Source organism: Symphalangus syndactylus, chromosome 4 (genome assembly GCF_028878055.3).
Source record: "Symphalangus syndactylus isolate Jambi chromosome 4, NHGRI_mSymSyn1-v2.1_pri, whole genome shotgun sequence".
NCBI lineage: Eukaryota > Metazoa > Chordata > Mammalia > Primates > Hylobatidae > Symphalangus > Symphalangus syndactylus.
Window position 1 is genome coordinate 87,393,152 of NC_072426.2, and position 1,086,947 is coordinate 88,480,098.

The following is a 1,086,947-nucleotide window of genomic DNA, read 5'->3' on the forward strand; positions in this document are numbered from 1 at the left end:
GTAGCTCAAACTGTAATTTTCATTCATTCTTCCCATCCCACCAGTCCCAAAAGTCTTAATTTGGTCCAGCAACAACTGTAAAGTCTAAAGTCCAAAGTTTTGTTTTTTTTTTTGAGACAGAGTCTCGCTGTTGCCCAGACTGGAGTGCAGTGGCGCAATTTCGGCTCACTGCAGGCTCCGCCCTGCGGGGTTCACACCATTCTCCTGCCTCAGCCTCCCGAGTAGCTGGGACTACAGGCGCCCGCCACCTCGCCTGGCTAATTTTTTGTATTGTTAGTAGAGATGGGGTTTCACCGTGTTAGCCAGGATGGTCTCAATCTCCTGACCTCGTGATCCGTCTGCCTTGGCCTTCCAAAGTGCTGGGATTACAGGCATGAGCCACTGCGCCCGGTCTAAAGTCCAAAGTTTCATCTAGACTAGTATGGGTGAGACTTGAGGTGCACTTTATCCTGAGGCAAAATTCCTCTCCAGTGTTCAACCTGTGAAACCAGACAAATACAATGATGGAAAAGGCATAGGATAAACATTACAACTTCCAAAAGGAAGAAATAGGAGGCTAGGTGCAGTGGCTCATGCCTGGAATCCCAGCACTTTGGGAGGCCAAGGCAGGTGGCTCACCTGAGGTCAGGAGTTCAAGACCAGCCTGGTCAACATGGTGAAACCCTGTCTCTACTGAAAATACAAAATTAGCTGGGCATGGTGGCACATGCTTGTAATCTCAGCTACTAGGGAGGCTGAGTCAGGAGAATTGCTTGAACCCGGGAGGTGGAGGTTGCAGTGAGCCGAGATTGTGCCATTGCACTCCAGCACAAGAGCGAAACTCCGTCTCAAAAAAAAAAAAAAAGAAAGAAATAGGAAAGAAGGACAGGGTGATGCGTCCTAAGCAAGTCCAAAACTTAGCAAGGTGTGTTCCATTTGATCTTAGGTCTGAGAATAATCCTCTTTGGTTTGATGCTCTGCTGTGTAGACCCACTGGGGTGTTGATCCACCTTCAGGGCTCACTGGGACAGTGGTCTTGCCTCTGCAGCTCTGCCAGGCAGGGTGTGACCTCCAAGGCTCTGGGCAGCCTAGTCTGAAGGCTTTGCATGATGATTCCACCCCCAAGACTTTAAGTGGTGGCCATCCGGCCATTTGAAATTGAGGCAGGTCTCTGAATCGCCATTGGGGTTCTCAAGGTCATTTTTCCAACTTTTTGAAGAAAAACACACATTTTGCAGCCAAATAGCTCCATTGTCCTGTCTTACAGAATCTAAGAAGTCCCACAGTTTTTCTTCATTTCATCCCATATCTGTCCCCTTTTATTCAAACTGGCAAAGTGATAGTCTGGTCACACCCTTAGTGTTCCTTCAGAACAAGCTTTCTAATTTTTTGCAATACAAACAGGCTGAGGATCATCCAAATTTTCAAGTTCTGGTGTTTTTTGCTTAACAATTCCTTTTTCAATTCATCTCTCTCTTCTCACACTTTACCGTAAGCAATGAGGAGGAACCAAGCCACTCCTTCAACACTTTGCTTAGAAATATCCTCAGCTAAATATCCAATTTTATCACCCACAAGTTCTATCTTCCACAAAACACAGGAACATTGAAATTCAGCCAAGTTCTTTGCCATTTTATTATGAGGATCATCATTCCTTCAGTTTCCAATAACACGTTCCTTATTTCTGCCTGTGACTTCAACAGGATTTCCCTTAATGTCCATATTTCTAATACTTACCTCAAAACTCTTGCAGCCTCTCCCCACTGTCCAGTTCCAAAGGTGCCTCCATATGTTTAGGTATTTGTTACAGCAACACCCCACTTCTTTTTTTTTTTTTTTTTTGAGACGGAGTCTTGCTCTGTCTCCCAGGCGGGAGTGCAATGGTGTGATCTCGGCTCACTGCAAGCTCCGCCTCCCGGGTTCATGCCATTCTCCTGCCTCAGCCTCCCGAGTAGCTGGGACTACAGGCGCCTGCCAACACGTCCGGCTAATTTTTTGTATTTTTAGTAGAGATGGGGTTTCACTGTGTTAGCCAGGATGGTCTCGATCTCCTGACCTCGTGATCCGCCCGCCTCGGCCTCCCAAAGTGCTGGGATTACAGGCTTGAGCCACCACGCCCGGCCAACACCCCACTTCTTAGTACCAAAATCTGTATTAATGTGGGTTCCCCAAGTAAAAAGAACCATAAATAAATATATATACATATATGTATATATGATGTGTGTTTACATAGCATATATGCGTATATATACATATATAAATACATATACATATATACATTTATATATGTACATATATATACATTTGTGTGTACACACACACAGAGATTTATTTGAGACAATATCTGGCTCTATCACTCAGTCTGGAGTGCAGTGGTGCAATCTAAGCTTACTACAACCTCTGCCTTCTGAGCTCAAGCCATCCTCCCACCCTCAGCCTCCCTAGTAGCTGGGACTACAGGCACACACCACCATGCCCTGCTAATTTTTGTATTTTTTGTAGGGAGGGGGTTTCACTGTTTAGCTCAGGATGCTCATGAACTCAAGCGATCTGCCCATGTCAGCCTCCCGAAGTGCTGGGATTACAGGTGTGAGCTATCATGCCCAGCAAGAGATTTATTAAAAGGAATTTGCTCACATGAGTATAGAGGCTGAGAAGTCCCAAGACCTGCAGTTGGCAAGCTGGAGCCCCAGGAAAGTTAATGGTGTGAGTTCTAGTTCATGACTCAGTCCAAAGACAGGAGAAGACTGATGTCCCAGGTCACAGACAGTCAAGTAGAAACAGTAAAGTTTATGGATGAGTTCCACTCACATTGGAGAGGGCCATCTGCTTTACTAAGTCTACTGGTTCAAATGCTAATCTCATCCGGAAACACTCTCACAGACATACCCAGAATAATGTTTTTTGTTTGTTTGTTTGTTTTTGTTTTGTTTTGTTTTGTTTTTTTGAGATGGAGTCTTGCTCTGTTGCCCAGGTCAGAGTGCAGTGGCATGATCTCGGCTTACCACAACTTCTGTCTCCTGGGTTCAAGCGATTCTCCTGCCTCAGTCTCCCAGGTAGCTGGGACTACAGGTGTGCACCACCATGCCTGGCTAATTTTTGTATTTTTAGTACAGATGGGGTTTCACTATGTTGGCCAGGCTCATCTCAAACTCCTGACCTCCTGATCCGCCTGTCTTGGTCTCCCAAAGTGCTGGGATTACAGGTGTGAGCCACCATGCCAGGTCCCCAGAATAATGTTTAACTAAATATCTAGGCAACCCATGGCTTAGTCAAGTTGACACATAGAATTAACCACTACAGCCCTACAAGTTTTTTCCAGATTAACTGTGCAGTGGAGGAAAAAAATAATTTTATCTGAGATTATGGGACACTATAATGAGCTCTAACTCTATTTTCTGGGGATCCAGAACACCTCTTTGATCCACTGGTAGAAGTTGAGTTCATGGTGATCAGGCGACGAATGGTGTTTTAGCTTGATTCTGAGGCACTATAGGCTTTCCCCATCCCAGTGACATCAGGCCTGGAGATACGCCAGATATCAGAGACCAGAAAGGCCAATTGTGATATCATGTGTTACTGTCCTGTGGAAAAACCACACATCCATCCTCCATAGAGGGCAGACTTACTTTGGTCAATGTAGTGTGAGCATTAGTGACATGTCACTTCTGAGCAGAAGGTTTAAGGCAGTGTGTATTTTGCCATCTCTGTTTTTCCTCTGGCAACATCTAGATTGGGCCTACTGTCAGCCTGGGTACCCAAATAAAGATGGCCTGAAGCAGAGCTGAAGTTACTCCAAGATGGACATACAATATGAGAAAGAAAAATTTTCATTGTAAGCCTCTGACATTTGGGTCATTTGTTACTTCAGTATAACTTAGCCTAAGCTGACTGATACATGCTGAAAACTGTTCTGGAGTTATTCCCACTTTCCTGAATAGCCATATATAGCCATTGTGAGAATCACCACAATAACCCCCTTAGTTCATGCAATGAAGACATCCAAGTGGAAACCCCGGAGCTAATTATCTGTGCCAAAATTGTAAATCAAAATCAATACTGAATTGCTGGGAGAATCACGAAGATGCATGGTGGTGATTTGCGTCACAACCCATTCTATTCATCTGTTTGATCATTGTCAATATAGGCTGAGCACAGTAGCTCAAGCCTGTAATCCCAGCACTTTGGGAGGCCGAGGCGGGAGGATCGCCTGAGGTCAGGATTTCAAAACCAGCCTGGCCAACATGGTGAAACCCTGCCTCTACCAAAAATACAAAAATTAGCTGGACATGGTGGCACGTGCCTGTAGTCCCAGCTATTCGGGAGGCTGAGGCAGGATAATCACTTGAACATGGGAGATGCAGGTTGCAGTGAAATGAGATCATACCATTGCACTCCAGCCTGGATGACAAGAGTGAAACTCCATATCAAAATAAATAAATAAATAATTGTCAATATATGTATGTCTCATTTCCCTAACTGTATTATTTTGTTCACTATTCCATATATATTTTGGAGTAGGAATTACGCATCAGGTGCTGTGCAAGGTCCTGAGGGTCACAGAAAGAATAAAGCCAGATTATCCCGCCCTTGAGTAACTCAATCGAGGTAGCACTTGACTGGATGTGTATTGTATAGTGAGCTAGATGTATATTGTTTATATAGTGAGCAGTGTTTAAATAAAATTAGAATTAGTTGGCAACATTTAAAAATCAAGAGACTTCACATGAAAAGCTAGATTAATCATTTCTTTTGAAATATGGAAAGATCTGGCAGTTCTGGGTCCTCTCTGTCCCACGGCTATTGTCAGCTGGAGGGGAGCATCTGTCATCCCTTTTGGCAGGGCCTGAGTTTGCCCAGTTCCCTGCAGGCCCCACCACCCCCTCCACCACAGAGAGAGAAGGCACAGCTTGGCACAGGACCAGTTCCTGCCCTTCCAAACCACATGGGTGGCTTTGCCTTTACATGGTTGCTGCAAACAAAACAAACAGTCCTAACTGCCAGTCATTTAAAAAGGAATAGTATTCCTCGCCAGATTATTAGGGGGGCATGGTGGCAGGCGCCTGTAATGCCAGCTACTCAGGAGGCTGAGGCATAAGAATCACTTGAACCCAGGAGGCAGAGATTGCAGTAAGCCGAGATCGCACCACTGCACTCCAGCCTGGGCAACACAGTGAGACCCTGTCTGGAAAAAAAAAAAAAGGATAATATTTCTCTTTCTATGGCAGGAATACTGGATACACTAACAGAGGTGGATGCTCTGAGGCTCTGAGGCTTCAGTCTGCAGGACCTCCCCTCAGCCCATCTTCTTGCCAGGTACTAGGTAGTTCATATTAAAACAGATGTAGCTTTTAGGCTAAGTGTGGTGGCTCACGCCTGTAATCCCAACATTTTGGGAGGATGAGGTGAGTGGATTGCTTGAGTCCAGGAGTTTGATACCAGCCTGGGCAACATAGTGAGACCCCTGTCTCTACAGAAAACAGAAAAAAATAGCCAGCCAGCCTGGGCAACACAGTGAGACCCACCTCTATAAAAAAAATAAAAAAAATTAGCTGGGCATGGTGGTGCATGCCTGTAGTCCCTGCTACTTGGGAGGCTGAGGCAGGAGGATCAATTGAGCCCAGGTGGTGAAGGCTACAGTAAGCCATGATTGTGCAACTACACTCCAGCCTAGGTGACAGAGCAAGACTCTGTCTCAAAAAAACAAACCCAAACAATGTAATTTTTAAAATAATAGACTTAATTAGCCGGGTGTGGTGGCACGTGCCTATAGTCCCAGCTACTCGGGAGGTTGAGGCAAGAGAATCGCTTGAACCCGGGAGGCGGAGGTTGCAGTGAGCCGAGATTGTGCCACTGCACTCCAGCCTGGGTGACAGAGTGAGACTCTGTCTCTAAATAAATAAATAAATAAATAAATAAATAGACTGACTTTATTTTTAGAACCGTTTTAGATTTACAGAAAAATTGGCTGGGCACGGTGACTCACGCCTGTAATCCCAGCACTCTGGGAGGCCGAGGCAGGCAGATCACTTGAGATCAGGAGTTTGAGACCAGCCTGGCCAACATGGCGAAACCTCGTTTTTACTAAAAATACAAAAATTAGCTCGGCATTGTGGTGGGCGCCTGTAATCCCAGATACTCGGGAGGCGGAGGTTGCAGTGAGCTGGGAGCTGAGATCACGCCACTGCACTCCAGCCTGGGGGACAGAGCGAGACTCCATCTAAAAAAAAAAAAAAAAAAAAGATTTACAGAAAAATTGACAAAATAGTACAGAAAATTTCCGTATACCTTACATCCAGTTTCCCCTATTATTAATATCTTACATTAGTATGGTATACCTGTTAAAATTAATGAACAAATATGGATATAATATCACTAACTAAAGTCCATACTTTATTCAGTTTTTCTTAATTTTTACCTAATAGCCTTCTCATGTTGCAGGAGCCCATCCAGGATACCATATTACATTTACTTGTCACGTCCCCTTAAGCTGCTCTTAGCTGGGATAGTTTGTCTGACTTTCCTTATTTTAATGACTATGACAATTTTTTTTTGAGACAGCGTCTGGCTCTGTCATCCAGACTGGTATACAGTGGCCTGATCTTGGCCCATTGCAACCTCCACCTCCCAGGCTCAAGCCATCCTCCCACCTCAGCCTCCTAAGTAGCTGGGACTACATGTGTGCACCACTACACTGGCTAATTTTTTTGTATTTTTTGTAGAGATGGGGTTTCACCATGTTCCCCAGGCTGGTCTTGAACTTCTGAGCTCAAACTATCCACCTGCCTCAGCCTCCCACAGTGCTGGAATTACAGGTATGACCCCACTGCACCTGGCTGACCATGACAATTTTAAGGGGTACTTTAAGTTCAGTGTTTTTGTTGTTGTTGTTGTGTTGTGTTTTGTTTTTTTTCTTTTTTTAGACAGAGTCTTGCTCTGTCACCCAGGCTGGAGTGCAGTGGCATGATCTCAGCTCACTACAACCTCCGCCTCCCAGGTTCAGGTGATTCTCCTGCCTCAGCCTCCATAGTAGCTGGCATTACAGGTGCCCACTGCCGCCCCCGGGTAATTTTTGTATTTTAGGGTATATACTCTCAAAATGACCTATCAACATGACATATCAATGACTTGATCACTTGGCTGAGGTAGTATTTGTCAGGTTTCTCCATGTAGTTTTTTTTCTCTTTTTCTACATGTACTCTTTGGAAGGAAGTCACTAAGTACAACCTACACTGAAGGAGTGTGGAGTAATGTTCCCTTCCCTGAGGGCACAGTAGCCATATTAATTATTTGGTATTCTTCTGCACGGGAGATTTATCTGTAATTCTCCTTTTATCTATCCAATCATGTATTTATATTGGTACAGACTCACAGATATTTATTTTAAACTTTGGTTCATAATCCAATATTTTATTGAATTTGTTTCTTAAATTGTTCCTGCTTTGGCCACTGGGAGCTCTTTTCCATTTGTCTTTGTTGTTGTTGTTTTTGAGACTGGGTCTCATTCTGTTGCCAAGGCTGGAGTGCAGGCGTGCGATCTTGGTTCATTGCAGCCTCAACCTCCTGGACTGAAGTGATCCTTCTACTTTAGCCTCCTGAGTAATAGTGACTACAGATAGGCACCACAGACATGTGCCACTATGCCTGGCTAATTTTTGTAGTTTTTGTAGAAATGAGGTTTTACCATGTTGCCCAAGTTGGTCTTGAATTCCTGAGCTCAGGCAATCCACCCGCCTCAGCCTCCCAAAGGTGCTGGGATTACAGGCATGTGCTATTGCGTCTGGCTCATTTGCTTTTTTGACATAGCGTCAGCATTGGATTTTTCGGTTTTTGTTTTTTAGTACTCCCTTACTTTCTGACACTACAAGGTACTCCAGGACCATCTTATGTATTTCCTACCCTCAGTCCTAGAATCAGCCGTTTCTCCTAGGGGCCCTAGTTCCTTTTATTAGAGAATGGTATTAGAACGAAGATCTGAGAACTAGCTAGGTATAATTTTTATTTTTTATATGTTGCTACACTAAAGAACAAAAATGATCATTAAAAATTATTATTACTATTATTATTTTGAGACGGAGTCTTGCACTGTCACCCAGGCTGGAGTGTAGTGGCGCCATCTCTGCTCACTGCAACCTCCGCCTTCCGGGTTCAAGCAATTCTCCTGCCTCAGCCACTCCAGTAGCTGAGATTACAGGTGCCTGCCACCACACTTGGCTAATTTTTTGTATTTTTTTAGTAGAGGTGGGGTTTCACTATGTTGGTCAGGCTGATCTTGAACTCCTGACCTCGTGATCTGCCCACTTCGGCCTCCTAAAGTGTTGGGATTACAGGCATGAGCCACTGTGCCTTGCCTATTTTTCTTTTTTTTAATTTAAAAACTGTCGAAGGCCGGGCACGGTGGCTCACGCCTGTAATTCCAGCACCTTGGGAGGTCGAGGCAGGTGGATCACTCGAGGCCAGGAGTTTGAGACCAGCCTGGCCAACATGGTGAAAGACCGTTTCTACCAAAAATACAAAAAAAAAAAAGCTAGGCATGGTGGCACATGCCTGTAATCCCAGCTACTTGGGAGGCTGAGGCAGGAGAATCACTTGAACCCAGAGGTGGAGGTTGCAGTGAGCCGAGATGGTGCCGCTGCACTCCAGCCTGGGTGACAGAGCAAGACTCCATCTCAGACGAACAAACAAACAAACAAACAAACAAACTGTTGAGGGCCAGGCGTGGTGGTTCATGCCTGTAATCCCAGCACTTTGGGAGGCCGAGTTGGGAGGATCACGAGGTCAGGAGTTCGAGACCAGTCTGACCAATATGTTGAAACCCTGTCTCTACTAAAGATACAAAAATAAGCTGGGTGTGGTGGCGTGCCTGTAATCCCAGCTACTTAGGAGGCTGAGGCAGGAGAATCTCTTGAACCCGGGAGGCGGAGGTTTCAGTGAGCTGAGATAGCGCCATTGCAGTCCAACCTGGGCGACAGAGCGCGACTCTGTCTCAAAAAACAACAACAACAACAACAACAAAACTGTTGCATCCCCAGGGCCAAGCACCTCAGATTGGCCTGTGTCCAACCTCAGAATCCCTGTCCTGCCTTTCCTTTGGCAGTCAGGCTTAGATGCTGTTTGGCAGCCTTCCTTCAGGTGGGTACCAGCCTGGCTCAGGTGGGTACCAGCCTGGCTCAGGTGGGCACTGATGAAACAAGTGCACAAAGGAAGGAGAAGCTAATATTGTGGGAGGGGCCGAAAGAAATCTTAAACCTTTAGAGCGGCTCAGGAAGAGCAGGAAGTGCTTCTGAAAAACAGACACTGTGGCTGCCGGCTGTTTTAGATTCCCCAGCCCCAACTTGCTCTGGAGACCTCCAGCCCCCAACCTGCTGCCTGGTACATGAAAGGCCTCCATCAGCATCTGCTGAGCATCTCACTCCATTGCTGTGGAGCAACCCACAGGATATAAGCAGAGCCCTTAACGTGGGAAGCCCCAAAGTAGTTCTCCAGCCTTACCACTCATTTTATGTGGAAGAATCCTGCAAGGTTTTTGAGTCCTAGGATTTATTATGCATGCCTTCCAATGTCTGGAGATTTCTTGGTGGCATCTCCAGTCAAAAGAACATTTGGCGAATTACCTTGGAAGTGAAGTCATCGCAGGTGTCCTGGAGCACTGCCCAGTCAGCAAGGTAATGCTATGAATTGTGAGAATCCACTGGCCTAACAGGGTAGAGGGAAGGATATAAAGTGAAGTCAAGGCCCTGCCCCAGGAGTGTGTCAGCCATGGGGACGGAGACAACCCCTAGGCAGTGGGCGCCACATCAGAAGGCTCACCAAGTTGCTGGTGAGGCTGGGAGGTGAGGACCCCTGGCTGCCACGGAGGAAGGGTGAAAGGAAATAATTTGGGTCGGGGTGGGTGTAGAGAAAGGGGATACTCCCATAGCCAAGCTCACTGCTAGTAAGAAACTAGCTGTACAGCCCAAGCTGCCTGCTGGGGAACAGCAAGTGGGCCAGCAAGGGGCATAAGCAGGGAAGTGGGTATTGGGAAGGTGCTGAACAAGATTCCTAAACCTGGGGTTGGGCAAACTTCATGGGGGAGCCTGAAACAAGGTGCACACAAAACCAGAAGGACATGCACATTTTTCAGGTGACAGAAACTTAACAAAACATGTCCTGACTGGGCGCAGTGGCTCACACCTGTAATCCCAGCACTCTGGAAGGCCGAGGTGGGCGGATCACGAGATCAGGAGTTCAAGACCAGCTTGGCCAACATGGTGAAACCCCGTCTCTACTAAAAATACAAAAATTAGCCAGGTATGGTGGCGCATGCCTGTAATCCCAGCTACTCCAGAGACTGAGGCAGGAGAATTGCTTAAACCTGGGTGGGGGCGGAGGTTGTAGTGAGCCGAGATCGCGCCACTGCACTCCAGCCTAGGCGACAGAGCAAGATTCCGTCTTGTTAAAAAAATAATAAAATAAAATAAACATATCTGTTTCTCAAAGGTTGAGGCTGTTAGCACCACGGAATGTAGGCACCAAAGTCTGTAAGTGGTGGCAAATCCTTGCCTCCTCAGAAGAAAGCATTCCACCAAGTGGCATAAGATGGGGAGGGAGAGAGGCAAGTTTTAGAGCAGAAGTGAAAGTTTTATTAAAGTTTTAGAGCAGGAATCAAAGTAAAAGCACATGGCCGGGTGCGGTGGCTCACACCTGTAATCCCAGTGAGAAGTGAAGCCAGCTGGACTTGCTGGGTCGAGTGAGGATTTGGGGAACTTTCCTGTCTTACAAGAGGATTGTAAAACGCACCAATCAGCACTCTGTAAAACGCACCAATCAGCAGGATTCTAAAAGTAGCCAATCTGCGGGGAGGATTGAAAAAAGGACACTCTGATAGGACAGAAACAGAACATGGAGGGGGGTGGGAGTGGGGCTGGGGGTGGGGATGGGGTTGGGGGAGTGGGGACAATAAGGGAATAAAAGCTGGCCACCCCCCAGCCAGCAGTGGCAACCCGCTCGGGTCTCCTTCCACGCTGTGGCAGCTTTGTCCTTTTGCTCTTCACAAGAAACCTTGCTACTACTCACTCTTTGGGTCCATGCCATCTTCAGGAGCGGTAACACTCACCTCCCAAGGTCCCCGGCTGCATTCTTGAAGTCAGCGAGACCACCAACCAACTCTGGACACACCAGCACTTTGGGAGGCCGAGGCAGGTGGATTATCTGAGGTCAGGAGTTCAAGACCAGCCTGGCCAAAGTGGTGAAACCCCATGGCTACTAAAAATACAAAAATTAGCTGGGCGCGGTGGTGCACGCCTGTAATCCCAGCTACTTGGGAGGCTGAGGCAGGGGAATCGCTTGAACCTGGGAGGTGGCAGTTGCAGTGAGTGGAGGTCGCACCACTGCACTGCAGCTTGGGTGATAAAGATTCTCACACAAAAAATAATTAAAATAAAAAGTTTTAGGCCGGGCGCGGTGGCTCACGCTTGTAATCCCAGCACTTTGGGAGGCCGAGGCACGCGGATCACGAGGTCAGGAGATCGAGACCACGGTGAAACCCCGTCTCTACTAAAAATACAAAAAATTAGCCGGGCGTGGTGGCGGGAGCCTGTAGTCCCAGCTACTCGGAGAGGCTGAGGCAGGAGAATGGCGTGAACCCGGGATGCGGAGCTTGCAGTGAGCCGAGATCGCGCCACTGCACTCCAGCCTGGGCGACAGAGCGAGACTCTGTCTCAAAAAAAAAAAACAAAAAAAGTTTTAGAGTAGGAACAAAATTAAAAGTACACTTGGAAGAGGGCCAAGTGGGCGACTTGAGAGATTCAAGTGCACGGTTTGGCCTTCGACTTGGAATCTTATAAGTTGGCATGCTTGGTGGGTGTGTGGGGTGGTTGCATCCCTTCTCCCCTGATTCTTCCCTTGGGGTGGCCTGCCAGTACTTGGGAGGGGCCCCTGGCACAGTGTGTTTACTGAAGTGGTGTGCATGCTCACCAGGTGTTTTTCTCTTACCCGTTGAGTGTTCCCAGAGATAACTCATATGCCAGTTAAACTCCACCATTTTGTTTCTCAGTTCATATGCTTGAGCCTACTCGCCCAACTCCTGAGATCTAATTGGGAAGCTGATCACCAGTTTTGGGTTTTTCTATCTATTGGGGAGACTGCCTTTCTCTGGCGCTGGGTGAGATCAATTACTATTTTAGACAGCTTAACAGCCTCCTGACGATCACCTGATGGTCTTCTGATATTCCTAGGGTTGGAGGTGGGGCTCTCCTGCCCTGCTTATGTCTGCTGCTACCCACTGTAACAACACTGCCACGCAGGCTCTGCATCAGGAGACCCACTGTGGCTTCTGGACAACACGAGATGAAACCCAGATTGCCCAGGACCTTCTGCTTGTCAACTGACCAGGAGTCCTGTGGCTATCTCACTTGTGCCTCCTAAATCCCTTTCTGGGAAGGGGAGGTGGAGGGGTACTGGTATTGTCCTCATTTTACCAAACCTCACGCCTAGTTCCCTTTCCACCATCCCTGGGGCCTTCCAGAAGAATCTCTGTGCTTGGAGAAAGGAGTACACAGCCTGAGGTTGGGTCCGGCATGCAAACAGCCATTCATTCAGCTATTTCTTGGGAAGTGGGGCTGCGCGGGACAGGGATACCCGGGACACTGTCCTAACGGAAGCCAAGACCTGGGGAAGCCCAAGTTGGACGCAGTTAATTATAATTGCAATTATAACTTCGTATTCGAGTGCTTTCAAGGGTTGCCGAGGAGGCGAGGAGGGAAGGAAGGGGCCACAGGTCGGTGGCTGTCGGGTTTGCTGTGCCAGTTTCTGCCGGATGGAGGCCGCGAGCATGGGAGAAAGGGCGCAGCGAGGATGGCAGGAACCGTGTAGCCGGCGGGCCTTGCTCCCCACCTCGGGTTTGCGCCCACACCCTCTTCCTGGGGCTGCGCAGGCCTCACCTCGAAGGTACTTCTCGGGGGAGGCTCAGAAGTGCGGATGTTCACGTCGTTGGGGCTGCCATGGCTGCGGTTGCTAAGCCCTTTTGGACTCACAAGTCTCAGATAAGGAGATCAAAGCCCAGGTTGGGGCGGGCGGCCTAATCCGCCGCGGCTCCCGGGTCCTGGGAGGCCCCAGCACCGCGCGGACGACGACTGACAGCGGAGCCGATGAGATCTTGAGCGGGCCCTGGCTCAGCGCCCCCGCGCCCGCTTTCGGAGCCAGGACTGTCCCGCAGAGCAGCCTGGCCACTGGCCCGGCCGGGAAGGTCACCTGCGCAACAAAGGCAGCCCAGACAGCCCCAGGGTAATGCCCGGGGTGACCCCAGTGCAAAGGGGAGTCCTGGGGGAGAAGCAGCCTGAGGCACCCGCCCCCAAATCCAGGGGCATTTATTTGAAATGTTAACGTTTTGGCCGGACGCGGTGGCTCACGCCTGTAATCCCAGCACTTTGGGAGGCCGAGGCGGGCGGATCACGAGGTCAGGAGATCGAGACTATCCTAACACAGTGAAACCCTGTCTCTACTAAAAATACAAAAAATTAGCCGGGCGTGGTGGCGGGCGCCTGTAGTCCCAGCTACTCGGGGGAGCTGAGGCAGGAGAATGGCGTGAACCCAGGAGGCAGAGCTTGTAGTGAGCCGAGATCGCGCCACTGCACTCCAGCCTGGGCGACAGAGCGAGACTACGTCTCAAAAAAAATTAAAAAAAAGAAAGAAATGTTAATGTTTTGAAGCCTTCCCTCGGCCCAGGTCCGTCTCCTAGAAAACGGGCAGAAGCCTCTGTGGAATTACTAAACAAACCGCCTCTGGCTCGGGTGCGAACCCAGTAAACGTGTTGGTGTAAGCTAGAAAGGCCGGTGTACAGGGACGAACCGGGTAAATGATTACACAGCCCCGACCCCTCGCCTTAAAGTATGCTTGGTGCACCGATTCCAGGAGTTGAAGTTTTCCCGGGCCACAGACCTTTATTTGCGCGTGTCCTTTACATCCTCCACCCCCTCGCAGGAACCGCGGAATCCAGGTCACAGGTGGGGGCGGGGAGGCCCGGGCGGGGCGGCTGCGGCGCAGCTCGGGCAGAGCCCAACCCTGGCCCCGCCCAGGCCACAGGCCTCGCCCAGGTCCTGCTGGGCCGCAGCCCGGCCTGCACTCAGCCGCCAAAGTCTCCGCCACGCCTCGGGACGTCCTTGGGTAGCCCGGACCACGCGGGGTCGGGTGTCCCTGGCCGGGAGGCCGCCGCGCCCGGGGAGGACACAGAGGGTGTCACAGCGGGAGCTTTTTAGAAACCTTGGCATGCGTTTCCGTGTCCACATTCGATAGTTGTCGAGTTATTGCCAAAATTATCTAGTCAGATCCTTTTCCCAGCTCAGCTGCTGGCAATGGTAATCATACCCGCACACACTCTGGGTGCGCTGAGATTGCTGGGCGCTGTTCCAAGCTCTTCTCACGGATTAACCTGTGATGAGGCGACCAAAGTCAGTCATCTGGCTTCTTTCGAGAACTGGCAAGTCACCTGCCCTCCACTCACCTGGTGGGGTGAGAGTAAATTGGGGCATGCTCCCCTTTTGGATATGGGGTCCAAGCTGCGCAGACATCTTTGCCAAGGGCCCGGGGCTCCTGTGTGCTGGAGAGGGGCTAGGTAGGGCATCAGGCACCGTCTTGATTCTGGAACCTTTTTTAGGCCCTGCTACAGTTCTCCAACTTCAGCATTCTCTAATCCACGAAATCCTCCAAGCTGCCTGAGCTTCCAAAAGCTTTCGCCTCAAGCTGGGAGAACCCAATAGAGTGATCATTTTTCAGCCAAGGGAGTCAACACTCATACATAATGAAGCGAGTTACACAAAGGCCAGAATTCTTTCCCACTCTCCTGGGAGAAGCCCCTCAGCTCAGGGAATCTGCAGGGCTGCCCAAACAACCCAAACTATGGGCCAGGCTAGTGGCGCATCAGAGGAATGGGGGCAAGCCGGAGAGCTCCTCTGCCCACTCAGAGGCTGGAGTTCCTCACATGAAGAAACCCCCACCAGGTTATTCCTGAGCACTTCTCAGAAAGCACAGTTCCTCCCTTTTCTTTGCCCCAAGAGCCAGTTGCAGAGCCCATGGCCCAACCGTGGGATGCTGTGAAGGGAGGAAGAGCCGCTTACGGTGGAGGAGCTCCCTCCAGGCCCCAGCAATACATCTGGATGCTGTGAAGAACCAAGTGGGCAGGGCAAGAAGAGACATGGCCTGGTTAAGACAAGGCATTGTGACCTTGACTTCAACAACCTGGCCTGGTAGATGTCTGTCTGCCACCCTACCTTTGCTGCTCACAAATACCTACTCTCTCCCCAGGCCAAAGCATCTCCACCTACCGTTCCTCACTCCTCCTTGAACTTGGCTTCTTCCTCTAAACAGCTTTGAGTTCTCAATCTTGATCCTCACTCCTCCAGGCTTGAGCCTCTAGCTTGAAATGACAACAGAAGGATGGGGTTCCTCTACCTAGCTTGATATTCAGGGCCCAGGACAGCACATGCTTCATGCCCAGAACCTTTGGAGAAAGATAGTTTTGGTTTAAAACCCTGGCTCTGTCACATTAATAAGCTGGGTAACTTTAGGCAAGTCATTTACCATTGTACAGTATTCCTTAAGATTGCTATCAGAGAAGTGGTAGGATAATGCAGCTTTGTTAAGGAGATGAGACATCAATGACAATGTAAATAACAATGTAAATTACAATGCAGGGAAATCTGCACTGTGGCTGGCAAATAGGGCTCAGTAAATGGTAGCCTTCTCCCTAGGTAAGAATAGAGCAACTCAGCACCTAGGAGGCTGCTTGCCTTCATTCTTTTATTAATTTTTTTTTTTTAGAGACAGGGCCTTGCTCTGTAACTCAGGTGGGAGTGCAGTGGCATGATCATAGCTCACTGTAACCTTGAACTCGTGGGCTCACGAGATCCTCCTGCCTCAGCCTTCTGAGTAGCTGGAGCTTGCCTTTGTTCTCACACTCTCTCCTGAGGCTCCACAGTATGGAGGTAGAGACCGTGACATCGCTAATGTTGCTGCCACCTCCACCTCCACTCAGTCATGCCCTGGAAGTTAAATACCTGAAACTGTATGGCCATGGCATCCTTGCTTGGGCAAGCAGCATTCAGAGGCAGATTGGCTTTCAGAGCAGGTGACACCCCAGAGGCTTCTCTCCTGACGTCATTGTGGGGAAGCAGTCAGTGAGCAGGGCCTCACTGCTGGGATCTTGTTCTTAACTGGGTGTCCTGCTGCCTCTCGCCTAGGAGGTGAGCCCAAGCAGATTTTCCATGACATTCAATAATAGCCTTGTTCTGCTTCCACTGTTTCCATCTCAAGGTTATTAATTCTTTGCCCACTCATGGCTATCAGAATTCTTTTTCAACATTTCCAAGATTAATATATAGAATATATAGACCCCCTTTTTTTTTCTTTCTTTGTTTTTTTTGAGATAGAATTTCACTCCTGTTGCCTAGACTGGAGTATAGTGAAGTCATCTCTGCTCACTGCAACCTCTGCCTCCCAGGTTCAAGCGATTCTCCTGCCTCAGCCTCCCGAGTATCTGGAATTACAGGCGCCAGCCACCACACTCAGCTAATTTTTGTATTTTTAGTAGAGACAAGGTTTCGCCATTTGGCCAGGCTGGTCTCAAACTCCTGACCTCAGGTGATCTGCCCGTCTTGGCCTCCCAAAGTGCTGGGATTACAGGTGTGAGCCACTGTGCCTGGCCCATATCCATCTTCTAAATTCTTACTAGAAAGAAGCACAAAAATGACCAAAACATACGTCTGCTTTGCTGTATCTTTTTATTTTTTTAAACCTTTTTTGAGATAGATAGGGTCTAGCTCTGTTGCCGAGGCTGGAGTGCAGTGGCACAATCATAGCTCACTGTAACCTTGAACTCCTGGGCTCAAGTGATCTCCCACTTCAGCGTCCCAAGTAGCTGGTGTTAACAGAAATATGTTAGCAGTGGAGGGTGTCCATGTTCTTGGTGTCTTGAACAAAGAATTAGACAAAACGCACAAACAAAGCAAGGAAGGAATGAAGGGATTTATTGAAAATCGAAGTACACTCCACAGTGTGGGAGTCAGCCAGAGCATGAGGCTCAAAGACCCCATTACAGAATTTCTGGGAGTTTAAATACCCCCTAGAGGATTCCATTGGTTGCTTCGGGTACACCCTATGTAAATGGAGAGGATGAAGTAAAGTTACAGAGTCATTTATGGCATATGCCCTATGGAGAGGATATTTCCTGTTATAGCTAAAGGGAATTGGCCTTCCGTTCACTGCCTCCAGACCCTATTTTCCTGCCTCACTGGGACTACAGGAACATGCCACCACACCTGGCTAATTTTTTTGTTTTGTTTTTTTTTGAGATGGAGTCTCACTCTGTTGCCCAGGCTGAAGAGCAGTGCCACGATCTCAGCTCATTGCAACCTCTGTCTGCAGGGTTCAAGCGATTCTCCTGCCTCAGCCTTCTAAGTAGCTAGGACTATAGGCGCGCACTACCATACCTGGCTAATTTTTTTGCATTTTTGTAGAGATGGGGTTTTACCATGTTGGTCAGTCTGGTCTTGAACTCCTGACCTCAAATGATCCACCTACTTCAGCCTCCCAAAGTGTGGGATTACAGGCACGAGCCACTGCACCTGGCCTAATTTTTTTTTTTGAGACGGATCCTCACTCTGTCGCCCAGGCTGGAGTGCAGTGGCGCAATCTCGGCTCACTGCAAGCTCCGCCTCCCGGGTTCATGCCATTATCCTGCCTCAGCCTCCCGAGTAGCTGGGACTACAGGCGCCCACCACCACACCCAGCTAATTTTGTTTGTGTATTTTTAGTAGAGATGGGGTTTCGCCGTGTTAGCTAGGATGGTCTCGATCTCCTGACCTTGTGATCCGCCCTCCTTGGCTTCCCAAAGTGCTGGGATTACAGGTGTAAGCCACCAGGCCTGGCTCTAATTTTTAAATTTTTAGTAGAGACAGGGTCTCACTATGTTGACCAGGCTGGTTTGGAACTCCTGGCCTTAAGTGATCCTCCCAATTTGGCCTCCCAAAGTGCTGGGTTATAGGCTGAGCCATGGCACCTGGCCCGTATCTTCTTTTAACATAGAACTGGTGAAACCAAGGATTAGAGGATGACTGATTCATTTACGGGAGAGTGTATGACTCCGTGTGAGGCTCCACAAGTGCAGAGGGAGAAGGAAGTTCTAGACAGAGGGGACTGCATGAGCTGGGCACGGAGTCAAGTAGTCTGGCCCAGCTAGTCAGGAGAGGAGGGAAAGAGAGGTATGTCAGGGTGGAACATAACCATAAATGCCAGTGCAAATTACTCATGCCTATGGGATATGAACTTATTTCCCACAGATGATGGGGAGCAAAATTTTTTTTTTTTTTTTAGGAGAGAGAAGTGATTTCTCAAATGTATGTTTTAGAAATATCATTCTGGGGGCTGTGCAAGAAGAGTACATTCATTTTTTAAAAATAGACTTTTTTAGAACAATTTTACGTTCATAGAAAAACTGTGCACATAGTACAGAGTTCTCATATACCTCCCTCCCCAACCCCCTTCCCCAGTTTCCTCTATTATTTATTTTTTTTGAGACGGACTCTTGCATTGTCACCCAGGTTGGAGTGCAGTGGCACTATCTTGGTTCACTGCAACCTCCGCCTCCTAGGTTCAAGCAATTCTCCCGCCTCAACCTCCCAAGTAGCTGGGACCAGAGCCACACGCTACCACGCCCAGCTAATTTTTTGCATTTTTAGTAGAGATGGGATTTTGCCATGTTGGCCAGGCTGGTCTCGAACTCCTGACCTCAGGTGATCCGCCCGCCTTAGGCTCCCAAAGTGGTGGGATTACAGGTGTGAGCCACCATGCTCAGCCAGTTTCCTCTATTATTAAAGTCTTGCATTAGTGTGGTATATTTGTTAAAATACTGATACATCATTAACTTAATTTACATCAGAATTCATTCTTTGTGTTGTATAGTTCTATGGGTTTTGACAAATTTATAATGCCATATATCCACTGATACAGTATTACAGCTTTTTTTTTTTTTTTTTTTTTTTTGAGATAGTCTCACTCTGTTGCCCAGGCTGGAATGCAGTAGTGTGATCTCAGCTAACTGCAACCTCCAACTCCCAGATTCAAGCAATTCTCCTGCCTCAGCCTCCCAAGTAGCTGGGATTACAGGTATGCACCACCATGCCTAATTTTTGTATTTTTAGTAGAGACGGAGTTTCACTATGTTGGCCAGGCTGGTCTTGAACTCCTGACCTCAGGTGATCCGCCCACTTTGGCTTCTCAAAGTGCTGGGATTACAGGCATGAGCCAGTGTGCCTAGAGTATTACAGAATTCTTTCACCACTCCACAAGTCCCCTGTGCTTCAGGTATCCATCTCTCTTCTCCCCTCCTCCTGAACCCCTAGCAACCACTGATCTTTTTACTCTCTCCATCGTTTTGCCTTTTCCAGACATCATATACAGTAGTTAGAATCATATAGTATGTAATCTTTTTAGACTGGCTTTTTTCACTCAGCAATATACATTTAAGTTTCCATATCTTTTCATAGCCTGACAGCTCATTTCTTTTGGTAAATTCATTTTTAATATTTTTCTTTAACAAATATTTACTCAGCTTTTTTTTTTTTTTTTTTTTTTGAGACAGGGGCTTGCTCTGTCACCTGGGCTAGAATGCAGTGGCACAATCACGGCTCATTGTGGCCTCAATCTCCCAGGCTCAAGCGACCTTCCCACCTCAGCCTCCTGAGTAGCTGAGACTACAGGCATGTGCCAACACACCTGGCTAATTTTTGTAGTTTTTACAGAGACAGGGTCTCACCATGTTGCCCAGGCTGGTCTTGAACTCATGGGCTCAAGCCATCCACCCTGCCTCAGACTCCCAAAGTGCTGGGATTACAGGCATAAGCCACTGCGCCTAGCTCTTGAGCTTTTATATCGTGCTGCCAATATAAATATAATGCAAGCCACAAAGGTAACTTAATTTTTTCTAGTAACCACATTAAATAAAGGTAAAAAGAAACAGGTGATATTAACTTTAATAACATATTCTATTTAACTTGATATAAAAAAATCATTTCAACATTTAATCAGTGTAAAAAGTATCAAGATATTTTATTTTCTTTTTTTGTAGGAAGCCTTTGAAATCCAGTGTGTGTTCTACATTGTCAGCACTTCTTAACTTGGACTAGCTATATTTCAAGTGCTCAGTGAACACACAGCTCATGGCTACCACACTGGACTGTGCAGCCTGTTCTGGGTGCTGAGCATACAGCAGAGAGCAGAACGGACAAGGTCTCTGCCTTTACACAGTTGACATTCTAACATGGAAGACAGATAATAAAGAACTAGGCCGGGCGCAGTGGCTCACGCCTGTAATCCCAGCACTTTGGGGGACCGAGGTGGTGGATCATTTGAAGTCAGGAGTTCAAGACCAGCCTGGCCAACATGGTGAAACCGTCTCTACTAAAAATAGGAAAATTAGCCAGGTGGTAGTGGCACATGCCTGTAATCCCAGCTACTCAGGAGACTGAGGCAGGAGAATCACTTGAGCCTGGGAAGCAGAGGTTGCGGTGAGCCGAGATTGTGCCACTGCACTCCAGTCTGGGCGACAGAGTGAGACCCTGTCTCAAAAACAAACAAACAAAAGTAGGCAAGCTGAGTGTGGTGGCTCACAACTGCAATTCCAGCACTTTGGGAGGCCCAGGTGAGAGGACTGCTTGAGGCCAGGAGTTCAAGACCAGCCTGGGAAATGTAGTGAGACCCCATCTCTAAAAAAAAAAATTAACATTCATTTTTTGAATGTTTCCCTGGGCGTCACTCTTGCCTGTAGTCCCAGTTACTCAGGAGGCTGAGCCTGGGAGGGCAAGGCTGCAGTGAGCCATGTGTGTGTGCACCACTGCACTCCAGCCTAGGTGACAGAAGGAGACCTTATCTGAAAAAAAAAAAAAAAAAAAAGATAATTTGGGAGACTGGTGTTAATAATACACCAGTGTTATGATAGAGACTGGGAAGCTGCTTCAGATTGCCTAGGTAGTCAGGAAAGCCTTTTGGAGCTGAGACCCCAAAAAAGGAGGCATTATTATCAATGGGAAAATCACTAGTTGTTATCAATTATCTATTGTCACAATGCTGTATAACAAACCACTCTAAAATTCAGAAGCTTAACATAATAAGTAGCTATTATTACCCATAGGCCTACAGGTCATCAGGACCGTTCTAGTCCCAGGTGAGCTCACATCTACATCTTTGGGTGGCTGCAGGTCAGGTGGGTGGCCATGCTGCTCCTGGCTGGGCTTACATGTTTGGGGTCTGCTGGCTATTCACAGGTCAGGGAAGACTTCAGCTCTTTTCTATGTGGCTTCTCATCTTCCATCAAACTAGCCCAGCCCTGTTCTCATGGCAGAAGCAGGGATCCCAAAGAGAATGTGGAAGCGTTTAAGGTTTCTTAAGGCTCAGGCTCAGGACTTTATCACTTCTGTCATTTTCTTTAGGTCAAGGTGAGTTAAAATCCAGCTGAGATTCTGGGAGGAGCTGCCAAGTCACATTGCAAAAGGTGTGGCTACAGGGAGGAGTGAGTGGAAAATTCAGGCAATTTTTGCAATTTATCTCCCATATTACTTTAAAAGCTTTCAATTCTACCAGGAAGAGATAGCAATTCTAACTTGTACAGTATGTGCCCAATAAAATAGCCTCAAAATGCAGAAAGAAAAATAGAACTACAGGGAGAAATGAAAAAGATTACTCTTATGGTGGGAGGTTTTCATGCATGTTTTGCCATTATAGGTCAAGCAGACAAAAGAAATTATTAAAGATATAGAAGAGTGGAACACAATTTATTATTATTTTTGAGAAAAAGTTTTGCTCTTTTTGCCCAAGCTGGAGTGCAATGGTGTGATCTTGGCTCACTGCAACCTCCACCTCCCGGGTTCAAGTGATCCTCCTGCCTCAGCCTCCCAAGTAGCTGGAATTATAGGTGCCTGCCACCCGCCTGGCTAATTTTTGTATTTTTAGTAGAGATGGGGTTTCCTCATGTTGGCCAGGCTGGTCTCGAACTCCTGACCTCAGATGATCCACCCACTTTGGCCTCCCAAAGCGCTGAGATTACAGGTGTAAACTGAACATAATTTTTTTTTTTTTTTGAGACGGAGTCTCGCTCTGTTGCCCAGGCTGGCGTCCAGTGGCACGATCTCGGCTCACTGCAAGCTCCGCCTCCTGGGTTCATGCCATACTCTTGCCTCAGCCTCCTGAGTTGGCGGGACTACAGGTGCCCGCCACCACGCCCGGATAATTTTTTTTGTATTTTTAGTAGAGACGGGGTTTCGCTGTGTTAGCCAGGATGGTCTCGATCTCCTAACCTCGTGATCCGCCGGCCTCGGCCTCTCAAAGTGCTGGGATTACAGGCGTAAGCCACTGTGCCTGGCCGCTGAACACAATTTAAAGCTTCAATTAATGCAGGTATTCAGTCAACAAATATTTATAGCACAGTTTCTGTGTGTGAGGCACTATTCTAGGTGTGCTTGGCATATAAAATGAACAAAAGTCAGCCATCCTCGTCCTCATGGAGTTTATATTCTCATGAAAGGAAATAGACAATAAACACGTTCACACACCAAGCAAACGTAATGACTATGTTATGGAGAAAAGCAGCAGGGAAAAGGAGATACAGGGTGCTGGTTGACCTTAAATAGTATGGCCAAGGAAAACACTACTGAGAAAGAGACACTTGAGCAAAGACCTGAAAGCATGCAGGGAATGAGTCATGTGTGTCTCCTGAGGACTATCAGAGGGAACAAGTACGAAGAGGGCCCGCAGGCAGGAGCTGGCTTGGCATGTTCTAGTAGTAGACAGAGGCAGGCCCGGCAAGGTGGGAAGGGATAGGAGTACTCAGGGGCCAGATCATGCAGGGCCTTTTCGCCGTAAGAACTTTGGATTTTAGTATTACAGGAGGACCCTTCAGGGTGTTTGACTAGGGGGGTATCATACAGTATTAGGGGTGAGGATCCTGAATAAAAAAGGGCTGTTTCCAGGACAAGGGTCAGGAAGCCAGACTTCTTCGAGGTTGCTCGTATCGGTCCTTGTCAGGCAATGTGCTCCTAGAGAATTTTCTTTGCTTTCTGTTTCGTCTACCTAGACAGCAGTGTATTCCCCAGAGGATGTCACTATCTCCAGAGAACATATTCCAATTATCCTGGGAAATATGATAATTGGGATTATAAGAGTACTCATTTTCTCAATTCTCAGAGTGAAAACCTATCCAAGGCAAGAACAAAAAGTCTCCAGAAAGCACTCCCCTCCCCATTGTGAAAACCCAGTTAACACTTTATTAGAGCTACCAGGTTATGTGAAACTGTTGATAGTTTTATCACTGTCCTTTCAAGATACAGGCAGGGGCAGTGGCTCATGCCTGTAATTCCAGCACTTTGGGAGGCCAAGGTAGGTGGATGGCTTGAGCCCAGAAGTTCAAGACCAGCCTGGGCAACAAGGTGAAACCCTATCTCTATCAATCAAAAATACAAAAATTAGTGGGGCATGGTAGCATGGACATGTAGTCCCAGCTACTTGGGAGGCTGAGGTGGGAGGATGGCTTGAACCCTGGAGGTGGAGGTTGCAGTGATTGGAGATCGTGCCACTATACTCCAGCCTGGGCGACAGAGCGAGACTCTGTCACCAAAAAAAAAAAAAATGTGGCCAGGCATGGTAGCTCACATCTGTAATTCCAGCACTTTGGGAGGCTGAGCCGGGCGGATCACAAGGTCAGGAGATCGAAACCATCCTGGCCAACATGTGAAACACCATCTCTACTAAAATACAAAAAATGAGCTGGGTGTGGTGGTGTGTGCCTGTAGTCCCAGCTACTGGGGAGGCTGAGGCAGGGGAATCGCTCGAACCCGGGAGGCAGAGATTGCAGTGAGCCGAGATTGCGCCACTGCACTCCAGCCTGGTGACAGAGTGAGACTCCATAAAAAAAAAAAAATATATATATATATATATATATATATATATATATATAATTTTACAGGAAAGAAGGAAATAAATGGGTGCTTTTATTCAACAAACATTTATTGAGCACCTACTCTTGTGCCAGGCAGTCTTCTAGGTGCTAGGGTTGTAGCAGAAAACAAGACAGGCAGAGATCCCTGCCCTCAGAGGGAGCACAACATTTAAGATAAACATGCAAAACGCCTGACATGTTAGATGGCAAGATAAATGCCCTTAAGGAAAGTAAAGCAGGGACAGTGACATTTAGGAGTGAGGATGTTGCAACAATTTAAAATAGGTTGGTCAGGGGAGATTCATTGAAAAGTCCCATCTGAGTGAAAACCTAGAGGAGAGAATTGAAGCAGGCTGGTATCTGGGGGAGTTGTGGGCAGAAGGAATAGGAAATACAAAGGCCCTAAGGTGGGGAAACAGCAAGGAGCCAGGTGTGGGCAGAGCAGAAAGTTGGGGCTGCATGAGCAAAGGGCAGGGCCTGGCCCACATCTTGTAGAGCTTTGTAATATAACCACAACATGCAAGTGTACAATTTAACATTTTATTCCGTATCCGATGGCAAAGAAAAATTGACTGCTACCAATATGGTAGTTTCTGACCTCTAGTTCCCTAAATAGAATTCTATAAGTTGTAATACACTTTACTACACATTATCAGAAAAAGACTAAAAGTTCTATTTAGTAACTCCAATTCTGACAGTTCTCATGTCTGGGCTAGAACAAGGGCATGGCAATGGTCGAACAGATGTCTTCTATTTTCTTTGCAGGATTTTCTTTTTTCAGAGGAAAGTACAGGCATGGGCCCACTCAAGTGGAGCTCCAGGTTAGGGGGTTCTGTCCTCACCCAGGCAACACACAGGAGGGCAGAGGCCCCTCCTAAGGCTACTACAAACTTGGCTTCGATCCATGATTTCAGTTTCTGACAAACACAACATTCAGTGGGGGAAAGAAAATCAGGTGTCTGAGAGCTTGCACACAGGCATTCTAGCAAAACCAAAAGCACCTACTGGCTACTTGATGTTAGTGTGAAGATTCTCATGAAATGGAGACAACCATTCTAGGGGTTGAGGGTGGCCACGGGGATGGGCAGAGGGTGGAGCCTGAGCTGAGAGAACTAAGAAAACAAAAACAATACAACAAAAAGCTGTTCAGCCATGTGTTACCCAAACTGGAGTCCTGTTTGCTCATTCTGGTGTGTAACCCAGGGCCCTGGTCAGGGAATGAGGGGACTTCAGGGCATTTGTCTGCCTCCGTGGAAGCAGGGAGGTAAGGGGTTAAGGTGGTGGTATAGCCTGCAGGGCCAGGAGTCTGAATTCCCTCCAGGAGGGGCCGGAGGAGTGTCTTTAGTGTGAGCCACACAAGGGTACACAGCCCAGAAGAGCTCTGCTTAATATTCATATACTAAGCTTCCACAGACTACACACACACACACACACACACACACACACACACACACACTTGTTTACTTCTCAAATCATGTACCACTTTCTACCAGATTCAAGAACACCAACAAGTACTAACGGGTATCCAACTGTTAAGAAAAAGTTTGACTCCCTCACTAGTTGTAACACACGTCTTCCCCTTTCCTTACTTGTAAGATAGGGTAACAGACCCGGAAGCAGACAAGGCCCCTGAACAGCCTAGCATCTTACCTGATGCATAGGAGGTTCTTAATCATCTCCCTTCCTCTCCCTCATCCTAACAAAAAATACTAGATTGCTGTCAAATGCTATGGGTATACTTTAATCAGTGCTTGTCAAACTTTAATGAGCGGCCCAATGAGCTGGGGGAATCGTGTTAAAATGCAGGTTCTGATTCAGCGGAGCTGGGGTGAGGATAGGAATTATGCGTTCCTTAGAGGCTTCCAGGTGATGCTACACTGCTGATTGGGGATCATTCTTTGAGTGGCAAGAATTTGACACTACTAAGTTCCATTATTTAACACAACCATCACATAAAAGCCCTCAAAAGGCACCAGTCTAAACAATGAGCCCTTCCACTTCGGCTTCATGCAGGCACTGACCCTGCCAAGTGTCCAGCACTAGAGAGGCCAGGCATAATAGATATATCCTTTGATCTTGGGAGGATCACAACACCCTCCTACAGGAAGATCTTGCAATTGTCTCCTCACCTCTTCTGGCTTTTTGATCTTACCTTTTGCCTCTGATGATAATTACCCTTTAATTACCACCCACCACCTTGTCATCTAAATAATTATAGTAAGTGCAGCCTGCACCTCCGCCAGAAGATCTTTAAACAAAATGATAAAAACAAGTTCCTAAACTGCCAATTAAAAAAAAGAGACAAAACTGACCCAAATGAAACAGTCATGTGCATCCCACCCACAGTGGAAGACATGGACTTGTTATTTGTATAAACTACAGAAGTTGATTTATTTTGAAACAAGAAAAAATACTGATTCAGTATTTAGGAAATTGTAAATGTCAAAATATAAATACTGCAGTCAGGTAGGCAAAACAATCCAGCCACACTAAAATCCACCTTAAATTCCTCTTGGGAAGAGCTGCACGGTTTCTGAACTATTTTTCCTGTATTTGGAGTTTCCCCGATTATACCGGAGGGAGCTGGATAACTTCTGGGTGCATTAAAAGCAAATTATCCATTTGTGGAAGAAGGGCGGGCTTCTCACTGAAAGCAATTAGTAGTTTTCTAATTACCCAGGTGGGTCTCCATAAACCGCCTAACAAACACCAAGACTGTCCGAGTCCGACGAATCTGCACCTCTCTTAGGGGGAACTGGTTGTGCTACTCTTTAGAACGCTGTTTTCCCATGGTGGCCTTAAAAAAAACTTACCAATTTTCTGAATTAGGTAACACATTGAATGGGAAAAACCTAAGACAGCACAAAAAGGCGTACAGCGAAAAATTAAGAATCCTTCCTCCCGTCATCCGCCACCTCACTGTCCTCCCTAGAGGTAATCACTTGTTCACTTCTTTAAACTTTTTATTATGGAAAATTTCGGATACACAAGAGACTGTATGATGAGCGCATGTGCTCGCATCACGCAGCTTCAACGATGAAAAACGTCCTGCCAGCTTGTTTTATTCCTCTCCCCCAGTTTTCATAGGCGTATTTTACAGTCCTGACACCAGATCACTCTACCTGTCAACACATCAGTATGTCTTAAAACAAAACAAAACAAAACCATAACCACATTACCGTTACCACACCCAACAAAGTTAATGATAGTTGCTCAATACCATCCAATATTCTCGGGGCCACTTTCAATCGGTGAGGGGCAGACGGAGTTAGAGGAAGGACTGCAGGGCTGGAGGGGCGCGAAAATGCGAGGGGCGACGCTGTTCGCGGCCTCGGGTGTCCGGGGCCTCGCGGTCCCCGCCGTCGTCACCTACGCCGGGCCAGGACCGACCAAGCCAGGTCGAGGGCGGCTCTGGACCCCTCGCTCCCTGCCTCCCAACTCCCGGGCGGCGGACTCCGCAGGCCCGGCACGGCTGCACAGCCCGCGGTCCCCAGGCACCAGCTGGTCCCTGGAGGGGAAGCGATTGATACAGCTGCCTGCACTGCGCCACCCGCCCAGCTGCCCATCTCCGTGGCACCTGCGTCTCCCGGCTGGGCCGGGAGCTAGAAGTCACTGCCGAGATCCCGAGGGCCAGGCCAGCCGCCCGCTCCCTCTCCCGCTCCCGCGCCTGGTCCTCGGCCCGCGACCTCGCGGACCTGGACTACAACTCCCGTCGGGCTCCGCGGCCGGGCCAATGGCGGGCGCCGGAGCATGAGGGGCGCAGCGCCTGCGCGGCGGTTTGAGTAAGCGGCTGCGCGATTGGCCGCGGGGTTGGGCGGCCGCGCGGGGACTGTGGGAAGCGGAGTGACGGAGCGAGCGGCTGTTGGAGGAAGGAGGTGGGGGCCGGGAGCGCAAATGGCGTTGAGATGGTTCAGGGCCCTGTTCAAACTCCAGCGCTGACCATTCACCGGCGGAAGCGGCGGCGCAGGAGGCGGCGGCGGCCCAGCAGGGGCACGCAGCGGGCTCTGTTACCAGCTCCGGCGGTGGCGGCCAGCGAGAGCTAGGCCCGGGCCCGGCCGGCGGCGCTCGAGGCGGGGAGGGAAGTTGCGGGGCCGCCGCTACCCCCCCACCCCACCGGGCTTCCTATTTACCGAAAGCAGAGCCCCTCGCCTCTCTCGGCTCTCACCTGCCGGCCTTGCTCTCCCGCGCGAGGGTTCCGCGCCCGCCCGCGGGCCGTAGGGAGCGGGAGAGGCGGAGGCGGCCCGTGGCCAAAGCACCCGCCAGGCGCCGAGGGTAAGTGAGGTGTCGGGCGGCCGCCTAGGCCGGGAGGGAGCCGGGAGGGTGGGGGAGGCAGAGGCTGGGAGCGGGCGGTGGAAGTCTCACTGCCTCGCCCACCGGGCTGCTGAGGAAGTTGGGCAGGGGAATGACCTGAAGAACTCTCTTTTTCCCCTTTTATTTTCCTTTTTCGGAGTTCTTTTTCGGGCGACTGCTGATTGACTTAGCTCCCCAAACCCAGTCAAGTGTGTTGATTTCAGCCCCGAGTCATTTCGCGTGGTTTCATCCGCCCCTGGCCGCCGCTGGGGCCTTGCACTGCCTTAAGGATTCGGTGGCAGAGGCTTCCGGGGCGTCGAAAGTGACCTCCCTTTCCTGGGCGGCGCGGGTTGGGAGGAGAAAAGTTGCGTTGAGTGTCCAGTCCGAGGGGTCCATCGCGCCCACTGCCCGTGGCGCGCCGGCTGTCCCCAGGTGAGGATTTCTGGGTAGTCAGGTTTGTCCCGTCCGCTTTCCATCTTTAATGGAAGCCCTTAAAGCCTTTGGGGACCGGGAAGACGCTAGATTAGGGTGGGAGTGAAGTATAAAAGCTTTTTTTTTTTTTTTTTTTAAATCACAGCGCACTTCTCTCAAAATTCGACCTGATTTTGGGCTAGGGCAAAAGCCCAACGACCGAAAAGACTTAGTCGTCATTCTTTCATTTTTAGTTAGGATAGTCTTTGGAGTTTAAAGGTTGAGCAAGATTGTGTACTTGAAACACTTAAAATTTAACTTCAAAGACGTCTGCACAATTATTTTGGAATCTATAGTGCTTTACGCTTACATAATACCATTGCAACAGTCCGCAGACTTAAAGATATTTTATTGTGGGAAACGATAAAGGCAATCAGGAGGAGATATTATATAATGAACTCCTCTGTACCCATCGCTTGGATTCAGCAGTGACTATTAAACAAATTTATTTCATTTATACACTTCATATTCCTTAATGTTGGAAAATCGCTGACGTTATTTCATCAGTATTTCACTATGTATTTGTAAAAGACGTGGTCTTTTGGCACAAAATTATTATTATTATTATTATTATTTTGAGACGGAGTTTCGCCCTTGTTGCCCAGGCTGGAGTGCAGTGGCGCGATCTCAGCTCACCGCAACCTCCGCCTCCCAGGTTCATTTGATTCTCCTGCCCCAGCCTCCCGAGTAGCTGGGATTACAGGCATGCGCCACCACGCCCGGCTAATTTTCTATTTTTAGTAGAAGCGCGGTTTCTCCATGTTGGTCAGGCTGGTCTCGAACTCCTGGCCTCAGGTGATCTGCCCGTCTCGGCTTCCCAGAGTGCTGGAATTACAGGCGTGAGCTGCCGCGCCCAGCCAGCACAAAATTATTTTTTATCACATTAAGTAATTAAGTCCTTAGTGTCAGGTATTCATCTAAAGACTTTAAACTTTCAACAGTGAATGCTTTGTGGTTATAGAACCATTTTAACGGTTTTTCTGATGTTGGCATAAAGGAACTCAAGTCTAGATTTTTGGCCTTTGGTCAGTATTTTTAGATGATTAGCACATAAGTGAATCCAAAACATCCCATCTTTGTTGGTGTATATATGTACGTACACTTACAGACCTGCAGGATCTCAGCTTTACATTCTTGAAGGAACAGAGAATCGATTTTTATTTTGTTGTCCTTGGTAGTTGCCCAGTATCCCGTTTAGGCTGTACTTAACAAGAAAGACAGTAAGACTTGTGTTAGAGCTGCAGTAGGAGATGAAATACATCTCCTTCAGGAACATTATTTTCTCTTAACACAGATATGTATGATTACTAAATTATTACTTTGTCAAATTAAAATTGGGTTCTCACCAAACGTGGGGGGTTATCTACTACTGAATTTATATAAAACTCAGACAGTGACTGATTATAAGTTGTACTAATTTAAGTTAATCAAGGGAATACACAAGTGTAGATCAAAACATATACAAAAGTATAGGTCAAATATAATTTCAATTGTAGCTTTCAAAGTAATGAAGATTTTTTGTTCCTTAGGCCCTTGTTCACTTTTTAAAGTTATATTCGATGTATTCATGTTTGAACTGTAGAAAGGTCAAAGTGTTAGACAAACGGATACTGATTGATCATGTTTAAAAAGTACTGTAACTTTTTTTAATAGGCACAGAACCAATGCAAGTAACTTGTTTTAAAAAATGTTTGACTCTTGATTTACTGCCCTAAAGATTTTTTTTTGTCCTGTGAAGTGGATAAATCAGGTGAATCGATTTGCCATTTATAAATTGAAGAGGAAAATAAAAGTTATGTGTTTCTATGTCTGTATTAATCCATGAAACAGTGTAATATGCTGGAGCTCACTAGCCCCAGAAAATGTAACTCAGCAAATGAGCACAGCACTATCGGGACAAGGCAGGTAGGATAAGGATAGTTTCTTTCCCTTAGGGAGAAGACCATCTAAGGAACATTTTTAAAGTCACAGCCCAAATTACATTACACCAAGAAGCAGAATCTTCAAGATTGGGTTAAAAGCTGCAGGTTGTAAAACATGAGAAAAAGCACCATTTTGGGGACCTTTTTTCTCATGTGAATTAGTGCCATGAAATTTCAAAGAACTAAATTTAATCAAGTATTGGATATTTCTGAGGCTCTGAAAAAAATTAAACATTCTGTGCTTAAGATTTTATGTAAGTAATTACCCTATACAGATTATTATTATATCACTGCAACCTCCATCTCCTGAATTCAAGCGGTTCTCCTGCCCCAGCTTCTCAAGTAGCTGGGATTACAGGTGCGTGCCACCACTCCCAGCTAATTTTTGTATTTTTAGTAGAAATGGGGTTTCACCGTGTTGGCCAGGCCGGTCTCAAACTCCTGGCCTCAAGTGATCTGCCTGCCTCGGCCTCCCAGCCTCTATACAGATTATTTTTTAAGGTAAAAATGCTTATAAGAATAGTAAATTAATTCATTTGGAACTTAATATGCTTCATTTTAAGTTACGGATATCGTATTATAAGTTGGTTAATCATTAAGTTTTTTTACTTTGTAAGTAGCGTAGGAATATGTACTCATTGTGGAGGAAAATTGACATGGAAGCATGTAGGGTAGTAAATCAGCCTTTCTTTATACCTCTTCCTCATAATTGTTTATTTAAAAGTCTGGTGTCAAAAGTCATGAGGGAAGAATCGCTAGGTTTTTATTTTTATATGCACTGTTTAACACTTGTATTTGATGATTATATGTTTTCTTAAATTTTTTTTCACAGAGAATATGAAACTGGTGTCAAAATGACATCCAGATTTGGGAAAACGTACAGTAGGAAAGGTGGAAATGGCAGTTCAAAATTTGATGAAGTCTTTTCCAACAAACGGACCACCCTTAGCACAAAATGGGGAGAGACCACATTTATGGCTAAATTAGGGCAGAAGAGGCCCAATTTCAAACCAGATATCCAAGAAATTCCGAAGAAACCTAAAGTGGAAGAAGAAAGTACTGGAGATCCTTTTGGATTTGATAGTGATGATGAGTCTCTACCAGTTTCTTCAAAGAATTTAGCCCAGGGTAAGGGTTCCTCTTATTCAGAATCTAGTGAAGCTGCTCAGTTGGAAGAGGTCACTTCAGTACTTGAAGCTAATAGCAAAATTAGTCATGTGGTCGTTGAAGACACTGTTGTATCTGATAAATGCTTCCCTTTGGAGGACACTTTGCTTGGGAAAGAAAAGAGCACAAACCGAATTGTAGAAGATGATGCAAGCATAAGTAGCTGTAATAAATTAATAACTTCAGGTAAGTTTTGATTTTCTTTATTCTCAGCCAAGAGAGCTTTGTGTAAGCAATTTATTTAAATGATTTAAATTCTAAAATATATATTGTGTTTTCTTTCTGCACTTACGATACATGGGGACTATTGATAGTTTTGTAAAAGACATTTAAGAACTTTAAAGAAACCTGTTGGAGGTTGAAATAATAAAACAACTTGGATATTAACGCTTATAGACTGTTGCTCAGGGTACATTTTGGGAACAGTCATAAGTTTCTAGCCCCAATTCCAACAAGAAGTACCTCTTTTTGTTGTGTTAGGATCACAAAGTATCTTATTTCTATTACTGTGGAGGATTTGGATGGTTATTGATAATGAAAATGAGATGAGTATTTAAAATGAGGATTAGTTACCAATGGTAGACTCTGCCAAAACTAGTTCAGAAAGATTAAGGGGGTATTGAGTGGAGACATTTAAAGAATTGAACTTGATTCCAAATTGACATTAGTTTGGGGCCAGTAGCAGCTTGTATTGATAGATTTTTTTTTTTTTTCTTTTTTGAGACGGAGTCTTGCTGTCGCCCACGCTGGCTCCACCTCCCAGGTTCATGCCATTCTCCTGCCTCAGCCTCCCGAGTAGCTGGGACTACAGGCGCCCACCACCACGCCCAGCTAATTTTTGTATTTTTAGTAGAGACAGGGTTTCACTGTGTTAGCCAGGATGGTCTCCATCTCCTGACCTCGTGATCCACCCGCCTCACCTCCCAAAGTGCTGGGATTACAGGCAGAGCCACTGCGCTCGGCTGTATTGATAGATTTTAAATCACAAAACTGGTTGTATTTTAAAAATGTTAATTTGTAAGTACAGCATCTAGTATTCTCTCCTAAAATGATACATTTTGTTCTGTCTTCTGTAAGGGATTTGAGATTTATAATAAGTGAAAAAGGTGCAATTAACTAAAAGACTGAAGAGCTAATATTGAGGGTGGCAGGGAAGAGGTGGGGTAGAGAAGTGGGAGCACTCTATCAGCATTAGGATAAGGGTGGCAGTATACTGTAATTGAAAAGAAACTTTAGTTCTTGACGTCTTGGCAAAGTTTAGCAATAATGAAAGGTTATAAAAATCTCATATTTTGAAAGGAAATAAACACAGACAAAACTTTGCTATACTGAATTCTTAAGGGGAGTTTGTCCTTTGAAGGTTAAGGTACGTGAAACAGTACAATGTACTGGGCCTTGCATAGTTTTACTAAAAATGTTGAGCATTTTTTCTTTTTTCTCACTCTTGGATGAGATGATGAGCCAGCTGTTATTGTCATTCCCTTGATCCTCAGGGTTAATTCTAATTTGGCTGTCCTTCCTACTTTGCTCACATTTCTCCTCAGGCATTGTTGACAAGTTAAGTTTAGGTTAGATTTCCATTAAAAAAAACAGCATAAAGGACCTGTGCAGTGGCTGACGCCTGTAATCCCAGCACTTTGGGAGGCCAAGGAGGTTGGATCACCTGAGGTCAGGAGTTCAAGACCAGCCTGGCCATCATGGTGAAACCCTATCTCTATTAAAAATACAAAAAATTAGCTGGGCATGGTGGCGAGCGCCTCTAAATCCCACCTACTAGGGAGGTTGAGGCAGGAGAATCACTTGAACCTAGGAGACGGAGGTTGCAGTGAGCCGAGATCGCACCACTGCACTCCAGCCTGGGCAACAAAGCAAGATGCCATTTCAAAAAAATAAACAGCATAAACAGCATAAAAACTTTCCAGGTCAGCTCCTAAAAATTTATAAATGTATATTAAAATCATCAAACTTTTTTTTTTTTGAGACACTGTCTCGCTGTGTTGCTCAGGCTGGAGTACAATGACGCAGTCTTGCCTCACTGCAACCTCCGCCTCCCGGGTTCAAGTGATTCTCCCACCTCAGCCTCCCCAGTTGCTGGGATTATAGGCACCTGCCATCATGCCCAGGTAATTTTTGTATTTTTATAGAGACAGGTTTTCACCATGTTGGCCAGGCTAGTCTCAAACTCCTGACCTCAAGTGATCCGCCTACCTAGGCCTCCCAAAGTGCTGGGATTGCAAGTGTGAGCCATTGCGCCTGGCCCGTCAAACTTTTTTTGAACTAAAATGAATTTTAACTCAGCTCTCATTTTATATAAGAAGCTCAGAGGTTAAGTGACTGTCCAAGGTCAGCTAGTGGCAGAACTGGAATGAGATTCGTTTATTATCAACATATTGAGCACCTACTGTTTGTCAAACCACTGTACTAGGCTCTGCGAATGCTATTCTGCTTGTGTTTGTTGTTCCAACTGACATTTTTTTTTTTTTTTGAGATGAAGTCTCGCTCTTGTCCTCCAGGCTGGAGTGCAATGGTGCTATCTTGGCTCACTGCAACCTTCGCCTCTCAGGTTCAAGCAATTCTCCTGCCTCGGTCCCCCTGAGTAGCTGGGATTATAGGCATCTGCCACCATGCCCGGCCAATTTTTGTATTTTTAGTAGAGACGGGGTTTTGCCATGTTGGCCAGGCTGGTCTAGAACTCCTGACCTCATGTGATCCACCCGCCTCGACCTCTCCAAGTGCGGGGATTATAGACGTGAGCCACCGTGCCCTGCCTGACATTTCTTGATGTTTTCAGATAATCTACAGCGTGGGGTGGATGGGCTGGAGGAAGTAAGATGAAACTGCAAGTTTTGAAAGTGCTCAGGGCTGACTCCAGCTTCCTTAAGTGTATGGTCTTTTGAGGAATGGGGCGTCATTGGCAGGCAGGGGCCCTGATGGCAGAGCGTATTAATAAAGATGAACGTTTAGGTAAGGGGGAAAGGGAATGTGGAAGTTATTCATAAGTAATTGTTTCTGTAGCTTTGCGGACAATATATCTTTATGTTAAATCTGTTGTTGGAAGTTGGTTGGTGAGACCAACCAGCTAAGTGGGATAATTGCTTCCCAGTCTGTAGCTAAATTGTAGTTCTAATGCTGATACTGTGGACTGACTCTTGAGTCCAAACTCCATTTTAATTGGTTTGTGAGGGGAAAATACATACTAAAATACAGGTAAATAGATGTTCAGGAACATCTTGTCCATCTTCCTTCCTCCTTCACAAAGAGTCTCTTAGTGGTCAGGGAATGGTGTAGCACTGTGAATGTTTCTTTTTTTCTCATCTCCCTTGGTCATCCAGAGTTGCAGCAACCTTGGCAGCTCCCTGTACGATAAGAAGTGAATTTGAGGGAGTGCATTTAATTTTCATGGTAGTTTTATCCTGTCTCTAATGTGTGCAAGTTGTTCTTATAAACCATTTGTAAGTTTGTATGTTTGTAAGTTTGTTATAGTTATGGGGATGCTTTTGTACTTTGTGACTTTTCCTTTGTCTCTCCCCTCTAAACTGGTCATTTCTCTTGTGCCTAGACTGTTTTCTTGCATTATGTCTGTCAATTTTCATTGCCTTTACTCTCACTCAGAAAATCTTGTAATTTTAATTGAAATTTAGAAACCCAAACCTAAATTTTTGATAAAAGAGGCCTCTCTAAATCTCAAGTGGTTCCTAACCTTTTTTGCATTAGAGACCCTTCTGAGAATGATAAAGTTTTGAACTCTTTTCTCCAGATGCAAGTACTCATGTACCTACTTGGGTCTCAGAAATCTTAGCAGTCTTTTGCAGGTCATGGTTAGGCATTTTATTTAAGAACCTGTTGCAAATTTTAACAACTCGTTCAAAGTGCACAGGTGAAGTTCCGTCATATCTTTCCAGTGGAGTGTTGAGTGTCCCTGCTCGTTCATACTATTTTTTTGCTGTAGAGTTATATCACCTCAGTGTAAAGGGCTTATCCAGGCTCGGAATTATTATGTCATTTGTCCTGGCATTACGTTTTTAAGTGCATCTCTTTCTCCATAGGGGAGTATGTGGTTGATTTTTTTGACACTGTTGAAATTCTTCGTTTTAAGTACTTTTATAACGGATAGTACTTTTAAAAATTTTGTCGTGGGTGCGGCGGCTCATGCCTGTAATCCCAGCATTTTGGGGGAGGTCAGGAGTTCGAGACCAGCCTGACCAACATGGTGAAACCCCGTCTTTACTAAAAAAAAAAAAAAAATTAACCAGATGTGGTGGCACATGTCTGTAATCCCAGCTACTCAGGACACTGAGGCAGGAGAACTGCTTGAACCCGGGAGGCGGAGGTTGCAGTGAGCTGAGATTATGCCACTACACTCCAGCCTGGGTGACAGAGCAAGACTCCAGCTCAAAAAATAAATAAATAAATAAATAAATAAATAAATAAATAAATAAATGAATTGTGTTTCACTTGAAGAGGAAACTTAGGATGAGGTCACTATAAAACATATAGTGGCTGTAATCCAGCACTTTGGGAGGCCGAGGCGGGTGAATCACTTGAGGTCAGGAGTTCGAGACCAGCCTGGCCAACATGGTGAAACCCCATCTCTACTAAAAATACAAAAAAATTAGCCGGAAATTGCTTGAACCAGGGAGGTAGGGGTTGCAGTGAGCTGAGATGGTGCCACTGCACTCCAGCTTGGGCAACAGAGTGAGACTCCGTCTCAAAAAACCCCACAAAACCTATGATGGTTCCCATTTTCCAGACAGATGCTTGATGGGTAAGGGAAACCAGAAACAAGATTACAAACTGAATAGGTACTGCAGGGAAGGGTTGTGTTGCTAAAATGTCCTATTCCTTAAACAAGAAGAAAACATTTATTATGAAACTTTTCAGGCACACAAAAATAGAATGGTGAAAAAAAACTTCGTGTACTTGATTGTCCACCTCCAATAGTTGTTAGTATCTGGCAGATCTTGTTGCATCTGTTTTGCACGCTACTCTCTCCACTTCCCATCCTTTACTCCCTGGATTTTAAAGCTAATTTAAGATTTCTGTTTCTATCTGCAAATACTTCTGTATCTAATCTTTAATTTTGAAAACAAATTTCTGATTGCAGTTGCTATTAAAGCCAGTCGGTTCTCAGCCAGGTGTGCCAATTAAAAATGACTGTTAGCAGGAGCTAAAGGTGCGCCCTTCTAAGAGATCTCCAGGTATTCCTTAATGGTTTGAATCAGTGCTCTCTGTAGTAGAGGCAAAAAGAAGGCTTCTCTGCCTTTTATGCGAGGCTACTTCCATTTCTTTGTTCTTTCTGCTAGAGGTTTTTAATCTGGACTCTACAATAAAGTGTGCAAAGACTTATATTTCGGCTTGGCACCCTTTTCTTGCCAGCCAGCTGGGATTCAGTCTACATATCCTGCCAAATATTGAGATAACTACAGCATAGGCTCTTAATTTGCCTGACTGGTTTTGTAGCCAATAAATTTTTAAAATTTGCTTAAAGCTGTAATGAGTATTTGTGTAAGTTAGAGGGATGGTATTGTCAGGAGATTTTGAACTTAGATTTAGAACTAAAGGTGATTTTTTAGAAAGGGAAATGATTTATTACTGAAAGTTTAAAGTAGGACAGGAACTTGTGACCTGAGATGAGATTGTCATTGGATAAAGTACAGATGATTAATGAGGATTATTATTATTTTTTAAGTCCTGAAGGGATAGTATCAGCAAGAGTTACCTGCTTTTATTTATTGAATGTATTTGTTGTGTAGAATATATTTAAATCATACCTAAAATCAGCTGCTTTTTAAGAGAAGTGGATAAGACCTATTATTTCTTTTTTTATTTTTATTCTTTGGAGACAGGGTCTTACTCTGTCATCCAGGCTGGAGTGCATGGCTCATCACAGCTTCTACCTCCTGGGCTGAAGCCATCTTCCCTCCTCGGCCTCCCCAGTAGTTGGGAGTACAATGGTGCACCACCACACTGGGATAATTTCTAAATTTTTTGTAGAGACAGTGTCTCAGTATGTTGCCCAGCCTGGTCCTGAACTCCTGGGCTTGAGTGGTCCTCCCGCCTCCACCTCCCAAAGTGTTGGGATTACAGGCATGAGCCACTGTGCCCTGCCCTGTTATTTCTTAAATTCCTACTTTTACATATCAATTGATCCTTAATCACAACTGTATAAGGGAGGCTTTATTTCCATTATATTGAGGGTAAGACACAGTTCAGAGGTTGAATAACTTGAACTGTTAAGTGGAAGATCTGGGAAACATCCAAAGTGTTCTTTTCATACAGTGCTGTTGTATTCTGATGTGAATGAGATTAATTTTGTCATCTTCAAAGCTGTGTATTTAGAAGAGACTGTCACTGTAAGAACAGTTTTATCTTGATGTTGGAGATAAAGTTATTTTGCGAGGGGCAAATTATGGATTCCCTCTTGTCTCTGTTCAAGTAGTTTTCTGCTTTTTTTAATTTTCAAGATTTGATTTTTGTAAAGAGGTGGGATCTTGCTGTCTTGCCCTGGCTGGCCTCAAACTCCTGGACTCACGCAATGCTCCTGCCTCAGCCTTCTGAGAGGTTGGGATTACAGGCATGCCACCTGGCTTAAGTAATTTTCTTTTTAATAAGAATGATGGGCCAGGCATGGTGGCTCACACCTGTTAATACCAGCACTTGGGTAGGCCAAAGTGGGAGGATGGCGTGAGCCCAGGAGTTCAAAACCAGCCTGATCAACATAGTGACATCCCATTTCTTCAAAAGAAAAAAAATTAGCCTGATGTGTTGAGGTGCACCCGTAGTTCCAGGTACTTGGGAGACTGAGTTGAGGATCACTTGAGCCCAGCAGTTCAAGGCAGCAGCGAGCCATGATTGGGTCACAGCCTGGGTGACACAGTAAGATACCATCTCAAAAACAAAACGAGAATGATGACCAAACCATTTTTAATACTTACCGAATAAAGTTTTTGACTTGATTTTTATAGATATTTTCTACTACTTATTTTCATACGTGTGTATACAAATGGAAATTCGACATTATGTAAATTATGAAAGAGGCATTATAATTTTAAGTAAATTCATTTTGTTCTAAAGCAGAACTTTTGTTTCTTACTCAGATTTTCTGAGTATTATTCTCAAGGTTTGTATGTTAACAAAAGCATGGGAGACCACTAACAAGTTTCTTCTCAGATCCAGATTGAATACCAGCTATGGGGTAAAATACGAAATTTATAAACATAGCCTCTGTACTTTAGAGTTATTGACTTCTGCTGGTCATGATAAAGAACTAGCTTCTAACATGATGACAACACTTTTAAACAATACATTATGCTTTTCAGAGCATTTTCCCTAAGTATTTTATGCTTTTAGAACCTGAAGCCAGACAGCCGGGCGCGGTGGCTCACGCCTGTAATCCCAGCACTTTGGGAAGCAAGGCGGGTGGATCACGAGGCCAGGAGTTCGAAACCAGCCTGACCAACATGGTGAAATCCCGTCTCTACTCAAAATACAAAAAGTAGCCAGGCGTAGTGGCGTGTGCCTATAATCCCTGGTACTCAGGAGGCCAAGGCAGGAGAATCGCTTAAACCCCATAGGCAGAGGTTGCAGTGAGTCAAGATCACACCACTGCACTCCAGCCTGGGCAACAGAACGAGACCCTGTCTCAAAAAAAAAAAAAAAAAAAAAAGCCTGGTGGAGTGGCTGATGCCTGTAATCCCAGCACTTTGGGAGGCTGAGGTCAGCAGTTCGAGACCAGCCTGGCCAACATGGTGAAATCTGGTCTCTACTAAAAATAACAAAAATTAGCCAGGCATGGTGGCGGGTGCCTGTAGTCCCAGCTACTCTGGAGGCTGAGGCAGGAGAATCGCTTGAACCCGGAAGGTGGAGGTTGCAGTGAGCTGAGACTGTGCCATTGCACTCCAGCCTGGGTGACCGAGCGAGACTCTGTCTCAAAAAAAAAAAAAAAAACAAACAAAAACCCGAAGAACTTGGAGCCAGATGATACCTCATGAATTTTCCTTTTCCAGCACTTGTGCCTTTAGGAAGTAGTCCTCAACTTTCCTAGACCCCTGATGGTAGAGGAGGATGAGTTTGTTCATAGGAAGGTCTAGGGGGATGCCTTCTTCCAGCTATTATTTTAGTGTCCATGAACAAGATGGACTCACTTGCATTTCTCGCATTGTACTGGGGAAGATAGAATAAAGAATCACAAGTGTGCTGAAAAGGAAAAAATACATAGAGTGGTGTGGGAGTGTAGCACTCAATGGGCTTACTTGCTTGTTCTAGGGGTGCAGGTACGTAGGCAAGGCTGACATTTAACCTGGGATCTGTTGGTGCACTGAGAAAGGATAGAAGTGGCAGAGTTTGGTGACATGAGCGATGAGGAGGGAGGCATCAAGAATTATTCCCAGCTATGTAATGTGAGCAACTGAGCAGATGGTAGTGTCATTTACTGAGATAGGGAACGTTTTGACAGCAAGTTTGAGTTCAGTTTTGGGCACATTGGGTTTGAGATGTTTGTAAGATATGTTTCAATGGCAAATTTGCTGGAATGGAGCTGAGATAAGCCTTGATTAGAGAAAATTAATTTGAAATTCAGTATATAAATATTATCTGAAAAGAAAGGATTAGTTGAAGTCATTAAAGAGAGTGTAAGAGGAAAAAGTATTAAGACTGTGCTGTGAAGAACTTCCAATACTAATGGAGGGAGAGAAGAGGAAGAAACTAGAAAAGGAAATTCAGTAGGAGCAGCTAGAGCAGCTTAAGGGAAACCAGGGAAGTGATGTATTATAGAAGCCAACATAAAAGTATTTCAGAACGTATTGACTGACTCAGAATGCTGCTGCCATCAACTAAAGTGAGGACTGCAAGGCAGACGTTGGATTTGCAGCTTGGACTGGAGTGATCCAAGGGGTGAGGAAATGGGGGGTAACAAGTGTTTACAACTTGTTAAAGATGTTCGAAGGGGAGGAGAAGAAAAAGGGCAGCTAGAGGGATGTCAGGGATTCTGGATGGTTTAATGTGTGGGATCCAAAGCACAAGAGAGCCGTTTTGGAAGAAGGGGTGCTATGTTTGGTTGGAAGGAGGAAAGATGAGTTAAAAGATGAGCTTAGTGGGAGGACATAAGAGAAGGTGGTTTATAGCTAAAAGTGTGTTTTCCGTTACCCCATAAAATGACCAAAGAGGTTATTACTGAAAGGGACAAAGAAAGGCAGGGTAACTTGGGGGGAGTTTAGGGGAGCAGGAAAGAGTTCAGATAGATGTTACTTAAAGTGGGAGAGTGAGCTGTCTAGAGACAAAGTAGAATTTCTGGACATTATTGAGGCCTTAGTTGAAGTTGGTGTCACTAAAAACACATGGTCACTAATCTACCTAGTGTGTGAGTATGTTTTTTTCCTCCTCCTTTAGTAGGCCCCATTATCTGGAACCTGGACAGAACACAGAATATTGGATAGGATTATTAGAATTGTCCTCAATATGGCTCACGCTTGTAATCCCAGCACTTTGGGAGGCCGAGGCGGTCGGATCACGAGGTCAGGAGATCGAGACCACGGTGAAACCCTGTCTCTACTAAAAAAATACAAAAAAATTAGCCGGGCGTGGTGGCGGGTGCCTGTAGTCCCAGCTACTCGGAGAGGCTGAGGCAGGAGAATGGCGTGAACCTGGGAGGCGGAGCTTGCAGTGAGCCGAGATTGCGCCACTGCACTCCAGCCTGGGTGACAGAGCGAGACTCCGTCTCAAAAAAAAAAAAAAAAAAAAAAAAAAGAATTGTCCTCAATAGACATTTTGTCAGTCAGCTTGTGGAATGAAGAGATAGAGAAACAAGGGAATTTAGGGTATTACTGCCCAGAGAGTGATTGAGAAGATAGACTGTGGAATTTAAAATGCTAAGTGCCCGGACAGGGCTAATGAATAGGAGAAAGGGGAGAAAAGGGATAGTATACTGAGAATCTTCTTAAATAAAAATGAAGAATGGGAGTACTGGCACAAGCAAGTTGGATGGTTGGTAGGTTGTGATAAAAAAAAAAAAAGTGGGCTATCTGATTTTAATGTTTAAGAAGTGAAGCATTTTAGGATATACAGCAAGCTTCTGGATGAAACTGAAAACTGGTGGCCGAGATGGAATGCGGGAGATTGTTGATGATGAGATAATGTTAAAGAACTGGGAAGTCAGAGGGTTGGAATTTGGTGGAATTCAGTGTGATAGCAAAATTGGGATGGAGGAGTAGATTATAAATATGGTGTAAAATCCTTAAATACATGAACAGTGAATAAGAGGTTGAATAAGAGGTTGTTGGATGACAGGTGTTAGGAAGATTAGAGGGTAACTAGCACAAGCCTCAAAAGAAGGGGCTTTAATTTTTTTTTTTTTTTTTTTTTTTTGAGACAGAGTCTCACTGATGCCCAGGCTGGAGTGCAGTGGTGCATTCTTGGCTGACTGCAACCTCTGCCTCCCGGGTTCAAGCGATTCTCCTGCCTCATCCTCCCTAGTAGCTGGGATTACAGGTGCCTGTCACCACACCTGGCTAATTTTTGTATTTTTGGTGGAGACGGGGTTTTCACTATATTGGCCAGGGTGGTCTTGAACTCCTGACCTCAGGTGTTCTGCCCACCTCGGCCTCCCAAAGTGCTGGGATTACAGGTGTGAGCCACCATGCCCGACCACTACTTTTTAAAATAATCTTTCCTTATTTATTTTTGTTGTCTTTTTATTATTATTTGTTTAGTCTTACACAAGAAAATCAAAGAAGCCAAGAAGGGGCTCTTACATAACAGGGTGGAGGAGTAATCATCTTATAAAGAGGCTCTGGAGAGTCAACATATCAGTGTCCCCAAACTATCCTGCTCTAAAATAGTAGGGAGGGCTGCAGGAGAAGAGGCATCCGTAGTCCAGTGTAGGGCAAAGAAGTGGTAGAAAGAATGAATCCCAGGTATCCTTTTAATTTTTTTTAGAAACAAGGTCTTTCTCTGTTGCCCAGGCTGGAGTGCAGTGGTGTGATCATTGCTCACTGCAACCTTAAACTCCTGGGCTTAAGTGATCCTCCTGCCCCCACTTCCTGAGTAGCTAGGACTATAGGAATGTGCCACCACGCCTGGCTGATTTTCAAAATTTTTTTTGTGGAGAGAGTCTTGCTTTGTTGCCTAGGCTGATCTCTGACTCCTGGATGCAAGTGATCCCCCTGCTTTGGCCCACCCACCCCCCCCCCCAAGTGCTGGGATTACAGGTGTGAGCCACCACATGTGGCCAATATTGACATTTTAAAATATAACATGCAGTTTAGGTGTCATAGTGATTTCTTTTAACTTTTTTAAATTGTAAAATACAACACACAAAACCACACAAAAGGGGTCTAGCTTAATTAATTATTAGAAGAGGAACACTCCTATAACCATTACCTAAGTTAGGAAGTAGAATTGTGCCAGCCAGTCTAGAAGTTCTTTCATTCATCACTTCCTCCTTCCTCACCCTCAAAGTATTTTGTTTGTTTGTACAGTAATGCAGTCATGTTTCACTGCAGCCTCAATCTTCTGGGCACAGGTAATCCTCCTGCCTCAGCCTCCTGAGAAGCTGGGACCACGGGTGTGTACCATCATAGTCAGCTAATTTGATTTTAGTAGAGACGAGGTCTTGAACTCCCGAGCTCAAGTAGTCCTCACACCTTGGCCTCCCAAAGTGTTGGGATTACTGTCATGAACCAGTGCTTCTGGCGCATAATTATTTTCTTGCTCGCAAATGCCATAATTACTTGCTGTTCATTCTCTTTTTAAAATTTTTTCTTTAATAATTTTTCTTTCTTACAAGTCCCCATTATGCCCCAGAAACTGTTCACTTTCGTATGTTTAAAAAACTACAAGAACATGCTCTTCAATAGCCAGAATATAGTGTTCCTTGTTCTTTTTGAAATTGTATTTCTATCCTACTTCCCCTTCAGAATTGTATCCTAATGATTATAGTATTTATGTTTAGTCTTTTAGTGGTCATCCTTTTCATAATTCTTGGTATAAAAACATGTATATGCATTTAAATTCAAATTTTTAAGAGCTGAGGCTGGTACAAAAATATGTATATGCGTTTAAATTCAAATTTTTAAGGGCTGTGGCCGGGCGCGGTGGTTCATGCCTGTAATCCTAGCACTTTGGGAGGCTGAGGTAGGCAGATCACTTGAGGTCAGGAGTTTGAGACCAGCCTGGTCAACATGGTGAAACCCCATCTCTGCTAAAAATAAAATTAGCCGGGAATGGTGACTCGCGCATGTAGTCCCAGCTACTCAGGAGGTTGAGACAGGAGAATATCAGTTGAACGTGGGAAGTGGAGACTGCGCCACTGCCTCATTGACAGAGCAAGACTCTGTCTCCAAAAAAAAAAAAAAAAGAGTTGGGTGCTGTGGCTGAAGCCTGTAATCCCAGTACTTTGGGAGGCTGAGATGGGAGGATCGCCCGAGTCTAGGAGTTTGGGACCAGCCTGGGCAACATAGGGAGATCCTGTCTCTACAAAAAAAAAAAACTCTGCAGCTTTTAGGAATTTTATGTGACTGTAGTTCTCTAAACTGTTTTAAAAATGATTCTGTACTACATCATGATCACAGTTATCAGTGCTTTTATTTTTTTAATCAAATGCTCTCAGAATATTTGATCAAACTTGAATGCTATAATTGATCAAACTTGAATGCTGTAGATATTAAAGATAAAATTTATTGGAAATGTATCTTTTAAGAGATGAGTGGGCTTTTTTCAGTTAGTTTATACATACATGAATGAATATTATTGCTAAAGTATATAAAGGTTTTGGACAAAAAAGTTTTTTGGCATCAATTTTATTCCTATTTTTTGTTGTTTGTTGTTGTCGAGATGGAGCCTCGCTGTGTTGCTCAGGCTGGAGTGCGTGGCTACTCACAGGTGTGATCACAACAGCAGCCTCAAATGAACCGCTGGCCACAGTGCCCTGGGTAGCTCTAGGTGGGACTACAAGCGTGTACTACTATGTCCCTATTATTCCTATTTCTTTTTTTTTTTTCTTGAGACTGAGTCTGGCTCTGTCGCCGAGGCTCACTTCCACCTCTGCCACCCAGGTTCAAGCGATTCTCCTGCCTCGGCCTCCCTCAGCCTCCCAAGTAGCTTGGACTACAGGTGTGTCCTACTACGCCTGGCTAATTTTTTGTATTTTTTAGTAGAGACGAGGTTTCAGCGTGTTAGCCAGGCTGGTCTCGATCTCCTGACCTCGTGATCTGCCCACCTCTGCCTCCCAAAGTTCTGGGATTACAGGCGTGAGCCCCTGCACCCGACCTCCTATTTCAATTTTTTAATATGTGTAAATGTTGAGAAGCCATAAATTAACAAAATAAAGATAAGAATGGTAAGAGTTTTGCTATAGCAGTTTCTATTATTTGAATTCTTACATGCCACAAAGCACATGGTAATCATAGAAATTCATTGTAATAATGAGTCAGTTTGTTAGGTCTTTTCAATTCTGTGAAATGCAATTAATTTAGGAAACCACCTGACATGCAAAGGATTTGTTACCCACACATGAAAGTTTTACTTAATTATGAAGTACAGAAACCAACAATCTATCACATTATTTCTTTATAGGTCATGTCAAGAGTTGGAAAAATGTACCATATAAGATTAGGGATAGGTGAGCAATACACTGTTATTAATATTTATAATGTGGGAGAAGAGTGATTGGTTAATCCCATATGAGTTGGCAAATCAGTTTTTGGAACAGTATACACCTGGAGGTTGAGGATTTAGAAGTGAATTTCCTTAAAATGCAATTGTACCTATATTTGAAAAGCCTTTGTATACCTCCGGGGGTATGTGTCTCTAGTTTGAATAATTAATTGCCACCTCGAAGGGAGGCCCAAGGCTCGTTGGTTGAGGAGTGGCTGGGGTGTGGTGTGTTTGCTATTCTGCTGCAAGGGTAGGGCAGAGATGGGCAGCTTCAGCAGGAGGCCAGGGAGCAAACAAGCTCCTTGATGTGCAGATAAGCCGTGGCAGTTGGCAGTGAGGCTGTCCACAGGCTGTGTTGGTGGGAGTTAAGGGAAGGTTGCAATAAACCTGGACTGTTCTGTGTGGTGGGCCAAGCTGAATAGTACTTTTGAAATTGTTTTTAGTTCAGAGTTTTATCTTTAAAATTTCATGTCAATTTTGTATTTTATAGGATGCCTTATAAAATACAAAATGTTTTGGATTACCAATTGTAACTCGTAACCGTTTTTTTCCCCCCAAGGCGGAGTCTCACACTCGGTTGACCAGGCTGGAGTGCAGTGGCGGATCTTGGCTCACTGCATCCTCTGCCTCCTGGGTTGAAGTGATTCTCCTGCCTCAGCCTCCCGAGTAGCTGGGATTACAGGTGTGCAGCACCACTCATGGCAATTTTTTGTATTTTTAGTAGACACGGGGTTTCACCATGTTGGCCAGGCTGGTCTCAAACTACTGACCTCAAGTGATCTGCCCGCCTCAGCCTCCCTGTGCTGGGATTACAGGCGTGAGCCACAGTACCTGGCCTTAACTGTTTTAAAAAATAATTTTTACCTTTCAAATCTTTGAGTAAAGAATTTGCTCACTTAGGAAGATGTGCTGTGTTTTTCCTGTGGCCTTTCAGGTGCCTCTGGTGATCAGCCACATGACCTTATTAACAGTGAAAAGTGAGTTCCCTTCCACTGAAGCCAATGCTGTTAACAGTTTGTTACAGTGTTTAATAGGCACAGCATGTATGTCTGTATTTGTATTCTTAAAAACACACACGAATGGGAGCATAAGATGCATATATATATTTAGTGTATTATGCCTTTAAGAACACTTAATCTTTAAGATGTTTATTATTATAAGGCAGATCTATAAATATTAATAACATAATTATTAAAGTTAAAATCTTATTTTCATTATAATCTGATATGATTATTATAGATTTATAGATTTCTATAATGTTATTGACATTTATAGATCTGCCTTGGTTTTTTTAAAGCAGTTTCATAGTTTTCCATTGTATGGATGTACTATAATAACGGTCTCTTATGGATATTTTGGCTGTTTCTAGTCTTTTGCTATTACACATAAATGCTACATTGAATGTCTTTTTATTTATGTCTTTGACCATCATGTCACATGTCTGAATATAAGGGTGGGAGATGTTTCTTAAGTGGCATTGAAAGGGCTTATACATTTATCTATTTATTTAATTAATTTATTTATTTATTTTTTAGATGGAGTCTCACTCTGTTGCCTGGGCTGGAGTGCGCTGGCATGATCTCAGCTCACTGCAACATCTGCCTCCCAGGTTCAAGCAATTCTTATGCCTTAGGGATTACGGGCGTGAGCCACCACGCCCAGCCCCTGCCCTACTTTTATTTTTAAAACCGTTTATGGCTGAGCTCGGTTTCTCATGCCTGTAATCCCAGCACTTCGGGAGGCCGAGGTGGGTGGATTGCCTGAGGTCAGGAGTTCGAGACCAGCCTGGCCCACATGGTGAAACCCCATCTCTACTAAAAATACAAAAATTAGCTGGGCGTGGTAGAGGGTGCCTGTAATCCCAGCTACTCAGGAGACTGAGGCAGCTTGAACCTGGGAGGCAGAGGTTGCAGTGAGCAGAGATTGCGCCATTGCCCTCCAGCCTGGGAGACAGAGTGAGACTCCGTTGCAAAAAAAAAAAAAAAAAGAAAACCCAAAAAACACACAAAAATACCTTTTATTTGCACATGGTTCAATATAGTGTTGGTTAAAAGCTTCCCTCCTAGTACGTTTCCTTAGCCACCTCAGTTTTCTCAGGAATGACCATTGATTGTTGTTTGTTTGAACCTTTCTGGTATGTTCTGTGCACATGCAAGCAATACAGGCAGTTCCGCATATCTGTATGTACATGTGTGCCTGTGTATTTTAATCCACAAAATTAAAATCCACAAAATGATAATTTGCTGCTGCTTTGTACCTTATTCTTTCTCATGTAATATCTTGGGGATAATTCCATATCAGTTTTCTTTTTGGCCCTCTCCCTACCCTTTGAAAAAATACTGTTGCATGTTGTCAATTTCTGTATGTGCTATAAATTACTTATTAATGTCAGACTTTCAAGTTGCTTCCAATTTTTTTTAATAAGTTGCCTTATTTTTAAGAGAGTAAATACCACTTAATAGTCATATAATCAACAACTAGTAATTTAAGCCCACTGTCCTTTATCTGTGGAATGAGTTAGAGGGTCACATTTCCTTTTCTGAAACCGTTGGGGCCAGATGTGTCTTAGAATTTAGAATTATTTTGGATTTTGGAAAGTTTACATTAATGCCCCTATCAGGATCTGAGGTGGTGTTCTCTAATCAAAGATAGTGTTTCTTCAGAAAAGAAAATACCTTCCCTAAGTAGGGAAATACTATAAATAGCCTCCCTTCAGTTGGGGTTTTACTTCCAAGTGTGTTGTGAGAAAACTTTTTAGAGCTTTTTGGATGTTGGAATTGTGGGTAAGGGATTATGAACTTGGCAGTAGTACTTACCTGATGGTTGCTTTTTTTTTTTTTTTTTTTTTTGAGACGGAGTCTTGCTCTGTTGCCCAGGCGGAGTGCAGTGGTGCGATCTTGGCTCACTGCAAGCTCCCTCTCCCGGGTTCACGCCATTCTCCTGCCTCAGCCTCCCAAGTAGCTGGGACTACAGGCGCCTGCCACCACGTCCGGCTAATTTTTTGTATTTTTAGTAGAGACGGGGTTTCACTGTGTTAGCCAGGATGGTCTCGATCTCCTGACCTCCTGATCTGCCCACCTCGGCCTCCCAAAGTGCTGGGATTACAGGCGTGAGCCACTGTGCCTGGCCTGATGGTTGCTTTGAGATAAAATAAATTAATAGAAAGTATTTAGAATAGTACCAGGCACATACTGAGGGCTTATGTAAATATAGTTCAGCTTTGTTTTACTTTGAGTTTTAATTGTGAATGAAATTGAGTATCCTTCATAAGTTATTTAATTCATTTTATATATATATATATGTATATAAATGAATTGCTTCTGTGTGTTCCTGGCTTATTATTTATTTATTTATTTTTGAGGCAGAGTCTTGCTGTCTTGCCCAGGCTGGAGTGCAGTGGTGCTATCTCAGCTCCGTGCAACCTCTGCCTCCTGGGTTCAAACAATTCTTGTGCCTCAGCCTCCCAAGTAGCGAGGACGACTGGCATGTGCCACCACGCCTCGCCTGGCTGGGTTTTTTTGTCTTTTTAGTGGAGACAGGGTTTCACCATGTTGGCTACACTGGTCTCGAACTTCTGGCCTCAAGTGATCTGCCTGCCTCGGCCTCCCAAAGAGTTGGGATTATAGGCCTGAGCCATTGTGCCTGGCCCCTAGCCCCGTTTTCTGCTGGGACATTGGACTTACTGATGTGTAAGGATTCTTGGTATATTAAGGAATTTACCTTTTGTGTTTCCCTAGCAACTAATGATAAGCATCTTTCATGTGTGTATTCTTTTTTTTTTTTTGAGATGGAGTCTCGCTCTGTCACCCAGGCTGTAGTGCAGTGGTATGATCTTGGCTCACTGTAAGCTCTGCCTCCTGGGTTCACACCATTCTCCTGCCTCAGCCTCCCGGGTAGCTGGGACTACAGATGCCCACCACCACGCCTGGCTAATTTTTTTGTATTTTTAGTAGAGACGGAGTTTCACTGTGTTAGCCAGGATGGTCTCGATCTCCTGACCTGGTGATCCATCTGCTTTGGCCTCCCAAAGTGTTGGGATTACGGGCATGAGCCACCGCGCCCAGCGAAGTTTGTTTTCTTATCATGACAGCCGTTCAGATATTTAACGGCAGCTTTCATGTAATGGCAGTTTCCCCCCATCCCTGCACCAGTTAAACCTGTCTAGTTGCCTCAACTGTATTTCATGAGTTATGGTCTCCAAGCCACTTTGTATCATTTGTACAGATTTCTTTTTTTTTTTTTTTTTTTTGAGACGGAGTCACTCTGTGTCGCCCAGGCTGGAGTGCATGGCGCGATCTCCGCTCACTGCAAGCTCCGCCTCCCGGGTTCACGCCATTCTCTTGCCTCAGCCTCCCGAGTAGCTGGGACTACAGGCGCCCGCCGCCACACCCGGCTAATTTTTTGTATTATTAGTAGAGATGGGGTTTCACCATGTTAGCCAGGATGATCTCGATCTCCTGACCTGGTGATTCTCCCGCCTCGGCCTCCCAAAGTGCTGAGATTACAGGCGTGAGCCACCGCGCCCGGCCTGTACAGATTTCTTACAAGTTAAAGGCATTGTTTAAGGTTAGTCCTCAGCACATCGTGAGATAAACATTTGCTATTTCCACCTCAGCCTTCCAAAGTGCTGGGATTACAGGTGTGAGCCCCTGCGCCCAGCCAGTGCATTAGTTTTGTTGTTGTTGTTGTTGTTGTTGTTGTTTTAAATGGAGTCTCGCTCTTTTGCCCAGGCTGGAGTACCCTGATGGGATCTTGGCTCACTGCAACCTCTGCTTCCCAGATTCAAGCAGTTCTCCTGCCTCAGCCTCCTGAGTAGCTGGGACTACAGGCGCCCGCCACCACGCCCAGCTAATTTTTGTGTTTTTAGTAGAGATACCATGTTGGCCAGGCTGGCCTCGAACTCCTGACCTCATGATCTGCCTGCCTTGGCCTCCCAAACTGCTGGGATTACAGGCATGAGCCACCACGCCTGGCCTAGCATTTTGGTGTTTAGCAGCCACCACTAGTGGTAGTGTAATATAGTTTGGTATGGGTCTTTTTTATGAAGTCTCTTTTGGCTATTGATTTAACTGAGAACCTCTGCGGTCATTAGCCTCTCTGGGCCTCTTTTTCTCATCTGTGTAATGACGGGTTTGGTAAGAAATCAAAGGAAGTATCTTCATTTTCTTATAAGAGGGTAAAGGAAGTCTGTATGTATTTGTGTGTATAGACTAGTATACAGTTATACAGATGTACACATTTGTGTGTTTATGTCTACAAAAATAATTATATGTGTATTTATATCTCCATCTCCATTAAACAGTTCAGCTTTTTAATCTTCAACAATTCATTGCCAGTCTTGTTTCATTTTTATCCTCACCAAAGTAAATTCTAGATGTTGTATTTGATTCATAAATGTATTTTTTTTTAACAGATAAGGACTCCAAAAATATACAACTTTGGCATTTTTTATGTTTTGGCTTTTGAATAGACAACTTACATGCAGTATAAAATTCAAGAAGTACGAAAGTCTTTTCTTGTTCCTTATCCCTTAGTCATTCCCATCTCTAAGAGCATCCATATCTGTACATAATGTAGAGCTGCCTCATTCTTTTTAACAACTGCATAGTATTCAGGTGTGTTGTTATATGGTAATTTAATTCTTTATTAATTGGTATATTGTTTATGAAAGCAAAAACCAGGAAACAGTGTTGTATTGAGTTTCTTGTTACTTATGTAATTTTGTGTTCATGGAAAGTTATTTCTAAATACTTGTAAGTGAAACTGCTGGCTTCAGGAGTAAGTCCTTTCTTTCACATGTACATTTTTAGTTTTAAAAGATATTACCAAATCTTAACCTGTTAAATTACATTAAAACCCTTTGGAGGCTGGGCGTGGTGGCTCATGCCTGTGATTGTAGCACTTTGGGAGGCAGAGGCAGGATGTTTGCTTGAGCCCAGGAGTTCAAGACCAGCCTGGGCACCATAGTGTGACCCCGTGTGTTAAATAAAAAGGGAAGTTAGGCAGGCGTGGTGGTGCACACCTGTAGTTCCAGCTACTTGGGAGTGCTGCTCGGGAGGCTGAGGTGGGAGGATCACTTGAGGCCTGGAGGTCTCTGAAGCTGCAGTGAGCTGTGATCACACCACTGTATTCCAGTGTGGGTGACAGTGAGATCCTGTCTTGAGGGCAGGAAAACCTATTGGGTAGCATTAAAAATTATACAGTGAATCTATCCATGTAAAAAGCATCCCTCTCACCTGTATTTGATGATGCTAATTGAGATTTGTAAATAGCTTTTCTTAAATGTAGATGTATTTTGTAGAAGTAATTTTAGTGTTTGGCATAGGGTGTACATTTTGTCAGTGTTTTTCTACAAGTAAGTGTTGAGGGAATTAGTAATAATACCAGTTGGAATCATATTTGTATCTCATTTGGAAAGGTTATAAAAATGTTCTGATAGTAAAAATTGAAGGCAACAAAAATTCTCCACATACAAGATGAATAGGCAGGCTAAGGATTTATTACTGGCTGATATGCATAAATAGCCACTATTAGCCATTTAACTAACACACCAGAACTACCGCTAAAAATTCCTTGAGGTTATATGGCTTTTAGGATTAGAAGAAAGAACAGAAATAGCTAGAGAAACCTGATCCTGTAGACAGGTTTCTGGATAGAGCTAGCATACCTTATGGGCAGCCCTATCCTAGATAAATAAAAACACTGGTAGAAGGTTTTTATTAACTGTTCAGTTGGTTTAGGTTTTACTAAATGATTTTTAATTTAAACATCTTTATTTGAAAAGCCCATAATACCCCTAAGAAGATTTGGCTGAGTCATTTACATGTCATTCTGAATGGATTCTGAATGAGTTGCTTAACCCTGCTGAAATTTCTTGTGAGTTTACAATTTTAAGGGACTTGGTTGCCTGAGGAAAGGTCTGTAGAAGGCATGAGAGCTATATACTGAAAAGATAGGAGAGGAAATGTCTGATATGTAAATGTTAATTTCTTCACAACTTAAAATTATTTGCAGTTCTTCCAAGATTGATCATATACTATTGATTAACCACATATCTGTTATTTATTAACTTTTATATTGATACCACTCATGTTTTTATCCTTTGACTTATTTTTACAGATAAAGTGGAGAATTTTCATGAAGAACGTGAAAAGAATAGTCACCATATTCACAAAAATACTGACGACAGTACTAAGAAACTCAATGCAGAAACTACAGTGGCTTCTGAAATCAAGGAAACAAATGATACTTGGAACTCCCAGTTTGGGAAAAGGCCAGAATCACCATCAGAAATATCTCCAATCAAGGGATCTGTAAGAACTGGTTTGTATGAATGGGATAATGATTTTGAAGACATCAGATCAGAAGACTGTATTTTAAGTTTGGATAGTGATCCCCTTTTGGAGATGAAGGATGATGATTTTAAAAATCGATTGGAAAATCTGAATGAAGCCATTGAGGAAGATATTGTACAAAGTGTTCTTAGGCCAACCAACTGTAGGACGTACTGTAGGGCCAATAAAACTAAATCCTCCCAAGGAGCATCAAATTTTGACAAGCTGATGGACGGCACCAGTCAGGCCTTAGCCAAAGCAAACAGTGAATCGAGTAAAGATGGCCTGAATCAGGCAAAGAAAGGGGGTGTAAGTTGTGGGACCAGTTTTAGAGGGACAGTTGGACGGACTAGAGATTACACTGTTTTACATCCATCTTGCTTGTCAGTTTGTAATGTTACCATACAGGATACTATGGAACGCAGCATGGACGAGTTCACTGCATCCACTCCTGCAGATTTGGGAGAAGCTGGTCGTCTCAGAAAAAAGGCAGATATTGCAACTTCTAAGACCACTACTAGATTTCGACCTAGTAATACTAAATCCAAAAAGGATGTTAAACTTGAATTTTTTGGTTTTGAAGATCATGAGACAGGAGGTGATGAAGGAGGTTCTGGAAGTTCTAATTACAAAATTAAGTATTTTGGCTTTGATGATCTCAGTGAAAGCGAAGATGATGAAGATGATGACTGTCAAGTGGAAAGAAAGACAAGCAAAAAAAGAACTAAAACAGCTCTATCACCCTCCTTGCAACCTCCCCCAGAAAGCAATGATAATTCCCAGGACAGTCAGTCTGGTACTAACAATGCAGGTAAGAATTTTTAAAAAATGTATAATAAGTACAGTAGTCCCCCCTTACCTGCAGTTTCACTTTCTATGGTTTCAATTACCTAAGGTCAACCATATTCTGAAAAGAGGTGAGTACAGTATATTAAGATAAAGACCCCATTCACCTAACTTTTATTATATCATATTGTTAAAATCATTCTGTTGTATTCTTATTGCTGATCTCTTACTGTGCTTGATTTGTAAATTAAACTTTATCATAGGTATGTATATGAAGAAACATAGTATATACAGGTTTTAGTGTACTATCCCTGGTTTCAGGCATCCACTAGGAACTGGCATGTATCCCCTGTTGATGGCTGGGGGGGCTACTTTAAATGTGTTTTTCAGGCTTAAATCAACAGCTACATAGTTTCTTCTTAGATACTCAATTTTAGCTTGTTATATTTATTAAAAGTACCTATTAGAACCATAAATCACCTTATTTAAAGGTACAGCATTTTAAGTGTTAATGATCAGGTCCCAAGTTGTAAGGAACCAATTTGTAGATTGGAGAGTCTTCATATTTGGGTTTTAATTTAACCTTTAGCACTTGAGAATTTTAAAGCATATATGTATATGGCGCAGGGACACCAAACATTGTGATGTTTCCACTTGACAAATCCAAATGCAGTGAAGACATAGATTAGATTTTGGACCTTTGGAACTATACTGATAACAGGTGGTATAATGAGGGAAATACCAGAAGATTAGAATTTAAAAACTCTTTGTGGTTGGCTAAAAACTAATAAACATTCAAAACACTCTCAAACCCTCCTAAGTTGGTTTAATAAAATTGAAAAGTGCCAGGTAAGTATGCATTCCCTCTTAACTGTGGAAATTTAATTTGTGCTGAGATTGTAGACCCGGTAATGACTAAGGGTCCTCAAGGAGTTCAGTCTCCACTTTGAAAGACAAACAAAAGAAATAGGTTAGCTCTGCTATAATTAAGTCATTACTTGACAAGGGCTTTGTGAAGTGAATTGACTATCTAGTGAGGAAGAATTTGTGAAAGCTTCTGGGATACATGGTTTCTTAACCAAATATAGTTTTTCTGGATTGGTTTACGTATTAAATAAAGCTTTTTTCCTGGTAGGGCCACAGAAGTGTCATTATGGTAAATTAGAATTACAGTAGTATTTTAAAATACAGATTCTCTTGTAGAATATAAGTCATTCTTCAGATTACCTACCATTTTGCTTTATTTGGCCTAAAAATAGTTTTGCTTAATTTATTCTTCAAAACTAGACATACACAGGAGTACCCCTAGGGGCTCACCCCTGCCTCCTCCGAAAAAAAAAGAAAAAAGAAATACATCCATTGTTGTCTTTGAATCTTTTCTGGAGAATGGAAGTTTGCAGCAGCCTTACTATAGTCACTTAAGATCTGGCTGGGCAGAACAGCTAGGCATTTGTTTCCTCAGTAGAATGATAAATACTGCTATACAATACCAGCTCCCTTGTCCTTCTGTAGTTTACTTACAAGCTTTTATTCTAACCTGGATAGCAAGTTATCCCTTGCAATTGAGAATCTGTGGCTGAAATTTACATCTTGGGTAATACAACTTTTAAAGATTTAAAATGTGAAATTAGACTCCCTTTGAGAAACTAGAAGTAGATGCTGAATAACATTTGAAAATTAGAGGCCATTTGGTTATCTACCCCAAGTTGAAATTTGAGTCTTCATACCATATGTGAAACAGCAAAAAATTTTAAGCATTGGGATAGAGAAAAGTCTTCCTATTTTTCCTATTTTGTTTCGCTTAGAAAAAGATACATATTTTTAACCAGTTAGGAAATAAACCGACTCTTCGGTTAGTTGTGTTTGAAGACCGACAAGTCATTAAACTTTGTTGTATTAGATCGTTTTAAATCTCTTGCCAAGGATAACTGTCCTCCTTTTCTGGTGTTTCAAATGTGGCTTTTGTAGTTGCCAGCAGGCATTCTTTGAAGGCCAACATGATTTAGTGGATTTAAAGTTCTGAAAAATGTTACAGGTAGATACGCATGATGTTTTGTGTGTGTATAAACCATACCATTCCAGTGTCAGTATCCATAGATACCCAGCAGTTATGTGACCTCTCGGAAGTAAGAAAATTATTTTGGAAAAGATTTTATTTTTCTGTTCGACATAAAATAAGACTAGAACACATACACAGCAACCAGGTTTATGATTTCTCTTTCAGGAGGGACAAGCAGGAAGGGAGAATGGCAGAATGAAACTTCTTACTCTAGGGAGTATTTTGTCAGCTCTGTGGTGCTCTGATTTCCTTTATTATTTTCTTCCCATTTTCATTCATTCATGTATATATAATCTTGATAGGTTGTCTGGTAGGTAATTTGCAATATTAGTAAGCTAGATAGTTTTGATTACCATTTCAGAAAACTTGGATTTTACAGAGGACTTGCCTGGTGTGCCTGAAAGTGTGAAGAAGCCCATAAATAAACAAGGAGATAAATCAAAGGAAAATACCAGAAAGATTTTTAGTGGCCCCAAACGGGTAAGTAAAACACTACCAGTGATTTTTATTATTTATTTGTTATTGGAGGGCTCAACTCTTAATTTTTTATTTGAAAGTTACTAATAAACATCATAGCAACTGTCTTTCAAAGGATATATGTAAGTCATTTTTTCAGATGTAACCATTTTTTAAAAATTGTAAAATATACATATTTTTTAAACCATTCTCAAATGTACAACTCAGTGGCATTACTTTCACGGTGTTATGTAACCATCACAATTATCTATACCCAAAACCTTTTTATCATATCCAACAAAAACTCTGTACCCATTAACCAATAACTTCCTCCCCCACCTCAAGCCTAGTCAATACTATTCCATTCTCTCTCTAGGAATGTGCTTTTTCTAAGTATCTTATATAAATAGAATCATACAATATTCGTCATAAACCAGTTGCAAAAGGACGAACATTGTATGAATCTGGTTTATTTCACTAAGCCTGATTTTTCTAAGGTACATCTGTCTTTTACTGTATGTCAAAATTTCATTCCTTTTTATGGCTGAATAAAATTCCATTGTATGTAAGATATATATGTGTGTATATATATATATATATATAAGAATATATATATATTCTTATTCATTCATTGTAAGATATATATGTGTGTATATATATATATATATATATATAAAAAAGAATATTCCATTGTGTGTGAGACAAACACACACCACCACACCTCCATGCCTTCCACATTTTGTTTACCCATTCATCTGTTGATGGACACTTGGATTGTTTTTACCTTTTGGCTACTGTGAATAATGCTGCTGTGAAGATTGGCATACAGATATATCTGTTTGAGTCTCTGCTTTCAGTTCTTTTGGATATATACCTAGGAGTGGATTTCCTGGGTCAGTATGGTAGGCCTATAACTTTCTGAGGAACTGCCAAACTGTCCCCTGTGGTGTCTGCACCATTTTACGTTGCTACCAGCAGTGTATGCTACCAGCAATGTATGAGGGCCCTAGTTTCTTCATATCCTTACCAGCACTTCTATTTTCTGTTTTTTGATAATAGCCTAATGGGTGTGAAGTGGTATCTCATTTTGGTTTGATTTGCACTTCACTAATGATTAGTGATGTTGAGCATTTTTTATGTGTTTACTGGCTATTTTTGTATCTTTGAAGAAATGTCTAAGTCCTTTGCCCAGTTTGTTTGTTTGTTTGTTTTAGATGGAGTTTCGCTCTTGTTGCCCAGGCTGGAGTGCAGTAGCACAATCTTGGCTCACTGCAGCCTCCGCCTCCTGGGTTCAAGGGATTCTCCTGCCTCAGCCTCCCAAGTAGCTGGGATTACAGGCATGTGACACCATGCTTGGCTAGTTTTGTATTTTTAGTAGAGATGGGGTTTCATCATGTTTGTCAGGCTGGTCCCTAACTCCTGACCTCAGGTGATCCACTTGCCTTGGTGTCCCAAAGTGCTGGGATTACAGGCATGAGCCACCGTGCCTGGCCCTTTGCCCATTTTTGAATTGAGTTTTTTTGTTTTTATTGAGTTGTAGTAGTATGTTAATCCTTAGCAGTAATATGGTTTACAAATATTTGGTGCTATTTCACTAGTTGTTTTTCACCGTATTGATATTGTCCTTTGATGCAAAAAAGTTTTTAATTTTGATGTTCAATTTGTCATTTTGTTGTCTGTGCTTTTGGTATCATATCCAATAAATTGTTGCCAGATCCAGTTTTCTGTACCTTTTTGTCTGTGTTTTTTTCCTATAGTTCATAGTTTTAGGTCGTTAACGTTTAGATCTTTGTTCTATTTTAAGTTAATTTTTGTATATGTTATAAGGTTAGGGCCAACTTTATTCCTCCTCCTCTTTTTTTTTTTTTTTGAGATGGTCTCACTCTCACCCAGGCTGGAATGCAGTGGTGTGATCCCAGCTCAGTGCAGCCTTGACGTCCTCGGGCTCAGGTGATCTCCCACCTCAGACTCCTAAATAGCTGGGACTACAGTCGTGCGTTATGATACCTGGCTGATTTTTGTATTTTTTGTAGAGATGTGGTTTCACTTTGTTGCCCATGCTGGTCTTGAACTCCTAGGCTCAGGCTATCTGCCTGCCTTGGCCTCCCAAAATGTAATATGGTCCAGCATAGGTATTGAGAATAATTTGACTTCGCCTTTTTTGTAAAAAAAAAAGCTTAAATAGCTTGTTACAGTATTTTGTTATTTAAAGTTAAAATTAGAGGTTGCCAGTACCTTTTATTCTTGTAGATTGAATTGCTTTTAAGTAACTAAAGAATGAGTGTGTTCAATTTTTATGGCCTTATTTTTCCTATTTTACCTGAAGAGCCCATTGGGGATCTTTTCAATGTAATTGTGCTATAGTTTTGCACTCTTAGGTGCTTAGGTGAGACTTTGAATTTCTAGAAAACCGTATGACTTCACAGTGATATGTAGTTGTATTTTAATAACCTTTTCAGGTAATTTTGGATATTCTTCTATAGTACTACCCCAAAACTCAAGAAATGGGAGTTTCTTAATGATTAGTTGCAACTTGGAATGTGAAACCATGCCAGTAACCTTTCATACATTGCATTAAAATCGGCTGCATTATCTTGCATTTTGAATGGGCATTTACCCATACATGCTTTGTAACATCATACACTGGTCACTTGCAAAATACTGGTTATGATGAATTATGCAAATCTTTCGAATGACACATTTCATTATACAGTATCAAAAAACCACATTAATACCACTGCCAAACTCAGAAAAGTTTGTAAGTACTGGGAACCTATCAAGTTCACAGTGGTAGATACAAGTTCCTTAAAATTTGTTTTTGCTTAAAAGTTCAATTTTTTTTTTTTTATTGGAAGCAAATACTTCAAGGAAAACAACTGATGGTAACAGATTTACTCTTTGTTTTCGAGAAAATGCCTGCCACACTCCCACGTTTGAATCAGCATAGTTTGTCAATCTTTCCAGTAAAGAATGATGTTTGAGAAAAAAGTAGCTAGTTTGGCTTGTAACTTAAACAGTGGTGGTTTTTTCTCCATATAACCACTGTACTTTGCATGCAGCAGAAGTGTTTTATGCATACTTGTTTTGTCACAGAGATTATTAATGTATTCAGGGATAGAGATTTAATAAAATTAACTTTTTATTCCTTCATTAAGGGCTTTAAGTGAAACTGGCATGTTACTTTTTGACTGCTACATAGTATGTAGCAGTTCAGAAGTCCTACCTTTATTCGTGCTAAGGCACCAGCAGTTGTACCCACCATTGCTTTTGCACCATCCATACAAATGTCAATGCAGTAAAAAAGCCAGATAACATCTTTATAAAATTTTTTTTGAGGCAGAGTCTTGCTCCGTTGCCCAGGTTGGAGTGCAGTGGCACAATCTCAGCTTACTGCAGCCTCTGCCTCCCAGGTGCAAGCGATTCTCCTGCCTTAGCCTCCTGAGTAGCTGGGACTACAGGCAAGCGCCACCATGCCTGGCTATTTTTTTGTATTTTTAGTAGAGGCGGGGTCTCATCATGTTGGCCAGGCTGGTCTCGAACTCCTGGCCTCAGGTGATCCACCTGCTTCCGCCTCCCAAAGTCCTGCGATTACAGGCGTGAGCCAATGCGCCTGGCCTCATCTCTTAAAAAAAAAATGTAGTTGGGCATGGTGGCTTGGTTGTAGTCCAAGCTACTTGGGAGGCTGAGACAGGAAGATCACTTGAACCCAGGAGTTCATGGCTGCAGTGAGCTATGATCACATCACTTCACTGGAGCCTGGACAACAGAGTGAGACCCTGTCTCTTAAAAAATAAATAAATTAAGGCCGGGCGCGGTGGCTGACGCTTGTAATCCCAGCACTTTGGGAGGCTGAGGCGGGCGGATCACGAGGTCAGGAGATCGAGACCACGGTGAAACCCTGTCTCTACTAAAAATACAAAAAATTAGCTGGGCGTGATGGCGGGTGCCTGTAGTCCCAGCTACTCGGAGAGGCTGAGGCAGGAGAATGGCGTGAACCCGGGAGGCGGAGTTTGCAGTGAGCCGAGATTGCGCCACTGCACTCCAGCCTGGGCGACAGAGCGAGACTCTGTCTCAAAAAAAAAAAAAAAAAAATTAATTAATTAATTAAATAGACGAAAATTTGAAATATACAGAAAATGTGAAAGAACAGTAAGATGAATACCCATATCCCTCTGCCTAGATTGCTTTCCAGTTAGCATTTAACCATAATTGTACATGGTCCCTTTCCTTTCTCCCTCTCTATAATATGTATTTACTGTATAATACTTATATTAAGTATATGTACAGTCTTATTTGAAAGTTTATTATATTAAATATATATATGGTCTTATTTGAAAGTAAGTTGCCTGCATTTCTTAAGAAAAAGGTCTCATACCTGTGGTTATATAACACTTAAGTCAATTCCTAGTAATTCTCTGATATAATCTGATAATCACTGTATTCAGTTTTCCCCATCTTCAAAATGTCTTTTCATATTTTTTTTCCCAAACCATAATCGTTTAGTTATGTCTCTTTTAGTTTTGAACAGTACCCCCCTTTGAAAAAAATTCCCCTTGGCCCTGAATTTTTTTTTTTTTTTTTTGAGACGGAATCTCACTGTAGCCCAGGCTCCATTGTAGTGGCGCCATCTCTGCTCACTGCAAGCTCCGCCTCCTGGATTCACGCCATTGTCCCGCCTCAGCCTCCCGAGTAGGTGGGACTACAGGCGCCCACCACCACACTCGGCTAATTTTGTTTTTGTATTTTTAGTAGAGACGGGGTTTCACTGAGTTAGCCAGGATGGTCTCTATCTCCTGACATCGTGATCTGCCCGCCTCGGCTTCCCAAAGTGCTGGGATTACAGGCGTGAGCCACCGCGCCCGGCTGGCCCTGATGGTTTTTTAAGAGCCCAGGATATTTGTCTTACAGAAACTTCTACATTCAAAATTTATCTGATTGTTTCCTACTGATGTCATTTAACTTGTTGCTTCACTGCATTAAAGTACCAGAATTTAAGTCTGGAAGTTTGATTAAATTCAGGTTAGACTTTTTGGTGGGGGGGAGACTATTTCACCGGTTGCATTGTGTATGATGCTTTACATCAGAAGTCTCATGATACCTGGTTACTCCACTCTTAGCATTGTTTGACCACCTAGTTAAGGTTGTGATCACCAGCTCTCAACAAAATAAAAGTACATATCTCATTTTATAATTCAGTTAGGAAACTTAAGAGTGCTAGTCTAGTACCACGTGCATGCCGTATTCCCCATTATTGTCTTACCTCATCATTTTCGTGTCCATTGTTGAGCTTTGTCTACATCATTTATTGCTCGAGTTACAGAATGATGAGTTTTCTAATTGTTATTTCTTACACATTTAATAGCTGGAATTTTGTAAAGAGGAACCTTCATCTCTCTTCCTTCTCCTTCCCCTCTCCCTCCAACTGTCTCCATCACTATAGATTCAGTAATTTTTGCTTATTGGATAACATTTTTACGTACTGACATTATGCTAAGTTAACTAACTCAGACACAAAGAATATTAAAAACGGCATGATCTCACTTACGTGTCAAACTAAAAATAGTTGAATATGTAGAAACAGAATTGAATGGTGGATACCAGGGATGAGGAGTGGGAGGAAATAGGGCAGTGTTGGTCAGACAGTACATATTTGCAGTTACATAGGATGAATAAATGTAGCTATCTGATGTACAGTAGGAGACCTGTAGTTAATAATATAGGAAATTTGCTAAGAGAGTAGATCGTAGGTGCTCTTAACACACACACAGGGTAACTGGAAAGTGATGGATGCTTGTAGTAATCACTGTGTATATTAAAACATCTTGCATGTTAAATATATGCAATAAAAATAAATACTATTTACTAAATGTTTTATAGTTGATTTTGCTTTTTTTTGTTTTTTAAAGTTGAAGTTGTTTTAGATTTGGCCAGTGTGAACCATTTCAAGCTGTCTCTTGTATGCTTTTGAAATAACCTGTCATCTTTGAGCACTTCCTTTGCCTTCTGTACAATAAGATGGCTCAGGCTCATCTTGTAGATTTCCTGTTTAAGTCATGGAATCATGTGTTTTTCTAGGAACCTTGGTTCTTTTTGTGGACATTAGTACTTAGAAACCAAGATCTGAGTGCTGAGCGTGTTCATCGCGTCAAGGGCCTTTCTTCAGACAGAGTTAGGAGATAATGTAGAAAAATGAACCATGCTGGGCGCAGTGGCTCATGCCTGTAATCCTAGCACTTTGGGAGGCCGAGGCGGGTGGATCACGAGATCAGGAGATTGAGACCATCCTGGCTAACACGGTGAAACCCTGTTTCTACTAAAAACACGAAAAACTAGCCGGGTGTGGTGGCGGGAGCCTGTGGTCCCAGCTACTCAGGAGGCTGAGGCAGAAGAATGGCGCAAACCCGCGAGGCAGAGTTTGCAGTGAGTGGAGATGGCGCCACTGTACTCTAGCCTGGACGACAGAGCAAGACTCTGTCTCAAAAAAAAAAAAAAAAAAAAAATGAACCATCAGTTTATGTTATTGATAGTTTCTTTTTCAAATTTATTTATTTATTTATTTGAGACAGAGTCTTGCTCTGTCACCAGGCTGGAGTGCAGTGGCATGATCTCGGCTCACTGCAACCTCTGCCTCCCGGGTTCAAGTGCTTCTGCCTCAGCCTTCCGAGTAGCTGGGATTACAGGCATGCGCCACCATGCCCAGCTAATTTTTGTATTTTTAGTAGAGATGGGGTTTCTCCATGTTGGTCAGGCTGGTCTCGAACTCCTGACCTTAGGTGATCCACCCGCCTTGCCCTCCCAAAGTGCTGGAATTACAGGTGTGAGCCACCACTCCCGGCCTTCAAATTTAACATCACAGAATTGTATACTTATTTGCTTATCCTACAGCATACATATATATCAAAATTATAATTCCAATAATATGAGCAATAAATACACTGAGTGAATTTTAATCTCTTTGCAATTCGTTTTTTCCTTATAGTTTACTTAGGATGAACAGTTACGGTACTGTGTTAAAATTTGTTGAAATGATTTTTATACTGTCTGCTTACGTTAATTCTATATTCAGTTGAGGTCATTTGTACCTATTTGTGTTCTGTTTTTTTTAACTTAGTTTTGAACTTAATGTTGGAGTAATTTATTTGCTACTAACATAGCTTAGAAGGCAGCAGTGTACATGTACTTGACCTGATTACGAAGGAATCTATCTGGCCTAAAGTAAATCAGGTCATGGCAACTTGAGTCAGCAGCAGACCTATTTACTGTTTATGGATGCAACGTGATAGTGTCAGAAAATTAAGAAAATTATTGCTAATTTATAAAACAAAAAGAGCTATGGGACTGAGCTTATTTGAAAAATATAATATGAGTAAAACTGTGTGTGTGTGTGTGTGTGTGTGTGTGTGTGTGTATGTGTTTTTTTTTTTTTTGAGATGGAGTCTCACTCTGTACCCCAGGCTGGAGTGTGGTGGCGCGATCTCGGCTCACTGCAACCTCTGCCTCCTAGGTACAAGCAATTCTCCTGCCTCGGCCTCCCAGGTAGCTGGGATTACAGACGTGCACCACCATGCCCGGCTAATTTTTGTATTTCTAGTAAATATGGGGTTTCACCTGTTCACCAGCAGATCTTGAACTGCTGACCTCAAGCGATCCGCCCACCTTGGCCTCCCAAAGTACCATCATCCGCCCACCTTGGCCTCCCAAAGTACCAAAGTGGGCCTCCCACCGCACCAAGCCAAAACTGTGTCTTAAGCTGTGTCTTAACATAGTAGCCCCCCCTTTTTTTTTTTTTTTTGGCAGGGCAAAACCTTTATTCATTTTAATGTTACACAAGTGTAAGGAACATCTAATCTGGATTTATTAACTGTAGGTAACAGTAATTTAAAAGAGAAAGATCTCATTATGGAAATTTAAAAATCGACTACAATAAATGGTGAAGAAAACTAGCAATAGAACAGGACAATGTTCAAATAGCTCATACAATTAACAAATGAGGCCAAAAGATCAACGTATATCCCACCATATCTTTCATGCAATGTCTCAGCTTTTTTTCCCCCAAACATAAAGGCCAATTAATTCAAATTAGCCCTATTAAGAATGTTAGTTTGTTTCCTTCTGAAATTAATATTTGAATGGAAAATGTATTAACTCATGGTTTCTTACTGAAGTTTAAGATTCCACCAGATGATGCTCAGATTTAGACAGTGCTAGAATAAGATGCTACTGGGTGATTATTTCGAAGTATGAACTACAGGTAAAATCTAAAAGGACGTACATACTAAACAATATTTTCTAATTTAAAAGACATAAATATAAATGAATTAACTCACATAACCTACTTACAAACAAAACTAGAATAAACACAGCTTTTAGGAGCCAACTCCAGTTGATTTCATGACTTAACAGGAGCAAGATCTTAGGTGTAGCCCTAACATTTTATTCCCAGAAGAGCCTTACTTAAGTAAATGCCATAGATTTATGTATGAGAAATTAGGATTTATGGAAAGCTCAGTTCTCCAAGGAAGTTTTACATAAGTTACCTCACATGTACCGGGAGAAAAAAAAGAGGGCGAGATAGGTGGGTATAGGAAATGTTCTCAGCAGTCATTCCAGTCTCTGTTTTGTTGTTGTTGTTGTTGTTGTTGTTATCTGAGACATGGTCTCGCTTTGTTACCTAGGCTGGAATTGCAGTGGCATGATCATGGCTCATTGCAGCCTCGGCCTTTGGAGGGTAGCTAGTGCCTGTAGCTGTGACTACAGGCACGCGACACCACACTTGCTAATTTCTGTATTTTTTGTACAGATGGGGTCTCATTATGTTGCCCAGGCTGGTCTTGAACTCCTGGGCTCAAGTGATCCGCTCTCTTTGGCCTCCTAAAGTGCTGGAATCACAGGCATGAGCCGCTGAGCCTGGCCCATTCTCTATTATAATGGAAACACCCTTGTGTAGTTGGTAGGCCAGTGAGAGTATCTAGATTTTCTGGCTCTCTAATCTGATTAGATTTAAGAATTCCAGTGGCCCCATTTCCAGGTGGGAAAGAGGTAGTCTATGACTTGTAGTGGCAGGAGTTTTCCTCCTGCTCTATCACAGTTTTTCAGCCTGAGCACTAGTGGTATTTTGGACTGAATGATTCTTGGTTTGGAGGCTGGCCCTGTACACTGGAGGATATTCAGCAACATCCCTAGCCTCTATCCACTAGTTGTCAGTAGCATGCCCCTCTTGCCTTGTTGTTACAACCCAAAATGTCTTTGGACATTGCCAAATGTTTCCTGGGAGTGAAATGCACCCTCCTCCCATTGCTGTATATGTATGTGTGTGTGACTTGATAGTAAATTCAGATATGATGCCCATTACTCCTAAATACCTAGTTTGTACTTTCTAAAAACAAGAGCACTTTACTATACTGCCACAGACCCATCAAAACCAGAGTTAACATTGATGTAATCCATTGTCTAATCCACAGATCTCATTCAAATTTCAGCAATTGTCCCAGTAATGTTCTTTATAGCAAAACAACTAAACTACACCCCCATGTCTCCTAAACAAAGAACCCATGATCTAATCCAGAATCACGTTAGTTTAGTTGTCACAAGTCTCTACTCTCCTTCAGTTGGCCATGGGATCTGTGTTTCCTGGTCTTTTCATGGTTTTTACATCTCTGGGGGAGTTAAGGCCAGTTATTTTGTCGAATGTCCCTCAGTTTGTGTTTGATACTTTCTCATGATTAGACTCAGGTTAGACAGTTTTGATGGCAACACAGAGGAGATGCCATTTTCTTGCTGCATCACATCAGGTAGTACTTAATGTCAGTTTGTACCATTACTACTGATGTTAACTGATCACTTGGTTAAGATGGTATTTTTCAGGTTCGTCACCTTTCCTCATTAGACTTTCACCCCGTAGTTTATTATTGATTGTTGCCTGAGTCAGTTTTTACAACATTGGTTGCCAAATGTGATTTCCTAATTCAGCATTTGTTCTACAGTTACTAGTATTTGGCCTTGTAGTGTAAGGTAGATATTTTCTTCCCCTCCATGTAGGTTAGAGTGTATGCATGTATTTTTATATGTATTCATTTAGTTATTACAGTATGAAGATGGATTTCTACTTTATTCAGTCATTTGTTACTGTATTTATTTAAATCAGTTCTGTCATTAGTTTGATCTTCTTAGATTTGGTTGGTGGATGTTCCTGCAAGCTGGCTTTGACGTGTCCCACTATTTTGCATTTCCTTACTTAACATTCTATTTTCTTTAATTTTAATGCTCTACGAATTTGTCTGTCATCCTTGTGCAGGGGTCATGCTAGTCTTCTTGGTATCGTTGCAGTTTTTGTATATGTGCTGCTGAAGCGAGCACCTTACTGACATTCTAAGATGTTCCAGGCTCATCCTATACTTTCCCAGTCCTGGAGTCAGCCATTTCTTCAAGGATTCCTGTTTGCAGTTCATGGAGAATGGTATTTAGAAATAAATATTTGTTCACTAGGTATGGTTATTTCTTCTGAAGTGTCATTGCTTCTAGGCCCTCTCTGAGTAGACAGCTAGGAAACATGTAAAAATATGCATATACTCTTTCATATACAGACACATGCCTATTTCATGGTCATTCTATGTATGTTTAGAACCATGAGTTCACACTAATATTTCCGATACCACGTTTTATTCTAGACTTCTCATTTTCCATATTTTAATTCCCTTCACCGAGAGAAATCTGGTTTCCATTATCCTTCACGTGTGTTCTTATTTTCACAGTCATCATGTATGTAACTAGTTTCTTGACTATGCTGACCATCTTCCTCACCTCAGTTCTGCTGACATAGTCTGGCCAAGAGGTCCCCCTTCCCTCTACCCTGTGTTAGAAAGCATTAACTCTTTTGTTTGTTTGTTTGTTTATTTGTTTTGAGACAGAGTCTTGCTCTGCTGCCCAGGCTGGAGTGCAGTGGTGCGAGCTCATGTCACTGTAAGCTCTGCCTCCCGGGTTTACTCCATTGTCCTGCCTCAGCCTCCCAAGTAGCTGGGACCACAGGTGCCCGCCACCACGCCCGGCTAATTTTTTTTGGTATTATTTAGTAGTTGTGGTGTTTCACCATGCTAGCCAGGATGGTCTCGATCTCCTGACCTCGTGATCCATGAGTCGGCCTTCTAAAGTGCTGGGATTACAGGCGTGAGCCACCACGCCTGGCCCAGAAAGCATTAACTCTTAAGCATACGTGTCTGTGAGAATTTCCTTTAATGTCTCCCAGGAATATAGAGGAGTTCTTAATATCAGGATTGAGGGCTGACTCAGAAGATGAGGAGGGTGAAGAAAACTTGTAGTAAGAACATGGTTGAAATGATGATTCAGAAAAGTTGTCACTTGCTGGTGAGAAAAGGAAAGATAGGATTTGATAGATAGGGTTGAAACATACCTGGATTTAACCACCTATTGTTTCTAGGTAAGGTTTTGATCATTGAGCAGTTCTTGGTACTTTCGTTCATGAAATGTCATCCAGTTTCTGATTTCTGGCTACAGCTTCCCTACGTGCCATTATTCGTAGCTGTCATATGTGTGCTGATATACTTAGATTATTTCTTCTGCTTGCCCTGCTTGTGGTTTGACTTCTACCTTTTCATTCAGCTGCTGCCTGTCATCCCTGCTTATAAGCATTCGTTGTCTGTATAGTCAGCCTGACTGTACAGGTTTTCAGTGCCTGCGGGGTTGGTTATGTTTTACCTGGGAAGTTGGCCATCTTGTTTTGCAGTTAAGACTGCTGCTGGGTCATTGATGAAACTAACCATAATGTCAATCTCAGTTTCAATTCTCCAATATTTATACCTTTACGTTCTTTTTTGTTGTTGAGACAGGGTTTCACTCCAGTTGCTCAGGCTAGAGTGCAATGGTGTGATCATGTCTCACTGCAGCCTCGACTTCCTGGGCTCAAGTGATTCCTCTGCTTCAGCCTCTAGGGTAGCTGGGACTGTAGGCACACGCCACTGCGTCCAGCTGATTGTTTGTATTTTTTGTAGAGGTGGGGTTTCACCATTTTTCCCAGGCTAGTCTCGGGCTCCTGAGTCTAGCCGTCTGCCGGTCTTGGCCTCCCAAAGTGGTGGGATTACAGGCATAAGCCATCATGCCCAGCCTATACCTTTACTTTCATCATTCCCCTGTGGTTTAAAGCTAGGCCCTTCTGGCACTATCTTTTGTCTAACTCTTTAAGGAACATTCTGGACTTAATTTTTTCTTCCCATCTGTCCTTCAATATGACACTGGATAGTGGGCTTCTGGGCAATTAAAATTTATCAGTATAAATCATGGTTACGTATTTAGTTGTTTTAGAATGTTGTAATTACATAAACCTGGAGTTTTAAAGTTGAATATAGCTTTATACTTTGATAAACTTCATTTTTTGTTTTATAAAATGAGTTTATACAGGTTGTCAACTTACTAGCAAAGTCTTACAATTGAAGAGACTTTAAAGGACAAGTACTCCCACATCTCACCCAAGAACAAATGTTCCTTCCACACAGTATCTTCCTTTAGCAGTTAGAACCCACTCTCATGAAATAGCATATTTTTCTGTCAGAACAGTTTTACCCAGTGTTACCTTTGTTATATGTATGGGGACTCACTGACTATCTTGAGATCCAGTCATCATGTGGTATTGTGAGATCCACTATATTCTCAAGTACTAGAAACCTGAGATATTAATTGATATGAAGCCTGAAAAAAAGAGTGACTATAGCAATTGGATTGGTGATGAGGGAAACTGGCAAAAGTGTGGAAGTTAATAGCTGCTGCCATTCATTTACAGCTGCTGGGTAGGTGATCCAAAGAGTTGTTGAAGCTGAGCAGGTTCTGGCTGGGCCTAGGTATGGAAGAGAGGGAGTCAGTTTTAGTTGGCTTTTTTTCATCATTGTTTTTGTTTAGTGTTTACTACATGACTTTCACTGTGCTAGGGATACAAAAAGGAATAAGAAGAGTATCTTAAAAGGGCAGAATTGTTTTTTCCTACTGGAATTTTAAGCAGTCTTAGTATTTCCTCAGTGTGTTTGTTCCAAACCAGAAGCATTATTGCTTCCTTTTATATAGGTAGTATTTAACTTAAATATTAAACCAGATAATTAAAATCATTGATCTATATAAGTCAAAAAGGCTTAGGAGAATGTAAATTATTTTCTCTCTGTGATCCAATTCTTGTGCTTTTTTTTCCTTTAATACTTTATTCTGGATTTTAATAAGGAATGAAAGTACTGTTAATCTTTTTTTTTTTTTTGGATATGGAGTCTCGCTTTGTTGCCCAGGCTGAAGTGCAGTGGCACAATCTCAGCTCACTGCAATCTCTGCCTCTTGGGTTCAAGTGATTCAACTGCCTTAGCCTCGGGTAGCTGGGACTACAGGCGGGTGTCACCATGTCCTAGGGCTAAATTTTGTATTTTTAGTAGAGACAGGGTTTTACCATGTTGTTCTTGAACTCCTGATCTCAAGTGATCCGCCTCCCTCTGCCTCCCAAAGTGCTGGGATTATAGATGTGAGCTACCGTGCCCTGCCAAATCGTATTTTCTTTAGTATAGGTGCCTTTAAAGTTTGAAAGTTCAAAGTATTTTACTCTTATTTCCCAGGAAATGAGGCTTGAATTGAGAACATGTGGCCAGGGGTTATCAGGAGCTAGAAAGCACTGACATCCATTTGATAGTTATAGATGGGAAGAAGGGGGGTAGGGATTGGGGGGGTGAGTGGGGGGAGATAGGAGGGACGGGGGAGGGGAGAGAGAGCGCGAGTGAGCGCACGCACACGCGTATGTGCCTGTGTGTATGTTAGGGTGTTTATAGTTTGGAATTTCACTTGTTTTTCCATTTTGTACTACAGTCACGCATTACTTAATGACAGGGATACATTCTGAGAAATGCATCATTAGGCGATTTCATTGTGCAAACAACACAAAGCTAGATGGGATAGTCTACCACACACCTAGGCTATATGGTGTAGCCTGTTGCTCTTGATATGTTGCCGTACTGAATAGTGTAGGCAGTTGTAACACAATGGTAAATATTTGTATATCTTAACATAGAAAAGGTACAGTAAAAATACATATAAAAATGGTATACCTATATAGGACACTTAACCATTAATGGAGATTGCAGGATTGCAAGTTTCTTTGGGGAGTCAGTGAGTGAATGTGAAAGCTTAGGACACTACTGTAGACTTTATAAACACTGTACACATATGCTGCACTAAAGTTATAAGATAATTCTTCAGTGATAAATTAACCTTAGCTTACTGTAATGGCTTGTTTTGTTCTTTTTGCCTTTTGTTTTGAGACAATCTCCCTCTGTCACCTAGGTTGGAGTGCAGTGGTGTGAACACCGTTCATTGCAGCCTTGACCTCCCGGGCTCAATTGATCCTCCCACCTCTGCCTCCCTAGTAGCTGGGACTACAGGTGGACATCACCACACCCTGGTGATCTTGTATTTTTTGTAGAGGTGGGGTTTCACCATGTTGTTGAGGCTGGTCTTGAACTCCTGGGCTCAAGCAATCCTCCCCGCTTGGCCTCCCAAAGTGCTGGGATTACAGACGTGAGCCACTGTGGCCAGCCAGCTTACTGTAACTAAACGTTTTAATTTGTTTAAAACTTTTTGGCTATTGTTAATAACACTTAGCTTAAAACAAACACACTGTACTACAGTACAAAAATATTTTCATTCTTTATATCTTTATTCTGTAAGCTTTTTTCTATTTTTAAAATTATTTTTAATTTTAAAAACTTTTGTTGCCTGGGTGTGGTGGCTCACGCCTGTAATCCTGGCACTTGGGGAAGTTGAGGCAGGTGGGTCACCTGAGGTCAGGAGTTTGAGGCCAGTCTGGCCAACATGGTGAAACCCCATCTCTACTAAAAATACAATTATCCAGGCATAGTGGCGGGAGCCGAGATCGCGCCACTCTACTCCAGCCTGGGCAACAGAGCGAGACTACCTCAAAAAAAAAAAAAAAACTAAGATACACTAGCCTAGGCCTATCCAGAGTGAAGATCATCATTTTCACAGTCTTCCACCTCCACATCTTGTGCCACTGGAAGTTCTTCAAGGGCACTAACATACATGGAGTTATCATCTCCTATGATGCCAGCCTTCTTCTGGAATAACTCCTGAAGGACCTGTCTGAAGCGGTTTTACAATGAACTTTTTTTTGTTTTACAAGTAGGAGTATATTCTAAAATGGTTAAAAGTATAGTAAATACATAAACCAGTAACTATGTTATTGTTAATAGTCATTCATTGTCACGTGTTAATGTATCTAATTGTATGTGCTATACTCTTTTTTTTTTTTTTGAGATGGAGTTTTTGCTCTTGTTGCCCAGGCTGGAGTGCAGTGGTGCGATCTCAGCTCACTGCAACCTCTGCCTCCCAGGTTCAAGTGATTCTCCTGCCTCAGCTTCCTGAGTAACTGGGATTACAGGCATGCACCTCCACGCCCAGCCAATTTTGTATTTTTAGTAGAGGCAGGGTTTTTCCATGTTGGTCAGGCTGGTCTCAAACTCCCGACCTCAGGTGATCCACTTTTGCCTCAGCCTCCCAAAATGCTAGGATTACAGGCGTGAGCCACCGCACCCGGCCTGTATGTACTGTACCCTTATAGGACTGGCAGCACAGTAGGTTTGTTTACAAAAGCATCACTACAAACACTCGCCTAATGCATTGTGCTAAGATGTCACTAAACGTTAGGAATTTTTCAGCTCCATTAAAATCTTACGAGACCACCGTTATATGTGCAGTTTGTAATTGACCGAAACTTTGTTATGTGGTACATGACTCTGTAAAGTACATTATTATTAACTGTAGTCACCATGCTATAAGTCAGATCTCCAGAACCTAATCATTTTATAATGGGAATTTTCTACCCTTTGACCAAAATCCCATTTCCCCTACCTGCCAGCCCCTGGCAACCACCTTTTCACTCTTTGTTCCTATGAATTTGACTTCTTTAGTGAATCCCTACTTTTTCCCCAATGGTTTATAATCTATTACTGTACTTAATTATTTGGGGCCTAAATTTGTCCTGATTTGGCTAGTAGAGCCTCATTAAGCTGGCTGTTTGATTCCTCTGCCATGTCCCCATCATTCTATGAAAACTTCCTTTTTCCTGGTGTAACACGGTATTGTAGGTTCATCTTGTACCTGGTCAGCTGTAGCCTTGGGATCAGGTCCATTCTCTGAGGAGTAATGATTCTCTTCAGTGGAGAATGGTATTAGAGACTATGATAATGGGCCCTAGGTGTGTCCTTTGCTTCTTGGCCCTTTTAGCAAACGGGCATAGGAAACATGCACGTATACATGTATTACATACATACATATATATTCACATACATTCACATACAAATATACCTTCACATATATATGTGGATTCATGCCTGTGTACATAAGTGATCTAGAAATCATGAATTCACACTGATGATCTTCAGTATCAATGCATTTTCACAGGATTATTTCTTGCCTTTTGTCTTTTTCACAGTGAGAGCCCAGGGTTCTTTCTGGCCTTATGTCTTTTTCACAGTGAACAACAGCAGCAGCACATTTACTCAACTTATAATATATCTAAATAGGTACAGAATTGCTTTGCCCATTCCACTACAGTAAGTACATTTACAAAAATTTTCAGGAATTGTTTGGCAATTCTGCACTTGCCCTACTCCATCCTGCCCAAGATTGAGGGTATAAAGTCAAATAATATGTTCACAAATTACTTGGGATTATTTCTGCTTGCCTGCCTCTTGGTTGGTCAGTGCATTGGGTGGTTTGTCTGGCTTCTCTTCACAGTATTTGCTGTCCATGTGAAATATGAGTAGGTTTCTTTGTTCTGGTTTGCTTTAAGTGTTGGGGTTTTCCGTTTCCATTCTTACTGTTTTTTTTTTTATATGTACAACATTATAAAAGTCAAAACTATATAAAAAGGTGAGTTTAATGAGGTCACTTCATCTGAGATCTGTTCCAGTCTGTCACCCAACCTTGTAGGGAACCAGTTTTATTGTTTTCTGCTTTTTCTTTTCTGTGTTTCTTTTTTATATAAAAATAAACAGACTAAAATTTTTCAGCCAGGTGCGGTGGTTCACGCCTGTAATCCCAGCTCTTTGGAAGGCCAAAGCAGGCGGATCACCTGAGGTCGAGAGTTCGAGAGCAGCCTGATCAACATGGATAAACCCCGTCTCTACTAAAAATACAAAATTAGCTGGGCGTTGTAGCACATGCCTGTAATCCCAGCTACTCGGGAGGCTGAGGCAGGAGAATTGCATGAATCCAGGAGGCGGAGGTTGCAGTGAGCCAAGATCGCGCCATTGCATTCCAGCCTGGGCAACAAGAGCGAAACGCCGTCTCAAAAAAAAATTTTTTTTCTTACATAAAAAGTAATATCTATATGTGCTGTTTCGCACTGTCTCTCCTTTAAAATTTAGTAATATTTCTTGGAAATCACTATCAGTTCATGTAGATCTTCCCCAGTATATATTTTTATAATTCTAAAGATTGGTTTTAGATTTTATTTTTTTCTTTAGTTTCTGTCTTCCTCCATTCTCTTACATGTTGACTTTTATATCTTTTAAATTGTTTCTTTTTAATGTTGTATGCGCATAGTTTACCCACATCCAGTATTGGCAAAATTTTATACTTTCAGCATGTCCTGTTACTATTTGTTTCTGAATTTACTGTTGTTCAAAGGTGGCTTCTTAGGATTTGGTTCAGATGTTGTAAAAGAAATCCCCTAAATTAGTTATTAATAGAGAGCTTATTTTTCTCTGGCTTACCAGTCTCTGGTTGTTTATCTCTGGACAATTTTCAAATTGCTGCAGTGTAGGGGACCCAGGCTTCCCTTGTGTAGTGGTATTCTACCATTTCTAGACTATTGATTAAGATAGAAGGAACTAGAAGGGAAGGCAATGAACCATCCCTAGAAGCCAGGACCCAGAAGGTGTACCTCACTTCTCTTCACACTTCGTTGGCAAGAGCTTAGTCACATGCCCATGCAAGCATCAAGATGTTGAGAAATCTGTGTGAGCATGTGTCCAGCTAAATGTTCTTAAAGGAAAATGAAGGGGAGAATGGATATTCTCTAATCACAGGTGGTGGTGTCTCAGGATATTTATAGCTTCCGGTTTTTTTATTTCTAAATTTGATAATCATCTTTTTAATACAACTTGTCATCAATATTTAATGGTATTTTTAGTTGTGAGAACTGTTATTTTAGCTGATTTTGGTCATGGCTCTCATACTAGTGTCTTTTAATTATTGAATTATAGGCTAAGTTATGTTCTCACAAAATGCCAACTACTGAATTTTACGTTTTTTTGCATGGACTTTTTAGAACTTATGACCAAGCTATGCTATTTCCTGGTGATATTCCGAAGTGGCAGTTACCTACTTTTAATAAAACCGTGGCTACCAATTACGCTTTTGAAGTTCTACTCACAGTAGTGGTGTGCATTGTTCTTCATGAAGATAGGAATTGACAATTTCTTCATAAAAATGGCAGCTGTCTTTTTAAAAGTCATTACTACCTGTTGTACACAGTTGATTCAGGCAGAGAAGAAAGACTTTGCAGCTTTATTTCTTCTCGTTAGCTGTGGATTAGATTCTCTACACAGTGTTTCATATTGCATATTACAATTTCTAGTTCTTGATAGTACAGATGCTGTTGGTTTTAATTTAGGAGTTTCTGTAGTCTTCCTTCAAATAATTCAATACTTTGGATATTTAACATGTGTTTTTTTTTTATAGTTTAAGACCATTTGAGATTGTATGATTATGCTTAAAAGGAAGTTGTAAAGAGCTCAAAGATTCTTTGTAAGACTTTTCTTCTCCTGCTTCTGATTCCAATTGTCTTTTTTAAAGGATTTTTATAAATCCTTTAAAGAAATTTTTGACAATCCAGATCCAAATTGTTTTTTTCTACTTCCCCCTTTTGAATTGCCACTAGAGTACTGTGCACACATACACCCATAGTTATGCATTGCAGTACTTCTTCAGAGTTCATTTAGTTGTACTTCATGCTGATTGATTGAATTACTGGTGACATCCTTGTGTGGTTAAGGCTGGATGAATTCTAATCAGCTTACTATTTTGTCTTCATATAGCACATAGTTTTTAAAACGTATAAATAAATTTGTTCTTCTTGTTTATAAAGTATTTATGGCTTAAAAACATTCCTTTTTTTTGGCTGTGCGCTGTGGCTCACGCCAGTAATCCCAGCACTTTGGGAGGCCAAGGCAGGTGGATCACCTGAGGTCTGGAGTTCAAGACCAGCCTGGCCAACATGGCGAAACCCCATCTCTACTAAAAATACAAAAATTAGCCAGGCATGGTGGCGGGCGCTTGTAATCCCAGCTACTTGGGAGGCTGAGGCAGGAGAATCGCTTGAACCTGAGCTGAAATCACACCATTGCACTCCAGCCTGGGCAGTAAGAGCGAGAAACTTTGTCTCAAAAACAAAACAAAACAACAACAAAAGAAACCCATTCCTTTTTTTCCTCACTTTTATGAGCCAGCCCAGTGGGGGATAACATAATGTCACTTCCTCTTAGATTTTCAAGAAGGAATGCTTTCTTTCCTCTGTTTTTTTTTTTTGTTGTTGTTGTTGTTTTGTTTTTTTGTTTGTTTTTGTTTTTTTTTGAGATGGAATGTCACTCTGTCACCCAGGCTGGAGTGCAGTGGTGCAGTCTTGACTCACTGCAACCTCCATCTCCCAAGGCTCAAGTGATTCTCCTTCCTTAGTCTCCCGGGGTAGCTGGGATTACAGACGTGTGCCACCACACCCGGCTAATTTTTTTGTGTTTTTAGTGGAGATGGGGTTTCACTCTGTTGGACAGCCTGGTCTCAAACTCCTGACCTCAAGTGGTCTGCCCACCTCGGCCTCCCAAAGTGCTGGGATTACAGACGTGAGCCACCATGCCCGGCCTTTACCTCTGGTTTATAGTTGTGATTCAGTAATCCAATCTGTTAACAACAACCTTTGTGGTGTTATTGTAAAAACCAATTTTTATCCATTGTTTTTGTAGAAACTATATTATCTCTCATGAAGAAATGCCCCATCAGTTTGTCAGTGGAATATTTTTTCCTTAGCTTTAATGGAATGTCACATTTGACGTTTTTCTTGCTTATGCCCCTGGAGCACTGAATACGAAAAAATAATATGTTTAAGATTACTAGTATTGAAATATGCTAAAATGGTTCTGAATATTTAGAATGTTAGATTATTATTATGAACTTTTTGCTTGTTTTGTTCTGAGTATTTTTCTCATTAATTTACCTAGCAAACAGAATCCATCCTTTTTTTTGGAGACAGGATCTCACTCTGTCATCCAGGCTGGAGTGCAGTGGTGTGATCTTGGCTCATTGCAGCCTCCACTTCTGTACTCAGGAGGTGATCCTCTAACCTCAGCATCTCAAGTAGCTGGGACCACAGGAACCTGCCACCATTCCCAGCTAATTTTTGTATTTTTTGTAGAGACTGAGTTTTCACCATGGTGCACAGGCTGTCTCAAACTCCTGGGCTCAAGACATCTGTCTCCCTTGGCCTCCCAGCTTGCTGGGATTATGGGGGAGAGCTACCATGCTTAGCCACAACTTTTTTTTCTTTAACACAGAAAAACGTTTAGGAATCTGGTTTATATGCTGTATCTGCTTTTCTTTTTTTTTTTTACTTTTTTTTCCGAGACAGAGTTTCGCTCTTATTGCTCAGGGTGGAGTGCAATGGCACAATCTCAGTTCACTGCAACCTCTGCCTCCCGGGTTCAAGCAATTCTCCTGCCTTAGTCTCCTGAGTAGCGGGGATTACAGGCACCTACCACCATGCAAGATGGGGTTTCACCATGTTGGCCAGGCTGGTTTCAAACTCCTGACCTCAAGTGATCCGCTCGCCTCAGCCTCCCAAAGTGCAAGGATTACAGGCGTGAGCCACTGCACCCGGCCTGTATCTGCTTTTCTGTTGCCCAGGCTGGAGTGCAATGGCACAATCTTGGCTCACTGCAGCCTCTACCTTCTGGGTTCAAGTGATTCTCCTGCCTCTGCCTCCCAAGTAGCTGGGACTACAGTGCCTGCCACCATACCCGTCTAATTTTTTGTATTTAGTAGAGACGGGGTTTCACCATGTTGGTCAGGCCAGTCTCGAACTCCTGACCTCAGATCCACCTGCCTCGGCCTCCCAAAAGGTCTCGAACTCCTGACCTCAGGTGATCCACCTGTCTCGGCCTCCCAAAATGCTGGGATTACAGGCATGAGTCACTGTGCCTGGCCCTGTATCTGCTTTTCGAACAAGAATAAAATTAAGAAGATTAAAGACAAGCCTGGTGGTGCAATCAGAATGACTCTGTTAACATTTAGCTAGGTTGCTAAATGGTAAGGGTGATTTTTGATTTTCCATGGAAAGTTGATTGCTATATGGTATTTTTACATATATTGTACACACACAATCACTTTCATTGAGTGAAATTAGCATGTGACATACCACTATTTTGTGCTTTACATACACAATTCACTTAGGAGCATGTGGAATTACTGTACTGTTTTAGAATGATGTAAAGAGCTCAGTCAATGTTCCCTTTTCTCCCTTACCCTGTTTCTTCCTCTCCCTGCCGTGTGTATGTTAGCCATATACAGATATTACTTATTTCAATTTTTAGTTAGATGTGTCTTCAATATCCCTTCTCCCATAATAAACCCTATATTAATCTTGTAAGACTTTGAAATAAAAGTCAAGAAAAAGTTCTAATTGGACTACTTCCCTTTAGATTGCTTATTAGTATTAAAATGGTAAAACATCATCAAAAGCTTTAAAACTAATAGTGTTACTAAATTGCCTTGTTCAACAGCATAACCAAAAGTTCCTTTAATATGACCTTTTAATATAAATTATTCAATTATTCTGTATGCTGTTATGCTTCAAGGACTTTTGAGATGAATAGACACATCAGTTATTCCATTCGTTTATCATATTCTTTATTAGGTAGGCTATATATTTCTATTTTCTTACGAATGTGTTAGACTTAAACTGAGCAGCACATCATCACATAACAATTATTAATAATATTTAATACTTACAAAGCACTTTTTTTTTTTTTTTTTTTTTAAACGACAGAGTCTCGCTTTGTTGCCCATGCTGGAGTGCAGTGGCACAATCTCAGCTCACTGCAACCTCCACCTCCCGGATTCAACTGATTCTCCTGCCTCAGCCTCCTGAGTATCTGGTACTACAGGTACTCACCACCACGCCCGGCTAATTTTTGTATTTTTAGTAGAGACAGGGTTTCATCCTGTTGGCCAGGCTGGTTTCAAACTCCTGACCTCAGTTGATCCGCCTGCGTTGGCCTCCCAAAATGCTGGGATTACAGGCGTGAACCACCGCACCCGACAGCACATACTCTTTCAGGCACTCTTACAGTGTTTTAATTTAAAACTGTGAGCCACCCTAGTATTTTGTTAGCTGTGGAACTAGGTAACTAGATTATTACTTGTAGTCAGTGCTTTTTTTTTTTTTTTTGAGACGGAGTCTCACTCTGTCGCCCAGGCTGGAGTGCAGTGGCACGAACTCGGCCCAGTGCAAGCTCTGCCTCCCGGGTTCACGCTGTTCTTCTGCATCAGCCTCCTGAGTAGCTAGGACTACAGGCGTCCACCACCGTGCCTGGCTAATTTTTTGTATTTTTAGTAGAGACGGGGTTTCACCGTGTTAGCCAGGATGGTCTCGATCTCCTGACCTCGTGATCCGCCTGCCTCGGTCTCCCAAAATGCTGGGATTACAGGCGTGAGCCACCGCCCCTGGCCTAGTCAGTGCTTTTTAAAAAGTAATTTCTCTTTTTGCTTCTTTAATTTCTTTAATTTTATTTTTTGTAGAGACAGGGTCTTGCTTTCTTGCCCAGGCTGTTGTTGAACTCCTGGCTTCAAGTGATCTTCCTGCCTCGGCCTAGAGGCGTGCTGTAATTACCGGCATGAGCCACTGTGCCTAGCCCAGTCAGTGCTTTTTAAAAAGAAGTAAAATGCTTGAGCTTTGAGGCACTCATTCTTGCCAAAAGGCTGTTGTTAGCAAAGCCTGGGCTCGGAGTATGCTTGAGGTACTAAAGGTAGTTCAAATTAGGGATCCATAACTAGCAGACACACAAGTTATATAGCTGGTCTTTGAAAAGAATGGAAGGAATAGAGAGGTAGGTTTTAAAATTTATGTTCGGTCCACGTTATGTGTTGTGTCTCAGGAAGCCAGATCAAGTCATTGCATGAGTGCATAAATTGTTTCAGCTTGCTAATGCATCACCATGTTATGCACACCTGGCATTTATGAATGATGGGTTTGTATACACAATACAAATGAGAGTTTTTCTACTTTATTAAAGATAATATATAAAAAGCTAACCATTAGTTCACACTAATGCTTAATGCTAATTATGTTGCTTCAGTGCAGCTAGTAAGGGGATGTAGTTAAGTTTTTTAATGTAGATTTTTTGACAGTCTTGAAGTATGATTTTCCACTTATCTTATTTTTGTTGTACTGAAAATAAGATTTGTTTCATGAGAGAAAATCTCTAATTTGACCAAACCATTCATTTGAAGTTCAAAACATAATTTAATGTCACTTTCGTAGAGGATAGAGAGAATGAGGTGTTACCTTTCTATCTTGTCTTTGTAATTACGCAGTTTTCTCTTGAAAGTGAGGGTTTTGTTCTTGATTTGATTTGGTAGGTTTACTGTCATTTATTCTCAATTCTGAAATTCAGTGTTAAAACTGAAAATCCCCCCTATAAGTTTAAGTAAATTGATAGGGCAGCACAATAATCTCAATTGATGTGAGGGACTTTACATCTTTGTCCTGCTTAGTGTGACATTTTGCTGCAGAAATCACGTATGTTATTACATGGTACTTTTTTGGATCGTACTGTGTCTTGGAATATGTGGTATATGTGTTATATTTACCTCGATAAAATTTGAGAACTCTTGAGTAGTGGCACACATCTGGCTGCAGTGGTTTGCTTTAAACGAGCGCATTATCTGTCATAAACTGCTGGATTCCCGTTGTTGGAAGATTGTGAGGCATGAATTGGTAGTAGGAAGAATAAAGTTTTGCCGAAGAACACGTCGAACTATTATTATTATCATCATTACTGTTTTTTAAATTTTTTTGAGACGGAGTCTTGCTTTGTCACCCAGGTTGGTCTTGAACTCCTGGGCTCACCCAGGTTGGTCTTGAACTCCTGGGCTCAAGTGATCCTCCTTCCTCACTCTCCCAAAGTGCTGAGATTGCAGGCATGAGCCATCATGCCCAGCCCATGTTGAGTTAAATGTGTTGATTACTTAGTAAGCCTAGCAAGAGGTTTACCTTTTTTTTTTTTTTTGAGACGGAGTCTCACTCTGTCACCCAGGCTGGAGTGCAGTGGTGCAGTCTCAGCTCATTGCAACCTCTGCCTCCGGGTTCAGGTGATTCTCCTGCCTCAGCCTCCCAAGTAGCTGGGATTACAGATGCCTGCCACCATGCCCAGCTAATTTTTTTTATTTTTAGTAGAGACGGGGTTTCACTATGTTGGCTAGGCTCGTCTCAAACTCCTGACCTCAAGTGATCCACCTTCCTTGGCCTCCCAAAGTGCTGGGATTACAGGCGTGAGCCACCGCGTCTGGCCTAGGTTTACTTTCAAGTGCCATCTTTTCTTGGTTAGTCATAGTTGCACAGAGCACTAATTACTGATTTTGTGACCTAGTACTACAGTGATTATATTTGCCATAGACATGAGAATGGGAATTATGGTGGGACTATTCCCAGATAGTATCCATCCTGCTGTTTCTAGGACACGTTTATGCATATAAATTATTCTTTATGATTTTTAGTTGAGAGTCTTTTGTAAGGATGGCAGCGGTTGATCTTTCTCTCATTTCTCTAGTCACCCACAAAAGCTGTATATAATGCCAGACATTGGAATCATCCAGATTCAGAAGAACTGCCTGGGCCACCAGTAGTAAAACCTCAGAGTGTCACAGTAAGTGAACTGTACTTATTTATTTTGTGTTTTTTAATAAGCTATAAATTAAGCAGTTACTGTATTCATACTTCGTAAATCTTTGACTTTTCTATTTAACAGTTTATTTTGGCTTTCTTTACTGAAACTTAGTAGTTTCAGTTTAATTCATTGGAAAACAGGATTGTCAGTAAGATAGCAGAAATTCTAGTGCTGCTAGATTAAACAAGGAAAGCCATAAAAATAAGGCTCTTGTTACTCATGACCCACATTTCATGGAATTTATAGTATTTAGTGTTTAAGAGCAAGATTATCCATATTTGATGTTTGTATAAGAGCTGTACTGTATATTACATCCTATATATATTTCTAAGTGGCTTTCAGTGCTTAATTTGCTTTTCAGAGGCAAATCTCTTCCTGTATTCTAGTAATACTTTTCAATCCAAAACATTAGGAAAAAGATTCTTAGCAACTTATTTTCTCCAGAATGACTGGTAATATCATACATAATTTCTAGGTTAACAGTAAAGCTTCAGTTATCTGGAGTTATCAAGTAAATTAGTTCTTTATAACAATAAGAAATTTGGGGATAGAAGTCCTTCTAAAGTATAATGTACAGTTCCCTGTCTTCTTAAACTGATTAGACTCCTTTTGATATTATAAAGAAATCATTTTGTATATTAGTAGTAATATAGCATGCTCCTGTTACAGCTATTTATTTCTACCCTAAACTACTTCACACTCTTGTGCTATTAAAATTCTTTTGACTCTGTCTAGTTTTTCTGTCCTGTCCCTTTCTGCTTATGAAAGCTATTTTTTGCATGCAGTTGTGGTTCTTTAGTCTTTCTAATAGTACTAGAGACAAATGACAAATTGTGTGAAATAAAAAGTTTAAAAAAGACTAGAAGGAATCCTTGAGTGGTTCTTCTGTGTGCAGACATACATATGTCTTACCTGTTAGTGCATGGAATTCAAAGTATTTCTAAAGACCTTTGAGAGGCCTCCCTGCTCCCTGCTTTTTAAAGAGCTTTATTTACTTTTTTTTGAAGCTGAATTTGCCAGATAGATGAGATGTTCCTATTTTTATATATTTATTTAGAACAACTAATTTAATACCTTTATTAATAGGTGAGGCTGTCTTCAAAGGAACCAAATCAAAAAGATGATGGAGTTTTTAAGGCTCCTGCACCACCATCCAAAGTGATAAAAACTGTGACAATACCTACTCAGCCCTACCAAGATATAGTTACTGCACTGAAATGCAGACGAGAAGACAAAGAAGTAAGCAGCCGTATACAGTGTTTACTGCATGTTGATAGATTTTTGTATGTAACATTTAGCCTTTTAATATCTTCAACAAATATCAGTATACTGATACTCAGTTTTGAACCACAAACTTCTTTTGTCCTACCATCATCATTGTTCTAAAAATATTTTTGTTGCCATCTAACGAACTATTTTATGTACTTATGTAAAGTACAGTGAGCCCATAGATTTAAATATGCTAGTTCCTAGTTAAAAAGGGGTGAACTTTTTTTTTCTTGGCAGTTATATACTGTTGTTCAGCACGTGAAGCACTTCAACGATGTCGTAGAATTTGGTGAAAATCAAGAGTTCACTGATGACATTGAGTACTTGTTAAGTGGCTTAAAGAGCACTCAGCCTCTAAACACACGTTGCCTTAGGTAAGATCTTATTTTTGTATTTTACAATTATGTGCATGCTGTATTAAATTTTTTCAACTAGGTGTTGTCCAAAAAGCCAAACATTTTTTATTTTGTTATGATGGGGTAGTATGTATAGTCAGTGATATGTTAAAATGCTATCCATTTCTTTATAAATAATTTGATTCTACATGATAAGAGGGAAAGCTGGATGATGAGAGCCTTTTTAGTATAGCATAGGCTTCAGTTTTCAAGTGCTTAAAAAAAAAAAATTATGCTAAAGCATCTTTTTGCCCTGTATGGTGGCTCATACCTATAATCCCAGCATTTTGGGAAGCCAAGTTGGGAGGATCATGTGTGTCCAAGAGTTCGAGACCACTTTGGGCAACATAGTGAGACCCCATGTCTACAAAAAATAAAAAATTAACGAGTCATGGTGGCATATGCCTGTAGTTCCAGCTACTTGGGAGGCTGAGGTGGCAGGATGGCTTGAGCCCGTGATCATGCCACTGCACTCCAGCCTGGATGATAGAGTGAGGTGAGGCCCTGTCTCCAAAAACAAGAAAGAAAAAATTACCAGAAAGAAATAAATAATTAAAAAATCTTTTAAGTTCTTTTTACCTCTGATGTTCAAGTAATAAATTAGATTTATTTAAGCATATTGTGATCTGGATGCTTACATTTGCACCCAAATGCTCAAAAAGATGATCTTTTGTATTTCCTAATGGATTGTTTGAATACTATAATTTCAATTGAATTTTTCAGTCACTTGGAGTGTATCCAATCAAATATAATTATAATTTTTATCAAGTATTATGAAAGGCAGCTCAGATTTAAAGCTTTTAATGGTAGTAGTAATGTAAGGAATGCACTAAAGACAGTTAGGTTATTTTTTTAAAATACAGTGTACCTAATCATGCACCAGGCATCAGTATATTTTTAATAATGTGTTTTGCCTGTGGTTTTTATATTGTGATCATGTATGGGCAATGCTTTGACCCTTTTACCCCCTTCCTATTTGCTGGTTTTGGTATTACACAAACTAAAAACTAATGTACTAGCTGTTTCCAGCCCCCCTAACGTACTTTATTTTCTTGTAGTGTTATTAGCTTGGCTACTAAATGTGCCATGCCCAGTTTTCGAATGCACCTGAGAGCACATGGGATGGTAGCAATGGTCTTTAAAACCTTGGATGATTCCCAGCACCATCAGGTATTTTTTAAGTTTCTGAGATTGAGAAGCCTTATGTTGAAAACTACTAGTCTATTTGGCTATCAAAAAATATCTTCACTGAATATTCTATAAATATATCCTAATTATAGATTGAGTTCATTTTATTTGCTAAATTTTTAGTGCTTACGGCCAGAAGTTTTTGCTTAATATTTATTTTCTCATGAAAACACTTTTTCTTAATATGTCATTTTATACTATTAAAATTGTATTTTGTTATCTTAGCTAATGTAGTATATTGGTACTGAATTCTGTAAGTATAATTTTCTCTATAATCAGAAAGCACTGAGAAGAATCTTTTAATATTATTTGATACTAATGAGTGGAAAAAAACTGGTTTGGAAATGCAGCCCTAATTTTTTAGAAACGTTTTTGTCTAGTGTTGAATCTGGAACATGGCCTCATTGTGATAAGGAATAAATTCTTCATTTTCCTTGCCTTTGATGCTTTTGCTTAATAATAAACATAGCAAAAGTTATTAGGTTTAACATTTTCCAAAATTAGAAGAAAGTAACCATCATTGCTAATTATTAGCATTAGTAGTATTTTGAGATGGCCTTACTATATTTTTGTTAAAGAAATTATGTTCTAAATACAGATTAGGTGATAATTTAATACTGCATCTTCTGGGCCGGGCGCGGTGGCTCATGCCTGTAATCCCAGCACTTTGGGAGGCCAGAGTGGGCGGATCACCTCAGGTCAGGAGTTTGAGATCAGCCTGGCCAACTTGGTAAAACCCTGACTCTACTAAAAATACAAAAAATCAGCCGGGTGTGGTGGCAGGCACCTGTAATCCCAGCTAGTAGGGAGGCTGAGGCAGGAGAATTGCTTGAACCCGGGAGGTGGAGGTTGCAGTGATCCGAGGTTGTGCCACTGCACTCCAGCCTGTGCATTTGTAAGTCCTAGCTCCTTTGGAGACTAAGGGAGGATCTCTTGAACTCAGGAGTTCAGATCCATTTTGGGAAACCTAGTGAGACCTCATCTCTTAAAAACAAACAAGAGAATTCGTTTGCTTTATTATGCAGTTAACAGTGAACTTAGACATTACAGTATGATTTTTAAGGGCAGTGGATCCCCCATGGCCTTTACTATGGCATCCTAATTTCCAAAAATAATTTGCTGTATAAACATTTAATCAGACACCTGGTCTGATGCTTCTCTACTTCTGGGGGCTCAAAGTTTAAATCTTTAGTTGGTTGTGTTTTCTGTATATTGAAATAGGTGTAAGTACAGAATATCTCAAGTGTTGGAATATACCAAATGTAAGACTTTTTTTATATTCACATTTATCTAAAATATTTCACCTTCAGTATTTAGATTGTATGAGTAGAGTGTCCTGGCCAGGTGCGGTGGCTCACGCCTATAATCCTAGCACTTTGGGAGGCTGAGGTGGGCAGACTGCCTGAGCTTAGGAGTTCAAGAACAGCCTGGGCAACATGGTGAAACCCCATCTCTACTAAAAATACAAAAAATTACCCGGGTGTGGTGGTGCATGCCTGTAATCCCAGCTTCTCAGGAGGCTGAGGCACAAGAATTGCTGGAACCTGGGAGGCAGAGGTTGCAGTGATCCGAGATGGTGCCACTGCACTCCAGCCTGGGCAACAGAGCGAGACTCCCTCTCAAAAAAAAAAAAAAAAAGAGTGTGCTGACTTAACTACCTGATCTGAGTGACTTTGAGACATTTTATTAATGATTTAAAAAATTACTTGGTTCAACCAGACTTGACTGTTTTATTTTATTTTTTTAAGCAATCCTCACAACTCACCCTCCCAAGTAACTGGGACTACAGGCTGCTGCCACTACGCCAGGCTAATTTTTGTATTTTATTTTATTTATTTTGAGACAGTCTTGCTCTGTCGCCCAGGCTGGAGTGCAGTGACACAATCTTGGCTCACTGCAGCCTCCGCCTCCCAGGTTCAAGCCATTTGTCCTGCCTCAGCCTCCTGAGTAGCTGGGATTACAGACAAGCGTCACCATGCCCAGCTAATTTTTTTGTATTTTTAGTAGAGACGGGGTTTCATCATGTTGGCCAGGCTGGTCTCAAACTCCCGACCTTAGGTGATCCACCTGCCTCAGCCTCCCAAAGTGCTGGGATTACAGACGTGAGCCACTGCGCCCGGCCTAATTTTTGTATTTTTAATAGAGATGGGGTTTCACCATGTTGTCGGGTTGGTCTCGATCACCTTACCTCAGGTGATCTGCCCACCTTGGCCTCCCAAAGTGCTGGGATTACAGGTGTGAGCCACCATGCCTGGCGATTGGTTTATTTTAAAGAAATCCAAATATGTATATTTCAGCATCCTGGGTTTATATACAGATGTAAACACAGCTGTGTTTTCCAAGGGAAAAAATGTGTTAAGGGTATGATATAGATTTAAAATTATTATTTAAATTATTGATTTTAAACTGAAATATGACTTGTCTATCATAAAGAATAGGCTGGGCGTGGTGGCTCACGCCTGTAACCTTAGCATTTTGAGAGGCCAAGGTGGGTGGATCACTTGACCTCAGGTGTTCAGGACCAGCCTCGGCAACATGGTGAAACCCCATCCACAAAAAATACAAAAATATCAGCTGGGCATGGTGGCGCCTGCCGGTTGTCCCAACTACTTGGGAGGCTGAGGTGGGGAGGATTGCTTGAGTCCAGACAGTCAAGGCTACAGTGAGCTGATATGGTGCCATTGCAATCCAGCCTGGATGACAAAGTGAAACCCTGTCTCAAAAAGAAAAAAATGAAGTATATCATAATAAGGTTTATATAGATACATACTCACACACACATATCTAAAAATGTTTTATAAACTCTTAGCACAGTATAGCCAAAGAAATATGTAACTCAGCATATATTCTTACAGCTATCAGGCATTCATGTATGGAGGATCCATTGAAACGTAAATTTTAAGCAACAGCATTTTATTTTTTAAACATGTTTCTTCAGAATATTTTTAGAGGGGGGCCGGGCGTGGTGGCTCACACCTGTTATCCCAGCATTTTGGGAGGCCAAGGTGGGCGGATCACGAGGTCAGGAGATTGAGACCATCCTGGCTAACACCGTGAAGCCCTGTCTCTACTAAAAAAAAAAAAATACAAAAAATAAGCTGGGCATGGTGGCACATGCCTGTAGTCCCAGCTACTCGGGAGGCTTAGGCAGGAGAATCGCTTGAACCCGGGAGGTGGAAGCTGCAGTGAGCCGAGATTGCGCCACTGCACTCCAGCCTGGGTGACAGAGTGAGACTCCGTCTCAAAAAAAAAAAAAAAAAAAAAAAAAAAAAAAAAAAGAATATTTTTAGAGGGACCGCTGAATAAAACATTTTTGAAGTTTCCAACATGGTTAGTAGTAAAAGTTTTCAGCATTTTAACTTGTAAACAAAAGGCATTAACAGTCTTATTTCCTGAGATGTCAGGAGTTGCTTACATGAACTTTTTTTTCTTTTCTTTTTTTGGCCTGTTGAAGAATCTGTCCCTCTGTACAGCTGCCCTCATGTATATACTGAGTAGAGATCGTTTGAACATGGATCTTGATAGAGCTAGCTTAGATCTAATGATTCGACTTTTGGAACTGGAACAAGATGCTTCGTCAGCCAAGCTACTGAATGAAAAAGACATGAACAAAATTAAAGAAAAAATCCGAAGGCTCTGTGAAACTGTACACAACAAGCATCTTGATCTAGAAAATATAACGGTGGGTTCCTTCTTCCTTCCTTCTAAGATGATAATTACTTTCAGAAAGTCTTTGGTTAGTTGCAGTAGCTGTCTGACTGTGGGCAAATTATTTTAATTCCAACCTTGGTTTACAGTTTGGCAAATTTCTTACGTTTAGATCTGAGCATAATTTCATTCCTTGTCTGAACTTCCTAAACTAGTTTATCTGCATTTAGGCTTTTTGCCCAGTAAATAGTTGCACATTTTGTGTTGCATTTTGCCTAATCCTTTTCTCTTTATTTTGTAAGAAAAAAAGGGGCCGGGCACAGTGGCTCATGCCTATAATACCAGCATTTTGAGAGGCCAAGGCAGGTGGATTGCTTGAACCTGGGAGTTTGGGTCCGGCTTGGGTGACATGGTGAAACCCCAGCTCTGCAGAAAATACAAAAAAATTAGCCAGTTATGGTGGTCTGCACCTGTAGTCCCAGCTAGTCTGCAGGCTTAGGTTGGAGAAATATCCTGAGCCCAGGGAGTTTGAGCGTACAGTGAGCCGAGGTTGTGCCCCTGCACTCCAGCCTGGGTGACAGAGTGAGATCGTCTCAAAAAAAAAAAAAGGGTAGAAACTACATTTAGGCTATTAGGAATTTGAATTCTTATTCTCCATGGATTTCAGGAATAAACATATCAGAGGATTTACATCTGCCATTTTCTTTTTTAATTTTTATTTTATAATAATAGTAATAATTATTATTTTTTGAGACAGGGTCTTGCTCTGTTGCCCAGGCTGGAGTGCAGTGGTGCAGTCATAGCTCACTGCAGCCTCAAACCCCTGGGCTCAAGTGATCCTCCCACCTCAGCCCCCCAAGTAGCTGGGACTACAGGTGTATGCCACCATATCTGGCTAACTTTTGTATTTTAAGTAGAGATGGGGTTTTTGCCATATTGCCCAGGCTGGTTTTGAACTCCTAAGCCCAAGCGATCTTCCTCAGCCTCTCAAAGTGTTGAGATTACAGGCGTGAGCCACCACCCCCGCCACAACTGCCTTTTCAGTGAGCAACCATCTGTTTATCCCAGAGTACCTCAGGGTGTCTAACTGCTTCATGGGACTTGAAGAACCCTGAAGACACCACAAGGAAGATTCCTAGGCACCTCACCTCCCCTGAGGTGGTGTTCCTTATAATACAGTCATGGCCAGTAGCTGCTCTTAATGCTCATCACAATGCCCCATCTATGAGATGGCTATTCCATTTTTGCTTTAGTTCAGTTTTGCTTTCTTCTGGCTTTTTACTTGTAGAATCAATATGTTCCATTCACATATTGGTGATTCCATCCACTTCTAGGCCAGTGGAAGATAATTGGCCTGTGGTTTTGAAAAAAAAAGGAAAAAAGTGTTTATTATATAATAACCTGGTTTTCAGACATTTCCAACATCAAAACTATATAAACATTTGTTTTTGTCTACTGGTTCACAATGGACAAGTCTATGCAAACGTACCCCTAAAGTCCAAGGAAGCTGAGAGGCCAAAGAGTCTGATAAATCCAGTTTTTTAGAAAGAAACATTTAATAGGGACTTACGAACAAAAGCCGTATCTGTGTTTTGGGATCTCCATGCCATTACACCCCACATCCAGGGTTTATATGCTATATGGAAAGTGTAATTCAGAATGGATGTGTAGGGCTATTGAAGTACATCAAGGTTGTTTGACGTAAGGGCAGGATATACAGTAAGTACCTGATTTTACACAAGAAACAATGGGTAAACTGGAAATTTTAGAGGCTTTCCCAGAACAGATGTTAATTAATCAGAAGCCAGGCTGGGCGGTCTGGCTCACGCCTATAATCCCAGCACTTTCGGAGTCCGAGGTGGGTGGATCACCTGAGACCAGGATTTCGAGACCAGTCTGGCCAATGTAGTGAAACCCTGTCTCTACTAAAAATACAAAAATTAGCTGTGCGTGGTGGTGGGTGCCTGTATTCCCAGCTACTTGGAAGTCTGAGGCATGAGAATCGCCTGAACCTGGAACCTAGGAGGCGAGGTGGAGGTTTCAGTGAGCCGAGATTGGTGCCACTGCACTCTATCCTGGGCAACAGAGCAAGACTACGTCTCCAAAAAAAAAAAAAAAACAAACAAAAAGACAAAAAAACAAAAGCCAGTGTCTCCACACCTACTTAACTGAAGACCGCAGCATTTGCCACAAAAATTTGTAGGATGCTTTGTGCTAGCCAGGTGTGACTTAGGCTCTTGCTCTATCCTCTATTTTAATTAAGGTAGAGGTGGTAATAGATTCTGGTTACGGTGGAGAATGGGAGAGCAATTTAACTTTAAACAGCAAGATACAAAACTGACATGTATTCAGTACTTTTCACTTTATAAGATTGTGGAGAGAGGTGTTGTGCCCAGATGGCAAATCAGTGATCCTCCATGTCATCATATCATCTGTATGCTACATGTAAAACTTTTTTTTGTTTGTGTTTTTTTGAGATGAAGTCTTGCCCTTGTCACCCAGGCCGGGGTGCAGTGGTGTGATCTCGGCTCACTGCAGCCTTTACCTCCCAGGTTCAAGTGATTCTAGTGCGTCAGCCTCTTGAATAGCTGGGATTATAGGTGTGTGCCATCATGCCCAGCTAATTTTCTTGTATTTTTAGTAGAGACGGGGTTTTGCTGTGTTGGCTAAGCTGGTCTGGAACTGCTGAACTCAGGTGATCTGCCCTCCTCGGCCTTCCTGGGATTACAGACATAAGCCACTGTGCCTGTCCAAAACATTTGGAATTTTTTTTTTTTTTTTTTTTTTTTTTTGAGACGGAGTCTCGCTCTGTCGCCCAGGCTGGAGTGCAGTGGCGCAATGTCGGCTCACTGCAAGCTTCGCCTCCCGGGTTCACGCCATTCTCCTGCCTCAGCCTCTCCGAGTAGCTGGGACTACAGGCGCCCGCCACCACGCCCGGCTAATTTTTTGTATTTTTTAGTAGAGACGGGGTTTCACCGTGGTCTCGATCTCCTGACCTCGTGATCCGCCCGCCTCGGCCTCCCAAAGTGCTGGGATTACAAGCGTGAGCCACCGCGCCCGGCAACATTTGGAATTTTTATTTACTTCTATATTTTTACAGTGTCTACTGATTTTTTCATGCTATAAAAGAATAAATTTGAGCCTATAATGTTTATTTGCCTGCATAGTTGGATAATGTGACTTTATTTTTTTGTCTTCTATATTCAACATTTAGATTCATTTCAGGTATGCTGTTAAATAACATGATAAACTTGATAATTGAATTTGTCTTATGTTTTGTTGAATTTATTAGGATGATAAATACCAGAATAAAAACTTTCCTACACTCTATTAAATAGTTTACTCATATGATTAAGCCAGAGCACAGTTGTCAGTTTTAGGATTCCTCTTTTTCCCCACTAATGTTAGCTATTCTTGAATATTTTTGTTTTAAATTGTACAGTAGATTTACTGTGTTGTTTTGTACAATGAATATCCTTTACACTTTAGTTTTGTTACTAGTTGCTTAATTTCTTTAATATATTGGTATTGCTGATGTGCTATGAAAAGATAATTTAAAATAGTAATATAGTCATGCTTTGCTTCATGACAGATATCTAAAAATGCATCGTTAGGTGATTTTGTTGCTGGGTGAACATCAAAGTGTACTTACACAGACCTAGAAGTTATAACCTACCACACATCTAGACTATGTGGTACAGCCTGTTGCTTTTAGGGTGCAAACCTGTATAGCATGTTACTGTATTGAACACTGAAGGCAGTTAGAACACAATGGTGGTAAAATTTGTGCATCTAAACATAAAAAAGGTAAAGGAAAAATATGGTATAAAAGATTTAAAAAGATATACCTATATGGACACTTAACCATGAGTAGAGCTTGCAGGACTGGAAGTTGCTCTGTGTAAGTCAGTGAGTGAGTGATGAGTGAATGTGAAGGCCTAGGACATGATTGCACACTACTGTAGACTTGATAAACACCATACACTCTGGCTCCCCAAGTTTAACTCTTGACTCTTTTTTAATAACACTTAGCTTAAAACACAAATTGTATAGCTCTACAAAAATATTCTGTGAGCTTTTTTCTGCTTTTAAAATTATTATTTTTTAACTTTTAAAACTTTTTCTGTTAAAAATGAAGGCGACACACACACGTTAACCAAGGCCCACACAGGGTCAAGATTATCAATATGACTGTCTTCCACCTCCACATCTTGTCCCATTGGAAGGTTTTAGGGGCAGTAAAACAGGCATGGAGGTCTCATCTCCCTTGATAACAATGCCTTGTCCTGGAATACCTCCTGAAGGACCTGCCTCGGGGATCCCCCCCTCCACTGCCTTGAAACTCTCTGGCTCTGTCAACCTGGCTGGAGTGCAGTAGCACGATCTCAGCTCACTTCAACCTCCGCTTCCTGGGTTCAAGTGATACTTGTGTCTCAGCCTCCCAAAGTGCTAGGATTACAGGTGTGAGCCACCTCGCGGCCTGTTCCTCTTGTTTTCTGATTAGTGATCTGGCTGTGCTTTAATTCTGAGTACTATTCCAGTTTTCAAATAAAATGCTTGAATAGTAGTAGGCTGTTTTTAAATGCTAGCTTATAGTATACTGAATATAGCCTAAAATATCAAAGAATCCTTTTTATGCCAGTAGAAACAAAAACAAAACTTCCTAAAAAGGCTTGAGTTTTAATTATTAATATCAAATTACCATCACCTTTCTTCTAAACAAAGAATACCTCATTAGGCTTCAGCTTTGCCCGTATGACTCATGAATTAACACACACGAACCAATCTAAATTACTCTTTGAGGGACAGAATGAAAAACGGGCACAGTTGAATCTTTGGATTCTAGTTTTGTATTTGTCACCTTGGAGAACAACTCTTTTTTGAGACGGGATCTCTCTCTGTCGCCCAGGTTGGAGTGCAGTGGCACAAATCTTGGCTCGCTGCAACCCCCACCTCCTGGGTTCAAGCAATTCTTCCTGCCTCAGCCTCCTGAGTAGCTGGGATTACAGGTGTCCACCACCACGCCCAGCTAATTTTTGCATTTTTAGTAGAGATGGGGTTTTACCATTTTGCCCAGGCTGGTCTTGATCTCCTGACCTCAGGTGATCAGCCCACCTCGGCCTCCCAAAGTGCTGGGATTACAGGTGTGAGCCACCGCACCTGGCCGAGAACAACTTTTTTGAAAGAAGTAGATTAAAATCTTCTAGATCTCTTCTAAATGTGCAATCCTAAGGTTTTCACTGGTGATATCTGTTATTTGTATTTCTAAATATCCAATTTATGTGCATTTTTTCAGATAGACCTGAAGGACTTAAAAACTATCATCTTTTGAAGGGGAGAAACTTAGGGAGAAAAACCAGATCTTGTCAGTCTTTGCTAGTTAAAGCATTTCTTTTGTTATGCCGAAGTTCTTTATTACAGCAGGAACCATATTGCTCTTTGTTGGGAAGTGGCTGTCTGCTTTAAAAAGAAAAACGACAGCCAAAGTGAAATAAAGAGCAATAAAAACTTTACTCGGGTTGTGAGTGTGGGTCTTAGCTTTTGTACTCTTCTGGTGGTGGTCCTAAAGCATTATTTGTATAGTTTTGTCATCATGGCCACATGATGAATATCTGAGCTGCTAAGGCTGCAGTATGCCCTTTAAAACTAGTCAGTCTGCAACATTAAAGTAAACAAAGGATTTGTATGCAGAATAGACAAAATACACCAAATAATAAGAAAAGACAATCAGTCTTGCAGGAAAATACGGAAAGAATAAGGAACAGGAGTCTCATGGTAGAATTAATATGTGAAAAACTGTTCAAGGTTACTGTCATTGTAAAAATACAGACAAAAGCAGTATGTTACCATTTTGTACCCTCAGACAAAAATGTTAAGTGACAACTTGTGCTTTTGAAGATTCAAGGCAACTGGCACTCCCACACTTTCCTCCTGAGAGTGTTACTTGTTAAATCCATTGTGGTAAATTAATCCAATATTGATTTACAGTTAAAAAATACATGTACCCTTTGACTTAGCAGTTCCACACTTGACCTGTATACTGTAGAAATAAGAATACCTATATATATGTATAATATTAAACTGACAAATGACAGACTAATAGCACATTTTCTCTATGAAAAGCTGGTTAAAAAACTTTGTTCAATGTATACTATTCTGGTAAAATTGAAAATTAGTTCAATTTTATGTATAAAAGTAGTGTTAAAAAACTACATGTAGCATGCAGTACATTTTCGTAAAGAGAAACAATTTCTAGAGTTATTGCTAAAAGTTAATATTCATTAATGGTGCTTCTGGTTTTTAGACTGGGCATTTAGCTATGGAGACATTATTATCCCTTACTTCTAAACGAGCAGGAGACTGGTTTAAAGAAGAACTCCGGCTTTTGGGTGGTCTGGATCATATTGTAGATAAAGGTATGATATTTACATTTAGAATGTTTTTATATATTATTTAAAGCCTGAAGAAAATACTCCGTTGACATACTTCAAAAAATAATTGTGTCAGTTTGGAATGTCTATTATTATTATTATTATTTTTTTAGTTGCATCCAGCAAATTTCTAACATTTAAAGAAGAGGCCGGCCGGGCGTGGTGGCTCATGCCTGTAATCCCAGCACTTTGGGAGGCCAAGGCGGGCGGATCACCTGAGGTCGGGAGTTCGACACCAGCGTGACCAACATGGAGAAACCCCGTCTCTACTAAAAATACAAAACTAGACAGGCGTGGTGGTGCATGCTTGTAATCCCAGCTACTTGGGAGGCTGAGGCAGGAGAATTGCTTAAATGTGGGAGGTGGAGGTTGCAGTGAGCCGAGATTGTGCCATTGCACTCCAGCCTGGGCAACAAGAGCGAAACTCCACCTCAAAAAAAAAAAAAAAAAAGAAGAGGCCATTAACATTTTGATATTGGGGGATTATGGAAACAAAATAATTACAGAGTATGCATTTCAAAATCTTACAGTATGAAACCTAGAATAAAAAATGTTCAGAGAGGTTCCAGCATGTTCATAGCATGTGTACAGATAGCTTCTAATGTTAACTGAAAGTATTCTGTTGGTAAGTATTGATGATAAATACTAACTTATGTTTGTTTCTTTTCACCTAGTAAAAGAATGTGTGGATCATTTAAGTAGAGATGAGGATGAAGAGAAACTGGTAGCCTCACTATGGGGAGCAGAGAGATGTTTACGAGTTTTAGAAAGTGTAAGTATGTATGACTATTTGGCAAAAATTATTCAGTCTTAATTGTGATTGTGTATGTAAGAGACAGACTGCCAAATATTTTATATACCCCTAGAGGTTCACTTCTGTTAATCCAGATAGAAATAGCAGTACATTTTTTGAGCAACCAGTTGTTAATAAACAAGCTAAATGAGTAGTTTTATATTTTAAGAGTACCTGTATTATTGCTAAAAATGAGATGTTAGGCTTGTTTGTTTATATATGCCAATCTTTTTTAAAGATTTTATTGTTTTTATTATTATTTTTTGAGCCAGAGTCTGTCTCTGTCACCCAGGCTAGAGTGCAGTGACATGATCTTAGCTCACTGCAACCTCTGCTTCCCGGGTTCAAGCAATTTCATGCCTCAGCCTCTTGAGTAGCTGGGATTATAGGCATGTGCCATCATGCCCTACTGATTTTTGTATTTTTAGTAGAATCAGGGTTTCTCCATGTTGGCCAGGCTGGTCTCAAACTCCTAGTTTCAAGTGGTCTGCCGGCTTCAGCCTCCCAAAGTGTTGGGATTACAGGCATTACACCTTGCTGGGCCCCTCCAATCTTTATTGTTTTTTCCTTAATGTGAATTTCTACTTGACTACATCGTTTGTAGATAACAATAGTGAAATGCAATCAGGTTTTATTTTTAAGTTATTATTAGCATTTTGTTTATTTGACTTTTGAGTCAGATTGTTTATAGGCATGGCCTGTCATAATATTTGGCTTTGGAGAATGATACTGTTGAACTGCAGTAAGTATATTTTGTTCTTTGACTCTTACGAAGGACTTAACCCAGTTCTGTATAGATTAGAATTTATACTGCCAGCTAATTTCAGGGTGCATAGGTTTGTTCACCAGGTTATTTTAAAAATGGTGTAGTATAAATTAAAAGCTCCTGGCATAGATTAAATTGTAATGTTCCATGTGTCTTCTAGAGTACTTTGGGTACAGTAGATAACAGATATTTCTTTGTAAAAATGTATTCTAAATGAATACTTACGAACTTCACGTTATTTGTAAGTTGAGGACTGCTCTATTCTGACATTCAGTGTGTTTGGCAATTTGTTACAGTGAATATATAGTGTAGAATATGTTAATTATGAATGAATAATTATAACAGTGATGTCTTAATTTTTTCATAAAGCATTAGCTTTCTTATTTTACATCTGGAACCTGTAGTTAGTGAAATTATTCCCTTAGGTAACAAGGGCTGTTTCTTCCTCATCTTTGTATCTTTTACGCACCAGGCAGAATGTGGTGTTATATGAATGAATGAAAGTTTTGGATTGCCACAATTATTTCATATTCTTCCCTTTTAGGTAACTGTGCATAATCCCGAAAATCAAAGCTACTTGATAGCATATAAAGATTCCCAACTGATTGTTTCATCAGCTAAGTAAGTTTTTTGTTTATTAATTAACAACTAACATTGTTACTTATTTTAAACATTTGGATTGACCATAAATGAAAGAAATTTGGATTAGCTTCCTCCATGAAATGCTCTGTTGAGTTCTGTGAATCGGATCACATTGTGTAACAAAAGTTTTAAGAGTACAGATTTTGGACACAAAATGACGGTGTGGATTCCAGCTTGATAATTTCAGCTGTATAACTTTTGTAATATACAAATCAAGCTCTTTACAAGGGGGATAATAATAGTGGCTAACCCACCTAGGATTTTTATTACAATAAAATGAGTTAATTTGTATGTTCGTAAGAAATCTATACATAGTAGATATTTAAAAATATGTGTATATTAAAAATACATATAAAATTTTTAAAATTTAAATGATTTTTAAAGTATCTTTTGTATCTTATTTGTGATACATATTAATGAGTTAAATTAGTTAATATGCAAAGCCTGGAACAGTACTTGGCATATAGTAAATACTAAGCATTTTTCCTCATTCTTGTTTTAAATGGACTTTTCTAGCCCTCTTCTTCTGCACTTTATTTAGACCTGTTTTTCTATATCTGTATGTAGCTTCTTCCATTCCACATTTCTTTCTTCCCACATTTCATCACAATTAGGCTAATGCTGTCACCTCCGTGCAGGCAAAATTCCCAAGTATGTCTCCAGTCCTGGTTCTATCTTATTAGAGCAGCCTCTTCCTGATATCTCTGTCCTAGTTCTTGATATCTGCCCTAGTTCTCTGGCCTGTAGCCTATCCAGAACAATACCACATGGAGTTAACTTTCTCCAAATCACTGCTTTGAAAAAATAATTTTAATTTCTCAAATCTCTGATTCCTTGTTGTCTTTGGATATATGTACAACTTTCTTACTGAAGTCAGCCTTATCAAAGGCCCATTGCAGTCTTACTCTAGTTTATCTGTTTTTTAACCTCTTAGTTTGGAGGAATTCAAATATAAATAATGTAATAAACTGTAACGTACACATTATCAATCATGGCCAGTCTGGTTTCCATCTGTAACCTCATCCATTCCCTCTCCTGTATTATTTGAAACAGATCCAGATATTATTTCATCCATAAATACTTAAGTACATAATGCCTAGAAGAAAAGGACTGTTTTAAAAAATATAACCCCAATGCCATTTTCATACCACACATTAATAGTTGCCTAATATTTTATGTTTAGTCAATATTCTAATTTTCAGTAGTCTCAAATTTCTGGTCTCAGTAGATTTTCTTAATCTGTAGGTTTTAAAAATCTCCTTTTTTTGGTCTTGGATTTGTACATTTTTTATCTTGCATTTGTATATTTTATTTTTCTTTATTTTATTTTATTTTATTTTATTTTATTTTATTTATTTATTTTTTTTTTTCTGAGCCCAGGCTGGAGTACAGTGGCATGATCTCGGCTTACTGCAACCTCTGCCTTCAGGATTCACATGATTCTCCTGCCTCAGCCTTCTGAATAGCTGGGACAACAGGTGTGCGCCACCACACCCGGCTAATTTTTGTATTTTTAGCAGAGACGGGGTTTCACCATGTTGACCAGGCTAGTCTCGAACTCCTTGGTCTCAAACTTCTGACCTCAGGTGATCCACCCGCCTTGGCCTCCCAAAGTGTTGGGATTACAGACATGAGCCACTGTGCCTGGCCTATTTTATATATATTTAGCACTCTTTTTTTTTTTTTTTTTTTTTTTTTTTTAAAATAGATACAGGGTCTTGCTATGTTGTCCCGGCTGGTCTCAAACTCGTGGACTCAAGTGATTCTCCTGCCTTGACCTCCCAAAGTGTTGGGATTACAGGCATAAGCCAATGTGCATCGCCTATATTTAGTGCTCTTACTGCATGCATTCTGGGTTTGCTACCATGTTTTTACCCTTCCTTACCAAAGATTATTGAAGTTAAATGTTTCTGATTTTTGTTTTTTAAATTAACAAGAAAAATTGTATATGTTGTTTCTGATTTAAAAATACCTCTTTTGTATACTTCATAACCTCTGACAACTACCTTGTAAGAGGAAGTATTTGATATGACAGATGCTCTTTTGTTGTGATTAGGAAATTCAGGCCAAATGCTTGGAAGTGCAGTAGAGGTCAGAATTGAGTGTTTGTAAAAGAGCACTTATCTCTAGGTTTTTAAGCTTTTCAGCAGAAACCATGATCAATTTGGAGATAGCGTACAGAAAGATTAAATAACATATGCTGAACCTCCTTTTATCTCCAAAGCCCCAGTTTAGCCCAGTCTAAAAACAGTTGAGTTACCAATGACAGTATGGTAATCCTGACCAGCATTCAATACCAGAAGAACAAATTATTTTAGGTTAGACATGAGGAACACCTTCCTGACCAAAGGGTTGTAAAATATTAAGAACTTCTACAGAATTTCCTCAGTATGTTTTAAAGGGCAACTAGGCATAGATTAGATACGGTTTCTTTAAGAATTTTGTGTGATATATAATGCATGAAGAATCGAGCCATCATAATGCCACTGCACCCCAGCCTGGGTGACAGAGTGAGACAACTGACAGAGCGAGCTTACTTGATTTGTATTAAAAATCATGGACTTGGTGATTTAAATAGTGTCTTTAGAAATACTAGACCCATTTAGGGATTATATTTCCTTGTTATTTTGGGTAGTATCTTGAGAATCTTTAGATGTAGCTCATCCCCTTGGATAACTGTCAAGGAGACATGTCAATTTGAATGAACTTAAATTAAAAAATAATGATTTATACTGTCACGTTGGTAGTGAAGATAATAAAAATAATGATCTACTCTAATGCCTATGAAATATTTAATACTTGTCTTTACATTCACATTTGTTATGTAGTAATAACATTTACTACCTCAGAAGTGTCCAACATTAGCTGTTAACCATTTGCCCTGTTTGAGAAAGGGTTGTGGTCCATCTCTTACAGTGGAGAGATTGATAACATGTGAGACAATTTGGAAATAAAGAGATTACTAGTGGTAAATGTAGATAGTACAGATATAAGCTTCTGCCATGAGTTTTTAATTTTAACATTCCTTGAATAAATTTTTTAAGGTATCAGGTTTTTCCAAAATAAAGTGAAATTTCATCCGATAGCCTTTAGGTTCAAGTAAATAGAAATTTGCTGTGTACCTATTATTATTTACTATAATAGTCTATATTTGATTTCCTTTTAAGAGCATTACAGCATTGTGAAGAACTGATTCAGCAGTACAACCGCGCTGAGGACAGCATATGCTTAGCTGACAGTAAGCCTCTGCCTCACCAGAATGTAACTAACCATGTAGGCAAAGCAGTGGAGGACTGCATGAGGGCCATCATTGGGGTGTTGCTCAATTTAACAAATGATAATGGTAAGATTTTTTTCCATTTTTTTCTCATTGAAAGATGTATATTGCATGTGAAAACAAGTTATTTTTCTTTGTTTCTCCTTTTCTTGGGGTAGTGATTTTTTTATTTGTCATAATGTACTTGACTTACTCATATGTAGGTTTAAATTGCTTTTAAGAGTTGATATTTTTAGAAGCCTAGCAGCTTGACCCGGAAGTATCAATAGTATGTTTCAATAGAGGAATGACTGTACAATTCTAAGTTAATATCCATGTTAATAAATCTCAATTATTAGTGTTCTAAGGAAGAATCAGTAACCATTTTCCTGTATCCGTTTCTTATTTCAGAGTGGGGCAGCACCAAAACAGGAGAGCAGGACGGTCTCATAGGCACAGCGCTGAACTGTGTGCTTCAGGTTCCAAAGTACCTACCTCAGGAGCAGAGATTTGATATTCGAGTGCTGGTAAGTTGAAATGACTTTTTCAGAAATGAGTATCATATCTAATAAGGTGTGTAAAATGTTAACCTTAGTTTGGGTTTAAGAACCAACCCTTTAATATATTGTGGGTTTTTTTCATGAATTTCCTTATGAACATATTGTTTTTGTTTTTTTTGGAGACGGAGTCTACAGTGGCAACATCTTGGCTCACTGCAACCTCCGCCTCGCTGGTTCAAACAGTTCTCCTGCCTCATCCTTCCAGGTGCTGGGACTATAGGCATGTGCCACCACGCCTGGCTAATTTTTGTATTTTTAGTAGAGACGGGGTTTTGCCATGTTGCCCAGGCTGGTCTCAAACTCCTGGCCTCAAGTGATCTGCCCGCCTCAGCCTCCCAAAGTGGTGGGATTACAGGTATGAGCCACTGCGTCTGGCTGAACGTACTTCTTATTGTGCCACAGAAAGCCGTGAGAGACCCTATGTAAAAATAAAAAGTACGAAAGCTGAAAGTGGCAATTAAAAATTAAAGGAATGATTCTTTAGGAAAATCGGTGGTTTTTTTGTTTTGTTTTGTTTTTTGTTTTTTTGGTTTTTTTTGTTTGTTTGTTTTTGAGATGGAGTCTCACTCACTCTCTTGCCCAGGCTGGAGTGCAGTGGCACAATCTCGGCTCACTGCAACCTCCATCTCCTGGGTTCAAGCACTTCTCCTGCCTCAGCCTCCCAAATAGGTGGGATTACAGGCATCTGACAACACACCTGGCTTATTTTTGTATTTTTAGTAGAGATGGGGTTTCCCCATGTTTGTCAGGTTGGTCTCGAGCTCCTGGCCTCAAGTGATCCACCCACCTTGGCCTCCCAGAGTGTGGGATTACAGGCATGAGCCCTGTGCCTGGCCTTTTTTCTTTTTTTTTTCCTGCTTTTTTTTTTCTTTTTTTCTTTTTGGCCTTTCATACTTACTGGTTTTTAGCCATTCTGTAGATGGTAGAACACTGATACTCAGCTTTTTAGTTGCCAATAAAAATTGTGTATATTGTGTTCATTTGTTTTAAGTACTCATCTTTGATAATATGTGTCTTTTAAAATTTTTGAAGGGCTTAGGTCTGCTGATAAATCTAGTGGAGTATAGTGCTCGGAATCGGCACTGTCTTGTCAACATGGAAACATCGTGTTCTTTTGATTCTTCCATCTGTAGTGGAGAAGGGGGTGATAGTTTAAGGATTGCTGGACAAGTTCATGCTGTCCAGGCTTTAGTGCAGGTAAGCAACCACTTTAAAAACAAATTCATAACTGCAGTTTGTTGGATTTGTCCAATTTCTTTTATCAGTTGCACCTTTTACCTCCTTTTCTTGCCCATCCACTGCTGGCCCTCTCTGCCCCTCCCCCGGCCTTTTTAGTTAGAACTCCTGAAGCATGTCTCTGCTGGGGTAGAAAGGGACTGTTTTACACCTGACCAATTTTTAAATATTCACGGCGTCTAGGGTGAAAGCTTATTTTAAACCAGAATTTGCAACCAATTAAAAATGTGGTATAGGCTGGGCGCGGTGGCTTACGCCTATAATCCTAACACTTTGGGAGGCTGAGGCAGGTGGATCACTTGAGGTCAGGAGTTCAAGACCAGCCTGACCAATATGGTGAAACTTCATCTCTACTAAAAATACAAAAATTAGCCAGGCATGGTGGCATGCACCTGTAATCCCAGCTACTCAGGAGGCTGAGAGGCAGGAGAATCGCTTGAACTGAGGAGGTGGAAGTTGCAGTGAGCCGAGGTGGCATGTCACTGCACTCTAGCCTGGACAACAGAGCAAGACTCTGTCTCAAAAAAAAAAAAAAAAAAAAAAAAAAAAGTGGTATAATTTCTCTGTAGTTCAGTAAGGGGTGTACTGCTTAGAATGCATTCTTACTTTATTTTACTGATTTTTTTTTCAATTGTTATAATCACTCCGTAAGCATTGTTACCAAAAAGCAGAGACAAAGGCACATTTGTTTTATTAATGAAATTGGGTGCAGTGGCTCACACTTGTAATCTCAGCACTTTGGGAGACTGAGGCGGGGAGGATCACTTGAGTCCGGGAGTTCAAGACCAGCTGGGCAACATAGTGAGTTCCCATCTCTATTTAAAAAAAAAAAAAAAAAGTCAAGAATCCAGGCCCATCTCATCCACTTCGTGTCCTCTAGTATTTATTTACTCATCTGATCTGTGTCCAGAACTTTGACCTTATGGACCACAGAAAACTGGAAGTCCTTTGTCACCTGTTGCCTTACCCAGTCTGGAAAGTGGCAAAGTAGCCGAGCATGGGAAATCGTGAATGAGAATATTTCTTTGAGCCATTTAAAGTCATTTTTTCATTATCCTCTTTTGTTCTTCTCTATTATGTGTGATTGAATGTTGACTATAGATAAGAGGTAGTTAATCCCTAGGCTTTTCTTCTTAGACTCAGAATACTTGGTCTTGACTAGCCTTTTTATTTAAAATACAAAATTAAATGTGAAACTAGTGACAGATTATCATTACTTATCAATAACAGTAATAGTAAATGGTAGTAGTAATTTACTAACAATAATTGGTAATAGACTACTTTAGTCTCCAGATACCATTTAGAGATTTCATTTAATGCAAAAAACATTTAAAAATATTTGGCACCTACCGCTTTGATCCCATTGACAACATTTGTTTTTCTGCTAAATGAAGCATTTCTTGGCCAGGCAAGGTAGCTCACACCTATATTCCCAGCACTTGGGGAGGCCAAGGTGGGTGGATTGTTTGAGCTCAGGAGTTTGAGACTAGCATGGGCAACATAGTGAGATCCTGTCTGTACAAAAAATAAAACAGTTGGTCGAGTGTGGTGGTGCATGCTCATAGTACCAGCTACTCGGGAGGCTGAAGTGAGAGGATTGCTTGCGCCCAGGAGTTTGAAGTTGCTGTGAGCCGTGATTACAGTACTTGCTCCAGCCCGGGCAACAGAGTGAGACCCTGTCTCAAAAATGTTTAAAAAAAGTATTTTTTTTTTCTGTACAGTAGACTTGTTTTTAAACTTTTTATTTCAAAATAGTTATAGACTCACAGGAAGTTACAAAAATAGTACAAAGAATCCCTCCCATTTACTCTTTACCTAACTTCCTCAAATGGTGACATCTTATATAACTGTAGTACTATAGCAAAACCAAGAAATTGACATTAGTACATTACTGTTAACTGCACTTTAGACCTTATTCAGTTTCACCATTTTCATCTGCATTCATTTATGTTTGTGTGTAACATATGTACCTCTGTTCAGTTTTATTACGTGTATAGATTCATGTACTCAACCACTACATTGAGGTATAGAACCGTCACCATAGAAGAGTTCCCTTGTGCTGCTCACTGTACAGCCTACCTGCCCTCCCTGTCTTCTAGCTACCACCAACCTGTTTTCTATCTTTTTCCATCTCTTGTTTTATTTTTTTCTATCATTCTAGTCTCTTTCTTTTAAAAATTGACTTTTCTTCAAATGGAACCTAGAAATGAATAAAAACTTACCATCAGTCACCTCAGGAGCTGTGTTTGAAGGCACTGATGATAGATCTGCATTATTCACATAATAGGGGTTCATTTGCAGAAGCCACCCCTACACCCTCGGAGACCCCTGTTTGTGAGTTGTTTCAGGGATAGTCTCAAATTTTCCTGTGGTGTCTAATTGACCTGGGAGTATCACTCCAGTATTCCTCTTTTGCACTTAGTGTTATAGAAGCCTCTTGTCCTTCAGGGTATCATCATATATCTTCTCTGGCTTTCTTTTATCTGCTATGGTTTATGGTTTGTCATTTTTAAATCAGTTTAAAGTTTTTGTTTTTCAATTGTAATACCTTTTGGGTGATGGGTTCTGTTAACTCATTTTAGAAAATTGTGCCGCCTTGTACTCACATCAGTTATCTTAAAGTGTCAAGAAATGGCTCTTAATTCTTTTATTCAAAGATAGAGTGGAAAAATCCGTGTTCAGATTTATATCCTTTATGCTACTGATAACGTTGGCCTGAATCCAGTAATTTTCAAATTACGTATCTTTTCGATAATGTTGTATAAATGGAATCTTACAGGTAGTTCTGATTACTGACATGAACTTTCCTCTTTCTAGCTGTTCTTTTCTTACCTATTTATAGATCTGTTTATTTTTTAAAAACCAAACATAATTCACATTCATAGTGGGGGAAAAAAAAGTCAGATCCAGAAAGGTTTAAACTCCACAAATCTGTTTCCTAAAACATTACCATTTGTAATAGTTTTGTGTTTGTCCTGAGAAATTAGTGTTTATGCATATATCAAAATAAATGTGCAGGCCAGACATGGTGGCTCATGCCTGTAAACTGTAATCCCAACACTTGGGGAGGCTGAGGCAGGCAGATTGCTTGAGCCCAGGAGTTTGAGCCTGGCCTGGGCAACATGGCAAAATTATGTCTCTACTAAAAATTTAAAAATCAGCCAGGTGTGGTGGCATGTGCCTGTAGTCCCAGCTATTTGGGAGGCTGAGGTGGGAGAATCACTTGAGCCCAGGAAGTCGAGGCTGCAGTGAGCCATGATCCTGCCACTGCACTCCAGCCTGGGCAATGGGAATGAGACCCTGTCTGAAAAGTAAATAAAAAAATGTGCAATATGTTTCATATAAATGGACTCTTACTGTACATAGTGTTTAGTCTATACCAGCTCTTTGCTTAATGTGTCTTCCTGAGCTCTTCATGTCAACACGTAGGTTCATCACATTCTTTGTAATGACTGCAAACTAGTAGCTTTTTGATTTGTACATACATACGTACATACATACAGGGTCTCACTCTTTTGCCCAGGCTGAAGATTCTCCTGCCTCAGCCTCCCAAGTAGCTGGGGTTACAAGCATGCGCCACCACGCCCGGCTAATTATTGTATTTTTAGTAGAGGTGGTTTCACTGTGTTGGCCGGGCTGGTCGCGAACTCCTGACCTAAAGTGATCTGCCTGCCTCGGCCTCCCAAAGTGCTAGGATTTACAGGCATGAGCCACCCCGCGTGGCCATACTTTTCAAAGTATGTCTGTGGGCATAATTTTCTGGTTTAGGAATTTTTGTGTCATAATATATTGTACTGTATTTAAAGTTGATATGCCTAACTCCTCCCACCCTCATCACCAAACACATACTTCCTGTGCCCTCAATTTATACTTCCCCCTAAAACTTTTTATAAGAGTCCCCATTCCTTCATACTTTTGCCAAGATTTTTGCCAGTCTAACAGGTTCCTAGATATTTTTGGTATTTCCTTAAATGGCATTTTGTATATGTCCAGAAACAGTAGTGGTTCATTCTTTTTATTTTTCCAAAGCCCTTGCTGTGTTTAGCTTCCTTTTTTGGCCTTTTCAAAAGCAGTAATCCTTGAAGTTGTGTCTTCAGAGTAACCCGTAACCCACAACAACTCAGTTCTTTCTGGAGTCATAAGTAGGAGTCCATCATTCTCTTCTAATACATTTTTATCTCAGGGCTTGAAAATTATTGGGAAATCCAAAGAGCTTTTGTTGTTTATATGTGCTTTATCTATCCGTATTTACTGAATTAGAAATTCAAACTGGGAGACATTACATTAGCTGTTAGAGCAGTGACATAATCACATGACATGTAGATTCCAAAACTCCACTGTACACTCAGTGAAAGAAGAAACAAGTCAGCAGACCCCTTAGTATTATTGTGAGCGTAATTTTGACCTCCTTTACTCCCTGATAGGGTCTTAAGGACCCACAGGGATTCTTAGACCAATTTTGAGAATTGCTGTTCTATAAAGGTTAATTTTTATTTTCTGAAAGATATTATTTTATATAATCTCTCTTTGAAGTTTGTATACCACTCTTCTGTATACTCAACAAATCTTTGGGGTCTACTTGGCATTTGATTTTCAGGCAATTCTTTCTAGTAACTTGGAGCATTTCCTAAATTATGTCAGTGTTTTCTATGTCAGTATTATACCAGCATAGGGAAAATAAAGTAAGTGAAGGCAAGGAATTTAGCATATTCCCTTTTGACTTAAGAATTTTCCAATTTTGTATTTTGTTGCTTGAATTTCTTGTATTATGCAAATTAAGGGAAATTATTGAGACTCATTCTTGCAAGAAATCTGCATCATTAGTAGACGACTTCATTGAATCTTAGCAGCATTTATACTTTTGGCTTTCAGTAGGATGTAGAGCAAAAGCTTTTACTTATACTCACCTCTTTTTATCACATAACCATCTTAGAGTTAGTGATAGATTTAAAAGCAGCTATAACTTTATATTTGCATATGTGCATATTGATTGGCGATCTCTTTTTAATGATCTTCAAAATAATTTTTATCAGCTATTCCTTGAGCGAGAGCGGGCAGCTCAGCTAGCAGAAAGTAAAACAGATGAGTTGATCAAAGATGCTCCCACCACTCAGCATGATAAGAGTGGAGAGTGGCAAGAAACAAGTGGAGAAATACAGTGGGTGTCAACTGAAAAGACTGATGGTACAGAAGAGAAACATAAGAAGGAGGAGGAGGATGAAGAACTTGACCTCAATAAAGGTATATTTACTTTGAATGGTGTATTTAAATTGAAGATAGTGGTTTGGTTTTGTTTTTTTCTTCAAACTATTTAATTCATAGATGTCTTAATCTGGCTATTGCTTGAGGACCTCTCTAGTTCAATCCAGACAAGCTTTGATACTTAAGTGCTTGTGGTAGTTCTCCCACAATGAGGAAGTTGCATGCCAGTGGTAGGCATGCTAGTGATGGAAAAGATCCAGTTAAGTCACTCTTCCTTCCGGGGCCCTCCTTTCCTTTACTCATCTGTGAAGAGACACATAGGAGACATAATAGGATTTTTTCAGTTTTCAGTTTTTGAGATTGTTTTTTTCAGCTTCACTTTAAACTTGAAGATCTATTGTCAGATTACAGTAGTAGTTCTCAAAGTGTAAGTACTAGATGGTAAACACAGTAAGAAATATACTGTAGGCTGGTGGCTGTGAGCCCAGCACTTTGGGAGGCTGAAGCAGGAGGATTACTTGAGGCTAGGAGTTTGAGACAACAATCTAGCAATACCCCATCCCTACAAAAAATATAAAAAATTAGCTTGGCGTGGTGGCACAAGCCTGTAGTCCTAGGTGCTTGGGAGGCTGAGGTGGGAGGATTGCTTGAGCCGAGGAATTCAAAGTTACAGTGAGCTATGATTACGCCACTGCACTCCACCCTGAGTGACAGAGTGAGACCCTTTCTCATTTAAAAAAAAAAAAAAAGATACTAGAGGTAATATCTTCACCAATCATACATTATTGAGTATCTACTGTTGTCAGAATTTGTGATACAACTTTTGCCATTTATACAAGTTCTGCAAAATAGCCATTTGTAACTTCGTATCATTAAGGTTATGAATTTAAGTTCAGTCCGCCCTCCATACATGTGGGTTCCACATCCACAGAGTCAGCCAACCACAAATCAAAAATGTTTGAGGAAGAAAAAATAATACAGGTTAATAATATAGTATAACAGCTATTTATCTAACATTTACATTTTATTAGGTATCATAAGTAATCTAGAAATGATTTACAGTATGCCAGAGGATGTGTGTGACTTATATGCAAATACTGCACCCTTTCCTGTCAGAGATTTGAGCCTCCTCCAGTTTTGGTACTGGAGGGTGCTGGCATCCTGGAACCAATCCCCCCTCGGATGCAGAGGGACGACCATAGTATGTTCAGCTTCACATCAGTAGGAAGCAAGCCGCAGCAACGTCTCATTCTGAGCCTTTTCTCCTGTTACTCCCACTCCTCCCCAAATCTGATAACCATTAGTTTTAATATTGTAATACTTTTCTTTTCCTTTTTCTCAGTTACTAGGTTTTGATGCTTTTCTTTTTTTTTCTTTTTTTTGGCGTAATAACATTTTTGTTTTTTTAGCAGTCTTTTAAAAAGTTACAGCTTTATTGAGATAGAATTCACAGACTGTACAATTCATCCTTTAAAAGTAATTCAGTAGTTTTTCATGTATTCACAAGGTTGTGCTGCCATCACCACTAATTCCAAATATTGTTTTTATCACCGCTAAAAGAACCCCATACCCATTAGCAGCCATCACCCCTATTTTTCCCTCCTCCCTGGGCACTGGCAACCACTAATCTACTTTCTGTGTCTATGGATTTGCCTGTTTTGCACATTCCATTTAAAAAGGAGTCATACAGTATGTGGCCTTTTATGACTGGCTTCTTTCAGCCAGCAGAATGTTTTCAAAGTTCATCCGTGATACAGTATTTGTTAATACTGTATTCCTTAGACAAATAATATTCCATAATATTGTTATACCATACTTTATTTGTTTACTGATGGACATTTGAGTGGTTTCTGCTTTTTAGCTTTTTGAACAGTTATCTACAAGTTTTTTTGTAGACATACATTTTCATTTCTTTTGGATTTATACCTAGGAGTTGGAATTGTTGGATTGTATGTAACTGTGTGTTTTAACATTCTAAGAAAATGCCAAATTGTTTTCCAGTGTGCTGCACTATTTTACATTCCCATCAGCAATGTATGAAGGTTCCAAGTTACTTGTATTGTAAAAGAAAATTTTTAGTCGTCCTAGTGGGCGTGACATGATATCTCATTGTGGTTTGATTTGCAGTTCCCTGGTGATTAATGATGCTGACCATCTTTTTATGTGCTCATTGGCCATTTGTGTATCTTGTTTGAAGAAATCTCTAAGTCTTCTGACCAGTTTTGTGGGTTGTTTTTGTTGTTTTTGAGACAGAGTCTTGCTCTGTCACCCAGGCTGGAGAGCAGTGGCACGATCAGGGCTTAGTGCAGCCTTGACTTCCCAGGCTGAAGCGATCCTCCCACCTCAGCCTTGCAAGTAGCTGGGAGCTACAGGCGTGCACCACCACACCCATGTAAGGTTTTTGAATTTTAGTGGAGAGGAGGTCTCACTGTGTTGCCCAGGCTGGTCTCAAACTTCTGAGCTCAAGTGATCCTTCCACCTCAGCCTTGCAAAGTGCTAGAATTATAGGTGTGAGCCACCACGCCTGGCCCTTTGCCCAGTTTTAATTGGGTTGTTTTTGTTGTTGAGTTGTAAGACTGTTTTATGTTTTTTATATGTTCTGGATACTTGACCCTTATCAAGTTCATTATTTGCAAATATATTCTCTCATTCTGTGGATTATCTTTTCAGTTTGCTAATTGTGTCCTTTGCAACACAAAAATTTTAACTAAAGGTTTTATGGTTTCAGCTCTTCTTTTGGATCCCTATTTCATTTTGATTTAATTTTTGTTAATCTGTGGATATCCAGTTGTCCTAACATCATTTGTTGATTTGTAGCAGTTTTGAAGTAAAGATAACTAACAGAATGGTTGGTTTTGTGAGGTTTGTGTTAATTAATATACTGTTACAATTCTTCACTTCAACTCTCTCAGCCCTTCAGCATGCCGGCAAACACATGGAGGATTGCATTGTGGCCTCCTACACAGCACTACTTCTTGGGTGTCTCTGCCAGGAAAGTCCAGTAAGTACATAGTTCTGTGATGTTTTATGTATCTTTGAAAGATTCCAATGTAACAACTTCATAGCTTTACATGTTTCACTTATTTATTTCTTCAATGTTTCCCCCTTAATGTCCAACTTACTCCACAAAGGCTATTGGCTGATTATAGGGTTGTTTAAACTGTTTGTTTCCTATGGAGGAAAAATGGCAAGAAAATGTGTTAACATTTCCAGTAGTTTTTTTTTTTTTTTTTGAAGTGGAGTCTTGCTCTGTCACCCAGGCTGGAGTGCAGTGGCGCGATCTCTGCGTACTGCAAGCTCCGCCTCCTGGGTTCCCGCCATTCTCCTGTCTCAGTCTCCCGAGTAGCTGGGACTACAGGCGCCCGCCACCGCCCCGGACTAACTTTTTTTTGTATTTTTTGGTGGAGACAGGGTTTCATCGTGTTAGCCAGGATGGTCTCCATCTCCTGACCTCGTGATCCGCCTGCCTTGGCCTCCCAAAGTGCTGGGATTACAGGCGTGAGCCACCGCGCCCGGCCATTTCCAGTAGTTTTATTTAAATTACCTAAATAGTTTTGAAGTAAAAACTTTAGTACAATCTGTATTGGAAAGGGAATGTGTAGCATTTTTTACATGCTAATCCTTTCCAATATAGGTTTTACTAAGTAAGGCCTGGAGTGGAGTAAATTAAATTGATTTTCACTTTTTAAAAAGTGAAATAAAGTTGATCTTTATGGCTTTGTTAGAAAGGAAGTGCCTGTCAGAGTTAGGCTTTTAAAGATGTAAGAAAAAGCAGTTCTGGAAAACAAGCTAGTCAGTGCTTTAATCTCATGAAAAAGGAAGAATTACATACATGAAATAAAATTAAAAATCAAAATAGTATATAATATTAAAAACTTTAAAATACTTGTTGAGCTTTTTAAGGTACATCCCAAAGGTCAGAATACTAATGAAAAAGCTCTTGTGGCCGGCCATGGTGGCTCATGCCTGTAATCTCAGCACTTTGGGAGGCCGAGATGGGCAGATTACTTGAGGTTAGGAGTTCGAGACCAGCCTTGCCAACATGGCAAAACCATGTCTCTACTAAAAATATAAAAATTTGCTGGGCATGGTGGCGCATGCCTCTAATCTCAGCTTCTCAGGAGGCTGAGGCACAAGAATCGAATCGCTTGAATCCTGGAGGCGGAGTTTGCAGTGAGCCAAGATCGTGTCTGGGCTTCAGAGTGAGACTGTTTCAAAAAAAAAAAAGAAGAAAAGAAAAAGCTCTTGTTTGATGGATGAATCTGTTCACATGCCTTTGGTTGGAGTAAAAGAAGGGATAGTGTGAAACCTGTGCTCATCTGGCTTAAGATGGCAGAGTCTAATTTGGGTGATATCAGTGCCTCACTGAGGTCATCAGAGACTCAGATTATTTGTCTTTATTATTTTTCTGTATTTTTTTGTAGAGACAGGGTTCACCATGTTGTCCTGGCTGGTCTCGAACTTGGCTCAAGTGATCCTCCTGCCTCAACCTCTCAAAGTGCTGGCATTATAGGTGTGAGCCACAGTGCCCACCCCATTTCTCTCTTTAAACTTCTGTCCTCCACATGTTGTCCTCTGCTAGCCTTCATGGTCCCATGCTGACTACAGCTAGGTGTCTCATCAAGTTAAATAATGCCTCGCGGTAATAGGGCCTCTTCCTCTATGGTTTTTTTTTTTTTTTTTTTTCCCATAGGTACATTGGCTGGAAATACATATCTTTTTAAGACAACTGTTTATTTCCCCTGTGGGACCCCATGCCACTCTCACCCCTCACCAGGTAGACTTCTCATCTTGGCCAGCATTGGGTCACAATGCTTTTGTCTAAACCAGTCACTGGCCGGGAACATGGGATTACTGTGAGTGGATTAGATCATCAGGATTCACTTAGGAGAAATACGAATGAGAAATCTAGACAATCAGGCTGAGTCAGCCTGAAAGTGGAAGGTCATGACTATGGGGATAGTCTGCTGCCTTGGGAAAAACAAATATGAGGGGTAAAACTGTTGAAGAAGGAGACGGCAGAATCATTGTGAGTGTTCTCTTTCAGATGGGGGGTTGGGCATAGGTGGATTATTTTTAAGTGTAAAGTCCATTTGTAAAGCCAGATTTTGAAATGGAAGGCAGATTGTTTTCTAGGAGCAAGGGCATTGAGGGAACAAGAAAGAGTGGAGACCTATAGGAGGGGGGCGTTGGTTTCAGTAGGAAGCAGGGGCCATCTCTTTTTGAAGCTGGAGGGCTGGAAGAACAGAGTTAATGATAAATGAATGGCTTCATTTGAGCAGGAACTCATGCTGGCTCCTTGTACTTGGGCCCGTCTACCCACCTACGTTTCCTTACTTTTGCCATCTAATTCTTTGTATTGCCTTTTTTTTTTTTTTAACTTTCTGTATCTAAGTCCTGTGTGTTTTTCTGAATCCATCTTGTCCATCTCTTCCATACTTACATTTTAACTAACCTAAATACACCAGCCCACTCTGTGTGGCCCCTCTGGGTACCACCGACTTCAGGATCAAGACCAAAGTTCTCATCGTGGCTCTAGAGGGCCCGCAAGATCTTTATATCCCTTTTTCTTATTTCCAGTGACAAGATTTTAAGAGCAAATCAGAAACCCATCACACACAGGAAAGGAGGAAGAGGCAGGCCTCAAAAGCAATGAAAAAAGGCCGGGTGCGGTGGCTCACACCTGTAATCCCAGCACTTTGGGAGGCCAAGGTGGGCGGATCACAAGGTCAGGAGATCAAGACCATCCTGGCTAACACGGTGAAACGGTGAAACCCCGTCTCTACTAAAAATACAAAAAAAAATTAACCAGGCGTGGTGGCGGGCACCTGTAGTCCCAGCTACTCGGGAGGCTGAGGCAGCAGAATGGTGTGAACTTGGGAGGCAGAGCTTGCAGTGAGTGGAGATCGCACCACTGCACTCCAGCCTGGGCAACAGAGCAAGACTCTGTCTCAGAAAAAAAAAAAGCAATGAAAATAATATTTAAATTTAAAGATTTTTAGATACTCTGTTTTGTACACATTATAGGTTTAGTCATATTTCAGTCATTTTCTTTCTTACATAATCGTTCTTGAAATTGTGTTATTACCACATATGATTTACCTTGGGCCATCTTTCCCATGCTAATTCCTATTTGTGTTTGCCTGTATCTATCTTTTCTCTAAAAAGAGAATGTTCTTAAGTTGTGGGCAATGTTGTGAATTCATAGAGCCCCAGATTTATTTGTTGCCTTGGAGATTATTATGATTAACACCAAAAAGCTAGCTGATACCACAAAATGTAAAGGAAGTTTGGTTTGCCTAATGCGTAAGTGAAAGAGATAGACGAGAAAGCATGTGGTTGTTGGCAGTAAATGCTGCTTTGTGGTCTGATCCCGTTTTCACTTGCCCTCCATGACTTCTTACTTTGCAGCTGGTGCATTGCAGTGGTCAGTCTCCTCACTGCTCTTCCTGCTTTCTTGCCCCTCTGTTCCTGGGACCTTGCACATTGCCACTGGAGCTAACTTACTTTAGAGCACTTGCTGATCACGTAGCTCCTTGCCAAGTCTTCCTTGGCTCACAGCCAGTAAGGGGACTAATGACTGTTTGGTGTTGCAAGAGCCTGGACTTAAGACTACTTCTCCAATTTCCAAACGTACTGGACACTTTTAAAATTTTTCAAATAGGCCATGCTGTATCATGCCTTTTCTTTTTGTTCCTGCTATATTCTGTTAAAAAATGCTGTCACTGTCCCTCCCATTGCCTCAGAAATGCTGTATGTCATACTCTGTAGTGTGTTGATAGAGAAGGATTTGATTTGGATTAATGAGGGGCTTTCATCCAAAATATAGGAGCTAATCATATATTCTGTATTATAGAGGTGTACTTTTCTACTGAGCAGTTCTCCAGGGACACCTTAGCCACTACTCTGCCTACCACTGTGATAGCTTTTGGTGGGAGGATCAGTTTGAATGTGTGTAACTGATACCTTCAGCACATGAGTACTTCAGCAGTGTTTTGATTAGATCTTTTCTGAAGCTGTATTCATCTCATTATTTTGCTGCTTTCTAATTTTTCGAGTACTCTGGCATGGGATTAGGAAAAAGGGGGTGGGTAGTGGCAAATTTCTGAAGAGAAATATGTCATCTCTCCTTTTTTGACCCCGCTAACAAAAGTCAAATTGGGAGCTTTTTTGTGTTTTATTGTTTTTTGGTTGGTTTTGTTTAACCCTTTACCTTGTGTCCTCAAACTTGGGACAGTATACTTTCTTTTGCCCCTTACTACAGGTGAACCTTCCTAAAAGATTTTTTCTTTTTATTCTCCCTAAAACATTTAAAGCATTCTTTAATGTAATGAAATAGTTTTTTAAGCAGGTTGTGTAATGTTTTCCATATAACAGATTGGTTTATATATAGTTTGGCTGCTTCTTGCTAATAATGAAGGCTATTGTCTGAGAATCTATCATAGATGAGGTTAGATTGCCTTTGGAAAGATGCTTCTGGTTAATTCCTGTCCTATATAATTAGTTGAATTCATCTATGAAGGATGTGAATTTTTCTTTGATCTTTTTATTTCATGAGCAGCTTTGTGAGTACATTCTCAAGTCTAAAGTCCTCACCCTCTTCTCCTATTCCCCCAGGGCCCCCAATGAAACACATATATATTAAACAGTGCAGTTTGTTATTTCAGGCCTTTTTCTTTGCATTTATGAAAGTAGGTCGGCATGCTGCCTCACACCTGTAATTCCAGCACTTTGGGAGGCCAAGGTGCGTGGATTACTTGAGCCCAGGAGCTCAAGACCAGCCTGGCCAACATAATGAAACGACGTCTCTACTAAAAATAAAAAATTACCCAGGCATGGTGGCACGTGCCTATAATCCCAGCTACCCGGGAGGCTGAGGCATGGGCATCGCTTGAACCCAGGAGGTGGAGGTTGCAGTGAGCTGAGATTGCACCACTGCACTCCAGCCTGGTGACAGAGTGACTGTTTCATTAAAAAAAAAAAAAAAAAAAAAAACAACTAAGTAAATATGTACACAAATATTTCTTTGTAGCTTTTGCCAACTTTACCTTTCTCCTTTCTTTCTGAGGGTGAGGTAGGAAATCACATGCAGAGTGAGTGTGGAAAGAGAATAAATAAGCACGTGTTCCAAGGGATCTTAAAAATTTGCACCAAGATGTGTATTAAAACCAACAACATTGTACGAGGCGCAATCTCATGTTTTCTGCCAGCTGACCAATATTTCTTGCTCTGTTTCCTCAGATCAATGTAACCACTGTGCGGGAATATTTGCCAGAAGGAGACTTTTCAATAATGACAGAGATGCTCAAAAAATTTTTGAGCTTTATGAATCTCACTGTAAGTAGCTTTTATTACAGCTTATATGATTTTAAATTTAAGTATAATACATTGACAGTAGACATAAAAATACTATGGCCATAGTAAGTGGGAGCAAAAAGGGATTTTCTTTAAATTTTAATAATTATGTTGTATTTCTTCAAGGTAATTATTGCATGTTATGTCAAATAACTTTATCAAACCCAAATTTAATCTCAGTGTACTTTGATTTGTAGTGTTCAGTTTAGTAAATCTAGAGGTAAACTTTTATTTATACTTCTTAAAATCTGTTAAATGTTAACTGTTACTTCCTTTCCCCTTCACCCTGCTTTCAGTGTGCTGTTGGAACAACTGGCCAGAAATCTATCTCTAGAGTGATTGAATATTTGGAACATTGCTAGCTGCTTTACCTTTGCTTCAGGTGCTCAGTAATGCTGGAGCTATCTTTAGACAAAGAAAAGTCAAGTCATGAAAGAAGTCCTTGAAGATATACCAAGAACATTCATCAGTATCATTCGTGTTTGGATTTTTAAGGCCACCTGATTTCTTCGTCATGCATTCGGCATTTGCTAAATGACAGTTACTACATCAATCTGCAACTATCAAAAATGAGGGAAAAGGTTCAGGCTGTTAACAATTCCATGCAGTATTTAAACACATTTACTTTGGCAGAGTTTATACCCTCCCCTTGTTTTCTTGCTTTATTCTGGGCAAGTTTGAAGGGGAAAATTTGTGCTGCTGTTAGTGCAACTGCTGTGTATGTTGAGCCACTGTTGTCATGCCAGCCAGGTGCAAAGGCAGCTTAGCTACTGAGGTAGCGAATGTTCTGAGGACATTCTAGACAACAGCTTAGTTCCTTTTTCAGGCTCATTTGCTTTTGCTTTTTTGTTGAATGATTCCAATCGTAAATAAAGCTTTTAATAATTTTGTGAATTTTTTGGTTATTGTTCCCTGAACTACTGTCTATATTTAAAATTAGATGGAATCCAAAGATACACGGGATTAATAGTATATTTTTTTATTCTTGATTAGGTTTGGGTTATTGAACTATTTTTTACTTTTGAGACCACAACCATATTCAATATCATACCATAATGTGTCATAGCTATAGACACAAGAAAAACAACAGTTTGAGGGAATATTATATAAGATGATGTGCCCTGTTAAAGGAGGAGGCAAAATAGTCAAACCCAGGGTAGTTTACACTTAATGCTAGGGAGGCTCTTGAAACATTATTAGATTTTGAGGAAAGACTCTCTAGATATATTTTCTAATGTTCAGTACAATAAATATAAGGAAGCTAAAACACCAATGTGGAATTCATGTTTCCAGATAACATGTATATTCTTCTATAGAGTGACAGGATCAATTGCATAAGCGCAAAGCCTTAAATTGCTGGTTTAGAGAAGACCCTTTTTTCATTCAGATTCTTTGTTCGTAGAGCAGTTATTTGAAAAACAGTTATGGAACACAAAACATTTTATAGATTTAATATCATAACATTGCAAATTTTTCTTGTATTATTGTTCAGACCACTGGTTATACTTTTTTTCCCCTTTTTTATTGATTGGGCCTAAATACAGGCTTTCTAGAGATCTTTTTCATTAATACTTTTAAATACCTTTCAGGTAGTTACATCATGTTTCTTCATTGGGTTTGTAAAACTTGAAGCCATAAAAATATTAGTTTGGTGTGTATTGGGGAAAATAGCTAAAAGTCTAATTTTTACCCATTTAGACTTTGTTATTTCCTTGTATAAAGTGACAAATCGGGGCTCTTGTATCAGTGCCAGCTGTAATGTTTTTAAATGCAGTGGCTGCCTTCTATTGTCTTCCTATTTTTGATAATGCAGATTGTTGGGAAATCTATAAGGAAGTAACTGATTCCAGGCAAATTGTTTTCTTCCTTCTACCCACCCCAACCCCTACCCATCACCTTTTAAGAACATAGTACGCCAGTGTAACGTGGGAACCATTGAGATTGTATTTGCCCTGAGTATTAAAGCTAGCTTAGCAAAATACTTTTTAAAAACATATTGGTAAATGATACCCATAAAATTAAATTAGTTATATTTTATTTTAAAATGCAAAATACATTGATATTTATTAATCATTGGATTTAGGGAAAGGGACAGATTTTTTGCGAACCTGACTTGTGGCAGATGGTAAGGAATATTATAAAACATTTGGATGAGAACAATCAGGGCGAACTACATTTTTCTGTTACACTGGTAATCATTTGAAAATTGATTTACCTCAGTGTTTAACAGTTTTTTGTTTTGTTTTGTTTTTTAAATAATAACTAATTGTCAAGCACTGATAGAGATGCAGATTTTGATGGGGGGAGGTGGTGGGGGAGATAATCACTTCACCAACTGCAGTGCATTTGTGTGTTTTTAACCCTCAGAGAACTCTGCATTTTAGGGTACTTGAGGCTGACTTGCAAATTAACAAAGTTTTAAAGTAACCTTTTTTCCATTGTAAATATTTCTGTAAATACTACCAATTGGAAATTAGAACAGTAGAGTACTTTTCTGAATCCAATCCTATTTTTATTTTATACAGTATTTCTCAGCTGTGATCTTTGGAGCAAAAGCCAACGGCAGGAAAAAATAGTTTGTACCAGTTTCATGAAGTATGTCTTTGGGTTTTTGTAAATAATTTTAACTCAAATAAAATTGCTACTTTCAATACACATGTTGTCTTTAACATAAGTCTATTGGAGGACAGAAGTGTCACAAACTTTATATATAGCTGACTCTAATGGGAAATACACTATCACTTAACACATTTAACCAGTTTTTGTTAAATATTTTATTATTTCTCCATGTTTTTAATAATACTCCCATCTGAATATAATGTGAACTCAACAACTCAGGCAAGTTAGGGACTGGATTTTCAGTTAGGCCCTTGGCATACTTAGTGTTTTGATTTAGGTATTTTTTGCTCCTATGAGTATGATCCAAAACTTCGTTGCTTCTGAGGTTTTACACTGCTTTTTAGTTTTTCAGTTTTCTTCTTAATTGTCAGTCCTTAGGCATCCTGTATTTACAAGTAGATTCCTCAACCTCTCCTTACTGCCCTTAGCCACAAAACTAGATTGAAGGATCTCTCCTGGGAGTTTCCATTACTCTCCCCACTTAAACATGAGTATGTAAGAGTGGCTTCAGAATGCAGGCTATGGATATAGAAAGACAAATCACACAGAAAATTTGAATCCTTTTTCTGATACATGTTTATTGAGTTTGAGTAAATTCTTGAACCATTAAGCCCATTTCCTCAAAACAGGAAAAACAGGGATAGTACCTACCTCATGGTTCTGAAAATTAAGTAAGTACATGTGAAGCATTAGCACAATATTCTAAACTTAGGATGGCCAGGCACAGTGGCTCACACCTGTAATCCCAGCACTTTGGGAGGCTGAGGCGGGCAGATCACTTGAGATGAGGAGTTCAAGACCAGCCTGGCCAGCATGGTGAAACCGGTCTCTAATAAAAATACAAAAATTGGCCAGGTGTAGTGACACACACTTGTAATCCCAGCTACTTGAGAGGCTGAGGCAGGAGAATTGCTTGAACTCAGGAGGCGGAGGTTGCACTGAGCTGAGATCGTGTCACTGCACTCCAACCTGGGAAACAACAAGATGCCATCTGAAAAAATAAATAAATAAAAATAAGTAACTTTAACTTGGCAATGGTAGCTTTTATCGTTTCACTATTTTCTATCAGGAAGGTGAAATATTCTAAATAATGGAGTAGCATATTATTATATTACTGAGGTCAGTGGGGCTTGGGTTACTTTAACAGTAACTCTACAATTGCTGTTTTCAAATTGATCTTGTTAATATCTTATTAATGACTAATAAACGAGGGAATTGAACAAACTTCAGTAATCATGAAAGTATTTTAAGCATGGGGGTGGGGCGCTTTGGCTCATGCCTGTAATCCCAGCACTTTGGGAGGCCGAGGTGGGCGGATCACGAGGTCAAGAGATGGAGACCATCCTGGCCAACATGGTGGAAACCGTGTCTACTAAAAATACAAAAATCATCTGGGCCTGGTGGTGCGCACCTGTAGTCTCAGCTGCTTGGGAGGCTGAGGCAGGAGAATCGCTTGAACCTGGGAGGCAGAGATTGCAGTGAGCCAAGATCGTGCCACTGCACTCCAGTCTGGGCAACAGAGCGAGACTCCGTCTCAAAAAAAAAGTATTTTAAGTATGTCCTTCAGGTTTTTTCTTGGATATAGAAGTGTTGAAAGAGGCTTGCACAATTCACTATCATAGTCTCCTGACATTGGATGTGTAGATGAATAACTTTATGGATAATGTCTTTGAACAAAGAATTTGAATAAATACTGAGTGTTTTGGTCAAACCTCTTTCCCTGTTTAACCTTTGTGTGCAGTTTGAATACTCCAAATGCCATGTACTGGCTTAATGAGCTAGCTGAGTTTATAAAACTATATACTGCCTAATATAGTTTATAAAACTATATACTGCCTAGTTGTTAGTTATAAGAACCTGTCTTGCCATCTAGAATTGTATTATAGCGAATGTAGGTAAATGAAACTATCCTCTTGCAATAATTGTTAAGTAGACTGTCATAAATTAAAGAAGCCTATCATAACCCCTAGAGTAACGAGTAAAAAATAATGCAGACACATATAGCTAGAGCTGCCAGAGGAAATTAAAAGGAACACTGGAAAATATTTGATTAATCAAAGGAAGGCAGGGAAGGAGTAACTAACAAAAACAAGAAAAGTAGAAAACAAGAAGCAGGACAAATAGAAATAAGCAAAAAACACTTTCCCTGTAAGGAACAAGCCAAAGATGTCCACTAAGCCTAATGATATGAATAATTATGTTAAATGTAAATACACTAAACAAAGGCAGAGATTGTCAAACTGAACAGCCAAAAGACACTAAATACAAATATACAAATGATATGGAAGTAAAAGGATAGGAAAAGATGTACCATGCAAATACTAATCACAAAATTGGAGTGGCTATATTATCGGACAAGATGGACTTTAAGACATGGGAATATTACCAGATCTATTAAGGGGAAAGGGTCTCTAACAGGAAGAAATAACAATTCTGCCTGTGCATCTAATACCTGATAGACCTTTTATACTACATGCAGTTAAAAATTTAAAGGAGAAATAGACAAAGTCACATCATAGTTTGATATTTCACTCTTTGGAATTAATAGGATACATATATATGATATATATTAGTAAGGATAGAGAAGCTCTGAATGACAGTATCAACTATCTTGATGTAATTGACAGTTATAAAACATTACACGGAGCATATTTTTCAACTGCACAAAAAATTCACAGACCATCTGATGGGTCATAAAACAAGTCTCAATGAATTTAAGATGATCGAAATCTTAAAGGGGATATATCTTCACCCCAAGGAATTAAATCAGATGTCAATGCAATATCTAGAAAACTTTGAAAAATAATACACTTCCTAGTAGTCTTTGGAGGGGAATTAGAAAGTTTAATGATCTGAATGACAAAATACAACATATCAAAATTTGTGGAATACACTTAAAGCAGTGCTTACAGGAAAATTAAGAAGGCTTAAATTATCCTAATTTCTATGTGACGCTAGATGAACAATTAAACCTAAAGTAAGTTGAAGGAAAAAAATATGAGCAGAAATTAATATAATAAAAGGCAAGTAATGGAAAAATTTTACCAAAGCCAAAAGATGATTCTTTGAAGTTAATAAAACTGAAATCCTTAGCAAGACTAATCAAGAAAGAAAAAAACACAAATTATCAATGTCAGAAAAGATGGAATACAGATGCTGTAGGCATAAAAGGATAAATAATTTTAAAATTTTTGTAATTAAAAGATTTTTATTACTTAATAGAGACAAGGTCTTACTTTGTTGCTCAGGCTGGTCTTGAACTACTGAGCTCTGATCCTCCCGCCTTGGTTTCCTAAAATGCAAGCATTACAGACGTGAGCCACCACACCCGGTCAGATAAAGAATTTTATGAATAACAAGCCAGTAAATTTTACAAATTAAATGAACGAATTCCTTGCAAAACAAACTTACCAAAACTGACTCAAGAAACAGAAAGCCTCATTAGCCCTATATTCAAAACAATTTAATTTGTACTTTAAAATCTACAAATAAGTCCTGTCCCAGAAGACTTCATTGATGCATTACATGAAACACAAGGAAGAATTAATATCCATCTTACACAGAAAGTAGAGAAGAGAATACTCATCAAATCAGTGTAGAAGGCTTACCTATGTATCTCCAATACAAAACGCAAAGATATTGCAAGGAAAAAAGTAGCAACATTTTATAGATGCAAAATATTTAACAAAGTATTACAAAATCAAATCCATTACTATATAAAAAGTATAATACATCGCAACAAGGTATTTATCAAAGGAGTGTAAAATTAGTTTATTATCCTTTAGATACAGAAAAACCATTTTCCAAAATGCAACACCTATTCATGGTTAAGAAACAAAAAAGCAACAACGCAGTGGCTCATGCCTGTAATCCCAGCACTTTGGGAGGCCAAGGCAGGTAGATTGCTTGAGCCCAGGAGTTTGAGACCAGCCTAGGCAAATGGCGAAACCCTGTCTCTATAAAAAATACAAAATTAGCCAGGTGTGGTAGTGGGCGCCTGTGGTCCCAGCTACTTGGCAGGAGAATCGCATGAGCACAGGAGGTGGAGGCTGCAGTGAGGAGTGATTGCACCACTGCCCTACAGCCTGGGTAACAGAATGAGACCCTGTCTCAAAAAAAGAGAAAGAAATAGGAACTAATCTTGATCCCCCCCTCAGAAGAGAGCATGTATGAAAAGTGTACAATAATTAAACTTGATGAGTCACAGAATACTTTCCTCTGAAGATCAAAAACAAGGCAGAAGTTTTCCAATATCAACACTTCTACTTTGTTTAAAAGTAGAATTGACAAGCTGATTCTAAAATTCACATGGAAATGCAAAGGACATAAAATAGTAAAAATAATCTTGAAGAATAACAAAGCTGGAGGACATACACTATTGACCTTCCAGTTTCACAATAAAACCACAATGGTCAAGACCGTGTATTGGCATGAGGACAAGATCAATACAATGAAGGCAGAGCCTAGAAATAGGTCAACAGATACAAGGTCAACTGATTTTTGACGGAGTCACCAGAGCAATTTGATATAGAAATTAAAATATTTTTAACAAATGGTTATGAAACAAGTGAATATCCATATTTTAAAAAAAAATCTTGACCCTTAACCTTATGCTAAACATAAAAATTAATTCCAGATGGATCATAGATCTCAATGTAAAAGCTAAAACTATAAAGCTACTGTAAGAACAAGGCCAGGCGTAGTGGCTCAGGCCTGTAATCCCAGCACTTTGGGAGGCTGAGGCGGGCAGATTGCTTGAGCTCAGGTGTTCGAGACCAGCCTAGGCAACATGATGAAACCCCGTCTCTACTAAAACACAAAAAATTAGCCGAGCGTGACAGCCTGCGCCTGTAGTCCCAGCTACTCGGAGGCTAAGGTGGAAGGATCACCTGAGCCCAGGAGATGGAGGCTGCAGTGAGTGGAGATCATACCACTGTCCTCCAGCCTGGGAGATAGAGGCAGACCTCGTCTCAAAAATAAAATAAAAATTGGCCGGGCGCGGTGGCTCACGCCTGTAATCCCAGCACTTTGGGAGGTCGAGGCGGGTGGATCACGAGGTCAGGAGTTCAAGGACCAGCCTGACCAACATGGTGAAACCCCATCTCTACTAAAAATACAAAAATTCTTTGGGCGTGATGGCAGATGCCTGTAATCCCAGCTACTCAGGAAGCTGAGGCAGGAGAATCGCTGGAACCCAGGAGGCAGAGGTTGCAGTGAGCCGAGATCGTGCCATTGCACTCCAGGCTGGGTGACAGAGCGAGACTCCCAACTCAAAAATAAATAAATAAATAAATAAAATAAAAATTAAGTGGCCAGGTGCGGTGGCTCATGCCTGTAATCCTAGCACTTTGGGAGGCCGAGGCAGGTGGATCACGAGGTCAGGAGACTGAGATCATCCTGGCCAACATGGTGAAACCCTGTCTCTACTAAAAATACAAAAATCAGCTGGGTGTGGGGGTGTGTGCCTGTAATCCCAGCTACTGGGGAGGCTGAGACAGGAGAACTGCTTGAACCTGGGAGGCAGATTGCAGTGAGCAGAGATCTTGCCACTGCACTCCAGCCTGGCGACAGAGTGAGACTCCATCTCAAAAAAAAAAAAAAAAAAAAAAAGATTAAAATAAACCTATGAATTACAATGAGATGCTATTGTATATTCAGTAGAATGGCCAATTCAAAAGATGACAGCACCAAATTGTGGCACATGAACAACTGGAACTTTTTTTTTAATGCTGTTGGGAATGTAAAATCATAATACCACTTTGGACGAGTTTTGTCAATTCCTTGTGAGATTAAAGTTATACCTGTCTGGGCTGAGTGCACTGGCTCATGCCTGCAATCTTAGCACTTTGGGAGGCCATGCCAGGAGGATCACTTGAGGCCAAGAGTTCAAAACCAGCCTGGGTAATGTGGTGAGACCTCGTCTCTGCCAATAGATAGATAGATAGATGATAGATAGATAGATAGATAGATGATAGATAGATAGATGATTGATAGATAGATAGATGATAGATAGATAGATACATACATACATACATACGTACGTACATACATACATACATACATACCTACAAGCTGGGCATGGTGGCACATGCCTGTAGTCCTAGCTGAGGCAGGAGGATTGCTTGAGCCCAGGAGGTTGAAGCTACAGTAAGCTATGATTGTACCACTGCACTCCAGCCTGGGCCACAGCTAATATATATATATATATATCTCTCCTTCAACCTAACAGTTTCACTTTATCCGGAAGAAATGAAAATATTCAACAGAAAAAGTTGTGGAAAACGTTCATAGTCATTTTATCAACAAATAGCCAAACACTGGAAACAACTCAAATGTCCATCCACAGATAATAAACAAATTGATAGATTCATGCAATAATATACTACTTAGTAATAAAGAGGAATGAATTACTTTTTAAATCCACAACATGAAGAAATTTCACATTCATAACGCTCAGTGGAAGAAGTTGAATTTTCAAAATACATATAATACAGCCATGTGCAGTGGCTTCCACCTGTAATCCCAGTGCTTTGGGAGGCTAAGATGGGAGGATTGCTTGAGACCACGAGTTTGAGACTTATGCATCAATTTATACAAAATTGTAGAACAGGCAATATTATCTAAGGTGAAAACATTCAGAACAATTTATTTAAAAGACAGTAATAAGCAGTTAAATGAAAACCTCTATATGCTTAGAAATGTAAAAAACACAACCTGATAACGCATGGGTTAAATCAATTATAATTTTTTTTTTTTTTTTTTTTTGAGATGGAGTCTTGCTCAGTCACCCAGACTGGAGAGCAGTGGTGCAATCTTGGCTCACTGCAACCTCCAACTCCTGGGTTCAAGTGATTCTCCTGCCTCACCCTCCCGAGTAGCTGGGATTACAGGTGCACGCCATCATGCCCAGTTAAGTTTTGTATTGTTAATAGAGACAGGGTTTCACAGGTTGCCCAGGCTGGTCTCGAACTCCTGACCTCAAGTGATCCACCTGCCCCAGCCTCCCAAAGTGCTGGGATTACTGGTGTGAGCCACCGCACCTGGCCATAATTTTTTTTTTTTTTTTTTTTTAGTTGGAACTAAGCTGGCGACAGTGGGTCACACCTGTAATCTCAGCACTTTTAGGAGGCTGAGGCGGGTGGATCACCTCAGCCCAAGAGTTCAAGACCATCCCAGGGAACATGGCGAAACCCCATCTCTATGAAAAATACAAAATTAGCCAGGTGTGGTGGCACACGCCTGTAATCCCAGCTACTTGATAGGCTGAGCAGGGAGGATCACTTGAACCCAGGAGGCACAGATTGCAGTGAGCCCTGATTGAGCCACTGCACTCCAGCCTAGGTGAAAGAGTGAGACCCTGTCTCAAAAAAATAAAAATTTTAATTTAAAAAATAAATTAGAACTGGATGATAATGAAAATAAAATATATCAAAAGTCATGGTGCAGGGCGCGGTGGCTCACGCCTGTAATCCCAGCACTTTGGGAGGCCGAGGCGGGCAGATCACTTGAGGTCAGGAGTTCAAGACCAGCCTGGTCAACACAATGAAACCCTGTCTCTACTAAAAATACAAAATTAGCCGGGCATGGTGGCACATGCCTGTAATCCCAGCTACTTGGGAGGCTGAGGCAGGAGAATCGCTTGAACCCTGGAGGCGGAGGTTGCAGTGAGCCAAGATCGTGCCATTGCACTTCAGTTTGGGCAACAAGAACAAAACTGCGTTTCAAAAAACAAAAAAAAAGTCACGGGATGCAGCAAAATTTTTATCTTTAAATGCTTATATTTGAAAGACAGAATGACTAAAATTGTAAAGTACATATTATTCATCTTTTTTTTTTTTTTTTTTTTGAGACGGAGTCTTGCTCTGTCGCCCAGGCTGGAGCGCAGTGGCACAATCTCCACTCACTGTAAGCTCCGCCTCCCGGGTTCACGCCATTCTCCTGCCTCAGCCTCCCGCGTAGCTGGGACTACAGGCGCCCGCCATAACGCCCGGCTAATTTTTTGTATTTTTAGTAGAGACGGGGTTTCACCATGTTAGCCAGGATGGTCTCGATCTCCTGACCCTGTGGTCCGCCTGCCTCGGCCTCCCAAAGTGCTGGGATTACAGGCTTGAGCCACCGCGCCCGGCCTTATTCATCTTAATGACAGAGTAAGAGCAATAGAATAAACTCTTAATAAGTAGAAGGAAGAAGATAATGGCAAATTTTTAAAAATTGGTGAAAAATGGATTCTTTGAAAAGTCTAAATTTTGAGTACACTGACCAAGAAGGAGGGAATAAAATACAAATTACAAAAGTAAGTATAAAAATCAATACATGTGGGCCAGGCGTGGTGGCTCAAGCCTGTGATCCCAGCACTTTGGGTGGCTGAGGCGGGCAGATAATAAAGTCGGGAGTTTGAGACCAGCCTGGCTAACATGGTGAAACACTGTTTCTACTAAAACTACAAAAAATTAGCCAGGCATCGTGGTGCGTGCCTGTAATCCCAGCTACTTTGGAGGCTGAGTCAGGAGAATTGCTTGAACCCAGGAGGCAGAGGTTGCAGTGAGCCGAGATCGCGCCATTGCTCTCCAGCTTGGGCAACAAGAGCGAAACTCCATTTCAAAAGAAAAAAAAAATCAATATATGCTATCCTGTATGAAATAAATAAATAAATAAATAAATATTAAAAAGCCAATATATGAGTACAGAAACACTACAGATTAAAGAAGTTTTAACTACTCTGAATAAATGCATGCTAATGAATTTATGACTTAAATGAAGTGGGCAAATTCCTAGAATAATATAGCAAAAAAGAAAAACCTGGCCAGATGTGGTGGCTCATGCCTGTAATCCCAGCACTTTGGGAGGCTGAGGTGGGTGAATCACATGAGGTCAGGAGTTCGAGACCAGCCTGGGCAACGTGGTGAAACTCTGTCTCTACTAAAAATACAAAAATTAGCCTCACGTGGTGGCATGCGCCTGTAATCCCAGCTATCTGGGAGGTTGAGGCACAAGAATCCCTTGAACCTGGGATGTAGAGTCTGCAGTGAGCCAAGATCATGCCACAGCACTCCAGCCTGGGTAACAGAGCAAGACTGTCTCAAAAAAGAAAAAAAAAAAAAACCTGACACAAAAAGGGATAGAGTTTTACAATTTCTAAAGAAATTGAATCAGCATTATTGAAAGATTTCAAAACACACATGACACAAAGTCCATGGTTTTGAAAGTTATTTCCACTAAATTATCAAGAAATAATTTCAATCTTATACAAATTCTTCTGGAGCATTGAAAAAGACGGAACTCAGAAACTCCCCTAAATATTCAATGAAGGCTATATAACGATAAAAATAAGAAAAAGACAAGAAGAGAAAGAAAAATTTCAGGGTAACCTCCTTAATAACCATAGATAATAAATTCCTTTACAATATGTTAGAAAATTAAGTCCAGAAATATACAAAAAGCTAATACAATGTCCAAGTTGAATTTATCACAGAATGCAATGGTGAGTTAACATTAGAATAATCAACAAATGCAACTTATCACATAAATGAGGAAAATCATGAGGCCTTCTCAGTGAATGCACAAAAAGCATTTAATTGGCCAGGCGCGGTGGCTCACGCCTGTAATCCCAGCACTTTGGGAGGCTGAGGCGGGTGGATCACCTGAGGTCAGGAGTTGGAGACCAGCCTGGCCAACCTGGTGAAACTCCGTCTCTACTAAAAATACAAAAATTAGCCGGGCATGGTGGTGCACGCCTGTAATCCCAGCTATTTGGGAGGCTGAGGCAGGAGTATCGCTTGGACCCGGGAGGTGGAGGTTGCGGTGAACTGAGATTGTGCCACTGCACTCCAGCCTGGGCAACAGAGTAAGACTCCAGTTCAAAAAAAAAAAAAAAGTAGGCAAAAGATTTCAACAGGTACTTCACAAAAGAAAATATAAGCAAGATAAATAAGTGCAAGAAAAAATCCTAAACATCATTAGTCTTTAGGGAAATAAAGATTAAAACCATAATAGTGTATAACTCATACATATTAGAAGGTCTAAAATTAGAAGACTGACCACACCAAGTGTTGGCAAAAAGGTGAAGCAACTGGAACTTTCTCTTTTTAATTTTTAATTTTCATGGATACATAATAGTTTTACATATTTATGGGGTACGTGTGATATTTTGATACAAGCGTACACTGTGTGATGACCAAATCAAAGTAATTAGAATATCCATCAACTCAAACATTTAGCATTGCTTTGTGCTGGGAACATTCCAAATCTACTCTTGTAGTTATTTTGAAATGTACAATAAATTATTGTTAATGATAGTTGCACTATTGTGCTACCAAACACTCAATCTTATTCCTACAATCTAACTATATTTTTTGCAGCACTAATCACATGCTTTAGTTCCATCACCCATTAACCAGCTTCTTTTTATCCTCCCCCAGTGCTATGCTTCCCAGCCTCTAGTAGCCATCATTCTACTATCTACCTCCATGAGATCAATTTTCTTAGCTCCCCCATCAGTGAGAACATGAGATACTTGTCTTTCTGTGCCTGGCTTACTTCACTTAACATAATGTTCTCTAGTTCCATCCATCTTGTTGCAAGGGACAGGATTTTATTTATTTTTTTATTGTTATTTTTTCGAGACAGAGTCTTGCTCTGTTGCCAAGGCTGGAGTTCAGTGATGTGATCACAGCTCACTGCAGCCTTGACCTCCCAGGCTCAAGCTATCCTCCTGCCTCATTCTCCCAAAGTATTGGGATTACAGGTGTGAACCACCTTACCTGGCAATGTTATTCTTTTCTATGGCTGAATAATATTCCACTGTGTATCTATACCACATTTTCTTTTTCTTTTCTTTTTTCTTTTTTTTTTTGAGATGGAGTCTCACTCCGTCACCCAGGCTGAGTGCAGTGGCATGATCTCAGCTCACTGCAACCTCTGCCTCCCAGGTTCAAGCGAGTCTCCTGCCTCAGCCTCCCCAGTAGCTGGGATTACAGGTGCATGCCACCACACCAGGCTAATTTTTGTATTTTTAGTAGAGATGGGGTTTCTCCGTGTTGGCCAGGCTGGTCTTGAACCCCTGACCTCAAGTGATCCGCCCGCCTTGGCCCTTGAAAGTGCTGGGATTACGGGCGTGAGCCACTGTACCTGGCCACCACATTTTCTTTATCCATTTATCCATTGGTAGACACAGTGGAATTGTTGATTCCATATCTTCGCTATTGTGAACAGTGCTGCAATAAACATGAGAGTGCAGATATATCTTCAGTATGATGATTTCCTTTCTTTTGGGTAGATACCCAACCGTGGGATTGAAACCGTTAACAGGTTTGTTACCTGATGTACCTAGCAAGTTAATACCCTGAGAATGTTAATATTCTCTGGGTTGCAGCAGATAAAGAGGTTTCATTATAGGGTCACCGAACAAGGAGATGGGAAGAAAGTTCAAATGCATTTCTCTGAGGAGTTTGGGCTAAGGTATTTAAGGGCTCTGGAGTGAGCTGAAGTGTGGAGATCATTGATTGGTCCAGGAGGGAAGGGTGAAGTCATAGGATAGGATGAAGAAATGATTCTCATGTTGATTCTATTCCTCTGTGGGGGTCTTTGAACTGGTCGGCATCAGCTGTTTTGGTGGAATTGGGGATCTGAAAAACATCTTGAGCAATTCTTAAACAATAGCCTCATGGTTTTAGCAACAGTTCTGTCTCTACAGGAACAATGGGGATGCAAATAGTCAGACAATGGTGCTACAGGGACTTCCGGTTACAAGGATGTGGACCAAAGTGCAGCCTGATTATAACTCCATTTCTTTCCAGAATTATTCTTAACCCTGTGAGGATGACTTCAGGACTCCTGGATCATGTGGTAGTTCTATATTTAGTTTTTTCAAGGAACCTGTTTTCCATAGTGGCTGTACTAGTTTATATTCCCATCAGCAGTGTATGCATTCTCCGAGATAGCCTCGCCGGCATCGTCAGTTTTGGCTTTTTGATAATGACCATTTAAACCGGGGTGAGATGATCTCTCATTGTGGTTTTGATTTGTGTTTCTCCGATGATGCTGAGCATTTTTTTTTTCTTTCTTTTTTTTTTATAGAGGCAGGATTTCACCATGTTGCCCAGGCTGGTCTTGAACTCCTGGGCTCAAGAGATCCTCCTGCCTCAGCCTCCCAAAGTGCTGGGATTACAAGCGTGAGCTACTGCACCTGACCTAAATTTTTTTAAAATAGAAATGGGGGGCATTTTTTCATATACCTGTTTGCCGTTTGTATGTCTTCTTTTGAAAAATGTGTAATCAGGTCTACTCCCATTTAAAAACCTGATTCTTTGTATTTTTTCTATTGGGTTGTTTAGATTCCTTATGTATTCTGGTTATTTTAGTCCCTTGTCAGTTGAATAGTTTGCAAATATTTTCTCTTATTCTGTAGCTTGTCTCTCCCCTTTGTTGATTGTTTCCTTTGCTGTGCAGAAGTGTTTTAGCTTCACGTGATCCAGTTTACCCATTTTTGCTTTGATTGCCATGATTTTGAGGTCTTACTCAAGAAATCTTTGTCCAGACCAATGTCCTGAAGCATTTCCTCAAAGTCTTTTCCTAGTAGTTTTAGAGTTTCGGGTCTTACATTTAAATCATTAATCGATTTTGATTTAATTTTTGTATATGGCGAGATATAGGGGTCCAGTTTTGTTCTTGTGCATATGGATATCTGGTTTACCAGGCACCATTTGTTGAAAAGACTGTCCTTTCTCCAATGTATGTTCCTGGCACCTTGTTGAAAATGAGTTGATTGTAAATGCATGGATTTATTGGAATTTTATACTCTGCTGGTGGAGAATGTGAAGTGGAAGAACCACTTCAGAAAACTCTTTGCCAGTTTCTTTTTTTTACTTTCTTTTCTGCTTTCTTCTTTCTTTCTTTTTCTTTTCTTTTTTCTTTTTTTGCAGAAAGGGTCTTGCTCTGCAACCCAGGCTGGAGTACAGTGACATGATCTTGGCTCACTGCAGCCTCAACCTCCCAGGCTCGAGCGATTCTCTCACCTCAGCCTCTCAAGTAGCTGGGACTACAGGCGCATATCATGACGTCTGGTTAATTTTTTGTATTTTTTTGTAGGGACAGGGTTTCACCATTTTGCCCAGGCTGCTTTCGAACTCCTGAGCTCGAGCAATCCACCTGCCTTGGCCTCCTAAAGTGTTGGGATTACAGGTGTGAGCCACTGCCCTGGCCTGTTTGTCAGTTTCTTAAACACACACTTTCTATATCACCCATACATTTCACTGCTAGGTATTTACTGAAGACAAACAAAAGCACATTGTCATACAAAGACTTGCTGGTGCCGGATGTTAATCATGGGGGAGGCTGTGCATGTTGCGGGCACGGGGGTACCTAGGAAATCTCTGCACCTTCCACTCAATTTTCCTGTAAAACTAAAACTACTCTAAAAAATTAAGTCTAATTATTTTTTTTTGAGATGGAGTCTCGCTCTGTGGCCCAGGCTGGAGTGCAATGGCTTGATCTCAGCTCACTGTAACCTCTGCCTCCTGGGTTCAAGTGATTCTCCTGCCTCAGCCTTCTGAGTAGCTGGGATTACAGGTGCATGCCACCATGCCCAGCTGATTTTTGTAGTTTTAGTAGAGACAAGGTTTTACCATGTTGGCCAGGCTGGTCTTGAACTTGTGACGTTGTGATCTGCCCACCTCAGCCTCCCAAAGTGCTGGGATTACAGGCATGAGCCATCACAGCCAGCCATAATTTTTTTTTTTTTTTTAATTAGAACTAGGCTGAGCATGGTGGCTCACACCTCTAATATCAGCATTTTTGGGAGGCCGAGGAGGGTGGATCACTTTATCCCAGGAGTTCGAGATCATCTTGGGCAACATGGTGAAACCCCATCTTTATGAAATATACAAAATTAGTCGGGTATGGTGGCATGCACCTGTAGTCCCAGCTACTTGAGAGGCTGACGGGGGAGGATCAGTTGAACCCAGGAGGTGGAAGTTGCAGTGAGCCCTGATTGAGCCACTGCACTCCAGCCTAGGTGAAAGAGTGAGATCCTGTCTCAAAAAAAAAAAAAATTAATTAAAAAAAATTAGAACTGGATAATGAAAATAAAATATATGAAAAGTCATGGTGCCGGGCACAGTGGCTCACGCCTGTAATCTCAGCACTTTGGGAAGCCGGGGTGGGTGGATCACTTGACTCCAGGAGTTCACAACCAGCCTGGGCAACACAGTGAAGCCCTGCCTCTACAAAACACACCAAAAAATTAGCTGGGGTAGTGGCACGTGTCTGTAGTTCTAACTGCTTGGGAAGCTGAGATGAGAGGATTGTTTGAGCCTGGGGAGGTCAAGGCTGCAATAAGCCATGGTCACGCCAATGCCCTCTAGCCTGGGAGACAGAGTGAGACCTTGTCTCATTAAAAAAAATTACATTGACTGGGTGCCTACTATGTGTCAGGCCCTGTTCTGGGCACTGGAATTTAGCAGTAATGAAAGACGCAAAGCTCTTGCCTTCATGAAGCTTACATGCTAGCAGATACATAATAAAAATATGCTATCTGGCAGTGAGAAGAGGCGGTGAGAGGTAGTCAGATTCTGGGCATAATTTGAAATGGAAATGAGGGGTAATACATGAATTATATAAAGGGAGGTGGTGTTAAAATTGTTCCATGTTTGGTGCCTAGGAGCTCAGTGAAGGGAACTGAGCTATGAAAGGCTCATGGGTTACATACAGATTGTTTGGGAGGGTCTCAGAGTATAGTTTCGACATATGAGGTAGGAGATGCCTGTAAGACAGCCAAGGGGAAAGGGTGGATGGGTGCCTGGATGTGTATGGTTAGGAAAATGTTAAGATTGAAGCTACAAATTTGGGAGTCATCAACACATAGGTGACGTTCCAAGTCATGAGTCTTGGTGGTCTTATGGGTTATTTCAGTGTTGGAGGTGGGCTTAGTTGGGAGTGTTTGGGTCACCCTCATGAATGGCTTGGTGCCCTCTCCGTGGTAATGAGTGAGTTCTCATTGCATTAGTTCATGTGAGATCTGGTTGTTGAAAAGAGCCTGGTGCCTCCCTCCCTATTCTCTTGCTCCCTCTCTCACCGTGTGACATCCCTGCTCCATCTCTGACTTTTGCTTTGATTGGAAACTTCCTGAGCCTTCACCAGAAGGAGATGCTGGCACCGTGCTTCTGGTACAGCCTGCCAAACTGTGAGCCATAGAAACCTCTTTTCTTGATTACCCACCCTCAGGTACTCCTTTATAGCAATGCAAAACAGATGAATGCACCTTCCTATAAACAAAACACTTGGCCCATTTACTTTTACTGGTGAGTTTTCCAACATTTGAAGAAAAAGGTAACAACGGTGTTATACAAAGCTCTTTAAGGAAATAGAAAAAGAGGAAATACTTTTCCAACCCATTTTATGAGACCCATTTGTCCCTGACACCAAACCCTGATGTGGACATTGTAAGAAAGAAAGATTGTACTATAGTCCAGTCTTTCGTGGCTTGGATGCGAAATGGTAATAAAAAGTTAGCCAGTAAATTACAGCAATATATAAAAATGTGGCTGGGCATGATGGCTGACACCTGTAATCCCAGCACTTTGGGAGGCCAAGGCGGGTAGATCACCTGAGGTCAGGAGTTCAAGACCAGCCTGGTGAAACCCTGTCTCTACTAAAAATACAAAAATTAGCCGGGTGTGGTGGCATGTACCTGTGATCCCAGCTACTTGGGAGGCCGAGGCAGGAGAATTGCTTAAATCTGAGAGGTGGAGGTTGCAGTGAGCTGAGATCACGTGACTGCACTCTAATCTGGGTGACAGAGTGAGACTCCGTCTCAAAAAAGAAAAAAAAAAGTGAATACCTCACAACCAAGTTGCCTTTATATTAGGAAAACAACCCATTATCTGTGTGCAAAATAGCTTCTGCACACCCCTGATCTCAGCCTGTGGCCTCTTCTTTTCCCTCCCTCACTTCTTGGTGGTCTTAATGGCTTGGAATAACCCATAAGACCACCAAGACTCACGACTTGGAACACCACCTATGTGTTGATGACTCCCAAATTTGTAGCTTCAATCCTAACATTTTCCTAACCGTACACATCCAGGCGCCCATCCACCCTTTCCCCTTGGCTGTCTTACAGGCATCTCCTACCTCATATGTCGAAACTATACTCTGAGACCCTCCCAAACAATCTGTATGTAACCCATGAGCCTTTCATAGCTCAGTTGCCTTCACTGAGCTCCTAGGCACCAAACATGGAACAATTTTAACACCACCTCCCTTTATATAATTCATGTATTACCCCTCATTTCCATTTCAAATTATGCCCAGAATCTGACTACCTCTCACCGCCTCTTCTCACTGCCAGATAGCATATTTTTATTATGTATCTGCTAGCATGTAAGCTTCATGAAGGCAAGAGCTTTGCGTCTTTCATTACTGCTAAATTCCAGTGCCCAGAACAGGGCCTGACACATAGTAGGCACCCAGTCAATGTAATTTTTTTTAATGAGACAGGGTCTCACTCTGTCTCTCAGGCTGGAGTTCAGGGTAGTGATCACGGCTCATTGCAGCCTTGACCTCCCCAGGCTCAAACAATCCTCTCATCTCAGCCTCCCAAGCAGTTAGAACTACAGACACGTGCCACCACCCCAGCTAATTTTTTGGTGTGTTTTGTAGAAACAGTATTTGCTATATTGCCCAGGCTGCTCATGAACTCCTGGAGTCAAGTGATCCACCCACCCCCGTCTCCCAAAGTGCTGGGATTACAGGCGTGAGCCACTGTACCCAGCTCCCCATCAATATTTTTACAAATAATGACCTATAATGTTTTTAAATACATCACACATCTTAAAAGATTGATACCATCTCCTTTGTAAGGATGTGGAGCCACAGGTACACATTCATAAACTGTGTGTGTTAGTGTAAATTGTTACAGCTTTTTAAAAAATAGACTTTATTCTGGGCATGGTGGCTCATGCCTGTAATCCCAGCACTTTGGGAGGCCAAGGTGGGTGGATCACGAGGTCACAAGTTCAAGACCAGCCTGGCCAACATGGTGAAACAAAAATTAGCTGGGCATGCTGGCTCACACCTGTAATCCCAGCTACTCAGGAAGCTGAGGCAGGAGAATCGCTTGAACCAGGGAGGTGAAGGTTGCAGTGAGCTGAGTTCAAGCCATTGCACTCCAGCCTGGGCAACAGGGCAAGGCTTGGACTCAAAAAAAAAAAAAAAAAAAGAAGACTTTATTTTTTAGAGTAGTTTTAGTTTTATAGCAAAATTGAGTGGAAGGTGCAGAGATTTCCCAGGTACCCCTGTGCCTGCAACATGTACAGCCTCCCCCATTATCAACATCCTGCACCAGTGTCGTGCATTTGCTACAATCAGTAAACATGACACATCATTGTCAATCAGAGTCCAAGTTTACATCAGGCTCACTCATGGCTTTCTATGTTCTGTGGGTTTGAACAAATGTACAATGACAACTATCTACCATGTTAGTGGCATACAGAGTACTTTCACTGCCCTAAAAATGTTTTGTACTTCACCTATTTATCCACCTTCAATGTGACAGCCTTTTTAGAGGTCAATTTGAGGGTATCTATTGAAATTTTAAAGATGTATATCTTTTGACCCAGAAATTTTATTTCTTGTAATCCATTGGAGAAAACACTTGCATTCTACACAAAGAATAAATATGAATATGTTCTCTGCAACATCAAAATAGTGAAAAAGGAAAACTCCTTGAATGCCCCTGAGTAAGGAGATTGCTGCTGAACAAAGTGTGGTCCTTCTTTGCATGGAATATCACACAGCAGTAAAAAGAAAGAGCTCGTTCTTGTGCTGACAAGGAAAGAGAAAGTCATACTTTTAAGAGGGAAATTTAAGTGGCATAGTCATATGTACAGTGTATTCTATCAGTTAAAATATATGTACATAATTTCTATACATGCTTGTGAGTGCATAGATGGAAAAATTCTGAAAGGTTAAATATCAGACTCATAGTTACTATTTCTGGGGCATGAGATGAAGGGAGATACAAGGCAAATTGTGTTTATTCTGTATTGATTTGAATTTCTTTATTTCTCTCTCCCCCATCTTTCTCTCTCCTCCTCCTTTCTTTCTCTTTCTTTCTTCCTTCCTTCTTTCCTTCCCTCCCTCCTTTCTTTCTCTTTCTTTCTTTCTTTCTTTCTTCTTTTTTCTTTCCTTTCTTTCCTTTCTTTTTCTTTCTTTTTCTTCTTTCTTTCTTTCTTTTTCTTTCTTTCGTCTTTCTTTCTTCCCCTCCCTCTCTCTCTCTCTTTCTTTCTTTCTCTTCTTTCTTTTTTTCTTCTTTTCTTCTTCTTTTTTTTTTTTTGTGGAGACAGGGTCTCACTCTGTTGTCCAGGCTGGAGTGCAGTGGTGCTATCATAGCTCACTGCAGCCTAGAACTCCTGGACTCAAGTGATTTTCCCACCTATAGGAAGTATAGGCATGCACCTGGAACTACAGGCATATGCACCGCTACACCCAGCTAATTTTTTTTTATTTTTGTAGGGACAGGGTCTCACTCTGTTGCCCAGGCTGGTCTTGAATTTCTGAGCTCAAGTGATCCTCCCACCTTGGCCTCCCAAAGTGCTGGGATTACAGGTGTGAGCCACCACACCCAGCCTGAACTTCTTTTAAATGAGAATATACCTATTCATTTCCTATGTATTAAAAATAAGTTGAAAAAGGCAGGAAAACAAATGAACAGACAAAAAGTTGGTATCACTAGCATTGTTATTTAGAAGGGGTCGGCAGACGGTGCTGAATATTGAGTCATATCTAAATGATGACCTGCTTATGTTCAAGAGCAGCTAGAAATCCACACTTAGGTCAGTTAGAATAGTCCTGATAGCTCAGTGGAAACCTGACCTCTGTGAAGCAGATTAGTATTCTTTATTGCCAGAGGCAGTGGGTATAATAACCATGTTATCTATAGCTAACAGTTCCTGTGTGGTTTACAGGTAATGTATATTTCAACAAGCATCATGTGAATGGGTTAATGCTAAAATGAGCCCACTCCTTCATTCTTTAGAAATATGAGCAAAATTAAGAATGGTTCTTGGATCTGTTTACTGAATGTCTTGATTCTCTAAAACAATCCTCAGCCGGTCACAGTGGCTCATGCCTGTAATCTCAGCACTTTGGGAGACTAAGGCAGGGGGATCGCTTGAACTCAGGAGATCGAGACCAGCCTGGGCAACATAGCAAGACCTTGTCTCTACTAAAAATAAAATAAAAAAAAATTAGCTAGGCATGGTGGTGCTCCTGTAGTCTCAGCTACTTGAGACGCTGTGGTGTGAGGATCTCTTGAGCCCAGGAGGTAGAGACTGCAGTGAGCCAAGATTATGCCACTGCATTGCAGGATGGGCAACAGAGCAAGACTGTTTCAAAATTAAGTAAATACATGGCTGGGCATGGTGGCTCACACCTGTAATCCCAGCACTTTGGGAGGCCCAGGTGGGTGGATCACCTGAGGTCAGGAGTTCGAGACCAGCCTGGCCAACATGGTGAAACCCCATCTCTACTAAAAATACAAAAAATTAGATGGGCATGGTGGCACGTGCCTGTAATCCCAGCTACTCAGGAGGCTGAGGCAAGAGAATCGCTTGAACCCGGGAGGCAGAGGTTGCAATGAGCCGAGATTGTGCCACTGCACTCGAGCCTGGGTGACAGAGCAAGACTCCATTTCAAAAATAATTAAATAAATACATAATAAAATGATCCTAGAAAAGAGTGGCTAATAATGAAAATAGTCAATATCCAAATTAGTCTGTTCAGGGTATTTAAAGTGTTTAAAGACACCTGGAACAGGGGAGTAACTCAAACCGCGCAAAGATGTTGTGAGAATGTGGCCATTGTCCACTGATTAACAACCAAGATTTAGGAAGCAGCAGGTGAGACAGTCCAAGCCCACCTCTAAAGAAGATCGGTGTGCTTTGAAAACGGTCCCTTTAGCTGTCCAATAACACTAACTGATTGCCTGATTGAAAACCCAACTTCTCTGAGAATAGAAAACAACAGAATTTTTACTGTGGGTTTTTCTCACAACCACCCCGAGGAATTTCTGATTTGCAAAACTGGAGAGTTGAGCTCTGACATGGGGATGTACTGAAATGAAGTTATCACTTTCCAGTGAGATTGAACTTTTTACTTTCCTAGTCACAAGCCTTTGAATGTGCTTAAAAAGGCCGGGAGCGGTGGCTCACGCCTGTAATCCCAGCACTTTGGGAGACTGAGGTGGGTGGATCACCTGGGAGGCAGAGGTTGGAGTTCCTGAGGTCAGGAGGTCCAGACCAGCCTAACCAATATGGTGAAACCCCATCTCTACTAAAATACAAAAATTAGCGGGCATGGTGGTGCACGCCTGTAATCCCAGCTACTCAGGAAGCTGAAGCAGGAGAATCGCTTGAACCTGGGAGGCGGAGGTTGCAGCGAGCTGAGATCATGCCACTGCACTCCAGCCTGGGCAACAGAGTGAGGGCAACAGCCTGGGCAACAGAGTGGGTGACAGATATGACTCAATATTCAGCACCGTCTGCCGACCCCTTCTAAATAACAATGCTAATGACACCAACAGAAAAAAGTGCTTAAAAAAAAAAAGTTAAGGTGATTTTGGGGAGGACAATTGCAATATGAAATGAAAAATCAGCACAAATCCTAAAGTATGTGGCTCTTGGGGTTTTATTTGAGGAGTTTTTTCCTGGACTCAACTGTCGAGATTGGGAGGGCATGACCACATCAAGGGTCTGGCATGTGCTGAGTGCTTTCACGTAACTCTTCTGATATAATGTCTCCAACATCCTAGGAGGATGGGTGGGTGGTATCTGTGTTTTACAGAGAAATAAATCCTGTGTTGTGAGTCTGGATTAGTCACCTGAGGTCACATGTGGGCAGGATCAGAATTTGAACCCAGGTCTGCTTGATTCCCACAGCAGCCGGGGGTCCCGAGACCCCATGCTGCCCTTCCTGGGTGGCCCACTCCTGTAGCCCCTGCGTACGAATTCCTGAATTTTTCTGTTTCATGGTTTTCCCTGTTCAGATAAAGTTTGTTGAGGGCAGGAAGTCGGTTTTATTCATGTTTGAATACTCAGTGTCCTACTGAAACTATCTCAAAATAACTTTTTATTTTTATCTCAACCAATTGCTAAAATAAATTCTGATTCCTCATAGCAAGGATGAAACCACTTAAAGTTCTAAGAAAGAGAGAAATTAGAAGCAGGAGAATTTCAGGAGAGACATAGTAAAGAAAAATGTATTAAGAGAATGGACCTCACGGATTTGAGTGTTCTAGGAATCAATTCATGAGTCAGTTGGCACCTTGTGATGAAGGGAAGATAAATACTTAGAGAAATAAGCAAATTATTAACCTAGAGGAAACAAAGTTTCATGAGAAAATAAATGCAATCACAGTACAGTATAAATGGCTCACTGGGTAGTATTTACACAGTTGTAATCATGAATGTTATACTGAGTATTGATCTCACCAAAACTTGTGATAGAGCTTTATTGGGGAGATATGCGTGGAGCATAGGAGAGGGAAATTCTAGTCTTCCAGGGCAGTCAATGGAAAAGTCAAGAAAGAGCAGTATAAGCATATTGTTTAAAAATATGGAGTTGGCCGGGCGCGGTGGCTCAGGCCCGTAATCCCAGCACTTTGGGAGGCCATGGTGGTCGGATCACCAGTTCAGGAAATTAAGACCATCCTGGCTAACACGGTGAAACCTCGTCTCTACTAAAAATACAAAAAATTAGCCGGGCGTGGTGGCAGGCGCCTGTAGTCCCAGCTACTCGGGAGGCTGAGGCAGGAGAATGGTGTGAACCCGGGAGGTGGAGCTTGCAGTGAGCCGAGATCATGCCACTGCACTCCAGCCTGGGCGACAGAGTGAGACTCTGTCTCAAAAAAAAAAAAAAAAAAAAAAAAGGAGTTAAGGCCGGGCACAGTGGCTCATGACTGTAATCCTAGCACTTTGGGAGGCCAAGGCAGGTGGGTCACGAGGTCAGGAGTTCGAGAGCAGCCTGACCAATATGGTGAAACCCCGTCTCTACTAAAAATACAAAAATTAGCCAGGTGTGGTGGTGGGCGCCTGTAATCCCAGCTACTCAGTTGGCTGAGGCAGGAGAATCACTTGAACCCAAGAGGCAGAGGTTGCAGTAAGCTAAGATCACACCACTGCATTCCAGCCTGGGTAACAGAGCGAGACTCTGTCTCAAAAAATAAAATAAAATAAAATAATAAAAATATGGAGTTAAATCAACTGGCAGAAAAAAAGCAGGTGCCAGGGCTGGAAGTGGGTGCTTCCCGGGAACAGAGGTCAATGGTGAACTGAGAGCTAGGGGACCATTATTTTTAATTGTAAGCATTTTCACTGTAAAACGTTTGATTTTTAAAGATATGCACACTTATTACTTCGACAGAGATAAAACTCAAGCCATAAAAGGAAAGTGATGGGCCAGGCACAGTGGCTTGTGTCTGAAATCCCAGAGACTAGGGTGGCTGAGGCAGGAGGAGCACTTGAGGCCAAGAGTTTGAGACAAGCCTGGGTAGGATAGCAAGATCCTGTCTCTTCAAAAAATAATTTTAAAAAGATTTAATCAGGCATGGTGGCATGAGCCTGTAGTCCCAACTTCTTTGAAGGCTGAGGAAGGAGGATTGCTTGAGCCCAGGAGGTTGAGGTTGCAGTGAGCCATGATTGTGCCACTGCACTCCAGCCTGGGTGACAGAACGAGACCCCAGCTACTTTTCTTTTTTTTTTTTTTGAGACGGGATCTCGCTGCGATGCCCAGGCTGGAGTGCAATGGCTCCATCTTGGCTCACTGCAACCTCCACCTCCCGGGATCAAGCAATTCTCCTGCATCAGCCTCCCGAGTAGCTGGGATTACAGGCACATGTCATCATGCCTGGCTAATTTTTGTATTTTTAGTAGAAACAGGGTTTCAACATGTTGGCCAGTCTCGAACTCCTTACCTTGGGTGATCTGCCCACCTCGGCCTCCCAAAATGCTGGGATTACAGGTGTGAGCCACTGCACCCAGCTGAGACCCCAACTCTTAAAAAAAAAAAAAAGTAAAGTGAGTGGCAGCTGGGGCTGGCTTTGGGGTGAAAACCACATCCTGAGTTGAACCTTTAGACCATGGAAAAGTTTCTGAGGCACTTAAGCATGAATTTTTGCATGATTGGCCATGTGATACATCAAATAATTTTTGGTAACTAAACTGAAATAATAAAAAATAAATTTGCAGGGTTTCAGTACTGTAGTTGTCAGAACTGTACTTACATAGCACCCCATGGAAAATAAAACAAGATAAACCAAATATTACATAAGCTCATATTGCTACTCTAACTTCTTCTGTTTTATGTTACTGTCATCCAAGGAGGAAATTTAAGCACAGCTTTCATAAAAATAGCTCGCCTGCACTGAACATGCGCTATATATATGCCAGAGTCTGCAGAAACCACATCCTGCATTTAACCTTTGGATCACTGAACAGTTTCTGAAATGGTAAGCATGAATTACTGCACAATCCACCATGCCCAGACAGAAATAGTTTAAGTGGACTAATATTAAATATAGCATTTATTTTTAGGGTTGTAAGAGTGACACAGAGAACCCATACACAAGAGAAACTAAAATGGAGTAAAGCAAACCATCTTACTTCAGCACCTGTTACTGTTCCAATGACTGCCTGATCGTGCCTCTCCAGCCCAGGATGATGTTCTGAGGAATGTTTTTAATTTTAATTGTGAACATTTACTGAGCACTTAGAATGTGCCTGGCAGTCTTCAATTTTTTCTTTATTTATTTAGAGATGGAGTCTAGCTTTGTCGCCCAGGCTGGAGTGCAGTGGTGTGATCTTGGTTCACTGCAACCTCTGCTTCCCGGGTTCAAGCAATTATCATGCTTCAGCCTCTTGAGTAGCTGGGATTACAGGTGCCCGCAACCAAGCCTGGCTGATTTTTGTATTTCTAGTAGAGACGGGGTTTCTCCATGTTGGTCAGGCTGGTCTTGAACTCCTGACCTCAAGTGATCCACCTGCCTCTGCCTCCCAAAGTGCTGGGATTACAGTTTGTGAGCCACCGTGCCTGGCCTGTCTTCAATTTTTAGATACTTACGGAAGAGTTTATGTTTCAATTTTGGGTTTTCAGGTCTATGCATCAAGAGTTCATAATGTGTGAACAGACAAACTCTTACCTAATTTTCAAGGCAGTGTGAAGTTAAAGAAACAACAGGTTTACTTTGGGCACTGCCTGGAAGTGTATGAATTGTTTATAGTGGAGCATGTAGGTGTCTCATACACAGCAAATTAACATGATGGCATTTTAATCAAATCTTCTTCTACCTGGTCAAATGATGAGTATGGTGATATAATGTACTAAGGGTGAGCCACAGGTGTGTACAGCCTGGCATGGGAAAAAAAAGAACAACCTCTTTACAAGGAACAGTGCCAGGTGCAGACAGCCCACAAAGGCCTGATTTCCTTTTTTTTTTTTAGACAGAGTCTTGCTCTGTCACCCAGGCTGGGGTGCAGTGGTGTGATCATAGCTCACTGCAGCCTCAACCTCCCTGGGCTCAAGCAATCCTCCTACCTCAGCCTCCTGAGTAGCTGAAATTACACGCATGCACCACCAAGCCTGACTAACATTGTACTTTTTGTACATATGGGGTCTCACTATGTCACCCAGGCTGGTCTTAGACTCCTGGGCTCAAGTGATCCTCCTGCTTTGGGCTCCCAAAGTGTTGGGATTACAGGTGTGAGCCACGATGCCCGGCCAGGCCTGGTTTCATGACAGTTGATGAAGTGGATGGACAGGGCCAACTTTCTGCAGGGCTGGGTTGCACCATGCTCCAAGTGGGAGCCAATGTCTATTGAATACCTACTAGGTGGTTTATGTGCACTGTCTCATTCATTGTCACTCCTCTTTTACAGCTGTGGGAACTGTGGCCTACAGAAGTCAAGGATCACAGCTAGCAGATAAGGGCCTAATCCATGCTTTACCTCAATTCTTCTAGTCTGGGCTGTAACAGCAATGCTCCCTGCATCTGCGAGCTCACAGCTCTGAAGTGCACAGAATTTCCTGTCTGAGAACTGTGGGTGTTTCCTGAAATAATCTGCTGGGTCAGAGGCTGATGCATGCTGTCTGTGCAGTCTTTGACATTTATTTCTGTTTTGCTCCACCTCCCTTTGCACGGAGGCTTTGGATTTATGAAGATTTAGCCGGAATGAGAAATCCAGGAAGAAGCCGGGTGGAGTGGGAAAGTGTCAAGAGAAGCGACCTGATTTATTTATCTAACCTGGGGTTACCCAAGATAGGTTTTTTTTTCTCTTTCTTAACAATGACAATAAAATATTTTTAGCTCAGGTTTAGTCTCTTAGACTGCACACAATCCCCATGCATTTCCTGAAGCCTGGTTCTTAGAAACACAGAGGACTTCTCATGCTGGTGTGGAACTCAGCATCCTGGTTTTAGTACCTGTTTGTGTTCGTTATAGGGACAGTGGTAGCCACTATCTGAAAGTTTTACAAGAGCTCAATGGGAAAGGAGACGATGTGTCCAGGCAATTCTTAATGAGTTGCTGAGAAGAGGGCAGAGAGTCAGAGAGAACTGGTAGATAACAGCTATTTCAAGGTCCACACAGGGAGGGAGGTGTGTTGGATCCTCCAGCCCTAGTTGAACCACCCAAAGACACCACGTGGAGAAGGATAAGCTATGCCCACCGAGCCCTGCCAAACTCCACAGAATCATAAGTGACAAATGCTGTTTTGAGCAACCAAGTTTGGGTGTACTTTGTTACACAGCTATAGCTGACGGAGACAGATATTTATTAGGAAGAACCAAAACGAAGGGTTCACAGATTCACAGGCCATGGTCAAATTCAAGTCAGCGAAACTCATGAGATGGAAAAGGTCCACAGAAGAAAGGGCGAGAGGCTAAGGCAGGAGCAGAGATAAACTGAGTCAACATGAAGGGGAAGATAAAGCCAGTTCTGTTTCCGAGGGATCAGTCAGATGGCCTGATCCTTAGAGGAGAAATTGGCATGATGTCTGCATGTGGCCAAAGTTCAAATAGTATTTGTGGAATAAATAAATGAATTCATGAGGCAGTCAGCTTTCCTGTTCTACTTATCTTCATTTCTTCAGCAAAATACATTCCTCTCAACTGTGTTACCTGGTTTCTTGTTTATCCTGTGAACCTTTTTTTTTTTTTTTGAAATGGAGTTTTGCTCTTGTTGCCCAGGCTGGAGTGCAGTGGCGTTATCTCGCCTCACTGCAACCTTTGCCTCCCGGCTTCAAGCAATTCTCTTGCCTTAGCCTCCCGAGTAGCTGGGATTACAGACATGTGCCACCACGTCTGGCTAATTTTGTATTTTTAGTAGAGACGGGGTTTCACCATATTGTCCAGGCTGGTCTTGAACTCCTGACCTCAAGTGATCCACCCGCCTCGGCCTCCCAAAGTGCTGGGATTACAGGCGTGAGCCACTGCGCCTGGCCCTGTGAGTCATTTTATGCTCCTAATAATACTGCCTTTGCTATATTTGTTCACTGTGATTCAAGTGGCTTTCCTTAGGCCAAATGTCAAGAAGTCCAAAATTCTTATACAGGGAATGCTGGGGAGGGGAAATTGGCTTGAAAGAGAGAACTAGTGGACTTAAAAAAAAAAAACAAACAATACATAGTAGAATATGCAAATCTTAACTGTACAATTTGATAAAAATTTTCATATATATACACAATGTAACCACCACTCAGATCAATATCTAGAACATTTCCATCATCCCAGAAGTTTCCCTCGTTTCTTCTCAGGCAAGACCTTTACCCACTAAAAGGCAACCACTATTGCAACTTCTACCATCATCGATTGATTCACCTGCTCTAGAACATCATATATATAGAACCATACAGCATGTATGTGTCTGACTTTTTTAGATCTACATAATGTTGGAGATTCATGCACATCACTGTATCAGTAGTTTGTTCTTTTTAATTGTGTGATATACCACAATTTATTTCCCTTGTTGGTAAACATTTAGTTTGTTTCCAAATTTTGGGGCTATTCTGAATAAAGCTATCATGAAGAGTTTCGTGTATGTCTTTTATAGATATATGTTCTAGATTGTTTCTAGTGTGGGGCTATTATGAATAAAGCTTTCATAAACAGTTGCATGCATGTCTTTTATAGCTATATGCACTAATTTCTTTTGGGTAAATAGGAGTGAAATTCTCGGTCATGGAGTCGGGCATATGTTTAACTTCAGTAGATATTGTCCAACTGTTTACTGAAATAGAAACATGGATTACTCTCCCTTGGACAATTAATGATAATTTCCAGCTGCTCCATAGCCTTGCTAGCACTTAATATTGTCAGACTTTTACCTTTCAGCCGTCCTGTCTGGTATGTGGTGGCATCTCACTGTGGTTTTCATGTATATTTCTCCCATGAGTGATGAGGTTGAACACTTTTTCATGCACTTATTGGTCATTTGGATATCTTCTTTATGAAGTGTTTGTTCAAGCCATTTGCCTATTTTCTAATTGAATTGTTTTTTAATTGCTATATAGGTGTTTTAAAATATATTTTGCATATGAATATTTTGTCAGATATGTGTGTTGACAACATGTTCTCCCAGTCACTGGCTTGCGTAATAATGATGTTTTTTGCTTAATGTTAAGTACTTAATTTTAACGAATCAAGATTTACCTTTAAAAAAAATATAGGCCGGGCGTGGTGGCTCATGCCTGTAATCCTAGCACTTTGGGAGGCTGAGGTGGGTGGATCACCTGAGGTCAGGAGTTCAAGACCAGCCTGGCCAACATGGTGAAACCCGTCTCTACTAAAAACACGAAAATTAGCTGGGTGTAGTGACATGTGCCTGTAATCCCAGCTACCTGGGAGACTGAGGCGAGAGACTTGCTGGAACCTGGGAGAGAGAAGCTGCACTGAGCCGAGCTGAGATCACACCACTGCACTCCAGCCTGGGTGACAAGAGTGAGACTCTGCCTCAAAAAAAAAAAATTATAACTTACATATAACATATGTAAGTTATAATGATAATATAGTGAATATGGCAAGCGTGCCCCAAACTTCAGCTCTTGAATGTGACCATTTGGAGCAGCGTGCTTCTCCCTTATGCCAACCCCTGCCTCCCTCTCTACTCTTCAGAGGTAACTACTACCTTAAATTTTGTGTTTATCATTTACATGCTTTTAAAAATAGTGTTAGCTAACATGACTATATCTCTGCTATGGTCTAAATGTGTCCCCCAAAATATGTGAGGTGGGGCCTAATGGGAGGTGTTTAGGTCATTCAGCCTCTGACCTCATGATTGGATTAATGCTGCTATAAAAAGGGCTAGCATACCAGGCGCTGTGGCTTATGACTGTAATCCCAGCACTTTGGGAGGCTGAGGGGGGTGGATCACCTGAGGTCAGGAGTTCCATACCAGCCTGACCAATATGGTGAAACTCTGTCTCTAATAAAAATACAAAAATTAGCTGAGTGTGGTGGTGTGCGCTTGTAGTCCCAGCTACTCGGGAGGCTGAGACAAGAGAATCACTTGAACCTGGGAGGTGGATATTGCAGTGAGCCAAGATTGCAGCACTGCATGCCAGCCTGGGTGACACAGGAAGACTCATCTCAAAAAAAAAAAGGGGGGGGGCTAGCATGAGTGGGTTTGTCCTCTTCCACCTTCTGCCATGTGAGGATGCAGCGTCCCTCCTCTCTGGAAGACACAGCAAGGTGCCATCTTGGAGCCAGAAACCAAACCAGCTGGTGCCTTGATCTTGGATTTCCCAGCCTCTAGAACTGTGAGAAAGAAGTTCTTGTTCTTTATAAATAATCCAGCCTCAGATATTCTGTTACAGCAGCACAAAATGGACTAACATGATCTGTAAACAACATGTTGCTCGGTTTTGCCTGTTTTTGAGATGCATAAAAATAGTACATTATGATGTGCTATCTTCTGAAGGATTTCTTTTTTTTCCCCACTCACTTTTATGTTTCTGAGATTTATCTTTATTGCGACATGTAGCTATAGGTCATCCATCTCCACAGCTGGATAATATTTCATTACATGAAATTTCCACAGTTTATCTATGCAGTAGCCCATCCATGGAAATACGGAATGTTCTCAGAATTTTTTTTTAAATTATTATTATTATTATTTTTGAGACAGTCTTACTCTGTTGCCCAGGCTGGAGTGCAGTTGTATGATCTCGCCTTACTGCCACCTCCACATCCCAGGTTCAAGCGATTCTCGTGCCTCAGCCTTCCAAGTAGCTGGGACTACGGGCGTCCACCACCATGCCTGGCTAATTTTTGTATTTTTAATAGAGATGGCGTTTCATCATATTGGCCAGGCTTGTCTCAAACTCCTGACCTCAAGTGATCTGCCCACCTCGGCCTCCCAAAGTGCTGCGATTACAGGTGTGAGCCACTGTGCCTGGCCCTCCGAAGATTTTTAATTTCAAAGAATTCTGTTATGATCTGTTTTGTAAATATCTCCTCATGCATATGTAGAAAAGTTTCTCTAGATAGATACCTAACAGTGAAATACCTAGCTATAGGATGTGTGCATATTCAGTTTAAAGTACTGTCAACTTGTTTTCCAAAGTGACTGTGCCAATTTATATGCCTATGTGCAGCTAAAGGCGTCCCTACTGCTCTATCTTTCCACCAACACTTTGAACAATCAGATTTGAAATCTTTTGCCAATTTGGTGGACATAAAATAGCATCTCAAGTGTCATCTTTGTTTCCATTTTCCTGATTATTGATGAGGTTTAGCATATTTACAGACCACTGGTCTTTTGTCCATTTTTCTATTGAGTTGTTTATCTTTTTCTTATTGATTTTTTTTTTTTTTTGAGACAGAGTCTCACTTTGTTGCCCAGGCTGGAATGCAATAGCATGATCTTGGCTTACTGCAACTTTCATCTCCCAGGTTTAAGAGATTCTCGTGTCTCAGCCTCCTGGGTAGCTGGGGCTACAGGCACCTGACACCATGCCCAGCTAATTTTTGTATTTTTAGTACAGACAGAGTTTCCCCATGTTGGCCAGGCTGGTCTTGAACTCCTGACCTCAAGTGATCTGCCTGCCTCGGCTTCCCAAAGTGCTGGGGTTACAGGCATGAGCCACCACACCTGGCCTCTTATTGATTTTTATACTTACGTATTCTGAATATGATTTCCTTGTTGATTATATATGTTGTGAATATATTCTTCCAGTTTGTGGCTTGACTTTTCACTTTCTGTACAGTGTTTTTTACAAAATAGAACTTCTAAATTTTAATGCAGTTGCATTTATTAATCTTTTCTTTTCTTCTTATTCTTTTTTTGTTTTAAAATGACGATGAAATGTGCCTTCATGTTCTGGAAGGTTTTTTTTTTTTCCAGGCTAAAGTGCAGTGCTGTGATCTTGGCTTACTGTGACCTCTGTTTCCCAGGCTCAAGCAATCCTCCCACCTTAGCCTCCTGAGTAGTTGGAACTACCAGTGTGCTGGTGTGCATCAACATGCCTGGCTAATGTTTTTGTGTTTTTGTAGAGATGAGGTTTCGCCATGTTGCCCTGGCTGATAATGAATTCCAGGGCTCAAGTGATCCACCTGCCTCGGCCTCCCAAAGTGCTAGGATTATATAGGTGTGAGCCATCGTACCCGGCCCAATCTTTTATGATTCCAATTTTTAATATATTATTTAATAAATCCTTCTCTACTGAAGTTGTTAAAACATTCTCCTATATTAGTTTCAAAAAGTATTAAACTTTGATTTTCACATTTAAGTGATCTTTTTGAAATTATTTTTTGTATTACAAATATCAATTTTGGTTTTTTTCCATATGAAAACCAATTGTCCCAGCACCATTTCTGTCCTTTCCCTGTTGGTCTTTGTGGTAGGCTGAACAATGGCTCTCCATAGATATCCACATACTAATCTCTGTAACTGTGAATGTGTTACTTTTTAAGGAGAAAAGGAATCTGCAGGTATGATTGTTAAGGATCTTGAGAAGGGGAGATTATCTTGGATTACATAGTGATCCCAGTATAATCAGAAGGTCCTCATTGGAGGGAGGCAGAGAAGTTAGAATCAGAGAGATGTAAAGACAGAAGTAGCTCAGGGGTTGAAGTGATGCACGTTAAAAATGGAGGAAGGGGTCACAAGCCAAGGAATGTAGAGTGGCTCTAGAAGCTGGAAAAGAATTCTTCCTTTGAACCTCCAAAAGGAACCCAGCCCTGCAGACACATTAGAATTCTGGCCTCCAGAACTGCCTGATAGATAATAAATGTATATTGCTTTAAGTAACTAAATTGGTGGTAATTTGTTGCAGTAGCAATAGGGAACTAATAAAGTATTCAAAATCACCTTTGTTGGATGTCAAATTTTCATATTCTTCTGAGGCTGCTTCTAGGTTCTCTATCCTGTTCCATTAGTCTATTATGTATCCTTCTGCTGACACCACACTCTTAGTTATAGTAGCTTCATTATAAATATTGACCTAGTAAATCAGGTCCTTTATCCTCCTCTTCGTACCTGTATCGTGGCTACTTGACTCTTCTTGGGCCTTTGCTTTTCTAGATAAATTTCTTTCTTTCTTTCTTTTTTTTTTTTTTTTTTTTGAGATGGAGTTTTGCTGTGTTTCCCAGGCTAGAGTGCAGTGGCACAATCTTGGCTCACTGCAAGTTTTGCCTCCCAGGTTCAAGCGATTCTCCTGCCTCGGCCTCCCTCCCAAGTAGCTGGGATATATGCCATCATGACTGGCTAATTTTTGTATTTTTAGTAGAGACGGGGTTTCACCATGTTGGCCAGACTTGTCTCGAACTCCTGACCTTGAGTGATTTGCCCCCCTCAGCCTCCCAAAGTGCTGGGATTACAGGCGTGAGCCACTGCGCCCAGCCTCCAGATAAATTTCAGCATCTGCTTATCAAGCTCCTCAAATATGACCATTGGGGTTTTTGTTTAGAATTACACAGATTCTAGAAATCAATTTGGGAAAAACTGACCTCATTCGGTATTGAGTTTTCTAAAAACACATTATACTCTTGTATTTATTTATGTCCTTCATATATTATAATAAAGTCTTTAAATTTTTTCTTACACATCTTTTGTAAGACTTTTTTCCTAGACACCTTGTATTTTTTTGTTACTAATGGAAATAGTATTATTTTAAAAATTATACATAACATCTAAAAGATTATGCCTTCTAACTGCTGTTGTATAAAAATGCAATTGATTTTTATATAAGCTCTTAGTATAATAAATTATCTACAGATTTATTTGGTTTTCTATTAGATATGAATATCACCTGCATAATGAGTTCTATTTCTGCCTTTCCACTTTTTTATATGTCCATTTTCTTTTTCTTCTCTTACTGTGCTGGCTAGGATTGCCAGTATAATACTGAATAGAGACAGTGATAGAGGTCATCCTATATATACTTCTGATTTAAAAATAATTTTGACATTTCTCATTGAGAATAATGTGTGATTTTTTTTTTTTTTTTTTTTTTTTTTGCCCAGGTTGGAGTACAGTGGTGCTATGTGGGTCACTGCAACCTTCGCCTCCCAGGTTCAAGCAATTCTCCTGCCTCAGCTTCCCAAGTAGCTGGGGCTACAAGCGCCCACCACCACGCCCAGCTTACTTTTGTATTTTTGCTAGAGATGGGGTTTCACTATGTTGGCCAGGCTGGTCTTGAACTCCTGGCCTCAGGTGATCCACCTGTCTCGGCCTCCCAAAGTGCTGAGATTACAGGCATGAGTAACCACACCTGGCCATGGGATGTTGATTTTTAAAAAATTCTTGGCCAGGCATGGTGGCTCATGCCTGTAATCCCAGCACTTTGGGAGGCCAAGGTGGGTGAATCACCTGAGGTCAGGAGTTCGAGACCAGCCTAGCCAACATGGTGAAACCCTGTCTTTACTAAAAATACAAAAATCAGCTGGGTGTGGTGGCGGGCGCCTGTAGTCCCAGCTACTCGAGAGGCTGAGGTAGGAGAATTGCTTGAATCCAGGAGATGGAGGTTGCAGTGAGCCAAGATTGAGCCACTGCACTCCAGCCTGGGTGACACAGCCAGACTCCGTCTCAACAACAACAACAACAACAACAACAACAACAACACCTGGTGTTGAAGTTTACCAAATGCCCAAGTTCATGCTTTTGTTTCAGCGAAGTGCACCAGTGTTTTCCAGTAAGAATGAGTTGTCCCTACTGTTGTCTTTGTTTCTCTTTGGCATCTCTACCAGACCTGTCAGTCAACTTCTGAACTAATCTGCTTTGCCATAGCTCAGGAAGGGGCAGCCTTGGGTGACCTCACCCAAGAGTGGACACATGATCCAGTGTATACATGGCCCAATGCCGGCCAGTTATTTCAATGTCAAGATCCTTAACTGTGAGCAGAAGTGTGGAACACAGGAGCTTCCAGGTCACAGAGATGAGAGGTCAGAATTGGCTCCAGGGCAACGGAAGACCAGTGCACGATGAAGTCACAGCGCACAGAAACCGGAGCCACAGAGGACAGGTAGAATCATAGAAAGAAGAGACACACATACATGGAAAGAGAAGCTTTCTCCAATCTTAATGATTCCCAGCTCTCAGCCTCATTTCTGTAAGACCTGGCTCGGCTTCATCTCTGCCCTTAAGGAAACTCCCCCTTCCTCCAGGCAGACTGAGTGGGCTTCTCCACGTGATTAAAGGAGCCACACCCATATCCCCTGGCACTGGCTTGCATAGCACCTGTCCCATTGACCTCTGCTTTTCCATCCCCATCACCACATTCAGGTCCTTCTTGTGCAGCAGGAGGCCTCTCCTGCTCTTGCCAAATCAGTCTCTGGCTTGCCTTTAGGAAAATCACCTTCTCCAGCCACAAATGTGGCTTTCTGTAGCCCAGCTCCAAAACAGCCCCTGCCTTTTGGATCACCGCGCCTCAGCTGCCAGCGCCCCTCGGAAGTCTGACCATCTCATCCTGGCATTCAAGGACCCACGTGATTCAGTCTCACTGCCTCTCAGAGTTATGTCTCCTCTTGGCTACAGGCGACCCAGCCTGCAAGCAAACTGTCCTGCTTTGGGCCCTGCTGTGTCGCTCTCCGCACCAGCCTTTGCCTCTGCACTTCGCTCTATGAAGTCCTCTCAGGCTGCACGGAAGGACGACCTTCTCAGGTCCCTTAGGGATGGAGACTCAGGGACATCACAACACATCTCAGCGGTGGTGACTAGCCCTCGGATTTCCTGCCACGGTGCTGCCATTCCCACCGCCCGTGCCCTCTGCCTAGGCTGTTCCTGCTGCACCGAACGCCTCCTCCTGCCACCGCCCTCCCTCCTTCCTTTAGAAGCCCCTGCCAGCACCCGAGCTCTCTGCTGATTGCTGTTCCTCCCAGTCTGTGGAAGCTTTGCCCATATGCTTTCCTTAAAAGGGCCCTGGGCAGGGCAGGCGCCCCCATTTCTCAGGGATCCCCTCCAGGACAACACCTTTTCCTTGTGTCTTCAGCTCTCCTTATCAGATATCTATATATTTGTATATATTCAGTTTCACCAACAATGCATCAAGGACTTTTTTTTTTTTAAGTAAAGATAAGAACCTCAGTCATTGAACTGGAGTCCCATTGATTCCCTCTCCCTCGCCGCCCCAAATCTGGCACCTGCCCAAGGTATCCTCAGAACCATTTGGGGTTTCCTTTGGCATTGGATAATAGAAATAAAATTTTACCTCTTTCTACCATAAATTGTACCACGTTTTATGTATTGCTGACCCCCTTCATCTGATTTATTGTTGTTTATTTTAGAATATTTTCTCTTTGAAATTTTTTTTCAGTAAAAAGATATGACACCGAGCACAGTACTCCGAAGGCGGAGGCGGATGAGCGCGGGAGGGCTTCCTTCATCTCCGCAGGCGACGCCCTCCCACCCCTTCCCTTGCTCTCACGGCACTCCTCGCTACTGGCAAAGGTAGGCGCGCCAGTTTCTGCTGCTCCTCCACGGAATGGAAGCCCCAGAGGGCAGGGACCTAGTCTGTCACGTCCCAGGCCTCACCCCAGCTCCTCTGAGGCCCCGGTGCTGGGTCTGGGCATCTGCGGGGCTGCGTGGGTGGCGGGGGAGGGAGAGCCCTGGAGGGCTGCCCCAGTCCTGGGAGGAAGAGGTGTCCTTCCAGGAAAGGGACAGAAGAAAGTTGAGGACAGAGGTCCAAGGGGAAGAAAGAGGGAAAGGATCGGCGTGAGGAGGACGTCCGGGCGAGGTGGGGAGGGCCCTGCGCGGGGTCGGGCCCACGGGCTTTCTAGGGCGCGTTGCCGCCCAGGGCCACTGGCGTGCTCTCCGCTTCCGTCGAGCCGCCAGGACGCTGTAGCTTCCTCCGAGGCTGGCCCTTCTGCCTCAAGACAAGCTCGGACCCGGCACGGAGCAGTGGGAAGGGCGGGAGATTGCCCCTAGTGGACTCCAAGTCCAGTCCCAGTCCCTGGGCGCGTCTAGACACTGGTTGGATCGCGGAGGAAACCGGGTCTCGGACCCCAGCCAGCACTGGCGCCGGCCTCGGCTTCGCTCCCTTTACCCAGCGGTGGCCTCGGAAGCCCGGGTAGGGCGCACCGCTCACCTGGAGAGGAGGCTGGGGGTCGGGGGACGCGCGCGCCCTTAGGCCCCACTCCTGTCTTCTGCCCTTTTTATTCTCCCCTGCACCCTGGGGCGGGCGGCGCGGGGCCAGGGTTTGCGAGTGTCACCTACTTGGTAAGTAGGTGGGCGAGTGACGCATCGCGGCGTGGGCGCCACCTTCCAGGCGCTCTCTCTGCCTCCAGAGACGCCGGCATGGCGGGGCCCCAGTCATGCCCTCGGCCTCAGTCTCCCAACCCGAAAAGTGGGTGGGCGAAGGAAAGCTCGGCCGGGCTGCGTCTCCAACTCCCTCCTCTTCCCTAGGGGAGCCCACCAGCTCCAATCGCGACCTCTTCTGTCCCCAAACCACAGACCCTAGCCCGCCTCGGGGACCCGGATATGGAAGGGGCGGTGGATCGCCCTGGCCTTGATCCTCCCTGGGCCGGTCGGGCGTTCGGGCGGCTGTGGGGCTGCAGCCCTTCTGGAAGGTGCGAGTGTGGGAGGAGCGAGAGGCGGCGAGGCAGACCCAAGTCCCGCGCGACTAGCGGCTGAGCCCAGAGCCAGGCTAGGAGCGCGCTCAAGCGAGCTCGGGGGAAGGCCGAGAAGACCTGGAGACAAACGGGGCGGGGTGACGAGGCGGGCCCCACTCCAGGAGCGCGGGGCCACATGGACACTGGCTGGAGGTCTCCCCAGGGATGCGCGGGGATTGCAGGCCTCCAGCTGCCCCGCCGGCCGCCTCTGCCCTCCCGCGCCCGAGCTGCCAGTCCAGCGGGTACTGCCGGTCCTCGGCAGTGCGTCTGGGGTCTGGATCCCCGACTCCGCTTGCCGCGAGCGCGCGTGTCAGCCGACTCGCCCTGGACCGCATGATGCAGCTCCCGCAGGGCCGCAGCCGCAGGTCGTCGCTGATTGCCAGCTCGGCGCCCACTGCACCGCTGCGCGGCCGCCTAGGGCTCATCGCGCGGAAGTCGGCCCGGTCCCTCCCCTGGGCTGGATGGGCCAGCTCCTCCCGAGGGGTCGCGCTCTGAGTTGGATGCGAGAGAGGCTTCTGGGCGCGTCGCGGGCTGGGTCCTGGAGCTGTGGTCCTCTCCGAGGTCTCAGTGTGCCCGCAGCGCCCCCTGCAGTGCGTCCCCTGCAAGGGGCCCGGAACACATTCCTGTCCCCGCCAGGCCTGCAGGCCAGAGCGCCTGCCTTTCATCCACTCTGCTCAGCCGCCTCTGCGGTCGGCTGCCTTGGGCGCTGGCCTTAGCAGTTCTGAGTTTGAATTCAATCGCCAATACACAGAAAGCCACACAAATGTGAAGCTTTGTGAATTATTATCAAATGAACACCTTTGTAACAGCTACCCAAGCCAGGAAATAGTACTTTCCCCCAGAATACCTTACCCGTGCCCCTTCCCGATTTCACTCGACTCCCTTCTTCCCAAAGTAGCCACTATCCTGCCTTTCATAGTAATTACTTACCCTAGTTTTTAAAAAATTGTTGTCACCCAAGTTCGCCTCTCTACAGGCTATAAATTAGACTTGCTCATTTTGTTAATATCTTTTAAGTCTCTTTAATTCGTAGTTTCTTTCTCCATCACTTTCTTTTCCTTGCAATGTATCCTTGGAAGAATCTGAAGAGATTTCTAGTCTGGATTTCACCGATTGCATTCTCCTGGTGCAGTTCAACACATCTCCCTGTTTTCTGCATTTCCTGCAAATTGACAGCTGGATCCAAAGGCTCGATCAGACTCAGGTTCAGGATTTTTGGTGAGACTCCAGGTGGTGGAGTGTTGTTTTGTCAGGAAGCACATAATGTCTGGTTGTCTCTCTTTTTTGAGATCTGAGGAGAGATGATGTCCAATGCTTACATTCATTAATTCACTGGGGGATGAAAATGGTGATATACTAATTATATAATTTATTTTTCATTTATCATCTGAGTTGATTTTATAAAGGGACTCTCCTCCTCATCTGCTATTTGGTTATCCAGTGGAACTGTTCACAGAGGAAAGGAGGGTACAGGCTTGTTTCTTTGCATTTATTTATCCGTTTTCAAGATAACGAATTGCTACGCTGTCATCCTCCCAAAATGAAGGATTAGTTAAAAAAATATACCATCAGGCCAGGCGCAGTGGCTCACGCCTGTAATCCCAGCACTTTGGGAGGCCGAGGTGGGCGGATCACCTGAGGTTGGGAGTTCGAGACCAGCCTGACTAACATGGAGAAACCTCATCTCTACTAAAAATACAAAATTAGCCAGGCGTGGTGGTGCATGCCTGTTATCCCAGCTTCTCGGGGGGCTGAGGCAGGAGAATCGCTTGAACCCGGGAGGCAGAGGTTGCGGCGAGCCGAGATCGTGCCATTGCACTCCAGCCTGGGCAACAAGAGCAAAACTCCGTCTCAAAAAAAAAAAAAAAAAAAAATATATATATATATATATATATATATATATATACCATCATGATGCCAAGGATTTAAATGTGCTACATGGATTTCAATACATTGCAGTTACTGTCAGTACTGACATACAAATGATCCCATCTTTGGGCAGCAATTCAGGTTAACTCTTGAGTCCTTTAGATGTGACCCTAGCAGTCTTTGAACACTTCCTTGTTATCTGTAATGACAAGACATCTTATCAGTTTGGGATGCTAGGAATCCTCTTCACTTCTTGGTTGATCTTTGTTTCTAGGTCTTTTCAGTGGAGGAGCTATAAATTACATATATGATAAAATACACTGGGAATTTATACTGATGTAACTAAGTTAAATGGAGGACTTCTTGATTACACCTGTATTTCTTTTCTTCCACACTGGGAATTCTGGTTCTTAAGGACACCGGGAATAACCGAACTAGAATCCAATTAGTCATTTGTTTTATTTCAATTTATATACTTACAGGTTCAGAATAACAATATCAGTACCATAACTAGCTATAATTTCTGAAAACACCTAAAACTTTTTCTTTCTGCATATGTTATTTCTATCCCCCCCATTTTTTTTTTCTTTAATGGAGTCTTGCTCTGTTGTCCAGGCTGGAGTGCAGTGGCAAGATCTTGGCTCACTGCAACCTCTGCCTCCTGGGTTCAAGCGATTCTCCTGCCTCAGTCTCCCGAGTAGCTGGGATTACAGGCGTGAGCCACTGTACCCAGCCTCCCCCCTATTTTTGTTTGTATTCTACATTCTCAGAGTGTAAAGCCATTAGATAGTATAATCTCTCTTTTTAAACCCTCATTTAGTCTTCACAAACAACTATACATTTGTTAATCATCACTAATCATTAATGTGATGTTTCTCTAGTTATTTTGGTCTCTGCGGCTGGTGCTTTAGTAGATCCTCAAGAAGGGCTATGGACCATGTTACTGTATCACTATAATAAAGACAGGATCAGCATCATTGATTATTCCTTTGGCCTCAGGCTCCAGTATGGTTCAGTACAAGACTATTAAGGACCTTTCTTTATTTAAAAGTTTGATATTTTGTTCATCATGGATTTTTTGGCATTGAATTTGGTTTAAAAATTATTGCATTAAAATCTCATTTTCTGCATCCCTGAACTGTTCAGTGTGCTCTGAAATTCTTTGCTGCAGGCCAGGACCTTTCTCTGCTCACCTGCCTCACCCTGGTTGGAGATGAGTTGGAGGTCCTCTTTCCCTGCTGTTTATTTTTCTTATCCTGTTCAAAAAAAAAAAAAAATCGGTAGGCGAGTTTAAAGAGACTGGGTCTCACTATGTTGCCAAGAGTGGTCTCAAAATCCTGGCCTCAAGCAATCCTCCCACCTTGGCCTCCCAAATTGCTGGGATTACAGGCGTGAGCCACCACGCCTGGCCTCTGCTTAATTTTGATTCAATTTCCAGCAGTTGCTGTCCATTGTGGGGTGCAGTCTGGAAGGGAGCCCTGACAGGTCAGTGAGATAATTCACAGACCTTCAGATCTTACCGCAGATCTGGTAAGATCTGGAGTGAGCCAAACCTGCTGGTTCTCACCCGGCCCCTGCACTGTGCATGAACAGGGCCCTCAGGTGCCCAGGTAATCTGTTGCTTCCCTCGGCTTTCCCCTAACACATGCTGATACTGTGTAGGTGTCATGGCTGTTGTCCACCGACTTGCATTTTGTGGTGCAGGATACCCTGTCACTTAGTTTTGTTGCAATATTGTCCACAGGTTTTGGTTTTAATGTCTTGTTGTTCTGACTGTAATTATGTGGGGATTCAGAAAGCACAAAGTTATGTTTCCACCACCACTGCCATTTTTCAGATTAAATTTAATTTATTTTAGAAAGGACACTTTTATTGATATATGATGGTTGTATATATTTTGAGAGTATACCCAATAGTTTGATACATGTATACAATGTGTAATGATCAAATTCAGGTAATTGGGATATCTATCACCTCAAACATTTTTCTTTGTGTTGGAAACATACCAATTCTTCTCTTCTAGCTATTTTGGAAAATATAATCAATTATTGTTAACTATAGTTACCTTACTGTACTATCAAACACTACAGCTTATTTCTTCTAACTGTATATTTGTACTCACTAACCAACTTTTCATTATCTCTTCTCCCTTCTACCCTTCTCAGGCCCTGGTAAGCACCATTCTACTCCCTGCCTCCATAAGATCCACTTTTTTAGCTCCCACATTTGAGTGAGAACATGTGATATTTGTATTTTTGTACCTGGTTTATTTCACTCAACATAATGAACTCCAGCTCCATCCATGTTGCTACAAATGAAAGGATATTATTCTGTTTTATGGCCAAATAATGTTTCTTTGTGTGTATATACCACATTTTCCTCATCCATTCATTAACTGGTGGATACTTGGGTTGATTTCACTTCTTGACTAATATGAACAGTGCTGTAATAAACATGGGAGTGCAGATACTTCTCAGGTTTACTGATTTCCTGTATTTTGGATATATATCCAGCAGTGGGATTGCTGGATCATATGGTAGTTCTACTTTTAGTTTTTTGAAGCGCCTCCATACTGTTGTTCATAGTGGCTGTCCTAGTTTATATTCCCACTAACAGTGTATGAGTGTTCCCCTTTCTCCGAATCCTTGCCAACATCCGTTATTTTTTGTCTTTTTGATAATAGTCATTCTAACTGGGGTGAGATGGTATCTCATCATGGTTTTGATTTGCATTTCCCTGATGATTAGTGATATTGAACATTTTTTCATATACCTGCTGACCGTTTGCATGCCTTTTTTTGAGAAATGTCTATGCAGGTCTTTTGTTCATTTTAAAAATGAAGTTATTTGTTTAAAAAGGATATTTTGAAGCCAGTCACAGTGGCTCACACCTGTAATCTCAGCACTGGGAGGCTGAGGCGGGCGGATCACTTGAGGTCAGGAGTTCAAGACCAGCCTGGCCAACTTGGGGAAACCCTGTCTCTACTAAAAATACAAAAATTAGCTGGGTGTGGTGGTGGGCGCCTGTAATCCCAGCTACATGGGAGGCTGAGGCAGGAGAATCTCTTGAACCCAGGAGGTGGAGGTTGCAGTGAGCTGAGATCATACCACTGCACTCCAGCCTGGGTGGCAGAAAGAAACTCCATCTCAAATAAATAAATAAAATATAGGCTGGGTGTGGTGGCTCATGCTGTAATCCCAGCACTTTGGGAGGCTGAGGTGGGCAGATTGCTTGAGCCCAGGAATTTGAGACCAGCCTGAGCAACGTGGCAAAATCCCATCTCTGCAAAAATAATAATAAAAAAAATTAGCTGGGCATGGTGGCATGCACCTGTAGTCAGTGCCAGCTACTCCAGAGGCTGAGGTGGGAGGCTCACTTGAGCCTGCAAGGTAGAGGCTGCAGTGAACCATGATTGTGCCACTTCTCTCCAGCCTGGCTGACAGAGAGAGACTTTCTCTCAACAACAACAACAAAATATATATGTAGGCTGGGTGCTATGGTGCATGCCTGTAATCCAAACATTTTGGGAGGCCGAGGTAGGAGGATCACTTGAGTCCAGGAGTTTGAGACCAGCCTGGGCAACATAGTGAGACTTCATCTACTAAAAATACAAAAAACTAGCTGAGTGTGGTGGGGTGTGCGTATGGTCCCAGCTACTTGGGAGGCTTAGGTGGGAGAATCACTTGAGCCTGGGAGATGGAGGCTGAAGTGGGCTATGATCTTACCCCTGCACTCCAGCCTGGATGACAGTGAGACTGTCTAAAAAAAAAAAAAAAAAACCAAAATAACAACAACAGCAACAATAATAAAAAAAAAAAAGGCTAAATTTCTCCCTGCCTTAAAAGAAGAAAAAGAAAAAGAAACCTTTACTTCTGTACACCCATAAGATTTGCACAACTTAAAAAGTCTGATGTCACCTTTTTTTTTGAGACGGAGTGTCGCTCTGTTGCCCAGGTTGGAGTGCAGTGGTATGATTTTGGCTCACTGCAACCTCTGCCTCCTGGGTTCAAGTGGTTCTCCTGCTTCAGCCTCCTGAGTAGCTGGGATTACACAGGCTCGTGCCACCACACCCAGCTAATTTTTTATATTTTTGGCAGAGATGGGGTTTCACCATGTTGGCCAGGCTGGTCTTGAACTCCGGACCTAAAGTGATCCACCCACCTTGGCCTCCCAAAGTGTTGGGATTACAGGCGTGAGCCACTGTGCCCAGCCCTGATGATACATTTCATTTTAAACTATCATTCAGGAGTAAGGGTAAACAAGATTTTCAGGGAGGGAACCATAGGGAAGCTGGCGAGACTGGCAGAAACAGGAAATTGTGTATTCCGTTGGTTGGAATCTGAATCAGCCGGCTATGTGGAGAGCACTTTGGTAATCCTACTTAGATATCTGCATACTTTCTGGTAGAGACATTTGTAAGTATCTGCTCTAGGTAGAGACATTTGTAAGTATCTGCTCTAGGGAAACCTGTTCCTATGTTCGCAAGGGCGTAAGTACCAAGATATTCACTGTGGCACTGTCGGCCATTCTAAAGAAGTGGAAAAAAACTGACTCTGCCCTGGTAGAGGAACAGGACAGTGAGATGCAGCATTGTCTATCTTCGAATACTCCAAAGCAGCAAAGCCAGAGAGTATGAAACTCCATCTGCCAACGCATCTAAACATCAAAAACATGATGCAAGATAAAAGCAAGCTGCAACACGATATATACAGTATTATCATAATTTATGTAAAAGACACTGAAGTTATAATATACATCATTAATGGAAATATACACATATATCAAAGTGTAGAAAAGTCAATTAGACCTTACAGCTGACTACCTAACACAATAACCAATACTACATGTCGACAGCTGTGCTGCTGGGGCAGGAGGAGAGGAGGGGAGGGATGAGCCTCAGCTCTCTCTATAGTGGTTTATTTCTAGTAGATAGAGAAAGAGCTCCAAAGCAAAGGGATTTCATGGGTTATTTCTGCATGGCCAGTAAGGGTGTCTGTTACATCATTATTTCTCTGTATGTTTAAAAATTTATAATGAAAATTTATTATCTCTGCACAAGCACTTTTTATTTCCCCTGTGAAGTAATCAGAAGAGTTGGAAAATAAATAAGAAGGAAATAACTTTATCATTCTGCAGTTGAGTATAATTTGAAGTTTAATTCCTGTCTATCACCCCCCACCCTACCAGTGCTGGAGAACGCCTGGGAGGAGGTGTGAGAGGCCGGGCGGAGCCCAGTGGGTGTTTGCCCTGGTGCTCCTCTTGCTTCTTGTGCCCACGACACTGCACCTTGATGTCCTGCTCTACGGCAATGCCCGCCCCACCCTTGCTGCCACAGCCCCACCCCTGGCCTCCGTGTCTTCCATTGCACATTCTTGCTTCATATTCCAAGCAGTGCTGCACATATGCTGTGATGTCATTGTGCATCTCACTGTCAGAATACAATAACAAAATGAGTGTTTTAAAAAGAAGAATTGGGCCAGGTGCAGTGGCTCACACCTGTAATCCCAGCACTCTGGGAGGCCGAGGCAGGCCGATCACCCGAGATCAGGAGTTTGAGACCAGCCTGGCCAACATGGCGAAACCCCATCTCTACTAAAAATACAAAAATTAGCTGGTGTGGTGGCATGTGCCTGCCAGCTACTTGGGAGTAATCCCAGCTACTCAGGAGGCTGAGGCTGGAGAATCGCTTGAACCCAGGAGGCAAAGGCTGCAGTGAGCTGAGATCATGCCACTGCACTCCAGCCTGGGTCACAGAGTGAGACTCTGTACCCCTACCCCCAACCAAAAAAAAAAAAAAAAAAAGGAAAAGAAAAATTAGCATTTCCCCTCCCCTCTGATAGTTGGGTCCACCTTCCTGGCCCCACATCTTAGTGTTGGATGGGGCCGTGCTTGCTGACCACGTGTCACTTGCACACTTTCCCCAGCTTCAGTCAGCCAGGATAGGGTGACAGTACGGGGCCCAGGACTCAGAGGGAGGAGAACAGCAGAGGCAGGCGGGATCAGGACTTGACCTTCCTCTTTCAATAACTCTAAATTAGTTCTTGCTGCTTTCACTCATTCAGGTCGACAGACTCCCTGAGACATGCACACGTGACTTCCTAAGCATCATTCGTGCATCCATCCCAGCCCTGCCCGGCCATGTCTGACCTGGGCTCAGGATGGCACTGGCACCCAGGGGTGATTTAGGGGTCAGGTTTCAGTGGGTTCTACCTGAGGTGGGCTCAGGTCAGAGAGCACAGCCAGGAAGGAGAACCAAGCTCTTCTAGGAGTGTATGGAAAGAGTTCGGAAGAGCTGCCTGGTTGGGCCTATAGTTGGCCAGGTAATGGGGGAGGTGGGCTGCAGTGCTGCGGCCAACCTCAGTGATGACACTTCCCAGGTCACAGCCTTCTCCTCTACTCCCACCCTGCCCCTTGCAGCCCCTCCACTTACCCCACCTCTAGCCTCCCCTTGCTCCCCTCCCCTTTCAGGGCACTCTCAAGGACTCTAGCCCCCAAGCTCCCCACATCCACACTCTTCTCTGAGCATCCCACCCTGATGCTTTGATAGACATGCGCTGGCCTAGGCCCCGCCCCCTCTTCAGTCTTCTCCAGTGTGGGGATGCCATTTCCTCTCCTGTTATCAGCAACCCCGGGCCTGGAGACGTGGAGTCTGTCCTTAGAGACAGGTCTCTAAGGTCTGTCCCCCGCTTAGAGCATTTCTCCTTTCCTTCCAGCAGTTCCCTCTCTCTAAACCCCTGACTCTGGTCTTGGGAGGACCATGGAGCCTGTCTCACAGCTGTGAGTCCACTCTCTGGCTGGCACCTTCCTCTTCCCTCCGCCCTCAGAAGTGGCCCCTCCGGGCTCTGGTGCATCTTCTCTCTCCTCAGGGACCTGTTCCCATACCTCCTCCTTCCCTCCTCTCCCTCTCCTGGGGGCTTCACCAGCCTCCCAACAGGCCCAGGAGGCCCTAAAAAGAAAACAAACCAAACTTCCCTTGATTCCACAACTCCCTCCAGCTACTATCTCTTCTCCTTCCCCTGTTTATATCTACAGGTGTTTTCTAATCTTAGTTGGTGACTCTACTTTCCATTTTAGCTTTTAGCTTCACCCAGCATCCCATCTGCTAAGGTCACCACGGACCTCCTGGGCCACATGGAATCACCACATCTCAGTCCTTGACTTCTGCAGTCCCTTGCTCTGCCTCTTCCCTTGTTTCAAGCTCCAGTCTCTTCAGTTTGCTAGTTTGCTCCTGGATTCACTCCCGCACCAGGGCTGCATGGTCTCAGTCTCCTTGCTCACTCCTCCTCCTCAGCATGGCCTCTAAAATTGCACCCTACCCTCCCCTGCCCCTGCTCAGCTGCTCAGTTGCTCAGCTCCTGCCTTTCTCTCTCCACCTGACCTCCCTAGACCTGAGGTTCTATCTTAGCTTTGCACGAGAATCATCAGGGAGTTCTGCGAAATGCTGATGCCCAGGCTGATTGCGTCCAGGGGAGGGCCAGGGTCACTGGTATTTTTCCAGCACTCTCAGGTGATGTAAGTGCTCTGTGGGGGTTCAGAAGCCCCACCCAGGGTGGTGCCTCCACTATCAAGGCACCAGCATCGTGTCCTACACAGGTGCCTTCCAGCCTGACCCCTCCTCTGAGCACCACCTGCCAGTGTGACAGCTCCATCTGGCATGGGAAGCAAAAAAAATGTTACTTAAAAATCCAATGAGCTTATTAAGGAATCTGTGGCTGCACTCCGAGCTGGTCCCCACAGGCTCGTGGTTCTTCTTAATCAAGTAGTAAATCCTTTATAAGCTGGTGAGTGTCTCACCACAATCATATGACCTAGATGTTATTATTCCCACTTTACAGATGAGGAAACAGGCACAGAAACTTGCCCAAGGCCATGCAGGTAGCAGGAGGTGGAGCTGGGATTACAAACCCAGACAGTTTTGGCTCAACAGACCAGGGTCATAACCACAGTCCAGCTGCAGTGAGTCCTGCTGCCTTCACAGGGGACAGCAGCCGGCAGAGTTGGCTCCTTGGACTGGGCACACAGGGCCACAGGGACAGGCAGGCAGACAATGGGCCTGCCATCACCACATACACGTGACAATCTCCTTTGCTGCTGCCTTTATGTTCCCATCCTTAAATACCTCTCCCTAGGATCAAGGCTGGCTGCAGCATTTATCCAGGCCCAAACCCAACATAGACAGAGTCCAGCCCCATCAGGCATGGTAGCATTTTTTGTGATCTGGAGTAAGACCCTCTACTGGCAACTTCACTGGAAATTCCCTGGTAAGCGGTTTCTCCCAGTGATTTAAGTATTGGAACAGATTTGCTCTAATCTCATGAGTGTCAAAGGTTTAATGGCCCCAAACTGCCTTCTGGAACGACCTCTCCCCCTTCCTGAAGTGGCAGCTCCTCTCTGCAGCTGCTTAAGCCAGAACCCTGGAGTCTGTGTTGGCTGTTTTTTTTTTTTAATCAACCCCACGTGCAATTAACTCATCCTCAGGTCCCATCGATTCTAACTCCAAAATCTATCCCTCTCTACACCTGCCTCCACTACCTGGTCCAGGCCGGCTCTGGCCCTGTTCCTGAATCACGCTTTTCACTTCCATTTCTCTCTCCCTCCCATCCAAGTCAGAGGCGTTTACAAGACAAATTTGATCCTGTTTCTCTGGTGACAAACAATTAAAAGTATCAGTGGCACTTTGAGGAAAAGCCCAAATCCTCATTGGGGCTTCAACCCCCTCCTCCTCCCAGCAGCCCTCCTGGCGAGTCCAGCCACACTGGCCTTCTGTCTGCTCCTTCAAGGAACAACCCACGCCTCAGCTTCAGACGCCCCAGGCCCAGCCACCTCCTCGCTCTTTGCCTGGATATTAACCCATTCTTCATCTCGCCCCTAAGATTCCTGCACCCTGAGCCCGCAGCTCCTCCCTGACGGCTCGCCGCGGGTCTCGGGCGCTGTCAGCCGGGTGGGCCGCAGTGGTGGGTCAGACCAGGAAGGGGTGCGAGGCCAGGGTGGGAGGTGACCTGAGGCCGGGACCCCCGGCTCCGCAGCCGTCAGCACCCAGGTGCGCCCAGCTGGCTCTGTCGCCTCCCAGCGGCAGCGGCGACCCTGGCCCTCTGTCTCTCCAGCGGACCCGGCGAGGCCCAGCGCTTCCCGGACCTGGGAAAAGGGGCCCAGCCGCGCTCCCCGAGTCCTGCGGTCAGCCGGCGTTGCTCCGGGATTGAGAGAATCCTAAAGCCCAGACCTGGGAGCACAGGATCCGGGGGCGGGGCGGGGCTTCCCAGCACTGGCCCCGCCCACCTTGGGCCATGTCCCCTCCAGTTTCCGGGTCGTAGTCAGCTAGGTCTTCGCAGGCTCGGTGGTAAGAGCCGCCTGGTGCAAGTTCTCTGCCGCTTTACTATGCGGCGTGTGCAAGTTACCTTCATTCCTTTAATTAACATTGACCCTCTTCCACGTGCCAGGCACTGTTACAGGCACTGAGCATACCGCCTGGAGCTTACAGTCTATTGTAGGCAGATAGATAACAAGCAAATAGGTTTTTGTTTTGTTTTGTTTTAAGATGGGTCTCGCTCTATGGCCCAGGCTGGAGTGCAGAGGCACAATCTTGGCTCACTGCAACCTCTGCTTCCTGGGTTCAAGCGATTCTGCTACCTCAGCCTCCTGAGTAGCTGGGAATACAGGCGCACGCCACCACGCCCAGCGTGTATTTTTAGTAGAGAGGGGGTTGCACCATATTGGCCAGGCTGGTCTCGAACTCCTGACCTCAAGTGATCCGCCCGACTTGTCCTCCTAAAGTGCTGGGATTACAGGCGTGAGCCACCGCGCCTGGCCACAAATAGGTTTTTAAAAAACATAGACTGTTAGGTGGTGATATTCCTTGGGGAGAAATATAGCAGGAACGGGGATAGGGACCGCAGGAAAGAGGACATGCAGTTTTAAGTAGGATGGTCTGGGAGGCTTCCCTGAGAAGGGCAAGTGAGTGAAAACTTGAATGCAGGTATCTGTCTGGGGGAGGAGCTTCCCAGGTAGAGTAATCGGTAGGTGCAAAGGTGTGTTCCAGGGGCACAAATACATAGGCCACTGTGCTGAGGCAGAGGTGAGAGGTCGGGGGCTGAGGATAGAGAGGAAACCCTCCTGTGGAGGGAGCTTTTCCTCTGAGGGAGGCGGGAGGCCGAAGGTTCTCAGCAGAGGAATGACAGGACGCGACACACTGTGTAACTGAGTCAGTCTGGCTGCTGTTGCTGCAAACACGCGCAGGGGGCACGGGTGGATCCCAGGACCAATTAGGAGCTCTTGCAATGAGGCAGGAGGCCTCGGGGGTGGTCGCGGAGGGGTGAGAAGGGGCTAGATTCTGGATCTTTATCGAAGCCAGAGCAGACAGGATTTGTTGCTGGCTTGGATGTGGGGTGGAAGGAGGGAAACAGAAAGTCAGGGATGACTCTCAGGTTTTTGGCCTGAGCTTCAGAAAGGATGGGAGTTGCCGGGATGGGGAAGGCGGCAGGAGAAGCCGGTTTGGGGGTGGGGAGATGTGGAGCTTACTTTTGGACACCTCCCATTGAAGATGAATATTCCACCTTTAAGTGGAGATGCTGGTTAGATGCTGGCTGTGTCAGTGAGGCAGGACTTCACGGGGGGACAGTTGGGGGTGGTGGGCTGGAAATCAAGATTTGGGAGTCATAAACGTAGAGATGGCATTTTAAAGCATTGGAACTGGATGAGATCATCCAAAGAGTGACCGAGAAAAGGTGGGTAGGGGAGATAGGAGAAGGAGGGACTGGAGGAGACTGAGCTGGAGCAGCCAGGAAGGCTGGAGGAAAAACAGGAGGGTGGGAGGAGGCCCCTAAAGCCAAGTGAAAAGAGTGTTTAAGAGGAGGGCTGCTGAGCAGTGTCATGTTTGTGAATAGCATTCATGTTTTCTATAGTTTTAGCTTGTTCATTTTCATGGCTGCATAGGGGTCCATTGTAGAAACATATTGCAATAATCTATTTACTTACTCCACTAAGATGGAAGTTTGGGTTGTTTGCAGATTCTGCCTTTCACAAACAGTGCTGCTGTGAATGTTCGTAGGTCTGTCACGCGTGCCCTTGTGCAGGAGTCTCCCTAGGGTAGAGTGGAAATGCTGGGTCAGAGGGCATGTGTATCTGCAGCTTGAATAGGTGATGCTAAACTCTTTCCAAAGTGGATACATAATTTTACACTCCTATATTTTGATGGATGTGTAATGGCATCTCATTCTAGTTTTAATTTGCATTTCTCTAATCACAAATGAATTTTATCTTTTGAAAAGTGCCTGTTCAAACGTTTGTCCATTTTTCTATTAGGTTGTTATTCTGGTTATGTACTGCTACATAACCAACCACCCCAAAATTTTGTGACTGGAAAAAGCAGCACTAATTCCTTTTGCTCATGGGTCTTCAGCTTGAGCAGGACTTGTCCTCAGCTGTGATGACTCAATGGCTGGGAGCAGGGCTAGCTGGGGAATGGCTTCTTCACAGTGGGGCAGTCTCAGGTGTGCCCCAGAACAAGCATTGCAAGCATTGGGTGGAAGTGCAGGACTTCTTCTGACTTAGTGTTGAATGTCCCAGATGTGTTTTTTCAGTCAAGCAAGTCACTAAGGCCAGCCCAGATTCAAGGAATGGGAAATTGGATTCCACCTTTCAATGAGAGGAATAGCAAAGAATTTGTAGTCAACTTTCATCTCCCTTGGTTGTAGCTTTTTTTCTTATTGATTTGTAGTTCTTTATATATTCCCTCTATTTAGAATTATTTATTCTGGAGAATTATTTTTTTATTCATACCTTCTCCCATCATGGCTTTGTTTTGCTGTCTTTATAGCTTTTCCCCCCTTTGTGGCTAATGCTTTTTAAGTCTTGTTTAAGTTTTCCCCTCCCTCAAAGTCATAAGAGCTGTCTAACTTTCTAATCATCTAAAGTTTTCTGAATTTGTCTTTCTATCTAGGTCATTAATCAACCTGGAATTTACGTTAATGTATGGTGTGAAGTAGGGAATCAATTTAACTTTTTCCTCATATGGATATCTAAGTGTCATTTATTAAGAAGAACGTCCTTTCCTATCTGCTCTGCAGCGTCACTTTGGCCAGATAGCAAATGTTTGTGTATGCAAGAGTCCTTTCTGGGCCCTCTATTCTGTTCCATTCTAATCTTCTGTCTTTGAGTCAATACCACACTGTCTGAATTTCCATTTATAATAGGTCTTGACATCTAGCAGAGTATGTTCTCCCATCTTGCTTTTCTTTAAAAGTGTCTTGGCCATCTTGTTTTTTTATACTTCCCAATACATTTTAGACTCACTTTACAAGTTCCACAAAACATCTTTTGAATTTTTGATTTAAACTGACATCTGTATCATATTTGTTCTTCCAATATTTATTTGTAGTGTATCCCTTCATCTATGTAGGTGTTCTTAAAGCTTCTCACTACACCTTTTTTTGTTCCATGGAATCCACAGGTTTTCATATATTTTTCCTCCTTCAATCCTTTACAATGTGGTGAATATCACTGATTTTTTAAAATGTTAAACCAATTTTCATTACTAGAATACATAAAATTTGGTCACGATGGATTATATATTTATAATATATTTATATTTTATTTATATATCTCTTGATTTGGTTGGCTAATGTTTGATTTAGAATTTTTGCATTTACTTTCATGAAAGTGAGTGGCTTGTGATTTTCATTTCTCTAATGTCTTTGTCAGGTTTTAATATTAAGGCTCTGCTGGCATCATAAAGAAGTTGGGATGGTTCCTCTTTTTCTTTTCTTTTCTTTTCTTTTTTTTTGTTTTTTGAGACAGAGTTTCGCTCTTGTTGTCCAGGCTGGAGTGCAATGGCGCGATCTTGGCTCACTGCAACCTCCGCCTCCCGGTTCAAGCGATTTTCCTGCCTCAGCCTCCCAAGTAGCTGGGATTACAGGTATGTGCCATCACGCCTGGCTAATTTTGTATTTTTAGTAGAGATGGGGTTTCTCCATGTTGATCAGGCTGGTCTCCAACTCCTGACCTCAGGTGATCTGCTTGCCTCAGCTTCCCAAAGTGCTGGGATTACAGGCGTTAGCCACCGCGCCCTGCGTGGTTCCTCTTTTTCTGATCTATGGAAAAGTTTGTGTAACAGTGACATTGTTTCTTCCTTGTTTGGTAGAATTCACCAATGAAACCATCTGGGCTTCAAGGATTTACATTTCTTTAATAATTGTAAGACTGCCCAAGTTATCCATTTCCTCTGGTATAAATTTTGGTAAATTGTATTTTAGAGAGAAATTAATCCATTTCATTTGAATTTTCAAATATATGTTCATACTATTTTCTAATTTTTTGATGTCTGTAGGATCTTTGGTTAACTTCTCTTTTTCTTACTCTTGCTTAGTTATTTTCATTCTCTTTCTCTCTTCCATTTTGACCAGTCTTGCCAGGATTTTTTAACTTTGTTAATAGTTTCAAAGAAATGAGTTTTGACTTTTAAATTTTATTTTGATTTCTCTATTGCATGTATTATGTTTCATATTTTATTAATTTATACTCTCACCTTTTTTATTCTACCTTTTTGGGTTATTTTACATTTCTTTTCTAATGTCTGAAATGGACAGTTTTTCATTAATTTTCTGCCTTCCTTCAAGACTGTAAATCTTCCAAGTGCATAAAAGGCTACTTAGAGAGAAGCACAAGTTTTGATATGTGACATTTTTGTTATTCTTCTGTTGTAAATATTTTTTTCTTTTCTTTTTTTATATATGCTTTTATTTTTCCGTGATTACAAACATAACTGAATATCAAATGAACAAAGTAAGAATTATACGGGGAAAAAAATCAGATATGTTCATATATATATCACCTTTTCAAGGCTATTTCCATCCAGAATAACCTTGGTTTGCCAGGGCCAGTAGAAAGAAGTCACAAAATCGCCTTTAGTCAAATTTGTGTGTTTGCTTTCTTCTATAATTCCAATACCTCCACCATCAATGACTTGAGATAGCTGCCAAGGTGTTATATAATCAGTGCCAGTGTCTTCATTCATTCTACAGCGAATGCTGTCATTTCACACTTGGAAGGTTGCACAGCGGCCAGGCAGAGGCGCTCCTCACTTCCCAGACGGGGCGGCCGGGCAGAGACTCTCCTCACTTCCCAGACGGGGCGGCGGAACAGAGGCCCTCCTCACTTCCCAGACGATGGGCGGCCAGGCAGAGGCGCTCCTCACATCCCAGACGATGGGCGGCCGCGCAGAGGTGCTCCTCACTTCCCAGACGGGGCGGCCGGGCAGAGGCGCTCCTCACTTCCCAGACGGGGTGGCAGCCGGGCAGAGGCTGTAATCTTAGCACTTTGGGAGGCCAAGGCAGGCGGCTGGGAGGTGGAGGTTGTAGCGAGCCGAGATCACGCCACTGCACTCCAGCCTGGGCAACTTTGAGCATTGAGTGAGCGAGACTCCGTCTGTAATCCCAGCACTTCGGGAGGCCGAGGCAGGCAGATCACTTGAGGTCAGGAGCTGGAGACCAGCCTGGCCAACACGGCGAAACCCCGTCTCCACCAAAAATACAAAAACCAGCCAGGCGTGGTGGTGTGCGCCTGCAATCCCAGGTACTCGGCAGGCCGAGGCAGGAGAATCACCGGAGCCCGAGGCAGGAAGGTTGCAGTGAGCCGAGGTTATGCCGCTGCACTCCAGCCTGGGCAACAGAGGGAGACGGTCTCGAAAGAAAGAGGAAGGAAGGAAGGAAGGAGGGAGGGAGGGAGGGAGGGAGGGAAGGAGGGAGGGAGGGAGGGAAGGAAGGAAGGAAGGAAGGAATTTTTTTTTTTATTTTTATGAGACGGAGTCTGGCTCTGCCGCCCAGGCTGGAGTGCAGTGGCAGGATCTCGGCTCACTGCAGGCTCCGCCCCTCGGGGTTCACTCCATTCTCCTGCTTCAGCCTCCCCAGTAGCCGGGACTACAGGCACCCACCACCTCGACCGGCTAATTTTTTGTATTTTTAGTAGAGACGGGGTTTCACCGTGTTAGCCAGGATGATCTGGATCTTCTGACCTCATGATCCGCCTGCCTCGGCCTCCCAAAATGCTGGGATTACAGGCCTGTTGTAAATATTTTCTAATTTTCATTTATCATTTTCTTTCTGTATACTGAGTTGCTTAGGAATGTATTTCTTAGTTTTATTTTTAATATTAATTACCAAGTTAATTACATTGTTGTCAGAAATCACGTTTAATGGCCGGGCGCAGTGGCTCACCTCACGCCTGTAATCCCAGCACTTTGGGAGGCCAAGGCGGGTGGATCACCTGAGGTCAGGAGTTTGAGATCAGCCTGGGCAACACGGTGAAACCCCGTCTCTACTAAAAATACAAAATTAGCCGGGCATGGTGACACATGCCTGTTATCCCAGCTACTCGGGAGGCTGAGGCAGGAGAATCGCTTGAACCTGGGAGGTGGAGAATGCGGTGAGCTGAGATCGTGCCATTACACTCCAGCCTGGGCAACAAAAGTAAATCTCCACCTCACCAAAAAAAAAAAAAAAAAAAGAAAAGAAATCATGTTTAATACTATTTTAATCAAACATTATCTTCTTCTTTTTTTTTTGAGGTAGAGTCTTGCTCTTTTGCCCAGGCTGGAGTGCAGTGGTGTGATCTTGGCTCACTGCAACCTCGGCCTCCTGGTTCCAAGTGATTTTCTTGCTTCAGCCTCCTAAGTAGCTGAGATTACAGGCATGCACCACCATGGTGGGCTAATTTTTGTATTTTTAGTAGAGATGGGGTTTCGCCATATTGGCCAGGCTAGTCTTGAATTCCTGACCTCAGGTAATCAGCCTGTCTCGGCCTCCTAAAGTGTTGGGATTAAAAGCATGGGCCACCGCGCCCGGCCTAAACATTATCTTTTTGTAAATGTTCATGTATGCTTGAAAAGAAACTGTAGTCTGCTCTTGTTGAGTGCAGCATTCTATATGTGTCCACTAGATCAAATATGTTAATAATATTTTACAGACGGTTTATTTCTTCCCTGAATTGTGACGGCTTTTTACTGCTTTTCTTGTCTATACTGAGAGACTTGTGCTAAATTCTCTCACTATGATGTTGGATTTGTCTTTCTTTTTGTAGACATATAATTTTGGACTTTATATATTTTGTGACTATGTTGTTAAATGCAAACAAATATAACATTTTTATATCTCCCTTGTAAATGGCATATTTTATCATCACATAATAATCCTCTTTATCTCTAATAATAGTTTTTTGCTTTAAAATCTATTTTGTCTGATATTACTATAGCCACAGTAGCTCTTTTTTGGTTAACGCTCACATGGCACATTATCCTTGTTCCTTTTACTCTCAATATTTCTTTATTTTTATATCCTAAATGTGACTTTTGTCACATCTAGATATTCACAAAAAATCCAATTTACTAACATTTGCCATTTGACTAAAGCATTCAATTCTCTTACATTAATATACTTATTAATGTATTTTTGTTTTTAAAATATCACTTTATTTTGGGCTATTTGTCTTTCTGTTCTGTTTCTCTTTCTTGCTTTCTTGGGCTCAAGTGTGTTTTCTTGGGCTTCACTGTACTTTATCATACCATTTTCCATCCGAAGTTATTGTCTCCTTTTGTGTGTATGTGCTTTCCTTCAAAATTAAAATCTGCATACTTAATTTACCAAAGTTTACAGTTAATGAATACTTTTGCCATATTCCCCAGGCAGTCCCTGTATTGTGTTATATTTTAGTTCTTATTTTTTTGTATGCCATAGGCATCACTGTTCTAGACAGTGTTCATTTATATTCGCCCATGCATTTAAATGCTCATTGCTTTTCACTCTCTCCTGTGCATAGGTCCTTCCATCTGGGATTACTTTCCTTCTGCCTGAAATAGCTCCTTGAGCATTTCCTTTAGTGAACGTCTGCTTCTAATTGAACTCTCAGAGTTTTTGTTTGCCTGAAAAATCTTTATTTCATCCTAATTCTTGAAAGACATTTTTTTCCTTAGTGTGGAGTTCTAGGGTAGAAATGTTCTTTCAGCTCATTGAAGCTACCACTCCACTATCTTCCGCCTTGTTATGTGTGTACTGTTATTGAGAAGTCAGCTGTCAGTTTAAGAAATCTGTTTTTTTCTTCTCTAGCTGCTTTTACAATTTTTCTCTGTATCTTTGGTTTTCTGCTGTTTCACTATGATGGATCCAGGTGTGAATTTCCTATTGACCAGGAGTTCTAAAGTCACATGGATGGGTTTCAGCAGTTGGGGAGGGCTGGGAGGTAGGATCAGACAAGGAGATGCCTACAGCTTGTAGGGGATTGATCTGGGATGCCACATCATTAAGCCTCAGTTGTGTGCTCGCTCTGTAAAAGAGTGTTGATGATATTTACTTTGCATCTCCGTCTTCATTCAGTAAGCATTGATTGAGAACCCACTAGGTGCTAGACCCTTTCCTGGGTAATGGGAACACAAGATGAGTCTCAGCTTTTGAGACTCTTCCAGCAAGAAGGGGAGCAGGTGTGAGAACAGACATATATGATGGTGGGTGCTGCAGCCACAGGTGGCCCAAGGATGGGTCACTTCCACATGGGGTTGGGGGTGTAGGTAATAAAGACTTCCTGGTTCGTGGAGCTTCAACCTCATCTTAAAAGCCACATACATTTCTAGTGGACCATCCATGAAAGAAGGCATTCCTAGGAGAGGGAACAGCAAGGGCTGGGAGGTGGGAAACAGTGTGGCTCATTAGTGTTACCGAATTGTTTCACACTTTGGGGTTGGGAGCCCTTTGGAGGGCTTCTGTTCTAGCCAGTAATCTTTTGGTTGCCAGTGACCATAACACATGGCAGAAACTCACACTGCAAAGGCAGAGAGGGCAGGGGAACAGCCACCACCTCTTGCCCGTGCTTCTCTGGTTCCTTCCACCCATCAGGGATCATGTCTGCCCACCTAGCCTGACTTCACATCTTACATTCCCATCACCTAGAGGGCCGGATTCTCTTTATTCTAGTTAAAGCATTCTGGAGGAGGGTGCTGATTGGCTAGTTTGGAGTAGGTGGCCGTCTTCAGACCAATCAGACATAGTCAGGGCCTGGGTCTTCTTCAACCTTGGTCATTCCTGCTACAGCCCTATGTTGTTTTGATAGCGCAGCTCTCAGGGCAGGGGGCATTGCCTGGGGCCAGTCCTGCAGAAATTCACTACAGCATAAGTGCTGTGGAACTTGACTATTGTTCTGCAGACAGAGGGCCCAGCAAAGGGTTTGTTTGATTTTATATTATTTTTATTTTTAATTGTGATAAAATACACATAATATAGCACTTATCATCTTAACCATTTTTAGGCGTACAGTTCAGTGGCATTAGGTACATTCACATTGTTGTGCAACCCTCACCACCATCCATCTCCAGAACTTTTTCATCTTCCCAAACTGAAACTCTGTCCCCATTAAGCAACTCCCCATTCTCATCTACCCTCGGACCCTGGCAACCACCATTCTACTTTCTGTCTCTGTGAATTTGACTACTCTAGGTACCTCCTATGAGTGAATCATACAGTATTTGTCTTTTCTTCTTTTTAGATGATGTCTCACTCTGTTACCTGGGTTGGAGTGCAGTGGTATGATCTTGGCTCACGGCAATCTCTGCCTTCAAGGCTCAAGCCATCCTCCTGTCTCAGCCTCCCAAGAAGCTGGGACCACAGGTGTGTGTAACCATGCTCGGCTAATTTTTTGTATTTTTTGTTGAGTTGGGGTTTTGCCATGTTGCCCAGGTTAGTCTCAAACTCCTGAGCTCAGACAATCCACTTGCCTTGGCCTCCCAAAGTGCTGGGATACAGGCATGAGCCACTGAGCCTGGCCAGTATTTGTCTTTTTGTGATGCACTTATTTCATTTAGCATAATGTCCTCAAGGTTCGTCTATGTTGGAACATGTGTCAAAATGTCCTTCCTTTTTAAGGATGAATAATATTCCATTGCATGGATGGACCACAGTTTATCCATCATTTGTTGATGAACACCTGGGTTTCTTCCACACTTTAGCTATTGTGAATAACATTGCTATAAATATGGGTGTACAAATATCTCTTTGAGGACCTGTTTTCAATTCTTTTGGATATATACCCATAGTGGAATTTCTGGATCATGTAAAAGAAAATAAAATTTCAAGATCCTCTAAATTTATTATACCAAGGGGAAGGCTCATTCATGTAACTTGTTTGCAATTCTGCTTCTTAGATTATAGATTAAGGCCGGGCATGGTGGAGCACGCCTGTAATCCCAGCACTTTGAAAGGCCGAGGTGGGTGGATCACTTGAGTTCAGGAGTTCGAGACCAGCCTGGCCAACATAGTGAAACCCCGTCTCTACTAAAAATACAAAAAGTAGCTGGGTGTGGTGGTGGGTGCCTGTAATCCCAGCTACTTGGGAGGCTGAGACAAGAGAATTGCTTGAACCCAGGAGGCAGTGGTTGCAGTGAGCTGAGATCACACCACTGCACTCCAGTCTGGGCGACAAAGCGAGACTCTCTCAAAAAAAAAGAAAAAAAAAAAAAGAAAAAAAAGAGATAAACTCTCTTACTCATTGCTCTTGTTTTGTAAATGACTAGGGGAGACCAGAGACCATAACTCTCCCCTTCCAATCACTGATCTTTGTTATAAATTAACTGCCTTTTTTATTGTCCTGTACCTAACTTAGACCAGATAGCAGCCGAGACCCCATGACAGTTATATCTTCAGTGTGGAATGTTAAGTGTACATTTCCCAGAAGAAAAAGACCATCTTGACTAATCAGATCGTTGTAACTATGTATTAAGCCTTACATAAAACGATGGTAAATGTTCTGTTAAGCTTCCCTAAACTTTGTCTGTATGCACGATCCTAAACTTCTACACTTTGGATCTACACTGACTTCCATCCTTTGGAATCTTTGCTTCCTGGACCACTTGTCCTTGAACTTTGCACTTAATAAACTCTTTAAGTGAGATTCTGACCCTTTCGGTTAAGTTGAAAATCACATGTTAGTTCTATTTTCAATTTTTTGAGAAATGGCCTACTGTTTTCCATAGCAGCTGCACCCTCTTACTTTCCTACCAACAGTTCACAAGGGTTCCAATTTCTCCACATCCTTGCTTGATTTATTGATTGTGATTAGTGTGTAATGGATGTGAGGTGGTATCTCATTGTGGTTTCTATTGCATTTCCCTAATGACTAGTGATGTTGAGCATCTTTTCATGTGCTTATTGGTCATTTATATTTCATTTTTGGAGATATGTCTATTCATGTCCTTTGCCTGATTTTTTAATCAGGTTGGTTTTGTTGTTAAGTTGTAGTAAAGAGCTTTAAGTAGGACTGTCACAATTTGACTTATGGTTTTGACAGAGCTGAGCCTGAAACTTTGGCAGGAATCAGGGTGAGGGGGAAGCGGCAGGAACTTGGGGCTGCCAGGACAGACACTGCACACAGTGGGCTCTTCACAAAAGCTGAGCTCACCCAGGCCCTCTTCCTGCTCCGGATCTTGGATGGCCTGAGGAGGAGGACACAAGGGTCACCTCCCTCTTTGGATCCTGGCCTTTTAAGGATCTCAGGGAAGGCTCAGGCAGTCTCCAACAGACCCCGGGGAAATCCAGGGTCCCAGTCCCTCCATGTGTGGTCCAGACGGAGAATGGTTAATGATCCACGCTATAGGACGCCTGCCTGCTATTTGCAGCAGGGGCTGACCATGGGGGTTGGGCTCTAGAAATCCGCAGGAATTTACACAGCGGTGCTGGGCTGTGTAAAGTGGATCCCCCACTGGCTTTTCTGACTGGTAGACAGTTCAAAGACGTGAGCTGGGGAGCCAGAATGCCTGGGTTCAAATCCTATTTTGCCACATACCAGCTGGGCATGTTACATAACTCTCTTGTGCCTCCATTTACTGCTCTGTAAAATGGGAATAATAAGAGCGCCTCCCTTGTGAAGGATTGGGTGAGGATTACATGAGTTAATGTATGCAAAGCGTTAAAATAGTGCCTGTCTCGTAGTAAACGCTATGTAAATGTGGGCTCTTGCTGTTATTTTCACTGAGACCAGGCCCTGTTAGGCTTCCCACCGCGCAGCAGCCTGCAGGCCTTCCGAACCACGTAGAGGTGCGGTTATCCTTGGGACAGGTCCTGCCTCCTGGGGCTGCTCGCGCGGCAGTGCCTGGGGCCCGTTCCCACGGTTGCCGGCAGGGGGCAGCATTGCACCGCGGTTGCTCCTGGGCGGCGCCGGCGGTTGGGCTTGGGAACCGCGCCTCGCGGGGGCCTGAGCCCTCGCTGCGTCCCTCGCGCTGTCACCTGCGGCATCGGCGGGCCAGCCCGTGTAGCCGTCTGCCCAGTAGGGCGGGCACGGGGGCCGGAGACCGCTCTCTCTGTTCAGCCCGGGGTCTCTTGGGACAGGGCGCCCCACCGCCTCTTCCATGAGGCTCTCCAGCCCTCAAGCCCCCTGCGCGCGTGGCTCTTTCTCGGCCCTTCGTGGGGCCTGGAGGCCCTTGACCATCCTTGGTCCGTGCACAATCCCCCCATCTGTGAAATGTGGGCAATTGCGCGGTGGCTCAGGGCGCGGCCCAGGTCAGGCACAGAGTGAGGGTCGGGAGATGTTGGGACAACCCCCACCTCGGCCTTCATTAGGTCGCAGACGGGCTGGGCCTGAGCGGGGCATGCGGGCGCGCGTGGCCTCTGGGGAGGGAGTGTGGCGGAGAGGATGCGCGGGCCATGTGGTCCTGATCTGGGCTTGAGCCCACCCCATGCTTGAATCTGCTCTGGGCCTTTGCTTGTGCTCAGCCTGCTTCCTGGATAGATCCCCTTTCCTCCTTATTCAACCCCCTCGGGCATCTCAGAGTCCGTAAGAGCCTTCCAGGTCTCAGGGCCTGGCATTAGCTTCCCTTCCCTGCCAGTCCCCAAAAACGTCCGGTCCTCGCCTGGGCCTACCCAAGTTTTCCCCTCACCCCCCACCACCAGGCTCTGGGTCCACATTAGGACTTGTGTCTGTCCTGCCCACCATGACCCTTGGCAGGGGATCACGGGGATGGCCCGGCCTCCTGTGAAGGAAGGTCAGCTCCATGATTCCAGATGATTCCAGTCTGGAAATCTCGTGGACTCCAGAAGTTTAGCCTTTGGCTACTCTTCCCCACATTTCCTGGAGAGGCTTGACCACTGGCCCATAGGCCAAGGGGACCCTCCCTTCTATGGTCACAGACCTTCAACAGATGATGGTAGATGCAGGCCGCTACCCTCAGGTGACCCCACAAAGAGCCACACACTGGTGAAAGAACAGTCAGTGTTCCCAGTGAGTAGGAAATACACCCTAAAACAACTTAGAGATGCAATTTTTCATTTATCAAGAATGAAACAAAGAATAACGCTTAGTGTTGCTGAAGGTGCAGAGAAGCAGACACTTTCATGAATTGCCCATGGAAACGTAGACTGGTTTTAAAAACAGCTTTAGAGGGCAATTTTGGAACCATGTATTAGAGACTTAAATGACCCATAACCTTTGACCCAGCAATTCCACTGCTAGGTATTTATTCTACTAAGAAAATAATTGCATAAAAGCTAAAAATGCATGTATAAGTATTTTTTACCGAAGCACTGTTTATAATGGTAAAAATTGGGGAGAATGTTCAATAGCAAATGAATGATTAAATAATGTATGATAGCTCCATGGAATAGAACTGTAATCAGCCATAAAAAAATCACATTTTTGGAAGAGAATTTCATAGCAGAGAGAAATGCTCACATTAAAATGTTCATTCATTCACTAATTAATTGATTAACATTTATTGAATATCTTTGAGACATGCCAGGTATTCTTTTAGGCACTGAGAATACAACTGTAAATAAGATAAATACTATCGCCCTCCTTATTGGGCTTTCCTTCTATAGGCGGAGACAGGCCAGAAAGAAGTGAAAAATAATTTTAGGTAGTAATACTTTTGTCTGTTTCTCTTTCAAAATTATACTTCAATAGAAAAAAGGATGGGAAGAAGAGCATCACAATGTCAACGACGGTTATTTCTGGTTGGTGGTATCAGGTAGGATTTGTGTCAAGTTACGAATAACTGAGAAATTCACTGCAGAAGCTTATAAAGACCAGGGTCTGATTGGCTCCTGTGTCCTGGGCTGATAAAGCAGCCCCCCTCTGCCCTCCTGGAACGCAGGCTGTACATGCCCTGCTTGGCTTCTCAAGGTCACAGGACGGCAGGCTTTCCTCTGGGTCTCCTGTCTACCTTCCAGCAGGAAGAAGAGGGAAGGCAGAGGAACAAAGTCTTTCTCCTCCAGAGGCTCTGCCTTTTATTTTGCGTGAACAGAGCTTCAGCCAAGGTCTCATTGGTCAGAATGGGCCACTTGGGAAGAACATGGAGGCAGTATCATGGGTTATCATCATTTTCTTCTTCACATTTTCTGGCATTTTCTAAATCAAACAAGACATTAAAACAAGCTTCTGTGTATAATAAAGGACTTTTTGTGTTTTAAGAAACAAGGTTAGGGTGGATTGCTATGTGGGAATGGAGGGCAGAGGGCAGGCAGTTGTAGCCAGGCTCAGACACAGCTGCTATAGGTGCTGTGGTCCTGGAGGACTCTCCCACTAATTTCCATCTCCCTGGGTCCTGTAGGCCCCTGCAGGCTGGTGCAGTCCTCAGAGGACACGGTGGAGTGCAGGACCACGGCTGTCCCTGGGAGGGCCTTACCTGTCTGCTGGCCACCTTGCTGGCTGCCCTAACTCTCTCTGTTTGCTGGTCTCCAGGAGGGCTGTGTGGCTGCTGGGGTGAGTGTGCGCAGCCTGGGCTCATGCTGGGCTGGCTGGACTCACTGGCCCTGGGGCCTTTCTCCCAAAAGGAGCTGGGGTTTGTCCTGATGCGCAGGGCTGGTGGGCCATGTCAGGCTAATCTCGGTCTGAGTCCCGGCCTCTTCATTGTGTTCATTTCCTGCGGCTGCTGTATGAAATTTCAGCTTCTGGTGGCTGCCTGCATTCCTTGGCAGGGGGCCGCACCCCTCCAATCCCTGTCTCTGTGATCACATGGTCTTCTCTGTGTCGTCCTTCTCTGAGTCGTTCTTAGGTGGACATTCATGATGGCATTTAGGGCCCACTTGGACAATCCAGGACCATCTCCGCATCTGCAGATGCTTGACTTAATCAAATCTGCAAATGCTGTCTCCAAATAAGGTCCCATCTACAAATTCTGGGGATTAGAATGTGGACATCTGTTGGGGGCTATTTTTCATTAACTGTCCAGTGACTACTGCTCTGAGACTTGATGATCTCATCTGTAGAGTGGGGATAGGAGTCCCATTCTCACAAAGTCTTGAGTCAATCACCAACAGGCCGTGAGCAGGCACTCGGCAGGCAACAGTGAATGTCCCTCAGTGGTTGAGCCCTGCCCCTCCCCTCTGACCGCTGAGGCTGCTCCTCCCTCCCTTTCCCTTGGTGGTTGATCTGCCCTGGTCCTGGAGACAGTGGGAAGACCTGGGTGGCAGGCCTGCCAATGGCCTCTAATCCGCAGGCCCTTTTTCCCCATTTCCATCTCCTTCTCCTTCCACTGCCTGTCCCCACAGTGAGGCGTGTGTGCTGCCGTGGGGCACAGGCCTTGTGCTTGGCAAGGGTTAAGCATATGCAGGTTCCCCTCCTTCCCTGGGAGCCTCCCCTGGGGGCTTCTGCTTCCTCCCACTCCCTCTTCTGTTCTCTCATATCAAAGCTCCCACCAGGCTCCATGGCTCAGGCCTGTAATCCTAGCACTTTGGGAGGCTGAGGCAGTTGGATCACTTGAGGTCAGGAGTTCGAGACCAGCCTGGCCAACCTGGTGAAACCCCTTTTCTACTAAAAATACAAAAATTAGCCAGGCGTAGTGACACGCGCCTGCAATCCCAGCTACTTGGGAGGCTGAGGCAGGAGAATCACTTGAACGTGAGAAGTGGAGGTTGCAGTGAGCTGAGATCATGTCACTGCACTCCAGCCTGGGCAACAGAGCAAGACTGTCTCAAAAAAAAAAAAAAACAAAACAAAAAACAAAAACAACAACAAAAAAAACAAAACCCAAAAACAAAAGACATCTCTGGGTCCCTTTCTATTTTCCAGACAGATCTCTGGCAAGTCAGGGACTTTGCCCAAGGTTGCCTAGCATATTGGCAGTGGATTCAGGGCCTTTGCCTGTCCCTGCCTCATATGAAGGAGTGCCAGGCAGCCCTTGCTCCAAGCCAAGTCTCCAGGAGACTCCTGGGAGGTAGTACCTCCCCCCTTTAGGTTTATAGGGTGCTAAATGCACTATGGTGCCCAGATAGGAAAAATCAATCACAATTTCACTTCATTGCCGGATGGAAGAAGAGATTTACAGGCCAGATAACCCGCTCTTGGAAATGGGTGTGTCCATATATAGGGTGCCCAGATTCATTAGGGGCTGCCTTTAGCTGGAGGGCTGGGTCTGGGGAAGGGGCTTTCTGTTGGATGAGCAAGGGCTTCAGGTGGATGCAGCTCCCCCTATCCCTGCTCCCTTGGGAGAGTCGGGGACTCAGCTCTGAAAGGCTGCGGGCTGGTGGGAGCCCCTGTGCTGCACCCAACTTAGGATGGGATGGGGAGGGGTGTGGTGGGGTGGAACTTTCACATCCATTGAACAAAATGTCTGTGCAGCTCCTGGCCTGCTGTGCAGGCTGTCATTTAGGTACCTCATCTTAAACAAGGAGCAGGGGGCGACTGGTGAGCAACAAGGCCCCACTCTATGTGTGGACACCTGCAGCCTCATTCCTGGGGAGGACAGAGGACATATGACTGGCATAGAGCATTGTGTGTAGAACCAGGGTGGGACAGTCTCCCATGAGTTCCCTGGTAGCCAGGGGGACAAAGGCCTCTCACTCCACTGTTTAAGTTCCCTTTTGTGGATTGGTGGCTTTCTTGCCCAGGATGTCCACTGAAGACACGATGGTTGACAGGTCTCTGGCTGCCATGCTGCCACCCCAGGCCCACTCTGTAGAGACGTGTTTGGGAAGGAGCATGTCTGGCTTTAGCATCTCCCACCAGGACCATTCTGTCAACTTCTACCCTGGTCCCTCTGCTGCCTCCTTCTTCCCACCTTGCTGCTCTCCCCACAGCCTTCCCTTACTTGCTTCCACCTCCATACCTTTCCTCTTGCTGTTCCCTTCACCTGCAATGTACACTCCCTTCCTTAACTCAGCTCAAGGTCTCAGCTAAACCTGTGTGGAGCCCTGGAACCCAAAGCAGGAGATGACAGGGGCAGGAGGAGCCCTGGGCAGTGGTGGGAGGGGCTGGAGCCTCTGTGGTGCTTCATGTTCTGGGACAGTCAGGCAGTGACTGTTGAGGGTACAGGAGCCTGAGTTCAGCTCTGGGGTCAGACAGGCCAGGATTCAGGACCCTGCCACTTAGTCCTTCCAGCCACCTGTGGAATAGGGTGATCCCCAAAGTGCAAAAATAGCAGAGTTGCAGAGCCCAGGTGTTGGGGAGAGAGGAGAGGAGCCACCCCAGGAAGGCGTTAGGGCTGGGAAGCAGGGAGCCCAGTGGGTCTCCTGGGAGGGCCTGCACCAGCCTGTGGGCTCTGGGACAGGCTTTTCAGGACTGTAGTTTTACATGTGTGAGCTGCAGCAGCAGAAGCCCATTCTCCACACGCCAGTGGACTCAAGAGGGCCCATGTGCAAGGCCGGCTATGGACATGGAGTGGGGTCCTCAGAAGCCCCGAGCTTCCTCTGAAGAGCCTCTTAGATCCAGGCTTTGGGGCACACACTTGGAGAATCTCTGCTTTAGCAGGAGGTAAGACACAGCCTGCCCCCAGGGGCCTGGGACTGAGATGACAGCTCGTGGGGGTCATTCCTGGGACCTGAGCCTTCCTTCTCCTTTGCTCTCCCTTGACATTTGGAGATGCCTTTGTGCACACTCCAGCTTGCCTTATCTGACCTTTGCAGGGTTCTAAGGAAGGGATGAACCTTGTTGGACTCCAAGGGGTCAAGGGGAATCCTGGATGTCAGCATGAGAGCCCCAGATGAGCCTGAGCTGCTGTTCAGTCCTGCCACCCACCCTGCCTGGAGAGCCTGGGTCCAGGAAAGAGTTCCTTGCTTTTGCAAAGGAAGCAACTTTTCACACAGGTAACTTTTTGGACTAGTTGATTCTAAGCAGACTTAAGACCCAGTCCCGAGTCCCAGTTTCCTGACTGTATAATGGGGGTAAAGAGGTCCTTATCCTAGAAAGATGAGGCATTCCTATCTAGGGTGGACACACGGTGTGTGATTTCCTTTCTCCTCATTGGCCCATGGGGCATGGCTCTGGCCCACAGAAGCCCTCCCTCACCTGGGCTGCCCACCATGGGTGTCTGCACCATGCCATGGGAAGGGTGCAAAGGGGCACAACAGTGGGTCTTGCCCTGGTGGCTGAGGCAAGCTGGTGCTGGAATTTTCCCTCTCCCTAACCTCGGGAAAACCAAGGAATGAATCAATAGAAGTCTCGAATTAATAGAATGAGCAATGCAAAAGATTGCTGGCCTGGGAAACTTAAAGTAACAACCCATGAGGCTTCTAAGAGTAAAAGTAAACTAAAAAATACAGTAATATAAAAGAAGATCACATAAAATAAATACAAGCTGAGAAACAGTAAAAATAAGATGAAAGAGGTTGGCAAGAAAGGGTAGTAAGGAAGACAAAAGTAGAGACAGACAATTCACATTCAACTGAGGAGCCAAAGCAGCACTGGGAGAACAGATGAAATAGGCAATAAACAAGGGTGTTTAAAAAAAAACCAAAAAACAAAGCTGGCATGGTGGCTCACACCTGTAATCTCAGCACTTTGGGGGGCTGAGGCAGGAGGATTGCTTGAGTCCAGGAGTTCAAGACAGCCTGGGAAACATGGTGAAACCCCATCTCTACAAAAAATGAAAAAAATTAGCTAGGCATGTTAACATGCGCCTGTGGTCTCAGCTACTCAGGAGGCTGAGGTGGGAGGATTGCTTAAGCCCAGGAGGTCTAGGCTACAGTGAGACATGATCATATCAGTGTCCTCTGGCTTGGGTGACAGAGCAAGACCCTGTGTCCAAGAAAAAAAAAAAAAGGAAAAACCCAATAGGTTAAGAGAGGAAGGCAGCAGTGAGATTTTCTGAGCTTGGATCTTGGCAGAAAGTGGGTTCCCTGGAGCCTGTAGTGACAGATGAGGCTGGCAGCAAGACTCCTTCCCAGATGCCTACAGACTCTTTCCTGGGAGCTTGACCTTAAGACCTGGGTTGGCCTCCACCCTGTGTACACGAGACAGCTGGGTTCCATGCCAAAGCCTGCAGAGAATTCCCCAGGCTTGGACTTGATCTTTCTTTGCCGGCAGGGCCTGGGCTGAATCATCTTCCATATCACTGGTGGGTTCTGTGCTGAGGAGGGAATGAAGAAGACAAGAGTTTTTGGGCCCTCCCTGGAGACGCATGATTCAGGAGGGGCACTTCTGCAGGGGTTGGGCACTGGTGGTTCCGCATCAGGCAGGCAGCTCCTCAGGATTGTGCCCAGGAGGCAGGTCACTTGGAGGGCCAGGACTCCAGCTGGCCTTTCCTTAGTCCGGCTCTTGGATGGGGTGAGAAAGAAGGCAATGGAGAAAGGAAAGGTCTGCATTTCTGGAATGACAAAAGCTTTAAGTCACAATGATTGTAGCTTCCAAGTAGACCACTGAGGCCTCTCTCTGCCTTGACATTTCACCTACAGCTTCTGTGGCCAACTACTAGCGTCCAGTGTTGTTTCATTTGAGATTCTTGATGAGCCCAGTTTTATCTTTTTGCACCCTCCTTCAATTTCCTTGTGTGTAAAATGGGATGACCATCTCCTCGGTAAGATGTCAGGTGGTGAGCACAGTGCCTGCATGTGGTAAGTGCTAAAGAAAAGTAATTAGAATCAGTAAAACTGAAGAACTCTTTAGAAAAAGCAGTCACCTGTGCTGGCTGAGCTTGTGTAAAAGAAAGAGTTACTGACTCAGTTTTAACTTCTGTGAATACACCTTTGTGTAGTGAGGAGCAAAGCAAGAGGACTGAGCCTTGGGCCTGCCAGAAACTCACCTGATGCCTTTCTCTGGGCCTCAGTTTTTCTCTCTCTGAAGTGGATGTGTGTCATATGACCCAGAGATTTCTAATCTATCTTCTCCAGCTAGATTCCTGCAGTAGGGGTGAACTTGTTCATTGAGTAGAGTTGCTTCCCCTGGTTTTGGAGAGGCAGCATTTGCAGCCCCAGAGGCTATCAGGAATAAGGGTGTTGGGTCAAGAATAGCTGGGCCAGGAGCAATAAACTGTTAAGGGCTAGATGAGTCTGAGCAACTGATCAATAACAGCCAATGCCCCTGGAACCTGGCAACTCCAACTTTAGGTAGCAGAGGATTAAACACATTTTGCCTCAAAGTGAGTCTGTACAGGTCCCCAGTGGTCTCTGGGCCTGCCTCCCAGCTCTGTGAGGAATAGGAGCTGAGCAAGTGCCTACAGTCACCATGCAAAAGGTGTCCAGGGGATTCTAGCCTGGATAGGAAAACTGGCTTGGCTAAGTGGACTGTCCCAGGGTGAACATCTGGGAATGAGCACATGGGGATGGCAGACTATCACACACCCTGGAAGCTGGAGGGGAAGGAGGCACCCGGGACAGAAGGTGAGGTTGCCTCAGGTCAACAACTTCCAGATGAGATCCACCTTGAGTCATGATCCTCAGATGCCAAGCCACAGGAACCTCATCACCCACCTCATCATCCAAACTGGAACTTGATGGAAATCATTCCAAAACTATGTGTTGGTGGGTCGTCTTCTTAATACTTGGAAGGAGGTCTTAATACTTATCCCACTGAAATCATGCTACCTACACCTAGCAAAACATACATCAAAGAAAAACTTCTAACTGGGTATATCACATGCCCACTGTACTAACACACTAGAGAACCCCCAACAACAGGAGGCCCCGGGAGTGTCCCCGACCCACAGGGACTTCAGGTCAAGACCACACCCACCACCCTTTCAAGGTGGAGACAGTTCCCATAGGAACCAAACTGATGTATAATAAAACTCATCATTTATTTCTCTTCTCCCTACAGCATTTCAGCCAGTGAATGGTGGAATTTTGCAGGAATGAGAATTAGAGGCATAGAGGGTTTTGAAATGCGGGGTGGGTCAGGTTTCACTACTCAAGGACCCTAAGACAGGTTTTTGGAAGAAGTGTGTGTGTGTGTGTGTAGGACCACACTCAGCCACTCCCATGGGCAAGTATGACCACTCCTCTCTTCTTGCCCCCTGGCCTCCTTAACCTGGAAGTCACCTTGCTGGCTCATGGGATTCCTTGATACTTCTGCAATCCAGTTTCTCCGCTCCAACAGGCTGTCCCTGCCCAGCTGAGCTGGCCCACTCAGGGTTCTCTCACAGTGCTATGGGCCTCCACTGGCCCCCTCTGCACAGCCCATCCTCTCCAATCTTTCTTTCCAAAGTGAAATCTACCAGTGCTGTCTTTGGCTGGCCACATGAGAGACAGACAGACATACAGACACACACTTCTTTCTTTTTGCCTTGGCTCACCACTGTTCAATGCCTGGAAGCCTTATTTTCTCCCTTGGGAATCTCCACTCAGTCTTTACAACTGTCATCTCCTCCAGGAAGCCATCCCTGCTCTTCTTCCCAGGCTGGGTCAGAGCCCAGGCATCTAAGCATACACAGCTCATTCATAGTTCCCCCCAACATTTAAAAGATGATGTGGTTAGGTGTCTGCCTCGCCCGCTGCGCTGGGAGCTCTGGGCAAGGGCTGTGGTGGGAGCCTCTCCGCCTGGTGCGCGGTGGGAGTCCTGGGGCCCCTCCGCGGACAACAGGGCCCGGGGACGTTCCCAGGCTTGCTGGAGGAGCAGCTTTCGAACGAGGCTCTGCCAGGTCCCAGACCCCAGGAAGCTCAGCTGTCTCCTCGAAATCTTGGGGGTGCCACATGGAGCCCAGTTCCTTTCAGGCACGAGCCCACAACAGCTTAACGCTCTCTTTGGTGGTGGCCGGCCCGAGGCAGGCACCGGAGGCGGAGGGAGCCCTGTTCCTCTGTGGCCGCGAGGAGCGGGCTCTTCGCCCGGGCTCGCACATGAAAGCTCCATGCAGGGTCGGAGTCTGAGCCCGCCGGCCGCTTGGAAGGCTCCTCACGTCCAGGCGCCGCAGTCACGGCTGCGCCGGTTTCCGGCCATGAATTGGGCTTCAGAGTCCGAGCCTCCTGCCCGACTCCCGGCTGAGCGCGCTGCCCATGGAGCGGGGGATGGGCGCCCGCCGAGGTCCGCGCGGCCAGCCAGGGTTCGAGCCCGCGGCCCGGGCTCTGCTCCGAGATGCTCGCGGCGGCCGGCCCCCTTTGGCTCCCCAGGTGTCCTGGGGCCTGGCCCGGCGCCCCGCCCTGGTTTCTCTTCTGGCTCCCCAGGTCCCACTCCACGAGGAACGGTCTTTTTCGGCCGGGGACATGACCCGAGACGCGCGGCTGTTGAGGTCGCCAGGGCGCTTCGGGAGCTACTCGAGGGCAGTTAACGGCCGGCCCTCCTCCGTTCTCCCGCCCCTGGCGAACCGGAGAAGGAGGCCCGGACCGCCAGGGCTCGGCGCGCCGCAGCCCAGGCCGGTCCCCGCCGCTGTGCCGGTCTCCGAGCGTCCCCCGGGCCGGGAGCGTGGAGCACCCGGCGCCCCCTCCGAGCCGAGAGCGGGAGAGCGCCGCGCGGCGAGGCTGAGGCGCCGCAGTCACGTGGTAGAGAGGAGGGCGGAGGGGAGGGAGGCGGGCAGGGAGGGGAGGGGGAGCGGAGCCGAGGGGGAGGGGGAGGGGAGGGGGCGTCCTCCGCAGTTCGCTCCTCGCCGGGGCTCAGACACACAGCCAGCCCAGAGCCGCCACGCCGGCCCGGCCGCCGCCGCCACCGCCTCAACCTCCCCCGAAGCCGCTCTAGCCGCGGGAAGCGCCGCTGCCACCGCCGCGGGCCGCCCCCGCCGCGCCGGCCTGGGCTCAAGCTGCCAGCACCGCCGCAGCCGCCACCGGAGCCGGAGCGGGAGCCCGACCGCGTTGGGCTGGGCTGGGCTGGGCTGGGGCGGGCGCAGGGCGCAGGGGCGGGCGCGCGGGGGAAGACGCACGGGCGGGCTCGGCTCTCCCGGGGAGCGGCCCGGGACTGCACCGGGACCAGCGCCTCCCCGCTTCGCGCTGCCCTCGGCCTCGCCCCGGGCCCGGGCGGATGAGCCGCGCGCCCGGGGGACATGGAAGCGCTGACGCTGTGGCTTCTCCCCTGGATATGCCAGTGCGTGTCGGTGCGGGCCGACTCCATCATCCACATCGGTGAGCGCGGCTGGCGGCCGGGCCGAGGCTGGGCGGGGGCCCCAACGGGGCAGGGGGTGCGCGGCGTCCAAACTTGGCGTTTCACTGGGCCGAGGGGCTCGGCGGGCGGTGCTTCCCCGAAGGGCCGCGCCGCGCCGCCCGGCGGAGGAGCTGTGCACGGGCCGCGCCGCGCTCCCGCGGGCTGCTTGCCGCTCCCTGGAGCTCCGATCTCCGCGCGGGGCCCCGCGGCCTCTGCCGACACTTAGGGCCGACGCTTCGGGGAACACCGGGATGGACGCGCGTCGAGACCCGCGCCCTTAGCGGGGCCGTCGGCGGGTCGGGAGGGCCCTTCTGCGCAGCTCAGAGCAGCGGGGGGCAGGGGGAGGCACGGCGGGGGGCTCGCCAAGTTGGCAGGGCAAGATCAAAGAGGCCGGACCGGAACCGTGTGTGAATGTGTGTGGGTGCGTGTTGTCAGCGTGTGTCGCTGTGTGCGCCTGGCACGGTGTCGGTGTTACTGTGAGAGGGTGTTGGGGTGTGTGGGGCCATCTGAGCGTGTGTTGGTGCGTGCACGACTGTCTGTCAGCCTGTTAGAGTGGACACAGTGTCTGCCTGCTTCTCCGGTGTGTGTCTGTGTAGCCTTCGGTGTATGTGTGAGTGCGTGTGTATCTGGTGTGGCGACTGCAGCCCCATCCTGGACAGTCCCAGAGTTTTGCGTGGTCCAAGTCTTGGGGGCCCAGACGGTCTGGGTGGTGGGAGCCGAGGGAAGAAGCGTGGGCAGCAGGGGGTAGGGGGATGCTGAGCGGGAAAAGATGGTTAGAGAGAGAGAACCGGGAGAGAAGATGAGAGCGCAGAGGAGGAGGGGGCGCGCCGAGGGGGAGTGGGTGGGAGTTGGGAGCAACACGGGAGGAATCTCTGGAAGTTGGGCCGAGTTGGGGGGCTGACAGCGGTCGCTTTGGGGGAGTCCCTCCGCAGTCGTCTTTCCGGAAGTTGGGAAAGACCAGCGAGCACAGGGAAACTGGGGGTTGGGAGGTGTTGAAGGCGAGGAGGACAGGATAGGCGGGGAGGGGTGGTGGTGGAGTGGGGTGGTGAGGACTAGGCCTGGGCTCGGAGAACTACGATTCCCCTCAGGGGCCCGTGACCAAACCTGCTTCCCGCCCTGGAGGGGTGCGGGTCTCGCGGTCAGCATTGCGGTGCCGGCTCCGGGTGTAGTGAGGAATTCGGGCCTCCCTCCTCCTACGCAGCCCCCAGCTCGAGGGATCACTGGGCCTAGCTCCGGGACCTCAGGGACCCTCGGGGCTTGGTGAGGCGGGATGTGGGTGGCTGACTCCAGAGCTGTCCAGGTTGCAGGACTAGGCTCAGGCTGGTCGGACTGATTTCGGCTGGAAGCGCAGGGTCCGCCGAAGCTGTGCTAGGCGCACAAAGCGCCAGCCGGAGGGCGCCCTGGAGGAGCTGTCCGCGGTTCTAGAAAGCCCTTCAAGAGCAGCTCCTTCTGGGACCCCCCGGCTCCGCTAGATCTGAACGTGGAGGCGCCTAGGACACAGTCCCCTTCCCCCACTCCCCTCGACAGACATACAGGAAATGGGAGTGGGGAAGGATGGAGAGTAGGAGGCTGAGCTCAGGGCGCCAGGCAGGGCAGCGTCACAGTCATCCAAGCTGCAGGCCATCCGAAGCCCCTGCCTAAGGAAGACCCCTCTGCGCAGGAAAGCCAACTGTAGACCTGCTTCGTTCAGCTCCACTCAGCAGGGGACGTGCATGGAGAAAGGACCCATCATTCTGTCCTGGGATTTGGGTGGGGGACACTACCCTCCCGGGGAACTTCCTGGCTCCTGGGATGGGATTTATGGAACTATGTCAAGGCATTTGGGTGCTGCCTGGGGCCACCCCAGCTTGGCTTAGTCCCTTGTGTGGGGCATGGCTAGGACATGTGGTGCCTTGGTTGTGATACACGTGTGTGACCTGGTGGCAGCCTGTGGGATGTGCATGTGTAACTCAGGTCAACTGTGTGCACGTGTGCGCTGAGGGCTGGTGGGGGGAGGGGAACATATTCCTGTGCGGGTGGAGATGGGAGAGCCTTAATCTACCCCGTCAAGCTGAAATTCCAGCTCAGACTTCCCACCACCTGGCAATCATCGGTCTGCGAGTGCCTTGACCCTCGGGCCAAGGGAAGCGGGGAGAGGGTTCTTGTCCAGGTCCGGTCTTGATCCCTCTTCTCCTCCAGGTGCCATCTTTGAGGAGAACGCGGCCAAGGACGACAGGGTGTTCCAGTTGGCGGTATCCGACCTGAGCCTCAACGATGACATCCTGCAGAGCGAGAAGATCACCTACTCCATCAAGGTCATCGAGGCCAACAACCCGTTCCAGGCTGTGCAGGAAGGTGAGTGACCGCTGTGCCCAGGGCCCACTGAGACACGGCCTGCGAGGCGTCGCAGCAGTGGGCACCAGCGGGGTTGGGACGAGCTGGGCTGCGCGGGGCCCCCTCTGTTCCTGGGCAGCCGCGGTGCCACGCGCGGTGGCGCGCCTTCCCCGGCCCACCTAGGCAGCGGCGCCGGGACTGCTCTGCGCTGCGGGCCGGCACGGAGAGCCTGCGAGCGCGGGGAGCTGGGCTTCTTGCGGGTTGCGTGGCGCCTTTCGGGCTGTGTGGGCGCGGGTGTGCGCCCAGCACGGGCTGCGCAGGCGTGCGCGGCTAGGGGCCGTCTTTGTTTCTCGGTGTTTGGGGGTGGGCGTGTCTGCGTGCCGGGTACCTGTGTCGGGCGCACTTCCCCTGATCTCAGTGGGCCGGTGTTTTCCTCGCTTCGAGGTGAGGAGCGCCCAGCGACTGGAGCCCGACCTGTCTCCTTCTCCCGAGCATAACCTGGTAGGCGCGGCGTTTCGCGCCCCGCGGCCCCCAGAGCCTTAGCCCGGCGCTTCTCTGCCGCACTCCTCCACCAGGTTTGGAGGAGCCGGTTTCTCTCTGGCTGTCCGCGCCGCGGGCAGAGGCGCCGCCGCCTGGGCCGGAGGTGGGCGCTGTTCGCCCAGGAAAGGAGCGGAGCTGGGCCGGTCCGGCTGCGGGGAAATCGTAGCCTGTGCCGGGGCTGCCCATGTCCACAGCCACTGCCTCCGGTTGGGCCCCGCGGCAGGCGCCACAGGTGCGAGGCGAGGGCGTTCGCGACAGCAACCCCCTCTGTTTTCCCTCCTCTCTGCTAGTCCCTCTTCTTCAACCTTTCAGCTCGGGAACCCCGGTTCCTTCTCCAAGCCTCCAGATTCCTGGTTAAGGCCTAAGGCTCCGCCTCTGACACTTACCCAGCTTAAGTCCCTTCTCTTTCCCTCTGCCTTGCTCCCCACAACCATGGGGACTCTGGGGCCAGCGCCCGTCAGTGATGAGGCAAGTTAGTGGCGCAGGATGCAGGGATTCCTTGCTGGAGGAACTGGTAGAGAAGTGTAGAGGGGGCAGTGGGTGTAGTGGGAGGTGGGCTGGCTAAGAGCTCCTGGCCGGTGCTTTCTCCTCAAGCCCGTTGAGCCCAGAGTCCTCCTGATGCTTTGGTACACATGGGTTGCTAGTCTACCCGGTGCCTGCAAGGACAGGATGCCTCGATGATGGCTCTGGCCTGGGTCTGGGGGGTCAGAGCTGGTGTTGGGGAGATCGTTGTGTTGGAAGGAGGAATTCTGGGGGTCTCCTAATCTTGGGTGCAGCAGAGGAAGGAAAGGGGCCAGCTCTGGGGGCAGGGACCGGGGACTACTTCTGGGGACTGAAGGTCCAAGGATTTCTTGAGGTGGTTTTACAAACAGGGAGCCCTAAGTGTTTTCTTTTAGGGGGGATGAGGCTAACACTGCCTATTATGGGAGCTGCTGCTTCCAGCTGTGACAGATATCCATTGTCAGATGTCTGTTGAGGTACAGGGAAGAGGAATTCCTGCCCTTCTTTGGTGTCTGGTCATGTCCCACCAGCAGTCTCTGTCTCCAGACGCCCCCTGCCTCTGGACTTCTTTTCAGTGTGCCCTTATCACAGCTCCTTGCAGGTGCTTGGGGTGGGCTCTAGCCAGGGGAGGGCAGGGCCTTCTTAGCGGAAGGAACCCTAAATGGGGGGGGACCTGGGGTGATAAGCTACAACTTTCACAGTGCCACCTGTTCCCTTGACACTGGCTCCACAAACCCCATCTCTGTTGATATTCATTCTTTGTGCTTGGGAGCTGAAGCCACAGTTTGGAAGCACATATTTCCTGGACCCAGGAGCTCACAGTGTGGTGGGGACCCTGCCTTTGTTCCATGTCTGGTGACATGCCTCTGTTGACTCCCCTCTGCAGTGTTGAGTATCCAAGCTGATTCATTTTGCCCCTGAATGATGCCCGTCCACTCCCATCAGCAGTTCCCCGGGGACTAAACATGATGCTCTTGCACAAGGTTGCCACCTCATGCAGGTAACACACAAGGATGAACTGGGCAGCTGGTTCCTGTGGCACCTGGAGTACAGGGTCTGAAGAGGTCATCTCCATTAAAAGGAGAAGCTGTCACACAGCTTTAACAGATTTTGCCATTGGGCGTGAAAATCCTACTGTTGTAGATGTGCTGATTTTTTTTTAAGAGGAGCCCCAAATCTGGACCTTAATGTAAATTTTGATTTAAAGCTATTGCCAACTAATAAAACAATGTAAATAACACAGTACAAGCCAAACAAAACATAGCTATGGGTGATTCAACCTGTAAGCGCCCCAAAGCAACTTTGTCCTGGGGACAAAGGTTCCACCCAGGGGCCTTTTCTGGGTCTTGGGTTCTCTGTTTGTATAACTGGAAAAATGTGTCAGGCTCCAAGGATGGCAGACTGACATGGTCTCTGTGGGGTGTGAGAGTGAGTGTTTCTGCATGTCTGGAACTAGGGAGTTAGATTCTTGGTTGACAGTTGTCTAGGGAGAGAGACACTGGCCAGGTATTGTTGGTGGGCTGCCTGCTGCCCAGAGAGTTTGTGCTGGTGAAAGCTGGCATGTACTTTCATTTTATGAGTCTGGTGGACTGAAATCCATTGTTATCTTGTGACCTTGCATAGCCCTTGGATGCCTACATGGGATGGGAGGAGCCTGCCCTGGAATGCCTCTGGGAGGAGCAGAGCAGTGCTCAGCAGCCTCCTTTTCCCTTGCCTGGGGCTCTGCTGCAGGTGCTCAGCTCTCTGGATGTTCTTCCTTGGATGTACTCTGTGGGGTGCTTTTCCATCACTGGGCTTGATCCCTGCTTGATGAATGCCTTATATCTCACTGCTGGGCCTGGACATCCATTGCAGCAGGACATGGGCTGTTGATACAGGTTGAGTAGGAAAGAAAAAGACTTTTAGTAGGGGAGTGGTCAGGGATGGACAGCAAAGGCAGATGGGGGCTTGATCTCCATCATTGACTGGACAAGCCCACAGTGACCTCTCAGTGGAGTGGTGCTGTCGCTATTTTGTTCTGAGAGGCAGTGCCATGCAGTGATAAGAGCTTGGTGGAGCCTAAAGCATTTCAGTTTCCATCTTGCTTGTCTTCACTCGCCGTGTGACCCTGGAGCCCTGCTCTGAGCTTCTGTTTCCAGATCTGTTCAAAGAGAGTAATCATAGGATTTGCCTCATGGGATTGTGAGGATTAAATGAGATGAGACATGTGTAAATCATCTACATAAGGCCTGCGGTGGGTGTTCTGTAAACAGTAATTCCCTTTCCATTCCTTGACCCAACTGTGAATCCATCTCAGCTTCTCTTGAGGCCGTTGATATTTTCAGCTACATCATTTTTTTAAGCTAGTGAATTCCTTGAGAGAGGACCTAAACTGACCTTTTCATTTTTAGCTCTTACTTTTTTCCCTGATTATAAAAGAAATACATTGCTGCAATGAGCATGTATTAATATAAAAATATAAAAAAGAAAAAGGGCAATGTGTGCTTATTATATAAAATGTGGAAGGTACAGGAAAGCGTCAAGAGGCAGAACAAAATCGCTCTGAATTGCACTAGTGTTATTTCCTTCTAGTCTTCCCCCCACCACTGTATTTTATAAATTTTGAGACCTCCCATTCTGTTCAGTTTTATATCCTGTTTTTTTTTTCCCATTTAACATCATTGGCCTTTTCTGAAATCACTATGACCTATTTGTAAACATTACTTTTAGTAACTGCATACATTTCTCAATATTCAAAACTTTTTTTTAAAAAAGGGAACTATTTATGCTGAGATATGCAGAATCAAATATTCCTGAACAAGACAAGAAACTCGGCCTGGATATGTTGGTCCTAAGATTTATACTTACAATTTCTTCAGGATGACTTTTAACAAGCTCCTTACAAGCACTGCCTTTTAGGATATTTGGTCAATTTATGGAAAAGAATGGATCACACAATAAAATATCCATTTGATAAGGATTGAAAGTTAGCAAATAACACAGAAAGGACATTTAAATCTCTAAAATGTTGCCTCTTAGATTTAGCTGGCAAAGTCCATATTAACAAATAGTGTGAAAATTTGTCTTCTAGATACTAAAAGAGATCCTAATTTGTTAAATAAAAAAAAATTTCAGATTGTTGTAAAGTGCTTGCTCAAGTAGGAGGTTATATAAATGCATATAATTTATATAAAAAACTGGCTGAGCACGAGTCTTCTCATTTCCCAGCATTACTTTTTACTGTGAGTAAAAGACGTGAGTTATTGGATATGCTGTAGATATACCTGTCGCATCATGGAAGGATAACAGTTTAGGAAAGAGGCAGAAAAAAGGAATGCATGCAAGTGAAGCAATATTCCTTTTAGTTATCATAAGCATAAAAGGATTCTAGGAAGACATAAAAATTACCAAGAATAGCTTGTGGTTCACAGAATGAAACAATGAAATAAAATAAAAATGAAACACAGAGAGCTTGTTAGTGCCCATCTGGAGGCCTTGCTCAGTTTATATCCGTTACCTCCTAGGTGGTCACCCTGCCCCTCACTGGCTACACTGGTATCTAGACATTCTGCTAGAGGCTCCCCATCCCTAGCTCTGATGGCTTCCAGCATCTTCCTTGGCTTCCATTCAGAATTATAGAGAATTGTAGGTCCCATCAAGGCCACGCTCTTGCAGTCCTGCTGGCAGCCTCACCAGACACCGTCAGAGGCTCTCTGAGTGTGATGTCCGTGTCTTCCTAAAGATGCCTATAGACCCCTTATTCCCATCCTCTCAGCTGTGTTAGTTTTCTTGTGGTGCTGAAACAAATTTTACCCCAAATTTAGTTGGTTAGATCAACACACACTTATTCTCTTGCAGTTCTGCAGGTCAGAAGCCTAACATGGGTCTCACTGGGCTAAAATCTGGGTCTGTCTGGAGGCTGGAGGAGAGAATTGTTTCCTGGCCTTCTCCAGCTTCCAAAGACTGCTGGGTTCCTCAGCCCCTGGCCCTTTCCTCCATTTTCAAGACCAGCAATGGCGGGTCAAGGCCTTCTCACATCCTCTCATGCTGACCTGGCTTCTGTCATCACATCTCCTTCTCTGACTCTTCTACCCCCCTTTTCCACTTGGCTCCCTCTTTCAAGGACTTTGTGGTTATATTGGGCCCATCTGGATAATCCCAGATAATCTCCCTATTATTTATTTATTTATTTTTGAGACGGAGTCTCCTCTGTCGCCCAGGCTGGAGTGCAGTGGTGTGATCTCGGCTCACTGCAAGCTCTGCCTCCCGGATTCACGCTATTCTCCTGCCTCAGCCTCCTGAGTAGCTGGGACTACAAGCGTCCACCACCATGCCTGGCTAATTTTTTGTATTTTTAGTAGAGACGGGGTTTCATTGTGTTAGCCAGGATGGTCTCGATCTCCTGACCTCGTGATCCGCCCGCCTTGGCCTCCCAAAGTGTTGGGATTACAGGCGTGAGCCACCGCGCCCGGCCCTCCCTATTTTAAGGATAGCTGGTTTGCAAGCTTAATGCTGTCTGCAACCTGTGCCATGTAGCCTAACGTATTCACAGATCTGGGGATTAGGATGTAGACATCTTTGAGGGCCATTATTCTGCTACCACGTTGGCACACCTGTCTGTGCCCAATTTGCATTGTCCACCTCCACTTTCCTTCCACCCTGATAATCTTCTGCATGCTTGACGGCACTCTTGCTTACTGGGGGGCATCCTTTTGTCTTCGCTGGGCCTGCTACAGTCACTTGGGATGGATGGCTATGTTTCCTTTCTGTTTCTACAAAGCTCACCCTGGAAGCATCACACTGTAAGTCTGTGGAGCCTCCACAGACTTGCCTGTGTTCTCCAATGACATGTCGGCTTCTTTTCCTGGGCTTGGCTGCTGCTTGTGCATAAGGAAGTTCCTGGAGGAAACTGCTGTTTGAATAGTCAGACTGTAAGTTGGTGCTGCCGCTTGGACCCAGGGCCTCTTTTCTGCCTGGGCAGGTTGTTCTTCAGAACCTCACCATCTAGGCCCATGCCTACCTACAGCCCAAGGGAGGGCCCTCGTTGAAGTCAGTCTTGCTTTGCTGCCTGGGGTCCCACAGATAGCTGCTGTTCCTGGTCCCCTCAAGGGCTACTGCCAGTGATAACAGCTGTGGATGAGGCTGCAAGCATTGATAGTCTGGAGTTAGGCATTGGGTCCCCTCTCTGGATTCCCCACAAGCCCGTGCTGAACTCATGGTGTCAGGGTGCTGAACTCACAGGCATCAGGGTTCTCCTTCATTCTGGAGTCACTCCCATGCAGGTGCACACATACGCATGTGCAACACACACACATGCATGCACATACTCAGGCACACACACATCCACCTGTACTCAAGAGCACACACTCATGCACATATGCACGAGGACACACACACTTTCTCATTTTATAGACTACACTCCAGCACCACCCACTTCCTCAAATTTTGGGTTCAAGAGGCTCCCTTCATTCCTTATTGCCATGGCTCAGCCCTCTAGATTGGGAGGTTGGACTTAACTGGCAGTGAGCAGATGGACACTTCATGCCAGGTGTGTGGGAGAGGCCACGGGTCATACTGCCTCTGAGCTGCTGCTGTTCCTCATCCTGGGCTGGCCTGTGACAGCCCCTTCCTCTGGGATGCTGCCCTCTCTGACAGGCATTGGGCCCAGGAAGGCAGCTGGGTCTGTGTCCAACATCTCAGCTAGGCTCTCTGAGCCCTTCCTCCCAGCCCGGAAACAGCCAGTTTCCTGGCCAATGGCCATGGTTGAGAAAGAAGAACCCAGAGCTCCCCCTTCTGGACCTGAGGTGTGGGCAGGGTGGACTGGAGGGGATGAGGTGGCCCCTTCTGTTTCTAGGTCTAGGACATGAGTACTTTGACAATTTTCCTGCTCTGGCCATTTCTCCAGGTTTCTCTTGGGGGCCAGCTAAGGCTGTCCCTCAGCACTCACAGTCATCTCTTGTAATGGCAGACAGACTCTCTTTCCCAATTCTTGTAGCTGCCAGGTTGAAATCCTCTAGCTTTGTCCTCACAGCAGCTGTCTTCCCTCTTCACTGAGCCTTCTACTGCCCAGGAAATGCTGTCGCCTAACAACTCAGAGCATCCCATCTGCCCTGCCTCTTCCCAGATCATTTCTAACCCATTCCATTTCTGGATGTGATTCTTTTTACATTTGGTTACCCATGGCCGTGCCTGTGGGTCTCCACCCTTTGGTTTTGTTCTGTGTTTCCTGTTGTATGAGTCAGGGGAGACTAAGTTATGCTGCAGTAACAAACAATCCAAACCTCCCAGCAGCTTGCATGACACAGTATTTCCTGCTCCTGCTGTGTGTCCATTGCTGGTCAGTGGGGAGCTTGGCCCTTCATGGTCACTTCACTTGGTTGTTGCCAGTTGCTGTGCCAGAGGGAAAGAGAGCTCTGGGGGGGCTCAGCCTGGATGTGCTCACATCACTTCTGCTTATCACTCGTTGGCCGCAACTAGCCATGTGGCCACAGCCAGTCACAAAGGATCCAGGAAGCATAGCCCTACTATGTGCCTGGAAGCAGAGAGAACTGGAAACAACTGGTGAGCAACAGAAGTGCCGCTTTCCCATTCATGTCTAAACAGCCCTCCTATTTCCTTGGCGATTCATTAAAATAATAGCAAAAAACAATTTTAGGTATGGGATGCTGGTTGGGCAGGATCTGTGGCTCCCATTGATTCCCCACTGTGTACTCTGTGACTTGTCCCTCCTCTGCAGACCTCTGGGCAGCCCTTCCATGTGCTGGGAAGTCAAGAAAGCCTGGGTCCCCAGTCCAGACTGGGGTTGCACCTCTGCTTTTCTCCACGTCTGCCAATCTTGTGCTCTGTAAACTAGCGTCTGGACAAGCCCAGCTTTCAGGACCATTGAGCTAGTCATGAGGTAAAGATTGGGTTCTCGGCCCAGCCACCGACAGGACCAGTACCCATGACCACCCCCTGTCCCCGTAGCTGGACTTTGGCAAGTCTGCACTTTCCACGGCTTCAACCCTGTGGCCCTGTCCCTCATATAGACTCCCACGCCTTGTCCCTGCTGCCCCACGAAGTGGCAGCCCTCTCCTGCTAATGGCAGTGGGCTGGGGCAGAGACCATGCATCTCTCTGCCATTGCTGGCCTGTGACAGCCCCTTTCTCTGGGGTGCTGCCCTCTCTGACAGGCATTGGGCCCAGGAAGGCAGCTGGGTCTGTGTCCAACAACTCAGCTAGACTCTCTAAGCTGTTCCTCCCAGCCTGTAAACAGCCAGTTTCCTGGCAGATGGCCACGGTTGAAGAAAGGAGAACCCAGAGTTCCCCTTTCTGGGCCTGAGGTGTGGGCAGGGTGGTCCGGAGGGTATGAGATGCCCCTTCTGTTTCTAGGTCCAAGCTGTGGGCAGTGTGGGTTACCAGTGGGTGAGGTGGGGGGTGTTAGCTGGGGGCCTAGGGTGGTCCTGAGCCCAGGCTGCCCCTCCTCCTCCACCCAGGTGTGGGACATGTGGCCCTGATGGCCCCATCTTTCCAGTTTTCCCTCACACTCGTCCCTTGACAGACCCTAGGTGAGGCAGCCAGGCTCTGAGACTGCATCTCCACCTGGCCCACCCCCGTCCCCCACTGTGCTCAGCCTGGCCCTTCCCCATGCCTCCACTGGAGCATCTGTGGGGTGTCCAGGAGCTGAAGGGGCGGGAGTGTGGTGGCTGTCTCACACAGACTGGGGCTCCCACCCCTGCTCTGCTTTCTGACTCTGGATGGGCAACCTCGGTTTCCCTGACTGTAAAATGGAATAGAGGACAGCTGAGAGGATCAGTTGAGGAAATGCACTAGAATAGCCCAGTCCAGGGTGAGCACAGGGCAGTGGCTAGGTGAAGAGGTGGAGGTGGCTGTGATCTTACTAGCCTGAGTGGTCTGTGGTGGAGACTTGTCCTCCTCTCACTTCCTGCTCTGGGCTAGGCAGTGTGAGCAGGTTCCCACAGCCTTGGCACCACTTAGGGCGGGGGAGATGTGCGGCTTGGAGTTGAGCCCCAGCCATTCTGCGTGTCTCAGGAGAGCAGGGAAGGAGGTTAGTGTTGACGACATGGCTCATATGGAGGCTGCTCGGAGCCATCTGTATAGGCTGGGACTCTGGGAACCTGTGGCCTGTCACGGCATGGTATTTCCATCTTGCTGTGGCCTTGTCTGCTCTGAGTGCATGGAGTGGCCAGAATCCCACTGGCCTGCCCCTGCCTCCCCAGGACCTGGCATAGGGCAGGCCTACCTTGCTCTATTTGGTGGAAAGGGGTCAGGCAGGTGTGGGTTCAGTTCCCAAATCTGACTGATTAGCTGTGTGGTCTTGAACAGATAGATCACTTTCCCTCTCTGACCCTCAGTCTGGACATCTGCGAAATGGGGCTGCCTTGGGTTTGTGGTGGTGGATCTAGAGCAGGAGGGAGGCTGTGGTGAGCAACAGTCCACCATGGCTCCCGAGAGAGGGGTGCTTGGCGCCTTGGGGCTCATTCTTGCGTTGAGGGCGTGGGTGCCGGCACATAGTATGCTCAGCAGGCATTCGTTCTTGTTGTGTCCTGGCCACCATGTTTTGCATCCTCCTGGGACTCTGCCAAGGTACACGACACCTCTTGGTCTCTGGGTCCTGTTTGGGTGCTAGCAACCCCAGGTCAGGGCTGAGACACAGGCTTTGCTGCCTGGAGCTCTGGGCCCAGCCTACCCATGGTCTGGCTCTGCTGTGGCCTGTGCCCCTATAAACTGGGTCCTGGCCTGGCCTGGAAGGCCATCTCCTTGCTCTCTGTCCCCCATGGCACTCTTCCTTCTCAGTCCAAGGTGGAGACTTGAGGTCCTGCTATGGCTCCGCTCCTGGCCTGGGGCCATGGGCCTTCTTCTGCCTTTTCATCTGAGTGCCCAGAGGTGTGGTGAGCAATGGAGTGGCCCCACTCTGGTCTCTGATCTGTGCTCTGGGCTCAAAGCTCTGAGACCTGACCTGAGCTCTGGGCTGAGCCCCCCTCCCAACAGTGCCCCATCTCCAGTGGCCAGTGTCAGATGCTGAGGTGGCCTTGATTCGGCTGGGCTTTAAGGCTCCTGACAGCTTCCCTGCCATGGCTGTAACATCCAATGCTGTCCTCCTCTGTCCCAGGAGGCTCCCAGGGTACCTGCCCTCACTCACCTCTCCCACAGGGCTCTGGTAACTAAAACAACACCGTGGGCCGCCCCCAAGTCCTGCAGTTTGCCAGCCTGGGCCTGGAGAGCTGAGGGTGGGTCTCTCCTTATCACAGAACCCCAACTGGAGCTGGCCCAAGGCTTGCTACTGGGGCCCAGCTCTGCGCGGGGACCTGAGCCTCAGCTCAGGGCATCTACTGTGCACCTGATAAAGGCTTTGGAGGGCTGAGCCATCACACTGCTGGAATGGGTTCCTCCTGTTCCAGGAGGAACATGGCCATAGGTGCCCTGCTCAGCCCTCCAAAGGGCTTCTGGGGGCTCTGGTGTGGTGGGCAGTGCTGAGCAGGTATGTATGTACACACACGCATGCACACACAAGGAGACTGTTGCAGACACCCATGCTGCCTGGGCATGTTTAGCAGAAGGAGCCAAGACTTCCAGCTGCTGCTCGGAGCTCTGCTAGCCCCCTCACACTCCTCCTGGACTCACGTGAGGTCCCAGTTGGGAGGTGACATCCTCAGGATGCATCCCAGCACCCACAGGAGACTGGCCTGATCATGTGCTCCCGTTGCCTTGTGTTTCCTTTGACTTGTTGGTGATGTCTCCTGGAGGTTGTGGGCTGTGGGGAGGGAGGGACTCGGTCGCTTTTGTTCCCTGTGGTATCCTGAGCTCTAAGGGCAGTTTGTAGTGCACACTCAATAAATACATTTTCCTTTCCCTCCTGGGGCACATTCCTGGCCTCAGATGTGTAAGCCTGACCCCATGGCCCTCAGAGATCATCCAATGGGATGGTCATTGCAGTGGTGGTCACTTAACTTGGCCAAGGTCAGGAGGAGGCTGTGGACAGCACCTTAGGTGCTTTTTCATTGTCAATGTCCCCTGTGGCATCTCAGCATCATGCTAGTGGGATGAGAGGGAGCCAGTCTGTCTGCCCACTCCAGGGAGTGGCCTTCTTGGGGTCTCAGCTATACAGGTCAGCAGATGCCAGAGTTCTTGTGTCCAGAGCTGAGGGGGCCATGCAAAGCCAAGGCCAGACTGGGGGAAGGTCTAGAAGTGTTATGGACTGAATGTTTGTTTTCCCTAATATTATGTCAAAGCCCTAACCCCCAATGTGATGGCATTGCAGGCAGGGCCTTGAGAGGTAATTAGGTTTGGATGGGGTCATGAGGGTGGGGCCCTCATGATGGGATTAGTGGCCTTATAAGAAGAGACACCAGAGAGCTTGCTGTGTCTCTCTGCTGTGTGAGGATGCAGCAAGAAGGCAGCCATCTGCAAGCCAGGAAGACAGCCCTCACCAGGAACCAACCATGCTGGCACCCTGATCTTGGACTTTCAGCTTCCAGAACTGTCTGTTGTAATCCACCTGTCTATGGTGTTTTGTTTTAGCAGCCAGAGCAGACTAAGATAGGAGGGGAAGGGCTGTGAGCAAACCCTAGCCTGGGGCTAGACCTGGCCAGGCGCCGACTGCCTGAGGGAGCGTGGGCCAGCCCTGCCTTCTTAGGGCTACAGTGCTTAAATTTCTCAAATCCGGCCTTGGACCACATGAGCTGAAGATCCATGTACCTCTGAGGATGGGTGACTCTCATCTCGGATCAGTCTTTGTGCTGAGCTGTATTTTTAGTAGAGACGGGGTTTCACCATGTTGGTCAGGCTGGTCTTGAACTCCTCACCTTGTGATCCATTCGCCTCGGCCTCCTAAAGTGCTGGGATTACAGGCGTGAGCCACCGCGCCTGGCCCCTTTTGTCACTGCCCCTCTTAACACACAGGGCCCATGGTGTACCTAAACAAGGGACATAACTCACAGAGCCTCAGCGTTCCTTCCTGTACACTTGGGATACTGGTGCCCCCACTTAATGGGCTGTCTTTGGGAACAAATGAAGTAATGACTACAGAGGACTTAGCATGTGCCTGGCACCAAGGAGGTGCTCAGTAAAGAGCAGCTACAGTTATTGTCCTCACGATGTCACCTGGCCAGTGCAGAGGGATGGGGATGGTCACTGCTTGTTCTGGATGCTCTGCTGATGTTGATGAAGCCCAAGAGGACACTGGCTTCCCAAATCACTGCCTGCTGTGGCTCTGGGTAAGCCTCTGATCCTCAGGCTCTGGGATCTTCTCCCGAGAAAAGGGGGTGCATCAGACACCCCTGCCAATGCTCATGCAGCTGGCTATTTGACTCCAAATGCGGACTGTACACTGACTCCTTTAGTCCAGTGTCCTCAGAGCTCTGCAAATCTCACACCTACTTTCTAGAGGGCTGGCTGTCTTTCCCAGCCCCAGCCACCTTGTAGGGGAGCCTGTGCTGCCCTCATCGACCTCAGAAATGTCCAGCAGGCTGGACCCACTGATCCCTCAGCCCACCTTCCCAGCCTGCCCTGTGGTTTGACCCTGGGTCACAGACCAGCTCCTACGTGTGCTACAAGAATCCCAGAAATCCCATTAGCCTGTGTGTGTCTGCACCTGACTCAGTCCTGCACACTTTTTCTATCCACATACACCGTCTTGTGCATGTTTCATGGAGCCACAGGATGCCGGAGTCGGCCGGGGTCCTGGAGCCATTTCAGTTGATCCTCCTTTCACTGTAGAAGCCTCATGGACAGTCACCTGAGTGGTGCTTGCAGCCGGCCCAGAAATCTCACTGGGAAAAGGAATGCAGTGAGCTTGGTAGCCTCTGCCGTACTGCAGGCTCCTGGTGATTGCCTGTTCAAAAGCAGAGGCATCTGCATGTTCTCACTCATATGGGAGCTAAACACATTGAACTCATAGAAGTAGAGAGTAGAATACAGGTTACTAGAGCCTGGGGAGGGCAGGGGGAGGGAGGATAGGGAGAAGATGGTTAGGGCATACAAAGTTACAGCTGGTTGGGAGGCATAAGTTCTAGTGGTCTAGAGCACTGCAGGGTGACTATAATTAACAATAATTTATTGTATATTTTCAAACAACTAGAAGAGAGGAATTTGGATGTTCTCAACACAAAGAAATGATGAATGTTTGAGGTGATGGATATGCTAATTACTTGATGTGATCATTACACAGTATACGCATGTATTGAAATACCACTCTGTACCCCATAAATATGTACAATTACTATACATCAATTTTAAAAAAGGCAGAGGTGTCTACCAATACATTACAAACTGCCCAGGGCTGTCTGGGCATCGTCTCAGGACAATCCTGGGCAGTACAGGGAATGACACAGAAAGCAAAGTGAAGCAGGGATTGCTTAGGGAATGTGAAGGACTGGCAGCCGAGCCGGTGCTCTCCTTGTACCTGCTGGGCCTCCCACTATGCGCCTGGCTTTTGTCTGGTTCTCTCCACCTCCAGTGCCATCTCCCCAGCCCCAGCCTGGACACTTGAGGTCACTTCCCTGTGGCCCGCTGCCTCTGCCTTCCCTTCCAGGCCATTGTCCATATAGCAGCCAGAGTTATCTGAAAAATCAATCTAACCACCTCCCTCTCCTGCTGAAACCCTTCAATGGCTCCCCATTGCACTAAGAATCAAATCTAGATCCCTCGCCGGGGCCGCAAGTCCCTAAGGACCCCGACAAAAGCTGATCTTACCTGTGTCTCAGCCGCCACTTCTCTTGACCTCACTGCTCTGGCCACATTGGCCTTTTCCCCATCTCTTCAACAAGCCAAGCATGCATCTACCCTGGGGCCTTTGCACCTGCTGTTCCTACTATCTGGAAGGCTTTTTGCATGCTGGGCCGCTTCTCGGCCTTTGGCTATGCCTCTGATCTTATCTCCTCAGAGAAGCTCCCCTTGGCTCCAAGTAGGGCCCCTATTACTCTACCAAAATGACCTTTTCCTTCTTTGCAGGCTTCCTCATTGCCAATGATGTTATTAATTTATTTGTGAGGGCCATCAGGTTTGTGAGGGCATAAAAGTGTCTATCTTGTTTACTGCCAAGTCCCCAGAGCGAAGCCTGGTATGTGGCTGGTTGGAGGTGTTCAGTAAAAGTCCTTGGATGGGCGATGGGATGGAGGGACTCATGGGACCTCTGCTCTCCGTAACCTCTGCATGCTGCTGCTCCTTGTCCCATGTTCTTTCTCAGGATCACTTGGGGTCGCACAGCTGCATGTATAGCAGCCCTGTCCTGCCCCCTGTGGGTCTGCCTGTGCCAGCCCTTCCCTCCTGGTCAGCTTCTGCACTGAAGATCTTTCTGGCAAGAAAAGATGGGAGCTAATGGCACTGCCTATCCCTGGTAATGGCTATTTATATGAGGGCTTCCAAGGCCATGTGCAAAGGGGAGAACCATGCTGGAGATGTTTCCAACACTCACTGGCTGGAGTGGGAAAGTTCTGGAGGCCCCATGTCTCTGTATGCCTGAGGTGTGCCTGTGTGGGTGGGAGAGGGTAGTTGGGGGTGAGTGGAGAAGTCGTGCAGAAGAAATAGAAGCTCACCCGGGCTCCTGGTGCCGGTGGTGTGAGCTTGTGCACCAGAACCTGGGTTTCTCTTCTCTTCTCCCACCTGGGAATTTTCTGGTGGGCTTAGGAGGCCCTCTTCCCCCAGCAGCCTCCATGGGTGAAATGGGGCTGACATGGTCCTGGCCACTGCCTCTTTCTGGCCAGGGCAGGGGAAGGGTCCCTGGGCGGGAAGGGGAGAAGCTGTTGCAGGTCTGGGCAGCGAGCCTCACAGCTGTGAGCTTGGCAGGGAGGTATTGCCCACCGGCTCCCACCAGTGCCTCCCTCCGCACTCCAGGAGCTGCTGACCATTGCCTGTCTGTGAGGACATAGCCAGCAGCCACTGCTGCCACCACGTTGGCCTCTGAGGAAGCAGGAGCTGGACCCTTCCTGGTGAGCAGGGGCTAGAAGGGCTTTGAAGCTCTGTGGTTGTTCATGCTCAAGCTTTCTCGGGAGAAGCCTGCATGAGTGCAGCCAGGATGGGGTCCACTGCTTTAGGCTGCTTAGCTCCTGCCAAGAAAATTAACGTTGTTAAAGGCAAGACAGCGAGGTCTGTGATGAGTCTCAGCATGCACTGATCGGCACTGGTCAGTGCTCCTGGGAGCTCCTGGATGTCAGGTGCAGCCAGCAGGGGCATGCATGCGGCTCTGCCTTGGCCTTGCCCTGGGACGCTGTCACATGGACGTGCTACATGCATGGACGTGCCAGGGCTCTTGCGTGCCAGCCCAGGCACAGCACATGGCAGATGGGCCCCCACTCAGCCTTGCCCCTCAGAGCTCCCCAGGGCATCTTCCTGACACCAGGCCCCTGTGGCTGCTGGCCTGCAGGGTCACACCTGTGCTCAGCATTCAAGTCCTCGTGGTCTGGCCTCTGGCCTGGCATCCCGTCTGCTCTCTCCTGGTTGCCTCCACCCATGCACCCTGTGCGGCAGAGCCCCGTCTCATCCCAGTCTCAGTTCTGTACGCTCTTCAGGAGGCCTTTCCTGGCCACTCTGCTTCCTCTGCCCGGGCCAGGGCTGCCTCATTGCTGCCATGCCATTCATTGTGTCTTTGGTGTCTGGCTTCTACATGCGCCTTTGAAGTCTGTGAGCACCAGCACCATGAACTCCTCATCTTGGGACTCCCAGGCCTGTACCGGCCTAGGCACATGCAGGGGTGGAGCAAATGTTTGTTGAGTGGCTGCCTGACTGGACCTCTGACAAGTACACATGAGGACCTGCACACACATACCGCATGCACACTTGTGTGTCCCAGAGAGCTCACAGTGCACACCTGCTGTTGGACTGAGATCCCAGTGATAGGTGGTCCAGGGGTCATCTTCCCAGAGACCCCCTTCCTGGGGGATCCTGTCTAGATGTGCTGGAAGGTCCCCACTGGGACCACGGGGAAGGTGGCCGAGCCTCGCACCCCGTGGCACGTAGGGGTTTCTGCCTCTCATGGCCTGTGGTGAAATTGTGGCCCATGTGTGTGTTTGTCAGAACGCTAAAGCGGACCATCTGAGACTATCGCCTCCAGGTAAACCTGCTGTGGGTCTGAAATCACCCTCCATGTTAGTCATATTAATCTTGCTGGTGTCAGAAACTCTCATTTGGGCCTAAGCAAAACGGATCATTATTAGGCCATGTAATAGAAAAGGCCAGAGGCTGCATCACTTCAGGCATGGCTAGATCCAAGGCCCAAATGGTATCCACAGGACACTGCCTCTGTCTCCACACCCCTTGTCCCTGCTCTCTCCTGGGTGGTTTCCTTCCTGGGCAGCCTCCTGTCTGTTGCAGGCTGATGTCTAATGAGCCCAGCCCCCTGGCCACTTGCCCCTGGAAGAGGGGGATTATTTAACAAGAGTCTCATAGGAGTCCCAGGACTGCAGCTCACTGGGCTGGTATGGGGCTGAATCACTTCCTCCCCGAATCAATCCTGGTGCCTAAGGAGTAGAACACCCTGATTGTCAGGCTGGTGGGGGCTGCCCAGTCCCTGCACTGAGAGTGAAAGAGGCATGGTAGATGGGGGTGGGGTCACCTGGAGAGGAAGAGAAAGGATGCCGAGACTGCAGCAGTGTCCAGCCGGGGGCTTCTCTGCCACAGGCACTTGGAATGTGGCCTGTCACGTTAAGTGGGGATTGGACTGGGAGCCTCAGGGCAACACCTGGTGACAGTTGTTCTGGCGAGCTCCAGGAGACCCAAATAGTGCTGGCTGGAAACCTCTCTGGGGACAGAAGAGTAAGGAGGGGAAGGGCCAGGCTTTGAGCTCTGTGGTGTGTCCATGGGTGTGTGGGGCAGGGTGGGGGGTGGGGGGGCTGGGCAGTTAGGGTAGGCTTTCTGGGGTAAGGGATGTGCCAGCCCGCAGGATGACACCTGTGCTCGGTGTTCATGCAGGGTCCGGGGCCTGGGCCTCTCACACATAGCCCTCACTATGTAGCTGCCATGTGTGCTCTTGTTCCTGGTTTCAGTCTTCCCCAGCCAGGAGGCCTCTCCTTACCCCATGCATACATTGTGGGTGGGGAATCTCTGCTTTATTCCTCCCAATGGGCACATTTGTGGGGAACCCTGAGAGCTCCCTCCAGATTCCAAGGGACAAGGAGCAGTCCTGGGCCAGCAGCCTTGCCCTATCCTCCTGGCCAGCCTCTGTTTATCCTTCTGCCTAGTGGGGCAAATGCCTGGGGCTGCTGTGGACTTCAGGAAGCTGGGCTGCTGCTGGGAGGTGGCTGCCTTATCAGCAAGGGCCTGGCTCCTGCCTCCTGGGCAGCGCCTGCTCCGCTCTGAACGACTAATTGAATAGAAATCCTCGCACTGTGAGGCAGAGCTAGGGCCCTGCCTAATCTCATTAAGAAGTCCCCTGACAGTCTCATTAGGCAGCTGGCTGCTCAGAGAGGTTTATCTCTGCCACAGGATGGTCAGGCCCTGGGGTGGTGGACCTGGGGCCAGGCCCCACCCAGCTGCCCTCCTGGGCAGAGACGAGGCTATAGCAGCTCTGCCGGCCAGCGCCAGTCACTACTTAATCGGTTAGGGTTTGCTGGACTTAATTACTTTAAAATTATTAACTTCAGCTGGAGAAAGCAGGTGGTGGTGGTCCAAGAAGAAACGTGAGCCTTCTTAAGGGGTGTAAGGTGGGCTGGGGCGGAGAGGGTGTTTTCCAGCTGGCAGAGCCCACGGGCTGGAGTTGCCCTGGCAGGCCACACCCAGCAGCGGGTCTGGACATTCCGCATACTATGGCCACTAGCTGGGTGTGGCAAGGACAGACGAGTGGCCTAAGAATGTGAAGCATGCTACAAGAGAATGAAGCCTGCCCAGGGGTGTGGGAGCGCAGGGGTGGTGCCTAACCTAGCCTGGGCTTGGGGTTAACCAGGGGAAGCTTTCTGGAAGAAGTGACTTCTGAGCTGAGTCTTAAGTGTGGAACAGGGGTTGGTCAGGTGAAGAAAGGGAGGCAGGCACTCCAGGCGGTGGCATAGCTGGAGCTAGCGCTCAGAGGTGAGCTGTCCAGGGTCCCTGGGCATAGACGGAGGAGGGTGCTGACATCCTGGCAAAGTCTGCAGGGGCCTTAGGGCTTCCCTCTGGTACAGGCAGAAGTGGCTCAGGACTGAACCCCTGAGCATCAAAGGATCTAGGATGTGGGCCACTGGAGGGGACATCGCTGGGGCTCAGAGCCATGAGCCTCCATCTAGGCCCTTAAGCTGTGAGGAGAAAGGCCTGTGGGGATGGCAGAATTGCACAGGCCAGTCAACTCCCCCAACCCCTGTCTCTGCAGGCATCTGTGCTCTGGACTCAGGGCCACTCCCTGAGGATCCCAGGTGCAGAGCATACCATTCTTGGAGGTTTCAGGACTTCTACATGGCTGAAGCCCATCCCTAAGCCTGGCTTCTGCCTCGCATGGCCACAGATGCCTGGTCCGCCATAGAGAGGGGAGAGGAGGAGCAGGCTTCTAGGCTAGCTGGCTTCTCCCTGGATGGTGAGCAGGGCTCAGAGCCCCAAATTTACCCAAGGCCTGGTGGTAGGTCTGGTAGCCCCAGGCCTCTCTCTTCTCCACCCCAGGGGCCCTTGTTCCTGTCCACCCAAGCTGCGCCACTGTGAGTGACTTTATTACATACTGTTGAGATGGTGCTGGCTTATGACAAGGGTACCTGCATTTCATAAGATATTGCAGCCCGAGGCCCCTCCATGCAGACATGAAGATGAAGATGTTTCATATCTGACATCTCAGATGAAGGCTCATGCACCAGCAGTGGACTTTGGAACATGTGCCAAGGGAAGAGGAAGTATGAATCAGGGCGGGAGGGAAGGCCAGTCTGATTGGTCACTGCCATGGGCCACTGGGGCTCGTTCCTGCTGGGGCCCTCCAGGGAACCACAAAAAATGCATCTGGATTGTCCATCTGGGCAGGGAAAGTGGGAGCATTTATCCATCAGCCCAGTCCTCACTGGTCGGAGGGACCTGGTGCTGCTCCCTTCCGAGCTATTCCAGGTTTGTGCAGCAGCTTGGCTGGGCAGTTCCCGCCTGGTGCCAGCAGAGAGCCCCCTCCTGAGCAGAGGTGAGGGCTGCCCAGGGATGCCTGTATGCAGCCAGTCACCACAGCAACAGGTGGAGAGGTGGCTGAGAGGATGTGACGTGGGCCACAAGAGTTGTCTAGAGACCTGAATTCTGCCAGACTTCTTAGAATGACCTAATGGTAAAATTCAGGTGTCAAGACAGGGCTTTCCTGGTGTGTGGAAATTATATCCTGCAAGTGTACTTTGACCCCAAAAGAGGCTGGTGTAGGAGGGGCTGTGCCCCATTTCTCCCCAGCACCTGGTGGCATTGCTAGACTACTACAGCCTCAGAGGCAGCACCTGGCTCCTGCTGGTCCCTGCTCCTCCCCTAGCTTCTGGTCCAGTGTGGGGCACATGTGGGCCAGTCTTGGCTGGGGGAAGGCAGGTGGGATAGGGCGAAGTCTCTGAATCATCTTTGACACTGGATAGTGCTGTGGCTGGGCCGAATCCCTCTTCTGCCTCTTATTGGCTGTGCGAGTCAGTGCATGTTCCTCTACATATCTGAGCCTCAGTTTCCTCATCTGTACGATGGGGATACTCACATCTACCTTGAAGAACTGTTTTGAGAGTCTGAAGACATGGTGTGCATACAGTGGGTGCCCATTTGTTCCCTGCCTACACGTCTTCTGAGGGTTGACCCAGTGCCAGCCACTGTAGGCACAGCAGACCCAGGCCCCAGGAATTCAGACAAGTGTCAATGCCCAGGCTCCACCCCAGAGAGCCTGATTTCATAAGCCCGGCAAGAGCCCAGGCACTGGTATTCTCTAAGAGCTTCCTGGGTGGTGCCAAGGGGCAGCCAGGGCCAGCCAATGAACGGTGGCCCTTCATGATGCAGAGATGGAATGCCAAGGGCCAGGCATGGCCATGTGCTTTCCCGCCCCAGCTCCCAGCAGGTGCTTGGCTAGTGGGGGTGCTCTCACTGTTGATTTCCTTCATCACAGCTCTGGACATGCTCCCCAAGTTCAGACTGAAATACACACTTCGGCTGGACAAGGCGGGGTCCCTAGCTGGGCCATGACTGTCATTCTGTCCATCCCCCTGCATGACAGCGATTCTCCCTCATTAGACACAGGGTGCCATGGTTCACTAGGGAGGTGTGGGGAATCACGCCTCATTAACTTCAAGGCTGGGATCTCCAGAAAGGATACCCTCTCACACTGGCTGACTTTCCCACCTTGGGTCCCTCAGCCACCAGATGCTGTGTATGCCCAGCAGAGCTCTGAGCCAACAATGGCTTATGTTCTCTGCAAGGAATATTTCATCTAATTTTATCAGTAATACAGAGCAGTGGAGCGGTGGTACATACGTGTTCTAATTCATAATTTTACAGTAATTTTAGAAAACTCAAGATATTGGTTTTCTTTCCATTAGTGAGATGGTGGCAGGCAGTAAAGCCCACTGTCTTCTTATAATCGGATTTAAATTGTTTTAATTATACAGCCCATATTCTCCCAGTAACACACCATCTCTGTGAGTTAATGGGCTTTGAAATCTTCTTTTGTTCCATACACTGTAGATACAGATTTTTTTGTTAAATGATTTATTTTTTATATAGAAATCCAGAAAATTAGCTGTGAGGTAGCTTAAGATGAGAACTAAGAGGTTCTGTTCTGTTAGAAGAAGGTGAATAGCCCTCTGCAGAAAACCCAACCCTAATTCCTGGATGGAATTCTGAACATCTCGTCTCCAAAACAAGGTTTTAAGAGCAAAAGTGATGGAGAGTGCTATCAGCAGAGAGAACATTCGCGTGGCTGAAAGGCTGCTGCATAAAGTCCTCTGTTGATCCTTCAGTGGGGATAGTATAAAGGAAATGTCCATTCATTTGTTCATTTATTTCCTGAGTGCCTACTGTGGACTGGCCCTGGCCTTGGGCATATACAGCAAGGAACACCAGGATCTTTATCTTTAAAGAGCCTGTGCTTTTCACAGGAACAAACGTTTGTATTTATGACAAATAAGACCTTTCAATGGTCAGCCCTTCCCTGGAATGGGCTGCCGGGCCGGGGCTCACAGTGCACAGGATTTGCCCACTGCTGGGGCTCCCTCAATGCTGAGGGATATGCTGCCATGGAGGGGGTAGATCGCTACCCAACTCAGGCTGCTCCTGGGCAGGGAAGCAGCGTGGGCTCCCTAGGGCTTCCTGGAGGATGGGCCCGGCTGGGCCAAACTTCCTGTTCTTTGGATGTCCCTCAGGCCTGCCCTCCCCACTCTGTCCTGGGGGCATGGCCAGCCTGTGGGTCTCAGTCCCCCTTGGGTACCTAACAGGGCCCAGCCAGCCCCTTAACTGGGTTGGGCTATCCCAGTTAGGCCAGCCAAGTTGCCCAAAAGACTTCTGAGGCTTCACAGACCTTGGGTGAGGATACAGTGGGGTGTGTGTATACTGGGAAAGGAGCTGGGGTTCATCTTGATTTCCACCCCACTTCCTTCTTGGTTCTCTGGACCTGGGGTAGAGGCATCACTGAGACCGGGACTTGGACCTGCTGGCTGGCCCAGCAGTGCTGGTGGCCTTTGGGAGCTACAGCCCTCTCTGGTTTCTGACACTGGCTGTATGCAGCAGTGCCTGCAGCATGAGGGCTGTGTGACCTGCCTATTTCAGTACTCCCCTCTCGTCCCTGCTCCTGGACACACGGGGCACTTGGTTTGGAGCCCCCATTGACTGAGGGTCCTTGAACAGTGTGGGAAGTCTCTGCAAAAACTCGGCAGTAAGCAGAGGTGGATAAGGCCCACAAGGTCACACCAGCCCCTCAGTTGGAGGGGCCCAGGGTCACAAGGGGCCCAGGGTGACTCTTCTTTAAAAGCTCCCAGATGAGAACCTTAAGCTCAGGACTCGCTCCCTATCTCATGATAGAACTTCTAGAATTAGTGCCCTAAAATCCCGATTCCTGGGCTGGGCTTGGAAACTCTGGCACAGAATCCAAGGCAAAGATGCTCCCTGGAAAGTCCCTGAGGCCAGATCCCTAAATTGGGGCTGTACAGTCTAAGAACTGTAGGTGCACAGCTCTTGAGCCTGGAAACCCCATTTGGAAGCCACTCGGCCCATGCCCTTTGAGCCCAGGGCCCCTCTCTGGGCAGACAGGGCTGGGAAGAGGGGCAGGGCTGTGTGTCTACCCCACTGCCCGAGGCACCAAGTCTGCAGATGTAAATGCTAGGCTCATGGCAAGAGACTACGTGTTGTGAAATGTGGCCGTGGTTTTGTGACATGTTCTCTCAGTGTGTCTGTTATTTACAGCTGGTGAGGAAGGCCTACCTCTGGGAGCTGCAGGAGAGGGAGTGCTCAGGCTGAGGGAAAGCCATAGCCGGGAGCCCTGTGGGGGAGGATGCTCACCCTCACTGGCTGCCGAAAAGCCACCTTTAAGGTCCTTGGTTAAGGTTAAGCATTTCCCTGAGCAGGCCCTTCTGGAAACGTGTGAGGGAAGGGCACCCATGTGAGCACCCAGGGTCCCACCAGGACCTCATCCCAGCCCCATCTTCTCCTCCATCCTCCGGGACTGTTCAGTGGGCAGTGCAGGCTCTGGGGCATCCAGAGCTGTGTCGGTGGTAGGATTTTCTTACTATCTCTAGAAGCACTCTGCTCCCTTTGTTTTTGTGTTTTAGGGGACTAAGTTGAAAGGATGGACCTGGGGGATCAGGGATAGTCCCTGGAGCAGGGGGTTTCTTAAATGAAACCTGAACAATAAGGAGGAGGGAGGATACACAGCATATGCAAACGCCAGAGGCCAAAGGACAAGTGCCCAGGAGGAGGTAAAGACAGAAGGGCGAGGTGGGGTCGGGGAAGGCAGGGCTCCCTCTGAGAGTCAGGGGATTGCAGTAGCTGGCCTGGATCTGTCTGCTGTAGGGACTGGACAGAGAGGCCCAGCGTCAAAGGGGACGGGGTTGGGGGCTGCCTGTGGTCCTTGGCTAGGAGGAGGCCTGAGCTGGAGTAGGCTCCTGAGAGGCAGAGTGAAGGCCTTTCTCTTCCTCCCTTGACACCCTCCAGGTGTTTGTCCAGTGCCACCGCCTCCAGGCAGCTTCCCGCTCCAGTCCTCATCCAGTTGCTCTGCTCCCTCTTTGTAGGCCCTGGCTGCCGTGGGGAGTTAAGCAGGCAGGGCCATCTCACCTTTTTCCTTCTTCCCTCCTCCCCTTCTAGTTTTTGGTTTTATCAAAGTTATTCATGCAGATAGTTTCAAGAGCCTGTGACTTCTGTAAGGTGTAGAGAAACAGCGACTCATCTCCCCTGCCTTCCCCCCGCCCCCCCCTCGCGGAGTCCGCTGTGCCCCTGGAGTATTCACCTTCAGAGTTCCCAAGTGCATGCTTGGCCCCACCCCTTGATATTCCCCTTGTGGACGTCTGTACTGGCTTCTTGCCTCAGAGGAGGGGAATCGCGGGCTCTCTCTCCCTCTGTGCCCTGCATCCTGCCGTCTGGGTGGCGGGTCATGATTTGCAGTCTGGTCAGATCCGTGGTGCACGTTTTCTGCATTAGGCCTGTGTCAACACACAGCACAGCCCAGTTAGGGAAGCGTTGCCTTAGCCTTTCCTATCCCACATTTTGCTTCCTCTGGAGTTGTTGACTGACTTTTTGGTGGTTCGGGGCTTTGCTTGCTATGCATCTCTCGTCATTTCATCCCCACGCTCTCAACTGGGTGTCTGAGTGCCCCCTTGCTCTGATCCTTGCTCAGCAACTCCTGGGGTTTCCATTCCGCGGCTTGGCTGCTTGACCTTTTCCCCTGGAGCCTCCCAACTGCTGCAGGGGGCACTCTCCCTCATCTGTGAGGCTCACTCTCCCCTCCTCCAGTCCCTGCTGTCTCCGCCTCTGTGAGTTCTTCCCTGGGATCCATGCAGAATTTCACCCTGCTCCCCACCCCACTGCCGCCCCTCCCGCCCTCCTGGCGCTGCCTGTCTTTCTCCATAGTTCTCATCTCCTTCTAATAGGCCACTTGGCTGGACGATGAGTTAACCTTGTTGTTGCTGGTTCACCTCGATCCCAAGTGGAAGCTTTAGGAGGGCAGGGATTGCTGTCTTTTGGGTCCTCATCTCTAGCGCCGTGCCTTGCATACAGCAGGTGTTCCATCAATGCAGGTTGCATGGAGGACTAAATACCTCTGAGCTGGCTGCCAGACCCCAGACCTTGACACCTCCTCCTGAGGTCACTTTGGTCTGCTGACTCCCAGCCTCCCCACTCTGCTCGTTCCCTCCTTTGCTGTCGTGGGTTCTTCAGAAAGGTGCAGCTGGCCTCCTCACTGCCTGTGAGGCTGCTCACATGGCCATGCCTGAGGACCAGCTCTAGGTTCTCCTCCCCAGCGGGAGGCAAAGGCCTGAGCTTTGTTCCTTGGTGTGCATCCTGCAGTGTGGTTCTGCCTGCCTAGCCCAGCCACAGGGTGCAGTGGGAACTACCACACCCCTGGGAGCTGCAAGTTAATTAGTGTAGGTGGAGCCAGCACTGGGTAATCACCAAATCCACTACCCATGGGCAGGCCTGTGCCAATCCTCAGACTTCCCGCATGGGGCTTTGAGGTGCCCTGGCCTGGCCTCTGCCAGTCTTGGCGGCTTCTCTCACCCCATGCCTCCTCCTCCTCCTCTCCTGCCTTCCCCTGCAGCTCAGATGTTTCTCGGAAGTGCAGGATTCCTGGGAGGCTCCTAGAAGATGTCCAGGTGTGGCCGGGCAGAGAGCATTTGTTCACTTCACAGATGTTCACTGGTGTCTTGTCTGGGCCAGGCACCAGGCACTGTGTTGGGTGCTGGGGTTCAGGGTGGACATGGCACCTGGAGCTTGCCTTTGAATTGAGAGAGGAGGTGAGAGACAGCACTTTGGAGGCAGACCAGCTGGATCTGAACCCCAGCTCTGTCACCGACTAGTTTTTGACCTTGAGTAACTTACTGAAGCTCTCTGAGCTTCACTTTCCTCATCTATAAAATGGGGATAAGCATAGGCCCTGCCACCCAGGGTATTTGTGTGAATTAAATACCCAGGGTATTTGTGTGAATTAAAATGGGAGCCAGGCATGGTGGCTCACACCTGTAATCCTAGCACTTTGGGAGGCCGAGGCAGGCGGATCACTTGAGGTCAGGAGTTCAAGATCAGCCTGACCAACATGGCGGAACCCTGTCTCTACTAAAAACACAAAAATTATCTGGGTGTGGTGGTGTGCACCTGTAATTTCAGCTACTCGGGAGGCTGAGGCAGGAGAATTGTTTGAGCCCGGGAGGCGGAGGTTGCAGTGAGCCGAGATTGCGCCACTGAACTCCAGCCTGGGGGATACAGCGAGACTCCCCCCTCCCCGGGGGGCTGGTACTGTGGACTCTCAGGTGGGAGGGACGAGCAAGTTTCCCAAATGAATTCCAGCTGTGGTTTCTTCGGTTGTACAGGACAAAGATCCAACTCACCCTGGCCTTTGTCAAAAGGGGATTCAGGGCAGGCTGGATTTGGGGCTGTGGAGTATCTCTTTGTGGCTCTGCTTGGCTTCATTTTGTGCAGGTTCCTTCCACGTCATCCACTCTTCCTGCTTAGCAAAAATGGCAGAGAAAAGACCACATTCCGTTTCCACTCGAGGGGAAGTGGTCTTCAGAGGACTCTGATTGGCCCACCCTGGTTCATGTGCTTATCCGTGAACCAATCAGTGCAACAAGGGACAGGGATATCCTGATTGGCCCAGCCTGGGTCATGTGCCTATCCGTGAACCAATGAGTGCTACCAGGGATGGGAGTATACTGACTGGCCCAGCCTGGGTCATGTGCCTATCCATGAACCAATGAGTGCTACCAGGGATGGGAGTATCCTGACTGGCCCAGCCTGGGTCATGTGCCCATCCAAGAGCCAATCAGTGTTAATCAGGGAGGAGTATTTTCATTGGCCAGCCTGAGCCATGTGCCTCACTTCTTTCCAAAACAAGGTGGAATTAGAAGGAAGTTTTTGGCCGGGCACGGTGGCTCATGCTTGTAATCCCAGCACTTTGGGAGGCCGAGGCAGATGGATCACCTGAGGTCAGGGGTTTGAGACCAGCCTGGCCAACATGGTGAAACCCCGTCTCTACTAGTAATACAAAAATTAGCCGGGTGTGGTGGCGGGCGCCTGTAATCCCAGCTACTCGGGAGGCTGAGGCAGGAGAATCGCTTGAACCTGGGAGACCAAGGTTGTAGTGAGACGAGATCATGTCACTGCACTCCAGCCTGGAGGACAGAGCGAGACTCCATCTCAAAAAAAAAAAAAGTTCCCAAAGGGAAGAGAGAGGCTGTTAGCAGGATAAGGTGAGCAAATAAACTGTGCTGGACATTCAGAAATGTAACTTCCAGGTCACCACCAGGGGCAGTTCTTCCTTGGTGGCTGTAGACATTGACCTCTGGGGTTCCCCCTTGCGGTTTTCAGGCTGTCTAGGCCACCCCTACTGATGGGAGTTCCCTGATTTCAGGACGTGGGAGGGTCTAGACTCGGGTCAGTGTCTCCCTGAGTGCTGGCTTTCTGTGGTGTTGTAGCTAGGACCCAGTGTGGTTGGAAGCTATCTGTCCCTTACAGGATGGTGTCCCTGTGGGAAGGCCCTGGCTACAGACTCCTGAGTGCACAAGGTCAAGGATCAGAGCCTCCCAGCTCCTGCCTGGGACGGCACAGCCACACTCCCAGGGAGCCTTTGGTCCTGTCCTGCCCACATGCAGGTTGGAGTGGCCGGTGGGCTCATGGGGGGCCTCCCTAATAGGAGGTGGGCTGCGTTCCTGCTGGCTGGCTTGTGGTTAGTGTTGGTCGATGAGTCAGTCAGATAGAGAGTGGGCCAGGCTGGCCGGGCACAGTGGCTCATGCCTGTAATCCCAGCACTTTGGGAGGCCGAGACAGGCGGATCACGAGGTCAGGAGATCGAGACCATCCTGGCTAACACGGTGAAACCCCGTCTCTACTAAAAAAAAACTACAAAAAATTAGCCGTCCTGGTGGCGGGCGCCTGTAGTCCCAGCTACTCGGGAGGCTGAGGCAGGAGAATGGCGTGAACCCAGGAGACAGAGCTTGCAGTGAGCCGAGATCGCGCCACCACACTCTAGCCTGGGTGACAGAGTGAGACTCCGTCTCAAAAAAAAAAAAAAAAAAAAGAGTGGGCCAAGCAGTCAGCAGGCCAGGCAGTCAGCAGGGCTGTGTGTCAGGGTCTTTCTGGAAATGCCTACAGATGAGTGGGCAATGCTTACATGAAATAACACAACTGTCAGAAACAATTTATAGCCATGTTCCCATGGAGCCAGGTCTGGTTATGACTCTGCGTGTTGCCTTCTGGCAAATGAGGTTTGTCACCTAATCATTGCGCTTTAGTACCTGATATGAAAACTAGCCCTGGAGCCTACTGGGTAAGGACACCATGGGGTTCCAGGCACCCAGAGGATGGCAGGGGTATGGGGAGGTGTGGACCTGGTGATGGTGGGAAACAGCATTAGTTGTCACCATGGAGGAGGCCGGGTTGTGGACATACACTTGTATTTCTTCTTCGGCTGCCTGCTTGGGCTCTAGAGGAGACCTGGAGCCCAGGCTGCCACTGCTGCAAGGGGCATTGACATTCTTGGAGGCCCCCACTCCCAGCCTTCTGTTTCCTGGATGTCACAGTTCTTCCATTCCATCATGAAATCCTGTCCAATTCCTAAGCGTGTGCTTGGCCAGGGGCTGGGGGTTACAGTGATCAGCCTTTAGCCTCTGCCTCTGCCGTTGTGCACCCCGTTAGTGTTTCTGTGTGTTATTGTGTACATTTTATTGCAAACACTGTGAAACAATCTCTTTCTTAGACACAACACTGGACAAGTAAGTCCAGTGATCAAACTCCTAGGAGAGCAACCTAGAGTTGTCTGTGATAGACACAGCCTTCAGAAAGGTGGAGTGGAGCAGCACCTGCTGCCCTTCTGTCTTCAATGTTTGGGATCAACAGGTGTGATGTTCATGTGACTCCTGGATTCCTGCCCCTTCACTGGCTGGTTAGGCCCCATGGAAACCATGCTCAGCTGGACTAGGGTGAGAGGGCCCCTCTAAGGGTTTACCCTGTGTTGGGACCAGGCCAGGTGCCTGCATACCCAGTCCCTTCACAGTCTACCTGGTTGTGGGGCAAGTTAGAGAGGGGTTCTTTCATGAGCTTTAGATAAGTGGCCATGGGAAGCGTGAGGAGTTTGAAAGAGTCAGATACTTTCAGAGTGTTGTCCCAGCTCTCCCCTCCATGGCCATTGGCTGGGCAGCTCTTCATATAGCTCTCAACTGTTTGTCAAGGGTCTGCAGTGTGGAGGTCTCCATGCTGGATGCAGGGGATATACCAGTGAATGAGAGAGACCTCATGAGTGTGTTTCTTCATGTCTAAAATAGGGACAGCAATGGCCACTTTCCAGGCTGGGGAAAACTAGAACAGTATGTCCCAGATTGAATTCTGTACAACTGATTTTACTGAATATTGTGGGAGAAAACAGGCTCTGTGGCCAAATACATATGACCCAACTAGATGCTTCTCTTGAGGACATCACCACCTACGTCAGCATATTTAAGGCTCTGAGAAGTCCTGCAGTAAAGAAGCCCGTTAACTTTTGTGAACTCCACGTTTGCAGGCTCAGTTGAACATGGAACTTTATTTGGCAGAGCACCTATTAACATCCTGTGTAATTAGTGCTTTGCAAAGCCCATTTTGGAAATGCCAAGGCAGCATATGTAAAATACCCCACAGAGTGCCCAGCACCTGGGAGGTACTCAATAACTGTGAGTCTTTCCCCCACTTCGCATCCTGGAGGAGGCAGAGGGATAAGGCAGCCCTGGCTGGCTGCAAATCAGCTTGGAGGAGACGACAGTAGCTAACACTCTGGTTTTAATGGTTATAGCAATGAAAGTCTAAGTGAGTTTAATTTTAAAAGGCAAGGAGTGATTTCCCCTATGCTCTGCCAAAATGGGACTTCATAAATATTACAGCAGGATGTGCTAGGTGGTGGGCACATCTCCTGATTGAGCAAAATCTCTGCAAAGCACCATGCAGCAGCAAATGGCTCCTCCCAAACCACACTCCTATTCTTGTTTAGCAGGACGTGCCACTTGACAGATTTACCTGCCAGCACCGCCGGCTGGCCAGGAGATGGCAGTGGATTTAACAGGCCTGTGTTCTGGAAGTGGGGAGGGACTGAGGCTGTGGGAGGGCTCTGCAGACCCAGCCACATCCTCAGCCTCCCAACCATGGTCCATTATCAGGGAGCCTCAGTTTCCTCCTCTGCAACATGGGGATGATTATGCCCAGCATTGTGTGTGCCTTGAAGTAGGGACTGCATCTTTCTCCCCTATGTCCCCAGAACCCAGCACAGATGAAAGTCAGAATTGGGTTTTGAAGGTTGAGTAGGAGTTTCTTATGCATTCAGTAGAAGGGCATTTAGACAGATAGCCCTAAAATGCCTTTCTTGTACTTCACGTATAAAGGTGTGGAGGCCTGAAAAAGTCTGACATGTGACACGAACCATAACCAGGCAAGGAGTGTTAGTCATAATTCAGCAAGTGACAGAAAACCCTTTTCACTTGGGTTGCTTAGGGCAACCTTGGGGATCTGCTTTCTGTGCCAGAAGAGACACCTGGAAGGAAAGCATGGTGCATGCGGAGACAAAAGCGATCCCCACCCCCATCCACTCTGGGAACTGCTTCACTTCATCTAGACAGCCAGCAGCAGCAGTAAATGAGGGAGATGGAACGTGTTATTTTAATTATATACTCTCACCACCTAATTATAATTTTAATTGATATGTGAGCAGGTGCTATGCTCTTCAAAGCAGTTTAAGGCGGGCATATTCCCCGGAAATGGAACACAGGTTGTTCTATTCATTAGTCAAGCAGATGGATAGGCCAGGGGACTAGGGGGCCAGGTGGGAGGAGGCAGCCTTTGCCCTGAGTGATGTAGGAGGTGAGGGGCTTCCCCTGGCCAGACAGAGCACAGCTTGAGGGAAGAGGAGAGAAGGGAGGGAGTGGCGGCTGGCATCCAGTGCTAGTGGGTTGATTCATTTATTCATTCAGCTATGCAGTTGACCCTTAAACAACATTGGTTTGAACTGTGTAGGTCCATTTACACAAGAATTTTCTTTCTCCTCTCCCAACCCTGAGATAGCATAACCAGCCCCTCTTATTCCTCCCCCTCAGCCTACTCAATGTGAAGACAACAAGAATGATGATCTTTATGATGATCCACTTCCACTTAATAGTGGAATAGTAAATATACTTTCCCTCTTCCTTATGATTCTTTTCTCTAGTTTATTGTAAGAATACAGTATATAATACATTCAACATGCACAAGTATGTGTTAATAGACTGTTTATGGTATCAGTAAGGCTTCCGGTCAACAGTGCATTATTAGTGGTTAAGTTTTTAGGGAGTCAAAAGTTGTACTCAAATTTTTGACTGCATGAGGGGTCAGTGCCCCAACCTCTCATTGTTCAAGGGTCAACTGTACTTTCAACAAACATTTGTTCACAGCTTGCTGCAAGGCAGGCTCTCTGCTAAATGCAGGGGATTCCAGGATGGCTCCAGCACAACTCCTTTCCTCAAAATGTTCCCAGTCTAGTGGGGAAAGTGTAGATGTGGAAACAAATATTTATGGTTCATGGAATGAATGGGAAATTATCCTAGAAGCAGCATAGACTGGCGGGAAAGTTTTGCTGTCTAGTGAAGTTAGGGAAGGCTTCCTGAAAGACACTTTAGTTGGGGTTTTGAAATGTGGATAGGAGTTGACCAGGTTGCCTGAGATGAGGGATAAGAGATGGTGGTGGGAGATGGCATTCTAAGCAGAGATGAGAAACCTCCATCTGTGGGGTGTGCAGGGAGTGCCTGGAGGTTTGCTGGAGCACTGGCCTGATGGGAGATCTGGTGGGAGATGAGGCTGGAGGTTTGAGTGGTAGGTGGGTCTCCCAGGAGCAGGAGCTGGACCCCGTACTGACTGACAGCAGAGAGGAGCTGGGAAGGATTTGAAGCTGGGAGTGATGTGATGGGTTTGTGTTTCTGGGAGGCCACCCTGATGGAAAGTGGGCTGGACAGGCTGATGGTGCAGCCAGGTGGAGAAGCGAGGAGGGGCTGTGTGAAGGTCAGAGCAGGAGCTTGGAGGTTGGCTTCTGGGTATTGGAGTGAGGGAAGGGGAAGATCAGGGTGAAGGTCACGTCCATGCTTGGGCCTCAGGGAGGCCATCTTTGAGATAAGGAGTCAGGGAGGAGCAGGGGAAGATGTGAGGTCAGTGTAGACCATGGAGTTTGGGGTACTTGGGGGACCTGGGTGAAGCCTCAGGAGGAGAGGGGTGTGCTGGAGGCATCACTTCGAGAGTCACTGTGGGAAGGCAGGGAAGGAAGCCCCAGAGGGGATGAGGCAGAGGCCTGGGACACAGTGTCAGTTCCAGGGAGCTGAGTCCAAGTGGGAGTTTGGCTTTTAGGAGGCTTATTGGGGGTGACATTGGGATCTTCACGTGGGGAAGGCAGGGAAAGGAGTCAGGCCAGGCAGGACACAGGCCAAGGGGTGAGAGGCCTTCCCAGGGGAAGCCCCAGCAGACCCCTGGGAGCTCTGAGGCTGAGTGGCCCTTCAGAGGCGTTCTGAGCTGCAGGGAGAGGGTTGGACCCTTCATACTTCATGCCGCTGAATCCTAGGGGGTCCATCTAGAATTCTCCTTCAGGAATGCATCTTCTTCCTCTCCAGGGGCTGTTCTTGCCCTCCCTTCACCGTCCTGGGGTAGCCCCCTCCTCCAGCAGGAAGTTGGCCTGGATTCTGGAGGGATCAGGGAGGGGCTGTTAGGAAGCCAATCCAGCCATGGAGGTGAGGAGGCCAGGGATGGCCCCTCTGGGCCCCACCCTGCCACTGGCCAGCTGCATGACCTCGGGGAAGTCACCCCTGGCCTGGACTCCGGGTTTCCCATCTCTGAAACAAATGGTCTTGCATTGGCAGGTGCTGTGGTGTTGCAGGTGTGCCCTGAGCCCTGCAGCCTCCGTCTGGTCTGTCCTGACTGTCAGTTTCTGCTTTCTGTGTCATTCCTGTCCAACAGGATGGCCAGTGTCTCAGGCAGTAGGCCCATGTCTGATGCATCTCTGCACACCATACAGTGCCCAGTCTGACCTGGCAGAGACAGCGGCTGGATGCCCATCGCTGGAGAATAGGCAGTGGCTTTGCTTTTACTGAGCGCTTGTTCTGTGCCAGACCAGTTACTAGCAGTAGGTGTATGTTTCTCACGGCAACTTGTGTGCAGATCAGGAAATGGAAACTCAGGCACTTGGTACCTGCCCCAGGGACCAGAACTGGGATAGAAGTGACTGCTGAGCTGGGGACCCAGGCTTGGTGACTCCAAAGTCTGAACTCTTTCTGTTCCCCCTGCTCCTGCGGTCCCAAGGCAGTGTTTTGGGGAGGCTAGGAGTCTCTGTCTCTCCAGCCCTGTGCAGTGGAGGGCACTGGTGGAATGTCTGGTGCTGTGTTGACTCCAGCCCTCCAGCTTCCAATGGGGTTGTGGGCACTTTGTACACCTTGTGGGGAGGGTGGGGGCATCACCATCGCTACCAAGCCCACATACTGCTCTGGGCCACCACCTTGGCTGCACATGGAGCTGCTCAGGCTCAGCAGGTAGTGGCCTCCCTGGGTAGTTGGGGGAGGAGGGCTCTGCAGGCTGGGAGGCCCTGTCAAGACGGCTCTGTGTGCCCCCTGCCCCAGCCAGGGCTGTCTAGCATGGGAGTCCAAGGCTGGAATGCCCAGTGAGAACCTAGGAGCCACTTAAAGAGGCCATGGTACTCTGGGCGGCTGGCAGAGAGGTGAGGGGTGGGGGAAAGGTGGAATTAGCAACACATCCCGTGAGCCAGGCCAAGCCAGCTGCTCTAGATGGGTGACTGTGATCAGCGATGGGCTTCCACATGCCTCCTGCATGTGCCAGCCCTGCCACAGCCTCCCCGGATTGTTTATGGTGGGACCCTAGCGGCCCTTCTCTCATGGTGTTCCTGGGGAGGCCTGGGGCATGCAACCTGCCCTTCCTGTTCCTTCCTTGCTCACTAGTCCTGGCCTCCAGGCCCTCCTGCCCCTTGGCTGTGGGAACTTGCCGTGGTCCCCCAGTTCTCTGAGGCTAAGCTCCTGCAAGGTGACATCAGTGAGGTGAGCCATCACCCACCAGGGCAGTTGTACCAGGTCTGTGGTGTGCCCATGTGCAGCGGGCTTCCTGGACGTGCTGCTCCTGTCTTATGTGGCTTGTATTTGCCAGGAAACCTACTTCCCTCTGCATCTGCCCTCACCTGAGATTTGCTGTGAGCTGCACCAGGATTAATTTCTAGCTTCTCTTCTTCCTGGCTACATGGCCTCACACAAAGTATGAAGCTGGTCTTGGCCTCTACTTGCTACTCGGCCCTGTGGGGACGGACCCTGATGGCAGCCTGTGGTTGGGGCAAGAACGGGGTGAGATGCTATTCCCAATGCTTGGTTAGGGCTTGGAAATGGGCGCAGCCACCATCAATGTGACTGTGCAGTCTCCAGGGGTCTGCTCCTGGCCATCTGTCCTGAGCCCTGGGCTGTGGGTGGGCTTGCTGGAGGGGAACTGAAAGAGGGAAACGTGTCCAGCCCTGGTAGCATTGCCGGCCTGCTGGACCCAGGTCCAAACTTGTGGGGTGGCCAGGACCTCCTGCCTTCTGCAGAGGCCTCCTTTGCCTGCCTGAGGAGCTTGAGGGGAGAGGAGCCCCAAGGAAGGCTGGTAAGAGGGTAGGGAGGAAGGGAAATTGGCACACTGCAAGAGGGAAGGATATGAACCACCCCCGAGGTGGGAATGGTGAGCCTGGGGTCAGCAGGAAGGGCTGAGCCCCTCCCCAGGGCTGGGGATGCAGAGGAAACAGAGATGCGGTCCTGCCCTGGGGGAGTCACGGTCTCATCCATGATACAGGCCCTGATGCCTGACTCTACTGGGATGGGGGAGGGGAAGGACTTCATGGGGAGGCAGCACGGGCGGAGGAAAGTCCTGCTGGCCAGCTCAGCATGCAGGGAGGGAGCCCATCCTCGAGATCAGAGCTTGGGAAGTGGCGCAGGAGCTGAGGAGAGGGCCGTGCTGGTCAGTATGTGGGGTGGGTCATGCTTGGCCTCACAGGCTGGCCTGGAAGGGCACCAGTGATGCCAAACCGTGATGTGGCCTGGTTTGCTTCAAGGGAGGTAGCCACCTCCAACTTCGTAAGGAAGATCCAGGCTCTGGGTCCTTGGGGTTGGATTCTGAGTTGTCCAGAGTGTGAGCAGGGGTAGACTGGCAGGCCAATTTGAGCAGAGACCCCCAGCAGGGCCCCTCTGCTGAGACTTTGTGTCTGGGACCTCTGGGTTCTGCCATTTGGCTGGTTGGGGGTCAGGGGTCAGTCAGTGAGTGTGGACCAGGGGATGGTCACAGAAGGTAGCATATATGTTCAGAAAGGTCATTTGGGTCATTCTCTATTGCCAGATGAGGGAGTCTGCACACTCGGCCCACCCCTATCCTTTGACCAGTAGGCAGGGGGCTCCTTGCCAAAGCCCTTCCCAGGGCAGAACCACAGGCTCTGGTCCATGGACATCAGCGGTCCCCCTTCCTCCTGGCTTCCATGGAGGCATATTGGGGTATTCACCCAGTAACCACATGGGCTGTAGACACCTGGCTAGTTGGGGTTGGCGATTGTTTGTAACCACAGCATGTTCACTTGCCTTGGAGGGCCCTAGAGGAGGGCCCATGGTGTGACAGCTGGGGAGAGGTGGCCTGTCCAAGGCAACCTGGTGGACCCTGCAAGCAGGCAGCATGCATGTCTGTGGTCAGCGGGGCTGGCCAGGGCAAGGGAACCAGACAGCCGCTTTATCACTTTACACTGGAGGGCTCGGGAGAGATGCCCTGAAGCTGTCCCTGCATGTGGGAGGCGATGCTGGCGGATATTTGTCTCACACCCCTGCTTCATTCTCTGAGCCAGGGCTTTGCTTTCCTCCTGGCCTTCTTGGATATGGTCACCCAGCCCATAGTGACAGGGCTTCTGGGCTTGAAAGACACTCAGTCCTTATAGCCTTGGGTGTCCCCAGTTCAGCCCTCAAAATCCCAGGTCTTGGACTTACTCTCTTGTCAAGTGCTATACAGGGAGGTAGAGGCTGGGGATGGGGTGACTCGGGGGTCCTGGGAGGGCCTTAGAGCTAAAGGGCCTCATGCAGAGTCCCCAAGTCCTGGGAGTCTCACAGCTTACAGGAAAGGTGAGTCTGAGCATGTTGGTAGGGGTTGGGGGGCGGGGAACGGGGGTCTTGCCAAGCACACATAGAGTTCCAGGGCTCACCCTTGACCTGTGAATCAATTCTGGGGATGTGAGATAATCTATATGGATTAATGGAGAGTGCGGCACCAGCCAGCTGCACATAAAAATGCTTCCTGAATTTTTCTGATTGTAGAAGCAATATGCGAGTATCACGGAAAAATGAGGACATGCAGAAAAGCTCATGAAAGTGCTTTCGGTACCTGGCAAGATAAATGCTGCCAGGAACCCAGCCATGCAGAGCACCACTGCTCACGGCTTCCAGCCTCTCCTCTTGCAGGCTTCTTCACATGGCTGAGCGCATACCATTCACTCAATTTTGTCTTCAGCCTTCAACCTTAACACTTTTATTTCTTTAAATGTCACAAATAATACACAAACACGTCTCATTATGAAAGACTGAAGAAATAATTAAAAGAAACAAAAGGCCCATTTCCTGCCTCAGAGGGAAAACTGAAATTAGCTTGCTCTGTATTCCTGCAGAACTTTCCCTCGGTGTTTACATTTAGAGAAATGTAACCTACACACAAAACAGAATAAAGAGTTTTGCTTTCTTTTTGTGTGTTTTGTATATATAAATAATGCTGACTACACATATTTATTGCACTTGCTTGTTTTCATGCACCAATGTCTTGGTGGGCTTGCTGTGCTATTTCATATAAATCCACCACATTTCAAACAGAGTTTCATGACATACATGAAACCGTTAATACATATTTAACAGATTCCCCCTCTTAATAGACAGGTTGTTTTTAATTTGCACAATAACAAACCATAGTGTCATGGAAATCCTTATATATGCCTGTGTATCTAGGTAGACTCTAAGATGTGGAATTGCTTGTCTGAATAACATGCATATTTAATTTAAAAATAGCTTCTGCCAAATTGTCTTCCAGAAAGTGGAATTAATTTGCACACCCAGCGACAGGGTAAGAAGAGCACCCACTTTTTCACATTCTTGCCAACACTTGATATTATCAGTCTTAATTTTTGTCAATCCAATGGCTAAGAGGCGGTACCTCATTGTTATTTTCTTTTCCATTTCCCTAATTACTGTGAGCCTTCTCTTCTACCTAACACATGCACTTCTAGCAGATCTTGTTAACAGAAATATCATCTTGTTTAATTTATTTGTCCTAAGAGTTCACTGCAAACACAATTAACAATAGCATTCTTCTCCAGTAAGATACAGCATTTAATGAGCTCAGTGATAAAACTTCTGAAAGAGCAGTATGTAGGTGTCCATGACTCAATATTGGCATTGATTGATTGTGAGTGCTATTGTTCTCATGTGGGTTTGCTCTGCTTTTTGACTGCTTGTGGGAATTCTTTAAGATGCTGTTGTCCAAGGGTGGGGTCTCTGGCAGTGGGCAGGGTAAAGTCTGCCATCCTGATGAGGGCATGCTAGGTAGAGATAACTAACATATAACCAGTGTTACAGCAAGACCCTTGGATCCTCTAAGCAGTGGGATTTTAGGCTCCATATCTAACTCAAAATAACAACAGCAGTAAACTATAGCATAAATGTAAGGATGTCCAACAAAGGTGTTCATTTTCACAGATGACTTACTTTGAAATCAAATTCTTTTTGTTGTTGTTGTTGTTTTTGAGATGGAGTGTTGCTCCGTCGCCCAGGCTGGAATGCAGTGGTGCAGTCTCCTCTCACTGCAACCTCTGCCTCCCGGGTTCCAGTGATTCTCCTGCCTCACCCTCCCAAGTAGCTGGAATTACAGTCGCTGCCACCATGTCTGGCTAATTTTTGTTTTTTTAAGTAAACACAGGGTTTCACCATGTTGGCCAGGCTGGTCTCGAACTCCTGACCTCAGGTCATCCACCCGCCTTGGCCTCCCGAAGTACTGGGATTACAGGTGTGAACCATTGCGCCCGGCCAAAATAAAATTCTTTTAAAAATGTGTTCTTGTTTTAGGGCCCCACTTGGCTGGTTTCCTCCTGGGTAACCTGGCACCTGCTCCACTCTCATCTCCAATTTACCGTGTGATGTGCCCACAGCTGTGGCCCACGCCTCTGATGTTATGTGCATCCGTGGGACTTCAGCTCCCTGATTATTGAAACCTGGCACCATTTGCTTGGTCCAACAGTACTCCATTGCTTCTCTTCTAATGGCAGATTGTTCTTCTCTTTATTTGATGCTCTTTGGTCTCTCTGTGGCTCTAAATTTTAATTTTGGTCTTATGGACGATTTGAGCTGCCTTCTACTTTTTCATTAAAGTTTCCCTCCGATTTTTCAGAATTTGTTCATGTGGTTCAGACCGTTTTACCCTTCTTCAAACTTTCATACATTTGATTAGGTAAATAAGTGCCCAGTAAATGCATGCAATTCTTGTGAATAGACACTAGCTACCTGTCATCCACTACTGTTGGCAGTTATACATGAAAATGTGTGTCTGTCAGTGGGTGCTTTGAATACATAGATAAGGCAGGAGCTCCCATCTTCACAATAGGAACAGTTACCAACCCGGGGCATAGTGTGTCTCCCCATTTATTTTGGGTCTCTTTAATGCTTTTAGTAAAGTTTTATGTTTTTCTTTGTGTAGGTCCCGCACATTTCTTACTAGGTTTATCCCCAGGGATTTTATTGATTTTATTTCTAATACAAATGAGCTTTCTTTTAGATTACATTTTCTAATTGGGAGTGCTCCCATACACGAAAGCTATTGATTTTTGCATATTGATTTTATATCCCTGAGTTTTGCTAAACTCTTGTATGAGTTCCAATAGTTTATTAGTTAATTCTCTTGGAGTTCATAGGTAGATACCTATATTTGCTACAAATTATGTCAATTTTTTTCTGTCCTTTTTCAACACTTGTCCATATTTCTTTTTCAGGTGCTGTCACGTTGTCTGGGACAATGCTAAATATTTTTAGTGGTAGAACATTCTACAGTTTCACAGTTAAGTGTGATGCTTGTTGTAGGTTTCTAGGAGATGTCCTTTATCGGGTTAGGGTTGTTACTTTTGATCCCTAGTTTACCAAGAATTTTACAAAGAGTATGATTTTAGCCACATTCCAATAGGTGCTCAATTCAAATTAATTTGTGAATAGTTTGAAAGTTCTCTTGTTATGTTCATTTAAGCCAGCAGGTATAAAAAAGAATGTTTTAAGTGTTCTAAGTAGATAGATTGGGAAGGAGGTTTCTTTTATTGTTAATTCCTAGTCTTATTGCATTGGACTTCATTAATGCACAATGAATTTTTGAATACCTTTTTCTTAAGGATTTTACTGAGATTTATACCATGGGAAGTTGGGTATACATGGAAGACTGTGCTGTCTCTTTTGGGTCTCAAGAGAGGGAGCATAAGTGGAGGTTGAGTGTACGGGCTTTGAGGCCAGTTCCTGACTTGAACCCCAGCCCTGCCTCCTGCTGGCCGCAGGGTGGTGAGTTGCTGGAAATCAGTTTCATCATGTACAATGCGTGGGATAGTAGTGCCTACTTCATGGCACTGTGTAAGGACGATATTAGTTAATATATGCAGAACTTTAAACCAGAACTTAGAATAGAAGTATTTAATACAATATTGTTAGATAAATGTATACAAGTGAGATGTGCAAATCTTTCATATTATTTTGTCTTTTGTCTTTTTTTTTTTTTTTCTTTTTTGGGAGAACGGGGTCTCGCTATATTGCCCAGGCAGGTCTCGAACTCCTGGGCTCAAGCTATCCTCCTGCCTCTTGCCTCCCTGAGAGCTGGGATTACAGGCGTGAGCCACCGTGCCTGGCCTCTTTCATATTATTTTTTGCTCACTGAATCTGAAAGAAAAATGTTAAAATCATCTTTAAGATTGTGGATTGGTTGGTTTCCCCTTCAATTATTGTTAATTTTGCCTTATCTATTTTGAAGCTGTGTTGCAAGGTTCATATAGTGTCATGACTGTTATATTTTTGGTGTAGGTGGTGTCTTTTATCAAAATGAACTCTCTCTCCCTGTTCCTTTGAGTGCTTCCACCTTGAATTCTGTTTTGTCTGATAAACATCCCCTTTTTCTGGTTATTTTTTGCTAGGTGTTGTTTTTCTCATCCTATTATCTTGAACCTTCCTGGGTGTTTGTTTTGTATCTTTTGTAAAAAGTTATGTCAAAAGAAAAAGTTATGTCATGATGAAAAAAAATCTCATCTGTTTATTGAAGGTTTTATTAGCATAATTTAATCTATTTACTTTTATTGAGATGGTTGATATGCCTGGACTTTTCCTTGCCATTTTATTTTGTGTTTCTTGTTTGCTATGCTTTCTTGTGCTACTTTTGCCCTTTCCTGCCTTTTATTGAATCAATTGTGTTTTCTTTGTTCAGGTTTTTGTTGCTTAAAGCAGTTTTCTCAACAGCGGCCCTGTGTCCTTTGGGTGGGACTGTTCCTTGGGCTGTGGGAGCCTTTACTGCACCACAGGGCGTTTGGCATCCCTCACCCTGGACACTAAGCTACAGCAGACTCCAACAATCTTGTGACAACCAAAAAGTCCCCTCCCCCTTTCTCCCAGTGGAGAGCCATCCACTAAGTGTTCAATAATACATTACATGTTTGTTTTTCTAGTGACTGCTTATATGTTAAAGATACCTTTATGTTTACACGTGTCTCTCAACATATAATCAGTGTCTCCTGGAACAAATTGAGACCTTTCTATGCCTCAGTGTCCTTCTGCCCTGAGCTGTATCACTGCCTAACATGAGGCCAGCTGGGATTTTAGTTCCAAATTTTAATACTTAATAAAAGCCATTTTTTTTTTTTGAGACGAGTCTCACTCTGTCACCAAGGCTGGAGTGCAGTGGCACAATTTCGGCTCACTGCAATCTCTGCCTCCTGGGTTCAAGCGATTCTCCTGCCTAAGCCTCCTGAGTAGCTGGGACCACAGGTGTGCACCACCATGCCCAGCTGATTTTTGTAATATTAGTAGAGATGGGGTTTCACCATGTTGGCTGGGCTGGTCTCAAACTCCTGACCTCAAGTGACTCGCCCACCTTGGCCTCCCAAAGTGGTGGAATTACAGGTGTGAGCCACCATGCTGGGCCTCAATAAAGTTTTAATGATAAGTTTTAATTTTTTCTCACTACTGCTTTTGCATTCCACATTATGTTCTTTGATTCATTTTTTTAAATTGTGGTAAAATGCATGTCACATGATTTTAACCATTTTAAACTATACATTTCAGTGACTTCCAGTACATTCCAGTGTTGTGCAACCATTGCCACCACCTAATTCCAGAACATTTTCATTATCCTGAGCAGAAACCCTGTACCCATTGAGCAGTCAGTCCAATTTCCACTCCCCCGGCCCCTGGCAGCCACTCACTTCTCTGCTCTCTGGATTCATTTTTGTGGTTGCTGGAGCACACCGTTTGGTAATTCTTTCCAAGAGGGTTTGTGGTGGTGAACTTTCTGTATCTTCACATTTCTGAAAATGCCTGTTTCCTTCCTAAAAGCTGAGTAGAGAATTTAAGGTTTATGCCATTTCTCTCCTAAGCTCTTTGGAGATATTGTTTCATTGACTTGTATGCATCCATGTCCTCAGGAACAGTGACTGCTAAGTCAAATACAGTGTGTGCTCTGCCCCAGCGCTTTATACATAGTAAGTCATTTAATTCTGCTGACAACTCTGTGAGGTCAGGGCTGCTCCCCACATAACAGGCAGAGAAAGTGAGGCTGAGTGAAGAGAAGCCCCACATGCCCTCAGCTAGGAAAGAGGCCACCCCGGCTCTCGAGAAGTTGCCATCTACCAGTTCAGCTTCTGCTCCTCTGTAGGCAGGCTGTGTTGTTTTCTGGGATAATTTGGCATTTTTCCTTTCTCCCTTTGATTTTTATTTTTTCTTTTTCATATAGAGCTTGCTCTGTAACTCAGGTTGGAGTGCAGTGGTGCAATCTCAGCTCACTGCAACTCCTGCACCTCCTGGGTTCAAGTGATTCTCCTGCCTCGGCATCCCGAGGAGCTGGGATTACAGGTGTGCGGCACCACATCTAGCTTTTTTTTTTTTTTTTTTTTTTAAATATATTTTTAGTAGAGACAGGGTTTCATCATGTTGGCCAGGCTGGTCTTGAACTCCTGGCCTGAAGTGATCTGCCTGCCTTGGCCTCCCAAAGTGCTGGGATTAAAGGCATGAGCCACCGTGCCTGGCTGTCCCTTGGATTTTGAAATTTCACCACTCTGTGCCAAATATTTATTTTTATTATTTATTTATTTATTTATCTTTATTAAAAAAAATAATTCAAGGCCGGGCATGGTGGCTCACACCTGTAATCCCATCACTTTGGGAGGCCAAGGCGGGTGGATCACCTGAGGTCAAGAGTTTGAGACCAGCCTGGCCAACTTGGTGAAACCCCATATCTACTTAAAATACAAAAATTAGCTGGGCATGGTGACGTGTGCCTCTAGGCCCAGCTACTTGGGAGGCTGAGGCGGGAGAATTGCTTGAACCAGGAGGTGGAGGTTGCAGTGACCCGAGATCATGCCACTGCACTCCAGCCTGGGCAACAGAACAAGAATCTGTCACAACAACAACAACAACAACAACAACAACAACAACAACAAAACAATTCTACTTTGCATGTGGTAGGTTCTGTCAATTTGAGGACTTGTGTGTTTCTGCATTTTCTTTTCTAATTTCCCATATTCTCTCAGGTCTCTTTTTGGAATTCCTTTTAGGTGGTGGTTGGAGCTTATATCCTTCATGTCTTTTAATTTACTTTTATCCTTTCCATCTCTGGGTTTTTATGCCATCTGGGAGAGTTCCTATCTCAGCCCTCTAGGTGACTAATTTGATCTTCATCTGTTCCATGCTGCTATTCAGCCCCTTTTTAAACTTTAATGATGAAATGTTTGGTTCCCAGATCTAGTTCATTCGTTTTAAATGGATGTGATGGCCTCTCCCCTCTCTCTCTGTTTTCTCATTCAAAGTGTCGTTCTGCTTGTCCTAGTACCCAAGTCCTCAGGGGTGTGTTTGTTTAGCAGATGAGTTTGGTGTGCCTCTTTCGATGTGTAATCTTCTTAATAAGGTGGGTGATTCTGGGTTGCCTGCTTGTCTTTGTGTTTGAAGGTTTCTCTTGTCCTATCTGTGAGGCTGAACTCACATACTGGATGGGGAGAGCTCTGCACTGTGGTGCCAGCTGGAGCAGATCCCAGTCTTTGGCTGTGGGCTCCACTGACCTCCTGTGTGTTGGTGCCACTCGAGGGCTGTCTCCCCTACTCCCTGCTTCTGCCTGCGGGCAGCTGCTTTTGCAGGTCACTGCCTGGCATCATGGCCCTGACAGCCACCCTCACATTTGATTTGGGGCTTCTTCTGGGTCCTCATTTGCTGGGCTTCCCAGATTGGAGCTGCCAGCTTCGTGGCAGCCCTCTCCTAGGTATGCTTTGCCCTGTGGTGCCATTTCCAATCCGAACCCATCAACCTTCTGCCTTGCAAGCGTTCTTCATGATTTCTGCCCTAGTAAGAACCTCATTCTTCTTCTTTTTTAAAAAATCCAGCTCCTGCAGGAAAGAACCCCATTCTGGTTTTTCAGCACTGCTATGGATTTTTAAAAAAGTGTTTATGTTACTTTTAGGGTTTTGTATTGGGAAGAGGCAGAATGTGACCCTAGGCCACCATTTTGGCCCAATCTCTATTCATTTTTACTGGATGACCTTGTTGCAGAAGAGATTTATAATGTGGCCCATCATTTCATATAATTACCATGCTATGGCAATTATTTCCTGGGTCATTAAAATTTCTTCATAATCACTATTTTAATTACTGCATAATATTTCTTCTGGTGGGTATATCTGAATTGACTTAGCTGTTTCCTTTTTCTTCCCAACATTTGTTTTTTTGCTTTTTTTTTTTTTTGAGACGGAGTCTCACTCTGTCATCCAGGCTGGAGTGCAGTGGCGCGATCTCGGCTCACTGCAAGCTCTGCCTCCCAGGTTCACGCCATTCTCCTGCCTCAGCCTGCCGAGCAGCTGGGACCACAGGAGCCCACCACCACGCCCAGCCAATTTTTTGTATTTTTTAGTAGAGACGGGGTTTCACCGTGTTGCCAGGATGGTCTCGATCTCCTGACCTCGTGATCCACCCACCTCAGCCTCCCAAAGTGCTGGGATTACAGGCGTGAGCCACCGCGCCCGGCTCTTCCCAACATTTTACTATAATAAAAAAACGTGCCACAATGAACATCTTGTGCTTGAAATGTTGTCCATGTTTGGAACATTTTCCTGAGGTACAGTCCTAAGGATGTGTGTGTGTTTGTTAAAATGTACATAACATTTACCATTTTAGCCATTTTAAGTGTACAGTTCAATAGCATTAATTCACATTCTGTGCAACCATCACCACCATCCATCTCCAGAACTTTTTCATTTTCCCAAACAGAAACACTATAGCCCTTAAACAGTGACTCCCCATTCCTTCTTCCACCAGCCCCGCAAAACCACCATTCTTTCTGTCCTTCTGGCTTTGACTACTCCAGATATTTCATACAAGTGGAATCATATAGTACTTTTGTGACGTGCTTACTTCAGTTAGCATGAGGTTTTCAAGGTTCATCCATCGTGCAAGTGTGTGTTTGAAATGCCCATTCTGTCGCCCCTACCTCCTGGCTGCCCTCCCTGAGATCCACCCACTACAATGTTTGGGAATGCACAATAATCTTTCAGGAGGTGGCCTGGGTATCTCTCTTCATCCCTGTGCAGAAGGGTTCTTCCCGGAGACTCTGCCGTCTTCATTCGCTTAGTGATTCATCTCAGAGCTAGAGCCGAATGAAATGGATTTCGTTCCCAGCAGGGCTAGTTTGAAAGTTTGTGCTCATAAACTTGCTTTACTGTAATCTATAAATTGAGTTTTTGCACTCTGCCGGCTCTATTTCTCCCACCTCTGCCAGACGTATTGCCACATTGGGCCGCTGGGCCCAGGCACGAGGGGAGGCCCCAGGATGCTCTGTGTCTATGGAAGTGCAGCAGGGATTGGTGATGGTGAGGGGGTGTGGTTTAAACATGTAATTGCATTTCATTACTTGGTTACTGCTGCTGCTGTCACCGAGGGAGCTAGGGAGCTCCTAGTACAGGTGCTTGTCACTGCAGTTCGTGTTCTAATATCTGATCTTAGGAGGGAATTTGATAGAGTAGAAGGAGGAGAGGAGGAGGGGCAGCCCCTGGGCACCCTGGACTGCAGATCCTCCTGAAAGCCATCAGCAGTGCCTTCACCACGCTCCCTGTCCTCATCAGCAACTTCTGCTGACACCAGGATTGCCCACCTCCCAGATTGTCTCATGGAAGCCTCTGAGGCAGCTGCTACTATTTATTGGAACCTCTTTGCCTAAAGTCATAGCTGGAGTGTGCTCCCCGTGGCGGGATGGGTGCTTTACCCACAGGAGTGAGGGAAGAGGGGAGGGTAGCTGGAGTTTTCCCGGGGCCTGGGGCAGGGGGAGGGGATCCCACCCCTTTTTCCCAGGCCAGGCAGAAAAGGGTGGAGGCAACAGCTGGAGACCTGGATTGCAGTCCTGGCTCTGCAATCCTGGCTGAGTGACCTGGGATGAGCTGCTTAACCTCTCTGACCTTGTCCCTCTCACTGTAACACCCCTAGGCTGTGGCCAGGTTGGGTGAAGCTAGCACTTCAGGCTGGTCTCCATACTTCTATTCCCAACACAGTTGTCAGAGTGAGCCTTTGAAAATAAAGGGAGGCTGTGACTCTTCTGCTTACAACCCACCATGGCTCCCCATTTCCCTCAGAGTCGAAGCCCAAGAGACCCTCATGATCCTGTCTCGTTTTGGCCTCATCTACTCCCTTTCTCCCTGAGTGCCTCCCCTTCAGCCACAGTGGCCTAGTCCTTGCTCCTGCAGCACCCAAGGTGTGGTCCAGCCTCAGGACCTCAGAGTCTTTGCACTCCCAGTTCCCCCCACCCTGAATGCCCTTTCTGGGACATTCATATGTCTTCCCTTCTACCTTCACCGTCTCCGTGAGACCTACCTTAAGCCCCATCTTAAAATCCATGACAAGCCCCATTTTCCTATTTCCTGATCTGTTTTTCCATAGAGCTTCTCACCCGGCACTCATGATGTGTATGTATTTACTTGTTTAGTTTTTAGTGCTTTCTCTCCTGCTAGAACGGAGCTCCATGAGAGCAGGTTCTAAATCTGGTTCTCAGATGAATCCGAAGCGCTTGGTGACCAGTAGGTGCTTAGTTGAATGAATGAATGAATGAGTGAATGAATGAATGAATGAGTGAATGAATGAATGAGGGAGTGAATGAGTGAATGACTATCTAGCAGATTGCCCTGCCTATGGTAGGGTCTCAGCAAGAGTGGGTTCCTCTTCCCTGCTGTCCCTCACCCTGCCATGTCCTCAGGCTCAACTTCTGGCTCCAGGGACGGACAAGGAGGATGCCAGGCCTAGCCTGTGTGGGTTCTCTTGTCCTCAGGCCCTGGGGCATCCCCAGGACATCAGAAGTGGGCTTTTCATAGCAGGAGGGGGCCGTAATCTGAGCTTTACTCCCAACCTGTCAGCCTGTGTGGACCCCTGGTGTGGGCTGGCCCTGGCAGGCAGAGGGCAGGACATTCGGAGTAGCCACTGCAGCAGAGCACAGAGCTTGACTGGTGACAGAAGGTGTTTTCCAGCTCTGGCATGGCTTCTGTGTGGCAGCAGTGGCCATGACTAGGTCTGATTTACATGCAACGTGCAGAATTAAAGCCAAGGTGGGGCCATGACTTCTGGGGTCCACTGTGTTCCAGCAGCTGCAGCAGGTAAGACAGCCACCCCGGCACCAGCACTGAGGTACTGAGTCATTGCCTTTTCTTGCCTGCCTGGAGGGGGCCTTGGCCTTTCTCATGCCTCTGAAGAGAAGGCAGACAGTGGGGTGAGGCTCCCCAAGCACCTGGGCCTTTTTTCCTGCTTGGGGAGCCCAGCCCAGCCCTTCAGTCTGTATGAGTCAAAGGATGCAGGTCAGGGACAGTGGCTTGTGCCTGTAATCCTAGTGCTTTGGGAGACCAAGATGAGAGGATCGCTTGAGGCCAGGAGTTCAAGACCAGGCTGGGCAATGGCAATACCCTGTCTTTACAAAAAAAATTAAAAAATTATCTGGGCATAGTGGCTCTTGCTGGTGGTCCCAGCTACTCAGGAGGCTGGGGTGGGAGGATTGCTTGAACCCAGGAGGTCAAGGCTGCAGTGAGCTATGATTGTTCCACTTCACTCCAGCCTGGATGACAGAGCGCGACCATGTCTAAAAATAAAAATAAAAATAAAAATTAAAAAATGACACAGTTTTGGGGAGGATCCCTTGACCTCCTGCTCTTTAAGTCAGTCAGGAATGGGGACCCTCTTGCTTTCATGGCCCAGCCAGAAGGACTGGCTGAGAGAATTGAGTGTAGAGTCCCTGCTGCCCAAGGCCTGCCCACCTCTTCCTGCCATCCCAGCAGAAGTGGGGTGCAAGGATGCCAGATGTGTGTTCCCAAGAAATGTGGCAGTATGGAGAATCCACACTTTCAGCAGGTGAGATGTAATTGTGGGTAATTGAAAAACACCATCAAAGCTATTTGTCATAATTTTTACAAATGCTTTCTTCGTGGGTCATTCATAACACTTCTAGAAACTCACAGGTCCACAGAACACCCACTCACATGCTTTCCTTTACTCTGCAGGAGTCTGTCTTGTTCAGAGTGGGGAAGGGAGCTTGTGGATGAGCCAGCCAGGCCTGGAGTGCAGCCTCCCCCCTCCCAGGAGGGAGCTGCAAGCCAAGTATCTAGAATCAGGGTATGAGGAGGTCAGGACAAAGGGGTGGCTATGCAGACTTGGGATGAGCCCTGAAGCTCTGAGCAGATGTCCAGGGTGGGATGGTCCATGGGGGAGTTCTGCCTTCTGCAGAGAGAGCAGATGCCCAGGGTGGGCTGGTCCGTGGGGGAGTTCTGCCTTCTGCAGAGAGGCAAGGGGTGGGGAGCTAGGCAACTCTCTTCTGAGGGGATTCAGATGTGTGTTGTTCTGTACTGAGTGGTTCTGGGGCCGCGTGGATCAGAATTGCCAAGGCCGTACTTTTATACAGATTCCTGTCCCAACACCCCCACCAGCTGGACTGAATCTCTTGGAGAAGGGCCTGAGGATATGCATTTTAGTGGGGGTGATTCTTGTGATTCTTGTGCACACTCACAGTGAGAAGCACTGGCTTGTAATAATGTGCTTCTGAATGCCAGCCTGTCCATGTCTCATGGAAAATCGTATAAAAGCAAGACAGCCATCTCATCTGGCAGCTGAATAGGAGGCTGAACAGGTCAGTTGGGGTTTGTGGGTCCGGTGAGCAGCGCCCAGGAGTGACCTCAGAGGATGCAAGGCTGGTGCTCAGGAGCCCTGGGGCTTTAAATTCACAGTGCTGGCTTACTCTAGGCTAGGTACCCCTTGCTGTCTCGGGAACTGGCTCCATCTCCATCCTGTGTCCCATCTTCCACTGGGGCTCTGCCCTCCCGAGCCTGGAGGCTTTGCCTGGGCTGTTCCACCTAGGCTGGGGCAGCTTTGAGGGGCCTCTGGGTCCAGCACTGGAGAAAGGCTCTTCCATCTGGTTTCAGGCATGTGCAGAGCTTCAGGGGCCAGGCTGTGCCTGATGGGGGGGATTGTTGTATCTCTGGAGACTCTGGAGAACACTGGCTTAGACTGGGTTCCCTTGCAAGTCAGGGCTGCAAAGCCCCTGACATGAAGGAGCTGTCAGTCCTGGCTGTGGGGGTGTGTGAGAGAGTGGACAGTGAGCGTGATGTGATCTCTGCCTTAGTGGCCAAATGTGCAGAATGTATTGGCAGCACAAAGTCTGCCTGAGGGATTCTGGGGCACACCTGGTGGCCCATCCCAGAGTGCAGCACCTGAAGGTCATGGGGAGTATTGGTCGAGTGGAGGTCCCCAGTGTGGATCAGAGTGGTTGCTGTGGCTGTCTGTGAACAGTTCTAGCTCCCTGGCTATCTAGTCTTATATTTCGTGATGCTGTTGCTCCATCTCATCAAAGTGGGGGGATGGGTGTGTAGGTAGGTGAATAGGTGATGGATGGGTGCATGTGTAGATGGATAGATGGATGAGTGGATGGGTTGACAGGAGTTAGAAAATGAGTAGATGGATGGATGGATAGATGAAAACCTGGCTGAGTTTATAGCTGCCTGGGTGGGTGGATGGCCAGTGGGAGGATGTGTAGATGGATGGATTGATGGGGATTGGAGCTGGATAGGTGGCTGGATGAATTGGAGGTTGGGGATGGTTGGATAGATGGTTGGGTTGATAGAGTGTGAGTGGGAGTAGATAGATGGGTGGGTGGATGGTTGGAGGCAGATGTATATGGGTGGCTGAAGGAAAATATGGGGGCATATGAATGGATGGGTGGGAGGATGGATGGATGAAGGGGAGGGTGAGTGCATGGATGGGTTAATGTGGCTTGAAGGAGACACTGTGGGCCAGGAAGCAGATCAGGTGGGTGACCAGGTTTACTGATACAAAATTAAACTGTGGCCAGATATGCAAAAATCCAGTTCCTTGTGTGACTCAGAGGCTGTAGTAGTTCTGAGAGGAGTTCCCCAGCCCTGGACTCATTAGAGGAAGCAGCCCCAGCCCCCTTCCTGGGCCACATAGACCATGTTCCTGCCCTGGGCATTTCTCTGCTCCATGTGCTGATGCCTCAGCCCTCCTTGCCTGGGGTCCAGGAGTGCTGGCTGGCGTGTGGCTATGCCTAGCCAGGGTGACAAATTGCAAGAACCTTGCAGTGGCTATTGGGGGCGGGGGCTGGAGGACAAAGGTTGAGGAAAATTGGCCTTTGCATTATGGGGTCTCCACAAGGCAATGTGCTAAGTGCTTTCAGCATGTTGCTGTTTCATGTTTGTGACAGCTGGGGAGGTATGGGCCCCACAGATGAGGAGTCTGAAGGTGACTTGCTCAAGGTCATGCTGTTTGACAGAGGCAGAGCCTGGAAGCTTGATGGAAGCAGGGCGGCTCTGAACTAGGTGTGGCACAACAGGATCCGATGCCAGCAGCGGGCGGGGGCAGAAGGTCAGTCCTGGGAAGGACAGGTTGCATGGAGGTCCTGACTGCAGGCCCAAGCAGGGGAGGGCTTCAGGGAGGGTTCCCATGGGATGGACTAACACAAGGGCTTGGTGGCTCTGTGATGGATCCTGGGGGCTCTGGCTCTGCACCATGTGGCCTTTCTGATGCTCCTGCAGTAGGTCTCAGGGCACTGGGCAGAGCTCCGAATGGCAGCCTCAGATTCTGGGCTCCGCCTAGAGGGCTAGGACAGCTGGCACACATCTGAGGAGTGCTGGGAAAGGGGACTGTTGGCCCAAGAGCCGAGGTTGACTTCATAAGAGGTGCCACCTTCAGAGAGCAGCCTCCTCAGGGGGTCTTGTTCTGGTGAGCAGCAGGTGCCTCTTGCAGCCCACTGACCCTGTCCTTCTAAGGGCACCTGTGCCACCATTTCCCAGGCCTGGCAGGAAACACCCCCAGAACACATGAAGCTTCCTTGCCTATGTCTGAGCTAGGCCAGGGATTCCTCTGATATTTCCCCAGGCCAGGCTCTGTAAGCACAGCTGATCCCACCCTGAGGGCTCAGGGAGGCAGATGGCCACTGATCACCAGAGCCCAAGGAGTGGGAGGAGCCCTCGTCTCAGGGAACTGAGCCACCTTTATGCCACCTACCATCATCTGGAGTTTCTGACTTCATGGTTGGGACAACCCTTGGGACCTGTCCCATCCATGCTCATGTGGGGCTCATTCTATGGTGGGTTGCAGGCGGGAGTCAGCCCTCAGCAGCTCAGGCCCTGAGCACCAGCTGAAAGCAGCCAGTTCCACCTCTTGGCTACAGTATCTGAGGGGCAAGGAAGTGTGGAGCCTCAGGAGTGAAGAGCTGGAAGCCACTCATGTTCAGGAGGAAGGAGAGAGGAAGATGGACCTGATCTGTCCTTAACAAAGAAAGATAAAGCAGGAAAAACCGAAAAGTAATTTTAGTGCATTAGGCTAGAGATGGGAGAGTGTTTACGGATCATTTAGTTTACAGATGGTGATAGGTTAGTGGTTAGATTAGCAGGAAGCCAGTCAGCTTGAATGGAGGGAATTAATTTATGAGATTGCAAAGGGGAAAATTGTTTGCAAGAAATACAGGGGTTTTGTTGTAATAGCATGGAGTTTAGCAGAAACAACAAGCGCCGACAGGCCCAGCTGTCCCTCAGGGAGCCAGCCACCAGGAGCGCCAGTCTGGGGGCTGGGGATGCGTGGGAAGAGTGGGACGCCCCAGCGCAGGGTGCAGCCCAGCTCTCACCTGCTCCCCAGCTGGGGAGAAGGCTGTTCCTCTCCCACGAATTTCCTGGGATTTGGCATTGAGGTTTTGGATTGGGAGAGGGTTTGGTGATAGGCGGGCAAGTTCCCGGACATCATTACATCTTGTGCCAAGGACCTACTGAACTGAGCCTAAAGGGGAGACTTCCCGGCCACAGAGACTCCCCTGGTGGCTCTTCCTGCCCCTGTGCCACACTTCAAGTTCTGGGGAGTGGGGATCTGAGGAGGGGAGCTCAGAGGCCTGGAGAGTCCTCTGTTCATTACACTAACATTTCCCATGCGTGACAGAGCCAAAGGGACTGGGTTCCAATTCCAGACCCGTAAATTAGTGGCTGAGTGATTTGGGCAAGTTGTTGAGCCTCTAGGAACCTCTGTATCCTTATCTGTCAACATCTCAGGGTTGTTGTGAAGATGACCTGAGAAGATATGTGTGAGGAGCTTGGCCTGGTGCCTGGCACATGGTTAGTGCTGGGTAATGATCGCTGTTAGTATTTTCACGGTTATTTTAATGGCAGAGGAATTAAACAGAGCTTGCCAAGTTCCAGCTTCTGATCCCCCTTTCCCCACTGCACGGTCTCAACCCCAGTTCCCTCCACAGGACTTTCCTCTTGCCCAGGCTCCTCCCCCAGCCCTGACTGGCGGCTCTGTCCAACCCACCTGGCCTCTCTCAGCCCTAGAGCCTGTGCTAGCTGAGCTGTGGCTAAAGGCTTGGGACCTCCTGACACTGCCTGTGCTCTGCCCTGTTGTTTCGTTGCCACAGCTCTGCAAGATGCTAGGCATCCTTGAGGCATGCCTGAGTTTGGGATCCTCTGTCCTGGTTTCCTGTGCTGCAGAGCCTCTTGGGTGTCCTGTTGCTCCTCCCTCAGTGGGTGGGCCACCGCTAATGTTGCCAATGGGGTTGTCCACTGACAGCCCCCTACTGCAGGAGACACACTCCAGGCTCTGTTCACTGCAGTCTATGTGGATGGCATTCCCTGGGGTGGTGCAGGTGACAGCCCTGATAGCTTCTAATAGTTTATAAAAGGCTCAGTCTCCCAAGTCACCTTGTGAGATGTGATCGACAGTGATTTCAAGAAAGGTGGAACATCTTGCCCAAATTGCAGGACTAGTGAGTGTTGGAACCAAGATTGGAACCTTCCTTCCATGGCACCCACTGCTTCCTATTTCACTGGCCCTTGGGGTCTAAGATGGGCCTCTCCATGGACTTTGGGGAGGCAGAACCAAGGCTTTTGAATCCACTGCCAGAGGCAGATGGGAAGGAATCCTTTTGGAGGAGCAGATTGAAAGGAAAGCAGTCCCCTCCTTTTGCTGACTAATGAAGGGTGAGCTTGCTCCTTGGGAGGCAATGAGTGAGTGCTCTTGTCATTAGCTCCAGCAAAGAAAGGGATGGTGTGTTTAGGGTGGGGTGGGAGACCAAAGAGTGCATTTCCTCCAGCTACTTCTTGGCACCACTGTGGAAAGTCATTTTTCCAGCATGGGGGAATTTGTTTTGAAAGTGAAATGACTCTGATGTCATTTGGGCTCAAAGGAGCTAAGCCATCTGGAAACATTTGGAGATAGGTTTGCCTTGTTTTCACCCACATTTAACTTCACAGTAGCCGAGGCAGCCTGAACTTTACAGAAGTGCCCTGTCAGCAGAAAGAGCCTGTGCGGTGGCAGTCAGCCACAAGGCACTTTGCACAAATTACAAGTGCTGGGAAACAAAGGCCAGCCCCCAAGGCAGAAGTGGGCTCCCCAGTTCTGTTTACACTGGTGGATACCCTGGTTTGAATAATCTGTGAGAATCTCAGACCTGTAGATAAAGGGTTTCAAAACCAGCTAATTCAAACAGATTGTGAGGCTGCCAATTTGTCTTTTCTTTTAAGACAAGGTCTCACTCTGTTTCCCAGGCTGGAGTTCAGTGGTTCAGTTACATAGCTCACTGCAGCCTAGAACTTCTGGGCTCAAGTGATCCTCCCACGTCAGCCTCCCAAAGTGCTGGGATTACAGGCGTGAGCCACCATGCCCAAACTGCCAGTAGTTTTTTGACTTAAGTTTTGAACTCTCAGGTTGGATGGATGGAAGGGCAGAGAGAGAGAGCAAGAGAAAGAGAGAGGCAGCAGTGTACTTTTTTTATTTTTTTTTTCACTCTGGCAGCCCAGTATTCTCAGGAGCCCCTGCACCTCTCTAGGCATTTGTCATACAAGTGTGGTCTAGGCATTTGCCCTGCCTGGCTAGAGAGGCCCAAATGGGAACCAGTAACTTCCTCAGGCTTTGGTGGAGGCAAGTTTTGTTGTGGAGCCACACCCCATGATACAGCAAAGCATTATGGGAGCAAGTATATGGGTGACACCCATCTGCTGTCCTGACTGGGTCTCCCAGCTACCCCAGGATGTCCTCCTCCTGCCTGCTGAAGCTGCACCGTGCAGTGGAAAGAGCATGGCCTTTCACGTCTGACAGTCTGAGTCTGCACTTGCTGGCTATGTGATTTAAGGACATTTCTTAATATCTCTGAGCCCTCCTTTTGTCAATGGTAATGAGGGAATAACTCCGGCTCGTAGGCTCTTGGAGGATTGAACAAGGTACCAGTATATGGTGTCTTAGTTCTGTGGCTGGCACAGAGGAGAGTCTCAGAAAATATCAGTCTACCTTTCCTCCCTCTCTCCTTCCTCCTTGTCCTCACTGCCCCTCCTCTTCCTCCTGCCCATGTCCTCCTCACGCTGCTCCTCCTCCATCTTGACCCACGAGGCTCTTTCAGGATGGATTGCCTGGAAATCTGTCATGCTCACCTTCCTGTACCCTCTGCTGTCTGGGATGGAGAGATCTGAGCTCAGAGATAACAGGCTATTACTGAACAGACTGCTGCACGGTGTTACCAAAGACAGCCAAGTTGTAAATTCCTCTGACTTTGGCTTTTTGGATGCTCCAAAAATAAATGTGGGGGCATTTCAGTCTCCAGCAGACTGGGGTGCTCTAGCAGATGTGGAGTCTCTGGGCTGAGGTGACAGAGGGGCAGCAGGCGTCTGTCTAGGTTTGAGAGCCATCAGCTGCCTTTTCTGGAGTCTCCATCCTCTTTGCAGAAACCATGCGTGGCGCAGTGGGAAGCCTGGAGACTAGGTAGGTATATGCCTTTCCTCGACACTCAGGTACCTGCTCCTCAGCAAGGGCACTGGCTTGCTGATGCACCCAATTGTGATTGGGGTCCTGAGGGCTCAAGGCATATTGGTGGTGTCAGGCACAAATTGGAAGCTGATGGGGGCTTGCTGCCCACCCCTCTACCCCACACAGGGCTGACGACAGATGCTGGCCTGGTGAAAGTGCTGGGGATAGAGAAGCACAATGGCCAAGTATATAAAGAATCTCAGTATGGCTCTGTCCTGAGAAGCCCCTTGAGGTACAGTCCATTGAGAAGAGCATGATGGAGAAATCTTTGGGGGCATTGGGCTATGTCTGTTCACCATGAGACCCACTAGTGGCTATTGGCCTGGTTAGAAGAATCTGGGCTTGGGGATGGGGCCAGGAAGGTATGAGGGCTGCCTCAAAATTTCTCAGGGTCAGGTCAGAGCCAGCAGGAGAGCCAGGTGAGGGTGAGGGCACTGCCCTGTGCACAGGATTCTGGCTCAGCAAACAGCAGAAGTGATTCAAGCAGTGCTGAATCCTCAGTGGAGCTGAGGCTGCTGACCCTAGCAGGTGGCCTCAGGCCAGCCAGCTTGGACCTAAGGGGGTGGTGGTGGGCTTGAAGCTGTGAGTTCTGGAAAGGTGGTGAGGGAGAGATGGAGAAGAGCCAGCTGTGTCCTGGCTGGAGGGCACACAGTTCAGAGGCTGAAATCATTGAGGCACTGGCATCCTCTCTTAGGATGTCTCTCCCAGCAGTGAGGCTTTGTAGGAGGAGGGACTTCAGTGCAACCTTTGTGTGCTAATTGGACAAATCACTTCAGAAGGAAGAACATTGAAGGCTATTGATCCCATTCTACTTATTGGACCTCCCTTAGATGGTTCTTTGATGGCAGTGACCGTGGAGGCCAGAGGCCACACTACTAGCAATTCAAGTCCCCCATAAAGATCACTGGGAGAACAAACGCTGCCATCTCCAGTTCAGAGTTCCTCCCACGTGGTGCTGCCAGGACAGGATGCTGCCAGGTAGAACAGAGAAGGCCATATGGACTTCTCCGATTCTTTACTGTGTTGAAACAATGCCTGTGGGAACCACAACAGCTGTGTACTGTGCCCAGGACAAATGAGCATGCAGGCATGATCCCTTTTATGTATGACCGCTTTCTTGGCCCACTATTCAACTCCCTGCAAACTATGCCAGTACTTCTCCCAGGGTAATTCTGACAAGACCCAACACTGCTTAGTTACTTTATCTACTATGGTTTTGTTAATTATTGTATCATTAGCATGAGGAGGGGGGCCCTTAATGGGTAACTGAGGATGCTGTCTGTAGGCTCTTGTCTCATCTGGACCCCATTTTTCACTTTGTCAAACTGTGTCTTTGGGACTCACCTTACCCTGTTGTCTTAAGAAAATTAATGCTCTGAAGCTTCCTAGCCCCTTATCTCTATTGTGACTTTATAAACCCCAAGTACTAAGACAAGTTTTCCTAAATTCACTAGTTTACTGTATTGTCCTCCTACTGACATAGAGTATAGGCTATATCCAAACATAAATTACTAGATAAATATATTTTTAGAAACCATCTGCTATGGTTTGAGTGTCCTCTCCAAAACGCATGTTGAAATTTAATTTCTATTATGATAGTGTTAAGAAGTGAGACCATTAAAAGGCGAGTAGGTCGTGAGGGCTCTGCTCTCATGAATGGATTAATGTTGTCATTGAGGGAGTGGGTTCATTATTGAGAGTGAGTTGTTACCGAGGTGAGATAGGCCCTCTTGTGCTCTCTTGTGCTCTCCTGCCCTTGTGCCTTCCGCCTTCTGCCATGAGATGATGTGGCAAGAAAGCCCTCAGCAGATGTGGGCCCTCAACCTTGGACTTCCCAGCCTCCAGAAGTGTAAGGAATAAATCTCTGTTTTTTTTTTTAATAAATTACCCAGTCTCGAGTGTTCTGTTACAGCAACATGAGATGGATTAAGAGATCCTCTAACCAAGTGTATTTAACATACTTCCCATTGGACCTAATACATTTCCTTCTGCAGCATAGTAGATTTCTCTTTTGAACAATACCACCCCATGGGAGAGTCTATGGCTTGTGAACAGTGACCCACAGTCACTCTGAGGCTGGGTGTTTGGTGTTTGTATTTCACCAGTTCCTTTGGGCATAGACTTCCTTGCCCCTCCGATCTGTCAGGATGTACAGAAGCAATGACCTGTTTCAACCAAATATCACAGATTCTGGAAGTGGCTCTGGGGCTGGGGTCAGGGGCTAGGGCCTCATCCCAATGTCTGGTGGGCCTTAGTTCAGGTTTGGAGGTAGAGGGACCCAGCTGGCCACTGAGAGGTGGGCTCAGTTTGCATGTCCATGAGAATAAAGAGGAACTGCTTCTGGAGGTGGGGCAGGCTGGAAAGTGAGTATCTAGGGTGGCACAGTCAAGATGGGCAGGATGGCAGGGAGTGAGAGCAGAACTCTGGACTGCAGAATTCACACTGAGGTGGAAGCCAAGAGTGGGGATGAAGAATGGTGGTCCTTGGGGGAGGTGATGTAGGGGGCTGTTGTTCAATGGGTATAAACCTACAGTTGTATGAGATGAGTAAGTTCCGGGGATCCTCTGCACAGCATGGTGCCTGTAGTTAAAAATAGGAAATTGTATATGTAGAAATTTGTTCAGAGCGTAGATCTCATGTTTAGTGCACAAACATATGCACAAAAACAACATCAACAAAAACAAATGAGCAAAGGACATTTTGTTTTTACTTGATTTTCCTCCAGCTTTATTAGATATAATGAACAATAAAAATATTTAAGGTGTACAACATGGTGTTTTGATATACATTGTAAAGTGATCACCAGAATCAGGCTAATGAACATATCATCACCTCATATAGTTAACATTTTTCTTTTTCGTGGTGAGAAAACTTAAGATCTACTCTCTTAGTAAATTTGAAGTATACAGTACATTATTATTAACTATAATCTTCATGCTGTGCATTAGATCTTTAGAACTTATTCATCTTGCAACTAAGTTTGTACCTTTTGGCCAAAATCTCCCCATTCCCACCCACCCCAGCTCCTGGCAACCACCTTTCTATGCTCTGCTTTTTTGAGCTCTACTTTTTTAGATTTCCACATATAAGTGAGATTGTGCAGTATTTGTCTTTATATGTCTGGCTTATAACAAAGCATAATGTTCTCTAGTTTCACCCATGTTATTGCAAATGGCAGGATTTAATTCTTTTTTAAGGCTGAATTCCATTGTGTATGTATACCACATTTTCTTTATCCATTCACTCATTGATGGCCACTTAGGCTGTTTGCATACCTTGGCTATTGTGGATTATGCTGCAATGGACATGGGAGTGCAGTATTTCTTTGAGATACTGCTTTCAATTCCTTTGGTTATATATCCGGAAGTGGGATTGCTGAATTATATGGTAGTTCTGTTTTTAATTTTTTATAGAACCACCAATACCCAGTACTGTTTTCCATAATGGCTATTACCAACTTATAATCTCACCAACAAGGTGCAAAGTTTCCATTTTCTCCACATCTTCACCAGTACTTGTTATCATCTGGGGACACAGGGTAATTTTTGGAGGTAATGGATATGTTTATTACCTGTACTGTGGTGAGGGCGACATAACTGTTTACACATGTCCAAACTAACCAAACTATAGATATTGATTATGTGCAGTGTTAGGTATACCAACTGTATCGCTACAAAGGTGGATCAGTACCTCGGACAGCGCCAGGAAGGCACAGTTATGCTAAGCTCTTGTGAGGCAGAATTGTCTGGCTCTCTGGAACTTTTAGCTGTTAGGGGACCTTAGTCAACATGGTCCTCAAGGACTTTGGATCTCTGTTTCTGGAGGACACCTTTTTTTTCTAGCCTGGGTGCTGGACCTCCTTCTTCCCCCTCTCTCTTTTTCCCTTCCTCCTTTCTTCGCTGCTCGGACTGCTGACCTCTGGAAGCCAGGTCATGGCAATCACAGGAGGGAGAGATTGGAGGGAACTGAGCCCAGTATAGGAGGCCTTCATCTTGAAGTCCCTTTGGTTTCTGAGCCCAGGTTACCACAGGTTTCTATTTGGAAATTTCTAGATAGTTTCCCCTGTCTGTCCCTAGGATTTGGAAGTCTCCTTGAATCAGATAAGGGAGTGCCAAATGTGACTAGGAGCTATTTTAAATCACTGAGAGGAAGCTATTGGGGAATGTTACCTGAACAAAGAGCTTTCTCCACTGGTTTTGCCTCAAGAGAGCCCTGTATAAGCCACCAGAGCCCATGAATACTCAGTCCTTGTGAGAGCCAGAGCTGTCGCAGGGGACCAACTGGGGCCTGGGGCTCCAGCATGAGGGACTCCCAAGCTGGGTCCCTAATCTCGGAGGAGGACTCTTTCTTTTAAAATCTGGAGAAGAGGCTAGTACCCACTTGTTTGCCCAAAGCCTTGACTAAAGGGTTTTAATGGAATGATCCCTGAAGGCTTTTCCTCCTCTTTGCATCCACAGATCAGGTGGAGTCATCTTTTCCATGGCTGAGAGACAGGAGGAAAAAGTGTTTCTAAATGTAGTCAGGGTAGATGTTGGGGCACTGATCACCCCCAAGTTATGGTGGGCGGAATAGGGCTGGAACATAGGAATGTGCATTTGTAAATGTCTTGTATCAAGGCCTTCAGAAAGAGAAGGCTTGTATCTTAACTCCTTGAGCCTCAAGTTCCTCAACTATAAAATGGAGACAATGTTATACAATTTTTGTGAAGATTGTAGACAAAGTGTAGAAAGTGCTGGGTGGGAGGCTCAGCCCCTCCTTTCTCCCCAGAGGGCCGATGGCATCATGTAATCCTCCTCTCTGAAATCCCAGGGGAGCCATCTGTTCTGGCCCCAGGGGAAGACCTTACTGGAATCCCCAGTTCCTGTTGTTCCTGAGAGATAATGCTGCCACTCCTTCTATTATGGTGTGGTGGGGGGCAAACTGAGAAATGTCTGTATGCAGAGGCCCTCACTCCTCCCCACTGGCTGCTGCCCCCACAGCCTTTGGGGCCTCAGATGTGATGTTAGACATTCTAGTGCTTCCCAGGCATGAGGGACCGAGGAGAAGGCAGTGAGGTCTGAGAATCACATGGTTATGCAGTAACAACTCTTTCTTTTGGGTTTTACACAATCCTAAAGCCAAGATCAATGCTCAGCCATGTCACTTCCAGTCAATTTGAGAGAAATAGAGATAGGCTTATGGGACACATCTCAGAGCAGGCACAGGCCCTGCCTCTCAGCACCTGTCATGTGCTCCTGACCAATGATGGGAAGTTGAGGGAGGGCTTCCCCCAGAAGATGGAATTAGCTTACACGAGTGTAGGCTCTGGCAAAATCCGAAATCTGCAGAGCAGGCTGGAGACCTGGGGAGAGTTGATGTTGCAGTCTTGAGTCTGAAGACAGTCTAGGGCAGAATTCTTTCTTCCTCAGGGGACATCAGTCTTTTTTTTTTTTTTTTCCTTAAGCCCTTCAGCTGATAAGACCCACCCACACTATAGAAGGTAATCTGCTTTACTCGGAGTCTACTGATTAAATGTTAATCACATCTGAAAAATACCTTCATAGGAACCTCTAGACTCATGTTTGACAAAATAACTGGCCCCCATAGCCTAGAAAAATTGGCGCATGAAATTAATCACCACAGACAGGGACAATGCCACTCAAGTGCTTTCAAGTGCTGCTGTAACCCAGATGTAGACCAAGATGTAACCCAGATGTAGACCAAGAGGCTCAGGGCTGAGAACACCCACACCTTGACCATGGAAAGAGTGTGGCTTTGAAGTTTGTCAGCCTGAGTTCTAACCCCTGCCTCCCTGCTTCTCTGACAAAGACAAGTTTCCTTGTCCCTCTTGAAGCCTTCATTTTTCCATCTGTAAAATGGAGATCGTAGCTCATATCTTACAGGAGTGTTAGAGATTGACAGAGATGATGGATATGGCAGGACTGAGCACAGTGCCAGGCCATGAGTCATACCTTACCAGTGTGTTAGCTTCCTCCCAGTTTCTCTTTCTGCCTTTGGGGGCCTCTGTCAGCAGCCCTGAAATCTGCCATGCCTTCTGTGCTCAAGATAGTGGACAGAGGCATAGTTCTGTGGGGCTTAGCAGGTGCCTACTGGGTCCTGCTCAGAGGTCCAGGAGCAGAAGTGTTCTTCTGTGGGACCCCAGCAGCAGAGCCAGGGGTGAGCAAGGGTCAGGATTCACAGGGAGCTGAGTGAGGCAGCTGAGGATGGGACACGTGGAGCATGTATCCAGGGGCAGGAAGAGGAGGAGTCCCCTCTGCCAGATGTCTTCCTCAGCGTAAGTATGTTGGGGCTCCTGCCTTCTCTTTGTCCTGGTGCATCTTAAACACACAGCTTCTGGGCTTCCCAGGAGACATCACACATTGAGCTGAGGGGCAGAATGCATTTTGAAGCAGGCTATTGAGGAGGCAGGACAGGTAGGAGGTGCAGAGAACTGCAATGGAGTGAGCTGGAGTAGGCCCTTGGGCCCCTCATGATGCCTCCTCTGAGTGGAGTAAGAGCAGACAGAGTCACTACCGGTGTTGGGGGCTCCACAGCCTGCAAGAGCCTCCAGCTGGAGGGGAAGGAAATGATGGAGATAGGAAAAACCACGGCAACAAGAAGTAATGACCAATGACCTGAGACTAAAAAGGGAAAACTGGTGTGTCTTTAAAAGGTCAGAGGCAGTGAGGTCAGTTAAGCCTAGAGATAACATGTGGAGGCAGATCTTAGAGGGAGTGCCCAGAAAAGCCCCAGGAGAGACAGGAATGGCTCAGGAAGAGCTCTGCTGGCGTCTCCTGCTGACATCTGAGTGCCCAGAAGAGATTCAGATGAGGCTTCTCAAATAGTTCCCTGTGCAACTGGGTGAGCTGCCGATGGATTGGAGAAAGCCCAGGGCTGTCAGTGAAATCCTGTCCACAACGCTTAATAACTGTGTGATGTGGGGCAACGCGATGTCCATTAGGTGGCTCAGTTTCCTCATCTGTAAAACGGGGCTAATGAGACCACCTCATGGAATGGCAGGAAGATCAATGAGGAAAATAAATATCCGCAGCTGTCATGCCTCTTAGATAGTGAGTGCTCGAGAGAGGCATGCTCTCCCCTTGCCTGCTTCTTCCCTGTGCCCCTCCTTCCTGCTGAGCACATTCTCTGCCATGCGGGGAGAGAACCTGTGCTGACATCCTCCTGGGCAGTGCTCCACTCTGTTTAGAAAAACTCTAATGAAGTAAGAGGTTCTTTCCTTATATTTCTAATTTTTTATAAAATATTTTTGTACATACAGAGAACTATAGACTAGTGTAATGGACATAGCCATCATCTGGATTTAAACATTGTTAACATTTGTCATATATCTGCTTCATCTATTTTTTGTTGTTGAAATATTTCAAAGTAAATTACAGACATCATGGCATTTTACTTCTAAACACTTAAGTATGCATCCCTAAAAATTGGAGGACATTTTCCTACATTTCATGCCTAGCAGAATAATTCTAATTTCTTAATATAGTCTAACACAATCCATATTCAAATTTCCCTAATTGCCCCCAAAATATCTCTTATACCTGATTGGTTCCAGCTGGGATTCAATCCAGGACAACACATGTGATTCATTATTTCACATAAATCTCTTCCTATTTAGACGAGTGTTTGTCAGACTTCTGTGTGTGCACACAGATCACCTGGAGATCTTGCTAAAATGCAGACTCTGCTTCTAGGTCCAGGGAGGGCCTGAGATTCTGCATTTCTAACAAGCTCTCAATTGGCGCTGCTGCTGGTGGTTCATGAAATACACCTTGAGTAACTAAGGTCTAGAACAACCCCCTTTCTTTCCTATGACATTGACTTGTATAGCATGGGCCAGCTGTCCTGTAGAATGTTTCAGCTACTGAATCTAGCCAGTTGCTTCCTAAGGGTGACATTTAACCTGTTCCTCTGCCCCCTGTACTGCCTGCAAGCTGGAAGTTGGGTCTGGAGGTGAGTGTGATCCAGGGAAGGCATTTGTGGTAAGCATACAGGATTGGTGGTGCTGTGTGTTTCATATGTCATCATATCAAGAAGCACATCCACAAACCTTTCACTGCGATTCATAGTTGAGCATCCTTGGCCATGTGAGGTTGTAGGCAGAGGCTCTGTGGATGCGAGCATAGACCTTGTGGGGAGGTGGGGAGAGGATTCATTGGTTGCATCAAATTCCCAAGGAGGTGTTAGAAGTTTTCATTCACAAAAAGTACCCCAGAGTGCTTCTCAAACCTCCGAGGCCCATCACTGCTGCCCCTGGTTCCCCTTTCTTTTCCTTTGCTGGGCGAGGACCACTGCCTCTTGCTGCAGATGTGTCTCCCAAGAAGGCGCAGTGGCCCCTGTGGAGTGAGTCTCAAGGAGGAGCTGCTGTTCGTGTCCAGGATCTGCCTGCCAGGCTGGGCCACATCCTGCAGAGACCTCACCTGGCTGTGACCTAGACCATGTGCCAGGGTGAGGGGGGAAGCTAAGGGTCAAAGAAATGGAGCTGTGTGAGCCAAGTGAGGCTTTTAGCACAGAAGTAAGTGGCGGGCCAGGAGCCAGGGAAGGCCAGAAGTAGAGTGCGGACCAGTCAGGTGGCCTGGGAGCCAGGCAGCAAACCATGGCTGTGTCTGAGCCCATTTTTGGGGGTGCAAATATAGCCTTGATGACTTAAGAGGGTCTTTCAGGTACAAAACCAATGAAGACACCTGAAATGTGTTTGATCTGTTGAATCAGAAAGCTGTTATCTGAGGGCTGTGAACATCTGCTCTTTTTAGTAGTACTGAGGCCTTAAGAAGGGTAAAGAAACTGATTGCAGAAGGGGTCCTTGGGGTCCGTTATCAGTGATGATTGTCCATCCTGGGACCAATGGTGACAATGGTTCAGGCAAACAATGCTCAGAGGCAGAGGGCTGGATGCACTGGCTTTCTCATTCTCAGGCCTCGGGGGTCCCTGCTCCCCCTTTCCTTGGGAAGGTGGGGATACAAGGTTGGAACAGTTTCTTGTGGCCGAGGTCCATCTGCTGGATGGTAGGCCCCTTGAAAATGGGTCTAGATCTGGGTGAGATGTGTGTCTGCTCCCCCTTTAAAGATTTGGCAGAGATGGAGAGAAAAGCACATGTGTGCAGGCTCAGGGGAAAGATAATGCTGCGTAATTTTATATCTTCTTTTATGCTGTGGCTTAGCCACACACCATTAGCACAACAGGAAGGAAAATGAATGGAAATGAAGGGTGTCAGTGGCAAAGGTAGATAGATGGAGCTGATTGATTTTTGATGTTTCTTCAGTGCAACCTGAAGCAGAAAATAGACAAGCTACTCAGAGCTAGAGTCCTCCAGGGCCCCCAGCAGCAGGTCCAAGGTGAGGTTCCTCCCAGCTGGTCTGTGGCCTGTGGCTTGGTCCTCGTGGTGAGCCGGCCTCACTGTCTCTTTTCTGCTCCCATGGGCAGGTGGGTGGGGGGCACCTGGAAGCTAAGCATTTATTCCCTTAGCCTTCCTTGGATGGCAGGGGACCCTCCGGGGCCTGTACATTTTGACCTAAACATATAGACTAGCAATAGAGAAGGTTCAGCAGCTTCTCCAAGACCGCCTAGCTGGTAAATGGTGGAGATGGAATTTGAATCCAGTCTTTCTGCTTCCAAAGCTCCCAATCTTTGCCCTTCCCATTCCCCAGGATGCTGTAGCTCTGTCTTCTCTTCTGTCTTTTCTTCCTAGCCCAGGCTTCCCGGACTGCACCCTGGACTCTAGGTGCATTCTCCAGGTGGGAGTGGGAAGTGGCTGGCTGCATCGGGGTGGAGCCGGCTGGAGCCCAGGGAAATGCTGTGCTTGGAGTCCCAGGCCAAGCTCAGGAGGGTTCTTTCCTCCTGCTCCAGTTACCATAGCTTCATTCATAAGTGTTGGATGGCTCAGGTGGGACCTAGAAGAAGCTGGTCTTTGCCATTCCCAGGCCAGGATCAGCCAGGGAGGGTGGAGGCTGCAGGGAACTCTATTTAAGGAAAAGCTCTTTCCAGGTATTTTGTTTTTTCCCTCCCTTCCCCCACTCCCCTCCCCTCCCCTCCCCTCCCCTCCCCTCCCTTCCCCTCCCCTGTCTTTCCTCCCTCCCTCCCTCCCTCCCTCCCCTGTTCCCTCTGGCTCTGTCACCCAGGTTGGAGTAAAGTGGTACAATCATAGCTGATGACAGTCCCAAACTTCTGGGCTCAAGCAATCCTCCTGCTTCAGCCTTCTGAGTAGCTGGGACCACCAGCTCGTGCCATCGAGCCCACTGTTTTAGTTTTCTAGGGCTACCATATCAAATTTCCACAAACTGGATGGCTTACAACAACAGAAATGTATTCTTCTCCCAGTTTGGGAGGAATTCTTCCTTGGCTCTTGTAGCTTCTGTGGCTTCTGGTGTGCCGTAGCTTTCTTTGGCTTGTAGATGCATCCCCCATTTTCTGCCACCATCCTCAAATGGGCTTCTTCTCTCTGTAATGTCTCTGTGTGTCTTCTCCTCTTCATATGAGGACACCAGGTGTTGGATGTAAGGCCCTCCCTAATCTAATATGACCTCATCTCAACTAATGACATCTGCAAACACACTATTTCTATATAAGGTCATATTCTGAGGTTGGGTTGGATGTGACTTTTTGGAGAACACTGTTTAGCCAAGTACATGTTCCACTGGGCCAGGTCCAGGCAGGGGATTGGAAAGTCCTCATGGAGGTTGTCAGCAGTGCCGAATTTCAGTGTCCCCAAGACTAACTCCAGCACATGGGTCTGTCCCATTTGCAGTTTGGTGGCCCAAGTGTCAGTGGGAAGCAGTGTCTTTGGGGTAGGGAGTGTGGTTCATGGGCCCTTGACTCTGCTTGGTGTTGCAGGGACAGGCACAAGCCCTGGATTTTCTGCTGGCTTTCTGCTAAGCCCTCACAATCCACATTGGCAAAGCGCTATTGAAATCTTATTGCCCACTTCCTGTGTCCGGGTGTTCTCATTATTCAGTTCCCTCCTATGAGTGAGAACGTGTGGTGTTTGGTTTTTTGTCCTTGTGATAGTTTGCTGAGAATGATGGTTTCCAGGAAGGGGAACCTCACATACTGGGGCCTGTTGTGAGGTGGGGGGAGGGGGGAGGGCCAGCATTAGGAGATATACCTAATGTAAATGACGAGTTAATGCGTGCAGCATACCAACATGGCACATGTATCCATATGTAACAAACCTGCACATTGTGCACATGTACCCTAGAACTTAAAGTATAATGATAAAAAAAAAAATAGAGAACAGGACATGGTTACCAGAGGCCAGGAAAGAAGGGAGAATGGGGAGATGCTGGTCAAAGGATATAAAGTTTATGTTATGTAGGATGAATAATGTAGACATTTATTATACAAAAAAAAAAAAGAAAAGAAATCTTATTGCCCACATGGAAAGCTAGTCCTTGTCCTGCAGTACCACATGGAACAGGCAGGCAGGATTGGTTGTATGTGATGTTACCTCTCTGAGCTTGTGAGGGCATCTATAAAGTAGAGGCGATGATAGCTCCCCTTATAGGGCCGGGTGGGGGTGGAATGGAATAGGACATGGAACTACCCCCAGTGCCTCAGATATGTGAGCTCCTTTCCTCTGCAGCTAGCCCGGGAGCTTCTGGAAGAAGGGATGCTGTCCACTCTTTCTTCACGTGCCACCCAGGCTTGGCATAAAATTGCAGGCCAGGGATCCGTGAGTGGTGAACAAACCATTACCAATGTCTGCCTTGTACCAGGCCAGAGCTCAGCACCGGGCCTCCAGCACAAACTGGATAGAACCACTGCCCTCAAGGAAACCCCAGGCCGGGAGCAGGGCACAGGACACTCTGGCAACTCTGTGTCTGGGAGAGTTGCAGCTGCCATAGGGGTTGAGTGGGATTGAGAAACAGAGAGGGAGGTGAGGAAGCCTCGGGGGCATGTTCAGCTCCAGGATGAGTCCTGAAGGAGAGGCCTTTCCAGGGAGGTGGGGAGGGCGTTTCAGCCACCCCAGGAGAAGCACAGTAGAAGCCTGGGTCTCCTGTGCAGCCAGGGCAGGCCAGGCCTGGGTCAGTCCTCACAAGAACGGCCAGGGCTGCCCATAGCCCCACACCCCCAGCACAGGGGTTCTGGAGTGCAGGGAGTGAACGTCAGGTGAGGCTGACCTCATAGCTAAAGAGACTCCTTTGTCTGAGTTTTTATGTAGTACACAAAAATGCTATTACATTAGAATGGAAATAATAGAGCCAGACTCCATGGTTCTATTTTCATTTTCTATATTCCCTTCCAGTCCTTGGTCCATAGACATATTTTTAATTATGGCACAACTACAGCTTTAGTTGCGACTTCTTTTATTATACTGTAAACATTTTTCACTGTTGCTACAGTTTTCATAATTATCATTTCAATGGTTGCATAAATTGGCCATTAAATTGATGTTCTTTAATTTATTTAAACATCACCTTTTGTTGGAGGTTTAGATTGTTTTCTGTTTCTGGTTATTATAAATCATGTTGAACCTCTTTTTGAAGCAGTCATTTCTTTCTAACGAATTATTTTCTCAGAAGAAGTGAGATTATTGGGTCAAAGAGTGTGGGCATTTTTATGGTACTTGCAATGGTAACGCCAAATTGGTTTCGAAAAGATCATTTCCTGTCAGTGTGCAAGAAGGTTGGTTTTATCACAACTCACCAAGCATTTGATGTGGCAATTAAACCTTTGTTTTTCATTTTCTGCTATTTTAATAGATGTGAAGTGACCTCCCATTGGATTCCCGGAGAGGTGGATTCTCCTGTGTTTGCTAACAGCACTTTCCCATGGGTGGACTTTCTGTCCAGCCCATTCATCTGCTGGCCTCTGGGAGTTTTGTTTTTTATAACGATTTGTGTGAACTCCTTATATTATAGTTATCAACGCTGCCTGACACACTGCTACAAATGTGTTTCATAGACTATTTTTAATTTTAGTTATCTTGTTTCTTTCCTACAAAGCTTTTGTACTTTTTATATTGTTGAATTATCTTTTTATTTGTACTTTCTTTTATCACTATGAAACTTGAGAAGTTATCACTCCCTCCAAGGAATAGATAAATTTTTCCTTCTATTTCCTGCTAGCTTTCTTTATTTGACTTCTCTAGTTGACTCCTTAATCTCTCCACCGTTTATTTTCTGATGTGTGAGGAAAGGTGTGTTTCTGAACTAATTACTTTTCCTCAAAACTATCAACGCAATTTACTAATCAAGAATTCCTTTCCCCATGGCTTGTTGATACCTGCTTTATAATGCATTAAATTCTTGTATGCAATTAGGTCTGTTTCTAGATTTTTAAATTCTGATCCATATTTCTATTTTTGTGCAAGTTCTACAGTACTTTAATTGTTATTGCTTTATAATAATTTTTATATCTAGTTTCCTCTCATTTCTTTTCATTTATTGAATTTTATTTATTTTTCTCATCTATTTTCAAAATGATTTTAGAATAACTTTATATAATTCCTTGGAGAAATCCTTTTGAGATTTTGATTGAGATTGAATTAAATGTATAAGTTAACTTTTGGGAAAGTAATATCTTTATAACATAAAGTCCCATCTGGGAACAGTTATTTTCTCTATTTATTCAAGCCATCTTTATAGCTCTCAATAAAGTTTGGTAGTTTTCTTTACACGGGTCACGCACATCTCTAGTGAAGTTTATTTCTAAATAGTTATACTCTTTGTTGCTTCTGTGAATGAGATCTTCTTGTTCATTTTTAAAAGTATTTTTGCCTGTGTAGAATACAGTAGAATAATCATTTTTATGTATGTATGTATGTATGTATGTATGTATGTATTTATATATTTATTTTTGAGATGGAGTCTCCCTCTGTTGCCCAGGCTGGAGTGCAATGGTGCAATCTTGGTTCACTGCAACCTCTGTCTCTTGGGTTTGAGCAATTCTTCTGCCTCAGCCTCCCAAGCAGCTGAGATTACAGGCACATGCCACCACACCCAGCTAATTTTTGTATTTTTAGTAGAGACGGGGTTTCACTATGTTGGCCAGGCTGGTCTTGAACTCCTGATCTCAAGTGATCTGCCTGCCTCAGGCTCCCAAAGTGCTAGGATTAAAGGTGTGAGCCATTGTATCCGGCCTAGTTTTTAAAATCATACTTTTAATTTATTGTATAATCAAGATGGCAACAGCATTGCAGAATTTAAAAAGAAAACAAAGGAGGAACCACCATCTCACCACCTAAACAAGCAAATGGTTTTAATTTTTCTGTGGTTCTTTCTAGAACTTGTCCTCAAACAGACAGACATTGGGCACAGCTATAACCACAGTGGTGATCTGTTTTGCCTCCTGTGGCTTCTTCTATAATACCATAGCATTTTCCTTCTTGTCACAGAATTTTGCTAATGGTCTCACTTAACAGTGAGCCACTGGGACTGAGCGTTGGTTCTTAGATGCCCTGAAGAGTGTCTGGGGACACTGGAGATGGGCTGTGGCTGCCAGCCATGGTGTGGGAGCCACTGTAGTTAACTCAGGGCTGGTGGGGCCAGTGCTATGGGGAAACTGGCCACTTTCCAGTAGCACTAGCTAGGGCCTAGCTGAGCTAAGCCCCTCAAACCTCTCTGGCAACAGGAGGAGCAAGAAGGTAGGGACATTGTCTGCAGGGGAGATGGATGAGGTGTTTGAGTCAGCTGAGGAACTGCCCCTCCACAGTCCAGGTGAGCAAGTGCTTTCTAGATCTTGTTGGTGCTGGTGCCAGGTGGGCGAAGTTTACCCATCATTGGTGTCTTCCTCCTGGTCCTTCTGTCTCTCACATACCTGTTGAGTGTCAGTAGAATGTTGTTAGGTGCTGGGGATATGGATGACCAAGCCAAGCTCAGGTATGAACTACAGTAGCACTGGGCAAAACCCCAAACTGCAGCTAAGGGTGGAAAAAAAAAGAACACACACGTGACCAGTCTTGGTCATCATATCGCGTTTCTCCAGGCCATTCTTTCTCCACTCCGTCTGACCTTCCCCTCTCTTTCCACATCTGCAACACCTCCTCTCTCCTCCATGCTGGCCACAGCCCTGAGCAGCAGAGTTTTGTTCCCTATATAGTTCACTGAGGAGAGAGAAGGTGGCAGTGGATGGTGATGCCCCATCCCCACATCTGCCTGCCCACCCATCCGTGTCCTGGACAACACTCAGGCTCCCTGCTGACCTGCCCATGTCCTGTCTGAGACGCCCTTTCCTTGGGCACTTCATCCCATCCATCCCCCTCCTTTGCTCCAGGCCATCACCCAGCAGTTTTCTCCCTCCTCTCCTTCATCATCCAGTTTCCTTCTCTAGTGGATTATTTCCATCCGCTCGTGAGGACACTGTGTTATCTCCTGCCCTAAAGATTCCTGCGCTTGGTCCACTTCCTCTGCAGCTACTGTCCTCTGCATCTCTTGTTAGCTCTGGATTCTCCATCCACTGCTTCTCCACTGGGATGACATAGGCTTCTTACACAAGCATGTACCCAAGCTGGGTGCTTCAGCCCACACCAGCCCCCGTGAGGCTTCTCCATCTGCCCTCTCTCCGGTGCTCAGGTCCAGTGCCTTGGGGTCCCCTGCACTCTCCCCTCTTCTCATCCTCAGGAGCCCACCCTTCTAGCTCAGCCCACTGACCACCCCCATGGCTAAGCCACCATCGTCTCTCCCCTGGATTCTTGGAATGGCTTCCTGACAGGTCTCCCTGCCTCCGCCCTGTCCCACTTGGTCTGTTCTCATCATGGTACCAGAATGATGCTGGTGCACACAGCTCACTCAGATCAAAACTCCCAACAGCTCCCATCTCGCTAGAGGAAAAGTCAGGGTCCACACAGGAGTCGCCAGGCGTTGTGCTGCCCATCTGCTCCCCCAGGCCTCAGCGCTCACTGCCCTGGGCCACCTTACACTGTTCTCCTTGCTTTCACCAGAACCAGTACACCTCTCTTAGAGACTCAACCCCAGAGCTTGCCCCAGGACTCCGTGAAGCCTCTACCCTCACTTCCTGGTGCTGACCAGGCCTGCCTAGCCTCCTCTCCATACTCCTCCAGCCTCTACCCTAGGCTCTCCTGATCCTCTGCCTCGATTTAGTTTTACCCGTAACAGTGGTCACCCATGAATATACTCAATAGAGTTATTGTCCACTCAGCCATATTTTTGAATTGACTTAAAATGTTTTATTGCATTAAAATTTTTATTTATTATCTTATTGTTATTTTTTATCCATCAGCCATTTTTAATTTTACTAGAGCCTTAGCTCCAAGAATACAGACATTTATGTCTGGTGCAGATGCACCCAGCACAGTGCCTGGACCAGAGACACTGCTAATGACGTTTGTGAGAGGAATGAGTGGTGAATGAATGAATGAATGAATGAATGCATTCCACCCCAGCTGCAGTGTCTCCTCCCCCATCCCTCCCTATTGTCTGAGTCTGTGTCTCTGTGCTAACAGGTTGGTGTGGATGCAGGTTGCCTGATGCTGCAGCTCTGAATCCAGGGCCTGGAGCTGGAAGCAGCAGATTGCTTTGTGGGGAATACAAAAGGGTCTTTGCTCTGAGGATTGGTTTGGGGTTTTTGTTTGAAATGTAATATGCAGAATAATAACAAAAAAAGTCTTTAACATGTAAATGGCTCTGCTTGGCAGAGCCAAGTAATCAAATCAAATGGCTCTTCTTCTATGCCTACCCCATCCCCAAGGCATTGCTGGCACTGAGGAGTTCCTCTGGGGCTTTGATAGTGAGCTTGTGGGGGTAGCCGCAGGGTCCTGAGCAGTGTGGGGGCCCTTCTCCTCAAGTCTCAGTGACTGGCACGCCTGGGCCAGGGAAAGACATGGGGAGGTAGGCGACGGCTCCTTCTCCCTCCCTGGCATTGGAGTGTGTAGCCCCCCAGCCATGGCAGCCCTGTATGGGCCACAGGGAAAGAAAGAAGAAGTGATAACAAAGCTGGGAAAGGTTGGAGCTCGAGGAAGACCCTGGGCTTCTTGAGACCCTCCCACAACAACCTGCAATGGCACATGCGTTGGGCGGAGGCAGCGCCGGCACAGCTGGGGCACAGGACACAGCTCTGGGCTGGGCATGGTGCCAGGCTCAGGAGTGAGAGGCTGTGTCTGCAGCAGGGCCTCTGGGAGTCTGAGGTCTGTGATTTTCCTAGAGCCCAGGCCCAGTTGGCTTTCTTTTCACAAGGGCCCATCCATCTGCCCCCATCCATCTCTTCACACGGACACCCTCACTCACACCCACACTCACACAGCTACCTTCCACACTCACATCTGCCACACTCACACATACAATCCCACACAAACTCACATGTTAACATCCACACTCACACCCACAGACGGCATCACACTCACACCCACTCCCACCGACACTCAACATCTGCCCACACTCGCACCCACCCACATCCACACTCACACTCACCCACACTTGCACACACACCCACACTCCTCACATTCACATGCACATACAGAAACGCCTTGGCCCTGAAGAGAGGGAGAAAGGCGGGGGTGAAGGGAGGCACAGGGGGACCCCTCCCCAGCCTCAGGGCAGCAGATTGCTGTTTGCTCCATGGGACCAGAGGAGGTGCCGGGGCGACGCTTATCCCTGAGCTCAACTCCAGTTTACCAACAATTGCTGTAGGAGCTGCTCTTCCTGAGAACTGAGCCTTTCTTCCCGGAATGGTGATGCTTCCCTAGGGCATGTGGCTGCAGGGCGAAAGGGGAATCCATTTTCCCAACAGGGAAATGTCACCCTGTGCATCTTGGCTGCCGTCAGTCCTGACAGTCTCCTGAAATGAAGCTTGCAGGTGAGCAAAGAAGAGCTTCCTGCAGCTCCGAGGCCTGTGGATGCGCCATCCTTCCCAAAGCAGGAAGCAGGGCTGGAGGCAGAGCTTAGAGGTGGCACCCTCGTGGCTTCTCCCCTTGGTCAGGTTCCCCTGAGTCTGTGCTAGGGGGTGGGCGCTTTTTCTTGCACAAGCCTGCAGCCTCTGTCGTGGGCCTGACCTGGAGGGTGTCTGTGGAGGGGCTTCCCTGACCCCGTGTGTGGGCCTCAGTGCCTCCTCTGCCCAGGTTTCCAGGGCTGGCAGCCCCAGACTCCAGGTGATGATGACAGTGAAGGAGAGGAATAGGCCCTGGCTTGAGAATCAGACTGGCCTGGGTTTGAGTCCTTCTCAAAGGGCCCTGGCTGGGTAACTTGCCCTTGATTTTCTCTGTCAGGTGGGCATGATAACCCCTTGATCAGGGCTGCATGTTGAATTGCTGCCGCCTGCCCCCGCCCCAGACCTTGCTGTGCTGTGTCCGTGTGTCTTGGGCTCAGGGCACGGTGCTAGCATTGATGGAATGGTTACTTTGCATCAGCCTTGGAGATGAACTGATGTGGTACTTATTCCCATGGAGCTCTCCGTTTGGTAGGGGAACCGAAACAGAAACAGAGACTCAGCGCTGTGTGATCTTGCACCAGCTGAGATGAACAGAGAGGGTGGTGTTGAGGACAGCAGCCCAGGGCAGCCCAACATCCAGGAGAAGGTTTCTGGAGGGCTTCCTGGAGGTGGATGGCCTGTGCTGAAGCCCAAAGACTGAGTGAGAGTCTTGTGCTGTGCCCCTGGCCTGAGGCAGGGCTGGTGCTGGGGAGGCTGCTGTGGGGTGAGCCTGGTACTGCCCGGGGTTGGGAAGTCCCTCTCACTCAGCCTGTGCCTTCCGTGGGAGTGACTCATTTCTGCTTTCCCTGGGCTCCTCAGCTTCCCTTCCTCTAGCCTGGTCCTAACATGGTCTCTGGGCCAAAGCCTAGGGCCAGACTAGGGCGAGGAGTCAGTGGGGATGGAGGTCAGCGGGGATGGAGAGTAGGGGTCTGGGTTCTCATCCCCTTCCTGCCTCTTGTTGTGTGCTCTGTGCACCGTGCTGTGGATCTAGAGGCCCTCTGGGCTCTGCTTCCCACCCCCCGCCACAGGTCCCCTTCTCTGCTTTGTCCCTGGGCCTTGTGCCTGTGGCCCATGGTGGCCACGCTCCCTGGGGGGTCAGAGCTGCTGGGAGCAGAGCAGCGCAGACTTCCAGGATCTTCACGAGCTGTCCTGGTCCTGAGAAGCTCTTGGGGCCTGGAGCTTTGCTGCTCCTCCCTTTGAGCCTTTCAGGGACTGGGACCTGGACTGTCAGGATCTCACTGCTGCCGTGGGCCGCTTCCTCTCCAGGACGGCTCTCTGTCCTGGGTTTCAGGGGTGCATTGTGGCCTGAGGAGGTGTTCTCTCTTGCTGGTCTATTAAACAAAGCCTAGGTTCATTAACAGAGGGAAAAGACCCTCACCTGTGATCCATGCTGACTCATTCTTGGCTTTCCACAACTGCCTCTTGCCTTATTGTTCATACTACTTCCTATTTCCCCCAAACACATCGTGGTCTTTCATGCTTTATCTTTGTGGCTCTCTTACCTGGAACATATTTTATTTTATTTTATTTTTGAGATAGAGTCTTGCTCTGTTGCCCAGGCTGGAGTGCAGTGTCATGATCTTGGCTCACTGAAACCTCTGCCTCCTGGGTTCAAGCAATTTTCCTGCCTCAGCCTCCCGAGTAGCTGGGAATATAGGTGTGCACAACCACACTTGGCTAATTTTTTTATTTTTATTTTTAGTAGAGATGGAGTTTTGCTATGTTGGCCAGGCTAGCCTCGAACTCCTGGCCTCAAATGATCTGCCTCCTTGACCTCCCAAAGTGCTGTAATTACAGGTATGAGCCACCGCACCTGGCCGGGAACATCTTTTAAATGATGGCTTTGATGTGTCCTCCCCAGGAGCACCCCAACGCTCTCAACCAGAATGAGGCACTGCCTCTTCAGTGCTCACAAGAGCAATTTGCAGTTCCTCTTAGTTTTATTAGGCTCCATGTTTTAGGAAAATTATTTGTTTATCTATAATTGAGTCCACTTATTTTTGCAGGCATGAGGAGATGTATTAATCAGTACTGTTTGTTGAAAGTGATAAAAATACCAGTTAAACTGGTTTAAGTAAAAAAGGGAATTATTTTTAGTTTATATGACAAAGTGGTCCAAGGATGGGCTAGCTTCAGGCATGGCTGGATCTAGCGTTACGCCTCCTGCTCTTGCTTTCTCTTTCTTGCTCCCTCTCGGTGTCTTGTTTCTCTTCTTCTTTCATTGGCTTGACTCTTAGGAATGTCCTTCCCACCCAGTGACAAAGAGAAACCACCACAACTCCAGCTTGTCTGGCCTTTGGTGTCCACAGTCTCAGCACAAGTAAGAGTCCCTGTTTGGAAAGCTCAGGCAAAGGCTTTAAGGATATAGTATTGGCCCAGCTGGGGTGGCTGCCCATCCCTGAACCAGTTAGGGTGAGTCGGACACTCTGGTTGGGGTGGGCTGCCACTGCAAATGGCCAGCCCACTAGAAGTCATGGACTAGGAGTAGAGGGAGGAGGCTCTGCAAAAGAAAATTGGGGTGGGAGGCTGGGCAGGATGGATGAGTGGCTGTCCCCTACAGGAGCCATTAGAGCTTGGTAAGCAGGAGCTAGGGAGATTAGAGCCATGTTTTAGAAAGATTAAGCCAACTATAGTTAGGAGAGTGGCACGGGGCGGTTGGGGGTGGTTGGGGGCAGGGGGGCTGGGCCACCGAGAGGCAGCATCCTGGGTTCCCTGGAAGCAGGGGTGGAAGAGGCTGAGGTAGCAGAGCTTGGCTTGGCCTGTGCTGAATCACCAAGGGCAACCGAGGGGTCTGAAGGGGTGATGACTGCTTCAGCTGGCCGATGTTCTGTTTCTCAGGGATTCAAAATTAGGATAATGACGCCAGGGATGACATTGCCAGCAGTGGTCTCCAGGCCCTTCCCCTCTTCCTTGCTCAGTTTCATGCTTCTTGGAGCCCTCTGTTTTTCATGGCTGGGGCTAATGTTCCTGGGCATTAATTGGTCTTCATTAGACAGTTTGAGAGTTGAGGATGCTTTGGGCCTCAATGTATCTCTCCCAACCAGCGTCGTGGGTCCATTGATCTGTCAACCTTCAGTGACAGGGATCTTCTGAGTCCATCTTTCAAGTGTGTAGCTCTAGTGACTGTGCTCTTGGGGCCCAGTGGGAGAAGAGGCATGGGAGGCAGAACAGTGATGTCTACACATATTTTTGTTCACATACAAGCCTGGACAGACATGGTGGGGTGAGCTGTGTCCAGGGCCATGTCCTATTGCTGAGCAGGAGGCCACTAAGTGCTGGGGAGTGGCGGGGCCTCTGTTCTCCTGCAGCCTTCACCCCATGCTTGTATGGGGTGTCTTGGTGCCTGCACTGCCTGCTGTGTTCATGAGGCTGGCATAGCCAGTCGGCCGTGCTCATAGAAGCGCTCTGGGCGTCTCTGCACACTGAAGAAGAGGTGACGGCCACTCACTGTCAGATTGACATTATCTGGCAATTTGAGTGCTGCCACTTTGAGGTTTGGGGTGATAATGGTGATGTTTGAGAGGGAACCCAGAGACCCAGGTGCTGCTTTGAGGAGGCTCCAACATAACTAAGCTACTTTTTCCCCACAACACAACCGAGAGGCCAGCATGGCTGTTCAGCAGGACTCCTGGGTTCTCAGAGTTCCACCTTGTTTCTGGTTTCTGAGTCAACTGAAGACCAAGTTGCTGAAGTGGATGTTGACCACATTCTAGAATAGCAGTGTGGTTGCTTCATAAAAGCCTTACTTGTAGGCATATTAAGCTGAATGAACATTGCCAGAGAGAACCCCCCTCCCTCAAAACTGTAACTGATCACACACTGTCCAAACAGCAGGTGCCGTTATTGTCTCTGGAGACTGGAGACTGTGGGCTTTCCCGGGCTCCCTGGGGACGTTCTTGGTCAGCCATGCCTGGCCGCTCCAGCTGAAGAGTTAGTGTTCAGGAGACATGAGGGACTCTTGGTGTTCGCTGCTGAACTCTGCTCTCGCAGGTGAACAGGTTCATGGCCAGTGAGATCCTGACTTGTGGGGAATGTGGCAGGTGGGCAGATGTGAATCTCTGCCCTCGCTTTGTGCCCATAGACTCAGCTTCTGCTGGGCAGCCTGGTATCTTCCTGCTGCCTTTTCCCCGGGAGGCAATGGTACAACTCTGCAACAAGCATCTTTGGTGGAGGCAGAGCATGGCAGGAGCTGGGCAGGCTTGGAGGGTGGTGCTAGGCCTGCATGGAGCATGTGGAGCTGGAGGAAGAGACCCTTAATGGCTAAGGAGCAATTTCCTAGAGTCTTGAGGGTACATCCTCTAGTGATCCTGATGCCAGCCACCTTCTGCCATCCTAGATGTGAATGTCCAGGAAACCACAGAAAATCTCTGGCAACAGGAACTTTGGGCTGAAACCATGTGGCTCAGAAGTTAGGCTGACCACTGAGAAACCATTTAAACTGGGAAACTTTTTAAAGTTAAATTAATAATTTCACTAAAGAACAGGTGCAACGGCTGTGCTGGGCAAACCAGGATGTGCGGTCACCTGTTCAGGGCAGGCTCTGTGGAGGGGCACAACCAGCCCTCTCCTGTGGACTCTGATGGTTGTGGTCAGGGCTGGGGCTAGGAAGTAACGACCCAACATGGCAGGTTGGCCTGAGTATTGAGATGTCAGGACTTGTCCTGGTGCACAAGCCCATTTGATCCAGGGTGCCAGCACAAGCACTGTGCGGTAGTTCATTTTCATTTTTTTTCTCTGTTGCAGAAGACACTTGGTAAAACAATAGCAGCAGCTGCTTTTAGTTAAGCGGTGCATTACTGGGACCAGGAATGGTGCCCAGGGCTCTCCCCTGATTATCTCTTGCTTTGAGGTAGGCACCCAACTTTTAGTTATGAGAGAATTGAGTCAATGTCCTGACTCAGAAGAACTTCCAGTCCCTCAGGGATACAGGAGGGAATTTGGGGACTGCAGTTTAGGCTTCTTATATGACAAGGTTGCTTTCTGTCTGGTCCTGTTTCTGCCCCAGCCTCACCTGCAGCTCCTTCCCTACGGGACCTCCTGTGCCCAGGCATTCCATCTACTTCCATGCTTTCAGAGCTGTCCTGTGCATCCTTTTGGACCTCACCTTCTCAGCCTTTAGGATCCTGCTCTGTTGTGCTCCTCAAGTCCCTACGGCACTGCCTGGAGTCACGTGTCTGCCTCCCCCACCAGCCTATAAGAGCATGGCTCATAGGAGAAACACCAGGTGGCCGTGTCTGTGGCCCAGGATCTTGCAGGTGCCCAGGCAGTGGTGGTCATACCACAGTGGGCTTTCTGCTGGGAGGGGTCCTGAGGACCCTGATTTCTGCTCCTCTGGTTTTCTGCATGGGTGCTGACTTCTTCCCACTCACAGTAGAAAGCTGTTAACCCTACATGCGCCCAGAGTGGAGAGCTGTCAGGCTCTGCCCCTGGGGTAGGTACCATTGTTGTCCCATTTTACAGATGAGAAAGTGAGGTGCAGAAGGCAGGTAACTCCCTCACGGTCACATGGCAGGGCAGGGCTACGATGGAATCCTGCCTCTATCTGACCTGATTCCAGGATCTTGACAATTTGCTGAGCCGCTGAGGTGTTTCCTGTCTGCCTCGCGATGCCATGGAGAAGCTGTTTGTGGAGCGCATCCTGTACTGCAAATTCCTGCCTGGCTTCTCGTGGCCTCACTCGTGGGAGGAAGCAGGGACTTCGTGGAGCCCATGGTGGTTCCCCCAAACCTAGTAAAAAGGCAGGGAAGGGAAAGATGCCCAAGTGTGGAATCTTTTGCTGACGATGGAGCCATGGAGACTGTCTCATCTCCACCCAGGGGGACACTGGCTGCTCCCTCAGGCGTCCTTCCTGGGTTCTCAATGAAGGCCCAGCACCCAGGTCAGTGCTGGGTTGGTCCAGGCTCACCGTCATGCTTGTTTGCTCATCTGTAAATATCTGTCCTTTTATAGGGTTGTGGTGAGGAACAAGATGATCCTATAACTATACATCTATACTTCTATATACCTATGCACCTGTATCTATGCCTCATCTATACCTCTCTCTACCTATACCTACAGGCTACCTCTAACCTCTACTTATACCTACACCTACAGCCTACATCTAATGTATACCTATCCCTATCCCTATCCCGACATCTAATTTAAATCTATATCTATATCTACATCTCGTCTATACTTATACCAATTTCTAGACCTAAACCCACATCTACAATAAGTTCTTGCTTAATGTTGTTGATAAATTATTGGAAACTTTAAGCAAAACAATGTACAGCAGGTTCTCAAGGTTTTGCTCAAACGTCTTTTCATTACAATGTTGATGAGAAAAAAATTTGGTTTCCATTATACATTGTTTCACTTAAAGTCCTATCAGTGATGTTAAGTAAGGACTCACCATATATGGAATCTATGCCTTGACTTACTTCTATTCCTATTCCTACATCTAATCTGTACCTATTCCTAGACCTACAGCCATGACAACAGCACCTACACCTGCGCCCTCATCTCCAGTACATATCTCAGAGCTGTGTCTGGCATCCTGGAAGCCCTGTGCAGGTGTGCTGACATATGGTTATTACTACCGCAGGCCAGGTGGTGGGCGCAGTGCTGGTCTCTTGGAGGTGGCACAGGGTTCCTGTGTTGTTGACCCAGTCAGCAGAGGCCCTGGGCTGGGGCATTTAAACAGCATGTTGATGAGAAGCTATGCCTTCTGTTTCTGTGACAGGCGGTGGCTGGAGTCTCCCTGGCTGCATCCTCTTTGTGGGTCATTAAGAATGTCACATTTGGTTTAGGCAAGCATGTCACCGCAGGGCTTCACCATGAGTGTCATGTGCAGGGCGATCCTCAGCATGCCATCCAGGAAGTCCCTGCTAGCAGCCTGAGACAGAGGTGGGAAAGGGTGTCTGGCTTCAGAGCCATCGCTGTCAACTGATGTTCACCTGGCTCAGGGGAAGCAGGGCCTCACAGACTGTGGAGTCTGACACTACTGTTGCTGGGGTGGTGTTTGCAGGGACACTCTGGATGCTTCCCTTGGGCTGAGGAGGGGTAGAGGCAAAGGTCCCTGGCCATGGGGGTTGGGTTGGAAGGCTCGCTCCTCTCCTTTTCCTGACTGCCTCACCATAGAGGAAAGACTGTCTACCTGTGGGCTGGAGAGGCATGGCATGGTCTCGTTGTACCTTCCAGCAACCCCATTACTGTTGTCCCCACGGTTTAGGTCTTGACACGGAGGCTCGAGAGGTGACAAGGCTGTCCTGAACCACTCTGCAGACCAGAGTAGAGCCAGACCTGAGTGGCCACAGCCCAGTTTTCTTCCCCATGCCACAGTGCCCACTGCCTACTCTGCCATCTCCCTCTGCTGTGACCCTATGCCCCGTCCTCAGACTCTGACTCAGGATGTTGGCTCCTGACAGTGGATGGCATTGTGGCCTTCCCCACAGCATCTGCGTTTACTGAGGGCGCTCTCTTAGCTTTTCTGCCTGCCTTCACTGCCACACTGAGAGCCTGTGGACTGGCGGGCCTACATTCGTTGCTTTGGAGTCTGCCCTGAGAGGCCTGGCTGTGTGATGGAGCGCAGCGGCTTTGTTGGCCGCCACCTGGGAGCTGGCAGAAGAAGAGCTAGTTCACCTCCGCAGTGGTAGGGCAGCCCCCAGCTCAGCAGTGGTGGAAGTGGGTGTGTCCTGCGAGCTGGTGCTCTGGTTTTGTTCACAGAGGAGCATTTGTAGTCTCCACGGCTTGGAGATGGAACCTCTAAGTTCCTGTGTGCTTCAGTGAATCAGAGCCTGATTAGGAGGTGGCTGAGCTGCTAGAGGAGCCTCCATTTGTAATTGAAAATGCAGCAATGACCAGACAAGGGTGGGCTGTGTGTGTGTAGGGGTGAATGTGTGTGCAAGTGCATGTGATGGCAGACGTGTTGTGTGCAGGTGTGTGTGTGAAGGCAGATTGAAGACAGGTGTATATATGCAGGTGTGTGTATGAGGGCAGGTGTGTATGTGTAGGTATGTGTGTGAGGGCAGATGTGTGTTTGCAGGTGTGTGCATAAGGGCAGGTGTGTATATGCAGGCATATGAGGGCAGGTGTGTATGTGCTGGTATGTGTGAGGGCAGGTATGTATATGCAGGTGTGGGTATGAGGGTGTGTATATGCAGGTGTATGTGAGGGCAGGTGTGTATGGGCTGGTGTGTGTGAGAGGGCAGGTGTGTATATGCATGTGTGTGTGTGAGGGCAGATGTGTATATGCAGATGTGTGTGAGAGGGCAGGTGTGTATATACAGGTGTTTGAGGGCAGGTGTATATGTGCAGATGTGTGTGAGAGGGCAGGTGTGTATATGCAGGTTTGTATGTGAGAGCAGATGTGTATATACAGGTGTGTGTATTGGGGCAGATGTGTGTATGCAGGTGTGTGTGCAAGGGCAGGTGTGTATATGCAGGTGTGTGTATGAGGGCAGGTGTGTATTTGCTGTTGTGTGTGAGGGCAGGTGTGTATATACAGATGTGTGTGTAAGGGCACGTTGTATGTGCAGGTGTGTGTGTGAGGGCAGGTATGTGTATGCAGGTGTGTGTGTGAGGGCAGGTGTGTTTGCATATGTGTATGTGTGTGTATGTAAGGGTAGGTGTGTGTGTGCATGTGTGTGTGAGGGCAGTGTGTGTACATGTGTGTGTCATGTGGGCAAGCTACCCAGCCACAACTCTTTCCAACCAAGTGCCTGATGCCAGGCCCTCCTTCTCTAGCAGGCCAGTTTCACTAAAATCTGCTTGGTCCTGCTGAATCCTTCCTTCCAGCCAGGCAAGTGGGCTAGACACTGGGGCCCCTCACCACATGTGGGGAGCTGAATGAGGTGAAAGGCCTGGGTGCTATCTTGAGGAGATCTGAGTCCTCCCTTCCCCCTCCCCAACCTTTGCAAATAGCACAGAGGAAGGGATAGTGTTGGGGCTGGGCTTTTCCAGAGGAGAGTCTCCTAACCCTACCTGGGGAGGAATCTCCAGGGAGGACTACCTGGAGGAGGTGGTGCCAAAGCAGAGCCTTGGAGGATGAGCTGGAGGAACTGGCCAGGCACACAGCAGGGCAGGGAGGGCATTCCAGGCCATGAGAGCACATGGACAGGCAGAGAGGCGCCTAGGGTAGGGGGCCAGTGTCTCAGAGGAAGTGGGAGCAGTCCAGAAGGTGTAGGGGATGCCAGGGGTAAGGCTGCACTGGTGGGCAGAGGCCTGTCCCTGACTGTGAAGGGTCCTTATGCCACTGGGGAGAGCTTGGCCTTGACTGTGAGCCAAGTGGGTTGCTGCTGAGTGGCTTCAGAGTGACATGTGGCAAGAGTGACATGGACAGACCTGACTCTTGGAGGGTTTCTCTGCTGAGGGTGGAGAATGGGTTGGAGGCAGGGCTGGTGTGGACATCTAGGAGGGAGATAATGGCTGATCTTGGGCCATGGCAGTGGGGGGCTCAGAGGACATGGGAGGGGAACCCCCAGGGAGGGGCCACAATCCCTGAATTTAGGGGGTGTCTAGTGATAGAGGCCAGCACTCTCTGTAACTCCCTGGGAAGAGCCCTCCGTGCCCACCTTGGGTACTGCCATGCTTAAATGGTCTTGCTGCTCATGGTCGCTCTTTACTTACACACAAACTTGCTCCAGTACAGCCTCTTTTCTTCGTGGGCTGATGGGGATTCAAGATTTTGCTAGGGAATTGCACTCTTTGAACTGTTCCCTGAGATGGACCACGGATCCCCTGTGAGGACAGGCTCAGCCAGCACCTGGACCCATGGAAGGGCTGTGCTCTGAAGACTCCCTGCCTCTGATTTCCCTGGTGGAGTGAAGAAAACAAAGGCTCGGTTCCTGCTGTGGTTTTCTCCATTTTACAGATGAGGCAACTGAGGCCCAGAGAGGTCCAATGATTTGCCTAAGTCACCCAGGGAGAGAGAGGGAAACCCAAGCCTCCTGCCTCTACCTTTAGAGGCTGGGATGGGAGCAGGAGGGCACTGCTTGAACATCTGCTGTATGCCAGGATTTGCAGGGGTTTCATGAATTCACTTTCCCATTTCATTCTTCCAGCAGCCATGCAAGCTGAGAATGGCCTTCCCAGTTTGCAGATGAGCAAACCAAGGTTCTAAGTGGTAGAATCACTTGTCCAAGGTGCCACTCTGTGGGATTGGGATGCAAACCCAGATGACTGGATGCCAGCGTCTGTCTGAACCTAACCACTGGGCTTGTGCTTTCCACTGAGGAGTATGGGAAGGAGTGGCATTTAAGCAGATCTTACAGAAGGAAGGAGGCCCCCTCCCTGAGCAGTGCTCTACCCCCATCCTAGAACAACTGTGGGCTGGAGGAAGGAGTCCTTCCCAGGCCAGGTTCTCAACCTGGCTGCCCAGCAGAATCATCTGGGGGAGCTTTTAAAGTGTGCTCAAGCTCTGATCAATTGAAATTGCATTTCTGGAGATGGGAGATGGGCATCTACGTTTTAAAAAACCTCCCCAGCTGATCCTGATGCCCAGTGAAGGCCTAGGACTACTGTCCTAGGCCTCAGGCCATGGGTCTGTGGGCAACGGGAACCCAGAGCTCCTGCTTCCTTTCTCTAACTGCTGGGCATGGCTCTCCTGAATTTGGAAGATCTCACGAACAACAAAGTTGCTTTTGGCCATAGTTCCCCATGCTGATTTTCAGATGAACTCCAAATAAGCCAAGGTTAGGCACAACCACCTGCCCAGTGGGTAGGAGAGAAGGGTAGATGAGGCAGCAGAAATGTTACAGTTTTCCTCTAGCCCAGGACAGCTCTGGTGAGAAATTCTCCCTGAAGATCCAGCCAACCTTGCTGTACCCCATAACCCCTCTGCAGCCACTGGCTGCAATAGGTGCAGCTCTGCTGTGCACCTCAACCTCCTCTGCAATCCCAGCAGCTCAGTGTCAGGCAGGAAGTAAATGAAAGATGCCCTCCCCTCACCACACCATTTCTTGCCTCTCTTTATCCAAGTGTTCCATTTCCTTCCTCTTTCCAGATGAAGCCACTTCATCCCCCCTCTTCCAACACTTACCAATGATTTCTTTTGCTGTGCCAGGCCCTGCAGGAGGTGCTTTGGGTTGTATAGATGAGCCAGATGTAGGCTCTGCTCCCTGCCTATTGCATTCTCAGTCAGTACAGGAATTAGACAAGGAACATGTCCCAAAGGGAAAATGCCCCTGGCTCCAGGCGAAGTTCAGAGTAAGGGTGATCCCCATGGTTGGTAGAGTCAGAGAGGGCTTGTTGGAAAAGGAGGTATTTTCAGCCTCTCTGTAAGGGCTGAGAAGGATTTGGATGTGAGCAGAAGGAAGAGTAATTGAGGCTGGAGAATGAGCTATAAAAGGAAAGAAGGAAGAAGGGAAAATAGGGGAGAGAAAATACATGGATATTTTATGCACTGACAAGGGAAACTATAGGGGAGGTATGGGGAGCAGTGAATCCATTTAGCTGGCAGAAAGGATCAGTGAAAGGAGGTTAGGGGAAAGAACATTGGAAAAGTAGGTAGGGGGCCAGGTCATGGCCTTGAAAGCTGTGCTGAAGAGTCTGGGCTTGATTCCATAGGGAAAGGCATGAAGAAAGCTTTTGTAAAATAAATGAAGGGAGGAGAGGTGGATGCTACTCAGCCCCTGCTACAATGACTTAGGAGGGCTTTGCTCCTCCTGCTTTCACAAGGGTTCTCACCATAATGAATGTCTCCATGTTAACTATTAAAACTTTCTTTGCAACTGATACCATTGCTATTCTGAATCTACTGGCCATACTAAGGAGCTTGTTGAGTTTGGCATTGACTGTGCTCCTGAAATGAAGAACAAGGAATCATTGAAGGAGCAGCAGGTAGAGGAGGGAGAAGATGAAGGATAAGTTGTCATGGTGGAAATTTGGTCAGACTAGTCCCTAAATACTCTATTTTTGATGCTATTGTGAATCATATTTTAAAAATTTTAAATTTGTAATATACAATTGAGTTTTATATATTGATCTTTAATTTTATTTGAATTTATTTTTAGAGACAGGGTCTTGCTCTGTTGCCCAGGCTGGAGTACAGTCATAGCTCACTGCAGCCTTGACCTCCTGGGCTCAAGCAATCTTCCCATCTCAGCCTCCTGGGTAGCTGAGAGTAAAGATGTGCACCACTATGCCTGGCTAATTTTTAAATTTGTAGTAGAGATGAGATCTTGTTATGTTGCCCAGGCTGGTCTCAAACTCCTGGCCTCAAGTGATCTCCTGTCTGTCGCTCCCAAATCACTGAGATTAGAGGCATGAGCCGCTGCATCCAGCCTGTATATTAATATCTAGCAGTGTTGCTAAACTTACTTATTGGTTTTAGTGCCTTTTTTTAAAGGGTAGGTTCCATCAAATTTTCTAAATAAATGATAATGTCACCTGTGAAGAAAGACAGTTTTGCTTTTTCCCAATTTGGATGACTTTTATTTCATTTTCTTACTTTATTGCAATGGCTGGAACTTCTTGTAAAATGTTAGAAGTGATGAGAGTGAACATCGTTTTTTCTGATCTTAGGAGGAAACCATCCTATTCAGTCTTTCAACACTAAATATGATGTTAGCTGTAGGTTTTTATAAATGTTCTTTATCAAATCAAGAAGTTCCTTTCTATGCCTAGTTTTTGAGAATTTTTATTAGGATTGATTTTGGAATAGTCAAATGCCTTTACCATTTTCAACGAGATGATGATATGTGTTTCTTTTTGGGCTCGTTAGTATGGTGATTTGATTGCAAATGTTAAGTTAAATGTTAAATCTTACTTAGTCATGATGTATTATCATTTTTATATATTGTTGGATTTGATTTGCTAAAGTTTTTGCATCTGAATTCATGAGGGATATTGGCAGGTTGTCTTCATTTATAAGGCTGCTATAACAAAGTACTGTAAACTGGAAGCTTATCAGTAACAGAAATGGATTTCTTACAGTTCTGGAGGCTGGAGGTCTGAGGGGGATACCAATATGGTCCAGCACTGATGAGGGCCCTCTTCTGAGCTGTAGACTGCTGACTTCTTGTGGTACCTTTTCATGGTGGAAAGAGGGCAAGAGAGCTCTCTAGGGTTCCTTTTATAAAGAATTCATAGCATTCATGAGAGCTCCACTCTCATGACCCAATTTCCTTCCAAAGATCCCACCTCTTGATACCATCACATTAGGTTTAGTACTTCAACATGTGAATTTTGGGAGAACACAAACATTCAGTCCATTACACATGTGGTTTATTATTATTATTTCTTGTAATGTCTTTGGTTTTGTTATGATGGTAGTTTTGTCCTAACAGAACAAATTGGGAAGTATTCATTCCTTTACAATTTTCTGGAGAAGCTATGTAGAATTGGTATCATTTCTTTCTTAAACATGTGGTAGAATTCATCAGTGAAGCCATCAGAGCCTAGAGTTTTCCATGTTGGATAGTTCTTAACTTCAAATTCCATTTCCTTCATAGATAATAAGGCTAGTCAGGTTATCTGTTTCTTCTTGAGTGAGCATTAGTAGTTTGTGTCTTTCAAGGAATTGGTCCATTCGATCTATGCTGATGAGTTTATTCTTATTCATAATATGTCCTTATTATCTTTTTAATATCTGTAGGATCTGTAGTAATGTCATCTCTTTTATTTCTTATATTGGTAGTTTGTCTTTTTGTTTTATCTTGATCAGTGTGGCTAGAGGTTTATTAATACTATTGATCTTTGAAAAAAAGCCAGCTTTTGGTTTCATTGATTTTCCTATTGTTTTTCTGTTTTCTATTTTATCATTTTTTTGCTTTGATATTTATTATTTCCTTTATTCTATTTACTTTGGGTTTAATTTGCTCTTCTTAAGACAAATTCTTAAAGTAGAAACCCAGGTCACTGGATTGACCCTTTAAAATTTATGTACAATGAAACTTTCTTTATCTCTTCTTGCAGTTTTGACTTACAGTCAATTTAAAAAGTAGTATTATAGCCACTCCACTTCTTTTTTGGTTACTATTTGTATGGAATATCTTTTTCCATCCTTTCACTTTTGGCCTACTTATGTCTTTGGATGTAAAATGAGTCATTTACCTTGAATCATGTTTTGTAAAATTTATTACTCCAGCCCCTGTCTTTGGTTGGAGAGTTTAACCCATTTACATTTAAAGTAATTATTGATAAGAATATTTTGCCACTTTACTATTTATAGTTTAACCCATTTATGTTTAAAGTTATTATTGATAAGAATATACTTACTTTGGCCATTTTACTGTTTATAGTTTAACCCATTTACATTTAAAGTAATTATTGATAAGAATATACTTCTACCATTTTACTATTTGTTTTCAGTATGTCTATTAATTACTTTTTTGTCCCCTCATTTTCTCTATTAATGGCTTCTTTTGTGTTTAGTTGATTTTTTTGGTAGTGAAACACTTTGATTCCCTTTTAATTTCCTTTTGTGTATATTCCTTGGATATTTTCTTTGTGGTTGCCCTCAGGATTACATTTAACATCCTAAATTTATAACAGTCTAATTAGAATTGATACCAACTTCAACAGCATACACAACTATGATCCTATATAGCTTTATTTCCTTGTTTATGTTATGACAAATCACATCTTTATCAATTATGTGCCAATTAAAATAGATTTATAATTAAAAATGCATGTGTTTTTTAAATTATATAAAAAATAAAAGTAGAGTTATAAACTAAAAATACAAGAATGACTTTTATGTTTGCCCATGTAGTTACCTTTGCATTTATTCCTTCATGCAGCTTTGAGTTAATGTGTAGTGTCCTTTCATTTCAATCTGAAGGGCTCCCTTTGGCATTTCTCACAGAGAAGATCTAGTGGTAAGAAATGCACTCAGCTTTTGTTTATCTAAGCGTATCTTAATTTCTCTTTTTAAAAGTTGTGGTAAAATTTATATAACCTAAACTCTACATTTTAAACTATTTTTAAGTGTATTGTTCAGTGCCCTTAAGTACATTCATATTGTTGTGCAGCCTTCACCACCCTCCATCTTGGGAACATTTTAATCTTCCCAAACTGAAACTCTGACCTGTTAAACAATAACTCTCCATTTTCCCCTCCCCCTGGCCCTTGGAAACCACCATCTCACTTTTTGTCTCTATGATTTTGATGACTTTAGGTATCTTAGATAAGCAGAATCATACAGTATTTGTCCTTGGTGACTGGTTTTTTTCATTTAACACAATGGCTCTCTCTTTTGGACAGTATTGCTGGATTTAGAACTCTTGAGTTTTTTAGTTTTTTTTTTTTTTTTGAGACGGAGTCTCGCTCTGTCACCCAGGCTGAAGTGCAGTGGTGCAATCTCGGCTCACTGCAAGCTCCGCCTCCCGGGTTCACGCCATTCTCCTGCCTCAGCCTCTCCGAGTAGCTGGGACTACAGGTGCCTGCCACCACGCCTGGCTAATTTTTTGTATTTTTAGTAGAGACAGGGTTTCATCGTGGTTTTGATCTCCTGACCTCGTGATCCGCCCACCTCGGCCTCCCAAAGTGCTGGGATTACAAGCGTGAACCACCGTGCCCGGCCTAGTTTTTTTTTTTCCAGCACTTGAAATATGTCATCCCACTGCTTTCTGACTGCCTTGATTTCTGATGACAAATTGGATGTTAAATCTTATTGACAGCTGGGTGCGGTGGCTCACGCCTGTAATCCCAGCACTTTGGGAGGTTGAGGCAGGTGGAACACTTGAGGTCAGGAGTTTGAGACCAGATTGGCCAATATGGCAAAACCCCGTCTCTACTAAAACTACAAAAATTCGCTAGGTGTGGTGGTGGGCACCTGTAATCCCAGCCACTCTAGAGGCTGAGGCATGAGAATCACTTGAACCCAAGAGGCAGAGGTTGCAGTGAGCTAAGATTGTACCACTGCACTCCAGCCTGGGTGACAAAGTGAGACCTCATCTCCAAAAAAAAAAAAAAAATCATATTGAGTATCATGTGTTGAATTGTGTCTCAAAAAATTCATATGTTGAAGTCCTGACACACAGTACTTCAGAATGTGAACTTATGAACTTATTTGGAGATAGAGTCATTGCTGATATAATTAGTTAAGATGAATTCATTAGGGTGGGCCCTAATCCAGTATGACTTGTGTCCCTGTAGAATGGGAAGATTTGGTCACTGAGATAAACATATATAGAGGGAAGATTGTGTGAAGAGACATAGGGAGAAGATGGCAATCTGTAAGCCAAAGAGATAGGCCTGTAACAGATCCTTCTCTCAAAGTCCTTACAAGGAACCAGCCTTACTGACACCTCCATTTCAGACTTCTATCCTCCAGATTGTGAGACAAATCATTTCTATTGCTCAAGCCACCCAGTTTGTGGTATTCTGTTATGACACTCCCAGTAAACCAATGCATTGGGAATCCTTTGTACATGACAAGTTCCTTCTTTCTTTATGCCTTTAAGATTCTTTCTTTCTTTTTTTTTTTTTTTTTTTGAGACGGAGTCTTGCTCTTTCTCCCAGGCCAGAGTGCAGTGGCGTGATCTCGGCTCACTGCCAGCTCCGCCTCCTGGGTTCACGCCATTCTCCTGCCTCAGCCTCCCGGTAGCTGGGACTACAGGCGCCCGCCACCGCGCCTGGCTAATTTTTTGTATTTTTAGTAGAGATGTGGTTTCACCGTGTTAGCCAGGATGGTCTCGATCTCCTGACCTCGTGATCCTCCCGCCTCGGCCTCCCAGAGTGCTGAGATTACAGGCATGAGCCACTGTGCCCAGCCCAAGATTCTTTCTTTGTCTTTGTCTTTCAGTAGTTTGATTATAAAGGGTCTCTGAGTTTATCTTACTTGGAGTTCACTGAACTCCTTGGATTTTAATTTCATGTCTTTCATCAAATTTGGGAAGTTTTTAGCCACTATTTCTTCAAATATTCTTCTTCCCCTTTATCTCTCTCTTCTCCTTCTGGAACACTCATAATGAGTATGTTAGTCTGCTTGATGGTATCTCATAGGTCATTTAGGTTCTGTTCACTTTTCATCTTTCTCTTTTCTTTCTGCTTCTCAGACTTGATAATTTCAGTTGTCCTATCTTCAAGTTCACTGTCTTCTGTCTGTTCAAATCTGCTCTTTAACCCCCTAATGAATTTTTCATTTTGTTATTGTACTTTTTAGCCCCAGAATTTGTTTGCTTCTTTTAAAAATTAATGTTAATGTTTTTATTGATTTTCTCATTTTGTTCATGTATAATTTCCCGATTATCTTTAGTTCTTTGTCCACGTCTTCCTTTACCACTTTCAGCATATTTAAGACAGTTGTTTTAAAGTTGTAATCTAGTAAGTCTGATGCCTGGGCTTCTTTAGGCATGGTTTGTGTAAATTTACTTTGTTCCTTTGAATGGGCCATGTTTTCTTGTTTCTTTGTGTCCTTTTTTAAAAAAGTACATCTGAATATTATAATGTGGTAACTCTGGAAAACTTATTGTCTTTCTTCCCCAGAGGCTGCTGTTTTTTTTTAATTGTTGAAGGGTGTATACTTCTTTGTTTAGTAACGTTCTCAAAGATTGTATTCATTGTCTTGTGTGATCACTGAAGTCTCTGATTCTTTAGCTTGTGTTTGGCTAATGTTTTGACAGATAATTCCTTGAATGCCATGAGCTAAAAACAAAACAACAACAACAAACAAATAAGAAAAACAAAAATACCCCAAACATCTCTCTCAGTCTTTGCAGATTTCTCTGTGCTGGGGAAATCCTTCAACACTTAGCCAGGCTGGCATTGTGCCTAGAGATTAGTGTGCCTAGAGAAAGCTTAGGGTCTTCTTATTTCTTTTCTTAGCATGCATCTTGCCCTATGCCTAATGTAGCTTTCTAAATTCCTCAGTATAAATAGGTACTTTTGAGTGCCCCAATTTGCCAAAGAATGTTCCAAGCTATTCCTCACAGGTCTTAGGCAGTCTATTGTATGTCTCAACTGTGTCTTTTGTCTCAAGTGTCTTTGAGTTGTTAGTTTGCTTTGCAATGTTGTGAGTAATGCCTGTCACTTTTTGGTCTAAGTTTCAAGTTAGGGGGAACATAGAAGAGTGCCTGTATCAATCCTTCAGGTATCCCTCAGACAGCCTATAACAGATAGTCACAATAATTTGTGAATAATATCTGCTCTGCTCCCTCTAGAACTAGAGATGAAGGTCTTATATTGGGAACATGGGATGGTACCACTTCAAGATGGCACCAGTTCAACATAACACCATGCTGGGGGAGGGATGGGGCATGAGCAAGTAAAAATTTCACAATACCTTCCTAAAGTTGCCTTTTTCTTGACTAAGTGTTCTCTTGGTTGCTGTAAACCTTTGACTGTTTTCCAGAGTTTTGACAAAGTTGGCTCTGGCAGTTTCTGCTTTTTTATTTGTTCATTTTTTGAATGTTTCTTTAGGAAGATTAGAACTTGGAGCTGTCTCCTCTGCCATTCTGCTCCACCATCATTTTTGAAAGATTTTTTTTTCATGGTACAAAAATTTAGGTTGATAGTTTTTCTCTCTTTCAATACTAAAGATGTTTCTCCATTGTCTTCTATTTGCATTGTTTCTGATAAGAAATTTACTGTCATCCTTATCCTTGTTCCTCTGAACATAATATATTTCTCTGGCTGCCTTTAAGGTTTTCTCTTTATCTTGATTTTGAGCATTTTGATTATATTGTGTCTTGATGTATTTTTCTTCATGTTTCTTGTGCTTGTGATTTCTTAAGATTTTTGCATCTGTGCATTTATGGTTTTTGTCAAATTTGAAATTTTTCATGAATTATTTCTATAAATATTTTTCTGTTTCCTCCCACTCTCTTCCCTCTGGGACTCCAGTTACATATATGTTAGACCACTTGAAGTTGTCCCATTGTTCACCAGTGTTACTTTCTTTCTTCTTTTCTCTTTTTTGATTATTTTTCTGTCTGTATTTAACTTTGGATAGTTTTCTTTTTCCATGTTTTTAAATTTGCTAATTTTTTCCTGCTGTATCAAATTTGACATTAATCCAATTCAGTTTATTTTTTAAATCTCACATATTGTACTTTTCATCTCTAGAAGCTTGATTTGCATCTTATTTTAAATCTTCCATGTCTCTACTTAACGTTTGAACATATGGCATGTAGTTATAATGACTGTTTTAATATCTTTGTCTTCTAATTCCAACATCTGTTTCAGTTGTGGTTTGATTTTGATCGATTGATTTTTTTCTTCACATGGGTAATTTTTTTCCTGCTTCTCTACATACCTAATCAGTTTTGATTGGATTCCAGACATTGTGATGGATATTTTTGCATTCCTAGAAATATCCTTGGGCTTTACTCTGGAATGCAGTTATGTGGAAATAGTCTGATCATTTTGGGTCTTGCTTTTACTATTTGCTAGGCAGGACAGAGCTACTACTACTGAGGCAGGACCTTTCTACATACTCTGTCCAATGTCCTGTGAATCATGAGGGTTTGAAAACAGTCACTTGTTCTTGAGAGTACCAGACACTATTCCCTCAAATCTTTTGGATGATTCTTCTCCTGGCTTTGGGGCGTTTGCTCACACTCTGCTGAACACTTGAGTGGGAGTTTCTGAAAGCTCGCCAGGTGTCTCTCTCTGTGCCCATCACTCTTCTCTGGTACTCTGTCCTGTGAACTCTGGCAGCCTTGGTCTCTAGACTCTGAGCTCCAAATCTGCAACTCAGGACATCTGCGAGACTCTGCCTTCTGTGTCACCCTGGGAAGAAAGACAGCTGAAGAAATTGTAGGACTTGCCTTGTTTGATCTTAGCCTCTGGAATCACTGTCCTTCATTGCCTTCTCTCCAATGTCTTGAAAAACCATTGCTCCATATATTTTGCTCATTTTTTTCTTTGGTTATTCCATGAATAAATTCTGATTGGCAAACTAGATTCCTCTTACTTTAGCTGGGTTAGAAGCAGAAGTAAAAATTATTATTATTATTATTATTTTTTTTTGAGACAGAGTCTCACTCTATTGCCCAGGCTGGAGTGCAGTGGCACAATCTCAGCTCACTGCAACCTCTGCCTCCTGGGTTCAAGCAGTTCTCCTACCTCAGCCTCCTGAGTAGCTGGGATTACAGGCATGCACCACTACACCTGGCTAATTTTTGTGTTTTTGCTAGAGACAGGGCTGCACCATGTTGGCCAGGGTGGTTTCGAACTGCTGACCTCAAGTGATTCACCCGCCTTGGTCTCCCAAAGTGCTGGGATTACAGGCATGAGCCACTGCGCCTGGACCAATTATTATTATTTTTTTAATAGTTGTATCTGAGCTCGTTTAATGATGGAGGGAATGGAGAGAATGAAGGGTGGGGGTGGTAGAGAGGAGGCAATTGTTGGAGTGAGGTGGATAGTGATTTAATGATTTAATCTGCTACTGATCACTGTTCTGGGCCAGGCTCCAGTGAATGGAACAATGCACAGCCCCTGCCCTCAAGGAGGCCACAGTCTGAAGGGGTGAGGGAAAGGGTTTATCATTGTTTTAATCGGACGATTCGGCTGCTCAGACAAAGCAGATGTTCCATGTTTCCAAACTATTAAGAATTAGATTCATTTAAAATGTTTTCATTGAATGCAATTATAAACGCTGTTCCAGGAAGACCTACAAATAAGGATAGATTTGTTTAGTATTAAGGGAAGGGGATGTTTAATTCTGTGAGGGAGGCTGTAGGGAGGAGCTTGGGTCAGAAGACTCATGTGTGAGCCCTGTAGACCCCTTCCCTACAGGGGGTCTTAGTGCCCATAGTACAGTGAAATGGGACCTTATATTACAGGCATCTTGCAGGGTTTCCATGGGGTACACCTAGGCGATGGTCAATAAATGTGGGTCCCATATCTTAGAGGGCTTAGAGGGACAGCAAAAAGCAAACAGGATGTGCCCCTACCTCCAAGAAGTTGCTGCCAATCTGCCTCAGAAGTGCAGCTTGGGAATTGAGACTAAAGGGGAGTGAAAGCAGCCCTAGATGGGGCCTGAGGAAAGGGCCAGCTGTGACCAGGGAGGATGAGAGGAAGGACTGAGAACCAGGAGAGGCACAAGGCCGAGGCCAAGAGAACTCCTAATTAGCAAGGGGTCAATGTTAGCCAGTGTGCAGAGCCAGAAATGGTGTCTCTCAGAAAGTGTGTGAGTGAAGAGGCAAGGGAGCTGGGTGCATAACTTGGAGCATTGGCTTGGTGACCTCAGTGAGGCCACACAGCAGGAGCTGGGGCCTCTGTGTGCCCTGTGTGAGTGAGTGTCATCTTAGATACAGCCTATTCTCAATTACCTGGCTGTGCTGGAGCCTGCCCAGGCCAGGGCTTGGGACTCAGGCCAGTTCATTCTGCCCCCACCCCTCCAGGCATCTTGGAGCTAATCAAAGGTTAGCCACCCTGAGCAATGGAAAATTCTCAATGTGCCAGACACTTTATGTGTGATGTCTGTGCTCCTGTTATTTTAAGAATGCCCTGGGAGGTAGGTTTTGTTGCACCTACTTTAGGATAAGGAAACCAAGGTTCACAGAGGTGAAGGGATTTGTCCAAGGTCACAGATGTGACTTAGCTTAGATTTGAACCCAAGTCTGCTTTCCAAACCCCAATCTTTCTTTTCATTTGTTTTTGAGACAGAGTCTCACTCTGTCACCCAGGCTGGAGTGCAGTGGCATGATCTCAGCTCACTGCAACCTCCTCCTCACAGGTCAAGCAAGCCTCCTGCCTCAGCCTCCCAAGTAGCTGGGACTACAGGCATGTGCCATCACACACAGCTCATTTTTGTATTTTTAGTAGAGATGGGGTTTCACCACGTTGACCAGGCTAGTCTCAAACTCCTGACCTTAAGTGATCAGCCCGCCTCGGCATCCCAGAGTGCTGGGATTATAGGTGTGAGCCACTGCACCCGGCTGCAAACCCCAGTCTTTCTAACATGCCTCACATGCCTCTTACTTTTTCAGATTTCATCATGTGGTTATCATAGGGACATATCTGGCACTAAGCCTATGTAGAAAGCCAGCAAGTGGTGTTGGTGGCCTCCCATTAGAGTCCCTGACCGTTGTGCTGGCCTGGATGCTGCAGGAAGCATGGTTCTCTCACGCCTTGCATGGGTTAGAATGGGCTAGCCCCTGTGGCGGTAACAAACAGCCTCCACACTTCAGTGACTGATTACCCGCTCAGGCTCCATGTCCATCATGGACGGTCGTGGGCTATGCTCCCTGCCATCCTCTTCCTCCAGGAAACAGGCTGACAAGCAGCCAGTATCCAAATGCTGTTGGTGATACTGGTAGAGAGGAACCGGGAAGCTGGAACCAGCTTGGAAACATCTGCCAGGAAGAAATGCTTACCACATGGCTTCCATTTCATTGGCCAGAGCAGGTCCCTGGCAGGCCTAGCTCTGAGGAGTTGGGGAGCATACAAGGTAGCAGTTAACTATGGATACCCTGAAAGTTCCCATCAGTGGTGACTTTCAGATGCCCTGTGTGTGTCTTTCTGTGCTGAAACTGGGGCTGCTTGGTGGAGAGGGGCCCCTCCAGAAGCTTACTGTCTAGGGAAGGGACGCCTCTGGGTAAGATGACTATGCATGACACAGGCGAGCACCGGGCTGTGGGTGCGCAGAGCAGTGACACATTCTTCACAGGGAGAACTGCAGAGGCTACAGTGTCTGAACCCCCAGTTTGAAGCTAAGAAATCCCTAGTGAGGCGCAAGAATGGAAGGGCCTCTGCAGTTTGAGGGACAGAGTGTGAAAAGGTGCAGGGATGAGAGAGTGCGGTGCTGGATGCAGGCTAGTGGCCTGTGTCTCTGGAGCTCTGGGGACCTATGGAAGTCTGTGGGCAGAGGAGGAGGCTGGAGAGCTGGGCAGGGCCAGGAGTAAGGCTTTCTTCACTGCGGGTGGGATGTCATGTCCCTTTTGCTGTCTTTCAGCTGAGCCATGGCCGTGGAGTTCTGGCTAGTGGGTGTGGTGGGCACTCGGAACTGCCTGCCCAGAAACTCCAGCAAAGGCCCCATCCCTGCATGCATCCATCCAGCCTGGGTGGCTCTAGGCTGCATTCACAGGTCTAGACCCTGCTGTTCACCCTGGGGGGATGAATCAGCTTCATTCTTCCCGAACAAAAGCTCCTGGGTTGCCAGGGAGATGTAGGGGCTGCCGCCTGCACTTCCTGGAGCTGCAGTTTGGTGTCAGGAAGAGATGGGCACTCAGCAGCCCCAGGGCGGGGCTGGGTTGAGCTGCCATCACCGCTGTTGTCCTTGTTGAATGGGACTCTATGTGGATCAGAGACAGCAGAGCCTCTGAGTTTGCAAAGATTTGGGTTTGAATGTGGCTCTGCCCATTGATGGCTACATGACTTTCAGCCGCAATCTGCCCTTTTGAAGCCTGTTTCCTCAAATTGAAGTTGGGATGACAATATCCAGCTTGCAGGGGCTGAGATATTTCATGAGGTAACAGTTGGAAGGCATTCCATCTATTCATTTATTTAATACATGTTTGTGGCTGTCTGCTGTGTGCCAAGCACTGTCCCGGGGTGGGAATCCATGCCGTGACGTGATGCTGACGTGGCCCTGTGCTGAGTGGTCATCCTGGCTGGCACCATGCTAGGCACACAGAGAGCCTCACTAAATGGTATTTACTGTTGTTCTTGGGGACAGAGGCTCTGTGGGCACAGGGGAAGAGTCCTCCTTGGCGTTTGCCTGGTCTTGGGCATTTTGGGGAAGTGGAGGGGTAGGGGAAGTCCCACTCCCCAATCCTATAGCCCGGCAGGAAGTAGTAGGCCTCATGAGAAAACCCTGGGGACTTAAGCTCCATGATGCCTGTGAATCCCAGGGTTCAGGGGACCAAGAGGGTTTCCTAAGCCTATGAAAGCTGCTGCAATTGGTGTTGAGGCCACCATGGAGCCACAGTCCAGGGGCCCAGTGGGCCTTTTCTTATCTCTCTTGCCAGGCCACAGAGTAGGTTCTGGAGAATTGAGCCTGGCGGCCCTGAGCTGGGCTGGCACCCATCACTGACCTGGGATCATGGGAGTTGGGCAGGAGGGCCCTCCCCTGGGAAAGAATCCTCTCATCTGACTGTGGTGTGTAAAAGATTGGGAAGCCTTGAACCAGATTAGGGCAGGGCTGGGGACAGGTGCAGAGCCTGGGGGCTCCTCAGCTGTGTAGAAGTGCTGGGAATGCATGAAGTGTATTTGGGGGTCAGATGTGGTGGTTTTGGGGTTATTGATGGAATTTGGGGGTAGGCAGGGATGCCATGTGTGAATGCTCTGGGAGGAGGTTTGGGGGAATTAGAGGGATTTGCTGGAGGAGCTTTCTGATGGCGTCATTGGTGCTGTGCACTGGGGGTTGGTGGCAGGTCCTAGAGTCATAGCTGGGGTCATAGGTGTGTTAGGGAGGCAGTGATGATGGGTTATTAGGAGGGGGAGGATCATTGATGAGCTGGGAGTTGGGAGCAGCTAGGATGGGATGGTACTGTTGGCAGGGGGTCCTCAGTGACTATCCCAGCAGGGTGGCTTCAGCTGTGAGCTCTGGTGTGTCTGTTTCTTGTCTCAGTGCTCCAAGGGGAAGTTTAGGCCTGAGCCTCTGAGAGGGGTCACTGGGCAGAGAGACCCCTGGATCTCGGAGGGCTGAAGGGGGAGGTGAATGGTGGGCATGGGTGGCAAGGGGCTGGGCCAGGGCAGTGGAGGAGTCAGGGGCGTGGGAGGCTGGGCTGCTGATCAGCGACTTTGCAGATCCTCAGGGTCATTACTTGCTGTTGTTGCTGCGGAAAGTTGCAAAATGAAAATTAACTGTCAGAGAAGATTGACTCGTTTGATGTCTAACCAGGAGCAGCCTTTTATTGCTGTAAAATGTTGATTTCCTCTTGCCTGCAATGACAGGTGAGTGTTAGTGGCACTGAAGGAAGACAGATCCCTGAACAGAACCTACAGAAACCATCCCCTGAGGGGCTCAGCCCTCTTCCCTCCATCCTCTATGGCTGCAGGAGCGAGAATGAGTGTCTGATTTTACTCACGGTGTGAGAACACATCTGTGGGTGTGCCAGCCACGTGGCAGGGCTGGTGGTAAGACCTGGGGCTCTGGATTCAGACACATCTGGGTTCAAATCCAGGCTGGGTCACTTAATAGCTCTGTGCCTGTGGGCAAGCCTCAGTGTCCTCATCTGTAAAATAGAAGGCTCATACCTAATTAAGTCTTAGATTTTAAAGCACTTGGCACAGTGCCTGGCACAGGTTATCAGGGCTGGGTCCAGTTGAAATGATCAAAAGCTGCTGAAATTCAGAACTCGGATCACTTTTGCAATAGCAACATTCGGTCAGGGGGCAAGGATGGGACCAAGGCAGGACAAGAGTCAAGAGAGGGAGCAGTCAGGGAAGTGGAGTGGGAGGTGAATCAGGACAATTTGTTATAATGGAACCATGCCTGAGGTGGGGGTATGGGAGCTCACACCTATGGGGGGCCGGGCAGGGTGGGCCACTCAGTCTGCAGGCCTGGGCCAGGCTAGCTGCTCGGAAAGGATGAGCAGCCCAGGTCTGCCCTGCCCAGTGTGTGGCCAGGGGAGCCTCTTCATGCCCATGCCACTTGTCTTGCTTAAGTGTGGCTAGGAAGGAAAAGGCTGGGCAAGTGCAGCTCCTGCTTGGCTGATCCAGGCCTTGATGGCAGATAGCTATGTTCAGAGGGTTTCCTGGGGGCCGGGGAGCAGCCCTTCTCCTCCAGGAGCCTCTGGTCAGCAAGGAGTGAATTTGGCTGCAGGTTGGAGGGCTTCCTCGTCTGCGGGGCCAACGAGGAAGGGGCGGCGGTGACACAGACGAGCGTGTGGGAGGTCTCTGTGTTGGGCGTCTGTCTGCCCGCATGCCTGCCTCTCTGTTGCTCTGAAGGAGGCAGGGGCTGGGCCTGCAGCTGCCTGGGCAGAGCGGCTCCTGCGTGGGACATGGCTCTTCTCTCTGGTTACAGACTCACCACTTCGCTCCCAACCTACCTCCACAGTCAGCGTGGGGTATCAGGCCGGGCCCTCCTGAGCCAGAGAAGATTGTGGAAACCTTGCTCTCCAGGTGGAGTGGCCAACCTCTGGGAGGTGTTCAGGAATGGGCCTCTAGAGAGTGTGGTGAGCTCAGGCTGGATCTGAGCTGGGCAAAACTGCTTCCAAGGGGGGCCCACAAACAAGGGACCGAGTGGTGGCGGGATTCCTCCCTCTGGGGTAGTCTCCAGCCTATGGGGCAGGGGTACAGGGTACAAGGGACAGACAAGATGTAGGGAGGACAGGCAGGAAGTTCCAGCAAGTTTCCAGGCCAAGGAAATGTTGTAGAGAACCAGAGGATGATAGGAAAGAACAAATGAAGGACAAATGAAAAGGCCTTGCCAGGCTCCGGAGTGGGGCGTGTTGAAGTCTGAGGGTCATGGGTGTCACCTGTTGGTGGGGCTGGGCTCTTAGCTCCAGTGTGGGGTGGTACTACAGCTGCTGGGATGGGAGAGGAGGGTGTCCAGCAGTACCTTCTGTGGGTCAGCGTGACTGGCAATGAAAATGAGGTGAATGGGCATCCCAGGAGCTCATGCTGCCAATAAAACACCTGACCCGGCAGGTGGGCAGCCTGGATTCGGCTCCCAGCTCCGCTGTGAACTTGCGGAGGCTCCTGGACAAGTCCCTTCCCCTCTCTGGCTTTCTGTTTGCTCCTCTGCAAAATGTGAGCCAAATATTTTCAAGCAGTGGCATTCTTTGTTCAAATGAAATATTCCATGAAACCCACTTTTCTTAACTAAGTGAAGTGGGTTAAGTTGGGGAAACCCAGTGGTCTAGCCCATCTCCAAAGCCTCCTTCCAAACATAAACAATTGTCCTAGATTTTAAAAATTAATATTTTAAAACCAACTCTTATTGAGCACTTGATATGTACCAGGCACTGTTCTAAGCACTTTATAAATAGTGATTCAATTCTCACAACCCGGGGGGGAGGGAGGTGGGGAAACAGGCATCAGAGGTGAGGTGACATCACCACACCTAGTGAGTGACACAGCAGGATTCCAGCCCAGGCAGTGGGGTCTAGGACGGCGCTGCACGCTGGAACCCCGAAGTCAGTGTCTGGGGAACTGTCCCGTTGGGCCTGGATTCCCACGAGCTGGGAGAGGCGGGATCCTCCCCGCTGCCCTCTCATTTCCCAGCTGGCCCACCGCGGCCCCTCCACTCTAAGGCCGGTTTACAATGGCAACGTTGCGCGCCGTGGCGCGTAGGGAATTGAATGCGGGAGCTTCTCCACCAGGCACACACTCTAACCACCAAATTTATTTAAGCAGATAAAATGCAGGGGGTGTAATGTTAGATTAATGGATAAATAACCGTTCTGGTTTTTGGCACGATGACGGGGAGCGGTAGTGAGAAGCCTCATTATGTGCGGCTCTGCCTCGAAGAACAAGCCTCGTGCTGCAACCCCAGCACCCGGGCCCGCGAACAGAGCATTAAATTGTTGGAAATGGCTCCCCTTCACTCGCAGAACAAAGATGTTTTCTCCAGAATAAATTGACTCCCTCCCAGGGCGCTGAGTCCTGGTTTCCCACAAACGCAGCCTATGCTCTCGGGAGAGGGAGGGCGGGCAATGCGGGCCTGGGAACGCCGCGCAGGGAGCTTCCTGCGGGGGCGGGCTCGGGACTTCTGGTTCCTGGGCTCTCTGTCGCCAAGCCTCCGTGGTAAAGGAGCAAACCTTTAGTTGTGTGGACAACGCGGAAGTCTGGCAGAATCGGGGTTGGAATTAGGGTGCGCTGAGAGGCAGTGTTCCTTGGTTAGGGCTTTGCGTTTTGTGTCCCTAGGTTTGCGTGTCGTTGGCCAGCTGGGCGATCTTCAGGCAAGTTACTTAACCTCTCTGAGCTCAGTTTGTTAACAGTGAAGTGGGGATGGGGCCCTTCCTAACAGGGCTGTGGTCCAGAGCATGTAATAAGAGAACGCTTGGGGGTGGAGCCACGTTCCCTTCCTCCAGAAGGCGCCCTCCGCCCTGGCCCTCTGCCAGCATCCATGCCCAAGATGGTGTGGTGGGGTGTGGGGACCCAGGAGGCTGCTGTCCGGCTGGGCCTAGACCCTGTGGCATGGACTAGGGGGCCGAACTGAAGGACGCAAGCTCTTCGAGGTGGGTGGGGGAATAAAGCCTCCCTTCCTGGGTGCCCAAGGTCTGGCCAGTGCCTAGTAAGCCCCTGGCTGGGTGGGATCAGAATCTCAGTGGAGAGCTTGGCTTTGCTCTGGGCCAAATTAAAAGACAGCCATGCCTCCCGGAGCCATTGTGCTTGGTTTCTGCCTGGCTTCCTGGGCTCAGTAGGAGCAGAGCTCTGAGAGGCTGCTGAGGGGCAGACTAACTGCTTTCAGATCAGCGCCTTTCTTCCCCTCCTTCCTCCTCCTTCTAGAAGGTGACTTGCACAGTGTAAAGAGCGCAGGCTTTGGGGCCAGATTCAGCACTGTCACCTCCTGGCTGTGTTACGCTGGACACACTGCTTCACCTATCCGAGCCTCAGTTTTCACCTGCGAATGCCAGAATAATGCTTTCACTTTGTAAGACTGGCATGAAGAGTGAAGCTCCTGGGCTGATGTCTGGCACACAGCTTTTTGGGTCCCAATGTTCTGTAACAAATGCTTATGGAGCACATACTTGGTGCCAGGCTCTGAGACACAATGGTAAGCAATGAAGCCTTGTGTGACCTCCAGGGGTTGACTGGGGAGCAGGATGACCTGGATGCTGGTGGCTGCCTGGATGTGTATGTGTGTGTGTGCCACCTCAATGCCCCTGCTCAGGTGAGAGTGGGTGACCTGGGGTTTTGCTGCATCCAGCAGGATCTGGCCTTTGGGATGGTGGGTTGCCTCTGTCTTGCGCTGCCTTTTCCTTGTCCTTTTGGCCTTGCTCCTTCTTACCTGCTCCACCCGAGTTTCTCACTGACCTAACCAAGAGGTTGGAAGAGGAAAACGCCCCTGGCTTGGGGCAGGAATATGGGTCCTAGCGGTTAGTGGAGCACCTCCTTCCCAGTGCATTGGGTGCTCTCCAGGCACTGGGGGCCCAGGTGAGCAAAGCAAATGAGGTCTCTGTCCTTGTGGTGCTTGCAGTCTTCTGAGTAATGACAGCTGCTGAGCATTTGCCCAGTACCAGGCTCTGTGCTAAGTGCTTTTCACATCCGATCCTCACTATGCAATGGATAGTCTGTGGCCAGCTTTGAATCCCACCCCTTTGCCATGCCGGCAGGTCCTGGGGGCCCTTTTTCTCCCCCAGGGGTCCTGCAGGCCCTGCCAGGATAGAGCTCTGGGCTCAGATAGGGGTAGCTTCAAACTTGGTTTTGTCCTGTTATTTTGCAAGTCACATAACTTGTGTAAGCCTCAGTTTCCTCATCCACAAAATTGGGGTAATCATGGTACCACCTCCCAGGGTTGTGGGGAGGAAGCACCAAGCATAGAACCTGGGTTGCTGCAGGGGCCCAAGCCCTTGTGGCTGGGTGTTTTGCTCCCTGTAGAGTGGGCACAGAGGCTTCTCTGGGCTTTGCAGCCCCCACCCGACTTTTTCTTCAGTTTGAGGAACGTGTGTTTAGGAGGCTAGGAGAAGGCTCTCCAGGCAGCACTCCTTCTTCCACCTGCTGGGTCTTTGTTTAGCTCTAAATTAAAGCTAAAGCAGAAAACACAAAACATTTCCTCCATCACAGGTGAAGGAACCGTCTGTCTTATCAGCTCTGGAGCCGAGTGGTTTGGCATGTGTGTGCTGGTAATTGTGGAGTCTGAATGAAGGGATCTCTCTGGGGACCATGCTTTCCATCACTGTCCGTGTCTGTTATCATGGTTATCTCATTCCCAGCCAGGCTCAGGGGAAGTGGGGCTGGGCGAGGATTTTCCATTTTCTGGAGGCTCACATCCCACCTCTGCCTTCTTACTCATTCCGATGGCCCAGCTCTTAACAGCCCTCCCTGGGCTCTGCCTTGAGCCTTCTAGGATGTCATCTGCTACTGGTGTCTATTCCAGTTGTGTCTGTCTGCGTCCCTATGAAGACCAGGAGCTCCTGAAGGTCCCATTAGAGTCCAGGGATTATTGATGAAGCTCCAACCAGGAAGACAGAGTGGGACACATGGTTGGGGTGGTGGGAGCATAGAAGTTCTTAGAGGCAGATCTGGCTTGTAAATCTAGCTTTGTCACTTGCTGTGTGACCTAGGGAAAGTTACCTAACTTCTCTGAGCCTGGCTTTCCTCATTTCTAAAATGAAGGTGTTACTGGTACGTGCTGTTTGTAAGGGTTGGTGTAAGTATTATCGTGAAGTAATATCCACAGTCTGTAGCTGAGTGCCTGGGATGGAATCAGTGCTTTCCAATGCTGGCCCCAAAGTGGCAGGAAGCCACGTGGGTGGTACTTAGATTTCCCTGTTGAAGGTAGAACAGAGAACAAGGTGCAGGAGAGGAAGGCTGGTTGTTGCCCTGACTCCTCCATACAGGTGTTCCATGGGGTGAGGGCAGGCTCACTGTTATCCCAGGACCAGCTAGAGACCAGTTCACACTAACCAAGCTCAGAAGAGACTGATTTTTGGCTGAGCACAAGCCAGCATATTAATTCACAAGGAGAAACCACTGCCTGGGCTCTCATGTGCTTCCCCAGTGAGAAATCCTAGTGAGCCAGGTGTAGGTGCTTCCCACTGAATGGAGGAACCTGCTGGTGGGTCTCAGGGGCTTCTTGATCACTATTTGGAGCCTGCTATGGAAGAGGTCAGAGTGTGGCCTCTATCTGGCCTCTTCCTCTCAGTTCACTTTCCTTACTGGACTCTCTTCTCTTTACCTTCTGCTGTCTTTCCTCCCCTGCCCCTGCCATTTGTGCAGACTTGCACATGCGTGTGCATGCACAAACATACACACACAGACATGTGTTATTAGGAATGCAACTGGACTCTGCACTTGATTGAATTTGAAATAATTGACTTAATGTCTGATTTGAAACTTAAAGATTCCCCACTCCCCTATGTTGGCAGTGCCTAAGTTTTTCCTTGACAATTTGTATTTTTAAATTAATATATATAACCTCATATGTAATGATATAGATGTATTTATATAATTTAATGATATTCTTTAATAATTCAGAGACATTCAACTTTCTGTACACATAGTTTACATGCACACAAGGGAGGAAAGTCATTAGTTGTCATCAATGAACATGGACAGGTACATATTAAGGAGAGAGGAGAGAGAGAGAGAGGTAGAGAGAGAGGTAAAGACTGCAGAGGTATGGAAAGAGAATCTTGTCTTTACATTTTTGGGTTAAACTATTAGGGCTGACAATTTGCAAAGAGGTCAGGCTAGGCCACCTGCCCTAGGGCAGGGGGCTGGGTTGTCAAAGGAAACAGCTTCATGTTCTTATAGCTCCTCCTGCAGCTTTAAGGGCACAGCTGGGCAGCACATGTTGGCCTGTGTCCAGCTATCAGCGCCCACCTTTGTGAGGCCACAGCTGCTCTGTTTTCCTCATCAGAGGTTCTCTCTTTTTCTTTGAAATTTAAGCATTGTTCAGTTACGAAACTTAGCATTAATTTCTGTGCATAAACTAAGACTGGTTGTGTCCTTTTGATTTCTAATCTCAGTTCTTCGTTCAGTTCCAGGAATTTTTCTATTGAGTTTATGATCAGCTACGATCAGTTTCTTATGTCTTCTTTGGAAATCGTGTCCCTGTAATTGGGTTCTCCCTGCATTTTCTCTTGTATGTGTCATCTTTCACATTACAGAAAGCCTCCACTTACTTAGTCTATTGTCTGGATATGTGGAGTAGATTGTTTCATTGTTCAAAATAATCACTGCTTCTCTCTGTGGGAGGATTTACAGGCTGCCCTGATGATATCATCCTTGGCCATGTGACTTGCCAGGGCCAATGAAGTGAGGGTGAAAGTGACAGAAGCCTCTTTTGAATAGAAGCTCTAAGAGCTGCCACATGGTTTGTTTTTCCCTCTGCCATGAGAGATGGGGGCTTCTCCCTCAAGCCTGGGTCTTGTAATAAAGATGCTGTGGGACAGAGCTGCAGCTAACCTACCATAAACAACCTACAAAAAAAGTGTGAGAGGAAAATCACTTTTTGCTGATTTAAGCCACTGAGATTTTGGGATTGCTTGTTACAATAGCATATCTTAGCTTAAACTGACAAATACATTTCTCAAATACGTTCTTTGTTTCACTGGTATGGTTTCTTGGCAATACCAATTTTGTTTTTACAGCTTCCAACAGTGGTTCTATTACAATCATACAGATATTAATTTTGTTTTGAATTACATCATTCAGCTGATTTATTTTTTTATCTTTGAAAATAATTGGTAGTATTTTTCTAAAATCTTACGCTCTATATGTGAATCTGTTTTAGGGTTGGCTATTCTCATGAAATTTCAAAACTGGACTGTAGGGATTTTTATTTCCTTTACCTATTTACTGCACTTTGAGTTTTCTCTGTTGTTTCTTCCTGTTTTGCTGAGGGGTTTAGAAGCCTCACTGGGGTAGAAAACTAAGTTGTGGGGCTGGAGGTGGGACACCATCCAGCACCCTGGTTGGTGGCAGGAAGCCTGCAGTTAGAGACTGGGCATGTGTTTTGCTCATTGCTGTTGGTGCTGCTGAGGAAGTCTGTTTCAGTGGATTGCAGACTGTTTTAACTGGATTAAAGGGGGAATGTCCCTGGCATTGCTCTCCTGTTCTTTATCTTCCTGGAGATAATCCTTTTAGGTGTCTGGAGTTGGCGCTCATGTCATCTTCACACTTATTCTGCCTTCTCCCAGGCCCTCTCTGGGTCCCTCAGCCATGCCCCATGATGAGTTCTGTGTCCTATACACCTGCCAGGCTGTTCCCTTCTAATTCTTCCCCATAGTATCACTGTCCCTACTGAATGTAGAGCCCAGAATGGATCTCAGGGCTCAGCTGACATCTGGACTGTTTGGAGGGGATCTCTCCCTCCTTATCCAGGGTATGATATCATGAATTCACACAGTGGTGGCCACATCAGTCTGTTGGCTCATATTAAGCTTAAAGGTGGTTGCACCCAGATCTTCTCCCACAAGCTCCTAGTTGAGTCTTTTCCACCTGTTCTTATGTCTGTGACTCTCAATCCATCTCTGTTGAGCTCTGTTTTGCTCATTATGGCCCACTGGTCCAGATGGCCAAGATCTTTTTGTATCCCAGACACTGTATTAACTCTCTCTCAAGTGGAATCAGTAGCAATCAATATCCTCTGCAGTCATTCATAAAACCGTTGAGCAGACAGGTCTGAGGACAGAGCCCTAAGGCCTATCACTAAAGACTCTGCCAGTTGTTATCTCTGAATGCACCTAATTGTACTAGCACCCAGCCCACCTCAGAGAGGACTGTGTGAATACCTCATTGAAATCCAAATTTGCGTCAAAGCCTAAGGTTGCTGACTCTTGAGGTGCCTTAGTCAGTGTTTGGGAAGAAACAGATCACGTATTCCAAAGGGGCACATTCAAACAGATTTGAATACAGAGGAACCCAGCAGGGACAGGGAAGCACTCAGAGGGTATCAGTGCTAGGGAGCTGCACTATCCCTGGGCCTGAAGGGACAGAGGCTGTGTTGCTGAGCCTGAGAGAAGGATGCAGCAGGCAGAGAGGGGCTGCCAGTGGGAACTGTGTCCTTCACTGGGGAACACAGCTACTGTAAACCCAGGCCCAACTCAGCCCTCTGATCTGCTGATGCCTCCCGGTGGCTAAAGCCAGGTAGAAGCCAAGGGGCAAGGGAGCCCAGGAGCTGAGTCCATAGAGGCCAGCCTTGCAGGGCACACAACAGAGTGGACGGGAGATGCCAGCAGAATAGGCAGCTGACCAGGTCAGGCTGTGATCTCATGTGCTTCTCTAATCCTCCGTGTTGTGCTGCACTAGGTTACTTGTTAATGTCCCAAAGAGTCTTGTGAATTATATATACATATATGAAGAGAGAGAGAGAGAGAGAAAGAGAGATCCCTCGGGATGGAGAAAGACAGAGAGCTTCTCTGTCAATCATCACTTTTGGACCCTCTTGCCAACAGGGTGAGTTTAATTGCAGTCATGGGGACATGGCGACATTTAATTAATTAATTAATTATTTAGAGACAGGGTCTCACTCTGTCATCCAGGGTGGAGTGCAGTGGGGCCATCATGGTTCACTGTAGCCTCAGACTCCTGGGCTCAAGTGATCCTCCCACCTCAGCCTCCTGAAATGCTGGGATTACAGGTGTGAACCACAGCACCCTGAGACATTGATATCATCTTAGCAAATTCAATGCCCATGGGAGCCAACTGGGCTGTTCCTTGTGGGAGCAGAGCCCCTGCCCTGGCCAGAGATGCAGCCTCAGGGTGACAATAGGGGAAAGAGGAGCAGTCAGAGTTCCTAGGAGTTGGAGCTATTGGGTGGGGGCCCATGGAGTCACCCTTCTGTCCAGGGCTGTCCTGAGCAAGACACACAGACAAAATTCACACAGACCCGCCTGTGCGGCTGGAAAAGCTGTGCTAACTGCTGCTGAGCTGGAAGATTTCTGTTTCATGCCTGTGTTTTAAGGAAAGGCAAGGGTTGTGATCCGAATGACCCTGGGATCCTCTCCAGGAGCCCTGGTTACTGGCTGTTGTGCACACCATGGGGAAGGCCGTGTAGTGGTTGGGGGTGCAGCAGCTTCAGAAGACAGGGAAGACTGTGTTGGACATGGGAGGTGAGATGTGATGTCTGTGGAGCTGGGCAGCCCAGGCGAGGCCCCTGGGGCTCCTGCTCAAGTGGTCTGTCCACCTGCCGACTCAGCCCGGCACAGGTGAGTGCACACAGCCATCTCTCTAGCTCTGACATTCTAGCTGATAGGACCAAACCAAATCCTTATGGGGACAGTGCTGGGGACACCCTAGGTCCCCAGGGGGCAGTGCACGTCCTCTCTGAGGTGATGACAGGTGTCAGTTTGCCAGTGCCACAAGGCTGGGCATCGGGCAAGAGAGCTTGTGACTGCAGGAGGAAAAGGGTGACCCGAGCCACGGGTGCACAGAGCCTAGCCAGATGTGCACACAGGCGGCAAGGGAGCTTAGCCACTGCATCCCGGGGGTGGTGAGCACAGGGAGGGCCTCCTGAGGGACTAGTATATGAGTGTCGGGGGACATTGACCTTGGCCTTAGTGCGCTTCTCTGAAAGTGCTACCCAGCCTCCAAGTTGTGCTGAACTCAATTACTTGTTAATGTCCCAAAGAGTCTTGTGAATTATATAGGCATTGATCCCTTGGGATGGAGAGACAGCTTCTCTGTCCAGCTTCTCTGGACAGTTTGTTTTAATTATTAATTTTAAAGTACAGATACAATATAGATGCATGACAGAATATTTGAAAAAGAAAAGAAAAACATGTTTGCATCTTGGCTTGCTTCTTTGCATGCCCTTCTTAAATACTTGTGATTCCCCAGGGAGTGGGGGACAAGGGTGTGGGGTGACATCCAGGTGGGTGGGGAGCCCATGGAGCAGGAGACACAGTGGGAAAGGATCAGGGAGAGTGGCTATGACCAAGGGCAGGCCTGGTCTTGGGGGTGTGGAGGCCAGGCTCAGGCTGGAGTTGTTTTCCCTGGGCTTCCTCATGTGGCTTGCTCCAGGGACTGGTCCTTATCTGGGCTTCCTGAGTCCCAGAGGCTTTCCCCTGCTTTAGTGAGGGTCTCTCAGGCAAGGCCAGCCTGCTTGGGGATCCCTGGCTGGGGCTGTGCAGCCGGCACTGGTTCAGCCAGGTCTGCTTGCATTAACTCTTGTCTCCTAGGCATTTCTGTGGTCCAGTGGGGAGCTGCTGGGCATCTGACAGGTGATGGGCAGCCCCAGGCTTCAGCGGCTCTGCTTTAGTGGCAGCACAGCTGGAAGCCTACTGGGCCCTGCCTGCCATTGTGGAGAAGCACACAGGGCCAGGGTGTGGCCCTAGCTGCATGAATCATCCAGGAGTGTGTGAACACTGACCCCAGGCTCCCACACCATGGGGCTGCAACGTGAGTATCAAGGTTTTTGAAAGCTACCCAGGTGATTCTAAAGAGCAGCTATGGTAGTTCTCAAATTTTGTGTGCATCAGTCAGCTGGATCTTGTCAAAAGACACAATTACAGAGCCCCACCTCAAAAGTTGCTGATTTGCTAGGTTTGTCTGAGAATTTGTAAGAAATTGAAATCTAACAAGTTTCCAGGAGATGCTGGTGCTGCTGGTCTGGGGACCCCACTTTGAGAACCTCTGGCCTAGATGAAGATGATGTGGGAAATTCTGGTTACCTCCAGAAGGCAAGGGCAGGCGTCAGCTCCCTCAGGTGGTGAGGGCAGGTGTCAGCACTCACAGGTGGTGAGGACAGGTGTTTGTTGTCTCATGGGGTTGTGAGGGAAGAGGCTGGCTGTCACAGGTGCTGAGGGAAAGTGTTGGTTGCTATCCAGTGCTAAGGAAAGGTGTTTGCTCTCATGCACATAGGTGGTGTAGGAGGGTGTTGCCTGGTATCAGTAATGAGGAAAGCTGTTGGCTGTAGGTCTGGGTGGCAAGGGAAGGGGGTGGCGGTGACAGGTGACAAATCAAGGTGTTAGTGTTGGTGGGTGGTAAGGAAAGCTGTTGGCTTTCTGTACAGGTGGTGAGGGCAGGTGCTGCCTGTCCCAGATGGAGCGGGAAGTAGCTGACAGTCACATACCTGAGGTGAGGGAAGGTATGGTTTTCTCATAGATGTGAGAGTCGGTGTCAAGTGTCACAGATGGTGAGGGAGTTGTTGCTGTGTCATGGATCATGAGGGAATGTGGTGACGGTTACAGGTGGAGAGGGAAGGGGCTGGCCCTTCTAGCTGGCTAACACGGACATCGGCCTATTTCCCACTGAGGCTGAAGGTGCCTCCAGCTCCCAAGTTCCCTCATGTGTCTATTCTGATCCCCTTTCCTGATGCCTTCCGGGCCTGGTCTTCTTGTCCTCCCATGCTGCAGTGTAGGCCAAGAAGGCGGTTGGAGCTCCAGGGCCTCGCTGGGTAGGTGTGTCTCTTGACCTGAGAGGGAGGAGTGTTCGGGTGGGCTGGGGAGCGGCAGTGTGGAGCTCTGTGCTGGGGAAGTGCTTTGCACAATTTCATGCTGGCCTTCAGTAATGCATCCGCCACAGAACGATGGCCCCAGGAAGCCTCACTCCCTGCACACATTCAGGAGGCACATTTCAATGCAGAAGCCACAGGAAGAGCATTCTCATCTCTGTCTTTTATCATCAGTTTCCAATCAAGAATCACAACAGCCTGTGAGGGGTGTCCTGGGGCTCCAGCCTGGTGCCTGTGGGGAAAACAGTTCTCCCAAGGGCAGGCCTCCGATGCAGAGATGCAGGATATGGAACCCGGGTTTTGGAGATGGCCACATGCAGATGAGCTGATCTTAGGGGAAAAGACAGAGCTGTCAGCCTGGCTGTGTCTGATGTCCCTGGTTTCTATAGCTACAGTAAATGTAATTACCAAAAAGTAACCCTTTTCGGATTTCATTGTAACCTCAGAGAGCTAATGACATTTACTGGGTTTCTAGCAATCTGGGACAAAATGCTCATTTTAAATTTAACATGAGTAATGCCATTTTCCATCTTAGTTAAGTACTTTGTGTCATAAAAGAGTTATCTGGCCGGGCGCGGTGGCTCACGCTTGTAATCCCAGCACTTTGGGAGGCCGAGGCGGGCGGATCACAAGGTCAGGAGATCAAGACCACGGTGAAACCCCGTCTCTACTAAAAATACAAAAAAATTAGCCGGGCGTGGTGGCGGGCGCCTGTAGTCCCAGCTACTCGGAGAGGCTGAGACAGGAGAATGGTGTGAACCCGGGAGGCGGAGCTTGCAGTGAGCCGAGACTGCGCCACTGCACTCCAGCCTGGGTGACAGAGCGAGACTCCGTCTCCAAAAAAAAAAAAAAAAAAAAAAGAGTTATCTGCCCAGAGTCCCTGGTTCTGTCAGTAAACATATTACAAATATTATCACCACTTATTTTCTGGATGAAAGATGTGGCAAAGGCCCAGAGAAACATTCTTCCTTTACATTTATGACTTTGCTTGGAGACTCAGCAAATTCAGCATGAAGTCATTGTGGAGGTAATTCAGACTGTGCACCAATATCTCACACTCAGCCAGAGGCCCCCAGAGACAGTAATGTTATCTCAGGGAGCACAAACTATGTAAATACATCCTTCCACCACCCGACCACAGTAGGTGTCAGGTGGTGTCACTTGGCTACCAACAAAGGTAACAGATGCTGAGTGTCTTTGGTGTAGAAAAATGGAAGTCATTGACTGCAGCTTGTTAGGGGGAAGATGAGTTTCTTCTCCATTCCTGGAGACATACAGAATTTGCACACCAAAGTAGAGATGGTGTCAAACCACATATTTATTTATTCATCTGTTTATTCATGCACTTTGTGGATCCATTCACACAGACCCGTAAGTAATCCTTACAGTGCAGCGTGATGGGTATTCTAAGGGAGGGATGTACTAGGCTTGCTGCAGTGGAGGAAGCACAGAGCAGGAGGCACATGAACTGCCTGGAGAGTCCCAGGAGACCCACAACAAAGGTGATGTTGGGCCAGGCCTGGATGGATGTGACTGAGTTGGACAGCCCGAGGCTGAAGGAAGACACTGCAGGCTGGGCGTGATATTAACACTCTTCTTGGGCCACGTCTGGGCCTCTGCTGGAGTGAGGACTGGCATTGCCCTGCCTCCCCTAGAATCCAGCACTGCTTCACAGGTCCAAGGCAGAGGGGAGAGCACCCGAGGGCCATGGGTCAGCTGGACCTGGGCTCTGTATTTGGCTCTGCTACTTAGTAGTGGAGCAACTTCAGGTAACGTCAGAGCCTCAGTTTCCTCATGTATGGAACGGGGACACCCATACCAACCTCTGCAAATGATAGTGAGGATGACATCTAACCATAGCCCAAGATGCAGGTGCCACTGCTGGTCTTGCTGCAGGTGACTCCTTTAGGCAATGAGAGTGCCTATCCCATGGGGGAGGTTTGTGCTCACAGGATATTCCTGTGGGAGGTTTGTGCTCACAGAGCGCTCTAAGACACCCAGCGCTGAGCTGCTCAGGGCCAGGCAAAAGTGTTTTTAGATATGAATGTCAGGCCATACAGGTGCTAGGCATCTGTGCCTCCTGACCCCTGGTGAAGTCCTGTTTCACTCTGGCTTATGCCTGGTCCTGGCTCTGACACTTGTCAGCAGTGATTGGCAGATTCTGAAGTGTGAGAACTTTGGAGGAGGAGATTCTGAGCTTCCCTTCCTGGGTCAGTGCCCAACCCTGACCCCAGATCCCCAGGCCACTCCTGTCAGGGGTCTGATGTTCTAGGGAGGCAAGCAGAGGGCTGTAAATCTAGGGTTTTCCAGGAAAAGCTGAGGTAGTAGCCCTGGAAGGCTTGAGGGACCAGCTTCTGCAGACATGAGGGACCTGAGCCTTGGGTGTGAGGACTGGCCATGGCCCCAATGCTGTCAGTAATTTGGCATAAATATGTCATATTGCATATAAAAATACATGAGATTTTTAAGCATTCCTTAGATTAGCCTGCTGAGTGCCCCACTGGGGAGCCAAAACACAGCACACTCACACAAGCTGCCCGCTGCTCACTGAGACCATTTCTCTTGGCTGATGAATACGCTGCAATGCTGAAACTGTCCTGAATGGCTCTTCTTCCAAGAAGGCCTGTGCATGGGGGATGGTAACTGTAGAAACAGAGGGGCTGCTCAAAGGCAGCAGGAGGGGAAAACTTAATGTTGAGGGGTTGCTGGAGAGGTACCTCGGCCAACCCTCTGCCTTTGCTTAGGGCCACCTTGAATGCCTGGAACAGAGGGAAACCTGCCCTTTTCCCAGTCTGGAGGAGACTGCATGGAGGAGATTTTGGCCACTGGAAGCAATGTCCCCACTGGCTTTTGCCTTTGCCTTTGCCTCTTCTTTATGTGACCTTCCTGTTGACTCATACATGCATGCATCCATCCACCTACTCACCCATCCATCTAGCCACCCACCCACCTACCCACCCACCCATCCATTCACCCATCCACCTTCCCACCCATTCATCCATCCTTCCACCCACCCATCCATCCATGCATCCATCCATCTATCCACCCACCCACCATTCACCTACTCACCTATCCATCCATCTACCCACCCATTCATCTACCCACCATCCATCCATTTATCAAACATTGATGAGGAGTTACTGTACCAGGAACTGGGGATTGGAAGGTTCTATTGTGGGGAGATAGACATAGAAGCACACATATATTAGAGGACCTGGAGGCCCAGTGATGGAGGTGGTGATTGGAGGCTTTCTCAAGGAGGGCCATCTGAGCATTAGCAAAGTGGTGGTTGAGGGAGAGGAGTTTCAGGCCGAAGGGACTGCCTGGGCAAAGGCATAGAGGCCTGAAACGGCTATCTTCCTGTGGGGTGGGGGGCTGGAGGGGGGTAGAAATGGAGGTGAGTCGAGGTGTGTGGAAGACAAGTGGAGGTGGAGTGTGGTAGGAGAGGAGCTTGGGTGGTAGTCAAGACCCTCAAAGGGGATGCCAGCTGTTGTGCGGCTGTCTGAGGGCCAAGCTAGGGGTACAATCAGGTCTGTGTTCAAGTAGATTTGTCTGATGTCAGAGACTGGAGAGGATGAGGTGTGGGATAGAAGGGTCCAAGGATGGATCTAGAGGAGGCTGTGACTCAAATCTAGAGAAGTCCTTGAAGGTAGGACTGATGGTGACCTTGGGACTCACTAGCCTGTGGGTGGCCAAATGCCAAGCCCTCCCTGATCTCCTAGGTCTAACCCCAGGGCATAGGTCCTGCTGCCAAGGGAGGGGCACCCTGGGATCCCCTATCCTCTAAGAAATAGGGAGGTCTCAGTATGGGACCCTCTCCCCACCTAATCATGGCTTTCCAGGCATCATGGCTGTCAGAAGGGGAAGGTATTTGGGAACAGGAGGGTTTTCTGGAAGCCCTTGTGGACTTCCCTGCACCAAAGTTAAGTGCTGATCTCGGCCCCTTGGCATCTTGGCTCCTCCAGTGAGGGAGGCAGCTATCAGACAGGCTGGCTCCTTCTCCTGGGGAAACTGAGGGTGGGGGTGGCCCTGTTTCCTAGGGCCTGCACGGCTTGAGTGTTGTGAGCTGATTTGCTTTTTCAGCTCCTTCAATCTTGATAGCAACTGAGAGGTAAGAATTGTCATGCCCAGGCTGGGCACCATATTCCTAACACTTTGGGAGGCCAAGGCAGGTGGATCACTGGAGCCCAGGAGTTCAAGACCAGCCTGAGCAACATAGCGAGACTCCATGTCTACAAAAAATACAAAAATTAGCTGGGTATGGTGATGCATGTTTGTAGTCCCAGCTACTCGGGAGGCTGAAGTGGGAGGATCTCTTGAGCCCAGGTGGTGGAGGTTGCAGTGAGTTGAGATTGTGCCGCTGCAGCCTGGGCAACAGAGTGAGACCTTGTCTCACAAAAAAAAAAAAAAAAAAAAAAAAAAGAATTGTCATGCCCAATTTACAGACAGGGAGCAGAGGTCTAGAGAGATTGGGATTTATCCAAGGTTTTGTATGACCAGTGCAGAAAGAAAACTTCTTTCAAGTCTGCTGATTCTAAAGCTCATAGTTATTTTTTGTTGATTCATAATATAATATTATTGTTTTAATCACTCCAGGTTGCAATCCCTCTGCCCTCCTCCTCCCAATTTCGTTCTGTAGATCTGTCTGAATATGGCCACCTACTGAGGTGGGGCCCAGCATGGCAGTGGGTGGTGCTGTGGGTGGGGCCTCAGTGCTCAGGCAGCCCCAGCCTGCTTTGGGGGTGAAGGTGAGTGAGGGTGACTCCTGCTGGCAGGAGCTGCCTCATGAGATGGTGCCTTTGCCATCTGAAGCCACTGTGTCTGCACTGTCTGCCTACTTTGTGGAAGTGGCTTTGGTTTATTGGGAAGGAATTTAATAAGCAAGCAGTGATTCTGTACATTCTGGGGGAAGTGGGAGGCAGTTTGAGGGGTGGGCAGCCCCCTCTGTTGGGCCCCTCAGGGACAGCTCTTGTTGATCCCCCATCTCTCTGGAGGTTGTGGGGGGATCTGGTTGTCAGGGTGGTCATAACCACATTCTGGGCCTGCTTGGTGGATCTGGAGACAACTACCAACACATGTTTGGTGTTCAGAGGGCTTGGTCTTGGGCTCAAGTTGGTCCCTTCAGACTCTGCCTGGGCTCTGTGCATATGCCAGGCCTCCTTGAAGGAGGAGTGCTGGGCCATCCCCTCTCTAGTTCATGGCTGGGTGCTCCCTGGGGTCTCAGGGGCCCAGCCAGTGCTAGTCTCTGCTGTGTCTAGTGTGCTTATTCTCACATTCGTTGGCACTTCCCCCTCTCAATCCCAGACTCTAGCTCCCACCTCTCTCATCTTAGTTTCCCAACTTTGAAAAAACTTTTAGGGGTAGTCATGGCCCCTTATTGGAAGACCCAGAGCCTTTCCTTCTAGCCTTCTGCCCTTGGAGACTGCTTAGCCAAACTTTCACTGTTATAGGGCTGGTTTGGTCTCTTTTTCAGTGACTAGTTTGAGAATGTATCTGTCTATCCATTCATCCATCTATCTGTCAATCCTTCTATCCCTCTTTCTACCCACCCATCCGACCGTCCATCCATTCATCCATCATCCATCCATCCATCTGTCCATCCCTCTGTCTTTCCATCTACCCACCCATCTATTCATCTACCCACCCATCCACTCATATATCCATCCATCCATCCATCCATCCATCCGTCCATCCCTCTGTCCTTCCATCTACCTACCTATCTATTCATCTACCCACCCATCCACTCATATATCCATCCATCCATCCATCCATCCATCCATCCATCCATCCATCCGTCCATCATCCACCCATCCATCCATCCACCTACTCACTTGCCCACTTGTCCATCTGTCCATCTGACCATCAGTCTATCCAGTCATTGAGCCAACATGCATTTACTGACACCTGCGGTGTTCCAGGCACGGTGTCAGCCAGCATGGACCCAAAAAGAGATGAGGCTCATTTCTAATTGGAGAAGCAATGTGCAGAGGAGACATCAGTCATTCTTATGGGGCCATATTTAGTGATCCAAGGATGCCACAGGGCTTGGTGAGCTGTCCAAGGGCTCTGAACAAACCAGTGAACTCATCACAGTGATTGTTACTGAAGGTGAGTGGGGAGGGGCATGTAGGAGCCAGCACTGGCTGGGGGAGGCCCTGTGTGGGGGTTGGCTTTGGAGAGGCGGCTGCTGTGAGAACACCAGGCCTAGAATAAGCTTTCAGGCCATGCCATTCCCTGTGGGTGGCAGGGTTGTCAGGAAGACAAGAGGGAGTTCTTGTGCAAGGTACATGGGGGTGGGACAGGGTTCTGGGCAGTGGAGGGAGGCTGGAGGGACCTGGAAGAGGAGGCAGGGGCTTTGAGGAGGCTCGGGGTTAATGGTAGGGAATGCCAGCAAGGGGAGATAGCTCAGTGGTCCCCATGTGGATGGGCAGATTCTCAGGCTCCTCCTCTTCCCTGTGAGCTGGCCCAGGTGCGGCCGGGTTGTGGTGGCCGAGACCTAGCTGGAGTCACTGTCAGGAGCTCCCTTGCTTGTTCCTTCTGTTGGTGGCTGGGGCTGGGCTCCTCTCAAGTACCAGACAGGCCAGGCTGTCCTCAGAGAGAGGCCACGGGAGAGTGAGAAGTGTCCACACAGGGCCCTCAGAGAGCCCAGGTGGGCCATGGCTTCACAAGGCCCTGTGGCTTTACCTGCCTGGTTGTGGTTAGTGGGGTCAGGGAGTGGCAGGGCCGGTGAGTGCAGCTGAGGGGAGAGCATCCTTTGCCCTCCAGGCTGGCTCTAAGTCAAGGCCAGAGAGGTTCTGGAGCAGCACAGGCCCTGGTTCCCAGATTCTGGTGGCACTGACCTTTCAGCCTCGTGGCTCCCTGAGAGAGCAGAGCTGGGAAGGACCCTTGTGTTTTTCCCTGACCGTGGGTCGTCTTGGACCCCAGGCACATGGGTGCCTGCCCCAGCTTTTGGTTCACCTCTCCCTTTTGCATGAGTTGTGGTGGGTTTGGGAGTATGTGTGCACACTCTTGACATCTGCCTTGGGGAGGCTGGCTGCTGCAGCTGGAATGCGGACCATGAGGGTTCCCTCTTCCTGCCTTCTCTGGCTTCTTGTGCTGCCCCAGCCTTCTTCTTCTGCTGACCTCTGGCCTGTGGCTTTGTGAGTGCCCAAGGCTGGCCAGCTGTGGCCAGCGGGAAGCGGGGGCTTCCTTTCTGCCCAAGCTTCTCATGGGAAAGTGGGGCTGGTGAGTGGTGGCTGCTCACTCATGTGGCTTCAAGGACCAACTGAGATGCCCACTCACCACTTGGGGACAGCACTGTCAGAGGCAGTTCCTTTGGGTGTGGCCTTCTCTGTTTTGCAGAGGCCACCAAGGAATGGAGTAAAGCGAATGGTAGAGGAGGAATGGAGTAAAACGAATGGTAGTAGGAGCTGCAGTGATGATGGTGATAGGCCGTGGGAATGGGTGACTGTCTGAGGGGTAGGTGCTAGGACATGAGCCCCAGCATGGGCAGTTTCCTGACTTCCCCAGGCCACCGGCCCACTTGCCCTAAGGGGTTTCTGTGCCAACTCTGGGTGAAGCAGGTGGGTAGTGTCCCCTGTTCCCTCCCCTGGCTTAATCCACTCCCCCAGAGCCCAGGAGAGGAGTTTCCAGGTAGTGGGAGCTGGACACAGGCCCATCGGTCTACAGGGAGCCCCAGGCTCTGTACCAGGCCAGGTTCTTAGTGCCTAAGGTCCCCCGCCATCGCCTCAGGAGGAGAAAGGAAAAAATGAAAACGTGGAATCAGTGCGACAGGGGTCTAATTACCCTGGGTAGCATCAAGCCTCCAATTTTGGGCCCTGGTGCTCCTTTTAATTTGGGGTGTTTAAATATTTACCTGCAATGGAGGGGAAAAAATCTTTTGGGCTGCAAGGCTATTCTGGCAGCAGTGCACTGAGAAATTCATTAAACCACAGTTAATTAGGGGATGAAAGATACATATATAGCTCATTAGCTCAACCCACATAATTTACATCTCTGAGGATATTCGAGGACTAGCTCAGCTTAGGCTCTCAGGAAACCTCTCACTTTGGCTATTTCTTTGGGCGTGTGGCATTAGGGAGGGGGCCATGGCTGCCCTCTGTCTGTCTGTCTGTCCATCCACGAGAGGGTGAAGGGGCCCAGGCCTTGTTGCCTCTTGTGTTCCCCACTGGAGCCAGAGGTGGGGCTGACTGGCTGTGCTCCTGCTGCCAGGGATGATTAATGAGGGGGCGGCAGCCTCCTTGCAGGCGCGCTGCTTAGCATAATGGTGCGGTGTCTGAGTGGGCTTTAAGCTGCATCGAATCCGGTTTCTAGATCAGAGACATTATCCCCGATTTAATCTGTAATAGTCAGAGAAATCAGGGCAGGAGCATCAGATCCACGTGTCTCTTACCAGACAATAGTTCCTGTTCTGGTGCCTGCCTGGGGCCTCTGAGGGGAATTAGGGAGGCCTTGGCTCTGCTGAATCTGTGGCCAGGCCTTGCACACACAGCAGGCCCCGCAACTCTGCCCCCTTGAAGGCTGCTCCTCTGTGCCACTGTCCCATCAACTTGGGGTTATGACAGGATTACTGACCTTGCTAAGAGTTTCTGCATAGTTGTCATCTTTTGGTGGATATTGGTAGGAAGTGCAGTTGGTTAAAAAAAAATTCCCTGGCCAGGTCCCACTATCAACCCTCACCCTGATTATGCCCCCAACTGAGGAAGAGAGATAAGGAGAGGAGCTGTGTTTGCATGCCCATGTATATGTGTATACAGGTGTGCACACATACATGTATACATGTATGTATATATGTGTATACACAGCGCACACGAGCACACATGTGTGCATGTATGTGCAGGTATGTATGCATGTGCTTGTGTGCACATGTGTGGCACGTGTGTGCAGAGATGGTGGCGAGGACTGGGGAAGGCTGGATTAAATGTCCTGAGGGATCGGCTTGGCCCCTGCTCGGCCCTGACATCTGCCCACGTTGTGCTGGAGGCTGCGGGTGAATGGAGGTTGGCCAGAATCAGACTGGAAGGTGTGAACCCCATGCTGTTAATGGGTGGCGCTGGCATTTTGGGCAAGCAACTTTCATCTCCAGGCCTTGATGTCCTCATCTGTTTACTGGCAGCAGCAATCTCTCACTCAGGCTATTTTTGAAAATTAAGGGAGATGATACAATTGACACTCTTTCTCCAGGGCCTGGCATAGAGGAACTGCTCCCTATGTGTTAGCTCTTTTCATTATTGTTTTTCGTTCTTTACCACTCTGAGCCTCAGCTTCCTCATCTGTTTAGTGGGGTTGCCTAGCTCACAGGGTGGTATGAGGAGCTGAGTTCCCACTGGCATCTGACACACAGGACCCAGACAGCTGAGTGGCTTTGGGCCATGTCAATGAATAAGGAAGGGTGGGCACAGCCTGACAGTGCTTGGCTCTCCAGGCCTGGTTAGGGCCCCGGAGTAACTGAGCCCCTAAAGACTCCATCTGAGGACGCCTGACCCCTATCCTGGCTTCCCCCAGTGGAGACCTACCCTATTGAGCACGGGTCTGCAGAGCCAGGCCTCTGGGCCTTGGTGGTACTGCCTACTGGCAGGTCCTCTTCCGCTTCTTTTGGGTTTGCACGTGTTCCTGATGGCACCCACACCTGCATCGGGTTCCTTGATATGAACCACCACCACTATCAGATAGCAGCAGCAACACCGAGAATTACAGTTGATATGCATTCTGCTGGAATTGACATCTTCACACCCATCCTGGGAAGTGGGCATTACTATAACTCTTGTTTTACAGGCGAGGAAGCTGAGACACAGGGAGCTTGAGCCTGGTCCCAGCATAGGCCTGCTGGAGGTGGGGAGTTTGGTGAGGCGGGTGGGGCTGGGTGAGGAGCTGATGGACAAGCAGTGTCCATCGGCTGTCAGTACCAGATCCCTGCCCTACTACTTGTTACTGTGACTGTGGGCATGTTGCCTCTCTGTGCCTGAGTTTCCTCATCTGTGGCCTGGATGTCATTACTCGGAGGATGGAGAAAGGTCACCATGCAAAGCACCAGTATCTGGCACATGGAGAGCTCTGATTCTTGGGAGTAGGATGTGAAGAGTGTACTCCTGGAGAAGCCCTTTTGGAGGAGGTGGCCTGGACAGGGGTTTTGGAGGTGGGCATGAGCAGGGGCTCCAGCTTGGCCATTCTTCCTATATGGCCTTAGCCCTTTGCACTCTCTAAGTCAGCTGCCTTACCTATATCCCTTTCAAAAGTTTCAAAAGTGCCCCCCGCCTCAGCCCAGGCTGAGCCAGGGCCTGTGAATGCCTGATGAGGGCATCCCTCCACCAGCAGGCAGCTCGGGATACTGTCAAGAGCCCTTGTCCTCTCTTGGATGTCCTGGGAGGGGAAGTGTGACAGCCCTCAGCCTAGCCCCCTGAGGCTCTCAGGGTCAGCGTCTGGGTCAAGAGGCAGTCACCCTGTTGCTCCATGCCCTCATCAGCAACTTGTAGGGCCTTTTGCTCCAAACACTCCGTGATCCAAAAGCTAGGAATGCCATTGTTCTCCTACGATCTTCATATGTGTTGTTCCTTCTGCCAGGAACACCTGACCTTATTCTTTCCTTGGTAAATCTTGCTCTGCCTTCAAAAGGCTCAGTTCATGATTTAGCAACCACATACTCCCTGCCAGGTGGGCTCATTGTTTCCATGAGGTTCCACTGTGTTGCCAGAACCTAGCATGGGGCTTGGCATATAGTAAATGTTCAACTAAAATCTGTGTAATTGAATTAGTGCACATTATTACAAGCTATCTGTTTCATGTCTCTGTTGCTTCTTCCATGTGAGCCATTGAGGCCAGGATTCCCCTGAGCGTGGGGTGAAGCTCGATCCTTGCATCCAGGGACCCAGCATAGGCATTGGCACACAAGAGGTGCTTCCTGAGGGTCTGTTGAGCTCAGCAAAATACCCGGGGCTCTGACCAGGCTGGGTCAGGTGGGGGTGTCTTCTGCTCCAACCAGGAAGTCTGGGCTCTTGCAGGTGATGGCCTCCCAGGGGCAGTGGTCGGGGGTCTGTCTCAGCAGGACTTTGAGTAGGAACTTGCACTCGATCACTCATAACTAATTAATTATATTGTGGAATTGAGGCTCATTCCTATTATTCACTGATGAGAAAATTAAAGATCTATTGATATTGCAATAATTAATTGAATAAAAATGTAGAAATAACTATGCAAACTCTGTCTAGGATTAGGTTAGTGATACTAATTCCCCGATGACCAGATAGCGGTGGGGGGGAGTTCTGCTTAAGGGTAGCATGGCCCAACTAAGGCCTGGAGGCCCTGCCTGAGGTAGTGTGGACTGATGGGCATTGCCCAGAGGGGCTCAGCCTTCAGTTGTAGGGGGCCCCCCTGTAAAGATGCCTCACTCTTAACTTGCCAGAGGTGGAGGGGTCCTGATGGCCAGGGCCAGCCAGAGGGTGGAGCCTTTCCCCTGAAGGGCTAGGACAGAGAGGGAGTTACGAAGAGGAGCCGAAGTCACTTCAGGGAATAGACAGCCTGGGTGAGGTGAGGAGATGGTCTGAGGGGCCAGGGCATGGGGGACTGAAGGGTCAGAGACTAGGCGAGAGTTCGTAGCCAAGGCTGAGGTGGTAAACAAGTGGGAGCTGGTGCATCTTGTGGGCAACAGGGCCTTGGACCCCTCACAGAGCATTGGGCAATGGCCACTGATTCCAAAGAATGGTGGCTTCTCCCCAGACCCTGTTGCCTAGACTTTAGCATCAGGCTGTGTCTCCTTGTGTGCTTGGGTAAAGAGGCAGTATCCATTCAGGCTTCATGTCCCCAGGGCCAGTGGGGCCTTCTCAGGGGCTCTGACCCAGCCTGGCAGGGATACCTTCCATGCCTTTCCACATTGGCTGCTCCTGCTGCTCTGTGCTTGGCTCCCCGAGGCTGGTCTGGGGCTCCCATGCTGCTATCTCTGGAGGATGGGGACCTGAGATGACCACCAGTGAGCCACTGCTTGGTGGCAGCATTGATGCCACGGCTGGAAAGCCACACGTTCTTATGTTCACCCTGATGCACCTAGTGGCTGCTCCGCTGCGTGCAGCTGCTGCTTGGACTCCTCATCTGGGCAGCACGTTCCATAGGGGAGCAGTTGGTCTCTTCTCTTCTGGAGCAAAAATCTGCTTTTCAAGGGTTCCAGCTCTGCCCTGCCCGCCCCCGCCGCACCCACCCAAGAGGGGGGCCCCTGGACATATCTTGCCCTCTTGCATACAATAGCCGCAGCTCTTTTTCAGAACCTGCTTCACTGACCTGCTGCCTTCCCTGCACCTTCCTCTGAGTGCCCCTGGCCCCCCAGCATGGGGCTCAGTGCAGAGGAGGCAGCACTCTACTCTCATTCTCCAGATGGTCCCAGAATGCCCCGTGAGCCAGGCACAATCCCAGGCCAGGTTCTAGCTCCCAGGAAGCTCATGTCCTAGTGATGTGTGTGCTGGAGTGATGGGGGGTGGAAAGGGTGGAGGCCCAGGGCCCTGAAACCAGACAGCCAGGCTTGCCTCTCCCCAGCCATGGGCCTCAGGTACAGTGTCCGCTTCGGAGCCACAATTTCCTTATCTGGAAATGTGATATTTGGTTTCCTGGGGCTTCCATAACAAAGTCCCTCAGGCTGGTGGGCTTCAAAAACAGGTATTTATTTTCTCACAGTTCTGGAGGCTGGAAGTATAAGATCAAGGTGTTGGCAGGATTGGTTTCTGCCGAGCCCCTCTCCTTAGATTGTAGATGGCTGTCTTCTCCCTGTGTCTTCACGTGGTCTTCCCTCTGTGTACCTGTGTCCTCATCTCCTCTTCTTGTAAAGACACCAGTCTTATAAAGGTGGAATAGGGCCCACCTTCCTGATTCATTTTAATTTAATCACTTCTATAAGGACCCTGCATTTGATCATTCTCACATTGTTATAAATAACTACCTGAAACTGGGTAATTTATAAAGAGGTTTAATTGGTTCTCTGGGCTATATAGGAGGCATGGCTAGGAGGCCTCAGGAAACTTACAATCGTGGTGGAAGGTGAAAGGGAAGCAGACATGTCTTACATAGCTGGAGAAGGGAGAGGAGAGCAAGGGCAGGTGCTACTTGCTTTTAAACAACCAGATTTTGTGAGAACTCACTCACTATTGCAAGAATAGCAAGAGGGAAATTTGCCCCATGATCCAGTCACCTCCCACCAGGCCCCTCCTCCAACACTGGGGATTACAATTTGATGTGAGATTTGGGTGGCAACACAAATCCAAACCATATTATTCTGTCCTTGGCCCCTCCCAAGTCTCATTTTTTATCACATTGCAAAATACAATCAACCCTTCTCAACAGTCCCCCAAGTCTTAACTAATTTTAGGATTAACTTAGAAGTCCACAGTCCAAAGTCTCATCTGAGACAAGGCAAGTACCTTCTGCCTATGAGCCTGTAAGCTCAAAACCAGTTAGTGACTTCCAAGATACAATGGGGGTGCAGGAATTGGCTAAATACACCCATTCCAAGAGGGAGAAATCAGCCAAAACAAAGGGGCTACAGGCCCCATGCAAGCCCAAAACCCAGTCACTAAATCTTAAAGCTTCAAAATAATCTCCTTTGACTGTATGTCTCATATCCAGGCAACACTGATACAAAGGGTGGGCTCGCAAGGCCTTGGGCAGCTCTGTCCCTGTGGGTCTGCAGGGCTCAGCCTCTACAGCTCTGGAGGATGGGGTGTTGAGTGCCTGTGGCTTTTCCAGACACATGTTGCAAGCTGTTGGTGGATCTACCATTCTGGGGTCTGGAGGATGGTGGCCCTCTTCTCACAGCTCCACTAGGCAGTGCCCCAGTGGAGACTCTGTGTGGGGGCTCCAACTCCACATTTTCTCTCCACACTGCCCTAGTAGTGGTTCTCCATGAAGGCTCTGCCCCTGCAGCAGACTTCTGCCTGGACATCCAGGTATTTCCATACATCCTTTGAAATCTAGGTGGAGGCTCCCAAGCCTCAACTCTCACACTTTGCACACCTGCAGGTTTAACACCTGTGGAAGCCAGCAAGGCTTATGGCTTGCACCCTGTGAAGCAATAGCCCAAGCTGTACCTTGCTTGCCCAAACCTTTTTTTTTTTTTTTGAGATGGAGTCTCGCTCTGTCACCAGGCTGGAGTGCAGTGGCACGATCTTGGCTTACTGCAATCTCTGCCTCCCAGGTTCAAGTGATTCTCCTGCCTCAGCCTCCCAAGTAGCTGGGACTATAGGCATGTGCCACCATGCCCAGTTAATTTTTGTATTTTTAGTAGAGATGGGGTTGTATTTTTAGTAGAGACGGGGGACAGGATGGTCTCAATCTCTTGACCTCATGATCTGCCTGCCTCAGACTCCCAAAGTGCTGGGATTACAGGCATGAGCCACCACCCCTGGCCACCTTGGCCCTTTTAGCCATGGCTGGAGCTGGAGTGCCTGTGATGCAGGGTGCCATGTCCCAAGGCTGCACAGAGCAGCGGGTCCTGGGCCTTGCCTACAAAACCATTCTTCCCTCCTAGGCCTCCAGGCCTGTGATGGGAGGGCTGCTGCAAAGGTCTCTGAAATGCCTTTGAGGCATTTTCCCCATTATCTTGGCTATCAACATTTGGCTCCTCTTTACATATGCAAATTTCTGCAGCCTGCTTGAATTCTTCCCCAGAAAATGGGTTTTTCTTTTCTACCACATGGCCAGGCTGCAAATTTTCCAAACTTTTATATTCAGCTTCCCTCATCTTCCTGTTTTCTTCTGAGCCCTCCAAACTGTTCTAACCTCTGGCAATTACCCAGTTCCAAAGTTGCTTCCACATTTTCAGGTATCTTTATACCAATGCTCCGCTTCTCAATACCAATTTGCTGTATTCGTCTGTTCTCAAATTGCTTTAAAGAACTCCCTGAGACTGGGTAATTTATAAAGAAAAGAGGTTTAATTGACTCACAGTTCCACAGGCTATACAGGAAGCATGACTAAGGTAGGCCTCAGGATCATGGTGGAAGGCGAAGGGGAAGCAGGCATGTCTTACATGGCAGGAGAGGGAGAAGGAGAGAAGGGGAAGGTGTTACATGCTTTTTTTTTTTTTTTTTTTTTTTTTTTGAGACAGAGTCTCACTCTGTTGCCCAGGCTGGAGTGCAGTGGCACAATCTTGGCTCACTGCAAGCTCTGCCTCCTGGGTTCATGCCATTCTCCTGCCTCAGCTTCCTGAGTAGCTGGGACTACAGGCGCCTGCCACCACGCCCGGCTAATTTTTTGCATTTTTAGTAGAGATGGGGTTTCACTGTGTTAGCCAGGGTGGTCTCGATCTCCTGACCTCATGATCCACCCGCCTTGGCCTCTGAAAGTGCTGGGATTACAGGTGTGAGCCACTGTGCCCGTCCAGGTGCTACATGCTTTTAAACAACCAGATCTTCTGAGAATTCACTCATTATTGTAAGAACAGCAAGAGGGAAATCCACCCTCATGATCTAGTCACCTCCCACCAGGCCCCCCACCAACACTGAGGGGATTACAGTTTGACATGAGATTTGGGCGGAGACACAAATCCAAACCATATCAGACCCTGTCTCCAAATAAGTTCACGTTCTGAGGTACTGGGGGTTAGGGCATTTTAAGGGGGACACAGTTCAGCCCTTAACATAGGAGGTAATGTCACCTCCTCCCAGGAGCATAGTGAGAAATGGCACAGTGTTCATGATGCAGATCCTGGCACAGAGGTCTCCCTGGCTCTCCTGGGCTGTGGGTCTCTGAGGGGAAGGAGTGTGGAAGCAGAAGCAGAGGACTGTGTCATGCCAGCACATGGAATTGGAATTAGAAGTTCTTCCTGAGTGTGTCTCACCACGTCTACCTCTCAGCAGCAGTGCTCAGGGGCCCCAGCACGGCCTGGCCCCCAGAGTGCCACTCTGCCTCCTGCTCTCTGCTCTCCTGCTAACCCTGAGAGCCAGGCCTGGCCACACTCACTGGGTCAGGCGTGTAGCCCTTCCCTGGCACCCAGGATGTGCCATGCATGTTTTCCTTCTCTGTTCTTCTGCTCCTGCTGACCCCTGTGCCAGGACATCTTGTCATCCTCCCCTTACTCACACCTGTTCCCTTTGAGACTGTGCTCCATTCTCAGTGCTCCCGTAATGGGTCCTGCCTGCTGATATTGCACTTTGCTGTGTGAAGACTGGAGCTGGTGCTATTGATGATGTATGCAGGCCCTGGAGGGAACATGCTGGGGATGCCGGAATGGCCTAGGGCTCAAGCTGTCCTGGGTCCTCATCTGTATTGCACTGGGTACTTCAAGTTGAAGGCCAAGACCATGCAGACCTTGATTCCAGGGATAAAGTGGGTACAGTGATGGTAGTGGTGGCTCCATTTTTCAATGGCCTATGTGCCAGGTCTGGCACTAGGCACTCATCATCCTTGTTCTTTACTACAACATGGTAAAGTGTTATGGCATGCTTCAACTTGCAGGTGAAGACATCAAGAGGTTGAAATATTGCCTAAGAGAAAAAACTTGCAAATCACATATTTTATAATGAATTTCTGTCCAGAACGTATAAATGAGTCTTCCAATTCAGTAAGACAAGCCACCCAATACAAAATGGGCAAAAGATTTGTGTAGATACTTTACCCAAAAAGATATACAGATTTCAAATAAACATGCAGAAAAGATGTTCAATAATGTTAGTCTTTAGGGATGTGCAAATCAAAACATAATCAGATACCACTTCACACCCACTAGGATGACTATAATAAAAAAGACAGTAACAAGTGTTTTGAGGATGTGGAGCAACTGGAACCCTCATACACTGCCAGCGGGAATGCAAAATGGTGCAGCTGCAGTGAAAACCAGTTTGACAACTTATTAAAAAGACAAACACATACTTCACCATATCATTTAGCAATTCCACTCCTAGGAATTTATGAAAGAGAAAAGGAAGCATATGTCTACACAAAGACTTATACATGAATGTTCATAGCAGCATTATGTATGATGGCCTCAAACTGGATACAGCACAAATGTCCGTCAACTGGTGAATAGATAAACAAAATTGGATATTTCTATTCAGTGGAATACTACTCAGAAATACAAAAGAATGAAACACTGATACATGCTTAACATGGATGAACCTCAAAACATTATTCTAAGTGAAAGAAGGCAGACACAGAAGACTACATGTTTTGTGATTCCATTTATGTGCAATTTCCAAAAAAGGCAAAACTATAGAGACAGAAACCAGATAAGTAGCTGGCTGGAGCTGGGGGTGGAAGCAGAGATTGACTGTAAACAGGCATGAGGGGACCTTTAGGGGGTATGGAAATATTGTTAAACTGGATAGTGGGGATGGTTGCACAATTGCATAAATTTGCTAAAACTCAAAACCATGCAATGGGTGAATTTCATAGTATGTAGTTTGTACCTTAATAAAGCTGTTTAAAATAATCTTGCTGAAGACCATAACTAGAAAATGGTCAAGGCAGAATTCAAAGCAAGACCAGCCTTCTCCAGGCCTGGGTCTCTGGTCCACACTGCCAGGTACAGAGAGGTCAGCCTCGGGCAGGAGTTGAGAGACCTCTGCCCTCTGCAATGTGGGAGCTGCAGGGGAGGTGACAGTTGAATTTGGTGTTGGGTGGGGGACTAGGAGGTTGGGACTGGGCCTTCTCCAGGGCCTGAATATTTGAGGAGGGTATATGTATGAGTGTGCAAGGCCCAAGGAGAGAGCTGGCAAGGCCCTGGCCTGGGGAGTAGCGAGGCCGAGAGGGCTGAACTGGGCAGCTGCATTTTCTTTGGGAAAAAGTATATCTGCATGCACGTCTGTGGAGCTTTCTCCCCTCCACTGCGCTTTCTCCTCTCCCCTGCACCTCCCTCCCTTTGAGGTTTCTCCACTTCTATTGATTTGGCTGGTGGTTCCACCATCAGTGTGCCTCCAGGTAGTGATTTTCCCCATGAACTGCATCTCAGCTCATTAAGGAAGCCGGTGGCTCCCTGTGTCACCAGTACGCCTGCTGTATTTTGCTGATGGGCCCAGAGCTGGATGGACCATGGAGGCTGCTTTCTCACCCTCCCATTCTCATCATTAGCATTCCAAAGTAGAAAACAAGCCTGATGCTTCCTGCCTAAATATTTATGGAATGCTGCTGGGGTCAGAGGATGAGAGCAGCAAGTGAAATTAAAGATTTATACCACAACACCAACCTGGGGGGGCTTGGGCCATGGCTTGCTTTTTGTGTTGCTTAGACAAAAAAGTTTTCTTTTTTCTCCTAGGAAACTTAGTTTTTGTAGGTATTTGAAGCAAAATGCATGAAATTTTAATCTCTTGCCTCACATTGGATCTTCCTAAGTTGTTAGTTACTAAGGAGCCGATGAGTGAGAGGTGCAGACCCTTCCCTGTGTCTGGACACACACAGGGATTCTGGAAAAACCAATGCCATTGTTTGGCTTTCATTCTTTTGGCTCCACTGGGGAGCAGGGCTCATTTCATAGTGTGGGAGTTGCTGCCTGTGTAGGGATTAACTGGGGGGCAGATGTGCCCGATGTTTGTGTCTCAATAACCCTGAAAGCTGCCCACTTCTCTCTTTCTAGGGTAGCTCTGATGAAACCTCCCATTTTATATTGGAGGAAGGAAAAGGGGGATGGAGCATTTCTCCCAGGCCAGCTAAGATCTGGTAGAAAACAGACCTTGAACAGAGTTTTCCTAGAAGTGTGGGCAAAGTTAGGGCACCAGCTGTGTTGAAGTGGCCTCAGGAGCTGTTCCTGTCACTAGTCCTGAAGGGGCACAGAGAGGGGACAGCAACTGGAGCAGGTAGTGCAGCCACGGTCAACCCAGCAAGGAGGCAGCCAGGGGAGAAGCACCCCCACCCTCATCCACTCTCCTCCCCACCCCCACCCCCTCTGCACCCTCTCATTTCCTGCCTTTGTCTCCCATTGGCCAAATCACCAAGGGACCTGAGGACAAGGGAGTCTTGGCCATGCTGTCCACAGCAGTCAGCCTTCCAGAGTCCCAGTAGTGGATCTGGAGGGCCCAATTGTCTCCTCCAGTCAGGTTCCCTAGAGGCAGAGCCTGGGACAGGGGTTGGGTGTCTGAGATTTATGGAGGGAAGCAGGTTAGAGAGGAAAAAGAGACAAGGAAGGATGTGGTATCATGTAAGTCTAGCCTGTCCTGATCAGGGACTCTGGAACATAGAGTTTTTCCCTCTGGAGGGAACGAGGGGTGACCTCCTCTACCGTCACCACTGTCTGACATTGACTGTGAGCTACCCTCGGGTGGGGAGTGGGCCATCCCCTCTGGCGGCTCCCCTGGGTGAGGGAAGTTTGCTGGAGAAGGGGCACCTGTGAGGCCCAGCTGCCTAACATTTAGAGCAAGATGGGATGGGAGTGTCCATCTGTAAAGGGGGCCTGGCTGGGACACTAATAGCATCTGCGACTCCATCAGGGAACAGCCTCCGCACCACAGCCTGGCTTTGTGGGAGGACTGATGTCAATTAGCAGATGCCTCTGGGTGATAGAAACTGGCCCCTTGCTCCCAGCCATCTCATCTGGGGAATTAATCTGAGTGCTAGTCTTCTGAGAAGCTGCACTGAACCTGGCTGAGGTGGTCACAACAGCGGCAGAGCCCCTTCTGCAGCTGATGGCTTTCCCTCTCTCGGTGGCCGAGGCTGGTCAGCTTTCCCTAAAACGCTCCAGCCGGCCACTTCAGTGGGTGTCACATCCTGTCCCCCAGCCTCTGCCGTAGACATCCCATTCTGCAAAGGCCTGGCTGAAGTAACTCTCTTTGGTTATCCTGAGAAATTATCCTGAAGGGTTCCTGCAAGTGAAGAATTTTAGATGAGGGTATTTATCAGAGCCGAGCATTAATAATAAATGATGCATGATTTTTTTATTAGAGGAGCCACGTAAATGTGGCCGCTTCAACTTTTTAACTCTTGGGAAAGCTTGAAGTTGCAGGCTACTCTGCTGTGGGAGAGTGCCAGCTAATCAGGTCCCATTCATATGCAAAGCACTTGCTAAGCTGAGTTCATCAAAATGCAGTCGTTTCTTAAAAAAAAATATTTATAGACTTTCCCTCCCTGCAAACGACTGCAAGGAAGATGGATAGTGAAAAATACAAATTGTTAATGCCCTGAAAAGGAAGCCTCATCCTGAGCCTTGCTAAAGCGTTCCCTATTCTTTGAGAAAAACTTAAAAATGGGCATTTGTACTCTAGAGTTCTCTACTTCCCTTTACTAAACTCTCTCCCTCCTCTTATTCCAGTCACTTCTCAGTATCTCTTTGGAGTCTAGTTTGATCTGTCCAGGTGGTGGTGGGAGTAAATTCAGGGTGGGCGGGAAATACAACAGGAGAGGCAGCTGGGCTGTATCGAGTCCTGCCTTGACTGTACCTGGCACAGTGCAGTCTTGGGTTTGTGAAACCTCATTGAGTCTTTGCATCACGATACTGGAAAACTGAGGTTCAGAGAGATGCCGAGTGACTGCCAGCCAGAGAACCTTCAGTGTATCAGTTCCTAAGGGAGCAGCATTCCAGAGCATGCAGGAACAGGGCTGCTCAGCTTGCATTTTCTCCTGGCTCCCTAATACAATGGCTGCGTTATTACCCTGGGGCCCTCCCTGGCCTCCCAATTTTCTTCCTCGTGGAATTGGGATGCTCTGTTCTCATTGCACTTAGGGATGAGAGAGGAGAAAACAGGGAAAGGGAAGCTGGGATTCAGGGCTTCCTGGCCCACTTCTCTACCCTTGTTTCTCCTCTCTTATCCCCAAGTGCAGTGAGAAGAGGGTACCCCAGTCTCTGGGAGGAAAAAAAAATGTCCATGCAGATACACGGGAGGGTTTGCAGTATAGGAGCAACCGTCACCCCATCCCTCACCCAATGAGCATTTGTTGAGTGTGTTCTGTGTGCCAGCCTCGGGGAATCATGGTCACATGGAGGTCCTGGACTGCTTGCTTCCTTGGGGAGACAGACAGTTAAATGCATGTTACTGTGAAGAGGTTTGCCGATGAGTAACTGAAGACACTGCGTCTCCAAATACAATAGGAGGCACAGACTAGGTGCTGATTGAGGTCAGCTGTCTAATGACTCCTGTGGTGGTTAATAATAGCTGCTCACTCTGCTTCCTTTTGTGGTAGCAAATACCCTTTGGAGACACACTTGGGCAGGTCATTCTTCCCATTTATCAAATGGGAAAGCTGAGGCCTACAGAGATAACATGACCCCAACTGTGCTCTTCTTCCAAAGCTTTTGCTGCCTCATTGCTTGGATACTTGTGGAGAGAGAGAATGGTTGACAGTAGGGCCATGGGCCTGCCTGGTTCAGCATGCCCTGGCTCAGGGCACAAGGGTCCACTTAGGGGGTCTGGAATAGGGTTACCGGTGGCCTGCTGGGTCAGGGGCCATCAGAGCCAGAGCCTCTGTCTTGAGTGCAGAATGACTTGGCCCTGCTTCCCAGGCAGATGGCTGTGCCCTGAGTGTGCAGAGATGGTGGGGGGTCAAGAGGGCATTTTTGATTTCCCAGGAACCAGCCCAGGCCCTCTGTCTCCCTCCTGGGAGACACTATCTTCAGATTTCCAGCAAACTAGCAGCAAACCAACCATTTCCGCTTGGAATTTGAAATTGATTGTGGACAATTTTCTGACATGCATGTCTCCTGCCATTTGCAAAATGTGTATCACAGGCCCCTTCTGGAAGCCTAGCTGGGCAGGCAGTTCTCCCTCCGTCCCCGGCCACCACCACAGATGTTTGGGTTTGCTGGAGCCAGAGTTGTGCTTAGAGACCTTGGAAACAGCCCAGTGCTGAGAGGCCTGGTCCTTGGGAAAGTCTCAGGGAACCAGGAATTGCAGCTTGGGCAGAAGTGTGACCACTTGGGCCTGTCACTGCCCACACTGCCGGGCACAGAGATGGGTGTGTATTACTCATGTCACCATCCATGGAGGGAGGCCATCTGCCAGCCCTGGGTGGGAGATGGATAGATGGGTTGGACATGATCCTGCCTGGAGGAGCCCACAGACCAGAGAGGGAGACAGCTCTGGGAACACAGAGAAATCTGGGAGAAATCAGGGGAGTCTTCGTGGAGGAGGTGACAACTGAGCAAACTCTTGGAGTAGGAATTTATAGTGGTCAGCGGAGACTTATGCACATAGAGGAAACAGGGTATGCAAAAGTACAAAATGTTGAAAGGTGACGTGTGTTCAGGGAACAGTGGGAAGTTCAGGTGTGGAGACAGAAAGAAATGCATGTTTCCTCGCTCCAGGCTCGATGCTCAGCCAGGTTTAGTGCTGATGATGGCCTATCCAGAGTTGATCAAGAGAAGCTGTTTGAGCTCTGTCTGCTGTCCTTTTGTTGTGCATTGTCACTGAGTGGCTTCTGGGAGGGGTGAGGCTTCCAGCTCCGAGGGAAGCCAAATGTGGCACAGGAGGTCCTGGTGGTGTTGTCCCCACTGGAGACTCATTTCCTCATCTGTGATAGAAACTCCCCCAGGCAACTGTGTGACCAGAGAAGTGGAGACCTGTGGTGGCCTCTCTCCTCCTTAGTTCTTGATATGATTGCCCAGTCTGGGGCGGGGTGGGGTGGGGTGGGTGGTGGTTCTGGGATGGGGCGGGACTGTAGGGTGAGGTCAGGCAGGGCCTGAAGCCAGGTTTAGGAGGCAGGGGCAAGTTGGGCTGGTGGTGGGCTGCTTGAGGCTGGCTGGTCATCGTAGGCAGGAGGGCTGAGGCCAGGAGGAGGAGCTGCTACCAGGAGCAGGATGCAGGGGCCGGGGATACCTGGCGGCTGTTACTCCTTCACTTACCAATGGTCCGGTGTTGAGTCAACAGGCACCCTCAGGGCCTGCTCTGGGCCAGGCTCTGGGGATCCCAAGGTGAGGCAGACAGGTGTGGCCATATGGTGAAGTGACTGCCTGAGGACAAGACTCTATGGGTGGGGGTGTCTTACAGAGGACATAGCCTAGCCTAGGGTTCAGGGCAGGTCATCTGAAGGAGAGGTGTCTGGGCAGGACTTAGTGAAGGGGGGGAGGTTGTGGAGGAGGCTACAGCAGATGCCAGGCATGGGTAGGAGGACTGGGCTGGCCCGCATGCCCAGCTATCTGCCCTGGCCACGCCATCAGAAGGGTTGAAGCCAGATGAGTTGAGCTCCAGGCAGTGCTGGGCTGTGACAAACCTGCTTAAGAATGAAGCTTCCGGGGTCCCTGGAATGACTGGGGCCTGCGTACTCCCAGAAGTGCACCCACTGCCACCCCCAGATCATAAGAATAGCTGAAACTCATAGAGGGTGCCCTGTGAGTCAGGCTTGGCTCTCAGCAATTTACACCATTTACTCACTCAGCCTGTGAGGTGGGGCTATTATTAGCCCGTTTTGCCAATGAGGAAATTAGGCACAGAGAAGTTAGGTGTCTTGCCCAAGGTCACAGAGTTAAGTGGCTTTAACCTTGGCAGCCTGGCTTCTTCATCCTTACTCTGAACCCTACACTCTGCTTGCAGTGCTGCCTGGTGTTTTGGCGGCCTCAGGCCCCAGCAGGTGCCTTAGCTGCTCCTCTGCCCTGGGAGGAGGGGGACTGGCTGTGCTGGCCCCAGGCACTTGCCAGAGAGTGGGGCAGCCTGGCTTAGGCTGAAGCACTGAGGTTCCCATGGGAGGCGCAGAGGGACATGGCTAGAGAGATTGAGGGAATGGGGCTGAGTCAGGTGTCACAAAGTAGAAGGCCCAAAGGAGATCATGTGGGGACCCTACCCCACTACAAGCAGTCCCTAATTTGAGGGCACGGAGCCGCACTCTGGACCAAGGCAGCCCCTCCCTACTGTGATTGCTCACTGACTCCACACCCACATCCTTGTTCGGGGTGCCTCTGGGCAAGTGGAGCATTTAGAGGGGTCACACTTCTCTCCCTCAGTCTCTGGTGTTGCCTCTTTGGTATTGAAGAGACCAATGTAAGATGCCCTTAGGAGTCCCTCCTGGGGTCCCAGCTCTTTAGAGCAATGAACTGGTTGCCAGGTGAGTATAAGAGGAGAGTGGCTGGGCCAGAAGGGAACCCACATATCCACTTCCTGAGGGGTGACCCAGATCCTTGAATGTGTGTGTGGGGGTGTCTCTTCGTGTCCCCAAGCTCTGCTGTGGGCTGGAGCTCCTGGGACACTGTTGTCCTCACTGGGTACTGGGGGGTCCAGGAGAGTGATTTTTCTGCTGGCCTTGGCTGAGCAGGCCCATCTCCTGGCATCCCTCATACGGGGCCAACACCTGGCCGCTCTGGGATGCCTGGCCAGGGTGTCAGGTGGAATTAACTGGCAGCAGGGCCAGGTGGGTGTTGATTGTGGCTGATTGCTGGAAGGCAGCGGGTGCAGGCTGCGCAGAGCTATTTCCAGCTGCTCCAATTGTATCAAGGAGGCTTAATCCTTCTAAGTGCCTTTGTGGTCAGGTGGTGTGGAGTGAGGATGGGGGCCCAAGGCTGGAGCAAGGTCAGACTTCCTCTGATTGTCTACGTTTCCTCTCCCATGCACCAAGCCACCCCCATTCACTCCCTCACCACACCGTCCTCTCCTCCACCCCTCCATTCACCCACGTACACATCCACCCAGCCACCTACTCACCCATCCACCTACACATCCATCCACCCACCTACTCACCCAACCACCTACATATTCATCCACCCACCTACTCACCCACTCACTTCACAGCCATCCACCCCAACCCGGTCCCTTATCCATCCATGCATCCAACCATCTTTCCTTCCATCCATCCAACTATCCTTCCATCCACCCATCTGTTGATCTATCCATTCACCCATCAATCTGCCCATCCATCCACCCACCCATCTGTCTATTCTTTTGTGGCCATCATTCACCATTTTCCTCAGTGTTTACTATGTGTCCACCATGTGTCAGGCACCATGCAGGGCCTGGGGCTAAGCACAGATGAGGCATGGCCTAGGTCCTGTAGTGGCTCACAGTTTAGTGGTGGGAACAGTGCATGGAGCACCCATGATGGAGGGAGGATGGCCGCCACAGGAGCTCGCCTTGGGAGGGGAGCCATGCTGAGGACCAAGCAAGGACTTCACAGGTGGGAGCTGGGCTGAGCATCCTCCAGGCAGAGGGCTGGCATGGGCTGGGGCTCAGAGGTGTGAGGAAAGACAGCAGAGTAAGGAATGGGGTGGGAGCAGGTATTGGGAAGGGACTGGGGAACTGGGCTGGGCTGAGCTCATGAGAGTCTTGGGGCTGGGTCTCTGGCTGCTGGTCCTGTGAGAACAGGAGTCTTTGAGAGTCTTAAGCAGGTGTGGGTTTTAGGAAGATTGCTCCTGTGAGCAGTGAGCCCAAGAGGCAAGGCTGGAGGCAGGAAAATGAAAAGACCAGGAGCTCCTGCCTTGGTGCTAGGGCTGCAGCCCCCCGCTACTATGAGTGAGCTCTTAGGGAGTACTATGAGATATCCACCGCCCCTGCCTTAATGCTGGGCTGGTGGGCCACCTCAGTGCCTATGGCCCACCATCCACCCCAGAAGGGACCCTTTGAGGGGAGGGGCGGCCCCAGTTGCCATTGTCTTTCATCTTCCTTTTCTCAACTCCACCCTTCCAGGCTTCTCCTTTCCCCAGGCTCAGTCCCTCCTCTCAAGCCTCTTCCCCACTGGGGCTCCCTTTCTTGACTCTGTGGCTTCGGAGGCTTCCCCTTTCCACCAGCTGCAGACGCATAGCTCAGGGTGGCTCCTCTGGTAGATGCTTGATAATGTAGAGAAGGATAAACTGCAGGACAGGAGGCCTGTGCCAGCAGGGCATGCAGCACCAAATCAGGAAAAGCGGCAAGGCTGAGGCCTGGTAATTCCCTGCAGTTGTCTCCAGGTGGCCTCTGGCAGTTCCACTTCCTAATTAGTGTGTGCAAGCTGGGTGAGCTCAGGGAGGAGTGCCAGCTGGTTCAGGGGGCTGCGGATGAGGGGAGGCCTGGCTGCCTCTCTGCTGGGATTGCTGCTTCTGGAGGGAGTGGGTGAGGAGGCCGGGCTGGGACATGGGGCTCCTGTACAAGGTGACTCCTGTTACTGCCAACACCCCCACTCCAATGGGAAAACTGAAGGTGGCAGGGTATGCTGGGGTGGGAGTGAGGGTGTGCCGGGGTGGGAGTGAGGGTGTGCTGGGGTGGGAGTGAGGGTGTGCTGGGGTTTGAGGGTGTGCTGGGGTCAGAGGGTGTGCTGGGGTGGGAGGGTATGCTGGGGTCGGAGGGTGTGCTGGGGTGGGAGGGTGTGCTGGGGTGGGAGGGTGTGCTGGAGTTGGAGGGTATGCTGGGGTTGGAGGGTGTGCTGGGATGGGAGGGTGTACTGGGGTGGGAGTGAGGGTGTGCTGGGGTGGGAGGGTGTGCTGGGGTGGGAAGGTGTGCTGGGGTGGGAGGGTATGCTGGGGTGGGAGTGAGGGTGTGCTGGGGTGGGAGGGTGTGCTGGGGTGGGAGTGAGGGTGTGCTGGGGTGGGAGGGTGTGCTGGGGTGGGAGTGAGGGTGTGCTGGGGTGGGAGGGTGTGCTGGAGGGGGAGGGTATGCTGGGGTGGGAGTGAGGGTGTGCTGGGGTGGGAGGGTGTGCTGGGGTGGGAGGGTATGCTGGGGTGGGAGGGTATACTGGGGTGGGAGGGTGTGCTGGGGTGGGAGTGAGGGTGTGCTGGGGTGGGAGTGAGGATGTGCTGGGGTGGGAGAGTGTGCTGAGGTGGGAGGGTGTGCTGGGGTGGGAGGGAGTGCTGGGGTGGGACGTTGTGCTGGAGTGGGAGTGAGGGTGTGCTGGGGTGGGAGTGTGTGCTGGGTTGGGAGGGTGTGCTGGGGTGGGCTCTGACCACTGCTTCATGGGGTGTCAGCTCAGGGAGGTGGCTTTTCAATAGCTTTGCATATATGAGTGAGGCATATAATGTGCAATGGCCAGGGGTGGGTGGGTAGGATCCCCAGTAGGTCTGTGCGGGAAACAAGCAGGTCCCCTGTCCAGAGGCGTGGCTCTGAGGTCTTCGGGGATGTCCTTCTTCCCTTTTATTCTTACCCTCTTCTTGCTTCTCATGCCTCTGCCCTTTGCCCCATCAGCCTACCTGTCCACCTGCAGGGTCTTGTCACCTTCATTAGGTGACTATTAATTGAATCAGGCCTGTAGAATTCTAAAGCCCCAATGAGTGGGTCCCAATGAGGCCCCCAGCTCTGTAGAAAGGGGTCAGGACCCCTTGAATGCCTGCAGCCTTGACAGTGACCTGATGCTCACACACTGCCGTGATGTCATGGTTGCTGTAATAACATGCAGGTTCATTTGCTGAGGGCACATTGGCTTGAGGTCACAATGAGTGCTCTCCAGCAGCAGGTACTAAAATATAGCTACCTCATGTAGGAGCCAGTTTTGAACTTTATAAAAGGGTCCTGTCACCCAAAGAGCTGGGGGACCTCTAAGTTTCTGGGCTGTTCCTTAGCAGATCTTTCTGCTCCTCTCCCCAACAACTTGGGGCCTATGGGCCTTCTTGGTTCCCCTCCAGGGCAGGGTGTCTGGCAGATGCTGTCTTTCATGCCTAGATGGGGCTGGAGTTGGGACGCTAGCAGCTTTCCTGTACCTTCTGGACCCTGCTGTCTCCAGGCCGACATCCAGCCACTGGGCCTTCCTCCCTGCAGAAATATATGCTTTGAGAAGAGTGCACATTGCAGTGAGCAATATATAGTCCTCATCTGAATATGATTATGCTTAAACGCTATAAATATTCGTAATTCTCAGCCTTGAGTACTGCTTCCCTTGGTGTTATATCCTCTTAAAAAACACTCAACCATTTAAGGCAAAAAAGTGCTGAGCTCATCCTGGGCAGTTTCCTTTGCTGGTGTCACGGCTCGAGAAATGCAAGTAGTGAATCATGACTCTTGGCTCTTAGTCTGTGGTTTACCTTGGGCTCCTGGACAAGTCACTGAGCTATTCAGCTCCCCACTGGCCTGGGAGCGGCTAGGAAATATCAGCCCCCACCTTCCTCCCTACCCCTCTGTCTTCACACCAGGGTTGTCTGCTGGAAAACTGGAGTCAGGGTTCTGTAGGGCAAAATCGATGCTTTCTGTGTGAAACTAGTCCTCTGCACCTGGGCTTGATCTAATGCAGTAGTTTCATTCACTCCTTCAGTAAACATTCCTCCAGCACCTGTGCCTTGGGGACCCTGAAGTGGCCTCGACACGGTCCCTAAATTCCAACAGCTCACAACCTGGTGGTGGAGGCAGAGGGTGATGATTCAGAGTGATAATGCCCTGGCTGAGCTGAGCTCTGGACGTTGCGAGGGTGGGAAAATCTTAGGGGCTTCCTGGGGGAAGGGGCACTTGAATTGAACTATGAAGGGTGAGGAGGAAGGGACAGAGAGCCATGGGTTTGGTGGTTGGTGTGACAATGACAATGGCTGTGCTTATTTTAGTGGCCAGTGCTCTGGATGGCTGCGTAGAGGGAGGTGAAACCTGGGTGCACTAAGGATAGCAGCTGGCTGTCTCTCCAGTTTATACCTTCCTCTAGCTTCCTAGAGCCTCTAGGGGTTGATGGAGGTGCAGGACAGGTGCCATCTGGGCTGGGGTCTTTGAGAGTAGAGTGCGTCTCCCCTATTTTTGTGCTCCCCACATCCCATCCTGCCCAGTCCCCATGAGAACCTGTCAGAGCAGAAGCAGCCATGGATCCAGCTGTGGCAGGGCAGTGGGTGGCATCATCCTCATGCCTAGGACTCCTTGCGTCCTCCTCTGGGGACTCCCAAGCCCAGGAGCCTTGAGTTGGTCTCTTTTCTCATGAGCTGAATGGAGTGTGGGCCACCTTTCAAGAAGGCACTGAGGGAGGAGGAGGCTTACCCCTCTCTGGTAAGGCTCTGCCTGGGTAGGTGTGGACGCTTGGGCTCACTCAGCCAGTCAGCACACTTTCCTTCAACCAATGCTATTGTGATTTAAGCAGATGCAGAAAATAGGTGTGTGCGTCTGTGTATGCTGGGAGTGTTGGGAGTGGGAGCTTGGGAGGGTGGGGATTCCGGGAGTTCAAGAGGTTGGAGGGGGTGAAGCTGGAGTACAGTTGGTGGGAACATGTGCCTGGCATCCCAGGAAGGTTTTCCTTCTTTGATGTGACTTGGAATATCAGTGTATCACCTGCTGGTCCTTGATCTATCACCTTCTGGTCTTTGGTTTATCACCTGCTGGTCCTTAACCTATCACCTGCTGGTCCTTGGTCTATCACCTGCTGGTCCTTGGTCCATCACTTGCCGGTCCCTGGTCTATCACCTGCTGGTCCCTGGTCTATCACCTGCTGTTCCTTGGTCTGTCACCTGCTGATTCTTGGTCTTCGCCTGCTGGTCCTTGGTATTTACCTATTGGTCCTTGGTCTATCACCTGGTGATCCTTGGTCTTCATCTGCTGGTCCTTGGTCTTCACCTGCTGGTCCTTAGTCTGTCACCTTCTGGTCCTTGGTCTGTCACTTGCTGGTCCCTGGTGTATGACCTGCTGGTTCTTGGTCTGTCACCTGCTGGTCCTTGGTCTATCACCTGCTGGTTCTTGGTCTGTCACCTGCTGTGGTTTTGATTCTCACCTGTGCCACTTGGGAGAGTGGGAAGAGAGTATGGGAAGTCAGACTTACTTGAGTTTGAACTCAGATTCCATTGCCTTCTTGTGTGACCTTGGGCACGTGACTCTGCCTCTCTGAGCCTCAGTGTCCTCATCTGAGAAATGGTAACAATACTTCTTACGTCAGAATTGTCAGGTGGATCAAATGAGATGAGGAAGGGAAGCTGCCAGGCACAGAGTGGTTTGCTCTGTGTTTGTAAGAGAGGTTCCTCCGTTGGCCTGTGCTCTGTGTGTCACTGTGTCCTTGGGTGAGACACAGCATGCAGTTGTCACTTGCTGTCCGTGCTACCTCAGTCACTTCTTGGAAAGCAGACCCAAGCTGGGCTAGGGGTTGCCCACTCCCATGGGCCTGAGGGAGGGAGTGCCCCTGCCTCAAAGCCTGAGCTGAGCTGCCCTTGTTGGAGACAGTGCAGAGGTAGGCCTCAGAGCCCCTCCCCATACCTCCAGAACTGCCTGGAATCATCCCTCCAAATCTCCTGAGAGGCTCAGTGGTCTTGGGTATGACTGGGACAGCTCCCCACACCATCATGGGAGCTCCTGCTCAGTGCAGAGCAGCCATGTGTGCATGTGCAGGGGTACATGTGCCTGTGGGTGGTGTGCCTGCATGCGTGCCAGGCTGGGCATTTGGAGGGGCCAAGCCCCCAGCCACAGCTCCGCAGCTTCCTGTTCCTTCTCTGGTGTGTGTCCTGGCAGCTGTGTCTTCCTGCCTGTCATCCCTTTGTCTCTTTCCAGGGAAGGTGTCTGGGCAGGGGGTGGAGAAAGGGAGCACTGTCTTCCATGCGCAGGGCAGGGCTGGAGCTGGGCACCAGAGCAACCTACTGTGCCCTCCGGACCTAGCCGTCCCGCACTCAGCCACTTTCCCAGCAGAAAAAGGTCCTTAGGGAATGCAGAGAGCAATGAGCAGTATGTGGTATTTTGGGGGGATTCTCAGAGCCCCTGTGCCTTGGTTTGGTATACCATAGTGCTCCCCAGAAGCAGGTCAGCGGCGTGGGAGCGTACATGCCCAGGCTCCTCTCCCAGCCAGCAGGAGCTTATAGTTCACAGTGGGGTGGGGACCCTATGACCCCAGCTGAGCTTGCTGTGGGGTGGGGGAAGCAGTCTCGCATGTCCCCCCAGGGGGTGACGGTGCTGTTTTGGGTGTACACCCGACACTCCTATCCCTTGCCTGACTGTGGCCCTAGTGCCCTTGTGGCTTGGTGTTGTGGTGGTGAGGAAGGGGGTGCCCTGCCCCCGTTAAGCTGGGCTCCAGGGAAGTGCTCGGGTTCTGTAACTTGTGTCCACTCCAACTTGGGGAATTGCATAGTGCAGTTTTGCCCATGCTTACACCCCTTCTTGCCTTCGGAGGTGTTGGATCTGATCCGTCCCAGTGGCTGGCCCTGGCACTTAGGGGCTCCTACAGCTCCACTGCCCTGAGTTGCTAGGCTGCCTCTCCTGGGGTGCATCTTTCAGAGGCCCCTCCATTTTTCAGTGAACAGGCCTGCTCCCCAGCTGCTGGGTGGCCCCTAAGCTCAGCCTGGCCTGCAACATGCATGGTCTCTATGGGGCTTCTTCAGGACAGAGTGGGGTGAAGGCCCCGCTTTTCCTCCCCACCTGACCCACTGCTCCCACCACCCCTTCCCTGGGCACTCAGATGGCACCGAGTCCCTCAAGCCTCTGAGGGCAGCTAAGGTGCTGACTGGAGGCTGAAGGGCTGACCACGCCCTCCCCCTGGGCTGGGAGGCACCTGGAAGCCCAGGCTTGGGGTGGGCAGAGTGTGCCTCTTGGAAGTCCTGAGTTCTTGGCCTAGCTCACTCCCCACTAGCCATGCAGTGGATCATACCTGGCAAGAGGGCTCACATTGCCAAGCTTCAGGTGCCCCCTCTGCAAATGGGTGGCCCCCCCCAGGCCTAGGAGGATGCCATGAGATGGCATGCAGGAGCCCCAGGGGCCACCGGGTGGTAGGTGCCCTCCCCTAGTCCTGCCAGCTTCGGGGTTCTTGGGGTTTGGTGTCTGTCCTTGGCCTGTCCCCTTTTCCCCCCATGCTTTAGCTGGCTCTGTCCCCTGTTTCTGTGATGGCCCTGATGCTGTTCCTGCTGCCTCCCACCCCCTGCCCTCCCTACCCCTGTTCCTGCCAGGTAAGGGCGGGGGGAGGGGGCTTCCACCTCCAGCCCTCTGGCTGCATCCTCCCTGCGGCCACCTTCCCAGAAGCAAGCAGTGAGCGGGTCCTGCCTCTGCTCCAAAACCCTTCAAGGCTCCCTGCTGCTCCTGGGATCAAAATAAAGCCCCTCAGCTGATCATCCAAAGACTTCTGGGGATTCCACCCTCCCTTTCCTCCTAACAGCCATTGCCCAACCTCTCACCGCAATGTGAGCGGGCCATTCCTGGAGGGTGCTGGGCCTTGGCTCACAGAAGCCACTGGCCTGGATTGTCCTCTTTCTCTGCCCCAGCATCAGCTGCTGTCCTCTGTGAAGCCCCCTTGACACCCCAGGCTACATGACTGTCCACCCCCCCTCCACCTGCCGGACCTCCACCACTCCCCAGCCCACAGCCTGGCTTCCTCTCCAGATAGCCTTTGCTGGGGCCTGTGCTGGGATCTGCCTCAGTTCTGTGTTCCCAGCACGGGGTGCTTGGGGAGATTTGTGGGGGGTTTCCAGGAGGCAATTTGATTACCTGCTGGGAGAACGTGGCTCCCAATCCATCTATTATGGCTAGAAATGTGCTGGTGGGAAGATGGAGCCTCACCATCTTTAGAGAAGACCAGGATTCTCTAAAGTTCCTCTCTGGTTTATGAGTTTTGTTGTATTATTTTTCAATTTTCTCCAAGCATCTGCTACTGTGAAAATTTTCATTATCACTGGCAAAGAGCCCCTGTCATCCCTGCTGGCTGCAGGAGATTTCTGATTTATCTCCCTGACTGCTCTGAAGCACCTGGGGGCTGAGATGGTAACGTCCCAGGGCCAGCTGGGCTTTCTCAGAAAATATTGGGAGCAGGGCCAGCCTGAATGGCCAGGGAGGTGCTGGCCATGGCTTGTGTCGTGATGGCTTTGCCTCCTCCTGGAGGCGCAGGGTTGGTCAAGCTGAGAAAGCTGGCTTTGGGGGCCAGCCAGCACCTGTATCCACTTTTCCATCTTGAGAGACCCTTGCCCCCAGGGTGGTCCCCTCAGATGCTGGTGCTGGGTGCATGGCACACCCCTGACACCTGGCTGACTCATTCTCCAAAACAGGCCTCATGTCAACAACTTCAGAGGCTGTGTGCTGTCATGCTGGCTGTTAGGACGACGATGAGGTGTTGGAAAACAAAGCCCATGCAAAACTTGGGGTGAATGAGAAGAGCTCCTGCAGTATGTGGGACCCAGGCGGGGTGTGGCACCCCTCACCCCTCACCTGCAGAATTGCACCTGGGCATCCTGCTCAGAGATGGCACCAATGAGCAGAGGACGGCCTTGGACATGCCCAGGCGTCTGACCATCAGCCCAGACCTCACTCTCCTAGCTTGGTTTTGAGTTTGAACCTGGCCAGGCTGCTTTCTTCTCACTCTTCTTGCAATGGGTGGTAAGTTACCTGCACTTACTGGTGCTGGTCAAAGCGCTTCCTCAGTACTAACTCTACTCTCATTATCGCTCCATGAGGTCAGGACTATCATAACTGCGTTTTCAGGGTAGGGCATGGAGCAGATGTGACTTGCCCACAGCAGTAAGGTGCAGAGCAGGGATTCAAGTCCGGGTAGTTTGGTGCCAGAACCTGTCCTCTTACTGCTGGGCCAGTCCTTCTCTCTGAGAGTCCTGGACAGCCTCGTTTCTCTTCTGTCATTGGGCGTCCTCTGCACTAATGTGGCTTTCAGTTTCAAAGGGGCCAAGGAGTGTGTTTAGCACTTGATTGGTAAGTGAATGAGTGAATGAGTGAATGAATGAATGAATGAATACTTCCCAAGGAGGAGGAATTAGCATTTTAGAACTTATTCAAGATCTATTTTGTGCCAGTGGCTATATTTTCACATCTGTGTGTGGTGCAGGTGCCATGATCTGTTCTTCTCTGCCCTCCCCCCATTTTACAAAATAAGGCATGAGGCATGACCAACCTAGGCTCCGGGATGCTGGGTGGTAGAGGTGGGCTGGGGCTTGGGCTTCGTGATTGCCAAGTCCATTCTCTTTGCACAGCCCAGGCTGCCTCCCAGGGGGAGCATTTGTGGACTGGCAGATGTTTGTAAGAGATGCCTTCGGCTTCTGTAGTGTCACTTTGCCTCTTCCTCATTCTGTCCCCTGGAGTTAGCATTTTGACCAGTAAATGTGGACAACAGTCCACTTGCACTTGGCCACATAAGAATCACAACAAGAAGGATATAAAGAACAGAAAGGACCTGGGATGGGGGCACCCGTTCCATCTACCCCCACCACCTCCCCAGCCTCCCCCAAGCTCTCTCCCTCCTGCCCTCACTCTTGGACGGGGGGCCACACATGACCAGGGCTGTAGGGGAGTAGTGTGCAGAGCAGGGAGAAGGGGAGCGGGGGGACTGCCCCTCATGGGTCATCTCCCTGGCCTTGGCTGCAAGGCATGCTGGGGGCTTGCTGGCAGCCAAGGTCGGTAAACAACTAGGCTGGGCAGAATGAGGGAGGGGCTGCGTCTATGGAGGGATGGCCCTTGAAGAAGGACCTGCAGCCCAAATACCTGGTTTAAGGGCCATTGGGCAGTTGGCAGCGTTGAACTTATGCTGGAGGGTGGGCACAGTCCCCTGGTAATGGAGTCAGGAAAGGTGGACGATGGATTGGGGGTTCTGGGTCAAGAGCCCAGCAGCTGGGCATGCAGGGGTGGCACCTTCCCCTTGAGGGAATGGGCTAGACCTGCCCATCGGCAGGCTTCAAGTCAGTGCTTCTGTCTTGGTCCCCACCAGGTGACAGGCCAGGGAGCGGCACAGAGGGCTGCATACACTCCCACCTGACCTGTCCAGGCAGTTGTGGAGGAGCGAGGTGGGTGTGGGCATCCCTGTGACTCTTACCCCAGAGACAGACCCATAGGGTGATGACTGGCTGCCATTGCCTATGGTTTGCCTGGTGAGCACAGATGTCTCGGGCTGTCCTGGCGATAGTGGGTGGAGCAGGGCCAGGCCAGGATGATGTACATCCCGCACTGTCCTGTTGCTGCCTACTGCTCCAAGGCATCCAGAGCTGGGGGTCCCACTCCATGCGGGGTGCTAGGGAGAGACAAGTCCTGAGGGTGCTCAGTGCAGGTGGTGACAGGGACCCAGGAGCAGTCAATGACACTGAGCTGCAATCACATATAAAGCAGAAAGTGACATCAGAGGAAGGGCCTGTGTTGTCCTGATTGTGGGTAAACAAGAAGGTCCCTGGAGAGGAGGAGGCACTTGTCTGGGTAGATGAGAAGGATTCACCAGGTAGATAGGGGCCAACAGGGGACAGTGAGCTTCTGGCAGGGGAACAGCAGGTGCAGAGATGAGGACACAGCATAGCCTCCAGACCGTGCGCTATATCCTGAAGCCTGGAGGTTGCCCTGGGAAGTCTGCTGGCCATGCTGCACGATTAGTGCAAGGCCTTGGAGCTGGGTAGGCTGGCAGGGTGGGCCACTCCAACCTTTCCTAGAAGGGCTGCTGGCCAAGGAGTGAGTTTTGCTCCTGCTGCATGAATCACCTGGGGTGGGAGAGACTAGACAGCTGAGGGCCTAGCAGGGGGCATCCTGGTCAGCTTCCAAATCCAAGGTGGAGATGAGAGCCTTGGCACAGACAGGAGCTCTGGAGCAGTCAGCCCTATCAGGGAGGCAGGACATAGGCTGCGGTGGGGGGGAGTAATTTCCACCCACACACCTGCATATACCTTTTCTGGTGCTTGCATGAACACACACACACACACACACACACACGCCCGCACAAGCACACACACACAGAACCGAGACTCAGAAAGTCAGAAGTAGTGATAAGGAGAATGAGTGAGCCAGAGAAAGCTAAAAACAAAAGTCAGACATAGGTTGAGATGAAGAGGCAGAGCCAGAAACCTCACAGAGCCTCAGTTCTCCATCTGGGAGGGATGCTGGGGCCTGCTGTCTGGATGTTCTTGTCTTTCAGGAGACAAATGCAGGTAGGGTAGGGGAGAATTGGACACAGGATCAGGCCTGGTGGCCCGGGGCTGCCAGGAGGGCTCAGGCAGGCTCTGTGGTGTGGCCTGTCCATAGGAGTCTAACTGCAGGCTCCAGTTCCTCAGACCTGGCCTTCATGGGCTTCTCAGTGGTCTGTTGCCAGAAGACCAGCTGGTGCAAAGGCCAGCAGGAGGAGAGACCACCGTGCAGTTCCCTCCCTGAGCCTGTTTTAGAGTGCAGTGGACATTCTCTGTTCCCATGGCCCAGTGACTTCTGGAGGGGTATTGCTTACGAGGTGTTGCTTACAGGAGCACCAAACCCGCAGGCATGTGGAATTTCTGGGAGGCTGCCTCTTCCCTAGGGCCAGGCTATGATTGGTGTCTGGCCAAGAGCTTTTCTGCTCAACAGTGCTGAGACTACCTCTCCCTGCCCAGACTGAAGGAAGGAATTGGCCCCAAGCTCCTCCACTCTCTACTTGGCTGAGTCTCTAAAAACAGGATCCCATATGAGAGGGCTGTGACTAACAACAGAAGTTGATCCTTTTTTGAACACTTACTATGTACCAAACATTATTCTAAACTTTTTACATGAATTAGTTTATTTAATCCTTGTGTCAGCCCTAGGAGGTAGGGACTGTTATATCCATTTACAGGTGAGGGATAGAGGCTCAGGGAGGTTAAGTGGCTTGCCTGAGGGCACACAGCTACCACAGTGGCCTGACTGTCTCCTGGGCTGGTCCCTTAACTTTGAGATCAGAGACAGCTCAGGGTTTGAACCCAGGCTCCCCTGTGATTTTAGGCAATGCTGTAACCTAGGATCTCTGCTCCTGTTCCTCCTGTCTAGAATGGGGTAGTAGTACCCACTTCCCAGGGAGGCCATGCAGTTCAGCGATCAGTTGAGAGGGCCCTGGCACGGCTCCCTTCCTCCTCTCCCACTTGTCTGCAGCAGAAGGCATGTCCTTGCCCCACCCTGAGCACTGCCATAACCTTATCCTCTTTTTCAGCCTTTTTCTAAACAGAGCTGGAAGCACCTCCTTGGTTACCCTAGGGATCCTTTTCTGGCCCCAGCCTTCCCTGGATGTGGCCACACCTGTCCCTTTCTTTCCCCCTTGGTCCATGTCCTGGGCATAGCTGAGCTTCTTGGAGAGCTCCCTGTGCTGCCCACGTCTCCACCCTCTCCGAGCCAGCTGTGCTTCATAGTCTTGGGACCTGAGTTGTCCTGTCGGGGGCCTCATGGAACCAAGGGTTCTCAGATCTGGCTGCTTGTCTCTCCCCCAGGACAGCACCGTTGCTTTCTCCCAAGCTTCTCATTGTCCTTTTCTGACCCTGAAACACTCCCTCCTTCTTGGGCAGAATTAGGTGAAGTGAATTGCTGAGGACTCCTTACTCATTCATGCAGGGACTGGATTGTGAACCAAGTCTAGGAGGCCCCACATTCCAAGATCTTTTCTCACTGTGCGCTGAAGGCTAACTCTAGTCTTGGACAAGACAGAATTTTCCATTGCCTCATTCCTAACATGAGTCCCATGCCATTGATTCTCTGACTTACTCGTTTACCTTGAAACACTGATATTTCAAATGATTTCCCTAGTATGGATGTTTCTGTGCTTTCACTCAGCTCATTCAGTCGTTCCATGTCTTCTGAATATCTCTGCATCAGGCCCTGAGCCTGAAGATACACAAAGTCATGAGCCTCAGCTCCTCTTCTTGTGACCTTAGGGATTAAGCATGAGATAATATGATATATATGCAATAGAAGTGTGCTAGGATAAAGTATTCCTGGACCTGCGGGAAAAGGAATGGTTAACTTTGCCTAGCAAGGGAAAAGTCAAATAATGCCAAAGAGCAAGAGGCATTTGAGGTGGGTTTTCGGGAATGAGTGGAAGTTTGAAAGGCAAGGTAGGGGAGAAAGAGCATTTCAGGAAAAGGAAATCAGCACATGCAAAGATAGAGATTAGAATGGGCATGTCTACATGTAGAGAGCATGGGGCACGTGAAGGATGGCAAGTAGACTGGTGCCATTGTGATGTGTGGAGCTGGGGAGCGGTGGAGGATCTCACAAACTGGACTTTGATCACTTGCAGTGGGGAGCATGGCTGATATTTCAAGGGCATTCTTGTTGCTGAACTTTGGTCTGTAGAGTGGGTTGGAGAAAGAAGGGCTGGGAGGCAGGGAGACCAGCTGGCTGATAAGGGAGGAATACAGACATTCAAAGGCAGAGTGAGGAGGTGACATCTTGTGGGCTGGCCCGGGGCTAAGGGGGAAACCAGGAGGAGCTGTCTGGGCTTGGGTTCCTGGGAGTGCTGCAGGAGGCCCCAGTACTCAACTGCTTTTGGGGTTCTCCAAGACGCTCCGTGCAGGCATGCCCAGGACTCATCACTGTCCTGATTTCACTTTCACAACGTAGGCTTCTGTGTGAATCCTGGCTGGGGAGCCTAACGTTTCATTGGCGGAGCAGTAAAAGTCATTAATGAGGAGCTGGAGAGCTATAAATAAGCGAGCATGATCCCACCCAGTGTTCCCTGTGTTTCCAATCTGCAGGAGCAGGGAATTGGTTTTGATTCATTAATTGTTAGAGGAATGAGGCCCCAGAGATCCCATGGTGCTGCCAGCTCTTCCCCACCCTCTTGGTCTGCTTTGTGCATCCTGACTGCATGAGCTGCCCACCTGCCCTGGATGACAGTCCGTCATTCCTCAGGACCATTCGGCCCTGCTCCCCTGGGCCTCCCTGGGCTAGGCTGAACTTGAGGCCAGAGACGCTGGGGCTCCCAGCCTGGTAGTGCTCCTGGTGAGATACTTGCACAGCTGCTGCTGCCTGAGCCAGGCCTCAGGCTCATACCTCTTTCCTCCCCACTGTCCCCTTGGTCCTCTGCAAACTCTCGGTGAACCCCTCCTTAGAAGGAGTGTTGGCTTTAAGGAACTGGCTCCCCTTCTCCAAATCATGGGATATGGCTTTGCCTTTTGGTGAACATGAGCACTGTGAGACCTTGGCAAGTTTGAAAACTTCGTCTCACCCACGAAATCTGGACTCCAGTTGTGCTTATTTTCCAGAGTTGTTAGGAGGATTATTTTCTTTTCTTTTCTGTTCGTTTTTTGATACAGAGTCTTGCTTTGTAGCCCAGGATGGAGTGCAGTGGCACTATCTTGGCTTACTGCAACCTCCACCTCCCAGGTTCAAGCAATTCCCATACCTTGGGCTTCCGAGTAGCTGGGATTACAGGCATGGGCCACCATGCCCAGTAAATTTTTTTGTATTTTTTTTAAGTAGAGACAGGATTTCACCATGTTGCCCAGGCTGGTCTCAAACTCCCAAGCTCAGGCAATCCACCCACCTTGGCCTCCCAAAGTGCTAGGATTACAGGCGTGAGCCACAGATTACATAATTTCTTGCTCTGCTGTGCTATGCTGGGTGCTGGGGGCCAGGGGGGCGGGTAAGCAGTGAAGGTGCTTCTGCTTATGGGCAGAATGAGACCACACAAAATAGTCCAACATGGCAAATGTTTGTTAGTGCCATGAAGGCAAACCATGGTGAGGGAAGATTGGGGACGGTGTGGAAGTTTCTCTAGAGGGAATGGTGGTTACCCACCCAGCACACAGGAGAAGGAGAATTAGCCAGACAGACGTAGCAGAAGTACTTTAGGCAGTGGGGGGAGTGTGGGAAGAGTCCTGCCAGTGAGCAAGAGCTTGGGACGCTTGAGTTGCTGCACAAAGGCCTGCTACCTGGAACGCAGGGCATAGGGTGTGGAGTATGCTGGGCCTGTGGGTCCCATTAGGGTGTGCATTTTGTTTTAAGGCCAGTGGGAAGCTCATGTGGTTTTAAGCAGGGACAGCATTATCTGGTTGGTGCTTTATAAAGGCCAGTCCATTAGTGTGTAGAATGGACAGTGTGTCCATCTGGGACAGGTGGGGAGGCTGGAGGTGTAAGGGTCCACTGGGGAGGTGACAGTGTTCTGGACACACACCCTAGGCAGCTCAGTGTTGATGCATCAAGTTTGAGCTGCCAAGGGACTCATTAAGTGGAGATCTCAGGCAGATGGGTGGGTGGGGATCAGGACCCCAAGGGGAGCCTTGTGGGCTTGAGCAATAACAGTAGAGCCCTCAATAGGGCTGGGCTTAGTGTTCAGTGGGGTGCAAGGAAGGTTGATGATTCCATAGAGAGAGGGTATAGATGATGGATCTGGGTGTGGGAAAAGGCCAGAGGAGGGAGGCATTGGAGCTTAGGAGCAGCGACTAGCCTTAGGAGAAACTTTTCTCTTCAGCTTTCAGCACAGACAGCGAGGTGTGGAGCTCTGGAGGCAGGAAGTCACACAAGATAGCTTGTGATGATGGCTTCTGATTCATGAAAAAGGATGTAAGTCATTCGTTGAACTTGGGGAATAAACCTGGGTGGTTCAAGAAGAACGGGGAGGGAGGTGGTAGAGATGTGTCAGCGTGGGGAGCCCTGCTGAGGTGGGTGACTGCCACGTGGCCAAGGTCACCAAGTTGCCAGGTGCGTGGCACTCTCTGTGGCCCTGCACTGCTTGCCGGCAGTGTGGAGAAGAGCGTGGGCAGGTTGATCCACCCTGAGTTGACTCCTAGTTGGGATTTCAGCAACCAGGCTACATAAGGAAAGAGGGATTCTGTAATACAGTGACCAGACAGGAGGAAAGCAGGCTCCAAGGCAGGAGGTGGGGTTGCTGCAGGTCTCTGGGAAGTTGGAGAGTGGGCAGAGAATCACTGAAACAGTCTGTGGGACAGGATGGATGCCTGTCAAGTGTGTTTCCTGTGCTCTGGAGGGAGGCGCCTTCTGCAGGAGGGGTGGGAGCGCCAGCTCACTCCAGGGCCCGAGCTCTAGCATTGGCCTCTTACAGCGCCACCACCCACCCCCACCTGCCCCATTTTATGGTTTTGGTTACCTTTTAAATGTCTTAATAAAAGATGAAACATATTTATTCTCCATAGATCAATAATTTACTATGAGTTATGACAATACTAAATTTGGTCAATTATTTATCAGCTCTAAAGTATTTATAAATGCTACCTTAATTTAAAGCATTAGCCATTGGAATTCAAATATTAATAAAGCTGTTTCCCATTTAAAGGAAGAAAGGAAGTGTACAGATAATGAGGGTGGCTGGGGGCAGGTGGGTGCTCGTGGAGGTTAAGACTATTGGAGGAACGAGGTGGCTCGTGGAGCAGCCTGGGGGGCGGCAGAGGTGCTGGACTCCCCTGGGGAGAGACCATTCCTTCTGGGCAGGCAGGGCTGAGCCCGGATTTGCCCAGAGCCTGGCTCTTTTTTCTGCTGCCTGTGGAGAGGAGCTGAGCCTTGCCAGGTTCCTCTGAGGTTAGGGCATCAGGTTGTTTCTCCCCAGGTGGAGGCTCTCTCTTGCCTCATCCATTTGGAAATGTCCTGCTGTTCTTTAAGTTGGCACCCAGAGGCCAGCTAACACAGGAGCTGCCGGTTGAGGGGGCTTGGGACCTCAGAGTTGCAGGGGCTGCATGGGCAGATCTTCTTCCTGGGTGAGCAAGCCTGGGGAGCGATGCCTCCAGGGCACCTGACAGAGGGAAAGGCTGAGCTGGCAGTGGCCAGTGTCGTGACTGGGGGTGGCGCCAGGAACCGTGGGTCTCTTCTAACACATGCCTTCTGGGGTATTGCCTCCCACAGCCTTGTTCTGAGAATGTTCCAGAAATCCCCATGGGGATGGAGAATAGTGGGCATGGATTAGCGATGGTGCCCAGAGTGACCTCAATGTCTGAGGGCACCTTTCTTACCTCCAGCACCCACCTGCAGGCACCCAGTGACTTGATGAGTCAAGGATCTGCTTTCAGGGGAGACAGGCCTTGTTCCTGCCTACCTACTCCTTCCCTGGGGCCTGCACTGAGCTGGGAGCTGCCCTGGGGATTTCTATCCAGGGACAGTTGGGTAGAGTCAGCCTGGAATCCTGGGTTCTGTCCCCTGCTGGCCGCTTTCTCTTTGCAGCAGTGGATGTAGAGGTGCCTGGTGGTCTGGTGTTCTCTTTGCTGTTTGCTCTCTGGCTGTGTGGCCCTGGCCCAGCAACTAGCACTCTCTGTGCTCTGATTTTTTTTTTTTTAACCAGGAAATCAGAAAGCTCACCTGGGGTGAGAGTTACTGAGAGTTTGTCCTGTGAAGTGGCCAGTACCTCACCTGACATGTCCCACCCCTGAGAGTCCGCTGTCTGGAAAAGCCTGGATGGGTGGGATGTGAACATCTTCTCCAGGGAAGCAGGTGGGAATGCGACTGTGGATTGTGGAGTTGTATGGGGAATGCTGGCTGGGCACCCACCCCCCACCGCTGAGCTCTGAGTAGCCCTTTCTTTTGTGGAGACCCTCCGCTTTCCCAGGACACAGGGTGCAGGTGAGGGGGCTGGAAGCTGCTCATTATAGTTTGTCTTTACTTACTTTCCCAGCTGACGGATGGGTCATTCTCAGGGGGCCCTTATCAGTCCGTCAAGCCTGTGTTGTAATCAAGAGAGACATCAGCTTTGTGACCATATAATGTGGAGGCAAAGAATTATAACAAAAGCTGTTATCCTCTAGAGAGCTGTACAAACATCTTTGAGCATCATCCTAGGTAGCGATGACTTCCGAGTTGCTACTGTGTGCCAGGCAGCATGAATGGCTGTCCACATAAAAAGACCTTTCATGGCACACATGGAGCAGCCTTGTGAAGAGGGAGCCATCATCTTTATTTGACCCCCCCCAAGAAGAAAGAAAGAAAGAAAGACAGAAAGAAATAAACAGAAAGCCAACCAGTAACCCAGAGAGGACCAGCCCTCACCCACAGTCCCAGCATATGACCAGGGCAGGCCCCGGACTCCGGCCAGGTGGCCAGTCCCGTTCCTGGGGTTCAGCATCTGTCACAACAACCAGGGCATGCATTGTGTAACATCCCATCACACACAACCTTGATTAAGCTAATAGCTGATTTGGCTTTGATCTGATGTATTTTGATCTTATTATTTTTATGTTAGAAGCCTCCAAATAACCATCATTTCAACAGTGCCCCAATTAGCAGGCCATTCACAGTGGATTGGAAATTGACTCACATCGGGCCTCTCCATTAGCGCCTGGGAGAGGCTTCAAGCCTTAATTACCCACCCTGTTTGTGGAGGCCTGACACTTAAAACGCTGCAGGTGGCTCCACGAGGGGTGGGCCGGCAGTGCCCACCTCCACGGGGAGGGCGAGATGGCTCTCGCCTGTGACTACTAATACTTAAGATCCTGGGCATGACTTTGATGGAGAGATGGGATGTCCAAGGAAGGGGCCGGAGGCTGACATCTGTTCAGCATCTTGTGCACTGTGAGGCATTGGCACTTGCTGTCCACGTCCTAAGTCAGTGCTCTCATAGCTCTGCTGGGTAGAGATTCTTATTCCTGTTTAATAGAAAATGGAGGCTGAGAAAGGGACATGCCCATGGCTGTGTGGCTACTGACCGGAGGAGCCAAAACTGGAACTTGGGTGAACGTGAGATCCGAATGCTCTTCCCACCACCCATGGTGAGGTGGTAGCTGGTGAGGGTTCAGCCCAGCTATATGTCGTCACTCTGCACGCACCTTGTGCTGCTCTCCTGAGACCCTGAAAGGTTCTAAGTCCCTTCCTTCCTTTGAGGCCCTGGTGCCAACCACAAATGAATTTACCCTCCTCTGTGTCCCAGGGAGCTTCCTTTCTCTTTCCTTCAGTTGAGTTGCAGAGTCTGTCTCCTCAGTGGATCCTAAGTTCCTCAAAGATGGGACCTGTGGTCATCCTGCTCTTCCCCCGACAGTGCTTAGGGCAGGGGCTGGCTTGTGGGGGGTGGGCAGGGATACCAAGTGTATGTATGAGACAAGGAGGGCAGGAGCCCTCCTTGGCATGCATGCCCTGATGGGGAAACTGAGGCTCAGAGAGGTTCTGCAATTTCAGAACCTGACATATATGGAGTGGGGACAGATGATGACCTGGGAGGGAGCCAGGCAGGTGGGGCAACAAGAGCCAAAAGTGACTGATGGCTGCAAGGAAGACTCTCCGTGGGAGTCCGGGGATGGGACAATTCCACAATCGAGCGTTGGAGTTCCTGGACAATTTACGTCCCAGGGATACACAGTTTATTTTATACAATTGCTGTTTAAGATTATAAATATGTTGTATTGGCATTAAAGAGAGCATGCACAAGAAAAAATATCCATGCATTGTCATAGAGCCTTAGCCTTCAGTGTTTTCTCTTGCCGTTTTCATGGGCATGCTTTCTGCCTAGCTGTAATCATAGTTAGCATATAATTTTGTGCCCTGGTATTTTCACGTGGCCACCTCTCAGAAGCATTTTCCCCATGTCTGTGGCAGTGTTCATTGTGTGGCCTCACATCTCATTATCTGGAAAATGGATGCAGTGATACCTACTCTACACAAATGTCCTGAGAATACTGTGAATTCACATATACAAAGGACACCAAGAGAATTTGGCACAGAGGCAATTCTCACACAATAGTCCTTCCTCCTATGTAGTTTTCCTGCTTATCCATTATCAGATGATTATTTTTCTTTTTAAAGGGAATTATCTGTTTATGTCACAAAACTTTGGCAAATATAGAAAAGAAAGAAAACCACTTTCAGGTTTCTTCTAAATTGCAGTCACTTTTAACATTTTGCAATATTTCCTTCTGGTTTTTCTTTCATGCATGTTGATGTTTTATTTAATTGATAAAATAAAATGCATACAATTTTGTATCACTTTCACCTACCTTTTTTATGACAGGCACTTTCCCATGTTATTGTAGTATCTTCTTGACTAGTTTAAAGGTTATATATACTTTCAGAAAATGGGGCACTTTCATAACCACTCACCTATTTGCATCTTTCAGATCATTAGCAATATTCCAAGAGCATGGATAGTGTCCTCTGAATGGTTTTGGATTGAGTGCTGTTCCTATGGTTTGGACAGGTACCCAGAGAGGAATTATTGACTGGGGCCATGGAAATTCTTGCATGGTGTTCTTGCACAAGTCTTTACTGCTATTGTGAACTGGGCTTAGCGTGTGTCTGGGAAAGGATGATGAACAGAGCAGGCATGACCCTTGTCCTCCTGGAGCCTGGGGTCAAGTTGGAGAGCCAGCCAGTAACACAGGCTCATGACAGGGAAGTGCAGTGAAGGGGGATCATGCCACAAGGGTCATGAGCCAGTCTGGGGATGCTGAGTCTGAGTTTTGAAGCAAGAGTGAGCATCAGGATTGAAGAGGTGAGTTTGAGGGTCCAGGTTGGGTAGTTGATTGGGATGTAGCAGAAAAGGGTATGGTGAAGAGCATGAGGCTGCAGGCATGGGAGCTTGCAAGACCACCCTTTCAGGAGTGGGCTTTTACTTTATCCCTAAGGCTCTTGGAGGGCACAGCAGCGCATGCAATGGATTTCTGTTTAGGAGAGAACTCAGCAGCCTGGAGCTGGGGTAGGAGGGGGCCAGGGCATCTGGGGGACTGTGAGATTCACAACACCTCATCATCTCTTGTTTAGCTACCCCCTGCCGGTGGCCTTGAAGAGGAGAGAACCATGGGATTTGGGTTCTCTTCCTGCTGGTGCTCATGCCAGTGCAAGGCGAGCGCCCTTGCATGGAGGGCAGCCGGCCTTTGCTGCTGGAGAGTGTGGGGGGACCCTCCCTTTCCCACATGTTCCCCTGCCTCCCATTGCCTTGCTCCCTGGGGTCAGTTCCCCCTTTTCTTCTCTCCCTCTCCCAGCCTTATCTGAGGCATTACATAAACCCAAGGGCTCTTGACCGAAAGAACTGCATTGTCAAAAGTTGTTCAAAGTCTGCTGTGTACAGCAGATAGCCTGCTGCCATTCACAGCCTGTGTTTTGAAACTGCATCTGCTTCTCCACATCCTTGTCATTGCATAAACCATTAGTAAGAGACGTTTGCTTCAAAACTGGTGCAGTGAGTTGTGGCGTTGGGAGGTCCATCTTTCTATCAATTGGTTGATGTCCCAAAAAAGTGTAGGCACGTGGCTACAAGGGGCGCCTCTTGCAGTTACAGGAGAACTTGGAAAGATGAGCCCCTGAGTGTGTCAGCCCTAGAAGTGGCTGCTGGAGCGTCTGTTGCGTTCCTCCTCCGCACCCGTGGTAACTGCCTGAGTGGCGGGAGCGTCTTTCTTTGTTATTGTCAAGTGGCTTTTGAATAATCCTTCTGGAACAACTGCTTCATCTGGGGTTTGGCCCAGTATTTTTATGATATGGATCAATTGGATTTGGCCAGAAGACCTAGGGTTTCTTTTCTTTTTTATTTTTTTCCTACATCTTGGGTCCTCTTGGGTAAGTGCCTCTCTGACTTTCGGAAGCCATTTAGTCCCTTCAGTCCCAATCAGTTCAGTTCAGTTCAGTCAACAGTTGTAGAGCACACAGTATATTCTCCGCCCACGGCTAGCCATGAGGATACACAGATCAACACAATGACGTTTTGGCTCTTAAAGGGCTTATAGTCCTAGGCGGGAAACAGGATGGCTAATTTGACAGCTCAGTTGGGGTGAATCAGGCAGATTTGGGATGGATCTGTGCTCTACCATCCTTCCCTGACTGGCCTAGGGCAAATGGTTTTGCCCCTTTTGACTTCTATTTTCTCATGTTAAATGGGTACAAGAATGTCTAGCTGGCATTTTCACCAAGGATGTCAGTGAGGCTGTGCTTATGAGAGCCACTGGCCTGGCCCAGGATGGTTCTTGGTCCTGGAGGGAGGCAGCCTCTCTTGGGAGTCCCAGGCATGAGCTGCCAGGCATGGGGCCTGCAGGTTGAAGCTGGTGCAGCATCGCCCTGATGCTGACCCCTTCCTCTCTCTCTTCTCTCTTTCTAGCCTGTGACCTCATGACCCAGGGGATTTTGGCCTTGGTCACGTCCACTGGCTGTGCATCTGCCAATGCCCTGCAGTCCCTCACGGATGCCATGCACATCCCACACCTCTTTGTCCAGCGCAACCCAGGAGGGTCGCCACGCACTGCCTGCCACCTGAACCCCAGCCCCGATGGTGAGGCCTACACACTGGCTTCGAGACCACCCGTCCGCCTCAACGATGTCATGCTCAGGCTGGTGACGGAGCTGCGCTGGCAGAAGTTCGTCATGTTCTACGACAGCGAGTATGGTGAGTTGTCAGGCAGGCGAGCCAGGGCTGCTCGGGAACAGGGGTGGCCAGATGCTGGGAGACCTGAGAGTGGGTGGGGCCCTGGACCAGTGGTGGGTGGTCTGTGCTGAGTGGGCCTCCAGGTGATAGGGTTAAACCTCGAGCTTCATGAGTCAGGAAGAGCTGCAACAACAGCTCCATAGATAGGTATAAAGTTGCCTAGCAACAACACCTTATCATGACGGCTGAAGTTTGAATCATCTTAGAGGTTTCAATAAAATATTAATAAACTGCTGGCAGGGATCCAAAGGGCTGTATGCTGGCACAGGTGGAGGCTGGCCAGCATGGTTCCTCCTGGGGGTCTCCTCTCCAAAGAGTGCCCTTCACACTAGACGATTGCCTGGCCTTCCTGGCTCCTTGCCTCCATCCATCGGAATCTGCCTTCAGTTTCAGGGTTCCAGGCTGGGGCAAAGGTCAGGGGGAGGAATGCCCTGTCATGGAGCCAGGCTGGGGTTGGTGGGTTGGGGACACTGGGTAGGGCTGGGCATGCCTTCTTTGAAGACCTCTCATATGAAAAAAAATCATAATTTGCTTGTTAGGAAACCACAAAAGTGGGCTTTGGAGAAACGGCTTCAGGTTTTCTTATGACTGTGCTGTAAAAACAGACTAGTCTTAATCCTGAGATAGAATGGTTTCCATGTTTAGTGTTTAAACAATTTTTTTTGAAAATTATGAGATAATTTAGATTTACATGCAATTATAAGGAGCAACCCAGAGAGATCCAGTGTGCCCTTCACCCAGGTTCCCCCACGGTAACATCCTGCATAGCTGTAGTACAATATTGAAACCAGGATTTGATACAGCCTGTAGGCCTTGTTCATATTTCAGTAGTGCACATATTCTTGCAGGTGTGGATTTACTGCTATGCATTTTAAAAATCACATGTGTAGATTCCTGTGACCACCAGTCAGGACACAGAGCAGTTCCTTCACAAGGATCCCTCTGCTACCTCTTTATAGCCCCAGCCACCCCCATAACATGTTAGAGGGTGTGGGAGACTGATGAGGGCTGGCAGCCCCACGGCTGGTGCCAGGATGGAATGGGCGGACCTTCGAAAGTCCCATTTTGTCTCTGGGTGATATAATTTCTTTGCCAAGAATGTAACTAAGAAAAGAAATCAGCATATGTTTGCATTTGCCTAAATACTCTTCTTCTCTAAGACTGGAATGTTGTCCTCAGCTCTTGAGCAAATATGCTGTTTGGAGTCTTCCAGGAAGAATTGAAAGAGCAAACAGTCACTGTGCTGAAATAAAGATGAGGTGGATGGGGACAAGGGCAGGACCTGAACTGGACTCAGTCCAGGACCTGGCCTCTCCCTCCCACCCTCCCACTCCTGCTTAGTCCCTGGCCCTTGGGGAGGAGTTGGAGACTTTGTAACAGCCCCGAGCTGCCTGCAGGCATCTCTCAGGGGCCAGGCCTTCCCCTGAGAACCCTTGGGGCTGGTGGCTCAACCCCAAAGTCCAGCCTGCTCTGAGGCTGAACCCCGTGGAGAGGCATGGACACTGCCAGGGATGGGGGTGCTGTGGTCCAGTGTGCCCAGGCCCTTCCCGCCCCACTTTCTCTGGGCACCATTGCTCCGTTTCCAGTCTGGCCTGCAGACACAGTTTTCCCCTAGAGCCTGGGAGGCGACCTTGATGGGAGCCTCAGCCGCTGGGAGGGCAGGTGATCAGCTCTCTAGCCTGCCTACCCGCCTGGGCTCCTGTGACTCCTGCAGACTGAACAAGGCCTGGTGGCACTTGCCCAAGTCCTGTTTTCTTATTACACTCCTTACCCTCACTCTGCTCAAGATGCAGGTCCTCAAAGAAAGATGTCCCTGAGCCCCACCTGTCCTACAGAGCTGGCAGCTTGGTTACATGCTCTCGCAGACATGCTCGTCCTGCCCTCAGCCTGCTCTTGGCTTGTCCTGACTCTCATGAGGGCTGGTCCTCCATGAGCGCTGGACTGCCTGGTGAGGCAGTGAAGTCCAGGAGAGTGGCTATGTGCTTCCCACCACCATGGCCCTGCTGCCTGCATGGTGCCTGGCATAGAGTAGCCCCTCGACACATTCATGGTTGGGGACATGGAGTTTTCAAGCCATTTTCACACAAGACAAAGGAGGAATGGGGAGAAAGACAAGGGTACTGGATGGTCTGACCTCTGAATATGAGGTGGCAGGGAAGGGGTGTAGGCTAGGAAACAGGTTTTATTCTACAGACACACTCCCCCGCCCCTCTTCTTTCCTCTACCCAGAATCTCCAATGGGACCAAAAGCTGTGTTCCTCTTTTCTGACATGGGCACCTTTGCTACCTTTGGTAGGGTTGAAGTTAGTTTCCAACCAGACTGCTCCTCATCAGTAATTCCATAAAGTCGCCAAGTGACCAGTAGCTTTCATCTGGAGGACCACTGCAGCTGGTTGGTTGAGGCTGCTTGGGAGCTGTGCTGGGAAGGATTCTGAGGCTGTGTGTGGGCTCAGCAGCAGAAAACACCATGATCGGTCTGTGAGGCTTTCATGGTGCAAGAGAGGGATTGGCAGAGACCTGTCATGTTTGCTGGTTCAGACCTGGAGGGTGGAGGTGAGCGGAGAACCACAGAGCTGGGGTTCTCAGTCAGAAGACAGCGTCAGAGCGGTGTGCCCATGGCGCTGTCCAGGGTGCTAGCCCTTCTGGCTCTCCACTTGCTGGAGGCCAGAGAACTCTTATTGGATTCTGGGCAGGACCTCCTGCTTTTTCCTGCCCTGGTCATCGGCCTCCTGATATGACAAGCATTGAGGCTTGGTTTCTGCCTCTACACATTTTCTGTAAAATTTTAACCCAGTGTCCAGTGCTCGTCCTGGCTTTCCCCTCATGCCCAGCCCAGCTGCTGCCCATTTCCAAAGTGCTTGTGTCAAGTGAGCCAAGGCACCTCAGCCTATCTGCTGTTTGATGCAGCACATCCAGCCCTCGGAGTGCGAGTGTGGCTGCTTCCTTGGCATGGCTGGCTGTGGCCTGTCCCAGTGTCACTCCTGGGTGGATACACATTGCTAATACAGCCAAGACAAACGGTGCCTCCAGAACACCTCAGGGCCCCTCCTCCCCCTGATTCACTGCAGCACTAGCTGCAGATGAGCACAATTCAAAAGCAAATTAAGTGTAAAGACTGTTCTGTTTTTCCAAAGTCAAACAGAAGTGGTTTGGGAATATAGCAACTTTTTTTCAGTGCTGATCTGCAAGTACCTTTATGTATTTTACTTCATTCTAGCCACCCAACATCCCTCTGAGGTCGAATTATAGCTACATTTTACAGATGAGGAAAACGGGGCTCAGAAAGTTCTTCCTGACTTTAGTACCCATGCATTTAGCCAAGGCATCATCCTATTTCTGTAATTTGGACTTACTGGGCTCTAGCTTCCTGCTCCTGTCCCCAGCCAGTCAGAGTTGATGCCAAGAAAGAGGGAGGTAGTTTGGAAGGACATGGCATGCTCTAGGCTGATGCAGTCACTTTAGTGAGCGTAATACATAGGCTCCCTCCTTTGTGGGGCAATGTCTGATTCTTCCTCATTTGCCCATCAGCCTCCCTTTAAACCCTGGAATGTCTTGCCCCAGGTAGAGCCTGAGGACTGGGCATTTGAGTCAGAAATTAGAGATCAGAGCAGGAAAAGCCATGGGCTCCAAGACGGAATTTGGCAGAAGGGTGAGAGAAGAGTTGGTATGTATATGGTTTACAAGATGTGCTGTTTGGTAAAATTCCACTGAAAATACTTGTATGCTTGTTGTGACAGTGAAAGGAAAAATAGAAGACATTTGAGAGAGAAAATTTGCAACATTAAAATACCAAAAGTTTGGATCAAAAAGAATGGAGAACTTTCTGAGTTGCCACTTCAAATGCTGGGATATTCATGTGTGTATGCATTGGCAGGGACTGGGGTGGGAGGGGGGTGCTAGTAGCTGTATCCACAATTTCCCTCTAGTGAATAAATTTGGATGAAGGTTGTAATTATGATGAGCTCTTAGATATCATTGACTCCTTCATTCAACAAATATTCACGGGATCCCTACCGCATGCCAGGTATTTTGCTAGGCACTCATTTTCAATGAAGACACAGATGGGTGGAGTAACTTGGCTAATGTTGCATGGGCTGGCATTGGAAGTTAGGGCCCAAGGGCCCAGGGGCATCTCCAGGGCACGGCAGTCCTTTCTTGGCCTCTGGGGTAGCTCGCAGACCTGGGATGGCTTGGGAGCTGGGACTCCACAGAAACAAAACATCAGTGCTCTGTATGAGTGGCCACTGTCTATTTGTACTAGTTTAAAAATTATTTTTTAATTGAAAGCTACACGTGGTTACAATGTATATGTTCAATTAAAAGATTAATAACCTGAAGACTCATGAACCCACAATCAGTTTAAAAAATATCAAGGAGCCCTTGTGTGCTTCACCTGACCATGTCTTCCCTACAGAAGGACTTAAACACTTTCCTGATTGTGTGCTAAGTCCCTCGCTTTCCTTGATAGTTTTTTTCTTTTTATGTGTCTGAAGTTTTGCCAAGTTGTATCTAAGCATGGAAATTTTAAATTTATGCCTCATATATTTAAAACACTGTACATGTATTTCACTGTTTTAGAGGATCCTAAGCCAATGTCTTTTTTTTTTAACTTTTATTTTAGGCTTAGTGGTACAAGTGCAAGTTTGTTACACAGGTAAACTCATGTCGTGGGAGTTTGTTGTATACATTATTTCATCACCAAGATGGTAAGCCTAGTACCCATTAGTTGTTTTTCTTGATCCTCTCCCTCCTCCCACCCTCCACTCTCCACCCTCCCATAGGCCCCAGTGTGTGTTGTTCCCCTCTGTGTGTCCATGGGTTCTCATCATTTAGTTCCCACTTATAAGTGAGAACATACCATATTTGGTTTTCTGTTCCTGTGTTAGCTGGCTCAGGATAGTGGCTTGCAGCTCCATTCCTTGATAGTTTTATCGTACAAGTATGGGGCCCATGGTTGGTTTGCGACTCATATATGTGGAATAACACTTCTGCATGCTTCTGGGATTGTTTTTTAATTTTCACTCAGCATTAGGTTTTTGAGATTCATCTGTTTGATGCAGGTGGATGTATTAATCATTTTTATTGCTGCACTGTATGCCCTGATTTATTTATCCACTTTATTGTCTGTGGGCATTTGTGTTGTTTCCAGGATTTTGTTATTACCAAAAATACTGATAGGAACATTCTCATATTTGTCTTTTTGTGTTTGTGTGCAAGAGCTTTTCAGGGTCTATTCTAAGGAGCAGAATTGCTGGACTCTTGGGTCAGTGCATATTTCATTTTATTAGATTAGACCAAACTGTTTTCCAAAGCATTCCTACCTGTTCACACTACCATGTGCAATATATGAGATTTACTCAAGTCCCCTAACCTCACCAACACTTGTCTTCCTGTTACTTTTAGGTTTCTAGTGCAAAATGTAATTTTATTTTGATTTTTATGTACATTTTCTTGATGATAGATGAGGTTGGGTATCTTTTCATATCTTTATGGGCTATTTTTATTTTCTCTTCTGTGAAACACCTGTTTGTAGTTGATTTTTTTTGCCTGTTTTTAAAATCGAGCCTTTTCTTTTTAAGTGTGGCAATATCTTCTTTAAGTTAATTGTTTGTCTTAGTGAACAGAAATTCTTTATTGTATTGTTGTCAAATGTAGTCATCTTTTTTTATGGCTAGCTCTCTTGCTTGTCTTGTTTAAGAAGTCTTTTCCTACCCGAATGTCAGAAAGAAATTATCCTTCTGAAACCTTCCTCTCTATATGGAGAGTAGATATTGTCCACCTGGCTAGGTGTCCACAGCTAGGGCCTGGCCAGGCTGCGCCTGCCCTCCCCTGCCCCTCTGCGAGCCTAGCAAGCCTACCTCTCCCAGCATCTGTGGGCTGATACTCCTTCCACCCTGACACTGTTCCACTTTGCCATGCCTTTGGGCCAGTCTTTTTCTTGGTGGCAACTGAAGAAAGCTCATGCAAATTCAGTGCAGCCTATGGCAAGGTGGTTAGGAAGAGCTTCCTGGAGGAGGTGACATTTAAGCAGGTGCTTAAATAGGAGTAGTTTTTATTTTTTATTAGGCAACAAAGGGCACTGGGGGCTGGAGGTGACATTTAAGCAGGTGCTTAAATAGGAGTAGTTTTTATTTTTTGTTAGGCAAGCAAAGGGCACTGAGGGCTACTGTAGGAAGAGTGTTCTAAGCAGAGGGAAGAACTTGCTTCCCTCTTTCCAGAGGAAAGGCCTGGGGGCAATGGTGAGGAGGAAAGATCATATGGCTGGAATATGGGAATTGGCTAGGGATAAGACTGGAGAGACAGTCAGAGGAGGCTTTAGATGCTCAGGATCCCCAGAAATCCCTGGGAGCCATATGTTGCTACCTCAGGTGGCAATCTTGGGTCCTGTTCTTTATACCCCGTCCAGAGATTTGAAGACAGACAAAGGCAAAGCCTTCATCTCTAGAAGGCTCTCATCCTTTCATTGCATCCTGTCTGAAGTCATTGTCTGCAAACAAAAGGGCAGAAACTGACACATTCTCAGGAATGATGATCTGAGTTAGGACAAACCACAGTCCCAGAGCCTAAGCTAGAGGTAGGGCCCGAATTTCCCAGATGACCCAGGCGTCATGCCAGGGGTTAACAGCTCCAGTCTCTCTAGCCCTTGCTTCATGCTGGGTGCCCTGAAAGAGCGTGGAGCTGCCCTTGCTCACATCATCCCAATGGCAACATGGTGGGTTCTGTACTCAGAGAAGTAAAGAGATTTGCTCTAGGACATATGGCTGGTGAGTGGGGGGGCTGGCCAGCTCTGGTTCCCAAAGGGTCCACAGCTCTGTTCACAGCCTCTTGGCAAAGCTGTGGGGAGCAAACACTGGGTAGAGTCTTTGCTTGATGTACAAAGATTTATTGTGGCATTTTTGGTGACATCAGAAATTAGCAACAACCTAAAGGTCCATCTTCAGCAAATTGGTTAAATATATTATGATATGTACATTTAATGGAAAACTCTAGTTCCTTATGTACTGAGTGGAAGTAGTTCCAAAATATGGTGCTGTTAGCTTACTATAGAGAAGTGAGAATGGTGACGTGGGTGTTGCTTTGTGGACAAGTGAGCTTCTATGTGTGTGCATCTGAGTGGACACACACGGTCACTCCAAGGAAATGCTGTTTAAGGGAAGGAAACACAGTGGGTTGGACTGGGATGGGAGATGAATTTTTCACTGCATAACTTCTTGTACTTTTTGAGTTTTGCATCAAGTGCAAAAAATAAATGAGTAAATAAAAAAGTAAGCATGGATGGCCATTCCTCTCTGCCTCCTGCTTCCTGTGCAAGGTGACTTCTCTGAGCTTCAGCCTCCTCATCTACAGGGTAATTTCTGAGCTGTAAGGGCAAAACACTAGTAGAGTGCCTGGCACATGGTAAGTGTTCTGTATGATCACAACAAACCATGCATGGGGACCAAGAGTGGCAGGAACCAGCATTCTTCCCTCGTGGCAGTGCGTATGGGCACTAGGCAACCCTGGTAGAATCTTGGTGCAAGAGATTTGGCTGTTTGCTCCTCCAGTCAGGCTCAGGATAACCCTTGCGTTTAATAGTTAGGGGCATGGGCTCCAGAGCAGACTTCTTGTTGAATCCCAGCTCTGCTGCCATATCTGTGTGACATTGGGCAAGTTACTCAGCCTCTCTGTGCAACAGTTTTTTCATTTGTAAAATTGCGATACAGTACTCATTTCTGCCTGATGGGGTTAACGTGTGGATTAAATGAGTCAATAGATGTCAGGGGCTTAGCTCAGTACCTGGCACGTGGTAACTGCTCAGTAACACTTACTACTCTGGAGCTGTACCCAGCGGTGGTCCCATTGCTGTCCATTCTTCCTTGGCTTCCCAAGGCAGACCTGGTGAATCCCAGTCCTGGCTTGTTCAGCAGCCCAGAACACAGCTGTATTTTGGTTGTATTCTTGGTGCTTGGGGAAACAGAGAGAGCTTGGGGGTCAGCTCTCTCACCTGCAGGTTACATACCTTGCCCTATGGAGGAGCTGAGCTGCCAAGGCTTCCCCAAGTTCTCCTTGCACAGTCACAGGTGGCTTGGAAGAGCCATCATGCCTTCTAAGCTGGACAGCTTAGCTGATTTTCATAGAAAATATCTGTCGGGATCTCACCCCCAGAGTCTTCCTGAAGTAAAATTCCCTAGAAGAAAGGGAATTATCTGGGCAAATGTTACTTTAATCAATGCCCGTTGCTGACGTCTCCTTTGCGGCCCCTGGCAAAGCAGGCCAGATGACTGAACTGCCATGCCCGATCTCATTAATAATACACATTGGATCATTATGGCATTAGTTTAAATTGAAGTAATACATACTTTTTCCAGACAAAATGAGTAAGTGGGTTTAATTGCTAGGAAACCTATGGAAGAAGTTTGACAATAACTTTACCTGGACGAGTGTTTTGGGTTTTGTTCTTTGATCTAATTACAAAGTAACTGTACTTTGGGGTGTGTTAATTGTAGCGTGCACTAGAAGATTAAAGTTTATTAACTCTGAAGTTCCCTCACCCCTCCATCAGATTCCAGAGTGTGTCTGGAGACATGAGGAGATGCCTGATGCAGGCGTGGATAAAGGACTGGAAAGTGAGGCTGTGCCGACTCCCACACATGCCCCAGTGTGCCGCTGGGTCCTGCCGGAGTTGAGGGAGCAAGAACTTGGCCAGATCGTCTCCCATTTCCTCTTCTCACCACACACCATTGTGCCCTTGCAGGCTCCTGTTGATATCCCCCTCCTGCCAGACCCACACTCCTCAGACCTCCTTTGCCCCACACATGAGAGGGAACAAGGGAGATGTTGTGTTGTTAAATACTAGAATTCCAGGAAGGGTACCAGCGACATGTGGCTGCAGACTTCTGGAAGGAACACTGGTCCAGATGGAACCTCCCCTCCTCCTGCTCCCTGTCTGCTCCTTTCCAGCTCCGGCTCCTTGCTGCTCTGTGAGCGTGCCCGGCACAACCTGCTGCAGAGACTTTGGGCTGGCTGTTTCCTCTGCCTGGGACACTCTTTCTGCACGTGCAGACGTCTGCAAGCTGTACCTTCGGGGCTTTGCTTCAATTTCATCTGTCCCATGGGGCCTTCCCTTTCCAATTTATTTAAAAATGGAACTCTATTTTCTCTTGGTACCTCTTTCTCTCTTTTACCATTGAATTTATTCCCATTTACTCAGCTTCTGATGTCTGTCTTTCCCCAACTAGTTCCACGCAGACAGGCAGTTTTGTTTGCTTGGATGAGTGATACTGGACCCACAGCGTTTAGAACAGCACCTAAAGCTTAGTAGGTGCTCATTAAATATTTGATGAGTGAGTGAATGAATTGATATTTTGGGGGTGTTTCATTGCCCATTTATTGGCCCAGGAGCATTTCTTTCTTTCCTTGAGTTTACCAATTACAGCAGTAATATATGCTTCCTATGGAGTCCGAGTATGTGCAAAGGCAAAGCCCCTCCCTCCTCCACTTTCAGTAGAGCACTGGCTTGTTCAGCCTGCTGTGTTTCTGTCTATACCTTCCTCCTTGTCAAGTGTGTAGACTGCCTGTGTATGCCAGGGGTCAGGACTGGATTGTAGTTTAGATGTGCCCAGCCCCTGAGAAAGTTCTTCCCATAGCTTCAAGGCAAGAATGACTACAAAATACATATGAATCACAGTGAGGTGGCAACGGTGCTGCTGAGGTCTGGTGGGTGAGCCTGGCTTGTGTTGGAAGACTTAGTTCTCTTCCTGGCTTTATCTTTTTCTAATGTGCTTCTGGGCACACTGACAACCCTTTCTGATCCTTTGTTTTCCCACTTTAGTAGTGGGGATAATAAAAATGCCTACCGTCGAGGGTTCCTGTGAGGCTGAAATGAAATGAAATGAAGTGATGGATTTGAGAGTGATTGCACTCCCTGAGGTCCCAGACCATTTCTCGTTTTTCTTATTCCTCCGCAGTACCCAGGACAACGCTGGGTACAAGGCCTGTGATTGAGCCAAGCGCTGAACAAACTGTGCTAGGAGCCCCGAAGTCTAGAGCCCCAACTCTGTCCCGGGAGGCAGTGGGTTTTGAATTACAGCTGGGAGCAAGAGGGCTTCTGCAGGTGGAGGAAACCTGTGACTAAAATGCCAGGGTATGAATGGCATGGCACATTTGAGAGGGAGGAGGGATGGAGGGTCAGCAGCTTATGGGAAAGGATGAAGGGGTCCATGGAAGGGAAGCTGCGCTGGCGGTCTCAGAGGCCAGGTCGTCCTGTCTGTTGTAGGGTATTCCTCTTTTGACGTGAGACATGTGCTATGACGTCAAGGCTTGTCCTCTGTGTGAACGTTCTCCTGTGTAGTAAGGATGCTCAAGAACGGAAGCCCGCCGTTTCTGGTTGCATTGCTCTGGAATGTTAAAAGGATGAAATTGCCTGTATCTTGTGTGGCTAGTTCTGGACTGCAGGAAGCCTAGTGGTTTTGATCCAGGTGGCAGCTGCCTGCCCCATATTTTCTACGGAAGGCTCTGGGAGTGGTGACAAGGCCACTTAGAACCAAAAGGTGGGGGTCACGCTCAGACACAGCCATGTGGGTAACATTATGTCTCCTCTCAGCCCTTCACGTACCCAGTTCCTTGCTGGAAGTTATCCTCTTACCCACCTGATGGCATGGTCGCCGCGGGGGCTTGTTTGCTGCCAACCCCCAGCCAGAGTAGGAGGCTGCACATGAACCTGGCACGCTGCCTCTGATTTTTGGTTTGATTTTTTCAGGTTGCATTGTCTGCCTGTTTGCTTATTTGTTTATTTCCTGCACACATCCAGAGAGAACTTGCAGAGGCTTCTAATGTCTTCTTAGAGAGACACTGAGGTGAAGAAAGCAACTGCATTAGAAAATCAAGAGGTGCCAAGGATCGCTGTGGTCATGCTGTTCTGGCAGCCACAAGTTACAGGGTGGGAGGAAGCAGAGGGACCAGGCCCCCCTCATCACTGCAAAGAATCCTCCCTGAGGGACCTGATCTCTACAGGAGACCATGAAGGACAGAATGGATGGCAATTCTGGCTCAACCTTTACAGCAAATGTAGAAGTGGGTTTTGCTTGGCTGTTACTCAGTCAAGCACAGTCCCTGACTGTGCAGTGTGGCCCTCTCATGGCTCAGCTGATCCCAAGCTGGAACTTACCATTCCTGGAAGAGGGTAGGGATAGGACTTGCCTCTGCCTAAGCTTCCTCTGGGTCAGACTTGAAGCGGGTCATAGCAAGGGTTGTGTGTTCTGGCACTCCTTGCTGCCCATGGAGTGAGGCTTCATGTGTCCATTCAGTTTAGTTCTGTTGGACAAATGTCCACCAAAGGCCTTTGCAGTCCCAGGTGCTGGGTGGGGCTCAGGAGGAGAGCAAGGCAGGCATGGTCCCTGCCCTGACAGGAACTGCTGTAAGTGGGACGGGGTGTGACGGGGGCTGTGCAGTGCTCACCATAGAGCCGTAGCAGAGCCGGGGTAGGCCTTCATGAGCATTGGTGGCCGAGTGCAGTCCTGTTGGGGTGAGGAGGGCTGAGCAGAGACCAGCCCAACGTGAGGGGTTTCAGCAGGGCAGAGGGGCTGCCTTGTGTTCTAAGGAGAGTGGGAAGACATGGAAAGGGAGACCACCCTGCTTTGGGATTTTTGCTTTGAAATTATTTGTATCATATAAGTAAGTCATACACAAAATGAATATACTCTTGTTGAAAAAAATTAAAACAGCATACACATTTAAAACACAAAGCAAGCATCTGTTAGGCACGTGTTCTCCCTCTCCCACCTATCTGTCTTCCTCTCTTGAGGTGAGTAAAGGCCTTGCCTGGACATGCCACATGTGCACACAGATACAGTGCTTTGCAGATGCAGAAGGGGGACCATGCCCCGGGCATTGTTTGGTGACGTGCTTTTACTTGATGGGCTTTGCAGCTTTTGCTCCATGTCGCCCACTTGGTTCTACCCCATTCTTTTTGCCTGTTGCACAACATTCTGCAGGGTGGGCTTTATTCCTCCATTTCTTGATTCAGGTGGCTTCCAGTTCTTGGCCGTCACACAGGGCTGCAGTGCGCAGCCGTGGATACATCCTCATGCATGTATCTCTAAGTACTTCTAGGGGTTGGATTGCTAGAAAGCAGAGCGGCTGGGCTGCAGGGGATTCTGTTTTCAAATTAGGAAGCTAGAATACAGTGATGAGATGCCAGTTACCAAAATAAGGCAGAGAAAGGAGAAGTGTTCTGGAGCAGAACAGACCTTGTTCTGGCCCCTGTTGTTTCCATTCTTGAGTGCCATCTTGCTGAGAAGTGTGATTGGGCAGAAAGTCAGGGACAAAATCCAAAATCAGAGAACCAGATAAAATGCAGCAAGGGCCCACTTAGGTCGGCAGCAGCTCTTGTGAGAAGCGATTTGAGGATTGAATTATCTGCAGCTTGGTGGGAGTGAGCGGTGGGAATGAGCAGTGGAAGGGAGGGAGGGAGGTGGTGAGGGCTGGGTGTTCCCTGTGGTGTGTCCTGCACCAAGGGACATGCCTCTCTGGTAGAATGGAGACAAACTGGCAGGAATTCAGAAAGGAGGGATTCTGAGGTCGCTGACAGGCCTGGAGCTGGGGGATGGGCTGATGTGAGCTGAGGGGCCCCAGGACTGGGACTAATGAAGAAATGCTGCAGAGAATAGGGTGCAGTATGTCAAAGAACTTTCCAGCTGTCAGAGTTGATCTGAGCTGGAAGGGACCCACCCTGGGTACTATGGCAGGAAGGTTCTTAGCTCTGGTGTGCCCACAAGCCCCTGGATGATTGGCCATCATGAGATAGAGGTTCTCCCTAGAGACCCTGGCATGGTTTCCCCAGGCCTAGAGGCCCACCAAAGGCCACGTGGTTGAGCTTTGCTAATGGATCATAAAGAGAATGACGTGCCTTGCATTGCTTCTCCCAAAGGAAGGGAATCAAACATTCACTGTGTAGTTACTCTGTGCCAGGCACACAACCACAGTTCCTGTCTTGGTCTTTATAGTAACTCAACAAGGTAGGCATCTGCTACCAGGTCACATAAGGAGCAGGCTGGGGGGACCCCAGCTGCAGGTGACGATTCAGATCTCAAGCCCTCACTCTCCTGACTGCACCCCAACCACCCTGAGCTACAGGTGAGTGCGTTCTGGATACCCTGGGAATGAGGAGAGAGTGGAGGGTGTAGGTAGGGTGAGCTCCTGAGGCCCCGAGTTAGGAGATGCTGAGGCTGGATGGCGCTAAGGGAACTGGGAGGCATTTTTTCATTGCCTCACCTTCTCTTCTGTTTTCCTTGCTTCCCATCCTCCCGGGCTCTCCTGAGACACATGCTCTGGCCTCTCACACATGTCATTTGCAGAGGGACCCACACACTGTGGAGCCTTAGGCCTGGGACTCGGGCTCTGGGAGGCTGCATTCTCACTGTGGGGCCTTTAAGGATTTTGTTGCTGGAGACCCTTGTGGTTCTGTGGAATCACCACATATATCGGTGCAAACATCACCTGTTGGCCCTGGTCCTGTGTGCTGGATTCTACCTGTGCTCTGGGAAGTTCCTACTTTACTTTCGTAGTTTTTTTTTATTGTGGAAAAATATATATACAACACAAAATTTACCATGTTAACCATTTTCATGCACAGTTCAGTGGTGTTAAGTACATTTGCATTGCAGTCACTACCATTCATCTCCAGAGGTTCTCATCTTCCCAAACCGAAACTCTGTACTCATTCAACAAAGACCCCCATTTCCCCCTCCCTTCAGCCCTCAGTACCCACTGTTCTCCTTCCTGTCTCTGTGACTTTGACTATTCTAGGGTCCTCATATAAGTGGACTCGTACTGTATTTGTTCCTTGAGACTGGCTTATTTCACTTGGCATAGCGCTTTCTACGTTCCTCCACACTGTGGCATGCATCAGAACGTCCTTCCTTTTTCAGGCCAAGTAATATTCCATTTTGTGGATAGACAGAATTTTATTGATCTATTCATCCATCGATGGATGCTTAAGGGTCGCTTCTACCTGTGGTCCACTTGGCTTTCTGAGGGTGTTGGAAGAGGAATGTCGTCTCTTTGAGCCTCCGTGTGTGTGTGTGCAGGTGTCTGTGGGTGTGTGTTGCTGCAACAGGATTGTATGTGTTTGTGTGTGGTGGGCATTTTCGTGCCACACTGTTTGGAAGACATCCATTCATCCTTCATTCTGCCACCAAAGTCACCTTCCTTAACTCATCTCCCTGCTTAGACCCCTGAATATCTCCCCCTCTCCTTAAGGATCAAGTTCAGATCCCTTCTCACAGTTCACAGGGCCTCCAAGTTCTGTCTCTCCCTGGCCTTTCTCTCATCACCCCCTCAAGACCTCTGTGTCCCAGCGACGCAGGATGGATCAGCAGGGGTGCCATCAGGAACACATGGCCCACTCCAGGTCATTCAGAGGAGGGGATTTAACATGAGGAACTACTGACAAGTGTTGGCAGAGTTGAGGACAGGTGGAGTGGAAGCAGCCCAGACTGACAACTGGGCAGAGCTGGAGGGACTCCCAGGGCTTGAGGGATGAATGGGAGAGATGGTCCTGGAGCCATGACTGCCCAGTGGGTACTGGGACCTCATAGAGGGGCCATCCTGAGGGAACGGGGAGCATATGGGAGACCCAGCCATGGCCAGAGACACTGGAGGCAGAGAGAGGGTGAAATACCTGGCTTCCTCTTCCTCCTGTCCCTGAGTCTCCTGACCATGCTTCTCAGTGGTCAGTGGTAACCAGCAGGGTAGGGAGTCTGGGAAGGGGAGGGGTGGGCACTCTAGAGGGAAGAACAGGGGAGGGTGGGGGATGGATGTGACTGCAATCTGCACTCCCCACCACAACAGGGACTCACCTTCCTGAATGTGTCCCAGTCACACCCCACCAACCCACATGGCTCCCCGACCTGGACCAGCCACCTCACTGCCTGAAAGCTATTCCTCCATCCTCAAGACTTATTTGAGCATCTCCTTGTTTTGGAAGCTTCCTCTGTTCTCCTTGTTCCCCTGCCAGGTGGGCTGTCCCTTCTCTGGGTTCCACAGATGCCCTCTGTGCATCTCACCCCAGGTTACTGAGCCATAATTACTGACTTCCTTTTCTCCCTCCCTCCGGACAGTAAGCTCCTCCAGGGTGAAAAGCCTGCTTTACCTGACTTCGAGTCTCTGGCATCAAATGTGTGTAACAGGCCTGAGCAGATGCTTATTGTGCGATTCAGCAACTAGGTTAGAGGTGACAGAAATAAAAAGCCCAGAGATCTGGAGCTCTCTCTCTCACACACACAATATGTGCACTTGTGTTCACACAGGCACATGCATTTGAGCACACACAGATGCATGTGTGCATGGATGTACACACTCATGCATGCGTGCACGACTATGCACACACGTGCACATAGACACGTGCATGTGAACACCCACACATCTGAAGTGCCTGTAGTCATTAAAGTCAGAGGTGCAGATGAATGTGGTCTGAGGCTAGCTATGAATCTTACTAACAGTCACCAAGAAAGATCAATAAATTTACCCTTTTCTTCTAAGTTGGCACAAGGTTTCCCCGGAAGGCCTCGGGCAGCTCAAGGTGAAATTCTTCCTGAGGCCTTCCTTCTAGCCTGGCCTGTGCAGGGAAGGGAGAGCCAGCTGAGCTCCAGGAGCCCTGCACACCTGCAGGGTGGGGATGGGCATGTCAGGGGTGCCTTTGGTCCATCTGGGACCTATCCAGGTCTTGGCTACTGCCACTGCAGTCAGAGGACCTGGCTACAGAGCCAGGCTGTAGCCATGGGGCACTGCCCAGCCCCTCCCTGACACCAGCACAGCCAGGCTTCGTGGGCCCCCACACCTGTTGTGGGGCCCAGGGGCAGCAAAGGGAGGAGGTATGTGGGGTGCCCTGGAGCCTGTGCACAGGGGCTCGTGTGAGCCACTGGGCCACCTCTTCCCAACTCTGTGTTTGGTCACAGCACTTCAGTGGCTAGAAATCAGTCCCGGTGGGAATATTTACTCCGTGGAGGCCAGTAAGTGCCACACGTCAGAGCTTCTTATTCTGGAGGGCTGGTTAGGATCACACCATGTGTCCCACTCACAGAGTGTTTGTGACCTGCTTGGGGGTGGGTGACCAGATGGTGACACAGAGGATATTCAAGGTAACAGTATGTTTTGAAGGGAAGGCAGGAGCCTGGGGCTGAGTCACGGAAGGCATGCTGTGGACTTGCACTGGGCTTTGGAAGGCAGGGAGGGCTTGGGCAGAGGGAGACAGAGGTGCCCAGGAGGTAACAGCCAGAGCGCAGAGAAGCACGACGGTCAGAGAGTGGGGCGTTAGCAAGGAGGATTAGGTGAGTTTTCAGGCAAAAGAGAGGGGCCTGGAAAGCCATATTAGGAGTTGGCCTTTGTCCTTGCAGGGCAGGGGTTCTTAGTGGGCACAAGAGCCTCCTCCCACCTCTGGCCCCGGGGACATTTGGCAATGTCTGGGGACATTTGTGTTTCTCTGTCATAACAGGGGATGGGGAGGAGTATTAGTGGCCTCAGTGGGTAGAGGCCAGGGATGTTGATAAACATCACACAGCACCCGCTTAAGACAGCCCCTGACAGTAAAGAACTTTCTGGCCTCAAATGTCAATAGTAGGTAACAGGGCATAGGTAATAGGGAGCTATTGCAGGTTCATGGTCAGGGATCTATAAGGTTGTGTTTTTAGTGCAGTTTGTGGAATAGAATGGAAATGCGTGCATGTGATGTGTGTGTGTGTGTGTGTAGAGGGTAGGGATGCTGGGGACAAGGAGACCACAGGCAGGGGCATAATGAGGAGGCTGTGTCAGGACTTCTGGGATGGTGATGAGGGCTTACTGGGGGTGGTAGCAGTGAGACCACAGCAGAGAAGACACATGGGGCCACTTTGTAGCAGGAAGTGACGGGAGTTGGAAGCAGACTCGTTAGGCTAGGTGGAGTGGGAAGGTTGACATCAGAAGTTCCCCAAAGGTCCCATCACTAGCCTAGGAGGCCAGGGGTTCCATCATCCCAAAGAACATGAGAGAGTTGAAAGGAATGACGCCGAGTCTGGTTTGAGTCCTGGATTCCAGGGTCACATAATGTCTGAGCTGCAGACATGACCCCCACTTTTAGGGAAGGGGAATAGAGCTTTGAAAGTGCCAGCAGGTGCCTGTGGGTGTTGAGATGCAGGAAACCAGAGGGAAGTGGCTTTGGAAGGTGGAAAATGGGTGTTTCACAAATCTGCCTGCTTCTTCACTGGTGTGGGTCAGGAGAGCCCTGGGCCTGGCGGAGTGGGGCTTCAGCCACAGATCTCCCTGTGTCAGACACTTGGTTCCCCCTGTGGCTCCTTGTGGTTAGAATTCCAGAACTGGGCTCAACTTGTGCTTGTCTAGTTGGACCACTCTGACCTTCTTTGCGTCTTCATCTATCAAACAGAGATAACACTGGCACCATTCCCATAGCTTAGATAGTGGATTAAATGGGATTACCGATGTGCCTAGCACATTTGGGGTTCTGTTTTGGTTATTCTTTAATAGAGGACGTTGGCAGTGGTGGGTGACGGATGATGAGAAGAGTAGATATGTGTCCTGTGGCCCCAGGGCAGCCCTGCCAACCTGCTCGGGCCCCGAGGGAGAGGGAGGTGCTGTAAATGCTTGTCCCCACCCCTTCCAGCCCTCTGGTATCCTTCCTGTATGCCTTGGGCACAGAGGCTTCTCTTTTCCTCAGGGAGTGGGTCTTGGCAAAGGAACCTGTTTCTAGGCTTAGACAGCGGGCTGGCAGGGGGATGGGGTAGCTTGGCAGAATGGAAGGTATGGACAGGCCAGGCCTAGCAGGGGCTGCTCTCCTGTTGGGCTGCAGCTCCCATTTTCCCTCTGGCCTGGTTTGTTGGGGAATGAGCTGGTCCCTGAAGGGAGCAGAACCTGAGCCCTTGTTCACATGGGGATGGCATCAGCATAGCCGAACGGGCATTCTAGCCATGCAGGAACTCAGCCTTGTGCTAGGGGAAAAGTGGGGTTTAGATCTATGCAGCTTTTCTACTTATTTTCTAGGCACCTTTGAATTAACTTATCTTTCCATCTGTGCAATGAAGAACTAGTGCCCAACTTGCTGCAGTCCATGTAGGAGCCATACACACTCACGCCTCTATTCACTTCACCATGTGTGTCACTCATCAGTAGTAACTGAGGATCTGCACTATAAAGGGCTGCAGAGGATAGACAGGGCAGGGCAGGGCAAAGGCCTGGAGTCCTCCTGGAGTCTTCACCCAGCCCTTCCATCACCCACCAATGGGCTTTTGGTGGGTCTCTTCCTTCAAGACTTATTTCCCTTCCACCAATTAGGACAGGGCTGGGGGTGGTCCCTGTGACTCTGACATCTCTAGTGATTTGTCTTATGTAGCAGCTGTGAAGTTAAAGCTCCTTAGGAGATGGGTGGTGGGAGCTTCTCCTTGAATTATTCCTCCCATGTAGCTGCCTTATGGAAATGAGCCAATAATGGCCAATTCCATGTGCAAATCAGCTCTGGGCTCAGCTCAGCCTGAGCAGGCGTGATGCCTCTTGCACTATAAATACCTCCCCTGGAACTAGGGTAGCCCCAGGAGTAGCCCCAGGGCTTCTCAGCATGCACAGATGCCAAGAACATCACCTGTTCTTCCTGGGGCTCCCCACCCTCTGGCTGCTCCTGGGAATCTCACATTTCCTGGTCTAGTTCAGTGCTGGGTCCCTTAGGTATATTCGTTAATTCTCATAAAACCCTGGGAGGATAGTGTAATTAGCAGCACTGGATGATGATTTAGCACTCAGACTCTGGTGCAGACTGTCTGAGTTCAAATCCTGCCTCCAGCCTTTCTAGGTAGCATGAACTTGGGTGAGATACTCAACGTCTCCATGTCTCAGGTTGCCTGTAGGCATCTACGTCATAGCCTTTTTGTAAGGTATAGAGAGGTGGCACCAGAATAACACTCATTGTCTGTCTCATAGAAAGTGCTTATCAGATGCTTGATATTACTATCAACCCCATTTTACCATTGAGGAAATGCAGACTCAGGGAGGTGAAGTAATTTTTCTGTGGTCGCAGAGACAGCAGCTGGCAAAAGAGGTCTGAGCCCTGCCCCGCCCCCAATGACCATACTTTTCCTACCACAACCCACCTGGATCTCTGTCCTCTGGGGATGGTCAAATGATAAGGTAAAAGCTAAAAGGGATTTGGGGCTGCCTTTCCTTGGCCCTTCTCTGGGATGTCCACCAAGGCATTGAGTGTCATAGAAAACCTGGTTTCCCAGCTTAAACCTCTAAAGCTAGTCCAGAGGAACAGTTGGTTCTGCCTGGGAGTTAGTCTCTGTACCTCAGTTTGCTTCTCTGTAAATGAATAGATCAGATCTGCTGGACTCTCTCGTGGCTGCATTGATCTCTGTGTTTTGTGGCTATGGTGTGCTTCTTATGTGCTCTGGGGTTGTCACCCAAAGAAGTGATGAAGTGATTGCTTGTCATGGGGACAGGAAAGAAGAAGCATTTGAGTAATCACTGCATGCCAGCATTGAGTTTAGTGTTTAAAAAACTGGCCCCATTGAGTTTTCATAACACCCCTGTAAGTTAGGTATTTTTGGCCCCATTTTCCAGATGGGAAAAGTGAGGTTCAGGCAGGCTATTCAACTTGATTAAGGTCACCCATCAAGAAAGACAGACACTGGTGGCTATGTGGCTTGAAGTCCCATTGTCCCTTAGAAAAGCAGAAAGTCCTCAAATTACCTGAGCTTCCACCTAGGAAGCTAGGAAAAAAGAGCAAATGAAATCCAACATAAGTAAAAGAAAGAATAAATGAAGATTAGAGTGGAAAATGGTGAAGTGAAATCAGAAAAACAAAAGAGAAAATAAATGAAACAAAAAGCTGGTTTTTCACGAAGATAAAATTGATAAACCTCTGAACAGACTGACTGGGAAAACACAAGAGAGAAGACACAAATTACTAACTTCAGAAATGAGGTGACACACTATAGATGCGAGAGACATTAAACAATCATAAGGGAATGTTTTGAAAAACCTTATGCCAACACATTTGACAACTAAGCTGAAATAGACAAATTCCTTGAAAGACACAAATTACTTTTTTTTATTATTATACTTTAGGTTTTAGGGTACATGTGCACAATGTGCAGGTTTGTTACATATGTATCCATGTGCCATGTTGTTTCGCTGCACCCATTAACTCGTCATTTAGCATTAGGTATATCTCCTAATGCTGTCCCTCCCCCCTCCCCCCACCCCACAACAGTCCCCGGAGTGTGATGTTCCCCTTCCTGGAAAGACACAAATTACTAAAGCATACTCTAGAAGAAATAGAAAGCCTGAATAGTCATATACTGATTAAAGAAATTGAATTTCTAGTTTAAAAACCTCAGAGAAAGAAAACTCCAGATGCAGATAGCTTCACTGTTAATTCTGCCAAATATTTAAGAGAAAATTATTACCAATCTATGCCAATTTATCCAGAAAACTGAAGAGAATACTTCCCAACTTATACTATTAGATCAGTGTTATCCTGGTACTAAAACTGACCAAAATGTGACAAGCAAATTAAACTGATGTCCTTCATAAGAACCTTAACAAAAGATTAGTAACAATATATAAACAGAATACTTCATTGTGAGCAAGCAGGGCCTAGTCCAGTAATACAAGGCTGATTTAACATTCAAAAATCAAGTGACGTAATTCACCATTGTTATAGACTTAAAAAGAAAACACGTATGATTGTTGTAGCATTTGATGAAATCCAACATCCAGTTATGTTAAAACTCTCAGCAAACTGGGGATATAAGGTAACTTCCTTAACTTCGTAAAGGGAATTTATAAACAATCCATGAGGAACATCATACTTAATAGTGAAAGACGATATGCTTGTCCCTTAAGATCAGGAGCAAGACAGGATGTTTACTCTCACTGTATCTATTCAGTGCTGTAGCTGAGGTTTTAGCCAGAAAATTAGGCAAGAAAAAGAAACAAAGATGCACAGATTGGAAAGAAAAAAATGAAAACTGTAAACTTACTGATTATATGATCATCCATGTGCAAAATTTAATGGGATCTACAGAAAAGTACTAGAATTAACAAGTGAGTTTGGCAACATTGCAGTCTAAAAAATATACAAAAATCCATTGTATCTACATACTAGCAATGAACAATTGAAATCAAAATAAAGAAGAATACTATTTACAATAGCATACAAAATGGGAATTATTTAGGGATCAATCTGACAAAAATCAGCAAGATTTGTACACTGAAGACTACAAAACACTGCTGAGAAAAATTGAAGAAGATCAAGATAAATGGAGAGACATACTGTGTTCATGGATTGGAAGACTCATTACTGTTAAAAATGTTAGTTCTCCCCAAATTAATCTATAGATTCAATGTAATTCCAACAGAAATCTCAGCATGCTTCTTCTTTTTGGTAGAAATTGCTAATTGTAAAATTTGTATGGAAATGTAAAGTACCTAGAACAGTCAAAACAACTTTGAAAAGGAGGAATAAACTTGGAGGACTAACACAACGTGACTTCAATTTCAATTTCACTAAATGACTACATGATTTCAATTGTCCATTGCTAGTTTATAGATACAATGGATTTTTGTATATTGATGTTTTTATACTGCAGTGTTGCTAAACTCACTTGTTAATGCTAGTAGCTTTTTTGTAGATTCCATTGAGTTTTGTACATAGATCATCATATGATCAGTAAACTAAAAGTTTTAGTTTTTCAAAGTTATAGCTTCAAAACATTAAAAAGCTACAATAATCAATACAGTGTGTTTTTGTGTGAACATAGAGAGATCATTGGAACAGGAGAGACAATCCAAAAATGGACCCCCACTTATATGGACAAATGATTTCAACAGGGTTGCAAAGGCAATTCAGTGAAGAAAGAATAAATAGTCTTCTAAACAAATGGTGCTGGAACAATTAACTTTCTGTGTGAAAAAAAAAAAGAAATATACTACAATCACCTTGCCTGTATGTAAAAATAAGTCAAAATGCTTTACAGACACAAGAATAAACCTTAAAAATATAAAACTACTAGGAGAAAACACAGTGGAAAATCATTGTGACCTTAGGTTAGGCAAAGATTTCTTAGATGTAACACTAAAAGCACAATCCATAAAATAAAAAAATTGATAAGCCAGATTTTATTAAAATTAAGAACTTGCACTTTTTGAAAGATTCTGTGAAGAGGATAAAAAGCCAAAACTGAGGAGAAATATTTATGAATCACATAGCTGATAAACAAATCATGTACAGAGTATAAAAACTCTTAAAACTCAGTAATAATAAACAGCACAGTGAGAACTGGGCAAAATATTTGAATAGACACTTTACCAAAGAGGATACGTGGATGACAAGCACATGGAGAAATGCTAATTATTGATTAGGAAAATGCAAGTTAAAGCCACAGAACATGCTATTTCATAGCAGTGATTAGAATGGCTAAAATTAAAGATGATTGACCATACCAAGCATCAGGAAGTTTATGGGGCAACTGGAATTCTCATTTACTGCTGGTGGGAATAATGTAAAATGCACTACCAGTTTGGCAAACTGTTTGGCGGTTTCTTAAAAAGCTAAACATACATCTATCATATCAGTCATTCTACTCCCAGGTATTTACCTGAGAGAAATGAAGGCACAAGTCCACATGAAGATTTCAGTAGCAGCTTAATTCATAATAGCCCCAAACTGAAAACAACCAAAATGTCCATTGGCAAGTGAATGAATTAAAACATTTTGGGCTGGGCGCGGTGGCTCATGCCTGTAATCCCAACAGTTTGGGAGGCTGAGGTGGGTGGATCACTTGAGGTCAGGAGTTCGAGACCAGCCTGACCAACATGGTGAAACCCTGTCTCTACTAAATAGACAAAATTAGCGGGGTGTGGTGGTGCATGCCTGTAATCCTAGCTACTTGGGAGGCTGAGGCAGATGAATCGCTTGAACCTGGGAGGCGGTGGTTGCAGTGAGCTGAGATCATGCCATTGCCCTTCGGCCTGGGCAACAAGAGTGAAACTCTGTCTCAATAAATAAATAAATACATACATACATACATACATACATACATACATACATAATTGTGGTACATTTATACGATGAAATACTACTCAGCAATAAAATGGAATCAATTACTGGTACAAGCAACAACATGGATGAATTTCAAAATAATTAGGCTGAGTGAAAAAAGACAAAAAGAGTACATACTGTGTGATTACATTTATACAAAACTAGAACATAGAAACTAATCTACAGTGACAGATTGCAGTTCAGTGGTTTCCTGGGGACTGGGGTGGGGGATAGGGAAAGAAAGACCGCAAAGAAGCACAAGAAAATTTGGGGAGTATGTTCAGTATCCTGATTGTGTGATGCATGTGTCAAAAATGCATTAAAAATTTACATTGTAATACGTGCAGTTTATTGTATGTTGCACATTATTACCTCAATAAAGCTGTTGAACAAATTCCATTGCCTTTTCCTGATACCATGCTGCCTGTCACAGGGGTTCTGTGTCCACGCTAAAGAAACCATCACTCCTGAATTCATTCAAATAATCGCATATCCCTTATGGTTTGCAAAGACTTGTTAGTTTGAGAATCCATCTGTGTAACATCTACCACATAAGCAAGCTGTGCTGACTTGCTGGAATTCCTGTCACACACGAGAGAGAAAGGGTGGAGCAGTCTGGATTATATTATAGCAGGGCCCCCAAATGCAATGAGCAATTTCAACTAATAGTCCTTGAAATGTATGACAAAGGAAGCTAAGTGCATTGTGATCTAGAAGCTGACATCACAGTTTTTATCTCCATGTTATAATTTTCTTCCTTTATCACCAGTCTGCATTAAGGTTTATTAGTACATCTCTGGCCTGCTCGGAAGCCATCAGATGGGGACAGATTAGCGTGTCGGTCATGGAACAGTGGTAGGCAGAAGCCGATCAGATGAACTCAGACAGCACGGTAATTAGCATGCCCGAGACACCAGGCTGCCGCACTGGGGCGGCCTTGGCCAGTCTCACTGTGGAGCAGTTTGTTCCTTTCCACAAAGAAATTCATTAGTGGCGATCAATGGCATGCAGTGTGGAGGCTCTCCCACTGATGCCTGGAGTCTCCATGGCCCAGAGTCGCCCCCTGCTTGGGACTGGGAGAGAGGTATCCATGCCAGCTCTCTGGCTGCTCACCAGGGCCACTGGGCAGCCCCTCAGGGTTAGGCTACGGGGAAGCACCCGCAGACCCTGGAATTCTGCATGCAGCCATGGTCTCACCCCATAGTCTCAATGGAAGAGCGAGCACACAGCTCTAAGGCTGTCTGCACCCATGGAGACTGATGTGGAATTGATGCAGGGGTCAAGTGCGGAGTCTGAAGTTATTAAGCTCTTAAAGAAGCCCACTTCACTTTTTGTTGTTTGCTCCATGCCAGCAAATTCTAAGTACTGCAACACTAAGTTATAAATTCATGTATTTGTCCAATGAGTATTTATTGTGTGCCTTTTGCATGCTAGGTTCTGGGGCTTCATGGAGAATGAGGGGGTCAAGGTTCCTGCCCTCATGGAGCTTATAGCCTGGCATAGGAGACAGAGAATAAATAAGAAAGCCAACAAGATAAGTACCACTGAGTAATTAAGAAAACTTGTTATTATGTAATGTCTTGGATACAACATGATTCTCTTAATCAGAGGTTCTTCCCCCTGGGCTCATAGACCCCATAAGCTCCTTGAAATAGTATGGAAAAGTATGTGTGTGTCTGTGTTTCTGTTTTTTTCTCTAGGGAAAGTCCATACTTTTCACCATATGCCTAAAGTGTCTATACTTCAAGGAAGGGTGAACAGATGACTCTAGTTCACCCCTCAGGTGTCCATGGGCACAGGCATTCTTTCCTAACCCTCTCCTGGACCCACTGTGACTGTTTCCTCCTTGTTTCTCTAAATCACTCCCAGAGAAGTCTGTTCCCATGTACTAGCAGGGCTGGGAGCTGTTTCTTCCCTCTGTGGGTTCATGTTAGTGTCCACCAGAAGAGGCGACCTACCTGCATTCAATCAGCATTGCTCTGCAGCTCTGAGAATAAGCACTCCATTTCCCAGGGGAGAGCCAGGTCCTGGGGGCCACAGCTTCAGGGGCAGCTGAATGGGAGACCATGCAGCCCTGCACCGCCAGCCTGATCTCCTGGATTTGTAAGGTGATGGTTGCAGTGGGAGGCCTTGGGTGGGTGCAGGTAACCAAGTTCACCTGTGGGGATAAGAGTGAAGGTTTGCAAGCAAATACCAGGGAACGTGCCCTCCTCCTGGCACCTGTACTGGGGGTTGCTCTGCACACCTGCATGGTTGGGGGTGTGTGTGGCTTGTACAGCCTCGTGGCTGTATCCTGCCCAAGCACTGTGTGTTTGGGGGAGGTTCAGCCTGGGCTTGGCTGTCCTCATGGCCAGCATCCAAGCGAGGACCCTCACTTGCCTGCCCTGGTCTTCAGCACCATCTCTGCCCCTCTAGGTTAGCCTTCCCTGAGCTCAGAGCTTGCCAGTTCCCTTACAGAGCCTTTGGCCTCTCTGGTCTGGCACTGGGCTCCCCAAGCCCTATCTCAGGAGGGGGCTACAGGGATCTTATTGCCATTTGTGTCACAGTCTCTGAGGATGTTCACAGCCCAGTTCCCGGGCCTGACCTCAGGTGGTGGAGCAGGCCGCCCCTCTGTCCAGCCCTGCTCCTGTGAGCTGCAGGCAGTTCCTTGTTCCTGCCTGCAGCTCACATGGAGAGGGAGCCTTTTGTGGAGCAGCTTTTGGCATACATTGGGAAGCCTAGGAAGTGGGTGCACTTGGGCTTTGTTCTTTAAAGCTCCTGGGTGCTCAGGCCTCTGCCCAGCCCAGCTTGGGACAGGGAGCACATGGAGCTGGCAACCTTGGTCCTTCAAAGCATCATTGCCCCTGACCTCAGGACCTGTCCTCTGCTCAGCAGGTCTGCTGAGAAGACCACCAGTTTTAATTATGGTTGGGACATGGTCAGTATGGGGCACTCTGAGGACAACCTCAGAGGTCCCAGAGTCACTTTTCTTACAGAGGATATAGGACTGTCACACCTGCCCAAGCATGGCCCTGGGCAGCCGTTCGATTACCCTGGGCCTCTGCCATTTGTCAGTAAAATGAGGGGCTCCTGCCTGTGGCATGGAGGAGAGAAGTTGCTGAGCCAATCACTGTGGGCCCCAGGCGTGGTGCCCACCCCTGGTGTTCGCTGGGTGTCCTTCTGGTGCACCAGCTGGAGCCTTCTGCTCACAGGCTAGCTGGCGGCCACCTCTCCTGCACCTCTCCACCACTCCACCACTGGGCTGGCCTCCCTTTGTCCAGCCTGCTCCTGCTCTGCCCTGCCCACTGGCTCTCAGACTCTTGACTTGGCCTCTGCCATAGGTTGATGGAGCTCTGGTTTCTTTGTGGTGCCTCAGTCCTCTGCAAGGGATTCAGACCCTTCTGCGTCTTTCTGGACTCATTCTTTGGCTCCCTCCTGCCCATGCACAGCATGGGATTCAGACTGAGGTGTGTGTGTAGTAAATGTGGGCCTCCTCTTCTCTCCACTTTTCTGGGGAAGATGGGCTTCCTCATGACCCTCTGGAGGATGCCCTGGGGAGGATCATGTGGTGGCGTTTCATTGTTAGACCTCGCTTGATTAAAGTGACTGAAATCCTAGCCGACGTTTATTTAGACATGATGCACTGGTTTGGGCCAGGAGAGTCATTGTGATTGATTGGCTGTGGCCCTGAGGTTCGTACAGATGTTCCCATAGAGGGAAGGACACTGTCCTGTGGCCAGTTGGAGCAGTGACCGGGGACCCAGGGAGCAGAAGGGGACTTGAGGCCCCACAAACTCTGTCAGAGAAAATGAAATGCAGTTCTCTTTGGCTCTCCACTTGCAAATTGTGTGACCTTGGACAAGTAAGTAGAACTGTCTGAGCCATAGTTTCCTCCCTTGAAAGCTGGGATGGAAGTGACTCCCTGCTGGGGTCGTGGAGGACCAGAGGAGGTCACCTCAGTGAAGCTGCCTGGCATGCCATCGGGGAGAGCCTCAGAGAAGTGTGAATGAGTAAATGTCTGGCTGATCCCAGGAAAGCAAGGAGAAAGATGGAGGGAGGGGAAGGGGGAGGAGGGCTGCAGTCCAGGGCTGGGGCATGGGTGGGGGCTGCTGTGAGACAAGCCTGGCCAGTCTGGCTTTGTGAGCTGGTGGCAGGAAGAGGAAGGTAGCTGGGCTTGCTTTGGGAATGTGTGTGTGTGGGCCCCAGTGGAGGCCCTGGAACTTAGCCCTAGGCGCTCATACTCAAACCTGTGTACTGTCTTGGGATTTCTGGCTTCTGGGTGAGAATTGGGTCTGGAGCCCGGAAACACCTTTGGTCTGATGACCTAAGCCCCAGGCATTCCATCCCATCCTTGGCTCAGGCTAGGCTGGGACCTGAGATGGCTCCAGTCCCAGCTCTCCTATTAGCCCCAGGGGTGTGCGGCTGGGGCAAGGCCTGAGGGTAAACCAGACCCTCCAGCCTCTGCAATGCCTACCCAAGGTCAAGGCTCTTGGCTCAAAGTGACAGAGAAAATTCTCCCCATCAGGAAACACTCTAAGGCTTCCCTGGACATGGCACTGGCTTTGAGGGTCTCTGGGCTAAATGGTCTCACTCCGAATCAAGCAGGCTGGGGAGAAACCATGGGTTCAGGGAGGGGAGTGAAATCAGAGCCTCTCAAAGGCAGAAAGGGCCAGGAGGCCTGGAGCTGGCTCCCAGGATCTGATGCATGGAAATGAGTAGTCGCTTAGTTTAAGGAGACCGTAGTTCTCTGTGTGTAGAACACCCCGGGGTGGATGCACGAGCCGCCTGCTGGTCATCTAGAGGTGGTGCATGGGCTCTCTTGTGCCTGTCCCCTGTGGCAGAGTCCCTTCCTGGGCCTGACATCCTCATGAAATGGCCTATAAGCTTGAACCTGGGCCTGAATGTCCTCACTAATAACCCAGCCCCCCGTTTGCCAAAAATCAGGCCAGGTTACCGCTGGAGAGCCTGTTAACTGAATGACTTGCTGTCACCCAGCCTTGCTTCTTCTCCCCCTTTCCCCCCTCCACTGCTCCCGCTTTTGTGTGCAAATAGGCAGGCAGGGGAAGGTTTGGGGCTGTGTCCAAAAGAAGGGCACGATGGATATAAAACGTAGAAAAAAATTCTCAGTAATTTGGTGATCTGGAAAATCAGCCAGAGGTCATTTGGGAGACAAGTGATTTTGTGACCTGGTTTCCGGTGAGTTGGCCACCAGGAGAACTGCTCACTTGAAGATTTTGTCACTTGGGGAACTGACTTTGGAGATTTGTTTTTTGTGGAGTGGAGCTGATTTCTGAAGTGAAATCTCAGCACAGAGGTATACAGGAAGCCAGAGTCCTCCTCACTTGAAAACTCACACCTCACCCCTAGTGCCCCTCAAGGCTGTGTCTCGGCTTTGTCCCCACGGAGGGGAGCATAGTATGTTCTTCACGGTGGTGGACTGGGATCTCTTTGTCTCACTCTCTGTCTCTTTTACACACATACTGGAGCCTTTGTTTCTGTCTCTTTCATGCACACACACACACACACACTGAAGTCTCTGTCTCTCTCATGCACACACGCATGCACACGCTAAAGTCTCTGTCTCTGTTTCTCTGTAATGCATGCACACACAGGCACACACACATGCACACACTGTCTTGCTCATGCACATATACACACACTGGAATCTCTCTCTGCATCTGTCTCTTTCTCTCATACACACAAAATGGATCTCTGTCTCTCTCACACACACATGCATACACATGCTAAAGTCTCTCTTTCTCTGTGTCATGCATGTGCACACACACACTGTCTCTGTCTCATGCACATACATACATACTGGAATCTGTCTCTTTTTCTCATGCATGCACACACACACCAAAGTCTCTGTCTCTCTCATGCACACATGCATGCGCACGCTAAAGCTTCTGTCTCTGTCTCTGTAATGCATGCACCCACCCCCACACACACAGTCTCTGTCTCTCATGCACATATGCACACACTGGGATCTCTCTCTGTCTCTCTCTCTGTCTCTCTGTCTCTCTCTTTCCTGCCTGAAGCCGCCAGAGAAGTTGGATGTTGAGCAGGGTTTTCCCACGGGGTGGCTCAGAAGCAGCCGTAATTGGAGGGAGTAGGGAAAAGACAATGCACTGTAATTGGTCTAAATAACCCTTTTCGCTGAGTGTTAAAGGCAAATAAGTTCTCAGGAGCAGACCTGGCTTTTTCCTCCCTAGGATTTTCTTGCTGTTTGGAAGTGCTCGTTCCTGGAGGATGTGTTCATCTCTCTCAGGGGAGGTGGGGATCCTGGGTGCTGCTGGGGTTCGCTACTGTCGGGGATGGGGCGAAGGGCACCAGACAGTGATGTGGTGGAAACCGTACTGTGCATGCCTGGGGCTGTCTCACAGATGCTGAGTCTGAACTCACCATTTCTCCTCCAGGTCTGGTCTCCTTTTGTCTTGGCTGGTGACATCACTGCCACTGGATGATGTTTCTTACTTTTGCCACAGCCACTGAGAAACCTGACACCTTTTCACAGCTTTCAGTGATTGAACACTGACCTTTTCAAGCATCCTTGCAGCTACTCCTCCATCTGCACCGTTACAGTCCCTCATCATTTCTTACCTAGACTGGCACAATAGCGACCTATCAAGGCTTTCTGTCACCAATGTCTTCTTTCTCTAATTCACTCCATTGGTCACCAGAGGGGACTTGGGAATATGAATCTGATTAGTCAGATCCAAGCTTGAAAACCTTCAGTGGCTCTTCATTGCCTCAGGGTTAAGTTCAAGCTTTGCAGCTTGACATCCAGGACCCTTTCCCACCTGACCCCTCCCTTCTTTTGCACTTTCATCTCCTTGTCTTCTCACTTATTTGCCTTTGGTCTCCGGCAATGCTGAACTGCTTTAGCTCTCAGAGCATGCCCAGGCTGCTCCTTGCTTATGCCTCCATTTTTTCAGGCCTCCGTGCCTTTGCACATGCTGATCTTCCTGCCTGGAAATGCCATCCTTTCACCTTGTGCCATGATGAATATAATAAGGCCAAGTTCCCTGTTCTTTTAGGTAAGATTAGATACACTCCCCTTGTGCTATTTCTGTTCTCTTTTTGATGACAACTATCATGCTCCAACACTGTGCTATTATTCATTTGTTTCCATATCCTACTCTCCTCCTCCTCCAGCCCCAGGACGTGGTGTTCAAAGGCAGGCAATAATGCTTTGTTCACCTCTGTATCCCCAGCATCTAGCCCAGAACTCAGCCCACCAGCTGGTCCTCAAAAATAGTGATCCTGTCTGGGCACAGCAGCTCACGCCTGTAATGCCAGCCCTTTGGGAGGCTGAGGCAGGCGGATCACAAGTTCAGGGGTTCGAGACCAGCCTGGCCAACATGGTGAAACCCCGTCTCTACTAAAAATACAAAAATTAGGCCGGGCATGGTGGCTCACGCCTGTAATTCCAGCACTTTGGGTGGCCGAGGCAGGCAGATCACCTGAAGTCGGGAGTTCGAGACCAGCCTGACCAACATGGAGAAATCCCGTCTCTACTAAAAATACAAAATTAACCAGGCATGGTGGTGCATGCCTGTAATCTCAGCTACTCGGGAGGTTGAGGCAGGAGAATTGCTTGAACCCAGGAGGCGGAGGTTGCAGTGTGCAGAGATTGCGCCATTGCATTCCAGCCTGGGCAACAAGAGTGAAACTCCGTCTCAAAAAAAAAAAAAAATAGTGATTCATTCCCCCTAAATGAATTCATTCCACAAACATTTACCAAACAATCCCCTGTGCCAGGCACAGCTCTGGGCACTGGGGGTGCATGGGTGTGAGTGTCAACCACCAGGTTAACAGCGGAAAGGTCCGTGGTGTCCTTGACAAGAGCCCTTGCAGTGGGGCAGTGGGCAGATGGGGTGGGTTCGAGAGATGGCAGGAAGAGAGGAAGTAGAGCCAGCTGGCTAGGTCATATGGAATTCTCTTTGTCAAAGGGTATGGAGGCATGGTGGCCATTGAAGGAGGGATCATGGTATCAAGAGGGAGATGTTTTTATAAAGACAGAGGGTAACTTAGGCCACCACTTTCTTGGAGTCTTTTTGTTTTTTTTTTTTGCTTTATTGAGGGCAAAGAGGTAGAGGAAATGGCCTTTTGGGAGTAAGTGAGTGAGAAAGGGGAGAGAGAAATACACAGAGAATAACCAGATCCACAAGTGGAGACAGTCTATCTGTGGCTACTCCCTGTACCCATCCCTATAGCTATTGCTGTATCTATATCTAAACATGTATACCTCCCCCAGCATGCATATTCACATGCATCTTTATAGAACTTTCAATGATTTCCAAAGGTCCTGTGGAATACTGGTGTGCTGCCTTGTGGGGAGAAAAGAAGACTGAGGAGGAAAGTTTAGACTAAAAGTGATTTAAGAGATGTATCAAACAATTGGCTATATGTATAGACTTTGTCAGGATTCTGATTTGAAAAAATTATAAAAAAAATTTTATGTGACCATGGAGAAATATGAATACTGGCTGGATATTGGAAGATAGTAAGGGTTTGTTTACTTTTTGTAGGTATGCTTATGGCATTGCATTTAGAAAAAATTCTTGTCAGGCCAGGTGCAGTGGCTTATGCCTGTCATCCCAGCACTTTGGAAGGCCGAGGCAGGAGGATCACTTGAGGCCAGGAGTTTGAGACCAGCCTGGGCAACATAGCAAGACCCTGTCTCTACAAAAAACGATACAAATTAACCAAGCATGGTGGCACACACCTGTAGTCCCAGCTACTTGGGAGGCTGAAGTGGGAGGATTGCTCGAGTCCAGGAGATCAAGGCTATAGTGAGACGTGATTGGGCCACTGCACTCCAGCCTGGGTGACAGATATTCTGTCTGTTAAAAACAAAATAAAAACAGGAAAAATCTTTGTCTTTTGGAGGTACAATTGAAATATATACATGTGAAAGATGTGATGCTGGAGATTTTCTTCAACTTAATTTGTGGGGGGTGGGTGAGGTGTAGGTGGTAACAGTTGAAGTTGGGTAAGAGATACACAAGGCCCACTACTCTTTTTTCCAATGTTTGAAATTTTTTTATAATAACAAGTAAAATAAAATCATATAATAGCATTTTTTTCCTAGTTATACAGGAATCTTGTTTGCTTTTTATTTTAGGTTTTATGGCCTTAACTTTTCTGGAATATTAGGTGCTGTTATCACTTGCCGGCTAGAGAGAGGAGCAGATGGCAGGATGGATGGATAAGTAATGAGCAAATATTAATGAGAACAGGAAACTATCAATCGAGTTTCCTGGACAGATTGCTTTTATCCTTGGATACTTCTGCAAAATTACATGCATATAATATAGTCATATTATTTTTTGCTAGAAAATGATTCATACCATGGGATTAAGTAGGGCAGTACTTTTCAGTGGGAGGGAGGTTTATAGAGGCTTAAGTGTGGGCTCTGGAGGCAGACTGCCTAGCTTTGCACTCAGTAATCCTCTGACCTGGGGCAGTAACTCCCCATCTGCAAAATGACGATAAAGTAGGTGTATGCATGAATATACACCTGATGTATACTCACACAATGGAGTATTATTTGGCCACAAAAAGTAATGAAGTACTGATGAGTGCTACGGTGGCGATGAACCTTGAAAACATTATGCCAAGTGAAAGAAGCTAGCCACTAAAGACCACATATTGTATGATTCCATTTATATGCAATGTCCAGGATAGCTGAATCCATAGACACAGAAAGTAGCTGCCAGGGGCTAGGGTGGGATGGGGGTAGGGGGGTGTAGAGAGTAATTGCTGATGGTCATGAAGTTCCTTTTTGAGTTGATGGGAAAGTTCTGAAATTAGATCGTAGTTGTGGTTGCAAGAGTCTGAATATAATAAGCCATTCAATTGTACACTTAAAACAGGTGAATTTTTTGGCATGTAAATTGTATCTCAATAAAGCTGCTTGAAAAAAATATACCACCCACATCACAGAGTTAAGGATTAAATGAAAAACTGTGTGTAATGTATTTCCTGGCATGCCACGTAGGGTTTCTAACTCCAGGTGCTTCGCTGAAATCATCAGGGAAGAGCATGTTCCTCCGGCGTTTGCTTTCTGAAATGCTTGATATGAATCATGCTATGAAGAGTCTGGAAGTGAGTGGTTTAGGTGGAATTACCATTTCAAGTTTCTAATGACCACATACTGGTCTGGAATTAAAAGCCTTCTAAATGGCCCTAAAGTAGATTATTCATATTGCTACAAATTTTTGGTCTTTAAAACCATCTCTCTTTGAAGCTTGGAAATCTTTTAGACAGTCTACAGTGTGGCATTTCCTTGCATAGCCCCCACCCTACCTGCCTCTGCAGACCCTCCTCTTTTCCCGTGGGACTTATGTGAATGCCTGAGCCCTGCTGATGTCTTCACCCTCTGGGTCCCCACCTCAGTTAATAGAGATAAAGCCAATTAGTAGCTACTCTAATGGACTCATGATGTCTTAGTTTATCTCTCTTTCTTCAATACCTCCTTAATTGCCTAAAATGTTGTAGGAGAGACACACAGCTAGCTGACCCACAGAACTGGTGGGGTTGGCCTTGGACTTGGGGATTTTCTTCCTTTCCCAACTTTCAGGCTTGCAGACCAAATCCCTGGGCTGGAGGCAGAAACGCTTCTGCTGCCCCAGGTCCCTTCCCTAGTGGTTCTCTTGAGCTTGAGAAGAATGAGAACCATCCCTTTAATTTAAGCTCTTGCTGCCCTGGCAGGTCCAAAGCATGCTTTTCATAGTGGCTGCACCTTGGGATCGCTTGGGAAGTTTAAAAATATACAGGTGCCTGAGTCCTGCCTCTAGACGCTCTGATGTAACTGGTATAGGGTAGAGAGTATTAAAACTTTCCAGGTGATTCTAGTATGCCTTGAAGTCTGAGAACCACTGCCTCAGAAAGAAGTCACACTGAACGGGCGGTGGCGGTCTGAAGGCAGGGAAAAGCAGAAGTGCTTAATGAGTTGAGGGAGGAAGCGTGGGGGGTAAACGTTTTTCTTGACTTGAGTGTAGAGGAGAACCTGTGAGTAAACATGCTATTTTAAATGGGTTGGGTTTGGCTGAAAATAGACAGGAAGCACGGATCCAGCAATCCATTCAGCTTTTAGAACGTGACCCCAAATAGCTTCACTCCTGCTCTGACACATCCCCAAGAAGGACTCTTCCTCCTTTGTCAGCCAAACATGTCAGCAGTTGTCTTCTGGCACTTGGAGTGCGTGTGTATGTGTGTGTGTATGTGTGTGGGTGTGTTTGTGTGTGTAGGAGAGAGAGAGAGACCATAGAAAGGTTGTGCATAGCCATGGCAGGCTCCCTGCACATGCTTCTTTGTGGTTCACTGGTCCCTTGGGGGAGCAAACTGGGGACCCTCCTAAAGATGGGCAGGCCCAGCAGGGAGAAGAGCAGGTCCATTCATTAAAGAACAGGGCATTGCCCTCTCCTGGGGGAGCTCACATTTGTGACGGGGCCCATGGAGGCAGGCACTGTGCTAGGGCCATTATCTCCTGTAGGCCTCAAACGACACTCCTATGAGAAGCTCCACTTTACTGGGGAGTCAACTGAGGCTTGTGGTGCATCCAGGGACATACAGATGGTGGGTGATAGGGCCCTGATTAGAATCGCTGTCCGCTGGACCATGCCATCCGCCTGCTGGCTCATCCGCTGCTGTGGAGCTGACACCCCCAGATGCTCTGGGAGGGCTGGTACAGAAACCCAGTCCTATGGGCCGGGCCAGAGCCACGCAGGCTCTAGGTGTCACCTTGGGCACTGTTGTGGTCCTCTTTGGCTCTGTGATTCCCTCAAGCCCCAGGCTTGCCTGGAGACCTTCTTGGGAGAGGTGGCTTGGGATAATGCTTTTCATTAAGGGTGGGCGGAAAGGCCTGTCTTCTGAGAGTCCTTGGCAGTGCTGATTCAGAACCCCAGGGCCAGGTGCCCGTGGCTTGCACAGGGCACTGTCCTGCCCCGCCTTGGCCTCTGTGAGCTCCAGCTGTGCTCTGAGCAGGACAAGGGAAGTGACTGTACCTTGAAGAAGAGGGATCCTCAGAAGACCCAGTGGAGCCACATGGGCTGCCGCTGGGCTGTTTCAGCGGTAAATCTCCCGGGATGGGACATCTTTGGGGAGTTCCTCCTGCAGGCCATGGCAGGGCTTTGCCTCTAGCAATGGGACATCTTCTGGGGACTCCTGAGTTGAACTGGCTGGTGGGGGTCTTCTGCCTGGGGATTGAAAGTGACCATATTTCAGAAATCCCAGGCTGGACTGCTGCTGGAAACAGCTAGAGGAATTTTGTGCTCTTCTGACTTGCTGACTCACTAGGCCTTATGGATTGCCCTGTCTGCTTTCCCTGAGGTTTCAGGCTTTGGTTCCCACCCTCATTTTCTCCTTGGCAGCATCCCTTCCACCACCCCCATGATGGAACTGGGCACATGTGGATACCCCTGTGCAGGGGCGTGCTGGAAGCTGGCATCCTAACTCCATGCTTAGTAATGTCACTTGGTAGCTTGAAATCTACCATGGTGGAAATATTTACATCAAGGAAGTTGGTAAACGCTACAAGTCAGGGGTTTATTTACTTCCAGAAAGCCAGTTAAACCTTTCCTAGCACACCACTGCCCCTGGGGCTACAGCGTGGCTTGACAAGCTCAACAGTACTTGCCTCATTCTCTATCTGTTTGGCCTAGGGTCATTGCCGGAAGGCACTTATCTATCTCAGGGCAGTGTTTCCAGAGGCCACTGTGGCCCTTTTGGTCTGCTGTGACCAAATCCCTAGGTCTGACACAAGGCCTTCTTGTTGCAGTCGGGCCTAGCTCTTGCCATGATCCTGGATTGGCCTAGACCAGTGCATTGAAGCATCTTTTACGTCAGACACACTGTCCTTCAGCCTTCCTGCACCAACATTGTGCACCCATGCAGGTGTGTGAGAGTGGGGGGCGAGGCCTGGCTGGAGCTGTGGGCTTGGGTCCCCTTTCTAGCTTCAATTTCTTTTATTATTATTATTATTATTATTATTATTATACTTTAAGTTTTAGGGTACATGTGCACAATGTGCAGGTTTGTTACAGATGTATCCATGTGCCATGTTGGTGTGCTGCACCCATTAACTCGTCATTTAGCATTAGGTATATCTCCTAATGCTGTCCCTCCCCCTCCCCCCACCCCACAACAGTCCCCGGAGTGTGATGTTCCCCTTCCTGTGTTCATGTGTTCTCATTGTTCAATTCCCACCTATGAGTGAGAACATGTGGTGTTTGGTTTTTTGTCCTTGCGATAGTTTACTGAGAATGGTGGTTTCCAGTTTCATCCATGTCCCTACAAAGGACATGAACTCATCATTTTTTATGGCTGCATAGTATTCCATGGTGTATATGTGCCACATTTTCTTAATCCAGTCTATCGTTGTTGGACATTTGGGTTGGTTCCAAGTCTTTGCTATTGTGAATAGTGCCGCAATAAACATACGTGTGTATGTGTCTTTATAGCAGCATGATTGATAGTCCTTTGGGTATATACCCAGTAATGGGATGGCTGGGTCAAATGATATTTCTAGTTCTAGATCCCTGAGGAATCGCCACACTGACTTCCACAATGGTTGAACTAGTTTACAGTCCCACCAACAGTGTAAAAGTGTTCCTATTTCTCCACATCCTCTCCAGCACCTGTTGTTTCCTGACTTTTTAATGATGGCCATTCTAACTGGTTTGAGATGGTATCTCATTGTGGTTTTGATTTGCATTTCTCTGATGGCCAGTGATGATGAGCGTTTTTTCATGTGTTTTTTGGCTGCATAAATGTCTTCTTTTGAGAAGTGTCTTCTTTTGAGAAGTGTCTGTTCATGTCCTTCGCCCACTTTTTGATGGGGTTGTCTGTTTTTTTCTTGTAAATTTGTTTGAGTTCATTGTAGATTCTGGATATTAGCCTTTTGTCAGATGAGTAGATTGTGAAAATTTCCTCTCATTTTGCAGGTTGCCTCTTCACTCTGATGGTAGTTTCTTTTGCTGTGCAGAAGCTCTTTAGTTTAATTAGATCCCATTTGTCAATTTTGGCTTTTGTTGCCATTGCTTTTGGTGTTTTAGACATGAAGTCTTTGCCCATGCCTATGTCCTGAATGGTATTGCCTAGGTTTTCTTCTTTTTTTTTTTTTTTTTTTTTTTTTTTTTTTTTTTTGAGACGGAGTCTCGCTCTGTCGCCCAGGCTGGAGTGCAGTGGCACAATCTTGGCTCACTGCAAGCTCCGCCTCCCGGGTTCACGCCATTCTCCTGCCTCAGCCTCTCCGAGTAGCTGGGACTACAGGCGCCCGCCACCACGCCCGGCTAATTTTTTTGTATTTTTTTTTTTTAGTAGAGACGGGGTTTCACCGTGGTCTCGATCTCCTGACCTCGTGATCCGCCCGCCTCGGCCTCCCAAAGTGCTGGGATTACAAGTGTGAGCCACCGCGCCCAGCCGCCTAGGTTTTCTTCTAGGGTTTTTATGGTTTTAGGTCTAACATGTAAGTCTTTAATCCATCTTGAATTAATTTTTGTATACGGTGTAAGGAAGGGATCCAGTTTCAGCTTTCTACATATGGCTAGCCAGTTTTCCCAGCACCATTTATTAAATAAGGAATCCTTTTCCCATTGCTTGTTTTTGTCAGGTTTGTCAAAGATCAGATAGTTGTAGATATGCGGCATTATTTCTGAGGGCTCTGTTCTGATCCATTGATCTATGTCTCTCAAACCAGTACCATGCTGTTTTAGTTACTGTAGCCTTGTAGTATAGTTTGAAGTCAGGTAGTGTGATGCCTCCAGCTTTGTTCTTTTGGCTTAGGATTGACTTGACGATGCGGGCTCTTTTTTGGTTCCGTATGAGCTTCATAAGTGAAGGAGAAATAAAATACTTTATAGACAAGCAAATGCTGAGTGATTTTGCCACCACCAGGCCTGCCCTAAAAGAGCTCCTGAAGGAAGCACTAAACACAGAAAGGAACAACTGGTACCAGCCACTGCAAAAACATGCCAAATTGTAAAGACCATTGAGGCTAGGAAGAAACTGCATCAACTAACGAGCAAAATAACCAGCTAACATCATAATGACAGGATCAAATTCATACATAACAATATTAACTTTAAATATAAGTGGGCTAAATGCTCCAATTAAAAGACACAGACTGACAAATTGGATAAGGAGTCAAGACCCATCAGTGTGCTGTATTCAGGAAACCCATCTCATGTGCAGAGACACACATAGACTCAAAATAAAGGGATGGAGGAAGATCTACCAAGCAAATGGAAAACAAAAAAAGGTAGGGGTTGCAATCCTAGTCTCTGATAAAATAGACTTTAAACCAACAAAGATCCAAAGAGACAAAGAAGGCCATTACATAATGGTAAAGGGATCAATTCAACAAGAAGAGCTAACTATCCTAAATATATATGCACCTAACACAGGAGCACCCAGATTCATAAAGCAAGTCCTGAGTGACCTACAAAGAGACTTAAACTCCCACACAATAATAATGGGAGATTTTAACACCCCACTGTCAACATTAGACAGATCAACGAGACAGAAAGTTAACAAGGATACCCAGGAATTGAACTCAGCTCTGCACCAAGCGGACCTAATAGACATCTACAGAACTCTCCACCCCAAATCAACAGAATATACATTTTTTTCAGCACCACACCACACCTATTCCAAAATTGACCACATAGTTGGAAGTAAAGCTCTCCTCAGCAAATGTAAAAGAACAGAAATTATAACAAACTGTCTCTCAGACCACAGTGCAATCAAACTAGAACTCAGGATCAAGAAACTCACTCAAAACCGCTTAACTACATGGAAACTGAACAACCTGCTCCTGAATGACTACTGGGTACATAACGAAATGAAGGCAGAAATGAAGATGTTCTTTGAAACCAACGAGAACAAAGACACAACATACCAGAATCTCTGGGACACATTCAAAGCAGTGTGTAGAGGGAAATTTATAGCACTAGATGCCCACAAGAGAAAGCAGGAAAGATCCAAAATTGACACCCTAATATCACAATTAAAAGAACTAGAAAAGCAAGAGCAAACACATTCAAAAGCTAGCAGAAGGCAAGAAATAACTAAAATCAGAGCAGAACTGAAGGAAATAGAGACACAAAAAACCCTTCAAAAAATCAATTAATCCAGGAGCTGGTTTTTTGAAAAGATCAACAAAATTGATAGACCACTGCAAGACTAAAAAGAAGAAAAGAGAGAAGAATCAAATAGATGCAATAAAGAATGATAAAGGGGATATCACCACTGATCCCACAGAAATACAATCTACCATCAGAGAATACTACAAACACCTCTACGCAAATAAACTAGAAAATCTAGAAGAAATGGATAAATTCCTCGACAAATACACCCTCCCAAGACTAAACCAGGAAGAAGTTGAATCTCTGAATAGACCAATAACAGGCTCTGAAATTGTGGCAATAATCAATAGCTTACCAACCAAAAAGATTCCAGGACCTGATGGATTCACAGCCGAATTCTACCAGAGGTACAAGGAGGAACTGGTACCATTCCTTCTGAAACTATTCCAATCGATAGAAAAAGAGGGAGTCCTCCCTAACACATTTTATGAGGCCAGCATCATCCTGATACCAAAGCCCGGCAGAGACACAACCAAAAAAGAGAATTTCAGACCAATATCTTTGATGAACATTGATGCAAAAATCCTCAATAAAATACTGGCAAACCGAATCCAGCAGCACATCAAAAAGCTTATCCACCATGATCAAGTGGGCTTCATCCCTGGGATGCAAGGCTGGTTCAACATATGCAAATCAATAAATGTAATCCAGCATATAAACAGAACCAAAGACAAAAACCACATGATTATCTCAATAGATGCAGAAAAGGCCTTTGACAAAATTCAACAACCCTTCATGCTAAAAACTCTCAATAAATTAGGTATCGATGGGACATATCTCAAAATCATAAGAGCTATCTATGACAAACCCACAGCCAATATCATACTGAATGGGCAAAAACTGGAAGCATTCCCTTTGAAAACTGGCACAAGACAGGGATGCCCTCTCTCACCACTCCTATTCAACATAGTGTTGGAAGTTCTGGCCAGGGCAATCAGGCAGGAGAAGGAAATAAAGGGTATTCAATTAGGAAAAGAGGAAGTCAAATTGTCCCTGTTTGCAGATAATATGGTTGTATATCTAGAAAACCCCATTGTCTCAGCCCAAAATCTCCTTAAGCTGATTAGCAACTTCAGCAAAGTCTCAGGATACAAAATCAATGTACAAAAATCACAAGCATTCTTGTACACCAATCACAGACAAACAGAGAGCCAAATCATGAGTGAACTCCCATTCACAATTGCTTCAAAGAGAATAAAATACCTAGGAACCCAACTTACAAGGGATGTGAAGGACCTCTTCAAGGAGAACTACAAACCACTGCTCAATGAAATAAAAGAGGATACAAACAAATGGAAGAACATTCCATGCTCTTGGGTTGGAAGAATCAATATCGTGAAAATGGCCATACTGCCCAAGGTAATTTATAGATTCAATGCCATCCCCATCAAGCTACCAATGACTTGCTTCAATTTCTTTCCCCACAGACCGAGCTGAACTCACAAGGTCCAGCTCATACTGTGTGCCCAGGGAGTCTCCCTGAATGGTGCTGCCACCTGTGCCCCTTGCCTGGGATGCACACCTGCCTTGGGTCTTTGCCCTGCCCTGTCCCCCAGGGTAAGTGGGTGAGTTAGAAGAAGGTCTTTCCAGAGGCAGGTATTTTGTGGGTCTTTGAATATGTGACTGGGTATTTCTATGTGTGTCTGTGTGGAAAGCTTGAGTGTGTTCTTTCCCTGCCAGCCTTACTCGCTGCTCTGCCCTGGGCTTGCTGACACTCCCTCAGGGCTGGGGTGTGTGAGGAAGGGCCGCTCCTCAGGGTGCAGTGGGCACTTGGCTCAGAATCCTTCCCACACCTGGCAGAGGGGATTCTGCATCTGCAGGTGTTGTGTGGACAGCAGGCTCTTGGGTTCTGGAGATTGTTGTGGGGTCCCAGTTTCTAAGGGCTTCCCAGGGCTCAGATGCGCCCTCAGTAAACACAGCCCACAGCTCGGGCAGGGCCTCCTATCTCAGTGCAGTGCATGAGGGCGGGCGAGGTTCACTTTTCCCAGCCTGGGGTATCGCCCCTTGCCTGCATTGTCTCCTCGGCTCCACACACAGCCTGGTGAGATTGTGTGCCTATTTTTCAGTAGAAACTGAGGCTCAAAGTGGTTAAGTCCCTGTTTACAGTCACACAGCCCATAAATGTCAGGAGAAAGATTTGCCTTAGACTCGAAGGTCCACGCTCTGTCTCACTGTCACCACACTGCCTCAGGCAGGGAATGGAGGTCCACTCATGCAGGCTTACCTTGCCCGGTAGTGCCTCTGGTGGAGTACAGATGTTTTTGGGCTACATTCATTTCAAATCACTGATGCCATGTCTGCTTCCATCAAGCAGCCTGCCTAACAGCTTCCCCTCTTCTTTGGTTTTCACCACACTCAGTGTGCTTAAGGCTGTGGGGGTCTATGGGGCTTCTTGTAGCTCCTTCTGTCCTGCAAGGACACTGTGAGCCTGTCCTGGTGCCTCCCTCAGTCACAACTGCTTGCCTCTGGGCCTCCTCTGCTGGAGCACAGCGTTTTCTTCTCACAGATGTCTCCTGAGAGGCTCAGGCAGGAATCCTAGGTGGTAGCTGCCCAAGCTGAGCCTGGTGCTTCTGTGAGAAAGGCAGAATCAATCCTACTTTGTGTCTAACATCAGAGTCTCTAGAACAGGCTGAGGAGGGCTGACTCTGCAGTGGTGGTGGGGCAGGAAGGCAGCAAAACCTCAGTTTCCTCATCTGTAAAACAGCTACAATGCTATGCACCCTGCCTCGCTGTGGGGAGGACCAGCTGAGATGGTGCACACCTAACACCTTGGCCAAAGTGTGAGGCTACTGCTGGAAAGCCCACCACTCCCTCAGGAACCACTGTTCCCACAGGACCTTGGCACCATTTGCCTGATCCTGAGGTCCTTGGGAACAGCCAGGGGCAGGGTGTCTGTGGCCTATGGGATCTGTCCTCTACTTCCTGGGGAGATGCTTGGTTCTCTTCCAGAGTGGGCAAGCACATATTCCGGGACCAGCTCGGTGGTTCCTTCTGGAAGGCAGGCACTCTTTCTTGGTGGGGCCTGCACTCAGGCCTTCAGGCTTCCTCTATGGCCCCTTCTCCCTGATGCTCATCCTCAGGAAGACAGCAGCAGGGAGGGTTTGGCCTCCTGACTGGATGGACACCCTCCCAGGGCCCAGGCCCCTCTGTCCAGCTTTATTGGAAGCTCCCTGGCCTCCCAATAGATCAGTGCTCTTGGGACTGTGGAAAAACCTCGAGTCTCCCTGATAAGATTGTGCTGGGGTTTGCAGGGAAGATGACAGAGCTGCAGGGAGGGAGTGGCCTTCCCCTTCTACCCTTGTTGGCTGGATCTTTTCTGGGCTGGATAGGGGGTGCTCCCCATTCAGCCTCTCTGCCAATAGGCCCCAGATTCCTTGCTGCAGAAGAAAGGTAGCAATGCCCGTAAGTTCCTGAATGCAAAGGCAGGAAGGTTTTGTGCTTGAGATTTGGGACTTTGGTCTTGGGGCCTGGTTCAGGCTTAACTGTTTGGGAGGTAAGGAGGTACTGGGGCCAGAGCAGCAACAAAGCCTGCCTCAAATAGTGTGGAAATAGAGATTGCCCAGCAAAAGCTTAGACATGGCTGTGAGGACTGAGGGGAACTGCATTCTGCTCACATAAAACCTCCTGATTTGAGAAAGCAGAGATGGAGTATTTGGTCCCACCTAAATTTTAAATGTCAGCCAGGCCAATTTATGCTGTGGGGCCAGGAACTGGGCTGTCGTGGCAGCAGGTCCTGCTTTGCCACTTCCCAGCTATGGGACTGTGCCAAGTTACTCATCCTCTCAGAACCTCATTGTGCTTATTTGCAAAATGGGATAGTAATATAGGCCTTGCAAGTTCTCCTGAGGACTAGGTGAGAAAACATCTGCAAAACACAGGTAAAGCTGCACCCCCGGCTCAGTAAATGCTGCTAAGATAGTGACAGTATCTGTTGGCTGCATTAATGTCTTTTTTTGAGAAGTGTCTGTTCATATCCTTTGCCCACTTTTTGATTGGGTTGTTTGATTTTTTTCTTGTAAATTTATTTAAGTTCTTTGTAGATTCTGGATATTAGCCCTTTGTCAGATGGGTAGATTGTAAAAATTTTCTCCCATTCTGTATGTTGCCTGTTCACTCTAATCATAGATATACCTAATATAAATGATGAGTTAACGGGTGCAGCACACCAACATGGCACATGTATACATATGTAACAAATCTGCACGTTGTGCACATGTACCTTAGAACTTAAAGTATAATAATAATAAAAAAAGATAGTGACAGTGATATAAAGAACTGCTGAGACCGACAGAACGCACGTGATGGAGGCCGATCCGTGGGTTTCATTTACTCCATAGTTAGCCAAGGCGTAATGAATGTGAAATGTTTCCCTGTGTCTTTAGCATTTTGGCATCTCCCTTTGCGCTAATGTCCAATCAACATGACCAGAGCCTCCTCCGATTGTGGTGAGAACTGTTGCTCTGCACAGGATTTCTGGGGGTGTGAATGAGGAGTGAGTCTTACCTCCTGAATCCCAGGCCCTGCTGAATGTTGGTTCCTGCCAGCCACTCGCAGCGCCGCCTTGCCCTAAACAGAAGCTGCCCTTGGTTTCCTCCCCTGAGCACCTCCTGGGAAGTGGTCAGTGGGACAGTTGGTCACTTAAAATTTGGGAAAACAGGGAGGGATGGCCACTCACCTTGATCTCAACTCCAAGAATTCTAACCCTTAGCCCCAGCCCCAGTCCCAGCCTCAATCTTTATAACCTTAAACCCAACCCAGAACTGGAAACGACTTACCACCCAATGTTGGATCTCCCTCTTTGTAGACTAGGCCAGCCACAGGCAGCCTCTTTGGCCCTGGGCTTCAGCAGGGATGGGCCCTCAGCCCTGGCTCAGCACCTCCCCTCTTCTCCCAGCCCTCTGTCTCCAGGAGGCCAGCAAGCAATGCTGCAGTTCTGCCCTGCAGGGCCCGTGTGCTTCCGTTTCCCTCTCTGCCTTGGTCTAGCCTGGGCCTGGTCCTTCACACAGAAGAAGGGCTATTCAGGCATTTTCCTCCAGAAACCTTGAGCACCGAGCAACACAACAACTTGCAGATTCTTTGACACAGCCATTTGTCTTGGCCTTGTCTCAGTTCTAGCTCTTCATCAGGGCTTTCTGCCCACTCTGCTCCTCCTCCTACCACCAGGATGTAATAAAGGAGCATGGGAAATGTGCACTGCGAGCAGCCCTCCAGGATCACAGATTTTTTTTCTTCTATTGGTCATAGCTGGGGTTGATCGAAACCCCCTGTGGCTGCCCCGTGGCTGTTCGTCCTGACAGGCACAGTCTGCCCTGGAGCACACAGCAGGGCAGCTGAAGGTACTTCTGCCATTGTTGGACTCCCCAAATTTCCTACCCCCCCACTGAACATTCGCTTCAGGCAGATGGAATAGCGTGAACAAATCTGCCTGAATGTTGTTCCCTCTCCTACCTCTCTGTACCCATTGCAAACTCCTCCATGCCTCGGCTTAAAGTCATTTTCTTGGGAAACTCTCCCTGAACCCCAACGAAGTTAGACTTTGTCCTTGTTTAACTGTAATTTAACTATTTGATTGTGCAATTATGGGCTTAATTACACTTCTGTTTCCTCCACTGTGCTGGGTGAGGGCAGGGACTGTCCCTCTAAAACTGTGCTCAGCAGGCTGCCTGGAACACAGTGTCACTTAGTAGATATTTATCCTATGCATGAATGAGTTAATGAATGAATGCTCCAGGCTGCGGGGTTCAGGGCTGGGCCTCAGCACTGAGCCCTTCTGTTCTCTGCTCCCTGGTGCTGCTGGGGGTGGGCCGCCCCAGTGCTGGCATCCTGGGAGTCTTGCTCACCTCCCTGGTTCTAAACCTCTCTTTCCTTCTGGTTCCTGGGCTGCTGTTCCAGGTTGCTGGGCTGGAGCCTCCCCCAGATTTTGTCCTTTAAAACTCATTGATTTTTGTGCTGACTTTTACAGTACAAATGTCATCGTTAGATAAAATAATTGAAGCGGGTAATCTATTCGCTGAGCTCACACAGCCGCTCCCACTCTGCCCAGCCTGGTGCACTGGCAAAAGCGCTGCCTGGGTTTGTTTTGACAACTCTTCCCCACCTGGGGTCCTAGGACTACGACCAGCTGGAGTGGGCCAGCTGGAGTGAGCAGCACCGGGTGGTGCAGGGGCCTCAGGCCTGAGACCCTTCCTTGCCTTGCCAGTAGCTTCTGAGATGGACAGGGTGATGTAAGCAGATGGGTGAGGCTGAGCAGGTGACCACATACCAGCGGGGGGTGCTGGGCCACTCTTCCTTCTCTCTGTTCTTCATCCTCTCAGCCATTTGGTGGGGATAATCATAGTTCTCTAGAAAGAAGATTAAGAGACCACAGATGGACTGCCCCCACCGTCCCTGCCACCGAGTGGGGACTCAACAAACATTGTCTGACCCAGGCCTCCCACACAGAGTCCCTGCTCGTGGCTCTGGACCAGAGGGGCAGCCAGAGGCCAACTTCAGGGGCAAGGCTCAAAGTCTCAGCCTCTGACCCCTTCTCTGCCTGCCTGGTCAGTGGCTGACGCTATCAGTCCAAAGTATCATGCTCACGGTCTTCATCACTGGCTTAACAGCTGACGTGTTAACAGAGGATCTTTAAGAAATGCGTCAAATTAACGGGTGCAGCACACCAACATGGCACATGTGTACATATGTAACAAACCTGCATGTTGTGCACATGTACCCTAGAACTTAAAGTATAATGAAAAAAAAAAAAGAAAAGAAAGAAAGAAAGGAGTCAAAAAGTGCTGCTCTGGGGCTTGTGCTCACAGGACAGCTATGCCCCACAGACCCTAGTTCTGCCTCTGCTATGGGCCTCAAGGAGAGGATGGGCCATGGAGCGCCTCGCCTGGGCCTGATGGAGACAGCTGGCAGTGCCATGGCCCAGGGCAGCCACAGGCTCAGACGCAAGTGCCAGGCCAGGCTGTGCTGCTCCCACTCCCGTTGTTCCAAGTGGCTCCAGCCTGCCCCATGACAGCCTGGGATGCATAAAGGGCACTGAGGGTACTGGCCCATTGGAGGTCCACAGAGTCACTCCCGCTCCCTGCCTCCACCTCTCCAGCATCCTGGCCCTCAGTTTCAGAATCTCAGCCCCTGTGTTTCCTCAGGTTCTTGTACCCTGATGTGCTACTTACTTAGTACAGGCCTCTCCAACTCAACAACCCCCTGACACTGGTTTTCAGAAGGCTCCTTCAGGCCCATGCCCATGATGGTGGATCAGATATATGCTCCCTGCCAGGCTGCCCACCTGGAGAGAAATCTGCAACCCCAGGACTCTGTTTACAGCAGCCCATCTCAGCCTTGTGCACAGGGCATGGCCCAGAAGGTTCTCTCTGGGTGTTGGGACAGATGCCCAAAGGCCATTCCCAAAGAATAGTAAAGCCAAGAGGAATGATGATTTCTTCATGCAGTGGGTCATGGACAACCCCACCCAACACCCTCACCTGTCCACCAGTGTGCACCCTGCTGGCTCCAGGTCCAGACAGACTTTATGCCTCTATACTTTTGAAAAGGTGGCCCCAAGACCTTTTTATGCACAGGACACCCCTGTTTTTAGGGTTGGATTTGCAGAACTGGGAATGGAAATTGAGTCTGAGCTACTACATGCCTTATCCATGGAAAGCTTCTGAAAACAAACAAGACTGGCTGCTCCTTGCTTTTAGGTGAGAGAACACACAGTTTGCAGTTAGCTGGCCCTAGTGGGCTTGGGAAAGGAAGAGCTGTTTGGCTGGGCTTTGGGTGGCTGGGATGGGGATGTATGGCTCTTCTTCCTGTTCCCTGCATGGGGTGAGGGTCCCTGGGCCTCAGCAGGGACACGGTGATGATGGCCCCATATTTGCCCTTTTTCCTGGGGCAGTTCCCTCCTTGTGATGGCTGCACCCTCTTCCCTTTTTCCTCCCTGGGCCTTGATGCCTGGGACACCACCCACCCAAAGCCCCAAAGGGTGTGGGGGTCCATCTGGATAAATTACTAACCCCAGGACACATTCATACATATTCATTTGTTTAATATTTAATTTTAATTAGAAGTGAAATGGCATTGCAAAAACACACTGCCACAGCCCTACCACTGGTTGGGTGTCTTGGTGTCCCTCCAGAGCAGGCCAGCTGCCAGGAACCCTTCCTGGGTGACCACTAGCATTTTCCTTCAGTAAACAGACAGTGACAATCAGAAATTTGTACAAAATACAACACACTTGTTTTTCTGCCTTCTCTATTGATTTGGTTTTAGCAGGGAGAAGCTGGATGTAATTTTTGTTTGATTTTCCTCTTGGTTTCTGAGTGGATTGAGATGTTGTTATCAATTCCTCCACCTCCGGGCATCTCAGTGATCTAGTTCCATTGTGACCACCACCACCTGCTTGCAAGCCTGTGGCTCAGGCAAGTCAGCCAGCAAGTTATCTCCATCTGCTTGCCAAAAACCCTGCCCACAACCAGGGTGATGTGGCTGAGATGTGCAGCATTTTTGGGAAGGCAGATTCTGACTGATGAGAGATAAGCCCTCCTGGAGACTCCCTCAAGCACTCATGGCCTACAGAGACCCTCAGTTCCCCAGTCTCAGCTACTAAGGTTACTTTTTGGCTTAGGGCACTCACTGAGCCTCACTGTTCTCATCTGTGTAATGGGGTTAGGGCATTTCTCATGGGAGAAGCAGGAGCGCTCGGTGGGGGTAGCACACATCAGCCTGCCCCAGAGCCTGGCACCAGGTGAGAGCTTTGTAAATGCTGTTCCCTTCCCGCAGCTGCCTGTCCTGACTCAGCTTCTCAGGCTGAGTCACTCCTCCAAGTGCCCTGTCTTCCCTCTTACACCACCCCCTACCCAGGCTTCAGAAACTTCTAGCTACCTGAATGTGCTAGGATGTCAGGCCCCGGATTTCCCTCCCGACACTCCTTGCTACCAGCTTATTTTCTCATGCTGTCTCTTATTCCTAAAAGCATGGCTCACACCTTAGTTCTTTGGGTCACCGGGGTTGGGCGGCCAGGGTGTGGGAGTTTCACATCATGTAGCCTGTCTGCTGTTGCTAGTGCTATCAGCTGAGAGGTGGGAGTCCTGGGACAATGCACAGCTTTCCTGAGAGCCAGCTGGGTAAACACTTTTTCACAAGAACACCCTCGTTCTTGAGTATTTAGGGGAGCACCCAAACAGATGTTGAGAGATCAAGGCAGGATTTTGGCCTCTAATAATAAGGATGCTTTGTTTCCAGCATGCTGAGCATGTGCTCGGACAGTGGGCTATACCATTTTAAGAGAACAGCTTTTGGGCTGGAGTCTCCTAGACTCCATTCCCTGCTTTACCGCTTATACCCTGTGTGACCCTGGGCAAGTCACTTCACCTTTTTGAGCCTTAGGCTACTGATCTATAAAAATGGGGTTATTATTCTCCCCTGGAAGGACTCTTGCAAGGGCTATATGAGGGAGCACATGGTTCCTGGCACATCATAGGCCCTCAGCACATGCTGCGGCCTTCTTCCTGTGGCACTGGGGGTTGCTGATGATGAGCTTCTTTCTGCTTAGCATGTCTGGGCAAGGCACCTGGGTCTGAAAATGGTGACCACCAGCAGGTTGCTGGCTTCTGGCCATTCAGCCTCCTGACCCTTTGTTGACCATGCCTCCTTCTTCCCCTCCACTCTGAATGCCAGAAAGTACATAGTGAACTTTCTTTTTGTTGGCATAATTGTGCAAACTCTTGATGTCATTGGTCCTAAAGAGTTACTCCAGAGTGGCGATGCTAGCTAGTTGGTCTGCAGGAGGCATGGCAGCTGGGAGGGGAGGGGCAGAATAGGTGATCTGAACTGAACTGGGAATTCTACATGGTTGAAATGAAATTTGTGCTTTGGTGAGTTGCATGCAGCAGGAGGGAGGACAGGCACACAGTGAGCATTTGCAGGATGCCTGAGGACTCAGCTGTGGCTTTGGCAAGACTAAGCATAGCATACATATCTATGGGTGGCTCGTTTGTATAGAAATCAGACTCATCCTGGCTTAATCCCCCAGTTGAGAGCTTGGTGTTCTGGAGGTATGGCATGGACAAGTGTGCTTTGGCTCACACGATGATGATGATGATAATGATGATGCTGGTGTTGATGGTGGTGATGTTGATGGTTATGATGATGGTGGTAGTGGAGGTGGTGATGATGGTGGTGATGATGAAGGTGATGGTGAAGGTGATGATAATGATGGTGGTGGTGATAGAGCTAGTTCAGCTCTTACCACATGCTAGGTACTATTCTACCTGCTTTGAATGTAGATTTAATTCTCATAAGAATCCTCTGAGGTTGGCTTTGTTATCATCTCCATTTTGCAGATGAGGAACAAAGGCAGAGAGAGGTTAAAATTGTTCATTGCCAAATGGTTGCTAAGGGGTGGAGTCCAGTGTTGAACCCTGGCTGACTTAGCCCTGTGCCCTCTGCCTCTGTCCCGTGAATGATGAGCAGGCATGCTGAGCGAAGCTGTGTCCTGTGGCACAGACAAGGCTCTGTCCCAGCTCTAACAGAAATATAGTTGTGCATTGCTTAATGAGAAGTGTGTCTTAGGTGGGCTCATTGTTGTACTTACTGTGTACTTACACAGACCTAGAGGGTACAGCCACCTATACACCTAGACTATATGGGATAGCCTATTGCTCCTAGGCTACAAACCTGCACAGCATGTTACTGTACTGAATACTGTAGGCAGCTGTAACACAGTGGCAAGTATTTGTGTATCTAAACAAATATAGAAAAGGTAATGATGTTACTGTGGCTATGATATCACCAGGCAATAGAAGTTTTTCAGCACCATTATAACCTTTGGGATTACCATGTTCATGGTTAACTGAAATGTCATTTTGTGGTGCATGACTGTATAGTGTGAACCACATATGTAATTTAAAATTTAAAAAGTAAAAAGAAAAAGGTGAAATTAATTTAGTATATTTCTTTTAGCCGATTATTGTCATTTCAACATATAATTAATATAAAAATAATTAATGGGAGGCTGAGGCAGGCGGATCACGAGGTCAGGAGATTGAGACCATCCTGGCTAACACGGTGAAACCCCGTCTCTACCAAAAATACAAAAAAATTAGCCGGGCATGGTCGCGGGCACCTGTGGTCCCAGCTACTCCGGAGGCTGAGGCAGGAGAATGGTGTGAACCCGGAAGGTGGAGCTTGCAGTGAGCCGAGATCGCGCCACTGCACTCCAGCCTGGGTGACAGAGTGAGACTGTCTCAAAAAAAAAAAAAAGAAAAAAAGATAATTAATGAAATATTTTGCATTCTTTGTTTTGTACTAAGGCTTTGAAATTCAACCTCGGCTTTACACTTACAGCCGATCTCAGTTGATTCCGCCTCGTTTCAAATGCTCAGAAGCCCCCTGTGGCTCGTGGCTGCCACATTGGATAGTGTGGGATCACCCAGACTCTGTCTCAAGGTGCACAGTCTGACTGGGGACGTCTGCTCATATTTTGCTTCCCACTGGTCACACAAACCTCTCAGCCATGTTTCAGCGTCTCCTGATTCGTCCCATGGCCTCCCAAATTGCCTCTTTGAATAATTTCCCATCTCTGTGGGACCTCTGTGACCTCACGCAGGTGCTTCTTTTGGTTTGGGAGCCCTTTCAAGTGGGGTTGGAGCTGAGTCCTACAGAGCAGAGAGAATTTGGAAAGGTCAGGAGTCAGGGTGCTGGTGAAAACCAGGACAGGCAGGGGGCACATCAGCTGCTTCCAGTGGTTTAGTAGGTGAGTGAGTAATTTCTGATGATGGTCATCGTAGCTGCAGTTCACTGGGCACCTCCACAAATACCTGACCTTTAATTCTCACAATAACCCTGTAATGGAGATACATTTCCCCTTTTAATTGTAATCAATGTTTTCATTGGTAGGGAGACGAAGGTGCAGAGAGGTGAGAGGCACCTTAGCTGATGGGTGGTGAAGCCAAGACTGGGGCCAGGGCTGTCTGACTCCCAGGGCCAGGCCCTTCCCCTCTGTCAGGGTGCTTAGTCTCAGGCCGATGAATGGTAATTCTTCCATGGACCCGGAGCCCTGGAGGCTTGTGGGCAGGACTGTGTCAGGGCAGAAGCACTGCGTTGCGGGGACAAGTCTGGCATGAAATGACACAGCAGAAAATCCTGAGAATTCATGCTGTTTATGAAAATCCTCTTGATTACTATCCAGGCTGTGCTGGTCCCATGCTCCAGGGGCCCAACATCCTTTCAGGGAGACCACAGCTCACCTGTTGGAGCAGCTGGAGCCAGAGCCCCGGCAGCCACGCTTATGGACAGTCCCGAGGAGGCTGCTATCTCCTATATTTTGGATAATGATGGAGAGGGTGCTGACAACACCTTCACTGACTATTGGCTGTCAACTTGCATTTATAATTTGGGAGGATTGTCCCTAGGGTAACCTCACTGTCACTCCCTGGACCTTCCATCTGCTTTCTTCCATGGGGCCCACAGAGGTGGCCTAAGAACTTAGGTTACTGGGAAATACTCCTAATTCCAAGCTGTCCATGGGAGGGGTCCTGCTGGTGAGCACCTGGAGGAGAGACGTGTTTAGGGAGACAAAAGGTTGAGCATGGCATACAAGCCCTTCTTTACATTTCTCCATTTGTCACTCCACTAGAAGTTCTCTGGGGGCCTCGCCGTCATGCATGACACAGGCAGCACCGTTTTGAGCTCATCACCCCTGAGCCCTCCGAGTACCCAGTGGTCTTGGCCACCCTGCTTACTGGAAATGCTGCCTTTTCCTGCTTGGGGGGCATTTGCCTTCTGGGTCTCATGCCATGTCCTTAGCCCTCATTCTGTCTTGCTCTGTATCTCTTCCTGGGCCAACATTCACATTGGTGGCTTCAGTTGTTCCTCTGTGGTGAGGACACAGCAAATTACATCTGTAGTCCTGATCATGTATGGACTCAAGTTTTCAAGCATCTGATTAAGATGTGCTTCAACACCTCACAGTAAACAAGCCCCCATCAGAACTCATAGCTTTCATCCTAAGCTTGTTCCTCCTTCTCTGTTTCATGGATTCACTATTGCCACCTTCATGCTTCCGGAGGTCCTGTTTGGAAGCCTCCAAGCCATCCTAGCCTCCCCTTTCTTCCCCTGTCTCCATCCAGACAGTCAGCTTGTTCACTCTTCCCCTGAGTGCCTCTTCTCCTTCATCCTCATTCACTCCTGATGCCCCTCCCCTTGGAGTCTGCCTGTCATCCTCTCTTGCCTGGTCTGTTGCCACACCTCCCACTCTTGTCCACTGTTCTTTCCAGACCACTTCTGTTGGCCCAGCCCTGTTTATGTCCTTCCACAACTTTAGGATTTCCCTCCTATCTGAGGGTACAGACCCATCATGCTGGCCTTTGAGACGTGAGATCACCTGGGCATGACTTGGTTCTAGATGTCTCTTCTGACATTCCCTTCCCCATCTGCTGCCACATAGCACCATTAATCACAAGTCACACATTTCTTGCTTCTGTGCTTTTGCTCTTGTGGTTCTCTTTTGGCAACGGGTGACAGAAACTCACCTTGAGCTACCTTAATTAAAGTGCTGGGGGCCGTCTGAGCCTCTGGCTTTGTCAAACCAGGGACTCAAATGTGGCCCTTTGGTTTCTTCACCTGTATATCGGTCAATTCCCTCACCCCAGCTTCCCCCATTGGACAAGAAACATGGCAGCTCTCACCTCCTGAGTCTCCTACCAGCTTTGTCTAGAGGGCCATCCCTCTTCTCTTAGTTACAGTTTGAAAAAAATCAGGGAAGGGCTCTGATAGGCTGGGCCTGAATCATGTGACCTCTTCTGGACTAATGAGCTATGGCCAGTGCCTGGGGGACAGGGTGCATGGATGGCAGCACCCACTAGAGCTATAAAATCAAATTGGAGCAGGATAAGGAGTCATTCCCCCAGACAAGAGCAGGGAGCTATTTCCAGAAGAAGAGGGATGTGCTGGGCAGGCAACAAGCTGTGCATGCATCTGCTGCCCCTCTCTTCTCCCCTTGCTCACACCTTCCCTAGAGGCCAGGCAATCTTTTGGGCTCTCCTACCATTTACATGTGGATGGAGTTACGATTTTTGCAGCTTGTTGCAGCTGTCTCTACATCTGACTCCTCCAGACTGCTTGCTGGACGGTGCTCAGCTAGGAAGGTCAGATTGCGGACTGGAACTTGCCTTAGATGTCTGGGGGCTTTGTCTTCCCCATCAGCAGGCATGGTGGCCTTGCATCCATCCTGTTTCTCAGAGGTTTCCCTGCCTTCCCATCCTCCTCAGGTCTGCATCCTGCCAGTGGATTTTCAGAGCTTCCTGGAGGCAAGCACACAGCCCAGCACCGGCTAGAGATTCATGACTTTCCTCCCTCCTGCCCTCCCTATTCCCCTACACCCACTAGAGAGTCCTAAGGACTATTAACCTGTCCCCTCATTTGGGGCTGATGTATATATTTAGTGAAAAAGGCAGGGGAGTGGAGACAAGAATGGGGGACCTCCACTAGAGCTTCTGACACCTCTGATTGGCCCAGGAACCTATGCTAACCAACAGACGACTGGATCTCCCCTTTATCCTGGTGACAGGGCTTGTGATGAACTGCTCATATTTTATTCCTCAGGAAGTTTTATTGCTATTCCAGAATGGTAGGATTAACTCTAAGTGCTTTCTGGGGTGTTCATTTCCCTCTAAACTGGAAATCACTATAATTGCAATGAAAACTCTGACTCAGAATCCGAATCTGCCTTTTCAGTTGCTCTTGCAAAGTTGGTTAAAAAAATAAAAAGGCAGCTGTGGGTTAGGAAAGAGCCCATTTGGTGTCCTGGGCAGAGGCTGTGTGGTTGACATCTTGAAGAATGGCAGGTTGGCCATCAACAGCCAGCCAAAGTGGTCACCCAGCTATTGGCTGCAGGCAGGGGCTGCACAGACCCAGGGCCACCAGAGGGCCTTCCCCAGCCTTCAGCAAACCATAAAGCCCATGGTGCTGGCCTGGGCAGAGGACATCTGGCGGAGTGTGGATTTATTTTTGATTATTGGATTTTCTGGAAGGAGAAGGGGGCTAACAATAATGAGGGGCTTCTGTATAGGAGGCATGTTCCTAAATATCAGAAAGACTCAGGGTAGGGGCTTTGGAGTCAGACTGACTTGGACTTGAATTGTGGCATTGGCACTCACCTCTCCAAGCCTCAATTTTGCTAACTGTAAAGTGGGGATAATAATCGACTTGCCCTCCTGGGGTTGCTGGGGTGAGTAAATGAGACGGGGAGTGCGTGGGGCTTGGTACAGTGCTGGGTGCACTGCCGGGGTGTCCCCTGGTTTTGCTCCTGGAGAGGTGGCAGCGAGCAGAGGTGTGTGCTCTTGCCCAGCTCACGATGGCAGCTCTGTCAGTTCCTCCTCTTCAGTTTGCACAGCCTAGCTCAGGTGTGGGCTTCTGCATCAACCCAATGGGCTCCTGTTGGATTCGAGCTTCTACTCCTGGAGGAGAAATTGCATTTCTGTAATTAATTTGAACATTTTTTCCATGTGACTTCTCTGAGCTGCTATTGCATGCCAGGCTCCATGCTTGGACCTGGGAGTATGCAGTGGTGAGAAAGATTCCCAGGATCTGCGGCCACTCTCTAGAGACACCCGCTCCTGCTGGGATGGACCCCCTTGGATATGGAGGTTGCTCAAGAAGCCGGGGGCCCTTCTGGAGACCAGGGTGTGGACTGTGGTCTCTGGGGCTCGACATTCTGTTGTATCACTCTCCTGAAGGCAGCAGAGCTGGACAGAATCAGACCTCCTGGCTCAGCCCTTGTTACTAGAGTGCCTGAAGCTCTCTAGGCCTCAGTTTTTTCCTCTGTAAAGCAGGAATGAAAATCCTGCTCTCGTAGGCTTGCTGTGAGGAGGAAATGAAGGGGAGAGTGTGGGACAGTGCAAAGAAGGGGCTTCATAAGCCATAAATGGGGGCTCACTTCCCTACTCCCCTGGCCCAGCGTTCCTGGCAGGAAGGACATCTACTCTTGGGAGGAGGAGAGGGGACAGTGTTGGTCTGGGCAGCCGTTTCCCATGGTTGCAGCCCCATCCCACTGGCATTGATCATACTATTAGTCCAGTTGTCTTCACCTTCCTCGGAGCCCAAGAGCAACTCTGGCATTTCCAGGGCCTTCCGGCGGCCTGTGATGGATGGCTCCACCGTCCAGTCCATGTTTGTGCTAGGCCTGGGTGGGTGTGGCATGTGATGGATCAGCCCGAGGATGGTATTTTGGAAGGAAAATTCAAATTATATTTTAAGATAACGCCCTGCCTCCCCAGCCCCCAGCCTACATCCCATTTGTAATCTGGCCCAAGAGGTTCTGGCAGGAGGTAACGAGTTTGTAGGCAGCCCCATTAGGCCTGCAGATCCTGCCTCTTAAATAATATAGATGTAGCTTTAATTTGGGAGCTTAGCAGGCATGTTTTGGTGGTGGGGCTCTGTGGGGTTGCAGAGGCCCTGGGCCACCTGTGTTGCTCCTAGCATGGCCTGGCTGCCTGGGTATCGGGTATCCAGCCGCGTCACCACGCTGTTCTTGCAGAGCTCCCGGCCTCTGCTGACCACCAGCCCCATCTTGAGCAGCATGATGTCCCTAGACATGGAATTGGGAAGCAATGACACCCATTATTTCTGGTGTTTCAGACAGGATAGACATTAATAGCCTCAAGAGTGCAGATAATAGTAAAATGCAGCAAAATAATTAGGGAATGATGAACTTTGTGTATTTATCAATTTTGTTTGTTAATATAATTTGTTTAATTATAGGTTTATATAATTTAATCCATACTGGCTGTGTTTAATAACTGGCTTGCAAATTGCTGAAAATTTAACAATAGGCTCTGGCAAGGTGGTAGGATGGGCTGCAGCCCACTGAGTGTGTGTGAGTGCAGGTGAGTGTGAACACTGGTGAGTCGGAATACCTGAGCGTGTGTGTGTGAGTGAATGTGTCAGTCAGGGAGGCCTTCCTTTGTACCCAGACTCAGGCCTGGGGTGGAGTCCCAGATGCCACCTGACCTGGCACCCACTGGGCTCAGGCACGGGAAGCTCTGTGGCACCCTGGAGCTCAGGCAGAGTGAGGTGCCTCTGCAGAAGTGGCATCAGGAGGCCCACAATGAGGGGTGTTGGCATCTGTGGGCCCCTTGCTGTGGCTTCACTTCTGGCTCTGGTTGCCACTGTCCCTTCAAAGACAGGTTCCCAAGGAAACAAATTAAACCCGAGTAAATATCAGAAAGTAATTATGTAAATTAAATACATAATTTAAGGAACACTTGTCATGAGGTCAGTGGAAAGCTGTGAAGGCAGAAGCCTCCCTGTCAGGACTGGCAAGGCACAGGCGGGTGAGGGGTGGCAGCTGCACTGGAGAGGATGGGCTGCTGTTCTGAGCAGCCTGCCCCTCACACGGGCTCCATCCCAGGTGCTTCATGTCTGTCCTTCTGTGTGTCCCTCACAGTGGTCCTACCCCTAGACAGCCTCACTCTGCCCAATTTAGAGGCAGTGGCTGAGGCTCAGGGAGCTTAAGAGCCATGCCCAGGCCAGAGATGGCTACCCATGAGTCCACCTCCCCTGTGACAGGCCCCAAAGCCCAGGCTGTTTCTCCCACAGGGGAGCCACAGCCCTGCCTTGAAGTGGCCTCTCTGAGAGCTAGGCAGCATCTGCTCCAGCTGTGGGGGCTCTCGGGCACAGAGCAGGGCTTCAGGGCTCACTCCAGTGCAGTGTCTCCATTGCTGTCATCCTTTCTCTGCCTCAGAGACAGGAGGCAGTGGGCAGGAGTGGTGGGCTTGGCATGGCTGGGCCCTAGGCCCTGGTCTCAGGGTTTCCTGGCATCCCTCCTGTCCAGAAATGCCACTGTGGCTATCCTTCTGTGGGCACACAAGGCCCCACACCCCTCATACCCAAACAGAACCACACACAGGTCTACAGCTGGGCTGTTGAGTTCCATGAGGCCTTTGATCCTGACATCCTCTCGGTCTGGAATACTCTCTTTCTTGTCCATGCAGAATATGCCTCTTTGTCCTGCAAGTTCCAACTCCCCACTGTCTGAAGGCTTTCTTGAGACCTTCCCTCTGTCTGGGGAAACAAACCCCTTCTCGTGCACTCCCTGCTGTTCCTAGTACATCCTCAAACACTGTTTTCTTGTCTGTCTCCTGTTGGGCTCCTTGAAGTTGGGGACAGGGTCTGATCCTTCTGTCTAGTACCCACGATAGGGCATGGCCTGGTTGGGCACCAGACATAGGCTTGGAGCTAGCCTGAGTGGGTGAGATAGTGTGGGGCAGTCCCATCACCCTGACACTGAGAGAGTGGGAATTGTGGGCAGTGACCAGGGCAGCCCCGCACACATTCCCCACCAGGGCAGATCCCGAGACACTGCTGGTCCTAGGGATCAGGAGGTCCCATTGGGTGGGTGGGAGACAGCCCCTGGGTGGCCCTCAGACAGGTCTGTAGAGGTGGAACCCAGCCCAGGTTGCTTCCAAGTTAACTCGGTTGGGGCTGCTCTTTCTAGTAGAATGGGCTTTACTCAGAGTGATAATTTACAGAACTAATGAAGATGCTACATTTCACTGTGTAATGTCACTTATTAATACTGATTGCAAATTAACGCTGGTAACGGCATGCATCATGTTTTCCTCTTGCCATTCTTAAATGCCAAACTCCAGCATTTGACCAGCCTGCTGCACAGTCTCTCTGGAGCTCTGTATGCCTGCAGTGGCCACTAGATAGGTCTGGGGTGGGGATGGAAGTTTCCATGTCTTGGTGCACAGAGAGCAGAGCCCCTTATAGTAGACAGATCCAGGGTTGGATCCAAGCTCTGTTCTGAGCCAGTGACTAACCTGTGAAATGGGCATACTCTGGTAATTCCCTACGGGTGCTAAGGCTCAGATGAAATGTGTGTGCCAGGCACCTACCTCAGTATCACAAACCAGACCATTGCAAACATGATGGGGTTTGCAAACCTGCCTCCTTCTCATCCCTTCCCAGGGGACTTCAGCTTTTTGGTGAATAAGGCTAAAGAGCTCTGGCTCTGGAGTCAGAGGCCCTGGATTTGAGCCCCTTCCTAGGCTGGATAAACTCAGGCAAGACATGAGGGTGTCATGGGGATTAAGTGAGACAGTATATGCAAATTACTTCACACAATGCCTGGCTAGAAGTCAGACCTGGGTAAGACGTGCTGTGTTCTAGTCAGCTTGGGCTGCATTAACAAGATGCCTCATGCTGGGGGGCTTAAACAACACACATTTAATTTTCACAGTCTGGAGGCTGAGAAGTCCAAGATCAAGGTGCTGGATCTGATGTCTCGTGAGGGCACTCTTCTTGGTTTGCAGTTGGCCATCTTCTCTCAGTGTGCACACCTGGTGGAGAGAAAAAGATCTCGAGTCTCTTTTTTTCTTATAAGGCCACTAATTCCAATCAGAAAGTCTCTGCCCTTATGACCCTAATTGCCTCCCAAGACCCCCTCTTCTACTACCATCATATTGAGGGTTAGGATTTTAACACATGAATTTTCGGGGAGCACATTCAGTCTGTAACATGCTGTTACGATTACGCCATCATTGGTTTGGCCATGCCATGGAGAGATGGTCATCTGGCTGTGGCATTAACAAATCCAAAGGCATCAGCTTTGGAGCCCCTAGAAATTCACATGTGGCTGTTTGGACAAACACTTGGAAATTACTTCTCTAGATTTGCTTCTCTACTTAAATGAAAGAGGAATCCAGAAAAATACCCAGAGCTCCTTCAAAGCAATGATGTGGGTCATTCCTCTGTGTTCTGAAGGAGGAGCTCAACTTCTCTGGCCTTCAGTTTTTTCATCTTTCATGGTATGGTTAGCCTTCCTCACAAGCCGCAGAGAGGGAGAAAAGAAACGAAGCACCAAGCACCCGAGGGCTGGAGGCGAGCCTCCCGCTGGGCGCCTTCGGCTGGGGTCTTGCTCCTGCCCCGAGGGGCCTGTTGATGCAGGAAAGAAGCTTGTGGGGAAATGCCATGTCAATTCCTCATCCTGAAAAAATGGCATCAAAGCAGCAGGACTCTGAAAACCATCCCTGCAAATCATAGAGGAAGAACTGCTAAAACCATTACCAAATACCTCATTAAGTGAAAGGTGACAGGAAAATCAAACTTTATTTGTGAAAATTCTAAAAATCATTAGCATGTTATGGATTCCTTAAAAATATGATCTCACTCAGTTGATGGAAGGGAATTGCAAATCAAAGGGACTATTTATTGCAGTGGGAATAAGGGACCTGCCAGATTAAAAGAAAATATTGAAGGAGCCAGAGATTTGAAACATGAAAGACAGTAGCAGATAAACACCGCGGAATTTTATCCAAATACTGGAACCCAACTTGGAACAGAAGTTGGTGAAGAATTATTTTATAAACCCATTTTCATCATAACATGTGTAAAATGCAAATCTTGATAATTATGTAAATTAGTTACTTGGCATAATTTACTTAATTCAAAGCACTTAATGCAGCGTGGTATGTTTTTTCCAAAGTGCCAGAGTAGACGTTTATTTTAAATTGTTTTTAATCTTGATCTTCCAGCCTGATTATTTAAAATGTTTTTCCCTGTGTTTGTTTTTTAAATGGAAAGGAGTAGAGCTTGGTGGGAAACTGGAACGTGGTTGGATCAGCCGAAGCCTTCCATTGTCAGTGCCCCAGGCAGGGGCTGTGGGTACTGTTCATTCAAGGTCCCTGTGTCTGAAACAGCACACGTGTGAACACACCATGTGAACGTGCCCATACGGAGTCATCCAGACCACCCATTCCCTTTCCTGAATCTGCCCTTATGTGGTTCTGTGGCTGGTTCTGAAACCTGTCTGAGCAGAAGGCTCCTGGGTACTATCAGCCCTTATTAGAGGCAGAAACTTGTTTCCTTTCTCAAAGAGTTTTCAATGACAGACCTTCCCCTTCAAGCCACTTTACACTTTGGAATTTCCATGATCACAGAAGGGAGAGATGACCTTTTTAGTTTTCTATTGTGTCACCCGATTGTCAGGATGGCACCTCCCTTCTTGATGAGACTCTAGAACAAGAGAGATGATTTGCTCATTTGGGAGCCCTTTTGGGGGCGTTCCCTGTGCTGATGAGAAGGTTGGAAAGGAGCTGACAGCCACTGAACATCTATTTTGCACTGTACCAGCTGTGATGTATGCCCCTTGCTGAAGGATCTAAGGCCTCCTAGGAGGAAGATGGGGTTGGCTCTGCTTTGCTGGTGAGGAAATGGGCTCAGAGAGGTGGTTGCCCAGGATCACCCAGATAGTGAACCCAGGCTTGTGCTTATTCTGTGCACCCCTGGGGGAGCAGGGCAATGGGGCTGCTTCTCTGTGCCTTTTCCTAATCTGTGAATCTCAGACCACCAAGGAAGATAGTGTTTTTCTTTTTTTTTTAACAAGTAAAAGTTGTATATGTTTTTATAATATACAACATGTTTTGATATATACATACATTGTGGAATGGCTAAATCAAGGTAATCAACATATGCATTATCTCACATGCTTATTTTTTTGTGGTGAGAACACTTAAAATCGAGTCTTTTATGAATTTTCAAATATGCAATATATTGTTATTAACCATAGTCAACATTTATACAATAGATCACTTGAACTTACTCCGCTTGTCTAATTGAAATTTCACCTCCTTTGACCAACATCTCCCCAGTCCCCTAACTCCCCAGCTTCTGGTAACCACCTTTCTATTCGCTATTTCTGAGTTAAACTTTTTCACATTCCACTTATAAGTGACATCATGCAGTATTTGTCTTTCTGGGTTTGGTTTATTTCACTTAGCATAATCTGCTCCAGGCTTATGCACATTGTTGCAAATGACAGGACTTCCTTCTTTTCAAAGGCTGAAGAGCATTGCATTGTGCATGTACACCATGTTTTCTTCATCCATCTGTCGGCTGGTGAACACCTAGGCTGATTCCCTGTCTTGGCTATTGCAGAGTGCTGCAAGGAGCACAGGAGTTTTAGTACAGGTTTTATTATGATTTAGATATAGCAAGGCCAATAGATTAGGAGATGACTACCATTGAAAAGATTGTTTGTCATACTTGCAGATTCCCAGAGAAGAGGGCCTGCCTTGCCAGCAGGTCCCATAGGGAAGCAGAAAGGGGGAGGGGGGAAACTGGGCAAGAGTTGGCTGTGCTTTCCATGGGGAGGAACAGGTGAGGCAGAGTAGGTGGGCTTAGGATTGGCTGGTTGGAGTAAGCCCAGTGGGCTCTGGGGCATAGAGATGTCCCCGGTTGTCTGGTACCTGGCTCTGGGGTGATTAGGACAAGTGTATAGTGGCCCTAAGTGTGAGATCCCAATATAAAATGTGGTCGGGCTTCTGGGCTCTGGATTGGTTGGTTTGCAGATAAACGGCTTGCTCTGGAGCAAGTTGTTTACTAACCCAGGGAGAGACAGGCCCTCCAGGGTAAGCAAGGCCCCAGATGTCAAAGCATCAAAAGGTAAAAGATGGAAGGGGTCCAGTTTTAGTCTTCTGCATATGGCTAGCCAGTTACCCCAGCCCCACTTAGTGAATAGGGAGTCCTTTCCCCATTGCTTGTTTTTGTCAACTTTGTTGAAGATCAGATGGTTGTATGTGTGCAGCTTTATTTCTGGGCCCTCTTTTCTGTTCCATTGGTTTATGTGTCTATTTTTGTACCAGCACCATGCTGTTTTGGTTACTGTGGCCTGATAGTATAGTTTGAAGTCAAGTATGTGATGCCTCCAGCTTTGTTCTTTTTGCTTAGGATTGTCTTGGCTCTTCGGGCTTTTTTGGTTCCATATGGTACACTCTGAAACTAAAATAAAAGTTAAATAAAATAAATAAGTGCGTATCTTTGGGAAAATGATATGGTTAATACAGCGGGTGGAGCTTTTTGGGATGAGGGATGGGATGTCACTCTGGAGGACCTCAGGGCCAGGCCTGCCATGACTGTTGTCTGGGGAGCTGGGATTGTGATGGGGACAGGGGAGGCCTCCCTCCCAGACAAGACTCTCTCAGATGAGACCTTGGGCAAGAAGACTTAGAGCAGTAGCCCTGTGCTGCTGAAGCTGGTGGGACTCCATCATTCTACTCACCTGAACGCAGCCCTTGCCTAGGCTCTGGGGGACCTTGTCACCTCACGATGGGGGAGGCCTGCTTCCAGTTTTACCAACAGCTGCTGGATGTGCCATACCTTTGCTGAATTGCCCCTGGGCCTGCTTGGTGCCCCACTGACTTCCACAGAGAGTCACCTACATGGATCGATTGCAGGGAATTCATTTATTTATGAAATACTGTCTGCAAATGGAACACATTCTGGTAATAGGAGGTGCTCAGTAAGTGGCAGAAGGGAGCCACTCCTTTCTTCAGGGTCAGCATCAGTCTTACCCTCAGGACCCAGAGCTCCTCCAGGACAGGGCTGTGAAGTTTTAAAATTCTGCTGCTCTGGAACCAAGCATAGGGCCTGGCCCAGGACAGTGCTCAGGAAATATATGAGGAAGGAAGGAAGAAGGTGGGAAGGGAGGAAGAGGAAATGCATAGCTGAGAAGCCAAGGTGTGAGGTGTGGGGAGGTGAGGCTCCAGATGGATTCCGGTGGGCAGAGGGCAAGGGTATCCCCTATGATTGTAGCCACAACAGGTAGTTCTTTGGGTTCTCTTGGAAATGGCAGACCCTGCTGCCATCACACCTGCTCCGCTTGCGACAACTATGGTGACATTAGGAGCTGGTGGTGGGAGGGGAATTTGCAATGAAAGAGGAGAGGAGGCTGGGCAGGGTTCTTAGAAATGAACTTGAATTATGGGTAAACTACATCTGGGAAGAAATTCAAAGCATATCTTTGGGGGCTCAGATAGGAAAGAAGTAAAAAAAAAAAGTCTATGGAATCAAAGTTGTGTCTCAGCCTTTGGAAAATTTGCCAATAATCCAAAAACACTTTTAACTGTGAACTTCTTCTGGGTGTGAGGTGGCAGCCTTCATATATATATATATATACATTACAGATGGTAAAATATTCTCTATAAGTACTCTCAGTGCCTGGGCCTTTCTCAGAAATTGAAAATAGTAGGGGAAGCAATTTGAAATGCCTTCTTTCGCTTCAATTACTTTTCAGAAAGAAGGTATTAAAAATACCCAGTGACTATATGATTTTTTTCAGAGGGAGTGGAGGGATAGTCACAGTTATAACCTTAGATTTTGAAAAAATTATTTTCCTAACATCAGTTCCTTACCAAGTAGGGCTTTGTCTCCACCGGATACGTGGTCATGGTGTGGCTGCTGAAGTCACGCCGGGCTTCAGGCAGGTTCCCGCTGTGGTTCAACTTGATTCTATAAACTTTTACTGTTTCTGACTCTGTTCTAGGCACCAAGCCTTGGGGTTTGATAAAGAACATAAATGAGGGAGGCCTATTTCATGTTACCCATATATTATGATTTAATGTTATCAATATTATTTAATATTATTAAATTTGAAGGAGGCATGAATTTCAACTTGAGGACCTGAGATGGCCTCAGAGGGGAAGTTTGAATTGGGTCTTGATGGAGGAGTAGGGCTCTGTAAATTTCAAATTGGGAGCACCCCAGTGGAGGGAGGGAGGGTGTGTGTGTGTGTGTGTGTGTGTGTGTGTGTATGAAGGATGTCTAGGAGTGGGCAAAGAGCTTCTTTTTCTGGAGCCCAAGGTACATGGTTTGAGGAGGTCATGGTGGAGGCAGGTGATGAATGTAAAAACAAATAGAAAATGCTGTTAGGCATGGTGAAACCCGTTCTCTACAAAAAATACAAAAATGAGCCAGGCATGGTGGCGGGCATCTGTAATCCCAGCTACTCTGGAGGCTGAGGCAGGAGAATCGCTTGAATATGGGAGGTGGAGGTTGCAGTGAGCTGAGATCATGCCACTGCATTCCAGCCTGGGCAACAAAAGCGAGACTCTGTCTCAAAAAAATGCTATTAGGACCACAGTCTTAACTTAGGTACCCAAAATGTCTGGAGTCTATTTTATGCACAATAATGAAGTCTCTAGAAGACTTTTTGTTTGCAACTTGATTGACTGTTGCTTTTGAGGATATTAATTTCTTGTCAACTGTTACATAAATTGTGTTATTTGTTGAAGGTTTAGAGGAGGGCTGTATTGTGAGCAGATATAATCTCAAGAGAGAAAATTCTTGTGGAATGTATTAGAGGGCAGATGCTAGGGTCAGGGGACCCTGCGGGACACTGTTGCATGAGTCCTAGGGAGGAGGTGATAGTGCTGAACCTGAGAAGGGAGAGGAACTCGGGAAATGTTTAGGAGAGAAGTTGAAAGGCCTCCGCTAGTCCAGGATGTGGGCTTCGTTAGCACATGTGTGGTGATGCTGTTCTCAGACACGTGAGAACAGACATGGCAGGTGGTACCGGGGGAAGCTTAGGACTAGTGGGAGTGTGACTGGGAGCATGTGAGGGAGGAGAAGGGGAGCGGGTGGGAGCAGAGGGGCATATCATTGTGCCTGCAAGCCCAGAGGGAGAGGGCATTAGGCAGGGCTGCAGGCTGGATGCTGGAGAACCGTGGAAGACAAAGACTGAGGAGGACCCCCGTTTGTTGATGACTTTGGCAGGAGCTTCAGAGCAGAGTCGTGGAGCCTGAGGCAGGGTGAGGGGGCGAGTGGCCAGGATGTGCTGGGCAAGCAGGGCCAGGTGTAAGAAAGCTGGTGTGGAGGCAGAGAGGGACCTGTGTCCTCTCCTCCCCATGGGTGGTCCCTGGTGCCCACTGACCCTCAGCTTCCTTTCCTGGCAGTTCCACAGTCCAGCCTTGTCATGGGGCGAGCAAGGATCTTCTTCATTTGATGTCAAAGATGCTTCATTCTGGAACTTTCTGTGTGTTGTTCCCCTCTCCTGGAATGTTCTTCCTAGGGGTTTCCAGAGCTGCTTCTCCTCACCAAGGCAGGGTCTTTCCTATCCCACCCTGAAGTCCCCTCCCATCCAGCATTTATTTTCTTTGGGGCTCTTCTCACTGTTGGAAATTATCTCCTTGTCTATCCTGCTATTGGTTTGTTCTGGCTTGTTCTCAGCCTCTGAAATGTTAAGTTCTGTGATACAAGAACCCCAGGGGTTCATTCAGTTTTGTTTTCTTGTACCCGGGGAGAGACAGACACAGAGTGCTCAGTGAGTACTGGGGGAAGTAGGAAAGGGTGGGTGCTGGCAGGACTCTGGCAGGCTTGGGTATTGGGAAGGCCTGGTGATGGGGCCCCTGAGAGCCCAAAGAGGGTGCAGCGAGGCTGGCAGGCAGAGAGGCGATGTCAAGGCCTGACCTGGGCACCGTCACCTTGCATACCTTGCATTCCTTGCAGGAGTGGACTGGCCCATGTTCCCCGAGCTGCCTCCTTTCTCTAAGGTGCAGGACTCCTCTCTAGGGAGCTCCTCCCTGTCCCTGCAGTGTCCAGTGGCCTTTTCCAGAGTCCATGCCTCTCCTGGGTGCCTGGAGAGCTGGTGGCTATTGCCTTTCTCATGCCCGTTCTGGATCAGGTTGATGTGAGGCCTGACAAGGCCTCAGTCAGCAACCTTCGCCAGGGGCGGGTGGAGGTGCGTGTGGTTGGTGGAAGCTGCATTGGTGATGGTGGATGGGGCTGGCCAGTGTGTACAGGGAGCTTGCTGGGGAGGCCCTGGGACAAAGTCCAGAGCTCTGTGGGAGCCAAAGGATTCTGGGGAAGGGGCGCTAACTGTGTGGCCCAGTGGGGGAAGCCCCAGCTCTGTTCATTGTCTACCTGCTTGGGGAGTTCTCTCTGTGTGAGCAGCAGCAGCAGCAGACATTCAGGTTTTTTGGGGGGATGGGGTAGGGTGGCATTACAAATTTGGTTTCTTGCAGGGAGAAAAGGACTTTGTGGGAGAAGTGGGCTTCTGTGGCCCCATTCCTGGAGAGTGGCAGGAGGGCTGCAGTACGGGCTTGGGCTCCCCACTGTTACTCTGCCTCCAGCCCCACTCCAGGTGCAGCTGGACAGAAGCTTCAGGGAAAGGAGGCTGAGAGTTGACCTTGTCAGCCAACTGGAGCAGGCGGTGGTAGCCAGGGGCTGCCGTCCCTCAGAAACACTGGCTTCAGCCAGCACCACTGATTTCAGGTGTGAGGAGCCACTGCTGGCAAGGAGCTTAAACTCTCTCTGATGGATCGTAAACCCTCAGTCCCATTAGGGGCTGCTGGAATAGAAGCCAGAAATGCAGCAGTGGGAGGTGCAGAGGAGCTCTGACGACTTATGTCCTCCCGTGTGCATGTTCTTGTGTACTCATGGGTGCCAAGACAGTTGCTACTTGCCCATGGCATCTCCTATTCCCTGAAGAAATAAAACAGTCCTGTGGGTTGAGATGGTTTTAGGTAGAGGGAGCTCAGGGAAGGGACTGAAGGAGACTTTTCCCCCAGCCTGAGAGGACTGGCCATGCTGGCATGAGGCATAAGGTCCCTGGGGCCACATGGGTGTCCCTACCATACTCATGGACTCATGCAAGCCTTCATGGTACACATGCTTATATAGGCGTGCAGAAAGGTATGCTCTGTAGACATGGCCAGTCTCTCCATTTTAAAGACTTGCAGTGGCCTTAGAAGGTGCTGGAAGGAGCAGAAGCTTGTAAATGACAGGTCTCAGGGTCCCACCTTCATGCCCATCCTGCAGCTGTGCTCGGATCTGTGTCACAGCCAAGACCATGGGCAGTGAGGACCACTGGTGTTCTAAGGAAGAGACAGGGCTGCAGAAGCCGCCTGTGGACATGTGTCTTTGCCCTGGGGCTGACTAGCACTCAGCCCCGTGTGGACAGTGCCACAGGTAAGCTGTGACAGGGCCGTTTTTTAAGGTAAAGGCGTTGCTCTTTCACTTAATGTTTTCATAAGCTGTACCAGATACAATGCATCCAATGACCTTGATCTATCAGTTTGTTACTGCTGGGAAACAAACCGTCCCAAAACTTAGTGGCTTAGAACAGTAGTCACTCATTATTTTTTATAAGTCTATAGGTCAACTGGGCAGTTCCGCTCTGGGCTTGCTTGTGCATCTGAGTTCAGCTGGCTTGCAGCTGGGGATGGCTGCCTGGGTGTCTGCCTGACTCTCCTCTGTGTGTCTCCACATTCCTCCAGCAGCTGGCCTGGAGATGTTCTCATGGTGGTGGCATGGTTAAGAGTGGAAATGGAAATGCACAAACACTTTTTCAAACCTCTGTTTGTGTCAAGTTTACTGCTGTCCCATAGTCAAAGCGGGTCACTTGGCCGAGGCCGGAGCTGGAGCTGGAGCTGGAGGAGTCTTCACAGTGAGAGAACAAAAAGCCTGGGATTAGGAGCCTTTGCCAGGGGCCTGAAGGCAACCAGTCTCCCATATTTAGGAATATCGTTTACACCACACTGGTTAAAGGTGGTTTCTCCAGGCAGTACCAGGCAATAGGACTTTCTGTGATGATCCATCTCATATGAGCTATAACTGTGTTGTCCAACATGGTAGCCACCAGCCAGATGTGGCTGTTGAGTACTTGAAATGTGGCTAGTGCACCTGAGGAGCTGAGCATGTAATTGTGTTTCTCTTCAATTAATTGAAGTTTTAATGGCCATATATGGCTAGAGGTTGTGTTATGTACAGCCCAGATCCGGGGGGAAACCCTCATTGGCACCCGTGGAAGGCTGTTATGTGTCCAGCACAGCTGCCCACTGCTGGTTTTGGTGTGGGTGGCCGCTGGGTGCTAGATGTCCTCCAGCTTATGATGGACAGATTTGCATTGTGCTATGCTCCAGAGAGGGCAGGACTGGGGCTGACACCAGCGCTGGTGTTTCTGGTTGGGGCTCCTGAGCCATCTCTGCACACTTGCCCTGCTACTCCCTCTGATTGGTGAAGAAGAGGTCTTTATCTTCTTCACCTTTTCTTTCAAGAAGCTTGGGAGCTACAGATCCCCATGGCCCTGAACAGACTGATGGAGACTGAGTTGCCTCTCTGGGAACCCCAAGGGTATTGACAGCCTGGGGCTTGTGTGTTGGGGGCCTGGAGCACTGGGCAGGTGTAAGGCACAATATTGTCCTCAGTTGGCTACCTTTCTTCACTTTGGGGGAGCCCTGTGCTGGCCACTTCATCTCCGCCCTGAGGCTGGCTCTCCTTCCTGTCTGACACAGTGGGCAGAGCTACACCAAGACCCTTGCGTTTTGTGAAGCCAGTGGGTTTGGGCACATGGCTGTGCTCCAGGGACCAGGCTGCTGATGGACAAGGGGCCGGCTGAGGTCATGGTTGGGTGATCATGCATTTGCCATCTCTAGAGGGCCCCCAGTTCTCATTTGTACGCTGCTGTACCCTCCCCATGCACCACCAGGAGGTGGGCTCCCTGTACTCCCAGGTGCAGGCTCCTGAGACACAAGCAGGTGGCCCGCACAGGAAGTGTGGTTCTTCAGAGTCCCAGGAAAATGGTAGTTGGCTATTTTCATCCCATTTTACAGAGAGCCCCTCAGGCTCAAAGGGGATAGTGATTTGCCTGAGGGCTTCATAGACTGTACTGAGTCCTAAGTGTCGGGGTTCCTGGCAGGTGCTGAGGCCCTAGTCTAGGGCTTTCCCTCTGTAGTGGTAAGGGGGGCCCTGTGCACAGCCCCCAGCACCCTCATTACGATGGCCGTGGTGCTCTGCTCTCCTCCCTCGCGCTGCTTGGTTCCCCATGATGGCTCCTGTCACACAGTCGAGCTGGGACTATGCTTAGTGGTGAGCCTGTCCTCTTGGCACAACAGGGAGCCTGGGGCTCCTGCAGCAGCTTGCATGGCACTTGGCATGAGTGTAGACCAGGAAGTTTGCAAAATGAGTACAGAGAGAGTTTTGGAGAGGGACAGGTTGGGAACAAAACCTGGTTGAACTTACACTGTTTATTTGGATTTTGATCTTGGTGACTGCATGGGACAGGTCGTGCCTGTGGGCATCCCAGGGCATGGGGACAGTGCAGCTTGTGGGTCTGGGCAGACCTAGAGTGTTCTTTGGAGGATGTGACTCAGGCACGGGTCTTGCTTATGGGAGGTGGAATGCAAGGATGGGCCAGATGCAAGAAACATCCCAGGCTGCGAAAAAATGGCCTGTGGATTGAGACTCTGGGCTGCACATGACCCACCTTAGGCAAGCAAAGGCATTCACTGGCTCATGGAACTGGAAAGTTCGGGAGAAACAGGCTTTAGCCTCACATGCACCCAGGGGCTGAAAATGACATCATCAGGACCATGTCTCACTCTCAGACCCGCCTGCCTCTGTTCCTGGGCATGTCTCTTTTTGGGAAAGCCAAATGGCTTCTATAAGGCTACTGCTAAGAGATGATTTTGGTACTGGTTGAAAAAACTTTAGCACCCTCAGGCCTCACAAGGATAGATTTGTAGCAGTGTGCAGTGCAACTATATTGGCTTCCAGGTCCCTTCTTGTTGAATCTTCCATCCCTGGGTGGTTTGTGCCGACAGGCCTCTCTCCCAGTGATCACCAACATGCCAGGATGGGCTCTCTCTGTACCTCCTTGAACCCCCTGCTCATCCCTGATCCAGTCAGGATGTGGGCTTCTGACTGGACTTGGAGTGAGAGTCACTCCAGCTGGAAACAGGCAGGAGGAATGTTTCATCAAGGAAAATCAGGTCCCTGAAGCCAGACGGGGTCCCACGCCTCAGGGCTGGGGTGCTGTGGTGCAGGCTGTGCATTGGCAGGATTGGTGCAGGGACTAAGGGCTTTCACTGCCTATCTGCTGAGGCCAGGCCCGCTCCAGTCAGGGGCCTCAACTGGCCATGGTTGGTCAAGGACCCTCATGTTGGGAGCAGAGGGAGGTGAAGGGGAATGGGGATGTTAGGGCCAGGGACCGCCAGCAAATGTGGCTGAAGGCCAGAATGGCTGTGATTGGGCCCATATAGAGAAAGAAAGAGAGCTTGTCATGAATCAATGGCACTTTCTGGCCATAGAACCTGTTGGATGGCATCTAACCTGTGGGGGGAGACAGTCAGCCAGGGCTGGACACTGGTGAGCGCTGCTGGGTCTACGCTGGGTCCTCCAACCTCTGTTTAGGGGAATCACTGAGGCCGACTTGGACCCTCATTTTTCGTGGTGGCCTGCAGGGGTGGAACGTGTTGGAGTTAGACACCCTCCCCAGTGCATTCCCACTTAAAGATGATTTTTCTCCTCCTCCTCTTCTTCTACTGCTCAGATATCCGTGGGCTTCAAAGCTTTCTGGACCAGGCCTCACGGCTGGGCCTTGACGTCTCTTTACAAAAGGTGGACAAGAACATTAGCCACGTATTCACCAGCCTCTTCACCACGATGAAGACGGAGGAGCTGAATCGCTACCGGGACACGCTTCGCCGCGCCATCCTGCTGCTCAGCCCACAGGGAGCCCACTCCTTCATCAACGAGGTAAGTCATGGGGGCCTGAGGCCTCAGGGGCCTGGTGCCCAGGGCTCTGCAGAAGATGGCTCAGGTGGGCTGCAGGGCACAGTCCTCTTACGCATGGCCTAAACGGACATGGAGACCTGTAGGTGCTCGGCCCACAGCACACAGCCTGTAAGGGGGGATTCTCTGAGCACTACTTGGCTCCTGATTATTCCCTGACAGGTGAGTCAAGGCCTGCCCAGCCTCTGAGAAGCTGTGGGGAGGCTAGTGGGAAGCCTGTTTACAAGTCACTGCCAGAGATTTCTGAGGCAAGACTCAGGCCTTTTTTTTTCTTTTTAATTTTCCTCTTTGTTGACGGGTGTAAGCCTCTAGGGATAAAATAAATTTCCAGCTTTCTGCAGAGGTGGGTAGGTCTGCCTTGGGATTTCTCAGCACCTGGAGGAGGTGTCTTTGCCTATTGTTGAAGGATACATTAGATGTTCTTATTTTTTTGGCACTTGGGCTAATAATCAGTGTGTATTTCTTTTAAAAACATCTTTGTTCAAGGTTGGAGCCTTCTAATGAAGACAGGGCCCATCAGTTTAAGAATCCATTAGTTAGTAAAGAATCCATTAATTTGTAAAGAATCCGTTAATTTGAGAACAAACTAGAAATAACCTATGAGTTGGCTGATTGGCACTGGCCCAGGTAGTCTAATGGCAGAGAGGTGATAGGCTGGAGTTGGCAGGTGTCCCTCTGGCCTGGGTTGGTTTTGGGGGGTGAGCTGGGGATGTGGTATGCCTGGGAGCAGAGGCAGATTGAACAGGTCACGGGGTGGCCAAGGGCTCCCTGCAGATTCTCCAGACAACCCCAGTCACCTTGTTGGTCCTCTCTGATTGAAAGTAAACTGAAGTGAAACATGGCATTATACTAATTCCATTTGATGTGCTTTGCTTGCTTATTCTGCTTTTCCTTCTAATTAATTATTACTCAGAATGCTACCTCATGCATCAGGAGCCAGCCCAAAGCCCACTGCTGGGGAACTTAAAATTTGGAATGCTTAATGTGGTACAATTGGCCAGCAGCCCTGATGCTCTCTGCTAATCAGGCCCCGAATCACGCCGGTGGTCCGCCAGGCTGTGATGTCCTGTCGGCTCCTGGCATTTTCACCAGAACATGTTGCCCTGTATGAAGTGATTCAGTCCAGTAATGGGCAGCCTGGGATTAGCCGCACTAACATGTCCATTCTTTCTCAGAATATACCCAGCTGTGCGTTTTTGCAAAAGTCTGCTCAGGGAATGGCTCTTCTTGCAGTATTTCCCCAGCTGGATTCTGTACTGGTGATGGTGTCGACTAATCTCGTCGCCGGCCCCCTCCCTTCTTGCTTCTCGCCAATTCCTTGCCCCTTCCCCTTGCTTCCTTTCCTCCTTGCTCTGCTGTGAAGCTTAGGGGTGGAAAGACTATTGGCTTTGGAGTTGAATGGATTTGGGGGCAAGTCCCAGCTCCCTGACTTATTATTTGTGTGACCTTGGGCCATTTGCATCACCGTCTTAGCCTCTATTTCTTCATCTGTTAAAAGGGATGAAGGAGACAGCTATGATAAAGCATTTAGCATATAGCTTTTTAAGAAGCATCTGTTTTCTTTTCACTGCACATATTCATGCATTTTCCTTCTAGAGGATTTTAGCCCCTTCCTGTTTCTACCCCTGTGAGGATTTAACACATAACTAAGACTGGCCTAAGGATGTTATTTCCAAGTGGTTAATTATGCAAACGTCTGCAGTGGTGGATTCGCTGGGCTTGCTTTGTCCTGCTTGCATTGCTGAGTGTGACGGGACTGGGGAAGGCTCTGGGGTGGCCACTGTTTTTTTTTGTCAGGCCATTGTTTTATTTTTAAATTTCAACTTTTATTTTAGATACAGGGGGTACTTGTGTAGATTTGTTACATGGGAATCTTGTGTGATGCTGAGGTTTGGAGTACGGATCCTGTCACCCAGGTGGTGAGAATAGTATCCAATAGGTCGTTTCTAAACCCCCCACCCTCCAATATTCTGCAGTTTGTTTTGCTGGACTCTTAACGTCAGCCAAGTCCCTGGGAGTGTTGGCGGGAGATTGAGGGGAACGATGGCATTTGGACTTTGGGCCAACAGCTCCGACCGTAGTCTTCAGTCTCCGCCGATGATAAGAGTCTTGATCCCTGTTCCCATGCGCCTGCCATTGGGAGGGAGGAAGCTGAGGTTTCTTGGGTGCCCACGATGGCTCTGGCCCTTTGTGCATTCTCTAATCCTCACACTTTGCAGACGGAGGAAATGGAAAAGCTAAAGATGTTAAATGACTTACTTAAGGTCACACAAACAGCCACTTAGGCACTGAACAGGATTAAAGTCCGGATTTTACTCCCTCCAGAGCCCCTCTCTTCCGTCTGTGATGATTCCAGGAACACAGCGTACAGCACTGCACTTGCTAGAGTGGGGAAATAGGGCATGCTGGCTTCATCGGGGAAGATATGGTTCCACTGTCTCTGGCCAGGGTTTGGCAGAGGTTCTCAGGCTGCTTATACGCAAAGCATTTTAACGTATCTCCTAAGTGTGGTGGGAAAGAAATGTGGATTCTGGAGTAAACATGAGCTATCTCACTGGCTAGCCCAGCAGGTCCCCTAGGAACACCTGGGAATGCTGTCCCTGTGCGAAGCCTTCCTCACCACCTGGAGGCATTGCATGGGCTTCTTGAGCAGACTGACCCAACCTCCTCTTTGTTGTGACAAGGACAAACAATGTTCACAAGGATGACACACTGCCAGAACATGTCCTGAATTTTATGAAGCCCAAAGCACAGTTAAGGAGGAGTAAATGTCCCCTCAGCACCCCCAACGCATCAACTGCATGTTAACGTTATGCTGCATCCGGGACGGCACAAATGAGCTAGAGCTGGGATGGTATGGATGAGCTAGAGTTGGCATGGGCTATGGGGCTTTCCTAGTTGTAAGTTCTCCTCTTCCCTACTGAAAAAGCCTAGCCAAATGGGAGTGAGTGAGGAAGACGGAGCTGCTTGAATCTTTTACATTTTGCAAAATGGCGTTCATTCACTGCAGGTGGCTGTTGGCCTGGGGTCACATGGCACTACCAGCCTCTCTGGGATTCTGCTTCATGAGGGGCTGTGCTGGCGGGGCCTGCAGGTTCTGTGAGCCTGGCCTTGGCAGTGAGTGGGTGAGTGGAAGAGTTGTGGCAGGCCAAGGTGCTGGGGCCTGCCTGGGGACCCTGTGGCCTATCAGGCCCCACCTAGAGACCCCTCACATCCCTCACTCAGTCTTTATTCCACATTCATCCTCTGAGGCCTCCTCATCACCGTCTTCGTAGCCACCACAACACTGCATCATCTTAAAAAGGTGTGGAGAGGCTCCCCTCAGGGAGGATGGGCCTGAGGGTGATAGAACTCAGGTCTCCGGGTCCCAGGCCTGGGGCCACTATGGGGCTGCTCTGGGTACCATGGGGACTGCCGAGGGTACAGGCCATGGAAGGTCCCTTCCTCCAGGGGGGCCTGTTCTGCCTTGAGCTTGACCTTGGAGCCCTCCATGTGAGTGTGGGTGGCTCTTTCCAGTCATACCCTAATTGGGGAGTGGATTGGACTCATTGGATCCTAGTTGGGCCTTGGTTCTTCTCCGGGCCACAGGTTGCTAAGTGGGACTTCAGTGCACAGTGACAACTACCTATGACGTTCTCCTCATGCAAGCCTATCAGCTTCCTCACCAGCTGGGGATCATGGCCCATAGAATTGCTGAAGTACCAAGGCAGCAGCTGCTGAGAGGGGCCTTGCTCTGGGAATCCTGCTGGTGGCTGCTGGAGCTTTCTCTCTTCTGCTCATGGCTCTTCCTGTCACTTCTCCAGCATTTACTGAGCTCCAGCCTGTGCCAAGTTCTATGTGGGCATGTAGGCTGTTGTCCCTGCTCTCACAGGGCTCCCAGCTTGGTGGCGAGGACCGAGGTGTGAACAGATGCCTTTACCTGTAATGGCAGAGGTGTGGCCAAGTCTTGTAAGAGCACGGAAGACAGAGTGATGTCCTCTGGCCAGGGAGAGATGGGGTCATCAGAGGGTCAACGGAAGCTTCCTGGACTAGGTGACTCTGGATCTGGGTCTGTAGGAATGAACTTGCACTAGCTCTGTGAACAAGGAAGGGCTGGAGAGAGGGGTCAGGGGATCCCTATTGTATTCAGGAACTTGTGTGTTGTGCAGTTGCAGTCATGGGTGTACAGGGGAGGTAGTGGCTGGAGCTGAGGCTGGGATGTCAGCAGGGAGGGCTCCCTAGCCTGGGGCAGGAAATCCAGACTTCAGGACTGGTGTGTTCTTGGGGTCCTTTTCGGGGTGTTAGAGGTTAACACCCTACAGTTTACATGTCTTATTGTTCTTGTTCTTCTCCAGGTTAGGCTTGATGAGGAGAACTCCAGTTCACAGTCATTTGGCCCTGGGCTTCATTCCAACTTCCTGGAGGGATTCTGTTCATCTATTCATCTGTCATCCATCTCTCTCTCCATTCGTCCAATCATCTGTCCATCTACTCATCCATCATCCAATCACCTACTCACCCAGCAAGTACCAATTGGGAGCCTCCTATGGATGAGGAACCCTATCAAATGCTGAGGGGCATGGAATTCAGAGGCAGTGCCTCCTCTTCTCCAAGATTGGCTATGATATGGAAAGTCATGGCCACACACCATGCCACTGCTGGGCATTCCAGTGGCTGGCAGAGCAGCTGTGCCCCAGCGCTGTCATCCACTAAGGCCTCTCTCAGTGTCCATGGGCATTTTGAGGACTCCAGGGCTTTGTCCTTTCACCTCTTATTTATTGGTTGTATGCCACTGTCTCTACAATACATAGGCCTCCCTCTTTCCTTTTGTTTCCTCTGTATTTCCTCCTCTCCCGTCTAGTCTTTTGTTCCACTGGAAAGAGTGGAAAAGTTAAATGATTTTAAACCATTTGTGTTCTTTATGGAGAAGAGTTGCTGCTCCTTCCTTCCAGTTCACAAGGAAGTGGGGCAGCCTGCCCAGCCCTGATGTCCAGGCACCTTCCGTTTCTGTATGTCCTGCAGATGTTGCATAATCTGTCCCTATAACTAGAACGTGCTGCCTGTAGGCCAGGGACTGTGTGATGTTCACCATTTTATTTCCTGAGAGCAGCATGGGACCTTGTCTACAGTAGTGTTGAAGGACTAAATGAATGGGAATTTAATATTTCTTACTTCCAATAGAAATGGGGTCAGCTGTTTTTGTGTGTGTGTACTTTGGTTGCCTGTTTGGCTGGTCAACAACTCCTAGGTCAGCACATCGGCAAGGGCTTTGGTCTGAAAACTTCGGCTACCTAGTGACAGTTGTAGCAGATGGCATTGACCTCTGCAGTTAGATACCAGTGATCTCTTTCTGTAGAGAGAAGAACAGGAGAAAGAACAGCAGAGAGAATAGCTGGTTAGTTGAACAGCTTTCCATTGCTCTGGTACAAGATGTCACTTTTCATCCAGGCTGGATGGAGTTAGGTTAAGGAAAATGGTGGAAGGGGCCACTCCCAACACCTCTCCCAGATTGGCTTCCCAGGCATGGAGTGTGCCTGGAGGTCAATTTAATCCTTCATAGAAGCCCAGCCTGGGTTTAGTCCTGTCTTCAAATGCATCGCTTCTCAGAGTTTGCTGCAGTGAGTGAAGCTCCCGCAATTTGAATATAAAGACTGTGCTTTTTAATACATTTATAGCAAAGGTAAATTAGCAATCTCAACGTTCTGTTGTCCCACATGATATATGCAAATATTTCTCACTCTAACAAGGTAAATCTTTAGCAGACGACTTTATCACTCAGAGCTAGGATAATTCTGTGCCATTTAAGTATCATTTACCAGAATATTTTAAATTACTAATTAATTATAGGAGATTAATTTTTGAATATGGCCCTGCATTTGCATTTAATTATATCCCACTGTTTACGGATTTTAAAGCCTTAGCACTTTAGCAAAAGTGCTTCCAGTCTGAGAAATTTATATTTTCTCTTAGAAATTCTTAGAAATAAGATCAAAAGAAAGAAATGTTTCTAGATTTTGTGCAGATGGGCTTGGAACTCAGTGGCTGCAAGTGGCAGCCAGAACACGGGGCCTGGCTGAGTTCGGGAAGGGAACAGAGAGCTGTCCTGTTAGGATCTGTGTTTGAGGCTCTACATGGCTCTGTCCCTTTCCTCCTCTGTCCCCACCCTCCTGCTCATCTTTCCAAAGTCCCTGACTGCTGGGGAAGCTGCTGTGAGCTCTGTCCAGGTGTCAACCAGCACTGGTCTTGCAGGCCTCTGGCATCCTAGCCCACTATCCCCTCTCCATGACAGCACCATCACATCCCTCAGAGCCTGCTGCCTCCTGAACACACCTCCATCGCCACCTCATTTCAGAGCTAGCCCTACACCCACTGCTTGTGCTGTGACCCTCTATTGCATCTCCCTCCTTGTGTGATCTGGGAATGCTAAGGGCAGGAACTGGGGCCTGTTAATCTTTCTTAATCACATTTTCAGGGGCCATGCATTATGGCTGGTAAACAGATGGATGGAGGGTGGGACCCCAGGAGCACCAATTTCTGTCCCCACACAAACATTGTCTAGAACTTCATTTCCCCACTGGGCAAATGAAACACATTCTTAACACTCCAGCCAAGCAGGGGTGCCAAGTAAAGCATTGTAAGAATTTAATGTTTGATTTTTGATATTTCAAAGGAGCATCTAAGCAATCATCAGGGAAAAAGGCCTGAGTGCTGCTGGACTTTCTGGTGTTTATTTTCTGGTTGGCTGTTGTTTCTATTATGAGTTCCATCTCAAATCATGCCATCCCATTCTTGGTGCTCAGGGGTGCTGAAAGCCTTACAGAGACTGTCTGGGAGGCCTGTCTGGGGTCAAAGAGGACTGTGAACCTGAAGCATGGGCCTGAAGACACCTGGTGGCCTTTCCTTCCTTTGTGGGTCATTAAATAGCAGAGCAGAGTGTCAGCTCCTCCCTGCAGAGTATCTGTGGCTTATTAGCAGGTAGCCCCTTTGGCCAAGGAGGCAGCAGACATGAGAAATAGGCATTTACAAAGGGAAACAGCCTGCAGCAGCTGAAATGGCTCAATTACCCTTTCTGTTCCCAGATCCCCAAGGGTGTTCAGCCTTGGGGGGGCCTCGCCCCTGAGCCTGAGGTGAGTCAGCCTGTTTGTTGACTGAAGAGCTGATTGGGGAGCTCAGCGGGGAAGCTGTAAGAAGACGTGGTGGGAGGCAGGGGGAGGGGGTGGGTCATGAGAGGCAGAAATGAGAGAGATTATCTAAATTGGTAAGAATTTATCTCAGAGAAGCTATCTGTGCCATGTAGCCCACATCTGGTGCCATTCTCTGCACATGGCATCCCTAAACAGAGCCCTCTCCTGGTGCTGGTGAGATAAGAGAGTTCCCTGACCCCACTTGCAGGATGTGTGATAGGGATGTGGCTCCTTTGTTCGGCTGCTTGCTCCTTACGGGAGAGGGGGCATGCAGACGGGCAGGTGCAGGAACTGGGGTGAGCGCTTTTGGGCTCTGGCTCCACGGTAGCACTAGGGGTGGGTGCCTGTGACTCCCAAAGCCCCAGTGGGCATGATACAGTGCTCTTTTAGCTCCTGCCATGTGCAGATGGCCTAAGCGTTAACCAGCTCAGTGCCCTCTTGGTACTCAGGTCCTTGTCTGGCATCCAGGAAGAATCGGGTCACACAGACAAGTTGAAGGATGGTAAATGCAGGGGATTTTATTGCCAGATGGAAGTGGCTCTCAGCAGGATGGATGGGGAGCTGGAAAGGGGATGGAGTGGGAAGATTATATTCCCCTGGAGTTCCACCATCCTGCTGCTGATCTTCTCTCTGACCGTCTCCAACCGAACACCTCTTGACGTTCAGATGCTCCTTCTCTCCTTTCCTTCTCTACTGTGTCACTCTTCTGTTCCTCTGCCCATTTCTGCTTATGGAGCCTGGGATTTGGCGTTTATATGGGTGCAGGATAGGGGGGCATGGCAGGCCAAAAGGCAACATTTGTGTGTGAAAACAGGAATGACTGTTCCCATTTAGGGCTGTGAGTTTCCAGGCTTGAGGGTGGAGCCTTTGCTGGGGAACTTCCCTCTTCTACCCAGTATTTCCAGGCCTCCTGTCTACATCACTGGTAGGAATCTGGCCTTGGTGGTCACCTGCCATCTGTGCTTGAGCTGCCAGTCCCCTTGGAGAGAAGAAGGGCTCTGCATCAGCTAGCTGTGTGCAGTGTAACAAACCATCCTAAAACTCAGTGTCATGCAACAGTAAGCATGTGTTGTTACTCATGAACCTCCTGGTCAGCAGACCTGGGTTAGATTCACTGGATCTCAGCTGGGCTGGCTCATGCATCTGGGCTAGCTGGTGAGGATGGCATTGTGACTTCTGCTGCAATCTCTTGGCCAGAGCAAGCCATGAAGTCAGCCCAACAGGCAGGGGAAAGAGACTCCTCCTCTGGATGGAAGACTGCTCTTGATGGGGGAACTGCAAAGTCACATTGCCAAGGGAGTGGCTGCCTTAAGGCATGGAAAGTTGGGACCATTTTGTTGTCCATCTAGCATAGGCCCTAGTGTGCAGATGAGCTTCCTGGGTGGAAGCAGATGGTGGCAGTTCTGCAGGTGACCTGGGGCCATGTGCCTCCTCACTCTTACTTTTCTTCAACATTGTTCAACTTTGGGGTGAACGTGGTAAAGAGGGGGTTGTGGAGCAGAGGGAGGGATAAAGGCAGCCTTTATTTATCAAGTTCACCATATTCAGACCCTGAAACTCACCGAATCTTCTCAACAATGCTGGAAGAGAAGGGCTAGGATGGAGCTTTGAGCCTGCAGGGATTTTGGGGTTTGCTCATGGTCCAAAAGATGAAAAATGACAGAGCTGGGCTATGAATGCTGAACACCCTGACTCAAAGCCCAGCTTTTTTCTACAATGTGCTATTGGGAGACGAGGCTTGTTGCCATTGACAGATCAAGGGAGAGCCCATTTTTCTCCTGGAGTGTGACACAGAGCAGACTAGGTGAACATTGCCACGGAGTAGCAGGTAGCATGAGGAGGGGGACTGGACACCTCTGAATGCTCATATGGGGATGGGGACAACCCCCAGTCCTCTCTCTGCCAACACATCTGCAGAGAGCTTGAGGGGATGGATGGGCTGCCTCTGCCTCTCCATGGACAACTAGAAGAGCAGTTTCCACAACCTCCCAGGCACCCGAGAGTCTGGGGACATTTTATATAGGCTTTCTGTCTACAGGGCAGGGAAGGGCAGAGTCCAGGCAGACCCAGCCCCTTTTCTGCCCTGCTTTCTCACCATGTGGCTTTCTGAGCTCTGGTTCCTCATCTGCTCAATGGAGTTAATACTTGATTCACAGCGTTCTTCTAAGTACAGGGTATTTTGGGGTGTAGGCTTTCCTTTTTCCTTTCTCACAGTGCTTGACATGGGTACGGGTACCCAGAACATGCCCAGTGACTGACGTGTGAGTGGGGAGATCGATGAGTCTCAGAAAGTGTAAAGATATGGGCATGAAGGGCATTGAGAAAAGTGAAAAAATCTTCTGTGACCCTGGGCAAGGTCAACATTCTGAAGTTTGGGATGTGCTAGTGCTTGACATCAGGGATTGGGCTGGTGACCTGCTGCTAGGTCGGTGGACCTAGGAGAGAAGTGGCAAGGTTGGTGGGCCGTTACCAGGTGTGTGTATACTTCACCTCCCTGTTGCCTGCTGTGCAGGGCGTGGTGTGGCCTCTCCCTTTCCCCAGTGCGTTACTCACATAACTGCACTATCACCAAGGTATGCTGTGAGCAGTGTCGGGGGAAAGCAATGTACAGGGTTGTGGTCCATGGTTCGAGTCATGGAGCCTGGGGGAAAGGAGCTGCTGTAGGAGACAAGTGTGAAAGTGTGGGAGAAAAGAACTGGAAGGAGGTAGATCGTCGCAGGAAAAGCATACATGAACTCTCCCAACCCCATCCAAGAAGCCCTGGGTACATGGGCACAGGGAGGGCAGGTGGAGGGTTTCCTACCCCAGGGAGATGCAGGACTTGAACCACTTCGATTTAAATGAGAAAAGGCAGGGCAGAGCACCCGAGGATATCCCCCTCCTCCCACACCTATTCTGCCCATTCTCCTCTTCACAGAGGAAACCTGAGGCTTTCAGATGCTCAGCTGGGGCCACAATGATGCTTTTCTTTCCAGGGTTGGGGCTGCTGGTGGGACAGATGAAGGAGCATTGTCCTTGGAGGAAATGGACACAGAATCAGAGCCCAACTCTATCAATGCCATCTTTTTGAGGCTATTTACTGGTCATAAGCTGGGGTATTAATACCTTCCCAGAGGTTGCCATGGGAATTAAATGAGGGAATGCTCTTGAGAGGGCCTGGTGCAGGGGTGGTGCTCTGCAAATCGTAGTTTCATTATTGTGCCTGTGGACGGTATTTGGCTGAGATTGTAGAACCAATCTGGGGCTGTTGGGGTCAAGCATTGGGAGGTGTCAGTGACTCAGAGATGGGGAGCTGTGGCCAGCCTGGGAGAAGGATAGCTCCCACTCACTCTGTGTCAGGAAGCATAGCTCACAGAGCCAAGTGAGGAAAGCCAGATGTGGGGTGCACCTCAGGTGGTAAGAGGAGGGGCTAGGAAAAAGTGACAAAGTGCTCACGATCTCCAGCCAGCCCAGCTGGGGTTGAGAACCGGCTTGCGGTCCAGCACTCAGCTGGAGAGGATGTTAGAGTCCAAGAGAGAGGGGGAGAAGAGGAGGGCTAAGTGCTGCCTGGGCTCCAGATGCTGGCTAGGCACTTTCGGATCTTGTTCAGGAGCAGGGTAAGAGTTCACAGGGCACCTCTCATCTGGGCTGTTATTGGAGCACATGTGCAAGAGCAGCTACTAGTGGCTTTTCAGGAGTGCTGGTTACTGGGCTGATAGAGGGAGGGACAGCCGCTGGTGCTTTCTGCCTGCAGAGTTACTCTTCAGATGAGAAGGCATCTCTTAGCAGCCTGTCGGTAGCCAGTCCACCACTAAGACAGAATGGGCTCCATCCCTGGACCTCTTACACTGGGTGCTTTGGGGGAGAAAGACATGATCTCTGCCCCTGAAGCACCGCCAGACTACACTAGAGAGAGAAGACATACACTCGGGAAGAACAGCGACTACTCGGTTGGAGACTGCCCTGTGCCTAGCGAAGCAGGGTGGGAAAGGGGCCGCATAGCTGCCGCTTCTCTCTGCCCCATGATGATCAAGTGGGACCATCCCATCCAGGCCACCATGTGAACTACTCTTGGATAATTCTGTAACTTGGAGCTTTTGAAGACAATCAAAGGGTCAGAGAAGAATGGCTAAAGCCACCCTTTGGCTTGACAGCCAGGTCATAAATCCAAATGCCTGTGGCATCCAGACAGGGATATTAAGGCAGACAGCAGATGGGCTGTAAGAACTGAGAGTATTGCAGCTGCAGGCACCTGCGGGAAACATCCTTCTCTGAAGAGGACTGTTAGGCTCTGCCAAGATTCCCCTGAGAAGGCCTGGTGTGGTCACTATTTCTTGTGTCTCAAGAGGAGCCAGAAATCTGGACTTTCTGTGAAATCTCTTAGTTTTTAAATGTTTGTAGCTAATTACAAAAATGCTGAACTCTTTGTTGGCCAACTCTGCCTGTGGCAAGGCTGATAAGGCTTGCAGGCTGCCAAGTGGTAATGTCTGATTTATTGCATATATACTATCAACTTAAGCTCATTAACTATGAGAATAGTGTGAAGCGAGCCCTGTTCCCCAGTCCTTTCTTGCTGAGGATAGGCAGTCATTCTTAGCACAGTGGTCCTAGGAGTTCTTATTTCTTATTTCTTTTTTTTTTTTTTTTTGAGACGGACTCTCACTGTGTCGCCCAGGCTGGAGAGCAGTGGTGTGATCTCAGCTCACTGCAACCTCCGCCCCTCCAGGTTTAAGCAATTCTCTGCCTCAGCCTCCGGAGTAGCTGGGATTACAGGCGCGTGCCACCACGCCTGGCTAATTTTTTGTATTTTTAGTAGAGGCGGGGTTTCACTATCTTGGCCAGGCTGATCTTGAACTGCCGACCTCGTGATCCACCGGCCTTGGCCTCCCAAAGTGCTGGGATTACAGGCATGAGCCACCATGCCCGGCCAAGTTCCTGTTTCTTTCCTTGGCTCCTCAAGGTACCAACCCTGTTTTCTGTGATTCCAACATCCTTCTTACTTTTGTTGGTGGGTGCTGACCTGCCTTAGGGGTCTCCCTCATGCAGTTGACCCTTGAACAATGCGGAGATTAGGGGAACCAACCCCCCATGCAGTCAAAAATCTGTGTATAACTTTTGACTCCCCCAAAACTTAACTCCTAAAGCTTACTGTTGGCCAGAAGCCTTACCGATAACATAAACATTTGATCAACACAAATTTTGTATGTTATAGGTATTATATACTATATTCTTATGGTAAAGTAGAGAAAATGGAATTAAGAAAATCATAAGAAGAGAAAATATATTTACTACTCATTAAGTGGAAGCAGCTCATCATAGAGGTCTTCGACCTTGTTATCTTCATGTTGAGTAGGCTGAGGAAGAGGCGGAAGGGTTGGTCTTGCTGTCTCATGGGTGGCAGAGGCGGGAGAGATGGAGGAGGGATAAGGGGAGGAAGGAGAGGCAGTCACATTCAGTGAAACATTGATTGAAAAAAATCCACAGGTAAGTGGAGCCTCACAGTTCGAATCTGTGTTGTTCGAGAGTCAACTGTAGTTGCCAGAAACTCTTGTTCTTCTTACCCACCATTGCTCAAATTCTACCCTAAATGTGAACTGAGCTCTTTAACCATTATAGGCACTTTTGGTCTTTCCTGTGTGAAGGCCAGCTCTTTAGATGGGTGGTGATCATCAGTATTGGTTTGCTCTACCTAGCAGTACTCCACAAGGCTGCTGCTGGTTGTTAACTATCCTGGGACTGGCAGCTTTCAGTTAATGGGTCTTATAGCTTTTTCCTTTCTGCATTTGGGGCACACTGACTCTGCCGGCTCACTCTCTGTGCTGAGGTGGGGAGGGTTTCGGCCTGCCTGACCGTTAGCATGAGAAGTAGCTTCCTATTTAGGGCCTGAGTGGCAAAGGCTTGCCCATTGGCAGCCACGTGGAAGCCATGGTGCTTTTATGTTCTACTGCCAGATTGTCTTCCTCCAGTCCCTGCTGTGGGTGCAGCATGTCCAGGCAGCCTGTCCAGGCCAGTGCTCAGGCATTACTGCATTGGGCCGTGGCCTCAACTGCCATGTTTTTCTAAAACCATATCTCACTTGCAGGGAGGGACCAACCTCACCTTACGATTGCTCCCTGAAGTGCATTGAAAGGGCTATGCAGAGTAGATGCTCAGCAAGTCACTGGCTGTATCAGCCAGGCCTGGAGGGAACTGCCCAGTTCCCCATATCACACCCAGGAGCTCTCCAGAGCCTGGGACTAAGGTTTCCACAAGCTCCCGACCTGGCTCTGTCCAGTTCCCTGTGTGACTATAGGGCACTGCCTTGCCTTTCTGGGTCTCATTTGCCTCTCTTGAAATGGATTCGATATTAATTGGGCAGTGAATATGGACCAGGCTCTGTTCTAGACCCTGAGAATATAAAGGGACTGAGACAGACAAGGTCCTTGTCTTCAAGAGCTGACATCTTAGTGGAGGTGGTGGTCAGACACTAAACAAATAAATGAGTAAACCAAAAGTCATGCGGGTAGTGATAACCTCCATGAAGAAAAATACAGTAAGGTAAGAAGAGAGAGAGTGGTTTGGTGGGGGCACCACTGTAGAGCAGTGGTTAGGGACAGTGATGCCAAGAAGGAGGTGTTTATTGAGAGACTGGAAGGATGTGGTAGAGCCCCCGAAACAAGATCTGCTGCAGAGAGATTGTGGCAGCTGGAATGTCGTGTGGTCGTGAGGCTGGAATGAGCTCAGCACATTGGAGCATCAGTGAGGAGGAGGATGTACCTGGTGCCAGGTGAGCCAGGGGGAGAGTGGTGGCAGGTGACATTGGGGAGGTGTCCAAGATCAAAGCACTGGGGGCTCTCAGGCCTTTGTCAGATTTTGGGTTTGGTGTCAGTTGAATAGGAGGTCACTGGAGGTTTGTGAGCAGGTGAGCAGCATGATCTGGACAGGGACCAGGGTTAAGGTGTTGTCTCTGCCACTCTCTGACTCCATGGGAAGCAGCTCAGGGACACAGAAATCCTAAAGGAATGGTACTCTATAGTTGTCAGCTGACAGCCTGGGAGCTGAGAATGGCTACTCTGGGGAGGTGCTCCCTCTGTCTCCCTGCTTGCCTGGGCCACAAGGCCTGGATGGGTAGCCCCCTGCCTGGCAGCCTCATTCTGGGCTCCCTGCACTCAGGCCGCCTGCATGGGCCCTTGGTGTGGGAAGCCAGGCTGACTCCTGCTTTGTGCCTCACAGAGCGAGTTCGCAGGGGTGAGCTCAGCCTCTTGGCAGCCACCATGGCGGCTTCCTGTGAGGAGCAAGCAATCAGCCTAAAGAGCTTTGCACATTATTAATGTGTGTGCACATGGGCCTGCCTTGCTGCTCCAAGGACTCTCCTTGTGGAAGGGCTGAGAGAGGACGTGCCCTTTTTCAGTGCATCTTTCCTCTTTCTTTCCGCAGGGAATTCGGGGAAGCAGCAAAAGCAACAGCAATAACAAACCCCAACCACACAAACCTTCCGTTCATCACCTAATGAGAATCAGGCAGGGCTGCTACCAAGCCCAGTGCAGGGCCTCACCTCCCCAGGGCTGCGATTTGTTTGCCCTTGTGCCAACAGGTAAACAAATCAGGGATGCCAGTGTGTAGACGTGTGGGTGTGGGGGTGGGTGCAGAGTTTGCATGTGTTCCACCTTTGCCTGCCTGTTTCCACACTGGCCTTTGAAACTGTGTGATGCCCCTACCTCCACCATAAAGGACTCACTGGCATTGTGGGGGATAGTGATATGGGACATCTCACACCACATCCCATTCTTTGTTGCTCCCAACTGCTTCCCCTCCACTCTCAGCATCACTGGTAGGTTCCAGGCTATGGCTCTAGGTTTGGATTGTAGCTTTGCCTTTAGGACAAGGTGGTCTTGAGTAGGTTCCCCTTCTCCTCCTGTGACCCAGTAGACTCCAATCCTCATCCCCACCATTCATTCCAGATCCCCCGGGCACTGGCAGTGTTGGGGTGGAGGAGTAGTCAGGCCTGGCATTGCGTGGAACCAAAACCATGACATGACTGGATTCAAAACTCAAGCAGTTGCCTGGTTCATCCTCAAAGCTGGGCACCTTTCAGAGCCTTTACAATGATGCGTGGGTCCCTGGGTTCTGCTGCTGTGGCTCTGAAGTCCTGTGTCCCTGGACTCTGGACGTGAGCACTGCCCAGGCCCACACGGCAGGGCACTAAGCTGCAGAAAGTGGGGCCCAACAGTTCCAACTGGGCTCCCCTGTTGTCTCCACCCCTCCCTCATGTGTGCCCACACCCCAGGGGTGGCCCTCAGGGTCAGTCCCATCAGAGGTAGCAGTTGTGGTCCAGGCATACTGGGAGACTTCAGAGGCCAATTAAAAGGTGAGGAAAAAATAAATTTATCTGTGAAATGGGGAACACTATTTGCACATTTAATTCAGTGACCAATTTAAAAAATCATGACTGTTTCTTTCTATGAGGGGCAGTGTCCTTTCAAATCTGGCTAGTTTTAGCTTCCAAAGGAAGATAGGTAAAGGGAAGTTGTATAAGCTATCCAGGCACCCAGTGGAGCTCCAGTGCCAGGGAGAGGCTGAGCAGGAATTCCAGCTCCAGGGCTGCTCATTTCTCTTCCAGCTGTTGGGTATTTCTTCCTATGCAGAAGGGGCCATGCCTAGGATGGCCGTCAGCCCCTGGAAATGCAAAGCAAGCACATCCCTGGCTCATTAATTGCTCTAAGTGAATGTGCAAGGAATGATCCTGCTTCTCTGACAGGGTCCCTGGCTCAGCATGTGGTACCTGTCCTCAGGGTAGGGAGCAGGGAACAGTTGGGGCCAGCAGAAAGAGCAGGGTTTTGGGAGTTACTCAGCTCTGCTTACTCTCTGAACCTGTGTCTACTGGTAAAATAAAGAAGCTAGTCCCTGCTCACCCCCAGGGCTGTGGTAAAGTTTAAAGGAGGTAATGTGTGGGGAAGTGCCTGGCTTGGAGTAGGTTAGTAAATGACTGCATTTGTCTCCCTTCTATGGCACAGGTTGCCCTTAGGTCTGTCACTCTGTCCACAGCCAGGCTGTTGTCACTGCTCCCATTTCTCAGATACAGAGACTGAGGCCCTGCAGGGTTGTATTTGGGGCCCTGGGGTATCCAGTGGAACGTTTCTAAAGCAATCAAGGTAAGGAGCAGGCTTGAGGGGAGAGATGTCAGAGCAGGTAAGAGCATATCTAGCCTTTGGAGTTGTTTGTTTGGTGTTAGAATCCAAGCACTGCCCTTATGGCTGGTGGCTGTGGGCAAGTTATAAAACTTCTCTAAACCTTTGTTTTCTTATATCTAAAGTAGGGATAGTGGCAGGACTACATCATAAGATGTGATGAGAGTTTAACAAGACAGTCATTTGAAGTGTTTAGGATAGTTCCTGGTACATAGTAAGTGCTCAGTAAATGTCCCTGGTATTATTGTGGTCATGGTGATAATGACGATTTTGATGGTGATGATGCTGTTGATGGTGATAATGATGGTGAGATGATGGTGATGGTGGTGATGTTGATGGTGATAATGATGGTGAGATGATGGTAATGGTGATGATGGTGGTGATAATGATAGTGAGATGATGGTGATAGTGTGATGATGATGGTGATAATGATGGTAGATGACGGTAATGGTGATGATGGTGGTGATGATGATGATGGTGATAATGATCATAAGATGATGGTGATGGTGGTGATGATAATGGTGATGATGGTAATGGTGATGGTGATGACGGTGATGGTGGTGATGATGATGATTGTGATGATAATTATGATGATGGTGATAATGATGGTGATGATGGTGATGGTGATAATGATGGTGAGATAATGGTGATGGTGATGATGGTAGTGATGATGATGGTGATGGTGGTGGTGATGATGATTATGGTAATCATGATGATAATGGTGATAATGATGGTGTTGATGATGATGATGGTGTTGATGATGGTGATGGAGATAAATGATGCTGAGATGGTGGTGTTGGTGGTGATGATGGTGGTGGTAGTGATGGTGATGATGGTGATGGTGGTGGTGATGATGATTATGGTAATCATGATGATAATGGTGATAATGATGGTGTTGATGATGATGATGGTGTTGATGATGGTGATGGAGATAAATGATGGTGAGATGGTGGTGTTGGTGGTGATGATGGTGGTGGTAGTGATGGTGATGATGTTGATGGTGGCGGTGATGATGATTATGGTAATCATGATGATAATGGTGATAATGATGGTGTTGATGATGATGATGGTGTTGATGATGGTGATGGAGATAAATGATGGTGAGATGGTGGTGTTGGTGGTGATGATGGTGGTGATAGTGATGGTGATGATGGTGATGGTGGTGGTGATGATGGTGATGGTGATAATTATGATTATGGTGCTGTTGATGATCGATGATGACAATGACAACAATGGTGATGACAATGACATTGATGGTGATGATAGGATTGATAATGATTATGGTGATTAAAGATGGTGATTATGAAGACAATGATGACAGTGATGATGATGATGAAGATGATGCAGCTTGTGCTTTCCATCAGAACCACTCTGCCTTTGGCATCACTTTGGCTTTCTCAGAAACACAAGTAACCCAGAGGTCTCAGCTCAATCATAGAATGCCCAAAGTCTATTTTTACTTTATTTGTGGGCTGGTGGGTTGGAGTGAGGTAGGAGTGAGAATTCCTTTCTGTGTGAGGTTAACTGGAGTCAGGATCCCAGGTTCTATGGTTGTGGGGCCTGAATGAATGTTTCAAGAAGACGTTTGAGCCAGAAGCACCAGCACATTGGAGAAGGGACAGAATAGCTTTCTCTGACAGTGGGACCAAGGCTGTGTGGGAAGCTGCAGTTTGCTGCTGGAAGAAGGATCTGAGAGCTGTTTGTTTACTGCAGTGGCTCTGATGTTGGACCTTTGCTCTGGTTATCTATTGCTGTGTAATAAACCACCTCAAAGTTTAGTGGCTTGAAACAACAATCGTTTTAATGTCATTCATATTTTCTTTGGGTTAAAACTTTGGTAAGGGTTAAGCTGGGTGCTTTGGACTCAGAATCTGTAATGTGGTTCAATCAGGACTTGGAGGAGTGAGGGGCTGGAGAAGCTGGAGACTGGCTGGGCAATCTTCCTCTTCATTTGGTCTCTCTGAATACATTAGTTTGGGCTTTGTCAAAGCATGGTGGCTTAATGCTGATAGGATTTCTTATATTCTATGCTAAAGCTCAGTGACTCAGTATGAGGGCTCCAGCAAGCCAGGAGGAAGCTTGGGCCTGTTCATTCCAGACTTCTGGCAGGATCCATGGTTGGAAAGAGGGCTTAACATGGAGGCACTGTGTCCTGTATGTGGCTTTTGCATTATGAACATTCATGATCCTGCCATGTGAGAGTAGCCTGAAAGAAACTGACCAGAGGTGAAATTTTTGTTAAGGTGCAGAATGAAATTGCAACTTTAGGAACAGAGCCAAAGCAGAGCTTGAGAGGTGGCTGGAGGAGAAGATGTGGTAGACAGGTGGAGGCCCAGGAGGAGCCTTCCTGGTCCACAGCAGCTCAGCTTCCCCTCCCTGACTTACGATGTTGTCTGCACCTTGTCATAATGCCTGAGTCTCTCTTGCTTCTTGTGGTTGCTCTTACTTCATGTTATGGAGGGAAATGGAGGCCATAAGGGGATATGCAACTTGAGGATCTCCCAAGAGACTTGAACAGATCCCTCCAGAAACTCACAGGGCCAAGTGTGGTGGTCTGCACTAGGGCATGTGAGAGACAGGTTGTGGCAGAGCCAGGTATGTCGGGAGCCCAGCCTCAAGCCAGGGAGGAGGCATTCTGCTTGGAGGACGGAGGCAGCTGGCAAACCACATGTCCCACTTGGTATCACTCCCCCCACAACAAAGACACTTCTCACCAAAAACTGGTATTTCTAATCCTTGCAATCACAGTCAGAAAATAGTTACATAGAAGGTGATATTTAATATTTATGTCCAAACTGGCAATACCTTGACATTAATTATCCTGTTATAATTAAATCTAGTAATCCATTACATTGCCATATAATGGATGTGGTTATATAGGACTCTAGTGAGGATAATGGAGGTCTGAAGAGCAGAATTTGTAATTTAAAACCCGGGAACAAAAGCCCTGGATTGTTGGCCATGATTTTTCACGCCACCCTTTTTTTTCCAAAGTCATTTACTCATCATTAAATAAACATTTATTGAAGGTTGACAATAGAGAGACATAGGTGAGAGCACTTGTCTGTCCTTAGGGAAAGTAAGCAATCAACGACAATACAGAATAGATATAAGTACAGGGATTGTGAGGGTGTCCTCCAAAGCCAATACATTTGTCCTGGGGCAAAATAAGGCTTTCTGTAGGAAGCACCATCTGAGCTGAGTCTTAAAGGATAGGCAAGGGCCAACCAGAGAAAACAGTGGGGCAGCAAGGGTAGGAGCATAGATGGTCAGAGCATGGGCACTAGAGGAAGTTTCTAGAGGAAAGAGCAATTGATATTTTAATATGGCAACATCAAAAGAGGCATGTGGAGGAACAGGAGGCCAGGCTGGGAAGGACTCCGTATGCCATGCTGGAGGCTGGAATCAGTCCTTAAAACAGTGGGAGCCAGCTGGGCGCAGTGGCTCACGCCTGTAATCCCAGCACTTTGGGAGGCCGAGGCGGGTGGATCATGAGGTCAGGAGATCGAGACCATCCTGGCTAACACGTTGAAACCCCTCTCTTCTAAAATATACCAAAATAAATAAATAAATAAATTAGCCAGGCGTGGTTGTGGGCATCTGTAGTCCCAGCTACTTGGGAGGCTGAGGCAGGAGAATGGCGTGAACCCAGGAGGCAGAGCTTGCAGTGAGCTGAGCTCGCGCCACTGCACTCCAGCCTGGGCGACAGAGTGAGACTCCGTCTCAAAAAAACCCAAAAAAACCAAAAGCAAAACAGTGGGAACCATTGCAGCATAGATGTGCCTCCTCACATCTGTGTTCTTAAAAGCTGTGAGTGGCTTCAGGAAACAGGATGCCCTAGATGGGATGCCTGTGGCCAGGAGGAAGGGCAATGCTAATATTTGGGTGAGCATCAACGTAACATCAAGCTAAGGAAGGGATAATTGGGGAGGAGGAAACATTTTAGAGGAGTATTTTAGAAGTGTGTCCTATAGAATTTAGGGTGAAATTCCAATTTTTTGAATAAACTTTAAATTTTAGGATCATTATGAAGATACTATAGAGAGTTCTCAGATACCCCACACCAAGTTTTCTCCACTTTTAGCTTCTTACATCAGTATAGAACATTTGTCATTATTAGGGACTCAATATTGATACATTATTAACTAAAGTCTATATTTCATTTATGTTTTCTTAGTTTTTGTTTTGTTTTGTTTTTGTGTTTGAGACAGGGTCTCATTCTGTCACCCAGGCTGGAGTGCAGTGGCGTGATCTCAGCTCACTGCAACCTCCGTCTCCAAGGCTCAAGCAATCCTCCCACTTCAGCCTTCCAAGTAGCTGGGACTACAGGTGCACACCACCATGCCCGGCTAACTTTTGTATTTTTTTTTTTTTGAGACGGAGTCTCGCTCTGTTGCCCAGGCTGGAGTGCAGTGGCACAATCTTGGCTCACTGCAAGCTCCGCCTCCCGGGTTCACGCCATTCTCCTGCCTCAGCCTCTCCGAGTAGCTGGGACTACAGGTGCCCGCCACCACGCCCGGTTAATTTTTTTTTTTGTATTTTTAGTAGAGACGGGGTTTCACCATGCTCTCGATCTCCTGACCTCGTGATCCGCCTGCCTTGGCCTCCCAAAGTGCTGGGATTATAAGCGTGAGCCACCGCGCCCGGCCAACTTTTGTATTTTTTGTAGAGACAGGGTTTTTCCATGTTGCCAAGGTTGCTCTTGAACTCCTGAGCTCAAGTGATCCACTGCTTTAGCCTCTGAAAGTGCTGGGATTACAGGCATGAGCTACTGTGCCCAGCCTGTATTTTCTTAGTTTTTACTGAATGTCCTTTTGTTTTGTTTGTCTTAGGATCCTATCCAGGATACCACATTTCATTAGTTGTCACGTCTCCTTAGGCACCTCTTGGATGTGATAGTTTCTCAGGCTTTTCTTGCCTTTTGATGACCTTGATGTTTTGAGCAGTGCTGGTCAAGTATTTTATAGACTTCCCCTCAACTGGGATTTATCTAATGTTTTTCTCATGATTAGATTTGGGTTACGGGTTTGGGAAGGAAGACCATGGAGGTAGTGCCATTCTCATCACACCATGTCAAGGGTACTTACTATTAACATGACTTATCACTGTTGGTGTTGACCTTGACCGCCTGGCTGAGGTAGTGTTTCTCCACTAAAAAATGACACTTTGTTCCCCCATGCTGCTCCTCTTTGGAAAGATCTCACTATTTGCAGCCCACACTTAAAGAGTGGAGAACTACACTCCATCCCTCAAGAGTGGAGTATCTACATCCATTGTTTTGAATTCTTCAGCATGGGATATTCTTTTTTCATTTTTTATTTTTTTAATTTTTATTTTTTTATTTCAATAGGTTCTTGGGGGAACAGGTGGTGTTTGGTTACATGAATAAATTCTTTAGTGGTGATTTCTGAGATTTTGGTGCACCCATCACCTGAGCAGTGTACATTGTACCCAATGTGTAGTCCTTTATTCCTTGCCACCCCCCACCCTTTCCCCCGAGTCTCCAAAGTCCAATATATCATTCTTATGGCTTTGCATCCTCATAACTTAGCTCCCATATATGAGTGAGAACATACGATGTTTGGTTTTTCATTCCTAAGTTACTTTACTTAGGACAACAGTCTCCAATTCCATCCAGGTTGCTGTGAATGCCATTATTTCATTCCATTTTATGGCTGAGTAGTATTTCATGGTGGTGGTGGTGTGTGTGTGTGTGTGTGTGTGTGTGTGTGTGTGTGTATCTATCTATCTGTCTCACATTTTCTTAATTCACTTGTTGATTGATGGGCATTTGGGCTGGTTCCATATTTTTGAAATTGCAAAGTATGCTGCTATAAACACGCATGTGCAAGTATCTTTTTTGTATAATGACTTCTTTTCCTTTGGGTAGATACTTAGTAGTGGGATTGCTGGATCAAACGTTTGATCTACTTTTAGTTCTTTAAGGTATCTCCACACTCTTTTCCACAGAGGTGGTACTCGTTTACATTCTCACCAATAGTGTAAAAGTGTCCCCTTTTCACTGCATTCAAGCCAACATCTATTATTTTTTGATTATGGCCATTCTTGCAGGAATGACGTGGTATCACATTGTGCTTTTGATTTGCATTTCCCTGATAATTAATGATGTTGAGCATCTTTCCATTCTGCTGGGATATTCTAATTCACTTTTTGAAGGTCAAATTAGTTGTGATCTGTGAGGTTAATGGTGGTGGTGGTGATAGTGGTGGTGATGATAATGATGGTAATGGTGATGGTGGTGATGGTGATAGTAGTGGTGATGGCAGTGGTGGTGATGATGGTAGTGGTGATAGTGATGGTAGTGGTGGTGGTGATAGTGATGATGATGGTGGTGATGGTGTTGTTATTGTTGGTGATGGGAATGGTGGTGGTGGTAGGATGGTGTTGGTATTGGTGGTGGTGGTAATAGTGATGGTGTTGGTGGTGATGTTGTTGGTGTTGGTCATGATGGTGATGGTGATTGTGGTAATGGTGGTAGTGGTGGTGGTAATGATGGTGGTGATGTGATTGCCGTGATGATGGTGGTGATGGTGGTGATGGTGTTGGTGTTAGTGTTGGTGGTGGTGATAGTGGTAGTGGTGATAGTGATAGTGATGGTAGTGGTGGTGGTGGTGATGATGATGGTAGTGATGGTGTTATTGGTGGTGCTGGTAATGGTGTTGGTGATGGTGGTGTTGGTGGTGATGGCAGTAGTATTGCTGATTGTGGTAATGGTGGTGGTGGTGATGGTGTTGTTATTGGTGGTGGTGGCAATGGTAGTGGTGATGGTGGTGATGGTTGTGATGGTGATGATGGTAGTATTGGTGATTGTGGTAATGATGGTGGTGATGGTGATGAAGGTTGTGATGGTGATGGTGATTGCAGTGATGGTGGTGGTATACAGGCTAGCAGGAGAGGACTCAAAATTTCCCTGAGAATCATTCTTTGGGCCACCTCTGCCTCTCTGGACCTGGCTCCAAGGGACAATTTATTTGGTGGTGGACTGAAGACTTGTGCTACATTCTGGGCTGGCAGGTGAATAAGGCTTGGGTTTCCTTTTGGTGAGCCTTAGCTCCTGGCCACATAGTCTGTCCTCAGGCTGCTGGTGCTCCTCTCCCCGTAAATGGTGGTGGTAGGGGGCATTTGATTTAACTTAATTAAATTCAAGTCAACCCCACAATCATTTTTTGCATGTTGCCTTTTGCTTGTGTGTCAGATCTAGGGCTCACCTCTGGAAATAGATGAGTCAGAGGTACTCTCAGCTCTAGAGAAGCCCACCACTTGTGGATGGCCATCTTTCTCCCACAAGCAGCCTCTGGCCCTTTGGCCTCTCTCTAAGACAAGTTGAACTTGGCCACCTGATCCTTCCAGCTGTTTGGGAAGGGCAGCTTCTCACCCTGGACTCCTCTCTGAGTGCTCATCTGGGGAGTTGCGGGAGAGAGCAGCCTTGTTGCTGTTTGAGTATCTGCCTGACAGATTCTAGGGGTAGAGGCATTGCAGATGTGCCTTGGCCTTAACACTCCAGGCTCAATGTTTTCCAGATAGCTGTTTTTCGTGTTATTCTATTGTTTGTGTGAAATAAAATTTTGTAAGCACTGACTACAGCCAAGAAAGTGACCACTGCACTCGGTTGATATTTCTGCTGTTTACTCTTGAGCTATTAGAAGACATACAGTCACGCATCACTTAACGATGGGGATACATCCTGAGAAATGCATTGTTAGGCGATTTCATCATTGTACGAACCCCATAGAGTGTACTTACACAAACCTAGACAGTACAGCCTACAACACACCTAGGCTTTATGGTACAGCCTATCGCTCCTATGCTACAAACCTGCATAGCATGTGACTGTGCCGAATGCAATGGTAACACGGTGGTATTTGTATATCTAATGGTATATGTATATCTAAACACACCTAAACAGAAAAGGTACAGTAAAAATTCAGCAATATAATCTTCTGAGACCACTGTCTTATATGCAGTCCATGGTTAACTGAAATGTTGTTAAGCAGTGCCTGATCGAACACATGTTTTGGCCTCCCAGGTAATAGCCCAGCAGGCTCCTTCTGCCAGGAGCAGCTGGGATGGGGATGGCCCTGTGTGCTGGGGTCGCTGGCTCTGTCGGTCCTTTTAGGCAAGTAGATCACCTCACGGGTTAGCAGAATGGCTAAGCAAATGGGTCAGGACCCAGGCTTGAGTTGGAATTCTGTCTAATCACCTCTTACTAACTGTAGAACCTTAGGTGAATGCCTCACTGTTTTCACCTGAAAAATGGGGGTAATGAGATTACCTACCTTGTAGGTGGCGGATTAAAGAAATTAGGACGTGTAGAGCACTTAAAGGTGTGCCTAGCACATTTACCTAGGGATGTTAGCTGCTATTGTGTTTAACATAGGCAGGAGAGACTTGGGACTTAGGGAACTGAAGAGTAGATTCCAAGTTTTCATTCATCTGTTCGTTCATTCATTCATTCATTCATTCATCTATTGTTTCATTCATTTGTAATCCAAATATAAGTAGTGGTGCCTCATGCAGCAGTGGTGCCCCAATGTCCATGTAGAGTCACATTAGAAAAAGAAAGTAGTGGCATGCAAAGCAATCCTTTAGTGGAGTTCTTTGAAGAATTTCAAAGAGGATCCTTTTCATAACTCACAGCCATGCTTCTTAGAATACTCCTGTTTCTGTCCCTTCTCCTTGTCTCTCACAAGCTGCTGTCTCCCCAAACTCTCCAGATATGTTACCTTTCATAGCCCCTGGGAGCGCTTGCTTCTCCTCCCTGCTCCTCTTTCTGTTCCTCTTTCCCCCCCACAAAACTCCAGGAAGCCTGAGGAAATGGGGAAGATACATGGGCCAATACTGGATCCCAGGAGCAGGCAGGGAGAGAGGTAGATTCTCACCTGCTGTCACTACATCCCTGCTGATTGCCTCCTGTGAGAGTACCTGTACTGGGTGATGGAAATGCAGATTTATGATGGAGCCATGCCCTGGAGGAGACCATGGCATCACAGCTCTGTGCCTGCTGACACTGGGAGGAGGGAGCTTGCCAATGCTCTGGTTCTACCAACTTCCCTCCGAATAGCTCTGTGTCAGATGACAGAGTGTGGAACTCAGTGGGGTTCCAGTTAGGGCTTGACCTAGGAGGTTTAAGGGGCTTCTTTTTCTCAGAAGACAGGGGAGAGGGAAAGACAGGAGGAGTTGAGAATGTTTCCAACTGGCAGGTCTGCAGTCTGAGGGGAGCTGCCTGGCCTTCGGGGGTCGAGCTGTCAAGAATGCAGGCTGTGGCATCAGTCAGATCTGAGCGCAACTCCCAGCATCTCCCAGACCCGCTGTAGGACTTGGACAAATAATGTGACCTTCCTGAGCCCTGAGTTTCTTATCTGTGGGGTGGAAGTCATGTTCTCCTTCACAGAGCTGTGGGAGCACTGGCAGAGGAACAGTTAGAGGGCAGTTTGTGGTGTTCCCTGACTGCCACCTCTCCACTGCCTTCCCTGTCCATTCCCCAGGCTTGTGTCCCTGGAAGAAAGCATAGATCACAAGCTTAGTTCCTCCAGGAAGGTGCCTGCCTCCACATGGGGGCCCCATGGATTTAGCCTGGCCTGGAGTCTCCAGTTTACCCCTTAACAGGAGCCAGGAACGTATACTGCACTCCATGTCTGGTGGACACCTGTGCTCCATCTGACATCCCCGCCCCACCCTGTGCAGAGAGTCCCTGCTGGGGAATGAGGCCCCACCCTCCCTCAGGGGGTTATGATCCCACCGAGATGGAGGAAACCAACATGAATGCCGTGGACTCAGGTGCTTAGAAGGATGCGCATCTTTCCACTACACAGGCTCCAGCAGTGGCCTCTGCTTACAAACCTCTGCACATGGGGAACTCACCATCGATTAAGGAAACCTATTTTGTTGTTGGGTAGCTTGAAGTGAGAAAATTACCTTATGTTAGGCAAAAGCTGTCCTGTGGCTTCTACCCATTAGGTCTGGATTGGTGTTCTTGGGCTACATGGCAATTTTACTTTCTTTTCCCGTCAGCCCCTCGGTTATCTGAAGATAAGTGGATGAACTTTGTGGTCTTCTTGGTAAGCCCAACCCCACCAGCTCACCCACGGGCCTGAGTTCATCAGTAGTTACTGAGCACCTCCTGTGTGTCAGATGCCCTGAAGCTCTGCAGGGTGTGGGGGTCTGGCAGGGGGTAAACGAGGCGAGGCCACCACACCTATGGAACTTGCATTTTATGTGAGAGAGGGAGAGGCAAAAAAGCAAAATAACATCATGTGGTGAAGAGTTCTGTAAGGAATTAGAACAGAACCATGTGATGAGACATGACTGGGGCTACTTTCGGCTATGTGACCACTCTGACTTTTCAGCTAACATCTGATTGCTGGAGTCAGGCCTGAGAAGGCCTTTGCTTTTGTAAGGGAGACCTTTGCCTTTGCAAGAGTCCCAAGATGGAATTAAAACTGGCCTGTTAGAGGAACAGAGAGAATGCCTGTGTGGCTTGAGCTTAATGAAAGGAGGGAGGCAGCAGCGTGGTGGGATCAGAGAGGTGGGTGAGAGAATGCCACCTGGGGTTATGTGGGCTAGACAAGGAGTTGGGGTTCTATTTTAAGTGTGATGGGAAGTCATTGGAGGGTTTGTATAGGGCAATGACATGACCCATTTCCTCTTTAGTGAATCCTCTGGCTGATCTGTGAAGAACCTTTAAGAAGGCAAGCATGAAGGCAGAACAAATATCATTGCATGCGTCACATGAGTAAGATCCTTAAAGCCTCACTTTAACAAGTATGGGACAAATCAGAGGCTAAAGGTCTAGTCTCTGGCAAAGGCTGGGGTCATTGAGGGCTTCTGAGTCTTGTTACTTTAAATACCCAACTTCTAGGGGTGTCTTCTACTCATAAACTTTGTGTGCACCTTTTCCCCCCTAATTCTGGGTAATCCTGGCCAATGTAAAACATGCATCCCTCAGCCAAAGCCCCCAGGCTGTGAGCGTGGCCAGGCTTACGGGGAGAAGAATGCTGCATGACACCACCTCATCAGCAGTCCCTGGAGGTGCCTTGGTTCTCATGATGTATCGTTAGAAAACATATCAGTGGAAATTGCTCTTTCATCTTCATCAGCATCACTTTTATGTTGTGGAGAAGGCCCGTCCTCATTAGGAGCTGAGGAGGAAGTGAGATTTGCAGCAGGAGCCCCCTGGCAGACACCACAATCATAACCCCCACCCCCACCCCTGCTTGGCCACAGTTGTCATTAATCTGTATTTCACTCTTGCTTTCATCCTTCACTTGCTGTTTGTCATTTTTGGAGAAGGATCCTCTCTGTTAGCACATTTGGAACCTATTTCATTGCTGAGGAGAAGGGAACAATACAGGTTTTCATCTCAGACTAATTATGCCTCCAGTACACTGATGCTAAATAAAACCAAGGGAAAGGTAATTGGAAATTCTTGACGTGACATTCACAGCTTTGAGAAAAACAGATGTTCACTTGAGGAGCTAGGAAGAGAATACATATCCCTGTGACTGGCCAATGAGATCATTTCCAGGAGGTTTTGAGACAGAGCCAGGCCACGCCTCATCCTGCAGATGTGGCGTGAAGAATCTCTGCTGAGCCTGCCTGCTCCTTGCAGGACCCTGGCTTGACCTGGGGTCCTAGGTCCCAGCACTGTGTCCCCTGTCCCTAGTCCTAGGGACGAGGTGATCTGTCCTCACCTGGGATGACTCGGACAACTCCTGTGTTGAGTCACCTAAGACACTTTGTGGCAACTCAGGTCTAACACCTGAAAGTGCCTACCTGCAGCCTTGCCTCAGCCACTCACTAGTGTGGGACTCTGGGCCTGGACTGTAGCCTCATGGTGGCCCATGTCTTTATTGTCGGTTGGAGACTACACCTCATTAGATTCCTGGAGGACTTGGACAAGACAATGTCTATAATATTCCCAGACCATGGAATGTCATCCAGAGGTTCTGTTTCTTTGCAAACAATGGCACTTTCCAGCAGGTTAAGGCTGCACCTAATCCTCAGTGCCTCTTCCTATCAGTTTGAGTTCTTTGACTTCCTTCAATGGCATGACTGATTGGACCAGCCAAACATTGGTATCTGTTAGCCTGGGAAGCTGTGAACACCAGATCCTCATCCTCTTTCATGTGAACACTTTCACCAGGTGCAAATAATAATGAAGGCAGTTGAGTGTAGCTTGGGTTAACCCCTTTATCCCTCCAAGTCCCTTATATTCCACCTGTTAAGTGGGTGACAGCTCTTGCCCAGTTTAATTTATAGGACAACATATATTAGGGAACAGGTGTCCTTCCCTGAGATACATACAGGTATCCTTCAGGCTAGAAAATACTCTGGATCCCAAATAACTTCAGTGATTGGGGCAAAATCATGTGTTGCAACTATTCCTGATGTGTTGCTTTCTCTGTCCAGGCCAGGAGGAGGTCTTTAAGGTCAGTGGCTGGGCATGGTCGATTGGATGGTTGCCCCAAGTTCTTCACACAGCCCTGCATCCACATGCTTGCTATGTTCTCATGGTGGGTGGATTTTAGTAGGGAACTAAAAACCCTGTGACTTGCTGTGGCCAAGGGCATGTAGGCAGAGATGACAACCTTCCAGTTCTGAGCCTGGGTAAAAAAAAGAGATATTGGATGTTTCCACCTGTCCTCTTGAGTTTCTGTCACCTTCATGTTCTTGAAAACCTGCTGGTCCAAGGCAGATGAGAAACATAAGGGGCTTACAGGAGCCACTGAGCTGAGCTACAAACTTGCAGTGAGGAGCAGATCTGCCCAACCAACCCACAAGTCTGTGTGAATAGATGATGCTTGTTTTAGCTACTGAGTTTTGAGCTGTTTGTTATGCAGCATTATTTTGGCAATTGCTAACTGATACACTGGTCTTCATTTGTGTCTGCATTCTCCACATCCAGCAAATCTGTGCCTGGCATAGAGGAGGCTCTTAGAATTGTTTACTGAATAAGCACATGAATGAATGAGTGAAGAATTTTATTTCGTTGTTAAATCTTATTGTGTTAATTCTTTCTTTACATTGACACACATGGACACTCTGAACCTGAGGGTCCTCTGGGGTGCCCACCTCATCTGATTAACTCTTTCCAAGTTTTGTTAGGATGAAAGCTATGGGCTAGCCTCTTTCCCAATGTTACAACTGGGAAAGAGAGGAAGAAGAGTGGTGCCTGAGAGCAGACATGGAATGCTAAGCCTGGTCTTGGGATGGCTGTCTCAGTGATGGCCTAAGGAGGGCAGTAGTGAGCCCCAGGCTTCTGGGTGGTAGAGGCTGGAAGTCCCCCTGATGCCCAGCTTTCCCCCTATTGCCTCTCCGCAATGGTGCCCTCCTTCTCAATAGGTGGCTGCTGTAGGGAGTTGTTCAAAGAGGCCTGTGGTAGGTGTTCTGCCCCAAGCCATCTTCCCCTCTTCCTGGGCCAGCCAGCACAGACATACCCAGGGCCAGCACAGACAGACCCAGGAGCCCTTTCCGTTTCTCTCTAAAAAGCAGAGCCACATGGTAGAGCAGGGAGAGAAGTGGACGTGGGATGGGTGACCCTGGGGGTGAATAAAGAATGGAAGGCCGGGTGCGGTGGCTCATGCCTGTAATCCCAACACTTTGGGAGGCCGAGACAGGTGGATCACCTGAGGTCAGGAGTTCGAGATCAGCCTGACCAATATGGTGAAACCCTGTCTCTACTAAAAATATAAAAAATTAGCTGGGCTTGGTGGCACGCACCTGTAATCCTAGCTACTCAGGAAGCTGAGACAGGAGAATTGCTTGAACCCGAGAGGCAGAGGTTGCAGTGTGCCAAGATCACTCCACTGCACTCCGGCCTGCGTGACAGAGCAAGACTCTGTCTCAAAAAAAAAAAAAAAAAAAAATAGAATGGCAGAGTTTAAGATTTATTGGATGCTTACTTTGTGCTAGGCCCTTGACATGCATTTTTTCTTTACCTGTGAGGACTGCTGTAGCTGAGGACACTGAAGCCTAGTGAGGCTGGACCACAGAAGCAGGATTTGGACCCCAGCCATCTTCCTCTAGAGTTCCAGCTCTCGAAAGCCCGTGGTCTCACCCTGGCCTGCACGTTAGAATCACCTGGAGAGCTTTCAGTTAGGATCAAGGCCCAGATCCCATCTAGACCAACTAAGTGAGATCCCTAGGGAGGAGGCCAGTCAATGAGATGCTTAGACATCTCCCCAGGTGATCTGATGACATAGGCCTTCTGTGACCCGACTATCATGCTATGTCCAATGGCAGGCCTGGCTTCTGGCTGGGGTGTGCCTGCAGTGGCAACCTGGCACAAAGCAATGTGTGTGGTTGTCCTGTGGAGTTGAGACATGAGAGGGAGCCAGCATGGGCTTGGGGAGAGCCCTGTTTGGCCACTGAGATGTTGAGGGAGGCCATTGTTCCTCAGCCTGATGACAGCAATTCCTAGAGCCCATTAACAAGGCCCCTTGTGTTGGGGGCCCAAGACCTGTGCTGAGTTTTGTAAGCCTTGTTCACCCTGGGCGGTGGCGGGAGCATATCATCATCTCAACACTCAGTGTTTCATTTTCTTTGCACATCAGATTTGCTCTTTCCTTCTGTTGTTCACCATGTCTTATTAGCTGCTAGGCTGAGGCCCTCGCTGGAGTTAAGGGAATGGTTGTTTTGTCTTACAGAGGAGGGAAACTACCTTGAAGCAAGACAAACAGGAGAGCAGATACGTGTTGTGAAACATACTCAATCTATAACCATGGCTGGAAGAACGTTTGCTTAAAAAAGGGTCAGGAGAACAGAAGAAAAGGTCGATGAAGGGAAGGTGGAACGAATGTTTGGGTTTCTTTAATGTGGGAGGTGTGCAGGCTGGGGTGCAGTGAGAACTCAGTGAAGGCAGCACACGCTAGGGATGGCAGGGGTTGGGGAGGGGCTCAGAGAGGGAAGCCGGCCAGGGTGGGCACTTATGAAAGCCAACCTCGGTGGGGTCTGCCCTAAGACAACTCAGGAAAACTGAGTGATCGAAACACAACTCCAGACTCACAGGCATTGGTGGGCCCTGAGGTGCCTGGGCCTTTTTCAAAACATGCTGGTGAAATTCTCAAAGTGATCAAAGACCTCTCTTGTTAAACATAGGACCTGCAAATCAAAGGAAGTGGGAAATCAGAAAGACTAGAAGGGAGGCAAATAAGGAAATGCAAACAACCCCAAGGAGAAAAGCAGAGCAGAGTCTGGTGCTGGGGATGGGGTGTGAGGGCTGGCGCTGCTCCATCCCAGGGATTCTGCTCTTTTGGGGAGATGGAGCTCCTTCTGGAATATTGCGTGTACATGTGTGTGTGCACATGTGTGGGTGTGCACGTGTATGTGCATGCATGTGTGAATACCTTCTCTCATGGAAGTTTCCAGTCCCAGAGGAGAAAAATAGGACAAAGCTCCATTCCAAGCAGGCAGAATAATAACAGCTAATACCTTTTGAGGCTTATCACTTTTCTGAGCACTTTTTGTGTTTATCTTGTCGAATCCCCTAAACTCCACAAGTTAGGGTTTTGTTAAAATCCCTATTTTATTTGGGGAAGCTGAGATGCAAAGAGGTTATATTGAAATGGGAAAAGTTCTCTTGTCCCCCTCGCAGGGTGTGTGATGGGGGTGTGGCTCACTTCTTCAGTGCCCCGCTGCTCAAACCTCTAGGGGAGCATACAGATGGGCAGGCTGTGGGGCTCTGACCCCATGGCGATGTCTAGGAGTGAATGTTTACAGCTCCTGAAACCCCAGTGGGCATGTGTTACAGGGTGCTCTCTTAGTTTGCTGTCTATAGGCAGCTTGTGTTAACCAGCTCAATTAGACCCTCTACCTTGTCGCAAGGACAGAGGGCTTTCTGTATCCTGGGTTCTTGCCTTGGTGTACTGGAAGAATTGGATCACACGTGGGCTTGGAGAATGAGTGCAAGGTTTTATTGAGTGGAAGCAGCTCTCAGCAGATGGGGGAGCAAGAAGGGAGATGGTTTTCCCCTGGAGTCAGGCTGTTTGGCAGCCTGGGTTCTCCTCTGAGTGCCCTGGCTAAATTCTGTGTTGTTCTGCTGGTCAGTGGCTGGCTGGCCTCCCGGTACCTGCTGAAGTGCTCCTCTAGACGTCCAGCCACCTGTGTGTTCCCCCGCTGATGTGCTCCTCTCAACATCCAGCTGCCTGTGTGTTTGCCTCTTAGGGTCTCAGCATTTTTATGGGCACAGGATAGGGGCATGGCAGGCCAGGGGAGGTCTTGGGAAATGCAACATTTGGGCAGGAAGACAAAAATGCCTGTCTTCACTTAGGTCCACGGGCACAGGCCGGGTAGTGGAGCCCTGGCCAGGGACCACGCCCTTCCCTTCCCTTCCCCCGTTCTGTATCATTTAAAGGGCCCATGCCCTTCCCTTTCCACCTCCTGTATCAATATAACTAGGCCAAGATTTGGGCCGCCCTGTGGAGTTTGCCACTGACACTTGTGAGGCTAGTACATTGTACCTGCCAAGGTACACCCTTCAGATCATGGTCCTCATGGCTGTGCATTGTTATCAGGGCACACCTCGAGCAGTCAAAGGTCTCCAGCAGAATAGCTGTTTGGGCCAGGGCAGGGCCACAGGGCTCCAGGTTCCCTCCCAGAGCAGCTATCGGGCAGTGAGAAGGCAGCACCTGGATAGGATGCAGGTGTGCCATGGTGCCACCTAAGGCAAAGCGCTAATACTCAGTGAGCTGTCACCAGGCCTAATGTCTGGGTTCCAGGCTGGGCTTTCCTACTGTGCCTGCACTGGGAAAGCTTCCTTTTCCTAGACTTGTTGTGCAGGATTTGTGTCACTTGGTGTTTTCCGTAGGCAGGTCTGGCCCTCACTCTCCACAGGAGTCTGGATTCTGTCACTACAAAGACCCATCTAGGCTTCTGATCTAGAAGTCCTCTTGTAAAACTTCACCTCTCTCCTCACCTCCTCCTTGTTGTCAATTCATTTTCCTCTTCACCCCTGGGCTCCTTCACCTCCCCAGCTCCATTCTCTATCCCATCTTAGCTGCCACCTCCAACGGCCTCATCCTGGAGCCTGCCCAGTCCCGGAACTCTCCACCAGCTGCCATGCAGTCCTGCCCTTCATTCCCTTGCTTCCATAGACATGCCCTTGCACCTCACCAAGACCCCTCTTCTCACTGCACATTCCTGATCATCTCTGATGATCAGGAATCAGAGAAGTGAATGACTTGGCCCAAGTGTGCAGCCCAGAAAGAAAAGTTTGACTTGAACTCAAGGCTCCCTCCTCCCATCCCCACACCTGGAGCTGGCCCCTCCCTCTATCCCTACACCTGAAGCTGGCACCTCCCTCTATCCCCACATCTGACGTCGGCCCCTCCTCCCATCTTCACACCTGAAGCTGGCCCTTCCCTCTATCCCCACGCCTAAAGCCAGCCCCTCTTCCTGTCCCCACACCTGAAGCAGGCCCCTCCCTCTATCCCCACACCTGAAGCCGGCCTCTCCCTCTATCCCCACACCTGAAGCCGGCTCCTCCCTCTATCCCCACACCTGAATCTGGTCCCTCCCTTCATCCCCACACCTGAAGCTGGCCCCTCCCTCTATTCCCACACAGCAAGCCTGCCCCTTACACTATCCCCACACCTGAAGCAGGCTCCTCCCCCAACCCCCACAACTGAAGGCAAGTTTCCTTCCATCCCCAACACCTATTTTGCTTATTTTAAAAGCATGTGACAATGTCAGGAAGAATTTTATAACCTTACTGCATAGCCTAGTCATTGTTTTTGTTTTTTGTATTCTTCTCTGAACATATGTACACTGATTTTATATAGAGATACTCATAATCTAGATGGATTTTGTGTTCTGCTTTTTTGACCTAACATCCTGGGATAAACATTTCCTGTGTGGTTGCAAAGCCTCTCTAATCATCATTTTTAATGATTGTATTGAGATGAAGAATTGTTGTTGCATACCCTACCTAATGTTTCCTGTTATTGGACATTGTGACTGTTTCCAATCTTCAATTTTTTTTGACAGTGTTCAGTGTAAACCTTCATGTGCAGTGTTTGATTTTTCTCATTTGGATTATTGCTGACAGGAAATTTCCTAGAGCAGGAGCAAAGGGTCAGGGAAGGACAGACACTTGGGGAGCTCTCAGACCCTGGAGCTCATGGTCCCCAAGACCGTGGTCTTGGCTGCCATGCTGAGCAGTGGATATTACCATCCTCCTTTGCAATTGGGAACACTGGCCTTTCCAACATCTTCTCTCACAAGGTGTCCTCTCCCTGAAGCAGCCCCCTTCCTTTTGTCCCCCTTGCATACCATGGTAACTCTACCATCATTTTCCTCTCCCCATCGCGGCTCCTCAGGGCAGCATTCCTGGGTGACCTGTGGTGCCCAGGCCGGTTAGACACATGCACAGTGCCTGTGCTTTTCCCTCAGGGTGCAGACTTCACTCTGCAATGATCTGTCTGTCACAGGCGTATTTCACTGGTGATAGTCTCTCCCCTAGATTCCAATCTTTGCTGGAGACGGGGGATGGCCATCTTTCTCTCCACAGTGCCAGCTCTGGTGCCTGGCGCACAGAAGAGGCTTCAGTGCTTGCTGAGTGGGGAATGAAGGCTCCTTGTGCCCCGGACACTGCTGGGGAGGGGCAGCTGGCCCCTAGGGCTCTGCTTTCATTGAAGAGCGTGTTCCCCACCCAATCTAGATGTATGCCTCAGAAGGCTAGGACTCAAGTGTGGGAATTGTGTGAGAGCCACAGGAGGCAAGAACAGCCAGTGCTGTGTGTTCTGAAGAGATAGCATGGTGCAGAATCAAACAGGGCATCTGTAACAGAGAGGCTCTGTGCTCCACAACTGTGAGACCTTGGCCAGAGTGCTACACCCTCTGGGCCTCAGTTTCCTGGTCTCTGTGATGGGCAGACTCCAGGCCTTAATGGACAGGCATAACCTTGCCCACCCTCACTGTCTTCTTGGGCAGACTGAAGCTATCCCAGTGCCTAGTTCATGCAGCTTTTTCCTCAGGTATTTGGGGTAACAGTTCTTGAGAAAACATGGCTCGTTAAATTGAAAAGTGCTTCTCCAACTTCCTGGGAAAGAGGATGGCACTAACCCGGTCCAGATCTTCAGAGCCACCGTAAATCACTTCCTTAAACATCCCAAACTTGGGTGTAATTATGTGAATATATAATGAAGTCAGAAGTGGGTAGGATTGATTTGTCAGGTGAATTAATCTCCACAGCAAGTAGAGGCACACGGGGGCATGAGGCTTGTCACAGCCTTGTCACCTGCTGCAGGCTTCACTGGCTTCCTGCTCTCAATGCTGCACCTTTTGCCCCCCTGTCCTCTGTCATACACCCCAGGCGCTTCATCAGCCATGCGTGAAGGTCCAGTGCACTGTCTCAGGCCGGGTCCTGGGAATAAGATATCAGGCTGAATTCAGCTGGACCTGACCATGGTGCATGCTAGGGTGTGGGTTTGTGTCCAACATTGAAGGGACAGAGGCAGAGCCCTGTGGTCTTGAGGGCCTGGGGGGTGGGGCAGCTGGGCCAGGCCCTATGGAACAAGGCAGGAATGACTCTGGGCATTCAGTCTGCCGAGGATTGCCCCTGATGTATGGCATGGAAATGTTCTCTGGCCGCAGAGGAGCTGGTGCTCCCTTTGTGTCATGCTGCCTGTCTGCTGCCAGCTAGGGCTGGGCCTTGTGAAGCACTGAGCATGGTGGGCATGCACCTGTCTGGGCCATCCTTGCAGCAGGGACCTTTGCCCTGGGAGGGAATCCTATGCCCTGGCTAAGCAAGTGGGTGTGAGTTGTGCCCCTTGCAGGTTGGAGGAAACAGGTGTGGGATGCCTGTGCCGGGCCTTCTCGTGGGTGTCTGGCCACCCCTGCATCTGCTGAGGCCTGGCTTCCAGAGTTGGAGGGAACTTCACAGATCAGGCGTGGTTGGGTCTGGGGTCCCAACTGCACCTGGGGCTCTGAGCTGGGCTGGCCAGCAGCTTTGTAAGAGGAACTAGCCCCTTCTACCTGCCAGGTTTGGATTTGAACCCTGGTCAATATGTCTCCAAGCCTGTTCTTGTTAAAGAACAGGGTGGGCAGAGAGTGGAGTGGTGCCTACCCTGTGGGATAAGGCACCCACCTCTCTGCCAGACTGGAACAAGCATGCACATGTGCACCCTTACACATGTGTGTAGCTGAAGAGAGTCTGAAGGCCACATTAGAGAGCCATGCTTATGAGGGAAGTGCGGCAGGTGGAGCTGTCCTCCTGAGGCCAGGAGGAAGAGTTGTGATGAATGAGATTGGGTGGCAACACCATGAGGGCTGTGCCCAGCATCCATCACTGGATGACTGATTGATTGCCCCATGTGCAGGGTTCAGCCCAACAGTGGTTAGTAATGATTCTCTCTCTCTTCAGTGACATGGTTGGGCCAGGGGAGGTGGGCAGTGTCCCAGGTTGGCCTTACCCTCTGTCCTTGCTACCCTTGAGGTACAAGGCACACACCTTTCCTAAGGGCCCCGCACTGTGGCAAACATTTAAGAGCCATGGCTGGAGCAGAATGTGAGATGCTATGGAATGAAGGGGAGCCTGTTCCTGTCCCCCAAGAAGGCATTGCATGAAGCAGCATCAGGAGTCCTCTTCCTCTGGGGCCTGTCTGCAGATTCACTGCTTGTCCACATGGGCTCCAGCTCCCATGGCTGACGCTTGCTCCGGGGAGCCTAGGCCTGTGGACTGGGGGTGCAATTGAGCCTCCTTACATGGCATAATGTGAATCTAGCCCTGGGCACTAAGCTGAGGCTGAGAGGGTGGCAGGGGACTGTGGGCCTCATCACAGGCTCACAGGGAATGACTGGGGGCCTCAGAATTCCCCACCTGGGCCCTATAGGGAATTGATGGCCAGCTCTGGCCTCTGGCCCCAGGAGGTTAGCCTCAGGTGACAGAGTGGCAGCTGACTCTGGTGCTGTCCTCTGTCCTGGCTCCACCTCTGTGATGCACACAGGGGCTTAGTGGGCTGACCAGTGAGGGGTGTGGCCCGAGCTGCCAGCCCCTTCTGCTTGCCTGTGCTGACTTTGTCCTCTTGCTTTCCTGCTGTATTAGTCCATTTCATACTGCTATGAAGAAACACCTGAGACTGGGTAATTTATAAAGAAAAAGAGGTTAAATGCATTCACAGTTCCACATGGCTAGGGAGGCCTCACAATCATGGCAGAAGGTGAAGGAGGAGCACAGGCATGTCTTACATGGCAGCAGGCAACAGAACGTGTGCAGGGGAACTGTTCTTCTATAAAACTGTGAGTTCTCATGAGACATATTCACTATCATGAGAACAACATGGGAAAAACCTGCCCTCATGATTCAATTACCTCCCACTGGGTGCCTCCCATGACATGTGGGGAATATGGGCACTACAGTTCAAGATGAGATGTGGGTGGGGACATAGCCAAACCATATCACCTGCCCTTCCATAGGCCTCGCAGTCTGGTTTTGAACAGAAAAAGAGGTTTAATGGATTCACGGTTCCACATGGCTGGGGAGGCCTGGCTCCCGTCCCCTGGGCCTCTTGGCACTGCTCCCAGGTAGGGCCTTTCCAGGACTGGGCACGTTTATGTTGTGGGGATCAGGCCTGCATTCCTCCTTAGAGGAAGAATGATTGTTCTCTGTTTAACATAAAGCAAATGGTGTGGCAGTGCCAGGCAGGGCTCTGGAACACCAGCCCCAGTTTTCCCTCTTAATGAGTAGGCATGGGGTAATGCCTTGTCACCACTAAGCCATCTCTGTGAAATGGGCCTGTGACCCTTTCTTCAGCTGCCTAGGCCCAACGTCTTGGTGCTGTCTTTGCTGCTTCTTCCTCACACCCCTCATAATTAGTCCATTAGCAGTTCTGGCACCATGTGTCTGGATTCTGATTACTTCTCACCACCCCAGTGGCTATGTCCCTGGTCTAAGCCATCGCTGGCATCAGCCTCCTGACCTGCCTTCCTGCTTCTCACCTTGCTCCATGCAGCTTGTCATTCTGAAGCAGCCAGAGTGGCTCTGTTAAAATTCCAGCTGATGACGTCATTACCCTGCTCAGAGTCTTCCTGTCTCACTGGGGTAATAGCTGTAGTCCCTGTGTGGACAAAGTAGGGCAAACACACTTCCTGGTCTATGAGGGATGGTCCCCACTTATGCCTTTTGTTCCAGAAGAAATATTCGTTCTCAAAATCATCCTGGTTTGCTCTTTGTGAATGCTTATAGCAGCTTTGTTGTAATAACCCCAAACTGGAAACCATCCCAATGTCCTTCAGCTGGTGAATGGATAGCAAACTGTGGTACAGCCGTACAATGAATATTATTCAACATTGAAAAGGGAGTTTGAGACCAGCCTGAGCCCCATAATGAGACTCTGTCTCTACAAAAAAATAAATAAATAAAATAAAATTAGCCAAGCCAAGCATAATGCATGCCATGTAGTCCCAGCTACTCAGAAGGCTGAGGTGGGAGGATCTCTTGAGCCAAGGAGATTGAGGCTGCAGTGAGCTATGATTGCATCACACTGCACTCTAGCCTGGGTAACAGAGCAGAGTGAGACTCTGTCTCAAAAAAAAAAAAAGGAATAATAAAAAAACAAACCAGGAACAAATTACTGATACACACAGCAACATGAGATGATTCTCAAAAGCATATGCTGAGTGAAAGAAGCTGCACTCAAGAGGCCTCATACTCCATAATTTCAACTATGTGATGTTCCTGAATAGGCAAAACTATAGGGGCAGAAAACTCATCGGTGTTTTCCAGGCCTAGGGATAGGAGGATTCATTACAAAGAGAGCCATAAGGAATTTCTGTGGGCAATGGAGCTGTTCTATATCTTGATTATGGTGTTGGTTACATTACTATCTAAGTTTATGAAAGTCATAAAATTATACATTAAAAATAATGCATTTTGCTGTGTAAATTACACTTTGATTTAAAAAGCAAGTCCTAGTTAGGGTGATAAATTATATGGTCACTCAACCTCTAACATCTTACCTGATTCATCCTCTCTTTGATGTCATCTCCTGCTGCTCCTCTGCTGGATCTCATTCCAGCCACCCAGGCCACCTTGCTGTCCCGTGAAGATGCCAGATGGACCCCTGCATGTGGATCTCTATACTTGTTCTCCTCTCTGCTTGGAAAAATCAACTTCCAGATAGTCATGAGCCCCTTCTCTCTCACTTCCTTAAAGTCTTTACCCAAAAGTCCCCCTATCAGTCACCAGTGACCACTTAATGGTGCATAACAAACAGCCTCAAGTCTCTTTGGCGTCCAGCATCTCATGCACCCTACAGGTTGGTGGAGGTGCCTCATCCAGGCTGGGCTTGGTGGGCTCTACTTCCAGCTGTGGATCTGCTTGCCAGCATCTCGGCAAGGCCAAGATTGGAGGAGCAGCAGCTACCCAAGAGACACTCTCTTTTGGCCATGGCACAAGCACAAGAAGACACGTCCTGCATGTGCACATTTCAAGCTTTTGCTTGTGCTGTGCCAGTTAACATCCTATTGGCTATAGCAAGTCGAGCTGTGCAGTATATGCCACCCATGGGGAGGGGAGTGGATACTACCAATAATCCAAACAATCCCCATCACCTTCCCAATGAGGGCTTCTCTGACCAACGTGCGAAAACTTTAGCCCCCAGCTTGCCGTTTTCTTTCCCTCCTCTCTACTTTATTGCTTTCCTAATGCTCCTGACTGTATAACTTATTATACATTTCATTGATTAATCTTGTTTAGTTTCTGTCTTCCTCTCACTGGAGTGTAAGTTTCACCAGCGCACAAGGACATTTATTGGTTTTTTTTTTTTTTTTTACTCTTATATCTCCAGCACCTAAGAAAAATGCTCAGTAAGTATTTGACTAAATGACTGAATAGGGTTATGCTAAGAATTTATTGAGATGATATATGAGACATGTTTAAAATACAGTCCTACACACGAGAAGTGCTCGGTAATTGGAGGCTGTTATATTCTACAGCTTGCATGCTGTTGGGAGAGTCAAGGCTCAGTTATGTGTGTGATTACAATACTTTGCACAATAAGCCTTTGAAGCCAGATCTGCTTCAAGTTTGGCTTCAGAGACAAGGCGTTGAGGCATGGAGAGGCTGTTACTTGCCCAGAGTCACTTGGTGAGGCAGGGTCTCTTTGCCCTGAAGCTCATGCACTTCTCCCCATGCTATGCTGCCCCCACACCTTCCTGCATGCTAGTTACCAGGCTCTGGCCTCCTTCCCTGCATCAGCATCCCTGAGGAGTCAAAATAACTGATGATATTAGAGCCCCAGCCCCATGAGGGTGCTGAAGTTGACCCCAGATACCCCTCCCAGTTATCTGGAAGCCAGTTGCAATGCAGGGCCTCTGGAACACTGAGGGCTGTCCTGCGTCACCCCCAGGCATCAGTGGCCCCTGTGCATGGAGACCCCAGAGAAGCTGCTCTCTGCAGACTCTGAAGCAGTCGGACCCTGAGGATGGACAGATGGCTGGGCCTCTGGTCGGAGGAGATCACAGACACACATGCTCAGGAAAAGCCTAGGCCCCTCCTGCCAGGGGAGAGTCACAGAGGGAGGGCTTGATGGATGGGATGTGGGGAAATTTCTGAGAGTCATTCCATTTTGTCTGTGACCCCTTATGGATGACATTGGGTTGGAGGAGCCAGACTGTGTTCCAATGTGAAACTTCAGAAAGATGAATTTGACCTTGAGTGGCAGATTCTACCCTGGTGAAGGGACAAGGGCCTGGGTCATGGCACTTCTCGGTGCCTTGTACACACGTCTGTGAGGGCCCTGCCATGATGATTGGCTTGTAGTGGTATGTTCGTCTGTTTTCTCTGCCAGACTCTGAACTCCTGGTCTGTGTATTTCCAATGCTCATCAGGATGCTTGGCCCCAACAGCATCTGCATGTGTTTGTGAAATGAAGGATTTATAGAGCAGTCACCATGGGCAGGCACTGTGCTCACCACCCCTGATCTGTGATTCATTTGACTCTTACTTGTTCCAGGAGGAAATTGCTGTTATCCCTGGGGATGGCAGAGCTGGGTTATAGATGTGGACTCAAAACCACTGTGCTACCTTGTCCCCTGAAATTGAAAGAAGTTCTGGTACCAACACTGGTGGTTAGTGGTTATGTGACCCTGGAAAAGCCAGTGTAATCACTTTGGACCTTTGCTTTCTGCTCTGTAAAATGGGGATTACGAATCCTATTAGTTCTACAAAGAAGAGGGTTGTGAAAATCAAACCAGAGTGTGCTTGTGTTGAGTGCTCTTTAGGTCTGAAATTTTATTACTAATGTTATTTCAAGTGGGCACTAATGGCAGTCAATAAATAGGGGAGTTGTAGCAGAAGTGTGGCAAAAGAGAGGGCGTAGAGAAGCTTAAGTATGACACCGATCATTTCCAGTAGGTAAATGTGCAAAGAACATGATCAAACAAATCACAAGAGGAAATGCAGCTTGTTAGCAAACATGGAAAACCACTAAAACTTCAATTGTAATCAAAGCACTGCAAATTAAAACAGGATGCCATTTTTCACCATTCAGTTAAAGAACATGCAGTGCTGGGAAGACTTTGGTAAAATGAACACTTGCCCGTAACTTGGTGGAGATGTTCTGGAAGATAAATTAGTGATGAGTGTCTGGAACTATAAAAATGTTTGTACCTTTTGACCCGGTAATTCAATTTCTAGGAATCTCTCCAGAGGGATTATTCTAAGGAAGCTTTCTGCATGAAGTTGTTCAAAACAGCTGAATAAAAAATGGATGATAATCTAAGGAGCCAATGTTAGGGGTGTGGTTAAGGCAATGACGGTATCCAAGTTATAGAGGATCCTGCAGGGACCCATGAGTGCTTGCCACATCGCATCAGAAGACTGTGTAGGCTCTAAGGGAAAAGCAAGACTCAAGAATGCACATATTTTATTACAACTATGTAAGATTCTGTAGGGATCTTTGCATAGAGCCAAATCTGGAAAGAGGTAAAACAAAAAATGTTAACAATGGTTGTGTGATGGTGGGATGAATATGGGTGATTTAAGATCATCCTTTTAATAGTAAGCATTAGTCCTTTCATATCAGAACCATAATATGGTAACTATATTGACTTGAGGATATAAAAGGAGGCCTGGATGCCACTGGAATAGAGGTGCCATGGTTAGCAAAACTGAGTCAAGAAACTACTTATCTTGTGTGGTACTTTTATCTAAAATCCACTTTGTGGAAAACAAAGGGATGATTTCTGAAGATAAGCCATGCTGGAAAATAACCACTCGATTGTATTTTCTTCATATCTGGAATTTTTTTTTGTTTCACATTCGGTTATTTATTACTGTCTCTTTTTCTCAAGAAGTGATTGGAATGCTTTTCTTCTGTTGAAAAACAAGAGAAAGTTATATTAACTTCAACCATGATAGATTCACATGCAGTTGAAAGAAAACCACTGTCAAGAGTTCAATATGTATCTGTCCACCTTTTCCCACATACATGGTGTCATATAGTTATTATTTATTCTTTTTTTAAAACAAAGACTGGGTTATAGTATGCATTTTCTTTTTTTTTCATTTAGCTATATATCTTGGGCATTTTTCTATTTGAGTTTGTATTAAAGTTCTCCAGATAAAGAAAACCAATAGGATATAGATAGATAGATGATAGATAGACAGATAGCTAGCTACATAGGTAGGTAGACAGATAGGTGGATAGACAGATGGATAGATAGGTGGTAGATAGATAGACGGTAGATAGATGATAGATAGATGAGAGGGAATAAAAGTGTTCCTTTTACCAGTCTCCCCAGCACTGCATGTTCTTTAACTGAGTGGTGAAAAATGGCATCCTGTTTTAATTTGCATTGCTTTGATTACAAATGAAGTTTTAGTGGTTTTTGATATATTTGTTAATCCCCTAATAAATCCTCTCTCATCTGTCTATCATCTATCATATATCTATCGTCTGGGATTGGCTCACATGATTATGGAGGCTGAGAAGTCCCATGACAGGCTGTCTTTAAGCCAGAGACGTTGGGATGCTGGTAGTGTGGCTCGGTCCAAGTCTGAAGGTCTTAGGACCAGGGAAGTGGATGGTGTCACTCACACTTTAAGGCCAAAGGCCTGAAGACCCAGGGGACCACTGGGGTAAGTACTGGAGTCCAAAGGCTGGGAAGCCTGGAGTTGTTGCCCAAGGACAGTCCCTTTGAAACTAAGACCTCTAGGCCAGCAGAGTGTAAAGTTGCGGTAACAGGCAGCAAAAATTTTGCTAGTGGGTCACTTGGGGTAATGGTAAGTGGTGCCACTCCCATTTCCACCCCTTGATTCCTGGACCCGTGAATCCTGGCTATGGAAGAAACAGTACCACATATTGGGTGCTGATTTAGAGCATATACAGCCTTCTGGAGAATGTTGTCCCAGCCCTGCAAGGTACCATTGCCTAGCTGGTGGTGTAACTAAGTATTTAGAAGACTATCCCTTCATTCTATCAAGCTGGCTGCTTCAAGATGATGGGTAACATGGTAAGACCAGTGAATTCCATTAGCATGAGCCCACTGCCACACTTCTTTGGCTGTGAAATGAGTTCCTTGGTCAGTAGCAATGCTGTGTGGAATACTGTGACAGAGGATAAGTCCACGGATGGTAGCTTTTGCAGAAGCATTGTGTGCAGGCATAGCAAATCCGTATCTGGACTAGGTGGCTCTTCCAGTAAGGGCAAAATGCTGCCACTTCTCTGATGGAAGTGGTCCAATATAATTAACTGGTTGAGCAAGATTGTGCCTTTAATGGAGATAAAACTATGGAAACATTTGTGGGGCTGGAACAGTCTGTGGTTGTGGGCAACTCCTTCAGCCATTATTTCTTTTTTTTCCATAAGTTATTGGGGTACAGGTGGTATTTGGTTACATGAATAAGTTCTTTCGTGGTGATTTGTGAGATTTTGGTGCACTCATCACCCATGTATACACTGCACCATATTTGTAGTCTTTTATTCCTTGCCCCCTCTCACTCTTCCCACCAAGTCCCCAAAGTCCATTGTATCATTCTTATGGCTTTGTGTCCTCATAGCTTAGCTCCCACATATCGGTGAGAACATATGACTTTTGGTTTTCCATTTCTGAATTACATCACTTAGAATAATAGTCTCCAGTCTCATCCAGGTCACTGCAAATGTTGTTAATTCATTCCTTTTTATGGCTGCATATATATACTACAGTTTCTTTTTTTTTTTGAGACGGAGTCCCGCTCTGTCGCCCAGGCTGGAGTGCAGTGGCACAATCACCGCTCACTGCAAGCTCCACCTCCCGGGTTCACGCCATTCTCCTGACTCAGCCTCTCCGAGTAGCTGGGACTACAGGCGCCCGCCACCACGCCCGGCTAATTTTTTGTATTTTTTAGTAGAGACGGGGTTTCACCGTGGTCTCGATCTCCTGACCTCGTGATCCGCCCGCCTTGGCCTCCCAAAGTGCTGGGATTACAAGCGTGAGCCACCGCGCCCGGCCTATACTACAGTTTCTTTATCCACTCGTTGATTGATTGGCATTTGGGTTGGTTCCATGATTTTGCAATTGTGAATTGTGCTGCTATAAACATGTGTGTGCAAGTACCTTTTTCGAGTAATGACTTCTTTTCTTCTGTGTAGAAATCCAGTAGTTCGATTGCTGGATCAAATGGTAGTTCTACTTTTAGTTCTTTAAGGAATCTCCACACTGTTTTCCATAGTGGCTGTACTAGTTTACATTCTCACCAGCAGTGTGGAAGTGTTCCCTGTTTACCACATCTGCGCCAACATCTACTTTTTTTTTTTATTTTTTTTTTATTATGGCCACTCTTGCAGGAGTAAGGTGGTATTGCATTGTGGTTTTGATTTGCATTTCCCTGATCATTAGTGATGTTGAGCATTTTTTTCATATGTTTGTTGGCCATTTGTGTCTTCTTTTGAGAATTGTTTATTCATGTCTTTAGCCCACTTTTTGATGGGATTGTTCATTTTTTTTTCTTACTGATTTGTTTGAGTTTGTTGTAGATTCTGGATATTAGTCCTTTGTCGGATGTATAGATTGTGAAGATTTTCTCCCACTCTGTGGGTTATCTGTTTATGCTGCTGACTGTTCCTTTTTCCGTGCAAAAGCTGTTTAGTTCAATTAATTCCCAGCTATTTATCTTTGTTTTTATTGCATTTGCTTTTTTGTTCTTGGTCATGAAATCCTTGCCTAAGCCAGTGTCTAGAAGAGTTTTTCCAATGTTATCTTGTAGAATTTTTATAGTTTCAGGTCTTAGGTTTAAGTCCTTAATCCATCTTGAGTTGATTTTTGTATAAGGTGATAGATGAGGATTCAGTTTCACTCTCCTCCTGTGGCTAGCCAATTATCCCAGCATCAATTGTTGAAAATGAATTAGGGAGGTTTTCTTTCCCCACTTTATTTTTTTATTTGCTTTGTCAAAGATCAGTTGGCTGTGAGTATTTGGGTTTATTTCTGGTTTCTCTAGTCTGTTCTATTGGTCTATGTGCCTATTTTTATATCAGTACCATGTTGTTTTGGTGGCTATGGCCTTATAGTATAGTTTGAAATCAGGTAATGTGATGCCTCCAGATTTGTTCCTTTTGCTTAGACTTGCTTTGGCTATGTGGACTCTTTTTTGGTTCCATATGAATTTTAGAATTGTTTTTTTTTTTCTAATTTGGTGAAGAATGATGGTGGTATTCTGATGGGGATTGCATTGAATTTGTAGATTTCTTTTGGCAGTATGGTCATTTTTACAATATTGATTCTACCCATCCATGAGCATGGGATGTTTTTCCATTTGTTTGTGTCATCTGTGATTTCTTTCAGCAGTGTTTTCCTTGTAGAGGTCTTTTGACTCCTTTGTTAGGTATTTTATTTATTTTTTGCAGCTATTGTAAAAGGGGTTGAGTTCTTGATTTGATTCTCTGATTGGTTGCTGTTGGTGTATAGAAGAGCTATTGATTTGTGCACATTAATCTTGTATCTGGAAACTTTGCTCAATTCTTTTATCAGTTCTAGGAGCTTTCTGGAGGAGTCCTTAGGGTTTTCAAGGTAAATGATCATATCGTCAGCAAACAGTGACAGTTTGACTTCCTCTTGACTGATTTGGATGCCCTTTATTTCTTTCTCTTGTCTGATTGCTCTGGCTAGGACTTCCAATACACTATGTTGAAAAGGAGTGGTGAGAGTGGACATCCTTGTCTTGTTCCAGTTCTCAGAGGGAATGCTTTCAACTTTTCCCCATTCAGTATTATGTTGGCTGTGGGTTTGTCATAGATGGCTTTTATTACATTAAGGTATGTCCCTTGTATGCTGATTTTGCTGAGAGTTTTAATCATAAAACGATGCTGGATTTTTGTCAAATGGTTTTTCTGCACCTATTGAGATGATTGTGTGATTTTTATATTTAATTCTGTTTATGTTGTGCATCACATTTATTGACTTGCATATATTAAACCATCCCTGCATCCCATTTATGAAACCCACTTGATCATGGTGGATTATCTTTTCGATATGTTGTTGGATTTGGTTAGCTAGTATTTCGTTAAGGATTTTAGCATCTATGTTCATCGAGGATATATCAGTCTGTAGTTTTCTTTTTTGGCTATGTCCTTTCCTGGTTTTGGTATTAGAGTGATGCTGGCTTCAAAGAATGAATTAGGGAGGGTTCCGTCTTTGTCTTTCTTGTGGAATACTGTCAAAAGGATTGGTACCAATTATTCTTTGATTTCTGGTAGAATTCTGCTGTGAATCCGTCTGGTCCTGGACTTTTTTTTGTTGGTAATTTTTACCATTTCAATCCCGCTGCTTGTTGTTGATCTGTTCAGGATATCTAATTCTTCCTGGTTTAAGCTAAGAGGGTTGTATTTTTCCAGGAATTTATCCATCTCTTTTAGGTTTTCTAGTTTATGTGCATAAAGGTGTTCATAGTAGCCTTGAATGATCTTTTGTATTTCAGTGGTATCAGTTGTAATATCTACTGTTTCGTTTCTTAGTGAGGTTATTTAGATTTTCTCTCTTCTTGGTTAATCTTGCTAATGGTCTATCAATTTTATTTATCTTTTCAAAGAACCAGCTTTTTGTTTCATTTGTCTTTTTTTTTTTTCAATTTCATTTAGTTCTGCTCTGATCTTGGTTATTTTCTTTCTGGGTTTGGTTTGTTCTTGTTTCTCTAGTTCCTTGAGGTGTGACCTTAGATTGTCTGTTTGTGTTCTGTCAGACTTTTTGATGTAGGCATTAAGGGCTATGAACTTTCCTCTTAGCACCACTGCCTTTGCTGTATCCCAGAGGTTTTGATAGGTTGTGTCATTATTGTCATTCAGTTTGAAGAATTTTTTAATTTCCATGTTGATTTTGTTTTCGACCCAATGCTCATTCAAGAGCAGGCTATTGAATTTCTGTGGATTTGCATGGTTTTGAAGGTTCCTTTTGGAGTTTATTTCCAGTTTTATTCCACTGTAGACTGGGAGAGTACTTGATATAATTTAAATTTTCTTAAATTTATTGAGACTCATTTTATGGCCTATCATATTGTCTATCTTGGAAAAAGTTCCATGCACTGTTGAATGTGTATTCTGTAGTTGCTGGATCGAATGTTCTGTATATATCTGTTAAGTCCATTTGTTCCAAGGTATAGTTTAAATCCATTGTTTCTTTGTTGACTTTCTGTCTTGATGACCTGTCTAGTGCTGTCAGTGGAGTATTGAAGTCCACCACTATTATTGTGTTGCTGTCTATCTCATTTCTTAGGTCTATTAGTAATTGTTTTATAAATTTGGGAGCTCCAGTGTTAGCTGCATGTATGTTTAGGATTGTGATATTTTCCCACTGGACAAGGCCTTTTACCATTATACACTGTCCCTCGTCTCTTTTAGTTGCTGTTGCTTTAAAGCTTGTTTTGTCTGATATAAGAATAACTACTCCTGCTCTCTTTTGGTGTCCATTTGCATGAAATGCCTTTTTCCACCCTTTAAGTTTATGTGAGTCTTTATGCACATAAAGGTTTGGTCGTTTAACATAATCCCAGACTTCTTGGCAGCTTTGTTCATATTTTCTTATTCTTCTATCTTTGTCTTTGTTGGATTGGGTTAATTCAAAGACCTTGTCTTCAAGCTCTGAATTTGTTTCTTCTACTTTTTCAGTTCTATTGCTGAGACTTCCCAGAGCATTTTGCATTTCTAAAAGTGTGTCCAAAGTTTCCTGAATTTTTTTTTTCTTTAAGCTAACTATTTCCATGAATAATTCTCCCTTCATTTCTTGTATCATTCTTTTGTATTTCCTTGCATTGGGCTTCACCTTTCTCTGGTCCTTCCCTGATTGGCTTAATAACTAACCTCCTGAATTCTTTTTCAGGTAAATCCAGGATTTCTTCTTGGTTTGGATCCATTGCTGGTGAACTAGTGTGTTTTTTTGGGGGTGTTGAAGAGCCTTGTTTTGTCATTTACCAGAGTCGGTCTTCTGGTTCCTTCTCATTTAGGTAGTCTCTGTCAGAGGGAAGGTCTAGGGCTTAAGGCTGTTGTTCGGATTCTTTTGTCCCATAGGGTGTTCCCTTGATGTAGTACTCTCCCCCTTTTCCTGTGGATATGGCTTCCTGTGAGCCAAACTGCAGTGATTATTGTCTCTTTTCTGGGTCTAGCTACCCAGCGAGTCTACCCGGCCCGGAGCTGGTATTGGGGGTTGTCTGCACAGAGTCCTGTGATGTGAACTGCCTATAGGTTTCTCAGCTATGGATACCAGCACCTGTTCTGGTGGAGGTGGCAGAGGGTGCAATGGACTCTGTGAGGGTCCTTAGCTTTGGTGGTTTGATGCTCTATTTTTGTGCTGGTTAGCCTCCTGCCAGGAGGTGATGCTTTCCAGAAAGCATCAGCTGTAGCACTGTGGAGAGGGACCGGTGCTGGGCGGGGCTGTAGAACTCCCAAGGTTATATGCCTTTTGTCTTCTGCTACCAGGGTAGGTAGGGAAGGACCATCAGGTGGGGGCGGGGCTAGGCGTGTCTGAGCTGACTCTCCTTGGGCCAGTCTTGCTGTGGCTGCTGTGGGGGATGGGGGTGAGATTCCCAGGTCACTGGAGTTGTGTACCTAGGAGGATTATGGCTGCCTCTGATGAGTCATGCAGGTTGTCAGGGAAGCAGGGGAAAGCCGGCAGTCACAGGCCTCACCCAACTCCCATGCAAACTGAAGGGCCGGTCTCACTCTCACGGTGCCCCCTACAAGAGCCCCGAGTCTGTTTCCACATAGAGCGCGAGATGGGCTTGAAAATTTGCCCAAGGCTATCTGCCTCCCACCTGGGAAAGAAAAGGGCTTGGTTCTTGCCCAGCCAGTGAAGTCTGCACACCAGATTTGCGCCCTTCCCCAAGTTCTGGCCAGGAGTCTTCTCACCCGGTTCAAATTTTTAAAAAGTTCAGCTAGAGAATTCCCTCTCCCTATGGAGTTTTACCCCCTGCTCCTCTGTCCGCCCTCCCGATGGATCCCTGTGGTGCCAGGAAGGAATGGGCTGCTAGGGGACCCAGTGAGCTCCCAGGGCCTTTCTGCTGCTTCCTCTACTCCTGTATTTCACTCGGCCCTCTAACTTGACTCAGCTCCAGGTAAAGGCGGAAACTTCTCCCAGAAACAGACCTTCAGCTTCTCCAGTGGGGGTGTGTTCAGGAGAGGAGGGTCTCCCTTTCCCACTTCCGGAGTTGGGATATTCACAGTATTTGGGGTGTCTCTTGGGTCCTGCAGAAGCAGTTTGCTTCCTTCAGAGGGTCTGTGGGTCCTCTTGGGATTGCTGGTTTGTTCTTGCAGTCAATCTGGAGCTAAAATTCACAATGCAAGCGTCTGTATTGCTCTGTCCAGAGCTGCAATCTTGACCTGCCTCCTGTCCGTCATGTTTCCCTGTAGCCATTATTTCTTCAAGTACTTTTTCAGCCCCATCTTCTTTCTCCTTTCCTTCCAGGACTCCAGTGACACAAATGTTAGATCTTTTTTTTTTTTTCATAGTCTCACAGGTTCCTGAGGCTGTGTTCATTTTTTAAAAATTTCAGTCTATTCTGTTTCTGTTGTTTAGACTGGGTAATGTATATTATTGTATCTTTTTATTTTTTATTTTTTAAGGCATAGTCTCACTCTGTTGCCCAGGTTGGAGTGCAGTGGTTAGAGCTCAGCTCACGGCAACCTCTGCCTCCCAGGTTCAAGCAGTTCTCCCAAGTAGCTGGGACTACAGGTGTGCACCACCATGCCTGGCTTTTTTTTTTTTTTGGCATTTTTAGTAGAGATGGGATTTCTCCACGTTGCCCAGGCTGGTCTTGATCTCTTGGCCTCAAGCGATTCCCCCACCTTGACCTCCCAAAGTGCTGGGATTATAGGCGTGAGCCACCACGCACGGCCATATCTTATAGGTCACTGATTCTTTCTTCTGTCTCATCTTTCAACTGAGCTTTATTTTTGGTTATTGTATTTTTTAGTTTTAAAATTTCCAGGCTGGGCACGGTGGCTCACGCCTGTAATCCCAGCACTTTGGGAGGCCAAGGCAGGTGGATCACCTGGGGTCAGGAGTTCAAGAGCAGCCTGGCCAACATGGCGAAACTCCATCTCTACTAAAAATACAAAAATTAGCCAGGTGTGGTGGTGTGTGCCTGCAGTCCCAGCTGCTTCGGAGGCTGAGGCAGGAGAATCACTTGAACCTGGGAGGTGGCGGTTGCAGTGAGCTGAGATCACGCCATTGCACTCCAGCCTGGGTGACAAGAATGAGACTCCGTCTAAAAAAAAAAAAATTTTTTTTGTTTGGTCCTTCTTTATATATTGTATTTCCTTGCTGAGATTTTCTTTTTTCATTTGGCTCAAATACATTTGCAATTGCCCATGGAAGCATTTTTATGCTAGCTGTTTAAAAATTTTTGTCAGATTGTTCTTTATGATTTCATCATCCCAGCACTGGAATCTATTGATTGATTCAGTTTGAGTTCTTCCTGGATCTTTGTGTGAATAGTGATCTTCATCTGAAACCTGGAAATTCTGGGGAATTACATTATGAGGCTCGTGGGTCTTCCTTATGCCTTCTGTTTTATCTGGTTTCTTCTGATACTACTCTGGCAAGGCGGTTGCTGCCTCATTATTGTCAAATGAGGGTGGAAGTCCAGGTTCTCTTCTTGGTTTCCGTTGAAACCTGAGGTGGAGGTTCTGTGTTACTGCTGGGAAGATGTGGAAGTTCTAGCTCCCTACTGAGGCCACCACTGACCCCTCCCTGGCTGGGAGAAGTAGGGATGCATCGTTACTGCAGATGGCCTCCACTGACACCATGTAGGGGGGCGGTGTGTTTGGGAACTCTTTATGGCAGTGGTGTAAGTTCTGACTCTACACTAAACCCTTTTGGACATGACCCAGCTGGGCAAATGGGGACTTCATTTCAGCCTGGTGAAGATGGGGAGTCTGGGGTCTGCACTCGGGCTTTGCTGGTGTGGGGGAGGTGAAACCACACTTCCTTTCTGGAGTGTTTGGCTGGAGTGTGGTGGCAATTATCTGAAAGTTTTCTGTCTTGGTAGCCTACCCCTTTCCTGGACCTTTGGCTAGAGAGAGCAGGACTTCTGTTGATAGCATTTTTTTTTTTGCCTGCATTTATTGATCTTTCTGGGTTGCTGAGTTTTCTGCTGCAAGTCTGCAAAATATGAGGCAAAAAGAAAACTCCAGACCTCAACATCATGTCATTCCTCAGGTCCTGAGGTCCTGAGCTGGTCTGCCTTCTTCTCTCCATTGAATAATCCCCAGATTCTTCTTATGTTTGTTTTCTGTACAATGTTTGGGCTTTTTAGTTATACTTAGTGGGGAGAGTAAGGAAAAAGTATGTCTACTCCATTTCCCTGGGAGCAGAAGTCCTCACTCTGGCCTGCCCTCAACCATGAACCCCCAAAGTTTTCAGCTGAAGTTCATCCCAGCAATCTCTAATTTGCCCTGGAGAAGCGGAGTCACTGTTTCAGAGCTGGGATCCCCATGCTCTCTGGGACGTGACAGCTGTTCTTTAAGCAGAGAGATACAAAATTACTGAAAGTACAGTTGCTCATTTTTCAAACATGTTTAATGACAGAATACATTTACATGCTAAACAAGTATATCTGGATTCTAAGAAAGTATTTAAGGAATCTCAAGTGGGGGATATTTATTTAGTTCTGAATTAACAGATGTGATCTCTCTCTCTCTCTCTATCCCTGTCTCTCTCTCTTTTCCTTCTTATTTGCCTTTTATCCCATTGTTATCTTTTAATTAAACAATTCCTTCACAGGATGTTCCTTCATTGAGAATTATTAAAGATTTAAGGCTTCCTTTATCAAACAGCGGGCTGTGTAATTATTATATAGACTTTACATTTGGCTCTGGGGAAACTTGAGAATTGCGTGAGAGAAGGTGCTTCATTAATTGGTTGAGCAAGATTGTGCCTTTAATGGATACAAAGCCACGGAAGCGTTTGTGGGGCTGGAACAGTCCGCGGTTGTTGGCGAGGACAGAGGCGGCCAGTGTTGGGGGCTCTGCAGACAGTTCCTGCTTCTGCACTGACTGTAGGACGTGCTCTGCATAAGCAGATAGAGGACAGAGGGGGTGGGGAGGAACTAGCACTGTAGGGGCCTGCCCCAGAGCTGGTGGCTGCACCACCATCCTGAGCAGATCCATGAAAACTTAGGCTGCCTTTGCACAGTGGGGTCTCAGTGGTCGCGGGCTGGGAGGGAGGTGGGCCAGCAGCCATGTGGTAGGGAATGGGAGCTTCTCTCTTGTGCTATCTGTGCTGGGCTGCATATCTCTGTGATACTGGGAGATTGTGTGGACAGGGACCCAAGGGTGTTCTGAGCTTTCCTTCTGTTAATGAACAAATTAGTTTGTTGTGCTTATTGGACACATAGGAGTGGCCAGTGAAGGAAAACAGAAAAAGCTGGCCTGGTCTCTGTCTTGTCAGTTTTCACTCTGGAGGGGAGGCAGAAAACACACACATACACAGACACACACACACACAGACACACACACACACTTGGATCTTCTTGTAGAGACACAGGTATAAACAGTCTTAGAAACAACCTATCACAACAGGTCTGTACATACACATACACAGACATCCCAGACTCACACACACAGACTCCATTATGCAGACACCCACAACACACACACACACACACACACACACAAACACACTCAAACCCACATGTACATTCATGCCATATACTGGCATACTAACATATTACACATAGACACGTAGATGCTCAGACACAAGAGCTCCCCCGACAGACACACACACACACACACACACACACACACGCATCCATCTTCTAATATAGAGGTGAGCATAGAGGCAGGATGGAGAAGACCCAGATGGGAAGTGTGTATAAGTGTGTATAGCCATTACAAAGGAATCAGAAGCTTGTATTGGTTCCATGCCCCATGCCTTCCATGTAAATAAATTCATTTTTTAACCCTAAACTACTGGTAATTTTGTCTCTAGAGACTCAGATGTGTTCAATCCTTTGACATACACAGGCAAGAAAGCAAAGGAACTTAAAGCAATGATAGTGCATGTATGTACAGCTCTTGAGTTTGCAATGAGTTCAGCCAACTTTTAGTGATGCTCAACTGCAGGCCCGGTGGAATGTCCTGGGCATACAGCTGTGAAAAAGATGAGCTCCTTCTGTTCCATGAGCTCCTGGACTTTCAAAGTGAAGTCATGTTCAGGAGCCTGGGGGCACTGACACACACACAAACACCAACACACACTGTGCACACACACATATCTGTGCACATATGCACACACGGACACTTGCACACAAGTGCACACCTGCACATGCCCATGCACACACATGGACACTTGTGCACACTCTTGCACATATACATGCACACACATGCTTGCACACACATACACACTTGCACACACAGGCACACTCAATTCTTTCATTTGCTTCTTATAACCCCCTGTGGACTCTGCAGAACCCTCAGACAGGTGTGGCTTTGAGTTCCAGCCCTGTCGCTGACTGTGTGATGGTGGCACTCAGTCTCCTAGGCTTGCTTTCCTCATCTGTAGGGTGGGAACAGTCATTCCTATTTAAAAGCAATCTCCTGATAGATCCAATAAAACAATGGGTGCAGAAGTGTTTGGCAGATCATCTTCATCTGTTCATCCATTCTACAAATATTTTTGACTCCTAAGTGCCTAGTGCTGAATCTGGGTGCCAGGCCAAAAATAACAGACAAGAGCAGACCCCAGCCCTCATGGAACCACAAAGTAGAAGGAGGAGAGATAGTAAATGAATAAACAGAGATGGTATAAGTGGAGCAGAGAGTTGTGGAGGGTGGTGAGTTCTGTGGCAGGAAGGAGCCAAGGGATGTGATGGAGAATAGCTAGGTGGTCAGGGAGGGCTTCTTGGGGGTGGTGATTTGAGCTGAGGCCTGAAGGAAGAGCATGGGTCAGCCGTGGGGACATGGGGAACAGCACTCTGATGGGAGGGGACAGTGAGTGCAAAGGACTAGAGGCTCCAAAGAGTTTGGTGAGCTTGAGGAGCAGAAAGTCCCGGCTGGGGTGTGGAGACCTGAGAAAAGAATGGGCTGAAACGAGGTCAGGATGCTGGGCAGTGCCCAGGCCAGGGGTCCCGATGGCAGTGGGAGAGCCTGGGTTCTGCTCTTGGGGCTCGGTGAGTATCAGAACTCTTCCTAATTCCCCAGCCTGTTCCTGGTTTGATGCCATGGGCTGTGGGATCAGCAGGGAGCTTCGGGCTGATGTCCCCTGCCTGCAAGTCCTGAAGACCCCTGGGATTCCCAGGGACATGGCAGCTCTCAGCTGCCACCTGCCTTCCTGGTGACCAGGAAATAAAGGAGACGTTCCCTGTGACTGTCCATTTCATTCTGTGAGAAGACTCAACTTTATTTACTTTGTTCCTGGGGGGTAGGCAGGAGGTTACCTTTGAGGGTATTCATCTTCCCCACCCAGGTCCCTGGAGCACCAGGACTCTTGGAGAGTACAATTGGGAGAGTACACATGTCTCATCTGGCCCAACCAGCTGTGCTCTCTTGACCTTTTCTGCTTTCATGCCTGGTTTCCACATTTTCTCACACTTGCCTGCATCTGCCAGTTCCACCCTAACTTCTTGCCCTTGGGTGCCTGCGCCGTCCTTCTGAGGCTGGCACTGGAGGTCCACGGAACGGCAGTGGCGGGGCAGAGCCCCTGTGGGCAGGCAGATGCTGGCTGAGCCCCGAAAGCCCAGGGAAACAAGCCAAGGACCCAAGGTTCCAGGCTGCCTCTCCAGCTATCCTGGAGGGGTTTTTCCTGCTCATCCCAAAGGTAGGTGTCTCTGCCCTCCCACGTCTGGGGCTCATCGAAGCAGCGAGAGAGAGGCTTATCACGGGGGTTTCTTCCTGAAATGCTCTTCCCTGGAAACTCTTCTTCTTTCTTTATTTGTTTAAATACACACTGCATGCGTATTGGTAAAATACATAACATAAAATTTACCACGTTAACCATTTTTAGGGCATTAGGTACATTTTCAGTGTTGTGCAACCATCACCACCATCCGTTTCCAGAACTTTTTTATTAGCCCAAACTGCAGCTTTGTACCCATGAAACAATAACTCCCCATTCCTCCCTCCCCTCAGTCCCTGGCAACCACCATTCTACTTTCTGTCTCTGTGAATTTGACTGCTCTGCATAACCCATGTAAGTGGGATCATACAGTATTCTGTTGTGAGCAGCTTACTGCACTTAGCTTAATGTTCTTAAGAGTCATTCATGTTGTAGCATATGTCAGAATTTCCTTCCTTTTTAAGGCTAAGTCATATTCATTGCATGGATAGACACCATTTTGTTTATCCATTAATTAATCCATCAATGGACACTTGAGTTGTTTTAGCTATTGTGAATAATGCTGCTGTGAAAATAGGTGTGCAAGTATCTCTTTGAGACCCTGCTTTCACTTCTTTTGCATATATGTTCAGTGTTGAATTGCTAGATCATAGGGTATTTCTATTTTTAGCTTTTTGAGGAATTGCCATACTGTTTTCTACAGCAGAATTTTTATTGATAGAAATTTTACATTTCTATCAATAGTGCACAAGGGTTCCAATTTCTTCACTTCCTCAGCAATATGTATTTTCTTTCTTTTTCTCCCTTCCTCTCTTCCTCTCTCCCTCCCCTCCTTCCTTCGTTTCTTTCTTTTGATAGTAGCCATCCTAATGAGTATAAGGCCTCCTCATTTTTTAAGACACATGTCAGTCATCACCTCTTCCAGGAAGTCTTCCCTGGCGCTTACAGCCTGGCTGGGCACTTAGGGCGCCTCCTTCAGTGCCCTAGGCTTCCCTCGGTTGCATTTGTGTGTATACCTACTACCCCGTCGCTGCTTTGTGAGTCCAGAGGGACACACCAGATATTCAGTGTGTGTCCTTCCTGCCATGCCAGGGCCTGATCACAGGAGGTACACAGGACCTCTTTGTGGAGTGGATGCACAACAACCAGACCGAGGCTGATGTCCAGCAGGGACTCCGGATGCAGTGAAAGAAGCCTGGCCCCTTCCCTTGGGACACCTGGAAAGCTCTTTGTGGGTGTGGGCACAACACTAGAAAGCAGCCTCCTGTTGCTGCAGTCTCATGGCTGAAAACACACAAGTACAACTTACGAACTGAACTGGAGTTTGGTGTGCACTGGATTGGGGTATTCAGGTGGAAAGCTGCCTGCAAGGTGCATGCTGAGTGGAGGTCATTGGCCGCGTTGGCCAAGGTGACCTGATTCCTGAAGCTGGCAGATTTATCATTCTTCTTCCTAGGGATGAAGATAACGACATAACTTATATTTCTTGTGATTTAATGACAGACCCTTCATTTCTCAGAATGGCCCAGAGACTTGGATCTGAAGATAGGATGGACTTTTACTATCACTTGAAAAAGGAATATAAGTTGTAGTTGTTCCCCATCGCTTCGTGCAACGTCTGCTTCTGAAACAAGATTTAAGGATCAGACTTCTTGACAACAGTTGTCTCATGACAGCGAGGAGGGAAATTCACTGGCTGCGGTTGAGACCAACTGTGTGTCACATTGTGCAAACCCACCATGCACTTCACTGCTGTTCTACAGCACCACAGGAGATAGCATGAGTGGCACCACGCTGGGCTTAGAAGATGGAAACGATGGCACGGAGCTCCCAGGTGGCCACACACTCAGGGACAAGTTCTCCCTGCCAGTCCTCAATCGCTACGACAGCCTTGGTGCCCTTCTCAGAAAGGGCATCTCCCAATAAGTGATGCTTTAGAAACAACTACATGAGAATATAATGTTCAAGGGGAGAAGAAAATGCTGCTTTGAATTCCAAGTTCAGATGGGAGCCAGGCCACGTGACATTTCAGTCCACCTGCACTCACCTGTTCACTCAGTCATTTCACAGACTTTACTGAGCCCCCACTATGTGTCTGGCTTTGTGCCAGGTATAGTGACAAAGATGAGCAATGTGACATCTTTCATCCTCCAGAAACTCTTGGTCTAGTGGAGTGAAAAGGCAGACAATTCCTTGCAGGAATAGAAACAGAGATCCAGAGCTGAGATCATCAGCTGCTTCCACCTGCTCTGTCCTTGCCTGCTGGGAACACACTACAAAGGAGGAAACATTTGAGCCACATTTCAGAGAATGGAAGCAAAGAAAGGGAGCAGGACGGTGCAAGCAGAGGGGACAATCTGTACACAGATGCAGAGTCAGGGTTTGGGCAGCACTGAGTGGTGGGGCAGAGGGAGGCGTAGGGTAGGGACTTGAGATTGGAGAGTCAGTTTTGGCCTGGGGGGCTAAAAGGTTCTTGTGAGTTGTGTGAAGGCGCCTGCACTTTCTCCTGCGGGAAACGGGGCACCTCCAGAACTTGGGAAGAGGGGCAGTGGCCCTGTTGGATGAGTTTTCTTTGAGGCTGTCTCTGGCAGAAACATGGGGATGGGCTGGAGTCTGGGGGACCAGTTAGAAGCTATTGCAATGGCTCAGGTGAGAGATGATGAGGACAGGGTGCAGGAGAATTCCCGAGGAGGCATGCTTGCCTAGAGCAACTCCAATTTTGCTTAAACCCAACTCCCTCTCTGCTCTGCACCTGCAGCTGCCCCTGGGCAATGGAATGCTGTTAGCAGAAAACACATAGCCAGGCTGCAACTGGCCTCTAGGAACTCCACCTGCCCTCAAATGGGTCCTTCATGCTGCAGGATTATTCTACTGCACTGCCCAGGGCTATTTATATCACATGTTCCCTCCCCTCAAACCTCTGAAACTGCTTCTTCTGTAGTTACGTCTTGCTATTATTTTTCCTTTTTTGAGAAAATTAAGGGCCTTTACTTTCTTAAGCAGTTTTGTATTTACAGAAAAATTGAGGAAAAAGTACAGTGAGATCCATGTAACCGCCTCACTTTCCCCCAATTTCCTCTATTATTGATATCTTGAATTAATGTGGTATAATTGTTACAACCAATAAGGCAATATCTGTACATTCTTATTAACCAAGTTCATAGTTCACATTAGGATTCACTCTTTGGTCCTGTAAATGTTACGGGTTTGGACAAATGTTTAATGACATAAATTCACCATTGTTAGTAGTATGCAGAATAATATCACTGCCCTGAAAATGCTCTGTGCTCTGCCTATTCCTAGGCAACCACTGATCCTTTTACTCTCTCTATAGTTTTGCCTTTTCCAGAATGTCATATGGTTGGAATCATATAGTATGTTGCCTTTTCAGATTGGCTTCTTTCACTTAGCAATATGCATTTAAGTTTCCTCTGTGCCTTGTCATGGCTTGGTAGCTCATTTCTTTTTAGTGCTGAATAATATTCCATTGTCTGGATGTGCCACAGCTTATTCATTCACTTACTGAAGGACATTTTAGTTACTTTCACATTTTGGCAATTGTGGACGAAGCTGCTATAAACACAATGACTTTGCTTTTTAATTTACTGAGAAAACGGGAATGATGAGGGCAGAGCCGATCTATGCATTCACTGCCATGTCTATCAGCTTCCATCGTCTGTGGCCATGAGCCTTCTCTGCTGTCTGATGTTGAGCAGAAACACTGTGTGCTCCTTCTAAAGGCAACCCCTTGGATACTAGAAATAATTCCCTGTCACCTACATAAGGGTGGAATTCTTGCATTGTCAGTTTCTCCTTTTCAAATGGATCACATCAGCCAGCTCTCAGGCACACTGTAATACCCACCATGTCTGCACAGCGCTCTTTGCATCCATTTTCATCCCCAGCCCCATTTCTCTGCTCCTCTTTGAGCAAAACTCTTCAAAATAGTTATCTTGTCTTGAACTCCTGGGCCAGCCTGGGTGACAGAATGAGACCATCACAAAATAATACTAATAATACTAATACTACTACTACTAATAATAATAATGAGATAGTTACCTTTACTTGCTGTTTCCACTGCAGCTCTTCCCATTCTCTCAGGAACCCCTCTGCAGCAGATGCTGGCAGTGACCACCGCCCATCCTCCGCCTCTCCCCTGTCAGTGGGGTCTGCAGCATCTGCCTCTCTGTGTCTGGGCTTTTTCTGGAACCATAAAGGCCATGTTTTGCTTGCACTCAGAGCAGGCTGGAAGTGAGGGAATTAGTCTACCTGGGAGCATTCTTCAATCAAAGATGGGTTGGAGTTGGTATGTGGATACCCTGTCCCCTGTCCCTCGGTGGTAAAATCTGGCGGTCCAAATTCTGCATTGTTTCCCTACTAGAGGAAGCTCCAGTCGTCTGTGTGGAGATTTCCTAGTGGGCTGCTTTTCCTCCCCATTTGCCTAATCCCCCCAGTTTTCCCTGCGCATCACAAATGAACCTCTTGCACTTGATTCCTTGTGTCAAGAGTTTGCTTCCGGGGACCCCCACTCAGACACTCCACTCTCCAATCAGGAGGATGCTGGGCGTCCTACAGATGTTGCTCCTGGGGGCCAAACCTAGTGGTGAAAAACCCTGGGCTTCATCTTACTCCGTTTCTTTCTTTTTTCCTTCCTTCCTTCCTTCTTTCTTTTCCCCTTTCCCCTTTCCCCTTTTTCCTTTTTCCTTTTTCCTTTCCTTTCCTTTCCTTTCCTTTTCTCTTTCTCTCTCTCTCTTTTTTTTTTCCCACATAGCCTTGCTCTGTTGCCCAGGCTGGAGTGCAGTGGCATGATCTTGGCTCACTGCAACCTCTGCCTCCCGGGTTCAAGCAATTCTCCTGCCTCAGCCTCCTGAGTAGCTGGGATTACAGGTGTGTGCCACCATGCCCGGCTAATTTTTATATTTTTAGTAGAGACGGGGTTTCACCATGTTGGCCAGGCTGGTCTTGAACTCCTGACCTCAGGTGGTCCACCTGCCTCAGCCTCCCAAAGTGCTGGGATTACAGGCGTGAGCCACCGTGCCAGGCCCTTACTTCATTTCTTAACAGCCTTCGGCCGTGGTGGTCACTTCCTTGCACCTGTCCTTTGGGACATGGTTCCCTTTTGGGTTTCCTCCTCTATCGATTGGTCCTTTCAGATTTCCCTGCTAGCTGCTTCTCACCTTCCTGCCCCTTGCACCCACTGCTAGGGAGGTTAACAAGAGTATTGTATACAGAAAGGAAATAACATCTACTTAAAGAAGAGTGGGAGTTAATTTACTCTATAACTGTTAGGTCAAAGAGGGAAGTGACCCCGTTTAAGTGTCTGACATGCTCTGGGCACTTTGCACCCGTTAACTCATTTGATCTTAAAAATAGCTGCATGATGGAGGTGCTTTTTATCACCATGAACAGAGGAGGACACGGAGGCCCAGAGAGGTTGCACGACTTGGTCAAGGGCACCCAGGGTTGGTGCTGGGATTTGGAGCCGGGTGTCTGTCACATTCCATTTCTTTTAAGGAGCTGCTGACTGAGACAGCTGTGTTCAAAGTGGACCCTGGTTTCTTTCCTGGCTTCTATTTCCCTCACTTCCTGGTCTGATGGATGTTTTATTCCCTCCAACCCAGTGCCCAAGGCCCTTGATTTGGCTAAGCCCTGGAGCCCTGGAGAGAAATGCATGATTAAATCGTCTATAGTGCGGAGCCCCAGTGACTCACAGGCAGCCCTTGCCCTCACCAGCCTAGAACGTTCAGCCTTTATCAGGGAGAACCAGGATGACTTCAGAAATTCCTTTTCGGAACTATGTTCAAAGGGTAATCAGCCCCCATCCAGGCCATTTGCTAAAACAGGGCTGAGTAATTCAGCAGGCTGCTCCAGGAGGCTGCTGTGACTCAGCTGGTGCTGTTGAGCTGTTAATGGGCTTCCTGGAAGTGTTGGGCCCCATGTCCCCACATTCACCTCTCTGAAACCTGTGCTGCTTCAGTTCAAGGTACTGGGTACAACAGGGAGTCTCTTTATGCTGTGTGTGGGGGATGAGCAGCTGCTGGGCTGTTACCCAGTTTCTGAGTGCTGTGCTGACGGGGGTAGCTCCATCCTAGAGGAGGTCTCCCTTGTGCCTGTTGAGCCCCCTTAAGGGTGGACCTGAGTCTACACAGCTCCTGACATAGAGCTAGGTCCAGGAAGACTACCTGTCAGGTTTGCACAAGAGAGGAAACCCTTGCTGGCTGCCCTCAGGGGCACCCATGCTGGGCTCTGGGGGAAGGCAAACATAGTCCCAGGGATTTAGCTTCAAGGCCAGGGGGCTGGGGGTCCTAGGTTCCATGGAGAAGGCTGGGGCTGGACACCTTCCTGTCTCTCCCGAGCCCTCATGCCTGGCTCCCATTGCCCAGCCAGCCCTAGGCCCCCAAGGGCTCTTTGAACAGTGGAAGGGTCCGGTGTTGAAGGCAGGGCTGTGTGTTCCCATTATTGATCTCATGTCTTATTCCTTGCTCAGGGAAGACAAGACATGAAGCAAGGCTTTCGAGAACATGAAGTCTTTTGAGAAAGAAGGTGTGAGTCCCAGGTTTACCTGACAGAGAGATGAGAGTGTGAGAGGAGGCAGGGCAGGGGGATGGCTTGTGGAGAAGCTGCTGCAGGCCGCGGAGCACCCGTTCCACCCAGTGTCTGTGCCCAGGGCAGCCAGCTGCTGACCGTCCCCAAGAGGACATTTCTAATTTACAGATTTCACACTTCGCAATGAAGAAGCAGCTGTGCATTTTAGCAGGAAACTGGAAGGAGGCAAAAAGCCCAGGCAGAAATGGATTGATTGTGTTGTCCATTAAAATCGTTCCAGGGCTTTGCTAAGCATATCCCTGGAGTTGTCGCTGTCTTGTGGCCTCTGGGAAAGATAAGCTGTATGATCACAGCCCTCTTCTAGCTTTGGAGATGAAAATCAATCTGTATGCATTTCCTTGGAGATGGCCCATGGATGGGCAGGTTAAGGCCTGCTAAGGGAGGCATGAGTGCTGGCCCTGGCACTGCCAGTTCCCTCTAAGCCCAGGTCCTGGAGAACCCTTGAGTCTCAAAGCGGCCAGGCTGGCCATGCGTCAGGCTGTTGGCTCCTGAAAGCCCCTTGGGCAGCCCAACAGGATCCTTCCCAGTGAGCTTTGGAGTCAAAGCTTCTTAGGCTTGCTTTGTAGGCCAGGCCAAGTGAGCCATTTTCCTGTCACTTACTGTCCCTTGAGTCACTTAATGTCCATGCTCTGGTTCATGCAGACTGTGCGTGGGGCTGACATTGAGGTTTTTTTCCATCCATGATTTGTCTGCTTTCGATCTATGTATTCCTCAGCTTCCCATCCTAATATCCAGCTCCCAGTATAGGTTCTCAGAGGGCTGCAAAGAGCTCTCAGTCTACAGATGGGGACAGTGGTCAAATTAGAGTAGGGACAGACTCTTTTTTCTTTCAATGCACATGAATCACTGGCCATAGCCACACAGTATGTGTTCGAATGGAGGTCTGTGCAAGATGTCTACACACATGGAGACGTAGCAAATAACATGATTCTGTCTGCAGGGAGCAGGGAATGCTTTGGAAGAGGAGCCCTAGTGCACTAGGTTTAGGTGGGACCAAGCTCAAAGGGGGAAGGGCACTCCAGGTTGGAATAATGGGGTGTGCAAAGGTGTGGCTGCTGCAGACTGCAGGGGGTATTCAGGCAGTGGGTGTGTTTTGGAATTCTTGAATCAGAAGGTTTGATGGAAGACTTGGTGGTGACCAGATCAGGAAGGGCTTTGGAGACTGTCCTGAGGAGTTGAGGCTTATTCTGTAGGTGAATTGGAGCAAGAAAGATGGTATCAGTGAAAAGCCATGGAATAGGGAATGCAAAGATCTGGCTTGTGGGTCAGTTTTAGAGAAGGAATTGGAGGGGTCAGGATGCCAGTTGGGAGGGCAGCAAGGAGTTTTGTGCAGGGCCCAGGTGAGTGAGCAGGCGAGGGCCAGTGGTTTTGCTATGGTTTGAATGTTTGTGTTTGCCCCAAATTCACATGGTAACCTAATCCTCATGTCATATTGTAACCTAATCCTCAATGTGATGCTATTAGGAAATGGAATCATTGAGAGGCAATTATGTCATGAGGATAGAGTCTACATGAATGGGATTATTCCCCTTATGAACGAGATCCCAAAGAGATCCCTTGCTCTTTCTACTGTGTGAGGGTGCAGCTAGAAGGCATCATCCTAGAACCAGGAAGTGAATCTTCACCAGACACTAAATTTGCCAGCACCTTGATCTTGGACTTCTCAGCCTCCAGAACTGTGAGAAATAAATTCTGTTATTTATAAGCCGCTCAGTCTATGGTATTTGGTTATGACAGGCAACGAATGAAGACAGAGCCCTTTTCCACTGCCATGTTGGCTACTATTCTGATTTAGCCTGAGATCTGGGGGAACCTTCATTCCTCTCTAGCAGGTCCCCTAACTTTTATTCCCAGGTGTGACAGTTAATTTTATGCCAATTTAGCTGGGCTCTGGTACCCATATATGTGGCCAAACATATTCTAGATGTTTCTGTGAGTGCATTTTTGATGAGATTAACAATTAAATAGATGGCCTCTGAGTAAAGCAGATTGCTCGCCTTGATGTGGGTGGGCCTCACCTAATCAGTTGAAGGCATGAATGGCCCAAAACGCTGACCTCCAACAAGCACAAGAGACTTTTGCCAGTAGACTGCCTTCGAACTTGAACTGCAACATGAGGTCATCTATGGGTCTCCGGTCTGACAGCCCCCCTCACAGATCGTGGACTTGCCAGCTTCCGTCATCACATGAGCCAATTCCTTAAAATAAGCCTCTTCCTCTCTCAACACACACACTTCTTACTGGTTATGTTTCTCTGGAGAAGCCTGACTAATACATTAGGTTTGGCCAGACTGTTGCTGAGAGCAGCAGCTGCCGAGCTTCAGGTACCCCAGACCAGCTGGCCTGAACTCCAGTGATTCATGACCGACTTCCACATTTTTATCATATCTTCATATCACCTGTTAATTACTTACTGTTTCTTTCTTTAAACTTACTGTTTTCGTTACTTAAATGTTGTCTCATCCTCAGTCATAATTTTCTTGAAATCATGGCTTGGATATACTAGCAGGGAATATGTACCCAATTATAATTAATTAAAATAGATAGATCACTATTAGAAATGTTTGCCCATATCCTACCCATGTTTAATCTGATAGAACTTGCGGCAGCTAATAACAAGTTAGAATAGGTGAGCCTTTCCCAGAAAATAGGAGCCATTTGATTTAGATTTCACAAGTCTTTCCTCCTTGCTTCGCTCTCTCCTTTAAAACTTTACTAAGCACCTACTAGGTGCCATGCCTAGGGCATAAGCTGGGGATACCAACATGAGTCTTGGCCCCAACTTGCTTGGTTCTGTGGGCAGAGTCAAGACACCAGCCATTCCTGTGCTGGGGAGGCCCAGTGGTAGGCCTATTTCTAGCTGCCCCGTGGTGCCCTTCACATCCCATTTCGTCTGAAGTTTCCTTACATTCCTGGCCAACCTCACTGTATGTGGTGTTTTCTGTTTGCCTGTGAGCAGAGGGTCCTCTGCGTGTTCTCTGAGGAAGTGCCATGTGCCTCGTGCTTGCCTCCCCTTGGACATCTCTTCCAATACAAGCCCTCCATCCTGTTGATTTGTGGTGGCCACGGGCAGTTGTCTGGGCATGGGAAGCACCTGGAGGAACCTTGCTGTGCCTGTGGGATAGTTTGCTAGGGCAGCTGTAACAAAGTACCACAAATGGGGTGGCTTATGCAACAGACATGTATCATCTCACAGTTCCGGAGGTTGGAAGTTCAAGATCAAGGTGTTGGCAGGATTGGTTCTTTCTGAGGGCTGTGAGGGGGATTTGTCCCCGTCTTTGTACTAGCCGCCGAGGGTTTGCTACACCTTTGGCCTTCCTCAGCTTGTGGCAGCATCACCCTGATCTCTGGCTTCTTCTTCCCGTGGCCTTCTCCCTGTGTCTGTCTCCCAATTTCTCCTTCTTATAAGGATGCCAGCCATGTTGGATTAGGGCTTACTCTAATGACCTCATTTTAATTTGATTATCTCTGTAAAAACCCTATTTCCAGATAAGGCCAAATTCGCAGGTACTGGCGGTTAGAACTCTGGCATATGAATTTTGGAAGGGGACACAATTCAACTCATACTGAGTCAAACTGGCAGGGTGGGACAGTGACAAGCGAGGAGCCTTCTGTGGGGACCGTGGTGGGTGAGTTGAGCTGGACTTTCCTCCCAGGCCTCTCTGTGGGGTGTCATGCTTAGTGAAGCTTGCTCGTTCCTTTTGTGCATTTGGTCATTCATTCAGCTGCACAGTGATACTCAGTGGCTCCTCATTCCCACACTGATTTGCCCATTCACACATTATGCGCTTCATTTGTTCATTCATTCAGCAACTACAATAATATTCAGTGACTTCCTCCTTCCCTCTATCATTCATACATCGACACTCATCTGATCATTCATTCATTTGAACACTTCTCAAGGGCAGATGGAGCCCCATCCTGCACCATCTCTGTGTAAAAGCTGAAGTCAAATTTTAATAACCCATTCCTTTCCATCAGAGTGCTCTTCAGGGCTCAGAAAGTGGGAGCACTGCTGAGTTCTATCCAAGGAAAAGGAATCATTATATCAAAGGGTTACTTGCACCCCTATGTTTACTGTGGCACTGTTCACAATAGCAAAGATGTGGAATCAACCTAAGTGTCCATCAATGGCTGAATGGGTAATGAAAATGTGGTATACTCAGTGGACTATTAATCAGCCATAAAAAGAATGAAATTATGTCATTTGCAAATTATGTCAATTTCATCGTCAATGACAATGAAATTATGTCATTGCCTAAATTAGGTCATTATCTTAAGTGAAATAAGATGGGCACAAAAAGGCAAATATCACATGTTCTCATTTATATGTGGGAATGAAAACGTGAACACGTGGCGGTAGCGAGTAGAATGATGGTTCTCAGAGACTGGGATGGAAGAGTGGGAGGGAGAGGGGAGGATGAAGAGAAGTGGATTACAGTGTACAAACATTTAGAAAGATAGAAGGAAAAAATTCAATGTTTGATGTCAGAGCAGGGTGACTGTACTTAACAAAAACATATTGTGCTTGGGTGATGGACACCATGGCTTGATCGCTACACGTAACATACATGTAACCAAATTCCTCACATACCCCATACATTTGCGCAAATAAGAAAATAATAAAAAAGAAAGTGGAGAGGGATTTATTTTTGTCTACTATTTGTTTTGAACAGATGGACTATTGAGCTATCTCCACTTCTTCAAAGTGGTGTGGTTTTCCAGGACTGGAGGACGATGGTGGTTTGGTGAGGAATGGATGTACGGGTTGGCTGTACACTTGATTTCTTGGCTACTTCTACTCAGAATAATGGGAATTTCCCCCACCCTCCCCCAAACTGGTCAGATGCAGAGCTCTGTCCTGGGTGCATTTGTTTAAAACCAGAGTGCCTGTCTGCTGTGGTCCTGATTGTCCACATCTCTGAGCAAGAGGAGAGAGAGCCCAGGTGCTCAGTCCTGTCAGCCAGGCAGGGCATGTGGGTCTCTTCTTTCTGACCCTCTGTTGTGTCCAGGTCCTTAATCTTGCTCTGAGGATTCCAGCCAAGTGATGATGTTTCATCACTGATCAGGGTGCCTTGGGCAGCTTCACACTGGCATCAAGTGGTGCCCACCTTGTGATCCGGAGCTCAATGGAGCTTGAGAGTGCCCTTAGCTATCCCTTGAAGACAGGTATGCATGCCAGCTTCCTGCCAGCAGGGCTGGGCCCAGCCTCCTTCTCCCCCTGGATCATCCCAGCAGGAGGCAAGAAAACATCATCACGAGCAAGCCCTGTTTCCAGGCTGCATAACCACACTCCCAGGGAACCCATCAGACAAAGTTATACTGTTGGGGTGCACAATGGAAAGCAAAACTGTCCCAGGAAGAAGGCAGTGGCTTCTGTGCTATGGCTACTCTCCCAGCACACAGATGAAGTCTGGCTTCACCCTACCCCAGTGTGTAACAGGGAATAAACACCAGTCCCCCTGCTGCACGGAGCTGGAGTGTAACTGAAAGGAGGTTGTGCTGAATAAATTGGTCCCTCCCTCAGGGGTACTCTGTTGGAGAGAAAGGCTGTGTGATGAGCATGGATTTGTCTGTTTAGATGTTTCTGGAGTCTCTGTTTGGCTAATCATTTTAATCAGAATTTATTTCACTTACTGCAATATCTGGGGGTGTTAATGCCTTCTCCTAAATCCCTTCAACAAACAAAGATTTTTTTAATTACTAACAACTTACAAACTGGAAACATGAGTGGAGGTTGTAGGTCTTTATTTATTCTTTATTCTCAGTACTCACAAAGCCACACATCTGGATGAGAATTTCTGGAAAAATTCCATCAGCTATCTTCATGTTTCCAAATATTGTGGCTTTGGCATTGGGTAGATGACATAATAGAATTAAAAAGCATTTCATCTCACCTCCGTGCTGTGTAGGCATTAGCATGTGCTGTACAGGCACCTGTGCCTTTCCTAGGCTACAGCAGTGTGCGTGCAGTGAGGACAAGTAAACCACTTGTTTTTGTACACTAGCAAAGGCCCTATACTATCTCCTTGGTGTAGAGTTAGGTCTGAGACCGTGGAAAGGGGTGGGGTAGGTGGATGAAAACCCATGAAGAAAAGCTGACGTTAAAAAGGAGAGATGTTCACTGTGCTGATCAGACCGAGCTACCTTGGGCTTCTGCGGGTAACTATTTTCTCCTTACTAATTTGGGAAGAATTCATCTTACTTTATTTCTATACTGCTATCTTTAATTACCTCTGCTACTGAAAACATATCTATATTTCCTGAGATGTGTTTATATTTCTTTACCCAATAAAATAAAAAAAAATGAAAGAGTAGTTATGGACTCCTCTGGGTAAGATGAGGAAATAACTTGTATTGTCTGAGAAAAAACATCGACTGACCTGAAAAATGGCTGGGCATTGCCTTTCCCATGAGTCTTCTTTTAGCTCCCTACCTGTTTCAAATTGCAGAAGCTTCTCCTGGCACCTGGCCCTTGGTTAGTGATAAATCTTAGTTTACCATTTTCATCCTTGTGTGAGCTGTGATAGATTTTTTTTGGAGGAAAGTTGGCTGACGTATGGATTGTTGCCAGACACTACCTTAAACTTGAACATCCGAAATATAAAACTTACCTTGTTCCTCTGCATAAAACATTTCCACACTTCCTGACGACCCCAGAATAATGTCCTGCTCCTTTAGCTCCCAGGAGGCCCTTAGAGACTAGGCTACCTTCCTTCATCACCCTCGCTTCCTCCCATCTTCCTCTCACCTGACAGTAACAGCAAATGACTCACAGTTTCTTCCTTGCACCAGCCCCTTCTCCCCTCTGTTGGCATCTGCTCATGCAGGTGTCTCTGCCTCCCACTCTCTTTGACTTCACTATTCCTTTCACCCTTCAACATTTACTCAGGTTCTGCCTCCTCCTCCAGGAAGCTGTTCCTGACCACCTCTCCCACTGGCTGGGGCAGCTCCTCTTGTGGTAGTCTGGGTTTCCCTCTCCTTTACCAGATCCCAAATTACATGCACCACAATATGGATCATTTATGCGTCTCCAAGTAGACCATGAGCTCTTCAAGGCTGCACCTGCCCCACCTCCCCACCACCTCCCTCAGCACACCTATAGCACAGAACCTGGCAGGTAATGAGTGCTCTGAAAATGTTTGTTATCATCTGTAAAAAGAAAGATGTCAATGTTGGCTTGCTCAAAAAGGAAGGCATATGAGTTTAATGGAGCAAGGGCAAAACTAGAAAAAGGCAATGGCTTGGATTTGCAGAAAAGTGTTGCTTTCAGAGGCTGTAATCTGAGTTATTATTTGCGGAGCATCTCATGCTATATCACATTGCACCTGTGAGAGTATTGTGGACGCAGTTTTGTGGATGATGGACCAGAGACCCAGAGGTTAAGGAACTTGCTGAGCTTCTGTAGCATGGCAGGCAGAGCCAGGACGCAAGTCATTGTGCTACCAGCCTGTTGCATTTGAGATCTGTGCAGTTATGCCAGGTGGGGTGGACATTCTGAGTGGCCCCAGGTCTGCTCTATCTTCCCAGGACAGTGAGCCCATTTCCCTGCTATCCCAGTGAGCTCTCTCAGCACAGGCTGGATATGGGTTGTCTGTACCTGTGTGTGCCTATTGTGAAGCGAGGGGATTCTCCAATTGAGTCTGTTCCTAAGCAGTTATTCTTGATGGAATTTTAAAATCGGCCAAAGCAATGAAAAACATTCACACAAGTTACCTCAGTAATGGAAGCAGATAAGCTGAGGGTTGCACACCCAGAGGCCACCTTTTTTCAAACTCGTCTGCAATGTGTCAGCTTGGGGTCAGGGTGAGGTGCAGAATTGGCCCCTGGGGATACATGTCACAGATGGATGCCTTTTCAGTGGCTTGCAGGGAGGGAGATGTGCATGCAGTGGTTCTCTTCCCAGATGCTTCCCTCTTTATTGGTTTCTCTCCATTAGCCCGAGAGCTCCTCCAGGGTAAGAGCAAGATGGGATTAATCCTGTTACTCTGTGTATCAGCTGGGCCTAGTTCAGTGCCTGGAATAGTCAATGAATGTTTGTTGAAAGACTACTTAATACACAGATGAGTGGGTGGATGTAGGCATATGTGCAGGGATGGATGGGGGGCCAGGAAGCAGTGTCTGGGTCATATCACAGAGATGCTTTCTTGTGGGCTTTCCTGAAGGTTCTGAGAAGGCTGATGGATAGTCCCCAGTGTCCACTGTGGAGAGAAAGGAGCTTGGCACCTTGCAGGATTCCCTTCACCAGCTCCTGTTCCAGACACTAATGGCAGGCAGGATGGATGTCAGGAAAAGGCATCTGGTGCCTGTGTCCATCCCAGCCTGGTCAGGGCAGCATTTAAGACAATTATCTTAATTTACACCAGGAAGAAATAGCCTCCCTATGGAAGGTTTGATTCTGGAAAGACACTCTGGTAGAGATGGGGCTGGGTAAGGGGTATGGACAACACAGTCTAACTCTGCTCCCATCAGGGGTGCATGCTTTGATTTCCACAACTGGCACAGACACTCCCAGTGCCCCAATGGCTTCTTCCAAGCCTGGATGGCTGTTACTCCTCTGGTTAGCCCAGCTCAGAGGAATTTAATTCTAGAAACCCTTCCAAGCTCTGAGGAGGAATAACAGGCCAATGGGGAGGTAAGCATGAGATGCAGGAAGCATAAATTATCGGTTTTCCGTTCCACATCACTTCTGAGAGATGATTTCTTGAACTCCAAAGAGCTGGCACAACCACAGCAACTCCCTACCCAGGCTCCCGGCTTTCCTTCTGCAAGCTCATTACCCTCTACAGGCACCATATCACGACCCACAATGACCCAGGAGTTTCCTCTTCGGCATCCCTGTCTTCCCATGGTCAAGAGTGAGTGGCCCCCCTCCCCTCACGCATGCACCACTCACTTGGGGCTTTCTGGGTCTTCTGCACCAGGAATGATTTTTATCTACACATCACACCCCAGCTGAGGCATAGAGGAGTGTTCTGGCTAACAGGAAATGAAGACACTGGCTGGACTAGCTTGGCTTATAACTTCCCGGACATCTTTTCCACTGAAAACAAGGTTCAGCGTGGTCTTACTGATGAAGCTTCTTGGCCGTTCAGGATGTCGGAGAGGGAGGCACTCTTTTATTTTTTGTTTGTTTATTTATTTAGAGATGGAGTCTCACTCTGTCGCCCAGGCTAGAGTGGAGTGGTGCGATCTCGGCTCACTGCCAGCTCCGCCTCCCAGGTTCATGCCATTCTCCCGCCTCAGCCTCCTGAGTAGCTGGAACTACAGGCACCCACCACCACATTGTGTCAATTTTTTGTATTTTTAGTATAGATGGGGTTTCACCGTGTTAGCCAGGATGGTCTCGATCTCCTGACCTCATGATCCACCCACCTCGGCCTCCCAAAGTGCTGGGATTACAGGCGTGAGCCACTGCGCCCGGCCGGGAAGCACTCTTGACTGCAGCCCTCCCAGGGCGAGGCTCTGTGGTCTGGAGCAGCTCCATCCCCTAGTCCCCAGCCCCTGAAAGCTGGGGCCTGCTTATAATTCTGCTCATATCACCTCTGAACCCCCTTGGCAACTGTCATGTCATTGTGTCTGCAGTGGCAGGTTTGCGGCAAACCTGGCCCAAGTGAGCAGAGCCCCCTCCTGCCAGCAGCTCTCATTAGGGAGCCTGAAGTACATAAACATCTTCACGCCCTGCCCTTCCCTGGCCCATCCTCAGTCCTCCCAACCTAACCTTCCCCAGCAGTCTGCATACACTCCCCCTTCCCACAGCTTCTCCAGGAAATTGTTGGGTCTAATCAGGCTGGAGACTAGGGGCCTGTGGAGCAGATTGGAGTTTCTGACTGTGGTAGGACTTGCTGGACACTGGGCAGGGGGTGAGTGGAGGCAGAATGGCAAGCCCGTGAGAAAGGAGCCTCTCTTTCCTCCCAACTCCTGATCACGCATGCTGCCTGCCAGCAGAGAGGGCACTTGGACAGTAATTAATACCTACATAGGGGTGGCACATTTCATTGTTGGTTTTGTTTTGATTGGAGTGAGGCTATCTGCCTTCTTAGGATGCCTGTGTCCTTGGGTGACATCATCTGAGCAAGTTGCCTCCCTAGACGCTCATCACAGAGCACATTTTAATTCAGCTGTAGCGTGTGTGACAGTATCTGAGGCACCGTCGCTGGCAGTAGGCTTCTTTACCTTTATTGAAGCTGTTAGCTCCTTTAGGCAGGAGCCCCACGTGGGAACATTTGCCTCAATCTATTGACCAGTGAAATATACATTCTAAATTAAAACGTAGGGTATGTTTTATAATTGGGAATCCGAGAGGTGGCAAGTGGTTAGTTTCTTGCCAAGCAATATGTGAAGGTCCCACTTGGGGATGGCGAGGAACACACAGAATGGTGATTTGAACTCCTCAGTGGGGGGAAGTTTTCTCTCTCCCTGCTCGTCTTTCAGCTTTCATCCTGGTGTATCTTTTCAGATCTTTTTAGAGCTCCATTCTCTCTTCTCCTGACTTCACATAGCCCATTGTAAACATGGGGAAGTAACATGGTGCCATGCAAATATGTTTGCATGGATTTCAGCATCAACCACACCTGGGTCACGTCTTGCCTTTGCCACTGAGGAGCCATGTGACCTTGGCCAAGTCACTGTCCCATTCCGAGCCTCAGTTTCCTTATCTGTAAATGGCGACATTTTCTCATACTCCACAAGTTTGCTGAGGAACGTTAGTGAAATAGTGAATGGAAAGTGTCTAACACAGAGCCGGGCACAAAACAGTGTTCCAAAAATCGTAGTTCTAATCCCCTCTCCTTTTCTCCCTGCTTAAGTCTGACTCCTTGGAAGCAGAGCCTGGCATTGCACAAGTGATTTATCCAGGGAGAGCTCTCTGGTAAAATCCTTAAGGATGTGGAGGTAGCAGGATGGGGCAGGGGAGGAAGCTTGGCACAGTGGATTCTCAGCTGAGTTCAGACCTTGGCCTGATCTTAAGGGGAGCTCTGACATAGGAATGGCACCATAGAGTCATCGTGGCTTGAGGCTAAAGGGCTGGAGTTTTGTGCCCCATAATGCTCACTCACTGACTTTGGGCCACCCCAGTTGGGGGGCATAGCCTTCCAGGCCTTTCTGTGTGAGGCAGAGGCCTTTGCAGTTCCTCAGGGGCCTGTGCCCTAGCCGCTGGGGATGGGCACACCCGGTGGTGGAGGGGATCTAGGTGGGGAACCACAGCACCTGTCACCTTCCCCTTGCCTATTTTAAAACCTTTTATCCCAAGAGTTTAAAAAAAATCAGCTGTTAAGTATAAGCATGCTCAAGAAAGTTTTAACTACATTCCCAAATACCTGATGCCTCCCAGTTTGTAGATTCTCTGGCTTTTTGGGGTGAGGTCTGTGAAACACTCTTTACTCACGCAGTCCCTTGGTGCGCAATATCCTGGACTAGCCACAGGGCAAGCCTGACCTGCCTCGTAACTCAAAAGTGGTGGAGATGCAGGCTGCTGCTGTCTCAGGATCAGTTCCAAATTGAGAAGCTCCCCAGCTTTAATTGGCCAACCCTCCAGTGTGCATGCAGAGTGCGGAGGCTCTGTACTGCTGGAGCCGCCTCTAATCAGCATTTGCTAAGGTTTATTAACACCTTATCAGTACTTGGGATGGCTCAGTGTATACTCCCTTGTCAGTGGCATTATCTCACTCTACGAAATCTGAAAACATTAGATGGCGAAGCCATCCTGCATGCCTCATTAGTTGTTCAAAGTGTGCATGGTTTGAGGACCATTGGGGGGATTCCATCAGCTCTACGCGCTATTAAGGAAGGGTGAGTTTGATAGGTGAGTCCTATCTGGAGGCTTTGTAGCTCCAAGGGCTTCATGACAGGTGTGACAGTGGCTCACGGAAAGCCCCAGGCCCCACCAGCACCTATGGGATGCTTGTGCCGGGGCAGCCCCTACCAAGCATTCTGGGCTGTGGCTCTTGGTGTTTGCCATCTAAGCCCATTGCCACTCTGCAGTGACATCTAGGCACATTTCCTTAAAGGGGAGGAGGTGGCCTGATGACAGGAAAGAGCACACAGAGCCTCCCAACTTAGGCAATGGCTTGAATTTGCAGAAGAGTGTTGCTTTCAGAGGCTGTTACCTGAGTTACCATTTGCTGAGCATATCACACTGTATCACATCACACCTGCAAGAGTATTGTGGACCCAAGTTTTGCAGATGATGGACAAGAGACTCAGAGGTTAAGGAACTTGCTGAGCTTCCATAGCGTGGGCAGAGGCAGGATACAAACTTGGGTTTGACCTCCCTCAGCTCTGCTACTCATAAGCTGCGTGAACTTGGGTACTTGGGTGCATTCTTCAGTCTCCTCATCTGGAAAATGGGGATGAGTGTCCTCTCTTAGGGCTAAAAATTGTAATAACCCTGGCACACAGCCCACTGGAAAGTTCTAGACACATATTAGCTGCTCAACTGTCAGTAACAGTTTTTATTATCACTCCTGAATTTCAACTCCCAGCTTGGGTTTGAGCTTGTGGGATGTGTGCAGTCCCTCTTGGCAGGTCCTTGGGTGAGAGCCACCGTGGAGCAACATCCCTGAATTCCTCTCTCTGGGAAGGGGCTGCCGGGCTGGGGGATGTGATAAATAACTTTTCTTCCGAATCGAGTCTTACATTTCAGTCAACTCAGCCTCCTGCTATGTGTGGGCAATTGCACCATCTTAATACTGCTCTTCTCCCTCTTTAATCTGTCTTTTCAGAATGTTCTGTCAATTAGAAAATGCTTGTCAGCTAAGTGACTACTCAGGAAAACAACCTACATGGCTTCTCCAGCACTTGAAAAATTTAAAATAATGTCAGAGGATTAACTCGCAGGGAAAGGCATTGTTAGGAAGGAGGGCTGTTATTCAGAACTGCCTCCCAGTCTGTACAGTTTCATTAATAACACCTTTCACTCTGTAGTCCCTCACATCTAGAAGGATCTTGAGTGATTAACAGATGCTTTGAATAGGAATTACTTCATCTTCTGCTGAAATATCGCTTCTCCTTGGAGCTGCAAGCATTTGATTCTCACCATCCTTGTCATGCCAGACATAGGAGGGCTGAGGCTGCCTCGTGGTCACTCTTGCTGCTCCAAATTAGGGGGGGTATAAATAATCACCAAGTGAATTAGTTTAATTCTGCAGAAGTTCCTGAATCCTGACTAAGGGCCTGGCTTTGTGCTAGGTGCTAGGAGGCAGGAATCAGAAATAGCTCCTGCCCCAAAAGATCCCACTGGCTAGGAAATAGACAGGTAAAGAGCACCTGGCCACAGGGCAGGGGAGTGCATGCAACAGAAGTTTAATGCATGTGGCTGGGAGCTGGCCCAGGACTCAGCTGTGCTGGGGCCAAGGCTGGAAGGATGGGGGTACGAGGTAGAGAAGGCTGGCAGAGGGCACAGATTGGCCTTGCTGCTTGGGCCAGAGTCCACAGGGCTACAGCAGAAGTTCTCAGAGGGGCACGTATCGTAATCCCCTGGAGGGCTTGCTATAGCACAGACTGCTGGGCTCTAGCCCTGGAGTTTCTCACTCAGTAGGTCTAGGACAGACCTGGGAATTTGCATTTCTAGCACATTTCCAGGCGATGCTGACGCTGCTGGTCCAGGAGCACACTTGGAGAACCACTGTGCCAGAGGATTGCCAGAGGGTTGCAATCTCAGATAGATGTCTATGGAGGCCAGTGAGGGAGGCCGGGTGGTGGCCCTAGTGGGGTGCTCAGCTAACTGGGAAGCATGCACCCCATGCAAAGAGAACAGCTGCTCCTGAGCCACAGCCTGTGGCTGCTACATGGTAATGTGGGATGAGTGTTACTAGATATTCTGCTCAGTCTGGAAAGAATGGGAATCTCAATTTTTAATATAAAATGTTATTTTTACAATGCCACATGGGTCTGAGGAAATGCATTTGCAGGCTTCATGTGGCCAGTGAGTTTTCAGTTTGTCTTCTTTCTTTTAAAGAATGAATAGGAATTTTCCAGGCAGCTGGGGAGGGAAAGGACTTTTATGCAAAGGAATCCACAGGTGCAAATGCCCAGAATAAGATGCTCTGAGTGGGAAAGTATGAGGCTTTCTGATTGGCTGGAGCATCGTGGTTGCTGGGTACTGGGGAGGGGAAAGGAGGAGTTGTCGGAGAGGTGAGAGGTAGCAGGGAAGGGCCCATGGAGCTTGGAGAAGGTTTAGATTTGATCTCTGACTGCAGCGTGGCCAGCTTTGCCCACCAACCTTGGTTCCTCTGTGTCCTGGGATAGAGGAAACATTTGATACCCATTGCAGCTGGCCCAGCACACTGAGGCAGGCACTGTGCCCTCAGGGAGCCATGCGGAGTTCTGATGCCTAGCGCCTCTGATAACTTGCATCCCTTCCAGGCCAGCTTCTGTGAGGAGGCGGTGCCTCCCTTCGGGGAGGGACCTCTTATCCCTGTCTCCCCAGAAGAGGAACCAGGAGGCCTTTTTTCATTACAGATGTTGTGCTCAGCATCTTGTCCTGAGAGGGTCTTTGGATCAGACAGACTCAGGCTGGGTCTCACATGTACTTTGGGCAAGTTGCTAGAACTTTCTCAATCTCTGTTCCTCAGCTATAAAATGGGAAAAATGTTTGTGAACATTGATAAAATTATTTTTAATGTAAGTAGGCCAATAGATTGTTTTTCTAAGCTATGTGCTTTTTAGGAGGTTATACGTTATCATGGCAGAGAAAACATAAATATATAAACAGCCATAAAGGAAAAAACCAAACAATTTAAAGTTACCCAAGTTCCCAGTACCTTGAAATAAACATCATTAATATCTTTGTATCTCTTCTTCTAGATCAGGGGTTGACACGCTCTTTTTTAAAGGGCCAGGTAGTAAATAGTGTTGGTTTGTAGCATATATGGTCTCTGCTGCAACTCTTCATCTCTATCCTTAGGCCTGACAGTAGCTACAGACAGTTCATGAACAAATGCATGTGGATGTGCTTTAATAAAACTTTATTTATAAAAACAGGCCCCTGAGTTGAGTTTGTTGACTCTCTTTCTAGACTTTCTACAAAGTTCCATGTATCCTTTATTTTATAAATATGGAAGTATTCCTACTTTTTCTTCTTTGGTCTGACTTTTCACATCACAGTATATCACGGAAGTCTTCCATATCAATATATATTCACTTACATTTTTATTTCTAAAAGCTGCAAAGTATATCTTACAATAGCAGATTGGTTAAGCACATTATGGTTCTATTCATAATTTATATAAGCATCTGGTACTGTTGGATGCTTTTCCAATTCATTTTTACTGAAACACGATGCTGAGGATAAGATGTATCTTACACTGTTGCACACTTGCCCAGTTTTGAAATAACCTTTTTGGAGTCTGGGCACTGTAGTTATTGGAGAAGTGCAGGTTGCTCTCTCTGGACCCTCTCAGGTTCCCATTCTGGCATTTCCCATCAGTGCATGTTCTCCATTGTCCAGTTCACCATGAGCTCCTTTATGCTTCCCAGCGGCTGGCGTATGTTTCTCTAGCGCCTGTGGGTTTTCCACTATTACTTTGTCAATTTTATGTACATCGTGTGTACTCACCATTTCCACCTGAGCACGAGCATATGGGCTTCAGGCTTTATTTCCTCCATGCTTTTGACAAGTGTGTTCCAGGGCAGTTGCCTCAGTTGTCCTGCCTCTGATAAGAAGGAGTGGCACTGTTGCCCTCAATAGTGAACACACATGGGTGCCAGGCGGGGTGGAGGTGGAGGCTCCATCCTGTCTCTCTTCCTGGGCTGGGGCTTGTGACAGCTTCCTGAACGGACACCTGTACTCATCCCAGGGTGGGTCCCTCCCAAGTTCTGGGTAGGACCCACCACGCTGAAGACCTTGGAGATGCTCAGGCAAGGGGAGAGGGGTCCTGTTGATCTGTCCCGAGTGAGTGATAGTGAGGGAAAGCTTTGGGCCCCAGTGAGAGGCTGCTGTTAGCCCTGGGCATGTGGTCAGCCATGGCCACAGGACCCACAACAGACCTGCCTGTGCCAGACGGGTGCTGGGCATGGGGTTCACACAGATGTGGAAGCCATGGTCTCCCCTTTCAAGGAGCTTATGGTCTGGAAGGGGAGGTGAGAACGCATGACTGGTGGGATATGAGCGAGGCTGGTGACTGGCATAGTGGCGATGGCTCTGGGAGCTCATAATCATGGTGGGGACTCTACCAGGTACTTTGTATTCATACACAGACTCCCCATGACAGTGCAACAAGGCAGGCATTTGTCTAGGGCAGGCTTCTTCTAAGCAGACCTTGAAATGAGGGTTCTGGTACAAGTCTTTCCTAAGAAGGTGCTCGCGAAGGAGCCTGGGAAGGGTGGGGAAAGCAGGACAGGGAAGGGCCGGAAGCAGGGGTGGAAGCGAAGCTGAGTGGGACCTCCAGAGAAGACCCCTAGGTGTCAGACTGAGCTCCAGGTGCTCTGGGGGGTGAGTCACACCCTGGAATGTCCCTGAGGCAAAGGGAGCTGGGCCGTCATACCCTCACCCTCATCTTAAGTGTGTGTGTGTGTGTGTGTGTGTGTGTGTGTGTGTATCAGATGCTCAGGCCCTTCCAGGCCTCTCTGCCTGCGGGCAACATGGCTCCAGGAGCCAGAAGGCCATTCTCTGAATAAGAGCCCCAGGTAGGTGCCGGGGGTAAGATGCAAAGCACAACAAAGTTTCGCCCTCATTTAACCAGAATGTTGCTATCCCCATTGCACAGATGGAGAAGCGAAGGCATAGAACAGATGGTGGGCTCATCTGCAGACTGTGGGAAAGCCAGGATTGTCGCTCAGCCTGTTGGGTGCTTTCTCTGATGTCCATAGGGGTGTCCAAGGGAGAGAATATAGTCATGGGCTCTTAGTTTCTATTTCTGGTTGGGCCAGTAAAGCTGCTTCCTCATCTCTTTTCTGTTTATCACTAGAGAAAGAAATTAAAAACTCCTGCTTCAGGCTGCTAAAAGCCCAAAGCAAAACCAAACAGAACAACAACAAAATAAGGAGGGTTGAACAGGCTCGTGACATAGAGAGGTGAGCATCTGGCCTTTGGGGAATGGGAGCACTCAAGACTGCAGGAGGAGTCTTGGTGAAGCCTGAGCATGCAGGGATGGCCCTCGGAGCACTGGCAGGAGGGACAGAAGCGGGCTGGGTCTGAGGGAGGCAGGTGAGTCCTGCATGATGGGGACCTCCAGAGGAGTCTAGGGGAGCAGCAGCCATCTGGAATCACAGTGCCAGGCTTTGCTTCACCTTGCTGAGTGGAGAGGGGTCTTGACTGCATCTCACTGGCTCTTCTTTGAGGAATATGAACCTGGCAGTGGTGAGCAGGACAGATTGGAGAGGGCGAGCCAGATGGCAGGGCTGCCATTTTGAAGCTGATGTCTACTGGGAGGTGGCTGCTTTCGCAATGGAAAGGGAGTCCTGGACAGACAGGATCCTGTCTGGATCCCTTCCTGGGAAGGGGCCAGGGAAGAGGGAAGAGTCAGAGGCCAGGCCAAGGTTTGTGGGATTTTTTGCAGTGCCCTGCAGAGGTGGAACTATAATGGGAGCTGGGACTTGTTATTTGGTTCTCTTGAGCTGCCTTTGGCAATTCAAGTGGTGGAGCTGCTCGGAGCTGCTGGAAGGTAATTGGATTGGAGGGTCCTGAGCTCTGCAGAGAAAGAGGCCAGTGCTGCAGATGTGAGTGGAAAGTGAAGCCTGTAGAGTACCCCCAGGAGGTGGGGGTGGGAGAAGGATAGTGGAGGCACCAGGAAGGGCCAGTGCCATGGGGGCCAAGGTGAGAGAGGCCACCAGAAGGATGGTGCAGGCAACTGGGGAGGCATAGGGAGTCCTGCGGGGTGGAGGCTGCTCTGCCTTCTCTTTGGAAAGGGGTGCATTGTAGAGTCAACTGATCTGCTAGTGCCTGTCAGCTCTGTTGGGAGGTGGATACCCAGAGGCATTGACATCTGTCAAGGAGGGAGGTACCTGTGGACAGGGGACCAGTCTATGGAGAGTACAAGGCATCCAAGGAGCTTGCTGGCCATGGTGCAGTAGCTGTGGCCTGGAGGCTGGAGTCTTGAGCCTGGACTAGGTGCCATGTCCTCTGGAGGGACTGAGTGAGACACAGCCTGAGGTTCTGTTCCCCACAAACTCAGGAGCACTGTTCATGTGCTGAAACCAGTCCAGGCCAGCGCCCTGCTGTGGTGGGGCATCTGATGCCTGGGGACACCTGACATGGTTAAGTGACCCGGGATTTAGAGCAGGGCAGATGGGGCTATAATCCTGGCTGTGACTTTTGTGCCTGTGCCCCTGAGCTGCTCAGCCTCCAAGGCCTCCCTGGATGTGATCCCTCACCAATATACTGGGGATATGCTTCCTCCAAAGTCTGGGTGCCCACATTGGGTGCTCTGGCTGGTAGGTTCAGATCTATCTTGTGGGTAGAATTGGGCAAGCTTCCCACTTCGCCCCTGTAGCTAGTTCCCATAAATGCTGGAATACAGAACATCTCCTAATAGAAAGTGCTTTATGCATTTTCCCAGTGGGGAAATCCTATATTTAGGGGAGGGGGTCAACTTGTAGTTGAACATAAAAACTCTTAGGGAAGCAGATGAAAGAGTTTATGTCTATTTGTAGCATTTGATTTATTAATTTAGTTACACATACATATTTAAATTCCCATGCCATGTAAAATAGTATTTAATTTAGAAATCTGCCTTTCTTCCCCTTCTGGCAGTTATGGAGCAATTTTATTCAAAGCCTTCCCAAGCCCCATGATTGCCAGAGCCACTGTGCGTAGCATTGAACACAGTTTTCCAGGGCACAGAATCTCCACGTCCATCATAGTTGTTTGAAACCCAACACTTTGTGGCTTTGTGTAAAATGCTGTCACTGGAGAATTTATCACAAGCTACCTATACTTGTTTGCATAATATTAGGAGAGTGTTTTTTTTCATTTTTTTCTTTAGGTACATATCTATGATCTTCATAGTATAACTACTTCTGATATTGCTTTTTAAAGTGATTTGTAAAAGACTTGTTTAGAACAACATCCCTAGCTTGTAATTCTAAGGTCAGACCCAGGAATAATTATTAAATAGGGCTTAAATATCTTTGCCTTCTCTTTTAACGATTCCATCAAGCAAACTTTTATGAGCATCCAAAACTAGTATTGATTGAGGTCATTTCAGGCTAATGTCTTTTCTCCAAATGGTACTTTATTGGTTAAAATAAAGTAAATGAGAGAACTGCCCTTTAACAGGAGAGTTTGTCAGGAATTTGAATATAAGTTCACTCACTCTTCTTATTGAAGGATGATTTTGGAAAAAAATTACCTTTGCCTTTTGCTTGGTCACAGAGAGTAGCAGTGGCTCCACAGGTAATTGTTGTTACATTGAATGAATGCACAAAGCTAAGGATTTCATAAATACCTGTGTATGGCAGAATACCTGGCACGTAGTAGGTGCGAACTGAAGACAGTTCTTTTCTCTTCCTGAGCCCCACTGTATCTTTACCATCTTTGCATTTAAGGAATGACCTGCAGGTTACTTTTGCCTACCCTCTCTCACTCATGATGTTATCAGGCCCCTGACAAGCAAGACCCCTTGATATCCACTCACACAGTGAGACTCAGGACGCTTGTGGACCAGCCGCACCTGCTCCCTTTGCCTGCCTTGTCTGAGACCACATGGGTCCTCATCCTCCATGGGTCCGCTTTGTCATGACTTATTCAAGGGCTTTGCACGTGCTGCTTCCTCTGCTGGAATGCTTTTCCCCTGCCTCCTCCTCCTGATGAGCTCATATCCATCTCTGGTGACTTCCTCTGGTCCCTAGATGAGATCAGTCATCCCTGCTCAAACTCCATCTGCTACCCAGTGTTACGTCCTCATAGGGCCCAGTACCTGTTCTTCCTAGAGTTTATCCAGCTGCAGTTTAGCAGGCATTTGGGTGATTATTTGATTAATGCATGTGTCCTCCCCTAAATTATAAGCTCCTCAAGGGCCAGGACCTGGTGTCCCTTCACAGCTGTGATCCCCATGCTGAGCACAGTGCCAGACACACAGCAGGTGCTCAAGAAAATATTCGCTGCGTGTTTGGCGGAGTTCATGGTGCCTGCAGATTAAGAAGTTTAATGGAAGATGAAGGGTGGCATCTTAACATCCTGACCTGCTTCTTGGGTCTTGAATCCCTTCCCGCAGGTCTCTGGCAGATGTCAGTTTCTGTCATTTTGCACAGATCTGATGGTCTCAGGAAATGAAAGTGCATGGATGCCCAGAACTTTGAGCTGTGGTCATTGTCTCTATACAACGTGCCACTTCTTTCTCTGGAGAGAATGAGTTGGACCTTTTAGTTTAATCAGCCAGTTTTGGTATTTCTGGGACTCAGGAGTGTGGGCTGAAAGTTATCTTAAAAGATCACTGTACTGGAGAAGCTGAAGTTGTGGGCTAATGGGGAACCAGTTGTAAAGAACATGGAGAGGTTGGACTTGATAGCTCTCATGTCAGCATGCCTGGAACCTGGGGCCAGAACCATCCAAACCAACCAGAAGGTCACACAGAAATGGGCTGAGTTCTACCTTGCTTCTACCCTGACCTGTTGTGCACACAGGTGTTCCATCCGGCCTCTTGCTTTCTATCTTCCTTTCCCTAGGAGGGCTGGGGGAGGAAGGGGGTCCCAGGGGTCTCATTTATGCATTCCAGCTTCCTCCCTTCCTCTCTCCCTTCCTTTCTCCCTTTCTTCCCCACTTCCCTATCAGATTTTCCTGGTTTTACTTCCCCAAAGCTGATTTCTACTCAAGTTTTGATCCCAAGATCTGCTTCTGGGGACACTGAACCTATGACACAATGGATCCTCCATTTCCCAAGGCAAAACTCCTAGTTAGAATTCCACGAACATTTCTGGAGTGCACACCACATGCCTGGCATAGTGTTAGATAATCAACACACATGCATAAGCCAAAGCAGGCACGGCTTCTACTCTCCTGGGGTTTACTGACTTGTGGGAAAGACAGACATTAACTAAACAGTTCCATGGCCAGGAGAATAAAGCCAAGATGCATTAGATTGTGGAGAAAGAAAGAGATGTGGTTCTGAGAGGGAGTAACTCTGAGGAAGTGGCCCCAAACTGGAGGGTCAGGGGAGACTTCCCTGAGGCAGTGGTCCTTGAGATGAGACCTGAGAGTGGGAAAACTGAACCAAGGCTCTGTGCTGAGGGATGTTAGTCAAGGAACTGAAGGAAATTGGGATGTTGGGAACCCAGCAAGGGAGGGCTACAGTGAACACTCAAGGGCCAATGGAGTAGGCAAAGGTTGAGACTGCAGGGTGTCGTCAAAGGTTATCATCTTTATTTAAGAACAGAGAAGAGCCATGGCTTGGTTGATGCAGTGTAGCTGCACTAAGCAGGATGGGGATACAGGCCATGTCTGGCCATTGCAGAAGAAGGTCATCCCAGACGCTGGGGAACTGGCACATCTGGGAGGTTGCTATGTGATACCACAGAAGGCAGAGTTCTCATCCACCTCATTCCTGACCTGAATCCTAGGTGACTCCTAGGAGAGAAGTGACTGCAGGAGTGATCTCCTTGAAGGCCCAAATATCCTGTTCTCTGAAAGGTTTCTTTAATGCTCCTTCTACTCTGTCTCTCTCTCCAAGCCAGGATTAGTTACGCTCTCTGTGGGTTCACAACCCTGTAGAAACCTCTGTAGAGTCCTCTCCACTCACTGGAGGGTCCTCGAGGGCCAGGACCATGTCTTGTTAGTTGGAGTGCAGCCTGAGCCCCAGGGACAGCAGCCCTTTATGGATGTGCTGAAGGAACTTCATCTTCTCTAAGAGTTCTACCACAGCCTGAAGCCAGGCGAGGGGCAGTGCTCCAGCTCTGCGGGAAGCACAAGGCATCTTCTGATGCTTCGTGGCATCTCAAATGAGGCTCTATCTTTGCTCCGCAGATGGGCCCGAGGCCCTAGGGGCTCCTGATTGCTATGTGGTTTGCGAGCCCTTGGAAGGGCCTGCCAGGCTGCCATATGTATGGGCAACAGCCAAATAGCCTCCTTAAGCTACAGTCTCTGCTACAAGATCCACCACGTGGCTTTGCAGAGGCTGTGCGTGTGACCTGGGGGCTCTGTCTGCTGCATGCAGGGAGCTGCTGCCTCAATGATGCTGGTGGGCGGAAGCAACTTCATTTCCTTGGCTGTAAAGGAGACACTCAGGTCCTACCATCTGTCTGTGCTATGTTAACTCTGTGGCTCGGCAGTCTGATTTGTGGGGAAGGGTTTGGGAATGGGGACAGGTGGGAGTAGGAATTCATAAGCAGATCCTAAGAGTTCTGGCTTCTGGAACTCAAGATTGGCACCCTTGGGACACTGGTTGGAAATGAGATGAGAATTCTTGAAGGACAATTCTTCCTTGTTCTTATTACACCTGGAAAAGCAGATCAGCCTGGTTTGGACAAATGAGCACTTCCTTGGGAGATCTTTGTTGCAGCATTTCCTTTGCCTTTCTATACAGTCTGACCTTGGCCAATTCATTTGAATCATCTGGTCTTCAGCATCATCATCTATAGAACCAGGAGGTTGGAGTTAATGCCCTCCAAGTCTGTTTCCAGCCTTGGAATTCCATGTGCCTAGAACATTTAGGATTCCAGGACACCTCAAGGCAGGAGGCAGCCCCAAGGGTGTGGCCGAAAAATTTGAAGGGGAATGGAGTCCACCTGCTCTGGTCACAGCCCTGAGGCTGGGCAGGAAGCTGTGAACTCCTTATTAAGCTTTGGAATCTAACTTTGTCACCTACCAGCTGTGAGACCTTGTCTGCTTAGTGTGCCATAACAGAATACCATAGCCTGGGTGGCTTAAACAACAGAAATTTGTTTTTCTCACATTTTTGGAGGCTGGGAAGTTCGATATCAGGGTATTAGCACTGTTGGTTTCTGGCAAGGGCTCTTTTTCTGGCTTGTAGACAGCTGCCTCTTTTCTGTGTCTTCACATGAGAGAGAGAGAGAGAGAGAGAAAGAGAGAGAGAATGAGAGCACAAGCTCTCTGGTTCTGGAGTTTCTTCTCCTTCTCCTTCTCCTTCTCCTTCTCCTTCTTGTTGTGAGATAGTCTCACTCTGTTGCCCAGGCTGGAGTGCAGTGGCACAATCTTGGCTCACTGCAACCTCCACCTCCTGGGTTCAAGCAATTCTCCTGTCTCAGCCTCCTGAGTAGCTGGGATTACAGGCATGCACCATCATGTCTGGCTAATTTTTGTATTTTTAGTAGAGACAGGGTTTCACCATGTTGGTCAGGCTGGTCTCAAACTCCTGACGTCAAGCGGTCCACCTGCCTTAGCCTCCCAAAGTGCTAGGATTATAGGGATCTCTTCTTAGAAGAGCACTAATCCCATCATGAAGTCCCTACCCTCATGACCTCATCTAATGCTAATTATCTCTCAGAGGCTACGTCTCCAAATACCATCACACTTCGTGGTTAAGGATTCAACATATGAATTCTGGGTGTCGGGACACAAACATTCAATCCATAACAGAAAAGTTTTTTTCTCAACTTGAGTTTAGCAGCAATAATGGTACTCACCTGTATCCAGTTATTTATTGCCATAATAATGCAGTGTAACTCTCCCCAAACTTGCAGTTTAAGGCAACAACCACGTTTTATTTCTCGTGATACTACAGGTCAGCTGGATAGGTTTGCTTTCCTGGATCAGGCTTGGCTTATCTTGGGTGAGGTCACTAATGTCTGTGGTCAGCTCAAGTTTTGGCTGGTTGAGGGTGGCCTTGGCTCATGTGGCTTTTCTCCACGTGATCTTCCATCCCCTGCAGGCTAGCCCAGGCTCATTCTCATGGAAATGGCAAGATTCCCAGAGAGTGAGTGGAAATGGGCAAGAGCTCTTGAGATCTAGGCTTAGAAGTGGCACGTCACTTCCGCCTCATTCTATTGGCCAAAGAAAGTCACAATATCTGCCCAAAGTCAAGGGAGGAAATGTAGACCCCACCCCCTAATGGGAGAAGCTGCAAAGTCACATGGCCAAGAGCAGGGATACAGAGAGGACTGGGAAGTGGGACCATTTTTACAGTGAGTCTTCTACACCACCTCATATCCTTGCTGTGAAGCTTAAATAAGATTGTGTTCTTATAGTGCTTGATAGTGAAAACACATTAAGAGATAGCTACTATTATGTTATTATTACACTTAAGAGTTTGCAGAGCTAGACACAGGGTCAGCCACTTTATGCAGCCAGGGGCCAAAATGAGAAGTCCCTCTGGCCTGAGCCTTTGCAGGGCACACTGCTCTCTCCTTCACACTCACAGGGAGGAAAACTGTGGATAAGTGAGGGGCCCTCACCCAGAAGGGGGTTGGCAGGACACTGCTTTTGATCTTCTTTTAGAGTTAGGGGAAGATCAGCTTAAATTTGTTGCCTAAATCCAGCAACAAGTCATCTTCGATGAGAGAAGAGGGTCAGCATATTCTCAAAGACCAACCACATCAGCTGGAGGGGGCTTGACTCCCTTCCAGGTATTTCTTTTGTCTCTGATGCCCACTCTGGTTTCACCTTGCCTGCTGGGTGCTACCCACCCCAACCCCCAGCCCCAACTCGAGTAGACAGAAAAGCCTGCTGTCTGCCTCCCTGTGAGTCCTGTGGTATCACACTCTGGGCCTTCAGAGTTGCTCTTTTGCCTGCCTGGGATGATGACACTTCTGGCTTACTATCTGAGTTCTGAGAAGCATTTTCAGGGGGTCATGAGAGTTAAGTGGCTTTTTGGAGCCTGGACTAGGCATAAGGACAGAACTTCATGGCATAGTATTTGTGTTTTTTTTCCATCTACAGACTCCTTTATTAAGGTTCCATTTTAGGCAGAAGACCTATTTACAAAACATGGGAAAGTGGAATTACTCTGGCTGTGTGTGTAAGAGAGCTTGCGTATGTATGTAAACATGTGTGTGCATGTGTGTACATGTGTGTGAGCATGTGCTTGTGCACACATATGAGCATGTGTGTGCCCGTGCGTGTGTAAGTGTGTGTGTGTCTGTGTAGGGATGGGGGCCAGCATGTGGAGCACAGCCTCAAATCCTGCATCTTTCCCCTTTCCCTGTCTCTCTTGCCCTCAGCAGCCCTTGAGGAAAGCCTCTGAGGAAAGCTTTTGGATTTCACCATGGCACAGTTTTAAAAATATTGCAGTAAAGGCCAGATATGGTGGCTCATGCCTGTAATCCCACACTTTGGGAGGCTGAGGCATGCAGATCACCTGAGGTCAGGAGTTCGAGACCAGCCTGGCCAACATGGCGAAACCCCATCTCTACTGAAAATACAAAAAAAATTAGCCAGGCATGGTGGCACATGCCTATAGTCCCAGCTACTCAAGGAGGCTGAGGCAGGAGAATTGCTTGAACCAGGGAGGCAGAGGTTGCAGTGAGCCAAAATTGCGCCACTGCACTCTAGTCTGGGTGACAGAGGGAGACTCCATCTCAAAAAAAAAAAAATAAAATAAAAATGGAGCAAAGAATCGAGACAAGTAGATGTCCGTGAGAGTAGCTATCTCAGATATCAATCAACAAAGCTCAGTTTTTTCTTTTTTTCTTTTTAAATAACTTTTATTGTTTTTTATTACACAAGGAATGTATATTAATTGTAGAAAAATTAGAAAATATTAATGTGCAAAAAGAATAAAAGTCATCCATTACCCCATTCCCTGGGATAACTGCAGTGAACATGTTAGTGTATACCTTTGCAGTGGAGGGTAAACATCTTTTGGTATCATTAAATATGCTGCAGCATAAATTTGGTGCCTTGGCATTCCATTGTATGGGAGGCCATGACTTACTAAATTAATCACCTGTTTCTGAGCATTTGTGTGTGAGGTACAGCCTTGTACCTGTCTTTGAGCACATTCTTAGTGATTTTCTTTAAAAAGATTTCTAGATGTACAATTGCTGGGGACAAAGGGCATTCATTGCCTATTGAAATGTTTTGAATTATGAAATCTGCATATATGCACACATACATATTAGTTTTATATAATGTATATGAATAGTTCAAACATGTTGTGGTGTATATTTGTATGCCTTATTCCTTCACAATCCCAATTATCTGCCACTAGCACTTTGCTTTAGTTCCACGGAGTTTGACTCCCTTTCCCATTCTTCTTCTCTTTGTTCTTTATCTCTGTAGTACCAGAGTTTCTTTTATTTTCGTGTTCTCTGTGATCTGTTACATTAACATTTAGTTATCTCATTTTTAAAAAACATATGTATCTATCTGTCTATTCATTTAAGAAGCCGACAGCACCTGGTATTCCCAGGCAGTCTCCCATTCAAGTACTAACCGGGCCTAACTCTGCTTAGCTTCCAAGATTAGAGGGGACAAGGCATGTTCAGGGTGGTAGGGCCACAGGCATCATCTGTCTTTGAAGAAATAACTTTAACATATTTATTTAATTTTTGAAAAGGTTCAAAAATTAACAGTGTAAAAAGGTATTGGGTAAAAATTCTCCCAAGCTTCACTCTATTTCATCCCTCCCCACTCCCTCAGATAAACATATTATTAATTTTTTAGAGGGAGATTTTCTAGATTTTTAAAAGAATTATGAGCAGATAAGAGTATAAATTCACATTCCTTCACTTCTGTATGCAAATACAGGCATGCTATATATACTTTTTCTTCACATTGATTTTTTTATTCCATAACATGTCTTAAGAGGTATTTCCTTATTAGAAAGGCTTGCCTATTTTTCTCAGCTGCACAGTAGTTTATTGTATAGACGTGCCATAACCTACTTAACCAGCTTCCTAATGATAACATTTAGATTCCACCCATTCTTGTGCTGCATAGAATAATCTTGCAATTAGGTCAGTTTGCATTTTTGCAAGTGTATCTATAAAGACAAATACATAAAAATGGAATTGCAGGGTGAAAGGATTTTTGCATTTGTAATTTTGGTAGATAGTGCAAAATTCTCTTCCAGAAGGGTTGTGCCAATTTATATTCCCACCAGCAGTGTATAAACGTGCCTGTTTTTCCATAGTTTTGTCAACAGAATGTGTTATCAAACTTTTGGATTTTTGCCAATCTGATGGATAAAAATAGTATGAGAGCACAGTTTTAATTTGCATTTCTCTTTTGAACAAGATTAAGCATCTTATCACATGCTCAGGAGTTATTTGTATTTCATTTTCTGTGAGACATGTGTTCATGTACTTTGCCTATTTTTCTACTGATTTTTGGGAAATCTTTATAGCAGGGATTTTATACCTTGATTTTTGGCATGTGTTGAAAATATTGAACCAGTTCATTGATTTTTTTTTGCCTTTTCCCTTCATGAAACATGTTTTGATTTATATATGGTAAAATCATTGGTTCCTTTTTCTTTTATGACTTCTGAATTTTAGTTCATAGGAAAACATTCCCTAGTACAAGGTTATAAAATATTTCCCTCATTTTTCTTACAAGTATTTTTATGGTTCCATTTTAAACATTTAAATCTGAGGTCCTGTTGAAGGTTTTTTTTTTTTTTTGGTGTATAGTTATCTAAATCCCGTTTATTGAAAGGTTATCTTTTCTTTATTGATTTTCATTGTTATTTTGTAGTATACTAAAATCTTGTGTATATGTGAGTCTATTTCTAGAAATGGTATTCTGTTTCATTGATCTTTCTGAGGTCTTTCACATGTCTGTACCACACTGTTTTAATTATTGTAGCTTTATTTTATATATTTTTAAATATAAATATATATATATATACATTTTTTTTTTGAGACAGAGTTTCACTCTGGTTGCCCAGGCTGGAGTGCAGTGGCACGATCTCGGCTCACTGCAACCTCTGCCCCCTGGGTTCAAGTGATTCTCCGGCCTCAGCCTCCCAATAATATATTTTAATACTTGGTATGATTAGGTCTCTATGCACCTCCAGCTATTCCTTTTTTTTTTTTTAACTTTTTTTCCTGGTCCTTGTGATTGTTTGTTTTTCCTTTAGAGTTTTAAAATCAGCTCATCTAGTGCCCAAAACACAGCCTATTGACATTCCATTGCAATTGCTTTACATTTATGTTATTACAGTTTAGGGAAAACCAATCTTTATGATACTGAGTTCTACCCAAGAACTTGGTATATCTTTCCATGTTTTTCACTCCTTTGCACTTTTTTGCTGCTATTTAAGAGACTGACTTCATATAGATTTATGCAGTCGAGGTCAGCTTATTCCTAGGTATTTTATCTTGCTATCTGGGTTTGTAAATTTTTCCCCTTCTTCTAAATCTTCAAATTCATCATTGTTTGACTATGAGAATTACTGACCTTTTAATATTGATTTTGTACTGCACTCTTGTTAAATTTTCTGTTTTTTGCTTACCAGAAGTGGATCAGCATTTCTTCATGTTTTTTTCAGAGTTCTTATACAAGTTCAGCCATGGGTACACATTTAAAAACTTATCCACACATTATTAAATAAATAAATGTTTAAAATGTGTAAAATTATTTATTAATTTAATACTAAACACTACGTATATACACACACATACTTCTTACAAATACTTTTGAGCATTGTCAATTCCAAATAGGTTTTGCCAATAGAGAAATTGTGTGCCTCCTTTTAAAATGCTTAAGTGGCTAAATATTAGAAACACAGACATTTCTTATAAAGTGTTACTGACGCCATATCTCCTTGGTCACCCCTCTTAAGTGTATTGACTTGATTTTCCAGTGATCCCTGTGAGCCATCTGTGGAATCATGCCTGGCTGAGTCTGGTAGGAACACACCTGGGTTTGTGTGTGTGCATGGATCCCATCATTTCTCCTTTGCCTGCCACACATTTTGACAAAGGTGGATGAGCAGAAAATCAGATTGGGCTCTCTGGTGGGTGTTTAACATATACACACATGTGTCCCTGTGAACGGAGGAGAGTCTCACCTTTGCAAACCAACTGTGGAAGGGGCAACGTAGACATTCTATTAAAGAAACACTGACAATAGCTTGCTGGGCTTAAATGATGACAAAAAGAAGAAGAAGAGGTGAGTTGCAGGCGGAGCCCAAATATGTCTCCAAGAGGAGGTTATGTATTTCTCAAAGGCTTGGACAAGTAAGAGTCATGGATGAATCTGGTCCCAGAGGTAGTCAAAGCCAAGCAATGCAGCCATACACACCAACAGGCCTGGTGCCCTGGAAAATTCATGTCATCTAGAGTCACCTTGATTCTGGCAGGGTCCCCATTGCTGGGTAATGGCTGGATTTTCTCAGTGCCAGTGAGAAGCAGCCTTTGCCTTATCCAGGGATTAAGCACGTTTCTTCCTGGTGTGGCATAGCCGGACTTGCTTTCTAGTTCAGTCCCCCAATCTCACAGTCAGGCCAGGCTTTTCCTGGGCCATATAGTAGCCCCATCTCCACCAGTTCTTCTTATTCAGGAAATAATATCTTTAAGAGGAAATTTTATGGGTCAAAAATATCTACACTGCTGGAAGGTTGGGGCAAGTCTAACAAGATAAAATTTGTTACGGATCAATACAATGTGTAAGAGATCCTCCCACACCATCCCACTCATCTAATCAAAATATGTTGGTGGGAGTAGAGGGGGATGAGGCTGTGGCTGCCACTTAAGAGGCTGCTGGGGGCCTGGTCAATTGCTCAGACACTCAGCATCATGTGATGGTGACAGGCTTGGGCCTGTTGTCAATACATGAGTTCACTTCTCAGCTCTGCCGTTTACTGGCTAATGACTTCAGTACCGAGTTGCTTAACTTCCCTGAGCCTCCTCTCCTCATCTGTGAAACAGGGCTACTGGTAGCTCCAGGCTCATGGAATGACAGAGAGCAAGACAACATAGGTAGGAACTTGGCACAAGGCTTGATGCATAGAAGGGCTCTTTCTGGTTTCAGTTCTTGCACTCATTCCGGGAGACAGGTGAATTACCATTTCCATTTTGTAGAGAAGGGACTGAGCTTCAGAAAGGGGAAGGAACCAAAGAGCCAAGGTCTGTAGGGCCTTTGAGCTTGCGAACCTCCCAGCATGTCCTCCAGTGTCCCATAATGTTATTATTATTACATGTTGACACTATAAATAAGGTAAATCTTCAGTGGGATGTGTCCTGAATAAAAGGTGAATGTGGCTTTAAGCCATGTGGATCTACCATTTTCAGCTTCCGCCCCTTCACATGGTATTTCCAAACACAAGCACTCACCCAGAACCCTGGCTCCAGAGGGGAGAGGCTTTTAGCATCAGCTAGGAGTGTTGCCATGAGCCTCATGTGCTGCGGCTTCAGCCCAGGCCCGTAGCCTAGATCTCCTTTTCCTTGAAATGGTTTTATTCCCAAATCTTTTGGCATGCCTCTGCTCCTGGGCCTGGAAGAGGCACTCTGGCCTCCCCTGACAAGTGCCTGTAACCTAGAATATTAAATTGCAGGAATTGGAGTTTTGGTGCCTCTTCTCTTAGAGGCCTCTGTAAGGTTTTGAAGGCTCCAAAGGAAGTGATTACGTAAATAGACTCACAATCCCAAGGCAGTGGCTGCCTCTCTGCCCTACTTTTACCTAAGATGGGCACTCAAGTGATCCTCTAGAGGTCAAAGAAGTCAATGTCTTCTATTCTCTATTAAAAATAGTATAGTACTCTGCTTCATATGCCTATGAACTTGAAACAAATGCAAATTAGAGCCCCTTCCTGGTGATCTCTGATCCTGGAACCTCAAAATACTTTGACTTCTTCACTGGGCATCTGGAATTTGCTTCCCAAAGTGAGGAAAATGAACACATGTTCATTTGTGTGCAAGGATGGTGAACTTGAGGTCAGGGCCAGGAGAGCAAAAAGCAGAAGCCGACAAAGGGAATGCAGTCACCGCATTGCCACATCGAGTGTTTCCAGTGAGGACAAAACAACCGTTATTTTCCTCCTGGGAAGTTTCAGTCGGCCAGAGAACAAAAATCCAAATGCCTTCATCAGCAGAGTTTACGCCTAAGTTCTTGCTAGCCTCTGAGAACAGGAGCTCAATATTACAGCGAGCTCCCTAGTTTGTGGTTTTGTGGTTGTTTCTATCTAATTAGACACGTAATTTCATTTCCCAGTCTTGATTAAAAGTCATTTTTTCCCCCTAGAAACCACGTCTCTGAGTGCTTCTGCTGCACCATGGAAGGCACTGAGGTGGCTCCTCCGAGATTACCCCAAAAATCATCTCCAGCATCATTGCTGGGTTCCAATTAACCCAGAGCTTCTTTGATCTCCTCAGTCCTTAATGTTTACTTCATAACAATTTGAAGGCAAGGAGAGGGCAGGGTTAGGAACTCTGTTTAGGCTAGGTAATGTAGCGGTGCTCCCCGCAAAAGTACTAATTAACCATGAAATTGTACACACCATCCTATTAGCAACAAGTCCCTTAACATCCCCATTCACTGGAAATAATTGCATCATTTCTCAGGGCTGCCTCTATGTCCCAGGAAAAAGCCAACTCTATTAATCACCTAAAGCAGAATAAGTGATTTTCAGCTTATGTTTTAATAATGTGTGCCCAGCTCCAGTCTGTGTAAGCAGGGGTTGGCTCTGCTCCACACTCGTGGATTACAGTTCTGCCTGTTGCCAGACTACCTTCTCCCACCAGGGCCCAGGTAGCTAAGGAGGCTGAGTCATTTAGATGAGTATGTTTCCTGCCGGGGGGCTGTCTTTGATGATGAACTCAAGTTTGGTATTTTCAGTCATTGAAGGTGAGACTTCAGTGAGCTTAACGAAGATTAATTAGTTTTGAGAATGAGCAGCTAATTAGTTTCAAGGCAATCATTTGTTCTGATGCTCAGAGAACATGGTACTGAGCCATGGAGAAGTCCTGCAACCTCTGGTGGGGCCACTGCCTGACTAGAGAGAGCTGGGGGAGCGCATGTGGCCTTTTTGCTGCCCTGCAGACCTAGGTGGTATCCCCACTTGACTGCTTGCTAACCATTTGATCTCTCTGAATCTCTGTGTCTTTTTTTTTTTTGAAATGGGCTTAAAAATTTGTGGCATTATTGTTGGGATTCAAAGCACTTACAGATGTAAAGAGACTGCACATAAGTGATCAAAAGTTGTGAGTTTTATAGGGATAATTGTCCAGAGATGAGCAACTGGCATTTCCTTTTTTGATAGTTTCACTTGTCAAGATAACAATCCCTTCTTCCTCTGGTGGGATGGGGAGATGAATCCAGATGTCAAGGTGAATCTAGGGTTAACTGTTATATCCAGTCTTTATTAGACCAACTCATGGGGGGCAATAAACTTTGGGAGGAGAATGAAGAGAGAAATTTGTAATTGTCTACCTGATGTGATCATGCTGACTATTAACCTGGAACTCAGCCACAGGCCACTAAGATCTAGGTGAAATTGATATGTGACAGGCAAGCCCCAAGTGGGGCTTAGCTCATGAAGGTTCCTGGATTTGCCCAGGAAAGAATTCAAGGGCGAGCTGGTGGTAGGATAGAAGAAAACAGCTTTATGGAAGCAGCAGTGTTGCAGCTCTGGTGGTGATGCAGCTCCGTGACTGCTTCTGCAAAGCAGGGTGCTCCACAGGCAGTGTGCTGAGATCAGCAGCTCAGAGCAGTTCAGGAGTCATATTTACACCTACTTTTAATTGCTTGTAGATGCGGGGGCGGTTTATGCAGAAATTTCTAGGGGAAGGGTAGTAACTTCTGGGTCTTCAGGTCATTGCCATGGAAAGGGGCAGTAACCCCTGGGTGTTGCCATGGCAATGGTAAACTGACATGGCAGAACGGTGGGTGTGTCTTATGAAAAGCTGCTTCTGCCCCATCCCTGTTTTAGCTAGTCCTCCATTTGGTCCAGTGTCTGAGCCCTGACTCCAGAGTTGAGTCCCACCTCCTACTTCAAAATCACCTGAAAATCCCCTGCTCAAGTCCATGGCCAGTGGAAGTCCAAAGCTCACTCAGAGATATCCCCAAGGGTTTATAAACCACTGGCATCCTTTCTCTCTAAACTATGGTTTCAGCCAGTGCAGCCTCTGTCTTGCACCATACCTTTCCCAATGTGAACCTTAGTCCTCCTCTGTTTCCGACCATAACAACAGCCTTCACACCAATGAGCAGTCATTATGACAATTGGTCATGAAGATTGATAGGTGTTCCTTAAGATTTGCTGGATGGAGTATCCAGAGACAGTCAACCACCACTCTGTGCCTCGCCTTTCTTCCACCATCTTGCTCTCTCACTCTCTCTCCCCACTCTCTCTCCATCTCTTTTGCTTATCTTCATCCTCCCAGAGGGTCTCAGGAGCCCCATATGCTTCTCTTGTATTATATAAGCCACATTCCCCTCCTCTGAAGCTTTGGAGCCAGGCTACCCTGAGGACTGACGTGACTCATCTGTTTTTGCCCTGAGCGTCTCTTCCTAAGGAAAATCCCAGTCTCACTTGTAAAAATAATTTCCCCTACCATATTACTCTGTTGATCGACATATTGTATGTCCATTTTGCTCTGCAGTACTGCTCCAGCATGTGTAGATGTGGTCACCCAGTGCTTCTAGACCTCGGTCCAAAAAGCCACTGCAGTGGTTGCAAGTGAAGATTTCCGAAGCTGAGTCAGAGTTTGAATTCCAAATCTGCCATTAATAGTCGCATAACCCTGGGCAAGTGACCTAACCTCCTCATGCCTCAGTTTCCTTATGTGAAACTGGAAGCAATAACAGAATCTACCACAACATGTTATTGTGTGGATTGAATGAGTTAATACAAATCAAGAGTATTGACTCTTGACAACACTTGCTACATACTCTTTGCATATGAACAATTTCCACTAAATTGCAGGCTGCACTGGAGCAAGGATTTGCGGTCCTTGCATCCCAGTGTCAAGAGGAGGGCCTGGTACATAGTAGTTGCCAATAAACATCTGAGGAATGAATATGTAATGAGTTTGTGTGATTCTGCCTGGCACTGACTCAGGGCCCTGGGATGCTCTTGCGCTCCACCAAGGCTCCTTGCTACAGCATCCAGTTCGGCAGTCTACACAGAATGTACTTTTGGCCTGTATGAGATAACCTGCAAAATGGGCCACCAAGTTCTACCCAAGAACAAAGGGTATTGCATCTCCTTTGGCAGAGAAGTGTGTGATTTCTGCGAGGTCCCCTGAAGCCTGGAAATCACTCATGTTACTCTTGTCCCCTGCCACATACCATGGTTGCACATCTCTAAGAGTTGGGGATTCCTTGGGGAACCCTGTAACGGCACCTCTGTGATATGATAAGTAGATTTGCCTCTTTTGAGTAAGGATTTTAGGGGAGGTGAGGTCTCGGGACCCTGGGAAAACCAGGTGGGTTATAATTCACCCTTGGTGGACATGCAGATGAGAGGGTAGCTTTTATGAATGCCTACTTCTTCTTTAATAAGCAAATCGGGTATCTTCTGTTGATCAGCAATGTCCCAGTTCTAGCACTGCAGAAAGACCAGCAAAAAGACCAGCAATTAAAATATAACCGAGGTAAAGTCACTCCCTAGCATGTCAAAAATCATTAAGCCAATGCTGGTTTATAAGTTTATGCGCTATGATTAGCAAGCAAGTAGGGAAACGAAGCAGGTCTTTACCTAGAATTTTAAAAATAAACAATGCAGTGAAATGCCATTATCCACTTCACTCCTTCGTTCAGCAAACATTTATATGGCACTTATTATGTGCTTGCCACTTGCTAGACTCTGGGGATGGAGTTTAACACAGTGTAGTTCACTTCCTGACCTTGAAAATCCCACTATCTTGAGCAGTGTTTCTGTGTGGGGGCTTGGTAAAATATCTGACATTTCTTTAGTGGACTATTGAAAACAGATGTAAAACTGGTATTATATAATAATATGTAACTTGCTTTCTTACTATTGAGCACATGTAGGTAATATTTATTAAGTCTTTCAGTGATCATGTTAAAAGAACTTCATTTTCATTTTCTATTGGCATGCATTAATCATCACTGAAATTTGAAATCTCATATGCTCATTTCACTTGGGGATAATTCACCTTGTAGGTAATTATCCAGTTATTTAAAGTACTAGAAAATGCAAGTTTTTGTAGGTTTGTGAGATTCAGTGTAAGGGCTGACATTTGGGAAACAGAAATGGAGGATGTGAGAAGGAACTGTATTTGTAAAAGTGTTCAAAAATCCTGTAGTTGGATTATTTATGATGCATTGTATAGTTCCAGAGGGGGTTTTATTGAATTCAATTGAGCTGTGCATTTGCCAGAGATCAGATTGAAGCTCTGGCTAGATGCAGAGTCAAGGTAGGTCACCTATAGCCTGCAGCCTGCCCACCTGTGCCCTTTCCTGCTCCTCTGGGCCCCAGCCTGCCAGTAATGAGGGCAAGGATCACCAGGCTGCCAGCAAGAGGCCCGCAGGAGAGCTGCAGGCTCAGGCCTGCAGGACGCACTCCCAGGGGAGGACTGCCTTGGGCTCCCCAGCTTCCTCCAGGTACAGCTCCATGCCCCAGGCTGTCAGGAAGGTCTTCCTTATGTTGATCTAATTCCATTGAGGTAAAGAGGGAGCTCTTTTCCAGTGTCTGGTCCCCAGATTCTTGATAGCCTTCTTCTGAGGGGTCTGGCAAGATGGAGGACAAGGGCTGATAGAGAGGAGAGAGTCCTGGAGAAAGTCCCTGGCTGGGTGCCTGTGATGAAGGGCTTGGGGCTGGGGAGAATGTTTCCCAGTTGAGGATTTCAGGTATATCTTTGTGTGTACGAAGGTATGTAACTCCACTCTCTGCTGTCTGATAAAATAGACATTTTCTTTTTTTTGGAAACACAGTCTTGCTGTGTCACCCAGGCTGGATTGCAGTGGAGTGATTGATCTCGGCTCGCTGCTGCCTTGACCTCACTGGCTCAAGGGATCCTTCCACCTCAGCCTCCCGAGTAGCTGGGAATACAGGCACACACCACTGTGCCCAGCTAATTTTTTACTTTTTTGTAGAGATGGGGTCTTACTATGTTACCCTGGCTGATCTTGAACTCCTGGGCTCAAGTGATGCTATTACCTCAGCCTCTGAAAGCACTAGGATTGCAAGTGTGAGCCACTGTGCCCAGGCTAGAATACACATCTTGATGGCTTCTCAGAAAGTTTTTTCTTTGTGTTGGCGTCTTGGGCTTTCTATGATGCTCAGAGATAAAGGTGAAGATGCTCTGAGCACGGCTTGGCCATTCAAGCAAGGGCAGGGCCACCACCTCCTCCTGGCAGGTCCCCTAGTTCCTGTGGAGTTCTTTGGTGTATGCTGTAGGTCTTGAGTTTGCTGTTAGCCTACAGTTTGGGTGTTACAATACCCCCTGCTATTTCCAGGCTCCCACGCTCTAGAAGCTTCTTGGACCACTGAGCTTCCAGTTGACGCCTGCAGAGCCCCTGCTCTCCCCTTGTTCCTGGAGCTCTGCTCAGGTGGGGCTGTATCTCTCCTGGTCAAGCCCCTCTTCCTGGTATCCCTTTCCTCCAGGTACTGTGGCCCACGCTGTGCACCCAGAGGCTTCTCTGACTCTCATGGAGCCTCCCAGTCTTCTTCAACATCCTCTTGGGCTGTGAACCTGGAGTCTGTGGGGCCAGAGGCCTGAGTATCAGGCCAGGCTGACTTCTCTCAGCTGAGGAGAGACTCCAAGGACACAGAAAAACCTCCTGTCTGTCCCAGGGGGGATTGAGAAAGCCATCTTTCTGGAAGGAAGATGGCTTTAAGGACTGGAAGAACTTCTTTAGAGAATTTGGCTGAAGCCCTCATAAGGCCCCTCTGGAGACCCTCCCAGTTTCCCCCTTGCATGGCAAGGGCTGTCTGAGGAGCCGGTGGACCTGTTTCTCTTTCAGCTTGGTGGTTGGGAAAGGGCTGCCACTAAGCAAGAGGGTTGGCTTTGATTGGTCCCCTTAAATAAGTCCCCAGGTTAAAGCCGGCAGCAAGAGAGGAAGGTTCACCTACCTAGGTGGGAGGCCTGACAGGGCCCTCAGTAGCAGGCAGCATGAGGCCAGATATCCATGGTAAGGGACATGTGAACATCCTGGGTGAAAAGTGGTGGAAATTGTCAGGGCTTCAGCAGCCAGCTCTACACTCACGCTCCTCCTTCCAGATGACAAAGCTGATAATCTTGGGGTTTACACAGTGAGTCTTGGGTCACAGACTTGATGTTAGTGTTCTGTCTCACACATTGTAATAGTTCTGAGTGACACAACAGATTTTACAGATTAGGAAACCGAGGCTTGATGGTCAGGGGACCTGTCCTGGGTTATCTAGCTAGAATGATAGGGGACTGGGATTTGAACCCAGGAAGAGTGACTCCCAGGCCTGTGCTCCTCAGGATACTCAGGCTGCTCCAGGTGCATCCCCTGACTGGCCCCACTATGGAAAGCAATCCATCAGCACCTGCAGGCCTCCTCTTTTCAGGTCTCTACCCAATACACAGCACTGGCCAGGGAGATTTCTAAATAAGGTCAGCTTTCTTGTGGATCATGAGACAGGGTGTGGCTAATGCACTTGCAGCTCAAACATGCTTGCATTTCTCCCTAAGCCCTTGGAGGCAGTAATGGTGCAAGCAGATGCACATTTTGCTCTGTTGTTGTGGTGTTTGCAAGACTTCAGGCCTTCCAGGAGGCCTCACTAGGGCTCAAGGGCCTTCCCAACCACTCACACCCTGGGTTGGTTTGCAGGAAACAAATGTCAGCAGACCTGCCTTAAAAATGGCTGGTCCAAGGAGCTCTGGGAGGTCTCTGTGTGGATGAATAGGTGGAGTGAAATGGTTAGCACCAACACCAATGGATAGCCACATCTTGCATGACACATGTAAGCAAGTGTGAGAGAGAGGCTGAGTGGGAAAGAGGACAAGTATCAGGAACTGCGCAGGAGAGGAGAGGCAGAAGGAGGCAGAGCCCAGAGAGAGCCGGGTTGTGCAGCTGCACCTGAATTCTACCGTTGTGGGGACAGCCCCACCTTGGGCTGCTGAGCACTTGGATCCTGTTGCCCAGAGACCAACTTTTAAAAAAAATTGACACATAATAATTGTACATATTTTGGGGGTACCATGTGATTTTTTTTTTTTTTTTGAGACGGAGTCTCGCTCTGTCGCCCAGGCTGGAGTGCAGTGGCGCGATCTCGGCTCACTGCAAGCTCCGCCTCCCCGGTTCACGCCATTCTCCTGTCTCAGCCTCTCCAAGTAGCTGGGACTACAGGCGCCCGCCACCACGCCCAGCTAATTTTTTTGTATTTTTAGTAGAGACGGGGTTTCACTGTGGTCTCGATCTCCTGACCTCGTGATCCACCCGCCTTGGCCTCCCAAAGTGCTGGGATTACAAGCATGAGCCACCGTGCCCGGCCCCATGTGATGTTTTAACACTTGCATTCATTGTGTAATTATCAGATCAGGGTAATTAGCATATCCATCACCTTAAACATTGGTCCTTTCTTTGTTGTGGGAACATTCAAAATTCTCTCTTTTAATTATTTGAAATATACAATGCACTATTGTTAGCTGTAGTCACCCTACTTTGCAATGGATCAGAAGAATTTATTCCTCCTATCTAACATAACAAACGTAACACTGTACTCATTGGCCAACCTCTCCCCATTTCTCCCTTGCCCTTTTCTCCTCAGTCTCTGGTAACCACAATTCTACTCTCAACTTCTATGAGATGAGCTTTTTTTTAATTTTAAGATGTGAGTGAGATCATGTAGTATTTGGCTTTCTGTGCCTGGCTAATTCCCTTAACGTAATGACTCACCCACGTTGTCACAAATGACAGATTTCATCATTTTTTATGGCTGAATAGTATTCTGTTTTATATATACCACATTTTCTTTATCTGTTCATCCATTGATGGGCACTAAGTTTATCTTGACTATTGTGAATAGCACTGCAATAAACATGGGAGTGCAGGCATCTCTTCAACATACTGATTTTACTTCCTTTGGATATATACCCAGTAGTTGGATTGCTGGGTCATACAGTAGATCTATTTTTAAGTTTTTGAGGAAACTGCATACTGTTTTTCATGACGACTATACTAATTTACATTCCCATCAACAGTGTATAAGGATTCCCATTTCCAGAGACCATCTTAACTCTGCTTTTTCAGGCCCCACAACAGTGGATGCCCTACCTGAAATGCGGCAGGCACTCAATGCTTCTCAGATTGCATCCCGTTCTGTGGAGAAAAGACTCAGCCCTCTCCTCCAGGGGCTTCTGATCCACAGGGGGAGAGTGACAAATTGACAGATAATTACCACTCCATGTCCTAGTCTTTTCCTGTCACACAAGTTCTGGCTTCCAAGGGCTAATTATTCATACCTGACTCTTCTGTGAGTTCTGCACTAATTCAGAAGCATACATACAAGTGAGATAGAGAGAAACGTCTCTATTTTATTGCTGGATTAAAGACCTGTTTTGGAGCTGAGATCAAAAATGGATTTTCCACTATTGCCCCACAAGTGCGTTGCCTAGGCCCTATGCGTTGAGACAGTTGGTCGGTAGATCTGGTCCTTGTTTGGTCAACTGCTGGGGGATCCCAGCCTGGGCCTCAGCTCGCCCTTCTACTCACTCTTGCTGGCCACCACTAGAGTTAGGTGAGCCAGTGGGTGTCAAACTCTTCCCTTCTCACCAAGCAGGTAAAACCTTTCTCTTCCCAAGGAGAGAAGCTTGTGAAAGGTGAAGGAAAGGACAACAGCTTTTTAAAAATACATTTAAGGGGTAATATTTCTTATTTAAAATCTGGGATAAAACATGGGGAAAGGGAGCAAGTGGTCCCTCATAATGATTCATTAACACGGGCTAGAAAAACTCAGAAAGGGATTTTGAAGGGTGAAGAGGAGCTGTTCCAGTTAGTCCAATAGGGACCAAAAGGGAATTTTAAGTGGAACTATTTATTCACAGAGTGGTGAAGTGACATGAGCTCTGTCATAAAATCCAGAACTGCCAAGGTTGAGGGTGGAGGAATAGGGGAAAATGACCATAGAGAGGTTAGGAGTGAGGAATGACAAGGTCCTATTTGCATTCTGATTCTCTTTCTAGTTGAGCATAGGAGGGAAGGAAGGGAAGCGGGGAGATGAAAGAAAAGTGGTTAGCTAGGAGACAATGGAATAGTCTTGGCAGATGTTCAAAACCTAAAGGAAAGAAGTGGTGGTAGGGATATAGCCTAGAGGTGGGAGAGAATAGGGGTGGATTTCTGACCTGTTTGGAAAGCAAAATTGGCTGGGCTTGCTTGTTGCTTGGTTTGCTCACCACAAGGATAACGTTGGCTTGGAATAGGGCTTGGGGTTACAGATTTAGCCTGTTGAAGAGAAGGGTAGGGGCTGTTGTGAGATGACTCCCCTACTTCAGGAACTAGGAAATCAGAAATAAGACCATGTTCTGCAAGTCATCACTTTAGCCAACACACAATAGATCCTCACAGACATGCATAAAGTTACGTTAAAGAGAAATGACATGATGGGATGTTTAGAAGGACTGAGAAGTGGAAGTAGAGGTTTGTCTGCCCAGAAGAAAAGACAAAGAGGAATTTTGGAGGCCAGTGTTGGCCTTGTGTGTCTGAACACAGTGCAAAGGGGCCTGGAGCTTGATCCCTGGACCTCCAGTGTATGGTTTCACTGGCAGTGCCATCACCTGTTTAGGGCACAGCACCTGAAAGCTAATGGGCTTTCAGGCCTATGAGCAAACATGGCAGCTCTGCACATGATTGTACATTTGGCTAAATCCCCTTGTCCCAGGGGATTCAGCAGCCCAGGAGCTGTACCTCCAAGAAAAGACTGTAGCATGTCCGGTGGATGCAAGATTTCAATGTGAGTCTCAGATTTAGCTGGTGTTTGTAATCGTACCTGGCTTGTATCTGTTCATGGGAGCCAATCATATGCATCTCTTCCAATGGTGTATCACTTGGAGACATTACATTGGTAGCTTGAAATTGGCCTCGGTGGGAGTATCAGTGTGCTGGGGCTACCATATCAAAGCACCACAGACCAGGAGGCTTAAACAGCAGAACTTACTGTCTCACAGTTCTGGAGGCTAGGAGTTCAAAATCCAGGTGTCGGCAGGATTGGTTTCTCCTGAGGCCTCTCTCCTTGGATTGTACATGTTATCTTCTCCCTATGTCTTCATGTGATCTTCCTTATGAGTGTCTGTGTCCTAATCTCCTTTTCTTATAAGGACACCAGTCATATTGGACTAAGGCCCACCCTAATGACCTCATTTTAACTTAACAACCTCTTTAAAGATCCTATCTCCATATACAGTTTCATTCCAAAGTACTGAGGATTAGGCCTTTAACGTATGAATTTTGGGGGGACACGTTCAACCCATACGATGGCAGTATTTATAGCATGGAAACCAGCAAATGCACAACTCAGGGCTTCCCACACCCACCCGAGAGCTGGATGTTAAACATTTACCAATACACCATTGACTATATAGCTCTCACTGCCACCGCACTCATTGTTTTTTTTTTTTGGTGTATGCATCCATTTCTTTGAACTTGGTTATTCCTCAAAGATAAACAGTTTCTGAGTTTCTGAACTAACAAGGCTAATACTAGGCCTGTCCCTGGGGAAAGGGATGTCTTTATAGTGCATCTAAGCCCCAACCTCAAGGCTTCCTAAGACAATAACCTCTTGAACCTTCAAAGGGAAGTGCATCTTAGAATAACAGTAGCAATTTTTATTGATTTCTTCCTATGGAACAGACCCTGGTCTAAACACTTTGCATAAAGTAGCACATCAGTCCTCACAGTAACTCTGCAAGATGGGTATTATTACTACTGTATCCTTTTCTGGATGCGAAACTTGCCTGACACCACACAGCTGCTAGATGGCAGTTAGGATTCCAGCCTTGCATGTTCTTGATCATCAGGCTCCATGCTTTTTGAGGCCTGGATGTTCCCTTACTTCACACCACCTCAAGTAGCAAAGTGTGATTAACTTTCCAAAGCCAGATCTTGGTCTTTGACGGCCTTGGTTCCCCTTTGTGGAAAAGAAGCACATTTTTGTAAGTACCTTTGTTGCTCAAAGCTTGGATGGCAGGTTTGATGATATTTCTAGCTACCTCGAGCCCCTTTTTCTGTTCCAGAAAGTGGTATCAAAAGGGCACCTTTAGAATTCACTCTGATTGCATAAGTACCTTGAGTAACACATCTGTAATTTGTGACACATATTCTCTAAGCAAAATATAGTGAGCCATGCTTCAGGGAACACACTGTGCTGTTGTACTAATTAATTTGTCAAGTTACGGCTAACTATAAAATGCACTGTTGCTTATTTTGATTTGTAATGTAGCCTACATTGTTTTAACCACTAATGGGAAGTGGCAGAGTGTGGGGGACTGGAGTGTTCCCTCCAGGCTGCAGAAGCCGTGGGCTGGCGTCTGGGTTACCTGGGTCACAAGTGTGTGTTTCAGTCGATCCTCATCTGCTCTGTAAGGCCGGAAGTCCCCGTCCACTCCTTTCTCACCAAGTGGGCAGTGGAGGGCCTTCCTGCTTGTCAGCTGGTGGACACTCTCACCGTGTTGCAGTGAGAAGGTCTCACAGGGTGGCACTGAAGCCTTTTGTTTCGGAGCCCTTCAGGGACAGGGAGGCAGGACAGGGCCACAGGAGGGTATCCTGGCCTCTGGAGGAATCAGTTCTGGACCTCTGGCTGGTCCTTCTTCGGGCTGGAGGTGACAGGCTCGAGGTGAACAGGGGAACAGGGATGTGGTCACAGTGCCTGCAGCTGCCTTCCAAAACTTCTCAGATGGCGGCATTCCTTGGGAAATCTGCCAAGGTGCAGGGTTGGGCATTTGGACTGATAGCCTCAAAGCTTGATTTTGTCAGTACATTTAGAAGGACTTCCTTTCCAGGGACAAACCCACAGCAACCAGCCAAGGAAACCCATGTGTGACCCAAGGCCAGAAATCCCAGGACAGCACCTGATGGCCTCATGGAGAGTCTGCCCAGCCCAAGGCGGACTGTCTTAGAGTGGTAATGTCCCTTGTTGTAGCCACCCATGACTGGTCTGCCCAGGGCTCAGCAGGCTAGAGCCTGGGATCCTACACACCTTTCCCCCGATTGCATTGCATGAGTTCTGTGACTTCTGTTTCTCTGGGCTTCCTTCTCCATATACCAGGCTGATCACCTCCCCTCCCTTTTTCCTAACTGATTGTAATGCATTTGGCGATGTGCCCTCACAGCCCTGCCTTTTGAAGACACACCCAGGTCCACTTGAGGTGGGCTGCAGGGGGCCCTCAAAAGCTTTGGCCTGAGCCTCCCATTCCAAGTGTCTGATGGTGCCAGTGTGCTGATATTTCCCCATATTTTACTACCCCTATTTTATTCTCTTAAAGCACCTGCTATTTTCACTGGACATGTGTATCTCACCTTATATCTATTTATTATTATTTATATATTTATGTTCCATATTGTTATATTATAAACATATTTATTTATTTACTTTAATGCTCATTGTCTGTCTCCCTCCTGGACCATGCTGTTTTGTTCACCAAAGCACACCTAGTGCCTAGCCCAAGGCCTGGCACCAGTGGTCACCAATAAAATATTTATTGAATGTACAAAAAGTCCTGCACTGAGAGGGGACTCTGGGAACCCTTCATAGACCTGCTCTGTGCTGCCAGCCTGCTTTGACTCTGGACACAGTGGATGGTGCTTGTGTGGCCAGTGCCTCCTCTGCTGGGACCTGTGAGCACCTGCCTGGAGCTGGATCCTGCACAGCACACTCTCTACCATCCATGTTTTCATAGTCAAGAGGGCACTTGATGAAATTAAAAGGCTGCAAATTTAAAATAGACACCCTTTTTTGGCAACATATTATTAATCAACCTTTGGAACTCAATCCTGCAGGATATCGTTGAGTCAAATAATTCAGCACGACTAAGGAGGGGATTAGAAAGCTCTATGAATAAGAATAACATCTGTTAGCATGGAGCTTCCCTTTCCAGAGAAATCCACCCCTGAACTGTTAGGTAAAATCTCAGCCCCAGGTATGATGAAGGGATAACAGGCCTATTAGAACTGATTAGGTAAAATCAAGGCTGCTAGTGAGAGGGTGCTTATAGACACTGACCAGGGAGAGAGATCTTGTCCCAAAGACAGCCCAGTCCCAAAAACCTTCTTTCCAAATGACTGTGCTCTCTGGAGCCTAGATCCTAGATTTAGTAAGTCCCCAGTGATTCCATGTACCTATATACTTATCCATCCACCCACCATCCATCTATCCAACCATCCATCCATCCATCCATCCATCCATCCATCCATCCATCCACCCATCCACCAACCCATTGATCTATCCATTCATCCATCCATCCACCAACTCATTGATCTATCCATTCATTGCATCCATTCATCAGTAGGTCCATCCATCCATCCATGCACTTGCCTGCCCATCTGTTCATATATCTGTTCATCCAGGCACAATCTGAGGAAAAGATAGACAAGGCCCTTATTTTCAGAAACTCTGACACTCCGATAAGGCAGGCCAAAGAGGAAACAGATCATTGTAATTGTAATCACATGATAAAATTATTACAGGGGACATCCTAGATGCCAGGGGAGCCTAGAGAAGGCCCTTTACCAGGAAGCAAAGCCTCAACTGGTTCCTGGGGACCAGTGTGGTATTGCGGAAAGAATGTTTGCTTTGGAACTAGTCAGAAATGGATTTGAATTCTTGCTCTATCACTTACAATCTGAGTGACTATGGGCAACTGCTTGGAGCCTTCATTTTCCTCCCCTCTAAAATGGAGACAGCTAAACCTACCAGGCTTCTGGAAAGATTCAGTGAGGTGATGTGTGTGCAGGGCCTGACAGAATGCCTGCCATTAGCAGCTGGTGGGCAAATTTTGGTGTCTTTCCCTCCATTTGCCTTCTTTCTTTGGTTACTTTTGAAAATGAAATACAGATCTTGCTTAAAAATATTTATATATTTGATATTCTGCACACACATGGAATTTAACACTCTCAATTCAGCATTAAATTTCTCCCTTTTTCTGGGCAACTCACAAGGACATCTGTTACCTCGATGCCATTAGCTGCGTTAGCACATCTGTAAGTACCTCATTAAAAAAATCAAATACTAACAACATAGCGGGAGCTGTAGGCTTTCCATTTGATTACTCTGAAGGGTAAGTTTACTTAAAATAAGCTAATTTATAATTCTGAAGTTGTAAATTCGAATAACACTGTCCCCTGAAGACTTTTTTCAATGAATCCTAGTGTAGACACAGAATCCTCAATTTCCATAGGGGCAGCCCCAGGGCCAATGGGGATGAGGTGACACAGGGTGACACCCTCTGATTGGCATCCTTCTTTTTCCTCAGCTCAGGGGGAATGCAGCCAGCATGTTTAACACTGGAGCTGGTTGGTGGGAATTGGGCACTTGTTGCTGTGGTAGGAGTGGTAGGAGTGGTTACCATTTCCATCTTGTTAGGACCCCTAGTGAGCCACTGGTTCTGTGGGTGTGATGGGAGAGAGAGCAGACATTCTTGCTGGCCTGGAACCCTGTCCAGTCTGGAGGCCCAGTGGCCAACTGAGAGGGCTCCGGGTGGCCCATCTGCCTGGGACTATGGGGAGGACACAGAGATTCCTTTCTGTCTAGATGTTCCTTGGGGCTGTCTTATAGTCCACACTTCTGCAGGCAAGACTGCTGCCCCCCTGCAAGGGCTTCAGGTGGTCTCCCTGCAGACTTTGATTGTGTTTTTGAAAGTGAAGTCCACTTCTTATCTCATCAACACCCAATTCCCAGCCTTCTCTAACTCTTGTTTTCTTCTCACCCCTTGGATGACCCAGAGACTGAAGCATCATTCATCCTCATGGGCTTCCATGACCTGCTGTTCTAGCTCCTCTCTCCCTCTGAGGAGCATGCCAAGCCGGGCAGCAAGTGCTCATGGGCCCTTAATAGAAATGTTTGATGATGATAATTAGATCATGGGCAATTTGTTATCATAACATTTACTTTTCACATTTTTATTGGAAATTACATATGTCTCCAGCTCTTCTGCTTGACTCAGGACAGTGATTTCAATTTTTGCAAAGAATGTGGCCCAAAGAGGCAATTCGTTATTGAAGAAAGAGCAAAGGCCACAGAGCTGGGTGGGCCAGGCTTCTACTCCAGCTTCTCTGTCTTCTAGCTGTTTGAATCTTGGAAAGCTTAAGTTTCTGGGCTTGAATTTTCACGTTTGCAAAATTTCTTCTCCCTCCCTCTCACAGATATTTAACACCTATTACATGCACCTATTACATGTCATTCAGAGAGAGATGGCCACAAGCCAGACTAAGCCCCCTTTGTCTTGGAGCCTACATTGCAGTGAAGTGGGACAGGTAACAACCAGATAACCACATAGATATAAATATGGTGAAGATGAGTAAGGGGAAAAGATAGGAGTGAGGGTCATATTACAGAAAGGTTGGGAGGGGAAGGAAGGCCCCTCTGACGTGGGGGCATTTGAGAGACCTGAAGGTGGTAACAGAATGAACCAATGGGACTTAGGGGAAGAACATCTAGGTAGAGGGAACAGCCAGTGCAAAGACTCTCAGCAGGGGTGTATTTGGCATATTCAAGAAACACCTTGGCAACAGGTCAGGTAGGGCTTTGTGGGACTTTGTAAAGAAATCACAAAAGTACAAAGAAATGTACTTTAAGATGGAAGCTGTTAGAGAGTTTTGAGCAGAGCTGCTGTGAAGAACAGACCATGGTGGGAGAAGGGAAAGGAAGGAGGCCTTTGAGAACACTGTGGAAACAACCCAGGCAAGAGGTGGTAGGGGCTTTGATGAGGGGGGCAGAGGTGGAAAACCTAAACAGTGGTCAGGTTCTGGATGCGTTTTGCTTTTTTGTTATTTTTGTTATTTTAGATTCAGAGGGTACATGTGCAGGTTTGTTATGTAGGTATATTGCATCATGTTGAGGTTTGGGCGTCTAATGATCCTGTCACCTAAGTAGTGAACATAGTACCCCATAGGTAGTTTTTCAACCCTTGACCTCCTCCTCCTGTCCCCCCTTTTGAAGTCCACAGTGTTTATTGTTCCCATCTTTATTTCCATGTGTACTCAACATTTAGTTCCCCCTTGTAAGTGAGAACGTGCCATATTTGGCTTTCTGTTTTTGCATCAATTTGCTTAGAATAATGGCCTCCAGTTGCATCTATGTTGCTGCAAAGGACATGATTTTGTGCTTTTAGTATGGCTGCACGCTATTACCTAGTGTGTATGTACCATATTTTCTTTATATTTGGGATTTCTTTATCATTTAGGAGTGGAAGTTTAATAGGCAGAAGAAAAGAGAAAGAGAAACAGCTCTCTCTATAGAAAGGAGGGTCTCCAAGTGGAAAGGACCAGCTGGTGGCAAATGTGCCAGATTTTATAGGCGGGTTTGAGGAGGCAGTGTCTGATTTACATAGGGCTCACAGATTGGTTTGATCAGGTATGATGTTTACATAGTGCACATGGAAGGCACCATCTTGTTTACTCCTTACTGTACTCATGGCTGGCAAAGAGAAGGAAGATGGAGCCACCATCTTGAACACATCTAGTCTGTAGTTCCTGCTGGCGTTCACCTGTGCAAGTTCCCAGCTTGCTTGTCTATGTCTGCAGCCTGACTTTACAGGCTCCTCTTTGTTAGAAAATGATTTGGAGCTGCCTTTCATTAAAAAGGAAAGCCTTACTGAGGACTCCCATACCCTTACTATCTGCCTAAGTGATTTCTTCTTAACTCCTATATCATTCTCCACTCTGGAGTGGTAACCTTAACTGCTGTTAGGGAGTGTTGGATGATGACTCTTTCTGGCTACTTATTGCTGAAAAGGGGCGTCATGTGCAGAATAGCAGCTAGGGCTCCTCCTGGGATTGATCTAAGGGTCCCTGGAAGAAGGCATGTCCATACATGGTTCTATCTGCAGCACCATTTGGAGTTTGATTGCTGTCAACCATTCTGATGGGTAGTAACACTGTTTTGCCTCCACCAGATGTAGCTGAAACAATATACAAGTAACATTCCTTTTAGGATAAATGGTATTGGATTTGGGTAGCTAGAGAAACTTTAGTGTTAACCTTTGCTGAATCTTTCCTGCAATTATTAATCCCTTCGTGACTTCCATAGACCATCTAAGACATGCTTAAGCCTTCTGTCTTGCCCTAAATATCCTTGTTTTAAACCAACTGTTCTCTTTAGGAAAAGTATTTACCATACAAGATCGTTTCTTATATAAACTCTCTTTCCTTTATAACCTTCTTTACATAGCCAGGGTGTGACATATTACCAAAACCAATAAGAAGTTCTAGTAGACTCAGTGATAGTAAAACTTTCATGCTTCCTTTTTGTTGGTAACTATTACCGCTTCTTTAAAGATAAGAATTAAGCAAAATTCTATAGCAATGGAAACTGTCCAATATTTCAGTTAGAAGGTGCTACCGTGTATAGCTCTACTGCAAATAGCAGAGTAAGTATAGCAATTCCTGCAAGGGTAACATAGTAGATTATTTCCATCTAAAATTTTACTTGCCAAGATATAGAATTTCCCTTTGGGGGTCTATGAAGTTCGTTGGTTTTATTTTCACAAACAAAGAAACCTCCGGGTTATGGACACCCTACTCACTTTCATTACCTGGCAGAATTTGCAGGTTAATTGCCCCGAACTAGCATATTGATCCAGATTTCTATGTTACCCATCCCTTTTTGTTTCTTTCAAGCTGCAGAAGATCACCACTAGATTCACAAGAATAAGCAAGGTTAGTCTAAATGTAGGCAAAAAGCTTAAAAATAATTAATGTGACTAGGATTTAATGACAAATGTATGATAAGCTTTGGAGTATAATTTCTCTCTCCAGTCCTCATTTTTGGTAAAAACAAATTATGATGGGATCGTGTTGTTCATAGAATAAACTTTAGTCTTACACTTGCATGATTATTTGCATAAAGTACAAGAATGATTATTAGGCCTTTTGGATTGGCTTTGATGGAACTCTGTTCCACAAAGAATCTCAGATAAGACCTCTTAAAGGTGAGCTCAGACATGGGTTCATATTCTCAAATACCTGTGAGTTGGGTGATCCTCTCCTAGATTTTGGATGTATTTTGAAGGCAGATTGACAGAATCTGCTTAGAGCTTGGATGTGAGTCTTCAGAGTAGCGTCAAGGACAGTGCCATCACTTTTGGCCTGAGTTATTAGAATGGTGAGACCATTTGCTACAAGGACAAGGAGGACAGAGGAGTGGGTTTTGGGGGGAAGTGGAAACCAGTGTGTTTTTGGAAATGTTAAATTTGAGAAATCCAATTAGAAGCTTGAAGGAGGCAGCTGGATCTACTATGCTGGAGATGAGAGGAGAGGCTGGAGCTGCAGGCACACCTGGGGACTCACCAGCACACAGAGACTGTGGATAGCCATAGTATAGCATTATAGGGATGCTTAAGGGAGGAGAAGGGATCTGGGGACTGGTATCAGAAGGGTTGCTGTAAGGGCTAAGTGGCGAGCAAAAAGCAATCAGCTTTCTTGCCTCCCACCCTTCAGAATTCATGGGACATTTCTTACCTTTAGGTTTTACAATTTGGAAGTCTACTGGAAGATCTGGGACTTTTTTTTAAGTATAAATATTTTGCTCATGATGACAGAATTTTTATTTAGTTACAAATCTGTCATTTGAGATGAAAATGGCCCTTTCCCAGAGTCCCTCCTACCAGGTGGCTTTTCAGAGAGAAGGGTGGATACTCCAGTGCCCTGGGCACTGGCTAAGAGGTATGCTGAGGGGAGCCCTGGCTGTCCTGAGCAAGTCATCTCTGGTAAAGACTGAGCATCACATGCTCCCCCCTTCTCTAGGTTTGAGCCCAGCTCTTCCATGTGAATCTGCACATGAATATTTAAAGATCCCAATATCTAAAGATAGTTCTCATCATTTCTAGAGCATTCCAGGGCAGATAACAGATACCTATTTTGTTGTAGGAAGACCAGGGCCAGTTCAGTTCGGTGGACTGACTCACCTGAAGTCAGACAGTAAATCAGTCCATACCAGTGACCCTGGCTTCTAATCCCATGGCCTGGGACCTTAATTCCATAGCCTTGATGAGTATATAAAATTCCATAACCTTCCCAGAATGAAAGGGGCAGAGTTGCCCCCAAACAGCATACAAAGATGGAAGTTTGATTACTTGCACAGGTGCTGTAGTGCACAGTTTGATGGGGCAGCACACATATGCAGTGGGAGCAGGCTAAGGTGGCTCCTTGCTCATAATTATTCATCAAGGAAGTATTGGGTGGAGATGCAGGAGGCAGCTTTAGAGCCACACACACCTGGTGGGTAAATGGCATCTCAGCATCTTGTGAGATGTGTAATTTGAGAAGAGTCCCCTCACCTCTTTGAGCCTGACTTTTCTCATCATGGGATATTAACTCTTACCTCTAAGAGTGGTTAGAAGGATTAGTCAGATGATGTACATAAAGGAGCCATCACAGAGCCTGGTACAAACCCGGTGTTCATCAATGTTTATTCTCTTGTCTATATACAGCCAATGAGAAATTCATGATGGTAATAGGTACAGGTTAATGATGAGCAGTTTCTGTAATAACTGTTGTGATAATGTGAGTGTTGATTTTATGCCAATAAATCAATTAGGAAACCTGAGCTGAGGAAACAAGATGTCTGATGTGTAGGCAAAACAAAGGCAAACAATGTATGTGACTGGAAGCTGTCAGCTGTGGCTTTTCCTGAAGGAAACTTGGTCTCAAATGGACCTTGGGAGAAGCAGCTCCAGACTCCCTAAGCAGGATATGATGATCTGAGTTCAGGAATATAACACCTGAAAAACTGGAACTAAAGCTGTCTCAGCCACTAAAATCAGATAAGGGTTTCATAGCAGCACTGTTCACAACAGCCAAAAAATGGAAGCAATTCAAATATTTGTCGACTGCTCAATGGATAAATAGAATGTGGCATATCCATACAATGAAATAGTATTTAGCCCTGAGAAGGAATGTGGTTCTGACACATGTTACAGCTTGGATAAAACTTGAGCACATTATTCTAAGTGAAAGAAACCAGGCAAAAAAGGACCACTATCCCATGACTGCATTAATATGAAATGTCCAGAACAGGCCAATCCATGGAGACAGAGAGCAATGAGTGGTTGCAGGGGCTAGGGAGAAAGGAAAATGGGGAGTGACTGCTAATGGATATAAGATTTTCCTTTGGGGGTGACAAAAATATTCCAGAACTAGACACTGTTGTATTAAATGCTATGGCATCTTATACTTTAAATGATTAAAATTGTGGATTTTATGTCATGTGTATTTTACCATAATTAGAAAATAATCAGATAGAGAAGTCAGGGATTTTACTCCAGGAGACCCTCAAGACAGACTGCTCCTTCTGAGTGAAGCTCTTTGTCCTGCCTCCCATGGCCCCACTGTGGGCCGGACTTAGCCCAGCATGCTTTAGACAGGTTGTTTCTTTGTCTCCACAGCAGCTGTGAGAGTGGTGCTCTCCTGCTTTACAGGCCAGGAACAGAGGCTGAGAGCATGTCATGCATTTTCTCCAGTCCCAGGCCAGCATGTGCTGAACTGGGATTCACACCCCACACGTCTCCACATGAGGGCTGGACCTGCCACCATAAGCACCAGTCACTGGTCATCCAGCGTAGCCACTGTTGTTTATTGAGCATTTACTATGTGCTGGCTCCAGGGTAGGTCTGGGCTGCTTCTCACCAGTTAGGTTCAATTCTGGGTCCCCTATGCTGAGTACAGTGTCTGGCAAAGAGTAGAAGCTGAGTGTGTGTTTGTTAAGTACATATTAGGTTTTTGTCACTGATGTAGTTGACTTGGTTGTAGATGGCAAACTGTATCGAAGGAATGGCTTTCTCTTTGACAGCCAGCACCAGTGGAGATTTCAACAAAAGTGAGCCTGACTCCTAGCTTCTCTGAAGTAAAGCTGCTTGAAACCCTCATCCTCTATTCCTCTGAAACTTGGCAGCCACAGCTTATCAAGCAGTTGAAAATAATTTATATGTTCAGAAATGGACAATTTAGTATTGTAAATTTTGAAAATTAACAAACTGTTAAAGGATCACTGTGCACTTGAAGTTGTGGCAGAAAGCAAGCATTTCTGTGCTTGTAAGAGCAATATGTATGTGTGTGTGTTTCAGATATTACTCATCAAATACAAGCATATGTTTATAACTCTCCATCTATATGCAAATAGTTTGTGGTATGGCACTTATATCCCACACAAATAGTGTGAAACGTATATAAATTATGCAATAATATAGATGTTGCACATATGTTAGTTGGAGCAAATTATCATAAAAACTCTGGGATTGGTTGGGTTTGTGTTGTGCATGTTAGCAATACCCCCTTGGGCCTTGAGGGCAGTGCTGGTGAAGATCTTGCTGTAGGAGCAAGCCAGAGGGTAGTGTGGCCTTGGAAGGTGGCTGCTCCCCTTCCCCAGGGCACAGAAGGACTATACCCTGAGGCACAGGGCTTAGAGGCAGGTTCCTCAGAACAGAGGTGTGTTTTTCAATTTTGCAGGCTCAAAATTCAATTTTACTGGAGTTCTAGGGGAGTGATTGGGCCAGAGGCATTATTCCAGGTCCCAAAACTGGGTTGATTATCTATTCACAGGGAGAAGTCCCACTGTCCAGGCTGAAGTCTCACTCTGGCTGAGCTGCATGATATCCGCTTGTATACACAATGCAGGGCACAGATATCAGGTTCTGCTCCAGGTTCAAAGTTCAGCCCTGCCACTTACTATATGTATGACACCTGAAGGAAACATCCACCCTCTCTGAGTCTGTTTTCTTATTTGTAAACCGAGGAGATAATGGCTCCTGTTCTGGGGTTGTGGTTGGGGTAGAAATGACAGCATTTGGAAAGCACGTGGTACATAGAATGTGCCCCCAATTGGTGGAACCCCTTGATTGTGACTACTGTCATAGGAAAGCTACAAGGGGGAAGCCAATTCTAATAAGGCTGCTTGCGATCATTAGGGAGTGAGGAGTCAAGTGAGTCAAGTCACTCTTGTTGGAATCACTCGTATTCAAGGCCTGGTCTCTGCACTTGAGCTGCATAGTTTTGATAGCAGGACAATGCTTCAGAAACGAGCAAACCACCATAACCACTACATTTACATGCATTATATTACCTAGTGCTCCCAAAAGGAAGACTTGGTACTGTTACTATTTGTGGTCTGCAGCTCAGCCAGGGGAAGCCATGTGTCCAGGTCGCAGAGCTGGTGAGAGGGGGCCAGGATTTGAGTCCAGCCTCTGTGGACTGACTTCTCCATCAGGGCTGCTTCCTTGCAAACTATTCTGGCCACATGGGGACATGTTGCTGCATTTTGAGCCTCTCTTTTTTTTTTTTTTTTTTTTTTTTTTTTTTTTTTTTTGAGACGGAGTCTCGCTCTGTCGCCCAGGCTGGAGTGCAGTGGCGCAATCTCGGCTCACTGCAAGCTCCGCCTCCCGGGTTCACGCCATTCTCCTGCCTCAGCCTCTCCGAGTAGCTGGGACTACAGGCGCCCGCCACCACGCCGGGCTAATTTTTTGTATTTTTTAGTAGAGACAGGGTTTCACTGTGGTCTCGATCTCCTGACCTCGTGATCCGCCCGCCTCGGCCTCCCAAAGTGCTGGGATTACAAGCGTGAGCCACCGCGCCCAGCCTGAGCCTCTCTTATCACATGATTCCTGTTTAAAGCAGTTTCAAACCATGTGTGTGGTTGGGAGACTAACATTGGGACTGACACTGCAAACTCCTCAGACTAGCTTTCCTGGAATTAGCCTGGTATAAAGACTCCTGGGGCCCAGATGACATCCTAGGATGACTGGCCTCATCTCATCTACTCTGTGGATGTTTTCCCTGTTTGGGTGTTTTCTTGGCAGATAGGGGTGGGAATACCCACCCACCGTTTCCCTGGGCCAGGGGCAGGCAGACCCTTGCATGCTGGACCAGAAGTGAGTGATGGGGCAGGAAACCACTAGGGGCAGGGAGGAGAGGCTCTGCCCAGCTGGCTAACTGTGAGGCTGCTGGGAAGCAGAGTTGTGGACAGTAGCAAGTCTGGGTTGCAGCCAGCCAGAGAGGTGGGGCTCAGAACAACGGAAACTAACTTTTGGGAGGAGCCCTCACCTGGCTCAGATCTGCTCATCTTATGGAGCCCCGGCACCATCCACGTCGTGGTGAGGCTCCTCGCAGTGACTTTGCATGGATCACTGTGTACCATTTAGATCATCTCACAAGCAAATTTAGCCAAGCTTATTTTAGGCCAATTGAAGTTGTAGGCATGCTGCCTGGGGAAAAAATAGACCTTTTCTCACTTGATGTGTGACAGATGAGAGCGACAGAGAGGCCCCTGCACTCTATCCTACACACCGTGATTGCTGCCTGGGGAACTGGGGGCTGGCTACCTTATTATCCTGCTTCTCATCATCACTTCTGAGGTGTTTAAATGGGTCGTTTGCACCAGACGGCTGAGGGATAGTGGAAGAAGAACGGGAAAGAGGAAATAAGCAAGTTATTTTGCAGATGCTAACCAGGTCTGGCTGTCTCTGCATACTCATTTGTAAACTGGGTGATCTCATCCCAGACTGCCCATTCCAGCCCTGGTCATGGCTCATGGGGCCCTTGACCAGGGAAATCTGACAGCTCTTATTCCATCCTCAGCATCTGGAGACATAAGTGGCTGGCCTTGGTTCAGAGGCACTGTAGAGGAGAGAATGAAGAGGAAGAAGAGAAAGGCATTAATTTAACATAATTAATGAGTACTCACTCATGTGCTAGGCATACAGACATGGCTGTGATGATGATTATTATTTTTGTATACTTGTCTGTTTATTTGCTGCAGCCTAAGTGAGAGATGGTGAGGCCCTTGTCATGTGTAGTGCTGGGACAGGAAGGGAACTTACTTGATTCATCTGAAGGGAATAGATGCAATTGAACTTACAGAGGTAGGAGACCAATGAGATATAAGACAGTCTGGGAGGAGGCCTGGGTTCTTGCGTGTGGCTGTGTAAATCACACATGATTCAGGGAGCATAAGAAGTCAGGAAGAAGAATGTGTTTGGTCATGGGGAGGTGGTGAGTCTGGCCTTGGGCATTCTGGGTGTGTAGTGTTGGTGCGGTTTATGTGTGCAGGTATTGTCAGCAAGCAGTGGGTAGTAAAGAAATGGTGTTCAAGACAGGGGTCTGGACAGGGACCTGGAGAAGCAGTGGGCGTGGAGCAGGTTGCTGAGAGAAGGTTTAGAGGGAAAACTGGACTGAGGGACTGAGCCAGTGGAGACGGGATGGGCAAAGACAGCAGGAGTTCAAGGGCACCCTTTGAAAGTGGGATCAGATTAGTACTTAACTTGTGGGGTTGTGAGAATTCAAGGAGGTAAGGGCTTACAGTGAAGCACAGGACACAGCGAGCCCCCAGGCTGTATTGGTTGCTGGTGTGGATTGCAGTGATGACTATTATTCTGCCTTGATTAGTTTTCTCAGTCTTTCTTGGGACATACATTTCCCCTTTGGACTAGGTCAGATCTTAGTGCGGAAAGGGGCAGGGTCTCTCTACTGCATCCCTCAGCAGGGCCTCTCTTTCTCCAAGCTGGGAGCCCCTGAGGACAGAGTGGGAGGTGGCAGCGTGAGGAGTTACAGGGACCTCCAAGCACCCTGGGCTGGGATATGGAGGCTGGGAGAGCTGCAGTCACTCTGCCCAGGAGGCAGTGATTACAATATCCTGTGGCACCCCAACATATGACCCTTGTTTGGGTGCTGGTCTCTCAATAATCTTGCAGGTCTTAAAAAAGGAATTTTTTAAATATTTTTTTTTTGAGACGGAGTCTTGCTCTGTCACCCAGGCTGGAGTGCAGTGGTGTGATCTCAGCTCACTGCAACCTCCGCCTCCTGGGTTCAAGCAATTCTTCGACCTCAGCCTCCAGAGTAGCTGGGATTACAGGCGCCTGCCACCATGCCTGGCTAATTTTTGTATTTTTAGTAGAGACGAGGTTTCACCATGTTGGCCAGGCTGGTCTCGAACTCCTGACCTTGGGTGATCTGCCTTCCTCGGCCTCCCAAAGTGCTGGGATTACAGGTGTGAGCCACTGCACCTGGCCAAAAAAGGAATTTTTGACGCCATCCATTCCCCAGTAGATTAGTGGCCATGAGCTAGCCTCTCACAGAGACCTTGGGGAAAAAAAAGAGCATCAGAACTGCCCTGCGTTTTTTTTTTTTCATCCTTTAACTGACTTTGGGGTTTGGGGCTAATGACCCTTATGGGCAGGAGGCAGCATAGCTGACCAGGGGACCTCCCTGGCCTCACCCTGTGGCCCTGCACTGTCCTACACAGGAGCCACCAGACACAGGTGGCCATTGAGGGCTTGAAATGGGGCCGGTGCTACTGAGCACCTAAATTTTAATAATATGGAATTGAAATTAGTTTAAATTTAACAACTGACACTTGATTCAAGTATTAGAAAAAATTTTAAGTATGTTTGGAACAACTTGATTATGTGAATCTTCTAAAGATACATTTTATAAAATATAAAATCAGATCAAGTATTTCTGATGAAAATTTAGCATTTAGATTAAGATGTGCTGTAAATGTACAATACATACTGGTTTAGAAGACTTCATATGAATGTAAAGTATCTTATTAATAGTTTTTATATTGATTACATGTTGAAATGGTAATATTTTAGACATATTGGGCTAAGTAAAATGTGGTATTAATTGGTTTCTTTTTACCCTTTTATAGTGGATGCTAGACAATTTTAAATTGAATATGCAGCTTGCATTCTACTTCTTTTGGAAGGGGCTGCTCTAAACAGCCTGGGACCCAGGCTGCAGCTCACCCTCAGCTGACTAAGAGCTAGTAAGCCCTTTGCAGACACACCTGAGGGTAAAGCTCACCAAATCTTCTGGAAAGGTCCAGCGCAGCCTGTGGTCTAAGAAGCCGATGGCTCCAGGGTTCACTTACAGAATATACTACTCAGGTGAATGGGACAATTTTGCAGGTTTAAACCAGACATCAACCTGAATATAAACTATGGACTTGGAGTGAAAATGATGTGTCAGTGTAGGCTCATCAGTTGTAACAAACACGGTACTGTGGCATGGGATGGTAATAATGTGGAGATCATGCATGTGTGGGGGCTGAGGGGATATAGAAATCTTTGTCTTTTCTGTTCAGTTTTGCTGTGGACCTAATACTGCTTTTAAAAATGAAGTCCTTTTAAAAAACAAAAAGCCTCAAGCAGAAGAAAAGAATAAGAAAAACAATTAATGAAACAAACAAAAACCCTAAACAGACATCTCAGGGTGTCATCAATGTCTTTTTCTGGGGGAAAGAAATCTGCTCAATTAATCCCTACTCATCAGGGGCAGTATCTGCTGATCAGACCAGATCACAGCATTGTTGAGCACATTATAGTATTATAATAAAAGGCTCAGCTGGAGGGAGGAGACACCTGTTTGCCAAGGAGTCTCTCCTGAGATTCTTACCAGGAAACCCAGAGAAGCCCAGATAGGGAGGGAATGCCTTTTAAAAATTTGCTTGGCTTTCATTTGGGAGATTAAGGCCTTAAATCACACCCGCAATTACAAGTGGATTCCTCCCAAGTTTTGATGGTGGTCTTTGCATTGCAGAGTGGCTCTCAGACACTTTTATCGTCCTCCCAGGCAGGCAGGCAGGTCAGGTTGAATTAACCACATATGAGAATCAGAAAAGACAAAAACACCTTGCAAAGTGGTCTCCAAGAGTTCTGGGGGGCTGCTAATATTCTGTTTTCTCATCTCTGTGTTCATTTATGAAAATTCACTAGTCTTAGGATTTTTGTACTTTTCTGTATGTCTATTATAACTTCAGTAAACATAGTTTAACAAAAGGCTCCAGAGTCAGCTGTCACTGTCATCAAACCCATAAGGAACCAGGAAGATGCTGCTCCCAGAAGGGCTTCCCTTCTCCCCAGGGAGGCCTCATCCTGTGGGGCCTGCCTGTCCTGTGGGCTTTGGATGCTGGAGGCCTGTAGTGCTGGCTGACCTCAGATGATGCTTTAGGATTTTGCAAATGGTGGAAATGGAGCTAATGATGAATTACAAGGCACTTTCTACTCTCCCCACTCCATCTGTTACTTCCTCTGACCCACAGTCACCTCCACACTCTTGACTCCATTTTAATAGGCAGGAAATTGAGGCTTAGAGAAGCCAAGGTCACTGAGCAAATAAGCAGTGAAGGTTGGAACTCAGTTCAGCCTGATTACCCTGAGCCCACAGGCTGTGCTGGGGCTGTGCCCATATGCACACAAGGGCCCACAGGCTGGAGCTGCATGGGCGAGTGTCGACTCCTGCACATCCAGCATGGATGGCTCAGTCGGTCAGCGCCAGGAACCATCCTGTCAGTCACACAGAATCTAGGCAGCCAGCTCTGCTTCTGCTCCTCTCCTGTGCCAGGCTCCGTCCTTGCTACTGCCTGGAGCTTTGCAAATGTGCGAGGGTCCCACTCTGCCATCTAAAGGAAACTGATTTTTCTCTCACATTGGACCAAGTTTGCTCATAAGTGGATGTGCACTGTCTCACCTTGGCCAGGGCACTGCCAGCCCTCTGAGGGGAGTGTGCAGAATGCTAAACGTGCTTGTTGACATTACACCTGAGACATGTTTGTGTTATAAATGGGTACAAATTGAATTTGGCTTAGGTGATATATGACGTCTGTCATGTTTTTCCCCATGGTAAGTCAGTTAGAGGAGAGCTAATTTATTTCAGGTTGGGCATTCCAAGCCTTCATTGTGCTTAGCATGGCCATATTTCCCTCTGCAATCACTAGGATGAAGCTGGCAATGTACCAGGGCTGCCAGTGAGCTGGCCGCTGCCATCAGTGTGCTCCTCGAACCACTCTGGCCCTGAGTATACATGCTGAGGATGCCTCGTGGCATTGGCCAAATAGATTTTTGCCTTCTTTTGGCCCATGAAGACCTGGCTTGGAGTCAGATCTCTGTTTGAATCCTGATCTGCCACTAATTAGCTATCACACTAGCTGTGTGGCTCAAAGCAAGTCACACACCTTCTCTGGACCTCAGCTTCTTAATCTGTGAAAGACAGAGATGCCAACTTCCACCCAGGGGAGTTCTGGGAGGATTAAATGGACAATCTGCAAAGGGCCTAGCATGCATGTGAATTGCTTTTCCTCATCTGTGAATTGAGAACACAGATTCCACCCGTGTACCTGGCTGGCCAGGGTGTGGTTGGAATGGAGCTGGGGTCATGGGCAGGAAAGGGGAAATGCCTCATGCCCTGAAGCCCTCCAGCCCCCAGGAGCCCTCTGGGGGCACTATGGACATCCTGATGAGAGCAGGTGGCTGAGGCATTAGGGGGTTTGTAGAGAGGTTCCCAGGGGAGCACCACCATACCAAGGGGGCACGTGCCTGTGCAGAGCACAGGGGAGTGGAGGGGGCAGCTGTGTGAGGACACGCATTGTCAGTGCTGGGGATGTGCAGGGGTCCATAGGCCCTTCTGTGGTGCAGATGTGAAACCTGGTCTGGATGTGTTTCTGAGTGGGCTTTGAGGCAGCTGCTAGGCCTCTGGTTCAAGCTACCCATCTCTTTTCCTCTGTACTTTTATAGGAGAGAGAAGGCTTCGCCTTGATCAAAGGCACCATCTTGTCCTATAAGAGCCACTGGGTCGTGGGTTGTACACACAGTCCAGAATCCAGTGTTAGGTGTCCTGACTGTGCCTTCTGATTTGGAGCTGCAAACTCCTCAGCCCACGTCGTCAGTATCTTTTGGAGAAGGCCCATCATGGATGGAATTTGCATCCTCTCTTGAAGTTACCCAAGTGCAGAAAAATATTTGGTTGCATCATGAGAAAAAAGAAGACAATATTGTGTGGGTGGTGTTAAAACCCTGAGTCTGTGGCTGGTAGAAACTGTTGAAACACATGGCAGCCTCCTGCCACACAGCCTTTGGCGGGGCAGGGAGATGGAGCTGGAAGGCGGGGCTGGTCCTCTCAACCACAGGCCAGAGCTCCCCGAGCAGCAAGTCTTTGTCTGTGGTCCCAGCATTCTGGCTGGCTGTTTAGGGCTGGTAGTCTCCAGAGGCACTCCCAGGAGGTTTGGAAGAAACAGCTCTGGAAGGCGTGGGCACCTGCAGTCACGTGCATGTAACAAAGCCAGCTGTTTGCTCTTGGCCTCGGAGCTGCAATCAAGAACCTAGGGCTTGTTGGAGTGAGAGACAGGTTGTCATGCTGTGTGAGAACACTGCATGTGTAACTCGAGTTCCCCCAGACATTTTGGCATGGGCTGCCGTCTGTCTTGTAGCATTTGCTACATAAGCCTGTCTTATCTCCCCTGACAGGGTTATGGGAGGCCAGAGAGCCAGTCTGCTTTCCTCACACCTGCTACAGGCGCTCATAGAATTCTGACCAAGCTGGGCAATTTTGATGTGTTTCAGGGAGAGGTTTCTGATGCCAGGGTTTGGTTGTGGCTCATGGCATGAAGGAGCTCATCGGAAGTCTGTGTGCCCAGGGCTGAGGTGCATGGCCCAGGGCCGGATTACCCCTCCACTGGAACAGAGGCAAGCAGACTGCCCTGTTGGATGTGAACTGTTGCTCCAAGTCGTTCTTTTTTTCCTAGAGCTATGGGACAAGTACAGCACCTTGCAGCTGGGAGTGAGGTGCCTGGGAGAGTCTGTGCGAGGAGGAGGGACGTGGCACAGGAAATCTGTGGTGAGGCAGCTGTAGCACTGAGTCTGGGCATGGTCTGTTGGGCTCAGAGATGGGGCAAGTGCCTCCATACATGTGAGCACTAAAGGATGTGCCAACCTCCTCTCTTTCCCTCCTTTGCAAGGCCCAGGCTGGACCTGCATCCTCTCCCAAATCTTCCTTCTCTTTCCTACTTGGAATCCCCACACCTGCTTTTCTACCTGCAACATGCTCAGAACTACCAATCCTTCACAATCATCAGGGATGGCTACTTTGATTCACACAAATGACTCAAGGGTGGAAGGACACTTGTGTTGTCAGCTGGATACTGTGGCCCTCTGGACTGAATGTCTGCCAGCCATACCTGCCCATTGTCCTGGAGACACCAGGGCCAATACAGCCAAATGGGCTATGACATTGAACCTTGACCCAGTTGTGCCTGCTCAAGGGTTTTGGGGAAGGTGGCTGGAGAACCCCTGCTTCTGCAAATAAGGCTGGAGCAATAGGCAGCCTGGTGCCTAGTTCTGTCTCTGCAGGCTGATGGCTGCAGTTCCGTAGCAAAAGTCAGCACTTACTAAAGTGGGGTCTAACATGAGACCCTGTAGTCCAGCCTTCTTTGACAATTCAAATTCTGAGCACTTGCTGTGTGCCTGGTCACACTGCCCAGAGAAGCAGAGAAAGAAGATGGAGAATAAGGGCAGGTTATACATGTCTCTTGATACTTACCCATGTGCCCGGAATTCTATTTTCAGTTGTTATTCCCATAGGTAAAATGAGGGAATTGAACCTTGGAGAGATTTGGGTTATTGTCTCAAACAAATGTTTTATCACACATAGCAAGTAAGTGGTCAGGGTCAAATTGGAAACCAGGAATACTTAGCAGCAAGTCCAATACTTTGTGTCTGTAACCTTTGATCTCTGTAGTTACATGTGTGTAACTTCTTCCTGGGATTTCAGACTATTTCTCCTTCAGGGCCTAGCAGATGATTGGCACGCAACAGCACTCAGTAAAAGTTCATTGAATGAATGACTTAGGCCGTGCTAGACTCAAGACCAATGCCTCCTCTCATCAGAGCACCCTCATTCTGTGGATGCTGAGTGTGAGAGATAATACCCCTGACTCTAAAGTCCAGGATCCCTCAACCACATGGTTCTGGCCATCCAGCTGCTCACCATTTGCGGGGAGATGGAATAATACACATAAAAGAGGGTGGTGGGTTTAGAAATGGGAGGCAGAGATCTGAGAGAGCAATTGCAGTATAAGGCTATTTTTCAGAGCCATTGAAAATAAAATATCACAGAAGCAGGAAAGATGTGAAATGGAGAAAGACTAAGTTCCTTCATTCATTGTATATTCCACTAATATTTGTGGAGGACTACTTTGTGCTACACGCTGTTCTTGGCAGAAGACAGAAAAAGTCTACCCAATTTAGAGAGAATTCATAGAAATAAACTCTTACTCATAACTCTCACTTACATGGTTACACATGAAGAAGACTTGCTTCACTTGATTCCTTAGCAAACATTTGCCGCCCTACACTCTAGGGATTCAGAAACAGAGATTGCTGCTACTCTTGTAAGAGATGGTGCTCTTACCATCCTGGCTAACACGGTGAAACCCCGTCTCTACTAAAAATACAAAAAATTAGCCGGCATGGTGGCGGGCACCTGTAGTCCCAGCTACTTGGGAGGCTGAGGCAGGAGAATGGCATGAACCCAGGAGGCAGAGCTTGCAGTGAGCCGAGATCACGCCACTGCACTCCAGCCTGGGCAACAGAGCAAGACTCCGTCTCAAAAAAAAAAAAAAAAAAAAAAAAAAAGATGGTGCTCTTTGGGGTCAGTCTGACTATTTAACTCAGCCTCTTGTTTACTTCCTACCACTCGTCTGAGACTTTGGTCCCTGGATAACTGTCTTCCTCACCAGCCCAAGTCCAGACATAATGCTCGGTAACTTCCCTGTCTATGTGGCATCCCCTCAACACATTTCCTTGACCTCCTGATTTCCAGTGACCCACTCCTCCACTGTCCCTCAGCTTCCTACTTCCACAGCCCCATCATGGTCCTTAGCATCATCTGAAATGACTCCAGCTTCTGCTTTCTGGCCACATCTGTAATAATATCTCTAATAATTTCCCCTGCCTCACCTTCTGTACTGTCAGATTCTGATTGCAATGATGAAGTCCGCTCCCACTAACTTAATCAGCTAAAATGATGGATTGTTAAGATACTAGGCAGGTCACAGAGTAAATGGGAAGTCCAGAGAACCAGATTAAGAAAATGAGCAGCAACCAAGGGAGTCTGGGCCCCAGAGCAGTTGGATCCCCTCGGCCACAGTGGGGCTGGGCAGTAGGGCTATTGCTGAATGTGGCTGCCACTTCCACTCGCCCTGCCACTTCCTCCACAGCTGGACATTGGCTTGCACTAGCATGGTGTTAATATTCTCTTAGAGTGCTTGCATTTTTGTATCAGTTTTCATCATACTTAGAAAGTTGGGTAAGATCATCCTGTTTCCACCTTTTGCCATAGCTGCCAAAGCATTGGGAGAGAAAATATCTCACCCCATTAAGCAACTTTGGTAGGAGGAATGAGCTTTTCTTCTATGAAGACTAAAGCTGTGGTTGAGTTTCTAACCAATTGAAAGGGAGTTTGGTGGCTGGAAAACCAAAGGAAAGCCAAATGTTCACGACACTCTTCCTTTTTGGCTGACTGACACCCGTGTGCATTTCTTCAACCCATATTTTTGAGCACCTGCTATGGAACTGGCACAGTTCTAGGGGCTGAGGCAGTGAACCAAATATAAAATTCTCTGCTCAGATGAGACTTTGAGGAGATGGACAATAAACAAGGATGAATAGGTATATGGTATGTTATGATAAGTGCCACACAAACATTACAGGAAAAGGAGCTGTAACATGTTGAGAGGGACTCAATGTTAAATATGGTGGTAAGAGGAAGCTTACTGGAAAGTGGGCATTTGAGCGAAAACCTTATAAAAGGTGAAGAAACAAACTATCTGAATAACTCAAGAAAGGGTGCTCCTGGCAGAGAGGACAGTAAACATAAAGACCTTAAGCGAGGGCTTGAGTGGATGTGGGGGCTTACATGGAAATGGGGCTCGAATAGAATGTCCTCCAATCAGATGAGAGGCCAGCGTGGCCAGAGTCACATGAACCAGAAGGAGAGTAGTAGGACATGAAGTCAGAGGGAATAGTGCCCAGCCTGAAAACTTGTTCCTTTTAAATCTATGACATTCTGGCTAGAAAGTGAGCCATTGACTGAGTGTAATTGTAGTGCTATGGCAGTGCACTTCTGGATGGCATCTACATACTTGCCAAGCGATCTTTGTGGTATGCCTAAATCTGCTTCTCCGATCCATGCTAAAGGCAGTCCTGATGTGGGCTGAGAGAGAGCCTGCTGCGTGGCCAGAATGTGCAGGCAAGGAGAAGCCTTCTGGTGGCTTTCTTGTGGCTCCAGGGCCTGACCAGGCATGACCATGTATATGCCTTTGTACTGGATGATGGAATGCTAATGTTTATCCTTAACTTTTTGACTCACTCAGTGAATCTGAAAACATCCAGTCTATGTTGGGTGGCTCAGCCTATGCATTAATATGGTTTCCATTTAATATGGTTTCCATTATTAGGCATTTCTTCTTTCCTAAGTCTGTTAGAAAGTCAGGAACTGCCCAATATGAAAAATGAGAATAGCTTCTTGCCAAGTAGGGCATAACTAGGCTCCCAAGCCCTATAAATGTCTGGCATGTTTCACTTGTGTGAGCTCCATACAGCATCCTCACTCAGTGGAGTCATGTTAAATCCTGACTTGTGGGAGCTGAGTGTCAGAGCCTCTGTCCTGTAGCCTGGAAAAAGTAGAGAGCTTACTCTTTATCTGGGCCCGATTAAAAGTTGTTAGAATTTCAACTTCTCCAGCGAGTGGATCAGAGCAGCACACCCAAATATGGCATCTGTTGCCTCCAAATCCAGAAAGGCTCATCTAGTGTTGTGCCTCTTTGTGAATAACATGGGATGCAGGGGACAGCATCTTGTTTTTTCTTCTGCAGAGTACATTCTGACAAACCATACCGCACTGAGCTTCCACAAAACTTAACTAAGTTTTGCAGGTTCATACAAGTTATTTTCTACCATATATACACGTATCTTATCAAGGCACTTTGTACCTGCTAACTTATACCCTCTATGTTTTATCAGCATGATGTCATCAATGTATTGGACTAGCATGATGTTCTTCTCTTAAATGGTCAGACGGTCAAATTCTTATGGACTGTGTGGCTCAGAGACAGAAAGTTGCTATGGACCTCAGGAAGGATAGTGAAGGTTTATTGCTATAGCTATCTGGAGAAAGTAAACTGCTTCTAGTACTTTTTGTTGTTGTTTGGGATAAAGGGAAAAACATACTGACAGGTCGATAACCATGTACAAGTTGCTAGGGTCTGTATTGATTTGATCCAGTAAGAGACCACATCAGAAACAGCAGATGCAGTTGGAGTCACCACTTGATTAAGTTTATTATGATCCACTGTCAATCTATATAACTCATTATTTTTTGTATCTGCCAACTTAGAAAGTTAATATAGGGATGTGATTGGAATCTTCTGCTTTGTACCTTTCAAATAGTTAATGAGGAAGCAAATTTATCTGATTTCTCTAGGGATGTAGTCATGTTTTTTTGTTGTTATTTTGGTAGGAAGAGGGAAATAGTTTACATTTTGCCCTTTTGGCCTTATTAGCCCTCACTTGATTTTCAGGGAGAGTCAGTTGGGAAGTTTATCTTATTGCTGAAGATATCTATTCCAAACAGACACTCGGGAAATTGGAAAACAGCTATTGAATAGGTCTGAGTTCCCACTGGACTGACTAAGGTTGAAACTCTATTTTTCATTTGACCTGCATTAGCCCCTACTCTGACCCATGGGTAGATCCAGATGTCCAGGAATTAGGATTAGTCAAGATCCAGCATTCAATGATACCCCAAAGATCGTGGTATTATTTCCTTTCCTCCAGTGCAAAGTTATCCTGATAAATAGTGTCTTAGATCATTCAGGCTGCTATAACAAAATACCATAAATGATTTCACTTATAAACAACAGTAATTTATTTCTCACAGTTCTGGAGACTGAAGTCCAAGATCAAAGTCCCAGGAGATTCAGTGTCTGGTGAGGGTCTGCTTCTTGGTTCATAGAAGGCATTTTGTCATGGAGTTGTCACATGGCAGAAGGTGTTAACAAAGCTCTCAGGAGCCTCTTTTAAAAGAGCGCCAGTCCTATTCTAGCGCTTCATGATCCAATTACCTCCCAAAGGCTCCATCTCTTAATACCATCGCCCTGGAGGTTAGGATTCCAACACCTGAATTTTGGGTGGGACACAAACAGTCAGCCCACAGCAAATAGTTTCAGGTCCCTTTAGGGAAGGCTAAGAAGTATTAAGTATTCATGATACTTAATTGTGATGCTTTATGTGAGTTGAGGTCTTCCTGCCTTGTAAAGGGTTCAGGGTCAGGGTCAATTAACCTCTTCCAGCTCTCTCCATGAGTTAGAACATTCTGGCGACCCCTCTGGCTCTGCCGATTCCCTAGGTGCTAGGTACACTTTACTCCTGGTGTTTGTTTGGGTGCTCTGCCCATCTCTGTTGAAATCAGGGCACTAGTTTCAACTGTAATTGATCAACACTTTATAGCCTGTGGAGACCAGGCACTAACATGTTTTTCCAAAATGCTAGCACTCCCCTCACCTTTGTATTTATCAACACTTGCCGAAGGGAGTGGCTTTTGGGAATGTGGTTATAGGTGAGTAGGGTGAGGTACATCTACTTTATTTTATTTATTTATGTATTTTTTGAGGCAGAGTCCCTCTCTGTTGCCCAGGCTGGTGTGTAGTGGTTCAAGCAATTCTCTTGCCTCAGCCTCTTAAGTAGCTGGGATTATAGGTGCCCACCACCACACCTGGCTAATTTTTGTATTTTTAGTAGAGACTGGGTTTCACCATGTTGGCCAGGCTGGTCTCGAACTCCTGACCTCAAGCAATCTGCTCGTTTCGGCCTCCCAAAGTGCTGGGATTATAGGCGTTAGCCCTCACGTCCGGCCGACATCCATCAACTTTAATATTTTTTTGGTCTTTGGACTGTTTCCTCTACATTATGTCAAAGAAGTTTGGCATCTCAACTTCATTTAGAGTTCATCACTGTTGAGTTTATATTTCTGTTAAATAGCTGAGCAAACAATTCAAACCACTCTCAGCTGCTTGTACTAGGACATTGAATTTAGAATTCTGGCAAGTGCCTCCATATCAGTGAATTTAGTCTGATCTGAAATTACGTTCTTTCCCCCTTGGAATAGTCCTCTCAGGGTCCAGTCCTTTATGTTCAGTTCATACATTGAGCCTCAGATTTAGAGATCTGAGACTTTTTTTTCCTCTTTCCTTCATTTATACAGAGCACTTAGAAGCTGCCATCCTAATCCATGCCATTGTCATTAATCTCTTCATGCTTTTCATAATATTCTTTGGGAGTCGAGCATTAGTGTCCCAAAATTTCGCTTTTAATTCATTTTATTCACTAAACAAATATTTAATGAGTATTTATTATTTGTTAGGCATTGTTCTAGGTGTTAGGTATAGCAGAGGAAAAAAAAAATGACAAAAATCTCTGCTCTCGTGGAGTTCCCAATCTAGCAGAAAGTTTATTTCAGATGATGACATTTGCTAATTTAGTGAGTTATTTCGTCGCTGCAAAAATTTGGCTTCCAGCTCCTCATTTCTGAATCCAAATTAGATTTTCATTATCTTTGCCCTCAGTGAGATTAGAATATCAGCCCCAGGTTTCTCTCCTTACTTCTTATTGCAATCGGCTATTAAGTAATCCTCACATTTTCATTTTGACCATCTCTATTCTTCATCCAGAGTGAGTTTTTTTCAAAACGCAAAATGTGAAAGTCATCTCCTGCACCTACCCTGTCCTTTAAAGATTCCTATCCCAAATTCCTTTAAAGGTTTCTATAGAGTTTAGGGCAAAGACCAGAATCTTGATTGTGGCCTTCATGATTCATCTGCTGCCTAATTTTGTGCACATTTCTTCTGCCTTATTTTTTTCTACACACACACACACACATACACACCTTCAACTCATTACTTTTTTTTTTTTTTTTTTTTTTTTGAAGACATAGTCTTGCTCTGTTGCCCAGGCTGGAGTACAGTGGCAAGATCTCGGCTCTCTGCAACCTCCTCCTCCCAGGTTCAAGCGATTCTCCTGCCTCTGCCTCTCGAGTAGCTGGGAACACCACACCTGGCTAATTTTTTTGTATTTTAGTAGAGATGGAGTTTCATCATTGCCCAGGACTGTCTCCAACTCCTGAGCTCAGGCAATCCATTCGCCTCGGCCTCCCAAAGTGCTAGGATTATAGGAATGAACCACCATACCCAGCCTCATTACTTCCTTTTCATATTCAGAAATCAATTTAAACTTTACTTTCTGGAATCCCAGTCCCACTCCTGCCAACATGGTCTGGTCCCTGGGCACCCTGCCTCCCCTTCATTGCCCTCCCTTTGATTTGTAATCAAACATACAGTATTATGGCCATCTGGTGAAGCAGTTTTCCCTTCCTATGAAGTAGGCCCCAAGAAAATGGGCACTGTGTTTGTGTTGACTCCTGTAGCCCCAATGCTCAGCACATTGTCTAGTACGAAGTAGTACTCAATGGATATTTGTCTAATGAATTAATAACATCATGATAGCCATTGTAATGATTGCTCATTCTTTAAGTGCCAAAATAGGAGTATATACTAAAACTGTTGTCAATTGCATAAGAAGCCCTTCAAGGATTCCAGGGACAGTCAAGGATGGCTTCCTGGAGGAGAAAGAGTTTGAGCTCAGAAGAGAACTGAGTTTGTCTTTTCACAGGTGTTTGAGAGTTGCCTGGGTATTTTTGCCCTGGTTCCTATTTTGTGTCTGATATGCAAACCTGGATGAGGTAACTGATGGTTTAAAGTCACTGTCTGGAGTCCAGGAAGTGGAGAGGTCTCATTTTGTACCAGTCCTTTGGAGATCACTGAGACATGGGTTTTCAGCCTGGTAACTTTCTTGTCTGTTTATCTGCTAATGATTGTGACCCATCTTTTTAGGTTAGTTCTCCTTTTTCTCCATTCTGGTGTCTGATGCAGAGAATTTAGGAAGTTTACAGACCTCTGCTTAGGTTGGGTTAGGAAAATTCCACATAACATGTTCATGTCCCTAGTTCTCCAAAGTTCTTGTAGGAGGGTGAGAAAGCCTTTGCAGGGAAAGAACATAAACAGTGTTGGGAAAACTGAAATCTAATAGGAGCTTTTTCTGCTGTTCCTGCTATAATTGCCTTCCTTCTTGGCAATGACTTTACCTCTTCTATCACTGCTGTTTCATTTGTCCAATAAACTCCCGATTATCCATCTTCAACAGCGTGGCCTGGCTTTATCTCAGGCAATTGGTTCCAGCAGACGGATTGATTAGAAGCCATTTCCTTCCCAAATTCTGTAGCTTGATGTTCCTGTTAACTTTTATCATCAGGGCTGTAGAATCCTCTCCTAGCTGCCTGAATTCATGCATAAATAAAACTGGTTGCAACTAAACCCCCAGCTTCTGCCATTTAAATCTCAATTTATCTCACTCTGGGATGCTTGGGTAGAAATTTCATTTGTGGTATTGGGTTGAAAAATGTCAAGAGGGGCTTGCTGTTAAAAAAAAAATTCTTCTGTAACAAACACTTATGCCTCTGCAAGGATGAGATCACAGCATTTGTCTGACCAGGGAAACGGGTGTCCTTTCAAAAAAAATTGTCCACTTTTTTTTTTCGGTTATATGTTGGACCTCAGAATTGGATTATTCATAATCCTTGGTTCGTGACACACTCTCATCATTGCTGTGCGTAGCCGGAGCTTATTAGCATTTTGAATGCTATATAATATTACGATGGGATGCTGTTGTGAATGGTGTCTCCTTTGTAATCCATTCTCCTGTTGATAGGCATTAGGCATGACATCAAGATTTTGCTATTGTGAACTGTGTTATTATGAACATTTTTGTGCTGCTTCCTGCTATACATGTGCAAGAATTTCTCTTGGAGTGGCGTTGGATCGCTGGGACATGAATATTTAAATTAAACCAAAAAACTCTCAAATTGATTGTATCAATTTATTCTTCTATCAGCAAAATATGGGAGATGTTCTTGATTTACATACTCTGAAACACATGGAGGTTTCTTTTTTTAAATTATACTTTAGGTTTTAGGGTACATGTGCACAATGTGCAGGTTTGTTACATATGTATCCATGTGCCATGTTGGTTTGCTGTACCCGTTAACTCATCATTTAGCATTAGGTATATCTCCTAATGCTGTCCCTCACCCTTTCCCTCACCCCACAACCATCCTCGGAGTGTGATGTTCCCTTTCCTGTGTCCATGAGTTCTCATCGTTCAATTCCCACCTATGAGTGAGAACATGCGGTGTTTGGTTTTTTGTCCTTGTGATAGTTTACTGAGAATGATGATTTCCAGTTTCATCCATGTCCCTACAAAGGACATGAACTCATCATTTTTTATGGCTGCATAGTATTCCATGGTGTATATGTGCCACATTTTCTTAATCCAGTCTATTGTTGTTGGACATTTGGGTTGGTTCCAAGTCTTTGCTATTGTGAATAGTGCCGCAGTAAACATACGTGTGCATGTGTCTTTATAGCAGCGTGATTTATAGTCCTTTGGGTATATACCCAGTAATGGGATGGCTGGGTCAAATGGTATTTCTAGTTCTAGATCCCTGAGGAATCGCCACACTGACTTCTACAATGGTTGAACTAGTTTACAGTCCCACCAACAGTGTAAAAGTGTTCCTATTTCTCCACATCCTCTCCAGCATCTGTTGTTTCCTGACTTTTTAATGATGGCCATTCTAACTGGTGTGAGATGGTATCTCATTGTGGTTTTGATTTGCATTTCTCTGATGGCCAGTGATGATGAGCATTTTTTCATGTGTTTTTTGGCTGCATAAATGTCTTCTTTTGAGAAGTGTCTGTTCATGTCCTTTGCCCACTTTTTGATGGGGTTGTTTGTTTTTTTCTTGTAAATTTGTTTGAGTTCATTGTAGATTCTGTATATTAGCCCTTTGTCAGATGAGTAGGTTGCGAAAATTTTCTCCCATTTTGTAGGTTGCCTGTTCACTCTGATGGTAGTTTCTTTTGCTGTGCAGAAGCTCTTTAGTTTAATTAGATCCCATTTTTTCGATCCCATTAATTAGATCCCATTTGTCAATTTTGGCTTTTGTTGCCATTGCTTTTGGTGTTTTAGACATGAAGTCCTTGCCCATGCCTATGTCCTGAATGGTATTGCCTAGGTTTTCTTCTAGGGTTTTTATGGTTTTAGGTCTAACATATAAGTCTTTAATCCATCTTGAATTAATTTTTATATAAGGTGTAAGGAAGGGATCCAGTTTCGGCTTTCTACATATGGCTAGCCAGTTTTCCCAGCACCATTTATTAAATAGGGATTCCTTTCCCCATTTCTTGTTTTTGTCAGGTTTGTCAAAGATCAGATAGTTGTAGATATGTGGCATTATTTCTGAGGGCTCTGTTCTGTTCCATTGATCTATGTCTCTGCTGTGGTACCAGTACCATGCTGTTTTAGTTACTGTAGCCTTGTAGTATAGTTTGAAGTCAGGTAGTGTGATGCCTCCAGCTTTGTTCTTTTGGCTTAGGATTGACTTGGTGATGCGGGCTCTTTTTTGGTTCCATATGAACTTTAAAGTAGTTTTTTCCAATTCTGTGAAGAAAGTCATTGGTAGCTTGATGGGGATGGCATTGAATCTATAAATTACCTTGGGCAGTATGGCCATTTGCACGATATTGATTCTTCCAACCCAAGAGCATGGAATGTTCTTCCATTTGTTTGTATCCTCTTTTATTTCATTGAGCAGTGGTTTGTAGTTCTCCTTGAAGAGGTCCTTCACATGCCTTGTAAGTTGGATTCCTAGGTATTTTATTCTCTTTGAAGCAATTGTGAATGGGAGTTCACTCATGATTTGGCTCTCTGTTTGTCTGTGATTGGTATACAAGAATGCTTGTGACTTTTGTACATTGATTTTGTATCCTGAGACTTTGCTGAAGTTGCTAATCAGCTTAAGGAGACTTTGGGCTGAGACAATGGGGTTTTCTAGATATACAATCATGTCATCTGCAAACAGGGACAATTTGACTTCCTCTTTTCCTAATTGAATACCCTTTATTTCCTTCTTCTGCCTGATTGCCCTGGCCAGAACTTCCAGCACTATGTTGAATAGGAGTGGTGAGAGAGGGCATCCCTGTCTTGTGCCAGTTTTCAAAGGGAATGCTTCCAGTTTTTGCCCATTCAGTATGATATTGGCTGTGGGTTTGTCATAGACAGCTCTTATGATTTTGAGATACGTCCCATCGATACCTAATTTATTGAGAGTTTTTAACATGAAGAGTTGTTGAATTTTGTCAAAGGCCTTTTCTGCATCCATTGAGATAATCACGTGGTTTTTGTCTTTGGTTCTGTTTATATGCTGGATTACATTTATTGATTTGCGTATGTTGAACCAGCCTTGCATCCCAGGGATGAAGCCCACTTGATCATGGTGGATAAGCTTTTTGATGTGCTGCTGGATTCGGTTTGCCAGTAGTTTATTGAGGATTTTTGCATCAATGTTCATCAAGGATATTGGTCTGAAATTCTCTTTTTTGGTTGTGTCTCTGCCAGGCTTTGGTATCAAGATGATGCTGGCCTCATAAAATGTGTTAGGGAGGATTCCCTCTTTTTCTATTGATTGGAATAGTTTCAGAAAGAATGGTACCAGTTCCTCTTTGTACCTCTGGTAGAATTCGGCTGTGAATCCATCAGGTCCTGAACTCTTTTTGGTTGGTAAGCTATTGATTATTGCCACAATTTCAGAGCCTGTTATTGGTCTATTCAGAGATTCAACTTCTTCCTGGTTTAGTCTTGAGAGGCTGTATTTGTCAAGGAATTTATCCATTTCTACTAGATTTTCTAGTTTATTTGCATAGAGGTGTTTGTAGTATTCTCTGATGGTAGATTGTATTTCTGTGGGATTGGTGGTGATATCCCCTTTATCATTTTTTATTGCATCTATTTTATTCTTCTGTCTTTTCTTCTTTATTAGTCTTGCTCGTGATCTATCCATTTTGTTGATCTTTTCAAAAAACCAGCTCCTGGATTCATTAATTTTTTGAAGGGTTTTTTGTGTCTCTATTACCTTCAGTTCTGCTCTGATTTTAGTTATTTCTAGCCTTCTGCCAGCTTTTGAATGTGTTTGCTCTTGCTTTTCTAGTTCTTTTAATTGTGATATTAGGGTGTCAATTTTGGATCTTTCCTGCTTTCTCTTGTGGGCATTTAGTGCTATCAATTTCCCTCTACACACTGCTTTGAATGTGTCCCAGAGGCTCTGGTATGTTGTGTCTTTGTTCTGGTTGGTTTCAAAGAACATCTTTATTTCTGCCTTCATTTCCTTATGTACCCAGTATTCATTCAGGAGCAGGTTGTTCAGTTTCCATGTAGTTGAGCGGTTTTGAGTGAGTTTCTTAATCCTGAGTTCTAGTTTGATTGCACTGTGGTCTGAGAGACAGTTTGTTATAATTTCTGTTCTTTTACATTTGCTGAGGAGAGCTTTACTTCCAACTATGTGGTCAATTTTGGAATAGGTGTGGTGTGGTGCTGAAAAAAATGTATATTTTGTTGATTTGGGGTGGAGAGTTCTGTAGATGTCTATTAGGTCCACTTTGTGCAGAGCTGAGTTCAATTCCTGGATATCCTTGTTAACTTTCTGTCTCGTTGATCTGTCTAATGTTGACAGTGGGGTGTGAAAATCTCCCATTATTATTGTGTGGGAGTTGAAGTCCCTTTGTAGATCACTCAGGACTTGCTTTATGAATCTGGGTGCTCCTGTGTTGGGTGCATATATATTTAGGATAGTTAGCTCTTCTTGTTGAATTGATCCCTTTACCATTATGTAATGGCCTTCTTTGTCTCTTTTGATCTTTGTTGGTTTAAAGTCTATTTTATCAGAGACTAGGATTGCAACCCCTGCCTTTTTTTGTTTTCCATTTGCTTGATAGATCTTCCTCCATCCCTTTATTTTGAGTCTATGTGTGTCTCTGCACATGAGATGGGTTTCCTGAATACAGCACACTGATGGGTCTTGACTCCTTATCCAATTTGCCAGTCTGTGTCTTTTAATTGGAGCATTTAGCCCATTTACATTTAAAGTTAATACTGTTATGTGTGAATTTGATCCTGTCATTATGATGTTAGTTGGTTATTTTGCTTGTTAGTTGATGCAGTTTCTTCCTAGCCTTGACGGTCTTTACAATTTGGCATGTTTTTGCAGTGGCTGGTACCGGTTGTTCCTTTCCATGTTTAGTGCTTCCTTCAGGAGCTCTTTTAGGACAGGCCTGGTGGTGACAATATCACTCAGCATTTGCTTGTCTGTAAAGTATTTTATTTCTCCTTCATTTATGAAGCTTAGTTTGGCTGGATATGAAATTCTAGGTTGAAAATTCTTTTCTTTAAGAATGTTGAATATCGGCCCCCACTCTCTTCTGGCTTGTAGAGTTTCTGCCGAGAGATCAGCTTTTAGTCTGATGGGCTTCCCTTTGTGGGTAACCCGACCTTTCTCTCTGGCTACCCTTAACATTTTTTCCTTCATTTCAACTTTGGTGAATCTGACAATTATGTGTCTTAGAGTTGCTCTTCTCGAGGACTACCTTTGTGGCGTTCTCTGTATTTCCTGAATCTGAATGTTGGCCTGCCTTGCTAGATTGAGGAAGTTCTCCTGGATAATATCTTGCAGAGTGTTTTCCAACTTGGTTCCATTCTCCCTGTCACTTTCAGGTACACCAATCAGACGTAGGTTTGGTCTTTTCACATAGTCCCATATTTCTTGGAGGCTTTGTTCGTTTCTTTTTATTCTTTTTTCTCTAAACTTCCCTTCTCTCTTCATTTCATTCATTTCATCTTCCATCACTGATACCCTTTCTTCCAGTTGATGGCATCGGCTACCTAGGCTTCTGCAATCTTCGTGTAGTTCTTGAAACTTGACTTTCAGCTCCATCAGCTCCTTTAAGCCCTTCTCTGCATTGGTTATTCTAGTTATCCATTCGTCTAATTTTTTTTCAAAGTTTTTAACTTCTTTGCTATTGTTTTGAATTTCCTCTCATAGCTCAGAGTAGTTTGATCGTCTGAAGCCTTCTTCTCTCAACTCGTCAAAGTCATTCTCCGTCCAGCTTTGTTCCGTTGCTGGTGAGGAACTGCGTTCATTTGGAGCAGGAGAGGTGCTCTGCTTTTTAGAGTTTCCAGTTTTTCTGCTCTGTTTTTTCCCCATCTTTGTGGTTTTATCTACTTTTGGTCTTTGATGATGGTGATGTACAGATGGGTTTTTGGTGTGGATGTCCTTTCTGTTTGTTAGTTTTCCTTCTACCAGACAGGACCCTCAGCTGCAGGTCTGTTGGAGTTTGCTAGAGGTCCACTCCAGACCCTGTTTGGCTGGGTGTCAGCAGCGGTGGCTGCAGAACAGCGGATTTTCATGAGACCACAAATTCAGCTGTCTGATAGTTCCTCTGGAAGTTTTGTCTCAGAGGAGTACTTGGCCGAATGAGGTGTCAGTCTGTCCCTACTGGGGGGTGCCTCCCAGTTAGGCTGCTTGGGGGTCAGGGACCCACTTTAGGAGGCAGTCTGCCCATTCTTAGATCTCCAGCTGCGTGCTGGGAGAACCACTACTCTCTTCAAAGCTGTCAGACAGGGACATTTAAGTCTGCAGAGGTTCCTTCTGAATTTTTGTTTGTCTGTGTCCTGCCCCCGAGGTGGAGCCTACAGAGGCAGGCAGGCCTCCTTGAGCTGTGGTGGGCTCCACCCAGTTGGAGCTTCCTGGCTGCTTTGTTTACCTAAGCAAGCCTGGGCAATGGTGGGTGCCCCTCCCCCAGCCTTGCTGCTGCCTTGCAGTTTGATCTCAGATTGCTGTGCTAGCAATCAGTGAGACTCCGTGGGCATAGGACCCTCCGAGCCAGGTGCGGGACACAATCTCCTGGTGTGCCATTTTCCAAGTCCATTGGAAAAGCGCAGTATTAGGGTGGGACTGACCTGATTTTCCAGGTGCCATCTGTTACTTCTTTCTTTGACTAGGAAAGGGAACTCCCTGACCCCTTGTGCTTCCCGAGTGAGGCAATGCCTCACCCTGCTTCAGCTCGCACACAGTGTGCTGCACCGTCTGTCCTGCACCCACTGTTTGGCACTCCTTAGTGAGATGAACCCGGTACCTCAAATGGAAATGCAGAAATCACTCGTCTTCGGTGTTGCTCACACTGGGAGCTGTAGACCAGAGCTGTTCCTATTCGGCCATCTTGGCTCCACCTCCACATGGAGGTTTCTTAATCTGTGTCCATAAAATGTGTATAAAATGGCATTTTATTGTGTTCTGGATTTGCATTTCTGTGATCACCAAGAAGACTAAAGATCTTACAGTTTTATTTTTCACAGGTGTTTCCTTTTCTGTGAAAAGACCATTTGTGTCTTTGCTCATTTTTCTATTGGGTAGAAGATCCTTTTCTTATTGATTTATAGAAGCTCTTTATATATTATTTATAAATTCACGGTCAATTATAACTGTTACAACTATTATTTTTCCATTTGTCTTTTTTACTTTCTTGAAGCTTTTCATTGATAAACAAAAGTTGTTAATTTGGATATTGTAAAATTTATCCACTATTTATTTTATACAGTTTTTTTTTTGGTTTGTTTAATAAATCCTGGGGCTTGATACTGGGTTGGTGGTCTTTGTCCAGAAATATTAAGGGATGAAGAGGGTTATAACCCTTCCTTCTGAGAGTTTCCAGGAGGAGTCTGAGGGTCTAGATTTTCTGGTGAACCCAGTTCCTGTTCCTGCCTTCTTTCCTAAGGCCCCGCTCACTCTGGCTTCCACCACAGTGCCAAGCCCCTCTGGTCTCCAGGGGAGGAATTGCTCTGTTACATAGCAGGATCAGGGGTAATCAGGCCAACAGGGGAGATGGTGGCAATTTTTCTTTTTTAATCTGTATTTATATGCAGTCTTATTTCTTTAAGCCCATACTCTGTCTCTTACCCTGTCTTCCTCTCAGGTGACAGTGTCAGTGAGTGCCATACAGAATTCTGTATTCACCAGCATCATGAAACGTTTGTGGTTTTTTGAGTTGATCTTGGCAGAGTAAAGGGACGTGTCCTGGAGCCATTCCTGAATCTCTCTCCCCTTCTTTGTGACAACTCCCTCCAACCAAAAGAAAAAGAAAAAGAAAAAACCACAAAAAACAAAAAAACAAAACTAAAGCACTTCACTTAGAAACTGGAGTCCTGCTTATAATCATGCATATAACTTTTACTTTGATGGATCTGGCCAGAGGGGTGTTGGAGCCACATACCAGACAAGCTCTTAGGGGAGCAGAAGAAAAGCAGGAAGAATTTAAATGTTTAATTTTTTTTTAAATTGACTTTTCTAGTTATTAAAAGTTGCTTGTTTCAGCAGTGATGTTGTATAAAGAACATCTTGTAAGATACTCCTGACATCTTGCTTTGGCACACGTACAGTACAGTTTCTATGATAATGTGTTTGCTCTAACTTCCTTGGCTTCTCGCTCCGCCCATCCACTCTCCTGCAGAGCAGTTGGGTTGGAGGCTCATTGAGGCAAGCAGCAATATTGGTTGGGGGGCGGGGCGGTGCTGAGTCTGCTGCCTCCCATGCCCGTTCTGACCTCAGACTTGGAACTCAAGAACCTGAAGATTCCAGTGGTCAGTGTTGGTGGGGGATGGGAGGAGAGAGCGGCAGAGAAGCTCTGAGAGCCCCTTCCCACAACAAATCTAGCTCTAGTTGTTATATTTAGGCAAAACTTTGTAGTCTTCTTTCCCTTTTATGATGGATTTTGATAAAATACAAAACAGGGTTCAATTTTCTTATCACCTTTGAATTTGGAAATTTTGAGCACCCAAGCTCTTCTGTACCTATTCAAATTAAAGTCCACCAAGGGGACTGCAGCTCCTAGAACATGAGAATCAAGCCTCTCAATATTAAACTGCGGACTGTGACCCCTGCTTTCCCCATCCTCCCGCCCAAGGACGGAGGGGATTGCTCCAGGGCTGCTGGGTAGTTTACCGTCCCTTCTATAGGCACGGAGTTGGCACTGACATTACAGCTTCATAACCCCACCACCGCCAGCTTCCCCTGCCTCCTACATCCAGTCTCTTCTTGTTCATAGTGAGAATCCTGTGTTCCCACTTCAATGACACCTGAATTGTTTTTTTTATTGTCTTCAAGAAGGAAGGGCCCCATTAAAGGGTGAACTTGTAATAAATTGGAATTTCAAATAAACCTTATGTACTTGTGTTTATAAAGAAAAAAAAAAGAAATCCTTTTCTACCCCTAGATCAGAAAGATATTCACCTATGTAAAAGTCCTAAAGTTAGCTTCTGTCATTTAAGTTCTTCTTTTTTTTTTTTTTTTTTAGACGGAGTCTCACTCCGTCGCCAGGCTGGAGTGCAATGGCGCAATCTCAGCTCACTGCACCCTCCGCCTCCCGGGTTCACGCAATTCTCCCACCTCAGCCTCCTGAGTAGCTGAGACTACAGGCGCCTGCCACCACGCTCAGCTAACTTTTGTACTTTTAGTACAGACAGGGTTTTACCATGTTGGCTAGAATGGTCTCTATCTCTTGACCTCATGATCCACTCACCTTGGCCTCCCAAAGTGCTGGGATTACAGGCATGAGCCACCATGCCCAGCCCTGTCATTTAAGTTCTTAATACAACTACAGCTAATTTTTGTGTTTGGAATGAGTTAGGTTTTGAAATTAACCTTTTTTCCCAAGTGGATAATCATATTTTCTTATCCTATTTATTGAATAGTCCTCATCTGTCTGATGACCTGATCTGCCACTTCGGACATCTAGAACATTTTTACTTACGAATAATATCTCTTTTAGGACTTTGTATTCTATTCTGCACTGGTACCACCATTGCTTAATTGCTATAGATTCATAATAATTTTTGATATTTGATAAAACAAACCTCTTCACTCTTCCTTCTCAGAAGTGTACTGGCTATTCTTCCATGTAAATTTTAGAATTACCTTATTAGGGTTCATGAAAATTCTGTCGGAATCTTGAATAGAATTGCATTAAATATACAGATAAGTATGGGAAGAATTTATGTCTACATAAGATTATATATCCTTATCCACAGGTATGATATATATCTTCATTTATTTGTTTCAGAGACCAGATAGGGCCTGTGTTTCAATAGTTCTCTTTCCTGCTGTCAGGCAAATTTTTGTTACTTACCCTTCCATATACTGTGAGCTATCCCCAAAAACATTATACATTCTTGTATCTTGTCTGAATTCTATGTCTGCTCTTACTCAAGATAATGGCGATGGTTGTCTGACATCAAGGAGTCTGGGTATGTGCTTTGGAGCTATCACTATGACCCCCATCAGAATTCGACCACAGTGTGGGATCCCTTATCTCATCCTGGTGGTTAATTTATCAGTGATTTTTATGAGTGCTTGCTTTCACTGTTTGGTAGTCCAGGTATCCTGTGCTTTGTTATTAGATATTCTAGTTTCACACCCTTGTTCACCTGCTACCTAATCTGCATGATTAACCAGTAGTCTCTCCAACAACATTTACCCTTGCCCATGATCTTTCTCCTTACTGTCTTAGGGGTAGCCTTTTATGAGAGGGCAATGAGCTTTGCCTTTTTTTTTTCAATTTATTTTACAAGTACTTATTGAATGGAGCTGTCCACTGGGAAGCATTACAAATGTATGCCCTGGGAGAGGGGGTATCACCCAGTACAAGATGGGAGCCATCGTGGTTGGCTGGCTGGAGCTATGGGTCAATCATAGAGTCTTCTGCAGGAGAACTTTTCCTTTCAGTGATCCTAGTACCAAAACTGACCAGCTGTCAGGATTCATGGCATCTGCCCACTTGTGTTTGATTGCTAGCAGAGCCAAGGCATGCCCACCATCCAGGTCCTTGTCATATTCTTTGGGAGAAAAGATTAGAATTTGAGCCTGAAAATATTTCATTGCTTGCCTGATGTGAGACATTGGTAAGTTATTCAGCTCCTCTAAGCCTCAGTTTTACTCCTTATAAAATGGAATCAATGATAGCTTCCTCAGAGTGTGATGTTACAGTAGTTTATGTCTCCTTTGTCCTTCTTTCAAGATTCCAGAAAGGAGAAAGTCGGAACAGTGCAATGAGGTCACTTTTCATCTGTCCATCAGCTGTTGCAATACTGGGCAAGCGCTGGAGGGAGGGGATGCTAGGGTTCTCCAGAGAAACAGAATCGTGTGTGTGTGTGTGTGTAGAAAGAGAGAGAGATAGAGAGATTTTAAGGAATCGGCTCACACAATTACAGAGACTGAAATCTGCAGAGTGAGCCAGCAGGTTGGAGACCCAGGAGAGGGCCAATAATGCAGATGAAGTTTGAAGGCCATCTGCTGCAAAATTCCCTCTTGTTGGGAGAGGCCAGCCTTCTGTTCTATTAATGCCTTCAACTGATTGGATGAGGCCCACCCACATCATGGAGGGCAATCTGCTTTACTCAAAGTCAGAGGATTTAAATATAACCTTATCCCAAAACCATCCATCTCACAGAAACAGCCAGAATGTTTGACCAAGTATCTGGACATTGTGGCCCATCTCGGAGGGACTCTGGGAAGCTCTTTTTGGCAGCATATCTATCTCTTCTTTGATAATTAGGACATTTTTCAAACATGTGTAAACCTCCAGGAGAATTGCAATATACCTCCATGTCCATTCTGCACATTTCTGCAGAGGCAGGATTACTGAATGGGTAAGATCACAGATGTGGGGTCAGGTGGCCTGGGTTGAACTCTGGCTCTGCCTAGTACGGAACTTAGGCAAGTTACTTACCCTGTCTGTTCCTCAGTTTCCCCATTGGGAAATGAGGGTAAATAGTATACCTCTCTCACAGGGTAGTAGTGCGGATTATCCGTTGATTGGATTCCTGTGCACAAACAGTTTCCTTCTTCCTGTTGCTCTGCTGCAAGACATTGGGGAGTTTCTAATGTTTTCCTGAAATGGGCAGTGTTGCAGTGAACAGCATCCTGTTGTTTTCCTTGTGCCCTATGTATGTGGCACAGAGCAGGCAAGTTGGCAGGTTTCTTAGCTATTGCCAAAGGGATCTCCAAGTTCGTTATACTTTATTGTTCACATCCTGGCAAATATTTGGTTGACATTGTTACACTTTAAAATCTCTGCCTGTAAGATGGGTATAAGTGGTGTCTCCTTATAATGTGCATTTCTCCATTTATAGATGTTTGAATGTCTTCTTAGGTACCCATTGGCCATTGGCTTCTAAACCCTTATGGAAAGACAGCTGCTCTCACATTTGGTGTCTGCCGATGGCAGCCTCCTCGCGTACTTGGGCTGGGTGAATATGGGAAGTACTCATGCACACCTGGGCTCCACGAGTGGCTGCCACATGGCCTGCTGGCTGCTGGTGGCCTTGGCAGCTCTCAGAAGCTGCCTGAGCTCTCAAGAATCTGGATTAGTTGGGCTTCCCTGATTAGTCACTGAAGTAATATTCTAAATGGGGCACAAGTGCCAGGGAATTAAAAATACTTCTTGTTTTTGAATAAGAAGCTGACATGTTCTTAGGACATCAGGGCTATATCTGGATGAACAGCTGTCAGCTGCCTCATGGGCTCTCCCATCCAGCTGATGTGCCAAGGGCTCCCCGTTCTCCTAGCTCCCTGACTTCTCAAGAGCAAGTCTCATTAGACAAAGTTCAGTGAGGGCAGCTGCCTCCTGGCTCTTCATCGTCACTCTATCCCCATGGCTTAACACAGTGCTTGACACATTGTAGGTATGCATTTTCATTTGTTAAATGAATGTGTCAAGTGTCTACAGATGCCCAGGAGGTTCTGGGTTAGTCTGGTTCTGGCCTGCATTGGGTTCAGGAGACAGAAGAAAGGGAAGCCCTTTTTTGCTCTTGTGGGTTTGCTGTTGACTTGTGCAATGAATCAAACTAGCTGGAGGACAGTCATCCCTTGCTCTGCAAGAGGAGTTAGGGCCAACCCTAAGATCTTGCTGTACCTTGAAAACATTTAAGACATTGAATTTTCATCAGTCTTTATGGCTTTCTTCTGTTTATCTTTGTATCCCCAGCACAATACATGAGGTGTGGACATAGTATGTGCACAGTGAATATTTACTGATGGAATAAACAAACCAATGGAGGAAGGCACAGTGATTCTCATTAACCATGGTTTTGAAATGCCACTTTTGTATCTGTATACTAAAAGGTTTAATTCCACAGTTTTTAAAAAATATGTGCATAGTCGAGGGTGGAGCCAAGATGGCCGAATAGGAACAGCTCCGGTCTCCAGCTCCCAGCCCCAGCGACACAGAAGACGGGTGATTTCTGCATTTCTGCTTGAGGTACCGGTTTCATCTCACTAGGGAGTGCCTAACAGTGGGTTCAGGACAGTCGGTGAAGCGCACTGTGCGTGAGCCGAAGCAGGGCGAGGCATTGCCTCACTCGGGAAGCGCAAGGGGTCAGGGAGTTCCCTTTCCTAGTCAAAGAAAGGGAAAACAGACGGCACCTGGAATATCGGGTCAGTCCCGTCCTAATACTGCGCTTTTCCAACGGGCCTGGAAAACGGCACACTAGGAGATTGTGTCCCGCACCTGGCTCGGAGGGTCCTATGCCCACAGAGTCTTGCTGATTGCTAGCACAGCAGTCTGAGATCACGCTGCAAGGCGGCAACGAGGCTGGGGGAGGGGCGCCCGCCATTGCCCAGGCTTGCTTAGGTAAACAAAGCAGCCAGGAAGCTCGAACTGGGTGGAGCCCACCACAGCTCAAGGAGGCCCGCCTGCCTCTGTAGGCTCCACCTCTGGGGACAGGGCACAGACAACCAAAAACTCAGCGAGAACCTTCACAGCCTTAAATGTCCCTGTCTGACTGACAGCTTTGAAGAGAGTAGTGGTTCTCCCAGCACACAGCTGGAGATCTGAGAACGGACAGACTGCCTCCTAAAGTGGGTCCCTCACCCCTGAGCAGCCTAACTGGGAGGCACCCCCCCAGTGGGACAGACTGACACCTCATTCAACCGGGTACTCCTCTGAGACAAAACGTTCAGAGGAACTATCAGACAGCTGAATTTGTGGTCTCACGAAAATCTGCTGTTCTGCAGCCACCGGTGCTGACACCCAGCCAAACAGGGTCTGGAGTGGACCTCTAGTAAACTCCAACAGACCTGCAGCTGAGGGTCTTGTCTGGTAGAAGGAAAATTAACAAACAGAAAGGACATCCACACCAAAAACCCATCTGTACATCACCATCATCGAAGACAAAAAGTAGACAAAACCACAAAGATGGGGAAAAAACAGACCAAAAAAACTGGAAACTCTAAAAAACAGAGCACCTCTCCTCCTCCAAAGGAATGCAGTTCCTCACCAGCAACGGAACAAAGCTGGATGGAGGATGACTTTGATGAGTTGAGAGAAGAAGGCTTCAGACGATCAAACTACTCTGAGCTACGAGAGGAAATTCAAAACAATAGCAAAGAAGTTAAAAACTTTGAAAAAAAATTAGAAGAATGGATAACTAGAATAACCAATGGAGAGAAGGGCTTAAAGGAGATGATGGAGCTGAAAGCCAAGTTTCGAGAACTACGCGAAGAATGCAGAAGCCTCAGTAGCAGATGCGATCAACTGGAAGAAAGGGTATCGCTGATAGAAGATGAAATGAATGAAATGAAGAGAGAAGGGAAGTTTAGAGAAAAAAGAATAAAAAGAAATGAACAAAGCCTCCAAGAAATTTGGGACTATGTGAAAAGACCAAACCTACGTCTGATTGGTGTACCTTAAAATGATGGGGAGAATGGAACCAAGTTGGAAAACACTCTGCAAGATATTATCCAGGAGAACTTCCCCAATCTAGCAAGGCAGGCCAGCATTCAGATTCAGGAAATACAGAGAACGCCACAAAGATACTCCTCGAGAAGGGCAACTCCAAGACACATAATTGTCAGATTCACCAAAGTGGAAATGAAGGAAAAAATGTTAAGGGCAGCCAGAGAGAAAGGTCGGGTTACCCACAAAGGGAAGCCCATCAGACTAACAGCTGATCTCTCAGCAGAAACTCTACAAGCCAGAAGAGAGTGGGGGCCGATATTCAACATTCTTAAAGAAAAGAATTTTCAACCCAGAATTTCCTATCCCGCCAAACTAAGCTTCATAAGTGAAGGAGAAATAAAATACTTTACAGACAAGCAAACGCTGAGTGATTTTGTCACCACCAGGCCTGCCCTAAAAGAGCTCCTGAAGGAAGCACTAAACATGGAAAGGAACAACCGGTACCAGCCCCTGCAAAAACATGCCAAATTGTAAAGACCATCGAGGCTAGGAAGAAACTATAGCAACTAACGAGCAAAATAACCAACTAACATCATAATGACAGGATCAGATTCACACATAACAATATTAACGTTAAATGTAAATGGGCTAAATGCTCCAATCAAAAGACACAGACTGGCAAACTGGATAAGGAGTCAGGACCCATCAGTGTGCTGTATTCAGGAAACCCATCTCACGTGCAGAGACACACATAGACTCAAAATAAAGGGATGGAGGAAGATCTATCAAGCAACTGGAAAACAAAAAAAGGCAGGGGTTGCAATCCTAGTCTCCGATAAAATAGACTTTAAACCAACAAAGATCAAAAGAGACAAAGAAGGCCATTACATAATGGTAAAGGGATCAATTCAACAAGAAGAGCTAACTATCCTAAATATATATGCACCCAACACAGGAGCACCCAGATTCATAAAGCAAGTCCTCAGTGACCTACAAAGGGACTTAAACTCCCACACAATAATAATGGGAGATTTTAACACCCCACTGTCAGCATTAGACAGATCAACGAGACAGAAAGTTAACAAGGATATCCAGGAATTGAACTCAGCTCTACATAAAGTGGACCTAATAGACATCTACAGAACTCTCCACCCCAAATCAACAGAATATACATTTTTTTCAGCACCACACCACACCTATTCCAAAATTGACCACATAGTTGGAAGTAAAGCTCTTCTCAGCAAATGTAAAGGAACAGAGATTATAACAAACTGTCTCTCAGACCACAGTGCAATCAAACTAGAACTCAGGAGTAAGAAACTCAGTCAAAACCGCTCAACTACATGGAAACTGAACAACCTGCTCCTGAATGACTATTGGGTACATAATGAAATGAAGGCAGAAATAAAGATGTTCTTTGAAACCAACGAGAACAAAGACACAACATACCAGAATCTCTGGGACACGTTCAAAGCAGTGTGTAGAGGGAAATTTATAGCACTAAATGCCCACAAGAGAAAGCAGGAAAGATCCAAAATTGACACCCTAACATCACAATTAAAAGAACTAGAAAAGCAAGAGCAAACACATTCAAAAGCTAGCAGAAGGCTAGAAATAACTAAAATCAGAGCAGAACTGAAGGAAATAGAGACACAAAAAACCCTTCAAAAAATTAATGAATCCAGGAGCTGGTTTTTTGAAAAGATCAACAAAATTGATGGACCGCTAGCAAGACTAATAAAGAAGAAAAGAGAGAAGAATCAAATAGATGCAATAAAAAACGAAAAAGGGGATATCACCACCGATCCCACAGAAATACAATCTACCATCAGAGAATACTACAAACACCTCTATGCAAATAAACTAGAAAATCTGTAAGAAATGGATAAATTCCTCGACAAATACACCCTCCCAAGACTAAACCAGGAAGAAGTTGAATCTCTGAATAGACCAATAACAGGTTCTGAAATTGTGGCAATAATCAATAGCTTACCAACCAAAAAGAGTCCAGGACCTGATGGGTTCACAGCTGAATTCTACCAGAGGTACAAGGAGGAACTGGTACCATTCCTTCTGAAACTATTCCAATCGATAGAAAAAGAGGGAATCCTCCCTAACACATTTTACAAAGCCAGCATCGTCCTGATACCAAAACCTGGCAGAGACATAACCAAAAAAGAGAATTTCAGACCAATATCCTTGATGAACATTGATGCAAAAATCCTCAATAAAATACTGGCAAACCGAATCCAGCAGCACATCAAAAAGCTTATCCACCATGATCAAGTGGGCTTCATCCCTGGGATGCAAGGCTGGTTCAACATACGCAAATCAATAAATGTAATCCAGCATATAAACAGAACCAAAGACAAAAACCACATGATTATCTCAATAGATGCAGAAAAAGCCTTTGACAAAATTCAACAACCCTTCATGCTAAAAACTCTCAATAAATTAGGTATTGATGGGACGTATCTCAAAATAATAAGAGCTATCTACAACAAACCCACAGCCAATATCATACTGAATGGGCAAAAACTGGAAGCATTCCCTCTGAAAACTGGCACAAGACAGGGATGCCCTCTCTCACCGCTACTATTCAACATAGTGCTGGAAGTTCTGGCCAGAGCAATCAGGCAGGAGAAGGAAATAAAGGGTATTCAATTAGGAAAAGAGGAAGTCAAATTGTCCCTGTTTGCAGATGACATGATTGTATATCTAGAAAACCCCATTGTCTCAGCCCAAAATCTCCTTAAGCTGATTAGCAACTTCAGCAAAGTCTCAGGATACAAAATTAATGTACAAAAATCACAAGCATTCTTGTATACCAATAACAGACAAACAGAGAGCCAAATCATGAGTGAACTCCCATTCACAATTGCTTCAAAGAGAATAAAATACCTAGGAATCCAACTTACCAGGGATGTGAAGGACCTCTTCAAGGAGAACTACAAACCACTGCTCAATGAAATAAAAGAGGATACAAACAAATGGAAGAACATTCCATGCTCATGGGTTGGAAGAATCAATATCGTGCAAATGGCCATACTGCCCAAGGTAATTTATAGATTCAATGCCATCCCCATCAAGCTACCAATGACTTTCTTCACAGAATTGGAAAAAACTACTTTAAAGTTCATATGGAACCAAAAAAGAGCCCGCATCGCCAAGTCAATCCTAAGCCAAAAGAACAAAGCTGGAGGCATCACGCTACCTGACTTTAACTATACTACAAGGCTACAGTAACCAAAACAGCATGGTACTGGTACCACAACAGAGACATAGATCAATGGAACAGAACAGAGCCCTCAGAAATGATGCCGCATAGCTACAACTATCTGATCTTTGACAAACCTGACAAAAACAAGAAATGGGGAAAGGATTCCCTATTTAATAAATGGTGCTGGGAAAACTGGCTAGCCATATGTAGAAAGCTGCAACTGGATCCCTTCCTTACACCTTATACAAAAATTAATTCAAGATGGATTAAAGACTTATATGTTAGACCTAAAACCATTAAAATCCTACAAGAAAACCTAGGCAATACCATTCAGGACATAGGCGTGGGCAAGGACTTCATGTCTAAAACACCAAAAGCAATGGCAACAAAAGCCAAAATCGACAAATGGGATCTCATTAAACTAAAGAGCTTCTGCACAGCAAAAGAAACTATCATCAGAGTGAACAGGCAACCTACAGAATGGGAGAAAATGTTTGCAACCTGCTCATCTGACAAAGGGCTAATATCCAGAATCTACAATGAACTCAAACAAATTTACAAGAAAAAAACAAACAACCCCATCAAAAAGTGGGCAGAGGACATGAACAGACACTTCTCAAAAGAAGACATTTATGCAGCCAAAAAACACATGAAGAAATGCTCATCATCACTGGCCATCAGAGAAATGCAAATCAAAACCACAGTGAGATACCATCTCACACCAGTTAGAATGGCCATCATTAAAAAATCAGGAAACAACAGGTGCTGGAGAGGATGTGGAGAAATAGGAACACTTTTACACTGTTGGTGGGACTGTAAACTAGTTCAACCATTGTGGAAGTCAGTGTGGCGATTCCTCAGGGATCTCGAACTAGAAATACCATTTGACCCAGCCATCCCATTACTGGGTATATACCCAAAGGACTATAAATCATGCTGCTATAAAGACACATGCACACGTATGTTTATTGCGGCACTATTCACAATAGCAAAGAGTTGGAACCAACCCAAATGTCCAACAACGATAGACTGGATTAAGAAAATGTGGCACATATACACCATGGAATACTATGCAGCCATAAAAAATGATGAGTTCGTGTCCTTTGTAGGGACATGGATGAAACTGGAAAACATCATTCTCAGTAAACTATCGCAAGGACAAAAAACCAAACACCGCATGTTCTCACTCATAGGTGGGAATTGAACAATGAGAACTCATGGACACAGGAAGGGGAACATCACGCTCCGGGGACTGTTGTGGGGTGGGGGGAGGGGGGAGGGACAGCATTAGGAGATACACCTAATGCTAAATGACGAATTAATGGGTGCAGGAAATCAACATGGCACATGGATACATATGTAACAAACCTGCACATTGTGCACATGTACCCTAAAACCCTAAAGTATAATAAAAAAAAAAAAAAAAAAAAATAATCTGTTTACAGTAAATCTGCCTAACAGTAGTTTCCAAAGTACTTTTGGTAAAAAAAAAAAAAAAAAAAAAAAAAAACACTAAATGTCTTAGATTGTCTATTGTTAAACAAAATGCAAAAACAATAGAGAATATTATGAATATGGAGTTAATATTTAACAAAATTATTTTATCCATGTTATAAGTAAATATATATATCCAAAAACCCTTGTTTTCTCTGAAAAAAAAAAAAAAAAAAAAATATGTGCATAGTTCAACACAGTCCCTTTAAAAAAAATAACACAGCAATCACTATGGCTCCTTTCTTTTGTAGGACATGTGGCTGAGTCTGGGGGGTTGTAAGTGGAGAGACATTTGTATATACTCCTCCCAGGCCCAGTAACCACCGTGATAATTTTGTGAAAAGGCTAGGAGGTTAAACAAGGATTTTGCTGAGACTTAGGAAATGGAGACACTGGAGAATGTAAGTGCAAAAAGGCATTAAGTTTTATGTCTGTGAGTGCTGGTTTGAAAACTTCATAAAGAGGTGCGGCCTGTATTATAGGAAAGCATACAACTCAGGGGCAGCTCTGTTTTCCCAAGCAATTAAAAAAATGCAATTCAGGATAAGGGGAGAAAGGACTGAATGCCAGTGAGCTTTAGAATCAGTTGCTATTAGTACATTAAACAAATGAATGCCAGCATTCTTGTTTTACCTGTGATTTTCTATTTTTTATGAAATGTCGGTATTTTAGGTTGAATTATATCACTTCATGGATGTGTTGAAGACTTAACCCCTGATAACTGTGAATGTGACCTTGTTTGGCAGTAGGGTCTTTGTAGATGCTGTGAGGTTAAAATGAGCTCATGAGGGTGATCCTAATCCAGTATGACTTGTGTTCTCATAAGAAGAGGAAAATTTGAAGACAGACATGCACAAAGAGGAAATGCATGCAATGACACGGACACAGAGAGAGGTGGCCATGTGAAGAGGGAGGCAGAGATTGGAGTTATACTGCCACAGGACAAGGAATGCCTGGGGCTACTAGAAGCTGGAAGAGGCAAGGAAGGACCCTTCCCTCCCTAGAGACTTTGAAGGGATCATGGCCTTGCTGGCACCTTGGCTTCAGACTTCTAGCCTCCAGAACTCTGAGAGAACACATTTCTTTTTTTTCAGCCACCCAGTTTGTGGTCCTTTGTTACAGCAGCCATAGCAAACTAATACACTCGATGCAGCTGTTCAGTTACAACAATCAAGTTAATTGTCAGGCATCTCCCACAAATGATAGGGAAACTTTCTGGATCATTGGATGCTAAACTTTGTAGCAGAATCACAGATGGCTCTGAAGCTGAACCTGCATTTGTAACAGGTGCCCTTTCTCTGCAAGGCCAAATTCCTTCAGGAAATCTTTCCTAAACTCTGACATACAAGAAACATTGAAGAACAGCATTCTAATGAGTCACCAAGGTCAGGGAAAGTGGCTGAACAGTGTGCTTCAGGCTCAGAAGGAGGAATTTGGACGTGAAGTCAAGTGGGTCCTCAAGGGTCCACCTCTGCCCTTTCAATGTCTCATCAATCTTCCTTCTGTGTCTTCTGAAAGACTGAGTGAGAATTGATGGGGTGTTTTGTGTGGTTTGCGCCATTGTTTTTTGTTTGCTTATTTTGTTGCTGTTTGCAGTTCTCTAAATTTTAACACATATAAAGATTCATGGAATCACCACCTCAATCAGGATACAGAATAGCTCCATCAAAAAATTTCCTTATACTATCCCTTTACAGTGACAGCATTTTCCTACCCTGAGCCTCTAGCAATCACTGATTTGTTCTCCATCATGACGGTTTTATCATTTTGAGACTGTAATATGAATAGAAGCAAGCAGTATGTAGCCTTTGAGACCAGCTTCTTTCACTGAGAATAATGCCTTTTAGATTCATCCACGTTGATATGTGTATCAATAGTTCATTTTTAAAAAAATTGCAGAGTAGTATTTCATTGGTGTGTCATAGTTGGCTTCTCCATTCACCTGCTGAAGAACAAGTGGGTTGTTTCTAGTTTTTGGTAATTATGAAGAGTGCCACTAAAAGCTTTTTCTTGTGTGAATTTTTTATTCTTGTTGAGTAACACCCAGGAGTGGGTTTGCTTAGTTGTATGGTTAAGTGTGTATTTAACTTTATTAAAACTATCAGACTTTTCCAGAATGACAATCAATTTTGAGTTAAATTTTGGGAAAGGTGTGGGCTTAATTTAATGTTCAATTTTTTTGATATATGGATTTCTAGTAGTTGTTCCTACACTATTTGTTAAGATGCTATCCTTTGTCCATTGAATTGCTTTTGCACTGTTGTTAAAATCAATTGGCTATATTTGTGTGGGTCTATTTTTGGACTCTTTATTCTATTCCACTGATACATTTGTCTATCCCTTCACCAATACCATGCTGTTTGATTACTATAGCTTATGGTAAGTCTGAAAATTGATTAGAGTGATTTCTTCAACTTATTTTTCAACAATGTTTAGCTGTTCTAATTCCTTTGCCTTTCCATATATATGTTAGAGATAGCTTGTCCATATTGTGAAAAATCCTCTTGGGATTTTGTTACCTATAGACCAATTTGGAGAGGATTGGCATCCTTGCTAAACTGAGTTTTCCAGTTTGTGAACACAATTTGTCTTTCCATTTACTTATGTCTTTGATTTCCTGCATCAGTGTTTTGTACAGATTCTGCATGATTTGTTAGTTTTATAACTTTTTTTCCAAGCTATTAGGAGTAGTATTGTCTTTAGATTTTGTTTTCCAATTCTACATTGCTAGTATATGGAAACACAACTGAGTTTTGTGTATGATCTTGTATCATACTACTTTGCTAAATTTCATTTTTGTTTCAAGAAATTGTTTTTTAAATTAATTGAGGTTTTCTATATAGACATTATTGTTGGTTGTGAATAGGGACAGTTTTACTTCTTTCTTTCCAATCTGTACACGCTTTGATTTCTTCTTCTTGCCTTATGGCACTGGCTAGGGCTCCCAGTAAGATGAGGAATAAGAATGGTGAGTGTGAACATCTTTACCTTTTTTTGTTCTTAGTGGGGGAAAGCTTTCAATCTTTCACTGTTAAGTATAATGTTAGACATAGGTTTTAGAAATAGATACCCTTTATCAAGTTGAGGAAGTTCTCTTTTAGTTTTGGTTTGCAAGGAATTTTTATCATGAATGAAAGGTGCATTTTTTTCTGCGTCATGTGCTTTTTTTCTGCGTCCATTGATGTAATCAAGTTGGTTTTCTTCTTTAGACTATTAATATAGTGTATTATATTGCTTGATTTTAAAATATTGAGTTAGTCATGCATTTCTTAGATAAATCCAACATGGCCATGATGTATTAATTTTTCAATATATTGCTAGATTCAATTTGCTACTATTTGACATTTTCTTAAAATTTTTTGTATCCATGTTCATGAGGAATATTCATCTGCAGTTTTCTGTTTTTTGTACTGTCTTTGGTTTTGGTAGCAGGGCAAATCTGGCCTCATAAAATGAGTGGGGAGTGTACCTCTCTCTTCTGTTTCTGGAAGAGATTATGTAGAATTGGTGCTATTACTTTTTTAAACGTTTGGTGGAATTTTTCAGTAAAATCATCTAGTACTGAAGATTTCTTTTATGGAAAGCTTTTAACTATGCATTACATTTATTTAATACTTACAGGAATACTCAGGTTATTGAGTTAATCTTGGGTAAATTTTGTTGTTTGCGTTTTTCTTTCTTTCTTTCTTTCTTTTTTGAAATAGAGTCTTGCTCTGTTGGCCAGGCTGGAGTGCAGTGGCACAATCTTGGCTCACTGCAACCTCTGCCTCCCAAGTTCAAGTGATTCTCGTGCCTCAGCCTCCCAAGTAGCTGGGTTATATATGTGCACCACCACATCCAGCTAGTTTTTGTATTTTTAGTAGAGATGGGGTTTCACCGTGTTGGCCAGACTGGTCTCGAACTCCCGACCTCAGGTGATCCACCCGCCTTGGCCTCCCAAAGCGCTGGGATTACAGGCGTGAGCCACTGTGCCTGGCCTTATTTTTGTTTTTCAATGAGTTGGTGTTCTATGTCATCTAAGCTGTTAGGTTTAAGTGTACAGAGTTGTTTGTAGTATTCCCTTCTTATCATTTTAATAGCTGTGGAGTCTGTTATGATGTTTTATCTTACTTTTCTAAAATTGGTTATTTGTGTCTTTTCTTTCTCTTTTCTTTGTTAGGTTTCCTAGAGCTTTATCAAATTTGCTGATGTTTTCAAAGAATCAGTTTTGGTTCTGTTGATTTTATCTGTTGTTTTTAGGTTTTTAATTTCTTTGATTTCTGATCTTTATTATTTTATTCCATCTGCCTGTTATGGAGTTAATAAAATGCTTTTATTTTTATAGTCTCTTAAGATGAAAGCTAAAAGCTTAAGTTAATTTTTTTGAAATCTTTCTTTTTTTTAGTATAAGTATTTTACTGCTATGCGTTTCCCTCTAAGCACTGGTTTACCTGTGTCTCACAAATTGTGCAATGTTGTGTTTTCCATTTTTATGTAATTCAAAATATTTTCTGATTTTTCTTTAGACTTTTTTTCACCCGTGGATTATTTATAAGTGTGCTTTCAAGTGTTCAGATATTTTCTTATTATCTTTCAAATAGCAAATTCTAATTTAATTCCATTATTGTCAGAAAACTTTTATATGATTCACTTATTTTACATTTGTTAGGATTTGTTTTATGACACAGGATATGGACTTCCTTGGGGAATGTTTCATGGGCTCTTGATAAAAAAGCATATTCTGCTGTTGTTGTGTGAAGTATTCTATAAATGTCAATAAGATCTAGTAGGTTAATGGATTTGTTTAGTTCATGTTTATCTTTGATAATTTTTTGTCTACTAAATCTATTGCTGAGAAAGTTGTTGGAGTCTGTAAAATTATGCATTTGTTTATTTGTTATTTTAGTTCCTCCAGTGTTTGCTTCATATAACCTTTATCATTAGATAATATTTCTCTATGCATTATAATCTTCTTTGCTCTGATATTTCATTTGTCTGATGTTAATTTAGCTACTCTGGCTTTTATTTGATGACTGTTTCCACAATATGTTTTTCCGTTCTTTTATGATTAATCTACCTATATCAGTATATTTGAAGTGAGTTTCTTGTAGGCAGCATATAATTGGTTTGCTTGTTTTTTTCAAAACATATTCTATCAATTTTTGATTGATATGTTTAGACCATTTACATTTAATGCATTTGTTAATTTCTTTAGATTTACATCTTCCATTTTCTTCTTTTCTGTTTCCTCTCTGTTTTTGTCTTTTGCTATTTTCTGCCTTCTTTTGGGTTATTAAAACATTTTTTACTATTCCTTTTGGTTTTATGTATTGTGATTTTTACTATATATCTTTGATTATTTTTATAATATTGCTTTGGAGATTACAATATGCATACTTACGTTTTTATAGTGTACTGAGAATCAATAATTTGCCACTTTAAGTGCAGTGTAGAAATCTTGCCACCATTTAGTTCCCTCTACGTTCATCAAAACCTTATCCAACTATGTTATGATTTTTTTTTTTTTGAGATGGAGTCTCACTCTGTTGCCCAGGCTGTAGTACAGTGGCGTGATCTTGGCTCACTGCAACCTCCACGTCCCAGGTTCAAGCAGTTCTCTGCCTCAGCCTCCCGAGTAGCTGGGATTACAGGTGCCCACTACCACACCCAGCTAATTTTTGTATTTTTAGTAGAGATGGGGTTTCACCATCTTGGCCAGGCTTCTCTTGAACTCCTGACTTTGTGATCAACCCTCTTTGGCCTTCCAAAGTGCTGGGATTACAGGCGTGAGCCACCGTTCCCAGCTTATGTTATGGTTTTTACTTTTAGCTATCACATGTTTTAGAGAACTCAAAAGGAGAAGAATTTATTATATATAGACTTTATTATTTTCAAGATTTTTTTCTTTGTCTCTAGTTTTTAGCAGTTTAATTGTGATTTGTCTGAACATGGGTTTCTTTAGTTTTATTCTGTTTGGGTTTGCAGAACTTCTTAAATCTATAGATTTTTGTCTTTCAACAAATTTGATAAGTTTTAAGCCATTATTTCTCAGTTTTTTCTTTTTCTTTTCTTTTCTTTCTTTCTTTCTTTCTTTTTTTTTGAGATAGAGTTTCGCTTTTGTCACCCAGGCTGAAGTGCAATAGCACGATCTCAGCTCACTGCAACCTCTACCTCCTGGGTTCAAGCAATTCTCCTGCCTCAGCCTTCTGCGTAGCTGGGATTACATGCACCCACCATCATGCCTGGCTAATTTTTGTATTTTTAGTAGAGGCAGGGTTTCACCATGTTGGCAAGACTGGTCGCTCTGATAACACAAATATTAGATCTTTTGTTTTTGTTTCATAGGTCCCTGATGCTCTGTTCGTTTTTAAAAATATATTTCTCTTGTTCCGATTGAATCATTACTATTGATGTGTCTTCAAGTTTATTGATTCTTTCCTCTGTCATCATCGTTCTTCATTGAGCCCATCCAATGAAATTTTTTGTTGTTGTTAAATTTTAGTTATTGTATACTTCAGCATAACATTCCTATTTGGCTTTTTAAAAGTCTCTTGTGTTTCTTTGCTGGGACTTTTTATTTTTCCATTTCTTTTAGGAGTGTTCACAATTGCTTGTTGGAACATTTTTATAATAGTTACTTTAAAGCCTTTGCCAGAAAATTACATCTACGTCATCTTTGGGTTGATGTTTGCTGATTATCTTTTCCCATGTGAGTTGAGATTTTGCTTGTTCTTATTCTGAGCAATTTTGGATTTTATCTTGGAAATTTTGAATATTATGAGACTCTTGGTTTCACTTACATTCTGTGAAAGGTGTTGATATTTTTGTTTTAGCAGGTTAAGTTCAGGCCACAAGCTCTAGCATGTTGTCTGTGGGCTGTTACCAATGTCAGCTCAGGTTTGAAAGCATTTGCAGTGCTCTTCTAATCATTCTGGTGTGTGAGCCACCCAGTGGCCAGTCTGGAACCTAATGGTAATCTGTCTTTTATCTTTTATTCAAAGCTTTTATATACTGATTAGAATCCTATCCATGTGTGAGCAGCTCAGGAGTGAGCCCAGGAGTTCATAAACCGCTTGTTAGAGTTGCTTTCCTGAGATTTTCCTTCTCTGTGACATCCTCACTCTTTTCCTATTCTGAGGGACTCTTTGATGGTTCTCCAATCAGCTGTGGCTTTGGAGTTCTTGCTCTGCTGCACACTTTTGTGGCTGCATCTGCCTCTAGGGCAAGGAGTCAAGAGGGTTAGAGGATGAAAGCTTGGTAAACTTATAGCCAGTTTTGGTGTTCTTTGAATTCTTGTTTCCTTCTCCTATCTGCCTGCTTATGTTTACTCATCAGACTCCTTGAATAACTGCCACATCCATTCTGTCCAGGTTTTATGACTATGTTCAGGGGAGAATCATGGTGGGTGCTCTTACTCCATTATACCTAGTCAGTGTTCCTTAATCAGACATGCACACCTAGTCAACTGGGGAACATTTTCCCCTTGCATAGTTTTTATGGAACCATGTGAGTGGGGGTCCAAAACTCTTCCTCACCGCCAAGGCTGGAGACCCTGAAAACTAAGGCAGAGCCAACGGATTGGGAGCAGAGGCATCTGGCTGCCTGCTAGTTGCGAACTTCCTCTCTTTCCAGGATTCTCTTAGGACATTGTTCTACCCAGAAATAAAATACAGGATTGTCGATAGGTGGTCATCCCATCAAAGTTCCACGACTAGTGATAGATTATTGGAAACCACTTTGTTCCTGAATAATGCCTTTAAGTTGAATTGTTATAAGAGAAACCTCTATTTTCTATGGTTATAGCATTATTTTCTACAGGTGCAGGGTTCCACTTCTGAAAAATAACTTTTAACATAAAAATCCACAAGTCTAACATGAAAATAAATGGAAAGAACGTAAAACTCAACTATGTGCCTTTAAAAACATTTATAGTAAGCATGTGAAGGCAAACAGTGTCTATGAAGGTTAATTTTACATTTGCAGTTGTTTCAGCCAGGTGGAAATGTTTAAAAATATAAGTCAAATGGCATTTTGAGTAAAGATTCTATCTTGCATTCTCAATAAATTTTATATATTAGGTGCTTTTGATTGCTTCAATAACCTTTAAACTGAATTCAAAAGCAGGGAATTCTGGTCCATAGTAGGCTGTCTCTGTAAAAGCACAGGCCATCTTACCTACTCTTGTCTGACAGCTGGAGATAAGGTTACAGCCATGGTTTCTGGACTACCAGGCGACCAACTGGGGCACCCCAGCATTCTGTCCACTGCCACAGCTGCATAATCACGTGCTGAGTATCTAACAGCTCACCAATAAGTGGCAGCGTGTGTGTATCCATATTTCAACCAGAATGGACCTCTATTTCTTCATCTCAGGGCCTCCCAGCATCCCTTGGGTTTGGCCAATTTTATGGTTATCACTGAAGTGGGCAGCTAGGGTTTGGTATGGTCCCCAGCATCTAATTCCAGGTGTGTGATTTAAGGGCAGAGATGTCGGGTGCTGAGATTGAGATTATTGGCTGTTATGGGCTGGATTTTAAACAATTTTAATCTCACGTTGGCCTGACGCCAGGTGAGCTTTGTCCTCTGGAAAGCACCCTGCCTTACCTCTGTCCACTCACAGATGCTGACACTGTGGGATCCTCACAGCAGCCCCAGCAGGTCAGGCTGCCATGCTGTGTGTCACTGCACAGCATCTGTAAACCCAGATGGAGGGTCTGTTTCTTGAGCTGGAAGAGCTATTTGGAGGCATTGGGTCAAGCCTCTTTCCAGGTCTGGTTTGCTCATTTTTCTTTCCTGTTGTTTGGTGTGTTTGAAAAATCAAAGCCGTTTGCAGCTCCTGGCCCAGGACATGTTTGATTAGCTGGTTCATCAGGGAAGATGGCTCAGCAGGGCAGGAGTCCAACGAGGTTAAAAGTTGCAACGTCCATCTCCGTGGCAGGGGCACCTGCTCCATATTTAAACTGGTTATTTGATGGGGCAGCTGCCTGACAGGGCTTGGACATGACTTCTGTGTCAGGCTTCCATGCAAGGAAACATCATCTACTGAACATCATCAGAGACGGAAAGGGGTCCCTGGCTTTGACTTTGGGCGAGTCTCATTACTCTCCTAGGCACAATTCCCCTGTCTATAAGATGGGTATATAATGTAATTTTACTTTACAGTTTTGTCATTAGGATAAAATAGGACAATTCACGTAAAAGCAATTAGCCATAGGCTCACATGAAGTAAAATGCTAAGTAAATTTAAATGGTGCTCTTCATCATTTTCTTCTCCTTCTTCTCTTATTACTAGTCATGGGCCCTGGCTGGGGTACCTAGTTTCTCTAAACCTTTTCCTTGTGTATAGAGTAGGGGCAGTAGTAGCTCCTTTGCAGACTTGTAGGAGGATTAAATGGGACAGTAGGAGGATTAAATGGTCCTAGGACCAGTGGGTTTCCAATACTAATTGCTTCCTTGTCCCCATTTGATTGATATAAATGTCCATGCTTTTAAAATATTTGCTAATATTTACACATACAAGTGACCCTTGCACTGTGGCTTGCCTATGTGAGGCAGTGTCCTGGGATGGCCCATACCATTGACCAGAGAATTAGAGGCCTGCTCCCCACTGCACATCTGCCGGCTCCCATCCTACTGCCTTGCTTACCTTGGCCAAAGCTGCCCCTGCACCTGCACAGATTCTGCCTGCTGTCCTCTCCCACATCCCTCCCCTTGTCCTCTGTACCTGCTGTTCTGAGGCCAGCAAACACCCTGGCCTCCTGCTCTTCTATTACCTTACTTACCTTAACTCAAACTGGTTGTCCTCTGGGGATAGCCTGTCAAGTTGAAGGTCTTATTCCCTTCACATTCCGTGTCCCTCAGGAGGTGTCCTTTTTATATTATCTTCTTTATCTCCTGCAAACCATTTCTTTCCCTTCCTGCAGCACTCTATCTTTTTCTAGCTCTTTTAAAAACTTTTAAAATTGTTATTTTTTAGAGACAAGGTCCCACTTGGTCACCCAGGCTGGAGTGCAGTGGTGCAATCATAGCTCACTGCAGCCTCAAGCTCCTGGGCTCAAGCAGTCCTACTGCGTCAGCCTCCCAAGTTGCTGAGACTACAGGTGCATGCCACCATGCCCTGCTCATTATTATTATTATTATTCTTAGAGACAGGGTCTCACTATGTTACCCAGGCTGGTCTTGAACTCCTGGGCTCGAGCAATCTTCCTGCCTCAGCTTCCCAAAGCACCAGAATTACAAACGTGAGCCACTGTGCCTGGCCTCTTTCTAGTTCTTTCTAGCTTCTTCTAGCTCTTACCATTTGTACCCCCCGCCACCTCTCCTCATCCTCACTGCCAGCTCTGTCCCCTATGTTATCATTCCCTGAACACTCTGGCTCACTCTTTCCTCCCACCTCCAATCTGGCACATGCCCAGTGACCTCCTAGTGAGACCTCCAACCCCACATGTTTTCACAAAACCCTTATCTTCATGTTTTCTTAGTGAAGCTTCAAGATACTGATCCCTAATAATCTCTCCCTTGCCTACCCAATTTTCCTATTCCCTTTTCTTTGTGATATTCACCAGGCAAAACTCCCACATGAGCTAAGCCTGGCCATCCTCTTTTGCATACTGTGCCTGAGTGCTGAGTGTTGCTGTAGAAAATGACAAAGCCAGGGTGCTGGTCTTCCTTGGTATTGCTCCTCACAAATCTCCATGGCTTGCACTGTACTTCCCTAAACCCCTTTTCCGTGATTTGTCTTCTCCTTTCAACCCCCCACCTCCCTCCTTATTTAGCCATCAGATGGGAGCCCCCTCATCTCCCATCTCCAAAGTCAAGCCCACCTGCACTTGCACCAGCTGGCTCATTGTCCCATCTTGTCACACCCAGGGAAGTAAGTGTTCTTGCAACAGCCACTTGCCCCCTGCCCTGAATCCATCCCAATTTCCCCTCTAGGATTTTGTCTTTTCTTTTCCACATTTCTCTTCTGCATTACCAGTCTCTTCCTATCCACTCCTGCATTGCTGCTCTGCCTAGAAACTTGTTTTAGAACATTTAATCTAAGAAAGCAACCCTCTTCCCACATTTTCCACATCCCCTTTCAGTGATTGCTCTGTTTCTCCTGATTCCGTTTTCTCTCCTTTTGTCTGATTTTCCACCTGCCACAATTTGGCTACTGATTTCACCCTCCTTCTCCTGAAATGACCTTTGTCAGGGCTAACCATCTTCCTGTTTTCCAATTTTCTGCTCATTCCCCTCTTCCTTGCCCCCTCAGTGACATTTGACACAGTGAAGCACTGCCTCCTGACACATTCGCTTCTTTGGTCTATGATATCAGCATCAGCCCAGAGCCCTCCTGACTTGGCAGCTTCCTTCGCAGGCTCCTCTTTCTTGCCCAAATTCCCACTGTCCACCTCCCCAGAGGGGCAGTCCTGCACCTCTTCTCTGTCTCTTCCCTCCTTTCTTGGTGGTCTCATCTCCACCAATGGCTTCAAGTACTTGCACATTAATCTACTCCAAATGTTAGTCTCTAGCCCAGGCTTTTCCTGTGAGCCTTGGCATCCACCTGGATGTTTCACAGGCTACTTGGCCTCAGCATATCCCAAAAGAATTCTCTACTTTGCTCCTCCCCTACTTTGCCCACCTCTCAAAATGACTCTACAGGCAGCCGGTTGCTTGAGTCCAAAATAGAAATCATCCTCATCTCCCCCTTTCCCTTGTATTCTACATTCAGTCAGTGGATCCACCAGCATCATAAGGAACTAGACCCAGCCAGAAGGAATCCAGGGACCTCACCTCATCCACAGACAATCAGGCAACTCTGGGCATCTCTCTACTCTTGCCCCCTTCCCTCATGGGTCAGAGGAGTGGAGGCTCCGAGGAGCAGGGAGGGTGCAAGAGGAATCTTGGTAGAAGATCGTGCTTCCTACCCCAGAACAAAGGTTACCCATGCCTTGGGGGACAGTGGAGGTAAGCATTAAATGGGGTAAAATGAACATGGACTTTTTAATGATTAAAAGTGACCTTAAAGTTATGGGTATCACTCTGGGACCAGGGATAATGACTGAAGGGAAAAAAAAGTCTTTATATTTTTATTCTCTATTGGTTTCCAATTGTCTAACAAACTAATTATAATAAACATGACCACATCACTCCCTGTTTCAGACTTCTCAAAGGTGTTCCATTCAACTTAAAATAAAACCCAAGCTCCTTTTAGAGGCCTCCATGCGTTCTACTGCCCACCTCTCTCCACTTGCAGGGGACCTCTCTTCCTTCCTTCCTCAGCACTCTGAGCTCTTTGAGCCCCATGGCCTTTGCAGATGATCTTCTGGTTTCCTGGAAAGGTTTTGGCTGCTTCCTTGTGGTTTTTCTTAAGGGCACCTCATTTGAAAGGCTGTCGTCTCTCATGATTTGCTTTCTATGTTTCTGTCTTAGCACCTATCACGTATTTGTTGAATTCCTTGTTTCACTGCATATTGTCTCCTTTAAGTGAGTCCTGTGAAGGCAGATCATTCCTGCCTTGATCACACTTATTCCCCCTGAGCCTCATACCAGCTCTGCATCTGTGAGGCCACTGATAAATACCTGTCGAGTGTAAGAATAAAATTCATTTACTGACTTACTGGTGTCACCGTGAAGGGCTGTTTCTTCTCTGCTGAACAGAGATGAGTGTATTGTGAAGCTAACGATGCCTAAGTTTCAGGGCCATTTGCTTGCCTGGGTTCCTTCTAAGGCAATGTGATCAACAAGGTCATGTTTTTGAATAATTCGCAAAGGTGTCTTGTTTGTTCGAACTGTCATAACAAAAATACCATAGACTTGGTGGCTCATAAACTACAGGAATTTAGTTCTCACAGTTTGGAGACTGGTCCTAGATCCAAGTGCAGACAGATTCAGAATCGGGCGAGGGCTTGCTTCCTGGTTCACAGGCAGCTGTCTTTTTGCTGTAATCTCACAGGGCTGAAGGGGCAAGGGAGCAACCTGGGGCTTCTTTTTATAAGGCACTCATTATGAGGGATACACTCTCTTGACCTAATCACCTCCCAAAGTTTCCATGTCCTGATACCATCGTCTTGGGTGTTAGGATTTCAACATGTAAATTTTGCAGAGATACAAACTGTCAGATCTAGCAGTTAGATGAAAATCATGCTTTCTTTTCCCTTCCTGTAGAACAGCGGTCTCCAGCTGTTTGGCACCGGGGACAGATTTTGTGGAAGACAATGTTTCCACGGACCAGTGGGGGTTAAAGGCTAGTTTCAGGATGAAACTGTTCCATTTCAGATCACCAGGCACTAGTTAGATTCTCATGAGTGCACAACCTAGATCTGTCGCATGCTTAATTCACAATAGGGTTTGTAGTCCTGTGAGAATCAAATGCCACTGCTGATTGAACAGGAGGTGGAGCTCAGGTGGTCCTGCTCACTGGCCTGATGCTTACCTCCTGCTGTGTGGCCCAGCTCCTAACTGGCTATGGACTGGTACCTCTATTGGGCTCAACAGAGGAAAATGCAGGTACCAGTCCGTGGCCAGTGGGTGGACCCCTGCTGTGGACCCCTCTGTATTAATCATGTTTTTGATTTCCCGGATTTTAGGATGCTTTGACATTTTGGGGCTTTACTGACCAGGGAAAGCCTTCCCCTCAGGGCAAGCTAATTCCTACAGACAGCAAATGACCCGCCTGTGACACACTTTTTGCATGCCAAACAATCAATCCAAAGCCCATGACTCCAACAACAGCCTTTGTGCCTTTGTGGAACTGTCACTGGCCAAGCCACTGTTCCCCTGCCCTGATCACCCCAGGGCCAGGTAGCAGGCGACTCTCGACAGTCCCTAACACCCAGAGCCTGCTAGAATTATTCACACCAGCCAATCCTAAACCTGCGTAATCCACCTCTCCTGTTTCTTCCCTCACAAACCGCACAAAAATCTCTTGTCCACATTTTCCTCCTGCTCCCTGTGACCTGACTCACCCTGGGGCTTCCCCATGTGGCCCCAAAAGATGTGTCCTTCCTCCTCTTTCTAGGGATCTGTGACTCTGTGACCACAACAGACTTCTTCCTTCATGAGAGTCATTTCTGTATCTGCGTATCTCACCATCCTTGATTAAAAGAAATCCTGGGGATATGTTAAAAATCCTCCCAAGTTGTATAAACAGATAGCATCCCTTGGTCAAAGTGGCTTTGGTTGTGAAGTCCCTACAGATTGCTGCACCCATACCCACATGCATCTAGAGGCCACACCACCAACCTGTGGCTCAGCCACCCCTGGGACAGAAACCCACAGCCAAGGCCCAGGAACTTCTCAGTGCTTGAGCTGTTCATCCCCTATGGGCAACAGTGACCTTGAGAGGATCACACTTTCTCTGCTTAAAGTCATTCCCTAGTCCACCTAGGCCCAGGGGTCTAGGAAGGCCCAGGTTGGGGAGCAGACTTTCAGGCAAGTGTGAAGATGTTACTTCTCTTCTTATAAATGATTCATTTGATCACAGAGCCTCTGCCAGTAGTTACAGAGCTTCTAGACTGAAGTGCCTGAAAAAAGCTTTCCTACATATTTACTTAATTCATCCTTATATTTCATTCATGCAACATTCACTGGACTTTTGCCAGACTCTGTGTGAAGGGTGGGGGACACAAAGTCCAATGAGGCCACCTCTGCCCCTGAGGATCACACAGATTAATCAATGATTGGGTCTCAGGGTGACACCTGCAACAATAGAAGAAAATGCAGCGTATTGGGAGAGTAGTGGGGAGTGGGGTGGGGTCACTTAAATCCGGCAGGAGGTGGAAGTCAGAAGAGGAGGCAACACTTGAGCTGAGTTGTGAGGGATGAGTAGGAATAAGATGACTAATTGGGGATGGAGGGGGCATGCCAGATATTCATTTCTATTCAGCAGGTCTTTTGTTTTTGAGCTGGAATTTAATGTGGGTCTCTGTGTTAGGTACAGGGGATTTGGTGATGACAAACCTGATGATTACCCACTTTCATGGAGTTTTCAGCTAGAGGGGAGGTAGACATTACACAAAAAATGGCTCAGTCACACCGAAGAGTCACAGATTATGATGTCTATGAAGAAAAAGGTGAGGATGTGAAGTTGTGAAATGGTGTTGCTGGGGGACCCCATTCAGATGCAAGGTATGGGAAGGCCCCTGAGGAAGCACTACTCAAACTTGGGGCTTAAGGTGAGAATGTGGGAAAAGGGCAGTGGCATGGGAGGAGCATCCTGGATTCCGGAAAGAAGGAAGTGGAAGTGCCAAGGACCAGAGGGACGAAGGGATATGTTGGAGTAGAGCAGGGTAAGGCTGCAGGGGAAGTAAGGGTAGGAGCAGGTAAGGCTGTAGGGGAGGTGAGGTTGGGGAGAGGTAAGGCTGGCAGGCAAAGGGGTGATTAGGTTGGGGGGAAGGTATAGCTAGGGGGAAGGTAAGGCTTGGGGGGGTGATTAGGTTAGGGGGAAGGTAAGGCTTGGGGAGAGGTAAGGCTGGGGGGCAGGTAAAGCTGGGGGGTGATTAGGTTGGGGGGAAGGTATAGCTGGGGGAAGGTAAGGCTTAGAGGAGGTAAGGCTGGGTGGGTGATTAAGTTGGCTGTGGGAAGAAGTGAGAGTGGGGGAGGGAGGTGAGACTGGGGGAGGGGAGGTAAGGCCTCTTGTGAGGGAGGCGTCTCAGCCAAGGTGAGGACCAGCCGGCTGATCCTGGCAGTCCAGGCTGTTCAAGGTGGGGACCGTGACTCAATCCAGGGTAGGCTTTGAAGACACTCCTGAGGCTGCTGGGCTGGATGGCTGGAGAGCTGGGGCAACTCTGAGTCCTGGGCATGGAGTGGCTGCCCTGGGGTCTGCTAGGTGCCCGTGGTGTCCCCTTCAGCCTTCAGTCTGGTCCTAGATGGGGAGGAGCTGGTTAGGGTGGGGCAGGAAAGTCCTGACTCATCTGCAGCTTAGGCTGGGATCCTCCCTTAGGAGTCAGTGCCTGAGGCTGGGAGCTGCAGTGGTTGTGATGGAGCTGCTGCTTCTGAGAGTGCTGAATGGGGCCATCTGTGGAATGAACAGAGCAGAACAGACTCTGGTTCTTTATCACACTCCACTTGGGTTTCATAAGAGAAGGAAGCTCTATCTGTGCTGTCCTTTGCAGTATCTTCAGTATCTAGAACCATTCTTTGGAACTAGAGCTCTGCAAACACTTGGTGAGTAAATGAATGTTGCACCTCTCTTAGACATAGGAGCAGATGCAGGCTGAGCTGACCAGGCAGCCAGGGCACATTTTGGAAGCCTGGCATCTCAGTCTCTTTCCTCGCCTCTGTGGGCCTGGCACAGACTTGCCCTTGCCTGCTCAGACCACTCCCTTCTCCAGTGTGGCTGGTGGGAGAGGCAGGTTGCAGGTGGGGTCTGGCGACATTGCAGGCTCCTTCCCGCTGCTGTATTTACCTGATGGTTATGTAATGCTCTTCCCAGCTGGCCTCCTATCAGGCCTGTCTCTGCAACTAACACAATTTCCCCGGCAGAATGCACAGACAAATGTCTCAGACAACAAACTGGATTATTATTATTTTCTTCCTCTTGGACTGACTGCTCCAGTGCCCACCAAGGGCTCTCCCAGGGCATCTCATTTGGAAACATTCTGGGCTTGCTATTTGCAGGTAGTTGCCTTTAAGACAAAGGCGGTCTGAGACAACTTCATTACCTTTCAGGTTTTTCTTGGTTAAATTTGGGCTGCTTCAAATATGGGAGACTGACTTACCGTGGAATTCTTAGCGTACATTTATGCATCCACCCAATCCATCCGTAAGTTACGAACACCTGGGAGGCATGCAGAACTTCCCTTCTCGTTGTGCTTAGTGCTTCAGAATTTTATTAAACATGATTTATTGAGCACCTTGAATGCAGTAGACATTGTGCCAGGCATTTAGCCTCCAACTTCTTGCTTTGTCTCTACCACATCCCCGTGGGGTGGGTATTAATATTTTTCTTCTTTGGAGGAGTGAATTCATGTTCTGAGAGATGAAACCACATATTCCGAATTTGTCAGGATTTGTACCAAGAGACCAGGCCTTGCATCTCTAACTTGACTTTGGGGAAACAACACAGCCAACAGCTGAGTTGTTCTTTTGCCTCTCCCTGTGGGCCAGGCAGCTAGATCCGGGAGATCCAATGGTGCCATGTCTGGAGATGGGACCCCCACCACCCCCAGGTGTTGGTTGAGGCCCGGTAGAAAAATGGCCTGACCAGAGGGGATCGCAGTGGAGACACACAGGGGAGACAGCTGCCCAACCAGGCGGTGACTGTGAGTGCAGGTAGCATTTCAGATGCTCCTTAGGCACTGAGCGGCCATCCTGGGAACCCAGATGTAGGTTCTTGCTGCATCTGGGGTTCCAGGATGGCTAGTGGCTCCTACAAGGAGAGCCTGCCCCGTGAGCTTCATGTACCATGTGGTAAACCCTGCTTCTGGCCTCTGAAGGTGACCGTCTAGTTAGATTCACAGGGGCTGCTCCTAATTTATCGATCAAATTCAGGTGTCACCTGCTAGCCTACAGTTGGGGGAGACTGAGGTGGGCAGCCACTTAGTGTTGATCTTTGCATCAGGAAACAGAGTTTTATGGCAGAAAATGCCCTGGACTTTCAATAAGAATGGCCTGGGCTCAAACACGAATATGGCTACTTGCTTAGTGACGTTGGGCAAGTCAATGAACCCTCTCCAAGTCTCAGTTTCCTCACTTGGCAACTTGAGTTAGAAACATCTATTACTGTTGTGAAGATTAAATGGTGTATGCCGGTGGTTCTAATTTGGGTGCAATTTTGTTCCTCAGACAACATTTGGCAATGTCTGGAGACATTTTTGGTTGTTACAGCTGGGGGGTTGGGATGCTACTGGCATCTAGTGGGTAGAGCCCAGAGATGCTGCTAAAAATCCTACAATGCAGACGTCAGCCCTCCACAACAAGGTATTATTCAGCCCAAAATGTAGTGCTAGGTTGAGAAACCCTGGTGTAAATGAGTAAGCATCACCTAGTGCTTGGCACCCAAGAGGGTGTTAATCAGGGCTAATTGAATTAAGAATCAGAGTGTTAAGAGGCAGAGGACTCTCAACACTGGGGCTCCTACCAGGTGCTCCAGTGCCCCATGGTTTGCTCCTGGGACTCAAGGTGGGGGCTATGAATGTACCTATGTGCTTTTGTCAAGGGACTAGGAGTCTTGATCAGTCGATTGTGAAGGACACTCCCTTCCCCTTCTTGAGCCTCTCTGCCTGCATCCTGCTGGTGTCTGACAGAGCTTCTGAGGGCCGTTTTGCTCTGATGTTTCTTTCCAGGTGCTGGGATATGCTGGGATTTGGCCAGGACCAAGGCTCCTTGCACTTCTAGTCACTAGCGTGAGTGTCCTGCCCACCCCTCCCAGCACCAGGTCCTAGACACAGGCCCATCCCACCTGCCTGCAGGTGCTGGGGAGCAGCACAGCCGTTGGGAGAAGGCTCTTCTGCCCAGACCTCTCAGGCTGCTTTCTTGACATAAGCAGCTCATGCCTTGGCCCCAGGTGGCCAGGTGGTAGATGGAGACTAGAATCCCCCACCCTGCCTGCTGGCTTGGGCTTGACCCTTGGGCTTAATCTGGGTGTGGAGAGTCTAGAGGAAGGAGAACTGTTATGTCTCTTTCTTGTTCCATGTTGAGTGGTTCCAGGTCTTTACTGAGGCCCCCAGGTTGGGGGCTCAGGGGCATAGGACACCTATTAGGAGCCTTGTGAGAAAGTAAGGGAGATGAGCAGGCAGGGATGAAGCCAGGGAGATGGGTTGGAGCCTCTCTCTGTGGTGCAGGGAGAGGTGAGGAGGCTGCTGGGAGGTCATGGAGGAGGGATGGAGAGGAGGGCTGGATTCAGATTACATTCCTGAAGTCCAGTGGCCAGGGTGGGGAGGAGACAGGCTGACACTCATGTGTCCAGAGGAGATGGAGGAGCAGGGAAGGAGCAGGTATGAGGAGGACCTCAGCTGGCCATGATGAGGGTGAGCGTCCCGTGGGCATGGGAGAGAACAATATTGTGAGGTGAAGCCTGAAAAGAAAGGGCCTCTTCTTTAGCAGCCCCCAAGCTCATGACCCCATGGTGAGTCTTGGTCCTCCCTCCCTTGACCAGGGCTTGGGGAGGGAGAGCCCCTGAGCAATGGAGTGCAGCTTTGAGGAGCATCTGGGGCCTGCCTTGGAGACTCCATGGGAGCTTTCTTGGCCTGGCCAGTTCCTGCTCCACCATCCACAGGGCCTGAGGCTCATTCAGCCCTGACAACCCTGGATGTGACACCCTGGCCTGGGAGAGGATGGGCAACTGGGACTTGTGGGTGGTCTCAGAAGGAGGTCCCTTCTGTTCCAGTCTCCAGGCCACATCCCCTGCCTGAACTTCAGTTCTCTCATCTTTAAGATGTGATAATCATTTCCACCCTGTTCATCTTAAAGGGCAGTTGCAAAAATTAACTGGGCTAATTTCTGGGATTGTGCAGCCCTGTGAACTGGGAAGTTACCACAGGGCCGGGTGGAGCCTGCTCAAGGCTGGGGTTCCGTGCAGTGGGCAGTGGACACGCAGCATAATCTCACCAGGTAAATCTGCACACGTGCCTCACTCCTTTCTTCCCCTCTGGGCCCTCTGTGAGTGGCTCCTCCAGCTTTTCTGGTTGGACCAGGTCTTACACCAGGTCTAGGGCCAACCAGCACGTGTGACAGAGACTCCATTTCCTTACGAACTCAACAGAGGCTGTCCAGTCATCCTCACTTCAGACAAGGTGGTGGGTGGGCTCAGGAGCAGGCTGCCCACCTGCTTCCCCCACAGAGACCTGTGTCCAGGCCATGGCTGGCTCTCCACTCAGGTAGCTCCCCACGCTCCAGTTTCCAGAAATTTGTGTGTTTCTGGGCCCCAAATGGGCTAATTGGATCAACAATAGAGAGTCTCGAGAGGAAATGCCACGTAGGTTTCTAAAGTGTCTTTAGGAAGCCATAAAAGTGCCAGGTTGTTTTTATTATGATGGTTTTTACCGTCTTGAATTAAGAGGTTCTTGGGTTTTCCTGTTTTTGCCTGTGGGTTGCCCTTGCTGAGAAACTCGCGCTGAGGGAGTTCCTTTTTCAGTGACAATAGCCACTTAGGGAAAAAATTCTTCCCAAAACATAGAGATGATAGTGGATAGGGAAAGAAAGTCACTTTTGCTGAGGTCCTGATATGAGTCAGGTGCAGGGCACAGCTTTTTGCATACATTATCTATTATGCTCCTACTGGATACCTATGTGATACTGGGATTGCTCTCACTGTATAGAGGAAGACACTGAGGCTCAGAGATGTCCCAACTCATCCCACATCACAGAGCTGCCAAGGGCTGGGCTCACCATGGGTCCCCTCCCCACCTCCTCCCCTACAATACTCCCCATTCACCCTTGGCTCTCACCTGATGGACAATGGCCACAGGCATCTTGGGATGGTTGCACTTCACCCTTGACCCCTTGAGTCAATTTTCCATATAGCACCTGGTCTAACCCTCTCAAGTATAAGTCAGATCATTGTTGCTTAAAATGCTTCCAGTGGTCTTTGTTTCACAAAATAAAATTCAAAGTTTTTTTTTTTTAAATAAAAAAGTACATATTTAAGGTGTACAACATGATGTTTTGCTATACATACAGATAGTGAAATGGCTACTGTATAGCCAAGCAAATTAACAGATTCATCATCTCACATAGTTTACCCAATTTTTTTTGTGGCAAGAGCCCTTTTCATCACTTTCAAGGCCCTCACTAAATGGCCATTTTTCCATCTGTCCTCATCTCCAACTTCATTCCCCAGACTCACCTGGAGCCTTATTTTTGGTTCTCAAACATGCCAAACAAGCGCTCACCTCAGGGCCTTTGCACTGGCTGTCCACTGTCATTGGATCACTCTCACTCTTTGCCCAGATTCCCACATGGCTGGTTTCCTTGCCTTCTTGGTGCTGCTGCATGATGCTGCCTCATCACAGAGGTCTTTCCTGACCACCCTGCCTGAAGTAGCACACTCCTCCTTCTCCCTGGTCCCTCTCCTGCCTGACTTCATCGTATTTGTCATGACCTGACATTGTTTCATATGTTAAGTGGGTTGTTGGCATTTGTAATAAAAGAGGCTATGTGTGTTTTGCTCCAGGTCTATTCTCCATGCCTGCAACAGCATCTGGCACATAGTAGGTGCCTGGAGCATCTAGTGAATGAATGACCCACTGAACTAACAAACACAGGAATCAAAGGGGCAGTGGGAATGGGGAAACACGGAGAGCAATGGTGAAGGAAAGGGAAGCTTTAGACAAAGTTTTCAGATGTGTGCATCTGAGGGTAAGGACATCAGCCTGCCAGACAGCCCGGGGCAAGAAGGCAGAGCTTGGATGAACATTGATGTACATCTGAAGGAGGCCGACATGAAGTCCTTTGCCAAGGTTCCTAGTGGCTGCTGGGCTCCCATCAAAAGCCAAGTAGGCATTGTAGCCCTTGTGAAGTTAGCATCCCTGGCAGCCAGCTGCTTCCAGATTCCCTTCTACAAAGGCTGATGATCTGCGAAGGCTTTTCCCTGGAGTGACTGCAGTTCATGTCCTTTGCCTGCATATTTCAAGGCATAAAATGAGCAAAACCAAACAGGTCTTGTCCTGGCAGCTTTTGTGTCAGACTGAAAGCCTGTGCCTGAAGAGGTGTGGGTTAGACCTGCTATGGCAAGGGGTCATATTCATTGCTGTTGGCTGCTGGTGGTGCATTTTTTCCAGGGCCTTGGTCAGAGCCTGGAGCCTGTTGGTCGGTTCCCAACTCTCTGTGCTCATGGGCCTCTGTCGGGCTGTGAGCTACCGAGGTGAATCCCCACATGCAACCTTGTCCTATGGCTTCATTGGGAGCTAGAGGCCCCACCACACTGAGGCTGTCCAAGCTATGGCTCACCTGGGAGGAAGGCAAGAGATAGCTGTCACTTCCTGGGTGCCCACAGTGACTGGCATCAATCTAGACATTTATGTATTCATAATTTCCCAAATCCTCACTGTGAAATGGGCTTCATTGTTCTCATGTATTACAGAGGAAGAAAGCAGGGCACAGAGAAGCCATGTGACTCTCATAAGTTCCTGTTTCTATTAAGAAGCAGATGCAGGACTTATCTTGAGGCTCCAAGTTTGGGGCTCAATTCATTACAATGCATGCAGGAGACACATCCCTGTTCCTGACCCCACTTGGGGACAGCCAGCACTCTTTGCTGTTTTCTTTATTACTCTCTTACCACCCCTTCACCCCAGGGCCTCATATGGGAACACGAGTGTGTTTTCCATGGTGAAGAAGGAGCAGGGAGGTTTCCTGCTGGCCAGGAAACATCCGGAGATGCTGCAGAAGGAGGACTTGGATCTGTCCCAGCCCCAACTTGGGGAACCAGAAGTTTGCGGTTGAGAGCTCAGCATCAGGAATCAAATGGCATTAGCTGTGCAACCTTGGACAAGTCATTTCTGTAGACAGACAGTTTCTCATCTATTATATGGAAACATAAGTTTCCTTGTATCTAAAACTCTTACTGCAGGATAAAGCGTCAGTGTCCCACTGTTTCTTCACTTAACAAACACTGAGCACTGGCCATATGCCAGGCACTGTCCTAGGAGTAGGGGCCCAGAGGTGAGCAAAATAGCCCTGACACTATCCAGCAGGGGCTGTGGGTGGCACAGGAGATGGGCATGGGGGAATCCTACCCTGGGGAGAAGCCCATCCAGCTGGGGTTTGACGGGTAAGAGAAATTCATTGTTATCAGGTCTAGGTAAGTCCCAGGTGGGGAAGGAGGAAGGGGAGAGCGTTCCAGGAACCAATCCAATATTTGGAAGGTAATGAGGATGGAATGGCTTTGTTCTCTCCCCTGAGAGTAATGGACCATCATTGAAGGCTTCTTTTTTTTTTTTTTTTATACTTTAGGTTTTAGGGTACACGTGCAGAATGTGCAGGTTTGTTACATATGTATCCATGTGCCATGTTGGTGTGCTGCACCCATTAACTCGTCATTTAGCATTAGGTATATCTCCTAATGCTGTCCCTCCCCCCTCCCCCCACCCCACAACAGTCCCAGGAGTGTGATGTTCCCCTTCCTGTGTCCATGAGTTCTCATTGTTCAATTCCCATCTATGAGTGAGAACACGCGGTGTTTGGTTTTTTGTCCTTGTGATAGTTTACTGAGAATGATGTTTTCCAGTTTCATCCATGTCCCTAGAAAGGACATGAACTCATCATTTTTTATGGCTGCATAGTATTCCATGGTGTATATGTGCCACATTTTCTTAATCCAGTCTATCATTGTTGGACATTTGGGTTGGTTCTAAGTCTTTGCTATGGTGAATAGTGCCACAATAAACATATGTGTGCATGTGTCTTTATAGCAGCATGATTTATAGTCCTTTGGGTATATACCCAGTAATGGGATGGCTGGGTCAAATGGTATTTCTAGTTCGAGATCCCTGAGGAATTGCCACACTGACTTCCACAATGGTTGACCTAGTTTACAGTCCCACCAACAGTGTAAAAGTGTTCCTATTTCTCCACATCCTCTCCAGCATCTGTTGTTTCCTGACTTTTTAATGATGGCCATTCTAACTGGTGTGAGATGGTATCTCATTGTGGTTTTGATTTGCATTTCTCTGATGGCCAGTGATGATGAGCATTTTTTCATGTGTTTTTTGGCTGCATAAATGTCTTCTTTTGAGAAGTGTCTGTTCATGTCCTTTGCCCACTTTTTGATGGGGTTGTTTGTTTTTTTCTTGTAAATTTGTTTGAGTTCATTGTAGATTCTGGATATGAGCCCTTTGTCAGATGAGTAGGTTGCAAAAATTTTCTCCCATTTTGTAGGTTGCCTGTTCACTCTGATGGTAGTTTCTTTTGCTGTGCAGAAGCTCTTTAGTTTAATTAGATCCCATTTGTCAATTTTGGCTTTTGTTGCCATTGCTTTTTGTGTTTTAGACATGAAGTCCTTGCCCACGCCTATGTCCTGAATGGTATTGCCTAGGTTTTCTTGTAGGGTTTTAATGGTTTTAAGTCTAACATTTAAGTCTTTAATCCATCTCGAGTTAATTTTTGTATAAGGTGTAAGGAAGGGATCCAGTTTCAGCTTTCTACATATGGCTAGCCAGTTTTCCCAGCACCATTTATTAAATAGGGAATCCTTTCCCCATTTCTTGTTTTTGTCAGGTTTGTCAAAGATCAGGTAGTTGTAGATATGCGGCATTATTTCTGAGGGCTCTGTTCTGTTCCATTGATCTATGTCTCTGTTGTGGTACCAGTACCATGCTGTCTTGGTTACTGTAGCCTTGTAGTATAGTTTGAAGTCAGGTAGCGTGATGCCTCCAGCTTTGTTCTTTTGGCTTAGGATTGACTTGGCAATGCGGGCTCTTTTTTGGTTCCATATGAACTTTAAAGTAGTTTTTTCCAATTCTGTGAAGAAAGTCATTGGTAGCTTGAGATTCAATAAAAAATGAAAAAGGGGATATCACCACTGATCCCACAGAAATACAATCTACCATCAGAGAATATTACAAACACCTCTATGCAAATAAACTAGAAAATCTAGTAGAAATGGATAAATTCCTCCACAAATACACCTTCACGAGACTAAACCAGGAAGAAGTTGAATCTCTGAATAGACCAATAACAGGCTCTGAAATTGTGGCAATAATCAATAGCCTACCAACCAAAAAGAGTCCAGGACCTGATGGATTCACAGCCGAATTCTACCAGAGGTACAAGGAGGAACTGGTACCATTCCTTCTGAAACTATTCCAATCAATAGAAAAAGAGGGAATCCTCCCTAACACATTTTATGAGGCCAGCATCGTCCTGATACCAAAGCCTGGCAGAGACATAACCAAAAAAGAGAATTTCACACCAATATCCTTGATGAACATTGATGTAAAAATCCTCAATAAAATACTGGCAAACCGAATCCAGCAGCACATCAAAAAGCTTATCCACCATGATCAAGTGGGCTTCATCCCTGGGATGCAAGGCTGGTTCAACATACGCAAATCAATAAATGTAATCCAGCATATAAACAGAACCAAAGACAAAAACCACATGATTATCTCAATAGACGCAGAAAAGGCCTTTGACAAAATTCAACAACCCTTCATGCTAAAAACTCTCAATAAATTAGGTATTGATGGGACGTATCTCAAAATCATAAGAGCTATCTATGACAAACCCACAGCCAATATCATACTGAATGGGCAAAAACTGGAAGCATTCCCTTTGAAAACTGGCACAAGACAGGGATGCCCTCTCTCACCACTCCTATTCAACATAGTGCTGGAGGTTCTGGCCAGGGCAATCAGGCAGGAGAAGGAAATAAAGGGTATTCAATTAGGAAAAGAGGAAGTCAAATTGTCCCTGTTTGCAGATGACATGATTGTATATCTAGAAAACCCCATTGTCTCAGCCCAAAATCTCCTTAAGCTGATTAGCAACTTCAGCAAAGTCTCAGGATACAAAATCAATGTACAAAAATCACAAGCATTCTTGTACACCAATCACAGACAAACAGAGAGCCAAATCATGAATGAACTCCCATTCACAATTGCTTCAAAGAGAATAAAATACCTAGGAATCCAACTTACAAGGGATGTGAAGGACCTCTTCAAGGAGAACTACAAACCACTGCTCAGTGAAATAAAAGAGGATACAAACAAATGGAAGAACATTCCATGCTCATGGGTTGGAAGAATCAATATCGTGCAAATGGCCATACTGCCCAAGGTAATTTATAGATTCAATGCCATCCCCATCAAGCTACCAATGACTTTCTTCACAGAATTGAAGGCTTCTAAGCAGTGACTGCTCTTATCAAATTTGTGTTTTGATTGAAAAGTTCATTCTGGCCGCTGTGTGGAGCCTGGATAGGAGGTAACAATTGTGCGTGAGTGAAGATCAGCTAGGAGGTTACTGAAATTGTTTTGGCAACAGATGAAGGGAGCTTGGAGTAGGCCACTGGATAGACCCGTTCTCTGACTGTCCTCTTGGTCTCTTCCTGAGCTCTGTGGACCAGTGTCTGCCTCCACCAAGGACAGCAGTGCTGCAGCCTTCTGTTATGGACTGAGTTATGTCCCATCCCAAAAAGATAAGCTGGAATCCTAACCCCAGTACCACAGCATGTGATCTTATTTGGAGGCAGGGTCTTTGCAGATGATCAAGTTAAAATGATGTTATAAGGGTGGACCCTAATCCAATATGACTATTTCCTTATGAAAAGAAGACATTTGTATTCAGGACATACACAGAAAGAGGGAAGATGATGTGAAGATACAGAGAGAAATGGCTATCTACAAGCCAGGAAGGGAGGCTTGGAAGCGATCCCTCCTTCCTGGTCCTCAGAGGAACCAGCCCTGCTGGCACCTTAATCTCAGACTTCCATCCTCCAGAACTGGGAAATAATACATTTCTGTTGTTTGATCTAGCCACCTTGTCTGTGATATTTTATTATGGCAGCCCTAACAAATGAACACACCCTCATCTCTTTATATAGAAAACTTGGGGACCTCCAAAACCTCACCACTCTTGGGTCCCACTGGTGGAGATGCACAGTTACAGCGTAGGTGGTGGTCAGGCCTGTCCAGATGATGCTGATGGGCACCGGAGGCCATGGGAGCGGGGCTGGAGGACACAGGTTTCATGCAGGGCCTTCCTCTGGGCACTGACACCCTTGGTCCTCAGCTCTGTGCAGCCAGACCTCCAGAAAGCTATGTCCTTGGCCTTTATTATGCTCACAGGCCCCTTTTAGAGCCCCCCCGCCAACCGCACACACAAAGTTCAGCTCTTGTCAAGGGTCCTACAAGAAGAAACAAGTCATGCAGAGTCAGAGAATGGGGCTGTCACTTACTGGTTTTGTGAACTGGGCAAGACACTTATGCTTTCTGAGCCCCAGTTTCTCTGTATATAAAATGGAACCATTGTCTCTGGAGGGTTACTGTAAGCGTTCCAGGAGGATGTGAGTAAACAGGGTTGCCACATGCAGCTGAGCAGGTTGCATCCTGCACCTGCATGGCTGGGAGATGAGTCTGGACTTCATCAGCACACTGCTTGCTGCTCAGCAGGCCTTCCCCACTGGGACATTTTCTTCTAATTTGAATAAGAGCTCATGCAGGCAGGGAGGACCCTGTATGGCATATGTCTCACAGTGTTTCTAGCATGTAGTAGACATTCAAGAAGTGTTAGCTTTTTTTTCTGTTAAAGTAATTGTCCATTACACAATTTGGAGGAATCTCTTTCAGAATTTAGGGAATGTCTGCTTCCTCCTTCCTGGTAATGTGATCAGTGTAACAATGTGTTTCCCTTTTTGCTCTTACTGTTGGGAAGGTCAAGTCCATTAATTCTTAGGTTTGTACAAATGTATTCACTTTTCCCTGGCTCTAATTTATTATGCTTTATTTATGTTGTAGCAGTTGATTAAATATGTTCTTTGTGGTAAGCTACCCAGTCCCTTTGGAGGAAATGCTTCTAAGTAAATGCAATATGTTTTTAGGCTTGGGCAACATATCATCTGGCTGCTTTAGGTCCTTTGGCCTGGTAGATAGTCAGAGGTGAATGGAATAGCCTTGGCATCTGCATGGTGTTGACCCTGAACCCCAAGGATGTGGCTTTGGGGGATTTTAAAAAATCACACGTTAGGTAGGGAAGACACTGCATGAACTGGAAAAATGTCCACTGTGGGACCACTTGTTGATGGCTTTGCGTCAACTTAAGCAAGAACTATAAGGATAACCCAGGGATGTGGGGATCCCTGGAAAGTTAGTAGTATGTTTTCAGAGAGCTGGATACATTCTCAGGCTCTTTTGGCCCTCTGGCCCAATTGACCCCGGCACTCTCATGTGGGCCCTGGAGTGGTGTCTGTGATCACAGCTGCCATCATGTCCATCCTTCAGGGCATCAGATAGACCAGACCTCTGCCAGGCTCCTGAGCATGGTTCATCAGGGCATGACTAGTGTTGGGCTTGGCATCATGCTTAAACAGCAGCTTAGGATTTCATTTTCACTGGCGGTGAGCGGGGGGGTCTTCAATTGGCTAGTGACTGCCACATAAGGACTGGCTGGGTATTTCTGGATGTGAAATAGGGACTTGTGATCTAATCCAGGGCAGTAAGGAAGACCAGCCCACTGCATTGTGTCTGGAGAGGGACAGCCTTGAGTGTGAGTGCAAGGGAGCACTCCTAGGCTGTGCAGGTGTGCATGGAGCCTTGCTCTAATCTAAACCTGGGGGGTTGATTGCTCACTTTATGTTGCTAGAAATGTTTCATAGCTATGAATATGCCCTTGTTTTTCATATTTTTCTCTTCTCCAGAGTTGAAGCTCACTGCCCACGGGCTGATTTCAGATCAGAGGTGTATTTGTGTGGCTGGCATGGTGTTTTCTACAACATCAGAGTCCCTTTAGGTGGGGTCTGCACCCTTGAGTCAGGCACAGTCTCATCTCTCCTCATGGGCTCATCCCTACCTGTTCCCCTTACTTCTCACTGTATTACCTGCCTGGGACAGATTCTGTGCGACCTCCAGCATTTAACTTTGGCCACAATAGGCTTTAGGATGGAAGGAAAGCTTCATTGAGCATCTACTACATGCCAGCCACTTTTCTAAGCATTTTTGGAACTCTAGTCTTCTTCAGACTTTGCATCAACCCTCTAATGTAGACACTAATCACATTTATAGCAGAAGGAGCTGAACTCCAAATCAAATGCATCAGGAGAGTATGTCCCAGGATTTAAGCAGCCCTGGCTCCTACGCAGGCTTCATGGGCTTCACCTCTCCCCTGAAACTGGGCCTTGTCAGAGGTAGAAGACTGTGCTGGAACCCACAGGCCAGCGCTTAGTCCTTCCTAACTGCCTTCCATTTGGAGCAGGAGAAGAAAAACCATCTCTGGTAGTTGCAGGCAAGTTCCCATTATGGTTGGAGTAAATCTGCACCCATGTGATATATTTTCCTGAGGCCTTGGAAACACAGCACTCCTGTCTTAGCCTGTCATGTGGGGCTTTTGAAGACCGTCAGGCCTGAAGGCAGAATTTTTCAAAGAGCATACACAGAGGGAAAGAGGTAAGCCAGTTCAGCTCTGCAGCCAAGAGCAGCAGCTGCTTCTCCTCAGGTTGCTGCAGGGGCACTGGGGAACTGGACGAGGGCTACATCTCCTGCATATCATCCTGGAATGTGAGGGACCCTCCTGGAGGCACGCACAGGTGGATGCCATGGTGGGGCAAGGGGCCAGGGAGCTAGTTGGGTAGGTCAGGTTTTCTAAGACAAGGAAGCGGTGGCTTGCCCCGTAGGTGAGTTCTTGCAGAAGCCAGAATCTGGAGCCTTCCTTCTACTCACCTGAAGGAGCTGGCATCCTCTGGAGAGAGCCAGACATGGGTCTGGTGAGCAGGAGCTCAGCCTGCCTTCACTCAGTCTGGAGGCATCCCCACTCCCTGGGGGCAGTGCCTTAAAATCACTTGACCTGAGGCCATGCTAATAATTGGGATGTATTGATGGAGCACCATCCAGAGTTGTGATTAACTTGGATCAAAGTGCTCAGCAGAACATAGCCTTGCAGATAGATTAATTGCTGCAGGAAATGATCACAGTTTGATCTCTGGTTATTTTGTTGTTATTTGAAAACAGAACAAAAAAACAATAATCAAATTAGAGAAAATAAATGCTTTTTATTAATGAAGGAAAAAGAGAAGAGAGTAGCACAAAGATGTTCAGATCATAAGAAAGACAAGGCACACATCGCAGAAGCATTGGCATCTATTAGACAACACTTGCCCACCCCATGATGAGCTGGTAAGGTGAACAGAGGCAGAGGGTGCCCGAGCCATAGGTGAGCTCTCCTGGGGCTTCCTGGTGTTCTCACAGATGGCACACTAGTTCTAAATGACAGGTTTTGGGAGAATAATAAGGAAAAACCACATAAATATGTTAATATTTTTCATATAGATGAAATATATTTTATAGGAAAGAAACCACTGTTGTCCTTTTTGGGTGCATGAATTAAGTTTTTGGGAAAGGTGGCCTCTGAGAGAGAGAGCTTGACCTTGAGGGTCGATTTTGTTGATCATCTGCTGGGCAGTCCCTGCCTCCTGGAGCTGAGTTGAAGGAGGGCAACTTGGAGACCCCTTGTCCACAGGCCTGGACCAAAAAGAGTCAGTCTCCAAAAGTTTGGGTTCTGGAGTAGCTTACTATAGACTGGACACTGCTCATTGTCCGCAGGGAGGCCATTCAGATTTTCTTGTTTGCAAACTCCAGTTGATCCCAACCACAGATGAGCCATCCACTAGATCTCATCAAGCATCTTATAGCTTTTTGATTTTATTTTGTTTCCTGTATGGTAGAGGATCCAATTAGGACAATCGCCCTCTTGGCCCTAAATGTGGATGGCCTGGAGGAGCCACTTGGTGAAGTAGAAGTGAGAGTAGCCTTATGATAGGCTGTCCCAATTGATGGCCCTTCAGTTCCCCACAGTCAGCCAGGAAAGGCTTCGCAAGCCCTGTCCACCCTGCACCTCAGCAAGGAGGATTTCAAAAAGTCCCGAGAAATCTCAGTGTTTTTGTCAAAATAAGGGAAGATGGCTTTTCGGGTTGTGCAGATTAGAAACCGAATGTGGGGAAGTAATTATGAATGTTCCTAATGGAGACAGAGAAGGTTTGGATAGACTAACAGAGCCACATGTAGAGATTTTGGACAAATTCATTTGGGCAAATGATGAGAATGGGAATGTCTAAGGTGGCATATTTAGATTTGTATGAGGCTCTGGATGAAACTCTTGTAGAGAACATGGAGAAACATAGAATTTTAAGCAGGGCAATTAGGTTGATGTGTAACTTTAAACACATATACCTAGAAGTTATTGATTCACTGATCAAAGTCAATCAAAGGAAGGCTTTAGGCCATGCTCATGGCCCACACCTATAATCCCAACACTTTGGGAGTCCAAGGTGGGAGGATGGCTTGGGGCCAGGAGTTTGAGACCAGCCTGGGCAACATAGTGATACCCTGTCACTGCAAAAAAAAAAAATTAGCCAGGCATAGTGGTGCATGCCTGTGGTCCCAGCTACTTGGGAAGCATTAGGTAGAGTTCAACATGTCCATCATCCATGAAAAGTGGTGGAGCACTGACTGGTTGCAGAAAGTCAAGAGGGTCACTATTTCATTAGTGCTGCATAACCTGCCAGGTAATATAGGGGAGCATATTTAGCATAGTGCTCTCATATTTAGTTGCTTGACAAATGAGGATCCCAAATATCTCCAATGACTGGCATAGTGTGTCAGAGATAACAAGATAAAATCTGATGTGGAAAAATTGAAAGTCTTCCACTTAGATTCAAAATGGCAGCATTTGGTCTATAATTAAAAACAATAATAGTACCTGACATTTCTTGTGTTCTTGCTACTTATCAGGCATAATGCCAAGTGGTTTTCAGACATTATCCCATTTAGTCCTCACACAGCCCCCCGAGAGAGGCAAGTGATAATCTCTGTTTTACAAAAAACAAAACAAAGCAAACAAACAAAAAACTTGAGGCTTGGGCTTTATGTGACTTTCCCTAGGTATTTCTTTCCTAAATATTGACTGATGAATTTATTTATGTGCACAATTGATACTGGATCTGGTCATGAGCTTGCTTTGGCCAATGGCCTGCTGGCAAAAGTGAGCATGCAAGTTCTGAGCATAGACTTTCCGTAGAAAGCATGCGTCTACCTACCCATCTACTCTGATAAAGACAATATGCCCCAGGTGTACACTACCCTCACACTGAGCCCAAGAATGGGACGTGTGGAGCTGGGCCATCCAGATGACTCCCCAGGCTGCGAATATGAGACATACACCCTCATATTGGGTGATAATGAGATTTTGTGGTTGTTTGCCACTTAGCAGCATGACTAATATACGTTGCCAGTTTGTAGCTGGGCTGGGATTCAAATCCACATAATCTGACTTCAGAGCCCATGCTCTTTGGCTCTTTACCATATTTCATTGAAAGAAATAAGAGATGAATAATCAAAGAGACTTAATATATTCTCTGCTGTAGTCTTTTGGCTAAATACTTAAAAAGTCTATTCCCAATTTATAATTGTAGCCTAATCCTCATCAAAATTTCCATCCAGTGTTTTATTAGATTTTTACAAAATGATTAGAAAATAAAACTGGAAAGGAAAAGCTACTTTATATAGAAATAGTTAGAAAATAGCAAATAATGAAGGGGGCCAGTATTAACAGATTTTAGAACATAGAAGCCCATGGTAATTAAATCTGAGAAACACTGGTACAGAACAGAGACTTCCAGCAACAAAAGACAAATCTGAAAGAGTTCCTTATACATAAAATAAGAGAAGATAAAGGAGGAATCAAATACCATGGAGAAAAGAAGGATTTGTAATGAAGGCTGTTGGAAGAATGTACTAGTTATTTGGAAACAAATAACTACAAATAGCAAAAAGTAGGCTACATGATTTTTCAGGTAACACTAAATTTTAAAGTGGTAAAAATATTTAAAAAGTAAATAGATCTAATGTACAAAAAGTAAAAACTTCTTTATAAAGACAAAAAATAAAGAAAAAAGTGAAGGGAAAGTTATTTGTTACAAATATGACAAAATGGGAGTATTTACCTTGCCTCATTCAAATTAATAGGCAAATTCAAACCTGGTTAACACTGGACAAAAGGTATGAACGAACAAGTGAGATCGGAAGGAATAAGGTTCAGTTCACCTGAAAAGTCACGTGGTGCCACCTTGCTCTGTGGCTGGCCCTATGTTAAATACCAAGACTTCAAAACAAACATAGCAAAATGAACATCTTCAGGAATAACCAATGAATTTCAAAATAAAATGAAATCCATGCAATCATCTTATATCTGTTATATCTATTATAAATGATTAAAAGTAGTAATGCTATCAAGGTTGTGATAAAACTGGTGTCTTTATACATTGCTGGTTGCTTTGTCAATGGGAAAAACCATTTGTAAAACATACCTAGAATCATCGATATGTTCCTTTGTTTGACCCAGTAATTTCACTTGTTAAAATTTATCCTAACCTTGTAATTTAAGTGAGAAATACATTAATATATAAGGATTGTATTGTAGTGCTATCTTCCATACTGAACAATTGGAAACAAGCTAAATGTTCAGTGTAGGGAATAGCTAAGTACATTATGGAATAGCCACACAATAGACTATTGTGTAGCCAATAAACATGTTAATTGCAAAGGCTCTGAGAAAGTATTTTTGATATGATCGTGAGTATTGAAATAGCAAAATTATACCTATGTAGTGATTATAAGTACATAAAAATTAAATATATAAATGACTAGGGACTAGAGGGCCCTGGAATCTGATGATTCATGGGATGGCTGGCCTGTGGGAAATTACGCTCTTCCCAATCGCCTTTGATTTCCATTAGGGTTGTTTCATTTTTCAGTAAACAAGTAATAATAACATTAGATTAAAAAATGTGCCGAAGGATGGAATGAGAACGAGTCATAGCTGTGCCCGGGGAAAAAGAGACTTAGCAATGTGAGTTGAATTCAAGCTCACTATGAGCCATCAAAATTATGGGTCAGTTAAAAAAAAAAAAAGAAAAATGGTCAGGAAAACCTTGAATGCTTTTGCTGAGACACAGCATGAGATCCACAGGAGATGTCTGGCTTCTGTCATGCAACATAATGTCTTTGACATTTTCCCATGTTGTTGTGTCTGTTAGGGGTTGATTCTCATTTGTTACCATGTAGACATGTAGAATTCCTTTGTAAGAATATATGGTCATTTATTTATTCTTTTGTTGATGGAAATTTGGGTTATTTCTAATTTTTGGCTATGATGAATAAAACTGTTATTGTTTTATTCTTGTTCTTGTCTTTTGGTGGGCATATGCACCCACTTATCTCGAGTATATACCTAGAAATGGAATTGCAGGATTATAAAGTAGACGTATGTTTAGCCTTAGAAGATGCTGCTGGCAAACATTATCCCAAAATGGTTGCAGGGATTTTTTCCCACCTGAACTGTATGAAAGTTTCAGATACTCTACATTCTCGACAACACTTAGTGTTGGTAGTCTTTTTAATTTCAGCTATTCCAAAGGCAGGAGTGAGTTTCACTGTGGTTTTAATTTCCATTTCCCTGATGACTGAAGATGTTGAGCATTTTTCACATTCTTACCAGCCATTTGGATATCCTCTTTTGTGAAAGGCTTGTTCAGAACTTTCTCTCACTTTACCTTTTCAATTGGGTTGTTTGACTTTTTCTTTTTGATTTATAGGATAATTTTTAAAACTAAAAATTCTGAATATGGGTCTTTTTGGGACATACGTATTATGAATATCTTGTCATTTGTATCATCTTTTTCACTGTCTAAATTTGGTGTCTTTTGGTGAGCAACAGTTACTACTTTTTAATAAAGTATGACTGATTATTTTTAAATGGTTACTGCCTTTTTGTCTTATTTTAGAAATCTTTGCCTACATTAAGTCAAGGAAGCTATCTTCCTATATTTTCTTTTAGAAGCTTATTTATTTTTATTTTACCTTTTGCATTTAGATCTGAAACTGAATGACTCCTGGGGAAAGGTTGTCACTGGGGAACCATCTAAGTGCATCTGTTTTCACTTAGATTTGTTATTTTTATTCCTAAATTTGATTTCCTTTTCATACTATTGTAAATGGAATTGTTTTATTTTATTTTTATTTTCATGCTAGTATATATATATATATATATAGAAATAGAATTGATTTTTATATATTGATCTTGTATCCTGCAACCTTGCAGAATTTATTTATTAGCCTTGATAGTTTTTTGTGTGAATATCTTAGGACTTTTAAAAAAATAAATGAGCTGTGTCATCTGCAAATATAGATAGTTTTACTTCTTCTTCCCTTTCTATTTCCTTCTAGATGTTTTAAAATTTCCTTTTCTTGCCTGATTTGCATGACTAGAATCTCCAGTACAATATTGAGTAGAAGTTGCAAAAGTGGATATCCTTGTCTTGTTCCTTGTCTTAGGGGAAAACATTGAGTCTTTCATCATTCAGTATGATGTTAGCTGCAGATGTTTCATAGACGTCCTTTATCAGGTTGAAGGAGTTTTCTTCTATTCCTAATTCGTTGAGTGTTGTTGTTGTTTTTAATCATGAAAAGCTTTGAATTTTGTCAAATGCTTTTTCTGCATCTGTAAAGATAATCATATGGTTTTTGTCCTTTATTCTGTTAACTGTGGCATATTACATTGATTGGTTTTTAGATGTTAAACAAATCCTGCATTCCTAGGATAAATCTCACTTGACGGTCATGTATAATTCTTGTTATATGCTGCTGGATTTATTTTGCTAGCATTTTGTTGAAATTTTTTGTGCCTATGTTCATAAAGGTTACTGGTCTGTAGTCCTCTTTTCTTGTGGTGTCTTTGTCTGATTTTAGTATCAGGGTAATAGTAGCCTCTTATAATGAGTTTGGAAGTGTTCCCTCCTATTCTATTTTTTGGAAGAGTGTGAAGGCATGGCATTAAATCTTCTTTAAATATTTGAAAGAATTCACCAGTGAAGACATCTGGACTTTGACTTTACTTTCTGGGAAGTTTTAAAATTACTAATTCAATTTATTAACTTGTTATAGGTATATTCAGGAATTCTGTTTCTTTTTGAGAGAGTTTCAGCAGTTTGTGTCTTTCTAGAAATATGTCTAGTGCACTTATTTATTTGTCACACAGCTATTTTTTTTTTAAGGTCAGTAGTGAAGTCCCCTCTTTTATTTCTGATTCTAGTAATTTGAATCTTCTCTAATTTTTAATTGGTAAATCTAGTTAAATTTTATTAATTTTGTCAATCTTGAAAAAAATCAACTCTTTGCTTATTGATTTTCTCTATTATTTTTCTATGCTCTATTTCATTTATTTCCATTCCAATCTTTATTATTTCCTTAATTTTCCTTATTTTGGTGTTAGTTTGCTCTTTATCTTTTTAATTTCTTAAGGGAGAAGGTTAAGTTACTGATTTGAGGCCTTCTTTCTCTTTCAACATAGGTGTTTACAGCCACAAATTTTCCTCTAGGCACTGCTTTTGTCACATCTTATAAATTTTGATATTCTGTATTTTTTCTCATTAATCTCAAAGTTTTAAAAAAAATTTCTTTGTAATTTCTTCTTTGACTCACTGATTATTGAAGAATTTCTTGTCTAATTTCCACATATTCATGAATTTTCAAAATTTCCTTCTATTATAGATTTTCCACTTTAATTCTATTTAGGTCAAATAACATACTTTGTATGATTTTAATCCTTTTACTTTTATTGAGGCATGTTTTATGGCATAGCACATAGTCTGTCCTATCCTGGGGAAATGTTCCATGTGTGCATGAGAAGAATTCTCTTGTTGAATGGAGTGTTCTATAGATATCTGTTAAATCTAGTTGGTTTATAGCATTTTTCAAGCTGTTTCCTTATTGAACCTCTGTCTAGTTGTTCTACCAATTCTGGAAAGTGAGATATTATAGTCTCCAACTATAATATTATCATTGAAGTATTTATGTCCGCCTTCAATCCTGTCATTTTTTGCCTCCTGTGTTTTTGGGGTGCTATTGTTAGATGAAGATAGGTTTATAAAACATACCTTCCTAATGGATGGACACTTTATCATAGTAAAATGTTCCTTTTGTGTTCAATAGCACTTTTGTCTTAAAGTCTATTTTGTCTGCTATTAGTACAGCCACTTCAGCTGTCTTGTGGTTACTGTTTGTATGGTACATATTTTCCCATTGTTTTACTTTCAACCTATTATATCTTTGAAACTAAAGTGTGTCTTTTGTAGATTACATCTGGTTGTATCTTTTAAAAAATTCACTCTGTCGTTCTGCCTTCTGATTGGAGTATTTAATTCATTTACATTTAATGTAATTACTGATAAAGTAGATTTGCACCTTCCATTTTGTTGTTTGCTTTCTACATGTCTTATGTGTTTGTTCCTTTTTCCATTACTGCTTTATTTTGCATTCAATATATATTTTCTAATGTAGCATTTTAATTCCCTTGTTTCTTTTTCTGTATATATTTTTTAGTTATTTTTGTAGTGGTTGCCCTGGGAATTACAATTAACATCTTACCTTAAAACAAACCAGAACAGATTAATGGTAGATTAATTTTAAATGTTAGGCAAAAACTTTGCTTTAGTGTAGCTGTTTCCTTCCTCTTCTTTATATTATTGTTGCTGTCGAAATTGCATATTTATACATTTGAAGCCTGTCAATAAAGATTTAAAAGTGTTATTATAGTCAGTTGTCTTTTTTTTTTTTTTTTGAGACAGAGTCTTGCTCTGTCACCCAGGCTGGAGTGCAGTGGCGTAATCCCGGCTCACAGCCAGCTCTGCCTCCTGGGTTCACACCATTCTCCTGCCTCAGCCTCCTGAGTAGCTGAGACTACAGATGCCCACCACCACGCCCAGCTAATTTTTTGTATTTTTAGTAGAGATGGGGTTTCACCGTGTTAGCCAGGATGGTCTCGATCTCCTGACCTCGTGATCCACCTGCCTCGGCCTTCCAAAGTGCTGGGATTACAGGCGTGAGCCACCGCACCCGGCAGGCAGTTGTCTTTTGATCAAATAGGAGGACAGAGTTACAAAAATACATTTATAACTTCATTTTTACTTATATTGTTACCTTTATCAGTGCTCTTTATTTTGTATGTTAATTCAGATTATTATCTATTGTCTTTTCATTTCAGACTAAAGTACTTCTAGTATCTCTTGTAAAGCCAATATAATAACAAATTTTATCCATTATCATTTATCTATCTGTGAATGTCTTAATTTCTCCTTCATTTTTGCTGGTTAGTTTTTGCCAGATATAAAATTTTTGACTGACGGTCTTTTACTTGCAGTACTTTGAACATGTCATCTTACTACCTCTGGCCACCATGGTCTCTGCTGAGAAGTCAGATGACAATCTTATTCCTCATCAGTGATGAGTCATTTCTTTCTTGTTACTTTCAAGAATCTCTCGCTTTGGTTTTATGATATATTTAGGCATGAGTCTCCCTGAGTTCTCCTTCTTAGTATTGATTGAGCTTCATTCAAGAATTTCATTTAGTTCTTTAAACATATAATTTCTGTCTATTGACATTCTCCATTTGGTGAGATACTATTGTTATAGTTTAATTTTTTTAGACACAATTTTCTCTAGTTCCTTGAAAATATTTTTAATAGCCGACTTAAAGTCTTAGGGTACTAATTTCAACAACTGTCCCCCATGGGACAATTTATATTGTATGCATTTTTTCCTATTTTTCTGAATGTCTCATATATTTTGTTGAAAACTGAACACTTTAGATAATATGATGTGGCAACTCTGGAAATAAGTCCCTTTTATCCTGGATTTGTTGCTTTTCTTTCTCTTTCTTTCTTTCTTTCTTTCTTTCTTTCTTTCTTTCGGTGGTGTTGCTGTTGCTATATACTTGTTTAGTAACTTTGATGGACTAGTTTTGTGATGTCTTTATTACATGTAGTGTGTATCTGTATTAGTTTGTTCTCATGCTGCAATAAAGACATACCTGGGACTGAGTAATTTATAAAGAAAAAGGTTTAATTAACTCACAGTTCCACATGGCTGGGGAGGTCTCACAATCATGGCAGAAAGCAAAAGGGAAGCAAGACATATCTTACATGGTGGCAGGTGAGAGAGCTTGTGCAGGAGAACTGCCATTTATAAAACCATCAGATCTTGTGAGACTTATTCACTACCGCGAGGGGGAAACTGCTCCCAGTAGTCAATTATCTCCATCTGTCCCTGCCCTTAAGGCATGGGGATTATTACAGTTCAAGGTGAGATTTGGGTGGGGACACAGCCAAACCATGTCAGTATCCATTTAAGTCTCTGCTCAGTTTTCTTAGTAGTCAGCTAATAATTGGTGGTCATATATTTCTTTCTGCTTTTTTTTTTTTTTGAGGTGGAGTCTCACTCTGTCACCCAGGCTGGAGTGCAGTGGCATGATCTTGGCTCACTGCAATCTCTGCCTCTCAGGTTCAAGTGATTCTCCTGCCTCAGCCTCCTGAGTAGCTGGGATTACAGCTACATGCCACCATGTCCAGCTAATTTTTATATTTTTAGTAGAGCTAGGGTTTTGTCTTGTTGGTCAGGCTGGTCTCAAACTCCTGACCTCAGGTAATCCACCCACCTCAGCCTCCCAAAGTCCTCGGATTACAGGTGTGAGCCACCGTATCTGGCCAGATGTCTCCTTAGATGCCTTTAGACAATATAATTTTTACCCTTTCCTGGGGGTTCTGTATGTATGATGGGGCATGCTTTAGATGCTCATGTAGGTACTTACAACTCTCTGTATCGTTTACTTTCTACTTGTATATGGTTTCAAGGCCAGCCAGAGGTAAGATATTGGAGCTTTCTGAGATCTTTTCCAGGTGCGTCCTTCTAAATATCCAGGAATAGATCAGAGATTTCCCAATGTCCCTATGGGCATCTTTCTCTCTATTTTCCTTTTAAGGTTTTGGCCAGGCTGTTGTTTTTTCTAACTGTTATTACAGACTCAGGTATTTGTGATGCTAAACAATTGCTTCTGATTGTTTTTAACAAGTGCTCTAAGGACAGAGCTTTTCCTACCTAGTAAGCTTTAAGCCAGGTCAAATAATGACAACACCTTGTGCGTAAGGATCTTCCAGGAAACATGTCAAATTGTGACAATGCCCTGGAGCATGGAACTTTTTAAGAAGCTCCAAACTCAGTTCCCACCCCATTTTGTAGCTGCAAGGAAGATCGTCTTCTTAACCACCTGGGTTGAGTGATTGCTGGTTTTTAAGGCTACTCTGGAGCTGGGGAGGAGGTGGTGGGAGTAGATCTAGTTAAAGTACCATAAATCCTGATGTTCTTACCAAGGATTAGCTGGGATTTTTTGAATAAACACTCCTTAGGTTGTTATATGGCTTTGGTTAATTTCTAGAGTTGTGAAAAAAATTTTTTTAAAATTTATTATATTTTAAGTTCTGGGATACATGTGCAGAACATGCAGGTTTGTTACATAGGTATACATGTGCCATTGTGGTTTGCTACACCCATTGATCCATCATCTACATTAGGTATTTCTCATAATGCTGTCCCTCCCCTAGCCTCCCACCACCTGACAGGCCCTGGTTGTGTGATGTTCCTCTCCCTGTGTCCATGTGTTCTCAGTGTTTAACTCCCACTTATGAGTGAGAACATGTGGTGTTTGGTTTTCTGTTCTTGTGTTAGATTGCTGAGAATGATGGTTTCCAGTGTCATCCATGTCCCTGCAAAGGACATGAGCTCATCTTTTTTCTGGCTGCATAGTATTCCATGATGTATATGTGCCACATTTTCTTTATCCAGGCTATCATTGATGGGCATTTGGATTGGTTCCAAGTCTTTACTATTGTGAACAGTGCCACAATAAACATACATGTGCATGTGTCTTCATAGTAGAATGATTTATAATTATTTGGGTATATACCCAGTAATGGGATGGCTGGGTCAAATGGTATTTCTAGTTCTAGATCCTTGAGGAATTGCCACACTGTCTTCCACAATGGTTGAACTAATTTATACTCCCACCAACAGTGTAAAGGCATTCCTTTTCTCTACATCCTCTCCAGCACCTGTTGTTTCCTGACTTTTCAATGATTGCCATTCTAACTGGCATGAGATGGTATCTCTTTGTGGTTTTGATTTGCATTTCTCTAATGATCAGTGATGATGAGCTTTTTTTCATATGTTTGTTGGCTGCATAAATGTCTTCTTTTGAGAAGTGTCTGTTCATATCCTTTGCCCACTTTTTGATGGGGTTGTTTTTTTCTTGTAATTTGTTTCAGCTCCTTGTAGATTCTGGATATTAGCCCTTTGCAGATGGATAGATTGCAAAATTTTTCTCCCATTCTGTAGGTTGCATGTTCACTCTGATGATAATTTCTTTTGCTGTGCAGAAGCTCTTTAGTTTAATGAGATCCTGTTTGTCAATTTTGGCTTTCGTTGCCATTGCTTTTGGTGTTTTAGACATGAAGTCTTTGTCCATGCCTATGTCCTGAATGGTATTGCCTAGGTATTCTTCTAGGATTTTTATGGTTTTAGGTCTAACATTTAAGTCTTTAATCCATCTGGAGTTAATTTTTGTATAAGGTGTAAGGAAGGGATCCAGTTTCAGCTTTTGGCATATGGCTAGCCACTTTTCGCAACACCATTTATTAAATAGTGAATCCTTTCCCCATTGCTTGTTTTTGCCAGGTTTGTCAAAGATTAGATGGTTGTAGATGTGTGGCATTATTTCTGAGGCCTCTATTCTGTTCCATTGGTTTATATATCTGTTTTGGTACCAGTACCATGCTGTTTTGATTACCGTAGCCTTGTGGTATAGTTTGAAGTCAGGTAGCGTGATGCCTCCAGCTTTGTTCTTTTCGCTTAGGATTGTCTTGGCTATATGGTCTCTTTTTTGGTTCCATATGAAATTTAAAGTATTTTTTCCCAATTCTGTGAAGAAAGTCAATGGTAGCTTGATGGGGATAGCATAGAATCCATAAATTACTTTGGGCAGTATGGCCATTTTAATGATATTGATTATTCTTATCCATGAGCATGGAATGTTTTTCCATTTGTTTGTGTCCTCTCTTATTTCCTTGAGCAGTGGTTTGTAGTTCTCCTTGAAGAGATCCTTCATATCCCTTTTAAGTTGTATTCCTAGGTATTTTATTCTCTTAGTAGCAATTGTGAATGGGAGTTCACTCATGGTTTGGCTCTCTGTTTGTCTGTTACTGCTGTATAGGGATGCTTGTGATTTTTTAATTCTTTTATGGAAGGGCTTATTTATGGAAGTCCTTACTCTGCCATGTATAAATCCTCTTTCAGTTAGATATGAGGACCTTTTAAGTAATTTCTGCATGCCCTATGTTAGGTGCTGCTGCTAGAATGAGAAATAAGATATAGGGCTTGCTTTCATCTCATAATGTGAAAAGGAGAGAGACAAGTTGCATACAAAAGCAACAAAATGTTACACACATAAACGGATGACCAGGGTGAAGTAATGGCTCAAGGAATGTAGTGGCTATATCCACCTTCGGGGCAAGGTGTGACCAGGAGAATCATGGTGAAGGAGTAGTCTTACACATATGGACATGAAATAACGCCATGCATTTGGGAAGCTGCTTTGGAATCAAGGTTGGGAGTGGTAAGAGTGGAGGATGGGAAGATCATCAGGGGCCTGGTGTCAGGAGGTTAGAGTGTTTTTGAAAAGCTATGAGAGCCTCAGCAGAGGTTTGAGCAAAAGTCTGACTTGTTCAGATGAAAGTGAGCAAAAGTCACACTGTCCACTGTGTGGGAGTGCATTGGAGGGTAAGTGGGAAAAGGGATGGGAGTCTTAGGAAAGAGGACTGGTTTCTTAACTTGGCAGAGAGGTGATGGTCAATACCTGGGAGTAAGGTAGTGGCAGTGGAGAAAGGAAGGAAGGGTCGGAGTGAAGAGGTAATTCAGTGGTGGAATCCATGGGACCTGAAACCCAATTGCATATGAAAGGAAAGGTCAGAAGAATTCTTTTTTGGCTGAAAGATATAGCTTGTTCCCATGAAGAAAGCCATGGGCCCTCTAAGTTTCAACTGCCCCCAGGAACGTGTTCTGGAATCCATGATACAGTTACAGCAAGGGAAGTAAATTAAGAAATAATCTCCAGTTCAGGCATCAGCAACACGGGTCATTCTTCCAGACTTCCCTGGCTGGGTTGGGCAGCTCTTCTTAGGCTCACACAGAACCTGCTTCTTATGCCCAGCAGAGCACTTAGCATATTTCTTTAAAATTATTCATTCATGGGCCTATCTTTCCCTGTAAACCATGAGTGGTTTAAGCGTAAGAACCAAGTCTCACTCAGCATTGCTTCCCTAGCTTGTCCCAGAGTAGGGATTAACAATTGTGTGTTGAATTAAGGATGGGTGTAGAAGGTTAGGAGGAAAGGATATCTGAAAGGGTAGTACTGAGTGGTTTCATAAATCTTTAAATTTCTCCCCAAACCCAGTACCTCCCAAACCTGGGCAGAGTGTTCAGTTGTCATAGCCCTGCTCAGTGCTTTAGACACTCAGCCTCCCTGGGGCAAGGGTGGCACGTTGATCAAGTTGGTTTCTCTTGAGCCACCATCTTGCATTCTAGGATCCCCACTGGGAGCTGTTAGTGTGCCTTGAGGCCAGGTTGTGCTGGACACATCTGTGTTGATGTTTTCTTCCCTCCGTCTCCATTTAGGAAGCTGACATGGCTCCAGGCAATGTAACTTCTGTGGGCATCATTTTCGAGTGGAGCTTTTGGACAGTTGTAACATTTGTCAGGTGCTTGGGAGGTCTATGCAGCTGAGCTGGAGCTTTTTCTGATTTTTAGGGACTGGGAGCTTCAGGTTGTCTCCTTAAGTAGAGAAGCAAGGTGGAAATTGGGAAAGAAGGCTGTAGGGGAAGATCACTTCCATCCGGTCACCAGATGCTAAGCAACTTTGTAGGGGAGAGCAATGAACCCGTGGATGCTGGAAAGGAATGCTGGGAAGGGAAGGAGGGAAGGGAAGAGTGGCAGACCCCTGTAGGAGCCCACCAGGGACCCTTGCACCATGAGCACAGTGAAACCCAGACCAGTGAGGAGGCCTGACCAAAGGAGAGCGAGTGGCCCAAGCCATAGACCTCAGGATCCACAGACCACCCTCTGTCCTCCCTCCCTCTGCCTTTCTTCCTTCATTCCCTTGCTCCTCCTTTCTTCCTTCCTTCTGCTCTTTTTGCTTCCTTATTTTCTTCTTTTCTTCCTTCCTTTCTTTCTTCTTCCCTTTCTTCCCTCCTTTGTTCTTTTCTTTCTTCTTTGCTTCCTTTCTTATTTCCCCTTTTCCTTCCCTCCTTCCCTCTGTCTCTCTTTTCTTCCTTCCATCCTTTTTGTCCTTAGGAAGGAAGGCAGGAAAGAGGAAGGGAGGGAAGGCTGAAGGAAGGGGAAAAGGAGAAGGAAAGAAGGAAGAAGGGAAGAGAGGGAGGAAGGAAAGATAGAAGGAGGATGGGAAGGAAGGAAGAAAGAAAGGAAGAAGGGAGGGAAAGAAGCAGGGAAGGAAAAAAGGAAGGAGGGAAGGAAGGTGAGAAGGAAGGAGGGAAAGAGAGAAAAACAGATGAAAGGCAGAAAAGGAAGGAAGGAAAGAGGGAGGGAGGGAAGGTAAAAAGGAAGGAAGGAAAGAAGGAAGGAGGAAAGGGAAGAAGGAAGGGAGGAAGGAAGAAAGGCAGAAGGGAGGGAGGACAGACGGTGGTGGGTGGGTCCTGAGGTCTTTGGCCACAAGCCACGTGCTTTCCTTTGCCTCAGGACCCAAGTGGCGGCAGGCCTTCTCACTGGTCTGGGCTTCACTGTGCTCATGATACCAGAGTCCCTGGCGGGCTCTACAGCGGGTCTGCTCATAGCTCCCAGGCTGACAGATGCAGGAGACTTGTTGGGCACAGCTAATGTGCCTGGTGGTGCCAGCTGTGAAGGGAGGCAGAGGCAGGCTCAGAGGAGAACCCAGTGCCGCATGATAATTGAGGCTTGCATTTGGGGAGCAATTTAGTGTTTTCAAAGCACTTTCATGTACATTATCTCATCCTATCCTCAGAGCGATACTGTGAATGTGTTATTATCACTGTGTTCTGTTCAGAGTAGAAATCTGGGCTTAGGATGTATTGCCATTCAACAAGTCAGGGCCCACTTCTGAAACTCCTGAGACTGGCCCTGGAGCCCTTCACTCCAGGCCTAGACAGCACACAGAGAGCTCCTTGCCAGCCTCCGCGTGACTCTACCACCGAGCCTCTCTGTCTGAGTCCTCAGGGTGAAGGCCAGGGTTAATAGCAGGGTCTGCAGAAGTCCCACCTCCCTCCTCAAGCCACCAGCAACAAGCGGGAAAGTTCTCAAGAGATCAAAAGAAATGTTTTCCGTGAGTGAGGTCAGTGCTCACAATGGTGCACCCATGGGTGGAATGCAGTGCTCCAATTCCAGCAAGGTTGGTGCGGCCGTGATAGAAGTCATTAAACCAGGCTCAATCCATTGATTCATTCATTTGGTTGTTCGCCAACATGTAGCAGCAATTGTTAATGCAAGGCAGGTGAGAGATTCTTGGGTGGGGGCAAGGGGAGAGACATACAGGTGAGTAGGGCGAGGTCCGGCCCTTGAGCCTTGGCTGGTGGAAATGTATAGTGCTCTTTCTACCTTAGCATGGCTGTGCTGTGTGGATATATGCTCTCATGCCCACAGCAAATGCAGAGGGGAGCTCAGTGTTGAAGGCTAGAGAAAGCTTAGAAAGCTTTAGCAAAGAGAGGGCTCTAGACCTGGCCAGGGAAGGCCTGCTGTACTATGATATGATCACAACCTTTTCCTGACTCTGTGTCCTGCAGGCAGCACCTGAACACTTCACCACCTGTCTGTGTGGGCAGAGTGATTTTAAAACTTTGCCAGCTTTGCTAGTGAAAATGGAAGATTGTGCAACTATTTCAGAGGACAGTTTGTCTGTTTCTTAGAAAGCTAAGCATAAAATTACCTTAGGACTTTGCTATTCTGCTCCTAAATATTGACCCAGAAGAGGCTGGGCATGGTGGCTCACACCTGTAATCCCAGCACTTCTGGAGGTTGAGGCAGGTGGATCACTTGAGGTCAGGAGTTTGAGACCAGCCTGTCCAACATGGTGAAACCCTGTCTCTACCAAAAAATACAAAAATTAGCCAGGAGTGGTGGCACATGCCTGTAGTCTCAGCTACTTAGGAGGCTGAGGCACAAGAATCGCTTGAACCCAGAAGGCGGAGGTTGCAATGAGCCGAGATTGTGCCACTGCACTCCAGCCTGGGTGACAGAATGAGATCCTGTCTCAAAAAAAAAAAAAAAAATTACCCAAAAGAAATGAAAAAAAATATATCCACACAATGACTTGGACATGAATGTTTAGCGCAGCTTTAATTGAAAGAGCAAAAACCTGAAAATGATGCAAATATTCATTGACAGGTGAATAGATAAACAAATAGTGATGTTCTCAGTAATAGAAATTAGACAGTAATTAAAACAATCTGGTGATACGCACAGTGACAAAGATGAATCTCAAAAACATGCTGAGCAAAAGAAGCCAGACCGGAAAAAGAGTACATTATGTATCATTTTATGTCTATGAAACCCTGGAAAAAGTGAATCTGATCTTGAGCTATAGAAAGCAGACCAGTGGTTGCCTCGGGCGGCGGCGGGTGGGAGACTGGCTGGCAGCGCACAGGGAACTCTCCCGGATGATGGAAATGTGCTCCATCAGGATCAGCGGTTGGGTGCACAGGTGGATGTCCTTGCCAACTCATTGCCCTGAACACCTCAAGGCAGATGCTGCCAAGGCACTGGTGCAACATTCTGGAGACCCTGCTGCATCTGGTCTTGTTCCCTTTATTTACCAGGTCACAGAGAGGGCCAAAGTTTCCCAGGGGAGGGTCCAGTTTGGCCAGCACAGGGCAGGAGTGTCGCTGAGAAGTGTTGCATCAGTCAGGGTTCTCCAGAGAAGCAGAATCAGTATGCATACACATAGAAGAAGAGACTCATGATAAGGAATTGGCTCAGGCACTTTTGGAGGCTGACAAATCCCAAGATGTGCAGTCAGGAAACAGGAGACCCAGGAGAGCCAGCAGTGTCAGTTCTAGTCTGAAAGATGTTTCAGTTCAAGTTTGAAGGTTGGAAAAGACCAATGTCCCAGCTCAACACAGTCAGGCAAAGTTCTCGCTTCCTCAGCTTCTTTTTCTTTTTTTCTTTTCTTTTTTCGAGACGGAGTTTCACTCTCATTGCTCAGGCTGGAATGCAATGGCGTGATCTTGGCTCACTGTGACCTCCGGCTCCCAGGTTCAAGTGATTCTCCTGCCTCAGCCTCCTGAGTAGCTGGGATTACAGGCAGGTGCCATCATGCCTGGCTAACTTTGTATTTTTAGTAGAGATGGGGTTTCTCCATGTTGGTCAGGCTGGTCTTGAACTCCCAACCTCAGGTAATCTGCCTCCCTCAGCCTCCCGAAGTGCTGGGATTACAGGCTGGAGCCACCCCGCCTGGACCCTCAGCTTCTTTTTGTTTTATTTAGGTCTTCAACTGATGGGATGAGGCCGACCTACATTAGTGGGGGTGACCTACCTTACTTAGTTACTGATTCAAATGCTAATCTCATCCAGAAACACCCTCACAGACACACCTAGATTAATATTCAGCCAAATGTCTGGACACCCTGTGGCCCAGTCAAATGGACACATAAGAATCACAGGTGTCACCAAGGGGCCTTGAGGCAACAGATGGGTATTGTATTGTTTAGTGTGTTCATATGGGTTCAGTGTAGCAGGGCACCTGTGGATGAGGGGCAGGTAGTTTGTGACTTACCGCTGGCATTCCTATCTTTGAGAAGATTATGGTGCCATGAGAGAGACTGTCATCAGTAAAAAGTTACTCATGGAAGTAAAATTTAAACTGCAGTAATATTTACAAAAGAGCATGTGGGGTCCAGGAGAGGCCCAGGTTGACCTGACCTGGCAGGGGTCAGAGGGGTTTCTAGAGGTTATTGGCCCTGGGCCTGTGAGGTTTGCCTTTGTTGTCCACTTGCTGGGTTTTGCCATCATGGCCCTGGGTAGCTGGCACATCTCCTGACTCCCTTATGGGGAGTTTCAGATGTTCCATTCTTGCTTTAGTTAAAAGTAGCTCAATTTGGGGAAGGTCCTTACTTGCAGGTTGTCTCACCTTGGTAGGTGACAGCCAGGTTTGCAGAGGCTGCCTTTCCATGTCACGTTCACCCTTAGGAGCCAGACCAGGCATATAGACGTCCCCAGCCTGGCTTTCCATTAACCTCTCCTCTCCCAAGCTTGGGGGAAGAGTTACTTGGGAATGGGTGGCTGCTGACCTTCAGCATGAGTGCAGGGAGAGCATGGCCTACAGTGCAGGCTTGGGGTCTTGCCGTACCAACACTGTCTGGGATTCAGGGTGTTCTAGATGGGCTGCAACCCTACCAAGTGGGCTCAGGGTGTCAAGACACTCTTTTCTGCATTTTCGCCGGGGAGAATATTCATCCTTTCCTCCTTTCTACTGCTCTCTGATTTCATTTTGGGGAGCTCCATCTTGCCCTTATGTGTAGTCTGGGGGGATTATCCTATTTACAGAAGCCAAAGGGGCCAGATATGTCTTCTTAACTGCCTAATACCACCAGGGGGAACACCAAGGCCTAACCTGGCCACTTAAATGCTTTCTCGTGGGGCTCTAAAAATTTGAGGACCAAAGACCTGGCTGGAAATCATTCATGGGGTGTGTGAGGCTGGAGGACACTCTGGCCACACCATTTCTACTCTCAAGTTATTTTTGTAGTTTGTTCTCCAAACCCCTGGAGCTGCCTCATATCCCAGATTCATTCTGTAGCTTTGGCAGTGTGATACGGTCTGGCTCTGTGTCCTCACCCAAATCTCATCTTGAATTGTAATCCGAATTGTAATCCCCACGTGTTGGGGGAGGGACCTCATGGGAGGTGATTAGATCATGGGGGCAGTTCCTCCATGCTGTTCTCATGATAGTGAGTGAGTTCTCAAGAGATCTGTTGGTTTTATAAGGGGCTTTTCCCTGCTTCGCTCAGCACTTCTCTCTCCTGCCACCATGTGAAGAAGGATGTGTTTGCTTCCCCTTCCACCATGATTGTTTCCTGAGGCCTTCCCAGCCATGCGGAACTGTGAGTCAATTAAACCTCTTTCCTTTATAAATTACCCAGTCTTCATAGCAACCTGAAAATGAACTGATACACAGTGATTCTGTGAGTTGCCAGATTCCTTCCAACAGTTCCCCAACTTTAATTAGAATCAATTTCTGTTGCTTGCACTAAAGAGCCCAGTGGTTCTTGCTGGATCCATTTCAAATTCACGCCTACCCTGTTCTGCACTCCTCAATGGGAGAAAGGGCATTTTCCATTAATCTCAATGAACCTTTTTTGATTAGCGTTTGCAAAGTGCTGGGATGTGAAGGGGCTTTCCTTGTGCTACCACTGAATGGGTAGCTTAGAGTAATCAGACCACATGCATGAGCCCAAACCAGGCCAAGATGGTCCCTTGGGGTCAAAACTGCACTTAATCCCCACCTGCCCCATTTGAAAAGAGAAATCCTGAGCATCTATTTTAAACTTTTTAAAGATATGACGTTTATGTAACTCACCTCTTTGAAGTTGGAAATATCCTCATAAACTTTGAAAGGAATGAGCATTGGCAGCTTATAAGTTTCCAGAAGAGAGTGCTGGGGAGGTTGGGCTAGCAGGAGCTTGCTGGAATGGGAAAGGTTGAGAAAGGGAGTTGGCACAGCCAATTAGAGATTCAAGTGGTCAGGGTGCCCAGGTGTAAGGAACTTACACCTGGAGTGCAGGACTTGCACAGCAGGTGCAAACCGTTTGACACCATGGCTTACAGTCTGACTCAGGAAATGATTTGGGTTAAAATTAAAATAAGAATAAATATTTGGGAAACGAGATATGAGTTTAATGAGTGCTGAAAGAAAGAGGCTGCCCAGTGAGGCTGCCCAGGGGCTTGGACATTGCATGCCCTGAGTAACCACATCAGGACTATGGCCATCCACTTTGAGGGCCTCGAATCAATTTTGCCAGGGAGCCTGGAGGTGACTTGAGTGGGTCAAGCTCACGAGAAATTACTATGAATGTCACATCTTAATTTCCTTATCAAACTGAGAAAGAGAAAGGGCTGAGGGGAGCACAATGGCCGCCAGCTCCCTTCTGGTGGAGGCTGAGCTGGAGAAGCCTCAGGGGTCAGAAGGGGAGGAGTCCCACTCTAGGACTGTGGGTACAGGTCAGCTGCACTGTCCACTGTGACTATGGCAGACAGGGGCAAAGTGTGGGCTTGTGGGAGCTCAGGAAAGGTGCTGACTGACTGTCTGATGACTAAATGAATCATGGAGAAAAGACAGCCTGGAGTCTCCACTTGCTCTGTCGAAAGGGACCTTTCTGACCCATTGAACCCTGTCAGTTGCTAGTTGTGTCTTATCCCAGGCACAGCTGGAGGCCTGGAAGCACTTTCCCTTCAACATGCCCTACATCTTTGAATAGGATAGTGCCCCTAATGAGGCTGAATTCATGTTCTCAGGTCCTGCTGTTTCTGCTTTGACTACAGAGACCCTCCTAGATAGGGGACCGGGCAGAGGCCAGCTGGACCCTCTACCACTGATTCCACCCATTTTACTCCCAGAGGAGGCCATCGCATCTAGGTTCTTGGCACTTCCATAAGTTGTCTCTCATGCTGGAGGCTGGCTATCCTGATGCAGGTTCTGAGGGGCCTCTTAGTGTCTCCATATGTTGTTTAATCATGGCTACAGGTTTGCCACCTTGATGCTGACCCTAAGAGCTGGGACTCTGGAGCAAGGGCAGAAAAGCTTCTTTGTCCCAGTTTCTACTGAGTAAGTTCTTCCCTGCACCGTCCAAGGAACAGGAAGATGGAGTCTTTCCTTCAGGCCCTGGAATCTCATTCCCAGAAGCTGGGAGTCACAGAAGGGGAATCCGGTGGTTCTCATAACTCCATGCTGTGCCTGCTCTGCCCAGCATTGGGAAGAGTCTTAGTCAATGGTATGTTTTTTGTATTTTTGTATTTTTTGTATACTTGTACCTGTAGACGCCAATCCTTTAGACCTATTTCAAAGTATGTACTAGAAAAGGAGAAAAAAACACAAGTTCAACAAGTGTCTGCAGTGGGTTTGACATTTTATATCCATGATCTCATTTAAATTTCACAACACCATGGGGAACTGAACTATGGCTCAGAGGGATTAAGTGACTTATTCTAGATCACAAGATTAGTAAATGTTTGAGTTCACATTACTTCAACACTTATTAGTGTAATTTACTGCCTTGATCTGTATTTTGGGGGTTTAGCACAGTTCTGCCAGTTTGGAAGGACCTGGGAGGCTTTATAAGGACAAGTATTGCCTGATTTTGCTATTTTCTGCTTATGCTAGAGTACACTGCTTATGAGGAACCACATGATACAGTAATGTTGTCAAATTTAGGGGCAGCTTCCTTACATATATCAAGGGCCATCTATCTTTGGCCCTTTTGTAATAATTCCTTTTATAATAAAGAAAGTATAAAGGCTTTTTTTGGTTGCCTGGAGTGCTGATAAAAGGACCATTAGTATTTCCTATATTTATGACTTAGGCTTTCACGTAGACTTAATTTCTGAAGATTTCCTATTGCTGCCAGTTACTCTCACTCCATTAAATAGTTAGGACATAGGATAAAGAGAGACAATGTTTAGAGTAACTTAGCATGCTTGCTGAATACAATAATTGGCAGTCATTGATTTATAGTGGAAGTGATGGTAAACCTCTTTCTGTTAGATTTCATATTTAATTGAACATCCTCTATTGCCATCCTCCTGTCCTGAGTGCTATCCAGTTATTATCTTCATTAATGGCATTTCATGATGTTGTTTTCTGGGACCAGAGCTTCCCACTGGCTCCCCTTCTTTCCACCATTTTATGTGTTTGTTAATTTCAAGGCAGTTTCAGACACTCCTGTAAATTGTTGAACAGTAATAGACTCCCCTCCTCTCATCTGACTTGATTATGAAGTGCCAAATTCCAAGTTCAGAAGGATTTGTTATTTGGAGATTATTTTGCCCTCTTTTGTAAATTGATTTCTTTTCCTGCTAAGACAGCCAAAGAACTGCAATGATTTTCTACCACAGAGAGGTAATGAGGCTTAGGGGAAAAAGCTTAATAGGAAAACATTGTCCCACACTGAGAATTAGGAACTCAGGGCGGAGAAGAAGAAGATGAACATTAAAACCAGACAGTGTGATATTTCTGTGTGAGGGTTTCTGTGAAAGTGTGCATGAATTGTTCTGGGAAGGAGTTATGGCTGTACCTTCATGCACATCAGAGACTACCTATACAGAGGGACTGTGAAATGGCTAAGCACTTAACCCCTCATAGGCTGAAGCAGGGGAGAGGGGTTTGCAATTGAGTGTGATGTTGGGAGGCCAGGAATATTATAGAGTCCACAGATTCTGCAAAGTGGAGAAGGCTTTTTTAGTTATACATAGTCTGGAAGTTTCTTCTCACAAAATATCCTAGCAATTACAGTTGACCTTTGAACAATGTTGAAGTTAGGGGTGCTGACTCCCTACATAGTCAAAAATTTACATATAACTTTTATTGTTCAGATTATTTCATCACTCAGGTATTAAGCCTAGTACCCATTAGTTATTTTTCCTGATCCTCTCCCTGCCCTACCCTCCACCCTCTAATAGGCCCCAGTATGTGTTGTTCCCTTCTATGTGTTCTCATTATTTAGCTCCCACTTATAAGTAAGAACATGCAGTATTTGGTTTTCTGTTCCTGCATCAGTTTGCTAAGAATAATGGACTCCAGCTCCATCCATGTCCCTGCAAAGGACATTATCTCATTCTTTTTAATGGCTGCATAGTATTCCATGGTGCATATGTACCACCATGGAATACTATGCAGACATATAACTTTTGACTTCCCCAAAATTTAACTATGAATAGGATACTGTTGATAAGAAACCTTACTGATAATATAAAAAATTAACACATACTGTGTTTGTTATACATATTATATACTATACTCTTACAACAAAGTAGAGAAAAGAAAATGCTATTAATAAAATCATAAGGAAGAAAAAATATAGTTACTATTCATTAAGTGGAAATAATCATCATAAGTGTTTTTACCCTTGTTGTCTTCACATTGAGTAGCTGAGGAAGAGGAAGAAGAAGAGGGGCTGGTCTCGCTGTCTAGGGGTGGAAGAGGCAGAAGAAAATCTGAGTGTAAATGAATTCATGCAGTTTAAACCCATGTGATTAAAGGATCAACTGTGTACAGTTCTCCCAAGATAATAGCCTAGATCATTGGTTTGGAGGGGGGATCATACCAGAGAGAACCCATGAAACAGAGATGTAGTTCAATTTGCAAGGCCCTGTTTTGTTTCTTTTTCTTTATTTTTTCTCTCTTTTCCTCTTGTGGCAGAAGGCTTTCTTTGGAGAGTGAGCCAAGCCTTGAATAAAAAAAAACGCAAACACAAAACACCTCCTTAAAAAATGGGTTTGTTGCAGATCCCACACTTAAACCTGAAGGCATTGCAGTAATATTGCAATTGATATCAAAGTGCCTGTTTCATCACAGATGAGTTGAGGAGTTTGGGAAACACTGAAGAGGGTTAATAAAAGAATAATTTCTAAAACATGGCATTGCTAATTTTTTCATGTCTAGCTTTTCCTCTGGATGGATCTTAAAAAACAAAACAAAACAAACAAAACCAGACTATTTTTGGTTGTTCTCTGAATTGTTTTGAAAATTTAGCCTGTTCTAGGAGTTTGCTTCCTCATGCTGTTTTCAGGTTGATGTCGTAACATGTGCCCCTCTTTGTTTACTGAAAATTATTAACTCCGTTCAATTGCTCTTTTGTGTCTTTATTCTTGCATTTCCTTCCTGTTTGTTTCTTAGAGGATGCTATTCCCATGTAGGCACCTTGCTACAAGAGACAGAAAGGAGAATTGACATAAGTCTTGTTTTTGAAAGGTTTGTTTGGGAAGATGGAATGTTTGGTGCTTTGGATAGTGTTCCTTAGAAGTAGGGCCTGACATGAAGATTCGTGAGCACTTTATTTATTGAGAAAGGGAGATGCTCATAAAGGAGTTAGGGAGATAGGATGGAGGACCGGATGGACCTACAAAGGCAAGGCGTCGGCCTCACCCCCAGGAACACAGGTGATGCTGTAGAGTGTCCTATGGGCTTTTGTTCTACAGCAGCATTGACCATGGGGTGGGAACAGGGCCCTGTGGGCACCTCTGGACTTTGATTGCTCCAGGGAAGGTTGTGAGCGTGAGCCTTTAGCCAGCACCTGTGGGCCCTGGGGCAGGGCCAGTGAAAGAGATCCTGGGGTGTGTCTGGGTGGGCACCAGCAATGTCTGCTGCAGTTGTGTACATAAATCGCCTTAGATAAAGGTAGAAAATAAGACATGTTACTAGAAGTTTGAGATAATGTGCGATGAAACTTCATAAGGCATAGAGGGTGACTTGACCTGGGAGCATCTGGGAAGATTGCATGGGAGAACCAGCATATGAAATGAACCTGGAGAGATTTGAGCTTTTTGATCATGGGTAGGGAAGTGTGTTTTGGTTGTATGTGACAGAAACCCCAACTAAACGTCTCCCACCTATACTCCAGGCCCAGCTAAAGCTAGTATAAGCAGAAATATAGAAATATAACATGTGGGCACACTTAATGGGGACGTCTGAGGGTACATGCTTAGCACTCTCTCTGCACACCGGTGCTGCTTGTCCTTTTATTTGCTCTGATTCCGTCCCATCACATTCAATTATTAATTCAACAAACTTGCATGCACTATATGCCAGACAAAAATCCCTTGCCCTCCTGGAGCCCAGAGTCTGGTTCTCCTCATGGTAGGCAGGATGGTAACTGCCAGCCCCAGCCCAAGGAAGACAGTGACCTGGTTTGGTCTTGCTTGAGATGTTTCCATCCTGTGGTCTGGTCACGGTGAACAGGAAGTTAGAAACATCCAATGACCGGGGATAGGAGTGGGATCTTGTGAGTGGTATCTAACAAGAGCCAGATGGAGTACTGCAGGGGCCATTTCCCAATGGAATGGGGATGCCAGACAGGCTTCTAACTCCAGACGTCTCCCGCATATACTCCGGGCCCGGGGTTCAAGTCAGATGATGGTACAGTATTACTTCTGGAAGGAGACTCTTGAATGATCAGTGACGGGGCTGTCAGAGTGCAGGGCATTTGGAGAGGAGTGGTGTAAATCCGGCTGGAACTTGATTTGAGAGGACTCTGAAGCTGCACCAGCACTGTAGCCTTTGTTCTGGGAGCCACAGAGGATGATGGGGCTTGGCATGCCAAACGGGGTGTAGGAAGATCACTCTGGCAGGAAGTTTGTACAGGGCATAATGTTTGCTGGATTTGAGAACTGGTTGAAATTAGAGGACGAATCAAAGGTGACTGCAAGGATGTGCTTCTGCTTTTAAATATTTTGTTATCTCACAGGCCTTTTGAGATGTTCTCCCCACTCTGCTCCTTGACAAGACCATTGATTACAGTCTGGTCAGGCTTGGATTCTCAGATCCTCCCTTATCTGTAGCTGTATCATTTTTAAAAGTCTTAGGACATGGAGTTACATCTTGCTTTTCTTTGGGCATTTCACAGTCTCTTTGGCTAGAGTCTGGGATACATTTGTGATTACACTGAGCTGTACCCTCTCTGCCTAGCACGTGCTATTAAAATGACAGGACCACTTTCTCTTAATGTTCTTGCCACTCCATTTCCGGAACCATGTCTCTTTAGCTCCAGAATAGCGGTGTTTCCTCCATCGCTTCTAAGTTGGCAAATTGTCACTTCAGGTGCACGGCTCTGGGCTTAATGGCTCTTCACGCAGATATTTTAGTTGAATGTAAACCTCCCATTGCTACTGTGTTTTGTCTGCTCCCTATTTCCATGAAAGGAAAAGGAAGGAATTTAAGTTCATTTAAGATCATTAATTTATAAAATTCTTCCATGCCGTGATGCTAGGCTTTGTCACCTACCAGGTATCTCTCTCTCTCTGTTATCTGTCTATCTATCTACCCATCCATTTATCATCCAGTTACCCATGTATCCATCCATCTACTCACCCATCCACCAACTACCCATCCATCCATCCATCCATCCATCCATCCATCCATCCATCCCTATAGTCCTCTCTCTCTCTTTATATGTATCTCTCTTTTCTCTGTCTCTCTCCCTATAGACACACACACAAGAAACACACAGATATCAGGGGAACAACTAGACATTTTTGTTAATTTTATTTTAGTCATTAATATAAGTGCATTTAATCCCAGCAATAATCTATAAAGTAGATATTATATCTCAGCGATTATTCACAGAGTTTCAGGCAGGTTAAATAATGTGTTAAAGGCTGGGCACGGTGGCTCACGCCTGTAATCCCAGCACTTTGGGAGGCTGAGGCGGGCGGATCACGAGGTCAGGAGATCGAGACCATCCTGGCTAACACAGTGAAACCCCGTCTCTACTAAAAGCACGAAAAATTAGCCGGGCGTGGTGGCGGGCGCCTGTAGTCCCAGCTACTCGGGAGGCTGGGGCAGGAGAATGGCGTGAACCCGGGAGGTGGAGCTTGCAGTGAGCCGAGATCGCGCCACTGCACTCCAGCCTGGGTGACAGAGCGAGACTCCATCTCAAAAAAAAAAAAAAAAAAAAAGTGTTAAAAAATATAGTTAGTCTTTGGAGATGCCAGGATGGAAGCCTAGAAGGTTTGATGTAAAGATTGTGCTCATCAGAGCACAAACAATGTGGCAGCACCATCCATAATAGCAAAAACCTGGAAACACTGTAAATGAAAATCAATAGGTGTTTGGATAAATAATTGAATATTTATCCATAAAAAGAAATACAATACCACTTCCCAAAAGAATGGATTAGGTCTACATACACAAAGAGTGAGAAAATGTTCATGATGTATTGTTTTATGACAAAAAGAAGCAAATTATACGATAGTATGTATAATATGATTTATTTCTGTTAAAGTTATACTTATATTTTTATATATGCATAGAAGGGTCTGGAAGGATGCCCAAAAATATGCAGTTACCAGTGATTACTTCTGGGAAATGAGATTGGGGAATAAAAAGGAATTTTCAATTAAAACTTTTTTGAAAATTTTGCAATTATTTTTATTTTAATAATAGTTATTGCTGTTATAAAAATGTAAAAACCGATACAACACCCTGGTACAAAAGGCTATCTGCTGCCCTTCCCCTCCCGCACCCCACACCTGTCAGAGTACCCTCCTGGGAGAAACACGTTTTCAGTTCCCATGGAAAGTGCTTCCTTTGTCCTCTCCACCCAAATTTAAGCATCATGTCCAGATGGTTTATCTCCTCTCCACTTTGTGTATTCCTGTGTGGGCTTAAAGTGTATTTTTCTGTTCATGTTCCTGATTATAAAGTTAATACTTAAAAACATCAATTCAGACAACAATGAAATATCATATTATGTTTCAGAATGGTCAAGATATTTTGGAAGCAGTTTACATATATTTATTTTTTCCTTAAAGCACGTGTTTTTATTAAAATTTGAAAAGACTGTATATACTTAGAAGCATTCAGAATGTCAAAAAAACAGCAGGATCTTTTTTCTTGCAATTATAAGCTGGTATTAAGTTCACAGAAGAGTTAATACAAGTTGCATCGAAAACAAAACTACTACTCCAAATATAGTTTGTGTTATATGTGACCTGCTTTAAATTTCTGTGTCAATTTACAGCCCCATACTGTAAGATACAAAGTTAGTGCCTATTGCAAATACCTCTAAAAGACAGGTTCATAATGTTTTAATCCTAATACTAGGCTTACTATACAAAAATTATCCTACACATCCTTATGATTTCAATTTTTAAAAAACCAAGTGAGATGTGTGTAGGGCAGTTAATTCCTTCAGAGAAGAGAACATCTTCTAAGTTGGGAAATTGTCACTCCAGGTGACAATGCAGCTTCCCAAAAGGACTACCTAATTCCTCAACTCCATCCTCAACCACTTCATCCTCACCTTCCTCTTCCTTGGACTTGCTGTTTTATCCTTGGCAAGTATCTCTGTTTTTTAAAAATAAACTTTTCATTTGGAATAATTTTAGATGAGTAAACAATGGACAGAGAGTTCTCATCTATCCCCTTACTCAGTTTCCCTTGATGTTGATTATCTCATCTAATCAAATCCTACATTGTCATGGTACATTTGTCAAAACAAAGACACTGACAATGGTACATTACTATTTAAACCCAAGACTTTATTTGAATTTCACTAGTGTTTCTACTGATGTCCCTTTTCTGCTCTCAGTTCTAGTCTAAGATACCATATTGCTTTTAGGACAACTTCTTTTTCTCCTGTGGTAGGCTTTAACCCAGCAAAGCAATACCATTTTCAAAAATTTCCTCAGCTTGGTAGGCTTATTGTAAGGTTGCTTATCACCTGCAGTGTTATTCAGCATTCTCCTAATTCTTTTGCAACATCTCCAAGATGCTCTCCTTTGATTTCTGGGGATAGACAGAACAAAATAAGAACAAGGTTGAAGGAGGCTATTGAGTGTATTGGGACTCCTGACCCTCTTTCTTTCCCCTTCAGAAGGAAATAAGGCTTTCATAGCGAGGCTTTATGCTTTTGCCATGTCTTCAGCATCCTCTCTTCTCAGCAGATTTGGTGGTCTTCTTTACTAAGCATTTTTTAGAAAATTCTGTGAAGTTGACTGAAGCATCAGGTGCTGCTTCTTGTATGCCTTTCTCTGGCACAGCGTTCTGCAAAGTCACGACACTCTCCATGGACATGCACTTGTGGGTCTGTGGTGACCACAATGCCCCTGGGACAATGACTGGGTCTTCTAGGGGAATCTGTAGCCATAGCTTCATTCCCCAAACTGGCTGCCTTGCTGATACATGCTCTACATACATATTTTTAAATTATATTTTATCTGAGTTACGAAAGTTATCAATGGCCATTATAACAAGAAAAACAGTTCAAAGATGTGTAAAGCAGTATTCTCCCCACCCCACACCACCTCCTTTCCCAGGCTCCCTGTTCACAGCCTGGAGTGTATCCTTGCACAGCTCTCTGTGGGTAACAAGGTACCAATGCATGTGGTGGGTACTTACCTCAAACCACAAATTCAGAAGTGGAAACAACACAGCCTTTTACGACTACAGCGGAACTTAATTTTCATCTTGCACTTCCCCTTCTGTGTGGGGGCAGAGAATGCAGCCACGGCCATGCTGTGTTTCCCCTGTCCCCTTCTCCTGGAGAAGCCTCTCTGATTTGGCAGTGAGAATAATGGTGCTGGTGGACAGTGCTGGTGGGGACTGCACTGGTTCATTGTCATCACTGTCGCGCCTCTTCTGAGCCATACACTGTTCCTTCTGGACTTGCTGTCGTCTCTCTTGCTGTGTTCGCCAAGTCATCCACATTTCCGCATTGTGAGCCATTGGAACTTATGACTGTGTGCTTCTCATACCCACCTACTATTGCCCTGTCCACGACTCTCAGGTCACCAGGCAGCTCCACAGGCCACACTGGGGAGTGTGGGTGGGGTTCTGGGAGGCCCCTTATGTCTACCTTCCTGGATGCCTGAGAACACTGGGCTTGTTGGCATCACAGTGCAAAATGAAGCTGAAGACGGTTTCTCAGAGCTGCCCAGGACTGACCTGGGGATTCTTCCCCCCACAATCCCCGGAGCTGGCCTTGGCCCTGGGAGCAGGGACAGCATCCCTTTCCAAGCTCCCACTGGACTCTGTTACTCAAGTCTCTCATGTCATCTCTTTTTGCCTGAGCATTTTTCTCTCTTCATGGCATCAAAAGTATTTTCCCAAATAAATTATTCAGAGCAGTGATTTCCAAAGTGGGTTACACAATTGATTCCTTGGTGTGTCAAAGAAAATTATTAGAACTTCTGTTTGTAATTTTTAAGTCAAAAAGGAAAGTAGTGAAGCTTCCTAATATTTAACACGAGTTGACACTTGGGTCAAATGGAGTGGACACTGAGCAGGGTTCAGAGCAGTGACCTTATCTGGCTGCTTGTCTTCTCAGGGCATTGAGCACAACCTATTTGATCTGCCATGAGATACCATTAGCTGATTACTTTTTAAAACACAAGACCTTTCAATGGCAGACTCTTTATAGTACCTTGTAATGAAATGGGGAGAAAATTTTGAAATCTTTTGTACTACCCAGAGCTTCACCGGTGATCTTTTGGCAAAGTGCTTAAAAGTCTGGGACTTGATGCTAAGACATTTTTCTCTCATTAAAAAACGAACTTTGAGGATTGCTGACCCTATTTGTAATAATGAGATAATGTCAATTGAATGCTACCTGGCAGATACTCTTCCAAAAATTAAACGTATTTTATCTGTCCCTTCAGTTTTTTAACAATGCATAAGAAAGTAATTGCTTTATGAAAGAAATTATTGGTTCAAGAGAGCATTTTGAAAATGAATGGTTGGAAATATTTCCAGTATTTTTAATTGTTGTTGCTGAAAACCATATGTGTCATTCATAAATAGTAATTTAAAGCCCTTATATCTGCTTACTAGAAAACAAACCTTGGAAACAGAATTTTCTAATCCGTATATAAAAAACTTCCACAGTGAAGCATCTCAGGATGTTTTGAAAGTGCTTATGAAAACTATGAAAATTTTACCATCCTAAAAACCTGGGAAACAGAATTTTCTAGCCCATGTGTAAGAACCTTCCAGAGTGAAGGGTTTCACTGTGCTTTGAAATGACTTCCTAAAAACATGAGATTTCAGTGTGTTTGAAGTATCTGGGAAGATGGAAATGTATTAGTCAACTTTTTGACAAATTCTTTGTTTGCTAAGATTGAGGAAGCAATACCCCAAAGAACTTCTTCAGTTTAGACATATGGAAATCTGACAGATACCTCTTTCAGCTACAGTACCCATTAAAATCAAGTATTGAAATAAATGGAAACTGGAAGCAGGCTTTGAATTATTGTATTACAAAGGGTTAAACCAAGATTTAAAAAAAAATTAAAGCATTTTCAATTACATTGCTGGACTTAAATTGTTTATAATGGAGCATATATGTTTTTAATTATACCCAAAAGATTTTTTACTATTAATCACATTAAATCGTAACTTATTAAAATCATTTATTTCTTCTTTTGGATCTCCTTTTAGTATTATATATTCTAATGTGTTTTATAATCTATAGTAATTCATGTGCATAATTTTTAAATACCTAAGTACACATATAATGGAGCACCTGCTTCAAAGGTTTTACTGATAGGTGTTCACGGTTAGGATGCTTGGCAGTCATAGTTTGGATGAGGACCTCAGCATTTGAAACTCAAAGCCATGAGTTAACCTTTATTTCTATAGTCTGCTGGGGTACCCATTATTTCCATGTCTTTAGGAGGGCCACTGGATAAAAGAAATTAGTAAAATGAAAACATGTCAGTATTATAATATTCTGCAAAAACACATATACCTATATCATCGTTTTTATTTTAGAAAAAATGGAATTGTACTATATCCATTACATTGTAACTTACTTTAAAAAAACTCAACAGTAAATCACATTCATCTTTCCAAATTAGTAAATGTAAGTCTCATTTACTCCTTTGGTATTTATCTAGTGACCCATAATATGCACATGCTACATTTTACTAAGCATTTTCCTACTGAGAGATATACATGTTTGCCCCAGGTTTTCTCTTCCATTCTTTTCTTTCTCACTACCTCCCTCCCTTCTTTTCTTTGATGATTCCTCCTCCCCCAATACAGCCAATACACCAATAAATATCCTTATGCATTTTTTACTGCTGTAAGATAAATTTCTCAAAGTCAAACTCTAGGGTCAAAGGCTATATGTATTTTCAGTTCTAATAGCTATTGTCACATTACTTTTCAGATATGTTTGCAGCAATTTGCACTCAGCAATGAAAAGAAATATTATTTCTTTCCATCCTTGCTGAACTGAAATATTATTTTTCTTCATTTTTGTCCATTTGAGGGGTTAAAAATAATACTGTGCTTAAATTTGCTGCTTGTGAGCTTGAGCACATTTTTATTTGTTTATTAGCTATTTTTGTTTGCTTTTGCTGCATAACAAATCACCCCAAACCTTAGTGGCCTAAAGCAACAACCATTTATTTTAGCTCATGATTCTGTGGGCCACCAGTTTGGGCTGGGCTCAACCAGGAAGTTCTGTTACTGGTCTTGGCTTAACTCCTTCACAGATCTGTGGTCAGCTACTGGTCAGTTAGGTGGCCCTGTGGTTGCCAGTTGAGTGGCTGTTGGCTAGGGCAGTGGAGGCCAGTGGGCCATGTGCGTCTCATAATCCACCAGGCTAGCCAGAGACTGTTCACAGGCTACTGTGGCAGGATTCCTCAGAGCAGCAAGATAGGACAAGCCCCAGTGCTGAGAACTTTTAAAGTCTGTGCTCAGGTTATGTTTGTTCATTTCCCATTGGCCAAAGAAGTCACACAGCCAATCCAGACTCCGGGCTTGGGGAAGTAGATATCTCTCCTGATGGGAGGGAGAATCGTGTGGCCATTGTTTGCGATCTATCACATTAGCCTTTTCAATTTCTTTTTCTCTGCATTGCTTTTGCAATCCTTTGCCCCATCCTCCTTTATTTTCTTATTAATTCTAAAGGAGCTGTTTATTTACTGATATTAACCAGTTGCTTGGCATGTATAGTTGACCCTTGAACAGTGTGAGTTTGAACTACATAGGTTGACTTTTCATGTAGGTGGGCTCTGCAGGGCCAGCTGTGATTTTAAGTGTGCCTGGATTTTGGTATAGGTGGGGGTAGATTCAATCCCCAAGTATAGCAAGGGACAGTACATTGTAAATATTTTCTCTAATCTTTCATTTATCTTTTTGCTTTATGGTATTTTTCACTATATTAAAAATGATCTGGCTTGAGAAATTCTTCCTAGTTCCATGGTGAGGTAATGCTTATGTTTCTGGTATTTTTTTCCCTCCCAGTATAGATATTTTGTTATTTCCATTTAGAGCTTTAATCTGTTTGGCATATAGTTTTAAAAAATATGACATATATTTTATATATCTTTGATTTATTCCAGCATTCTTTATTAAATTTCCTTATTAAATAATCATTTTCCCTCACAGAACTCAAATGTTATTTCTGTAAAGTTTCCATATATAATTTTTTGGTAGGGGGCTATTTTGCAATATCCTTTGACATAACAATTTTTCCTCTAGGAATTTATCTGCCAGAAATAGTTTATCAAGTGAGCAAGAGATATGCACAAGAATGTTCATTGAAGCATTAAATAGTGAAAAATTGGAAGCAACTCTATTTTTGAAACAAATGACTAGATATCAAAATGGAATAATAGTTTTCAACTATTGCAAAGAATTTATTAGCCCAATAACTCAAAGGCATATTGTTCAGTGGTGATAAGAATATTGTAGAAAGTATGTATGATATGCTTCTACTGTCATACTATTACTAAGCTATGTATCTTTATTTCACACAACCAAAGACATATGTAGAATTTAATATTTTTGAATATGAACAGCTGCTCTTTTCTCTTCTTTCTATGCCTCACTTCCTCTCATCACCCAGTCTTCAGGCAACACATAGGACCACAGGACAAAAGTTAATTTCAGCTTTGGAATTTCAAAATAGACTTTCATAATCTATAATAGAGACATTGATTTGAGGAGAAGGCTTGCATAGTCTCCATTCCCAGGCAGAGAGAAAGAACCCCTGGCATCAGGTTTATGTCTTAAACCTTGAACACGAACACCGAAGCTCACTGTCCACCAGGTCCATGCAAAACAGATAAAGATTACAGTAGCTGCAGGAAGGAGAGGAAGCTGGGTGGAACATCTGAGTATTCTCATTTAAGTTTTGGATGGGCATCTGTGAAGGGATCTTTAGGGTGGGGATCCCCCTAGGGTGGGGAAGGAAGGTCTGGATCACAGGCCCCAGATAGTTGGAGACATAAGAGTCAGAGACCCCTCTGAACTCTGTGAAGGTGGAGACCCCCACCAATATCCTCTGAACCAGATAGAGGCAGCATCAGAAGATTAGAAATTGGCAGGGTGGGGGTAGGAGGCAGGTCTAGACAGAGAAAGCCTGTGAGTGCCCCTCCCTGGGAAGCACGGGATAGCATCTGGAAGCTTTCCATGTGTCCCCTTGAGGGGGGCTTTGAGAAACTGAGGACCCAAGTCTCTTGGACCAGAAGAAGCCTCACAGCTGAGAAAGGGGTGCCCCAGTGTGTTTGGCATGGGTTGATCAGTACATTTGAGAAATTTGGATATCTAAGAGTCCATTAGTTGGGATAGATCCTGAAGACGGAGGGCAGGGGAAAAGTACATCTAGGTTCAAGCTAGCATGGAAAGATGACCCCTCCAGTGCCCCATTGCACACTTCAGCACCGTATAAGCTCCCTAGGATGAAGATGCAATTCCAGGGAGAAGTAGAAGACAGGAGGCAGTTAAAGCCACAGGGAAAACTCTTATTTGTCTGGGAGCATTCTTATTTGCCTGATCTCACTTTCCATTGCTTAAAATTACATTTCTGCAACTAAGTGGAATGGGGCTTGGGATAGAAATAAAATTCAATCACAAAAAACTAAAGATGCCCTCTTTTGCACACCTCCTGAATTTGTGACCTGTAAAATTCATGCCTTGTACATATATATTTAGATAGGCACAGAAAAACATCTGGAAGAATTCATAACAAGCTGTTCCCAGTGGTAACAAAGTTTAATTTCCTACACTGAACATGGATCACTTTTGCAATAAAAATGCAAATCTAGAAAAATATTTCAAAGTATGTCATGTTCATTGTAGGCAATTTGGAAAATATAAAAAGTACATTTAAGAATTAAATCATCTGAATTCCCACCATGTAGATATAACCATCGTTAATACTTTTATTTATTTTCTTTCATCTATGCATATATATTCACAGCATATAGATATGCATATATTGAACATGTATATATTCTTTTTACAGAACCAGAGTTATGTGGTTTTTGTGTGTCATCCTCTATTTTTTTCTTTTAATGCTGTTAATGAGCATTTTCCCATGCTATTAAATATTCTTCAAAAATGCACTTTAAAAGGTTCAGGCTCTGTGAGGTATAGACTATAATTTCTAAATAGATGAGAAAACGAGGGTCAGAAAGGTTAAATAACTTACCCAAGGACACCCAGCTGGCATGTAGTGCAGCCAGGATTTGAACCTATATCTTCCTGATTATGAAGACCAACCCTCCTAAGGTGGGAAGAATAAATGAATACACATCACAGGTTGATGAAAAGCACCTGACATATGTGGGTCCTTAATACATACAATTCTTCTCCAGTCTCCCCATCCCCTGATCTGGCCTTCCCCAAGCAGAATGGTTCTTATATTGGTAGTCAGTCTTGGTTTATAGCAACCCTTCTGAGGAAGCTTTTGGAGCTTGAGCGGCTGCTTTGGCACCCTGAGCCCCTGCCTCAGTCTCTTCTCCTCTCCGAGGTTCTGGCTGATGCTTTCTTCAGCCAGGGTCAAAGAAGCTCTGCCTGTTTGTGTTTCCCATGCCACCGCACCCAGTTGTCCCCATGGGTCAACAGTGCTTTTGTCCAGGCCATCCAGAAGTTTAGCAGAACCTCCACAGAAGACAAGATTTAAACAATGCAGGCAGTCAAAGTTCTCCCTGCACCCTTTAAATGTAAAGCAATCCATTGGATGAGTTATTGTGGAAGCAGTAACTGCGTTTCGGTTGGGAGAAGCCTAGCGTCTATAAAATTCAGATAAATCATTCCATAGATATATATCCAGAGCTGTAAGTCACCCAGACATCGATAGAAATGGATGTTTCTCCAGTTTCTTTTTCAGAAGCCACATCAGTGTGTGCACCCTGGAATCTGCATTTATTATTCATCCCAATAGCTTTGGAGAGGGCTGCCAGCAGCTCTGGGGGTCTGCATATGATATCGCTTTTCTCAGCTCAGCTTCCTAAGAGCAGAGCTGAAGCTAAGTGAGATGGGCCCTCCTTTGAAGATTCACTACACATGGGTTAGAAACTCAGATGCCTCTGTGGGCCAGGCAGAGAATGTAAATAAGAGCAGGGTGTTGGAAAAAATAAAAGAGAGTCTTGGGGACTGGACGAACTGGAGAGGCATGTCTCATCAAAAGGCATTCAAATTCAATTAAGAAACTACTATGATAATTCCTCTGACTGTTTGCTACTACATCTAAGAGTTGTGGCAGGCAGAACAATGCCCCTTGCCCACAGCTGTCTCTCTCTCTCTCTTTTTTTTTTTTTTTTTTTGAGAGGGAGTCTCACTCTGTCGCTCAGGCTGCAGTGCAGTGGTGCAGTCTCTGCTCACTGCAACCTCCACCTCCCAGGTTCAAGCGATTCTCCTGCTTCAGCCTCCCAAGTAGCCAGGATTACAGGTGTGCACCACCATGCCCAGCTAATTTTTTGTATTTTTAGTAGAGATGGGATTTCACCATGTTTGCCAGGCTGGTCTCGAACTCTTGACCTCAGGTGATTCTCCCACTTTGGCCTCCCAAAGTGCTGGGATGATAGGCATGAACCACCACACTCAGCCTGTCTCTGTCTTAACTCTTGGAACCTATGAATATGTTATGTTACAGGACGAAAGAAAATTAAGGTTGCAGATGGAATTACTGTTGCTAATCAGCTGACCTTAAACAGGGAACTTACTTGGGTTATCCAGGTGGGCCCAATGGAATCACAAGTGACTGTGGAAGTGGAAGAGGGAGACAAAGAGTCAGAGGAAGACATGACTCCCCAAGAAAGGCCCAGAAAGACGTGTTGCTGCTGATTGTGAAGATGGAGGAAGGGGCCAAGGAATGAGAGTGGCTTCCAGAAGTTGGAAAGGGCAAAGAAACGCACTCTATCCTAGAGCCTCTAGGCAGGAACGCAGCCCTGTCAACACCTTGATTTTAGCTTAGTGAGATATCTACTCTACCAAACTTTGTAGGTTTTTGCTAAATCACTAAACTTTGTGTGCTTAGTCACTAAACTTGTGGTAATTTATGGCAGCATCAATAAAGAGCTAATACAGGTTGTATCCTGTCTATAAGCTGATAAGAAAGCAATCTCTGTTGGATCATGGGGCCCAGTAAGACCTACTTGGGTAGGAAGAGGTGGGGAAGCATAGACTTTTTCTCTCAAAATAGAGGTAAGTAGACAAGGGCAAAGGGATCCTTATGCCAAAAAATATAGGCTAAAGGAAGCTCTTAACATGCCCTCTGCTCTGAGCTTCCCAGTAGGCAAGGCAACAAACAGAACTGGATAGAATGCATGACCCTCAATGCTTACTATAAGGAAGAATGCCAGTCCACTGGGCGTGAGGCTTCTATTTTTTATCTTTTTTTTTTTTTTTTTTTTTAGTTTGGTGCTTTTTTAGGGGCATTTATCGCATGAGTTTCTAGATAAGGGACATAGAACAACATAATGGATAGTGTCTTTGCTTGCAGTTTTACAAACAATGCAAATGTGATTCATGTGGCTGCCTCTTATATCAGCTCTGGCTGGAAGCCAAAGGCATAAACAGTGTGATATTCTAGTTCGGTGTGAATTTTTCCATGGAGAGCTGAAATGATATCATCCAGGCTTAGAGCTTCCCAGGGATTTGACTTGGCAGTAAGCAGAGCTTAAAAGCCTTAGAAGAATTAAAATTTGGTGTTTCTTAGGCTGTCTTTCTGGCTAACTTCCATTTAATTTTTAAGATGTAGTTCCAGCATCATCTGTTCCAAGAAACCTTCCCTGACTCCCTGAAGTTGTTAGGTATCCTAATATGTGGTCCCATAATATCCTGTGCACCCCACCCCTCCATAGAACCCCCACCCCATTGTACCTGTGTATGTGTCTGTGTAGCAGATGATGGACCCTGAAAGGTAGGCATGATATCAGTTATGTTTGTATTCCCAGCTCATACACTGGCTCTGGCATATAGTAGGTCCTCATAAATATTTATTAGGCATGCCAAAACTAGAGTAGTTCTTGGTATAAGGCAAGGTAGTGTGCAGAGAGGTTAGAGTCTTGGTTTTGGCACCAGATTGCCAGGTTGAAATTTAGGCCATTACCACTATCTAGCTCTGTTACCTTGGACAAGTGAAAGAATTACTTTGTGCCTCTGTTTACTCATCTGAAATACAGAGCTAACAACAGCACCTACCTCACAGAGTTGCTGAGGGGATTAAGGGAATTGACATATGAAGCATACTTAGTACAGTGCCTGGCATATAGAAATTGCTATGCAATTGGCTATGATGATTGGTGTTTTTGATGTCCCCATGGCTCTTTTGCCAGGGTGAATGTACAGAGGGGCCGAGCTGTGGTCCTGGCTGGGCCTGGCACACAGATACTTGTTATTCACTCGAAAGCAGCTCCCATGTCCCAGCTCTCAGGCATGTGGAGGGTCAGGCTGACACTCTGCGTGTATACTGGCCCTCCAGGCTGCCTCTGTCCGGAGGTTGGGCACCCTTATCCATGTTTCTCAGAGCTCCCTGTCCAGCCACACTGGGGTGGATTTTGGGAGGATATTTGTAATCTTTAGGTCAGAACTCCATCTCTGAGGCTTTCTACCTTCTTCAGGTGACCTCTCACCCTGCCTCGGTTTCCCTTGGGAGGCAATTGAGGGGTCTTTGGCCACAAGCAGATTTGGGATCCTCTTCTGGCTCAGCTTCTTCTGTGTGATCTTGGATGAGTAAGGAAACATCTCCAGCATCTGCTGTCTCATCTTTAATAATTGAGACAATAGTACCCCTGATGAAGTGGCTCCTGTAAGGATTCAGGGAAGTAATCTGTATAGAGCTGTTAGCTGAGACCCGTCATGGTCAGCATGTAATCCACATTAGATGCTTTTGCTCTTGACTTTGTGAAACTTACTTCTACGAAGTTTATACCTGGTCTTTTTCTTCATGACATGAACTTTCTTTAGAATTTATCTTTATGAAAATAACCAGAAAAGCTCTGGAGGCCTTAAAGTACTGAGGTGGATTTATCCCAACCAAAGTCTAAAGGACTTACTTGTGGGTGGGGATTAGTGCTTACTAACCTGCTCCTGAAGATGCAGGAGGTCCCTACTCAACTCCTCCCTCCTGGAGCTGCCTGGCACTCAAGCCACGCCTGGCAGTGGCCCCAGCCAGCATGACTGGTGTCCTGTCTGCTTGTGGCTTCTCCTTGCCCTTTTCATACTAACTTCATTTTCTGTTCTAAAAGACATAGATATTTCACAAAAAAAGGATTAGGAAGGAAGACAAATTAGGCACTTTTCATCATATTTGTACTGAAAGTGATGTGTAAAGTGGTTTTGTTGAGAACAACATATGATTTTTGTCCCAGAGCACTAAATGTGAATCTAGACTATTAGAATATAGCCCAGACTCTAGCTCCAATCCACAGCTAGCCTGGAGGTGTGTCATTTTGATGAGCTATTTATCTTTTCTCTCTCTCTCTGTGTGTGTGTCCAATCTCTGCAGCTTAGGGTTCTTCCATTCCATATTTTGGGGCATACTTTGGGCACACTGGACTCAGAGTAACTTTTCTTTATACTTACGTTATTTTTGAGGGCAAGGAGATGTTTTGCTCTTTCTTGACTTCACAGGATTTCAATGTCCTACTTCTTCCTTTAGGTCTAGCCAAACCTCTCACTCTTTCAGCCCAGTACCTCCATGAAGCCATTCCTACTATTCCAGCTTGCTGTCACTTCTCCCATCAGAGGTCCCTCCAGACAGCTTGCCCATCCACAGACTGCATGCACTATCTGTTCCTCCCTACATAACCCCACAGTGGAGCCCAATCTGATTGAGGAAAGAGACAGCATCAGTGGCTCCCTTCTTGCCTGCAAATTCACCCTCACTGAGGACAGGATACCTAGGAAACCCTCAGCCTATATTTATGTTGAAGGAGCTCAGATCTCCTGTTCTGTACATTTTTAAATCATTCATCCTTCTAGAAAGATGTGTTGATCAAAGCGAGCCAGTATGTTTGAACTATTTCTTTGAACAGACTATTATAAATCTCCAGCCCTCATGCACATCCTGTTGATACAATGTCAATCCCGAGGTTACTGATGGTTCCGCACCTCTTCTTTCTTTAGATTGCCTGATGTATGTTCATTTAAATGGGCTGTGGAATGAAGTTGTAGGATAAGCATCTGACATTCTTCCCTTCTAGAAGTGATAAATAGAGCCTGAGCCCAAAATGGACTTGTGGGCTTGATCAAGAATTCTCTATGAAGTTGTGTCTGTTCCACTGCTTGATTCCAAAGAACACACAGCCCCAAACAGCCTCCAGGGCCTGGAGATTGGAGCAGAGAATTCCTTCTCTTATCACAAAGTCTGGCCAGAAGGTCCACCTTTCCAAAGTGTATGAAAATAAGTTATGTCTTAGTCCATTTTGTGCTGCTATCACAGAATACCTGAGATTAGGTAGTATATTGAAAAACTACCTGTTGGGTACTATGTTTGTTACCTGGGTGATGAAATAATCTGTATACTCATCCCTCATAACATGCAATTTACTTATATAACAAGCCTGTGTATATACCCCTGAATCTAAAATAAGTTTTTTTTTTTTGTTTTTTTGTTTTTGTTTTTTTTTTTTTAAAGAACAGATATTTATTTCTTATAGTTCTAGAGGCTGGGAAGTCCAAAGTCGAGGAGACTGCATCATTTGGCAAGGTCCTTTGTGCTGTGCCATCCCATGTCAGAAAGCAGGAGGGCAAGAGAGGGTAAGAGAGAGCAAGCAGGAGAGCAAGAGGGGGTCAAACTCATCCTTTTGTAAGGAAACCACTCTTGCAATGCTGACATTAATCTATACATGAGGATGGTGCCCCATGACACAAACACCTTCTATTAGACCCTACTCTCAACTCTGTTGCATTGGGAATTAAGTTTCTAACACATGTTTTTTGGGGGATACATTCGAACCATAGCAAGTTCTATATAAGAAGTTTTGGAGTTTGGGTTTTCAGCTAGTTTTCCAGGCTTGGTGCAGAAAATCGGTATTCCTTTTATTTTGTTTTGCTGCTGATTTTCCCTCTTCTGTCAGCCCCTGCACAAGCCATGCTCATCCCTGCTGTGCCCTGGTCCAGCCACCTTGCATCAGTCAGTGTTCTTAGTCATCAACAACAGAAACCTGCTCTAGTTAGCTTAAGGAAAAGGAGAATTTATTGACTTCTGATGGACTTTGGATTTATTGACTTCTAATTGATTAGACAAGTCTGATTGGTTGTCCATGTTTATCCCTGCTCTCCCCTAAACTATTCTAAAATGATGGCAAAGGGTTAAAATGTTGTAAATCTACAAGAACAAAGAGTTCATAAGAGGAGACAACAGTGGATAGGTGCTTGGGGCCAGTTTTTGGAAAATAGAAAGTGGATGGAGGGCCAGGCATGGTGGCTCATATTAGCACTTTGAGAGGTTGAGGCAGGAGCATCCCTGAGTCCAGAAGTTCGAGACCAGCCTGGGCAACATAGTGAGACCCCATCTTTACAAAAAATTAAAAAGAAAATTAACCAGGCTTGGTAGCATGTGTCTGTAGTAACAGCTACTGAGGAGGCTGAGGTGGGAGGATCACTTGAGCCCAGGAGGTCAAGGCTGCATTGAGCCAGGATTGTGCCACTGCACTCAGCCTGGGTGATAGAGGGAGACCCTGTCTCAATTTTTAAAAAAGTGGATGGAAGAAGGGTAACTGATGTAGCAGATGCAAGGATGTTACAGTGTTAGCACTTGGTAATAAAGATACTATTGGGAGGTGAGCCTAGTTCTGCCGGCAAACCTCTGAGAGCCTCAGCACCCAGAAACTCCAGAAAGCCCAGGTTAGGCAGGTGGCACAAACCAGGAAAAATTAAGTGGAGATTGACATGTTCGATAGTAGGACCTTTGGCTGCTTCTTCTGACCTGCTCCCAGGATGCCAGCGGCTGGAGTGCTCTCTTCTGGCAGGATATAGTAGGAGTCTTATTTGGAGAAACTGAAGGACTCTGGAGAAAATACCTCCAAATGCTGACATTGGGGAATCTTCCAATGCAAAGGACAGGAAGTCCCCCTATCCACAAGTCACACCGATACCGTTCAGTGAGCTTCTTAATGCTTCATATTAAACATGAAAGGACAATTAAGGATCATTGTGCATTTGAGGAATGTCTTTTATATGAAACAGAGAGTACAACACAAAGGGATACCAAAGGGATCCAGGACAAACTAAATAATGTGAGGAAAAAGAGAAAACTTCAAAAATGCTATTATTAGTCTTAAAGAGATTAAAAAATATGACACTTTTAAGACATGAACAGGTTGCTATGAAAAAGAACGGAGAGCACAAAGCAGCAATTGAAGAGAAACATGATGACTGAAATTTTAAAAGTCCAATTGAAGTAAAGCAAAAAGGCAAAGAGGCATATAATGAGAGAGAAAAGTTGATAAAAATGCATAGCTCAATTTAGAAAGTTTAATATTCTAGTATAAATTCTAGAGCGAGAACAGAAAAAATAGAGAAAAGGCAAATATCAGAGAAATAAGTAACAAAATATTTCAGAGTTAAAGGACATGTGTCTCCAGATTAAAAAGTCCTCCCAACTATGTGGCTCTTACTCAAAGTAGATGAAAAGAACAACCACACCAAGGCACTGGGTAGAGGGGTAGGGCAGGGGGAGAAGGAAGGAAGGAGGAGGAAAAGGCGAAGGAGGGAAGGGGAGGAGGGAGATCAGGTGACATGGAAAGGACAGGAATCAAAATGGCATTAGGACGCTTAAGAGTAACACCAGGCCTGGTGGCTCATGCCTGTAGTCCCAGCACTTTGGGAGGCTAAGGCCTGCAGATCACATGAGCCCAGGAGTTTGAGACTAGGCTGGGCAACATGGCAAAACTCAGTTTCTACAAAAAAATGCAAAAATTAGGCCAGCATAGTGTTGTACACCTGTAATCTCAGCTACTTGGGAGACTGAGGTGAGAGATTGCTTGATCCCGGAGGTCAAGGCTGAAGTGAGTCGTGATCGCACCACTGCACTCCAGTCTGGATGACAGAGTGAAACTCTGTCTAAAAAAAGAAAATAAAAAAAGTAACATCCATACTAGAAGATACTGGAGAGGTGCTATTTCTGAGGAAGAATTAATATTCACATATTCTATATTAAGTGAAGCTATCAATCAATATGATAGCAAAGTTAAAAAATTCATACATGGAAATACTCAAAAACTTATACGCTGTGAATTTTTGCTTAAGAAGTTTCTGTGGTAGGATGGGCTTCAGAAAAAAAAAATAAAGTCAAAACACCAAAAAAAGATAAAAGTAGGCATAATAGCAGTTACAGAGAATCCAACCAGCAGAGCAGAAAGGAAATCTCATGACAGCCCTTGCTCATCCAACTGGAGACCAATTGGTCCACACAGGAGAAGGGAGACAGCTGGAATGGGCTGTCTCCAGGGCTTAAGGAAATGGAAAGCTTATTTTGTTGTGTTGAGCATTTGGAAAAGTACATTATAATATAAATATAATATAATATATAACTACAAATAAATAACTATAAATATAAATAAAACAATTTTGTAGTTATAAATAACTACAAGTTATTTGTAGTTATAAGTAACTACGAGTTATTTGTAGTTATAAGTAACTATGAGTTATTTGTAGTTATAAGTAACTACAAAAGTCAGAGCAATTGTTAATGCAAAAACGCAAAAGTTGTATAAGCAAGGAAATAATATAATCATAGTCTACTATTTGGCTTAGTAGTGAATAGTATCATAACCATAATGGAGTCAATACATTTGATTTAATTTACAAATTGTGATACAGATAGATTGGAAATACTGGGAAGGGAAATGAAAGGATGAGAGGATTAAGAGACCTAAGTCCTCTCTGCAGTATCAGGAAGATAATAGATAGTGCTAAAGTTGATCAACCAAGTATAGCAGTATGAACATGATTAAATATGATTAAGAAATGTGGAAGTAAATCCCAAAGAAACAGATGAAAGAGTTAGAAGTGTTTGCCTCTGGGGAGCAGGACTGGGAGTGGCATTAGGACCAGGGACTGCCATTTGTCAATAGAAGGCTTTTAATTCTGCCTTTTAAAAATTAAGATTTAGTATAGAATAATAGGCTTAGAAACTATTGTCTGTAATTGTAACATTGCGCTTTGAAATTACTCAGTTTATTCTCCCTTTTAAAACATTTGATTATACTCTTATACGGCACATGGCTCTTGCCAGTTTTTGATATTCAAATTTTAAAAATAAATATTATTTTCCCTATTGTTTGTACAAAGTTTTAGAATGGAGTTAATAAGAAATAAAAGTAATTTATTCAAATGACACTGGTCAACTCACAGAGGTGGGGTGAATGCTGGAGAATTAGGCCCAGAAAGCCATGGGAGGCTGGATGGAACAGATGTTGCTGAGGTTACCCTGGGTCAGTCTGGATAAGATACCTTCGGTGGACCCCAACACTGCTGTTCTCATGGGGAGTGAGTTAGACCTTTGAGTCACTATCTCAAGATTCAAGGGGGTCTGCTGTGCTAAGCCTAGGTCCTATGCTGGCCTTGCACACAATGGGCATCTCCACACACCAAAGACTCTCTAATATGGTGTAGACAAAATCCTACAACTGTTTCTCACACACCCCCATGTGGGATACCCTTTCCTTTTCTCCCAAACCACTGGATTCCTCAAACTATTGGGAACCTGCCCCCATAGCATTTTCGAACATATTGAGACCCAAGCATCAGTCTTGTCTATCTCCCAGACTTTGCAGATGAAAAAACAATGAAATCCAGGGAGTTTAAAAGCGAAAGAGTAAAAGCAAGAACTAGGTTTGGAGTCCTCTTCACATATATTTCCCTGGTTGATCAAACAGGGTGCTAGTCTGATAAAGTTTACCTTTGCTCACGATCTAAGGTGAAGAGGGTAATGTTGGAAGACAAGAAGAGGTTCCAAAGTATTCTGAATGGTTTGTGTAGAGCAGTGAACTGATTCCAGTAACATGACATTTACAAGGATAAAGATGAATGCTTCCAGTGAGGCCAGGGAACCCCCTGAACCAGTACAAGGAATGTAGGTGTATGTGTGTGTATAACTCCTTATTTTAGAAATACATCCCTGGGGCTTGAAAGTGGGGCAACTGGGTGTGAGCTGTGCTGTCCCCAGGAATATGAGGGCGCCACAATAGCAAATCAATCGTGGTGCAAGGGGGAAAGGGAGCTTCCTGTCGTGCCACTTTCGGACTGGCTCCCAGCCTTCACAGGTCACCAGTTCTGCAGCTGGAGTGACTTGGTGTCTGCAGCCCAAGCCTGCCAGTGCCGATTCCCACACTGGAGGACGGGGACTGTGCAGGCTGCCTTGCTGCTGCATAACCTGCCTTGTCCTTGCAGACCTTTCCCTTTTGCCTGAGCGAAGCCCTTGCCCTATCCCTGTCCGCTCCTGTGATTACTCATCTCTCCCAAACTTTATGTCTTTATGTAAGGGTTTTAGAGATGCAATCTTGCTATATTGCCCAGGCTGGTCTCAAGCTCCCAGCCCTAAACAATCCTCCGCCTTCTCCAGAGCAGCTGGATCACAGGTGTGAGCCACCACACCTGGTCTCTCCCAAACTGTTAAGATTGTCCTCTCCAACTTCCTGCTGCCTGAGGGAGTTTAGTGGGATGAATCATCATCTTCCTCATTGAGCCTATCCAGCGTCTGTCTTTATGCAGCTGCATCTGGAAGTCACATCAAGTTCCTTTTTCTCCTTGTACCTCACTCAGTTTTCAACCTATGACTCCATCCCATCAATGTTTTCTTTCTAAACGCTTTAAGCTCCATCCTTTTCTTCCTGGGCCAATGCCCCATACCCTGCTCTTGTCCTTATTGCCTCTTTTCTGGACTATTGTAACTACTTTTCAGCAGATTTTTTAAATGCTCTCGCTTGTGAAATTCACCTCCATATGGCCAGGCTGGCCTATCTGGAATCCAGATCTGACCATACTCTTCCATCCTAACTTCTTTCCATGCATGCCCAAGGCTGCATCTCCATTTACCTGATTCTGTTCCTGTTGTAACCTCAGTGTCCTGTGAAATATTAATGTGTTTCTTGAACAAAGAAAGTAAATATTCTGGGGAGGTTCGTTTGAAAAATAAACACCGGGTACAGCCAATTTTGACAAGTTTCTGTGAAAAGAAGACTTGTTTGTTTAGTATGCTTTGTCATTCTCAAGCTGGAGATATAAATGCAGTATATCTCCAACTTTCCCACGATTTTTTTTTTTTTTACAAGAAACTTTACATCGTCTCCTAAGACCCTCCCATCCCGTGGAACACAATCTGGAAACTCCCAGCTTATGGGGTAAAAGCCAGGCTCTGCTGCCTGGCAGAAGACCCTGTTGACTGGGACCTGGTAATGTTTCAGGTAATAATTCATGTCTCATGCCACTGATCCTCCCACCTCAGTATTAAGCTATGGGGTGGCCAACAGTGGAGATATATCATGTGCACATTTAACTCACAGTCCATTGGTTCTCAGGCCAGATGATGCCACATCTGCCTCAATAGGCAGTTGGCATAGTGAAGCCTGACATAGTTTGTGCCAGGACCTGCTGGGGAGAGTGCGTGCATGGTCTAGAGGGCTTCTCACGTGGTCAGCTTGCCCACACACTTCCTGTCCTAACTTGCAAGGCAGGAAGAGTTTCCAAAGTTGTCTGAGCATTGAATTAGAGCAGTGGCCTGAGAGAACAGGGCTAGGTAAGCAGGTGATGATTTAGTCAATACACTCAGGGAAGAAAATGAAGCTCTAATTGAGGACTGTAGAGAAATAGTGATTGATAAAGGTTAGGGGAACAGATACAGGGTTCTTTACACAAATGATGTTTTCTGTACCATTTCATATCCATGAATTAAGAAATCTTTATGGCTAATTTTGTCTAATTGATTTTCGCCTCATCTGGTAACTTTAGATTCAAATCCTCACTCACACGATATGAAGATGTGGCTCCACCACCGTCCCTACAAGTTGAATGCCCTTTCACACCTCCAGACTTCTGCACACTGTCTCCTTAGAAGCCCTGTATCACAGTTTTCTCTCTAAGCCAAGTCATTCTGTGGCTGGGGCCTTTTCAGGTGCTTTGTGCTGGCAATGGGGTGGGCGTTGGGCAGGTGGGCCACACCCCTGAGGACTAAGAGCAGGCATCTTTGGTTTCTGATTCTGTTTCTACCTTCTATAAGGGCCAAATGCAATTTTCTGGCTTCCTGTGAGGTCCCCAAGAGCTTTGGGGAAAAACTAAGCTCCTGGCCATTCCCAGGTCTGGGACCCAACTGCATGGGGGCTTTGTGCTTGGAGAGGGGCTATCTTAAAGTGAAGCAAAAATTACATTGTGGATGCTAAAAATAGGTTCCTTCTCCCCACACTCTCTTATTGCTGAATTTGCAATATCCTCTCTTCCTTACTCTCTAAGACCTCAGAGCCCCCCCATGGTCTCTCAGTCACTTTCTGTGGAGCCAGAGTCCCAAACTGAGTGCCGAGGTGGCCGAGGTAAGAGGTAAGCAACCGTTTATGCCCCAGCTGTCGCACCATCCACCTCTCCTCCTCCAGTGCACTGGCCACCTCCCCTAGTTTTCCCATGTCACAAATCCAGAGACTTGTTTCCTGACAGTTTCTGGGCCAGGAGTTCCTGCCTAGCACCATGAGGTAGAAGAAGCTTATGTCACCAGAACTAAAAAGCAGATATTTTTCTTTCTATTCCATTCTCCAAAAAGTCAGGCTCGTAAAAAAGAATACAAATTTTACTCAGCAGGTCTTATCAGCTCGTAAGGAATTGCTACTTTCAACTTTATTGCCTTAAAAAGAATTTACATGTTTCCATCTTTTAAAAATGATTTGGGTTGAGGGAAGGAATTCGATTCATGTGCAGAAGTGGCTTGCCTGAACATGGTTTGAAGGGGTCACGGCATTAACCTTGAATGCTAATGCTTTAATTGAGCAGCTGGGAAGATGTAGCTATTCTTCCAGCGGATGTCCCCGCTGTGGGTCAGGGGCTCTGAGACTGACAGCTGCACTGGGAGGGAGGGACTCTCCTGTCCAAAATGGCTCCACACCCTCCTTCAGCAGTATCTGATGCTATGGTGCCTGGAGTTGGTCTTTGGATGCAGGCAGCAGCTTCTCAAGCTCCAGTATGAACGTGAATGTTTTCTCCTCCCTCCCTCCAGCGGGAGGGAGGAGAAAACATTTCTAATCAGTTTTGGACTTTGCTTGTATTTGAAAATCACTTGAAGCTGGAGCTGAACAGCAGAGTGTTTGAGAAATGGCTCAGCACAGCCATCTGCCACCCCAGGGCCATGTCCCCTGCCCTCAGGGACCGAGTCATGAGATTGTTCACAGTGCACACTGCAGAGGCTGGTGGCTGCCCCCGCCTAACCAGGGTGGGCATAAAGAATCTCAGAAGTGATTTGTTCCACTGTACATCCAGGTCCTCAAAAGAAGTTGTGTGACAGCATCCATGTAGCCAAAGGCCTGAATGCCTTGCTCCTCTGTGAGACAAGATCGTATAGAAAAGCTGGGCTCCATTGCCTCCCATCAGGACATAGCCTGAATGCCTGTAAGAGCGAGAACATGGGGGGTCTTATTTGGTTTCTGTGCCCTCCAGGTGGCAGGGAAATTATGGACCATTGATTAAAATCCAAGTATCCATTGGCCAATACTCATTGGCGCTGCCTGGCTTCACTTCTCCAAGTTGATCTTATTAAACAGATCGTGCCTGTGAGCAGGCTCCATTTCATTTTTCTGCTGATATTAACGTTTCCTTATAAATTGTCCACATGTAGCATATTCTCACTTTTTATTATAGTAAATTGCACTCCCTGCACAGCCCTGGAAGCTGCCTCTATTTCATCTGAAGGATCCACAAATGATCTGTAATGAATCTTCATTCCCCCGGGGCTCTGAGCGGGCGCTTCTGCCATCCACACGAACAGAGAAGGCAGTTCAGACTGGCTGTCGAGCTCAGACTTAGTCAACAAGAAGGACTGAGGCCAGCGAGGTCTAATGATTTACTAGAAATTGTTCACGTCTATCAGAATTTTACATGAATTTAGTCAATTATGCTTTCTTTCTTTCTTGTTGTTCCATAGCAACATAATAGTTTTTCAGAGATCTGAGCCAATGTCAAAAAAGTCTAATGCTGAACACTCGCTCTTCCAGTGAACTCTCTTTCAGTAATATCTTTTTAAATGTCATTGATTGACCAAACTAGTCCAGAACTTACTGTGTTGTTAGGCATGATATATGGGAACTAGCATCAGGAGGATCAACACTCAGTACAAATGAAGAAACAATTGTATCCTGGAGGAAAAGCTCTAGAATTTGATCATGTTTCCATCAGCTCCTAAAGGTCACGGCATCTTGCATTCCTCTACTTTAAGTTCACTTTGTTTCTTTCTCAGATCCTCTCAGATTTGTAGAAAGGGGATGTTAATTGCAAATACAGGCAGCACTCACTTTGCATGGCACAACGTTAACCAAAAATCAAGTGTATAATCAAGTTCGTGCAAAGTGAGGACACTAGTTCCATATGCACGGGTTTTGCTTACCACAGTACCATGCACCATGCAAAGCAAAGGCCACCCGTACATTCATATTCTTTTTAACTGTAGTAAGGTTTCTATTTATGCTCCTGGCCTTCCTTCTACTCAGCCCTCGGAATGTGAATCACTCATTCATTCATTCTGTAGGCACATTTTGAAGTTCACTGTCTGCCAGGTGCTCTGTCCCACAAGTGGCTTCATGGTAATTAGACCAGGCTTTGGCCTCCAGGAGCTCACTTCCTAGTGAGGGACTAGAGGCTACTCCCCGTATGCAAAAAAATCCTTTGGCAACCAGAGGTGCACGTGATCCAAGAATTTTGAAAGGGGGTGACAGGAAACTCTGGAAACCAGGATCAGACTTTGCAGAAGGCCCTGTAGCTCTCCAGGCCCCCACTAACCAGTCACCACTATCACTGTCACCTGAATCACCTTCTGGCTTAGCTGTTGTTTTTGCACTAAACACCTATGAAAGGTGCAGAGATTGTGTTTTGTCTTTTCTTGGTGCCCAAGTCAGTGGAACATGGTAGAAACCATATGAGTTTTGCATTGGAAAGTCTTGGTTACACTGACTTTCTGGGAGACTTTGGGAAAATCACTTCATCCTTCTGAGTCTTGGTTTTTCCATTTGTAGGCTGCAGCTCAGTAGCCTCTTTCAGTAGGCCGTTGTGAGGGCTCAGGGAGGGATCGTGTGTAGAGGGCTTAGCTCAGGGTCTGGGCTGGATGAGCTGTTCTGTAAATGCCAGCGATTGCCCCCAGCCTACAACCAGCCTTCCATTCCAGCCTTTCCCAGCCAGTGCTTTCGCTGAACTCCTAAGTGGCAGGTTCAGCTTTTTCCCAGGAAAACAGCCCTCTCAGCCTCCCCTAGAGCTGTGGTTTAGTGCTTCACAGGGTAAATTCTGATACAGCTTTCTCAGATGGCTTTCCTAGAGCTGGGAGTGATTGCCTTGTCTCCACCATCCTTCAGTGACCTAAGCCCATGCACTCCCCCATGTTCAACTGCTTCTCCCTGTGCCCAGATGGGGTGTTTCCTGTTCCTGCCAAGGGTGGGGGCCTTGGACTTCAAGGATCCTCGAGCAAAGAGATGGGTGAGATGGGAACAGATGACCTTCAGGAGGGGCTGAGTCCTGGGAAATGCTTGGGAGAAAACACTGGAAAAGAGACCTTCTGGGATCCAAGATTCCCCAGTGGGATCTAAGAATAAGGATGGAGCCAGAATTAGGAGTCGTGGGAGATGAAGAGAACTTCAGGGCAGTTTTCTGGTGAACACAAAGACCAAAGAGGCTCCAGTGACAAGGCTGGGGCAAGGAGAAGCAGCTGAGCCAGCATCTTGGGACGTTTTTCCAAGCAGGCAGGCCCCCAGGAGACACAGGGTGGCTGAGAAAGTTCTGTGATAACCGCTCTTTAGGGATTTCCTTATGCTTCCCGGCATAACTTCTGAAACTCGGGCCTCCTGGTGTCTGCTTTGCTGATTTCCTTTTAAACGGGCTCTTCAAATAATCCATCCTCCCGCAGCTAGCTACACCCCTTCCTTGCAAATGGAGGGGCGTTGCGCTCCTGCATGCTTTGGAGGGGTGACATTGCACAGAGAGCATTGTTCCTAAATGACATGTTGTTGCAAAGGCAGCGGTGGGCCTTTAACGTGAGCTCAATATCTGTCCTTGGGAAAGTGCCAGGCCCTGGGCTCCACGGGGGGAATGTTCCCAAATGTTAGAGTTGGGGTTTTAAAAAGATGCTAATTGCTGACAAGCTTTCGTTATCTCAGGCTCCCAGTGTTGGGGGGCTGCCTAGATAAGTGGTCAACAATTAACACATACATAAATAATGGCTGGCATTTGCACTTTGTAAAATAAATCCTCAGCGATGTTGTTGGAAGGTTTCCATGTGGAGGTTTTTGCCACTCCATTTACTATTCCTTTAGGCCAAGATAAAGAGAAACAGTCTCACACTTAAGAAATGCAAGTGGAATAATGGTCTCAGGCTTACGAGAACAAGTTAACCTGGAGAAGGACAGCACCGTGGCTTGTAATGGTGTTTTCTCAGACATGAGAAAAAAGACCATTTTGTTCCCATTGTTACGGGGCCAGGTTCAGACCCAAAAGCTTTTTCAGACAGTTATCTGGGGCTTTCAGAGAGCAGCATGACCAAAGGAAAGAACACAGGCTTTGGAGACAGTTGGGCCGTAGTTCAAATCTAACCTCTGCTGAATACTGGCTAAGGGACCTTCTGCAAGATATGAATCTAGATCGAGGTCTCAGTTCCCCATCTGTGAAGCAGGGATAAGAACACTGCATGGCTTGTTAAGTTGTTGGGAGTAAATGAGGTGTGTGGGTTGTGAAGCAGAGGAGATGTTGTATTGAAGTATCTTGGGGGGTGGTTAATAAAAGCAAGCTCTCGTCGCCCTTGGAAATGGCTCCAATTTAGTCTTGAGTGAAAAGCCAAGGACACAGAGGAAGGGGACCCAGACTGGAGATGCCTCCTCCAGTGCGCTCAGCCTCACTGTCTTCTCTACTTCCTTCTAGGTTCTTGGATATTCGAACTGATCCTCACCACCATATGGTCCAGGGGCAGCTGTCAGCTCTCCCCAGCACCAGTCTAGGAGAGCCGCCTCCACCCTTGACATTCTTGTCAGTGCTCAGGGACTCCTTTCTGTGCAGAGTCGGTTTGGAAGCTGGGAGCCAGTGCTTGGCCCACATCTGTTTCCCTATGAAAATCGTGAGATCAGGGTGGCCAGAGCAGGACCCAAATGTCCTCTGGCCCTCAGTGGGCCTGCAGAATGGCCTGTTGGTGTCCTGTGTCACTTACAACTCAGCTCTCGGGTGTCACTGGGAAAAGGCACCTGAGGTTCAGATTGGGGCTGTTGCTCTTGAGCAGGGAGACACATTCCCTTCCACAGTCGGCTCCCCAGGCGTGGGAAGAACAGCCGCCTTCGGCCTTCTTTAGCTGGAGTTTGCCTATAACAGCATACTTTTTTTTTCCAGAGGGTGGAATGTGGGTGTCAAGATGTGGATGTACACATAAGTCAACACACGTGTGGACACTCAGCTGTGCCTTTTACCCCTGGCTGGCTGCACCCAGCCTCCCAGCTGTCTCATGCGCCAGTCACCACCATCAGCATCTGCTGTCTCCTCCATTCAAATGGGGCTAGAAGAGAAGTCAGCTGGATGCTTTGCAACTTCTTACATCCTTAACTCTCCTTCTGAAGTTCTGTATTTGCCAATGTATCATGGCCACAGGAGCCAGGCAGATGGGCCCAGTGGTTTGGCTAGGTCTCGTGGAATTCACAGCAACTTAGAGGGGTGCAGGCATCTGGCCACCACAGCAGTTCCTTTGGGCTTATTGGGTCCTAGTTCCCAGCTCCCACGGGGTTTGTGTCCCCCAGCCACAGTGTCTAGCTTCAGGAGGGAAGTCTAACTGCAGACTGCAGAGAACCAGCCACCCCACCTGCTGGGAGCCCACCCTGAGCAGGAGGCCAGCCCCCCTTCCATCCCTGCCCACAGGATACAGGGGCTGCCCTTTGCTTGTCTGACTGGGTCATCACTTCCGTGCTGATGCCCATAGCATTATGCAGCTCGATCCACACTGTGGCCAAGATGGGAGGGAAGCACCATGTCCTTCTGCCTTGAAGGGCAGCACATGGAGGTGGCGGTGCCCACCACTTTGCAAAGTTGTATTGATTGTTGGTCTTTTTGCCACTGGTGTCTCCATGATGGCAGAGATGAGGCTCCTGGTTCACTCCCCTACCCAGGAGAATTAGGATGGCCTGTTGGGGTTGGGTGGGCTCTGCTGTTGAATGAAGGAAGGAATGAATGAATGAGGGATTATGCACTTGTACACATTCAAGAGACCATCGAAGCAAGAGCAGGCTGGAGACTCCAGTAGAAGGAACGGGAGGAACTTTGTGCTGACTGATCATCTGTAATGAGTTCCTTCCTGGGCTGGAAGGATCACCTGTAATTTCATTTGACTCTCACAATAACCCTAAGTGGGAGGTGTTTGTCTCAAGTTGGCTTCGCAGAAGTAGACTTGGAGATGAATTTTTGTGTGTGACAATGATTTATTAAAAATTATGGGGAATTAAAAAAAGAAAGACAGCAGGGAAGTGGGGACTTGGAACAGGAACATAAAGGAAGCCAAACAAGGTGATTTTGGCTCCATCCTGAAACAGCTGAGATCACACTCTGGAGAAGTCCCCAGTAGGGAGCAAGGCAGCTGGGATTTGTTTTCATGGCACTCTGGGTCCCTGGTTAGGGGTGTGCATTCCAAGGCACCGTGAGTGCCAAGCAGGGTTCAGGCAGCCTGAATTGGGGGTGTTGGCTGTTGGGAGTGAACAAACATGCTGAGTCAGTGTAATAAAAAATGCTAACAGGATTCACAGGGACTGTGGGCAGAGCCCCCTGTAGCACTGTTGGTATTCAAATGCCTTATGGGTGTGGAAACTGCAGCTCAGAGAAGTGAAAAGGCTCACCCAGGAGCACTCAGCCAGGAAGTGGCAGAACTGGGATTCCAATGTACTCTGCCTGCCTGCTGGAACTCTCTATAGTGTTCTCACTCTGCAGACGAAAGGGAGGACTTGCCTCCACCTGCTGCAGATGTAGCTGGAGAGGAAAAGGGAAAGGGCAGCACTTAGAAGGGGAATTAGTGGTGCTGGGAGGGACATTGCCCACTGGGGTGTGAGCATTTAGGTCTCTTCCCACAGAGCTGGCAGCCCTCCAGTAATTGCTGGAGTGGCGCAGGGTGATGGGGGACAGGGGGAGGCAGGCAGTGTTCCTGCTAAATCTGCTGTAGCTTCTCCTTCTCTCCATCTATCTCAGCCTCTGTGCGAGTGGCACCCTCTGGAAAAGGCTGCAGAAAAGCACTGTTTATCTCCATGTGGGGAAAAGAGGCTTAACAAATTAGCTGATGCTTAATTGGTGAGGAAAAGTAGGACAGAAAAGTTGACCAGTTGTCCTGTGGGGTTTTCTGATCAATTGTCTCCACCAGTATCTTCCCTGCATGGGTCCGATACTAGGTGGAAGTACTTCTTAGGGTGGCCAAGGCTCCCACCTGCTCCCTGGGGTTTCCCAGCAACTGAGTCAGGTTGTCTGCAGTGCTGGCTTCTTCCAGGACAAGCAGAGAACCTCTCACTTGCACAGGTATACCCAGACCTTCCGATTCACAGAACTACATATTCTGAAGCAGGGTTCTCAGCCCCTGAAGCCAAGAGGAAGAGTCAGAGCTCTGAAACAGCACAGGACCTCAGACACAGCACAATTACCAGTGAATTAGGATCCCTAGCAGTGGGGCCTGGGGACCCTCTTTTTTAAAGCTCCCTAGGAGGTTTTTAAACACAGCCAGACTGGAGAATCATTGCTGAAGAATGTCAGTGCATGATAAAGCTTTACCTCTCACAAATGGTCAACCTTCTTAGAATACACGGCACTGTAAAGAGAGCACTGCTCACCTTCTGCTCAGGCACTTCCTGGGATGGGATGTCGCTACTCCTGAGGCACCCCATTTCATCTTGAATGACTTGGAAAGTCAGAAAGTTGTCTCCTATATTGAATTGATATCTGTCTCCTGATTATGGGAGCCATTGGCTCTAGGTCAACACTCAGAGGATGCACAGAGCAATTCCAATCTCTCTTGCACATGACAATTTAAAGACACCTGTACTGTCCCACTTGTAAGCATCCCTGATCACTTTAACTGTCCCTCTCCATGACTGGGCTATAGTGTGCATTGTCCTTCATCAAGTGGGGTGACCTGGTTAGGTCAACCCCTCAAGGGGTGGAACAAACTCCTCCCACACCCTCCTTTCAATGAGTTGAGCTAGAGCCCAGCAATGTGCTTTTACATACCTTGGGAGACGGTAAGGGGCAAGTGTTATCTACATTTTACAAAGGAACAGAGACCAGAGTGGTTAAGTGACAGCTGGGTGGAGGCAGTCTCCTTTGGTTTTTCCTCAAGAGTGTTGCTTTCAAACTTCATTTCCCCATTTGCCCTTCTGCTCCTGGAGACTGAGTGTAGGGCCTTGAGTTTGGCCTTGCTAAACCACAAGTCTTTAGATTCAGTTGTGTTCCAGCCACTGAGATGTTATGACATCCTCCAGATTTGCATCTGTGCACATTTGATAAGAGTATTGCCAGTGTCTTCCACATGAGTGTCAAGGAAATGTTGAATTGTTGGGAATCGAGGTGAGCTAGAGCCCAGCGATGCACTCAGAGCATTCTCAGCCCACCCTGTCTCCACTTCTCCCTCCACCTCTTCATCAGTGCTTCCAGGCTTTTGAAGACCTCCCTGAAAGTCTGCGTGTTGATAGGAGAGAGGCCCTGGACGGGGTGGCTGAGACTCCATGCTGAAGTATCCTCCTTTCTCTATCCTGACTGAAGGTTCCTTTGAGCTTTGGCTCTTTAGCCCTTGCAGCTTCTCTGGAGAGAGCCCGGTTGACTGAGTTTGTAGAAAGGGGAGGAAAGTGTCTTTAGGATATAGCCTTGTAGCATACCCAGGTACATGGCTTAGCATCCCTTGCAGCCTCTTTTCTTTCCAGTGCAAGAGAGGTGCACCCTGTGCATGACAGTTTGCAGGCTGCAGCACCATGCAGACCTAGGGTCATTGGTGGGGTCGTTGGCACAGGCCCTGACACCTCCAAGCCTCATTTGTTGGGAGTGAGTCAGATCTCTATGTACTGATGAGGAAAGATATTCGTGTTACATTGATAAATCAAAAACTAGAGTCTTAACTGGATGTGTGTTTCATAGTCTGATTTTAATGAAAACACTTGTCTGATATCTATTTGTAGCTATTTACTTGTGGAGGTAACTGTAAAATCTTCTAGAAGGTGACACCTCAAACAACATTTAGAGGGTAAATTTGGAGGGATAAAGGGGGAATTTTCACTACAGCAGCATAGTTTTTTTAATGGGATGGGATTATGGGATGTTGAGCATTTTTATTTTTCAGCATTTTTTTTGATAAAAGGAATAATAAAATTACATTACAAACAAAAAAACAGACTCCAATCTGATAGCTCTTGTCCAGGTTCATAGTCAGCCTGGCTCAGTGCCCAGGCTCAGCAAGCACTTGGCACCTGCTCACGGGATGTATTCATACGGGACATGCTTGGAAACCATCAGTCTCTTCCAATTCTTCCAATCTGTTGGCTTTCCAATTGAAGGAGAGGGAAAGCACTCATAAACACATACAGGAAACAAAATAATTAACTGAGTTCTGTCTGCCTCAGCCTTCCACTTCATTTGCATAATCAACAATGTTTACTGAATACCTGCTGTGTGCTGGTTACAGCTATTGGGACACAGCTGTGACCTAGGAGATGTGGCCTTTGACATAATGGCAGAGGAGATGGACAATAAGAAATATTCTAGCAGAGGAGACAGACAATAAGAAATAAGTAAACTGATAGCCATTCAAGCACAAAGATCGCAAGTGCCATGAAGAAACAGAACAAAACACTGTAATAGAGAGTTACGGGATGGGGCTACGGCCTAGGAGCTACAAAGAGCCTTGTTCTATGGATCCTAAAGAACTGAAGGAAGCTCGGAGCCCCAGAGCTGCTGTGAGCTGCTGTCTTCCTGAATGTCACTCAGTACAGCTGGACTAGACAAGCCCCCATAAATCCCTCGTTCCAGTTTCCTGATTCTGTAGCCTGGAGTAATCATAACACTCATCCCCTAAGCGCCCCTGCAGAAAGGTGTTTGCAGGCATTCCTAGGGAAGGGAGGCTGTGCCTGTGCCTGTGACCCTGTGCTGCCTGCAGGAACCCGAGCGTCTAATCTTGCTCTGGGCTGGTGCAGGAGAGCGTGGAGGGAGAGCAGGAAATCAGATGTCTGTGTTCAGATGAAGCTTCTTGCAGCTAAGGCAGCCAGAGCAGGCCCCAGGGGGATGGCATGTTTTGTGAGGAAAATATTCTCCAAGAACAATGTTTATAAAACTCTGTCTCGGCAATCATCCTGTGTCTGCCAGCTTCTGTCTTGCTTCCGTTCATGTTCGTTCTTTTTCTCTCTGCAGGCCGTGGAGACCAACCTGGCTTCCAAGGACAGCCACTGGGTCTTTGTGAATGAGGTAAGGGCTCTAGAAATGTGATGAGCATGGCCTGGACTGAGCCCCTAGCCCCTTGTAAAGCTCAGCGTGATCCTTTTCGGTTCCATTCTGACTTAGGGGGCTGTCGTGAATCCTGGGGCTCCACCTAGCCCAGGCAAGAACTCAAAGAGTTGAACTTGACCTAGCAGGGTGCTCACCTGGCAGGTGGGAACCAGAGAAAGAATCCTGACCTGGGTCCATGAGGAAGTCAAAAGTCAGAGGGCAGTGGTCGCAGGGATGAGGTGTGCTAGGTAAGGTGAGGCGGCCAGTGGGAGCCACGGGCCGGAGCAATTAGGGCAGGTCATGAATTGGGATGCAGAGGGGGTGGGGCAAAGGAATGAGTAGGAGAGGAAGGCTGAATTTCATGCAAGATGGTAAGGGTGTGCATGAGTGTGAGCAAGAGTGTGTATGCAGGGTGTGCACATGCATGCGAGAGTGTGAATCCAGGTGTGTGTGTATGTCTGTGTTTATGATGTGAGTGTGTATGTGTGTTTGTGTATGAGTTGTGTGGTGTGTAGGTGTGAGTGTGTGAACATGCATGTTTGTGGATGTGTCTGTGTGAAGGTGTGTGTATATATGTGTGTGGATGTGTTTGAGTGTGTGACAGGTATGTGCATGCATGTGCAAGTCTATGTGTGTGTATATGTGTGTCTGTGTGTGTGCATGTATAAATGTATGAGTGTGAATATGTGTGTGGTTGTGCATGTACAAATGTGTATGTGTCTTTGTGCGTGAATTGAATGTGTTGAGTGTATGTACAGGGGTGTGCATGTGCAAATTTTATGTGTGCATATGAGTGTGTATGTATGTATGAGTGTGTGTGCATGAGTGTGTATACGTGAGTTTGTGTATGTATATGTTTGGGTGTGTATGTATGAAAGTGCATATATCTGTATATGAGTTTGTGTGAATGCTGTGTGAGTTGTATGTGCATGTGTGTGTGTAAGTATGTTTGTGTGTGCAACCAGTACGTGTAGGGATAAGTGTACCCATGTAAAGGGAGTAAATAGAAAGTCTCTCCCATGACTGACCATCCCACCAGTTTGGCCCCAGGGAGGAATGGCAACACCAGGGATCATGGTGGCCTGGCCTGCTTTTCATTACTTGTACCCTGTCTGGCCCTGGCCTCCTCCACGCTGCAGGCATTGCATGAGAGTGGCCTGAAATCACACACCCTAGCTTTCCCAAAGAATCCCCTCTGCCCACATGTCCTTTCAGGGGCACTGACCGGGGTGGCCTGTGTGACCTCAGTGTGCTATATTCACTGAAAGCTGACTCAGAATGTGTTTCTGTTGCAAGCTTTCATCATGGCTATGGCCTTCAGCTGCTCCTAATCAGCTGATCAATTTCTAATGGCTTCATTCTGGAAGATGCAGGTTTATTATGTAGGTAATTCATTATTTTATGATGTCTGTTTCCTCATTAGTTCCTTGCTAATATGGCTGAAATAGTCTTGGGTGGCTTATATTAATAATTGTGCAGGTAGTATCAGATTGTAACTACTTGCAAAGTCCACTTTTAGTAGATTTTCCTCCATGAATTCACATCTTGTTAGCTCCATGTCCACAGAGGCCAGTTGGGGACGTGCAGTAACTGTCCATTTACCGTGGGGTGCAGGTGGTTGTGCTGGTAATTAGAAGGGACATGACTGCCGCCTCCTGTTTTCAGAGCCTGTGAGAGGCTGCCTTGATCCTTGAGAAGTTTGGATTCTCTGGGGTTTGCTGACTTCTCTGTGGCTCTTCACAGTCCAGTTTTCCTTTGTTCCAAAGAAACGATGCATTCCATGTGCCCCTGAAGTCAAATGTCTGATGCTGGTTTTACTTTTTTGATGAATCCTCCAAATTGGATAGCCAGTGTTTCTCTGTTGCCAGTCTTCAAAAGAATTGCTCTGCTTTTACATTCCTAACCTGTTTTCTTTTCTTTCTCCAAATCCCCACCCACCCTCAGGGGCCCCCTGTCTGTCCCTCTTGACTCAGTCTTCAGGGCTGGAGTTAACTTCAGACTAACCAGTGTGCGGTGCCCCTAGGGCATTCTATACTGGTAGGCACATTGGCATTACTGGGGCAGCTGGAACCCAGGGCTTAGTGTCATCAGGAGGAGTCAGGTATGGGGTATACCTGTTGGAGCCACACTGGAGCGGCTTCTACTGAGAGGATGGCAGTGTCTCACCATGGCCAGCAGCGTACCCTGCACCAGCCTGGCAGCGCATACGGATGGTGCGAGTATCTCTGAGCTGAGTGTGTCCTCCTCCAAATGTGAGGGGCCTCCAGGGAGCCCCAGCTTCCTCCTTTCTTGGCTTCCTTTTCTATGAGGCAAGGGACAACATCTAATATTTCTTTTTTTATTTTTTGAGACTGAAGTCTTGTTCTGTTGCCCAGGCTGGAGTGCAGTGATGCAATCTCAGCTCGCTGCAACTTCCGCCTCCCAGGCTCAAGCAATTCTCCTGCCTCAGCCTCCTGAGTAGCTGGGACTACAGGCGTGTGCCAGCTCGCCCAGCTAATTTTTGTATTTTTAGTATGGCAGGGTTTTACCATGTTGGCCAGGCTGGCTTCAAACTCCCGACCTCAAGTGATCTGCCCTCCTCAGCCTCCCAAAGTGCTGGGGTTACAGGCGTGAGCCACCATGCCCAGCCAGCTAATATTTCTTAATCACCTACTATGTGCCAGGCACTTGTCAGTGCATTTGTTACCTTCTTAGTCCTTATCAACAGCCCTGTGTGGCGGTTGTCATCATCCCCATTTTGCAGATGGGAAAACAGAGTCTCTAGAGGTTAAATCACTTGCCCAAGGTCATGCAGCTATTAATGGTGTATCTGGGATCCTATCTGAGGACTGTCTGGCTCCACAATTTTTCCATCAAACAGTAGCTTCACGCACATGGTCTTGGCAAAGATCCCTAACTCACGGTCAGTATGTGATTCAGTGAAGCCAGTCAGTGGGGGTCAGGTATGCATACTGACAGGGAATACTCTTGGGCTCCAGCTCAGGGACTTTTTTGAAGTCTTCTATCAGAAGGTAGGGCCTGTTGGAAAGCTTTCACCCAGGCACCCCAGGGTAGCCTCTGGTTAAGGACGGTGGTGTTTTCCAAATTACATGTAGGCTTATCCTTAGGATTCGGCTATACTCAGGACTACTGTTTCTGGTTTCAGCGTGGCCCCAATTGAACACAAAAGTCCTGTTATTCTTATTATAATGTGATATCATTTTAGGCTTTGCTCAATTTTTTTTTTTTTTTTTTTTTTTTTTGAGACAGAGTCTCGCTCTCGCCCAGGCTGGAGTGGAGTGGCATCATCTCGGCTCACTGCAAGCTCCGCCTCCCGAGTTCACGCCATGCTCCTGCCTCAGCCTCCTGCGTAGCTGGGACTACAGGCGCCGGCCACCTCGCCCGGCTAATTTTTTGTATTTTTAGTAGAGATGGGGTTTCACCATGTTAGCCAGGATGGTCTCGATCTCCTGACCTCGTGATCTGCCCGCCTTGGCCTCCCAAAGTGCTGGGGTTATAGGCGTGAGCCACTGCGCCCGGCCTTTGCTCAATTTTTAAGCTATCCAAGTATAGAGCCACAGACAAATGGTTTTCCAGCCACCTTCCTGTTTGTCTTATATGATCACTAGAGATAAAATAAGGGGAAAAGAAAGAAAAAAAGAGAGTCAGGGGCAGGCATTTACTGGCTCACTTTCCAACATGCTCCAGAATTCAGCTGCTTCACTGGATCCTTGTCTTCCCACTTCTTGAAACTGTTCCCCACTTCTCTGGAGGAAGTTCATTTCCTCAAACAAGCTCAGGTCTGTGCCTCCGCGATCACCGCAGGTGTCTTTGGGGCCTCCAGCATGGCCCTCCAGCTGTGCCCCCAACTCCCTCTCATTCCTTACAGGCTCTGCCTTTCAGTTTCCTCCTCTGTATTTGATTTGTTTTATGCATTTTCCTGGATTCAAAATAAACACTTGAGGGCACATGTTTTTATTTGCTTTCTTTACATCTACCCTCTTTTCTTTCTGGTGAGTATTGGTGCTACATATTACAGACCTGGTTTATTTGGAGAAGAAATAATTGGTTGCAGAGGAAGCTTTGTGAATGTCAGCCCTACCAACAGTTCCTATAGGTCTCTAGGCACCACTGTGGGGACACTGGAGAGCGGATGTGTTTTTAGATCTGCTAAAAGTATTTAAAGAATATTTTTATTGACTGATTAGGTTGCAGATTACCTTAGAGAGGGTAGGGGATTCAAAAGAACTTGTGGAAAACAAAATGAACCATTAGTCAAGTGGCCACTGAACTGTGAGTCCCTTGAGGGCATGGCCAGATTCAGCTCATCACTGAATCCTCAATGCCCTGAGCAAGGAATAGATTCTTCAAAGGTTTGTTTGAAGGCAGGTTGATGTACATAGTGTAGAGCAAATTGCATTGACAAGAATTTCCCTGTCTGCGTCAGAGAAAAGACAAAGGCAACAATTAAGTCCTGAGTTTCAGCGATGGAAAGGACCTCTCTGGGTCATTCATCAGATGTTGCCAAGTTCAAGCCCAGTCAGCCTTGACTCTGGATGAGGTGGGTGGCTTTTGGAGCCTCTGTAGCAGCTGAGGTAAAATGTTTCCTCTCCACGCATCCCCCAGCAGATGCCAGGACAGTCGGTGATCCCTGTGGGTCTGGCCTCTCGGGACCTTTTGCAGGGAATTCTCCTATAGGAAAATCAGTATGACTCTCCAGCCTCTTGAAGAGCCAAGATTGATGGGGACTTGAAGCACTCTGTTTGTTGCTGGGCAGCTTCCATTGTTACATGAATTCTTCCAGACATTGAACCAAACCACACACATACTTTGTTGGAAATGGTTTAAGATGCTTAACAGACGATGTGGGTATGCACACATAACCTTTGCACCTGGGTTTTCTCAGAGAGTGAGGCTCTAAGAGGTGATCTGTTGGTCAGCAGGGGCCAGGAGGAGGTGACTTCTAAAAAGGGAGGAGGTATAGTCAGCAGGCCCTTGCCATTTCTTCCCGATTGTCAGTGTATGTCGGTGACTCCACATCTCACGTCCATTCCAGACCTTGCTCTTGAGCTCCAGATCCAGAGATCCAGCTTGACTCAAGATCCTCTTGACTTGGCCACTTGGAAGCTCCATCACCACCTCGAACTCAGCGTGCCTCTTTACAAACTCACCAACCTCCCCAAGCCTGGTTCTCTCTTGGTGCTCCTGATCTCAGAGACCATTGTCCCCATCCTTCTGGTTGGCTCCTCAGACACAGAAAAAACAAAGGCATGATAAAAGAAAAAGGCTGTGATATGAATGCTGAATCACATAGCTTTAAGAAATCTGCCCACATCATCCAGCCCACTGTAGGCCTCTGCAGGATGACCCTGACCCCACATTTGTACCCTTATTTACTTCTTACTATTGTGTTCATATCTCATGGGTCATCCCTGCAAATGGGTGAGTGACTTCTTGTTTCTTGCATTTATTTTTCCCTCCTAGCTTTGGGGTTTTGGCAGGGTTTTTCTTTCCACCTGCCATGTCCTTCTGAATCTGTGATTGTCTAGGACTTCCCTTTCTTGCAGGGATCTGCTTAACATTGCCTCTACCAAAAGGACTTCTGTATTTCCCCAGTAGGGTGATTCTTTCACAGCCTCACCCCAGTTCTGCTGTGTTGGGGAACTGATGCACATGCCTGATTCCCTGGACAAGCTGATCTCCTTTCTCTGAGGTTCCCTAGAGTTCCTAGCATGAGGGGCTGACACACAGAAGAGCTCACTGGGTTAAACGATCTGACTGTATCCTAAGAGACCTCCCATCTGCCACCCAAAGGACAAGGTCATCCCAGTGTTGTGTGGTCTTCTTCAGCACCTTCTGCCTAGATGCTCTCCTGTTCTTGAGTCTCAGGCCCCAGCCCCCATCTTATCACTTACACTAGTTTGTCACCAACAAGTACTCAGTAAGGATCCTTAGGGGTCAGTCCTTGCCCTTAGAGTGGCCTCTGTCAACGGTCCAGGGACATCACTCGACTTTCAAATCTTCCCTATCCTAAAGCACACACCAAGGTAAAACAAATGAAAATAAGATTATGCACCATATATATAACGTGGGAGAGGAAGATGCTAATGCTCTAATTGAAGAAAACGAAGAAAAAGACCATGATATGAATGCTGAATCACATAGCTTCAAGAAATTTCTATTTGGGACCCAGAGAAAGAGAGGGAAGGAAAGGATTTTTTTCTTCCTTTTATTTTGAAGATTCCAATTCTGTTGGACTCTTCAATCCCTATACCATTTACCGTCTTCAAATTTAATTTAGTAACACTCAAAAACAATTATTTTGTCATAATCTTTTTACTTGTTTCTCTCCCAGCCTCATTGAGGAATCTTTGAGGACAGGGGGCACATCTTACTGCCTCTGTAGCCCCAGCTCAGAACTCTTGAATGAAGACCAGGAGTTGCCATTTATCAGACCTTAGATGGAGCCAGACATTGTTTTTGAGTATCACCTTCATTATGTTTTTTTAATTATTATTACTGAAAAAGTAACAGCTTTGTTGAGGTTTGACATACAATACATATAATACTTAAGTGTACAAGTTGTTAAATTTGGCATATGTATATACCCAGGAAACCATAACCACAATAGAGGCAGTGAACATATCCGTTACCCCAAAAGTGTCCTCATGGCCCTCAGGAATGCCACCCTCCTGGCCCACTTTCTCCCACTCTCTAGGCAACTACTGATCTGTTTCTGGCTCTACTGATTATTTGTATCTTTGCGTTTTATGTAAGTGGAATTATGGAGTGTGTACTCTTCTGCTTTTGGTATGGCTTATTTTACTCAATGAAATTATTTTGAGATTCATCTTATGTTGCAATGTGTAGCAATAGTTCTTTCCTTTTTATTGATGAGGAATATTTATTTGTACATGGATATACCACAATATGATTATCTGTTCCTCTGTTGATGGACATTTGGGTTGTTTTAGGTTTCTTGCTATTACAAATAAAGCTTCCATGAACATTTATGTATAAGTCTTTGTATGGACATATACTTTCCTTTTTCTGGGTCTCATACCTACAAGTGGAATTGCCAACCCCTATGGTGGATTTATGTTAATTTTTTAAGGAACTGCCAAGTTGCTGAGAGTTCCAGTTGCTTCATATCCTCTTCGGTACTTGGCATGGTCAGGCTTTTTGATTATAGTCACTCTGATGGGTGTGTAATGGTCCTCACTGTGATGTTGATTTTTCATTTCCCCCGTAACTGACAATACTTCCTAGCATCTTTTCTTGTGCTTATTTGCCATTTAGATCTAGGTATCTTCTTGGCAAAGTATCTGTCTAAACGACTTACCCATTTATAATGGATTTTTTGTTTTCTTATTATTGAGTTCTGAAAATTCTTTTTATATTGGGATAAAAGATTTTTTTTAAATCAGATATGTACTTTGTAAATATTTTCTCCCAGCCTGTGGCTTATCTTTTCAGTCGAGCACTGTCTTTTGAAGAACAGACATTTTAAATTTTTATAAAGTTTAACTTATCAATTTATTCTTTTAAGAATTATGTTTTTAGTGTAGTATCTGAAAACTGCCTGGACTCTTGATTCTATTCCGTTGATCTATTTTTTTTCTATCTTTATGCCAATCCGACATTCTTTTGATTACTATAGCTTTAGCTTTACGATACAATTTGAAATTACATTTTGTTAGGCTTCTGCCTTGTTCTTCATTTTCAAGATTGTTTTGGTTATCTTAGGTCCTTGAAATTTTTGTATACATTTAAAATCAGCTTGTCAGTTTCTAAAAAGAGCTGACTGGGATTTTATTTGGGATTGCAGTGAATCTGTACTCCATTTTTGGGAGAAATGATGTAAAAATAGTGAGTCTTCTCGCCCACAAACAAGACATATCTTCCTAATTATTTAGATTTTCTTTAATTTCTCTCAATGTTTTATCTTTTACAGCGTACAGATCTTTCACATATTTTTGTGAGATTTATCCCTTAGAATTTTATATTGTCAGTGCTACTGAAAATTATACTTTAAAACAAATTTTAATTTCCAATTGTTCATTGGTAGAATATACAAATGCAACTGATTTTTGCATATGGATCTTGTATCCTAGAACTTTGCTAAACCCACTTACTAAAACTAGTGGAGTTTTTCATAGATTCCATTAGATTTTCTTAGAGAAAATATTCTTGACTATCACGTCCTCTGGGAATATGACAGTTTTACCTCTTCCTTTCCATCTGGATACCTTTTATTTCTTTTTTCTGCCTGATTGCACTAATTAGTACCTCCAGTTCAATATTGAATATAAGTGGTGACAGGAGACATCATTTTCATATTCCTGATATTAGAGGGAACACACACAGTTTTTCATCATTAAGTATCAGGTTAGCTGTAAGTTGTTTATAGATGTTCTTTATCAGATTGGGGAAGTTCTCTTCCATTCCTAGACTGGTGAGAGTTTTCATCAGGAAGTGATAATGGATTTTATCTAATGCTTTTTCTGCATCTATTCAGATGATCATATGGTTTTTCTTTTTGAAGTTTATTAATATGCTGAATTACATTGACTGATTTTCTAACATTAAAGCAATCCAACATCTCTGAGATAAAACCTACTTTTCATATTATATTATCCTTTGTATATATTGTTCTATTTGATTTGTTAAATTTTTGATTAGAATTTTTCTCCTATGTTCACCAGGTATACTGGTATTTCATTTTTTTTCTTTTGATGTCTTTCTTTAGTTTTGGCATTGGCATAATGCTAGCCTCAAAAGTAAGTTGGGAAGTACTCTCTCTTTTACAGTTTCTGAAAGAGTTCATAAAGAATTATTATTTTTTCCCCTAAATGTTTGTTAGAATTTACCAATGAAGCCATCTGGGCATGGAGTTTTCTTTAGGGGAGTGTTTTAACTACAAATTAAATTTATGTGTTAGACATAGAGCTATCTATTTGTTCACAAGTAAGTTTGGTAATTTGTGTCTTTCCAGAAATTTTTCCATTTCATCTAAGTTGTCAAATTTATAGGTATGGGCCAGGCATGGTGGCTCACCCCTGTAATCCCAGCACTTTGGGAGGCCAAGGCAGGCAAATCACTTGAGGTTGGGTGTTCCAGACCAGCCTGGCCAACATGGCGAAACCCCATCTCTACTAGAAATGCAAAAATTAGCCAGGTGTGGTGGTACACCCCTGTAATCCCAGCTACTTTGGAGACTGAGACATGAGAATCACTTGAACCCGGGAGGTGGAGGTTGCAGTGAGCCGAGATTGTGCCATTGCACTCCAGCCTGGGCAACAGAGTGAGACTCTGTTTCAAAAAAACAAAACAAAACAAACAAACTTATAGGTATGAAGTTCATAATATCCCACTATTATCCTGTTAATATTTGTTGAATCTGTAGACATGTGATTTTTCTCATTTATAATATTCATTACTTGTCTCTTTTCTTTTTCTTGATCAGTCTGATTGGAGGTTTACTGATGTTATTCATTTCAAAGAACCAGTTTTCAATTTCATTGATTTTCTCTATTGTTTTTCAATTTCCATTTATATTAATTTATTGTTGTGTCTTCATTATTTTCTTTTTTCTGTTTACTTTGGCTTTAATTTGCTCTTTTTTCCCCTAGTTTCTAGGGAGCAAGCTGAGATCATTGATTTAAGACCTGTCTTTTTCTTTGCTATATTTCCCCTTAAGTGATTTAGTGACATCCCACAAATCTTGATATGTTGTGCTTTCATTATTTAGTTCAAAATACTTTCTATATTACTTTTGGATTCCTTCTTTGACCCATGGGTTTTAGAAGTATGTTTTTAGTTTCCAAATATTTGGGGATTTTAAAGAAATCTTTCTGCTATTGATTTCTAATTTAACTCCACTGTGGTTAGAGGATAGAGTTTCTATTATTTGGATCCTTTTAAAATTACTGAGACTGATTTGATAGCCAGTATATTGTCTTTCCTGTTAGATATTTCAAGTGTACTTGAAAAGGATCCATTACCTGTTGTTGTGTGGGATGTTTCATAAATGTGAATTAGGTCATTTTAGTTGAGTGTTGATTGTGCCTTCTGTATCCTTTATGATTATTTGGTCTACTTTTTCTATCAATTATTTAGAGAGGAGTATTAAAATATTCATCCTTAATTGTGAGTTTGTTTATTCTCCTTTCAGTTTTACCAGTTATTGCTTAATATATTTGGAAGCTTTATTTCAAGGGCCATAAATGCTTAGGATTTTTATGTTCTCTTGATTTATTAACCCTGTATCATTAGGGCTTAAATTAGGATTTATCCCTGGTATTTTTTTCTGCTCTGAAATATACTTCATCTGATATTACTATAGCCATTCTAGATTTATTTTGACTTGTGTTAGCATAATACCTTTTTTCACTGTCTTACTTTTAACATACCTGTTTCTTTATGTTTAAAGTATATTTTCTGGAGGCAGCACTTATTTAGGTCTTGCTATTTTATCCATTATAACAGTCTTCACCTTTTAACTGAGGAATTTTAGATAATTTATACTGAATGTAATCATCAATATTGTTAGGTTCAAGCCTGTCTTCTTGCCATTTTGTATTTGTTTCATTTCCGTTGATTCCTTTTTTCTCTTTTAAAACCTCTTATGGATGAATTGAGAATGTTTTATGATTCTATTTTAACTGTTTTATTGGCTTATAAGCTATAACTCTTTTAAAAAATTTTAGTAGTTGCTTTAGGATTTATAGTATACATCTTTAATTCACCACCATCTACTTTTAAGTGATATTATACTACACCACATATATTTCAGTGTAAGTGTCTTACAATAGTATCCCTCCATGTTACCCTCCCGGACTCGTTGTAATTGTTTTAATAAATGTTACTTTCATATGTGTTATATACACAAAAATACATAGTTATTATGTTTATTAAAACAGTCAGTTATCTTTTAAAGAGATTTAAGTAATAAGAAAATAATCTTAAACACTTTTCTCTGCTGTTATCATTTCAGGTGCTATTTATTTTTTTGATGCGAAGATCTGTAGTTTGATCTGGTATCATTTCTCTTATGCCTGAAAGACTTCCTTTGACATTTCTTATAATACAGTTCTGCTGGTGGTGAATGCTTGCCGCTTTTGTATGTCTGAAAATGACTTCATTTCACTTTCATTTTTGAAAGATATTTTTACTAGGTACAGAATTCTAGGTTAACAGTATTTCCTTTCAGTACTTAAAAAATGTTGCCTTACTGTCTTCCTCCTCATATTATTACTGATAAGCATCTGATATTTTCCTTCCTTTTGTTTTTCTGTGTATAGCATGCTCTTTATCTCTGGTTTCTTTTAATGTTTCTTCTCTTTCTCTGGTTTTGATAAATTTGATTATCATGTACCTTGGCATAGTTTTCTTCTTGTTTTTATTTTTGTGTGTGTGCCTGCACTTTGTTGAGCTTCTTGGACTTGTGTACTTATAATTTTCATCAAAACTTTAATCTAGTATTACTGCAAAATGTGAAAAAAATCTTTTATATTTTCTAATATTTTTCTCCCTCCATATCCTCTTACTTGAGATTTTGAGTTACGCAGATACTAGGTTTTTGTGAAGTGATCCCACGCATCACTGATGTTCTTTTCCCCTTATTTTTTCTATTTTATTTTGTGTAATTTTTATTGTTATGTGTTCAGACTCAGTGATATTTTGTTTGTTGATGTCTAATCTGCCAACTATTCTGTCCAGTGTTTTTTTTAATTTCATATATTGTAATTTTGATTTTTAGAAGTTTGAGTTGAGTCTTTTCTTTAAATCTTCAATGTCTCTACTTATATTTTGAATGTAAAAAAGTAGGTATAATAACTGTTTAAGGTAATTATCTGCTAATTCTAATTCTGTTTTAGTTCTGGGTCAGCACTCTGCTCAGTATTGTCATGGGGGACCCTCCGGAAGTGACCACATTTTCCTCTCTCTGTGCAGTTTTCTTCTCTCTAGTAGTCTTCCCTGCAAACTCTTGCTCTTCCAGTCTCTCGGGTCCATATCCTTAACACATGGAGTCCACTGGGTTCTGCATGCTTCCTCTCCCCACCTGCACTGTGGCATGGAAATTCTCTAAAGGCAGAGATTTAGTTCAGTCATAAAACTCAACTTGTTTCCTGTCTTGAAGGATCGCTATTCTTCATTGCCTATTTTCCAGTGTCTTGCAAACTATTTTTTCATAGGTTTTTCCTAGTCTTTTTGGTTATTTCAGGTCAGAGGGTAAATCCAACCCCTGTTACTCCATCTTGGTTAATTATAGGCATCATCTTTATTATCTTGTTTAATTCTCAGAAAACTCCTAGCATTGTGGAGCACATTTTGAATGGGGCTAGACAGATGACCAGATAATTATTACATTTATAATTTGATGAATTTGTTAGATTCTATGTAGAGTAATACAATCATGTAAGGCAAAAAGAGGGAGAAGGAATGGATTCTACTTTACATAGGATGCCCATGGGAAATCTATTTGATGAGGTAACATTTGAACAGGGGCTTGAAGAAGTGAGGAAGTGAGGATGCTGTGCATATATCTGGGGGAAGAGCATTCCAGTTGAAGGAGAGAACAGGTGTGAAGTCTCTGAGTGGGAGTCTGGGGGTAGGCTTTAGGAATGGCACAGAGGCCAGTGTGGCTGGAGCAGAGTGAGTGATGGAGAGAGTGGTGGGAGAGGGGTTAGAGACATGGCAGGAGGCCAGGTCATGCATAATTTTTCTGGCCTTTGCAAGATACGCTTCTTATTCTGAGTGAAGTTGGAAGCAAGGGGAGGGTTTTGAGCAAAAGATGGGCAATATATAATTTTTGTTTTGAAACTATACCCTGGTAGCTCCCGTAAGACTAAGTGAGGTGGCGAGGAGGGTAGGGATGAAATAAACTATTTATCAGGCTGTTGTGATTATCTAGGAAAGGAAGAGTGGTGGTTTGGACTATGGGGTAGAATGGAGGAGGTAAGAAGTAGTTGGATTCTGAATATATTTGGGGTGGGGAGCAGATAAGATTTGCTGTTGGATTGGATGTGGATTATGAGAAAAGAGAAACATCAAGTATGATTCTAGGGTTTTCATTTGTTTGTTTGTTTTTAGCTTCAGGAACTGAAAAGAGAAGACATTTTTTGAGATGAGGAGATTGAATATTTCAGGGGGTAAGATCAAGAATTTGGTTTGAATCTGTTAATTCTGAGGTACCTATTAGACCATTACACAGAGATGGTATGTAGACACTAGACATGTGGCTCTATGAGTCTGGAGTTCAGAGGGAGGGTAAAGCTGGTGATATGAATCTGGGAGCCATCTGCATATAGGGGATATTGAACCTCATGTGACTGGATGAGACCACAGAGGGGTTGCATTACTAAAAATGAGAAGAGGCCCAAACCCTGGCACCTCTGGGACATGCCAAGCCAGAGAAAGGAGGAGAAACTCACCATGGATGCTGACCAGGAGCAGCCTGAGGTGGAGGAGGAGGACAGGTAGGGGGTGGTCCCAGAAGCCAAGTGAAGAAACCATTTCAGAAGGAAGGAGAGGTCAACGATGTCAGGTGATGCTGCCAGGAGGGTGCGTGACCTAGAAGGGGAATGCTGGGAAAGGTGGGGGGACAGAACCCTCAAGAATTCCAACTTCTATTATACCATCCCACAGGTAAGAAAACAGTTTGATGTCACATAATTGGTAAGTGGCAGAATCAGGACTTGAGATCTGAGTGACTTCGAATTTAAGAACTCCATACCTGATGCCACACGGCTCCCCCCTTATCTTCCCTCTCACTCCCAGCACTGGTTGAATGCTGAATAAGTTATGGAATCCCAGCAATATCTGAATTTTTCATAACTTAGAAACAATAATATAGTTTGTATTATGGAAAGTCTTACTATGAAACTTTTGTTAATTTATTGCAGTTGTCCCTCCTTATCTGCAGTTTTACTTTTTATGGTTTCAGTCACCCACTGTCAACTGAGGTTCAAAAGTATTAAGTGGAAAATTCCATAAATAAATAATTTATACATTTTCAATTGCACACTGTTCTGCATAGTGTGATGAAACCTCTCGCTGTCCTGCTTTGTCCCACCCAGGATATGAATCATCCCTTTATCCAGGGTCTCCACACTGTATGCACCACCCACCCATTAGTCACCTACTACTAGGTTATCAGATAGAAAAAACTATAGTATATATAGGGTTTGGTACTATCTGCAGTTTCAGGCATCCACTGGGGATCTTGAAATGCATTCCCCGAGGATAAGAGGGGGCTGCTTGATTAGATTTCTACCCTTTATGTTATTTTGCACATTAGCGCCTTATTTTTAAAATCTGTTATGGCAAATGTGAAAGAACCTTGCAAAAGCCCACACAAACAAGCTTATGCATGTCCCATGAAGAATACCTGAAGGAAACAAACCCTATTTACTGGAAATGCACTTCTATATGTTAATCACAATAGATCTATTCTTCTTTCTTAGCCCTAAAGGAACCTATGAGATTTAACATTTATGGTTGCAGATATATGAGGTCATCGTTGTTCTGCAGTATCATTCTTTAGCCCTTTGAAAAGCCCTGTGGAGAGGGTGTTTGCAGCTGCACAGATGATGGGTTTTGGGAGCAGGACTGAGGAAGAAGTGACATACCATTGTGCTTTAGATCACAGTCTTTGGGAACACACCATGGATACGATTCTGGCTGCAATACTGACCACTCCTGTGACTGTTTTATTTCCTTCCTTGAGCCATATTTTCATCATTTACTCAGTAGACTTTGTGATAGTTACCTCCTAGGACAGTCATGAAGATTAAATGAGCTAACATACAGGAAGTGGCCTAGCACAGCATCAGGCAGACAGCAAGCACTCTTAAAAGATAGCTCTTCTTCTTTGGGAGGCTGAGGCAGGCAGATCACGAGGTCAGGAGATCAAGACCATCCTGGCTAACACTGTGAAACCGAGTGTCTACTAAAAATACAAAAACAATTAGCCAGGCGTGGTGGCGGGCACCTGTAGTCCCAGTTACTCGGGAGGCTGAGGCAGGAGAATGGCGTGAACCCAGGAGGCAGAGCTTGCAGTGAGCCGAGATCATGCCACTGCACTCCAGCCTGGGCAACAGAGTGAGACTCCATCTCAAAAAAATAAATAAATAAAATAAAATGAAATAAAATAAATAAATAAATAAAAGATAGCTCTTCTTTGTAACAAGTGACTCACATCCTGTGGGAAAGTTAGCCTTTGTACTTTATAAATAAAAACACACCGACTTGAGGAATTAATTCCTTTTGTTACTTGTTATGAATCCACATCACAGCATTTATAGTTCTGTTCTGGGTTTGCTGCGACCCTAGTTCTTCCCGAAGTCTCATGTGTCCTTTAAGACAGTTCAAATTACTGCCTCCTCCACTTTTTGCAATACTTATTAATGTCTTCCATGGCCTTTGCTTCTTTCCACACTGCATATAACTTACTCTGTGATTCTTCAGTGGTCCTTACCTTTTTCCTTCATGGCCTCTCTCCCTCCCATGATACATAACTCTTGACAAGCTATTGTTGATTCATCATACATGTACTGAACACCTGTGAAGCACCAGGGATGCTCATAAGAATTTGAAAGATGAGTCCCTCACCCTCAGAGAGCTTAGAGTGTCATGGATGAGAAACATGTGTCCATGGATCACTAAATTACAGCTTAGCCAAGGCTGTGGGAGCCACTCCAGATCCTCTACAGTTCAAGTTCCAACTCCTTGTAGACAAGACAACCTGCCATTGCTGTGGAATCAGACTCCATGTTTTTAGATATGAATCAATTGTTCCCAACAAGTGTATTGCCGTTTTGCAGAGTTTTGACAGAAAAATGCTTGGGAAAGGGAGTGCTGACACTTAGGGAGTTTTAAAAATAGCTTTAATTACCACATGCAGCAAATGTATTTGAAAACTAAAGGTTGGTATCTACCTTTCCGCATTCCTATCCATCTGTCTTCCAGCAAATGGATTCTGGTGGATTCAGATGAACTTGCTGCTTGTGCCAGAAAGGCCCTATTATCTGTGCCTTCTACCCTGTTATTACACCTCCTTCGCCAGGCTGGATAATCATTATGCACCACACAGAGGAGAAGCAAGCGTGCCTGCATGCACACGTACACACACACATTCACACGTGGCTGCTGCCTTCACACAGCATGGGAAATTACAGGCCCCTGGTGGAGCTCCCCAGGAAGGGTCCTTTCAAAGCTGGAACAGAGAAGCAGAGGCAGGAGATAGTTCAAACTACGAGAACCTCTTTCTGTGAAGTGTCTTAAGGGATGTTTGAGGGTTTACAGAGACCGTAGTCTCAGCTTTCATTCTCTTTCCTACTGCCTCAAACCAGGGGATGCTACATGCACTGAGGCAGCTGTCTCTTAGAGGTGGCTGGAGAATCCCAAATGAATGTTATGCAATTTTGGAAAGGAAAGTGAGGAGGCAGTTTAATTGCCAGTGATTGGAACTAGGATGCAGTTTCCAGCAGCCCTAGAGGCCAGCTTGTCTGCTGCTGAGGCAATGAGCGGCTGAACCTTCTGGGTACTTTCACGCCTGATACTCCTCTTACTCAAGAATTGCTGAAAAGCCCACTGTGTGAGGCCCATGGGGATCTGAACAAATGCCTCCCCATGTTCAGGTTTCTGCTTGCTGTGGGCATGGCAAGAATAGCAAGCTGAGGGGTTGCCCTCAGAAGCAAGGGAAGTCACATTGCTGAGTGCCTACTGTGTGCCAGGCCCTGCTTTGGATGCTTTATAGATATTATCTTGAAACAAATTAAATTTACCCAATTAAAGGGATGGCAAGAAACTTGATCTCTGTTATAATAGGATTGCTTCCTTTCTGCCCTCCTGAAGGATGTGCAAATGTTCCTGGGTTTTACACTAACAAGATCAATCATAGAAAGATGTCTGTAGGCTCAGCAGTCCCACTACTGGGTATACATCCACCAGAAATGAGATCAGTGTATTGAAGGAGTATCTGCACTCTCATGTGGATTGCAGCACTATTCACAATAGCAAGATATGGAATCAACCTAAGTGTCCAACAGTAGTTAAATGGATACAGAAAATGTGGTCTGTCTACACAAAGGAATTCTATTCAGCCTTAAAAAGGAAGGAAATCTTGTTATTGACAACATGGATGAGCCTGGAGAACACTTTGTTAAGTCAAATAAGCTAGGCAAAGAAAGACAAATATGGCATGACCTCACTTACATACTTATGTGTTACAGAATGATGCTTCTGCCAATCACGAACCCTATGTACAACAGCAGTCCCATAAGATTTTAGTGGAGCTGAGAAATTCCTATCACCTAATGACTTTGTAGCCATCCTAATGTCATAGTGCAGTACATTACTCCAATGTTCGTGGCGATGCTGGTATAAACAAACCTACTGTGCTGCCAGTCATGTAAAGTAGAGTACATACAATTAGGTGCAGTCCATAATACTTGAGAATAATAATAGGAGACTATACTATTGGTTTATGTATTTGCTATGGTATATTTTTTATTGTTATTTTAGAGTGTACCTCTTCTAGTTACAAAGAAGAAAGTTAACTGTAAAGCAGCCTGAGGCAGATCTTTCAGGAGATATTCCAGAATAAGGCATTGTCATCATAAAAGATGACAGCTCCATGCATGTTATTGCCCCTGAAGACCTTCCAGTGGGACAAGATGTGGAGGTGGAAGACAGCGATGTTGTTGATCCTGACCCTGTGTAGGCCTAAGTGTCTTAGTTTTTAACAAAAAAGTTTTAAAGAAATTTTGAAAATAGAAAAAAGCTTATAGAATAAGTATATAAAGAAAACAATATTTTGTATAGCTACACATTGTGTTTGTGTTGTAAACTAAGTGTTACTATAGGAGTCAAAAAGTTAAAATAGTTAAGTTTATAAAGTAAAAAAGTTACAATAAGTTAAAGTTAATTTATTTTTGAAGAAAGAAAAGTTTTAAAAATAAATTTTAGTGTAGCCTACGTGTAGTGTTCATAGCCTCTGTAGTAGTGTACAGTAATGTCCTGAGCCTTCACAGTTACTCACCACTCACCCACTAACTCACCCACAGCAACTTCCAGTTCTGCAAGCTCCATTCACGGTAAGTGTCCTATACAGTTGTACAATTTTTTATCTTTCATAGCATATTTTTACTATACCTTTTCTATGTCTAGCTGTGTTCAGATACACAAATACCATTGGGTTACAGTTGCCTGCAATAGTCAGTACGGTAACATGCTGTATAGGTTTGTAGCCTAAGAACAATAGGCTATACCATATAGCCTAGGTGCGCAGTTGGCTGTTCCATCTAGGTCTGTGTAAGTACCCTCTATGATGTTCTCACAATGACACAATCATCTAACAACACATTTCTCAGAACATATCCCTGTCATTAAGCAATGTGTGACTGCATGTGGAATCCAAAAAAGTTGAACTCAGAAGCAGAGAGAAGAAGAGTGAGATGCCCTGGGCCAGAGTGACAGTGGGGGTTGGGGATATGGTGGTCCAAGGAATCAAAATTTCAGTTAGAAAGAATTACTAGTTCAGGGGATCTATTGTACAGTATGGTTACGATAGCTGACAACAATGCATTGAATACTTGAAGAATGCTAAGAAAGATTTTAAATGTTCTCATCACAAAAAATTGATAATGGATCAATTAATTAGCTTGATTTAACCAATCCACAATGTATACATATATCAAAATATCATGTTTTACATCATAAATATATAACATTTTATTTGTCACCATCATCATCATCATAAAAAGAAAGACTTCTGTGGGCACTCAATAACATTAACTCCAAGCCACTTTGGGCCTCAGGCATGATGATATGTTTTCCGAGGATGAGAGACCCCATGCCTATGGCCAGGCCTTCCTGAGGGGCCAGTGTATTGGGGATGGGTTAATCCAAGGCTTCTCCTCTGACTCCCTCCCCATCTTCCCTGGAGGTTTCTTGGCTCAGGCCACTTTACCTGTCCCCATTCTCCAAGCCACAGAGAACTTCCCAGCCAACCATTATGACAGTTCGCCTATTTTTTGAAAGAAAATATCTTGGGAGAAAGAAGAACATAAACTTTCTAGGGCATAAAGTGCTGCTTACCACTGTGTGGGTGTGTCTGGGTGTGTGTATAATGAAGGGGGAGGGGCAGGGATAGAAGCAAAGCAGAGAAAAATTGCTCTAATCCCTTCTGCTCCTTCTATAATAATAAAATAAAATACAAATTAATACACCAATAAATTATCCTTTCAAACAGCCTTGTATACATCATTTATTTTGCCACATTGAGATTTTACTGTTATGTTCAGTTTTGTGTCTCACTGTTTTCAATTAATAATATATCATTAACAATTTATCATGTCAGTAAATAGCATTTGAAATAATATTTAATGACCTTGTAGTATTCTGTCATTGGAGGAATCATAATTTATGCAAATCTTCTCCTTTGTTGGAAACTTAGCTTGGTTAATGCTATTGCAAATTATACTGCAATCAACATCCTTATACCTAGATCTCTTGATGTCTCCTTCTGATGATAATATTACTATTTCAAAGTATGGAAACTCAAAGAGTCTGAACTGCTTTTGTCATAGTGCCTGTCTCATCTTACTCTTGCATCTTGTGACATGAATATAATAAATTGTTATTTGTTTTTACCAATATTTTAGATAAAAAGGTGCACTGCATTGTTTAATTTGTATTTCTTTGCTTATTAGCTAAGTCAAACACTTAACATTTCTTGATTGATCATCACGTCTACTTCTATTTTGTGACATGGTTGCCTATGTCCTTTGCACAGATGTGTTAGTATTATATAGCTTTATCCTTACAACAACCTTATAAGAGAGAGATTATTAAAAATCCAGTAGAGGTGATGAAGTTGAAGTTCAGAAAAGGTCTGAGGTATCACAACAATATAAAAACAAGCTGGAATTTTAAGCTCAGGTTGGTCTGATTTCAAACCCTGTGTTACCTTCATGCAGTACTGCCTTTGAACCAGCCCAGCTCTAACTTAATGGAAGATACATGTTGATTTTTGTCCTTTAAGGGTCAAAATTTCTGCATCAAGCCAAGTAAAACTTCTGATTATTATATTGGGGTAGATCATTTTAATAGCTGAATCAAAATTTGGCTTTGCAATGTAAAGTGACAGAACTTCCAATTAACTAGAAATAGACAGAAAAGCCACGAAACTTCATCCAACAGATGAAATTCTTATCCAATAGAAGAGAATGAATGAACAGATTCAAAGAGCCAGTGGAAGACAATGTAAAGTAGCTTTTATGATTTACTGCAAAGAATCCTGCTTGTTTAAAGTCCTGGCTGTCTTATGTTGAACTTTTCAATGGCCCCACCAAGAAGACTTGCAGTGAGGGACAGGCACTCTCCTCACCCTTGTGGGAGTGACAACATGTCCATGTTCTGTTTTTCCCCCAGAGAGATGTTTCTTACTAAATCCTCTTTCCCATAAGTTTGACTCTTGTGGCCCTTTTATATCCTCCTTGTGGCTGAGCATTTTTGGAGTCAAGAAACTGATTCTCATTTTCCTTGGATCATCTGCATCTGGGTCAGGCATTTCACTATGGAATTTCATATCATTAAGACTATGTGCCTCAAAGAAAATTTTCAATTTAGCTTAATGGTTCAGTTTAATATGAAAAGCCATTTCTTCCACCCAAATATTGGCTGAAGGAAGATGGGTTCTATTAACCATTAGGTTTTTGTCCCTCAGCTCACACCACACAGTACTGGGAGAGATGTGTACCCCAGATGAGAAGCAGTCACAGCCAGGAACCACAAGAACAGGGAAATATGGTGATGGCTTGTGGATGAAATGTGGGCAGACAGCTAATAATAGGGCAGTGGCTTAGAGTCCAAGGTGATAACATATGAGCATGGGTGGGAGGAGATTCTGTGGCATCTGCTCCCACAAGGACTTGGCTTCTCTTCTGATTGAGCTGAGGAGACACTAGAGCATTTTGTATTGAGAAATGATGTGATGTGAATTATGTTTTTGAAGGACCACCGTGACGTTAGTGTTGAAGATATATCATGGGGGTTGGGGTGAGAAGGGGTAGGAAAAAGGAAAAAAGGTGGGACCTTTATTAGAGATGGTGGGACGTGGACCAGGATGGTTCAAGTGGAGGTGGTGAGATGGATTCAGGCTCAGGAGTTTCAAAGGTGGGGCTAACAGGAGCTGCTGAGAGTTGATTAAACTGATGTCAGGGAGGACCAACAGTTAGTGCAAAAACAAGCACCTACAAGTAGCAAGTGTTCAAGGAGATGAAGGTTATAGGTTCTGTGTGGGGTGAGTTATATTTTTTATATATATATGTATATATTTTTTTTTTTTTAAGAAAGAGTCTTAGTTTGTTGCCCAGGCTGTGGTGCAGTGACACGATCTTGGTTCACTGCAACCTCCACCTCTCAGGTTCAAGCGATTCTCCTGCCTCAGCCTCCCAAATAGCTGGGATTACAGGTGCACACCACCATGCCGGGCTAATTTTTGTATTTTTAGTAGAGACGGGGTTTCACCATGCTGGCAAGGCTGGTGTTGAACTCTTGACCTCAAGTTATCTGCCTGTTTCAGCCTCCCGAAGTGCTGGGATTACAGGCGTGAGCCACTGCACCTGGCCAAGTTCTGTTTTATTTGGAGTGCTCTGGATCTGAGCAAAAGTAGTCTGATTCCAATGCCTACATTGCTGTTATTTTTCAAACTTTTAAAAGTACAATTGACACTTAAAAAACCTGCACAATCTGATAAGTACGACTTGGAGTTTTGAAATATGCATTTGTAAAACCATCACCACAATCATGATAATGCATCTTTGCATAACCCACAAAAATTTCCTCCTGCCCCATATAATTTCTCCCTCTACCTAATCTCAAGACAACTTCTGATCTGCTTTCTGTCACTGTAGATTACTTTACATTTCCTAGAATTTTATATCAATGGAATCATACCTGTATTACACTGTTTTTTGTGGAGCTTATTTTACCCAGCATATTGATTTTGAGACACACGCATGTTGTTGTGTATATTGGTGGTTAATCTTTGTATATGATATGAGGTAATGGTTAAGGTTAATCTTTATTTTATTTTTTTACATAGTTATTTAATTTTTCCAGCACCAACCATTGAAAATATCCTTTCTACCTTGGATCTTTTGTCAAAAATCAATTGCCCTTCAGTATGTGTATCTATTCTTGGACTTTCTCTTCTGTTCCATTGACCATTGACTGGTGGAAGGATTGTGTCCCAGCAGTGCCACACTATCTTAATAACTGTGGCATTATAGTTAACTTTGAAATCAAGAGGAGAAAGTTCTGTACCTTGTTCTGTTTTTGAAGCTTTGTTTTCACCTTTCTAGGTTCTTCACATTTTCACAGGTGTGGGACTAGGGTGAGACAAGTGAGGCACTCAGGACACAAAATTTAAGAGGAATTCACTCTGAAGTTTGTGATAGTGCCTTACCCTAGTTGAGGCCCTGCATTTCCATACGCATTTTAGAATTAACTTGTCAGTTTCTGGAAAAATCCTGCTAGGATTTTAATTTCAATTGTGTTGAATTGGCGTCTTAACAATATTGTCTTCTAATTCATGAACAAAGCATATCTTTTCATTTGTTTAGGTCTTTCTTAATTATTTTTAGCAATGTTTTACACTGTTAAGTGTACAGGTCTTGTTAAATTAATCTCCAAATATCTAATAAGTTTCATATAATTGTAAATGGTGTTTCTTTTTTCATTTAGATTTGCAATTGTTTGTTACTAGCATGTAGCAATACAACTGGTTTCTGGATATTGACCTTCTGTTCCTAATCTTGCTAAAGTCACTTCTTAGTTCTAGTAGGTTTTCGTCTTAGATTTCCTGGGATTTTTCTATATAGACTATCATGTCATCCATGAATATAGCAAACTATCCTGATTCCTTTCCAGTCTGGATTTCCCTCACTTATTTTTCTAGCCCTGGTGCCCTGACTAAGAACCTCCAGCACAATGTTGAGTGGAAGTAACAGTAGCGGGTATCTATGCCTTTTTCCTGCTCTTAGAGGAAAAAATTCAGCCTTTTATCATTAATGATGATGTTAGATGTAGGCCGATTGTTGATATCCTTTATCATGTCGAAGAAGTTTTCTTTTATTCCTAGTTTTCTGAGAGTTTTTAACATAATTGGATCTTGAATTTTGCCAAATATTTTTTGTGCATCTATTGAGATAATCACGTTTTGTCTTTTTTATTCCATTAGGGTGGAGAACTAAATTGATTCATTTTCAAGTGTAAAACCAACCTGCAGTCCTGGGATGAATATTTTTGTCTTTTTTCAAGAAAATGTTGGATTCAAAATTTAAATATTTTAGCTAAAGTATTGGCTAAGATATTTTAAAGAAATTTTAAATCTGTAAATTTTGTATCTATGCCCAGAGATACAAAAATTGGCTTCAGTTTCTTATCTTGTAAACCCTTTGTCTGGTTTTGTTATGAGGGTAGTGATGGCCTCCTGACATGAGTTGCAATATGTTTCCTCCTCTTCAATTTTCTGAAAGTATTTGTGTAAAATTGGTATTCTTTCTTCCATAAGTGCATGTAGAATTCACCAATGATGTTATCTGGGTCTGAAAACGTTCCTCTCAATACCCTTCATGGAAAGATTTTAAGAACACATTCTATTTTTTTAGTAGATCTAGGACTATCTAGGTTATCTTTTTTTTCTGAAGATTTTTTTTTTACCTTTTATTTTTCTAAAAACATCTTTCCTTTGCTTTAGTTTTGCATGTATAAAAATCTAGGAAAAACATAGTTTTTTTTTTCTTTTCATACTTAAAAGATGTATCACGGACTTCAGGCTTGCCTTGATGAGGACTCAGCTCTTAATCTTAGTTTTATTTCTCCCTGCATATCAGATCTTCTTCTTCTAGCTGCTTTTAGGATTTTTTCTTTGCCTCTCTTTGGTTATGTGCTTAATTATGTGTGCTCTTCATCAAACGTGGAAACTTTTTGGCAATTATTTTCTCAAGTACTTTTTTCTGTATCCCCTTCTCTCTTTTCTCCCTCATGGCCTTGAATGACTTGTATATTAGGCTGCTTGAAATTATTCCATTCTCACTAATGCTCTGTTGATTTTTTCCCGTTTTTTCTTTTTTCTTTTTATCTCCATGATTCATTTTTTTTTTCTTTTTATCTCCATGATTCATTTTGGGTATTTTCTGTTGCCATACTTTCAAGTTCATTGACTTTTCTTCTACAGTGTCTAATGTGCTGTTAATTTTATCCAGTGTATTTTTCATCTCAGGCATTACATATTCTATTTGTTAAATCCAATTTGTGCCTTTTATTTTTCTCCCTATCATGCATGTTTTGCTCTATCTTCTTGAACATATGGTATGTGTTTATAATATTTATAATATCTGTTTTAATGTCCTGTTTTCCTAATTACCATCTACCATCTGCATTATTTCTGGATGTGTTTCTATTGATTGATTGAGGATTGATTGAGGATATTGACATATCCTCATTATGGATTGTATTTTCCTGCTTCTTTACATGCCTGATAATTTTTGATTAGATGCCAGACATTGTGCTTTTACGTGGTTGGGTGCTTGATTCATTGTTAGTCCTTTAAAGACTTTCTCCCTCCTTGGGACACATCTGAGTTACTTTGAATATTTTGATTTTTCAAGACCTGCTTTGGAGCTTTGTTATGCAGATCTCTTTAGTCTGTTGCTAATTTGGCCTATTTCTAAGGATTGCTGCACCTGCTCCTTTCAGATGGTCCTTTCCCTGGATTTAGGGGGTTTAGTTATGTATGTCTAGTTATGCCTGTTATCCAGTGTCTGAAAACTTGTTGCATATATTTTGTTTGTTTTTAGTTATTTAAGATGACAGGTAAATTCGGCCATTATTAATCCACCATGGCCAGCATTTGCACTCTTAATTACCAAGCTATATTTCCTTCTGAATGTATGTTTTTTATCTTTACACTTGGGTCTACAAAATTGGATCTTGTTCAGATGTAAGGATTGGATATGTTAAATACAGGGCTATAAACTCCAGAATGATGACACTTAAGGGCTCTGGGCCATGCAATTTTATTTCTAAATCATCTTTGGAAAGTTTTTTGTGGTAATTTTTAGGATTTTAAATTATATATGCAATTAAAATTATAATTCTCTGTCAGCTCCTCAGGGATAAAAAAAAAATGAGGTGTTATTGTGAAACATAAGGTTTCATTTTCCTAGTGGTAGGGATAGTTGTGCACAAATAGAAGCGGATTTAAATATTCTCCTGAGATAAACAAATAGGTATTGCAAACAAAATAATTAAAGTGGTTTGCAACAGGCAAGCAAATGAGGACTGTGAAGGATCAGCTGCTATTATATTTATTTTTCTGTTTGAATATCTGCCTGGGGAGTAAACTGTGAATTAAAGGGCTCAGCCAGCTTTTAATAATTTAACAACACAATGAAAAGAATTGGCTTTGTTTTATGGAGATAGCTAATCAGGTCATAGTTTAAAATATTAAAAATTTTGAGGTTCACTTTTTGTGTATGTGTGTGTAATTCTAAATAACTCATTTTTTCCCTTCTCCCTTTTTCTTTCTCTCTTCCTTCTTCTCTCCCTTGCTCCTTTGCTCTTTCCTCCTTCCCTTCCCTTCTTCCTTCATGAGTACTTACCAGGCCTGGTGCACAACAGGAGACGTTTACCTCACCCTGGAAGAGCTGGTTCTGGTTCTAACTCCAGCATACATAGAGCAATGGATTATCACTTACAATTTCCTTTTGGTTTGGGAGGCACAGTGAGAATTTACAGTAGTCCTGAACTAAATGAAAATTGTGGGTATATACAGTGAATGACCAAAAGATCCTTATGAATTTTAGATCTGAGTTAATGGAGTTTCTTTATGCATTTCTTAAAACCCATTTTCTTTTTTTAAATTGACACAATAATTGTACATATTTATGGGGGGTACGATGTGATATTTTCATGCACATATATGTTGTATAATGATCAAATCAGGGTAATTAGCATATCCATCGTGTCATACGTTTATAATTTCCTTGTGGTGAAAACATTCAGAAGCCTCTCTTCTAGCTATTATGAAATATACAGTATATTATTGTTAACTATAGTTTGCCCGATGGTCAATAGATTACCAGAATTTATTTCTCGTAACATCAGTAATCATCAGAGAATTGCAAATCAAAACCACAATGACTCACTAGATAGAAGGAATAAGTTCTAGTGTCCTGCAGCACTGTAGGATGACTATAGCTAACGATAATATACTATATAGTTTCAGATAGCTAAGAGGAAGATATTGAGCATTCCCAAGACAAATAAATGATAAACTTTGAGGTGATGGCTATGCTAATCACCCTGATCTGATCACTATGGATTGTATGAATTGAAGCATCATTATGTACCCCCGAATATGTGCATTATGTGTCAATTTAAAAAATAGAACACAATGAGATGCCACCTCACTCATTATCAAAATGGCTATTATAAAAAAGATAAGAGATAAAAAGTATTGATGAGGATGTGGAGAAAAGGGAATCTTAACACACTGTTGGTGAGAATGTAAATTAGTACAATCATTATGGAAAACAGTATAGAGGTTTCTCAAAAAATTAAAATACAACTACCCTATGAACCAGCAATCCCACTTCTGGGTATCTATCCAAAAGAAAGGAAATCAACATCTCCAAAGTACCTGAACTCTCATGTTTATTGCAGCACTATTGACAATAGCCAAGCTATGGAAACAACCTAAGTGTCCATCAACAGATGAATGGATAAAGAAAATGTGGTATAAAACCAAAAGAGAATACTATTCAGCCATAAGAAAGAGTGAAATTCTGTCATTTGAGACAATATTTATGAACCTGGGAGACATTATGTTAAGTAAAATTAGCCAGGCACAGAAAGACCATTACTGCATAATCTCACTCAAGTGGAATCTAAAAAATATTGATCTCGTAGAAGTAGAGAGTAGAATAGTGGTTACCAGAATCTTGGGAGGAGAGGGGTAAGGGGAGATTGGAGAGAAGCTGGTGAATAGTTACAAAATTGCAACTCCTTTTCTGGGCCTATTTCCACATTGCTCTGTTGGGTGCAGGGGATTGCAGAAAGGGGCATGTCTCTGCCTGTGACTGCTGAAACCCATTACCTGGAAAATTCCCACTCAGCCTCTGCCTTGATTGTTAAACTGCAAACACTCTAGATTTGCTGCCCCTCCAAATGCCAGGCAAAGCTGTTTTTAACTTGTCCCAATAGTTATTTCAGTGCTTTTAAAATCCAGGTTTAGACCTGCAGAAGTTTACATTTCAGATGCAACTTAGAGCATATTTCAGGAATATCACATCTGAAAAAGTAAGAGTAAGGTTAGCAATTGATAAACCACTTTTGGGAATTGCTTTGACCTACCCTGAATGTTCTTAGTCCATTGGAATTAAAGGAAGTTGAATGAGCAGGGATGGGTGAAATGGAGTTTTGAGAATTTAGAATTTGCTAGGTAGAATTTTCTATGGCAGAAGCAGGAAGCTCAGAGAAGATGTAGGAAAAAGAGGGAAAAGAAAAAGAGAGAGGGAGGAAGAGTGAGAGACAAAGGAAATAGTAAAAACAAAAGGAAAGCAGAAAGTAACAGTAGGTGACAAGAAAAAAGGGATGAGGAGAAAACTGAGGAGAAGATGGATAAATCTCACAGGCAGCCCACCTAAACACGTCCATCACCTATAAATAACCAACCAACCAGAGGAGCTCCAGTCACTGTCCTCAGTGTAGGTCCCTAGTCTCATTGGCAGGGAGATGTCTACCTTGTGCTTATGGTTAAATATGATTGAACAAAGTAGAGTAAAATGTGAAGAAATACAAATTGGTTGATAAAATGGGGTAAGCTTCTCAAAATGTAAAGTTGTTAGGACTTTGGACTTCTCTGGCTGGTATAGCAGGTTCTCCTAGTAAACCAGTAGATCTGGGAAGGGTTTGCCAGAACTGAACAGAGAGCCTGTTCCTCCACATGCTAGTCTTTAGGGAGGGGAGACTGCTGCAGATTCTTGGCTCTGCTGACTGGGCCCATGCATGGGAATGGGCTGTGATGGAGGAGGTGGATGGGAGGCAGCTCTGCTAGCTGAAAGCTGGGCAGCCAGAGTATGAGGGCAGGCAGAGTGCTGGCTCTATGGTGAGCAGAAGCTATTGTGTCATTTATACAAACAAAGGAAGCTGAACTACTTTTCAAACAATGGCTCATTTTATTTAATAACAAAATTGTTGAGTCCTGTTTTGATGTCCTGGTAAGGGGTCAAGGGTACCTAAGATTTCTTGGAGGTGAGGAACAGTAAAGAGCTAATTGAAAATTGGGATGGTCTGCTATGGGCTTCCTTAAGGGTATAGAAGAGGCTGTAGGAGGAATGGGATGATGGGAAGGGCAGAAAAAGGGCTGCTCTGGCTTGCATGGAGGCCAGGTAGAGGCAGGTCTTTGATGGGTATCAAAGGTTGTAGAAAGAAGTTTAAGAAGTTTAGTTTTTAAGTTAGATGGATAAGGAAGACTCACGGCAAAATTTTGGGCTAGACACATTGTATCCTATTGAATTAAAGCCACTGAACTTTGTCAAAACCCTAGGAAGTACTATTATTCCATTTATAAATGATGCTCAAAGACATTAAGTGCCTTGTCCAAGTTACACCATCGGGAAGAGGAGAAGCTGGGGTTGGAACTCAAATCCATCTGATTTCAGACCCTACGCTCATCACTTCACTGCATAATATCTTAGACCAGGGCTTCTCAAACATTAGTGTGCCCATAAGTCACCTGGGGATCTTGTTAAAATGCAGATTCTGATGAGATAGGTCTAGGGTGGGGCCTGAGACTTTGCATCTCTGACAAGTTCTGAGATGATGCCGATACCGTTGGCCCATGGATCTCACTTTAGGAAACAAAAGAACCCTCTTTGGCAAGTTGCTGTGGCCTATGCAAACCAGGGAGACTCATGCATACCCCATAAGTTTTTAGGGGGCAGCTAATGAGATGATGTGCCTCTGGTCAGGATGACTACTCAGAAGATGCCCCCTCTTCCACCGTCCTCTGTCCTGGAGATGTAACCAGTGCCAAGCTTTGGCAATGTCTCCCACCCTCTCTTCCTACTCAGGATGTCCTGATCTCCATGGAGCCTTGGTCCACCTTGCCCTAGGTGGTCTATAGGGATCTGAATGCAACACACATTCTGAAAATCCTGTTGACTCCAGCAGGAGTTATTCTATCATCATGACTTTATTGAATTCTTTTATTTTCTCAACTTTTCTTAAGCTGGCCTTGTCTGAAGTTTCTCTACTGTCATCAACTTAGATTACTGACACCATGGTTTGGAGGAGGAAAATAAACTTTGTTATTTCTCCAGAGATGGAGTAATGCTGGTATCACACAGATGTTTGATAGATCTAGGTCTTCTTAAAGGAATGAAAGGAAATGACTAATAATGTGATTGCATAGCCCTATATAAGTTTAGAGATTTATATAAATGTTTAATAATATTTTTCTCTGATATCAGAACTTTCCAAAATTTTACTGAAGTTTTGCAGATCAGACAAAAACTTATTTGTGCATGAGTTTTGCACCTGGTTTGCCAAAATATATATTTAGAAAAAAGGAGAGCCTTACTATTTTAATTGTGGCTTTGAAAATTTCTCTTCATTATAAAAATTTATCCTCTTTGCCCCTCAACCTGGCTTGAAGTGAGATTTTTGCAGTTATTCTTTCTCTGTTTTCAATAAAATATTTCTAAGAAGCTTAAAAGATACAGAGAGTAATATAACAAACACCCACATGTCCATCATTGAAATTTTGCCATATTTGAGCTCTCATATTTGGAGAAATTGGCTGTTTTGGATACGGTGAAAATCTGCCCTGTACTCCATTTCAAGTCCCATTGAAGTGTGAATCAGTAAGGTTGTTTTGACTACAGTAACAGAAAAATATGAATCAAATTTCCTTGAATGGTCTAAAAATTTATTACTTCACTTTACAAATGGTTCAGAGACAGGTCATAAGGTTTCAAGGTAGGGCAATTCAGAGGCTAAGTGGCATCTTCAGGCCCCCTGATCTTTGCAGTGTGATGGGCTGGCCCTCAAGTGGACTCTGCTCAGGACTCAAACATCCAGAGGCAGAAAGGTGCTATCTATTCTAGGTCTTCTTCTTAGGATTCAGAAAACCATCTAAAAAATCCAGCATGGAGAACCCCCTTATGTCTCAACAACCAGAAATGGGGCCATGGCTGTCTCTTAAAACTGAGACAACCCAGGTGGTCTGGGACCAGGCAGGACACAGCTCTGATTCTGGGTATCCTGGAGGGGAGGGCCCTCTGGGGTTGCCCTAGCATGGAGGAAGTGGGCAAGAGTCTCAGGCAGGCACCAAATATACTGGTTAGTTCCATCTTTTCCCCCAGGGACAACTACTGTTCTGAAGCTGGGTGTGTCCTCATCTAAGTTTTTATTATACTATACATATATCTTTACTATAAATGTATTTATATATCACTCTATAACTTATTCCTCTTTTCCTTTCTTTTCTGCTTTCCTTAACTCTGTCATCCACATCTGTGCACGTGACGAAGTAACACTGCAGATGTATTCAGTCATCTTTCTAGCTGCATGGTAGTCCATCATATTAATTCAATTACTTCTTCTATTATTTCTTTTTCTGTTATTACATCAGAGGCCTGAATGGATGTGAGGAAGCAATAGCTGAATCTGACAGTTAGTGAAACTCTTGTTTCTCCAAATTATCCCATTGATATGATCATCATTTTTATTGTTCTCATAATTAGCAAAAAGGAGCACTTTAGAAACCATTACTAGCCTCCATATCAGTAATTCATCACCTTTTTGTTTTGATTAAAGGCTTCTTTGAAAATCCAATTTAGCCTAAGGGTTTTCTCCACAGGAAAATGCACATATACTTGTATACTTTACACTTTTTGGAATGGCAAGTCCTCCTGAAGCCAGCCATATACCCTGGCTGAATACACATGTTCCTCTGAACAGAGGAAATCACATCTTACCCCTCCCTTAGTGCACACTATAAAAAGGACAGTTTTGCTTCGAATCAGTGAATTAAGCGTGTGCCTTTTGGAAGAATGTGAGGATTGGCTTTTCTTTAGAATTCTAACTTTTCTTTGGTCTTAACACTTTGCAAGTGAAGTAGAGATTTGCAGAGGTTTCTTAATAATTTATTTGACTCAAAATGCAGATTTTCTAAGATTCAGTGTATTCTCAGTAGAGAATTAGAGACAGTGATTATTTTTATTATGTAGCGCGTGAAGCAATTTCTCACATTTTAGTGTATTCACAGAAATCTTTTATTATATATGGTATAAGGCAATAAAAGAGTCTTTTCTGATGACTGGTAAAAAGGATATGATGTTAACTTGAAACTCCATCCCTTATGTCTTCTCTACTTGTGTTGTTACAATATTCTGCTTATTAAATTGCAAATACTTCTCCCATTGAAAATGGAGCTAGATCTATCAGTATTTTGCCATCAATCAATTCCAATTTCATCAACAGTTAATGCTCCAAATTCTAAATTTTACCTAGTTCTAAAGATGACCATTTGCAGCCACCTTAGCTTAAGTTACCATCATCTCTCACAGGGCTGATATCTTTAATGAGCAGTACTGATGAAATAGGGTTTATAGGTGGAAGCTATTAGATTGTAGGAGAGGAAGTAACAGAAATTTAGGTATATATTTCTGGGGTAACAAACAAAATAAGGTGGAATCTGCAGAATGTTTACATTCTTTCAGTCACGATAGTGAGATGATTCAAGAATACAATTCGGATTTGGCCAAATGGAGGAGAGTGCACATGCTTCTCTTGGGCCCCTCAGAAATAGCCCTCTTTCTAATATTAATGACAAGAAACTTAAGAAAAGGCAGCCAAATGAAACAAATGTAAATTATAGCATAGTAACTGAGGTTTAGTCAGTCACAAAGTCAAAACATATAGGGAGCTATTTGGGAGGCAGGTTTGTGTCCCAGAAAAAGACCAGGGTCATGAGCTAAAGAATTTAAATTCCATACAAAAGGTTTAGTAGTATGTCTTCATGGAAGAATAATTAGCCTGAATGACACTCACAAAAGGAAAAATGACCAAAAAAGCCAGATATAATACATTTAAAAATACTCAAAAATAGAGTTCATCAAGAGTAACATCTATGAAGGCCAAATGTAAAGTGGTAATAGGAACTCTCAGCAATATGTAGGCTTCAAATTTAATTTTTGCCTTGCATGTATTTGCCCAACTGTGAAAACCCTAAGCTTTTTTCTTATGACTGTGCAAGGAATAGGACATATGAGATAAAGTCTAAGAACTAAACAAATGTGGAGCCTGATGAGAGATTTCTACATAAAGCTGGAAACTTCTATCTTCAGTGTAAGGATAATAAGAAATGAATACACTATGCAGAAGGAGATGGCAAGGAAAATGTTCAGTCTTGACTGGAGTTGCATGGAGCGGGGGAGTTTTCTTCAGAATTGATAACTCCCATGCAGGTTTGTGATCCAAGTTTCCACTATTTACGGTGTCTTTAAAAAGCTGAAAGGAAAACTTAATTTGTAGTAATTATAGATTTGTAGTGGTTATAGACAACTAGTGCTCCTAGTTAGGTGGTTGAAACAAGCATAAATAGTTTTTGAAGTAATGTGAATCAAAGGCTTCAAAAGGAAGTTTTAAGGAAAATGAGATTCCATACATGATGGAAAAAACAAGGAAGAAAGAGAAGGTGGGAGAGAGGGAGAGAAGAGGAGAGAGAGAGAGAGAGAGAAGGAAAAAGGAAAACAAGAATGAAAGAAAAAAGTCACCATTAGTGAAAACCAGGGAACAATAAAGTGCAGTTTAATCACAGCTGAAATGACTTTACATATTTAGAATTATCTGACATAGAATATTAAATAAGTGTGCTTAAGTATGTTTCAAAAATAAAGACTGGAAAATATGAGCAAGGAATAAAAGGCGTTTAAAAAGCAAAATGGAAAAGGAAATGAACAGAACGTCAGAAAATTAAGAATGTAACAATTGAAGTTAAAAATCTTAGAGGTTGAACACCAAAGTGGATACATATGCACAAAGAATTAGTAAACTGGAAAATATGAAGACATTATTTGGAATGAGGCCTAGAGAAACAAAGAGATAGAAAATATGAAGGGGAAGTTAAGATACGTGGAAGGTAGAATGAAAATGTCCTACATATTTTTGATTGGATTTCTAAAATGAAATATGAGATAATGGAGAAGAAAAAATAATAAACGATGTTATGGCTTCTAATTCTCTATAATTATTGAAAGAAATCAAACTCCATACTCAGGAATCCCAAGAATCAGAAACAGAATACAAATTAAAAGTCCATACCTGGGTACAGTATAACATGCTACTGCAGGACACCAAAGACAAGAAAAACCTAAAAAACATCCAGACAGAAAAGACATATCATCTACAAGGGAATGACAATTAAAATGATTCTTAATATCTGGATGCAGTGGGCTGAATAGTGGACTCCAAAGATATCCAAGGCCTAATCCCAGAACCTGTGAGTATTACCTTACATGGCAAAGGACATTTTGCAGATATGATGAAGTTAATGATCTTGAGATGGGACAATTATCTTGGGTTATCTGGACAGGTCTTAAATCCAATCCCAGCATCCTTATAAGGGTTTTGAAAGCAAAGGGAGGTTTGTACAAAAGAAGAGGAGGTAATGCAACCATAGAGGCAGAGCTTAGAATGATGCAGCTACAAGCCAGGGAATGCTGATGGCCACCAGAAGCTGGAAGAAGTGAGGAACATGTCTCCCCCAGGGTCTCCAAAAGAGGGCATCCTGGCCACCACCGAGATTTCAGCCCAGTGAAATGGATTTTGGTCTTATGGTCTCCAGAAATATGATAGAATAAAACTCTGTTATTCTGAAGCACTAAGTTTATGATAATTTGTTAATGCAGCTGTGGGAAACTTACATACTGGACAGCAGTGGAAGCTAGAAGGCAGTGCCATATTACTTTCCATGTCTAAAAGAAAATAGTAGTCAACTTAGAATTATATCTTTCAAGAGTGAGATAAAAATAAAGGCATTTCCCAGCAAACGAAAACTGAGTTTATCACCAACAAACCCAAATTAAAGGCAATTCTCAATAATATACTTCAGGAGGAGGAAGATGATCCCAGACGTAAGGTCTGAGGTTTCTAAAAGAATGCCTTACCAATAAACTAATGAATATTGGTTACATAGACAAATATTGGCTGTATCAAACAATAGAAATAATGTGTAATAGAAAAATATAAAGAAAGATTGAATTAAAATACTGGAGGTTTTTAATGTGTTAGTTGGGATAATGGTGATTGGAAGTAAATGTTAAAGAAGAGAGTAAAAATACTGATTAACTTCATACTTTGTTAGATATGCATATTAAAATACCTAGAATAACCAATAAAAGAAAACATAGAGAACATAACTGCTAAGGGAAGGTAAATAAGTGAAGATAGGAAACAAATCATTTTAAGGGGCAACAAACAAGGAAGAAAGAGAAAACACCAAAATATATAATATAAATAATATTATAGAAATCAATCCAAATATATAAATAATCATAATCAATATAAGCAGATTAAGGTTTCTACTAAAAATTCAAATATGGATGTAAAATATCTAGTATATTAGGTTTACAGGCATTCCAACTAAAATGTGAGACAGAGAAAGGCTGATGGCAAAGAGATGGAAAAAGTTAGAGTAGGCAGATGCTAATCAAATAAAACTCGTGTAGCTATATTAATATCAGACACAATAGACCATAAGGCAAGATGTATTACTAGAAATAACTAGGATATCTATATGATGGTAACATTTAATTCAGCAAGGTGCTATCTTTCTACATGGTGTGTAACTAATAAAAAAAAACCCCTTGGCCAGGCACGGTGGCTCACACCTGTAATCCCAGCACTTTGGGAGGCCGAGGTGAGTGGATCACTTAAGGTCAAGAGTTCAAGAACAGCCTGACCAACATGGTGAAACCCCATCTCTACTAAAAATACAAACAAAATAAAAATAAAAATAGCCAGGTGTGGTGGCATGCGACTGTAGTCCCAGCCACTCAGGAGGCTGAGACAGGAGAATTGTTTGAACCCAGGAGGCAGAGGTTGCAATGAGCCAAGATTGTGCCACTGCACTCCAGCCCGGGAGACAGAACAAGACTCTATCTCAAAATAAATAAATAAATACATAAAGTAAAATAACCCCCAAAATATATTAAAAATAGCCAATATTCAAAGAGAAATGCACAGATTTTTAATGGACCTAAAAATGGTCATTGACACCAACAAATGAACAGTGAATGCACATGAAACGTTCATGTAATACAAACTGACCACACGGTAAGCTACAAAGCCAGCCTCTCTACAAAGAACCAGAGTTAGATGGGTTTGTAGTCTGGTTCTAACAAACATTCCCAAACGTGGAGAAGATACCTGTAGCAGGTGACGAAGGCTTTGTATCTAGAATAAAAAAATACAGTCCCACAAATTAACATGCAAGAGAACCAACTCAGTGGAAATTAGACAAAAGCACAAATGCAGGAAAGGCAATACAAATGATTCATAAGTGTATAAAAGATATTCAACCTTATTAAGAATTAGGGAAGTGAAAATAAAATTTAATGATGCTCCAATGCATACTTACCAGACTGTCAAATATTAGGAAGTCATACAATATCAGGTGTAGGCAAGGATGTAGAGCAACAGAAACTCCCTTTACCACATATGATTATAAATTTGTAAAACCACTTTACAAAAAGGAAAAATGAAAAAATAGCAAAATATAGAATATACATAATATGACAGAAATCAATCCAAAAATATAAATTTATTTTACACTTTACATATTTGCTGTTACCTAGTAAATTTGAATATGTTTCTATTTTCTTTTTTTTTTTTTTTTTTTTTTGAGACGGAGTCTCGCTCTGTCGCCCAGGCTAGAGTGCAGTGGCGCGATCTCGGCTCACTGCAAGCTCCGCCTCCCGGGTTCACGCCATTCTCCTGCCTCAGCCTCTCCGAGTAGCTGGGACTACAGGCGCCCGCCACCGCGCCCGGCTAATTTTTTGTATTTTTAGTAGAGACGGGGTTTCACCGTGGTCTCGATCTCCTGACCTCGTGATCCGCCCGCCTCGGCCTCCCAAAGTGCTGGGATTACAAGCATGAGCCACCGCGCCCGGCCTATGTTTCTATTTTCTAATCAAGGAATTTTAATTCTAGATATATATCCTAAAGAAATTCTTACTCAAGCACACCAAGACACATGCACAAGACAATGTACATGGAAACTTTGTAATAGCAAACAAACAAAATAGTCAAATGGTAATCAACAATAGGGTGAATGAATTGTAATATAGTCATACAATGTGATTGTGCACAGCTTTGAAAATGAATAAACTAGAGCTGCACCTATCAGCCATGAATCAATCAGTAATGCTTAATGTTCAGCCAGCGGTTATTGGTGGTGAGTATTGGAATTGTCTGGAAAGCTCATGGGGTACCCAGAGACGTTGCTTGTTGAAGTGGGACAGGACTGGAACTTTGTAATTTTATTAAGTTCCCAAGTGATACTGATACACAACGAAGTTTGAGAAACAGCATGTTAGAACACAGTTGCAAGAGGCATGCACACTGTTTAGCTTACCCAAAGCTAAACAGAATAAATGAGACTAAGCTGTATGTTATTTGGGTTACACTACTCTAATCAGAGCATGACAAAGGCTGCTTCTGTGAGGAGGAAGGAGTAGGCATTTGAGAAGGAGGCATCCAACCAAGATGTGGGTAATATTTTATTTCTTAGCTTGATGAAAGGCACACTGAAATCATTTTATTATTCATATTTAATGTATATAATGTTTGTACATAAAATATATTTCATAATATAAACTTAAAAAGTAATAAAATACAAAAGGCTTACTTTGAGTGCATGCACTCAGTGAGCATCTGTGTATGATGTGTTACTTTTGTTTGTGCTGCTGACTTACTGACTTCTAATAGTGTTGTGTATACATTGTCTTGCTTCTTCTGCTCATTGGCTGCACTACTGGAGGAAATGTTTGCCCAGGACAAAGGGAAAGTGTGTTTTCCAAGAAGCCACCTGGATTGCCCTCTGCACACTTAAGAAGGTCCCGAGGTCAGGGTGTCTTATAGTAGTACAGAGACTGACCTGATGTGTGCAGCCAGGAAGTGCAGCCTGGTGTGTGCAGCCTGACATCAGTGAGCAGGGAGTGAGTGCATCCCTGTCTCACCTCCATGGCACTAAAGGGACCCAGGAGGACCAACAGGACAGGAGGAGGGCCTGGCATGAAACTGCTGGAACTGACTGATCACACAGGTTTGGGACTGAGACAAGGAGAAAAGTGACCTTTTTAATTGCCCCCAAGGAAGTGGGGAAGCTGCTTCTGTGGCTTCTTAGATTCTGATTGCAGATATCTCTGGATTGTACGGTAAGAATAGTCCCACAAGTGCAAGGAGGTGGGTGGGAGTACATTGGCAGCCAGCATACATGCTCTGACCCAGAGCACATGGATGAGAACTGGGTTAGAGGAAACAGGAAGTTCTGCAAGGTACCTGCAGACCCTCACTGTGAGGAAGGCATATGGCAGCTAATGGGTTGGAAAGGGAGCCTTCAAGAATTCCTGGGTGGGTAGAATGGAAAAGAAACAGTGCAGACTAGGGCAGCTGGGGACAGGGGCTGAGCCCACTTGATGTGGTGGCTGCCCTTGACCCACTTAGCCACTCACTCCAGGTGCTGCCCCAGGTTGCCAGGGCAAGTGATGGTTGTGTTTACAGAAAAGTACTATGCAACTTTGTAAGTCAGCTCCACTACAGATTTCCAGGGTCCTGCTTGGGGTGTAGTGGGGAGAGCTCAGTGCTGCTGATTCTCCCTCCAGAAAGTTGAGGAAGCAGGAGAAGTTTAATCAAAGGACTTCTAGGAAAATGGCCTGTTATTCCTACAGTGCCCTCTGCCATCAAGAGAATATGGGAAAAACGAAAGGCATGAGACACATCCAATTCCTCTTGGAGGTGTACTGGCTCTGATTCCCCCTTCTGGGCATAATTTAAATTAGGGTGTTCATGACCCCATGCTTTTTCTAGATAAAAATTCCCTCCCCAAGTCCTTTATATTCCATCTTTCAGGTAAAACTAACTAATCTACTCATTGCTTTTTCTTATATTCTTACTTCGTGTCAGATTAGAATGTGATTTCTCTTATTCTGTATCCTGTGTTCGGGGCAGGGCCTTGGTCACCAAGGCAGCTAAGAGCAGAGCTAAGCATGCACATCCAGGCTCAACTGTGCCCTCTGCTCCCCTCCCTGAAGCCCAGCTATGTTCTAGGCCCATTCCATCTGGTAGTCCTGAGATATGGACATTGTCAATTTCCCCACCTTTGACTGTCGGTTCCAATCTAATAAAATCATATTCCCTTGAACAGACTTTTGCCTGAAATACAGTTTAGTAGTTTAAGCCCAAATCCAATATGTAATAGCATTTTAGTTCTTTTGAAATCCCTGTAATTCAGTATGTTTAGGAAATATTAATTATCCTAAAAGGATACAATGCTTAATATTTTACTTTCTCCCAGATCCAGCACGCAGTTTCAACTGACCGGGCTTCACACACATATCAGCTTCTTAAGACAGTTCCTGAAATACATTGTTTACCATCTTACCCTTAAAAATGTTACGTTCTTGTTTAAATGATTTTGAAACCCTCGTCACCAATACCTGACCTCATTAGCTTCCTTTTTACCATCATATTGTCTCAAAGCTAGAATGTGTCACATGCAAGGAGAAAGATTTAAGACCTATTTCAAAATGTAGCTATTTGTAGTTAAAATTTTGTCTTATAATTTACCACTGACTTAGTCCCTTCTTAGAAAGAGTGAACCAGAGCTTTTCTTAACCTGGCTAGCCCTCTCTTCCATCACTGAAATTGCTGGCTTATACAGGCTGTTCCTGACTTAGAATGGTTTGACTTACAATTTTTTGACTTTACAATGGCATGAAAATGATACACATTCAGTAGAATACCCAGTTTAGTACCCATAAAACCTTTCTGTTTTTCACTGTCAGTATAGCATTCAAGAAATTCTGTGAGATATTCAACACTTTATTATAAAATAGGCTTTCTGTTGGGTGACTTTGCCCAACTGTAGGCTAACGTGAGCATTCTGAGCAAGGCTAAGCTGCGATGTTCGTCGGCTAGGGGGATTAAATGCATTTTTTATTTATGATATTTTCAACGTATGATGGGTTTGTCAGGATGTAAGCCCATCTTAAGCTGAGAGGCGTCTGTATGTGTTAGCTTCCATTTTTATTGTAGTTCCCATGTTGCTCCCAGCTACAGAGACGGGTGCTCTCTTCTCTGCTCTCTCCTCCTCCAGTTTTGTTCCTCTCTAATCCTCTCTCCCTACCGCAGTCAGAGGTTTTCAAAAATGTAAATCTATGGCTTGTTTGAGCCCACATCCTTTCAAGGGCTCCTTGTCTCCCTTAATATGAGCATTTTGTAGAGTGTACTGACCCTCTGTTCTCCCATCTGGCCCTGAATGGGGCTCTAGCCCTGCCACTGACCACTGTTCCTTCTGCCCCACAAGCATTCCCTGCATGGGGCCAGTCGCTCTGTCCCTCCCCAGGTCATCTAAGGCTTTAGCATTTCACACTCCCTGCCGCCTCTACCCTCTACCTGGAACAGGGAACTATTGGCAGCTCCCTCCACCTTCCTTCCACAGCACCACCAACTCCTCAACTGTAACCCTGCCCTGCCTACCACTGGCACTTTGGCTAGCAAGTTCCTCCTCCAGAACTTGTTAGCCAGAAACAAAATCTGTATTAGTCAGGGTTCTCTAGAGGGATAGGACTAATAGGATAGAAGTATATATGAAAGGGAGTTTATTAAGGAGTATTGGCTCACATGATCCCAAGATGAAGTTCCACAATAGGCTGTCTGCAAGCTGAGGAGCCAGTCTGAGTCCCAAAACCTCAAAAGTAGGGAAGCCACAGTGCAGCCTTCAGCCTGTGGCTGAAGTCCTGAGAGCCCCTGGAAAATCGCTGGTGTAAGTACAAGAGTCCAAAAGCTGGAGAACTTGGAGTCTGATGTTCACAGGCAGGAAGCGTCCAGCATGGGAGGAAGATGGAGGTTGGAAGACTCAGCAAGTCTGCTCTTTCCAGCTTCTTCTGCCTGCTTTATTCTAGCCATACTGGCAGCTGATTAGATGTTGCCCACTCAGATTGAGGGCGGGTCTGCCTCTCCCAGACCACTGACTCAAATGTTAAAATCCTTTGGCAACACCCTCACAGACACACCCAGGAACAGTACTTTGCATCCTTCAATCCAATCAAGTTGATACTCAATATTAACCATCACAAGTCCGCCCCTTGTCAGATTCCTCATGGAAGCCCTGTTCTGGAAAGAACGCCTGTGGTCTCCTCCCCTTGCTATTTCTATGCTCCACAGTGGATCATACCAGGATGGGATGTTGTGAGAACTAAATGAGCTAATGTGAGCAAAGGGCTTTGCATAGTCAATATGGACAGCATACAGATTTCCTTAGCCCTGGAACTTGGCATATTCTATCCTAGGATGCCCATGAGATTTATGGGACAGGATAGGGCCTGATTTGTTCCTGGCTGTATCCACAGTGCTTAGTACAGAACAAACTTCAGAGATGTAGGTAGATTTTGTGGAATGAATAGTGAATAAATGAATGGATATATTCTCAAAATTCATATGCAAATATTTTGTAAAATGAATGTAATTCTAGAAGAATTCAGGGAAACTCATTGTATTTTGATCAACTATGGTAGAGAAACCCAGCTTTCCCTGTCAGAATCGGGTAGGTGACTCCCAAAAGGAAAGCTAGCCTTTCTGCCTTGCTAATGTCTACCATGACCTTTTACAGCGTTGGTTCCTAAAAGCTTCACACCTGTGGAAACCAGGGCATCAGTGATTTAGCCTCAAACATCTTTTTCTAGCCTTCAGGGAAAATGTTGACTAATCTTGTTTGCCCCTAAGGGATAGCAAGTATTATTTGTGAATAAGCAACTAATGAACTGTGTGACGTGGGCCCAATCCCTTACCCTCTTTGGCATCAGCTTTTCAGGCTGCTGGCCTAGATACCTCCTGATAGGTCTCTTGCAGAGATAGTTCATGAGAGGATGGTAAGCATGGGCCTGGTTATTTTTCTAGGAAATCAGTGACCTGGAGATCCTGGATCTGGTCCATAGTGCCCTTGGAAGGATGACTGTGGTCCGGCAAATCTTTCCGTCTGCAAAAGACAATCAGAAATGCATGAGGAACAACCACCGCATCTCCTCCCTGCTCTGCGACCCCCAGGAAGGCTACCTCCAGATGTTGCAGGTCAGTGCTCAGCCTCTTCTCCCCAGTCCCCTCCACCAAGAGTCTCACCCACACCCTTGGCCAAGGGAGACATGTGGGGGCCTCCTATTGCCACCACCTTCAATTACTAGAGCTCTGTCATTTGCTGAAATTGAAACTGGTTGACTGGGCAGTGTCTCTGAGCAGCACTAGCAGGCAATTATGCCTGTTGTCAGCAGACAGGGCTTATTGGCTCACCAGGTGTCTCTGGTATTTAAAAGTCACATGCATAGATGGTAAAGAGATTCCTGTCTCTTATGTCTCTGTGATGACTGCTTTGTGGGAATGTGTTCATCTGGCAGGGCTGGGGATGGAGTCTTCTTTGGGAAGTGATCATTTTGAACCTGTTTTAGGTTCTTGTTAATACAGACGTGACCCTTGCAAAGCAAGATGGGACTATCCCAGCACATCAGCTGAGTGCTGAGGCTTGGGTCACCCAGGACACTATTGGATGCTCAGCTGAGCAGGGAGGGGCAGGACAGCAGGACCATGACATGGAACCCCTACCCGCATGGTTCCTTCCAAGGCCCAGAGGTACCAAGTGTTTCTGGTCAGTCCTTCAACCCTAAGTATGTGCATTCGGCACTAGCTTGTCTTGGGCCTTGGAATACGATGGAGAGCTATGTGCCTGGTGTAAGAGGTGGTTTCTCTCTGGGTGTTTGGGAGCAACAGGGAAATAGTGTGGAGAGTACCCACTGGCAGCCTCAAATCCACTTCTAGGTTAGGAATGTGGTGCCTCAGAAAACTTTCACTGATGCTTAGTGAGAGCCCCAGGACAGAAGGAAATTTCTTCCAGTTGGGTTTGTGGAAATTGCCCAGAAGTTTGTACATGTGATATGCTTGCCATTCAGCATTTGAAACTAGTTCCACCCATCTTTACCCAGCCAGGCATGAGGGTTAGAAATTGGGGTTGCAGAACAGAGACGGTGTATCTGCCATCTAAGTATCATCCCCACCCCATAACATTTTGTTCTCACCGTATTAGGGTCCTCACGTTTTGTGGAAGGGAATTGTTGGAATCTTGAGTAGGGTGTGGACATGTGTCAAATTTGCCAAAGGAATGAATCTACTCTATAATCTCATATGTGGGGAGAAAAAGGAAACATGCCTCAACGGATGGTAAACATGAGAAATGTGTTCTTGATTGAGGTGGAAACACAGCAGACATTGATTTTAGCTGGAATAATCCCCATTCCACCAGTGTCTGTGCTCCAGGGAGCCCACCAGAGTGTCTGGGGTCTTTCTAAGGTGGTGGAGGGGTGGCCAAGAGAGTGGACCCAAGGCCCCCGCAGCACTCATGGACTCAAGAGCCCTGGACACCCGAGTCAGAGTGAAAGGCCCTGGTGCAAGAGTTTACGTTGAGATGCTGCTGGTTTATTCTGCCTTCCTCTGTGTGGAGTCTGGAAGAAATGGTGAAGGCCAAGTAAGTTTCTCTCACTGTGCCTCTGTAGTCATGATTCCCAGCCTCCATGTGGATGGAAATGGCCTTAAACAATGGGGCTCAGGGAATGTGTGCCCATTCCCACCCAGTGCAGTGGGAGAGGGGAATCCCTTTGTTCTCTGTGGGGCCAGAGCCTGTAAGGGTCTCACTCCCTGCAGGGTCTTTCTAGCTTCTCTCTCCCTTGAAGGGCTTCCTCCCTCCCCAAATACATGGCACCCTTGCCTCATATGCCCTAAATCATTCTCTAGGTCTTAGTTAAACTGCACTGAGTCTCCTTGAAGAACAAAGATGGGGCCACTTTCCATGGCACAGAAGTGTCTGCAAAGGTTAGAGCAGGGGAAAGAAGAAAGTGCTTCTTGTTGAGGCCTGTGATGCCCCCTTTTGCTGTGGGTGAAAGGTGCAGGTGGGCCCTTTGGTTGCATATCAGACACATTGGATGCAAAAAGTCTTTTCACTGGAGGAGAGAGAAAGAAAGACTGAGGGGTTCAAAGGAGAATCTAGCTGAGGGCCTACTTAAATGACATGAGCCCATGGAGAGGAGAAACAAAGGTGCAGCTCCCAGATACGTGGCCGGACATCATCAAATGAGGTAAATGCAGTGTCAGACCCAGGAATCCTGGGACACTACACCTCCCTCTGTTCCTGCTGAGACCCAGGCATTGCATAAAGAGCAAAGCTGAAGTGCAACACTACAGGAATTTTACAGTAATAGCAGCAACAGTAAAAGAGGAATCAAGTCACCTCGGTTCAAATCCTGGTAACTGTAGTTACTAGCCAATTATTTCATTATTATTATTATTTGTTTATCATTCTGCGCCTCAGTTCCCTCCTCTCTAAATTGGGGGTTAGAATATTATCCTCCAGAGTCATAATTAAAATTAAATCGGAGAACATACGGAAAGTATTCAGTTCAGAGCTGAGCTATTAGCAGTACAGGTTGAGTATCTCTAATATGAAAATCCGAAATCTGAAGTACTCTGAAATCTGAAATTTTTGAGTGCCAAAATGGCACTAAAAAAAATGCTCATTGGGGCATTTCAGATTTTGCATTTTTGGATTAGGGATGCTCAACTGGAATTGGAATATAATGCAAATATTTCAAAATCTGAAAAAAAGAGCCCAAATAAAAACACTTCTTATCCTAAGCATTTCAGATACGGGATACTTAACCTATTGTCATCATTACTGAGGAGGTGGACAGGTACATTCAGGGTTTCCATGGAAAGGCTGAACATAGCCTTTTTTTTTTTTTTTTTTTTTTTTTTGGTGTGATTTAGTCTGCCTATCTCCAAACATGCTTTTTAAAGGCATCACTGCAGGTGGGAGGGCAGTTTCTATCTTTCCAGCCCCTTATCACAGGCTTTGTGTACCACTTACTGTCCACATCTCTCCCATGGGTACTCAATCATAACTTCCTTGCTTGGGAGATGAGAGGCTATGTATTTTAGACTCATGTAGCTCTTTATACAAGGCCACAAGACCCTGCTCATTGAAGACCCTCGATAAGGAATTAAAGGATGAATCTATTAAGAATGCAGGTCTCAGTACAAGTTAAACTGACTCTAGATGCCTCTGTCTCTCTCTCTCTCTATATATATATATATGTAAAACACTTTATTATGTATATATATACATACACATATATATATACATATATATATATGTAAAACACTTTATTAAAGGAATCTCTGTCTCCATTTGTTGCATCTGCTTCCTTGCAAGGCAGTATCATGAGAGGAAAATGTGGATTTATTTATTCATCCTGCCCAACAACTACTTGGGCAGCTTGTAGATTCATCTCATTTACAAGCCATTCCCTTCCAGTTTCCTCCATAGCTATTACCACTTCTTTCTTTCTTAATGACAGTGTAGAAGGCAAACTAATTTCTACTAGCCTCTAGCTGTGAGATTTATCGAGAAGACTCTAACATGTTTAGAACAACTCAAGGAAAAAAAAATTATGTCATGGATTATTAACTTTGTCTTGATGAAATTAGTAAAGATCCTTTTGGAAATGGAGCTCTCCAGTCCATCTTTAGTCCCCCCCGCCAAATGGCTGCTCGTGGGAAGATCATTGTGGTTTAGAAGTTCCTGGGAGGACAAAGAAGAACAGGGAAATTTTGCAAGAGCATCCATCCCTTGGCTTCTCTATTGAGCTGGCCTCAGAAACTGTCTCATCCTCTATGAGGCTTGTGGTCAGGGCTTTCTGTGCTCTAAAGCCAACCAAGAACTATTATAGCAAATCAATTTGGTTCCTATTTAGCAGAAAGAAAGTCCCTTGGAAGAAAAATACCTAAATATGTGACCCCTAGTGCTCCAAAAGCATTGCATTTGCCAGCATGCAGCACTGTTGTTTATTTTTCCCCACAAAGCACTGTCTTATTTGTGTATTTCTCATTCTTGTTTCCTTGACAAGTTAGTTTAGGACTTGTCTGACTCAGCCAGTAATAAAAGCGATAACCAGTCCCTCAGAACCCTGAGACTTTGCTAAGATTTCACAGACATCTTTGCTCAGAGGAGAATCTGTAACATACTCTGTCTCTGGAACTGTACTGCCCTGTGACATCAGGGCTGCAATTGAAGTAAGAGGCGTATTATCACATAGCCATCTCCCCATTTATATTCAAATGTGTTTCTAAGGGGTGACAGGCAAATGATATAAACTGTGTTGTGTGGTCACTGTGGAGCCGGATCCCTGAATTAAGCTTTGGGGGCTAATGTGGTATTACCATAAAATGCTCCCTCAGGTTGAAATTTCTCTTCTTTGTGCATTTTTAAATTGTCGAATGGCTTGATTGAATCGTTCCTCCTCCGTGCTGCACACACTCTATTAGAGGATTTCAATCCCTCCCCCTCTAACATCCCTATTTTTTAGGGTTTCCTGTACTCTTCCATGGCTAAAAGGTTTTTGTCAACCTGTTGGTAGAAGCCTGTCCTCTGGAGCTTCACCGAGCCTCCCCATACCAGCTACCTTGGATTTCATATCACTTTCAATGGTTTACTTAGCCCTAAAGGCCCATATGGGAGCATTTAACATGGAGAGTGGGGAAGGCTTTGTCGGAGACAATTGCACAGGTGTTTTCCTTGGGTGCAACTGGCTGCTGTTCTGGCTGCAGGTGGCCATGTGTGCATTTGGAGCCCAGGAAGCCTTGGGTGTGGACAGATAGCCCTCTTCACTCTTCACACTGTCCCCTCAGATTCAGCAGTGAGCAGAGCTCCCTGCCTCCCCTGTGCCCTCTGTTACCATCTGCTTCCTCCTGAGGCTTGGCTGTGGTGCCCTCTCCCAGGACAGCTGGACTGGCAACAGTTTGGCAGAGAGACTTCACCTGGCGTGGATTTCTCAAGCTGTGATATCTGGGTGTCAACTTGTCCTCCCCGCTGGACCCTCTGTCAGCTGCTTGTCTAACTTTGCTGGCCAACCACAACCTGTCTGAGGATTTGGTCAGAGGTCAGTTCCTGCTGTTTGCCTCTGTGATGTCTCCCTGAACAGTCCACTTTGCTTGATTAATGACAGAGGGAAGAGAAAACTGGGCTCTTTAGAAGCCTGGAGGAAATGCACCCTTTCTTAATGAAAACATTTCCCGCACTTCCAGCTTTGGTGTTGGGAGGATAATGGTCTGGTTCTGACCCTGGCCTGCGATTCATCTTCCTTCTCCTCCAAGGATGATTTTTACTTTGATAATGCGGATGCACAACAATTCCCTGGGCCCCACAGCATAACAGATGCTAGGCTGGAATACCCTAATAAAACGTGACTGAAGTCTCAGATTTACTACAGAGAAGGCATGTGCTGCTGCCAGGAAGGCAGACAGCCTGGCTACCCGGCAGGCACACCCTCCTGTCCTCCAGGGGCCTCTTCCCCACTGATGGGGGCAGAGATCTTAGCTGGATCGACGTGGGAGCCTGCAGCACTCCTGAGGGGCTCAACACACTTCATGGGGGGCTTATATGCTCATTATCTCTGGTCCTGATCCTGCTTCCAGGGACTCAATAACTGACCAGAACACCTGGGCTTCCAATGTGCCTGGCTTCACCCTGCCCAGTGCTTGCCCAGGTGGAAAGTCAGTGCCTTCCTGGTTTCAACAAGACAACAAATTCCTTTCTGCACAAGACATCCACTATCGTCTGAATGTTTGTATCCCTCCAAAATTTCTGTGTCGAAACCTAATCCCCAAGGTGACAGTATTAGGAGGTGGGACCTTTGGGAGGTGATGAGGGCGGAGCCCTCATAAATGGGATTCGTCCCCTTATAAGGAGCTGAAGAGACCAGAGTTCTCCTCTTCCACTCTGGCAGGACAAGATGAGAAGGCACCACCTATGAGCCAAAAAGCACGTCCTCACCAGACACAGAATCTGTAGGCACCTTGATCTTGTACTTGCCAGGCTTCAGAGCAGTGAGAAGTTAAGTTTCTGTTGCTTATAAGCCACCCAGACTATGTTTTTTTTTGTTACAGTGGCCTGAGTGGACTAGGGCAGCCTTCATGTCTCCTCAGGAGCCTCAGAGCTGGTGTTACACGCGGTGGGGAGTTGGGTGGGGCATTTGCATTGTAGCTGCTCAAGCAGGATTCAGCCTTCAAAGCCCCTCCCTGCTGGGGAACGTGCAGTATTTCTGAGCACTGCTCCCCTGCCCCCAGTGCTCCATTATCTCCTTGTCTTGCTGGCTTCCCTGCCCTCCCTCCATTTCCTCCCTCTGGGTCTTGATTCCTTATTTTCTCATGAAGATCAATTTAACAGTCTTGCTGGTGGCCTTTGCTCCTGCTGACACAAGGTATTTTCCTAAATAAAATATAGTTACTGATGTAATAGAAATTCTGGTAATAACTTTTTTTAAAAATCTATTTTTCCATCCCTGGTCCTCAGTCAACTTCTTGTGACTCATCTCTAATTATCCAGCAGCCGAGAGTGTCCATCTGGGTCTCTCAAGAGCTTCAAGCCCCTAACAAGAGCTCACGGCTGAGTTCTCTCCTGCTTCCCAGAGATGCCTGCTACCTTTCCCGTTATCTTTCTGAGGACCCACCTCCTGCATGGGTAACTGATGTTGGAACTTTACACCTTGCCAGGATCCTGCCATCTCAGGGAAATGCATAGCCTGGGATTCTGTTGGGAAATGGCCAGTTCCACATTTATTCACACAGAGCTCCCATCTCTGTCCCCAGCAGCCTCTATCCACCACCACTTGTCTTCTAAGAAGAGGCATTTTCTTTGCAAATGCCTTGACATCTCTTTAACTTTATGTTTCTAAGAACGTGTTTAGAACTGTTATTCAACTTTCAGTAATTCCATAAATGCCCATTTATGCATTTGTTATGCATTTCTTCTTATGTTAGACCTTTCGCAAATTCTTATAAACCTCTCAAAATTGGGAATTTTAATTTCCATGTTGTAGCATGTTCTGATTAGGTAAACTGGCATGTGCACAGGCCCAGAGGCCTAAGAGAGCAGGGGAAGAGTTCATTGTGCCTGGGGCAAGGGGTGAGAGGCAAGAAGTTGGGAAGTAACTTGGAGGGGACAACAGCGACTGGGGCTCTGCCCTTGGTGATGTGATGTGGAAGACTTGTATCTGAGAAAGGCAACTCTGTGCAGTGTGGAAAGGGGGGATCTGAGGCTGGAGACAGGTTAACCAGTGGTTACCATCTCCCTAGGGAAAAATAAGGGCACCTGAACTCCACCCCAAAAATGGGAGGTGACCATTGAGTGAGGCCATCTGGAGGCTTCCCCAGGACTGAAACCCCTGAGCTGGGAGAGGGTGGAGTGCAGAGCATGTGCCTTCCATGGATGCTGGACTGCAGCTGGCCTTTGTTCCAGCCATACCCTGCCTGCCTTCCCCACCTCCCCTGCACACCTCGCTGATCTCATTGCAGAATCCACTGTGCCAAAGGCTCCCGTGGCTGAGCCAGCCTTGCTATGTGAATGTCTGGCTTTTGACTGCAGCGGGCCACACTGTCTCCCTCTCAGGAGCCAGAGTCAGGGTATTATAAAGCTTCCCCCTCCACCCCCCCACCACGCAACACATACTCTCTGAGCCTTCCTGTATTGGTACCTTTTATGAAACATCCTAGGGGCAGAGAAGTGGCCTTTCCCTTAAAGGGCAGCCCTGCAACACCTCAGATCATGTAGCCCTGAAAGGTGCGGCTCAGACCCTGGGGGCTGTGGCAGCTGTGGCTGTGCTGCTGGGGCCTGGAGGAGGCCAAGGACATGTACACAGGTGAGCAGATTTCAGGTGGGACTGGGAATTAATATTCAGCGCTGATTCTTGCTTGATCTCTGACCCTCAAGCTACAGGAGTCAGACATGATCCCTTCGTGCCTTTGGAAGGCTTTAGGGACCAAGGGGCTTTGTGGGAGAGGATGAGTGGTGTTGGAGGATACAAATTCATTTTCTCAGTAGTCCTCATGTTCTGCATCCAGACTCGGGCTGACCCCAGCTTCTGGGGACATCCCTGGAGGAGCTCTCAGCTCATACATATTGAAATCAGGAAGCTGCATAGATATTTTATTTGCCTCTTCTATTCATTTCTGTCTCTCTCCCTCTAAAGATGAAGATGCATGCAAAGATCTTAGAATAGTACTTGGCACACAGGGGTATTACCATCTGCATTCCACAGGTGGGTAAATCAGGACTGCCACATTGCACCTCTCCAGGGGCCCAGATCACACTGTATTTTATTGTTATCAAGATAAGTCTCAGAGCGTTCAACAGCTTTTTCAACATCACTCAGCAAATGGACGCTAGTGGAGATCTACTTCACTCGTTCAATCAACACTTATTGAGTGCTTGCTGTATCCACACACTACTGTAGAGACCTGGGGTCCAGCAGTGAGCAAAGCTGGTCCAGGTTGGGATGAATCCAAAGCTGTTGCTGATCCTATTAGACCACTTGCCCAAGCTGCAACCCTAGTGTGAGAGTTGTACTATATGGTAATTAGTGAAAGAGGAACTTGTCATAAATCTCTGGGGTGGCTAAGTGAAACTATCCAGTCCCTCTTCCAGCTCTCTCCTCACTTATAATAGAGCCCACGAGCTCCCAGGAAAGCCTCAAACCCTTTTCCTGGCTTCTGTCTGGCCTTGACTTCACTCCCTCTAGCATCTCTGACCTGGTTCCAGGTATTGTGCTTTGCAGCCAGGTCTCTCCTCTGCCATGCCCGTGGCCTTGACACTTTGACCTCTCTTTTGCTTCTCAAATTTACTCTTACCTGGAATGCTTTTTTGGTTCCTGGAACTTTATGCTGCAGTGCTCCTAGGTCACCCAGAGCCCTGGGCTCCTGCTTGCATGGGGAGGAGGGCTTAAATAGTGACAGCATCTGCTTGCTTGCCTTACCTTTGCTAATGGACTCTGTGCTGTGCCTAACCTACAGTATGAGGGAGGGAGGCAAGGACTTCTTCAAGCCAGGCCTCATTCTCTGCACCTGTGGCCTGTGACTCCAGCCTAGGCTGCTGGCCCCTGGTGGTCAATGACGAGTGAGCATCCATGCATCTGGGAGCCTCCGTCCTTCCAGACTTCCTTCCCAGGGGCTTGGCATGACCAACCCTGACACTGGTATCCAGTCATCTTCCCTGAGGAAAGGCTTCTCTTATGTTTATCAGGCTCTGGAGAGGGCCCCAAGCATAAACTGCCTTTCTACCATCTACTTGTGATTTTTTTCATCCAAAAATCCCTTCTCTGAATAGGTTGTGAGATTAGGGCCTTTTCTACCCTCTGCATCCCCACTAGTGAACTGTCAGCTAAAGTCAGTTTGCACAAAGTAGGTTGTCTCAGTAAGGATGCTGAGGTTGGAGGGCAGATGGGGGAGCCACAGATTATTACTGCAGTGTTAGATTATGCCCAAGGCAGGGAGAGACAACATCTTACCCGGGAAGAGTTAGGAGTAAGTGGAGTAGATGGAAACAGCTCCAGGGAAAATCAAGAAGATGTTTTGAGGAGGTTTTAGACAAGAACAAATTGCTGTTTGAACAAAGGAGGCTCTCTCCAAAGTCTAAGTTGGAGGGATAAAATCTCTTTTATCTACTGCCCATTTTCTATAATTTCTCTTTTTTGTAAAACATGGTTAGTGTATGCCTTCTGAGAAGATCCATCCATCCATCCATCTATCACTTCATCCATCCATCCATCCATCTGTCACTTCATCCATCCATCCATCACTTCATCATCCCATCCATCCATCCGTCCATCCATCCATCCATCCATCCATCCATCCATCCATCACTTCATCACTTCATCCGTCCATCCATCTACCCATACATCTACACACTCATCTATCCTTCCATTTGTGCATACATGTGTCTACCATGTGTTCGGCCATGAAACATACATTAAGCACCAGCCATGCGCTTTGATTGGTGCTGAGTTCTAGAGATAGTACTTAAAGAGCTCAAAGTTGGCTGAGGTAAACACATTCATGAGCTGACAACATATATAATGGAAGAGGGTACATCTAGGGTGATATGTGGGCAGTGGGAAGGCCTGCCTATCTATGCCTGGAAAAGAGCATTGCTCAAGCCTGTTCCCGTGAACTGGGATGTATTCACCCTTCCAAGCAGACATACCTGTGGGAGGACTGAGGGCTTCCTTTGGCCTTTCTGAGTCATGTCCTGCTTTTTCCTCTTTGTTCAAGACCTCTCTGCATTCATACATTTGTTGAGTACCTTAATGCATTGTGAATAGAAGCGCTGAAGTGAACGGGAGATTCCACTGGGTTCTGGTCAGAGCCACAGATGAGCTGGTGCTGTGGACTCTGCCCTGATGTGTGAGTGTGTGAGTGGGTGGGGGTAGGGGTCAGAGAGACCTGGCTGGTTAAATAGCATCAGCTATGAGTGGGTGGCTGGTAGACCCATGAATGTCTTGAGAAGAGAAATCTTCCCATCATTAAGGATTCTCAGCTTCAAGTTATTCTCTTGGGAAAAGAAAAAAAAAAACAACAAAACAACAAACCAATTTTAAGTGGCTTATATTCCTTATAACAACATCTCCATCATGGGTTTGTTTTCCAGAGGGGAGGAAGACTTATCAACACATGCAGTGGTGGGGGCTCCTGAGGACTGGGGAGTTGACAGCAACAAAGAGTGAATTAGTCCTGCTCATTGAGGAAATGATCCCTTAGGCCTCAAGTGGCTGAGGGCACAGTTCTGTCATGGTATTCCCTGTGCAGTAGGGGGTGAGCTCCCGGTAGGTGGTGGTACTTAGTTTTCCCCCTGCTGTCAAGTAAGCTCTTGTGTGCTGCAGGCCCCTGAAGAGGGTCAGCCCAGGCACTGACCTAATGCTCCCCATCAGCTCAAGGCTCTTGTTTTAGCACACTGTTGACATCTCTGCAACATCTGGCCATCCTCCTCCTACCTGTCACACCTACAGCATGCAGAGGCCCTGGGCATGCAGCACACAGTGGTCAGAGCTGGGGGACAGGACAGTGGCAGACAGGACAGAGCTCTTTAGCAATGGTCTGTGCACAAGGATACCCACAGGGGAGGCAGTCAGCTCTGCCTGGATGTGACATGCTGGGAATGGCCCTTGAGGGCTGGACAGGCATGATGGGGCAAATGTTTGTGATGCTTTGCACCTCCTATTGTCTTATCTCAGACTTCAGCTTCAGTTGCTGGAGAGTTCGCGCCACTTAAGTTCTGATCTAAGGTTCTGCTTTTGGAGCACCTGGACTAAAAAACATGAGGAAGTAAATTGCAGGCAGAGAACAAGGCACAGAGCTGTTGTGGTACAGGGACATATTGAGGAGGGTGGGAGTGAGGCTGGGGGAGGAGGGGTTCTTTTTGCAGCCCAAGGAGCCTATTTGATCTTCCCAGGAGTCCTGCGAGGCTGACATGATATCCTATTTTTATCTGGTGATTTTGTTTTTCTAAAATATTTTTAGCAGACGACTTGCTGCTTAGGCGTTCAGAGAATGGTCCCCTTGACCCACTTTGGCTGAGGGTTGTTTGTGCAACAGTTATCAGTGGGAGACCACAAACCTGACTGAGGGTGGATGCTACCTCGCCCTCACCCCCTTCCCTTCTCCTCTTCCTGTCCTTTGTGCTCCAATGTCCCCATGGAGGGCTAGGGTGATGTGAAGGTCACATCCGAAAACAGGGCTGTCCTTCTCCCCTGGGAGGGCGGGTGCTATCTTCCAGTTCCTCCACATCCCGATCGGGGTCTGTAGCCACACTCAGGAGGCTGAGCCTGGCCTGCCCACCCTGGACCCCACACATGGGTTGGGCCCCGATGTTGTAGTGTCGTTCTTCACACTGCTACCCTAGATTCTCAGTCATGGCCTTACTCTCCAGAGCTCTGAGACAGGGATGTGTCTCCTCTACCAGTGAGCTCACATCAGTCAACTAAGCAGAAGGATAGTCCTCAGATGGGCACAGTTACAAATCCCAAATGTGTTCCCTGGGTGGCAGTGACTCCACTGCAGAGCAGGCACCAGAATCCTCATCTCTTGTTACCACCGTCCTCGCTGTTACCTCATCACTCAGGCCACCATTCACCCTAGGCCTGTCCAGTGACCAGAGTGGTCTTTCTGGGGCCCAGGTCTGATCTCCAGCTTCCTGTACACTGACCCAACAATGGCTTCCTTCTCCCTACAGTCACCTCTGTTGCTATTCCTCCTTAGTAAGTCCCTAAGTCTTTGCAGGGCTCAATCCCTGCTTCTCTCTTGATCCTGCTCCCTCTGTATTGTACCCATTGACACAGTCGTCTTGAACTGCTTTCAGTCCCTTTAACCCAAGGATCCACCAGCAGTGGCCCATAGAGCAAATCCAGTATATTGCCTGTTTTGGAAAATAATGTTTTATTGCATATGGCCGCATCCATATGTTTATATATTGTCTATGGCTGCTTTCAAGTTATAACAGTAGGGTTGAGCAGTTGCAAAAGAGACCACTAAGCCTAAAATCTTTATGAGCTGGTCCTTTACAAAAAACTCTGATGGACTGTGCTGTACCTGGCCCTGTCTCTTGACACCTTCATGCCCTTGCAAATGCTGTGCTCTCCCTTTATCCTACTAATCCTTCAACACTGAGCTTTCTGCTTATCCTTCCCTCCATCCTCCCTTACCTGAGTGAGTAACTTGCCTATGTGCACATCTCAATCAGCTACAGATCAGGGTTCTCCTTGTTGATGTACAGATGCACATCCCACTCTAATTCCTGAGGCAGGGCAAGGTCTTATTCCATTCAGTACTCTAGAAGCTGGCTGGGTTTTTGAAAGTACACCTAAAAGCCGAGGATCTTGGCATAGATACTGGGCACCACAGCTTAGTGTTGGCATCCTGCATTCCTCCTCCTTTCTGTGAGTTTCTCCAAAGCTCTCTAGAAATGCACCTGTGGAAAGGGTTTCACTGCCTCTGTCTTTGCAGATCTCCAACCTCTATCTGTATGACAGTGTTCTGATGCTGGCCAACGCCTTTCACAGGAAGCTGGAGGACCGGAAGTGGCATAGCATGGCGAGCCTCAACTGCATACGGAAGTCCACTAAGCCATGGAACGGTGGGAGGTCCATGCTGGATACCATCAAAAAGGTACATGTGAGGGGGCACCCCTAACCTGGCCAAAGACAGGCCCCTTCTTATATCTCCACTGTGTTCCCCTCTAGCAGCTGGCCTGAAGCTAGGCTCTGTGTGGCTGCCCCAGTAGGCCCCTCCCCATTCCTCTCTCCTTGTCATTCTTCCTGTCCCAGCATCTACACGCCAGGTGAGCTGTGGTCCATGAATACATACTATCATTACTGTCTTCAATTTAATATAAGAACTTCTGAGAGGTTAAGCAACTTGCCCTTGGCTGCAAGTAGGTATGAAATGGAGGCAGCTGCCTATCCCATGTCTGCAAGGTACCCCTCTATGCAGACCACCACTCCCCAAGAAAGGAGTGCACCTGTATGTGCGCTTGTGATATATCTTATGTGCTGAGGAGTGATACCAAATTAGAAAGCTGGATTTGAAGTGAACTGAGTAATCTATGGACGATTTGTTAGAGTGAATTCACTTTTAGAGGCTTCTAAAGAGCATTTAGGGAAATCCATAGCATTAGGAGTTTAGTCACAATGAGTTGCATGTGGTTTCAGTAGCAGGGAACATGCTCTAGTGTAGGTGAGAATCTACTACAGCCCAGGGCAGAGCCAGGGCCCCTTCTGGGCCAGGTGTTTCTGGGACTCTGTAGGCTCACAGGGACTATGAGAGATAAATCTTGATGAGAATCTCACTCTGGGCTTGGAGAGAGAAAGGGGCTCACCATGGCTCCCTCAGCCTCCTGCTGCCTCCTTCTCCTATGGAGCCCACTGAGCCAGTAGAGAGAGGCATGGAGACCACAGCCAGTCTATGCTGGAGGCTGTGCTTTGTACATATTTTCTCCTTTAGTCTTTGTGGGTTCTATGATGTGGAGCTAATTAACTTCAGGCCAAAGCTGGGAGATGGGCAATGTGCCCAAGGTGGCACAGGTGGCAAAGCCAGGATCCAAGCTCGGGACCTGGCTGTGCCCTCCAATGCACATGTTTGCTGCCCGGCAACTTACCATTATGTGTCTGATATGTCTCCTGTTGACCTTTGAATTTCGTCTTGGGTCAGGCTAAGGTGAACTCCTGGAAATGATTGCAAGGGAAGGACTAAGCTTCAAGAGGGCAGGAACAAAAGCTGCTACTGTTTAATCTCATGGCTAGCATGGTGCCTGGCACATAGCAGGGACTCTAAGCATATAGATGGTTTGAATGACAGGTGCAAGCCTTACGGATTTCTCCTATAAACAAATGTCCTAGAAAGTACTGATCCTGCTCTGAGGGCCTAGGACCACCAGCCCGTCTTGTCCTCATTACAGCCTGTCCATGGTCTCAAGACTCTGATTGCTTCCTCCTTGGTGACCACTTCCTTGCTCCTCTTAGCCTTTGGGACTCCATCCTTTACCTTAACCAGATTTTCCAATGGGTTTTTCTCCTCTTCTGCAGGGCCACATCACTGGCCTCACTGGGGTGATGGAGTTTCGGGAGGACAGTTCGAATCCCTATGTCCAGTTTGAAATCCTTGGCACTACCTATAGTGAGACTTTTGGCAAAGACATGCGCAAGGTAAGCCTCAGGCTCCTATCTTCCAATCTTCCTGCTATGGTGCCACCGAAGACAGCAACAGCTACAGGGTCCCTGGGCTGCCAGCAACTGTTAACCAGCACAAATATCCTCCCTCCTAGTCTCTCTCTGCTGATGCTACCATTGGCTGGTGTTTATAGGGCATGCTAGGGAGTAGGTGCAGAGAGGTTTCCAAACAGAAATTGCCACTAATGGAGTCTCTTTGAGTTGAGCAGGGGTACCTGGTAACACCTGGGTCCTACTGCTTGGATCAGGGGGCTGCATGGAGGCTACAAAGGACAATGTGTTTTCTCAGAGCAGTGAAATCAGCCTGACCACAGGGACAAGTGTGAATTGTGGTTGAGGCAGGAGGCAGAGATTACAGCCTGAGTGTCCTCCAGATCCAAGAGTGAGACAAGGCCACAAACAGAAAATGGAGCTGCAAGGAGGGTGGAAATTGGAAAATGCCAGAGGCCAGCAGAAAGATAAATGAGAGACAGACGAGTTGAACAACTCACACTGAGGTTTGGCTTTTTTATTTGGTGCTGGTGCTGGTGCAGGTGGCAGCCTGGGTCTTCCCAGTGATACTTTCCCTCTTCTTCCACCTCTTATGGATGATAGAGAACAGTTTTTCAGGATTGTGGATAGTGGAGAGTGGCCTTTTATCCAGGGTGGGGATCCCCAAAGTTAAGTGGACCGATGACACCAAGAGTCTAACAGGGCTAGGACAAAGAGGCCAACATGGCAAGTAAGGGCTTGGAACAATTATCCAAGTGAAGGACCTCGGATGTGGTCACTGTGAGCCAATGTGGAGCTGATGGTGGGTATCCTGGTGTGGTCAGTGGCTGGGTCTCCTGGGCCCGGCCAACTCCACTGGCTTGGATGCACTTCCAGAAATAGCCTGTACAGGAGACACCAGAGATGGGACTACTCATGGTGTAGATGGGCCACAGCGGCTTGGTCTTCTCCGGAAATAATGAAAGCATTGACTGATTGGCATGTACTCAGGCACAGCCTCACGTATTCACAGACACGCTCACACACACACACGTACACACTTCACACACTTTGAAAGAAGAGGCTCTACTAATGATGGTGCCTGGAGCATGAAGCACAGTCCTCGCAAGTAATGAGCTCTCAGCAGGGCCTGGATAAGCCTTCAGCAAAGAGCCCTCTAGCCTGATGTCAGCACTGGCTAGGAGCAGTGGAGGGGGAGGCAAGGGCTAAGTGATGTTGGGGTACTGAGAATCTGGGTGGGGGACTTCTTTGGTTTTGCTCCTGAGGGCCAGGGTAGAAAGATGCATGTGTGGACTGGTGGAGGGTGTGAGAGCTGGGGAACAGGGAGGGAGCAGTGTAGAGCTCATCAGTGACAGATGGGGCAGAAGACAAGCTCCCCAGGGAGAGACTGGGATGGCCTGGGTCCATGTGTGATGGGGGGTGGGGGATTTTTAGCCCACTCTGTGATGGAAGAGAGAGTCATGGATTGGTCATATAAATAATTGAAGTTTTGATAATTTGCTGTGACACAATGTCTGACATACATGGCTTGATGGCATTTTGGAGCTCAGAGGTTTGTTGATGGCATCCTAGAGGGAGTCGGCTAGCAACTATTCTGTGACTTCCCATGGAGGGCCAGGGTGTGACCTGAGATGTCCAGGAAGCCAGGGCTGGCCTATGATGTCTGTTTGGAATGCCTAAAGCTGTGAGACTTGGTAAGGGGATGGGGATGGGTGGTCAGCATTGGTCTGGGTCACGACCACAAGAGATATGGTCTTGCATTGGGACTCCCACCAGGTAAGGAGGGCTCTTTCAGTCACTCTGGTGTGAAAAAGCTTGCCAAGTGTAGCTGGCTGCTGGAATAACTGTTCACATCGACCACGGTCCTGGCGCACTTGCCTTCATCCCCAAGTCTTATTTTGAAGTTAGGTCCTGCCTGCCAGCTCCTTCCTTCTCCCACCTACTTCTTTTGGTGGGAATGCCGGCTGTGGAGGTCCCCGCCTTGTCGCAAGCAGCTGACCCTCCAGTCCTGTGCCTGGCGCCAGGCTGGCCACCTCAGGTGCCTGAGAGAGGGGAAGGCACTATGTCCTCCACTTCCTGTTTCAGGTGTCTGGGCCTTCCATGTTGCCAAGGCAACGCACCTCAAAAACCCTGAAGCCAGTGGGAGCTGGAATCTCTCAATATAAGGAGCTTTGAGCAGGAGGCCTGAATGTAATTGAGTTGGAAGGGAAGCTGATTTTCAAGTGGGCTTTATTTTTAAAATGTATCTTTTTGTCATTCTAAAATCTGCCCTTAATAACTGCATATCCTAGTTGTTATCTGTCTGCCTAGCAGCTTATCGCTGCTAAGGGGAAGTTATCTGGAAAGCAGGGAATGGGATTTATTGTAGCAAATGTTTGTGATTCAGGCCTAGGGTGCATTAAAGCAAGTCCGGGGGTTTCAGATGAACCAAGGAAAAGGGATTAGGACTGTATCATGGGGGTAGGGCAGCATTTGAAGGCAGAGCTGAGTGGTGGTTTCGGGTGGGAGGCGGGGCTGTGAAGGGTGGGGCTGGGAAATCGGGGTAACTTAAAAATAAAGGATATTCACATAAGGGAGAAAAAAATTGAGGATGGGTGGCAAATTTGAGGGTAGGGTCCTGAGCCACACCAAAACAGTGCCAAGATCAGTCATCTAAGGAGTGCCCAAGGTCAGAGTCCAAGGAGTCACAGCTCTCTTGGCCATGCAAGGTACACAGCTGCTACAGGAGCCGACTGGGCAGACTCCTAGATCCTTGGATGCTGGGCAGGGGCAGCATTCCCTGCAAAGATTATATATGTCATATATGAACAAAACCAGACACAGACTAAGCAGTTTCTTTAAGACTTAAACCAAGAGGAATCATTTAAATTAAGGAGCAAGATATTTTCTTAAATACCCTGGAGGGAAATCTCAGGGATGGTGAGTCACCCAGACATTTTAGATTAAGTGGCATCAAGAGACTGTAGATTACTCAGCCCCTTCATTGGAGGGAAGGAGTGGGTGATCGCCTTTCACTGCAGGGTGCTGGACAAATACTAATTCAATTATCTCATCCAGGAAGTGCGTTTTTAGTGAATGAGCTTTGTATGGAAAAATCAAAGGTCTATGTCATCAGCTTGCTGTGTAACTACAAGCAAAATATTAATTGTCTGTTTTGTACTTGGAGCTGTCTGGCATGGGTCTGCCACCAGGGGAAAGGTTTGCTGGAAACTCTTCCAGTTCTCACAGGCATTGGTCTGACATTTGTCTTGGGGGTGGGGGGTGGTATATGCTTCTTCTGTCCTATTGGAGGCATGTTTTTTTCAGGGCTCAGAACTGTAACAGGACCTCCACAAATTTCTACTTGGCTTTGTTTCTCTTTGTTCAGACAGGAATCTCCAAAAGAGGATTCCAGGAACATGTCCATGTAGATGTCCTTAGCTCATGATTGAGCTCTGACAGATCTGTCAGAGCCACCTGTAGTTAAGTTTCCAAAGGTGGGGGGTGTGGGAAGCTGCTGGGTGTAGGGAACGGGCAGAAACTGTTAAGCATCCACGGTATCCAAAGGTGCATTGTACGTATGTTGTCTCATTGACCCGGGCCTTTGCTTTGTTCCTGGCTCTGCCTCTCCTGAGTTTTTGCACAACTTCCCTTTTCTGAACCTTTGTTTCTTCAGAGGAAAGTTACAGGTAGTATGAGCCTACTTGTTGGATAGAAGCGTCAGTCAGTGTAATGACACTGTGCAGCACTTGGCAGTGAGAGTGTGCTCATATGGCACAGGGCATCAGCTTTGGGCAAATGGGACTGTGTGTTTTCTCTGAGCATATCTATCTCAGACTCCACAAGAGCAGAGAGGCACAGGAAGGCCTAAAACACAGCCTCCAGCCTGACAGTGCCCTAGACTATAGCTCAAAAGCCAAGGCCAGAGATGGGAGGCTCCCTCTTGCAGCCCTGAGCTGGTGCAGGTGGGATCACTCAGCTCTGTGTGCCAGGGCAGTGCCAAACTCCCCTTCTATGCCTGGCAGCAGATGTCCACTCCATATAAAGACCAAGGGCTGAGACGGATCTGTGGAACTTCACCTCTGATAAGATTTTATTTTCAGGGCTGTTTTGGTGTTGGTGTAATCATTGCAAGAAGAAAAACATGGTTGTCTTTTTTTCCCCCCACAAGCATGACTTGCCTGGATAGGAGCACTACTTATCGCCCAGAGGAAACATTTCTCCATGACCTGATTGCTGAAGCTGTTTGCCTTTCTCCATCCTAATGGCACTGGTGTAGGGAACTCATTCTCTTCCACTAACTCTGGGTCCCTTGTGCAGGAAAACCCTGGGAGAATTGCCAACTGCTCACAGGCCCTTTGAACTTCATTTTCCGTGGGTGGCATCCACCCAGTTCAGTGGCTCAGTGCAGGGCAGCGGGTGTCCTTGGGCAGGAGGGTGGGGGAAGTAGGCAGGAGCATCTGGACAGCCTGTGGCTTCGTTTTATGCCTTGCATCCTGGATGAGGGAGACCCTGATGTGGTGTGAGACAACACAGCTGTTTTCTTCTCCTTTCTAGAATCAAGTTAGGACCAAGAGAGGCTGAAGGAGTATTTTGTCCAGGGGGTCAAGCTTTTCTCTGGCCCTACAAAGTCTGGTCAAGCAGGATCTTGCTGGGACCCAAATGTATTAAATAGTCATAGAAGCACATGTGCTGGTTGCAACAGGTGGGGGATTGGGGTCTGAACAGCTAAGTTTGGGAAACAGAGGCCCAGAGACTGGGGAGATGCATAGCACCAGCAAGCATGATGCTGTGCTGGGCTTGGAAGGCAGATTTCCTGGGAGTGAGGGGGCTTGGCAGAGGACCCAGAACATCATTTCTGAACTTGAGGAGATGCAGTTCTGTGACTCCCTGTCTCCCCTTCAGCTCACTTTCTGCTCCAACCTTCCCCAGCCAGCATTAGGGCATCACAGTCCCTTCCTGTTGGCTGGGAGCCTGCTGAATTGAAATTTCCACCACTGCCCTTGGCTCAGCCTCCCTGTTCCAGCGATTTCCCAGGGAAATGGAAGGGCCTCATTCTCCTTTACTAGTTTAAGACGCTTCTTCTAACTTCTCTGTCAATTTTGATTCTTCATAAAAGCTGGCTTTGGATGGGAATCAAATGCCCCCCTTGATGTTGCGTCCCTGGGAGAGCCTTGTGTCTGCTGATAATTCACTGAGTAATAACTGCTCTTTGTGCAGGGATTGCCACGCCATAGGACCCCAGTCCTCCCTGAGCTTGAAAGTGCATCATTAACATTCTCGTGCAGATCTGCTACGCAGTGTTACAAATTGCCCCAAATTCTCGGGTTCAGAAGTTGTAAGAGGTGAAGCCAGGTTGAAAAGGCTAACTCGTAATGAAGTAGAAGCTGCCTTTACCTGGTGGCTCCAGCAGTTGGTGCTAGGAGCCTGGGAAGTGGGCACAGCAGTGAGGAGGGGGATATGGGTGGAGGTGGGGCTGGGAGGATCTAGTCTGAGGACTGTGCAGTGTCTCTATTAAGCTGCTCCCATAGAGACTCCTAGCTGTGCACAGTGAGTCGCAGAAGAGAAATAAACTTCATGGATTAACATTCTTCTAGTGTATTTTCAAAGTAAAATGTCAACCGTTCTGAACCCTTGTGCAGAACTATTTTTGACAGAGCCGAGAACTGAAACAAACACTGCTGCTTCATCCCAGTAAAGGAATAAGGAAAAGATGCAATCAAGTATTTCATTTTAGGTAGCGTTTTATCAATACATACCCATTAAGGGTAGAATGTTCAGAAAATACAGATAAATGAAAAGAAGAACATAAAAGTCAGCTACAATCTTTAAACCAAGAAATAAATACTGTTAATGTTTCTGTTGTATTTTCTTGTTTTTTTCTCCCTCCAAACATAGAGATCATGATATGCATATTTATCAAATTGCTCTTTATTATAATACATTTTATATCCTGACCTTCCTACTAAATGTTATATTGGGAATATCGCCTCATTTCTCTAACTATGCTTTACGACTATGATTTTTTCAGTGGAAATACATTACTCAACTTACAGGTAGCCATTATTTATTTCGTCTTCCTACCTGATGAATATTTAGGTATTTTCACCACATTATTATAGAATAGTGTTATCATGAACATCTAAAATACATACAATTTTAATTATATCTATATTTATTTTTAAGAAGTAGAATTACCAGAACAAGAATAATAATTCTTTTTTTTTTTTTTTTTTTTTTGAGACGGAGTCTTGCTCTGTCCCCCAGGCTGGAGTGCAGTGGGGTGATCTCGGCCCACTGCAAGCTCCGCCTCCTGGGTTCACGCCATTCTGCCTCAGCCTCCCGAGTAGCTGGGACTACAGGCGCCCGCCAACACGCCCGGCTAATTTTTCGTATTTTTAGTAGAGACGGGGTTTCACCATGTTAGCCAGGATGGTCTCCATCTCCTGACCTCGTGATCTGCCCGCCTCGGCCTCCCAAAGTGCTGGGATTACAGGCGTGAGCCACCGTGCCCGGCCAAGAATAATAATTCTTTTAGGCTCCTAATGTACATGATTCATATTTTCAGATTGATTATAGAAAGCCCTAATAACTTTCACATCCATGAGTAGTATATAAAGTCTATGTTATATCACATGCTAAAAAATATGGTTGATATATATTAAACATTTTTGCTAGTTTGGTAGCAAGATGAAAAAGTGATATACTAAATTTGTGTTTCTTGTGAGATTGTACATTTTAAAGTATAATTATTGCTCATTTGTATTTCACATTTTTGTAAATTATACCTCAGGTTCTTTGCACATTGTAAACTTATATAACCTCTCTTTCAGAAAGGAATTGATAGTTATTTGTGTTCAATATTTTGTTCCAGTAAATAGTTTGCCTTTGAATTTAAAAATATTTTCACATACAGACATTAAAAAATGTATGTGGTCAAATAATTAGATTATTCATTTGCATTTTTTTATATTTGTGTTTTTTAGAAACTTATACCCAATTCACAAAGTAGATACTGTTTACTCATACTTTCTTCCAGTTATTTTTGTGGCTTGATTTTTTTTTTTCGACAAAATCTACCATCTAACTGGGATGGATTTGGGATAAATTGTGACATGATGGCCTAGCTTTTACATGTTTTCACTAAATGGTCTCTACTACCATTTATACAGCAGACCTTCATTTCCCTATTGACTTGAATATCACATTTTATTATAAGCTATATAAATTTGCATATCTCATTGATTTCTAGAAATTATTAATCATTTTTCTTTTTTCTCTGAGCTTTAATTTAATTCACATTTGTACATTTTCAGAATATGGTGGCTTCAGCTAACAGAATGTCCACCTTAAGTGGATTACACAATAAGGAAGACTTCCTATCTCACATTAAAGAGGACTACAACTAGGAAGGCTTCAGGGTTGGCCACTTCAGACACTCACTGCTGAGCCCAAAGACCCGGGTCTTTTTCATATCTCAACCTGGCTGTTCTCAGGGCATAGTCTTAATTTTTCTCATAATTTCAGAATGACTATGGCAGTTCAAACTGTCATACCCAGAAAGATAGCAGTAAGTAGAAGAAGAGTACACTTTTCTGTGTGTCTTCATTCTGTAAGTGAAGAGCCCTTTCCTAGAAATTTGTCCTGGCTTACTGTGTTATTTTATATCATTTTGTTTTTTTGTTATAGCAGGTGAGGGTTTCCTGCTAGATGCATAGGTAACATTGGCAGAATTTCTCTCTCAGATGCTTGAGTTCAGCTTGTGTTAGGCTTGTGCTCTTTTCATAACATGGGAAAAAAATCGCTCATTCTTTTGTACTTGCAGAGGCAGAGCTCTTGAACGCTGGAAAGAATTTGACTGCACAATTTTCTGGGCTAGCTGCTGGTTTTGGAGATATTACTTTTGTATCTTGGAAACTTTCTTTCCTGGTTTCTACATTTCATTTAATCATTTTTAGCAATCTGCTTCCCTGAAAATCTTGCAGTTCACTGGAATTTTCAAATTCATTACTTACAGCTCTATATAGTACTTGTAAACAATTTAAAAAATACTGAGCTGTTGACATATGTCCCTCTTCATTCCTATTATTACATATTTGTGTTGTCTTGCTTTATGTTTTGATTAGACTTGACAACGGTTTTTTCCATTTTTTTTTTTTCAAAGAACTAGGTCTAATTTGTTTAATCATGTTTTGTATTTTTTTTCTGTCTTCCCGCTGCATAATAATTGTTTTATTCTTATTTATTTATTACTTTTTGAGACACAGTCTCACTCTGTTGCCCAGGCTGGAGTGCAGTGGCACAATCATGGCTCACTGCAACCTCCGCCTCCTGTGTTCAAGTGATTCTTGTGCCTCAGGCCCACGAGTAGCTGGGACTATAGGCACATGCCACTATGCCTGGCTGATTTTAGTAGAGATGGAGTTTCACCATCCTGGTTACGCTGATTTCAAGCTCCTAGCCTCAAGTGATCTGCCCCCTCAGTCTCCCAAAGTACTGGGATTATAGGTGTGAGCCACTGCACCTGGCCAGTTTTATTGCTATTTTAAAAAACTTTTTATATGAGGTGTTAGATAATTTATTTTTATTCTTTCTTGTTTTGGAATGCCTTGTTTTATTCTAAATATAGTTGTGACTGAACTTTTAGTGGTTTTACTAATATAAAGTGAAGTGTAACCCTTATACAGAAAAATGTCTTAATCTTACGTGAATCACAGTGAATTTTCAAAAGTGAACATGTACATACAGACAACACTCACATCAAGGAACATCACCAGCACCCTCAGAGCTCTCCCCTGTGCACCCCTTTAGTCACCACACCCACCAAATGGAATCGGTTTTGATATCTAATGCCCTTAATTAGGTTTTTCCTGTTTTTAACTCGATATCAGTGATATCAAATGTTCCATACTCTTTTGTATCTTACTTCTTTTGCTCAACATTATGTTAGTAAGATTCATTATTATTGTTGTATGTAGTTTTAGATAATTCATTATTGGGTTTTACAAGGAAAGTTTTATTATCATACAGGTATAGAGAGGCCAACATATCAGGAGACAACTGCCATTGAAAAGATAGGTTGTTACAGTTCCCCAGAGGGGCATGCGAAGCACACTAGACAGGGCCACAGGGTCAGTCAGGAGGTGGAGGAAAACCTGAGCAAGCTTCATACTTATTTTTCAAGACAGACTTGGTGATTCTTGACTCTTTGTATTTTCTTATACATTTTAAAATTAGATTTTTATTTTCCGCAAAAAAATTTGGGATTTTGACTGAGATTGCCTTGACTGTTGATCAATTTGGGGAGTGTTAATGTCTTACCAATATCGAGTAACCTAATTCCTGAATATAGTATACCCCTCAATTTATTTATGGCTTCTGCAATTTCTCTCAGTAAAGTTTTGTAGCTTTCACTGTAGAGATTTGAATAACTTTTGTTTGATTTATTCCTGGATATTGATTTATGATTATATGTAGTAAATTTCAAATTGATTTTTCTACTTGTTACTGTGTGTATATAGAAATAGAATTGGGTTTGTATATCAAACTTATTTCTAGTGAACTAACGGTATTTGCTAGTTTACCTTTAGATTATTTTAGGTTTTCTGTATACACAATCATGTCATCTATGACTAATAAAACTTCTATATTTGCATTTCTAATTGTTTTTTTTATTTCTTTCTCCTGTCTTGTTGCATTAGTTAGAGTCTTTAGTTCAAGTTAAATAGATGTAATAACAGTGGACATCTTTATTTTGTTCTTGATATCAGAAGATAATTTATAATAATTTATTCTTTAATATGTTTACTACATAATTTTGGTCGATGTTCTTTTTTCAGATTAAGAAAATTCCCTTGAATTCCTAGTCTACTAATAGTGTTATCAAGAATGAGTGTTACATTTATTTAAAGGCTATTTTGCATCTATCAAGATAATTATATAATTTTTATTCTTGCTCTTTCCTGTTAATATGATAAATTATGTTGATATATTCCTTTTTGTTGGTGCTCATTTCTCTTTATTGCACCAATACCATACCATGCTGTTATTATTATTTTATAGTATATTCCAATGTTTGCTAAGTTTGATACCATCTAATTTCTCTTCCTTTTCAGAATATTTTATAATTAAATTTTTATTTTGAGTTGGTATAGATTTACATGCAGTTTTAATAAATAGTATAGAGAGATCCAGCATACCCTTTATTCAGTTTCCCCAATGGTAACATCTTGCGATACTGTTATGCAATAATACAATAAGGATACTGACATTGATACAACCTATGGATCTCATTCAGATCCACATTTTCCCAGTTTCATTTGTGTGTGTGTGTGTGTGTGTGTATATTTAGCTGTATTCAGTATTTTCCTGTCTGAGCTGATATATCCACTACCACATCCAACACACAGAATAGTTGTTACCAAGAAGATTCCTTCCCCATTTGCTCTTTTATGACCACATGGACCTAACTCATACCTCCCTGCCCTTGTTCCTACCTCCTGATAACCATAATATTTTCTATTCTCCATTTCTAAAATGTTGTCATTTAAAAAATGTTGTATATGTTGAATCATATAGTATTATAACTTTATTGGCCTTTTCTCTCTCTAGAAAAAAATGGCATAATTTTCTAGAGGTTCCATCCAAGTTGTTGCATGTATCAAGAGTTTCTCCCTTTTATTGTTGAGTATTATTTCAAAGAATGAAATAATACTATTTGTTTAACCATTCGCCCACTGAAGAACATCTGAATTATTTGTAGTTAGGGCAATTATGAATAAAGCCACTATGAGCATTTGTGTACAGGTTTTCTGGGATAAATGCCCAAGAGTGCAATTGCTGTGTCATATGGTAATTACATGTGTAGTGTTAAAAAAATTACAGCCAAACTGTTTTCCAGAGTAGCTGTACCATTTTATACTTCAGCCATGAAATGCATAAGAAAATGCCTCTACATCCTCACCTGCATTTTGTGATATCACTATTTTTTATTTAATAATTGCACAGAGATACATTATTGTGGCTTTAATTTGCACTTCACTGATGGTCAGTAGTGTTGAATTTTTTTTATGTGCATGTTTGCCTATTTGCCATCTGGATATCCTCTTCAGTGAAATGTCTGTCCAGGTCTGTTGCCTGTTTTTCTAAGATGATTGCTTATATTGTACTGTTGAGTTTTGAGAATTCTTTATATATTCTAGATACTAGTCTTTTATTGGATATATAGTTTGCAGTCATTTTATTGCAATTTGTAATTGCCTTTTCCTTTTCTGTTGAGGATTTTTTGCAAAGCTAAAGTTTTACATTTTAATGAGGCTAAGTGTATCTATTTTTCCTTTTATATATCGTGATTTTGGTGTCAAGTCTAAGAATTCTTTGCCTATCCCTATATTCCAAAGATTTTTTCCTATTTTTTTTTTTTTTTTTTTTTTTTTGAGACGGAGTCTGGCTCTGTCGCCCAGGCTGGAGTGCAGTGGCGCAATCTCGACTCACTGCAAACTCTGCCTCCCGGATTCACGCCATTCTCCTGCCTCAGCCTCTCTGAGTAGCTGGGACTACAGGTGCCCGCCACCACGCCCGGCTAATTTTTTTTTGTATTTTAGTAGAGACGGGATTTCACCGGGGTCTCGATCTTCTGACCTCGTGATCCGCCCACCTTGGCCTCCCAAAGTGCTGGGATTACAAGCGTGAGCCACCACGCCCGGCCCCCTATTTTTTTAAAGTTTGATATTTTCATATTTTATATTTAAGTCTGTAATCCATTTTGAATTAATTATTTTAGACATTGTGAAGTTTAGGTTGAAGTTCATTTTTTTTGCCTATAGGTATCCAATTGCCTCATCACCATTTATTTAAAAGACAGTCCATCCTCCATTGAATTGCTTTTGGACCTTTGCCATAAATCATTTTGGCATATTTGTGTGGGTCTATTTCTGGGTTCTCTAGTCTATCCCACTGATCAATGTGCCTATCTTTATGACCCTGTCTTGATTACCAAAATGTTTTACACATTGTTGGATTGTATTTGCTAAGACATTATGGGGGATATTGCTATTCTGAGTTCATGAGAATATTGAGGTGTAGGGTTTTTTTTTTTTTTTTTTTTTTTTTGCTGTTGTACTATCATTATCTGCTTTAGGCATCAGGGTAGTATTAGCCTCATAAAATATGTAGGAAAACACTTGTTTTTCATCTTTTGGAAGAGATTATGTAGAATTTGGTTTTAATTCTTTAAATGTTTGATATAATCCTCCAGTAAAATCATTATAGCCTGGGGATTTCTTTTACAGGAGCTCTTAAATTACAAATTAAATTTCTCTAACGGTTATTGGGATATTCCGATTATCTATTTCATCATGGTTGACTTCTGGTAGTTTGTAGGAAATAATTGGTCATTTCTTCTAAGTTGTCAAATTTATGAGTGTAATGTTGTTTGTATTTTCTTTTATTGTTTAAATGGCTACAGCATCTGTAATAGTATCTCTTGTGTTATTCCTGACATTCGTGATTTGTCTTTTCTTTATTATTATTTTTGTTAGTCTTGTTAGAGGCTTATCAATTTTATTGATTTTTTTAAGTTCAGGGATATATGTTTAGGTTTGTTACATACGTAAATGTGTGTCATGGGTGTTTGTTGTACAGATTATCTCATCACCCAGGTATTAAGCCTAGTACCCATTAGATATTTTTCTGCTCTTCTCCCTCATCCCATCCTCCACTCTCCAATAGGCCTCAGTGTGTGTTTCCCTCTATGTGTCCATGTGTTCTCATCATTTGGCTGTCACTTATAAGTGAGAACATGCAGTATTTGATTTTCTGTTTCTGTTCTGCTAAGGATAATGGCCTCCAGCTCCAACCGTGTCCTTGCAAAGGACATGATCTTGTTCTTTTTTGTGGCTGCATAGTATTCTAGGGTATATATGTACCACATTTTCTTTATCCAGTCTAGCATTGGTGGGCATTTAGGTTAATTCCATGTCTTTGATATTGTGAATTGTGCTGTAGTGAACATACACATGCATGTGTTTTTACAATAGAACAATTTATACTCTTGGGGTATATACCCAGTAATGAGATTACTGGGTTGAATAGTATATCTTTCTTTAGGTCTTTGAGGAATTGCTACACTGTCTTCCACAATGGTTGAACTAATTTACACTCCCACTAACAGTACATAAGTGTTGCCTTTTCTCCACAACCTTGCCATCATCTGTTATTTTTGACTTTTTCATAATAGCCATTTTGACTGGTGTGAGATGGTATCTCATTGTGCTTTTAATTTGCATTTCTTTAATGATCAGTGATATTGATCTTTTTTTCATATTATCTTTGGCTACCTGTATGTCTTCTTTTGAAAAGCATCTGTTCATGTTCTTTGCCCACTTTTTAATGTTTTCTTTTTGATAAATTTGTTTAAGTTCCTTATAGATACTAAATATTAGACCTTTGTGAGATGCATAATTTGCAAAAATTTTATGTCATTCTGTAGGTTGTCAGTTTACCCTATTGGTAGTTTCTTTTGCTTTGCAGAAGCTCTTTAGTTTAATTAGATCCCATTTGTCGATTTTTGCTTTTGTTGCAATTGCTTTTGGCCTCTTTGTCATGAAATCTTTGTTCATACCTATGTCCTGAATGATATTGCCTAGGTTGTCTTAGAGAGTTTTTGTAGTTTTGGGCTTTACATATAAATTTTTAATCCATATTGAGTTAATTTTTGTATATGGTGAAAGGAAGGGGTCCAGTTTCAATCTGCATATGGCTAGCCAGTTATTCCAGCGCCATTTATTCTTCTTTCTTTTTTTTTTTGAGACGGAGTCTCGCTCTGTCGCCCAAGCTGGAGTGCAGTGGCGCAATCTCGGCTCATTGCAAGCTCCGCCTCCCGGGTTCACGCCATTCTCCTGCCTCAGCCTCCCAAGTAGCTGGGACTACAGGCTCCTGCCACTGCGCCCAGCTAATTTTTTGCATTTTTAGTAGAGATGGGGTTTCACCATGGTCTCGATCTCCTGACCTCGTGATCCGCCCGCCTTGGCCTCCCAAAGTGCTGGGATTACAGATGTGAGCCACCATGCCTGGCCACGCCATTTATTGAATAGGGAATTTTCCCTATTGCTTGTTTTTGTCAGGTTTGTTGAAGATCAGGTAGTTGTATGTGTGTGGACTTATTTGTGGGTTCTCTTTTCTGTTCTTTCGGTATAGATGTCTGTTTTTGTACCAGTACCATGCTGATTTGGTTACTGCAGCCGTATAGTATGGCTTGAAGTAGGGTACCCTGATGCATCCAGCTTTGTTCTTTTTGCTTAGGATTGCCTTGGCTATTCAGGCTGTTTTTTGGTTCCATGTGAATTTTAAAATGTTTTTTTTTTCTAGTTCTGTGAAGAATCTCAATGGTAGGTTAATAGGAATAACATTGAATCTATAAATTGCTTTGGGCAGTGTGACCATTTTACAATATTGATTCTTTCTATCCATGAGCATGAATGTTTTTTTTCATTTGTTAATGTCATCTCTGATTTCTGTGAGCAGTGTTTTGTAGTTCTCTTTGTAGAGATCTTTCACTTCCTTGGTTAGCTGTATTCCTTGGTATTTTATTATTTTTGTGGCAATTGTGAATGGGAGTATGTTCCTGATTTTGCTCTCTGCTTTACTGTGGTTGATGTATAGGAATGCTAGTGATTTTTGCACATTGATTTTTGTACCCTAAGACTTTGCTGAAGTTCTTTATCAGTTTAAGAAACTTTTGATCAGAGTCTATGTGGTTTTCTAAATATAGGATCATATCATCTACAAACAGGGATAGTTTGACTTCTTCTCCTCCTATTTGGATGCACTTTATTTCTTTCTCTTGTCTGATTGCCCTGGCCAAGGATTCCAATACTATGTTGAATAGAAGTGGTGAGAGAGGGCATCCTTGTCTTGTGCCAGTTTTCAAGGGGAATGCTTCCAGCCTTTGCCTATTCAGTATGATGATGGCTGTGGGTTTTTTATACATGGCTCTTATTATTTTGAGGTTCAAGGATATTGGTCTCAAATTTTCTTATTTGGTTGTATCTCTGCCAGGTTTTGGTATCAAGATGATGCTGGCCTCATAGAATGAGAGAGGGAGGAGTCCCTTCTCCTCCTCAATTTTTTAGAACAGTTTCAGTAGGAATAGTACTAGCTCTTCTTAGTACCTCTGGTAGAATTCAGCTGTGAATCTCTCTGGTCTTAGGCTTTTGGGGTCAGTAGGCTATTTATTATGGTCTCAATTTCAGAGCTCATTATTAGTCTGTTCAGGGTTTCAATTTCTTTGTGGTGCACTCTTGGGAGGGTGTATGTGACACGAATTTATCCATTTCTTCTAGATTTTCTAGCTTATGTGCATAGAAATGTTCATAATATTCTCTGATGGTTGTTTGTATCTCTGTGGAGTCAATGGTAATATGCTGCTTTTATTTCTGGCTGTGTTTATTTGAGTTTTCTCTGTTTTCTTCTTTATTTGTCTAACTGGCAATCTATCTATTTTATTTTATTTTTTTTCCACAAAACCAGCTCATGGATTCATTGATCTTTTGAACGGTTTTCCTTCAGTTTGGCTTTGATTTTGGTTATTTCTTTTATTCTGCTACCTTTGAGATCTGTTTGCTTTTGGTTCTCTAGTTCTTTTAGTTGTGATGTTAGGTTGTTAACTTGAGATCTTTCTAACCTTTTCATGTGGGCATTTAGTGCTATAAACTTCATGTTAACACTGCCTTAGTTGTGTCTCAGAGATTCTGGTACATTGTGTCTTTGTTTTATTAGTTTCAAATAACTTCTTGATTTCTGCTTTAATATTATTATTTACCAGAAAGTCATTCATACAGTCCATGTAATTGGATGCTTTGGAGTGAATTTCCTTGTCTTGATTCCTAATTTAATTACACTGTGGTATGAGAGACTGTTATAATTTTGGTTCTTTTGCATTTGCTGATGAGTGTTTTACTTTGGATTATGTGATCAATTGTAAAGTATGTGCCATGTGGCAATGAGAAGATGTTTATTCTGTTGTTTTTGGGTAGAGAGGTCTGTAGATATCTGTAAGTTCTGTTTGATCCACTGCTGAGTTCAGGTCCTGAATATCTTAATTTCCTCTCTCAGTGCTCTGTCTAATATTGTCAGTGGGGTGTTAAGTCTCCCACTATTATTGTGTGGGAGTCTGAGTCTCTTTGAATGTCTCTAAGACCTTGCTTTATGAATCTTGGTGATCCTGTGTTGGATGGATATATATTTAGGATAGTTAGATCTTCTCACTGAATTGAACACTTTACCATTATGCAATTGTACTTCTTTGTCTTTTTTTATCTTTATTGGTTTAAAGTCTGTTTTGTCAGAAACAAGGATTACAACCTTTGCTTTTTTCTGTTTTCCATTTGCTTGGTAAATTTTTTTCTTTTCTTTATTTTGAGCCTATGTGTGTCACTGCATGTGAGATGGGTCTCTTGAAGACAGCATAACAATGGGTCTTGGTGCTTTATCCAGCTTGCCACTTGTGCTTAATTGTGGGCATTTAGATCATTTATATTTAAGGTTATTATTGATATGTGTGGATTTGATCTTGTCATCATTATGTTAGCTGGTTATTATACAGACTTGTTTGTGTGGTTGCTTTATAGTGTCACTGGCTTGTGTACTTCAGTGTATTTTTGTAGTAGCTGGTAAGTCTGTTTTTCCATATTTAGTGCTTCCTTCAAGAGCTCTTGTAAGGCAGTTCTGGTGGTAACAAATTCCCTCAGCATTTTCTTATCTGAAAATGCTCCTTTGCTAATGAAGCTTAGTTTGGCTGGGTATGAAATTCTGGGTTGGAATTTCTTTCTTTAAGAATGTTGAATATCAGTGCCCAATTTCTTCTGGCTTGTAGGATTTCAGCTGAGAATTCTGTTGTTAGTCTGATGAGCTTCCCTTTATAGGTGACCTGGTCTGTTCCTCTAGCTACCTTTAACATTTTTTCTTTCATTTTAACCTTGGAGAACCTGATGATTATGTGTATTGGGGATGATCTTCTTGTGAACTATCTGACTGGGGTTCTCTACGTTTCCTGAATTTGAATGTTAACCTCTCTAGCTAGGTTGGGGAAGTTCTCATGGATGATATCCTGGAATATATTTACCAAGTTGGTTCTATTCTCTACATCTCTTTCAGGTACACAAGTCAGTCATAGGTTTGGTCTCTTTACATAATCCCATATTTCTTGATGGTTTTGTTCATTTCTTTTCATTCATTTTTCTCTGTTTTTGTCTGCCTGTCTTATTTCAGAAAGGCAGTCTTCAGGCTTTGAGATTCTTTCCACCTTTTGGTCTCTTCTGCTATTAATACTTGTGATTGCATTATGAAATTCTTATAGTGTTTTTTCAGCTCTATAAGGTCAGTTATGTTCTTCTCTAAACTGGCTATTTTGTCTGTCAGCTCCTGCAATGTATTATCATGATTTTTAGCTTCCTTGCTTCCTTACATTGGGTTTCAACCTATTCCTGTAGCTTCATGAGCTTTGTTCTTATCCATATTCTGAATTCTATTTCTGTCATTTCAGTCACCTCAGCCTCAGCCTGGTTCTGAACCCTTGCTGGAGAGATGATGTGGTCATTTGGAGGAAAGAAGACACTCTGGCTTTGAGTTTTCAGCATTCTTGTGCTGATTCTTTCTCATCTTTGTGGGCTTATCTACCTTCAATCTTTGAGGTTGCTGACCTCTGGATGGTTTTTTTTTTTCCTTTTGTCCTATTCGATGACCCTGAGGACTTGATTATGGTATAAGGTGGATTCACTAAATTGCTTTATTTCTGGGAGATTTTCAGGGGCCAGTGCTCAGCTCCCAACTCCTGGACTGCATGCTCTAACTCTGGAGAACTTGTATTGGGCCCCAACTTTGTTCTCTGACTCCTAGAGGTTTGGAATCCACTGTGCTGGGGATGCCAAGGTGCGACAGCTGCAACAGAGTGTTAGCATGTGCAGGGGTGCCTGCCTCACTGTGGGCATTCACCACAGTGGCAGAGGCAAGGCAGCTGGTAGTAGGAGGGGCCCTGATGGAGACTATGTGCACTGTTGTGCTGGAGGTGGAGTTGGTTTGGGACAAGGTGCTGGCTGGCATAGGTCTGGGTGCTTTCTCTGTGCCCCCATAAGCTAGTGATTGCTCAGGTTGTGGGAGGATCCCTTGTTCTCTGTGCAGCATTAGCACAAGTATGGGACACTAGTGGAGGCAGGGCTTGCTGGCTGTGTGCCATGAAGGCTCTGTCTGCAGTGACAGTCGGTGGTGGTGGGGGGACAAACTGCACTCCCACATGCTGGCAGGGCAAGTAAAGCAAAACCCACCTGTGCAGACACATGCTAACAATGTGATGTGTGGAGCTGCTGTGGGCTCAGGGGAAGCTGCAGTGTGGGGAGGTGGCATGTGGGCTGGTGTGCAGCCACAGGAGCCACCTCGCTGGAGCTCTCCACCTGTCAGGCTTGGTCCTCTGGTGCAGAAGCTATGGTGTGTGCTGCCAGGGCACCTGACACTGCCTTATAAGCAGGCGTGGTGATGCTGGGGCCCCAGGAGAGGTAAGCAGGCCAAGGAGTGCTCAGGTTGGACCAGTCCTGTTTGATGTGCAAGACCACCCTACAGAGATCAAGTCTGACAGTTCCCCTAAAGCTAGTCTTTTATTTAGGAGCAAGTTGAGCCTAGGGTGATAGCTGTACCTGGCCATGCTCCGCTACAGCTGCACCTATACCACACCGTCTATACTCTACATCAGCTGGCTGCTGCCCCACCACTTCTCTAATCAGCTATCCCTGCTATCTCAAGTGTCCGTGATGGTCAAGGGGTCCTCTCCTGCCTGGGATCCAGAGGCCTGTGGTGAGAGTGGGTTGCTCCTTGCCAGTTCAATTCATCCATTCCCCTAGAGCTGTTGTAGGTCAACAATGAATCCCAGTGCTCAGTAGCCCTTGTGGGGTTCACAGTTTTCTCCCTCTTCAATCTAGCTTCTGTGTCTTTCCTCCATCCACTCTCAGTGCCTTCCCTCTGAAGATCTGTAAAAAGCATGCCAGTCATTTCTGTCCCTCCATGGGAGCTATTCCACTTGTCTACATCTAGTTGGTCATCTTGTCCTCCTCTCCTTTATTGATTTTTTGAAGAACAATATTTTGTTTCATTTTAAAAATTATATTTCTATTTTCAATTTTAATAATTTCTGCTCATCTTTTTTTATTTCTGCTTGCTTTGAATTTATTTTGCTTTTTTTTACTCCTTGAAGTAGAACCTTAGATTATTTGAGACATTTACGTTTTTCTAATGTAAGCTTTTAGTGCTATAAATTTTCCTATTAGAACTATTTTGGCTGCATTTTACATAATTTAATATGTTGCATTTCATTTATATTCAGTTCTATATAGTTTCTAAAAATTTCCTTTGAAATTTACTATTTGATTTATGGCTTAGGTTAAAACTTTATTGTTACTTTCCACATGTTTAAGGATCATCCTTTTGTTTTTCTCTTACTGAATTCCAGTCTGATTCCATTATAATCAGATAACATACTCTGTATGATATCAGTTCTTTAAAATTTATTGAAGTCTCTTTATTGTTTAGGATATGATCTATCTTTGTGAATAATCAGTGGATACTTGAAAAGATGTATATTCTGCTGATATTGGGATAAATGTTCTGTATGTGTCAATTAGATATTATTGGTTGATTGTTGTTATTAGTCTGTTCTCACACTGCTGATAAAGACATACCCAAGACTGAGTAATTTTTAAAGGAAAGAGGTTTAATTGATTGACTCACAGTTCCACATGACTGGGTAGGCCTCACAATCATGGTGGAAGGCAAAGGAGGAGCAATATCACGTCTTACATGGCAGTCGGGAAGGGAGATTGTGCAGGGGAAGTCCCATTTATAAAATCATCAGATCTCATGAGACTTATTCACTACCATGAGAACAGTATGGGGGAAATTGCCCCCATGATTCAGTTATCTTCACCTGGCCCCACCCTTGGCCTGTGGGGATTATTACAATTCAAGGTGAGATTTCGGTGGGGACACAGCCAAACCATATCAATTGTGTTGTTCAGAGTTTCAATATCCTTGTTAATCTATTGGTTCTATCAGATGCCGAGATGGGGTTGTTGATGTCCCCAACTATAATTGTGGATTTGTCTATTTTTCTTCTCAGCTTTATCAGTTTTTTCCTCATGCATTTTGAAGATCTGTTGTTTGGAGCCTACACATTTAGGATCATTATGTCTTCCTGATGGATTTTTCCTTTTAAAATTTTGTAATGTCCCTCTTTATCTCTGTTGATTTTATTTACCTGATGTTAATATAGTCACCCCTACTTTTTAAAAATTAATGTTTGCATGGTATATTTTTGAATTTTTTGACATTAACCCCCCATGTTCTTGTCTTTGAAGTAACTTTTTTTTGCAAACAGCATTTAGTTGGATTTTTAAAAAATCTATTCTTCCCATTTTTGCTTTTAATTGGCATATTTACATCCTTAAGTATTGTTGTTTTAGCATTTAAGTAAGTGCTAAATCATAATTGTTTATTTCCTCTGTTTTTAATTTTTCTGTTTCTCTTTTCTTTCTTGTGGGCTACTTGCATGTTTTAACGATTCAATCTTGATTTATTTATAGTGTTCCTTAGTGTATATCTCTGTGTAGTTTTCTTAGTGGTTGCTCTGAGTATTACAATACACATATGTGACTTATCAGTTTATTGGTGTTAACATTTTGCCACTTTGAGTGAAGTGTAGAAATCTTACTTCCATTTAGGTACCTTTACCTTTCATACTTTTAAATGTCATTGTCTTGAGTATCAAATGGTGTTATAGTTTCTGTTTCAATTATCAAATAAATTTACAAAACTCAGAAGAAGAAGGATAGTATATGCTCATATTTCTGTTGTTTTTACTTACTTCCGAAAGCTCCAATAATGCTTTTATTTTCTTTTTGCTTAGTAAATGTTATTTATCCAGTGTCGAAGGATTGGTCTTCTAGGCACATATTCTTTTGGTCTTCCTTTATCTGAGAATGTCTTTATTTCCCCTTTATGTCAGAAAGACAGACATAGAATTTATGGTTGAGAGTTCTTTTCTTTCAGGAATTTAAATGTGTTATGCCATTTTCTACTGATTACCATAGTTTCATATTCTCAATTCACTGTAGTTTTGTATTCTTCTGGGTAGTTTCTTTCTAGGTGCTTTCAAGATTTCTTTTAAAAAATTTAGTTTTCAGAAGTTTTATTATGATATGTCTTGACATGGATTTATTTGGGCTTATCTTGTTTGAATTCTTCTTGAATTTCCAGGTTTACATCTTCCACGAAATTTGTCAAACTGCTAATCATTATTTATTTGAATAGTCTTTCAGCCTCAGTCTCTTTCTCTTCTCTTTCTGGAATTTCAGTGGAATTAATGTTGGCGTTGGATCTCTTGTTATTGTCCCATACACCCTTGAGGCTCTGTTCATTTCTTTATCAATCTGTTTTCTCCCTGTTTGTCACATTGGGTACATTTTATTCATCTGTTCTCCAGTTTGCTGACTCTATCCTCTATTATCTAAACACTATGATTGATTTCATCCAGTGAGTGTTTCATTTTAGTTATTCTATATTTCAGCTCCATAATTTCCATTTAGTTCTATTCTATACCTTCTTGTCCTTTGATGAGATTTTCTACCTTTTGTAGAAACATCAAGAGAATTTGTAATTCTTGTTGAAGCATTTTTATGATTATTTATTTAAAATTATAGTCAGATAATTAAAACATCTGATCCATCCTGATCTTAGCATCAGTTGATCATTTTTTCTTACTCAAGTTGTAGTTTTCCTAGTTCTTGATTATATCTTGAACATTGTGGTAATTGTCTTAGGAGGCTGTGTGTTCTGCTTAAATTTTTTTTTTTTTTTTGGGAGTTATATCCTGGTTAGTTTTAGCACACATGTCTGGCCTACTTTTATCTGCTGTGCTTTCAGTGACTACTTAATTTTAGGAGCTGGTGTTATTTTGTGGTACAGTTTTGGTCTACTTAGTTTATCTGGTACTGTTGGGGCTTCCACTGATCTTTCTTTGTGATTCCCAAGAAGTATGACAGGGATTTTCCAGGCTGGGCCACCTGGTTTCTATAGTTGAAGATTGGCCTGTGAGAATGAGGAACACTTCCCAGTCAGGGCACTTGTGACAAGACTATCCTGCCTCTGGGGAAAGGAGGGCACTTCCCTGGCTGGGGACTGCTTGTGGCAGGATCCCCCTTGCCAGTGCCACCTGCTTACTCTGGGTGGAGGAGAAAAGATTCCAGCCTATGGGGATGAAGAGTTTTTATGGACTAGGTGGAATCACCCTTGCTGGTCCTGCCCAGCTGCCTGAGTATCTCTCAGCGGGTGTGTGGAGTCTTGGACCCTCAATGACAGAGAGGATTCCTGGGCTGTGTCCAATAATGATGAGATCTCCTTGCCAGTGCTGCTTATGGTGCCTGGTTTCTCATGGTGGGTCAGGGGAGTCCCAGGTTGGTGTGGAGGGTAGTTGGTGTGGAAGGGTAGTGCTTCTAGGGCAGGGCCATTTCTTTTCAGCAGGACTTCTGATTGATTGTCCTTTTGGTATTGCTTGTCTGGTCTGGCTGGGAGAAGAATGAGCCTACCTGGACCATCTTCTGTTGCTCGGTTGGAGTTTAGAAAATTCTAGGTCTGTGTTTGTTGCATTTTTTATGTTGTTGGGGGCCATAAGACACCCCGTCACTATGTTTTTCCTCTAGTGCTGAGTTCCATTACTATTTTGTCTTCCTCTTCCCATCTTTCAGAATTCTTCTTTCATTGCCTTTTGTATTATTTCCAGGGTTTGTAGTTGTACATAGCAGAGAAGAGCAGGGAGAAATGAGTCTACATCATCTTCTTCAGAAACTCTCACATTGATGGGTTTTTGGAAGTTGAGCCATTTTTCATTGCTCAAATTATGCTTGGTCATAATTTATTATCCTTGTTGTGTATCACCACATTTGATTTTCTAACATTTTATTAATAATTTCTTTACGTTCATGGAGAATTTGTCTGAAATTTTCTTATGTGGCAATGTCCTTTTCAGTTTTAGTATTCAACAGTCTTAGTATAATGAGATAAAAAGTGTATATTTTTCTCTATTTCTGAACGAGTTTGTATGACGTTGCTGCAACTTCTTTCTTAAATGTTCAGAATAATTCACTAGTGAAGCAAACTGTCATTGAATATGTATATTTACACACACATGCTAGTATATACATTTAGATTTTATATTATTTCTTGAGTCAGTTTGTTAAGATGTGATTTTCAATAAGTATTTCCACTTCATCTAAATTGTCAAATATCATGGCACAAAAAAAATTGTTTTCTTACCCTGATTTTTGTTGTTTTCATCTCTTTATTCTTTTCAAAAAACAAATTTTGGCCTTATTACTTTGTTTTGTTTAAAATTTTTATTAATCTTTGTTCTTATTTATTTTATTTTCCAATATATTTTATTATGATTTGTTCTTTTTTTCTGGCTTCCTGGTATGTGTGGTTAGATAATTTATTTTTGTGTTTATTTTTCTTTCATTTAAAGCTATGAATTTACTTTTCAGTACTGTTTTAGCTGAATTCCGTATATTTTCACATATTTTACTTTCAATGTTATCCAGCTCAAACATTATTTCATTTACTAAAAAAATTGTTTTTGACCCAGGGTTTATTAGAGGCATATTGCTTATTTTCCAAGCATAGAAGGTTTTCTAGTCGTTTTTTTGGTTAGTCATTTAATAGTTTCTAACTTATTTTCACTGTGATCAGCAAATTTGTAAATGATTTTGGCTCTTTAAATATTATCTTGGCTTACTATATGACCACCATACAGTCATCTTACTATATAACCACCATAGAGGTAAATATTTCATGTGCCCTTGAAAAGACGGTGTCTCATTTTATTGTTTCATATTGTGGTTGTGGATTTACCTATTTTTTTCTTATTTTTATTTTATATCTTATAAAACTTACTTTAGCTTCAGGGGTATATATGCAGGTTTGTTATACAGGTAAGTTGCATGTCACAGGGATTTGGTCTACAGATTATTTCATCACCCAGGTAATTAGCATAGTACCTGATAGGTAGTTTTTCAATCCTCTCCCTCCCACCCTCCACCCTCATGTACTCAAGTGTCCATTTGTACTCCATGTTTAGCTTCTACTTATAAGTGAGAACACATTGTATTTTGTTTTCTGTTCTTGTGTTAATTTGCTTAGGAAAATGGCCCCCATCTCCATCTAATTTTCTGCAAAGGACATGATCTCATTTTTTTTATAGCTACATAGTATTCCATGGTGTATATGTACCACATTTACTTTATCCAGTTTACTGTTGATGGGCATTAATGTTGACTTCATGTCTGCCATTATAAATAGTTCAGCAATGAACCTACATGTGTATGTGTCTTTATAATAGAATGATTTATATTCCTTCGGATATATACCCAATAATGGAATTGCTGGGTCAAATAGTAATTTTGTTTTAATTTTTGAGAAGTTGCCACACTACTTTCCACAATGGCTGAGCTAATTTACATTACACCAGCAGTGTAGAAAAATTTGTTTTTCTCCACAACCTCACGAACGTCTGTTATTATTTTATTTTTTAATAATAGCTATTCTGACTGGTGTGAGGTGGTACATCATTATAGTTTTGATTTGCATTTTTAAATGATTAGTGATATGGAACACTTTTTCATATGCTTGTTAGCTATGTGCATATCATCTTTTGAAGTGTCTGTTCATGTCCTTTTCCCACTTTTTAATGGAGTTGTCTTTTGCTTGTAAATTTATTTAAGTTCCTTACAGATTCTGGATATTAGACCTTTATTGGATGCATAGTTTCCAAAATTTTTTTCCCACTCTGTAAGTTGTCTATTTACTCTGTTGATAGTTTCTTTTGCTGTGCAGAAGCTCCTTAGTTTACTGAGGTCTCCTTTGTCAATTTTTGTTTATATTGCAATTGCTTTTGGTGTCTTTTTTGTGAAATCTTTGCCAGGGTCTATGTCCAGAATTGTATTTCCTAGGTCGTTTTCCAGGGATTTTAGTTTTTGGTTTTACATTTAAGTCTTTAATTCATCTTGAGTTAATTTTTTAAATATGATGTAAGGAAGAGGTCCAGTTTCAGTCTTCTGCATATGGCTAGCCAGTTATCCCAGCACCATTTATTGAATAGGAAGGCCCTTCCCCATTGCTTGTTTTTGTTTACTTTGTCAAAGATCAGATAGTTGCAGGTGTATGGCTTTCTTTCTGGGCTCTTTATTCTGTTCCATTGGTCTATGTGTCTGTTTTTGTTTGAGTACCATGCTGTTCTGGCTACTGTAGCCTTGTAGTATAGTTTGAAGTCAGGTAATGTGATGCCTCCAGCTTTGTTCTTTTTGCTTAGGATTGCTTTGGCTATTTGGGCTCTTTTTTGGTTCCATATGAATTGTAAAATAGTTTTTTCCAATTCTGTGAAGAATGCCATTGGTAGTTCAATAGGGATAGCATTGCATCTGTAAATTGCACAACAGCATGGCATCAGTATGGCCATTTTAACAATATTGATTCTTCCTATCCATGAGTATAGGATATTTTTCTGTTTGTTTGTGTCATCTTGGATCTCTTTGGGTTGTGTTTTATAATTCTCATTGTAGAGATCTTTCACCTCTTTAGTTAGCTTTATTTCTAGGTATTTTATTCTTTTGGGGGATATTTTGAATGGAATTGTGTTCTTGATTTGGCTCTCCACTTGGACATTGTTATAGTATAGAAGTGCTACTGATTTTTGTGTATTGATTTTGTATCCTAAAACTTTGCGGAAATTGACCAGCAGATTAAGGAACATTTGGGAGAGACTATGGGGTTTTCTAGGAATAGAATTAATCATCCACAAACAGAGATAGTTTGACTTCCAATCTCTTGCTATTGGGATGCCCTTTGTTTCTTTCTCTTGCTGATTGCCCTGGCTAGGATTTCCAATACTGTGTTGAATAGGAGTCATGATAATGGGCATCCTTGTCTTGTTTTGGTTCTCAGCAGAATGCTTCCAGCTTTTGCCTGTTCAGTATGATGTTGGTTCTGGGTTTGTCATATATGACTTTTTTTTGAGGTATGTTATTTTAATGCCTAGTTTGTTGAGGGTTTTTAACATTAAGGGATGCTCCATTTTATCAAAACCTTTTCTACATTTATTGAGATAATCATGTGGCTTTTGTTTTTAGTTCTGTTTATGTGATGAATCACATTAATTTGTACATGCTTAACTAACTTGGCATCCCAGAGATAAAGCCTACCCATTTGTGGTGGATTCGCTTTTTGATATGTTGGTGGATTCAGTTTGCTAGTATTTTGTTGAGGATTTTTGCATCTATGTTCATCAATGATATTGGCCTGATGTTTTCTGTTTTGGTTGTGTCTCTGCTAGGTTTTGGTATTAGAATGATGCCAGCCTCATAGAATAAGTTAGGAAAGAGTCCCTCCTCTTCAATTTTTTGGAATAGTTTCAGTAGCAATATTACCAGCTCTTCTTTATACACCTGGTGGAATTCAGCTATGAATCCATCTAGTCCTGGGCTTTTTCTGGTTGGTAGGCTTTTTATTACTGATTCAATTTTGTAACTAATTTTTAGTCTGTTCAAGGATTCCATTACTTCCTGGTTCAATTTTGGGAGGCTGTATGTTTCCAGGAATTTATTCTTTTTTTTCCTAGGTTTTCTAGTTTGTGTGCATACAGGTGTTCAGAGTAGTCTCTAAGGGTTGTGGTCACTGGGTTTTTTTTTGCATTTCAGTTCAGTAGTAATGTTCTCTTTGTCATTTCTGACTGTGTTTATTTGGCTCTTCTCTCTTTTTTCCTTTATTAGACTAGATAGTGATCTACCAATCTTATTTATTCTTTCAAATAATGAACTCCTGGATTTGTTGATCTTCTGTATGGTTTTTCACATCTCGGTTTCATTCAATGCAGCTCTGATTTTGGTTATTTCTTGTCTTCTACTCCCTTTGGAGTTGTTTTGATCTCTTTTCTTTTCTCATTTCTCTAGGTATGATGTTAAGTTGTTCATTCAAGATCTTTCTAACTTTCTGATGTGGGATTCAGTGCTATAAATTTTCTTCTTAACACTGCTTTAGCTGTGTCCCAGAGATTCTGTCTGCTATGTTATATATTTATTTTCATTAGTTTCAAGTCATTTCTTGATTTGTTGCTTAATTTCATTGTTTACCCAAATGGCATTCAGGAGCAGGTTGTTTAAATTCCATGTAATTGTATGGTTTTTGAATGATTTTCTTAGTATTGATTTCTATTTTTATTGCACTGTGGTTGAATGTTGTGGTTGGTATGATTTCACTTTTTTAATTTGCTGAGAATTGTTTTATAGCTGATTGTGTAGTCAATTTCAGAGTATGTGCCATGTGCAAATGAGAAGAATGTATATTCTTTTGTTTTTGAATGGAGATTTCTGTAGATGTCTGTTAGGTCCATTTTGTCGAGTGCCAAGTTCAAGTCCTGAATGTCTTTGTTAATTTTCTGCCTTGACAATCTGTCGAATACTATAAGTGGGCTGTTGATCTATCCCATTATTATTATGTGATTATCTCAGTCTCTTATCAACGTCTTAGAAGACCTTGGCGCTTCTGGGTTTGATGCATATATATTTAGAATAGTTAGGTCTTCTTGTTGAATCGAACCCCTTACCATTATGTAATGCCATTCTTCATCTTTTTTTTTTTTTCCATTGTTGGCTAAAAGTCTGTTTGGTCTGAAGTTAAAATAGCAATCCCTGCATTTTTCTAGCAAGGTTAGATATCTTCATGGACAGTATCCTCCAATTCGCTTTCCAAGTTGCTTGATTTCTTCCTCTCTTTCAGTGACTCCAAGTCATAGATTTGGCCTATGAGTCACAGGTTTGGTCTCTTCACATTTTCTCATATTTCTCAGAGGTTTTGTTCATTCTTTTTAATTCTCTCTCTCTCTCTCTCTGTCTTTGTCTGACTGATTTAATTCAGAGAACTGTTTTTTTTTTCGAGCTCTGAGATTCTTTCCTCAACTTGGTCGATTCTGCTGTTGATACTTGTGATGGTATTATGAAATTCTCAAAGTGAGTTTTTTAGCTCTATCTGATGAATTTGGTTCTTTCTTAAAATGGCCACTTCATTTTTCAGCTCCTATATCATTCTGTTGTATTCCTTAGACTCCTTGAATTGGGTTTCAGCTTTCTTCTGAATCTCAATAATCTTCATTCCTATCCATATTCTGAATTCTATGTCTGTCATTTCAGCCATTACAGCCTCATTAAGAACGATTGCTGGCGAACCAGTGCAGCCATTTGGAGGTAAGGGGATACTCTGGCTTTTTGAGTTGCTAGAGTTCTTGCACTGGTTTTTTCTCATGTGTGTGGACTCATATTCCTTCAATCTTTGAAGTTGTCGTCCTTTGAATGAGATTTTTTGCTTTCATTTTCTTTGATGCCCTTGGGGGTTTGATTGTGGCATAACGTGGGTTCAGTCAACTAGCTTTATTTCTGGAAGATTTTAGGGGATCAAGCCTCAGCTCAGCACTCCTGGGCTGCCTGCTCTAACTCTTGAGGCTTGGTGCCAGACCCCCAGCTTTGTTCTCTAGCCCCTTGAAGTTAGGAACCTGCTGTGCTGGAAGAACTGAGGTGTTCCCAGTCTGTTGGCCCAATGCTGTGATGGGCGATGCTGGCCAGAGTGCTTCATTGAAATGGTGGCAGCAGGATCCTTGCTCACTTGTGCCTGCCAGTAGCCACAGCAGTGTGGCAGGGTGTAGGGTGCAGTGTGGCAGGGTGAATGTGGCAGGGTGCATGTGTTGTCAAGTGTGGGGCACTGGCACAAATGGAGTGACAGCATTCTGGCACATGCTCACGCCCGCAACATTGGCGGCACAACAGGGGTAGGGGATTGGGGAGGGTCACAGTTGCTGGCATCTATGAACATGTTCACGGGGATTTTCCCTTCTTTTTAGTCTGAAGTTATGTCATTGGGGATGCTAGTCATTTTATTGATTTTTAAAAATCAAATCTAATCTGACAATTCTAGACTTTTGCTCGGGTTTTGTTTTGTTTTGTTTTTGATGGAGTCTTGCTCTGTCGCCCAGGCTGGAGTGCAGTGGCGCGATCTCGGCTCACCGCAACCTTCGCCTCCAGGGTTCAAGCGATTCTCCTGCCTTAGCCTCCCGAGTAGCTGGGATTACAGGCATGTGCCACCACGCCCGGCTAATTTTGTATTTTTTTTTAGTAGAGACGGGGGTGGTTTCTCCATGTTAGTCAGGCTGTTCTGGAACACCCGACCTCAGGTGATCTACCCGCCTCAGCCTCCCAAAATGCTGGGATTACGGGTGTGAGCCACCGCGCCTAGCCTGCTTGGGGGTATTTTATCTACTTGCATTGAATATAGTGACTGATTTATTTGGGTTTATGGTTATCACTTTTCTCTTTTTTATTTGTTATTTTATCTTTTTTTCTTCTTTTTTACCTTAATTTATTGAAGAATATTATTCTGTTTTCTCTCTCCTAACTTAAATTTATATATATTTGAAAATATAAGTTATTGATAATCAGTTTGTGAATCAATATTCTTTGCATTACGCACATATTTTTTGTCCAGTTGTTTTTTACTATTTTTTCCATTCTCTTTTTGTGATTATGTTTTCTATTGCATTTCTCTCTTGCCATATTTTTGATTGATCATTTAAAAAATTAGTTCTTTTGCCCCCTCTATTAACTTGTTACCTTTTGCTATTCCTTTAGTGAATTCCCTAGAGATTAAATAATACATTTGACTCATTACAATCTAGCATAAATTTTTCTTTTACTTTTTCCACACTAACACTAGAAAGTTTCAGTATTAGCCTATTTTAACATAATTAAATTCAAATGCTTCTGCATAGCAAAAGAATCATCAGAGTAAACACATAAACCACAGAATGGGAGAAAATATTTGCAAACGATGCATCTGACAAATGACTAATATCCGGAATCTACAAGAAACTCAAATAAATCAGCAAGAAAAAAAAACAAACAATCCCATCAAAAAAATGGACAAATGACATGAATAGACACTTCTCAAAAGAAGATACACAAATGGCCAACAAACATGAAAAAATTCTCAACATCACTAATCATCAGAGAAATGCAAATTAAAACCACAGTGAAATATCACCTTACCCCAGCCAGAATGGCCATTATTAAAAAGTCAAAAGCAACAGATGTTGGCATGGATGTGGTGAAAAGGAAACACTTATACACTGCTGGTGGGAATGTAAATTAGTACAGCCTATATGGAAAACAGTATGGGCATTTCTCAAAAAACTAAAAGTAGACCTATCATTCAATCTAGCAATCCCATGTCTGGATTTTTTTCCAAAGGGAAAGAAGTCATCACATCAAGAAGACACCTTCACACATGTTTATTGCAACACAATTTGCAAAGATATGGAACCAACCTAAGTATCTATCAACTGATGAGTGGGTAAAGAAAATGTGGTATATATATATAGTGTGGAATACTACTGAGCCATAAAAAGAATAAAATTATGTCTTTTGCACAACTTCAGTGGATCTGGAGGCCATTATTCTAAGTGAAGTTAACTCAGAAATGGAAAACCAAATATACATTCTCAATTATAAGTGAGAGCTAAGCTATGTGTATGCAAAGGCATACAGAGAGGTTATAATAGATATTGGAGACTCACAAGACTGGAAGGTTGGTGGGGGGTGGGTGGTGAGGGATAAAAAACTATATATTGGGTACAATATACACTACTTGGGTAACAGATGCACTAAAATCTGAGATTTACCGCTATACAATTCATCCATGTAACCAGAAACCACTTGTACCTGAAAAGCTATTGCAATTTTCAAAAATGTGAAAAAATGAATTAAAAAACAACCAAAAAAGGCTGGGCATGGTGGCTCATGCCTGTAATGCCAGCACTTTGGGAGGCCAAGGGGGGCAGATCACTTAAGGCCAGGAATTCGAGACCAGCCTGGCCAACATGGTGAAACCCTGTCTCTACTAAAAATACAAAAATTAACCAGGTGTGGTGTTGTGAGCCTGTAGTCCCAGCTACATGGGAAGCTGAGGCAAGAGAATCACTTGAACCCGGGAGGTGGAGATTGCAGTGAGCCATGATGGCACCACTGCACTCCAGCCTCTTGCTGGATCGTACTCTTGTGACAAGGCAAGACTCCATCTCAAAAAACAAACAAACAAACAAAATCAACTCTTTTTAAGTCCTTTCCTCTTTTGCCTTATTGTTGTAATGTACTTTCATTGTGCATATTTTAAAACCCTTAATACATTGCTATTTTTTGAACAATGATCATTTAATCACTAGTTATACTTATTCACATACTTACTTTTTCAATTGTTCTTAGTCCTTTCTACTTTTCTCTGGGATCCTTTCCTACCCAAGGAACTTTCTTTAGTGTTTCTTTCAATGCAGGTTTACTGGTGACCAGTGGATTCTCTCAGTATTCTTTTGAAAATATATTTTTCCAGCACTCATTGATGACGGTTATTTTTACTGGGTGTGGAATTTTAAGCTAGTAGTTATTTTTCTTTTATAACTTTAAAAGGTATTATTCTACTTTCTTCTTGATTCCATCATTCCTGGGACTGTCAGTCTTATCATTTCTCATTTGAAAGTAAAATGGTAACATTTTTTCCCCTGACTGTTTTAAAGTTTTCAGTAGTCTTACTGTATTTAGATATAGTTTTTTTTGTTCATTTCTCAAGCTTGATATTCACAGAATTATTTATTTGCATTTAAATATATTATCAGTTTTGGCGATTCTCAGTTTGTATTTAATCTTATATTGCTTTTGTTGAATTCTCTCTCTTCTCTCTGAAATGCTAATTACACACATTAGAGCTTTTAAGCATGACCCACATGTTAATGTTTTACCCCCCTCTTTGGTTTTAGTCATTATGCATTTTTAATTTTCTGTTTATTTTTGTTTATATATATTTTAATTAGATTCTAATTATTTCTCAAATTATATTTTTCTCTTTTTTGTAATTTAAAAAAGTTTCTTGAACATATCATGGATTTTTCAATAACTTGACTGAGGCATATTTTACACATCATATAATGCACCCATTTCAAGTATATATTTTGGTGACTTTTAGCAACTTTACTGAGAGATGATTGAAGTAAAATAATTGAGAATATTGATAATGTACTTTTTTTCTTTTTTTATTATACTTCAAGTTCTAGGATACTTGTGCACAACGTGCAGGTTTGTTACATATGTGTACATGTGCCATGTTGGTGTGCTGCACCCATTAACTTGTCATTTACATTAGGTATATCTCCTAATGCTATCCCTCCCCCCTCCCCCCACCCCATGACAGGCCCTGGTGTGTGATGTTCCCCTTCCTGTGTCCAAGTGTTCTCATTGTTCAGTTCCCACCTACGAGTGAGAACATGTGGTGTTTGGTTTTTTGTCTTTGCGATAGTTTGCTGAGAATGATGGTTTCTAGCTTTATCCATGTCCCTACAAAGGACGTGAACTCATCCTTTTTTATGACTGCATAGTATTCCATGGTGTATATGTGCCACATTTTCTTAATCCAGTCTATCATTGATGGACATTTGGGTTGGTTGGTTCCAAGTCTCTGCTATTGTGAATAGTGCCTCAATAAACATATGTGTACATGTGTCTTTATAGCAGCATGATTTGTAATCCTTTGGGTATATACCCAGTAATGGGATGGCTGGGTCAAATGGTATTTCTAGTTCTAGATCCTTGAGGAATTGCCACACTGTCTTCCACAATGGTTGAACTAGTTTACAGTCCCACCAACAGTGTAAAAGTGTTCCTATTTCTCCACATCCTCTCCAGCACCTGTTGTTTCCTGACATTTTAATGATTGCCATTCTAACTGGTGTGAGATGGTATCTCATTGTGGTTTTGATTTGTGTTTCTCTGATGGCCAGTGATGATGAGCGTGTTTTCATGTGTCTGTTGGCTGCATAAATGTCTTCTTTTGAGAAGTGTCTGTTCATATCCTTTGCCCACTTGTTGATGGGGTTGTTTGTTTTTTTCTTGTAAATTTGTTTGAGTTCTTTGTAGATTCTGGATACTAGCCCTTTATCAGATGAGTAGATTGCAAAAATTTTCTCCGATTCTGTAGGTTGCCTGTTCACTCTGATGGTAGTTTCTTTTGCTGTGCAGAAGCTCTTTAGTTTAATGAGATCCCATTTGTCAATGTTGGCTTTTGTTGCCATTGCTTTTGGTGTTTTAGACATGAAGTCCTTGCCCATGCCTATGTCTTGAATGGTATTGCCTAGGTTTTCTTCTAGGGTTTTTATGGTTTTAGGTCTAACATTTAAGTCTTTGATCCATCTTGAATTAATTTTTGTATAAGGTGTAAGGAAGGGATCCAGTTTCACCTTTCTACATATGGCTAGCCAGTTTTCCCAGCACCATTTATTAAATAGGGAATCGTTTCCCCATTTCTTGTTTTTGTCAGGTTTGTCAAAGATCAGATGGTTGTAGATGTGTGGTATTATTTCTGAGGGCTCTGTTCTGTTCCATTGGTCTACATCTCTGTTTTGGTACCAGTACCGTGCTGTTTTGGTTACTGTAGCCTTGTAGTAAAGTTTGAAGTCAGGTAGTGTGATGCCTCCAGCTTTGTTCTTTTGGCTTAGGATTGACTTGGCACATTTTAATAATTTTCAGGATATGTACACATATACATATATATATGCATACAGACACCCAACTTTTTGTTACAATCAAGATAAACAATTATTTGGATCACCCTCAAATTTGCCTATACTTGTTTGCAATCCATGTCTCCCTCTAACACCACCCACAGTCAACTATTGATCTGTTTTCTTTTTTGTTTGTTTTTGTTTTTTTTTTTTTGAGATGAAATCTTGCTCTGTCACCCAGGCTGGAGTGCAGTGGCACAATCTCAGCTCACTGCAACCTCTGCCTCCTGGGTTCAAGTGATTCTCCTGCCTCAGCCTCCCGAGTAGCTGGGATTACAGGTGCCTGCCACCATGCCCAGTTAATTTTTGTATTTTTAGTAGAGACAGGGTTTCACCATGTTGGTCCGTTGGGCTCGAACTCCTGACCTCAAATGATCCACCCACTTCGGCCTCCCAAAGTGCTGGGATTACAGGCATGAGCCACCATGCCCAGCCTGATCTGTTTTCTGTTACAATGGTTTATTTGGTGTTTCCTATAATTTTATGTAAATATAATATATAATGTGCTTTTTTTTTTTTTTACTCTTTCTTCTAGAATGTGATTTTGAGACTAATCTACACTGTTAATGTTTGTTAAGAGTCTTTTCTTTTTATTGCTGAGTAATTTCATTATATGGGAAAACCATATTTCTTTATCTGCTCATCAGTTGTTGAGCATTTGCATTGTTTCTAGATTTTGGCTATTTTTAATAAAGCTGATACAAGCATTTGTGTAAAAAATGTCTTCATGTGGATGTATATTTATATTTCCCTTGAATGAATATCAAAGAGGCAGAAAGGTTGGGTCATATTGTTGATGCTTAATTTTTAAAGAAATGTCCATGCTGTTTTCCAAACTGCCTATTTGATTTTTAATTTCCTTCAGCAATGTATTAACATTTCAATTCTTCTACAGCCTTGCCTCCGTGTAGTACAGATAAGTTTAAAAATTTTTAGCCATTATAAATGGTATAATGGTATAATAGTGGTATCTCGTTGTGGCTTTTATAATTAAAAAAATAATTTTAGAATTTGAAAAGACAGCACAAACAATTATTTGATGTACTTCCCTCAGCTTCCTTTATTTTTAACATCTCATACAATAATTATAAATATATCAAATCTGGGAAATTAACCTTGGAATAATATATTAACCCATTTATTCCTGAGGTTGCAATTTTTTGAATTTGAAAAATCAGACCTTGGCGATGACCTTGAGCAGTAGGATATGAAGAACTCCCACATCCTTAGTGTTCCAATAGTGGAACACTAGGCATATGAAGTAAACTATGGACTTTATTATGATTTTGCCTGTTTTCCTACTAATGTTCTTTTCCTTTTTCAGGATCTTTTCCAGGAATCCACATAGCAGTTAGTCATTGTGGCTCTTTCCTCCTCCAATCTATAACAAATTGTTAGTTTCTTTCTTTTTTTAAAGACCTTGTCAATTTTGAAGAGTATTCATCAGGTATTTTGTAGAAAGTTCCTCATTTTGAGTGTATCAGAAGTTTTTCTTTTCTCTCTCTTTCTTTCTGTTTCTTCCTTTCTCCCTTTCTCCCTTCCTTCCTTCCTTCCTTCCTTCCTTCCTTCCTTCCTTCCTTCCTTCCTTCCTCTCTTTCTTTCTCTCCCTTCCTCCCTCCCTCTCTCTCGTCTCTCTTTCTTTCTTGACAGTTTTGCTCTTTTCGCCCAGGCTACAGTGCAATGGTGTGATCTCGGCTCACTGCAACCACCTCCCAGGTTCAAGTGATTCTCCTGCCTCAGCCTCTCGAGTAGCTGGGATTACAGGTGCCCACCACCATGGCTGGCTAATTTTTGTATTTTTAGTAGAGACAGGGTTTCACCATGTTGGCCAGGCTGGTCTCGAACTCTTGACCTCAAGTGATCCTCCTGCCTCTGCCTCCCAAAGTGCTGGGATTAGATTACATGCATGAACCACCGTGTCTGGCCAGAAGTTTTCTTATGATTAGGCAGAGGTTATGAATTTTGGGGAAGAACACCACCTGGTACCCTTCTCATTGTATCATATCAGGGGATACATGATATCCATAGGATGTTAACCTTGATTGCCTGTTTAAGGTGGTGTCTGTGAGGTTTCCCCAATGTAAAGTTACTAGTTTTTTTTTCATACAATATTCATTAGAAGCAAGTTACTAAGTCCAGATCATGTTGAGGAAAGGGGAGTTAAGATTCATCACTTGGTGTGGGGAGTAACAAAAAGTTTTGGGTACTTGTCAAAATCACAATAATTAATAAACTTCTGGGGGAATATTCTTTGAAACTGTGCAAATATCTTATTTCTCCTTTAATTTTTTCCCACTAATTTTAGCATTTATCAGCGAATCCTGCATGCAGCAATTGTTGCTGTTGTGCTTTTTGTGCTGATTTGATGTTTCCCTTGTTCCTCTTACTTTACTTGGAATTCTTACATAATGAGGATTTGACTCTTCCCCTCCCTCCCGTTTAGTTATTTGTTCAAACATGCATTATATCAGTATGAACTCATGGATTTTTTTATGCCAATCTTTGGGTTATAATCAAATACTATTGTGCAGGACATGGTGGCTCACTCCTGTAATCCCAGCACTTTGGGAGGCTGAGGCGGGTGGATCACTCAAGCTCAGGAGTTTGAGACCAGCCTGGTCAACATGGTGAACCCCTGTCTTTGCTAAAAAATACAAAAAAATTATCCAGGTGTGGTGGCATGCGCCTATAGTCCCAGCTACTCAGGAGGCTGAGGCACGAGACTCACTTGAACAGGGGAGGCAGAGGTTGCAGCGAGCCAAGATTGTGCCACTGCAATCCAGCCTGGGCGACAGAATGAGACTCTGTCCAAAAAAAAGTATTACTATTGCTACATTTTTCTGGCTTTGGTTACTGGGAACTGTGTCAAGTAGCCTCCTATCTCCTTTGGACATGCCTCCCTCATCCTTTTTGAGGACTTCTTTACTTTCTCATGCTATAAGATGCTCTGTTCCCATCTTGTATTTTCCTTGCCTCTGACCTAGAATTAGCCATTTCTCCAAGGAGCTCTGGCTTATTTTATTGGTATCTGGCTTATTTCAGTGGTATTTAGAAACTAAAATATAGGTGATTAATGTATCTGCTTTTACTGAGCTATCACTGCTTCTGGGACCTTTTAATGGACAAAGTGAGGAAGTATATGCATGTGTGTTAACTCATGTATACACACACATCTCTATTTCTCTCTGTCTGTCTATCTATCCATCCATCCATCCATGTGTGTGTGTAGATGTATATTTGTAGATACAAATAGATGGAAACATAGGTAGATATAAACACACATACATGTATGTATAAATAATCATGATTTCTAACTCATCCATCAGGAAGGATTCATTCTAGTCTTCTCTTTTTACTTATTTGTTACTTCACTCTTTGACAGTGAGAAAGTTGGCTTCCATTATCTACAAATTATTTACTTATTTGTCCAACCTTTGGATACATGGAGTATCAAAACTGCTAATCAGCATGCATGTGAGAACCAAATTTACCAACTAAAGAACAGCATTTAAATACAATTCTTTTGGTATTTAGCTTCAGAGTATCCAAGCAAATCACTGTTTCCGAAAGCTACTTAGGTCAACTCCCTTTCCCCCACTGCCTTCAGTGAGGTTATGCCTTTCATTTGTGCTACAATGAAATTCTTTTTTTTTTCTGAGACGGAGTCTTGTTTTGTCACTGAGGCTGGAGGGCAGTGGCAAGATCTCGGCTCACTGCAACCTCTGCCTCCTGGGTTCAAGCGATTCTCCTGCCTCAGCCTCCTAAGTAGCTGGGATTACAGACACATGCCATCATGCCTGGCTAATTTTTGTATTTTTAGTAGAGGTGGGGTTTCACCACGTTGGCCAGGCTGGTCTCGATCTCTTGACCTCGTGATCCATCTGCCTCGGCCTCCCAAAGTGCTGAGATTACAGGCATGAGCCACTGCGCCCGGCCTTCTGAAATTCATTTTTTATAGCCAACTTTCCGTCCTGGAATCTTTCGACATTCTGGCTATAATTTTTTTTAAAATGTTGTTATTATTGAGATAGAGTCTTGCTCTGTCGTCCAGGCTGGAGTGCAGTGGCACAAATATGGCCCACTGCAGCCTTGACCTCTTGGGCTGAGGCTATCCTCCTACCTCAGCCTCTTGAGTAGCTGGGACCATAGGGACATGCAACCATGCCGGGCTAATTTTGTATTTTTTGTAGAGATGGGTCTCACTGTGTTGCCCAGGCTGGTCTTGAACTCCTGGACCCAAGCAGTTCTCTCACTTTGGCCTCCCAAAGTGCTGGGATTACAGGCATAGAACTTAATACAGAATTACCATTTGACCCAGCAATCCCACTATTGGATATATACCCAAAGGAATATAAATTATTCTACCATAAAGAAACAGGCATGTGTGTGTTTGTTGCAGCACCATTCAAAATAGCAAAGACATGGAATCAACCTAAATACCCATCAATGGCAGACTGGATAAAGTAAATGTGGTACATATATACCATGAAATACTATCCAGCCATAAAAAATAATGAGATCAGGTCCTTTGCAGCAATATAGAGCTGGAAGCCATTATCCTAAGGAAACTAACACAGAAATAGAATATCAAATACTGCATGTTCTCAGTTATAAGTGGGAGCTAAACAGTGAGAACACATGGCTGCTAGGAGGGGAACAACAGATTCTGGGGCCTACTTGAGGGTGAAGAGTGGAAGGAGGGAGAGGATCAGAGAAAAATACCTATCAGGTACCATGCTTATTACCTGGATGATGAAATTATCTGAACACCAAATCCCTTTGACACACAGTTTACCTATATAACAAACCTGCACATGTACACCTGAACCTCAAATAAACGTTAAAATAATAATGATAACAAAAAGCATGAAAAAATTATACAATAAAGTTTACTTTTGTGGTGTGCGGTTTTATAGATTTTGACAAATGCGCAGTGTCATGTATCCACCAACATGGTAACATGTGGAATAGTTCCATCACCCTAAAAATTGTCTCGTGTGGCTTCTTTCTATTCAACCCCACATCCTTAAAAACCAGCCAGGCAACCAACCACTAGTCAAATTTTTGTCTCTATAGGTTGACTTTACAAGGATTTTATAAATGAGTTGCATTATATGTATGTAGCCTTTGGGGTCTGTCCTCTTTCACTTAGCAAAATCTAAGATTGATTTATGCTGTTCTGTAATTTGTTTTTTCATTTTCTTGCTAAATAGTATTCCATCGTTGGATGTACCAGGGTTTGTTTATCCATTCAACTCTTGAAGGACATCTTGATTATTTTCACTTTTTGGCAATTCTGAATAAGGGCATTATCAAAATTTTTGTAAAGATATTTATGTAAAAGTAAGTTTTAATTCATTTGGATGAATACCTTGAAGTAGAATTGATGGGTCATGTCATAAGTAGATATTTATTTTCATAAGAAACTGCCAAACTTTTTATCAAAGTGGCTGTATAATTTTGCATTTCCACCAACAATGAATTAATGTTCTTTTTGCTCCACATTTTTGTCAGCATTTGGTACTGTCAATTTATATCATAATATATTTTTTAAAAATTTAGCCATTCTAATAAATATATAGTAGTACCTAATTGTAGCATTAGTTTGCATTTAACTAATGACTAATGATGTAAACTTTTTTTTACAAAAAAGGAGTTGTTTTGCTTTATTGTTGAAGTATTAATTTTCTATAGATGTATTCTTATAGAAGGTGTTCATTAGGTAAGAGTTTTAAAGTATCTTTGCCCATCTGTAACTTTCCTTTTCATTACTTAATAGTGTATTTTTGCGGAACAATCAGTACTTAAATTTTGATAAATTTCAAATTACATTTTTTTGGTACAGTGTGATTTTGGTGTCATATGTAAACTTTCTAGAAACCTAAGTTCAAGAAGATTTTTCTCTTTATGTTTTATTCTAGAAGTTTTAAAGTTTTACATTTAAGTCTGTGGTCCAATTTGAGTTTGTATCTGGTGACCTTGTTAAACTTACTTATTAGTTTACTAACTTACTACTTACTAGTAGATTTTAATATAGTTGTTTAGTTTTTTCTACATAGAGAATCGTTTTGTCTGTGAATAGAGACAGTTCTATTTATTTCTTTCCAATCTATATTTCTTGTATTTCTTTTGTTTATTTTTATTGTCTTATTACATGCCTTCCAATATGATGGTGATTAGGAATTGTGAAATAAGGCATTCCTTCCTTGTTCCCACTCTTAGGGAGAAAGCATTCAGTGTCTTTCATTAAATGAGATATTATTGCAGGTTTTTAAAAAGATGTCTTTTATTAAGTCATGGAAGTTTCCTTCTGTTCTTAGTTCCTTGAGAGTTTTTATCATGAATAGATGTTGAATTTTGTTGAATGGTTCATTGAGATGATTACGATTTTTTTTCTCTCAGGTTTTCAGTGTGATCATATGGTGAATTCCAACGATTGATTTTTGTATGTGAAAGCAGTTTTGCATTTTGGGCATGAACATCACTTGGTCATGATGTATTATCTTTTTTATATGTGGCTCCTTTCAGTTTGCTGGTATTTTGTTGACAATTTTGCATCTATGTTCACATGATCTGTTGGTCTCCAGTTTTTCTGTGATGACCATTTGGTTTTGGTATGAGTATAATGCTGACCTCATAAAAAGAATTGGTAAATATTCTCTCCTCTTCTGTTTTCTAGAAGAAATTGTGCAGAATTGGTATTATTTCTTCCTGATCCATCAGTGAAACTATAGGGGCCTTTTGAAAGGTTTTTAACTACAAATTTAATATCTTTAATAGATATGAGGGTTATCTCATTATCTATTTCTTCTTGAGTAGATTATAGTAGTTTGTATGTTTCAAGGTATTGATTATTTTCATCAAAGTTGTTTAATTTATAGACATAGAATTATTAATGGTATTCCATTAATATCATTTAAAAGTATGTAGTAATATCCTATTTTAATTCCAGATTTTAGTAGTTTGTGTTATTTCCATTCATTACTTGGACAGTCTGACTAGAGGTTTATCAATCTTACCGATCTTTTCAAAGACATTATCTTTTGTTTTCGTTGATTTTTCTCTGTTGTTTTTCTGTTTTTAACTTCAATCATTTCTGCTTTTACCTTTATTATTTTCCTTCTATTGCTTGTTTTAGCTTTAATTTATTCTTTCTCTAATTACTTAAGTTAGAAACTTAGGTTATTTATTTTCATCTTTATTCTTTCTTTAACATAGCATTTAATTCTACACATTTCCCTCTAAGTCCCGCTTTGGCTACATTTCACAACATTACATAAGTTGCGTAATTATCCATCCATTTCTTTTTAATCTACCTGGCATTTATGTTTAAATTGTTACTTGTATATGCAGCCTATGGCAGGGTATTGCTTTTTGTCCACTCTATCAATATCTGCCTTTAAATTGGAGTGTTTGGAACACTGCATAATTTTGTGTAATTATTGATAGAGTTGGGTTTATGTCTACAATTTTCTTATTAATTTTTTGGTTGTTCAGTCTCCATATCCCTTTTCTTGCCTTTTTTGAATTATTTAAATTTTTAAAAATATTTAATTTTATTTATTTACTTTTTGGGTATATATTTTCTGTCAATATTTAAGGGATTTATGTAGCATTAATATTGCATCACTGTACATAAACTTTAGAAAATCTGTAGCATGTAGGTCCCTATAACTCTCCTCCCTTACCCCTGTGCTATTTTGCATTATAGATGTCATATATATCTGCATACGCTGAAAGCTCTAACAGATGATATAATTTTTTATTTCAAAATTCAGTTACACACATTTAAAAGTGCTTAAGATATAAGAAAACCACCTAGATGTTTTCTATTTATTTTATTCTTTTATTTCTGAAGATGCAAGTTTCCCTCTGGTATTGTTTTCCTTGAATTTTTTTTAAACATAGTTTTTTAAAAAATGTTTTAAAGCAAATTTTAGAAAACATTTTTAATATTGTAGGCCTGCTGTAAAACTTCTATTTGTTTTTCTTCTTTTGAGAATATTGTAAGTTTCATTTATTCTTGAGGGATATTTTATAGGATATAAAATTCTGGTTTGACAGTTCTTTTTTTTTTTTTTCAGCGTTTCACATTTTAAAGATGTTGTTCCACTTTATTCTGGCTTCCATATCCTCTGATGAGAAATCAATGGTGATTCCAATCCTGCTTCCCCTGTGTATAATGTGTTGTTTTCTTCTGGCTGCTTTCAGGATTTTTCCTTTTTATTTTGTTTTCAGCAATTTGATTAAGATGTATGTAGACATGGTTTTCTTTGCGCTTATACTTTTTGGAATTCACTGACTGTCTTGAATCCATAATTTCTATATATATATATATATATATTTTATCCAGTTTGGAATGTTTTCTATAATTGCTGCTTTAAATATTTTTGCATGAAAATGTTTTTCTCTTCTTCTGGGGCTCCAGTGGCACATCAATTAAGCCATTTAATGCAGAGTCCTAGAGGCTCTGATCTTTCTTTTTCAATCTTTTCCCCCTTCTTTTCTCTTCAGATTGAATTATTTCTATTGCTCTATTCAAGTTCACCAAATATAAAGCAATACATGAGTTTCCATGCTACCTTTAGGTACCAATGCTGTCATTACCACCATGCTGATACACAGCAAGAGCCCTCTTAAGTTGAAAGAGAGCAGGGGAATATATATATATACACATATGTGTGTGTGTGTGTGTGTGTGTGTGTGTGTATATATAATATACACACAGATATACACATATTAATACACATACATACACACACATATGTATATATAGACACACATAAATATATAGTGAAAGAGAGATGGGAGGAGAGAGAGAGAGAGAGAGAACTTCTGTTTGCTTCTTTAGTTTTGACTTTCTTTCACAATCTGCCTGCATTACCTCACACTTTAGAGTCCCCAGGTAATTATTCTCTGCATTTTTTTCCAGAAATTATAGCTCCACCTAGCAGAAGGGCTGGACTGTAATAGATTCCTATCGCCTAGCAGAATTGGAATTCCAGTTGTGTCTTTTAAGTAAATTAAGAGGATTAAAAAAATAATAAAATGCTAATCATTGCTATCTCCAAGAGGGCTTTTACAGCCACTGTACATCACTGCCATTATCACAACATATATGTCACCTTTGTACATACACTCTGATCATCATTTTTTGCAGCACATTTCCACAGGTTATCAAGTTCCAGGTATGTAATTTTCTTTATTTTAATACTTTATGTATGTAATCTTATTCTCATGTCAGTAAGGTTTGGTTTTTTTCTCTTTCTCCTTTGTGTATCTGTTCTAACTATGATTTTTGTAATTTTGTGTGTTTTCATGATGGTAGTTATCATCTTTTCACTTCCAGATGTAGGACTCCCTTAAGCATTTCTTTTAACACCAGTATAGTTGTGAATAATTCCTGTAGTTTTTGCTTATCTGGGAAAGACTTTATTTCTCCCTCCTTTCTAAATAACAGTTTTGCCTAGTTCTTGACTGGCAGTATGTTTTTCTTTCAGCACTTTCTATAAATTATTCCATTCTCTTCTGGCCTGTAAGATTTCTTCTGAGAAACCTACTGTTAGTCTAATTGGAATTCTCTTATACCTGACTTGCTGTTTTTCTCTTGCTGCTTTTAGAATGCTCTCTTTGTCTTTGATTGACGGTTAGCTCTGATGTACGTGGGAGAGGACGTGTTTGTGTTTAATCTATTTGGGGTCCTTTGAGCTTTCTGGACTTGGATGTCCATCTCTCTCTTTCTAGACTTGGGAATTTTTCTGCTATTATTTTATCAAAAATGTTTTCCTCACCTCTTCCCTTCTCTTCACCTTCTGATTGCTCATAATGCAAATCGTTATTCACTTAATGGTTTTCCATAAATTTTGTAGGCTTTCTTTATTTGTTCTTTCTCTTTTTTGTCTGCTTTTGTTATTTCAAAAGATCTGTCCTGAAGTTTAGAAATTCTTTCTTTTGCTTCATCTTGTCTGTTGTTGAAGCTCTTGATTGTATTTTTTATTCCATTCATTAAGTTTTTCAGGTCTAGAATTTTTGTTTGGTTCTTTTTAGAAATAATATCTATCTCTTTGTTGAATTTTTAATGCAGATGCTGTCAGCTTCCTAATTTAATTGAATTGTTTATTCATATTATCTTGTATCTCACTGGCATTTTGTATATTTCGTTTGATTTGGGGTCTATTACTGGAAAATTATTGTGTTACTTTGGATGTGTCATATTTCCTTGCTTTTTCATGTTTGCTGTGTCCTTACATTGATATTTATGCACCTGAGGGAATAGTAGCCTCTTCCAATTTTCTGGAGTAGGTTTTCATAGGAAAAGCCTTATTCCTATACATGGGTTTTTATATGTTGATTGGCTGGGGTATACTGACTTTGGTTCTTGGTAGATAAAGTAGTGCAGTTTCTTCAGATGTAATCCATGTTAGTGTTGTTTGATAGTGCCTCAGTGGCCTAGGTTGTGAGGATTTGTGGTGGTGATGACACAGCTTCTTCAGGGATGGGCTTGCTGAACTGTTTCTCAGGCTAGGGTGTATGCATGAACACAGTGGATCAGCCAGCTTGAGGGCTGGTTCACTAAGGTTTGTGCCACCAGGATGTTTTTTGGACTGTGGATGCAGGTGCTCAGGATGAGTCAGCTGGCTTGGGGACTGGCTCACTGGGGTCAGGGTCTCTGGGTTATTACTCCAACTGGAGACGTGAGTCGTGCCTGTTTGTCTGGCTTGGAGTGGGTCTGCCAGGGTTGGGTCTACTCAGCTCTTTCTGTGGTCAGGGTAATGGACGCATAGCCACTAAGCCAGTTCAGGCATACGTCTGCCTGGGGCAGGTACACTAGGCTGTTTTTCTGATGGGGAATATGATGATGCAGATGCTTGGTAGCTTAGGGGCATGTCTGCCAGGGGCAGGTTTGCCTGGCTTCATCTCCAGTTGGGAGTGAGGGTGCATGGTAGTTAGGTCAGCTCAAGGCCAGGTCTGCCTGGAATGGGTCTGCTGGAGTGTTTCTCTTAACAGAGACTCAGGCACACAGCTGCTCAGCTGTTTTGGGGCCTTCTCTGCTAGAGTCAGGTCTGCTAGACTGTTTCTCCAACTCTGGCCACAGCTGCTTAGCAGCTCAAGGGTGCATCTAGCCAGGGTCAGGTCTGCTGGACTGTTTATCTGGCCAGGGACATGGGTGCACAGCAGTTCAGCTGACTCAGGATGGCTTACCTGCAGTGTGGTAAGGGAGCAAGGGCCATTCCTGGGCCCAGGCTCTGAGCAGCTGGGGTCATGGTGTTACAGCCACCCATGTGGGTGGAAAGATGGTGGAATCCCACGGTTGGAGGCCCAAAGTTGCTACTGGCCCCCAGGGCAGAGCACACTCCAGTAGCAACTCTGGTTTTAAGATGGCACCACACCCCAGCAGCTTGGGTCATTGGATAATGGAAGTTCAAAACTTGTGCTCCTAATCTAGTGAAATGCAGCCATGTGAATTCCAGACAGCTCCCAGACTGAGCTGAGGAATTGTGAGGACTTGGATTCTTCTGTAGTAAAGACTAGAGGGTGGCTATAGTGGCAGTGAGGGCTGCTGCAGGTCCTCTGCTTTCCCTTTCCCACAGGAAGAAGTCCCTCTTAACTCTGAGCTGATCTCAATAAGAGAGATGGTTCAGCAGAGGCAGGGTGCCTTGCTCCCCTGTCTATGCTACCCTCTTGAGTCTCTGAACACCGAAATGACTTCACTACTCCTTTGTTACACTTCAGCACTTTCCCTCTGAAGTTTCAGTAAAAGTTTTAGCTGTTAATTCACTTCCTCGGTCCTTTTTTTTATAAGGAGAAATGTGTGGCAGGTCTTTCTAATTACCTATCTTGCTGATAGCACTCCTTTTGTCTAGCAGATTTTTGTTCTGAAAGTCATCCATCCTATTGCTGCTCCTTTTAAGGGAACATACTTTTTTGTCTAGCTACTTTTAAAATTTTCTCTGTATTTGAGTTTCGAGAGTATGTTTATAATGTGTTTAGGTAGGTATGGTTTTGGGAGTATGACTATAATGCGTTTAAGTAGGTGTGGCTTTTATTACTTTTATCCTACTGGAGTTATTGAGGGATTGGTTTGATGTGTTTTATTAAATTTAATAATTTAAGTTGTGATACTTTCTTTTCTTTTGAGACAACAATTAAACATTTATTAGACATTTTTAATAGGAACTTATATCTTTTATGCCCGGTTTTTTTCCTCATTTTATTTTTTTCTCTGTGAATCAGTTGAATATTGGGTATAAACATATTAATAGGTTAACGAGTCACATCTTCTGCTATGTCCAGTCCATTTTGTTCTGAGTTAGTGAATATTTGATTTTATATTTTATTTTACAATTCTTGACTGTATTTATAATTTTTTGTGGATTTAAATTATCTGTTCAAATTTTTTAACTTTTCATTCAGGTTGTCTCTCATTTCCTCTGTTTTCTTTGACATACAGGCATAATATAGACATAATATTTATTTTTATTTATTTATTTTTTTTGAGCTGTATTTTTTTTATTATTATACTTTAGGTTTTAGGGTACATGTGCACAATGTGCAGGTTTGTTACATATGTATCCATGTGCCATGTTGGTTTGCTGCACCCATTAACTCGTCATTTAGCATTAGGTATATCTCCTAATGCTGTCCCTCCCCCCTCCCCCCACCCCACAACAGTCCCCGGAGTGTGATGTTCCCCTTCCTGTGTCCATGAGTTCTCATTGTTCAATTCCCACCTATGAGTGAGAACACGTGGTGTTTGGTTTTTTGTCCCTGCGATAGTTTACTGAGGATGATGTTTTCCAGTTTCATCCATGTCCCTACAAAGGACATGAACTCATCATTGTTTATGGCTGCATAGTATTCCATGGTGTATATGTGCTACATTTTCTTAATCCAGTCTACCATTGTTGGACATTTGGGTTGGTTCCAACTCTTTGCTATTGTGAATAGTGCCGCAATAAACATACGTGTGCATGTGTCTTTATAGCAGCATGATTTATAGTCCTTTGGGTATATACCCAGTAATGGGATGGCTGGGTCAAATGATATTTCTAGTTCGAGATCCCTGAGGAATCGCCACACTGACTTCCACGATGGTTGAACTAGTTTACCGTCCCACCAACAGTGTAAAAATGTTCCTATTTCTCCACATCCTCTCCAGCACCTGTTGTTTCCTGACTTTTTAATGATGGCCATTCTAACTGGTGTGAGATGGTATCTCACTGTGGTTTTGATTTGCGTTTCTCCCATGGCCAGTAATGATGAGCATTTTTTCATGTGTTTTTTGGCTGCATAAATGTCTTCTTTTGAGAAGTGTCTGTTCATGTCCTTTGCCCACTTTTTGATGGGGTTGTTTTTTTTTCTTGTAAATTTGTTTGAGTTCATTGTAGATTCTGGATATTAGCCCTTTGTCAGATGAGTAGGTTGCAAAAATTTTCTCCCATTCTGTAGGTTGCCTGTTCACTCTGATGGTAGTTTCTTTTGCTGTGCAGAAGCTCTTTAGTTTAATTAGATCCCATTTGTCAATTTTGGCTTTTGTTGCCATTGCTTTTGATGTTTTAGACATGAAGTCCTTGCCCACGCCTATGTCCTGAATGGTATTGCCTAGGTTTTCTTGTAGGATTTCAATGGTTTTAGGTCTAAGATTTAAGTCTTTAATCCATCTTGAATTAATTTTTGTATAAGGTGTAAGGAAGGGATCCAGTTTCAGCTTTCTACATATGGCTAGCCAGTTTTCCCAGCACCATTTATTAAATAGGGAATCCTTTCCCCATTTCTTGTTTTTGTCAGGTTTGTCAAAGATCAGATAGTTGTAGATATGTAGCATTATTTCTGAGGGCTCTGTTCTGTTCCATTGATCTATGTCTCTGTTGTGGTACCAGTACCATGCTGTTTTGGTTACTGTAGCCTTGTGGTAGAGTTTGAAGTCAGGTAGCTTGATGCCTCCAGCTTTGTTCTTTTGGCTTAGGATTGACTTGGCGATGCGGGCTCTTTTTTGGTTCCATATGAACTTTAAAGTAGTTTTTTCCAATTCTGTGAAGAAAGTCATTGGTAGCTTGATGGGGATGGCATTGAATCTATAAATTACCTTGGGCAGTATGGCCATTTTCACGATATTGATTCTTCCAACCCATGAGCATGGAATGTTCTTCCATTTGTTTGTATCCTCTTTTATTTCATTGAGCAGTGGTTTGTAGTTATCCTTGAAGAGGTCCTTCACATCTCTTGTAAGTTAGATTCCTAGGTATTTTATTCTCTTTGAAGCAATTGTGAATGGGAGTTCACTCATGATTTGGCTCTCTGTTTGTCTGTGATTGGTGTACAAGAATGCTTGTGATTTTTGTACATTGATTTTGCATCCTGAGACTTTGCTGAAGTTGCTAATCAGCTTAAGGAGATTTTGGGCTGAGACGATGGGGTTTTCTAGATATACAATCATGTCATCTGCAAACAGGGACAATTTGACTTCCTCTTTTCCTAACTGAATACCCTGTTTCCTTCTCCTGCCTGATTGCCCTGGCCAGAACTTCCAGCACTATGTTGAATAGGAGTGGTGAGAGAGGGCATCCCTGCCTTGTGCCAGTTTTCAAAGGGAATGCTTCCAGTTTTTGCCCATTCAGTATGATATTGGCTGTGGGTTTGTCATAGATAGCTCTTATGATTTTGAGATACGTCCCATCGATACCTAATTTATTGAGAGTTTTTAGCATGAAGGGTTGTTGAATTTTGTCAAAGGCCTTTTCTGCGTCTATTGAGATAATCATGTGGTTTTTGTCTTTGGTTCTGTTTATATGCTGGATTACATTTATTGATTTGTGTATGTTGAACCAGCCTTGCATCCCAGGGATGAAGCCCACTTGATCATGGTATATAAGCTTTTTGATGTGCTGCTGGATTCAGTTTGCCAGTATTTTATTGAGGATTATTTTTGCATCAGTGTTCATCAAGGATATTGGTCTGAAATTCTCTTTTTTGGTTGTGTCTCTGCCAGGCTTTGGTATCAGGACGATGCTGGCTTCATAAAATATGTTAGGGAGGATTCCCTCTTTTTCTATCGATTGGAATAGTTTCAGAAGGAATGGTACCAGTTCCTCCTTGTACCTCTGGTAGAATTGGGCTGTGAATCCATCAGTTCCTGGACTCTTTTTGGTTGGTAAGCTATTGATTATTGCCACAATTTCAGAGCCTGTTATTGGTCTATTCAGAGATTCAACTTCTTCCTGATTTAGTCTTGGGAGGGTGTATTTGTCGAGGAATTTATCCATTTCTTCTAGATTTTCTAGTTTATTTGCATAGAGGTGTTTGTAGTATTCTCTGATGGTAGATTGTATTTCTGTGGGATCGGTGGTGATATCCCCTTTGTCATTTTTTATTGCATCTATTTGATTCTTCTCTCTTTTCTTCTTTATTAGTCTTGCTAGCGGTCTATCAATTTTGTTGATCTTTTCAAAAAACCAGCTCCTGGATTCATTAATTTTTTGAAGGGTTTTTTGTGTCTCTATTTCCTTCGGTTCTGCTCTGATTTTAGTTATTTCTAGCCTTCTGCCAGCTTTTGGATGTGTTTCCTCTTGCTTTTCTAGTTCTTTTAATTGTGATGTTAGGGTGTCAGTTTTGGATCTTTCCTGCTTTCTCTTGTGGGCATTTAGTGCTATAAATTTCCCTCTACACACTGCTTTGAATGTGTCCCAGAGATTCTGGTATGTTGTGTCTTTGTTCTCGCTGGTTTCAAAGAACATCTTTATTTCTGACTTCATTTCATTATGTACCCAATAGTCATTCAGGAGCAGGTTGTTCAGTTTGCATGTAGTTGAGCGGTTTTGAGTGAGTTTCTTAATCCTGAGTTCTAGTTTGATTGCACTGTGGTCTGAGAGACAGTTTTTTATGATTTCTGTTCTTTTACATTTGCTGAGGAGAGCTTTACTTCCAACTATGTGGTCAGTTTTGGAGTAGGTGTGGTGTGGTGCTGAAAAAAATGTATATTCTGTTGATTTGGGGTGGAGAGTTCTGTAGATGTCTATTAGGTCCACTTTGTGCAGAGCTGAGTTGAATTCCTGGGTATCCTTGTTAACTTTCTGTCTCGTTGATCTGTCTAATGTTGACAGTGGGGTGTTAAAATCTCCCATTATTATTGTGTGGGAGTTGAAGTCCCTTTGTAGGTCACTCAGGACTTGCTTTATGAATCTGGGTGCTCCTGTGTTGGGTGCATATATATTTAGGATAGTTAGCTCTTCTTGTTGAATTGATCCCTTTACCATAATGTAATGGCCTTCTTTGTCTCTTTTGATCTTTGTTGGTTTAAAGTCTATTTTATCAGAGACTAGGATTGCAACCCCTGCCTTTTTTTGTTTTCCATTTGCTTGATAGATCTTCCTCCATCCCTTTATTTTGAGTCTATGTGTGTCTCTGCACGTGAGCTGTGTTTCCTGAATACAGCACACTGATGGGTCTTGACTCCTTATCCAGTTTCCCAGTCTGTGTCTTTTAATTGGAGCATTTAGCCCATTTACATTTAAAGTTAATATTGTTATGTGTTAATCTGATCCTGTCATTATGATGTTAGTTGGTTATTTTGCTCGTTAGTTGATGCAGTTTCTTCCTAGCCTCGATGGTCTTTACAATTTGGCATGTTTTTGCAGGGGCTGGTACCGGTTGTTCCTTTCCATGTTTAGTGCTTCCTTCAGGAGCTCTTTTAGGGCAGGCCTGGTGGTGACAATATCACTCAGCATTTGCTTGTCTGTAAAGTATTTTATTTCTCCTTCATTTATGAAGCTTAGTTTGGCTAGATATGAAATTCTAGGTTGAAAATTCTTTTCTTTAAGAATGTTGAATATCGGCCCCCACTCTCTTCTGGCTTGTAGTTTCTGCCGAGAGATCAGCTGTTAGTCTGATGGGCTTCCCTTTGTGGGTAACCTGACCTTTCTCTCTGGCTGCCCTTAACATTTTTTCCTTCATTTCAACTTTGGTGAATCTGATAATTATGTGTCTTGGAGTTGCTCTTCTCAAGGAGTATCTTTGTGGCGTTCTCTGTATTTCCTGAATCTGAATGTTGGCCTGCCTTGCTAGATTGAGGAAGTTCTCCGGGATAATATCTTGCAGAGTGTTTTCCAACTTGGTTCCATTCTCCCCATCATTTTCAGGTACACCAATCAGACGTAGGTTTCGTCTTTTCACATAGTCCCAAATTTCTTGGAGGCTTTGTTGGTTTCTTTTTATTCTTTTTTCTCTAAACTTCCTTTCTGGCTTCATTTCATTCATTTCATGTTCCATCACTGATACCCTTTCTTCCAGTTGATCGCATTGGCTACCGAGGCTTCTGCAATCTTCGCATAGTTCTCGATACTTGGCTTTCAGCTCCATTAGCTCCTTTAAGCCCTTCTCTCCATTGGTTATTCTAGTTATCCATTCATCTAATTTTTTTTCAAAGTTTTTAACTTCTTTGCTATTGTTTTGAATTTCCTCCCGTAGCTCGTAGTAGTTTGATCGTCTGAAGCCTTCTTCTCTCAACTCGTGAAAGTCATTCTCTGTCCAGCTTTGTTCTGTTGCTGGTGAGAAACTGCATTCCTTTGGAGGAGGAGGGGTGCTCTGCTTTTTAGAGTTTCCAGTTTTTCTGCTCTGTTTTTTCCCCATCTTTGTGGTTTAATCTACTTTTGGTCTTTGATGATGGTGATGTACAGATGGGTTTTTGGTGTGGATGTCCTTTCTGTTTGTTAGTTTTCCTTCTACCAGACAGGAGCCTCAGCTGCAGGTCTGTTGGAGTTTGCTAGAGGTCCACTCCAGACCCTGTTTGGCTGGGTGTCAGCAGCGGTGGCTGCAGAACAGCGGATTTTCGTGAGACCACAAATTCAGCTGTCTGATAGTTCCTCTGGAAGTTTTGTCTCAGAGGATTACCTGGCCTGGTGAGGTGTCAGTCTGTCCCTACTGGGGGGTGCCTCCCCGTTAGGCTGCTCGGGGGTCAGGGGCCCACTTTAGGAGGCAGTCTGTCTGTTCTCAGATCTCCAGCTGCGTGCTGGGAGAACCACTACTCTCTTCAAAGCTGTCAGTCAGACAGGGACATTTAAGTCTGCAGAGGTTCCTGCTGAATTTTTGTTTGTCTGTGCCCTGCCCCCAGAGGTGGAGCCTACAAAGGCAGGCAGGCCTCCTTGAGCTGTGGTGGGCTCCACCCAGTTCGAGCTTCCTGGCTGCTTTGTTTACCTAAGCAAGCCTGGGCAGTGGCGGGTGCCCCTCCCCCAGCCTCGCTGCCGCCTTGCAGTTTGATCTCAGACTGCTGTGCTAGCAATCAGTGAGACTCCGTGGACATAGGACCCTCCGAGCCAGGTGCAGGACACAATCCTCTGGTGTGCCGTTTTCCAGGCCCATTGGAAAAGCGCAGTGTTAGGGTGGGACTGACCCGATATTCCAGGTGCCGTCTGTTACCCCTTTCTTTGACTAGGAAAGGGAACTCCCTGACCCCTTGCGCTTCCCGAGTGAGGCAATGCCTCGCCCTGCTTCGGCTAGCACACAGTGCGCTTCACCGACTGTCCTGCACCCACTGCTTGGCACTCCCTAGTGAGATGAACCCGGTACCTCAAATGGAAATGCAGAAATCACCCTTCTTCTGTGTCGCTCAGGCTGGGAGCTGTAGACCGGAGCTGTTCCTATTCGGCCATCTTGGCTCCACCCTCCATAATATTTATTTTTAAATGCTGGTCTGTTAGCTCAATATCTTCACCTTTTAAGGTCTTAATTCTATTGACTATTTCATCTCTTGATTATCAGTCATTTTCTGTTTTTTTGTATGTGTAATAGTACATTTTTATGTTATCCTGGACATTGTGGGAGATATGTTGTACCATCTTTAGTTTATGTTAGTTTTGTCTGATTATTGTAAAATGCTGTACTAAAAGTCATTTATGTTGCTAACAAATCGTCTTGGTCCTATTGAGGTATGATTTTCAGTTTGTTTTGGTGATTCCATTTTAGTCTTTTCCTCACTCTTTCTTAGATCATGCTTACACTGAAGGCATAACCTCCCTTATGTGTCACTTAAAAGTCATTGACATTCATTCATCGAGATGTTTATACTTTGCCTGGGCGTAAAGTTTAAAATATTTCCAGAACTTTGTGACCTCTGAAATAGGTGCTCATTTCTCCATTTTCCTAGTTGGTCAGTGACATCATCTTAGACTTTTTGCAAGCTAGATACGTGTCATAGGAGTCATCCAAGAGTTTGAATGCAATTTTTACAGAGATATTTTGGACTTATTTTTAATTTCAACTTGTTCCTTTCTCTTAACATACTTCACAAATTTTTCTCACCTTCTACCACAAACTCTTATTTCTATTCCCTTCACCTAGCGAGACTCTCATTCCATGCTTGTGTTTGATTTCCGTGCAAAACTGATTTAAAAATACCTGCAGGTAATAATGTCTGGTGTGAATATGGGCCTCCTGCCATGTTTTTCTTGTTATCTCAGAAGTAATCTTGTAACTGTTGACATCTAAGGCCTGAAATCAGTTATTTTATACATTTTGATAGATTTTATAATTATTTACTATGGGAACTTCCCTTACTTTTATGATTCTATTATATATTTATTCATGCCATTTCCCTGAAGTGTTGTTCAGTTTAAATAGTTTTGAACTTTCAAATAAGGGTATCTCCTGGGCTTTACTTTTAAACTCAACACTGTTATGTTAATAAAGTTTGTTATATGTGCAACTATGTTGTTTAATTTATATTACTGATGTAGAAGAGTTTCTCTTGACTATGCACAGAAATGGAATTCCTGAGTCTTGTGAATAATAAACTTAAAAAATCAACTTATGATATCTATTTGTTTTCCAATGTGGTTATATTAATTATACTTCCAGCAATGAATACAATATTCCACTGATCCTCATCTTCTTCACCCCTTACTATTTTTTAGACTTCTTATTTATGCCACTCAAGAGAATGTAAAATAGTATCACATTTTGATCATGTTTTGCATATCCCTGATCACTATGAAAACTGAGCAGCTTTTCGTATGTTAATTTCACATATGTTTTTTTCCAGTTAATATTCATTTCCATTGCTCATTTTTTCTACTGGAATATTTATCTCTTTCTAACTGATTAATGAGAGTTCTTCATGTGGCTTCTGAAGCTTCTAACTTTTTGATTTTAACTCACATGGTTATCTTTCATATATTTGTATCATTCTTCCCTCCATATTTTTAAGGTGTCTAAAATTACTAATTCTTAATTTAATAAATCAAGATCCTTTTTATTTTCTCTTCTTTCCATTTATTTATTTATTTATTTATTTATTTATTTATTTATTTATATTTTTTTTGTTGTTGTTTTTTGAGGAGATGGAGTCTTGCCCTGCCATCCAGGCCAGAGTGCAGTGGTGTGATCTCAGCTCACTGCAACCTCTGCCTCCTGGGTTCAAGTGATTCTCCTGCTTCAGCCCCCTGAGTAGCTGAGATTACAGGTGTGCGCCACCACACCTGGCTAATTTTTGTATTTTTAGTAGAGACGGTGTTTTGCCATGTTGGCCAGGCTGGTCTCAAACTCCTGACCTCAGGTGATCCACCCATCTCAGCCTCCCAGAGTGCTGGGATTACAAACGTGAGCCACCATGCCCAGCCTAAGATTATTTTTATTTACTTTTAATAAACCAATATTTTTTTTTTTTACTTTTAAAAGTAGTACTATTTGTCTGAATCCAAGGTAAAATATATATCCTTACATTCTGTAAAGTTTAAAAAAATCTGTTGAGATACAATTTACAAATTTTAAAGTGCACTCATTTTGATTGCACGATTAGATTAGTAATGATAAATATGTTCATACAGGTAACCACCACCCTATTTAAGTACTAGAACCTTTCCATGACACTAAAATGTTCTCCCATTCGCCTTTTGAATTGAATGCCCCCTTCATTGTAGGCAAATTCTGATTTGATTTCTGTCACTATAAATATTATCTATTCTAGAACATACAAATAAAGTACAAAGTCATCTTTTATATCAATTTTCTTTTAATTAGCCTAATGTTTTTGAGTTTTCCGTGTTGTTTTGTTTATTCCTTTTTATTGAATTGTTTGTTCCTTTTTATTTGAGTGACATTTCATTATATGAATATTATCACAATTTTATGAAAATTTGTTTATTTTTTTTCCAAATTTGGGTTATCATAAATCCAGCTTCTGAGAACATTCACATGCAATTATTTGTGTGGATGGGGACTTATGCTTTAATTTGTCTTAAGTAAATGTCTAGGGTTATGACAAATGTCTAGCCATAGTCTAAGAATACAGTCTAAGAAATTGCTGAACTATTTTCCAAATTGGCTATATCCTTTTGTGTTCTCACCAGAAATGTATGGAATTTCCAGTTGCTCCACTTTCTTACCAACACTTGGCATGACTGTTAATTTTTGTCATTCTGGTGGGTGTATAGTGGTATTTATGTTTTCAAATTCTTCTTCTATAATGACTAATAATATTGAGCATCATTTCATGTGCTTGTTGGCAACTCTTAATGTGTTCTTTTTTTATTTTATTATTATTATACATTAAGTTTTAGGGTACATGTGCACAACATGCAGGATTGTTACATATGTATACATGTGCCATGTTGGTGTGCTGCACCCATTAACTCGTCATTTAGCATTAGGTATATCTCCTAATGCTATCCCTCCCCCCTCCCCCCACCCCACAACAGTGCCTGATGTGTGATGTTCCCCTTCCTGTGTCCATGTGTTCTCATCGTTCAATTCCCACCTATGAGTGAGAACATGTGGTGCTTGGTTTTTTGTCCTTGCAATAGTTTGCTGAGAATGATGGTTTCCAGCTTCATCCATGTCCCTACAAAGGACATGAACTCATCATTTTTTATGGCTGCATAGTATTCCATGGTGTATGTGTGCCACATTTTCTTAATCCAGTCTTTTGAATAGACACTTCACAAAAGAACACATTATTGGACATTATGTGTTCATGTGTATTGGACATGTGTTATATGTCCAATAATGTGTTCTTTTATGAAGTGTCTATTCAAATCTTTTGCCCATTTAAAACATTGGATTGCTTGTCTTCTTTTATTGAGTTGTATGATTTCTTTAATATTCTGGATACCATTCATTAATTAGGTGTATGTATTGTGAATATTTTCTCCCAGACCATAGATTGCTTGTCTTTTCCTTAATGGACTTTTTTTTTTTAAAAAAAGCATGATAGTTATGGGGTCCAATTTAATCAATCTTTCTTTTATGGCTTTTTGTTTCCTATCAAAAAAAACTTTGTCCATCCCAAAGTCACAAATATTTTTCCCTATGTTTTTGTCTAAAATTTTATAGTTTTATGTTTTACTTTTCTGGCTATGATTGATTTTGAATTATTGCTTTGTATGTGTTGTGAAGGAGGTATTGAGGTATTTCTTTACCTACTTATTTATCATGTGATATCTAATTATTGGAGAGGCATTTCTTGCCCTAATTTATTACTTTGGGATCTTTGTTGAAAACCAATTCAGCATGTATATGGGGATCTTTTTCCAGACTCTCTAGTCTGTTTAGTTTTTAAAATACATTTATGTTTATGCTAATGCCACACCTTCTTCATTACTGAAGCTTTATAGTCACATGACATAAATTTTTCACATTTACTGCCTTGGTAAACATTATTTTGTCTATTCTTAGTCCTTTAAATTTTTAGAATCACATAATTTCTTAGAGTCAAATTGTCTGAAAACATCTGGGATTTTTTGGGGGGATTGTTAAATCTTTTGACCAATTTAGGGTTTATTGGACATCTTAACAATATTGAGTCTTTCACTCATGAACATGCCAAATCTTTTCATTTATTTAGGTTTTATTTTATTTTTCTCATCAATAGTTTTTAGTATACAGCCCTTGCATATATCTTATTAAATTTAGTATTATGTAGTTTATGTTTTGTACACTGTTTCAAAAGTTATTTTAAATTTCATTTTTCAGTGGCTAACTAATGGTGTGTAGACAGATACCAGGTTTTTGTATCCTGTGAACTTGTTAAATATGTATTAGATCTAGAAGTTTATTCCTATATTTTATTATGTTATTATTATATTCCTATATATTATATATAGTATGTCCCTATATTCTAGCATATTTTTCTTATCTTCTTTGCATTTTTCAGATATATGACCAAAAGGGCAGTCAACTTCTTCCTTCCTTTTCTCCCTTCTTCTCTCTCCTCCTACCCTCTTTTTTCCTTCATTTTCTTTTCTTTTCATTCTATGGTTTTTTCTTTTGTACCTTTGCTATAATGTTGAAAAGATGTAGTAAGAGCTGACATCCTTGTCCCCAAACTTAGTTAGAAAGTATTCAGGCTTTTATTATTAAGCATGTTGTGAAATGAAGGTTTTTTTGAACATGGGCTTTATCCAGTTTTTTTGTTGCTGAGGCATTTATCATAATTCAGCTTTGAATGTAATACAATTTTTATTGTGATTGTTATGGTAATTTGTTGCCTTATTCTGTTAATGAGGAGTGAATTATATTGATTGATTTTTTTTGAAAGGTAAAACAACCTTGCAATTCTAGGACAAATACGTACATAGTCATAATGCTGTATCTTTTTTATATATAAGTGAATTAGATTTATTATTGTGAAGGGTATTAATCTATGATTTTTTTCTTGTAATGTCTTTGATTTTGAATGAGTATAACACCAGTCATATAAAATGAGTTAGGAAGTACCCTTTCCCCTGTTCTGTCTGAAGTTGTTTGTGTGAAATTGGTATTGTTTGTTGCCATATGGTTGTGTAAAGCCATCTAGACCTGTATTTTCTTTGTATGAGGCTTTTGAATTATGAATTCAGTATCTTTAATTGTTACAGGTCTATTTAGAATTCTTATTTCTTCTAATCTCAGTTTTGGTTGTTCGGATCTCAAAACTTTTTTTTTCATTTTATTTTTCAAATTCATTGGCATATTATTTACAGCAGTCTTTTATTATCATTTTCATGTTCGTAGAATCAGTAGTGATACTCTGTCTTTTACTCCCTAGATGGGTAATTTATGCTTTTTTCATTTTTTTGCCTTGACTAGTCTATATAGGGTTTTATCAATTTTTATTGTTATTTTCAAGAATGAATTTTTGTCTTTATATATTTTCTGTTTTTTTTCAATTTCATTGATATCCCCTATTTAGTGTTTCATTAATTCTATTTATTTTGTGCTTAAATTTGTTCTTCTTAGCTCCTTAATTGAAAGCTTGGGTTAGTGACTGTATACCTCTCTCTTTTAAAAAAATATAAATATTCAGAACTGTAACTTTTTAAATAAGTACTGCTTTGGCTGTCTCCCATAAACTTTGCTATTTGGGTGTGCATTATTTTTCAGCTCAAAATATAACAAAAAGTATAAATGTGTGAGGTAATGGCTACCCCATTGACTCTGATGTGATTATTATGTATTGATGCCTGTATCAAAACATCTGATGTAACCCACAAATATATACACTTATCATGTACCCACAAAAATTAAAATCTAAAAATATATTTTCTAATTTTCATTACAGTTTTTTGACCAATTGGTTATTTTCACATATGTTGCTTAAATTTATTTATTTAGAGCTTTTTTGAAAATGCTTTTGTTATTAATTTATTAATTAATTTTGTTTTGGTCACAGAATATTTTCTGCATGATTTTAGTTTTTTTAAAGTTATTGAGACTTGTCTGATAGAAAAACAATAGTTAATCTAGGTGAGTAGTTCATTGGCACTGAAGTTGTTGGATGTGGTGTTCCATAAATGTCAGTTAGGTTAAGTTTGTATGTGGGGTTTTTAAAAATAAATTAATCGTATTTTTAGTGGCTACATAATAGGTGTATATGTTTATAGGATACATGAGATGTTTTGATACAGGCATGCACTGCGAAATAATTACATCGTGGGGAATGTATCCATCCTCTCAAGCATTTATCCTTTGTGTTACAAATCAATCCAATTATACTCTTTTAGTTATTTTTAAATATACAATTAAGTTATTATTGTCTATAGTCACACCGTTGTGCTATCAAATAGTAGGTCTTATTCATTCTTTTTAACTATATTTTTTGTACCCATTAACCATCCCCACCTTCCACTTACCCCCCAACTACCCTTCCCAGCCTCTGGTAACCACCCTTCTGGTAACCAACCTCTTGTCCAGTGTTGAAAAACAGCTTTTATTTATATTTATTCCTGTTTTTAAGTTATTTATGGTGGAAGTGCTAGTACCAATTACTCTCTGTCTCCATGAGTTCAATTGTTTTGATTTTTAGAGCCCGCAAATAAGCAATTTGATTTGAATGTTCCTTGTTGGGGTGTGTGTGTGTGTGTGTGTGTTTGTGTGTGTGTGTTTATTCTGCTTGGAGTTCTGGTGAGATTGCAGGACTCTCTTCATCTGTCTCTCTTCTCTTAACGGTCACAGTTCTGCTCTGCCTCTTGTCCAGTGTTTGAAAACAGTTTTTTTTTTTTGTATATTTATTTCTGTTTTTAAGGTATTTATTGGTGGAAGTGCTAGTACCAGTTCCTCTGTTATGACCAGGATTAGGAGTTCTTCCTATTAAAATTTGATTTTTTCCTTTTAAATGTAAGATCTGAATCTATGTGGAGATAAATTTTGTGCATAATATGAGTTGGCTTACAATTTCATTTTTAAAAGGTTACGAATAAGCATTTTACCACAGTTCTATTTATCCAGTAGTCCTTTGCCTAATGATTTATTATGCCTCCTGTTTTCTATAGGCAAATTTCCATATTCATATATATGTGGGTCTGCTTCTGGGTTCTCTATTTTATTATGATGGTCAGTTGATCTATCACTGTACCAATACTGAACTATCTTAATTTCTATGGCTTAATAATAAATCATGTAAATCATATTATCTGTTAAGTTGGGTTCTTTCTCCCAGTTCTTCTTCAGAAATGTCTTAGCTATTCTTAGCTCTTTATTCCCTCCAAGTTCCTTGTGAAATGTTGCTTTTTTGATTAGCATTTCTTTGGCTATATAGAACAATTTCAGAGACAGTTGATATCCTCACCATATTATGTCTTGTTTTCCTTGATCATGGGTTAACAGTTCATTTTAAAATTCTTTAATGACTTTCAGTAATTTTTATAACTTCCTCATACAGATGTTGCACATTTTTGTTAGATTTATTTGCTATTGTAAATGCTGTCCTTTAAAGATGTTTTCTCTAATTGTTTGGTGTGTAGAAAAACAAGTAACATTTATAGAGAGATTTTATATTCATTTATCTAGCTAAATTCATCTCTTATAGCTAATAGTTTTTCTCAAGATTATTTTTGTTTGTTTTATATATAAACATGTAATCTGAAAATAATATCTCTTAATTTCACATTTCTAATTCTTAGTTTTTTTCCTATAATTGTATATTCTAGAACATGTAGTATAATGTTGAATAGATTTGTTAATATTGAACATCATTTTATACTCTGATTTTAAAGCAGTTGCTTTACATTTTCCCACTTATGGTTATGTTTATTAAATGTACTTTGTAGATCCTTTTTGTCAAAATAAAGCACTTTCTTTCCATTCCTAATATATTATAATTTTATCATAAATAGACATTAAATATTATGGAAGGTTTTCTTTGTCTCTGTGAGGTGATGACATGGATTTTCTCCATTAATTTGTTTAATAAAATTCATAAATGCTGTTGTATTTAGTTATTAGAATTTGTTTTAAAGATTTTTATTTAACACTTTCATTTAGATATTTTACATTTATATTGATGAATAAAATGAATAGTCCTATAAAATTTTCTTCTTGAATAATTTTTATTTCTTTTCAGATCAAAATTATAGTGGATTTATAAGATGAGTTACAGTATGCTCCTTTAGCTTATATTTTTTAAAGCAACATACATCTTGTAAATTTAGTAAAAATTGCTTATGAAATTATCAAGAACTTCTTTGTGGGAAAACCTTTAATTCTTTTCTTTCAAAAGCTAGCAGAATTTTCATGTTTTATTTCTTATTGAATTATTTTACATTAACTTTAACAAACATAAATTTTCTAACTTCTAAAAGTTATTAGCATAAAGGAATTAATAATATTCTCTCATATTTTAGTTTTTACTCTGTTGTTAATTATGTCACTTTTTCAATCATAATATTGTTTGTTCTCACTCTTTATTTCCCTCTCCAAATCAATAATCCCAGAGGTTTGCCTATTTTGTTATTCTTTTTAAATAATTGACTTTTATCTCTATTGGAGTCTTTCTATTTTAACGAAACAGCTCAAACTCTGTAGCCAGATTCTGGCTCCAGCACTTACTAGCTGTGTGGTTCTGTGTTAATTACTTAAACTCTCTGTGCTTCCGTTTCTATCTCTGTAAAGTGGGAATTATATCCACCTCATAGGTTGTTATGATGATTAGAAGAGTTAAAAATTGCAAAGCACTCGTGTCGTCTGACACATAGAAAGTAATATATAAAGATTTAGTAAATAAATAATTGTGTTAATTTCTGTCATTATCTCCTTTCTTGTATATGTTTGGAATTAATGTTACTCTCTTTATAGATTCTTAGGTTTTGCTTCTCTTCCAATGTAAGAATTGGAGTTTAAATATTTTCCTCGAATTACCACTTTTTCTATATTCTATAAATTTAGCTATGTGGTTGTTGTTTTGGGGTTTTGTTGTTGTTATAGTTCTAGATGGTTTTGAACTATCCATTATGGATTTTTCTATGATCTTGGAGTTATTTACAAGTACTTTAAAATTTTTCTCTGTATAACAATATCTTATGTTTTTGTTTCTATCTTGTAATCTTTGGTTAAGAACATAGTTTGTTCTTGTTTAGTATGTAATCCAGTTTCGGGACTGTATTATAAATGTCTGAGAATGATATGTGTTTTTAAATTGTCTGATACGCAACTATATGTTCATTAAATTGTGTTGTTCACATCTTCTATAACTTTGGCCATTGGTTTGCTTGACCAATGAGAAAGTTCCTTAGAAATTACTCAGTAGGGTTTTAGAGGTTTTTTTTTTTTGTAATTCTATATGTGTATATCTTGTGACTAATTTATTAGGCACATACTTGTTTAGACATGCATGAATTAGATATGTATTTTTGATTCATTAAACCCTTGCAACATTCTGTAGTGATTTTCTATATTCCCTATACTTTTTGTTTAATTTTGTCTTTTAATTGACACATAATAATTGTGCATGTTTATGGGGTACAGTGTGATGTTTTGATACGTATATACATTGTATAATGATCAAATCAGTGTAATTAGCATATTAATTACCTCAAACATTCGTCATTTCTTTGTGATGAGAACATTCAAACTTCCCTCTTCTAGCTATTTTGAAATATGCAATACACTATCGTTAACTGTAGTCACCCTACTATGCAACTGAGCACCAGTCATTACTCCTCTTTAACTAATTTTGTACCCAATAAACAATCTCTGCCCTTCTCCCCCTCCCCACTACTCTCCCAGCCTTTGGTAACCACTGTTCTACTCTCTACTCCTATGAGACTGACTTTTTAAGATTCCATGAGTGAGACCATGTGAAATTTTTCCTGTGCTTGGCTTATTTTGCTTAACGTAATGTCCTCTAGGTTCATCCGTTTTGTTGAAAATGACAGGATTTAAGTCTTTTTTTATGGCTGAGTAATATTCTGTTGTGTATGTATAACACATTTTAAAAATCCATTCATACATTTGTAGGCACTTAGGTTGATTCTATACCTAGCTATTGTGAATAGTGTTGTAATAAGCAGAGACAAACATAGGAGTGCAGATATTCCTTCAACATAATCATTTTTCATAGATAGAAGAAAACAATTCTAAACTTTGTATGGAGCTACAAAAGATCCCAAATAGCAAAAGCAATCTTGAACAAAAAGAACAAAGCTGGAGGCATTACACTTTCTGACTTTGACGTATACCGCAAAGCAATAGTAACCAAACAGGTTGGTACCAATGTAGACATGGACATGTAGACCAATTAAACAAAAGAGAGAACCCAGAAATAAATACACACATTTACAGCCAACTGGTTTTCACAAAGGTGCCAAGAACGGACATTAGAAAAAGTACAGTCTTCTCAATAATGGTGCTGGAAAACCTGAATATCTACATGCAGAAGAATGAAAATAGACCCCTATCACTTATAAAACTCAAAATAGATTAAAGACTAAAATGTTAGACCCCCCCCAAACTATGAAACTACCAGAAAAAAATATGGGAGAAACACTTCATGACATTGGTCTAGGCAATAACTTTTTATGTAAGATCTCAAAAATACAGACAACAAATACAAAAATAGACTAATGAGATTAAATCAAACTAAAAAGCTGCACAGCAAAGGAAACAACAGTGAAGAGACAACCTACAGAATAGGAGAAAATAAATATTTGTAAACTATGCATCTGACAAGGGGTTAATATGCAGAATATACAAGAAGCTCAACAACTCAATAACAAAAAACAAACAATCTGATTTAAAAATGAACAAGAGATCTGAACAGGAATTTCTCAGAAGATATACAAAGAGACAGTATGTATATGAAAAATGCTCATCACTAATCACCAGGGAAATGCAAGTCAAAACCACATGAGATATCACCTCACTCCAGTTAGAATGGCTATTACAAAAAAATAATAATAACAAATGCTGGTGAGGATAAGTAGAAACTGAAATTATTTTACCCTGTTGGTGGAAAGGTAAATAGTACAGCCACTATGGAAAACGGCTTGGTGGTTCCTCAAAAAACTACAAATAGAACTACCATATAATCTGACAATTCCACTTCTGTCTATATATTCTCTATACTGTTTTGCCTTAATTTCTATATTGTCTGATAGTGACTTAGTTTTTCTTTTTATTAGAATTGCTTTGCATATCTCTTCTTATTACCTTCATTCTTAAAGCCTCAGCCTCCTTAAAGCAAAATTTGCAAAGAAGACGTAGCAGATATTTTTTCCAATCATTGCTTTCAAACTGACAATAATATTTATTGTGATTGTTAAGAACTTAAAATAGAGCTACCATTCAACTCAGTGATCCCATTGCTGGATATATACACAAAGGAAAATAGATCATTATACTCAAAAGACACGTACTTATATGGTCTTCACCATGTATTCACAATAGAAAAGACATGGAATCAAACAGGTACCCATCAATGGTGGATTGGATAAATGTGGTATATAATACTGTGGAATACTATGCAGCCACTAAAAAGTATTTCATTGGCCATGGAATGCTATGCAACCATAAAAAAGAATGAAATCATGTCATTTGCAACAATATGGATGAAGCTGGAGGCCATAATGCTAAGTGAACTAACACAGGAACAGAAAACAAAATACTGCATATTCTCATGTATAAGTGGGAGCTAAATATTGAGCACAGATGGAAAGAAACATGTGTTGTAATAGACACTGTGGGCTGGGCATGGTGGCTTACACTGTAATCCCAGCACTTTGAGAGGCCAAGGCAGGTGGATCACCTGAGGTTGGGAGTTCGAGACCAGCCTGACCAACATGGAGAAACCCCATCTCTACTAAAAGAGAAAAAAATACAAAATTAGCCCCCAGTGGGTGTGGTGCCATATGCCTGTAATCCCAGCTGCTTAGGAAACTGAGGCAGGAGAATCACTTGAACACAGGAGGTGGAGGTTGCAGTGAGCTGAGATCGCGCTATTGCACTCCAGCCTGGGCAATAAGAGCAAAACTTGGTCTCAAAAAAAAAAAATAAATAAAACAAAATAAAAATAAGTACAGAAATAAATAATAGACACTGTGGACTACTAGAGTTGGTAGGGGGTGAAGGAGATGTGAATTGAAAAACTAACAATTGTGTACTATACTCACTACCTGAGTAGTGAGCTCAATACCCATGTAACAAACCTGCACACATACCCCATATATCTAAAAATAAAAGTTGAAATTTAAAAAAAAGGAAATTTGAAATTTTGATTTAAATTATCCAGTGTTTTGAGGTTTTTTAAAAAATTCTTTTTCAATAATAAGAAATTTAACAGCTTCATACCACATCATCCTGCTATTTTCTTTCATTCTCATTTTGGTTTCTTATATATACACTTTATCCTTTCCATTTGGGAGTGCTCTGAGCCTTTTAAAAGACAAAAGAAAATTTTCCAGGTATTTTATCACTCCTACTTCATGTATGTCCTGCAGCATTTGTTAGGTTTGTTTCTTTTCTTATTTGGATACTTTATCACAAAGTCTTTCTAAAATGGGTCATTGTTAGACAAAACTAATGAAGCCTTCCTTGTATGTCTGAAAATATTTTTATGACATTTGAAAGGCAATTTGTCTGGATATAAAATTTCAGATTTAATGTTCTTTTACTTAAAATGCCTTAAAATACCTTACTCCATTGTCTTATTGAAACTAATGTTTCTGTTGCTGTTGAGAAGTCTGATGTCAAATTGTTCTGAAAGGTTATTTGCTCTTTTTTTTTTTTTTGAGTTAGAACATTTTAACTATGAGCTTAAATTATTTCAGTGTTCAAAGTCATTGCTTTTCTACCATGATTTGCCCATCTAGATCTCTTAATTTTCAGAGTGGCTAGATTATATATTTATACTGTTTTTCCAAGCAAGCCACTTTTGATTATTTCTGAGCCTTTTATATCTTGCAATGGGCTTCTTAATCTGGAATGCACTTCTTGTGGCACTACATAAGTTGGAGACATTTACTCCTTTCTGTTGTTGTTTCTAGGGTATAAAATGGAAGGTCTGAAATAAGGCAGATTTTTAGTTAATACCATTTTTTCTCTATAAGAATTTGTTATAGTATGTATTCTTTGTCCAATCAATATTTTAATCACAATATGTCTAGATTTATTTTAAGAACTTTATTTAGAGTGTGATAAGTCCCTTTGGCTTACAGTTGATTATTTTAAAATTCAAAAGTATTTCTCCAATGGTGTCTTCTTTGAGCCTGTCAAAGTTTTGTGGGTTTTCTGGTTTGTGCATTAGTTTTCCCAGAATCATCTGTGATTCCAGCTTTGATCTTTATTCTCTATTCTCTCCACATCATTCCCCTTGTCCCTTGTCATTGCTATCTCTGACCATTCCTTTCACATTGTCAGGAAGAGAAGGCTTCCCACAACCGATCCAGTCTTTTCTTCGTCAATTCCAGTGCTGGGATTAGAGGTTTGGTTTTGTTTGCAACCCTCCCTTAACTCACCAGCTCCCCTTTTAAGCTCAGCGTGTCATTTTTTCTTTCTCTTCCTGTGACTCTCCATCTCAGTCTGTTTTCTTCCTTCAGTTCTTCATAACAGTTTCATAATAAACTTGTCCTCTGAATCATTTGGAAGATGTTTACACTGTTATGTGCATTGTTCTACCCATGGTCACTTTCTCTGGATTGCTCAGCAAGCAACTGCAAGCCCTGCTGTAAGATGTTGAGATTCTTTCTAATCTGTCTCAGCCAAATATGCTTTGCGGGTGGGCATTACGGGTGCCAGGATTCGATGTGCCATTGCCTGTCTCCTTTCTCCTCCACTTCCTGTTTTCTGTCTTCCTGTTTCCTGGTAATTGTTTTCCCTAAATTAATTTAGAGCATTTTCTGAAAACATGTTTCAGGGAACACTAGTTCTTCAGGATGTGTATAGATAATAAATGAAAAATAAAAATGCCTTGCATTCAAGTGCATTTAAGAAATATTGAATTAAACAAAATAATTACAGGCTTGTTTACTAAATGGCTTCTGAGAGCTTTTGATGACTGTGGCTTCTTGAGATGGGACTAGATGAAGCTTTCTGAGGTGCGTCTTGTAAGACTGACATGCTGCAGAACACCTTTTAGTATCTTTTGCTCATATGTTTGGGGAGATGCAGAAAATGGTCTGGCTGCCCCAGGAACAGGAAGCACACAGTAGAGGAATTGCTATTCACTATTCAATTTGGCATAAACCTTGGGCCTCCAATTTCAAGAACAAGCAAAGGAGGAATGAATGATGTTAGAATATCCTTCTGTGGTGATTCAGAGTGGCGAGGCTGTCCTGTCTTTTGGACAAAAGCATAGTAGTCCGGTGATTATATTTCTCAATCCATATCCATCCTCCTATATTCAAGGGAAATTCCTAATATTTATAGTGGGATGACTGTTAGTATTGTCTTCATCTTTTTTTTCTGTATTTTCATCATTTCTATGTCTTTATAAATATTTAGTTAGAAGTTGGGGGAGAATGTGTCATCTGCCATTTTCAACTGGAGACCTATGTAAATAGTGCAAGAAGTTGGTAAGTAATCCACCTTGAATTTGCTGTGTCTTTCGGGCAGGAAAAGCAATCACTTGGCAGTATGTCAGCTTCACACTTCTCCATCAGTGTTTGACCTCAAGGGCATGGCTATACTGTCTTATGATTACAGGAGGCAAATGCAGGGTCTTATCTCCACATCAGCTGCCTTTACATCACTTAGGTCTATTAGCACCCAGTGGTAAATACTACTGGCTGCACCACAGGCACTGGCTTAGAAGTAAAACTTTGAACTTGCCATTGCCATTACTTAACCCCCATCAAAGGTAGATTGAGAGAAACAACACTTTTAGTAGATTACCTGAAAGCTATTCAATCCGTCAATCCTTTGGACACTAACGTTTATAATCAGCCAGATTCTTCTAGTGAGAATTGCTTTCCTCTGTGGAGATCCATTTCATCAAATGTTTTTGGTGTGATATCACTGGCTATCATTCAACAACATGATTAGAAACACACTTATAAAATTCATTATTGACTTTATTGTGAACATGATCCTGAAAACATTCACTGCCTGACACACGTTTTCTCTTTAGCACCGATGCTCTGAGATTCAATCTCAGGGATGGAAATAGCTGTGCTTGTTTTTGTCCTGTGTTAAAAATCATATAAATGATTAGGTTACTGATCATATTAAGCAGCTAAAATGATGGGTGACAGAGTTGATATTTAAATCATTATGGCAGGCTGGGTAGAGGCTAACCAAATAACCTCAGCAGTGGAAAACCTACAGCCTTCATTTGGGTAAAAACAATCCATTGAAACACCTGTTCTGACAGAGAGATTAATTCAGCATTTCCAAAAGTGTGCTCGGAGATGCAGTCCTTCAAGGAGATGCTTCTTGAAGGAATGGCCCCGGGGAGAGCTAAGTATGGGAAATGCTGCATGTTAAATCTATCTTATCATGATTCACAATACACATTAGCATATTAAAAGTCTGTAGTAAAGAAATCTGTTTAATTCTGTTGTCTCCAATTTTTCTTCCTAAGTTCATTTAACGCAGGGCTGTTGTTGTTGTTGTCATTCCTGGTAGGACCCAGGACTATCCCAGGAATGCTCTGCAGAGTTCATTTTAGAAAATGCCAGGTTAAATCATTCAACCTAAGACCAGTGAGTTTTCCTTCCCACTGTTGATTGACTCTCACTATAATAATGGTTTTATTTTTTCATATAGTTTTCATTACCTTTACCATGGTAGTAATAGCTATCATTTGTGGAGTATTTTGTATGTGCCATACCTTGTAAAAGTTACTATCAGTGAGCGTAGCAGAGATGCCAAATGGTGGAGCCCTGCAGAGACCATCAGACCCTGAAGAGGCTGGAAAACTCACATGATAGCTGTCGGCCCAAGGGCAGAACTGGATTCCTCCAGTCACGTCTTTCCTGACCTTCTTCCAGGCCTGGGCTGGGTTATGCAGATAAAGTTATGAATAAGAAATATGGTCGTTGTCTCCAAGAGCTTAAAATTTAGATCAGTGACAGACAATGCATGTAAGAGGAGCTGGGTAAGAGACTCCAGAAGAGAAAGTGATTGCTTAGATGGTTCAAGTGCAGCTTGATTGCGGAGAGCACACCTGTGCTGCTGGATGGACAGCAGCTGTCAGGTGGGGACAGGCTAAGGATCCAGCAGAAGATGCACCAGCAGAGTCCCTGCAGGATGCCACTCAAGGAGTGCATATGGAAGTGTCAAGAGTTGCTTCCGGTTGAGGCAGTGGGTTTCGCATGGCTGGATCATGGAACCCTTTGGGAGAGGTAGGTGGAAATTGGACCTGGAAAGGCTTCAAAGCCCATCGAGAGTGTTGAGCTCCAGACAGGAGGCATGCCTGCACCCTGAAGCTAATATGTGGCACTTGCCAGAAGTTGTATCATGAAAAAGCTACTTAGGGAGGGATGGGACAAGGGTGTGGCAGAGTCCTGAAGCAGGTACTGATGACATCGGAGTAGGCATCTGACTTAATCTGAAATGTTTCACACCCTCCTCACTGCCATCATTGTCATGGGCAAGTGCCCCTGCTGACCCTTCTCTGCTCTGCTGGCCCACCTTCACAGAGCCCTGTAGGTACTCTGACGGGAACTCAGAATAAGGGTCATTGTGGCCTCCTCCCTGCAGGACTCTGGGTGTCATTTCCATCATTCCACTGGGATACCAGGAGGAAGAGGCTTTGAGCTTGAGAGGAAGAACACAGCTTCCTGAGAGGTCTGGAGTGGCCCTGCCTTTGAACCTGCCCCATGGATCTGGGTGCTTGGACAGAGCTGCAGCAGTCACTTCATTTAGCCAGCATTGTGAGGAATGGAAAGAGAGAGACTTTCCACTCTTTCAAAAGAAAGAGGAGTGGAAAGAGGATCCTGAGGCCTTTGACACCTTTGAGCTCAGATCTCAAGCTGGATTCCTCCAGAGTCATAAACCCTGTATCCTGCCAGAGAACAAATCATTCCAGCAAGAAAGAGAATTCTGGCTTCCAGTGTCTGATGACTTATGAAGTGCAGCCAAGAGGGAAAATCATTTTAAAAATATTGAAAGGCACCTCGCCAGGGCTCCCTCCACTGGTGGAAATATCAATACAGGATTTATTCAAGGCCCCAAGTGCTGTGGCATCATCCAGAGATGGGGACAACACTGTCTGCATTTTAGAGCTGACAGCTACAACTTGTTTCTTCCTGCTGCTGTGGCTGTGACTGCTGCCACTGTCAGGAGCTTCGAGCGTCAAGGCGGATCTCTGGTGGCACTGGCAGTTGAGGCATAATCCTTCAATGGAGTAGATGATGGGTTTCAGGGAGGCTGAGGTCCCAGGCCTGTGGCAGGAGGATTTGGGGAAAGCCATGCCCTGTGGCTTGGCCAGCTTGGGTAGATAACTGAAGTTATGCACTAGCTCATGAATACACTTGGGCTTCCAGAACCTAAGGTGAGGACATTCTTTTGGGCTGGCTCCCTGGCCTCCTGCCTGGGGGCCCCAGGGACTCAGCTGCTTCTCTTACTCCTGATACTGCATCCTCCCCATTGGACCACAGCCCAGCCCTCTCCCTATGCCGCCTGCACAAAAGCCCAGGGTCCCCTGGCTTTGTCTCTTCCCTAAGCTGAACTATTTGCTTTTCATCTCTGTCTGTTGTTTTATAATCTCTTCTTTGAACTCTTGTATCTCTTCTTAGATTTCTTTTTCCTTCAAGAGACCATGTTCTCTGTAACTTTTTTGAGACTGGGGAGAATATTTGCCTGAACTATTAATCTTTTTTTCCCCTAAGAGATAATTCCTTGTGATAGATTTTTACATTTTCTTTATCTGCTTTTCTCCGCATGCTGGCTTCTCACTCCCTTACTCATGATTTAGGGACATTCTGTTCATATACATATTGTCGCTTTCTTTCTGATTATCATTCACCTTCAAAGAGAGCTGGCTCCCTGTTTCAGAAAGTGTAGGGAGGGACTGGGGACCGGGGTCAGAAGCTTGCTGGGGCCATCCTTGGCTTCTGTGAGAATTGGTGAGTTCTCTCTCTCCAAGTTTTTGATTCACTTTGTCCTGGATGTGTATCTCTCCATAATTTTCAGGATTCGAAATGGAAGGGAACTTTCAGAAAATTCTTCTAAGATCTGCATTGCCCAAGTCAGGGTTTTGGTCCTCTGCCTTCAGGTCCTGTGCTCCATCTTGCCGTGGGGCATCTTTCATGGCCTGCATGTGGCTGGCAACCACAACACAATTTCTGCCTTGTTTGGCCTCCTGTTGGATTTGGGGGCCAACCTGGACTCAGTCTCGTCGTCTGTGGGCTCCCTGAAATGCTCTTATCTGAGAACATCTGTGTTCTGATGGGACCTGAGCTGCCGGGTGGGTATCGATATTGGGTGTCACTGCCTGGCTGGTGTGCTTCTGTCACCATCGGTGGCCATCGCCGGGGGTGAAGTAACTCGTTGTCTCTGGGAAAGGCAGGATTAGAAGGGGAGTAGATAACCATGGGGGCAGTAGAGTGTGTTGCCCCCAGGCCCTCAAGAAGGCTAGAACCAAAGCCCAGCAAGTTTCTCTACTCTGCTCAGAGAGAGTGGGGCTGTGCCTGGTCTCTAAAGAGTGGAGGAGCTGGGAAGAGAGGGTCCTGTGCAGCCAGGACAAGGGCTTGGTCGAGGCACTTGAGAGGTTGTGAGGAGCGGGTGGTTGAGAAGCCGGGTGGCCCTGCACAGTCAGCCACTGCTGTTCTCTGTCTCAGATGCCCAATCATGGAGCAGGGGGGTGACCATTCTCCTATGCTCCTGACCCAGACTGAAGGCGGAGGGACCAAGGGCCTGGCTGCTCCCTGCCAGGAGGCTCCTGGTCTGACTCAGGACAGGGCCTGCCCCAAACCTAGTGATCCCAGCATCCCCTGCTGCCCCATGCTGACAGGGTCTGAACTCCACACCCCTTCTCCCACACCATCTGCCCAGACAGGACCTTCCTTTGATAGAAACATCCTTTTGCCCCACTCTGAATCTCCCTCATCATCTGCCTGTCCTGCAGTCTCCTCACAGATGCAGACCTTGTTTGTTTCTTTCCAGTTTCCCTTTCCCAAGGCCTGAAATGGCCTCTGGGTGTGGAGCCAGGTCCCCTGAGGACAATTGCCTAGTGACAAACTGCTGGGGTTTGGCAGCCTCTGTGTCATCTCATTTAATCATTCTCCTGTTCCATCTATATTTATTGAGTTCCTGGTATCTGCCAGTCATGGAGTTAGGTGCTGCGGAATGACAGGGGACAAAGGGAAACACAGCCTTGTCCTCCCACATCCAGGGCCGGCCCTCACCCGCTTTGGTGGACAGGCTCAGTCATGCTAGAGCACTGTGATAGGAGAGGTGGGTGGACCCGGGAACATGCAGCAGTGGTCCCAGCCTGGCTGGAGGAGGATGAATTGCCCACTGGGAAAAGCTTCCAGACAAAGTAAATCTAAGCTGAGGCCAGAGGCAGAGTCAGGAAAAGGGAGAGGGCTCTCCGGAGATGGAAGAGCAGGTGTGGACACCAAAAGCCATGAGGGTGGGTGCTGCCACCACAGAACTTGGGGCTCTTCAGGCTGGGGGAAGCCAGAGGGTCGCAGGGCCTGATCACTCAGACTTGCAAACTGCACTTGTGTTTGGACTGTAGGTTTGCATTGAATGAGATCACAGTGCCACAGTGTGGGGATGTTCAGGACCCACCCTCTGCTCTTGGCCTCTGCTACCCTGACTGTGAGGTCCCCAAATCTCCTGGGTTCCCGGGGGATTATACCATCCATGGGCAGTTCTGAAGCCATCCTGGTTCCTTCCTCTTAGCTGTGAAACCTGAAAGTGTTTGCTGCTTTAATTGTGGCAAAGGAATTCATAAAGCTACAGCTGAAAGGGCATCCTCTGAAGCCTGTCTTTGTCACCAGAGGGGTTGTTTAATAATAGGAATCATACTCGTATCTGGGCACTGCACAGGGAGCTTTGAGACCCATTTTCACCCTAAGAGGTGGTCTTTCTTCCAAGCTGCCATTTTCTATAAATTCAAGCTGAGACCCAGGGAGAGAGACACCTCTGTATTATCCATGATTCTCCTGGATCATGCTGCCCAGTCTGGAGTGCTCACACATCCTCTCCACTCTGTGGCTGCTCTGGCATCTTCCCCAGGGCCCTCTGGGTGGGCACCAGCCTGCACACGGACGGCGGCGCTCTGTGCAGTGTCAGCTTTGGCAGGTGTCTTGGCTCCAGAGCCAGCTCTGTGGTTCCTGCTTACACAGTCACAATCCTGAAATTTGAAAATAGATCATAAATAGACATGTAGATGACTTGAATCCAAGCAGAGGGGGCACCCTGGGGGAAGAAGACAAAGCTCATTTATTTATTTATATTTACTTATTTATATTCTGCCTCCTTCCCGAAAAGGATTTCTGACAGTTTACAGAAACACTTAATGTACAATGGGAGGTATCTTTTGTTTTTTTTTCCTCTTAATCAAGAAATGGGGAAATTAGGGCAAAGAGGAAATAAGGGCAGAGATGCAAGATGAAGCTGGTGGAAAGCTAAGTATACAAATGCATGTGCCCACCCTGCCTCCCCCTGACCCCGAGTTCTCTAGCCCAGTTTTATTTCGCAGCCAAGTCCTAACTTGGGCTGACATCTCCAAAGCAGCTGAAAGCCCTCCTGGCTGATGCAGTCTGGTGCTCAGCAACTCATCTGCGAAGGACTTGATTAGTTGCTAGAGGTCAGCTCCAGATACTCCATATGTGCCTGTGCACCTCCAACTAGCCATAGTGAGGAGGGAAACAGTTCCCATTTCACAGTGCCAGACTTTCCTAACGCAGGAATAAATCAGCGACCCAGAAGAGGACGAGGCTTCCCAGATACACAGGCCTGAAAAAGTCTGTGGGTAATAACTTATGTGTGGGAACAATTAGGGTTTGCCTTTCACTGGGGAGTAAATTCATGAGGTTGGCCAAGAAAACTTCACTGGCCCCACTATGGGCCAGCCACATTGGTTGATGTTACAGATAAAACTGTGGGCAGACAGACTCATCCCTGCTTTAATGGGGATCCCCATCTTTAGGGGAGACAAGACCATAAGAAAGAACACACCTAAACATAGTAATTAAATGCTAAGTAGGAATAGAGAGGCTCTGATAAAGATGGGGCTGCAGCAGTGCTGGTGGCAGGGATATATTATGTAAAGTCTTGATACACAAATTGAAACCCAAATGTTGAGAGAGAAAGACACATAAGGATCTAGTGAAACTGTGTTCTAGGCAGAGGAAAAAGAAAAGGCAAAGGTACAGAGGCATGACAAACCTTGGAGAGCTCTAGTGACCCATGGAAGTCTGTAGGACTGCGACGGTGTCTGCCCCAGGGCTCCAAGGGCCTCTTCCCAAGAGTCTGACTCTGAGACTAGCCCAGTGAGAGGCTCAACATTCTTGAGAGGCAGAGGCTGGGCAGGGAGGTCCATGGTCCTGCCCCCTAAAGCAGAGGAAGCTCATTAGGACCAGGCGGGCTCCAGGTTAGAGTGGCTCTATTTCAGTGGAAGGCTTCATCTTTTCCAGTCTAGATCAGACTCTTCTGATGAGAATCAGGGAAAGCTGAAATAGGAGCCTGCAGGCCTGAGGGAGCCCTCGAGGTGTTGGCAGACAAGGATTGGAACAGAGAACCAAGGGCGGGAAACCAGACATCCTCCAAGAGATGCCCTCAGACTCCAAGTGTTTCCTCTAAGAAGGGTCCATGGCTAGTAGTTTTTAACTTCTAGTCTTTCTGAGGATTGCATAGTAAATAACTGCATGCAGGGACCATCCAGCCATTGCCTCCACTTACTCACCAGTGGGAAACAGGAGTCCTCAAGACAGAGGAGCAGAGGCCAGATGCAATAGCGCATTTAGGACATGGAGGAAATTTACTTTGCCTGGCTCCTCTACCCATGAGATCTGACCATGGGCATTGCATGGTACAGAAGGAACCAGATATGACTTATTCTACTTCCATCTAATCAGATGTTGGCTTTGAGAGAGAACAATGGGGATAGAAGGAGGATGCAGAAGGCAAACAGAGAGGCTGCCTTTGGTGGGATCTGTCCCATGGGACATGGGGTCTCTAGATTCTCTGCCAAGTGGCCACCTTTCTGTGGCTTTATATTGCTGCAGATGGTCCCAGGTCAAGGTTGGTTGGATGTGTTGGGTATGTTAGCCTTCAGAGGCATGATGGTAGGGAACAGGGTTGGGGCTTGATTGCTGGGGTGAGGGGGCAGCACCGCTGATGCTTTCGGCTCATGGACACATCTGTGCTTTGATTCTCCATGCAGAGGGTGGAGCCAAGGGGAAAACCTTTGAGCTAGAAAACAAAAATGGGCCCAGCAGCAACTTGGAAATTTTCAGGAAAGCATTTAAGTTAGATTCAACTTTTCCTGGTGAATATCAGGAGCAGAGATAATAACCTAAAAACACAAGCTAGGCTGTGCAAGTTCCATGGCAAACCTTGGAGTTTGCATCTTTGCAGGAAGGGCTACCAGGTAGGAGATGAGGCCATATGGAATTTAAAATCTGCTAGTTTACTTACGTTGACTAAGTCTCTCCATGGGGTACAATAAGCCTGCCATAGCCTAGGGTTTCCTGTGCTTTCAGGCTCTGTTCGGATGTTTCATTTCCAGCTCAAGGGTCTCCCCAGAGAGAAAAGGAGGCCACCTTTGCAATCTGCCATGCTCTTCTTTCTTCTTGACTCACTGGGCCTGCTTAACACCGCCCTTAACATTCACTGTCTAGCATCGCAGTGAATGTCTGCCTCTTCTGGCCAGGCTCACTGTGCCTCCCTGCCCCGACCATATTTTATAAGAAAAGTTTCTCCCACAGAGAAAGAGCAAATCATGAAAGGAAAAGGCTGGCAAGCATCTAGGCAGTCAATAATTCCTGATTTTTTTTCCCCCTCATTCATCAGCTCTTAATTGGTGTCTGCTGTGTGTCAGACATTCTGCTAAGGGGTAATTAAAAGGCAAAATAACTTCTTTTTCTTTTTTTTTTAATGAAGTTTATAGTCTCCGGAGGGTGACCAATGAGTTAGCAGATCCTTGTGATGTGCTCAGTATTTTGCAGGGGTAACAGGAGACAAGAGCAAAGAGCGGAACCAGGGCCAGACCCTGGGGAGGGATTTGGAAATAGATTCTGTGAGCCACTGGGGACCTTCTCAGTCCCAGGAGCAGAAGCATTGGGAGTAGAAAGAAACCAGAGAGGGGGAGTGGCTGGTAGCGTGGGGGCCCCTGGCTGTCAGATGACAGCAGGGCACAGCAGCAGAGAGGGGCAAGGCGGGGTGGGCTTGGCAGCAGACCCACTCTTTTAGGCTGGCTGGGGGATGGTGGGGATGCAACTGGGCAGTGTGCTGAGCTGAGGATTTACCTGGCTCCACTGTGGTCCACACGAATGGGTGGTCCTGTGTGTCTCAGAAGCAGTGGATGTCACAGAGCTAGGCAGGCTCTTGGAAGGGAAATGGAGCTGGCTGGGCAGGAGATACCCACGACATCAGCCCCTTGTACCCTCCCAGGATTCAAAGCATAGCTCCAGTTCCTGTGGGAGGGATGAGTGAGAGGAATGAGGCCTACATTTTTCATATCCAGCAGGGAGGTGGGTGCCCAGCCCCAGGACATGGCAGGAGCTGCTAAGGCCACTAGCTTCACCCACAGGACCTCTTATGAACTGGGTCCAGGTGGACAGCAGACTCAGAGGAAAAAGCAGAGTGCATGGCCAAGATGGACCTGAGGACAGTGTTCAGATCCAGGCAATGAGGATGTCAGCACCAGTAGGCCCAGCTGGCTACCTGGGAGTGGCCAGGGCAGGGGCAGGCACATTTACCAAACCCTTCCAGGACTGTCCTGGATTCACTATGTCTCTGATCTCACCACCACATTGCATGAATGGGAATGGTCTCTTCAGCTACCAATGGGAACAAGGCTCAGAGAGTGTATAAGTAACTCGCTCAATGTCACAGTCATCTTCCATGGGTGCTATGCTCCAGCCAGGGCTGCAAGGCATTGATGGGAGATGGTGGATGGCAGCTGGGAGGCAGAGGGGGAGCCCTGGGGCAAGCCCCAGCTGTGGCTCTGCCCCCAGCTCTCACAGATGTGACCTCCAGGCAGGCTGGAGAGAGGCCCTGTTTCTTAATGGCTGGTTTATTTTCAGGTTGAAAGCTTCTCCCTCCCACCACCCCTCCTCCACGCCCTGCCCTTTGCAGCCTGGGCCCTGGGAGGCCATAGTGACATCCAACGCTCGCAGCAGGTTCATTGCCTTCTGTACAAATCTCCTTCGTATCAGCCGGGGCCTGGTGGGGGTTGGGGCATGCTAATCTAATCGGCCCTTTCCCATCTGTAATTACTGTAATCGATAATAATAATTACAGTCCATTTTATTTTAGTGCCACTTATCTAAATGTGGATGTGCACTGAGATTGCCAATAGAAATAAGCCCCGGGGTGAGGCAGCAGGGTGGGAGGGATGTCGGGGAGAAAGCTATGCCCTGCGGGCCCACATGGTTCCAATGTGCTCCTCTCCAGCCCTTTGCTGCCCTCCTGAGGCACCCTTCTGCCCTGTGGTGCCCGGCATGCCTGCAGGGGGTGGACCACTGAGCAACCAGGAAAGAGCAGGGGTTGTCACATCAATGCTAGAGTTTAGTGACTTCCCTTGGAACAGGTTATCTTGAATCCTAGAGCCAGCATGGCAGCTGCTACAAAGCCTTTTGGGAAAAGGGATCATGCCCTCAGCGCCCAGTTTCTCAGATGCCAAGTGCAGTGTCTGGTGTGTGGTTGGTGCCTAATGAGTGCTTGGTGAATAATGTAGAAATCACACTAAAATCATATCATGTCACTTAGGCTGGCTATTGATTCAGGCAGCTTTCCCTTCATGAATCAGGTCTCACTGCCTCTGTAATTTGGAAAGATAACTGCTTGGGGGAATATCATGAAAAAAAATTCATTTTATACAGCATGATGTAGCTGGGCTAGAGATTGTGTGTGCATATGTATGTATATGGTGTGTATGTGTCTGTGGTATGTGTATGTGTATGTATATAGTATGTGTACACGTGTGTGTGTAGTGTGTGGGTATGGTGTGTACACGTGTGTGTATGTGTGTGTGTGTGTGATGCGTGTGTGTCTGTGTAGTGTGTGTAGTGTGTGGGTGTGGGTATGTATGTGTGTGTGTGCATTTGTTTAATGCACTTTGGGCTGCTGTTGCCTGTTCTTCCGGTAGAGGAGAGCCAATCTGTCTTTGGTCTTATCCTGAGTCACATAAAGTTTGTGATTTCAGGTTTGGGAGTCTAGGGGTGGAGATGGCTGTGGTGGTAAAGTTGAGTGTAAACCATTTATTACCAGGGCTTCACCATAAAGTCCAATGAGGCTGCTTTACTGAATTTACTAGGTCCCTGGAACACCGAAAAAGGAAGTCAGTGCCCGTCCTTGGTGACTGGAGGAGACAGATATTTCAGTCTAGCCTAGAAGCCTTAGACTCCAGAAGTCATGATCCCTTCAATATTTAAAAACAGCTTGAGATTTCATCCAGCTTACGGAGGGGAACCCAAAGCCTGCCGCAGCAGAACTGTGGTCATTCTCAGGGAAGCCCCTTCCTAGTCCCCACTTTTCTTGTCTCTTTCTGCATCCATGGAATTCATCTCGTGATTATTTTGCTTCCTGCTGTGGGTATGTTTCCTCTGCTTTGCTCTGAACCGCTGTGGAACCAAGCTCTTTTCCTTTGATTTGCAAAGGAGCTTCTAACACAGGGCTGCTGCAACAGCAGAATTTCAGTGAAGGTTTGGGGTGTTCAGAGTCCAGCACAGTGAATTCCTTACCTGAATATTTATCCTGTAAGTTTAAAAGCATCTCCACCCCGTTCCAGTTTATTTCTCATTCGTGTAAAATCCAAGATGGGTGTTCCTGATGGCGAGGGTGCACAAGTGTGTGCATGTGCCTGCTCCCCTCAGTCAGGCCAGGCCCCAGATCAAATGACTGGTTCAGAAGCCATGCTGGGTGACATTATGCTGTCTACATACAAGGGAGAGCATCGGGGATCTCCTCTGCAATTGTGTAGCCAGACTTAGAAGTGTCACCTGTCACATCTCATTGAGCAGAACTCAGTCACATGGTCATGGGGACGGGAAAGTGAGGCTGAAAATGCAGTCCAATTGTGTGCTCAGAGAGAAAAAAAGAAATCTTGATAACCAGTGAAAACACTCTTCCAGAGTTAGCCCTTGTGTTTACCAAATGTTTCATTGATTTTCCCTCACATAGAGCTTGCACACCTCGTCCTTAAAGCAGACAACCTTCAAATCCCACTCAGCCTCTGGATCCATTCAAAAGCCCAGAACTTCTGGACTCCATCAGCTTAAGATGGGCTCCTTGCTGTACTATGACTCAGGAGCTTAAACAAGCAAACTGATGCTTACGGTTGTCTGCAGTCCTTGCTCCCAAAGCACACCAGACACGGTCCTAGAATTGGGACAGGATAAATGCAGTAAGCATCCCATTTGGTAGAAAGGGGAAAGGGAGATGCACGGCCATCATTCAGGGTGATGCTGAATTTCTGGGAAGCCCCATGAGCACGTTAGCCATGGCGGTGGACAGAGTGCCCTGGGCAGACTCTAGTTGTGTTCCCTGGGAAGAGCTCCCTTGACCCATTGTCCTCTGTGGCCTCTGATCCTCTGTCTAGAGGTCTGTACTACCCATTAGCCTCCTGGACACACCTGAGGTGCATGCTGTGGAGTGGGTATGCGTGTTTATGGGCTTGAGGATTGGTTTATGTAGTCACAGTCTCAGAGAGATGAACAAAGACCCCGCTATTGAGAGTAAAAGTTCTTTAATTTGCATATGGCATGCTTTTAACATCTTCAGCTAGACGATTCCTGTTTAGACAATTAACCCTCAAAATAATTCTTCCAAGAGAAGGTCTGTGTTTCAGTTTTCTTAATATTTACATTATTTCCTTTGCTAGATGTTCCCCAGCTCCTTTTTTATCTGTAGCAGATTTTGCTGAAGGTTTGACATATTGGAGAGTAGTTACATCACAGCCCCACCTAGGAAATCACAAAGAAGCTGAACATTACATGCTCTTGTTCTTAAAAGGCCCTGGGCCCCCTGATGCCAGCAACATCTCCCAACCTTCAACTAACCAATAACCCCCACATGACATGCGGCATCCTGGGAGTGGCCAGGCTATCTCAAAGATCGCTCTTCTCTGTGTGCTCTTGGGAGGTTTTATTTTGGCTCAAGTAAGCCTCTGGTGACAACAGCTTTATATATTTTTTTGGAGTAAAACAATTCTGGCCATGCTGGATGAGAGGGAGCTTTGGGCAGGTCTCCGATTGCCTATTTGTCTGTGCACTGAAGCGACTTGTGGCAGTTTTCTAAACTGATCCCTGTTCCCACCACTGGTAATCCTCAGCTCACCTCATGACACAAGGGCGAAGTATTTTTAGCAAGATCCTTGGCTCCTACAAAGGTATGTCATTTCCATTCTGGTTTATTTTCTGCGAAGCCTCAGAGGTTAGTCCTCCACTGGTGACCACAAGAGCTATATTCAGTGGGTTTCTGGGCAGTGTCAGGATAGTCCTGAGCTCACTGTCTCTCTTTCTGTCCATAAAATCAGATTCAAGGAACTCCATTCGGTGAGGATTACATGAAGGATGAGAGGGCTTGCCCTGCTTCTTGATATTATAAATCTGTGTGTGGTCAGTCTCTCTGTCAGAGGGTAGCGCCCTCAGATATCCAGCCCTCGCTGCATCCTTGGCAGAACTGGTTTGAGCACCTTGCACTTTACCTAAGAGACAGGATCTGGGAAGCTTCTCATCACATTCATTGTAAGGGTGCTGCTAGCGATGCTGTTGTCCACTTTGCTTCACAGAGTCTGGATATATGATCCCCCGGGAGACAGTCTTTTCTAATTACAATGCCAAAAACAGTTTTAATCCCTCAGATTGAGTTGTTGGCAATTATTCTCTGGGGATGGTGCATTTGGTGATGAATAGCATTTCCCTGTTTGTGCCGACTCTGACTCCTAGGAGGTTGAGAAGAAAAGTGAGGCCCAGCTGTTGGAGATGTGGAGAGATCATCTTTTTAGGCATTTCTAGTGCCGTTCTGGCTGTAGTTTATTTCCATCCTTATTCATTTTCTTTCTTCTTTTGATCCCATGTCAATGTGTATCTTTTATTGCAATTAACTTGGTCAGCTGCCCAAAATTCCTCCTAGAAGAAGACTTAGACATGCACGTACACTGATTTGTACTTGAATCTTTTCTAGAATAGTTTCTGAGGCCCATGTGACCCAGTCCCCTGTGACTTCCCTGGCTCCACAGCAGCTGCCCTGGCAGTATGGCACTCATTTTATGCCCACCAGGCATGAACCTACCTCAGGGCCCTTGCACTTGCTGCTCCCTCAGCCCAGAATGCCCTTCCCCTGATATTCATTTGGCTTACTGCCCCCAATCTTTCAAGGTTTTTACTCAAATAACTCTTCTTCAATGAGGCTCTTTTGTTCACTTAACATTTCAACTCTAACACTTCCCATTGCTCATCCCATATAACACCTGTATTAGTCTGCCTTCACTAAATTGTAGCATACAAGACAGCAGTGATTTTTACTTGTTTTTTTAATTGCTGAGTCCCCAAGGTTTAGAACAGGGCCTGGCATGCTCAATAAGCATTTGTTAAATGAATGAAGAAATTCTGTTTTCAAACTGTCAGTAGACAATGATACTGCCCGTCCTACAGAGATCTCATAAAAGGCATTGATTGTCAATTTTCCAAACATTTCCTTGCATGATGTTACAATGTGGATTCTGATTACTGTGTGTGTGAGTGTGTGTGTGTGTGTGCATGTGCACTCACATTTCTTGTCTGAGGGTCAGTTGTTAAGTGTCTTAATTGGTATTATTGCTGTTATTGTGATTTTGGGCTAATTGCAGTAGCTCCCAGACCTAGCTGGCTTTTTAAACATTTTTAAAATGTTATAAAATTATTATGAGAACATTAATTTGGATTTATTGTAATTAAACTTTTAATGTTTTGCCTTTAGGAAGATTAATTTTGAGAAAAAAGACTAACAAAAACAGGTCAAACCAATGTTAAACTATTGAGCATTCCTGGCCTCCTAAATAACCATTGAGGTCTGGAAGAGCTTGTCAGGGCCTAGTGATTAAGATGATGGATTCTAAGCCCAGACATTTCTGTGTATAAATCCAGGCCCAGCAAGTTACTGACTGTGTGATCTTGAACTAGTTTTTTTTTTTTTTCAAATGTACAATATATCTCTGTTTCTTCACTGGAAGTTGAAGACCATGATATTTACTTCACAGGCTTATATAACACTGTCCTCTGTATAAAATACCTAACATGAGGCCAGCCATGTAGTAGGTGTTCTTTAAATACAGATTTTACTCAGGAGGCTTGAGGGAATGAGTTAGCATTTCCTGAGTCACATGCTCTGGTCCGAAAGTTTGACCCTCAGTCACCCACTTGTTACCTATGCTCCAGCATCACACAGGCATTTTATCATCTCAACCACCACGTTTGCAACTGGCCAGCCACTGCTATACTGAAGCTCATGTAATCAATAATGTTGTATTTTACAAAAGTAGATTATTCATTTGTCAGAGACATACTACAAAAAAGTAACTGTATGGATTTCAGGGAACAAGGGATTAATTTCTGATGGAGCTAATCATGCTTATGTGGCATAGTGGGAGCATGCAGAGATGTCTCAATATTTGAAGGGAAATGTTCTTCTCCAAATGATATTATGACTCAGAAGTCCAGGGGAATTAGCTTTAGTCTCCTTCTAGCAGAGGAAAAATTATCCTTAATTTGATATTGATTTTTTAAAATTGGGTTCTGCTACTTTTACTTTCCATCTGTGAGCAGAGATTCAAATGCCAGCTTTTAATCCTAGAAGCACCTACTTCATTTCCCCTTCTGGTTCGGGAGATCAGGCAAGCCCTCCAAAACTCTGTAGAGATTGGAGGAAACTTCATGTGATAGAGAAAATCATTCCTTCTCAGGAGTGAGCTCTTGAGCCCAGTGGCTGCTTGGCCCTCCTTTGGAAACTGGGTTTCCAAGCACTCTGGTGTTCACCATGGACACACCCCTGGGCCAAGCAGGGCATTTTTTGGTCTCTCTTTACAAGACCACACATTCTATAAATTATAATAGCAACAACTATTTATAAAGCACTATGTGCCAGGAAGTTTTTGAATGACTTTGCATCAAATGCCTAATTTAATCCTCAGAACACCACTGTGACTTGACTTCCATGATGAAGCACTGATATTGGCCCCGTTTTACAGAAAGGAGGTATAACTCACCCAGGATCCCACAGCATGGCAGAGTGGAAATAGGGTCTGACCTGTACTATCTGCCTCCAGGCTGGGTGTTCAGGAAGCTGGCTCAGAAGTGCCATTGGCATAACTAACCTCGTATGAGGCCCACGGTGTGCCAGTCATTTCGAAAACATCGACTCAGTACTGGTAAGCAGCAGCCCCATAGGAGGGATTATCATCTACATCCTAGTGATGGGGGAGCTGAGGCTGAGTTAGGTTAAGTAATGTGCTCAAGGTCACAGAATAGTAATTAGCAGAAACAGGACTTTTGCCCAGTAGTGCAGGATGAGAAACAGGGCTGTCTGTAACACCAGATTATACCAGTTCTTCTTGCTCCAGTCCCACTTCCTCCTCTACCTCCTCCAGGTAGGCCTGGGCTTGTAGATCTGTGGGGCATGTGGTGGCCATTGCATCTGGGCATGTTCCAAATCCCAGCTGCTGGTGGCTGTGGCTCTGCTCTACCTGGACTGCAGTGCCCATGGCAGCAAGGCTCCGAGAGGACAGCGGCCTCGCAGATCCTCCTCTCCTCTCTGGTAAATTTGCTCTGAGGCTCTAGGGCTGGGATTAGACAAAGATCTCAAGATGTCCTCCCAATGCCAAGCATGGTGCGAGGTAGATCTGCTCTGCCCCTTTTGTTTCATCCAATCTTGACCTGGCACTGCTGAGCCTTAAGGGAGCACACAGCATAGGCTAGTGCCTGGAAAGAAGGTGGGATGGAGAATCTGCATGGTGCTACACCCGCCCTAGTCATTTACCCCTTCCCTTTTTCCAGCAGGCATCTTTCCATCATCCCACAGACTCTGCTAGCATGCAAAGCCAACCAGGTCCAAATGCAAAGGACTGCTTCCCTGCACATGGTGCCTGCGTAGAAACCACCCCCCATTTCCATGTGTAACTTTCCTTTTCCCTTTCCATCTTCATCTCCACAGGGCTGCATTGCCAGTGCCTGTTGTGTGAGATTTGGAGATATTAGTGACTGTTCATTCAGGGGCAAACTGATAGAACATGCCTGGAAGGAGCAGTTAGGACCTCTTTAGACGATGTAATTAACCTCGTCACATTTCTGCTTGTAGAGTGGATAATGCTGTCAAATGCTGTCCAATCTTTCCAGTATTCAACATATTTCGATTAAAACAGAAAAGCCCAGCCTGGGCCGGGAGATGATCAGTTGAGCTTGTCCTTTCTGATTTGCAAAGGAGTTTATCGTTCCCTTGGTCTCTGTCCTTCTGAAACATCTGGGAGTGGTGATGTCTGCTGGGAGCACAGGGCCTGGCATGCAGTAGCCAGTGGGTGCTCAGTGAGCATCTGATGCCTGTACCACATGGCAGGGATGAAACCCTGGCAGGAGAACTGAGAAGACTCCCATCGAGCTAGAGAGATTTCACTCTCCTAAGGCAGGTTTTGGATTTTTCCAATAGAGTGAAGCAGGGGAACAAAAATTGAGTCTTGTTTCCATTTGATGTGCTTTATGTGTTTGCCTGGAGGCCTTCGTAGAGTGAGAAACACCAGCAAATTTGACAAGGTCCTCCTGGACCGGGGCTTCTGAGCTACATTTTCCCTCCTTGAAAAGCAGCAGAGCTTTTTCACCCAACTTTTCTCCAACAGCAGCTTGGTTGCATGAACAGCAGGAAGAAAGAAAAGTATTTAACTTCACTGAAGACATTTTGAAAAATGACAACTTAAATCATTTCCAGAACTGTTTTTTGTTTAAAGGCTTGACTGCTTCTCAGACTTCATAGCTACTTTCTTCTCCTTCATCTTCCTCTAAAAATTATTATTTTCTGGAGATATTTTCTTTATTCCACACTCTTCCCAGCTATATCTGTCAGGTCTTCCATGATTAAGCACTGATATTGGCCCCATTTTACAGAAGGGAGGCGTAGCTCACCCAGGATCCCACAGCATGGCAGAGTGGAAATAGGGTCTGACCTGTACTATCTGCCTCCAGGCTGGGTGTTCAGGAAGCTGTTTCAGAAGCTTTGAAGGCTTTTCATATACTGTTTCTGTCTCAGAAGTTTTTCTAAAACACCTTGCTATGGTCTTTTTACTACTGGGAATTCTTGGTTTTCTGTTGAGTGTAAGTTAAAATCCAAATCATCAGCACAGCACACAGGTCAAACTTGTCCCCTTGCCCTGAAATTGTTTTTTCCTCTTCCCATGCACTAGAAAGTGAGTTTTCTGAGGTCAGGAACTGTATCTTTTTGCTTATCACACTATCCTGGGGCATTATAATGAGGAGCAGAAAAGGGAAGCACAATGAATATTTTTGGGGGGTGAATACCACATGGTTCCTGACAACCTAGCCCTGGAGTGGCATTTCATCTCCAGTGACACTTCATCCAATGCTGTCCCCACCTCACAACCCCTGCTCTGGCCTACCTCTTACCTTGCTGAGCCACCTGTTCCTCACCTTGTCACTGCATGGCCCTGATCCCCACCATAATTCCCACTGGAGTTTCTGCTTGTCTAGCAGATGTGCCGGACACAGGTTCATCTCATGCCCCTGAGCTCTCGCAGCTGCTCTGACACTTCCAGAGCCCCTCCAGGGCCAGTGCCAATGCTCCCTGTGTGTGCTCCTTAGAACCCCTTTTCTCATCCATGGTAGTCCTAATCCCATTGATTCCAGCTTCCATCTTTTCTTTATTTATCTCTTGAATTCCACAACAGGACATAGTGTCCTCTAACAGATACCATGGACAAGAGAACCTGATACCGAGATGCCCAAGAATTGGTTAAATTAATGAGTCTTGAGATGATAGACCATGTACAGAAATACATTTGGGATGTGGATTTATTCTTTCCTCAATATCATCCCCCTAGTTTTAATTAGGGCTAAATTTCTGCATACAAGAGTGTCTGATGATTGCTGAATGCCTGTCTATCACTGCTGAGTGATGTGGTGTCTTTGGCTGTGGTAACCAACATTCCTCATTTGCCCAGGACTAAGGCGTTTCCTGAGAGGTAAGACTTTCACTGCGAAAACTGGGAGAGCCCCATGGTCAGTTCATCCTCGTATCCTGAGCTATGACCAGTTGAGAAGTCTCTTTAGTAGGCAAAAAGCAAGTAAATTGGCCATTTCCTTTTATATGAAATCATGGCTGTTTTCTCCATTAGATTATAATTTCTATGGAGACACATGATGAGAACTTCAAAGAAACAAAACAAGACAACAATATAACATGGGTCTCCAGTCCTTGCTGTGTATTAGAATCATCCAGGAAGTCTTAAAAATCCCAGTGTCCAGGTCCTACCCCATCCCACTTACATCATAAGCCCAGGTATGGGAGCCAGGCATCAGTCTATTTTAAAATCTTCTAAGGATTCCAATGTTCAGCAAAGTTGACAGGCATTGTGGGGACTCCTAGCAGATATGAATGGATTTGTTGAGTGGACAGTAAGCTGGAGGTAGGCAAAGCACTCCTGGAAATATTGCAGGCTGGGAGAAAGGAGGACCCAGGGGAGAGAGTTGACCCCAGGTTTTTGTAGCATTGGCCTTTGCCCACTGCTAATTCTGGGAACATCCCCACCTCCCTGATTTAGATGCCCACTTATTAGGGCAGAGGGCATAGTTGGTAGGCCAGAGGAGAAGGTGTCCAGCTGTAATTATACATTAGGCTGGAGAATTGGAGAGGAAGGTGGAGGTTTGTGCTGATACAGGACCCTTTCCCATTACAGTGGGAAGGAATACATTTTATTGTCAAATTTGCTGTTTGTTTTTATCCAGATAACGATTTCAGCTGCCAATACCACAACTTGTTGTAGCTATAGGTAGCAAATGCATTTCTTTGCTAGCCTCTCACTGTGGTCTGCTTTCTGCCTCCCTGTGTCCCTAGAAAGCTTGGCTAGTGAGCAAGCCACAGAGGACTAGCAGACTTGAGATTCAGTTGACACAGCAGAGATTTGAGGACTATGCCAGAACATGGCTGTTAGCTTCATCCCTGCCTCTCCTTACTCAGTTCAGAGAGCCAGTGCCCTTGCAGGCCAACCTCCTCTGTGTTGGGAGAGGATATTAGGCACCTGGATCACAGGTAGCATTTGTTTGTTGACATAGAGGCTTGACAATCTGAGTTAGGGCTGCGGTTGCTGCTCTTGGTAGAGCCCTCCATTTTAGGGTGTGGTTTCCAAGCAGTGATCTCCCCTTCTGCTGCCTCCCGTCGGCTGCTGGCTATGTGGAGGCCTCAACACAGGCCACCCCAGTTCTTGCCACTTCCCTGGAGAGGTGGCCTCAGCTCTGCCCCAGCCAGGACCCTGGCACTGTCTTATGTTTCTGTTTTTCTCCTAAGTGGAGAAGGTGGGAGAGCATTTCATATTTAGTAACCTTTTATATTTTCTCTGCTATCAATTGTCTGCTCTATATTCTTTGTGTGGAAAGCATGAAATTGATCTGAGCCTCACTTCTGTCCCTTATGAAAAGGGTTGTTTTGAGGATTAATTTTATTTGACATTGTATAGGTGAAGTGCTTATTCTTGGGCCCATAACATCAAGAGCTGCTTGCTCATCTTTGTAGTCTTCTCTTGGAGCAGCAAAGGCCTTACACCAACCATTTCCTCCAGTAGGCAAGGGCATTGTGGTTAGGAATGTGAAGGTGTTGTGCCTAGGTTGGGACACAAACCAGAGTCTCTTCAGTGCATTGCTTCTAACTAGACCATCTAGCTAACTAATGAGACCACCAGTGCTTTTTTGATTATGTTTTTTTTTTTTCCTGATCTCAGTTACATATATTTAAAAAAATTCATTAGGTTAAATTTGTTTTGATTGTTAAACTATTTGATTATATTATATATTCATGTGGTGCAAAAATTTGAACAAAACTATTATATAGTGAAAGTTCTGCTCCCCATCCACAAAGAGAGTGACTCTTTTGTGTTTAGTCCTCACTTCCTCCCTGCCTGAAGAGATGCCTCATGTTGTTATTTTCTCATATACAGTTCTTTAAACCAAATAAATTGGAATACATATTTCTCAACCCCCTTTCAACAATATTCTTTTACAAAAAATTTAAAAATTTTAAATGTTTAAATGATTTCAACTATTATTTTAGATTCGGGGGATATATGTGCAGGTTTCTTACATGGTTATATTGTGTGATGCTGAAGTTTGGGCTACGGTGGATCTCATTACCTAGGTAGTGAGCATAGTACCCAATAGTTAGTTTTGCAACCCTTGTCCCTCTCCCCTCCCTTCCTCCTCTAGGAGTCCCCAGTGTCTATTGTTGCCATCTTTATATTCATGTGTACCCCACATTTAGCTCCCACTTATAAGTGAGAACATGCAGTATTTGGTTTTCTGTTCTGGTAGTAATTTGCTTAGGATAATGGCCTCCAGCTGCATCCATGTTGCTGCAAAGGACGTGATTGTATTCCTTTTTTATGGCTGCATAATATTCCATGGCTTTTCACCATTATTCTTGCAGTTATTTTCATATTAGTTCAGAAAGAACTTCTTGATTCTTTTTTTACAGGTATATTACTATAGTCTTTTTGTTTGTTTACAAGTACAATACTTTCCTTTGAGTGAATAGAGCATGATTTATTTTACCAACACCCAATTGATTGACATTTAAGCTATTTCCAATCTTCTGCTATTGAAAACAGTATTGAATAAATGACTTTGACCATATATTAATTCACATGTATGTGAGAATAACTTTAAGATAAATACCTAAAAATAGAATTACTGGTTAAAAGGATTTGTATATGTGTGTGTGTGACTTTGCTAAATATTGCCAAGTTACCTCCACAGGTGTTGGGTCAATTTCTTTATCTGTCAACAATGCCTTGGAGTTCCAATTTCCTCATAGCCTTGTTACTGCAGTGCTTTACCGAATTTTGGGATTTTTGACAACCTGTTAGGTGAAAAATGGTAACACAGAATAATTGAAAAATGTATTTTTCTTTATCCTGTATGAGGCTGTATATCTTTTCAAATGTTTTAGATACATTTGTTTTCCTTTTCTGTTAATGGCTAGTCTTATAATTTTTCCATGTTAAAAACTGAATTGTCGATCTGTGTCTTTCTTGTTTATTTATAGGAGTTTTATACATCAAAGAGATTACCCTTTGCATTGGACATTGCCAATATTTTCCTCAGAATAATGTTAGTCTTTTGGATTTTCTTTTTGTTATCATCATTTTTTTTTTTTTTTTTACCACGTGGAAGGTTTTCATGTAGTCCAATTACTATTTTTTTCTTTAATGCACTCTAAATTTTAAATACTTTTTCAATGTTACCTTCTAGAAATTTTATAGTTTCAATTTGATGTGTTTAAATCTTTGATTTTTTGGAATTCATCCTGGTGTATTGTGTGTTGTGTGAAAAATGGATTCCACTTAATATTTTTCCAGATGGTCACCCAGTTATTCCAACACCATTTATTGAATACTTCATATTTTCCACACTTCCTTAGGGGTTGGTCAAGGAAAACACATTCTCAGCTTTCATTTCCTTTTAATCGATTTTAGCCCGGGATTTCCTGGGAAGGTGATAAAACTTTCCACCAAAGACTCTGGAGTTTGCATTTCTTGTTCTGTTTGGGGATTATTATGCATCTCTTAACTCTGTCATTTTGCTTTCCAAGCTTTTGTGGTTTGCATCCCTTGTCAACAGGATTTTTTTCTGCAAACAGCAATGTAAAGGCTCAATGTGTCTAATGTGCCTATATAGTCACTATAGCTGTGACACCAGCCATAGCCTTTTGTGAGCAGAGAGCTCTTAACAAACATCTCATGCTTTTCAACTTCTGCCAGTTGATTCTGCATCAGGACAGGATGGGCGCAGCAGCCAAAAGAAATATCAAAGGTGGAATAGGAGCCACATTTGGGAAGTGTGTGCATGAAGCCAGAGGAAATTGCTAGCTGTCAAGCATATGAAAAGACAACTGAAGAAATGCCCACTGCTTTCCCTTGAATTCCTCCTTGCCCCTATTCCATCTCCCCAGCCCAGTGACTCTTGCCCATGGAATGATTATCGACAGGCCCAAAACTACAGCAAAATGAAAATGACTCAGAACTTTTAGGTCATATTTGTCTATTCATTTAACAAAGTTCTTTTTCCCATCATAAAAATAAGCGTGCTGGTATGCTATTTAAATTATTTGAATTTTTAATGAATATGATTCAGTAAAGAACTTGAGTCAGCTAACAAAACCAAAAATGGATCAGAAAAAATAACTGGTGGAATTGCAGCCTGGATAATGGAGGACAAGAAATTAATAAAGCTGGGGATAGGATTGGGGGTGATGGTGTGGGAGGGGGATAGGCTCATAGAAGTGTAACTTATATGAGTTTGTACAATTGCTACATTGTGCCAACTTGGCTCTACATTTCCTAGCGGTCAAAGTCAAAAGGGAAATATTAGTTACAACTTTCATAAGACAAATAGCTGCACCTGAGTGGCCCAGCTTCTCCTGATCTCGAGTTCTGGGAATAACTCTGCCAAATGCACTAATGTTCATTCCCAAGAAATAATAAACCTTATTGGAATTTGACAATGACAGACATGGATTTGACTACAGGAAACAAGAGGGGCATGGATATATTCTTGGCATATGCAGAGGAAGGCTGTTCCCCTCTAGTTACACACAGACAGGGCAGATCCAGGCTTTCTAAGACTTGAAGTGTATGCAATTTCAAAGGTTTTACTTTAAGGAAAAGAATATGAAATTGTGAATGTAAAATCAGGTATGAAAGTGAATAATGAGAAAAAATTATAATAAAATATACTAAAAAACACGAAAAACCTGACAGATACAACAAAATCATACACACACACACACACACACAAAATCATCTGCCTTGCACACAGTTCCATAATAATTTCTCCCCTGTCATTTTTGGCTACTCTTTGATCCTCTCCTCATGTGATAATCCTTTTGAATTTAATGTCCCATAGAGAGAAGAGCAAGATTATTTCATCTTTCCTTTGGTATGGTTGATTGAAAGATTTTTATTAGTAGTTGTTTAGAAAAGTTTTGTTTGGTTTCTTATCATTAGTAATGTGTTGTAAATTTAAAACTATTGTCATTTTTTTTTTTTTGAGACAAGGTCTCGCTCTATTGCCCAGAGTGCAGTGCTGTGGTATGAACACAGTTCATTGCAGCCTCAACCTCCTGGATTCAATTGATCCTCCCACTTCAGCCTCCTAAGTAACTGTGACAACAGGCACATGCCACCCCACCTGGCTAATTTTAAATTTTCAATAGAAATGGGGTTTCACCACATTGCCCAAGCTGGTCTCGAACTCTTGGGCTCATGCAATCCTCACGCCTCAGTCTCTCAAAATGCTGGGATTATTGGCGTGAGCCACTGTGCCCAGTCCCTATTGTCAAATTTAAGAAAACACTTCCAAGTTTCTTTTGTGAGGTGGAAGATTTGGAAGATTTTTCCATGGCTGGCTTCCTACTTGGTTTATTTCAAACCTTGTTTCTCCTCTACCACATACTTCTGATGCCAGGGCTGCAGCACATGTACTGCCATGACACAACCTCACCTGTGTACCTCTGTGGTATGAGACCAGTTGAGTCAGCACGACAGCAGTTAAAATCGTCCCCTTCTGGCAGCCAGCAATATGTTTTCTATGCATGGAAGTGAAACTAGACCATGGGAAAGTATTCCACTAAACTCAGACCCAAAACTTAGCTTCCTAAAATTTCTGACAGCGACTCCTACAGCAGCAGATACAAGACAAAGTGTGGCTAACGGGAAGTTGAGTGGATCAGTAGTCTGAATTGATTCCAGTTAAGTTCAGATTGAGTGTTCTTTATCTGAAATGCTTGGGACCAGAAGTGTTTTGGATTTCTGATTTTTTCTGATTTGGGAATATTTGCATATAAATAATATGATATCTTGGGGATGGGACCTAAGTCTAAACATGAGATTCATTTATGTTTCACATACACCTTATATGCATGGCCTGAAGGTAATTTTATAGAATATCATAAATAATTTTCTGCATGAAACAAAATTTTGACTGCATTTTGACAGCAATGTGTTACATGAGGTCAGGTATAGAATTTTCCACTTATGTCAATGCTCAAAATGTTTCAGATTTTGGAGCATTTTGGATTTTGCATTTTCAGATTAGAGGTGCTCAACTTGTATCCTATTTTTTCAAATATTACTAAACTGGAGACACATGGGAACACATTGCCAGGACCTTCCCTGATAATCAGCATTGCCAGAGCAACAGGAGGGTCTTGAGGCCTAAGCCAGCCCGTGTAGCTAAATCTCCCTCTGGATGCAGAGCTTTGTAAGGGTAATCATGATCACTTACACATGGAATTCAGAAGCAAATACCATGTCCTAGTTGAGCCATTTTCTTGCTGTGTGACCATGGACTAGTTATTCAACTTCTATAAGCCTCAGTTTCATCTACTTGAAAACTGAGATAATACAACATAATACAAAATTATGGGGTTGTTTTGAGGATTAAATGGGGTATATTCATCCATCAATTACTCTTTTCAGCACCTGCAACATCCTAAATTCTAAATAAACATCAGGTATAAAGAGGTACCAGAATCCTCAAAGAGACCATCTAACCACTTGCTTTGCCCTCTTTGGTGCAAAGAAAAATCCCTGCTGCATTTCTGTTATATAGTCTGATGACCCATTCTATTTTCAGACAAGTGGAATTTTAAATTAAGTGACCTTGAGTTTTGTTTTCAATTTTCCCATCCTCTTTTCCTTGAATTGTGTCTGGGACTGTACTATGGCTGACATGCATGCAATGTTAAGCACAATGCGAGCTAAGTGCAGAGTAAACTGTAGCTTCAGGAACAGCTGTTTTTTGAGAGTGACATGAAGGTACTAACTTAGTGGAGAGGAAGATAAACCTGAAGTCATGGGTTTACTAACTTAGACTCAGAAATAAAGCTCACATGTGTTTGTGAGGCTTTCGGACAACTCTTTAGAATATGTGCCTGTGTCTAACCATCATTTCCTGGGCCCTGTATTGTGCTGGACCCTGCGGGGCATGGGGTTCACCTGCAGCAGCCCAGGTGGCTGACTTCCCACATCAAGATGACTGGTTCTTAAAGGGACCAGGGGAACCTTGTCCATTCTGGGCTTACTCTCTCTGCCCGCTTTGGGCCTCACTGAGGACTTGTGAATGCTACCAAAAAGTGCTATGCGGGGCCATTCGAAGGCTCTGAATTTATCCTGAGGCCCTGTGGTGAGTTCATTTGCCAGATGTGCCCCTACTTAAAATTCCACTCCTCGGGGAATTCTGTGCTGCCCTTTGAAAACCATCACATTGCAGGGAAGTCAGTGCTTGGCAGCATAGAATGAAACTGGATCCCTCTGATTATTAAACACAGTTGCCCCTTGGCCTGGGAAGGATTTACTGAGCGTTTTGGTCACCTCCTGTCACCCTTTATGGAAAGATTCACCACTTCAGGGGCTCATCATCCTGTTCCTGAACAAACTGGAGTTTTACAGGCAGAAAACACATCTCTTTGGCTTTTATTAAGAACTAATATTGAAAAATCCAGCAGTCTCCAGAGGGCTCCTTCTCTGTGGCCTCATCTGTAATTTATCTATTATTTAATCTTTAAATGGAGTCTCTCAGAGACTTTGCTGGATTTTTTTCATCTGCCTCCCCACACAGAGATGAAATTATTTCCCAAGTGCCTTAGATCATGAATTGGTACCTTTTGGAAAGGAAAAGATAATACTGCTTATGTGCGAGTACAAGAGAATTACTTTACTTGTCTGTAGTAACACTGATTAAACTGAAATGTCAGAGCTAATGTTACAGTTAATAAATGTTATACATACTCAAATCTGTCTACTGATGATTCTAACAAATGCAGAGGACGCTGCTTAAAAATAGGAGTGATACCTGCATCACCATGTGAGTGCCATTTGTGCTGTCCATTTCCAGTGAGTAAGGTAAAAATGTGCATTATAAATGAGACCCATGTTGGTGATATCTGCAGGTCATGTTTTGTCACTTGAAGTTCTCCTAAAGAGATAAATTGTCACAGTTATGAGAAATCGACATAGGATTTGGAAAACATTTCCTGAGATAAGTTGCATTATGTAAATCAGAAGGTAGCGGGATACAGTATGATGAGAAAATGGAGTGTCAGACATCAGTGTGCCAGGGGCTTTGGTGAGAGGAAGAGCAAAAGGGTCCCCCTACATCCTGCCCTCTCACAGCCTCACAAAGGTTGATGGTATTGCTTGCTCTTCCTCCTAAGAGAAAATGTATCTGGGACCTGTTATCTCAGTGGGCATCCTTGGGCAAACGGGTGTGCCTTCCTTTATTCCAAGATGTAAAATACAGAGAGCACAACAAGTAGGAAAAGCAAGAAAACGAGATGAGGACTGCAAGGTGGGCAGCTGGCTTGGGGTCACTGGCAAAAAGACCAAGACTGTAGTCCACCTTGCCCATTCTCCCAGAAGTCAAGTCTCAGTTTCTGGAGAAGGATGTCACTCTTGCTCTGACCATAGGAGGACTTTGCCTGTTTGCTGTGTACCCCTCCATTCTCCCCAGATGCTGTGCTCTGCTGCAGTTTCCCAGTTGCCAGAAATAGTACGGGGTTTGTAGTCTTATACATATAGTTGCAAATCCTAGCTGTGACTTTGGACTAGGTTTTAACCCTGAGGCTACTGGGGGGCCTCCTGTCTGTCTCCTAGGATGATTCTGTTAAATCAGTGAGCAAATGTGTATCAGGCACCTGACAAGCCACCTGGCTCACAACAGGCACTCACTTCCTCCCACGCTCCAAACTGAGTTGATCACTTGTGCATTGTTGCGACTTCAAGACAGGGGGCTCTTCTTCTCTTCCCCATTGCCCTCTCTCTTCCTGGTTTCTCATGTCTGTCAAAGCCTCTGTCACTTTTTTGGTCAGCAGGTAGGGATAGGGAGCTGGCAGCCTTTTGCCCTCTCTCTGGCACATGCAACAGTCTAGGGCTTATCTGAAAGGAGGAAGCTGATTGAGGCACAGTTCCCACATTGGGGCAGATTGGGGAGCAACTCACACATTCAAGGTCCACAGTAGAATGTCTGGGACATCCCAGCTGGCACCCCCAGACAGGCAGCTCATCACCCTAGGAGAATTCTAATTCAGTTGGATTTACCATCAAATGACTGTAACAAAGAAAGGATATATTAAAATGTTCATTGGGGATCTTGGTTATTATAAATTACATTCTTTGAAATCTCATTTAGATCCAGAAATTTCCAGACTGCGTTTGGAAGCTCTGAGGATTAGTCCTTTTGGAACAATTGGAACAATGGAGTGTCAGTGATCATTTGGAAAAGTAATTATGTCAAATTTAATTATCATGCATATGCATTTCATTGACATCACCGTACACACCCAGGAGACAGTGGGGAAAGGACTGCTGCAGCATGAGCCCTTGATGGAGGAATGTGGTGCAAAATTGTACATGTTGTAATTGAGTGTCACTTAATCTGAGGCATAATGGATACAGCGACTGTGGGTGGAGCAAATGGAAGGGAGTATTTGGCCCACTCAGCAGATGTTTGAGATATTTGGGAAGGCTTTTCAATGTTTGCAACATATTGGAGAGGAGCAAGCTACATTTCAAGTAGGCTGATAACAATGTTTGCCTGTCTTAAGCATTCCTTTTGTTTTCTGTTCCTGTGGTAGCTTCACCTCTTCTGAATTGCAGAATGGTTTGGAATAATCAAGTAAACTGCCAAACGAGACTTTGAAAGTATGTGTGTGTTTTGGGGGGTGTCAGGGGAGCATGGCATAGGGACTATCTGGCAGACAGAGGAGCCACCATGGCAATTTGCACCCTAAAGTGTTCAGAGTGTGTTCTATTGGATGCTGACCAACTGGGGACCCGTAGTGGTTTTATCTGTCTCGGGGCTTCTATCCCAGCCTTCTCCCTTAAGCTGGCTAGCACACTTTAGAACTCCTTGTCATTGCCTCTTCTTTAGGGGCCTCCCCGATGACGCTGGGTTAGGTTGGCTGCCCTGCACTTACTTGCACAACACAACAGTGTAACTGCTAATTTGTATGCCTGTTACCTCTGCACACCGTGGGCACTGTGAGAGCAGTGACCTTGTCCTTGGCTTAGCATTGGCTCTCTAGTCCCCAGTGCAGCACCTGCATAGAAGGGGCTCAGTAAATACTTGTTTGAATGGGTGATCAGGAACTGGAAAGAACTCCAGGAGTCAATTTCTCCTCTCTACACATCCCTAATTGTGCTGAAGCCCAAACAAGCTGTTTTTAAAGCTGCTATCTTTGGTTTGGGGACGTGAGATAAAACCATTAGTATTTAACACATGACACTTGATGTATGACCAGGAGCTAACTGGTTAGCTTCTGTGGGGCTCATTGAGAATTATAAAACTGGCTGCAGGCACTATTGAGTGGAAAAACTGAAATAGTGCATGGCAGGTGCTTCCTTCTTCCTGGGATACCGGTAAAAAGTTACTTTTTAATTTGCTCAGCTGAGCCCGGAGCCTTTTTGTTTTTTGAAGAGCTGGCCAAGAATTCATCAAAGACTGAAAAACCGAAGCCTTTAACTTCAGGTTAGAGGTGCTGTTATTGGGTTCTCAGTGCATGGTGCTGAAGCCACAGCTCATGGGTGCGAGTGCAGATTTGTCCACTTTGAAGAAATGCCTTCTGACCTGTGTTATCATCTGAGAATCTTGGTGCTTTGGGTAAAGTTTGATGGCCCTGCTGATGCTCTTGCAACAACATTTTACCAAAGCCAGGGAACCTCAAATTGCTACAGTAGAGCAGAGTGGCTACTGAACAGGAAATCCAGGCATAATTCTCACTTTCTGGAGCCCTTAGGGAAGATAAAACAGGAAAATTGAGGAAATTGTGCTTGAGACACTATAGAATGTGTTGCAAATGTATACTTACTGTTGACATTGTTGACTTCTGTCTCACTGGCCAATACTGTGTGTGTGTGACCAGTCTCATACTGGTTTCAATGTTTTTCCAAGACACTGAAAGGCTTGATGATTAAAGGATGCAGGGCTCTTTGTGACTTCTGTTGAGTTGTTATAGTTTACCTGGCAGAAAATGAATGGTGGAAACCCAAAATGGGCAAAAAGAAGGAGCTAAATTGTTCTGAAACTGGCTTGTGTGCCAGGGGGAGTGACAAACACATTATCTTATCTACTTTAATCTAATTTTCCCAACAACCTGGAAAGTAGGCAGTAGTACTATTTCCACTTACAGTGAGTTGCACAAATCATGCCAGTGACCATAATAATAACACCTAAAATCTACTGAGCTCTTGCCATATGTCAGGCATCTAATAAAGCTGAACAATATAAAATTGCCATTTATACAGGTCAAAAACAATTGATGGTCAGCACTTTTCATGTATCTTATTCGTGCCTAAACAAACTTAAGTCAGCAGGGCTGTTTGACTGCAAGTTTCCTGTTATGACACCACCTCTCACTGAGGTAAAATAGGGTGCTACTAACAAAAATGGATGTCAGAATGCTGTCTTATATATTCATAATAACACAACTGTTACCATCAAGAGCCCCACTGAGAAGACTTAGGCCTGGAGACCTGAGAATGTGATGGTGATATGGGGCGAGAGAGAGCAAGTCCCCAGGCACCACACTTTGGGGATTCTCTTTCTTGCATTTATTCTTTACCTGGCATGGCAGGATGCCCTCAGAGGTGGAAGATACTTTTGCTGTATTAGGGTTAAAATGTCATCACTAATTAGCTAGGATTGCAGGTGGGGTCAATGCAGTATCAAGCCTGGGGACTTAACTTTATAGACATAGAATTGAAGGGAAAAATACGTTTTCCAAACTCATTTTAAAAATAGTTTCCCTTGGAAATTAAAACCATTAAATGTACATAATTATGCAGATCAGTATTCATGCTTTAAAGAAACATAATTTCGCCTTCACTTAATTTGTTTCTCCAAGACCTAATTATGGATTAGATATAAAAAAATGTTATTTTCTAATCACTGTGCAAATCGCCTTTTACCACCCAGGAGGACAGTTCTTTCTGGTTAGTGAGGGTCGTTTCCATGCACTGATCAGTCAGGGAAAAGTCAGAGAGATGTATTCCAAGAGGGAGTTGGTTGTTCATAAAGTCAAAGGAAGACAACAAGTGTGAGCCTTTTCAGTAAGACAGAGTGGTGGGGATCAGCTTGAGTGGGGCTCCAGGTCTTTTCCCAAGAGCAGCTGCATTCAGCACCTGACCAGACTCTAGGGTTGTAAGGGTGCAGTTGCCCAAGGGCTGGTCCAGGATCCAACAGTAAATGTCGATGGTCCGCCAGACTGGGATGCCTGGAAAGGAGCACCAGGGTTGCAGGGAGAGGGAAAGGCCCTCAGTGACCTCAAGGGGCAGCCAGGAACAAGGTGGAAGACAACGCCTCTGTAGTCATCACTTTGCTTCATGGGAAGTGTTGATGCCAGAGACTTGATTCATGACCAAGACTCAGAGACTGGAGTTGGCTCTGATTAGGATTATAATAATGGCAGGCATCTCCATCATGTTTACTATGTCCTAGGCATGGTTTTAAGCACTTTACAAATATCAACTTATTTAATCCTCACAACAATTCTACAAGACAAGTGCTATTATTATCTCTGTTTTATGTTAATAGATGAAGAATTCGAACCACATGGGTTAAGCAGCTTGTCCTCTAGTGAGCAGTGAGAATGGAGCAGCTTGTCTGGAGTCTGTTCCACTAGCTTATAGTGGGAAGCTCTCCACTGTGCTGCCTTTCAGTACTAGCAGGTGACTCACAACTTGACAAGTGCCATAGATGCTCTAGTATATTTAATCCTATCCATAGCCCTATGAGGAAGATAGGCTGTGGTGAGCTATTATTCTGATGGTCCCCATCAAATCATACCTCCCAGTACCCACACACTTTTGCAGTACCCTCCCCTTGAATTTGGGCGGGCCTATACCTGCTTTAATCCACAGGATATGGTAGAACTGATGGTGAGATGCTATGAGACAGTGCTTATGATCCCTGGCAGTCTGCGCTTTGCCCTGTGGAGAAACCCAGATGCCATGTAAAAAGTTTGAAAACCCTGAAGCTACCAGGCTCAACAATGAGGAGAAGCTACGTGGAGGAGAACTGAGGCCTCAACAGTTACCCTCTGATGAGCTCCTAAACCACAGCCCCACCAACTTGCCAGCCATGTGAGTGAAGTCAACTTGGAAAGAAATTGCCCACCCCTAGTGGTTTTCCCTGGCTGATGGCACGTGGAGCAGAGATGAGCTGTTGCCAAACTCTGTCCAAACTGCAAAAGAGTGAGCAAATAAATAAAACAATTGAAAGTGATTGTTGTTGTAAGCTACTAAGTTTTGCAATTATTTGATAATGCAGCAAAAGATAATTAAAATGGTTATAGATTTCACTTTACAGATGAAAAATCTGAAGTCCAAAGAGGCCATAAAACTTGCCTCAAATGCTATAGCTAGATAGTAACAGATGCAGAAATGGAATAAAGGAGCGTGACTGCAGAGGAGCACTCTAACCACCATGCTCTACTCCCTCTGTTGGTGCATCTGCAAAGACTGCCTCAATGTCCAAGGAAGGTCAGCCTGTGTGAGGCCGTGCCAGGAGTGTTATGATATAAAATTCCTGGCCCCTGCCTACCTGGCCTTTCTGTTCTGGTTGGAGCTTACACTTTCCTTAGAATACTTGCCAGTGTAGCAGCATGCTGCAATATTTACTGAACTCCAGGAATGTACCAGACCCTTTTTAGTTGGCTTATCATTGAATCTTATAGCAGGTAGGAATGACTGTCCCCACCTTGGAGTTGGGAAAGTAGGCTTGGAGATTTCAGTAAGATCCTTAGGTTCACACAGTGTGTTTGGATGGAGCTAGAATTTGACCTGGTTCGGCTTAACCACCATACATAGTACATGGACCAACTTCAGCTCCTGTTCCTAGTCTTTAGTGTCCCCCAGTAGGCTTTGTCACATTATTCAGGATGCTGCTGAACTCTGCTCAAAGTGAGCTTCTTCCCACTTTCCCTTAACAACAAGGTGAGTCACAATCCTGGGGATGCTTTGAATGTTTGTAAGACCACCCAGATTTAGTGGTCTCTTATTGTCTCCCTGATCAGAGATCATTATGTCTGTTTTCTTGTGCATGCGAACTCCCAGAGTGGACAGATGGGAGAATTTTCTGCCCTCACTCCACCCATGTGCAGATTGGGCATCAGATCCTCTCAGCATCCTGAAGACAGTTCTCATAACAGCAGTAGCAGTAGCCATGTAAGCATTCGGCTTGGGTTGGACCATAGGGAAAACTTTCCTTCTCATCCACAGATAACGAGCAGGAAGGTGTTCCTCAGTGAGAGGCTTGTTCTTCCAAGCGAGATTAGGTAGTAGAACCTTGAAGGGGAGTTGAAGACATTGAGGCTGTGCCTGAGCTCAGTAGAGGAGCATCTGCTGAGTGGGTGAACCCTGCCGCCCCAAGTTTGCCCCCTGTTGGCTTGGTTTGCTTCCCATGCCTTAGATCCTATGCTTAACTCAGGTACATTTTAGAAGGTAGATCCTTGGAGGGGCTATACAAAAGCAGCTGACAGACTATGAGAACATTTTGATCCAAAAGGCAGTCATTAACCCTTAAGCTATAAAACTACACTTTGCCTCAGTCTCCCCATTGTACGGGGAATCAGTAATGGTGCCTACCTCATTAGGTTGTCATGAGGATTAGAGGAGTTTATATTGGTACGGTGCTCAGAGCAACACCTGGCATAACCCATAAAATTGTTAGCTCAGTGTAAGTGGCAAATGGACAGAGGGGCAAATGCCTGTGTCTATACGGTAGTACTCCCTTATTTGTGGTTTCGGTTTTCATGGTTTCAGTTACCCACAGTCAACCAATAAACTATGGCCCCAAAATATTAAACGGTAAATTCCAGAAATAAGCAATTCATACGTTTTAGACTGCAGTGCTGTTTTAAGTAACGTGGTGGAGGCTCACTCCATCTGGCTCCATCCTACCTAGGACATGAATCATCCCTTTGTCCAGCGTATTCACAGTGTAGATAATACCTGCCAGTCGGTCACTTTGTACCTGTCTTGGTTATCAGATTGTCTGTCTTAGGATTTCAATGCCTGTGTTCAAGTAACCCTTATTTGACTTAATAATGGTCCCAAAGTACAAGATTAGTGATGCTGGCAATTCAGATATGCCACAGAGAGGCCATAAAGTGCTTCCTTTAAGTGAAAAGGTGAAAGCTCTAGACATAATAAGGAAAGAAAAAAGTTGTATGCTGAGGTTGCTAAGATCTATGGCAAGAACGAAACTTCTATCCATGAAATTGTGAAGAAGGAAAAAGAAATTTATTCTTCACAGTTCAAACTGCAAATTTACAGCCACAGTGCATGATAAGTGCTTAGTTAAGATGAAAAGGGGATTAAATCTATGGGAGAAGAACATGAACAGAAACGTGTTCCAGTGGATGGCAATTGGGTTCGGTACTATTTGTGGTTTCAGGCTCCCACTAGTGGGGATCTTGGAACATAATGTGTCCCCCTCAGATAAGGGAGGACTATTGCATGGGGGTGGGGGTTGAAGGAGAATGGGTGGTGAGGGTAGGAGAGAGATGACCACAGTGAGAGAAGGTTCCTGAGCTATTACCAGTGGCGTCCAGCCCATGGCAGGGTCTCAACATGTCTTTGGCCTGTGGGAAGGGCTCTGATAGGTATGAGTCCCACCTCCTTGTTTTAGGGATGAGATGAGGGAGGTTCAGGGGCCAGGGGAGAGACCTGTGTAATTCAAGTTTGTTCCAGACCTTTTCCATCTAGGTTGCCAGGAAATGGGGTTCTTGGACAAGGGTGTCAGGGCCCCAACATGTGTGCTTATGGCCCTGGCAGAGTGCCCAGGGGTGCCCGAGCGGAAGTGCCACTTCAAGGGCTGAGAAGTGAGAGTGGTACCAGCTGCCTCAGGTTTTCTCACGCTCTTATGCCAGCAGTAGGCTCCTCATCTCAGCATGTGCGCCCTCCTTGGCAATGTGAATTTGATGCTCTTACCTTTCAGTAGAGTCCTTTGCTTTACTCTGGGAATCCTGGCACTCCTGCGACTTGCTTCGACCACTAGAATGTGGCAGAAGGGACGTTGCAGAAGTTCTGGAGCCTCAGGAGACCATGCACCTTCTGTTTTGTTCCCTTGGACGCCATCCTGAACTGGGCAGGCACTGAAGAACCAAGGACGGAAACCATGTGGAGAGAAAGGCCAAGTCATCTCAGCTGGCTCAGCTGAACCCAGGACCTATTGATCTTCCAGCTGAATGAAATCCTAGGAGCAGGCTCCATTAGCTCATTGAACTGTTAGAAATAATACATTGTGGCTGCTTGAAGCCATTAGGTTTGGGGCTGGTTTGTTTTGCTTCAATAGGTAACTGAAATGCTTGTGCAAATTTGACCAGGCCTGGAGTCCTAGGACCCTTTCTAGCAGCCCCTCTACTAGCCTATGAAAAAGGGCCAGTCAAAAACAGGCTTCATAAGGAATAGTGGAGGGAACTAGTGAGAAGAAAAGACTAAAATCCCACAGGCTTATGATCGGGCTGCTTCATATTCCAAGAGGGCCATCCTGTACCAGAAAGACTAGGCTGATTCAAAAGCATCCCAATCTCTTTAAGAAAAATTATAACAATGATAAAAATAAATTTAGTACCTCCAATATGCCAGTCATTTTATATGCAGCCTACTCTTAATCCTATAAATAACTTTTTAAGGTAGGTAGGCATTAATTCCATTATTTTGTGGGTGAAGAAATAGAATCAGAGTTTCCTGCCCAAGGTCACTCAGTCTGCAAGGGGAGGAACTAGAATTTGAACCAGAGTTTGACTCGCAAACCCAACCTCTATTTATTATGCCTTGTTGTCTTTCTCTTGGCCCACTGGATGTAAGTCAAGGAAATGAGAAGTTTTTGGGGAAAAGAGTATTTCTGAGCATAGTATGCTCTCTTTTTACCACCATTGCTTTGCATATGCTCTTTCTTTGATCAGTAATGAGCTTTATGTAAGTCTCTGTTTGGGGAAATTCTATTCACTCTTTAACTTTAATCATATCTCACTCCCTTTGTCATACCTTTCCCTAGTCTCATATGCTCAGAGGATCACTCTTTTCTCTGTTTCTCCTCAGTGTATTCTACAAACCTTTTTCTCATATGTAACTCATGATTTTAATTACTTTCTTTTATTCTATCTTTCTCCCTTCTAGACCAGACATTTCTCTAGGACAGGATCTATACTTCATTTCTGTGACCTGTGCCTGTCAGTTTCTGGCATGTGGCAGCCTTCAATAAATGTTTGTTTAATTACTGAATATATTGATGCTTTGATAGAAGAAACAACTCTGTGAACTATTGCCCACATTTGAAAAATGACATTTCTGTTGGAAGTGAGTCCCCTCCCCCCATCTGCTGAGTGTCTGGGTAGTCATTTAGGCTGGTGGCATATGATTTCTGGCTTTGTATGAAGATTTCACAAGATCAGTGCTCTCATGAGTGAAATTGTCACATCACTGGGTGATGGAGGATAAAATTAGAAATTTCTTTTTAGTTTTTTTTTTCTTAAAACTTAAGAAAAGAATTTAAGCTTTACAATATTTGCTATGTGCATTAGCACTGGTGCTTATAGGGGAATGGCTTTGCCATGATTGCCTGACGACTTTGTATGTGTCCAGAAAGGCCGTACAAAGGCTTTAAACTACAGCTTATGAAAGTCTTGGTGTATCACCTTGCAATCCTTCTGGAACACGAGAAGAAGGGAGGCCTCTGAGGAGCTGCTATGAGGCCATCTCCCACTCCCCTTCCTATTCCCCGTGGGAGGCTGTCCTGAGACAGTTTTTCATTACTCTTCATGAGGTGCGAAGCTTTCTGACCTACACCTATCAGGACATAGCTGTAAGCTATAAAAGTGCTTAAGTGAAGTCTAGAATTGGCCCCTCAGCAATGGAGTATCCCACAACTGAAGTTATAGTCATTTGGACCAGATAAAGTCTAGAATTGGCTCCCCAGCAATGGGATATCTCACAGCTGGAGTTACAGTCAACAAGACCCTTTGGTTTTAGTGTCATCTTTTCTGGCATGTAGGAAGACACAGGGAGTGGGCACGTTTGGCTATTCTTCCTCTCTCTGTCCATATAAGTAATAAACTCTCTGAATCCTTAAGTGGCTTGTCATCTCTTTACCAGCCGAATCATTTAGGCCATGGTCCTAGCCTTGCCTGCTGTGTGCTTGACAGTGCCCTCACGGTCTACATGTCAATCTGCCCATGTGCCACATATGGCAGTGCTTCTCAACTATTTGCAGTAAAGGACCACTTATTTTTATTTTCAGTCTTCACCAACCCATATTTTTATAGAGTATAATAAAATGAATTTCTAAAACATTAAAGATGTACAGAATACAAGTCCCTCCCTCTTCTAGTTAAATCAGATGACATAGTGTAATCTGTGAAATTGCTAGATGTTTATAAACACTTTTGATTTCTCTACTTATCTGATTGAAGACTAGGAAGAGTTTGAAGGCTGGCACCGATCCGTGGATCACACTCTCAGCAGCACTGAAGTGTGGGACATGAGATACCCAAGGGAAAAGCAGGATTTCAGAACACAGATGGTTTGCCAGAATGCCCTAAGTTTTTATTTGATTTCTATAAGTTGTAATGTATTATAATTTGTATCCACCTGGTAGGGAATTTATGTATAATATTGATTTTTAACTAAAATAACCCTTAGAGGAATTTGAAAAAAAACTTAAAAGTTACATTTTAGTAATGGACAGATTGAAAATATTAATAAAGGCAAACATAGCTTACAATATGAAAATGGATGAGTGGACATCTCAACTCTCAGTCTCAGCTCCTTGTCAGCCATATTATGAGGTAGAAAAAATAATAGTATATTCTGGTATTACAGGAAATTGGTTAAAAATTCCAAGTTAGCAATAGAATATTTAAAATATCAAATTAAATTTATAGTGGTTAATAATGAACCTTGCCATAAGTATATATTGGGTCTTGAAATATTCATTAATTACAACATGATCTCTCAAGTCAGGCAAGACATTTAACAAAATTTATCTGTATCTCCACTTGTCAAAATTCCATTTTATATCTATTTTGTAATATACACAATATGTTAGTATATATGTGTATATCATTTGTAAATAAGCAGTCATATATTGGTGTGAGGCTTAGCAGTTTTTCACAGGGGTCATGTACAGGAAATGTTTTGACCTTGGCATGAGGTTACCTCCAAGGCCTTCCCAATCCCAAAGGTAGTCAGTCATGTCTCAAATTTTACCTTGTGAGTGCAGGTCATCATTTCTGGACTTTCTCCGGTTTGAGTGTGTCTCCAAGATTGTGAACTCAGGGCCAGCTCTGGGATGTGTTTCCCACCAATTCTAACTCATAAAGGGCCTGAGGGCTGGGATTGTATGTGCTTTGGTCTTGTACCAATTACAAGGCTCATAAAGATACAGTCAAGAGGGTCATCTACTCTTTCTACAGTTTGTCTATTCCAAGCTTCATTAAATAATGTGGATTAAAGAAAGGCCATTTGGGGAAGGCGGATGTGGCTCTATCCTGACTAGTCAGAGTAGGCTGACTAGCAGAAATGTGGGGATGGTTACTTTCAGCTAGTCATTGACTTGGCCATAGCAAGTTCACAACCCTGGGCTTGCATAAAATTATTTAAAATTTCACTTTATTTAAAATCATACTTTATTTTTCTCATTATAAAAGCAAGTCAAGCTCATTATGGAAAGTTTTTTAAATGCATTAAATTTTAAATAAATTTAACAATAACTTTTTTACTTAAAGAAATCATTAATTTTTGGATCTGTCTATTATATGTCCTCATGCCACATACCATACATATGTGTGTGTATACATGTATAATATTAAATGTGTATATGGTTGTAATAAGAATATATATTTTTCTTTTTTAAATAATACAGTTTTGATTCCCCGCCTTTTACCTATACGGGCCCCCAAAAGCCACTGGGGAGATTGAGCTCTACTAAGTTTTGGTCCTGAGGTTTCCTCTTCCATGTAACTAAAGGGACCAGACTGAACAAGGGAAGCCATGTGGACCCATTGATGTGATGAGGGCTATCTCAATGGGATTACAGAAGACCTGATTTTCTCAAGCTTTCAGCAGCAGTCTTTTCTTATCTTAGATGTGATGCTTTCTTTCTAATATCACCTTTGTCTCCTGCGCAAACCCTTCCCAAACTCTTCTTGAAATCTGCTCCCAAGGCAGAGCTTCTTAGAGCCAACCTGGCGCTACCCTAATATCTGCTCATTTCATTTGCATGTGACTTGTCTCATTTATAATAACACTACCAAGAGAAGGGGGCCTGTAACCAGGGCAACCAGAAGAGGTGCCTTCGAAATTCTGGCTCAGCCAGACTTTCTGCTCCGTTTAGTTAGATTCTTATACATTCATGGCTCTCTTTTCTCCTGAGATTGCAAGAATGTAAACACCTAGAATCTCCCTCATCTCATGTCCTTTTCTCCCAGGGCCCCCTCTGGGCCCACCTATCCAACACATTCTATTTCTATCAACCTGAACATTGCCTCAACTGTTACAAGATTCCTATTCAATTACTATCCAACATTATGGGTCATAATATTTTCTAATGTTAATACCATCTCTGTTCATTATTTTTAATCCTGCCTACTGTTATATCCAGGAGGTGGACCATAACTACTTTACAATTCTCATATAATTGGATTTTGGGTGGTTTCCTTTTTTGTTTTGGCCATTATGTTTAGTTCTCTGATGATCATCTTTGTGCATTACTTTTGTTTCTGTCATTAATCCATAGGAGTCCTTCCCTAGGATAGTTCCCTGGAATTTAAATTACTGATCAAGAGGTATATTTGTTAGGCTTTTGATGCATAGTGCTACGTTACCTTCCACAGAGTATCAGTTTACCCTGTATTATCGTTGTGCTCATTTCTAGGTATCATCATTGCTAGGTATTTCATTTTAAAAATATTTTATAAGCAAAAGTTGAAATAGAAATAGCAGAGCATGACAACTTGCTTTTTATGTTATTAGATTGGACACATTTCCATGCTTGTTAGTTAATTACTTATTCTCTTTGTGAAAGTATTTGCTCTGGTTTTCTTTCCTTTGAATTATTCACATTTTACATTGCAAGTTGTTCTGCCTATGAGGTTGGGCAGAAGCCTTCTTCTTAAAATAGGAGTAATCATATCTTTCAGCCAATCACAGCTAATGATCAGATGACCAAATTCTTCCCTGGTAATGTGTCAGAAGAGTTGTGTGCTTTTGAGCACAGCTGAATCTTCTCTGAATTTTGGTTGAGGGAGAGCGCTGTATGATCATGTATTTAGATTCTTCCAGATCTACACCCTAGTCACCTAAGAATAGATGCTCCTGTTGGAATTCAGCTAACTATAAAAATAGGTATGCATATCTTTATAATTTATGGTAATGATAGTAATAATCATTCATTTTTGTTGAGTGCCTGCTCTGTGCCAGGCATTTTCATAAGTGCTGAAGGACCTGCTGAAAATAGGTCAAACAATACTCTGTCCTCATGCAGCTTATATTCCAGTGACGGGAGATAGACAAGAAATCTGTAAAAGTTTAGAAACTAAATAATAAAATAAGTTGGATCATTTTATATAGTTATGAATACTATTGAAAACTAAAATAGGAATATAGGATAGAGAAGGACTTAGTAGGGGAGTCTACTTAGGATGGTAAGGAATCCATTTAGGGAAAATGATAACTGACTAATGCAAGAAGTCTATTAAGAGTAGTTCTGGGGTGAAAATGTTTCCAGAAGAAGAGCATCTACAAAGGCTCTAAACTGGGAATAGTTTTGGACTGTCTGAGGAACAGAAAGTGGGCCAGTGTGGCTGTTTTAGATTACTAGGAGGAAGTGATAGGATATTATTAGCTAGGCAGTGGTCAGATCGTATAGAATGTTGTAGGTTACGCTTGTGAATTTGGGTCTTATTTTAAATGGGTGCCAAGGGAACATTTTAAATGAAGGAGTAGTATAAAATGATTTATGTTTCTGAAATGTCACTCTGTATCCTATGTAGGGGATGTATTATGGTCAGGATAGGCTAGACTGTTATTTTTAGAGGCTTAATGCAATAGAGGTTTATTTCTTGTTCACAGAAAGCCTGATGTGGCCACGTGTTTCTCTAGGGAATGTCTTCTCCATGCAGCGACTCAGGAATCCAGGCAGCATCTATCCTGTTATTCTACCCCATCAACTTGTGAACTATATGGCTGCCACTAAAAAAGAGATGGAAGGATAAGCACACAGGCTCTTAAGTGCTCTGAGCCAGAAGCAAGAGACCCCATTGCTAACATTCCCATTTGTTAGAACTCAGGCACATGGCCCCAAACTCACTGGAATGAAGCTGAGAAATTTAGAAGAACATATTGATATTTGATGAATAGTAACTGCCTGTCACCTTGAGGCCCGAGTAAAAATAGGGATATCTGTTACAAAGCAGTTTCAGTGATCCAAATGATAATGGTGGCTGGGATTTGGGAGGTAGTAATAGATATGGTGCAGTTTCCGGATAGAGTTCTGAAGTAGAGTAAACATGGCTAGCAGATGGCTTTTGTGTGCAAGGTGAAATCAAGGATGACTCTGAAATCTTTGGCTTAAGTAATGAGGTAGATAATGGTGTTTGTAACTGAGATGAGGAATATTTGGAAAATAAAAGATTAATGTGTGATGTGTTTGAGGAGTTTTGGGATGGAAGGTTGTATATTTGAAATTTTTGACTCTGAGTTGTCTATTAGGTATTCAAGTGGAGATGTCAAGCTGCCTGGCCATTTCAGTCTGGAGCCCAGGGAAGAAACCTGATGTAGAAATATAAATTTCAAAGCGATTAGAGCATTGATGAAGATTGAAATTCACCAGGACCTGCTATCAATGTTAATATGTGTTCTAATTTAAGGAAACAAAACTTGAGGCTAAAAAGGGTTAATTAGCTTCCTTAAAGCCATAATTAGTATGTGATTGAGGTAGGATTCAAACTGAAGTCTGCCCAAATTCATTCTGCCAAAGATAATAATTATTTTAATATTGCTAATACAATATCAATTTTTGGTCAGTTTTATAGCTCTCAACCCTCTTTTACCCATATGATTTCACTGGTGAAGAGGTTAGATATTAAGAATTTCTGCTCTTGGTTTTCAGGGGATGACAGTGAAACATAGGATAGTCATATGAATTGACTAAGGTCACATGGTATTTCTCGGGCAATCTCACCCTTGATCCTCAGGTTTTTTAGTGGAAGCACATTACACTATACTGTACTGCTTCTCAATCAGTGTGGAATTATGTGAATGTTCTACTCCATTCCATTCCATTTCTTTCAGTTCAGTTGCAGATGTTCTTACTGAATGTTTGAATGTCTGAGCCCAGGGTCTTTGGAGGCCACATAGAGGCAGACGCTCTTGGCTGCCGACCTTGAGATGTACACAGTCACGGTGGGCAGGTGCACCTCACTCCTGTGACTCATTTCCCTTAACACAGCCTTCAAGCTCATCAGAAACAGAGTCCCCTCCAATCTTACAAAGTAATGTACTGATCATTTTCTCTCTTAACTGTTGTAGAAAGAAAGGTGATTTATCTGGTTGTCTTCATATCTGAGTTACATGTATAAACTAAAGAAGACTTACTGGTACTGAAAGCAAGTACTATTCACATTCTGATTATGGACTATGAAAGACAAAATTAGATATAGGACGACCCATCTTTCACCCCTTACACTGTCTTGGTAGCTAGATCATCTGGGCTCAAGGCTTCTGCTATCCCATAACAGAAAGTGCTTTCAAAATCTCTATCTCTTGGTTCCTATTGCCTAATATCACTCCCAGGTTACATAGACTAATCACTTTCTGGTGTAGGCTTTATTATTGTTATGCTTATATCCATTTTCTGGGTAAGAATAATTCTTTGACTCTGGTGCTGGGGGTGAATGAGAGTCATTTTCCTTCTGTGCAGTTGGAGAAACCTCTGTAGTATGGGGCTAAGAGGAAGGGGCAGGAGGAAGGAGGCCTGAGGCTTATGAGGTTTCTAGGTTGTGCGAGTGCAATGATCTGGCTCCCAGAATGTCAAATAAGATGTAAGGGGAATGGAAGCTTGCAAAATGCTGACCTCAGGATTGTGTCAAAGTTCTGGGCTTCATCAGCAGTCCCAGTCCAGATGAGATTTCATCATTGTGGAAGTTAACCGCACTTGGAACATTTTTCTCTTTTATTCCTTCTTCTCTCCTGCTTGCCTTTCCTTTATTTCTTCCTCCATTAAATAAGGAAATGCCTATACAGTCACTGCTATGTGCATAGGAAGCATATTGTGAGGAAAACCCCATGGGCTTTGATTCAGAAGTTCTGAGTTTACAGGCTCTCTGGATTATTTGATTGACACAAATCACCTAACCATTCTGAGCCTCAAGTCTCTCCACCAGCAAAATTGAGGATAAAAATTTCTGTTCTATTTAACTCACAAAGTGTTGGTGACACTCAAATGAGATTTTATGTGTGACAATACTTTGTAGAATGTAAACAAGTTCACCTACTGTATGGGAGGCAGCATTTTAGATGCTGTGGGAATACAGAGAGGAATAAACCAGCCCAGGGTTTTAAGATGAGCATAAAGGCAAATGCATGAGAAACTGTTACTATTGATGCATTAACAAATGACCCCAACATTTAACAGCTTAAGACAGCAATAATTTTATTATATTATTTTATATAATATTCATCATGTTTTATTTTATTATATATCAGATTCTGCAGGATTGGATGGGTGATTTCAACTGAGGTCACTTAGCTGTACTCAGGAGGGCTCAAGAGGGCTTCACTTGCATGCCTGGTACCTTGGTGGGAGTTACTGAAAGACTGAGATCATCTGGAACTATCTTCCAGGACATCTACATGTAGCCTCTTCAGCATGCTGATCTCAAGCTCTTGAATCTCTTATATGGTGGCTGGCTTGCCCCATTGCAAGGGTCATAAGTGGAAATTGAAGGCCATTTAGAATGTAGACTCAGAAGTCACAAAATGTTACTTCCACAACAATTAGAAATTACAAATAAAACCAATCAATATTGAAGGGAGAGGGATGAGGTTAGGCTTTGTATGTAAATGTGGAAGCAACAAGGTCACTTTCTAGAAGAGCATAGGATGATGTTATTGCTAGACTTGGAACATGCAACTGCTATCTTGCTTCTGATGGCTATAATGATTCACACCCCTCTCAAATGGAAAAAATACTCTCAACTCCCTCTCTAAAGGACCCCAAAGACTTGTACCATTTGGGGCATTGGCTCAAAGTCTAGGATCTTACCATCTAAGTCAGGTTGAGGTACAGATGAAGCTCTTTGAGTACAGATTCTTGGGTACATCTCCCCAAGTATAGTTTTCAACCTGAATACCTAAATCTAAAGAGACAAATGATATAACTCCCTTGCACTCAATATATGAAGGTAAGGCAGTGATAGGATAACTGCAATAAGGATTACCATTTGTAAGGATGGAGGAGTTGGAAAGCACATAGTGATCACTGGTCAATAGCAATTTTCATATCCAGCTGGGCTCATGTCGTTAACTCCTCAATTAAAACTTGTTACTGCTTCTTTGTTTCTTCACTCTACCCTTTGAGCTCTTGATTCTTCCCAAATCATCCTTACTTTTCCATAAAAATTGTAGATTCTTTTTGAAGCTGATTTCCTTCCCATATTTCAGGGATCTAAATGTCTCTCTTACTCTGCATTGTCTCTAACCCATTTTGTCTAACCTGGTCATGTTTGTGACACTACAATTACTTTAAAAATTATGTGGGTTTTACAGTTAAGTTTATTGGTTGTTGACCACATTAGATAAAAGCCACACTTGCAAATATTTTTGACAGTGTCTTCTTTAGCTTGAATTCCCAAACAGGCTCCTAGGGATTTTTAGAATTTCTATTGTCTAACAGAGAAGGTCTGTGAGGTACATCTTTAAGACTATAGAAACTCTTTTGTCTTTCTGAGAAGTCCTCAAGGCAGCATTTTAAATATGTATGAAGTCTTAAGAAAGGGTTTACAGTTATACCCTTCATTTCATGGGTCCGCATTTTCTGGCTAGTCTGCAGGAGTTGATCTTTGCATTGAGAACCTCTCTTATTTTGGAATTTTCTGCTAGAAAACATTGAGAATAAAAAATGTTTTGTATTTGAATCCAACAAATCTTGGCTTCTATCTTCTATATACTTTCTTTAAATTCTGCTTGAAAACAGAATCCCTTCTTTACTTAATCTATGAACTATCCATGCACCTATGCATGCATTATGACATGCAATTAAGAGAAACCAAAGGATCGTTCAAATTTCTGCCCGGACACCTCAGTAGTTGGATTCACCAGTTTATTAAATAGATTTTCTACTTTCTATATTACTGCATGTGAAAAATTTCTAAAATTTTCTGCCACTAGATATTAGGTTGGTGCAAAATTAATCGTGGCTTTTGCCATTACTTTAATGGCAAAAACCACAATTACTTTCTCATCAACCTAATAACAAAGGTAGCTTTTTTTTCAGCTTCCAGTATTTTCCCCTAAACTCCTACAGTAGTTTTCTTGAGTTTTGGTTCCACTAAAAGTCTCCTTAAGGTTCTCCTATCTTCCTTCCTAGACACAGTCTCAAAGCCAATTCCACATATTTTATATTTTTTTATAGTAACACTGCATTTCCAGTACCAACTTCTTTTCAAGTTACTATTACTGCATGATAACCCAACATTTTGTAAAATAATAATTAATTTGTAAATGTCTAATGGATTCTATATGTCAGAAGTTTGGTCAGGGCTTGTCTTGGGAATTCTTCTAATGTTAACTAAAGTCACTCAATGACACTCAGCTAGTTTATGCACCGCTCTTAAGGGTCTAAGATGGATTCACTCACATGTCTAGTGCTTTGGCAGAGGTGATTGGAAGGCTGGACACATATGGGATCCATGTGGGCACATGTGGTCTCTCCAGCATGGTGGTCTCAGGGTTACTATACATTCTGCAGGCAGCTGGATTCTCCTAGATAATTGGTTCTCAATGGGTGGTGGTGGTGGGGGTGTGCATAATTCTATCCTCCAAGGGTTTTTGGCAATGTCCAGAGATATTTTTGGTTGTCACACTGGTGGGGGGCTGGGGAGTCAGGGGAGAGGCACTACTGGCATCTAGTTGGCAGAGGTCAAGGATGCCACTAAACATCCTGCAATGCACAGAATAGCCCCCACACCCAACCCACAAATAATTATCTTGCCCCAAATGCCAATAGTGTCAGGTTGAAAAGCTTTGTCCTAGAGCAAGTATCTCAAGAGAACTAAGTAGACACTGTATAGCCCTTTCTGACCTAGTCCCAAAGACATACAGCATCAGATTCAGACTGGATTTAAAGGAAGAGTAATTAGACTTCTCTTCCTGATAGGAGGTGGAGAAGTCACATTACAGAAGAGCATGTGGGATGGGGAATATTGTCACAACCATCTTTAGAAAATACAATCTGCTGCAGGAACTGTCAGGGAAATATGAATGTGATCAGTGCCATGAAAAGTGGTAAGCATAATGCGTTAAAGATGCAGGAGGATCTGTCACTTCTAGTTGGAGAGATAAAATGGGGTTTCCTGAAAACAGGGCAATTAAACAATTTTTTTAAAGTGACAATTGAACCTTGAAAGAAAGGTAGAGCTTTTAAATATGTAATTGAAGCAAGAACATTCTAGGCAGTGGGAACAATATAATAAAGGTATCAACATTCAGGAATTAATGAACTATGGCCCTTGGGCCCAATGCAGCCTGCCACTTAATTTCTAAGTAAAGTCTACTGGAACCCAACTCCACTACTCAATGTGTGGAGTAGTTGACCACAGAGACCATATGGCCCAGAAAACTTAAAATATTTACTGTGTGGTCCTTTATGGAATAGTTAAAGAACTATCCATGGACTAGTTCTTTAATTCATTTCCTGCTTCAACAAATAATTTGTTAAGTGCATGCCATGTGCCAGAAAGTGTGTCAGATGTTTAGTGTATGCTGGTGAGCAAAACAGACATCCTCCCTATCATGGAAGGTACTTTTCACAGTTTCAATATTTGAGAAGTATGAAGAAATTAGCAAGGTCTTATGTTTAAAAATACTAAAATACTTAGGAAGATTGAACCTGAGAAGGCCTTTATCAAGATTAAAACTTATCAGGCAAGACCCACCAGATGAGAAAGAACCAACCATGAGATGCGAATGTCAGAGATAAGATTTATTGGGAACATGAAGGATATACACAAAGTTCCTAATCAGGAAGGACCTTAGCTTGAAAGAGAAAGTGAAAGGTGGCCAGTGTCGGTGGGGTGTAGTGAGCGAGGTAGAAAGTGTGATGGATGAGGTTAAAGGCAGACATGGATCAGGTCTTGGTGAGTCTTACAGGCCATGAAAAGGAGGACCCCACTGTAATTGAAAACCATTTGAGAATTTTGAGAAGAATGAAACAAAGCAATTTTCTTAAAGAAAAAGAAAGAAAACTGGAAGAAAGAAAAGGAAGATTGAGAGAGGCTTAGATAGGGAGTGCATAAGAAAGAAACTGAAGGATAGTTAAGGCAGCTTATAAAGGTACCAAGCAAAAAATTATGGTACCCTGATATAGAAACTGTTCTTCTCCAACTTTACTGTGCCTATGTTCTTCTGGGAATCTTGTCAAAATGCAGAAACTAATTCAGTAGATACGGGATGGAGCCATGCTGCAATGCTCCTGGTCCACTGACCACACACTAACAGGGGCCTAGTGGTAAAGACATATCAAGCGAGTTTTAAAAAAAATATATTTATTATTCGAATACTTTACCATGACCAGAAGTCTTAAAGTAAGTTTCCAACACAAAATCATGCAAAAGAGAAAATCCAACCCAGGAACTTTCAACCACTGTAAATAAATCAGCACTGAGTGAGAAAACCTTTTGCAGAGCTTCAAATATGAGGCATAATCTGGGACCTTGAGTCTAAGAAAAGAGTGAAATTCCAGCCAGTTAATGAGGAAGCACCCAGAGGATGATCAATATTATTAGTTTTTCGAACAAGATTTTATTGAGCAAATCAAAATGAAGAAGAGATGGTCTCTGCCTTAACAAAAAGTTATGTGGGCCAGCCGCAGTGGCTCACCTGTAATCCCAGCACTCTGGGAGGCTGAGGTGCCTGGATCACCTGGGGTCAGGAGTTTGAGAACAGCCTGGTTAACATGGTGAAACCCAGTCGCTACAAAAAATATACAAAAACTAGCCAGGTGTGGTGGCACACACCTGTAATCCCAGCTACTCGGGAGGCTGAGGCAGGAGAATTGCTTGAACTGGGGAGGCAAAGGTTGCAGTGAGGTAAGATCATGCCGTTGCACTCCAGCCTGGGTGACAGAGCGAGACTCCATTGCAAAAAAAAAAAAAAAAAAAAAAAAAAAATCAGTGTATTTGTGAACAGATAGATGTAAAATTTTAATATATTATGAAAGGCATTTCCACAGGGGTATGGTCAGGATATCATGGGCTCACCCAAGGGGGACAGCTACTTATAACTACCTTGTACTTCGTGGAGGTACAAGGAAAAATCTCTAGAATGATATTGAAAGGATGAGTAGGAGGCAGAGGACAAAGGAAGAGAAGGATGTTCCAGAGAGAGGAGCCAGTCCAGAGTTTGAGAGAGTGTAATGGGAGACACCTGCCACTTTTTTCTATGTAAGAACTCATAGAATTGACTGTCAGAAGTGTCTTGTCAGACTTCAGACTGAGGTATAGTGTACATAGGGTCATTAATTCGGGTCAATTAAAACCAACAAGAATCTCTTAATCTGTTAGTATGAGCCTGAGCATAATAGAGACTTAAGAGGAGAGATCATATTATTAAATAACAATAACTAATATCTGATGGAACTTGCAACACATGAAGACACTTGAGCCCAGAGAATGAATATGACCAGTTCATAACTTGCCAAAGGTCCCCAAGCTCATCTGTGGAAGAAACAGAATTCCAGCCTGTCTTGTCCCACTATAGAGAATGCCTTTGCTGAAACTTGCAGTTTATTTAGAGAAAAAAACCAATACACCTGAAACAATTAAAGAGAGGTACGAAATCAACATTACAGTCATAAGCTAGATTGCACTGCAGTTTCAAAATGAAAATTGCTTTATCATTTTTCTTCTGATAAAAACAATGCTTCCTCTAGGTAAAACAATTCAAACCTTATAGGACTGTGTAGTGCAAGAGATGAACATTCCCTATAATCCCATTGCTCTACCCAGTGCCGGAAACAGCTACTTATAACTACCTTTAAGCTTAAGCTTATATGTGCACCATATCACAAAAAGAAATAAGCTTTTAAAAAGTTGGATCTTTTGGCTTAGGATTGACTTGGCGATGTGGGCTCTTTTTTGGTTCCATATGAACTGTAAAGTAGTTTTTTACAATTCTGTGAAGAAAGTCATTGGTAGCTTGATGGGGATGGCGTTGTCCAAAGCTGGAGGCATCACGCTACCTGACTTCAAACTATACTACAAGGCTACAGTAACCAAAACAGCATGGTACTGGTACCAAAACAGAGACATAGATCAATGGAACAGAACAGAGCCCTCAGAAATGATGCCACATATCTACAACTATCTGATCTTTGACAAACCTGACAAAAACAAGAAATGGGGAAAGGATTCCCTATTTAATAAATGGTGCTAGGAAAACTGGCTAGCCATATGTAGAAAGCTGAAACTGGATCCCTTCCTTACACCTTATACAAAAATTAATTCAAGATGGATTAAATACTTAAATGTTAGACCTAAAACCATTAAAATCCTACAAGAAAACCTAGGCAATACCATTCAGGACACAGGCGTGGGCAAGGACTTCATGTCTAAAACACCAAAAGCAATGGCAACAAAAGCCAAAATTGACAAATGGGATCTAATTAAACTAAAGAGCTTCTGCACAGCAAAAGAAACTACCATCAGAGTGAACAGGCAACCTACAGAATGGGAGAAAATTTTTGCAACCTACTCATCTGACAAAGGGCTAATATCCAGAATCTACAATGAACTCAAACAAATTTACAAGAAAAAAACAACCCCTTCAAAAAGTGGGCAAAGGACATGAACAGACACTTCTCAAAAGAAGACATTTATGCAGCCAAAAGACACATGAAGAAATGCTCATCATCACTGGCCATCAGAGAAATGCAAATCAAAACCACAGTGAGATACCATCTCACACCAGTTAGAATGGCCATCATTAAAAAATCAGGAAACAACAGGTGCTGGAGAGGATGTGGAGAAATAGGAACACTTTTACACTGTTGGTGGGACGGTAAACTAGTTCAACCATTGTGGAAGACAGTGTGGCGATTCCTCAGGGATCTAGAACTAGAAATACCATTTGATCCAGCCATCCCATTACTGGGTATATACCCAAAGGACTATAAATCATGCTGCTATAAAGACACATGCACATGTATGTTTATTGCGGCACTATTCACAATAGCAAAGACTTAGAACCAACCCAAATGTCCAACAACGATAGACTGGATTAAGAAAATGTGGCACATATACACCATGGAATACTATGCAGCCATAAAAAATAATGAGTTCATGTCCTTTGTAGGGACATGGATGAAACTGGAAAACATCATTCTCAGTAAACTATCGCAAGGACAAAAAACCAAACACCGCATGTTCTCACTCATAGGTGGGAATTGAACAATGAGAACTCATGGACACAGGAAGGGGAACATCACCCTCCTGGGACTGTTGTGGGGTTGGGGGAGGGGGGAGGGACAGCATTAGGAGATATACCTAATGCTAAATGACGAGTTAATGGGTGCAGGAAATCAACATGGCACATGGATACATATGTAACAAACCTGCACATTGTGCACATGTACCCTAAAACCTAAAGTATAATAATAAAAAAATAAAATAAAATAAAAAAATAAAAAATAAAAAGTTGGATCATACTATATATAATGTTATGTAATCTATTTTTTCCCTCCACACACCATGGAACTATTTGCAGTGAAAACTGTACTTATATTCTTCCTAAACCCTTATAATGATGCATCTAGTTCTTTGAGATTGATAATTTTTTGGCCATTTGATACCATCTAGCTCCATGTAATTAAAGCACAGTTACCTGAGAGTACTAAAATTGATCATAATGTTATTTTCCTTTTCCTTTGTTTTGTTTTGTTTTGTTTTGTGTTGAGTTGAAGTCTTACTCTGTCACCCAAGCTTGAGTACAGTGGCTCAATCATGGCTCACTGCAGCCTGGAACTCCTGGGCTCAAGTGATTCTCCCACCTCAACTTCCTGAGTATCTGGGACTACAGGTGCATGACACAATGCCTGGCTGTTTTTTTTATTTGTTTATTTTTAGAGATGGAGTCTTGCTATGTTGCCTGGGTTGGTCTCAATCTCCTGGGCTCAAGTGATTCTCCTGCCTTAGCCTCACAAGTTGTTAGGATTACAGGCATGAGCCACTGTGCCCAGCTATAATGTTATTTTGGCAATCATTTTCTCTTATCATCCTTGCCAATAGGCCATAGTTTAGTCATATGACAGGTTAGTGCCACTACCTACCTCCTCAGCACATGGCCCATCATTTAAAAAATCATTGTGTGTGTGTGTGTGTGTGTGTGGCACATATTTGTATCTAAATAAACCATATATATATTTAGATACAAGTATGTGCTATATATATATAATGATTTTATATATAATGATTTCAAATGGCTGGATTTATTGCACATACTTGTATCTAAATAAACCATATGGTTTATTTAGTATGTGCAATAAATTTATCCATTTGAGGTATACGGTGTTTGATCAGCTCTGACAAATGTATATGGTAATGTAAGCACCAGGCCATTCAAAATATAGAATACTTCCATTAACCCCAAAGTCCCACCTTCCTCTTTGCATTTGATACCCTTCTCCCATCCCCACCTCCAGACAAACATTGATCTACTTTCAGTACCTATAATATTGCCTTTGCGAGAATGCCAAATTAACAGCACCATAAAGCACGCAGTCTCCTATGTCTGGCTTCATTCACTTGGCGTAATGCTTTTGAGCTTTATCCATGTTGTTGTGTGTGTCAGTTGCTTGTTGCTTTTTATTGCTGAGTAGTACTCTCTTGTGTAAATATCTCACACTTTATCTATTCACCAGCTGATCCACATTTGGAGAGTTTCAATTTTTTGGCTGTTATGAATAAAGCTTCTATGAACATTCACATACGGACCTTTGTATGGACACGGTTTACATCTCCCTTATGTAATGTCTAGGAGTGGAATTGCTGGGCTTAACACTGTATGTTTAACTTTATAGGAAATTGCCAAAGTGTCTTCCAATGTGGCTGCAGATTTTGCCTGCCAGATTCTCAGTGACACTTGGTAACATCAGTCTTTGATTTTAGCCATTCTAGTGAGGTTTAGTGTACTGCCTTGTGACCTTACTTTGCATTTCCCTGATGACTCATGATATGGAACATGTATGTTTTCATGTGCATATTGGCCTACCACATGTCTTCCTCTTTGGAAAAGTAAGTCCTTTCTGTATTTTTAAAAATGAGTTGTTTGTAAGTTTTCTTTATGTGTACCTGATACATATCCTTTATTGGGTACACACATCTTTGATATTTTCCTATAGCTTTTGGATGGTAGCTTATATTTTTCTTTTTCCTGCTCCAGCCAGTGGAGGTTTGGTGGAGAAGGGCTGATGAGTAGATGTGGCCTCCCTTGAGTCTAGGGCCCGGGGATCCTGACTGTCCTGCTGGCCTACATTTGACCTTTAAGATTGTGAAAATTCCAGGGTTTTTTCTTCTTATCCACTTTAGTAACTACCACCTGCTTTTGCTCCATGCTCTGCTATAGAGCAGAAACACTTCTTGCATCCTGTCTCTCCTTGGAGGTGTTTTGTACCATTTGAAATTCAGTTCAAAGGGTGGTTTTGTGATTGCAAGTTTCTTATAGGCTAACTTTATATATATGTATATATGTATGGTTATACATATATATGGTTATATATAAAAATATAACATATATGGTTATATATATAAAATACAACATATATGGATATATATATATATATATATATATATATGGCTTTACTGTTGTTGTTGTTCCAAAATCCTCTTGCTCCTTTCTATATCTTAAGCAGAAGTGGAACTGCCTGCCTCCACCCTTGCTCTTAATATGACAAAGGTCTCCATTGATGGCATTATTGGTTGGTCAGTCCTTTTATCCTGTGTAAGCCCACTGAGACCATTGTGGCCTGGGCTTTAAGGTAGTCGAAGCTAGAGCTTGAGCATTTCCATTGCCTTCATTATGAGTGAGCTCTTGCCAGTGCAGAAGGCATTTCTGCTAGTTTTCCTTGCCTTTCTCTCCAGCACCACCGGGAAGTATCTTTTCCTCATCCTTGCTAAAGGTTTTTCAAAAGCCCCCGTATATGATTGCTCTCCTTTCCATTCCACTCTTCTTTTAGTTTCTTACAGCTCTGTCCTCTGGACACTTAACACACATCCTTCTAAGACTTGTTTTTAAGATAGTATGTCTCTCACCAAAGGCTCAATTCCTTGTGCAAATGGTCCTAACTGAGATGGATACTCTCAATTCTGTCCATCTCAGAGAGCGATAATCACTCCTTCCTATACACGTGGCTGAGATGTTCAAGAGTAGTCCTAGCCTCTTCCTCAGTGGGTGTATTAACTAGGCTCTGACTGCCAACTCCTGTGACTCATACCCTCCAAGGCCCAGGTTCATTAGCTCTGATATGTTGGGATTCCCAAAATGAACTCTCAAGTTATGCCTTATTTCAGGAATCCTGGCTACCAATATTAATACTCTACCCTCAGATGTTCACACTCTCCTTCCAAGGTGCTGTGTTTGTATCTAAACATGTTGTTCCTGCATTTAGCTGAAGGTTACGGCTTGCAATCGATTATCTGATATCAGTGCTGGCCGAATGTCCAATTCAAGCTGATTCAAGATAGTGAGTTCCCTTTCACCTTACCCCTATTTAACGCTGTGATCCCTTGAAACATACTCTGAGCGCATTTGCTTTCCAATAAAAGTAAACAAAGAAAAAAAACCCTAATAGATGACTTATTGTTTTAGAAAAGCTCATGCACTGACATGACAGACCCACTATGGCCATCATCACTGAGGCTGGGGCCATCTGCATTCAGATCATGGCAGTCACTGGTTGATGAGAACATAGCTCTTACGGGATTTCAGATGTGGCTATGAGGTCTGATAGACATGGCCATAAAATCTTCACCTCTTGCCTTCCAATACTACCTTGAGACAAGCTTACCAACAAAGTATTTGTCACTGAGTTGTAAAATTGTGACAGTGTAGCTTATTGATCCATTGTCTTGTTGGATATTATTAAACATGAGATATGGGGTTATTTCCTTCATTCCTTCCTTCCTTCATTCCTTCCTTCCTTCCTCCTTCTTCCTTCTCTCCCTTTCTCCCTCTCTCCCTTCCTCCCTCCTTCTCTACTTCCTTCTCTCCTTCCTTCCTTCTCTTGCTTTCTCCCTTTCCCTCCTTCCCTCCTTCCATCCTTCTCTCCTTCCTTCCTTCTTTCCTTCCTTCCTTCCTTCCCTCCTTCCTTCCCTCCATCCTTCTTTCCTTCCCTCCATCCCCCACTCCCTCCTTCCTTCCTCCCTTCCTCTCTCCTTCCCTTTGCAGAAATTTACAATGCTCTCTATATGAAATTGGTTATATTCTGTCTCTGGGCTGTAAAACAGTTAGATTGCCACCTCTTTCTATTCTTCCTCCTCATGAAAAGAGAATGACACTTTAAGACACCTTTATAACTAGTCTACAGAACACAAAGCCCAATCTTCCAAAGGATGCCTGTCCCATTTAGGGTTAATAACCCTGCATTTATTAAGGACAGGGCCACAAAGTCCCAAATCCCCACCTCTTACAACTCAGAAACACTAACTTGAAGAACATCCTGGTTGACTTGGGAAATATATTTTCCTGAGACCAGTGGTTTGTGAAATATGTTCTCCAATTGGCTGATCTCTTGCACAGTTGTTTGTCATAATCAGATTTTGAGGCCGTATATCTCCCTTCAAGTGATGATTGTGCTATAACCTCTGGCTCCATCCACATTTCTGGTTTTGGTAGAGCAGATCTCAGCAATGAATGAAAACCGTAGCTGCCTTATCAAATAGCAGCAGTACTTGTTTTGTCTAATAGTGCTGGAAATTAGTTTTTCAGGCACTGATCTTGACAGGTCAGCTGTCAAAAGTGGGTGTCTGCGGCCATAAATTCATCGATCCTGTAAACAAAATTCTGTCTGCAAAATACAAGGGGAAGTCAGAGTAGACTCACTCATGTACAAATGAAATGGTCTGGAGCTGTATGACTAAGTGTCGGGACTTCTTTGGGTAAAAGCTTTTTCTGGCTTCCCACTTATCAAGCCCATTGGCCTCATTTGGCTTTTATTGACTGAAACATTTTCCTGAGCATTCAGAGTGGGGAGCGCCAGACCCCCTCAGGATGGGGGGAGGGATGCAAGTCTCTCCTAATTTTGGGTGACTACAAGGCTGGTGATCCATTTAAAGCCTTCATTTACATAAAAAATTCCACTGGATTATTTCATGTGAACTGTGTTTTTCTATGTTCTGGCCTTATATTTTGGATTGCAGACGGATGGCCTTGCCCAGAAATGATGGAGGTTTACCACTCTTGTCTTAAGATTTGGGCAAGATCACACAGTTTTGTGGAAATGGGGAGATTCACTCAGCCTGGAGCACTTGGCTTCTGTCTGATGTGAGGGAATAATAAACTTTCCTACCCAATATGAAGGATCCTGAATCCTGAAACATAGTTGCACTTTGATGTGTTTGAAAGGCAGAATTTTGATTTTTTGCTTTGAAGTATTTTTTTTTCTTGCTTTACCAGGGTACAGGATGCCTAAAGGCCAGGGAGAAGTCTGTATTAAAGCAAAACAAAACAAAAATACTTTTAATTCCTAACCACTTTTAGATGAAGAGAGAAGCATGATAATAGGCTTGGAAGAATTTTTTTTCCTTCATGAAATTCCATTTTAATTTACGTGGCCTTCTCGTATTAAGGTTGTCTGAATATTAACTAAAATGATTTGAAACTGCTCCTCTTTCTCAGCGGAGAAAGATTACTTGGATTTCTTATCTTCATGGATCTGGGTCTCAGCTGTGGCCACTTCCTATCTCCCAACCCTACAATTTACAGAGCTCCCACCGTCTTGGAGAGATCCTAGAATATGAGATGCTGTGCTGGTCAAACTAGCCATATGCCCCCTCTAGGAGATGAGGCACCCCTAGACCAAAATTCCTTATAGCCAAAGCACTGATTTATTGGGTTCTGACTCTCAGATTGGCCTTGACATACTGACAGGTAATTTGACTCCAATTGCTCCCGCATCATGCAGTTTTGAGTCGTACAAGTGCATGTGATAGGATATTGCTCAATCATCTATGCTAGTTATTTTTATCAAAGCTTATTTTACTTCCTATTAGTGAAAATCCTGTTAAAATCAGGAAGAGGATAAAGAAGGCAATAATGATTACTTATAATTCCATCACCTATATGTAACACATATATCCACGTATCACATTTTAATGTGTCTTCTCCCATTTTTACCACTACTTTTAAAAAAACATAATTGTGGTCATATTGTATACAGTTTTATATCCCGGTTCTTTACTTTGTGATTCTTAATGAAGCTATCTTATAATAGACCGTTTCAAAGTTATTTTCTTCTTTGAGCAGCCCCTCAATTTGGTAGGCAAGGAAGATTTCTATTTCCCATTTCACAGATAAGAAAATAGAATCGACTGGGCACAGTGGCTCATGCCTGTAATCTCAACACATTGGGAGGCTGAGGCCAGTGGATCTCTTGAGCCTAGAAGTTTGAGATCAGCCTGGGCAACATGGCAAAGCCCCATCTCTACAAAAAATAGAGAAAAATGTGTAGGATGTAGTGGTGCACTCCTGTAGTCCCAGCTACTTGGGAGACTGAGGTGGGAGGATCACTTGAGCCCAGGAGGCGGAGGATGCAGAGAGCCATGATTGTACCACTACATTCCATCCTGGACAACAGAGTGAGATCCTGTCTAAAAAAAGAAAAGAAAAGAAAAGAAAATGATGGAATCTCAGTAAAGTTTACTTTATTGAAAAAATATTGACTCTTTCTATGTTTCAAGCACTGTGCTGTCAAGTGCTATCTAAGTTCACTCAGGTAAGTGGTGACAACAATTAGAACATAGGTCTACTGACTCATGAATGTCTGCTAAGTTCACACCTCCAAGTTCCCATCTTCTTCTCCAGTTACAGAAGTTAATGTTGGAGAGGAGAGCCTGGAAGTCGAGGCAAGGTTGGAGATCTTGAGATGGGAATGAGCAAGGCCAGGTCTAGCCCAAGAGCCTGAGGCTCTAGACAGCTTATGAAGACAGAGTTTTGACCCTAGAGAACATGGCAAGAAACCCCAATGCCACAGCTGACTCACTGACTTAGGCCAAGAGTAGAAGGAACTGGAGGTCCTTCTATTTCATTTCTATTGCAGATTTGCATAAATCATGGATATTGGGCTGAACATTCATTAGTTGTGATAAATGTGTCATTCTAATGTTATATCTTAATGGGAAAAACTGGCTTACGGATATATTGACATTTTCTGTACAATATCTACAACTTTTCTGTAAATCTAAAACTATTCTAAAGTGAAATCTTATTTCAACAAAACAAGTAAGAGTTTACCAGACCCAGAAGAGGAGAAAGGGCATTCCAGGCAGAGAAAAACTAGATACAAGTATCAAGAGGGAATGTGGTGTGCCTGAGAAAGGAGGAGGGATTTTGGGGATTTTAGTGTACTGTAACTACATAAACTAAAGTGAGGTTGAGAGTCAGGATTGCCTCTGGATGAGGAAGGCTTTTCTTTTAGGCCAAGCTTAAAAGTCTTAGGATTTATTCTGTAGGAAAAAGGAATTCATTAGAATATTTTAATTAATATAGTTCATATTTGAGTTTATTTATTGTAAGGGTACCCGTTTGCCTATTGAAGGATGTGCTATGAGAGAGAGGTTGAGAGTAATGAAACCAATGAGAAAGCTGTTGCAAAGGTCTAGGGGGACTGAGGTGGTGCCTCCTGGAGCCAAGCAGTGAGTCAGAAGCAGAGAATGATGTTCAGGGCTTCATCCCAACTGTTTCTTCCTGCCTCCATCCTCCATTCTAATTTCTGATTATAATCCCAGTAGAAAGACAGGTAAAGCCTTGTTGATCAAGATGCACAGAGCCCCATTCCACTCATCCAAGCCAAGACAGTAGAGAATTAAGATGCCCCTTCACTGTACCAGGAAGGTTTGGCAGCAGATGCTAGGAATCTGGGTCCTGGTGCAGGATAAGAGTATTGAGTGTCTGGAATGTTCACATCATCATTAGAGCAAGATGTCTTCTGTTATGACTCTATGAGCCATTGGGATGGTCAAGAAGACCTCTATAACTTCACCCACACCCAGGAGAAGTAGTAGCACACACATCAGGGCTAAGCAGCTCCAGCACCTGGGCTAAGCAGTTATGGGAGTGCAGATGCAGGCACCCCAAACAAATATCCACTCCTGCCCCAGTGAGTCCATAGTAGAACATCCAAAGAATAGAGGCAATCAACGCCTTGGCCCCATTTGTCTGAATTTGTCCTCTTCTCTCTGACAAACATTTTAATCCAGCTGTAGGAACCAATTGTGCATCTTAATGCAATTTCTCTCTTCCCTTCCTTCCCCCTCCCCCTCCCCTCCCCTCCCTTCCCCTCCCTTCCCCTCCCTTCCCTTTTCTTTCTTTCTTTCTCCCTCCCTCCCTCCCTCCCTTTCTTTCTCTCTCCGTCCCTCCCTCCCTTTCTTCCTCCCTCCCTCCCTTCCTTCCTTCCTTCTTTCCTTCTTTTTTTTTTTTTTTTTTTTTTTTTTTTTGTCAGGGTCTCACTCTGTTGCCCAGGCTGGAGTGCAGTGGCACAATTGCGGCTCCCTGCAGTCTTGACCTCCTGGTCTCAATCGATCTTCCTACCTCAGTAGCTGGGACTACAGGTGTATGCCACCACATCTGGCTAATTTGTTTTTATTTTTTATAGAGGTAGTATTTCACCATATTGCCCAGGCTGGTTTTGAACTCCTGGACTCAAGCGATTCACCTGCTTTGGCCTCCCGAAGTTCTGGGATTGCAGGCATAAGCCACAGCTCCCAGCCTATTTCTTAAGATCCAATGGAGAAATAGCCATGATTTTTGCTTTTTTTTTTTTTAACTGTATCATTACCCAAAGTGTGGCATTTTGGTATCTTCGAGGTCTTTAAGCAGAATTTTGGGTAGATCTTCACTTGTTCTTTATCTCGATGCCCCCAAATTAATTAGTGGTGGTGGTGGTGGGTGGTTCTTTGGGGTACATGGCCATGTTTTTTACTAATTTATTTACTCATCACGCCAAGGCATCCTATTATTTAGGATGGAGTGGGTCTTGGTGGGCATCATGTCCAAGGTGACAACAGGAAATTCCAGGTTTCTTTAAAACTGACTCTGGAACTCCATCTCTTATTCTTATGGTTTTACTTTATATCTCAGAGTTGTTGTCTCTTCCAGGAGGAATGACTTCTCAGGTTCTATGGCCTTATAGTCAGGGCTCAGTGTACAGACCCTGCTGCAGATGTCAGGACCATGGGAAATGTTGAGAGAGTAGAAGCATTCTTAAGTGGAACAGTTGGTGGTTCCTTTAGGGCCCCTAGTAGCACTTTTCCACTGGGGTTCTTCTTCTCTTCAGGTTAACTAGGGGGTCTTATGGATTTTCCCTGACAACAGTATATACTGCCTGTGGCAGTTTGACCCTTTAGCCCCCTGCTATTTAAATTGTGGTCCATGGATTAGCAGCAGCAGCAGCAGCCGCAGCATCACCTGGGAGCTTGTTAGACATGAATAATCTCAGGCCCCAGAATCAGAAAGTGCATACAAAATCCCTGGGTGATTTGTGTGGATATCATAGTTTGAGCATCATGGCTTTAATCTATACCAGTGGTTCACAATTCTGGCTGTGCATTAGAATCACCTGGGGAGCTAAATTATCCATCTCTAGTCCACTACAGACCAATTAAATAAGAGGCTCTGGGGGTAGGGCCCAACTGTCAGTACATTTTATTATAAAGCCCCCTTAAGAGATACTAATATGCAGCCAAGTTGGAGGCCCAGTGACCTAGAAGAGCAGGAGTTCTCAACCTTGGCTGCAATATCAGGAGCACTCAGGAGGCAATAACACTTCCTATGCTCAGGCCCTGAGATCCTGATTTAGTTGACTTGAGATGGGGCTGAGTATCTGCATTTTGTTATGTCTTCCCCATTAATAGTCGAGAATCATTTCCGAGACAAAAGTTTTGTCACTGTACAGACCCTGCAAGGATGCAGGGAGGGGAAGCAGTCTCATGAACAACTGTGTCTCCTCATTGTTTCTGAGCCAAGGTAGGTTCTCCTTGACCACCTTAGGGTGACTGTCAGAGATGCATCTGGCTATTGGATATACTCTGCAGGCTTAAGAGAATGTAGCAGATTCAGAGCACATTTACTCTGCCATTAGCCTCTACGTGCCTATCAAGGAAAATGAGGGCGCTGGCACCACAGTGAAAACAGGCAGGAAGCTCTTGACCCTGCTTGCCATAGGCACCAGGGTGCAAGACAAGCTGTACACTTGAGAGTTTGCTACTTGCTTTACTGCTGAGCTTCATCCTACCCATGGAGGGAGCAATGGCTGAACTCAAGGGCCTTGTGGCCTGGGCAAGTCAAAGGAGTCATTAAAGAAAGAGGGTATTTTGCAGGCATCACAGTGACATGGCCTCTGTGGGTGAACAGAATAAAACTGGACATAAACATTTGTTCTAGAGACAGGTTCTCACCGGTTGGTTTCATTTTAGGGCTGTGCTGAGCTCTAGAGATCCAGGCGAGCTGAAGGAGGACATGTAACTCTGTCTTCCATATATCTATTCTCTTTAGGGTTTTAAAATGGCTCTGGGTCTCTGGGAACTCCAGGGGACTACTGTTCACCTACCTGCCTAATTCAGGATCCCAGTGTAGGAGCCGAGGTCCTAAGGTGTGCACAGGTGCCAGTTCCATCCCTCACAATCTTTATTTTTCCTTCACAGTTGGCGACATGGGACTCAGAGAAGGGCTTGAATGGCAGCTTGCAAGAGAGGCCCATGGGCAGCCGCCTCCAAGGATTGACTCTCAAAGTGGTGACTGTCTTGGTATGATCATGGGGACATTCTGGGAGCTACACCATCCAGGCTGTTGAATCAGAGGCTGCTTTCTGTTTAATGCTGGGTTTGGGGAGAAGAGAATCTTGAGGAGTTTTGTGAGCTTTCATAAGGCCTTTCATTTAAATAATTGTGTGAATAATGAAAGGAAGAGTGAGATTGAAGTTTCTGCCCCAGGACCTCTGTGCCTTCCAAAGGAAGTCCCTGAGCTGCTCTAGAAAAGGACTTCTCATCCACAACCTCCTCTGAGGACCAGAGGGTGCCCAGCTGCTCCACTTGTTCTTGGATGTAAACTGGATCTTGACCCACTACTGGTCCTTAGGAGAGTGGTTCTGGTAGCCAGAACCCCAAGATAGATGCTGGAGGAGGACATTCTCTTAGCACCCAACACCACTGATGGGCTCATGTGACACAAGTTCAGAATGAAGACCATTTGGTAGTTGCAACTTTTCTGCATGGGTGTCCTGGAATCATAGACTTTTGCATTTGTAAGAGACTTTAAAAGCATCTTCCTTTCAATTGATTTTTTTCAAATTTTTATAAAAACAGCAGGAGATATTATAGATTTGCCTCTTATTGGCTGGGTCACACATGCCCAAATGTCCCTTCTGTCCCAGCATTCCCTTGGCTCAGAAACCTTTGGCAGCAGTATTTCTGCATTCCCTGTTTGCACACTACAGATAAGCTTTACACCCTATTTCCCAACACAACTAAATTAATGAGCTATACTCCCTGGAGCTGTTTGCCAAAGGCCCCTTGTTCAGCTTCACACAAGAAGGAAGGGGAATGGTGGGGAATGCTGAGACATTTTTCAGATGACCACTTCCCTCACATGTGGCATAGCACAACATGTGCAGGTGTGAGCATGGCATGGCTTTGAACTCAGAGCTCTGGGTTTGAATTCTGTCCTACCCTTTGACTTCTGGTCTGGCCTTGGCCAGTTAATCCATATCCACTTTATAGTATAGCCAGTAGATACAATGATTTTTCTCTCAATCTAATGTCACAGAGCTTTATCGCCACTTACTATCCTGGATGAGAAGTTGCATGTTTCTTATGTGGGCCTCATATAATTTTGGCATATTCTAAGGATACGGTCCTAGCTCTGCATGGATGTTACAAATGGAGGAAGGAAAACAAACCATGTTATTCAGGGAACTAGGGGTTGGGGCAGAGCCTGGGATAACATAACACAAGACAAATGAATCTCCACTCCTCTGTATGGACCTACTGATTGGAGTGATCACCCTGTGCACTGTTCCTTGAGTGTCCATAAACTGCTTTTAGAAAATGGCAGAGAAGTTGAGCCGCGAGTCCTAAATTAGGGAACTGCAAATGTTCTAATCAGATATTTCTCTCTAACATTACACTGGAAATATGTGTTGATGAACCTGTTATTTAATTGGAGAACCTTCATTCTGTTGTCCTCAGGAAGAGCCTTTCGTGATGGTGGCTGAGAACATCCTAGGACAGCCCAAGCGCTACAAAGGATTCTCCATAGATGTCCTGGATGCACTGGCCAAGGCTCTGGGCTTCAAATATGAGATTTACCAGGCCCCTGATGGCAGGTACGGTCACCAGCTCCATAACACCTCCTGGAACGGGATGATCGGGGAGCTCATCAGCAAGGTAGGTCCCCACAGCAGATCCAGGGGGAGGGGCACCCTAGTCTTCCTCTGGGGTAATATCTAACCTTGACCAATTGCACAGTGGAAACCTTGGGACCAGCTAAACAGACCACAGTTACCATTCTCCCCACACAAAGGCTCTTTTGTCCTCAAATCCCCTGCTACATCCATTTCTGCTCTTGTATCTCCTCGTCTCTGACACTCTATGTTACCTCCCTGCCCATTGCTGTCATTCCTTTGAAGTCTATCATCCACTGTGCCTACTCTGTAGCACACCCTTCAAGGAACCTGCCCCACATTTAGGGTGAGGCAGAAACCTGGTTCCCACCAGGGGTACTGATGAGTGCTCATTCTCCTATCCCTTAGAGACCACAGGTAGGATATTCATACACATGTGTGTATATCTACATTGCTATGTGTTGATGGTGTGGCATCCCCCAGATCGTCATACTCATTTAAATCATACTCTTCTTCCCTCCCATAGAAACTGCATCTTCATCGAAACTCATGGCATGAGGCCAACTTACCATGTCCCCATTCTTGTCATCTCATGACACTGGGTCATTTCCCCATGATCATTTATCATGGTGGCATCTGACTCAAATTCTCCATCTCCATTATTCCTCCTGCCACCATTCTGACAATTTCTGACATCCCTGTGGACAACCCTGGACTCCCAGTACTTTGACCTCCTCCCCTCCAGGGACCTGTGCTGTACTCCACTCCAGTGTTCACCCCTATGCATCTTGTTAGCATCTTACGTGTCACCATCACTGCATGACCACAACAAGTTGTCCTTCTGACTCTTTTGAACCTTTACTCTCACAGCAGAGGCCCTTTGCTTTTTAAGTCTGTAAAGGCAGACACTAGGCTTGTCATTCGTCTGATTTCTGTTAACCTTTTTCAGAAACACCTTTACTATGATAAATTCACATACTATAAAATTTACCCATTTTAGATATACAATTCAATGATTTTTAGTAAAGATACTGGGTTGTGCAACCTTCATTATAATCTAGTTTTAGAATACTTCCATCACCCCATTGATATCTTTCATATCTAATTATAGTTAATGCTATTCCCACCCCCAGCCCTAGGCAACCATTAATCTACTTTCTCTCTTATAGAGTTGCTTCAGTGGACATTTTGTATAAATGGAGTCACAAAAGATGTGATCTTTTGTGTCTGGTTCTTTCCACATAGTGTGTGTATTTGAGGACCATCCTTCTCTGCAGCTTCTGTGCCTTTCTGATACTGCATCCTCTATGGGTGGCCAGACAAACCCCTCCTCTCTTCGTCCCTTGTGACTCCCTCTGTTCTTGATTTTTTTGTTGCATCCTAAGCCTGAATGGATTCTATTATCTATCCTCTTCACTCTAAAATCCAGGTTGCTGCACTCAATTAGAGAAGGAAATTGTGAATCTGTCCAGATTGCTTTAGAAACCCTGTGTGGTCTCCAAAATCAGCTGGGCCCTTCAGTACTGCCAGAATCTTTTAACTTGTCCTTTGTTGGGCTCCTTGGCTGTGTCTCTCAGAGACTGTTTAAAAAGTTTACCTTTCTTCTTGAGCTACCTAAGAATCTTCTATCCTTCCCAACTAAAAAAAAAAAAAAAATGATTGCACTTCTATATTGGGGAAATAAACTGAGACTTTGGGGCATAAAATTGTACTTCTAATTCCTATGAAATTTACATCTGCAAGCACCTGCCATCTCCCACAGAGGGGAGTGTCTCCTGTCCCCTGTCAGTCTGTCCCACTGTCACAGGACAACCCCTCCACCTGTGTCATGAGTTGATTCCTTTGATTCCTTTGTGCCTCCTTTGAACCTTGCTTCGTAAATTAGTTTCCCTTCATTCTGTCTTGTAAGCCTATCCTGCTCCACTAAATCTCTTTTTAAGCCCTAAAATATGCTCCAAACTTTCCTAATCCTAAAAATTGTCCCTGGATGCTAGGGTTTTTAGAAGAGAGGCAAGAACCAGAGATGCCAGTGTGACAAGTGTAAGAGGAGAGTGTTGATAGGGTCACCACCTATTTTCTGTCTTTACTCAAGGTATAGTATTCGATTTCTGTTTAGGACATGAGTATATCTGTCCCTAGCCTACATATTAAACTTTGAAAAAATCCTTCCATATGTGTTTCTCCAGTTTGAGCATGGAGGTTGAATCAGTTGTCACTATTGGTCATTCTAAAAGAGACTGGTTCTGCTGCTGCCTCCCACTTGGAGGGTCAAGAGCCCAGATCATTATGATGACTGCCTTTCAGTGCTCTTGTGACTAAAGGAGGACTCTAGGCCCCATTGTCACCTGGCATCCACCCATCCAGACATGAAGCTCGTAATTGCCCCAAACTTGGCAGTTTCATCCTCACAGTCTGGATCCATCTTAATGGGGTTTCTGTCTGTTTTTAAAATGAAGCCCATTTTCGAAAGCAAACATCTTGGGAGGTAATTTTGAGGTCATAGTAGGGCACGTCTAGAGAGATTCTTCACACCATGGCTTTACCATGGAAGAATAAACCTGTGGGTTTGCAAGCCATGAATTAAGGATGGTGGAAGATAGAAATAAATAGATGACCCCTTTATTCTTTCAGTATTTTACTCTCTGGCATAAAGTCTACATATAAAAAACTCACTGGCTAATATGTTAATGAGGTCTAACATAGTTGTAGAACTCACCAGATAACTTCTGAAGTGTTTTAGAAAAGAGAGAGATCAATGTGGGATAATAGAGTCTGAGAGGTGTGATGAGGAAATGGAGTGTGCCTCTGGTCTTAACATGTAGGGAGGATGTACACAGGCCTAGAAGATAGAAGGGCCTTCTTGGTGGAGGGTAGAGGGAAACATAGGGAAAATAAAAAGAAGATAGCTAAAGTTTGGTAGGAAAACAGCAAAGTGAAGATAAACTATAATTCGTAGAGAAATGAAGATACTTTACTCGGCTCTTTTCTGTAGAAGCGATTTCCTGAAGTTTTTAGAAGAGAGAAACTTGTAAGGTGAAGGAAATAGTAACAGACAACTTAGTGTTGGATTTTCCTTATAATATTCAGACTCTCAGGGTGCCAGCTCTCAAACCCATTCCTCTGAACAGAGCAACTCAAAGGGCAGAGGGTGGACCTTGACCCAGGGCAGAACCCAGCAGTAAGCTGCGGACTGCCATCTAATGAGATGGCTTTGCCTTTCAGAGAGCAGACTTGGCCATCTCTGCCATCACCATCACCCCAGAGAGGGAGAGCGTTGTGGACTTCAGCAAGCGGTACATGGACTATTCAGTGGGGATTCTAATTAAGAAGCCCGAGGAGAAAATCAGCATCTTCTCCCTCTTTGCTCCATTTGATTTCGCTGTGTGGGCCTGCATTGCAGCAGCCATCCCTGTGGTTGGTGTGCTGATATTTGTGTTGAACAGGATACAGGCTGTGAGGGCTCAGAGTGCTGCCCAGCCCAGGCCGTCAGCTTCTGCCACTTTGCACAGCGCCATCTGGATTGTCTATGGAGCCTTCGTACAGCAAGGTACCTTTCTGGTTTCCTGATGCTTGAATAGCTCTAGGGGCCTGGAAGAACTTATCCATTGGCAAAGTTCTCAGGTGCATTTTACCAAAGTCATTCCAAATGCAATTTTACTTAATCTCTAGGACAGTACAAATGTCATGCTGCACCCAATTTCTCTGAATAATATCAGAGAAAAATTAAATGAAACAACAATAAGGAGCTCAACTTCAATTCCTGATTCTCCACTTTAGATAAAATTAACTTTGGAGTTCTGCTTTGCACTTTTCTCTCCTCCTACATTAAAGTGATTGCTATGCACATGAGGTTGTCAATGAAACTGTGAATCTTGCTGAAATTTGATAACTTAATGGGGAAAAAAATCCCAATTGTGTTGCAATCATTTAAGCAGTACTCCAGTCATTCTTGAGGTACAAATTCTCCTACCCCTGAGGGGTCTGGATGGTACTTCTATCCAGTAGTGAGTTATAGGATTGTGCCATTTTGACTGGAGCAACAAATTGCAAAGTTTCTAATGTGAGTCTTGGTCCTGTTTGCACCATGGCAAATGCTTTGTGAGGTTATGTAAGGAGAATAAGCAGTGAGAAGCTCTCTTCTCCTAACACTTTAGAGACCAAAGAGAAATAATTGGCCCCAAAGAGGCTAAACTTCTAACTAAAAGTCATATGCCATGATTTCTGAAAATTCTGGGGAAAGAAAAGCCATCTAGTGAGGGCTGAATACTAATAAAAGTGATATAGGACATCTCATTTCTCAGGTTTAAAAGAAAGCCAGGGAGCCCTCCATGTAGTAGGAGGTATTTCTATATTTACAGAATTCCCGAGTCTGCTATATATGAATTTGAAATTGGAAAGGGATCTTACATAAGGCTGCAGCCCTAGAAGTTCTTACCACTGCGAGGTAGAATCTTCTAACGGAAAGGTTTTGATATTCAGACCCCAACCCTTGGTGTTTTGACAAACTTCACACCACTAGAAGCCCAGTCCTAACCTCCATATTTTGTGGTCCTCTGCCCCTGTCCAAGATCCATGGTTTTAGGATCCTATCCCAGAATTGGCACAGATGCCCAGACCCAGCTGGCAGTCACCTCCCTGGTTCCAGCCCATCATGAGTGATGGCCTGTGTGCCTGGCTGCAGGGCAAAGCACCTCCCTGGGGATGGGAGGGAGAGCAGAAGCCACTGGCCAATCCACTTTGTCTGCCTCCCGCAGGTGGCGAATCTTCCGTGAACTCTGTGGCCATGCGCATCGTGATGGGCAGCTGGTGGCTCTTCACGCTCATTGTGTGCTCCTCCTACACAGCCAACCTTGCTGCCTTCCTCACAGTGTCCAGGATGGACAACCCCATAAGGTAAGCCTATTCCTCCTTGATCTGGAGCCAGCAGCTCAGAGAGGCTTTAAAGAGGATGTAAACCTTTCCAGGGCAGTGTGTTATATGATGGAGAGAGCCCTGATCTGCAAACTGATGGTCTCCTGGAATCTTTAGTGCATGGAGAAGAGCTTCACTCGTGTTGTATTTTATCTCAGGCACAATTACATAAATGTATGAATTCATTAAATAATATTTCCTGAAAATTTAATGCTGGCTACAAAGCTAAGAAGTCAATTAACAAATTACATTTTCTCAGACATTTAAACATTGATTACAGACTTATTTAATCAAAATTTTATAAATATTTAATTAAAATTAATTTAAACCAGAAGTCTAATAATATGCTTTTTTCAATCTTCAAACACCTTAAAATGATTTTTTTCAAAAATGCCAATTGCCACAATAAGTAGAAAACATATTTCATGCACATTTATAAGATTATAAAATTATTGAAACCAAAGACTAAAAATGTGTCTTCATTTTTACAAAATGTTAAGATTATGGCATAAAAGAATGAGCTGAATATAGCGAAATAACTCTTGAAAGTGACTGTATTTTATGATCAGATTCCCAAAAATAGTGTAAATTACAAAAAAAAGAACTTGGACAGAGTGAATTTGGTTTGGATGTGTGGTTGCTGAAGTGGCCATAGGCATGGATCTGTTGTACACTTCATTGGATACAATATTGGCTTCAATATTGCCTCTAACTTGATCTCCGATTATGGTTTTTTGAGTCACTGCCTTTAGTAACATCCCTTTAATTAATCACACTCACTGTCATCATATTGGTTCTTTTGATCCATAGCTCTTAATCAAGTCATCCATACTTAACCAGCCTCTATGGGTCTCAACTAGCTATTGAAGGGTTTAAACTCCTTGACTAGGATTCAAGATTCAGTATGATATTGTCTAATATCTTTATTAAATTGACATTTTTATTGAGATAATTATAGATTCATATGTAGTTGTAAGAAATAATGCAGAGAGGTCTCCTGGGATCCTTTACCCAGTTTTCTCAATGGTAACATTTTGCAAATGTCTAATATTATATCCAAACCAGGGTATTGACATTGATACAGTTGATTGATTTTATTCACAGTTCCCCTCTTGTACTCATATCTCTGTGTGTCTGTGTATATGTGTGTGTGCATTCGGGTCTATACTATTTTATCACTTATAAACTTGTGTATCTGCACCACAGTAAAGATACTGAACAGATCTATCACCACAAGGATCCTTTGTGTTGTCCTTTTATAACCACCCAACTTTTTTCACATTTCTTCCCTTGCCACTCTGTCCCCAACTCTGGCAACCATTAATTGTACTCCATCTCTAAAATTTTGTCATTTCAGTATGTGATATAAATGGAACAATGCCTTTTGGCTTTGGCTTTTTCACTCAACATAATTCCTTAGAGATTTATCCATGTTTTCGTTGTATTAGTAGTTCACTGCTTTGATTATATCACATATACCACATATGAGTAATATCACATATACCACAGTTTGTCTAATCATTCCCCCATTGGAGGACATCTGGGTTGCTTCCAATTCTTGGCAATTATGAAAAAAGCTGCCATGAACATTTGCGTGCAGGTTTTTGCGTGAACATGAGTTTTCATTTACATGTGATAAACACCAAAGAGTGCAATTGCTGGATCATATGGCGAGTTCATGTCGGGTATTGTAAGAAGGTATCAAACTGCTTTCCAGAGTGTCTGTACCATTTTATATTTCTGCCAGTGATGTAAGAATAATCCAGTTTCTCTGCATCTTTCCTGACATTTGGTGTTGCCATTATTTTTCATTTTACCATTCTGATAGGTGTGGAGTCATACCTCATTGTGGTTTTATTTTGCACTTCCTTAATGACTAATGATCTTGCACACCTTTTTTTGTGCTTATTTGCTATGTATATATCCCCTTCAGTAAAATATCTGTGTTTATCTTTTCTAAATGGATTGCTTATTACTTTTGAGTTTTGAAAGTTCTTTATATATTTTATATACTAGTTCTTTGTCAGATATGCAGTCAGCAAATATTTGCTGCCACTCTATAGCTTGTCTTTTCAAACTCTTGTCTTTTCACCGTGAAAAGGTTTTAATTTTGATGAGGTTCAATTTAGAGAATTATTTATTTCATGAATCACACTTTTGATGTCAAGTCTTTTCCTAGCCTGAGACCCTGAAGATTTTCTACTTTTATTTTTTACTGAAAACGTTTGCATTTTGCAATTCAGTCCACAATCAATTTTGAGATAATTTTATAAAGTTTGAGGTTTAGGTTGAGAGTTTAGGGGTTTTTTTTTCTTTTCTTTCTCTCTCTCTCTCTTTTTTTTTTTTTTGTCTGTTTGTTTTGGTCTATGGATGCCCAATAGCTTTAATACTATTTGTTGAAAAGGCTATCCTTCCTCCATGGAATTGCTTTTGTATTTTGTGAGAAAACAGTTGGACATATTTGTATGTATCTAAATTGTCTATTCTGTTCCATTGTTATATGTGATTGTCCCTTTGCCAACACCATACTATCGTGATTACAGCAGCTATAGCATAAGCCTTACTATAGGGTAGAGTGATTCCTCCTATTATAATCTTCTTTGTTAGGATTATTTTAGCTATTCTAGGATGTGCATCTACATATATAAATTTTTTCTCATTTGTATTTTTTGTTATTTTCAAAATTAACAGCTAAAGGATTTCAGAATTGTATTCAGAGCAAATTGACTAATTGAAAAATTAACAGAACACAATTAATTAAAATTTTCCCATTTAATAATTAATAAATAACAAAGTATCAGTGATTCTAATAGTGGATTGAGTTTGAACCCAGCTCAATAATTAGTTGGCTAAATATTTTCCTCAAAAAATTGATAAAGCAAGTAACCATTTACTATTATGTTGATCTTTTGCTGTTTACTTACCTTTTTTTCTTCTTGAGGTATTATTGACAAATAAAAATTTACAGTATACAACATGATATTTTGATGTAAACAGGGTCTTTGAGAAAATGTTTTAATTTTGATGAGGTCAAATTTAGAAATTTGTTCTTTCATGGATCATTCTTTTGATGTTAAGTCTTTGTCTATCCAGAGATCCTTAAGATTTTCTCCTGTTTTAAAATTCCTAACATTTTTATATTTTTACATTTTACATTTCATTCCACAATCAATTTTGAGTGAATTTCTGTATGAAGTTTGAGGCATAGGCTGAGGTCTTTTTTTTCAGTCTATGGATGCTGATATGGTTTGGCTGTGCCCCCACCCAAATCTCAACCTGAATTGTATCTCCCAGAATTCCCAAGTGTTGTGGGAGGGACCCAGGGAGAGGTAATTGAATCATAGGGGCCAGTCTTTCCTGTGCTATTCTCATGACAGTGAATAAGTCTCACGAGATCTGATGTGGGTTTATCAGGGGTTTCTGCTTTTGCTTCTTCCTCATTTTCTCTTGCCACCACCATGTAAGAAGAGGCTTTCACCTCCCACCATAATTCTGAGGCTTCCCCATCCATGTGAAACTGTAAGTCCAATTAAAACTTTTTTTTTGTTCTCAGTTTCGGGTATGTCTTTATCAGCAGTGTGAAAACAAACTAATACAGTAAATTGGTACTGGGAGAGGGGCGTTACTGAAAAGATACCCAAAAATGTAGAAGTGACTTTGGAATTGGGTAACAGGCAGAGGTTGGAACATTTTGGATGGCTCAGAAGAAGACAGGAAAATGTGGGGAAGTTTGGAACCTCCTAGAGACTTGTTGAATGGCTTTGACAAAAATGCTGATATAGAAATGAACAATAAGGTCCAGGCTGAGGTGGTCTCAAGTGGAGATGAGGAACTTATCAGGAACTGGAGCAAAGGTGACTCTTGTTATGTTTTAGCAAAGAGACTAGCGGCATTTCGCCCCTGCCCTAGAGACTTGTGAAACTTTGAACTTGAGAGAGATGGTTTAGGGTATCCGGTGGAAGAAATTTCTAAGCAGCAAAGCATTCAAAAGGTGACTTGGGTGCTGTGAAAAGCATTCCATTTTAAAAGGAAAACAGCATAAAAGTTCAGAAAATTTGCAGCCTAACAAAGCAGTAGAAAAGAAACACGCATTTTTTGAGGAGAAATTCAAGCCAGCAGCAGAAATTTGCACAAGCAGCAAGGAGCCTAATGTTAATCCCCAAGACCTTGGGGAGAATGTCTCCAGGCCATGTCAGAGACCTTCATGGCAGCCCCTCCCATCACAGGCCCAGAGGCCCAGGAGCAAAATGTGGTGTCATGGGCTGGGCCCAGGGTCCCTGTGCTGTGTGCAGCCTAGGGACTTTGTGCCCTCTGTCCTAGATGCTCCCACCATGGCTGAAAGGGGCCAACATAGAGCTTGGGCTATGGCTTCAGAGGGTGGAAGCCCCAAGCCTTGGCAGCTTTCACGTGGTGTTGAGCCTGCAGGTGCACAGAAGTGAGGAACTGAGGTTTGAGAACCTTTGCCTAGATTTCAGAAGATGTGTAGAAATGCCTGGATGCCCAGGCAAAAGTTTGCTTCAGAAGCTAGGCCCTCATGGAGAACCTCTGCTAGGGCAATGCGGAAGGGAAATGTGTCCTGTGGAGTTCCTACACGGAGTCCCTACTGGGGCACTGCCTAGTGGAGCTGTGAGAAGAGGGCCACCATCCTCCTGACCATAGAATGGTAGATCCACCAACAGCTTGCACCGTGTGCCTGGAAAAGCCACAGACACTTAATGCCAGCCCATGAAAGCAGCCACGAGGGAGGCTGTATCCTGCAAAGCCACAGGGGCGGAGTTGCCCAAGACCATGGAAACCCACCTCTCGCATCAGTGTGTCTTGGATGTGAGACCTGGAGTCAAAGGAGATCATTTTGGAGCTTTAAAATCTGACTGCCCTCTGTATTTCGGACTTGCATGGGCCCCGTAACCCCTTTGTTGTGCCCAATTTCTCCCATTGAGAATGGCTGTATTTACCCAATACCTGTATCTCCATTGTGTCTAGGAAGTAACTAGCTTGCTTTTGATTTTACAGGCTCACAAGCAGAAGGGACTTGCCTTGTCTCAGATGAGACTTTGGACTGTGGACTTTTGGGTTAATGCTGAAATGAGTTAAGACTTTGGAGGACTGTTGGGAAGGCATGATTCCTTTTGAAATGTGAGGACATGACATTTGGAGGGGCCAGGAGTGGAATAATACGGTTTGGCTCTGCCTCCATCCAAATCTCAGCTTGAATTGTATCTCCCAGAATTCCCAAGTGTTGTGGGAGGGACCCAGGGAGAGGTAATTGAATCATGGGGGCCGGCATTTCCCATGCTATTCTTGTGATAGCGAATAGTCTCACCAGATCTGATGGGTTTATCAGGGCTTTCTGCTTTTGCTTGTCCCTCATTTTCTCTTGCCTACGCCATGTAAGAAGAGCCTTTTGCCTCCCATCATGATTCTGAGGCCTCCCCAGCCATTTGGAACTTAAAGTCCAATTAAACCTTTTTTTTGTTCCCAGTTTCAGGTATGTCTTTATCAGCAGCATGAAAACAAACTAATACAGATACTTAATTGCTCCAGCACTATTTGTTGAAAAGGCTGTTCTTCTTCCATTGAATATACCATTTGCATGTGCACTACAAAATGATTACCACAATGAAGCTAAGTAACATATCTGTTACCTCACATAGTTATCAGTTTTTTGTGTGTGACAAGAATATTTAAGATCTGCTGTTTTAGTCAATCTCAAATGTATAAAAAAATTTTATTAACTATAGCCACCATGCTGTACATTATATCTCCAGATCTTATTCATCATACCTAACTGAAATTCTGTAGTCTTTGACAAAAAGCTCATAATTCCCCCACACTCCAGTCCCTGGCAACCACCATTCTCTGGCAACCAATAAACTCTCCGCTTCTAGGAGTTTGACTCTTTAGATTCCAAATATAAGTGAGATCATTCTGTGTCTTTCTGTGCCTAGCTTATTTGAGTTAGCATAATATAATATTTGAGTTAACATAACATAATATCCTCTAGGTTCACCCATGTTGTCACAATGGAAATATATTTTATTTATATATTATATATATTAATTATATATAATGTATCACATTTATATATTATATGTATATATAATATATACAAATAATTACATTTATATACATTATATATGTGTATATATAATATATAAATAATCACATTTATATACATTATATATGTACATATATATAATATATCACATTTTCTTTGTCCAATTATTTGCAGATAAAAAGTTAGGTTGATTCTGGCTGGGTGCAGTGTCTCACGCCTGTAATTGAGCACTTTGGGAGGCTGAGATGGGCAAATCACCTGAGGTCAGCAGTTCAAGACCAGCCTGGCAAACATGGTGAAACCCAGTCTCTACTAAAAATACAAAAATCACCCAGGCGTGGTGGCGGGCACCTATAATCCCAGCTACTCAGGAGGCTGAGGCAGGAGAATCACTTGAACCTGAGAGGTGGAGGTTGCAGTGAGCCGAGATCATGCCACTGCACTCTAGCCTAGGCAATAGAGTTAGACTCCATCTCAAAATAAAATAAAATAAAATAAAATAAAATAAAATAAAATAAAATAAAATAAAATAAAAGGTTAGTTCTATATCTTGTCAATTTCTAATAATGCTGCAATGAACATGGTAGTGCAGACAAATATCTCTTCAAGATACTGATTTCATCTTCTTTGGCTCTGTATTAAGAAGTGGGATCACTGGATCATATGGTACTTCTATATTTAAGTTTTTGAGAAATTGCCGTACTGTTTTCCATATTCTCATCATCATTTGTTATCTTTTGTCTTTTTTTTTACATAGCCATTCTAACAGGTGTAAGATGATACCTCATTTTAGTTTTCATTTGTATTTCCCTGATGATTAGTTATGTTGAATATTTTTTCACATATCTTTTGGTTATTTATATGTCTTCTTTTGAGAAATGTCTATTCAGGTCCTTGCGCATTTTTAAATTAAATTGTTTTGTGGTGAGTGAGTTTTTGATTTCCTTATATATTTTGGATATTAGCACATTATTTGATTTTCTGTCATTTTGCAAGTTGTCTCTTCACTTTGTAGATTGTTTACTTTGCTATGTATAAGATTTTAAAATTTGATTCAGTCTCATTTATCTATTGTTGCTTTTGTTGCCTGTGCTTTTGGGTCACATCCAAAAAATCATGCCCCAGACCAATGTCAAAAAGCTTTTTTCTTCTGGAAGTTTTACAGCTTCAGCTCTTGCATTTAATTTTTTAATTTATTTTGAGTTTATTTTTGTGTATGGTGTGAAATAAGAGTCTATTTTCATTCTTTTGTGTGCAGATATTCAGTTTCTCCAACATCATTTACTAAAGAGACTGTCTTCCCCATTGTGTTCTTTGCAACTTTGTCAAAGATCAATTGACTGTAAATGTGTGAATTTATTTCTGGGCTTATTCTCTTTCATTGGTCTATATATCTGTTTTTATGCCAATACTATATTGTTTTAATAACTATGACTGTATACTATATTTTGAAATCGGGTAGTGTGATATCTCCAGATTTGCTTCTCTTGTTTAAGATTGCATTGCTATTCAGAGGCCTTTTGTGGTCACAGGAATTTTACGATTTTTTTTTTTCTATTTCTGTGAAGAATGTCATTGGTATTTTGGTAGGGGTTATACCAAATCTATAGATCACTTTGGGTGGTATTAACATATTAATAGTATTAATTTTTCCAATCCATGAATATAGGATACCTTTCCATTTATTTGTGTCTTCTTCAGTTTTTTCACCAATGTTTTATAGTTTACAGCATAATGTACAGATTTTTCACCTCCTCGGTGTAATTTATACATGAGAATTTTATTTCTATGCTATTTTAGATAGAATTTTTTTATTTGTTTGCAAATACTTTGTTGTTAGTTTATGGAAATATTCCTGATTTTTGTATGCTTATTTTGTATCCTGCAAATTTACTGCACTATTTATTAGTTCCTGCATTTGTTTGGTGAAGTCAAGGGTTTTCTGTATAGATCATGTCATCTGCAAATATATGCAGTTTTACTTCTTTCTCTCTGATTTGAATGTCTTTTATTTCTTTTTTTTTTTTTTTTAAACTTTTAGGTTCAGGGGTACATGTACAGGTTTGTTTATAGATAAACTGTATGTCATAGGGGTTTGATGTACAGATAATTTCATCACTCAGATGATAGCCATTTTTTTCTGATACTCTCCTTCCTCCTAACCTCCACCCTCAAATAGGTCCCAGTGTCTGTTGTTCCTCTCATATCTATCCATGTGTTCTTGTTGTTTAGCTTCCATTTATAAGTGAAAACGTGGTATTTAGTTTTCTGTTCCTCTGTTAGTTTGCTTCAAATATGGCCTCTAGCTCTGTCCATGTTGCTGCAAAGAATATTATCTTGTTCTTTTTTATGGCTGCACAGTATTCCATGATGTATATGTATCACATTTTCTTTATCTTTTATTTCTTTGTATTGCCTAATTGTTCTGACCATGCCTTCCAGTTCTATGTTGAATAGATATGGTAAGAGTGGGCAACCTTGTTTTGTTCCTGATCTTGGAGGAAAAGCTTTTAGCTTTTTACTGTTGAGTATGGTGTTAGCCATAGGCTTCATATATAGCCTTTATGATGTTAAGGTACATGACATTTAGTCTTAATTTGCTGAAAATTTTTATCATGAAAGATATCAAATTTTCTCTAATGATTTTTCTACATCTTTTGAGATGAATATATAATTTGTCTCCCTCATTTTGTTAATGTAGTGTATCCCATATCTTGATTTTTGTATGTTAAGCCATTCTTGCATCCTGGGGGTAAGTTCCACTTGATCATGGGATATGTTTTTTTTTTTTTTCTGATGTGCTATTGAATTAGGTTTGTTAGCATTTTGTTGAAGATTTGCACATCTGTGCTTATCTGGGATTAGCCTGTAGTTTTCTTTTCTTGAAGATTCCTTGTCAGGCTTTGATATGAAGGTAGTGGTGGTCTTGTAAAATGAGTTTGGAAGTGTTCCCTTCAATTTTTTTGGAAGTGTTTGAGAAGGATTGGCATTTTTCTTTCTTGGGAGGTTTCTGATTACTGTTTCAATCTTATTACCCACTATTAATATGTTCAGATTTTCTATTTCTTCAGCAATCAGTCTCAGTAGGTTGTATGTTTCTAGAAATTTATCCATTTCTTCGAAATTATTCAGTTTGCTGTTGAAAAATTGTTTATAGTGTTCTCTTATGACCGTTTCTATTTCTGTGGTATTGGTTGCTTCTTTTTCATTTATAGTTTTATTTATTTGAGACTTTCCTTTTTTTTCTGAGTCTAGCTAAAGGTTTTCCAATTTTGTTTATCTTTCCAAAAAAGCCAATCTTAGTTTCACTGACCTTTGGTAGTGTCTTTCTAGTCTCTATTTTATTTATTTCTGCCCCAATCTTTATTATTTTCCTCTTTCTGCTAACTTTGGGCTTCATTTGTTCTTCTTTTTGTAGTTCCTTGAGATATAAATTTAGAATATTTAAAAGATTTCTTTTTTAATGTAGTTTTAATCAACATTAACTTCCTTCTTAGAGGGGCTCTTGCTGCGTCCTATTATTTTTGGTATGTTTGTGTTTCCATTTTTATTTGTCTCAAGAATTTTTTTAGTATCCCTTTTGACTTTTTCTATGATCTACTAGTTGTTTCAGGGATGTATTCAATTTCCACATTTTATAAATTTTCTTATTTTCCTCTGGTTATTGATTTCTAGTTTCATAGCATTGTGGCTGGTGGAGATACTTGATATGATTTCAGTCTTCTTAAATTTGTTAAACTTGTTTTGTGGTCTAACATGTAATATATCCTGGAGAATATTCCATGAAAGTTTAAAAAGAATGTGTATTCTGTGGTTATTAGATGGATGTTCTGTGTATGTTTGTTAGGTCCATCTGGTCTATATTGTTGTTCAAGTCTGTTTTTACTTATTGACTTTCTGCCTGGGTATTTCCATTGTTGAAAGTGGGGCATTGAAGTCCCCAAGTATTCTTGTATCACTATTTCTCCCTTCAGTTTTGTCAAAATTTACACAACATATTTATGTGTTATAATGTTGAGTGCATATGTGTATATGTACACATGTGTGTCTATTTTGTTGGATTTAAGTATAGTCAACCTATTCTATTACCACTTGCATGGAATATCTTTTTCCATCTTTTTTCTTTCAATGTACTTGTCTGAATCTACAGTGAGGCACCTGTACAAAGCATATAGTTTGATCATGTTTTTAAAATCATTATGCTAATCTCTACTTTTAAATAAACGTTTAATCCACTTATATTTAATATAATTTCTAAGAAAGGAGTTAGTTCTACCATTTTGCTATTTGATTTCTATATGACTTACATCATTTGTGTTCCTCATGTTTCCTGTTACTGCCTTCTTTTGTGTTAAATGGATATTTTTTCTTTACCATTCTAACTCCCTTGATATATATATGTATATATACACACATCATATATACTATTATTATTATATTCTTAGTAGTTGTCCAGGACACTGCAATTAACATCTTAATGTATAACAATTTGTGTTGGATTAATACCAACTTTAGTTTAATAATATACAAAAGTTATGCTCTTATATAGTTCTGTTCCACCTACACCCTGACCTTAATTCTTTTATAAAACTGTTTGATGTGCTCTTTTTTAGGAGTTAATTTTAATACTTTTAATTGATTCAGTAGATAATCTTCTATATTTAGTTTTAAATTTGTTATTTCTTTTACTTGTTGAATAAACTTCACAAGTTTTAAGAACAACTTTAGGTATTAGAAGATATTACTAAATTATTTGTTTATTCTGATTTAAATTTTTATTGGTAAAATATACATAACATAAAACCTATTATTTTAAGAATTTCTAAGTGTATAGTTTAGTGGCACTAAGTATATTCACATTGTCACAATCAACATTACCATCTGTCTCCAGAACACTTCATCTTGCATAACTGATAATCTGTACCTATGAAAGAACTAATTTCCCATTTTCTCTGGACCCTGGAAACCACCATTCTATTTTCTGTCTCTATAAATTTGACTACTCTAGGTACCTCATATTAATAGTATTATATGGCATCCTGGCTAACACAGTGAAACCCCGTCTCTACTAAAAATACAAAAAATTAGCCGGGTGAGGTGGTGGGCGCCTGCAGTCCCAGCTACTCGGGAGGCTGAGGCAGGACAATGGCGTGAACCCCAGGGTGCGGAGCCTGCAGTGAGCCAAGATCGCGCCATTGCACTCCAGCCTGAGCGACAGCGAGACTCTGTCTCAAAAAAAAAAAGTATTATATGGCATTTGTTTTTTATGATTGGCTTATTTCACTTTCCTGTTTTCAAGATTCATCCATGTTGTAGCTTGTGTAAGAATATCCTTCCTTTTTAAGGCTGAATAATACACATTGAATGTATCTATCATATTTTATTTATCCATTCATCTATCAGTGGAATCTTGGAGTGCTTTCACATTTTAGCTATTGTAAATACTACTGTCATAAACATGGGTATACAAATACCTGTTCAATGCCTGCTTTTAATTCTTTGGTGTATATACCCAGAAGTAAAATTGCTGGATCATATGGTAATCCTATGTTTAATTTTTTTTGAAGAATAACCATACAGTTTTCTACGGCAGCTGCATCATTTTACATTCCCACCAGCAATGCACAAGAAATCCAATTTCTCCAAGTTGTTGCCAACACTTGTTGTTATCTGCTTTTTGTTTGTTTGTTTTTTTAAATAAATGGTCATTTCAATGGATGTGAAGTAGCATCTCATTGTGGTTATGGTTTGCATTTCCACAATTTAAAATTTTGAGCATTTGTATGTGCTTATTGTCAAATTTGCTTATCTCCTTTGGAGAAATGTTTATTCAGGTTCTTTACCTATTTTTAATTGAATCATTTATGGTTTTTTTTGTTATTAAGTTGTAGGGGTTCTTTATACATTCCAGATATTAATCCATTATCATATATATGATTTACAAATATTTTTCTATTAGCAGGTTGCCTTTTCACTCTGCTAATAGTGTCGTTTGATGCAGAAAAGTTTTTAATTTTGATGAAGTCCAGATTATCCATTTGTCTCTTGTTGCCTGTACTTTAGGTATAATATTCATTGCCAAATCTAATGTCATAAAGCTTTCCTCTATGTTTTCTTCTGGGGGTTTTATGATTTTAGTGTTAAATTTAAATCTTTGAGCCAGTTGGAGTTAATTTTTGTGTGTGGTGTAAGGTAAGGGTACAGCTGCATTTTTCTGCATGTGGATATCCAGTTTTCCCATTGCCATTTGTTGAAAGACTATCCTTTCTTCATTGAATTGTCTTGGCACCCTCACTGAAAACCATTTGACCATACCCAAGAGGGTTTATTTCAGGGATCACTATTCTATTCCACTGGTCTATATATCTGTCTTTGTGCCAATACTACATTGTTTTTGATTATTATAGCTTTGGATTACATTTGGAAATCATAAAATGTGAGACCTTCAACTGTGTTTTTTTCAAGACTGTTTTGGCTATTTGGGGGTCCCTTCAAATTTTGTACAAATTTTAGTTTTTTTTCTATTTCTACAAAAAATATCATTGGAATTTTGTTAGAGATTGCATTGAATTAGTAGATCACTCTGACCAGTATTGCCATCTTAATATATTAAGTCTTCCAATCCATTAGCATAAGATGTCTATTTGTGCCTTTAACTTCTTTTTAGCAATGTTTTGTGGTATTCAGTGCATACACCTTTTGCCTCCCTGGTTAAGTGTATTCTTAAGTATTTTATTTTATTCATGGTTTTATTGTAAATGAAATTATTTTTGTAATTTCCTTTTCAGGTATTTTATTGTTAATGTATAGAAACAAACTGGCTTTTGTGTGTTTATTTTTATCTTGCAACTTTGCTAAATTTGTTTATTAGTTTTTACAGGTGTGTGTGTGTATGTGTAATTTAGTGTTTTTTTACCTATACAATCATGTTGTTGAGAATGGAAATACTTTACTTATTTCTTTTTAATTTGAATGCTTCTTATTTATTTTTATTGCCTAATTGCTTGGCTAGGACTTCTAGCACTATGTTGAATAAAAGGGGTGAAAATGAGCATCTATGTCCTGTCCTGATCTTACAGAAAAAGTTTTCCGTCTTGCATTATTGAGTGTGATGTTTACTGTGGGTTTCTCATATATGGCCTTTGTTATATTGAGCTAGTTTCCCTCTCTTTCTAGTTTGTTCAGTATTTTCTTTTTTGTCGTGAAAGAGTGTTGAATTGTGTCAAATGCTTTTTCTGCATCAATTGAGATAATCATATTTTTTCTTATTTACGTTAACGTGATGTATTACATTCATTGATTCTGTATATTAAACTATTCTTGGATTCTAGGAAGAAATCCCTCTTGTTAATGGTGTATAATCCTTTTAATATACTGTTGAATACAGATTGCTAGAAATTTGTTCAGGGTTCATTAGGAATGTTGATCTATAATTTTCTTGTAGTGTCCTTATGTCTGGCTTCAGTATTAGAGTAATGCTGGCTTCATAGAATAAGTTAGAAAGTGGTCCTTCTCCTTTAGGTCTTTTTTTTTTTTTTGTAAGAATTTGAGGAGTGTTGGCATTCATTATTCCTTAAATGTTTGCTGTAATATGCCAGTCAAGCCTCTGGTCTTAGGATTTTCTTTGGTGAGTGGTTTTTGACTATAGAGTCAATCTCCTTTCTAGTTATAGATCTATTCAGATTTTCTATTTCCTTATGATTCAGTCTTGGTAGGTTGTGTGTTTCTAGGAATTTGCCCATTTCATCTAGGTTATTCATTTTTTTGTATATAATCATTAATAATACTGCCTAATAGCTCTTTTTTCTATAAAATTGGTAGTAATGTCTTCTCTTTCATTTCTGACTTTAGTTATTGAGTATTCTTTCCTTTTTCTTAGTTAATTTAGCTAAAGGTTCACCAATTTTGTTGATCTTTTTGAAGAACCAACTCTTGATTGTGTTGATTTTCTCTATTGTTTTTCTGTTCTCTATCTTACTTATCTCTGCTCTTATTTTTATTATTTTCTTCCTTCTGCTAGTTTTGTATTTAGTATTTTTTCTAGTTTCTTAAGGTATAAGGTTAGGTTGTTGATTTAAGCTCTTTTCAATGTAAGCATTTTTAGTTATAAATTTTCTTTAAACACCGCTAATTTTCCTGCATCCAATATTGTTTGGTATGTCGTGTTTTCATTTTCATTTATCTCAAGATTTTTATAATTTGTGATTTCATACTTGACTCACTGATTTTTAAAGAGAGTTACTTAATTTAACCTACACATGTTTGTGAATTTTTCTGTTTCTCTTTTGCTGTTAATTTCTAGTTTCATTCCATAGTGATCAGAATATGTACTTTGTGTTATTTAATCTTTAAACATGTATTAAGGCTTGTTTTGTACCCCAGTATGTGGTCTATTAGGAGAATGTTTCACGTGCACTTGAAAAAAATGTATACCATATTATTGTTTGGAAGAGTATTTTGTATTTATGTCTCTTAAATCTATTTTTTTATAGAGTTGTTAAAGTTCTCTACTTATTGAGCTGCCATCTGATTTTTCTATTTATTATTGAAAATGGGATTAACTACGTGTTTATTCTTGAATCATTTAAAATACCTTCTTTATTTACTATTGTGTTTTCTTTTACTTTTCTCTTTCTTTTTTATTTGTGTTTAAACTTTTTTCTTTTTTTTAATTATACTTTAAGTTCTAGGGTACATGCGCACAATGTGCAGGTTTGTTACATACGTATACATGTGCCATGTTGTTGTACTGCACCCATTAACTCATCATTTACATTAGGTATATCTCCTAATGCTATCCCTTCCCCCTCCCCCTACCCCATGACAGGCCCCAGTGTGTGATGTTCCCCTTCCTGTGTCCAAGTGTTCTCATTGTTCAATTTCCACCTATGAGTATTCACAATAGCAAAGACTTGGAACCAACCCAAATGTCCAACAATGATAGACTGGATTAAGAAAATGTGGCACATATCCACCATGGAATACTATGCAGCCATAAAAAATGATGAGTTCATGTCCTTTGTAGGGACATGAATGAAGCTGGAAACCATCATTCTCAGCAAACTGTCTCAAGGACAAAAAATCAAACACTGCATGTTCTCACTCATAGGTGGGAATTGAACAGTGATAACACATGGACACAGGAAAGGGAACATCACACACCGGGGACTGTTGTGGGGTCGGGGGAGGGGGGAGGGATAGCATTAGGAGATATACTTAATGTTAAATGATGAGTTAATGGGTGCAGCACACCAACATGGCACATGTGTACATATGTAACAAACCTGCGCTTTGTGCACATGTACTCTAAAACTTAAAGTATAATAATAATAAAATTGGTTGGTTTTATTATTGGTTCCATTCTCCCTGTCACTTTCAGGTACATCAATCAGACATAGATTTGGTCTTTTCACATAGTCCCATATTTCTTGGAGGCTTTGTTCATTTCTTTTTATTCTTTTTTCTCTATAAACTTCTCTTCTAGCTTCATTTCATTCATTTCGTCTTCCATTGCTGATACCCTTTCTTCCAGTTGATCGCATCGGCTACTGAGGCTTCTGCATTCATCACATAGTTCTCATGCCATGGTTTTCAGCTCCATCAGGTCCTTTAAGGACTTCTCTGCATTGGTTATTCTAGTTATCCATTCATCTAATTTTTTTTCAAGTTTTTTAACTTCTTTGCCATTGGTTCGAACTTCCTCCTTTAGCTCAGAGTAGTTTGATCTTCTGAAGCCTTCTTCTCTGAACTCGTCAAAGTCATTCTCCATCCAGCTTTGTTCCATTGCTGGTGAGGAGCTGCGTTCCTCTGGAGGAGGAGAGGCGCTCTTAGAGTTTCCGGTTTTTCTGCTGTTTTTTCCCCCATCTTTGTGGTTTTATCTACCTTTGGTGTTTGATGATGGTGATGTACAGATGGGTTTTTGGTGTGGATGTCCTTTCTGTTTGTTAGATTTCCTTCTAACAGTCAGGACCCTCAGCTGCAGGTCTGTTGGAGTTTGCTGGAGGTCCACTCCAGACCCTGTTTGCCTGGGTATCAGCAGCAGTGGCTGCAGAAAAGCGGATGTTTGTGAACTGTAAATGCTGCTGCCTGATCGTTCCTCTGGAAGTTTTGTCTCAGAGGAGTACCCGGCCGTGTGAGGTGTCAGTCCGCCCCTACTGGGGGGTGCCTCCCCATTAGGCTACTTGGGGGTCAGGGACCCACTTGAGGAGGCAGTCTGCCCATTCTCAGATCTCAAGCTGCATGCTGGGAGAACCACCACTCTCCTACAATTATTTTTTAAGACAAGAAACAGTAAGTCAACTGAAGGAAGAGCTGGGATATCAAGCTGTAGAATATTATTGCACATTAGCACACTGATGGAGAAATGCAGAACCTCAGGTGGGGTCTTCTCACTGTTGGCTGCAGCAGGGCATGAGCCCAGCCTCAGTGGGCTTTTTCCAAGAATGCTCTGCAGCACCTGACACATTGCTGGTACACCATCTCAAAGTCAGGGTCATTCCCTTAACAGGGGTCTTCAGTAACAAGTTGTTTTGATGGATCATAGCACCCAAGTAGTTTAATTTTAGCTTTGCAAAATTAATTTTAGATTTGAATTTTCTATTCAAATCTCTCAAGTTGCTTTCATGGATATATGGTATATAATCGAATGCAGTAAAGTCTTCTTTGATAATCTACTGAGCCATGTGATTCATGGGCATACCATGCTTCTTCATGCAGTTTTCCTCCCTGTAATCTGGGGGATTTCCTATTTCATATGTGGAGGTCACTGCACGGTCTATCCTCCAAAATATCTGAAACATTTTGATCATTACAACCTTTCTGAAAATTGCTTCTGCAAATGAGTGACTGACTGCAATGGGTGTATGTGTTACCCAGACACATACACAACACCTAATTGGGCACATGCTTGGCCATCTTCTCTTAAGTTTTGCTTTATGCACTTATGTAAGCCACAACTTCATTAGAGCTCAATATTCTGCCAATATAAAATGATCATTTTCCAATTTAATATTGTATACCTTAAATCTACTTTATTGAATATTGGTATGCCACTTTTTGATTACTATTCTTACGTGTCTACCTGAAAAGTATTTGTCATATTTGAATCATTGTGCTTTAGTTATTTCTCTTGTAATCAGCATGTATTGTATTTCTGATCCCATTTTATTAATCTTGTATTTTTTTTTTTTTTTGAGACGGAGTCTTGCTTTGTGCCCCAGGCTGGAGTGCAGTGGCGCAATCTCGGCTCACTGCAAGCTCTGCCTCCTGGGCTCACACCATTCTCCTGCCTCTGCCTCCTGAGTAGCTGGGACTACAGGCGCCCACCACCACGCCTGGCTAATTTTTCATATTTTTAGTTGAGACGGGGTTTCACTGTGTTAGCCAGGATGGTCTCGATCTCCTGACCTCGTGATCTGCCCGCCTTGGCCTCCCAAAGTGCTGGGATTACAGGCTAATCTTGTATTTTTTTATTATTATTATACTTTAAGTTTTAGGGTACACGTGCATAACATGCAGGTTTGTTACATATATATATATACATGTGCCATGTTGGTGTGCTGCACCCATTAACTCGTCATTTAACATTAGGTATATCTCCTAATGCTATCCCTCCCCGCTCCCTCCACCCCACAACAGGCCTCGGTGTGTGATGTTCCCCTTCCTGTGTCCATGTATTCTCATTGTTCAATTCCCACCTATGAGTGAGAACATGCAGTGTTTGGTTTTTTGTCCTTGCGATAGTTTGCTGAGAATGATGGTTTCCAGTTTCATCCATGTCCCTACAAAGGACATGAACTCATCATTTTTTATGGCTGCATAGTATTCCATGGTGTATCTGTGCCACATTTCCTTAATCCAGTCTATCATTGTTGGACATTTGGGTTGGTTCCAAGTCTTTGCTATTGTGAATAGTGCCGCAATAAAAATACATGTGCATGTGTCTTTATAGCAGCATGATTTATAGTCCTTTGGGTATATACCCAGTAATGGGATGGCTGGGTCAAATGGTATTTCTAGTTCTAGATCCCTGAGGAATCGCCACACTGACTTCCACAGTGGTTGAACTAGTTTACAGTCCCACCAACAGTGTAAAAGTGTTCCTATTTCTCCACATCCTCTCCAGCACCTGTTGTTTCCTGACTTTTTAATGATCACCATTCTAACTGGTGTGAGATGGTATCTCATCGTGGTTTTGATTTGCATTTCTCTGATGGCCAGTGATGATGAACATTTTTTCATGTGTCTTTTGACTGCATAAATGTCTTCTTTTGAGAAATGTCTGTTCATATCCTTTGCCCACTTGTTGATGGGGTTGTTTGTTTTTTTCTTGTAAATTTGTTTGAGTTCTTTGTAGATTCTGGATATTAGCCGTTTGTCAGATGAGTAGATTGCAAAAATTTTCTCCCATTCTGTAGGTTGCCTATTCACTCTGATGGCAGTTTCTTTTGCTGTGCAGAAGCTCTTTAGTTTAATTAGATCCCATTTGTCAACTTTGGCTTTTGTTACCATTGCTTTTGGTGTTTTAGACATGAAGTCCTTGCCCATGCCTATGTCCTGAATGGTATTGCCTAGGTTTTCTTCTAGGGTTTTTATGGTTTTAGGTCTCACATGTAAGTCTTTAATCTATCTTGAATTAATTTTAGTATAAGGTGTAAGGAAGGGATCCAGTTTCAGCTTTCTACATATGACTAGCCAGTTTTCCCAGCACCATTTATTAAATAGGGAATCCTTTCCCCATTTCTTGTTTTTGTCAGGTTTGTCAAAGATCAGATAGTTGTAGATATATGGCATTATTTCTGAGGGCTCTATTCTGTTCCATTGGTCTATATCTCTGTTTTGGTACCAGTACCATGCTGTTTTGGTTACTGTAGCCTTGTAGTATAGTTCAAAGTCAGGTAGCATGATGCCTCCAGCTTTGTTCTTTTGGCTTAGGATTGACTTGGCAATATGGGCTCTTTTTTTGTTCCATATGAACTTTAAAGTAGTTTTTTCCAATTCTGTGAAGAAAGTCATTGGTAGCTTGATGGGGATGGCATTGTATCTATAAATTACCTTGGGCAGTATGGCCATTTTCACGATATTGATTCTTCCTACTCATGAGCATAGAATGTTCTTTCATTTGTTTGTATCCTCTTTTATTTCATTGAGCAGTGGTTTGTAGTTCTCCTTGAAGAGGTCCTTCACATCCCTTGTAAGTTGGATTCCTAGGTATTTTATTCTCTTTGAAGCAGTTGTGAATGGGAGTTCACTCATGATTTGGCTCTCTGTTTGTCTGTTATTGGTGTATAAGAATGCTTGTGATTTTTGCACATCAATTTTGTATTCTGAGACTTTGCTGAAGTTGCTTATCAGCTTAAGGAGATTTTGGGCTGAGACGATGTGGGTTTTCTAGATATACATTCATGTCATCTGCAAACAGGTACAATTTGACTTCCTCTTTTCCTAATTGAATACCCTTTATTTCTTTTTCCTGCCTGATTGCCCTGGCTAGAACTTCCAACACTATGTTGAATAGGAGTGGTGAGAGAGGGCATCCCTGTCTTGTGCCAGTTTTCAAAGGGAATGCTTCCAGTTTTTGTCCATTCACTGTGATATTGGCTGTGGATTTGTCATAAATAGCTCTTATCATTTTGATACATGTCCCATCAATACCTAATTTATTGAGCGTTTTTAGCATGAAGAGTTGTTGAATTTTGTCAAAGGCCTTTTCTGCATCTATTGAGATAATCATGTGGTTTTTGTCGTCGGTTCTGTTTATATGCTGGATTACGTTTATTGATTTGCATATGTTGAACCAGCCTTGCATCCCAGGGATGAAGCCCAAGTGGTGGATCATGGTGCATAAGCTTTTTGATGTGCTGCTGGATTCAGTTGCCAGTATTTTATTGAGGATTTTTGCATCGATGTTCATCAGGGATATTGGTCTAAAATTCTCTTTTTTTTGTTGTCTCTCTGCCAGGCTTTGGTATCAGGATGATGCTGGCCTCATAAAATGAGTTAGGGAGGATTCCCTCTTTTTCTATTGATTGGAATAGTTTCAGAAGGAATGGTACCAGCTCCTCCTTGTACCTCTGGTAGAATTCGGCTGTGAATCCATGTGGTCCTGGACTTTTTTTAGTTGGTAAGCTATTAATTATTGCCTCAATTTCAGAGCCTGTTATTGGTCTATTCAGAGATTCAACTTCTTCCTGGTTTAGTCTTGGGAGAGTGTATGTGTCAAGGAATTTATCCATTTCTTCCAGATTTTCTAGTTTATTTGCGTAGAGGTGTTTATAGTATTCTCTGATGGTAGTTTGTATTTCTGTGGGATCGGTGGCGATATCCCATTTGTCATTTTTTATTGCGTCTATTTGATTCTTCTCTCTTTTCTTCTTTGTTAGTCTTGCTAGAGGTCTATCAATTTTGTTGATCTTTTCAAAAAACCAGCTCCTGGATTCATTGATTTTTTGAAGGGTTTTTTGTGTCTCTATTTCCTTCAGTTCTTCTCTGATCTTAGTTATTTCTTGCCTTCTGCTAGCTTTTGAATGTGTTTGCTGATGCTTCTCTAGTTTTTTTAATTGTGATGTTAGGGTGTCAATTTTAGATCTTTCCTGCCTTTCTCTTGTGGGCATTTAGTGCTATACATTTCCCTCTACACACTGCTTTAAATGTGTCCCAGAGATTCTGGTATGTTGTGTCTTTGTTCTCATTGGTTTCAAAGAACATCTTTATTTCTGCCTTCATTTTGTTGTGTACCCAGTAGTCATTCAGGAGCAGGTTGTTCAGTTTTCATGTAGTTGAGCGGTTTTGAGTGAGTTTCTTAATCCTGAGTTCTAGTTTGATTGCACTGTGGTCTGAAAGACAGTTTGTTATAATTTCTGTTCTTTTACATTTGCTGAGGAGTGCCTTACTTCCAACTATGTGGTCAGTTTTGGAATAGGTGTGGTGTGGTGCTGAAAATAATGTATATTCTGTTGATTTGGGGTGGAGAGTTCTGTAGATGTCTATTAGGTCCACTTGGTGCAGAGCTGAGTTCAATTCCTGGATATCATTGTTAACTCTGTCTCATTGATCTGTCTAATGTTGACAGTGGGGTGTTAAAGTCTCCCATTTTTATCGTGTGGGAGTCTAAGTCTCTTTGTAGGTCTCTAAGGACTTGCTTTGTGAATCTGGGTGCTCCTGTATTGGGTGCATATATATTTAGGATAGTTAGCTCTTTTTGTTGAATTGATCCCTTTACCATATGTAATGGCCTTCTTTGTCTCTTTTGATCTGTGTTGGTTTAAAGTCTGTTTTATCCGAGACTAGGGTTGCAACCCCTGCCTGTTTTTGTTTTCCATTTGCTTGGTAGATCTTCCGCCATCCCTTTACTTTGAGCCTATGTGTGTCTTTGCACATGAGATGGGTTTCCTGAATACAGCACACAGATGGGTCTTGACTCTTTATCCGATTTGCCAGTCTGTGTCTTTTAATTGGAGCATTTAGACCGTTTACATTTAAGGTTAATATTATTATGTGTGAATTTGATCCTGTCATTATGATGTTATCTGGTTATTTTGCTCGTTAGTTGATGCAATATTCAATGTCTTTCAGCTTAAAAACTTCCGGAGTTGGTTGAGATGCCATTAATTATTCTCAGGATTCAGTGAGGTCTTTGTATATGCAAACAGCAACTTGCACTTTAGTTCAATAATTTTGTCATCTATTAAATATTTCCTTATTATTTATATCCCATTTATTTGCATGTTGTTTCCAGGAACATTGATTTTTCATATGGTGGTATTATGATTACTTCACATCTATCACATTCTCTGATCAGTTTTAATTCATTTCCTTTTCCTGCTCATTCTAGGGAGTTCCTTGGTTGTCTTTCATATTTCAGATTAGATTTTCTTTAGTTTTCTCATGGCTGTTAGCAATATTAATGACTATATAAATTCTACTCATATATTTTTATTTCCCCTTCATTCTTTCTTCCTTTCACTCTGCTAGTACTTCTTTTATTTCTCAGCCAATGTCTTATGGATTTTATTTTAAAGTTTTGTTATAAAGAGTCCTTGCTGTAGTAAATTATACCTACAGAAAAAACAAGTATTTTTAAAATTTTGGCGTTCTTTTCCTTAGCATATGCTTTTCTAACAATATATTCTTCAGTATCTTTAACACAATAGTATATAAACATATTTATGTATTATTTCTTTCATAATGATATCTTCCTTTATGTCACCACATTGTTGTTGTCTTCTAATTTGGAAATATCTTCATGTCTTTTTCCCCATAGGTTATTTGGGAACAGGTGGTGTTTGGTTACATAAGTAAGTTCTTTAGTGGTGATTAGTGAGATTTTGGTGTACCTATCTCCCGAGCAGTATGCACCGCATTTTACTATCCCTTGACCCCTTCCCACCTTTCCTCCCAAGTCCCCTGGTCCATTGTATCATTCTTATATTTTTGCCTCCTCATAGCTTAGCTCTCACATATCAGTGAGAACATATGATGTTTGGTTTTTCATTCCTGAGTTACTTCACTTAGAATAATCAGTTTTTGTTTAGTTTGCTCTTCCTTGAATGTGGAGAGCGCTTTCCATCAACAGGTGGGTTGATTCTCTTTGGATTTCCTAATAGTACCTCTGGATGCAGTTAGAATCACCCTTTCAAGTCTTAACCTGGGCTTATGAGTACAGGTGGAGGCTGTGATATAAATTTAAATTCACATTATCAAAACTATGCCTTAGTGGAATTTTTTCTTTTGAGTTTTTTGCCCCAGTGGCAAAGTTTCATTTTCTAGCATTCGGATTGATACAGCCTCAACAACAGTAAGAGAAATCACTGTGTAGCTTTTTGTAACCTTTTTTTTTTCTTGGCATCGATATTCTCTGCTATTTACTGACAAATTACTATTGTTCAGAGAAAAATGCTGGTAAATGAGGATTTCTGCATACTGTACCCAGCAGAGTTGTGAGGAACCTGGGCATTTTCCATTGTTGCTGCTCTGAATTACTTTGTCTCTGTAGATATAAGAAGAAATCCACGGAGATGATGCATTTTCAAAGCGAGATGAATTTCAGTCTCCCATTGCTGTCTCCCATTAATTTTTTCCTTCTCCCCTAGAAACCTCCCAAAGAGTTTAAATAGGTAGGTAGCAGCCTTCCCTGGTTCATGATACATGATGCCCCAGAGTTTAAAAAATGGCCTGTTCATTTCAGTAGGTATCTGAAAAGAGTAAGGATGAATATCTGTTCTCTCTTTATAAATGTCTTTTCTTAGTTATCGTCAACTTATAAATTTTCAACCTAATATAAAACCATTCAATAATGATTGCAATCCACCCTGTCCATATAAACGTTCATCATTACTGTCTTAGTCTTAGGAATCTATACATTCCTTAAAAGACAGGGACAATGCCAGCATCCAAGAGAACTGAAATCTTCTAAAGAGCAGAGATTCACTTATCAATTACTTTAAGCAATTTTTACCTTTTTCTTTGGGGGTGAGTATGAGGTATGTTCATTGAGAAGGGAAGGGAATATCTCATTTTTGTTCACTAAGCAGTCTCAAGCTGCTGTAATTACTTTCATTTCCTTTACAATTACTAATAGATGTTTACCTGTTATAATGATGACAGCAGAGTCATTTGAAAAAGGCAGCATTGGCATGAGGTTGAACACTACAGGCACCTTTTAATAATGCCTTTAGGAAATGCATCATTAAGTGCATTAATGTCTGCATTTAGGAAATACTTTGTTTAAAAATCCTATGTGAGTAGCATCCTACATTCAGAAAGATCATATTTGGCCCAGAGGCTGAGGTTGGAAGGCAGGAGGACAGTGGCATGACTAAGAAAGACAACAAGGCATAGTTGTCATGAGCATAGACACAGAAGCTTGACTGACTGGTTTCAAATCCTTTCTCTCTCACTTACTACCTGTGTAATCTTGGAAAATCACTTAACCTCTCTATGTTTCTCTTTTATTATCTATAGATAGGGATAAGAATAGCATCTATCTCACAGGCTTATTGGGAAGATTAAGCAATCTATGTTAGAGTTTATAAAGTTACCTGGCACATAGAAAGGGCCATATATCTGCTAGATATTATCATTATGGTTGTTGACAAAGTCCTTCATAGTCAAAGGAACAGCTCTGAGATGTGGAGTCCTGGGCTGAAGAACGCCAGCATGCCTGGGTGATGTGGGAGAGAAGATTGTAGTCTAGGAAGTAGGCAGCTCCATTTTGAAATTGTCACCACATAGCTGGATGGCATTAGAAACTATTCTGATGTTTAGTTACCATATATGTAAAATAAGGATGTTGGTATAAACTGCAATTTAAGATGTTTGCTCATATTTTCACTGGAAACATCACATTTGTAAACTAAAACAAGCAAATACTTTGAACAGATAAATTATTGTGTTAAACTAAGGAAAGACAGGCAATCTATAATTAGAGATTTGTCTTGTGTCCACAAATCTGCACAGATTCAGGGGAGAAAATAAAAAGACTGAATTCACCAGAAGCCTAATTTATCCTGAGGTAGAATTCCTTCCAATTATCTCAATGTAAAGAAATAACCTTTATTAATAGAAAATTTACTATAAACCTCTGATTTTTAATTTTGTATGATTATTTTTAAAAGTCTTTTAATAAACTGAAAATTTAGATGACCTTGGGCTTGGTGGTGACTTCTTTAATACAAGACCGAAAGCATGATCCATAAAATAAAACATTGTTAAGTTGGAATTTATTAAAATTTAAAACTTCTGTGAAAGACATTGTTAAGGGAACAAGAAGACAGGTCACAGACTGGGAGAAAATCTTTGCAAAACACGTGTAAGATAAATGACTGGTATCCAACATATACAAAGAACTCTTAAAACTCAACAATTAGGCTGGGTGCAGTGGCTCACGCCTATAGTCCTAACACTTTAAGAGGCCAAGGTGGGAGGATCACCTAAGGTCAGGAACTCGAGACCAACCCTGGCCAACATGGCGAAACCCCATAGTTACTAAAAATACAAAAATTAGCCAAGTATGGTGGTGCATGCTTGTGATTCCAGCTACTGGGAAAGCTGAGGCAGGAGAATTGCTTGAACCTGGGAGGTGGAGGTTGCAGTGAGCTGAGATCACGCCACTGCACTCCAGCCTGGGCCACAGAGTGAGCCTCTATCTCAAAAAAAAAACAAAAAACAAAACAAAACAAAACCCCAAAACAAACAAAAAAATTCAACAATGAAAAAAATACCAACCACATGTTTAAAAATTGGGCAAAAATTCTAAACAGACACCTTATCAAAGATTTACAGATGGCAAACAAACATGAGAAGATGCTCAACATCATGTCATTAGGGAATGCAAATTAAAACAACAGTGGAATACCACTGCACACCTATTAACGTGGCCACAATCCAAGACACCAATAGCACCAAATGCTGGTGAGGACATGAAGCAACAGAAGGTCTTATTCACTGCTGTTATGGCCACTTTGGAAGACAGTTCACAGTTTCTTACAAAACACAGCATACTGTTACCATATAATACAGCAATTACTCTTCTGGTATTTAGCCCAAAGAATTAAGAATATATGCCCACACAAAAATCTCTACATAAATGTTTATAGCTGCTTTATTTATAATTTTCAAAACTTGGAAGCAACTAAGGTATCTTCTAACAGGTGAATGGATACATCAACTCTGGTACATCCAGACAATAGAATACGATTCAGTGCTAAAAAGAAAAAAAAAATGAGCTATCAGGTTGAAAAAACATGGTGGATACTTGAATGCCTGTTGATAAGTGAACATTTTATGATAAAAAGAAATATGTATGGATTTTTTATAACACCTATGTCAAGGTCTTAGAAGATGTATTTGTGGATAAAGTGTGGAAAATATGAACTGGGCAGGGCTACTGTGGATCAATTGGTCTTTAGAGACTGAACTTAAATTCTGTTTTTACATAGATCATTGCCGTTTTGCATGTGAGCCTTTCATTCTTGTAATTGATATGTGGGTAGTGACATTGAACAGGAATCATAAACAGTTGGATACGATCTGAATTTATCTGACATCCTTGGTTTTTTGGCAGCACAATGTTTTAGATTTTTAAATTTGATATTTTCGGTGGTACCTGCACTCTCCAGATTACCCTTGGTATTATTCGTTTTTTTTATTTTTTGTCACCTGCTGACTTTATACCCTCACATACTCACCGTACACCATTAAGCCATTCATGTTAGTAACTTCTGACATAGTCAATCTGAATGACTCTTTGCAAGTTAGTGGGTACTGTAAATCCTTGCTATTCAAAGTGGACCATATAGACCAGCATCGCTGGCATAAGTGAAGTCTCAGGCCTCACCTCAGATATCCTGGATCAGAATCTGTATATGACTAGATCTCTAAGTGTTTTTAATCCACATTAATTTTTGGAAAGCGGTGCCTCTGGTTAGAAAAAAAAAAATTTCAATAGCCTGAAGTGATTGGCTGCATCTAACAAAATATATTTTAACGGAGCTACATATCAGTTCTTGCCTTCAGGCCACCATAAACTGGTAAAGGAAGGTGGTTCATATTAATGGGACTCATGAAAAAGAAATTGTGTAAATTTCTTTACATGTTATAATAAAGTAACAGGTCTTCCCTGTTATGATAAAGGAACAGGACCAGTCTTCTCATTATTAATAACTATAAAATGGGAAAAATATGCTATATGTAAACATTTTAAACACAAAGAGACACAGATACATTGAGAGAGAAGGTAAAGATATACCATGTAAACAGTAAGCATAAGAAAGCTGGTGAGGCTATATCAATATCAGACAGAATGGACTTTATGCCATAGAGTATTACAGAGGATAGAGGGTCATTGCATAATAATAAAAGGAACAAATTTACCAGAGAGACAACATGTCTAAATATTTATGCACTTAATAATGGAGCAACAAAGTTTATGAGGTAAAATCTGACAAATCTAGTGGAATAAGTAGAAAAATCTAATATAGTCAAAATTTAACTTCGTTCTCTTAAAAACTCATATAGCAAGTAAACAAAAAACTATTAAGGCTTTATAAATCTGTACAATACCCTCAGCTAACTTGACATAATTGACATTTATAGAACGCTACACCCAAAAATTGCAGAATACACAGTTTTTTAGTGTGCATGAAACATTCACCAAGAATAACCATTTTTTTGAGCCATAGAGTTAAATCTCAGTAAATTTAAAGAGTAAAATCATACATAACATGTTCTATCCCTACAATTAATTACATTAAAAATCAATAAAAATAAACAATCCGGAAACTTCACAGGAAATATAACTAACATAATGTAGCCAAAATATTGCTGAAGTATTAGCTAAATATTATCAATAATAAATATTTAGCTAAAGTATTAGCTAAATGTTTATCTAATACAGCTAAAATAGTGCTTAAAGGAAAGTTTATAGCTTTAAGTGCCTATATTAGAAACAAAAAAAGAGTTTTGCTTAAATTCAGGATTCTTAGTTTCCTTCTTAAGAAGAGAGAAAAATAAAGACAAGTTTAGTTCAATGTGATCTGAAAGAAAAAATTAGAATATATATAACATAGAAAATTAGCAAAGCTTAAAGTTGGTTATTTGGTAATTTTAATAAAGGTATTAAACCCCAAGCAAGACTAACCAAGAAAAATAAGAGAAAATGGAAATTCGGCATGCCCTGTCTCTGTCTAAGTGTACTTAATTTCATCTTCCAGTAGCTTCTGTCTGCTCCTTGAACATCATGAATAGTTTTCTGCTCTTCTTCATGTAAGTTAGTCCATATTTTTAGAATACCCTTCTCTCTGCTTTTTTACCTAGCCAACTTCACTCATCCTTCTCAAAGGTCACCTCCTCAGAATGGCCTTCCTAGATACACCTCAATTTAAATAACCTTTCTCTATTTTTTTAATGTCATAGACCCTATACTTTTATTTCATAGCAATTATTACACTGTGCAATTATGTACTTATTTGCTTACTTTTGTTTAACATGCACTCATATCTGTAGGCAATAAAATCCATGGATCTAAGGACTGAATTTGTATTTCCCCTATTGTAGAACCAATGCTTAGCACAGTGCCTGACAGTATATATACCCTATACATACGTTAATTGGATTACTTAATTACTAAAGGCAGACTTTTGCTTTATGGTCCATATATAAAGAATTAGAAACATTGGGTAGAATAGTTCAAGATAAAGCTTAGCTCAGTGAATAACATAAAGTCATTTCTTGGTGTCAGACATGTCTGAAGATGAATAAACACCCTTGGGAGGTGATGAATTGTGCATCCCTGAGCTGTGTCCATAATAGCTAGGAAGCCATGAATGTCTCTTATAAACTCTGAATTCATGTATTTTGTGCTCCCTATTCCTTGAGTTACATGCTCTTTACAGCTCTGCTGTGCAAAGAGGAGCCGGCTTGGTTTTTTTGTTTGGTTGGTTGGTTTTGGTTTTTCTTATTTATTTTTAGATTGAGGACAATTGTTTGTGTCCATCATACACATCAGTATCCTACTGGGCAAAGTGTTGACAGGACACCTTTTTCTAAAGGTCAAATTGGAGATTTTCCACATCTTTTGATTTTTTACTTCTTTTTATTCTTCTATTCCTCCTATATCCAGAGATCCATTAGAATTGTGTGAAATGCAGTCTGCAGTTTATGTACTGTTTCACTTTGAACAGTGAGATTCATGAATTGATAGCATCCACATTTTAGAGCTGTGAAAGTCATCCCATATGCACAACCTGGCTGTAAAATTTGTATTCCTGTTCAGGCTTATGTATACACAATATAGTAGTGAGAATTATATAATTCAGGAAAGCTAGGTTCCAAAGGGGCAAGCATGTTGTATAACTCCCATGATGGGTGCATACCCACTTCTCTCATGTCACATCCAGAACTACAGCATCTGGTTGTCAAAGAAACATCAAGGGCATTGAGTCCGGCCTTCTGCAGTAGATGCTGAGTTCTTAAGGAAGGCAAGGGACAGCATTTCCACAGGCTTACTCTATAGACTGTTGAAAAGATGACTCTCCTTAAGGACTAACCTAAAGTCGACATATTCAAGGTGCTGGAAAATCCCGAATTAGTATTTCTTTTATCTCGTATATGTTTTTAAAAATTTAGTAGACTTTGTTTTTTTAAACAGTTTTAGGTTTACAGAAAAATTGGCTGGAAAATAGTAGAGTTCCTATATATTCATCTTCTCTTCCCTCCACTTTCCTCTATTGTTATTATTTTTTATTTGTATTAATTTAAGGGGTACAAGTGCAGCTTTGTTACATGGCTATATTGTGTAGTGGTGAAGTCTGGGCTTTTAGTCTTACCATCACTCAAATAATGTGCATTGTACCCATTAAGTAATTTCCCATCGTCACCTCCCTCCCACCCTCCCACTTTTCCACGTCTCTAGTGTCTATTATTTCACTCTCTTTGTCCATGTGTACCTATTATTAACTTCCCACTTATAACTAAAGTGAATATGAGGAATTTGACTTTGTGTTTCTGAGTTATTTCACTTACAGTAATATCCTCTGTTTCCATCAGTGTTACTGCAAAATATATGATTTCATTCTTTTTATGGCTGAATAATATTCCATTATATATATATATATATACCACATTTTCTTTATCTAGTTACCAGTTGATGGATATTTAAGTTGATTTCATATTTTTGCTATTGTGAACAGTGCTGCAATGAATAGTTATCTTTCTGATATAATGATTTGTTTTCCGTTGGTTAAATATTCAGTAGTGGGATCAAATGGTAGTTCTATCCTTTAGTTCTTTGAGAAATCTCCATACAGTTTTCCACAGAGGTTGTACTAATTAATTTACATTTCTTCCAACAGTGTATAAGTGTTCCCTTTTCTCCACATGCTCCCCAACATGTTACATTTGTCATTTTAGTAATAGCCATTCTGATTGGTGTAAGATGGTAACTCACTGTAGGTTTAATTTACATTTCTCTGATAATCGGTGATGTTGAGCATTTTTCCAGGTTTGTTGATCATTGGTATGTTTCCTTTTGAAAAGTGTTTGTTCATTTCCTTTACCCACTTTTTAATGAGGTTCTTTGTTTTGTTGTTGAGTAATTTGAGTTCTTTGTAAATTCTGGATATCAGTCTCCTATTGGATGCATGTTTTGCAAATATTTATTTTCTCCCATTTTGCATGTTGTCTGTTCACAATGTTGACTACTTCTTTAGCTTTGCAGAAACTTTTTTGTTAATTCCCATTTGTCTAGTTTTGATTTTGTTGCTTATGCATTTGTGGTCTTAGACATAAATTATTTGCCTAGACCAATGTCTGGTTTTCCCTCGGTTTTCTTCTAGTATTTCTGTAGCTTCAGTCTTACATGTAAGTCTTTGATTCATCTTGAGTTGATTTTTGTATGTGGTGAAAGATGAGGGTCCAATTTCATTCTTTTGCATATGGCAATCCAATTTTCCCCACACCATTTATTGAAAGGTGTCGCCTTTCCCCAGTGCATGTTTTTGTTGACTTTGCTAAAGATCAGTTGGATGTAGATATGTGGCTTTATTTCCATGTTCTCTATTCTGTTTCATTGACCTGTGTATCTATTTTTATACCAGTACCCTGCTGTTTTGGTTACTCTAGCCTTGTAGTATATTATTAACATCTTTGTGTGGCACATTTGTTACAGTTGATGAGCCAATACTGACACCTTATTATTAACTTAAGGTCATAGTTTACTTAAGACTCACTTTTTGTGCTGTATATTCCATTGGTTTTGATAAATATATAATGACATATATCCATCTTTATGGTATCATACATAATAGTTTCACTGTACAAAAAGTCTCTATGTTCTACCTATGCATCTCACTCTCCCTGTCCCCAAATATTTTATTGACTAAGCAGAAACTGGGATAATTCTAAATATTCACTTGCTCCATACATCCCAGAACTACTCTGTTAATAGAGTCTATCCATTCTACCCCCTAAATCTCTCAAATACATGTGATTTCTATGTCTCGATGACTACTTAGTTTATTATACCAACCTCCTGACTTAACTTTTTCTCTCCTCTTTTCACTCCCTCAAATCTTTCTCCGTATTGTAAGTAGAAAATTCTTTGTAAAATAAATTCTTATAAGGTCAGTCATCGCTTATTCATCTCTAGTGGTTCTAGTGTTCAGATTAAAGCTCAGCTTTCTTAGCAAAGCATCTTCACTTGATCATAGCCACCTTTACAGCCTTACCTTTACAGCTACATGCATGTTCTGTGATGCCTCAAATGCTAGGCCTTGGTGAATACCTCAAAGTACAGTTACTTCCTGTAGCTTGTTAGTCAAGTGTTTGAATTTTTCAGGATTCAGTTTTGTTTATCTTGTAGGATTTTTTTCTTATGATTTTCTATGACAGCTCCTATATAGCTTCTTTAATTGAAATTTGACTATTTGTTCTCCGTGTGTTTCTTTCTTCTTTTTTTTTTTTTTTTTTTTTTTTAACAGGGTCTCACTCTGTCGCCCAGGCTGGAGTGCAGTGGCACAATGTTGGCTCACTGCAACCTCTGCCTCCTGGGCTCAAGCTATTCTCCCACCTCAGCCTCCCTCCTGCGTAGCTGGGACCACAGGCACACGCCATCACAACTGGCTAATTTTTACATTTTTTTGTAGAGATGAGATTTTGCCATGTTTCCCAGACTGGCCTCAAACTCCTGGGGTCAAGCAATCCACCCACCCCAGCCTCCCAAAGTGCTGGGACTGTAGCTGTGAGCCACTGCACCCATCCTCTCCTTTTGTTTCTATCACTGAACTTATTTAATTGAATTTTTACTATTCATTTATAAGTTCTGTCTTTCATTAAACTGTGCCTTCATTGAGTGTAAAAACTGTGTTCCATTCATTTTATAATTCTCCATGCTAAACAAATGGCTTGGCACTCAGCTTAGCACATAGTAGGGTTGGGTAAATTCATAAATGAATGGACAGTGGAGCTTGAGAGACTCAGATCCCCTAGAGTCAGTAGGTGAATAAATAATAATGAAAACACACTGTGAAAGCTGTGAGAAGAAAAGAATAGATGTAGAGAGAAAGCTGCATAAATGGAGCTACTGACGAAACCACCGAGAAGGATAGCTGCTGCTGAGAACAAGCTGCCCCATTGGCGGCTCATTGTACAGTGTGATGTAGAACTATCGAGAGGGCTACAGTGACAGTCTCCCAGTGTGCAGTGGGACCCCGACTGCAGAAACCTCTGAGGTGGAAACAAAGTAGTTTAGATGAGCTGGTCATTGCTTTTGGTGTTCAGTGACTGTGGACCCATCAATCTTCTGACAGGCCCAGGGCAAGTGTCTTGGAAAACAGCCAGAATATGTATGGCACATTTGGGGCCATGCAGAGCTGTTCACATTTTAAAAATGAGGGAAAAAAAATAGTTTGTTGATAATGCAAGTAGTGGGAAGTTTGGGAGAAAGAGAAACTGTCTTATTGAAATTGATTGTAATAGATCCGAACTAGAAGGCAGAGTTAGGCGCAACTTGGTAGTTAGTTAATTCTTCAGGTAAGCAGAATTCCAAATTTTTCAGAAAAAGGAGCATTCTGAGGTCCACAGCTATGACTCAAGAGGGGAAAGTCTTTAAATCATGCAGTGGGAGTGGTCTAATCACAAATTATCTCAGTGAGGAGGGACAGCAGTCAGATGCCCAGGGGCTCACTACGAGGAGCTGGGGAATCAGAGGGATAAGAGACAAGCATGGAAATTGAGAGGTAATGCACAGAATAAAACAAAGCAGGGATATTCACTCAAAAGTGTGTGTAAGTAGGGCCAAGTGAAGGAATGAACTTCAATTGGTGAAAAATGCTGAAGAAAACAAAAGTTATGGCAGAATTGCTTTCTAAACCCTCGTTGGCAGAGGAGGTCAGTGTTTAAGGAATACTGGGTGGCATTAACAGACAATAATGTGAAGCAGAATCACTGCTGTCATATAAAAACCATTGGTTCAATTTTTTTATGTTAGCACAGTGGCTTGCTGGCTGTGTGATTTTAGATGGTCACTTTATGGATCTGAGTCTTAGCTTTCTCACCTCCAAAATAGAATTAACTAGTTTAGTGGTGGATTATGTCAATTAATTAAATTAGACATCATATGATGATTCAGCATTGTGTTGGCATTCACTTGGTCCTCAATAAACGAATAAATCTATCTTTCCCTTAATGCCTTGTAAAAGCCTGCTTCCGGATTCAATTAGAAAACTATTCCAAGACTCTGGAACAATGTGTGTGTGTGTGTGTGTGTGTGTCTGCACTGCTGATAATATTTGAAAATCCGAATGGCTTATTAGAGTATCAGAGATGGTTATATATCTAACTTTTTGAGAAACCATTGAATTATTGAATTTTTTATTTGATATGCCAGTGAATTTGATGTGCAACTGTGCCAACGTTTACAAATGATTTATTTGGAAGAAGATCTGTGAACGCTTAGAAAGGAAAAAGTGATCCCTGGAAGGTGGTACCAATTCCCCAGGAACAGATCATCTTGAGTTAGGCTAACCTCTTTCAATTTGTATTTCTTTGTTTTTGATAGACTTTTTAGACTGGCAAATCAGAATAATTCATAGACCTGCTATGTCTTGATTTCAGCAGTACACTGTTTGGTGGTCTTAGATAGTGATCCTGCGGATAAAAAGGAAAATGTGGCACATGAATAAATAGATTTGTAATTGGTTAAAAACTGTCCTAGTGCATTAATAAAATATATTTGGGTTATCTTGGCAGATTATTGCTTAGTTGAATGTCATAAAGTGCTGACCTTAGAACCATTGTATTCAACAGTAATCAGGTTTAGATTAAGAGAGCAAAGACATACTAATCAATTTCACAGATAATATACAATTTTAAGGATGTATGTATTTTATGTAAATTTTATTACTGTAAAAGTACATATTCTTTAAAGACAATTTAAGCAAAAGAAAAATGCACAAATCAAAGTACAAAAATATAAGACTATATTTTAACATATTATTTTATTGCAGATTTAATTCATAGCCAGTTCAAATAGATGTGGTGTATTAAAACCTTTCTCCATAAGATAATGTTGATAAGTTGGGTGTTATTCCTTCTGATAGCTTTTTTGGAAAATCTGAGAATCATTTTACATACAGTTTTTCTGCGTTTAGGTTCTTACTGTCAATTTAACTCTTGATTGGTTGAATTGTGCTTTCACTAGATATTTCAACAAAAGGACATAGATATTTTGTTTTCCAAACTCCTACATTTTTGAAGATTTGCTTCATTTCTGGTTCTCTACATATGAAGAATAACTTGACTGGTAGAATTCAAGTTTATATTCTCTAGCATGTAGGACTTCACAAGAGAGAAATGACCTGAGTTATTTTTCTTCCTTTGAATGTGTCCTTCCTCCTTCTTTTAAAAATAATATTCCTGCAGGATTTTTTGACAGGTTTTTGTTAGCATGGGTACCAGTAATATTTGTTTCTTTCCATTGGTTTTCCTTGAAATGTGGTGACTTCTTTCAATTGCCATGCTATCTTTTGTTTTCTGTTGTATTTGAGGATTTTTTTCCAATTATAGTTTTGTTTAATAATATTTACTATAGTTGTTTGCATGTATATCAGCAACTTCTGTATATTTTTGAGGGTGGTGCTGTGTTCTCTAGCCTCTATAACTATAGACCTTTTATTTTCACTTTTTTTTTTCCATTTCTTTGTTCTTTTACTCTGGATCCAGAGCTAGTTTTTGAAATGTGTCCTTCTTACAATTTATCATGTTTTCTCTACTCTCCATGTGGATTCATTTGAGCAATTTCAATTTTTCCCTTGCAATTCTTCATTCTATTAACCATTCCCATTTACATCTTATCTTGTTGACTTTTCGTTCCTGCCTCTTTCCTTATTAGCCTATCTGTACCAGTTCCAAAATGCTTATAAAGAAATGGCATATTTGCTATTCTACAAAGTTGTAACTTTTTGAATGATGGTGTGATATTTTATCATTTTTATGATTATTGTATTAGGAAGTTGGGAGAGTTGTGCGTGCTCAACAGAGACATTTTAAACTGAAAAGCCTGGGATGGTTAATATGTTGGCTGATAGAATCAAAATTCTAAATGATATCAACAGGGTGGAACAAAGTGCCAAAACTAAGAGGATAAATGAAACCTGACAAGCTGCCTGAAAATAATCAGCCACTTAAATACAGGACAGGGGATGTGTATTTCCAGGCTTACACATCCCGCTCCCTGCTTAGCCCATTCTCTGTGCTTCCTGAGCAGTGTCACCCACTCTGAAGGCTTCAATTACCACCAAATTCTGAAGGTGTGACATCTGGGGCCCTGGGGAAGGCCATATACATAGACTCAACTTGTTCAACACTGAGCTCATTGGCGCGACCCTAAACCATTCTACCAACATTATTCATTAGTGGAAGAGCACCACCATCCACCTGGCCACTCATTCACCCTTAACCCCAGCCTGTCTTTGTTTCCCACAGGACATCATTTGCCATCTAGAGATGCAGAATGCCCCATAAATGTGCCTCAAAGTCTCCTCTTTGTTTCACTTTTGAAGCAGGTGTTCACACACCTAGATAGCTTCCTTCCTGCTTTGGGGGGTGTTTAAATCTATCCATTTCTAGGTAATGTGTGATGGCCTGTGCCTGTAATTCAAGCACTTTGGGAGGCTGGGGCATGTGGGTCACTTGAGGCCAAGAGTCCAAGGCTGCAGTGAGCTGTGATTCTGCCACTGCACTCCAGCCATGTCTCTTTTTAAAAAATTCACGCAATATCTTCTGAGTATTTTTTAAAAGACAAATCAAGTTATTTCCCAGGAGCCCCTTTTCTCCCTAAGACAGTCAGTTGTGATCTCCTGTGAGAAGTCCAAGCTGCTGCAGTAGACACCAAAGGCAATGATGTGACAGCCTTGCCTGCCTTCACAGCTTCCCCCTTCCCAGTCCTTCTCACTCACCTGATGTTTCAATCACAAATAGTCTCCTTTCTGTGCTTTTGCATTTGTTGTTTTATTTTTCTATCCTGGAATACTTTACTCACTTCATCTTCTTGGAAAACTTGAATTTTCCATTCAATAATCTATGCTCCCTCCTCTGTGAATCTGTTTTGACTTACTAGACTGAACAATCCCATTTTCCTGGGATTTCCCAGCACTATTCTCATACCAGCAATCACAGCCAACTCCTTCGTTTGAAATCATATACTGTATTCCCCACACTTTTAAACACAGTCATTTCACTCTCAGTGAACCAGTTATTTTCAAGTTAGCCTCTCTCCCTCAAACACACATTCAGTTCCTCAGTTTGTTTGTTTTCTGAAATTTCACATTTCCTCCAGGTGAAAGCCTGCTCTTCCTTAAATTGTTCTTGAAATTTTCCCACTTCGTTTGTGTTCTCTTTAAAATCCCTTGTCTCATACTGTCTGTTTCTGCCATGTTGTACTTTATTGCCTTAAATATTTTGTAATATAATTATTGTACTATTTTTTCTTTTTTTTCATTTCTTTTTTTTTGTATTTGAGACAGAGTCTTGCACCCAGGCTGGAGTGCAGTGACGCCATCTTAGCTCATTGCAGCCTCAATCTCCTGGGTGCCAGCAACCCTCCTGCCTCAGCCTCCCAAAGTGCTGGGATGACAGGCGTGATCCACCATGCCTGGTCCTGGTTACTTTATTTGTTTTGCAAATATTTTTATTCTTACCATACAAATTCAAATTTTAAAAAATAACAATTACTAACATGTTTCCCTCTCTCCAACTAATTAATATTTTCAATTTGGAGAAAACCATTTCAGGTGTCTGGCTCTGCCTATTTATGGATGGATAGAGAGAGGTAATCTAGAGAATAAAATAGTGTCATCTTATAAACCTGTTCTTAATAAAATCATTACATTTATTTTTACTTGAATTTGAGGAACAATGAATAGAAGTAAAACTAAAGATATTGCTGAAGTTTGAATATTTTTTTATTACAAGAAATATTAGTTCCTAAATTATCCTAAGTTATTCTGTACTTATAAAGTGAAATCTGAAAAACTGAAGAAGTTGCAGTACTTTCAACTATCGGCTTCAAGTATTTTAATCTCCACTGTGGAAGATAAGATTATCATACACATAAACAGGTAGCCTCCTATTTCCCTAAATATTACTTTCCATTTTTTGTTTGGTGTTATATTTATGTTACAAAAATTATTAATGTATATTTCTTCTTTGTAACCATAATCATCCAGAGTTGATAAATATTAGGTCCTATGTGTAAACAGATTCAGTGCTTGTTCAATACCTGTATTTTTTGTCATAGTTCACATCTCATTAACTATCTTTGTATGTTTTGTAGAAAACATTTAAACGTGAAAAAAATTAAAATATAACAAACAAAAATGTATATAATATGCATCTGTAAATAAAATATAGGATTATTTTACATATTTTATTATCTCTTAATTTCTTAATATCTTTGATATTTTAGATCAGAAATATATTTAACATATGTATCATCTTTTAATATCTTCAGAATGTGTATAAGTAGTATTGAACTGTATGTAATTTACAAATAGTAGGAAATCTTCTAAGTATTGCCTTTTAAAATCAATATTTGGTACATATAGGGCTAGTCCATTTATTTAGATACCATATAGTAAAGTTTATTTTAACTATACAACCATATCATGTTTATCTATTCACCACTGGCATTTGGATTGTTTCAATATTTTGCCAATATGCCAGTATTGACAGTGCTAGAGTGTGCATTCCCATACATGTCTTGTGAACAACACATACCTTGAAATAGAATCACTGGCTCATCAGTATAGGCCTATTTAATTTTATTAGATATTGCCAAATTGCTCTTTAATGTGGTTTTGCAAATTTACATTGCCAGTAGCTGTGTATGAGAGTACACATTGTTTATCAATGCAGTGAATATTTGATGATTTCACATCTTTCAGTTTCAAAATTTTGGTGGGTATCACATGCTATTTTCTAACTATATTAATTTCCAGATTCCTGATTACGAGTGAGGCTATGTATTTTTTCATAAGTTTATTTCCATTTGGGCTTCTTCTGCACATTTTCTATTCATATGTTTTTTGCTTTTGGTAAATTATAACATTTGCTTTAAGCTTATCAATCTTACACATGTGTTACATGTGTACAATCATTTTCTTCCAGTCTGTGGTTTATATTTTATTTCCTTTGTAGCATCTCTATTGTGAAAATATTTTAATATTAATGTAGTCAACTTCATAAATTATTCCCTTTAGCATTTGTTCTATTTGTATATTCTTTAAAAATATCATCCCTAACTCCAGGTCATATGATTTATTTAAAAAATTATGCAGTATTGACTTTCACATATAGGTCTTTTATCCATCTTGAATTTACTTTGGAGAATATCATTTAACCTATATGGATAAATATTTTTACAGACCATTTATTGAATAGTCCATGCTTTCCTCCTCTGATTTTTAAATAAACATTTTATTTACAATACACTCTATTTAATTACAATACAAACATTTTATTTACAATACAATACAGTACACTATTTATTTTTAAATAAACATTTTATTTACAATACTTAGGAAAGTAAAACCTGCAAAATAGCTTTTTCCGGGTTTCTCCAATTTGAGGGTATGTATACCTCTTTCCCATATTCTGCTTTTTAGCAGCATGTCATTAAGCACAGTTCACACTCAAGGTTGAAGGTATATTAAGTTCTATTTCCCAGAGGAGGGAGTATCTACATAAGTTATTTAAAATTCTCCTCTGTGAAAGCTTTATCTCTTCTATCCTTATGTACTTATTCAGTCATTAATTTATAATAGTATAGATTGATGAATATTTTATTCTTCAAATTATAATCCAATAGTACCATTGTTATTTTGTTACTCAAATGGTTTTAGCTTTGGCCATTGGTAACTCTTGGATTGGCTCTTGGGTCCCTTTGGTGTAATCGCATTCTTTTTTTTTTTTTTTTTTGAGACAGAGTCTCGCTCTGTCACCCAGGCGGGAGTGCAGTGGTATGATCTCAGCTCACTGTAGCCTCTGCCTTCCAGGTTCAAGTGATTCTCCTTCCTCAGCCTCCTGAGTAGCTGGGATTACAGGCACACACCACCATGCCCTGCTAATTTTTGTATTTTTTAGTAGAGACGGAGTTACACCATGTTGGTCAGGCTGGTCTCGAGCTCCTGACCTTGTGATCCGTCTGCCCCAGCCTCCCAAAGTGCTGAGATTTGGGAGGCATGAGCCACCTCGCCCAAACGCAATCACATTCTTTTCTTCTCCTTTCTTTCTGTTCATTTTCTTCTTTTTTGTCACAAGATGCTCCAAACCCATTCTGTATGTTCCCTGCCCCAGCCTGAGAATATGTTGTCTTTCCAAGGAGTTTTTTTTTTTTTTTTAAATTTAAGAATGGTAATAAATCTAAGACATGGGCTCTGGGTGTATTCATTGCTACTGGGGCATCACTGCTACTGGGTCCTCTCAGAGGGTGGGGCTAGGAAGTAGCTGTATGTATCTTGACCCATGTACACATGTACACACTTGCTTGTTTCTTTATCCAGTCATGTGTTACCTTCACCAAGCTAAATATTATACCATCACCTCCAACTCTAATCCAGTACTGCATGTTTCATTCTTGCTTTCTCCTCTTGCGTCTCTGTAACTTCCCTTTCCAACAGACAGAAACCTGGATCTCACCACACGTCATCCATTTACTTACTGGTTTGACCCTAGTATATTTGGAAAGCAATTTCAAAGTAATAACCCCTACTTTCATGAGAATCAAATTTACTAACTAGAACAATGTTTATGAACAATTTCTTTTTTTAGCTTTATAATTTCCAGTCAAAACACTATTTTCTGAAGTGATGGGTTAGGTCATTTCCCCATGCCCTTTAGTGGTCACATCATTCATTTATACTACTGTGAGATTCCCATGAGACAGTCTGCATTATATCCTGGGTTCCCCCAAACTCCTGGCCTTTTTTAAAAAAATTATATGCATTCAAGTTTACTTTTTGTGCTGTAAAGTTCCATGGGCTTTGACAATCTCCACCGATTTCCAGTATCTCTTCAATCACATAAGCGGGCTGTGTATGTAACTGAGACTCCTTCTGGGCATTCTTTTCTCCTCCAGTGATCTATTTGTTTTTCCCTGTGCACTATAATACTTTTGTGCTTGTAACACTTATCTTTTTTATATTTTCCAGAACTTCCTTGAAGCATTATTCTTTTATATGTATTGAAAATCAGCTTCTTATATTTCACATAAACAAAATCAAAATATACTTGGGATAATTGGCACCTTTATGAGTTTTTCTGTTCATGAACATAGTATATCTATCTTTCCATTTAGTTTTTTTTTCTGTAGTTACTTTTATATTGTTTTTCAATAAAGGTCTTGCACATTTTTATTAAATACATCACTATGTATCATAACATCTGTATTGTTAATATGAGTAGTATATTTCTTCTACATTTTCTGTACACTATATTGTTATCCTTTTAGAAAATTACTGCTTTCCTTCAGCACAGTGTCATCTTTGTCATAAATAAAGTATGTAGGCATGTTTCTAGAATTACTATTTCTGTCCCTTTGGTCTATCTGTCTCTGTAAAATACCAAACTGTTTTAATTTCTTTAACTTCCTAGTAAATCAATGTAACTGTTATATCCACGTCTCCAACCTAGTTTGTCTCCAAGAGTGTTTTGGTTACTCTTGGATCTTTTCATTTCCATATATGTTTTTGGATCAGTGTTTGAAGTTTTACCAAAAATTACTGTAGATAGTTTCATTATATTGAAGTTACAGATTGACTTGGAAATAAATTACATCGTTATAATACTGAGTTTTCTGACCCGTGTAATTGGTAGTCTATTTATTGAAGCATTCTTTTTCTCAATTTAATTTATCTCATGTTTTTACCATAAAGATATAGACATCTTTTGTTAGATTTATTACAAGGTTCTTGACATTTTCATGATATCTTGTAAATTTTACTTTATGTTTTACATTTATATAGCTGGTGTATGGAAAAACAATTGATTTTGTGTATTGATTTTAAATCCAGTTACTTTTCTGAATAGGCTTATTAATTTTAATAACTTAACTATAAATTCTCCCGGAATTTCTGTGCACACAATCATGTCATTTGCGAAAATCATGATCTTGTTACAATCTTCAGCATTTTATCCCCCTTTTAATGAAAGAAATAATACCTCCAATACAATGTTGAATATAAGCTATCGTGGGTGCCGTAGACTGAGTTACATCTCTCCCCCAAGCTCATCTGATGAAGCCCTAACCCCTAGTGTGGTAAATATCTGGAGGCAGAGTCTTTAAGAAGTAATTGAGATTAAATGAGGTCATATGGGTGGAGCCCTAACACACAATGACTGTGGCCTTGTAAGAAGAGAAAGAGAGATTTGTCTCATGTGGGCTACAGTGAAGATATCGCAGTCTGCAAGCCAAAAGTGAACCTTCACCAGAACCCCACCAGGCTAGCATGCTGATCTTGGACTTCCAGCCTCCAGAACTGTGAGAAAATAAATTGCAGTTATTTAAGCCACACAGTCTATGATATTGTATTATGGCAGCCCGAGCTAAATACTATGGTGGACTTACGTAGTTTGTTTCTTCTCTCAAAGGAAAAGCTTTTAGTGTTTTGCCATTTAGGATGATGTTTGATATGTTTTACAGATGTCCATTACTAAGTTAAGAAATTCTTTCATTTCTATGAAGCTAAGAGGATTTTCTTTCTCTTAAGATGAATATTACATTTTATTAAATGCTTTTTCTATATCTGTGAAGATGATTATAGTTTTTTCTACTTTAATATATGAATATAACAAATTACATAGATAGTTCTAGTTTTAAACCAACTTTGCATTTCTGAAAGAAACTCAGGTTACAATTGCTATATTAATTCTCTTAATATTTTGTTTAGGATTTTTATCTCTATATTTACAAGCAAGTTTGGCTGGTAATTTTTCATTCTCTTACCACCTTTATCAGATTTTGTTATGAAAGTTATGATAGTGGTATACATTGTTTTAGGGGCATGTATATTTGTCAAGTTAGTCTAAGCTATTTTGTGGTAACAATTAAATGCCAAAATATCTTAACACAATTAATTCTGGCTTGCTTCATAGTCCATTATAGTTTTGGTTGACCCCTTGGCATAAAAATGACTAAGAGATCCAGAATCTGCACATATCATGAGGCTCCTATATTAAATCGATGGTTTCTGAAGTTTCCACGTAAAGGGAAATAACACTTTATGGCCTGTTCTGGAATTTTTATACATATTTTTTGCCCATATTTTATTAATTTGCATCTAGTCACATGGCTGTAATCTAACTGCCAGAAAGGTTGTGGAATGTAGTGTTCCTTTGTGCCCAGCGAGAGAAAATAGATGAGCAGTTAGACACTCTTTATCACAGGGAAAACCTTCATTGTCTATTATCTGTAAGAGTGTGTTGAAGACTGGAAATATTTCATTCTTAAATATTTGGTAGAACACTACAGTGAAGCTATCTGGGCCAAAAGTTTTCAATGTAGAAAGGTTTCAAAATATGGATTTAGTTTTTCTTAATAGTTATAGGAATATTTAAGTTTTCTGTTTTTTTCTCAGGTCAGATTTTACCAGAGTTCTTCAATGCAGTTCATGGCCAGTGAGCATGAAAAGCTAAAGTTACAAGGATTTCATGGCAATTTTCTTTACAACTGCTGCTTTTAATGAGGAAAGGAGAAAAACAGTTTGCTTCAAAGTTGACTTCATGACCTTTGTATGTCCCACAGTGCCATGTTTCAGCTCACCAGTCCTCAAGGCATTGCCCATGTCCCATGCCAAATCTAAGAGCTCTAAAACAGTATTGTGAAGATTCATTTCTATTTTCTTTTTCAGAGCACTATTTTAAAAATTTCCACTCTTAAGGCCTAGAGATCTCTTCAATTGTTTTGGCATATTGTCACTGAGAGAGACATGGAGTTCTCCCTATTCACTTTGACACTCACACATTCCTCAAACCACCTGTAAGAAACGATCGTCTTCATTTTTGTCCGGTGAAATTTTGTTTTTATATTTTTGTTCTCTGCATGCCTATAACAAGCCTCTAGAACTTGCTAGAAAGTGAGGTCTCTCTTGGTGAATAAGTTTCAGACAAAGATAGAAGGAAGCTCTGTTATAATTTCTGTGTATCTAAGAGTGATGGTAAGCTGAGTGCAAGGGCTACTGGCCCAGGCTGTCGCCATGGGAATTGGGTATCACTTAAGTACTGATTGAAAAACAATAACAACAACAAAAGTAGAAATGTAGGATGTTCTTCACATCCTTGGAAAGTGAAAACTGGCCGCAACTTAAAGGTTCCCTATCCATGTGCCATCTTCCCTGGGGAGGGATGCCAGAAGGCGAATCTTCTTGCACATCTGAAGAGGATTCTGACAACAGACAGGCTTGTGATTCTTTCCAAGCAGCTACATTCCAGGAACTTGGCTGCACATCAGATACAGGGACTCAATCTGTCCAAGGCTGTGTTGGTGAGGCCATGCAGGCAGGCCTGTGGGAGGCCTTGGCCTCCATTGGGGAAGGGTGTCTGAGGCCTCCATCTCCTCTCCACACCCTAGTTGGAAATTACAGCTGTTAGTTTATTTTCCCACCTACCAAAGATGTTTGTCTGTGTTTATAGGGAGGTGGAGAGAGTGGCAAAGTGAGTTGGCAATTTTTTGTGATCTGCAAGCAGTGATGTGCTGCTGGCTGGTGACAATTCAGTGACATCACATTGCTAGGGTAAAGTTGTCTACGGTGGGAGTAATGACACCACAGAAATCAGAGCTTTTTATTCATTTATGTATTTACCTATTTTTGGAGGGCCTGTTGTTGAACAGGCATATGGTCTATGACCAGGTCTATGGTCTACTAATCATAGACCGTAATTGCTGCACACACTGCACTAGACTGTGTGGTAAGTGTCTTACAAACAAATCTCATATCATCTTCCCAACTCTCTGAAATGTGGGGATTGTATTTTTCCCATTTCACTGAAGGAAACAGAGGATCTAGGAAATGAAGAGACTTCTCACTGTTATATGGCAGCTCTTGGAAGATCTGGTCTTGGGACTCATCTCTATACCCTTCTCATATCAGCATGTTACCTTTTCCCTCCATCTGCAAGGCCTTCGCTGGGACCCTTGTCCCTTGCTGCAGAGAAGCCAGCTTGTTCTGAGAAGGCATGTCTGTCTTTCTTGTTCCTATTATCCAGGATCTGTTGCTGTCTGCTGCGTGCCCCACCCAGTGAATACTCCAAGACATGAGGGGTGGGACAGGTGCTCTCCCAGTGTTTGCTGGTGCATGTGCTGTGCTGGGGAATAAACTGAGTGCACATGTTGGGTGAATTGCCTGAGATACCCCAGCATTGGTTCAACTCTGGTTGAGCATCCACTCTGCACAGACACTGTGCTGAGCATGTCTGGTGAGGGCAGGCCATATACTGTGGTCCTTGCAGAAGACCCTCCATTAGGCAGCTTGCTGTTTAATATGGGAAGTGAGAGAGACGCGGAAATGCCAGCAGAACAACCTGGAGTGATGTGCCACGTGCGTGGGCTGAAGGCAGTGTGGAGGGAATAATTACCCTCAGCTGCGGTGGCAGAAAGGGGCTGGGGGCTGTGAAGAAGGTGCAAGATTTAGAAAGTGACGGTGCATGGAGCATTCCAGGTAAAGAGGCAGTGCATGTGGGGTAAACCTGGGTGGGGACCCACAGTGAACTCTGGGGAAGCCTCGGGTCGTGGGAAAGAAGAGAAGATGCAGAGACTGTCAGACAAAGGTCTGAGTTCCAGCCTTGAGAATTAATAAACTTTGGGCAACCTAACTGTTCCAAACCTATTTCTTTTCTTTGTTATTTTTCTAGAAACAAATGAAAAATACTAATATCTGCTTCATAGGTGTTGTTTGAATTAGAAAAAAATAGATAATACATTTTAAAATGTTGGTGCAATGTTGGACATGAAAGAGGTGCCAGAGAACCTGATTCAGAGTTCCTTTGCCCTTTTCCTGGGTTTAGATTAGGTGGAGAACAGGGCTCATGGGGGGAGCCAACTTGAACTTGAGATTGGGCCCCATCATGGAGGGCCTGCAATACAAGATCAGGGATTTCTTTCTTTTTTAAATTTTACTTTTATAGATTGAGGGAGTACAAGTGCAGTTTTGATGCATGGATATATTGCGTGGTGACGAAGTCTGGGTTTTTAGTGTAATCATCACCCAAATAGAATACATAGTACCCATAAGGTAATTTCTCCTCCCTTACCCCCGTGCCACCCTTCTGAGTCTCCAGTGTCTGGTATTCTACTCTCTGTGCCCATGTGTACACATTATTTAGCTCTCACTTGTAAATGAGAGCATGTGGTATTTGGCTTTCTATTTCTGAGTTATTCCACTTAGGATAATGACCTCCAGTTCCATCCACATTGCTGCAAAAGTGATTTTATTATTTTTTATGGCTGAGTAGTAGTTCCTGGTGTATATGTACCACATTTTCTTTATCTGGTCAAAGATAATTCTCATGTTGATGGGCATTTAGATTGGTTCCGTATCTTTGCTATTGTGAGTAGTACTGTGATAAACATGAGTGCACATATCTTTTTGATATAATGACTTCCTTTCCTTTGGTAGATACCCAGTAGTGGGATTACTAGATCAAATGGTAGTCTTATTTTTAGATCTTTGAGAAATCTCCATTCTGTTTTCCATAGTGGTTGTGCTAATTTACATCCCACCAACGATGTATATGCATTCCCTTTTCTCTGCCTCCTCACCAGCATCAGCTATTTTTTAGGTCAGGGATTTCTATGCTGAATGGCAGATGGATGAGAGTTTCTATCAGGAGCTGGCCATGATCATGTGGCACTTTGGGAAGATGAGCAGCGTGAATAGGCTGGAGAAGGAAGCTGTGGACTCCTGGGCTAGGGAAGGAGTGAGGGTGTGGTCGCCAGGGGCAGCCGGAGTGGAGAAAGGAAATACAGCAGAGGGTTACTGATGGAGTTGGACACTGGTGGGAGGTGACCTGGAAAGAGGAGGAGGGCAAAGGGTGTTAAGCTGGGCCCTTCTGGATCTACCTGCAGCCTCATTCTGTACCTCCTTGCCACTGCACACACACTTATTCTGTACTCATGTTTACCCTTCAGTATTTTGCAGGAACTCCAGGGCTTCCTTGGAATGGCTGGAGGAAGTCTTGGGCATCAAAAGCAGGAGCAGATTGTTAGTATAGGCCTGATGTGGGACTGTGCTGCATGCACAGGAGCCTGAGATGCCCTGCCCAGGGCCTCAGGACTCTTTCCATGACTGCCTGCACTCACTGGCCACCACCTCTCCCTAGGCCCATCATGGTCACTGCCTGCATAATTCTGTCACGCTGCATCATGCAGGGGGTGGGGCTGCCTGAGGGCAGGCACTGGAGTGTGTTAATATCCCCCCACTGACTGTTACAGATGGTTTGTCATGGGTCCTGATGTTGGTTTTTAAATACTTTCTGCCTTGGTTTTATCACTAGCTTCTTGTAGCTTCCTCTCAGCTAGCAGAGTGGTATTTTCTCTGGAAACATTCTTGCCTCATCCACTTCCATCCTCCTGCCAGTAAGACATTTAGTCTAACAGACCAGGGCTCCCTACCTCATATCCTATATTCTGCATCCTTGTTCCTTCTGCCTGGAAGACCCCAGTCCTCTGCTTCTCCAGGGCATTGATATCTGTATCTGTCCTGCAAGTGTCAATTCAATTGTTCCCTCCTCCAACAGGCCTCCCCAGATCCATTTAGGTTGGGTTGAGGAACAGCTGGGAATGTGCGCCTGTTGATTGGGGAAAAGTCAGGGCTGCTAAACTCAGAGCCTTCAAAGTCTGCTGCAAAAATATGCACTCTTCATTGTGGGAGTTAGTGAATTCCTACTGGATATACTGTAGACTGAGAAATCAGGAGGGCTCAGACAAAGCCTTTGACAGGAGTCATATTTAAGGTATGGCAGAGGAAGATGAGAGAGATCCATGGTTTGGGAGCTTGGTCAGAAGCCTGGGAGCTGAGATGCTGTGCTGTTCCAAGGAGTAGGTATTTCAAGGATATATCTGTCTGGGGTTGCTAAGCAGAATTCCCTGGAGGCTTCTGAAACTCTGCCTCCCACCACCACTGAGAATTACTGTCGTGGTAGTTATGGCAGAAGAATGTTCTATCCATAGATGTGATGGGGCATGCGAAGCTAGAAAGAGTACTGGATTAAATGACAAATTAAATCATCAGCGTTGTTTGAGAGTCTGTTTTATGTCAGGTGTAGATTACCTATAATGATGCACGTTAAACAGCAGCGTGGGACTTGGCTGAGTTTAGTTCACTCTCCTTTATCCATTGAGAGAAAAATTTAGTTGCATGCTTAGGGTGTAATTTAAATTTCAAGGAGTACAAACCAAAGTTGCAGAAGTGAGGGCATATTATTATTGAGAACTTTAATGGTGAGAGGAAGGGGAGAGAAGAAGCTTGTAGAGGTGGTGGTGGCAGAGCTGAGGGAGGTGTCCAGGGAGATCTGGATGTTACAGTAATTATTTTAGGATGAGGTGGACCTTATCGTGTCTTTAGACAGAGGGTAGCCAGAGGCAAGGTAAAGAAGGGCTGATGGATGGGGCAAAGTCTCTAAGGAGACTAGAGAAAATGAAAATGATGTTGAGACTCAAGTAGAGAAAAGATATGGTGCAGAGACCACATGAGGCGATGGGACCTCTCCCTGGGCACCAACTACAGCAGCCAAGTTTTAGACCTCATCTTTGGGTATTGGACCTTGGGGAAGTCCACTCTTCCCAGTTAACAATTTCTGCTCCTAGGGCACAAGAAAGGGCTGAAGAGAACCACAGCCCAGAGCTATAATTCTCTTTGAATGTGTCTTTGAAAGAGGCCGATGGAGGAGAGATTAGTGAATTATGTCCAGCTTTTGATCTTTTCCTTCAGGATATCAGCAACAACAAAAAATCACTCCTCTGCTGAAGCATCCCAGTTGAGTTTTTCTCCTGGGGCACCTTGTCCAGCAGGAAGGTGATCATTTCCCTTCCCTCCCAGCAGAACCCTCACCTTCCTGCTCAACTGAGGCCTCAATTGAAATGCTTCTTAGGGAGCCAGGAAGGCCACCCCATATCTTGCCTTAGCTTTGGCCAACTTAGAGTCTGAGGGTTGTTGGGGGCAGAATGCTGGTGGTGAAGAAATGAGATTCCTGCCTTTTGAGTGCCGAGTCACTAAAGAATGAGATACAGCATCCTGCCTATACATGTGCCAGTTAAATCCCTTCTTCTGTAGACACAGGTGCTTTCTTGGTGTCTGGGGCGTTTCTGGCACCATGTCTGTCCCTAGTGTCTCAAGATGCACTCTATGAACTCACTTCCCTTTAATCTCACCAGGCTACAAAATGGAGCATGTCCTTCTTCACCTCTGCCCATTGTGCATGCTCTTCTCACTTCCGTGAATCTTCTTAAAGGTTATTTAACTTCAACACTCCTCTTTTCATTCACTGCTCCGCTCAAAAACACTACTTTGTAGGGGAGACTCTGGTCAAACCTATGACTCCATTCTCTCCAGGGAAGGTCCCATCTAACTACAATTCCAGAAAAGTATTGAGAGTACAACCTTGGTGGGCTGAAAATCATGTAGACTTGGGCATTCATCTGATGTAGGTTTGTATCTTCTCGGCTTTGTTTCCCCTGGCTTTTAGATAGAAATATCAGTCCCTTCTTCACAACGCTGTTGAAAAGGTTAATAGAGACAACTATGTGAATGTATCTAGCACATGATAGGTGCTCCACTGAAGTTACTGTTTCTCTTTCCTTTCTCTCTTCTCAATTCCCAGTATTGATGCATCCAGGAACTAAGTGAGCTCTGATCCCTACTCCCCCTCAACTGAATCACAAGGATGCCTCATGCCTGTCCCTTTTCCCACTGCTTGCTGGCCACTGTGTGCCAGGCATGCTGGCTGGGTGTGCATTATTGGCCTGCCAGCAGCCCTCACACCCAGACCCTGGTCTTAATTAAAACTTACCTACCTGAGTCCCACTTTATCTCTTATCCTGTTGAATACTTTGGCCCTTGACATTTTGTTTTAGAAATAGGTTCCAGGCTTAGCACTGAGGAGGCTCTAGCTGTTTTGGGGATCAGTTTGCCCCATTTTGAGTTTATCAGAGGAGCTCTGTCACACATTCCCAAATCATCAAGACAGTTTAGAATCTTCAGTCCAAATACAGGGGCCGACAAATTAATTTCTCAGCTCATCTGCAAACAGCAGCCACTGTAGGGTCACGTTTTCTCCTAAGGCCTTATTTATTTTATTACTACCTCAAACATAAAAATGATGGTTCTGATAGCTCTGCCTGCCATTAACTAATGGCAAACCCAGTGACTAATTGTGCTTAAATCTGGTAAGCAAGTGAAATTAATTGCCCTTGCAGAGACTGGTCCCTGAGGACTTAGAGGAGAACAGAAATGCTGACATGCAAATAACCAAGCATATGAAAATATGGAGCTTTATCAATCAAGTCAGATCTCCAGGATTTAATGGGTGCTTCTAAGGTGCTCAGTGCTGTGCCTTATTGCTTTCTGCAACTTGAACGTCCATGGCTTCCCAGCTTCCCTTTGCTGTTCTAGGGCTAGGGGAGGCTCATCGGAAGCTGCATCTTCTTTGTGGTGTGTTTGACTACGAAGCTTTCTTGCCTGTAGTTGGGATTCCTACAAACAGAACCTAAGCTGAGGACTCTAGCACAAATGTTTTCGTTTTCTTGGGTGGAGGGGGAACCTCAAGAGAAGCAGAATGAGGGAAATAGAGTGAGGCAGGGAAAAGGTGCTAAGCAAGAATATGGTATCAGGTGGAAACTAGCTCCAGCCTGATCCCACAAGAACTCTGGATTGCAAGTGGCCCCACAGATTTGATCCTATCCTGAGGCAAAGAGGCTGCCTTTGACATTCTCATGTCAGTCAGTTGCTGGCTGTGGGCTGCGGAAGAGATAAGACGGGGGTCATCTCCAGGGGAGGCAGCTCCCCTCCATGGAGGGCAGTATTCTTGCCCCATTAGCTGCTGGCACTCACAGGAGGAACAGGCTCAACCTTCCAAAAAAGATTCAAGGTGAAACACTAAAAGTATCCACTACAGGTCTGGCTGATCCCCCTTCCATAAGCAGAAACTCAAGATATATCCACGTTCTTTGCTGCCATGAAAATCTCCTTGCTGGAGGTGATCCCTGTGGCATTGCACAGCCTTTTTAGTGAAAACCACTTGGTCACACAGGCAGGACAGGAGGCAGAATTTGCCAAAGGCCTTGGGGATTCTGACCCCAGGGCCTGACTGAATCTTCAGTTTCCAATTACAGCTTCACATGCAGGTCCCAGCCCTCACAAGGTGCATGGAATGCCCAAAGCAACATGGACACCACCCCTGCCCTATGACTTTGCCTAATCTGTCAAAAAGCAAACCTGTCCTTCTCATGAACACCTGAAGCTGATGCCTCCAATTTAGTCTATGTGGGTTAATGTCACACCAGGCTGCATGGCAATTTTATACCAGGGGTCCTGCTGGACATTGAAAGAACATTATTCTTCTCTCTGAAGTTTGAGTGTTGAATTCATTGTGTTTATGGTCTCCCTCTGTTTGAGAGAGATAAAGATGGGAAGAAAGGTACGCGCTCATTTTCCACTACACGAACACATTTTAAGTAGCTTGCTTTGTCATTTTCTCAGATACCTCCCTTAAGGAACATGAGGCATAGTCTGAAGGACTGAATCAATGAATTTCCCAAGTGATACACGTAAGATGTCTGTCATTCCTGAAAGCAGCCTTTCTCACCAGGAGTCATCCTGGATCCCTGTGGTAGGTTCAAGCTCCTCCTGCATTATTTTGCCCCAGGCTGAGATCTTCATTGTCCTTTGGCCTAGGAAGATCTGGAATAGCTGGTGGGTGGAGGGAAAAGAAAGGAGAGGAGAAGAGCACTGCCATTCTAGACTTACCATGCAGAGTTTATTGCTAGCCCTAATGTGCCTCATCAATCCCTCCTAGCCGCATAGCTCACGTGTGTGCAGCCCCAGGGTAGACAGCATCACTAGGTATCTTCTAGACCCTCCAAGAGTATGAATAATTTCTTAAAACTTTCCCTGGGAATAGGTTTCTTTTTTCTCTGGGCAATTTTCCTAAGAGGAAATGACACAAACCAGCAGCATTGAACCTGATGGACGGTCTCTTATCTTCTCCAAAACAGCTGTGAAGCTATTGATAGTGCACTGAACATGAACCCAGAAATGAGCCCTAAAAAATAATTTCCAATAAACTCCAGTGGAATATATGAGCAGTTTAAGCAGAACGATACTCTAAATTTCTGAGCTTCATGCCCAGAGTTTGTCCTACATATGTCTCCTCCTGGGATAAAGGACGTAGTGAGTCTTTGGTTATAATTTGCATTAATAATGATTGAGCTTCTCATTAGCATACACTGGGCATGTCAGTGTCAGGTAATCCATTTGACTCTGCTATGGATGGATTTATGCTGCACACCAAAAAAAAAAAAAAAGCTGCAATTTTCACTCTTAACTTCTCTTGTACTAAGTTGTGTGGCAGAAGGAACAGGTGATATGGCGCCACAAAATATTAACTCTGTGATCTTGAATAACCTTTAACCTCTCAGAGCCTCCAGATCCTCATCTTTCAAATGAGGATAGTTAATTGCAGTTGATTTCATAGGATAGTCATCTTGATCAATCAGTGTAATCTATATGATGATTCTTGGAATATTCTAAAATGTCACAAAAGATATAATACAAGCTTTTATATTCCATTAATCTCTCAAATAAGACTGTTGTAGTTTGTCTTGAACTTTGAGATGTGCAGTGGGGTATGCTGAAGTTGTTCTTATTCATTGGATTTCTTCTTAACACACATTTCTTGGGCACCTGTTCTGAGGGGGGCTTTCTATGGGACATCTAGAACCAAATGGAGAAAGAGGCAGGCTTTGTTCCCTAGGCGAACACAGCGGGAGAACAGATGAGCCCACAGCTTTGTAACTCTTGGGCAAGTCACAGCACACAAGCCAAAGAAGAAGCCCAGAGAGAAAAGCAAGCTTATCCATCCCGTTGGAAATAAGGATAGAAGGAAACACAAAGGACGTCGCATCTGAACTGGTCACATCTAAACCTACTATGTTGAGTAGAGAAAGGTGGAAAAAGTGAAAGACGAGCAAACTCATTTTAACCTAAGGTTAAAAAAATGGGTCTATTAATTAAGAAGAGTGATCTGAGAGGAATTTGTTCAAGTCCAGATCATCTTAATAAAGTGAATATTACAATAAACTGGTCCCATCTAAACCTGCTATGTCAGGTAGAGAAAGGTGGAAAAAGTGAAAGATGAGCAAACTCATTTTAACCTAAGGTTAAAAAATAGATCTATTAATTAAGAAGAGTGATCTGAGAGGAATTTGTTCAAGTCCAGATCGTCTCAATAAAGTGAATATTACAATAAATAAAGTCACAGGAAATTTTTGGTTTTCCAGTGCCTATATAAAAGTTATGTTTATATTATACTGTAGTCTATTAAGTATTCAATTGCATTATATCTAAAAAATATATGTACTTTAATTTTAAAGTACCTTATGCTAAAAAGTACTAACCCCCATCTGAGCCTTCAGTGAGTTGTAATCTTTTTGCTGGTGGAGGGTTTGCCTCGAAGTTGATGTCGGCTGACTGATCAGAGTGGTATTCCTAAAGGTAGGAGTGGCTGTGGCAGTTTCTTAAAATGAGACAACAGTGAAACTTGCCGCATCAATTGACTCTTCTTTTCATGAAAGAATTCTCTGTAGCGTGTGGTGTTGTGTGATAGCATTTTACTCACAGTAGAACTTCTGTGAACATTGGAGTCACACTTCTCAAACCTTGCCACTTCTTCATCAACTATATCTATGGAATATTCTAAACCTTTTGATGTCATTTCAACAATGTTCATAGTATTTTCACCAGGAGTATATTCTATCTCAAGAAGCCACTTTCTTTGCTCATCTGTAAGAAACAAATGTTCACCCATTTAAGTTTGATCATGAGATTGCAGCAATTCAGTCTCATCTTCAGGCTCCCCTTCTAATCCTAGTTATCTTGCTATTTCTACCACATATGCAGTTACTTCCTCCACTGAAGTCTTGAACCTCTCAAAGTCATCCATCAGGGTTGGAATCAATTTCTTGCAAACTCCTGTTTATGTTGATATTTTGACCTCCTCTTATGAATTACAAGTATTCTGAGTGTCACCTAGAATGGTGAATGCTTTTCAGAAGGTTTCAATTTACTTTGCCCAGATCCATCAGAGGAATCACTATCTATGGCAGCTACAGCCTTATGAAGTATATTTCTTAAATGGTAAAACCTGAAAGTCAAAATTATACCTTGATCCATGGGCTGCAGAATGGATGTTGTAATAACAGGCATGAAGACAACATTAATCCCCTTGTACATCTTCATCAGAGTTCTTGGGTAGCCAGGTGCTTGTCAATGAGCAATAATATTTTGAAAGGAATCTTTTTTTTTTTTTCCTGAGCAGTAGGTCTCAACAGTGGGCTTAAAATATTCAGTAAACAGATGTGCCGTCATACAGGCCTTGTTGTTCCATTTACAGAGCACAGAGACTGGGTATGGGGGCTAATGCCTGTTATCCATGCACTTTGGGAGGCTGAGGTGGGCAGATCATGAGGTCAAGAGATCAAGACCATCCTGACCAACATGGTGAAACCGCATCTCAACTGAAAATACAAAACTTAGTGGACATGGTGGTGGGCGCCTGTAGTCCCAGCTACTCAGGAGGTGGAGGCAGGAGAATCGCTTGAACCTGGGAGGTGGAGGTTGCAGTGAGCCAAGATTGTGCCACTGCACTCTGGCCTGGCCACAGAGGGAGACTCCATCCAAAAAAAAAAAAAAAAAAAAAAAGCACAGAAATAGTAGATTTAACATAATTCTTAAGGGTCCTAAGCTTTTCAGAATGGTCACTGAACATTAGTTTCAACATAAAGTCATGAGCTGCTTTATTTTCTAACAAGAAAATCACCCTGCTCTTCAAAGCTTTGAAGGTGTTTTCTTCCAATAAAAAGCCATTGCATCTACACTGAAAATTGGTTATTTGGTGTAGCCACTTACATCAATGATCTTAGCTAGATCTTCTGAATAATTTGCTGCTCCATCAGCACTTGCTGCTTCGCCTTGCACTGTTATGTTATGGAGACAGCTTCATTCCTTAAACCTCATGAACCAACCTCTGCTAGCTTCCAACTTTTTTTCTACAGTTTCCTCACCTCTCTCAGCCTTCAATAAAACTGAAGAAAGTTGGGGCATTGATCTGGATTAGGCTTTAGCTTAAGGGAATGTCCTGTTGATCTTCCATTCAGACCACTAAAACTTTCTCCATATCAGTAATAAGGCTCTTTTGCTTTCTTATAATTCATATGTTCACTGGAGTTGCACTTTTAATTTTCTTCAAGAACTTTTCCTTTGCATTCACAACTTGGCTGACTGGCTAAGAGGCCTATCTTGGCTTTCAACATCCCTTTCTCAATAAGTATAATCATTTCTAGATTTTGATCAAGAATGAGAGATGTACAACTCTTCCTTTCAATCAGGCCATTTTAAGATTATTAGTCACCTAATTTCAATATTGTTATGTGTTGGGGAATAGGGAGGCCTGAGGAGAGAGACAGAGATGAGGGAACGGCTGGTCAGTGGAGCAGTCAAAACATACACAACATTTACTGATGAACTTCACCATCTTATATGGGCACAGTTTGTGGCCCCCAAAGAATCACAATAGTAACATCAAAAATCACTGATCATAGATATAATAATAATAGTAATAATTTTTAAAGTTTGAAATATTGTGAGAATTACCAAAATGTGACAGAGACATGAAGTGAGCACATGCTATTAGAAAATGGCACTGATAGAGTTGCTTGACACAGGGTTGCCACAGACCTTCAATTTGTAAGAAACACAATAACTGCAAAGTGCAATAAAAGGTGGTAAGCCTGTACTACCATATTCAGATGACAGGGAAAGAAACTTAGCTAAGAGAATGTCAGTAGAAATGAAAAGAAAGGAGGGTGTTGGCAGTAGAATTCTGTTGACTTAACAAGGCAAAGGTAGGAAAAGAAAGGATTAAAGAGTCCTAAGACTTTATATTTGGGGATTGAGGGTGGCAGTGTCCTCACAGGACATAGGGAAGTCAGGAGGTGAGCTGGTTTTAGAAAAAGAGGATTGCCTGATGGCATTCTTAGAGCAGGAGATTTCTATTTTGGCAACCTGGAGGCGCTTATCTCAGCCCTAAGCAAGTAAGAAGGCCAGAGGTTAAGGGAGGAGTGGCAAACCATCTATGACTGGATGGGCATAGGCAGAGCGGAGGGAAGAGAATTTGCAATAAGCAATGAAAATGAAGAGGTGAACCATGGTCAAGCATTGTCAAGTTGGGCATGTAGGTCGGGGCAGTTTCCAGAGGTGGTGGTCTGTGTAGTCTGGTGACCCAGCAAGATGGAGGACTCTGTGGGCTGAAGGGTGGAAACAGAAGCCAGTTGGCCATGAGCAGGAGATGAAGATGCAGGACCTGAGATGAGAGGGCTTCAAGCGACTCACACGTTCTTCTCCCGCTTGCAGTCATCCTCAATTTTGTCTTTATAGACAAAAGAGACTGTGTCTTCGTGTTTGTTTGGGTCTAGGTGCTATTTTAAACTTCTGATGTCATTTCTGACCCTTTTTCTGAGGTGTCTTTCTTCCCTGGTCTCTCTTTCTTGAAAAGCAGTGTTCCTTCAGCTAATTATTCAAGATGGAAATACAACGGACTTGTTTAAAAAGCCATTGAAATCCCATTCTGGGGGCAGGCAGAATCCTCATTGCTCTGTTTCTAATGCAAGTCTCAGCATTGGTGCCCATTTCAGAGCCTTTCGGTCTTTGAATCATCTACACAGCATCATTTCCCAAGTGGATTTCTAGTAGCTCTGTTTTCTGAAGATGGAAAAAGATGGGTGAAATAAAGTTGAAAGTTTTCTTTAAAGGGCTTTTCAGTCTTTCCTGTGTTATTATGCACTGTAAGTCTCCAAGAAGGGCTGTCGTGTTCAGCATTTCCCAGATGTATTTATTAATGAACTATTTTTGAAAAATCATAAATATGTATTTCTGAATGAAAAAGTCAAGAAAGACAATTCAATAAACTAACTAGAAAAACATATTTGTATCACATTTTTAAAGAAAACAAAATACCTTGTTATGATGCAGGTATGTCAGTGTTCCTCACTGTAAGCCAAAACACAGAAGAATATGATGCTGCATGAAAAGCAGAATCAAGCCAGAGCAGTCTATTTTCCCTAGGCTCCGTTCACTGATTGCTGATACTTCAGGCTCAGATGTTAAATAGTAAACTTGGTTGAAAGAGCTTCCGTTTTCGTAATCTAAGTTACTGCATGGAATGAAAATATTAAAGGTGGCTTCCAGTTGGAGCAGGACACAGAAGGGGGCCTCAGGATAAGATCCATCTGGGGATGGGAGCTAGCAGTCCTTCCCTAGACAGTCTGATCTAAGAATGGGCCAAATCAGGACTCACAGAGCAGGGCAAGTCATGAGAAGTGCGGCTGGGAGTCAAAGGAGATTCAAGAGGAAGTCATGGATAAAAAATGGGTCCGGAGTCAGGGTGAGGGTGTGAGTATGGAGGAGGAAGCCACGGGCTTCAGAAAGTGTGAACTCCACTCTGTGTAGATGTATTTTGCTTTCAATTTTCCCAGCCAACTTGTCCACATTTGAAATCCCCAAAGGGGCCCTTGGAGCCCTCTCAGATTTCCAGTTCACTCCTCTGTGATATAACATTGACTTCCCCACAGGTGGTGATTGTGAAGAGATGCTCTCTGTAAGTGCTCTACACATTGCCTGGCTCATGGGGGCTCCTCAATAAATAGGAAGCTCCTACCATCCTCCACCACTGCTTACTTAACCCACTGCATTTGGAGTGGGCTTGGTGGACTCAACAGAGAAGACAGTGCCCTGCATGTGGGTAATGGTTATGAATAGCCATTGGACATGGAAGACAAGTCAGGCCTGGTTTGGGCCACATGCTTACTCAGGCCTAGAGTGGGGAATCCTGTGATTAGCCTGTGTGTCATCCTCTGGTGGAACCAAGGGGATTTCTAACTTGGATAATGTTTTTCAAACACCTGGCTTTTCCAGTGCAAGTCCACAGTGGTTGGCAATGTGTCCTGCAGGTCACTTTTTTTTCTCTCTGTCTTCCTGAGATCTGGACCCCTTGAGCACACTCCATTGTCCTGACTTAGAGGACTCACAGGAAGGATCATGAGCTGTTGAGAACACAGCAACCAACGTGACTTTTTGATGTGCAACATAGAGCCTGAATATTGGTGACCTGCCTTTAGAAGCAGTGTCTTACTGCCATTGCTGAACTGTGAGATAAATTCTGCCTTTAAGCAATGGCAGGTTTTCTTTTTATTTTTTTTTATTTTTTTTTATTTTTTATTTTTTTTTATTATTATTTTTTTTTTATTATACTTTAGGGTTTTAGGGTACATGTGCACAATGTGCAGGTTTGTTACATATGTATCCATGTGCCATGTTGATTTCCTGCACCCATTAACTCGTCATTTAGCATTAGGTGTATCTCCTAATGCTGTCCCTCCCCCCTCCCCCCACCCCACAACAGTCCCCGGAGCGTGATGTTCCCCTTCCTGTGTCCATGAGTTCTCATTGTTCAATTCCCACCTATGAGTGAGAACATGCGGTGTTTGGTTTTTTGTCCTTGCGATAGTTTACTGAGAATGATGTTTTCCAATTTCATCCATGTCCCTACAAAGGACATGAACTCATCATTTTTTATGGCTGCATAGTATTCCATGGTGTATATGTGCCACATTTTCTTAATCCAGTCTATCGTTGTTGGACATTTGGGTTGGTTCCAACTCTTTGCTATTGTGAATAGTGCCGCAATAAACATACGTGTGCATGTGTCTTTATAGCAGAATGATTTATAGTCCTTTGGGTATATACCCAGTAATGGGATGGCTGGATCAAATGGTATTTCTACTTCTAGATCCCTGAGGAATCGCCACACTGACTTCCACAATGGTTGAACTAGTTTACAGTCCCACCAACAGTGTAAAAGTGTTCCCATTTCTCCACATCCTCTCCAGCACCTGTTGTTTCCTGATTTTTTAATGATGGCCATTCTAACTGGTGTGAGATGGTATCTCACTGTGGTTTTGATTTGCATTTCTCTGATGGCCAGTGATGAGGAGCATTTCTTCATGTGTTTTTTGGCTGCATAAATGTCTTCTTTTGAGAAATGTCTGTTCATGTCCTCTGCCCACTTTTTGATGGGGTTGTTTGTTTTTTTCTTGTAAATTTGTTTGAGTTCATTGTAGATTCTGGATATTAGCCCTTTGTCAGATGAGTAGGTTGCAAAAATTTTCTCCCATTGTGTAGGTTGCCTGTTCACTCTGATGATAGTTTCTTTTGCTGTGCAGAAGCTCTTTAGTTTAATGAGATCCCATTTGTCGATTTTGGCTTTTGTTGAGCAATGGCAGGTTTTCTAGCAGTCCCTCAGGCATTGTGCAAAGTCCACTGAGTGTGGGCAGAGTCCCGGCACACTCATTAGCTGTGTGTCCTTGGAAAGTGACTGCTTTCTGGGTCTCATTTTTTAGGTCTATAAAATGAGGGGATTTTGTGAGAAGATTTCTAAACTTGCCTCCCGCTCTGACAGTTTGTGAGCTTATTGACAACTTAGTTCAAACTCTCACCTTAAACAGTAGTGTCTAAAGGACATCTCAGAAGTGGCTTCTTGGCTCCACACACTAAGAAAAGCAGGACAAATTTAATCTGGAGTCAAGAACAGGCACATTTTCCTGCTTCCACTTCAGAGCTCCACACAGAGAGGACACACATCAGCCCACAGATGCCCACTCAGGGGTAGCCAACCACACACACACACACACACACACACACGCACACACAGAGTCAGAGGCACATGATCCATTGCTCACATATGGAATGAATCTGCCTGCTGTCTATGTGCATTTCTTTCTTTTACTCTGGTTTCTGTTTTTGGCCAGGAAGGGCCAGGTTGAGGCTGCATTTCCTTCCCTGGGATCCCTCTCCGAGCCTCCCTATGGAAGCATCCCCAGTCTCCTGTGTCTGACAGGCTGTGGAATGCACGTGCCGATGCCCTCACATGGCTAATGCTCATTATCTCATAATAACAACAGTCACAGTACAGAGCAGGTTAGCTGGGGATTTTCCTCTGAAAACGGGTAGAACTCAGCAGGTGAGATGGTATGTGATTCTGCATGGCTGGCCTTTGCCTGGGGCTTAGGGATGGGGGAATGGTGGGTGCCCTCCAGGGAGAGCACTGGCTCAGCATGAATCCATAGAAAAGGAGGGCAAGGGGAGCTGTCATTTCCTGCAGAACGGGGAAGCCCAGTCAGACAGCTGGGAACAGAATGCTACTAGACTAGTTATCAGGGTTTACAGCAATGATACACATGAACAGGCTGGACTCATCCACTCATTCACTCACAAAGTTTTTGTTGACCACCTACCATGTGCTAGGGGCTGTGCTCAGTTCTGGGGGCACACTGGGGAAGAAGCCAGACCATGAACTTAAAGTGCAGGAACATGGTTAGGAGTCCATGTGCGGGAGCCAGACAGCCTGAGCTCACATACTGGATCCGACATTGAATGGATGTGTGACTTTGGGCAAGCTAATTAACCTTCTGGGCTCCAGATTCCTCTTCTGTAGACTGAGAATAATGATAGGGCCAACCTAAAAGCGTTGTTCTGTAAATACTCAGAACACTGCCCTATACATAGTAAGAACTCGCTAATAATCTTCTATTGTTTGTGTTTATTCTTTTTTCTTTAACAGCCTACTAGGGGAGTAGGCCAACAAATAACGGACATTGTGCGTCTCTCTCTCTCTCTCTCTCTCTCTGTGTGTGTGTGTGTGTGTGTATGTGTGTGTGTGTGTGTGATTTTAGAAAGAGTTGCTACATATCAGAATGCCTGCCTCTACCTGGAAGTCCCAAAGGATGCGGGGGAAATTTTTCCCAGGAAGAAGAGCAGATAAAGAATAGATGGGCTTCCCATATGCTAGATGTGGGTGCAGATTTACGCTGGAGACAGTCACGCCAATCACATAACCGCAGAGAGTGAGGTCTTCACTACTTTGCTGTTATCAGTGATCCTGGGTTCTCTTCTGTGTGTCTGCTCCTCTCTGCCTCTGCTTAGTTCCCTCTCTTTACAGCCTAATGAATGTTCTCTGCATTTCCTGGACTAGGGCAGTAGCGCTGATGTTGGAGGAGTAGGGAGATCTGAGAAATATTGTGGGGCTCAACTCAGTCAGGCCTGTTGGAATATGACAGGTGGGGGAAAGGCCAGAGTGAGGGGCAAGGCAGCCCAGGTGTTAGTGCGAGACCTGGGTGGATGGGGACACCTGCACCTGATGTGAGCTGTACGGGGGAGGAGCCAGCTTGGGTAGGCAGAACAAGGTCCAGTTGAGACCAGGTAAGTGTTAGATGCCCGTAGATGTCCAGGTGGAGATACCCAACAGGTAATGATGACAGTGGGGAAGCTCGGGATGAGCTGAAGTCATGTCCCCTGTAGTAACCAAAATCAGTCACAAAGTACAGTTGGCTGTTGAAACTGGTTTATTGACTACAATGAAGTTCACCTAAATAAAAATGTAAAATGAGCACCTCTAAAATCATCCCCTATCCCCTCATGCTTTACAAGCCAACCTCAACTAAATCTCTTACGTCTCCACCCAAGGTTGCAGGTACTTGCCCCCGATGGGGAGAGGCATCAAAGTCCCAGTGCACCCTCTGCCGGTGGGAGGGATGGCAGCAAGAAATGGCCCTTTCAAAGGACGTGCTGACCCTGGAGGGAGGTCCCTATCCACACCCACCAGGAGAACTGTTCTAGGGCTGGCCCCCGAGAAATGCCTGTTCATTTCACCCTGTTCTTTCATGCCTTCTGTTTCAGCAGATCAGTGTAGGGGTGTGGTTTTAGTCAAACCCGGTTTTCAATCCTGGCTGAGACATTGACTAACCATGCTGGGCCTCAGTGTCCTTGCCTATAAAATGGCACCACTCTATCTCTGTCAGTATAGTCTGGAAATTTAGTGCATAATAAATATTCATTCCATATTAGCTCCCTCCAGACCATATCAGAGGACGTTTACAAAAGTGGTGGTGTAGTTCTTTACAGACGAGGTAGAAAAATCACTTATTTGCTCTTTGTCTAGTTTCTTTCTTTGGGTTTAGGAGACATTTGCCAGAATAAGAGCCTTGACCTCCAGGGGTGAGCTGTGCACACTCCTCTCCACCCTCCCCTTGGTGGAATTATGCTGATCTTGCCTGGCAACGTGCCTCCCTTCCCGAGACAGCTTGGAGATGCATATTTATGTATTTCCAGTCATCACCCCAAGAGCTCAGATTTTCCTGTCCTTGGTGTCACTTTAATTAATACACTCCCGTGTGCTGGGTGACAAAATTAGGTTGCAGGGGTGGCAGGCGTTTATATCACGAAGGGAGAGAAAAAAGGTGTTTTGCACCATTTTCCTTCTTAAGCTCTGTTATTAATCTTTGCAATCAATACTCCTTTATTTTTGGCTCCAGAAGATGGTGGGGTGGAATCAGACTGTCAAGCAATTTAAGACCACATCTGCATAAGTAATAGAGATGGTGTGTTCCTTTTGCTCTAGGTGAAAACATGTGTCCCTGGCCAGATGTGGCAGGGCCAGACTCTGTGAGTCTCATGCCAGCTTTATGATATGTTTGATTTAGGTAAAGTGCCTGGAATCTACTGGGACTAAGTTGTTATTAAACACCATCTGCAGTTTTCAGTTTAATTAATATAATAAGAATTAGGATCCCATGCTTTAATTATCATGTTAACCCTTTAGGATCATGGGAAGAAGGAGGGAAACATGGGAGGGTGGACCAGGGTAGCTCTTTAGAGGACTTTGGATCTGTAGGTTGACGCCCTTCATCCTGAACCCCACAGCTATAAACATGTGTGGTGGGCTAGTCACTGCCCAGGTGTGAGCCTGGGGCTGTTGGGGTTTGCTTGTGTGGAAAGGAAACTGGAGTATATTTGTCCAACAGAGAAGGAGTCTACTTAAATATCAGTCACACCTGGTTCCCCAACCCTGTAAGGGAAATTACCTCAACAACAACAGTAGCACTAATAATAACAGTTCTAATAATGACATATCACTTATTGAGGAATTACTTGCATTTTAATATACAGTATATACTATATAGTCTGCGTGTGAATATATACTGTGTTATACAATATATTCTATACTAGAAACTGCCTAAGTGCTTTCCACAAATTACATCACTTAATTTTTACCACATTAAGTTCTGATTGCTTATGAGGAAACTGAGGCAGAAAACAGTCCACATACCTAGTGTGAAGCAAAACTTGGATTCAAATGTAAGCTTATTTGAATCAAATCCAATGCTTTTCATTAACATACATCACTTAATAAGACATTCCTGTTGAAAAGTTGAAAGGAAAGACTTCAAGTAGAGAGGGGACCTATTGTGCCCTCCTGGATTTCATTTCCTTTGTGGGAAATGAAACCTGAGATTCTAATATTGCTGCCACTGCCACTTCCAAGGTACCCATGCCTGTGGCTTCAAGCTCAGCTGTCAGTGAAGAGACTGAGCTCATTGCTTGTGTTCTCCAAGCACAGCTAATATTGGCTGGTACGTTGACAATGCTTCCTCAAACCATGCAGGATAATAAGACATAAATACATTCAGACATTACAAAAGATAAAAAACTGGAAACAGAGATGGAAAAGTCTGAGATGTAAGGTTAGTCTTAAAGTCATGCTGTGATTCTAAGGGAAGAGCATTTTTGAGGTAGGCACTGCTAGGCAGAAATCTTTGCTACCCCTTACTGGCTACAGGACCACAGACAAGTCACCTATCTCAAATGTCTGGGTTCCTCATTGGAAAATAGAGATGCTCATACTTGCTCTTCATGGGTGTCATGAGGATTCTACCCAGAGCTTGGCATATAGTAGGCATTCTTTTAAAAGCATGACTCTTCTTACTGGAGGCTCTCACATGTTGACTCTCAGACTAATTGCCCAAGGATGTTGTGATCTTTTGACTCCCAGTCAAGAGCTCCCTCCCAGGCCTCTCAGTGCCTTCATGTCATGCTCTGCTGCACATCAACATTGAGTGACTATTCCATATGGCAAGGTTCCTCTCAAGAAGCATGGCACCAGGAATGAAGTCATGCTGGAAAGGACACTGTGCCTTTTATACTCTGGGAGGTGTCTCTTTACAGGTTAATTGACTCATCTATTCATTTATTCATCCAGCAGGCAGTATGGAGCCCATTCAATACCTGGATTGGGCTGGCATTCGTGGAGTAACAGTGCTACAGTAACATTACCTTGTGACCAACATAATGACTATGTTGCAACAGTTGTCTATGACCAGAAATCATCCTATTCATTTATTCACTCATTCATTCTTTTTTTTTTTTTTTTTTTTTTTTTTTTGAGACGGAGTCTTGCTCTGTCCCCCAGGGTGGAGTGCAGTGGTGCCATCTCGGCTCACTGCAAGCTCCGCCTCCCGGGTTCAAGCCATTCTCCTGCCTCAGCCTCCCGAGTAGCTGGGACTACAGGCGCCCGCCAACACGCCCGGCTAATTTTTTGTATTTTTAGTAGAGACGGGGTTTCACCGTGTTAGCCTGGATGGTCTCGATCTCCTGACCTCGTGATCCGCCCGCCTCGGCCTCCCAAAGTGCTGGGATTACAGGCTTGAGCCACCGCGCCCGGCCCACTCATTCATTCTTACATTTCTGTAATAAAGAGATCATTTGCTCCTATCATGTACCTGACATTGTGTCAGGCTCTGGAGATAAAAAGTGGGGGAGAAAGCATGGTCTCCACCTTCACGGAGTGGCAGTTGGCAATTCAGAGGAGCAGGCAGAGAAGTGACTCAGTAGAGCACAGCAAGACATGTACCATGATTAGGGAAGTTTCTGTGATTGTCAGGGCACATGGGGGTTGTATTAGTTTCTTAGGGGTACTGTGAACAAAGTATCACAAACTGAGTGGTTTAGACAACATTTATTGTCTCACAGTTCTGGAGGCTGAAAGTCTAAGATCAAAATGTGGGCAGAGCTGATTTCTTCTGAGGGCTGTGAGGGAGGAATCTGTTCTCACCTCTCCCCCAGTGTTTGACAGTGGCTGGCAATTTTGGTGTTCTTTGGCTTGTAGATGCATTACCCTGCTCTCTGCCTTCATTTTACACATGGCATTCTGCCTGCGTAGGTATCTGTGTGGAAATTTCTCCTTTTCATAAGGACACTAGTGGTACTGGAGTAGGGCCACTTTAATTACCTCATTTAACTTGATGACCTCTGATAAGGACTCCCCAAGTGAGATCAAATTTATAGGTACTAGGGTTTAGGATGCTATATATTTACTTTGGGAGATGCATTCCAACCCATTGCAGGGGTAATGTCTTGAACAGAATTTTGAAGGTAGTGATATGTTCCCCAAGATGTGGAATGTGAGGAGTTGTCCACATGTTTAGGAAGGAGAACTGTTCCATGTGGCATATGAGAGGGACCAGAGACAGGAGAGAGCACTGTGGGCTTGGGAAACAAAATCTTGCACGGGACAGAACATAAAGTATAGGAGCGGCTGCTGGAGGACTAAGTGGGACAAGTCCTTCGAGGCCTAAAGAGTCAGATCTGGAGGGATCCCTTCATCCTGAGGAGAGTGGGGACCCATGAAGGGCTTGTCCAGACAGCTTCATGGTCAGAATTCATCCCAACCTCGCACAGAGAACCTCGTCACGGCGGCATGGCGGATGTCATGCTTCCTACGACACAGTGCAGCCCTCTTCTGGTAGGCCACATTACCCATTAGGCCCTGGCATCAGGAAAAATGTCATACAGGGCTCAGTTCAGGCATGGGGGAACATGGCTTCTTTCCTGGGAGAGGAGCCCTATGGTTTGGAAGGAGAAGGGAGCCTGTCTCCGGTTGGCATTGGCCTTGTGGGTGGGGAGGAGTATTATGGAGGGAGCTGGGGATCCAGTGTGCAGGGCGGAGGGAGGGGGGGTTCAGCTGAGATGGCTCCACCCACAGCCACCTTGCTGGCCCAGCGGCTCCTTTCACTGTAGTCATGTGGTCCCTGAAGCCCCCCATCCTGGCATTGGAGCCCTCTCCTACCTGGGGGTCTCCTCAAGCCAAGCGCCCTCTAGTCCTTTTGCTTTTACTTTTCTAGCCTGTTTAGCCAAACCCATGAAGGAACAGCAGAAATACTTTTACAGAGACCTGTAGGTATCCCTGTTTGTTGACCTGACTACTGTCTCTGGAATAGGAGAAAGGAGAGTAAAACACAGATGAGGCAGTGAGATGTGTCTTATACATCATTCATCCACTCAAACAAATCAGGATGCAACATCTGCTGAGTGACTCTTGGGATTTCAGTGCAAAGATTCAGGTACAGCCTGGTCCTGATGTGCCCGGCTCTGAATCCAGGAAACACATGAGGCAGTGTTCCTCTTACCTGGCCTGGATGCCCTGTGAACATGGCAGAAGGAAGCCATTCCAGGGAGAACCTTGTTTTTGGCAGACATAGTAGTCTAGAGAGACAGCAGGCAAAGAGACCACCATCTTGGAATAATATAGTCCTTTGAGGGTTCTCTTGGAATGCTCATTTCTCTTGAAGAATGGCAAGCACCTTCCACCTAAAATTAATCATTGGCTCTTCCTGCTGGAAATCTCTCTTCTCCCATGGAGGAAGACACTGGCTGTGCTTTGGGTTTGTGGCTACATTTTGTGCATTACCTTTGATCCCGAGGCACTGTGGGGACATTATTATGTTGTTAAGAGTCAGAAAAGCCCACAATGACCTGAGCTGGTGCCTTCGAAGGTGGTTGATTTGCTTTGCCCCATTGGGTGCAGTGTGGCTGTAGCCTTGGTGTGACTTGGGGACAAGCTCCCTGGGTCCCTGCTTCTGAGGAGGTGGCTGCCAGCACTCTGCAGAGGCAAAGCTCTTGGTGTCTGAGCACACTACATTTTAATCATTAGAGGTCTGTTCTCTGTGAGATCCTCCCCATGGTAGCCCTGAGTCCCAACAGACACTGCAAAATGAGATTCTAGTTTTCAGAGACAACAGCTGTGTCTCAGAGAAAAAAGTCCATGATGCTGCTTTTCTGGAAGAGAGAATCCTAAACAAGATGTCTTTTAGTTCCAGCCCAGGCCATAGAATCGTGAAATATCACAGCAGGAAAAGGCCTGATGGATCATCTTGTCCAGCGGGTTTCCATCTCAGTGTTTACAGGGCTAAGCAGAGAATATAAATGTCAGTCTAAGACCAGAGTGCTGAGACTATGATGACCCAGAAATCACAGGCCCAGGCTAAAAAAAAAAAAATGCAGATTCAAAGCAGGCAAACAGCAGGCTAGCCAAACCAGCCACTTCTGGACTGGGCATGCAGGTTGGCAGTTTACAAGCACTGGCATAGCATCATTCTCTCATTTAATCATTGGGGAAACTGAAGCTCATAACAATAGCTAACACTTAATGGATGCTTCCCACAGACTGGCACTATGCTCAGTGCTCTGCTTGAATTCACTCAATGCATGAATATTCCTGTTGTGTAGATGAGAACACTGAAGCACAGAGAGGTTAGGTAGCTTACCCACGGCCGCAGAGCTAGCAAGACATAGAGTGATATTTGAAAGCACACTCTGACTCCATTGCCCAGGTTCTGAACTACTTCCCTGCCCTGCCACTCCAGCATGAGTTCTCCTAACAGCAAGGAAGTGCCGTGTTCCCTGAGGTGGGTCCAGAATCCAGGCCCTGGACTCCTGGTGTGATAGCACCTGAACTGCACTGTGTTGCTTCCCTTGTTTTTTCTGCTTAAGAGGTTTGATGTTTAGAACGAGACTTCAGCCAGAACAGCCTGGCATACGTGATCAGCTCTGCTCATGACCAGCTGTAGGGTCCTGCATAAATTGGTATGAGTCTCTAATTCTCTGGGGAATTCACCTTACCTCCCAGGGTCCTAAGAATTGGGACTGTTCTCCCAGGGCTGTCACAAGGATCCCATGAAAGAGGGACTGGCACCAGGTCTGGATATGTTTGGATATCCCCAGATGTTTTTGCCCATCTGTGTACTTTCCAACAACCTTTCCATGGTGGTATATCTGGTGTTCTGTAGCAGGATGTTTTGCTCCCATTGGACAAACACTGTTGAATACTGGCAGAGTTATCCCGAGTGTCTTGCCCAAACCCTAAAAAGTCAATGGGATGAATAATTACCTCAAAGAACAAAAAACAGGACCATGCTCTATCCTGCCAGTATCCTGGTCCTGATTGGGGCATAGGCGGGCTCCCATTGATGCCCCCCGGGCATTACAGGCACCTGCAGCAGATAGTCTCTGTCACTGGCCAGAGAGCATGCCAGGTGAAGGTTATTTGGCATGTGGAGCTCTTAGGGTGGTGTGGCTGGCACCTGGCATTGCTAATGGTGCCACAAGTGAAATGGTGTCCAAGATAAAAACAGCTGTAACCAAACATTCCATGGCATGGACATCATCCCTAACTGGAGCTGGTTTGGGAAGATAGCTCAGGCATCTTGGAGATCCAGGCCTGGAACAGCTTAGCATCAACAGCTCAACAAGCTCAACTTGGCTCTGGCATGGACTAGCTTCAAAAACTTCATAATTTCCTTATCCATAAGGTGGAAAGAATAGCTTATCACAGAGAGTGGTTCTGAGGATGAAATGCGCTAGCCGATGTAACAGCACATGGCACAGAGTAGGAATCCTCCCATTCTCTGTACTCAGACACGACTCATCAATGATAGAGCATACCTTCTCCTCCCAGTTCCCTTTCTTAAACTTCCCATCAGAGTCTATATTCTTGCTAATGTGATTTTTCTGCAAACTGATTCAGAATGGCTAGCATCTTATAGCCTCACATTTAATTACAGCTGGGTTTGCGTTGTTCAATCACTTGCCCATGTGTGCTAGTATTTTCCTCCAGCTGTCCCACAAGGGAAGAGCCTCAGTCTGTTTTCTTGCACCATGAGTGCTGACTGCTCAGATCCATAAACTCAGGCAGGCAGATGTCTCATGTGCTGTGATTCCTTCACCAGCTGCTTTGGTTGGGTTCTCTGCCACATGAATCCACCTCATTTGGGATCCCCATCCAACCACTGAGGAACTCACAACCACTCCTTTATTTTAAAGTTAGTCATAGCAAATGGCATACCCTCATCCAATTGTCCTGGCCCTCCAGCAGCACTCTCCTCCATCTTTCCTCTTTTCTTCCTGCCCTTAGGCCCTTGAGTATACACTCTTGCATGAACACACCCAGGCCTGAACAGGTATGCACATTTATGCATGCACACACATGTGCAAGCACATGGATTCACAGCTGCTTCCCAGCTCTGCATTCTAAAATATGTGTGAAATACTTTCTGCAGTGGCTTCCTCAACTGTCCACAGTATAGAATGTCTCCACCCACTCAGCTCACACATTCTCCGGCCCCATAATTGTCTAGGGAACATCGATAGCTTATCATTTTTCCATTATCTTTGCACTTCCACAAAAACTCCATTATAACAATCCTCTAAGTATTTTATGGACAATTGTCCTGCAATCCTATTCTTAGTGCTTAGTAATATACCATTTCTGCTGTCTCCTAGTAAACTGTTAGTAGGTCCCAGAAGATTTCTCTTTCTCACACACATCCATGATTTAAACAATGCAATGTTATCTTTGCCCAGAACATATTTTTATTTCTGTCTTCTACATGTCCATTTCCTGTTTCTCCTTAAGCCTCAGCCTCAGCCTCACCCTTCCCATGAACCCTCCCTCTTTGCCCACAGCCCCAGTTCCTTGTCTGCTAAGCTGCGACAGGTTCAACTTCATGTTCCCATGACTCTGTGCTTCATTCTAGCACTGTGTTTTGCGTGATGTTTCTAATGGTCCATGTGCCTGTTCACCCTCCTCACTTAGCTATGAGCTACTTAATGTCACCATAGGATAATACTAATATGGACAGGTGTTTGTACAAAGCAGTCCTGAGTGTGAAGACAGCTCTTGTACTTGCTGCTTCTGTGACCTTCCATAAATTCCTTAATCTCCTGAAGCCTTGATTTTTTAATCTGTAAAATGAGGGGGGTAGAAATAATAACTTTACGAAGGGGCTATTGCCAGGGTTCAATGAAGCAGTGTAAAGCAAGTGTTAGCAGAGGGTCTGGAAGTTAGTCTCATTGTATCTTTTTTCTGGCATATCATGTGACTGCTGGGGAAGCTGACACACTAGAGGGTTCAGGCAGACATTTGAAAAGAAGGAGAAGAGGGAAGGAAAGATGGTGAAAACTAATATTAGCAGGGAGAGAAGAGACTCAGGCTGTTCGTCTGGAGTACAGGATGATGCAGGCTGTGCCAGAAGGGGAAGAAGGCACCTTCACAGCCTCCTGAAGGGCTGCTGCCCTGATTTGCATTTCAGACACATTTGTGACAGCCTCATAATGGATTAAGAGCCCCAGCACTGATATATTAAAGGTTAATGGTGCATCCTGCTTTTGTCTTGATTTGTGGCAGCAAATATTTGCGGGTGTTGAGAGCTGGGAGCTAGCCATGTTCTTGGCATGGAGGTCCTGCCAGCTGGCAGGACTCCCATGGAATGGCAGGCACACAGGAGCCAGGGGAGCAGGCAACAGCTGTATCCCAGGAGAATTCTCCCAATTCGTGGATGCTGATTTCCACTGCACCCACAAAGAACCTGGATCATGAAGTTTCAGCACCCTGAGGATGGAGCCCAAAGAACTAGATCTGATTCCCAGACTCCTTGGCAATCTGTTCCTGGGCAGCCTGGACCCACGTAGCTTTGTGCTGTGCCTCCTGGCTCAGGGCCACAGTTCTTTGGTTCAAGCACCTCAAACTATTACTAGGCCTGCTTCTCTGCAGATGATTGACTCACAGTTGTCCCGAAGGGAGACTAGTCAACCCAAGATGAAGACTTTTCCAACAGAATATCAAATCTAGATGTTTTAAAGGTAAGAAAAAGACCAACTCATTCATATATGATTCCTATATATAACCTGTGTTCATTAGAGTGTCTACCATGAGCTGATCACTATTGTAGGTAGGGGGAATATTATCACAATTTGGCTAGAACTTTTCTGGTTCTAGTACTGAAAGTCCTGCATCCAGGAAATCTCTAGTTCCCAAGCAAACTGGGGTGATTGGTCACTCAAGTTGTAGGCACTGGTGATATAGCAAAAACACAAACAGCCAAGTCTCATTCTAGGAGGGGAACTAACATTAAGCAGCCATATATGTCAAGCTGTGATGTGTTTTGGTATTTTTATCATATAATGTAAGGGGTGTTGTGTTTTGTAAAAGATTGTCAACAAAGGCATCATGGAGAAGGTAACATTTGATTTGACCCAGACACTGAAAGAGTGAGCCAATTACAAATCTGAGGGAAGAGTAAACCAGGATAAGGTTAAGAAACAACTACAGAAACCCCAAGGTGGGAAGGCAGGGAGGCTGGTATGGCGAGAGCAGATGTATTGGGGTCCAGATAACATGGGACCTTTCAGGCCATGTGAGGACTTTGGATGCACCCTTTGACTTTGGAGTCAAGAAGTCATTGGAGGGCTTTTTATGATGAGGTGACATGATCTGGCATAGATTTTTAAAGGATCACTCTGCTTGGCCTCCCCAGGGAATAGCTGTAGGGGTTAGAGGTGGAAGCAAGGAGACTCTTAGAGAGACTATCTCAATGTCCAGATAAGATGCAGAGTGAAGGTCATGATAAGTGATCTGATTCTAGATGTATCTTGATAGAAGAGATAGGAAATACCGAAATTTGTATGTGTAATACATAAGAAAGAGAAGAGTCAGTAGTGATTTCAAGGCTCTTGGCTATAGCATCTCAAAGAAGAGAGCAGTGTTTGACTGAGATGGGAGAACTAGAGGAAGAGCAGGCATGGTTTAGGGGTTAGTGATTTAAGAGCTCGAGTTTGAACATGTTTAGTGTGAAGATCTATTAGCCATCCAAATGAAGTGGTCAGGTGGGTGATTGCCAGGAGTGGATGGGGTGTGTCAGGGCTGGGGTGTCCCACTGTAGTCATCAATGTATAGATGCATCTACAGACAACTGACATGAGATTGTGGCAAAAGTCCTGCAACCCAGGGATCAGTGGTCTGACCCCTGGAAGATTCCAAAGTTCAGAGTCTGAGAACAGAAAGAAGTATTAGGAAATGGATAAGGAGATCCTCCAAGGTGGGAGGAGGACTGAGCAAGAGTGATTTCTGGAAACCAAATGAAGGAAGGGCATCTAGGAGAGTGTTACCTGTCAAATGCTACTGGTTGGAGGGATGTGAAGACTGAGAATTGGCTACTGTATTTGGGAGATCATTAATGACCTTGATGAAAGTTGCTTCAGATCAGCAGAGGGATGAAAACTGAATTAAGCCAGGTTCCTGAGAAATGGGAAGAGGGTAATGGAGGCAGTAATCATAGATAACTCTCCGGAAGAAGAGCTGGAAGGGTGGTTGGAGGAGGATGTCATCTCATAGGTCTTTTTTTTTTTTTTTGAGAGAGAGAGAGAGAGAAGATGTATGTATGTATTTTCAAGCCAATGGAAATGATCTGCAGAGAGAAATAATTTCATGATGAGGAAGACACAGGTGACAACTGGAAGAGCAGTGTACTTTGAGAAGGCAAGAATGTCTGGGATCTAGGAGACAAACAGAGTTAGACATGCATAGGAGTAAAAACAAAGCTGTCATTTTAAAAGGATGGAAGACAACTATTCGCTAGTTTTCGAGAAGGGAGTTCTCTAGAAAAGTAAAGTTCTCCACTGATGGCTTCTCCCTTCTTAGGAAAAAAGAAGCAGCCTCATTGTCTGAGAGTCATCTGAGAGCGTGGGAGGAGGAAGTGCACAAGGAGATTTAGAAGATCTCAAGCAGCTTTAAGGGTCTCCTGGAGGCTAGTGGTCATGATTCTAAAGTTAGAATCACCATGCTGGTGTTTAGCTTGGATCTTCTCCCAGCCATATTCAGCCATTCAGTTCTAAACACAAAATCGTTTTAAAACAGAGTTCATTCTTCCAGAAAACATGAACTCAGCTCCTAATGTCTGTCAGACTGTATGTGGGGTGATAGAAATTCAGAGATGGAGGTGATAGAAATTCAGAGGTGGGCAGACAGCACAGGAAGCTTAAAAGGGAAAACATTAGGATAGGGCCAAGCCCAGAACACAAAGCGTCTTGGATCCAGTGGGCATGGATCCACTCTTTCAATACAACATGACAGCTGAGCTGATGCCTTCAGAGTAGGTAGGTTTTAGTCAGGGCACAGCAGAGAAGGCAGGCAATGAACCTGAGTGAAGACTTGGAGGCCTGAGTGAGCAGGAGGTCTTCCAGGCTGGCACCCCAAAAGCAGGGTAGCTGAGAAGAGCTGGAGGAGGCAGCACTGAAGCACTGAAGGCTCTACACTAAGCCTCCTTTGCTGGGGGAAATAGAAGCCCCAGAACTAACCTAGTGAATAGTGTGGACATTGAGCTCCTGACTTGGCTTAGCACCTGGCCCACAGTTATCTGACCTCATCAAGATGATTTTCACAGCTCCTATTACTGAGCTCTACTTACATACAGGATCTAGGCTGAGTTTGGCAAATCAGAAACACATATCACATATGCCTATGTTTAGGAATTCACAGTCTGCTTTGGGACCAGGGCACCAGGCCTGGGTTGAATCCAGGCAGAAGGTGCGGAAGTGAGGAAACTCCAGCCTGCCTTGGTGTGGGAGCCTCAGTACTGATGGGCCCTGAGTGCCTGGGATGGCCTCGGACCACTTTGAATTAGTCTCACATGTTTGTCTTGCTGTAGGGACTGAAGATACAACTATCACAGCCTCCTCATGGCTGGTGGACAGGGTGTTTGATAGGGCTGGTAGAGAGACCTCCTGCCTCTCAGTGGATCTTGGCTGATGGGAGGCTAACCCAGGAGGAAGGGTGGACACAGAGGATAGAAGAGAGCACGGAGCTCAGTTCCCAAGGCCCAGAACTGATGCTTGGGCAGCAGCAGGATATTTAAAATCATTCAGATCACATATTTTATTTATAACATAATAAAAATGCAAATTTTACAAAAATATGTTTGTAAGAAGTGGAAGTCTTGCAGGCATTCACTGCTTATCCCTTTTACTTTTGTTTTTATATTTATTTACATTTATTAATTGTTACTTTTTACAATTATGTAAATATATACAAATGCTTTGAGTTTTTTAGCAGTTTACTTTGTGTGTCTTTTAATTTCAATAGCAATTGAAGAAGTGGGATTTGGAGAGAAAACGCCATGGAGGGAAGGAAGGTGAGGAGGGAGGGCACCTCAGCTGGCCCTCCGAGGCTGGCTTTCAGGCATAGGTTTGAAGAAGGGCTCTGTGGCCTATGGAAGCATGCATTTTCCTGCTGTGGGCCCTGCAACCCTCACCCTGTGGGTCACTAAGTGTCCTCATACAGTATTTGGATCTGCATTCCCTCTGCTCACTACTCAGAATCACACCGACTAGGCTTTGGATACAAAGGAGAACTGTTTTCTTAGTCTATTTTTTCTTGCTTATAACAGAATACCTTAAACTGGGTAGTTTATTTTTTTTAAAAAAAGGGCATTTATTTCTTACAGTTCTGGAGGCTGAAAAGTCCAAGGTCTATCAGCTGCATCTGGTATGCACCTTCTCCCTGCAGTGTCATGTGGTGGTGCAGGGCATCACACGGACAGGGTCCCAAGCCTACTCTCATCCCAGTTTAAGCCTCTCTTCTTCTTCTTATAAAAATACCATCTCCCCTCCCATGATGACTGATTAGTCCATAATTGGGTTAATCCATTCATCAAGGCAGAGTCTTCATGATCCAATCACCTTTTAAAGGTCCCACCTCTCAATACTGCCACACTGGGAATTAAGTTTCAATATGAGTTTTGGCGGAGACAGTATTCTAACCACAGCACCTGTGTACACCCCAGCATCACCTTTCCCAGGCTTCCTGGAAGGTCCCCGGGTAAATGTTCCAAGATAGGAAAGGCTCATAAGCTGGCTCCTTGGCCACCCTGTCTCAGCTCCTTGGCAGGATAGCCCCAGCAGGCCTCAGCCCCAGCCTCTGCGAGTTCACTCCTCTCTGCTCCTCTTAGTCCAGTGTGAGGACAGATGCTAGAGAAACACATGCCCTAGATGTCAACTCCAATGGCTCAAAATCCACCCTGGCTACTTTATGTAATCAATGCCTACATCATTTTTGCTTACTCTTGCTCTGCTTTATTAATCTTCATAGCCTTTTTAATCACTTGTTACATAGTAGCAGGGGTCAGCCAGCGATGCCCCACAAGCCTTCAGAGGGCCTGCAGCCTGCTTTGTCACAGCCTGCAAGCCAAGACTGCTTTTCCTTTTTAAAAACATTTTAAAGCGTTGGAAAACAAAACAAAAACAAAAGCAAAGAATATGTGACTGAGTCTTGTATGGCCCTCAGAGACCACATAGGCACTATCTGTCCCTTTCCAGAAAGTTTGCTGACCCTGGCATTACCTAGTTATTGTATTGTTGCTGTTGTCATTGATGTTTGTTTCTTTGTCTCATCTCAATTATGTAAAATCCACAAAAGTAGGAACTTTGTGCCATTCTTGCCCTATCCCCAGACCTAGAGCACTGTCTAATGCAGACAGATGCACAGGAAATAGAGTTTTTTGAATGACAAGTGAATGAAAGAAGGAAGACACCTAGGAAGCCTTCCCCTGCATGGGTGACAGATTAGAGAAGCTGGGGGGCCCTGGGAAGAAACCCAGGAGAGACTTATCAGTGTGCACCAGGGCGGGTCATGGTGCCCTCTGGAAGCTGGTTGTGGAGCCCTAGCCAGGCAATCCGGATTGCTTTGATGATTGCAGCATCATCTCTTGTAGAGCCAGACATGAGATAGAAAATCAAGACTGCTGGAAAGATAATAAAGGCATCTGTAGGCTGTAGCTATGAAAGTTTCAAGTCACGAGGATGGATATCCCCACCCTCCCGTGTCTTTTGAGCCACTCCACCACATTCTCTTCTCCTTAAGGAAGAATAATAGGACTTGCAGATCCACATGTATCAGGCCCATGCTTATGACATCCTCACCGTTGTTGAAATCCATTTTACGTATACTGAATATTGATTCTGCTCTTGTTGCAAGTGTGTTTATCTCCATTGCCAATGTAAATATTTTTGTAACATGCAAAGATGTATTTATAAATTCTGTATTATTGATTTTTCTCATACTGCAAACACATTTATCTCTTTGTTAATGAACATATATCTAGGAAATAGTAAGATTGATTTATGGAGAAAGGTGTGGGGAGGACAGGAGGTGGTACCAAGCTGGGGAGAATATCCTCAGCCACAGCTGAAGGATATGTGGTGGGTCTTCCCTAGAGGTGCATGTTTAATTAGAGGACAGTGTTCTCAGAGGCAAGGGATGCTTACAGAGTCCTTTTGCAAGACAATCTGATGTGCTCAAAGGTATCAGCTACGCTTTCAGCTTGTGGAAATTTCAAAAATCGGTAATCCAGGTCAGGAGATACAGAGAAGCAGCTTGCATTGGTCCCAAACCCAGTTTTGGTAGGACATACTTGAGTAGAAGATATTGGTTTAAACGTAAGGTTGGAGGAGAGGGTAGGCTTTGTCGGGGGAGGATTCCAACACAAAATATTATCAAAAGTTGAAGTAAGAAGATAGGCAGCAAACAGAAGTGAGGCTCAAGGGATACACATGTTTGCACCATGACATTTCATGAGCCAGTGCAGACTCTGGCAGGCAGACTGGGGCTGATGCTTTTAAGGCTGTTCTTCCTGAGCAGTTCCTTGCCTAGGAGTTCATTACTTTCCCAGGGTGGCCTCTGCTAGGCTGTTACTGTGACGACCCACAAAGCAAAGATCCCGATTGCCTGCCAGAGGAGTTTTGGTGTCTCTATGCTCATCCTGGGTTCAGACTTCTGCAAGTCATCCTTTAAAGTATCCTGACTGCCTGAAGTGTGTTGTTGACAAGGCAGCAGATTGGGGGCTGATGGGGGAGTATTTGCATGTACCTTGGCAGCAAGATGGAAACAAGATGGGCCACAGGCTTCTCACTGGGGAGACAGATAGGCAGTTGGGGAGATAGGCTCCAATCACATAAGCCTGGAAGCTTAGACATGCGGCTTGCCCATGGTTGCTTCCATCTGGGTGTGACTACTCTGGCCTGTTACTCATGACTCCTTCACATGAGCCCAGTGCTCCAACCATTTGAACTACTGATAAGCAGTCTACTAGAAGGGCTAGCATTTATTAAACATTAACTGTGTCCCAGGTATATGTCTGTGATCATTAATCTTCAACAACCCTGTGAGTCGGGTATGAGTTATGAAATCTAAGGCCTCAGAGATTATATAACTTGCCCTAGTCCATGCAAGTTCTGGAGCTTGCATGCATCAGAATCACCTGGAGGGTTGTGGAAACATAGACTGCTGATCACCACCCTCAGAGTTTCTGACTCAGTATGTCTGGAGTGGGGCCCAAGGATTTGCATTTCTCATAAGGCCCCAGATGCTACTGACACTGCAGCTCTGGGGATCACACTTTGAGAGCTACTGGTCTATGTCAAACAGTGAAGGCATTCAGAAGCAGCATCCACACCCAGGACTGCCAAATTCCATCACCTATGTCTTTTTGGCTGATGTGAATTGCTCCCTGGTATGTGTCTGGAATAAGCCACGTGTTTTCATTACCCAAATGCCTTCTCCGGTAATATCTTCCCTTCCAGGAACATTCTACCCCTTGGTTCTCCATCTGGCTGCCTCTACCCATCCTTTCTGACTCAGCTTAATGTTCCCTCTTCTAGGAAGCATTTCTTCAGCTCCTACCCATGGGTTAGCTACTTCTCTGTGCTTCTGGGTTCCCCCATACAGACCTGTATTTTAATGTCTCTCATATTGTTTGGTCACTGTTGCTTTACTTCTCTGACCACTAGCCCCTTGATGATGACTGCCATGTATTCCTTGCTTGGTGTGCACTGTACCTTACCTAGTAGACATTTAGGAACTGTTGGTGAAATAACTGGTTGAATGACATCAGCAAGTTGCATCATGCATGTGAGGTTAATAGAGACCACACCTGTGATGGGCACGTCTCCTTCATCTCTGTGTGGTGGGGGTACCTGGACACTTTGTAGCAGTTGTTGCTGAAGAGACTGACTTCAGAAAAGTTCTAAATTGACTGTGCTGCTAACACAGCCTCCTCCTGGTGAAGCCTCCCTCACTTGCTTGAATGGGCGTCCTATCTGACTTCAACGTCTGTCTTCTGCTAACTACCAGTGTTGACTTGGCAGTCTGGATGCCTGGCTGTCCCCATTCTCCTTTATTCCTCCCTGTGTGTCCCCTCCAAAACTGGGTGCTGTGACAAGAGGATGACTTCCTCAGGGAGATGATGGCTTTGGTGGATGAATAGATGGGCCCTTGTGTTCAACACCCCAGATAGCCTTCCATAAGTTTATTCACCCTGGTATAAGATGGTAGTGCCCCCTGTGCTGGGCATTAGTGAGCCTGGAAACCTTTGTTGAAAGATCAAGTGCATGTCTGAGATGGGAGAGATTCCTCTGCACGAATTTGTGGCTATTAGAGGTGATGGATGGATGGAGGCTATGGCCGTGGGTCTGAGCAGTAAGATTCAAAGAAGATGGGGATGGCATTTTGGGGTGGGAACAGTGAGGTCTACTGGAACAGAAATGAACATGAAGCCATAAACATTTGGGCTGCCTGCTTGTTAACCAGAGACATTCCCTGAGCCTCTGGTCGTGGGCACCTTCATGAATAATACCAAGTGGAGAGAGAAAATCTCCATTTCAAATGTGGGGATGAAACAGTGTTTCGAGATCCCTGGCAGTTACCCATTCATTCCACACTCATGAAATCTGCAGCAATTTAGAGCAGCTCAGTATTTAGACTCAACTGTGTAATTCATCCTGATGTTTTCTCATTCATCAAAGCCTTATGTTTGTTTGTATTACCATGAGAAAAAATTTAAAATATGTGGAAAAAAAAGGTCCCCCTCCTTTCATTACAGGCAAATTACGGCAGAGTTACAACCCTTGGGGCTCTTCAGGCAAAGGAACATCTTGCTTCAATTAGATATAAATAATGAACAATAATTAGAAAGATTTCTTCATCGAATTTGTTATTTTATGTTTCCTTTCATCTGTAATGTATTGAAACAAATACTGAGCTCTGTTTCTGGGCCACATAGCAGGGACCTAAGGAGTGCTGTGGCATGTGTCTCCGAAGCAAGGGGAGTCATCCACAGCTGGACCTTCTGTGTGCTGGCCGGGGAGGCTGCTGTCAGCCTTGGTCCAGGGCAGTGGATGCAAAAATGGGGCTCCTTCAGCTCCAGTCCTCCAAATTCTTATAGTCTACTGGGGACCCAGAATAATCACTACTGGTTACCATCAGGGACTGCTCTGAGAGCTGAACACAAATCCTATTTAATCCTCATAGCAATCCTCTGCTACAGGCTCTGCTTCTATCTCCATTATTAAAATATTTGGAAACTGAGGCACAGATAAGTTAACTAACTTTTCTGGACCACAGTGTTGGTTGTGGGGGGCAGACAGGCAAGGTATGTAATTGGACTCCAGAGCCCTTGCTTGTCTCTGCTCTGGCATGTGGCCCTCTGAAGTCCTAGTGAGCTCATGCTGCCACAGAAGCCCACAAGGTGTGGAGAGGGCACAGGGAGGCTGGGGTGGGATGGCTCCCCAAGGAAAGAGGCAGCTGTTGGCTGTTGGATTTTCAGCGGGCTTGTAGAGGTGTTGCTAGAGGAAGGAGATAAAGGGATTCCAGGCAGAGGGAGCACTGTGGCCTGGTGCCATGGATGGGGAGTGTGTGGGATTTCTCATTTCAAGGTTGGCTGTGGTGCTGTGTGCAGGTGGAGAGAACAGCCAGAGATGAGACCAGAAGATGGAGGGTTGTGTAGATCCAGTTGAGAAGACTGGCTCTTCCTGTGGAAATGGTGACTCAGAGAGAGGGAGGGATGATGATGTGGGTTGTTAAAGAGGAGAGACTGAGATTTCTAGAAGAGAAATAAGTAAAGAGTGATCAGGTTGGAACCTGGAGAGAAAGGCTGGCTCCCCATGGGCTTTTTTTATTATGCAATTCTGTTTGGTACATGACATTCTCTCAACATGCTGAGCCAAGTACGCTCTTCTGAGGCAAGTAAAATCTTCATAGCGACTGGTCCTTCCTGCTGTGACTATTTGTCCTTCCCCAGAGGAGTCTCCTTCTCTGCCCCTAGCTCAGAAGTCTGCTCTTGGGTTGCTGATGGCCATTCCTCGTGAAATCCCCCCTCCAATGTGCACCTGGCTGGAGCCACCTGCCACTCCTCTAAGGAGAGCGAACCCAAGGACCTCAGAAGTGCTTTGTTTTTTTCATCATCTTTTAAATAATTGTCAACATTTTAAAATCAGGAGAGATATAGAAATCCAACTTTCTTTATTTTTTCAAAAACCAAATTGATTGAGGAGGTCATGGGGAGGGGAGCATTCGAAGTCAATAATTGGCTAGACCCCTAGCACAGCTGCAAGCTTTGGAGGGGATGCCTCTTAATTTACCCTGAGTCAGTTGGTCTCTGAGTGAGTTTCTTCCCCATGCTGTCTCTGAGTGTCACAGGCCAGCCATCATTATCGTTCATCTTGCCAACATAGGCCTCTTTCCTGCCCAGCCTCTGCAGGCGTCTGAGTTGGAGATCCGCAGCATACAGCCTCCCATGTTGCCCTGACTCTTTGATACTATGATTCTCTGTCTATATGTCTGCTTCTATAGCTGGACTATAAGCTCCTTGAAGGCAGGAATCATGTCTTACTCATCCTTTTATCCCTCCAATTCAGTAAAGAACCTGGTTTTAGGTGCCCAGTCATCTTATTGAATTAATCTACACAGAAAACATACCTGTAATTGAATGAGGCCCTGCAAGTCCCACTCTGGGCTGAGGGACTTGAACTTTGGGGGATGAGGAATGAAGAATGTGGATAGTGGGCCATGCCAGGCTTGGACTTCAGAAGGGCCTTGAAGCCCATTTGTATCCTTGCAGTGTGCAATGCACAGCATGTACTCATGCCTCACTGCCTTTCTGCATTTCAGGACTTTCCAGGACCTGTCCAAACAAGTGGAAATGTCTTATGGCACCGTCCGGGATTCTGCTGTATATGAGTACTTCCGAGCCAAGGGCACCAACCCCCTGGAGCAGGACGGCACGTTTGCTGAACTCTGGCGAACCATCAGCAAGAATGGAGGGGCTGACAACTGCGTGTCCAGTCCTTCAGAAGGCATCAGGAAGGTAGGCGGGAGCTGGCGCTTGGGCGCGTGCGCTGTAACAGGGCCACGGGGTGGTCATCCCCCAGGTAGGAGACACCTCCAGGGGCATCTGCCTCTGAGTAGCCCTGTAACCTGCAAGGCGATCCATCGCACACGTTCTTTAGGTGGATGCCCTTTCTGGGCAGCAGAAGCAGAAGAGCTGCTTCTTATGGATCTTCCAAGTTTGCAGAGTGGTGCTGGCTGGGGAGGAGCAGACAGATTAAGCCTGACTTTTGGCCCACCCTCCTCATGGGCTCATAGGAGGGTGGCACAGAGAGGCCTGTCCACCAGAGGTGAGAACACTTGGCAAAAGCAGTAGCAGAGTACCAAGCGAGAGTTGCAGGAGTGAAGGGAGGGTGTTGGGGAGAGGGTGGGCCCACTGTGGTTAGCTTGGGGGTCTGGTCGAGGAAGTCTGCATACAGGGAAAGGGGGAGAGGGTCAGCCAGGTGGCCTGGGCTCATCTCTGGGGCCGTACTGTGAGAAGAGGTGTGCCTCAGAGATGGGGATAAGGGCGGAGAACCTGGGACAGAGCCTTACCGGGCAAAGCCTTGGGAAGCCAGGTGGGAAGATACCAGTGCCAAAGGGAAGAAGGGAGGAGAAAGGCCATGATGCTCTTCAGCATTGTTAGACGTTGCTCATTTGTTTCAGTCAATTTCCCCCAATGACTCGAATTCAGAATTATCCTTTTATACAGCTGAGGATCGGGTGGCTCTGACTCATGACTCCTTGGGTTCCAAGCTGGGGAATTGGCATTTATCCACCACATGCAGCTGTAGAGCCCTTGGAGGTCAATGAAGAAGAATGTGGTGGGATGAAGGCAGGTGTTATGATTTTGCTGCTGGTGGTGGGGTCCTCCTGTCCAGTGAACCCCACATGCAATAGCTACTGTCCTGAGGTCATTAGAGAATGGGGCGAGAAACATGTACAGCCCCCTGGCCAGCATCGCTGCCTCTCTGAGCAGACTGGCTGCCTCAGTGTCTCCTCCCATCCTTTCCCTCCCGGACCCATCCTGCCACCTCTGTGGAGTCTCCTCATGCATACCCTCACAGGCATACTCACACCTTGCCACACACACACACACACACACACACACACACACACATGCTCATCCCTGTGCTGCCCCCCAGCCACTCCAGTGACTTCTTGGCCTTCCTGCAGAGACCAGTGGATGTCAGGACAGCCTGGGGCAAGCTCTGGGGCCACTAAGGCCCACCACCCTGCCCTTCATGGTCCTCAGCAATCTGCCAGCCCCTCCCCTTTGTGCCCCAGAGGGGTGGAGGGAGAGAGGCCTGAGTCCCCCTTTGCTTTGGAAACACATGGGCATCAGGCAGAGTGCAGCCTCTATCCCGTGACAGGCTGGGGCACCTACCTGTGGTGCCATGTGGAGTGAGGCCTACTGAGAAGATGGTCGTGCACAGGATGACTTGTGCAGGATCCCACGCTCAGGATGATTTTTCGTTGCCATTTAGCCACATTGAACAGCAGAAGATGTCTAGGCTCTGGAGCTTGACACATTTAGGTGTGAATTCCAGTTTCGTAAGTTACCAGCATTGTGAAATGGAGCACACCATTCTCCCTGTCTGGGAACTCTTGGAGTTGAGAAAGACCTGGGCAACTTTCCATTTGGGGGTCTCCTTAGAGACTTAAATGATCTGAAAATACATATCACGATAAATTTTGAATGTTTAAATTTAACAAAGGATACTTTGACAATAATAATAGAATGCAGTGTAACTGTGCTATTCTCATGCTTACAAGATTTATTAAAACCTCGTAGTTCTCACTGCACTGCAAAGGATGGTGCTCTAGCCTTAAGCTGCAGGGTCTTCTTTCATCCCTGACAGTGAATCTTTGTGGCTGTAGGTGACCTCATTTGAAGATAATGAACACAATGTTGATTTAAGGTCTTTTGTGCATGTGAGGCCTGGGCCAAATGGCCTTTGCGTTCCCTTTCCTGGCTTTCTTTGACTCTCAGAGAGAGCCAATACTGTCATCCACACAGGGTCTTATGAAGATTCATTGCATAATGCTAAAAAAAAAGCACTGCTTAGAAAAAAAAAGATAGCTACTTTTGACTTTGTTAAAGTTCTATTCATTACAAGCCACTTTAAATAAAATAAAAAGGTAAGTCACACACTGGGAGGTGACATTTACAATACATATAACCAATGCAAGATTACTGTCAAGAATATATCAATAAGAAAATCTCAAACAACTTAATAGAAAAATGGCAAGAGGCTTGCACAGGCCTTCCACAGAAGAGGCAACACAAATGGCCAGTAATCAAATGAAGAGATGTTCAAAATTATTAGTGATCTGTGAAATGCAAATCAAGACCATAAAGATTATATTATTTTACACCAATTAGTTTGGCACAAAATGAGAGGTGGTGAAGAAGACGTGGAGTAACAGTTGGTTAATTGCTGATGGGGGTGTGCTCAGTACAATCACTTTGGAGAAGAGCTTAGCATTCTCTTATAAAATGGGACACTTACATACTGTATGGCCTAGCAATTACACTCCAATGTATCCCCCCAAAATAAATGTCCACATGCACTTTTGGAGACAAGAAAGGCCATGATAGCACTTCCTGTAGAACCAAAACCCTGGAAACCATCCAAATGACCATTAACAATATAAAGAAAGATGTTGTCTACAATGAAATGGATGAATCTTAGCAGAATAATATTGAGTAAAATAAAACATTAAGGCAATTTCATATGGGTCAACTAATAGAAGGTAACACAGAATATTATACCCTCTTAAAAATGTATAAAATATACACATACACATCCAAAGCAATGATAAAATACAAGATTCACCACAGTGGTTGCTACAAGTGGGAGAGCCAGAGCAGCAGGGAAGAGAGAAGGGCGTTGTTGGTAAGTCAGGGTTGGTGTTAGGTTTAGATTAGCAGGAGATTTTAGAAAATTAGTTAATGAGTTAATTCAAAAAGTGAGCCATTCCTGGAGAAATGTACGGGTATCCTGAATCAAAGGTTGTCATTAATCTCATTCTGCTCATCTCCCTACTCTTCCAAATGCATAAGTCCAGACCAAGCAAGGTAGTGCTGGGCTCCTCACAAGTACCCACCCCTTCCCTCTTTGCAGGCGACACGTGCTTGCTTATGCCTCAGAAAGGCCAACACACACCAGTGAGCCCTCTGGATGGTGATAAACCTGGAGATGAGTCATTAGAGAAACACCTCATCATTGTTCTAGCTACCCCTTGTCCATTGGCAGCACTTAGGAAACCACTCACCGTCTGGTGATATTTAGTCTTACTCATGAATACAACAATGTTAAAAAATCAGTAGCAAAGGATGCAAACAAAGGTTTTCTTATCAATGCCTATCACTTCATGGTATAGAATTTAATCTTTTTTAGTACATAGGATGGATTAGTTTTATGATACCTTCATTTTATGAACCCCAAGCTGGCTTTGGGATCACAAATCTCTCTCTTGAATTTGGATCTCTAAGAAAAAAAAAAAAAAACTGACTGCCAGCACTAGACAAATGTTAAGGGTTTTATAACTAGTGTCATAAAAGTGAGTTTATAGTGTTGTCAGACAATGAAGTGTGCTGCATTTTTTTTACTGGAAGAAAAGCTCAGATTTACTCCCAAATCCTCCTTCTTCGTGTGCCTGTTTGGATGACTACTGGACTTAAATTCTTATCTGAAATCTGTCCTCTTCCCTACTCCCATGGAGCGGCCCCTCTGCTCCCTGCCTCCAGACTATGGCTTCAGTAACCTTGTGAATCCCTGAGCCCAGAGAGCAGACCAGTCTGGAGATGGCTGTACCCTAGGTGAGGATGACGACTTGAATCCAGAAACTACAGAACAAATCCAGCAAGTAGGGCATTATGGGCCTAGTATTCAGGGAGGAACAGCCTCTCCAAATCCCAAACAGAGTCTGCTGCTATGCAGTGTAGGAAGCCTGGCAAAGGTGAGGAGAAGCCCACTGAGGGGCTTCTCCTGGAAGCTTCTTTAGCAGTTGACAGATAATCACACTTCTAATTTTCAGTTGCTCCTTGGTGACTCACCTCCATTTTCAGAGAGTGTTTGGTAGAGGAGCAATGTCTAATTGCTGCAAAAGTCAAGGAGGTTGGTATGGAGGGTGACCCTGGAGAGCTGCTGTTGTTTTCTCCTTGGGAGTCCTAAGGCTTTTAATGACATGAAGCGAATTTAGGTGGGGAATTGTTTAGCGTGATCACTTGTCTGCGGTATCAGAACTGGAGAAGGGTTATGTCGTGGTTGGCTCACCTCTGGGATCCACTCCTTCATGCCAACACACACCATTGAGCCTCTGGAGGGTAATAAACCTGGAGATGAGTCATTAGAGAAACACCTCCTTATTTTTCTAGCTACTCCTTGTCCACTGGCGGCACTTAGGAAACCACTAACCCTCTGGAGATAGAGTCTTACTCATGCATACAATAATGTTAAAAAATCAGTAGCAAAAGATGCAAATAAAGGATTTACCATGCCAGTGGCCACTAAGATAAGGACAAGTGAGACCTTGTCAGGCTTTGATCAGGCAAATATGAAAGAATTTGGAACGGGAGGGAATTTTTATTTATTAAGAGACTACAGCACACCATTTTCACAACAAACCTGCCTGGCACCCAGTAAGTCTCAATAAACACAAGATTGTTCCTGAATGAGTCATCTGTTTGCTGTCTGACTGAGCAGAGGCAGATAAATCAGAGACAAGATTCCTGTCATCAGTTAGCAGGTTACCTTCTTTAGATTTCATGGTGGAAGGGACAAGAGAAATAGCTCCAGGGTTCCTGTCAGGCTTGTCTCTTGATAACCTTCTGTAGGGGAGAAGATTTTCCTGGTCCTGAAAGATGTGTCAAAAATAGAGAGGAGACAGGCTGCTTCCATTTCTCTCAGCCACATGCACCTATCAGGCCTAAGGAAAGACTAGACCAAAGATTGGCAAACTCTGACTGCTGGTCAAATCTGACCTACAGCTTGTTTTTATAAAGGTTTATTGGAAAACAGCCCAACTCATTTATTTACGTGTTGTTTATGGCTGCTTTCCTGCTATTTCAGCAGAGTTGAGTAGTTGTGATAAAGATATATGGCCCACAAAGCCTAAAATATCTATTATCTGGCCCTTTATAGAAAAAGTTTGAGGACTCCCGGTCCAGACAGGGGCAACCCAGGGACATTGCCTCTAGCTGTGCGTCATCTCATAGCACACAGGCACCATTAGTAGGTAGCATATCCTCTAACTCTGTATAATTGAATAGTGCACAGGCATCTCTACTAAGAAACTCCTGCTGCAGCTCTGCACCATTTAACAGCTCATAGGCGCCTCTAGTAGTGCATCATCCAGCTCTGCACCATCGAATAGCATTCGGGATCTGCCCCTTTTTGTCCTCTAGGTCTGTCTCTAGTGGCCTAGAAACTTCTCCCTCACTGCACTGAGACCCAGCTTTACTGCTGGTCTGGCCTGGTCTCCCTCTGAAATCTGTTGAGCAATCTCTACATCCCAGGCACTGGGCCAGATCATTTACATACATTCATACTTTCATCTGAAACTGACTACTTGATTATTATCTCCAAGATGTAGAAACTAGACCTGAGCCTCAGAGAAACTAAGTGACTTGGCTAAGGTTCACACAGATGTGAGTAATTAGTGGCATGGTCACCAAAACCTCATTCCACTCGTGCCTCTTCCCATGGGGTGTTAATCTCGTCTTTTCTCCACCTCAATGTGTTTCCACCCCCTTGTGTACATTTTGTTTGTGCCTTTATTTCCTTCCCTCTCTGACACCAAAGTAGCAAGATATATGCCTGACTCCCATGTTTAGCAGCCACACTGCTCCTTCCATGTGTCATAGCAAAGGTTATTGAAGTCTGTGACTTTATCTTTTTATTTTCAAACTATTAAAATGTCCATTACAGAAACTTGGAGATGCAGAATTGAGCTGGCAAATGGTTCAAATTTATATGATAATAGCTTCATCACATGAAGTCAGACTTTAATATTGCTGATGGGATTTTTTGTTTCTTTAGCTTGATCAACTTCATCAAGCAACATCCAGCATAACCCAATTTCTGCGCAGTGCCAGGGCTGGCCTGGACCACCAATTGATTAAGCCTTTCCATAAATCAGACCTAATATTTAATAACACTGTCAAATAGAATATAGCATTAATAGTTTAAATGTCAATCTTCACAGCTCATTCAGTCCTTTGAATAAATAGACGAGTAGCTTGTTTCAGACCCTGTGGCTGGAGATAGTATTGTTCAGAGGGAAGTAGCTTTTTAGGCCAGCATTTTGTGGTAACAAAAGGTGGTGTTTTCCTCTCAGTAAATATAGCTGAAGTCATAAAGTGTGAATGCAAATGCAGGAAGAAACTGGGCCCACAAATCTTATTTCCACCCCTGGTCTAATGCTTGCTCTTGCACTGGATTGCATGTGGGCATCACCTCTTAGCACCAATATTTGTTCCCTTCCTCTTCCTTTCTGTTCTGTAACAGGGTTGCTCTCCTTGCACACAATCTCTGCTTAGTGTCAGGGACTACACCTGTGGCAGAGAAGCTAATCCCTAGAAGGATGGCAGTCTTCCACAGTAGGATCAGGAACTTTGGCACCCAGATAACCCTCCATTTGGAAAGAGCAAGGTGAGGAAGGTGGACACATATGTGGCAGCTCCTGGTTCCATGGCATGCTGGAAATTCCTACTGAGGAGTAGGGTGAGGCTTATATGGGTGGGCACTTCTTTGCACTTTTGGGATGCTAGATTCAAAGATCAAGAGAGTTTGACCAAGATGATGGAAGGGGATGTAGACTAGATAGCCCTGTGTGGTGCAAAGCAAAAATACTGCCCTCTACAACAGCAAGAGCCCTTGTAGCCATGATCCAAGAAATTCTGTTCTTTCTCTGCTTCCAAGTGAGTATGGATTGGGGATTTTGTAAGCCTCCTTCCCTCTCAGCCACTCACATTGGATAATCATTCATCTCTATATCTTTTGTACCTGCTCAAAAGACCCTATATCTATTTTGCAACTTGGATAGTATCTTCTCTTTATTCATTCATTTATGAACTTACTCATCCATTCAAGAAATGTAGTTTGAGTAGCATCTTCCTTTTAGGAGTTAGAAAATGTGTGTTTAAATTTTATGCTCAACCTAGTCTGTGGCTTTGAACAAGTGTTCACCTTTCTGTACCATCTGTGATACTTGAGGAAGGTCTGTCCAGATTAGTTGCAAGTATACCAGTGTATAGGGTCTAAAGCATCCAATGTGGATTGTAGCACAAGGTATATGTTCAGCAGGTATCATCAAACTATCTTAGCATCTACTATATGTTAGAAAAAGATTTTATTTATTTTATTTTATTTTTTTCTGAGATGGAGTTTTGCTCTTGTTGCCCAGGCTGGAGTGCAATGTTGCGATCTCAGCTCACAGCAGCCTCTGCCTCCTAGGTTCAAGCGATTCTCCTGCCTCAGCCTCCCGAGTAGCGGGCATTACAGGCATGTGCCACCATGCCCAGCTAATTTTTGTATTTTTAGTAGAGATGGGGTTTCTCCATGTTGGCCAGGCTGGTCTCAAACTCCCGACCTCAGGTGATCCACCTGCCTCAGCTTCCCAAAGTGCTGGGATTTCAGGCATGAGCCACTGCACCCGGCCATGAAAAATATTTTTTGAAAAGGCAGTAGCACTCAGTCTTTTATGAAGTGTAATTGAAATACACATATAGTGTCTATTTCATGAGTTTAGACAATTTATGCAATTCTGTAATAATCACCCAAAACAAGATACCTATTGCCATCACCTGCAAAAATTTTCTTTTGTCCCTTTCTAGACACTTCTCCTCATCCCCAGAGACAACCACTTGCAGATTTCTAGCACCACACATTAAATTTACCTGCTCTTGTAGTTCATATAAATAGGATCATACAGAATATGTGTATTTGTGTTTCCTTCTTTCACCCAACAAAATGTATATGAGATTTACTCATGGAGTTGTGCATATCAGTACTTCTTTTTTTGCGTGTGTGTGAGTGATATTCTATTGTATGAATAAACCTTGATTTGTTTATTTATTCTCCAATTAACACACATTGTAGTTGTTGCCAATTCAGGGCTACCATAAATATGACAATATGAACAATATTATACAAGTACTTTGTTGAGATATGTCTCCATTTTTCTTTGCTAAATTTGAAAGGGTGAAATTCCTGGGTCATTATGAAACTGTCTAACTACCTGCTATGTGGTTATGCTACTTTGCATCACCTCTGGTAATATACTCCTTACATACTTGTAAGTCTCAGTTGCTGAATGTCCCATCCTGCATTAGTGTTGCCAGTATTTTTGGTTGCAGCCAATTTAGCGGGTATGAACAGAAATCTGATTATTATTTTAGTTTGCTTCTCTTTGGGGACTAGTGATGCTGAGCATTTTTTCATGTGCTTATTGGCCTTCCATGTATCTTCTTTCATAAAATGTGTGCTTAAGTCTTTTGTTAATATTTATTGGGTTTTCCATCTTTTCATTGCTGATTTATATTCATTAATTTGTATATTCTGGATAGAAGTCCTCAATCAAATATAAGTACTACAGATATAATTCTTAGTCTATAACTTGCCTTTTCATTTTATTCTATTGACCTATCACCATTATTAAAATAATTTGTATTTAATCAATTGACTACATGCCTTGATTGACAGTCAACTGGCCGTGTATGTGTTGGTCTATTTCTGGACTCTCTATTCTGTTCCATTGATCCATATAACTATTCTTATGCCAATACAAAAATATCTTGATTATTGAAGTTTTAAAATAATTCCTTAAGTCAGGTGTTGTAAGTCCTTCAACTTTGTTCTTCTTTTACAAGATTGGGCAATTTTAGATTCTTTACATTTCCACCTGAATTTTAGAATCATTTTGTCAATTTCTTCAAAAATGCCTGTTGAGATTTTGATCGTTATTACATTTAATATAACGATCATTTCAGGGAAAACTTATATTTTTATAATACTGAACCTTCCAATCTATGAGCATGGTTTTTCTGTTCAAAAATACCGACTTCTGTCTTCACTCATTTTCACTGTTGTTTTTATATTTTATTGATTTCAACTTTTTTGTGCATAAAATATTTTCTTCTATTTTACTTTGGTTATAATTTTATCTTACCTCTTCTAGCTTCTTAATGTTAAAACTTATATCATTAATTTTACACTTGTTTTCTTTCCTAATATAAGTATTAGAGCTATAAACTTCCCTCTAAACACTGTTTTAACCCCATCCTGTGAATTTTTATATGTTGTATATTCATTATCACCTAGTTCAAAATATGAAGTCTCAGACTTAATCTTTTTGTCAAGGATTTAAGTTCTAGAGGACAGCAAATGGCTGCAATTGATTTAATGTGGGAAAGAATATGGATGCCCAGAGCGGGGATACATTCCACTTCAGTGAAGTTAGAAGAAGCTTTCCAAGATAGTCATGTTAGGAACACATATTTTATAATCTATAAGCCTCAACTCCTTTTCTGATTTGAAGATAAAAGTGTGAGAATGTGAGAGCAAAATGGCAAGCAAGAAATAAAAGGTACAGGAAGATAAAGGAAATTAGAGAGGCAGGAAAAAGCAGTTGAACTCCATGTGAACAAAACCCACATTTATTTCTACTAAATGTGTAGCTTTAGTAGTAGTTTATTTCTACTAAATGTGTAGCTTCCTTGTAGGAGAATGAGGGCAGTGGTCTTTTCACTGCTTCACAGTTGCTGTCTTCAGTATGCCTCCCATGGTCTTGGGCTTCAGCCTCCTGAGTTCCATAGGCCTTGGCCAATTAAAATGTGCCTAAACCTTTTTCACATGCTTTGACTCTGCAGTCCACCCAACGGCAGATCCACTCAAATCTCCCCCAGTCCATATCGACTTTTAAAATAATAAGCAGTTTTGAGAGGAAATCATTAGGTTATACATTTATGATTTACATGTAATAAGTTCCCACTAAGAAAAGTTTAAAATATTTCTTTTTTCACCACCTAAATGCAGTTCCAGGAATCCTCTTGTATATTTCTGTCTAGTCTTTTTAGAATTTCTACAAACATTTTATATAATTATAATGCATAAAAATATTTTATCCTGCATTTTTCTGACAATGTGGTAAAACTTTATAAAAATTGTTTAGTGACTAATTAGGATTTTATCAAATAGATGTAAATTAATATAAAAATTTTATTTAAACATTCCCTTCTTGATTGCCATTTGGGTCATTTCCAGTTGTTTACAGTTATAGATAACATTGTAATGAACATCTTTATGCCTAATATTTTTCAGTTACTACATTTATTTCTGTAGGTCTAATTCTCAAAAGTAGAATTATGGTGCCAAAAAGGATATAAACATTTAAAGCCCTTGATGAAATATTACTGAGTATTACCAAAAGCAGGGCTTTGAATGAATTACATTATTAGTTTTGGGATCAAAAGAATATTTATTTGTCAGTGGATTTTTTTCATCAACTCCTTGTGATTTATCTTAAGATTTTAAAAATAAATTAGTATTTTTCTACTTTCTCATATCTTTCATTGTGGTTTTTTGTTTCTCTTTCTGTTTATATTTGTACATAGGTATTTGTATATGCATGTATTTTTGCTTTATTTTGCTTTATAATTCTGGGGACTAGAGTGGAACAGCAATCATTTTCTTTTCAATCTTTTTTTTCCTGGGCGTTGCCATTATAAATTGTGGCTAATTGGGGAAATTGAATAAGATCATGTTTAGAGGTCTACAGTTCAATAATCAGAAGTGAGGGACATGTAAATTTCTTCCTTAAATAGATTTCTGCAGTGATTTACTCTGTGAAGTATTTTGTCTTTTATCCATTTATTCATTCATTTATTCAACAACTCATTTACTAATGTTGAACTCAGTTAATATGTAAAAGTGAACGTGACATTTTTCCTCCTAAAACTGAGTTAGAAGAGAAGACAAAAACCGACTTGGGACAGTATATTATTTCAAAAGTAAAAGATTTTTCTATCCTTTCTTATTTTACCCTGGGTCTTCCTTTCCTCCACTGGGGCCTTATGTCAATGTTTGGACAATCAGGAGATTAATCACAACAGCTACCATGAGAGAAAACTGGTATGGACCAGGTGTGAGGTTAAGTTTCTCCTATGCATCAAGTCAATTGTGCTTCAGCACAACCAGTTCATTAATGAGGAAACTGAAATTCCAAGAGGGCAAGGGACTTGCTAACAATCAAGCTTGAGGCAGTTTTGAACTCTTCTCATTCCAGCGCCCTTGTCGTTACCCCGTGACACTCTGCAGAAATGGAAGGAACTCGTGATCAGAATGAAACTTCAGCTCCCGCACACTGCTTGGAGCACCAGTCTCTTTCTGTGCCTGCCAGGCTGGTTCCTGGTTATCCCTCAGGCTAACAGAAGCATTAACGTCTCCTGATCCTTCCCTGGGCTTTCCCTTTCCCCTTACCACACAGTGCATCCCAGAGTGCAGCCTCACCAGATGTCATCCAACCCTCAGTGTCCTGCTCTGTCACAGCCCTGCTAGACTTGGGGCTTCTCTAGAGTGAGGCCTGCCTCTTATTTGTCTGTCCTCAGGGCTGGCCGAGGGCAGAGGTAGGCATGGATAAAGCACTTACTCAAAGTCTCTTAACCTTTCAAAAATCAAAGTAAATGTTCAATGAGTAAGAAATGAGAGTGGATAGAACTAGCATTCTTATGCATCTTTCTTAAACATTAATGAGCAGCAAAATTGCTGGGGTCCACTTGCAGTAAGGGCAAGGAGGGGGGCAGGGGAGGGCGGGGGGTCCTCTGCCCTGGGCCTGGGTGGCAGAGTCAGTCTTACTGGAGCCAGTTGCCACACAATTGACTGAGTTGGCCCCTTTATAACTCCTTGATGTTTAATTCTGTTTGGTGATGATTGGTTTGGGATAATACAGTCCAAAGATCAAGGAAAGCCCCCACTGTGCCTCCCTTATTAAATTATTCTGCTTTGGGTTTTGAGCATTGCCAAGCAAATCTCATTATGAGTTCTTCAATTACTTTCTTTTACGATTTTTATAATTTGATAGAGTAAGCTCTGGAATCAAACCAATATCCATGCCACCATGCTAACCTTGATTATTTTCAAACTTCTTGTTAGAGGAAGTGGGAGGATGTTGACTTCTCTTAAATCTGATTTTTTTTTTTTTTTTTTTTTTTTTTTTCAGATTTGCTGTGCCCTGTAATTTGCTTTGTATCCAGGTCTGATATGCTTCACCTTAGTGCTGGCTGTAAATGTGGGCTGATTCCATTCTGTTTGTTCCATTGAATATTATTGCTTTGGGTTTTATGACTTAGGTTTTTACATTTTGAACTGAATTGTTTTGTTATTTGATTACGTTAAATCAAGAAGAAATTTCTGATGAAAATAATTTTGATTTATTATGTCAGCCAGATTGTTGGCAATTTTTGTTTAGCTTATTTTTATTTCCACTTTATTGGCCTAATGTTTATTCAGGAGCAAAAAGGAAGAGAAAATGAAGAAAATAACATTTACAAAGAAATTAATATGTGTGGCATTGTGCTTATGCACTTTATCTTCACCATTGAGGACCTTTTGTGGCGTGTTTCCATTTTGCAAATAAGGAATGCAAAACTCAAAAAACTAAATTATTTTCCTAAAAATTAGCTGTATTTCTACCATTTTTGTGTCTTTTTGTTATTACTACTGTTATTATCATTGTCATCATTATCTTGTCATCATCAATAAGATAGAACGTATTTGGGTAGAAGTAGTGGTTTCCACCGGGGTGGGGTGTTCCAATAAATAGCTGATAGGTCTCTTCACTCTACAACATGAGGATATTAAGATTTGCTCTGTGTCCTATGTTTTGAAATTGTAGTCTGTGTGTGTGTGTGTGTGTGTGAGAGAGAGAGAGAGACAGAGAGAAAGAGAGAGAGGTGCCCCCATCAGGGCTGTGCAGGAATTCCCCCACTACCGCTATAAAGCCCCTCTACTGGTAAACTTTTTTTTTTTTTTTTTTTTGAGATGGAGTTTCACTCTTGTCGCCCAGGCTAGAGTGCAATGTGCGATCTTGGCTCACCGCAACTTCTGCCTCCTGGGTTCAAGCAATTATCCTGCCTCAGCCTCCCGAGTAGCTGGGATTACAGGCATGCACGACCACACCTGGCTAATTTTGTATTTGTAGTAGAGACGGGGTTTCTCCATGTTGGTCAGGCTGATCTTGAACTCGTGACCTCAGGTGATCCGCCCACCTCAGCCTCCCAAAGTGCTGGGATTACAGACGTGAGCCACCTCTCCCAGCCTTCTACCAGTAAACTTTTATGGTTCTTTTGACTTTACAAAGCTGTAAATTCCGACAGGTAGAGCCCACAGCTTGTTCAGTTGTGAGGAATGAGAGTCCATTTGTATCTTTTTGGTCAGAATGTGACCTCTTTTATAGCTCTCAAAGTGCTACAAGGCTGTTGTGTGAGCTCTGACATTTTAGCAAAGGCCATAAATGAATACTTAGCCACAAATGGAGTTGGAGGATGAGGCTCTTCCACATAAGCCCCTGAAGACGGTCTCCCAGCACATGAAGGGATGTTCGTTAATATTAATTGGGATAGCATGCAGTTTTGCTTCTCCGTCCTCACAGCACAGTTCATGTTGCCAGTTCCCAGCAACCCTTTATGGCTAAAGAGACTTTAAGAGGAAGCTGCTTCAGACGGCAAAGCCACCTTGGCCTCGGGGAACAGTTTTATGGGTCTCACTTAAACTTTATTTCAGTAAAGTCAAATGCTCAGTTAAAGGCAACATAGCATAGTGAATGGAGAATGGGATTTGAGTCTGAAAGAACTGGATTTGGCTCTCGTATCCATCTTTTACCAGCTGTGAGATCTTGGGCAAATTAACGGGCTCCTGAGTAATTAGAATAATAATACTAGCTCTTATCAGAGTTATTGTAAAGATTAGAAGTGATGTGAAAGAGCCAGCCATGGTGGCTCACACCTGTAATCTCAGCACCTTGGGAGGCTGAGGCGGGAGGATCACTTGAGGTCAGGAGTTCAAGACCAGCCTGGACAACATGGTGAAACCCCATCTCTACTAAAAATGCAAAAATTAATATACCATGGAATACTCTACAGCCATAAAAAGGAACAAGATTATGTCCTTTTCAGGGACACAGATGAAGCTGGAAGCCATTATCCTCAGCAAACTAACACAGGAACAGAAAACCAAACACTGCATGTTCTCACTCATAAGTGGGAGCTGAACAGTGAGAACACATGGACACAGGGAAGGGAACAACACACACTGGGGCCTGTTGAGGGACGGAGGGATGGCCTCAGAATAAATAGTTAATGCATGTGAGGCTTAATACCTAGGTGATGGGTTGATAGGTGCAGCAAACCACCATGGCACACATTTACCTATGTAACAAACCTGCACATCTTGCACGTGTATCCCACATCTTCAAATAAAATAATTTAAAAAATACCAAAATTAGCCCGCTGTGGTGGCACACGTCTGTAGTCCCAGCTACTCTGGAGGCTGAGGCACGAGAACCACTTGTTCCTGGGAGGCGGAGGTTGCAGTGAGCCTGGGCGACAGAACAAGACTCCATCTCAAAACAACAAAAAAAATTAAAAAGTATATTTTAATAGAGTAGTTCTCAAAGGGTGGGCCTTGTTCCAACACCGCCAGCATCATGTGGGAACTTGTTAGAAATGTACCTTCTTGGACTCTACTCCAGAGCTAAGAATTAGAAGCTGGGCAACAGGGAGGTTAGCAATCTGTGTTTTAACATGCCCTCCAGGTGATCCTCATGGCTTCTGAATTTGAGAACATTTGCTTGAACAAATGGTGCTTATTGTCATGATTGTTGTTTTATTAGTATTTTTTTTCTTGAATTTTAGAAACTGAGGCCAAGGGTGCCCATTGATACTGTCTGTGAAGCCTCTGGAAGAGACCTCAGGGTGGAAAAGGGTGGAGGGCAGACCTGGAGGGGCAAACAGGACGTGCCCCATTCAGCAGCTCAGTCAAGCCAAGACCAAGGCTCCTGGCTTCCCAGATTCTACTTGCCATCCCTTCATCTTTTATTCAATCACTTTACACATATTTACTTAGCACCAACTCTACGCCAGACATCATGCTAGGGGAGCAAACAGGACATGCATGGTCAAGCTTACATTCTTGGGTGTGTGTGTGTGTGTGTGTGCATATGTGTGTACATGGCACACAGGGAGTATCTGCACAGTCCTGTTCCTGTGCTTTATGGGCTATTTGACCACATGTATGCTTGTCGTGTGTATACCCTGAATTCATGTATTCTTAAGTTGTTTCAGTTTCCTGGGATGGCATTCTTCATTCTGTATTCTTTTCCCTTTGTAATCTATTTTGTATCTAGGCACACCAATTTGCTCTTTCTTTTAGGTCATTCTTAATTTTTCCCATGGAATAGCTCAGATTAGATTATTGTTTATCATGGTCTTTGGACAATTTAAAATTTTGACAAATCATTGAAAATCAATGTGTCCCTTTGCCCTACTGACAAGGTTGTTTATAGTCCCTAGTTTTGCTGATTGTGTACAATTTCAGATTTTGAGAAAAGAGGCATTGATTTTTCCAACTTAGGACTTTTCTTTTTTCCTTTGTACCAAACCAGCTTCTTTTTTCTTGAAAATATAAGATACCTTATTTTACTAGGACAATTTTTGGCTCAATAAATAAAACTATTCCTCCCCAAAGTGCTGGAGGCCCCAAAAGGGAATGCAGCCATAATGTCTCCATAGGGTCAGATGCTGGAGGCAGATGTCATTAACAAAAGCTTGACAAGAATCTGGCAGCAGAGGAGGGGAAAAAACCAGCATGAGGACAGGATGGTCGGGGGCTCAATGTGGCTGTTTAGGGCTACTGATATTAAACTTTTGATGTGACAGAGAGGAAGGCAATTTGCAGTCAGGGAGATCTGAGGAGGAACTGAAGCTCTGCCAATAGCAAATTCTGTGGCCTTGGTTCTTTTTGAGCCTCAATTTCCCTGGGTGGAAAATGTACATAATTTGGACTATGGAAGTTTATCTTGAACTCTAAGAAATTCAGGGAACAGAATTGATGGTAAGGGAAGAGAATAGCTGGTAAAGCATAAAGTAGAGTTCTTTTCAGGAAGATGTTCAGTGTGACTTTCCTTTAAAATTTGTTTTTAGTAGCCTTGGTCTCTCAACTCTATGGTTTCCCTTCTTCCATTCTGTAGTCCAATTCAATACCCTAGAGCTTTAATACTATCTCCCTTTCTAAACCTGTGTTCAAGAGAAGATCAGAAATTATTTGACCCAGAGGTCTAAGTCATTACATCTCGACTTTAGCATGCATCAGGATCACCTGTAAAGGTTATTAAAACATAGCATTTTGGACCTTGTTCCAAGAGTCTCTTATTTAGTGGGTCTTGGGATAGGACCTGATAATTTACATTTCTTGTAAGTTCTTCAGTGAGCTGATGCTGCTTGGCCAGAAAACACACTTTAAAAACCACTAGTCTATAGCATAGACTTTGAGAATACCAGATCTGGAGAAGACCTGAAGGACCATCTGTGCCCCTCTTCCATTTTTATAAATTGAGATGAAATCAATAATTGGGCCAAGACTGTGACCCAGCCTAGTCTAACAGTTTTTCTAATTTACTAGGCTGATGGTTGAGGACAATTTCAAGTGTTATTTATTCCAAGGCACTCACATTGTTATCAGGATCCAAACTTTAAGCTATAAGGTAATGCTGGTAATGATTGTCATGATCATGAGAATAACGTGTTATTGTTTGCATTTCTTCAATGCACCAGGCACTTTCCACACTGTCTTTTCCTGTGACAAGTGTGTGAGGTGGGCATGCTATTCCTGTCTTCTAGGTGAGAGCATTCAGCTCAGAGAGCTTAGATAGCTGGCCAAGGATGCTAACAAGGGTCTCCAAACCCTTGTTCTCACCAACATACCATGCCATGCTTTCTATGCAATGGGATTGAAGACTGTATAAAGGAAGTTAAAAAATCAAAGGGCAGATAACATAAGAGAAAAGGCATTTCTGCTATTGTTGCTGTTGTTGAGTGTCTTACAAATTCTGGCTATCTGTCCCTCCATTAAAAAGTGGGCAAAGGACATGAATAGACATTTTTCAAACAAAGACATACAAATGAACAACAAGCATATGAAAAAAATGCACACAACATCACTAGTCATCAGAGAAATGCAAATTAGACCAACAGTGAGATATCGCTTACACCAGTCAGAATGGCTATTATTAAAATGACAAAAAATAACAGATGTTAGTGAGGATGCAGAGAAAAGGGAATGCTTCTACAATGTTGATGGGAATGTAAATTACTGCAACTTCTATGGAAAACAGTATGTAGATTTCCCAAAAAACTAAACATAGAACTACCCAGCAATCTCACTACTGGATATCTATTCAAAGAAAATTATATCAAAAAGATAACTGCAGTTATATGTTTATAGCGGCTCTATTCACAATAGCAAAGATATGAAATCAATCTGTTGATTGGATAAAGAAAATGTGATATATATGTATATTTATGCAAAGGAATATTATTCAGCCATTAACAAGAATAAAATAATGTCTTTTGCAGTATCATGGATGGAACTGGAGGTCACTCTCTTAAGTGAAATAATTCAGAAACAGAAAATCAAATACCACATGTTCTCACTTTTAAGTGGGAGCTAAATAATGTGTACACCTGGACATTGAGTGTGGAATAATAGACATTAGAGACTTGGAAAGGTGGGAGGGTGGGATGGGGGTAAGGGATGAGAAATTACATAAAGGGTACAATGTAGGCTATTTGGGTGATGGTTACAATAAAATCCCAGACTTCACTACTATGCAGTATATCCATGCAACAAAACTGCACTTGTACCCTTTAAATTCATACACATTTTTTAACAAAGAAAAGGAACTGATGGAAAAAAAGGGATTGGTGGCCTTTCTGAGATGCAAAATTACTCTCATTCTCTCTATCCACTGCTGTCCTCCTCACTATTGACTATGTTACTCTAGGACACAGGAATACCAGGATGAGACAGGCAATCATTTGCAGAAATCCTGGCGTCTGGCCATCAGGAGCCATGTCCTACTGTTGTAGCCTGGGGACACCTCCATCTTCTTGGTTGTCCTGCCCAGGTCATGGGCGGCCTGTCTGGGACTTTCATGACAAAGCTAAGGGCTGCCCTCATGGCTGTCCTCTGCATGCCACACAAGCTAGAGGCCTTCCTACTGCCAGATGGCCTTACTCCCCTTTGGTTGTGTCAACTCATTGTCCACTCCCATCCTATTCACTCTGGGCTGCAGCCAGGAGCCAAATTAACTTTGTGCCCTGCGGACCCTCAGGAAACCAGCTTTTTCAGTATTTGTGGAGAGTTCAGCTGCAATCTCTTGCCCCCTGACTGAGCCTGTCCTGGTTTGCCTCCTTTTGCTGGTCCAGAGTCTGATCTGGATAAAAAGTCTTTACCTTTCATTCTTTGGGTAGCAGGTTTCCTGACAACCTCCTAGCTGGGCCCACCAATGGTCTGCCTCACAGCCTCACATCATTTTGATTTTGCATCACCTCTCTCCATTGTTCTCTCTTTAGAGATGGGCTCTTTATCTCCAGCTGAAGGTCCAATTTTCTGAACCCTTCATGGTTCTCCAGCAGCTTGGTACCTGAGTCCTCTTCTCTGCTGCCTCCCTGGGGGCAATGGTGCTCACAATCATACACATACTCATACACTCACACATAAACACACACATCAACCTACACACATTTATACAATTCTCACATATATACACACACATCTTCACACACACACATTCCCTCACACTTACACATGTACACACACTCACATAATTCTCACATCCTCACATACATTCACACACATACACAGTCATACCTGCACATATATTATTCCAACATGTGCACACTCACACACCCATACACACACACATTCCCATGCACACATACACATAAATACATACCTATAGACACTAACATGTATTATTGAACGCACACACACTCACCCATCCATACATTCTCACGTGCATCCACATGTACACATCTATACACACACATCTCCCTCACACTTACACATCTGCACATACACAATTCTCATGCACACACACACACTCACACTCTTCTGCATGCACACACTCATGCACACACACTGCTTACTCACACAGAGTGTGTTGCTGAGTTGGTGAAGGTGGGGGAGTGACTGGCAGGAGGGGAGTAGGTGGAGGAAAAATGCTTCAATCACAGCTGACAGATGGATCTCCCGACCATCTGGGAACTGAAGGAAGGAGCAGGAAACGGAACTCGCGTTGAGCCCTCATGCTGTGCCAGGTACAGTGTTTTGCCTTCAGGAATTTCCCACTCCCAACCGTCCTTTTAGGAAACGATTCTTAGCCCCTGAGACAGTAGGGTCACTGGAGAGCTGGGCTGTGACAATGGGCACCCTGCTTTTTCTGCTGCACTGTGCACAAGGAAGGAGGCTGAGCCTCGATATCCATAGTCACAAAAGGTGAGGCTTGCTGAGCTGCAGGAAACATAGGCAACACAGAGATGTTCAAAACCAACAAAAGCCACCCATGATGGCACCTCCCAAAGATGACCATGGCTTGTATTTGGCACTTATTTTTGATTCTTCACAAACATAAAGTTTTACATAATAATTTAAGAGGCGGTCACAATGTCAATACTCTAGTGTAACAGGTTCTTTTTCCACTAAACAATATAAAATAGATTATTATTTATTTAGCATTTACCATATGTCAAGCAAGATCCTAAGCACATCACACACATTGAGGAATTTAATCCTCATCAGGACTCTGTGAAGTAGGGACCAGTTTATCCAGTGGAACTGTGACTTAGAGATGTTAAACAACTTGTCAGCACAGGCAGCAAGCATGGAGCTAGCATTTAAACTCATACAGTTGGACTCAGTAACCCAGGCTGGTTCATAGCTCAGGGGTGCCTCTTTTTTTTTCCCATAGAAATTTCCCTCAACAATCAATGCTCTTTTAAAGCACCATATTAATGGTAACATAATGTTCCACCATCTAATACTATCATTCACCTAGCTGATTTCCAATTATTGAGCATTTAAGTTGTTTCCAACTTCTGACTAGTTTAAACAGTGTTGCCCTGAAAAAATCTCTATGCAAACATTTTCTGAAAATTGAATAATTCCTTAGGATAAATCCCACGGTGTAGAATCACTGCGTGTACACATTTTAAAAACATTAAATTCTCCCCACCAAATTGCCATTCCAGAATTATCATGCCAGCCACACTCCCACCAGCCGACTGCAAAATTGTCTTTTTCTCTGCAGATGGTCTGGGATTTTACTGTTGAATCTTACAATTTGGCATGGTGCATACATAATACAGGTATCACTGTAGCCAGGGTTCAGGCTGCATGTGGTAATGTGTTGCCATTGAATGAACATGACTATAGGAACTAAGACCTGGGATGCTTGAAAAGGCTGAACTCTGCTTTGTTAGGATAAATGGTGGCTGCAAGCAGAGGCAAAATGCACTCTGCACGGATGGTGAATGTACACGAGAATGTGTCAGGTTTCCAAAGAGTCCCTGATGTACAGAGAAGGGGCAGACCCCATGTCCTCCCTTCTTCCAGGGTTTCAGTGACTCCATGAAACCCTTTTGTTTCTAAAGCTAGGGAAAGACAGTCATTGCCATTTGGGTGTGGTCTGTCACCAGCAATGTTCCCTAGGAAGTGGTCCAAGAGCAAAGACAGTAGGTGAATTTTCCCCAGTCCATTCTTCACAAGTCTAACCAGGGCAGAGGAGACAGCACAGACTTCTTTGGAGCCAGATGTAACTCACGTTGACATGGCTCCACTGTTCATAATTAAGGCTTGTTTGGGACACGTCATTTAATTTTTTGGAGCCTCAGTCTTTTTGTCTGTAAATGGGGTGGAATCTTCTGCCCTCGAGAAGTATTACATGGATAAAAAAGGGATCAGGTTTCTGAAGGCCTTGGTACCCAGTGGGTGCCCCACAGCTACCCTGCACCTGACACTACAGGCGCCTGGCTTCCTTCTGTGCCTCCTTTCAGATAGCATTTCTGACTGATGTTTGCAGCACCAGCATTCTCATTTGGGGGACCAGTGAGATTGCTTGTCCCTTTCCAAAGCAGTTAGGATGGAATGGGATAGCGTAATGAGGTTCTTGCCTTAAAGGCTGATGCCTCTGAAAGGTTGTGCTCCAAGTGAGTTCCAAAAGGGGTGGAATCAGTGGAGCAACAAAAGGCAATGCCATCTCATTTTACTGCCAGTGTGAAGTCATGGAACACAAGCAAGTCATCCAATCAGCTCTCTTGTGGCTTCTTTTATAAAGCCCAACCTTCCTCCAGCAAATAGAGCCCAATCATATTCCCCTAAATGTTAGGGAGGATGCTGTAAGTGTTAGAGCCAGACTCCCTCACCATGTCAGTTTTTTTCCCTTTGCAACAACCCAGGCAGCAGGTAGACTGAGAAGGGAATCTGTTTGCTAAGGTGTTTGCTGGGAGACACGGTTGGGTGATCTCTCTAGCTGCTGTTGTCCTGGCATCCCAGGGATGGATGCTCACATGCTTTTGACTTTTTCTCATGCCAATATATTCTTCCTCCTTTCCCTAAAGTTCCTGAATCTATTCTTTTTTTGTCTGGACCATGTTTGTTTGTTTGCTTTTCTTTTAGGAAAAGGGGAGAATGAAATGAAGTAAAATGTTTAGAAGTAGAGGCCAAAAATGTCAAGATTTTCCCAAGTGCTTGGGTATTATCAGGGAGCCAGTGTCCTGGAGAGGTCTGAGAGCTCTCCCAGGCCTTTGTGTCCTGTTGATGGGCCAGGGCCCTGCTCCAGTGGAGCCAGGGGCACACAGGGGATGCAGATTGGATTAGTTGTCTGTGACATGCGTGATAGAACAAACTGTGAAACAAGGTTAAATAAAGACAATACTTTCACCCACTTGTTTAGAAAATTATCACTTATCCCATTCTATTAGGTGATGATCCGTCTTTTAGAATATTACATTTCACATGTACACACAACAGTAATAATACTGTATCTATCAATAATAATCTGTTCATCCTATTATTTTCTGCCACTTTCCTTAAGTATTCATATATATGTATATATATATAAATACATAGTGTTTCTGTAAAGTCTTTATATTACTCTGGTACATAAAATGCTATCACATTTATGAATCATAATTTATTATTTCCCTAATAGTAAATATTTAAACCGTATTTTTACTTTAGAGTTAACTCTTAATTTAGAATATTTGTCATGCATTTTAGATATATTTAGGTTACTTTTTCAGTTAAATTCCCAACTTGCAAAGGTGGAAGACATGAGCAGCTTTAAACATTTCTGTTCTGTATTATTGTAGTACTCTCCAAAGGGTTGCATCATTTTGTGGTGCCAGTAGCCATGAAGGATTACGCACATTTTTTTCACAATTTCTTTACCACTAGATATTATCAATTTTTTAAAAAAGCGCTAGAAATGTAATTTGACCACTTACACATATTAGTTTTCAGACCTCTACTTTCTTGGATGATCTGCAAATACATTTCATAGCTCCTGGAAGAAACATGGGCTGGAGTCCCAGGACCCCGTAACTAGTCCTGAAGGGCTCTCTGGGGTCAAAAGGGCCTGGAGTGTTGGATGTCTATGCCCACCTAGGCTCTGCAGAGAGCTGAAGGCTTGGAGCAAGCTCGGCTGTATCCACAGCCTTGTCTCCAGCCTAACTTTCCACCAGCCTTATGCTAAGGCATTGATCCATGGTGAGTCAGCGATTGGAAATTCAGAATGCATTTCATATTATAAATGGACTGGCCAAACCAGATAAAGGTAATTTAACCCATTGAAAGGTGAAATACAGTGTTTGTTTTTGTTTTCTTTTAATAGCAGAACTCAAATCAGTGGCATCCCTTTTATCTTTTAGGCATTATGAGATAAATGCCAACAATCTATTTGCAAACAGCTCACCACCTATCATGCCTGTTCTCAGACATTACCCTCCTCAACTCCCCACAGCCACCTGGAAGTAGGGACAAGACAGTACTGGGAGATATAGGAAGAAGGAATTGGTCTGAATAGGAAGTGGCAAAAAATAGCAGATCAAAAGATCTGTTGTGACACTTGGTCAAGGGACTCTGGGACATCTGCAAGGAGATGGCTGGGTTCACCCTCCTCCCTCTACAAGCACCACACCACAGCACAAGGTTGAGAGGAAGCTAGATTCCTGCTGATGATCTGTCCTTTCCAGAGCCTGAAAAACATCCTCAACAGAAAAGAGTTAATATAAATAGGAAATGACAAATGCCTCCTAATGTGAGAGATCTCTGAAATGGAGGTGAAGGGATGGAGCAAGGCAAGAAAGGGATAGACATGCTTTCCTAATAGAACTAGAGGCTAGATAAGAGGTTGCACCCACAGAGGAGGGGTCTGAACCTAGGAGCGGGATTGGAGGTAATGCTGAGACTCAAGGAAGGAGGAGGGTGAACTTGCAACAAGGAGGGGCAGGGAAGAGAGGAGATGCTTGGCTGTCTTGGAGGCAGATGCTTGATATATTTGGTGTCCCCCCTGCCCCGTAGTGGGGAAGCCAGACCTGTGGATAAGTAGCACAGAATAAGGGGGTGAATTCATCATTATTTGGGCCATGTGGAAAACTGATTCTGACCCTACAAGGAAGAAGCAAAGCTTAGAGTTTTTGTGGGGGCGGGATGGAGCTCCTTCTGCAAGGGAACAAGAAGAGGGTCTGTATAAAGACAACAGGGCCATGATGGGTGGGATATTTTAACTTCTTTGAGCTGACGTCTGCAATGTTCCTGACAGTATCGTCAGACCTAAGAAGCCTTATGTCTCAGACAGGCTCTGTGACACACTGGAAACTGGGGAGACGTCTGCAAGGTCTAGAAAGTTCTCCTGGAAATAGATGAACTTGGGGACCCAAAGAAAGACTTCAGCACTGCCTTTTACTCAGCATGGAGTTGAAAGAGAAAGGCTGAGAAAGCTCTAGGATGCCAAGGAAGTGAAGACGACATTTAGGAATGGAGGGTATTTCCTAAGGACAGAGCTAGAATCTGGCCTGTCCTGCCACCATTGGAGCTTCTGATTTGGCCCTGTCAGGGTCCTGTCATAAAGGGTTCTTCCCCATGCACAGGGAGCTCTAGGCATGTACTTGTGCTGGATATTGCTACCAGTTCTTGGAGGCACTGAAGTCAAGGCCATTTCCTGTGTTCCCCTTAAGCAGGGCTCAGTCAAGTTCTAAGTAGAAATATCAAATGGGTTAGATTTACCACAGTCCATCCTCCCCTCTTTCTCATCTCCACACTGTTATACTCCCCTACATTTCTGTAGAATTGCAATCCCCTGGCATTAGATTTTCTGCCCTCTCCGAAGGTGAGCCCCCCGATCTGAGACATAAGCCCATGCCATGATGAGAAAGCTCATCCTGGAGCCTACCTCCAGCTCCCATCACAAAATGTGGGATAGCACCCTCTCCAGGTGCTCCTGCTTTGGCATTTTCAGGCAGATTCGGGATCCAGCCACACGCTTCCTCAAGCAGACACAAGAAATATATTGGCGGCCTGGCATAGTGGCGTGATCCTGTAGTCCCAGCAACTCAAGATGCTGAAGCAGGACGATTGCTTGAGCCCAGGAGTTCAAGTTCAGCCTGGGCAACATAGCAAGACTGTCTATATTTTTTTAAAGAAAAGAAAAAAGAAATATAATGATGAACTTAGTCCCTGTTTACAAATAGGCAAATGGGGAGATGCAGTGTTCAGTAGGTCCAGAAGGCAGCTCCTACTGTCTCCTCTGGACTTCCTTCCTGGTTAGCAGGGGTTTGAGGCTGAGCCATTGCCAGCATCCCTTCTGGATGTTCCCTCTTTCTCAGCTTAGGCCAGCAGGACTATAAATGTGGGTGCTTTCATGCATCTGTGCTCACCTGTCCCTGAGCCCAAAGTGAGTCACAAATGCCAAAATGGCTTGAAGGAAGCCAAGTGCCCCGTTAGAGTGGCCACATCAGGCTTTCCTTGGAGTCCCTTTCCATTCTCTCTAAGCCAGCATATTTTGTTTTCATTCTTGGAGCATTACTTGAAATGTAGAAACAAACCTGATCTTAATTTTTCCCTCAACGTGACATACCCTTTTGAAATCGCACAAATAGCGATGTCTGATTTTCATGTTGAATTGCAAGCATGGATGTGAAATGCTCTAAAGTCTGACTGAAGCCAAATATTAGGTCATAAGTCAACATTTTGCTGAGAAACTTGGTTACTAAGAGGTTGAAAATGTCTATCTTTTTGTGAGAAAACTTGTTTGCCAGCAGGAAAAATTCGTAGGACTGTTATCTTCCTACAAGGAAGGAGAGAGATGTGTGTAATTTTGCAACCTGGGTCAAAGTCCTTTAGGACTTCTGAAATTGGATTGGTTGAGGACTGAGGCCTTGGTGTAATATTTGGATTGCTCCCTGAGGTGAAAGTCAATGAGTGGCACAGGTGTGTGTCATTTCTTACGAGGTCATTGGGCAAAATTGTCTGAATGTCTGGGAACAGGCTCTTCCCACTGCAGGAGGTCACACTCTGCCCACAAATCCTTCTAATGGAGAACTTCTGACAAGGAAATAAGCCGTCTTGGGCCATGGGCACTTGGGGTCTTGAAAGAAATAAAATCTTGACTAACTTCTTCTAAGTAGCTATGACACTCTTTGGAAAGTCTCAGTGGACATGAAGACTCAACTGAACAAAGGCAGGAGCCAGGGACAATGCCCTCAACAATGCCAAGAAGCCTGTAGCTTGCTAGCATGGCCTATTATTGTCTGTGATGTTTCAGTGCTGTCACTAAGCCCATAATGAGGCCCCCCATCATCTAGTGCGAGCCATGGTAAAAAGGAAAGAAGCGGCAAAGGGGTGTCTGTGTGCTCACTATAGCACTAAAGGCAGGCACTTTGCTGCATTAAGAACATTCTACTTTGTTTTAAGATGGCCAAGTGACAGTGTCGGGTTTGCATCTCCTTCCAGAAAGTAAAGCAGCTTGCATTCCCTCCGAGTGCCCAAACTCCAGGCAAAGTTAGAATTGTGGTTCAGGATAGAAGAGAACCTCTGCTGTGGATGAGTGTGACAGAGTAGGGCTTTAGCTGTCGCTGCAGGCAAATTCCTGATGGAAGAATCTGCCACCACTGCACTGATGTGGAGATAGTGACACCAGAAACCTGCACCTATGTGTGCATATATATGTTTACATGTATGTGTACAAACATACATGCATGTGAGTGTGCGCATGCATATGTGCACACATATTTATGGGTGCATATATGTGTGTGTACTACACATGTATGTGCATGTGCACAGGTGTGTTTGTGGGCAGGCATGTATGTGCATGTGTAGGGGTGTGTGCAGGCATGTGCATACCTTCATGTGTGGGAAGTAAAAGACAAGTGGCAGAAGCCTGGCATGGCACCATAACAGTCAAGCCCTGTCCCTAATGGATTTTTTCTCATGCACAGGGGGCTCTAGACATGTGCTTGTGCTTGATATTAAGTCACCGTTACTCCGGGGCACTGAATTCAGGGCTGTTTTCCACATTCACCCTAAGTAGAGCTCAGACAAGTTCTAAGTAGAAATATCAGTGGGTAAGATCTGACACGGTTCTATTCTCCCCTATTCCTCATCCCCAACTGTTTTGCTCCCCAACATTTCTGATCTGAGAATCTCAGTCACCTGGCACTAGATTTTCTGTGCTCTCCAAGGCTGAGACCTCTAATCTGAGACATAGGCCCATGGCATTGTGACCTGGAAGCTCGTCTTAGAGCCCACCTCTAGCTCCTCTGCCCTTCCCCTCTCCATGAGATGTTTTGTGGCTGGCCTGCACACCTTTTATGTCTAGTCAAAGTGAGTCGCCTCAACCAATGCTGGCATTTGTAGACCAGAAAACAGTAGCAGAGTTGCTGTGCTGTCTGGTGGATAGGAAAACCATTGAGGATGGGTCCCTCAAATCCCACCATCAAGATGGCTCACCAATCAAAGCTGACACAGCTGGACAGGTCTGCCTGAATTCATGGTAATTTTGATCTTTCAGGCAAAGAAGGGGAACTACGCCTTCCTGTGGGATGTGGCCATGGTGGAATACGCAGCCCTGACGGACGACGACTGCTCGGTGACTGTCATCGGCAACAGCATCAGCAGCAAGGGTTACGGGATCGCCCTGCAGCATGGCAGCCCCTACAGGGACCTCTTCTCCCAGAGGTAGGCTCGGACAGTGAGGTGACTACTGCTGCCTCGGGACTCTAGTGGTCGAGGGTAGGAGAATAACCTCTTAGAAAATAAGAGCCAATGCAAACATCTTTGTTCATCACATTTTCCTAAGCACCTACTATGTCCCACTGCTTCCTCTTCCCCTACCCTCAGACCCTGTGGAAGTATATGGTCCCTGCCAGGAAGGCTCAGAGTCTCTGGGATCTCTGATGTGAGCAGGTAATGCCAGCCCAGGGCATATTAGCACATGGCAAGGACATCTTCAGCATGCTAGGGTAGAGGTGGGGAGAAAAGGGCATCTCACCAGACCTAGGATATCTGGGAGAACTTCCCAGAGGAGGGGACACCTGAGGCTGGAAGAATGAGGAGGAGTTAGCCAGAAAAATGAATAATTAGCAGGATCTGATAAGGGCCTACTAATCACTTTTAAAGAGAAGTGTACCTGTAATGTGGCAGTAGTCAATGTGGAAACTTTTAAAAAGTAGGGTCAGAGAAGCAGAATGTCTCCATATTTATTTGCACGTGGCTGGATGGGGCCTCTGATTGTGGGGCAGAAGTTTCCTGGTCTAAGAAGATGCTGTCTGCTGGGGCAAGGAAGGGATGTGGCCTTAGCCAGAAAGGCTGGAGGTAGGGCATGGGTAGTTCAGTGGCCTTTGTCTAGTAGTCAGCCTGCGAACAGGGGCTTCTGTCCCCAAGGTGTCAAAGCCTTGGGCCATCTTCCTGCACACATCTGTGAAGGGCATTTTGCTGGGTGAAGGGATGAATCTGCAGAGCCTAGTGCGGAAGCCCTGGGGCAGGCTCTGCCAGAGTCCACCCAAATCCAAAATGAGGCAGAAGCATCTGAATGAAAAGGCTGGCATCGTGCCAGGCTCAGGGGCAACACTCATTGACTGATTAATGCATAAATTTCAGTACTAAGGAACTTCTATTTGGAGACGTGAGAGTCCTTATAAACCATTTCTTTAACATCCTGCAGTTCAGAGGGTAACTAGGATATCTGGGTTGCTGAGCCAGCTGCCAGCAGAGCTGGGAGTAGAATCCAGGTCTCCTGAGCCCTAGTGCTATGCCCATGTGGCTGCTGGATCTCCAAGCCCCACAACCTCCCTTCTCTCACACTCTAGATGTCCAGATTGTGCCCTTCTGCTCATGAGTACCTGGGCCTCAGCCCCATCAAGGGAAGGCTGAGGAGGAGGGCCTGCAACTAGTCCATTCAATGGCTTCTTTGCAAAACTGAGGAAAAGAGTAGGGCTAATTAAGGTAAATGAGGCTTTTGGGTTTTCCCTTAAATTTAATCAAGTGTACATTCTGTTCCTCCCTCTGCTCTCTGGAGCAGAGAGAGATGACAAGAGGGAAGGAGGAGTAGTGATTTATCAATTGCTCAGATTAAATGCATGAAGAAAGAATGGCTTCTCTCCAGGATTTGTAACACGTTGGTGTTCTTGAGGTTCGCACCAGTTGGTTTTCCGAGATGGGAGGCTCAGGATGATTCCACAGACCATCAACCTCTGAGCATCTCTCTAGAACAGATGGTAAGAGAGCCCATGGGGCCAACACAGCAGCAGCACCAAGACCGCTAATGTGTCCCAAGACAGCGCTCATGGAAGCACAGGGGCCCCAGCGAGGAAAGGTTAGAGTCCCCGTGTGCTCACACTGCTCAGATGGCACCTGAGAGTCTACTGAAGTGAACACTGACACACTGGAGAGAAGAGGCAGCAGACATTAGTCCAGGAGCCCGGGTCTTGGCTGGATTGCTGAATGGAGTCAGAGCAGAGGGGGCTCCCATTAGGTCAGAACAGAACCTGAGAATACTCAACCTGGAGAAGGTGGAGATGAGTGGGGAGGGGTGTGGCTGCCCACCTCCAATATCGTAAGCCTTGCTGGGGGCAGGAGTGAGATGTCCTTTGTGTGGCTTCAGAGGACCAGGGCCAGGGCCACCATGGGGTGTGTGATTCCAGAGACCAGGCTTTCTGCAACAGGCCTGCCCACTATGTGTTCACTCACTGACCATGAGGTCCCTGTGAAAAACCTCCCAACAGAGACCCCACGGGCTGCTCTCCTGACTCCAGTAGTCACCATAATCAAATGTGGCTAGTCCAGTTTCCATGTCATTTTGGCAAGTAGTGATTGATTACTATTTGCTTTCATCAGAAGGCGTGTGCTCTGTGATTATAAGAAAATGTCACCAGTGGCCTGTGCTGGCCTCCCACAGTTTCCTCATCTTCCTGTATGGTATAATTCCTCCTGGGCTGGAATCGTCCCTTGAGTGGGGACACTCAGACCTCAGGTTGCCAACTTACTGATGCCAGTGGTTCTTTAAAAGGCTCTGTTGGGCTGGGTGCAGTGGCTCCCAGCACTTTGGGAGGCTGAGACGGGCAGATCACATGAGGCCAGGAGTTCAAGACCAGCCAGACCAACATAGCAAAACCCTGTCTCTACTAAAAATGCAAAAAATTAGGTGGATGTGGTGGTACACATCTGTAATCCCAGCTACTTGGGAGGCTGAGGCATGAAAATTGCTTGAACCCAGGAGGTGGAGGTTGCAGTGAGCTGAGATCATGTCACTGCACTCCAGCCTGGGCGACAAAACGAGACCCTGTTCTCAAAAAAAAGGGGGGGGAGGGGCTTTGTTGTATGGTGCTTACAGAACTGTGAGCTGCCTCTAGCTAGGGCATGCTTCAGAGGAATGAAGGGATAGGTCCTGAGAGCAATGCCTCATGCCATTTGCAGAAAGCAGGTTCTGGTATAAATGATAGGTCCCAGCCTTATGTGGAACTGCTGTAACTGTCATTCCCTTCATCCTGGGAACTAAACTATTTCCTTCAATAAAGATACACTCCTTTGCTTTGGCAGAGGAGAGGATGTAGATGTATGTGCGTGTGTGGCAGGGCTTATGTGCTATAAACAGGCTTGCAGACCACAGCATGCAGAGTGGGCATTCAATAAATGTTTAGCAACTTAATAGCCATTTATTGAGCACCTACTGTGTAGCAGGCTCCACAGCTATTGAATAAAAAAAAGCACCTGCAATTATATCTGTCTGGAAAATAGAACAGCTGGCTTCAGGAAGTGGCTATTATCCCTCTGGCTTCCTCGTAAGCAGGAGTATGGATTATTATGGTGTGCATTAGTTTAGCCTCATTCTCAAAGTCATTTTGTACCCGTGACTTGTTTTATCTTTCCTCTGTCCCTTCCATACTTCAATTTCCTTTTTGTTTGTTTAGGTTTTTTGTTTTATATTATGCTTTCCTATAAATTGCCTTACTATCATTCTGGGATAAGATTGGGTATAAAAAATGCATACAATTGTAGGGAGCAGGAAGAAGAGAAGGTCAGCAAAATTAAGCAACTTGCCTGACATTGCACAGGATCTGCCTAATGAGTGGAGGAGTAGGGATCTGACCCCACGAGCACCATCTGGCCAGAGCCTCACCGTCCCCTAGGCCAGAAGCTGGCCCCGGGAGAACAGCCTGCTGTTCTGGAAAGAGCATGGCCTCCTGGGTCAGAATGACCCAGCTCTGATGAGCAGCATCACCACTTTCTAATTACAACAGTGGGCAAGTCATCTAGATTCTAAGCTTTAGGTCTTTGAGACGTAAAATAGACATAATAAGAACCACTTCGCAGGCTGTTATGAGGGTTCAAACAGTGTAAAATGATCAGCTCCTACTGTGTTCTCTATAAAAGGTCGCTCATGTCAGTGCTGGCAGGATAAGGCTACTGGTCAATGTGGCCATCAGGCTGACAACTACTAACCAGCTTTTATGGAGCTCTGATTACTGGCTGGATCTCGAGCTAACGGTCTGTATGTGTTCCCTCTTCTCATTTTGTTGCAATATCCTGTGAGGTAGGTACATTTATTATAACCTCAGGCTTTAGTGATGAGAGAGCTAAATTTGAGAAGCTCCAAGCCTGGATTTGAATGGATATCCATGAACACGAAGCTCTACTGTCTATCCATAGCTAGCTAGTTCTTCAATTGCTGACCTCCTCAAAGGCCCTGAAGTCCTGCCTATCTGTCCCTGAGGTTCCTGCAACTGCCAGGAGGTTCAGCCTCCTCACCCCTACCAGCAGAGACTTATTAAAGCCAGTGAACAGGCAGACATGCAGCCACGGAGTTGTCCCGACATGATCCATATGAGGTGGTGCAACACTGTGGCTGTCCAGTTCACCATGTGGTGTGCCATGAGAGAAGTCCGTAGTGCTCTGGGGCAATCTAAGCATGACCCCAAACCATATAAATGCACATGTATCTTAACAACTAAGTCCCTGAATGCACAGCCACATTCTGTGTCTTACATGCTGATCAGTGCCCTAAGCACTTAATGGACATTATATCAATATCTAACCACAGCCATCTTAGTCAAGTTTTCATTACTCATTAGTACATTCATACATTTATTGACACAACAGACATCTACCGATAGCCTTAGTGGTGCCAGCCACTGTGCTTGCTCAGGGAAAACAGAGTAACCCACGGCTCCTGTCCTGAAGGATCTGCTCATCTAAGTGGGGGTCAACAGTTTATGTTGCAAAGATGAGAACACTGAGCTTTAGTAGGGACAAGTCCCTCGTCCAGGTGAGGTCTGGTGCCTCCAAAGCCAATCTTTGCACTGAGCCAGGCCATTCCCAGCCATCAAAAGGCCATGTTATACTGGGCCCATGATGCTGACACATCTTGGGACCCCCTCAGGGTTGTGGCTCTTGTCTCCACCAGACACAAGCCCACGTGTGGGAATTGAGAAAGGCCTCAAGTCTGTGGTCACAGCTGACCTGGAATGCAGGTCCAGGGTAGAGATCACACAACTGTCCAGTGGGCAGTGAATTTTTCCCGGCTATAAACAACTGTTGCTCTCTAACGACACACACCCAGAGAACTCAGAGGGACCTCTGCTGATGTTATCAGTCGAATATATCACCATGGATCAGGCTTAAAGAGCTCCACTCCCCAGTGGAAAGCTTGGGTGTTTGGGGTCTGGGTGCTGCCAGCTACCACTGGCTCTCTGTTAAGACTCCTGGGTTACAGACAAAATACCACAACCAAGGAAAACCACAATGGGGAGTATAGAAGCAGCATGGGTTGTCCCACCATTGCACACATGATGAAATCAAAACTGCCTCTCATGCCCACTCAGAGCCCGTGTTCTGGGCTCTGCCTTCTTCCCTGTCCTCACCTGATACCTGCTCCCATACCACCCAATAGCCTCACTGGCCATTTTTCGGCTTCTTAAATGTGCTAAGTGCTACCCCAGACATGACTTTCACATGGGGTTTTAGTCTTAGGAAGTTTCTTCCTCCCCCAAGTTGAAAGCCAACCCTGGCAGCCTCATAATGACTTTTGGCAAGACATTTCACCTCTCCGTGCCTTGATTTCCTTCTCTGTAAAATGGGAAAATAGGAATAACCATCTCAAAGGACTAGCATGCAAATGAGGATTCAACACTATTTGCCAAGCATGGAGGATACTCCTTGGCACTAGAACATGCTAGACCCATGTGAGCTGTTTTATGATTAGTCATCCTTCAAGCTTCCCCTTACATGTTGGCTCCTCAGTGAGGATTTCTCCAATCCTCCAGTGGACACCACCCACCATGTGGTGTTTCCTAGAACCTCTACTTTGATTCATTTTTTTTTTTTTATCACAGCTCTGCCTGCACTTTGATTGAGCTAATTTTTTTAGGGTCAGTGATTGTATCTCTAGACCATAAGCTCAGTAGTGCTGAACATCATACTAGGCAAAGCACAGAAGGTCTTCAAATCAAATGATTGTATGAATAATTTGGTGAATCCCAGTGGGAGAGACTTAGGATATAGTAATGAAAGCTCAAAAGAAAGCATTTTCATAATCAGAAATATCCTAAATCCACAACCTAAATGTTTGCCTCTTTCATTTCTGTATTTCCCGGTTTTATCTTGAGCTCTTGCCACAGAATCCATGTGATGGGCCTTATGTGATTTGCTGTTAGACTTTATCCTTGGGCAATGGGATAGGGTGGGAGAGGGCAGGGGGGCTGTTGGGGAGGGGAGTGACAAAACCTAATGTGCGTTTTGGGAATAACACTTTACCTGCAGTGTGGAGAGTAGACTGGGAAGAGAAGAGCTAAGGCAGAAAGCTGCTAGGATGGCTTAGTGTTGTCTGTGGTGGGGCCAGCATGGTGGGGCAGGGGCCAGGGCCCCCGTGGCTGAGTTGATGAGGTCAGTGGCTATAGCTCACCTTGATTGTGTCTTTCAGGATCCTGGAGCTGCAGGACACAGGGGACCTGGATGTGCTGAAGCAGAAGTGGTGGCCGCACATGGGCCGCTGTGACCTCACCAGCCATGCCAGCGCCCAGGCCGATGGCAAATCCCTCAAGCTGCACAGCTTCGCCGGGGTCTTCTGCATCCTGGCCATTGGCCTGCTCCTGGCCTGCCTGGTGGCTGCCCTGGAGTTGTGGTGGAACAGCAACCGGTGCCACCAGGAGACCCCCAAGGAGGTCAGCACCCTGGGGCCTGCCCTCCCTTTCACAGCCTAGAGGCAGGAGTGTCACACTGGGCCATTGGGAGGGCAGGTTGTTTCTAGTTAGTATTTACCTGAGTCATCTTGTCTGGAGACAGCAGTGTTTTATATTGGGGGATTTTGTTATTGTTTTATTTTGTTTTTAAAACTAGAGAAGAAATGTAGGGGATGTTTTCATGCTTGAACAAAGTGCTACGGTGCCAGCCTTAGCCACTAAAGTCCTGTATTTATCTATAGAGCAGGTACAGCGTGGGCAGCGCCAGAGAGCCCTTCCCTACCCTGCCCCGCCCATGTGCCTCCACCCTGACCTGGAGAGACCACCTGTAGGGTAAGAGAGGAGCCCATTCCTTCCTGATTCTCTTTGACTTCTCACCAAGGGACACAGGGCGCTGCTCTTCCAGAGCATCAGGGGATCCCTGTCCCTCCCAGCACTCCTTTCTCCCTATATTCCTCCTCCTTGTAGGGCCCAGCCTTGCCCCTGTCCCTCCTGGGTGCACCCAGCCCGGGGGGACACTAGCTTTGTCCACACTCCGAGTTCTGGGCACACATCCCTCCCCGTGTGTGCCAACTGCAAGCTGATTCTGCCCCTCCACAATTCCTTCTTACTGGGATTGTGTTCTGCAAGCTCTTTTTTTTTTTAATTTTTTTTTTTTTTTTTTTTTCTGAAATAAAGCCTTCACCAAGGTCCCCCGGAGACCTTTGCCCTAAGGGAGGGTGGAAAGGAGTGTCATTTGGTGGTGATGCTTTGCCAGCAGAAACTCCACATGCCCAGCCACACCATCCGTGGAGCTGTCACTCTCTGCCACATAGACCTCAGTTATGTCTAGAACCACAGCTCTGTTTAGAGACTCTGTGGGTGCAAATGGATATAAACCTCAAACAGGAAGTGGTAAAGCAACCTGCATCAAACCCAAAAGCACTTCCGTTTTGTTTTTGTTTTTTGCCTGTTTTTGTTTTTATTGGAGGCTCAGATAGTACCGAGCAGTTCATTAAATGGTTTCAGAGGTAGGAGGTCCAAGGGGCACAAAAAATAAACTGGGGCAGGAAAGAAAAACAGCCAGGAGGAGGTAAGAGCTGGCGGGCTCCTTCTCAGACTGATTTCGGGAAGGGATTTGGCACCTCTGGACAGGAAGGCTGGGTTCACCATGTCTGTGGCCTGGGTGTCTGGCCACATTGCACCCTCCATTCTTGGTCCATAAGGGCATTCCTGGCAGGTCAGGGGTGAGGACAGGGGTGGGCGTCCCTCGCTCCTTTACAGGACTCTGCATTATACCAGGTAGTGAGCTCTCTGTCCTTATGCTGTCTCTTCCCTGGAAGGAGGACACTGCTTAACTTAGTACATCTGCAATGTTCGGGGACATCCGTCGTCCTCTCCGGCCTTCTGTGTATCTCTACGTAAGGGAATGTGAAGCTGGGGCCAGCTGCAGCCTCAGTGGCTGTCCTATCACCCCTGGAGCTCAGAAGGGAAGGAAGACAGACCTTTGAGGAAAAGGCCCTGAAAGGAACAGTTGATGGTTCTGTCCCAAACTTCTTTGGCTACTGGAAAATTTTGTATAAAGAAGTCAGTGGGAGGGACAGTGAATTATTCTGACGAGCAGTTGTAAGGAAAGACTACACATATCTACCTCTCCTCATCATGTCAGCCCCTCCACGCCATGACCAGTGTGCACCCTTCACCTGCTTGTCACCACCTAGGTCTCTATGCACAGAAGCATCAGTGGGCAACTATGGTGGGGTGGCCCCAAAGCCACCCCCAGTAGAACCAAGAAGGATGAGAAGGATGGGAAAGACCAGGCCCCCAAATTGGCCCACGTTGCTCCCGCTCCGTGTTGTTTGTTTTGGGTTTTGCTTGTTTTCCCTAAGTCTTCAGCCTGGTTTCCTCTGTGCAAAGGCCCCTTGTGTCAGGGGAGCAGGGGAGGGTCTCCAGGTGGATGAAAATTGCACTGTCAGGAATTTGTCTTCCTGGGCAGCTGTGGGCAAGGGTGGGGGCCTGGAGACACAGGTTCAGGCTCAGCCCCAGCCTCTAGCTTACCATCTGTGAGCCACATGCAGGGAGAGCTTGTCCTTTGGATGGGAAGTCATTGTCTGCTTTTAGCTTTGTCCCTTCACAATGCCTAGTTTAGTGACAGTTTGGACAATTTCAGCCTGGACCACCCACAGTTAATTGTTGTGGTCTATGTGTATGAGAGAGACAGAGAGAGAGACTGGTGATTGTTAAAGAGACATAGATAGGAAGACAGAAAAGAAAAGAGAAAAAAATGGAGAGACCAGGAGACCAAGGGATAACCTAGCTGTGAGGAACAGCTCCTTTCTTGCCGGTAAAACATCCTACCTTTTGTTCTGGCTTCTGCATAAGTCCAGGATCTCAGTTATGAAATGATGAATACATTAGCCCTGCTTCCAGAATGTGGGACTTCCTGCCCCTGTTGCCAACCTGCTTCCAGATAGGAATGAGGACACATGGAGAGAGGCAGGTTGGAAAAGCACAGCAGCTGCCTGTCCTCCAACCCCTTCTGGTGTTGCTAAGAAGGGTTGCATGGAAATGTTCCATCTTTCTTGTATTTTTATGGGTTTCCAAATTTCAAATGCAATGTCTCCCTTCCTTCTTCCCTCTCTCCCTTTCTTCCTTTAATAAGCCTGCCTGTAGAGACCTGGCCCCTGCCTTCAGGGAGCTTACCTCCTCATGCACAGATGTGGCAGAGAGCTGGGCCCAGCAGTCTCCACTCATTGAGCAGGCTGTCCTGCAGTGATCAGCAGGTATCACAAAAGTGCCAAGGGCATCCAGCCCAGCCAGGGCATGGTGGGGTCAGAGGGGTTAGGGGTGCTGGTTATTGAAGACTACTTGGGCTCAGAGCTGTTAGAACTGAGCTTTGAAGCATTGATACAAATCCTGGTACTAAATATGAGATAGGAAGTTGCATTTTGGGCAGGGTGAACAGCGTGGAGGTGAACAAAGTCATCATACCTCCTGGAGCTCAAGGGCTGAAGTGTCAACATGAGGAAGGAGATGCTAGCAGGGGAGGCTAGGGAGGGATACGGGGCCTGCGCCGAAGGACTTAAATGCCAGACTGAGAGGTTTTGACTTTATCATGCCGGGAATAGGAACCAGGAAAGGGCTCAAAACAACAGTCTTTTAGAAGCATATTCTTAAAACCTTCAAAAAATCATGATGGTATTTAATCCAGAACTACTTTGTGCTACTGGTTGCCCGTGTTTTATGGGGCAGCATTTGCAATTAGGTGAGAGTGTCTGGTTAATCTTTGAATGTTTCATTTTGAGGCATTGGCCGTATTTCTTAAGAGCCAGAAACCTGTCTTTGGGTGGAGCCCAAGTTGTGCTTAATGGCTTGCTCTAGGATGTCGTCACAGTTTAGACACCTACTTGAAGAAGAGTAGTAATGTGTGTTCAACCCCTTAATATTCATGTAGATTTCAGCTCATATTTTTTTCTAAGGAATCAGATGATTATGTAGTTACCCAATGCAGGGGAATGCACCAAGCTCCGTGGATGCAGTAAAGAGCCACTCGCTAGATTTATGGGTGATGTGGAGCCATTGCTCTGAGAATAAAATATTCATGAAATAAAGATGAGAACTGCACAAATGGGAGATGACATGAGGAGTGAGGGATGAGTCATCTATCACTGGGCTCAGAGTTTGGAATTCTTGTTGCTTTCTGCCTTGCCTGCCCTCCCCTGGCCCGGTTTCCATCGCACACAGGAGCTGGCTGAGGCCAGGGTGGCCAGGCAGCAGGGGGCAGAGACGCAGATGGCCCCTCTGTTCTGGCTGTGGGCAGCCTCTGTCTGCATGCCCCAACCCACTATGAAAGATTAGATCCCAGGGGCCCTCACTTCTTTGACTCCACACCCTTCCTTGCCTCCACTCCTTTGATGTCTTCTTCAACTGCATGTAAAGAGTTTGCTGGTCTGCACATTTTTCTTCTTCATTTATGCCAACCCAACAGCGTTGCATTGAGGATTCAACAAGGGACAGCATATAAAGTGAATTAAAGATGTGCCTGGCCCAGAGACATGCTTGGTTGTTTGTGGCCAAGGGGCGACTCCATCCAAAGGTCCTGGGCTAGGCAATGAGGAATATGGGAGAGACAAGTGACACCTTAGGGCTCCTTTCCTGTGCTGAGCAATCTTGTTAGCCCTCTTCAGTAGTTGAGGAAGGCATCCTTATCCCTGACGAAATCCATCTCAGAAGTGAGAAGGGTAGAGATGGGATGTGAACGATGTGTCTACCTCTGTACCCCTGCTGCCTCCCAGGCGCAAGCTTGTCAAAAGGCCAGGGCACTGTCCTTTCTACTGGGTATGTGCATGAGCCCATTGGGTTCCGAGGTAGCATTTTCCAGAGGACTTGGGAATGAAGGTTGTGACTCGGTGCTCTACCTGGGGCCAGGCTTCTGGCTCCTGGCTTCTGGCTACACATTTACATTATTTGAACCTCAGTCTCTCCCTTCTGCTGGAAACAGCCTGGCCTGAGAACTGTGCTCAGGAGAAAATGGCTTAGCATGAGAGTAAGAATAGTGAGTGTGCATATTTCAGCCCACAGCCTCCAGTGAGAAGCCATGGAACATTTACCATACACCGCTGTGTATCTCAAAACCAGATCACTTGGCAAAGCCTCCCCTGCTTGCTGCCACCACTAGCCGCCTCCCTTGCTGGGTGTGCTCCACATTGCCAGTAATGGTTTACCTGCCTGTCTCTGCTTCAGATCCACCAGTGCCTCCTCACCTCTGCATTCCCATCAATGTGCCTTCTCTCTGGAACAGTGGAAGCTCTCGTTAAGGGGTGATGGATATAATTGAAGTATTGAGCACTTTCTATGTGCCTGGGACCAAGAAAGATGCTTTACCAAGAACATTAGCTCATCTGGTAGTAGGAGCTCAAACACGTTTATTGAATGAATGAACTAGTCAGGACTCCCATGAAGAAGACATTAGTAATGCTAAATTGTTGTTTAATCATTGCAGCTGGATCAATGGCTTTTAATTCTGGCTGCATGTCAGAGGTGATTAATTCTGGGGCTTTTTAGAAATACAGATGCTTGGGCCCTGTTTCCCAAAGGGTCATATTAGGGAGATCTGGACTGCCATAATTTCTAAAATCTCCACCTGTGCTTCTGATATCCAGCCAAGGATGAAAACCACTGATTTACGCCAACATTCCAAGGTGAGGAGCTACTGGGGGTAATGAAATTTGAGTAGAATGAAGTCTCACTGGTATGGGGAGGATGAATTTCTTGACACACTGGTGTCATGGAAAAGAGCCCAGGTTTTAGGCTGGGTGTAGTGGCACATGCCTGTAATCCCAGCATTTTGGGAGGCCAAGGCAGAATTGCTTGAAGCCAGGAGTTGGAGACCAGCCTGGGCAAAAAAGCTAGACCCCAGTCTCTACAATTTTTTTTTAAATTAGCCAGGTGAGATGATATGTGCCTGTAGTCCCAGCTACTCAGGAGGCTGAGACAAGAGGATTGCTTGAGTCCAGGAGTTCAAGGCTGCAGTGAGCCGAGACTGGGCCACTGCACTCTATCCTGGGTGACAGAGGGAGACCTTGTCTCAAACAAATAAACAAAAAAAGGAAAAGGAAAGAGCCCAGGTTTGGGAACCTGGTAGATGTGAGTTCTCGTCCTGATCTTCCACTTACTGTGGAATTGCATGACCTTGAGCAAGCTGCCGTACCCCTAGCCTCAGTCATTCCTCGGTGCACCTGCTGCTACCACCCATGATGTGAAGTCATTGTCGGTTCGCTCACATTGCCCTCCCTAAAACATCTGCGATTGAACTGATGAGAACTCTTTCTCCTGATGCTTTGAAAAACTGCCCACCATCTCCTGAGACCATTTCACTTATGTACTTGAGCTCCTTTGTCCTTACCCAGCCAATACTCTCAGACCCCTAGCCCGGCCCGTTGGGGTTGGGTAAGTCTTGGGAACAACACTGAAGATTGTGTTGGTGGCATTTCTCCCAGCCCTTGGGTCCCATTTAGCACCTGGTTGGTCTCAGCGGTAACAGGATAATGCCACCAACAGCCAGCTCAGTCAGGGGGAAGTCCCTCTTCCCCAGTTTTGTTCCTGCCCAACTTACAATAAGAGCTGTTGGACTCCAAGCAAAGTCTGTTCTAAGGAGTCCCACGTGTAACAGGCTGTTACAAAGATGATAGTTTAGTTAATTACCATTTTCCAATACACTGTATTATTTCCACATTGGTGAACAGCAGCTTAATTACAGAACTTTGTCTCTGCAAGACAATGCCTGGGAGAGTTTCCCCAGTAACCTCTGTTGGTGCATCTGTTGTCGTGTTTAATATGGGATGAGAAACGCAGAGCTGGAATTCAGCCAGATTCACAGGTAAACACAGTCTGTGAATTTTATATCATATTCAGGGATGTTTGACTAGGTCAGTTACCTACAGTAAATTAATGAAGATAGCAGTAAGTTTCCAAGTCTGTTTTCACAGCTGTCATTACCTGGCCGAACACCGAAACCTTGGGATAATGAGGATGTAAACGGATGTAGTTCACATAAAAAAGCCCATTATTTGAATTTGCATAACATAATAGAATGCAGCATTTTGTCTAAAAGATAGATAATTATTCAAATCACTCCTGCCTCTTTCCTTGAGTAGGCTTATTACTCCTATCTCCTCTTTCCTTGGCTGGAGACACAGAAGGAACAGACAGACATGACTTTATGAGTGCTAACTCTATGGTCCCAGGTAATACAAGCAGACCATGCTTCCAAGGTTTCCAAACCAGGCGGTCTGTCCTCCGCACCTCAGCTCTGGCTCCCACAGACAGCAGCAGGAGCAGGCAACTTAAAGGACACATTGTGAGACACAGCAAATGGCTGCATTTGTTTTCCAGAAAAGATAGGAGTCATTTGCTGCAGTTATACACATTGTCTTATTCAGTTAAATAACCAAAATAAGAGACTTGAGATGGCACCCTCATCTCCCAGGGTTTGTCCTCGTGTTGGAGCTATTGGGAATGATGGAATTTGAGTAGAATGAAGTCCCACTGATGTGAAGAGGTTGGATTTCTTAATAACCAGTTGGGAAGGAAACCCCCCTGGAACGTTTGTCCATTTGGTGTAGACACTTTCTGTGTGTCTTGACACGGAGACTTTAAAGGCGAATGATAACTGCAGTTGGGAGTTGGTTCCTGCTGCAGAGCTTTGCAGTCCTTAGAACTGCTTCATCCATCCTTAATTTGAGACAAGCAAAAAAAAAAAGTGAGTAAAATAAACTTAGTCAAGCTCTTTCTTCAGAAATAATAGACTGGCAGAGAACTAGCTATCTCCACATTCAGTCTGAGGGCTGGTCTTGATTCTAAATGCTCCAGTATTACCCTATCCACTCCCCACCACCACGTTTACTATTCCAGCTTGTCACTTGACAATCCACCACGCTCCAGCGTCCTCTCACTTACACTTCAGTGGTGAAGTCATCCAGCTCAGAGACGTCCCTCTCTCACATCTTCCTTCAGAGAATTTTGGCTGGTCTGTCTTCCCCTGAAGCTCTCATGTTTGTTTCCCTGGCATTAAATAGAGAGAGAGTTCTTTCACCTTGTCCCTTACTTCCAACCTCCTACCTCCCTGTGGCTTTCTTGGACAGGAATTTAATCTTTCCCTCTCTCCAAACTCTGACAAAATGGGAGCATCTCCTGAACACCCTGGGCTAGTGCTCAACTGACTGAGAAAAAAGGCCAGGACCTCTATCAACTGCCAGAATCCAGAGTTGAGCAGCCCTGGAACCTAGACACCTGCTTCCCACTTTAATTGAGTCCACTCAAACTTTCTTTCTTTTCATCTTCAAAGGGGTCCTTAAAGTCCTGAAGGGAAATTAGAAAAGAGGATAAGAGAAGGTTATGCAACTGATTACTTACTAACTAGTTCTTCCAATGGTCCCAGGTCATCAATTTCCCTTCCACGGAAATGAAAGTCTCTGCCAGTGAAGGTGACCAGCTTGTTCAACCTTCTCCAAGCTTTGCTAGCTGCAAAGGGGAGAGAAGGTTATCTTATTAAACCCTAAAAGTACCTGAATTCCTCTCTCAACTACTTCAGCTTCCAGACGCCCTGGTACTTGTTTTGTGCCATTCATACATTTTGAAATGAACATGGCTTATAGATACAAATATTCACCAAAACGATTGTAGCACTGATTCTGGCTAATACAGATGACACTGTATCCACAGTTTAACAGGAGCTCATAGCAGCCCCAAGAATGCTAGAGATGCAGGCTTGATGCTGGGCAAGAGTCAGGGTTTGTCTGGAGGCCCAGAACCCAGACACTAGGAGGACGGCTGTGGAAAAGAAAGTTTGGCGGAGTCCCACTCCTGCAGCAGATGAAGCACCTGCTGCTTTCTGTCTCTCTGTCTCTTTGTTTCGGATTCAGCTTCAGTCTTACTGTCCTTATTTGGGTCATGGTCCTGTCTCTTCGTTAGGTAACGTGTCTCTTGATAGCCTGTCAAACTGTTATGCAGTGGGGATAGTAACTCCCTAAAAGCAATAAACCATAGACTTCCTTGGGAAAAGATCATTGATGCTGATTGGTGCTAAGCTACTAACACCCTGTATAATGGTTATAAAATATTCCTAAAGTAGTCTTACATGCAAAAATGAAAACAAAGCAGATAAAATAGAATACACAAAAAGTAGCAAAGTTGAACAGAGCTGGCTCCACCATGGTGTAAGGTAATTAGGAAAATAACTTGAATTTGGTTTGCTCTATATTTTACAAAACTTTGAAGGAGTCAGCATAAACATTTCATGAATAATTTAGCTGGGACAAGTAGAAGCCTGGCATTCTCCAGCCAGTTCCCCCAATTTCCCCATGACACTTGCCATGCAGAGGTGACCCTAACTCAGAGATGGTCTCCCAGCACCAATGAGCTGAGCTCTGCTTGTGTGGGTGGGCTTCAGATCACTGGAGTTGTGACTGTGCCTGTGAGGCTGTGCCAATGGTTTCTGATGTCATTTTCACCTATGACACCGAACCACATCCCATAGCATCCTCTACTCTCAAACCAGCTGGCTCTCTTGATTTCCTCCTGCCCTGGAATGACTTGTCAGTTGTCCTATGGATGTTGTCAGTTTTCTTGTTCTGGGAAAGATTCTGGGACTGATAGCAGGTGTCTCATCAGAAGCCAAGCCATGTGTGTCAACCATGAACTCATAAAGGTGCGGAGAGAGCAGTGGTCCCACCTTCTATATGCCAGGGGACATTGAGGTAAGGAGTGAACTGCAGAGCACTTCACCTCCTTGCCTGAGGAACACTGAGTTGACCCTTCATGGGGGTTAGCCCTGGGATTCATGCATTCATCTGGTCGGGGCTCATGCCCATCATTCAGTTGAACTTCTGGGGATGGAAATCCTCTCCCGCCATCCCCACAGAAGCTCAAAGCAGTCACTGGAATGGCTCTTAGATTCGTGTGATTCCTTCTTTTTCCTTCTGAAGTCATATTCAGGGCTTCTACATTTCTTAATATTTCTAACTCCCCTGTAAGGTGGACAGGGGATGGGTTCCTTTTTCCAATACAAGATGCCAACATGAGACCACCTGCAGGGTTGCCTGGGAGCTGAGCTTTGGGACTGTATTTCTCTAGGAGTTTGAGGTGAGGCAAAGGTCACCACGTTCCCTGGCGCATCAGCACCCATGCTGCTTACAAAGTCCCTGCAGCCTCAACCTCACCGGGAAGCTCATATGGCTCCTCTGCTGAGCACCAGGTCCTGTGCCCACCTCACAGCAGGGAAGCCAAGGAAGGAGATGACGTCTTCCTTGAGCTTTCAAGCAGTTTGTCTGCCTTTAATTATTCTGACATTATAGGCAAATCATCAAGTTATTTGAAAGGAACAATATTTGTTCTGTTTTGTTTTCTTTCTTAAGCAAATAAACAAACCAAGTAATTTCCTGTGATGTCACCCACCGTGGTGAGACAGTATCAGGTGTGAGATCACCCACTTAGATAGCCTTGAACCGAAACCAGGAGAGTCAGCTGACCCTGGGGAAGTCCCATTCCTCACAATCTCTACCCAGGAACCCACGCCCCCTTGCCCTTCCAGACAGGGATATGTCCCCCTCCTTGGGCTGCCTGAAGAGATTGCACAGGGAGGACACAGGTCACTGGGTGAGGCAGGGCTTCTCTCTGGCTCCAGGCCTCCAAGCTGCCTCTAATACTGATGGGCCTGTGACTCCAAGGAATCATTGAACCTTCCTGAGCCTGAGCCTCCTTTTGTGCAAGGTGGGGACGATCATACAAAGTCTTTTCATCATCTTGAACTCTGAGTGGCAAATTCGTGGGGCACCTTAGGGGCTCAAGGACTATTTTCTTTATTCCTGTGGGACTTCTTCTCCTGTCTCTGCCTGCTCTTCAAAGCATCTTGTCCTAAGGGTTGGTTCTGGGTATGGCAGTGACTCTAAACTGAGTACAGAGGCAAGGCAGGATGCAGCCAAGGCCTGTTGATGGCATCTTCTTTGCTACATAGGGATCATGTCTCCCCCCTGGCTTCCCCAGATAACCGAAGGTTGGCCATATAATTGAGGGGAGGTGGGAGCCACCTGAAGGGGATACTCACCCACAGCCCAACAGGCTGACCAGGACTGGTGCCTCCAGACATCCAGAGTTGTAGCAAGCCAGCCTTGACTCACTGTTAGGGCCCCACCTGACCTTCCTGTGCCTTCCCTCCAGGACAAAGAAGTGAACTTGGAGCAGGTCCACCGGCGCATGAACAGCCTCATGGATGAAGACATTGCTCACAAGCAGATTTCCCCAGCTTCGATTGAGCTCTCGGCCCTGGAGATGGGGGGCCTGGCTCCCACCCAGACCTTGGAGCCGACACGGGACTACCAGAACACCCAGCTCTCGGTCAGCACCTTTCTGCCAGAGCAGAGCAGCCATGGCACCAGCCGGACACTCTCATCAGGGCCCAGCAGCAGCCTGCCGCTGCCGCTGAGCAGCTCGGCCACCATGCCCTCCATGCAGTGCAAACACAGGTCACCCAATGGGGGACTGTTCCGGCAGAGCCCGGTGAAGACCCCCATCCCCATGTCCTTCCAGCCTGTGCCTGGAGGCGTCCTTCCAGAGGCTCTGGACACCTCCCACGGGACCTCCATCTGACCGCGCCGCCTGCCCTCCTGCCCACCCTCCCACCCACCCGACCAGCAGAGCTTTTTAATACAAGAAAACAACAACACAAACCACACACACTCGCACACGCACACATACACAGAGACTCTTTCATTTTTCTTGTACATATGTGTAAATAATGACAGAATGGAGTGGGGTAAAAGTGTATTTTGAATATTCCCAATTTTCGAAGTCAGTAAAAAAACACAAAAACTGTATGAATGACTTTGTAAATTTTGTTCTATATGAATAAAAAGGCAAATTACTTGTGATCATTCTGAAGTGCCAAAGGAGCCCCCCCATTCCTGGGCCTTTCTGAGGGCAGGAGGGGCGACCAGATAAGGAGCCTCTCTCTGCTGGGGGAGAAGGGAAGACGAGGAGCCCCACATGCCACTCGCTGCCTTGTCCCACAGCTTGCTGCCCCATTTCTTTGCTCCTGGCCCCTCGTCCCTTTTAGTCCCTCAGCTTGATAAAGAGTGAGTTTGGAGCCCACCTTGGGCTGGCCCACTGGGTTGCTGTGCTGTAGGGTGATCAGCTGTTCTGGGTAGCCTGGGGCTGAGGAGGTGCCCTGGACTCAGGGCTATCCTGTCCTGTCTTGGATCATGCGGGACGAATTGGTCACCACTGTGTGTGCTGCAGTGTGCCTCTGCCCCATGGGCCTGAGAGAAGCTGACAGTTACCCGTATTGAGGTAATCGAGGGCTTTGATACTGAGCTGTTCTCATATCATCCTGTTGGCCTTGTTTTTCATTTTCTTTTCAAAATTAGAAGAATCAAAAAGTGATACAATATTGGGGGAGGGAGGGCAGACTCCATCATTTCCTCAGGGAGACTGGGCAGAGGTGGGGTTGGTCTGGAAGAAGGTCCATGGGGGCAGGGAGTTGCGAGGTGGGGTTAGTTGCATGGACCAGGTGAGGTGGTGGATCAAAAGGCCAGGTAGAGGAAAATATTCCCTTGGGTTTGGACCCATGGTCCCAGGCGAGAGAAGGAAGTGAGGCCATAGATGCAGGGAGTAGAAGCTTTATGTTGTCAGGCAAACGGATCCTGTTAGGAAGAGCTGGGGGAGGTGCCCAGGTGAGTGGACTAGTACTCCAGGTGATGGGGCATGCTGAGAAATAGAGAAAAGAGACCATGTTTATTTAGGTAGGAGGAAGCCTTGCGCCTTAGATGAGAAGCATAAGTGTAACTCCCATGCACCAGGGAAGTTGCTTATAGCCCCAAAAGTAAAGGCCTATCTCTGGGTCATAAATCCTGCAGGCAGTCCAACAAACAGGGCTGGCTGCAGCACAAACCCTCCCTTCCAGCTTCACCACCCTCTCCAGACCAGACCCGGAGTCCTCTTCAAGCAGCAATCCAACCCAGAGCAGGGGCCCTCCCCACTCAGGGCATCTGATATCCTCTGAGATTTCCAGGCCTATCCCTGTGCAGGTACAGCTGCAGGGAAGCCCAGTTTTCTAAGCCTAGGACTACCTAACAGCGCCTCCTCCTTCAGTTGCCCTTTCTGAGGCAACTACAGAATCAGGGAAAGAACCATTAAGAGTGGAACTGGGGGAATCTGAGTTGTGTCACTTCAGTTCCTCTCCTAAAGACAAAGGTTAGTCTGATCTCCAGACCCGTCAGAATGGAATACACAGCCCACATCTGTCACTGAAGGAGGTGGAGCTCCCGCAGCCAGCAGTAATCAGGGAGCTGAGAGCCTGGGTCTGTGATCATGGAGAAATACAAAGTCCTATTGATTGCTTCTTCTATAGCCTTGTAGAGTTTCTAGAGAGATGTATTTATGAGGGTGATAACTAGCCCAGGATTGATTTCTTTCCTAAAGTCCCTAGTGACATGATTGAGCAGTAAAGAGCGGCCACATCACACAGTCAGCTAAAAGCACTGTGGGGAAGAGAGTGTTTATAATTATGTTATTTATCGCTGGATGCTGAGAATGGTCTGATATTCATGCTACCTAGGCAATCCATTGACATTTCTCCAATCAGAGCACGTGGAGCTTGGAGCCAGGCATGCTCAGAGAAGCCTAGGTGGGCTACCATGACCCCGAGGAAGAGCAGCTTTGTTTTCCATCAGCACGTTGGGGGCCCTGCCCTGAATAGTCAATTTTTCATATATATATCTCTCTATTTTTTTAATCAAACTCTGGTCTCACTGCCTTATCTCACACCAACTCTGTTTCCCCATCGCCCCCTGAGATGGCCTGTCTTCTGGGGTATAGCATGGATGTCTTCTTGGATGGTTCTGCTTAGAATGAGTGTCAAGGAGGAAAGAGAGGGAGATGGAGGATGTGTTTGTGCACGTGTGTGTGTGTGTGTCTGTGTGTGTGTGACAGAGAGAGAAAGACCAGCATCTTCAAGAGAAGTATTCTGCTTATACAAAATCCTTAACACCTCATGGTGTTATTCTTCACCATGTTTATGTTATTATTTTCTTTTTTTTTTTAGAATTTTCTACCCTTGTCATGAGGGGAAATAATTGATATTCAAGCAAGTTCTCTAGGAAAAAACAAATCTTCCCAACTCAGATTTCTGTGTCAGCTCAGAATGTATCTTTTTTTCATGCTTTGCTCTTTGGATTTATAACTCTGTTTAGACTATTCCATACATTTTAGGTATATTTTGTGCCTTCAGACACTGCAAATAATAATCAGCATTTGGATTAAAGTTGTTTAATAATACATCCTGTCTTTGCTCCCTATGCTCTTATTCTCTGGGGTGAAGAAGACTGTCTGCTTGTTTCTGGGCATGCTGAGATCATGAAGTAAATTCTGTGCCATCGGCAGGGACAGTCATGAGGAAAACTCCTCTCCTCAAGGGGGGTCTCAGATATGCCTGGAGGTGGGGGCATGCCCTCCTCACCCAGTGCATATCCAGAGTTCCCTGAAACCAACCAGGGGACAGTGTGAAGGCTGAGCAGCAAGTCTAATTTTTGGTTAACCTAACAGTGTTCTTTAAAAGATTAAGTTCTTGGAAATGTCTTAGGAGAGAACTGGGTCATATCATGCGTAGAGAAGTGCCCCCATGGCCTGGAGGAATGAACGCTTTTTTAATTGTCAGCTGACTGTGCTGCCACTCTCATCTCTGCACTCGCCCTAAGTTGCTTCCCTGTGCTTAGGTCTCAGGGCTAAGGGACTGTCATTCCTGGTGGAGCCCCAGCTTGGCTTCTCAAAGTTTGGCCCTTACAGGGTCTGTGGAGACCTTTCTTCAATGAACATCTTATGCCCTCAGTCATCCTACAGGCCTCGAGCCATCAACCTGATCCTCCGCCCCCAGATGCGTGTGCTTTTCAGCCGACCTCTGAAAAAGTCCCCTGGCTTCAGTGACTTTGTCGGGGAAAGCCCCGCTGTCGGCCTCAAGCTCAGTAAAGCTGATCTGAGGAGGCTGTCTGTCATGATCAAAATTTCTTCTTTTAGAAACCAAAGGGAGGATGCCCAGCCCTAGTTCTTCTGCTCTGCACCAAGGACAGGCTTCTCCACATTGGGGCCACTCCTCAGACTGGGGCTGAGGGGCGGGCAACAGACACCACTGGATTCTGTGAGCAGATGGGTGGACAGGAGCAGCTGCAGGGAATCACAAAGGGCTGTTTTCTTAAGAAGAAGCTGCCTAGTTCCTAAATTAGAAATCCCCCAAATAGTGCCAAAGTAAAACTAATTCCATATCTAATGTCTGTCTTTTCAAGCACTCAAGGAGAAGTAGACACATTAAAGAAGAAAAGACCAGTGGTCCTAAAGGCCACGAGGACATGGAGGGACGCAGTCTATGGCCTGTGCATTTTCATTTAAAAGTCATCCCATTTAATAATAGGTGATAGAAATATTATAAAAAATTGAAATATTAAACATATTTTAAATATCATTAAATAACAGAGATGGGCAAGGTCTAACAGATAACTCAGGTCTCTATGTGACCTTCTGCTCCCAAGGTGAAGGGGTCACTTAATTGAGTGCCTCCAGCTTCATTTTCAGGAAACTTTCACTCCCAAAAGTATCTGCTCATGAGTTAGCATCTGCATCTTAACTAGAGCCTTGTTTTGTACTCCTAGCCCTGGCCAAAGAAAATGAGATAAAAGCTCCAGACAATTTTAACTGACCTTTCCTTGCCGTGGACACAATAAAAGAGGCAGCACTTCTGTTCCTAATGTAACATTTTTTAATATCTAAAATATTCTTTTATGCCATTAGTTGTTTTTAATAAAACTGTTTATTCTTATTATCCTCACCCTTTGTACCAAGAAACTGCACATAAATAACCCTCTTCTGTGCCAATAACTTTAATCATTGTCTTTTTTTTTTTTTTTTTTTTGCCTCTCAGTGGTGGTATTTAGTCAGAGGAGATTACTTATGAGAGAAGTGAACCTATTCCAGATAAATCAGGTGAGCTAATAGTCACCTCCTACAAAAGAGGAAGGGACAATTGTCTGTAATGTCTGATCATCCCTCCCCTGCCAGCATTTATTGTCTTTATTGTCTCACCTCTGAACTTGACATTGAGCACTGAGCTCAAAAGATAATAGAAATTCTCTCTGCAGGAAAAAAAAAAAAAAAACAAAAAAGATGGGCACAGAAATTTACAATAGCCAATGGCTGGGATCTGGAAGAAAGGGCACTAGACAGACCTGGATTAGTTAGGGTGAGCAACCAAATGTGACCCAAGGAGAACTCAGTTGCTGGCAGATTCAAGTATACAGTTGCCAGGGGCTCAGGGGTGTCCAAACTCAGAGGCAAACAAAATATTCACCAACATATGGAGACTTGTACATCTAAAATAAGTACACACAGACACATATACACATATGTACATGTTCATGCACAAACACCGAAGTCCATGCAAACACACTCACCATATCAGGCACATGCATGTAGAGTTCTAAAGCACGTGGCAATGTGCTTGGCTGACGTAAGCAAATGGAGACAGGCTCATCAGAAACAGAACCCAGGAGAGAAAAGAGGCTGTTTCAGGTCTTCCCTGCCCAGTGCACAGTCTCAATACAACAGTCAGCCAAGCGGTGCTTTGCAATCAGCCACCGAGGAGGGAGGAGCACCTCCTGCAACGTGGCCTGTTGTCTGCAAAGCTGCCTGGTGTGCTCAGCAAACCCTCATGTGTCATCAGTCCCTTGCTCTAAAATCCTGACTTGCAACCAGAATCCCTGAAATATGCAAAGAAGCCCCAAGCATTCTCCAAAGCATCCTGTTTCCTAATAAGGATGCCCATTATCATCTGTATCAGTGACCGTTTCTTGATCAGGTGTGGTATTTGAGAGACTGTACTATACCCCTCACATACGAACACTCTCTAATTCTCAGTTCAGCCATGCAAGGTAAAACAATATTATAAATAGATTTATAGATAGGAAAACTGAAACTCAAAAAGACGTGGTTCCAAAGCTGGTGAGAGACAGTGCTGGGATTCACTTTCTTGTCTGCCTGAGTCCTTAGTGCATACTCCTGCCAGTACAGCTGGCTCTCCCTCCCAGAGAGCATACCCGCTGTGCCTCAGCTGCTGCACCTGTGCTGACCTTCCCTGTCACCAGCCTATCAGGTACCTCAGCCTCCACATCTACTGCCTTCTCTCCAGTGGCTTCAGGGCAGTCGGTGAGTATCTGCTTGTGCACCCCTGCAGTGGCTATAGGTAGGCTGCGCTAACAGGGTCATTTGTAACCACAGAGTTGGGCTGGATATCTGCTCCCTTGAAGCTGCCTCAGCCAGGCAGGGCATCAGTCTGTCAGGTTTACTCAGAAGCTGGGCTGTTCCTCTAAGGGTATCTCCTTCCTCCCCTAGACTCCCCAAGAGGCATATCCTCCTTCTGCCGAAGGTAAAGTGTGCATCAAGCTGAGGGAAACTCTGAGGCTAACTAGTGCTCTAAAGAGCTTTAGGATTCTCCCCCGGGCAGGAACTCCTTCACCAAAGTCCCCAGATAGACCTCAGGGGTGCCTGAAAACCTCCAAAAATTATCTGCTAAATTGCTTGTGCATGTATGTATGCATGTGTGTATGTGCCTTTTTTTCAGGAACCTGGTTCATATCTTCCACATATTCCTAAAATTCTCATATAAAAGCTCTAAGCCACTTCCGTTAAGAGTTGTGAGTCAGGCAAGCCTCTGCATCTCACTCTTCCAAGGTGAGTGTTTAGGTGCAATCTTATTTTGGTGCTCATCTGTGGTGAAAAGCAGAACAGTAGCCAGAGGAGGGAGTGTAGAAAATGCATTGCAGATGGGGGCCTTGGGGCTTTGACTAAGAGGAGGTGGAAAAATCCAACTGGCAGGGCACCAGGGGCACCATGAGATACATGGGCAACAGGGTGGGGCTGGTGCCCTGATCCTGGCACCCAGGAAAGTGCTCAAGATAAGTCAAAGGAAAGAACACTAAAACTGGCCAGGTCTGGACTGGATTCCTATGTCTGGCCCTTATTGGAGGTGACATCTTGAGCACATTGCTTTTTACTTCTTTGAGTCTCTCTGTTTCATTCTTATATTAGTGACAATAATACCTATATCTTCTATTTGGTGAAATTCCATAATTAGTAATCATAAAAAAAAAAGCTGCAATTGGGAGTTGCTTCCCACAACACAGCTTTGCAGTCATTAGAACTGCTTCTCCCATCCTTAATTTGAGGCAAGCAAAAAAAAAAAAAAAAAAAAAAAAATGTGGCCGGGCGCGGTGGCTCACGCTTGTAATCCCAGCACTTTGGGAGGCCGAGGCGGGCGGATCACGAGGTCAGGAGATCGAGACCACGGTGAAACCCCGTCTCTACTAAAAATACAAAAAATTAGCCGGGCGCGGTGGCGGGCGCCTGTAGTCCCAGCTACTCGGAGAGGCTGAGGCAGGAGAATGGCGTGAACCCGGGAGGCGGAGCTTGCAGTGAGCCGAGATCGCGCCACTGCACTCTAGCCTGGGCGATACAGCGAGACTCCGTCTCAAAAAAAAAAAAAAAAAAAAAAAAATGGGTGAAACAAACTTATTCAAGCTCTTCCTTCAGAAATAATAGACTGGCAGGGAATTGGCTGTCTCCACACCCAGTCCCTGGGCTGATCATTGTTCTAAATGCTCCAGTATTACCCAATCCACTCCCCACCACCGTGTTTACTATTCCAGCTTGGCGCCTGTGCCCTGCCACTTGACAATCCACCACCCTCCAGCATCCTCTCACTTGCACTTCAATGGTGAAGTCAACCTGCTCAGAGACCTCCCTCGCTCACATCTTCCTTCAGAGGATTTTGGCTGGTCTGTCTTACCGTGAAGCTCTCATGTTTGTTTCCCTGCAATTAAGTAGAGAGGATTCCTTTCACCTTGCCTCCTACTTTCAACCCCTTACCTCCCTGTGGCCTTCTTGAATGGGAGGGGTCAGTGCCCTACCTGGGACATATCCACATTTCCTCTGTTCTCCTAGGCCTGGCTCCCTGGGCAAGGGGTGCAGGAAGAAGGGATTAGTGCACCTTAGATGGAGACAAATGCTAGACAAATGCTATGTCAATAAAATAAGTGAGACCTGCTTTTGCATTTTGGCTCTGGACTTTACAGTTGTATGATTTTGGATTTGAAGTGATAAGGATGAATTCACAGAGCTATATGTGTGATTCATGATTGCTGAAATGATGTTTTCCCAGTTCATAAGCTCCCCTCTTCTGCCAGCTGAGCCTCTTGCAGAACCTATACAGTTCCCAAAGACCAGAGCTGTCTTCTGACAAGCAAGGCCATGCTTCCCTTTGCTTTGTGGCAAATTACATTTTTTCCTGCAAAACAGCATGGCCTAGTGCTGATTTAGTAGATCAGAGTAGGAAAAGACAGATCTGGATTAAAAATCTGTTCTTTGCCACTCACTAGATGGGTAGTATCCTTGATCCTATTACCAACGTCTCTGAGCCTTCCTTCTCCCCCTCACCTGTAGAATGGATTCTGAGTCCCGAGCTGTTTTGAAGATCAGTGATAATGTGGGTAAGGTACCTGCACAAACACACTCTTATAAATAGCAGCTCTTGTGATTTACACACCTACGGCATCCTGCCTCTTGGTGTGAACTGCTCAGGCTTTTAGCTTAGTCAGCCATCTCATTTGTGACACTCACGTACAGACCACTTCCTTCCAGCTTGTCTGCTGAGACAGAGGAAGGAAGCATTTCCATTTTCGTCCCTAGAACTGGAATGCTTGCATTGGGTCTCACTCTCCCACTGGGAGCTGGCAGTAACAGCAGCCCTCACTTCTGTTCCCGAGACCCTCTCAGGTAATCATTCTGATTGTTCTCGGAAAGCAAATGAGAAGCAGCCTGGCTTACCTAGAGAGGAGTGATTTGATTGTGAGAGGCTCAGTCAGTGCCCTCGCAGACATGCTCATGATGAAGTGCAGCCGAAAAGAAGCAAACTTCAGCGAAACTACCTCTCCAATGCTGGTGGACATATCTATGCATCCTCCAGAATATAGTTTGAGAGGTAGGATTCATGGCCATATAGTTAAAAAAACACAAGACCTTCAGAGGTTTCTGGGGTGATGGCCCTGTGCTTTTCGGGTAGCATCCAACCCCTTGTGTTTTATGGGGGAAATAAATGCACACAGCTGAAGCAATGAGCTGTGTATGTGCTGGGATTATTTTACATCTATTTCACCATGCCTGCTTTTTTTTAGCTTCTGCCTCTACCTTAGGCCCGAAGCCCAAAGGTAGTTGAATCTTCTTTCGTTGGCAACTTGTCATCTGACCAGGCTAAGTAATCTCACATAGAAGGTGCTTGTTGTATTCTAGAGAAAATGACCGAGTGAGCTGCTATGTCAGTAAGGATCCCGCATGGTAAGAAAGAGATGGCACAGGGAAACTGAGAAATTTGGGAAGAGAGACTATTTGGAAAGATGTGCACAGGCAAAGCAAAGTCACAAGGAGAACTGATGATTAATGAGATTGAGCCTTTTACACATGCTTATGTGCATATTGCTTTTGTGAGCTGTCTCTTTTCTTCCATAGTGGAGAAGCCTGAGTGTAGGAACAGCAGCACACCCTTACCCACGGACGGCCCAACAAGGTGGAAGGAGGGAGCACATGTTCTAACTACTGCCTGACAGGAGCTGAGCCCAGCTCCAGAGATAAGCCATTCAAAGGTGACTGTACAAGCAGCCAGCTGCGGGAATGCATACCCTGACTTCACTGGTCTCCTGCCAGCGAATCTCCTGCCAATCCCAAGAGCAGACGGCAAGGGAGTCCACTGAGGCAGAGTAGAGAAAGATGGAAAATGGGTGTGGGGCAGGGAAGAAATAAAATATATTTCCTCTAGGGGAGTCGAGAGGGGAAAGAAAAGGAATTCACATGGATCATATGCCTAGCATGTCCCAGGAGAATTAACTCCTTCTTCCCCTGGAAAATTAAAGAAATCTCTTTTTGATAAATGCAGAAAATGAGACTTAGGGTAATTAAGTGGTTTGCTCAAGGTCATTCATCTTGTCTGTCAGCCTAAATAAAGCACATGCTCTTTCTGCCCTGAATTGCCCCACATGTTCCGAAGATGGAGACACAAGACACATAAGACAGAGGGTCATCTCTCCAGATCTGGGTCTCAGCCACCAAGGACTGCAAGCTTGCAGGTGAGGGCAGGCAGTGTGGAGGGTGTGGCATTCAGGGAGAAAACACTAGTCAGCCTTTTTGCGGTTAGGGTAGTGTGAATGTATCCTGCATAATTCTAATTTGGCTGTGGGAGGCCACTATTCTGAATGGATCCCTAAAGAATACTAAGGCACAGAATTACACAGGAGTCAGTGTTGGAATCATAAAGGTGTGATTTTGGAGGTAGGTTTTTAGTTACATGACCATGAGTAAGTCCCTTAACTTCTCTGAGCATCAGCTTCCATATCTATGAAATCTAAACAACGTGAGCAGCAATTTTATTTTGAAGAATGAACTAAGAAAACCAGGAGGCTGGGCATGGTGGCTCACCCCTGCAATCCCAGCCCTTTGGGAGGCCAAGGCAGGTGAATCACCTGATGTCGAGACCAGCCTGGCCAACATGGGGAAACCATGTCTCTACTAAAAATACAAAAAATTAGCCAGGTGTGGTGGTGGGCACCTGTAATCCCAGCTACTCGAGAGGCTGAGGCAGGAGAATTGCTTGAACCCCAGAGGTGGAGGTTGCAATGAGCCAAGGTCGCACCATCACATTCCAGCCTGGGCAACAAGAGTGAAACACCATCTCGGAAAAAAAAAAAAAAGAAAGAAAGAAAGAAAAGAAAAGAAAACTCGGACTAAAGCATCTAGTGCCAGTGGCTGACATACAGCAAGTGCTCGGTAATGATGACCATTAGCAGTACAGGAAAATGGTCACAAAAGGCCAAATTACTAGGTCACAGTTTTATAATTTACTTGTTCAGAAAATTATAAAATTTACTTAGAAAGGTGCACAAATCATAAGTATAGAGGTTGGTTCATTTTAACAGTGTGAGTGCTCTTGTGTAGGCCCTAACCCAAAATGAGAATAGAATTTCCTCTTGTATACCTCCTCAGATGACAACTCTGGAACTCTGAAGGTAATCAGTACTATAAATTCTGGAACCGTTGATTAATTTCATCTATTTTAGATATACGTTGAGATAGAATCAATTATACTTTTCTTCTGTTTTTAAATTCAACACTAGCTTTAGGGACTTTATGTTTCTGCATGAAGTTCATTTCATTGTTATACAGGATTTCTTTGTATGAATATGCCACAATTTATGCATTCTACTGTCAACAGACTTTTGATTTGTGTTCATTTTGGGTTATAACAAGCAATATCCCAATAAACATTTTTTGGACATGTTGGGTGAATTTATGTATGCTTTTCTGTTGGTTTGCTGGGTCACAGGTATGCATGTGTTCAGTTTTATGTAGATACTGCTAAACAGTTTTCAGAAATAATTATACTGATTTATACAGTTGGCCTGCAGTGTTTGAGAGCTGCAGTTGTCCCACATCCTCATTAATACCTGTGCTATCATATACTTTAATTTTCAGCCATTCTAGTGGGAATGTGGTACACTTAATTGTTATTTTAATTTGCATTTACTGATGATTAATGAGATTGCGCATTTTACATATGCCGATTTGCATATTGCTTTTGTGAGCTGTCTCTTTTCTTCCATAGCATGGCATGGTTTACCTTTTCACTTTCTTTGTGGTATCTTTTGATGAACAGAAGTTGTTAATTTAAATGTAAGTTCATTTTCAACTTTTTTTTTTCACCTTCAGTGTTAGATATGTCCTGCTTATGAAAACTGCCTAAACCAGGCCACAAAGATATTTTCTTGTTTTCTTCTGGGTGTTTTGTGTTGATGTTTGTTTTGTCTTTACATTTACATCTGCAAGCTGCCTGGAATCAATTTTTTAGCATGATATGAGAAAAAGGTTACAACATGTTTTTAATATGGGCATCTGTTTATTACAGAATCATACATAGAAAAAAGTCCCTTTCTCATTACACTGCAGTGTCAGATTTATCATGAATATAGTGATCTTACGTGTGTAGGCCTGTTTTCATATCATATTCTGTTGATCCATTTGTCTGTTTTTGCACTAATGTCCTACTGTCTCAGTTGATGTAACTTTGTCATCAATCTTGATTATCTGGTTATATGAGTCAGTCCTTTGCATTTACACATAAATTTTAAAACATCATGCTATTTTCTGGAAAATTACTCTTGAGATTTTGGCTGAAACTGCATTGAATCCACAGATAAACTTTGAAAAAATTAATACCTTTCCATTTCTTACTTTCAACTTTTCTGTGTTCTTATATTTAAGGTGCGACATTTGAAAGCAGTTTGAGGTTCTGTGTGTGTGTCTGTATGTGTGTGTGTTTGTTTTAATATGGTGTTTAAAATATTTAATTAGTGCATTCACATTCAACATAATTGCTGATGTATTTGGGTTTAGATCTATAGTCTTTTTTTCTATTTTTCCCTCTTGTTCTATTTTAATGATCCCCTTTTTGCCATCTTAGTAGTTAAAATAATGCTTTGTTATTCAATATCTTCTCTCTGTTAGCTTGTTGGTTGTACCTTTTTATATTCTTAAAGGGATTATCCTATAGATATAAATATACATTTTACCATGTCCAAGACAAAATCAGGATCTTAAAACACCTTAACTTCATTTAACCCCTTCCATTTTTTATAATTGTAATTTTACATATATTTTCAACAAAACTTCAACAATAATTTTTTAACTATTGTTACATACAGTAAGGAATCATTTGGGCTTTTCAATATGTTTATTTTTTTCTGTGTCTCTTTATTTCTTCCTCTATGTCTCTGTTTCTTTCTGAGATATTTTTCTTCTGCCTGAAAAAACACTTTTAAGAATTACAAATAAAGCTGTACAAACATCCATGTGTAGGTTTTTGGTGGCCATTAAGTTTTTAACTCACTTGGGTAAATACCTAAAAGTGCAATTGCTGGTTTGGATAATAAGACTGTGTTTGTCACAATTTACCGAATTTGTCAGAAATTACCAAACTGTCTTCCAAAGTGGCTGTATTCACCATCAATAAATGAAAGTTCCTATTACTTCTCATTTGATACTATCGCTGTTTTGGACTTTGTCCATTCTAAAAGATAGGTTGTGGTATCTCTTTGTTTTAATTTACAGTTCCCTAATGGCATATGATGTGGAGCGTGTTTTTATATGCTTATTTGACATCTGTATGTTTTCTTTGATGAAGTGTCTGTTCAGGTCTTTTGCCCATGTTTTAAATTGAGTTGTTTGATTTTTTATTGTTGAATATAAGAGTTCTTTGTATATTTTTGATAATAATCTTTTTATCAGATATGTCTGTTGAAAATATATTCTCCCAATCTGTGGTTGTCTTCTCATGCTCTTGACAGTGTCTTCAGCAGAGCAGAAATTTTTAATTTTAATGCAGTCACCTTATTGGGTTTTTATTTCATAGATTTTGCCTTTGCTGTTGTATTTAAAAAGCCATCATCATACTCAAGGTCATGTAGATTTTCTCCTGTGATATCTTGTGAAAGTTTTATAGTTGTGTACTTTGCATTTAGGTCTATGGTTTCTTTTGAGTTAATTTTTGTGAGGGTATAAGGTCTCTGTCGAAATTCTTTGTGGGTTTTTTTTTGCATGTGGATTTTCAGTTGTTCCAGAACATTTGTTGAAAAGAGCATCGTTCTTCATCGCATTACCTTTGGTTCTATATCAAAATTTAGTTGACTGTATTTATGTGGTTCTACCTCTGGGCTCTCTATTCTTTTCCATTGATCTGCTTGTCTGTTCTTTTGCTAATACCACATTGTAGCTTCATAGTAAGTCTTAAAGTCTGATAGTGTCAGTTCTCTGACTTTGTTCATTTGCAATATTGTGTTGGCTATTCTGGGTCTTTCGCTTCTTCATACAAACTTTAGAATCATTTTGTTGATATCCACAAAATACTGGGATTTTGGTTGAGACTATATTTAGTCTATTGATCCAGTTGGGAAGAACTGATACCTTGACAATATTGAGTGTTTCTATCCATGAACATAGAATATCTTTCTATTTATCTGGTTCTTTGATTTATTTCATTTTTTATATAGATCTTGTAATATTTTGCTAGACTTATGCCAAGTAATTTAATATTTTTGGCACTACTGTAGATGGTATTGTGGTTTTAATGTCAAATTCCATTTATTGTTGACATATAGAAAGTCAATTTAATTTGTATATTAACCTTATATCTGAAGACTTTCTATAATTGCTTTTGAGTTTTGGGAGTTCGTTTGCTGGTTATTTCAAATTTTCAACATAAAGAAATATGTCACCTATGAATAAAGAGTTTTATATCTTTCTTCCCAATCCGTATGCTTTTTATTTCCTTTTCTTGTGTTACTGCATTATCTTGCTTATTGCGTAGTTTTAACACTTTGAAAAGGAATGGTAAGAGGAGATATACTCGTCTTTTTCCTGATCTTAGTGGGAAACGTTCTAATTTCTCAACATCAAGTAAAATTTTAGTTATAGGTTCTTGCAGTTTTTTTTTTATCAAGTTGAGAAAATTTTCTTCTATTTCTAGTGTGCCATGAGTTTTAATTATGAATAGGCATCAAGTTTTTTAAAATGTACTTTTCCTCATTTATTGATATAATCATGAACTTTTTGTTGCTGTCGTTTAGTCTTTTGATACAATGAACTAGCATTTCATATCTGGGATAAATGACACTTGGTCATGATGTATAATTTTTTTATTGGATTCAATTTGCAAATATTTTGTTGAGATTTTCTGCATATATGTTCATTAGAAATACTGGTCTGTACCTTTATTTTCTTGTAAAATGTATTCGATTTTGGTATTAGGGTAATGGTAGCCTCACAGAATGAATTAGGAAGTTTGTCCTCTGCTTTTATCTTCTGGAGGAGATTGTAGAAATTGTAACTTTTTTCTTTAAATGTTTGGTAGAATTCATCAGTGAACCCATCTGGGTTTGATGCTTTGGATTTTGAAAGGTTATTAATTTTTGATTCAAATTATTTAGTAGATATAGGTGTATTCAGATTGCCTACTTTTTCTTGTATGAGTTTTGGAACATGTGCCTTTCTGTTCTATTTTATCTAAATAATCAAATTTGTAGGCATTGAGTTATTCATAGTATTTTTATTATCCTTTTAATGTTCATAAGATCTGTACTGATGTCTCCTCTTCATTTCTGATATTAGTAATTTTTGTCTTCTTTTTTTCCTTTGGTAAGCAGACTAGAGTTTTATAAATTTTATTCATCTTTCAAAGAACCAGCTTTTGGATTTGTTCATTTTCTCTGTTGATTTCCTGTTTTAAATTTCATTTATTTCTGCTTTAATTTTTATTATTTCTTTCTTCTACTTACATTGGATTTAATTCACTCTTCTTTTTCTGGTTTTCTAAAGTGGAAGCATAGAGTATTCACTTTAGATATTTCTTTTTATAAAAGTATATATACAGTGACTGCTACAAATTTCTCTCAAAGCACTGCTTTTGCTGCATCCCACAATTCTTGATGAACTGTTTATTTTTGTTTAGTTCAAAATATTTCTAAATTTCTCTTCAGATTTTTTCATTCACCAGTATGTTATTTAGAAATGCATTGTTTAATTGCTAAGTATTTGGGGATTTTTCACCTACCTTTATTATTGTTTTCTAGTTTAATTCTATTTTGTTCTGAGAGAAAACATTGTATGATTTCTATTTTAAAAAAATTCAGGCCAGGTGCAGTGGCTCATGCCTGTAATCCCAGCACTTTGGGAGGCCAAGATGGGCGGATCACGAGGTCAGGAGATCGAGACCATCCTGGCTAACACAGTGAAACCCCGTCTCTATTAAAAATACAAAAAAATAGCTGGGTGTGGTGGCGGGCGCCTGTAGTCCCAGATACTTGGGAGGCTGAGGCAGGAGAATGGCGTGAACCTGGGAGGAGGAGCTTGCAGTGAGCCAAGATCGCACCACTGCACTCCAGCCTGGGGGACAGAGCATCCCCCCAAAAAAAAAAATTGTTAGTTTTTTATGGCCAAGAATATTGGTCTATCTTGGTAAATATTTTGCATGAGTTTAAAAAGAAATTGTACTATACTTTTATTGGATGAAGTAGTCTATAGATGTGAATTATATCAAGTTGATTGATGGAACTGTTGAGTTCAACTATGTCCTTAGTTATTTGCTGCCTGCTGGATTTGTCCATTTCTGATAAAGGAGTGCTAAAGTCTACAAATATAGTAGTGGATTCATCTGCTTCTCTTTGAAGTTCTATCAGTTTTTGCCTTACATATTTTGATGCTGTCATTTTAGGTGCACACCCATTAAGGATTGTTGTATACTGTAAATCTATCCCTTTATCATTACCCCTCTTGATCCCTAATTATATTCCTGGCTGTCAAGTCTGTTCTGTTTAATATTAATGCAGCTTCTTCCTTTTTGTTTTGATTAGTGTTAGCATGATATACCTTTCTCCATTTCTTCTAATCTATATGTTTCTTTATATTTAAAGTGGGTTTCTTGTGGGATTTTGATCCACTCTCACTATTTTTTAATTGTGTATTTAGATATTTCATGTTTGAAATGATTATTAATATAGTTGGATTAATATCTTTTCTATTTATTGCCTTTGTTTTTATTTTTTGCTTTTCTGTCTTTTGTGGCTTCACTTGAGCATATTATATAATTCTATTTTCTCTCCTTTCTTAGCATATAATTTATACTTCTTTTTTCTTTCCTAGTGGTTGCCCTGGAATTTGCAATATATATTTACAACTAATCCAGGTCCACTTGAAAGTGGAAATATTATACCACTTCACAGGCAGTGCAAGTACCTTATAATAACAAAATATTCCTAATTGTTCCTTCTTGTTCTTTGAATCATTGCCCTTATTCATTTCACTTATACATAAGTTATAATCATTAAAAAATTGTTGCTATTATTTGGAACAAACTGTTACGTGTTAGAACAATTAAGAACAAGAAAAATAGAAGTTTTTATTTTATCTTTACTTTTTGTTCTCCAGTGATCTTCTTTTGTTTATGTAGATCTGAGTTTCTCATCTGTATCATTTTCTTTCTTTCTGAAGAGCTTCTTTTAACATTTCTTTCATGGCAGGTCTACTGGCAACAAATTTCCTCAACTTTTCTTTGTATGAGAATGTTTTTATTTTTCCTTCACTTTTAAAGGATAATTTTGCAACATACAGAGTTCCAGGTTAGTGTTTTTTTTCTCCCAACACTTTAAATATTTACTTCACTCTATTGCTTGCAGTTTTTCTGAGAAATCAGATGTAATTTTTTTTTTTTTTTTTTTTTTTAAATAGAGAGTCTCGCTTTGTCAGCAGGCTGGAGTGCAGTGTGGCACGATCTGGGTTCACTGCAGCCTCCGCCTCCTGGGTTCAAGCAATTCTCCTGCCTCAGCCTTCTGTGTAGCTGGGACTACAGGCGTGTGCCACCATGCCTGGCTAATTTTCTTTCATATTTTTAGTAGAGACAGGGTTTTACCCTGTTAGCCATGATGGTCTCGATCTCCTGACCCTGTGATCTGCCTGCTTCAGCCTCCCAAAGTGCTGGGATTACAGGCGTGAGCTACCACGCCCGGCCGTAATCCTTATCTTTGAACCTTTATGAGTAAGATGTTTTTTACATTTGTCTTATTTTTAAGACTTTTTAATTTTTGATTTCCCACAGTTTGAATATAAATTTTCTAGGTGTAGTGTTTTTTTGTCTTGTTTTGATTTTTCCTTTCAGAAGCAGGGTGGTGTTATTCTGTTTGGTGTTTTCTGAACTTCCTGGACTTGTGATTTGGTGTCTGACATTAATTGGGGATTCTTCTCAGTCATTACTTCAAGTATTTCATGTTTCTTTCTCTGTTTCTTCTTCGTATATTCCCATTAAGCATTTGTTACATCATTTGTAGTTGTCCCACAGTTCATGGATATTATGTTCTGTTTTTTCACCTGTTTTTCTCTTTGATTTTCAGTTTTAGAAGTTTCTGTTGACATATGCCCAAGCTCAGAGATTCATTCCTCAGCCATATCCAGTCTACGAATTACTCTATCAAAGATATTCTTCTTGTTACAATGTTTTTGATTTTTATCATTTCTTTTTGAATATTTCTTAAAATTTCCATCTCTCTGCTTATATTTTACCTCTGCTTTGCATATTTTCTACTTTTTCCGTTAGAGCCTTTAGCTTATTAAGGATAGTTCCAAATTCTCAGCCTCATAACTCCAACATATCTGAAATATGTGAGTCTGGTTCTGATATTTGCTCTGTCTCCTCAAACTGTTTTTTGTTGTTGTTGTTTTGTTTTGTGTTTTGCCTTTAGTATATATTGTAACTTTTTGTTGTAAGCCTGACCTGACATACTCAGTAAAAGGAATTCTGGTAACAGATCTTTAGTAATGTGGTGGGCAGGTGAAGTGTGCTATCACTCTGTGATTATTAGGCTTTCATCCTTTTGTGATCCTATGCCCCTTGAATATGAACTTCACAAGGGCTTCTCAGTCTCCCTGACCCCTGCTCCAGGTAGGACAGGTTGACTAGAGGGGGCTAGAGTTGGGTCTTTCTCTTTCTCCAGGTTGGTTAGGCTCTGTTAAAACCACAAAAGAGTAGGCTTTGGTAAGATATTTTTTATCGACTGCAGGCCTTTTTAAGAACAGAATGCTTTGGCATATTTCATAATGGTTACTTCTCCCTCCTACTTTCAAATACATGAGGAAAGTTTTCTCTAATACTCACTTTGGGAACCTGAGAGAGCTCCTGGAAGTAAAACTCATAAAAAGTGAGGGGCCTCTGTATGCCTGCCCCCACTGGAGTTTCTAACTCTTTGATTCATCCACACTGAGGTTTCAGCAATTCACCAGTTACAGTTTGGGTTTTCCTGCCCCAGTATTTGTTCCCACAGAGGTTTCTGCTTGTGGGTCTCCGTTCTGGCAAGTTGTGATTCTCTGTATATGCTGGTGTGTCTCTCTTACTTTCGGGGAAGAGGTTCATCCTGTGACCTTACTTTTATGATGGATCTAAGAAGAGTTGCTTTTTCAGTTTATGTGTTTTTCTTGTGTTTACTTGTTGTTAGTGAAGACCTCAAAGCTCCTTACATGCAGGTCTAGAATCCAGAAGAGGCTTTAAAAAATGCGTGGTAATATTTTATGGAGCATCAGATATTGTGTATGAAACAGTATGTAGGCTCAGAATGGCATTCTCTTTTCCCAGAGATAATTTACTCTATCATATAGAGGGCAACTAGAACAAGACAGATAACCTCAATTATTCAGGAATGGAACTGACTTGAGCCTTTCATTTCTTTTTTTCTATTTCTTTCTTTTTTTCTTTTTCTTTTTCTTTTTTTTTTTTTTTTTTTGAGATGGAGTTTTGCTCTTGTTGCCCAGGCTGGAGTGCAATGGTGCGATCTCGCCTCACCGCAACTTCTGCCTCATGGATTCAACTGATTCTCCTGCCTTAGCCTCCCAAGTAGCTGGGATTACAGGCATGAACCACCACGCCCAGCTGATTTTGTATTTTTAGTTGAGACAAGGTTTCTCCATGTTGGTCAGGCTGGTCTTGAACTCCCAACCTCATGTGATCTACCCACCTTGGCCTCCCAAAGTTCTGGGATTACAGGCTGGTTTCACTTCTTAAAAGATTTTGCCTACCTCTGATAGGGGCAGGAAAGGGTGGGGTCTCTGGCGAGGGCCCCATCCTCAAGCCTGGAACCACAGCCCAAAGTGAGAACTTTACATGCCCGTTTTCCCGCTCAAATATTGCCTTTTCCAAAACCACACCTGGACTGCCCTGCACTCCATCCTGTACCCATAAAAACCCCAAGCTCCAGTGACAGAGAGCAGGGAAAGGGAGAAGAGAGGAAGTAGCTGAATGTTGGAGAGAAGCAGTTTGAATTCAGAGGGACAGCTTGATGGTGGGACTTCAGAGAAAGAATACCTTCCCACTCCATCCCCTTTCCAACTCCTTTTCCCACTAAGAGCCACTTCCATAGGCAATAAAATCTCCTACATTTACTATCCTTCAGTTCATTCATGTGACCTGATTTTTCCTGGATGCTGAACAAGAGCTCAAGATACAGAAGGCTGTCATGCTAACCCTCTACCCTTGCAAAAAGGCAGAGGGTCCACTAAGCTGTTAATCGCTTAAGCCATCTGTGGATGATAAAGCTAAAAGAGCACTGCCTGTAACACTCCTTCTGGGGCTCTGGGGATTGTGGGTACTCTCCCACAGACACTGCCATGGGGCCTGCACAGCATTTTGTTCCTGCCACTGCCCAGAAGCACTTGCCCCGGCTCCTGCACCAGCTCAGCTGCACTCCTCCTCCCACAAGGGGTGGAATGCAGTGGATCCCAGTGAGTGAAACCTCTGAAGCCACTGGCTAGCTCCAGCACCTGCATTCTAGTTCCCGCCCATGAAGGGGTCCAGGAAAATTTCCTGTTTCACTTCTGTTTTATCCCCACTAGTAAACTGTAGCCCTCCAGGGATCACACCTGAACACCTGTTATGTTTACCAACACCCCTCTTTATGACTTATTCTAATCTCCGTATTTTTTCTCTCCAGCATAGTGAAATGGCCAAAAACTCTACTCACCATTTTAGTGTCTTTATTCCTCTGCTTCTTAGTCTTTTCTCCAAAACAACTTATAAATAGCCTAATCCCTCAATAGGAAGACTGGCACACAGTGTGGCTCTCATCTTAGTATCACCATTTCACTATCCAGGATTTGGGTTCCTCGAGATCGGGTTGCCTTGATTGGCTCAGACTCCAGCCTTCGTTTCCCCACTTTCATGATATATGGAAAGCACTGCTTAGCTGCAGATTCTCCGTTGGGTTCTTTTCCATTTTCTGGCAGCCACTTATCTCCATGATAGACACCAAAGTGGCAATGGCCAATAGGAAAAGCCTCATGCAGTTCCTCACAAGACTGTGGCCTTTAACTCTTGGTTATTCAGTAGCTCCCTAATACCTGCAAACAAATGTTACTTTCATTTCATTCAGCTTTTCTAGTTGTTGCTCTTGGAAGTATTGGTATTAATAGACAGAAATGAGAGTCCTGGGGCCACTTCTTGTAAGAAGTAAAAGTTTCAGGCAGGTGTTCATAGCAACCTATGAGTTAAGCAGAAGTGCTGTAGAGAACTCTGGAAAGTTCCCAGAAAGGCAGTCCTTACCATCAATATCATGAGCTGACCCTTGGCTGCAATTGAAGAGGCTGCTGCATCTCAGCAGATCAGAATCATCTGTAATACCTTATTTGAAGAGATGAAATGACTACATGCTTTATCCAGCATCACTCCCAAGAATGTGAAAGAGACAGCTCTTTAACACATCACAGAGAGACAGCTTCTTGGGCATGAGCCAGAAATGAGTTCCTCATAAAAGATCCAGGTCGGAGCATAAGCACTGGGCCAATGTAGCTCCAATGTCACCGGTGTGCTGTGTCCTGCTCTTACCAGCTCATGAAAACCTCTTGTGTGTATCTTTTCTCAACTCTGTGTTCAGTAACATCACATTAGCACCATGAAATTGGCCATGATGGGAATATTTACACCATGGAAATCAGCAAGCACTATAAATCAGAGCCTTGTTTTATTCAGAGAGCTGATTATAAAACATTAGCCAGCATATTACCACCCAGAGGACATGAATGGCAGAACACTAGGGCCAGATTTCAAACCCTATATTAGGCTTGTATGCTGAGGGCTGACTCAGTAACAGGCATCATGTCAAACTCTTTGCATGTGTTCCATCATTTAATCCTCACAATAAAACTGTGAGATCAGATGATGGGGAGTAGGAGATTTTATGTAACCTGCTTAAGACCACAGAGCAACCTAGGTCAGTCTGGTCCTCACATCTTTGTTCTTAACTACTGCACTAAACATCCTCCCTGCAGCTGCACAAAATGGGAGGACAAACCCTAGACTAAATGGATTGGGAGGTTTTTAGTTACTGAGGGCAGAAAACATAGTATGGCAGAGTCCAGGAACTGGTGTTGGAACTGCGCACACAGCAAGCCCACATATGACATGAAAACAGGCACTAAGGCAGGGCCTACAGGTTCCCAGTGAGCAGAAAAGCAAACTCAAATAAGCTGGGAGGCAGTAGCCAGTCTTGGATGCATCTGTGGTTGATGGACATAGTGCAGTGACACAGGAAACTAGAATCAGCAATATGACATAGCCACACGCCAGCAGTAGCAGGAACCTGCCCATGGGGCTTGGCAGCAGTTCTCTGCACTCACAGTGAGTGATTTCCAAGAGCTATGCATATCTGTCAAAGGAATTTAGGTTCTAGGTGGCTTTTTCAATCTGGGACTTGGTGATGATCCAGAGTTCCTGCTTTCAGGAAGAGGCAATTTGATCAGAATAGAACTCAGGATTATACAAAGATTCTGCAGTGTAGAGGGGTAGAGGTTCTTAGCTACGGAGATGTCCCTGCCAAGACCTAAAAGCTGGGGGAGGAGGGACACCCAGAATACTGAGAACTAAGCATGCCTGGAACAATGCCAAGGCAGGATACAGGTACCCCAAGTCGTGGGTCTTAGGAGTGAGTGTGATTCTCAGACCCTGCTCAGATCAGGGCCCGAGTGGAGTGGCCATCAGCCCAATGGCAGCTACCCTTGAGCCCAGGGACATGTCCTGTGTACACTTAAGTTGAAGATAATAGTTTCTTCTCTTTTTGTTTTTGGGTGATGTTCCTTTTCAGGCATTTCAGATGTGTCAGCAGAGGCTAACAAAATATGAATCTATCCTCTTCTGGATAAGCCCGAGAGATTTCATATGGGTGGGAGTACCTGGAATGGACTGTGTGGTAAGGACAGACCACAGACTGCCAGGAGGGGCAGTCAACATTTCTCAAATACAACAGTGTGCAGGGTACCAACTTTTTCTAGGGACACAGAGATCCATAGGAACTCCCATGGAGATATCAAAGCACATTGTGATGAGACTGTAATGAAGATGGTCTTATGTCCTGGTTTGCCAGAGACAGCCCCAGTTTGTGCTTATTGTTCTAACAATTATTAATAACTTCCATTAGAATGATGAATGGTGTGATCACTCTAGCTGTAATGGATGTGATGGTTAATTTTATGTGTTGACTTAGCTAGGATCGTGATGCCCAGATATTTGGTCAAACACTAGTCTAGACATTGCTGTGAAGGTATCATTTTTAGATGAAATTAGCATTTAAATCAATAGATTCTTTAGGAAATCTGATTAACCTCTGTACTAAGGGTTAGCTTCATTCAATCAATTGAAGGTCTTAAGAGAAAAAACTGAGGTTTCCCGAAAGGCGGGCATTTTACCTTCAGAGTCCCTTTGGACTGGAGCTGTAACATGGTCTCCAGCATCTTTCCTGGATCCCCACCTGACCTGCAGAGGGGGACTTGCCAGGGTCCATACCATGTGCACCAATTCCCTAAAATACATAAATGAATACATCTCTCTCCTTCTCCCTCTCTCTTCTCTCTCTGTCTCTCCCTCACATCCCTCCATCCCCTCTCTCTCTGTTTCTCTGTCTATCCATCTGTCTATCTATACACACAATCTTTTGGCTCTGTTTCTCTAGGGAACGCTGATAAATACAATACACTAATGTATAAGAAGCTAAGAAGGCATAGTTGCAGTTGTGGTCACTTCTGGGCCCAAGAATTTGAAGGATAAGCTGCTTAAATTACAATGCTGGTGTGGGAGTAGCCCAGGAAAGAGCTTGAACATGTTGAGGAGATACAAAAGCACGACTCTGAACCAAAGCAGCAGCAGGGAGGATGAAAAGGACAGATATGGATCTGAGAAAATTGTCCTTGATTTCTTGCTGTTGTTATTGCACTGGTTTGGTGCACGTGTATCCTGAACAACCCAACCACCTGTTTTCTCTATTCTTATCCCCAGATGGTGGAGTGCAGGTGATGAAAGCTACACAGCAGAACAGATTGATTGCTGTCATTGTAAATTCATGGTTGCCAATCTCTAAGAGACCTGGAAATCTTACTAGGACTTTTTGGCCAATTCTTTCTTTACTTTCCCCAGAAACTGTTCACACTTTTTAAATGCATAAACACGCCTCCTCTCCCTTACTCAACATTTTTTAATTAAACTTTTTTATTTTGAGATACTGATATAGTCACATGAAGTTGTAATAAGAGAATTTCCCTGTACTCTTTACTCAGTTTTTGCCAATGACAACATCTTGTGAAGTTGTAGCATAATATCAAATCCAGGATACTGACATGAATACAGCCAAGATAAAGTATGATTTTATCACGACATGATGCTTCATCTTGCCGTTTTATCGTCACACCCACTTCCCTCTGCTTCTCCTTAGCCTCTGGCAATCACTAATCTGTTCTTCATTCTCATCATTTTATCATTTCTAGAATGTTATATGGATGAAATCATATACCTTATGTGCTTTTTTAGGATAGGTTTTTGTCAGTTCATATCCACTTTACAGAAAAATAAAAAATAGAAGTTTTCTAATGAGAATTTACTTATCTTCCCAATTATAAATATATGAATGACCTGCATCTGTCCTCGATATCTCTCCTTTTTTTTTTGCTTGAATAATAAAGTAATTTTCTCCTGGGATTAAAGCCACATCTCGTCCTGGAAACCAGATCCTATCCACTCTTACTTTCCTAGGAGCAATGAAACAGGTATTAATTATTTTTCCCTTATACATAGATTCCTTCTGTTAACTAGATTTGTCTATTAGCCTTTAATTTGTTCAAACCATTTCCATTAAATACACGTAAAATCCTAATCTCATTCCCCCAGCTATTGCTCCACTTCCTCTCTTCTTTTATGGAGCTTCTTAAAGAAAATCTTATTTCTTCATTTTACATTATTTCTTAACCACTCTACTGTGGCTTTCATTCCCGTAATTCCACATCCAAGTAGCTCTACTGAATAGAGATATTCCCATATGACCTCTTTCTTGAATTCTCAGCACCTTTGGTCTTGATAATCACTCTCTGCTTCTTGCAATGCTCTCTGCCCTTGTCTTCCATGAGACAGCATTCTCCTCATTTTTCTTCCACTCTTCCTACCATGTTTTCTCCATTTATTTTCTGAGCTTGTTCTCTTCCACTCAACCAGTGAATGGTTGGAGTTCTCAGAATTTGGTCACAGGCTATCTGTCTTCTCAGTTCACTCAAGTTTTTCTCCCTAGACATTCTCATCTACATTATGGCATCACTTATCTATATACAGACAGTACATGCATTCATATGCAGCATCATCTTCCTCTGAGTTTCAAACTTGTAATCCGTATCTCTTCTTGGAAGGCTGAAAGTCCCTGCAAACCGATATGTTCAAAATTGAAATTAAGATACAGTCCCCAGTGCTGTCCTCCATCACATAATCTTCTTTCTCTATTCTCCAAGTCAGTGAGGGAGACCATCATCCATCCACTTAGAGAAGCCAGGAACCTGACATGATGTCCTCTTCTCCTTAATCTTCCATAGTCAACACTTCATTGTGTTGATTTTATCTCCTAAATAACTCACCAACCCATCCACCTGTCTTCTGCCCAGTTGCCTTCCTACTCATTCAAGAGACCACCACCCCTTCTGCCAGAGATATTGCCATTGCTGCCTCAACATTCTCCTGCCTCGACCCTTGCTCCTCACCAAGCTTGTTGCCACACTGTAACCAGAGTAAAATTTTTCAAAACTCAGATTTGCTTTTCTTTTTCTCTCTCTCATGCTGAATATCTGTAAATGCTTTCACTGTCTTGCCAATGCTGATGGAACAGACAAAGACATAGCTCCTTTATGTGGTCTAGGCTTTGCGTGGTCTGCTTTCCTCCTAATTTCCAGTCTCATTTTACACAATTTTCCTCCAATTTCTGCTTCAGCCACACTGGTCTTTCGGTGGCAATTATGCCCCATGATGCTCCTGCCTGAGGCATTTTCCTACAGTACTATGTGCAGGAGCCATTTGACTTCTATTCAATTCTTTCTCTTTCCCTCGTTCTTCAGTTCCTGGCTCAGTCATCATTTTCTGATGTCTTCTTGCAATTTTTCACCTTGTTTGATGCTGATCTTGTTTATCGTCATGTCCCTACAGCACATGTTAAGAGCCATAAGGGCAGGCCCTATTGCCTATTATTATCCTTATTGTTATATGTATATCCCTATTATCTTTATTATTATAGTCATGGTGTAGCACCATGACTCACAGGGTCATTATGTTGCACCTAATGCATGGTGTCCCTGGCATTGTGCATTATTACAGACAAAATTACTTACTTCACATGGAGGAAATTTCAAATAAATATTTTTGAGTGAATTAATAAGCGAAATTAAATCAGTGGGATTTAATATCAATTGGGCATATGTATGAGAGCAATTGAAAAGAAGTCATAAAATGTGATATTTATTTTTTATATTTTGTAGACATGGGGTCTTGCTATGTTGCCCAGGCTGATCTTGAACTCCTGGCCTAAGCAATCCTCCTGTCTCAGCCTCCCAAAGCACTGGGATTATAGGCATGAGCCACCATGCCTGGCTTAAAATATAATTCTTAGGTTTCTACCTTGGGTAATTAGATCAAATTTAATGTCTTTAAAACAGGGATTACCCCCAAAAAACTAGGTTTAGAAGGAAGAGGCTGGGTTTATCTCTTGGCACATCATTTTTGCCATATAAGTACACATCTCTAGTTTTCAGTCAAGATCTGAGATTTGGAAATTGATTTTGGAATCATCAGAGTATGGATGGTATTTGCATTCATGTCTTTGGATGAAATCTCTCCAGTGAAGAGAGAGTGGAGTAAGAAAAGGGTCAAAGGGAATACCCTGAGTAGCCACCCAAACATTAAGAATGTGTTATCACAGAAATCAAGGGAGGAGGATGTTTCAGAAGGAGGTATGATAAGCACTATCAGCAACTTCCAATTTCCATTAAGAGGAGGAGTGAACTCTTCCCAGAGGGGCCATAGGGAGGTTGTAGGGGACTCAGGAGAGGAACGATGGAACAATGGATGGTAAACATAAAGACGCAGTGGACACTCGGTGGCAACACAGGTTTGGGTGAGGCTTTTTGACAAAGCAAGGTCTTGCTGAAGACTGTGATATCTGAAATCTTGGCAACAGGTGGGGAAAAAATGAGGGAAGATAAAGGGATATTTTCAGAGAAAAGTTGAAGGAGTTCACCCTTAAGGATCTCAATTTTCCCAGCAACATAGACCACTTATTCATCAGCTGAGAGAATGAGGGCAGGGGCCTGGTGGGGAGCCTGAAGACAAAGACAAGGCTGAGAGTCATCACTGCAGGGAAGAGGAAAGAGAGAAAACTTGAGCAGGATAAAGGATTTGCAGTGAGACTGAAAGCTCCACGAAGGTTGAATTCAAACACCTGTAGCAGATTTTGTCCAGCGGCCTCCATATTCCCTGGGCCACAAAGGGAAAAACAGGTGATTGTATTAATCCAGACATGTACATCATGAGAGCCCGTGCAGAAAAAGATTAAAGGATCAGGGGAATTAAGGGAATTAGTAAATACATAGTTGAAATGATTGACAACAGCAGCCAGGTTGATAGGAAGGAAGTGAAGCTGGTCTGGGGTCGATGGGCTGGAAAGACAGAGCAGGACTGGAAGGCTGGAGTTCTCCGTGAGCTCACGTCAGGGCAGTTTTGTTGGGACAGGTGAAGGGACACACTTTAGTCAGACATTGAAAGGTTAAATAGAGATGGTAGAAAAGAAATGTATTTTGCAACCGATATAAACACATACCTTGATGTTAGACACATCTGTGTATAAGTCCTTGTTTTGTAGTTATTAGATGTGCGAACTTGGAACTCAATTGCTTAATCTATAAAGTGGAGATAATAATAGTTCCTATGTCAAAAACTTGTAGTGAGAATTCAATGTAGTAGTACACATAAAGCACTTAGCACAGTACAGAACATGGTAAGCTCTCTAGGAGTAGGTGGATATTTATACTTTTATGACACATATGACCTCAGAATGTGGCTGTGACTGTGAGTGGCTGAAAATGTGCAGATGTGCAGGGTTTTGGAGTAGAGAAGATTTTACAACTGAGAACAGGGATTGGGAAGGGCCATTCACATGGCTGTTTTGGTGGACAACAATATTCTTGCTCTCTATCGCTTCTCAGTCTGTTGGCTAAGATCAAGTGTAATATCCTTGCTCTGCCTCCGTTGCTGTTGTGTGCCAGGCTGCAGTCTGGAGATGGTGCTGTTGGTCCCCTCTCCAAAAAAAGACACATAGCAAAGGCAGTCCAGGGCTCTACCCAGTTGGGAACTTCTTCTGACTGGAAGCACATGTGCATCCTTTGTTTGTTCATAGTAAATCCTTGTATATCATAGCACTTTATTTGCATAAAAGGATGTCCAGGTTTAAGTAACGAGACCTTTTTAATTGTTTGATTTCTACACATAAATTGGTTTTGAGTCAGCCAAATGTGCTCGTAATTAGGAGATAAATAGCAGAGGCCAGTCAGTAGCATTTTGTTTCACTTATTTAAATAGTAGGCTTACTTGGAGTGAAGCCATATTGATCCTGAGGAAGCTTTATTCAATTAGTACCCACGTGTGCATTCAGTCAGTGAGGACTCAGGTGGACTTGGGAGTGACTCTGGGTTCTTCCCAGGGATGTCTGGTCACCGCGTGTCTTGCACAAGAAATTGAGACACTCTGGCTTCTACAAGATGGCATTCATGCTGGCCCTACAGGCACCAACTGCATCCGTACCTGTATGGCCCATCCAACCCTGCTGGAAATCCAGTAAAACCCACTTCTGTGTGCCCATCACAGCCTGAAAGTTCTGGGGAAGAATAGTCATGGTTCTCAGCTTAACAGAAAAAAGGAAGTTAGGTGTTAGTAAGCACCTGTTGTATCGCAGGTACTATTCTAAGTTGTTCCTGAGATCAAATCATTTAATCATTACTCCCTCTTATAGCAAGGAGAACTAGACTCAGAGAAGTAAATGCCTTGTCTAAAATCACACAAAGTGACATGAACCCAGCTGATAGGAAATATAAGGCCCACATGCTCCATGCACCATGCACCACTAGTAGGTTTTTCTTTCTTTCTCTTTCTTTCTTCCTTTCTTTCTTTCTTCTTTCTTTCTTTCTTTCTTTCTTTCTTTCTTTCTTTCTTTCTTTCTTTCTTTCTTTCTTTCTTTCTTCTTTCTTTCTTTCTTTCTTTCTTTCTTTCTTTCTTTCTTCTTTCTTTCTTCTTTCTTTCTTTCTTTCTTCTTTCTTTTCTTTCTTTCTCTTTCTTTCATTTCTTTCTTTTTCTTTTTTCTTTCTCTTTCTTTCTTTCTTTCTTTCTTTCTTTCTTTCTTTCTTTCTTTCTTTCTTTCTTCTTTCTTTCTTCTTTCTTCTTTCTTTCTTCCTTTCTTTCCTTTGTGTGTGTGTGTGTGTGTGTGCTGTGTGTTCTTCCAGTGTTGGTGTTATTTTTTGTTTTTTGTTTTTTTGGTTCAGGGTTTATTAGTAAATTTGAGCGAATGACATATAGCTTGACAGTCCACCGATGTGTGGAATGTCTCAGACCAAAGTGAGATTCTGGAATGTCAGAGCAGAGCACTGAGTATTCAGGGGCCCAAAGCCTATCAGGACAGTAATGATGCATATTGCTAGGGTGCATGGTCCCCTGGGCTTAAAACCTCCCATGAAGAGGAATCATAAAGAGCATAATTTCAGATTGCATATGTAAGTGAGATCATGTGGTATTGATCTTTCTGTGCCTAGCTTACTTCACTTAGCATAGCTTCCAGATTCATCCACGTTTTTGCAAATGACAAGATTTCCTTCATTTTTAAGGCTGAATAGTATACCATTGTATACGTACACCATTGTATGCATATACCATATGTTCCCTATGCATTTATCTGCCAATTATACCTTAACAAAGCTGGGGAAAACAAGTTTCAAGAAGATCAAAGAGCAAGGTCAATCAGTCGAATCTAACAGGAGATTGCTAGGTGTCAGGAAAAATATCCATCTTTCTCTTTGGCTTAAACAACCCAAAATTACATGAGACCATGGCTGAGGACCAGGAAGACACAAAGATGGTATCAGGATGGAGTGTATGAAGGTAGCAGGGATTATCTCTGGGCAGAATAAGGACTTAATTGAGATAAACCAGTAGAGTAAATGTGATGCCCTCTCAGCAAGAAAAAAAGAAACAAAAAAAGGAATAATAGTTTAGTCCAGGAGGGGGAATTTAGGGTGAAAAGCCATCTTAGTTTGCCCTAGACTGTCCTGGTTTTAGCACTGGTAGTCCTACTTCTGGAAAATACCTCAGTAGGTAGTAAGTTGGGAATGAGTTAACAGTGCAGAGTCCATCAGAGGCTCATGACAAGGGTCAGGAGAGAGGGCAAGGTGACTTAGTGCCTGCCACTGTAGGCAATTAGCTCTCTCAGCCATGGTGTCCTTAAATACGAAGTAGAAATGGGGATTTCTCTTTTGTGTGGTTACTGTGAGTGAAGTGTATAATGAGGTTTGGAGGAAAAGGGACAAGGAACTAAGATGATAGAGCATTCTCTCTGAAATTGTTTGTACTGTAGCATCTCATTTAAGTCACTTGCAATATTCTTATTATTCATCTTGTTTTAAAAATAAGAAAAAGAGAAATTATTGGGCGATCAGGTCAGTTGTCTCAAGTTATATGGCTGGAAGGCAGTGGCATTACATTTGAAAACCAGGTGGCAGAGGTAAGGAGTTAGATAGAGCTGAAAGAATGTCTTTGTCAGTGGGGCTGTGAAAAATCCAGGGTTGGAAGTCCCACTGCTCCTTATCTCTACTACCTGATTTTCAAATGTAACTCCACTGCCTTCCAGCCATATAACTTGGGACGTGTGACCTGGTCTGTCCACAATTTCTCTTTTTAATTTTTAAAACAAGACAAATAATAAGAATATTGTGAATGACTACTAAAGGAGACGCTTCACTGCAAACAAGTTCAGAGAAAATGCTTTATAATTTTAGCTCCTTGTCCCTTTTCCTCCAAGCCTCATTACACACCTCGCTCACAGTAACAGGTGAGTCCCTTCTGCCTGGAAAAATGGCTGAGGATGACATTCCTCCAGTTTAAGGTGTCTGAGCTTCAGGGTGCTGAGTAATTTTCAGAAGAACTGACCTTTTTACCTGATATTTTGTTTTTTGTTTTGGTTGAAGAAGGAAGATACTGATTCCTTTCAATTTCTGTTAAGGAGGGAATTGACCACTCCAAGAAAATAAGGCAGAGATAAAATGGAACAGGATGTGCTGCAGCTATGCCCATGAGTGCTTGTCAGGGATTATTTCTCCTTGGCTTGAAAGAGGATAATTAGCCTCTAAAAGACAAGGTGCCTTTAGGTATGAAATCTGTTTTTACAGAAGCTGGTTGGAAAGTATTTAGTCAGTTGGGGATACATACCCCTTAGTCTCCACTGCAACCAGAAGCCCACACGTCCCCACTGGGAAATTCGCCATTTTTAACCAAATTAACAAGGAAAGGCCCTCTCTGGAACCAGCTCCATGGGAACTGCAGAGACCATGGGAGAGCCCCGGGCAATGGCTCTTGGAGCTTCAGAGGCCTGGAGCTACCAGCTCACCTTTGAGGAAGGAAACTCCAGCCAGACTGGCCTGGCCTTGACACTGCTGGGACTCAGGAAACAAACTCCCAAAATGAAGGCCTTAGAAGCAGCCTCAGAAGCACAGGTCTCTCCCTGATCTTCTCCTCTCGTCCTGCCTTTGGCCCCTCATTCTCCCCCGAGGCTAGCCATGGAAGCCAGAATCCTTCCTCCCCGAGGTGGGACATAGAAATCAGAACCTCTTTTCCTCAAAGCCAGCCGTGAAACCTAGAAATATTACTCTAGTTTTCCCTCCGCCTTTCTGTGTAAAAACTGGCCATAAAGAAATTATGTGATCTATCATGTTTCACTGTAAGTCATAAGATCCCATTCCGGAGAAGCTCCTGCCCCATGCCTTGAAGGAAGAAATGCTGTGCAGAGAGGCCCAGAAGAATCTAGACAGACAGGCCTTGCCTCCCCATTCAGGCTCTTAGCATTAGATCACACCCTTTTAGTCTAGTTATATTTCTACACAGCTGTCCACATTTTGTTAAACCTAACCATAAAAATGGACAATTTCCCTGTATCTTTGGCCCTTTATTCTGAAGGCTTGCGTGTCACAGAAAACTATGATCAGACAAATTTGTTTGCAAGTTGATTTTTCAGCAAACTTTCGGAGGGCTAAGTGGAACTTTCCCCTTGGCCTCATAACACCCAACCTTACAATTTTATACATGATACCTCCAAAAGGGACAAATGACCTGTAAATGCTGATTTTTAAAATGACATTTTTCTAATTCTTATTCAATAGCTTTCAATTTCTAAGTAAATAAATTATGGGGAATTTTAAAAAGTATTTACAAAAATGATAGCTAATCAATGTATAATTTAAAAATCACGAATTTGCAATTCCTAATATAAAAACTTACTCGAGAAAATACTAGCAATGGGTACAAAAACCCGTGGGTGAAATTTTTTTGGAAAAAAAATTCACAGTGACACATATTATTGCTCAGTTACTTACTGATTATAAAGGGAAAAATATCATCTTAAAATGGAGAGATGGTGTTAACTACATTAAGCAAATGATCCAAACTAGCATCCTTTATGGTGAAATATTGTGGCATTTGTGACTTCTGATAAGGTGTTATTTGAAGTTATGATATCACCTATGATATATCCTTGACAAAAATATCTAATCTTAATCTAAATAAATCATTAGCCCTAAGATTAAATTTAATTGAAATTCAGAAATAGAGGAATGCTTTGAACAATAGCATCAGTAAACAATCAGAAAAGTCCAAATTGTGGAAAATTCAGTTAGAAGACTGGTTGCCTGACTCTTTAAAAGGAATCAAATAAACAAACAATAAACAACAAACTATTCTAGTTTGAAAGAGATCAAAGAAAAATAAGAACAAATGCACTGTAATGCATGAGCCTTGACTGGGCCTTGGATCCGGAATAAATAATTAAATAAGTAAAACAAGGCCTTTCTGTAATTCCTAAACAATTAAATCAGTTACAGAGATAATTTGAAGGCAAATGGGTAAATCTGAATATAGAATGCATATTATATGTTACTATGGGATTATTTTAATTTTAAGTATAATAATGGTATTACAGTGATGTTGGAAAAGGTCCTTATTCAGAGGAAATATATAAGCATTTATGACTGAATTATTATTATGCCTGCAACTTATTTTAAAATGTCATTGTAAAAAATTGTACACAAAAAGAATTTTTTAGAAGTAGAAAAGTGCTAACAATTATTAACATTCTTTCACAATTTCTGAATGTTTAAAAACTTGAAAAACAAAAATTTGTAAAGTTCTCCTTCTGCTATAACAGAGCAATTGGTACCAGATAATCCCTCTTGCTATAAATAAATATTAAAAATTGGAAAGAAGTATATTAGGCAAAGCTTCTAGATTATGGAATCACATTGCAACACAGCAATGTGCTTCCTGAGATAGGCGGAAACACATGAGGTGAGCCCTGTGATTGCCCTGGCATTTTGCAGAGGGACACTCTGCGCTGCTTTGCAGGGAAGTAGTGACCTAGGAAAGTTCAGGGGCTTAGAGGAACTGAGATTACAGAAATCAGAGGATCTGAAAGTTCGAGGCAGCTAGAGACAGCAAAGCAGGGTACTGGAGAAAAGGGAGCTGTGTAGAGAAAGAACTTCAAAAATCAGCAGCAGGTCTCAAGGTTTTGGCCAAATACTAAATTGCTGATATGCAGAAACACAGTCAGGTAGACAAAAGTTGCTGGGCAACTGTGGGTTGAATAGAGATTTCTTTGGCTATGTAATGGCCGGACTCATAGGGAGTGGTTCAAACAGCCAGATTGAAAGGATCCTGTTGAAAATCCTGAGCTTTTAGTTAATCAGTTGACTCCTCAGAATGACAAGTACTAAGGAGTAGGATAAATATACCACATGTATTCAGAACATAGTCCAGCTGCAAAAAAGAGAGAGCGTGGGTAGGGAGAGAAAGGGAGAGAGAGGGAGAGAGAGAAAGAAGGAGAGAGGGAGAGAGAGAGAGGGAGAAAGAGAGACAGAGAGAGATTGAAGAGAGAGAGAGAGAGAGAAAGATAGAGAGAGATTGAATATCCTGTAAAGCAGCCAGAGAAAAATGTACATTACATGCAAGGAAACAATAATTTGAATGACAGCTGACTTGTAAGAAGAAACAATGGAGGCCAGAAGATAGAAAACCACCACCTTTAAAGTGCTAGAAAATGTACATGGGTGTATATGTGCACATACACAAACACACACACACACAACTTATACAACTAGAAAAGCTATTCTTCAATATCAGAACAGCATAAAAATATTTCCAGGGAAAGAAATTGGGAGAATTTGTCTTTACATCTCTTCACACAAAAAGCTACAGAAATTGCTTCAGACTGCAGAGAATTGATACCATATGGAAATTCGGATTAACAGAAAGAGATAAAGAGCCCAGGAAATAAAAAAACATATGGAGAAATATGACAGCCCATATAATTTTTTCTTGTAATTTCTTTAGAAGACATAACTTCTAAAGCAATAATTATATACCTGTGTGTATGTATGTGTGTGTATATATATATAGAGGCAATAACGGTGCAAAGGACAAGGATAAATATCGAATTATATCAAAATAAGATTCTCATATTGATGGCAAAGTGATACAATATTAACTTTTAAGTTATTTTTATAGCAATATTTTATGGTCTTCAATTTATAAGACTTGAATATTATTTGTTAATTTTTTCCTAACTCTTTTACAAAATACAGTTATATTATTGTTTTATAACTTTTTGCCAATTCTTATTTGTTAGTATTAAAAATATAATTGGCTTTTGTATATTGACATTGCCTCTTGTAAAATTGCTAAATGTAATTTTAACTTCTAGTAGATTTTTAGTAGATTTCATTGAGTATTTTACATACACAGTCATTATTACAAGTAATAACAGTCAACATTTTATTTCTTTTTTTCCCAACCAATCTTTATTTCCTTTTCTTTCCTTCCTTTCTTCCCTTCCTTCTTTATTTTTTCAGTAGTTTGGACTTCCAGTACAACATTGAATACAAACTAAGAGAGTAGATATGTTCTTTTTTCCGATTTTAGTGGAAAATCATTCAATATTCTACCATTAAGAATGATGTTAGCTAGTGGTTTTTTTGTTTTTGTTTTGTAAATGTCCTTTATTCAGAACGAGGAATTTCTTTTATGTTCCTAGTTTCCTGAAAGCTATTACGAAGGGGCTGTAAGTTTAATCAAATGGTTTTCTGCATTTACTGAAGTGATCATTTTTTTCTTTTCATTCTGATGATGTGGTGAATTACATTGCCTGATTCACAGATGTTAAAACAATCTTGCATTCCTGAGAGGAATTCTATTTGGTCATGATTTATTATTCTTTTTATATATTGCTGGGAAAGGTTTACTAACATTTTATTAAGGATTTTAGGTCCAGGTTCATGAGAGATATTGATCTATAACTTTTTCTTCCAGTGTCTTTGTCAGGTACTGATATCAGTATTTTATAAGTTTCACAAAATGTGTTAGAATAACCCCTTACTCCTTTTTAGTACACAAAAAATTGTGCAGAATTTTTTATTTATTCTGAAAACGTTTGTGTATAATTCACATTATCTCTATCAAAGTTTCATGGAATTGTTAAGAAGTCATCTGGGCCTAGGATGTTCTTTGTGGAAATATTTTTTAGTATGAGGTGAATTTTTTAGTAAATATTGGGATTTTTTATTTTATATTTCTTCTTGTATCAACTGTGGTAAGTTTTACTCTTCAAGGGTTTGTTCACTTAATTTATATCAAAGAATTTATTATCATTAAATTCTTCATGCTATTCCCTTATTATCCTTTCAATGTGTGTAAATTTATAATTATGTTTCTTATTTCTGTTGCTGCATATTTGCATTTTCTCACTGTATCTTAACTAATATTGCTAGATTTTGACTTTTTTATTATTTTCAAAGTTTTGAGTTATCAATTTTTTATTTGTCATTTTTCTATTGATTCCAACATTTATTAATTTTTTTCTACTTATTTTTGATTTAATTTGCTTTACTTCTAGTTTCTTAAGTTGGAAACTAAGATAATTCGGTTGAGACCTTTATTATTTTTTAATACAATCATTTAAAGCCATTTAATTTCTTCTAAGCACTTCTTTAGCTATAAACCACACAATTAGATATGTTTTGTTTTAGCTAGACTGAAATACTTTTTAATTTTTTTAATTCACTGTTTGACTGATGTGTTATTTAAAGTGGTATTACTAAATTGTCAAATATTTGGGAATTTTCTGGATACCTTAATGATACTGATTTCTTATTTAAAATCCTTATTGTCTACAAAAGAGTCAAACTCTGTAAAATATTTGAAGAGATTTATTCTAAGCCAAATATGAGTGACCAATGACCCGTGACACAACTTTCAGGAGATCCTGAGAACATGTGCCCAAGGTGTTGTGGTACAGCCTAGTTTTATACATTTTAGGGAGACATGAGACATCAATCAAATACATGTAAGATTTATATTGGCTCAATCTAGAAAGGTGGGACAACTTCTAGATCTAACCAATCTGGTGGGGTGTGGGGATTTGTGGGAGCTTCCAGATCATAGGTGGATTCAAAAATTTTCTGATTGGCAGTTGATTGAAAGAGTTATTATCAATAGAAAGGAATATCGTGGTTATGATAAGGGATTGTGGAGAGCAAGGTTTTATCATGCAGATGAAGCCTCCAAGTAGCAGGCTTCAAAGAGAATAGATTGTCTGATCAGATTTAAGATCTGTGTTGATGTTAATGCTGGCTGGCTTTTCCTGAATTGCAAAACTGGGGAGGGTATAATGAAGCATGTCCAACTGCCCCTTCTATCACGGCCTGAACAAATTTTTTAGGTTAACTTTGGAATGTCTTTGGCCTAGAGGAGGCATCCATTCTGGTGGTTTGGGTGGGGGGGCTTAGCATTTTATTTTTGGTTTGCATTGTGGTGGGAGAATATATGTATTCTGCATGATTCCATTCTTTTATATTGATTAAAACTTGCTTTGTGACCCAGAATGTTAGTCTATCTTGGTGACTGCTCTATATGCAATTGAAAATAATGAGTATTCTGCAGTTTTGAGGTGAAGTGTTCTATAAATACCAATTAGGTCAAATTCCATGACAATGTTTTTCAAATTCTGTATTTTACTACTTTTTTTATACACTTATTCTATCAATTACTCAGAGAGGAGTGTAAAAATATCCAACTGTAGTTTCTCCCAGCTCTCTTTCTCTGTCCTCAGCTGTTCAGTTGTTGAGAGCCTGGCTGCCTTGATAAATCCACGTCTCTCAGCTCCCTTCCTGCCTCTCCGCTTATGGAGTATTCTTGCCTTGCCCTTGGGGGAGGGTCCATGCACCTCAATGGCATCTCAGCAACTGCCCTGCATTGCCACTGACACACACTACCTAGGAGCACTCAGTGTGGGGCAGACTTGTTTTGTAGCCCAGGTGCCTCAGAATTTCACACCATCATGCAGGCTCACACTGGGCCCTGGCAAGTTTATAAAAGTTCTTATAGTTTCTCTTAAAACTCACCAGTGATGAAATTTTCCTCTTCACACTTCCCCATGAGCCATCGGTCTCTTTTATTCTATAATGTTTATCTTTTTTTCTGGAATGCAGTGCTTTTGCATTCATAAGTTTCTAATAGGCTTTGGCAAAAAAAAAAATAAAACCTACAATTTTTTTGCTTAACCAGTTTGTTTTGGTTGATAGTGTACAAACAATGGTTTTGTTCTGTTTTCTGAATACTAACAAAAGAAGAAAGTCTGTTTCAGTTGATTTTTTTATTTTTAAGGCTTACTTTTTCAAGTCTATTTTTAAATATGTGAAATATTTATTTGTTTCAAAATCAAAAGTGTATAAAAATTATACTGTGAGAATTTTTTTTAACTCTGTTCTCTTAAAAATAACAATTGTGCATTGCTTCCTGTTTTGTGTGTGTAGATAGATTACATAAATAGGTATTAATGTCTCATCCTTTCTTACACAGAAAGTAGTATTCTAATATCTGTTCTGTGCCTTGTTTGATTATAAACTCGAAAAATTAAAAAACATATTCTATTATACAGAAAAGTACACAATAAGAATATACCTTGTGAATAATTATAAATGAACAGACTGGCATGATCACTGCATTTTCCAAGAAATGTTACTAGAACCCATGATCCTCCTTCTTGTCGTCTCTCAATCATTACACTTTTCTTTTTCCTCAAATATACCACTTTCCAGACTTTTACTATCACACGTTAGTCCTGCCAACTTTTGAAATTTTATAAACAGAATTATACAGACTTTCTTATGTCTGGTTTATTTACTTAACAATGTATTTATAAAAGAGTCAACTCTGTTTTTATGTAAAGTCTTAGTTCGTTCATTTTTTCTAGTCATGTAATATTCTATTATATGAATATCATGAAATTTATTTTTCTACTCCATTCTTCATAGATTTTGCAATTAGTAATTATACTTTAAAATTCCATATTATCTACAAATAATTAGTTTTATTTGTCATTTTCTGATTCATATACATTTGTTTTCATTTCCTTGCCTTATTTTATCACACAGAAATGTGATAAAATCAGTATAAAATTGAATGGACACATGAGAGTTAACATTCTGGTTGTTAAAACATCAGATGTTTTTTTAAAAGATTAAGAAAAATCTTTATATTCTAGATTTTCAAATTCTTTTTAATTTTTGTCATCAATAGAGGTTGAATTTTATCAAATTATACTTAGGTATTTATTGAGATAATATACTTTTATCCTTTATTCCATTAACAAGATATATTATGTTGATTAATTTTTGAATACTGAACCAAATTGCAATCCAGAAATAAACCTAAATTGGACATAGTATGTTATAATTTTTATGTATTACTGACTTTTTAACAAATATTATCTTTAAGAGTTTTCATTTTTGTTTATAAATGGATTGTCCAGTACATTTCTTTTCTTATAATGCCTTCATCATGTTTAAATACCATGTTAACTCTGGTTTCTTAAAATAAAATAGTCAGTGCTCTGACTTTATTTCTTTAGAAAGATTTTTATAAGCTTAGTGTTATTCTTTTATTAAAGTTTGCCAATCTTGTCCTTTGAAGCCGTCTGAAACTGCTCTTTTATTTGTGAAGAGGTTTTTATATGTTTTTTTAAGAATGCAGTTTTTTAATAGAGAAAGGACAATTTATATTTTCTTTGATCTTAGGTCAGTTGTAATAAATTTTTTAAGACTTTTTGATCTTATTCAAATTTTTACATTTATTTTCCAAAAGTTGACCATAATATCCTTTATTTTTAAATTTGATATCTTTTTATTTTTTATTTCTGATTTTGGAAATTTGTCCTCTCTTTTTGCTATTCTTAGTATTAACAAATTTTTAAATCAATTTTCTACTCTATTTAAAGTATAAATTTTTGTTGTCAATCCTCTTGATCATATTTTGTTTTTTATTTAATTAATTTGATCTCTTATATTGATTTTCTTCATATACTTCCTTTGTGCTTCCTTTTTCGATTTAATTTCCAGTTTGTTATGTCTTCTGACTCTCTCTCATGGTAGATTAGTTTCTTATTTTATGTAAGCACATCTTCAGCAGAGGCTATTTTTTGTCTATAGACATATTATACATTCTAAATTTATAATTGTTGATACGAATTGCTTTGATTTATTTTTATTAGATAGCCTACGAGTTTCAAAAGTTTGGAGCTAGATTTAACCTTTTTTTATTTGTGAAATATTTTTTATTCATAGGATTAGACAGACTTTTGATTTCATTTGCATACATGAAGCAGGTTTATGAATTTAATTCCACAGGAGATATAGAAGACATTTTTACCCACCCAAAGCCCTAGGCAGAAGCATGTTTACATTTCATTTCTCATTGTCCTGGGGAGAGAGTGTAAGTATTCTCTTCTTCCTGTCACTTAGGTACAATCCTTATATGATTCTGGTTCTGAGCAGAGCTGCTCAGCTCATCCTCTGGTAAATTCAAGCCAAAAGCTAAGTGTTCTGTTTCTGATGCAGCACCAAGACCCCCAGCCCTTCCCTCTGAGGTCTGGATCTTTCATGCTGTCACACCAGACTTCTACAGAGACATCTATAGTGCTTATTGTTTCGTTAATTTTACTCATGGTTTCTAGATTTCCTTTTCTTTTAGACATTAAAATACTGCATTGGATACTGCGGTATATTGGGTACTGGATACTGGATGCTGCATTGGGATAGAGATGTATGCTAACTGCTTCCACAATGTTGCTGGACTCCTGATTCTAGTCTACCTTTATAAAAGTTAGACTGGAGTCTGATTTGTGTGTTTCAAGTGAGGTAGTGAGGATAACAATATTAGCCTGGATATTATAGTAAAGTAACTCTGCATTTGGATGATCAGGAAACAAGACAAAATGGTTGAACTGTGTACCATAAATTTTATTCTGTTTGCAAGATAGCAAGCATAGAAAAATACTACTCCCGAGACAGCCTGAATATCAGGCAAGCCTTAGCAAACAATGTGCCTGTGGACTTAAGCATCAATAAATCAAAATGCAAAATTTTTTCTTCTTCACAATGCAAATATACGTAAGAGTTGAGGTTGAACATAAGTCCACACTGGGAAAAAATAACTAAGCCCATCAGCATGCATTGGGTTTTAGTGAATTTGGCTTCATATACCCCTAATTTAGAGTGTCCCAAAGTTTGCAATTAAAAGCTACAACTGAACAGTGGCTGAACACTGACTCATTAGTAGAGACTTAGAGAAGCTCAACAAAAACCTCCTAAATTATAGACCATAGCTATTCACAAGGCTTCCTCAGTTTTGGCAAAGCAGTGTTTTTAAAGGGTAAGTTTGTGTTTGGGAGTGGAATTGTGTATTTTTTTCATCACTATGTATTCATTTATATCAATCTTTTATTGTGTCACAGATACAGAAATGTGCAATAGAAATTCATCATTCAACAATCTAGAGGAAAATTCTTTTAGTTTTTTGTTTTAATTTTCACCCATTTCTAACTCCATTTCTCCCCCATCAGGTTATCCATAATGTGTAAAATCTACGTGTTTTGGAGCATATTTTTATTCTTAAAAAATAGTGCTACAGATTATGGTGGATAATGCAGGTGCCCCACCACATCCCCTAACTGCCATGAATGTTGACTGGTAAGACCTCCAATAATCCCCTTTACTGAATTATTGCCCTTAGCTGTATGAGAGACACCCCTACCTTGCTTCTTTAAAAAAATAATTTCAACTTTTATTTTATATTCAGGGAGTACATGTGCAGATTTGTTACAGGGGTATATTGTGTGATGCTGAGGTTTGTGGTACAAATGATCCTGTCACCAGGTAGTGAGCAAAGTACACAACAATTGGTTTTTCGCCGCTTGCCCCCGCTTCTACCTCCCTCCTCTAGTAGTCCCCAGTGTCTATTGTTCCCATGTCTATGTCCATGAGTACCCAATATTTAGCTCATACTTATAAGTGAGAACATGCTGTATTTGGTTTTCTGTTACTGTGTTAATTTGCTTAGGATAATGACCTCCAGCTACATCCATGTTGCTGCAAAGGACATGATTTCATTCTTTTTTGTAGCTGGATAGTATTCCATCTACCTTGCTTCTTGCTTATCCCATTCTTCTTTTCCTAAGAGAAGCACTTCAACAAGAATTCTTCTCAGGCTCTGCTTTTAAGGAAAACAACCTAAGACACAGACTTGTTGTAGAAATTATATTTGTACTCATATATATGAATATTTTAGATATATGTGTATTTTGATAAGGGGGCAAGAATGGCAGAATAATTTGAAAAAAAGAGGAATAAGAGGAGAGGAACTTTTTTATTAGATAACATGACCAAATAAACCTTATAGTCATTAAACTGTTTTAGACACAGTAATATCAACTCTAAGAAACAGGATGGAAATGCAGAATGAGAATCAGGTGTAATTATTTTGTTATTGATATGTAAGTAGTGCTTAGAACACAGTTGAATACATGGTAGACAATGAAAACATATTGATCAGATGGAAAATTGACGTGCAACAGAGCTGGCATTACAAAGCAGTTGTGAAGAAGGGATCATTCTAGCAAATGGTTCCAACATAATAGCTTATCCATATGAAAAAAATTGAATCCCATCTTTATACTGTAAAAACAGATCAATTCCAGTCAGATAAAGATATAACTGTAAAAACTAAAATTTTTAAATGTTTAGCAGAAAATATAGCAAATATCTTTATGACCTCGATATTGGAGAATGCTTTTTCAAATACATCAAGAACCACGTGAACATAAAGAAAAGATGGAATTAAAACTTTTAATTAAAAAAATTCTGTATCAAAAACACAAACAAGTGGAAAAGATAACCCACAGATCATGAAGCATATTTGCTGTGCACAAAACTGACAAAGAATTACAATTCTGTAGTATATATAGAATTACTATAAATCAATAAGAAAATAGATGAAAATTGAAAAACAGAAAAAAGATATGAAGAAGTAAACCCCAAAGAGTAAAGAAATACATGTTAAGATTCTCAACCTCAGACTTTTCGTATTCATCAGATAAATACATTTTATAAGGCAACAACTAACAATATTATCTGAATGTGCCACATGTTGGCAGAGATGTCAGTAAAGAAAAAGGAGCAGGTACATCCATGCAGTAGCAGTGAGAATATAATCGGAGTTACCACTTTGGAGAATCATTTGACAACATCTAGATAAATGCAAACACTACTGCTATAGGAATTTCCGATTTAGTATTATACCATAGGTGAATTCATACACATGTGGACAAGAAGACATATACAAAAATGCTCATTTCAAAATGACTTGCAATGTCAAAAAATTGAAATAATCTGCCCATCATGACAAGGAAAATACTAGGTAGTATTTTCACACAATGAAATACTGTACAGTCAAATAAACATACTAGATGTACAAACAACAACAGAGAGAAAACTCAGAAACACAATGTTAAATAAATCAAGCTGGTTGCAAAAGGATTCATGCAATATGATATCTTTTTTAGAAAGCTTTAAACATATAAAATAATACTGTATACTGTTTCTGCACAAATGCATATGTAGGAGGAGCATAAAAGTATAAGCAAGGGCAGACTAATTTTAAACTCTTGCCTTAGATAAGAGAATATGTTACTGGAGGTTTAATGTTCAGTTACTTATGGGGTTGAATTTTATTTGAAATGTTTTGTTTTTTAAACCAAGGGAAACATTTATAAGTTTTTGGTTAAATGATGTATATTTTTCTATGCCTGAGCATTTTATTGATGAAAAGGAAAAATAATCTTATGCTATTTTGTATGTTTTTAAGTGTACATTATATGCAGATGTCTATGTGGATATATACATATATCTGTATACACAAAATATATAGCTTAGTTTTATACTTAATTCCCTCAATGATTTGCTTGCTTGTTTTCTACTATTTATTTATGTTGTACTATGTAGATCATCAATGTTCTGATAAATTCTGAGTGATTCATTTTATTACAGTATTCGTCCTTCCCATTTTACTTTTATTCTTCTAGCAATGGACAGATAAATGTCTTCTGTTCTTCTACTCAACCTCCTGTAGACCTATGCAGAAATTTTCTTTGTGGTATGGATGAATCATAGAGTGTGCACATAGGTAACTTCCATGCACACTCCCAGATATTTCTAAATCAGATAGCCCCAAATGGCGTCTCATTTTACACTTCTACCAGAAATGAATAAGGGATTATATCTTTACACAATCATCTCCCAGTCTGTCATTGGTTAACAAAATCGACAGCATTCTTTACTAAACAGAAATTTTAAAATACAATATAACAAAATTAATTAATTCATTTTTAGCTCATACTATTTTATTTTATTTTTTCATATCTGGTTAAGCAAGTTTGCTCTTAGTCCAGGGTCACAAGAACCCTCTTGGCTGAGGACTAAGTGTTCTAAAGGTTCTAGCAGGGAATTTCAGCACCTTGAATGCTCTTGGTCAAAGAACTATTCTCCTTTCTCTGAGAAGGTGATCCTCCTCAACCACAGAGGCAGTTTCAGGAAGAGTGCCCATGGAGGCTTGAAAGGGAGAGTCACATCTAGGCAGCCAGAGCACACATGTTGCTAACTGGACAATCAATGAACTGTGAGCTGTCCCAGACAAGGCGTCCTAACATGCGGTTGGGAAAGCTGAAGGCAGAGCTTGACTTAGCAACACATGACTCAACTTTCCCTTTCTGCACCTCCGAGTTCCCATGTGTAATATGGAGGGATGGACAATATTATATCTAGTATTCCCTTACGCTCAAACTGTTCGTGATAGAGTTATTTTTACTAACTGATAAATTTCATCCTTCCATAGCTGTAGGAATCAGGTTTGGTGATATCAGCTTCCCATGTGCTCTACAACAAGCCAATTACAAATCAAGGTCATCTCAGTATCTAGGTGGTTCCATGTTAAACTGTTCACCAAGTATATTACTTTAGCTTAACTGCCATATAGATTAATTCTCAAACTTCAATAATTTCATTCAACAGAAACTCAATCTCACCTAAATAAAGTCCAATCGAGTGTTTCTGGTAGGGAGACTTTTCAAGCAATCACTCAAGGACTTGGACTTTTCTCATATTGTATGTCTCCCCTCCTTTAGGTTCATGATGCTCTCTCTGGCCACCTTCCAGACAGGAAGAAAGAGCAGAGGATCACTGTGAGAGGACTTTGAGGATCAAATCCTGAAGTGGTACATGTCCCTACTCTTCATAGTCTCTTTGCTGGAACTGGGTCCTGTGGCCCTACTGGCAGAGAGGAAGGCTCTGAAACCCAGTCTAGGCCTGTGTCTAGAAGAAGAAGAAGAAGAAACACCTTTTGAAGAACAGAGAGCAGTCTCTGTCATACCAGGAGTACCTGTCACATACCTGTAGAACAAAAATCAGTAACATTTTAATTATTGAAACAATGTAACAACTTTAAGCACAGTTTCATAACCAGGAGTGAATCACCCATAATTTCATACCTGGAACAAAATATCTGTTAGTATAATGCACCTTTACATAGCTGTAATCTTAAAGGGCATGTACTTCCTTCTTTGCTTTCTTTTTTTTCTTCATCCTTTCCCTCGCTCCCTCTCTCCCTTTATCCCTTCCTTCTTTCTTTTCTTCCTTTCTTTCTGATTTTCTAACTTCCTTCTTTAAACATTTCTTGATCGTCTGTGGGTCTGGACAGCAATATGGAGATCAATTAGGCACAGCATTTTAAATTTGCCCTCAAGAAGTTCCACTAGTGTAAGAGTAGACAAGGAACCAATTATTACAATAGTGGGACAAGTGCTGTGATAGAAATAAATACAGAGTACTGTGGCAGTCCTTACCCAGAAAAAGATGTCTAGGGTAGATGGTATCTGAACTGAGAATTAAGGAATAAATAGAAGATAGCATGGCAAAAAAAGCTCAAGAGTGTTCCATTCTTTGAGAATGGGGCATTGAGATAGAACCTGGAGACGTGAGATAGAACTGTGCATCCTGGAAATTGCACATAGTTCAGATTGATTGGGAAATAGAGTGTGGATGGGAAGTGGTGAAAGCTGAGTCAGTAGAGTTTGATGGGGGTCAAATTGTGAAAGAGCGTGAGCTCTGCTAGGGAAATGATATTTTAGCTTAAATACAAGAAGAGCCATTGAATTATTTTAAGCATAGGAGAGATCTAATCAGAACTCTGCTTGAGAAAGATAACCCTGGTTGCTGTGTGAAATAATACACCAGAGGAAAACAAAGTTGAAGCCAGGAGACCAGTTAAAAAACAAAATTCATAATTTATATGAGATATGATGATAGTTTGACTTAGGCTGTGATTGACATTGTAGAGTAACATATCGCATTCAAGAGATGTTTGGGTGATGAAACCAAGAGGGCTTGGAAATTGATTGGATATGAGGCATTAGAGGAATATGTTGGGGCTAGATCCCAGGATTCTGGTTTAGATAATTGGATAGACAATTAAAGCAGAAACTATTGAAGAAGGGGAGAAGATAAAGAGTTTTGATTTTCATTTCAATTCTAAGGTATTCTTGGAAATATAAGTAGAGGATGCTGATGGGGGTTGGTTATAAAGCAAATTCAAGAGTGAGACTTACACTGGAGTTAAGATACATAATCAGATCTATAAGAATAAAAGAAAGAAGTTGTTCAGGGACTATGTGTACAGTATGAAGACCAACATATAAATGAAATATAAAAGAACAAAAGCTGGCAATGGAGTCTGTGAAAGAGTAAACAAAAAAATGAGGAATAGAACAAGAGCATGAAGTCACAGAAACCAAGGGAAGAAAATTTTAGATGCAGATAAAAGATCAAGGAAAATAAAGGTAAAAATGTGTCAATTAGATTTGGTATTAAAGAAGGCATTAGTACCTTTTTGCATACACTTTTATGGCTACATGGCAAGGAATCAGATGACTGGAATCAGGAAGTGAATAGAAAGTGAGAAATGAAAAGGGCTGTCAATAAGGGAAAAGATAGGACATAAGCTCTAATGTTTGTTTGAAGTTTTTTTTTTCTTCCAAAGCTGGGAAAGATTTAATAAAGTGTGAATGCTTTTAAGGAAAAGTTTGTAGAGAGAGATTTTTTGGCAATAGTAGAGCAAATCATGGAGAAGTAATTGATAGGATGAGGTCCCAAGAAAGCAAGAACACTCCTGGAGGAAGAAGCTTTCCATTTTAACAGGCAGCAACAAAGAGCAATGAATCAGGATGAGTCTACAGTTGTCAGTTTATAGTGGAAATTGTTGGTAGAGCTCATGGCACAACTCCTATTTTACTTGTGACAAAAGCTTAACTGCTGAGAGCAAACAGGGTGGTGGGATCAGCTATTATTTTTAAATGGAGAAATTTAAAAACCACAATTGTGAAGTAAAATCTTTCAAGAAAGATAGAAGAGGAATACTGGGTAGTGCTGTGCGCCTCTTTGAAGTCAGAGCTGATGCAGTGACCACCATGCCAAGGGCTGCTTCGGGGCTTTCTCCCACAGTGCTCATTGAGCTATGTGAGAAGGCAAAGACGGAAAATAGGTGAATGACAGCACACATGTCACGCGAGTTTGGCAAAAGGACAAGTGAGGCAAGCGTAGCAGCAAAAGAGTGAAGAAAATGCTCAGCCAGAAAACCTAAGCTGACTATGAAAGAAGGAAAACAGTTCCACAGACTGGAAAGTTGCATGAGATAGAGATTAAGTGACAGTAATTAACTGACTAAGATAAGAAGAAGAAAAAATGGTAATATCCTGAGCATGAATGTTTTACTTTACTGTGACATAAAGAGTCCATAGAGATCTACATAAATATTTGTTGAATGATGAATGGGTGGATTTTTCTGTGTGCACATATAAACTTTCACCTCTTATTATACACCTAGGTTGCTTTTATTTTCAATTTGTTTTTGAAATTATCAGTGCAGTAGAGTTTTTCTTTCAGAGTGTACAGTTCTATGCTTTTAAAATTAACATACATTATTTTTAAAGCAGTTTTACATTTACATAAAAATTGAGCAGAAAGTTGAGTTTCCATATACTACTTCTCTCCCCCATACCCTGCACACAGTTAACATCTTGCATTCATGTGGTACACTTGTTATTGTTAACGAACCAATATTGATGTATTATTATTAATTAAATTCCCATATTTTACATTAGGGTTTACACTTTGTATTACACAGTTCTATGGGTGTTGACAAATATAAATGTGACGTATCTACCATTATGATCTCATACAGAATAGTTTCACTGCCTTAAAAGTCCCCCGGGCTCCACCTACTCATGCCTACCTTCTTCTCATCCACCCTTTTCCTAGCAACCATCCATCTCTTTATTGTCTCTATAGTTTTTTCTAGTTCGAGGTCATATAGTTAAAATTGTACAGAATATGGGCTTTGCAAACTGACTTCTTTAACTTAGTACTATGCGTTTAAGATTATTCTATGTCTTTTTTGTGGCTTGATAGCTCATATAAAAAAATCTGAATAATATTCCATTGTATGGATGTATCATAGTGTATCCATTCACTTATTGTGCCTTGGCTGCTTCTAAGATTTGACAGTTCTAAATACAGCTGCTATAAACCTCCATATGCAGATATTTGTGGGACATTAGTTTTCAAATAATTTGGGTAAATTTACTTGGTGATTGCTGGATTGTATGGTAAGATGATGTTTAGCTTTGTCAGAAATCACCAGACTGTCTTCCAAAATGCTGAATCATTTTGCAAATCCCACTATCAAGGAATGGATGTTTCTGTTGCTCCATATCCATGTGAGCATTGGATGTTGTCAGAGTTTAAAATTTTAGCTATTCTGATAGGTGAGTAATGGTTTATCATTGTTATTTTAATTTGTAATTCACTAATGACATGTGTTGTTGAGTATCTTTTCGTATGCTATCCGTAAATCTTTGGTGAATTACCGGTTCAGATCTTTTGCCCATTTTAGTTGAGTTGTTTGCTTTCTTATTTTTGAAGTTTAAGAGTTCTTTGCATATTTTGTATACCAGCCATTGGATAGCTGATAGGCAATTTTTTTTTCTCAGTCATTCTCCTAACAGTGTCTTTGACAGAGCAGAAGTTCTTAATTTTAATGAAGTTCAGCTTATCCAGTTTCTCTTCATGGAGTGTGCTTTTGTGTTACATCTAAAAAGTCACCAAACCCAAGGTCACCTACATTTTTTCATGTGTTATTCTCTAGAAGTTTTATAGTTTTGCATTTAGGTCTTTGATTCATTTTGAGTTAATGTTTGTGCAAGGTGTAAGGCCTGTGTCTATATTCATTTTTTTTGTATGTGGATGTCCAGTTGTTTCACCACCATTTGTTGAAAAGACTGTCCTTTCTCCATTGAATTGTCTTTGCTCTTTTGTCAAAGATCAGTAGGCTATGTTTATGTGAATTATTTCTGGGTTTTCTATTCTGCTCCATTGATTGGTCTATTTTTCTTTTTGCCAGTACCACACTGTCTTTACTACTGTCATTTCTATGAATTTGAATACATGTGTAGATCTATGTAACCACTACCATAATTAACATACACAACCATTCTGTTATTGTAAAACAATTCCCTCACGCAAATTCTTTATACTCTACCTCTCACTCACACACAGCCTCTGACAACCTCTGATCTGTTTTCATCACAATATTTTTTTTTTCTTCTGGAGACTACTGTATGAATGAAATCATATAATACATGACTTTTTGAGACTGGCTTGTATCACTCGGCATGATGCTTTTGAGATTTTTCCATGTTCTTGCATGTATCAGTGATCGTTTCTTGTTATGGCTGAGGGATACCCACACTGTATGAATGTGTCACTATTTGTTTATTTGTTTTCTAACTGAGAAACATTTGGGTTATTTCTAGTTTTGATCAATTAGTAATAAAGACATATAAGTATCCATGTATAGATTTTTGTGTGTTAACGTAAGTTTTCATTTCTGTAGAGTCAATACCCAGGAGTGAGCTGCTAAGCCATATCATAAGCATATGATCACTTTAGAAGAAGCTACTTAACCATTTTTCATAGCAACTGCATCATCTTACATTCCTATTAGCAGTGTGCAAGAGTTCCAGAAGCTCCACATCATTGACAGGAATTGATATTGACAGTAGTTTATAGTCTGGACATTCAGTATGTGGCAGTGATATTTCATCATGATCCTAATTTTTCATTTAGTCACTGATGATGCTGAACATCTTTGCCTGTGATTATTTGACATCCATGTTTTTTCTTTGGTGAAGTGTCTGTCAACATCTTGCGCCCATTGGGAAAAAACGTGTTGTTTGTTTTTTTACTGTCAAGTTTTCAGAGTTCTTTATTTACTACCAGTACATGTCTTTTGTCAGATACGTGTTTGTAAATATATTCTCTCAGTCTACAGCTTGTCTTTTCATCCTTCTGATAATGTCTTGTGCAGAGAAAAATTTGTTAAGTTTGATGAAATCCCATTTATCATTTTTGTCTTTTATGCTTCAGGCTTTTGTTGTCGTATCTAAGAATTCTAATTCTCTGCATAGCCCTAGGTCCTGAAGAGTTTTTCCTAAATTTTTAGTTTTGCACTTTACATTTAGAGGTATGATCAATTCAGAGATAATTTTTATATGAGGTATGAGATGTAGGTTAAGGTTTATTTTCTTGTCTGTGTATGTCAGATTGTTCTATCATCATTTGTTGAAAAGGATACTTTTATTCATTGAATTGCTTTTGTAGCTTTGTCAAATATAAATTGGCCACACTTGTGTGGGTTAATTTCTGGACACCTCTCTGTTCCATTGATCTACATGTTTGATCCTCACCAATAGCACATAGTCTTGATTACTATAGATTTATAGTAATTATTAAAATTGGACAGTATAATTTCTCAGAATGAATTTATATTTCTTTTTCAAAATTACTCTAGTTATTCAAATTTCTTTGCCTTTCCTTATAAATTTTAGAATCAGCTTGTCTATACAAAATATTCTGCTGAAATTTTGGTCAGTACTGAATTCATTTACAGATCAAATTGGGAAGAATTAATATCTTTCCTATATTAAATCTTGCAATGCCTGAACATGGTATGTCTCTCCATTTATTTAGGTCTTCTTTAATTTCTTTCAACAGTACTTTATAGTTTTCAACATACAGATTCTCTATTTGATTTTTTTCCAGATTTGTGCCAAAGCGTTTCCATTTTTATTGGAGTTATTGTAAATGGTATTGTTTTGGCTTTAATTTCTGGTTTTAATTGTACATTGTTAGTATATAGAAAAAAAGGTTAATTTTTCAGTATTGACTTACTTTTTGCAACCTTGTCAACTTTATTATTTTAGACATTTTTTACTTGTGTACATTTATGGGGTACAAGTGTAATTTTGTTACATGGATAGATTGTGTAGTGTATCCATCACCTGAATAACATATATTATACCCATTAAGTTATTTCTTATTGTCTATGTCCTCCTAGTTCCTCACTTTTCTAAGTCTCAATTGTCTACCATTCCACACCCTATGCCCATATGTACACATTATTTAGCTCCCACTTAGAAGTGAGAACATGTCGTATTTGTCTTTCTGTTACTGACTTGTTTTATTTAATGGCCTCCAGTTCTATTCATATTGCTGCAAAAAGATATGATTTTATTCTTTTTATGGATGAATAGTATTCCATTGTATATACATACCACAGTTTCTTTATCCAATCATCCTTTGATGGATGCTAAGTTGATTCCATAGCTTTGCTATTGTGAATAGCGCTAGAATAAACATAGGTGCAGATACCTTTTTGATATAATGATTGCTTTTCCTTTGGGTAGATACCTAATGATGAGATGGCTGTATCAAATGGTAGTTCTATTTTTTGTTCTTTGAGGAGTATCCATACTGTTTGCTAAAGTGGCTGTACTAAATTACATTCCCACCAACAGTGTATAAGCACTCCCTTTCTCTGCATCCTCTCCAACATCTGTTATTTGTTTTTTTCTTTTTGTTCTCTGGGATTTTCTGTACAGACAAGCATGTCCCCATGAATAAAGACAGTTTTATTTATTCATGTCTAATTTATTTCTAAAAAATAATTTCTGTTTCTTACCTATTGCATTGGCTGAAATTCCAGTACTATGTCGAATAGGGATAGTGAGAAAGGATTCCTTATCTTTCCTAATCTGAAAAAGAAAACATTCACACTTTCATTATTAAGTATGATAGTAGCTGTAGATTTTGTTCGTAGATACCTTTTATCAAATTGAGGAAGTTCCTTTCTGTTCCTGGTTTGCAAAGAATTTTTATCATAAACGAATGCTCAATTTTGTCAAATTATTTTTCTTCATCAATTGATCTGATAATGTATTTTTTCTTCTTTGAACTCTAAATGTGATGGATCACATTGATTGCTATTCAAACATTGAACCAAGTCATATTTCACTGGGATAAATTCCATTTGATCATGATGGATTATCATTGTCATTATGATGATTTTTATATAGCTTCATTAAATTTATTAATATTTTGTTGACAATTCTTGCATCTTTTAATGCAAGATATTGGTCTGTAGTTTTCATTTTTTTCTACGTCCTGCTTTAGTTTTGGTACAGAGTGATGCAGGCTTCATGAAATTGAGTAGACAAAATTTTTTATTCTATTATTTGAAAAACATTTTTGACACCTGATGTTATTTTTTAAAATATTTGATATAACTACACTGGGAAACCATCACAGATTGGAAGTTTTTTTTCAGGAGACTCTTGAGCTACAAATTCAAATTATTTAATATGTGTAAGAAGATTTGTCTATTTCATCTCGTCTGAATTTGTAGTTTATAGTTTTTGAGGAATTGCATCATTTCAGATAAATTATTGAAGAGAGTGCCTAGAGTTGAGCTGGTTATTCACTCTCTATTCTTCTTATATGTATGTCATTTTTAGTGAGAGTACTTCTTTCATTTCTACTGTTGGTAATTTATATCTTTTCTTTTTACAATCTCGATATTTATCAATTTCATTTATTATCTCAAAGAACCAGCTTTTACTTTCATTGATATTTAATATTTGTTGTTTGAATTTTACTCTTATCTTTATTCTTTTCTTCTTCAAACTTGCTTTGAATTTATTTTGCTCTGTTTCTTATTTTTTAAGTTAGAAGCATAGAATATTGATTTAAGAACTTTCTTCTTTCCTAATTAATAAATGCATTTATTGCTGTGAATTTCAGTTTAATCACTTCCTTAACTGTACACAACATCTTTGATCTGTTTGTGCTTTTATTTTCTTTAAGTTCTATTTTTTTTTCTAATTTATCTTGGAACTTTCTCTTTGACTCCCAGATTATTTTAAAGTGGGGTATGTAATATGCAGATGTTTGCTGATTTTTCAGTCATCTTTCTATTATTGATGTCTAGTTTAATTCCATGAAAGTCTGAGAACATTGTAGAGTTTAATTATTTTAAACTTCATAAAGTTTTTTAAATGATTCAGATTATGGAGTATCTTGGTAAATGTACCATGTGGACTTAAAAAGAACGGGTATTCTGCTGTCATTGAGTGTAGTGTTCTATAAACATCAATTATATGCAATTGGTTGATAGTTTTATTCAATTCTTCAATGTCCTTGCTGACTATCTGCCTTCTAGTTCTCTATGTTACTAAGTGATATGTTGAAATCTCCTAATATAATCACAAATGTTTGTATTTGTCCTTTAATTTCTGTCAGTTTTGCATATTTAAGCTCTGTTGTTAAATACACATGCATGTAGGATTGTTATTGTTATTTCATATGCAAGGACTCCCTGTAATTTTCTCTGCTCTGAAATGTCCTTTTCTCATATTACTATAGCCAATCAGGCTTTTGTGGGTTAATGTTTGCATGGACATAATTGTGTATCCTTTTTCTTTTCATTTACCTATTTTGTTATCTTTGAAGTGAGTTTATTGTAGACAGCGTATAGTTGAGTCATTTTTAAAAATCCATTCTGAAAATTTCTCTTAATTGCTGTGTTTAAGATTATTATTAACAGATTTGTATTTAACTCTACTATTTTATCGTCTGCTTTCTGTCACTTCTATTCGTCATTTGTTTCTCCTTTCTTGTTTTCACTGAGCGACATTTAAGTTTCTTTTATTCTGTTTTAATTGATCAATTATGGTTTTTACTTTATCTGTTTATTACTGGCTTCTCTCATAATTAAAATATATACACTTTCTTTTTTATAAACTTCTAAGAATTTTAGTACATTATATAGAAAACTTAGCATCACATAGGTCCCCTTCCTTCCTTTACGTTATAGTTTTCATATTACAACAACTTACATTAAAAACGTTATCAGATGAATGTTATAATTTTTGCTTCAAACATGGAATAAATTTTAAAAACCAGAGAAGAGGAAAATAGCCTATTATATTTACCAAGATTATCCTTTATTTCTAAAATTCCAATGACATGCATTTTAAATCTGTTATTGTCACACAGATCTCTGGGGCTCTCTTCATTTTTTCCCTCTCTGTTTTTGCTAATAAGCCCATCCAATGAGTTTTACATTTTGGTTACTATACTTCTCAGTTCTAAAATTTCTATTTGATTCTTCCTTTTATATGTTATTTATTTGTTGACCTTCTGTTTTTCCATTTTTTTCAAGAGTGTTTACATTGCTTCTCAGGCCCTTCGAATAATAGATGCTCTGCAATCTTTATCGGGTAATTCCAACAGCTGTGTCATCTTGACATTTGTGACTGTTTATTGTCTTTTCTCATGCAAATTGAAAGTTTCTTGTTTTTTTTTTCCCCCTTGGCAAGTAATTTTGGCTTAATTCCTGGATATTTTGAATATTATGTTTTGTACTCTGATTCTTATCTAAATTCTATGGCAAATGTTGATATGGTTCTCTTAGTGGCAAGGCAACCTGAATAGGTTCAGACTACAAGTTTCAACTTGCCTTCTATGGGCTGTGAATTCAATCTCAGTTCACTGCTCAGTGCCTCACAGTGCTATTCAGATTTTGCCCACATGTGTGCCACCCTGTGGTGGATTTGAGACTTGGTCAATGATCTGGTTATTAGTTCTGTCTTCTAAATCTTTATATGCTCAGTAGAATCAGATCCATGCATGTGCAGACTGAAAGTGAACCCAGGATTTCTTAAACTACTTTATGGGGGATGTCTTCTTGGTGTCCTCCCTCTTCACAGTCTCTCAGGTAAAGTACATCCAGTGGCTTTTTACAGACTCCAAAGGGTCCCTAGCACTCCTGTTTTTGGTCCTCCAGAGAAAGTGTTGTGACTTTACTTTTTCTGCCCTGCCATGCACTTCCATGACTACACCTTGTCTGGGGTCAAGTGGAAAGATGATATATGAGGAAAAAGGCAATGGTAGCTCTCTTCACACTCCTGGGTTCCCAACCCCACTGAATAGCGAGGCTTCTGCCACTGCTGCTGTGATATTACTTGAAGGATAAACAACAGCAGCACAACATTGACAAGAGAGTATTTCCACATTCCTTTTGAGATTTCAGAGTTCCTTTCTCACCTCCTGGCACCAGAACAGGAGAGTTTTTCTGGGAGGCCTCTCTGTTTGTGCCAATGACCACCTCTTGGTTTCAGTTTGAATTGCATTCAGCCTAGGGGATAGCGTCGGGAAAAAATGCATAAACTCACCACCATTTGGTGATGCTTTGAATTCTGGTCTTCTTTCCAACCCATTTGCTACTATTTACTTTTCACTGTCCTAAAATATCTCCTCCATATATTCTCTCCTGATTGTGTAGTCACAGCAATGGGAAAGACAACAAAAACATAGTTACTCCAAAGGACACAGAACTGGAATATATCCATTACGGTTTTTCTTTTCTTTTTTTTTTTTTTTTCCTTTTTTTCAAGTTTTTATTTTGAACTAATTTAAGACTCACAGAAATTGCAAAAATAATACTGGAAGTTCCTGTGTGTGCTTTCCCTAGCTTTCCCCAATGATAACATCTTATATACAAGAGTAACATTTTCAAAACCAGAATTAATAGTGTTACAACACTATTAATCAAACCATAGGAATTATTTGACTTTCATCAGCTTTTGTTGGTGGTGGTGATGTTGATGATGATGTATGGTACTATGGAATTTCACATGTGTAAATTTCTGTTGACACCACCACAATCAAGATATAGAACTCTTCCAGCACTACAAAAAAAACTCTCTCATGCTGCTATCTCTGTATAATCACACTCTTCCTCTGATTCTAACCCCTGGTAACCATTGATCTGTTCTCCATTATTGTGACTTTTTCATTTCAAGGTTACTCTATAAATGGAATTATACAGTATAGCCATTAGTTTTTAACAGAATCTGATCTTTGGCATCTTGTGTTTTATTGCTATTAAACATTCAGACATTTAGCAATATTCCTTCAATGGGACAAGGACTGTAAAACACTGTACCTTAAGTCCCTCTGACAAGTACAGGAGTTGAAAAAAGACTTATTATAGTATAGGATATATTCATTGACTAGGTTCTGTTAAAGGATCACATACCTCATTATTGTTCATTTCTGAGAGCCCAACTGCTGGCCTGTTGGAGTCAGAGAAAAACTAGCTTTCACTGGACTCATGGCTTCAGGTCACAAACTATGACGAGGAGACCACGCTTGTCTCCTCTCTTTCCCTGTCCCCCTGTGCCACCTCCATGAGTGTGAGGTCAGGAGAACAGTGTGTTGGCAGACCACAGTGGAGCTGTTCAGAAAAGGGCACATTTAAACACACCTATTATCTCCATGCCTTTGTCAACAAAATATTTCAATTTCTGATGACTCTCTCTGTGTTCCTAGATTCATTTTAGGTGCAGCAAAACAGATTGTTTCTTTGTTTGCTTTTCTATTTGCTCACGGTTATTACTTCCCCCTGAATGGTTCATCATAGTAGCAGTCATAGAGTAATCATCTGGCAGTATATTATTATTTATTATGTATCGAGTGCCATAAAGACTCATAAAGCTTACCAGTGCCTGTAAGGATACCAGCCATTGGCTGCAGAGCACACAGCTGTACTTAGGCACTTACTAGAGAGATGCAGCGGGAGGTCTGAAGATGAGGCAGGCAGTTCCGGGGAGCAATTGATTCCTTCCAGCTTCACCCTAGCAGAGGACACGGTTGCAGAGCTTAGGAAGCTCCATGCTGTAAGGACACAGAAGAGGAAGTGAACAGAGTATGCATTTTTAATGTGGGTTTCATAGGCGAAGGTGGTGGTGCCTATAATAGTAGGAGAGGGAGCAAGACTCCTTTAGTTATAAAAATACAACTCTGATTCTCATATATTCTGAATGAGATTCTGTAGTCTCATTCAGAGAGGATACGGAATGAAAGCAGGAAGGCAAAGATCACTTACATTTATTATCTATGTGCCAGCACTGATTTGGGCATTGGAATAGAGAGGACTGGAACCCATGGTGTGTTACAAAAAACAGACAAAAGATGAATAAATAAATATATAATGTAATGTTTAAGAAGGAGACTGAAGTTGGGCAAGAAGGTCAAGCATAAAAAGATGGTTATTTTTGATAAACCAGGAAAGCATGTTCTGAGACATGTCCTTTGAGCAGAGACCTTAATGAACTGAGGGAATGAACCATGTAAATATCTGGGGAAGGGCTTTGGATAAGAAGGAACAGCACATGCAAAGGCGCTGGTTATGCTTACTCTTGGCAAGTGAAGTGGCAGTGATCCGTCAGTGGGACTGAAGCCCAGTAGACAAAGTGGAGGGATGTGGGTGCTAAAGATGAGGTTGGAACATCAACCATGGGCAGACCATGTAGACTGTGGGGAAAATGGTGAATTTGTTCTTTGGGTGATAGCAAGTCATTGAAGGGTTGAAATGGGGAAACTGCATTAATCTGTTCATGATTTTAAAAGTTTACATTAGGTGTTGTGCTAATGTGTGGAGAATAAACAAGGATAGGTGAGCATAAGAATGAGTCTGTGTGTCCATGACAAGCACTTGCCAGGCGGACATACCCACTACATTTCATTCCTATGAAATTCTACCAATGCAGTAGATAGGTAAAAATAATCTCCATGTGACGGAATAGTCTGTGACTCAGCAACTGCTGTAGTTTACTCTTGCAATAAACAGGAAGCAGGCACTTGAACCCAGAGGTGGTTCACTTCCGATCTCTCCTTTTATCCCAGAAACAGCTTGGCTGAGGATACCTTGCTTTTGAGAGCGAGGAAGGGTCATTGCCCCTGCATTCTTGTCTCTATCCATTCTGTTTCCTCCTTGGGCGATGGAGACCAGATGTGTTTGTCTCACCCTCATGATTAAAGTTTAGATCCCATTTATCCTTCCACATTTCCATTTGCCAGTGCCCTCCCAGGTGGTATCAGAAAACATGCTGCAGTGATCAAGTGAGTATGGCCCTTGGTGAACACTTTCCTCCCCATCTGGGATTGCCACTTCCCTTGTTTAAAACACCAGACACAGGCAGAGATTCTCTTCTTAACTCTCCAACACTATCTTCCCAAGAAGTGCGATTTCCCTAGGTTTGCTCACCATTAGAGCCCAAATTCTGAAATTAGCTGGTATTGTCTGTCAGCAAAATGGTAAATAATATGCAATCTGTTAGAAAATTATGATGTTTGAGAGGCCGAGAAGGGCAGATCACCTGAGGTCAGTAGTTTGGGACCAGGCTGGACAACATGGTGAAACCTCATCTCTAATAAAAATACAAAAATTAGCCAGGCATGGTGGCACATGCCTGTAGTCCCAGCTACTTGGGAGGCTGAGGCAGCAGAATGGTTTGAAACTGGGAGGCAGAAGTTGCAGTGAGCTAAGATCGTGCCATTGCACTCCAGCCTGGGCAACAAAGCAAGACTCCATCTCAAAAAAAAAAGAAAAGAAAATTATGATGATCTCTAATCAAATCCTTGCAGTTCACACAAGGGGGCAAGGAAAGGTATGTTTTTGTAATTTTTCAGCTCAAGAAGAAGGGGGAGGAAGCTACCACCTTGTGAAATTCTTTCAGGATTGTATCATCTCCGTGATTCTTATTGTAGTGGAGAAAAAATAAAACACTTTCCCCTTTTCCTCTACTCTGTTGGGTTTAGTGGTTGGGGTATGCAAATTAAGCTGACAAAAGACAAATTAACAGGAGAAAAAACATACAAATATTATTGATATTAATATTTTTACAAGTATAGGGTTTTACGAAAACAACAAAACAACAAGGAAGGAAAACTCAAAGTATTGGGTAAAATTGTAAGGTTATATACCATTTAAACAAAAGGTGAAAAATTGTGGGGAAGTGACTACATAAAGGAAAGGGGAGCTTTGGGCTTTTAGGGGCAGTAAACTATGTGAAGGTAAATATATGACAGAACTAATGGAAGATAAGGGTTATTTTAGGGAGGTTTGGGCAGACTCATCTTGGTGCCGACTTTCCATCTTTTTCGTGACCATAAAACTTCCCTGGAGAAAGGATTTATGGTGGTCCTCATTTCTCAGAAGTTTCCGCTTTTAGTCAGATAAGGGAAGCTCCACAAAGGCTTCTTTCTGCATCTGTTGATTCGCAATTGCCTTCAGCTCAAAATTATCCATATACCAAAGTGGAATATTTTGGGGTAGCATATTCCCCTTCATTATCTTTGACTGGGGAGTAGCATGCAGCCAGCTTTGTTCAATCACTTCCGCTTGAACCTGGCTAAAAGTCATAGCAGTGCCCAACATTCTTCCTGAAAGAGGCAATATGATATAGTCAGTAAGAATTTGGCCTCTGCAGTCTAATTGCTCTGTTTAGAATCCTAGCTCTATAACTCACTATTGAGGGATTTCTAAATTATACCTTATCTAATTGTTGTGTTCAGAATCCTAGCTCTGTAACTTTGTACTACAGGGAAGTTTTTGTGTGTGTGCTTCAGTTTTATAATCTGTTAAATGGGACAAAAACCAGATGTATGTAGTGTGTGCTGGGTGATAGCTCCTGTTGCCATTAACTATATCAAGGACGAGCCTGGGCTGGCTGCCCTGGCTGCTTTCTCCAAGCTCATGAGCCTGAGGGAACTTAGTGCAGTTGTTTTTAAATACTGGCTGCCCATGTCAAGAAGAAAAAGAGCTGCCCGAGGCTGATGTTGCCTCCTGCCCTTGCCCTCTCTATTGCGGTTTTTTTTTTTTTTAACCTCCTTCTTGGGGACATACTCCTGTCTCAGAAGGGCAAATGTGCTTTCTTCCTGGGGGCAAAGGCTTTCTTTATTCTTCTCCCTCCTGGGCTCTGCTCATAATGGCACTTCACAACTGTTCCTTCATCAGTACATTCTCCGGGCATCTGCAAATCCCAATCAGCCAGGAAGATTTTCCAAATTCGCTGTGAAGTTTGTATATGAACAAATGCTCTTTTTGACTATGAGCCTTATCAGCCTATTGATGCCCCTCTGGAGGTTCAGGCATGCCTCTTTATTTTCCCCTGGATGGAAATAAGGTATAATTTAGAAATCCCTCAATTTACTTTTTTCACTTTTGATAGAAACACAGACCTGATGAAAATGTCCCCTATTTTTATTACCTATCAATCTTTCCAATGGAATTAATAGAGAGAAAGGTAGTTAAACCCTGTGCTCAAATTGCACTATCTTACCCAAAGTCCTATGAAAGAAAAATTTTGTTACATATTTTAAATGATATGGAGTGCATATATCCCCTAGATAAACCTTGGAGTCTCTAGGTTAAGTCTTCCTGTTTGAATGTATCCACTTTCCCAGAGCAGGCTCAGGTGGACTCTGGAATTTGCAGGAGGCAGTAAATCACTTCTTACGTATACCAGGGACAGTAGCTCGTTTTTAATCTTCACTCTGACCAAGCTCTGGCCCTGACACAGGATCTCAGGCATGAGATGGGTGTCTGCCTTGGGCTCTGCTCTTGCAGAGTCACTATTCTGCAGGAAGCAGCTTTGCTTCTCATGCCCAGGAGCACCTGTGCAGCAGCTCACTTTTCAGGGCCCTGGAATGTAAATCTCGTGAAGACAGGATCTGGGCACGTTCTGTTCTTTGCTGTCTCTCTCATACCCACATCAGTGTCTGACACATGGTAAGTGCTCAGCACTTACTGAAAAATGAATGAGTACAATCAGGAATGATGGCCTAGATACTTTTCATCTTGTGTTTTGTGAAGGTGTTGTTTGCCCATAGCACATGGAAGATTTTAATGAATTTTTTCACCTTTAGCTATGACAAACTGTGTTATATAGTTTAATATAAATGGATAATTTAGAAAAAATTATAAATCAATCTATAAAGAAATTAACATCTGGTTTTAATTAAGAACTTTCTTGCCTATCAGTCTTCTCAATAACTGTGTACTCTGGTCCTTGTGAAACTGAAGGCTGACCTGATTAAGCTAGCCAAACTTAACCTGCCTTGCTTGCTTTTAACTGCTTACTTCTAGTTGATCTTAAACCCTTATAGCTAAAAGTCATGTAGCCAAACAATATGTAACTCAACTCTCACTAGCTTCCTTACAGATAATGTATCTGATGTGTATGTCACTATGGTAACAGTTGCTTTAACTTGTTTTTCGGGAGCTGGGGGACAGCTCTTGTCTGGTTTCAACTGATTGAGACCACCGACCCTTCAACTGGGCCTGCACAAATGCCTAAAAGGTTATCTTTTGGCATCAGAGGGACAAAACTCCTTCCTCAGATCATGCTAATGAACATGCGTCCTATGAAGAGTCATGACCCCCAGCTACACTTGCAAAGACCATCAATTACATCATCTTTCCCCACTGCCAATCACTTTTCCCCATGCTTGGACCACCTTAATCCTCTATCCCATAAATATCCCTAAAACCCCATCTTCAGGGAGACGTACTGGAGACATGTTCTCCCATTTCCGCACTTGGCTGCCTCATGAATAAACTCCCTTTTGTAAAACTTATATCAGTGATTGGCTTGCTGTGTGTGGGCAGAATAAGCCTGGTTTGGTATCACTTATCAATCTAACAGTCCATGGACAAATGGTGAGTGCTCACTCTAATCAAATGGGGCTTGGCAGGCTTTATTATATAACCTAGCAGCTCAATGAAATTATTCTGTCTAATTCAAGGAAACTTTGAGTTGGTATACATTCCTCTTCAGTCTTAGTGAGATACTTCAGAACTTGGGTTTGGTTCAACCTCAGAAGCTCCTATTTTTCAATGATGTTAACTCAAGAAAATTGCTGAGAAATCCCAGTTTTTATCTGATTTCTCCTCTGCTTCTGTTACTTTGTCTCCTTTTATTCAACTTCCCAGGATTCCTTGCCTAGGGATATCAATATCCTTCTGAAGAACGCTCAGGAGAGCGGTACATGAAGGAGGAGACAGAGCAGAAAACAATTTTTCTGTAGAGATGTACCTGTGGTGGACAGAATTTCTAAAAATGGCACTCAAGATTCCATGCTGGAACCTGTGACTGTGAAAAGATATTATTCCTGTGGCTCTGTTATGTTATATAGCACAGGTGATCTTGAAAAAGGGAGATTATTTGGGTTGACCCAATCTAACCATAAGTCCTCAAATGCACAAAGCTTTCTCTGGTGTGACAGAGATTCTTTGCTTGACCAAACATTAGTCAGACTCCTGAATCTTCTCCCAGGCCCATCTATGCACTTCCTTATAAAATCCACTTTTAGCAAGAACCCTGCTTAGTGAATTTAGCAAGAACTCCCCACCCTCGATATCTGATTGGACTCCTCATCCTCCACCATCTCCCAGGTGATGTCTGAACATCCTGGACTGTCTTCAGCAAGAATCCTGTTAAGTCAGTTCTTCCAGAATTTCCCTTACCCCTGATGTTTCCTCTTCGTAATTTTTCATCCACTATTCCCACCCTGCTCTCTGGCTATAAATTCCCACTTGCCCATGTTGTATTCAAAGATGAGTCCAATCTCTCTTCATTAGAAAACTCATTGCTGCAGTCCCCATATCTGTTGTGATGGCCCCGAATAAAGTCTTCATTAATGTGCTTTAATAAGTGTCATTGAATAATTTTTTCTTTAACAGGAGAAGAAAGCAGAAGGCAACGTTAGATGTAAAAAGAAAGGCCTCAAAACACTGTTGCTGGTATGAAGATGGAGGTGAGCATATGAGAAGGAATGTGGGCAGTGTCTAGGGGCACACAGTGGCCCCAGCTGACAGCCAACAGGGAAAGGAGGACCTCAGTCCCATCACCACAGGAGCTAAATTATGCCAACACCCTGAATAAGACTAAAAACTATTTATCTCCCAGAGCCTCCACAAAAGGGCCCAGCTTGCTCACATCTTGGTTTCTGTCCCATGAGACTCTGAGTATAGAACCTAGCAGAGCCCTCCTGAACTGGACTTCTGACCTATAAAAGTGTGAGCTAAGGAAAATAAGTTTTGTTTTGTGCTGCTAAACCTCCAGTAATTTATTTTTTTATTTTTAATTAATTAATTAATTACTTTATTTATTTATTTAGACTGAGTTTCATTCTTGTTGCCCAGGCTGGAGTGCAGTGGCACGATCTCAACTCACCACAACCTCTGACCCCCGGGTTCAAGTGACTCTCCTGTCTCAGCCTCCTGAGTAGCTGGAATTACAGGCCTGCACCACCATGCCCGGCTAATTTTGTATTTTTAGTAGAAACAGGGTTTCTCCATGTTGGTCAGGCTGGTCTCCAACTCCCGACCTCAGATGATCCGCCCGCCTCGGCCTCCCTAAGTGTTGGGATTACAGGCGTGAGCCACCACGCCCGGTCAACCTCTAGTAATTTTTTACACTAACATAAGAAAAGTAATACACATTCTTTTATGTGTAATTAAGTTCTAAACAGAATAGGTAAATGGAGTCCCCAAATATCCTACTTTTAAAAACTAAATTAGAAGGTGTACTCATTTGTGCCGTAAAAGATTCTTTACATCACAAAAGAGTGAAAAGGTCCCTTTAAATAGCACTTAGTGCAGTGTTTGTTTACAGGTCATTACTTGCTTAACAGAGGAAGATACTGAAAGCTGAAATGTTCTAAGCTATTGCTGACTAAATAGCAATCAGAAATGAAGACAAAGTATGAGATTATAATAATAACAAATGGACATCTCCACATCCATTTCAGATTTTTTTTTCATTTTACATAACTGGATGTGAAAATTCCAGAATCTACACCCAACATCGTTTCAAGCCACATCTAGCTCAGGTAGGAAACTGCAGCTCAGGAGACCTTAGAAGTACAGAGAAGAGACAAGGAATTCTTGCCTTTGGGTTTTCTCCCAACTACTTTGCCTCTTAATGATTACTAACATTGAACTTTTGACCAGAGGAGCAGAGAGGGAGAAGTATCAAGAAACTCAGGAGTTAAGGTGAAAAATCCTAACAACAAGGCTCTTGATTCTGAGAAGAGAAAAGGGGGACCCTTTGTCAGTCCTCTGCTTTCAGGACCACGCCAGGCCTATTTGACTATGACCTCATTAAATTCTGCACGAGGTGCAATTTGCCCTGACGTTTCAGGTAAATAAACCGAGGTTCCAAGATTAAAGCCAATTTGTTCAAGTTTATGAAACATTTAAATAAAGGGCAGACTCAGTTTGGTTCCCAAGCTCATGACATTTCTGTTATAAAGCTGGCTCTCCAGACATCTGCAAAGGTGGACCAGTGATGAGAAGTAACAAAATCAACGTTAGAGCAAGAGCAATTCTACCTTTGTCACAGGGACTTTAGGGCTCAGACTGGGCTGCAACAAATTCAAGATTTTGGCTAAAAGATTCCTAAGTGCTTTGATACCCCCTCCTCCTATATACACTAACAAAATTGATATTGGTCCTAATAATTAGTTTTCATAATTATCCTTAATGGTTAGACTAGGATTCAATTGATCCAGGGAGACATTAGGTGCGAGTAGCGTGTCTTCAATCAAAACCTAAGGTGGAAGTAGAGAACATACATTGCTAGGATCTCCAATTGCCCTAAATTCTAATTTTACCCTTTAGGATACTATTTAAAGTTTTAAATTTTGTTCAAACCAGGTAAACATTCTTTTACTTTCCAAAGTAATTACAGCTTGATGAATACTGAGTTATTCATCATAAGCTCAGTCTTACTATATACTTCACCTGGCATTAGGTAGGCACCCCCTAATATTTCTCAAATTAACAGTATTGGTCAGTAGCTAACTCTGGTCCTTTCCCATAACCCCATGGGTTCGATGAAGCAATCAGTCATGCACTCACCCACTCTTGGACTCATTAAATCATTAAATAATTAAAACCCTTATGGTCAGGTTTGTTAAATTTATATTCATTTCCCTCACCCTCTTGAGTGATTGTTTTTTTCTTTTTGTAGTTCAAATAAGGGTTTGGCATTTATTAAATGATTTCTATGTGGCAAATAAATTCCCATGAAGTATTTACTAATTTTGATGCTGGTCTTATGCAAAAGGTTATATTTGGTGCCAGTAGGATACTGAGCATACTGTAAACCACACATTCATGTGTTCACTTATTCATCCAACAAATATTTACTTAGTGCCAGTTGTTTGTCACACACTATGAATGCAAACACAGAGATGATTGACAGGTCTTCCATCCTTTACAGAGCCTTCAATATATGTGTGAGAGAAAGAGGAATTATAAGCAAAATATGCCTCTCTAACATACTGGGGATTTTAATTAAAGTTAAAAGTTTAAAACACAGAGGTAGACTCTGCCCCTCCTCTCTGCTTTTCCCACCTAAGGACGAGCTCCTTTACAACACACTTTCTTTTTAAAAATATATATATATATTTTTTAAATTTAAACTAGACTTTAACTTCTGTATTGCTTTTTTATTTTGTTTTAGCCTTGCACAAGGGCCATACTAACCTTCTCTGTATTGTTCCAATTTTAGTACATGTGCTGCCGAAGAGAACACAACAACACACTCAGAGACAGAGCCCATAGACAAGGGCACCAGAAGATCTAGGAGCAGATTTCAGTCTCCCCATCAATTTACCTTCCCATATTTCCCCACCCTTTGGAAGCCTGAAGATGCTTTCTTCTTTTTCTTGTCACTATGTAGGATTTATGGCTCTTTGTTAAAATATTATTTAAGCAAGGACCGTAAGCCACTGCCTTGAGAAAGAAATACTTTTGAACTGAGACCTTAGGAAAAGTCTCATCAGGAGCATCATGGGTACAGCACGTGTTAATAAAGTTCTGCTTGTTTTCCTCACTTGTTTAATCTGACTTTTGTTTTCAGGAGAGTGTCTCAACAGCATCTCTTTAAGAATCTAAAAAGGGAAAGGACAGAAATCATGTTTCCTCCTTTACAATTTGGCACCCAAGATGCGGCCCAGAGACACCCTGACTGCTCCAGGACCTACAGGTGAAATCCTGGGAGAACTGGCAGATGCAGCAGCAAAGAGTAAGATTTCTCACCAAGATCAGCTTCTCCCAGGTCTCTATCTGTGGTACCTGGCCAAGAAAGAAGGTAAAAAATTTTCCTCATCCTTCCCTTTCCAGGTTGAGATTGATAGGAGGAAAACATTTACAAATAATAATAAAATTGATTCTTTGAATCTGTGAATCTTGTAGGTTTGTTTAGGTACCTATTTAGTTATTGATCTTTAGTTTTGTAAGGATGATCTTTGTTTTCCTCGTCTCTGACTTTCTGAGTGGTTTGTCGTAGGAGGATCACAGTAAGATTCTTTTTTCATCTTGTTTTATTTCTTGGGAAGCTTGGCTTTGTAAGCAGCAAATTTATTCTGTGGTCTGTGCCACTTTGACGGCATAAATTGTCTGGCTTATGTCAGGTAGCCAGCTGGGAGTCCCACTGGGCCCAAAATGTCTGTTTGTCTAAATGTGCTGGCTCTCAGGATTTGTCTTAATTGTCTCAACCTTCATTGCCTTGCTAATAATAAAGGCCTTTACTTTCTTAGACCATCTTTGGAAAAACTTCAGATCTTGAAGGGGATTGCATTTTCGCACCCTCTTTGGGGATGTAATTTTTGTGTCTGGTTATAAGCCATAAAAAGACTTACTGATTTTAAGTTACAATTATAGTAGGTTTACTTTGGAAATTGGGACTTTTGTATCTAGAAGTATTTTTTTTTTTAAGGGATTCTTCTTTGTCTCTAGGAGATGTAAATCTTAACCATGACTTTGAAATGTCTAGGGAATTAGATAAGCAGCATTCCAACTGAGATAGGATTTGAAATAGAGTTAAAGTGCTTTGAACCAACCACAAAATTCCTTTGCTCAGTGGGTACCTTTAGCTCAGGAGAGAAACATTTCTAAAATTATTCATTTTAAACAATCAAGGTATACCTTTGATTTAAATTTTGGCTTACATTTAGAGCATGATAGGAACTTTTTTGTTTATTTTTTTTAGCCTTCTTTCGTAAGCTCAATGGAAACACATACTTAGAAAAACAAGAGAAAGAGTTCATTAAAACATTTTAAAGACAAAGAGTTTTAAACAGTGATTGCACTAGACGTCTAATAAACAAATATACCCCACCTCCAAGATTCTTTCTTTATGTAAATTTAAGAAAGGAAAAGGCAAGAAACAGGAGTGTTTGCTATTTGCCCAGCTAAAATTTGATAAAAAGATTTTAAGAGCTTTATAGTCGAAAGTCAACTTAATTAAAAGCTGATATTTAGGCTATATGTGTATGCATATATTTTTAAGACCCTTCTTCTCTATGACAACTATATGCATTTCTTCTGTTTGTCCTCTTGATATAATTTTTGCCTCTAAGACTTGTTCTTCCATTTACTTCTGTCTGTCTTTCTTTCCTCTTGCCACCCACAAAGTTGCAAGAGGAAAGATTGCAATATTGTAGACCTAAAAAAGATTTCTGACAACTCTGGGCTCCTGGGAGGAAAATAGAAAAGGCACCACAGACTCCTCTTTTGGGGAGGAATCTCTGTTTTTCCTCATGGAACCCCAAGAGTTGTGGACGGACAGGTTCCTGTCAGCTGTAAAGCTTTATTTTCTTTTACATTGAACTCTGTGATTTCTCTGGCTTTTATATGCATGCATGTGTACATTTGTAGGTTGCATGTTGTGTCTACATGTATGTATATGTCCATACATACATTTGTATATTTTCTACATGATACCAAATTAACTTAAAGATAAATGAGTGCTCATAAATTAAATAAATAAGCCCAAATATTTTTCCAGTTCATGTGACTTGAGTAAATCATTTGGGGTAAATAAGGGTAAATAAGACTAGTTTAATATTGTTGGTTTAATAGAAATAACTATGGCTTCTGGGTTTATCAGCAAAATATTCATATGTTGAGCTTTTAGGTTGTTGCTTTTCTGATACTTGCCTAATCTAACATACAATAAAACAAAAATGATTAATAGAAAATTTAACTTGAGATGATGATCAGAGTTGCCTAAAGTCTCATAAAATTTTCCAAACATAATTGTTAAAATTAAATAAAATAGATTTAAATAAAACTTTATAAGTAAAATTTTAGTAATTATAATTTTTTAATGTTTACTTTAAAAAGTTTCTCAAATCTTTTAGTAACCATACCCTTAGAGTTTTTTGCTAAGCTAAATTAAATAATTGATATTCATTGAATATCTAGATCATTTCCAAATAAGATGTATTGCTAAGATATTACTAAATATGAGTGTAAACTTTTTTACTTTAGGCTTCTTATTTCAGAGAAACAAAAGATATCTAGACCCATTAGTAAATACGTCCTGTTCCACTGAAAAATGATTCCATTAGAAAGCTTATGTTTCTGAGAATTATAAAATATGTATTCATAAATTGTTAGTATGTGACTGAGTTAAAAATTTTTTACTGCTTAGATTTTCACTATGAATTAAGATTAAGAATTAAAATTCTGACTAATATGTGGTAACCAAAACTAGAACTTAAAAAAAGAAAGGAAATAAATTACGTTTTCTCCTCTACAATTATAAGAAAAAATGATAAGTACTTCTATGCTGACGAAATTCAGAAAAGAAATGTAAACACAGAGGAAGGACCTAACAGAGATAGAAGTGGGTAGGGGAATGACGAAAGGCTCTTCAAAGGAGTCAAAGCGTAAGTGGAGTTGTGAAAAATAAATAGGAATCATCCAGGTGGATAGGGAAGAAGTGAAGGGCAAAGCATATGTGTTTGAGTGTGATATTCTAAGGGACAGATTGAGAAGCTCAGACATGGCTGACTGATGTGCGAGAACAAAGTATAAGATAGAGACAGAAAGGTCCATCTAATTCCTGGGTGCTTCAGGCTGTGCTCACACAAGGGCTGGGCAGATAACCATGGTGCCCAACAAGGTCCTGGCAGAGAAGCAAAGCTGACAGATGCCAGCTCCTGCTTGAAGTTAGGCATTGTCCCTATAGGGTGAGGATAAGCTTGCATGAAGCTAACCACTGCGGTTGGCCCAAAATGAGAGACAGGCCACAGGATGTGATGGGAAGCACTGCAGACATCTGCCACACATGGTTCATGCGTGTGACTTTGGGACTAGGTTTTCCTTGATCCCCAGACATTGCCAGAAAACCCACACAAGCCCAGGAAACCCAGCTGAGGTCAAGAAAAAGTTTGGATGGGACCTGAAATAGTCTAGCCCAAGGGCCAATAAAGTGGAGAAGGGTCAGACAAATGACTGCATTTCAGGTCCTGCTGAACTTTCTGGCCCCTAGGACCTCACTAACCTTGGCAGAAATCCAAACATGGCTTCCTTTTTGAGACAGGTAGGATCTTGACTCAAACACTGGCAATGGATTTTTGGAGAGCACAGTGGCCAGACATTGGAAGTGGATAAATCTGGCCTGGACGATGATTTCAGTAAAAGAAACCTGAAACCTTTTTAGCAGAACATACAAGGTTCAGTTTTTCTTACTCCAGACCACTCCACTCCCTATTCCACTCTGTTCCTTTAACACATTCAACTTGCTTTCCTGCCCTCAAGGCGTTTGAGTTTACCACCTCTGTTGGAGAGTAGATTATGGAACTCTAGAAGACACCAGGTCAGCCTGAGGAAGACCAAATAAAAAGAATCACAGAAAAAGAAGTCAGGGGCATGAGGGAGGCCAGGAAAAAATACTGTAACTGCCCAACGGGTTCACCTTGCCCACTGCCTAGACAGAGCCAATTTATCAAGAAGGGGATTGCAATAAAGAGTAATTCACACAGAGCCGGCTGTGCGGGAGAACACAGTTTTATTATTACTCAAATCCGTCTCCCTGAGCATTCAGGTATCAGTTTTTAAGGACAACTTGGTGGGTGAGGGGAAGTCCATGAGTCAGGAATACTGACTGGTCAGGTAGGAGATGAAATCATAGGGAACTGAAGCTGTCCTCTTGCACTGAGTCAGTTCCTGAGTGGGGTCCACAAGATCAGTTGAGCCATTTTATCGATCTGGGTGGTGCCAGCTGATGCATCAAATGCAGAGTGAGCAAAATATCCTAAGCACTGAGCTTAGGAGCAGCTTAGGGAGGGTCAGAATCTTGTAGCCTCCAGCTGCGTGACCCTTAAACCATCATTTCTAATCTTGTGCCTAATTTGTTAGTCCTATAAAGGCAGTCTAGTCCCTAGGCAAGAAGGCGGCTTGATTTTGGAAATGGCTGTTATCGTCCTTGTTTTAAACTATAAACTAAGTTCCTCCCAAAGTTAGTTCAGCCTATGCACAGGAATGAAGAAGGACAGCTTAAAGGTTAGAAGCAAGATGGAGTCGGTTAGGTTAGATCTCTTTCACTGTCTCATTCATAATTTTGCAAAGGCAGTTTCAACATGGTCACTTAACAGAGAGAGGAAGGCATAGACAGCAAGTCTGATGATGTCAGGGACTGATCAGGCAAGATGCACATTTAAAGCATCCGCTGGGTGCAGCACCGAACAAAATCAAATCGGATCTTATCTAGTGACTGTACTAGAAAAGCAATCCTTGTGGCATCACCAGGAATTTGGAAATGTAAGGACCAAGTTCAGTAGAGTCAATCTGGTTTATTTTAACCTCTTCACCAGGACTCTCATTAATGAATTTGGGATTTTGTGTACACGGTCCAGAACCAAGTCTAAAGGAAGAACACTGGTTATTTCCCATAGGTTTCTATTTCTGCTCCTTTAATGTAAAGCTTTACATCGACTTTCCCCAACTTGGGCCCAGTCTGTTCTGCACTTTTCAAGCTCCACTTCCCTCCCTAGGATACCTTCCAGTTGGTTTTGTTCAAGGCCAAGGTAATTTGAGCCATTTCTGAAAACTTTTATCAATTTCCCTATCCAGGACATTTGGCCGCTTTGCTTGACAGCTGACACAGCTTGTGTGAAGTGCAGGCTTTCCTTCTTCCCAGTTCAAGGGCATACAGGCAGAACTTCCTAACATCTGAAAATGGGAAAAAATTTGCAAAGATTACTCACCAGCAGCCTCAGGGGTGAGGGATTGTCTGATATGGTGCCTGGGGGAGTGAGAGGGCAGGTGCTCTAAAACTTCCCCTAACTCTCCTAATAAGGGTGTCATTTTTCTCCTCCCTGAGTGGGAGGGAACTGAGAATAATGAAGGAAGCTGTGCATTTGTAAAAACTTTACCCCACCCTGTCTACCCTACTTCTGCTGATTGTCTCTGTGAGATTGAGCCCATGGAATCAAAATTCTCCCAGGAGAGCCTACATTTTCACTCTCTTTTTCCCAACTATTCTTTCACGGTTGGCTTTCTGGATGAGAATGATCCCTAACATCTGTAAAATAATTTCTCTTCACATCTGGGTAAGAATCTCTTACATCTGTAGAAGGTTTATGTATTCATTATCTCCTTTGATCCTTACAACTGTCACGTATAATCATGCTAATGATGACAAAAATCATTTAATTCTTATTCTGTTCCATGTACCACCCTAAGGTTATTTACGCCACTAAATTTGATCCGTCCAAACCCTATCGTGGAGAAATTTTATTAATCCCATTTTTCAGATGTGGAAACTAAAATCTAGATATGCACATAAATGGCTCAGGCAAGGGCATCCAGCTTTTCAAGGTCATTTACTTTTTCTATTATAGAGCTGGGACCAACGATTAGGTGCCCTGCCTTATCATCTTGTGCTTGTTGTATTATACCAGATTGTTGGAAACCTAACTTACAGAACAGCATTTCCCAAACTATAATAATGTGTTTAAGAGTCACCTGCAGATTTTGTTAAATGCAGACTCCAGTTCAGTAGGTCTGCGTGAGGTCCACACATTTGCATATCAAACAAGCTCCTGCCCGAGGCTGATGCTGAGGGCCCGGGGACCACACATTGTGTAACAAGGCATTAGGAGATCCTGGCTGCAACCGTAATTTCTTCAGTCCCTATTTTGAGATTAAGAAAACACTTTCAAAAGAGACATTTTGCCACCTGATCTTCATCTTGCTAGTTCTGACCATCCTGCAAGAAACTGCTTTGAATGGACAGGTATTTAAAGGCAAAGAATGATCCCTGAGGTAAGGCTGGAGAGCCTCCAAGAATCTGCATTATGGGGTGTCAGAATTCTTCTTTCTGGGAGCTAAGAAGAGCATTGCTTACAGAGAAAAAGTCCAGGGCCCTTGGTCTCAAAGGCAGCTTTACTTCGTATGGGAGAAATATGAGGCTGAGGAAGAGATGTATTTTTTTATTCCAAAGGATGCAATTATTCTCTCAGATTATCGATGCATTACATACCCTTTGGAAATCATTTGCAAGATACATGAAATAACAAAAACACTGTTTAACTCATTCCAGAGCTCAACGTCTAGCAATAACCACTATTTATCACTGTTATGTATTTACAGTGAGTTTTTAAGCTAGATGAAGACACAAACTGGTAGATAAAACAACGGAGATTACACTGCACTTTTAGATTTATGTGCTGTGATTGGTTTAACAATCCTGTCAGAAGCATCACCCTGGGTTATTAAGGATTCTCTGTATGCGTAATTTTTGATGGTGATATAATTTTCCATTGTTTGTCCCCATCATAATTTCCTTAACTATTCCCATATTGCTGTTCCTTCAAGTTTTTTTCTAAGTTTTCACTGTTATGATTAATGTTGAAATAAATCTCAGTTTACATTTTTTGTTATTGCCTTACAATAAATCCCTAGGAGTGAACTTAGTGGAACAATGGTCTTAGACATTTTTAGGGTGTTTGTTCCATATTGTCAAGTTTATTTCCAGAAATACTGTTTTCTAGAAAGGATTTTTTTTTTTTTCTCTCCAAGAAGTGTCCCTGGATCCAGAGACTGAGCCCGTTCTGAGAGCCTTCCTCCTCAGGGAAGCTAGCACTGTGTCTCAGCTATTTGCTTTGCAATTGTTTTCCTAGCCTCTCCTCCCTCTCATTATCAGAAAAGTGGCAGTGGAGGACCAATTTGGTTCTTAATGCACTCTTACTAATTGCACCGTATGTTACACATTTGGGTCACGGTAGTTTTGAATTCTTTTTGTGTGTCTTTGGTAAAGAAAATGAAAATGAGCCAACAGAGAAGTGGATCATGCTGTGGGAAGCCCACTCCCCATGCCTCCATCTGCACCCTCCATCCCTGTAGGCCACCAGGACATGTGCACAAGAGGACTGAGAAAAAGACCTACTCAATATTGCCTTTCTGGTCCATTTTGATAGTCTGACAGCTTAATTGCAGTTAAGCTTAACTGAAATTCAATTGCCTGTACTTTAATTGTGGGTGCTTCCATATCCTAAGGTTCTCTCTCCTTGTTCAGAGTCACACATCTTTATATGTGAATACCATGGCCTATCCAAGATGTGGTGGCCTGTATCACCTGGCAGCCTCCCATATTATCCTGGTGTTGCCATTCTGGTGCAGAGTCTTGTCTGTATTGAGCATGAGTCAGGGCATATCACTGAGGACCCCAGGGAGCCCAGGGTCTGCAATGAAGGAGAAAGCATGTAGGAGACTTGGGTACAGTGATACAGATGCCAACTCTGAGGTGAGCAAGGAGGAGGCATGGGGAAGATGAGCCGCAAATCCCGAGAACAGACTCCAAGTGGTGGGAGGAAGATCCTGAAGCACAAATCTGATAATCCTTCAGTTTGATCTCAGCCTGGCCTCAGACAGAGCCCAGATCCTAGACTAAGCCTAGATCTTGGTCACAACCTGGACTCACCTCCAGGCTCATTGAGCCCTGACACAAGCACATGTCAACTTAGACTCTGGCCATTGGAGTAAAACACTACCTGGCAACCATCTGAGCCTGAAGCCCAACTGAGAATAATCCCATTTTTCCATTCAAGGAATATTTATTATCTACAGCACGCCTAATTCTGGGTCAGTTTCTGACTTTGAAGCCTCACCACCTCTTTTCAACATTAGTGTGAAATTTAATGAGAAAATACATGTGCCCAGTTAGTTCTGAAGCCATCCTCATAAAATTAGTAAAATCAATTGCCAGGTGTTTTGACAAAAGTAGATGCCTGGAAGACAATTACAGCTCAACATAATGGTTAACCAGCACACCCTTTGGCCCACTCGCTTGTAGTCACTTACTTCCCATAAGTCACAGACCAGGTCACAAAGCACTAACTTTCCTTATTTGTCCTATAGATAACATCTTTATCATTGAGAAATGTCAAGTTTTCCATTTAAGATATTTTTCAGAACTTATATTCCAGTGAAAGTACCAATGTTAGCTAGCCTGAAGGTCCCAACCAAGGAGCCGACTCAACTGAAGAATGCAGTTGTTTCTACATCCTGATGATTTCACCCCCTAACCCTGACCAAATGGTGATCACAGTCTTCCAGCCCCTTTCCCTCCACAATTCCCTTTAAAACCCTAGCCCAAAACCCCTCAGGGAGGCAGATTTGAGGTTCTTCCTCTCTCTTCATTTGGCTGCCCAATGGATTATGAAACTCTTTCTCTGCTGTAACTCCTGCTGTTTCAGTGTATTGGTCTGTTACCGCACACTGAGTAAATGAGCCTGGTGGTCATGTAACAGCTCCATTGTTCAGCAGTCACCATTGTGTACCCTCACCACAGCCTGAGCCCTCCTAACCCCAGTCATGGCTAGGGGGACAGTAGTCTTTTCAGAGTGTGAAGAGAGGTTCTGTAGGACTTCCTAGCAGTCCTGGTAAAGACTTGTTTCCACAGGCCTTGCACACGTTGTTCTCTGGGTCTCATAGCTGACACATCCTGCTGAGTCACCCCCACTAGCTTTGGTTTCTGGCCCATCCCCCTCTTTCTTTGCTTTTATCTCAGAGGAAGCACTCCGGACTTCTGGAGAAAACCTTTCCTTCTTCAGCTTCTCTCCACTCACAAAGCTACTTCCTCTAAACTCAGATGTTCTGAGTGTAGAGAGGATGGCCCCTCTGGGGTCAGGAACAGGACATTTGCTTGCCTCTTCCATAGGCAATTATATTTTCCTTTGACACTGGACAGAGCTCTGTATCCCTGACCTGTGGCAGAATGTGGGTGGAGGTTGTCACCTATTAGTGACTCTAAGTGACTATTCCTTATTCACTCGGCCAGTGGTGTTAGGCTCCTAGTGGCACAGGAGGGCATGATGTCATGGACCTGGCTTCCTCTTCAAGAGGAAATACGTGGGCATTCTGAACATTTCTGTTCTGTATGTCTGCCAATCTGGTACCCTCCTACCAGACACCAACCTTCAGAGTGCATGAGCATTGTCTGTAATTCAAAAGTGATTCTGGATTCTGAATAAGTTCTCAGTCATCAGATCTCACTGGGAGTGCATCTGTATCTCTCTCAGAGATAAAAGGGTTGGCAGACATGGATATACTCTTTTTTACTTTGCAGAGAACTGGACCAGCAGAACCCACCAGGATAGGGCTCTTTTTATGTTAATGTTAGGGTGCACAAAACAATTTCCCAAAAAATAGTGCTTGGGTATGCTGATTGCTTTTGAGAATTGAAAGGACTCAGAAATAAACCTCAGAACTATGGTCTCTCTCTGACCTTTTCCACACCTCCCTGTCTCTCTCACCCTTTTCCCTGGAGCGCTTGGGAGGGAGTGTCTCTGGAATTTACTTATATGATTAACAAAACTTCTTTCCGAAAGTAATGCAATTGTCTTAAGACTTCCTCCTTAAGAATCTCATCAAATAACCAGAAAGATCAACCGTTACCTGAGAAGAGAGGTGACTGTAAGTCATCACCACACCCAGACATCACCTGCTCTTCTGAGAGCAGCTCCAAGTGATTACCTGGAGGACTTCATCTGCAAAATAAAACAACCTTTGTTCCTGTACAGCGCCATCTCTCACCTTCCAGTAGTGTCTGACTCCCACTACCTGGGTCCATTCATTCTTTCTAATGATTGACTGCTCCTCAAAAGAATTGTCTACATTTTCCATCTGTTCCCTCTTGTGTGAAGAAGGATGCATAAGCTCTTACACTACACTGGCTTTTTTGGGTGATTACCCTGTGATTCTCCCCTGTACATGTTAATAAATTTATATGCCTTTTCTCTTGTTAATATGCCTTTTGTCAGTTTATTTTTCAGTGTACCTTCAGAAGACGAAGGCGAACTGTTCCCTTTGCCCCTGCATTAACGACAGACTGAAACAGATTCATGGAGATCAGCCACTAGGAGGGAAAGATTGTTGTTTTCTCTATACAAAAGAACAGAAAGCTCATTTCACTTGATTCGTAATACAGCCGTTTTAAGTCAGTACAATTATCCCTATTTACCTGATTAAGAAACCGAAGCTCAGAAGATGTTGAGAAAATTACACATGCTCATACAGTTATCAACACAGCTGAGATCTGAGGGGACAATTTCTGCACTCAAATGACCATGTTCTAGCACACAGAAACCCACAAATCAGTGTTTGTGGAATACAAGAATGAACTTCAATTTTTATGTTTTAGTGAAATATGCTGAGTCTTCCCCCCTTGTCCCCACCTGGGATGCCTTGAACTCTGGGGCAAAATGGGCTCTTACAAACTCCTCCCACCAAATCAGTATCCATTCTTCATAGACTGCGGAACCAAGGTCTAAGCTCGGGTTGCTTTATGTGACAAGGAGACTAGCAGCAAGAGAGGTTTTTCAGACAGAGGTGATGTGACAGAAACAAAAAGAAAAAAAATAAAATGTTACAGGTTTTGAATAGACCATAGACACGTTTCCTAACCTCCTTCCAACTTTTCTGTTCCCTTATTTGTAAAATGGGAATAATAATACCTGCCATCCAGGGGTATGGAAAGAATTAAATGAAAGTACATTTTTAAAACATCTGTCACTGTGCCACAAAGGTTTAAAGAAGAAATGCTCCACCTTGCAGAATGAGTCTAAAATCTAAACGTGTGGAACCGCATGAAGTTCCTGTATACCCCATCTCCCATTTCCCCATCCTCTTCCTACCTGTGCCTCCTTCAGCAGCCCCCTGGCCTGGAAGGTCTGGGAGCCCACCTGCCCTCCACTCCCCTGTCTGTCTATTCCCCACCACAAGCACATGTGGCTCGTGTTCAATGCCCAGGAACCCTCTCCTTTCTGCCACTCTCTGCTTGTCCAAACTGTTTCCCGCCTCAGAAAACACCCATTTGCCGGTTCAATGCCCACGGGGCTCTTAATTCATCTTTTTTATTGTTTCTACTATCATTGGTGGCTCGCTAATAGCCGAATACCAGCAGTTTTGGAGTGTTTTATCTGAGGGATTGTCAGTCCTTCAAGGATGGAGCTTTCTTTTCCAGCAGAACTAAGTACAAGCCTCAATTAATGAGAGTAACAGTCAACACGTCCTTCCCCTCTGACAGTTCCCATTCCAGAATATTCTAGAACTACTCATTGAATATGGACAAGAAAGGGAGGGAAAGATTTCACATCTTCTGCTGGTATATTCCTCTTCTTGTTTCTCTCCCCAAATCCTCACACACACACACTGCCCCACACTCAAACACACATGCCGCACACATTTGTAGGCACAGATACACAAACTCACACTTTTACCTCAGTAAAACAGAGCACTGGCTGCCCCCATCTCACCACAGCAAAGCCTTGTGACTGGTTTCTTCTAAGCACCTTCTTGGGAGTCTCTATTGTTATTAATTCAGGTTTTACCCATGCCCTAATTTATCTAAACAATTCAGGCTAACGTTATCATTGTCTGGCTACTCAAAGACTCCTGCTAATTACTTAGCACATTCTGTCTGATAGAAAAGTCTTTCTTCAGCTGCATGAGATACATGTGGTGAAGAAGAGGGGGACAAAGCGACACAGAGGTGTGGCTGTCCTGATGTTGGAGCTGGAGACAAGATCTGAGACTAAATACTTCCCAGAAACTTTGATGACACTTGCTTTAAACACAGGCCTGTCCCAAAGCAACCCATGTTGTGTCTGACAGAACACACTTCATTTCCTCTACATGGAACAGTCTCTCAGCTGTTCGCAATTGCCTCAGAGACAATAGAAAAGGGAGTCCGAGGAAAATCAGATTACCTCTGATCTCATTTCTTTCTCAGTTTCATGGATCATAGGTTCAGGTTACTTTAAGAATTGCCACTGAGGAAGAAAACGCAAAGAATTCAATATAATCACACTAGTAACATGACTGAATAGGTTCTGTGAAAACTTCTTCCTTTTGTCCTTTCTCCCTCCTTTCTTCCTGTGCATCCATCCCTCCTTTCTTTTAGGTCACTATCTGGATATTGAGGACAAGATACTAGGAAGGTAGCAGCTGTCATTCAAAAGACCACCAGGATGGATAGTAGAAATTATTGGCAGTAGCAGTTTGCAAACTGGGAAGACACTGTCTATGGCTGGTACTGAAGCTGCTTTCTCTTTGAAGAGTGGAAGGACAGGTTGGGTTTTATGGCTCAGAGGGCCAATATCATACATATTCAGCAGATTTGGGAGAAAGCTATACATATTTATGAGAGAAGCCAAGTGCATGCATAACGGGTAAACCAGTATGTAACGTACATTCCATGTTCACTTTACGGCAGGGTTTTAGCATTGAAATGGGGTGGAATTTGGCTCTTTACATCAGAGTGAATTATAAGACACAAAGACAATTTGTGCACAGCCTCTATGAGCTGCTGCAAATGGCTTAAGTTCTGCAATTGCTTATCAGAAAAGAATGTTTGTAAGGCTGGTGGTCTGTCCAATCAGATGTGTAGTGGCCTGGGTTGCAAATCAGCCTGATAGCTCCTATTGTTGGGGAGTTTTCTGAGGGTGTGATTTTTTTCTTGTGGTCATAGGAATTTAGAAATTTGCCATACCAGCTGGGCCCTGAATGCTCGATCCATGGGTAACTTTTGTTTTCTTAACCTTAGGGCCTGTCTTAGTTGATAAAGCAGTATCTATTTCAGGATTTCAGACCACACAGGTACTGAGGATAAGGAGAGAAGCAAGGGCAACACCCTTCCTTAGTTCACAGGCCACTTGACAGAGGGAACAGCATAGAACAGACCCAGTTTCAGATCAGAGCTCTTCCAGTGACAGCAGGTTAACACTAGCAAGGCCGTCTCCTTGCTATGCCTCAGTTTTCTCCCCTATAATTACTGTTGTTATCTTTCAGATTCAGTGCTATTAAAAAGTGAAGCCCTGATGGAAACAGAAGACTCAAGGAAGAGACAGCAGACTGCAGCAGACAAGATTATAGCAGACAAGATTAAAATTTAAGATTGTTCAGTCTTCGTTCTTTGTTTTGGCATATTTGTTTTTAATAGGCTTTCTTCTTACACACAAAACAAAAGCTTATACTAGAAACATTATTCAAAGAGATAATAGTTCACATTTACTAAGTTCCTACTTGGTTGCTAGGCCCTGAGCAAAGTAAATTACACATTTTATTGCCATTGAGACTTGGAGTGATTGAGTTACCAATGTGGCAGGGCAAGTAAGCGGCACACTAGGATTTTAACCAAAGTGCTAACTTCAGAGCATAGAATCTTGATTGTTAACCTATTTTGCTAAGAAAAAGGGGGTCAGTTAATCCCATCCCACTGTAAAGTAATGTTGGTTAGCGTGCTTCCTTCTTTTTTTTGAGATGGAGTCTTGCTCTGTCGCCCAGGCTGGAGTGCAGTGACACTATCTCAGCTCACTGCAACCTCCACCTCCCGGGTTCAAGTGATTCTCTTGCCTCAGCCTCCCCAGTAGCTGGGATTACAGGCACCCTCGACTACGTCCGGCTAATTTTTGTATTTTTAGCAGAGACAGGGTTTCACCATGTTGGCCAGGCTGGTCTCTAACTCCTGACCTCAGGTGATCCACCTGCCTCGGCCTCCCAAAGTGCTGGGATTACAGGCAGGAGCCACTGGGCCTGGCTGCTTCCTTCTTCCTAATATTTACAACTCTTATTTTTGATCTTGGTAACACTGAGTTCCACTTCCAGATGAATATTCAATAACATTGACATCATCTTACCTTGTATCAGATTTCAAAGTTTTAATTGAAATAGTTACATGAAAAGTTGAGGAAGTTGAAATCCAAAAATCTGGTGGTGCAAATATTCTGAGGTAAAAAGTTTCCAGGTTCTAGGAAGCCTCATAAAATCCCATAGCTGGAGAGGCAGATAGGGGCTTGACCATGACCTGATAGTCAATGGCAAGTTCTTTTGCTAAATACAGTAGGAAATCGCCAAAGAATTTTAAGCAATGGAGGGGACAGATATAATGGACATAGTTAAAATGTTCACTTAATTAAAAAAATGTTGGTAAGTCAAGTGGAGAATTGAAAGCCTTGTTTGCTACTAGCAGGGGTGTGAAATGGTGCAACCATTATTGAAAATAGTATGGCAGTTAATGGGAAAGAAGGGCAATTCATTCGGCAATCCCCATCATGGCCTCAGGTTTCTGCCTGGGGGACAGTATTCTGATGGCTGTGTAGTGAGCTGGAATCCAGGCAAAGAACAGCAGCATCACTGATCAGAGGAGGTAGATATTAGGGTTTGAGAAAACCAAAGGTGCTGGAATTTAAGAGGCAGGCACTAGAGGATAGAGAGCTGGACAGAGGTTTCCTTATGAGTCTCCATGAGTCCTTGACAAGGAGCCAGGCTGTACAAGTTTAATGAGAAACTTAGAAGATGTAGCTGTTATAGGATGGAGAATGGAACAGATACTAGAGCTCAAGCAGGGCCCAGGGATGTTGGAGATATCCACCTGAGACATCTTTAGGCTTTCCCTTATGATGTAGTTTGGCTGTTTCCCCCAACCCCAATCTCATCTTGAATTGTAGCTCCCGTAATCCTCACATATCCTGGGTAGGACCTGGTGGGAGGTAATTGAATCATGGGGGCAGGTTTTCCGCTTCCTGTTCTCATGATAGTGAATAAGTCTTATGAGATCTGATGGTTTTATAAAGGGCAGCTCCCCTGCCGTGCTCTCTTGCCTGCTGCCATGTAAGACGTGCCTTTGCTCTTCCTTTGCCTTCCACTATGATTGTTAGGCCTCCCCAGCCACGTAGAACTGTGAGTCCATTAAACCTCTTTCCTTTATAAATTACTCAGTCTCAAGTATGTCTTTATTAGCAGTGTGAGAATGGACTACTACTCCTTATAAGGAAAGATTAAATTTTTAGTAAGTTTTATTTTATTTCTCTTTAACAAAGTCTGAAAACAAACTTTAACAAGATTCTGAAAAAGAGACAGTGTTTGGAAGTTGAATCTTGCCATGTTAAAGAGGACATGAAAACAGAACTGGCTTTCAACAGATCTTCCACAATAAGATGTAAGAAAACTTACTCAGTTGCAAGGTGAGCAAGAAGTAAACTACTTACTAGAACAAAAGCCAACACTCTTCAGAAAAAGATGACAGAATCCAAAGTCCATACAACTCTACACAACAATGTCTAGTAGGAAATCAAAAATTGCTGAACATAGATAAAACTAGTCATGGGGGAAAAAAAGTCAATAGAGATTGACCACAAGATGGTCTTTAATATGGATTTAGCAGAAACATACACACACATACACACACACACACACACAATGTAAAACAGCTACTATAAAGTGCTGGAAGAACATAAAGAAATACATTTAAGGAAGAAAATAAAATATTATATTAATGAATAAGGTATTCAGAAATCACCTAAGAGAAATGAAAACTATGACAAATAACAAAATACACATTTAGGAATTCATTGCAGGAAAAATTTATTGAATGGTCAGATCAGCAGATTGAAGGTAGAAAAAAATTGAGGAATCAAACTTGACTCAAACTCTAAAGAAATAATCTAATCTAAAGAAGAGCTAAAATAAAGGTAGAAAAAACTGTCAACAGAGCCTCAGGGTTATGTGAGTCAATAATAATATGGTCTGATGTGTGTAAATAGGATTTCTATAAGGAGACTAGATGACTAATGATACAAAAATGCTTGAAATACAATAACTGAAAAGTTACAAAATGTGATGAGAAACATTGACTTACAGATATAAGAAGCTTAATGAACTCCTAGCAGAATAAATACAGAGAAAACTGCTTCAAGGGGTATTATAGTCAACCTACTGAAAACCTAAGAGAAAAGAAGATATTTAAAGTATCCAGTGAAAAAAAGTCACATTATATACAAGAAAGCAAAGATGAGAATGATCAATAACTTCTCATCAGGAAGAGAGCAGGCCAGGGTACAATGCAATGATATCCTTAATATGCTGGGGTGGTGGTGGTGTCAGTCAACTCAGAATTCTATACAAACTAAAAATATCATCTAAAAATGAAGGGCTAATAAAGACATCTGATAAATAAAACTGAGAGAATTTGCTACTAGCAGACTTGCAATGGAAGAAATTCAAAATGTTCTTAAGGTTGAAGAAAAATGATATCAGAAGGAAATTCAGATATCTAGGAAGCAAAAGAAAGCAACAAAAATTGAAAAGAAGCAGTTACACATAAAAAGCTATGCATTTTGCTGCTTATAATTTCTATAAATAATAACTGTTTACAACAAAAATATTAACATCATAAAGTAGGATTTATTATGGTGTAGAAATAAAAAGTGGCACAATAGCACTAAAGAAAGGGGTTATGTACATATAATTTTACCGCTTTTTAGTTATTACATTTGAAAAGTGATAAGTGGGAGGTGTGAAGAGCATAGTGGAAAGTGGAAGCATCAGAAGAGGAAAGTGTCAGGTGTGAAGTGGAAACATTAATCCGTCTGGGTACTGGATTGTTAGCCCTAGAGCAACTACAAAAATAATGAAAGAGGTATTGATGAGAAGTTAACAGAGGACATAAAATATATGATTGTGTTCCAGTATCGCCCACCTCCAACCCCCCTCAAAAAAGCAAGAAAACATCAACAGAAGAACAAAAACAAAAGACAAAAATGGAAAACAAATAGCAAGATTGTGGACTTCAACCCAATGGATAGGAATAATTGCGTAGAATATAAACGGACAGAAAGCATGGAACATAAACAGTCTAAATAAATGTTGGAGCATCTCAGACTGGAAAAAACAAGATCCAGCTCTGCTAGTTATGAGACATGAAGAAATTCCAGGTCCCTGTGGTTTCATCAGTGAATTCTATTTGAGAAAGAAAGAATTCCAATCCTAGACAACTCTTCTAGAAAGTAGAGGGGGAGCAAATGCTGTCTATCTAGTTTTATAAATGCAGCATTGGCACGATTCTGAGACCAGACATATACACTATTGAACGAGAAAGCTATAGGCCAATATTCCTTATGAACATATTTGTAAAAATCCTTAAAATACTAGTCAATCATATCTATAGCTGGGTGCACTTATCATCCCAGTGTTGATTATTTTCTGTTTTTACCCCTTAGTTAACACTATCAGAATTTTGTTTTATTGATGTTTACATAGACTAAAAAAGGTATTCTAATTTGTGTTTCGTTTTAATATAATTTCAGCTTTTAGACTGAATTAAGGGTCTGCGTGTGTTTAGAATGTAATCTTATGTTTTATTTGTTTTCAATATTCCAGAGTCATTTTAAAAAGATTGTGACATACAAAACATATATATCTAGCAAATTAACTTTATTTATTATATTGTTGTTTTCCTAAAACCCATTTATGGTTGTCTATTTGATCTGTCTAAGGTTTAGATAACTGAATTAGTTTCCTGACTTAATTATGTTTTATTAATTTCTCCTAGTATAATAGCAGTTGTTATATTTGCATTGATGCAGTGTTATTCAACATAAACACTTCATTACATGTCTATTAGAACAGTTTTCATAATCAATTATGTTATTAATATGAAAAATACTTCCCACCTATCTTTACATATTTAGTTCAGGGGGCGACTCCCCTAATAAGCCTTGCCCTGGTTCTTGAGGCTTCTCTTTTACACATCCCCTCTGCCTCCTTGCTTAATTCTATTGTTGCACTTACAATATTTTATTAATCTGCTGCATTGAGAGACTCTATTCCTTATTAGATTATGAGTTCCATGAGAAATAGAGTTTATGCCTTTTCTGTTTTGAATTCCAACTATCAGCCTAATCCTTGGATTTGGGATTGGGTTGGGTAAATATTTGTTGAACTAGACTGAAGAAAAATGACAAAACAATAGGTATTAGAAGTAAAGAATTTGAAAACAAACAAAACCAAAAGAAGGACTCATCTGTCTTTCTCATCTCTCCACTCCACCCTCTCCCCCACACCCTTCTTAAATCTTTCTCTTTGCCAGGCCCTTCTTTCGGCTTGTGTCAGCTCCTGAGTCCCCTCTCTGCAGGTCCTCACCTTACCCTTTGCCTGGAGTGAAGAAGAGTTGGATGGCTTGCTGCTTGTGTGGCAAGTCTCCAGGACAAAACACTGTGCTTTGATAGCTCTGTGGTGTGAGATCATTCCTTGCAAGCCACCTCTTCCCATGGTTCTGTTTAATGGGATGAGGAAAACAAGGCAGTAGCTATGACACTCTGTGGAGACAGGGATGAGTAGCTGGAGAACTGAGTGTTGTAGTTTCTGTGTCGGGTAGCATATACACACAGCTCAGTGAGCGCTCTTGGATGATGCTGGCTATAAGCCTGGGGTCAACTGGAGAGTGGTATCAATGTACCTTCAGCCACAGATTTTGCCTGCTCCAGACCTGGGGATTCTTAACACATCCTGAGCTGTAGCTTCAGCTGGGACTCAGTCTATGGGAGATGAGCCCGAAACTACTACTCCAGCTTGAACCTATTCCTTTTTTTCTCTCTCCCTGCTCAGTCTTTGCACCTGGGCAAGAGAAGGGATCTGACCAGTAGGACCACTTACCATTCCTGAAAGAAGCATAATCTGTGTCATACCATTGGCCTTTGCCTCCACTATTCCCCGATCTTGTACTGTTTGCACTTCTTGCAATCCTATACACTTTTCAGAACCAGCTCAAATGTCAACTCTTCTTTGAAGACTTCCCTTTTATCTAAGTAGCATTGATAATGTTCTTCTCTGTGCTTCAAATATACCCTGGCCTTTTAGCTCTCATAACATAAAAACACTAGTGAGTATTTTTGTTAAGATATCTTTTTCTCTTATCAGTCTGTGGGATCCTTACAGACAGGCCAAAGTTTAATCATCTTTTGCATTCTCAGTATCTAGTGGTTGGCGTGTAGTAGTACCCAATACTAGTTGTAAATTTATTAGAATTGATGGGGTAGATGCATTCACTGCGTGATAACTGGAGGAAGAATGCTTTAGTTTGGAGAACTGGCCATTTTTGAGAATATATCTAGTATTTCTGATATCCAGAACTTTTCCCATTTTGGTTCACCCTGTCTAAAAAGCTGTCATTCCTTACTTTTCGAGGACTGATAAGCTCCTTGTGCATATGGATGGATAAATTCTTGCTCCCCCAAACACTAAAGCAACATCATTTACAGGCTCTGGGACTCAACAGATAAGGGGTCAAGTTTCTGTTCTAACCTTACTAGAGGCATGGTCACGTTATAATTTTTTGATCCAATTTGTTTATTGCTAAAATGCATATATTAACTCCTCCTTCTTTCAACATAGCCAACTGACTGTGGGTTCTTTTATTTTAATAATTTTTATATGAAGTCTAGTCTATGATTTATGGCATTCCTGACCTCTCCAGAGCATTGTGGAGATTAAACGAGGTGACATAGACCACTGATCAGAATGGGACTGGGAGTTCATGCAGTGAAACTTCCTTTGCGCTAAACACAGCAATGATAGATGAGCTGTGCTCACAAACAAGAGGAACCTCTTGGGGAGCCCAGAGCATAACTGAAGCCTCTGTAGTGAGCTGAGCAGAAGTTGAACTCTACTGAGCTCTGCTTCTGGAAGCAGTCAGAGGCAGCTTGGAGTGTGACATCTGGGGGATCATGGGAACCAAATGCACCCCACAAGCCTGGGGTATAGGTCCTGAGCCAGCAGGGTGCACGAAACAAGGGTAAAGGCAGCGTCCTTGAATCTGAGCAAGATGGCTGAAAGAGATGCTGTAGACCCTGTCCTGAGGCTGTGGCTTATATAAAGCTGTATGTGCCATGGCTGAAGAAAGATTTAAAAAGTTCATTTAGGACTGGATTCAAACCCCTATTAACACAGTGCTGGGTCTGCTGGGTGATACTTGCAATATCACTCCAGGATGAAGCACCAATGTAAAATCTGATTATAGACTGGATGATGCTGGGGCATGTGGATGCAATGGCAAAGCTGCAAGATTTCAAGGGATGAGTATAGAGTCTAGATTGCAAGACAGCTAACAGTCTCACAAGCTGAATCTGCAAAGGGAAGTAAGTTCCAGGCAGCCTGAGATGCACTAGGAGCTCACAAAATTATAATACTATTCCCCTTGTCTGCAGGAGTGCTATCCCTTTCTACTTTTTGTTATGTATATTTAAGTACTGGTCACATTTTTCTTTCAGTCAGTGTGCTCATTGAGTACAGTGGCTTTCTCTAAGTCTCCCTTCCTCCCTGCAGGGCTATGGGACCAGGCAAACAATAGGAGCTCAGTGACTGTTTATTTTTGGGAGAAATTTGTGTATGCCTAATGAGTGGAATCATTGCAAAGAGCACAGTGGGTGTGATCCATGACTGTGTAAAAGGGAGCTTTAAACACTTTCTTTCCATTTGACCATTTCTGAAGACTGAGTAGTTGCTCTAGGAGCTTTCCTTATTTCTTAGAGCTAATAACGTGCTCTACCTACACAAACTCAGGGCCCAGGAATCCTTGTGGCCATGCATTAGCTGCTACCCCAGAGCAGGGAAAGTCCCAAGTGAACAGCTGCCCTGTGCCCAAGGCTCGTGTAACACATTTCATCTTTCTTTCTGGACAGTCCTATTGAGTGTTATTCTCCCCACTGTCTTTTTGGATCTTTTTTCCCCTAGTCTATTTCCCTTGCTTGGGCTGGGAAGCTCTGTGCTATATAGTATGAGAAAGCCAGTTTCCTTTATTATGTTTTTTTCTTCCAAGTGTTTGATTTTCATATTTTCTGTGAATTTGATATCATTTGGTAGCACTTTATCTGTGCATACCCTGGGGCTGCAGTTTATCTTTAAATGAAACTAACTTTGCCTCTGAAATTCTCTCCACTATTTCATGCTATTTTGATCCTTGTCTGTGAGCTTATGTCTGTTCTTCAGCATCTCTTTTTTACCTATGCTGCCCCATCCCTCTTCGTTTGTCCTTAAGTGCTTGAATTTGCAGAGCAAGAGTCCTGGTCTTGCTAAGGCAGTCCTGCCATTGTCAACCCTCATCATGCCAATTCTCACCTATATTTTAATGTCATGAGCCAGCAGTTGCACAGTATTTATACCCAATACTTCGTTTTTACTCACACACCATTGAGCTCATCTGAACATGAATAAGACAAAATGTAGGCAAGTAAGGTAAGTAACAACGGAGTGGCTGCTTTTAACTCCATTCTAGACCTACTTGACCCCAATTCCATTCTTTCTCCATCCCACCATGATGACACCCTCCCTACAGCCACCTCTCACTGTGCCAAGCCTTCTCCACCTCACCCCATCACACACTATGCTTCTTTCTGGTATTTGTTGTCTATCTAGTTTAGAATGTCAGTCATAGTTTTCTAGAAAGAGGGATCTGAGTCTTCTGCCTGGACTGACATATGCATTCTTGGCTTAGTTGCCAGAAGTCTGATTCTGCCCTGAAAATCTTACTGAAATTTAAACCCTGGCCCTTTCTCCTCAGTCCATGTCCTATGTTTGAAAACTTTCCTCCTGTCTGTCCATAGCTCTGCTTCTTCCTGACCCTGTTCCCATCCTTTCTCCTTGCTTCCTTTCTGAACTCTGGTTATGAATGGGTCTGAAAGCACACAGATGTGACTTGCACGGTCCACCACAGCACCTCTCAGCCGCTATTCTTACACTCTGCCTTTGTTTAACTTGCATACAACAGCAACTTCAGGAGGCACAAGAGGACACAAAATGTCCTCTCATCCACTGTGACCATCTCAGCACCTCCCATCTGCAGGTAATAGACCATCTTCCCTGTTCATTCTAGATGTGGCCTGGTATGGGATTTTGGCCTGGGAAGTGAAATGTAAATATAAGCACCACGTATTGCCTCACTGTAAATAACATGGGAAGGAGAAAAGTAGAAAATAAATAGTGAATGGATACATACTGATATATTTAACAAAAATGTGCATAGTGGCTACAGTCTTCATTTCTATGTCTGGTCATAGGCTGGAGTTTCTTCTTCTAAAACACATTTCAAGTTCTCTTTTCCCCCGGCCAGCACCTTGTCTGGTTGGGATTCTTTATCTGGTGGAGTAATGTAAACTTGCCATTTAAATAAAAGGTGTGAGCTCTCAGTAGCCCTGTCTCTGCTGGATTGCCGTTGCCTTCTATTAACTTTTACTCCTAGATATGGGTGCTCCAGTCACGCCCCTAGGTTCCAGATATACACACAGACTATTCCAGACAGTTTACCTTCCATTTTATTTGATAGAAGTATACCATTGCTCATATGTTAATTGGTATAAACAGCTCCAGTTAGGAACACTACCCCATTCTCCACCTAGCAGTACAGTGGCCTGAAGAGCACAGGGTGTCCAGAAGACAACCTCAACTTCCAATTCAATGGAATTGTTGGTAAGCATCCTGTGGCAGCGTTTTTCCTTTGGAAATAAAGACCTCTGCACCTGGAAGATCTCGGATCACTAGGTTGCAAGTCAAATGGATTGATAGGTAGTACCCCTTGGATAGGTACTGGATCCATGTTGTGTGGGGATGGGAGAAGCAACAACATATTTTGGCTGCTGGTTCAGAGTGTACGTCACATCCTACAGGCAGTAGTCCTCACTTACAGGATGTTGGCACCTAAACTAAGTGTTCAGTCAGGCATTCTGCCATTCTATCAGACCAGCTGCTTCTGGGAGATGGAGTATGTTATTTGAGCAGATAATTTCATGGGCACAAGTTCACTGGCAAACTTATATTGCTGTAAAAAAAAAGTCCTTGGTCAGAAATAATGCTACAAAGGGACCATACGACACTGTAAAATGCTGTATTGGAAGGAGCATTTCAAATGGGGAAGACAAATCCATATCCATAATACATGTCTCTTCCTGTGAAGATAAAGCCTGTTCCCCTGCTCCCTTCATAATGGAAGGGATCTAATGAATTTGATAACTGATAGCGAAAGGTGCTGGATCAGGGGCCCAGCATTGGGCGGAGCTGTTGGCAGACTGGGTAGTCAGCACGTGTAGAAGCCAGATCAGCTTTGGCGAAGGGAATATGGAATGAAGATTCTAGATGATCTTAACAAGGTATCAAAAGGCCAGGAAATGCCAATTGATGTGTGAGTTACATGTGCTTTTTCTTATCATGGGATCAGGACTTATGTTGATTAAAATTATAAAATTGCTAAAGTATTTGCAAATAACTTGGAGATTTAGATAAAATGCCTCTAGATTTATTATAATCCCCTTTGTATAGTCTGTGTTTAGGTTGCAAGGTGGCCAGCTGATGTAGTGTCTCTTTGACGTCCTGAGCTGTCAAGAGAAAAAACCCATGCTCATTTGTTTATTCACAACCCATGCACGTCTGTGAATTTTGAGGTGGCACAAATGTTTCTGCCAGAATGAGCGTTCAACATTTGGTTGCTGACTGGTTCCATGGTTGTGGTTGTGTTGTCAGGAGGAGCATGTAAAGATAGAATAGAAGAGACTCAAAATTCTTGTTTGGAGACCAGCATATCTAAGGGTCAGGTAAAGGCAAACACCTAGAAATGGAGACTAATACATAACAAAGAAGTGACAAGAAAATGATATTTTGTTTATCATATTGTCCAACGGAGAGGACAGTGGTAAGAAGGTCAACACCTTGCCCTTGTAGGCATCTGAGATGTGGACACTCTGTTTGGCATTAGGGAGATCGGTTTTGGTGACTGGTGATAATGGAAGATAGATTGTATTGGTTGAGTAGTGATCATGAGACAAAGAAGTCTGAACTTTAAGAAAAGAAAGCATAGAAATGCTGAATGCTTGCTGAATTTTGCATTCTTCATAGTCCTCTGAGGAGGATCTGATACAAGACAGACATTTAATAACATTTCTATTTGCCCCCTTGGAGCCTGGATTTCTTGGGCTTCTCCAGGGAACTGCTCTGGGCACTCCTCCTAGGAATGACTGTTGAGTTTCCTGCAGCTAGCCCTGGGACTGTGCCTCCTAGTAGTGCTTGACAAGCAACACTGTGAGCTGTTGGTATTGAGCCATTAGCCCCAACTCTGCCGTGGCTGACCTCAGCCTGCTCACCAGTAAGGGCTTGCTGCTTACTATCCCAGAGAGACGAGGGAGGGCATTGCAACATACACAAGGTTGTGCTCAGATAATTTCACAATGTTGACAACTCATCCATTATAAGTGCAAATGTTAGAATAAAGGAAACACACTGTTAAATAGCTGTAGGTTTAAGAGATGGTTGTTGTCAATCATGGTCTCTCACTGGGCAAAGACATTTTTAATTAGCTGGTTTGGGAAAATAATCAAAGGAAGGACATTGCTTTTAAACTGATGAATTGGAGTTGAGTGATGTCCAAATTCCGTGATTTTCACCACCAGATCAGCACAACCCACTATTTTCTATTCACTATATTTTATTTTGAACCTTTCTGTCCTTGATTGGAGATGTTTCCTCAGCCATGACTGACTACCACCCAATCGCACCATTCAATCTCTTCTCTCAGCTGTGAATAGATTGCAATTCCCCCAGATCTTTTCCTCTGACTCCACTCCCCTATATCCTTTTGAATGTTTTAGGAGGATCTCTTTGAAATAAGAATTTTGCCAGAGTAAGCATTATGTGCCTTCTCTTTCAAAGGAAAAAAGTATACAATGCATTGAGCTTTCTACTGTATGCTAAGCACGTCCACAAATACTATCTAATTTAGTCTTTACCACAACTCACTGGAGTATGTTTAATAACCCCATTTTAGAGATAAAGAAATTGAGTCTCAGATAAATAACTTACCTGCGATGACATATCCGATTTGTAATAAAACCATAACTTACAGACATGTCTGTCTTACTCAGTGCACTGCAGTCCATAACGCAAATTAAATCCATGGGACCACACAGCTCCCTGTGGCTATTGTTACTTCTTCTACCTAAAATGTTCTTTCCTGTGCCTGGATTTTTCTGTTCATTTAGGCATAAACTTAAATATTATCTCCTTAGAGAGCCTCTTATGACCACTCCAGACCTCCGGTATGCCTATCACAATACGGCCATTATCACTAGTTGGCAGCTTATTATTTACTTTGGGTGTTTATTATCTGTCTTTTCCTTCTAGAATAAAAATTCCGTGATAATAGAACTCTTGTCTGTCCTAGTCAACATTATGTCCAGTCTCTATAGCAGTGTCTGGCATATCGTAGCCCCTTACACTTGCATGACATTGAGTGAATAAATAAATGAATTATAGATTAAATGAGTGACTGAATAAATGAATAGAAATTTCTCTATGCCATGGGCTATACCTTTTAACTATCGTTTTACCCCACAATATAAATTATAAACCAGTAGTTCTACAGAGGAATGAAACATTCCTTTCAAAGTGAACTGTGTTTAGTTGATTTAGAAGAACGTACACAGGTTCAGTAAATGAAAGTCAGTAGGAAAGTATATGCACTGATGGGGATTTAAGGCGACTTGGATTCTACTGCTAATTTATCAATGCCTGGCTATGTGATTCAAGGTAAGTAATTCTTTTGTGGAATCAAATTTTCCATTCATTCTTGGTTTAAAAATCTAAATTTGTGTGTAAATATTTGCCTGTGTCATCTTCTGAGACACAGTCCCAGTTAGCATGCAGAAACTTAAATACTTGAAAAGAATTTCCTGAAAAGAATTCATTGCTTCTGATTTCAGAGCATGAAAAAGTGCATATCAGTTTACATTCCTGGGTGTGTTGATAGGTTCATTTTCTATTGCTATTGTAATAAATTACCACAAATGTAATGCCCTAACACAGCATGGATTTATTCTCTTACATTTCTGGAAGCCAGAAGTTCCAAATGAGTTTTACTGAGCTAAAACCAAGGTGTCAAACCAAGCTGTGCTCCTTCTGGAGGCTCTAGGGAAGAATCCCTGTCATTATCTTTTCCAGCTTCTAGATGCCATTCACGTTGCTTGGTTCAGGGTCTCTTCCTCTATTTTTCAGAGGCAGCTGACTAGCATCTTCAAATCTGTCTCTTACTCTGATATTCCTGCCACCCTCTTGTAAAGGTTCTCGTGATTGTATTAGTCCCACCCAGATCATGCAGAGTAACCTTCCCATCTCAAGATTCTTAACCTAATCACGTATCCAAAATTCCATTTGCCATGTAAGGTATTCACAGGTTGGGGAATTAGGATGAGGGCAACTTTGAGGGTCCATTATTCTGCCTGCCACAGTTGGTATGAAAACACCGAAGAATTAGGTGCCAAGCAAATAAATTAGCTTCTCAACTGACACTATTTATAGAGATTCTGCTGCATCCCTGGCATTATTTTACGTGTTGTGGATGTCCTGTGGCTCTGGAGATGGTCTGGAGTATTTACAGCTTGAAATTTACATCTGTCCAAACCTCCTTACAATCTGCTTCACCAAATAGAATGACTACACCTCCTTCCTTGCGCAGCAATCAACATTGCTCCTTCCTGGCCTTTTCTCTCCTTTTTACCATGTTTTGATTCCTCTCTTCTAGTGATATACCAGTGCTGCCTCAGAAACTAATATTTTGGAAGAGATGGGAGGATCTTAGAATCAAACATATTAATATCATTTATCAATTTTAATTTGTATCAAGGCTCTGTCAGCTTAGAGCCATTTGCTATTTTTTACATAAACATGTAGAAATTATTATCTCTTTTTTTTTGTCTTTCCACAAAACTAGGCATATCTTTACCTCCTTTGCAGACTCAACATTCTCAATATTGTTATTGGAATTTTAAAACCGTCATCCTTGATTTTTTTCTTTTCTCACTTGATGCCCTCTCCTTAGGTAATAAAATCTATTCCTAGTACTTAAATTCAGATGCAGAAGACTACCAATATGTCTTCAGCTCTGACCAAGTTCTGATGCCATATACCTAAAGAACTAATTTTAGGGGTGGGGGAAGGCACTATAAACTGTATTTCACTGGCACAATTGGCATAAACTTTACTGTCTGAAATAAACCTAAACATGTGGCCACTTAAAGTATGACCAATCTCCTATTTCCTATTTCATTTTTTCCCTTGGGCATCTCTTAGATACCTCAGACTCAGTATCTCCAAGTTGGAACTTACAGCCTTCCCTTCCAATAGTAGTCTCTTCCAGTGTTCCTTACCTTAGAGAACGGCATAAGCATTCAGTTGCATAAAGAAAAAAATGTAGGGAGCCAGTTCCAAGATGGCTGAATAGGAAGAGCTCTGGTCTGCAGTTCCCAGCATGGTCAACACAGAAGGTGGGTGATTTCTGCATTTCAAAATGAGGTACCTAGTTCATCTCACTGGGACTGGTTGGACAGTGGATGCAGCCCATGGAGGGTGAGCCAAAGCAGGGCGGGGTGTAGCCTCACCTGGGAAGTGCAAGGGGTCTGGGGATTTCCCTTTCTGAGCCAAGGGAAGCCGTGACATACTGTAGCTGGAAATTTGGGACACTGCCACCCAAATACTGTGCTTTTCCAATGGTCTTACCAAATGGCATACCAGGAGATTATATCCTGCACCTGGCTTGGCAGGTCCCAGGCCCACAGAGCCTTGCTGACTGCTAGTGCAGCAGTCCAAGATTGAGCTGTGAGGCGGCAGCCTGGCTGGGGGAGGGGTGTGCACCATTGCTGAGGCTTGAGTAGGCAAACGAAGTGGCCTGGAAGCTCTAACTGGGTGGAGCTCACCACAGCTCAGTGAGGCCTGCCTGCCTCTGTAGACTCCACCTCTGGGGGCAGGGCATAGCTGAACAAAAGGCAGCAGAAACTTCTGCAGACTTAAACGTGCCTGTCTGACAGCTCTGAAGAGAGCAGTGGTTCTCCCAGCATGGTGTTTGAGCTCTGAGAACAGGCAGACTGCCTCCTCAAATGGGTCCCTGACCCCCATGTAGCCTAACTGGGAGACACATCCAAGTAGGGGCCGATTGACACCTCATACAGATGGGTGCCCCTCTGAGACGAAGCTTCCAGAGGAAGGATCAGGCAGCAATATTTGCTATTCTGCAGCCTCCGCTGGTGATACCCAGGCAAACAGGATGTGGAGTGGAGCTCCAGCAAACTCGAACAGACCTGCAACTAAGGGACCAGACTGCTAGAAGGAAAGCTAACAAACAGCAAGGAATAACATCAAGATCAGCAAAAAGGACATCCACACCAAAATCCTATCTGTAGGTCACCATCATCAAAGACCAAAGGCAGATAAAATCACAAAGATGGGGAGAAACCAGAGCAGAAAAGCTGAAAATTCTAAAAACCAGAGCACCTCTTCTCCTCCAAAGGACTGCAGCTCCTCGCCAGCAATGGAGCAAAGCTGGATGGAGAATGACTTTGATGAGTTGACAGAAGTAGGCTTCAGAAGGTCAGTAATAACAAACTTCTCTGAGCTAAAGGAGGATGTTTGAACTCATCACAAGGAAGCTAAAAACCTTTAAAAAAGATTAGACAAATGGCTAACTAGAATAAACAATGTAGAGAAGACCTTAAATGACCTGATGGAGCTGAAAACCATGGTAAGAGAACTACATGATCCATGCATAAGCTTCAGTATCTGATTCGATCAAGTGGAAGAAAGGGTATCAGTGATTGAAGATCAAATGAATGAAACGAAGCAAGAAGTTTAGAGAAAAAAGAGTAAAAAGAAATAAACAAAGCCTCCAAGAAATATGGGACTATGTGAAAAGACCAAATCTATTTTTGATTGGTGTACCTGAAAGTGACAGGGAGAATGGAACCAAGCTGGAAAACAGTTTTCAGGATATTATCCAGGAGAACTTCCCCAACCTAGCAAGGCAGGCCAACATTCAAATTCAGGAAATACAGAGAACACCACAAAGATACTCCTCGAGAAGAGCAACCACAAGACACACAATTGTCAGATTCACCAAGGCTGAAATGAAGGAAAAACTGTTAAGGGCATCCAGAGAGAAAGGTCGGGTTACCTACAAAGGGAAGTCCATCAGACTAACCGTGGATCTCTTGGCAGAAGCCCTACAAACCAGAAGAAAGGCGGGGGGCCAATATTCAACATACTTAAAGAAAAGAATTTTCAAGCCAGAATTTCATATCCAGCCAAATTAAGCTTCATAAGTGAAGGAGAAATAAAATACTTTACAGACAAGCAAATGCTGAGAGATTTTGTCACCACCAAGCCTGCTTTACAAGAGCTCCTGATGGAAGCACTAAACATGGAAAGGAAAAACTGGTAGCAGCCATTGCAAAAATATGCCAAATTGTAAAGACCATCGATGCTAGGAAGAAACTGCATCAACTAATGGGCAAAATAACCAATTAACATCATAATGACAGGATCAAATTCACACATAACAATATTAACCTTAAATGTAAATTGGCTAAATGCACTAATTAAAAGACACAGACTGGTAAATTGGATAAAGAGTCAAGACCAAACAGTGTGCTGTATTCAGGAGACCCATCTCACATGCAGAGACACACATAGGCTCAAAATAAAGCAAATGGAAAGCAAAATGGAAAAGCAAAAAAAAAAAAAAAAAAAAAAAAAAAAAAGCAGGGGTTGCAATCCTAGTGTCTGATAAAACAGACTTTTAAACCAACAAAGATCAAAAGAGACAAAGAAGGCCATTACATAATGTTAAAGGGATCAATTCAACAGAAGAGCTAACTATCCTAAATATATATGCACCCAATACAGGAGCACCCAGATTCATAAAACAAGTCCTTAGAGACCTACAGAGAGACTTAGACTCCCACACAATAACAATGGGAGACTTTAACACCCCACTGTCAATATTAGACAGATCAATGAGACAGAAGGTTAACGAGGATATCCAGGAATTGAACTCAGCTCTGCACCAAGCAGACCTAATAGACATCTACAGAACTCTCCACTCCAAATCAACAGGATATACATTCTTCTCAGCACCACATTGCATTTATTCCAAAATTGACCACATAGTTGGAAGTAAAGCATGCTTCAGCAAATGTAAAAGAACAGAAATCACAAGAAACTGTCCCTCAGACCACAGTGCAATCAAATTAGAACTCAGGATTAAGCAACTTACTCAAAACCACACAACTACATGGAAAGTGAACAACCTGCTCCTGAATGACTAGTGGGTAAATAATGAGATGAAGGCAGAAATAAAGATGTTCTTTGAAACCAATGAGAACAAAGGAACAAAGGCACAATGTACCAGAATCTCTGGGACACATTTAAAGCAGTGTGTAGAGGGAAATTTATAGCACTAAATTCCCACAAGAGAAAGCAGGAAAGATCTAAAATTGACACCCTAACATCAGAATGAAAAGGCCTAGAGAAGCAAGAGCAAACAAATTCAAAAGCTAGCAGAAGACAAGAAACAACTAAGATCAGAGCAGAACTGAAAGAGATAGAGACACAAAAACCCTTCAAAAAAAATCAATGAATCCAGGAGCTGGTTTTTTGAAAAGATCAACAAAACTGATAGACCGCCAGCAAGACTAATAAAGAAGAAAACAGAGAAGAATCAAGTAGACACAATAAAAAATGATAAAGGGGTTATCACCACTGATCCCACAGAAATACAAACTACCATCAGAGAATGCTGTAAACATGTCTACACAGATAAACTAGAAATTCTAGAAGAAATGGATAAATTCCTGGACACATACACCCTCCCAAGACTAAACCAGGAAGAAGTTGAATCCCTGAATAGACCAATAACAGGCTCTGAAATTGAGGCAATAATTAATAGCCTGCAAACCAAAAAAAGTCCAGGACCAGATGGATTCACAGCCGAATTCTTCCAGAGGTACAAAGAGGAGCTGGTACCATTCCTTCTGAAACTATTCCAATCAATAGAAAAAGAGGGAATCCTCCCTAACTCATTTTTTGAGGCCAGCATCATCCTGATACCAAAGCCTGGCAGAGACACAACAAAAGGAGAATTTTAGACCAATATCTCTGATGAACATCTATGCAAAAATCCTCAATAAAATACTGGCAAACCAAATCCAGCAGCACATCAAAAAGCTTATCCACCACGATCAAATTGGTTTCATCCCTGGGATGTAAGTCTGGTTCAACATACACAGATCAATAAACGTAATCCATCACGTAAACAGCCAAAGATAAAAACCACATAATTATCTCAATAGATGGAGAAAAGGTCTTCAACAAAATTCAACAGCACTTCATGCTAAAAACTCTCAATAAATTAGGTATTGATGGAATGGATCTCAATATAATAAGAGCTATTTCTGACAAACTCACAACCAATATCATACTGAATGGGCAAAAACTGGAAGCATTCCCTTTGAAAACTGGCACAAGACAGGGATGCCCTCTCTCACCACTCCTATTCAACATAGTGTTGGAAGTTCTGGCCAGGGTAATCAGGCAGAAGAAAGAAATAAAGGGTATTCAATTAGGAAAAGAGGAAGTCAGATTGTCCCTATTTGAAGGTGACATGACTGTATATTTAGAAAACCCCATGGCCTCAGCCTAAAATCTCCTTAAGCTGATAAGCAACTTCAGCAAAATCTCAGGACACAAAATCAATGTGCAAAAATCACAAGCTTTCCTATACACAAATAACAGACAAACAAGGGCCAAATCATGAGTGAACTCCCATTCACAATTGCTACAAAGAGAATAAAATACCTAGGAATCCAACTTACAAGGGATGTGAAGGACCTCTTCAGGGAGAACTACAAACCACTGCTCAATGAAATAAAAGAGGATACAAACAAATGGAAGAACATTCCATGCTCATGGGTAGGAAGAATCAATATAATGAAAATGGCCATACTGCCCAAGGTAATTTATAGATTCAATGCACATGAAAAAATGCTCATCATCACTGGTCATCAGAGAAATGCAAATCAAAACCACAATGAAATACCATCTCACACCATTTAGAATGGCGATCATTCAAAAGTCAGGAAACAACAGGTGCTGGAGAGGATGTGGAGAAATAGGAATGCTTTTACACTGTTGGTGGGAGTGTAAACTAGTTCAACTATTGTGGAAGACAGTGTGGCGATTCCTCAAGGGTCTAGAACTAAAAATACCATTTGGCCCAGCAATTCCATTACTGAGTATATACACAAAGGATTATAAATCATGCTACTATAAAGACACATGCACACGTATGTTTACTGTGGCACTATTCACAATAGCAAAGACTTGGAACCAACCTAAATGTCCATCAATGATAGACTGGATTAAGAAAATGTGGCACATATACACCATGGAATACTATGTAGCCATAAAAAAGGATGAGTTAATGTCCTTTGTAGGGACATGGATGAAGCTAAAAACCATCATTCTGAGCAAACTATTGCAAGGAGAGGAAACCAAACACCACATGTTCTCACTCATAGGTGGGAATTGAACAATGAGAACACTTGGACACAGGGTGGGGAACATCACACATTGGAGCCTGTTGTAGGGTGGGGGAATGGGGGAGGGATAGCATTAGGAGATACCTAATGTAAATGATGACTTAATGGGTACAGCACACCATCATGGCACATGCATATATACGTAACAAACCTGCACGTTATGCACATGTACCCTAAAACTTAAAGTATAATAAAAAGAAAAAAATGTAATTGTCATTCTTTAACAACTGGTTTCTCCCTGACACCAAAGGTTCTCTCCATCTTAACTATCATAAACCTAGGTTAAGTGTACAGCAGTTCTTATGTGGACTGGCTTTCATACATTCATGCTTACTTTCCTCTGAAACATTCTCCACACATCAGCCAGAATAATCTTTACAAAATGTAAAAAGATCATGTCAAACTCTCCGCAATTTTACTGCCTTCAAAATTTTCCTCCTTATTAGAATAAAATGCAACATTTTAAAAGGACTTTTAACCATTTGTTGGTTTTTTCATTTAACAGTTATGTGTTGACAGCTTGCTCTGTATGAAGCATTATTCAAGCCAGTGGAGGTACAGAAAACAGCAAATAAAATGCAATTCTTTTGTTAAGAAGCTATTTCTACTGGGAGAAACAAGCAAAATCAAAGAAAAAGACATATAAAATAATTTCAAGGTGTATTGATAATAATGGGAGCCAATGAGATAATGAGATGATTAAAAACCCAAGTGGACAAGAAGGTCCATTCTGAGGGCTTTCCTTTAAAGAAGAAGAATAATGCTGTTGCATAATAGAGGCAAGAGAAGTCCACGTATACGGAATAGTGTGTGCAAATATCCTGTGTTGGAAAAGACTATGGAAACTTGAAAAAGGTAATGTAGTAGAATATAGTATTACAGTAGAACAACACAAAACAAGGTAGAAGACAAAATGTCAGATCATGTAGAGCTTTGCAGGCCACAGTATAAGGCCTTGAAAAGCTTGAGGGAAAGAGGGACATCATGAAGTACTTCTAAGTTCATGGTTTGAGTAACTGGAGGATTGGTAGTGCTATTTATTGAAAGAAGGAAATCTGGAGGAAGTTTAAGAAAGTTAACAGTTTAAGAAAGATAATCAGGACTTCTGTTTCAGATATGTAATATTTTGAAAGCTCACTAGGCCATCAAGTGGAGCTATTGAGTGAGCAATTGGATGGATGAGTGTGGAGTTCAAGAGAATGGTCAGGTCTGGAGATATGCAGTTAGAAATTGACATTTCATCATGCTAAAAGCTCAATTATCAATTCTAAAGTGTATGCTCCTACTATTCGTGCTTTGAATTTAATGCAAAGACTGACAGAAGTAAAGAGACAAATAGGATAATCCAAACCATATTCAAAAATTTCAACTTTCATCTCTCAGTAACTGATAAAACAAGCAGGCAAAATGATCAGTAAGGATAAAAAAGATTTAAACAAAATAATCAGCACATGTGATAGAATATGCAACATATAGAATACTGCACCCAACAAATACAGAATAAACATTATTTTCAAGTACACATGGAACATTTACCAACATTGACCGCATGCTGGGCCATAAAAGAAATCTCAATAAATTTCAAAGGAGTGACATTCTACAGAGTAGGCTCATTGACCACAGTGATATTAAGCCAGAACTCAATAACAGAAAAATAACTAAGATGTTCCCATTTGTCTAAAAATTAAGAAGCATGGTTTTGAATATATGCTTCTACATAAAGATCAAATATAATTAGAAAATATTTGAGCTGAATGATAATGAAACTGTTATATATCAAATTTTTGGACTATAAGCAAACACATAATTAAAGATAAATGTAAAATATAAAATGCAAATATCGTAAAAGAATAAAAGCTGAAAAACTGGTGACCTAAGCATCCATGTCAGAAAGAAAGAGTAAAAGAAGTGAAACTCACATAAAGCTTAGAGAAGGAAACGATAAAGAGACAAGTGAAAATAAGTAAATTGAAATACATGCAAAGAAGGGCTTAAAAGTTAAAAGTTTTTTTTGAAAAGATTAACGAAATTGTTAAGACTCTGACAACAAAAAAAGAAGACTTGAAGGTTGGCTTTTAATAACGATAAGAAGTGTTGGTATAAATGCCAAAACACTAGATAATATGTGATGACTTGTTATTATAACAAATTTTAAAATGTAGACTAAATAGTAAAATATCTAGAAAAAGAAAATACTAAAGTTGATGAAAGAAAAATAATCAAGAGTCCTCTAAATGTTAAGACAGATGAGTCCTGCAATTTAAAACCTTCCAACAAACAAAAGTTAATACATGGAATGTCCTTGGAAAATTCTCGTAATATTTAGGCAAAAATAATAACAATGGTTAAAAGCTTTCTTTCAGTTATTTAGAATATGATTTTTCCAAAAGGAACACAAGGATTACTACTGCATTTTTTCTCTGTGTCCAGAATAAGCTTAATATTCCAATTTGACATATACCTTAGGTGAATGAAAAATAAAGTACAATCTCATTCTTGAAGAAGAAAGATCCAAAAAGCCTAACACATTTCTGCAAATATAGCTCACAATAGATATGAAAAATATGAATCTTCATGACCATGTTGGGTTAATTCCAGGTGGTTTAAATATTAAAAAATCAAATAATGTGATTTACCATGCTAACAGAGTAAGAAATATTCTACGATCATTTCAACAGATGCAAAAATGTTGATGAAATTTAACATTTATTCCTCTTTGATGTCTTAGCAAACTAGGAATAAAACAGAATCACCTTGATCTGAAAAAGAATATTTATAAAGAATTCTGTCCCAAATATCATACATAATTCATTATGGTATTATGTAAAGACATACATGTAGACCAAAGAAATGATAAACAGCCCAGATTTATGCCTACTTATAAATTCTCAGTTTCTTTAAACAAAAGAAGAATTATAGAACACTAGGAAAAGAAAAACTTTTTCAATAAAGGGTGCTGGGTCAACCGAATATGCAAATGAACAAAAATGAAATTGTACTTAGCACAAAAATAAATTTCAGGGGAGCTGGAAATCTATATATGAATTGTAAAATGGTAAGGCTTCTAGAAGATAATATATACAAATATGCTCATAACCTTGGTGTCAAAAAACCTATTTAAAATAAGACATACATATATAGTAAAAAGGAAAATGTTGTAAAATGGCATTATACTGTAATTAAACACTGTAATTTAAAAAAGACAATATTAAGAAACAAAAATAGTGAGCTACAGTGTGGGAGAAGATATTTGCAGCCCATCTAACCAATACTGAGCTCACATACAGAATGTAAAATTACCTTTAGCAAATTCATTAAAAAAGACTGTCCAATAGAAAAAAGTACAAGAGATCTGAACAAGCACTTTACCAAAGTATTTGTCCAATTGTCGAATAAATTTATTTTTAGAAGTTTAGATAGTAATCAAAGAAATGCAAATTTAAATAACAGGCAATACAACATTCCACCACCAGAATGGCTATGAGAAAAAAGACTAATGATTCTAAGTCCTGACAAATATGATGTGGAACAACAAGCACTCTTCAAACACTCTCAGTAGATATGTAAGTAGGTATAAATATTTTGAAAAACATTTTTTATTATCTATGAAAGTTGAATGTATGTAGTCTATGATCCCTCACTTTCACACCTACATACATCCAAAATGAATGTCTACAGATATGTACTAACAGATAGATGTGTGCAAGGGTGTTCATTACAGCATTATTTATAAGAACCCTAAATTGGAAATAATCCAATGTTTTTGAAAAATAGAATGGATGACTTTTCATCAGCAAAAATGTATAAATTACAGCTTTGTGCAATAACATGGATAACTCCCACAAACATGATGCTGATAGAAAGACGCTAAATACAAATAATTTCCTACCATATGTTTACATTTATGCAAATTTAAAACATCAGGCAATACCAGGTAAGCTAAACTATAGCATTTAAGAATGCATGCATAGGTGGTAAAACTACAAAGTAAAGTAAGAAAGTGCACAAGTAAAATTAAGAATAGTGATTAATTTTGAAGTGGAGACAACTGGGAAGGGCAGAGGGAGGGCTTCTGAGAGCTGACACTGTTCTATTGTTCTATTTTTGTCCTGGGTGACAATTAATTGGTTGTTGCCTTTTTCTAAATGTGTGTAATATTTCCCAATTTAAGAAAAGTGCGTGTGTGTGAGTGTGTGTGTGACAGAGAGAGAGACATACAGAGAGAGAGAGAAAGAAAGAGAATTGGACATGAGAAATTGCTTATGAAGATAAATTTATAATGAATTTTATCTATAAAAAGAAATAGAAGCCAGGTACAGTGCCTCACACCTGTAATCCTAGCACTTTGGGAGGCCAAGGTGGGAGGATTATTGAGCCCAGGAGTTCAAGACCAGCCTGTGCAACATGGAGAAACCCCATCTCTACAAAAAAGTACAAAAATTAGCTGGGAGTGGTGGCATGCACCAGTGGTCTCTGCTACTTGGGAGACTGAGGTTGGAGGATAACCTGAGCCCAGAGAGGTCAAGGCTACAGCGGGCCAAGATCGGGCCACTGCACTCCAGCCTGGGTGATGGAGCAAGACACAGTCTCAAAGCTAGAAAGAAAGCAAGAAAACAAGGAAGAAATCAAGAAAGTAAGGAAGCAAGAAAAGAAAGAAAGAGAAAGAAAGCAAAGAAAGAGAAAGAAAGCAAAGAAAGAGAAAGAAAAAGAAAGAGGAAGGAAGGAAGGAGAGCAACTGTGTGGCAGATGTTAAGGGAATATAAGCATTAATGGAAATTTTTCTTCTTTTAGATAGGAGATACTAGGGTATGTTTATATACTAATGATAATTCTGCAAAAGAGAAAGGGATATCAATGAGGCTGAACTCAGAAAAAACTAAAAATGTTGAAATATTTGAAGACGGTGGGAGTGAGCTGCAGGCCATGAATGGAGTGATTGGCCTTTAAAAAAAGCAGCTCTCCAGAGAAAGGATGCTTGATGAGCGTTAAGTATGAGAAGCTTTACAGGTATGAGTATTAGAAGCTATCTCTGTCCTCTGTGAGTTATGGGTGTCAGCACGTTGTCAGTCTCATCTCAGCCTCCAGAGCCTTCTTTCTGTTCACATAGTGGACCATCGTTCATCCTACTGGAGCACCTCTGCACATGCTGTCTGCTGCGTAAAATGATTATACTGTAAGCCTCCCTCACGTGGCTAATAGCTATACATCCTGTAAATCTCAGTGGAATTGCCAAGCATGCAGGAAAGCACACTCTGACTCCCCAGGGCACATTCTCAGCTCTGAGGGCAACTTTCCCTCACAGCACATATCCACATTGTAATTGCATATTCATTTTATTTAGGCTGTCCTCCCACAAGACAGTTTGTGCTATGTATTCTGGGAGTATTTCTTCTTTGAACCAACCTCTGGCATAGTGCCTAGCATCTTGTAGGTGCCATTTTTTGAATGCATGAATACATGAATAAGTGAAGGTTGTGCAGGAGTATTCTTAGAAATATTATTTGAGAAATCGGAATTTGTTGGCAAGAAATGTTATTTGCAATATTGTTTCTGCTTACTGATCAAATGCTCTAATATATTTAATCCAATAAATCATAGATTCATTTAGACAGCCATTCAGTAATAAACATGTATTTAGTAACAACGTTATGCCAGGTACTGAGAAAGGCAGTGCCATGGGACCGGGAAGGGTCACAGAAGCAATTCAGGTTTGTGTGAGTAGAAGAGTTGTGGAAACAGACTCTTGCACTGGAGTTGTAGAGTTTACACTTACATTCTAACTCTTTTGTTTACAAATTTGTTGGCATTGGTCAAGCCCCCCAAATTCTTTGAGCTGTTACCTCCTTATTAAAAAAATGAGACTCAACCTTAATCCCTTACAATATTGCTGTGAAGATTGCATGTGGTAACCTTTGTGAAGACTTGTAGAGTGCCTGGTGCAAAACTCTGTTCTGCCCTTGGTTAATATCTAAGGGAGAAGTAAGGCAGGGAGCTTGGGTCCTAAGCATACACTGATTCTGCACATGAATGAAGCTGGGGAACTGTTGCTAAAGGAGGTCTTGAGTTGATTCTCAGATCATTAGATGAATGTAGTGTCACAGCTGGAAGGAACTTAAAATTCATGTTGTCAAAATACCTTCTATATAGGTGAGGCCTCTAGGGCTCTGAGAGGGGAAGGGCTTCTGCAGGTCCAGGGCTTCATCTCAGAGCAGAGGGCCAGCTGTATCTTAGAGACGGCACACTTCTCCTTCCTTTGCCAGTGGGGATTCTCAGCTGGGGTGCTAACAAGCAAGCTATTTTGAGCCAGGAGTTGTATAAAGAAAGGCTCACAGCAGTGCACAGCCTTGGTCTTGCCATTGTGTTGGCATCCTGCGATGCCTCCCTCCTTACAAGGCACTTTGTGTCAGCAGGAATGTGAGGCAAGTTGTGAAATTCAATTAATTCTACAGCCAGCCCACAAACCTCCCTCCAGGGCTGGCCCAGCCGGGATGATGCAGCACTACCCTCTCTAAAAAAAGAGGCTTCCTGACCCGTCTCCTTCCCTTCTACCAGCCCCTCCTCAGGTCCTCCCCTGCCTTCTCTCCATGTCTTCACAGAAGACAAAGCTCATCTCTATGGGGATGTGTTTCTATATTAAAATACTGTTGCATAGCTAATTTTTATTTGGAATCTCTGAAAGCATAAATTATAGAATTGCTTTTGTTGAAGTTGGGAGGGAGTGACAAAGATACTCCGCCTTCTCTCTTGAGTACTAATGGGTAAAAACAAAAAGCACAAATACCTATCTGACTAACATGTTTCCAGGATGTGCCTGTAATCCTGAAATACAGGAGTCCTAGGTAACCGAAACCAAGATAGGGCCAACAGTTCTCTCTCCTGCAAAGCAGGGTGCGAGGGGCAGAGACTTGCCCTGGTTTTAGTACATGGATTGAGAAAGCAATGAGTCCAATATCCTTGAAAGAGACCTAGATATCAGGAAGCGAGAGAAGGAGAAATCTGATTCCATTTTTGAGGCAAATTAAGTGCTCCTTCAAACCTAGTGAGTATCCTGGACTCTAAGTATGGAAAGAGAAAATTTGTGAGAGTGCAGAGACGAGCTGAAATTTTTCACTACAATGTTTTCTCCTCCTGAGTAGTAAAATAAAATCCCTTTTCCATGGACAAAGTGAACACACAGAAATACTGGATCTCCCCTGACAGTGTCTAAAATGTTTAAACTGATTTTATTAAATCTGAGAGTTAAGATCAACCAGGATTACAGTTGTCCTTTTAGAGGCTGAAAATCAATGACCTTCTGGAGCACTCTTGTCTGTTCCTTCATGAAGCCGCCCCTCATTAGAGGTGGAAAGCTTAGATATGAATCTCTCACCCCCAGGAAACTCTGAAATGGGTTAGACAGGGCCATTAATTAAATTTAATTTTAAGGTCAAATTTTCCCCTTATCAGACGGTACCCATGATTCTGTTTTCATTCCACATTAAGTCTATCCATATTGTTCAACAGAAAACACTGGGAAAGGTGGTATAATGAACACTGTGTGATACTAGCATTTCCGAAGCTGCGTTATCCATCTTTAGACCCTTATTTGCCCCACATTTGTGATGATCCCACAAAATCACATAAAAATCAGTGTTTGTATAACAAAAAGTGTAGAAAACACAAGAAAATCTCTAAAGTTTTTGATAAAAATGTTGCTTCTGGAACACAGTGCAGGTATAAGCTAGATTTACAGAGGAGATTTCCTGCTATCTAGAGACTCATAGAAGAGAAAACGCAAAAAAAAAAAAAAAAAAAAAAAAAAATAGACTATTCTTGATGTTAGCACCAAAACATCAATTTATCTAGTGAGCGGATTCCAGATGTATGTGGTCTAAGATTTATAAACTTCCCTGCAATGGGAGAAATTTCCCAGAGTTTAATTGTGCCTTAGTTTGTTCTTCTTTTTCTACCTCTTTGAAATGGAAATTTAGTTGTTTATTTGAGATATTTTTACTCTATTAATGTAAGTGTTTATTGCTGTGAATGTCCCTCATAGTACTATTTTTGTCATATCCCATAAATTTTGGTATATTGTGCTTCATTTTGATTTGTGTTGCTGTATTTTCAAACTTATTTTTTATTTCTTTCTTGACCCAATAGTTGTTTAAAAGTACACTGTTTAATTTTTACTTATTTGTGAATTTTCTAGTTTGTCTTCTGTTATTGATTTCTAGTTTTAGTCCATTATGGTCAGAAAAGATACTTGATATAATTTAAATCTTCTTAAGTTAGTTAAGACTTGTTTTGTGTCCTAACACATGATCTATCCTGGAGAAAGGTCTATGTGCACCTGAGACCGATGTGTATGCTGCAGCTGTTGGGTGGAATGTTCTGTATACACTTGTTAGGTCCATTTGGTCTATAGAGTTATTCAAATCCTCTGCTTCCTTGTTGATCTTCTGTCTGGAATTTCTGTTCATTATTGAAAGTGGGGTTTTGAAGCCTCCTATTATTATTATATTGCTGCTTATTTCTCCCTTCAGTTCTGTCAATGTTTGCTTTACATACTTGGGTGCTCTGATGTTGGATGCATATATATTTATAATTGCTACATTTTCCTGGTAAATTGACGCTACTATTATTATACAATGTTCTTCTTTGTCTCTTGCGACAGTTTCAAAAGTCTATTTTGTCTGACATATGAATAGCCACCATTGTTCTTTTTGGTTATCATTTAAATGAAATATCTTCTTTTCATCTCTTCACTTTCAGCCTATATGCATCTTTAAATCTAAAGTGAGTTTCTTGTAGACCATACATCGTTAGGCCTTGTTTGTTTCTTATCCATCCAATCTGTCTTTTGATTGAGGAGTTTAATTCATTTACATTTAAAATAATTATTGATAAAAAATAATTTACTTTTGCCATTTTGTATGTTTTTGATTTTGCGTAGAGTTTTTTTTCAGGTTTATTGAGGGAAGATTGACAAAAATTGTATACATTTAAGGCATAAAACATTATATTTTGATATATGTACATTGTGAAATAACTATCACAGTCAAGGTAACATATCCATCATGTCACATAGTTACCATATTTATTTTTCTGCTGATAATATCTGAGATCTCTACTCTTAGCAAAGCTCAAGTATATGATACATTATTGTTAGCTATAGCCACCATGCTATACATTAGATATCCCATACTTTTTCATCTTATAAAAGAAAGTTTGTATCTTTTGACCAAAGGGTCAAAATCAATGGTGGCTATTCTTATACCCCCTTTTTTTCATTCCTCCAACCTCTTTCTCTGTTCTTGATAAGAGCAATTCTAACAGGTGGGGTGATGTCACATTGTGATTTTAATTTAGATTTTCCTGATGATTAATGATGTTGAGCATCTTTTCATACACCTATTGGCCATTTGTATGTTTCCTTCGAAAAAAAGTCTATTAAATTTCATTAATTGTTCTTTAATCCAGTTTTATACATATATAGATAAGGAGATGTATGAATACCTTATATATTTTGGATATTTAGCCCTTATCAAATATGGTTTACAAATATGTTCTCTCATTTCAAGGGTTGGCTGTTCACTTTGTTAGTTGTTTGCTTTACTATGCAAAACCTTTTTAGTTTGATGTAGCCCCACTTGTTCACTTATGTTTCTGCTGTCTGTGATTTTGGAATCAAATTTAAAAAAGTATTGTCAAGACCAATATAAAGGAGTTTTCTCCTAAGAGTTTTACAGTTTCAAGTCTTTCATTTAAGTCTTTAATCAATTTTGAGTAATTTTTTATGTATATTATAACGTAGGGTCTAATTTTATTCTTTTGTATATATGTGGATATCCAGCTTTTCCAATATTATTGATTGAAGATTATCCTTTCTCCATTGTGTATGCTTGGCACCTTTGTTAAAAATTAATTGATTATATATGTTAAAAGGATTCTATTCCATTGCTCTATGTGTCTGTTTTTATGCCAGAACCATACTGTTTTGATTACTATAGCTATGTATCATATTTTGAAATCAGGACATGTAATGCCTCCTGCTCCATTCTTCTTGCTCAAGATTGCTTTAGCTATTTGGGATCTTTAGTGGTTCCAGGTGAGTTTTAGGATTGTTTTTCTATTTATATGAAAAATGCCATTGTAATTTGACATGGATTGCATTGACTCTGTAGATTGCTTTGGTAGTAATAACTTTTAAGAATATTAATTCTTTTTAATTCGTAAGCACAGAATAACTTTTCATTCATTTGTGTCTTCTTCAATTTTTTTCAATAATGTTTCATATTTTTCAGTGTAAGATCTTTCACCTCCTGTTAGATTTATTCCTAAGTATTTTATGCTTTTTGATGTAATTGTAAATGTGATTGTTTTCTTAATTTTTTTTGGGGGGGGATAGTTTGTTTTTAGTATGTATAAATACAACTATTTTTGCTGGTTGATTTGTTGTGCAACCTTACTGAATCCATGTGTTAGTTTTTACAGTTTTTTAAAAAATGGAATCTGGAGTTTTCTATACTTACAATAATGTCATTTGCTAACAAGGGCAGTCTTATTTCTTCCTTTCTTATTTGGATGCCTTTTATTTCTTTTTTGCCCCATTACCCTAGCTAGGACTTCCAGTGCTATGTTGAATAGATGTGGTGAAAGTAGACACCCTTGTTTTCTTCTTGATCTTACATGAAAATCTTTCAGTTTGGCCGGGCCTGATGGCTCACGCCTGTAATCCCAGCACTTTGGGAGGCTGAGGCGGGCGGATCACAAGTTTAGGAGATCGAGACCATCTTGGCTAACATGGTGAAACCGTGTCTCTACTAAAAATACGAAAAATTAGCTGGGCATGGTGGCAGGTGCCTGTAATCCCAGCTACTCAGGAGGCTGAGGCAGGAGAATGGCGTGAACCCGGGAGGTGGAGCTTGCAGTTAGCCAAGATCGTGCCACTGCACTCCAGCCTGGGTGACAGAGCAAGACTCCGTCTCAAAAAAAAAAAAAAAGAAAAGAAAATCTTTCAGCTTTTCACCATTGAATATGGTATCTGCTGTGGGGTGTCATATATGGCCTTTATTATGTTGAGGTTGAGGTAATTTACTTCTATATTTAATTTGTTGAGAGTTTTTATTGTGAAAGGATGTTGAATTTGTCAGATGTTTTTTCTGCATCTATTGAGATTATTATATTTATTTTTTCCTTCATTTTGTTAATGCAATGTATCAAGATTAGTGATTTGCATATGTTGAACCATTATTACATCCCAGAGAAAAATCCCACTTGATCATGGTGTAAGATCCTCTTAATATATCTTTGAATTCCGTTAGTAGTATTTTGTTGAGGATTTTTTGCATTTATGCTCATTAAGAATATTGGCCTATAATTTTCTTCTCTTATAGTATTCTTGTCTGGCTTTGGTATTACTGTAATGCTGGCCTAAGGAAATAAAATTTGAAGTGTTCCCTCCTCTTCAGTTTTTTGGAGAACTTTGGAAAGGATTGGTGTTAATTTTTCTTTAAATGTTTGGTAGAATTTACTAGCGAAGGCATCTAGTCTTGAATTTTTCTTTGTTGGGAGATTTTTCATTACTTATTCAATCTTTTTACTCATTGTTAATCTCTTCAGACATCGATGCCTTCATGATTTAAACTTGGTGGGTTGCATGTATGTAGGAAATTATACATTTCTTTTCAGGTTATTCAATTTGTTGACTTATAATTACTCGTAAGTAGTCTGTTAGGATCCTTTGCATTTCTGTGGCATCAATTGTAATATCTCCTCTTTCATTTCTGATTTTGTTTATTTGAATTTTTTATATCTTTTTTTATATTTAGCTAAGAGTTGACCAGTTTTGTTTACATTTTCAAAAAAACAACGCTTCATTTTACATATTTTTTTTCTGTTGTTTTTCTGGTCTCTCTTTCATTTATTTCTTCTATGATTGTTATTTCCTTCCTTTTACTGACTTTGGGCTTAGTCTGTTCTATTTCTACTTTTTTGAAGTTAAATTTAGCTTGTTTATTTGACATCTTACTTTTTTATAATGTAGACATTCATTATCATAAACTTTCCTTTGAAAATGGCTTTTGTTAAAACAAATAGCCCTATTAAAAATTAGGCAAACTATATGAACAGATATTTCTTGAAAAAAGATATAGAAGTGTCCAACAAAGATATGAAAAAAATGTTCATCATCACTATCAGATAAATGCAAATCAAAACCACAATGAGATAATATCTCACACAAATCAGAATGGCTTTTGTTAGAAAGTAAAAGAAATAACAGATGTTGATGAGGTTATGGAGTAAAGGGGACACTTACACGCTGTTGGTGGAAATGTAAATTAATCTAGCTACTGTGGAGAACAGTTTGAAGATTTCTCACAGAACTAGGAGTTGAACTACGATTTGATCCAGCAATCCCATTACTGGGTATAAACTCCAAGAAAAATAAATTGTTCTACCTAAAGGACACATGCACCTGTGTGTTTATTACAGCACTATTCACAATGGTTAGAACATGGAATCAACCCAGGTGCCTATCAATAGTGGACTGGATAGGCCGGGCAAAGTGGCTCACGTCTGTAATCCCAGCACTTTGGGAGGCCGAGGCAGGTGGATCACGAGGTCAAGAGATCGAGACCATCCTGGCCAACACGATGAAACCCCATCTCTACTAAAAATACAAAAAATTAGCTGGGCCCAGTGGCGGGCGCCTGTAGTCCCAGCTACTCCGGAAGCTGAGGCAGGAGAATGGCTGAACCTGGAAGGCAGAGCTTGCAGTGAGCAGAGATAGTGCCACTGCACTCCAGCCTGGGCGACAGAGAGAGACTCCATCTCAAAAAAAAAAATGGACTGGATAAAGAAAATGCTGTATATATACACCAGGGAATACTATGCAGCCATAAAAAAGAACAAAACCATGTCCTTTGCAGTAACATGGATGTAGCTGGAAGTCATTATACTAAGTGAACTAATACAGAAACAGAAAACCAAATACCACATGTTCTCACTTATAAGTGGGAGCTAAACTTTGGGTACACATGGACATAATGATGTGAACAGTAGAAGGGCCTGCTAGAGGTGGAGACAGGGAAGGGAGCAAAGGCTGAAAAACTATTTCTTGGGTACTATGCTTACTACCTAGGTGATAGATTCCATCATACTCTGAGCCTCAGCAACATGCATTATACCTTTGTAACAAATCTGCACTTGTACCCCGATTCTAAAATAAAAGTTGAAAAATAACCTGCTTTTGCTGTATATCTCATATATTTTGTTTCCATTTTTATTTGTCTCAAGATATTTTCTTATTTTGCTTTTAATTTCTTCTTTGGGTTATTGGTTGTTCAGCAGGGTGTTGTTTAATTTCCACATATTTGTAATTTTTCTGGCTTTGTCCTTGTTGTTATTTATTTCTAGTTTCATACCATTGTGCTCAGAAAAAATGCTTGATGTGATTTCAATCTTCTTAAAGTTGTTAAGACTTGTTTTCTGACCTAACATATAATCTGTCCTGGAAAATGTTTCATGTATGCTTGAAAAGAATGTTTATTCTGCTGCTATTGAATGAAATTTTCTGTATAGAGTTAAGTCCTCATTCAAAGTTATCGATAAGTTCTTGGCAACTGTGATTTTAAGTAAAACAGTGGATTGTATAATGAAATCAATTTTACCATAAGCTAATTAATATTAAAAAAGTCAAGTTCCTATAGCATACTGTATGTAATTTTACTTAAAGTTGATGTGGAGTGAAGACTTACTGTGTGTCTGTCAGGTGTATTTGTTCTAAGGTATATTTCAAGTCCATTGTTTCTTTATTTTCTATCTGTATAATATTTCCATTATTCAAAGTGGGGCATTGAAGTCATCTACTATTACTCTATTGCTATCTATTTCTCCCTTCAGATCTGTTAATATTTGCTTTATATGTTTAGATTCTCCAAAGTTGGTTGCAGATAGATGATATAGATGATAGATAGATAGATGATAGATAGATAGATAGATAGAGAGACAGATAGATACATAGACAGACAGACAGATAGGTAGATAGACAAATGTTTGTATAAACATTTGATGAATTGACCTCTTTACCAACATATAATAACATTCTTTGTCTTTTGTCATAATTTTTAACAAACAGATTATTCTATCTAAGTATGGCTGCCCCTCTTCTATTTTGGTTTCCATTTGCATGGGACATCTTTTTTCATCTATTTACTTTTAGTTTATGCATGTCCTTAGTGAAGTAAGTCTTTTGTAGGCAGCATATAGTTGGGTCTTGTTTATTAATTTATTCATCCATTCTATACCTTTTGATTAAGTAGTTCAAACCATTAACATTTAAAGTAATTATCAATAGAGAAAAATTTACCATTGTCATTTTGTTAGCTGTTTTCCATTAGTCAAATAGTTCTTTTGCCTGTCTTTTCCTCTCACTGTCATCTTTGTGTTTTGTTCATTTACGTGTTGTTATACTTTGATTCTTTTCTCTTTTTCTTGTGTGTAATATCTATAGATATTTTTGTGTGTGTGCAGTTACTTTGGGGATTATATAAAATGGCATATTTGTAACAGACTATTTGAAGCTGACAACAACTTAAATTCAGTCACATGCAAAGACTACACTTTAAATTCTCCTCTTCCTACTATTTATGTTATTATTGTTATAATTTACACCTATTTATATTGTGTATCTTTTAACATATTTATAGTTATGCTCATTTGTAATACTTTTGTTTTTTAACTTTAATAATATAATTAAAAGTTATTTAACCACCACCATTATAGTAGAAAGTATCCCATGTTTGTTAATATATTCACTGTTATTAATGAGTTTCATACTTCTTATGCTATTGTAAGAAATAACAAAATTTACAGTAAAAATAAATAAAATAGAAAATAGAAAAAAACTATAGATATGAATGAATAAAAATGTCTAAAAAAGAAAAACAATTTAAAATAAATGAAACTAAGAGTTTTTTTAAAGACAGAATTGACAAACTCTTAGGTAGACTAACTAAGATAACAGAATAAAAGATAAAAGTCACATGATTATATCAATAAATGCAGAAAAATGTATTTTGTCATTTGACAAAATTTAATATCCTTTTGTTATTAAAAAATTCATAATAACTAGGCATAGAAGGAAAAATCTTAACATAATGAAGGTCATACATGAAGAGTTCAGAACTAACATAATGCTCAACAGTAAAAGACTAAAAGCTTTTGCTCCAAAATCAGCCACAAGAAGAGGATATCCACTCTTGCCACATCAATTCAACATAGTACTGGAAGTCTTTGCCAGAGCAATTAGACAAGAAAAAATTTAAGAGACATTCTAATTGAAAAGGAAGAAGTGAAATTGTCCATACTTGCAGATAACTTTATATATATATATATATATATACCACAAAAAAGTCAGAGCTTATGAAGAATTCAGTAAAGTTGCAGAATACAAAATCAACAAACAATTTTTTGTGTGTCTTTATACACTAACAATGAACTATCTGAAAAGGAAATTTAAAAAAAAGTCCTATTACAATAGCATCAAAAGAATTAAATGCCTAGGAATAAAGTTTTATGAACTGAAAGACTTAATATTGTAAAAATATTCATATTCACTAAAGCAATCTACAGATTTAATGCAATCACTATCAGAATCCCAGTGACTGTTTTATAGATATTTTAAAAAATTTTACAATTAATATGGCATCCTTAAAGAGAATAAATAGCCAATGAATCTTGAGAAATACCAAAGTAGAAGACAACACATGGCCTGATTAAAAAACACAAACTACAAAGCAACAGTAATCAAAACAGTATGCTACTGGCATAAGCACAGACATATAAAACAAAGAACAAAATAGAGGCCCTAGAAATAAATCCACGCATACAATCGACTGATCTTTGACAAGGCTGCCAAGAATATACAATGGAGAAAGGACAGTCTCTTCAACAAAAGACATTGGGAAAACTGGATTTCCACATGCAAAAGAATGGAATTGAACCCCATTTTACATCATACACACAAAAAAATCAATTCAAAATGGATTAAAGACTCAAACATAACACATGAGACTATAATAATACTATAAGAAAATATAGAGAAAAAACTTCATGTCATTGGTCTCACCAATTATTTCATGAATAATACAATAAAAGACAAAAAACAAAACCAAAAATAAATAAGTGGGGCTATGTCAAACTAAAAAGCTTCTCTAGAGAAAATAAATCAATAAATGGAATGAAAAGAACACCTACAGAATGGGAAAAAATTGCAAATCATATTTCTGATAAATATTTCTTATCCAAAATATATAAGAAACTCCTGGAACTCAATAGTAAAGTAACAGGTATAACCAGGTTAAACAATGGGCTATGAACTTACCCCAAGAAGATCTACAACTGGCCAACAGATATATGAAAGATGCTCAACATCACTAATTATCAGGAAAATGCAAATCCAAGCTGCAATGAGGTATCACCTCATAACTGTCAAGATAGCTATTATCAAAGAATGGCTATTATTAAAAAAACAAAAAACAATAGATGCTGGTAAGGACACAGAGAATCGGAAGCACTTGTACACAATGTGTACATAGCCCCACTTATTTATTGGTGGGAATGTAAATCAGTACAGCTACTACATAAAACAGTATGGAGGTTTGTGGAAAAACTAAAAATGGAACTACTATATAATACAACAGTCTTATTTCTGGGTATTTGTCCAAATAATTGAAATTAGTATCTTGAAGAGATATTAGCACTCATATTTATTGCATATTTATTTACAATAAAGTTGTGGAAACAACTTTATTGTCTGTTGACAAATAAATGGGTAAATAAAATGTGTTATATACATAAAATACAGTACCATTCAGCCTTTAAAAAAAGGAAATTCTGCAATATGCAACAACATGGATGAACTTTGAGAACATAATGATAAGTGAAATAAGCCAGCCACAGAAAGATATATTGTGTGATTACCCTACTCTGAAGTATCTAAAATAGTCAAATTAATAGAATCAAGGAGTGGTGGTCATTGCCAGGAACTGGGGGAAGAGTAAATAGGGAGTTTATAATCAATGGGTATAAAGTTTTAGTTAAGCAAGATAAGTAAGCTCTGGAGAGCTGCTGCACAACATTGTCCCTATAGTAAAAAATAATTCATTAGACACTGAAAATATTGTTAACCAGATAGATCTCATGTTAACTGTCCTCACCAAAATATACTTTTTTGAGTTTAATTTTATATTGTGAATGAGCATTTTCTTAGCATGAAAAAAGTTAATTCATACTTTTCTTTAAAAGTATACATTCAATATAGTATAATTTTTGAAATATTTAGAAACTTGTTATGGTGACACCCTAAATTATTAGGTATAATTGGACACTTACTTCTTCTCCTCACATTCACTTAAAATACCTTTATTTCTGTTTTCCTTCTATCCCTAGTTTCTGAATGGGGACTCTGTCATGTGGCCCCATTTTTCTGTGTAACAAGGTAATCTAATTTTTTTTTTTTTTTTTTGGCAAGAAGCTCTCTGGATAAGTTTCATTTCCTTATATTTCACATGTCCCAAATTTTTACTCTCATTTCTATAATTACTCCAATACAATCTTAGAGAATTCATCTTTTTAGTTCTACATGAATTCATAAGCTTCTGAGTTCTTTGTGAAACTCAGTTTGAGAAATACTAATTAACCTAAATAATGGCCATAAATTCCCACTTTGGCTCACAGTGGCTGCCATGTGTGTCATATGCACACCTCATCTAAGAAAGGAGAAGGCACCTGCCAGGTAAATGAGAAAAACTCATTCATTGACAAATATTTATGAATGCCTTTCATAAATGCCTTTATGATCCCTTCAACAGGCATCTACGAAGTGTCAATTCTGTTCCAGATGCTGGAGATATATCAGATAAGAACAGCCAAAATATCCTGCCCTCCTGGAGGTTACATTCCAATGAGGGGAAGACAGAAAATAACCAAAACAATCAAGTAAATGCCTGTTGTATGTTAAAGTATATATATTATAAGGAAAAATGAAGGAGGTCAGAAATTGCTGAGTAGTTGTAGATTTCCATGTAAATGTGGATTTCCATGTAAATGTAGTCATCATGCTCCGACAGATAGTCAGGGAAAGTATTATTCAGACAGTGACATTTGAGAACAAATGTAGATAATATCAGGAGAGAAGGCTCAGACATACTCACACACAGACACTATAGGCAGGTGGAAGAGAAAGCAAAGGCCAGAAGCTAACTTATTACAACCCGGCATTGGGTAGTTGCAAAAGTTACCCAAAAGGCTACAATTAGGTGGCAAAAATAAATAACATTGTCAGAATCAACCCAACTACAAAGTAAGAATAAATTATGGAGTGGAGAAAGAGGACTATGGTGAATAAGAAAGCTATCAGTGAGTATATATTAGATATTTATTATGCTCAGAACTGTGCTACATACTTTACAAAGATATCTCATTTCATGCACTAATAACTTTTGGAGATGAATAGGTTTAGCCCCCTTTGTCAGTTTTGAAAAACGAGACACAGAATGGTTAAGTAACTTGCCCGTTTGTCCCACAATGTCCTTTGTATAGTTATTTCCTCAGTTTAGTAATCCGATATTAAAGGCATTGCATTTAATTGTCATGAATCTTCAGTCTCCTTTAATATGAATATTCTAACACTGCAAGCACAATGTTAGAATGTCCATCAATTTGTGTTTGTCTGATGTCTTCTCATTATTTTTTTTTATTTGCGCTTTTATTATTACTTGTCACTTGTGGAACAGGAGCAATATTGTATACTTCTCAATGCATTTATATCACATATCACATGATTCTAGATTACCCAATATTAGTTATATTAACTTTAATCACTTGGTTAACATGGTAATTCACCAGGTTTCTCAACTGTGAAATTACTATTTTTTTCCCTTTTGTAAAAGAATAAATTGTAGGAAGAAACTTTGAGACTATGTAAGTATCCTTTTCCCCATGAAACATTCATTCAGTAGTTGTAGTACAAGTGGGGATTTTCTAACTTTATTATTACTTCTGTATTTAGCATTATGCTAAGGGTTTTCCTTCTCCTGCATTAGACCAGATCAATCACTTTTCTTATGTGTATGTATGTGGGTGTATGTGTGCACACTCATGCACATACGTGCACGTGTATATGTATGGATGCACAATTGTTATCAAGTTGGTAGCCTGTATACTCCGGCAGATAGTGCTTTTGTCTGAATCTTGAGTGGCTTTAAATGTCTGTTTAGATTTGAGGTTTTCCTGTTTAATGGATTTGGAAGTCTTGATTTCACAGTATTATCATGAGCTCATTCACTGGGATCTGATGTAGAAAATTATTCTCCACTTGGACAAGGATGTGATCAATATCTGAAATCCCACAAGTCTATCACCTCTTGTTTGAGTCCTCCTTTCTTTGAATTCACACAGAATCTGCAGCACTGCATCTGTTAAATGGATAAGATCTGGGTTGCCATGCTCAGAATGGCAGCTTAGAGCATAATCCCTGGCCCCAGCAAGCCTCAGCTACCTGCAAACCTGGTATGTGCTTTCCACCGCCAAACTTGGCTCATCACCCAATGACAAAGACAAAGAATTACCAGACCAGTCAAAAGCAGCCTCGAAATGGAGTAGAGACTTACCTTTTTAACATTTTGATCTGTAGCCCAGAGAGAATCTAAGATAAAATTTATTATAAATATAAATATATCACAGTGAACCTGGCAGCATAAAGATTATGCCTCATGTGAAGATGCTCAACATGATGCCTTGTCTCGTGGCATCACCAAGCCTCTGGCAGCTCACTGGGTTATAATCCATCATGGTGGTAAACAGCTCTATCCAGATTCTTTTGTGAAATCCTAGAACTAGCCAAAACTTTCTGCCTCATATTCTTGCAACTTTTTATTCTATAATAAAATGCACGTCTTCTCTTAGCTCCATATTGTTTTAGAGTTTCTGCTTCCAAAATTCACCTTCACGCTGTTGCACTTCCTCTAGCACTAGAGCCTTTAAGGTCTTGCTATATGTTAAACCAGCACATGCCCATCATCAAAGTCCTTCACTGAGTCTTGCCTCTATGTGATAAAACTAATGTTCCATATACCCTGCTGATGCTGATTTACGGCAGTCTTCATCAGCAGGTGCTCATTCCGAGGTAGGCAGCCCTCAGTGCCTTTTCCAAATTATTTCTCTGAACCCAAATAAACCACTCCCCTCATCTTAGGTAGTAGTTAAGT

The 1,086,947-nt window shown here is 43.9% G+C and overlaps 3 protein-coding genes, 3 long non-coding RNA genes, 2 other non-coding genes and 1 pseudogene across 17 annotated transcripts; 3 read left to right on the forward strand and 6 right to left on the reverse strand.

Moving 5' to 3' along the window:
- Nucleotides 1–10,709: 10,709 nt before the first annotated feature.
- On the reverse strand, nucleotides 10,710–16,027 carry LOC134736410 (uncharacterized). The gene is made up of 3 exons (XR_010120410.1): nucleotides 16,011–16,027; nucleotides 15,279–15,370; nucleotides 10,710–10,729 (listed from the first exon to the last, which is right to left on the reverse strand). It is a non-coding gene; the product is annotated as an uncharacterized lncRNA (long non-coding RNA).
- Nucleotides 16,028–24,464: 8,437 nt separating this feature from the next.
- LOC134736485 (uncharacterized) lies at nucleotides 24,465–27,673 on the reverse strand. The gene is made up of 2 exons (XR_010120529.1): nucleotides 27,159–27,673; nucleotides 24,465–27,060 (listed from the first exon to the last, which is right to left on the reverse strand). It is a non-coding gene; the product is annotated as an uncharacterized lncRNA (long non-coding RNA).
- A 131-nt stretch (nucleotides 27,674–27,804) lies between these two features.
- On the forward strand, nucleotides 27,805–117,464 carry WAPL (WAPL cohesin release factor). 7 transcript variants are annotated; one of them, XM_055275482.2, is made up of 19 exons: nucleotides 27,805–28,210; nucleotides 31,454–31,974; nucleotides 52,558–53,583; nucleotides 55,961–56,097; nucleotides 80,952–81,047; nucleotides 82,155–82,307; nucleotides 82,575–82,711; nucleotides 83,791–83,902; nucleotides 87,375–87,602; nucleotides 93,873–93,984; nucleotides 94,674–94,771; nucleotides 96,103–96,179; nucleotides 99,368–99,543; nucleotides 99,868–99,983; nucleotides 101,049–101,213; nucleotides 106,286–106,493; nucleotides 109,367–109,455; nucleotides 114,696–114,791; nucleotides 115,106–117,464. In XM_055275482.2, the coding sequence occupies exons 2-19, from the start codon at nucleotides 31,476–31,478 to the stop codon at nucleotides 115,169–115,171; spliced, it is 3,591 nt and encodes a 1,196-aa protein (XP_055131457.1). In that variant the 5' UTR covers nucleotides 27,805–28,210; nucleotides 31,454–31,475; the 3' UTR covers nucleotides 115,172–117,464. The 7 variants fall into 7 exon arrangements, with proteins under 7 accessions (XP_055131457.1, XP_055131454.1, XP_055131456.1 ...); XM_055275479.2 differs by having other exon boundaries at nucleotides 55,979–56,097; XM_055275480.1 differs by having other exon boundaries at nucleotides 28,040–28,210; nucleotides 55,997–56,097.
- On the reverse strand, nucleotides 66,325–66,429 carry LOC129481399 (U6 spliceosomal RNA). Its single transcript, XR_008657403.1, has one exon. It is a non-coding gene; the product is annotated as a U6 spliceosomal RNA (small nuclear RNA).
- Nucleotides 117,465–150,765: 33,301 nt separating the features above from the next.
- LOC134736329 (collagen alpha-1(I) chain-like) lies at nucleotides 150,766–160,509 on the forward strand. Its single transcript, XM_063637111.1, has 5 exons — nucleotides 150,766–150,851; nucleotides 152,702–152,899; nucleotides 152,955–153,123; nucleotides 153,365–154,733; nucleotides 157,550–160,509. The coding sequence occupies exons 1-4, from the start codon at nucleotides 150,766–150,768 to the stop codon at nucleotides 154,229–154,231; spliced, it is 1,320 nt and encodes a 439-aa protein (XP_063493181.1). The 3' UTR covers nucleotides 154,232–154,733; nucleotides 157,550–160,509.
- A 26,584-nt stretch (nucleotides 160,510–187,093) lies between these two features.
- GRID1 (glutamate ionotropic receptor delta type subunit 1) lies at nucleotides 187,094–969,137 on the forward strand. Of its 4 annotated transcripts, XM_063638138.1 has the most exons (17): nucleotides 187,094–187,600; nucleotides 189,798–189,953; nucleotides 344,687–344,971; nucleotides 415,299–415,504; nucleotides 652,881–652,934; nucleotides 694,197–694,367; nucleotides 707,166–707,327; nucleotides 708,743–708,862; nucleotides 836,820–836,921; nucleotides 838,362–838,559; nucleotides 841,739–842,063; nucleotides 843,271–843,409; nucleotides 923,745–923,940; nucleotides 951,069–951,235; nucleotides 957,474–957,714; nucleotides 957,975–958,065; nucleotides 968,428–968,510. In XM_063638138.1, exons 1-16 carry the CDS (start codon nucleotides 187,522–187,524, stop codon nucleotides 958,062–958,064), a joined length of 2,691 nt encoding a protein of 896 aa, XP_063494208.1. In that variant the 5' UTR covers nucleotides 187,094–187,521; the 3' UTR covers nucleotide 958,065; nucleotides 968,428–968,510. The 4 variants fall into 4 exon arrangements, with proteins under 4 accessions (XP_063494208.1, XP_055131460.1, XP_055131461.1 ...); XM_055275485.2 differs by lacking the exon at nucleotides 957,975–958,065 and having other exon boundaries at nucleotides 968,428–969,137; XM_055275486.2 differs by lacking the exons at nucleotides 187,094–187,600; nucleotides 957,975–958,065 and adding an exon at nucleotides 188,754–189,368 and having other exon boundaries at nucleotides 968,428–969,137.
- On the reverse strand, nucleotides 503,932–504,050 carry LOC129481359 (uncharacterized; annotated as a pseudogene).
- LOC129480932 (uncharacterized) lies at nucleotides 795,952–804,732 on the reverse strand. Its single transcript, XR_008657195.2, has 5 exons — nucleotides 804,653–804,732; nucleotides 803,362–803,568; nucleotides 802,487–802,609; nucleotides 797,382–797,492; nucleotides 795,952–796,241 (listed from the first exon to the last, which is right to left on the reverse strand). It is a non-coding gene; the product is annotated as an uncharacterized lncRNA (long non-coding RNA).
- A 64,512-nt stretch (nucleotides 969,138–1,033,649) lies between the features above and the next one.
- Nucleotides 1,033,650–1,033,752, reverse strand: LOC129481401 (U6 spliceosomal RNA). Its single transcript, XR_008657405.1, has one exon. It is a non-coding gene; the product is annotated as a U6 spliceosomal RNA (small nuclear RNA).
- Nucleotides 1,033,753–1,086,947: the final 53,195 nt, after the last annotated feature.

Coding starts and splice junctions, on each gene's coding strand:
- WAPL (XM_055275482.2), top strand. CDS start 31,476: ATGACATCCAGATTTGGGAAAACGTACAGTAGGAAAGGTGGAAATGGC. Junction 93,985..94,673: donor GGATCATATTGTAGATAAAG/GTATGATATTTA, acceptor CTTTTCACCTAG/TAAAAGAATGTGTGGATCAT. Junction 109,456..114,695: donor GTCTCTGCCAGGAAAGTCCA/GTAAGTACATAG, acceptor CTGTTTCCTCAG/ATCAATGTAACCACTGTGCG.
- GRID1 (XM_055275485.2), top strand. CDS start 187,522: ATGGAAGCGCTGACGCTGTGGCTTCTCCCCTGGATATGCCAGTGCGTG. Junction 344,972..415,298: donor GTTCTACGACAGCGAGTATG/GTGAGTTGTCAG, acceptor TCTACTGCTCAG/ATATCCGTGGGCTTCAAAGC. Junction 836,922..838,361: donor TCAAAGTGGTGACTGTCTTG/GTATGATCATGG, acceptor TGTTGTCCTCAG/GAAGAGCCTTTCGTGATGGT.
- LOC134736329 (XM_063637111.1), top strand. CDS start 150,766: ATGCCGGCCAGTTATTTCAATGTCAAGATCCTTAACTGTGAGCAGAAG. Junction 150,852..152,701: donor CCAGGTCACAGAGATGAGAG/GTCAGAATTGGC, acceptor GTTGCCGCCCAG/GGCCACTGGCGTGCTCTCCG. Junction 152,900..152,954: donor TGGATCGCGGAGGAAACCGG/GTCTCGGACCCC, acceptor CCCTTTACCCAG/CGGTGGCCTCGGAAGCCCGG.